At 43.4% G+C, this 1,153,433-nt stretch overlaps 5 protein-coding genes, 2 non-coding genes and 6 pseudogenes across 11 annotated transcripts; 4 read left to right on the top strand and 9 right to left on the bottom strand.

The window, feature by feature from the left end:
• Nucleotides 1-112,335: 112,335 nt before the first annotated feature.
• LOC124550673 (chymotrypsinogen B2-like) lies at nucleotides 112,336-122,376 on the bottom strand. Its single transcript, XM_047125397.1, has 2 exons — nucleotides 122,070-122,376; nucleotides 112,336-112,547 (listed from the first exon to the last, which is right to left on the bottom strand). The coding sequence occupies exons 1-2, from the start codon at nucleotides 122,374-122,376 to the stop codon at nucleotides 112,336-112,338; spliced, it is 519 nt and encodes a 172-aa protein (XP_046981353.1).
• A 2,212-nt stretch (nucleotides 122,377-124,588) lies between these two features.
• Nucleotides 124,589-124,706, bottom strand: LOC124551432 (annotated as a pseudogene).
• Nucleotides 124,707-131,953: 7,247 nt separating this feature from the next.
• On the top strand, nucleotides 131,954-210,229 carry LOC124550672 (trypsin 3A1-like). Its single transcript, XM_047125396.1, has 4 exons — nucleotides 131,954-132,260; nucleotides 146,533-146,740; nucleotides 172,269-172,410; nucleotides 209,897-210,229. The coding sequence occupies exons 1-4, from the start codon at nucleotides 131,954-131,956 to the stop codon at nucleotides 210,227-210,229; spliced, it is 990 nt and encodes a 329-aa protein (XP_046981352.1).
• A 25,180-nt stretch (nucleotides 210,230-235,409) lies between these two features.
• On the bottom strand, nucleotides 235,410-322,879 carry LOC124550958 (cytochrome P450 4C1-like). The gene is made up of 7 exons (XM_047125773.1): nucleotides 322,773-322,879; nucleotides 307,290-307,524; nucleotides 302,406-302,607; nucleotides 290,159-290,386; nucleotides 265,563-265,793; nucleotides 246,931-247,131; nucleotides 235,410-238,056 (listed from the first exon to the last, which is right to left on the bottom strand). The coding sequence occupies exons 2-7, from the start codon at nucleotides 307,502-307,504 to the stop codon at nucleotides 237,622-237,624; spliced, it is 1,512 nt and encodes a 503-aa protein (XP_046981729.1). The 5' UTR covers nucleotides 307,505-307,524; nucleotides 322,773-322,879; the 3' UTR covers nucleotides 235,410-237,621.
• Nucleotides 240,074-240,191, bottom strand: LOC124551605 (annotated as a pseudogene).
• Nucleotides 308,687-308,804, top strand: LOC124551627 (annotated as a pseudogene).
• A 64,574-nt stretch (nucleotides 322,880-387,453) lies between the features above and the next one.
• Nucleotides 387,454-944,179, bottom strand: LOC124550910 (interference hedgehog). Of its 4 annotated transcripts, none has more exons than XM_047125700.1 (15): nucleotides 943,887-944,179; nucleotides 520,258-520,349; nucleotides 492,108-492,376; nucleotides 467,895-468,129; nucleotides 463,726-463,923; nucleotides 459,722-459,940; nucleotides 450,753-450,908; nucleotides 442,425-442,577; nucleotides 441,295-441,396; nucleotides 437,870-438,116; nucleotides 434,343-434,499; nucleotides 421,756-421,969; nucleotides 412,580-412,798; nucleotides 403,075-403,238; nucleotides 387,454-389,447 (listed from the first exon to the last, which is right to left on the bottom strand). In XM_047125700.1, exons 2-15 carry the CDS (start codon nucleotides 520,334-520,336, stop codon nucleotides 389,262-389,264), a joined length of 2,598 nt encoding a protein of 865 aa, XP_046981656.1. In that variant the 5' UTR covers nucleotides 520,337-520,349; nucleotides 943,887-944,179; the 3' UTR covers nucleotides 387,454-389,261. The 4 variants fall into 4 exon arrangements, 3 of the variants coding, with proteins under 3 accessions (XP_046981656.1, XP_046981657.1, XP_046981658.1); XM_047125701.1 differs by having other exon boundaries at nucleotides 421,756-421,966; XR_006967749.1 differs by lacking the exon at nucleotides 403,075-403,238 and adding an exon at nucleotides 401,366-401,461 and having other exon boundaries at nucleotides 389,377-389,447.
• Trnas-cga lies at nucleotides 577,070-577,144 on the bottom strand. The gene has a single exon. It is a non-coding gene; the product is annotated as a tRNA-Ser (tRNA).
• Nucleotides 944,180-949,491: 5,312 nt separating the features above from the next.
• On the bottom strand, nucleotides 949,492-949,565 carry Trnat-cgu. The gene has a single exon. It is a non-coding gene; the product is annotated as a tRNA-Thr (tRNA).
• Nucleotides 949,566-955,213: 5,648 nt separating this feature from the next.
• Nucleotides 955,214-955,331, bottom strand: LOC124551631 (annotated as a pseudogene).
• A 29,180-nt stretch (nucleotides 955,332-984,511) lies between these two features.
• Nucleotides 984,512-984,629, top strand: LOC124551456 (annotated as a pseudogene).
• Nucleotides 984,630-1,012,884: 28,255 nt separating this feature from the next.
• On the top strand, nucleotides 1,012,885-1,013,002 carry LOC124551654 (annotated as a pseudogene).
• A 25,464-nt stretch (nucleotides 1,013,003-1,038,466) lies between these two features.
• Nucleotides 1,038,467-1,128,748, bottom strand: LOC124551339. Of its 2 annotated transcripts, none has more exons than XM_047126365.1 (8): nucleotides 1,128,627-1,128,748; nucleotides 1,128,413-1,128,533; nucleotides 1,096,262-1,096,453; nucleotides 1,082,021-1,082,184; nucleotides 1,078,021-1,078,169; nucleotides 1,075,409-1,075,658; nucleotides 1,047,847-1,048,001; nucleotides 1,038,467-1,038,671 (listed from the first exon to the last, which is right to left on the bottom strand). In XM_047126365.1, exons 1-8 carry the CDS (start codon nucleotides 1,128,647-1,128,649, stop codon nucleotides 1,038,532-1,038,534), a joined length of 1,194 nt encoding a protein of 397 aa, XP_046982321.1. In that variant the 5' UTR covers nucleotides 1,128,650-1,128,748; the 3' UTR covers nucleotides 1,038,467-1,038,531. The 2 variants fall into 2 exon arrangements, with proteins under 2 accessions (XP_046982321.1, XP_046982322.1); XM_047126366.1 differs by having other exon boundaries at nucleotides 1,128,413-1,128,530; nucleotides 1,128,627-1,128,730.
• Nucleotides 1,128,749-1,153,433: the final 24,685 nt, after the last annotated feature.

Genomic DNA, 1,153,433 nt, shown 5'->3' with positions numbered 1-1,153,433 from the left:
GGATGATTGTGGCATGCCGTGGTCGACCCTGCCAAAGAGGTCTGACTGCGAGAGTGTTAACTGCAGTGTATCATATCCAGAACTATACAGCGCAGGTATTTTGTGCCATTAAGACTGGATGATTGTGGCATGCCGTGGTCGACCCTGCCAAAGAGGTCTGACTGCGACAGTGTTAACTGTAGTGTTTCATATCCAGAACTATACAGCGCAGGTATTTTGTGCCATTAAGACTGGATGATTGTGGCATGCCGTGGTCGACCCTGCCAAAGAGGTCTGACTGCGAGAGTGTTAACTGCAGTGTATCATATCCAGAACTATACAGCGCAGGTATTTTGTGCCATTAAGACTGGATGATTGTGGCATGCCGTGGTCGACCCTGCCAAAGAGGTCTGACTGCGACAGTGTTAACTGCAGTGTATCATATCCAGAACTATACAGCGCAGGTATTTTGTGCCATTAAGACTGGATGATTGTGGCATGCCGTGGTCGACCCTGCCAAAGAGGTCTGACTGCGAGAGTGTTAACTGCAGTGTATCATATCCAGAACTATACAGCGCAGGTATTTTGTGCCATTAAGACTGGATGATTGTGGCATGCCGTGGTCGACCCTGCCAAAGAGGTCTGACTGCGAGAGTGTTAACTGCAGTGTATCATATCCAGAACTATACAGCGCAGGTATTTTGTGCCATTAAGACTGGATGATTGTGGCATGCCGTGGTCGACCCTGCCAAAGAGGTCTGACTGCGAGAGTGTTAACTGCAGTGTATCATATCCAGAACTATACAGCGCAGGTATTTTGTGCCATTAAGACTGGATGATTGTGGCATGCCGTGGTCGACCCTGCCAAAGAGGTCTGACTGCGACAGTGTTAACTGTAGTGTTTCATATCCAGAACTATACAGCGCAGGTATTTTGTGCCATTAAGACTGGATGATTGTGGCATGCCGTGGTCGACCCTGCCAAAGAGGTCTGACTGCGAGAGTGTTAACTGTAGTGTTTCATATCCAGAACTATACAGCGCAGGTATTTTGTGCCATTAAGACTGGATGATTGTGGCATGCCGTGGTCGACCCTGCCAAAGAGGTCTGACTGCGAGAGTGTTAACTGTAGTGTTTCATATCCAGAACTATACAGCGCAGGTATTTTGTGCCATTAAGACTGGATGATTGTGGCATGCCGTGGTCGACCCTGCCAAAGAGGTCTGACTGCGAGAGTGTTAACTGCAGTGTATCATATCCAGAACTATACAGCGCAGGTATTTTGTGCCATTAAGACTGGATGATTGTGGCATGCCGTGGTCGACCCTGCCAAAGAGGTCTGACTGCGACAGTGTTAACTGCAGTGTATCATATCCAGAACTATACAGCGCAGGTATTTTGTGCCATTAAGACTGGATGATTGTGGCATGCCGTGGTCGACCCTGCCAAAGAGGTCTGACTGCGAGAGTGTTAACTGTAGTGTTTCATATCCAGAACTATACAGCGCAGGTATTTTGTGCCATTAAGACTGGATGATTGTGGCATGCCGTGGTCGACCCTGCCAAAGAGGTCTGACTGCGAGAGTGTTAACTGTAGTGTTTCATATCCAGAACTATACAGTGCAGGTATTTTGTGCCATTAAGACTGGATGATTGTGGCATGCCGTGGTCGACCCTGCCAAAGAGGTCTGACTGCGAGAGTGTTAACTGCAGTGTATCATATCCAGAACTATACAGCGCAGGTATTTTGTGCCATTAAGACTGGATGATTGTGGCATGCCGTGGTCGACCCTGCCAAAGAGGTCTGACTGCGAGAGTGTTAACTGTAGTGTTTCATATCCAGAACTATACAGTGCAGGTATTTTGTGCCATTAAGACTGGATGATTGTGGCATGCCGTGGTCGACCCTGCCAAAGAGGTCTGACTGCGAGAGTGTTAACTGTAGTGTTTCATATCCAGAACTATACAGTGCAGGTATTTTGTGCCATTAAGACTGGATGATTGTGGCATGCCGTGGTCGACCCTGCCAAAGAGGTCTGACTGCGAGAGTGTTAACTGCAGTGTATCATATCCAGAACTATACAGCGCAGGTATTTTGTGCCATTAAGACTGGATGATTGTGGCATGCCGTGGTCGACCCTGCCAAAGAGGTCTGACTGCGAGAGTGTTAACTGCAGTGTTTCATATCCAGAACTATACAGCGCAGGTATTTTGTGCCATTATGACTGGATGATTGTGGCATGCCGTGGTCGACCCTGCCAAAGAGGTCTGACTGCGAGAGTGTTAACTGCAGTGTATCATGTCCAGAACTATACAGCGCAGGTATTTTGTGCCATTAAGACTGGATGATTGTGGCATGCCGTGGTCGACCCTGCCAAAGAGGTCTGACTGCGAGAGTGTTAACTGCAGTGTATCATATCCAGAACTATACAGCGCAGGTATTTTGTGCCATTAAGACTGGATGATTGTGGCATGCCGTGGTCGACCCTGCCAAAGAGGTCTGACTGCGAGAGTGTTAACTGCAGTGTTTCATATCCAGAACTATACAGCGCAGGTATTTTGTGCCATTAAGACTGGATGATTGTGGCATGCCGTGGTCGACCCTGCCAAAGAGGTCTGACTGCGAGAGTGTTAACTGTAGTGTTTCATATCCAGAACTATACAGCGCAGGTATTTTGTGCCATTAAGACTGGATGATTGTGGCATGCCGTGGTCGACCCTGCCAAAGAGGTCTGACTGCGAGAGTGTTAACTGTAGTGTTTCATATCCAGAACTATACAGCGCAGGTATTTTGTGCCATTAAGACTGGATGATTGTGGCATGCCGTGGTCGACCCTGCCAAAGAGGTCTGACTGCGAGAGTGTTAACTGCAGTGTTTCATATCCAGAACTATACAGCGCAGGTATTTTGTGCCATTAAGACTGGATGATTGTGGCATGCCGTGGTCGACCCTGCCAAAGAGGTCTGACTGCGAGAGTGTTAACTGTAGTGTTTCATATCCAGAACTATACAGCGCAGGTATTTTGTGCCATTAAGACTGGATGATTGTGGCATGCCGTGGTCGACCCTGCCAAAGAGGTCTGACTGCGAGAGTGTTAACTGTAGTGTTTCATATCCAGAACTATACAGCGCAGGTATTTTGTGCCATTAAGACTGGATGATTGTGGCATGCCGTGGTCGACCCTGCCAAAGAGGTCTGACTGCGAGAGTGTTAACTGTAGTGTTTCATATCCAGAACTATACAGCGCAGGTATTTTGTGCCATTAAGACTGGATGATTGTGGCATGCCGTGGTCGACCCTGCCAAAGAGGTCTGACTGCGAGAGTGTTAACTGTAGTGTTTCATATCCAGAACTATACAGCGCAGGTATTTTGTGCCATTAAGACTGGATGATTGTGGCATGCCGTGGTCGACCCTGCCAAAGAGGTCTGACTGCGAGAGTGTTAACTGTAGTGTTTCATATCCAGAACTATACAGCGCAGGTATTTTGTGCCATTAAGACTGGATGATTGTGGCATGCCGTGGTCGACCCTGCCAAAGAGGTCTGACTGCGAGAGTGTTAACTGCAGTGTTTCATATCCAGAACTATACAGCGCAGGTATTTTGTGCCATTAAGACTGGATGATTGTGGCATGCCGTGGTCGACCCTGCCAAAGAGGTCTGACTGCGAGAGTGTTAACTGTAGTGTTTCATATCCAGAACTATACAGCGCAGGTATTTTGTGCCATTAAGACTGGATGATTGTGGCATGCCGTGGTCGACCCTGCCAAAGAGGTCTGACTGCGAGAGTGTTAACTGTAGTGTTTCATATCCAGAACTATACAGCGCAGGTATTTTGTGCCATTAAGACTGGATGATTGTGGCATGCCGTGGTCGACCCTGCCAAAGAGGTCTGACTGCGAGAGTGTTAACTGCAGTGTTTCATATCCAGAACTATACAGCGCAGGTATTTTGTGCCATTAAGACTGGATGATTGTGGCATGCCGTGGTCGACCCTGCCAAAGAGGTCTGACTGCGAGAGTGTTAACTGTAGTGTTTCATATCCAGAACTATACAGTGCAGGTATTTTGTGCCATTAAGACTGGATGATTGTGGCATGCCGTGGTCGACCCTGCCAAAGAGGTCTGACTGCGAGAATGTTAACTGCAGTGTATCATATCCAGAACTATACAGCGCAGGTATTTTGTGCCATTAAGACTGGATGATTGTGGCATGCCGTGGTCGACCCTGCCAAAGAGGTCTGACTGCGAGAGTGTTAACTGTAGTGTTTCATATCCAGAACTATACAGCGCAGGTATTTTGTGCCATTAAGACTGGATGATTGTGGCATGCCGTGGTCGACCCTGCCAAAGAGGTCTGACTGCGAGAGTGTTAACTGTAGTGTTTCATATCCAGAACTATACAGCGCAGGTATTTTGTGCCATTAAGACTGGATGATTGTGGCATGCCGTGGTCGACCCTGCCAAAGAGGTCTGACTGCGAGAGTGTTAACTGTAGTGTTTCATATCCAGAACTATACAGCACAGGTATTTTGTGCCATTAAGACTGGATGATTGTGGCATGCCGTGGTCGACCCTGCCAAAGAGGTCTGACTGCGAGAGTGTTAACTGCAGTGTTTCATATCCAGAACTATACAGCGCAGGTATTTTGTGCCATTAAGACTGGATGATTGTGGCATGCCGTGGTCGACCCTGCCAAAGAGGTCTGACTGCGAGAGTGTTAACTGTAGTGTTTCATATCCAGAACTATACAGCGCAGGTATTTTGTGCCATTAAGACTGGATGATTGTGGCATGCCGTGGTCGACCCTGCCAAAGAGGTCTGACTGCGAGAGTGTTAACTGTAGTGTTTCATATCCAGAACTATACAGCGCAGGTATTTTGTGCCATTAAGACTGGATGATTGTGGCATGCCGTGGTCGACCCTGCCAAAGAGGTCTGACTGCGAGAGTGTTAACTGTAGTGTTTCATATCCAGAACTATACAGCGCAGGTATTTTGTGCCATTAAGACTGGATGATTGTGGCATGCCGTGGTCGACCCTGCCAAAGAGGTCTGACTGCGAGAGTGTTAACTGCAGTGTATCATATCCAGAACTATACAGCGCAGGTATTTTGTGCCATTAAGACTGGATGATTGTGGCATGCCGTGGTCGACCCTGCCAAAGAGGTCTGACTGCGAGAGTGTTAACTGTAGTGTTTCATATCCAGAACTATACAGCGCAGGTATTTTGTGCCATTAAGACTGGATGATTGTGGCATGCCGTGGTCGACCCTGCCAAAGAGGTCTGACTGCGAGAATGTTAACTGCAGTGTATCATATCCAGAACTATACAGCACAGGTATTTGGCGCCATTAAGAGTGGATGATTGTGGCATGCCGTGGTCGACCCTGCCAAAGAGGTCTGACTGCGAGAATGTTAACTGCAGTGTATCACATCCAGAACTATACAGCACAGGTATTTGGTGCCATTAAGACTGGATGATTGTGGCATGCCGTGGTCGACCCTGCCAAAGAGGTCTGACTGCGAGAATGTTAACTGCAGTGTTTCATATCCAGAACTATACAGCGCAGGTATTTTGTGCCATTAAGACTGGATGATTGTGGCATGCCGTGGTCGACCCTGCCAAAGAGGTCTGAATGCGAGAATGTTAACTGCAGTATTTCATATCCAGAACTGTACAGCGCAGGTATTTTGTGCCAATAAGACTGGATGATTGTGGCATGTCGTGGTCGACCCTGCCAAAGAGGTCTGACTGCGAGAATGTTAACTGCAGTGTTTCTTCCGCTGAACTATACAGCCCAGGCATTTTGTGCCAGTAAGACTGGATGATTGTGGCATGCCGTGGCCAAACCCTGCCAAAGAGGTCTGACTGCGAGAGTGTTAACTGAAGTGTTTCATATCCAGAACTATACAGCGCAGGTATTTTGTGCCATTCAGACTGGGTGATTTTGGCACGCCTTGGCCAACCCTGCCGTAGAGGCCTCTGAGAATGTTATCTGCAGTGTTTCATACGTTGAGCTATACAGCCCAGGTATTTTGTGCCATTAAGACTGGATGATTGTGGCATGCCGTGGACGATCCTGCCAAAGAGGTCTGACTGCGAGAGTGTTAACTGCAGTGTTTCATATCCAGAACTATACAGCGCAGGTATTTTGTGCCATTAAGACTGGATGATTGTGGCATGCCATGGTCGACCCTGCCAAAGAGGTCTGACTGCGAGAATGTTAACTGCAGTGTTTCATATCCAGAACTATACAGCGCAGGTATTTTGTGCCATTAAGACTGGATGAATGTGGCATGCCGTGGTCGACCCTGCCAAAGAGGTCTGACTGCGAGAATGTTAACTGCAGTGTTTCATATCCAGAACTATACAGCGCAGGTATTTTGTGCCATTAAGACTGGATGATTGTGGCATGTCGTGGTCGACCCTGCCAAAGAGGTCTGAATGCGAGAATGTTAACTGCAGTATTTCATATCCAGAACTGTACAGCGCAGGTATTTTGTGCCATTAAGACTGGATGATTGTGGCATGTCGTGGTCGACCCTGCCAAAGAGGTCTGACTGCGAGAATGTTAACTGCAGTGTTTCTTCCGCTGAACTATACAGCCCAGGCATTTTGTGCCAGTAAGACTGGATGATTGTGGCATGCCGTGGCCAAACCCTGCCAAAGAGGTCTGACTGCGAGAGTGTTAACTGCAGTGTTTCATATCCAGAACTATACAGCGCAGGTATTTTGTGCCATTAAGACTGGATGATTGTGGCATGCCATGGTCGACCCTGCCAAAGAGGTCTGACTGCGAGAATGTTAACTGCAGTGTTTCATATCCAGAACTATACAGCGCAGGTATTTTGTGCCATTAAGACTGGATGAATGTGGCATGCCGTGGTCGACCCTGCCAAAGAGGTCTGACTGCGAGAATGTTAACTGCAGTGTATCACATCCAGAACTATACAGCACAGGTATTTGGTGCCATTAAGACTGGATGATTGTGGCATGCCGTGGTCGACCCTGCCAAAGAGGTCTGACTGCGAGAATGTTAACTGCAGTGTTTCATATCCAGAACTATACAGCGCAGGTATTTTGTGCCATTAAGACTGGATGATTGTGGCATGCCGTGGTCGACCCTGCCAAAGAGGTCTGAATGCGAGAATGTTAACTGCAGTATTTCATATCCAGAACTGTACAGCGCAGGTATTTTGTGCCATTAAGACTGGATGATTGTGGCATGTCGTGGTCGACCCTGCCAAAGAGGTCTGACTGCGAGAATGTTAACTGCAGTGTTTCTTCCGCTGAACTATACAGCCCAGGCATTTTGTGCCAGTAAGACTGGATGATTGTGGCATGCCGTGGCCAAACCCTGCCAAAGAGGTCTGACTGCGAGAGTGTTAACTGAAGTGTTTCATATCCAGAACTATACAGCGCAGGTATTTTGTGCCATTCAGACTGGGTGATTTTGGCACGCCTTGGCCAACCCTGCCGTAGAGGCCTCTGAGAATGTTATCTGCAGTGTTTCATACGTTGAGCTATACAGCCCAGGTATTTTGTGCCATTAAGACTGGATGATTGTGGCATGCCGTGGACGATCCTGCCAAAGAGGTCTGACTGCGAGAGTGTTAACTGCAGTGTTTCATATCCAGAACTATACAGCGCAGGTATTTTGTGCCATTAAGACTGGATGATTGTGGCATGTCGTGGTCGACCCTGCCAAAGAGGTCTGACTGCGAGAGTGTTAACTGCAGTGTTTCATATCCAGAACTATACAGCGCAGGTATTTTGTGCCATTAAGACTGGATGATTGTGGCATGTCGTGGTCGACCCTGCCAAAGAGGTCTGACTGCGAGAGTGTTAACTGCAGTGTTTCATATCCAGAACTATACAGCGCAGGTATTTTGTGCCATTAAGACTGGATGATTGTGGCATGTCGTGGTCGACCCTGCCAAAGAGGTCTGACTGCGAGAGTGTTAACTGCAGTGTTTCATATCCAGAACTATACAGCGCAGGTATTTTGTGCCATTAAGACTGGATGATTGTGGCATGCCGTGGACGACCCTGCCAAAGAGGTCTGACTGCGAGAATGTTAACTGCAGTGTTTCATATCCAGAAGTATACAGCACAGGTATTTTGTGCCATTAAGACTGGATGATTGTGGCATGTCGTGGACGACCCTGCCAAAGAGGTCTGACTGCGAGAATGTTAACTGCAGTGTTTCATATCCAGAACTATACAGCGCAGGTATTTTGTGCCATTAAGACTGGATGAATGTGGCATGTCGTGGTCGACCCTGCCAAAGAGGTCTGACTGCGAGAGTGTTAACTGCAGTGTTTCATATCCAGAACTATACAGCGCAGGTATTTTGTGCCATTAAGACTGGATGATTGTGGCATGTCGTGGTCGACCCTGCCAAAGAGGTCTGACTGCGAGAGTGTTAACTGCAGTGTTTCATATCCAGAACTATACAGCGCAGGTATTTTGTGCCATTAAGACTGGATGATTGTGGCATGTCGTGGTCGACCCTGCCAAAGAGGTCTGACTGCGAGAGTGTTAACTGCAGTGTTTCATATCCAGAACTATACAGCACAGGTATTTTGTGCCATTAAGACTGGATGATTGTGGCATGCCATGGTCGACCCTGCCAAAGAGGTCTGACTGCGAGAGTGTTAACTGCAGTGTTTCATATCCAGAACTATACAGCGCAGGTATTTTGTGCCATTAAGACTGGATGATTGTGGCATGTCGTGGTCGACCCTGCCAAAGAGGTCTGACTGCGAGAGTGTTAACTGCAGTGTTTCATATCCAGAACTATACAGCGCAGGTATTTTGTGCCATTAAGACTGGATGATTGTGGCATGTCGTGGTCGACCCTGCCAAAGAGGTCTGACTGCGAGAATGTTAACTGCAGTGTTTCATATCCAGAACTATACAGCGCAGGTATTTTGTGCCATTAAGACTGGATGATTGTGGCATGTCGTGGTCGACCCTGCCAAAGAGGTCTGACTGCGAGAATGTTAACTGCAGTGTTTCATATCCAGAACTATACAGCGCAGGTATTTTGTGCCGTTAAGACTGGATGAATGTGGCATGCCGTGGACGACCCTGCCAAAGAGGTCTGACTGCGAGAGTGTTAACTGTAGTGTTTCATATCCAGAACTATACAGCACAGGTATTTTGTGCCATTAAGACTGGATGATTGTGGCATGCCGTGGTCGACCCTGCCAAAGAGGTCTGACTGCGAGAGTGTTAACTGCAGTGTTTCATATCCAGAAGTATACAGCGCAGGTATTTGGTGCCATTAAGACTGGATGATTGTGGCATGTCGTGGTCGACCCTGCCAAAGAGGTCTGACTGCGAGAATGTTAACTGCAGTGTTTCATATCCAGAACTATACAGCGCAGGTATTTTGTGCCATTAAGAGTGGATGAATGTGGTATGCCGTGGACGACCCTGTCAAAGAGGTCTGACTGCGAGAGTGTTAACTGCAGTGTTTCATATCCAGAACTATACAGCACAGGTATTTGGTGCCATTAAGACTGGATGATTGTGGCATGCCGTGGACGACCCTGTCAGAGAGGTCTGACTGCGAGAGTGTTAACTGTAGTGTTTCATATCCAGAACTATACAGCCCAGGCATTTTGTGCCAGTAAGACTGGATGATTGTGGCATGCCGTGGCCAAACCCTGCCAAAGAGGTCTGACTGCGAGAGTGTTAACTGCAGTGTTTCATATCCATAACTATACAGCGCAGGTATTTTGTGCCATTAAGACTGGATTATTGTGGCATGCCGTGGTCGACCCTGCCAAAGAGGTGTGACTGCGAGAGTGTTAACTGCAGTATTTCATATCCAGAACTATACAGCGCAGGTATTTTGTGCCATTAAGACTGGATGATTGTGGCATGCCGTGGCCAAACCCTGCCAAAGAGGTCTGACTGCGAGAGTGTTAACTGAAGTGTTTCATATCCAGAACTATACAGCCCAGGTATTTTGTGCCATTAAGACTGGGTGATTTTGGCACGCCTTGGCCAACCCTTCCGTAGAGGCCTGTGAGAATGTTAACTGCAGTGTTTCATACGTTGAGCTATACAGCCCAGGTATTTTGTGCCATTAAGACTGGGTGATTTTGGCACGCCTTGGCCAACCCTGCCGTAGAGGCCTGTGAGAATGTTAACTGCAGTGTTTCATACGTTGAGTTATACAGCCCAGGTATTTTGTGCCATTAAGACTGGGTTATTTTGGCACGCCTTGGCCAACCCTGCCGTAGAGGCCTGTGAGAATGTTAACTGCAGTGTTTCATACGTTGAGCTATACATCCCAGGTATTTTGTGCCATTAAGACTGGGTGATTTTGGCACGCCTTGGCCAACCCTCCCGTAGAGGCCTGTGAGAATGTTAACTGCAGTGTTTCATACGCTGACCTATACAGCCCAGGTATTTTGAGTGATTGGGTGATGTAGTGTACCAGATGACTTGCCTGAGTGTCCCTCTAAATTAGAAAGTATGCACACAATCCTGTGAATATGGCTGTTGCCCACAGAACATGAAGATATAGAAGAGTGGCATCACTTGGTCACCGAGTATGTTAAAGCAAGCATCCTGGTTAATGTTCACCTTAACCTGAATGACCGGTCCGAGAACCACCACCAGTAGTGTGTTTTGAACTTTTCTTAGAACATAGCAGTAAGGGTTTATAATCAGTTAAAACAACTGACATATGCCCCATTTGACGTTTACCATTGCTACAGTTCAACTCCGCTTAATGTTACTCATTACTATTTGGCTTTCAAATGAGTTTTTGTGTTCCTTTTATCTTTAAAGCGACCAGAGGGCGTGAATAAAGTTTAGCTATTTTTGTTTGGAAATACTGTCTGATATGATTTGCTTTTTATAATTTATATTGCGTCTTTGTCACAGAGTTTACTTCCGTTTTCTCAAATTCATTGGCGAATTCTGGTTGTTATTTTTTCTGCTGTAACACACTGTCAGCTGCGAAGTTTGAATTTGTTCAACAGTGTTGTCTTAAGTTTATTTCTTTGTGGTAATGGTTTACTTAATGCGTGGTGTTCGACAGTTCGTTTAGAATGCTGAAAATGTTCTGTTGCAGCGTCCTGCTTGGTCACTGATGACTATTTTGACCTGCGCAATTCTACCTTGGATGAACAAATTTTCTTCTATTGTTCATAAAGGTAGAGACGATTATTGTGCTTCAGGATCTGGAGTCCTGTCTCTTCACTCCAACGGTGTTATACTTTTTTAGTGAGCTGGTCCGCAAATTTGGTCACTCTCAATGCTCTTAAAAGCTCAGAATATCTTCGAGAAAGGAGTGAGGCGGGGTTCTACCTTCCCCCTCCCCCCACCCATCCACTGCCCTCCCGATGTCGTCCAGTCTGTACATCGAGCAAGCAGTGAAGGAAAATAAGGACATATTTGGATTTGGAATGGGACTCAAACTTAAGGAGCAGAAATTTAACTTCACGGTTTGCATATGGAACTGTATTTCTGTCATAGGCGGCAAAGGGTTTGGGAGAGCAGTTGAACAGTGTGGATAATGTCATGAAAACAGATTATAAGATGAACATTAAAAAAGTAAAATAATATAGTCGAACTGAGTCAGGCAGTGTAGAGGGAGATTAGGAAATGAGAAACGGAAATTAATAAACGAGATTTGCTATAAATGACAATGGCTGAAGTAGGAAAGATATGAAATGCAGGTTGGCAATATAGCAGGAAAAGCATTTCTGAAAGAGAGAAAGAGATCTGTTAATATCGAATACAAATTTTAATGTCATGAGGTCACTTCTAAATCAGGATTTTAGAGTGTAGCATTATGTGGGTATGAAACTCGGGCGAAAAATGTTTAAAGACCTGAAGAGATGATGTATTGCTGAAGATTAGATGGTTCGATGAAGTGGGTCATTAGGAAATACTGAACTGAATTGGGGAAAAGAGAAATTTATGGTGAAACTGAACTACACTACTGGCCATTAAAATTGCTACACCACGAAGATGATGTGCTACAGACGCGAAATTTAACCGACAGGAAGAAGTTGCTGTGATATGCAAATGATTAGCTTTTCAGAGCATTTACACAAGGTTGGCGCCGATGGCGACACCAACCACGTGCTGCCATGAGAAAGTGTCCAACCGAATTTTCATACACAAACAGCAGTTGACCGCCGTTGCCTGGTGAACCGTTGTTGTGATGTCTCGTGTAAGGAGGAGAAATGCGTACCATCACGTTTCCGACTTTCATAAAGGTCGGATTGTAGCCTATCGCGATTGCGGTTTATCATATCGAGACACTGCTGCTCGCGTTGGTCGAGATCCAATGACGGTTAGCAAAATATGGAATCTGTGGGTTCAGGAGGGTAATACGGAAAGCCGTGCAGTATCCCAACTGCCTCGTATCACTAGCAGTAGAGGTGACAACCATCTTATCCGCATGGCTGTAACGGATCGCTGAGTCAATAAATGGGGACGTTTGCAAGACAACAACCATCTGCACGAACAGTTCGACGACATTTGCATCAGCATGGACTATCAGCTTGGAGACCATGGCTGCGGTTACCCTTGACGCTGCATCACAGACAGGAGCGCCTGCGATGGTGTACTCAACGATGAACCTGGGTGCACGAATGGCAAAACGTCATTTTTTCGGCTGAATCCAGGTTCTGTTTACAGCATCATGATGGTCGCATCCGTGATTGGCGACATCGCAGTGAACGCACATTAGAAGCGTGTAATCGTCATCGCCATACTGGCGTATCACCCGGCGTGATGGTATGAGGTGCCATTGGTTACACGTCTCGGTCACCTCTTGTTCGCATTGCCGGCACTTTGAACATTGGACGTTACATTTCAGATGTGTTACGACCCGTGGCTGTACCCTTCATTCGATCCCTGCGAAACCCTACATTTCATCAGGATAATGCACGACCACATGTTACAGGTCCTGTACGAGACTTTCTGGATACAGAACACGTTCGACTGTTGCCCTGGCCAGCACATTCTCCAGATCTCTCACCAATTGAAAACGTCTGGTCAATGGTGGCCGAGCAACTGGCTCGTCACAATACGCCAGTCACTACTCTTGATGAACTGTGGTATCGTGTTGAAGCTGCATGGGTGGCTGTACCTGTACACGCCATCCAAGCTCTGTTTGACTCAATGCACAGGCGGATCAAGGTCGTTATTACGACCAGAGGTGGTTGTTCTGGCTACTGATTTCTCAGGATCTATGCACCCAAATTGCGTGAAAATGTAACCACATGTTAGTTCTAGTATAATATATTTGTCCAATGAATATCCGTTTATCATCTGCATTTCTCCTTGGTGTAGCAATTTTAATGGCCAGTAGTGTAAAAGAAGGGATCGGTTAATAGGTCACATTCTGAGGCATCAAGGAATAGCTAATTTGACAATAGACAGAAGTGTGGGGAGAATTTGTAGAGAGAGAGAGAGTATCGACTACAATAAACTGGTTCAAATGAATGTAAGTAGCAGTAGTTATGCTGAGATGAAAATGTGCATCAAATAAGTTTTCGGAGTGGAGACCACAACAACACCTGTAGGTTTGTCACACAGTACAGTCAGTGGCAGTGAACATCCGCTTTATTGCAGGTTGGATCCAGAGTTCGAGGAGACTTGCACCTTGGTTGGCTTTGGACGACGTGGGCGTAATTTGAAACCGGATACAGGACTCCTGAGGGCAGCCAGCTTCATCATGGAGCCTGGTGGCGAGTGTGGCTACAGCGGCATCACCGACGAAGTAAGTAAGTCGATGTACCTGACATCCAACTTGGTACCCTACAGATGGCAGGAGAAATGCCAGTCTCTGGTTGATGAAGTTGATGTAGCCACCATAGGTTACACAGATCGCGGCTAGCTTTCCGCGAAATCAACGATGAATCATCTTGAGACTGTGACGCCTCCTATTGCTGCCTACTGGCACTTCCACGATCAGGTCTAACGTCCTTTTTCTATGCCCAGCCAGTATTCTTCACCTCGTCGAGGTACGTCAATATCTGTTGATCAACAGGTCTAAATTCAAATTTTTAGTGTCATCTAGCTTCGTTGTTTAGTGGATGCCGCCAAAGATGCTCATTAACAGTTACTAGGCGGCCGATTTGTGTTTCGAAATGAACTCATATCTTCGATTTTGCTTAGCACGTGGACACCTAATCACACTCCTGGAAATTGAAATAAGAACACCGTGAATTCATTGTCCCAGGAAGGGGAAACTTTATTGACACATTCCTGGGGTCAGATACATCACATGATCACACTGACAGAACCACAGGCACATAGACACAGGCAACAGAGCATGCACAATGTCGGCACTAGTACAGTGTATATCCACCTTTCGCAGCAATGCAGGCTGCTATTCTCCCATGGAGACGATCGTAGAGATGCTGGATGTAGTCCTGTGGAACGGCTTGCCATGCCATTTCCACCTGGCGCCTCAGTTGGACCAGCGTTCGTGCTGGACGTGCAGACCGCGTGAGACGACGCTTCATCCAGTCCCAAACATGCTCAATGGGGGACAGATCCGGAGATCCTGCTGGCCAGGGCAGTTGACTTACACCTTCTAGAGCATGTTGGGTGGCACGGGATACATGCGGACGTGCATTGTCCTGTTGGAACAGCAAGTTCCCTTGCCGGTTTAGGAATGGTAGAACGATGGGTTCGATGACGGTTTGGATGTACCGTGCACTGTTCAGCGTCCCCTCAACGATCACCAGTGGTGTACGGCAAGTGTAGGAGATCGCTCCCCACACCATGATGCCGGGTGTTGGCCCTGTGTGCCTCGGTCGTATGCAGTCCTGATTGTGGCGCTCACCTGCACGGTGCCAAACACGCATACGACCATCATTGGCACCAAGGCAGAAGCGACTCTCATCGTTGAAGACGACACGTCTCCATTCGTCCCTCCATTCACGCCTGTCGCGACACCACTGGAGGCGGGCTGCACGATGTTGGGGCGTGAGCGGAAGACGGCCTAACGGTGTGCGGGACCGTAGCCCAGCTTCATGGAGACGGTTGCGAATGGTCCTCGCCGATACCCCAGGAGCAACAGTGTCCCTAATTTGCTGGGAAGTGGCGGTGCGGTCCCCTACGGCACTGCGTAGGATCCTACGGTCTTGGCGTGCATCCGTGCGTCGCTGCGGTCCGGTCCCAGGTCGACGGGCACGTGCACCTTCCGCCGACCACTGGCGACAACATCGATGTACTGTGGAGACCTCAAGCCCCACGTGTTGAGCAATTCGGCGGTACGTCCACCCGGCCTCCCGCATGCCCACTATACGCCCTCGCTCAAAGTCCGTCAACTGCACATACGGTTCACGTCCACGCTGTCGCGGCATGCTACCAGTGTTAAAGACTGCGATGGAGCTCCGTATGCCACGGCAAACTGGCTGACACTGACGGCGGCGGTGCACAAATGCTGCGAAGCTAGCGCCATTCGACGGCCAACACCGCTGTTCCTGGTGTGTCCGCTGTGCCGTGCGTGTGATCATTGCTTGTACAGCCCTCTCGCAGTGTCCGGAGCAAGTATGGTGGGTCTGACACACCGGTGTCAATGTGTTCTTTTTTCCATTTCCAGGAGTGTATTTCCTTCAAAAGTCACTGGGTTGGTTTAACACAGTTTATTTGATATGATTCACTACGATCGATAATCATACTTGAGTCCGATAGTAAATATCCAAACAGGGTCTACAATCGAAAGGCAAAGAAATTTACTTTTAATTCGCCCGGCTTCCAATGAAGTTAACTATTTCACGCAGTGGCGCACGAACTTAAGCGTCTCGAATATTCAGAACTACAACGCTAAAAGCTCTGACACTAGAATCTCGGAACACAAAGATTCCCACACGCTAAAGACCCACAGACACTAGAGACTAACAGACGCGAAAGACGTTAACAAAACGTGCTTTGGGTTTACGTAATAGTTATGAAACAAGAGGAACGTTGGTTAGAAACTCTTTGAATAAAAGCCCCTTGCTGCTTTGCATATAATTTCTATTCCACTGGATATTATTATTCTTTAATTTAATTTTTCTGCTATGAAACGAAAATTCGTGATTTTATGAAGAATGGGAATTGTTCATGGCCAGTTCGAATAAATTTTAGTTTCAAAAACCGAGTGAGGTGGCGCAATTGTTAGCACACTAGACTCACTTTCGGGAGGGTGACGGTTCAAACCCGCGTCCGCCCATCCTGATTTACGTTTTCCATAGTTTCCCTAAATCGCTTCAGGCAAATACCATCATGGTTCCTTTGAAAGGGCACGGCAAATATCCTTCCCCAACCTTCCTCATTGTTGGATCCCCTTCCCCAAATCAACTAACCAACGTTAGTTTCAAAAAATACCCGATACGTAAGGAGGGGTTGCAAGACGAGTAGCAACCAGCCTTTCGCAAAAACAAAGAAAACAGCATTCTTGTTAATAAAAGTTATGTAGAAATATAGAGCGAATCAGCTACGCACTGTAGAAAATTATATGTTCAAAATGGTTCAAATGGCTCTGAGCACTTTGGGGCTTAACATCTGAGGTCATCAGTCCCCTAGAACTTAGAACTACTTTACTAACCTAAGAACATCACACACATCCATGCCCGAGGCAGGATTCGAACCTGCGACTGTAGCGATCGCGCGGTTCCAGACTGAAGCGCGCAGAACCACTCGGCCACAGCGACCGGCAGAGTTAATGTCCTCGGAGTCTTTCGCTGTAACATACCTGATAAAATGCTCTCGGTTTACAAGCCGCGCTACTTCAGGAACAACGCTCGTACTTCCGACGGCTATTTCCGCCATTGTTGTCCCGAGTAAAAACATCTGCAGCTCGTGGTCTATTGGCTAGCATTGCTGCCTCTGGATCACGGGATCCCGGGTTCGATTCCCAGCCGGGTGGCGGATTTTCTCCTCCCGGAGGCTGGGTGTTTGTGTTGTCCTCATCATTTCACCATCATTCGTGAAAGCGGCGAGACTGGACTGTGTAAAGATTCGGAATTTGTACGGGCGCTGATAACCGCGCCCTTGAGCGCCCCACAAACCAATCATCGTCATCATCATCATCATCATCATCGAGTAAACACCTCTCACTTCCGGGGATGGCACAGTGTTCCGCTTATATACAACCTTCCAGAGAGGGACGAAGTAAAGCGTGCGCAGAAAGGCGCGTTGAGAAACTCCTAACAGCTCCGGTCTTTCTTTCGCTCCATATCCTGAACCAGTCCAACGCCCAGGTCAAACAGTACCCCTGGTCTCTGTTGGAACTGCAGCGGTTTACTCGAATCTAGGTCGCGTCCTTTATGCTGGAATCCCAATATGAAGCACAAGCCAAGAGCCTGTTCTTTTATTTTATTTATTTATCTTTTACTTCCGATTTCCAGGCAATGTGCAGCTATGGCCGACTCCTCAAGTTCCCTTCGTTAATACACGTTCCAGTCACATTATTGCCACCATCTGTCAAAAGCATGAAATGTATCTGAAATGCGGACGTACAGGAATAGAGTCAGTGGGATGCTGGAAGGCACCGACAGGGATGTGGAACAATGTTGACTCTGACTTCGTCGTCAGCTGCACTAGGTTTCTCTGTTGAGGATCCATGGCGCGAAGAGCTCGATCAAGGTGGTCAGACGGATTCTCGATCGAGTTTAAATTCGCGGTGTCTGGGGCCAGGGTCCTTCGAATCACACACACACTGCGCGATCTGTGTGACACCTTGCAATCATTGCCTTGTTGACAGACGCCATCGTGCCGAGGAAAGCAAACACCATATAGGGGTGTACATGATCCCCTGGGAGAAATACATACGAGGTGTGACAATAAAGTAATGGGACTGAGTTTCTTTGCAATATGTGCCAACCCTGCAGGCTTGCGTAGGCACAATATCTTTGACCTTGTTCTATAAGCTGCTTCTAGTCCAAGCGGCACATCGATGCAACTGCTCAGGCGTTTGTTGTGCTGTAATAAGTTAACACGTGTTTGTGTCTCTCGCTACGGAAATGGAACCACATACACTCCTGGAAATGGAAAAAAGAACACACTGACACCGGTGTGTCAGACCCACCATACTTGCTCCGGACACTGCGAGAGGGCTGTACAAGCAATGATCACACGCACGGCACAGCGGACACACCAGGAACCGCGGTGTTGGCCGTCGAATGGCGCTAGCTGCGCAGCATTTGTGCACCGCCGCCGTCAGTGTCAGCCAGTTTGCCGTGGCATACGGAGCTCCATCGCAGTCTTTAACACTGGTAGCATGCCGCGACAGCGTGGACGTGAACCGTATGTGCAGTTGACGGACTTTGAGCGAGGGCGTATAGTGGGCATGCGGGAGGCCGGGTGGACGTACCGCCGAATTGCTCAACACGTGGGGCGTGAGGTCTCCACAGTACATCGATGTTGTCGCCAGTGGTCGGCGGAAGGTGCACGTGCCCGTCGACCTGGGACCGGACCGCAGCGACGCACGGATGCACGCCAAGACCGTAGGATCCTACGCAGTGCCGTAGGGGACCGCACCGCCACTTCCCAGCAAATTAGGGACACTGTTGCTCCTGGGGTATCGGCGAGGACCATTCGCAACCGTCTCCATGAAGCTGGGCTACGGTCCCGCACACCGTTAGGCCGTCTTCCGCTCACGCCCCAACATCGTGCAGCCCGCCTCCAGTGGTGTCGCGACAGGCGTGAATGGAGGGACGAATGGAGACGTGTCGTCTTCAGCGATGAGAGTCGCTTCTGCCTTGGTGCCAATGATGGTCGTATGCGTGTTTGGCGCCGTGCAGGTGAGCGCCACAATCAGGACTGCATACGACCGAGGCACACAGGGCCAACACCCGGCATCATGGTGTGGGGAGCGATCTCCTACACTGGCCGTACACCACTGGTGATCGTCGAGGGGACACTGAATAGTGCACGGTACATCCAAACCGTCATCGAACCCATCGTTCTACCATTCCTAGACCGGCAAGGGAACTTGCTGTTCCAACAGGACAATGCACGTCCGCATGTATCCCGTGCCACCCAACGTGCTCTAGAAGGTGTAAGTCAACTACCCTGGCCAGCAAGATCTCCGGATCTGTCCCCCATTGAGCATGTTTGGGACTGGATGAAGCGTCGTCTCACGCGGTCTGCACGTCCAGCACGAACGCTGGTCCAACTGAGGCGCCAGGTGGAAATGGCATGGCAAGCCGTTCCACAGGACTACATCCAGCATCTCTACGATCGTCTCCATGGGAGAATAGCAGCCTGCATTGCTGCGAAAGGTGGATATACACTGTACTAGTGCCGACATTGTGCATGCTCTGTTGCCTGTGTCTATGTGCCTGTGGTTCTGTCAGTGTGATCATGTGATGTATCTGACCCCAGCAATGTGTCAATAAAGTTTCACCTTCCTGGGGCAATGAATTCACGGTGTTCTTATTTCAATTTCCAGGAGTGTAATATTGCACATTAGTATGCCATTTCTTTTTGCGTTAAATTGGGTGAAAACGCGACAACTTAGGGTAAGCTTCAGAAGACTTTTGTAGAGGAGGTTATGTCAAGAGCTCAAGTTTTCCATTGGCATAAAAATTTTAGTGAAGGCAGAACGAATGTTGAAGATGAAGACCGCAGTGTACGACCATCAACCTCACGGACGGATGTCAACTTGGCCAGGGTGCGTGAACTAGTACGATCTGATCGAAGATTATCCACGAAAATAATTGCAGAACAAGTGAACATCAGTCGAGAAACGGTTCGTCTAGTAATAACTGAAGACTTTGGTATGAGAAAAATTTGTGCAAAAATGGTCCCCAAAAATCTCACACCACAACAGCGAGAAACACGGAAAAATGTGGTGGCCGATCTGTTAGAGCAAACGGAAATCAATACAGAATTGTTGAGTCATGTTATCACTGGTGATGAAAGTTGTTTTTTTTTTTCAGTACGATCGAGAGACAAAACGCCAAAGTTCGCAGTGGTGCTCAAAGGGATCACACAGACCAAAAAAAGCTCGCAAGTCAAAGTCAAAAGTGAAATGCACGCTTGTGTGCTTCTTTAATTCCAAGGGAATTGTTCATAAAGAGTGGGTGCCTCCTGGACAAACAGTTAACCAATATTACTACAAAGAAATTTTAGAAAGACATCGTAAAAGAGTTCTTCGTGTCCGTGCCAACATTGCTCATAATTGGATTCTGCATCACGATAATGCGCTATCCGATACTGCTCTGTCAGTACAGGAAATTTTTAACCTCAAAACAAATTTCAGTACCACCACAGCCACCTTTTTCAACAGATATCGCTCCGTGCGACTTTTTTCTATTTCCAAGAGTCAAAACGGCGGTCAAGGGAAACCATTTTCAAACAACACAAGATGTCCATAAAGCTGTGACGAGGCTCTTGGAGGATATTACAGAAGATGAGTTCCGGATATGTTACCATCAATGGCAGAGGCGCTGGAAAAAGTGCGTGCAATCAGAAGGGAACTACTTTCAAGGAGACAACACTAAACTTGACTAAAACGGTAAGCAACCTTTTTTCACATCAGTCTCATTACTTTATTGTCGCAACTCGTGTTTTTGTTGAATGATAGTGCCTTCCAGAATGACGAAATCACCCAGCGAGTGCCACGGAAACATTCCCCAGACCATAACGCTCCTTCCTCTTGCCTGGACCAATGACTCTTCCAGGGTGTTTGCTTTCAGACGACTCTCGCCGCATACGCCATCAGCTTTCTTGCCGATGGAGCACAAAAAATAATTAATCCGAAAACGCCACTCAGTGGAAGCAAATTCCAGCCTTCCTCGCCAATGAACAGCATTCAGCATGGGTCTGTGAACTAAGCGCCCGCAGCGGAGGCCAATACACAGCAACATTCGCAGAACAGTCATTGAGGGGACAATGTTGGTGCACGTTGGTTAATCTGTGTGGTCAGTTGCTCAGAAGCTGCACGTCTATTCGACAGTACACACGTAGATAGCCATCGTTTACCCTTGTCATCTATGGCCTGTGGTTCACCAAGCCGCCTCGGCGACGATTTTGGATAGTACTATTTTGCGATGCACAGTATATTTTCTCGGTGGCACGTGAGCAACTATCACTTAATCTCCACATTACGACAACGACTGCTCTGTTTTCCGCTTCCCCCGACGCGCCTTATATGGTCAACACTGCTACTGTCGCCAACGACCCTGTGTGAGTGGTTATTGCACACTGGCGTCGAAAATAGGTGTTGGTCGTTTTAGTGCGACTGGACCACATAGAAGCAGCAGTATTCGCAGGGACGCCATACGCACAGAGCTCTTGAGGAGCCATCTCGACTTTAACTGGGCGTAACATACGCTATGTGATCAAAAGTATCCGGACACCTCGAAATCAATACGTTTTTCATATTGGGCGCATTGTGCTGCCACCTACTGCCAGGTACTCCATATCAGCGACCTCAGTAGTCATTAGACATCATGAGAGAACAAAATGGGGCGCTCCGCGGAACTCACCGACGTGGTCAGGTGATAGGGTGTCACTTGCGTCGTAAGTCTGTGTGCGAGATTTCCACACTCCTAAACATCCGTAGGTCCACTGTTTCCGATGTGATGGTGAAGTGGAAACGTGAAGGGATACGCACAGCACAGAAGCGCACAGGCTGACCTCGTTTGTTGACTGACAGACACCATCGACAGTTGAAGGGTGTCGTAAGTGTAATAGGCAGACATCTATCCAGGCTATCACACAGGAATTCCAAACTGCATCCGAATCCTCTGCAAGTACTATGACAATTAGGCAGGAGGTGACAAAACTTGAATTCATGGTCGAGCGGCTGCTCATAAGCCTCACATCAAGCCGGTAATTGCCAAACGACGCCTCGCTTGGTGTAAGGAGCGTAAACATTGGGCGGCTGAACAGTGGAAAAACGTTGTGTGGAGTGACGAATTACGGTACACAATGTGGCGATCCGATGGCAGGGTGTGGGTGTGGCGAAAGTCCGTTGAACGTCATCTGCCAGCGTGTGTAGTGTCAACAGTGAAATTCGGAGGCGGTGGTGCTATGGTGTGGTCGTGTTTTTCATGGAGAGTGATTGTATCCTTGTTGTTTTGCGTGGCACTATGAGAGCACATACCTACACAGGGTGTTACAAAAAGGTACGGCCAAACTTTCAGGAAACGTTCCTCACACACAAAGAAAGAAAATATGTTAATGCACATGTGTCCGGAAACGCTTACTTTCCATGTTAGAGCTCATTTTATTACTTCTCTTCAAATCACATTAATCATGGAATGGAAACACACAGCAACAGAACGTACCAGCGTGACTTCAAACACTTTGTTACAGGAAATGTTGAGAATATCCTCCGTTAGCGAGGATACATGCATCCACCCTCCGTGGTATGGAATGCCTGATGCGCTGATGCAGCCCTGGAGAATGGCGTATTGTATCACAGCCGTACACAACACGAGCACGAAGAGTCTCTATATTTGGTACCGGGGTTGCGTAGACAAGAGCTTTCAAATGCCCCCATAAATGAAAGTCAAGAATGTTGAGGTCAGGAGAGCGTGGAGGCCATGGAATTGGTCCGCGTCTACCAATCCATCGGTCACCGAATCTGTTGTTGAGAAGCGTACGAACACTTCGACTGAAATGTGCAGGAGCTCCATCGTGCATGAACCCCATGTTGTGTCTTGCTTGTAAAGGCACATGTTCAACAGCACAGGTAGAGTATCCCGTATGAAATCATGATAACGTGCTCCATTGAGCGTAGGTGGAAGAACATGGGGCCCAATCAAGACATCACCAACAATGCCTGCCCAAACGTTCACAGAAAATTGTGTTCATGACGTGATTGCGCAATTGCGTGCGGATTCTCGTCAGCCCACACATGTTGATTGTGAAAATTTACAATTTGATCACGTTGGAATGAAGCCTCATCCGTAAAGAGAACGTTTGCACTGAAATGAGGATTGATACATTGTTGGATGAACCATTCGCAGAAGTGTACCCGTGGAGGCCAATCAGCTGCTGATAGTGCCTGCACACGCTGTACTTGGTACGGAAGCAACTGGTTCTCCCGTAGCACTCTCCATACACTGACGTGGTCAACGTTACCTTGTACAGCAGCAACTTCTCTGACGCTGACATTAGGGTTATCGTCAACTGCACGAAGAATTGCCTCGTCCATTGCAGGTGTCCTCGTCGTTCTAGGTCTTCCCCAGTCGCGAGTCATTGGCTGGAATGTTCCGTGCTCCCTAAGACGCCGATCAATTGCTTCGAACGTCTTCCTGTCGGGACACCTTCGTTCTGGAAATCTGTCTCGATACAAACGTACCGCGCCACGGCTATTGCCCCGTGCTAATCCATACATCAAATGGGCATCTGCCGACTCCGCATTTGTAAACATTGCACTGACTGCAAAACCACTTTCGTGATGAACACTAACCTGTTGATGCTACGTACTGATGTGCTTGATGCTAGTACTGTAGAACAATGAGTCACATGTCAACACAAGCACCGAAGTCAACATTACCTTCCTTCAATTGAGCCAACTGGCGGTGAATCGAGGAAGTACAGTACATACTGACGAAACTAAAATGAGCTCTAACATGGAAATTAAGCGTTTCCGGACACATGTCCACATAACATCTTTTCTTTATTTGTGTGTGATGAATGTTTCCTGAAATTCCCGGGTTCGATTCTCGGCGGGGTCAGGAATTTTCTCTGCCTCGTGATGACTGAGTGTTGTGTGATGTTCTTAGGTTAATTAGGTTTAAGTAGTTCTAAGTTCTAGGGGACTGATGACCATAAATGTTAAGTCCCATAGTGCTCAGAGCCATTTTTGAACGTTTCCTGAAAGATTGGCCATACCTTTTTGTATTAATGTTTTAAGCACCTTCTTGCTTCCCACTGTTGAAAAGCAATTCGGGGTTGACAATTGCATCCTTCAACACGGTTGGGCACCTGTTCATAATGCACGACCTGTGGCGCAGTGGTTACACGACGATAACATCCTGTAAAGGACTGGCCTGCACAAAGTCCTGACCTGAATCCTACAGAACGCCTTTGGGATGTTTTGGAGCGCCGACTTCGTGCCAGGCCTCACTGACCAACATCGATACCTCTCCTCAGAGCAGCACTCCGTGAAGAATGGGCTGCCATTCCCCAACAAACCTTCCAGCACCTGACTGAACGTGTGCCTGCGAGAGTGGAAGCTGTCATCGAGGTTTTGGGTGTGCCAACACCATATTGAATTCCAGCATTACCGATGGAGAGCGCCACGAACTTGTAATTCATTTTCAGTCAGGTGTCCGAATACTTTAGATCACATAGTGTATTATTTGTCTAGGATTCAGTCCAGAACACTGACCTCAATCCACGCCTGTGCACCAAGCGTGGTATCTTGCTGCTCATCGCCTCACAGTGTGGCAGGAAAGTAGCTATCATGAATCTTCCCCCGATTCAAAGATGTCCTTCGTCGGCAACATCTGAAAGCGTTTGTAATGTCTCCCTTGCTGTAACCGTTCTCTCTGAACACGCATCTGGATTTCTACAATTCTGGCTATGAATTGTCATCGTCAGAAATAACATTTACCCTATGTACAGACGTGTTCAGAACCTCTTCCATGTGTACAGAATGGTGAAAATTACTAGCGTTCAAGTACCCATCAGTGTGTGTTAGTTTCCTGTACACTGATGACCGAGCTGGCTTCCTGTTCAGTTAAAACATCCGAGAATGGTAGCTTGCCATCTGTGTCCATCTCGAAAGCGAATTTAATGTTGTACACTGCCATGTGATTAACGAACTGCTGCAGTGCATTTTCACCACGAGGCCATATCGGGAAGATGTAGTCCATGTAGAGTAGGAAGGAAGATCGAAATAATGAAATTGTTTATCGTGTGTTGATCTCATTTTATTTGCCAGTCTCACCCCATCGTTTCTCTACAAGCAGTACAAGTGTTGCACGGATACACGACACCGCGCTAACAATGATTCATTTCCAGGGCGAGATGTGGAGACATGTAGACACAGATGTACAGACCGGGCTCTTCTCGACACAAGTCATAGTGTGTCATTGAATCTGCCCCACCGTAAATACCACATATAACCTGACGACCTCCAGTTACGTTTCAGTGCAAAATATATTAACAGCATGAAGGCTATTCAGAATATCAGCGTGGCATATGTACATCATCACAGTGGGACAAAATATTACGTGAAAGATGTGCACACACAGTGTATCTGAAAAGACCCCATGCCCCTCTTAAGTTCGTTCAATTGACGAAATAAACAGTTGTTTCATTGTTACCCTTGCTTTGTAGCTATCAAAAAGCACTGTTGTCAGTATTGCATGAAGTGATTCAGACTAACGTTTCTGAATGGGTTCTCTGGTAACAACGTACAGCAGCGAGTTGTAACGTGGCATGCATTGTTGCCACACTTCACAAATAACGTATATCGCATAAGATGGTTATTTTCTGATGAGAGTGCGATGTATTGCAATTCATGCGAAAGGAATTTGGTTTCCTAGTCTAAAAAAAAATCTCCATTATGTGCATGAGTTGGAAAGCAACCTGCTCATGTTATGATATGGTGGTGGTTGGTGGTGGTTAGTGTTTAACGTCCCGTCGACAACGAGGTCATTAGAGACGGAGCGCAAGCTCGGGTTAGGGAAGGATTGGGAAGGAAATCGGCCGTGCCCTTTCAAAGGAACCATCCCGGCATTTGCCTGAAACGATTTAGGGAAATCACGGAAAACCTAAATCAGGATGGCTGGAGACGGGATTGAACCGTCGTCCTCCCGAATGCGAGTCCAGTGTGCTAACCACTGCGCCACCTCGCTCGGTTTATGATATGGGCAGGCATTTCAACACAAAACTCGTTCGCACCATATTTTATTGAAAGATATGTGACTGGAAATTCTTATTTGGACATGTCGAAACTGTGGTGAATACCTCAGCTAGATGGCTAGAGAATCGTGGATCATAGTGTGGTTACAGCAAACTTTGCTATTCAAGTGTGAGAGTTTTTCGATGATTCATTTTCGAGGCCACAGGATTGGGCGTGGTTCAGCAACACCTCCTGCTCCAGTGAAGTGGCCTCAACCAAACCTGGACTTTATCACATCAGACTACTCGTTGTGCGAAATAATACTGTATAGTTCCACACAGATCAACGTCGGCTCAAGGCTAATGAAGAATTGCACAAAGTTGGGAATTGAGGAAGCCAATCAAAGTATATCTCCAGTGATGTCCACAAGATGTCAATGACGTCATGGAGATACATAGTTCATTGTCTAAGGCACGATGGCATGCATGAAGATCTGTTTCTATTTGTTTTATTTATACACATATTTTTTAACTTTTAATTTTTTTGTATTTATTTTTATACTTCAGTATATACAACATAAGATACATGAGAATTCACTTAGTTTCAGTCTGTCGATCACGGTCTTGTTACATCAGAATTACGAGTTTCGTGTGTTGTCGCCCATATTCAGATACAAGCGTTGTATAACAAACAATTCATATAGTCACAGAGTGACCAGTCTTAATGGAAACAGAGCGTGGCACTGTTGTATACTAAAGCCAGACTTGCATTGTGTCACTATACAGGGTGTAACTAAATTTCCTATACAGACTTTGAAGAACTTGTAATGGGACCAAAATGTTAAGCTTAGAATAGATACTCATGTCCAGAAACGTAGAGTTTTACTGCTGCGTGCAAAAACCATAACGCACGTTCCTGTATGGCTTCTGCAGCTTACCGTCTTGGTCCGCTAACGGGTAGGACTCTATGTGACGACCATCGACGTCAGCACAGATAAGGTACCTCTCTACCATGTTCAGGTTCTCACAGTCACCAATCCCTGGCCCCCCAACATCTACCACAGCCGTAACCCGTGCCAGCAGGTCTTTCTCGGATATCAGGGGGAGGGGAGGGGGGGGGGCGTGTCTCCTTGGTCAAGGATTTCATGTGATCCAACAGATAGTAGACCTAGCAGGTTCAAGTTGGGAGATCAGGTAGGCCAAGCAATCAGGCCACCACAATCTATGCACTGTTGGCCAGATTGTTGGCCCAGATGATCCCAGACCACATGTGAAAAATGAGGTGATGCGTCATTGTGCTATAACCACATGTCTTGATACACATACAATGGCACATCTTCCAGAGTCCATACAGTAGACCACCAGTGAATCAAAAATACGTGGCACGCATGAGATGTTGTGGAACGCTTCCGAAGTAGTCAGAGCGTATCGTTCCTGAAACTCTCGGGACCACACAAAAAAAATGGTTCAAATGGCTCTGAGCACTATGGGACTCAACTGCTGAGGTCATTAGTCCCCTAGAACTTAGAACTAGTTAAACCTAACTAACCTAAGGACATCACAAACATCCATGCCCGAGGCAGGATTCGAACCTGCGACCGTAGCGGTCTTGCGGTTCCAGACTGCAGCGCCTTTAACCGCACGGCCACTTCGGCCGGCGGGGCCACACACCTTGCGGATTTTCATCAGCCGATACATGATTGTTGTGGGAATTGAGATCACCTCGCCTGATGAACTTGGCTTCATCCGTGGAAGGGATCCGCCGTAGGACGTCCACACAGTGGTGCAAGAACCACCTGTAGAAGTAGACTGCAGACGCACAATCCTGTAGCTGCATTGGGTAGTACTGATGTAGCTCCTGCTCATGCAGAACACGCCAGAGAACCTGGTGATACACAGTGTACCTGCTGTGTTTCTGGTACACGTCATCCCGTCCTCTTCCCTATGTGGAGTACAGCCTCTTCGAACTCGAATGTGCGGCGCTGCCGTGGGGCAGCACAGTCGGCTCTGCTGGTGATGAAAGTACCCATATCGGAGGCCCGCTGGGGCTGCACTACGAAGAGGGAGTGCGGCAGTCTCTGGCGCAGTGGAAAACGCTCCGCATTCAACTGACGGAGCACCTCTCCCATTGCATCGAGCTTCGCCGTACAATAACATCCTGTCGGCGTATTCCGCAAACATGTAGTTCCCTATGGTCAACAGGACAGTACTAAAAATGAAATTTACGTACAGCTTGCCTTCTGTATGCCCACGGCCTTTCCGCAGTGGCAACGCCGTTTCCCCTCAGATCACAGAAGTGCTGTCGGGCTGGGCTAGGACTTGGATGGGTGACCACCCGGTCTGCCGAACGCTGTTGGCAAGCGGGGTGCACTCAGCCCTTGTGAGGCAAACTGAGGAGCTGCTTGACTGAGAAGTAGCGGCTCCTGTCACGAAAACTGACATACGGCCAGCAGAGCGGTGTGCTGACCACATGCCCTTCCATACCCGCATCCAGTGACGCCTGTGGACTGAGGATGACACGACGGCCGGTCGGTACCACTGGGCTTTCGTGGCCTGTTCCGGAAGACATTTGCATTCTGTATTGTAGTGAATGATTACCACGAATAAAGCCCACAAACACAGCTGGAGGTACAAAGCTCTGTAAGTGGGTAGAGTAATACAGTGTGAAAAGAGACCACAAGCATAAAAGCAGGTACAAACCTCTCTGGCCAGAGCACAAACTCAACTGAAAAGCATGTAGAACAACCTTTAGTGGGCGTGGGACATTAGGTGATAGGTGAATGACGTGTGCAATAATCTGGTCAGTGTCGCCGAAAATGCGGAAGATTTGAACGTGTGTTGTCATATTTTGCCTGTAGCTGCAAAACGGTACGTTTCCGGACATGAGTTCGTACGCTGAACTTAACCGTCTTTGTCCCCACAGCAACTCCTCAACGCCTCTAAAGGGAATTTAGTTATATCGCATATATTAAAATTTCAACGTAGTTTGATTGGTGTAAGAATCATACGCATCCTTAATGCCCGACGTCTACACGTACTAATCGATTTAAAATGCATCCTTGAAACAATTTACACTCAAAATGTTCCAGAGCATTAAAAATAAAAGATTGCAGAGGATTTACTAGATGGAGAAAAACATCTCATTAAAAGAAAACAGTTACAAAACTTTTTAGAATGTGTCCTCTTTAGTTTTCCATTGCATCATAGTAGAGGGCTCCAAACTGAGATTTCTTCTGTTCTGTTGTGTCAGACTCGACGCTGCCGCAGCAGAATCGTTGTACAGTACCAATCCTATCCCAACACGGTGCAATTGTACAGCCTAAAACGTGCCTTTGAAAATTTCATAATAACTACTGTGAGCAAAATAAATTTCTTCTTGCAGCAGCTCTCCCGGAATTTTTTACCGATAGGCGTAAATCCCAATTTTTTCTAGCATGTTTAGATAAGAACTCTTTTGAAACTCTGTGCAGTAGTTTCGTCTCTTCTCCTTCTGCACGAAGTTTGTGTTTGCTGGTTTGCATATGCGCCACGAACTTCAGCCAACTATTCCGCCCACTACGTTCGTTCTTACAGATGTGATAGTTTCGCCGAGTTTGGTCTGTATAATATTTATTACTCTCTGCACATTTGTTTTTTTACACACCGAAATAATTTGCCATGTGGTGCTAGTACTTTAAACGTATGGAGTGTAACAAACCACTTAGGCCAAAATAACGAAACTTTCGTCTCTGTTATTGTAGGTCTGTGAATATACACCAACAAGTCCGGCAACTTCATTCGCATAGTTCTTTTGGGCACGGCCCAACACAATAGCTCCTTACTGCCACTCTGCTAGGTCTCCACATCAGCTCATTCATACTGCAGTGATTCCTTGCGAATGATACTGTACTCAAAGAATGAACTCCCGAACTGCGATTGTGCTTCTTCGTCAGCCGTAGAATATTTAAGAACAAATGACAATTTGTGCTTGACTGGGGCTTGAACCAGGATTTTCCATTTGTCGCGAGTGGTCACGGTAACCACTTCGGCTATCCGAGCATGCTTCCAAGAGTGCCTAAAATCTTCATCAGTCCTGGTGTCTGCTCTCCCTTGTGCACACAGAATCACAATCGCAATTTGCGAGTTCATTCTTAATTTACTGCTGCTGTTGATCGTCAAGGCAGTCTCTCACACACGCCCTTCAATACTTAACTTGGTTTCTTTCAATGTCTTTGCAAATACCTCTCCCTTTTTCCCCTTTACAACATCTGTTATTCGTGCCATAGGAGTTTGCACGTCAGAAACTGGTCAACTGAATATATATTTAACATACAGCACAAAGTGCCAAGCGACTGGAAAAAAGCGCAGGTGACTCTAGTACATAAGAAAGGTAAAGGAACGGAGCTGCAAAATTGCAGAACAATATCCCAAACTTCTGTTTGCTGCAAATTCCGTGCGGGATTAGCCGAGCGGTCGAGGGCACTGCAGTCCTGGACTTTGCGGCTGGTCCCCGCGGAGGTTCGAGTCCTCCCTCGGGCATGGGTGCGTGTGTGTTTGTCCTTAGGATAATTTAGGTTAAGTAGTGTGTAAGCTTAGGGACTGATGACCTTAGCATTTAAGTCCCATAAGATTTCACACACATTTGAACACTTTTTTGCTGCAAATTCCTTGAACATATTCTCAGTTCGTACACAATAAACTTTCCTGAGGCTAAGAAGCTTATGTCCACGAACTAGCATGGTTGTAGGAAGCACCGCTCGTGCGAAACTCAGCTTGCCCTTTTCTCACATGATATACTGAGAACTCTGGATGATGGAGAACAGGCAGATTCCATATTTCTAGATTTACAGAAAGCATTTGACATGGTGCCCCATTGCAGGCTGTTAAAGAAGGTACGAGCATATCTGCATCTACATCTACATCCATACTCCGAAAGACACCTGACGGTGTGTGGCGGAGGGTACCTTGAGTATATGGAATAAGTTCACAGATACGTGAGTGGCTCGAAGGCTTTTCAAATTATAGAACCCAGTATGTTGTCCTCGACGGCGAGTGTTCATCAGAGACAGGGGTATCGTCAAGAGTTCCCCACGGAAGTGTGACAGAACCACTGTTGTTCTCTACGTACACAGATGAGAAAAGGTTTTGCATCACCTCGGTTCCGAGAGTTCTGGAACCTGTACAGAAAATTGGAATAGAGATCAACATAAACATCATTTCCACCCTTTTTATTGCTCATGAAAACCACACATTGCATGTTGTACCACCATATAGCGAGATCTTCAGAGTTGGTGGTCCTGATTGCTGTACACACCGGTACCTCTAATACCCACTAGCACGTCCTCTTGCATTGATGCATGCCCGTATTCGTCGTGGCATACTATCCGCAAGTTCATAAAGGCACTGTTGGTCCAGATTGTCCCACTCCTCAACGGCGATTCGGCGTAGAGCCCTCAGAGTGGTTGGTGTGTCACGTCGTCCATAAACAGCCCTTTTCAATCTACCCCGGCATGACGATAGGGTTCATGTCTGGACAGCATGCTGGCCACTCTAGACGAGCGATGTCGTTATCCTGAATGAAGTCATGCACAAGATGTGCGCGATGGGGGCTCGAATTGTCGTCCATGAAGTCGAATGCCTTGCCAATAAGCTGCCAATATGGTTGCACTATCGGTCGGAGGATGGCATTCACGTATTGTACAACCGTTACGGCGCCTTCCATGACCACCAGCAGCGTACGTCGGCCCAACATAATGGCATCCTGTCTCTCTATATCTCCTCCATGTCCAGACAACATCGCTTTGGTTCACCCCGAGACGCCTGGACACTCCCATTGTTGAGAGCCCTTCCTGGCACAAAGTAACAATGTGGACGCGATGGAATCGCGGGGTTGACCATCCGGGCAAGGTTGAACTCCTGTGGAATGACTGGAACTGATCGGCTGACGGGCTCCCTCTGTCTAATAGTCGCTGCTCATGCATGGTTATTTACATCTTTGGGTGGGTTTAGTGGCATCTCTGAACAGTCAAAGGGACTGTGTCTGTGATACAACATCCACAGTCAATGCCTGCTTCAGGAGTTCTGGGAACTGGAGTGATGCAAAACTTTTCTTGATGTGTGTATATGTGTGTGATTTGGCTGACAAGGTGGGCAGCAGTCTGCGGTTGTTTGCTGATGGAGCCGTGGTGTACAGTAACATGTCGAAGTTGAGTGATTGTAGGAAGATAAAAGACGACTTCCACAAAATTTACAGCTGGTGTGATGAATGGCAGGTAGTCCTAAATGTGGAAAAATGTAAGTTAATGCGGATGAATAGGAAGAACAAATCTGTACCTTAATGTTCGGATACGACATTACTAGTATCCTGCTTGACACAGTCATGTAGTTTAAATATCTGGGCGCAAAACTGGAAAGCGATATGAGATAGAAATAGCATGTGAAAGCTGTGGTAGGGAAGGCAAATGGTCGACTTCGGTTTATTGGGAGAGTTTTAGGAAAGAGTGGTTCTCTGCAAAGGAAATCGCGTATGGGACGCTGGTGCGACCTATTCTTGAGTGCTGTTCAAGTGTTTTGGACCCATACCAGGTCGGATTGAAGGATGACATCGAAGCATTTCAGAGGTGGGCTGCAATATTTGTTACTGGTAGGTACGAAAAACCCGTAAGTGTTCCAGATATACTTCAGGAATTCAAATGGGAATCCCTTGAGGGGCAATATTCTTTTCCAGGAACACTATTGAGAAAATTTAGAGATTCGGCATTTGAAGCTGACTGCCGAACAACTGTCGCCACCATACATTGCGTGTAAGGACCACGAATATAACATATGAGAAATTAGGGCTCATACGGAAGCGTACAGACAGTCGTTTTTCCCTCGTTCCGCCGTGTTGTTCTAGGCGCTACAGTCTGGAGCCGAGCGACCGCTACGGTCGCAGGTTCGAGTCCTGCCTCGGGCATGGATGTGTGTGATGTTCTTAGGTTAGTTAGGTTTAATTAGAGTAAGTTCTAGACGACTGATGACCTTAGAAGTTAAGTCGCATAGTGCTCAGAGCCATTTGAACCATTCCTTCGCTCTATTTGCGAGTGGAACAAGAGGTTCAAATGGTTCAAATGGTTCTGAGCACTATGGGACTCAACTGCTGAGGTCATTAGTCCCCTAGAACTTAGAACTAGTTAAACCTAACTAACCTAAGGACATCACAAACATCCATGCCCGAGGCAGGACTCGAACCTGCGACCGTAGCGGTCTTGCGGTTCCAGACTGCAGCACCTTTAACCGCACGGCCACTTCGGGAACAAGAGGGGATGTGGCTAGTAGTGGTACAGGGTACCCTCCACCACGCACCGTATGGTGGCCTGCGGAATATTTTGTAGATGTGAATAACGCCACAAAAAATCAAGACGGGTGGCGATGATTCTAGAACGTCGCTACCGACCCATCTGTTTCATCCAAGAATTGGCTCAAATACCCCCCTCCCCCCCCCCCCCCACCCCTCCCAGAAAGCGGCGATGCTCCATCTTGTTGAAACACTGCTCAAGGTTGAGGTTCCTACGACTGGGATGAAACTTAAGGTTCCAACATGTCCAGGTTAACTGTTGCCGGCTCAGTGATAAAGAACAGTTGAATAATTACGTTGTGCATTAAGCCACAAGACACATTTACTTTTGGTCTGTCCCTTCTCCGGTGGGTTGTCTGGTCCACTGACCCGGACATTAAGTGTGTTTACTCTCTCTCAGATATGGAATGTCGCTTCATCGAAAAACAAACTTTGCTAAGGTAGTCATTGTCTGCATCGATTTGTTCCAGAGTGTTCCTAGCAAACTCAGCACATCAGGAGCCATCATTTGGCTGCAAGGCTGGCAGAAGTTGAACTTTTTATGCGTGGAAATGCAGCCGTTTGTGTAAAGATTTTCATCACAGTGCTCGGTGGTACGCTTGTTTCTCTGGAAACACGAGGCGTCCATTTCCCTGGACTACTCTGAAATACAGTACTCACTCACTCCGGATTTACTGCTTCTTCTTGCCCACCAACTCCGTCAGTCAGTCTACTATAGACACATCCCTGAACTGTAATAGGCGGCCGTTTTCCATGAAACCACAAAAGACATTGCGCTCTCTCGTGCATAGGTGGCATTTTTACACCAACACTTATAAATTACACTACCTGCAACTAGAGAGAGAGACTTTAAAACATGCATAACACTGTGCTGTGCATGGGCGTACCCAGCGAGGGGCAGGGAGGGGGGGCAGCTGCCCCCCCCCCCCCCCCCCCTAGAAGATATTCGCAGTTTTTTACTAGTTTACTGTTTTATTTAATAAGAAATGTTGCATGTTTTCTCGGATTGTACAAGTGCATTCTTGTATTTAAAATGTTTATTAAAAGCAGTTTTTCTTTGGTTTACGGTTTTATTTAATAAGAAGTGCTGTATGTTGTCTCGAGTCCTTGTTTCCTGAGACTAGTATGACCTGCCCCCCCGCCCAGTTCAGATCCTGGGTACGCCCTTGGTGCTGTGTGTAATATTGTTTTTTTTTATTTTGCCACCGGTTTCGGTTCTGAACCATCATCAACGGCAGTTGTACAACATACAAAAGTGGACGCTGTGGCAGTGCCGAACGAAATAAGGAAAACAGGAAAAGCCGTTAGATGACAACTTCTCTGGATTCGGTCAATATTGTCATCTTTGGCTTTGAAGTTCTTTGACTTATATTCCTATACATTACATGTGTCAATGTGCCATCACATTTTAATCTAGTCAAGATTTATGAATTTTCTTCGCATTTATGGTTTTCTGTAGTAACTGATGTTAAAGCATGCATCACATGTGATGTATCTGTGTTAATTTTCGTGAGTATTTTGATGCATTTAACGATTTTTCCTTCTTTTTTTGGCATTGTCACATTTTCCACTTTTGTATGCTGTACAACTGCCGTTGATGTTGGTTCAGAACCGAAACCGGTGGCAAAATAAAACATTATTACAGACAACACATCGTTATGCATTTTTTAATATCTGAACATGCTGTTGACCATCGCCTAAGTAAGATGTTGAGAGAGAGAGAGAGAGAGAAAGGGAAAAGAAATCAGATGGTCTCAAAGGACACGTGGAAGTCTATCCTTCATGAGCTTCCATTTGCAGCAAACTTCTTAGGTGTAACCTATCTAGCATGGTTCCTTTGAGATAAATTTTTGTTATCTGAAAAAGACATTGTGCTCCCAGTGCCTTTGGTTTGGTAAGCTTACACTGCCAGGCAAAAAAGGTGAGGCATACAGCATGGGAGAAGCAAATGAAATGAAACTTAACGGTTTGACAGGGAATGTGATTTTATTTCTGTGATTACAGTCTCAAGTCAGATTTACAAAAGACTCGATGGTATAAGCCCACTCTTCGTCGTTGGACTCCATCATGCCTGGACGCATGCTCTGATTAGCATGTGGAGGGTGTCGGGAAGTCCTTGTATTCTCTGCTGAGGCAAAGTGGCCCACAACTGTTATAATTAATTCTTCATGTCCTAGATACTGGTGTGGGGCAGAGTTGACGACCATTTTGATCTCATACGCGCTCTATTGAGAGAGATCCAGGCGTCTTTCTGGCCACAGTAGCACATCAGTATCTCATAGACAGTTCAGAGACAAGTACGTTCTCTATGTGGACGAGCACTGTTCTGTTGACGATGCTTTCACATGACGTGTAACAAACGAGGACGGAGGTTGACCATCACGTAACGTTGTGCCATCAGGGTTTCATCAATCTTGGCCAGCTGTGACCTGATGTTGCACCCAAATGCTCCCCACATCACGACAACATGAGTAACACCCCTCTCACTCTCCAAAACAATAAGAAAATGGGTCCTCTCCCGTGGTCGCCGCCATAATAGTAGACAGTTGTCATCTGGGGTAGCCCAGAACAACAGTTCATTGCTGAATACGAGGTGCGGCTAGAAAAAAACCGGACTGATGCTGGAAAAAACATTTATTTACAATTATTTACAATTTCATGTTATCTCCTTCAATGTACTCTCCTCCTCGGTCTCTACACCGCTCCATACGAATTTTCCACTGTTCATAACAATGCTGCAGATCATTTTCGGTAAGTCCATACATTACTTCCGTCGCTTTTTCTTTTACTGCTTCAACAGTCTCAAATCTAGTTCCTTTCAAAGCTGACTTGACTTTAGGGAAAAGAAAAAAGTCACAGGGGGCCAAATCAGGTGAGTAGGGTGGATGATCTAAGATGGGAATGTTGTGTTTTGCCAAAAACGTCTTCACTGACAACGCACTGTGAGCTGGGGCATTGTCTTGGTGAAGGATCCATGACTTTTTTCTCCACAAATCGTTCCGTTTTCTCCATACTCGCTCACGTAGGGTAGCCAGGACGCTAATGTAGAAATGCTGATTCACTGTTTGTCCCTCTGGTACCCAATCAATGTGCACAATCCCTTTGATGTAAAAAAAAACAATCATCATTGCCTTGAATTTCGATTTTGACATTCGTGCTTTTTTTTGTCGTGGAGAACCAGGAGTTTTCCAATGCATCGATTGGCGTTTAGTTTCGGGATTGTAAGTAAAAAACCACGATTCATCGCAAGTAATAACATTTTGTAAGAAGGTGGAATCACTTTCAGTGTTTTCCATGATGTCAGAACAAATCATTCTTCGGCTTTCCTTCCGTTCAATTGTGAGACACTTTGGAACCATTTTTGAAAACACTTTGTTCATGTTGAAACTTTCATGAAGAATCTGCCTAACACTTTCCTTGTCAACTCCTGTTAACTCAGACACTGCTCTGATTGTTAAACGGCGATCTTGTCGAACAAGTTTACCGATTTTTTCAATGTTTGCATCAATTTTTGCTGACAATGGTCTGCCAGTGCGAGTGTCATCACTGGTGTCTTCGCGGCCATCTTTAAATCGTTTAAACCACTCAAACACTTGTGTTCGCGATAAACAATCATCGCTGTACACTTGTTGTAACATTACAAACGTTTCACTTGCAGATTTTCCTAGTTTGAAACAAAATTTGATGTTAACACGCTGTTCTTTCTGTACACTCAACATTTTCCGACGCACAGACAAAACGTCAACTACTTAAAACAGACGCCACGGGCAGACTGAGTGCAGGAGGCAGCGAGAGTCACGTGACAGGCCACGCGACTTTCAGCCTTATTGCATTCGTTTTATTGTTTCACCAGTACTAGTCCGGTTTTTTTCTAGCCACACCTCGTAGTTGCGACGCCATTCATTAGTGGTCCAGGATTCCTGGGCAAGCAACACTCCAAATGCAAATGCAGCATCCGTGTTGTAGTGTTAAAAGCAGCCTACAGGTGGGACGGTAATTTCCTAGTCCAGCTGCTACTATCCTCTGACCAGTGGTGTAGGATTACACAGAAGATTGCAGTGAGTCATGACTTGTTGTATTGCAGGTGCGGATGCGCCTGGCAGACAATACAGTGGTGGTCAGATGCGGTCAGCCGGAAACCTGACGATGGGTGTGCCTGCTCTCACGTTCCCACGGTCCACTCTAACATCAGATGTCCCACAGACCTGGATATTGCGCCATTCGAGCAGCTACCGCGCTAGAGGTCTTCAATGATGTCCCTTTCAAACTCTGTCAGCTGCTGATAATGCTGTGTCACAAGAGCACGTGGCATCTCTGTCTTCCACAGTGATCACTCAACATCTGACACTCTTCACGCCCCTTGCATACACTGCCTGGCCTCATAACATAACTGAACCTGAAGAGCACCAATGGACTCTGGTAGCTGTCCTACCTGTCTCAAGAATTTCAGCTTACATACTCGCCGATGGTATTGTAGCGGCACCACAGTTTAAGATAGGAAAGTCAGATTCAGTGCAACATTTCTGAGCGCATAAGTTACATCCAGACGCAGGCCTGTTGACAGTAAGTTACGCTGACCGGGAGCTGTGAAGTAGAATGGAGGCCACAAGGCCGTCGAACTGTTGAAAAGAGTAAATGCAGCGGTTTGCATGTCGCAAGTTACAGGCAGAAGGGGCCCACTGGTGCAACCCAGGTGTTATGAGTACATGACATGGAGCGGTGCGTTAGCAAAACAGAGGTGCACAGCCGTATACAGGGTGAGTCACCTAACGTTACCGCTGGATATATTTCGTAAACCACATCAAATACTGACAAACCGATTCCACAGACCGAACGTGAGGAGAGGGGCTAGTGTAATTGTTTAATACAAACCATACAAAAATGCATGGAAGTATGTTTTTTAACACAAACCTACGTTTTTTTAAATGGAACCACGTTAGTTTTGTTAGCACATCTGAACATATAAACAAATACGTAATCAGTGCCGTTTGTTGCATTGTAAAATGTTAATTACATCCGGAGATATTGTAACCTAAAGTTGACGCTTGAGTACCACTCCTCCGCTGTTCGATCGTGTGTATCGGAGAGCACCGAATTACGTGGGGATTCCAAAGGGAACGGTGATGGACCTTAGGTACAGAAGAGACTGCAACAGCACATTACGTCCACATGCTAACACCTTTTTATTGGTCTTTTTCACTGACGCACATGTATATTACCATGAGGGGTGAGGTACGCGTACACACGTGGTTTCCGTTTTCAATTACAGAGTGGAATAGAGTGTGTCCCGACATGTCAGGCCAATAGATGTTCAATGTGGTGGCCATCATTTGCTGCACACAATTGCAATCTCTGGCGTTATGAATGTCGTACACGCCGCAGTACATCTGGTGTAATGTCGCCGCAGGCTGCCACAATACGTTGTTTCATATCCTCTGGGGTTGTAGGCACATCACGGTACACATTCTCCTTTAACGTACCCCACAGAAAGAAGTCCAGAGGTGTAAGATCAGGAGAACGGGCTGGCCAATTTATGCGTCCTCCATGTCCTATGAAACGCCCGTCGAACATCCTGTCAAGGGTCAGCCTAGTGTTAATTGCGCAATGTGCAGGTGCACCATCATGCTGATACCACATTCGGCGACGCATTTCCAGTGGGACATTTTCGAGCAACGTTGGCAGATCATTCTGTAGAAACGCGATGTATGTTGCAGCTGCTTGGGCCCCTACAATGAAGTGTTTGTTACAACACGCAACTGAACGTCGGAGGTTTCAAGCTTCAACTTTGTATGGTTTGTATGGTTTGTATTAGCCATTTACACTAGCCCCTCTCCTCACGTTCGGTCTGTGGAATCGATTCGTCAGTATTTGATGTGGTTTACCAAATATATCCAGCGGTAATGTTAGGTGACTCACCCTGTATAAATAGGTGCAGGTTTTCTAACGAGAGAGTGTGACAGCTCTCCTGGATGGCGTGGCGTGTCACACCACCGGCTACACGCAGCAGCAGATGGGGTTCCACATTCCAGTCCGTGGCGGGCCACTGGTTCGACCCTCTGAGGCCTAAGCGGGGTCCGTAGCCAGCCAGCGACAGGCCACACCACGGCTCGCTACCACGGGCAGACTTGTTGACTCCCAACACACACCGGAGACATCCAGGGCGAGGACTGCAGATTCGGACGTCGGATCACGGGCGCTTGTTGTCGCGAAGAAGCATGCAGCGGGCCACCTGCGGCTCCTAGCGAGCGCCCGAGGCAGCAGTGGCAAAGACTGCTGAGTCGACTACCAGCGCATTCTAACGAACGGCCTACACACAGCAGTGCACGCACAGGTTGCTGAGGCAGCCATTCCGCGCCAAGCCGTTTCGCAGAAAGCAGAATGGCGTCCTCAGCATAGTAGGACTAGATGACGCAGACCGATGGGAACGCGGCACTGTAGCTGGAAACAATAAAGCACTTGGAAACCTTGTCGAGTTTTAATACGGTGCCTTCTACCTCTTCCCACTACATTTGGTGCTGCTGTTACATTCGGTCACAGAGGTTGCCACTACAATATGTATACAAGGCGTTCAGAATTTCTCGTTGCAAGCCTTCTAGAACATGCAGGTGGGAGTGATTACATAACGTTTTGAGTAGGAACCCATACACAGTTTCGGTGCCATGATGGTTTCAAATCATATGTGGAACTCATCTACGTCTGCTGATGGAAAGGCAAAGGTCTCGGAGTTTGCTTCTCGTAGTATGTAATAGGACAGCCAGGATGATGTATACTGTATTGACGCTACTGGACTTCAGCAAAGCTTTTGACACTGTTAACTTTGACATATTGCTCAGAAAAATGCAACAGCTTAATTTCTCAGAGAGTGCAATGAGATGGTTTGAAAGCTACTTACAAGACAGACAGCAATGTGTTGTCTGCGTAAATGAAAAATCTTCCAGGAAACATGTTTCCTCGGGAGTGCCACAAGGATCAGTCTTACAAGGGAACCTCCCCATCGCACCCCCCTCAGATTTAGTTATAAGTTGGCACAGTGGATAGGCCTTGTAAAACTGAACACAGATCAATCGAGAAAACAGGAAGAAGTTGTGTGGAACTATGAAAGAATAAGCAAAATACACAAACTGAGTAGTCCATGCGCAAGATAGGCAACAATAAGGAAAGAGCAAGCTCAGGAGTGCTGTGGTCCTGTCGTTAGAGAGAGCAGCTGCGAAACGCGAGGTCCTTGGTTCAAGCCTACCCTCCGGTGAAAAGCTTTAACTTTTTTTCAGTTTATGTGACAAACGCTTATGTTTTCATCACTTTTTTGGGAGTGATTGTCACATCTACAAGAAAACCTAAATCGGATAAGGTACGAGGGCAGTTCAATAAGTAATGCAACACTTTTTTTTTCTGAAACAGGGGTTGCTTTATTCAGCATTGCAATACACCAGGTTATTCCCCAATCTTTTAGCTACATAACACTATTTTTCAACGTAATCTCCATTCAATGCTACGGCCTTACACCACCTTGAAATGAGGGCCTGTATGCCTGCACGGTACCATTCCACTGGTCGATGTCGGAGCCAACGTCGTACTGCATCAATAACTTCTTCATCATCCTCGTAGTGCCTCCCACGGATTGCGTCCTTCATTGGGCCAAACATATGGAAATCCGACTGTGCGAGATCGGGGCTGTAGGGTGCATGAGGAAGAACAGTCCACTGAAGTTTTGTGAGCTCCTCTCGGGTGCGAAGACTTGTGTGAGGTCTTGCGTTGTCATGAAGAAGGAGAAGTTCGTTCAGATTTTTGTGCCTACGAACACGCTGAAGTCGTTTCTTCAATTTCTGAAGAGTAGCACAATACACTTCAGAGTTGATCGTTTGACCATGGGGAAGGACATCGAACAGAATAACCCCTTCAGCGTCCCAGAAGACTGTAACCATGACTTTACCAGCTGAGGGTATGGCTTTAAACTTTTTCTTGGTAGGGGAGTGGGTGTGGCGCCACTCCATTGATTGCCGTTTTGTTTCAGGTTCGAAGTGATGAACCCATGTTTCATCGCCTGTAACAATCTTTGACAAGAAATTGTCACCCTCAGCCACATGACGAGCAAGCAATTCCGCACAGATGGTTCTCCTTTGCTCTTTATGGTGTTCGGTTAGACAACGAGGGACCCAGCGGGAACAAACCTTTGAATATCCCAACTGGTGAACAATTGTGACAGCACTACCAACAGAGATGTCAAGTTGAGCACTGAGTTGTTTGATGGTGATCCGTCGATCATCTCGAACGAGTGTGTTCGCACGCTCCGCCATTGCAGGAGTCACAGCTGTGCACGGCCGGCCCGCACGCGGGAGATCAGACAGTCTTGCTTGACCTTGCGGCGATGATGACACACGCTTTGCCCAACGACTCACCGTGCTTTTGTCCACTGCCAGATCACCGTAGACATTCTACAAGCGCCTATGAATATCTGAGATGCCCTGGTTTTCCGCCAAAAGAAACTCGATCACTGCCCATTGTTTGCAACGCACATCCGTTACAGACGCCATTTTAACAGCTCCGTACAGCGCTGCCACCTGTCGGAAGTCAATGAAACTATACGAGACGAAGCGGGAATGTTTGAAAATATTCCACAAGAAGCATCCGGTTTTTTCAACCAAAATTGGCCGAGAAAAAAAATGTGTTGCATTACTTATTGAACTGCCCTTGTAGAAGAATCTTTTTACCCATTCGCCAAGTGTACATGTTAGGTGGGTTGACAACATATTCCTGTCATGTGACGCACATGCCGTCACCAGTGTTGTATAGAATATATCAGACGTGTTTTCCTGTGGAGGAATCGGTTGACCTATGACCTTGCGATCAAATGTTTTCGGTTCCCATTGGAGAGGCACGTCCTTTCCTCTACTAATCGCACAGTTTTACGGTGCGGTCGCAAAACACAGACACTAAACTTATTACAGTGAACAGAGACGTCAATGAACGAACGGACAGATCATAACTTTGAAAAAATAGAGAAAGTAAACTTTTCAGCCGACGGAAGACTTGAACCATGGACCTCTCACTCTGTAGCTGCTCACGCTGACCACGGGACCACGGTGCTGCTGAGCTCACATTATCCTTGATGTTGCATATCTTGCACATGGACTACTCAGTTTGTATATTTTGCTTATTTTTTCATAGTTCTATACAACTTCTTCCTGTTTTCTCGAGTGATCTGTGTTTAGTTTTTCAAGGCCTATCCACTGTGCCAACTTATAACTAAATCTGAGGGGGGTGCGATGGGAAGCTTCCCTTGTTAGGACCACTTTTGCTTTCTTTATATGTCAACGATATTTCGTTGGTTCTGTCCTGTAAATATCATTTCTATGCCGACGACCTCCAGCTCTACCTAAGCGTCAGACCTGAAGATGTAAACACTGCAATCGCTCAGATGAATGATGATCTGTCTTCAGTAGTGACATGGGCGAAAAACCTGGGGCTTAAACTAAATGCAAAAAAGACGCAAGTAATCTTAATAGCCCATCAAAAATTAATAAGTTCAGATTTCCGCGAGCGGCTACCTCCTATTCTGCTCGACGGATCTCCAATACCATATCAGAAAACAGTTAAGAACTTGGGTGTAACTTTGGATGAGCACCTCAACTGGGCGGAGAACACAGTCGCAGTGTGCCGAAAGACGTCTGCTTGTCTCTATGCTCTCAGAAAGTTTCGGAACATATTTCCACAGGACTTGAAACGCCAGCTAGTGCAAGCACTCGTTCTACCGAACCTCCACTGTTGTGATGTAATTCAACAAGGCATGAGTAGTGAAAACAAAAGACGGCTAGAACTAACCATGAATGCCTGTGTGCGTTACACCTGCAACATTCGCCGATATGATCATGTTAGTGCTTCATACTCCGAGCTAGGGTGGCTGCGGCCGGACAAATTGCGTGACTACCACACTCTATGTCTACTTCACCGACTCCTCGTCGCGCAAGCACCCCAGTACCTTGCTTCAGAAATTAAAAACCTGTCATGCCATCATAATCGAAACACGAGGTCACTCTTATTTGGTATCCTAACTGTGCCCACTCACAAAACAAAAACTTTTGCAAACTCCTTCTCATTTGCCGCTGTCCGTCTCTGGAACAAACTGCCCCTTACCTTGCGCAAAATTCAATCTCCTGCTACTTTTAAGAAGAAGTTGAAGCATTTCCTACTATCATCCTCATGACGTTCTCCACAAAATTAATGTACAAGGCCAATCCTCTCATCTGTCAAATAGCAAAGCTAGCGTCTCCTATCTTGCTCCTGAGATGCCTTCCTCTTCATCTATCTCTATCAGCCACGCAATCTTCTTTTCTTTTATATTTCCTTAATTAAGTTTCATCATGTCTCTCTATTCTTCTCCTCCCTTCACCACCAGTCTCCCTCATACTCCCTGCTGCTAGCACTCCTATCTAAAAGCTGTCTCTTCAATAATGTCTAATTGTAACAGTACTTATCATCTACGAATATAAACTCTATATGTATGTATTTTTCCAGGTGTGCCTTTGTAATTGTTTATTTCACTTTCTGTACTAGATGTAGTTTAACATGCCTACTAAAACATATGAATGTAAAATAAGTAGAATGTCTGGTTAGATGTAAGAGAGGGCCTGATGGCCCTAATCTTGCCAGGTTAAATAAATAAATAAATAAAATAAAATATATCAGACGGTCACCTCATCTCACTTAACGTCATGTGTGAAATTTTATTTATGAGACTCCTGTAGAGACAGAGGAACAGCTGGTGGCGTCAGTTCCAGCTGCTGCCGTAGAAACTGAAGAGACCCCCAGGTGGGATGGAGAGTGTGTACCAGTACATCCTTCGAGGGTACAATGTCTGTAATAACGTTGGTGGTGACCCATCGAGCTGCTGTTGTAATGCATCAGTACTGACGTGTACGTACAGTATGCTGTGTCACTTTTGTTTTGCAGTCATGTAACATGTAACGTTCATTATACTTCCTTTCGAATTGTTACCTAACAACTGTACTGTGCCACGCCTAATTCAGTTCCTCAGAAACAGTATGTTTCCAGACATGAGTTCCTATTCATAATATGCACTCACTCCCTTCTACAAGTCTTAGATGTTTGTAATGGGAATTACCGAGCACCCGGTATGTACAAAGTTACACTCTCAGTCGAGCATTTCTCTTCATATTTTTGGGACACAGTCATGCAATAATACTAGAATGATATTTCTGGCACTTCATTTTACATTACTGCCATGATTTCGGTCCTAAGCCATTATCAAATACAACAATGTTGAGTATATACTCAGTGTTATTTTCAGACCGTGTTCATGTAGCTAATGTATTGATGTTCATTCTGTGGCTCAATGGTTTTATGGCTGGAAAACACGTTTGCTACCACACATTTCTGTGGTTTCGTACTTACCTGTACACTGGGACACCCAGTTCAATAGATTCTGACGTTGACCTCACTTAACAAAATCTAGTTGTGCTCAACATTGTTGTACGAGTTAATGGCTTAAGGCCGAACTCACGTCAATAAAGTGTTGTTCCTTTTTTTCTTTTTAAGACAGAGTACATGTGACTTCTGTGAATAGTCTGTCACCTGCAACAGACAGTGGCACGTATGAACCTTACAAGCGTGTCTTCTTTCTCATCCACAGAACGGTCTATGCACATTTGACGTCAAACAAAAGTCGGTGTGTTTCGGCGACTCTGGAGGCCCCATCTTCTGCAACAACGTGCGAGTCCAGGTCGGCTTGGTGGTAGCTGTCAAGTACAGGAACTGCACCATCGACTACTGCGGGGCCCCGGCGGTGTACAACATACACCTGTTCCTGGGCTACTACCGGGACTGGATCACGGCGGTCATCAACCCCCCAGTGGCGACGGAGCCTGGACGTCGGGCTGCCGCGTCCCAGCCGGCGGCCATGTCGATCCTCGCACTGTCTTCTGGATTCGTGCTCTCCCTGCTGAGCTACTCATTAAATTCTCACTGGGCTACATGAGTCTGCCATTGTATATTTCACCACCTCACCCTAAGATTCTCCAGTTCATTTTCTTTTATTTTTGGTGGGGGGGGGGGGGGGTGAGGGAGGGAGGGAGGGAAGGAGACCCAGGACAGTTTGTGCTCAGTTGATACACTACTGGCCATTATAATTGCTACACCACGATGATAACGTGCCACAGACTCGAAATTTAAACGACAGGAAGAAGATACTGTGACATGTAAATGATTAGCTTTTCAGAGCATTCACACAAGGTTGGCGGCGGTGGCGACACCTACAACGTGCTGATATCAGGAAAGTTTCCAACCGATTTCTCATACACAAACAGAAGTTGACCGGCGTTGCCTGGTGAAACGTTGTTGTGATGCCTCGTGTAAGGAGGAGAAATGCGGACCATCACGTTTCCGACTTTGATAAAGGTCGGATTGTAGACTATCGCGACTGCGGTTTATCGTATCGCGACAAAGATGCTCGCGTTGGTCGAGATCCAATGACTGTTAGCAGAATATGGAATCGGTGGGTTCAGGAGGGAATACGGAACACCGTGCTAGATCACAATGGCCTCGTATCACTATCAGTCGAGATGACAGTCGTCTTATCCGCATGGCTGTAACGGATCGTGCAGCCACGTCTCGATACCTGAGTCAACAAATGGAGAGGTTTGCAAGACAACAACCATCTGCACGAACAGATCGACGACGTTTGCAGCAGCATGGACTATCAGCTCGGAGACCATGGCTGTGGTTACCCTTGACACTGCATCACAGACAGGAACGCCTGCGATGGTGTACTCAACGACGAACCTGGGTGCACGAATGGCAAAACGTCATTTTTTCGCATGAATCCAGGTTCTGTTTACAGCATCATGATGCTCGCATCCGTGTTTGGCGACATCGCAGTGAACGCACATTAGAAGCGTGTATTCGTGATCGCCATACTGGCGTATCACCCGGCGTGATGGTATGGGGTGCCATTGGTTACACGTCTCGGTCATCTCCTGTTCGCATTGATGGCACTTTGAACAGTGGACGTTACATTTCAGATGTGTTACGACCCGTGGCTCTACCCTTCATTCGATCCTTGCGGAACCCTATATTTCAGCAGGATAATGCACGACCGCATGTTGCAGGTCCTGTACAGGCCTTTCTGGACACAGAAAATGTTCGACTGCTGCTCTGGTCAGCACATTCTCCCGATCTCTCACCAATTGAAAACGTCTGGTCAATGGTAGCCGAGCAGCTGGCTCGTCACAATACGCCAGTCACTGCTCTTGATCAACTGTGGTATCATGTAGAAGCTGCATGGGCAGCTGTATATGTACACGCCATCCGAGCTCTGTTTGACTCAATGCCCAGGCGTATCAAGGCCGTTATTACGGCCAGAGGTGGTTGTTCTGGGTACTGATTTCTCAGGATCTATGCACCCAAATTGCGTGAAAATGTAATCTCATGTCAGTTCTAGTATAATATATTGGTCCTATGAATACCCGTTTATCATCTGCATTTCTTCCTGGTGTAGCAATTTTAATGTCCAGTAGTGTATGATTTTTAATTTTTGAGGAGGCATCATCCAGAATTGCACTTTCCATCATTAGCGTTTCTCGTAATATGTATCCTTGACAGTAACGTCCCAAAAATTTGAATGTGTAGCAACATGTTTCATGAAAAATTTTTTCGGAGTAATTTTTGTGTCAGCCTATCCTGACTCCGGACTGGTTGTCACAGATCTTAGGATTGGTGTCAAAGTCTGTCTAAATGCGGAAAAAGTATTATTCTTAGAAAGTATTTCTATCGAAAATAGAAAAATCAAAAATCTCTCAAGATTTATTGTTGCCACAACGCATATGGATTACATGAAATGATTACATTTACGGATCAATAGCACAGGTGGTCCAGATTTCGGCCAACACTGGAACATCCACATTAGTACGTGGTGCAGCCTTCACGACCGGCAATTCAGGTACTGACAATGGCTTCCAGTCAATCGTACAGACGGCGAATATAGGCCTGGCATACGTTATCCCACGCCTGCTTGACCTGTTCATGTAGTTCTGTAAGCGATGTTGGTTGACGAGTCACACGAATCGCTTCTCGTCCCATCATATGCCATACGTGCACTACAAACTGAGAAATCGTTGTGGCCAGAGAAATTGCTGCATGACTCGCGGAGCACGTTGAGTTTCATGGGCAGTGCATAGGCAAGCATTATCCTCTTGGAACAACACATCAGCTTCCTGTTGCAAGTACGGCAAAACGTTCTGCATGTGCCGAGGGCTGGTTAGCGTCCTGTAGTGTGCATACTGCAAGACCTTCAGTACACACACCATCGGATTATTTGACCTGTCGCTCTAACAAAGTAGGCGAGTGTCAGCAATATGTCTCGTGGTCTTATCGTGGCGTGTTTATCTTCTGCCGTTAGGTCAGATGATAGAAATGCCACTTGCACGCTTAGAGTAGCAGATTGACGGTGACCAACTTTAAACAGAACTTGATTAATTTTCACACACATTTATTAAAATAATAACCAGCATAAACATTACTAAACTTAGTTCTGGATGCTATTTACAATTGACAATCTGAAATTCCTTTGGTATTGGTACGTTAATCTTATTCTCACATATCTCTGATACTTGGCAAAGTGTCTATACATTTATCTTCATGGCTATGTACAGGAATATGGTAATCTTAATAGGCGCAGACTCATACTTGACTATAGACGTACAGACAAATGTAGAACTCGTACAGGCTGATGCAGACAAATGCAGACTGACTAATCGGAGGTCTGTACACTGGTTATAATACCTCACGCGTTCATGTATCACTGCGAGAGTGTGATCCGCAAGGAGAAAAGGTTCTACGTAAGCAGCAATCTCATTGGCTGCGTTACATATTAATACGCGGATCGGCGGAAGTAGAATTTCGTCCGTGTCTATGGCAGCGCCATCTCGTAGTGCGGAGACGGACGAGCGCTGCGCCTGTGCTGTTGTGCTTAGCGGGGCGCGCTCTAGTGGGAAAGTTGTGTACGCGGAACTATGTACACAACATGTCCCCACGCCAGACTCACAGAAGCTGAACCAATGTTGTAGCTCATCGCCATTTTGTCTTGGATGAATGCACTCTGTGACACACCGCTCACCAAGTCTACGTCGTACGAGCAAAAAAACATCACCTGCATGCACGAAGAATCTGCTTTCATCGCTGAAGACCACTGCGCGCCATTCCATCTTCCTTGATGATCCTCTGACAGCACCAGTCGAGCCGTGCACGTCGACGCTGTGGCGCGAATGAGAGACGGGCTAGAGTTGTGCATGCCCATAGTCCCATCGCTGATAACCTGTTCGCAGCAGTTCGTGATGACTCGTCTGGGCTCACAAGCCCTCTTATCTGTGCTATGAAAGCTGTACAATCTCCCACTGCTGCCCTTACAATACGACGAACATGGCGGCCGTCTGTGCTGCGCAGATGTCAAGAACCTCATCTACGGGTGTGAGAATGATCATGTGACCACTGTAAAAAGTGGCTGGTTTCTGTAATCTTCTGTGTAAGAGTCAACCTATATATTGTACAAAACCATGTGGTCAAAATATCAGTTTGTGACAAAATAGCAAAAAGTTGCTTATGAGCCGCTTCATTCTATCTTCTATTTTCCCAAACTTTTTGACATACGAGGTGCGACAATAAAGTAATGAGACTGATTTTCTTTGCAAGATGTGACAACCCTGCAGGCTTGCATAAGCACAATATCTTTGACCTTGTTCTATAAGCTGCTTCTAGTCCAAGCGGCACATTGATGCGACTGCTCAGTGTGAGATGTGCTGTAATAAGTTAACACGTGTTTGTGTCTCTCGTCAAGGAAATGGAACCGCATACTATTGCGCAACGGTATACCATTTCTTTATGCGTTATATTGGGTGAAAACGCGATGGCTACTTACGGTAAGCTTCGGAAGGATTTTGGAGAGGTTATGTCAAAAGCTCAAGTTTTTTGTTGGCATAACATCTTTAGTGAAGGCAGAACGAATGTTGAAGATGAAGACCGCAGTGGACGACCATCAACCTCACGGACGGATGTCAACTTGGCCAGGGTGCGTGAACTCGTACGATCTGATCGAAGATTATCCGTGAAAATGGTTTCAGAAGAACTGAACATCAATTGAGAAACGGTTCGTCTAATAATAACTGAAGATCCTGGAATGAGAAAGATTTGGGCAAAATCTCACACAACAGCAAGAAACACGGGAAAATGTGGCAGCCGATCTGTTACGCCACCTTATTCAATAGATATCGCTCAATGCGACTTTTTTCTGTTTCCAAGAGTCAAAACGGCGGTCAAGGGACACCATTTTCAAACAACGCAAGATGTCCAAAAAGCTGTGACGAGGGTCTTGGAGGATATTACGGAAGGTGAGTTCCAGAAATGTTACCATCAATGGCAGAATCGCTGGAAAAGTGTGTGCAATCAGAAGGGAGCTACTTTGAAGGAGACAACACTAAACTTGAATAAAACAGTAAGCAACATTTTTTCACGTCAGTCTCATTACTTTAATGTCGCACCTCGTTTGTTCATATTGGAGCTTTCTATGATGAGAGAGAGGGAGACAGCGGCTGTGGGAAAGAGGTGGAAAAGTAATAAATACTGGAAGATAGTAGAAAGTGGTTATAGTATAGAAAGAGCGAAAGAGGAAGTGATAGTGTGAGAGAAAGACAGGGACACAGTGTCATTGGGACATATTTGACAGTGCAGAACAGTGCTGGGAAAAGCGTGAAGCAGACAATGCAAGGCGAGGGGAGGCGGGAATAAAGAGAAAGTGCAAGTGGAAATTTAACTGGGTGAGAGACAGTGATAGCGAGAGACAGAGTATATGACAATGAAAACGAGGAAGAGAGAGATAACAATACGAAGAGACAGCAGCACTGGGAAGGAATGAATGAGACAGTAGCAGTAAGAGGAAGACGGTTACAGCGAGAGCAGACAGTAGTACTTGGACAGAAGAGAGGAGACTGAGGCTGTGAGACGGGGGACAGTGATAGAAAGACACAAAGAGGTAATGACAGAGAGCTGGGCTGAGTGAGTGAATGGAAATGGGCAAGTGCTAGTGGATGGGTATGGGCGACCTCAGCGATGGACTAGTGGGTTTAACAGTTACAGTTAGATGAACTTGTGAGAGTAAGATGTGGGTTGCATGATAAAAGGATCGCAAATATGTTTCCGCGTGGCAAAATTTTTGGGAAGTTTTCTAAAGGTGCTGAAGAAGGCGGAATTAGGAAGATGGGACCCCACTTTTCAGTCGGAAAATTATATTTAATAAACACGAACGTATTCGAATGTTTCCGCTGATGAATTCTCTGCCCAAGAATTTTGCTGTCTAGTATATCGAGTTGTGTTGTTCCTACTTCCTCCAGGTCGTCTCTTACAGCACCGACCCATGACTTTCGTAGCATTCCGAACCCTATCTAGTTAATCGGATTTGTTTCCTTCTTTTAGAATTTTAACCTATTGTTTTTCATCCCCGAAAACATGTTAATGTGTTTTTCTATTCCTTTACTTGCTCTTAGTCTTTACGTTCCTTCTTCAATAAAATTTGGACCTAAAATTCTCCATATTAACTTATATTGTCTGTTTTAGATTTCTTCAATGTCTCTCTTTTTATTTAGAGTGTTTTAGCTCCGTAGAGATGCTATGGCTCGGTGACAGTGTTGAAGTGTCTCAGTTCTGTGTCTACATAATGAATTTTTTGTTATAGATGTCTCTTGTGAGCCCGAAAGCTCTTTTTGCAGATTTTTACAACGAATTTTGTAGCCAGTATGAAGGAAAACTGACCTTTGCACTTTGAGTTGCTTATATACAGGGATAGGGCCAAATGTATCACGTCATCATGATTTGGTGTATGGCAGGAACGACTATTTGAAGCAAAACACTTCATATGGACATATTCCCTATTCCGAATGGTTTCTGAGACTGAAGACATTTAATGCACATAATTATTGATTTCCGTATTACCAGTACATTGTCAGCTTTACACATGTTCACATGTACGGCAGTTAGTTTGATTTGTTGTGGGGGAGGAGACCAGACAGCGAGGTCATCGGTCTCATCGGATTAGGGAAGGACGGGGAAGGAAGACGGCCGTGCCCTTTCAATGGAACCATCCCGGCATTTGCCTGGAGTGATTCAGGGAAATCACGGAAAACCTAGATCAGGATGGCCGGACGCGGAATTGAACCGTCGTCCTCCCGAATGCGAGCCCAGTGTGCTAATCGCTGCGCCACCCCGCTCGGTACGGCAGTTAGTAAACATTACAGTATGCGTTTTACAAAGTATCAGTTGGGAAATGATATTTTGAAAACATTCACCTCTAAGCATTCTGGTACACGTCACATTGCGCCGGCCGCGGTGGTCTAGCGGTTCTAGGCGCTCAGTCCGGAACCGCGGGACTGCTACGGTCGCAGGTTCGAATCCTGCCTCGGGCATGGATGTGTGTGATGTCCTTAGGTTAGTTAGGTTTAAGTAGTTCTAAGTTCTAGGGGACTGATGACCACAGATGTTAAGTCCCATAGTGCTCAGAGCCAAGCCACGTCACATTGCAGCTATCGTACAGTTCACAACATATGTTAGGGTACCCTATAGACAGCTTCAGCGAATTTGCTCACTTTTGGAAGAGCACGTTGTCTTGCTTGTCTGAGTGACTCTACACGTTCGCGTATTCACCTTTCGTTTCTACATCTCAGACTACAAGCACCGCTATAAACAAACGTCAAATGGAGTAAAGTCTGCTGATCTTGGTGGCCAGTTACCTGGACTACGACTACCAATCCAGAGATTAGGGCACGTGGGGCTGGTGACCTATGAAGAGGTTCCGTCATGCTGGATATGCACTGCAACATCGTCAGGATATTCAACGAACGAATTTTCCGAAAAATGAAAGTAATTCTGTCCCATCACTCGCTCTCCTAAATGACTGGCCCTATCAACATGTTGCCGATCATCCAGCTCCAAACATTGATCGACAAACGAAACTGGTAACTCATTTCCATTGGAGTGTGAAGATTTTCCTGCGACCACTGATTACTTGCGTTATTGATTCAGTTCCGTGTAAACGTGGCTTCATCAGTGATTTGTATTAATGGAAGGAAATGACGATTTTCATTTAACCAGTGACATAATTCTAGTCTTGTGGTACTTGTTGTGGATTGGCAAGAGAGCCAACCCACTATGAGAGGAAGCCGAAAGGCGCGCGTTTTAGCTCACGCAGGCTGGCGTGAGGTCTGGAACAGGACAAGGAAGTTAGACATTAGCAAAAAAGGACGTAGCTGTTGGAATACTTAACTTTAATCCGTAAATGGTGAACATCGCTCTTGAGGGTACATGTTTTACAGCATCAATAGTAACTGGTAATGGCGCTTTGCTAGGTCGTAGCAAATGACGTAGCTGAAGGCTATGCTAACTATCGTCTCGGCAAATGAGAGCGTAATTTGTCAGTGAACCATCGCTAGCAAAGTCGGCTGTACAACTGGGGCGAGTGCTAATAAGTCTCTCTAGACCTGCCGTGTGGCGGCGCTCGGTCTACAATCACTGATAGTAGCGACATGCGGGTCCGACGTATACTAACGGACCGCGGCCGATTTAAAGGCTACCACCTAGCAAGTGTGGTGTCTGGCGGTGACACCACAGTACTGTCCCCAATACGAAGATTAAGGACTCACTGTACGTGAATAGGAGACAAGTTTTCTGCATGGAGTGTTCGCCATACACATATTCGCTGGACACGGATACGTGCAGGAAGCCGATGCGTGCTAGTAGTAGGACAACGCTGTCCATGTGTCGCTGTCCGTGCGCGCGTTGTTGAACTACACGCTCAGAATCAAAATGGGAACTTGCAAGAATACCTCTGTCACACGATGTGTTGAAAATTCTGGTGAGGCTACTGTACGGCCAGGAATTCGACATATCGAAAAGCACCGATGGTTTTCTTCAACAGCAGCAGAAGCCGTATCTCCATATTCTTCATTACTCTAGATGTGTGACATTTTAACCAGAACAGTGTACAATCACAAGTAACAAATGCTTCGCTCCAAAACACTCTCACTCCGACGAACTAATTCACTCAAAAGACAGCTTGGACAACTGCGCATTCGAAGGGCTCGTCTAAGGTTGAAAGCAATGCGTTAGGTTGAGCTAGAATAAAAGATCAAAGAAGTTCGGCGGGTAAGACACATGCATGCGCACCATTAGCCCAAAAACAAATGGACATTCAATGTGTTCTGTCTAGGGTACTACTCGGAATAGGGCATATGTCCAATGAAGGTCTTCGCTTAAAATAAGCATTCCTGCCATATCCTTCAAAACTGCTCACTCCTCCTGAAGCAATAAGACGTCAAAACTGATGACTCATTTGCAGCCGAGCGGGGTAGGCGTGCGGTCGGAGGTACCTTGTCATGGTCCGTGCGGCTCCCCACGTCGGACATTCGAGTCCTCCCTCGAACATGGGTGTGTGTGTTGTCCATAGTGTTGTTGTGGTCTTCAGTCCTGGACTGGTTTGATGCAGCTCTCCATGCTACCCTATCCTGTGCAAGCTTCTTCATCTCCCAGTACTTACTGGAACCTACATCCTGCTGAATCTGCTTAGTGTATTCATCTCTTGGTCTCCCTCTACGATTTTTACCCTCCACGCTGCCCTCTAATGCTAAATTGGTGATCCCTTGATGCCTCAGAACATGTCCTACAAACCGATCCCTTCTTCTTGTCAAGTTGTGCCACAAACTCCTCTTCTCCCCAATTCTATTCAATACCTCTTCATTAGTTATGTGATCTACCCATCTAATCTTCAGCGTTCTTCTGTAGCACCACATTTCGAAAGTTTTATCGTCCATGTTTCACTTTCATACGTGGCTACACTCCATACAAATACTTTCAGAAACGATTTCCTGACACTTTAATCTATACTCGATGTTAACAAATTTCTCTTCTTCAGAAACGCTTTCCTTGCCATTGCCAGTCTACATTTTATATATTCTGAACTTCGACCATCATCAGTTATTTTGCTCCCCAAATAGCAAAACTCCTTTACTACGTTAAGTGTCTCATTTCCTAATCTAATTCCCTCAGCATCACCCGACTTAATTGGACTACATTCCATTATCCTCGTTTTGCTTTTGTTGATGTTCATCTTATATCCTCCTTTCAAGACACTTTCCATTCCGTTCAACTGCTCTTCCAAGTCCTTTGCTGTCTCTGACAGAATTAAAATGGCGTCGGCAAACCTCAAAGTTTTTATTTCTTCTCCATGGATATTAATACCTACTCCGAATTTTTCTTTTGTTTCTTTTACTGCTTGCTCAATATACAGATTGAATAAGATCGGGGATAGGCTACAACCCTGTCTCACTCCCTTCCCAACCAGTGCTTCCCTTTCATGCCCCTCGACTCTTATAACTGCCATCTGGCACCTTTACAAACTGTAAATAGCCTTTCTCTCCCTGTACTGTACCCCCGCCACCTTTAGAATTTGAAAGAGAGTATTCCAGTCGGGCCGGCCGGAGTGGCCGTGCGGTTCCGGGCGCTACAGTCTGGAGCCGAGCGACCGCTACGGTCGCAGGTTCGAATCCTGCCTCGGGCATGGATGTGTGTGATGTCCTTAGGTTAGTTAGGTTTAATTAGTTCTAAGTTCTAGGCGACTAAGGACCTCAGAAGTTGAGTCGCATAGTGCTCAGAGCCATTTGAACCATTAGTATTCCAGTGAACATTGTCAAAAGCTTTCTCTAAGACTACAAATGCTAGAAATGTAGGTTTGCCTTTCCTTAATCTATTTTCTAAGATAAGTCGTAGGGTCAGTATTGCCTCACGTGTTCCAATATTTCTGCGGAACCCAAATTGATCTTCGCCGAGGTCGGCTTCTACCAGTTTTTCCATTCGTCTGTAAAGAATTCGTGTTAGTATTTTGCAGCTGTGACATATTAAACTGATAGTTCGGTAATTTTCACATCTGTCAGCACTTGCTTTCTTTGGGATTGGAATTATTATATACTTCTTGAAGTCTGAGGGTATTTCACCTGTCTCATACATCTTGCTCACCAGATGGTAGAGTTTTGTCAGGACTGGCTCTCCCAAGGCCATCAGTAGTTCTAAGTCCATAGTGCAAGTTAGTTTAAGATAGATTAAGTAGTAGGCTTAGGGACAGATGACCTCAGCAGTTTGATCCCATAAGACCTTACCACTAATTTACAAATCTCCAATCATTTGTAAACAATCCGTGAATTTTTCAGAACGTCCCTGAACGAATACTCATAAGGAGAGACCGCATGAGGTGAGCTTCGCCTAGGGACTCTTAGCACATGGTCAGCCGAAGAGAGAAGTGCGGTATACGGGAACAAAGCGACCTTACGCCACGCCGCACTGACCCTACACACATGTGCTTATTGGTTTGGCACAGCATAGTATGAGTATCACTTCATAATGGCTACGGTACACGTGAATAGTGTATTGTTGCACTGAAGAGCCAAAGACACTGGTACACCTGCCTAATATCGTGTAGCGCCCCCACGAGCACCCAGAAATACTGCAACACGACGTGGCATGGACTCGACTAATGTCTGAAGTAGTGCTGGAGGGAAATGGCACCATGAATCCTGCAGGGCTGTCCATAAATCCGTGTGAGTACGACAGGGTGGAGATCTCTTCTGAACAGCACGTTGCAAGGCATCCCACATACGAGGTGCGGCTAGCAAAAAACCGGACTGATGCTGGAAAAAACATTTATTTACAATTATTTACAATTTCATGTTATCTCCTTCAATGTACTCTCCTCCTCGGTCTCTACACCGCTCCATACGAATTTTCCACTGTTCATAGCAATGCTGCAGATCATTTTCGGTAAGTCCATACATTACTTCCGTCGCTTTTTCTTTTACTGCTTCAACAGTCTCAAATCTAGTTCCTTTCAAAGCTGACTTGACTTTAGGGAAAAGAAAAAAGTCGCAGGGGGCCAAATCAGGTGAGTAGGGTGGATCATCTAAGATGGGAATGTTGTGTTTTGCCAAAAACGTCTTCACTGACAACGGTCTGTGAGCTGGGGCATTGTCTTGGTGAAGGATCCATGACTTTTTTCTCCACAAATCGTTCCGTTTTCTCCGTACTCGCTCACGTAGCGTAGCCAGGACGCTAATGTAGTAATGCCGATTCACTGTTTGTCCCTCTGGTACCCAATCAATGTGCACAATCCCTTTGATGTAAAAAAAAACAATAATCATTGCCTTGAATTTCGATTTTGACATTCGTGCTTTTTTTTGTTGTGGAGAACCAGGAGTTTGCCAATGCATCGATTGGCGTTTAGTTTCGGGATCGTAAGTAAAAAACCACGATTCATCGCAAGTAATAACATTTTGTAAGAAGGTGGGATCACTTTCAATGTTTTCCATGATGTCAGAACAAATCATTCTTCGGCTTTCCTTCTGTTCAATTGTGAGACACTTTGGAACCATTTTTGAACACACTTTGTTCATGTTGAAACTTTCATGAAGAATCTGCCTAACACTTTCCTTGTCAACTCCTGTTAACTCAGACACTGCTCTGATTGTTAAACGGCGATCATGTCGAACAAGTTTACCGATTTTTTCAATGTTTGCATCAGTTTTTGCTGACAATGGTCTGCCAGTGCGAGTGTCATCACTGGTGTCTTCGCGGCCATCTTTAAATCGCTTAAACCACTCAAACACTTGTGTTCGCGATAAACAATCATCGCCGTACACTTGTTGTAACATTACAAACGTTTCACTTGCAGATTTTCCTAGTTTGAAACAAAATTTGATGTTAACACGCTGTTCTTTCTGTACACTCAACATTTTCCGACGCACAGACAAAACGTCAACTACTTAAAACAGACGCCACGGGCAGACTGAGTGCAGGAGGCAGATGAAGCTCGAGCAGTAGGCGGAGCGAGAGTCACGTGACAGGCCACGCGACTTTCAGCCTTATTGCATTCGTTTTATTGTTTCACCAGTACTAGTCCGATTTTTTTCTAGCCACACCTCGTATGCTCAATAATGTTCATGTCTGCGGAGTTTGGTGGCCAACGGAAGTGTTTAAACTCAGAAGAGCGTTCCTGGAGCCATTCTGTACCAGTTCAGGACCTGAGGGGTGTCTCATTGTCCTGCTAGAATTGCCCAACTCCGTCGGAATTCCCAATGGACATGAATAGATGATGCAGATGATCAGACAGGATGCTTACAGGTACATACGTGTCACCTGTCAGAGTTGTATCTAGACGTATCAGGGGCCCCACATCACTCCAACTGCCCACGCCCCACACCATTACAGAGCCCCATCAACCTGAACAGTCCTCTGCTCACTTGTAGGGTTCATGGATTCATGAGGTTATCTCCATACCCACACACGTACATCCGGTCGATACAATTTGAAACGAGACTCAGGCGATGACGCAACGTATTTCCAGTCATCAACAGTCCAATGTCGGTGTTGACGGGTCCAGGCGAGGCGTAAAGCTTTGTGTCGCGTAATCATCAAGAGTACACAAGTGATCCTTCGGCTCCGAAAGCCCATATCAATTATGTTTCGTTGAACTGTTCGCACTCAGACACTTGTTGATGGCCCAGCATTGAAATCTGCAGCAATTTGCGGAAGGATTGTCCTTCTGTCACGTTGAACGATTATATTCAGTCGTCGTTGGTCCCGTTCTTGCAGGATCTTTTTCCGGCCGCAGCGATGCCGGAGATTTGATGTTTCACCGGATTCCTGATAATCACGGTATTCTCGTTAAAATGGTCGTACGGGGAAATCCCCACTTCATCAATACCTCGGAGATGCCGTGTCCCATCGCTAGGCGCCGCCTATAACACCAGGTTCAAATATTTAAATCTTGATAACCTGCCACTGTCGCTGCAGTAACCTATCTAACAACTGCGCCAGACACTTGTCGTCTTATAAAGGCGTTGCCGACCGCAGCGCCATATTCTGCCTGTTTACATATCTCTGTATTTGAGTCCGCATGCCTATGGCAGTGTCTTTGACGCTTCAGTGTACTAGCGGTGCTGTGGGTTTGGTGCACCGGATGGCGTTCTGGGTTAGCATGCAGGAGGTGAAGGCTTCGATTCTGGGTCGGAGCGGATATGTTTCTACTTGTCAATGAAATCGTTGTGGGCTTCCCGTTGTTGTTGAAATCATTCACAGAATTGGATTCGCAGACAGCGGTGTGCAGGATGCAGTTGTTGCGTTAAAGGAATAAGCTGATGCTCGTGCAGCACGTGGCCCTGCATTGAGAAATACGCATCTGCCTTGCAACGCTACGTTTAATGCGCTTTAGTTCTTGGTGTGTGACATCCATAACAGCTTCTTCAATAGGTGGAGTAAGGCGAGTCCATTGTTCAAAATGGTTCAAATGGCTGTAAGAACTATGGGACTTAATATCTGAGGTCATCAGTTCCCTAGACTTAGAACTACTTAAACCTCACTAACCTAAGAACATCACACACATCCGTGCCCGAGGCAGAATTCGAACCTGTGACCGTAACAGCAGCGCGGTTCCAGACTGAAGCGCCTAGAATCGCTCGACCACAGCGGCCGGCCTCGAGTCCGTGGACGACCTCTGTCACGCGATGGTGCGATGAGAGAAACTGTCTCCCGACGGCGAAGCTCCAGACGACGGAACACATTTGTATCTGTGTGACGTTGACGAGGAGGATATATAGCAGCATATTCATGAGTGGCAACACCATACAATTTATCAGGTGCACAAGGGACCAGAAGCATATCCTCATATTCATCGTTTGTGTATGCTGTACCTGTGCATCACTGTTACGGAATAACACCAGGAGAAATACACTCCTGGAAATTGAAATAAGAACACCGTGAATTCATTGTCCCAGGAAGGGGAAACTTTATTGACACATTCCTGGGGTCAGATACATCACATGATCACACTGGCAGAACCACAGGCACATAGACACAGGCAACAGAGCATGCACAATGTCGGCACTAGTACAGTGTATATCCACCTTTCGCAGCAATGCAGGCTGCTATTCTCCCATGGAGACGATCGTAGAGATGCTGGATGTAGTCCTGTGAAACGGCTTGCCATGGCATTCCCACCTGGCGCCTCAGTTGGACCAGCGTTCGTGCTGGACGTGCAGACCGCGTGAGACGACGCTTCATCCAGTCCCAAACATGCTCAATGGGGGACAGATCCGGAGATCTTGCTGGCCAGGGTAGTTGACTTACACCTTCTAGAGCACGTTGGGTGGCACGGGATACATGGGGACGTGGATTGTCCTGTTGGAACAGCAAGTTCCCTTGCCGGTCTAGGAATGGTAGAACGATGGGTTCGATGACGGTTTGGATGTACTGTGCACTATTCAGTGTCCCCTCGACGATCACAAGTGGTGTACGGCCAGTGTAGGAGATCGCTCCCCACACCATGATGCCGGGTGTTGGCCCTGTGTGCCTCGGTCGTATGCAGTCCTGATTGTGGCGCTCACCTGCACGGCGCCACACACGCATACGACCATCATTGGCACCAAGGCAGAAGCGACTCTCATCGCTGAAGACGACACGTCTCCATTCGTCCCTCCATTCACGCCTGTCGCGACACCACTGGAGTCGGGCTGCACGATGTTGGGGCGTGAGCGGAAGACGGCCTAACGGTGTGCGGGACCGTAGCCCAGCTTCATGGAGACGGTTGCGAATGGTCCTCGCCGATACCCCAGGAGCAACAGTGTCCCTAATTTGCTGGGAAGTGGCGGTGCGGTCCCCTACGGCACTGCGTAGGATCCTACGGTCTTGGCGTGCATCCGTGCGTCGCTGCGGTCCGGTCCCAGGTCGACGGGCACATGCACCTTCCGCCGACCACTGGCGACAACATCGATGTACTGTGGAGACCTCACGCCCCACGTGTTGAGCAATTCGGCGGTACGTCCACCCGGCCTCCCGCATGCCCACTATACACCCTCGCTCAAAGTCCGTCAACTGCACATACGGTTCACGTCCACGCTGTCGCGGCATGCTACCAGTGTTAAAGACTGCGATGGAGCTCCGTATGCCACGGCAAACTGGCTGACACTGACGGCGGCGGTGCACAAATGCTGCGCAGCTAGCGCCATTCGACGGCCAACACCGCGGTTCCTGGTGTGTCCGCTGTGCCGTGCGTGTGATCATTGTTTGTACAGCCCTCTCGCAGTGTCCGGAGCAAGTATGGTGGGTCTGACACACCGGTGTCAATGTGTTCTTTTTTCCATTTCCAGGAGTGTATGTGTACGAATGCATATCGATTCAGTCATGGGCGCGTTACTCCACTAGAAATCAGTCCCCGTCTGGTGATAAGCAAGCGCATATAGTGTAAACACGTCATTAGTCGCAATGGGATGTAGCGGGGGACGCGCATCACCTCTCTTACAGATTCTGTTAGCCGGCCGCGGTGGCCGAGCGGTTCTAGGCTCTTCAGTCCGGATCCACGCGGCTACTCCGGTCGCAGGTTCGAATCCTGCCTCGTGATGACTGGGTGTTTCGTGATGTCCTTAGGTTAGTTAGGTTGAAGTAGTTCTAAGTTCTAGGTGACTGATGACCACAGAAGTTAAGTCCCGTAGTGCTCAGAGCCATTTGAACCAATTACTTACTAAACAACATCCGCTTATCAGACCCAATATTGAAAGGCATGATTAGCGAGCGGTTCCATGGTGATAAAACAAGCAAATGGTAACCAAGTTTGAAATTATTTGCAAAGAACGTTGCTAGCCCTACTGGTGACATAAGGCTCTAATGAACGTGGTAAGAACAACATTTGGTACTAATCAACGGGTCTACTGGGGAGGGTACACAGAGAACAGGTTTGGAATCAAGTAGATGCAGGGATGTGAAACAATTCCCGTCCACCACGACGTGCAAAATGCTTCCTTAAAAGCTTATCAGTGGAAACGATGGCACCCCAGTTTCCGTTGTTGTAGTGCGTAAGTGCAAATGGTTTGGAGTAGACCCACTGCGATCGCGTTATGACGATTAGGACGCAGATTACATTTAGCAAATGAAAATTACTACGCCTTGAGTCAGAATCGAATCCTCACCTGCTGCACACTATTCGAAATCACTGTCCGCAGCCCGTATTCTAGTGGCTAGCGTTGCTGCCTCTGGATCGCGGGGCCGTAGGTTCGATTCCCGGCCAGGTTGGGGATTTTCTCTGCCTGGTGATTGGGCGTTTGTGTTCTCCTCATTATTTCATCACCATCATCATGATTCGTGATAGTGGTTAATTGGACTCTGTCAACATTGGGACTTTGTACAGGTGCTGATGACTTCGCAGTTTAGCACCCCGCAACACAAACATCATCATCATCATCATCATCATCATCCAAATCGCTATGCACTGCATGAGCTGTACAGCAGTACGCCGACATACTGACAACTAGTTACCGTACATGTGATTACAGTGACATCAGGTTGCCAATCTGTAACGCCAATTTAATGTCGGAAATTTGGACAGCACAAAATTTTGTGACGGTTTTATACTGCCAATATGTGAGGAATCACACTGCGAAGGAGGACGTGAATTTTTCTTTAAACAGCGAGGCCTATTCGACAAGTGCGGGTATCACGTTGGGACAGTGGTGGGGCGAGGAACGTTTGTATGTGTGATTCGACAACCATAGCACTACCTATATACACGCCCCGCGTCGAATAGGTCTTGCTGTTACTCCCACCTCAGCTCAGAGGCATTCACACGTAAGCTTTGCTTCAGTACACACACAGGTCACCTGCGCTTTAGTCATACAGTAAGCATGGCAGCACAGTGCTCGTTTGAAGAACAACGAGATATGCCTATATACTCGCCCCGCGTCGAATAGGTCTTGCTGTTTCTCCCACCTCAGCTCAGAGGCATTCACACGTAAGCTTTGCTTCAGTACACACACAGGTCACCTGCGCTTTAGTCATACAGTAAGCATGGCGGCACAGTGCTCCTTTGAAGAACAACGAGATATGCCTATATACTCGCCTCGCGTCGAATAGGTCTTGCTGTTTCTCCCACCTCAGCTCAGAGGCATTCACACGTAACCTTTGCTTCAGTACACACACAGGTCACCTGCGCTTTAGTCATACAGTAAGCATGGCGGCACAGTGCTCGTTTGAAGAACAACGAGATATGCCTATATACTCGCCCCCCGTCGAATCGGTCTTGCTGTTTCTCCCACCTCAGCTCAGAGGCATTCACACGTAACCTTTGCTTCAGTACACACACAGGTCACCTGCGCTTTAGTCATACAGTAAGCATGGCGGCACAGTGCTCCTTTGAAGAACAACGAGATATGCCTATATACTCGCCCCGCGTCGAATAGGTCTTGCTGTTTCTCCCACCTCAGCTCAGAGGCATTCACACGTAAGCTTTGCTTCAGTACACACACAGGTCACCTGCGCTTTAGTCATACAGTAAGCATGGCGGCACAGTGCTCGTTTGAAGAACAACGAGATATGCCTATATACACGCCCCGCGTCGAATGGGTCTTGCTGTTTCTCCCACCTCAGCTCAGAGGCACTCACACGTAAGCTTTGCTTCAGTACACACACAGGTCACCTGCGCTCTAGTCATACAGTAAGTATGGCGGCACACTGCTCGTTTGAAGAACAACGAGATAAGCCTATATACTCGCCCTGTGTCGAATAGGTCTTGCTGTTTCTCCCACCTCAGCTCAGAGGCATTCACACGTAAGCTTTGCTTCAGTACACACACAGGTCACCTGCGCTTTAGTCATACAGTAAGCATGGCGGCACACTGCTCGTTTGAAGAACAACGAGATATGCCTATATACTCGCCCCGCGTCGAATAGGTCTTGCTGTTTCTCCCACCTCAGCTCAGAGGCATTCACACGTAACCTTTGCTTCAGTACACACACAGGTCACCTGCGCTTTAGTCATACAGTAAGCATGGCGGCACACCGCTCGTTTGAAGAACAACGAGATATGCCTATATACTCGCCCTGCGTCGAATGGGTCTTGCTGTTTCTCCCACCTCAGCTCAGAGGCATTCACACGTAACCTTTGCTTCAGTACACACACAGGTCACCTGCGCTTTAGTCATACAGTAAGCATGGCGGCACAGTGCTCGTTTGAAGAACAACGAGATATGCCTATATACTCGCCCCACGTCGAATGGGTCTTGCTGTTTCTCCCACCTCAGCTCAGAGGCATTCACACATAAGCTTTGCTTCAGTACACACACAGGTCACCTGCGCTCTAGTCATACAGTAAGTATGGCGGCACACTGCTCGTTTGAAGAACAACGAGATATGCCTATATACTCGCCCCGCGTCGAATAGGTCTTGCTGTTTCTCCCACCTCAGCTCAGAGGCATTCACACGTAACCTTTGCTTCAGTACACACACAGGTCACCTGCGCTTTAGTCATACAGTAAGCATGGCGGCACACTGCTCGTTTGAAGAACAACGAGATATGCCTATATACTCGCCCCGCGTAGAATAGGTCTTGCTGTTTCTCCCACCTCAGCTCAGAGGCATTCACACGTAACCTTTGCTTCAGTACACACACAGGTCACCTGCGCTTTAGTCATACAGTAAGCATGGCGGCACAGTGCTCGTTTGAAGAACAACGAGATATGCCTATATACTCGCCCCACGTCGAATGGGTCTTGCTGTTTCTCCCACCTCAGCTCAGAGGCATTCACACATAAGCTTTGCTTCAGTACACACACAGGTCACCTGCGCTCTAGTCATACAGTAAGTATGGCGGCACACTGCTCGTTTGAAGAACAACGAGATATGCCTATATACTCGCCCTGCGTCGAATAGGTCTTGCTGTTTCTCCCACCTCAGCTCAGAGGCATTCACACGTAGGCTTTGCTTCAGTACACACACAGGTCTCCTGCGCTTTAGTCATACAGTAAGCATGGCGGCACACTGCTCGTTTGAAGAACAACGAGATATGCCTATATACTCGCCCCGCGTCGAATAGGTCTTGCTGTTTCTCCCACCTCAGCTCAGAGGCATTCACACATAAGCTTTGCTTCAGTACACACACAGGTCACCTGCGCTTTAGTCATACAGTAAGCATGGCGGCACACTGCTCGTTTGAAGAACAACGAGATATGCCTATATACTCGCCCCGCGTCGAATAGGTCTTGCTGTTTCTCCCACCTCAGCTCAGAAGCATTCACACGTAACCTTTGCTTCAGTACACACACAGGTCACCTGCGCTATAGTCATACAGTAAACATGGCGGCACACTGCTCGTTTGAAGAACAACGAGATATGCCTATATACTCGCACCCCGTCGAATAGGTCTTGCTGTTTCTCCCACCTCAGCTCAGAGGCATTCACACGTAACCTTTGCTTCAGTACACACACAGGTCACCTGCGTTTTAGTCATACAGTATGCATGGCGGCACAGTGCTCCTTTGAAGAACAACGAGATATGCCTATATACCCGCCACGCGTCGAATAGGTCTTGCTGTTTCTCCCACCTCAGCTCAGAGGCATTCACACGTAAGCTTTGATTCAGTACACACACGGGTCACCTGCGCTTTAGTCATACAGTAAGCATGGCGGCACACTGCTCGTTTGAAGAACAACGAGATATGCCTATATACTCGCCCCGCGTCGAATAGGTCTTGCTGTTTCTCCCACCTCAGCTCAGAGGCACTCACACGTAAGCTTTGCTTCAGTACACACACAGGTCACCTGCGCTTTAGTCATACAGTAAGCATGGCGGCACACTGCTCGTTTGAAGAACAACGAGATAAGCCTATATACTCGCCCCGCGTCGAATAGGTCTTGCTGTTTCTCCCACCTCAGCTCAGAGGCATTCACACGTAAGCTTTGCTTCAGTACACACACAGGTCACCTGCGCTTTAGTCATACAGTAAGCATGGCGGCACACTGCTCGTTTGAAGAACAACGAGATATGCCTATATACTCGCCCCGCGTCGAATAGGTCTTGCTGTTTCTCCCACCTCAGCTCAGAGGCATTCACACGTAACCTTTGCTTCAGTACACACACAGGTCACCTGCGTTTTAGTCATACAGTAAGCATGGCGGCACAGTGCTCCTTCGAAGAACAACGAGATATGCCTATATACTCGCCCCGCGTCGAATAGGTCTTGCTGTTTCTCCCACCTCAGCTCAGAGGCATTCACACATAAGCTTTGCTTCAGTACACACACAGGTCACCTGCGCTTTAGTCATACAGTAAGCATGGCGGCACACTCCTCGTTTGAAGAACAACGAGATATGCCTATATACTCGCCCCGCGTCGAATAGGTCTTGCTGTTTCTCCCACCTCAGCTCAGAGGCATTCACACGTAACCTTTGCTTCAGTACACACACAGGTCACCTGCGTTTTAGTCATACAGTAAGCATGGCGGCACAGTGCTCCTTTGAAGAACAACGACATATGCCTATATACTCGCCCCGCGTCGAATAGGTCTTGCTGTTTCTCCCACCTCAGCTCAGAGGCATTCACACATAAGCTTTGCTTCAGTACACACACAGGTCACCTGCGCTTTAGTCATACAGTAAGCATGGCGGCACACTGCTCGTTTGAAGAACAACGAGATATGCCTATATACTCGCCCCGCGTCGAATAGGTCTTGCTGTTTCTCCCACCTCAGCTCAGAGGCATTCACACGTAACCTTTGCTTCAGTACACACACAGGTCACCTGCGTTTTAGTCATACAGTAAGCATGGCGGCACAGTGCTCCTTTGAAGAACAACGAGATATGCCTATATACCCGCCCCGCGTCGAATAGGTCTAGCTGTTTCTCCCACCTCAGCTCAGAGGCATTCACACGTAAGATTTGCTTCAGTACACACACAGGCCACCTGCGCTTTAGTCATACAGTAAGCATGGCGGCACACTGCTCGTTTGAAGATCAACGAGATATGCCTATATACTCGCCCCGCGTCGAATAGGTCTTGCTGTTTCTCCCACCTCAGCTCAGAGGCATTCACACATAAGCTTTGCTTCAGTACACACACAGGTCACCTGCGCTTTAGTCATACAGTAAGCATGGCGGCAAACTGCTCGTTTGAAGAACAACGAGATAAGCCTATATACTTGCCCCGCGTCGAATAGGTCTTGCTGTTTCTCCCACCTCAGCTCAGAGGCATTCACACGTAAGCTTTGCTTCAGTACACACACAGGTCACCTGCGCTTTAGTCATACAGTAAGCATGGCGGCACACTGCTCGTTTGAAGAACAACGAGATATGCCTATATACTCGCCCCGCGTCGAATAGGTCTTGCTGTTTCTCCCACCTCAGCTCAGAGGCATTCACACGTAACCTTTGCTTCAGTACACACACAGGTCACCTGCGTTTTAGTCATACAGTAAGCATGGCGGCACAGTGCTCCTTCGAAGAACAACGAGATATGCCTATATACTCGCCCCGCGTCGAATAGGTCTTGCTGTTTCTCCCACCTCAGCTCAGAGGCATTCACACATAAGCTTTGCTTCAGTACACACACAGGTCACCTGCGCTTTAGTCATACAGTAAGCATGGCGGCACACTCCTCGTTTGAAGAACAACGAGATATGCCTATATACTCGCCCCGCGTCGAATAGGTCTTGCTGTTTCTCCCACCTCAGCTCAGAGGCATTCACACGTAACCTTTGCTTCAGTACACACACAGGTCACCTGCGTTTTAGTCATACAGTAAGCATGGCGGCACAGTGCTCCTTTGAAGAACAACGACATATGCCTATATACTCGCCCCGCGTCGAATAGGTCTTGCTGTTTCTCCCACCTCAGCTCAGAGGCATTCACACATAAGCTTTGCTTCAGTACACACACAGGTCACCTGCGCTTTAGTCATACAGTAAGCATGGCGGCACACTGCTCGTTTGAAGAACAACGAGATATGCCTATATACTCGCCCCGCGTCGAATAGGTCTTGCTGTTTCTCCCACCTCAGCTCAGAGGCATTCACACGTAACCTTTGCTTCAGTACACACACAGGTCACCTGCGTTTTAGTCATACAGTAAGCATGGCGGCACAGTGCTCCTTTGAAGAACAACGAGATATGCCTATATACCCGCCCCGCGTCGAATAGGTCTAGCTGTTTCTCCCACCTCAGCTCAGAGGCATTCACACGTAAGATTTGCTTCAGTACACACACAGGCCACCTGCGCTTTAGTCATACAGTAAGCATGGCGGCACACTGCTCGTTTGAAGATCAACGAGATATGCCTATATACTCGCCCCGCGTCGAATAGGTCTTGCTGTTTCTCCCACCTCAGCTCAGAGGCATTCACACATAAGCTTTGCTTCAGTACACACACAGGTCACCTGCCCTCTAGTCATACAGTAAGTATGCCGGCACACTGCTCGTTTGAAGAACAACGAGATAAGCCTATATACTCGCCCCGCGTCGAATAGGTCTTGCTGTTTCTCCCACCTCAGCTCAGAGGCATTCACACATATGCTTTGCTTCAGTACACATACAGGTCACCTGCGTTTTAGTCATACAGTAAGCATGGCGGCACAGTGCTCCTTTGAAGAACAACGAGATATGCCTATATACCCGCCCCGCGTCGAATAGGTCTAGCTGTTTCTCCCACCTCAGCTCAGAGGCATTCACACGTAAGATTTGCTTCAGTACACACACAGGTCACCTGCGCTTTAGTCATACAGTAAGCATGGCGGCACACTGCTCGTTTGAAGAACAACGAGATATGCCTATATACTCGCCCCGCGTCGAATAGGTCTTGCTGTTTCTCCCACCTCAGCTCAGAGGCATTCACACATAAGCTTTGCTTCAGTACACACACAGGTCACCTGCGCTCTAGTCATACAGTAAGTATGGCGGCACACTGCTCGTTTGAAGAACAACGAGATAAGCCTATATACTCGCCCTGCGTCGAATAGGTCTTGCTGTTTCTCCCACCTCAGCTCAGAGGCATTCACACGTAAGCTTTGCTTCAGTACACACACAGGTCACCTGCGCTTTAGTCATACAGTAAGCATGGCGGCACACTGCTCGTTTGAAGAACAACGAGATATGCCTATATACTCGCCCCGCTTCGAATAGGTCTTGCTGTTTCTCCCACCTCAGCTCAGAGGCATTCACACGTAACCTTTGCTTCAGTACACACACAGGTCACCTGCGCTTTAGTCATACAGTAAGCATGGCGGCACACTGCTCGTTTGAAGAACAACGAGATATGCCTATATACTCGCCCTGCGTCGAATGGGTCTTGCTGTTTCTCCCACCTCAGCTCAGAGGCATTCACACGTAACCTTTGCTTCAGTACACACACAGGTCACCTGCGCTTTAGTCATACAGTAAGCATGGCGGCACAGTGCTCGTTTGAAGAACAACGAGATATGCCTATATACTCGCCCCACGTCGAATGGGTCTTGCTGTTTCTCCCACCTCAGCTCAGAGGCATTCACACATAAGCTTTGCTTCAGTACACACACAGGTCACCTGCGCTCTAGTCATACAGTAAGTATGGCGGCACACTGCTCGTTTGAAGAACAACGAGATATGCCTATATACTCGCCCCGCGTCGAATAGGTCTTGCTGTTTCTCCCACCTCAGCTCAGAGGCATTCACACGTAACCTTTGCTTCAGTACACACACACGTCACCTGCGCTTTAGTCATACAGTAAGCATGGCGGCACACTGCTCGTTTGAAGAACAACGAGATATGCCTATATACTCGCCCCGCGTCGAATAGGTCTTGCTGTTTCTCCCACCTCAGCTCAGAGGCATTCACACGTAACCTTTGCTTCAGTACACACACAGGTCACCTGCGCTTTAGTCATACAGTAAGCATGGCGGCACAGTGCTCGTTTGAAGAACAACGAGATATGCCTATATACTCGCCCCACGTCGAATGGGTCTTGCTGTTTCTCCCACCTCAGCTCAGAGGCATTCACACATAAGCTTTGCTTCAGTACACACACAGGTCACCTGCGCTCTAGTCATACAGTAAGTATGGCGGCACACTGCTCGTTTGAAGAACAACGAGATATGCCTATATACTCGCCCTGCGTCGAATAGGTCTTGCTGTTTCTCCCACCTCAGCTCAGAGGCATTCACACGTAGGCTTTGCTTCAGTACACACACAGGTCTCCTGCGCTTTAGTCATACAGTAAGCATGGCGGCACACTGCTCGTTTGAAGAACAACGAGATATGCCTATATACTCGCCCCGGGTCGAATAGGTCTTGCTGTTTCTCCCACCTCAGCTCAGAGGCATTCACACATAAGCTTTGCTTCAGTACACACACAGGTCACCTGCGCTTTAGTCATACAGTAAGCATGGCGGCACACTGCTCGTTTGAAGAACAACGAGATATGCCTATATACTCGCCCCGCGTCGAATAGGTCTTGCTGTTTCTCCCACCTCAGCTCAGAAGCATTCACACGTAACCTTTGCTTCAGTACACACACAGGTCACCTGCGCTATAGTCATACAGTAAACATGGCGGCACACTGCTCGTTTGAAGAACAACGAGATATGCCTATATACTCGCACCCCGTCGAATAGGTCTTGCTGTTTCTCCCACCTCAGCTCAGAGGCATTCACACGTAACCTTTGCTTCAGTACACACACAGGTCACCTGCGTTTTAGTCATACAGTATGCATGGCGGCACAGTGCTCCTTTGAAGAACAACGAGATATGCCTATATACCCGCCCCGCGTCGAATAGGTCTTGCTGTTTCTCCCACCTCAGCTCAGAGGCATTCACACGTAAGCTTTGCTTCAGTACACACACAGGTCACCTGCGCTTTAGTCATACAGTAAGCATGGCGGCACACTGCTCGTTTGAAGAACAACGAGATATGCCTATATACTCGCCCCGCATCGAATAGGTCTTGCTGTTTCTCCCACCTCAGCTCAGAGGCACTCACACGTAAGCTTTGCTTCAGTACACACACAGGTCACCTGCGCTTTAGTCATACAGTAAGCATGGCGGCACACTGCTCGTTTGAAGAACAACGAGATAAGCCTATATACTTGCCCCGCGTCGAATAGGTCTTGCTGTTTCTCCCACCTCAGCTCAGAGGCATTCACACGTAAGCTTTGCTTCAGTACACACACAGGTCACCTGCGCTTTAGTCATACAGTAAGCATGGCGGCACACTGCTCGTTTGAAGAACAACGAGATATGCCTATATACTCGCCCCGCGTCGAATAGGTCTTGCTGTTTCTCCCACCTCAGCTCAGAGGCATTCACACGTAACCTTTGCTTCAGTACACACACAGGTCACCTGCGTTTTAGTCATACAGTAAGCATGGCGGCACAGTGCTCCTTTGAAGAACAACGAGATATGCCTATATACTCGCCCCGCGTCGAATAGGTCTTGCTGTTTCTCCCACCTCAGCTCAGAGGCATTCACACATAAGCTTTGCTTCAGTACACACACAGGTCACCTGCGCTTTAGTCATACAGTAAGCATGGCGGCACACTCCTCGTTTGAAGAACAACGAGATATGCCTATATACTCGCCCCGCGTCGAATAGGTCTTGCTGTTTCTCCCACCTCAGCTCAGAGGCATTCACACGTAACCTTTGCTTCAGTACACACACAGGTCACCTGCGTTTTAGTCATACAGTAAGCATGGCGGCACAGTGCTCCTTTGAAGAACAACGACATATGCCTATATACTCGCCCCGCGTCGAATAGGTCTTGCTGTTTCTCCCACCTCAGCTCAGAGGCATTCACACATAAGCTTTGCTTCAGTACACACACAGGTCACCTGCGCTTTAGTCATACAGTAAGCATGGCGGCACACTGCTCGTTTGAAGAACAACGAGATATGCCTATATACTCGCCCCGCGTCGAATAGGTCTTGCTGTTTCTCCCACCTCAGCTCAGAGGCATTCACACGTAACCTTTGCTTCAGTACACACACAGGTCACCTGCGTTTTAGTCATACAGTAAGCATGGCGGCACAGTGCTCCTTTGAAGAACAACGAGATATGCCTATATACCCGCCCCGCGTCGAATAGGTCTAGCTGTTTCTCCCACCTCAGCTCAGAGGCATTCACACGTAAGATTTGCTTCAGTACACACACAGGTCACCTGCGCTTTAGTCATACAGTAAGCATGGCGGCACACTGCTCGTTTGAAGAACAACGAGATATGCCTATATACTCGCCCCGCGTCGAATAGGTCTTGCTGTTTCTCCCACCTCAGCTCAGAGGCATTCACACATAAGCTTTGCTTCAGTACACACACAGGTCACCTGCGCTCTAGTCATACAGTAAGTATGCCGGCACACTGCTCGTTTAAAGAACAACGAGATAAGCCTATATACTCGCCCCGCGTCGAATAGGTCTTGCTGTTTCTCCCACCTCAGCTCAGAGGCATTCACACATATGCTTTGCTTCAGTACACATACAGGTCACCTGCGTTTTAGTCATACAGTAAGCATGGCGGCACAGTGCTCCTTTGAAGAACAACGAGATATGCCTATATACCCGCCCCGCGTCGAATAGGTCTAGCTGTTTCTCCCACCTCAGCTCAGAGGCATTCACACATAAGCTTTGCTTCAGTACACACACAGGTCACCTGCGTTTTAGTCATACAGTAAGCATGGCGGCACAGTGCTCCTTTGAAGAACGACGAGATATGCCTATATACCCGCCCCGCGTCGAATAGGTCTAGCTGTTTCTCCCACCTCAGCTCAGAGGCATTCACACGTAAGATTTGCTTCAGTACACACACAGGTCACCTGCGCTTTAGTCATACAGTAAGCATGGCGGCACACTGCTCGTTTGAAGAACAACGAGATATGCCTATATACTCGCCCCGCGTCGAATAGGTCTTGCTGTTTCTCCCACCTCAGCTCAGAGGCATTCACACGTAAGCTTTGCTTCAGTACACACACAGGTCACCTGCACTCTAGTCATACAGTAAGTATGGCGGCACACTGCTCGTTTGAAGAACAACGAGATAAGCCTATATACTCGCCCCGCATCGAATAGGTCTTGCTGTTTCTCCCACCTCAGCTCAGAGGCATTCACACATAAGCTTTGCTTCAGTACACATGCAGGTCACCTGCGCTTTAGTCATACAGTAAGCATGGCGGCACAGTGCTCCTTTGAAGAACAACGAGATATGCCTATATACTGGCCCCACGTCGAATAGGTCTTGCTGTTTCTCCCACCTCAGCTCAGAGGCATTCACACGTAAGCTTTGCTTCAGTACACACACAGGTCACCTGCGCTTTAGTCATACAGTAAGCATGGCGGCACACTGCTCGTTTGAAGAACAACGAGATATGCCTATATACTCGCCCCGCGTCGAATAGGTCTTGCTGTTTCTCCCACCTCAGCTCAGAGGCATTCACACGTAAGCTTTGCTTCAGTACACACACAGGTAACCTGCGCTTTAGTCATACAGTAAGCATGGCGGCACACTGCTCGTTTGAAGAACAACGAGATATGCCTATATACTCGCCAAGCGTCGAATAGGTCTTGCTGTTTCTCCCACCTCAGCTCAGAGGCATTCACACGTAAGCTTTGCTTCAGTACACACACAGGTCACCTGCGCTTTAGTCATACAGTAAGCATGGCGGCACACTGCTCGTTTGAAGAACAACGATATATGCCTATATACTGGGCCCACGTCGAACAGGTCTTGCTGTTTCTCCCACCTCAGCTCAGAGGCACTCACACGTAAGCTTTGCTTCAGTACACACACAGGTCACCTGCGCTTTAGTCATACAGTAAGCATGGCGGCACACTGCTCATTTGAAGAACAAAGAGGTATGGCTATATACTCGCCCCGCGTCGAATAGGTCTTGCTGTTTCTCCCACCTCAGCTCAGAGGCATTCACACGTAAGCTTTGCTTCAGTACACACACAGGTCACCTGCGCTTTAGTCATACAGTAAGCATGGCGGCACAGTGCTCCTTTGAAGAACAACGAGATATGCCTATATACTCGCCCCGCGTCGAATAGGTCTTGCTGTTTCTCCCACCTCAGCTCAGAGGCATTCACAAGTAAGCTTTGCTTCGGTACACACACAGGTCACCTGCGCCTTAGTCATACAGTAAGCATGGCGGCACAGTGCTCATTTGAAGAACAACGAGATATGCCTATATACTCGCCCCGCGTCGAATAGGTCTTGCTGTTTCTCCCACCTCAGCTCAGAGGCATTCACACATAAGCTTTGCTTCAGTACACACACAGGTCACCTGCGCTTTAGTCATACAGTAAGCATGGCGGCACACTACTCGTTTGAAGAACAACGAGATATGCCTATATACTGGCCCCACGTCGAATAGGTCTTGCTGTTTCTCCCACCTCAGCTCAGAGGCATTCACACGTAAGCTTTGCTTCAGTACACACACAGGTCACCTGCGCTTTAGTCATACAGTAAGCATGGCGGCACACTGCTCGTTTGAAGAACAACGAGATATGCCTTTATACTCGCCCCGCGTCGAATAGGTCTTGCTGTTTCTCCCACCTCAGCTCAGAGGCATTCACACGTAACCTTTGCTTCAGTACACACACAGGTCACCTGCGCTTTAGTCATACAGTAAGCATGGCGGCACACTGCTCGTTTGAAGAACAACGAGATATGCATATATACTCGCCCCGCGTCGAATAGGTCTTGCTGTTTCTCCCACCTCAGCTCAGAGGCATTCACACGTAGCCTTTGCTTCAGTACACACACAGGTCACCTGCGCTTTAGTCATACAGTAAGCATGGCGGCACACTGCTCCTTTGAAGAACAACGAGATATGCCTATATACTCGCCCCGCGTCGAATAGGTCTTGCTCTTTCTCCCACCTCAGCTCAGAGGCATTCACACGTAACCTTTGCATCAGTACACACACAGGTCACCTGCGCTTTAGTCATACAGTAAGCATGGCGGCACAGTCCTCGTTTGAAGAACAACGAGATATGCCTATATACTCGCACCCCGTCGAATAAGTCTTGCTGTTTCTCCCACCTCAGCTCAGAGGCATTCACACGTAAGCTTTGCTTCAGTACACACACAGGTCACCTGCACTTTAGTCATACAGTAAGCATGGCGGCACAGTGCTCCTTTGAAGAACAACGAGATATGCCTATATACTCGCCCCGCATCGAATAGGTCTTGCTGTTTCTCCCACCTCAGCTCAGAGGCATTCACACGTAAGCTTTGCTTCAGTACACACACAGGTCACCTGCACTTTAGTCATACAGTAAGCATGGGGGCACAGTGCTCCTTTGAAGAACAACGAGATATGCCTATATACTCGCCCCGCGTCGAATAGGTCTTGCTGTTTCTCCCACCTCAGCTCAGAGGCATTCACACGTAAGCTTTGCTTCAGTACACACACAGGTCACCTGCGCTTTAGTCATACAGTAAGCATGGCGGCACACTGCTCGTTTGAAGAACAACGAGATATGCCTATATACTCGCCCCGCGTCGAATAGGTCTTGCTGTTTCTCCCACCTCAGCTCAGAGGCATTCACTCGTAGCCTTTGCTTCAGTACACACACAGGTCACCTGCGCTTTAGTCATACAGTAAGCATGGCGGCACAGTGCTCCTTTGATGAACAACTAGATATGCCTATATACTCGCCCCGCGTCGAATAGGTCTTGCTGTTTCTCCCACCTCAGCTCAGAGGCATTCACACGTAACCTTTGCTTCAGTACACACACAGGTCACCTGCGCTTTAGTCATACAGTAAGCATGGGGGCACAGTGCTCGTTTGAAGAACAACGAGATATGCCTATATACTCGCACCCCGTCGAATAAGTCTTGCTGTTTCTCCCACCTCAGCTCAGAGGCATTCACACGTAAGCTTTGCTTCAGTACACACATAGGTCAGCTGCGCTTTAGTCATACAGTAAGCATGGCGGCACAGTGCTCCTTTGAAGAACAACGAGATATGCCTATATACTCGCCCCGCGTCGAATAGGTCTTGCTTTTTCTCCCACCTCAGCTCAGACGCATTCACACGTAACCTTTGCTTCAGTACACACACAGGTCACCTGCGCTTTAGTCATAAAGTAAGCATGGCGGCACAGTGCTCGTTTGAAGAACAACGAGATATGGTTTTTGTTTTTGGACTAGCCAATAGTAATGCGCATTAAGCTCGACGGTTGTATGAGGAACATTACCCAGCAAGACGCCACACACATGACATGGGCATCACTCATCGGTTAGTGTGGGAGTTTTGAGGGATGAAGGCCAACATCCATTTAATTTCCACCCTGTCCAGTACCTAAATCCTGTGGCGGACTATGAACACAAGCTAGGGTTTTGCCGGTGGTTTCTGCGACGTGTCGCGCGAAGTTTGGATTTCCCCATCATTGTGTTGTTTACCAGGGAGTGCACCTTTCATTGAGATAGCCTTTACAGCACTCTAAACGTCCATTACTGGGCAAGGGGAAATCTTCACGTCACGTAATTTCACGGACACCTCGAACGATTTTCGCTCAACATTTGGGCAGACATTGTGGGTGATCCTGATTGGGCCAGTGCGTCTACCTTCACGGGTTACTGGGATAAATTAGATTCACTTCTTACAAGAAACTCTACCAGACCTGCTGGAAGGTGTTCCTCTGGACATACGGCTACGCATGTGGTTGCAGCCTCTTCGACAGCCGGGTAATTGGCAGAGGTGCTCGGGGGACATGGCCCCCTCAATGACCAGACCTCACGCCACCGGACTTTTTCCTGTGGGAATTCTTCAAGGTTCTAGTTCACCCACCCGGACACGAGCCACCTAGAAACGAAGAGGAATTAATGGATCAGATTGAACATGCCACGATTTACATCAGTGCAATGCCAGGAACCTTTGAAAGAGGTCGGCAAAACACCGTTCGACGTTACAAAGCTTGTGTCGCGTCAGAGGGCCGCCAGTTTCAGCACCTTATGAGTAAACAATGTCCTAGCTACAGAAAAGATCCTTTTCAGGGCCGGTACAATTTGTAAAAGACTTTCTGCACCCTAACTAACAGCTGTTTACGGGTTTGTTCCTGGTACATCTTATCATGAAACTACAATGCACGTGTCGGAACCCCGGCGGAGTCGCCCCCAGGCCCCCAGAGTGGAAGGCTGGCGAGCTACTACCGAGCGTGCGGGCCGCCTTGGATACATGGCGATCTCTGGCAGGCAAAGCATTCGCGGTCATGCGTTGTCCAGAGCATCTGGGAACAGGGCAACCGCGCCACCAATCGGAGAGTGTGGCGCCAAGTTTCTCTAGTTTCAAATCTGTGCATCATTGACCTACGCATCATTGGTAATTTTGGTTCCTACTGATATCAGCTATCCAGGATTAAAATTTCGTGACCCAATTCTTCTCCACCCTATATATATATATATATATATATATATATATATATATATATATATATATGCCAATTTTTCTCCACCACATACACGCACACACACACACACACACACACACACACACACACACACATATATATATATATATATATATATATATATATATATATATATATATATATATATATATATATATACTGGGTGGTCCATTGATAGTGACCGGGCGAAATATCTCACGAAATAAGCATCAAACGAAAAAAACTACAAAGAACGAAACTTGCCTAGCATGAAGGGGGAAATCAGATGGCGCCATGGATCAAATAGCTCTGAGCACTATAGTACTTCTGAGGTCATCAGTCCCCTAGAAATTAGAATTACTTAAACCTAACTAACCTAAGGACATCACACATCCACACCCGAGGCAGGATTCGAACCTGCGACCGTAGCAGTTTCGCGGTTCCGGACTGAAGCGCCTAGAACCACTCGGCCACCACGACCGGCGATGGCGATATGGTTGGTCCGCTAGATGGCGCTGCCATAGGTCAAACGGATATCAACTGCGTTTTTTTAAATAGGAACCCCCATGTTTATTACATATTCGTGTAATACGTTAGGAAATATGAATATTTTAGTTGGACCACTTTCTTCGCTTTGTGATAGATGGCGCTGTAATAGTCACAAACATATGGCTCACAATTTTAGACGAACAGTTGGTAACAGGTAGGTCTTTTTTAATTAAAATACAGAACGTAGGTACATATCAACATTTTATTTCGGTTGTTCCAATGTTATACATCTACCTTTGTGAACTTATTATTTCTGAGAACGCATGCTGTTACAGCATGATTACCTGTAAATACCACACTAATGCAATAAATGCTCAATTTGATGTCCGTCAACCTCAATGCATTTGGAAATACGGGTAACGAGATTCCTTTCAACAGCGAGTAGTTCGCCTTCCGTAATGTTTGCACATGCATGCACAATGCGCAGACGCATGTTTTCAGGCGTTGTCGGTGGATCACGATAGCAAATATCCTTCAACTTCCCCACAGAAAGAAATCCGGGGACGTCAGATCCGTGAACGTGCTGGCCATGGTACGGTGCTTCGACGACCAATCCACCTGTCATGAAATACGCTAGAACATTACGTAGGAAATCAACATACATTGCACCATTCAGATTGCGATCGATAGAATGGGGGCCAATTATCCTTCCTCCCATAATGCCGCACCATACATTAACCCGCCAAGGTCGCTGATGTTCCGCTTGTCGCAGCCACCGTGGATTTTCCGTTGCCCTATAGTGCATATTATGCCGGTTTACGTTACCGCTGTTGGTGAATGACGCTTCGTCGCTAAATAGAACGCGTGCAAAAAATCTGTCATCGTCTCGTAATTTCTCATGTGCCCAGTGGCAGAACTGTACACGACGTTCAAAGTCGTCGCCATGCAATTCGTGGTGCATAGAAAAACGGTACGGGTGCAATCGATGTTGATGTAGAATTCTCAAAGCCAACGTTTTTGAGATTCCCGATTCTCGCACAATTTTTCTGCTACTGATGTGCGGATTAGCCGCGACAGCAGATAAAACGCCTACTTGGGCATCATCATTTGTTGCAGGTCGTGGATGACATTTCACATGAGGCTGAACACTTCCTGTTTCCTTAAATATCGTAAATATCCGGCGAACGGTCTGGACACTTGGATGATGTCGTCCAGGACACCGAGCAGCATACATAGCACACGCCCGTTGGGAATTTTGATCACAATACCCGTACATCAACACGATATCAACTTTTTCCGCACTGGTAAACGGTCCATTATAACACGGGTATGTATCACGAAGCAAATACCGTCCGCACTGGCGGAATGTTACGTGATACCAAGCACTTACACGTTTGTGACTATTACAACGCCATCTATCACAAACCGAAAAAAGTGGTCCAACTAAAACATTCGTATTTATTTACGTACTACGCGAATATGTAATAAAAATGGGGGCTCCTATTTTTAAAAAAACGCAGTTGATATCCGTTTGACGCATGGTAGCGCCATCTAGCGGGCCAACGATAGCGCCATCTGGTTCCCCCCTTCAAGCTAGACGAGTTTCTTTCTTTGTAGTTTTTTCGTTTTGACGCTGATTTCGTGAGATATTTGGCCCGGTCACTCTCAATGGACCACCCTGTATAAGAAGAAAGAGTAGACCTAAGATAGAACCCTGAGGTACAGTCCACCGTACACTGCCCTCAAAAATTTGGTTTTTTCTACATTCTTGACAGTGGAGTCCGTACATAGGCCGACCCTCGGGAGTAGTAAAGGAACAGCACATTAATGAAACAGAGGGCCGTTTACTGAGCAGCTGGAGAGACAGGCCGCCAGTCCAGTGAGGAAGACCAGCAGCGGGGTGCCCGCCCCGCGGCTGCCACTGGGGCTCGCGCGCCCCCGCGCTCCTGGTGTGATGGCGTCCTCGATCCAGTCCCGGTAGTAGCCCACGAACATGTGCACGTTCTTCCAGACGGGCGCGCCGCACCACTCGAAGCAGCAGTTCTTGTACTTGGCGCCCACCACGAGGCCCATCTGGATCTGTTCACCCTTGCAGAAGACGGGTCCTCCAGAGTCGCCGCGGCACACGGACTTCGTGGCGACGTCGAAAGTGCACAGGCCGTTAATCTGTCAACAAGTAGCGTGACGCTACTTGTGCTGTACTGCACGTCTACAAGTACAAATTTATATTTTTTCATGGAGTGTTTACTAACAAATCTGTCACATTTGCAGTACATATGTTTGGCGACTAGTTTCGGACCAACTGGTTCATACTCAACCCTTACTTACTGAGGCTATAAAAAATAATACATAGTTGAAGCTCCCTGGCAGATTAAAACTGTGTGCCGGACCGAGACTTGAGTCGGGTTCAAATGGTTCAAATGGCTCTGAGCACTATTGGACTTAACTGCTGAGGTCATCAGTCCACTAGAACTTAGAACTACTTAAACCTAATTAACCTAAGGACATCACACACATCCATGCCCGAGGCAGGATTCGAACCTGGGACCGTACTGGTCGCGCGGTTCCAGACTGTAGCGCCTCTCGAACTCGGGGCCTTTGCCTTTCGCGGGCAAGTGCTCTACCAACTGAGCTACCCAAACACGACTCACGCCCCGCCCTCACAGCTTTACTTCTGCCAGTACCTCGTCTCCTACCTTCCAAACTTCGCAGAAGCTCTCCTGCGAATTGAAATTTGGAGATTTTACGACAACGATAATTCAGGTACACATGCCGATGTCGCAAGCGTAAGATGAAGACCTGTGGAAAGTATCTGCTGATATTTGACTGGTAATTCAGTACGTAAAGGAAAGTGAAAATCTAATAGTTATTTACGGGAAGGAGTAGAAGAAAGGATTACAGGAAAATATGGGGTTGGTACTAGGAATGAGAGAGAGGAGAAAGACTAATTGAGTTCTGCAATAAATTTCTGCTAGTAATAGCGAATATTCTGTTAAGAATCACAAGTGGAGGAGGTATACTTGCAGAAGGCCGGGTGATACTAGAAGATTTCAGTTAGGTTACATCATGGTCAGACAGAGATTCCGAAATCAGATACTGGATTGTAAGACATACCCAGGAGCAGATATAGATTCAGAACACAATATAGTAGTGATGAAGAGTAGGCCGAAGTTTAAGACATTAGTCAGGAAAAATCAATACGCAAAGAAGTGAGATACTGAAGTACTAAGGAATGACCAGATACGGTTGAAGTTCTCCAAGGCTATAGGTACAGCAATAAGGAATAGCTCTGGAGACAGTTCAGTTGGAGAGGAATGGAAATCTCTAAAAAGTGCAATCACAGAAGTTGGAAAGGAAAACATAGGTACAAAGAAGGTAAATGCGAAGAAACCATTGGTAATAGAATAAATACCTCAATTGATCGAAGAAAGGAGGAAGTGCAAAAATGTTCCGGGAAACTCAGGAATAGAGAAGTACAAGTCGCTAAGGAATGAAATAAATAAGGAGTGCAGGGAAGCTAAGACGAAATGGCTGCAGGAAAAATGTGAAGACAACGAAAAAGAAATGATTATCGTAAGAACGGACTCAGCATACAGGAAAGTCAAAACAACCTTCGGTGACATCAAAAGCAAGGTGATAAAATTACGAGTGCAACGCGAATTCCACTGTTAAATGCAGAGGAGAGAGCGGATAGGTGGAAAGAATACATTGAAAGCCTCTATGAGGGGGAAGATTTGTCTATGTGATAGAAGGAAAAACGGGAGTCGATTTAGAAGAATTTGAAAGTGCGTTGGAGGACTTAAGGTCAAATAAGGCAGAAGGGATAGATAACATTCCATCAGAATTTCTAAAATCATTGGGGGAAGTGGCAACGAAACGACTATCCTCGTTGGTGTGTAGAATGTATGAGTCTGGCGACATACCATCTGACGTTCGGAAAAGCATCATCCACACAATTCCGAAGACGACAAGAGCTGACAAGTGGAAGAATTACCGCACAATCAGCTTAACAGCTTATGCATCCAAGTTGTTTACAAGAATAATATACAGAAGAATGGAAAAGAAAATGGAGGAGGCGCTAGATGGGAGAGGCAATTCTGCCGTTACGGTTAATAATGGAAGCAAGTTAGAAGAATAATTAAGACACATTCATAGGACTTGTCGAACTGGAAAAAGTGCTCGACAATGTAAAATGGTGCAAGACGTTCGAAATTCTGAGAAAAGTAGGATAAGCTACAGGGAGAGACGTGTCATATTTAATATGTACAACAGCGAAGAGGGAATAATAAGAGTGGACGACCAAGAACGAAGTGCTCGTTTTAAAAAGGGTGTAAGACTAGGATGTAGTCTTTCGCCCCCACTGTTCAATCTGTACATCGAGGAAGCAATGATGGAAATAAAAGAACGGTTCAGTAGTGGAATTAAAATTCAAGGTGAAAGGATACCAGTGATACGATTCGCTGATGACATTGCTATCCTGAGTGAAAGTGAAGAAGAATTACATGATCTGCTGAACTGAATGAACAGTCTAATGAATACAGAGTATGGATTGGGAGTTAATCGAAGAAAGTCGAAGGTAATGAGAAGTAATAGAAATGAGAACATCGAGAAATATAACATCAGGACTGATGGCCACGAAGTAGATAAAGTTAAGGAATACTGCTACTAGGGAGCAAAATAACCATTGACGGACGGAGCAAGGAGGACATCAAAAGTAGACTCGCTATGACAAAAAAGGCATTTCTGGACAAGAGAACTCTACTGATACGGTACTAAACATTGGCCTTAAATTGAGGAAGATATTTCTGAGAATGTACGTCTGGAGTGCAGTATTGTATGGTATTGAAACATGGGCCGTGGGAAAACCGTAACAGAAGAGAATCGAAGCATTTGAGATGTGGTGCTACAGACAGATATTGAAAATTAGGTGGACTGATAAGGTAAGGAATGAGGGAGTTCTGCGCAGAATTGGAGCGGAAAGGAATACGTCGAAAACACTGATAAGGAGAAGGGACAGGATGATAGGACATATGTTAAGGCGTAGGTGAATGTGTTATATGATACCAGAGGGAGTTGTAGAGAGCAAAAACTGTAGAGGAAGACAGAGATTGGAAAACATACAGCAAATAATTGAGGACGTAGGTTGCAAGTGCTACTCTGTGATGAAGAGGTTGGCACAGGAGGGTAATTCGCGGCGGGCCAAAACAAACCAATCAGAAGACTGATGAAAAAAAACCTCTTCAACAACAACGTTTTGACGAAATAAATGGGTGAACAGCCTGGTATGAGCGTGCATAGGACAATATTTCGGCAGTCGACCACGTTGCCATCATCAGGTGCGCTGATGTACTGACCGGCGGTGGGCCGGCGCAATGTACCGGGCGATCAAGAAGTCAGTATAAATTTGAAAGCTGAATAAATCACGGAATAATGTAGATAGCGAGGTACAAATTGACACACATGCTTGGAATGACATGGGGTTTTATTAGAATCAAAAAATACAAGAGCTCAAAAAATGTCCGACAGATGGCGCTTCATCTGATTAGAATAGCTATAATTTGCATAACACGGTAAGACAAAGCAAAGATGATGTTCTTTACAGGAAATGCTCAATATGTCCACCATCATCCCTCAACAATAGCTTTAGTCGAGGAATAATGTTGTGAACAGCACTGTAAAGCATGTCCGGAGTTACGGTGAGGCATTGACGTCGGATGTTGTCTTTCAGCATCCCTAGAGATGCTGGTCGATCACGATACCCCAAAGCCAATAATCGCACGGACTGAGGTCTGGGGACCTGGGAGGCCAAGCATGACGAATGTGGCGGCTGAGCATACGATCATCACGAAACGACGCGCGCGAGAGATCTTTCACGCGTCTATCAATATGGGGTGGAGCGCCATCCTGCATAAACATCGTACGTTCCAACAGGTGTTTATCAGCCAGGCTGGGGACGATGCGATTCTGTAACATATCGGCGTACCTCTCACCCGTCACGGTAGCAGTTACAAAACCAGAATCACGCATTTCCTCGAAGAAAAGAGGCCCAATAACGGTAGATGTGGTAAATCCAACCCATACCGTGACTTTCTCGTCGTGCAATGGAGTTTCCACGACAGTTCTAGGATTTTCGGTAGCCCAAATTCTGCAGTTGTGGGCGTTGACAGACCCTCGGAGCGTGAAATGAGCTTCGTCGGTCCACAACACGTTACAACCAATCGTCATCTTCCGCCATCTTTTGAAACGCACACACCGCAAATGCCCTCCGCTTCACTAAATCGCCAGATAATAGTTCATGATGCCTATGGATTTTGTACGGATAGCATCGGAGGGTACGCCTAAGTGCCAACCAAACAGTAGTGTATGGAATGCCGGTGCGACGTGCGACTGCACGAGCGGCGACTTCCCCGTGCATAGATGAACTCGCTACAGTCTCCATTTCTTCCTGAACTGTCTCAGCTGCATTAAGCCTTGTGCTCAGTCGGCCACCACGGGCTAAACAACCCGTGGCTTCAAACTTCGAAATCATTCTTGCCACAGCTGCATTTGTCAACGGACCTTTACCCGTTCGAATCCCCTTCCTATGGGGATAGGATCGTAACGCTGAACTAGCACATTCCCCATTCTGATAATACAGCTTTACTAAAAGCGCCATTTCAGGGAATGTCAACATGCTGCGACTGCTGGAGCATCTGATTCTCTTTCTCGTTACAGCTCCTTTTATACCACGATTGTCATCCGCAGTCACTGACGTTTTGCTGTCCAGCGCCATCTGTCGGACATTTTGTGAACTTTGTTTCTTTTTTTTTTTTTTTTTTTTTTTTTTTTTTTTTTTTTTTTTTTTTTTTTTTCTAAGAAAACCCTGTCTCATTCCAAGCATGTGTGTCAATTTTTTTTTACCTCTCTATCTACATTATTCCGTGGTTTATTAAGATTTCAAATTTATACTGACTTTTTGATCACCGGGTATATACAGGACAATCCCTCTCCCGCTGCTCCCTCAGGCGCTTCCTACGAGTCGGTGCGGTCCAGGTACAGCGTCCGTTCTCCCGCCGTCTGGGCGCGGCTTCCTAGGTCTTCTCGTTCAGGAGGGTCTGCCGGCACCGCTCTCGTTATTCTTCCCTCCTCCCCCGAAGTCGGTACACTCTGGGAAATATCCTTTTTCTTCTTAATCCGGGTGATCGCGGGTTCCCACGCCTTGCTAACGATGTAACCGCTGTCACGATTTAGTTGTGGCTCCCTTACTCTGATCTCTATGGCTTCTTTGATGACACAGTCCCAGTATCTGGAAGTCTGTGTCAGGACTTTGGTTTGGTCATAATCCGTACTGTGGAGTTCCGACAGGCAATGCTAAGCGATTGCCGACATACTGGGCTGTTGCAGTCTAGCGTGCCGTTGATGTTCTCGGCATCGGTCCTCAACGGTACGAGTGGTCTGCCTATGTATACACTGCCTCATTGGCAACGTATCTGATAAACCCCTGATTTACGTAGACCAAGGTTGTCCTTGACACTACCAAGAAGGCTCTTGGTTTTGCTTGGAGGACGGAAGATGGTTTTCACTTGGTGTTTAGGTAAAATGCGTCCGATTTTTCCGGATAATGCCCCACAAAACGGAATAATAGCCAAGGGCCGCCTCCTCCGGAGTTTCATCCTCAGTTTCCACCGGTGCTGCAGGTGTGGGATGTACAGCCTTCCGTATCTGTCTTCAGATGGTCCAATTCTTGTTGAAGAATCACAACAACGTTTTCATCAAATAGCTGTTTTCTAATCTGTTCGAAAACTGTCCAGTCTTCCCCAGCTGCCCTTTCATCCGAAATACCGAACAAATTCACTAACAACTTAAAAACTACTTAGTTTCACTGTGTAACACCCTATGCACAGACCACCTCGCATTCAGCTGTAAAATGCAACTCTTTAGACCAGTTCCACGTCTACTCCTTTCCTTGCACTGCACACTACCCTCCCTCTCCTCCCACTTCCAACAGTCCATAACACATCAAATTTGTAGAGATACCGAGCAGACACACCTCTGCATTGTCAGGATGGCGTAGTGGAGCCTGTGGAGCATCTTTCGGCACCAATAAAATATGGTTAGCAGCTTGACATTTATTCATTCTAGTTTGCTGTTCTGTGATTTCTCATCACGCCCAGCTCATGCCTAACGTCAGTTGTCAGGATGGCGTAGTGGCGCCTCTAGAGCGTCTTTAGGTACCAATAAATATGAGTAGCAACTTGACATTTGTTCATTCTAGTTTGCAGTTCTGTGATTTCTCATCACGCCCAGCTCGTGCCTCACGTCAGTGAGACAACGGTATTCCACCGAATGCAGTTGCCAGATCAGCTGGCTGGTTGCCTAGGTAACTACACCAGCAATGCAGCTGGTGCCTTGCGGGCTGCTGATTAGCAGTCTGCAGGTGAAACCGTAGTGTGACCACGTGCCCCCACACTATTGGAGCCTCCTCGATCCCGCCCCAGGTGACGATGACACGCGACGATCCGCCGGGATGTTCCACTCTGTCAGCAGTCGTGTAGTTCGCCCCACTGGACAGCTAGGCCCTTGATACCTGGAAGCGCTTAGAGTGATAACCAGGAACTGGGAACCAGATGTGCCTCTCACCCAGCAGTGTTGATGATATTAGTGCGACAAGCACTGCGAAATGTACTGGTGCTGGAAGACCCTCAAGCTTCCCAATTTTAATTGCTGTACTTGCCACTTTGGTTTAAAGTTTCATTTGCTTTACAGATAAAACATTTTTTTAATTTCAAGCTAATCTCTACACCTTTGGACAATCTATATTTTTGTCGTGTTATAGTGATGTTAATTATACACTACTGGCCATTAAAATTGCTACATCAAGAAGAAATGCAGATGATAAACGGGTATTCATTGGACAAATACATTATACTAGAACTGACATGTGATTACATTTTCACGCAATTTGGGTGCATAGATCCTGAGAAATCAGTACCCAGAACAACCCCCTCTGGCCGTAATAACGGCCTTGATACGCCTGGGCATTGAGTCAAACAGAGCTTGGACGGCGTGTACAGATTGTAATGGTACTTGACTTACGTAACCATTACGGCACCTCACCTCAACCTCTCGATACCAGCAATATTCTACTGTGTTTCTGTAAAATAGTTAACATATTTCTGTGACAACATTCAGATTTTGACTTCATTAATGTAGAGGTACTTCGATACATCGATATGTATATATTGCAATGATATTTTTCTTATGTGTATTCTTTCTTTTGTCACTATGATCATTGACGTACTTGTAACTCTGATTTTTGGGCGCGTAAGCGGTTATTAGAGAGTCAAGTCTTGGTCGTCATGTTGAAAAGACGCAAATTGTAGTCAGTTTATGAAATGTGAACTTTAACAGTGAGGAAGATATTTTCAAGTATGTTTTATATTGTGAAGTGATGTTTTGGAACGAGTTACGTAATATTGCAACAAAAGTAATAAAAAAGAAGTGTAACTTAAATTCGGAGAGCTGATTACTTTTTTACATCACCATTGTCCTAACTTCCAAAAGTTTAATCTTCAAGAATGGTTTATGAAACACATCTGTAAAACTTTTGAATACCGCAGAATAACACCTAGGCCTCTTTGCATCCGAGCTTGGAATCATCACTACCTAGATATTCGACGATTGAGCCATGAGTTCACAACAAGACCAGCGTGGGAAACACGAAAAGATGAGTGCCTAGTTTATCCATTATTTCTATAAATGACTTTATTAATTGTGCTCTAATGACACCTGCCATATAATATAACTTTGTTGTTGCCCGAAAATGCAATATTTAGCAGCGTGAGCAACACTACAATCATAATTAATTTTTGACCTTTCTTGTGGTACGGTTGTAAGAAGGTACAGCTGCCCGTGCAGCTTCAACACGATACCACAGTTCATCAAAAGTAGTGACTGGCGTATTGTGACGAGCCAGTTGCTCGGCCATCATTGACCAGACGTTTTCAGCTGGTGAGAGATCTGGAGAATGTGCTAGCCAGGGCAGCAGTCGAACATTTTCTGTATCCAGAAAGGCCCGTACAGGACCTGCAACATGCGGTCGTGCATTATCCTGCTGAAATGTAGGGTTTCGCAGGGATCAAATGAAGGGTAGAGCCACGGGTCGTAACACATCTGAAATGTAACGTCCACTGTTGAAAGTGACGTCAATGCGAACAAGAGGTGACCGAGACGTGTAACCAATGGCACCCCATACCATCACGCCGGGTGATACGCCAGTATGGCGATGACGAATACACGCTTCCAATGTGCGTTCACCGCGATGTCGCCAAACACGGATGCGACCATCATGATGCTGTAAATATAACCTGGATTCATCCGACAAAATGACATTTTGCCATTCGTGCACCCAGGTTCGTCGTTGAGTACACCATCGCAGGTGCTCCTGTCTGTGATGCAGCGCCAAGGGTAACGGCAGCCATGGTCTCTGAGCTTGACTCAGGGATCGAGACGTGGCTGCACGATCCGTTACAGTCATGCGGATAAGATGCCTGTCATCTCGACTGCTAGTGATACGAGGCCGTTGGGATCCACCACGGCGTTCCGTATTACCCTCCTGAACCCACCGATTCCATATTCTGCTAACAGTCATTGGATCTCGACCAACGCGAGCAGCAATGTCGCGATACGATAAACCGCAATCGCGATAGGCTACAATCTGACCTTTATCAGAGTAGGAAACGTGATGGGACGCATTTCTCCTCCTTACACGAGTCATCACAACAACGTTTCACCAGGCAACGCCGGTGAACTGCTGTTTGTGTATGAGAAATCGGTTGGAAACTTTCCTCATGTCAACACGTTGTAGGTGTCGACACCGTCGCCAGCCTTGTGTGAATGATCTGAAAAGCTAATCATTTGCATATCACAGCATCCTCTTCCTGTTGGTTAAATTTCGCGTCTGTAGCAATCTTCGTGGTGTAGTAATTTTAATGGCCAGTAGTGTATATCCATTTGGTGGTTAAAAGTCGTATACAGTCCCAAGCTCTGGTGGATTATCTTTTAAAGGGTGTTTAATACACTGAAGCGCCAAAGAAACTGGTATAGGTATGCGTATTCAAATGCAGTGATATGTAAGTAGGCTGAATACAGCGCTGCGGTAGGCAACGCCTGTATAAGGCAACAAGTGTCTCAGCAGTTGTAAGATCGGTTACGGCTGATATCGATTTAAGTGAGTCTCAACGTGGTGTTACAGTCGGCGCACGAGCGATGGGACACAGTATCTCCGAGGTAGCAATGAAGTGGGGATTTTCCCGTAGGAACATTTCAGGAGTGTACTGTGAATATTAAGAATCCTGTATGACATCAAATCTCCACCATCGCTGCGACCGGAAAAACATCCTGCAAGAACGGGACCAACGATGACTAAAGAGAATCGTTCAACGTGACAGAAGTCCAATCCTTCCGCAAATTGCTGCAGATTTCAATGCTGGGCTATCAACAATTATTAGAGTACGAACCATTCAACGAGACATCATCGTTATGGACTTTCGGAGGCGAAGTCCCACTCGTGTATCCTTGATGACTGCGTGACACAAAGCTTTACGCGTCGTCTGGGCCCGTCAACACCGACATTGGATTGTTGATGACTGGAAATATGTTGCGTGGTCGAACGAGTCTCATTTGAAATTGTATGGAGCGGATGGACGTGTACGGGTATGGAGACAACCTTATGAATCCATGGAACCTGCATGACAGCAGGGGACTGTTCAAGCCGGTGGAGGCTCTGCAATGACGTGGGACGTGTGCAGCGGGAGTGATATGTGACCCCTCATATGTCTAGATACGACTCTGACAGGTGACACGTACGTAAGCATCCTGTCTGATCACCTGCATCCATTCATGTCCACTGCGAATTCCGACGGATTTGAGCAATTCCAGCAGGACAATGCGACACCCCACAAGTACAGAGCTGCTACAGAGTGGCCCCAGGAACGCTCTTCTGAGTTTGAACACTTCCGCTGCCCACCAAACTCCCCAGATATGATCATTATTGAGCATATCTGTGATGCCTTGCAACGTGATGTTCAGAAGAGATCTCCAGCCCCTCGTACTCTTACGGATTTCTGGACAGCCCTGCTGGATCGATGGTGTGTTCCCTCCAGCACTACTTCAGATATTAGTCGAGTCTACGCCACGTCGCGCACTTCCGTGTGTTAGCGGGAACCCTACACGATACCAGGCAGGGGTTCCAGTTTCTCTGATTCTTCAGTATATAAAGGTAGACGGTTACTAAAATGTTTCTTGTGTGTTAACTGTTGTATTTTATGCTTGTTTCAGAAATTCCTTTCCATATTTTTGTAAACTGTTCTCTACAGCTGATCTCAGGCAGCCAGTTTTGGCATTCAGTGAGGGCCCAAAACTGGTAGCTCCCACAACGAGAATCATTCCTTGAGTGCATTGTTGGAATGATTTAATTTCATGAGCTTCCATTTTTAATTAGTTCCTTAGATGTTTTACGTAATAATTTTTTTTGAATTTAAAGTTCACTTCCTCTGGATTAGTCTGTTTAAGCACCTTACACTACTGCCCTGGGCGTTTATATCTACGGTTCTTTCCTGATTAATTCTGCGTTTCTATTTTCTTGCTTGCTCTTTGCATAAAGCAATTTTGTTGTGCTTGTTATTTAATGAAGTATGTGATTAATTTGAGTGGAGAAATGTAATCAGGGAACAAAGGAAGGTTATTCTAAGGCTTATAGCAATTCGACAACACCCCCGGTGTATGAAGATGAAGTGATACTCACGTCGATGCCAGGAAACCTGCAGTTGGGTCCGGGTTCCATCATGAAGCTGGCTCCCTTCTGTATCCCAGTCTCTGGCTTCAGGTCTTTGCCTCGCAAACCGAAACCAACGACAGTGCACCTCTCGTTGAAGTGTTCGGGGTACCTGGAGGTAGCGATGGTTTCCTTAAAACAATGGCTTTACGTCTAACTTAAACTAACGCAGAGCATCACTAGCAACTTAGTCGAATAAGTGTGTAATAGGTCGTCTACATCAACGTTACCTCCTTGAAAATAGTCCCCATTAGATAGTATGCACTTATGCCAGCTCTTTTTATAACCCCCCAAAAACTTCTCGATGTCGATCTTTGGCTCTTCCTTCAGCTCTGTCGGCAACACGTTTTTAATCTTATCTGTGTTTGTATATCGACGGGCGTTCAGGGTTTTCTTTATTTTTGTAAAAAGGAAAATGTGAAATGGGTCCATGTCTGGTTAGTACAGAGGCTGGGGCATCGCTACTATATTGTTCTGGCCAAAAATTCGCGAAAAAAATGGTTCAGATGGCTCTGAGCACTATGGGACTTAACTGCTGAGGTCATCAGTCCCCTAGAACTTAGAACTACTTAAACCTAACTAACCTAAGGACACGACACACATCCATGCCCGAGGCAGGATTCGAACCTGCGACCGTAGCGGTCGCGCGGTTCCAGACTCAAGCGCCTAGAACCGCTCGGCCACTCAGGCCGGCAATTCGCGAAAAGACAGCGAAGTGTGAGTTTGTGTATTTATCGTGGTGAAGAAACCATAAATATTGATTCGCCCCAAATGCGGGCATTTTTTTCTGATTTCTTCACGTAAACGGCGCAGATCTCGAAAGCAGTTCTTCTTACTGATCTTTCCACCTCGTCGCTTAAAACTAATGTCTTTGGACTTGACGATCCAGAACGTTTGTTCTGGACGTTTAACCTTAGTTTCGACAACAATATAGGAATTGTGAATCCGCCTCGATGCAAAACACTTTTTGTTATTTATTTGCTTATTTATTCCCCAAACTAGTTTCAGCGACAAATATCGCTATCATCAGTGGGTTCTTTAAATGTAACACATGCAGAAAATAGCACAGTTCCAGAAAGAGATTTTCACTCTGCAGCGGAGTGTGTGCTGATATGAAACTTCCTGGGCGATTAAAACCGTGTGCCCGACCGAGACACGAACCCAGGACTTTTGCCTTTCGCGGGCAAGCACGACTCACGACCCGTCTCCAAAACTTGAATTCCGCCAGTACATCGTCTCCCACCTTTAAAACTTCACAGAAGCTCTCCTGCGAACCAGCGTAGTTATTCACTGTAACACATTACTACATTTGCACTGTTTGTTTTTTAAATATTGTTTCTGTGGATACTTTCATGCTACCTTATTTATTCTACGTTACAACATGGTTATAAGAATTGTTGTCGCTATTTGCAGCATATTTTCAGTGCTTTTTCTGTTGCTGCTTTTCTAGCTTTACATCATGTCATCTCGCAGATGACATGATGTATAGTACTTTCTGCATGTTTTAGATTTAAGGGGGGTAGGACGTCAAACGGGCTGACTTAGAGCAGGAGAGGCACCACAGGACATTTTAATTTCCAATGTCTATACTTTTACAAATAAATTCGTAAAACTTTGTCAGCATGACCAGGATGTATTTAGGATTCACACTCATAGCAGTGGAAGTTCATCATTTTTTCACTTACTATTGGCTACATTTGTTGCTATAGGTACACTTTTCTTCATAAGTAAGAGACATTCTTCGATGAATTTTGCACAGGATTCAAACCGTACTTACAGGTGCATGAAACTCTAGACTTTATTTAATTTATGAAAAAATGAATGAGCTGTTACATTTTACAATTCATGTTTAGAAAAAACTCAAAGTTTATAGTTAATTATCTCAATTTTTAACAAAGTTTTTAATAGATTTTGGAAAATTCTAGAGTTTCATACTCCTGTAACTATGATTTGTACGCTGGGCCAAATTCACCGAAGACTGTCTCAGATTTATGAAGAAAAGTGTACCTGTAGCAACAAATGCAGCCAATAGTAAGTGAAAAAAATGATGAAATTTCACATGTAAATAAGTTATTTTGTTATGCTTTTGAACTGCTGTGAGTGTCAATCCTGAATCCTTCCTGGTCATGGTGACAAAGTTTTATGAATTTATTTCTAAAAGTATTGACAGTGGAAATTAAAATGTCCTGTGGTGCCTCCCCTGCTCCAAGTCAGCCTGTTTGACGTGCTACCCCCCTTAAATCTAAAACATGCAGAAAGTAGTATACATCATGTCATCTGCAAGATACCTAGGAAAGCAGCAACAGGAAAAGCACTGAAACTATGCTGCAAATAGCGACAACAATTCTTATAACCATGTTGTAACGTACGATAAATAAGGTAGTGTGAAAGTATCCACAGAAACAATATTTAAAAAAACAAACAGTGCAAATGTAATAATGTGTTACAGTGAATAACTATGCGGGTCGCAGAAGAGCTTCTGTGAAGTTTTAAAGGTAGGAGACGATGTACTGGCGGAATTCAAGTTGTGGGGACGGGTCGTGAGTCGTGCTTGGGTAGGTCAGTTGGTTAGAGCACTTGCCCGCGAAAGGAAAAAGTCCCGAGTTCGTGTCTCGGTCGGGCACACGGTTTTAAACTGCCAGGAAGTTTCATATCAGCACACAGTCCGCTGAAGAGTGAAAATTTCATTCTGCAACTTGCTATTTTCTGCATGTTTTGCATTTAAAGAACCCACTGACGATGGCGATATTTGTCGTTGAAACTAGTCTGGGAAATAAGTAAGTAAATAAATAACCAAAAGCTTTTTGCATCAAGGCGGATTCACAATTCCCATATTGTTGTTTTTCTATGCAACATGGACCAAATGGAAGAGTTTCAAGATAAAGTTATTGTCTTAGTTTCGACGTTATAACCGTAAACACATGCTCCATCACTTGTTATGACAAGATTAATAAGTTCTGCATCGTTGTTGGCTTAATATAGCGACTGCAGAGCAACTTGTATTCACCTCGGTTTCGTGCGAACTTCAGTAATTTTGGAACAAATTTTCCTGTCAGACATTTCGTACCCGAAACATCCGAGAACAATTCATGGGATGAACCAGTTGATATAGAGATATCACCAACGACTTCTTTGGTTGTGATGGGGTAATTGTTCACAACCAAGAAGAGGTTCATAACTTTCTGAACAGCATGGCGGCGAGCTGGTATGACATGGGCATACAAAAACTGCCACAGCGTCTACAAAAATGCATCGACAGAAGTAGTGATTATGTCCAAAAATAGCTAAATGTTCAAGCTGTAAACTAATGTAAGCCATTGTAGAAATAAACAGGTCTGTGTACTTATAAAAAATAGGAGACCTTACTTTTGGGATCACCCTCGTGTCTATCACGGAATAGTGACATACGAAAATTTGCGCCGTACTGGGACTCGAACTCGGATTTCCCGCTTATGGCAAGCGGTCAGCTTAACCACTTCGGCTACCCGTGCACGCTCCCTGAACCGCCGCAGTCATCTACACATCACACTTTCAACATCCGTAGATCACAGTCCACTAAATGTATCACCTGATGCACGCAACATTACTTCCATTACAGCAACAGGGAGAATGAGAAACGACGAATCGAGACCAATGTTGTAATCGTCATGTGCCTGCATAGGCTTGCAATAATTACTTTTAAGTTTGAAAGAACAGATACTGTTGACAAACAACAGCTGCACGAGATACACTCTAAGACAAAAAAAAAAAGGGCGCCACATGAAGAAATCATCCGAATGGAACGGAAATAGCTAGATGAGATGTACATCTACAGACAAACAAATGATTACAGTTTCAGACAAAGTGGATGATTTGTTCAACAGTAACAGCTTCACAAGTCGATAAAGTTTTGGCAATTGTGCAAGCAGCTATTCGGCTTGTACTGATTGATAGCATTGTTTGATGCCCTCCTGAGGAATATTGTGCCAAATTCTGCCCAACTGCCGGCCGGAGTTGCCGTGCGGTTCTAGGCGCTACAGTCTGGAACCGAGCGATCGCTGCGGTCGCAGGTTCGAATCCTGCCTCGGGCATGGATGTGTGTGATGTCCTTACGTTAGTTAGGTTTAATTAGTTCTAAGTTCTAGGCGACTGATGACCTCAGAAGTTAAGTCCCATAGTGCTCAGAGCCATTTGAACCATTAGCCATCTGTCCAACTGGCGCCTTACATCGTCAAAAGCACGGGCTGACTGGAGGGCCGTGTCCACAATGCTCGAAATGCTCTCAAGTTCGCTGGCCAAGTTATGGTTGCAGCAAACCAGAGGACAACCAGTAGAGAAACTGTAGCCGTCTGCGGTCGGGTGTTATCTCGCTGAAATGTAAGCCCAGGATGGCTTGCTATGAAGGGCAACAAATCGGGGCGAAGAATGTCGTCGACGTACCGCTGTGTTCTAAGAGCGCCCAGATGAGAACCAAAGAGGTCCTGCTATGAGAAGAAATGGCACACCAGATGATCACTCCTAGTTGTCGGGCTGTATGGTGGTCGATATTCAGGTTGGCATCCCACTGCTGTCTGGAGCGTCTCCAGACATGTCTTCGCTGGTCGTCAGGCCTCAGCTCAAAGCGGGACTCATCACTGAAGATAATTCTACTCCAGTCAATGAAATTTCAGACCAAAGACGTGTCTGGAGACCCCTGGACAGCGGTGGAATACCAACCTGTCACCTGACAACCAAGAGTGATGGTCCGAAGTGCCATTTCCTTTCACAGAAGGACACTTTTGGTCGTCATCCAAGCCATCCTTACAGCCCAGCAGTACGTCTATCATGTTCTACTCCCTGTTCTGCTGTCTTCATTGCAAGCCGACGAAACGTCTCTGTGAAGTCGTTTCATAAGACGCTTGTCGAATTCGGTACAACGTATTCATTTTACTACCTGATTTTAGCTCAATTCATGAACTCTTCCAGAAAGACTGAGCACTCAAATGAGGCCTATTGATTATTACATGTGTGTTTTAATGTGGGTTTCTGTTTTGTTTTGTGGGAATCGCTGAATTCGTCATCGTCTGCTGGGAGCAGACAATGTTGCTTCTCGTTCAAAGGAGAGCACAGGATGACTGACTTGGGTTTCCAATACCTGAACAGAGAGGTTTACCCATCTTAGTCGAAGGCTGTTTTTGTGTGTAATCTCGAAAGAGAAAGGGGCACTCTTCGGTGAACGCTTGGTGAGTACGGATCGTAGCTCTTAAGGGGGGTTTCAGGTGAAAGGAAGCGGGTTGAGTTAGGACTTCGTTATGTTTAACTTTTGAAATACTTAAGAACTTCAGCTTAACTCAAGCGTGTGAAGCGAGTTATTTTTTTTTAATGATTTTAATCTCATGTTTTGTGGAAGTTGCTTTTGTCGATTTTGTGCCACGTATTTGGTAATCAATTACCCTTCTGGTCCACCACGGCACCGTAATAGGCTTTATTTAAACAGTTTGCTTGCTTAATGAGCTACAATTTCTACAAGAATATCTGTTCTTTCGTGCGCTTTCTACAAAGCAGCACAACAGTTTGATCCGTAATGCACCACGTCCTCTAGTTCGGCTGTTTGCGAGCAGCAGACGCAGTTAGTATGTTAAATAATTATCGCACAGCCTCGTGGATTGGTTAAACCTCTGTCCAGAATAGCGCATGCGTAGAATCGTAGTGCTAATCTCATTTAGATATTTTTATAGTACTAATGCAAAGGAGATGATAGTATAATTGTCTCCCACCCCCGTCTTCTGTGTTTCTTCTTGCTGTAGTTAAATTGTGCTCTGTTTCATTCTCACTAATTCTTACTTAAATATTTCTAGTCAGGCACCAGTTATGTGTAGTTAGGATGTGCAACCAAATTTAATTACAATAAATAATCTACGTGAAAGATATATTCTTTGGTGTCGATCTTACCTCCTTATTCCGATTTCCAATCCTGAATTAATCAAGTTGCTTCAATCACGACATGGAGTGCTATTTATCAGGCTGCTTAAGGAAATTTGCGTACTTGTAATTAAATGATTAATGTAATTAAACTAATAATTTTCCAGATCCGTTTTTTCTAAATGGTTAGGAAGGGCTTGTGCTGGTGGCGACCCTGAATTTCTGAATTTTTATCATTATTTGTGTGAGAGAAGCAGCTAGAAATGCGGGATAACGTATATGGCTCGATGAGAATCGTCATAAACATAGTAATACGTTACACCATCCTGGACTCATATTTCGGCTAGGTAATGTTCACCCGCACACACGGCGAGAGTTTCTGCTGCTTGTCTTCTTGCTTGCCAAACCCTACCTTGGCCAGCTAGGTCGCCGGATCTCTCCCCAACTGAGAACGTCTGGAGCGCTCTCGGCAGCGCCGTCCAACCAGCTAGGGCTTTTTGACGATGTATCGCGCCAGTAGGACAGGACTGCTTCCATAAGGGCAAGAGGTTAACCAACACGTTACTGACTTGCTGAATTTGTGAAGGTGTTTCTCGTGAATAATTGATCCACTTCAGCAGAAATTCTAATCATTCGTTTGCCTGGCTGTTCATATACTTTCCGGGATGTGAGGTCGTGGTCCAAGAACTTTTCTGCTCCTTACGTTTCGTCCAGGACTGCGCTGGACTTCCTCAGCAGGCGCTGCTCAGCTGAGTCTTGGCGACTGACTGGTCGGGCTGACGCTGACGCTGACGCTTTACAGACGGGCCTCCTTGGCCCGAGGTGTAGGAGTCTAGACTTATTACAGTCATTCCTCCTGTTCCTGGCGATGCGATGGTGATTTGGCCTCACTGTGTGGTGTGTCCTCTCGTTGTCCGGTGTCTATCCTGTCCTGGCTACTAGTATGCAGGCATACTAGTGGACTTCGGTGTTTTACGTCTTCGTCTCGCGAGAGATGTTCTGCAGCGCTGTCTGTAGACGTGCAGACAGCTTCCTCTTGCCGTCGCGAACCTCGTTCTTCAGCCGTACGACTGCGTCGTCGAAGATGTATCCCCAGTCGCTCGGCGTGAAGACCGGGTTCGCATTGATGGTGTTGAGATCTTTCTTTGTGACGAACTCGAGCAGAATTGCCCGATGTCCGCCACGTATCTCGATCGGCCGGTGTGGAAGCGGTGGCTTCCGTTTGCCTTCCGCTTCCGCGAAAAGGTACGGCTTTCTACGGACGTCGTACCGCCCATCGCGCACCATGGTCGCGATCTTCTTCATGACCGTTGGGAGGTTGGTGGCGTCCGGGAAGGGGATGGTTGTGGAGTACATCCCTCCTGCCTCTTGTATCTCCTGCAGCGGCTGCTTCACCACTTCCGGCGGCGGCGGCGGCGGCGGCGGCGGCGAGACGTTCTGTACCACGTCCATGGGCGTCTCCCCGGTCTCCTGTACTGCTACAGGTTCCGGGGCGACGTCCGTTTGCGCGGACACATCCGTCTGCGTGGACAAATCCGTTTGAGTGGACACGTCCACCCCAACTTGTCGTACCACCGTGGGGGTGCACCCCAACTTGTCGTACCACCGTGGGGGTGGCAACGGGGGCGGGCGTCTTCTTTTGCATCAGCCGGATTTCTTCCCGCAACTCTTGCAGCTGCCGATGCAGACCGACGACCTCCTTCTGCATTGCCGCTCTCTCTGCCGCCATCGCGGCTTTGAGGGCGGCCACGGCGTCCTCGGGATTGCGGCCGCCCCGTTTTCCCCCTTGTGTGGGGGTGGCGGGGCGGCCGCCTCTTCTTCATGGACCGCTTTCTTGGCGGTTGTGGGTGTCCGCTGCTTCAGGTATGCGACGTGTGGTGGCTTGCCGTAGTCGCGTGTATCATGTGCCTTTGCACATTTCAGACACGCGACTGCGTCCCTGCACGTCCTGGCGACGTGTCCCATCTTCTGGCAGCGGTAGCACTGCCTCTTGTGCTGCGGTCGGCTGCGCTTCTTCTTCTTCTTGTTGCTGCCGCGGCCGTCTCCTGCCAGCGTGAGCAAAAGCTTTGCCACGGCAGCAAGTTTGCCTACCTTTCCGCGTCCGGACATGGCGTTGGGCTAGTGGCGTTCGCGTGCGCGAGCGACGGTAACGATGTGAGCCGCAGCGAGTCGAGCAGCGGAGTGCGTCGGTGACTGACTGGTCGGGTGTCTGAGAGCGACTTATATATTGTGAGAAAGGGGGGCGTGGTTCAGGTTGGTTGGTTGGTTGTTTTTGGGGAAGGAGACCAGACAGCGAGGTCATCGGTCTCATCGGAATAGGGAAAGACGGGGAAGGAAGTCGGCCGTGTCCTTTGAAAAGAACCATCCCGGCATTTGCCTGGAGCGATTTAGGGAAATCACGGAAAACCTAAATCAGGATGGCCGGACGCGGGATTGAACCGTCGTCCTCCCGAATGCGAGTCCAGTCGTGGTTCAGGTGACACGCGATGAGCAGTGATAATCCACAGCAAAGATAAGGTTGACTATCGATTACCACCTTGTCGAAGATAAAAATTGTTAGCAATTTTGTCCATATATCGCTAAGTTTCATAGTCTCCTCTTACCTATTAAAATTATCGTGATGTTTATAAATTTCGATAGCTTCTCTATATAGCCGTGGATAGTAATTTAACGTTGTAGATAAAACTTCGGTATCCGAAAACTTCACTTGGTGGTTGCCATGTCACCCGGTCGTGAAAGCCTTCATTCTACATTCGTTTGCCTGTACATGTACATCTCATCTAGAGATTTCCATCCCATTCGAATAGTTCCTTCGATGCGGATGCGCGACCCGTTTTTTTGGTGCTAGAGTGTATTTAGAAAGTAATTCGCTGACTGCGATTTATACCTGGCACGGCTGATATCGATCCCACAGTCAGTGAACTGATTTGAAGGTATTTCATATGGCTGCAGATCGTCAATAGTGAGTGTTCCTTGAGACATGCAAGTAGGTATTTTAGTTTTTTCCTCGATTTGATGGGGTGATGATGTGCTGTGGCATCTAGGGCGCTCGTCATCTTCAATGTCTCACGGACGTCTTCGAAAGGCTTACACCGCTCGTAAATATTGTTTTCTTTCTCACAAAACACCCACAAAGAGCAGTATTTAATAAGTCTAAAACTACACTCCTGGAAATGGAAAAAAGAACACATTGACACCGGTGTGTCAGACCCACCATACTTGCTCCGGACACTGCGAGAAGGCTGTACAAGCAATGATCACACGCACGGCACAGCGGACACACCAGGAACCGCGGTGTTGGCCGTCGAATGGCGCTAGCTGCGCAGCATTTGTGCACCGCCGCCGTCAGTGTCAGCCAGTTTGCCGTGGCATACGGAGCTCCATCGCAGTCTTTAACACTGGTAGCATGCCGCGACAGCGTGGACGTGAACCGTATGTGCAGTTGACGGACTTTGAGCGAGGGCGTATAGTGGGCATGCGGGAGGCCGGGTGGACGTACCGCCGAATTGCTCAACACGTGGGGCGTGAGGTCTCCACAGTACATCGATGTTGTCGCCAGTGGTCGGCGGAAGGTGCACGTGCCCGTCGACCTGGGACCGGACCGCAGCGACGCACGGATGCACGCCAAGACCGTAGGATCCTACGCAGTGCCGTAGGGGACCGCACCGCCACTTCCCAGCAAATTAGGGACACTGTTGCTCCTGGGGTATCGGCGAGGACCATTCGCAACCGTCTCCATGAAGCTGGGCTACGGTCCCGCACACCGTTAGGCCGTCTTCCGCTCACGCCCCAACATCGTGCAGCCCGCCTCCAGTGGTGTCGCGACAGGCGTGAATGGAGGGACGAATGGAGACGTGTCGTCTTCAGCGATGAGAGTCGCTTCTGCCTTGGTGCCAATGATGGTCGTATGCGTGTTTGGTGCCGTGCAGGTGAGCGCCACAATCAGGACTGCATACGACCGAGGCACACAGGGCCAATACCCGGCATCATGGTGTGGGGAGCGATCTCCTACACTGGCCGTACACCACTGGTGATCGTCGAGGGGACACTGAATAGTGCACGGTACATCCAAACCGTCATCGAACCCATCGTTCTACCATTCCTAGACCGGCAAGGGAACTTGCTGTTCCAACAGGACAATGCACGTCCGCATGTATCCCGTGCCACACAACGTGCTCTAGAAGGTGTAAGTCAACTACCCTGGCGAGCAAGATCTCCGGATCTGTCCCCCATTGAGCATGTTTGGGACTGGATGAAGCGTCGTCTCACGCGGTCTGCACGTCCAGCACGAACGCTGGTCCAACTGAGGCGCCAGGTGGAAATGGCATGGCAAGCCGTTCCACAGGACTACATCCAGCATCTCTACGATCGTCTCCATGGGAGAATAGCAGCCTGCATTGCTGCGAAAGGTGGATATACACTGTACTAGTGCCGACATTGTGCATGCTCTGTTGCCTGTGTCTATGTGCCTGTGGTTCTGTCAGTGTGATCATGTGATGTATGTGACCCCAGGAATATGTCAATAAAGTTTCCCCTTCCTGGGACAATGAATTCACGGTGTTCTTATTTCAATTTCCAGGAGTGTATATTGCACTTTATTCCGATATATTGCATAACTTAATACAGGTTGGGGCAAATAAATGTGACACGGCCGAGTGGCAGCGTTAACAGAGGAGGAAAAGACCTACATTTACTTGCAACAGCATGGAGCAACTGCCCATGCAGCCGGCCGAACCTTGGAGCACGTTTACACAATCCTCGCGGCTGGCAGAGTTGTTAGCAGAGGTCGGTGTGGTCGAGGCCCTAGCCGGACGCCCAAGTCACCTGACCTGCCAGTGTGCGATTCCTTTGTCTGAGGAGCCCTCAAGTCTAAGGTGTATCGCGACAATCACATAGCCTCAAGAACTGCAGCAGAACATTCCGCATGAGACTGCAGCAATTCCAGCAGTTCAGCTTCGATCCGCCTTCAGCAGTTTGCTGACCAGGGCTCAGAAGTGCCATGAGATGAATGGTGGTAACTTTCAACATCTGCTGTAGTCAGGTTGGCATTGTATTTCCTTTCCTCTGCTGTGTTTCTTTGTGCCCTGGAAATCTGTTCTGCAGGCCACTTTTATTTGCCCAATCCTGAGCCGGCCGAGGTGGCCAAGCAGTTCTGGAGCCGAGCGACCACTATGGTGGCAGGTTCGAATCCTGCCTCGGGCATGGATGTGTGTGATGACCTTAGGTTAGTTAGGTTTAAGTAGTTCTAAGTTCTAGGGGACTGATGACTTCAGAAGTTGAGTCCCATAGTGCTCAAAGCCATTTGAACCATTTCGAACCCAATCCTGAAGAAATTATATGATAAATTTTATGCAAAATAAATAGTAGCCTATACTACCAAAACAGTGTGGAGGTGGCAGCGAGCAGAATCTGTCTCCTTGTGAATCATTCGAAGACCGAGTATCTAGTGGCGAGCAGCACTCGTGCCTACTCTAGAGACCGTCTCCAGCCTCTGGTGGTCGGAATCCGATCACACAAAATGGTTCATAATTTCAAATACCTAGGTGTAACCTGTACAGAGAACGCATTGTGTGAAGCAGAAATCAAAGCCAGGATCCAAGCCGCAAACTGGCTATACCTCAGGCTGAGTCAGCTTTTTAAACTGCACTACAGTCTCTCAAGTGATTTCAAACTCCGGCTTTTCAAAACACTGATCCATCCTGTAGGACTGTCGCCTTTTCATTTTATTTATTTATTAATTTATTTTTGCGAAACTTGGAGTCTCCGAAGAAAAGACTCAAATAATCTCATCGTTTTGGAGCGAAAAGTCTTAGGCAATATTTATAATGCGGTACAAGACGCGATCACTGGAGGATGGAGGACCCGGCATAATTGTGAACTGAATGAAATCTACAATAGAAGAATGGTTCAAATGGGTATGAGCACTATGCGACTTAACTTCTGAGGTCATCAGTCGCCTAGAACTTAGAACTAATTAAACCTAACTAACCTAAGGACATCACACACATCCATGCCCGAGGCAGGATTCGAACCTGCGATCATAGCAGTCGCGCGGTTCCAGACTGTAGCGCCTAGAACCGCTCGGCCACTCCGGCCGGCTCTACTATAGACTGAACATCGTAGGCCTGGTGAGAAACATGCAGTTAGTATGGGCAGAACATGTCGCTCGGATGGATAAACATCAGTGGCCTTTGAAATCTATGGATTTTCCTCCCTGCGGCAGAAGACCACCAGGAAGACCAAAGAAAACGTGCACAGGCGGAACCCATGAAGACTTGCAGATCGGCGCGGAGGGTGATTGGTTACACAAGGCACAAAAACAGAATCCAGTGGAAGTAGAGCCTTGTAACAGCGCGTGTCCCCCTCGGCATGAACGCGTAAAGTAAGTAAATAACTACTAAAAGACACTCCCAGCACCAAACAAAGATTGACAAGCTAGGGCAAATGTGAAGATTATCCTCACTCTTCTTCCCACAGGGTCGAAAGATTATTAAGGAGCACTACTCTTAAGTTCAACGTCGTCTGCGTCAAGTAATCCGAAAAAAATGCCCTGATTTGCTACGAAACAATTCATGGATTTTGCAAGTTGGTAATGCACCTGCTCACACATCGTAGACTGCCCGTGAATTTTTGGCTAAAGACAATAAATACTGCAATGCCCGAGCCTCCATATTCTCCAGATGTGCCCCCATGAGACATTTTCTTATTTCTACAAATGCCGGCCGCTGTGGCCGAGCGGTTCTAGGCGCTTCAGACCGAATCCGCGATGCTGCTACGGTCGCAGGTTCGAATCCTGCCTCGGGCATGGATGTGTGTGATATCCTTAGGTTAGTTAGCTTTAAGTATTTCTAAGTATAGGGGACTCATGACCTCAGATGTTAAGTCCCATAGTCCTCAGAGCCATTTGAACCATTTCCACAAATAAAGAAAATTTTGAACGGCCGTCATTTTACAAACACAGATGAGATTAAAAACCCACTGCTGAGATTAAAAACCGTGGAAGCTATCCCAGAGACCGACTTCCATAAGTGTCTCAGGAATTGGGAAAGGCACTGGCATAAGTGCATGAGATCTAATGGGGAGTAACTTGAAGGGCATAATGTTGATGTGGACGAGCAAATAAAATTCTTTTCAAAGATAAAAATTCCCGTTTTTGTCACTTTGTCCAGTGTTGCAGGTTCACAGTTTTATATGTCTGACGTGATATGAAATGGTTGAATAACCGACAAAAACTATATCTTAAGTTTGTTTGTTATTAGTCAGCACAAAATGAAAACATATTTCTCCACTTCTGTACAATAACTGATCAAAAGTTTCTAAACACTTATTAGCGGACAACGGTATCGGTAACGCCAATTCTATGTCTTGAACTCTGCTGGGGACACTGCAAGTGAGGTGTCTGAATTCTTCCCCAAGACCCGAAACCAGAATAAATAGTGATTTTGGACAATGGGGTCTGGAGAACAGTTGACGCTGTAGCTCACCTCAGAGGTGTTCCCGCTGTGTTCACGAATGTCGTTGTCCACAAGCAATTGCCTCACAGGTGCTGCTTTATCACAGGGGTGTTGTCACGGTGATCGTCTACAAACTGTTCTTGTACTGCATGCAGTACACAATGCTCTCTACACCTTCTTCTTCTTCTTCTTCTTCTGCAGCCTATCTCAGTCCACTGCTGGATATAGGCCTCTTCCAGATTCTTCCATTGCCTTGGATTTTGAGCCACCTGCTATCACCGTGTTCCAGCCACCAGCTTCACGTCATCAACACTTCACTTTTGGTGTCTTCCAGTGCCTCTCTTGTCGTCTTATGGTCTCCAGTGAACTATTTTAGGGGTCAACCTGCTGCTTGCCGAGCTATGTGTGTGGGCTTTCAAACAATGAAAATGAGTTAAATGAGGTCGCCCTCAACTACGCTCCCTCCGACTCAACGTTGCAATATTGTAAGTTTTTGCTGGTTTCGTTGTCTAGGGACTGGGGTACGTAGATCCCGCATTACAGGCCAAATACTGCTGAGTCTATAGTACACGATAAGAATACTCACATGAATCGAATGGTCGAAGGTTTCTATCCCTTGGCAATTGCGAATTATGAAAGTAACATATAAATGTATAAATGAAAGATTGCAATTAAATAATATATGCAGGTACTATCTTAACGACTTTAAATGATTAGTACGACAGTAGAAGCACTTTTGAGAAAGCGTTATATTTCTGCAAAACACTTATTGGTGTCGATGGTCCAGTAATTAAATAAAATGTGAGTTGAATAACCGGGAAACAATAGATTCCTACAGCACGTAATTAGTTATGAGCAACAACAAAGCTCGCGAGATATTCATTTCTAAGCGCACGCTACCTCTTCACTGTACGAGCCACGGAAATCTCACAAGTGCACAAATCAGCACTACGAAATATTTCTACCTGCCGCGACCAAGTGCAAACCGCTCTACTCTCCCAGTCTCTCTCGCGGCCATGCGTCCCTCTCGCCATACCGCCCCCGCACTTCCCGTGTCCAGTGCCCCGTACTGTCCAGCACTGCCGCACTGACAGCACTGGCCTGTCCTCTCTCGAAACCGATCGCTGTGATTGGCTAGAGCGCTCCCGCCCTGTCTTCAAGCCAACGTCCACTCACAAACATTATGAAACACATTCGAAATACTGGATCTACATTTAAATACTTGAAATTAAATAAATATTCCTACGGCTGGACCATAAACGCACTCTAACACACGTTATTAAATACATAAACAAATTAAATAAACATATATCAAAGGAATGGCAACAAAAGGTAGGCCAGTAGCCTAATGTCTCCGTGCTTTCTAAAATAGAGTAAATATTTAACCGATTTCTTCATGAATAGTGTATATCGGATATAAACAAAGACATAGATGCATACTTATATTTATGAGCATGCTGCTACCGTTTCTTCGTGTAACTGTGGAGTACTTATGGCCTGACGCGATCGATAGTGATCGGCCACTTTGACCTCCAATAACTCACGTACTATTCAAGTTACATGCCTGTAATTCATACCAATTTAGGTTTACACTGACAGCTTTCTAAAGACACAGCGATCGACAAAATCTGATGAAGTGTTAAATTTTGGAAAGTCGTTGCTGGGTGTTATTTCTATAATTTACCGTCAGATACTAAACTTAAAACTAATAGAGATATTGAAAATCTGATTACACCATCAGAATCGTCGTGCAAATAATGGTAGTGTACATGTTTCTTTTTGAGGTATCATGATTCATTTAGCTACTATTAATTTCTATAGGAACTGTGAAATGTGTGCCATTAAGGTTTCACAAAGTCCGCCGTCTTTGGCACTCCCGGCGTGTCTCCTTCATCAACACAGCGTCACCATGGAATTCCCAGCCACGCAGCTGGACCGGTCGTTGTGTGGCATCTAGAGGTTGCTAAGCTAACGTTCGCCACCATGTGTTTGCTGCCGGGCCGCGGCTTTGACGAGCGTTGTGTGCGGCCGCCCCAACTCCGAGCATGTAATATTTCCAGGGCGCCACAGCTCGCCCGTTATCTCACACGTGTCTGACCCACTGCCACTTCAGCCTTACAGTTCTCTCAAGGACGTCCGTTAGTTTGTTCTACTAATGTCTTCCGATCGAATCCTATCCGTGAAGCTGCCTCCTAGCATACATCGGTCCCTGGTTCGTCGTGTTCTCTTTAATTTGGGAGAAACTACCCTACTTCTCTAGGTATTCACCAAACCCAAACACTTCCATCGCTGTGCCGCAAGGTAAACTGTGATCCATCGGTCCAAATCATTCGTTTCCAGCTATTCAGCGTCTAGTGGCGTTGCTGCTTACACCACATCAGCCACTGCTGAGCACTGACTGAAGAAATCTGTGGCTTATGAGGAGCTGCTAAACCACTCTACATCATTAATTACCCCCATGGAGTAAAATGTAATTTTCTGAGCGATAAAAAACAAAAGGATTCAACCGTGTTTCGGTCACAAAACTGAATTATTTTTAAAATATCATTACTACTACGACTATTTCGTAATACCGTAATATGCTGATTACATAAGTTACCAACAATTTCATTTATTTGAAATACTATCATCAATGTAGGACAAAATGTGGCAGAGGTGACAGCTAGTCAAACGAATGTACGAACATCATCTTCTTCACGCAGTATTCCCACTACGCACATACCTTATTCTTTGCACCATTCATCTGTGACAGTAAAATTGAGACAGGTATGGCACATACACTTAAATCTGTCACGTAAACTCCTTCTCAAAACTGCAGCTAGTTTCAGAAATAGACAGAACTAGCTCTATTATTCAGTTTCCAAAAAGAGAGTCAACAATGAGACAACAGAAAACAACCTCCAGCTAATTTAGCACCAAGGAAACCATTGTTGCGCCCGGTTAACACGAAGAAAAAAGCTATGGGCTATGACACACCACTATTCGACAGCAGGGGATTGGATAGGACCCTTATTCACCGATGAATCCAAGTTGGAAACATTTGGAAGTAAACGCCGTCAATTCGTACGCATATTAATCCATAAATTCCAACTGTGATGGTATAGAGATCTTTTGGAGGGAATAAAGTCGGAGATATGGTGAAGGTAGATGGAAAAATGAACAAACACAACGGCCCGAAACATGCATGCGTCCAGCTTGTGTCAGAACTATGTGACATCTCTAGAGTTTCAGAGAATTTTGAAGAACATGGAATGGCCTCCCCAGTCCCATAACTGTAACCCAGTCGAGCTAGTATGGAATGAGTTGGACAGGAAGATCCAAAAACGGGGAATCATGAGTGGGACACACATACGAGGGGCGTTTGAAAAGTTCGTGCAAAGTCCGAGAGACGGCACCACCGGCGCGTATCGAGGTCATGATTAGTTAGTAGCATCTTTGGAAAGAACGCACAACAACGTTCACCCATATTGGTTTATTTCTTTGTGTTTGGCATTCGTGTGAATCAAGGGAGTCGAGAGATTGTCAAAAAATGGACGAAAAAGAATTTCGTGTGGTGATTAAACATTATTTTATGAAATGCAAAACGCCTCAGGAGACTAAACAGAAGCTTGATAAACATTACGGTGACTGCACCTTCTATTAGAACAGTTTATAAGTGATTTCAAAATTTTCGAAGTGGCCATATGGCCACAAGTGATGCTGAACGTTCTGGTCGCCCTGTGGAGGTTACGACTCCAGAAATCATTGATAAAATCCATAAAATGGTGATGGATGACAGAAGAATTAAGGTTCGTGAGATTGCTAGTGCTGTGGGCATCTCGAATGAACGGGTACATAATATTTTGCATAAAGTAAGCTATCCGCAAGATGGGTTCTGCGATTGCTCACACTTGACAAAAACGGAATCGTGTGAAATGTTGCAAGGATGGTTTGCAGCTGTTCAGGAAGAATTAGCAGGACTTTAAACGTCGTTTCATCACTGTGGATGAAACATGGAAACATTACTATACTCCCCAGACCAAACAACAGTCTAAAAAATGGGTTATCAAGGGAGAATCAGCATCAAAAAAGGCGAAGACCATTCCTTCGGCCGGAAAGGTTATGGCGACAGTCTTTTGGGTTTCGCAAGGGACAATCCTCATCGACTATCTGGAAAAGGGTAAAACTATTACAGGTGCTTATTATTCATCGTTATTGGACCGTTTGAAAACCGAGCTGCAAGAAAAACGATGGCGACTGGACTGCAAAAAAGACCTTTTCCATCACGACAATGCACCAGCACACACCTCAGCAGTTGCGGTCGCAAAATTAATGGAAATAGGATTTCAACTCGTTTCACACACCCCTTTTCTCCATACTTCACTCCCTCGGACTACTATTTGTTCCCCAATTTGAAGAAATGGCTGGCGGGACAAAGATTTTATTCATATGTGGAGGTGATTGCAGCAACTAATAGCTATTTTCCAGACTTGGACAATTCCTATTATTCGGAAGGGATCAAGAAATTAGAACAGCGTTGGACGAAGTGTATAAGTCTAAAAGGAGACTATGTCGAAAAATAAAAAAGGTTTACCCCAAACACGTAAGTAGTTTTTACTTTTGCACGGACTTTTCAAACGTCCCTCGTATGAGACGTCCTAATTCCAATTTAAACACTGGAAAAATTGACGTATTGTATACCGAGAGTATGCACGATAATGATTAAAGGAAAGAGTGGCTATTCTGAGCACTCTAAAATTTAATAGTTGCATTTACGTTGGTATTGTATGAGCTTAATAAATATTTAGAAAACAATAAAATGCACAGTGTTCACCGCAAGCCGACGCACACAGATCGGTATCTGCATTCTAAGATTTGTCATCCAACACACCAAGGCAGTGGAGTCCTTAGGGTTGGGTTGTTTTATGGGGTGGAGACCAGACAGTGAGGTCATCGGTCTCATCGGATTAGGGAAGGACGAGGAAGGAAGTCGGTCGTGCCCTTTCAAAGGAGCCATCCCGGCATTTGCCTGAATCGATTTAGGGAGATCACGGAAAACGTAAATCAGCATGGCCGAACGCGGGATTCAACCGTCGTCCTCCCGAATGCGAATCCAGTGTGCTAACCACTGTGCCACCAGTGGCATCAGTTCTCAACTGGACTCATCAGCAGAAGCAGCGTTCTCCTGAAGATGGTGAACAGTTGGATCGCCGAAATACTGAATCGACTTGGAAAAAAAAATATCAAGAATAAAATGCAGTTTATTACGGCGGTGCGGTTCTTCCGCATTGTCCCCTACTCCCTGTCAAGGAGTATGGGACTACGGGACTTCATCATCATCATCATCCGTTCCATTGGCCATAATCACTTGGTGTTTCCAAACTTAAATAGTGTACTTAGTAGCTACTATACTTGTATAGGGCGTAGACTCTTGTATACTCATATTCTGTGGTTAAATACTGCACACCAGTAGGGCACAAGTGTGTTCATGCCAGTAAGCTGTATCTCCGTCTGAATGATAACATAAAAGTCATAACGGACACCTTGAGATCAACTCCTCTACCTCAGCTATCTGCTTCACAGCATTTGAGAGAACAAGCAGTGAGCTGTGAATGGGAAAGAGATTACTAACTTAAGAGTTTTTCCCGAGGCTGCCTATCAAGGAACTTGCACTCACTTCACCTAGCCCACATCTCAGTTCCATTCTGGACAGCTCGTGTGAACCAACTAAAGATGACTGAAGATGTTTGGAAGGAGAAATGGAAAAATAACAAAATCATATGTCGTCAGGGCCTCAAAGAACCCCCAAATGTATCACGCTTGCAACTGCCTAGAAGAACCTGGTGTCAAATGAACAGAGGCCGTTGTAGACATGGAAGAACTAAGTGCTTCATGTATGAATGGAGACTCTCAGACACCTCATTGTGTGACTGTAAAGATGAGGGAAGACCATTGACAACATTGTGGAGAAACGTCCCAAGAGATGTTTCAGTGGAGACTGGAATGAAATCATCAAAGCGCCCGCTACAACATTAGAATGGATGGGATGTCTTCACAACACTCTGTAAGGTCAGTTGAGACCAGAGCTGTTGCATATTCCTTTTGTACTTCATTGTGTAAATATTACTGTGAATTGTATATGTACAGCCATATGATAAATAATAATAAATAAATAATATTAATTATTTTTTTACTTTATTATTAATAATAATATTAATGGTAGTGGTCAAACACAAAGCATTGGCAGCCTCAATTCTTCAATTTCTGCCAGTTCAGAAGTAAGGAATCCAGCAATCAAATGATTTACAAATAGTAGGTCTAAGTATTTTGAAAACATTTCAGCTTGCTTCATTTTAAATGTGGGTGCAAGCTGTGGGTAAAGCAAGTGCTGTGGTAAATGTAAATGTCGTGTGACGAGGGCCTCCCATAGGGGAGACCGTTCGCCGGGTGCAAGCCTTTCGATATGACGTCACTTCGCTGACTTGCGCGTCGATGGAGATGAAATGATGATGATTAGGACAACACAACACCCAATCCCTGAGCGGAGAAAATCTCCGACCCAGCCGAGAAACGAACCAGGGTCCTTAGGATTGACATTCTATCGCGCTGACCACTCAGCTACCGGTGGCGGACAGTGCTGAGGTGTAGTGCAGAGGAAACATGTTCTGTAACAAGTGTCTACCCTAAATGTAGATAGTTACCTTCCTTTCCTGAGAAGGAGTTGTAGGTAACACTTGCGGTGCACTATGAATTGCTCCGTCATTCTATAAGAAAAGTGTTTGAAATAAACAGTACTAATTCTTTTATTGACTCAGTATTTAATGGTTTAATAAAACTTGTACAAAAACTAGATATGATCTATCTCGTTATATTAAAAATAAATTTTGAAAGAAATATTTTCGTTTGAAAGTTAGGAGCTAAAATTGTTGAAGGTGGGAGCAGGTACCTGGGGCCGGGGGTTGTGTACTAGCTAATACCGGATTGCACTCAAGAGGTAGTGTCCTCAGAAAGATTGGGAACCACTGGACTAGCACGTTCGTTGTCAAGTAGTTGCCTAGCTAGTCATGGACTACTCAGGGGGTTAGGGGTATAGGTACGGATATTGTGACCATTGGTGCCTTAGTATTTACTCACTTCAGTCCGTTTGTTATTTTCTTGCCTGTGTCCGAAAGTCTCCCCACAAACAAATCACATAAATTACTACCTGTTATGGCAATGGCAAGGAAAGCGTTTCTGAAGAAGAGAAATTTGTTAACGTCGAGTACGGATTTAAGTGTCAGGAAGTCGTTTCTGAAAGTATTTGTATGGAGTGTAGCCATGTATGGAAGTGAAACATAGACGATAACTAGTTTGGACAAGAAGAGAATAGAAGCTTTCGAAATGTGGTGCTACAGAAGAATGCTGAAGATTAGATGGGTAGATCATATAACCAATGAGGAGGTATTGGATAGGATTGGGGAGAAGAGAAGTTTGTGGCACAACTTGACTAGAAAAAGGGATCGTTTGGTAGGACATGTTCTGAGGCATCAAGGGATCACCAATTTAGCATTGGAGAGCAGCGTGGAAGGTAAAAATCGTAGAGGGAGACCAAGAGATGAATACACTAAGCAGATTCAGAAGAATGTAGGCTGCAGTAGGTACTGCGAGACGAAGAAGCTTGCACAGGATAGAGTAGCATGGAGAGCTGCACCAAACCAGTCTAAGGACTGAAGACCGCAACAACAACAACTTGGTTCAAATGGCTCTGAGCACTATGGGATTTAACATCTGAGGTCATCAGTCCCCTAGACGTAGAACTACTTAAACCTAACTAGCCTAAGGACATCACACACCTCCATGCCCGAGGCAGGATTCGAACCTGCGACTGTATCAGCAGCGCGGTTCCGGACTGAAGCGCCTACCTGTTACTACCTGATGTTTTCTGCGTGGTAGTAATAACAGCACAAAGTGAACTACACCTGTCAGTGTAGACTAACCATTTTGCATTCATGTGCCTACACTTCAACATCTGACGTGATGCTCAGTGGAAAAAAATATTAATGGTTTACGTGGTCCTTATGTACTCGGAGGTACTAAAAACATGCTACTTATAGTAGTTATAATCATTAGCCTGTAAATGTAGTAAATACTAATGTATGAGGGTAATCCCAAAATAAGGTCTCCTATTTCTTATAAGTACGACAGTTGGTCACACTGTTATGAAGAGTGGCTTCACACGGGCTTGGCAGCAGTTGAGAATGGAGCTCCCGTTGGATGTTAGCGCCAAGTGCGAATTGCGCGCAGTTATTCGGTTTTTGAACGTAAAGGGCACTGCGCCAACTGAAATCCATCGCCATTGACGGAAGTGTATGGTGAATCGTGCATGGATGTCAAAAATGTTCGTAAGTGGTGTAGAGAGTTTGCAGCTGGTGGGACCGAAGTTCACGACGAACAAAGGAGCGGGAGACCGTCAGTTTCTGAGGAGACAGTGTTGAAGGTTGAGCAAAGCATGCGCGAAGATCGGCGGATCACCCTGGATGATCTCTGTACGTTGGTTCCTGAGGTTTCCCGAAGCACCGCTCACAGAATTTTAACGGGAACATTAACTACCGGAAGGAATGGGTGGCACGCATGCTAACTGAGGACCACATGCGGCAACGAGTTGATGCTTCCCGCGGCATTTCTTCACCGCCTTGCAACAAATGGTCCAGATGGCTCTGAGCACTATGGGACTTAACTTCTGAGGTCATCAGTCCTCTAGAACTTAGAACTACTTAAACCTAACTAACCTAAGGACATCACACACATCGATGCCCGAGGCAGGATTCGAACCTGCGACCGTAGCGGTCGCGCGGTTCCAGACTGTAGCGATTAGAACCGCTCGGCCATCCCGGCCGGCGAACAGAATAACTTTCTGGACTCACTTGTCACGGGTGACGAAACCTCTGCATACCACTTTGCAGCTGAGACGAAGCAACAATCACGCCAGTGACGGCATCCTTCTTCGCAGCATGGCGGGGAGTTGGTATGACATGGGCGTACAAAAACTGCCACATCGTCTACAAAAATGCATCGCCAGAAATGGTGATTATGTCGAAAAATAGCTAAGTGTTCAAGCTGTAAACTGATGTAAACCACTGTAGAAATAAACAGTCTATGTACTTATAAAAAAATAGGAGACCTTAATTTTTAGATTAACCTCGTAATGTTGTTCAGCACGCTGCCGCAGTCATCAGTAGAAATATCTACATGTATACACCTAACACCCGTTGTATTCTACGGCCTTCGATAGTGCTGGAAGAATGCAGATAGGTGGGTTAGAAGTAAAAAACGGTGGTAATGAGCTAGACGTAACGAGAAGGACTCGAGAATGAAGTGTCGTACCAGTCTGACATACTCACTGTCTCATTTCCGTGACGGGTATGATGGCGACGAAGCCGGAGATCATTTCGAAGGCGCGGTACATGTGCAGCAGCATGATGTCGTGGTCCAGTCTGTCTGGAGTGGGCGGCTTGTAGTAGCTGACCGTCGCCGCGACGCGGATCTGGACGTTGATCTTGGTGAAGACTCTGTCGGTCGAGAAGTCCACGTCACCAGCGAAAACGATAGCTGCGGGCAGGTAGTATGAGTCAAGGGTCTACCTCCCCCACAGGGGCGCGGGCAATGCCCCCTCCTGGAATCTGGGCTACAGGGTTTACAATCATCACGGAATTGTCGCGATATACTACAAGCGACCGTCTACAACTGTACTAAACTACATACTAAACCCTCTAGCAAGGGCTCCGGCGTATAACATATAACCCCCCCCCCCCTCCCGAAGAGGCCATGAAGGCCCAAAGGTACCGACCGGCCACCGTGTCACCGTCATTCGGATGAGGATATGGAGGGGTTCAAAATGGGTTCAAATGGCTCTGAGCACTATTGGACTTAACTGCTGAGGTCATCAGTCCCCTAGAACTTAGAACTACTTAAACCTAACTAACTTAAAGACATGACACACATTCATGCCCGAGGCAGGATTCGAACCTGCGACCGTAGCGGTCGCGCGGTTCCAGACTGTAGCGTCTAGAACCGCTCGGCCACTCCTGCCGGCGATATGGAGGGGCATGTGGTCAGCACGCCGCTCTCCCGGCCGTATGTCATGTAATATATTGATTATTCCTTGCTACTGTAGTGTTATCTTGAAGCTGTGAGAAATGAGGTCAAGCGTTCCATGGCGCGGAAGCAGAGACGATGCTGAGGGCAGACGAGACTAGGAGAGATATTGTTACATGAAGTAAACCGTAAGGGGAGAGCCTTGCGAAAATGCAGACGCCCCCAGACGCGGTCCCAGGGCGTTAGTTACTCTTCAAGGAATTAACATGTAACTTCATATGTCGTCTAGACGCTGTGGTAGGTTGCCACCATAGAACTTTGTAACCAACAGGCACGTAGTAGCGTATAAAGCCAGCTTGATACCAGCCCTGAGAACAGCAACGTCACTAGGTTTACAAAGGTTAGAAAGAGAGCGAAAACGCCAAAAACTGTTGACCCGGCAGTCCATACTCCCGGGAGCCCGAGGGGCGGGGCTAAATGACGAATAACAATAATGTTGCAAGCCTTATTTGGCAGAGCAGTAACGTTTAGCTTTCAGCCGAACAATGTCGACACCAAATACGGACTTAGTGCAACTGCCTTAGGAGCAGTAGAGGGGACCTAACTAAACCATGATTGGCAGGCACCGGCAAGAGACCTACAGGATTGGCTGGTTGGCTTTAAGTGGGAAAAACAGTGCCTCCACGTGACTCTTTAAAATCCCTAGATTCCGCATTTTGGCAGAGTTCTCAGTCAGACGATCTGGGAGCCGAAGCCGCGTCCGTCGACTCCAGCCTCTGTCCAGCTCCGCGTAAGTCTGCTCTCTCACTTGGAGTGCCTCAGTGAACAGTGTCACATTCAGTATGTTTTGTTTTGCAACTAACTTGTATCCTTAATATGCTGCTAGTGTTTGCTACTGTGGTTAGCATCCACTCCTGGGACTTCTGCACTGGTTTCTGTTGTAACAGTGTTATTCGCACTTTTTCTAACCACAGAACTAGCCTCCAGTGCATTATTTAGTCCTGTCTGGAATAAAGAACTATTTCAAAACCCTGTTTGACCAAGAGTCTCCACAACGAGTTCCCTACCGAGTCTCGCCACCTGCATTTCTAGTAAATGCCTGTATCAGTGTTGGCTCAGATAGAAGAAAACAATCAAATGCCTTCACTGTGAATTGTCCTTCTGCCTTCAGCTCTGTACCGCTCTGGAGCTCAGACTGACCAGCAACCCCTTTTTCCCTCTCCCACCTATGTCAGGTTACGACAGTCAGTTTCCGAGACCGGAACCGCTACTCCTCAGTCAAGTAGCTCCCCAGTTTGCCTCACTAGGGCTCAGTGCACCCCGCTTGCCAACAGCGCTCGGCAGACCGGATGGCCACCCATCCAAGTGCTAGCCCAGACCGATAGCGCTTAACTTCGGTGGCCTGACGGGAACCGGTGTTACCATTGCGGCAAGGCCGTTGGCACGTATAAAATATGGCAAAGGCAAATTAATTTCACTTCAAATGCGAACATTTTAGATTAGGCTTTACCGTGACTGTTACCGACATTAAACGAAACAACAAGTTTACTGTTCAAATGGTTCAAATGGCTCTGAGCACTATGGGACTTAACAGCTGTGGTCATCAGTCCCCTAGAACTTAGAACTACTTAAACCTAACTAACCTAAGGACATCACACACATCCATGCCCGAGGCAGGATTCGAACCTGCGACCGTAGCAGTCGCACGGTTCCGGACTGCGCGCCTAGAACCGTGAGACCACCGCGGTCGGCAACAAGTTTACTGTTACCAGTCATTGTTTATTTACCTCCACGACGCGTTTCAAGCCTCCATCGTCAGGTGGATTTACATTTGTTAGTATGACATTTGCGTGTGTGTTGTGTTACGATTTTTTGGAGGAACTTGTGGCACTGTCTAGTGGAGAAAACAAAACACTATTTCAGAACATGGTTTTGGATTTCATTTGACAAAAAAATTAAACGAATATCTAACGGTAAACATAAAATAAGTAAAATAGAGTACCTCCAGTGGTCACAGCTTCCTTTCGCTGTCGTAACACATCACATGTATGCTGTCATATTTTGTAAACAAGTGTGGCGTCTTGAAACTATTGGGTGCAAGGATCGTATAACAGAAGAGAAAACATTATCACAAAGTACAAAGAATATACATCGTAATAACATTATTACAGAATAATTTTTAAAAAATCCTTAAAAAATATTCTGTAATAATGTTGTTACGATGTATATTCTTTGTACTTTATTTTTTTAAAAAAAGAAATACTTGAAAAATTGTTCTGTAATAATGTTGTTATGATGCATATTCTATTTTCATTGTGATTTTATTCCGGCACTGTGCTGTCTTCGAGATTTTTTATGTTGATCTGCTGCAGATCCCTCTGGACTTCTTTCAGTCATTCTGTACCGCATTTACTCTTTGTTATAATAATGAAAATTTTCCTTGCTGATCTGGAGTCTCTCATCCTGTAGATATGAGTATAAATATTGGCTTGGCGTTTTCTGATTTCGTCTGTTACTGTGTTGGTCTTTATAGAGCTCGTTTTGTGGTCTCTTCATCTAAATGCCGTTTTTACGTTTCCCCGTAAATATTCCTGAGAATTTTTCTTTCTTGCTTTTCTATTTCCCTAATTTTTGAATGAACATCAATTACCACTGTTTCAGCTACCTAGATTGCTTCTGTAAGAATCACTGTTCTACAGTGCATTAATTTTGCGTCTGTCGAAATGCGTCCATGTTAGCTTGTAGACCTTCTGGAGCTTGGTGAATCTTTGTTCATTGGCGATTCGGTTTAATCCTGAGGACTGTATAGTTTCTCCGAGGTATTTAGAATGGCAGACTTGTGCAATTTTGTGATTAAAAGGGATTTATTTCTGGCTGTCTTTCCATATATTTGGTTTTTTCATACGATATCTGTAGTCTGGTTTTTTGTGAAATTTCATGCAGATATTCCACTGCGTGAATCGCTTCTGTTCTGTTATTGGTGATAGTTGTATCGTCGTCAGCGAAAGCAAGGCACTTGACTTAAATTCGGTTCTCTTTTTTTATACCAATTTGGATCCCCTTTACATGAAATTCCCATTCCCTGATGATCTTTTCTAGAACAATATTGAAAAGCGTTTGGGATAGTTTGTCTTCCTGTCGGACTCCAGTTTTGATTTCGAAAGGTTCTGATATTTCGCCCATGAATTTCAATTTGGATGTTGTTCCCGTAACTGTCTGTTCTGTGATTTTTCGTGTCTTTCGGTCGATCCTAAATTCTTCCATGATTTTAAACAGGGTTTCACGGTGCACTGAATCGTATGCTTTCCTGAAGTCGATGGATGTAATTACTGTGTTTTTGGATGTCCTCATTTGTTATATCGTCTTTAAGCACCAGATCTGTTCCTCACATGATCGTCCTTTTCTGAATCCGGCCTGCTATTCACCAATTACTGGATCTGCTTGGGATTCTATCCTGTTTAAAACTGCTTTGGAAAGGATTTTGTAAGCGACAAGGAGAAGGGAAATTCCTCTGTAATTGTTGATGTCTGTCTTGTCGCCCTTTTCGTGTAGTGGGTGAATTACAGTGTATTTCCAGTCCTCTGGTACTTGCTCCGTCATCCATGCATATTATTACTATTACTATTATTGCTGTTTTTCTTATTGGCAGTGACTGCAGTTGTGTAAGTGTGTTGATAAGCATAACTACTATCTATACAGGAAATGCTATTAATTCCACACACTCATATTAAACTGAATCTAAAAATTTGTGAACACCCAGAATGCATGCTCACAAGTCGCCATTGCCTAAATATAAAAGTGGACAGGCAGTGGCCACATAATGCCTGTAGATAGGGAAAACTGGCCACCATGTAAGCCTCCAAAAAATTGTTTATAGTTAACACAGCATTTCCTTTTCCACTAAAAATACTTGCTTTGATACCTTATGTACGTTCAAAATGCATAAGCGGCAAGCTTCTATTAAAAATTATGAGTTGGTGAAAATTCAATTTTCCTTAGCGTAGCCACTTTACCCCACCTTGCCCCACATAACATAACTTCGTGTTGTGGCCTCTTTGAGTCTGGGTGCAACATGGGATACCGGTTCTTCCATTTCTATTGATTTTGAGCCACTCGTTGACAATTCCAACTGGCTGCCTTCCTGAAGTCTCTGTCCCATCCGTCCACTGGTCTTCCCTGATGGCTATGACCAATGATAATGAATCGCCAGCAGCAACACGCAACAGAAGTAAGACACTGTAAGTGCACTTTAGCCGAAATGTTTACTGAAGATTCTAACTGCAACAATATACACACTTCTCACAACGACAAACTAAGGACAGTGAAGTACAACACAGAAATGCAGCAGACAACAATGGCTGCATACCTCACACCGATCGACAGCTAACTGACGTTGGTTGCAGCTAAAAACAAATAATTGCCGGCCGAATCATTCCGAATTCTACGAGTTCAGAAAGTACTCAGAATATATCGATCTTGTGGAACGCAACTGAATCTTTATTCACACTGAGTGGTGAGTGCTACCAACAGAACATTTCAAGCTTGTTATATATTTCTAGATTGTCGGTAGGATTTTGACAGTGTTCCCTATAAATGCTTCTAATCAAATTACGTGTCTATGGAGTACGGTCACAATCGTCGAACTGTATTCGTGATTTCCTGTCAGAAATTGACTCTTTGTCTGGCAGGAAGTCATATAATGAGACAGACGCGATATCCGCAGTTTCTCAAGGAAGTACACTACTAGCCATTAAAATTGCTACACCAAGAAGAAATGCAGACAAATATATTATACTAGAACTGACATGTGATTACATTTTCAAGCACTTTGGGTGCATATATCCTGAGAAATCAGTACCCAGAACAATCACCTCTGACCGTAATAATGGCCTCGTTACGCCTGGGCATTGAGTCAAACAGAGTTTGGATGGCATGTACAGGTACAGCTGCCCATGCAGCTTCAACACGATACCACAGTTCATCAAGAGTAGTGACTGGCGTATTGTGACGAGCCAGTTGCTCGGCCACCATTGACCAGATGTTTTCAATTGGTGAGATATCTGGAGAATGTGCTGGCCAGGGCAGCAGTGTAACGTTTTCTGTATCCAGAAAGGCCCGTACAGGACCTGCAACATGCGGTCGTACATTATCCTGCTGAATCGTAGGGTTTCGCAGGGATCGAATGAAGGGCAGAGCCACGGGTCGCAATACATCTGAAATGTAACGTCCACTGTTCAAAGTGCCGTCAGTCCGAACAAGAGGTCACCAAGACGTGTAGCCAATGGCACCCCATACCATCACACCGGGTGATACGCCAGTATGCCGATGACGAATACACGCTTCCAATGTGTGTTCACCGCGATGTCGCCAAACACGGATGCGACCATCATGATGCTGTAAACAGAACCTGGATTCATCCGAAAAAATGACGTTTTGCCATTCGTGTACCCAGATTCATATTCTGCTAACAGTCAGTTTATTTCGACCTACGCGAGCAGCAGTCTCGCGATACGATAAACCGCAATCGCGATAGGTTACAATCCGACCTTTATCGAAGTCGGAAACGTGATGGTACGCATTTCTCCTCCTTACACGAGGCATCACAACTACGTTTCACCAGGCAACGCCGGTCAGGTGCTGTTTGTGTATGAGAACTCGGTTGAAACATACGTCATGTCAACACGTTGTAGGTGTCGCCACCCTTGTGTGAAAGCTCTGAAAAGCTAATCATTTGGAGATCACAGCATCCTCTTCCTGTCGGTTAAATTCCGCGTCTGTAGCACGTCATCTTCGTGGTGTAGCAATTTTAATGGCCAGTAGTGTATTATTGATCCTCTGCTTTTCCTAATCTATACAAAACTATTTGGGAGGCAATCTGAGCTGGCTTCTTAGATTGTTGCAGATCATGTCGTAATTCACCATCTCGTGAAGTCATCAGATAATCTAAACCAATAACAAAATATTTTAGACAAGATATCTGTATGGTGCGAAAAGTCGCAGTTGATTCCGAATAATGAAAAGTGTGATGTTATCCACATGATTACTAAAAAGAATTCGACAACTTCGCTTACATGATAAATCACACAGATCTGAAAGCTGGATATTCAACTTAACACCAAGGGATACAATTACGAATAACTTACACTGGAACCATCATATAGAAAATGTTGTGGAGAAGGTGAACCAGAGATTGAGTTTTATTCACAGAATACTTAGAAGATGCAACACAGAAGAGACTGCGTACGCTATGATAGTGCACTCCCTTCTGGAGTATTTCAGCGCAGCATGCGATCCTTACTGGACTGGGTTGAAGAAAGAAATCGAAAAAGTTCAAAGAAGGATAGCTGGTTCTGTATTATCATGAAATAGGGAAGAGAGTGTCGTGGATATGATAATCAAATTAGGATGGCAATAATTAAAACGATTCTGTTTTTCGTTGCAGTGAGATCTTCTAACAAAATTTAATTCACCATCTTTTTTCTCTGAATGCGAAAATATTCTGCTAAGGAACACCTACATATGGAAAAATGAACATCAGAGTAATAATATTAATAATAATAATAATAAAGAGCAAAGAAAGGTAAGAGAAAGGGCAATTAGAAGAACTAAAAGCGAAATTGAAAAGAAGATTTAAGAGCAGACTTGGCTTACGCAGCACTGAAAATTGCGAAATATTTCCAAATATTTTGATCAACTTCTTAACTGTCCAGAACCAATCCATAAACTGGAATTGTCAAAAAGTCATGAAAATATGGAAGAAGATTTATATCCGAATACCAAAGACATTGAAGAAGTATTTACAACCTTAAGAAACAATAAAGTGAGTGCAGAAGACTCTACAACATAAGGACATTTGAAATGATCACACCCAAAAATTTTAAAAAACAGCTAAAGTTAATTTTTGAGGAAATCTAGAAAACAGAAAAAAAATCCCAGGCGCCTGGAACGAAGCCTTCATACATTCACTACACAGGAGAGGCAATAATCAAGATGTTAACAGCTACAGAGTAAACTCTTTGCGAACTGCTGCATATAAAATATTTTCCTATGTTTTACTAAGTGGAATAGAAACAACACTGGACAGTCATTTACTTGAATATGAAGGTTATTTAGGAAGGGCGGAAATGTTTAACCATAGAACACTGAAGGGCCGACATTATTACTAAACCATAGTAAATTTTGCTACTCCATATTTTACTTAGAGGAAGTCATAATTTACAGTTTATGCACTTGTTAATTACAATTATAAGACCTAGTAGGGTTCATCACACAAAAAAGTAGAAAGTGTCCTGTTTTACGCCCAATAATGCCAATAACACATTTTTGGGAACCACGAATTGATAACGACTTCAATTGAAAGTTTTTATGAAAGTTTAGTAATCTAGGGTTAATCTAAAATCAATCGTTTGCCACTGATTACTGAATACAAAAGATACTGTAGTATTCAATTATTATTTGTTTCTCCATCCTATGCCTACTTCAATTAGTTAAAGAGAATTTTACATCAGATATTTTAGTAATGTTTGCTGATTTCAAAATGGTCTTTGATTTCGTTGACGTAAAAACTATGAACCCACATAAAGTAATTGCAAAATACTGTGCAAAGTCTAAATTAGCAAATGTAATTCGTGAAATACATACAAACACAACATGTAAAGTGAAATTTATGTAAGAAATATCTCAGCCCTTTGAAATGAATCAGGGAGACGGGCTATCCCCAATTTTCTAAATCGTATTCTAGAAAAAAAAAAAAAGTGTATATCTAGAATTGAAAATGAATGAATATAAGATCTGAAATAAACAAAAATACTGGAATAAACTGTCTCACATTTGCAGATGACTTCACTGTATTTTCTGAAAATGTGATATCTGCTGTAACACAACTTAATCTCTTAGAAGAAATAGCCATTAGTACTGGCTTTAGAATTACTGTAGAGAGAAACAAATATCTTATGAGCATTAAAAATCCACAGAAAAATGTTTGACGATAGATATTGTTCAAACTGTACGGGTTACAAAATTTAAATATCTTGGTGAAATAATCTAAGAAAATGATTTGGAGAAAACTGTGCAGAGGAAAGGATATATAAAATGGGAAGAGCGAATGCTATAACATAACACTTTTACAACAAGAAATGCCTGTCTAAAAAGAAAAAGAAAAAGGAAAAAAACAGAAATAATGCTTTCTAACACAGTAGAGAAACTAGAATGTCTGTGTATACAAGAGTATGTCTATTATGAAACCATAATTTAGGTAAATGAGACATACTAGAAGAAATAATTATGAGGAAGCTGTTATGCCCACGAAAAACTGTGTAAGGTAAGAAATTGCATAGTAATGATGAAATTTATTGAAACAGAAAATGCATCAGAATTAGTAATGAGGAAAAGGAGACTGGTACTTTTTGGGTATTTATACTCGATGAAAGACAGTAGATCAATCAAAATGGGCTTCAGATATCTCTGGAATAAGAAGTCAATAAATATTTGGTTTCATGAAGGAAAAAGGTATTAAGGGAAAAAGTACTTTAAAAGCTGAAGAAACAGCTGACAGAGATGTGTTTAGGATTCCGAGATAAGACAATGGAAAAAAAACTGGACTGGAATGTTGAGAACACAAGAAGAAAAAAAGTAGTGAAAAGGCTAAAGAGTAATGGAAGAAAAGGGGAAAAAATAAAGAAACTTGGCACATGGTCATCAATTGGCGCATTCAAGAAGAAAATATTATTATTATTATTATTATTATTATTATTATTATTAAGGAACTGAATTTGGCATCTGATGATTAACTGGCCCATTAGAGAAAAATATTAATACTAATAATAATAATAGTGAGAGAAATTGGAGCTCGCAGAGAAAGATTTGCCATTCGATTTTGCCACTTTACATTCACAATTGGAACGGAAGAGAGAGAGAGAGAGAGAGAGAGAGAGAGAGAGAGAGAGAGAGAGTGTGTTTTAAATTTGTTTTATGAACCCTCTGCCAAGAATGTAAGTGTGAATTGTGTAGTAGCCATGCAGATGCAGGCGAGCTCACCGTCCCAGTCGCCTGAGCCCTTGCAGTGCCGCGCCGTCAGGACCCAACCAGGCGCCACCAGACTTCCGGAGCAGTCTTCATACCCCTGCTTGTCTTTGGTGATGAGGTACACGGCGAAAGGATACAGCCCCACGTGTGACTGGAATCCTCCGAATATCCGGTTTGCGGCAAACCCCTCGCGTTTCCGTTCGCGACGCATTCCTTCCAAGGCCGCCTTCCCCTCCTGAATCTCCTCCGGCGTGTTGTAGCCACAGCTCACGAGCGCGACGACAGCGCTCCATATGGCCAGTCGCCACACTAGCAACATGACCCGTCGATACACAATTCAGTCACGAAAATCAATTTTTCCTCCCGCCAAACAATGAAAAAACAGGAGTAGCCACCTCAGCATATGGCGGTTTTCAACTGCGAGGAGCGTTACTCTAAATTTTCATCATATATTCAGTACGTCAAAGCAGTGGTCATCATGAAAACATCACTAAACAAGATTTAGCTCGTTCTGCAGATATTCAGCTGTTCGGTGGTCTCGGCTGTGAACTACGTATTATCTCTGGCGCGCTCATAGCGTGGGTATATCTATGGAATCAAACGTAGAGTAGATCTACATCTACATGACTACTCTGCGAACTCACTGAAGTGCCTGGCAGAGCATTCATTGAATTACCTTCAAGCTATTTCTCTACCATTCCACTCACGAACAGCGAGCAGGAAAAGCAAATCGTTAAAGCTTTCTGTGCGAGCTCTGATTCATCCAATTTCATTCTGAAGATCATTTCTCCCTGATTATGTGGGCGCCAGCAAAATATCCTCGCATTCAGAGGAGGAAGCTGATGATTGAAATTTCATGAGAACGTCCTATCGCAATGAAAAACGCCTTTGTTTAAATCACAGCCACCCCATTTCGCGTATCATTGCCGTGACACTTTCACCCCTATTTCGCTATTGTACAAAACGAGTTGTCCTTCTTTTGAACATTTTTGGTGTCTTCAGTTAGTTCTATCTTATATGGATCCTACACTGCTCAGCAGTACTCGAGAAGAGGGCGGAAAAGCGTAAGGAGGCGGTAGAACTGTTGCACTTTTAAGTGTTCTGCCAATAAATCCCTGTCTTTGGTTGGCGCATATTTTCTTTTCTAAATCAAAATCTACATATACATGATTACTCTGCAATTCAGAATCAAGTGTCTGTCAGAGGGTTTATCGAAACACCTTTAAGCTGCCACCCTACCGTTCCACTCACGAAAAGCGCGCGTAAAAAACTAAGACTTAAATCTTTTCGCGCGAATTCTGATTTCACTTGTTTATTTTGATGGTCATTTCTCCCTGTGCACGTGGGCACCAACAAAATATTTTCAAACTCTGAGGAAGAAACTGGTGATCGAAATTTCATGAAAAGTTCCTGCTACACCGTAAAACGCCTTTGTTTTAATGACTGGCACTGTAATTCGTGTGTCATATCCGTGGCAATCTCCCCATTGTTGAGCGATAATACAAAACGAGCTGCCTACTTCGAAATTCTTTGATGTCCTCCATCAAACCTATCTGATGCGGATCCCACACCGCTCAGCAATACTCCAGAGGGGGACGGACAAGCGTAGTGTAGGCAGTCTCTTTAGTAGATCTGTTCCATTTTCTGAGTGTCCTGCCAATAAATCGAAGTTTTTGGTTCGCCTTATCCACAACATTATCTATGTGATCGTTCCAGTTTAAGTTATTCGTAATTGTAATCCATAACCATTTAGCTTTTAGATTTGTGCGATTTACCGTGCAACCGAAATTTAGCGGATTCATTTTAGTAGGACTACTCACGCGGACGACTTCACACTTTTCATTATTTAGAATCAATAGCCATTTTGCACACTATAAATCTAAATAATTTTAAATTGGTTTTGATCATCTGATGACTTTACAAGACTGTAAATGAGAGCATCATCTGCAAACAATATAACGTAACCCGAAGTGGGTCACGATATTCTTTAGAACCTCACGCTTAAATCAGAGATTCAGCGGTATTTTCGGTAACCAGCTGAGATTTTTCAGGTCTCTGTGGTTGGAGACAGTACAGAATGACTCGGAGATTAGGTTAAGGAGATAGATATGGTGATGACAAGGTAAATGAGACTCTGCGTTGGTCTGCTCTTCATTGCTTCTTCAAGTATTAGCAAGGAACATTCAGAAGAGCGCATGCACTACTTCATAACTTCTGAAAGTGTAGAAGACAGATGAGCTTTACAACCAATTACGAGAGCAAATGGCTACCTCGGCATTGTTAATAGTCGAGTAGACTCATTAATGAACTAAAAACTAAACTAAACTCCTCCCGAACAGGCCATGAAGGCCCAACCTTACCGACCGGCAGCCGGCAGCCGTGTCATCCTCAGCCCATAGGCGTCACTGGATGCGGATATGGAGGGGCATGTGTTCAGCACACCGCTCTCCCAGCCGTATGTCAGTTTCCGAGCCTGGAGCCGCTACTTCTCAATCCTCAGTTTGCCTCACAAGGGCTGAGTGCACCCTGCTTGCCAACAGAGCTCGGCAGACCGGATGGTCACCCATCCAAATGCTAGCCCAGCCCGACAGCGCTTAACTTCGGTGATCTGACGGGAACCGGTGTTACCACTGCGGCAAGGCCGGTGGCCTCAGTAATGAACGCTGATAAGAAAAAACATTATGACCATTTCCCACTGCGACTTTGGATGCCGCCTGGTAGCGTTGCGGGCATGTGACACGGTAACAAAAGTATGTAACCGTAGCAGACATGGACGGGGGATCACCCTAGTCAAGATATGGGCTGTAAATGGGGAAATGCACTGAGATAAGCGACTTTGACAAATGCCAGATTATTATTACGCAAAGCCTGTGAGCGAGTATCTCGAAAACGGCGACGTTAGTCGAATGTTCACGTACTACTGTCGCGAGAATCTACGGAAAGAAGAACAGTGAAACTACCACTAGACACTATACACATACACGCTCATAAATTGAGGATAATGCTGATACATGGTGAAACAACGCTCTGATGGGCGGTTTTCCGGTTTAAATCACGTCGGGGTATGACCGTGCGGTGCATTTGACCTGCGGTCGTCGCACGGTGGCGCTGGCAGCAGTCCACATACAGAGAGGTGTGTTGGTGCATGTCAGAGTACGGTGCAGCAAGTAAGTGTGCAGACGTTTTCAGACGTGCTAATGGTGACTGTGTGTTGAAAATGGCTCAAAGAACACATATTGATGACGTTATGAGAGGTAGCTTGCATGAATATCAAGAGCTTTGATGGAAACCCAGTTCTAAGCAAAGAAGGGAAAGCAGAAAGTTTGAAGGAGTTTATAGAGGGGCTATACAAGGGCGATGTACTTGACGACAATATTATAGAAATGGAAGAGGATGTAGATGAAGATGAAATGGGAGATATGATACTGCGTGAAGAGTTTGACAGAGCACTGAAAGACCTGAGTCGAAACAAGGCCCCCGGAGTAGACAACATTCCATTCGAACTACTGATGGCCTTGGGCGAGCCAGTCCTGACAAAACTCTACCATCTGGTGAGCAAGGTGTATGAGACAGGCGAAATACCCTCAGACTTCAAGAAGAATATAATTATTCCAATCCCAAAGAAAGCAGGTGTTGACAGATGTGAAAATTACCGACTATCAGTTTAATAAGTCACAGCTGCAAAATACTAACGCGAATTCTTTACAGACGAATGGAAAAACTGATAGAAGCCGACCTCGGGGAAGATCAGTTTGGATTCCGTAGAAATGTTGGAACACGTGAGGCAATACTGACCGTACGACTTATCTTAGAAGAAAGATTAAGGAAAGGCAAACCTACGTTTCTAGCATTTGTAGACTTAGAGAAAGCTTTTGACAATGTTGATTGGAATACTCTCTTTCAAATTCTGAAGGTGGCAGGGGTAAAATACAGGGAGCGAAAGGCTATTTACAATTTGTACAGAAAGCAGATGGCAGTTATAAGGGTCGAGGGGTATGAAAGGGAAGCAGTGGTTGGGAAGGGAGTGAGACAGGGTTGTTGCCTATCCCCGATGTTATTCAGTCTGTATATTGAGCAAGCAATAAAGGACACAAAAGAAAAGTTCGGAGTAGGAATTAAAATCCATGGAGAAGAAATAAAAACTTTGACGTTCGCCGATGTCATTGTAATTCTGTCAGAGACAGCAAAGGACTTGGAAGAGCAGTTGAACGGAATGGACAGTGTCTTGAAAGGAGGATATAAGATGAACATCAACAAAAGCAATACTCGGATAATGGAATGTAGTCGAATTAAATCGGTTGATGCTGAGGGAATTAGATTAGGAAATGAGACACTTAAAGTAGTAAAGGAGTTTTGCTATTTGGGGAGCAAAATAACTGATGATGGTCGAAGTAAAGAGGATACAAAAAGTAGACTGGCAACGGCAAGGAAAGCGTTTCTGAAGAAGAAAAATTTGTTAACGTCGAGTGTAGATTTAAGTGTCAGGAAGTAGTGTCTGAAAGTATTTGTATGGAATGTAGCCATGTATGGAAGTGAAACATGGAAGATAAATAGTTTAGACAAGAAGAGAATAGAAGCTTTCTAAATGTGGTGCTACAGAAGAATGCTGAAGATTAGATGGGTAGACCACATAACTAACGAGGAGGCATTGAATAGGATTGGGGAGAAGTGGAGTTTGTGGCACAACTTGACATGAAGAAGAGACCGGTTGGTAGGACATGTTTTGAGGCATCAGGGGATCACAAATTTAGTATTGGAGGGCAGCGTGGAGGGTAAAAATCGTAGAGGGAGACCAAGAGATGAATACACTAAGCAGATTCAGAAGGATGTCGGCTGCAGTAAGTACTGGGAGATGAAGAAGCTTGCACAGGATAGAGTAGCATGGAGAGCTGCATCAAACCAGTCTCAGGACTGAAGACCACAACAACAACAACATGAGAGGTAGAATACTAGGGCGACTGGAGGCTGGTCAAACACAGCAGGTCGTAGCACGGGCCCTCCGTGTGCCACAAAGTGTGAACTCAAGATTATGGCAACGATTACAGCAGACAGGAAACGCGTCCAGGCGCTACAGTACAGGACGTCCACAGTGTACAACACCACAAGAAGACCGATATCTCACCATCAGTGCCCGCAGACGGCCACGGTGTGCTACAGGTAGCCTTGCTCGGGACCTTACCACAGCCACTTGAACAGTTATCTCCAGACGCGCAGTCTACAGACGACTGAACAGACATGTTTTATTCGCCTAGAGACCTGCAAGGTGCATTCCCCTGACCCCTGGTCACAGGAGAGCCCGTAAAGCCTGGTGTCAAGGACACAGTACATGGTCATTGGAACAGTAGTCCCAGGTTATGTTCACGGACGAGTCCAGGAATAGTCTGAACAGTGATTCTCATCGGGTTTTCATCTGGTGTGAACCAGGAACCATATATCAACCCCTTAATGTCCTTGAAAGGGACCTGTATGGAGGTTGTGGTTTGATGGTGTGGTATGGGATTATGATTGGTGCACGTACACCCCTGCATGTCTTTGACAGATGAACTGTAACAGGTCAGGCGTATCTGGATGTCATTTTGCACCAGTGTGTCCGCCTTTTCATGGGTGCATCGGGTCTCACCTTCCTTCTGATGGATGACAACACACGGCCCCACCCAGCTGCCAACAGAAGATATCAGGCGAATGGAGTGGCCTGCCTGTTCTCCAGACCTAAGCCCCATCGAAAACGTCTAGGATGCTCTCGGTCGACGTATCGCTGCACGTCTTCAAACCCTTACGACACTTCAGGACCTCCGACAGGCACTGGTGCAAGAATGTGAGGCTATACCCCAGCAGCTGCTCGACCACTTGATCCAGCGGATGCCAACCCCGTTTTGCGGCCTGTGTACGTGTACATTGTGATCATATCCCATTTTGATGTCAGGGTACATGCACAGGAAACAGTGGCGTTTTGTAGCACGTGTGTTTCGGGACGGTTTTCTCAAATTATCACCAATACCGTGGAGTTACAGATCTATGTCGTGTGTGTTCCCTATGTGCCTATGCTATTAGCGCCAGTTTTGTGTAGTGCCACGTTGTGTGGCACCACATTCTTCAATTATCCTTAACTTATGAGCATGAGTGTAGATAATACGTGACTGTATCGGTTTTTACCTCCAATTCGGAGTCGGTGCGTATGAAATCAGCCATTTTTCAATGCTTATGAACTCTTAATGGACTGACGAAAGCGGCTTTGAATGTACGTCTCTACTTAAGTTACAAGGCTTACAGCTAATATTCATACTCGGACGATTTTTTTTAATGGCAAGCTTTTATGATTCAGTCATTACAAATCTAAGAGCACTGCTCGGATGTCTCCTAAATCGGTTATGTAGATCTAGTCCTATAACACTCTCTTGAGGGACTCCAGATATTACTTCTGTTTTACTCGATGACTTTTCATCAGTTACTACGACCTGTGACCTTTCTGACAGGAAATCACGAATCTAGTGACACAACTGAGACGATACTCCGTAGACACGCAATTTCGTTAGAAGTCGCTTATGAGGAAACGGTGTCAAAAGCCTTCCGAAGCACTTTTTGATAACACTTCGCCAGTCTCCTGATGCTGGAGATGGTAAAAGAAAAAATTAAAAAATATATTTTTTACAAGTTATACCTAACTTAATCAATTTATTGTTTTTATTATATTCTGATAAGGTTGCTACACTGGAGGAGGCAGCAAATGTAAGCAAGACAACATCTAACAATCAAGATACATCGGAAAAAAATAAAATTAATACCAAACCGAAGAGGAAAACTGTTGCAACAAATAATTTAATCATGCAAAAAGCTATAAGCGAAGAAGAGAATCAATACGGCAAATACGTTGCAGCCGAAATGACACGTCTCTCTTCAGAATATTCACGTAAAAAAATGAAAATTAAATTTCTGTATCTCTTACCCGAGATAAATGAGGAGGATGAGCTACTATCAAAACCCGCTTTTCATAACTACAGCAGTCGTAACTCGGTGGCTTCGGGAAGCGGTGTTTTGAATCGTCAAGCAATTCTGAAGATTACATAAACCTACTAGCACCGAAAACCTTGGCATCTTATACACTGACAAACTGAAACTACTTTTCCACCCATTTAACACCAATTACCTAAATGTAATCATTTAGCAATGCAGACGTTTCACGAATAAAAACTGTTTCATGATGTAGTATTAGTACCTACTTACCTTACTCTAAAAATCGCAAAGTTGCAACAAGTCGTTCTCCTACGCTAATAACTTTTCTGAATTTGGTATCTGTTTTGAAGTGCACCAATTTTACAAACAAGCTTTTAGGAATCAGCTGGTTTTATGCTTAAGAAATCCGAAAACTGTGCTGTATCGTCAATGAGGAATTCGGACATTAACTGACTGTAGGAACCCAAGTCTGCTCGTCTCAAAGCCCACTCTCGGACCCACACAGAATGTTTTTTCTTCTTGTCTGACGCCTTTGGATTAATTATGCAGGCCGCGATTTTGCGCTTCGATACTTTCAACATGGCAAACAAATGTTCGACACAGGGCACATCAGTATTTTCTTTTGTAATGAATAATTCCAAGTAACTACAAATGTTTTAAATAGTAATGCTTCTTCTTTACTACGAACTTGTTTCTGCTATAGCGCTATTCTCAAGTAAACATAGAGGTACCCATCGTGTCAATACAGCTGTCAAAAGCATTTCGCGAAAATATTCAATACAAGTAAACCTTACGTGCTTATAACGATCGAACAACAAATAGACAGTCGACAGTTTATCCTCTGCTGCAATTTGGGCATCTATTGCAACTAGATGTTTACTTGTGAAAGATGTTGCAGCCGATACAATCTTGTGGTAAAGAAGAAGCATTACTAATTATACAATTTGCAGCTTAGCTGGAATTACTCATTATAAAATGCCATATTATGGCCATATTTTATACTTGGTGCCTGGCCGAAAGCAATATCTGTATTTATCATGCGATAAATATCATATGTAAACGCATCTAAATGCCGTACATTTATTGCGAATTATAGCATTTCGGTAACTGACAGAGACATATCCGTTATATAAATTTCTAGTGACATCTCTCAGTTTGTAAACAGTCAAAGCTGTTATTTGTCCTACACTCGAGATACATTTCCAGAGATAAAGTGTCAAGTGTCAACACATACAACCGCTACACACCTGTTTATTGTTGTTATATACTGTGACAGCAGCGCTCCAAGCGGACATTGTTAAAAACGACATCCGATGAATGAGAGTAGTATCGTTTATCGTCACTACATTTAAATGCGACACATCTTCCGTAAGACGAAAACCGAATTTCGGAAACAGTGTTTACATATTAAAGTATGAAGCAGATTTGATAGCCCAGTTAAATACGGCACCTGGAAAACAGCTGTTACAATATCTGATTTACTCAGCACAATTAGACGAGGAGTAAACGGCTTCGGTCTAATATTTCTACTTATCCTTCACTGTACAAAGAGCCACACCGACAATGTTAGCCGAAAATTTTTAAAAACAAGACAAAACCCGTTTGCCCAAGCTCGTTTCAAAACCGGTTACGTTTACAAGGGAGCTAAAATTGAATTCCATACGTGTTTTACGGTAAATTCCAAGAACGTTTGCCTATCGAAGTCGCTGGGTCCAAACGATACGTATCGAACGTGCGATCGGAAGTCGATCCTGCGACCCAGGTGGCGGGCATTGTGATCAATTATTTGTGATCGTGATTTTTATCTGTTTTCCGTCGCTCCCTTACTTGCTCTAAATTACATACCTCTGCGAATTATTTGTGAGTTGCTTGGAAAAAACACGATTTATGTTGTTAGTGAGTGGGATGTCTGGTGTTCTTGACGTTTCTTCGGCGGATACTCTCACATGGAAGAATCTAGTTTCATGTTTATCCAGCATAGAAAATTGTTCGACTTTTTGTCGCAAATACGGAGTACTACAGGAGTAGAAAAAAAGGGACTGTGTACACTGCTGTGGTGCGAAGTGTGTGAAACTTCGTAAGAGCAGTTTCGATGCTGAAATTTACAATTTCACTGCGGAAAAATAACGAGTGTCAGGAAGAATACATGGTTCTACTCTTCCAAATTATCCATTCAGACCACCGTAATGACCTCTCACATGACTACACCGACGACGAGTAAGGTAAGTCGTCTCATTTGCAATTACAAGTATTTTTGTAACGCCCTTCTTTTATGGTTCTTGTAGTGACCAGCGTAAACATAGTCATAACACCCGCCATCAGAGACACATGATCGATTTACGATCGCACGTTCGATACGTATCGTTTGGACCAGCGACTTCGATAGGCAATCATTCTTGGAAATTACCAATTTTACAATATGGTCGATAACAAAGTAAATAGTAACGATACGTGTGTAATGTGTACTGTTGCTTTTAGTAACGAATACACACGGATACACTTTATTTCGTTACTTTCACAGCTCTATTACATTATGTTCCTTGTTTCTCGCCGAGGGAATCAAACTTCAATGGACTTCTTCGAGATTGTGGTTGCTACTCTACGCGGAAAATCAGAGAATATGCTGACCAGCAGTAAGCAGCGATGTAATCTGATGATCGACAAACAGTTGAAGATACATAGCGTGTGATGAATACAAAATTCTGGTTCGTTGCTTGTTTTTTTAGATAGTGTTTTATTACCATGTGACAGTTGTTCTGTCCGTGATCTCCTTCCGAGTGAGAGTTAGGTATTTAAATTTCTCGAATTGTTTTGTTTTACATCGCTGTTTTAACGGTCGCATGACTCACAGCACGACGTGATGCGCAAATCACGCCTTTGTCTAAATGGTGGAAGGAATCTGGCAGAAATTTTCTCGCAAACGGAGCTGATCGCCATCCGTTGACATGGTGTTAGTGCGTCGCCTGGCCGCTTGGTGCGCTGTCGTCGCTGTGGCGCGCTGTGGCCTCAACACCCCAGAGGAGGTGAGGAAGGGCAGAGAAGCCCTAGAGCTGTGGCGCCGCAAGAGACGAGACAGCGGCTGTCCTGACGACAGAATATTTGGCGGATTCGTCACTTTCGTCAGCCTGTACCCCTTTGCTGTCTTCTGGTACTCGCTTTCAAAAGATAACTTACAGACGTGTTCAGGCAGCATTGTGGCTCCTATGTGGGTTCTGACAGCGCGACACTGCATCTTGACCATGGACTGGGAAGGTAAGTTACAGCTCATTCCGCGTCTTAATCACCATATGTAGTAGTAGTAGCAGTAGTAGTAAGGGCGCTGTGGAGGGTCCGTATAACTTTGTGAATAACTTTTACAACATCCTGTAGCCGCTTCTCTTGACGTAGTGGGGCAGATAGAGTGGGGATCACTTGCTCGACCTTCAATTTGCAGACCTGTGCAGGAGGGAAGTGCATGAATACAATCCGCCGAACTACATTCCCCCACACTTATAACCTGTTATATCTCCAGAGCACAATTTATCCCTCAAAAAATTTAAAGATAAACATTAATTTTATACTATTTGAACAATATTTTAATAATCTGCAATTTTTCCATCCCTAAATCCATGAAAACGTTAGTTCTACAGAAAAAATGAATAGGACGTTTCGTGTAGGAAATAAAGGGTGAGCCAAAAGTCCGTTAATATTTAAAAATTCGATACTTCACGGAATAATGTAGATAGACAAGTAAAATCTGACACACGTCACTGGAATGACATGGGGTTTTATTGAAATCAGTGCACAAAATGACCAACATCTACATCTACATCTACCTGGATACGCAGCAAATCACATTTAAATGCCTGGCAGAGGGTTCATCGAACCACCTTCACAATTCTTATTATTCCAATCTCGTATAGCGCGCGGAAAGAATGAACACCTATATCTTTCCGTACGAGCTCTGATTTCCCTTATTTTATCTTGGTGATCGTTCCCCTCTATGTAGGTCGGTGTCAACAAAATATTTCCGCTTTCGGAGGAGAACGTTAGTGATTGGAATTTCGTGAGAAGATTCTGCCGCGACGAAAAATGCCTTTCTTTCAATGATGTCCAGCCCAAATCCTGTATCATTTCTGTGACACTCTCTCCCATATTTCGCGATAATACAAAACGTGCTGCCTTTCTTTGAACTTTTTCGATGTACTTCGTCAGTCCTATCTGGTAAGGATCCCACACCGCGCAGAGGTATTCTAAAAGAGGACGGACAAGCGTAGTGTAGGCAGTCTCCTTAGTAGGTCTGTTACATTTTCCAAGCGTCCTGCCAATAAAACGCAGTCTTTGGTTAGCCTTCCCCACAACATTTTCAATGTGTTCCTTCCAATTTAAGCTGTTCGTTATTGTAATACATAGGTATTTAGTTGAATTTACGGATTTTAGATTGGATTGATTTATTGTGTAACCGAAGTTTAGCTAGTTCCATTTAGCACTCATGTGAATAACCTCACATTTTTCGTTATTTAGGGTCATCTGCTGCTTTTCGCACCATTCAGATATCTTTTCTAAATCGTTTTGCAGTTTGTTTTTGTCTTCTGATGACTTTATTATTCGATAAACGACAGAGGCATCGGCGAACAACCGAAAACGGCTGCTCAGATTGTGTCCCAAATAGTTTATATAGATAAGGAACAGCAAAGGGCCTATAACACTACCTTGGGGAACGCCAGAAATCACTTCTGTTTTACTCGATGACTTTCCGTCAATTACTACGAACTGTGACCTCTCTGACAGGAAATCACAAATCCAGTCACATAACTGAGACGATATTCCATAATCACGCAATTTCACTACGAGCCACTTGTGTGGTACATTGGTACAAGCCTTCTGGAAATCCAGAAATACGGAATCGATCTGAAATTCCTTGTAAATAGCACTCAACACTTCATGTGAATAAAGAGCTAGTTGTGTTTCACAGGAATGATGTTTTATAAACCCATGTTGATTGTGTGTCAATAGACCGTTTTCTCCGAGGTAGTTCATAATGTTGAAACACAATATATGTTCCAAAATCCTGCTGCATATCGACTTTAACGATATGGGCCTGTAATTTAGTGGATTATTCCTACTACCTTTCTTGAATATTGGTGCGACCTGTGCAACTTTCCAGTCTTTGGGTAAGGATCTTTCGTCGAGCGAACGGTTGTACATGATTGTTAAGTATGGAGCTAATGCATCAGCATATTCCGGAAGGAACCTAATTGGTATACAGTCTGGACCAGAAGACTTGCTTTTATTAAGTGATTTAATTTGCTCCACTACTCCGAGAATATTTACTTCTACGTTACTCATGTTGGCAGCTGTTCTCAATTCGACATATAATACAAAGCAATAATTAACATAAACATTGATTTTTAGCGACGACATTCTTCTTCATAACAAGGGTTGAACATATCGGTCGGCATTAATCAAGAATATCTGTAGTCAAAGGACAGTTTTGTGAGCAACACTGTACAGCACATCAGTAGATATGGTGCGAAATTGACGTCAGATGTTGTCTTTTAGCATACCTAACGAGGTCAGACTTTCGCAGTAAACTCGCAACTTCAGGTAACCCCATAACTAATAATCACACAGACTGAGATTTGGGGACATGGTAGGCCAAGCGTGATGGAAGGGATGGCTTAGCTGGCGATCCTCACCAAACTATGTGTGCAGGAGATCTTGCACACGTGTAGCAACATGGGTGAAGCGCCATGCAGTAAAAAAGTCATACCTTCCAATACGTGTTTACTAGCCATGCAAGGGATGATGCGATTCTGTAAGATACCGGCGTATCTCGTACATGTCACACTCACAGTTCGAAAAGAAGCATCCCACATTTCCTCGAAGAAAAATGGTCCGATGACGATTCATATGGTAAATTCACATGCTGTGTCTTCCTCACGCAATGGGATCTAGACAACTGTTGCAGGATTTTCAGTAGCCCAAATTCTGCCGTTGTGGCTGTCGACAGGCTCTCGGAGAGTGAAATAGGCTTCGTCGGTCCGCAACACATTAGACAACATAGCATCATCTTCCCCCATTTTGTGAAGTGCCAACACTGCAAATAATCTCCGCGTCACAAAATCGACGGTTAATAGTTCATTGTAGCTCATTTTATGCACGATTCTCATGCAGCATTACTGTCATGTTCCTGTTTCGAGTAGCATGCCATTTCAGGCATGGGTGTCAATTTTTACCCCTCTGTCTACATTATCTGTGAATTAGCGCGTTTTCAAATGTTAATAAATTTGGGTCACCCTGTGTAATGTAGTTTAATTTTGTACAGGGATAAAATTTCTCTAGGACCCGCGATTTCCGAATAATTCCAGAAAAACATAAACAAGTTACCTTCAAACGCGCTCCTTCCGCACCCCAGTACTCGCACACCAATGGTCATTATGTATAGTGTGTTGTTCATGACACTCCCACTTCTAGCACTGTACAAATATTTGCGACCACACCGTTTTCCCCCTAGTAGACTTTCTTTAGTCTTCGTTGACTGGGCTGTGTAGTAGTCCACAGCTCGTGGTCGTGCGGTAGCGTTCTCGCTTCCCGCGCCCGGGTTCCCGGGTTCGATTCCTGGCGGAGTTAGGGATTTTCTCTGCCTCGCGATGACTGGGTGTTATGTGATGTCCTTAGGTTAGTTAGGTTTAAGTAGTTCTAAGTTCTAGGGGACTGGTGACCATAGATGTTAAGTCCCATAGTGCTCAGAGCCATTTGAACCATTTTGATTTGATGTATAGTACTTGGTAAGCATTGAGAATCGCTGAAACTACTCCACCCAAATTGATTACTTTTGTTTTCGACGTGGTGAGTGAGACTGGCGATTATTGATCTAGCTGTCTTTCTGTTATAAATTTTGTTGCTGATTTTCGTATTTATTTCTTGTAATGTGTGTCTCTCTGAATATGGCAGGATTTCTTATGAAATTGTATTGTATTCCAGTGTTATATTTGGACTGTGAGTTTGGAATGCCAACAAATGTCAGTGGAGGAAAACGTTGTGGTGACAGACTGACCTGCAGCATAGCCGGAGGTCTATGGAAATGTCTCAGACCTGTTAGCTACAAATAGGCCGGACCATACCTAAAGTGTTAGTATAGAACCAGGGATTAGCGATCAGTATGTCATTATAGCAACTATGGTTACAAAAGTTATTAAATAAGTAAAGAAGGCTAGGAGAGATTTTCTGCTAGATAGAGCACTTGAACAGTGAACGTACATAACTTAGTTCTAGTAAGATGGACTTAGAAAGGTTGTGGTCCCAGTTTAAGCAGATTCTAAATCGTGGTCTGGAGAGTTATGTGCCTGATAAGTGGATGAAGCATGAAAAAGGCCCACCACGGTTTAATAACAAACTGCGGAAGATGTTAAAGAAGCGGAGGCTGCTGCACTCTCGATTCAAGAGAGAACGCTCAAATGACGGCAATCAAAGGTTAGTGCTGATGAGTGTGTCTGCGAAAGGATCTATGCGCGAAGCATACAACAGCTGCCGCCGTCATACCTCATCAAAGGATCTGGCAGAGAGTCCTAGAAAAATTTGGTCCTAGGTAAAATCGCTAAGCGGGTCCAAGGCCGCCATTCAGACCCTTTTTGACCAGTCTGGTTTGGCAGTTGAAGATAGCAAAACAGAGGTCAAAGTTTTAAATTTCACTTTCAAGGAGAATCGTACAAATATACCATCATTTGACCTTTGGACAGACTCTCACATGGACAACATAGTAATAAGCATCCCTGGCTTAGGGAAGCAACCGAAAGATTTGAAAGCAAATAAATCACCATGCCTGATTTATCAGCCATTTTAGCGTGTGACGCGTTTTACATAATGGCGAAGGCCATTTCATTTTTAGTTTTGGACCTCCATTACTGTATGGTGTTTTTAGCCCTTTTTCCACGTACCTGTTTTTAGCTGTCTCCAATTCTGTCCATTGGGAATGACGCATAGTCGTTTAACTCCACTCTGTGTTCGTGTTCCCTAGTTTTGAGCCCGCATCTCGTGGTCGTGCGGTAGCGTTCTCGCTTCCCACGCCCGGGTTCCCGGGTTCGATTCCCGGCGGGGTCAGGGATTTTCTCTGCCTCGTGATGGCTGGGTGTTGTGTGCTGTCCTTAGGTTAGTTAGGTTTAAGTAGTTCTAAGTTCTAGGGGACTGATGACCATAGATGTTAAGTCCCATAGTGCTCAGAACCATTTGAACCTAGTTTTGACTTGGGCGCGTATGATCCCAGCTGTTTTTTGCGCCCTAAAGCAAAACAAAACAAACCAACCATGTCTGGATGGAACCACAATTCGATTTTTAGAGTACTCTATGGCACTAGCCCCTTACCTAGCCTGCATTTGTCGTAAATGTCTCGCGCAGCGCGAAGTCCCAAGCGACTGCAAAAATGTGCGGGTGACACCAGTACATAAGAAGAAAGGACCCTCAAAATTACAGTCTAATATAGATAAATTCGATTTGCTGCAGAATCCTTCAACATATTCTCAGTTTGAATATAATGAACTTTCTAGAGAATGAGAAGCTTATGTCCACGAATCAGCATAGTTTAAGAAACCTCCGCTCGTGCAAAACTCAGCTTCTCTGACGTGATATACCGCGAACTATGGATGACAGACAACAGGCCAGGGGCATACTCGTATATCTAAATTTCCGGAAGGCGTTTCGCAGGGTGTCTCATTGTAAAGCACTCAATCGTCAGGGCACTAGTGGCCTACCGGGACCATCCGACCGTCGTGTCATCCTTAAAGAAGGATGCAGATAGGAGGGGCGTGGGGTGAGCACACCACTCTCCCAGTCGTTATGATGGTATTCTTGACCGAAGCCGCTACTACTCGGTCGAGTAGCTCCTCAATTGGCACCACGAGGCTGAGTGCACCCCGAAAAATGCCAACAGCGCATGGCGGCTGGATGGTCACCCATCCAAGTGCCGACCTCGCCCAACAGCGTTTACCTTCGGTGATCTCACGGGAACCGGTGTGTCCATTGCGGCAAGGCCGTTGCCTGTCTCATTGTAGCTTGTTAACAAAGATACGAGCGTATGGAATAAGTCTACAGATATATGGTCGGCCGTGGACTTCTTAAGTAATAGTACCCAGTATGTTGTCCTCGACAGCGAATGTTCATCAGAGGCGAGGTTATCATCTGGAGTGCCCCAGGGAAGTGCGACACGACCGCTGTTCCCAATATACATAAATCATTTGGCGGACAAGGCGGGGAACAATCTGCGGTTATTTGCTGACAATGTTGTGGTGTAGTATAAGATGTCGAATTTGGGCGACTGTAGGAAGCTACAAGACAACTTAGACAAAATTTGTAGCTGGTATGATGAATGGCAGCTAGAGCTTCACGTCGAAAATGTAAGTTAATGTGGATGCAAAATTGTTAAAGCTTTCGTGGCCACTTGTTGACAAACTGCCTATTGGCTTCTGGCTCGGGTTATTCGGCCGACATTCATCTGATGATTTTACTGACGTTTCGACAGCAGGAGTGGCTGGCATTGTCAAAGCTTCGCCCTCCATTGCCGGTGGTGAACTGGAGCAGAGTTCGCGGTAGCTGACTATATGTACCTGGCGCGCCAACGTCCCAGGGCTTCTCCGCGGTTATTTCCGGTGCGGTTCTCCTCTTGCTACCTGCGACTGTACGGGAATCCAGGATCCGTTTACCTTTAGGCTTTCCTCTTTCTTCTTGAATCTGTTCGCGTGTTTTCGTGTTTTTGTATTTCTACAGCTTCTCTGAACAACCGGGTGTGATAGTGCTTCTCTACAGCCAGAACTTCCGTGTCGGCGAATTTTATTACGTGGTCGGTCTCATTCAGTGCGTTTTCTGCCACGGCCGATTTCTCCACCTGCCCCAACCTGCAATGTCGCTTATGCTCTTTGATCCTGGTGTTGATTGATCGTCCAGTCATTCCGACATAAACTTTTCCGCATGTGCATGGTATACGATATATTCCCGACATTGCAAGTGGGTCCCTTTTCCCCTTTGCCGATCTAAGACACTCTTTGATCTTCCTTGTCGGTTTGAAAATCGTCTTTACGCCGTGTTTGCGCAATATACGGCCGATTCTGTCCGTCACTCTGGGAATGTATGGCAGAAAGGCCGTACCCGACTTTCTTTTTCTGATTCCTTACTTCGCCGAGTGTTTGGCTCTGTTACACTTCCAATATAATTTGTGGAGTACCCATTGCTCCTCAGAAAACTTCCCAGGTGTTGCATTTGCAGTATGAGGTGCTGCGGCTCACACATTCGTCCTACTCGCGTTACGAGCGTATTAATCATACCTCTTTTCTGGCTCGGGTGATGGTTTGATAGTTTGTGCAGGTATCGGTCCGTGTGTGTCCGCTTTCGGTACACGCTGTGTCCCAAGTTTTCGCCATCGCCTGTGATCAGCACATCCAGAAATATCGGTTTTTGTCGTTTTCTACTTCCATGGTAAATTTTATTTTGGCTTGGAGGCTGTTCAAGTGTCTTAGGAAGTCGGATACAATATTACCATTGTCCCTCTTCATACAGTCAAGTCGTTTAAAAATCTGGGCATAACTTTGCAAAGTGAGATGAACTGGAACGAGCAACTGCGAACTGTAGTAGGGAAGGCGAATGATCGGCTTCGGTTCATTGAGAGAATTTTAGGAAAGAGTGGTTCTCCTGTAAAGGAGACCGCATGTAGCACGCTGGTGTGACCTGTTCTTGAGTACTAATCGAGTGTTTGGGATCAGAACAGGTCGGACGGAAGGAAGACATCGAAGCAGTTCAGAGGCGGGTTGATAGATTTGTTACAATAATGCAGATGCATCGGGAACTCAACTGGGAATCCCTAGAGGAAAGACGACGTTCTTTTCGAGAAACACTTCTGTGAAAATTTAGAGAACCGCCATTTGAATCTGACTGCCTAACGATTCTACTGCCGCCAACATACACTACCGGCCATTAAAATTGCTACACCACGAAGATGACGTGCTACAGACGCGAAATTTAACAGACAGGAGGAAGATGCTGTGATATGCAAATGATTAGCTTTTCAGAGCATTCACACAAGGTTGGCGCCGGTGGCGACACCTACAACGTGCTGACATGACGAAAGTTTCCAACCGATTTCTCATACACAAACAGCAGTTGGCAGGCGTTGCCTGGTGAAACGTTGTTGTGATGCCTCGTGTAAGGAGGAGAAATGCGTACCATCATGTTTCCGACCTTGATAAAGGTCGGCTTGTAGCCTATCGCGATTCCGGTTTATCTTATCGCGACATTGCTGCCCGCGTTGGTCGAGATCCAACGACTGTTAGCAAAATATGGAATCGGTGGGTGCAGGAGGGTAATACGAAACGCCGTGCTAGATCCCAACGGCCTCGTATCACTAGCAGTCGAGATGACAGGCATCTTATCTGCATGGCTGTAACAGATCGTGCAGCCACGCCTCGATCCCTGAGTCAACAGATGGGGACGTTTGCAAGACAACAACCATCTGCACGAACAGTTCGGCGACGTTTGCAGCAGCATGGACTATCACCTCGGGCACCATGGCTGTGGTTACCCTTGACGCTGCATCACAGACAGGAGCGCCTGCGATGGTGTACTCAACGACGAATCTGGGTACACGAATGGCAAAACGTCATTTTTTCGGATGAATCCAGGTTCTGTTTACAGCATCACGATGGTCGCATCCGTGTTTGGTGACATCGCGGTGAAAACACATTCGAAGCGTGTATTCGTCATCGCCATACTGGCGTACCACCCGGCGTGATGGTATGGGGTGCCATTGGTTACACGTCTCGGTCACCTCTTGTTCGCATTGACGGCACTTTGAACAGTGGACATTACATTTCAGATGTCTTACGACCCGTGGCTCAACCCTTCATTCGATCCCTGCGAAACCCTATATTTCAGCAGGATATGCACGACCGCCTGTTGCAGGTCCTGTACGGGCCTTTCTGGATACAGAAAATGCCTGACTACTGCCCTGGCCAACACATTCTCCAGATCTCTCACCAATTGAAGAGGTGTGGTTAATGGCGGCCGAGTAACTGGCTCGTCACAATACGCCAGACACTACTCTTGATGAACTTAGGTAGGCTATCGTGTTGAAGCTGCATGGGCAGCTGCACCTGTACACGCCATCCAAGCTCTGTCTGACTCAATTCCCAGGCGTATTAAAGCCGTTATTACGCCCAGAGGTAGTTGTTCTGGGTACTGATTTCTCAGGATCTATGCAACCAAATTGCGTGAAAATGTAATCACATGTCAGTTCTAGTATAATATATTTTTCCAATGAATACCCGTTTATCATCTGCATTTCGTCTTGGTGTAGCAATTTTAATGACCAGTAGTGTAGTATTTCATGCCAAGACAAGGCCCCGACAATAATCATAGCTCTCTCCCAGTGCAGAAATCACAGCAATTGTGCAAATACAGGACGTAAACACAAGGTGAGATATTGAAGTTTGAGTCGGTTTGGAGACGTGCTCGGATGGTCGAGACAGTTACAGCAACTGATCGCGTGAAATGGGGAATTCGGGTGTGGGTTCCGGTTTCGCGCAAATTTTCATTGTCACAAATATATTGTGCAGCTTTAGCGTGATCATATTCGCAATAGCGAATGCATTTCTTGTACAGTCCATTGCCTTTTTGCTTTCGTCTATGTTTGTCTTATAATGTCTTTACAAGAGACTTTGCATTTGTTCAACTGCTGTTTCAAATCGTTTGGCCGCTCCTGACAATGAGAATGTCATCTTCAAGCTTCTTCATTATTAAATTTCTTCTCCATGTACTTTAATTCTCTTTCCAAAATTTCTCCTTAGTTATCTTCACAGTTTGCTCATTGTACAGGCGGAGCAACATTGGGGTCAGGCAACAATTCTGTCTCACTTCCTTCTCTACTACTGCTTTCTTTTCATGTCCTTCAACACATGACTGCAGTCGGCGTTCTGTATACGTTTACAGGTAACAATTCACATCCGTATTTTATGTCTACTACTTTCTACATTGTAAAAATCTTTCTGTAACCTACAGTTACAGTATTATTATTATTATTATTATTACAATGAAATGAATAGCCTTAGCTGCATACAGGCGTTGATGTAAGTCAACGGGGACAGTTGAAAATGTGTGCGCCGACCGGGACTCGAACCCGGGATCTCCTGCTTACATGGCAGACACTCTATCCATTTTCTTTTCTTTTTTTTTCTTTTGTTCGTTGTTGATCGTTGTGTTTGGTCGTTGCGGACGTCACATGACATCCGTTCAAGTTCGTTTGTTGATCCTTCCAATCAGTTTTTTTGTTACAGAGGCCAACCAGCTTTCTGACCGAACACACTGAGCTACCGTTCCGGCGAGGGGCACTGTTTGTGCATCTGCACAGAAGAAGATGGTCAAATGGCTGGTCAGCCTTAACTTATATATATATATATATATATATATATATATATATATATATATATATATATATATATATACTTACTTATCGCGAATGGACCCAGAAGGATCACGCAAAGCTTTCTGACGTCGTTTCTTCCATACTTCTTTCATTCGTTCTCCATGTTTTCTTTTTCTTTCTTCTGTCCATTTTGTTCCTGGTCTCTTTAGTGCTTCCTTCTCCGACAATACAATCCACTTTTCCACCTTATTTCTAAAAGTTTTTCTATCTTTGACATCTTTAAGTTCAATATTTGCTTTTTGTAAATCTAATTTTACTTGGCTAATCCATGGTGTTGTTGATTTGACTTTTTCTATGTAAGTGAGAATTCTGTTGGTGAGTCGTGTGGGGGGAAGTCTAGTGACATGTCCATAAAATTTTAATCTTCGCCTTCTTATGTCTGCTGCCAGGTTTGATATAGTTTCTGTGGTTCTTCTTGATTGTATCCGGTATCCTTCTTCTGTTAATTTTGGACCTAAAATCTTTCTCATAATTTTGCGTTCTTCTTTTAGTATTTTTTCTAAATCACATTTTGTGTGGAGTGTGAGCGTTTCACTAGCATATAGTGCTGCTGGCTTAATTACTGCGCAGTAGTGTCTGATTTTTGTGTTCGAGGAGATGCATTTTTTATTGTACATTTCATGTGTCATACCATATGCTCTCTTCATTTTCTGTTGTCTGATCTTCTGTGCAACTTTCTCTCCTCCGGTTGGCTCCAAAATTTCACCTAGGTATTTAAAATGTTTTACTCTATTTATTTTTCCATATTTTGTGTTCAAACTGTGTATATGGAATTTCGTACAGAAAAATTCTGTCTTTTGAAACGAAATTTGTAAACCTACTTTATCCGCGCATTCCTTAAGGATCTCTATTTGTTTGGTGGCGATTTCTTCATCATCTGCAAGTATGGCCAAGTCGTCCGCGAATGCTAAACAAGATATCTCCACGTTGTCTTTGGTTCTACCAAGATGGATTGGTTTCCAGTAGGATTGATTTTTTAATTCTTTTTCCCATTCCTTAATGACTTTATCCAGGACTATATTAAACAGAAGTGGAGATAGCCCGTCACCTTGACGTACTCCAGTTTTTATGAGAAAAGTTTCAGATATTTCTCCCCTGAATTTAACTTTAGATACAGTGTCTGTCAGTGATTCTTTGATAAGCCTTAGTGTTTTGGAGTCAAGTCCAAGTTACTCTAAAGTGTTAAACAAAGATTGCCGGTCAATTGAGTCATAGGCTTTCTTAAAATCTACAAATGTACAAATTATGGGGGCATTTCTAATTGCTTTGTGTTTTAATATTGTCTTTAAATTAAATATTTGTTCTATGCATGAGCGACCGCGGCGGAAGCCTGCTTGATAATCACCAATTTGGCGTTCCAGCTGCTCTTGTGTTCTTTTCAGCAGGCATGTTGAGAGAATTTTGTAGGTGACTTGTAAAAGTGAGATTCCCCTGTAGTTATTGACATTTGTTCTGTCTCCTTTTTTATGTAACGGGTGAATAAGGGCACATCTCCAATCCTCTGGTAATTTTTCTGTTTCCCATATTTTTGTTATTATTTTTGTGAGCTCTTGCAACGTCTTTGGTCCTAGGTTTTTTAATAGCTCTGCAACAATGCCATCTTCGCCAGATGTTCTATTATTTTTTAAGTTTTTAATGTGACATTTGATTTCTTCCTGTGTTGGTGGTAATGAATCCGGTTGAGCGTTGGCACAGATTTCTTTGGGAAACCTTAAACTAGGTTCTGGGCAATTTAGTAGGTTAGAAAAATATTGAGCCAATACTTGACAGTTTTCCTGGTTTGTTAGGGCTAATTTACCATCTGGTTTTCTGAAACATAAATTTTGAGGGATATATCCTCGTATTTTATCTGCGAAAGTTCTGTAGAAGTCTCTTGTATTACAGTTTTGGAAATTTTCTTCTATGGCATCCAGTTGTGCCTTTGTGTACTTCCTTTTTGCTTGCCTAATAGATTTTGAAACCTGTTTTCTAACCTCGTTAAATAAATGTAGACTTTCTTGTGATTTTTTACTGTTATATTCTTGAAATGGCTTTTTTCTCCTTTCCAATGCATTTTCACAGTCTGAATCCCACCAAGGGTGTTTGAATATCTTTTTCAAGGGAATAGTTTCCTTAGCTATTCACGTGATTTTAGAATGAAATTCTTCCCATGTGTTTGCCTTTTCCTTCGCCCATTCTTCTTTTACTTTAGATTCTTTAATCTTCTTGGTGTCATATTTCTGTATTTCTGTTTTCTTCTGATGACTTCTTCGTGCTGTAAACTTGATTTTAAATCTAGTTAGGTAATGGTCTGAATCAATGTTTGCTCCTCTGCGTACTTGGACGTCGTAAATTTCTTTTTGTACTGGGTATGAAAACGCCACATGATCTATTTGAAACTCGCCAATTTGTTGTATAGGAGATCTCCATGTCTTTTGTTTTCTTGGACATTTTCTTAGAGATGTTGACATTATCTTCAGGTTATTCTGCTTACATAGTTCGACGAGCCTTGTACCATTTTTATTGGTAAATTTATGTGCAGGACATTTGCCTACGGTTTTTTGGTGGATTTTCTCTCTACCAATTTGGGCATTAAAATCGCCGAGTAGAACTTTTGTATCATCTTTTGGAATCTTGGCCATTATATTCTCCAAATTTTCCCAGAACTTTTCTGTTTCTATGGGGTTTTTCTTGTTGTCTCCGTTTGTGGGAGCATGAACATTAACCATTGTGTATGTTTTGTTGGCACATTGTAAGCGCATCGTCATTATCCTATTATTTACGGGAGTAACTTCCTTGATGGAGCTGAGCACGCTCTTGTGTATGATAAACGCCATCCCGAGATGGGGGGCTCCTCTTCCCATTCGTTTATTCGTCTTGCTCTTAAAGATGCAATAGTTGCCATAATCTGATGTTTCTTCATCTGTAAAACGTGTCTCCTGTAAAGCTAGTATTACTATCTTTTGCTTTTCAAGTTCTGTTGTAAGGTTTAGAAGTTTTCCTGGTTGGATTAATGTATTTATGTTAAAGGTTCCAATGTATGTAGGTGTTTTAAGTGGAAGTTTGCCAGAGAGCTCCGACTTTCTCTGATGTAATCGTGTAAGTCCAGGTTCCCCAGAATCCGAATTCCTGGTTGCCATCTGTTGATGGGTGGATTGGTTACCACCTGGGGTAATGTTGTTATTACTTGCACGAGTCATACTTGCTTGTAATCAAGTTGGTCCAGTGTTTCCACTGGGTGTTTAGAACCAGGGATTGTTAGTTCCTGGCGCATTATGACCAGCCGCACATTGTGTGAACAGACGCTGACCAGGATGCCGATGGTTCCCACTTCAGACGCGTCCTGGATTTGGGTGTTGACAGTGCTTATTGTAATGGCGGCACTTACTCGCCATGACACAGCAACGTCTTCGGGTTCTGTGGTTTTTGAATGAGTGTGACCCTTGCCAAAAGTCACCCTCCCACACCCTCGTGATGCTGCCGCCTCGGTCCGGGACTGCTTATTTGGGTTTCCCCTTAGTCGCAGCTGTCCACCATATCTGATGGATCGTTCGCTATCCGCCACCTGCAACCCGCCCTGTACCTGAGGCTCAGCCAGGGTATATATATATATATATATATATATATATATATATATATATATATATATATATATGAAGATGATATCTGTTCTTTCGGACATGTCCGACAGAACAATTACCATCTTCATATATATATTATTATTTACAAAAAAAAACATAGACGTTGTGGGATGATGGCAATTTATAAACAGAGCGAGGTGGTGCAGTTGATAGCCCACTGGACTCCCATTCAGAAGGACGACGGTTCAAACCTGCTTCCGGCCATCCTAATTTAGGTTTTCTGTAATTCCCCTAAATCGCTTCCTATGAACGGATACGGCCAATTTGCTTCCCCAAACCTTCCCTAAACCGAGCTTGTTCTCCGTCTCTAATGATCTCGTTGTCGACGGGACGTTAAACGGTAGCCTCCTCCTCCAATTTATAACCAAGCCATGGGACTGTGGCAGATTGTTCTCAGTTGTAAAGATGACCGGCCGTAACCAGAGAGGTACCATAAACTCACCACACTCGTCCTCCGCAGGTGTTATTTTCGCTGGCGACGTGGACTTCACGACGGACCGAGTCTTCACCAAAGTGAACATCCAGATCCGCATAGCCAGGGAAGCTTACCGCTACTGGCCGCCACAGCCGGACCACCTGGACCACGACATCCTGCTGCTGGAGCTCTGGAGGGCCTTCACCATCGTGCGGGACTACGTCGCTGTCATCCCCATCACCGAGGACAAGACGTGAGTGCAGCGCCACAGTAAGCTGCAGTGGCGAGCCTGTTTACCAGCTTACTGCCCTTCAGGGTGTGTACGTCAGTTCAGCTGTCAGTCTGCAGTATCTGATTAAAATGTCTGTCGCACACTATCTGATCAAAGGTATCCACACATACACACATCACAAAAGTTTTGCATGACCCCAATTCCCAGAACTCCTGAAGATAGACGTCGACTGTGGATATTGTATCACAGACACAGTCCCTTTCACTGTTCAGAGATGTCACTAAAACCGCCCGAAGATTTGAACAACCATTGTTACGTCGGGTCGGCGGTTCCATCTCAAAATTCGGTGCACCTTGCCAATTTCTTTCATAATTTCCGAAATGCCCTGTGTTATTATTTTGTGGCTTTTCTACATCTACATTTATACTCCGCAAGCCACCCAACGGTGTGTGGCGGAGGACACTTTACGTGCCACTGTCATTACCTCCATTTTTTCGTTTGTGCGAGGATTTAGAGAAGGAACTGCAGTGCGGTCTTCCTCTGTGAAACAGCTTTGGAAAAAGGTGTTTAGTATTTCAGCTTTACGCGTGTCATCCTCTGTTTCAATGCCATCATCATCCCAAAGTGTTTGGATATGATGTTTCGAGCCACTTACTGATTTAACGTAAGACCAGAACTTCCTAGGATTTTCTGTCAAGTCGGTACATAGAATTTTACTTTCGAATTCACTGAACGCTTCACGCATAGCCCTCCTTACGCTAACTTTGACATCGTTTGTCTGAGAGGTTTTGGCTGCGTTTAACTTTGCAGTGAAGCTCTCTTTGCTTTCGCAGCAGTTTCCTAACTTTGTTGTTGAACCACGGTGGGTTTTTCCCGTCCCTCACAGTTTTACTCGCCACGTACCTGTCTAAAACGCATTTTACGATTGCCTTGAACTTTTTCCATAAACACTCAACATTGCCAGTGTCGGAACAGAAATTTTCGTTTTGATCTGTTAGGTAGTCTGAAATCTGCCTTCTATTACTCTTGCTAAACAGATAAACCTTCCTCCCTTTTTTTATATTCCTATTTACTTCCACATTCAGGGATGCTGCAACGGCCTTATGATCACTGATTCCGTGTTCTGCTTTTACAGAGTCGAAAAGTTCGGGTCTGTTTGTTATCAGTAGGTCCAAATGTTATCTCCACGAGTCGGTTCTCTGTTTAATTGCTCGAGGTAATTTTCGGATAGTGCACTCAGTATAATGTCACTCGATGCTCAGTCCGTACCACCCGTCCTAAACATCTGAGTCTTCCAGCCTATATCTGGTAAATTGAAATCTCCACCTAAGACTATAACATGCTGAGAAAATTTATGTGAAATGTATTCCAGATTTTCTCTCAGTTGTTTTCCGTATTTCTATGTCCCTCGTCCCGTATTGGAGCGCGAGTGTCCTTCTTATATTACTTGTGTCAACTGTTCTTGTATTTCCCGGATTTCTCTTTTGTGTTGCGTATTAATTTGATTCTGATTTTGTTTGCATTTCCTAATTTGTTCGAATTCTTCTGTGTCAGTAAAGACTACCGGTCTTGTTTCATTCAGATTATAATCTACCTTCACAGATAAATTATTTAGCTGATCCGAAAGTTCGACTACTTTCTCTGATAATGAACCGATTTCCTCCGTGTGTCTTTCTGAACCAAATTTCAGAGCATCTACTGTGTCCTTTAAGTTTTCCTGAGTTTTTGCAAGTTGCGCAACCGAATCGGTAGGTGCAACTGAGTCAATTTTAGCTTGCAAGGTGTCGTGATTTTCATGAACAATAGTTTGCAGTTCTTTTATGGCTGCTTCCTGATTCTGTAATGCGTTTTCATGCGCGACAACATAGGTTGAACATGCTCACAAATTTGTGTTTTTACGTCATTACAGACATTTTGACACTTCGATTCGATTTTAAGTAACTCAGCAGTTAAACCTTCACGTGTTTGTTGAAGTATTTCTTTAATTTGTTTCTGATTTTGTTCCATTTGTTGCTGTGATTGTTTGTTTTTGATTTTGTTCCATTTGTTACAATAATTACAATTATAATTTATTAGTATCTGGAGCATGTTCCTTTGTGTATTCGTATGTTGAAAAGCATAGAATGTGCCTTGACGTAATTGAGAAAGAGGTGAGGACGTAAAACCTGAATCTACAGTATTTGCAAAATTTTGTCCTGTCATTTCGGATTCCTGAGGCGAGCTGTTGCCGACCGAACGATCGACAATGCTTCTCTGTTCACTAATTGTGTCAGTGTCTACACCATTATTTGCCACCTGGTCCATTTCCCTACGCAGAATTACCAAATTACTATTCTGAATATTTGTTAATTCATTACACAGTGCGGCTAACACACTACTCTCGTCTTCACTGTCATTTCTCAATTTACTTTGCAGCCTAGTGTTATGTTTTTCACACACCATGATCACAATTTGAAGATCAAAAATAAGAAAACACATTAACATAGCAGTGAATATAATATATAAGAGAGCTAAGTAAAACTGAACATACTCAGACAGTTCTCTCTTTACTTATTCTGATCATCAATAAACTGACACACAATATTTTTTAGTGCAGCGCAATCTGACTTTCAATAATCCCTACAAAACAATGGCCCTGACTAACAGTAACCTATACCTTTCATGAATCACTTACCTCACAAAAATCTTCGTTGCTCGAACTACTGCAATACAGAGAGCGCCAATACTGCCAGCTAAATAAAAGATTCTAACTACTGAAGGCACTAACTACTGATAGGCATAGTTAGCAAATGAAAGATTTTGATAGAGAACAAACAATGTATTTACCTTAATAATGTTCAAAAGTCATCATATATATATATATATATATATATCAGTTCATGACATCCAGTCTTACAAATTTACTCTTTCTGGCGGACACACGTCCAGATCATCTGCTCTCAAAACTCCGCCATCTCATTTACCACATCCACCACTGTTGGCGGCTCACATCCAACTGCGCAACGCTACGTGCTGTTCACATCCAACTGCCCAACACTACAATAGCGAATATTCCAACAATGCCAAACGGCTACAGACTGCACACAGCACAGTCAGTGATTTTCATACAGAGCGCTACGTGGCGTTACCAACATAAAAACCTAAAAAGCCTACTTACATAGCCCCCATGCTCCCCACAAAAAATTTTACAAATTGTTTTGGGCAGTGGCCAATACAGGTTTGAAAACATTTTTCATAATTACAATAACAAAGAGACCAAATGCACACACTTATTCAATGTTGGTCAAGATCTAAAATTTTCTCACAGTCCATAAAGACAGTTCTGATCATTCATCACAGTAAAATTGCAGTGTTCTCATTTTTCTCAAAGCCCGAGCAGTAAAAGAAAATGCACACGGAAGTAATGGATTTCCATGCAGTCTTGAAGAAGTAGTGTTGTCCTTCCAACGGAAAGACAGTGCTGGCTCTTGACATGCAGCCGGCCGAAGTGGCCGCGCGGTTCTGGCGCTGCAGTCTGGAACCGCGAGACCGCTACGGTCGCAGGTTCGAATCCTGCCTCGGGCATGGATGTGTGTGATGTCCTTAGGTTAGTTAGGTTTAACTAGTTCTAAGTTCTAGGGGACTAATGACCTCAGCAGTTGAGTCCCATAGTGCTCAGAGCCATTTGAACCATTTCTTGACATGCAGACAGGTAATGGGCCACAACAGAGCAAACCCACAGCAGAGTCAGTCGAAGTTTTGAAGAATATTGGTAGGTAGGTCATCACAGAGTAGACCCACTGTAGTCCTGGTAGAGAGTATGGTATTGGTGGGACACCAGAGGTGCAGACCCACTGCAGTCCTTGTAGAAATAATGGTATTGGTGGGTAATCAAAGGTGTAGACCCACTGTAGTCCTTGTAGAGATTGCTAGCAGCCATCATAGCGTTCAAGAGCGTATATACATATACACTCCTGGAAATAGAAATAAGAACACCGTGAATTCATTGTCCCAGGAAGGGGAAACTTTATTGACACATTCCTGGGGTCAGATACATCACATGATCACACTGACAGAACCACAGGCACATAGACACAGGTAACAGAGCATGCACAATGTCGGCACTAGTACAGTGCATATCCACCTTTCGCAGCAATGCAGGCTGCTATTCTCCCATGGAGACGATCGTAGAGATGCTGGATGTAGTCCTGTGGAACAGCTTGCCATGCCATTTCCACCCGGCGCCTCAGTTAGACCAGCGTTCGTGCTGGACGTGCAGACCGCATGAGACGACGCTTCATCCAGTCCCAAACATGCTCAATGGGGGACAGATCCGGCGATCTTGCTGGCCAGGGTAGTTGACTTACACCTTCTAGAGCACGTTGGGTGGCACGGGATACATGGGGACGTGGATTGTCCTGTTGGAACAGCAAGTTCCCTTGCCGGTCTAGGAATGGTAGAACGATGGGTTCGATGACGGTTTGGATGTACCGTGCACTATTCAGTGTCCCCTCGACGATCACCAGTGGTGTACGGCCAGTGTAGGAGATCGCTCCCCACACCATGATGCCGGGTGTTGGCCCTGTGTGCCTAGGTCGTATGCAGTCCTGATTGTGGCGCTCACCTGCATGCCGCCAAACACGCATACGACCATCATTGGCACCAAGGCAGAAGCGACTCTCATCGCTGAAGACGACACGTCTCCATTCGTCCCTCCATTCACGCCTGTCACGACACCACTGGAGGCGGGCTGCACGATGTTGGGGCGAGAGCGGAAGACGGCCTAACGGTGTGCGGGACCGTAGCCCAGCTGCATGGAGACGGTTGCGAATGGTCCTCGCCGATACCCCAGGAGCAACAGTGTCCCTAATTTGCTGGGAAGTGGCGGTGCGGTCCCCTACGGCACTGCGTAGGATCCTACGGTCTTGGCGTGCATCCGTGCGTCGCTGCGGTGCGGTCCCAGGTCGACGGGCACGTGCACCTTCCGCCGACCACTGGCGACAACATCGATGTACTGTGGAGACCTCACGCCCCACGTGTTGAGCAATTCGGCGGTACGTCCACCCGGCCTCCCGCATGCCCACTATACGCCCTCGCTGAAAGTCCGTCAACTGCACATACGGTTCACGTCCACGCTGTCGCGGCATGCTACCAGTGTTAAAGACTGCGATGGAGCTCCGTATGCCACGGCAAACTGGCTGACACTGACGGCGGCGGTGCACAAATGCTGCGCAGCTAGCGCCATTCGACGGCCAACACTGCAGTTCCTGGTGTGTCCGCTGTGCCGTGCGTGTGATCATTGCTTGTACAGCCCTCTCGCAGTGTCCGGAGCAAGTATGGTTTATCTGACACACCGGTGTCAATGTGTTCTTTTTTCCATTTCCAGGAGTGTATATATATATATATATATATATATATATATATATATATATATATATATATATATGTATAATTTTGTGACATCCAATTAAACAAATTTCCTTTTTTGATGGACACACCTCCAGATAGTCTGCTCAAAAATCTGGCATCTCTCTCCCCACATCCACCACTGCTGACGGCTCACCTCCAACCGCACAACACTACACCCAGTTTGCATCCAAGTGCCCAACACTCCAATGGCGAATATTCCAACAATGAGTCCAAACAGCCACAGACTGCACACAGCACAGTCAGTGATCTTCATACACAGAGCTACTGGCGTTACCAACATAAAAACCTAAACAGCCTACTTACACCACAAGCAAGTCTTTAGCAAAGCGCCTTGTGGATTTTTCTACCAAGAGGAAAACAAATTCTCAAAGTTTGAGAATGCCCATCTTGAGTGACGATGTTCCTTCTGTTGTGTACTCGCAAATGGGCGCAACCAGATCTGGAGTGCTCAGACATTTTCCCACTGGCGCCATGGGCTGCACTTTGAAATTCGCGACCAACCACAAGCGTCATCAGCAACTTCTTCACTGTCACCAATGAGATGGATCTTTCTGTTGTGATAACCGGCGACCACAGGCAGCAATGAACGAGTTCATGTTCAGCGATGGTGTACGACAGTTCTAGTGTGGAGTTCCAGAGTTGCTGTTCGTAGCTACAGTTCTTAGTGGTGATGAGTCTGCGAGACTTAGTCACATATGGCCTTCGCACAAGAACATATGATTACTACCGTGATTGACACTGTGGCACTCAGGATGGACTTAGTCTTGTTGACATTGTATTCAATATTCAGTAATGCACACCTTGACAGGCCACTGCTTAATTTTATTTGTCCTCAAGTACATCTAGCGAGTTGCCGTACAACTCTAGTTAAGTACTGCAGCACAATAAAGTGAATATTTGTGGGTCACTAATTTGTTTGGACTGCCATAGTTCCTCCCTCCACAACGGAGCACCTAAATGTAATACAACGTGTGTGAGCTGTTCTTCCCAGATGACACGTTCATGTCAACTGGGATCCGTTTGCGTGCATTGCCGAGGACAAAACACCTTTGTAGTGTATGGTGACTCTTAACGCCTCCTCGCTCCTGTGACACGCAGTGCAGGCGACCCTACAGCCTCACAAAGCACCATCTCAGGAAAACATGTACCTTATGCAGCATCATACAGCTTGTGTATCCATACAGTTGAAGTCTTAACCACCACACATAATTAGTCAGGAATGATCCTGTGATTTGGCTGCTTCCTGACCTCAGAAAACATACACTATTGGCCATTAAAATTGCTACACCACGAAGATGACGTGCTGCAGACGCGAAATTTAACCGACAGGAAGATGCTGTGATATGCAAATGATTAGCTCTTCAGAGCATTCACACAAGGTTGGCACCGGTGGCGACACCTACAACGTGCTGACACGACGAAAGTTTCCAACCGATTTCCCATACACAAACAGCAGTTGACCGGCGTTGCCTGGTGAAACGTTGTTGTGATGCCTCGTTTAAGGAGGAGAAACGCGTACCATCACGTTTACGACTTTGATAAAGGTTGGACTGTAGCCTATAGCGATTGCGGTTTATCGTATCGCGACACTGCTGCTCGCGTTGGTCGAGATCCAATGACTGTCAGCAGAATAGGGAATCGGTGCGTTCAGGAGGGTAATACGGAACGCCGTACTGGATCCCAACGGCCTCGTATCACTAGCAGTCGAGATGACAGGAATCTTATCCGCATGGCTGTAACGGATCGTGCAGCCACGTCTCGATCCCTGAGTCAACAGATGGGGACGTTTGCAAGACAACAACCATCTGCACGAACAGTTCGACGACGTTTGTGGCAGCAGGGACTATCACCTCGGAGACCATGGCTGCGGTTACCCTTGACGCTGCATCACAGACAGGAGCGCCTGCGATGGTGTACTCAACGACGACCCTGGGTTCACGAATGGTAAAACGTCATTTTTTCGGATGAATCCAGGTTCTGTTTACAGCATTCGTGTTTGGCGACATCGCGGTGAACCCACATTGGAAGCGTGTATTCGTCATCGCCATACTGCCGTATAACCTGGCGTCATGGTATGGGGTGCCATTGGTTACGCGTCTCGGTCACCTCTTGTTCGCATTGACGGCACTTTGAACAGTGGACATTACATTTCAGATGTGTTACGACCCGTGGCTCTACCTTTCATTCGATCCCAGCGAAACCCTACATTTCAGCAGGATAATGCACGACCGCATGTTGCAGGTCCTGTAGGGCCTTTCTGGATATAGAAAATGTTCGACTGCTGCCCTGGCCAGCACATTCTCCAGATGTCTCACCAATTGAAAACGTTTGGTCAATGGTGGCCGAGCAACTGGCTCGTCACAATACGCCAGTCACTACTCTTGATGAATTGTGGTATCGTGTTGAAGCTGCATGGGCAGCTGTACCTGTACACGCCATCCAAGCTCTGTTTGACTCAATGCCCAGGCCGTTATTACGGCCAGAGGTGGTTGTTCTGGGTGCTGATTTCTCAGGATCTATGCACCCAAATTGCGTGAAAATGTAATCACATGTCAGTTCTAGTATAATATATTTGTCGAATGAATACCCGTTTATCATCTGCATTTCTTCTTGGTGTAGCAATTTTAATGGCCATTAGTGTACACTCCTGGAAAAGGAAAAAAGAACACATTGACATCGGTGTGTCAGACCCACCATACTTGCTCCGAACACTGCGAGAGGGCTGTACAAGCAATGATGACACGCACGGCACAGCGGACACACCAGGAACCGCGGTGTTGGCCGTCGAATGGCGCTAGCTGCGCAGCATTTGTGCACCGCCGCCGTCAGTGTCAGCCAGTTTGCCGTGGCATACGAAGCTCCATCGCAGTCTTTAACACTGGTAGCATGCTGCGACAGCGTGGACATGAACCGTATGTGCAGTTGACGGACTTTGAGCGAGGGCGTATAGTGGGCATGCGGGAGGCCGGGTGGACGTACCGCCGAATTGCTCAACACGTGGGGCGTGAGGTGTCCACAGTACATCGATGTTGTCGCCAGTGGTCGGCGGAAGGTGCACATGCCCGTCGACCTGGGACCGCACCGCAGCGACGCACGGATGCACGCCAAGACCGTAGGATCCTACGCAGTGCCGTAGGGGACCGCACCGCCACTTCCCAGCAAATTAGGGACACTGTTGCTCCTGGGGTATCGGCGAGGACCATTCGCAACCGTCTCCATGAAGCTGGGCTACGGTCCCGCACACCGTTAGGCCGTCTTCCGCTCACGCCCCAACATCGTGCAGCCCGCCTCCAGTGGTGTCGTGACAGGCGTGAATGGAGGGACGAATGGAGACGTGTCGTCTTCAGCGATGAGAGTCGCTTCTGCCTTGGTGCCAATGATGGTCGTATGTGTGTTTGGCGCCGTGCAGGTGAGCGCCAAAATCAGGACTGCATACGACCGAGGCACACAGGGCCAACACCCGGCATCATGGTGTGGGGAGCGATCTCCTACACTGGCCGTACACCACTGGTGATCGTCGAGGGGACACTGAATAGTGCACGGTACATCCAAACCGTCATCGAACGCATCGTTCTACCATTCCTAGACCGGCAATGGAACTTGCTGTTCCAACAGGACAATGCACGTCGCATGTATCCCGTGCCACCCAACGTGCTCTAGAAGGTGTAAGTCAACTACCCTGGCCAGCAAGATCTCCGGATCTGTCCCCCATTGAGCATGTTTGGGACTGGATGAAGCGTCGTCTCACGCGGTCTGCACATCCAGCACGAACGCTGGTCCAACTGAGGTGCCAGGTGGAAATGGCATGGCAAGCCGTTCCACAGGACTACATCCAGCATCTCTACGATCGTCTCCATGGGAGAATAGCAGCCTGCATTGCTGCGAAAGGTGGATATACACTGTACTAGTGCCGACATTGTGCATGCTCTGTTGCCTGTGTCTATGTGCCTGTGGTTCTGTCAGTGTGATCATGTGATGTATCTGACCCCAGGAATGTGTCAATAAAGTGTCCCCTTCCTGGGACAATGAATTCACGGTGTTCTTATTTCAATTTCCAGGAGTGAATATAGTGTATGTCTGTGTGTGTGTGTGGGGGGGGGGGGGGGGGTTGATAAGCTTTAGAGAAGCAATATTCCCATGACCAAATCAAGGGAGAGTACTGATTTGTACAATAGTGTGGATGACTGTCATGTATGAAGGTTGTTTTTAGATATAAAAGTGGCTTCTCCTCGTAGGTAGCTTTGTCACCTAAATGAGAAGTTCCATAGTGCTGCTCACGGTGCATGCAACTTGAAGGATAAACTACCATGGCACATACCCCTTTTTTTCACAATTTGAGCGAGTGTGATGCTCACTTTCTCGTTGACCACTTGGTTGATTTTGGTGTGAAGAAAGATCAGACCATGGTCCTGCCTGACAACGTCGAGAAATATATTTCTTTCTCAAAATGAATGATGCCAAGAATTACTTTCTGCTTCCTAGCCGCACTGTGCTTTATTCAGGTACCACTACAGAAACTTTTTCAAACTGTTTCTCAAGAGGATATGCAAATCACTTTAGTGCATATTATGATGATGCAAAGTTTCATCTTGTAACGAGGATGGGTACTTTGCCATACTAGTATCTTGACTGTATGGAAAAACTCTACGAAAATAGGGTACCCTACATAACTGCATACACCGTAAACCTTAGAGGTGATGCAGTACCATATGCAGAGTATAAGCATGTAGTAAATGTTTGACAGGACTTCAAAATCCTAAATTTAGGGAAGTATGCAAAACTTAATATGGACATGGACATATGTTTGCTTGCTAACGTTCTTGAGAAATTCTGGGGCGTATGTACCCTTAATCGGGTAGATAGGTTAGAAAATTTAAAAAGGGAAATGGATAGGTTAAAGTTAAATACAGTGAGAATCAATGATGTTCGGTGGCAGGAGGAACAAGACTTTTGGTCAGGTGAATACAGGGTTATAAATACAAAATCAAATAGGGGTAAGGCAGGAGTAGGTTTAATAATGAATAAAAAAATAGGAGTGCGGGTAAGCTACTACAAACAGCATAGTGAACGCATTATTGTGGCCACGATAGACATGAAGCCCACGCTTCACTACAACTAGCTTCAGTAGAACTATCTCCGCAGATGATGAGACTGAACAAATGTATGATGCGATAAAAGAAATTATTCAGATAGTTAAGGGAGACGAAAATTTAATAGTCATTGGGGACTGGAATTCGATAGTAAGGAAAGGAAGAGAAGGAAAAGTAGTTGGTTAATATGGATGGAGGATAAAGAATGTAAGAGGAAGCCTCCTGGTAGAATTATGCGCAGAGAATAATTTAATCACAGTTAACATTTGGTTTAAGAATAATGGAAGAAGGTTATATACGTGGAAGAGGCCTGGAGACACTGGAAGATTTAAGATAGATTATATAATGGTAAGACAGAGATTTAGGAACCAGGTTTTAAATTGTGGGATTTCCAGGGGCAGATGTGAATTCTGACCACAATTTATTGGTTATGAATTATAGATTAAATCTGAAGGCACTGCAAAAGGGTGGGAATTTGAGGAGATGGGATCTGGATAAACTGAAAGAACCAGAAGTTGCAGAGAGTTTCACAGAGGGCATTAGGGAACGATTGACAAGAACAGGGGAAAGAAATACAGTAGAAGAAGAATGGGTAGCTTTGAGAGATGAAATAGTGAAGGTTCAGGGGATAAAGTAGATTAATACACAAGGGCTAGAGGCATATATCGCTAGGGCTAAGATAGATACTGCCTACAGCAAACTTAAAGAGACCTTCAGAGAAAAGAATCACCTGTATGAATATCAAAAACTCAAATGGAAAACCAGTGCTGAGCAAAGACGGGAAATCAAAAAGATGGAAGGAGTATATAGAGGGTCCATTCAAGGGCGATGTACGTGAGGGCAATATTATCGAAATGGAAGAGGACGTAGATGAAGATGAGATGGGAGATATGATACTGCGTGAAGAGTTTGACAGAACACTGAAGGACCTGAGTCGAAACAAGGCCCCGGGAGTAGACAACATTCCATTAGAACTACTGATGGCCTTGGGAGAGCCAGCCCTGACAAAACTCTACCATCTGGTGAGGAAGATGTATGAGACAGGCGAAATATCCTCAGACTTCAAGAAGAATGTAATAATTCCAATCCCAAAGAAATCAGGTACTGAAAGGTGCGAAAACTACCGAATTATCAGTTTGATAAGTCACGGCTGCAAAATACTAACAAGAATTCCTTACAGACAAATGGAAAAACTGGTAGACGCGGAACTTAGGGAGGATCAGTTTGGATTCCGTAGAAATGTTGGAACACGTGAGGCAATACTAACCTTACGACTTATCTTAGAAGAAAGATTAAGAAAAGGCAAACCTACGTTTCTAGCATTTGTAGACTTGGATAAAGCTTTTGTCAATGTTGACTGGAATACTCTCTTTCAAATTCTGAAGGTGGCAGCGGAAAAATACAGGGAGCTAAAGGCTATTTACAATTTGTACAGAAACCAGATGGCAGTTATAACAGTCAAGGAACATGAAAGGGAAGCAGTGGTTGAGAAGGGACTGAGGCAGGGTTGCTGTCTGTCCTAGATGTAATGCAGTCTATATTCAGCATGCAATGATGGATACAAAAGAAAAATTCAGAGTAGGAATTAAAATCCATTTAGAAGAAATGAAAACATTGAAGTTCGCCGATGACATTGTAATTCTGTCAGAGACAGCAAAGGACCTGGAAGAGGAGTTGAACGGAATGGACAGTGTCTTGAAAGGAGGATATAAGATGAACATCAACAAAAGCAGAACGAGGATAATGGAATGTTGTCTCATGAAGCCAGGTGATGCTGAGGGAATTATATTAGGAAATGAGAATCTTAAAGTAGTAAATGAGTTTTGCTATGTTGTTGTTGTGGTCTTCAGTCCAGAGACTGGTTTGATGCAGCTATTCATGCTACTCTATCCTGTGCAAGCTTTTTCGTCTCCCGGTACCTACTGCATCTTACATCCTTCTGAATCTGCTCAGTGTATTCATCTCTTGTTCTCCCTCCACGATTTTTTATTTATTTCTTGATCTCCCTCTACGATTTTTACCCTCCACGCTGCCCTCCTATACTAAATTGGTTATCCCTTGATGTCTCAGAACATGTCCTACCAACCGATTTCTGCTTCTAGTCAAGTTGTGCCACAAATTTCTCTTCTCCCCAATTCTATCCAATACCTCCTCATTATTTATGTGACCTATCCATCTAATCTTCAGCATTCTTCTGCAGCACCACATTTCTAAAGCTTCTATTCTCTTCTTGCCTAAACTATTTATCGTCCACGTTTCACTTCCATACGTGGCTACACTCCATACAAATACTTTCAGGAACGACTTCCTGACACTTAAATCTATACTCGATGTTACCAATTTTCTCTTCTTCAGAAACGCTTACCTTGACATTGCCAGTCTACATTTTATATCCTCTCTACTTCGACCATCATCAGTTATTTTGCTCCCCAAATAGCAAAACTCATTTACTACCTTAAGTGTCTCACTTCCTGATTTAATTCCCTCTACATCACCTGATTTAATTCGAGTACATTCCATTACCCTCGTTTTGCTTTTGTTGATGTTCATCTTATATCCTCCTTTCAAGACACTGTCCATTCCGCTCAACTGCTGTTCCAGTTCCTTTGCTGTCTCTGACAGAATTACAATGTCATCGGCGAACCTTATAATTTTTTTTCTTCTCCATGGATTTTAAATCCTACTCCGAATTTTTTTTGTTTTCTTTACTGCTTGCTCAATATACAGATTGATTAACATCGGGGATAGGCTAGAAACCTGTCTCACTCCCTTTCCAACCACTGCTTCCCTTTCATGTCCCTCGACTCTTATAACTGCCATCTGGTTTCTGTACAAGTTGTAAATAGCCTTTCGCTCTCTGTATTTTACCCCTGCCACCATCAGAATTTGAAAGAGAGCGTTCCAGTCAACATTGTCAAAAACTTTATCCAAGTCTACAAATGCTAGAAACGTGGGTTTGCCTTTCCTTAATCTTTCTTCTAAGATAAGTCGTAAGGTCAGTATTGCCTCACGTGTTCCAAGGTTTCTACGGAATCCAAACTGATCTTCCCCCAGGTCGGTTTCTACCAGTTTTTCCATTCGTCGGCAAAGAACTCGTGTTTGTATTTTGTAACCGTGACTTTATTAAACTGGTCATTCGGTGATTTTCACATCTGTTAACACCTGCTTTCTTTTGGTTTTGGAATTATTATATTCTTCGTGAAGTCTGAGGGAATTTCGCCTGTCTCATACATCTTTCTAACCAGATGGTCGAGTTTTCGCAGGGCTGGCTCTCCTGAGGCTATCAGTAGGTCTAATGGAATGTTGTCTACTCCCAGGGCCTTGTTTCGACTTAGGTCTTTCAGTGCTCTGTGAACCTCTTCCCGCAGTATCATATCTCCCAGTTCATTTTCATCTACATCCTCTTCCATTTCCATAATATTGTCCTCAAGAACATCGCCCCTGTATAGACCCTCTGTAAACTCCTTCCACCTTTCTGCTTTCCCTTCTTTGTTTAGAACTGGGTTTCCATCTGAGCTCTTGATGTTCATGCAAGTGGTTCTCTTTTCTCCAAAGCTCTCTTTAATTTTCCTGTAGGCAGTATCTATCTTACCCCTAGTGAGACAAGCCTCTACATCCTTACATTTGTCCTCTAGCCATCCCTGCTTAGCCATTTTGCACTTCCTGTCGATCTCATTTTTGAGAGGATTGTATTCCTTTTTGCCAGCTTCATCTACTGCATTTTTATATTTTCTCCTTTCATCAATAAAATTCAATATGTCTTCTGTAACCCAAGGATTTCTACTAGCCCTCGTCTTTTTACCGACTTGATCCTTTGCTGCCTTCACTATATCATCTCTCAAAGCTCTTCTTCTACTGTATTTCTTTCCCCCATACTTTTCAATCATTCCCTAACGCTCTCCCTGAAACTCTCTAAAACCTCTGGTTCTGTAAGTTTTTCCAAGTCCTATCTTTTTAATTTCCCACCTTTTCGCAGTTTCTTCAGTTCTAATCTACAGTTCATAACTAATAGATTGTGGTCAGAGCCCACATCTGACCCTGGAAATGTCTTGCAATTTAAAACCTGTTCCTTAAATCTCTGTCTTACCATTATATAATCTAGCTGAAACCTCCCAGTATCTCCAGGCCTTTTCCATGAATATGACCTTCTTTCATGATTCTTGAACCAAGTGTTAGCTATTATTAAGTTATGCTCTGTGCAGAATTCTACCACGCAGCTTCCTCTTTCGTTCCTTACCGCCATTCTGTATTCACACACTACGTTTCCTTCTCTGCATTTTCCTACTATCGAATTCCAGTCACCCATTACTATTAAATTTTCGTCTCAATTCACTATATGAACAATTTCTTTTACCTCCTCATACATTTCATCAACCTCCTCGTCATCTGCAGAGATAGTTGCCATATAAACTTGTACTACTGTGGTTGGCGTCGGCTTCGTGTCTATTTTTTGGCCACAATAATGCGTTCACTATGCTGTTTGTAGTAGCTTACCTGCACTCCTATTTTTTTATTCATTATTAAACCTACTCCTGCATTATCCCTATTTGATTTTGTATTTATAACCCTGTATCCACCTGACCAGAAGTCTTGTTCCTCTTGCCATCGTACTTCACTGATTCCCACTATATCTAACTCTAACCTATCCATTTCCCTTTTTAAATTTTCTAACCTACCTGCGCGATTAAGGAATTTGACATCCCACGCTCCGATCCGTAGAACGCCAGTTTTCTTTCTCCTGATAACGACGTCCTCTTGAGTAGTCCCCACCCGGAGATCCGAATGGGCGACTATTTTTGCTACATAGGGAGCAAAATAACTGATGATAGTCGAAGTAGAGAGGATATAAAATGTAAACTGGCCATGGCAAGGATAGCGCTTCTGAAGAAGAGGAATTTGTTGAGGTAGAGTATAGATTTAAGTACCAGGAAGTCTTCTCTGAAAATACTTATATGGAGTGTAGCCACATATAGAAGTGAAACATGGACGACAAAAGTTTTAGACAAGGAACAGACTAGAAGCTTTCGAAATGTGGTGCTACAGAGGAATGCTGAAGATTAGTTGGGTAGATCACGTAACGAATGAGGAGGTATTGAATAGGATTGGGGAGAAGACTAGAAGAAGGGATCGGTTGGTAGGACACGTTCTGAGGCACCAAAGGATCACCAATTTGGTACTGCCGGGAAGCGTGGAGCGTAAAAATCGTAGACGGAGACCAGGAGATGAATACACTAAGTAGATTCAGAAGGATGTAGGTTGCAGTAGGTACTTGGGGCTGAAGAGGCTTGCACAGCGTAGAGTAGCATAGAGAGCTGCATCAAACCAGTCTCTGGACTGAAGACCACAACAACATTGTATGACCACATATACTCTGGATCCTGCCTTTTATTACATGGCAGCCAGTTAGTCTCAAATGCTATTCTCAAGAAAATGAAAGTCAACATTGAATTATTGAGAAATATTGATATTGTTGACATGTAACTGTCCTTTGGATGAAGGATCTCTGAGGGTCTTTGGTAGTGTATCTGTAGCCACAGATTGGATCAGATTAGATTATTTTTTCGTTCCATAGATCCATGCTGAGGAGATTCTCGTGGATGTGGAACATGTCATTTTTTTTTCTTTTTTAAAGCTGAAATAGCAATACTAATAGTATGAATATATACAATACATCAATTGTTTCTATTAAATAATTCGTCAATGGGGTAAAAGGAGTTGGCCACTAGTAAGTCTTTCAGGCTCCTTTTAAACTGATCTTTATTTGTAACAAAATTTTTTATGTTTGCTGGAAAATCATTGAAGATGAGTGTTCCTGAGTAGTGAACCCCTTTTTGAACTGAAGTAAGTGCTTTTAAGACCTTGTGCAGATCATTTTTGTTCCTGGTATTGTATGTATGAACTGAGCTGTTTGTTGTAAAAAGAGATATATTATTTAGGACAAATTTCATTAAGGAGTAAATATACTGAGAGGCAGTAGTTAGTATACCCAGTTCTTTGAAGAGGTTTCTACAGGACGTCCGTGAATTTACTCCACAAATAATACGTATTACACGCTTTTGGACTCTGAAAAATTTTGTTTGACTTGAAGTGTTACCCCAAAATATTATACCATATGACATTATGGAATGAAAGTAGGCAAAGTATGCAAGCTTTTTCATTTTTATGTCGCCTATGTCTGCTAACACTCGAATTGCAAATACAGATTTGTTAAGGAGTTTCTGCAGTTCTGTGGTGTGCTCTTCCCAACTGAATTTATTGCCAAGTTGTAATCCCAGGAATTTAAGACTGTCAACCTCTTCTATCTGCTCTTCTTCATACTTTATGCATATGCTGTGTGGAAACCACTTACAGGTTCTGAATTGCATATAGTGAGTCTTTTCCAAGTATAATGTCAGCGAGTTGGCTTTAAACCATTTATTAATATCCATGAAAATATCATTAGTAGATCTTTCTAGAACTACACTGGACATACTATTTATTGCAGTACTTGTGTCATCTGCAAACAAAACGAACTCAGCATCTGGCAGTGTAACTGATGAGAGATCATTAATGTACACTAGAAAAAGCAATGGCCTTAAGATGGATCCTTGTGGGACACCACATGTAATTTCTTCCCATTCTGATGATGACTGATGACTTAATTCACTAATCCCTTGCACTGACACCCTTTGTTTCCTGTTAGTGAGGTATGACTTGAACCATTTTGCAGTACTGCCCATTACATCATACATTTCTAATTTATTTAAAAGGATGTTGTGGTTCACACAATCGAATGCCTTTGACAAATCACAGAAAATAGCTGCTGCTTGTACCTTGATATTTAATGAAATAAGTACATTTTCACTGTAAGTGTAAACAGCTTTCTCGATATCAAAACCCTTCAGAAATCCAAACTGTGGTCTTGATAATATGTTATTTGTGGTCAGATGGTTGAGAAGCTGCCTATATATTACTTTTTCTAAAATTTATGAGAATGCTGGCAGAAGTGAAATCGGTCTGTAGTTTGATGGTATCTCTTTATCCCCTTTCTTGAATAGAGGCTTAAAATCTGCTTATTTTAGCCAGTCAGAAAATGTGTCAGTTATAATTGACTGGTTACACAAGTAACTTAGAATAGTACTAAACTCACAAGAACATGCCTTAATTGACTTTGTTGATATTTCATCATAACTACTAGAATTCTTTGTTTTTAAAGATTTTATTAGAGAAGTTATTTCTTTTGATGAAGTGAGTGACATATTCATGTACCTGAAGCTATTTGTAAAGGCTAGTTTCAGTTATTCAAGGGCATTATTTACTGATCCTGACAATCCCATTCTATCAATAACGGATATAAAGTACTTCAAGTACAACAGAAAGGCAACTAGGCCACAGATGAGTGAGAAGTTCAATGCATAAGATAATTCAATCTTCAATGTGTGTCTGGATGATAATAACTTATACAGGCATACAACTGTTGCTGATGGATGGCGGGTTTCAATGGCTGTCCAAAGATGAATGCCTTGGATTAGGTGAAAATATTCGTAGTGTGATGGCTAATTCAGAGCTGGGGTATGCCATACAAGCAAAACCCTACTAGTTTCCATGATATGTCCAACTATTTGCCACTATTTCCGGGGCAACTAGTTATGCAAGGAGGCTCCATCCCCAAACAGATGACAACACTAGCGAACAAGTAGAGATATGTTCTTCATTATTGTAATTTCCAGCAGTCCCTGAGCTTAGGGATAGAGCTGGTTAGAACCACTCACGCTATCTCCTGCAAAAAGTCATGCTGGTTGAAGGAGTGTATTGATCTAAATACTAGAAAGTGGGCATCTGCAAATAATGATTTTGAAGCAGATTTTTTAAAATTATGAATAATGCAGTTATCAGCCAGGCAATGAAGAATTTGAGAAAACACCACAAAAATCATATCAGAAAAAAATGAGATTTGCGTTATGGCATAATTAAATATCGTACCAGAACAAATTTCGTGATTCACAATCTTCAGTAAGAACTTCGTTGGTGTGGATATGGCAAAGGCTGAAGCAGAGTTCACGAAGTCTGTCAAGTGGGGACATGTACCGGTTTCAGCATGAGTTTGCAGAAACCTGTTTTGCTGATCCAAAGTTACTTTATATTGATACAGATAGCTTCATCTGTTGGATGAATGACTGCAATCCATGCAAGGTAATGAAGTGCCATGACAGTGCATTTGAGACAAGATCACGTTTAGTAAATGAACCTTGTGGTATTGTTCCACAGAGCAAGAAGATTGTCAGCCTTATTACAGATGAAGCAAATGGGTTGCCAGTTGTGGAGTTTGTCTGTCTCTCATCGAGGTGTATACATATCGCACATTGGGAGGTGTCACCCAGATGCAGGTGAAGGCTCTCATGACTGAAGACTACACGCATTGTTTGTGGTAAATGGAAATGAGCGTTTGGCATCATTGGCCGGGAGGCCCCTTATGAAGTATGTCCGGCCGCCTTGGTGCAGGTCTTATTACATTCGACGCCACATTGGGCGACCTGCGCGTCCGATTGGGATGAAATGGTGATGAAGACAACACAACACCCAGCCCCTGAGCAGAGAAAATCGCCGACCCAGCCGGGAATCGAACCCGGGCCCCTTAGGATAGCAGTCCATCACACTAACCATTCAGCTATCGGGGCAAAGATTGTTTGTGGTGCTCCACCGCAACTGCAGCATTTGGTGAGACAAAGTAGTATTCAATCGTTGGGGCACAAGGTGTACACTGTGCTGCAATCAAAAGTCGGTCTGGAACCACATGATGATAAGCAGGTCATTTGTGAGGATGGGTCTGACACTCACCAATACTCACACTATTCACTTGATGCAGGTGGTGAGACTGAGAGAGAGTGACAGTGAGTGTAAATGCCGTATGTACCTGAAATATTATGACTTGTTTATCACAGTGGAGATATTTTTTTAATTGCACACTGTGTGTGTTGACATACATGTGTATATCTGTAAGTATGTTTGCTGATAAAAATGTGTACTGTGTATACACATATCCACAACATCTGTGCTGACAAAAATGTGTACAACATACACTTGTAAATATTCCTTTTACTATTACAGCGCCATCTATCACAAAGCAAAAAAGTGGTCCAACTAAAACATTCATATTTCTTTACGTACTACACGAATATATAATAAAAATTGTGGTTCCTATTTAAAAAAACGCAGTTGATATCCGTTTGACCTATGGGAGCGCCATCTAGCGGGCCAACCATAGCGCCATCTGGTTTCTCCCTTCAAGCTAGACAAGTTTCGTTCTTTGTAGTTTTTTCGTTTGACGCTTATTTCGTGAGATATTTGGCCCAGGCACGATCAATGGACCACCCTGTATACAATATGGGCAGCGATTGTTCACTCTTTCATGCTGAATGTCAATACCATCACTTCTGCTATGTTCTTCATCTAATACAGGTTTTATAATCGATTTTATTATTATTATATCCTCTGAAATGTAATTGGCGTTTGAATTTACCGCGAAAATTTGAATTTACCACGAAAATTTGAATTTCCTGAGAAAATTTTAAATTTGTCCAAATACGGGAGGGTAGAAGGGTGAAGGCTGTGGAGGGTGTCGAAGGGAGATATCCCAGGGGATGGGAGAGGGGAGAATAATTCATCTATTGCCTTGATCAGTCAATTAATTTTATATCAATTTAATATCAAAATTGTCGCAGAACTGTCTTTGTCCTCCTACCCACTGCTTCCCTGTTGGCAACACAATACTTCCCCTGTTCTTCTGTACTGTCGGGTCCGCCTCAAGTGACATCTGTTGGCCATTTCTGCTTTAAATAAGGGGTGTGGTTTCTTTTGATCAGATAGTGTATGATTTATAAGACTCTTTCTGCTCGTGGCGTATGTCTCACATTTCACACACACAGAGCGTATTCAAAAATTCAGTCGACCAAACGGAGTCAAAAACAAAAATACTTCGCTAAACAAGTTATGGGAAAAGCATTTTGAGTGAGCAGTAATACACCTGTGGTGAAGGGGACAAACGAAAACTATAAGGGGCAGCCAAAAAAAAGCGAGATTGATGTAGTCTATTTATCTTTTCCAAACTAACCGCCATAACTCTTAATATACCGGGTGATCAAAAAGTCAGTATAAATTTGAAAACTTAATAAACCACCGAAAAATGTAGAAAGAGAGGTAAAAATTGACACACATGCTCTGAATGACATGGGGTTTCATTAGAACAAAAAAAAAAAAAAAAAACAACGTTCACAAAATGTCCGACAGATGGCTCTGGACAGCTGCCGTGACGGGTAATAGGTACGCCGATATGTTAGAGAATCGCATCATCCCCAGACTAGCTGATGAACACCTGCTGGAACGTACGATGTTTATGCAGGATGGCGCTACACCCCATATTGTTAGACGCGTTAAAGATCTCTTGCGCGCGTCGTTTGGTGATGATCTTGTGCTCAGCCGCCACTTTCGTCATGCTTGGCCTCCCAGATCCCGAGACCTCAGTCCGTGTGATTATTGGCTTTGGGGTTACCTGAAGTCGCAAGTGTATCGTGAACGACCGACATCTCTAGGGATGCTGAAAGACAACATCCTACGCCAATGCCTCTCCGTAACTCCAGACATGCTTTACAGTGCTGTTCATAACATCATTCCTCGACTACAGCTATTGCTGAGGAATTATGGTGGACATATTGAGCATTTCCTGTAATTTTTTGAACTTTTGTATTTTTTTTTGTTCTAATACAATCCCATGTCATTCCAAGCATATGTGTCAATTTTTACCTCTCTATCTACTTTATTCCGTGATTTATTCAGTTTTCAAATGTATACTGACTTTTTGATCACCCGGTATTTGTCTCACTGTGAGACAAGATGTTCATTGCCTTCATGGAAAAGTGTTTGCGGTTGCCTGCAGAACCACGAATGTACCCAAGCATGTACGTCTTCCTACGAAGCAAAGCGACAGGCACAAACGTCTTTCCTCAGGACTTCAAAAAATTGGAAATCGCATGGACCCGCCCGTGTGCTGCCATGGTTGTTTCGCGTATGCTGCAGAAGTTTTGCAGGGAAGCTCTTTCAGATTCTCCATGCAATCCCGATCTCCCTCCTTGCAATTTCCATATTTTAGGAGCCCTGAAGAAAGATATTCGTGGCCGTCACTTTGTTTCGAAGAGTTACGCACCTGGGTGCAATAATGTTTCCGTAGGCAACAGCAAACATTTTTATTTGATTGCCCCCCTTCTTGCTTCTTCGAAGATCGTTCCACAAAACTTGATTTGTGATACGTAGTGTTGTGACGTCCAGACATTCGCACTACGAGTTCTGGCATGCCTACCATTACATATACATTACAACAAATAAAGGTGATGCCAAGACAATGTTGTATTTATTTAAATGGACCATAGTGAAAGCAATGTTCTTCCAGTATAACTGGTTTCTCACAACAACTATACTCGTTTACAAAAAGAAATCGGTTGACCTACACGTCAAAAAAGTACTAGCACACATTCAACGAACTTACGCCACGTTTTGCCCAAAATGCCCGCTTCTGAGCCAAAAATAACGTTTCAGAATAGGTAGAGTTACCCCAAAATACAATGCCGTATGTCACAAGCGAATGAAAATACACTCCTGGAAATGGAAAAAAGAACACATTGACACCGGTGTGTCAGAGCCACCATACTTGCTCCGGACACTGCGAGAGGGCTGTACAAGCAATGATCACACGCACGGCACAGCGGACACACCAGGAACCGCGGTGTTGGCCGTCGAATGGCGCTAGCTGCGCAGCATTTGTGCACCGCCGCCGTCAGTGTCAGCCAGTTTGCCGTGGCATACGGAGCTCCATCGCAGTCTTTAACACTGGTAGCATGCCGCGACAGCGTGGACGTGAACCGTATGTGCAGTTGACGGACTTTGAGCGAGGGCGTATAGTGGGCATGCGGGAGGCCGGGTGGACGTACCGCCGAATTGCTCAACACGTGGGGCGTGAGGTCTCCACAGTACATCGATGTTGTCGCCAGTGGTCGGCGGAAGGTGCACGTGCCCGTCGACCTGGGACCGGACCGCAGCGACGCAGGGATGCACGCCAAGACCGTAGGATCCTACGCAGTGCCGTAGGGGACCGCACCGCCACTTCCCAGCAAATTAGGGACACTGTTGCTCCTGGGGTATCGGCGAGGACCATTCGCAACCGTCTCCATGAAGCTGGGCTACGGTCCCGCACACCGTTAGGCCGTCTTCCGCTCACGCCCCAACATCGTGCAGCCCGCCTCCAGTGGTGTCGCGACAGGCGTGAATGGAGGGACGAATGGAGACGTGTCGTCTTCAGCGATGAGAGTCGCTTCTGCCTTGGTGCCAATGATGGTCGTATGCGTGTTTGGCGCCGTGCAGGTGAGCGCCACAATCAGGACTGCATACGACCGAGGCACACAGGGCCAACACCCGGCATCATGGTGTGGGGAGCGATCTCCTACACTGGCCGTACACCACTGGTGATCGTCGAGGGGACACTGAATAGTGCACGGTACATCCAAACCGTCATCGAACCCATCGTTCTACCATTCCTAGACCGGCAAGGGAACTTGCTGTTCCAACAGGACAATGCACGTCCGCATGTATCCCGTGCCACCCAACGTGCTCTAGAAGGTGTAAGTCAACTACCCTGGCCAGCAAGATCTCCGGATCTGTCCCCCATTGAGCATGTTTGGGACTGGATGAAGCGTCGTCTCACGCGGTCTGCACGTAAAGCACGAACGCTGGTCCCACTGAGGTGCCAGGTGGAAATGGTATGGCAAGCCGTTTCACAGCATCTCTACGATCGTCTCCATGGGAGAATAGCAGCCTGCATTGCTGCGAAAGGTGGATATACACTGTACTAGTGCCGACATTGTGCATGCTCTGTTGCCTGTGTCTATGTGCCTGTGGTTCTGTCAGTGTGATCATGTGATGTATCTGACCCCAGGAATGTGTCAATAAAGTTTCCCCTTCCTGGGACAATGAATTCACGGTGTTCTTATTTCAATTTCCAGGAGTGTATTCAAAGTAGACGGGTTACCGAGTCGAACTATCAGTTACTGCAGATAATGTTCTAATGGTAAATGTAGCAACATTAAGTCAGTGAACAAGATCCTGGACATGTGTTTTGCGTGACAGTTTACTATCTATTTACACATATATAAATCTGAATTGTTCAGTCTCACTAATCATATGCCTAATCTGTGTAATTAGAACGTCAGGTTTTGTCGAATTGTGTGTTAAAAACAGTGTTACTGTGATCTTATACTACACGGAACTTACAATACTGGGCATTAAAATTGCTACACCAAGAAGAAATGCAGGTGATAAACGGATATTCATTGGACAAATACATTATACTAGAACTGGCACGTGATTACATTTTCCCGCAATTTGGGTGCATAGATCCTGAGAAATCAGTACCCAGAACAGCCACCTCTGGCCGTAATAACGGCCTTGATACGCCTGGGCATTTAGTCAAACAGAGCTCAGATGGAGCGTACAGGTACAGCTGCCCATGCAGCTTCAACGCGATACCTCAGTTCGTCAAGAGTAGTGATTGGCGTATTGTGACGAGCCAGTTGCTCGGCCACCATTCAGCAGACGTTTTCAGTTGGTGAGAGATGTGGAGAATGTGCTGGCCAGGGCAGCAGTCGAACATTTTCTGTATCCAGAAAGGCCCATACAGGACCTACAACATGCGGTCGTGCATAATCCTGTTGAAATGTAGGGTTTCGAAAGGATCGAATGAAGGGTAGAGCAACGGGTCGTAACACATCTGGAATGTAACGTCCACTGTTCAAAGTGCCGTCAGTGCGAACAAGAGGTGACCGAGACGTGTAACCAATGGCACCCCGTACCATCACGCCGGGTGATACGCCAGTATGGCGATGACGAATACACGCTTCCAATGTGCGTTCACCGCGGTGTCGCAAAACACGGATGCGACCATCACGATGCTGTAAACAGAACCTGGATTCATCCGAAAAAATGACGTTTTGGCATTCGTGCACCCAGGTTCGTCGTCGAGCACATCATCGCAAGGGCACCTGTCTGTGATGCAGCGTCAAGGGTAACCACAGCCACGGTCTCCGAGGTGATAGTCCATGCTGCTGCAAACGTCATCGAAATGTTCGTGCAGATGGTTGTTGTCTTGCAAACGTCCCCATCTGTTGTCTAAGGGATCGAGATGTGTCTGCACGATCCGTTACAGCCATGCGAATAAGATGCCTGTTATCGCGACTGCTAGTGATACGAGGCCATTGGGATCCAGCACGGCGTTCTGTATTACTCTCCTGAACCCACCGATTCCATATTGTGCTAACAGTCATTGGATCTCGACCAACGGGAGCAGCAATGTCGCGATACGATTAACCGCAATCGCTATACGCGACAATCCGAGGTTTATCAAAGTCGGAAACGTGATGGTACGCATTTCTCCTCCTTACACGAGGCATCACAACAACGTTTCACCAGGCAACGCTGGTCAACTGCTAGTTGGCACTGGCGCCCATCTAGTATGAATTCTCTGAAAAACTAATCATTTGCATATCACAGCATCCTGTTCCTTTCGGTTAAATTTCGCGTCTGTAGCACATCTTCGTGGTGTAGCAGTTTTGATGGCCAGTAGTGTTTAATTTGTTGATGTGTGTATTTCAGTTCAAAAATGGCTCTGAGCACTATGGGACTCAACGTCTTAGGTCATAAGTACCCTAGAACTTAGAACTAATTAAACATAACTAACCTAAGGACATCACACACACCCATGGCCGAGTATTTCAGTTCATTTCATGTTTCAATATGTTACCAGTTTATTATGTCAGAAGCTATGTCGTGAAATTTTAATCCATTAAATAATAGCCTTTTATGAAATACTGTGTTACAGCTGATAATTCTACAAAATTCTGTTGTTGTGAGTTAGTTAACAGGAAATTCCATCTGTGGCCAGCACCACGCGGTCAGCCCAGGTGATATGTACAACCTAAATACGACCCCTGCAGTAGTGGTCTCTTACTAAAATCTTATACTTCTTGCAGGTACCCGGCAGACTTCAAAAAGATTTGCACCATAGTGGGGTTCGGAAGGCGAGCCAGAGACGCGCCGCCATACACGGGTATTCAGAGGGGCGGCAGCTTCCTGATGGAGCCTGGACAGAAGTGTGGCCTCCCGGAAATCAAAGTGAGTACCACACAGACCACACAGCGGTGAAGCTTCAAGCATGCGCCACAGAACTACGCTTCTACTCATCATGTGCTTCATGCTCACTTTTTTGCTCATTTGCTTTCAGCCTGTTTGACTGTTATTGCCAGCCGCTGTGGCCGAGCGGTTCTAGGCGCTTCAGTCCGGAACCGCGCTGCTGCTACGGTCGCAGGTTCGAATCCTGGCTTGGGCATGTATGTGAGTGATGTCCTTAGGTTAGTTGGGTTTAAGTACTTCTAAGTCTCGGGGACTGAAGACCTCATATGTTAAGTCCCATAGTGCTTACAGCCATTTGAACGATCTTTTTATTATTAATTTTAATAATTAACAGCCTCAGTTGCACTGTTTGCCTAGAATTTACCTAGGTTTCAGTCGGGATAACCAAACTGTAGCCAAGCAGCCTACTCACGCCTTATAAAATTCTCATCAGTCTTTCCATTGTGTACCAGCCTAGTCTGCTGTAACTAGCTCTGACGTCATAAATGTTGCGCAATACTTTAAAAATCAAGTAAATAACCTGAAACGGTTCTAGCATGTCAGGAGTAATACTAAATCAATATGTGTTGAATGTCAGTTCGATAACTTTAACCATTTTCGATATTTGGACGTTTTTCTGTAAAAATCATTGGCGCAACAGAAAAGAGCTGGAGACCAAAATTTTTATTTAGATTCCTTTTTCATAATAATTTAATAGAAACAGTCTTCTGGATCTCACAAATTAAGATTTTAGTTGAAATTCAATATTTTCTGGTTTTTGTCTTAAAAATTAAGGAAGCAAGATAGATTAAGTAGGCTAATAAATAAGGCTAGGATGTTTATATTTAAGTAGAGTGGAGATCCGCTATAATCATAAAGATGTGAAAAATTTCAATTGAACAACTATAAAACTATAGCTATAGCGTATCTCCAAAGGGCAAGTTCAGAGCTCGTCTACTGCGTGTAGTGTAATTAAATTAATTCTCTCGCCCAAAATATTTTACTTAGCCACGTCAGACTTTCCTTATGATTACTTGCCTGTGTGCTGAATGCACATTTAAATTGAGAGCTTCATCGGCCATCAGCAAAAGAAGCTATGATTTATTCAATGACTTAAAGTGGTGCATTACTAGCCCAGTGGCTAGTTGGGAAAGCCAATTTGATCAGGCGTTCCCTTAGCCGTCCGCACCGCGGCTATATATATAAGAACGCTGCGTGAGGAAGCAAGGCCCCAGTTCCCTCCAGACGCAGATTAGCACACCATCTGCGCCGGGAGTCGCGTCGCGTCGCGTCGGTATCATTGCTATAAACAGCCTCGGATGCCGTATTAAGTTAATCGGGATACGCGTAACCATGAAATCGTTTTCGAGTGAAGTGTTAATTCTGGGATGACTTTAATAATCTACCTTCAGTCTGCGTATGTCGTATTTTCGCGTGCCGCCGCGGGACAGACATTCTACCATTATTTAGCATGGCGTTTGATGAACATTATCATCAAATTATGGCGAGCATTCACTTATACATTTAATTTGAACAGTTATAGTTGTATCAGTGCATTAGACTCTGAACTGCTCTGGTAGTTGGATTGTGTGGATTTTTTTTTTTCATCTGTGACTTTCAGAATATATCGAACGTTTTTTCACGATCGTTTTTGATTATGAATCCCAGACAATCTCCTAATTCCTCAGAGCTATAAGCTGTAGCTATAAGTGTATTTCTCAGATGAAGTGGCCCCTGGGAATTCTAATTACAGGCTTCACGTTTTGCTAATCACTTTCTGGTAGCCAATATTGTAGTTAGAGAGCCAGTATTGAGAATGGCAAAAGACAGCATAAATAATAGGAACATTTATATAACAATTAATTCCACCTGCCGCCCCACATATGGTTAAACGGCAGGGAAAAGCATATTTTCTTTTCTACATAACATTCTACGTTTAAACAACAGAATAAATTCCAACCAGCCGCCCCACATATGCTGCATCGGCCGGGAAAGAAACTGAGTAATAGTGAAAGTAATTTTTAAATATTCGAATTCGGGAGTGAAATGCGACACGCAACTGAGTGAAAGAACAATGATAGTGTTACGTGTGCATGTGGACGACGCAATTGGATTAACAACGCATCTGGATTGACGGAGCTGACACTGAGTGTAGCGGCGCTGTCGGCATCGCGAGAAGCCAGTTTCGCCTCACCGCAGTCGTCCGCCGGAGCAACCAGAGCCGCGCCTGCAGTTGCGGGCCTCGGAAACACACAGCAGCCATGGTAGTGCCGTCTGCAGTTCAGAGCGCCGCGTCGCATCAGAAATCCTGGTACGTCGCGCCGGCAACGCCATACGTCGTGCAGAAGGAACTAAGTTAAGTGAAAAGCTGTTAAAAATTTTACTAACCTGCACTAAAAGACTGTCGGCGATGGAACCGCCAGAAGAAACTGAGGTTAAACTTAAATCAGAACCTATGTCTGTTAAGGGAACTGTAAATCCAGACAACGGTTCAAGTGTAAATATGCATGAAAATAGTAATATTAAAGTGAAATATGAAGTATTGTCTCCTGACAGTAGTGTGAAAAGGGGCAATGATTCAATAATAGAGACCCCTGTAGTAAAGCAGAAAGCAGAAATTGTTAATTTATTGGGTGATAGTTTATCTGATGAATTAAAAACGGAACAGTCATCAGAGGTGGTAGAGTTTAAACAGGAGAAGTTAGATATGACTGATCAATCAGAAGTTTCATTTAGTTTTGATGATTCTGGTGTTGGAGCTAGTTTTTCGTCACCTGAGTGTGATAAAAAGCCAGCTAGTGAGCAACCCAAAGACACTGGGGCTATTGATTTAAATGTTATATTACAAGCAATAGCTGCCAGTAATGCAAAAATGTCAGCCAGTAATGCTAGAATGACAGCTGAATTAAAGTCTGAAATAAGTGAACAGGTCAAAAGCAGTAATGCTGAATTAAAATCTGATGTAATTGAGGTAAATAACAGGATTGTGGCCAGCCAAACCAATTTTAATAAACGGTTTGAGGCAATGGACAATAAATTAGAATCCAAAAAACTGAATTAGAAACTTCCTTCAAGGCTAGTTGCAATAAGTTGAAAGAGGATCTGGACAGTTTGAATTATAAAATTGATTACAACCATGAGGATATTAAGAAAAAGGTTGCTCAACAATTTTCTGAAATGTATAAAACAGTGAAATCCGAAGTTGCTGAGGTTCGCAAAGACTTCCAAATGGAAGATGCGAAGCTGGAGCACAAGTTAACAGAAAAGATCGAGGCGGAATCTGAACTGTGCTCTGATAGGTTTAAAGATGTTAATATAAAAGTAAACATATGTCAAGCAGAAGTAAATGCAATCAAAACAGACACTACTCATATTGTGCAAAGAGTAGATAATGTTGAAATGAGAGTAGAAAATATTAGTACCAACATTGCTAACATTGAGAATAAAGTAGCTTCAGTAACTTCTGGTAAAGGTAGTATGCAACAAGTTGTAGCTGCAAACGCCGCTTTTATCGGGTGTCGGCAGTTCTTGCGGTTCGATCCAGATAAAAGTATCCACCCGCTAGATTTCTGGAACGATTTTGAAGATGTGATTCCACCAACTTGGTCTGAACGAGAGAAAATCTCATTTATTAGAAGTCATTTAGCAGGTGACGCCATGCGTTGGTCAGCTGATGTTATGTTAAAGTGTAAAACATTAGCGGAATTTAAAACAGCTTTCATTAATGAGTATTGGTCTAGTAATTAGCACAATGAAGTGTTGAGAGAATTTTGGAGTGGAAAACGCTTCAATGCAGGCAAGGAATCTATAAAAGAGTTTGCTAGGTCATGGATCTCACGTTTGTCACATTTGGCCGAAAAGCTAAAACCTGAAATGATAATACTAGGTCTTGAAGCCAAACTGCCGTGGTATTGGCAAACTAGAATTATATCTGCCCCTAGAGACAATCTTGATCGTTTCATTGAGTATTTGGAACGTGTAGAGCGTGTTGCTGCCAATGAGGAGCAAGCACGTAATAACAGAAATGCTAATAACACTAATTTTAAGACCGAGCAGAATGGCAATGTAAACATCAGAACAGTAGGTGTTCGCCATCCTAAGAGAGGAAGGAATTGGAGAAATAATTATCAGAACGAACAATGGCATCCAAATGATAGTAATTTCGTTCAGAACAAAATTGTGCGGGTAAACAACAGTGTGGAAAGCAATGCTGTGCCAGTTAATTATAATGGAAATAAAGCAAGCAGTAGTAGGTCGAGGCAGGAGAACTAGTTCCCGTCTATGAGGACACTGGCGCTCACCAGGCGGTTAATTTTCCTAAGCCAGTAGTTACAGTAATTGGTAAGACAGATCAGAATACTCAGACTAAACATGTGGATGAGGGGTCGGTACCATCTAAGGATACAGCAGAAATATTAGATCGCTCACAGTATTTGATAGATACCGTGTTAGAGAAGCTTTCTAAGTGGGAAGAGAAAGAGAAGGCGCAGCAGTGTAACAGTAGGGAAGAGCTACAAAATACTGAATTGTCAGGTGAAGAAGCAGAAGAAATTCATGCTTATATTTACAATGAGGATGATGTGCTCTTATCTAAAGTGCCTGTGCAGGATGTTGATACTGTAATAATAGATTTAGGACAGGAGGTAAGTGAGAATGTAGAGGGTAGCCTGTTGGGGGTCGATGAACCCAGTATCTGTGACCAGTTGTCACTTGAGAAGGAACCCGACGATAGTAGTGAAAGTGGTTTAGCTGTAACTAGTGTTATGCCCGGTCTGGAGGCGCAGAATCGCTCAGACTACAGTAATTTGGGTCATGTTCAGCAAACTAAGTGTAATGAAGTCGTGCGGTGTTTCGATTTGAAATTAATAGACCGACTGGAAAAGGCAGCTGAAAATGTAATTCAGGAAAACCCTACACACTTTGACTTAAATGTAATGAAGACAGATGTCGATCACTTTAGTTGGAGACAAATCCAAAAGGAACTATTGGATGAATTTGAGGAACCACCTGTACAACCTAGAATAAGCCACCCTATAATAGTAGTGAATATGTTGGGTACCGATGTACGTTGTCTCTTAGACAGTGGAAGTGAGGCGAGTGCGATATCTCAGTCCTTCTTTGATGTGTTACCTGGTAAAGACAAGCTTACAGTAATGAGGGTATCAGGACTGAGAATAATTGGTGCTACTGGCAAGGTGTCAAAAACGGTAACGCAAGAAGCTTTGCTGCCCTTTAACATTAATGGTAACCTAATTGATCATCCATGCTTAATTGTAAATAATCTCAGTATTGAGGTTTTAATTGGCATAGATTTCTTGTCGAAATATCAGGGTGTTGTTGACTTTGAAAGAAGCCAGTTAAAAATGGTCTTGCCGATAACCGGAGTAATTACAGTAGCTTTTAGTGATAAACATGTAGTAACTAATGATGAAACTTGGGAACTGCCTATACGAGTTCTGAAAAATAGGAGATATTGGGACGAAGGTGTTAATCTTAGTAAATACCAAGGACCTTTCAGGATCATAGAAAAACCACATGCTAATGCATATAGGTTAGAGTACCCTAAAAGTAAAAAGCTATTAGGTCTCAGGAACGTGATCGACCTAAAGAAGTTCATAGGTAGTGATTGAATTCAGTAGAGAAGAGGTTGTTCTGTAACCTCTACACAGTGTGGCAGCTGTGCAGTCCCAGCTGTGTGAGATCTTCTTCCCTTTTCAGGTCTCACTCATTCTTCATCTTTCCTATCCACCAAAATTTCGGCCCTTACTCTCAAACACATTAAATTTTCTGAAACTTAGAAATTCTATAGGGAGGAGGTTGTTCTGCAATCTCTACACAGTGTGGCAGCTGTGCAGTCCCAGCTGTGTGAGATCTTCTTTCCTTTTCCGGTTTCACTCATTCTTCATCTTTCCCATCTACCATAGTTTCGACTCCTACTTTGCAATACAAAAATTTTCCGCCATGGCTATCAAGCCATGAGTTCTGTAACCATTTTATCCACCGATTAGTGAAGAAAATACCTAATGTGACAAACCTAACAGTGACATAAACAATAGAGAAGTATGACGTAATTAAGATACAAATGTATTTGAGTGACAAATATGTATAGAACCCTGGTAATAGTAAGTACAAAGTAGTTGTTTTATTGGAAATGGCCCACCAACAGTATATTTAAAAAAGATATACAAATTCGTGTACAAGCAGGATATGAAGTGGCTGTGAAACCTATTGTATGCATTAGAGCTAACTAATAAATATTAAGAGAGAGTGCTTAGTGTTATGAAAATATGCAGATAAGTTGTAAGAATGAACGCACTTTGTGTAGCAAGGAATGGCAGTGTAATAGAATTGAACAGTGTTTGTGGTTGAGACGTGAAGGACACGTCCCTGAAGTATTTATAAGGTTGGAGATGGCCATTATTTTGGTGTTGGGTGTGCGGTGACACACCTACAGGTATTGAGGTTATGAGTTGGAGGCGTGAATGCGACCATAGGTACCCTTATGTTAGATGAGACAGAGCAGCTCATGGTGTCCTATAGGTTTAAGGAATTTAGCATTACGCTCGTCCATAATTACTTGATGCACTTTAGTGGTAGGTCGAGAGAGACTACCTGTGGTTTCAGCGTCCGATCGAGTGGAAATGGATTGGCACGTGAGCAAACTGATCAGCTGCAATACACTATAGATATGAAATAAATGTGCTATCCTGTGCTTTAAATGTTAATAGAGTGAGTGTTAAATAAGTACATACACTAGCAACATAATTGAGTAACATAATGGCAGACGTGAAACATTATTTATAGCTCAGCATAAATACACTTCGATGAAGTAAGTACATAATTGCAGATGTGGAACTGACACAGCAGCAGGGGACCAATAAGTGGATTTAGTAGTCAACTAAACGTAGTGTGTTTTGAACACTCAGAACTGTACTATTACCACAAGTTACTCACATGTACAAAGAAGCTGAGAAGACAACTACTAATCAAATATACTCATACTATCTCCAAGAATAAGGTAATCGAAGATCAGTCAGCTAAGTAAATAAAATACAGATTTATCAGGAATGTACCGAGCATTGGTTCAGTGTTCCGGCCCAGAAATAATAAATTGAAATTGAATAGAATTTATGATTGTATGCCTTGAGCATAAATTTTCTCTAGTACGTGACTAACGGCGTTTTGAGCCATTTGTTTACCGATTTTATGACAGTTAAGTAACCGCGAGAGTAAAATTGAAAAAGTTCTGTTAACTTTGTTCCAGTAACATATTGAAAGATAAAATGTATATATCCCCATTTCATTGTGACGCACCCTTAAATATTAAGTGAACAGAGTCTGAGGCACTCTCTTTGTTTGTTCTACAGGACAAACCAGATAATAGCAGCCTGGTAGCTGCGTGAAAGCGAGGAGTGACTTGGACACAACTCACAGTGACCCCTCCCCTTTCTCCATGTAATTTAGAGTGAACGAGAAGGACGCACACCGTAGCAACTTCCCCTCCTCTACCCTTGTGAATGGAAGTGTAGAACGCCAGCCAAAGCGGCTACAACCACGTGTGCAAAAATGAAATTGTCATGAGTTCTGAAATTCTCTTTCAGGTTTAGAAAAGACTGCTAAGATATAATCATCTGTTTATGTATCATGAATAACTGTGTTATTTTCTTTGAATTTGTGTATATAAAAATGTATTTAATGGATTTAAGATTTTCATAATTTTACATATTTTTATGTGTTAGTTTGTCTAAGGCAATATGTATGCCAAAGTGTTTCATTGATTTTGCTTAAATTTTGAGAGATAATAGTGCTTAAGAGGCAGTGAACGTGCCAGTAATTTAAAAAAATTAAGTAGGTAATCAGTTTTCCTTTTAATATTTCTATATGTTTACATTTCAATTTTAAATTTTCATAGGGAGTTAAGCTGTACTCTTGCTTCCCTTTTTGTAATTAATTTTTTTTTCATTCATTAACATTCAAAAAAAATTTTAAGCAGAGGGTGATGTAGGGAAGCAACCTACTCACGCCTTATAAAATTCTCATCAGTCTTTCCATTGTGTACCAGCCTAGTCCGCTGTAACTAGCTCTGACGTCATAAATGTTGCACAATACTTTAAAAATCAAGTAAATAACCTGAAACGGTTCTAGCATGTCAGGAGTAATACTAAATCAATATGTGTTGAATGTCAGTTCGATAACTTTAACCATTTTCGAAATTTGGACGTTTTTCTGTAAAAATCATTGGCGCAACAGAAAAGAGCTAGAGACCTAAAAAATTTTATTTAGATTCCTTTTTCATAATAATTTAATAGAAACAGTCTTCTGGATCTCACAAATTAAGATTTTAGTTGAAATTCAATATTTTCTGGTTTTTGTCTTAAAAATTAAGGAAGCAAGATAGGTTAGGTAGGCTAATAAATAAGGCTAGGATGTTTATATTTAAGTAGAATGGAGATCCGCTATAATCATAAAGATGTGAAAAATTTCAATTGAATAACTATAAAACTATAACGATAGCGTATCTCCAAAGGGTAGGTTCAGAGCTCGTCTACTGCGTGTAGTGTAATTAAATTAATTCTCTCGCCCAAAATATTTTACTTAGCCACGTCAGACTTTTGTTATGATTACTTACCTGTGTGCTGAATGCACATTTAAATTGAGAGCTTCATCGGCCATCAGCAAAAGAAGCTATGATTTATTCGATGACTTAAAGTGGTGCATTACTAGCCCAGCGGCTAGTTGGGAGAGCCAATTTGATCAGGCGTTCCCTTAGCCGTCCGCACCGCGGCTTTATATGTAAGAACGCTGCGCGAGGAAGTAAGGCCCCAGTTCTCTCCAGATGCAGATTAGTACACCATCTGTGCCGGGAGTCGCGTCGCGTCGCGTCGGTATCATTGCTATAAACAGCCTCGGATGTCGTATTAAGTTAATCGGGATACGCGTAACCATGAAATCGTTTTCGAGTGAAGTGTTAATTCTGGGATGACTTTAATAATCTACCTTCAGTCTGCGTATGTCGTATTTTCGCGTGCCGCCGCGGGACAGACATTCTACCATTATTTAGCGTGGCGTTTGATGAACATTATCATCAAATTATGGCGAGCATTCACTTATCATTTAATTTGAACAGTTATAGTTGTATCAGCGCATTAGACTCTGAACTGCTCTGGTAGTTGGATTGTGTGGATTTTTTTTTTTTTTTCATCTGTAACTTTCAGAATATATCGAACGTTTTTTCACGATCGTTTTTGATTATGAATCCCAGACAATCTCCTAATTCCTCAGAGCTATAAGCTGTAGCTGTAAGTGTATTTCTCAGATGAAGTGGCCACTAGGAATTCTAATTACAGGCTTCACGTTTTGCTAATCACTTTCTGGATGCCAATATTGTAGTTAGAGAGGCAGTGTTGAGAACGGCAAAAGACAGCATAAATAATAGGAACATTTATATAACAATTAATTCCACCTGCCGCCCCACATATGGTTAAACAGCAGGGAAAAGTATCTTTTCTTTCCTACATAACATTCTACGTTTAAACAACAGAATAAATTCCAACCCACCGCCCCACAAAACCTACTTCAGAATAACAGTAGCTACCGTCTTTCCATAGTGGACACCGTCAAGCTAAAATTACAAATCCATAAATTATAGTCAGACTGTAAAACTTATCTGGCACTGCCTCGGCCCCACTTCGTGACTGCATGCGGCACCCACGAGTGCTGTACTAGAACTTGAGCTTTGAGCATAATTGACCTATGTCGGTCAATAGTTTTTAAGTGTGAAGCGATGTTCGCCAAGTCACACTTTAGAATATTTCCGCTGTCATTCCCTAAGTTGAATGGCAGTGGTCTCCAGGCCCGAATTATGATGGCAGTGGTCCACACATAGTTTTTTACAGTATGTGTGTGGATCACCTCCATGGAGGCAAATTGAGTACCCCATTGCCGCCACATTTCCCATACTTTAGTGTTTTCTACAACTCATAACCATAAATTCGCCAAGAAGCTCAATCAGGCACATGTATCAGTTTTTGACTTGATTCTAGACCATTTCAGCTCAAATAAACTAATCTTGAATAATGACCATCTATTTTATATGGCCCGTATTGCCGGATGTTACAGATTAAATATAGACTTGTTCCTAAGTTCAATCATGACTATTTGTGTGCTAAGTCAATAAGATGTTCATGCATTGTAACCATAGCTAAGCAGGTGCTTAACAATTACGTCTTAAAAACTTCTATACCTAGTCGTAATAATGACGATGTTGGCTATATACGATCCTTCCCACTCCTAAGTTCCTTTTAGGCGATTAAACTTCGTGCTTAAGCACAAAAATTTTCCTAGATAGGCCATACCTTGTAAGCATATATCTTCCTCATATCATGACCAATGAATACTTCATAAATGTTAAGACACTCGATCTAACTACATTCTGCACAGGTTAACATACAGTGTGTTACAAAAAGCTACGGCCAAACTTTCAGGAAACATTCCTCACACACAAAGAAAGAAAATATGTTATGTGGACACGTGTCCGGAAATGCTTACATTCCTTGTTAAAGCTCATTTTATTACTTCTCTTCAAATCACATTAATCATGGAATGGAAACGCACAGCAACAAAACGTACCAGCGTGACTTCAAACACTTTGTTACAGGAAATGTTCAAAATGTCCTCCGTTAGCGAGGATACATGCATCCACCCTCCATCGCATGGAATCCCTGATGCACTGATGCAGCCCTGGAGAATGGCGTATTGTATCACAGCCGTTCACAATACGAGCACGAAGAGTCTCTACATTTGGTACCGGGGTTGCGTAGACAAGAGCTTTCAAATGCCCCCATAAATGAAAGTCAAGAGGGGTGAGGTCAGGAGAGCGTGGAGGCCACGGAATTGGTCCGCCTCTACCAATCCATCGGTCACCGAATCTGCTGTTGAGAAGCGTACGAACACTTCGACTGAAATGTGCAGGAGCTCCATCGTGCATGAACCACATGTTGTTTCGTACTTGTAAAGGCACATGTTCTAGCAGCACAGGTAGAGTATCCCGTATGAAATCATGGCGGTGAATCGAGGAAGTACAGTACATACGAAACTAAAATGAGCTCTAACATGGAAATTAAGCGTTTCCGGAGACATGTCCTCATAACATCTTTTCTTTATTTGTGTGTGAGGAATGTTTCCTGAAAGTTTGACCGCATCTTTTTGTAACACCCTGTATAAGCCCTTTTCCTCCGCTATACCTTCTATTTCACTTTACTAGTAAATTCAACGTCAGGAGTTAGGTTCACGTCTTGTCCCAACAAGTAACTATCATATAGTTTATGTGCAGGCGCAAGGTATTATGTCCACCTAGGCGGGCCTCGTGACGTTACGGTCAGTTCTAGAACAGCACCCGTGGCTGCCGCATCGTAGTCGCGACGTGGGGCCGAGGCAGTGCCAGATAAGTTTTACACTCTGACGATAAATTATGGATTTGTAGTTTTAGCTTGACGATGTCCACTACGGTCAAACGGTAGTTATTGTTATTCTGCAGAAGGTTGGGTTATCCCGACTGAAACCTAGGTAAAATCTAGGCAAACATTGAAACTGAGGCTGTTAATTATTAAAATTAAAAAAATGATAAATTGTCATCGTTTGATTCTGTCGTAATTCAGGATACTTAAGTCTGGTAAATAGTGTTTCGACAAGTGTACCAGGCGTGTCTCTGCAAAAGCATGGCCCCCAGGTCCCCTAACTTGAACCAGTTGGATTCCTTCGAATCAGGAAATTTGTGACTTTTGCCGTTTGCATCTCTGCTGGAAGTGCCAATGAACTCTGGGAGTCGACTGTGGATAGTTGTCAGTGCATTCGGGAAACGCCTGGATCGATACGTGAACGTGGCATTCATGCAGGCTCGGGCATAAACCTGTGGGCTGGAATTGTGGGAGGAGCGCTTCTGGGTCCTTACCTATTGCTGGACTAGTTGAATGCTGAATGCTCCCTTCTATCGTAAGTTTCTTTGCAATATTTTGCCGATGCAATAGAAAACGTTCCATATGGTGTTCGAGGACTACAGCTATGGTTTCCGCATGATGTCGCACCGCCACGCTTTGGAATGAATAACTATTTAAATGAAGAATTTACAGGGAAATGGATTGGTCGAGTAGGTCCTACGTTCCGGCCTCCATGTTCCCCGGACCTTAACCCACTAGATTTTTATTTGTACGTACACTTAAACGAACAAGTTTGTAGTAGTCCACCCATGGATGTAAGCTACCTAATAGCTCGCTTACATGACGATAACGGATGCGGGCGTTTTGTGTACAGTGCAGCAAAACGTGTTCCAGCGAATGGCGAAGTGTTGGCAAATGCGAGGTTGTCGCTTTGAACATCTTCTCTGAAGTGGACGTTGTTCGTACGCGTACGTACTGTCTCTGTGAAGATAAACCTGGACATGAAACGTGCGTAGCATAATGTGCAATAGAGCGTAGCCTACCTATTGTGTTTTTTTGTACCTCATTGGATACAGACGATGTTACTGTATGCAATATTATTTTCCATTTTCTTTACTTGTGTCATTTACGAAACAAAGTGGTCTTTACGTCTGCCAGAAATTCGTGTTATGTCTTAAAGTTTAAATAAAGGCAACAATAACAGAAAGAATTCCACAAGACACAGCATTGTGGGAGTGTAAACTGGATACAATTTGATGCTTTAACTGGGAGAAAGGAATGTTTGGCCCGAAAGCGACTCGAACTTCGGCGAGTCTGCATATCCGTTCCCCACGGCACTGCCTCTTCTCACTAACACAAAAATAACCGCATTCGGTTCACAGTTGATTACGCTAGTTTTTTTCTTTTTAAATGGAACACGAACCCTGGATCTCCTACTTACATAGCAGACACTCCATCCGACTGAACCATTTTTTTGTCTTTGTTGAGAAGGGAAAACAATAAAATCATAATAGGGTTTCGACCACGGGACACAAAATTGAAAAGCCTCATCGCTAACCATGTTTTTTTTCCTCCAAAGCACTTATTTAACCCTGCAGTGCATGAATTTCACTGCAGTGGACAACTTATAATGGTCAATTTTCTGGCGGTTTCAGCCATGAGGCTGCAAATGCATGCAGGACACAACACCAGTAGCGAGTGCCCACTGCAGTGAACTGTGTGCATTTGCAGCCTCAGGACTGATTGAAAATGCCAAAGAAGTGACCGTTAACAGCTGTCCACTGTAGTGGACACTACGTGCCACAGGGTTAAGGCAATCAATTAAAATAAAACAGCCGGCCGTTGTGGCCGTGCGGTTCTAGGCGCTTCAGTCTGGAACCGCGTGACCGCTACGGTCGCTGGTTCGAATCCTGCCTCGAGCATGGATGTGTGTGATGTCCTTAGGTTAGTTACGTTTAAGTAGTTCTAAGTTCTAGGGGACTGATGACCACAGATGTCAAGTCCCATAGTGCTCAGAGCCATCTGAACCATTTTTTGAAAATAAAACAAAAGAAGTCATTTCGACAAAAAGAAAAGGGTTAAATCAGAAAAACGTATGTGAAGGAATATGGCGTTAACTTTAACGTGCCCACACCTTCTTTCCTCCGTCACTTCTACATCGTGGATCATTTAAATCCAAACAAGAGTGTCCACAAGAAAAGGGGGAGGTGTGAAATCATCCAACTCCTTGTCGATGAAAAACAAGATACAGCATATTAGAAAAAAGCTCACGACAACGGGGCATTCTGAGCCACGTCCAATGGGCTGTGGCCATATATTGGGAAAAGGCACTCGGATCTGCGTCATATCCACTCACCATCACGTAGTGGACATAATGTCCAACGTGCCACATGACGGCATTGTTCTTCGATCGGGGAAAGAAGGTTGAATCGGGACGCACGAGAATCTCTCCCGAGATAGCCGCCTCCGACGTCCTGAGGAGAAAAGCCAGTTGTCGGCAAAGCCATCTCCAATGGCCACGACCGCAGGAGATCAACCGATGATATAATGTATCAGTTTCATGGCAACGATTGCAACGGTCCGTCACATTAAGACCAATACGAAAAAGTCGTACGTTGGTAGGTACAATATTATGAACAACTTGGTACCACGAGGACACCACTTCCATCGAGAAACTCGGGAGGCTAATGTTGGACCAAACAATCTTCCAATTGGTTTCTGGCGACAGGGCAGGGACACGGGGAGTACTATGAGGAATTGGCCAGCGGCGTAACAGCATTTTTAGGGAGAGATTCACTTGGGAAAGGATATTTGCTCCTAAATAACCGACTTCAAGAAAAAATTCCTTAACGTGCCGTAGTTTATAACTAATCCTACCAATATCTACTGGAGGTGTTAAACTCGCCGGTCGGATACAGGCATGAAGGCGAGCTGTAAGCGACTGGGGGGGCGCGTTGACATGTAAAAACGGTGCGACGGTTGAATAATGCAGAAGGCTTAACCCGAATGTCAGGTAGGCCCAAACTTCCCTGCAGACGGGGCCGCGCCATGACCCCATAACGCACGCGAAATGTAGAGTTGCCAGATAAACCTGCCAGTTAAACTTTGCAACTTGCGCTACATCATCGCAGGAAGTGGAAAGATTTGTGCAATAAAATAAGCCTTACTTAACACATACTTGTCCCAGGCCCGGACCTTATGAAGAAGGAGGGAGGGAGCGACGCTCGTGTTCAATGATCGCTCCCTGAATCTTATCCGTGACAGACTTCCAGTTTATCGTAGCCATCTTTAGCGGACAACTGTCAATTATAACACCTAACGATCGATATCGGGTGACCTTCAAAGCCCATGGAATTTCAACAGTGTAAATCCTCGCAAAGTGAGTAACCGACATTTCTAGTCATTAACCCGCGCTCCCGTAAGGCGACAAAAGGCATCGAAAACTTCCTTCAGCAGTGGTATATCATCATGGATAAGGAGAGGAACCATAACGTCATCAGCATATTTACGAATGGTAAACCTTTCTATCCGAAAATTACCTCGAGCAATTAAACAGAGAACCGACTCGTGGAGGTAACATATTGGACCTACTGATAACAAACAGACCCGAACTTTTCGAATCTGTATGTACAGAACAGGGAATCAGTGATCATAAGGCCGTTGCAGCATCCCTGAATATGGAAGTTAATAGGAATATAAAAAAAGGGAGGAAGGTTTATCTGTTTAGCAAGAGTAATAGAAGGCAGATTTCAGACTACCTAACAGATCAAAACGAAAATTTCTGTTCCGACACTGACAATGTTGAGTGTTTATGGAAAAAGTTCAAGGCAATCGTAAAATACGTTTTAGACAGGTACGTGCCGAGTAAAACTGTGAGGGATGGGAAAAACCCACCGTGGTACAACAACAAAGTTAGGAAACTACTGCGAAAGCAAAGAGAGCTCCACTCCAAGTTTAAACGCAGCCAAAACCTGTCAGACAAACAGAAGCTAAACGATGTCAAAGTTAGCGTAAGGAGGGCTATGCGTGAAGCGTTCATTGAATTCGAAAGTAAAATTCTATGTACCGACTTGACAGAAAATCCTAGGAAGTTCTGGTCTTACGTTAAATCAGTAAGTGGCTCGAAACAGCATATCCAGACACTACGGGATGATGATGGCATTGAAACAGAGGATGACACGCGTAAAGCTGAAATGCTAAACACCTTTTTCCAAAGCTGTTTCACAGAGGAAGACCGCACTGCAGTTCCTTCTCTAAATCCTCGCACAAACGAAAAAATGGCTGACATCGAAATAAGTGTCCAAGGAATAGAAAAGCAACTGGAATCACTCAATAGAGGAAAGTCCACTGGACCTGACGGGATACCAATTCGATTCTACACAGAGTACGCGAAAGAACTTGCCCCCCTTCTAACAGCCGTGTACCGCAAGTCTCTAGAGGAACGGAGGGTTCCAAATGATTGGAAAAGAGCACAGATAGTCCCAGTCTTCAAGAAGGGTCGTCGAGCAGATGCGCAAAACTATAGACCTATATCTCTTACGTCGATCTCTTGTAGAATTTTAGAACATGTTTTTTGCTCGCGTATCATGTCATTTCTGGAAACCCAGAATCTACTATGTAGGAATCAACATGGATTCCGGAAACAGCGATCGTGTGAGACCCAACTCGCCTTATTTGTTCATGAGACCCAGAAAATATTAGATACAGGCTCCCAGGTAGATGCTATTTTTCTTGACTTCCGGAAGGCGTTCGATACAGTTCCGCACTGTCGCCTGATAAACAAAGTAAGAGCCTACGGAATATCAGACCAGCTGTGTGGCTGGATTGAAGAGTTTTTAGCAAACAGAACACAGCATGTTGTTATCAATGGAGAGACGTCTACAGACGTTAAAGTAACCTCTGGCGTGCCACAGGGGAGTGTTATGGGACCATTGCTTTTCACAATATATATAAATGACTTAGTAGATAGTGTCGGAAGTTCCATGCGGCTTTTCGCGGATGATGCTGTAGTATACAGAGAAGTTGCTGCATTAGAAAATTGTAGCGAAATACAGGAAGATCTGCAGCGGATAGGCACTTGGTGCAGGGAGTGGCAACTGACCCTTAACATAGACAAATGTAATGTATTGCGAATACATAGAAAGAAGGATCCTTTATTGTATGATTATATGATAGCGGAACAAACACTGGTAGCAGTTACTTCTGTAAAATATCTGGGAGTATGCGTACGGAACGATTTGAAGTGGAATGATCATATAAAGCTAATTGTTGGTAAGGCGGGTACCAGGTTGAGATTCATTGGGAGAGTGCTTAGAAAATGCAGTCCATCAACAAAGGAGGTGGCTTACAAAACACTCGTTCGACCTATACTTGAGTATTGCTCATCAGTGTGGGATCCGTACCAGGTCGGGTTGACGGAGGAGATAGAGAAGATCCAAAGAAGAGCGGCGCGTTTCGTCACTGGGTTATTTTGTAACCGTGATAGCGTTACGGAGATGTTTAATTAACTCAAGTGGCAGACTCTGCAAGAGAGGCGCTCTGCATCGCGGTGTAGCTTGCTCGCCAGGTTTCGAGAGGGTGCGTTTCTGGATGAGGTATCGAATATATTGCTTCCCCCTACTTATACCTCCCGAGGAGATCACGAATGTAAAATTAGAGAGATTAGAGCGCGCACGGAGGCTTTCAGACAGTCGTTCTTCCCGCGAACCATACGCGACTGGAACAGGAAAGGGAGGTAATGACAGTGGCACGTAAAGTGCCCTCCGCCACACACCTTTGGGTGGCTTGCGGAGTATCAATGTAGATGTAGATGTAGATGTAGATGTAGAACAGCGACCAGCCATCCTCACTGAGCTAATGGGACAGCTCTGGCAGAGTGCAGAGTCCATGCTGTCTGTTCTTGGCCATGCTGCGTGCAGTTACAGTGTTGCCAGAGTCTCGATTTTTAAATCACCTTTCTATTAAACCCGCTGGCGGAACTAGGTCTTGCTAGATACACTTTTGTCCTGAATTGGGATGATGAATTGCACACCGAACGCCAAGCACGGCATTTTTTCTTCATCCTGTATCTGAATATGCCCCGGTAATAATAATTTCGTGTTGCTTAATGTGCTGGTGCAAATCTTTCAATTGGAAGTCACTGCGGCAACTTTTGTCTCCATAACCAGTTATCCAACTGGGAGAAGGCGACCTACAGTTTAACACGGAATCGGAAACATGTTTCGTTTCTGGCGAATCTCCAGATCATTGAGAAGCTGGGTCAACAAACAGAAATAAAAATTTGATTCCACTGAGAATCGATTCCACTAAATGATTAAACGTGTCCACACACTCCAAAATATGTCAGTTTCCTCTTTTTGACTAAGGCAACAGCCACACAGTATCACGTACATCCTTTGAAAGGCCCTCTCGACTGGCTTGGAGGCCACATGTCCCATCTTACTATTGTGTAATAGTTTACTGAATGCACACACATGATAAGTCCACAGTCTTTTACGAATTTCCTTGTTCATCCTGGATCATATAAAATGCTCACGTATTTTCTGACACCTAAATGCCCCCTCCCCCTGTGATTCATGTAAATACCGGAAGAGTGATGGTAATAATTCCTTAGGAAGCACTATCTGAAATTCATTGCCTCTTTGGGACTTGATGATGATGACTTTGGGACTTACAAAATACACTCCTGGAAACTGAAATAAGAACACCGTGAATTCATTGTCCCAGGAAGGGGAAACTTTATTGACACATTCCTGGGGTCAGATACATCACATGATCACACTGACAGAACCACAGGCACATAGACACAGGCAACAGAGCATGCACAATGTCGGCACTAGTACAGTGTATATCCACCTCTCGCAGCAATGCAGGCTGCTATTCTCCCATGGAGACGATCGTAGAGATGCTGGATGTAGTCCTGTGGAACGGCTTGCCATGCCATTTCCACCTGGCACCTCAGTTGGACCAGCGTTAGTGCTGGACGTGAAGACCGCGTGAGACGACGCTTCATCCAGTCCCAAACATGCTCAATGGGGGACAGATCCGGAGATCTTGCTGGCCAGGGTAGTTGACTTACACCTTCTAGAGCACGTTGGGTGGCATGGGATACATGCGGACGTGCATTGTCCTGTTGGAACAGCAAGTTCCCTTGCCGGTCTAGGAATGGTAGAACGATGGGTTCGATGACGGTTTGGATGTACCGTGCACTATTCAGTGTCCCCTCGACGATCACCAGTGGTGTACGGCCAGTGTAGGAGATCGCTCCCCACACCATGATGCCAGGTGTTGGCCCTGTGTGCCTCGGTCGTATGCAGTCCTGATTGTGGCGCTCACCTGCACGGCGCCAAACACGCATACGACCATCATTGGCACCAAGGCAGAAGCGACTCTCATCGCTGAAGACGACACGTCTCCATTCGTCCCTCCATTCACGCCTGTCGCGACACCACTGGAGGCGGGCTGCACGATGTTGGGGCGTGAGTGGAAGACGGCCTAACGGTGTGCGTGACCGTAGCCCAGCTTCATGGAGACGGTTGCGAATGGTCCTCGCCGATACCCCAGGAGCAACAGTGTCCCTAATTTGCTGGGAAGTGGCGGTGCGGTCCCCTACGGCACTGCGTAGGATCCTACGGTCTTGGCGTGCATCCGTGCGTCGCTGCGGTCCGGTGCCAGGTCGACGGGCACGTGCACCATCCGCCGACCACTGGCGACAACATCGATGTACTGTGGAGACCTCACGCCCCACGTGTTGAGCAATTCGGCGGTACGTCCACCCAGTCGTGTGAAGTTAGCACCCCTTTTTCGAGAAATATACATTTTTTTCAGAGTTCTTGATAGATATGGCATAGTTCTAGAGTTCTTTGTACAAAATTTCAATAGTTCTGCAGAATTTAGCGAAGAAAACAACAATATTCAAAAAAATTTTCGTATCGAACACGTTCTTTGGCAATTTCCGCAAAATGTAAATAAGTACAAGAGTTCTGAGCACAGTTCTGAATAGAGCTCCAAGAGTTCTTTCGAAAATCCCAGTAACATTTTTTTGTGCAGCTAATAGTTTACGAGATAATTGCATTTTAATGAGAAAATCTTTTCACTTACTGTGAAGTTGGCACCCTTTTTTTCAGAAATATATATTTTTTCAGAGTTCTTGATAGATATGGCATAGTTCTAGAGTTCTTTGTACAAAATTTCAATAGTTCTGCAGAATTTAGCGAAGAAAACAACAAAATTCGAAAAAATTTTCGTATCGAAAACATTTTTTGTCAATTTTCGTAAAAATTAAACTTGTACAACAGTTCTGAGGACAGTTCTGAACAGAACCTCAAGAGCTCTATCGAAAATCCCAACAACATTTTTCTATGGCGATAATGGTTTGAGATAAATTGATTTAATATGGGACACACTTTCTGTACAGAAAATATAAATATATTCGTACAACAGTTCTGATGACAGTTCTGGACACCACGTGAAGAGTTCTATCGAAAATCCTAGTGAAATTTTTTTGTGCAGGTAATAGTTTAAGAGGTAATTGCAACTTAATTAAGAATTCCATAAGAGCTCCTACTGTGAAGCTGGCACCCTTTTTTTCAGAAATGTATACTTTTTTCAGATTTCTTGATAGATATGCCATAGTTCTAGAGTTCTTTGTACAAAATTTCAATAGTTCTGCAGAATTTAGCGACGAAAACAATATTCGAAAAATTTTCGTATCGAAAATATTCTTCGTCAATTTTCGCAAATTGTAAATAAGTAGAACAGTTCTGAGCACAGCTCTGAACAGAACTCCAAGAGTTCTATCGAAAACCCAAGCAACATTTTTTTGTGCAGCTAATAGTTTACGAGATAATTGCAATTTAAGGAGAAAATCTTTTCACTTACTGTGAAGTTGGCACCCTTTTTTTCACAAATGTATATTTTTTTAAGATTTCTTGATAGATATGCCATAGTTCTAGAGTTATTTGTACAAAATTTCAATAGTTCTACAGAATTTTGCGACGAAAACAATATTCGAAAAAATTTTCGCATCGAAAACATTCTTCGTCAATTTTCGCAAATTGTAAATAAGTACAACAGTTCTGAGCACAGGTCTGAACAGAACTCCAAGAGTTCTATCGAAAAGCCAAGTAACATTTTTTTGTGCAGCTAATAGTTTACGAGATAATTGCATTTTAATGAGAAAATCTTTTCACTTACTGTGAAGTTGGCACCCTTTTTTTTAGAAATATATATTTTTTCAGAGTTCTTGATAGATATGGAATAGTTCTAGAGTTCTTTGTACAAAATTTCAATAGTTCTGCAGAATTTAGCGAAGAAAACAACAAAATTCGAAAAAATTTTCGTATCGAAAACATTTTTTGTCAATTTTCGTAAAAATTGAGCTTGTACAACAGTTCTGAGGACAGTTCTGAACAGAACCTCAAGAGCTCTATCGAAAATCCCAACAACATTTTTCTATGGCGATAATGGTTTGAGATAAATTGATTTAATATGGGACACACTTTCGTTACGGAAAATATAAATATATTCGTACAACAGTTCTGATGACAGTTCTGGACACCACGTGAAGAGTTCTATCGAAAATCCTAGTGAAATTTTTTTGTGCAGGTAATAGTTTAAGAGCTAATTGCAACTTAATTAAGAATTCCATAAGAGCTCCTACTGTGAAGCTGGCACCCTTTTTTTCGGAAATGTATACTTTTTTCATATTTCTTGATAGATATGCCATAGTTCTAGAGTTCTTTGTACAAAATTTCAATAGTTCTGCAGAATTTAGCGACGAAAACAATATTCGAAAAAATTTTCGTATCGAAAACATTCTTCGTCAATTCTCGCAAATTGTAAATAAGTACAACAGTTCTGAGCACAGTTCTGAACAGAACTCCAAGAGTTCTATCGAAAACCCAAGTAACATTTTTTTGTGCAGCTAATAGTTTACGAGATAATTGCAATTTAAGGAGAAAATCTTTTCAATTACTGTGAAGTTGGCACCCTTTTTTTCAGAAATGTATATTATTTTCAGAGTTCTTGATAGATATGGCATAGTTCTAGAGTTCTTTGTACAAAATTTCAATAGTTCTGCAGAATTTAACGAAGAAAACAACAATACTCGAAAAAAATTTCGTATAGCAAACATTCGTTATTAATTTTCGCAAAAAGTAAATTCGTACAACAGTTCTGAACAAAACACCCAGAGCTCTATCGAAAATCCTAATAACATCTTTTTGTGGCGATGATAGTTTCTACGGTAACTGTTTTGATGTTAGACCCACTTTCTCCACAGAAAAAGTAAATTCGTTCAACAGTTTTGATGAACAGTTCTGGTTAACACGTCAAGACTTCTATCTATAATCATAATAACATTTTTGTGGTTGTAATAGTTTGTATGGTAATTGATTAATTGTGGGGCACTCTTACTCAAAAAAAAAAAAAATTATGTCTGTTCGTATGCTCTCATGCCAGCTCTGGATAGCATTGTAAGAGTTCTATCGAAAAAACTAGTAACATATTCTGTGCAGGTAATTGTTTACGTAGTAACTGCCATTATTAAGGAATGCTTATGAGCATTTCCCGTGAAGTTTGAACCCCTTTTACGATAAATATAAATTTTTTTCACAGTTCTTGATATATATGCAATAGTTCTAGATTTCCCTGCTCAAAACACGAATAGTTCTACAGAATTTCGGGAAGAAAACAATAACATGGCAAAATTTTGGTATGGTAAAAAATTATTTGTCAGTTTGGAAAAAATAAATTTGTATAACAGTTCTGTTGGCAGTTCTGGATAGCATCAGAAGAGTTGCAATGAAAATGATAAGAACATTTTTGTGGCGATAATAGTTTATACAATAATTGTTTTAATCTGATACTCACTTTATCTAATATAGCAAAATTCGTAGAATAGTTCTGATGACAGTTCTGAATATCACCTACAGAGTTCTACCAAAAACTATAATAACATTATTTGTGACGATGACATTATATGAGATAATTAATGTGGGACTCACTTTTGTCAGGTAAAAGTAATAAATTCGTACAAAAGATCTGACGGCATTTCTTAATACGACCCTAAGAGTTCTACCGACAACTGTAATAACATCTTTTGTGGGGATAACTGTTAATGAGATAATAGCATTTTCGAGAGACCCACTTGGTCTACATTATAATAAATTGGCACAACCCTTTTGCTGCCAGTTCTGGATAGCACCGAAAGAGTTCTTTTAAAAACCCTCATAACATTTTTATGGTGCCAGTAGATTATGAAATAGATTGTGTGTTCACTCTGCAGTGGGTGTGCGCCGATGTGAAACTTACTGGCAGATAAAAACTGTGTGCCGGACCGGGTCTCTAACCCCAGGCTGTGACCAAAGAATATCGTCACAATATCCTTTCGTCCAGGAGTGCTTCTTCTGCAATTTTCGTAGGACAACTTCTACGAAATTGGGAACGCAGGAGATGAAGTACTGCTGGAAGTACAGCTATGAGTACGATCGTAAATTCTCACTTTTATTTTGGAAAACCGAAAATCGAAAACCGGATGTATATTCTACTAAATACAAAAAGTCTAAATGTTCAGCACTATACAAATGCCAGTACACCTTCTTAAGATTGACTGTAGTAACTGTAGGTGGAAGCGTGGGATGTGCACGCTTAGATTATTCAAGGAGAGAAGGCTCGTCAGTGCAAAACAAACAGATGGCTGAGAGAGCAGATACATTCACACGCGCCACTAACCAGATGGTGTCACACCTGTCGAGAATCGCACCAGAGGTACAATGAGCTGTGGTGGAGTGCTGTTGGCGTGGTTACTATGCAACTTACTTGATGGGCATCAATACACCGTTATATTAATGTACAATACTTGAGAAACAATGTCATTCACACACTCCAAGTTCCTTATCACTCAGTACTAGACTAAATTACCGGCCTGGTGATAAGCAGCCTGTGTACCTCACCGACTACACATCTTCGTGTTATAAGAAAAAAAAGAGAAAAATACCAAGGGACACAAAATATGAATCCGGATAAACCGGAAATCCGGATTATTGAGGACCAAATAAACGAGGTTCTTATTTACAAATTTCGAACTTCTTATTAACTTTAATACTGTATCCCCTCAACATTATAACACCTCTATCAGTCATGTATTGAATTAGGATTTAAACATACTACTTAGTTCGTTTGTACGATATATTCAGTAAATATACTTACATTTCTATACATCGTAAAGACTTTTAACTCTCGCTGTAGTGTAACTAATCAAACTTCCACACTTCCTTTCTAACTAGAACAAATGTTTGCAACAATATTAACGACATCAATTTCAAATTTATTCGTTACACACAGCACATGTTTTTATGTATCCTAGTGGCTGGTGATGTTGCAATATAACTTTCATCCATGAGGGTCCTGGGCATATTTTTAGCTGTTAGTGGGTCCTGGATGTCATGAGAGTTCAAAACAATTACTGTTTTACGTGATAAAATTCATCTGGTTCTTCCTGATTCTAAAAATATACACTTCATGTGTGCCTTTCATTGTTGTATGTATGATTCAGTATCGACGCTAATGCTCTCTTGATGAGATATGAGCCGATTGCTCGTTTTTATCCACTGTGCCCTTTCGTATTTCATTTCAGCGATTAGTTTACTTGTTTATCAACGTAGTAAGTAGTACAAAGCTAATCCAGAATGTAAACTGCACTTAAATTCTGTTTGAACTGTTTAATAGTCAGTGTCCGCTGTCTGAACGTCAAATATCAGATTAATACACTGCGCCTGGTTGCGTTATTTTATAGGAATTTTATTATTTTAAGTGGGAAGTACTAGATAATGTTGAAGAAATTCGAAGCATATTGTTCGAAGAGCATAATATTATTCGAAATTTACCTGTACCAATAGGTGCAGCCAAAGCAGCATTTGTGATGCTGTAATTACCTCATAGATAACGATTTTTGTCTATTGTAGTTTTGTATTCCAATCAGAATTTAGAGAGCATCAAAGCCTCATTTCAGCGTGAGAGAGGGGTAAAATCAATAGATGATATTGAATTGAAAGCCTTCATCAGTCTCTTGTTTTTAATTGTTGTTAACAAAAGTAACAGATAAAGCCTGGAAGATCTGTGTGGAACTGATGGTGATGGCATTGAAAAATTTCACCTCGCAAACGAACATAAAACGTTTCAAATTTATTCTGGAGAGTCTTAGATTTTACAGTCGCGTTATTCGTGATGAAGGGAGACAATTAGACAAGCTAACAGCTATTCGGGAAATATTTACTGTGTTTGTACGCAACTACCACAAATCTTAAACCTCGGAGAATATGTTACAGTAGGCAAGAAGCTGGAAGTATTCTGTGGAAGGTACAGTTTTCGCCAATATGTATCAATCAAAACAAACGAGTATGGATTCTTAAGTGTGGATTCTTAAGTATTTTACCTGTAAAATTTGGAAATATACGCTGTGTTGCAACCAGAAGGATTTACCAACTGAGCAATAAACAATTTGATGTTGTTCTGTGACTGTGTAAACCTATATATCAGTCAGGTCGAAATGTGAAAGCGGACAACTGGTTTACTAGTACTGGAATGATAATAGAGCTGTGAAGGGAGAGTTTTTCTTCTGTTGGCATGATGAAGAAAAACAAGTGTGGAGATTTCTCTAGAGTTTGCTATCAGTAAAAGAAGGGCTGCCCACATTTCCTTTTTTGACTTCCACAAGACTGAACTCTAGTTTCCTCCGTACCTAAAAGGGGAAGTGAGTGATCCAGGCATCACGTTTGCATGAAGATAATTCGATAGATGCTGACATTGTAGATAAACGGAAGCCATCCACCGTAAATTTTAAAATAGCGTTAAGTGTGGTATTTTCACAGCGGATAAGCCGAATGCTTTGTACAACGCTGCAAGAAATGTACGCCGCTGGTCAATGGTTGTATTTTTGTAATGATCAGTACAGTTGGAATCTATGCACAAGTGATTTATTGTGGCAACAGGAAGAATTGTATCAAAAGGAAAGGGTTCCTGAATCAGCTTTGTTATACAATGTTGTTTTCTTCGCTAAATTCTGCATAACTATTGAAATTTTGTACCGAGAACTCTATAACTATGACTTATCTATCAAGAACTCTGAAAAAAATATATATTTCTGAAAAAAAGGGTGCCAGCTTCACAGTAGGAGCTCTTATGGGGTTCTTAATTAAGTTGCGATTACCTCTTAAACTATTACCTGCACTAAAAAATTCTGCTAGGAATTTCGATAGAACTCTTCACGTGGTGTCCAGAACTGTCATCAGAACTGTTGTACGAATATATTTATATTTTCTGTAGAGAAAGTGTGTCCCACATTAAATCAATTTATCACAAACTACTATCGCCATAGAAAAATGTTATTAGGATTTTCGATAGAGCTCTTGGGGTTCTGTTCAGAACTGTCCTCAGAACTGTTGTACCAGTTTAATTTTTGCGAAAATTGACAAAAAATGATTTCGATAGAAAATTTTTTTCGAGTATTGTTGTTTTCTTCCCTAAATTCTGCAGAACTATTGAAATTTTGTACAAAGAACTCTAGAACTGTGGCATACCTGTCAAGAACTGTGAAAGAAATATACATTTCTGAAGAAAAGGGTGCCAACTTCACAGTAAATGCAAAGATTTTCACCTTAAATGGCAATTATTTCGTAAACTATTAGCTGCACAAAAAAATGTTAATTGGGTTTTCGATAGAACTCTTGGAGTTCTGTTCAGAACTGTGCTCGGAACTGTTGTACTTATTTACAATTTGCGAAAATAGACGAAGAATGTTTTCGATACGAAAATTTTTTCGAATATTGTTTACGTCGCTAAATTTTGCAGAACTATTGAAATTTTGTACAAAGAACTCTAGAACTAAGGCATATCTATCAAGAAATCTGAAAAAAGTATACATTTCTGAAAAAAAGGGTGCCAACTTCACAGTAAGTGAAAAGATTTTCTCCTTAAATTGCAATTATCTCGTAAACTATTAGCTGCACAAAAAAATGTTAATAGGATTTTCGATAGAACTCTTGGAGTTCTGTTCAGAACTGTGCTCAGAACTGTTGTACTTATTTACAATTTGCGAAAATTGACGAAGAATGTCTTCGATTCGAAAATTTTTTCGAATATTATTTTCGTCGCTAAATTTTGCAGAACTATTGAAATTTTGTACAAAGAACTCTAGAACTATGGCATATCTATCAATAAATCTGAAAAAAGTATACATTTGTGAAAAAAATGGTGCCAACTTCACAGTAAGTGAAAAGATTTTCTCATTAAAATGCAATTATCTCGTAAACTATTAGCTGCACAAAAAAATGTTACTTGGATTTTCGAAAGAACTCTTGGAGCTCTGTTCAGAACTGTGTTCTGAACTCTTGTACTTACTTACATTTTGCGGAAATTGCCAAAGATTGTTTTCGATACGAAAATTTTTTCGAGTATTGTTGTTTTCGTCGCTAAATTCTGCAGAACTATTGAAATTTTGTACAAAGAACTCTAGAACTATGCCATATCTATCAAGAACTCTGAAAAAAATGTATATTTCTCGAAAAAGGGGTGCTAACTTCACACGACTCGTCCACCCGGCCTCCCGCATGCCCACTGTACGCCCTCGCTCAAAGTCCGTCAACTGCACATACGGTTCACGTCGACGCTGTCGCGGCATGCTACCAGTGTTAAAGACTGCGATGGAGCTCCGTATGCCACGGCAAACTGGCTGACACTGACGGCGGCGGTGCACAAATGCTGCGCAGCTAGCGCCATTCGAAGGTCAACACCGCGGTTCCTGGTGTGTCCGCTGTGCCGTGCGTGTGATCATTGCTTGTACAGCCCTCTCGCAGTGTCCGGAGCAAGTATGGTGGGTCTGACACACCGGTGTCAATGTGTTCTTCTTTCCATTTCCAGGAGTGTAATATTCACTCTCTCGACATACGGGCCTTTATCGTTTCACTGTCATGAATCCTCTTTTTAATTTCACGAAAGCATTCATCTTTATCTTGGAATTTTCTAATGTCACGAATTAGGTGAGGTATGTGAGTAAGAACTAAAATCACATTCAGACATGAAGCACTATTTTTCACCAGCTGATAGTCTCTTCAGTAATTCACACTGGAATCAAACATAAAATTCAACCCTTCTGCGACCACTTTTTCTGAACCCTTCATAATATGGAACTCGAACTTAAAGGTTAAATTTCTTGTTATCCATCTGGCAATACGACCAGTCTTGCATCCGCTGTCTAAGACGGAAATGGGCGCTTGGCTGTCAGTCCCTGCAATGAACTTTCGATGCTCCAAATAGCATCAGAACATTTCCATGCCAAAGAGCAGAGGCTTCCAATTCATAAATTGAGTACCTTGTAGTTCATTTAATACCTATGAGTTACGATTAGTTGTTCTCTCACCCACTTCCCGCTCCTGCAGCAAAGCAACTCCTACCTCTGGGGCCAACACATCTGCCTGAAGAATGAAAGGCTAATGCCAGGACTGACTTCAACGCTTCCTTCAGTGCCAAAAAATTAGTCTTTCTGTGAAGGCCCAAAAAAAATTTACACCCTTCTTTCCGCAGCTCATTAAGTGGATCAGTCTTCTCGGCGAAACTGCCGATGAACTCGCTAAAAACATTGACGATACCCCTAAATTTGACAATTTCTTTAACGTTTTGCAGGGCTGAGAATTGACTAACGTCTTTCTGTCTCTTTGGGTCGATATGAAGCCCTTCATTACAAACTATGTTCCCCAGAAACTTTATAGAGTATTAGGCACACACAACCTTTCGTGGATTAAATACACTACTGCCCATTAAAATTGCTACACCACGAAGATGACGTGCTACAGACGCGAAATTTAACCGGCAGGAAGAAGATGTTGTGATACGCAAATGATTAGCTCTTCAGAGCATTCACACAAGGTTGGTGCCGGTGGCGACACCTACGACGTGCTGACATGATGAAAGTTTCCAACAGATTTCTCATATACAAACAGCAGTTGACCGGCGTTGCCTGGTGAAACGTTGTTGTGATGCCTCGTGTAAGGAGGAGAAATGCGTACCATCACGTTTCCGACTTTGATAATGGTCGGATTGTAGCTTATGGCGATTGCGGTTTATGGAAACCCGACATTACTGCTCGCGTTGGTCGAGATCCAATGACTGTTAGCGCAATATGGAATCGGTGGGTTCAGGAGGGTAATACGGAACGCCTTGCTGGATCCCAACGGCCGCGTATCACTAGCGGTCGAGATGACGGGCATCTTATCGGCATGGCTGTAACGCATCGTGCAGCCACGTCTCGATCCCTGAGTCAACAGATGGGGACGTTTGCAAGACAACAACCATCTGCACGAACAGTTCGACGACGTTTGCAGCACCGTGGTTGGTTCAAATGGCTCTGAGCACTATGGGACTTAATTTCTGAGGTCATCAGTCTCCTAGAACTTAGAACTACTTAAACCTAACTAACCTAAGGACATCACACACATCCATGCCCGAGCCAGGATTCGAACCTGCGACGGTAGCGGTCGCATGGTTCCGGACTGAAGCGCCTAGAACCACTCGGCCACTGCGGCCGGCCGCAACAGCATGGACTATCAGCTCGGAGACCATGGCTGCGGTTACCATTGACGCTGCATCACAGACAGGAGCACCTGCGATGGTGTACTCAACGACGAACCTGAGTGCACGAATGGCAAAACGTCATTTTTTCAGATGAATCCAGGTTTTGTTTACAGCATCATGATGGTCGCATCCGTGTTTGGCGACATCACGGTGAACGCACATTGGAAGCGTGTATGACCCGGCGTGATGGTATGGGGTGCCACTGGTTACACGTCTGGCTCACCGCTTGTTCGCGTTGACGGCGCTTTGAACAGTGGATGTTACATTTAAAATGGGTTACGACCCGTGGCTCTACCCTTCATTCGATCCCTGCGAAACCCTACATTTCAGCAGGATAATGCACGACCACATATTGGATTTCTTGTACGGGCCTATCTGAATACAGAAAATGTGCGACAGCTGCCCTGGCCAGCACATTTTCCAGATCTCTCACCAACTGAAAACGTCTGGTCAATGGTGATCGAGCAACTGGCTCGTCACAATACGCCAGTCACTACTCTTGATGAACTGTCGTATCGTGTTGAAGCTGCATGTCCAGCTGTACCTGTACACGCCATCCAAGCTCCGTTTGACTCAATGCTCAGGCGCATCAAGGCCGTTATTACGGCCAGAGGTGGTTGTTCTGGGTACTGATTTCTCAGGATCTATGCACCCAAATTGCGTGAAAATGTTATCACGTGCCAGTTCTAGTATAATGTATTTTTCCAATGAGTACCCGTTTATCATCTGCATTTCTTCTTGGTGTAGCAATTTTAATGACCAGTAGTGTATCAGAACAGCGCTTCTTAATCCCTCAAATTTGTCCCTCAGGCGCCCTATGTGCTCCTGCAGCGAGCTACTTTGTGTTTTTTAATCGCTCAAATTGTCGCGCAGGTGCCTTACGGGCTCCTGAAGCGAGCACCTGTACACTACCGAATCGTCAAGATAATGGTACGGATACATAAACTTTATGTTGGAAAACACCGCATCAATGAGCTGCGAGAGAAGGCACTGCTTGAAGATAATCCAAAGGGGTCACTTTTTAACTCAAATATCTTCCAATATACTACGAATGCTGTAACCAGCTTCAAACCTTCCTCCAGTCATGTTTGATTACAGGCCTTATTGATAACTAAGGTGGGAAAGACCTGTACTCCCTGAAACCATCTTAGGCACAAATTACAATCAGGCAGTCGCACTGATCTCAGGACTCCCTCTTTAGTTAATTCACAGTAATCCACCACCACGAGGTGTCCACCAGTACATTTGGGAGCCAAGAACTTTGTAACAGCACAAGGAGATTTAGGAGACGAGATTACTCTACATTATAACTTTCCTACATCTTCGTCTAATATTTCCAATCTGGGTGGCGGTAATCTACAGGGTGACTTCTTAACTGGCAGCGTATCAGTTAAGTCCGTATGACATTCTAGCAGTCCAGTAGCTCCTAATTCATTGATCAACACATCTGGGAATTCTGCACACAGGTCTTTGAACTTTATCTGAGAAAATTCATCTGAAGGAGCCAACTGTTCATCTAATGAGTCTGGCTGCCTCACATCATCAGCTACCATACTGTATTTGTCATACATCTACATCTACATGGATAATCTGCAAATCACATTTAAGTGCCTGGCCATGTCCATGTTACACTGCTTGACAAAAAAACTGTAATGTCGAGACATTTAGGAGGTTGTTGTTGTTGTGGTCTTCAGTCCTGAGACTGGTTTGATGCAGCTCTCCACGCTACTCTATCCTGTGCAAGCTTCTTCATTTCCCAGTACCTATTGCAACCTACATCCTTCTGAATCTGCTTGGTGTATTCATCTCTTGTTCTCCCTCTACGATTTTTACCCTCCACGCTGCCCTCCAACACTAAATTGGTGATCCCTTGATGCCTCAGAACATGTCCTACCAACCGATCCCTTCTTCTAGTCAAATTGTGCCACAAACTTCTCTTCTCCCCAATCCTATTCAATACCTCCTCATTAGTTATGTGATCTATCCATCTAATCTTCAACATTCTTCTGTAGCACCACATTTCGAAAGCTTCTATTCTCTTCTTGTCCAAACTGGTTATCGTCCATGTTCACTTCCATACATGGCTACGCTCCATACAAATACTTCCAGAAACGACTTTCTGACACTTAAATCTATACTCGATGTTAACAAATTTCTCTTCTTCAGAAACGCTTTCCTTGCCATTGCCAGTCTACATTTTATATCCTCTCTACTTCGACCATCATCAGTTATTTTGCTCCCCAAATAACAAAACTGCTTTACTACTTTAAGTGTCTCATTTCCTAATCTAATACCCTCAACATCACCCGAATTAATTCGACTACATTCCATAATCCTCGTTTTGCTTTTGTTGATGTTCATCTTATATCCTCCTTTCAAGACACTGTCCATTCCATTCAACTGCTCTTCCAAGTCCTTTGCTGTCTCTGACAGAATTACAATGTCATCGGCAAACCTCAAAGTTTTTATTTCTTCTCCATGGATTTTAATACCTACTCCGAATTTTTCTTTTGTTTCCTTCACTGCTTGCTCAATACACAGATTAAATACCATCGGGGAGAGGCTACAACCCTGTCTCACTCCCTTCCCAACCACTGCTTCCCTTTCATGCCCCTCGACTCTTATAACTGCCATCTGGTTTCTGTACAAATTGTAAATAGCCTTTCGCTCCCTGTATTTTACCCCTGCCACCTTTAGAATTTGAAAGAGAGTATTCCAGTCAACATTGTCAAAAGCTTTCTCTAAATCTACAAATGCTAGAAATGTAGATTTGCCTTTCCTTAATCTATTTTCTAAGATAAGTCGTAGGGTCAGTATTGCCTCGCGTGTTCCAATATTTCTGCAGAATGCAAACTGATCTTCCCCCAGGTCGGCTTCTGCTAGTTTTTCCATTCGTCTGTAAAGAATTCGCGTTAGTATTTTGCAGTAGTGACTTATTAAACTGATAGTTCGGTAATTTTCACATCTGTCAACACCTGCTTTCTTTGGGATTGGAATTATTACATTCTTCTTGAAGTCTGAGGGTATTTCACCTATCTCATACATCTTGCTCACCAGATGGTAGAGTTTTGCCAGGACTGGCTCTCCCAAGGCTGTCAGTAGTTCTAATGGAATGTTGTCTACTCCCGGGGCCTTCGTAGGAGGTAACGAAGTTAAATTTCACAGACTGAGAGGGCGTATGATGTTTTTTTCTATGATTATCAAATTGACAAAGAACTTGGTAGTATGAACCCACTTCTTTTTATGACGTGGCATCGCCTGTGGTCTGGATGCATGCACTGATTCAGTTGAGAAGGGTGACATAAGAGGCAAACTGGTCCACAACTGCTGTAAGTGGACTGTGCCTGTTAAAGCCATTGGTATGACATTGACATCCGAGCCCTTCAACACATGTTCTATCAGTGACAGATCTTGTGATCTTGCTGGCTACGGAAGTACCTCAACATCAGGCAGTCATTTCGTAGGTACACAGGCTTTGTGTGGACGAGGATTTTCCAGTTGAAAAACGGGACCGAGACACTGCTACACGAGGATGCAGGATGTACGTGATGTACCACTGTGTACTCAGAGATCGCTCAGCCACTAAAGGCCGTGATCTGAAGTCATACCCGATGGCTGCCCAAACTACGCGCATGACACCCAGAGTAACATCGCCGTGCCGCTCCAGAATATTGGAAGAATGGGATCTCACCTCAGATCGCTGTCATACTGGCCATTTATGAGCATCTGTGAAAGTGAAGAACTGTGATTTATGGGTAGTCCGAGTTTTACAGGCACGGCACCATTCCTTATGCAGCCGTTTGTGGTGTTAACAACAATCTACGCATGGGACGGTAATTCCGTAATCGAGCTGGTGTTAGCTTCTGAGCAATGGTGTCAGTTGCCACAGAACGTTACAGGGAGTCTGTTGCTCGTTCTCAGACAGCTGGAGCAGGTGTGAAAGGGTTATCATGTTCTTGTTGCGCAATGTGGCAGTCCTCCCTCGTGATGGTCTGAGGTGTTCGACTGAAACCTTGGCATCGGGCATGCCTGCCTTGGCATTCCCATTTAGTCCAACATTGGTCCACTGTCCCATCCAAATGTTCCAAAAATACGGACATCGCACGATTTGGCCAGCTAGCCAAATGGACACTGACAGTGATGATACTTGGTTTGTTTCGTACTCAACTGCTCGGTCATCAGTGCCCATACCAATTCCCAGATTTCCACAGTCCAGTCACTTCACCTTTACCGAATGATGACGAAATGATGAGGACAACACAGACACCCAGTCCTCAGGCGGAGAAAATTCCCGACCCAGCCGGGAATCGAACCTGAGAGCCTGTGTTCCAGAGACAGCAATGCTAGCCACTACGTCACGAGCTGTGAACGTCCTCAATGGTGCACCATTGAAAGTTTGTATGGTGCTGACAATGCTGTCTCAAGAGTATGCAGCATCTGCGTGTCCTCCACAGTGATCATTCAGTACCTGACGCTTTTCATGCTATTTATGTGCCCTACCAGGCAGGACATGTTCTATGAGCAGAGGGCTCTCTCCCTAACAGAGTATTTCTACACCACCACCCAGCTGGTACACGTCCAAGAGGGCTCGTCTGCAAACGAGGTGGTGTGACAGGACTTTAGTGACGCTGGAAGAAGCAGATCCAACAGCCCGGTCTGAAGAAACTCGAGACAGAAATAAATGGGCCTACATATTGTAAGGTGGCTATAATTTCGCACCTTACAAGCACTTATCCTCATACTTTGCCGTGAACTACAGCCACAATTAGATATCATTTTATAGGTTGTACATCGTGTATATGAATATTTAAAGGAGACTGACATTGTCATGTACGCCTTCTAAATAATTGTTAACGCTTACTGCATGAAAGGTGACGGAGTGTCTTTATTATAAAAATGGCGTAATGAATGATTGCGTGTACTAGTAGAGGTTGGAGCGGCAGTGGAGATGAAACGGCAGGCAGAACTCAAGCTCTGGGTGGAAGGCCCCCACAGATCTTGGTCCTACTTAAACACAGCAAGTAGCTAGACAGACGTCGTGGCACCTGAGCTCTGGAGCACAATAGGGTGACGGCCGGCCGCTATTGTAGTATGGCCGGAAGGATAACCGGATAATACTTCCGAATTTGGACGCAGGTGAGAGGAAGGAATAAGCGGCACCTCGGAAACGACGCAGGCTGGGTTATTTCCAAGGAGTTTTACTCAGAAGCGTACCATTGTACGAGTATAGGTTTTTCCTCGCAAACTTTCCGTGCCGTTCGACAAAAGACTAAAATATGGTTGGTCGGCAGTCGGAAGAATCTGTAGAGAGGGAGAATATTCCGTGGTTTCGGAAATATGATTCATTTTCGGAATTACGAGTGTGGGGAGCTGAGCCTTGCAGGGAAACCAGCGTTGGAGAGACCAGCGTTGGAGAGACGTGGTCTTCCGTTGCGAACGCCCGTGTGTGACGGTCGCTCGATATCAGCTTTGTTGGTACGGACGGACTTGCTGTCTTTGCTCTCAGGAGAGTTTATAGTTAGAACAGTTACGAACTGTACTGCTGCGAACCTATACGATTCTGGACTTCACCTCTGGTTTCGAAGTCGTCGTTGAGTACACAGCGTTCAGTAATTGAGAGCACTTCCTCTGCCTATACTTGAGTTGTTGTCTAAACTCCGTCCTTTTGGCTGGGAGTTAGCGTTTCTCGTCTGTATTACACAGAGAGGAGAAGACAGTATTAGAGTATATTAGTCAGAGGACCGCCTTCTGCCGTCCTAGTGTTTGAAAGAGTTTCATTTTGTGGCTGGAGTTCTTCCATCGTCGCCGACGAATACGAGAACCATCACATCGACGCACCGGACGCAGTAGATACGGTGTTATCGCAAATTGCTTCGGCTTATTAGGGCTATAAAAGCTAAACAGCTGTGATCACGTTAGTTTCTTTACACTGAGGTTCCACACCACTGCAGATCATCTTTGAAAGCAGTGTCTTCTAGTGTTTGGTATGCGGATGATGTCAGTCATTTCGCGTTATTGAATTAGATCGCGCAGTCATAATAAGGGGCACAGTTGGACAATTGATTAGTAATTTTACTTAGGAAATATAAACTTTGTAATATAATGTTTTTTATCAGCAATAAATATATATCAGCAGCAACAACGTTTATCATTTAGTAGGATTAGTTGCCTTCATCATTCATTTATGTTTAGGTTGTAATTTATATGTTAAAGTCCACTAAGATATCTTAAGATCTGCTTCAGGGGGTAGTCAAATGGTTCAAATGGATCTGAGCACTATGGGACTCAACTGCTGTGGTCATTAGTCCCCTAGAACTTAGAACTTCTTAAACCTAACTAACCTAAGGACATCACACACATCCATGCCCGAGGCAGGATTCGAACCTGCGACCGTAGCAGCAGCGCGGCTCCGGACTGGAGCGCCTAGAACCGCACGGCCACCGCGGCCGGCTCAGGGGGTAGTCAGACAAGGACAAATCTTCATTTTAGCGTTTATTATTTTCCGTTGCGCACATTTATTTTTACACCCACCTGAAGTAGCATCTTGGAATATGTAATAAAATTTCTTTGATGTTACAATATTTTGCCAAGATTCGTGGACTTGATGTGTTAATCATTTTATTGTGTTCTGTGTATGACTTGTATGTGTGTATTTTAGTCTTCTGCCATGGGCCTAAGTGGTCTCTGTTTGCGCAATAAATGACGATGATGGTGACCAGGCCTGCTAACGACAATAAACGAAAATAAATCTGGTGCACTGTGGTGTCGTTTCTACACTACTGGCCATTAAAATTGCTACACCACGAAGATGACGTGCTGCAGACGCGAAATCTAACCGTCAGGAAGAAGATGCTGTGATATGCAAATGATTAGCTTTTCAGAGCATTCACACAATGTGGCTACGCCTACAACGTGCTGACATGAGCAAAGATTCCAACCGATTTCTCATACACAAACAGCAGTTGACCGGCGTTGCCTGGTGAAACGTTGTTGTGATGCCTCATGTAAGGAGGAGAAATGCGTACCATCACGTTTCCCACTTTGACAAAGGTCGGATTGTATCCTATCGCCATTGCGGCTTATGGTATCGCGACAGTGCTGCTCGCGTTGGTCGAGATCCAATGACTGTTAGCAGAATATGGAATCGGTGGACTCAGGAGGGTAATATGGAACGCCGTGCTGGATCCCAACGGCCTCGTATCACTAGCAGTCGAGATGACAGGCATCTTATCCGCATGGCTGTAACGGATCTTGCAGCCACATCTCGATACCTGAGTCAACAGATGTGGACGTGTGCAAGACAACAACCATCTGCACGAACAGTTCGACGACATTTGCAGCAGCATGGACTATCAGCTCGGAGACCGTGACTGCGGTTACCCTTCGACGCTGCATCAAAGACAGGAGCGCCTGCGATGGTGTACTCGACGACGAACCTGGGTGCACGAATGTCAAAACGTCATTTTTTCGGATGAATCTAGGTTCTGTTTACAGCATCACGATGGCCGCATCGGTGTTTGGCGACATCGCGGTGAACGCACATTGGAAGCGTATATTCCTCATCGCCATACTGCCGTACCATCCGACGTCATGGTATGGGGTGCCATTGGTTACATGTTTCGGTCACCTCTTGTTCTCATTTACGGCACTTTGAACAGTGGACGTTACATTTCAGACATTTTACGACCCGTGGCTCTACCCTTCATTCGATCCCTACGAAACCCTACATTTCTGCAGGATAATGCACGACCGCATGTTGCAGGCCTTGTGCGGGCCTTTCTGGATACAGAAAATGTTCGAATGCTGCCCTGGCCAGCACACTCTCCAGATCTCTCACCAATTGCAAACGTCTGTTCAATGGTGGCCGAGCAACTGGCTCGTCACAATACGCCAGTCACTACTCTTGATGAGCTGTGGTATCGTGTTGGAGCTACATTGGCAGTTATACCTGTACACGCCATCCAAGCTCTGATTGACTCAATACCCGGGCGTATCAAGGCCGCTATTACGGCCAGAGGTGGTTGTTCTGGGTACTCATTTCTGAGGATCTACGCACCTAAATTGCGTGAAAATGTAATCACATGTCAGTTGTAGTATAATATATTTGTCCAATGAATACCCGTTTATCATCAGCGTTTCTTCTTGTTGTAGCAATTTTAATGGCCAATAGTGTACTTGTGACGGGCAATTTCAGCTCTGATCACTTACTGCGTATACTTGGCTGTGGTGTGTATGTGCACAAAACTTACATTGATGTCTGACCATGTCTTCTGGCTTTTTCACTTTTTGACACCTTATCACGTGTTCTAGGTCCTTCAGTTTATTGTCGCGCGGTGTATTTAATTTTATAATCAGGGATCCGTTTATTGGACCACCTGTACACGGAGTGTAGCTGTAAAGCGACAAGCTGTACTGTCTGTCGGCAGGACAACGGGCTGTGCACCTTCGACGTGCAGACGAAGTCCGCCTGCAAGGGCGACTCGGGGGGCCCCGTCTTCTGCGGCACGCCCGACTTCCAGACGGGCCTCATCGTGGGCGTCGTCTACAAGAACGAGTGCGCCAAGTGGTGTGGGGCGCCCGCACTGTTCAACTACCACATCTTCGTGGGCTTCTACCGGGACTGGATCCTCTCCCGCATACACGAGCCCTACCGCGTCCGCTCTGCTGCTGTGGTCCCGGCAGCCTCGCAGCCGATTTCGCTTTGTACACTCGCCGTGTCTCTGCTCAGCTTTGCAATAAACGTCCACTTATCTGCATGACTTGCTGTACGTCCCACCATCAGGAGATAATCTGAGCAGCCCTCTTACGTTGTTTCCAGCCGGCGTAGTAATTTGGAAAATGGGTTTAATCATAAATTCGCACAATAATTCTCGCCGTGAAGCAGCGTTGCGACAATAGCAATATACGAGGGCCGTTTGAAAAATCCGTCCAAAGTCCGAGAGACGGCACCACCGGCGCGTATCGAGGTCATGTTTAGTTAGTAGCATCTGGAAAGAACGCACACCAAGTTTCAGCCATATTGGTGTATTTCTTTGTGTTTGGCATTCGTGAGAATCAAGGAAATCGAGTGATTGTCAAAAAATAGACGAAAAGGAATTTGGTCTGGTTGTTAAACGTTACTTTATGAGAGGAAAAACGCCTCAAGAGACTAAAGAGAAGCTTGATATACATTACAGTGACTCTGCACCTTCGATTAGAACAGTTTATAAGTGGTTTCAAAATTTTCAGAGTGGCCATATGGCCACAAGTGATGCTGAACGTTCTGGACGTCCTGTGCAGGTTACTACTCCAGAAATCATTGATAAAGTCCATGATATGGTGATGGATAACTGAAGAATTAAGGTGCGTGAGATTGCTAGTGCTGTGGGCATCTCGAATGAACGGGTACGTAATATTTTGCATAAACATTTGGACATGAGAAAGCAATCCGTAAGATGGGTTCCGCGATTCCTCACACTTGACCAAAAACGGAATCGCGTGAAGTGTTGCAACGATGGTTTTGCAGCTGTTCAGGAAGAATCCGCAAGACTTTAAGCGTCGTTTCGTCATTGTGGATGAAACATGGATACATTACTATATTCCTGAGACCAAGCAACAATCTAAACGGCCGCGGTGGTCTCGCGGTTCTAGGCGCGCAGTCCGGAACCGTGCGACTGCTATGGTCGCAGGTTCGAATCCTGCCTCGGGCATGGATGTGTGTGATGTTCTTAGGTTAGTTAGGTTTAAGTAGTTCTAAGTTCTAGGGGAGTAAGGACCTGAGAAATTGAGTCCCATAGTGCTCAGAGCCATTTGAACAATCTAAACAATGGGTTACCAAGGAAGAATCTGCACCAAAAAAGACGAAGACCATTCCCTCGGCCGAAAAAGTTATGGCGACTGTCTTTTGGGATTCGCAAGGGATAATCCTCATTGACTATCTGGAAAAGCGTAAAACTATTACAGGTGCATCGTTATTGGACCGTTTGAAAACCGAGCTGCAAGAAAAACGCCGGCGACTGGACCTCAAAAAAGTCCATTTCCATCACAACAGTGCACCAGCACACACCTCAGCAGTTGTGGTCCCAAAATTAATGAAAATAGGATTTCAACTCGTTTCACATCCATCCTATTCTCCAGAGTTGCCGCCATCGGACTACTATTTGTTCCCCAATTTGAAGAAATACCTGCGGGACAAATATTTTATTCAAACGAGGAGGTGATTGCAGCAACTAGTAGCTATTACGCAGACTTGGAGAATTCCTATTATTCGGAAGGGAGCAACAAATTAGAACAACGTTGGATGAAGTGTATAAGTCTAAAAGGAGACTATGTCGAAAAATGAAAAAGGTTTACCCCAAACACGTAAGTAGTTTTTATTTTTGCACGGACGTTCAAACGCCCCTCGTACACAAATGGAAACTGTGCAACAGAATATTAAATTAATATGAGTAATATTTAACTCCACACTGGCTGCAACAACGAGAAAAGTCACATACATTCGCGAGTGAGTGGGTTGTCTAATAACTAATGCGTTTGGGGATGATGGTAAGAAAATGTAATTATAGTAAAAGTGACTCACATGTGACGAATATACGGCAGAGTTAGACGCAGGTATTTTCTTAAATTCACCTTTCCTTGTGGCCTGGTTGCAAGGAATATTGGTTACTATGAAAATAAGAATCAGATAAAAATTACAGCAAAATGAATCGTACTTCGATAGAAAAACAGAAATGATGAAGATTGCAGGCATTAGTGTCGCGCAAATGACCAAATTAAAAAAAAAGAGAATAGCGGACACAAAGGAAGAAAAGGGCATGTCCACCTACCTCCATTTTTGTATTGCGCCGTCGCGAAATCGTCGCTCCTATCTGTATCCATCTCGTATAAGTAATAAAAATATTGCTCCAGGAGTATATATTATTAGGCTTCTGTAAATAATTATAAATGCGGACATTTCGTTTTGACTTAAACTGGTGATTATTCAAATAAACTTCCATAAAGATAGTACCAGGTTTCACATATACGTCTACACTTTATGGCGAACGAGAACAGAACAGAAAATTACTACTAAAGGTAACAACTGAAAAGCATAATTACGTCATTGTCTCTCAGAGTCTATCAGTGCTCTTACTTATCTTTGATTGGCCGATCGGTATGTGGCAAGTATTTCACATTTTGGTTTATCAGGAAATATTAAAAAAGTATCTCCAGAAGTGTTTCACAAATTGTTGACGTTTTGAAATATGAGTAACATACAAACTAATTACGAAACAAAGTTGAAGCTTAGCAAGTTGCAAAATTTATTCAAGTTTACTTGAGAAGTACTCTCTCTTTCCAAGCATTAATCCCGACTGCTGGGGTCTCCTGGTCAATCGGATGCGGCATGGTAATTGTAAGGGGTGGCCGGATGCCCTTCCTGTAGTGCAAACGTGGTCAGATATCTGCGAGCCGTGTAGTAGTAGTAGTAATAGTAGTAGCTTTATTCATCTGTAGATCTCTTTTTACAAGGATATAGGACATGTCAAAGTATTTACAAATTAAATCAATTTAAAATAATCTAATTCGTATACACATATGTTTACAGACTTCTAGTTAGAGACAATCATTAAATTTACTCCTAGTACACAATACTTTTTTTACAAATAACTTATTAAATAATGCAATGCCACATTGGTCACTCATATCTCATATCAGTCACTGCACACACTATACACACATTGTTGCATAGCACTTCACTCTCTCTGTATATACACACACACACACACACACACACACACACACACACACACTGGTGATCTCTGGTCCATTTTCTGCACTGGAACTTCCCATTTGCTATCCTGCAAAATTGATCTCAGCATCCCTCCATAATAATGTTGAGCTCAGAAATAGGAAGAGGAGTTACTATGGTGCCATATGCATAGCTTGGGCGTAAGTATTTCTAAAAAGGAAAAATAGGAAAAAAACGTAAGGTGAAGGTCTTATGCGGAATGGTGGATATTTTATAATCATTATTATTATTTATTTGTATAACATTTTTCTATCAAACCCATACTCTGTTTTAGCTAAGTAATCCTTCAATGTATAAAATGTATTGCATAACAGGTACTTTTTAGCTGCCTTTTTAAATAAGTGTATTTTTGCAATTTCTTTAATCTCTTTTGGTAATTTATTGTACAGTTTTATTCCGTGGTAGAAAATGCCATTTTGAGTTTTACGTTAATTTTTCTTGGTAAAAGTGAGTTAGTCAATCTCTTGTTGCATGGTCATGGACAGATTGTGCAGTAATTACCAACATTATTTTTGATGTGTTCAACTGACTAGTAAATATATTCACATGGAGCAGTTAAAATCCCCAGTGTTTTGAACAGATCCTTACCATGAGCTCGACTAGTATTTTTGGTTATTATTCTTATGGCTCTTTTCTGGTGTTTGAGAATTGTGTTCATGTTTTGTGCATTCGTTCCCCAAAAAATGCCACAGCTAAGATTTGAGTGTACATATGAATAATAAGTATCTAAAAGACACTGCATGTGTGTGACACAGTGGTGATAGGATTCTAAGGGCATAACATGCTGATAACATCCTGTTTGCAAGTACCTTTGTGTGTTCACACCACTTCAACTGAGAATCAATATTCATTCATAGAAATTTTGCATTTGTTACACAGTCTATAGAGGTGCCACCTACATTTAATTTAACATTGTCATTTTCCCTCTGCAAACCGAAATTCATGGCATTAGTTTTCTTTATGTTTAATGTCACTTTCTTACTTATTGACCAATCATAAACTTCCTTGAGAGTTTCATTTGTTTTCTCGGCAAGGAATTCTCTTGTTTTCTCAGTGATTGTAATATTGCTGAATTTCTCCAATAGTTGTGAAAGATTAGTTCAAAAATTCTAACTGAGGTGGAACGTGGTGACCAGCCCAGTATTCACCTAGCAGTATGTGGAAAACCGCCTAAAAACCACATACAGCCTGGCCAGCACACCGGCCCTCGTTATTAATCCGCCAGGTGGATTCGATCCAGAGCCAGGGCACCTACCCGAGTCCAGGAAGCAGCGCGTTAGCACTCTCGGCTACCCTGGTGGATACTACATCGCACAAATGGCAACCATTTGCAGATACACAGTACTCCAGGAATTTAGTGCACTTGTCAATTTTTGAACTACTCTTTCGTAACTAGTGGAAGATTTCTGAAAATTTCATCGAGAATTCGGTCTTTTAACTATTGCAAGCTTCTCGGCTGTTGGCGGATACAATTACAAGCCAACACATTATGAGCACTGCCACTGCGACGTTGGATGCCGCCTGGCAGCGATGCGAGCATGTGAAGCAGTAACAAAAGTATGTAAGCTTAGTACACACGGACGGGAGAGCACCCTAGCGAAGATATGGGCTTCAAATGGGGAAATCCATTGAGATAAGCGACTTTGAGAAACGGCACATTATTATTACTCAGAGCCTGTGAACGAGTATCTCGAAAACGGGGAAGCTGGTGGGGTTCACACGCTACTGTGTTGAACGTCTACAATAAGAGGTAGTACAGTGAAACTAAGTTGGACGTCCACGACTGTTCACAGAACATGGGGTTCGAAGGCTTGTCTGTTCTGTAAAATAGGATAGAGTGTAAACTGTGGCATTTACGCCGAAAGTGCCTAATGCTCATGCATGTAGAAGTGTTTTGGTACACACCATTCATCGTACATTGTTGGACATGGAGCTGGTGGAAATTTCATTGTCATATTAGCTATTCCTGTTGTGAAAAAGATCATTGAATAATTAACAAACAAAAAAGAAACAAAACATGAAGATGGATTCTTAGCCATGTTATTAGCTGCATTAACCTATTGAACAGCTCTTGGTTCACTTGCTGCTGGTTCTCCAGCAATTCGAAATGTAGATATAAATAATAAAAAAGGTAATAATGATCAGAAGAACAAAAAAGATATATTTTAGTAATGGAAAGGAAAGGAAAAGGAGTAAAACAAATTTCAAAGAAATAATGATAAAAGTAATAATATATTATCTAATTTTGATAGGAAATAATTAGTTACACAATTAAAATTTTAATATTTTTGTGTTGTTTTTATGATTGATAAATTATCTTATGAACCAAAAAATTAGAATGTCGAATAGTAAATTTAGATACTTCTGGTCATGTTGGAAGTCATTGGATTTGTAATCATAAAAATAAAAATACAAATTTTGGTTTTTAATCATATTGAGGAAATACACCTAAACAAGTAGTTAACTATTTGAGAAAAAATAATTTGTGTTTATTTGTATTAAAAATAGTAAGTATGAATTATAAGTTTAATGATATTTTAAATTTACTAAATGGACATTTTTTAAATAAACTCAGTACCAATTTAGAAAAAATAAAATATTTTCAGTTATTCATTCCAAAGATAAATAATGAATTAATTTCAAAATTGGAAGATTTTTGAATCACAAATCAAAAATTTTCAATCATCAATATATCTAAAAGTTAATAAAAAATAAAGCCATCATTAGAATCGTTCGAATCAAAAATGAAAGATTTTAAAACATCAAGAGATCCAAAATTAAATAATTTATTTGAAAAATTTGAGAAGGAATTAAATGCCATTATTAAAGTAACTATATGCTTCATTGGAAGAATTGTGAATGTAAATGATCCAATAGATGCAACAGATTTTGTGAATCAGTTATCAAATATTTTTACAAAACAGCAATATACAAGTATTCTGACACAAGTCAATAGTTATATAAGTAAACAGGAATTAAGTAATTACTTCACAAAAAAGGAAATTAAAGATGTTATTTCAGAAATAGATTTAACTTCATACTTAAATGAGTTAAAATATAATGTGTATGATAAACGAATTATTAAATTGACTTTTATGACTGGAGGTGAACAAAAAATGTACAGTTACAGTGAATATGAGTTTATGCTTAAAAGGTGTTGTTGTTGGTAAAAGCATAAACAGAGATGTAACATTTAATGATTTTGTAATTTGGGTGAGTGTTATGGACATACTTTACAAAATAAACCCTTGAGTTGTGGGGAACTAAGGTGTAATGATAATTGTATTTGGTGAAAGGATTAATTGTTTTTTATTCTATGTAAATGAAAAGTGATATTCACATTTACTATTTGAAGTGCAAAAAGCTAGTAAACACTAATTATCATAGATTAACAGCTAAAAATGAAAAAGAAAAAGTCGAAGTAATTTGTTCAATTTGTAAAATTAAAAAAATTAAATTCGTTAAAAAAATTTGCAGGTGAAGGTCTAAATATTCGTGGACAAATTATTAATGAATTACATAATCTAATGAGAAATGGATTTAAAACAAGAAATGAAATTTCTTATGAAATAGATGATTTATGGCAATCTGATATAGTCGAAATGGATTCAAGTAACATGAAAGTAATTTCGAAAATAAGTAATGGATATAAAAATTTATTAACTGTTATAGATGTTTTTTTTCATAATTTGTTTGCGCTTTTCCAGTTAAAGATAAAACAGGTAAAAATAAAGCTCATTCATTTGAAAAAATGTTCAAGTTATGAAAAGCAAAAAAGCTGCAAACACATAATGGTAAAGAATTTTGTAATAAAGAATTTCAAGAACTAATTTAAAATAGATAACATTGATCATTATTCAACTTTTAGTGAATTAAAAACAACTGTTACTGAATGATTTAATAGAACATTGAAAGAAAATATGTGGCAGAAATCTGCTCTTCAAGGAAATTATAAAAGAACTGACTTAGTTTCTAAATTAATTGATGAATAAAATAACACAAAACATTCAACTCTGAAAATGACAGTAAAAGTTGTAAATAAAGAAACTGAAAAAATCATTTTTGAAAACTGTTCACATAACAAATTTGTTAGATACAGAAGCTAAATATAAAATTGTTAATAAAGTAAGAATAAGTAAATTGTAAGGAATTTTTGATAAAGTATATACCATCTAGAGCTGAACAGAAATTCTTGAAACTAAAGATGTTTTTCATTCTAATCCAATTATGTATAAATTTAAAAAGTAAATGGCGAACAAATAAAAGGAAATTTTTATGAACAGGAACTACTAAAACGAACTTTCCAGATGTTTATCTGACTGAATGGGATTTAAATAAGAAAGGTAATAAAGTATATGTTAAGTGATTAGGTTTTGATAATTCACCCAAGAGTTGGATAAGTAAAATTAATGTAATTTTTTAAGATGTTCATAAAAATTTTTATTTTAAATGGCGAGTGTTATTGAAAATTTAAACATGTCTAGTATTGAATATGCTTATTGTTTCATTAAAAAGGATACAGTTGATATTGAAATAATTGTTGACAAACACGATTTAATGCCAAAATCATTTGATGATTTTAAATTTGATTTTATGGAATTAATTGAAGGATATAGTGAGCTTTGCTTATTAGATGAACTGAAAAAAATTATGAATGTTTTATAAAATTTGTTTATGAAAAAAGTACTTGGTAATTTAGTTTTATAGTCTAAGAAGCTTTTGCAAGTTTATTTATTTTTTCATACAATTGTTCTCGTGAATATTCTACCAAAGTGTTGAAACAATTGCAGTGGCAAACAATTCTTACATTTTCTTTGATTTGTTGATACAAATTTACTGAATTGGAGTTGTAATTAAGTCTTAACATTTCTTCACAATTTGGATGCCAGTTAGCAGTTGATGGTTAGAGTGCTGTCACCAAAGATTTCTGTTATGCTAGCCACTGATGCGATATATATAGAAATCGTGTTAATCACTTCCACATGAACTACAGCCAGAAGATGGCGTACTGAAGCGCCAAAACTGGTTGTAACAAAATAAATAAAATCATAACGTCAGCTGTAGGCGTTTCATTTTCCCAGAATAGTGAACAGGCGTCGTCCCAAAGACCAAGGATGGACATACAAAATCTGTAGAGTTCAGTGTGTGTGTGTGTGTGTGTGCTGATGCCATAGGTGGTGGGGGTGGAAACGCTGTGGACAATTTGATAATATAGCTTTATTATATCTTCAATTCCACGTGAGGCAGGCATGCCTCTTCTCATGAGACCTGGAATGTGCAGCTGCCATCTGCTGCTAGTATGGCGCCTAGTGACACTGTGTTAAGTCTGTGGACCGTCGGCGAAGGCCAGGCCACACCCAGTTACACAGCGGCGCTTCCTGGCGGAACGACTTGCCAAGCTGTGGCCCCTCTGCTCTTCGCTCCATGTCAGCGGAAGCGGCCGTTTATAGGTCTCGAACCACATCCCCCAGGCTAGTGGTGGACTGTGACTGGACCTCCAGATAAGTGGCAGTTGGCACAGACAGCAGGGCCGGTGGTGCTGTGGCACCAACTTACGTGAAGGAATAACCCAGTGTGGTTGCACATGCACCCTGGTCTCGAACCGTAGGCTGATGCTGGTGCTACCCAGTCGTAGCGCAGTCCACTGGTGCTCCAGCGTCCTGGTGTGGCTGCACAATCTTGACCAAGTCTCCAAATCCAGTGATGTCCTGCACTCAAATACAGCTTCATTCACATTCTGTTACTGCTTATTTCTTTCTTTAAAACCTGGTGTCCAGTCATGCCGCCCATAACAAAGGGACTTCCTCCAGTGTGGTGGCAACGACTCGCTTACTACATCGTTCTTTGCTGTTCGAGGAAGTTTATCACCGCGATCAGCTGTTCTCACTTCGCAACTAACTTGCGCATCTGTAAGTGTGGCCTACATACAGTGTGAAAATTATTGAACTGTTGCTGTTGTGGTCTTCAGTCCTGAGCCTGGTTTGATGCAGCTCTCCATACTACTCTCTCCTGTGCAAGCTTCTTCATCTCCCAGTACCTACTGCAACCTACATCCTTCTGAACGATTTTTACCCTCCACGCTGCCCTCCAATACTAAATTGGTGATCCTGTGATGCCTCAAAACATGTCCTACCAGCCGATCCCTTCTTCTAGTCAGGTTGTGCCACAAACTCCTCTTCTCCCCAATCCTATTCAATACCTCCTCATTAGTTATGTGATATACCCATCTAATCTTCTACATTCTTCTGTAGCACCAGATTTCGAAAGCTTCTATTCTCTTCTTGTCTAAACTATTTATCGTCCATGTTTCACTTCCATACATGGCTACCCTCCATACAAATACTTTCAGAAACAACTTCCTGACATTTAAATCTATATTCGATGTTAACAAATTTCTCTTCTTCAGAAACGCATTCCTTGCCATTGCCACTCTACATTTTATATCCTCTCTACTTCGACCATCAGCAGTTATTTTTCTCCCCAAATAGCCAAACTCCTTTACTACTTTAAGTGTCTCATTTCCTAATCCCCTCAGCATCACCCGACTTAATTCGACTACATTCCATTATCCTCGTTTTGCTTTTATTGATGTTCATTTTATATCCTGCTTTCAAGACACTGTCCATTCCGTTCAACTGTTCTCCCAAGTCCTTTGCTGTCTCTGACAGAATTACAATGTCATCGACGAACCTCAAAGTTTTTACTTCTTCTCCATGGATTTTTATACTTACTTCGAATTTTTCTTTTGTTTCCTTTACTGCTTGCTCAATATACAGATTGAATGACATCGGGGATGGGCTACAACCCTGTCTCACTCCCTTCCCAGCCACTGCTTCCCTTTCATGCCCCTCGACTCTTATAACTGCCATCTGGTTTCTGTACAAATTGTAAATAGCCTTTCGCTCCTTGTATTTTACCCCTTCCAACTTCAGAATTTCAATGAGAGTATTCTAGTCAACATTGTCAAAAGCTTTCTCTAAGTCTACAAGTGCTAGAAATGTAGGTTTGTCTTTTCTTACTCTAGCTTCTAAGATAAGTCGTAGGGTCAGTATTGCCTCACGTGTTCCCATATTTCTACGGAATCCGAACTGATCTTCCCCAAGGTCGCCTTCTACCAGCTTTTCCATTCGTCTGTAAGGAATTCGCGTTAGTATTTTGCAGCCATGACTTATTAAACTGATAGTTCGGTCATTTTCACTTCTGTCAACACCTGCTTTCTTCTTGAAGTCTGAGGGTATTTCGCCTGTCTCATACATCTTGCTCACCAGATGGTAGAGTTTTGTTAGGCAAGGCTCTCCCAAGGCTATCAGTAGTTCTAATGGAATGTTGTCTACTCCCGGGGCTCAGGTGTTTCAGTGCTCTGTCAAACTCTTCACGCAGTATCATATCTCCCATTTCATCTTCATCTACATCCTCTTCCCTTTCTATAACATTGCTCTCAAGTACATCGCCCTTGTATAGTCCCTCTATGTACTCCATCCACCTTTCTGCTTTCCCTACTTTCCTTAGAACTGGGTTTCCATCTGAGCTCTTGATATTCATACAAGTGGTTCTCTTTTCTCCAAAGGTCTCTTTAATTTTACTGTAAGCAGTATCTATCTTACCCCTAGTGAGATAAGCCTCTACATCGTTACTTTTGTCCTCTAGCCATGCCTGCTTAATTATTGAACTACATGAAATAAAATTGTCATAACGTCTGAACGGTTTGCGGGGCATGATGGGAATTAGTATGCACATAGTTTGGTTTAGCCGACTTTCATTCGGATGTCTTCGTCAACAAGAAAAATTGACGTATTTGAGGGACTGATTATACGCAATTCGCGATCGACAAGTCTCTTGAGCCTCAACAGGTGACTGTGTCGTGTGCAGTCCCCAATTACAAATAATTGATGCGATATTCCTTGATGGCAAGGTGACTACTGGACAATCCGTGAAGGCTCTGGAAAATTATTTCATCCCTGTTGTGCAAAGTGACCTTGCTTTCGACAAGATGTGGTCCATGCAGAATGGAGATCTACCTCATAGAAGCAGGAAAGTCATGTCCTGGAGGCGCACTTTGGGGACCGCATCCTGGCTCTGGGGTTCCCAACGGCCACTGGCATGGCCCTCGATTCCCACCATATTCACCAGATCGGAACAGATGCGACTCCTTCTTGTGGGGTCATATTAAGCACAAGGTATACAACAATAACCCCTACCCATTTCATTCCGTAACTCCCATACATTAAATACTAAACTTAAATATCATTTATGGCTAGAAAATACCACATCTCGCTGTGTGGAAAACAATACTCCACCTTGCAGGTGATTCACTTGGAGTCTCTTTACTCCGCCCCCAGCGAGCAGGTACAGAGCGCTCTTCTCCTCCGCCTGGCAACCTGAGGTCAGAGATTCATATCTCCTCCAGCCTCACAAGAATCCTGCTGCCTCTAAACAGCGATCATCTTGTTGTTCTATTGATAAGACTACCACAAATAAATATATACGAGGTGCGGCTAGAAAAAAACCGGACTGATGCTGGAAAAAACATTTATTTACAATTATTTACAATTTCATGTTATCTCCTTCAATGTACTCTCCTCCTCGGTCTCTACACCGCTCCATACGAATTTTCCACTGTTCATAGCAATGCTGCAGATCATTTTCGGTAAGTCCATACATTCCTTCCGTCGCTTTTTCTTTTACCGCTTCAACAGTCTCAAATCTAGTTCCTTTCAAAGCTGACTTGACTTTAGGGAAAAGAAAAAAGTCACAGGGGGCCAAATCAGGTGAGTAGGGTGGATGATCTAAGATGGGAATGTTGTGTTTTGCCAAAAACGTCTTCACTGACAACGCACTGGTGAAGGATCCATGACTTTTTTCTCCACAAATCGTTCCGTTTTCTCCGTACTCGCTCACGTAGGGTAGCCAGGACGCGAATGTAGTAATGCTGATTCACTGTTTGTCCCTCTGGTACCCAATCAATGTGCACAATCCCTTTGATGTCAAAAAAAACAATCATCATTGCCTTGAATTTCGATTTTGACATTCGTGCTTTTTTTGTCGCGGAGAACCAGGAGTTTTCCAATGCATCGATTGGGGTTTAGTTTCGTGATCGTAAGTAAAAAACCACGATTCATCGCAAGTAATAACATTTTGTAAGAAGGTGGAATCACTTTCAGTGTTTTCCAGGATGTCAGAACAAATCATTCTTCGGCGTTCCTTCTGTTCAATTGTGAGACACTTTGGAGCCATTTTTGAACACACTTTGTTCATGTTGAAACTTCCATGAAGAATCTGCCCAACACGTTCCTTGTCAACTCCTGTTAACTCAGACACTGCTCTGATTGTTAAACGGCGATCTTGTCGAACAAGTTTACCGATTTTTTCAATGTTTGCATCAGTTTTTGCTGACAATGGTCTGCCAGTGCGAGTGTCATCACTGGTGTCTTCGCGGCCATCTTTAAATCGTTTAAACCACTCAAACACTTGTGTTCGCGATAAACAATCATCGCCGTACACTTGTTGTAACATTACAAACGTTTCACTTGCAGATTTTCCTAGTTTGAAACAAAATTTGATGTTAGCACGCTGTTCTTTCTGTACACTCAACATTTTCCGACGCACAGACAAAACGTCAACTACTTAAAACAGACGCCACGGGCAGACTGAGTGCAGGAGGCAGATGAAACTCGAGCAGTAGGCGGAGCGAGAGTCACGTGACAGGCCACGCGACTTTCAGCCTCATTGCATTCGTTTTATTGTTTCACCAGTACTAGTCCGGTTTTTTTCTAGCCACACCTCGTAGGTCTACCACCAATATTATCAACGTTATCTCCTACACTGCGCATACAAATAAACTCTGTTGACCTCAATATACAACGAGTCTGAGGTATCATGACCGTTGCTCATCATTTTGCTTTTTCGTCTTAATATCCTTCCTTGCTTTTACAGGCACTTCTTGTCGAATCGCCACTGGCGCGCCCTTGAAAGGTCGCAGACGTCCCATAGGCACAATCGTCGTGCTCGTCAATCGCCTGTAATGGGCACCGTGCCAAAGATTTTGCAGAAATCTAAAAATATGGAATCTACCTGTTGCCTTCATTCAGACACCTCTTGTCAAAAACATGTTCTTCTGGCCATGTCTTCTAAATGTGGTTCTACTCGTAATGTATTTACATTGTGTGCGTGTGCGATTGTGCGTGTGTGTGTGAGAGAGAGTGTGTGAGTGTGTGCAGCGAATTCAAGAGCCCTCCCCCCTCAGGGCTTCTTTTCGTTTCATGGTACAATTCCACTGTAGATTGAATTCAAAAATTTTGCAATTCCAAGTACACTTTACTCGCAGCTCGTATTTATTGGGAGAGAATAGAACAGCTGAAACAAAGTGTGGTAACATGACATAGTGTAAGTCATCGAGTTTTTTTGTCCGAATATGTCTCCCTGCATACAAAACATAGTTTAGCAAATGAATGTATGCCTACCATTTTACACCAAAACAGAATGTTACAGTTGGGAACAGAAGACCAACAAACAGTACTGACAACGTGTTCCACCCTACTCTGTGCTAGTCGCTTCCGTGTTGTATCCGTTAACAAATAAGTTATGGAACGGCCGATGTGCGGTGTTTCACAGAGTTGTGCAGTTTGTCTACCGGGGGTAATCAGCCGCCAAGCACGGTTAATGTGTTACGTACGTGAAAAAGAAAGCTGGAAATGGAGGATATCAAAGTCAAGAAACGGAAAACAGAAGTATATGGTGAAGACAGCTGCCACGGAGGAAGTATATAAACTGCAATTGCAGAAAGGAGAAGCTATTGCAAATGTGCAACTAAGGTTTACATATTGTTTCAAACACGGGGTACAGAGTAATCTGACTATGACTTGGGGATATGAGATATTAGCATTTACTGGCGTAAATACACTCCTGGAAATTGAAATAAGAACACCGTGAATTCATTGTCCCAGGAAGGGGAAACTTTATTGACACATTCCTGGGGTCAGATACATCACATGATCACACTGACAGAGCCACAGGCACATAGACACAGGCAACAGAGCATGCACAATGTCGGCACTAGTACAGTGTATATCCACCTTTCGCAGCAATGCAGGCTGCTATTCTCCCATGGAGACGATCGTAGAGATGCTGGATGTAGTCCTGTGGAACGGCTTGCCATGCCATTTCCACCTGGCGCCTCAGTTGGACCAGCGTTCGTGCTGGACGTGCAGACCGCGTGAGACGACGCTTCATCCAGTCCCAAACATGCTCAATGGGGGACAGATCCGGAGATCTTGCTGATGAGGGTAGTTGACTTACACCTTCTAGAGCACGTTGGGTGGCACGGGATACATGCGGACGTGCATTGTCCTGTTGGAACAGCAAGTTCCCTTGCCGGTCTAGGAATGGTGGAACGATGGGTTCGATGACGGTTTAGATGTACCGTGCACTATTCAGTGTCCCCTCGACGATCACCAGTGGTGTACGGCCAGTGGAGGAGATCGTTCCCCACACCATGATGCCGGGTGTTGGCCCTGTGTGCCTGGGTCGTATGCAGTCCTGATTGTGGCGCTCACCTGCACGGCGCCAAACACGCATACGACCATCATTGGCACCAAGGCAGAAGCGACTCTCATCGCTGAAGACGACACGTCTCCATTCGTCCCTCCATTCACGCCTGTCGCGACACCACTGGAGGCGGGCTGCACGATGTTGGGGCGTGAGCGGAAGACGGCCTAACGGTGTGCGGGACCGTAGCCCAGCTTCATGGAGACGGTTGCGAATGGTCCTCGCCGATACCCCAGGAGCAACAGTGTCCCTAATTTGCTGGGAAGTGGCGGTGCGGTCCCCTACGGCACTGCGTAGGATCCTACGGTCTTGGCGTGCATCCGTGCGTCGCTGCGGTCCGGTCCCAGGTCGACGGGCACGTGCACCTTCCGCCGACCACTGGCGACAACATCGATGTACTGTGGAGACCTCACGCCCCACGTGTTGAGCAATTCGGCGGTACGTCCACCCGGCCTCCCGCATGCCCACTATACGCCCTCGCTCAAAGTCCGTCAACTGCACATACGGTTCACGTCCACGCTGTCGCGGCATGCTACCAGTGTTAAAGACTGCGATGGAGCTCCGTATGCCACGGCAAACTGGCTGACACTGACGGCGGCGGTGCACAAATGCTGCGCAGCTAGCGCCATTCGACGGCCAACACCGCGGTTCCTGGTGTGTCCGCTGTGCCGTGCGTGTGATCATTGCTTGTACAGCCCTCTCGCAGTGTCCGGAGCAAGTATGGTGGGTCTGACACACCGGTGTCAATGTGTTCTTTTTTCCATTTCCAGGAGTGTAGCAATAGTGAGTAACAATACGTAGGAGTACTGGCCGAAATTGTCGCAATAGAGACCATTTACTGCATGAAGGGACACACGAATAATGTGTGTATAAAGTTGCATTCACATGCTGATCTGCTTAAAAATGTAAGTTATGAGGGGGGTTCAATAAGTAAGGCAACGCATTTTTTCCTCGCCCAGTTTCGGTTGAAAGAAAGAAGAATTTGCTGTGGGACATTGAGGAATATTCTCACTACAGTCCCTATAGTTTCATGAAGTTCCGGTACGTGATGGCACTGTACGTAGCCTTCAAAATAGTGTCTGTGACAGAAGTGCGTTCCAAGCAGAGAGCTACCATCGAGTTTCTTTTGGCAGAAAACCAGACAGTGGCAGATATTCGTAGGTGTCCACGGGGACTTGATAGTGAACAAAAGTAAGATGAGTGGCTGGGCGAGGCGTCTGTCATCATAGGAGCAAGGTCGCGCGAAACTGTCCGGCTGCTCAGCGCCGTGACTCCACCAATGTTGGAACGTGCGGACACTCTCATTAGAGGTGATCAGTGGATGGCAATCAGACACCTCGCTGCACAGCTGGATGTCTCTGTTGTTACTGCAGACACAGTGGTCCACCGTTTGGGGTATTCAAAGGTGTGCATCCGCTGAATTCCTCGCGGCTGGCAAGACCATAAAGACCAACGAAGTACCATTTGTGCAGAATTGTTTGCGCGTTACGAGCCTTATTGTGACAACTTTTTGTCGAACTTCCTCACAGGCGTTGAGTACTTCGAACCGGAAACAAAATGGTAATTCATGGAGTGCTGCAACACCACGTCTCCTCTGAAGGAAAATTGCCAAAGCCGTACCCTCAGCCAGTAAAGTAATGTCGACCACCCTCCTAGTAGTGTGACGCTGCTCGTTAGCTAAGCTGGTAAAATTACGAACCCAGAGGTCCAGAGTTCAAGTCTGCGTTGGTCTTAGTTGTTTTCCTTTCACTTATTGTTTTATTTCGTATTTGGAAATGATTTGTGTGTATAAAAAACGCCAAGTTGTACTGTAGTTCACAGTCCACCTCTCCTCTGAAGAAAAAGTTCAGAGCCGCACTCTCAAATGGTTCAAATGGCTCTGAGCACTATGGGACTCAACTGCTGAGGTCATTAGTCCCCTAGAACTTAGAACTAGTTAAACCTAACTAACCTAAGGACATCACAAACATCCATGCCCGAGGCAGGATTCGAACCTGCGACCGTAGCGGTCTTGCGGTTCCAGACTGCAGCGCCTTTAACCGCACTCTCAATCAGTAAAGTCATGGCGACGGAGCTGTGGAACTATGAAGAGGTTATCCTGTTTGGTGTCCTCTTTCACGGTGCCACGATCGACTGTAATGTGGATTGTGGTACAGTGTGCGATTTGCATCAGACCATCCCCTCCTCTGGCTTTAGTTTATGCATCCCAACCTGGGATGTTTATTTCCCACGCACTGGAGTAAAACTTTACATATAATTTAAATTTGTGGAGCCGAACACTGAAAGTTTTTAATACAGTCTTACTATTAATACTATTAATATGTTTGCTTATTAATTTTGAAAAAGTGTTATGTAGTAGTTAAGCATTTGAAAACATTTAGAACTAAATCACATTCTTATGTTGTCATTGTTGCTTTCGTCTAAGGTGCGTCATCCGTTTACTTGCGAGCTTGCGAGGGAAGCAGTGTGGCAGTCATACCGCAGAGTTGGGTGAGCTGGGGGCTGAAGTTCCCACCCCGGGCCCTGACACAGGGTGGTGACCGGCCCGGTACCTGTGCGACCATTTACCGTTAGGCCGCCTGTAGGCAACGGTATGGCGCGGAGTAACGCGCCTGGGACGAAAGCACACATTACTAAATAACGCACCATCGTCTGCTTCTAGTTCCTAGGATACTATTTCGTGGAACTTCTTTAAATACTCTTCTCTTCCACGATCGTTTTCTTTTCCTTTGGTTTTCATTTCCGTTGTTAGCAGCATGTGCAAGTACCATGTAGTCCGCCGCTGCGATACTTTATCATCCTTTATACTGCAAGACCGACACACGTGTGGCGCAAATTCTGTTGCTTAGGTATAAATTAACCTGCCGCATGCAACATACGCCGCAAGATGTTTCCTGTTGTAGCATGCTACAAGACGACGCACGCCACATTTCCGTAGCATGCCACAATGTTGAAAGACGCCGCCCCAGCGTAAACGAGGCTTTAGAGCCAGGTCTGTATTGTATGGTGGATGTGACGTGTTGCGTACGAAACTAATACCTGCAATCAGATCCAAACGTCGCGGAAAACTGTGAAGAGGTGTCATCCTGCAGCAAGATAACGCTCGCCCACATTCTGCCAAACGGACAGCCGACGCAATAAAGGAGTTGAGACTCGAGGTGCTGGAACATCCACCATACAGTCCAGACCTGGCCCCTAGTGATTTTCACATGTTTGGACCCTTAACGGAAGCACTACAGGGAAGAAGATTTGAAAGTGATGAAGACGTCTTTGCTGCGGTGCAAAATTGGTTACATATGCAACCGAAAAACGTATTTTCTGATGAAATAAAAAAAAACCTCGCAAAACGTCGGGAAAACTGCATTAAGTCCATGGAGGTTACGTAGAAAAATAACGCATGTTTCAGCTTTCTATCATCAGAGTAAGTGCAGCTTTTCACAAATGTGCCTTTATTTTTTGAATTCCCGTCATATACCTGTATGTAGAAGAATTTTGTAAATAACCTTTACTTATAATGTACTTTTAAAGATACAACAAGGGATGGCTTTTCTGATAATGCATACGAGTGAATAGCGAGTTTCGGCATTAACATCTATTTATAAATAACTGTTTAACCATGGGTAACGCCACGCTCCAAGCTAGTAACATATGTAATTATACTAACCCCCTAAGACATCCCCCCCACTGGTAAAAGCACAAATCGCACACCGTTGTGGTACCCTCAGGAAATTGAAGAAACGACTTCAGCGAGTTCGTCGACACAAAAGTGCGAACGAGCTTCCCATTCTCCATGACAGTGCAAGGCTTCATACAAGTTGGCGCTCCAGGCAGGAGGTCACATAACTTTCTTGAACTTTCCTTCCTCATTCAACCCACAGCCCAGATCTCACCCTTCTAAATTTGGTTCAAAGAGGGAAGCACTCCACGGGAAGCAGTATGTGGATGATGGGGAGGTTATTGATGCAGTTCCATATTGACTCTGACGTCGACGAGTAGAGTGGTACCACGCGGATATACAAGCCGTCCCAGTAAGGTCGCGTAAGGCCGTTGCATTGGTCAGAGACCATGTTGAAAAACAGGATTTTTTAGCCAACAGGGTGGGGAATATAATTCTCTTTGACCTTGTCATGGATGTACTACTCAAAGATGTGAAACAAGAGCCACCTTGGAGCATGATGTTTACCGATGACTTGCGCGTCGATGGGGATGAAATGATGATGATTAGGACAACACAACACCCAGTCCATGAGCGGAGAAAATCTCCGACCCAGCCAGGAATCGAACCCGGGCCCTTAGGACTGACATTCTGTCTCGCTGACCACTCAGCTACCGGGGGCGGACACAAGTCTGTGGTGAGGCCTGCAATGCTGTATAGTGCATATACTTGGACAGTTACAAACGCCCAAGAGAAAATTATGGAAGTGGCAGAAATGAGAATGTTAAAGTGGATGAGTGGGGTGACACAGAAGGATAGACTAAGGAATGAGTACATCAGGCAAACAGTGAAAGTTGGGCCCATAGCGAAGAAGATCCAAGAAAGTAGGCTAGGATGGTATGGGCATGTGCAGAGAAGAGGAGAGTAGTAAAGTGGGGAGAAGAATTGAAGACCTAGAAATCGAAGGATCAAGGAGAAGAGGAAGACCGAAACTGAGATGGAAAGACAAGGTACCTGAGGACGTAGGGTAGAAAGGATGGCTTAGAGAAGAAGCTCTGGATAGGCATTTATGGAAGAGAAGGATCCAGCAAAGCGACGAGGACCCCACATGACGTGGGAAAAGGCTGAGATGATGATGATGATGATGATGATGATGATGATGATAGAGTGGGGAATAACATGGTGTATTGTAATTCTAAATAAGACCAACCTATCTTCAAAGAACTACTTTTTGAACGCCCCGCGTTTCAGACTATATGTCGTGCACATAGCAAGATAACAATCGCCTGCATAGTTTAGTACTGATGCAATAACGGTTTATAATGGTAATTCGGTAGCAAAAACTGTGAACGTCAAGTCCTACATAGCTATAACATGTTGGAAGCGGAAGCAGTCTACAGCAGCCTACTGCCATATTCAAGTGTGGGCCTCTCTGTACACAAGAATATTAAATTTATGTACACTACTCATATGGAAAGTCTACTACTTTCCTAACTCCCATGCTCTTCACAGGCAGGCACGAGCATGCACAGTGTGTTCAGCACGAATGCCGATGGCTGACTAAGCTTAGCTCAGCTTCTGCATGTTACTACATATACTGCGGAACCTTGATTCACACCACAGCATTCACACTGCTGAGAGACTGTGCATGCATTCCCCCAGCACACGCAGTATGCAGTATCGTGTGGACGCAGGCCTGGGCATAGTCAGTCATCAGTATTTGTACCATGTACAGCGTGCACTGTCAGGCCTGCAGGGCAGAGGACGGAGCCTCGGAGAAAACTGCACTATCCAGATCTGCTGCGTACGTGAGTTAAATATTAAATGTTTCGCACTTTACCGCGCACACAGAGGTCCACATCTGAATATGGCAGTAGGTTTCTTTACACCGCTTCTGTATCCAATGTTGTATAACCATGTAGGACTTTAAATTAACAGTCTTCGCAAATGAATTACCATTAAAAATATGTTAGTTCGTCGGTTTTAAACGGTACAGACGGTTGTTATGTTGCTAGGTTCAAAAAATGGTTCAAATGGCTCTGAGCACTATGGGACTTAACAGCTGCGGTCATCAGTCCCCTAGAACTTAGAACTACTTAAACCTAACTAACCTAAGGACATCACACACATCCATGCCCGAGGCAGGATTCGAACCTGCGACCGTAGCAGTCGCGCGGTTCCGGACTGAACGCCTAGAGCCGCTAGACCACCGCGGCCGGCTATGTTGCTAGGTATACAGCATCTAGTACAGCACATTTAGATGCATTGCAACTTTCCTCCCTAAGCAGACCCTTACGTGAATGGAGCTTTATAAACAGATCTTTCATGTACACCTTGTAATGGTTCTTTATTTGTGAAACCATTACCACTCGCCAACCCTACTTTTCGATACCGTAGATTAATGAATATTTTTCTACGTAGTATCTCATATTTTTCACTCTATTCAAATTTGGTTTCATTTTTATATGTATGTACGTCGATATTTTGAGATGTTGAAATCGATATAATATCTAGTGTGAATATCTTTGTACTTATTGTTATCTTTGATGCTGGTTTGTGACTTTTTGCGCGGAAGCGTACAGAGTTGTCAAGTTCTTGTGTTGAATATGAACAGTCTTGACATTGTGTTGGAAATGAAAAGATGAGTCTGAGTTGTGGACAATGAAAAATGTTGTGAGTTTTATCAAGAGCAGCAACGGCTGCGAAAATGTATGATGAAGCAATGTTTTGAACATGCGAAAGTATAAAAAGTTTAATAAATGTGAATTTTTGTGAAAAGTGAGTGTCAAGAATTATTTTCAAGCGACCATCGTTTAAAAAAGTATGAAGCACATTGATACGAAAAACATAGATCATCAAATTAATCCTGAAAGACTGTCTTCGTAAGTTCTTCAAGTCGGCTTAATTAACACCAGAGTGCCTTTCGCACCAACAGCGATAGTCATGCTACCTAGACAACATTTTTAATTACGAGCCAAAGCCAGAGCAAGAGAGATATCGTCGTTGGATTGCAAATACAAGATAAGTGATATTATTGTTAATTTTCTTCAGTGACTGTAATCAAATTGATGTGGCAATACCTGGCACACTAAAGACCTTTTAGTTGCGCAATAAAAAGATCATACTTTGAGTGCGCGACGTGATAATTTTTGAACTAATGAATTGTTAGTGGAGGTATTGTTATAACCTTCACGCAGTAACTGGTTTGATTTGCAACATTTACGAACAGTACTCAAACTTATGGTTACTCACTATTGATATTTATAGTATATGCTAGTATCTTATAGTGCCCAATTGTAGACAGATTACTCTACACAGTGTGTTTAAAGCGATATGTAAACCTTGCATGCGCACTTGCAATAGCTTCTTCTTTCTCTAATTGCAGTTTATATTCTTCCTCTATGGCAGTTGTCTAAGCTATATACTGGGCTCTTCGATTCTTGATTTTGCTGTCCTCTTTTGCTAGCTTTCTTTTCCGTGCACGTAACCCATTATCCATGTGTAGGACCTTATTACTCTGTAGTCAAACTGCAAAACACTGTAAAGTATCACACAGCAGCCCACTGTGTAAGTCATTCTGTAATTGATGGCTCTGAGCACTATGGGACTTAACATCTGAGGTCATCAGTCCCCTACAACTTAGAACTACTTAAACCTAACTAACCTAAGGACATCACACACATCCATGCCCGAGGCAGGATTCGAACCTGCGACCGTAGCGGTCGCGCGGTTCCAGATTGAAGCGCCTAGAACCGCTCGGCCCCTCCGGCCGGCCTGTAATTGATGCTAAGTGAGGGTGATTAGGACGGAGTACAGGGTAGCACATTGTAAATACTGTTTTTTGATCTTTGCACAGGTTCAAACACACGATGCATTCTGTTCGCACCACCTATAAGATATTTTTTGGCCTACGTGGTATGCATCCATTCGTTTGCTAAACTGCTAGTTCAGTGCATAGGAATATATAGGGAGAAAAGAACTAGATGCCATGCCCTATGACCTGCTACCTCAAGTCTTTTTAGCGTATTGTTATTTGTAGGATATTGTTTATTCAGATTCCGAATTCTACCGTATTCTCTCCCAATACATCCAAACTGCAAGTAATGTGTATCTGGAATTGTAAAATATTTGGTTGCAATCAAAAGTGGAATATTTCCATAAAACGAAACACGGCCTTGTCTGAAGGTGGAGGAGGGGCAGGGTATCCACCTCGCAACACACATTTACATACACAAAAATGTGCAGTTAGATTGCAACCACCACCTTATTCTGCACCTGAAGCTTATGGCTGCCGGTTCGAATACTCGTGATCAGCAAAAATGCATTATCCATTCTCATTATACTGTTACACTAAAATACCTGAGACAGGCAGATGTAGGATCTGAAGCCACATCTCCTGTAGAATTAAATACTTACAAGCTGAGGGGTGACTTGCGTAGAAGTACATACGTTGCTCGTCATCAATTGGCTCGTGAACAACACCGACCATTTCAAATGGTTCAAATGGCTCTGAGCACTATGGGACTCAACTGCTGTGGTCATAAGTCCCCTAGAACTTAGAACTACGTAAACCTAACTAACCTAAGGACATCACACACATCCATGCCCGAGGCAGGATTCGAACCTGCGACCGTAGCGGTCGTGCGGTTCGAGACTGTAGCGCCTTTAACCGCTCGGCCACTTCGGCCGGCCCAACACCGACCATTACTAACCTGTAACGTTTCTGGTGACGTTCCAGAAGGCTTTCGACACCGTTCCTCACAAGCGTCTTCTAATCAAGCTGCCTGCCTACGAAATATCGCCTCAGTTGTGTTACTGGATTCGTGATTTCCTGTCAGAAAGGTTACACTTAGTAGTAATAGATCGAAAGTCATCGAGCAAAACAGAAGTAACATCCGACGTTCCCCAAGGAAGTATTATACGCCCTCTATTGTTCCTGATCCATATTAACGACGTAGGTGACAATTTGAGCGGCCATCTTAGATTGTTTGCAGATCAGGCTGTCATTTACCGTCTTGTATAGTCATCAGATGACCAAAACGAATTGCAAAATGATTTAGATACGATATCTGTAAGGTGCGAAAAGTGGCAATTGACCCTGAATAAAGAAAAGTGTGAAGTTATTCACATGAGTACTAAAAGAAATCAGCTAAATTTCGATTTCGCGGTAAGTTACACAAATCTGAGGGCTGTAAATTCAACTAAATATTTAGGGATTACAATTACATATAACCTAAACTGGAACGATCACATAGATAATGTTGTGGGTAGAGCCAACCAAAGACTGCGATTCATTGGCAGAATACTTAGAAGGTGCAACAGGTCTGCTAAAGAGACTGCTTACACCACGCTTGTCCGCCCTGATCTGGAGTACTGCTGTGCGGTGTGGGATCCGCATCAGGTAGGACTGACGGATGACATCGAAAAAGTACAAAGAAGGGCTGCTCGTTTTGTATTATGGCGAAATAGGGGAGATAGTGTCACAGACATGATACGTGAATTGGAGTGACAATCATTAAAACAAAGGGGTTTTTCGTTGCGACGAAATATTCTCATGAAATTTCAGTCACCAGTTTTCTCTTCCGACTGCGAAAACATTCCGTTGGCACCCGTCTACAAAGGGAGAAGTGATCATCACAATAAAAATAAGAGAAATCAGGGCTCGCACAGAAAAATTTAAGTGCTCGTTTTTCCCGCGCTCCGTTCGAGAGTGTAACGGTAAAGAGACAGATTGAAGTTGGTTCATTGAACCCTCTGCCAGGCACTTTATTGTGAATAGCAGAGTAATCACGTAAATGCAGATGTAGACGATAACGCCCGGCAGCATTCTGCAAGACTGACAGAAAAAGCTGTGCAGGAGTTTGGGTTACGTTCTCTATCGTACAACCTTCAAGGAAATTTCTTTCCGCGTGGCTCGATGAACTCTTCACCTCAAAACCACACGATTTGTACAGTCGTGGAATCGAAAAGTTACCCCAGCGGTGGCAGACTGTTGTAAATAGTGAAGGAGAATATATTATTTGATGACTAAAACCTCTGCTATGTGTATCTTTTGTATTTATTAAAGTTATGGATAAATACTGCGAACTTAAACACCGACCCAATATAACTGGATCTCACCTCCATAAATCTGATTGCCGTTTTTTTTTTCTCCAGTAATGCCATGGAATCGTTAAAACAGCTGGTACGACAGGACTATACTCACTATCTAACTTGGACGTGACGTCCGTTGTGGAGACCTACCAAAGCAATCCATGTTTAAACTCCCTACATAATTAACAAGCATAACTTCAATTTTAGCTCTGGAAGAAATGTAATGTCGTTACTTGTGAAGCTGGACATCTTATACTAGCAACACCAGTTTGTGAGTAGCTGGTCTGAATCCCAACCCCTTAAAAATAAAACAAAAATAAAGTTAAATAGGAGATTTTTGGGATTTGAGGTCCGCCAGCTATGCAGTACCCAAACATGTTTTGGCACCACTGTGCCATCATCAGTGGGTTTTAGTTTTTATTTATTCTGCAATGTGAACATTTTTGTTGTATGATTATAAAATTATGTGCATTTTTAGTTTTAGTTTTTATTTATTCTGCAATGTGAACATTTTTGTTGTATGATTATAAAATTATGTGCATTTTTAGTTTTAGTTTTTATTTATTCTGCAATGTGAACATTTTTGTTGCATGATTATAAAATTATGTGCATTTTTAGTAATGCACATAATTTTATAATCATGTAACAAAGATGTTCACATTGCAGAATAAATAAAAACTAAAACCCACTGATGATGGCACAGTGGTGCCGAAACATGTTTGGGTACTGAGAAAAACGGTGTTTTGCGTAACTGGCGGACCTCAAATCCCAAAAATTTTAACTGCAGACACGGCCAATATAAGGAGCTGTAAATCAAAAGATGGATATTAAATAGGAGAGTTGATAAAGTACCATACAGTAGAAAGAAAAACTTCTGTCAAAAATTTTACATTCGGTGTATTTTATGTCATTACATATGCTGTACGCAAATGTTCTTTTAATATGGGAGAGTAAAATATTTGTGGCCGTTGTTCCTGTAAACACAAATACAAAAATTTTATTATTCTCATTCCTATTATTGAAGGCAACCACATACAGTCCTATAGTGATTATTGATGGGAAAGTGGAAGTATTGTGGATGCAGAGTTGATTCCGCGTCAGCATTTATGTGTAGCTCAGCACAACTTTTTTATGTATTTCCTGAAGTTATTAAAAATTTTGAATACTATGATGCGGCCAACCCTGATTTCCTTTACTGTGAGAATACCTTAATCTTATAGTAGCGCTGCTTCAGTTATTTGTTGTATATATTTCAATCTTAGTGTTCACCTACAATTGTTATCCTTTACAGCTCTAGTACTACAGAAGTTATTCTGTGATGTCCGAATACATGTTCTATCATCTTGTCCCTTATCAGAGTTAGAGGTTTGCACATATTTTTCATCTCATCCAAGGATACTGAAAAGGTTTCCAGCCAGCACCATTCCGTTAACACACACCTCAGTTTCTTCGATCCCCTTCTTTCTCAGGTTTATACAAATGTAAATTAATGAATCTCAATGGAGGAACAGAGCCAGTTGGGATTTAAAGTACCAGCTCGATCCAGACATCCATTTGTGAGCTGGTTACAATAGGTCAGGCAATTGTTTCTAATGCCATATAATCAGTGTATGATTCATATACTGTTTATTCTGGTGATAGATTCGAATGAAATACAGTGCTGACGTGAATGTTAGATGGATACCATGCCTGGCCACTTTCTTTTTAAGGAGTCTCTTCCCAGACTGCGACTGGACGCTGAGCTGAGAACCAGCAGTAGATACTACATGTCTGGTGCAGACTGAGCGCTCAACAGTGGGGGATGGCCGGCTGCAAAGCGTGGAATCTTCGGCTGACCAAACTGTCCAGTCTGTGTGTGGCTGAAAACTTCACATATACATGTTTCACTGAGTGCTGATTACCACACAGTGTTGTAGTTCAGAGCGATATGTGACAACAGCCTATGAAGGTTCCAACTGTGGTGGCTAATACCAGACGTGGACTGCTGGAGACGGTAACATGGACACGCAGGAGACTCTGATTAGGCAGATGGTATGTAAGCTTAAGATAGGACATTGAACTCCAGGTTATCCTGACAGCAATGAGGTAGGTTTGGAAACTTCTCAGGATATTCGTCAGCATAACTTCCAGCTCTAGCAGTGTGGAAGGTGGTCCTATGTGCTGGCTCATGCAGGTACGCTCGGAAGATCATGTTCGGCTTCTTGACCACCAGATTCTTCCAAAACATATGTTTCAGGAATGGAAACCACCTTGTAATGTCGACCAGAGCGTGGTGTCTATTCTTTCTGTTCTTTCGGACTTGTCCAAAAGAACAGAGACCATTTCGATCCTGCAGCCAATTTGAATCAAGGCACCAGGGAATTATATAGACATTATCTGTCAGTGCCCATTGAATTATATCAACGGGGCAAGTTCAAAATTCGTGCTGGACTGGGATTGAAACCTAGGCAGACGGGCTGCCCACTATACCATCCAGACAGAGTGGTCAGAACAACTCCACAGACTAACGTAGCACGTTTCCCATCAGCCCCAAATTCGCAACTTACCCCACGCCCCTGCTCATTAGCCTCATTACTCATGGCACCTCCCTGATTGCCATAAGAATTCCCACTTGGTGTGCATCTGCGCTGAAAGGATCATTGGCTGTCATTGCCTTAATTCTATATGTGGTGTCTGTTTTTTCAGACATCTCTGAAAAAACAGGCACCATGTTGAGCCTGGAGACACTATGACTCAAGACACACGGAAATTAAAGCCATTGTCTGCCAGAGCGTTGTTTTATATCAGTTGTATGGCGTAGTAGTCATAGCATCCAAGAAACTTAGGTTCAAACTTGCCCTACTGACATAAATTAATGCCGACTGGCAGGTAGCATCCTTAATATATGTGTGCCTTGATCAAAATTATGTTGAGGGTGCTCTTACATGCTATTGCATGCAGAGGTATGGAAGCAGTAGCTTATCACACTGACATTGTGTAGGGTGACAGGAAGTGCATTGTCGTTCATATCCTCAAAGTGCCTGTGCAGCAGGGGGGAGTAGTGCCTCAGGATACTGGTCAGGAAGAGCTTGGTTTGACCAGTATGAAGCGTACTATTCACATGTGACAGGTCCCTCCAGAGGCACGCAGGAAACTCTGATCGGCTTGACGGGGTGCTGGGTGACAGAGAGCGTGCCGCCTTCCAGGTCCTCCCAGGTGGTGTGTGGCAGGAAGCGGAAGCGCCTCAGGACATCTGCCAGCATGGCCTTCAGCTCCAGGCGGGCATACTGGTAGCCCACGCAGTTGCGCGGGCCCATCCCAAATGGTAGGTAGCTGCACGCGTGCTCCTTTCCTCCGCAGCCCTCGAGGAAGCGCGAAGGGTCGAACCTCAGTGGGTCCGGAAAGAATTCCGCCAGGCGGTGTGTGAGGAAGGACGACACGAAGAGCAGGGTGCCTTTAGGGACCAGGACCTGACCCTTGGACAGCCAGAGGTCCTCCGAGGCCACCCGAGGGATCAGCGGGACCGGCGGGAACAGTCGTAATGTCTCCTATGGATCACACCAAGAAAAGAATGAAAATGTGGACTCATACTGTGTGTCCACCAAGAGTTGACGTGCAAGTAAAACTCTTAGATCTGGAAGTAACTGAAATCTGAAACTGTAGGTATGTTAAATACAATGTGTAATGAGTAGGCCAGCCAGTGTGGCCGAGGGGTTCTAAGCACTACAGTCTGGAACCGCGCGACCACTATGTTTGCAGGTTTGAATCCTGCCTCGGGCATGGATGTGTGTGATGTCCTTAGGTTAGTTAGGTTAAAGTAGTTCTAAGTTCTAGGGGACTGATGACCTCAGCAGTTAAGTCCCATAGTGCTCTGAGCCATTTGAACCATTTTTTTTTTTGTAATGGTTATACGTGCAGATACTTTTATATGTGACACCTTAATATGTACACACACCAATGTGTCGGTTGTTTTTTCTCTGTGTCAACCAGTCTTCCCAAAGACGTCACCAACTTTACGACTTGATGTTTTTTGTATAGCCACAACTGCAACACTAAGTGGACTATGCCTGTATACATTTACCACATTGCATCCACATCTCCACACTTCAACATCTCCGAACCCATGAGAAAATAAGCATTAATGTCTTGCTTTTGTCACACATACCTGGAGGTACCAACCAGGCTAAAAACATACGTCACCTAATACCTATCTGTAATTATTAGTCTGTAAATGAAGCAAATACTGACGTAATGTTATTGAGTACACCGTCCTGAGTCACCGAAAAAAATATCTGCACTTATACCCATTACACCTTGTACACTGAAGTGTCAAAGAAACTGTTATAGGCATGTGTATTCACACACAGAGATATGTAAACAGGCAGAATTCAGCGCTGCGGTCGGCAACGCCTATATAAGACAACAAGTGTCTGGCACAGTTGTTAGGTCTCTTACTGATGCTTGCAAACCCCCACCAACAAAAAATGGCATATTTCATAGCCATGGTACATCGAATTAAAAAAGTACCAATTAATGACACAGATCAACAAAATGAAAACAATATAAGTAAAACAGTTGCTCATAATAATGTATATAAACCCATAATAATAGAAAAACTCCACAACAAAATGCAAACAAAAACCACAGATCTACTTAACAGCAATCCACACAACATGCACTCCAAACCAAATCAGTTGCCACAGAAGCCAAACCTAAATATGCTGCTCTCCCATACATAGGCCCACTATCATACCAAATAGCAAACTTATTTAAAAAGAAAAATATCACAATCAGCTTTACCACAAATAATAAATTACAACAAAAAGTAGTCCATGATGTAAACACCTGCAAGAGCCCCTACAGTAAGTCAGGAATATACAAACTCAAACGTGATTCATGCCCAAAATTCTACATTGGACAAATAGGCAGAAGCTTTGAAATTAGATACAAAGAACACATTGATGCCTTAAGGCTTGGCAACTTGAACAAATCTTCATTTGCAGTCCATATTGCTGAAGAAAACCATTTTGTGAGAAACATTGAGAACAACTTAAAAATTTTACACCTAGCATAAAAGGGAGCCACTATGAATATATTGGAAGAAATAGAAATACACTCACACGAAAACAGCACCGCAGACTATATCCTTAATGAACAAACTGAGTTGGGTAACACCACTTTCCTCAAAAATTTCCAAATATTATCTTCCACCCTGCAAAGCAAATAGTATTCCTACCCCCTATCTGCAGATCAAGTGGCAAATTTCTATGTTACTACAATTCTCATGATGCTAAATGTAAATAAAAATAATGTACTAAACTCAGGGACTCTCTATGCTGGTGTAAAAGACATTTCAGTTACATAAGCACTCCGTCATCAGGCCACGAGTGACCTACCAGGACCATCCGACCGCCGTGTCATCCTGGGTGGAGGATGCGGATAGGAGGGGCGTGGGGTCAGCACACCGCTCTCCCGGTCGTAAGTTGGTATTCTTGACCGGAGCTGCTACTATTCGGTCGAGTAGCTCCTCAATTGGCATCACGAGGCTGAGTGCGCCCCGAAAAATGGCAACAGTGCATAGCGGCCTGGATGGTCACCCATCCAAGTGCCGACCTCGCCCGACAGCGCTTAACTTCGGTGATCTCACGGGAACCGGTGTAGCCACTGCGGCAAGGCCGTTGCCATTTCAGTTACACAAGTCAATATATAATCTATTTCCAAATATGGAGCATCTATATAATGTTGCGATATATCATAGTATATTTGACACTCATACGTTTGTAAACACTTTGTATCCATCAAAACATGCGGTATATGTTAGAAGTCTGTTCTGTGACTAATATGAAGTGATCAGTGGTACAAATTTACGTGTGAAACGGTAGGAATGCGGCGGTAGCAATGCGGTGGAAATGTATTTAGCAACAAATCTGAAGCGCTCAATTATACAAGTTTATGTGTACACTGATGAGAATGTGGCGAAAACTACGAACGCCGTCTGCTGGAAGAAAACTACGAAACCAAGTACTCCAAATCGCATTTCACGTGAGTCACATCCCAATGCAAATCTGTAACGGAACCATCTGTATGACGTGCTTACAATTATGTATTATTTATAATTTAAGACAACTAATCAGTAAAAAAAATGCACCACATGTTCTAACGAAAGCATGAAAGCCTTCTGACGATGAATTGTAATGATTCGAAACCGGAAACGGTACGTTTTGGATAAAGGAACATAAAATAAATTTGTGGCTGGTTGGTGTCCCAACACCATCAACGTTTGTCTTCAAATAACAGCCACGGTCTCCAACCATGTCATCATATGACAAAATTGTATTACATAACAGACTAATTATCCTGTGAATACAGGTGCTAGGCATCTAGCGTGGTTAGCTCTTCAGTGTTTTCAATTGTATACTACTGCACGTAAACCTCGAGTTATGGTGGTGTAATAAAACGATTTATTATGTGAAACCTCTAAGAGTTCTTTTATTAATCATTTTGTCTTTTGCCGGGTCCGTGGCAATCCTATAGGTTATTCAAGTTTCCATCCACAGTGGATAAACTTTTTTGTATGTTGATGTATGAAGACAGGTAGTTAGCTTCATTACTACCTTCATAGGCATTCAGCTATATATTAGTCCGCAGCTTATATTAATATAATGCAATCTAATGCGTTTTGGTTTCTTATTCTCAGTATTCTTTAGCTACAGATGTCCATGTACTCAGTCTAAGACGCGACCTGTATTTGGTTTTGACGGTTCTCCGTTGGTATCCTACGTAGTATTCATGGCGTTGATATAGACTCCCAAATATGATGAATTGCAGTACAATGGTATAATTTTCAGACTGGTTGCGCTAGCTTCAGATATTGGGCTGAACTAAGCTGTATTTTGATTTTAATAACTAACTAAAAATGTTTTTGCATACAGTCTAATAAAAAAATTCTTTTGTACCTATGTTTGTCGCTCACAACACAAAAAGGTACTTGCAGTTCTGCGATGATGTAACGCAAGTATCGTAAATATGGCGTATAAGATTTCTTAGTAGCATTTTATCATGGAGAAATCATCAAAAATGGTTTATGAACATTTCAGAATTTTTTATACATGTCTGTTTAGAATCAGTGTTGCTTTTAAATTACGTATTTGGCTTCTACTGATTGAACCTAGGTACTGTAGCGACACCTGTTGTGCTTGTGGCCAGTTCGCCTCACGCTTCGTCTATTGACAGTTACTCTTGTGGCGCCCTGGTACGCATGACGTGTTATGTTACAGGAACGATATATTGGGGAAATGTCATGTACATAGTGATTTTAGTTTTGACGCTCCAACGTATCCCTCGTACCATATTTTATGTACTGGAAATTCAGTGTAAAGGTTTCGTGTATAGCTGGCACAAGATGTTTGTAATAACCTTTGTGAAGGTATGTTGTCATTTGGTTCTTCTCTGGGTTAATGTTGCATTACTTGCACAATAGTTTGTAGCACTTCCTGTAATTTTATTACAGTCTACAGATGGTAACTTAGTTTTTCCGAAACCTGTTATATACAATAAAGGACACTCCTGGAAATGGAAAAAAGAACACATTGACACCGGTGTGTCAGACCCACCATACTTGCTCCGGACACTGCGAGAGGGCTGTACAAGCAATGATCACACGCACGGCACAGCGGACACACCAGGAACCGCGGTGTTGGCCGTCGAATGGCGCTAGCTACGCAGCATTTGTGCACCGCCGCCGTCAGTGTCAGCCAGTTTGCCGTGGCATACGGAGCTCCATCGCAGTCTTTAACACTGGTAGCATGCCGCGACAGCGTGGACGTGAACCGTATGTGCAGTTGACGGACTTTGAGCGAGGGCGTATAGTGGGCACGCGGGAGGCCGGGTGGACGTACCGCCGAATTGCTCAACACGTGGGGCGTGAGGTCTCCACAGTACATCGATGTTGTCGCCAGTGGTCGGCGGAAGGTGCACGTGCCCGTCGACCTGGGACCGGACCGCAGCGACGCGCGGATGCACGCCAAGACCGTAGGATCCTACGCAGTGTCGTAGGGGACCGCACCGCCACGTCCCAGCAAATTAGGGACACTGTTGCTCCTGGGGTATCGGCGAGGACCATTCGCAACCGTCTCCATGAAGCTGGGCTACGGTCCCGCACACCGTTAGGCCGTCTTCCGCTCACGCCCCAACATCGTGCAGCCCGCCTCCAGTGGTGTCGCGACAGACGTGAATGGAGGGACGAATGGAGACGTGTCGTCTTCAGCGATGAGAGTCGCTTCTGCCTTGGTGCCAATGATGGTCGTATGCGTGTTTGGCGCCGTGCAGGTGAGCGCCACAATTAGGACTGCATACGACCGAGGCACACAGGGCCAACACCCGGCATCATGGTGTGGGGAGCGATCTCCTACACTGGCCGTACACCACTGGTGATCGTCGAGGGGACACTGAATAGTGCACGGTACATCCAAACCGTCATCGAACCCATCGTTCTACCATTCCCAGACCGGCAAGGGAACTTGCTGTTCCAACAGGACAATGCACGTCCGCATGTATCCCGTGCCACCCAACGTGCTCTAGAAGGTGTAAGTCAACTACCCTGGCCAGCAAGATCTCCGGATCTGTCCCCCATTGAGCATGTTTGGGACTGGGTGAAGCGTCGTCTCACGCGGTCTGCACGTCCAGCACGAACGCTGGTCCAACTGAGGCGCCAGGTGGAAATGGCATGGCAAGCCGTTCCACAGGACTACATCCAGCATCTCTACGATCGTCTCCATGGGAGAATAGCAGCCTGCATTGCTGCGAAAGGTGGATGTACACTGTACTAGTGCCGACATTGTGCATGGTCTGTTGCCTGTGTCTATGTGCCTGTGGTTCTGTCAGTATGATCATGTGATGTATCTGACCCCAGGAATGTGTCAATAAAGTTTCCCCTTCCTGGGACAATGAATTCACGGTGTTCTTATTTCAATTTCCAGGAGTGTATTTTGTAGCGATCTCAGCTAAGACGTTCTTCTTCTCCTAAATAATCACACAGATCACTGCTTCGAGCACAACACGAGTAAATTAATACTGTTGTTTGATATGTGCAGCAAGTATCCATAACGAAAAAGTGGTGTGGCATATGTACAGGATTTTATTGCGGAATGTATCCCGATCTGTAGGGGAGAGACGCCGCTCCTTATATGTTCTTGATGGTGACAGCTAAAAAGACTTTGCTAGAATCAATAAACGCACAGTCGGAGTGACTGTTAATACAACCACGTAAACATTTAGAAATATTTTACTATTTAGCATAGACTAACAAATGATGACGACACTGAAAAGTTTTTGAAGAGACTTACGTGAGTTATTCTCCCAGAGCTTATGTAAACCGTACTCGATCGAAACGCAAATACTTTTAAATGATAATTAATTGAAACCCTCAGCTGCCGACAGGTGTAGTTGATATACCTCGATGGGGGTAGCTGAAAGTGTGTGCCCCGACCGGAACTCGAACCCGGAATCTCGTGCTTACATGGCAGACGCTCTATCCATCTGAGCCACAGAGGACACAGATGAATAGAGCGACTGCAGGGACTTATCCCTTGCACGCTTCCCGTGAGACCCACATTCCCAACTGTCCACAATCTACATACGTAAGGTACCTAATAGATATTTGCCCGTCCACTCATTACCGGGTTCGAGTCCCGGTCGGGGCGCACATTTTCAGCTGTCCCCATCGAGTTATATGAACTACACCTGTCAGCAGCTAAGGGTTTCAATTAATTATCATTTAAGTGAAGATGCACGGTCATTATTGGTATCTGTTCTTTCGAGAGCAGTTACTATCTTCATATATGCAAACACGTTTATTGAGTACGATAATGTTAGAAGCTTGTTTATTAGCCACAAATGCTGACCATTACACCATCGCAGCACTATGGTCAACATTACTGCACAAACTACGTGAGTCGAATGCCCCCCCCCCCTTCCGCCCTAACACAAACTTCAATTCATACCTCCAGCTTATTTCCCCCTACATTGTCACTATTACCAGGGCTCTCCGGCACTGGATTAGCACCTTAGTATTATACGTAATGGGGAAGTCCTGTACTACATGTGATTGTATAGATCTTATAATTAAATTTTCCCCGAAATATTTAAGTCTTATCTTTATCTACGATTTTATTAAGGCTTGCCGATACACGCACACTGTGTCCATATTTGCCGAAATTACAAGGGGAGCGACGTCTATACTACACTACCACCAGCAAGGTCAAATATCAGCCAGTAGCTGCCAAGCACCAAGTGGATGCCCCCTGGGGTCCATATGCTGACCATATCTTTCGGCATACAGTGTACACCGACAGAAAAGAAATCGCAAGGAGGAGTTGTGCGACGTAAATGACAGTCTTTAGGCGTGTTTCTACGTCTGAAAGATGATGTGTATTGAAATTTCGCGCCAATAGCATAACAATGGAGCTAGTAGTGCAGTGTATACTTCTGTGTATTATGCAAATTCGAAATTTGTGGTAAGTTCCTAAGGCACCAAACTGCTGAGGTCATCGGTCCCTAGGCTTACACTGCTTAATCTAACTTAAACTACACTATTGGCCATTAAAATTGCTACACCAAGAAGAAATGCAGATGATAAACGGGTATTCATTGGACAAATATATTATACTAGAACTGACATGTGATTGCATTTTCACGCAGTTTGGGTGCAAAGATCCTGAGAAATCAGTACCCAGATCAACCACCTCTGGCCGTAATAACTGCCTTGATACGCCTGGGCATTGAGTCAAACAGAGCTTGGATGGCGTGTACAGGTACAGCTCCCCATGCAGCTTCAACGCGATACCACAGTTCATCAAGAGTAGTGACTGGCGTATAGTGACGAGCCAGTTGCTCGACCACCATTGACCAGACGTTTTCAATTGGTGAGACATCTGGAGAATGTGCTGGCCAGGGCAGCAATCGAACATTTTCTGTATGCAGAAAGGCCCTACAGGACCTGCAACATGCGGTCGTGCATTATCCTGCCACGGGTCGTAACACATCTGAAATGTAACGTCCACTGTTCAAAGTGCCGCCAGTGCGAACAAGAGGTGATCGACTCGTGTAACCAATGGCACCCCATACCATCACGTCGGGTGATACGCCAGTATGGCGATGACAAATACACACTTCCAATGTGCGTTCACCGCGATGTCGCCACACACGGATGCGACCATCATGATGCTGTAAACAGAACCTGGATTCATCCGAAACAATGACGTTTTGCCATTCTTGCACCCAGGTGCGTCGTTGAGTACATCACCGCAGGCGCTCCTCTCTGTGATGCAGCATGAAGGGTAACCGCAGCCATGGTCTCCGAGCTGATAGTCCATGCTGCTGCAAACGTCGTCGAACTGTTCGTGCAGATGGTTGTTGTCTTGCAAAGGCCGAATCTGTTGACTCAGGGATGGAGACGTGGCTGCACGATCCGTTACAGCCATGCGGATAAGATGCCTGTCATCTCGACTGCTAGTGATACGAGGCCGTTGGGATGCAGCGCGGCGTTCCGTATTACACTCCTGAACCCACTGATTCCATATTCTGCCAACAGTCATTGGATCTCGACCAACGCGAGCAGCAATGTCGCGATATGATAAACCGCAATCGCGATAGGCTACAATTCGATCTTTATCAAAGTCGGAAACGTTATGGTACGCATTTCTGCTTCTTAGACGAGGCATCACAACAACGTTTCACCAGGCAACGCCGGTCAACTGCTGTTTGTGTATGAGAAATCGGTTGGAAACTTTCGTCATGTCAGCATGTTGTAGGTGTCGCCACCGGCGCCGATCTCGTGTGAATGCTCTGAAAAACTAATCATTTGAATATCACAGAATGTTCTTCCTGTCGGTTAAATTTCGCGTCTGTAGCACGTCATCTTCGTGGTGTAGCAATTTTAAAGGCCAGTAGTGTAACTTACGCTAAGGAAAACACAAACACGCACCCATGCCCGAGGGAGGACTCGAACCTCCGAAGGGGGGAGCCGCGCTAACCGTGGCAAAGCGCCCCTGACAGCGCGGCTACTCCACGCGGCTGTGTATTATGCATATAAACTGAAGTGGTAGGTGAAAATTTGTACCAAGGCCGGGAATCGAACCCGGTCCTCCTGCTTACTAGGCAGTGAGAATTTGGATCGAGGAAGGAGGCGTGCCAAAGCGATCCTTGCAGTTGTACGAACTGCTGCGGCAAGGTGGCTTAGTGGCTGGCGCACCTGTCCAGCAAGTAGGAGAACTGAGTTCAATTCCTGGCCTTGGAACAAATTTTCACCAGCGGCTTCAGTCTGTATACGGTGCTACTACGTTGGTGGAGATACGGAGCACAGAGGGGAGAGTCTCATAGCACGCCTTACGACTGCACCCGGCAGGCAGAGTACATCAACTCACCTTGATGACGCTCTCCAGCACCCTGAGATCGGTGAGGTCTGCGAGGCTGGCGGGGCGCAGATAGTCGTCGCCCTCACCAAAGACGGCCCTCAGCTCCTGGTGGACCGCATCCTGCCACTTTGGCTGTAGCGACAGCACCGCCAGCACGAAGCTGACGGTCACGGACGTGGCCTCGCTGCCGGCCACGATCACGTTCATGATCTGCAAGGTAATTAGGTGAGCGTTCATGCACTGCTTCTTCTGGAGGCCCATACAAGCGCATACAAGCAGCTGAAAGCTGCCCACGCTCAAGAAAAGAAGATCATTATTCTAAAATAAATCGGTTGTTCAAGATTTACTTGCGATATGGGAGTGAACATTGATCAGACAGAACATTATAACCACCGAACTACACTACTGGCCATTAGTATTGCTACACCACGAAGATGACGTGCTACAGACGCGAGATTTAACCAACAGGAAGAAGATGCTGTGGTATGCAAAGGATTAGCTTTTGAGAGCATTCACACAAAGCTGGCGCCGGTGACGACACCTACAACGTGCTGACATGAGGAAAGTTTCCAACCGATTTCTCATACACAAACAGCAGTTGACCGGCTTTGCCAGGTGAAACGTTGTTGTGATGCCTCGTGTGAGGAGGAGAAATGCGTAGCATCACGTTTCCGACTTTGATAAAGGTCGGATTATAGCCTATCGCGATTCCGGTTTATCGTATCGCGACATTGCTGCTCGCGATGGTCGAGATCCAATGACTGTTAGCAGAATATGGAATCGGTGGCTTCAGGAGGGTAATACGGAACGCCGTGCTAGATCCCAACGGCCTAGTATCACTAGCAGTCGAGATGACAGGCATCTTATCCTCATGGCTGTAACGGATCGTGCAGCCACGTCTCGATCCCTGACTCAACAGATGGGGACGATTGCAAGACAACAGCCATCTGCACGAACAGTTCGACGACGTTTGCAGCAGCATGGACTATCAGCTCGGAGACCATGGCTGCCGTTAACCTTGTCGCTGCACTACAGAGAGGAGCGCCTGCGATGGTGTACTCAACGACGAACCTGGGTGCACGAATGGCAAAACGTCATTTTGTCGGATGAATCCAGGTTCTGTTTACAGCATCATGATGGTCGCATCCGTGTGTGGCGACATCGCGGCGAACGCACATTGGAAGCGTGTATTCGTCATCGCCATACTGGCGTATCACCCGACGTGATGGTATGGGGTGCCATTGGTTACACGTCTCGGTCGCCTCTTCTACATCTACATCTACATCTATACTCCGCGAGCCACCTTACGGTGTGTGGCGGAGGGTACTTATTGTACCACTATCTGATCCCCCCTTCCCTGTTCCATTCACGAATTGTGCGTGGGAAGAACGACTGCTTGTAAGTCTCCGTATTTGCTCTAATTTCTCGGATCTTTTCGTTGTGATCATTACGCGAGATATATGTGGGCGGTAGTAATATGTTGCCCATCTCTTCCCGGAATGTGCTCTCTCGTAATTTCGATAATAAACCTCTCCGTATTGCGTAACGCCTTTCTTGAAGTGTCCGCCACTGGAGCTTGTTCAGCATCTCCGTAACGCTCTCGTGCTAACTAAATGTCCCCATGACGAATCGCGCTGCTTTTCGCTGGATCATGTCTATCTCTTCTATTAATCCAACCTGGTAAGGGTCCCATACTGATGAGCAATACTCAAGAATCGGACGAACAAGCGTTTTGTAAGCTACTTCTTTCGTCGATGAGTCACATTTTCTTAGAATTCTTCCTATGAATCTCAACCTGGCGCCTGCTTTTCCCACTATTTGTTTTATGTGATCATTCCACTTCAGATCGCTCCGGATAGTAACTCCTAAGTATTTTACGGTCGTTACCGCTTCCAATGATTTACCACCTATGGCATAATCGTACTGGAATGGATTTCTGCCCCTATGTATGCGCATTATATTACATTTATCTACGTTTAGGGAAAGCTGCCAGCTGTCGCACCATGCATTAATCCTCTGCAGGTCCTCCTGGAGTACGTACGAGTCTTCTGATGTTGCTACTTTCTTGTAGACAACCGTGTCATCTGCAAATAGCCTCACGGAGCTACCGATGTTGTCAACTAAGTCATTTATGTATATTGTAAACAATAAAGGTCCTATCACGCTTCCCTGCGGTACTCCCGAAATTATCTCTACATCTGCAGATTTTGAACCGTTAAGAATGACATGTTGTGTTCTTTCTTCTAGGAAATCCTGAATCCAATCACAAACCTGGTCCGATATTCCGTAAGCTCGTATTTTTTTCACTAAACGTAAGTGCGGAACCGTATCAAATGCCTTCCTGAAGTCCAGGAATACGGCATCAATCTGCTCGCCAGTGTCTACGGCACTGTGAATTTCTTGGGCAAATAGGACGAGCTGAGTTTCACATGATCTCTGTTTGCGGAATCCATGTTGGTTATGATGAAGGAGATTTGTATTATCTAAGAACGTCATAATACGAGAACACAAAACATGTTCCATTATTCTACAACAGATTGACGTAAGCGAAATAGGCCTATAATTATTCGCATCTGATTTATGACCCTTCTTGAAAATGGGAACGACCTGCGCTTTCTTCCAGTCGCTAGGTACTTTACGTTTTTCCAGCGATCTACGATAAATTGCTGATAGAAAGGGGGCAAGTTCTTTAGCATAATCACTGTAGAATCTTAAGGGTATCTCGTCTGGTCCGGATGCTTTTCCGCTACTAAGTGATAGCAGTTGTTTTTCAATTCCGATATCGTTTATTTCAATATTTTCCATTTTGGCGTCCGTGCGACGGCTGAAGTCAGGGACCGTGTTACGATTTTCCGCAGTGAAACAGTTTCGGAACACTGAATTCAGTATTTCTGCCTTTCTTCGGTCGTCCTCTGTTTCGGTGCCATCGTGGTCAACGAATGACTGAATAGGGGATTTAGATCCGCTTACCGATTTTACATATGACCAAAACTTTTTAGGGTTCTTGTTTAGATTGTTTGCCAATGTTTTATGTTCGAATTCGTTGAATGCTTCTCTCATTGCTCTCTTTACGCTCTTTTTCGCTTCGTTCAGCTTTTCCTTATCAGCTATGATTCGACTACTCTTAAACCTATGATGAAGCTTTCTTTGTTTCCGTAGTACCTTTCGTACATGATTGTTATACCACGGTGGATCTTTCCCCTCGCTTTGGACCTTAGTCGGTACGAACTTATCTAAGGCGTACCGGACGATGTTTCTGAATTTTTTCCATTTTTGTTCCACATCCTCTTCCTCAAAAATGAACGTTTGATGGTGGTCACTCAGATATTCTGCGATTTGTGCCCTATCACTCTTGTTAAGCAAATATATTTTCCTTCCTTTCTTGGCATTTCTTATTACACTTGTAGTCATTGATGCAACCACTGACTTATGATCACTGATACCCTCTTCTACATTCACGGAGTCGAAAAGTTCCGGTCTATTTGTTGCTATGAGGTCTAAAACGTTAGCTTCACGAGTTGGTTCTCTAACTATCTGCTCGAAGTAATTCTCGGACAAGGCAGTCAGGATAATGTCACAAGAGTCTCTGTCCCTGGCTCCAGTTCTGATTGTGTGACTATCCCATTCTATACCTGGTAGATTGAAGTCTCCCCCTACTACAATAGTATGATCACGAAACTTCTTCACGACGTTCTGCAGGTTCTCTCTGAGGCGCTCAACTACTACGGTTGCTGATGCAGGTGGTCTATAGAAGCATCCGACTATCATATCTGACCCACCTTTGGTACTTAACTTAACCCAGATTATTTCACATTCGCATTCGCTAATAACTTCACTGGATATTATTGAATTCTTTACTGCTATAAATACTCCTCCACCATTGGCGTTTATCCTATCCTTGCGGTATATATTCCATTCTGTGTCTAGGATTTCGTTACTGTTCACTTCCGGTTTTAACCAACTTTCCGTTCCTAATACTATATGCGCACTATTTCCTTCAATAAGAGATACTAATTCAGGAACCTTGCCCTGGATACTCCTGCAGTTTACCAATATTACGTTAACTTTTCCTGTTTTTGGTCTCTGAGGACGGACGTTCTTTATCAACGATGGTAATGTCCTCTCTGGTAAGCCGTCAGGTATTTTATCGTTTCGCCCAAGGGGGGGGGTCCCTCTAACCTAAAAAACCCCCGTGTGCACGCCACACGTACTCTGCTACCCTAGTAGCTGCTTCCGGTGTGTAGTGCACGCCTGACCTGTCTAGGGGGGCCCTACAGTTCTCCACCCAATAACGGAGGTCGATGAATTTGCAACCATTATAGTCGCAGAGTCGTCTGAGCCTCTGGTTTAGACCCTCCACACGGCTCCAAACCAGAGGACCGCGATCGACTCTGGGCACTATGCTGCAGATATTAAGCTCAGCTTGCACTCCGCGTGCGATGCTGGTTGTCTTCACCAAATCAGCCAGCCGCCGGAAGGAACCAAGGATGGCCTCAGAACCCAAGCGGCAGGCGTCATTCGTTCCGACATGTGCTACTATCTGCAGCCGGTCACACCCAGTGCGTTCAATAGCTGCCGGAAGGGTCTCCTCCACATTACGGACGAGACCCCCCGGCAAGCACACCGAGTGCACACTGGCATTCTTCCCCGACCTACCCGCTATTTTCCTGAGGGGCTCCATAACCCGCCTAACGTTGGAGCTCCCTATAACTAATAGGCCCGCCCTCTGTGACTGTCGGGACCTTGCCGGAGAATCGGCCACTGGCCCAACAGGCGAGGCATCCTGTGGTGGCTCGGAAACGATGTCATCACCACTAGGAAGCACCCCGTACCTGTTGGAAAGGGGTAAGGCAGCTGCCACGCGGCCAGATCCCACCTTCGCCTTTCGGCCACGCACGCGCGAGCCCACCACTGTCCGCCATTCACCCTGGAGTGATGGCTGACCGGTAAGATGCTCACTGCCGGAAGACGCAGCGACATCAGGGGTTCCATGCGATTCCAAGGCCACCGAAGTAGGCATAGGTCTCACCACAGTTGCCCCAACGCCACTACGAGCCGACGCCTGCGCCTCGAGCTCGATGAGCACTTTGAACTTGACGGCACTTTGAATAGTGGACGTTACATTTCAGATGTGTTACGACCCGTGGCTCTGCCCTTCATTCGATCCTTGCGAAAGCCCACATTTCAGCAGGATAATGCACGACCGCATGTTGCAGGTCCTGTACGGTCCTTTCTGGACACAGAAAATGTTCGACTGCTGCCCTGGCCGGCACATTCTCGAGATCTCTCACCAATTGAAAACGACTGGTCAATGGTGGTCGAGCAACTGGCTCGTCACAATACGCCAGTCACTACTCTTGATGAAGTGTGGTATCGTGTTGAAGGTGCATGGGCAGCTGTACCTGTACACGTCATCCGATCTCTGTTTGATTCAATACCCAGGCGCATCAAGGCCGTTATTCCGGCCAGAGGTGGTTATTCTGGGTTCTGATTTCGCAGGATCTTTGCACCCAAATTTCGTGAAAATATAATCACATGTCAGTTCAAGTATAACATATGTGTCCAATGAATACCCGTTTATCATCTGCATTTCTTCTTGGTGTAGCAATTTTAATGGCCAGTAGTGTACTATCGATATAGACCCATCCCGGCGATTGCAGCGTCGCCTAGCAGGTGATGACTGCTCTTCAGCCACACGCATGATGCATGTAGTATCAGTGAGCGTGCTGTCCGTGTGAAGAATGGGGAAGGCCCACGACCTACCTGAGTTTCACGGAGAGCAGATTGTGATGGCCCAGAGGCTCTGCACGAGCGTTTCCGAAACTAGACCTGCGGGGTGTTCAAGGAATGCTGTGGTGAGTGTCTTCAACACATGGCGAAACCAAGAAGGAACCACTTCCAGACTTTGTGGGTTTGGGCGGGCAACCCTCATTACGGATGTCGGACGTCGTGGGCTGGGCAGACTGGTAAAAGAGGACAGGCGGCAAACTGTGGCGGATCTGGCATCAGACGCTAATGATGGGCAGTTTGCAACTGTGTCTGAATACACAGTGCACCGAAAACGTCTAACTATGGCCTTGTACATTCGACAACCCTTCATGTCATCGACAACTCCGACTGAAATGGGCAATGGACGACGATGAAGAGGCAGTGCCTTTCATGTTGCTGGTAGGAGGACGAGAATCCGTCGTCTTCCAGGGAAACAGCACCTTGAGACCTGTACTGCAGGACGAGGCAAGCTAACGGAGGACCCTGTACAGTCTGGGGAACATCCGCGTGGGCAGGTATGGATCTAGTGGAGCTCGTGGAAACACCATGACCGCCAAGAATTATCGTATTCTAGTTGCACATCACGTACACTCCTTCTTAGCAATCCCATACCACCGCTCACTTGACGAAAGGTCTGTTCCTAAGGACTGAAAAGTAGCATATGTCACACCATTATTCAAGGAGGAGGAGGAGGGAGGAGATTAGTGTTTAACGTTCCGTCGACAACGAGGTCATTAGAGACGGAGCGCAAGCTCGGGTTAGGGAAGGATGGGGAAGGAAATCGGCCGTGCCCTTTCAAAGGAACCATCCCGGCATTTGCCTGAAGCGATTTAGGGAAATCACGGAAAACCTAAATCAGGATGGCCGGAGACGGGATTGAACCGTCGTCCTCCCGAACGCGAGGCCAGTGTGCTAATCACTGCGCCACCTCGCTCGGTCATTATTCAAGAAAGGAAATAGGAGTAACCCATTGAATTACAGACCCATATCACTGACCTCAATTTGCAGTGGGATTTTGGAGCATATACTGTTCTCGAACATTATGAGTCACCTTGAAGAAAATGACTTATTGATACATAACCAACACGGATTCAGAAAAATCGTTCTTGTGCAACACAGCTAGCTCTTTATTCCCATGAAGTAATGAGTGCTGTCGACAAGGGATCTCAGATCGATTCCATATTCCTAGATTTCCAGAAGGCTTTTGATATCGTTCCTCACAAGCGACTATTAATCAAATTGCGTGCATATGGAGTATCGTCTCAGTTGTGTGACTGGATTCGTGATTTCCTCTCAGAGAAGCCCCAGTTCGTAGTTTATTTATTCTCGAATCAGAAACATACAAATTTACAGTTGCCATACACATCAATAAATATATACACACGAATTGTATTTATATTACATGTGCCCAGTACTTTGCAACCTCCAAGGCGCTTGGAGTGGCTTGCAGGAGATCAATCTTCGTGCAGGACGTAGGGCACAAAAGGCACTGGAGCATGTGGCTTGTGGTTTGTCCTTGTCCACAATCACAGGACGTATCTTCTGTTATGAAGCCTCATCTCTTCAGGTTGTCTCTGGATCGTCCAACTCCTGATCGTAATCTGTTTAAAGATTTCCACACCAGCCAGCTCTCGTTGTGTCCACGTGGTAGTTCTTCAGCTTCTGGCGCCTGCAGGTGAGTCGTCGACTTCTTCGATAACTCCGGCCTTGCCTTCTCTGGTGAAATGGTGAGCTTCTCGGATGTTCTCAGGAAGCTCTTTCGCGATCTCAGCCGTTGCTGTGGTGGATTATGTCCGTGCAGTGGATGGGCACTGTCCTGTTCCACTTTCAGTCTCTCCTTGTTGGCAGCCACTGTTCTGCGTATCCATGGTGGCGCTATTCCAGCCAGGCAGTAGAGCTTATCAGTTGGGCTAGGTCTTAAGCAACCTGTGATCAACCTGCAGGTTTCGTTGAGAGCAATGTCTACTTGTCTGGCATGAGATAACCTGTACTAGACTGGAGAAGCATATTCAGCAGTAGAAAAGCACAGTGCCATTGCAGAACAGCGAATAGTCAGTGGATGTGATCCCCACTGTGTCCCCGCTAGTTTGCGAATTAGGTTGTTTCGAGCGGAGATTTTCATTTTGGTGTTGTTGCTGTGAGTTTTGAATGTCAGAGTTCTGTCGAGAGTGACTCCCAAGTATTTAGGTGCGTGATGATGCTGGAGTTGGATGCAGTTCGTAGTGATATACGGTAAATCATCGAGTGGAACAGAAGTGATATCTGGCGTTCCGCTGTTCCCGATTAATGTAAATGATCTAGGTGATAATCTGAGCAGCCCCCTTCGATTTTTCTGTACGGTGCGAAAAGTGGCAATTGGCACTAAACAAAGAAAAGTGCGAGGTCATCCACATGGGTACTAAAAGAAATCCGATAAATTTTGGGTAATCGATAAATCGCACAAATCTATGGGCTGTCAATTCGACTAAATGCCTAGGAATTACAATTACGAGCAACTTAAATTGGAAAGACCACATAGATAACATTCTGGGGAAGGTGGAACAAAAATTGCGCTTTGTTGGCAGAACACTTAGAAGATGCGACAAACCCACTAAAGAGACACTCTACATTACACTTGTACGTCCTCTGCTGGGGTATTGCTGCGCGGTATGGGATCCTTACCAGGTAGGACTGACGGAGGACATCGAAAAAGTGCAAATAAGGGCAGCTCGTTTCGTGTTATCGCGCAATAGGGGTGAGAGTGTCACTGATATGATACGCTAGTTGGGGTGGCAGTCACTGAAACAAAGGCGGTTTTCTTTGCTGCTAGATCTATTTACGAAATTTCAATCACCAACTTTCTCTTCCGAATGCGAAAATACTTTGTTGAAACCCACCTACGTGGGGAGAAATGATCATCATAATGAAATAAGAGAAATCAGAGCTCGAACTGAAAGATTTAGGTGTTCCTTTTTCCCACGCACCGTTCGAGAATGGAATAGTAGAGAAGTAGTATGAAAATGGTTCGATGAACACTCTGCCAGGCACTTAAGTGTGAATTGCAGAGTAACCATGTACATGTAGATGTAGATGATGATCACGTTTCCCAATGTCAATGGCATTTTTCAACAGGATAATGCGCCACGTTGCAAGGAATGCGATGGAATGCTCCGAGAAATTCAGCGGCGTGTTGCAATTGATATGCTGGTCCGCAGCTTACCAGATCTGAACCCGATCGAACACTTCTGGGATGTGATTGAACATGGGTGTCAGAGCTCATCGCCCCCATCCCCGGAATTTACGGGAATCAGGTGACGTGTGTGTGCAGGTGTGGTGCCAACTCCCTCCAGCAACCTACCAAGGCCTCGTTGCTTCCATGACACTACGCGTCGCTGCTTTTATCCGCACCAAAAATGGACGTACTGGCTATTAGGTTGGTAGCCATAATATTCTGACTGATAAGTATAGTACAACGTTCGTTCAACCGATAATGTCTCAAATTTTCTTTTCAGGCATGAATATACAGGGTGCTTTAGCTGCCTGCTGGTTTTATGCAACCTCCAATGCCTTCAAATATCACGCGCAGGACTGTCATATTCTCACACTCGCTACGTGAAAACTACAAGGGCATTCCGAAAAGCAAAGATACAATGGCTCGCAGTCCTTAAATAGAACATTTATTTAGAAAACGTCAGTTACATCTTATTAAGTGGATTATTTGTTATTTTTCGACATAATCACCCCCGGTATCCAAACATTTGTTAAGTTGGTGCACAAGCTTTTGTATCGCACAGTCGTAGAAGGCTGCCGCCTGTTGTTGGAACCACATTTCAACTTCATCTTTGATCTCTTCATCGTCGTGGAATGATTTTCCACCAAGATGTGACTTCAGGCAACGGAAGACATGGAAGTCGGTGGGCGCAAGGTCCGGACTGTATGGCGGATGGTCCAATACGTCCCATTTGAATTGTTTGAACAGTGCTTTGGTTGCGAGCACTGCGTGAGGCCGAGCATTGTCATGAAGCAAGCGGACTCCACTTGTCAGCATTCCCCTGCGTTTGTTTTGAATTTCCCTTCGAAGACGTTTCAAAGTCTGGCAATATGCAGCAGCATTAATTGTCGTTTCAGGAGGCATAAATTCCAACAGAAGAATGCCTTATCTGTCCCAAAACACAGAAGCTATGATTTTCTTTGCTGAAATCGACGTTTTGCATTTCTTGGCTTTTGGTGAATTGGAATGGCGCCATTGCATTGATTGTTGCTTGGATTCAGGTGTATGGTGATAAACCCACGTCTCGTCACCTGTCACAATGTGATCAAGGAACTCATCACCTGCTTCAGCATAGCGTGTGAGGAAGTCGAGTGCAAAGCTCATCCTTATCTTTTTGTGTTCTTCCGTTAACAGTTTTGGAACCCAGCGCGCACACAATTTCCTGTACCCTAACTTGACAGTCACAACGTCGTAAAGAGTTGTCATTGACACGTCCAGTATGATCTGATGCAATTCATTCAATGTGAGACGTCTATTCTCACGAATTGCTTCCTCCGTTCTCCGAAGAAGGGCATCAAAGATCACAGATGGCTGATCTGTTCTTTCTTCGTCATCAACATCGGTCCTACCTTCAGAGAAATGACGACATCATTTCGTTACATTTTGTCGATTCATAATATTCCCATAAACAGAAACAATTTCTTTGTGAATATCCGCTGGTCGCTGACCTTTTGCATGAAGAAAACATATGACAGAGCGCACTTTGCATTTGACGGGATTCTGAATCGGCGCAGCAATTTAAACACGACCTACTCCAACCAGAAGTAACGTTCAACTGCCGAACGACCGCGAGGATAAAGCTAACGGTTCAAGGTTTACACCGGTGTTGCCAACTTGCTCGCCAAAACTCTTCTGTTCCGCTGGCGTACGGTGTATCTTTACTTTATGAAATACCCTCGTATTAGTCCCACAAGAAAAATGGACAGGACCTGTTTGTAACAAATATAATCTAGTTAAATTTTGTACTGGGATATGTTTTTGTTACAGTTATTAAAAAACGTTCAAAAGTTACCTTCAAACCGCCTTTTCTTGAATAACTCTAAAACAAAGACCCCCAGAGAAAACGTATCCCAGTAAAAATTTAAGTGCATTAAAATTCTAACAAAAATATCTTGTTCAATTTTTTCTGTAGAACAAACAGTTTGCGTGTAGCGATCGCGAGAATACGAAAACCTCGAGCGTGATTTTTGAAGGCGTTGCAGGTTGCATAAAACCCTTAGGTAAGGTCAGCTGAATCATCCTATATACAGGGTAAACCGGGAATCCATCAACGAACATTCAGAGGTGGCGGTATCGACCAAAACAAGGAAAATTCTAGTAAGCATGGGCTCTAAAATCCATACCTAAAAACTTTGAGCATTTGTTCATCATCGATGCTGTGGAGATCTATTCTACTGCGAGCTCCTTGATGTTCATATTTTAGGAGGATGTAGTATTGACCAAAACATGAAAAAAGTGTAGTAAACATGGGCTCTAAAACGCGTACCTTGAGAGCTACAAGCAGTTGTTCAATAGAAGATCGGTTCTAGGCGCCTCAGTCCGGAACCGCGATGCTGCTACAGTCGCAGGTTCGAATCCTGCCTCGGGCATGGATGTGTGTGATGTCCTTAGGTTAGTTAGGTTTAAGTAGTTCTAAGTCTAGGGGACTGAGGACCTCAGATGTTAAGTCACATAGTGCTTAGAGCCATTTGAACCATTTATTTGATAGAAGATACACGACTGGCCATTAAAATTGCTACACCAAGAAGAAATGCAGATGATAAACGGTTTTTCATTGGACAAATATACTAGAACTGACATCTGATTACATTTTCACACAATTTGGGTGCATAGATCCTGAGAAATCAGTACCCAGAACAACCACCTCTGGCCGTAATAACGGCCTTCATACGCCTGGGCATTGAGTCAAACAGAGCTTGGATGGCGTGTACAGGTACAGCTCCCCATGCAGCTTCAACACGATACCACAGTTCATCAAGAGTAGTGACTGGCATATTGTGACGAGCCAGTTGCTCGACCATCATTGACCAGACGTTTTCAATTGGTGAGACATCTGGAGAATGTGCTGGCCAGGGCAGCAATCGAACATTTTCTGTATGCAGAAAGGCCCTACAGGACCTGCAACATGCGGTCGTGCATTATCCTGCCACGGGTCGTAACATATCTGAAACTTAACGTCCACTGTTGAAAGTGCCGTCAATGCGAACAAGAGGTGACCGAGACGTGTAACCAATGGCACCCCATACCGTCACGCCGGGTGATACGCCAGTATGGCGATGACGAACACACACTTCCAATGTGCGTTCACTGCGATGTCGCCACACATGGATGCGACCATCATGATGCTGTAAACAGAACCTGGATTCATCCGAAAAAATGACGTTTTGCCATTCTTGCACCCAGGTGCGTCGTTGAGTACATCATCGCAGGCGCTCCTCTCTGTGATGCAGCGTCAAGGGTAACCGCAGCCATGGTCTCCGAGCTGATAGTCCATGCTGCTGCAAACGTCGTCGAACTGTTCGTGCAGATGGTTGTTGTCTTGCAAACGTCCCCATCAGTTGACTGAGGGATCGAGGCGTGGCTGCACGATCCGTTACAGCCATGCGGATAAGATGCCTGTCATCTCGACTGCAAGTGATACGGGGCCGTTGGGATCCAGCACGGCGTTCCGTATTACCCTCCTGAACCCACCGACTGCATATTCTGCTAACAGTCATTGGATCTCGACCAATGCGAGCAGCAATGTAGCGATACGGTAAACCGCAATCGCGATAGGCTACAATCCGACCTTTATCCGAGTCGGACACGTGATGGTGCACATTTCTCCTCCTTACACGAGGCATCACAACAACGTTTCACCAGGCAACGCCGGTCAACTACTGTTTGTGTATATGTTCATGTCAGCACGTCGTAGGTGTCGCCACCGGCGCCAACCTTGTGCGAATGTTCTGAAAAGCAAGTCATTTGCATATCACAGCATGTTCTTCCTGTCGGTTAAATTTCGCTTCTGTAGCACATCTTCTTGGTGTAGCAATTTTAATGGCCAGTAGTGTATCTTTCACAGTAGCGACGATGAACTAGTGGTGATATCTCATAGGAATGCACTTTGGAGCCCATGTTTACTGGACATTTCATTCTTGTTTTGGTCCATAGTGCACCTCTCAAAAAGTGGCTAGCAGAGAGCTGTGAGTAGAAGATCTGTGCCTCATAGTAGCGAAGATGAACATGTGCTCATAGCTCTGAAGGTATGCATTGTTGATCTATTTGTTTGCTGCTCATTTTTTATTGTTTTCGTCTATAATACTACCTCTGGAATTTGGTTGGGTGAGTTCCAGTTCACCACGTATATACGAGAGCTATTTTTAAGGTCTTATCCGCCGTGAAATAGAAACGAAAATGAAAGACTAAAATATGTTCTTTACAATATTTAGCTTCATCTTCTACGTGGTTCTCTAGATAGTTTCCACTCAAAATTAGACATTTTTCGTAGCTTCGTAGTAAGTTTCCAATACTCTCCTCATAGTAGGCAGCCACTTGTATTGTCTACCAGTTCTCTATGATGGCCTGCAGCTCGTTCTCTGTGTACAAATTCTGCCCTTGAAGCCAGCAGTGCGTGTGAACAAAGAGATGAAAACCAGGAGAAGCCAAGTCTGAGCTCTATGATGGGAGATCACACATTTCCCATCGAAAACACTGCACGAGAGCCTTCGATGCAGTTGCTTTCAGCAGCCGAGCCTTGTTATGAAGAACGACAATGCCTGTTCTGAATTGGCTTCGCAGAGGATTTTCTACAGTCGGCTGATCCACTTTTGGCTTCCTCCACTGATGGCCTGCATCATCCTGGACCATAGCCACACGTTGCAGTCACACATGACAGTTACGTTGTGCAGGCTGCATGAAATCAGGCGAAAGCGATCAGCATGTACGACGCGCTTGAAGGGAGACTCTATTGCTCTAGGCACCTTTAGGTACTCACTGTACGCTCAGAACTGAAAATAGTAATGTGACGCGAAAGCCAGGCACACCAGACACACTACGCAACCCTTTTCTTTGTACTTCAGATTAGATCTTTCTTGTACATGTGCGTGAAGTTTTGAACAATTCTGACAGGAGGCAGAACTGTAGTGAACCATGAATAAGGCATCTGCTGAAGACCTTACAAGCAAATTACTGTATTTGTGCAGTTTATGGTAACGATGCAGTCCATAAGAGCACTAATGGGTGATGAGAGAGTTAAAGCGTCAAGAAATGCAAGAAACTGACCTCAGTGACTGGCCACGTTTGGAACGTCGTGTCACAGCCACTGCTGTCGACGCCGTGCGTCATACGAACGCCAGTATTCTTACAGACGGGCTGAATACAGTTCGACAATCGGCTCTGCTGCTTTCAGTGGCCGCGCGGGATTAGCCGAGCGGTCTAGGGCGCTGCAATCATGGGCTGTCCAACTGTTCCCGGTGGAGGTTCGAGTCCTCCCTCGGGCATGGTTGTGTGTGTTTGTCCTTAGGATAATTTAGGTTAAGTAGTGTGTAAGCTTAGGGACTGATGACCTTAGCAGTTACGTCCCATATAATTTCACACACATTTGAACATTTTTTTCTTTTTTGCTTTCAGTGAGGATTAGAAGTGTGTGCTCAGTGCCGGAGAATCATGGATATTCGGTGTCATCAAGACGAATTCCACGAATCCTCGCAACAGATCACGTGATTCAAAGAGAAAACCGTTGGAGCAGTTTGAGGCCAATGGGGAGGAGTTTCTTCCATGGATGGTTACAGGTTACCAGAGTGAACTGGAAATATAAAGGCAGTGACACCACTGGCAATCACCAGAAAAGAATAGACTGCAGGCAGCACTGTCTGCTGGTAAAGTCGTACTGACAGTCTTTTGGAACAGTAATGATGTCATTCTAGAGCATGTGTTGCCAAAAAAAGCAAACCACTAATACAGCAGCATATTAGAAGAAGCTGAACAAACTTAAGAACTGGCCCCGATGTGTCTGGTCTCAAGAAGAGCAAACTATCTCGGAGGGTTCTTCTAATGAGGCACGCACGTAGGACTACTGGAAGGCAGCCTGCAGGCCGGCAACAACCAGTTACAATGTTAAGCTGAGTTTCTACACAACCTTAGTGCGTCCTTGAACCCAACCTCACGCACCAACAGAAGAGATAGGCAAGGAATAGACAGGATTCAATATTCGTCGTTGTTGTTGTTGTTGTGGTCTTCAGTTCTGAGACTGGTTTGATGCAGCTCTCCATGCTACTCTATCCTGTGCAAGCTTCTTCATCTCCCAGTACGTACTGCAACCTACATCCTTCTTAATCTGCTTAGTTTATTTATCTCTTGCTCTCCTTCTACGACTTTTACCCTCCACGCTGTCCTCGAATACTAAATTGGTGACCCTTTATGCCTCATAATGTGTCCTACCAACCGATCCCTTCTTCTAGTCAAGTTGTGCCACAAACTCCTCTTCTCCCCAATTCTATCCAGTACCTCCTCATTAGTTATGTGATCTACCCATCTAATCTTCAGCATTCTTCTGTAGCACCACATTTCGAAAGCTTCTATTCTCATCTTGTCCATGCTATTTATCGTCCATGTTTCACTTCCATACATGGCTACACTCCATACAAATACTTTCAGAAACGACTTCCTGACATTTAAATCTATACTCGATGTTAACAAATTTCTCTTCTTCAGAAACGCTTTCCTTGCCATTGCCAGTCTACATTTTATATCCTCTCTACTTCGACCATCATCAGTTATTTTGCTCCCCAAATAGAAAAACTCCTTTACTACGTAAGTGTCTCATTTCCTAATCTAATTCCCTCAGCATCACCCGACTTAATTCGACTACATTCCATTATCCTCGTTTTGCTTTTGTTGATGTTCATCTTATATCCTCCTTTCAAGACACTGTCCATTCCGTTCAACTGCTCTTCCAACTCTTTTGCTGTCTCTGACAGAATTACAATGTCATCGGCGAACCTTGAAGTTTTTGTTTCTTCTCCATGGATTTTAATACCTACTCCGAATTTTTCTTTTGTTTCTTTTACTGCTTGCTCAATATACAGATTGAATAACATCGGGGAGAGGCTACAACCCTGTCTCACTCCCTTTCCAACCACTGCTTCCCTTTCATGTCCCTCCGTTATCACGGTTAAACTGCCGGATAAGTTCTTAGCTTATGAACACCCTCACAGAAAGCAATCTATGTTGAATACAATAATTTGCGGTTGATATTGCAGCAGTATCATTTATGAACTATCTTGTAGTTGTGGAAGAAATTTTGATAGCTTCTTCTTTCCTAAACATGCGTCTTCAGTTTGAGAACTTTTGTGGTTGCATTTTGTGGATATTCTTGAATTCTGTGTGTTTAGTGATTCACATTTACATTGTACTGTACTACAATGTGAGTAACGTCATGTTCAGGAAATTGTTACTTAGTTGTTTATTCATTTACACATAATTTACGAAATGATATCAGACATGGCATAGTGCTTGCAAAAGGAAACCATTTTTATAAAATTATATAATCTACGCATACAGTAATATTTTCTCGTGTAAGTGGAATTGCCTGTGCGTTAGTTTCGATTTTTACGTATACATTGTATATTACAAACAGGGCTCCATGTATGATAGTTCACAGGGGGTTTTAGCCAAATGACGTTCAAAGAAAGGATTGCAGTACTAAATCGTACTCATCATTTTAGTGTGCTTGAAATGTGTGGAATTTAAGCATTACGAAGTCGTCATGTTTTATTATGTTAATGGATATATATATATATCAGTCAAATGTGCTACATAATGTTTTTAGTGTTTTTAGTAGAGTGGAAGGTATCAGAACCAACTTATACTTGACATTCGTTTTACGCTATATTTCCAGTAAAAAACTTTTTAACAGTGCTGGCAAGTTATTGAAAATTTAAGTTCCAGAATAATGAACTATTATTTCGACTGAAGAAAAAATCGTTCTCTTCATCTTTGGATTATCCTGTTTTGAAATATTTCATTAATAAACTCTCTTTTTACCAGATCAAGGCGAATGATTCTCAGGTTACAGCGATGGTGCAGATAACAATGAATACATTTTGTTATTGACAGATGTGATAAATAACACGTTAATACAGGGCTCTACTCTGTGAATTAATTACATGAGCTGCTTAAAAAAGTTTAATATATTTTTTTTTACTTAAACACAAGGTCTTTCACTTCCAAGCTGAAAATTTTTCAATCTGCCCATTTAGTTTGTAAGAGCATATATTTCTCTATGATAAATGGAGAAGAAGGACAAGATGAAGAGCTGTAATGAGAAAGATGGACATAGCAAAATATAATGAAGGAAAGTGAGTAGAAAAGACAAAGCAGAGGAGTAGGAATAAGAATGCAGGAGAAGAATAAGAATTTGGACTATAAAGAGAAGACTGATCAAAAGATAAGACAAAAATGGAAAAAATATAAGCAAAGAGGTGGTAGAAGAAGGTGGAATCGTAGGGGATAGCAGAGAAGTGTAAAGCTGGAAATGTCTGAAAGGAGGTGGAAGAGAAAAATGAGAAGGAAAGAGGTAGGAGGGAGAAAAAGGGGAAGAACTGCAAGAAGAGTGAAAGCAATGGATCAAAATCAAACAAATAAGAATGAGAGGAAAAACTTGAAAAAGAGAAAAATGAAGGCGTGAATAAAAAAGAGAATGGACAAAAGATAATAAAAAGCAGTAAAAGTAAGTAAGATCTTGGAGAAGAATACAGGATGGCAGAATAAATGCAGTAAGATGGAGAATAAAGATGAGGAAGAAGGGAAAAGCGAAAACATAGTGGAGGATGAGCATGAAAGAGAAGATTTAAATGAATTGGTAAAGGGAGAATTAAGAAGAAGTAGGAACAGAATAACGTTTATGATAAGATGAGCGATGAGGCTGAGAGGTGAAGGACTGAAGAATATTAGAATGAAGCTAAGGAGAAGAAGGTACTGAGGAATGAGAAGGGGGAGAGGAAGATAGATGAGATGGTACAGGAACAATGAAGAAGAAGTAGAAATAGAAGAATGAATTCTATAAAGTGAGTGAGTGGAAGCAAGGTGCATATGAGCAGAAGACAGTGGAGGTAGTAGTACAGTGGCAACTGAAAAAATAAATAAATATGTAATAAAGGGTATTGAGGGAGTGGAGGACAAGCAAAAGGATGAAAGGTTAGATGAAGTAGTGTGGGAAGAATGAGGTAGAAGTTGAAATTTAGTAAACTCCGGATAAACTCTGGATAAGGAACAGGATATGGAAGTCAAGCAAACTGAAGAGCTGAGGGAGATGAGGATAGAGTGAAGGGGAATGAAGCACTGAAGGATGAACTGGAGGAGGAAGAGTTGGGTGAAATGGTGGAGGCAGGAGAAGGAAGGAGAAGCAGAAAAGGAGAAGAGAAAGAATAAAGTGTGAGAGGGGAGGAGAACTGTGGATGAAGAAATGGGAATAGGAGTAGGAGGTAGAGAAGATGTGGATGAAGTGTAGGGGAATAAGGTAGTGGAGAATGAGCAAGAAGAGAAAGATTTGGATGAAGTGTTGGAGGAAAAGTGACAGAGAAGTAGGATTATAGCAAGGACCATGTCAAAGTGAGGGAGGAGGATGGGAGTTGCAGATGAGGAAAACTAAATGTAGTTGGAGGTGGAACTTGGGGAGAAGAAGGGAAGAAGTTCTAAAACAAGGACAGTGGGAGGAGAATGAGGTGCGGTAGGAGGAACAGGAGTAATAGGAAGGAGCTAAATATGTTGGGAAAGTGAAGGAAGACAAGGTAGCAGAGAATAAGCAGCAAGAAGGGATATAATAAGGAGGCCAGCCAGACTGCCACTGCTTCTAACTCACCGCATCCCGAGCCTCGTTGAGTGGCATCGTGGTCCGCCCATCCGTTCTCACGAGAGATTCGGTCAGGTTCAGGTGTTTTGTGGCAGGTTCCTTGTCCGTGGTCGTCGACGTCATGGCGACGCACTTCATGGCCCAGTCCTGAAGCAGCTGCGTGTACTTGAACAGGCCACGACCCTTGGAAGTCATCTTCAGTAGGAACTTGTTCTGCAGCCACGGCCGCAATATCATCATCTGTAAACACCAAATGTCACACGGTGCTCGTCAGAACTAGTCTCTGTTTGAAGGGGACTTCTGTAATCATTGACTACTCGCAAAAAACACGAATAGTATCAAAACTCCCTATGGAAAATCATGAGTACAAGGCCTAACTGTGATTCATTGTGAAAGTTAAACACTGGTCAAGCAGATAAACTGTAACTATCAGTTCCTGGACACGCTCATCGGCGGTCGTTGTTCTGAACAAAGGTGCTGTTTCTTCAGTTTCCGGGGAGCAGTAACTGTTGCCCATCCTGTACATAACGCTCTCACCTTCCGTTAATCCAGTTAAATGCTGGTGCTCTTTAACGTTTCCTCTTATAAAAAGTTTTGCACTACAAAAGGGAATAAGTTTCTGCGATGACGCAAATCTGTGTCCGATATGAAGGGTTTGCTGAAACGTAATGCCTCAGAATTTTCATGTGACAAATAAATAATAAGACAAAATTATTAACATCCTAAAACTTTATTGAACATGTCAAAATATTTATTTCTCAACGTAGTCACCCTGCCGATGAACACATTTCTCCCAAAGAGAGAGCAGTTTGTTGATACTGACACTGTAGAATGTTTGATATTTTTGACGGGACCACAACCTCACCTCTGCTTGCACCGCTTCGTGATTAACAAGCTGAAGTCCCCCAAGGTGATCTTCAAGTTGTGGAAACAGATAAAAAACGTATAGGGCCAAGTCGGTACAGTAGGAAAGATGATTGATGACCGTGAACTCAAGGTGTCAGATTGTTGTAGACATCACAGCGCTCTTGTATGATCTGGCATTGTCCTGCTGAAGGAGAGGTCACAGCGTGCTGTTTCTCACACACCGGCATACTTTCGTCACACACTGCAATGCTACAACCTACAATTTGCAGCCCTGTACGGCCGGAGGCTACAATCTGTGCGGGGAACTCGACCGAGTTGTATACATCACATGTAATACCTCAACTGATATGTAGAACAGAACAAAAAATTTGTAGGCACTACTTTTCAGCACGCCCTTATACTATCTGCACAAGTTGTTGTTTTCTGACTGTTGCATACGGGGGCTATGCAGAATGAACCGCTGGGTCCATGCAGCGTGACCATCCATCATTTGTGGAGTGGGTATCCTGTCTATTTTAATGGGCAGCACTGCAGCAACTGCACATGTCATTATACACTACACAGTAAAACAGAACCCACAAAATGGGATAAACATCACAGTCTACCTCCACCACACTGTTCTCAAAGCCGACTGATTTCCAAAGGATGGCCAGTGTTTTTTCACACCCCTTGGAAAAGTAGCCTCTCAGAGGGTTGACAGGGAGCAGCACCTTACAACCAGTAAGACAAACATTAGCCAGCTGAAGTGTCTGCATTCTGTTCTGGATGCAGCCTGACCGAAAGGTGGAGCGATGTTGGTTGCTCTCAAAGATGGAGCATCTCCCAGCAGCTCCTACAAACGTAGCATCAGAGTATGGGCCCTGTTGGGTGGTGCTTATAACACTGTTTGTTTATGGTTGACCTAAATTCTTATAATTTTTTGCTTTAAAATTTTCGCATATCGGTACTATATATTCTGTATTTGTAACGGGAAGTGTGATACACTGGAGGTTAAAGTTCTTTGCATTGTATGTGAGTAATGTATGTAAAATACTATGTAAATTGCTTATTACTGTAAATAACACAGGCCAACGAAAAATTTTTTTGAAAAACTTTTTTTTTACTTTGATAGCTGATGTTTATACGAGGGTTATTCCAAAAGTAAGGTCCAATTGATTGCCAAATTGAAACCACAGTGAACATCAGAAATGTTTTACTTGTAACAATTAGCTACACCTTTCAGCTACTTCTCTACGTAGTCGCCGTTCTGACTTAGACTTTTGTCATAGCGTTGTACCAACTTTTCAATAGCCTCATCATAGAAGGCAGCCGCCAGTGCTTTCCGCCAATTCTCCACGCTGGCCTACACCTCGTTGTCTGTGTCAAAATGTTGTCGTCAAAGACAGCGGTTCATGTGACCAGAGATGAAACTCAGGGGGAGACAATTGCGGACTGTATTGTGGGTAATCTAACATTTCCATTTGAAAACGATGCAGGAGCATCTTCATTGCCCCTGCAGAATGCGGCTGAGAATTGTCGTGAAGACGAAACAGCACGACAGTTATGTAATGTTGGCTGCATAGCTTCAGGCGAAATTTCTCACCAGGCCCTCGTACTTGGCGGCAGACACTATTTTCTAGACATCTTTACGCACACACTGCGAGCTCAGAAATGAGAAGAGCGACGTGATGCTAACTGGGGTTATACTAGAGACACTACCCAACACATCTGTGCAAAGCTTTATCGGATTTTCATAGTCGTTTCCATTTCGCGACCGATCGGACCTTACTTTTGGAACAACCCTCGTAGATTTTTGTGAGATACAGTAAGTGGGGAAATTAATAAAACACTTTCTTACAACATAGGGATGGTTTGTATTTACAGTAAGCTACTTAAAACCATGATATGTGTTCATAGAGATTTCACTTGTCAGCTGGAATTGGTTTGTATTTTCTTTCTCTTTTTTCATTGAAGCTTCTTCTGTAGCTTTCACTACGATGAGTCCCTTGCTGAACTTCTCGTTGAAGTGACCGACGGTAGTCCCCCATCACGTTGGTGTTCCAGCGGCCTTGGTAGCGTTTTTCCATCACTTTAATGTCCTGGTGAAAACGCTCTCCTTTTTCCTCACTAACACTTCCCATATTGTCCGGGAAGTAATCAAGATGACTGCTCAAAAAGTGAACTTTCAGGCTCATTAAACATCCTAAAGTTTTAAGCTACTTTAACATTGTAGCTATAATAGAAACATATTCTGGGTCTTTTTCATGTCCTACGAACTTTCTAACGACTTGCTTGAATGATACCCACGCTTCTTTCTCATTTAAGGTCATTATGGATTCAAAGTTAACACCAAACATCAATTCTCTAATGCCAGGTCCGACAAAGACGCTTTCTTTTAGTTTAGCTTCTGAAAGGTGTGGAAACTTTTGACCGACATACTTAAAACATGGCATCTTTAGGCAAAGTCTTAACAAACTGTTTCATTGGGCCTAACTTTATACGTAGAGGTGGTGGGAGTACGTTTTTCGAACCCACAAGATTTTTGCATGGAATGTTCTCCTCGCCAGGTTTTAAAGACTCCCTCACAGGCCAGTTCTTTCTGCACCAGTGTTGGTCCCTAGCCCTACTGTCCCATTCACACAAGAAACATTGAAATTTGGTAAAGCCACCTTGCTGACCAAGGAGCATGTATGTTACTTTTAGATCGCCACATATCATCCAACCAAGAGCAGAATAGCCTATTTTATTTAGCACTATTTCTAGGCTTTCATAGCTTTCGTTCATATCTACAGAACGTCCAACACGTATAGATGCATACATGTTACCATTGTGTAATAAAACAGCCTTTAAACTAGTTTTGGATGAATATATATATATAAACACCAAAAGTAGCAATCACTGGAATGATTTCTTGGGGCCTCCATATCATAGAAACAGCAAATCTAAAGGTTTTCTTCTCCTTTTTGCACCATTTTCTCAGATCTTCAACACACACATAACAAACCTTATGTGGTGCCCAAGATTTATCTTCATCACCAAGTTTAGATCCAAATTATGATAGATAAATCTTTTCCACAAAGTCTGTAATGTTTCTTTGGTGTTTTTTAATCACAAATTCACCACAAATATAACAAAAACTGTCAGCAGAGTTTTTACAACCACGATTAGACACTGTACTGAGCACATGTACAGGATATGGGAAAGTGAGGTTAGGTTGACAGTAAACAAAACACCATCTGTTAACACACAAAAAAGAATCGACCTTTTTTTCGCCAGAAAATGTTTTTCAGCAGTGCTACCAACGTCATGTACATTCATTACACATCGTTTTTAAATTATATTAACTATATAAAAGCTGTTAACTGCAGACGGCTTGCGGCATAGCTGCGAGTTGTTGCGCTACTGTATGTAAAACTGAACGACACCAAGAAGAGAAATTGAGCCCATACAGCAAGATACTTGCAGGACATACTGTGGGTAGTGTAGCCGTCATAATTGCTTGCCACCCTTAAGCCTACAGCCACCAGATAATAATTTTCTTTGTATTTTACTGTTGTACAGCGTAAACTATTAATTTAAATTGTGTTTTATTAGTAAATAACCATTCTTGAACTTCAAAAAAACTGGTTCACTCTGTTAATTCATCCTGATCATACACCTCCATAGGACTTCTTCCTGGTGGTTGATTAATCCGAGTATCCTGTTTTACAGACTTATGAAGTGCTAAGTTAATATAAAGAGACACCATTTACATTGTTTTTGCGTAAAAGGTGCCTTAGTTGTTTCACTGAAAAATGTAATGAGAATTTTAGTTAGAGTAATAACACGTCCATGCTTCAGTACATTACAGAGAAATAAAGAAAAACTATTTTTGTTTTATAAGTTTTCTTGACTATCGCAAAGTCTAATAGTAAAGGTTTGGTTACATAAAATTCAATCAGAGTGAGGCCAAGTTATTAGAATCTGTTAAATGACTATACAGACTTAGTTCAAAGAGTAATAGCTTTTGAAAGTAAATTCCACTAAGAAAGAGGTTTTCTTGAAGTGAAACGTTCAGTTCAAAAAGTGTGTGCATTAGTATCTAAGTATTTTAGTATTTAAGTTTTTTGGTTATGGAAAGTGTTTTTCTAAAGGTCCCTCCTAGCTAAAATTTTTCTAGCTTCCTTGAAGTTATCTACTTGGTTTTTTCTCTTTTAAAAACGTAATGTATAAAGGTGTAGTAGTCAAATAATTCCAGTGTCTGCACCAACATCGTTTACGTGGAACAATATTCATTTGAAGAAACAGTTTAAACAGTAGGGAGAAAGTAGGCAAAATTCATACTTCTGCTTCTCCAATACTTCACTGTTTCATTGCCTGGATAGGCTGGCGACCGTTAGCACATATTTTAAACCACTAAATGAACTTGGAACTGAGTTGTCCTACCTTCAATATAATAGTATTCATACTGCGTTTCTTTCTAACCGGTGGGTATGATCTTAGGTAAAGAATTGAATAGTCTGATTTACTTATCCATCAGATACAACATTCGGTCAAATCCTGTAAAAAGGGTAACTCTATTGATTAGCTTTTCCTATTAACAGAACTGTTCTCCCGTAGTGTACTTTATTTGGAAACTAAACTAAATGCAGTAAGAGGGTTATACGTGGAAACATAGAACAGGGTTTTCTGTTATTTAGGTAAAATCATACTAATTCACAATAGTGGCGGTAGGATTATAAGCTGAGGTTTAAAAAGTGCTGCATATCTGAAATTTGGAGAGAATGAGAAAAGACTGAGTGAGCGAGTATTTTCTAGATGGACTAACCGTTTCATATTACAACATGCAGTCATGTGCTACTCGCAGGTAGTGTTCGACAATGGCAAGGCGAATTTGGTGAGGTCTTACAGAAGACAACATATTCCGCTTATTGCACTAGAAGCTTGTAGTGATTTTCTGTGTGTCCTGCTCCCTATCAGCTTTTGATGGCTATCCACATTTGGTTATGGACGAGATACTACAAATAGGTGGGAGATCCTGTAGTAACTGTTTGTACTGCTCATTTCCCACTCCAGCAGTCAGATCTGAGAGTCTGTTGAGTGCAGTTGAATTGCTACAGGGCACTGATTGATTAGTGGTATTAAAGAATTGTATGTATTAGGTGCATTTGGGGGGCCAGCAATCTTGCTGTTGATGTAAGATGACATCTAATGTGCTGATGTGATCCAGGATGGATAGGTTGAAAACGGTCTGTACCTTAGCCCAGAAAATCACCCGACGTCAATCCTCCAGAGTTTTCCCTCTGATGTCATCTGAAAAGTGAAGTGTACAGCACTCTTGTTGACCTGGTGCATATAATTTTACAGACATGTCAGACATTCCAGAAGATGTGGAAACATTTGAAACAATTTGTAATTCTTCTTTCTTATCTATGTGTGAAGAAACGGAGATTGGTGACGATATTGCATCTGTAAAAAACTCATAAAATTTTCTTAGCGACTCCGGAATATTCCTGATACTTGCTGCATTAGGTACTACCTACTGGTGATGCATGGAAATTTGTGCCAGACCAGGACCCAAACATGGATCTCCTGCTTCTTGCAAGTGGTGGCCTTATCCACTTCAGCCATCTGGGTACACTGCAGGGCGGACACAAACTTCTAAATGTCATACTGTCTATGACCCCATCGCTCACAGATTAGCTAGATTCCTGCCACAGAATTTAAAGGACGTTAGAATCACGATCGTCATTTTGCCCGTCGAGGCTTGTAATAATTATTTTCTAACAATCGTTGAAGAATTTCAGAAATTTAGTAGAATCATAGATTCGTCACCAGTGTCTGTTTCTTCAGGCATTGTTAGAAAATAAGTATTAAAAATCTTGATGGTCAAAATAGTGACCATAGTACTAAAGCAGAGTCGGCTGAAGTTTCAGAGACTCGTCATAAAGAATCAGTGTACTAAGAAGTGGGATACAGAAGTACTAACGAATGAAGAGACACACTTAAAGTTCTCTGAAGCTACGGATACCGTGATAATGAATAGCTCAGTTGGCAGATGAGTTGAAGAGGAATGCACACATCTTAAAAGGACAGCCAAAGAGACTGTATTGAAAAGGAAAGAAAGCGCGAAGAAACCATGGATAACTTAGTTTCATTAATTGTTGTTACCATTTATTAACAATATATTCTTAAATAGGTAATGGTGCATAGCTAGGATTACTTCAGCTGATCGACAAAAGAAGAATATACAGAAATGTTCAGGGATATTCAGGAATTCAGAAATACAAGTAACTTAGGAACGAAATAAATAGGGAGTGCAGGAAAGCTAAAACAAAATTTTTGCAAGAAAAATGGAAAAAGAATCTAAAACTAAATGATCGTCAGAAGGATGAAAAAGGAATAATGATCTTCGGGGAAATTAAATGCAAGGGTGGTAACATTAAGAGTGCAATCGGGGTTCCATGTTAAATGCAGACGAGAGAGCGGATAGACGGACAAAGTACACGGAACGCCTCTGTGAGGGGGAAGACGTGTCTGACGACATAAGACGAGAAGAACCATTGGTCGATATAGAAGATATAGGGGATCCAGTATCACAATCAGAATTTACCAGAGCTTTGGGAGACATATGACTGCATAAGGCAGAATGGTTTGATAACATTACATCCAAATTTCTAAAATCATTGGAATCATTCGGGGAAATGGCAATAAATCGATTAATTATTCAAGATGGTGTGTAGAATGTCTGAGTCTGGTGATATACCATCATACTTTCTGAAAAACATCGTCTACACACTTGTGAAGATAGCGTGAACCGACAGGAGAGAGAATTATCCCGCAATTAGCTTTACATATCATGCATTCAAGTTGCTGACAAAAGAATGGATAACGAAATTAAGGATCCATTAGATGACGATCAGTTTCGCTTTAGGAAAGGTAGAGGAACCAGATAAGCAGTTCTGACGTTGCCGTTGATAATGAAAGTAAGACTGAAGAAAACTCGAGACACATTCACTGGATTTGTCGATCTGAAAAAAGCGTTCTGCAATGTTAAATGGTGCAAGACGTTCGAAATTCTGAGGAAAAAAGGGTAAGCTACAGGGAGAGATGGGTAATGTACAATATGTACAAGAACCAAGAGGAAACAATAAGACTAGAAGACCAAGAAGGAAGTTTTCGGTTTCAAAAGAGTTTAAGACAGGGATGTACCTTTTTTGCCTCTACTGAATAGTAGCTTCAAGAGTGGGATTAAATTTCAGGATGAAAGGATGTCAATGTCCCAAGGCTGTCAGTAGTTCTAATGGAATGCTGTCTAGTCCCAGGGCCTTGTTTCGACTTAGGTCTTACAGTGCTCTGTCAGACTCTTCACGCAGTATCATATCTCCCATTTCATCTTCATCTACATCCTCTTCCATTTCCATAGTATTGTCCTTAAGTACATCGCCCTTGTATAGACCCTCTATATACTCCTTCCACCCTTCTGCTTTCCCTTCTTTGCTTAGCACTGGGTTTCCATCTGAGCTCTTGATATTCATGCAAGTGGTCTTCTTTTCTCCAAAGGTCTCGAATCTCTGTACAACCTCTGGTTTAGTCAGTTTATCCAGGTCCCATCTCCTTAAATTCCCACCTTTTTGCAGTTTCTTCAGTTTTACTCTACAGTTCATAACCAATAGATTGTGGTCAGAGTCCACATCTGCCCCTGGAAATGTCTTACAATTTAAAACCTGGTTCCTAGATCTCTGTCTTACCATTATATAATCTATCTGATACCTTCTAGTATCTCCAGGCTTCTTCCATGTATACAACCTTCTTTCATGATTCTTGAACCAAGTGTTAGCTATGATTAATTTATGCTGTGTGCAAAATTCTACCAGGCGGCTTCCTCTTTCGTTTCTTACCCCCAATCCATAGTCACCTACTACGTTTCCTTCTTTCCCTTTTCCTACTATCGAATTCCAGTCACCCATGACTGTTAAATTTTCGTCTCCCTTCACTATCTGAATTATTTCCTTTATTTCATTATACATTTCTTCAATTTCTTCGTCATCTGCAGATCTTGTTTGGCATAGAAACTTGTACTACTGTGGTAGGCGTGGGCTTAGTGTCTATCTTGGCCACAATAATGCGTTCACTATGCTGTTTGTAGTAGCTTACCCGGACTCCTATTTTTTATTCATTATTAAACGTACTCCTGCATTACCCCTGTTTGATTGTGTATTTATAACCCTGTATTCACCTGACCAAAAGTCTTATTCCTCCTGCCACCGAACTTCACTAATTTCCACTATATCTAACTTTAAACTACCCATTTCCCTTTTTAAATTTTCTAACCTATCTGCCCGATTAAGGGATCTGACATTCCACGCTCCGATCCGTAGAACGCCAGTTTTCTTTCTCCTTATAACGACGTCCTCTTGAGTAGTCCCCACCCGGAGATCCGAATGGGGGACTATTTTACCTCCGGAATACTTTACCCAAGAGAACGCCATCATCATTTCACCATACAGTAAAGCTTCATGTCCTCGGAAAAAATTACGGCTGTAGTTTCCCCTTGTTTTCTGCCGTTTGCAGTACCAGCAGAGCAAGGCCGTTTTGATGAGTGTTACAAGGCCAGATCAGTCTATCATCCAGACTGTTGCCCCTGCAACTACTGAAAACGCTGCTGACCCTCTTCAGGAACCACACGTTTGTCTGGCCTCTCAGCAGATACCCCTCCGTTGTGGTTGCACCTACGGTACGGCTATCTGTATCGCTGAGGCACGCAAGCCTCCCCACCAACGGGAAGGTCCACGGTTCATGGGGGTTTCTGTAAAATTGCTTGAGGAAGACTGCAGGGCGCGCGCTTCGATTCTGTTATCGCCGACCAGCTGAAAGGCAGCAGACATCGCCGGCCTCCCCTTCTGGACAAATGAATGAACTCGACCAGTGCTTTGCACGAAAACTGGTCACTGCGCACCAGTCACCGTATCCTGTAGGGACTGTACCTGGGACGCGTAAGCGCTTTGTTGGGTTGGACGTAGCTGGACGGTCGCGGCCTAGCATATGGAGTGTTGATTGGTGCCACCAGCCTTTCTGTAGGTTAACTGTGAGCTACCTGAAGGTTGGAAGAAGCGAGCCTGCTAGTGGTACTGATGCGCGCCCATATTGTGGACTTTATGGTGGACCCTTTTCTACAACAGTCAGTAATTTTGTTCTTAACTGATTGATGACCAACTGCTTTCTGGTTCTTTCCGATCTAGCTGTTGCTCCTCGACTGGGGGCGGAGGCACTCATTTGTATTTTTCTAGCAGGTAGAGTACAGCAGATTTTCTGGACACATTTTGGCGATTTGTGGCGAACATGGATGGTAATTCGGATTTTCATTCCTATGTATCACGATACTGTGTAGCATGGTTCAGGTTTATCGTTTACACGAGCCAATACTTGCAGTTAAAATTTTTCTGTAAGCTAATTGTCTGGTGTATTACTTATTCATTGCTGGTCAGCGTTGTTTTATTTATTGGTGTAATTATATTATTAGAATAGTGATTAATTCTGATTATGTGCGTGTGTGTGTTTTATAGAACGAATTAGCCATTATTTAATATTTTGGTTACTGATTTCAAGATAGAACCAGGAAAGGGACCTTACTGTATGCTTCAGCTTATCTTGTGGCTTTCATCAGATCCCAGAATGAGATTTTCACTCTGCAGCGGAGTGTGCGCTGATATGAAACTTCCTGGCAGATTAAAACTGTGTGCCGGACCGAGACTCGAAAGAGTCTTGCCCGCGAAAGGCAAAGGTCCCGAGTTCGAGTCTCGGTCCGGCACACAGTTTTAATCTGCCAGGAAGTTTTCATCAGATCTTTTTTGGTAATGTAAATGCCTCATACATCTGCGGAGAAGGTATCTATTTCGGTAAGACACCTGATCAGCTGATTCTAGTAAATCGACACTTCACACAGTCAACTGCCGAAATAGCCACTTGTGTAAATATTTTATTGTGATTTGTTTGTTTGTCATTTATGCCAGCCAGGCTTAGCTAATTCTTTCTGTACATTTGATCGGCTACGTTTGCTTGCCTGTAACCCCCTAAGATTCGTTTCCCCTCACCAATTACAAGAGCTGATTCGTTCTAAACTCTGCTCAACTGAAGCTAAGCAACGTTGTCTAGAAACGCCTTTATAGTATGGGTCTGAAACGTCCTGGCAGATTCTAACTGCTTGCACGATCGAGACCCGAACACGGAACCTTTGCCTTTCGCGGGCAAGTGCTCTACCAACTGGGTTACGCAAGCGTGGCTAACACCCCTTCTTCACAGCATTACTTCGCCAGTACCCCGTGTCTACCTTCCAAACTTCACAGAAGTTCTCCTGCGACCTTGCAGAACTAGCACTCCTCGAAGAAAGGATATTGCGGAGACATCGATTAACCACAGGTCCCGAGTTCGGGTCTCGGTCCGGCACACAGTTTTATTCTGCCAGGATGTTTCATATCAGGGGACACTACGCTGCAGAGTGAAAATCTCATTCAAGTACATGTCAGGTTTGACCGCTTGCAGCACCCTGTATTTTTTGGGCAGTTTGCTGTGAATGTCTCCGGGACTTCACGCCTTGTACCTGGTGCTTTTGATTCGCCATTTCGCCATAAATCTCACTGTGTTTATAAGCCCGTTAACTTTCCCAGTTGCGGAGGCATGTTTGGACGTAATCTTAAGGTCCCTTAAAATAATTGCTGATGTTCACCTTGTATTCTTTACCAAATTTCATGTAAATCCTAAAACACTTTCGTCCACTGTGAAACTTGTTTACAGGGCTGCCAGCCATTGATCTTGCTATCCTGTATCCATTTTAGGTATTGTTATAGTGTTTTGAGCAGTGAAATTTTGTTCACTTAAGACTGATCAGTTTTGACGAAAGCTGGTCTTTTAGAGACGTAGAATATTGTTCCTTAATTAAATTTGTATGTAAAATTTAATTACTTGTAAGGGCTTCGCTAAAGCACGCATTTATCACTGGGCCTTAAGCTGTCTGTGCAGTTAGTAAGTATAGCTATTTGTTTCGTCAGCAGAAGTTCTTGACCAGTTCTCTTAGCGAAGAACACCATATGGTAAAATGTTCAAATGTGTGTGAAATCTAATGCGACTTAACTCCTAAGGTCATCAGTCCCTAAGCTTACACACTACTTAACCTAAATTATCCTAAGAACAAACACACACACACCCATGCCCGAGGGAGGACTCGAACCTCCGCCGGGACCAGCCGCACAGTCCATGACTGCAGCGCCCGAGACCGCTCGGCTAATGCCGCGCGGGCCGTATGGTAACAATACTTGCTGCAAGGAAGGAGATTTATTGTAGGTCCACCAACATGCAGGAATTTTTGTTTATTTTTTTAAATTACTACCTTGTACCCCTATATTTTACGACTGAAAATTTATTTCGTGAGCCCCTATAGTCTCCTAAAGTTCAGATAGGTGGTGGGGCTATACACAGGCTTCAACGTGGAGTCTATCGCGAAGGTGCGTTTCAAGCTGAGATCTTTGAGAGTCTTCTGGCGGAAAAGCAGAGCATCTCAGGTGTTCGTAGGTGCTTGCAGAATGTGTACGGAGACCTGGCAGTGAACAAAAGCCCGGCGAATCGTTGGTTGACGCGCCTGTCACCATCGCAACAAGGTCGCCCAAACCTGTCCTATGTCCCGTGGGCCGGCCTGTAGCACACAGCTGCGACTCCCGCAGTTTTGGAACGTGCGGACACTCTCGTTCGAGATGATCGATGGATCACAATCAGACACCTCGCTGCACAACTGGACATCTCTGTTGGTAGTGCTGACACACCTGCCCACCAGTTGGGGAACTCAAAGGTCTTTGCCTGCTGGATTTCTTACCATCTAACAAAAGACCACAAAGAGCAACGGAGGACCATCTTTGTGGAACTGTTTGCGCACTACGAGGCTGATGATGAGGTTATTTTTAAAACAATTGTAAATGTCTTGTGACTGGGGTCTCCTGTCGAGTAGACCGTTCGCAAGGTGCAAGTCTTTCGATTTGACGCCACTTCGGCGGCTTGCGCGTCGATGGGGACGAAATGCTGATGATTAGGACAACACAACACCCAGTCCCTGAGCGGAGAAAATCTCCGACCCAGCCGGGAATCGAACCCAGGCCGTTGGGATTGACATTCAGTCATGCTGACCACTCAGCTACCGGGGGCAGACTTCCGACGTCGACCAGTACAGTGGTATTATGCGGACATAGAGGTCCTCCCAATAAGATGGCGTAAGGCTGCCGCACTGAACGGACATTGTCTTACTGTCTTGAAAAAAAAAAAAGGGTTTTGTAGCCAAAAGAAAGGGAATAATATGGTGTATTGCAATTCCGAATAAAACCGACCTGCTTCCAGGAAAAAAAATAGTTGCATTACTTATTGAACGCCCACAGCACATACAATTTTGTGAACCCTACATCTTACAACTCCACAAACAGCTCCCTACCGTCTTAAGTAAACAGAATGGAAAGAGAAGTGCATTGGTGAGTCTGCATTCTCCTCACCATACACACCCCAAAAACCAACATACAGTGAATGGTGGAGGGAACCTTGTAGCGTTGCAGCTGATTTCCTTTCCTGTTCCATTCACCAATGGAGCAAGGGTAAAACGACTGTAGATATGCTTCAGTGCGACCCCTGATTTCTCTTATTTCCTGTTCAAGACTCTTTCGCTATATGTACCTTGCTGGCACTAGGATCTCTCTCTAGTGTGTGCCAAGTGACGGTTCTATAAACCATCTCAACGCTGTTCCGTTAAAAGACCGTCGCCTTCCTTTCGGGAATTTCCAGCTGAGTTCTCGGAGCATTTCAGTAATGCTAGCGGTTTGATCGAACCTACCGGTATCAAATCTAGCAGCACGCCTCAGAACTGTTTCAATATGTTCGTTTAGTTCGATCAGTTGGGCAAACTCGAGCAGTTCTCAAGAATGGGTCTCACTAGTGTCATGGCAATGGCAAGGAAAGCGTTTCTGAAGAAGAGGAATTTGTTAACCTCGAGTATAGATTTAAGTGTCAGGAAGTCGCTTCTGAAAGTATTTGTATGGAGTGTAGCCATGTATGAAAGTGAAACATCGACGATAAGCAGTTTGGCCAAGAAGAGAACAGAAGCTTTCGAAATGTGGTGCTACAGAAGAATGCTGAAGATTATATGGGTGGATTACATAACTAATGAGGAGGTATTGAATAGAATTAGGGAGAAGAGAAGTTTGTGGCACAACTTGACAAGAAGGAGGTACCGGTTGGTAGGGCATGTTCTGAGGCATCATAGCAATGGAGTGCAGCGTGGAGGACAAAAATCGTAGAGGGACACCAAGAGATGAATACACTAAGCAGATTCAGAAGGATGTAGGTTGCAGTAAGTACTGGGAGATGAAGAAGCTTGCACAGGATAGAGTAGCACGGAGAGCTGCATCAAACCAGTCTCAGGACTGAAGACCACAACAACAACAGTGTCATGTACTAATTTTCTCCTCTGTTCAGCGTGGAGGATAAAAATCGTAGAGGGAGACCAAGAGATGAATACACTAAGCAGATTCAGAAGGATGTAGGTTGCAGTAAGTATTGGGAGATGAAGAAGCTTGCATGGGATAGAGTAGCACGGAGAGCTGCATCAAACCAGTCTCAGGACTGAAGACCACAACAACAACAACAGTGTCATGTACTAATTTTCTCCTCTGTAGATGAATTACACTTTTCCAGAATCCTCCCTACAAACCAAAGTCGAGCATTCGCCTTCCCTATAACCAATACTGGGTGCTCTCTCCATTCCATGTAGCTTTGCAAAGTTACGCCTACCTATTTAATAGGCATGAATCTGTCAACGAGAACATCAACAATATTTTTTTACAGGACTATTTTTTGTACACATTAACATCAATTTTCATTTTCCCACATTTATCGCAAGCTGCGATTTATCACACAAAATAGAAATTGTATCCAAGTCATCTTGCATCCTCCTACAGCCGAGCAACAACTACGACGTCATCAGCAAGCAGTTGTAGATATTTCCTCACCCTGTCCCGACAGATCGTTTATATACATAGAGAACTAGAAGTGTGATGTCTAATTTGCTTGGGGACTCCTGAAGATACTGTTGTCTCTAATGAACAGTGCCGTCCGGGACAAAGCATTGTATTTGCGACAATATATAAGAAACCGGCTCTGAGAGCTCTGGCTTGCAACATTTTGATCGAGAATCTATATGAACTTCAAAATAGGTATTTACTTTTATAGCACCTGTTTCACTCCCGACGTTACTCAAAAAAACTACGTCAGCATTTCGTAAAGCAAACCCAAAATTCTCCTAAACCTAAAAGTGTGCGTATTACAAAATCCTGCTGTCACATCGTAAACAATAGTGGAAAAGGTTGTGATACCGCACAGTTTCAGCTATTTACAAGAAATGAACTGACACTTGATCTCTGAAACACGAAGATCCACTGATTGTAAAAGTAGTTCTTGTAGTTGGACAGCTGGTAAGCTTAAAATTCCCTACAGCTTTCGTGCCTTGCACCAATGACAAGCGAATAGGCTTTTTTCTACTGCTCGGTGCCCGGAAGACACAGACCCCGTAGGTTACCACATACCACAGTCAAATACGAAAATCTGTCTAACGGAAACACTGAATACATATTACAGAAACACATTCCGTTAAAGGATAAGAAAAAACACACGCAGTAAGAATCAAAATGATATGAAAGCGGATGATGGAGGTAGTAATGGTTACTACTAATAACAAGATATACAATTGTAAGTAGGCTGTTTAGGTTTTCTTATTGTATGAAAATCACTGGCTGTGCTGTGTGCAGTCTGTGGCTAGTTTGCATTGTTGTCTGCCATTGTAGTGTTGGGCAGCGGCAGCTGGATGTGAACAGCGCGTAGCGTTGCGCAGTTGGAGGTGAGCCGCCAGCAGTGGTGGATGTGGGGAGAGAGATGGCGGAGTTTTGTAATTTGTCATGAACCGCTATATATATTATGACTATTAAGGTAAATACATTGTTTGTTCTCTATTAAAATCTTTCATTTGCTAACTATCCCTATCAGTAGTTAGTGCCTTCCATAGTTTGAATCTTTTATTTAGCTGGCAGTAGTGGCGCTTGCCGTATTGCAGTAGTTCGAGTAACCAAGATTTTTGTGAGGTAAGCGATTTGTGAAACGCATAGGTTAATGTTAGTCAGGGCCATTCTTTTGTAGGGATTTTTGAAAGTCAGATTGCGTTGCGCTAAAAATATTGTATGTCAGTTTAAGTACAGTTCTGTATAATTGTTCAAAAGGGGACGTTTCACAATGTCGACATTAAACTATGAACACACTGATTGAAAAGCGAGATTCCTTTACAGAAATCGCAATGATGACAACAGAAAAGAAATTACAGTTGAAGCTGTTTAAAATGGTTCCTCAGTATTTATGTGGAAAGGGTTTTCCGTTGCAGCTTATTTGAATTGGTTCGATGCCTTCCTTTAATATTACCAAGTGGGGATCCCAAACACTCGAGAAGTACTGAAGAATGGGTTCTACAAGTGTTCTGTACCTGGCCTCCTTTACAGATGAGCTATAGTTGGCTGAAATCCACCAATAAACCGATGTCGTCCATTCGCCTTCTCTATTATTGTAGACAAGTGCTCATTCCATCTGAAACAGCTTTGCAACGTCAAGCCTAGATATTTAATCGACATTATTGTGTCAAGTAGCAAAACACTAATACTGCATTTGGACAGGACTGTTTTTCCTAATCCTCTGCAGTAATCAATGTTTTCCGTCATGTAGAGCAAGGTACACTCATGTTCAGAAAAAACAGAATGCCTTGAACGGCTAGAGATTGTACGTTCATATTCACAGGACATGTATATTAGTATGTTATGCAGAAATGGTTAACATTTCAGTGTTCTCAGTTCACCAAGTGACCTGTTGCCTGGTAGGCACAGGTCTGCCATGGACCCCAACAACTTGTTCCATGTATGATGGCATCAGTACGTATAAGGCTAAAATGACGACCTGTGGTACAGACATCCACGCTGCATTCACCTGGTTCCAAAATTCATCTGTGCCGTTGGCATTGGGTCACAGCGCTTAACCTGTTGTTTCACCACATCCCACACATTATCCATTCGCGGCGAGTCTTGTTATCTGGTGGGCCAGTGCAAAAGGCTGACATCCTATGACAACAGAAAGGCACGTGTTCGTGCAGCAACATATGGTCCTACTTTTTCTTGCTGAAAAATGGCACCTGGAGTGTTGTGCGAAAACGGTATGGCTACGGATCGCAGGAGGTCATCCAAGCAGGTCAAACTGGTCATAGTGCCCTGGTCATGTACGAACTGTTGAAACGTCCTCTTAGAAAAACTATGAATGACTCTGCTGGAAAACCTCTTACGTTATTTGATTTTCAAATACACTCCTGGAAATTGAAATAAGAACACCGTGAATTCATTGTCCCAGGAAGGGGAAACTTTATTGACACATTCCTGGGGTCAGATACATCACATGATCACACTGACAGAACCACAGGCACATAGACACAGGCAACAGAGCATGCACAATGTCGGCACTAGTACAGTGTATATCCACCTTTCGCAGCAATTCAGGCTGCTATTCTCCCATGGAGACGATCGTAGAGATGCTGGATGTAGTCCTGTGGAACGGCTTGCCATGCCATTTCCACCTGGCGCCTCAGTTGGACCAGCGTTCGTGCTGGACGTGCAGACCGCGTGAGACGACGCTTCATCCAGTCCCAAACATGCTCAATGGGGGACAGATCCGGAGATCTTGCTGGCCAGGGTAGTTGACTTACACCTTCTAGAGCACGTTGGGTGGCACGGGATACATGCGGACGTGCATTGTCCTGTTGAAACAGCAAGTTCCCTTGCCGGTCTAGGAATGGTAGAACGATGGGTTCGATGACGGTTTGGATGTACCGTGCACTATTCAGTGTCCCCTCGACGATCACAAGTGGTGTACGGCCAGTGTAGGAGATCGCTCCCCACACCATGATGCCAGGTGTTGGCCCTGTGTGCCTCGGTCGTATGCAGTCCTGATTGTGGCGCTCACCTGCACGGCGCCAAACACGCATATGACCATCATTGGCACCAAGGCAGAAGCGACTCTCATCGCTGAAGACGACACGTCTCCATTCGTCCCTCCATTCACGCCTGTCGCGACACCACTGGAGGCGGGCTGCACGATGTTGGGGCGTGAGCGGAAGACGGCCTAACGGTGTGCGGGACCGTAGCCCAGCTTCATGGAGACGGTTGCGAATGGTCCTCGCCGATACCCCAGGAGCAACAGTGTCCCTAATTTGCTGGGAAGTGGCGGTGCGGTCCCCTACGGCACTGCGTAGGATCCTACGGTCTTGACGTGCATCCGTGCGTCGCTGCGGTCCGGTCCCAGGTCGACGGGCACGTGCACCTTCCGCCAACCACTGGAGACAACATCGATGTACTGTGGAGACCTCACGCCCCACGTGTTGAGCAATTCGGCGGTACGTCCACCCGGCCTCCCGCATGCCCACTATACGCCCTCGCTCAAAGTCCGTCAACTGCACATACGGTTCACGTCCACGCTGTCGCGGCATGCTGCCAGTGTTAAAGACTGCGATGGAGCTCCGTATGCCACGGCAAACTGGCTGACACTGACGGCGGCGGTGCACAAATGCAGCGCAGCTAGCGCCATTCGACGGCCAACACCGCGGTTCCTGGTGTGTCCGCTGTGCCGTGCGTGTGATCATTGCTTGTACAGCCCTCTCGCAGTGTCCGGAGCAAGTATGGTGGGTCTGACACACCGGTGTCAATGTGTTCTTTTTTCCATTTCCAGGAGTGTAGCTGAGCAAAGCTGAACGTACTCAGACATTTCTCTCTTTACTTATTCTGATCATCACTAAACTGACACACAATATTTTTAGCACAACGCAATCTGACTCTCAATAATCCCTACAAAAGAATGCCCTGACTAACAATAACCTATACCTTTCTTGAATCACTTACCTCACAAAAATCTTCGTTACTCGAACTACTGCAATACAGCGAGCGCCAATACTGCTAGCCTAAATAAAAGATTCTAACTACTGAAGGCACTAGCTACTGATAGGCATAGTTAACAAATTGAAAACAATGTATTTACCTTAATAATGTTCAAAAGTCATCATATACCGGGTGATCAAAAAGTCAGTATAAATTTGAAAACTGAATAAATCACGGAATAATGTAGATAGAGAGGTACAAATTGACACACATGCTTGGAATGACATGCGGTTTTATTAGAACCAAAAAAAAAAAAAAATACAAAAGTTCGAAAAAATTTCCGACAGATGGCGCTTCATCTGATCAGAATAGCAATAGTTAGCATAACAAAGTAAGACAAAGCAAAGATGATGTTCTTTACAGGAAATGCTCAATATGTCCACCATCATCCCTCAACAATAGCTATAGTCGAGGAATAATGTTGTGAACAGCACTGTAAAGCATGTCCGTAGTTATGGTGCGACATTGGCGTCGGATGTTGTCTTTCAGCATCCCTAGAGATGTCGGTCGATCACGATACACTTGCGACTTCAGGTAACCCCAAAGCCAAAAATCGCACGGACTGAGCTCTGGGGACCTGGGAGGCCAAGCATGACGAAAGTGGTGGCTGAGCACACGATCATCACCAAACGACGCGCGCAAGAGATCTTTCACGCGTCTAGCAAAATGCGGTGGAGCGCCATCCTGCATAAACATCGTACGTTCCAGCAGGTGTTTATCAGCCAGGCTGGGGATGATGCGATTCTGTAACATATCGGTGTACCTCTGACCCGTCGCGGTAGCAGTTACATAACCAGAATCACGCATTTCCTCGAAGAAAAAAGTCCCGTTTTGTACTAATAAAACCCCATGTCATTCCAAGCACGTCTGTCAGTTTTTACCTCTCTATCTACATTATTCCGTGGTTTATTAAGTTTTCGAATTTATACTGACTTTTTGATCACCCAGTATATATATATATATATATATATATATATATATATATATATATATATATATATATATATATATATATATCCTCCATCTTTACAAATTTCCTTTTTCTGGGGAACACACGTCCAAATCGTCCTCTTATAGTGACCTTTCAAAACTCTGGCATCTCTCTCTCTCCACATCCACCACTGCTGGCGGCTCATCCCCAACTGCCCAAAACTAAGTGCTGTTCACGTCCAACTGCCCAACACAACACAAACGAATATTTTAACAATGAGTCCAACCAGCCACAGACTGCACACAGCACAGTCAGTGGTTTTCATACAGAGCGCTACGTGGTGTTAACAACATAAAAACCTACACAGCCTGCTTACACTGTGATTTGTTGTTGTACCCAACAGCAAGTTAAGCCATAAGCCCTTGAGTTGGTGCTGTACATCTTGTGCCAAGGCAGTCGCTTTGATGCCGATCCCGAAGTCTGCCGCGAACCGAAATAGACCACCATTTTCAGACAAACAGAACCTGGATTCATCCGAAAACGCTATCTGATGCCATTATTGCCCCAGTGACGTCGTTCCATACACCACAGCCCTCTAGCACGTTTTTGAACATTCGTCAAAGGAAGGCGGAGAAGTAAACGACTTGCAGGCAACATATGGTGTAATAAACGGCGACGCACTGTCATCCCCGATATTCTACGACATGTTACACTGTTCCATTGTTGCGCCAGAGCCCAGAAGGACGTAGATCTGTCCTACAGTGCCATTCGGATGAGGTATCGATCTTCTGGGGGGTTAGTGGCATGGGTGTTGCGACCTGACGTATGTCGAAGTCTCTACGGTCTTCTGTGAACCGTTCTGCACACACCCGATGAACTGCCGAAACACTTCGTCCCACACAAGCAGCAATTTCCCGGAAGGCTGCATCACATTCTTTCATGCTAATAATGCACCTCCTTTCAGACTCACTGATTTGGCGGTAGGGTTCGTGCATCCGTCTGCGAGGCCTCCTGCACGACTGCTCAACTCAAACTTACCTATTTCTTTCGGTATATAGCGACAACAAGAGCCACAGTCACATTTTAGAAGTAGGTGGTATTGCACTGAGATATTAATGTTGACCACGAGCCCACGGGCCGACATTGAAATCTGGTTTCGCAGGGTAGAGTGGATCACGTTATGGTTGTAGAGGGGGCCGTAATCAGTTACTGTCATTTTCGTAAGAACCACTTAATTACACATTGCTTTAAAAGGATCAAATTAAAACAATACGGCTGAAGGCCTAGTTATGAAGACTTGCCATACCTCCTGGCTGAAGGCCCAAAACCACACCAAAAACAAGAACGGCTGAAGGCCTGAACATAAGTTATAAAAATTGCTTTAAAGAAGCTGAAGATCTTATTTAAAAAAACATTTTACGTAAATACTCGGCTGAAGGCCACACACAAGACACTGAACAACTCAGGGCTTAGGGCCTGGATAACAAGAATTTCAGATAGAACAGACTTTCAAAGTTTTAGTTATTAAACAAATCAATCTTCAACTTTAACTTAAGTCGGCTGAAGGCCTTATCTTAAAATTTAAACAAACAAAATTAATAGACGACTGAAGATTTCGAACATTACACCAGACTAAAAAGAAAATCACAATCTAAAACCGACAGAAAAGTGTGCTCAGAAGTGTTCCAAGGGTCGGCCTGAGGATGTAGCTCTAACGTAAGGGGAGGTGAGACAGGCAGCCAAGAGTAAGGCTAAATAATCGGATGGTAACTGAACCCAGGGACAGATGAATGACCGTTCAACAACCTAATCATTTCCCTTGCACCCTACCAACAGTACGACAACAGAAAATATCAGCCGAGGACGAAAATAGCAGCTGCACTGCGTCTTCAAAATTGGCGTCTAAAAACAGCCAAGGCACAATAATCACTCTTAAGGAAAAAATATGAACCAACAACTAACAGGCTGTCGAACTACACGCCATGCCGGACAGCATCAACATGTCAAGGAAAAACACTCTGCCAGAAAACTACGCTAACGACCAGGCCAGGTAGCTGGGGTGATAACGGCCACAAGGCAGAAAGGATGTGATAACTAACAACCTATTTGATATTTAAAGACCACACAGGAAGACGTCTGTAAAATTTCACTGAGTCCAACACACCTTACATTACTGCTAGCCGGAACGGCCCAGGAAGCAACAACCGACAATGAACAAAGAGATGTCACAGCAATTGAGGTCTCATAAGGTTAACTCATCATTCAACTTCAGTGTCCAGGTTCGGTGGGCAACGGAATTTATAGCTCTCGCAGTTAGCTCCTCACAATCCGACCACGCGTGCACCCCGCCAGCAGCCCTGGCCTGACCTCGCACCGCAGAGACTTCCTCGCTGCTCTGTCCCAACTGACCAACTCAATCCAGCACGCAGACAGCATTAAAATAACTGCTCAGACAAAACCACACGAGCTACACACAGTTGCCTGAAAACACTTCCACAGACAACTCGAACAATATTAAAAGAGTCACTGTGGAACGACAAGGACAAATCACAGGTCGGCACACACAGAGAACCCAGAAGCGGTCGGCAACCAATTCACTTCGTCCGATGAGACGACCAACCGAACGACCAACCAAGGTCGTCCCCACTAAAGTCATGTGTGTCGGCAACAGTCGGGCAAGTCATGGCTGTCTGGACCTCACCGCTACTCCGTCCCGACTGAACTCCCCACACACGACGACCCGGAAATACTAGCAGTCGCTCCCAAGATAGTACGACAGTGCTCTTATGAATAAGCGCTGCTGCTGCCACTTATGGCAGGCTACTTAGTGACGCCAGTAAATCCAATAAAAAACGAGACGGGAGTACCGCCAAGATAAGATGTCAAGCAGTAACGACACGAACACAGGCCACTCATAGCTCACAAATGCTAAATATTTCTGCAGGATATGCTAATGTACATGTCCTGTGAATATGAGCGTCTTATCTCTAGTCGTTCAAGGTTTCCTCTGTTTTTTTCTTTTTTTTCTGGACGTGAGTGTAGAATTCATGATATCAAACAGAGCTTCTATCCAAGTGATCTAGCATCCTCCTACACTCAGTCAAAGATAACACCCCCCCCCCCCCGGACACTACAGTGTCGTCAGCAAAATGTCGAGTATTGTTGCTTACGCTACGTGTCAGGTGGGTTATAAAGAACAAGAGCTGTCATATGTCACTTCCCTGGGGCACTCCTGACGAGCCTTTGTCTCCAGTGGTCATTCGCCATCCAGGACATGCTCATAAATTAAGGATGGTGCTGATACATGGTCAAACAACGATCTAGTGGGTGGTTAGCGGGTTTAAATCACCTCGGGGTATGACCATGCGAAGCATTTGATCTGCGGTCGCCGACGGGTGGCGTTGGCAGCAGTCCACATACACAGAGGTGTGTTGGTGCACGTCAGAGTACGGGGCAGCGAGTAAGTGTGCAGACGTTTTCAGGTGTGCTAATGGTGACTGTATGTTGAAAATGGCTCAAAGAACACACATTGATGACGTTATGAGAGGTTCAATACTCGGGCGACTGGAGGCTGGTCAAACACAGCAGTTGGTAGTACGGGCCCTCCGTGTGCCACAAAGTGTGATCTCAACATTATTGCAGACAGCAGGAAACGTGTCCAGGCGCTACAGTACGGTACGTCCACAATGTACAACCACAAGAAGACTGATATCTCACTATCAGTGCCCGCAGACGGCCACGGAGTACTGAAGGTAGCCTGGACCTTACCGCAGCCACTGCAACAATTGTCTCCAGACACACACTCTACAGACCACTGAACAGACATGGTTTATTCGCCTGGAGACCTGCACGGTACATTCCACTGATCCCTGGTCACAGGAGAGCCCGTAAAGCTTGGTGTCAAGAACACAGCACATGGTCATTGGAACAGTGGTTCCAGGTTATATTCATGGACGAGTCCAGGTATAGTCTGAACAATGATTTTCGCCAGGTTTTCAGCTGGCGTGAACGAGGAACCAGATACCAATCCCTTAATGTCCCTGAAATGGACTTGTATGGATGTCATGGTTTGATGGTGAGGGGCGGGATTATGATTGATGCACCTACACCCCAGCATATCTTTGACAGAGGAACTGTAACTGGTCACGTGTATCGAGACGTCATTTTGCACCAGTATGTCTGCCTTTTCAGTTGTACAGTGGGTCCTACGTTAATCCTGATGGATCAAAATGCACAGCCCCGCCGAGCTGCCATCGTGGAGGAGTACCTTGAAACAAAAGATATCAGGCGAAGGGATTGGCCTGCCTGTTCTCCAGACCTATATCCCATCGAGCACGTTTGGGATGCTCTCAGTCGACGTATCGCTGCACGTCTTCAAACCGCTAGGACACTTGAAGAGCTCAGACAGGCAATGGTGCAAAAATGGGAGGCTATACCTCAGCAGCTGCCAACCCATTGTGAAGGCTGTGTATGTGTGCATGGTGATCATATCCCATACTGATATGGGGGTATATGCCCAGGAAACAGTGGCGTTTTGTAAGACACGTGTTTCAGGACGGTTTTCTCATCTTATCACCAATACCATGGATCTGTGTCGTGCGTGTTCCCTATGTACCTATGCTATTAGCGCCACTTTTGTGTACCGGCACCACATTCTGCAATTATCCTTAATTTATGAGCATGAGTGTACTATGTTTCCTGCGATACAAATCGTGAGGTGGCCCTTGGGGTACAAAAGTATATGCGGCAACAGATAATGCCGTTGTTGGAATATCATTTGGTAAAGCCGCTGCTTTACTCGACCTTACCTGGATGGTGGCCATGGCATCGCTCATGGCGGCAGACAGCTCCTCCTCTGCCAAGGCATCTGGTATCAGCAGGTCTGGGTCGATGCCGATGACGGTACTTAAGACGTTCCGGGCAGCTGCCAGGAGCACTGAAGGGTAGAGCGGGGTGACGGCGCCTCTGGTCCTGGCCAGGCGTTCGCTCAGGAGGAGGCCGCCCTCATGGAATGCCTGGAGGTAGCCCTCCAGCAGCTGGAACACAGCACACACTCACTGTGCCTCCTCTCCAGCTGCAACTGCCTGGAGTTGGAATCAATACCATCTTCATGATAGAAGACAGTGTATCTCGCTGCTTTGTCTGTCACACAGCAACATCGTAATCAGCCACTGTGTACCATAGGGTTCTATCTCGGGTCCTACAATCGGGAAAACGGAACCACCTATAGTATCACCTTGTCGTCCGCTTATGTGTGAGTCTGTCAGTCTGTTAAATTGAAGTTGAGCTTTATGTCACATTCTACGGCCTGCGATACCTTGGCGGTGTAGAAAGTTGAAGCTCCTACGGCGATGCAATCAAAAGAGACGACCATATATTTCACATATCTTAATACTCTCAAATTCACTCATCAAAACCTATTTGGAATTTCACGTTGACACTGAAACATCCCCTTAGAAAAATTTATAAATGACAGTGCTGGAAAACCTCTTACGTTATTTGATTTTCAAACAGCTGAGCAAAACTGAATGTACTCAACACTTCTCTCTTTACTTATTTTGATCGTCTCCAAACTGACACACAATATTTTTAGCGCAACGCAATCTGACTTTCAATAATCCCTACACAAGAATGGCCCTGACTAACAATAACCTACACCTTTCATGAATCACTTACCTCACAAAAATCTTCGTTCCTCAAACTACTGCAATACAGCGAGCGCCAATACTGCCAGCTAAATAAAAGATTCTAATTACTGAAGTCACTAACTACTGATAGGCATAGATAGCAAATGAAAGATTTTGATGGAGAACAAACAATGTATTTACCTTAATAGTGTTCAAAAGTCACACACACACACACACACATATATATATATATATATATATATATATATATATATATATATATATATATATCAGTTCATGACATCCAGTCTTACAAATTTACTCTTTCTGATGGACACACGTCCAGATCGTCCGCTCTCAAAACTCCGCCATCTCTCTCCCCACATCCACCACTGCTGGCGGCTCACCTCCAACTGCGCAACGCTATGCGCTGTTCACATCCAACTGCCCAACACTACAATAGCGAATATTCCAACAATGCCAACCAGCCACAGATTGCACACAGCACTGTCAGTGACTTTCATAAAGAGCGCTACGTGGCGTTACCAACATAAAAACCTAAACAGCCTACTTACAACACATTATCATGAAATTTGGCTAGAAGCAAGGAATTACATTAAAAGTAAAAGAAGAAATTCGATAATCATTAAAATCTAATTATATCACACGAAACCCATTGGTTTTTTTTGTCGTTTTTCATACGACTACTGTCTATCGTTCGGTTAGGACATCTTTTTGTCAAGAACGACTTCGACGTATCGAGTTCAAATTTAGGGCACACGCTAAGGTGTATGGTCCCTTCACAAATTAAAAGAAATTGAACTTAGAAGTAAATGTAGTTGAAATATATGGCCTTTTCTGTCACATTTTGATCCCCTAAACTAACTCATCAAATTTAGAACTTTTATTTGACACCACAAACGGTCGTAAAGCCACAGTCACTACAACAATGAAACTTTTAAAAGGTTACATAATTACTTTTGACTTACTGAGTCGGCATTTTCAAATGTAATCACAAACCTGGAAAACTGCATTAATAATTGCAACCACACGTCTTTCAAATATTACGAAAGATACACTAAAAACCAGTTTACCGGTTTACAATCTGAAAATTGTCAATTTGTAACTGTATGACTGCACTATTATTTTATCCTTTCTTATCGAACTGTCAGTCTGTCTGTCTGTCTGACAGTTATGAACCTTTTTTGTCAGGAACAGCTTGACGTATCAACTTCAAATTTATGTCTCACACCTAAGGCAGTGCAATCAAAATATACGGCTATTTGCGTCACATATTTTATTCCTGCAAACTCATTCATCAAAACTAATAGAGTACTTCCCCTTAACCTAGACTCACGATATTTGGCTAGAGGCAATGTTTCACATTACAGCCGGCTGGAATGGCCGACCGGTTCTAGGTGCTACAGTCTGGAGCTGCGCGACTGCTACGGTCGCAGGTTCGAATCCTGCCTCGGGCACGGATGTGTGTGATGTCCTTAGGTTAGTTAGGTTTAAGTAGTTCTAAGTTCTAGGGGACTGATGACCCCAGCAATTAAGTCCCATAGTGCTCAGAGCCATTTGAACCATTTTTTTCACAGCACACGCAAAGCAAACTGACCCAAAAAATTGTTAATTTCAGATTATACCACACGAAACCCATATTTCCTTTGTCATTTGTTATCCAACAGTATGTCCTGGGAGAACCACTTTCTCTCAAGAATGGGTAGATGCATATCTTGTGGACAAAAACGAGAAAAAATGTCCAATAAACCTGGGCTCCAAATTGCATACCTGAGGAGCTATGACCATTCGTTCATCTTCACTAATGTGAAACACATCTCTACTGAGCAGGTTTTCATGCTGTTAAGGTACGCTCTTTAGAGCCCACGTTTATTTTTTCATGTTTTTGTCCACATTATCACCACTGAAAGTTACCAGCCCTACACTCTTCACAACACAAGAACCGGTACATTTACTCAACTGTCAGAGTTATCAGAACGGTTTTCGTTTACACTTTCGACTCGTTCGTTTCCGGTACAGGGATCCTTACTTCAAATTAATACATTTACCGTTCTCCATCATCCTAGAAAGTCTGTAACATCATCATGGAATCACCCCGTGTATACGTACATTTACAGACGCCCGCGCCAATAACTTTCATGCTGTGTAGTCTCGTTGGATGACGCTTCCGGACATGGGTTCCTATTCAAAATAGGATGTACTCACTCCTCTCTACAAGTCCTAGAAGTCTGTAACGTGAATTTCCGACCACCCTGTATATCGATAACAGGTGAAAGTCTTCCATACTCTTTATTCCTGGGACCGATGAAATATCTGTAAACATAATTAACTTTCTACGAGCTCTGCTCACACTTGTCAGGATTGTATATTTCTCATATATATATATTTCGTCATATTGGGGACGATCATATTTCTAGAGTTAAAGAACTTCACTAGTTTTTGTTTGAAACCAATTTTAGGGTCTGTACGTAGGGGTTGGTAAGAAAGACTGTGACAGTATGGTGGAAAGGTAACAATCCTCAGATAAATGATCTTTACATTTCGTTCGTAGACATCCTACAACCCGTGCAGTATGTCAATAAGAGTTCTGTAATCTGCAGTCGTAGCTACAAGGTGCTCCTTTCCCTTTTACAGCTTCTGTGTTTTGATCATCACCGTAACACAGACTGTCTCTTGCAGAGAAGGTAACAGCTACCGCTCACTTTATATGGCGCTATTTATTTACATAAACAGCTCAGTTACCGGTTTCGACCACTCATTCACACGAAAAAGTTTCGCTACATGGAAAGATGAATAAAAATATGGCGATATCACAACCGTAACAAAGCCAAAGAATCTGTGAGAGATATTTCGATATATACATTGATGTGCCGGTACCAATTTACAAACCACAAACGTTTCTTTACTTACAATTTATATTAAATAGCAACTGATTAAGGTTAACAAATAAAGCAGCCAGAATTTTATCAAGTGTTACTGCAACGACATAATGTAAATATTATTTATATTATCTGTTTAGATATATATAAAGGAAGTGCTTCATATAGTTTTCCCTTCTGCATGAACACGAACAATCAGCAATGCAACGCAATGGTGCAGAGTGTCCGACGTAAGTAACTAAAAAATTTTCAATTTAATAATCTGTTTACATCGCTTGAAATCGTTATGAGGCACAATTACAGTTAAATAAACATTTCCTCGCATCTTGTTTTATGGCGCCACCACCGCAAGTAATTTTCATGATATGGGGGAACAAAAAGAGAAAACTAACGTAAGCTACAACAAAAATGTATCTTATAGTGATCAGGCTGTCTGATGATGAAACTGTCGTTTCGAAACAGGTAACGGCGTTATTTATGTAAATAAATGGCATTTTAAAAAGTGGCTGATTACTGTTATCTTCTCTGCAAGAATCAACGTGTATTTTGTACACAGCCTCAAAATGTCAGTCTTCGACACAATAACTTTCCCGTGAGTCTTTACAACCTCCAAAGCTGTGTAAGGCACCTCAGTGTGTATTGTGGGGTTGATCGGTATTCATGTACATACTTTGCAAGTCTCATTTAAGTGCATGGCAGAGGGTTCATCGAATCACCATCACAATAATTCTCTACTATTGCAATCTCTAACGGCGCGTGAAAAAAACGAACACTTACACATTTCCGTTCAAGGTCTAATTTCCCTTATTTTATTAAGATGATCGTTTCACCCTATGCAGGTCGGCATCAACGAAGTGTTTTCGCATTCGCAGGAGAAAGTTGGTGATTGAAATTTCTTGAGAAGATCTCGACGCAGCGAGAAACGCCTTTGTTTTAATGACGTCCACCCGAAATCCTATATCATGTCCGTGACACTCTCTCCCCAATTTCTCAATAACGCAAAACGTGTTGCCCTTCTTTGAACTTTCTCCACATACTCTGTTAATCCTATTATGGTCAGAGTGTCAGACCGCGCGGCAGTACTCCAATAGAGGACGGACAAGCGCTGCGTAGGCTGTATACTTAGTACATCTGTTGCATCTTCAAGTATTTTGCCAATAACACGTAGTATTTGGTTTGCCTTCCCCACTACGTTTTCAATGTGTTCTTTCCGATTTAAGTTGATCATAATTGTAATTCCTACGTATTTAGTTGAATATACGGCCTTTAGATTTGACTGATTTATCGAGCAACCAGATTTTAACGGATTCCTTTTAGCACTCGTGTGGATAACCTCAGACTTTTCATTGGTTGGTTGGTTGTTTGGGGGAAGAGACCAAACAGCGAGGTTATCGGTCTCACAGGGTTAGGGAAGGATGGGGAAGGAAGTCGGCCGTGCCCTTTCAAAGGAACCATCCCGGCATTTGCCTGGAGCGGTTTAGGGAAATCACGGAAAACCTAAATCAGGATGGCCGGACGCGGGATTGAACCGTCGTCCTTCCGAATGCGAGTCCAGAACCTTTTCATTATTTAGGGTTGATTGCCAATTTTGGCACCATGCAATTATCTTTTCTAAACCGTTTCGCAACTTGTTTTGATCTTCTGTTCACTTTACTATACGATAAACGACAGCATCATCTGCAAACACCGAGCGAGGTGGCGCAGTGGTCAGCACACTGGACTCGCATTTGGGAGGACGACGGTTCAATCCCGCGTCCGGCCATACAGATTTAAGTTTTCCGTGATTTCCCTAAATCGCTCCAGGCAAATGCCGGGATGGTTCCTTTGAAAGGACACGGCCGACTTCCTTTCCCATCCTTCCCTAATCCGATGAGACCGATGACCTCGACGTTTGGTATCTTCCCCCCAAACAACCAACCAACCAACATCTGCAAACAACCTAAGACGGCTGCTCACGTTGTCTCCTAAATCACAGGAACAGCGGAGGGCCTATAAGACTACCATGGGGAACGCCAGAAGTCACTTCTGTTTTACTCGATAACTTTCCGTCGGTTACTAAAAACTGACCTATATGACAAGGAATCACAAATCCAGTCATATAACTCAGACAATATTCAATAAGCGCGCATTTCGCTACAAGTCGATACTCTGGTACAATATGAAAAGCCTTCTGTAAAACAACACGACTGGCCATTAAAATTGCTACACCACGAAGATGACGTGCTACAGACGCGAATTTAACCGACAGGAAGAATATGCTGTGATATGCAAATGATTAGCTTTACAGAGCATTCACACAAGGTTGGCGCCGGTGGCGACACCTACAAATGCTGACATGAGGAAAGTTTCCGACCGATTTCTCATACACAAGCAGCAGGTGACCGGCGTTCCCTGGTGAAACATTGTTGTGATACCTCGTGTAAGGAAGAGAAATGCGTACCATCACGTTTTCGACTTTGATAAAGGTCGGATTGTAGCCTATCACGATTGCGGTTTATCGTATCGCGACATTGCTGCTCTCGTTGGTCGAGATCCAATGACTGTTAGAAGAATATGGAATCAGTGGGTTCAGGAGAGTAATACGGAACGCTGTGGTGGATCCCAACGGCCTCGTATCACTAGCAGTCGAGATGAAAGGCATCTTATCCGCATGGCCGTAACGGATCGTTCCGTCACGTCTCGATCCCTGAGTCAACAGATGGGGACGTTTGCAAGACGACAACCATCTGCACGAACAGTTCGACGACATTTGCAGCAGCATGGACTATCAGCTCGGAGACCGTGGCTGTAGTTACTCTTGAAGCTGCATCACAGACAGGAACGCCTGTGTTGGTGTACTCAACGACGCACCTGGGTGCAAGAATGGCAAAACGTCATTTTTTCGGATGAATCCGGGATCTGTTTACAGCATCATGATGGTCGCATCCGTGTGTGGCGACATCGCGGTGAACGCACATTGGAAGCGTGTATTCGTCATCGCCATACTGGCGTATCACCCGGCGTGATGGTATGGGGTGCCATTGGTTACACGTCTCGGTCGCCTCTTGTTCGCATTAAGGGCACTTTGAACAGTGGTCATTACATTTCAGATTTGTTACAACCCGTGGCTCTACCCTGTATTCGATCCCTGCGAAAGCCCACATTTCAGCAGGATAATGCACGACCGCATGTTGCTGGTCCTGTACGGTCCTTTCTGGACACAGAAAATGTTCGACTGCTGCCCTGGCCGGCACATTCTCGAGATCTCTCACCAATTGAAAACGACTGGTCAATGGTGGTCGAGCAACTGGCTCGTCACAATACGCCAGTCACTACTCTTGATGAACTGTGATATCGTGTTGAAGCTGCATGATCAGCTGTACCTGTACACGACATCCGAGCTCTGTTTGACTCAATGCCCAGGCGTATGAAGGCCGTTATTACGGCTAGAAGAGGTTGTTCTGGGTACTGATTTCTCAGACTCTATGCACCGAAATTGCGTGAAAATGTAATCACGTGTCAGTTCTAGTATAATATATTTGTCCAATGAATACCCGTTTATCATCTGCATTTCTTCTTGGTGTAGCAATTTTAATGACCAGTAGTGTACTAGGTCTACATTTTAATTCCCTTCCGCCGTTTTTCCTTGAAATTTGGCGTGTTATTGTGAAAAACTTACAAAAAAAAATATGATTCTTAGTATTAGCCATCGCTGGCCACTACATTCTTTCATCTTTCGGATAGCATACGAATCCCGTGGCGGAAGAACTTGGTGTCTTTTGTGGGGATCCATAAATCGATTCAATTTTGCACTTGTTCGTATGATCGGAAGTGCTGGTCAGCCGTACTGAATGCCACTGATCGAAAAAGGTGGCAGTCAGACAGAGAAACGTATGGAGAATACGGCCGGAGGTATAGGACTTCTCATTTCAACGTTTCCATGTATATTTTGACTGGTTTTGCGACGTGGGGTCTAGCACTGACCTGCTGATAAATTACGTGTCTATCGCTGTATTGTGACCGTTTGTGTTTCAGTGCTGGGCTTGAAAGCATCAATTGCTTTCGATAATGGTGCCCTGTGACTGTCTTCGTCTGTTTCAGCAGCAATGAAAAAGTTCTGTCTTCCACCGCCATGCCGGTCTTCGACATCAAAATCACCGTTCTTAAGGGGTTGAAAACGTTCTCTGCACAGTCTTCCACTAATAGTTCCCTCACCATTGGTCTTACCCAGCATTTTTAAGAGCCACAGCCGCAGATTTCTTCATGTTAAAGCAGAAAATGGCGAGAAATGGGTACGTAAGTCGACGTACTTAATTGAGAACAGCCTTATGGTGCAATCACAAATCGACTAATATTTTTATGGCCTAATGGCTATAGATGCCTTAGCATGTTGTATTACACCTATGACCAACCACCTGAACCCCACTTGCCGCTACATCCGTCTATTGCAAAACAGCCGAAGCAAAGTTGTAGACCTAACAGAAATACATAATCAATTTGAAATCCGTTGTCAATAGCACTCAACACTTTGTGTGAGTAAAGAGCTAGTTGTGTTTCACAAGAACGATTTTTTCTAAATTCATGTTCACTATGTGTCAATAGACCGTTCTCTTCAAGGTCATTCATAATGTTGGAACACAATATATGCTCCAAAATCCAGCTATATGTCGACGTTAATGATACGGGCCTGTAATTTAGTGGATTAGTCCTACTACCTTTCTCAAATATTGGTGAGACTTGTGGAACTTTCCGGTCTTTGGACACGGATCTTCCATCGAGGGAGCGGTTATACGGGGTTCTCAAAAGGTATCTCCGTAGTGCCGAATGATTGTTAGCCGCGCGTGCCGTATGATTGTTCCCCTGCCTGAGTTACTTCCCTTCAAGTGGACTCTCCCAACACTCCACTGTTTCATTTATCTCAGCCAGCGTCAGTAGTATCGTTGGTGTGTGTCGTTACGTGTTGACGGGAAAGTTAAAGTTTAGTTTCATTTTTGTCACTGTTACAATGCTAACCGTTGAAAAACGTGTGTTTTTAGTCGAACAAGTGTTCAAAGCGGGCGGTAAATACACTGTTTCAGTTCGCAAACATTTAATTCAGTTTTCCCGAGGACAACACTCCCTCATCGCGATACTGTGCGAGATTTGATTAACAAATTTCGAAGTACGGGTGCAGTGACAGATGCACCGAGAAGTTGTCGTCCTAGCGTTTTGTCCGAGGATAAACTGCTCGATATTTCCCATAAAATTTCCATGAGTCCGAACAAGTCATTAAGAAAACTCGCCCAGGAAATCGATGTTAGTGTCGGAACGGCCCACACGGCTGTAAGGAAAAAATTAGAACTTTTCCCATACAAAGTGACAGTCGTGCAAGAACTGAAAAATACTGATCATGGCAAGAGACTGCATTATTGTTAACGGTTCAAAAATGAAAGGGATATTCTTAATGAAACGTTTTTCACCGATGGGGCGTGGTTTCATTTATTCGGGTACATGAACTCGCAAAATTCTCGTATGTGGAGTACTGCAAATCCATTGAGTATTCATGAGGAACCACTTCATTCTGTGAAAAGAGGGGTTTGGATTGTAATTTCTAGACGTCGGATTCTGAGTCCCATATTTTTCAACGAAGCAATAAACGCACAACGATAATGCAGTGATATTCTGTACCCATTCATAGGAGGACTTGGGTTAAGTGAAATACTGAACAAGATGGTGCAACCGCGCATACAGCTCGCGTTTCAGTGTCACTGCTTGATGATGTTTTTGGTGATGGCATAATTTCACACGGACTTTTGCCTCCACGATCGCCTGACCTAACATCACCTGATTTTCTAACACTTTATATTTCCCTTTATTGGTTGATTTTGGTTCTTATTATTTTATGTTTTATTTATTTATAATTTTGGCTTCTTTAGTTAAGATGTCAATATTTTTGGTTCATTTATGACTTCCTAAGGCTTATGTAGAGATTTTTTTTTACAGATCTTTAACATAACGCAGCGCGTCAGCAACCGTATATGTATAGAAAATAAACAATTTTTTCAGCCTTCAGCTGCAAGGTAATTTTTACTCGTTTACCTAGGTTTCGATTCCAGTAATGGAATCTTCTTCAGAACCTATAACTTAAACCACATACGGACATATATTACTCACTGAAATGCATCATCAGTCTAATGATTGAATAATAAAGAAAACGTGATACTTACAAAAAGTTATTTTGAGAGCCAAACACTGGCCATGTCACAGATTAAAAATTAAAACAATAAAGACGCATAATCATAAGATTATGTCTGTCAAAATTAAAACACTTAAGGCGAACGTAGACGAAGCTACGCCGGCCAGAAATAAGGAGCAACTGTGAGCGGCACGGAAACTAGGCGTCACGAGCAGTTCCGCGGTGAGGCTCGGCCGTGGCCATGTAGAGGCCCCTATTTCAGGTAGAATAATTCTTGGTGGTGTTTTATTGAAGTCGGGTGGTTATGGTATTTTTGGTGTTATAAAGGTTATTTCTTATTTGGGTTTAAAGTTTAATTATTTTTGATTATCTTTAGGTTTATCTGGTGGAGTTATTGTTAGATTTATTTGTTTTCGTCAGGTTGATTTAAAGTCTTTAATTGCATATTCTTCTGTTGCTCATATAAGAATGGTTATTGGTGGTTTGATGACCACAAATTGATGAGGTTGTATAGGTTTTCTTTCTTTAATGGTTGGTCATGGTTTATGTTCTTCTGGATTATTTTGTTTGTCTAATATTATTTATGAACGTTTAGGTAGACGAAGATTATTAATTAACAAGGGTATAATTAATTGTCTAAAAAAACGTCCAAAATCCATCTACGAATTGAAAACTGCCATATCCACTTTCTACATCTACATCTACACTCCTGGAAATTGAAATAAGAACACCGTGAATTCATTGTCCCAGGAAGGGGAAACTTTATTGACACATTCCTGGGGTCAGATACATCACATGATCACACTGACAGAACCACAGGCACATAGACACAGGCAACAGAGCATGCACAATGTCGGCACTAGTACAGTGTATATCCACCTTTCGCAGCAATGCAGGCTGCTATTCTCCCATGGAGACGATCGTAGAGATGCTGGATGTAGTCCTGTGGAACGGCTTGCCATGCCATTTCCACCTGGCGCGTTCGTGCTGGACGTGCAGACCGCGTGAGACGACGCTTCATCCAGTCCCAAACATGCTCAATGGGGGACAGATCCAGAGATCTTGCTGGCCAGGGTAGTTGACTTACACCTTCTAGAGCACGTTGGGTGGCACGGGATACATGCGGACGTGCATTGTCCTGTTGGAACAGCAAGTTCCCTTGCCGGTCTAGGAATGGTAGAACGATGGGTTCGATGACGGTTTGGATGTACCGTGCACTATTCAGTGTCCCCTCGACGATCACCAGTGGTGTACGGCCAGTGTAGGAGATCGCTCCCCACACCATGATGCCGGGTGTTGGCCCTGCGTGCCTCGCTCGTATGCAGTGCTGATTGTGGTGCTCACCTGCACGGCGCCAAACACGCATACGACCAACATTGGCACCAAGGCAGAAGCGACTCTCATCGCTGAAGACGACACGTCTCCATTCGTCCCTCCATTCACGCCTGTCGCGACACCACTGGAGGCGGGCTGCACGATGTTGGGGCGTGAGCGGAAGACGGCCTAACGGTGTGCGGGACCGTAGCCCAGCTTCATGGAGACGGTTGCGAATGGTCCTCGCCGATACCGCAGGAGCAACAGTGTCCCTAATTTGCTGGGAAGTGGCGGTGCGGTCCCCTACGGCACTGCGTAGGATCCTACGGTCTTGGCGTGCATCCGTGCGTCGCTGCGGTCCGGTCCCAGGTCGACGGGCACGTGCACCTTCCGCCGACCACTGGCGACAACATCGATGTACTGTGGAGACCTCACGCCCCACGTGTTGAGCAATTCGGCGGTACGTCCACCCGGCCTCCCGCATGCCCACTATACGCCCTCGCTCAAAGTCCGTCAACTGCACATACGGTTCACGTCCACGCTGTCGCGGCATGCTGCCAGTGTTAAAGACTGCGATGGAGCTCCGTATGCCACGGCAAACTGGCTGACACTGACGGCGGCGGTGCACAAATGCAGCGCAGCTAGCGCCATTCGACGGCCAACACCGCGGTTCCTGGTGTGTCCGCTGTGCCGTGCGTGTGATCATTGCTTGTACAGCCCTCTCGCAGTGTCCGGAGCAAGTATGGTGGGTCTGACACACCGGTGTCAATGTGTTCTTTTTTCCATTTCCAGGAGTGTATTAATAACTTGTATTTCACTGAGTTTCATTTCGGTATATTCACTGCGGCCTACGGCACGCGTGGCTAACAATCATACGGCACTGCGGAGAGACTTTTTGAACACCCCGTGTATGTTTGTTAAGTACAGAGCTATTGCACCAGCATACTCAGAAGGGAACCTAATTGTTAGATAGTCTGGATTTATGTTGCTTCACTACTTCAGTGCACCATCCAGTGGCTGCCGATAGAGGACGCAACTTAACGTAGGCTGGTTAACTCACCTCAGAGCGAAACGTGTGGCTGACGTGTTTCCGGTGTGTCTTCCACCGGTCACCACTGGTGGCGAGTATCCCATCACCGGCGAAGACCCGCATGGCGTGCGTGGTGAAGGGGTCGCGGTCCACCATCTTGGCCGTCAGCAGGGTCTGCTGCACATCGTCCGGGTGCGCCGCGAGCACCACCAGAATGGGACCCAGGTAGAACCTGCCACCAGCATAACAAGGGTACCCGCATCATCATTTCTTGGTGTGGCTGAAAAACCACCCTACGCGATTAATAACTAAAATCGTGTGTAAGCCAAAGTTCAAGAACAAGTCAGGTACACCACGATGCGACAGTGAAGACATTTATCCGATTCTACGTGATACGTGCGAGACACTAAGAGAATCTAAAAGTTTTTGCAGAAATTGAAGATTGCCTGCGTCTCTTCCTGCAGATCTCTCTCGTCACGTTTTGTATCTCCACATAGGTTTTTGGATAGGGTCCGCTTTTAGCAAAACACAATTTTGTTTTTTAACCCATACATGTTTCACTGCAGTTGCAGCGTCTTCAGTAGGCTTTTATTCTATGGCTGCTAAAGATAAAGAATGCTCTTTACTGTCGTATACATATAACTATTAGTTTTTACATTTTTTGCATCTTAATTACAGATAAATGATGACTAACTGACAACCTCAGCTGCCGACAGGTGTTGTTGATATACCTCGATGTGGACAGCTGAAAATGTGTGCCCCGACCGGGACTCGAACCCGGGATCTCCTGCTTACATGGCAGACGCTCTACCCTCATCTCTTTCTTTTTTTTTTTTTTTTTTTTTTTGGATCGAAGGATCAGGAAGAGGATGTAGTGGGTTTGTCGATGTTGTTTTATTTATTTATTTCTTTGATTTTTATAACTTTTTTTTGTATTATAGATTTATTTTTGTTTCATTACAAAGAAAGATCCTACAACTGCCGTAGCCGAGCGTCCGAGTCGTCTTCTCGTCTGTTGGGAGGGGTTCCCCCCTATTCCGTCCGTAGAGGATCAATATGACCCATCTGAGCCACCGAGGACACAGACGAATAGCGCGACTGCAGGGACTTATCCCTTGCAAGCTTCCCGTGAGACTCACATTCCCAACTGTCCACAATTCTACATATGTATTGTACCTTATAGACATTTGCCCAACCACTCACTACTCGCGCACGCTTTGGCGATTCCCGTAAGAGTTTGGGCAACCTGTGCGCATTCGCACAGACGAAGGTCAGTGGCTGGGTAGCCTTTAGCTATATATACGAAGACAGTAACTTGTTCTCGAAAGAACAGTTACTGTTGATGACCGTGCAGCTTTTCCCTGGAATAAACGATGACTAACTGACAACCTTAGCTGCCGACAGATGTTGTTGATATACCTCTATGTGGACAACTGAAAATGTGTGCCCCGACCGGGACTGTCCACATCGAGGTATATCAACAACACCTGTCGGCAGCTGAGGTTGTCAGTCATCATTTATTCCAGGGAAAAGCTGCACGGTCATCAACAGTAACTGTTCTTTCGAAAACAAGTTACTGTCTTCGTATATTAATTACAGATATTTGAAAAAACACATAAAATTTGAATTCATACCTTTTTACCACATGGTGTGGTTTTTCTGTTGTATTGTCTTTCTACTGTGACTGTTTTGTTCCACAGTTTGTCATCTGCAACCACTTACACCTTAAAGTAGATAAATTACTTAAGCCAAAATTACGATTTGAAAATTATTATTTCTATGCCTGAAATTATATATATATATATATATATATATATATATATATATATATGTGTGTGTGTGTGTGTGTGTGTGTATTTACATGATATTTCACTTACGTTTTCTTTTTCCTCATCTTCATCACTGTCTAACACTATATATTGATTTTTTGGATGTGAGGTCCGCCAGTTATGCAAAACACCGTTTTTCTCCGTACCCAAACATGTTTCGGCACCACTGTGCCATCATCAGTGGGTTTTCGTTTTTTCATTCAGGTGTTCCTGTATTTTTTGTAGAGCTTGCTAGGAAATGCCTGTCTGGGCGACGAAATATCCATCTTTTCATATGCAGCTCCTTGTATTGGCCGTGTTTGCAGTTAAAAATTTTTGGATGTGAGGTCCGCCAGTTATGCAAAACACCCAGCCAGGCATTCCCCAGCAAGCTCTACAACAAATACAGGAACACCTTAATGAAAAAACGAGAACCCACTGATTATGACACAGTGGTGCCGAAACATGTTTGGTTACTTACAAAAACGGTGTTTTGCATAACTGGTGGACCTCACATCCAAAAATTTTTAACTGCAAACACGGTCAATACAAGGAGCTGCATATCAAAAGATGGATACTATATATTGAGCTGTCACAGTCACTGTCACTGTTTCCCTGTTTACCAGCTATAAAAACAAACATGGCGGACAGTGGGACAGTTGAAGGTGTAAAGCAAGATGGCTGATGGGGGAACAGTTGAAAGTGCTCCACACAGTTGTTCTGAATCTTTCAGAGGAGTTTGTGCATCTTTTGTGTGTGTGTGTGTGTGTGTGTGTGTGTGTGTGTGTGTGTGTGTGTATGAGAGACAGAGAGCAGGTTTGAGGATTTTTCATTATTATTATTATTATTATTACAAGTACTTTGTACTTTGTTTTTGTGTGTGTGTATGTTGTGTGTGAAAAGGGAGAGAGAGAGAGAAAGTGAGTGTGACTGTGGGGCTGCAGATTTTTTTTTCTTTTGTGTGTGTGTGTGGAGGGGGGGGGGGGGGGAGAGCTCTATAGGGTGGTCTTGTCTAATAGTTCTTTATATCTCTATCCACAACAATTTCATGGTAGTGACGGAGGATAGGGACGAATAATACCTGGCAAACCACGAGGCGGGCAGATTTGATTAACGAATCATGAAGACCAATGTGTTGATCAACAGTGGAGTGGTACCATCTTTTTTCAAATAGTTTTCCACATTGGTTGGTTGTTTGGGGAAGGAGACCAGACAGCGTGGTCATTGGTCTCATCGGATTAGGGAAGGATGGGGAAGGAAGTCGGCCGTGCCCTTTCAGAGGAACCATCCCGGCTTTTGCCTGGAGTGATTTAGGGAAATCACGGAAAACCTAAATCAGGATGGCCGGACGAGGGATTGAACCGTCGTCCTCCCGAATGCGAGTCCAGTGTCTAACCACTACGCCACCTCGCTCGGGTTTTCCACATTCTCATCGCAATTATCTAGGAATTGTCTCGCTGAAGTATGTCATCTATACATAAGGATTCGAATCATAGAATGCTTTTAACGTTACCGCCTAGGAACTGAGACCATATGGTGTCCAAAGTCATTACTTTTGGAGTTTGTCTGCAAGCCGGGTTTCTGACAGTGGAGGAAAAAATTCAGTTTTAGTTTATAGTTATGAAAAGAACCATTGTTCACCTAATTCCGTAAGGCTTCAACTTATCGAAGAGTATCCGATTCTCCATAACTATACCACTGATTTCTGAAGATTAGACAGCATTTTTTCTTTCCGAGTGTTACGTTAATAGCCAGCCAGTGCCCCGAGCGTCGCAATAAGCTAACATACTCAAATCTCCATACAGGGTGGAATCGCGCTTCTAAAAGAAAAACTGTTGGACAAATAGAAATCTGACGATGTGGCTCACACTGAGGAAGGCTGTGAATCTGTTACCACCGTGGTCGACTTCTATCTGTATTCTGTCAAATGGATCACTAAGTTTCCTTTCATGGTCACACACTTTTTGTTAACAGATTACCGGTTTCGGTCTTTAATGACCATCATCTGATCTGGAGCAAAACTGGGAAAAACATAAATACACTCGTAGATTGTCTACAGCTTAAAAACAATACATAGACCATTATGAAAAGTAGTACTGACAATATATACATTTGTGCGCTTTAAGTATGAAGATGCATACCTGTTTCATAAAAACAAAGTCCTAATCTACTGCAGCCATATTGGCATCGTCAAATGTTAAATGCAGAATCAGCACCAGCATCGTCAAATACATATAAATAACATCATATGCACGAGTCATGTTGTCAGTAGCACTACTGTTTAAAACAAGCTGCCGTACAGCTTTTGTTGTTGTAAGTGTGGTGCCACCGCCAGACACCACACTTGCTAGGTGGTACTTTTAAATCGGCCGCGGTCCATTAGTACATGTCGGACCCGCGTGTCGCCACTGTGTGATCGCAGACCGAGCGCCACCACAAGGCAGCTCTCGAGATACGGACTAGCACTCGCCCCAGTTGTACGGACGACGTAGCTAGCGACTACACTGACGAAGCCTCGCTCCTTTGCAGTGCAGATAGTTAGAATAGCCTTCAGCTAAGTCCATGGCTACGACCTAGCAAGGCGCCATTAGCCTTACATAGCAATCGATACTTATCGTATAAAGCATGTCTCATCAAGAACGATGTATACAACAAGGATGGATTAAAGTTAAGTATTCCAGAAGCTACGTACTTTTCTTTATAGCATTCATTACGTATCCTGTTTCAGACCTCACGCCATCCTTCGTGTGTTTATAGCGTGCATTGCGGTCCCCTCAAATCACACAGTGTCGGCACTTCTGTCGACACATCAGTAAGTTCACCAGATGTCGCTAATGTCGGCGTACACCAGTCTTCAATAATTAATTGAAACAGTGCAAATAAAGGGGGCATACAATAGTTGAAGTCTGTAGTGAGCTTATAACGTATAAAGGCATTGCAGTAATAAAAAGCAATAAAAAGAAGAACATGACAAAAGTAAGATTGTTAAAATGAGGAAGAGTTAACAAACAGTGGTTGACATATGCTCTAGTGCCAATATTATAGATAATGGCATAAATATTAAACACCTTTGACCACTGTCAACACAGAGGCACTAGAAGCTCACCTAGTCAAGTCTCCATACCGATGGTGGAATTCTCGAAACTTGTGTAGAGTCACCGGAACCTCGCGGAATTCCAGAATGTTCCCAATGATGGGCAGCGTGGGCGGCCCTGGAACGTCCACGCGGGGTCTGGTGACCCATAGCCACCACAGTACCGCCGCGACGCCGGCGCAGCACCACACCGCCAGCTGCGTCAACAACCACGACCACCACACCATGGTGGCCACTGGTAACCAACCTACAGTCAGAAGCACAGCTGATCACTCTTTGGCATGGTTTTCATTACTGTGCACAGGCAAGTTCAGTAAGGATGGCAAGCATCAGATGGCGTTCTACAGCTATTGCGTGCAAAATAGATCCTGAATAAAGCCGTAAAGATCACTTAGTCCTCGTGGTCTAGAAGTTAAGTCCCATAGTGTTCAGAGCCATTTGAACCATTTTTGTGATTAAAAGTATCCTAACACCCCCAAAAACACACGTTTTTCGTATTAGGTGCATTGTGCTGTCACCTACTGCCAGGTACTCCAAATCAGCGACCTCAGTAGTCATTAGACATGGTGAGAAAAATGCGGAAACTATGGGCAAATATTTGTACACATTTTCCGTGTACGACTTACGAAATTCATAACCTAGCATTAAACCTTTTCGTGACAGGAATATGCATTTCACCTCACAAAACATGTATTAAGACAAATTACACCTGACGATGGACCCACAGGGTCCGAAATGCATCGTGTAGTCAATAAAACACGAAAATGTTGTGACTGAAGGCGTTGTTCAGTTCATACCTCCAAAGTTTTCTTTGCATTCCTGGGTAAAATTATTTACGGTAAAATTGACACAAATTTTACGGTTACTTTGAACTTTCACCCAGAATCGTGAAACTAGGAAGTTTCCAGTATTATTATTATTATTATTATTATTATTTTACCAAGTCGGTCTGTGACATTGGTTGAATACAATTCACTGACGTCAACAGGCAGCTATAGTTTTGCGTTCTTGGTGTTCATATGTATTTCCCCAACATCTGCTGACTTGGGCGACTGACATTTACAGACTACCAGACTGCTGAGATTTATATCCTAACCCAGTTCGATTCAGCTCTTGAAATCTGTTGATTCCAAATTTATTTGCTGACTGTGAATTGCTTGACATCAGATGCATTAGGGATAGATGTATTACCTGTTATTGAAATACGAAAATTTGTGTCAGACCGGTGCTCGAGGAGGAGGAGGATATTGGTGTTTAATGTCCCGTCGACATCGAGGTCATTAGAGACGCAGCACCAACTCGGATTAGGAAAGGATGGGGAAGAAAATCGGCCGTGCCCTTTCACAGAAACCACCCCGGCATTTGCCTGAAGCGATTTAGGGAAATTACAGAAAACCTAAATCAGGATGGCCAACGGCCTTGCCGCAGTGGTAACACCGGTCCCCGCCAGGTCACAGAAGTTAAGCGCTGTCGGGCTGGGCTAGCACTTGGATGGGTGACCATCCGGTCTGCCGAGCACTGTTGGCAACCGGGGTGCATTCAGCCCTTGTGAGGTAAACTGTGGAGCTTCTTGATTGAGAAGTAGCGGCTCCGGTCTCGTTAACTGACACACGGCCAGGGGAGCGGTGTGGTGACCACATGCTCCTCCTTATCCGCCTCCAGTGATGCTTGTGGGCTGAGGATGACACGACGGCCGGTCGGTACCTTTGCGCCTTCGTGGCCTGTTCGGGAGGAGTAAATCCGGATGGTCGGACGCGGTTTTGAACCGTCGTCCGGAGGCGAGTCCAGTATGCTAACCATTGCGCCACCTCGCTCGGCTCGGTGCTCGGTGCTCGAACCCAGATATCCTGGCTTATTGCGAGTGATCGCGTTAACCACTTTGACTATCCGTGGACGCTTATGGACCGACCCCAACCTTTGCGTGTCACATTTCCTACATCGTTATGCCGTAATCGCCTATATTAATTTCCTAACGCGCGCCACCATTATTAATTGGACTTCCACACAGGGATATTGTGACTACGAGGAACAGAGAGCGCTATTGTCATCACTGTATACCCATCTAGGCTTGAAATATTTAACTGGCATGTCTGAAAAAACTGACATTACTGACGAAATTTATTCACTGACTGCCAATTCTTTGACATCCGATGTGATTAAAACGCCGGCTGGGGTGGCCGAGCGGTTCTAGGCGCTACAGTCTGGAACCGTGCAACCGCTACGGTCGCAGGTTGGAATCCTGCCTCGGGCATGGATGTGTGGGATGTCCTTGTGTTACTTAAGTTTAAGTAGTTTTAAGTTCTAGGGGACTGATGACCTTAGAAGTTAAGTCCCATAGTGTTCAGAGCCATTTGAACCATTTTTGTGATTAAAAGTATCCTAACACCCCCAAAAACACACGTTTTTCGTATTAGGTGCATTGTGCTGTCACCTACTGCCAGGTACTCCAAATCAGCGACCTCAGTAGTCATTAGACATGGTGAGAGAGCAGAATGGGGCGCTCTGCGGAACTCACGGCCTTCGAACGTGGTCAGGTGATTGGGTGTCACTTGTGTCATAAGTCTGTACGCGAGATTTCCACACTCCTAAACATCTCTAGGTCCACTGTTTCCGATATGATAGCACAAAAGCGTACAGGCCGACCTCGTCTGTTGACTGACAGAGACCGCCGACAATTGAAGAGGGTGTAATAGGCAGGCATCTATCCAGACCATCACACAGGATTTCCAAACGGCATCACAATCCACTGCAGGTACTATGACAGTTAGGCGGGAGGTGAGAAACCTTGGATTACGTGGTCGACCGGCTGTTGATAAGCAACACATCACGCCGGTAAATACCAAACGACACGTCGCTTGGTGTAAGGAGCGCAAACATTGGATGATTGAACAGTGGAAAAAGGTTGTATGGAGTAACTAATCGCGAAACACTATGTGGCGATACGATGGCAGAGTGTGAGTATGGCGAATGCCCGGTGAACGTCATCTGCCAGTGTGAAATTCGGAGGCCGTTGTGTTATGGTATGGTCGTGTTTTTCACGTGGAGGACTAGCACCCCTTGTTGTTTTACGTGGCACTACCACAGCACAGGCCTACATTGATGTTTTAAGCGCTTTCTTGCTTTCCACTCTAGAAGAGAAATTCGGGGTTGGCGATTGCATCGTTCAACACGATCGAGCACCTGTTCATAATACACGGCCTGTGGCGGAGTGCACGACAATAACATCCCTGTAATGGACTGGCCTGCAGAGAGTCCTGAGCTGAAGCCTATGGAACACATTTGCGAATTTTTGGAACGCCGACTTCGTGCCAGACCTCACAGCCCGACATCAGTACATCTCCTCAGCGCAGCACTCCGTGTAGAATGGGCTGCCATTCCCCGAGAAACCTTCCAGCACCTGACTGAACGTATGCCTGCGAGAGTGGAAGCTGTCATCAAGGCTAAGCGTCGGCCAAACCGTACTGAATTCCAGAATTAGGGATGGAAGTCGTCACGAACTTGTAAGTCAGATTCAGCCAGGTGTCCAGATACTTTTGATCACAAAGTTTATGAGGTATACATGTATTACCTACAGCCACGAGCGAAAATATTATGACCACTGACGACTGCGAGGCTGAATGCCCCCTGTTGGTGTTGCGGCCACGTGATGCTGTAAGGAAAGAATGTAAGAGGGACGAATGGACAGTCATTCTACGTGCGTAAATCCACTGACGCAAGCGGTTTTCACAAAGGGCACATTGTTGTGGCGAATATGGTCGCCTGTTGGCGTACTACTGTCGTGAGCACGTTTGGAGAATGGTTGAAGGATGGTGAGACAACGAGTAGGCCGTAATGGTATTGGTCGACCATGTATCATCACAAAACATAGAGGTCTGAGGATCCCCGTCTGTGTAATCCACGATATGCAGCGATCTTTGGCAGATGTGACGACACAGTACAATTCTGGTGCAGGCACGAGTATTTCGGAGCACACCGTTCAAACGCCATGTTGAACATGGACCTCCACATCACACAACCTCTGCACATTCTTGTGTTGACCCAACGACATTGTCAGTTATGACTGCAGAGCGCACAGCATCAATGAGTTTTCACTGTGAATCAGTAGACACGTGTCGCCTGTCGAAGGAATCTCATTTCTTCCTACACCAGGTCGATCGCAGGGTACTTACACGCCGTCATCCAAGCGAACGGTTGCACTGCGCCACACATGCAGGCAGCTGAGGGCATATTTATGCTTGGTGTATATTGAGTTGGGCTTCCATGGGATCTTTGTTGGTAATCGAAGGCAGTGAACAGCGTGAGCGTTATTGAGGACCATCTGCATTGCTTCACGCTTGAAGTCTCTCCTTACGATGATGACATCTTCAAGCAGGATAACTCCCCATGTTGCAAAAATGGCTCTGAGCACTATGGGACTCAACTGCTGTCGTCATCAGTCCGCTAGAACTTAGAACTACTTAAACCTAACTAACCTGAGGACATCACACACACCCATGCCTGAGGCAGGATTCGAACCTGCGACCGTAGCAGCATCGCGGCTCTGGACTGGAGCGCCTAGAACCGCACCGCCACCGCGGCCGGCCCCATGTTGCAAGGTCAGAATCGTTCTACTTTGGTTTGAGGGGCATTATAGTGAACTCACATTGAAGTCCTGCACAGCAAATGTGCCTGATCTGTACACTTTGTTTTCTTTCTTTCACTTGTGCCTTTTTCCCACAATGACACAGGGTCGGCATGGTTAATCAGATGTGGCAAGATTAATTTAAGGGGTGGCCAGATGCCCTTCCTGCCGCCACCCCGTACCCCCCAGGATGAAATTAGTGCACCCCAACTGTCTGTGTCTAGTGTAATCCATGGAATAGTGCGAATGTGTTCAGATGTCTGCGAGCCGTGTAACTGAGGCGGGACGCGGGGACCAGCCCGGTATTCACCTAGTGGGATGTGCAAAACCGCCTAAAAACCACATCCAGGCTGGCCGGCACATCAGCCTCCCTTTAAGCCGCCGGGTGGATTCGATCCGGGGCCGGCGCGCCTACCTGAGTCCAGGAAGCAACGCATTAGCGCTCTCGGCTAACCTGGCGGGTGTGCCTAATCTGTACACTCTGGAACACCTATTGGGCGCCAGCTCTGTACCTACACAACACCATCCCGTAATTTGCGGGAATTGCTTGACCTGAGAGTGTACATCTAGTGCCGCAGACTTCTGGAATCTTTCGAGGACCTGTAGAATCCATGCCAAGCAGAATCTCTGTTGTACTGTGTTTGAAAAGTGGAACAACACGTTGTTAAACAGGTGGTCGTGCTGTCTTGATTCATCGGTGTATTAGCGACACATGAAAATTTGTACCAGACCAAGAATTGAGCCCGGATTGTCCACTTATTGCGAGCTGCCTCCGTCAACCACTTCGGCACTCCTTGCCTGTCTATGGACCTACCCCAATCTCCATATGTCACAATGTCTACATCCTTACGCCACAGTTCGCCATATTCATCACTTAGAGCGCGCCATTATTTTTAACTGCATTTATGAGCAGGGGTAATGAGACTACAAGGAATCGTGGACGCTGTTACTATCGTCACGTACCTGCATAAGAGGGAAATCGGGGGTTCGAATCCCGGTCCGGTACAAATTTTCGTATGACACTAATAAGTAGTACATCTGTACCCAATACAGCGGATGTCAAATAATTTAGAGTCAGTGAATAAATTTCGAATTGTTTCGTTCAGCTGTGGATTATGAATAATGTCCGTTGCTTCAGACATGTCGGAAGGTATTACAAGCCTAAATGGTATGCGAGGGCAACAAAAGGCAACAGGGATCTCGGTTCCTTGTAGTCTCTTTCTTCCTATGCAGGAATCTGGTGAATAATGCTGGAGAACCTTAGGTGATGTATTCGGGGGACTTTGGCGTAAGGAGCTAGGTAGTGCGACATATGGTGGTTTCCGAGATATGTATTCGTAGTCGCGAATATGGTCAACCGTCAGCTGTATACTGAAGTGACAACGATGAACACTCTCTAAATGTGTTTTGTGTGTGGAAATAGTGACAGTAGAAGATGCAGCATCTGCCAATGTAAGTAACTTAAAAGCAGATGTCCTCGGTTTAGCGAAGTACCTTAAATCACTTAATAAAGGCAAGGCCTCAGATACTGACAGTATACCAGTCGAGTTCCTTCCAGAGTATACTAATACAATAGCCCCATACTTAGCAGCAACACGCAATTACTCCCTCATCGAAAGATGCGTACGTAAAGACTGGAAGTTGCACAAGTCACTCCAATACCCTTGAAAGCAAACAAAAGTAATCCGTTGAATTACAGACTCATATTACTAACGATTCACGGTAGGACTTTTGGAACATATACTGTATTCCAAGATTATGAATTACCTCGAGGAAAACAATTTATTGACAAATAGCCATCACAGATTCAGAAAATATCGTAAAATACTATTCTTATCAAACATTGTTCCTTATTCTCAAGAACTAATGAGTGCTATTGACCAGGGATTTCAAGTGGATACCTGCTTTTTTTCAGAAGGACATTGACACCGTTCCTCACAAGCGACTTCCAACCAATTGCTTGCCTATGGAGTATCAATAGTGCATCTGATTAGATTAGATTAATTATTCATTCCATACACCCACAAAAGAGGGGATCCTCTTGGGTGTGGAATATGTCAGATAAACACATTACAAAAATGTAATTAGAAAATCTTGAGTTTCATTAATTTTAATGATCCTCAGTCAATAAACAGTAAAATTATGTACATGAATTAAAATTAAACTTCTAATATTTAAAGGTTTAATACTTACATCTGCTTACATTAAATCCATCATTCACACAGTAGCTAGTTACTTGGCTATTACAACCAAGTATTGTCAAAAATTATAGTAAATTATTCACTTCAATGATCGTCAGTTAAGAAGTCAAATTATGTACAAGATTTAAAATTAAACCTCCACTATTTACAGATGTAAGACTTACATCGGCATTCCATACATCCATCATTCATACAGTAGGTAGTTACTTGGCTGTTTTTTTTTTTTTTTCAAAAATTAAAGTATAACAAATTTTCATTACAATGGTCTACTGCACTTGTTGAGAAATTCACGGATGGAATAGAAGGAGTTGGCCACCAAAAATTCTTTTAAATTATGTTTAAATTGTTTCTTGTCTGAAACTAAACTGTTTATGGCTGTTGGAAACTTATTGAAAATATGCGTCACTGAATAAGTGATTTTAAATCTTTATGTATATTCTTCTTATTCCTAGAATTGGTACTGTGTACTAACCAGTTAGTTGGAAAAAGAGATGTGTTATTTACAACAAACTTCATTAAGGAATAAATATACTGAGAAGCTGTGGTTAGTATGCCCAATTCTTTGAATACGTTTCGACATGATGTTCTTGGATTTACACTACACATTAATCTTATTATACGCATCTGTACCCTAAACATTTTTTCTCGGTTGGTGGAGTTACACAAAATATGATGGAGTGAAAATAAGCAAAATATGCCAGTTTTTTTATATTTATATCTCCTATGTCTGACATCATTCGCATTGCAAACACAGCCTGTTTAGGCGCTTTAGCAGTTTGTTAGTATGTCGCTCCCAACTGAATTTATTATCAAGTTGTAATCCCAAGAATTTTACACTCTCAACTTCTCCTGTTTCCATGTCATCATATTTTGTACACACACTAGAAGGAAATCTCTTGGAAGCTCTGAACTGCATATAGTGGGTCTTTTCAAAGTTTAATGGCAGTGAATTGGCTATGAACCACTTATTAATGTCAGTAAAAATTTGATTAGCTGCCATTTCCCAATTTATATTTCATTTACTATTTGTTGCAATGTTTGTATCATCTGCAAATAAGACAAACTTGGCATCTGGTAATGTAACAGATGACAGGTCATTAATATATATAAGAGAAAGTAGTGGACCTAGTATGGAACCTTGGGGAACACCACATGTAATTTCGTCCCAGTCAGATAATGTCTGATTGCCTACTGCTGAAGTGTTACATAATGACACCTTTTCTTTGTGTTAGTAAGACATGACTGAAACCACTTTGAAGCACTACCAGTGATGCCGTAATATTTTAATTTACTTAAGAGAATGCTGTGACTCACACAGTCAAAAGCCTTTGACAGGTCACAGAATATGCCAGTTGCCTCTAATTTGTTGTCTAATGAATTATGGACATTTTCACTGTAAGCGTAAATAGCCTTCTCAATATCAGAACCCTTAAGAAACCCAAACTGTGACTGTGACAGTATGTTATTTTCACTAAGGTGCTTAAGTAGACGCTTCAACATAACGTTTTCCATACTGCATTGGTGGTTCTGTGCCAGAAAGGTCGCAGTTCCTAATAACTGATCGTGAGTCATCGGGTGAAACACAAGCAATATCTGGCGTTCCCCAAGGAAGTGTTATGCATCCTCTACTGTTCCTGATCTGCATAATTTAGAGTCCTCAGATAATACTGTCATTTCGAGAATTTTTAAAGTCGTCAGATGTCTAAAACCACCTGAAAAATGATTTAGACGAGATATATTTATTACGAGAAAAGTGGCAATTGACTCTAAATAATGAAAAGTGTGAAGTTATCCACGTGAGTACTAAAACGAATCCGTTAATTTTCGGTAACACGATAAATCACACACGTCTAAAGGCTGTGAAAGCAACCAAAGACTTAGGGGCTGCAATTACAAACAACTTAAATTGGACCGATGACGTTGATAATGTGGTGGAGGAGTCAAACTAAAGAATGCGATCTAGGACATTTACAAGACGCAATATGTTTAATAAAGAGAAGGCCTACACCAGACTTATCCGCCCTCTTCTGGAGCACTGCTGTGCGGTGTAGGATCCGTATAAGATAGGATCGATGAAGGACACAGAAAAAGTTGAATGAAATGGGGCTCCGTGTACCACTGCGAAATAGGGGAGGGTGTACCACGAATACGTTACGCGAATTGGGTTGGCAATCCTTTAAAGATAGGCGTTTTTCGTTGCGGCAGGTTCTTCTCGTGTAATTTCAATTATCAACTTTCTCCTCAGAGTGTGAAAATATTTTGCTGACATAGGGAGAAATGCTCATCATAATGAAATAAGAAAAATCAGATCTCCCACGAAAAGATTTAAGTGTTCTTTTTTCCCGCTCGCTGCTCTGCCAGGCACTAAATTGTGAATTGCAGGGTAATCATGTAGATGTAGATCTGAAGCATGTAAAGCATGTAAATTTAACGACGTAAAAACGGCGGAAAGCACAAAAACGTGCACTTATCTATTTATTTACTGTAAATAGCTTCAAATCTAAATAGGTTTACGTGATTTAGTTTTGTGAAATGCAGTTATTATTTCATACACAATATTTCAAAAAAATAGCTGCAGTCAACATGTGTCTGACTGCAACGATTGTGATACGTTCGTTTCTTGTTATAAGAAGTAGGTGAAGAGCGTTCCTACTCTCTCTTGTTTGTTAGCCTTCATATTGATAGCTGCGTTCCTTCCGTATAAGTAAGTACTTATTCTTTTGTGTAGACAAAGGTGATGTAAGCGTCACGTACTATCTTTAGAACTATTTGCAGTTAAATTTATGTAAATTAGTCAAGTCTCGTGCTTTCTCATTTTACCAGTTCTCCTAATAGATATATGACACAAGAAATGTTTTACTGCTTTACTGTCACAGCGAACGACCAATACGAGCTTAACGGATCGTCACGAGGAGACGCAGTGGCCGAATACTTACGACTAGTATTCTGCCATTTATTCATTTGCAACTTGCTACAGCGTCCCTGAGATTGTCAATCGTCACGAAGCGTTTTGCAAACTTGGATACAAGCGCGGAACCTTAAATGATCTGGCCACAGTCTCCAAGCTATGATTCCGTTTCACCCATAAATAACAGACACCGGCACCGCAAAACTGATGGTGATATTGAAAGGTGTAATGTTTTCTAAACTTTATAGCTGTCTGCTCCAGTTAAATTTTAACACTTTTCTTTCCAGTGATTAATTTCAATTTCTATTTAGTCAAATTTTCTTGCGTGAGCAGATGAGTCAGATTCAGAGCATTGTGTCAAACGATGAACCGTATGAACCGTCTTATTTGTAATGTCTGAAGATCTGTGAACGTCTCCCTAACAGTGAAGCTACTGTTTATGGTCAAATTTTACATTTCGCACGCTACGTTTGTAAAATAAACCCGCTTAAATTTTCTTACGTGTGCTCGTGCCGTCTCTAGCACCTTTGCCCGTCGGCTACACTGCAATATATCTTTCCCTCCCTTTCACTTCCCCTCAATTGCATACGGGTGCCCACCTCTGTTTGCATGAAGTGTACACAAAGTAGGTCTGTACCTGAGAACCTGATTTTATACTGTATTCAAACATTATAGCTGCATCCATATGAAGGTAAAACCGAGCGCCAAGTGGAAATTGGCACAAAGTGCTGTGGTATTCTGACACGTTACTACCCTTAAGGGGGGTAGGACTTCAAACGGACCGACTTGGAGCACGAGAGACACCACGGGACATTTTAATTTCCACTGTCTATACTTTTACATATAAATTCATAAAACGTTGTCAGTATGGCCAAGAAGGACTCAGGATCCACACTCATAGGAATTAAAGTTCAAAAATATAGCAAAGTAATCGTTTTTACATTTGAAAATTCACGATTTTTTCACTTACTATTGGCTGCATTTGTTGCTATAGGTACACTTTTCTTCATAAGCAAGAGAGAGTCTTCGATGAATTTTGCACAGCTTACACACCATACTTACAGGTGTATGACTCTGTGGAATTTATTTAATTCATGAAATTTTAAACTTCATGTTTAGAAAAAACTCAAATTTTACTGTTAATTATCTCAATTTTTACTACAGTTTTTAATAGATTTGGAAAATTCTAGAGTTTTGCATTAAGGAGTTTGTGGTTAATAAGCATACCAAATTTGAAGGCAATAGGATATTTATTTTGGATGCTACATGTACCTAAGTACAGAAATTTGTGTTTAGCAGAAAATGGCCGTTGAAGTTTCTGCTTGTATATAGCATTCTTGTAGTAATGTCCAGCACCATGAGCAAGTTCTTTTCCATTTTCTAAATCAATTTTCTTCCTTTTCACATTCCTACGATGCTCTCTTCTTGATTTTATTACCTCCAAAAATGAGTTATCTGCTTTCACTACAAGCTGTCAGACTACCGTATAAAAAGCTTTGATGTAGTTCACACCGGGCTTAATTCCCACTTTCACTAAAACATATTTTACGCTTTGCACAACATCATTAAAACATGAAACTTCGTCATAAACACCAATACCATGTGTATTTATTCCCACAAAAATGGCTTTTGGCAATCTTTCCCATACACATAGCTTTGATTGTGGGTACAGGAGGATATTTCTTCAATAAGTTTTCATTTGCAAGGTCCCTGAATATAGGTTTGAAAGCTTCCATTGCAGCATTTTGTAGAGAATTCCTGTGATGATATTCTTCACAACCAGCAATTGACCTTTGGTAGCCACACCATGATTCGCTTTCCTTTGGGCACAAGTTGTGCTTAAGGTTGTTGTCTGTGGACATTTTGTGGAAGTATAAGGCCCAAACTGCTTGCTTCATATTTTTCAAGTCCCCTGTGAATTCTAGGCATCTTTTGCGATAATATGCCACAAACGGACACAAAACAACACAGCCAAATGAAAATCGTTTCGAAATTCACAACACCACACTGCAAGCCTTTCAAAACAGAGAACAAACAAAATCAGCGATCAAAACAATGGACGTCAATAGCAGCAGACAAAGTATATTAATAGTCTTTTGTTTCACGTACGACAATCTCTGGCGCAAATATAAACATCCGAATTCTACAGAGCGAAATACACGCAAATATGACAGAAGAATGCTGTGCAAAGGGGTGTGGCGCTGCATCTTGGTACACTTAAGACCAAATAACGTGCCTTATAATCTCTCAAATATATGTATTTTGTACGACAAACTATTCAGGAAGACGTGTGCTACAAAATAGGCATGTGTCTCAAAAATCTTTTTTTTTTTTTTTAATTTTTGACGTCCCACCCCTTAAAGAGAGTCAAAAACAGTAATTTCAGTGATTTAATATAATTTTAAAAAAAGAAAAAAAGAACAGGGTAGGTATCAGCATATGGTGGTTCCGCGTATTGTCGTCTGCAATATGTACGGCTCAGCGCTGTAATGCAGCCAATGCTCAGTACCACCTTCTTCGTGAAGCTGAGAATGCAAAATATAAGGGAAATAACCACCATCAAAAACTTCCAAATGTTCGTGGGGCCTTTTCCGACAGAAGTAAACCGTACAACGACGTCATTGTTAGTCGACGAATGACCGAATCATTTTTTGCATAGCTTGGGTGAAAATCCTGCAAGGCACAAATAAAATGACCAGTCCAAGTATTTGAGGGACGTATAGCGCAAGAAGGAGTAAAAAGTGTTCGGTCATTAACGTCCACTAACAATGTGCCGCTGACGCCTCTGACCTAGCGAGCCTCTAAAAACACATCATGAAAATTAAAAATCATATAAAAGTGACATGATTTTTGTTAGAAATGAAAGGCACAGCAACTTGAACTTCGTACTCTATCGAGAAAACCTAATTATCATTTGCATAATAATCCTTACAATGAGCACAGCAGAATGGCGTCCGTACCTTACGAGAGCAAGACAACGAAAGGCAAAACTCACAAGCGGTAACAAACATCCGAGCTACAGACACATCAGACGTACCAATTAGATATGACATTTTAGAGTCCATAAACTCACGTAAATGCATAAATTTCAAGTAAGAGCCCAGGTGCAACGATTATAGATTTACATTATGTGATCAAAAGTATCCGGACATCCCAAAACATACGTTTTTCGTATTAGATGCACTGTGCTGTCACCTACTACCAGGTACTCCATACAAACTACCTCAGCAGCCTTTAGGCATCGTGAAAGAGCAGAATGGGGCGCTCCGAGGAACTCACGGATTTCGAAGGTGGTCAGGTGACAGGGTGTCACTTGTTTCATACGTCTGTAAATGAGATTTCCACACTCCTAAACATCCCTACGTCTACTGTTTCCGATGTGACAGTGAAGTGGTAAACGTGAAGGGACACGTACAGCACAAAGGCATACGGGCCGATCTCGTCTATTGACTGACAGAGTTCAAAAATGGCTCTGAGCACTATGGGACTTAACTTCTGAGGTCATTAGCCCCTAGAACTTAGAACTACTTAAACCTAATTAACCTAAGGACATCACACACATCCATGCCCGAGGCAGGATTCGAACTTGCGACCGTAGCGGTCGTGCGGTTCCAGACTGCAGCGCCTAGAACCGCTCGGCCATCCCGGCCGGCACTGACAGAGTCCTCGGACAGTTGAAGAGGGTAGTAATGTGTAATAGGCAGACATCCATCCAGACCATCACACAGGAATTCCATCCTGTATCAGGATCCACTGAAAGTTCTATGACAGTTAGGCGTGAGGTGAAAATACCTGGATTTCATGGTCGAGCGGCTGCTCATAAGCCACACATTACGCCAGTAAAGCCAAATTATGCCTCGCTTAGTTCAAGGAGCGTAAACAATGGACGACTGAACAGTGGAAAAACGTTGTATGGAGTGACGAATCACGGTATACAATGTGGCGATGCGATGGCTGGGTGTGGGTATGTCGAATGCCTGGTGAACGTCATCTGCCAGCGTATGTAGTGCCAACAGTAAAATTCGGAGGCGGTGGTGTTACGTTGTGGTCGTGTTTTTCATAGAGTGGGCTTGCACCCTTTGTTGTTTTGCGTGGCACTATCACAGCACAGGCCTACACTGATGTTTTAAGCACATTCTTGCTTCCCACTGTTGAAGAGCAATTAGCGGATGGCGATTGCATCTTTCAACACGATCGATCACCTGTTCATAATGCACGGCCTGTGGCGGAATGGTTACACGACAGTAACATCCCTGTAATGGACTGGCCTGCACAGAGTCCTGACCTGAATCTTATAGAACACCTTTGGGATGTTTTGGAACGCCGACTTCGTGCCAGGCCTCACCGACCGACATCGATACCTCTCCTCAGTGCAGCACCCTGAGAAGAATGGGCTGCCATACCCCAAGAAACCTTCCAGCACCTGAGTGAACATATGCCTGCGAGAGCGGAAGCTATCATCAAGGCTAGGGGTGGGCCAACACCATATTGAATTCTAGCATTACGGATGGAGGGCGCTACGAAGTGGTGGGTCATTTTCAGCCAGATGTCCGGATACTTTTGATCAGCTAGTGTATTTCACAAGCAGTTCATATACAGGGTGTTACAAAAAGGTACGGCCAAACTTTCAGGAAACATTCCTCATACACAAATAAAGAAAAGATCTTATGTGGACATGTGCTAGAGCTCAATTTAGTTTCGTCAGTATGTACTGTACTTCCTCAATTCACCGCCAGTTGGCCCAATTGAAGGAAGATAATGTTGACTTCGGTGCAATCACGTCATCAACACAGATTTTCTGTGAACGTTTGGGCAGGCATTCTTGGTGATGTCTTGATTGGGCCCCATGTTCTCCCACCTACGCTCAATGCAGCACGTTATCATGATTTCATACGGGATACTCTACCTGTGCTGCTAGAACATGTGCCTTTACGACACAACATGTGGTTCATGCACGATGGAGCTCCTGCACATTTCAGTCAAAGTGTTTGTACGCTTCTCAACAACAGATTCGGTGACCGATGGATTGGTAGAGGCGGACCAATTCCATGGCCTCCACGCTCTCCTGACCTCAACCATCTTGACTTTCATTTATGGGGGCATTTGAAAGCTCTTGTCTACGCACCCCCGGTACCAAATGTAGAGACTCCTCGTGGTCGTATTGTGGACGGCTGTGATACAACACGCCATTCTCCAGGGCTGCATCAGTGCATCAGGGATTCCATGCGATGGAGGGTGGATGCATGTATCCTCGCTAACGGTGGACATTTTGAACATTTCCTGTAACAAAGTGTTTGAAGTCACGCTGGTACGTTCTGTTGCTGTGTGTTTCCATTCCATGATTAATGTGATTTGAAGAGCTCTAACATGGAAAGTAAGCGTTTCCGGACACATTTCCACATAATATATTTTCTTTCTTTGTGTGTGAGGAATGTTTCCTGAAAGTTTGGCCGTACCTTTTTGTAACACCCTGTATCCAAAATATGGTGAAATAAAAAGTAATAATACAATACAGACTAAAATCGGAGGATCGTGAATGTGAAGAAATGTGAATGACCTTCTGGGAGTGGGTCTTTGTTATATGTAAATATTTATAATGCCGCATACTTCCATCTGACAATACGTCAGTTCTCGAATACACAAAAAAGACCAGCAGGAATGATCACATGTTGGTTTGACCAATTCGAGGGGAGGCGTCACGGAGATGATGAGAAACTTGAGCTGGCAGCACTTGAAGGTAGAGCGCCCCGTGAAAGACTACTCACACGGCGGAGAGGGCTGCTCGCGAACACTGGACACGGACGGCACCTGACGCAGAGGTGGAGCGCCGATGACGTAGGGGCCCGCACCGCTGTGAGACTTCAGCGACGTCTGCCGGTGCAGCACTGTACGGTGCAGAATGCAACGCGCTGTTATTATATGCGCCACCCGTCAGCCTTGGACACACCCAGAACCACCCGCACCGGTTCTTAGGCATGACCTTGAGCGTGCATCGGCTCTCAGTAAAAAAGTGCTCTGGGTTTAGAAATTCCCAGCAGATGGAAAGAGCCACGAGTTATCAGATAGGACTGTGAGACGTTGTAATCTGCCACGTATTATCAGGCAGAATATCACAATAGTTTATAAGCTACATGTCGTATCAGATGGTAATATCCCACCGGAAAAGTTGTGCCATAGCATTAAAAAAAAAAAGACAGCAGTGAGTCGCAAAGTCTAGCTTTCGTCGACACTTTTTTTATGCGATTTTATTGTAAACCGGCAATGTATATACGTAAATTGCGTAAAAAAGGTGTAGACAAAAGCTAGACGGGTCTATATGATTTGATTTAAAAGCACGGAAGATAGCTATTCAACAGCTGAAAATATATACAGGGCGGTCCATTAATCGTGACCGGGCCAAATATCTCACGAAATAAGCGTCAAACAAAAAAAACTACAAAGAACGAAACCCGTCTAGCTTGAAGGGGGAAACCAGATGGCGCTATGGTTGGCCTGCTAGACGGCGCTGCCATAGGTCAAAGGGATATCAACTGCGTTTTTTTTAAATAGAAACCCACATATTTTATTACATATTCGTGTAGTACGTAAAGAAATATGAATGTTTAAGTTGCATCACTTTTTTAGCTTTGTGATAGACGGCGCTGTAATCGTCACAAACATATGGCTCACAATTTTAGACGAATAGTTGGTAACAGGTGGGATTTTTAAATTAAAACACAGAACGTAGGTACCTTTGAACGTTTTATTTCGCTTGTTCCAATGTGATACTTGTACCTTTGTGAACTTTATCATTTCTCAGAGCGCATGCTGTTACAGCGTGATTACCTGTAAATACCACATTAATGCAATAAATGCTCAAAATGGTCAATCTCAATGCATTTGGCAATACGTGTAAGGACATTCCCCTCAACAGCGAGTAGTTCACCTTCCGTAATGTTCGCACATGCATTGACAATGCGCTGACGCATGTTGTCAGGCGTTGCCGGTGGATCACGATAGCAAATATCCTTCAACTTTCCCTACAGAAAGAAATCCGGGGACGTCAGATCCGGTGAACGTGCAGGCCACGGTATGGTGCTTCGACGACCAATCCACCTGTCATGAAATATGCTATTCAATACCGCTTCAACCGTACGCGAGCTATGTGCCGGACATCCATCATGTTGGAAGTACATCGCCATTCTGTTATGCAGTGAAACATCTTGTAGTAACATAGGTAGAACATTACGTAGGAAATCAGCATACACTGTACCATTTAGACTGTCATCGATAAAATGGGGGCCAATTATCCTTCCTCCCATAATGCCGCACCATACATTAACCCACCAAGGTCGCTGGTGTTCCACTTGTCGCAGCCATCGTGGATTTTCCGTTGCCCAATAGTGCATATTATGCCGGTTTACGTTACCGCTGTTGGTGAATGACGCTTCGTCGCTAAATAGAACGCGTGCAAAAAGTCTGTCATCGACCCGTAATTTCTCTTGTGCCCAGTGGCAGAAGTGTACACGACGTTCTAAGTCGTCGCCATGCAATTCCTGCTGGATAGAAATATAGTACGGGTGCAATCGATGTTGATGCAGCATTCTCATCACCGACGTTTTTGAGATACCCGAGTCTCGCGCAATTTGTCTGCTATTGATGTGCGGATTAGCCGCGACAGCAGCTAAAACACCTACTTCGGCATCATCATTTGTTGCAGGTCGTGGCTGACGATTCAGATGTGGCTGAACACTTCCTGTTTCCGTAAATAACGTAACTGTGCGGCGAACGGTCCGGACGCTTGGATGATGTCGTCCAGGATACCTAGCAGCATACATAGCACACGCCCGTTGGGCATATTGATCACAATAGCCATACAAAAACACGATATCGACCTTTTCAGCAATTGGTGAACGGTCCATTGTAACACGGGTAATGTATCAAGAAGCAAATACCGTCCACACTGGCGGAATGTTACGTGATACCACGTACTTATACGGTTGTGACTATTACAGCGCCATCCATCACAAAGCGAAAAAAGTGGTCCAACTAAAACATTCATATTTCTTTACGTATTACACGAATATGTGATAAAATTGGGTGTTCCTATTAAAAAAAAAAACGCAGTTGATATCCGTTTGACCTATGGCAGCGCCATCTAGCGGACCAACCATAGCGCCATCTGGTTTCCCCCTTCAAGCTAGACAAGTTTCGTTCCTTGCAGTTTTTTGTTTGATGCTTATTTCGTGAGATATTTGGCCCGGTCACTATCAATGGAGCACAATATATATATATATATATATATATATATATATATATATATATATATATATGTGTGTGTGTGTGTGTGTGTGTGTGTGAAGTTTTCAGTTAATGTAAGTTCACTACCTGTTCATATTACAACATATATAAGCTCTTATGCAGACAAAAGTCAACAGAATGTCAGACACAATAAGTTTACCTCACTACGTACAAGTGAAACGTAACTGGGCTTAGAAGCTTGCTGTGTCTGACGACTAAAACTGATTGCATAAATAAAGTTTTTTACCAGCAGGTCACGACAGTAGTGTGACATTTTTGAAACAATTAATCTCAATAAAGATAAAACGTGAATCTTCAAGTGCACAAAAGGAGCTTTATTTAGCTTACTTTACCGGTTTCAATAGTTTAAATTGCCATCTTCAGAAGTGAAATAGGTTCAAATCATTGGTAAGCCAAAAAATACATTTGCAGTACAAGTATGTTGAGAACAAATATGCAAAGACTAAACAGGAGAAGTATTGCTTGTTAAAACAAATGTAAAATATTTGGACTTGGGTATACCTTTGTTACAGAGTCAGCCGGCCGGAGTGGCTGTGCGGTTTTATGCGCTACAGTCTGGAGCCGAGCGACTGCTACGGTCGCAGGTTCCAATCCTGCCTCGGGCATGGATGTGTGTGATGTCCTTAGGTTAGTTAGGTTTAATTAGTTCTAAGTTCTAGGCGACTGATGACCTCAGAAGTTAAGTCGCATAGTGCTCAGAGCCATTTGAACCATTTCTTACAGAGTCAAATCGCAAAAAAAAAAAACATGATATACGCGATGAGTAGAAAACGATAAACTGTCAAATTGGACTTATAAAGCCATGTAAAAATGATTAATATAAGCACTTCAACGGACAGGTAAGCGGTGGATCAAGCGTTAAGCAAACAGTCACATATAAAAAAATATTACTATGTAAAGGAAGCCAAACAAAGGCAGGCAAACTGTTAAAATTTTATTATCAGTTGATGTTGGCGCCATGGGACGATAGCGAGGCGGTGATACGTGGAACTGTTCAGCATAATGGAGTCGGGGCCGGCCGCTGAATGCGTGTCTGCAGAAAGCGCCGGCGCTTAATTACAAGTTCACCTTGCGTGCAGACCGTTCCCGTAATTTTTCTAGATACTAAGTAAAGTGTGGGAGCTAGGAAACCTTGGTAACTGTTTCAGCAAGACAGTGAGTGAAAGTTGCACATTAAACATTGTAGCAGCTCGTGGCTATGCAAAAAAAAACACGGTTAAAAAGAAAGAGATCTCTGTTACGTCAAAAGAGACTTTTACATATTCGATGTAAACAACAGAATGAATTACTTTAAAAATCTGTTAGCAAGCCAGCTCCGAATCTGTAATCAGATACAAGAAGAACTCGACAAGACGTAAGTTATTGTAAATCATTTAACACGGGAGCTACAGAATAAAAAAAAAATCTATTTTTCAGTGCGAGTCAGTCATTCGACAGATCCTTAGAGTTAAGACGAGAATATTCATAAATTTCAAATCTCTTCTAAACGACTCACTTTGCACCCTTTGCCTAACATATGCAAAATTTGCATATCGAGTAAGGAGGATAGGGGGAAATGTGTGGTTTTCAGTTTCAAGATTTTCTGCAAAAGTTGATTTATAAGAATTTTCACCATTTTTGTTGAGTAAATGATCGCGAAAACAGATCTCAAAAGCCCTCCCTTTTTGTCCTATATAAAATATCGAACACCCACTGCACTGGACTTCGTACATCGCACATTTGTGAACCTCTGGTTAAGTACGACAAGCAGCTTAGATACATTATTCATGTGGTAAACGCTACACTGAACTCATATTTTCTAAACAACTCGACAATACGATATGATTACTCGCCTAGGAAAGCAGTAGTATTTTTTCTTTCACAGTAACATCATCTTTATTAGTAAAGAAGAATTGGCGTACCTATTAGTTTAGCATTATAGATTTTTTTTCACAAGACTTCACGGATCGTCGTTGTTGACACAGGGCACTGAAAATTGTTAAGCTCTGTGGCAGGGTAGCAGAGGGTGTAGAAGGGACTCCAAACATGCGGTCAATCATAGCATGAAAAAATACCGCTTTGTTTTATTTGGTAGTTATTTTCCTCTACATGTCAGAACAGTTTTTTCCGTATACGATACGCAATTTCATGATGATGAAATTAAGTCCATGGCAATGATTTTCTATGTACTACATAAATTTGATTTTCTTGTACCACTAGCAGTTCAGGGAATCACTAAGAGATAAAATCATTTACATCGCCTTAGAATACGACGATGGTATAATTGTACTGTATTGTATTAAACTGAGGACATAGAAACGACGCAGAAGCTTCATCCCGCTGTAGCCCACAGTGGTTCACAACCCCACAACAGGCCACAGCAGTCCACCCACCCCACCGCCGCCCCACGCCGAACTCCGGGTTACTTTGTGGTTCGGCTCCCAGTGAATCCCTCCCCGGGAACGTCTCATACCACACGAGTCTAATCCCAAATGTTTGCGTGGTAGAATATTATGGCGTACGTGTACGTGGAAACGGTGTTTGCGCAGCAATCGCCGACACAGTGTAACTGAGGGGGAATAAGGGGAACCAGCCCGCATTCGTCGATATACATGGAAAACCGCCTTGAAAACCATCCTCAGGCTGGCCGGTACACCGGAGCTCGACACAAATCCGCCGGGTGGATTCGTGGGAAGACCGCGCGGCTAGCCGGGCGGGTCTGGTATCATACATATACTAGCGAAAAAGTCACCTAGAAAACCAGTGAGACAGTTCCCCATAGCAAGACCTTCATCTTGGTGAAATATTCGCTTACTGAAGCTGCAATAGTTATATCTGACACTAATACTCAAAAGCGTTATCATTTCTTTAATTTTTACCAGAATTCAATTTCTTGTACTTCGAGAGATTTTCTCTAATAATTAGGATCGTTTCATCCACTGTAATATTAGTGTTGAGATTCGTGATATCAAGCGACGCAAGCAAATCCCCATAAGAAAAGGTAGCATCTTTAAAAGAGTTAATTTGTTCTGTCCGCCCCCGGTAGTTGAGTGGTCAATGCGACAGAATGTCAATCCTGAGGGCCCGGGTTCGATTCCCGGCTGGGTCGGAGATTTTCTCCGCTCAGAGACTGGGTGTTGTGTTGTCTTAATCATCATCATATCATCCCCATCGACGCGCAAGATGCCGGCCGAAGTGGCCGTGCGGTTACAGGCGATGCAGTCTGGAACCGGAAGACCGCTACGGTCGCAGGTTCGAATCCTGCCTCGGGCATGGATGTTTGTGATGTCCTTAGGTTAGTTAGATTTAACTAGTTCTAAGTTCTAGGGGACTAATGACCTCAGCAGTTGAGTCCCATAGTGCTCAGAGCCATTTGAACCATTTGACGCGCAAGATGCTGAAGTGGCGTCCAATCGAAAGACTTACACCTGGCGAACGGTCTTCCCGACGGGAACCCCTAGTCACGCGACATTTACTGAAAAAGATGTATAGTATGTGTAACATATCTTGAGGAGAAACGATAACTTCGAGAAACACAACGGGCTATCAATTCCATTAACAATCGGAGTAATGTGCCAAGCATTGTTACGTGTCTTAACTTACGATCTTGAAGTTGCCGTCTTAGTTTTCATGGTTAACGAGGTAGCGCGGTCTTTCAGAGAGAAAAGGGAATCACAAGAATCAAAGGCTGTTTTATACTGAGATGACAAAAGTCGTGGGATGCCTCCTAGTATCATCTCGGACCATCTTTTGCCCGACCTTGTGCAATAGCTGGGCGTGGCACCTGAACATCAAGTCGTTGAAGTCCCCTGCAGAAATACTGGGCCATGCTGCCTCTACAGCCGTCCATAACTGCAGAAGTGTTGCCAGTGCAGGATTATGGGCACGAATTGACCTCTTGATTATTTTCGATAAACGTTCATTTGACCTGGAACTCAAGGAAGGCAGGATTCGGTTACGATTGTGGACGGGGCCGTCATCAGTTACTTTTGCAATTACACGAATTTATTTTAAAACGGTAATTCCAGACTCAGCTATAAATCAAGATACCACAGGTTATTAATGAAGGAATAAACAACTGTCTAATTAATACTGCTTTCAGTGCATTACAATTTACCAAAGGATCATAAAATACAGACACAGCAAATAATGTTTTAAAAACAAGCCAATGTGATCCTAATTAGAATTTCAAGGCAAGTAACCACAGTCACGGCTGAAGGCCTTTAACGTCAAGAACGGCAATTATAAAAAAATTTAACAAACATACTGTAAAACAGCAATGCAATAAATTGGTTCAAATGGCTCTGAGCACTATGGGACTTAACATCTAGGGTCATCAGTCCCCTAGACCTTAAAACTACTTAAACCTAACTAACCTAAGGACAGCACACAACACCCAGCCATCACGAGGCAGAGAAAATCCCTGACCCCGCCGGGAATCGAACCCGGGAACCCGGGCGTGGGAAGCGAGAACGCTACCGCACGACCACGAGATGCGGGATGCAATGCAATAGCAAGGTTAATTTAAAAAGACAGGCAACTGATCACCGTACGGGTGAGACAAAATGATGATAAACTTGATAGCACAACCATTTAAACCTGCTGTAACGCAAGAAAGGAAATTATATTAAAAATTTAAAAAAGACATAGGAGCAAAACAGTAAATACAACAGAAAGGTTAATTTAAAAGGAAAGGCAATTGATCGCCAAACAGGTGACACAAAATGGTGGTAAACTTGGTAGCACAGTCATTTCAAGCTGCTGTAAAGCCAGGAATGGCAATTATATAAAAAATTTAGAAACATTCAATAGAACAGCAAATACAATAATAAAACACAAGGGCCAGTCGCACATGGTGCACCAGGAATCAAACTCTGAGTAGGTCTGGCAAAAAACATTTTCGCGAGCGATGAGATAGGCACCCAAGAGTTGCATTCACTTCACAAGATGGTAACTCAAACTAGTGGCAGTCTAACGAATGACTAATGATAATCTTGCTGGAGCTACCTGACGTCCAATAAACCAAATGCAAAGATGTAAAAATACGCTAAAGCCGGAACCGGCGGTCTGGACTCCACACGCAGAATACTGTGCTTAGAGCGCCCAGAATGAGAAAGGAATCACTACCATCAGAGTAGAAAAATCGCCAACCAACCTACAATCAAGAAAGCTGTCAAAACTACACGCCTCACCTGACAGCGGCGGCAAGGCGAGGAAATGTACACTGCCGTTACATACACTAACCCCCAGGCCAGGTAACTGGGGCGTTAGCGGCCACGAGGCAGGAAAAATACCGCTGGTTGAACTTAACAAATAGTAACAACCTGAACGCAATAAATATCGACTTGTTCTTCGAAGGAATACATCATTCACATTCGCTTGATTCGACGATACTAGCCTTACCGTTCCTATTAGTATTGTATTGTAAAACCGTCAAATGGTGTTTACATGTCAATGGCGCGTTAGATACGCCGTATTCGGCGAATATTTACTGTTTGCGCGATATACGACACAGTTCCTCGCAAGCGTCTTCTAACCAAACTGCGTGCCTACGGAGTATCACCTCACTTGTACTACAGTATTCGTGATTTCCTGTCAGAAAGGTCACAGTTCGTAGTAATAGACGGAAAGTCATCGAGTAAAACAGAAGTAATGTCTGGCGTTCCACAAGGAAGTGTTATAGGCCCTCTGTTGTTCCTGATTTGTATTAACGACTTAGGAGACAACCTGAGTAGCCGTCTTAGATTGTTTGCAGATGATGCTGTCATTTACCGTCTTGTAAAGTCATCAGTTCGTAGGTCACAGTTCGTAGTAATAGACGGAAAGTCATCGAGTAAAACAGAAGTAATGTATGGCGTTCCACAAGCAAGTGTTATAGGCCCTCTATTATTCCTGATTTGTATTAACGACTTAGGAGACAACCTGAGTAGACGTCTTAGATTGTTTGCGGATGATGCTGTCATTTACCGTCTTGTAAAGTCATCAGATGATCAAAATGACTTGAAAAATGATTTAGATAAGATATCTGTATGGTGCGAAAAGTGGCAACTGACCCTGAATAAGGAAAAGTGTGAAGTTATTGACATGAGTACTAAAAGAAATCAGCTAAATTTCGATTACGCGATAAGTAAGTTCAATTAAATACTTAGGGTTAAAATTACAGACAACCTAAATTGGAACGATCGCATAGACAATATTGTGGGTAGAGCAAACCAAAGACTGCGATTCATTGGCAGAACACTTAGAAGGTGCAACAGGTCTACTAAAGAGACTGCTTACACCACGCTTGTCCGTCCTATTCTGGAGTATTTCTGTGCGGTGTGGGATCCGCATCAGGAGGGACTGACGGATGATATCGAAAAAGTACAAAGAAGGGCAGCTCGTTTTGTATTATCGCCAAATAGGGGAGATAGTGTCACAGACATGATACGTTAATTGGAGTGGCATCATTAAAACAAAAGTGTTTCTCGATGCAACGGGATCTTCTCACGAAATTTCAATCACCAGTTTTCTCCTCCGATTGCGAAAACCTTCTGTTGCCACCCATCTACGTATGCAAGAGAAATAAGGGCTCGCACAGAAAAATTTAAGTGCTCGTTTTTCCCGCGTGCCGTTCGAGAGTGGAACGGTAGAGAGACAGCTTGAGGGTGGTTCTATGAACCCTCTGCCAGGCACTTTATTGTGAATAGCAGAGTAATAACGTAGATGTAGATGTAGATGTACCAGAGAGAATTGTCAGAGCATGTGCTTCGATAGGTGCCGAAGTGTAAGGAATACCATTCAATCCATGATAAGAAGATTGCAGCACTGCACTGATACCAATGGTCATCTTTTCGAACACCTTCTGTAAATGGACGTCCATAGCACCTTCTTGGCTTTCGTTGACCTTCAGAGACCTTACTCTTACCCATTATTGGATTCGTCTCGATAGCCGCTATCAGAAAATAAGTACCAAACTATAACATCCTATTTAAAAAGCAAATTGATCTTCTTATCTCTGGAGCGACCCAACCTAGCATCAAAAAACCAACGTCATATTATGGCCCCCGTTGCGCCATGCAACATCGGTCCCCCAAACTTTTCAGCTACTATCATACTTTCGGAACTATTCTAGGTGGCAATAGTTAGTGACTCACCCCGTATAAGCAGTCAGGGAGTACTGTGTTGTCAGCATAGAAGCAGTAACAGCAAATGAGTCGGTCAGGAGAGCTCAAACTGTTCAAATGTGTGTGAATTCCTAAGGGACCAAACTGCTGAGGCCATCGGTCCCTAGACTTACACACTACTTGAACTAACTTAATCTAACTTATGCTAAGAACAACACACACACCAATGGCTGAGGGAGGGCTCGAACCTCCGGCGGGAGGGGCCACGCAGTCCGTGACATGGCGCCTCAATCCGCCTTCCCCAAGCATTCCATTCGCTGCTCTTCGCCTCGGCAACACTACGAGCAGCAACACGAACCCAAGTCACTGGAGAATCGCAAGACCTCACAATGGTGGAGGTTTCTCTACTTGAATCCAAAAGCACTCAACTTAAAACTTGCACGATCTGGTTTACGACGAGGTCGTGCACCCTCATGACCACAGGCCTTCGATCCGGGAGTCCATGCGCGCCGCCAGCGGTCCCGGCGTGTTCTCGCACTGTGCGGACCTGGCTCCTCCTGAGTCCCCAACCGAACTGCCCACGACCCGGAAGAACAACGACGTCACGCCAAAGATTGGGCCACAGTTACTACATATCGATAACAGAAGCTGCTGCCACTAGCGGACAGGCAATGCTTGCGAAACCAAGTGGCGCGAGTCAACACGAAAATAAGACAAACAACCACAACCGTGCCAACTAAACGATACCGTCTGGCCTCCAACAGAGGGCGGAAACCTACAAACAACACCAACACGAGCCGCAGCATGGCTTAGTTCAACAGGATTCAAGGTAGGCGATCTGGCTAGCCAAATGCTTCAAACGGCTCTGAGCATTATGGGACTTAACGTCTGAGGTCATCAGTCCCCTAGAACTTATAACTACACCACTGGCCATTGAAATTGCTACACCAAGAAGAAATGCAGATGATAAACGGATATTCATTGCACAAGTACAGGGTTATTACAAATGATTGAAGCGATTTCACAGCTCTACAATAACTTCATTATTTGAGATATTTTCACAATGCTTTATACACTCATACAAAAACTCACAAAGTTTTTTTTAGGCATTCATAAATGTTCGATATGTGCCCCTTTAGTGATTTGGCGGACATTAAGCCGATAATCAAGTTCCTCCCACACTCGGCGCAGCATGTCCACATCCATGAGTTCGAAAACATCGTTGATGCAAGCTCGCAGTTCTGGCACGTTTCTTGGTAGAGGAGGTTTAAACACTGAATCTTTCACATAACCCCACAGAAAGAAATCACATGGGGTTAAGTCGGGAGAGCGTGGAGGCCATGACATGAATTGCTGATCATGACCTCCACCACGACCGATCCATCGGTTTTCCAATCTCCTGTTTAAGAAATGCCGAACATCATGATGGAAGTGCGGTGGAGCACCATCCTGTTGAAAGATGAAGTCGGCGCTGTCGGTCTCCAGTTCTGGCATGAGCCAATTTTCCGCGGGCTACGCGTGGAACTTGCCCGCACGCGTTCAACCGTTTCTTCGCTCACTGCAGGCCGACCCGTTGATTTCCCCTTACAGAGGCATCCAGAAGCTTTAAACTGCGCATACCATCGCCGAATGGAGCTAGCTGTTGGTGGATCTTCATTGAACTTCGTCCTGAAGTGTCGTTGCACTGTTATGACTGACTGATGTAAGTGCATTTCAAGCACGACATACGCTTTCTCGGCTCCTGTCGCCGTTTTGTCTCACTGCGCTCTCGAGCGCTCTGACACCAGAAACCTGAAGTGCGGCTTCAGCCGAATAAAACTTTATGAGTTTTTCTACGTATCTGTAGTGTATCGTGACCATATGTCAATGAATGGAGCTACAGTGAATTTATGAAATCGCTTCAATCATTTGTAATAGCCCTGTATATTATACTAGAACTGACATGTGATTACATTTTCATGTAATTTGGGTGCATAGATCCTGTGAAATCAATACCCAGAACAACCACCACAGGCCGTAATAACGGCCTTGATACGCCTGGGCATTGAGTCAAACAGAGCTCGGATGGCGTGTACAGGTACAGCTGCCTATGCAGCTTCAACACGGTACCATAGTTCATCAAGAGTAGTGACTGGCGTATTGTGACGAGCCAGTTGCTCGGCCACCATTGACCAGACGTTTTCAATTGGTGAGAGATCTGGTGAATGTGCTGGCCAGGACAGCAGTCGAACATTTTCTGTATCCAGAAAGGCCCATACAGGACCTGCAACATGTGGTCGTGCATTATCCTGCTGAAATGTAGGGTTTCGCAGGGATCGAATGAAGGGTAGAGCCACGGGTGGTAACACATCTGAAATGTAACGTCCACTCTTCAAAGTGCCGTCAATGCGAACAAGAGGTAACCGAGATGTGTAACCAATGGCACCCCATACCATCACGCCGGGTGATACGGCAGTATGGCGACGACGAATACACGCTTCCAATGTGCGTTCACCACCATGTCGCCAAACACGGATGGGGCCATCATGATGCTGTAAACAGAACTGGATTCATCCGAAAAAATAACGTTTTGCCATTGTGCACCCAGGTTCGTCGTCGAGTATACCATCGCAGGCGCTCCTGTCTGTGATGCAGCGTCGAGGGTAGCCGCGAGCTGATAGTCCATGCTGCTGCAAACGTCGTCGAACAGTAGTGTATGTTTAATTATTCAGATGTGCACTTCCTTAAAATAGATACCTGAATCCAATTTGGTAATGTTTGTGAATTGAATGAATGGCTGGTCGTCTGCTGACCACAGATAGTGAAGGTAGATTCTATAATCATCTTTGAGGCGGTTATCTGTTCACCTTTGTCCGAACCAAAGAGAGGAAGTATACCAGAGTACCAGAGGGCCTATAATGTGGCTGACGAATACGGTGGCAAGGTCCTCCCCCACTTCTGCGGGATGACCGGATGAACGGTCATGTCTCAGCACTCTGTAGCTGGTTCCTGAGGTGTGCAGACGTGCTCCGTGTGTGCTCTAGAAAAACAAAGTTAAATGAAAATGGTACGCACGTGGAATATTTAGGAGTAGAAGAACTAATAATTTCTCTGTTGGTGGGAGTCTCATGTAAATTGTTCTGAAAAAGATAGGCAGGTAAAAGTTCATGGTGAACATAGGAATTGACAAAGAAACCACGTGTGTTAATCATAAGACTAAATACTAGCGTGTGGTACTATTAAGACGAAATACTTGCGTGTGTAAATCTAAGTTGAAAATAATTAAGATTTCCGTGTGTAGAAGTTGAATTAGAGACAAGCACTTCCACGTGGTGAGTACAGTGTGAGTCTCAACCTGACTATGAGACAATAAAAAGAATTAGAAGTGTTTGTCCTAGCATTCAGTTGAACTTACATTATGAGATACATTCGGGTGACGCCAGCTTGATATTCAGATACTCTGAGAGTGAATTAAGGTCAGTCGGCCATCTACCCAGCAACTCCATGTGGGTTGCATTGCACAGGGAGATGTGCATAAATCCTCCAGAGTTTGTGGTAGGAAAATTATTACGTGGGTCAGTGACGTGTGAATCTGGGATGACTATTGTTTGATGTGGGAAAGCAGAACCAGTAGAACACCAAACATTTGGTTTTTAGAGATGTGTTTTATACTGTCAGTGTGATTTATTACGTGTATTTAATCCGTGTGATTTGCATGAGACAGTAGCGAATTTCGTGGGTCAAGCACGATTTTTCCCTCTACAGCACGAAAGTCAGTAAGTTCGTTATGTTGCTAATGAATGTGGGGAGAATGTAGAAGAAAAGATTCCTTACCAATCCAGAAAGTGCACAGTAGCAATAGACAGAAACATTACGAGACCATAGAATAGAAAAATGCTTATGTCATATCATGCCCATTGGGTGGAGAATCACTTGTTTAACTACTGTGTTTAAGTGTAATTCCAGGACTTTTTAAACATTAGCGTGAAAGAATTTATTGGCATGAAAGAGGAGGTATATGAGACAAATAGTGGCCTGGATTATTGAGTTGTGGGTAGCCATTTTTTTTAGGTATTTTACCAAAACCTAAATTTTCTTGCTGGGATGTCTAAGCTTTGGATAAAATATATACCACAGTAAGGAAATGTGGCCTTGCCAGGGTAGAGTGAGTCCATAATAAATGTGCACTAGCTATTGGTCAGATGCGTTGTCCATTCTGTTGCATTAAAAAGTAAGGACGAGAATAAATTATAGCTTAACTGCTCTAGGGCTCATATTTCAAGCATAGTTGCAGAGGGTATGATAATCATGAAAATATTTCTGATGTACGAATAACACAAGCACTCGCTTGACAAGGCACTCATCTAGTAAGCGTAACTACTAGATGCCACAGAATTGGGTAGGGACCTCCAAATACAATATAAAAATATTTTAACATTAACCTTTCGGTAGGCAGACCGCACAAGGGGAAGCATTAGTGGGGAAGAGAGTGTTAATAAATGTGTACATCGAGCAAGCACTCAAGCAAACGAAGGAGAAATTGGGAGCGGGAAGTTAAGATCAGGAAAAATATGTGTTGTTGTTGTGGTCTTCTGTCCCGAGACTGGTCTGATGCAGCTCTCCATGCTACTCTATCCTGTGCAAGCTTCTTCGTCTCCCAGTACCTACTGCAGCCTACATCCTTCTGAATCTGCTTAGTGTATTCATCTCTTGGTCTCCCTATACGATTTTTACCCTTCACGCTGCCCTCTAGTACTAAATTGGTGATCCCTTGATGCCTCAGAACATGTCCTACCAACCGATCCCTTCTTCTAGTCAAGTTGTGCCACAAACTCCTCTTCTCCCCAATTCTATTCAGTACCTCCTGATTAGTTATGTGATCTACCCATCTAATCTTCAGCATTCTTCTGTAGCACCACATTTCAAAAGCTTCTATTCTCTTCTTGTCCAAACTATTTATCGTCCATGTTTCACTTCCATACAAGTCTACACTCCATACAAATACTTTCAGAAACGACATCCTGACAAATCAATACTCGATGTTAACAAATTTATCTTCTTCAGAAACGCTTTTCTTGCCATTGCCAGTCTACATTTTATATCCTCTCTCCTTCGACCACCATCAGTTATTTTGCTCCCCAAATAGCAAAACTCCTTTACTACTTTAAGTGTCTCATTTCCTAATCCAATTCCCTCAGCATCACCCGACTTCATTAGACTACATTCCATAAAATTCTATATTTTGCCATTCATGTTGTATTGCCTCATGGATATCAAAGGTTTTGGAAAAACAGTTGCCACAGAATGGATAGTCTCTTAGACAGGTGTTATAAACAACACGAAAAGTAAAAAAAAAGTAACTGAATGTAGTCGAATTAAGTCAGTTGACGCTGAGGGAAATGAAGTAGGAATTTAGACACTTTAACTGGTAGATGAGCATTGCATTTTAGGCAGCGAAATAACTGATAACGACCAAAATACAGAGGATAAAAAATACGCTCTGGCAGAAGCGAGAATATATTTTCTCCATAACACATTTTCTCCATATGAGCAAAACCTCAACATTGGAAATAAATTTAAATGTTTGGAAGTACACTCTACGAAAAAATAAAGACGCACCACGAAGGGATTTTCCGATGGAATGGAAATCAGTAGATGCACAGTACGTGTACAGGCAAACAAATGATTACAATTTCAGAAAAAAATGGATAATTTATTCAAGAGAAAGAGCTTCAAAAATTGAGCAAGTTAGTAAAGCGCTGACCGATCTCCGGCCCTTACGCAAGCTGCTATTCGGTTTGTTATTGACTGATAGAGCTGTTGCATTCCTCTTGAAGTATACCCTGTTAAATTCTGTCCGACTGGCGTGTTAGATCGTCAAAATCCCGAGATGATAGCAGGACCCGCCCCATAATATTCCAAACATTCTCGACTGGGGAGAGGCTGGCGACCTTGCTAGCCAAGTTAGCTGTTCTTGTTGCTGCACACGCGAAGTAGAAGTGAAGCGGCAAAAATGCTTCTGTCTTCCCCGACATGACGGCGCTTCTGGTAGTGGCAACGGTCCAGTGCCTGTTAATAGTCGGCAGTTTTTTTTTTTTTGTTCCAGGCGTTCTGCAGCCTCGTAATTGGGGGACCAGTACAATTATTGTAGCTCTTGTCTTCTGCAGCGAAATTCTCATGGACAACACATTTGCTGACCTCGTCTCAGTTGCGCCAGAACCTTCGATTCTGCGTTCGTTCTCACACGTAGTTCCGCGAATACTTCCTTTCTGCAGCCTAGCACTCGACTCCAAAGATCTTATACAGGAAATAGTACTTGGTATTGCCATTGTGTGTAGGGGAACACGGTGGCGGAACGGGATACTTAATGTTTAACAACTGTTATAAACTAACGGAGCACCATAAAACACTTTTTAAAGGAATAAAAAAAACATGTTGTAGTGCAAGCTAGCTTAACGAACTTAAAAATCACTTAATTGTATATTATGTAGTTTTTGCATTTTTTTCAAACAAACTGTTGTACATTTCCCGTTCTACATATACATCTACACACCAAGCGGTGTGTGGCGGAAGGCAAAATTCGCGCCAAAGTCATATTTCTCCCCCCTCTGTTCCACTCGCGGATCGTGCGAGGGAAAAACGACTGTCTGAACGCCTCAGTACGAGCTCTTATTTGGTGATCATTGCGCGATTTGAAAGTTGGTAGTAGTGATATATGCTCTACATCCTCGGCGAAGGTCCTATTTAGGAATTTAGTGAGCAGCCCTTTCCGTTTAGCGCGCCGTCTATCTGCAAGTGTGTCCCACTTCAAACTTTCTATGAGATTTATAACGCTCTCGCGATGGCTAAATGTACCAGTCACGAATCTTGCCGCTGTTCTTTGGACCTTTTCAATCTCTTGAATGAGACCCAACTGGTAAGGGTCCCATACAGACGAACAATACTCTAAGACTGGACGAACTAACGTATTGTAAGCAATTTCCTTTGTTGATGGACTGCATCGCTTCAAGATTCTACCAATAAACCGCTATCTAGAGTTCGCCTTGCCCGTTACTTATGTAATCCGATCATTCCATTTGAGATCATTTCGAATAGTCACACCCAGATACTTGACGGATGGTACCGCTTCCAGAGACTGGGCATTTATTTTATACTCGTGCATTAATGGTGATTTTCGTCTTGTTATACGCAGTACTAATATTGAGAGATAACTGCCAGTCATTACAAAAAATGGTTCAAATGGCTCTGAGCACTATGGGACGTAACATCTGACGTCATCAGTCCCCTAGGACTTAGAACTACTTAAACCTAACTAAGGACATCACACACATCCATGCCCGAGGCAGGATTCGAACCTACGACCGTAGCGGTCTCGCGGTTCTAGACTGAAGCCCCTAGAACTGTACGGCCACACCAGCCGGCCCCAGTCATTACACCATGCGTTTATTTTCTTCAAATCCTTATTGATTTGTTCACTACTTTCGTGTGATACTACTTTCCTGTAGACTACAGCATCATCGGCAAACAGTCTAATGCCGCTGTCAATACCATCAACCAGATAGTTTATGTAAATCGTAAAAAGCAGCGGACCTATTACGCTGCCCTGGGGCACACCTGAAGTTACGCTTGTTTCTGTTGATCTCACCCCATTCAGGACGACATACTGCTCTCTGTCTGTTAGAAACTTTCTGTCCAACCGCATATGTCATCGGATAGACCGTAAGCGCGCACTTTTTGGAGCAAGCGACAGTGCGGAACTGAGTCGAACGCCTTTCGAAAGTCGAGAAATATTGCATCAACCTGGGAGCCGGTATATAGAGCCTGTTGTATATCATGCACAAAGAGGGTGAGCTGTGTCTCGCATGACTGCTGTTTCCTAAAACCGTGCTGGTTTTGCAGATGAGCTTCTCAGAGTGTAGAAAGGTCATTATGTTTATTTACGAGGGTTATTCCAAAAGTAAGGTCCGATCGGTCGCGAAATGGAAACGACTATGAAAATCCGATAAAGCTTTGCACAGATGTGTTGGGTAGTGTCTCTAGTATAACCCCAGTTAGCATCACGTCGCTCTTCTCATTTCTGAGCTCGCAGTGAGTGCGTAAAGATGTCTAGAAAATAGTGTCTGCCGCCAAGTACGAGGGCCTGGTGAGAAATTTCGCCTGAAGCTATGCAGCCAACATTACATAACTGTCGTGCTGTTTCGTCCTCACGACAATTCTCAGCCGCATTCTGCAGGGGCAATGAAGATGCTCCTGCATCGTTTTCAAATGGAAATGTTAGATTACCCACAATACAGTCCGCAATTGTCTCCCCCTGAGTTTCATCTCTGGTCACATGAACCGCTGTCTTTGAAGACAACATTTTGACACAGACAACGAGGTGTAGGCCAGCGTGGAGAATTGGCGGAAAGCACTGGCGGCTGCCTTCTATGATGAGGCTATTGAAAAGTTGGTACAACGCTATGACAAAAGTCTAAGTCAGAACGGCGACTACGTAGAGAAGTAGCTGAAAGGTGTAGCTAATTGTTACAAGTAAAACATTTCTGATGTTCACTGTGGTTTCAATTTGGCAATCAATCGGACCTTACTTTTGGAATAACCCTCGTATTTATTTATTGTTCCGTGGGACCAAATTAAGGAGAAGTCTCCATGGTCATGGAACGAGTCAATACATGAAATTATAACACGAATAGTAGAAAAAGATAAAATCAAATATAAGTAACATATTCAGGCGACGATTCGTAAGTTTAAATAAAGAAAATCAACAATGTAACAATGAAATTTGCTTAATTTTTCAGCTCTTTCAGGAGCTCCTCGACAGAATAGAAGGAGTGAGCCATGAGGAAACTCTTCAGTTTAGACTTAAAAGTGTTTGGGCTACTGCTTAGGTTTTTGAGTTCTTGTGGTAGCATATTGAAAATGGATGCAGCAGAATACTGCACTCCTTTCTGCACAAGAGTCAAGGAAGTGCATTCCACATGCAGATTTGATTTCTGCCTAGTATTAACTGAGTGAAAGCTGCGAACTCTAGGGAATAAGCTAATATTGCTAACAACAAACGACATTAAAGAAAATATATACTGTGAGGGCAATGTCAGAATTCCCAGACTATTGAATAGGGGTCGACAAGAGGTTTTCGAACTTAAACCACACATAGCTCGAACAGCCCATTTTTGAGCCAAAAATATCCTTTTTGAATTAGCAGAATTACCCCAAAAAATAATACCATATGACATAAGCGTATGGAAATATGCGGAGTAGACTATTTTTCGTGTTGATCTGTCACTTATTTCGGATACTGTTCTAATGGTACGTAAAGCAGCATTTAGTTTCTGAACAAGATCCTGAACATGGGCTTTCCACAACAGCTTACTAGCTATCCGAACGCCTAGGAACTTAAACTGTTCCGTCTCGCTTATAATATGTCCATTCTGTCTGATCAAAATATGGGTTCTTGTTGAATTGCGAGTTAGAAACTGTAAAAACTGAGTCTTACTGTGATTTAGCATCAAATTATTTTCCACAACCCACGAACTTATTTCATGAACTACATTATTTGATACTGTTTCAATACTACACACAAGATCCTTCACTACCAAGCTGGTGTCATCAGCAAACAGAAATACACTCCTGGAAATGGAAAAAAGAACACATTGACACCGGTGTGTCAGACCCACCATACTTGCTCCGGACACTGCGAGAGGGCTGTACAAGCAATGATCACACGCACGGCACAGCGGACACACCAGGAACCGCGGTGTTGGCCGTCGATTGGCGCTAGCTGCACAGCATTTGTGCACCGCCGCCGTCAGTGTCAGCCAGTTTGCCGTGGCATACGGAGCTCCATCGCAGTCTTTAACACTGGTAGCATGCCGCGACAGCGTGGACGTGAACCGTATGTGCAGTTGACGGACTTTGAGCGAGGGCGTATAGTGGGCATGCGGGAGGCCGGGTGGACGTACCGCCAAATTGCTCAACACGTGGGGCGTGAGGTCTCCACAGTACATCGATGTTGTCGCCAGTGGTCGGCGGAAGGTGCACGTGCCCGTCGACCTGGGACCGGACCGCAGCGACGCACGGATGCACGCCAAGACCGTAGGATCCTACGCAGTGCCGTAGGGGACCGCACCGCCACTTCCCAGCAAATTAGGGACACTGTTGCTCCTGGGGTATTTGCGAGGACCATTCGCAACCGTCTCCATGAAGCTGGGCTACGGTCCCGCACACCGTTAGGCCGTCTTCCGCTCACGCCCCAACATCGTGCAGCCCGCCTCCAGTGGTGTCGCGACAGGCGTGAATGGAGGGACGAATGGAGACGTGTCGTCTTCAGCGATGAGAGTCGCTTCTGCCTTGGTGCCAATGATGGTCGTATGTGTGTTTGGCGCCGTGCAGGTGAGCGCCACAATCAGGACTGCATACGACCGAGGCACACAGGGCCAACACCCGGCATCATGGTGTGGGGAGCGATCTCCTACACTGGCCGTACACCACTGGTGATCGTCGAGGGGCACTGAATAGTGCACGGTACATCCAAACCGTCATCGAACCCATCGTTCTACCATTCCTAGACCGGCAAGGGAACTTGCTGTTCCAACAGGACAATGCACGTCCGCATGTATCCCGTGCCACCCAACGTGCTCTAGAAGGTGTAAGTCAACTACCCTGGCCAGCAAGATCTCCGGATCTGTCCCCCATTGAGCATGTTTGGGACTGGATGAAGTGTCATCTCACGCGGTCTGCACGTCCAGCACGAACGCTGGTCCAACTGAGGCGCCAGGTGGAAATGGCATGGCAAGCCGTTCCACAGGACAACATCCAGCATCTCTACGATCGTCTCCATGGGAGAATAGCAGCCTGCATTGCTGCGAAAGGTGGATATACACTGAACTAGTGCCGACATTGTGCATGCTCTGTTGCCTGTGTCTATGTGCCTGTGGTTCTGTCAGTGTGATCATGTGATGTATCTGACCCCAGGAATGTGTCAATAAAGTTTCCCCTTCCTGGGACAATGAATTCACGGTGTTCTTATTTCAATTTCCAGGAGTGTAGAAGGCATATCATTTATATAAATAAGAAACAGCAGTGGCTCCAGCACCGACCCTTGGGGAATGCCCCACTTAACAGTGCCCCATTGGGACTGAACATCACTACCACTCTCAATATTGCGGAGAATTACCTTCTGCTTTCTGTTCTTAAAGTAAGAGGCGAACCAATTGTAAACCACTCCCCTTACTCCATAATGGTCCAACTTCTGCAGTAATATTTTGTGGTCAACACAGTCAAAAGCCTTCGTTAAATCAAAGAAAACACCTAGCGTTCGCAACCTTTTATTTAATCCGTCCCAAAACCTCACAGAATATAGCATTTTCAGTTGTTAAACCATTTCTAAAACCAAACTGTACATTTGACAGCAAATTATGTGAATTTAAATGCTCCAGTAACCTTGTATATACAACCCTCTCGATAACTTTAGCAAACACCGATGGCATAGAAATAGGTCTATAATTGTCAACATTATCCCTGTCTCCCTTTTTATAAAGCGGCTTCACTACCGAGTACTTTAATCGGTCAGAAAACGGACCACTCCTAAAGGAAAAGTTACAGATATGGCTAATTACTAGGCTAACATACATAGAACAATACTTCAGTATTCTGCTAGATACCCCGTCGTATCCATGAGAGTTCTTGGTCTTTAGTGATTTAATTATTAACTCAATCTCCCTCTTGTCAGTATCATGGAGGAGCATTTCAGGTAACAGTCTCGGAACACTTTTTTCTTCGAGCGCTATATGATTCCCTGTTGGAACTAGGTTTCTATTTAGTTCACCTGCTATATTCAGAAAGTGATTATTAAATACTGTACATATATGCGACTTATCAGTAACACGGACATTCCCACTACGCACTGATTCCATATCCTCGACCTTTCTCTGCAAACCTGCCACTTTCTTTACGACTGACCATATGGTTTTAATTTTATCCTGAGACTTAGCTATTCTATCTGCATACCACATACATTTTGCCTTCCTAATAATTTTTTTAATCACCTTACAATACTGTTTGTAATGGGCTCCTGCATTTAGATTTTGACTATTTCTAACATTTTGATATAATTTCCACCATGTTCTACAGGATATTCTTATCCCTCTAGTCAGCTACCCAGGCTGCCTGTTTGTGCTAGTACCCAATTTTGAACGTTCTAACGGAAAGCAACTTTCAAAGAGCACGAGAAAAGTCTTGAGGAAAGCATTATATTTATCATATACTGTATCAGCACTATAAACATCTTACCACTCTTATTCCTTGACAAGGTTTACAAAGGTCTCTACAGCAACTGGATCAGCTTACCTAAAAAGTTGATAACTATATACAACATGTGTTGCAGCACAAAAATCTTTTAGACTTAAAATTTGTGCATCATGATCTGAAAGGCCATTCACCTTCTTGCTAACAGAATGCCCTTCTAGTAATGAGGAATGAACAAAAATGTTGTCTATGGTTGTTCTACTGTTCCCTTGCACTCTCGTTGGAAAGAATACGGTTTGCATAAGATTATATGAATTAAGGAGGTCTACCAGCATCCTTTTCCTTGCACAATCACTTATACAATTAATATTGAAGTCATCACATATAACTAACTTTTTGTATTTCCTATAAAGTAAACCAAGAACCTCCTCTAGCTTTAGCAAAAATGTTGTGAAATCAGAGTCTGGGGATCTATAAATAACAATAGTTAGAAGTTTAGCTCCACTAAATTTAACTACACCTGCACAGCATTCAAACACCTTTTCATTGCAGTACTTTGAAACATCAATTGACTCAAATGGGATACCGTTTTTCACATACATGGCTACTCCCCCACACCGCAAAGAGCTCCTAGAAAAGCTTCCAGCCAACCTGTATCCTGGTAAAGGAACCCTCTGAATTATCTCCTTATTTAAGAAGTGTTCAGATATACCAATAATTTCAGAGTCAACATCTATAATCAGTTCACTAACTTTATCTCTAATACTTTGTATATTTTGATGAAATATACTAATTCCCTCATTACTCGGATACGTAAGCTTTGTCGAAAGTGATTTCTTTGTTAGAGAGACTTCCTTTAAGCAGGAATACCAATCAGCTGACTTCAAAAAAATGGTTCAAATGGCTCTGAGCACTTCTGAGGTCATCAGTCCCCTAGAACTTAGAACTACTTAAACCTAACTAACCTAAGGACATCACACACATCCATGTCCGAGGCAGGATTCGAGCCTGCGACCGAAGCGGTCGTGCGGTTCTAGACTGAAGCGCCTCATTTTCCCATGAGTGATCCCACCACCCCCACCTATGCTGTCACCTATAAGCTTCGCCACCTCCCCTTTCCATACCTGTTGAGGTGCAGGCCATGTTGAAAGGTGGCTACACTGAGTCACAGCGCCAGAGATTGCGCCAAAGATTATTATTCCGCCGCCTCCACTGGTGCAATAGTAGTTCAGAGGATGTCGAGGGCAGTTGTTGTTCTGTTGGGAGAGAGAGTATATGCTGTTCGGTTGGTGTAATGTATAGATGGAAGATGTTGAAATGATCACAGTGTATTTTTCGTCAATATATATTGAGGTAAAAAAAAAAGTATTACAGATTTTCTTAATGACAATGCCTCTTGGTCACAGGTTCAGTCAACAAAGCATCTGGCTCGTCTTCGTGTATTAGACTTGTAATTCTGGTTTCTATGTGCAATTATAGTATTTCTGGCTTTTCAATTAGTCATTGTAAATGGTGTTTAAAATATCTTGTCGTATTGAGGAAGAACCGAGCCAGATACATGTGTGTTGAGTCACACAACCACACACAGAACAGTTACACTTGTGCTTTGTTGTTTCGTAGCTTTTATAGTTGCAGGGGACTTAATTAATCAATTGTGTTAATGGAAATTTCTTGTCATTCTTTATTTTTATGTTATGCAGTCAGATTGCGTGCTAATACTACTCAGGGCCAACCGGTTACGAGACTTCATAACCGGACACGAAGCTACTAAAATTACTGCATTTATTATTTCTTTGTAATTAAGCCCCCATGCACCTGGCGACCGCTGCTTCGGATTGTCCCTTGGAATTCTTTTGATAATAAAAATAGCAGACAGTAGTATTGTTGTAGCAATTTGTAGTTTAGTAATTGTAGTCTATATTGCACGTATAGATTTTGTAATTGAACATTTGTAGTTGTCTTGTCATTCTTCTGATGGTATTTTTGTAGAATTTAATTTTTGATGAGTCGTATACAGGTTTGACAATTTTGTGCAATTGTGAAGGTTTGAATTGTTCGTGAATCGTGGTTGTCGGGAAGCATTTCGAGTGGATGGTATTGTTGCTGATAAAGTGTTATATTGTGTGTAATTTTTGTATAGTGACGAGTTTTGTATATGATTACGCGATCGATGAAAAAGGCAAAAATGATGGATAGTCAGAATGACGAAATTGTTAACATGGCGAACTCGCCAACACAGGAGAACAGTATGATGAATAATGAAGTAGAAAACAATTTAATAAGCCGGGACAATAGTCCGAAACCAGTTCAAAATTTTTCACAATCAAAAAATTTTGAGAATACGGGATTAACGACAGAAGATTCTGGAATAGTATCGAACACAGGTAGCTTTACAGCTATGACGAAGGAAGTTATTTTTACGGGAAATGTTAGGGTCGAAAAGAATTTCGACCCAGTTAATATGGAGCAGTTGATGAGTGCAATATTAAATTTGGGACCACAGGTAGGATCTGAATTAAAAACAGAGATGGGAACATTGGCAACACGGTTAGAAACTGATATGGAAACAATGGAAACACGGTTAGACTCACGAATAGGGATATGTTTTAAAAACGAGAAAGATGAATTAAAGAAAGAAATTAGAGAAGAAGTACAACCGATTTTGAATGCTCACAATAATAGATTAATTTCAATAGAAATTAGACAAAAGGAACAGGATAGAGAACAGGAAGAAAGACATCGCGTGATAGTACAAAAATTTTCAGAGTTAAATCTTCAACGTGCACACAATAAGGAAGAAATATTTGAAAGAATCGAGGAATCCTTACCAAATGACAGAATAAATAACCTAACACAACAATATGAACAGTTAACTACTAAATGTGTCAATATCGAAACCCGAGTCGCGACACTTATGGAAGACATAAATAAACAGAAAGAACAAATAGGTGACTCATCGGAAAGAGTTGAGGAGATTTCAGATAAATTGAAAAGTCTTATTTTAAATGGGGACAGAGATTCAGACGATACAGCTCCATTGCCATTTGCAGAAACAGAAGAGTATCAGAACATAAATAAACATATTGAAAATCAAGGGAATTTGAGGCGTTACGAAAGCAAGTTAAACAAATTGAAAGCGAAATCGTAGGAAAAGACAGTAGAAGAAATTAAGAATCACCGATAGCAGCGGGTTTTGAAGAAAACAATTTATTTCATTTACGAGATGCAACAAGAGAGCGCCAGGCGCGCGAACTTGACAATTATCGACATTCGGACTGGGACAGACGCGGTAGGTCTTTGTCGCCACGAGGCGAAAACTGTAACTATAAACTCTATTTAACTGTTCGGAAATTTAAGATCTTTCGCAATTCTAATAATGACATACATCCATGTTCATGGTTAGATCAATTTATGTACGCACTTCCGCCAAATTGGCCACTAAGTCACAAACTGGAGTTTATGTGTGGATATTTAGAAAACGAACAGGCGACGCGCATGCGCGCACTTATTAGAGATTGTAATAATTTAAATGATTTTTATCATACATTTCTATCGGCATATTGGTCCGAAAACACGCAAGACAAAGTCAAACATAGTGTGGCGTTCGCTGTGTTATTCAGTGGTTTGGTATTTAACTAATTTGTAGATGGAAATGATAATCTTATTTTATTACATTGAGTAATTACTAAATAATTTTTCTCCCGGCTAAAGATTTGATCAAGTAGCTAAAGAACTCCAAGTTAACGTCGTGTTAAAGTGTTGTCTGTAAGTTGTGTAAGTGTCACTAAATCACAGTTCATACAACGGATTCTATACAACTATTGATTAAGATGGAAGCAGTTATCTTCAGCAAAATGATCATTAAAACCACCGAATATCAGCCGCGCACAACACTGACGTATGTTACCTGACACAATATTCTTCGCAACTTGTGCGTAATTAATTTCGGCTCCATACATCAGCTAGAAAAGTTTGTTATAAGAATTGTGCTACGAGCACTGTTTTTAAAGAACCAATCTGATTCGAATTATTTTCATTAAAATGAGTTCGGGACCACAGGTGCACATTTATTTTTACACATTTGTATTACGATCGGCATTTATGTCTGTAGAGTTGCCTAATTTGAATTTGCCGCTGAGACAATTGTTATGATGGCGGCAGACAATTGATAGAGACTTTCTATTGTTAGAGCAAATAAGTATTTTAAATGCTTATTAAACTTTACAGAAACTCTACCTTCGTATTGTGCACTATTCTGACTTCATCAAGCAAAAATTTGATTTGTTTCTAAGGAAAACACAGACAAAAACGCGATACAAATCGCTATCATCAATGGCTGCGCTCGTTGCAGCGGAATGAAATAATTAACACAGATAATACTTACTGAGAGAGGAATTAGAGTTACAAATAATTATTCACTCATGTTTATAATAATAATGAACTCTATTTTCAAATAATAATTAACAAATAATTACAATTTCTTAACAGACCTCAGTTTGATATGCGTCTTGCGTGCTGAACCTACAAAAGCCATCCAATAAAAGATAAAAACAAAAGAAGACAATCGCAGATCATAAAAGGAATTTACAATTATCATTGTCTTTGTATGATACACATCGATATGTCCAATTACATTTTTTCATATGTCGAATAGAAAATGTTTATAACTGTTACAGGCATAATTTCCTCTCGTCGCACTGTAGCCAAAAATTTATCACGTGGATGTTACAATAGTCTTATTATGCAGCGTAATTTTAAACAGTCTGAGTTCCGCACCCCGGCAGAATACTTTGAAGATATGATTCGAAAGAATCAGTTCCTATCCAGCCCTTATAGCCCGACTGAATTAAGTTTAACTAAGCTGCCACAATCGATAAGACACATTGCTTTAGCCGGAAGATGTAAAGACGACATTGAAACTTTTAAGACTTTGCTACAAAAACTTGAGTATGACAACGACGACTGAACTTCTTGTAATTTTTTCAGTAACGGTAATCACAATAGATTTTCAGAGAAAAGGGATAATGATCGGAACGGACATTATAGCGGTAATTTTGAAAATGACAGACGAAACAGACAGGACAATAGATACCAGCCTTATGACAATAACAGACGTTCTAACAGAAATTACACAGACAAGTATAATAACAGAAATTCTTACCGGAATGATCAATCATACGGAAACAGTAATCGGTATCATCAAGACAGAAATTATTCATACAATAATAGAAATTCTTACTACAGAAATAACCAGGGTAGTAGGCCTAACAATAATTTCAGAAGTGACAGTCGAAATTACACAAGAAGTAGTCATGCAGATAGCCAGGAAAATAGAAATTTTAATAACAGACACAACCAAGAATTTACATGTAACAGACAGGAGGGACCTAATTGGCATCCTCCACGTGACAGAAATTCAGAGAGACAAGTGCAAATCGTAGAAATTGATCCACGAAATGACGCGAATAATCAAAGACGTGACGCGAACAATCGACAATGACTTGTAGCTTCGGCTTCTGGCAACAATATAGACGGTTCAGAAAGTAATGACACTACGACTTTACACTACGTACGCTTGGAAGACATGAGAGATATTTTGCTAGACGAAAAGGAAAATAACGTAGACGCATTTTTACATCCTGTTTTGAAGTATGTGTGAGTAAGAATAAGTTCACTGCGGCTTTAGATTCTGGGAGCCCATTGAATGTTATTAGTGAATCAGTTTTTCGTATATGTGTAAGAACTATGGCTTGTCCTGTGTTACCTGTTTCTAAAACTACAGTTCGAGGAGCTATTTCTGGAAAAAGTGTGGAAGTCAAACAACAGACCAACTTAAATTTCATTTGTCAAGGATATGAATTTTCTGCTAATTTTATTATTGTTCCATTACTCAGTACACTAATTATATTAGGTATGGAGTTTCTTAACACATATAAGGCAATTTTAAACTTTGAGGAAGGAAGTGTGAACTTGACTGTTGCCGGAATGCCGAGATGTTTGAAACTTTTTGAGTGCGTAACGAAATCTGAATCAGACACAAAATATTTAAGGTTTCTTACTTCCGATATTTTCGCTGAGTATTATGATGACAATGTCTTCATTCATGACAACGACAATAGATACAGAGACACGATGGATGATATAATTAATAGTGAAGAATTAATTAATGAAAAGGTTAACAAAGCTGAAGTGACAGATGACGTTGCAAGAGAAGAATTGCACCAAATTTTGACCTCACATGCTACAGTATTTAGTCATCACACAGGAACTATAAAAGGCCTACAATATTTATTTAAAGTAAAAGAACGCACACCATTTCGGGGGAAAACGTACGCTATTCCTTTGGCTTATAGAGACAAGGTTAAGAGTGAACTTCAATGCATGTTAGATCAAGGCATTATTGAGCCAGCAGTCAGTCATAATACCAGACCATTACATGTCGTTCTTAAAAAGGATGTGTCAATTCGTTTGGTTCTGGATTCCAGACAGATATATAATATCATCATTCCTGAAACTGACCGTCCGCAAACTCTAGATGAACTACTTCAATATTTCCATGAAATTAAAGCTTTATCCACAATTGATATGCGTGCAAGTTTTTGACAAATAGAACTCCACCCTGATTGTAGAAAATATACTGCCTTTTTAGCCTTTGGTTACTGTTATCAATTTCGGAAATTACCGTTTGGACTTACTGTATCTTCAGCAGCATTCATTCGTAGTTTAAACGAAATTTTACCTGTTTATCTTCGTGACAATATTACTTCATATGTTGACGATATTCTTATTGCTAAACGTTCTTGGAGTGAGCATAACAAAATTTTGGATTCATTATTGCGTATTTTTGCAAGAGTTGGCATTACAGTGAACTTGGAAAAATCTGAATTTGGTCGTTCTCAGGTGAAATTTCTTGGTCATATTATTTCTACAGAAGGTATTCTTCCTGATCCAGAGAAACTAGACGCTGTTCGCAATTATGCTGTTCCTACTACAAAACGTGATGTTCGTAGTTTCCTTGGTGTCTGTAATTTTCTTAGAATCTTTGTTAGATTGGACAATTTGGCCACACCTCGTTTATGTTAACTTTCTGGAAAGAATTCTAATTGGTTTTGGGATGAGGAAACTCAATTAGAATTTGAACAACTTCGTGATGCTTTAGTTGCTGCTCCACTTCTTTCACATCCGGATTTACCTAAAGATTTTTGTTTGGCGACGGGATCATCATACAAAGGCCTAGGTGCACACTTATTTAAAGAGATAGAAGAAAACAGCATTGTAGTACAGAAAACTATTGCATTTGGAAGTTGTGTTCTCTCTAAATCAGAAAAGAATTATTCGATTACGGAACTTGAAGCTTTGGCTGTTGTTTGGGCTTTCACAAAATTTCGCATCTTTTTGTATGGCAGACATATGAAGGTTTACACCGATCATCGAGCTCTGGAATTTCTTATGTCAACAATATTAACACATGGAAGATTGTCACGATGGGCGCTGTATCTACAGGAATTTGATTTCAGAATTGTTTACATCTAGGGATCTTCAAATATTATTGTTGATGCTTTATCAAGTGCACCTACGGGTTTGAAACAAAGTGCTGAGGAGGACTGTAAAGAAAACAATTATTGTTTGATGTATATTCAAGGCGTTGCGTTTTAAAATTTTATTTCGTCTTCGCTCCAGGACATCGCTGAGGAGCAAAATAAGGATCCAATCTGGAAGGACATTAAGGAGAAGTGGAGGAGAAAGGAAAGCGTAGCGATTAGACAGTATTATTTAGTTCGCAATGATATTCTTTTTAAACGAAAATCGGTTGACACCTCTGTTTGGTTAATTCGCATACCTGATGAGTTGGTTAATGAATTGATTTGGTATACACTTTTCAGCTATGCACACTTTGGTCCCAGAAAATGCTTTCATAAATTACGAGAAAATTGCTACTTCAGTAATATGGAAAAACGTATTCGATTTGTTCTTGCCAAATGCAAATTATGTCAAAAGGCTAAGCCGCCAACTATTTCCCACAGAGCACCGTTGTTTCCTATCATTCCAACGAAATTAAAGGAGATGGCTGCAGTCGATTTGTTCGGTCCAGTGGTTCGTTCTACTAATGGCTTTGCGTACATTTTGGTAGTAGTGGAATTGACATCAAGATATGTGTGTTTTACACCTTAACGCAAAGCAACAGCTCGTTCAGTATATAATGCTTTCATCAAACATTTCCTTAAAGAAGTGGGTCATGTTGATATAGTTATATCAGATAATGGATCACAGTTTGGCTCTAAAATTTGGCTTCGTACTCTACGGCGTCGTAAGATTAAACCAATTTTCATTTCACATTTTCACACTCAATCTAACGCTTCAAAGAGATGGATGAAGGAAATCAATAAATTGTGTCGTCTTTATTGTCATCATAATCGCAGAACGTGGGATCAGTATCTTCGTATTTTTCAAAACGTTCTGAATGAACTCCCTAATGATTCAACTTCTTTACCGCCTATATTGGTATTAAAAAATTGAGCACCGACAAATAGCATTTCTGAAATAGTTCCTTTTCCGCCTACACGGAAAGTGCGGCATTCTGAAGTTGTGAACCTGGCTCTCCAAAATATTGCATCTGCGGCTGCTAGAAGAGAGAAATCAGATAAACGTCCTGGTCGTTTAAAAACTTTGTCCGTTGGTCAAAAGGTGTTAATTATGTCTCATCGTTTGTCTCACATAGGAAAAGGCTTGTGTCGCAAATTTTTTCTGCTTTGTAACGGTCCATATAGAGTTCGCAAAATTATTCATGATAACACTGTCGAAGTAGAAACTCTTAAATCTCGGCGCTCTAAGGGAATACATCATATATCGAACGTTAAAATTTTTGTGGAATGACGTGCTTTTGAGAGATTAACAGTTGCGCGTGGGGTGCCGCGCCGTGTTCTAGAGGCAGCACATACACAAAGCGACAGTCAGTCCGCGCGCCGCACAAGGTAGCCGTTATCCGCAAACAATTACTTCCTACGTCACGCTTACCTACAGCTGATCGAGCGCTCAGTGCGAATGCACTGACAGCCGTAGACAAATACACAATCTAATTCCTCCGGTTAAATTCAGTATAAAGCTATAGTGACTTGGCAACTAATGTTATTAACGTTCAATTTTTTCCAGGATACAGTTGTATAAAATATTTAAGAACTTTAGGTAAATTCTGTGCGTGTCCAACGTTAAGATGACTTGCTGTCGAGAAAATTTCAGGAAGAATCTAATTTCGAAGGAGAAAGTAATAAACTGAAAAGGTAACAATTAATTGAGTTTATTTTTCAGGTAACATATTTCCACTTAGGTACGTACTTTAGACGTAATTTGCTGCTCGCGATTACGTTATTTATACTTTGTGTTAACTGATTTTGACAATGCTTTATTAATGAACAGGGTTGTTACTTATGTATATTATGCATCGCTTGGCTGCTATGCTTTTTCACTGATGTCATATTTTTTTATTATGTGCCTGCTGTGCCTATTTATTTCAATTATAATTGTCACCTGATTAGTTGTGCTGATATGATTATGTATGTAAGTTATACTTTGTGATTTATTTGCTTGCGCCTTCATGTTTACCTATTAAGATTACATATGAACATTTATTTGCTTATGCTGATATGCTTCCCCCCAAGAACCATGGACCTTGCCGTTGGTGGGGAGGATTGCGTGCCTCAGCGATACAGATAGCCGTACCGTAGGTGCAACCACAACGAAGGGGTATCTGTTGAGAGGCCAGACAAACGTGTGGTTCCTGAAGAGGGGCAGCAGCCTTTTCAGTAGTTGCAGGGGCAACAGTCTGGATGATTGACTAATCTGGCCTTGTCACACTAACCAAAACAGCCTTGCTGTGCTGGTACTGCGAACGGCTGAAAGCAAGGGGAAACTACAGCCGTAATTTTTCCCGAGGGCATGCAGCTTTACTGTATGATTAAATGATGATGGCGTCCTCTTGGGTAAAATATTCCAGAGGTAAAATAGTCCCCAATTTGGATCTCCGGGCGGGGATTACTCAAGAGGACGTCGTTATCAGGAGAAAGAAAACTGGCACTCTACGGATCGGAGCGTGTTTGTCAGATCTCTTAATCGGGCAGGTAGGTTAGAAAACTTAAAAAGGAAAATGGATAGGTTAAAGTTAGATATAGTGGGAATTAGTGAAGTTTGGTGGCAGGAGGAACAAGATTTCTGGTCAGGTGAATACAGGGTTGTTGTTGATGTTGTGGTCTTCAGTCCTGCGACTGGTCAGATGCAGCTCTCCATGCTACTCTATCCTGTGCAAGCTTATTCTTCTCCCAGTACTTACTGCAACCTACGTCCTTCTGAATCTGCTTAGTGTATTTATCTCTTGGTCTCCCTCTATGATTTTTACTCTCCACGCTGCCCTCCAATACTAAACTGGTGATCCTGTGATGCCTCAAAACATGTCCTACCAACCGATCCCTTCTTCTAGTCAAGTTGTGCCACAAACTCCTCTTCTCCCCAATTCTATTCAATACCTTCTCGTTAGTAATGTGATCTACCCATCTAATCTTCAGCATTCTTCCGTAGCACCAAATTTCAAAAGCTTCTATTCTCTTCTTGTCCAAACTTTTTATCGTCCATATTTCACTTCCATACAAGGCTACACTCCATACAAATACTTTCAGAAACGACTTCCTGACACTTTAATCTATACTCGATGTTAATAAATTTCTCTTCTTCAGAAACGCTTTCGTTGCCATTGCCAGTCTACATTTTATATGCTCTCTACTTCGACCATCATCAGTTATTTTGCTCCCCAAATAGCAAAACTCTTTTACTACTTTAAGTGTCTCATTTCCTAATCTAATTCTCTCAGCATTACCCGACTTAACACGTTCGCTGCCACTGTAATTGGCCTTACGTTGCCACGTAACCAATTATTTTCTTAATAGAATCTCAAACTGTATGGCTAAAAGTAATGTAAAATGTATTTATTTTATAAGTAAAAGATAAAATTTACTCTTGTGGATTTTTTTTTGGGGGGGGGGGGGGGTCGCACTAAGGCGTCAGTGGCATATCAGGCCACATTCTGTAGCGGGTGGCCATGGACGCGCTAGTGCGTCTCTTTTATTTTTCCTGAAAATTTTGACAGTTTAGAGTAATACATTTTTATTTTATATTCAAAAATAAAACGAAGCATGCTACTGACAAACGACATATTTATTGAACAAAAAAAAAAAAATAGTGGAAACAGCATTCAAAAACAAACACAAGATGTTGAAGAAACTTCTGAAACACAATGTATGTCAAATCTCAGAAAAGATACAATCAAGAACTTTAACGATTACACTCAAACAAATAAAATAAATACAAAGTTCAAGAATAGTACCTACACATAACTGTCGGAAAATGAAAGAAGAACGAAAGTGCTATCTGCCTTTAGAGGTGGTGAATAACACAATTCAAACAATACCCTGCTTTATTTGGGCAATCTGGACAATCGTAAATCGTGTCTGTCCGTTGTCTCGGCTGGCGCATGATCTGCACTTTTTTCTCGGTGTTTTTGATTTTCCAGTTGATTCTCGTTTTACCACAACATGTTGGGGATTTCTGACTGGCCGTTCTTCCTGCTTTTGCGGCAATAGTGCTCTTACAATACTGTGTCTGAATTCTTGGAGGGGCATTTTTGTGCCAGAATAATTATTATGTACGGCATGTGCGTTTGTCCGCATCTTTTTCATAACACGGGATAAAAAAGTTTTTGTACCAGCGTATGGTTTTTCGTTTGGAGAGGTAATATGATAACATCTGATCGTGCCGATCAACTACCGACATAAATTTATTGTAGTTTACAATGGCCAAGGGCTTAGATTTCTTCTCCTTTATTTAGTTTTCAAACTCAACCATTTCATTTGTAAATGCGTTAGAAATGTAGCAAACCTCCCTCTTATCACGCCAGTTACCTATCCGCAAATCTGGCATGGGCTTCACCTTTTCGTAATTTTGCTTTCTGTATTTCCTTGGATGTATCCTTCCTATTCGCCCTCAGAGTTCCGTGCAGTGAGTCTTCTTATCCAGGAGCAACTTAGCCAATGCGAAGCTATTATAGTAATTGTCCATGTACACGTGGTGACCAGCACTCAACTTTTCATCCAGTAAATGAAGAACAATTTCTTGCCCTTGGCCTCTTCCTCCTAAATCGTCCAGCATGCCAGTGTATACCGCGAATTTTAGTACCATTCCAGTGGGAGTTGTCAAAATATATAGCTTTATGCCATATTTGTGCTTTTTATTTTTGATGTATTGGCGGAAAAGTAATCTTCCACGCCAAAGGATCATTGATTCGTTCAGTGACAGTTCCCGTCCAGGGTAGTACACTTGGCACGTCCTTTCATTGAAAAAATTGATAACTAGTCGTATTTTATACAACCTGTCGGATAGTTTTGGTCCGCCCTGTATTGGATTTTCAGAAAAATGCAATGCACATATTATTAGAAGAAAACGATTTCGTGAAAGTCTATCGGCAATTCCTTTCACGTGAAGTACGTGGTCCTTTTTCCTATAGTCCAGCAACTTCCTCGTCTTTACATTTCCCATGTGCAGGAAAATTCCCAAGAACGCTAACAATTCGCCAACCGCCACATCTTTCAAACAATTTATTCGTGATTATTCTTTGGTTCCCACAGAAAGGAATAATTCAATTGCGTTTGTATTTGTTCCTTCTACAACTTTCAATAGAAATTCGTCTGTCAGCAAAAGACGAAAATAATGTAAGGGAGTGTTTCCTGTTGGTTGAATTAGCAGTCCCTCATTTTTTATAAACAAGCAATTTACCATTCCAACTGGCTCGCTTTCCCATGCAACACTTGTATCAGCTACGTTACCACTTGTTCCCACTCCTTCCCTTCCCCTGTCGCTTGGGTTCACAGCCATTTACAGTCTCATCTAAAGCAAACTCGGCTCCGTCAGACTCCTCACTGGATTCCACGCGTCCTCCCCACTGGCCAATTCCGTTTCCGAATCGCTTGCTTCTAATATTCGTAATAATTCCGCATCCGTTAGTTTTTGTACGTTTGTTGTGTCCCTTATTTTACGTTTCTCAGGCTCTGAAGGGCCTGCCTTGTCACGATTGTTTTCCATTTTCAGTCCCACAACAGAGAAAAACTGCAGGGTAAAAAAGCGAACCGCACCCGTAAAAATTAAAAACAATACGTTCTTAGAGTGCCTGCGCAATAAACTTTACCGAATGGCTGTGTCCGACTAAACTGTGGTGCCTCGCAACAGCTGAGTCTCTCGACGCGCAGGCGCGTCCACGGCATGTGCACCAGTATCGGCCGGACGCGCTGGTGCGCCGATGGCAGCGAACGTGTTAATTCGACTACATTCCATTATCCTCGTTTTGCTTTTGTTGATGTTCATCTTATACCCTCCTTTCAAGACACTGTCCATTCCATTCAACTGCTCTTCCAAGTCCTGTGCTGTCTCTGATAGAATTACAATGTCATGGGCGATCCTCAAAGTTTTTATTTCTTCTCCATGGATTTTACTACCTACTCCGAATTTTTCTTTTGTATCCTTTACTGCTTGCTCAATATACAGATTGAATAACATCGGGGAGAGGCTACAACCCTGTCTCACTCCCTTGCCGACAGCTCCTTCCCTTTCATGTCCCTCGACTCTTATAACTGCCATCTGGTTTCTGTACAAATTGTAAATAGCCTTTCGCTCCCTGTATTTTACCCCTGCCATCTTTAGAATTTGAAAGAGAGTATTCCAGTCAACATTGTCAAAAGCTTTCTCTAAGTCTAAAAATGCTAGAAACGTAGGTTTGCCTTTCCTTAATCTTTCTTCTAAGATAAGCCGTACGGTCAGTATTGCCTCACGTGTTCCAACATTTCTACGGAATCCAATCTGATCTTCCCCAAGGTTGGCTTCTACTAGTTTTTCCATTCGTCTGTAAAGAATTCGCGTTAGTATTTTGCAGCTGTGGCTTATTAAACTGATTGTTCGGTAATTTTCACATCTGTCAACACTGGCTTTCTTTGGGATTGGAATTATTATATTCTTCTTGAAGTCTGAGGGTATTTCGCCTGTCTCATACATCTTGCTCACCAGATGGTAGAGTTTAGTCAGGACTGGCTCTCCCAAGGCTGTCAGTAGTTCTAATGGAATGTTGTCTACTCCCGGGGCCTTCTTTCGACTCAGGTCTTTCAGTGCTCTGTCAAACTCTTCACGCAGTATTGTATCTCCCATTTCGGCTTCATCTACATTCTCTTCCATTTCCAGAATATTGTCCTCAAGTACGTCACCCTTGTATAGACCCTTTATATATTCCTTCCACCTTTCTGCTTTCCATTCTTTGCTTAGAACTGGGTTTCCATCTGAGCTCTTGATATTCATACAAGTGGTTCTCTTTTCTCCAAAGGTCTCTTTAATTTTCCTGTAGGCAGTATCTATCTTACCCCTAGTGAGATAAGCCTCTACATCCTTACATTTGTCCTCTAGCCATCCCTGCTTAGCCATTTTGCACTTCCCGTCGATCTCATTTTTGAGACGTTTGTATTCCTTTTTGCCTGCTTCATTTACTGCATTTTTATATTTTCTCCTTTCATCAACTAAATTCAATATTTCTTCTGTTACCCAAGGATTTCTACTAGCCCTAGTCTTTTTATCTACTTTATCCTCTGCTGCCTTCACTACTTCATCCCTCAGAGCTACCCATTCTTCTTTTACTGTATTTCTTTCCCCCATTTGTGACAATTGTTCCCTTATGCTCTCCCTGAAACTCTATACAACCTCTGGTTTAATCAGTTTGTCCAGATCCCATCTCCTTAAATTCCCACCTTTTTGCAGTTTCTTCAGTTTTGATCTACAGCTCATAACCAATAGATTGTGGTTAGAGTCCACATCTGCCCCTGGAAATGTCTTACAATTTAATACCTGGTTCCTAAATCTCTGTCTTACCATTATATAATCTATCTGATACCATCTAGTATTTCCAGGATTCTTCCATGTGTACAACCTTCTTTTATGATTCTTGAACCAAGTATTAGCTATGATTAAGTTATGCTCTGTGCAAAATTCTACCAGATGGCTTCCTCTTTCATTTCTTTGCCCCAATCCATATACAAAATCAAACAGGGGTAATGCAGGAGTCGGTTTAGTAATGAATAAAAAAAATAGAAGTGCTGGTAAGCTACTACAAACAGCATAGTGAACGCATTATTGTGGCCAAGAAAGACACGAAGCCCACGCCTACTACAGTAGTATAAGTTCATATGCCGACTAGCTCTGCAGATGACGAAGAAATTGAAGAAATGTATGATGAAACAAAAGAAATTATTCAGATAGTAAAGGGAGACGAAAATTTAATAGTCGTGGGTGACTGGAATTCGGTAGTAGGAAAAGGGAGAGAAGGAAATGTAGTAGGTGAATATGGATTGGGGCTAAGAAATGAAAGAGGAAGCCGCCTGATAGAATTTTGCCCAGAGCACAACTTAATCATAGCTAACACTTGGTTCAAGAATCATAAAAGAAGGTTGTATACATGGAAGAAGCCTGGAGATACTGACTGGTTTCAGATAGATTACATAATGGTAAGACAGAGATTTATGAAGCAGGTTTTAAATTGTAAGACATTTCCAGGGGCAGATGTGGACTCTAACCACAATCTATTGGTTGCGAACTGAAGATTAAAACTGAACAAACTGCAAAAAGGTGGGAATTTAAGGAGATGGGACCTGGATAAACTGAAAGAACCAGAGGTTGTGCAGAGATTCAGGGAGAGCATAAGGGAACAATTGACAGGAATGGGGGAAAGAAATACAGTAGAAGAAGAATGGGTAGCTTTGAGAAATGAAGTAGTGAAGGCAGCAGAGGACCTAGTAGGTAAAAAGACGAGGGCTAGTAGAAATCCTTGGGTAACAGAAGAAATACTGAATTTAATTGATGAAAGGAGAAAGAATAAAAATGCAGTATACAAAGCAGGCAAAAAGGAATACAAACGTCTCAAAAACGAGATCGACAGAAAGTGCAAAATGGCTAAGCAGGGATGGCTAGAGCACAAATGTAAAGATGTAGAGGCATATCTCACTAGGGGTAAGATAGATACTGCCTACAGGAAAATTAAAGAGACCTTTGGAGAAAAGAGAACCACTTGTATGAATATCAAGAGCTCAGATGGAAACCCAGTTCTAAGCAAAGAAGGGAAAGCAGAAAGGTGGAGGGAGTATATAGAGGGCCTATACAAGGGCAATGTACTTGAGGACAATAGTATGGAAATGAAAGAGGATGTAGATAAAGATGAAATGGGAGATGCGATACTGCGTGAAGAGTTTGACAGAGCACTGAAAGACCTGAGTCAAAAGAAGGCCCCGGGAGTAGACAACATTCCATTAGAACTACTGACAGCCTTGGGAGAGCCAGTCCTGACAAAGCTCTATCATCTGGTGAGCAAGATGTATGAGACAGGCAAAATACCCTCAGACTTCAAGAAGAATATAATAATTCCGATCCCAAAGAAAGCAGGTGCTAACAGATGTGAAAATTACCGAACAATCAGTTTGATGAGTCACGGATGCAAAATACTAACGCGTATTCTCTACAGAAGAATGGAAAAACTGGTAGAAGCTGACCTCGGGGAAGATCAGTTTGTATTCCGTAGAAATATTGGAACACGTGGGGCAATACTGACCCTATGACTTATCTTAGAAGCTAGATTAAGGAAAGGCAAACTTACGTTTATAGCATTTGTAGACTTGGAGAAACCTTTTGACAATGTGGACTGGAATACTCTCTTTCAAATTCTAAAGGTGGCAGGGGTAAAATACAGGGAGCGAAAGGCTATTTACAATTTGTACAGAAACCAGATGGCAGTTATAAGAGTCGAGGGACATGAAAGGGAAGCAGCTGTTGGCAAGGGAGTGAGACAGGGTTGTAGCCTCTCCCCGATGTTATTCAATCTGTATATTGAGCAAGCAGTGAAGGAAACAAAAGAAAAATTCGGAGTAGGTAGTAAAATCCACGGAGAAAAAATAAAAACTTTGAGGATCGCCGATGACATTGTAATTCTGTCAGAGACAGCAAAGGACTTGGAAGAGCAGTTGAACGGAATGGACAGTGTCATGAAAGGAGGGTATAAGATGAACATCAACAAAAGCAAAACGAGGGTAATGGAATGTAGTCGAATTAAGTCGGGTGATGCTGAGGGAATTAGATTAGGAAATGAGACACTTAAAGTAGTAAACGAGTTTTGCTATTTGGGGAGCAAAATAACTGATGATGGTTGAAGTAGAGAGGATATAAAATGTAGACTGACAATGGCAAGGAAAGTGTTTCTGAAGAAGAGAAATTTGTTAACATCGAGTATTGATTTAAGTGTCAGGAAGTCGTTTCTGAAAGTATTTGTATGGAGCGTAGCCATGTATGGAAGTGAAATATGGACGTTAACTAGTTGGACAAGAAGAGAATAGAAGCTTTCGAAATGTGGTTGTACAGAATAATGCTGAAGATTAGATGGGTAGATCACATAACTAATGAGGAGGTATTGATTAGGATTGGGGAGAAGAGAAGTTTGTGGCACAACTTAGCTAGAAGAAGGGATAGGTTGGTAGGGCATATTCTGAGGCATCAAAGGATCACCCATTTACTATATGGGTGGCAGCGTGGAGGGTAAAAATCGTAGCGGGAGACCAAGAGATGGATACGCAGAAGGATGTAGGTCGCATTAGGTACTGGGAGATGATGAAGCTTGCACAGGATAGAGTAGCATGGAGAGCGGCATCAGACCAGTCTCAGGACTGAAGACCACAACAACAACATACTGATATGATACTAATAGCCTATTTATTATGTAAGATATATATTTGCTGCTTTGTGTATGGATTGCATATTTACACATTTCTGTTATGTTGTCATAACTACTCTTTAATTTGGTATATAGAAGTGCTGATATACTGTGTACGACCATGGAGTTTAGGTTACACTATGGTATTAATTATAGATTGTTTGCTTGCCAGAGCCTCGCTGTAGGGATTGTGCTGCGTCCACTTGTTGACATTCTGTTCTCTACTGGTATATTTACTCGCTATTCCATGTTTTGCTTACGCTCAGTGCTTTATATTTTAAGATAAGAAAATGAACTGCTATAATTCTACGAACTACATTGGTACAAGAAACTTCATTGAAGTCACATGAGCTGGAGGTTTTATGAAAGCTGTATAAATTTATGCTAATAGAAAGGAAGCTAACGACATGAAATACCAACACTAGCTTTAGACCATTGACAGTTATTACACCGCATTCGTGAGCAATTGAAATAGCAATTGACACTTGACACAAAGAAATACTCCACGTGTTTGCTTCTGTTTTGCCGTGATTCTTGAAGTGGTGACACACTGTGAAATATTGCGATTTATTCATTCAAAGTCTTATGTGATCATTCATACTACGTATTCGCACCTACTTACTGAAAGTTATTCAAACTGAAGGCTGTTAGAGGTCAGGTATGCATTTCTTTTATTTTATGATGGACAAGGTAACCAAAATGTATTTTATAATTCATAATGTGTAGAAGACTTGGCTCAGGTGGATTGCACAGAGGTTGTGTGTGGACACTGTGTCTTCGAATTGTATGGGATGATGAATTGAAGTTTGTACTAGGATTTTATCTGTATTTGTTCGAGGAGACTGACTAGAGGGAAGAGTTGTTATGGAAGTTAAATGCTATTGGTGATAAGGTTTATATGTATCGACGTATTGAATAGGTATTATTGAGGTATTGAGATTGTGTGATGTTGATTATTATTGGAGTTTTGGTGGATAGGAGGTAAGGTAAATTATATTGTTGATAAGGTTTACAAAATGGCTCTGAGCACTATGGGACTTAACTTCTAAGGTCATCAGTCCCCTAGAACTTAGAACTACTTAAACCTAACTAACCTAAGGACATCACACACATCCATGCCCGAGGCAGGATTCGAACCTGCAACCGTAGCGGCCGCTCGGTTCCAGACTGTAGCGCCTTTATCCGCTTGGCCACCATGGCCTGCGATAAGGTTTACATGTATTGACGTATAGAAGAGGTATTATTGAAGTATTGAGATTATGTGATGCTGATGATTATTGGAGTTTTGGTGGATAAGAGGTAAAGTAAGTGAGGAGCATTTTTTTTTTTTTTTTTTTGGTTTATATGGAACAAGAAGGATGAAGATGGCAGACTAGAACACTCCAGTGGAAGGAAGATTGTCTGCACACACACACTTTGTTAAATCAATAAGCTGTATATACCTTTTTTGAAGAGAGGAGGTATTTGCTTATCTTGGCGCACTGACAGTTGTTCAGCAACCATAGATTTTGATTTGGCTTGGCAAACATTGGTCTTGACATGATGACTATGACATTCACTAACTGTTATTGACTGTTATACACTGCTGCCACTACTACTTATACACATTTTTGAACATCAAATTTTAACAGAATGGCACTTACACTATAGTACTTAATATGTGGATGAAAGATAAATGAGTGTGTTTTGTGTGTTTTCCTCTCCTAATCCCAAATAATTGGTACCGACCTACTTCCTAAATATTATTTTACTTGTTTGTTGTGGCTTGCACTGACACCCGTAAATATTATAGGTTTACTTATATTTGAGTGTTTGTAATAGTTAATATGACAATTATCTGATATCATTTGTGTGTTTAATATAATTTGTATGTTTAGTGTAAGAGCATTGATCATAATTTTGTAAAAGCAATTGTGTGTGCATTCAAACTGTTGTTCGTGCTTGCACCTATTATCATTGATGGGTGCCACTTGGAAATGTTTAATTTCTGCTGATGAACTCTGATGAACTGTTTAATTATTGATAGTGAATATTATGGACTGTTACCTGCACTTGTTCAACATTACTGGGTGCCACTGATGGAACTGCTTCTACTGAGATGATGTCACTTGTTGCTGTCTGCACCTGTTCAACATTAATGGGTGCCAGTGATGGAAATGCTTCTACTGAGATAATGTCACTTGTTGCTGTCTGCACTATTGCTGGGTGCCGCAGTTGGAAATGTCAACTACTCTGAGGAGTGCTACTTGTTTACTGAACTATTGAAAAGATTTTATGTGAATATTTGTATAAACTGATTGTTTGTGTATTTACTGTTTATGAAATGTTATCAGACTCTTACCTGCACCTATTCGTCATTGCTGGTGCCATTGATTGAACTGATTAACTACTCTGACAAATGATACTTGTGTAAACTATTATGTAAAATCACATGCATGCAAGCATTTGTATTCATTACTGTATTTTATATATTAGGTTATTGAAGGCTCGGTGCAAAGCCAAAATTTATTTAGTTCTGTGATATTTACTTATTAATATCATCTTTTATTTTTGTCTGTGTTTTTTGGACGAATTTGGTGGTATTTTCACCACCAATGCTGGCAAAAATACCATCAAATTTTAGCCCATGGAGGAGGGGCATACGAAAGGTGGCTACACTGAGTCACAGCGCCAGAGACTGCGCCAAAGATTATTATTCCGCCGCCTCCACTGGTGCAGTAGTAGTTCAGAGGTTGCCGTGGGCAGTACTTGTTGAGAGGATGTCGAGAGCAGTACTAGTTCAGAGGATGTCGAGTGCAGTTGTTGTTCTGTTGGGCGAGGAGTAGATGCTGTTCGGTTGGTGTAATGTATAGATGGAAGATGTTGCAATGATCACAGTGTATTTTTCGTCAATATATATTGAGGTAAAAAAAAAATTATTTCACATTTCTTTAATGACGATGCCTCTTGGTCACAGGTTCAGTCAACAAAGCATCTGGCTCGTGTTCATGTATTAGAGTTGTAATTCTGGCTTCTATGTGCAATTATAGTATTTCTGGTTTTTCAATTAGTTCATTGTAAATGGTGTTTAAAATATCTTGTCGTACTGAGGAAGAACCATGCCAGATACATGTACGTTGAGTCACACTACCACACACAGAACAGTTACACTTGTGATTTGTTGTGTAGTAGCTTTTATAGTTGCAGGGGACTTAATTAATCAATTGTGTTAATGGAAATTTCTTGACATTCTTTACTTTATTTTATGCAGTCAGATTGCGTGCTAATACTACTCAGGGCCAACCGATTACGAGACTTCGCAACCGGTTACACAGCTACTAAAGTTATTGCATTTATTCATTATTGTTTTAAATTAAGCTCCCATGCAATATCCTTGGGAGAGCCAGTCCTGACTAAACTCTACCATTTGGTGAGCAAGATGTATAAGACAGGCGAAATACCCTCAGACTTCAAGAAGAATATAATAATCCCTATCTCAAAGGAAGCAGGTGTTGACAGATGTGAAAATTACCGAACTATCAGTTTAATAAGTTTGCTACAAAATGCTAACGCGAATTTTTTACAGACGAATAGAAAAACTGATAGAAGCCGACCTCGGGCAAGATCAGTTTGGATTCCGTAGAAATGTTGGAACACGTGAGGCAATACTGACCCTACGACTTATCATAGAAGAAAGATTAAGGAAAGGCAAACCTATGTTTCTAGCATTTTTAGACTTAGAGAAAGCTTTTGACGACGTTGATTGGAATACTCTCTGTCAAATTCTAAAGGTGGCAGGGGTAAAATACAGAGAGCAAAAGGCTATTTACAATTTGTACAGAAAGCAGATGGCAGTTATAAGAGTCGAGGGGTATGAAAAGAAAGCAGTGGTTGGGAAGGGAGTGAGACAGGGTTGTAGCCTATCCCCAATGTTATTCAATTTGATATTGAGCGAGCAATAAAGAAAACAAAATAAAATTTCGGAGTAGGTATTAAAATCCATGGAGAAGAAATAAGAACTTTGAGGTTCGCCGATGACATTGTAATTCTTTCAGAGACAGCAAAGGACTTGGATGAGCAGTTGAACGGAATGGATAGTGTCTTGAAAGGAGGGTATAAGATGAACATCAACAAAAGCAAAACGAGGATAATGGAATGTAGTCGAATTAAGTCGGGTGATGCTGAGGGAATTAGATTAGGAAATGAGACACTTAAAGTAGTAAAGGAGTTTTGCTATTTGGGGAGCAAAATAACTGAAGATGGTTGAAGTAGAGAGGATATAAAATGTAGACTGGCAATGGCAAGGAAAGCATTTCTGAAGAAGAAAAATTTGTTAACATCGAGTATAGATTTCAATGTCAGGAAGTCGTTTCTGAAAGTATTTGTTTGGAGAGTAGCCATTTATGGAAGCGAAACGTGGACGATAAATAGCTTAGACAAGCTTTCGAAATGTGGTGCTACAGAAGAATGCTGAAGATTAGGTGGGTAGATCACATAACTAATGAGGAGGTATTGAATAGAATCGTGGAGAAGAGGAGTTTGTGGCACAACTTGACTAGAAGAAGGCATCGGTTGGTAGGACATGTTTTGAGGCATCAAGGGATCACCAATTTAGTATTGGAGGGCCACGTGGAGGGTAGAAATCGTAGAGGGAGACCAAGAGATGAATACACTAAGCAGATTCAGAAGGATGTAGGCTACAGTAGGTACTGGGAGATGAAGAAGCTTGCACAGGATAGAGTAGCACGGAGAACTGCATCAAACCAGTCTCAGGACTGAAGACCACAACAACAACACCAGTTTTCAGTTAAATTTTTGTGATTTTGTCTGGTAAGAACCGATACGCTAACAAAGGATATTACTGTATCCCGCTACTGCAGAATAATTCTGCAGCAACAAAACATGAACGAGAGAAAAAAATAAAACGGAAATGAAATTTAAGTTGCAAAGGAAATGCGCCATATACAACAACAAAACACAGTGGTCAGACGAGCGTCTGCCAACAGCAAAGTGTGTCAAAGGCTTTAGTAAGACTACGCAATGCTTCATAACAACAAATTGCCTCCGATGAGCGTGACGTGACAACTGTTTAAATTAAATTCGTTTGAGCAGCTGCGGGCGGACTGTTGGGTATGCGCAGTTGCTTCTGGTTACAGAAATGTGGCTGGCTGCCACTATCTAGTATTGTCCCGGTTCGGAAATATCGTAAATCCGTGGCTGATGCACAGAGCAGTCTGAGTTGTGGTGGGGAGGAGGGTCGTCTCCACGTGACCTGTGTATATGTTCAGTGGTTTTTTGTTCCCTTCTTGTTTCTTGCTCTCACATTAAATGAAAACGAAACGGATTTTTCTGGCCGGGAGCTAGCAAATGAATTAAAATACGTTCGCATAGTTACGGAAGGCTAAAATATGTTATTAGTTTCAGATTTTATGTCCACCTTTCTGACAGTCAAGCATTAATCGCCTTGCAAAACAATGAAGTTATTTTTGTCGGTTTGCTAAAGAGATTTGACTTTTATTAGATGTTTTCCGCTGAGGCAGTAAATTTATTTGAAACAAAGTGTTTCATTTCTCATTGTTGGCTAGTTTCAACTGTTTGCTGCATTTCAAGTGCACGTATGTCATTATGCCATAATAAAGAACCAAACATGAGATAATACAGTACAGGTACTCCAAGAAAATTTGCATCCGAATCTGGACTTACGGATGTGCACTTTAAGCCGAATTATGCATTTTAGTATGGTTCGCGAAATTCTGATGCTCTTAAAGTATCATCTGATGTCTTGTTTCTTTTATGTCTTAATGTAAGATCTTTTAATGTTTTACACGTAGGAACGTCTGGTTTCCTGCGTCATCGTAGCTGCGCAAGCGCGGTGATGCCCGTTATCTGGAGCTCTCTGGCAAATGCTGAAACGAACCTATTGCTAACAGGTCGCGGGAAAATGTTGCGACTGGTGGTTTGAAAAGAAAATTTCCGTTTTCGCAAGATGAACTGTGTGCGAGAATGTACGATGAATTTCTTAAATCACAAAGGGTTTGACTCTCATTAAAAATCAACTATTTGAGGACGACCATTTAGAAGAATTTCGAGCCCAGAAAATCAGATATTTATATCATTATTAAAAATTTACTGGTCCATTTGTGTAATGTATCTTAAAGTGTAACATGCGCAAAAAATATCAACATTATATGTGGAAGTTTAGATTCTTTGCCATCTTATTAATCTTCTTATGTGAATGCCATGTATATTAATGTAAACCATTAACTTTCCTTACTTGTGTGTTCGCGCTACTTAAGAGTGATCTTGCTATTCACTGACTGCATCACGTGTCTCATGCTGTCATCAGCTGTTGAGATCACGTGACATGGAATTTGTCTGGCTTACAAAAGCGCATCGCAATCTCGATTTCAGTGCTTCGGAAAGTGACATGGGGTGTTTGTCGGAATTCAGATTTATAACTTCGTAATACAAAAATACGCAGCGTACATCTTGCTGCACATCAAAGGTCCTTCAAAACGTGTTTTCCCCCCTGAATTTCGTTTTCTTAAAGTGCCGAGAAATTCTAGGTCGGGATATAAGACCATAAACATTCAAAGGATTGATTACTTTTACAGTGCCGAGGAAGAGTATACTGTCACTTAACACAGAAAAATTGTATTTTCACCCAGGAAAAAGCGTATTTTAACCGGGAAATCCGGGAATTTTTTTTTCCTTGTCCATGTGTACACCTTGAGTGTCCATATGGTTTTTCTGCATTGGTAAACTGCATCACCCACTCACGACTTACTGCTTGGACTGCTACACACTAACTGACCACCAAGTCGCAATGCACTCGAGGAACACATAAAAGCACAATGTAAACAAACATAACATCATCGTACCTAGCAACTACACATGGTACAACCAAGTGTAGGTGTGGACAATTTTTAAAACATGATATCTCGTGAACGACTTGCACTAGAATCCTGCAACAAACACCACTGACATTCTAATTTCACCTACTTTTAGCTTGTTAGTGTCAATTGGCTTTGGTCCATTTAAAAAAATGTATGTTCGCACAAAAAATACACTTTCTAAATATTATTACAGTCTGTTTATTAGCTGACAATACGAGCACCTTACTATCAATCAATTCTGTGAAAACCGCACATCAATAGCAGTTTCCATTTCCGCTAAATTTGCAGCGCAAATTTTAGGTGATTCACCCTGTATATAAAATTAAGACAGCAACATATAGGTAGATAACACATACACATTAATAAGAAAAATGTCACAAGAATGCAACCATAGAGGAAACAAAAAGGAATCTAATCTGACATCGAAGGTGTTGAATAATCAAAAAGAAAAGCACTTGTAAAGATACTAACTTGCAAACAAAAGTTACTCCTATAGGAACATTCAGTCATACACAGTCATACAGTGACATATCCATACAACATTTTGAGCGGCAGGCATAAAGTGGAGCTCCTTTAAAGCCTTCCTATTGGCTCCACTATGTGGATGACACATAGCGCCACACAGCCAAGAAGAGCTTCATGTGTTCCACAATATCTTAAATGGTATTCACCCCAGAATCGACTCACCTTAGAAGCTGAGAGAGCGATCAGTCTCCTGTTCCTAAACGTGTTAGTGTATAGAAAATATGATAACACTCTAGGACAGATAGCTTACTAACACAAATAGGTATTTGGAAAATATTAATGAAATAAGTGATAGTGTCAGTGGTGTTGAGAACAGCTAAAACCGTTAAATTGAACAAAGCTCCAGGGCCCGATGGAATCTCTATACTGAATTTGCGGCTGAGTTAGACCCTCTTTTAAGTATCATGTATCGTAGATCCCTCGAACAAAAAACCGTTCCCAGTTCTTGGAGAAAAGCAGAGGTCACACTCATCTACAAGAAGGGTAGAAGCAGTGAACACATAACTGCCGTCCAGTATCCTTGACACAGATTTGTTGTAGACTCGTGCAACAAATTCTGAGCTCAAACTCAATGAGGTATCTTAAGCAGAATGACCTCCTCAATGCACACCGGCATGGATTCCTAAAACACTGATCATGTGAAACCCAACACACACTTTTCTCGCATGACACACTGAAAGCTTTGGATCAACACAGTCAGGTAGATGCTGTAGCCCCTGATTTCCGAAAAGCTCTTAACTCAGTACCACACCTACGTTTATTGTCAAAAGTACGATTTATGACTGGATTGAGGACTTTTTGGCAGGGAGGAATCAGCATGTTATCTTGGATGGAGATTCATGGTCAGATTTAGAAGTAACTTCGGATGTGCACCAGGTAAGTGTGTTGGCACACTTTCTGTTCGTGTTTTACTGGATGTTCAAAAAGTCTCTCCGTAGTGCCGTATGATTGTCCGCCTGCCTGGGTTACTTCCCTTCAAGTGGACTCTCCCAACATTCCACTGTTTCATTTATCTCAGCCAGCGTCAGTAGTATCGTTGCTGTATGTCTGACGTGTTTACATAACGCTTAAGTTTAGTTCCTTTGTTGGTTTGTTTCGTTTGTGTCACTGTTGAAATTAGAGATGGGCAAACTGAAACACTTAACTGTTTTGAAACAAATGAAACAGTACAATGCAATGTTTCGATACGCTGTTTCGAAACAGTGAAACGGTTTGTGTTTTGTAATCTAATAAACCTACACATTTTATCATCTTGAATGTCTACTGTATAAGTATGTCCATATAAACACAAATGAGGTGCGAGAGCGCTAATCATTTCGCAGAAAGTATGAAACTATCACTTGGGAGTCTTGGCAGTTTCGTATTTCCTGCATCAAATGCGCTGCTTTCGTGTTGTGTGACTTACATACTTTTCAATTGGCTGAGGACAGCCATAGCTGAAGACAGAAGAACCACCACGAACGGAACTGGAGGTGGGAGCAAACTGCAGAAACTACGAATATGCTACTGGGATTCCCACATTCCGTTAGTATGGGTAATATACCCATCCTGCTAATTTCCATGCACACAAAGGGAATCATTGTGGATAATAGGCACAGTGACTATAGACTCACAGATAACACCAAATAATTCGAATAAATAACAAAATATAACAGAAAAAATTTTGCCTTTCAAGGTGTTTCGAACCGTTACTATAAAGTCACCATGTTTCCCAGCCCTTCCCGTTCACCACAGCACTATCAGTGATATGTCAAACAGATTGCTTGCAATTATACCTAGATCAAATTTATGTATATATCTAATAACTGTCACTCTACGCCTTTTTTTATTCAGAATGTTGTAGGCTTACTTGCGTTTCTTAATACGATTACTGTACATGAAAAGAGAAGCGTATGTTATAAAAAAAGTGTAATTTAACCGAATGATTTTCACATATTTATTATTTTGAATGTGAATAGTATGCGTTGTTTCATCGTTTGGTTAGTGTTTATAAAGCAGATGTTACGCCATTTCGTAATAGGACAGTCAGCTAGAAACGAAGCTTTATTTTCAGATATCTTAAGCTTCATTCTATTGCTTGTCAAAAATATTTCGCCACTCTTGAAAGTGTTTCATTAAGTGTTATGTTGCGTTTCAGTGTCTGTGCCGAGCCCGAATCTCGTACGACACAGAGCGGAATGAAACATCAGTTTCGATACAATTAGTCCGTTCCAAGCGCAGGTGGACTGAAACAGCCTTATTTTGAAACAACGATACAGTTTCTGTGTCTGGCTCGAGATCGAATCTGGTGCGGTTATCCGAGACAGGGGCGGAATGAAACACCACTGTTTCGAAACAGTGAACCACAGCCGTTCCGAAACACTGAAACAGTTCCGCGTATCGATACACTGTATCGAAACATAGAAACAGTGGCCAAGTCTAGTTGAAATGCTAACCATTGAAGAACGTGTGTTTTTAGTCGAACAAGTTTTCAAAGCTCGATATTTCCGATAAAATGTCCGTGAGTCCGAGCAAGTCAGTGACAAAACTCGCCCAGGAAATCGATGTTAGTGTCGGAACGGCCCACACAGCTGTAAGGAAAAAATTAGAACTTTTCCCATACAAAGTGACAGTCGTGCAAGAACTGAAAAATACTGATCATGGGAAGAGACTGTCTTATTGTCAATGGTTCAAAAGTTTCGTTCAACAAAATGGAAAGGATATTCTTGACGAAACGTTTTTCACTGATGAGGCGTAGTTTCATTTATCCGGGTACATGAACTCGCAAAATTCTCGTATGTGGAGTACTGCAAATCCATTGTGTATTCATGAGGAACCACTTCATTCTGTGAAAATAGGAGCTTGGATTGCAATTTATAGACGTCGGATTGTGGGTCCCATATTTTTCAACGAAACATTAAACGCACAACGATACTGCAGTGATATTCTGTACACATTCATAGAACTTGTGTTAAGTGAAATACTGAACGGTTATTTTCAACAAGATGGTGCAACCGCGCATACAGCTCGCATTTCAGTGTCACTGCTTGCTGATGTTTTTGATGATCGCATAATTTCACTATCGCCTGACCTAACACCACCTGACATTTTCTTCTGGTGTGCAGCGAAAGCAACTGTCTATAAAAACCGTCCAAAATCCATCGATGAATTGAAAACTGCAATATCCACTTTCACTGCTTCTGTTGCAGAAGAAATGTTGCAGCTTGTGTTTGGAAACATGATTAGACGGATTGAACTGTATATCCAACAACAGGGAGGAAGCTTTCAACATTTAATGTGAAAATTTGTAAGTAAAAATGAGTATTCAGTAAACTAATACCTTGTATTTTCCGTTACATTTCGGTATATTCCACTGCGACATACGGCACGCGCGGCTAACAATCATAGGCCACTGCGGAGAGACTTTTTGAACACCCCGTCTATTAACGACCTTGCAGACAATATTAATAGTTACATCGGCTTCTTCAGATGATTCAGTTATCTATAATGAAGTACTATCTGAAAGAAGCTGCTTAAATCAATGAGTCACTGCTGGAATCAGCTAATTTGTACAAATTGTACCTTTTAGGGACATGAAATGGAGTGATCACATAGACTCAGTCGTGGGCAAAGCAGGTGTATCTATACTTCGCTTAATTTAGTAGAATAATCGGGAAGTGCAATCACTCTACAAAGGAGTTTGCGTACAAATAACATGTGCATCCCACTATGGAATATTGCTCAAGTGTGGGGGACCCATACCAAATAGGACTAACAGGGGATATTGAATGTATACAGAGAAGGGAAGAGCGAGTTGTCGCAGGTTTGTTTAAGGTGTGGGGGAGAGTCACAGAAATACTGAAGGAACTGAACCGATAGACTCTTGAATATAGACGTAAACTGTCCCAAGAGACTCTATGAACAAAGTTTCAAGAACTGGCTTTAAATGATTACTCAAGGAATATACTACAAGCCGCTACGTATCGCTCATATACGGATCATGAGGACAAGATTTGAATAATTACCTCACGCACGCAGGCATTCAAATTATCATTCTTCCAGTGCTCCGTACGTGAATGGAACTGCTAAAAACCCTAAAAACTGATGCAATGTGACGTACCCTCTGCCATGCACCTCACAGTGAATTTCAGAATATAGATGTAGCTGTAGCACTTCGCACGACTATCCAGCCCAGAAGCAAGCAGTGCTCAATACACTTTGTCTTCACGTGCCTTCCTTGTCAGCGATGGATTTTTTAAAGAAGCAATGAAGGCCAATGGCTACGACAGTTTGTCGGCAGACAAGGCTTTTAAGCGAAATATTAATTATGCTAATAGCAATGACGAGGAATCGGCTTCTCTCTCTGTTCCGCTAAAGTTTGTTTCTGTATAAGCAGAATTCTAAGGAAAAATTGCACGTATTCAGTCTTCTTTCATCAGACAAAGCAAAATAAAAGACTTTTCCGGACGGAAAACGGATGCTCTTGATTGTCTCCACACTGTGGGCGTCTATGAAATGATGTGTGGCTAGCGATGGGAACAATCAAATGTAAACAATCGACCCAGTCCAGAATGAAATTTTCACTGTGCAGCGGCCTCTGTGCTGATACTGACAACCTTACAGCTGTCTGGACGCGTAGCCCAGACGGTAGAGCACTTGCTTGCCGGAGGCAACGGTCACGAGTTCGAGTCTCGGGAGGTCCACAATTTTAATCTCCCAGGAAGCTTCAAGCGACTCAGTTAATTGGTGGAAAACAACCGATTCATTCGGTTGTAGCTGTCCGTATCGGTTGAAGTATTCAGGCACTGAGAGAGCTTCTGTAAAATTTTGGAAGGTAGGAGACGAGATACTGGCAGAAGTAAAGCTGTGAGGACGGGTCGTGAGTCGTACTTGGCTCAGATGGTAGCCGGCACGGTAGCTCAGCGTGTTCGGTCAGAGAGCCGGTTGGCCTCTGTAATAAAAAACTGAGTGGAAGGATCAACCACCGAACTTGAACAGGACGTCTTGCGACGTCCGCAACGACCAACCATAACGAAAAAAAAAAGTTGGTAGAGCACTTGCCCGCGAAAGGCAAAGGTCCCAAGTTCGAGTCTCGGTCCGGCATACAGATTTAATGTGCCAGGAAATTTTATTCAGGCATTCTTTTGAGTGAAACCAGACTATATAACAACAATCGAATGGAAATAATGGAAGCAGTGGATTGTGGTTTTAGGTATCGTTTGGATTTTTTATTTATTCATTTCCTTCGCGTGAAACCAGTCTCTGGGAGCAACTGAATGGAAAACCGTCGACACAGACCAGTGCTGTACTGCGTACTCACTGAGCATTCATTTCTTTTCAAGTGAATCCAATCTTTTTAGTTTATCTGTCTACTGAAAGTGCTGTTCAGTAAATTAGCTGACTTAGTTATCCAATTATTCTGTAGTATTTTCACTGGAGTTCACATACACCGAGGTATACGCGAAGACGAGGAATATACACATTTATTTAATCATGTACTGAAACACCAATTCTTCTTTTCACCTTTTAAAACTGATAAACAGATTGGTGTGCATTAAATTGTTCTAGTTGCAATAAAGTTTAATTTCTAAATTAACACTTAACTAATAAAGCTTCATTGTGAGTATGTATGCAAGTGTAGGAGTTCTCTTAGGACTATATGAAGAAGAAAGGAACACTCCCAATTTTTTGGACTGTTTGCAGCACTGTCCAGTAACTAAAACCAGTTTTAAGAATTATCCTCTGGATCAGAGGTTCCCAACAAAATTTTCTCGAGGACCCCCTCATCGAGCATGATTGGTACCTTGTCATATCACTGTATCAAGTACCTAAAAAAAAAAATTGAGTCTTTTTATACGTTTTCCATTTTTGGTACTTAGAAAAAGCATTATTGAAAAAATATTGAGCGGCCAAAACAAAACAAAATCTGTTATCATACGAAATATATTTGATATATTTTTTATTCTAATAGCATCTTGCGTACCCTTCTGGCATACATCATAGCTCGCGTGGGAAACCACTGTTCCGCAAGCGTTCAGCGTCAGCATTCTGCTGCTGTTAGCACCAGGGATACAGCCGGCTTAAGGAGGTGGCGCGGTCGCCATTCTCCGCTAACGCTGCGCTTGGCTCGGCCACTGCGCCACCTCCTTGCACCGGCTGCAATCCTGGCCCAAGCAGCAGCAGGTGGAGGGTACGGCGGCGGCTCCTTGCACGGGGAAAGGATGAAAATATAGTAAATGAAATTCACTCAAACCCGAAGACTGAAAACATTCACATATAAATGACGTAACCGAGTCAACCAGTCGGTTGTCTCACATCAAGTGAAACCTCTCAAACCTGGAGAGTGAGTGAGTGAGTGAGTGAGTTGGCCCTACAGACTAGTCTTATTCAGTTGTTTCATTCGACTAAAAAACCAACGAAAAAACAGTCGGTTGTCCCATCAGTACGTGTGGCTGGAGCAAAGTGTATATAGGCGAAACACGAAGGACTGTTTAAAGAACGTATAAGGAAAATGAACGCCTCCTGTGTGATGCCTGGAATTGTCATGGAAAAGGAGTTTGTTTGCATTTTTGTGGGGGTGTGGCTTTGAATGTTTCCTTCAGAGGAGGTGTCACACCCTGGATTATTACAATTTTGTTTCCAGTTCGAAGTGATGAACCCACATTTCATCACCTTTGATGATGTTTGGAAAAAATTGTCAGCATCAGCCTAGTAATGTGCGAGCAGTTCCACTCAGATGGTCCTTTGATGCTTTTTATGGTGACGAGGAACACCCCAAATGGTGAACAAGTGTATCAGCGCTACCAACTCAGATGTCCGTCCAGTTGAGCAGTGACGTGTTTGGTTGTGATCTGTTGATCACCTCAAATGAGAGTGTCCACACATTTCAACAGTGCAGGTTTCACATCTGTGTGGAGCAGGCCAGCTCTTGGGAGATCGCACAGGTTTGCACGACATTGTTGCGGTGATGACAGACGACTCGCCCAATGACTCTTCGTATTTTTTCGTTCACAACCTAGTCTCCGTACACGCTCTGCAAGCTCCTGTGAATATCTATGATGCTCTGGATTTCTGCCGAAAGAAAATCAGTGACTGCTCGTGTCGTTCGCCTGCTTTATTTCTTCATTGATGGTCCTCAGTGTCAACACACTGCATTGTGATACTGGCTGAAAAAATAGGTGGTGGAAGTGCAGTAATGACTACTGTAAACGATGTAGCCGACAGGTGCACAGTTGCATTTCACAGTTCTTTATCTTCATTGTTCACAACCCCCCCCCTCCTCCCCCCCCGCCCCCCCCCCCCAATACTACACAGTTACATGGCCAGTGCACTATTGTTTAACTTTCGATAAGCCTCATTAATAGGTTGAAGGCAAACATCCACATACTGCTACAATAGTTTACTGTTGAACATCTACGAGCAGTAAAAGCCTAACCACAGTTCTTGTAGAATAATAAGGTGCGTATGGAACAGACACTGTCATTGTCTTACCTCACAGCCTAATTTTGTTACACTTATTTCACAGTTAAGTTGATGCATTGTTGTTCTAACCAACACAGGTTTCTAGTCTGAAACTCGGCCGTGGACTGACTGTCTCACGACCAAAAATCGGGCCCTTATATATCATCGCAATAACAGGCACTGAAGCTACACATTGTTCGATGTTTAATTTATAGAAAATACAATTAAAATATACCTCATCCAATTAACTAAATACATACAGTTTCTTCTACTACAAGAGTTATGCCAAATTATTTGTAAATAAAAGTTAACAACAGTTAATGAAATTTTCATTGTTTTTTAATTTTTTGTCGTGGGTGTAAAGTAGCCCCAGTAGTGCACATTATGGAAAATGCATTGGTATTGTTACAGTTAAGGTTTGGTGTGAGCTCCATATGTGAGGAAAGTACATGTGGTACGACACTTTTTTATAGTGGATGCACTGGAGCTACCCAAACCAGTTCATTTACATGGAGACAAACATAAAATGCACTGCAGCCATGTAGGAAGGTCTTAAACATATGAATTTAACTTCTACAAAATACTTGACACCAATAAATTACTGTAATATATCCTGTAAATTTTCAGATTGATCCCTTTTCTGAATAATTATCCTGTTGATTACGCTGGCAACAAATACAATTCTGATACTTCTACCTTATTTTGTTCCTGCATGTATGGGACGACAGTACTCATTATCTGTTCACTAGATGAGTCCATATCCAGCATTCTCTGAACCTCTCTGTCAATGGCTGACTGATTGAAAAGAGTAAGATCCCATTAGAATGGCTCATGAGACTTTATTTTTAATTCGCAAATACACCCTCTTGTTATTCTGGGCTGGGATGGAAATACACCTTGGTAATACTGCAATAGCTCTCTAAAATCTTCTCTCTGGTACTTGGCAAGTTCTGTTAATTTATTTAGTTTTGCTCGAATATTTGCAGCAGCATCATTTGAGACATCTTCATATTCAGATCACTGTGTTCCCTCAAAAGTGCAGAGTCACAGCTCCTGCTTCTCATTTCATGCTAACAAAAGGAAGATTCACATCTGCAGTGCCTTCACAATCTTCATATACTCTTCCTAATTCTCAGCGTAAGCATATTCTCCAACAAAATCTAATTGGCAATGTCTTTCTGTCATCCGATCTGTACCAAAGATAATTCCACATTTCAAAAATGGAACAACAAAAACTGGCTACTAAAAATCTTCTCCCAAAATATGATATTGTAGCAGAACTTGCTCTCCAATTGGTTTGCTTAGGTCCCCAACTGTAATTATAATTCTAAGTCAGTAGCACATATTTATGTGATCATTAAGTTCTCAGAATAATTTTGCAGTTACTGCACTCTCCTCCAAGCCAGAATACAATAAGATGTCAACATCCCTTCCTTCTTGTAACAGTTGGTTGGACGGCTTCTTTAGTACATTGCTGATATTTCCTTAATAAATCCTTCATAATGTCAGATCTGTCATCTATATGCACTGTTTGTATTATTATAGGTGATCCCACCCCTGTACATTCAGTTTCAGAGTGGACCACACCTGAAACTAAATTCAGTTTCCCTGTGAATCCTTCAGTTTCAGTGTGGACCGCTCCTGAAGCTAAATTCAGTTTCCCTGCGAATCCCAAAGTGGAACCACATGATCATTTCTTCTCTGTTGTCACGATCCATCATAAGTTCCTGTGGAGTATGCAATGACATTCCTGTTGTCTACCATATGGTTGTCTGCAGTCATTATATCTTCATGATTCATTACAATCATTCGATCAATTCAGTGCACTGATGTTCTGTTCATTACACTACTCATTTCGTGATGCTTCATTGTCTATGTTTCTCACGTTCGAATGGTTGCTCTCACACTACCATTTTTCAGTGTCAAGAGCTTCAGTTTGATCTACATACAATTCACTGTCAATACATTTGTATCTTGTGAGAGCTTATCTCTCATGAATATGCTTTGGTAATCACTGTATAAAAATCTCTAAGAGTTCCACGTCTTTGACAGACTTATCTTGATACATAATACTTTACCAATGCCTCTGCAAAAACTCACAAATGGTACCATTACTGAGGCTATATGGTGGTGATGGTCTCAATAGTTTTCACTTGACTGCCTACTGTTTTTGACAGGCCAAAATTTGTTTGAGAAGGCCAGCTAAAATTCACTGAAACTCTCATAACTATCAACAACTCTCAAGAAGCATGTTTGTGAACTATCTTTCAAACTACACCCACAGATATCTACACTTTTGTTTTTTGGAATGCAATGCTGAGAAAGCATGTTTAAACTGGCATTTAGAAGCAGTGGAATGTAATCCCTGATTCGGTTTGAACTCATGAAATTCGCACATACCAGTACAGGTACTGACGATCAAGCTCAGCATTGCATTCAGCATAACACAGCATTTCTCTTGTACTGTATTATTTCTTTTTCTTCTAGCATACTTTTATCTAAAGTGGGTTGCTGCATGTGTTCATTTTGAGTTGTAGTCATTAACTGCCCTAGCTAATGTCATACTTATTTAGACTGCATTTAAACTGTAGACTGTAATATCCTCTTGAATCACGTGGAGCAAGTCATGAACCGCATCTAAAGGCCTTTTTAAGTGGAAATATTTCACAGGAGTTATCTGTAAGACAGGTGTGGGTGGGGAGGGGCAGGGGGGATGGAGGGAAGGGGGAGCAATTTGTGTACACTAAGAGCGCTTTAGATACTTGGCTTCTCAGCTTTTATAACAGACAAATCCCATAAGATAGACTGGCACATAATTTTGTTGTGTGGTGGACATTTGATCAGTGTGAAAACCCCGGAATTTGACTATTTTATTATCACTGTTCAGCTGAAATATAATGTTCTACTCTTTGCACGTAATTTATTAGAAACACATTTCTTTGAAACTGGCGTATTAATTATCCTTTCCTGCTGGTTCACCATGGGGCACATCATCTACAGGCATCTGAAATCACTATAAGCTTTCATGTGTACAAATAGGTTAAAAATATTATGTACTTCAATGCACTATTTCATCAGATGAAGAACATCCATTATATCTACCTCAGGAATCTCACACTATTGCAGTCTGTTCTGCAGTTGATGAGTTGGTGATACAAAGTTTGTTGAACAAATGTCACTCTCCGCAACATGCATTAAGTAACCATTCACAAGATTACTGAGTAGGGCTGGATCACCTATATGTTTATTGCAAACAGCTGTTTCTATATCACTCATTATATTTCTAGATCAAAATGAAGTGGGAAAGTCATTATTGATGCAAGAAGATCAGACACTCAGCTTTCCAATTATTCACTTTATACTTTACTCTATTTGTCCAGAATAAATATTAAACAGCCAACTTTATTTCCTTTTTTAGTCAGTACAGTGAAAGATACTTTCAAAAGATAGACAAGCCACACCTAAGAAGCATTTCTGAAGATACCAATAACGTGCAACGAACATTTATAGTGCACAGATATCAGAGGTATCTGTATGCACAGTAAATGTTCATTGACATTTTTGATGCCTTCAGAAATGCCACTTTCGACTTTTTTTATGATGATTGGAAAATGGGTCTCAGCCCAAACCTAGTCATTGAATAAAAAAAAGTAAAAATTTGCAACCTGGACTGGTTTTCTGTGCTACTGATTAACAGAACTTGCTGGCCCAAGCTACTCCAGCATGCTGGAAGTTTGTAAGCCATACCTAAGTTTATTAATTATCTTACCACGGTATACTTTCCACTGGGCACCAACGAGTTTAGATACTTACTTGGTATCTATGAGTGGAACTTTCAAGCTTATTGTTACTTGCTTGGAACTGGATGATACATGTTTATGTAAGAATACAGGTTAAGCTGTTCTACTGTGAAACAATTATAGACTTGCTATTTAAAGTTTTCTTGAGATCACAAATTTTGAGGCTCTTGTGCATTGCAAATATCAGTGCAGCCTTGCAGAAAGGTGGTAAAAAAAAACCGAATAGTTAATGGATTCTTTTGTTGTTTTGTCTGTAACTTTTATTTTAATCTATCCACCACCAGACTCCACGCATTTTTAAGACTATGCCCTATGTCTCTGTTGATTAGTTCATCATCCCCATGGATGCAGTCAGCCAGTTTGATAGCACTGTGCCAGAAACGGGAGCAGCTATAAAAATCTGTGATTTTTGTCAATCCCAAGCCATGTACTCAGACATCAGTAACCATTGTGTCCTTGTTTTATCATGACAGTTAACAAGATTATGAATGGGTGTTTCATAGAGTTAGTGCACAGTTTTAATGATTCTTCTCCAGATGACTTCAGCAACAATCGACCTAGGCTTTTCACCAGCATAATTGTGTCATCAGTAAACAATGCAGTTTCTAAAATACCTGTTCACATATTTTGTACATCATTCATTTATGTCATGACTAGATGAACTTGAAAACCAGGAAGAGTTCCACACTGGATGTTCCACGACTCTGAGTTTATTGTTCTTCGTGTTGAAGAGTCTGTGAATATGACACATTGTATGGGGTAGGGTAGTTTAAGGAAGGGTTCAATGCCATTAAACTGTAGTTTGCTGAGTATAGGAACATCTATTATGTGTATCCTAAAGTTCTTCATAATGTCATAACACATGCAGACAGGGTAGCTCAATCAAAAGAGTTTCATCATCACTCTTGGGGTATACATTACAGAATCCAAACAAATTAATTTAAAAAAGGATATTTCCTATGGTAGACTTATATTTCAGAATATGAGTACGTAAACTGATAACTTTTTTGTTTGCATTTAGTTCTTTTAATGCATCACTGCTTGCATTCGGCACTGTTAACTTATATATACCTTTGTACAATTTCATACCTCCATCGTTTGTTGCAAAGGAGAATTAGAAATATTATGGTGAAATACATAACAGAATACCCATGAATCTCTCATGGTTGTAGGGATATGACTGGTGTTTTGTATATTTATAATATGTATTAGTTCTTGGTTTTGACCTTTGTCATATATTACCTGAAAGGGGTTTCACAGAGCCACAATTCCTCCTCCCCCTCCCCCCTCCCCCACTCCCCCAACCCTGTAGTTGTGCATTTTTATAGAAAGGAAACTGCTTCTTATAGTCTTCAGTCTGAAGACTGTATTGGCACAGCTCTCCGTTATTCTACTCTAATCTGTGCAAGCCTCTTCATCTCTGAGCAACTACTGCAACCTACATACCTCTGAATTTGCTTACTATATTCATCTCTTGGTCTCTCCCTACGATTTTTTACCCCCACACTTCTCTCCAAGACTAAATTTGTGATGCCTAGACATCTCAGAAAGTGTCCTATCAACCGAGCATTACTTTTAGTCAAGTTGTACCACAAATTTCTTTTCCCCCCATTTCTATTCAGAACCTCCACATTAGTTACATGATCTACCCAACCAATCTTCAGCATTTGTCATCAGCACCACATATCAAATGCTTCTATTCTTCTCTTGTCTAAAGTGCTTACTGTCCATGTTTCATTTCCACACAAGGCTATGCACAACACAAATACCTCTAGAAAAGACTTCCTATATTCAGTGTCACAAATTCTTCTTCAGAAACCCTTTTCTTGCTATTTACAGCCTACATTTTATATTCTCTCTACCTTGGCCATCATCAGTTACTTTGCTGTCCAAATAGCAAAACTAGTCTAATGCTTTGTCTCAATTCGTAATCTAATTCCCTCACTGTCACCTGATTTGATTCAACTACATTCCATTATCTTAGTTTTGCTTTTGTTGATGTTCATCTGATATCCTCCTTTCAAGATACTGCCCATTTCATTCAACTGCTTTTCTAAGTCCCTTCCTGTCTCTGACAGAATTACAATGTCATCGGCAAACCTCAAAGTTTTTATTTCTTCTCCCTGAACTTTAATTCCTATACCAAATATTTTTTTGGTTTCCGTAAGTGTTTGCAGAATTTAAAAGAGAGTATTCCAGTAAACATTGTTGATAGTCTTCTGTAAGTCATGGTTGTAGGGATGTGTTTATGCTATAATTGTAGGTTTCTTTTCCTTAACCTATCTTCTAACCTCAAGTGTTCCTATATTTCCCAAACTGATATTCCCTGAAGTCAGCATCTACCAGCTTTTTCCATTCTTCTGTAATTAATATTCACACCTGTCAGCACCTGCTTTCTTTAGAACTGGAATTATTACATTCTTCTTGAAGTTTGAGGGTATTTCACCTGTCTCATGCATCTTGCACACCAGATGGGATTGTTCTGTCATGGCTGGCTCTCCCAAGGCTAACAGTACTTCTGCTGGAATGTCAAACAAAACTGAAATTAAAGATCACGAAGATGCTAGGTGCGTAGTAGTTTCCATTGAAAGTATCCTTATTTTTTAACAAACATTTTATAACTGTTACTGATAAGATGGGGTTGTCAGGTTCTGTAGATGCTATGGAAAACCTCAGACCAGACATTTCAAGTAACTTCTATAATATTAATTTGACACTCACTGTCCCAGCAGAAATAATGCCCATCATAAAATCTTTAAAATCAAAAACATCTAGTGGGTATGATGAAATATCAACAAAGTTAATTAAAGAATGTGATTCTCAGTTAAGTAACATATTAAGCTGTCAGTGTAACCAGTCATTTATCAGTGGAATATTTCCTGAATGGTTGAAATATGCTGAAGTTAAGCCACTGTTTAAGAAGGGAGATAAAGAAGTAGCATCAAATTTCCATACAATTTCACTTTTGCCAGCATTCTCAAAAATTTTAGAAAAAGTAATGTACAATTGGCTTTATAATCATCTTATCTCAAATAACATACTATCAAAGTCGCAGTTCGGATTTCTAAAGGGTTCTGATATTGAAAAGGCTATCTACACTTACAGTGAAAATGTGCTTAATTCATTAGACAAAAAATTGCAGGCAACTGGTATATTTTGTGATCTGTCAAAGGCATTTGACTGTGTGAATCACAATATCCTTTTAAGCAAATCAGAATATTACGGTGTAACAGGAAATGCTGCAAAATGGTTCAAATCTTATATCTCTGGCAGGAAACAGAGGGTGTTATTTGGAAAGAGACATGTATTAAGCTATCAGGCATCATCCAGCTGAGAACTAATTACATGTGGGGTCCCACAAAGTTCCATTTTAGGGCCCTTACTTTTTCTTGTGTATATCAATGACCTTTCATCAGTAACATTACCAGATGCCAAGTTCATTTTGTTTGTCGATGATGCAAACATTGCAATAAATAGCAAATCAAGTGTAGTCTTAGAAAGATCGGCTAATAAAATATTTGTGGACATTAATCACTGGTTCCTAGCCAATTCTTAGTCACTAAACTTTGAAAAAACACACTACATGCACTTCAGAACTTGTAAGGGGTGTCCCACGAGTATATGCCTGCTGAAGTGTCCTAACAAATCTCTATTTGCAATGCGAATTGTGTCAGACATAGGGGATATAAAATGAAAAAGCTGATATACTGTGCTTACTTTCATTCCATAATGTCATATGGGATTATTTTTTGGGGTAATTCATCAAGTCAAGCTAAAGTTTTCCGGACACAAAAACGAGCAGTAAGAGTTATATGTGGTGTGAACTCAAGAACATCCTGCAGAAGCCTGTTTAGGGAAATAGGGATACTAACTACTGCTTCCCAATATATTTATTCCTTAATGAAATTTGTCATTAAAAATATATCACTTTTTCAAACCAACAGTTCAATTCATGGAATCAATACTAGAAATAAGAATAATCTTCACAAGGATTAGTCACTTACTCTTGTGCAGAAAGGTGTACATTATTCAGGAAAACACATTTTCAATAACTTGCCAGCAGCCATAAAAAGCTTAACAACCAATGAAATTCAGTTTAAGAGAAGACTAAAGGATTTATTGGTGGCCAACTCCCTCTACTCCATTGATGAATTTCTCAGTAGAATTGTTCAGTAATGTGTTCATTGTAAATAAGGGTGTGTGTGTGTGTGTGTGTGTGTGTGTGTGTGTGAGTGTGTGTGTGTGTGTGTGTGTGTGTGTGTGTGTGTAATTACAATCTAACTTCTGCACCATTTCAGTGCAGTAATGTGTTCAATGTAAATAAGTGTTGTAGTAGTTCTATTACATGTTTATTAGCTTATAAATAAATAAAAACTTTTTTTATTTTAAATTCAGTGCATTACTGTTCGTAAAATGACTCTTTCATATAGTGTTTATTAAAAAAATGACAATCATTCCACTTGGGACCTGTGGAAGGTTCATTAGCTTATTTGTTTCAGTTGTAAATATTTGTCATATATTATTGTTTTTCTGACATGTTCTACATCCTGGAGGACCTCCTCGCTACAGATCAATTGGAATGAAAGTAAATCTAATCTAATCTAATCTAGCACATCCATTTATTTTGGAAAAATAAAAGAAATGGCTGGGAAAAAAGAAAAACAATATATTTTATTTTTTATAAAACTAGCTAATATATTTTATAAATAGAGCAAAAATATTAACAATCACTTAGATGTTATACAAATAATATAATACATAAATTACATCAATACAAAAACTGACACTGCAACTTAATTAAGTCTTGTTGCATTGGCAAGATTGTGCAATGTACTGAATTTATACTGGCAAGAACACACACATCAGGAATGAATAAATTTGTTTCTGTATTACACATAGACTTCAGAGAATCACAGTGTACACATAAGATAAAGCCATGATTGAAAAAAATCGACTTTACATGAACCTTTAATGCCTGCTCACTAAAAAGCTGATGTGTAAAAAGTTAGTTGTCCACATTTCACATATTAAATAGGTCATTGCCTTGGATCTATGAGAAAGGAAATTTAATGTATAAAAATCTGTATAACTTCTGTTTCAAATTTGATGAAAAAATATTACATTAATCTTGGTAGCATTTATTATGAGATACATAAAGAAATAGTTACTTTTTACTCTTTTATTTGAAGGAAAAGGAAAGTCATGTGATGTGTGGAATTTTTGGTCCACATTCAAACATTTTTGTAAAGTGTTTCCTGGATGGTCATCCATTAAATAGGAATAAGTGATAGTTTAATAGTAAGAAATACTTTCATGTAGGTTTACAATATATACAAAAGTACATTCATTCTTTTGATATAAAAATGTTTAAAAATACAGTCTTAGTTATTTCAGTTTGATTTATTTTACTATCAATAATATAAAATATTCCACACCCTCACAACCATATTCTTTTGTAAGTTTCAGGTATGCAGTCTCACTAGTAAGCAATGAAGGACCATGTCAACTGACAGGTGTGTTATCATTACAAGGACTAATACTGTTCTAGATATATACAGTTAAAATAGATATCTCACAGCACATTTAGTTACCTTAGAAGTGAATAAAGATTTGAAACTTGAGCTTGAAGACTTTTCACTACTTCTGTGTTGCTTCCCTAAGAAAGTGTACATACAGTGTGACTGCTCATTTATGCAACCAAGAGCATCATTGTGTTTGGTTTATATTTTTTTGTTATTTTCATTTGACATTTTAATGCACTCATCTATATTTCAATATTAATCTGATTTTAATTTTAGTTGATACATACAACTATTGTGTGATTTACTGTGCAGAGTTAAGTCTGTAAAAAAATTTATTTTTAAAAATAATGACACTTTTATGAAAAGTCACTCTTACATTTCTAATTCCATCAGATGTGTTTACACAAGGAAAACTGAACCCTTGTAGACTTTTGCTACTAGGAAGTACTGTTTTATTTGGAGACTGCTACTCTGCAAACATACAAGCAACTGCACTATACAGGCACTTTGTGCTTTCTCATAACAAACCTATAGTTTTTTAACGTATGTACAAGGGCACAAAGACTTCTGAGCTGCCTCCTTGAGGACATAACACACTAGAAACTGTGTGCTATAAAATTAACTACTGGTTCTTAACATATCTTTATGCTGTGGCATGGTGCCCCTCTTAAACTTTTTCCAGACCTTCAGAAAAATAGCAGGACTGAATAACTGAATGTCACTAACTAATTAGGCAAAGACAAATGAAAGACCAGAGAGTGAAATGGGCATGACAATTGTCACTGCAACAATAATAAAGAGAAATAACCATTCTGTTTACATAACTGTCCCACTAGATGTATCATATTCCTTTTATTTTCTGAGATGACGTACTTTTCCCTTAGTTAATCTTATACAGAGTGTTTTGCAGTATCTGTTATGGGTTCCTAGTGGTTGTAGAGGGGATTTGTCCATTAAGTTAAGTGACTGAACAAAATCTCCAAATCTTGATTCCTTCAAGACTGTGTTACACTTCAAGTGAAAATGACACAGGGATGGAATTTCCCAAATACAAGAGTCACTCTGTGAAACTCTCCCCCCCACCCCACCCCACCCCTCCATAATGTCAGAGGCCTTCATAATCATTGGCTACAGTATGACGCTAAGAAAAAGCGGGAACAATCGTTTACTGTTTAGTTCTCCGATTCTAAAATGTGTGACAAAAGTAACTGTCCCACCAAATGTGAGGCCTATAGTGTAATATGGTTTCTATATGCAAAAAAAATCTGCCCTCATAAAAATGTATGCACAGATAACTGGACTTCTTGGAAATGTCATGAATAAAACTTCAGTTCAAAAATGGTGTAACTTGTTTAATGCTGGATGAACGAATACTTTTAACGAAGGACCATCTGACTAACCTACAGTTATGTAGGCAGAGTGCGAAGTTTTTGGACATTCTCCTTATAGGCCAGACTTGGCCCCAAGTGATTACCATGTTTCCCTGAAATTGAAGGATTCTTTTTTTGCGAAAAGCACTATGGAAATAACAGTAAATTGAAAGAGGATACTAATGAGACATTCAGCAACTTAACAGCAACTGAGTGTGCATAAAGCTTGTGCAGCACTACAATGAATGTTTAAATTCGAATAGTGGTACATAGAAAAACAGGTAAGATACCAAAATATGATGTAAATTAATTTCTCTTTCATTGTCTTGAATAAAGATTTCTCTACTTTTAGATTGACCCCTCTCACAAATACTTCTAATTTTTGAATTGTGCATTCAACAAACATTTTTATTTTCTCTTCCTCTTTACTTCTTTTTGGTTATTTGGGTTCAGTGATTCATGATTCGTTGATGCAAAAACCTCACTGGAGATAGAATTTAACTGCTTGATTCCTCTGTATACTCTCCCTCCACTGCCTCCCCACCCCAACCCCCACTGGATAATAAAGGGGAGGATGAGGAAGTCTCAATTTAATAACTGTCTGAAGTAAGAAAGTGTGATATCTTTAAATAGTGAAATTTGGAAAGGGAGTCCACCCTCAAAATCTCTATCTCATATGACTGTGTACCTATCTACTGCTCCAAGGGGATACCAGGCACAAGCTAAGAACATTTCATGATAAAAGAGCTACAGTGAAATAAATTGTACACGTTCCAGTTTAGTAAAGAACACAAGACATTTGTACGCTGCCCACAAACTGGATCTGTGGGCATGGGTTCAGTCTCTCTTCTTGAGTAAATAAGCTGAAAGTTGACGTCTGATAGGTGTAGCACCAGAAAAAGGTGTCCTTCACAAATCATAAGCACCTTCCAGCCCACGGCACTGGCCATGTTACTGCAGTAGGAAGAGATTAGTTTCAGGACGGAGTTATGGCTGTTAACTATTTTACCAAAATAGAAGCTACTAAAGGAGCAATGCACTGTATTCACAGTCTTCATTTCTTACGGATACACCACATGTCTGGTGATAAGTGTACATCCACAGTGCACCAAGGGAAAGCCACAGACACGACACATTCAAGTGATCTGCACCACACTGCATCACTAAGGTATTAGAGGTACTTTTTTTTCTCACAGCACTTTCTGAAATGATGGTACTGCAGCAGTCTCACTATTTGCATCTAAAAGTGTGTTTGTATGCTACAAATGTGACGACAGCTTCGGGTGCTCACACGTAGTTTTCTGGGGGAAGATTCGAGGACGAGTACGGGATCGGCGCCTGTGGCTGCTGCTGTTGCTGCTGCCGCCAGCAGGCGAGCTCCGTGGAGCCAGCAGGGACCGACGCCCCCGTGGCCGGGTCCACGCCCTCGCAGTTGTTGTTCTGGCTGCGCGCTGCCTCCATCAGGCTCTCATCCTGTTGAAATGTAACCATTTTAAACATCCTATAATGTACTAATGATTCACATGTTTAATGAAGAACCCAATACACCCATATTTTTTGATCCTGTAACTGGTAATTTCAGGTTTTTTTTTTTTTTTTTCAATAATACACTGCCAGAAAAAATTCTGTACACCTATCTACAGGTTTCCAACTCACTCAATATTTCTTGGTCCAACAGTGTATATGGAGTACATGAAATGATTACGTTTAAGGACATTAGCAAAAATGGTTCTTAGGTATCAGGTACCAAACCCAAGCCGAAGCATTCATATTAGTCTCTAGTGTAGCCTTCGTGGGTAGCTATGTAGACACTGACTCTTGCATTCATTCCATCACACAGATGGCAAATACTGTCCTGTTCATGTAGTTCAGTAAGAGTTGTTGGCTGGAGAGTCATACAAGTCACTTCTCGTCCCATCATATGCGCAATGTACTCAACTGAAGACAAGACTGGAGAATGTGTTGGCCGGGGAAGCTGCCACAGAACTTGCAGAGCATGATGAGTTCTATGGACAATATGCACATGAGAATTACCCTGTTGGAACAACACATCACTATCCCATTGCAAGAACAGCAAAAGAATGGGTCTAAAAACATTCTGCACGTACTGAATGCTGGTTAGTATCCCCTCCAGAAACACCAGAAGTGAACGAGAGTTGTAGGTTATCGCACACCAGACTGTAAGGGCTGTGGTGGGGCCAGTGTGTCTCAGACGAGTGTACTCTATGAGACAGCACTTACCAGGTCTATGTCGTATGCACAAATGACCATCACTTGCATGCAAGCAGTATCTGCTTTCGTTTCTGAAGACCACAGCATACAATTTCATCTTCTAAGTGATCATCTGAAGGCACAAGTTGAGCCGTGTACATTGATGCTGTGGTGGAAGACTGGCCCAGAGGTGTGTGTGCCAATAGTCGCACTGCTAATAACTAGTTCGCAACAGTTCATGTTCACATGTCTAGGCTCATAAGCTCTCTCAGCTGTGCTGTGGTAGCTGACACTCTGCCACTGCTGCCCTTACAATATGAAAATCCTGGCAGAATCTGTGCTGAGTGGACATCCATAACCTCATCTATGGGTGCAACCATTAATTCCAGCATTGTTGCACAACTGACGCAGCACATTCAATTTGTGTGGCAGTTCTCCAAAGGACCTTCCTGCCACTTGGAAGGTCACAATTTGACCCCTTCCAAACTCACTCAGTTGGCTGTGGGAAGCATGAGTGTGTCTCCGTGTCATGGTTGCCTGCTTGCTTCACATGCTTGCAACACAAGAGCCTTCTGGCCGTGAGTATTCTGTACTAAAGGATAGACACAGATGGTGCCCTGGTGCCTATAACACTACACTATCTCTTTTTTTATGGCAGTGTATACATTTTGAATAGATGGCTAACACTTCTGGTTAATAATTTGAGTAATTTGTTTCATTTTGAAATTACAATTTTGTAGTTAATGAGACATAATAATAATAATAACAATAATAATATCCAAGTGGTGAGCACTTCAGTGTTGTAATCAATGTAAATCCATGATGTCTGATACAAAAATAAGACAAATGACACAAAACAAAGTATGCATAATTATATTTAATGAATAATTAATGAGTATATGAAGACATTTAACAAATCTCACATAAGTAAGAAATTTTGTAAAAGGAAAACAACATATGAATCATATGAAAATGATTGCACATTTGTACCAGACAGGTCAAATTTGTAAAACAGTGTAATTTTAACAAATCTAGACAAAAATATCAAATGAATTGTCACAAGAAGTCTGTATGAATCTAATTCTAATAACAGATTTTACAGAGTAAGAATTACTGACTGTTGAAGATTATAAATATGATTGTGGCTGCAACTGCATAACTCATTATTTTGTTCGTATCATACATAGTATCTCCATACAGTTAGCTTTTGTAGTAAATGTTTGAACTTATATGAAGCAGAAATTTCAATGGCATCTTTAGCCTTTCATTAAGATGCCAGGACCAAAAAGCACCTCCTCAATGAGCTAAGTATTTGTTATGAGTTTACATTCAGCCACTCTGCAAATAATTTAATTCACTAGATTAGCAGTTGCACAAATTTAGATAAGTAGTGTGTGTGTGTGTGTGTGTGTGTGTGTGTGTGTGTGTGTGTGTGTGTTTGAAAGTTACATAAAATGAAAAATATGTTGAAGGCAGCAACATTACATTGTGCAGAAAAAAGTCAATACAGTTAACAGTGCCTTTTATGTACAAAAGTCATGAATAATGCTACATCTGCACTAGAGAGCAAAGTTGGAATAAAAACAGGGTGAATCATAACTAACAGCAAAAAGGGTGGAAGTATGTGATAACAGAAACAAAAACTTTCCCGTTAATTTGCAAACAAGACTGCAAATGAGCCGTTTATGAGATAAATGTGAATTTGCAGTTATGGGCATCCACTGACTTCAGTATCATTTACGTCCACATACGTACTACACAAACCACCACACAGTCCATAGTGGTGGGTATCTTGTACCACTGCTAGACATTCCCTTTCTTCTTTCACTTGTAAATGGAGAAAAGAAAGAAAAATTTCTATATGCTTTCATATGAGTCCTGATTTATCTTCTCTCCATGGTCCTTACACAAGATGTATGTTAGCAGTAGTAATACCATCCACAGTACGGTATAAAAGAAAGTCGTCTTACCTCCAGTAAACAGTTAACTAAAGAGCAAAATTCACAGTAGTAACATTCAGATTGTATAGGTTAAGTCAGAAATTTGCAACTTAATGGTCTCTGTCAAATAAGGACAGAAACAATCAAATTTTTATGTGGAAGTTAGATTAGAAGTTGTATTGTTGGAGCGCATGCAGAATGATGTGCCTGCAGATGCACAGTCAGCCAGGCAAGTGTGGGGTGAGTGATAGTGGTGGGGTTCGTGAGGGGAAATGCTGAGTGCTGGAGGGGTGGTGTCACTCTGAACTAAAGATCACGCTCATGTTTTTCGTAAATTTTAAGCGGAGCCCCTCCACATTGACACTTGCATGATGGTCACCCAAAAAAGTGAACTGTCATCTCTGCTTTGGTTAGTATCTAAAAGGCATTCCACTGAAAATGCAGCAGCAATTCATTTTTTCACATGACTTGTTAACCAGAGGAGTGTCATGAGTGGAGAATTTTGGGTAAAACCTACAACTTTCTTGTTGCTGTGTTAAAATTTGCTTCTTTTGCAGATTGGGATTTATACAATGTCACTTCACTAACATGTTGTGCAGATGTGATAGCGACAGAATTCTCAAACAATGGTTTAAGAAGTTTATTAAGCAAGGAAATGATGATAAGTAAGGTCAATAGCTTATAAAAAAGCACATCAACAGGACGTGTAATGTCTTCACTTATGTTGTTTCACTAGATATTGATGACCCTTAAGATTTACATTCTTTCATCAAAAAAGTCTGCAGTTTTTGAAATACCACAGCAGATAATGAATTTTGCGTAATAGTCTTATGGCAAAATACTCTCCTCTTTGTGTGCTGTCATTTGCCAAAATCTCATTTCAATTTCTCAAACCACTTATCAGATACAAGGAATGTTAAGGATATTTCATTCTGGCCTTGTAGCTGGTGTGTGCAATCACAAGTGAGTAAGCAACAATCACTGTTTTCTATATTGGTAACAAACTTCCACCCAGGTCTAACGAAAAATTCAATATGTTAGCTAAATTTCATATGCAGCAACATATGATGTAATACGCAGCAAACACAAAATCATAATGACCCCTATTTTTCACTATAAACTTTTTCAAACTCTGTGCACTGCCCCACTTAAATGGAAATATCGCAATAACTAAAACATTAACGGAATGATACAAAACTATAAGTAAATTTTTTTGCTGAATAGTTTCTGTAATATCATTTGAGGAAGACAGAAGGGCATGCAGCTCAAATGTGTCAGTGTAGCACATCACCAATTGGCTGATTGGCTGAAAGTGCGTAAACAAGCAAACAAATGAGCTCACCCATTACTTTGGACAAAAATTGGTCACTGCACACTGGCCACTGTGTCCTTCATGGACTCTACCAATATTGAAAATGTTTATATAGGGCGGTCCATTGATTGTGGCCAGGCCAAATATCTCACAAAATAAGCATCAAACGAAAAAACTACAAAGAACGAAACATGTCTAGCTTGTAGGGGGAAACCAGATGGTACTATGGTTGGCCCGCTAGATGGCACTGCCATAGGCCAAACGGATATCAACTGTGCTTTTTTAAATAGGAACCCCCATTTTTTTATTACATATTCGTGTAGTACATAAAGAAATATGAATGTTTTAGTTGGACCACTTTTTTCGCTTTGTGATAGATAGCACTGTAATAGTCACAAACGTATAAGTACATGGTATCACGTAACATTCTGCCAGTGCGGGCGGTATTTGCTTCATGATACATTACCCGTGTTAAAATGGACCGTTTACCAATTGCGGAAAAGGTATGGATATTGTGATCAAAGTGCCCAACAGGCGTGTGCTACATATGCTGCTCGGTATCCTGGACGACATCATCCAATTGCCCGGACCATTCACCGATAGTTACGTTATTTAAGGAAACAGGAAGTGTTCAGCCACATGTGAAACACCAGCTACGACCTGCAACAAATGATGATGCCCAAGTAGGTGTTTTAGCTGCTGCTGCGACTGATCTGCACATCAGTAGCGGACAAATTGCGTGAGAATCAGGAATCTCAAAAACGTCAGTGTTGAGAATGATACACCAACATCGATTGCATCCGTACCATATTTCTATGCACCATGAATTGCATGGGGACGAGTTTGAATGTCGTGTACAGTTCTGCCACTGGGCACAAGAGAAATTACGGGATGATGACAGATTTTTTGCACTCATTCTATTTAGTGACGAAGCGTCATTCACCAACAGCGGTAACATAAACCGGCATAATATGCACTTTTGGGCAACGGAAAATCCACAATGACTGCAACAAGTGGAACATCAGTGACCTTGGCAGGTTAATTTATGGTGCAGCATTATGGGAAGGATAATTGACTCCCATTTTATCGATGGCAATCTAAATGATGCAATGTATGCTGATTTCCTACATAATGTTCTACCGATGTTACTACAAGATGTTTCACTGCACGGCAGAATGACGATGTACTTCCAACATGATCGATGTCCGGCACATAGCTCGCGTGCGGTTGAAGCGGTATTGAATAGCATATTTCATGGCAGATGGATTGGTCATCGAAACAGCATACCATGGCCCGCGTCAAAACACCATACCATGGCCCACATGTTAACCGTATCTGACGTCCTCGGATTTCATTCTGTGGGGAAAGTTGAAGGATATTTGCTATCGTGATCCACCGACATCTGACAACATGCGTCAGCGCATTGTCAACGCACGTGTGAACCTTACGGAAGGCGAACTACTCGCTGTTGAGAGGAATGTCGTTACACGTATTACCAAATGCATTGAGGTTGACCGACATCATTTTGAGCATTTATTGCATTAATTTGGTAGCGTAGATGAATCACATTGGAACAACCGAAATAAAATGTTTAAACGTACCACATTCTGTATTTTAATTCAAAAAAACTACCTGTTACCAACTATTCGTCTAAAATTGTGAGCCATATGTTTGCAACTATTACAGCACCATCTATCACAAAGCAAAAAATTTGGTCCAACTAAAACACTCATATTTCTTTACGTACTACATGAATATGTAATAAAAAATGGGGGTTCCTATTCAGAAAAATGCAGTTGATATCTATTTGATCTATAGCAGTGCCATCTAGCAGGTCAACCATAGCGCCATCTGGTTTCCCCCTTCAAGATAGACAACTTTCATTCTTTGTCATTTTTCGTTTGATGCTTATTTCGTGAGATATTTGGCACAGTCACGATCAATGTACCACCCTGTATACATGATGTAGCTAAGACTGATGATGATGTAATTATTTCATATGATGATTATGTGGAAGATGATGTCTTGAATGAAGTACAGCACACTGATTATGAGACAAAATGTTTTATTGTCTTTAAAGATGAATATTCATCAGAGGAAAGTGAACGTATTGTATCTGGATTGTCAAAAGTAGACAAGGTTTCAACATTAAGTATAGATAGCTATTCAAAATCTATTGTATGCAAACAATCTGTATGGGAAAAATTGTTTAAATTATTTAAACAACTGTATCTTGATTGGTGGGAAAAGTATCAGAACAAATTTTGTAATCAGTTTAAAATGATTCAAAAGAACATTGTGATAATGTGGTACATGATGTAATTTTGTGTGAAATGGGTGGTCCTGATGAGTAAATTTGTAATTTTGACTTGTCAGTTACAATATGTGAAAGAATAATAGCAATATGTGGAAGTAGTCATATGTGTTTTGCTCAGTTCACTGTTTTAATTTCACAGTAGATTTAAGTGAAAAACTAACTATAAAATGTACAACTAAGATAATGTGTATGGAACTATGGTGGAAAAGGTTCCACAGACTGAATTAAATAATAAAGTTAAAAAACCACCACATTGATTAAAGTGTGATAAGAGGAACGACAGTGATGTGCATGAATTTCTCTGCATGGGTGAATTGAAAAATTTTATGTTTTCTTTATTTAAAATTAACTTTTAATCTTTTGATATTTTATGGTTTATACTAAGATTTATGCTACACTGGTGGCTGATGATTTTTCTAGTGATTATTTAACAATTAATTTCTATGTTGTGCTTCATTCACTTAATGCTTTTGTCTATGACATCACTTTTAATGGGAAAAATGATTTGTTATGCTCATTTGAATACTGATTATGCCATGCAGTACAAAGAAACATGCTGCATCATGATGACTTAATAATTTGAAAATTGTGGTACATTTCATATTTTGACTGGATTTGAATTGGACTACTTAATGTTAGCTTTGAGATCACTTGTCTTTTGAATTTTACTATAATTTATTTTCTGTAAAGCATTAGAGGGACATACACACATTATGTGTTATGTGCATGGCATATACAGAGCCTTAAAGTGCAGCAATTTTCTTATAGAGAAACGACAAAGTAGTATTAGATTTGTTTAGTAGTAGGCCTATACATCATGTCTTATTCAAAGTAATCTTGAAGATCAGACAGACACAATGACTGTAAAAGGTTTGTGAATATTTCTGACAAATCTGTAAAGAATAAATTGGAAGTTACATCAAAACTTTGTCAGGCTATTATTTACAATGATCAACCCTGGACCTAATCTTTTACCAATCAAGTAAGTATTCAAGTTATCTTGTTCTAACACTGTCAAACTGAATATTGATTACTGATGATACATATTGGGTTTACATTACAAATAAATCATCTGCAAAGTAAAAACAGCTTATGTTTGCGAAAGTCAAATAATAATTTTTGTCTAAACAATCGAACAGTAATGTTTGATACTCCACACATTACACAATATAACAACACTTCTGGAAAAGAGTTATTGCTGCTTGACATACATATGTATGTCAGCTCTGGTTGCTCAGATGGTGAGGTAGTAGCACTAGATTTATGCCCCTCCTGCCCCACATGGCACTCTGTGCAAGTGCTGGGTCCCAAGCTTTGCTTAAGACGAAGTAAGAACATTTCACTCAGACCCAAAAAATACAGTACAGTTGTCATTAAAGTTGAAAGAAACGTATGAATTGTAGTCTAGAATAATAAATACAATGTAAAGTAATAAAATATAGCATAAGTCATCTTCACTTAATAGTAAAATTCAGAAGAAGTTGCTCATTGTGAAAGAGATTACAGTCAAACTGATAGAGAAAATGCAACACCAAATGGTAAATCCATCAAAAGGGCTATGGCTCATGTAATCCTACAGTCTGCAGTCAGGCCATGAGGAAGACTTCTCAGAAAATCCTATGAAGTTCTGATCATGTCTAAAGGCAAAGAAAGGATACATACCTTCAGCTCAATCTCTTGTGGGTTAGACCGCTGTTGAAACTGAAGAGAACAGACCAAATGCTTCATTTTAACAAGTATTAATATGTGGGTATATTGGCATATGCTATATTGGCATATGTACATTTCGCTGCCAAACAGATTTACAAATGAGAGATATCAACAGTAACACCCCTTGTACTGAAAAAGAACTGAGAATATTAAAAGTGAAGAAGACACCGCAGAATCAGGCTCTTTCCTAGCTCATATTTATTGAGAATATATACCACAAGCAATAATTCTACACAACTAAAAAATTCCTGGTTACAGAAAGGGTAAACAATTGTAGATATATATCGCTGATGTCTGCTTATAGCAGGATTCCGGATCATATTCTGAGACATTATGATGTCCCATTGTGCAATAATTTTCTTTTAAAATTAGCACATATACAAAACAAAGTCAGAGAAGAATCTACTACTATATCACCACATGGTCACTCATTACACTGACTGGTTATACCGAGTGTGACAGAACCAATTAAGCTTTTGAGGAGTTATAAAAAAGAAATTGTGATAGACACAGAAAGAATATTTTAAATTCAAAACCAATAGTTCATACAATTTTATATTCATTCATTGTTGAAAATAATGCCCTCAAGATGATTACCATTAACAGCAATACACTTTTGGAGAAGATCTCTGAAATTCTCAACAGTCATTTAAATATATCACGAGATATGGTGTTCACTTCTTCAATAATTTGCTCCCTTAGCTCTGGCAGAGTGTAAGGTGATGTTTAAACACCTTTTGCTTTAGGTATCCCCACAGAAAGAAGTCACAAATGCTCAAATCTGGTGACCGTGCAGGCAACCCCACATCCCCCCTCAAAGAGGCCAGACATCATGGAAACATTTCCTTCACAACATTGAATGAATTTTGGGCTTTGTGAGCTGTAACCTCATCCTGTTGGAAGAACAAGTCCCCTATTCCCTCTTCTTCAATGATCTCTTCCATTCTCGGCTGCAGAAAATTTTGGAACACTGAAACATAATGCGTGGAATGCACAGTTATGGTCACACCTTCCTCATCAAAGACATACGCTTGTATGCCGAATTGTGATACAGTGTACAACAATGTCAATTTAGGGGAATTTAGTGGTCTTTTATGAATAATTTGAGGGTTATTTTCAGCTAAGTACTGAAAAATTTGTTTATTCACGGTCCCACTGAGATGAAAATGTGCCTCATCACTGCTGAAGAAAGTTGCCTATAGAGGGATCTGTGCAAGCATTTGTTCACACAGATTTCAGCAGTTGGTGTAATCTGCTGGGTTCAATTCTTGAAGCATCTTTATTGTGAAGGGATGTAAATTCAAATCCAAATGCAAAATCCTCCCCAAATTGTTATCTGAAATCCCCAATGCAACAGCATGCCTTCAAGCAGAAAGTAATGGCAATTGCTCAAGTGTTGCTCTCACCAGCTACAAACTATCTGGTGTTGTATGCGATTTGCATTGCCCACATGTCTCTCTTCTTAGTGTGCTATCAGTTTTTTCCTACTGTCAAACCCAGGGCTGAATTTTGTTTGCATTAAGAATGGCACTGTTATGCGGAATGTTGAACCATCACCAAAAAGCTCTTTGCTTCACGATCACAGCCCGACTGTTTTCAAAACGCACACACACATGGCAAAGCACCAATTAGCTCCGGTCCAAACCATATCAGGCATACTGTAATGGGGTCATGGATGGAACAGAAGGAGACCGTGTGCAAATGCCCCCCCCCCCCCCCCCCACACACACACAAGAGCAGTTATCTCTCAAAACTGCTCGCTTAGTTCTGCCGCGTCCTGTATAAGAGACAAGCATCCCAATAGATGACCACAAATCCCAGTCCTCTCCTAAGAAAACAGATAAAAAATGCTCACACACGCACTTACACCGGCACTCATACAGTCAAAACCAAGAAAGTTGGCAATGGTTACAAAAGCAAATGACACACCAAGGTCCCCTTTGTGATCATCAGACAGATCATCTGCCACAGTCGTCCCTCCCAGATGCTGCCTTCCCACTGTAATGTACCTAATATACAAAGACTTAATGAAAACTTCGATTCCCTGACATCATGTAGTACAATACCTCACTTTAAAATGATTGGTATTGTGGTGATTCATGAATTTCATAAAAATGACACTAAATTGGAGACTAATTAGCAGACACTATTACAAAATAAAACAAATGATGATGTATTTTAACAGACTGTGGCATTCATTGTAGTAATGGGAAAGACTTGAATTAGTGAAAATGATAGGAATAAAATATATAGTGTTAATACCAACTGTAATTATTCAAATAATTGGACTTTTACGAATGTAGTTTACTCATTCAAGAAGTTATTCTGTCGCTTGCAAATGAAGGCACATAATGTAAAACGTAAATTTAGGATGGAAGCTGTAAAGAACATTCCGTCTTAATGACTTTATTAATTAAACTCATATTGTTGTAACCAGATATACGCCTAATTATAAAATCCTAGGCATCTGTTACAAAATCTGTCAATCAAAACGTGTTTCGTTTCACCCTCTTAGCTTCAATTATTGTTAGGAATGTGAGTCATTGTGTAATTAGCATGTATTAATTAATTTTGTGAAGTTCATTATTGTACTCATATTTAGATGGAATTTTCACATTTGAAAACATTTTTACATTATAAATTTCACATATTATTCAATTCTGTAATTTTAGACGTATTATTCTGTGTAATCAGAACATCTTGGCTTTGAACTTTTAATTGTAAATACAATTAAAAATATGTTGTCATTACTAAGTAATAATGGCCCAAGTGACCATCCATTATTTAGAATATATAAATAGGGAAGCGAGGCTGCTGGGACGGGCAGTTTGAGCTGATACCTCGAAGTGTAACCTGTGTTAGTTACTTGAATATTATTTCACTAAGATTTAAAGTTGTAAAAAAGTATGTTTCTTGATTTGTGAACCAGTCAGCTGTTTTATGAAGACATACTGTACAACTTGGCCTCTTTGCAATGTGTCATGATGGATTTGATCAGCTGTTACGAATGGAAGAATAAATGTTTAAAAACTGGAACTGATCACTTTCACTGTAAACCACACACTTCATGAAGAACCAGGAAATCTATGAAAATTTCAGTTATGTGGAGAAAAATTTCGTTTTAACCTTCTACTTATGATTCTAACATCAGATGACATGCACTTTTGATAAGTCAGTTCATCTGTCTTCAAAGTTTTGAGGATTACCTTACCGACGAGTAGATAATAATTGAGTAGAAGTGTTAAAGCACGGTGGACCCGAAAGTGCCTCTGTCATTGTACTTGCCGCACCACTGTGGCTGTGGACACCTCTCTCTGTGTGGATGGCAGGGCACTCTGAGCCCTTCACATGTTTGGGTGCCCTACAACAACATGCTAGATTCATCACTGCCCTTCGGTCTCAGCCCTCACCGTCTTTTCATTCTCCATCCACTGACTCGACCCTAGCACTTTGTTTTCACCTTCTGTTCCTGGCTTCCCTCCTCGCTGGCCCAGCCTAGGTGCTCACTCTCAGGCTCCCGCACCCGTCACGCTTCTTCCCATCCTGTTTGCTGCTGGGTCTCAGTGCCCCTCTCTGTCCTCCAGGTACCACTCATGCTTTGCTGCAAGCTTCTTCCTTTCGTTCACACCATTCCTCGCCTGTTGCTTTGGCCATCCTTTACCATCCTCTGTCCTCAGTTCCAGACCTTCTGGCTCCACAGCAGCTGTAACACACGCCCTTTTGTTTCAGGGATTCCCTTCTGGGGTTTGTGCAGTTTACCTCCACTCCAACACAGTACAATATTTGTGGGCCAGCATCCGCTGGCCACTCCACTGCCAATAGGGACTGCTTCGCACCACTGGTCTGCCACCTTTCGGGGTCCCAGGTCTCAGCACGACAGTCAACTTTGCCAGATACTTACAATCACATTGGTTGCCCATCTTCTCCTTGGAGTGGGAGAAGGGATACGGCGTCACTGCCACCAGTCTCCCAGTGGTAGATGGTCAGTTGCAGTTTCCTAGCGGAAAAGGACATTGTAAGTGGACATGCAGTCTGATGGCTAGATAAAATGTCCCAACAGGTTGCCGACTCATTGGCCTGCCCATGCTGCATCACTGAGGAACAGCTGCAACAGTTCTAGGTGGGCATAACAATACAAGTCAGGACGGAGACAACACTGACTTGTCTGTACCAGAAAGTCAGAATGTTGCCACAGCAGGCCCCTCCCTTCACTGATGTGTGGCATTGCTACCACTGACAAGAAGCACAGTCTACATCAGTTGTTCACTCCAGGCCTTACACCAACCACACCGCGGTCCCTCATCTGGAGTACACTACTGACCACTGTCGATATAGGAAGGAACTTTAATCTCACCAGGTGCAATCTTGGGACTCAACTGGCTAGACTTCATTCATTCTCCACATCACTGCTAATGCACCATCACAAACTTCTAATTGAAATGGCCTTGATAATAAACTTTCAGACTGTAACTAGATGACCTTCAGTGGTTTCTTGTGTTTTCTATAACTAAATCATCACAATTGGGTGACTTAATGAGAAACATATTAGTTATCTTTTTCCACAATAAACAAATGATGACTATTTGTCTGCTTCAAAGCTGTTTCTTTCCATATGTACCACACTTGTTGCAACAAAGATGGATAATAGTAAGCATGAAAGGTATTTGAATAACTTCAGGAAAGATTCTAGGTAGTGTTCCACTTTCCATTTGGGCTGAGTATCTGAAAAGCTCCTTCACTTTGAATCACAACTTGTTGAGGGCATGATTGTTTAATCTAACCAAAATGATGTACTCGATGCCATCTTTTCGTTTCACCATAGAGGTTGCTGGTCAGGCTTATTGGTGCAATGTTGGAAAACAACTACCTAAAGTACTTGATACAGGCAGCCATGTTGTTAACATGGCAAATTTTACATTTTTTCCCTTTCCATTACTTTCTCCTTGTAAAGGTCAACCACTGTCTCCAGTACACAAATAATATTTATATCACATATAATTTAGAACATAATAATAAATTATAAAATTTCAAATTCAGTCTGCTGATACCTCCATTCACTTAGGTAATAGAGTAAACATTATTATTCTCCAGCCGAGCAAAACTGTTGCCTCTGATAAACAACAGAGTGTACAGTACACAGTATCCAAAATTCTTCTCATGCATGCATATACTCATTAATTCTTGAATACCAGTGACAAGAGTTCCACAAAATTTAGGAGAAATGTGAAATATCAGGCTTCTCTCAGACAAGAGTGTACAATGAGAATGGTTCACAGGTTATGACTAAAGAAGACAGGTCATGCACTAAAATCTCTAAGTACAGCTCAAGACCTACAGTCATAAGGAATCTTTGTCAAAGTTCCTGTAACATAACTATCACCACAGTAACTCATCAGAGTTACACAGCTACAAAGACATGCAACAAGATGGATAGTAGCGAGCACTAACTAGGATGGAAGTTTCAACTTGAAAAATGTAAGTGATAACAGTGTGGCATGCAGTCAATTTTCTTTTCCAGGCCCAAGACCTCCAGTATTCCAACTACACATTCCATTACACTGCGTCTATCTTCCCGAGGTTCGTGCCGGATGCCAGGAATCGTGCAGTTACCTCGGCCTCTGCCAGGGGGTTCGTGGTGATGGTGAGCTTCCCGTTGGCCAGCGGTTGCTGTGTCTGCGGCAGCCGCTGCGGGGGTCGGCCGTTCTGCTGGCCACCCCCGCGCCCGCCCTTGGCAACCGCCGTGATCTCTGGGAATTTGTCCCGGCTATCACTCCCTGTGTGTTGCGAATGGTACAGGTAAGGCATGTGGAGTGTGAGCGAAACTTTTTTTTTCTGTTGATTGAGAAGTGTCTGCAATGAACATGATTAGATTTGCAACCTCCTTTTCCCAACACAAGACATTCCCAAAGAAACTGATGCACTACACTGTACAGCACTGGCAGTAAGGGAAACACACGGAAATACTGTGCACATGTGTTTCACAGCAGAACAATAGATATACTGCACCTGGATAAACCACTGCCTTCGAAACACCCATCGACTTTTACCAATGACATCATAACAAGGTTCAAAATGCAACACAAACAAAATTTCAAAATGATAGCCATGATGCACCTATTCCCGTGGTGCAAAAATATAAACAACAGTTACAAAATTGTACAAATTCTTAACAATAAATATTGAGCCTAACAGGAAAACCACAGAAAAATGAGGCTTTTGAATGGGGACAAACTGCAAAAACTAAAATAACCACAAAAATATGCAAAACAAAAATAACCAGATAAGTTGATAAAGCAGTTGGTAAAAGAAAAAAGAAAATTAGTGTGAACCAATTATAACTGGTATCAAAAACATCACTTGTCATATATAGCTCAACTGAAAAGCCAGATACTGTACACAAAGCCAAAAAGTGATACCAATACAGATAACCAAAAATCATGGAAATTAACTAAATGCAAGTTCAGAAATGAACAAAACAGAGTTATAATAGTTTAACACACAAACTGAGCCTCGATCTCTCAAGCAGCATGTCAGACAAGAATGTTATATTCCAATGGAGGATGTATTCATAAGAAATTCCAAGTTCACATAAATTGTAATCAGTGTTTATCTCCATTACCAGGACAACCAAAGATAAAGTTTAAGCTCTGACTGATTATTAGTGTAAACTTGTTATAGTCTGTTCAAGTAGCTAAACCTGTAGCTCTAATAATGTGCCCACACCATCAAAATTTCTAACACACATTACAGACCCAATGAAAATCACAAACACTGTATTAACTGACACTGTTAATGCTCCCAAGCAAAACACCCCAACACTCTGCACACACATGATCTCACCCATCATGACACCACTCTATCATGGCTCAGAGCTGATGGGCAGCATCAAACCTCAAGTCGACACCCTGAATATTACTGCTGTCGCAGAGTTCATCATTTCAATCTGGAGACAGATACTTGGCTTATACCATGTAACATCAAACTCCAAAGGTTTATTAAAATACATTTACTCAGAGTGTAGAATTACGCTGATGCACTATCATACCCTGCCCATGAAAGTTGGTTAGCCCTCATCTTTTTTCCCCACAATAAACTTCAGACTACCATACAAAAAGAAGAGGGTGAAGATTATTTCCATTCTCTACCTTAATTGCCTATAGTTTTTCTACACAGAAGTGTGTAAACAGACTGATTTGTGCATGTCTCTGACAAGTATTCCAATTCTCTCTCTCTCTCTCTCTCTCTCTCTCTCTCTCTCTCTCTCTCTCTCTCTCTCTCTCTCCCTCTCCCTCCCTCTCTGTGACCAAACAGGTGTCGGAAGTACCAATGGCACCACGTGACTGCCACCATCTTCAGTCCATAGGCATCACTGGATGCAGATATGGAGAGGCATGTAGTCAGCACACCACTCTTCCAGCCATTGTCAGTTTTTGTAATCAGGGCCACTACTTCTGTCAAGTTGCTCCTCAATTGGCCTCACAAGGGCTGAGTGCACTTCACTTGCCAACAGTGCCTGGAAGACTCAGATGGTGACCCAACCAAGCCCAACAGTGCTTAACTTTAGTGATCCAATGGGAACCTGTGTTGCCACTGCAGCAATACCATTGGCAAATATTTCATCTGGTTACATATCATGTTTCACAAACATTTCATCTGTATCTGTAGTGAAGTTCGCTACTCGCTGTGCTATGTTACAGTATGCAATTCCGGAGAGGGCATTATTTAATTGCTGTGTACAGTGGAAAGGCATGATCTTCAGCCCTCAAACACACTGATAAAATTGTCTTCTTACAGTGTTCATTCTTGCGACCTGGTTGATGTATTAAACAATATAAAAAAAAAGACAAATTGCCCTTCATACTTTTAAAGTATTCCTAATAAATTAAGTAGGGAAAGAACTGCATACCATGCAACAGCTTTTGGACTCACCTGGGGCTTTTCACATGAATATCATGAATTCTACTGGGATCAGTGCTGGCAATTTTGCTTATTAGCACATCCAGTCATTAAAAATTTTGCTTCATCAGACATCAGCAGTTGTGGAGAAGCAGTGGTTCTGTGTTAGTCACTGCAAGAATGTCAGTACAGCTGGAAGGTCTGTCTGGACTGTCAACACCTTTCAACTCTTGAACAACTGCAGTTTATGCAGACGAAACTTCAAATCAACCAGTAACAAGCAAACAATGGAAAATCCAGGAAGGAATGCACCAATATAATGAAAAGGAAAGTTGCTACTCGCCATATAGTGGAGATGCTGAGTCACAGACAGGCACAACAAAAAGACTGTCACACACACAGCTTTCGGCCAGTAAGGCCTTTGTCAAAAACAGACCACCCCCCCCCCCCCCCACACACACACACGACACACTCACGCAAACACAACTCACACAAAATCGCAGTCCGAAACCACACTGAGAGCAGCAGCACCAATGCACGATGGGAGTAGCGACTGGGTGGGGGTAAAGAGGAGGCTGGAGCATGGATGGAGAGACATAGTATGATAGGGGTGGTGGACAGTGAAGTGCTGCAAGTTAGACGGAGGGCAGGGGAGAGATGGGGGGGAGGGGGGGGGGGGGTAGCGGACAACCTCTCGTCATGCCCTGAAATGAGAAATGTCCTGCCTGCTATTCTTACCAACCCTCCCACAATGGTATTCTGCGTTCACTGAACCTGCACAATACACTCATCCATCCTTACACAACCCCTGCTCCCAACCCCTTACTCTTGGCTCATACCCCTGTAATAGAGCTAGATGCAAGACCTGTCCCATACATCCTCCCACCACCATCTACTCCAGTCCAGTCACAAACATCACCTACCCTATCAATGGCAGAGCTACTTGTGAAACCAGTCATGTGATCTACAAGCTAAACTGCAACCACTGTGCTGCATTCTATGTGGGCATGACAACCAGCAAGATGTCTGTCTGCATGAATGGCCACCGACAAACTGTGGCCGGGAAACAAGTGGACCACCCTGTTGCTGGGTATGCTGTCAAACATGGCATCTTTTACTTCAATGACTGATTCACAGACTGTGCTATATGGATGCTTCCCAGCAACACCAGCTTACCTGAATTGCGCAGGTGGAAAATTTCCCTACAATAAATACATCCTATGTTTCCGTAACCCTCTTAGCCTCATCCTTTGTTAGTCACTGTCAAATGGCTCTAAGCACTATGGGACTTAACATCTGAGGTCATCAGTCCCCTAGATTTAGAACTATGTAAACCTAACTAACCTAAGGACATCACACACATCTGTGCCCAAGGCAGGATTCAAACCTGTGATCGTAGCAGCCGCGTGGTTCTGGACTGAAGTGCCTAGTCACGGCCGCCTGGTCACTGTCCTCACCCATCCAGCCCCTTTCCTGTTCCCATTCCAGTACTATACAGCCATCATTCCACCATCACACCCAGTCTTTTTACTTATCTCCTTTTCGCTATTCCCCCCCCCCCCCCTCCCTCCCCACCTCTCCCTGCTCTCCATCTAACCTGCAGTACTTCATTGTCCACCACCCCTACCATACTATCTCTCCCCCGCACTGCCCCAGCCTCCTCTTTAGCCCCACCAGTTGCCACTCCCATCATGTACTGGTGCTGCTGCTCGCAGTGTGGTTTCAGTTGCCTGGGACTGTAGTTGTGTGTGTGAGTTGCATTTTTGTGAGTGTGTGTGTCTGTTGTCTATTTTTCATGAAGGCCTTACTGGCTTAAAGCTTTATCTGTGATAGTCTTTTTCTTGTGCCAATCTGCGACTCAGCATCTCTGCTATACGGTAAATCAACCGGTAAGCAGCTCAATACACATTGCAGCAGTTGTAATGTTTGTGCATCTCACTGTGCTGAACATCTGGGATTGCATTCAAATGATACACACATTTGCTCCAGGTTCTTACATGTCAGAACATTCTTCCCCCATCTGGTGACTACCAGTTCAGAACTGTCTGCATGTCAGCACAATTAAAGTATACCATGCATGACAAAAGGGCACTGTCCATGCTTCCACTATTGACCTGAAAGCCAATGATCCTGCTCTTTTCGACATCAGATAAATCACTCCACCTTCTTCCACATTACGACAATGACTGCATTGTTTTATGCCCTCCGCCATCCTCCCTGGCATGCTTTATGTACCTTCCACAACAAGTGCTGCCATCGGCTATCTGTCAGTGATTACTGCATTTTGACATCAAATGTAGGCAGTGGTCACATTTATGTGACTGTACATGTAAATTCAATAATTATTTTAGTGAACAAAAGTAGCTGTGCTTTTTTAATGTCTGATTGGCGAGAATAATGTACAATTTATGTGTTTAGGGCATTTTACCTATTTAATAATTTTTTATTAATTTTTGGGTTATCTCGATTTTTTATGTTCCAGGTGACCTATTGTCCCATCTAAGCCAGATAAAGAAGGTTCCAGTATAGTTTCACATCTGCTGAGATTTTCTGAGCAAAGAAAGGCCAAAGTCTTCATTCCACTCCCAGTGTACCACACAGGTTTAATCTGTCAAAATTTCATTACCATGGATCCTCCGCAACAGAGCAAAAGAGTCCACTACTCAGCAGAACAGTTCATTGTTCTGCCTCCATTTCTTTTTAATCAATACAATAAATGTGTTGTCTCTGGTAAAGTATATGGAAGTAAGAGGGTGAAGATAGTGTCCTAAATATCTGTGATGAAAATATTTTGGTAACATTTACGGGCTACTCTGTTGGCACATGGAAGAACACAGACATATTAAAAATTGAAACACATAGTATTAATGTTCCACAATGATACTTATGTATATTTTGTTGTGCACTGGCTTTCTAAGTCATTGTGAGATAATTTAAGAATGAACAGACAGTCCACACATCAACATAACTGAACAAAGGCTGTCGCGTCCAATGATATGTAACGTCTAATGATTATGCACCTACACAAAAGTTCAGTATATCATTAAATAATATTTCTTTTTTGTTCCCACGTCAAATTGAAGCATTCCAGTTCTGTGTTTTTCATATGCCTGTGAGAGAATATGGTATAGTTGTAGGTAAACAACTAGAATTCTCTCATATACAGATTTATTCACACTTAGCGTCTACACAGATAAAAGTCCAGAGGCTAACTGCCGTTAGCGTCCAACATGCTCTCCAAAGCCCTCTCCTCAAAGATAGCACACTTACGCACAGAACAAATATCAATTTTTATGGCGCTCTACGCCACATAGCCCCCCCCCCCCCCCGCGCAGTATGGAGTACGTCCCTGTGAATGGGGGGGGGGTGAGAAGTCAGGCGGAAGCGGTCGACTGGTAGGAGACCGGGGGGTGAAGCCCGGTACGTCGATGGTGAAGTCAGCAAGCGACGCCGGCGGCTGAAGACGACGTCCCGTCCTGGAGTGAAGGTGTAGCACTTCGTCAGCCGGCAGGCGGAGAATCACCTTGCCAGAAGGCCTAACAAAGGCACGCAAATTGCCACATGCAGCACTTCTGCTCAATTTAAAGCGGCGCACCACACGAGATTCTGCACTTCCTCCCTCAATATTGTCACACGCGAGTACCACACACACTGTATCGCCATCTACGACAACAGATAACTTATGTATGTCATCAGGGTGCACATGTGTTGTGAATTCTTGGATGGCACCTGTACGAGCAATGGTAGGGAGGCAGAGAGGTGTGGGAAAGCCATGGCAGGGGGAAGTATCTGCTAAGAGGGGGGTGGCAGGTGCACTAGACTGTGCAGGAGACAACCTCGGGCGATCAGCTGACAGACGAGGGAGCGTGACCGAAGGCAACGAGGAGCCAGCGTGGGTTGAACGGCATGACAAAGAGCTGTCACACCAAGATGGTAACACAATGGTAGAATCTGAGTGGTTGGCAGTTCGACTGCGAGGGCTGTGAGGAGTGAAGCCCCGAAAAGATTGGCCACTCGAATTAGATGAACGCGGAGAAGGAGCAGTGCTCAGCAGAGAAACACGCTGTGGAAAATCAATACCCAAACGCATGGTGTGGGAAGATGGATGGCCGCTCAAAGCAGGAGTGGGAGAAATAGGGGCAGAATCATGTCGGGGTCACCAGTGAGGGAATATGGTATAGTTGTAGGTAAACAACTAGAATTCTCTCATATACAGATTTATTCACACTTAGCGTCTACACAGATACAAGTTTGGAGGCTAACTGCCGTTAGCATCCAACATGCCCTCCAAAGCCCTCTCCTCGAAGATAGCACACTTACGCACAGAACAAATATCGATTTTTATGGCGCTCTCGCCACACCTGCATAAACTCCAAATGTCATACATCTTTGGAATAACAGTCTGTTTACAGCTAGAAGCTTCCACTGATGTTATGTCAACTATCTGTAAGTCTTACCACATTTACTGCTGCCTAAGATGCACCAGTGTAGAAGACAAAGTGAGAAAAGTGAGAAAAAGTTTCTCACTTAATACATCTACTGCAAAACAATAATAACACATATGTACACATACACATAATGTCTAGGCAATATAAGTAGGAAAAAGTGCTAACCTTTTAATTTTTGTCCTCAAATCTGCACAATTCATCCTTAGTGCTGAAGGAAGAAATACTTGATGCCCCCATGTCAGAATCTGAAGCCTCATACAATAAATTATCCATTGTAACACTCAGTGGATTGCTGATTCCATATTTTTTAAATGATTTCATCATTGTTTCAGCTTTTATAAAGTCCCATGAAGCTTTGACTCGCTCGACTCACAAACTTGAGAAATGCTAGGTTTCTTCCTCCTTCCTGATGATGTAATTTCAAAATCTGTAGATTGCATCAATCTGTTCCACTCCTCCTTCATATATCCCTTAAGTGATTTGTTGATACACTCGTCTAATGGGTGAAGTAAATTAGTTAGTCCTCCTAGAATTACAACTAACTGAGTCTTCAATGCATTCAGTCTATTGTCTTTTGTTCTGTGAGAACAAAACTGATCCCATACTAAAAGGGTAGGCTTCTTCAGTAGGCCTCCAGGTCACCTCGACTAATTTTTATCTATTCACAACCTCATTCCTCCTCCATCCATCCAGCCTTTATTGTGTATACAAACAAACACCAGTACTTCTTTCAGTAATTGTTCCTTAGGAAGCATCTTTCCTTTAAAAAACAAAAGGGACAGCAAATTTGCCCATCAGCTCAGCAGGATAAAATGATTGTGTAATTAGTCTTTTCATGATATGAAGTTTTAACAATCAAACAATGAAAAATCCAGGCTGGAATAATGACAGTATTATGAAAAGGACACAGTGCTACTCACCATATAGCAGAGTTGCTGAGTAACAGATAGGCATGACAAAAAGACTGTCACACAAATAAGCTTTTGGCCAGAAAGGCCTTCACTGGAGTTATACATCAAAGGCCAATCTGGCCTCGGCAGCAAGAGACTGGGGTCATGTGTGTGTGTGTGTGTGTGTGTGTGTGTGTGTGTGTGTGTGTGTGTGTGTGTGTGTGTGTGTGTGTGTGTGTTTAACTGATTGCAATGCAGTCTTTTTGGCCAAAAGCCTATTAGTTTGTGTTGTGCCAATCTGTGACTCAGCATCTCTGCTATATGGTGAGTAGCAATGTATCCTTCTCATAATATTGAAGTTTTAACAATAATATTTTTTGTGCCCGTGGAACCCGTAGTTCCATTACAAGTCTCATCAACGGTTAGCAGAGTCTTGTTCGTGTATCCATTCTGTGAAAATTCAAACTTTTCTCTTTTCCTTGCATTACTGACAAATCGATGAGACCCAATAATTTGGTTTTGGTTCTTAGCTTGCATCTTCTGTGATGTTTTTGTCTTGGTCTGCATGCAAGGTTGATACTTCTTCATAAATCTTGAACACCATGCGTTGATCCAAATCATGAACATCATGATCTGGATCCAGTAAAGTTGGCAATCACTTTGTTAGTGGGTATTGCTTTTGCTTTATGAATGATCATTTTCATACAAACTGAAATTCTGTTCTCTAAAATCCAAGTATTGAGTCCTAACAAGTTTTGACCATTTAATAGCTCAATTTCTTACATTTTGTTTGGTGCAAAGTGCTTTTTTTAAAACATCTTCCTGATTCTGCCAAGTTCTTATCATTTTTTCAGTTGTAGGTGGCCCGAAGTGCCTTTCTGCAGTCCTATTTCCATGCTATTAAGCAAATGCAATCAGTTCCAGCTTAAACACAACCATACAACAATGTCGTATTTCAGCCACAGTTTGCAAATAAAACCACAATATAGGTATAACACAAACAGGTCTCCACACTAAACACAGTCACTGGAGCTTGAACAAACTATATAAAAACCATTAACGACAGCACATGTGCATCCACTGAACTCTGTGCAACTTAAATGCTCAAAATTCACAAGGAAATGAAGAATGAATTTCTTCAAGTCAAAACATAGAAACTTTTAAGAAATGGAGCCTGTAGGTACCTACCTTATTCGAGAAAGGTAGTATGTGAAATCCACTAAATTATAGGCCCCTATTATTAATATCAATATGCTGCAGGATTTTGGAACATACATTGTGTTTGAACCTTATGCATTACATCAGAGAGAATGGTCTGTTGACACACATTCAACACGGAGTTAGAAAACATCATTCTTGTGAAACACAACTACCTCTTTATTCACATGAAGTGTTCAGTGCTACTGTTAGGAGATTTCAAATTGATTCCATATTTCTAGGTTTTTGGAAGGCTTTAGACAGTGTACCACACTAGTGGCTTGTAGTGAAATTGCATGATTATGGAATATTATCTCAGTTATGGGACTGGATTCGTGATTTCGTGTCAGAGAGGTCACAGTTTGTAGTAATTGAAGGAAAGTCATCGAGTAAAACAGAAGTGCAGAGTGTCCACATATATGTAGATGTACCTTAACTTGCTATCTGCATGTAAGACACATTCAGTTTTGGGGCCTATTTTTGAAGGAAAAAAAGTGCATCTTATAAGCTGAAATATGGGAAGTTGTCTGATGATGGTCAAGAAAGCTGAAAGCTGGTTCACAACAAAATACAAAATAATTGTTATTGTGGAACATTTATAGTGTGTATTTCAGTTTTTAAAATGTCTCATTTGTCAGTCCTACACGTAGCAACGATTATGCCTCAGAGTATCAGTATACTAACCTCGCTCTCCAGCCCTCGCAGAGACCTTCCGACGGTAGAGCAGCCAGACGACGGTAGCTGCCACCAACACGAGGACGATCACGCCCACGCTGCACCCGACGGCGAGATAGAGGGTGCCCGCCCCGCTCGCCTCCACCGTCTTTACCAGCACCTGTGCACTGTTGGCCCCGTCCACGGTGCTGTCTGCTCCGGAAACTGGTGGCTCTGTCACGGGCAGAGCTGCAACAGAGCAGGGGAGTTATGTGACTCAGTTGTGAGTAGCAGTCTGTTGTTTAAAAATTAATTGTGCAATTGAAGACATGCTAGCTCAGTGCATTTTCTCTCTAGCAATCATTTGTCACTCAGAATGTAGTTACAGGGAGAATGTTTTTCTGTACAATAGTTGTGAGGGCAGCATTGAAACAGCCATTCATTATTCCAGCATACTAGAAAGCACTCAAATCTTTTTTAAAAATCTTTGTCGATGACACTAACCTCAAATTCCTCATATGTCAATCCTTTCTCTGCCACACTAAGACTGAGGAATGAGTAATGTAAATCATTTCCCCTTCTAGTATTATATTTGTGAATGTTACTGATGTTTTTGAATTGAAATTGACAGATGCCAACAAATTTCACAAGGAAATAAATGTACCATGAGGTTGCTAGTATGTCCAACTGTTGAAAGAGCTGTCTGAGAGTTTTTAGAATGGACATCACAAATTGCACATTTCTGTGCAACAAACACTTCCTTCCTCATGAAGAATTACTTCAGAATATGATGCCACAAGATACTAATGAATGAAAATAGAAAATGTAATTCCATGTTTTGATAGCTACTTTAGCTGTTTTTTAAATGGTAAATTGTATTTGTAACATGGTAATTTTCCTTATTACCTTTGGCTATACATTAGTGGAACAGACACTACATGTTTTAAAGTAAAATCCATTGTAAGGGGAAGTTGTTCACTGGTTTGTTACGTTTAGTACTGAAATTATTCCTTTCAGCCAAACAGCCTTCTTCTGAATTGGAAAACAAACACACATTCACACAAATACAACTCTCACACACAGGACCACTGTCTCTGGCTGCCAAGGACAGACTGTTAAGTTTTTTTTTAAATTCTAAATAACAAGACAGTGGAGAGAGAAGCAGAGAGAGAGAGAGAGAGAGAGAGAGAGAGAGAGAGAGAGAGAGAGTGAGTGAGTGAGTGAGTTTATGTGTGTGTGTGTGGGGGGGGGGGGGGGACGTTACTAATAGAATGAAAGGTAAAATTAAAATACACTGACTGAAATTTCAATGTTTCTTATTATTTATTTATTTTTTAATTTACATAATCAATTTTATACTGAAAATTTCATCTTCAGATGTGCCTGTACATAAAAATCTTCTACAAATAAGGTCTATTTATATTTAGTATTTATGAACACAAACTGCAACAATGAAAATCAATAAAATAATTACTAAAATTTTTAGCACCTTCCAGTATACTAGCACTGACATCATGTTTTGGGAAAATTTGACAAAATACCATGAATGTACAATAATTACTAAGAGATAATACCACTGGCACCAACAGCGGTCCTATTCCACATAGAACTACTGACCAAACAACATGCATCGATCACAAAAGGAAGAAGATGGAGAGAATTGGGAATCTCATCAATGCAAGTTATAGCATACCTAGAGTGCAAATGTGTTTGGTACTTCACAAGTGTTGCAAGTCAAATTTTTGTAATTAAAACCTCCTCTGTTATGAGTCATATTCTCTTGTATGAGCTGATTTATGAAAGGGATGTAGTATCCATACAACCAAACAATATATCATAACCCATCATAAGGTAATGCAATTAAATTTTTAAAAATGTGAATATTACATTCAACTTCAAACATAATAAATACAGTAAAACTTGATCAAAGCGGAACGTGTATAATTTAGAAATCTGCCCAAACCGTATAAGTATTTCAGTCCCAACGCATTCAATACACTTTCATACGCTAATATTTCGCATAAAGCAGAAAATGCCTAACGTGTAAATGGAATGAAAATTTTAAGACTTGACTAACAAATCATTGTATAATGTGGAAAACAGCTTATACAGCACTACTGTATTTCAGTATTCATTAGTTATTCACAATTCTAAAAGGACACTACTTTTAACACAAAAACTGTTCAGGCATTATAATGCTGTTGAGCAGTGCAAAACCAGGAAAAAGAGCTATCAGCATAGGGTGGCATTGTGGGTGTGGGCATCAAACTGCACAACAATGAACAAGTTGGGGACAGTGTCGATACACCAAAGGAAATGGTTCGCTCCTTTGTCAGCTTTTCTCATTTTTCATTATTACTGATGCATGCTGGAGCACACCGGGACATTGTTGTGCACTTACGAACACTCTGCTGCAATAAGAGCAGTGAGAGATGTGGATGTTGTCCGGTTAAACAATGCTTTTATCCAGCAAGGTCAAGAAATCCAAATAAATGCACTGTATGCATTATCTCCTGTCAATTTCAGTTGACTAGGAGCAGTTTAAGTGATACCGGCAACATGATGTTGAACATAAAGTATGTGTCAGTAACATTTAACAAAAAGATTAAGGTAGTCAAGGCGTATGAGAAAGAGACTTCCTGTGCACGAAATGATGGTGCACTGAAAAGCAGTAAAACACAAATTTATGGTACCTTAAGAAACAGGGATAAGGTGGATGAAAGGGAACGGGCAAATGAAAGGGAAGAAGATGGGTAATGAAGACATTAACAAGATGATGCGGGAAGGGTTTGTAAGCGTGCGAGTAAAAAATACTTACGTCAGGAACCACGTTGCAGAATGAGGTTCTGGAAGTTGCTAAAGAGCTTGGAAGTAAGGAGTTTGACATCCACAGAATGGCTTGACAGTTTCATAGCTAATCACCACATCATGTCACATGAAGAGTGTGGGGAAGCTGAGAACGTGCAGAAAAGAGTAGCAACACAACGGAAGACAACACTGTACAACCTGACAGTGAATTAATTAAAATGTGAAAAATTCCATGTAATGCAGAAGGCAACATTTGAAGCGATAGCTTCCTGTCAACTCACTCTACTTCAGCAACATATTTAATAGAAATCCACAACACAAGATGAACGGGAAAGAAACAATGGGAGAAGAACAGGAGCAAAATGATATCCCTAAAAAAATTAGCATGCCTGCAGCACACACAAATCCTCCCAAGCTGTTGGAACCACTGTATAATGCAAAAAACTGTGCAGAATAAATATATCTGAACATGAAAACATAGGCAAAAAAGTGAAATGTAAGGAAACCCAGCTAGCACTCAAGCTTATTTCAAGGTGGATATTGAGTTTAGGTTCAGTTGAAAATTCAAGATTGAAAAATCAACCTGTTACACAGCTTGTTTCAAGGTGGGTATTGAGTTTAGGTTCAGCTGAAAATTCAAGATTGAAAAATCAACCTGTTACACAGTTTACATCAAGCTGTAAAAATTTAGCTTGAATTAAAATAATTTTCCCAAGCTTGAAATAAACTGTAATTTCCCTGGAAGGCTGTACAGCAGATGCGCGCGCAGCATAGCTTCCATAGACGTCCACGGGAAGCGCCACAAGCGTTTACAAGCCGTGACGTAAGGGTATTGTCGTGTGTGATGTCATGATGGCGTGGAGTTTGGTTTTAGTGTGGCTGTCTCCAGTTCTGTTTTATCTTATTTTATTTACTTTTCTGAGTCTTGCTATGTTTACGGCCATTTTACCTTTGTGACGCGCGTTAATGGTTGTGGTTTGTTGACAAGTTTGTTTTATACTAGAAAACAGTTCGGTACGTTAATGTTACAAATGTTAAATATTACGTAACATAAAGTTACGTTTATGGCCATTTTACCTTTGTGACACGCGTTAATGGTTGTGGTTTGTTGACAAGTTTGTTTTATACTAGAAAACAGTTCGGTACGTTAATGTTACAAATGTTAAATATTACGTAACCTAAGGAATACCATATTCTTTTACGTAGAAAAATTGAGCCTGGATAAAAGTGAAATGGATTACCAGCTAAGAATACATATTACAAGTTGTTGTGCAAAAAGAGGTCATTTTAAACTAACTCTCTAATACGTGGCACAAATAAATTAAAACTTCTTCATAATTTTTTCACACCATTTCCATTCTGATATTTATTTAATTAATTAGGTACAATAAATTCAGATTAATATTTATATAGCTTAAAACAAGCTGTAAATACCAGGCTGGAGCCAAGCTTGATAAGTCAAGCTTGAAATATAGCTTGAACTCTGCCAACTTTGATGTTTGTTTCAAGCTTTAATCCAGCTAACAGGCCTGAATAATCCAGCTTTGATCAAGCTTATATACTTGAACTTTACAGCTGGAAACAAGTTTGAAACCGGCTTACTGTGCTATCTGGGAAATAAACACAAGAATAATATGTATGTACAACAATACAGATATGCTGTGTTATTTATCAATTTCTGTACAGTCTAGTGTTCTGTTGTACAATATACAGTAAATGAACATCTACTGTGAATGGATGAAGGCACATAAATATGTGCATAATTACAAATTTATACTTTTGTGCATGATACCTGCCCAAATTTAAGTAGGCTAATGAGTTTTGTGTAATCCAGAAACTTGTCCAATTTGGAAAATTGTTTCAGTCCCATGTGTTCCCATTTTGAGCAAGTTTTACTGTACAAAATCTTATGGTAAACACTCGGTCCAGAACCTATGGGCAAAACCCAGCATGTTATCCCCATAATGCATTTGGAATACAACATGTTTTTCCCCTTCCCCTATAAGACTTACTACCATCCGATTTTATGGCCACCTTCACGAAATGACAGTGTAGTGAACATAATCTATATATGATGTGGTGAGAGGAACGTATCAGACATGTTAACATCCAAATATCAAACAACCACTGACAGGGTGAAACACACACCTTTGTGATGACTCCACATGGTTACACTCTGAGTAAACATGCAACAAACTTAATGACTGTTATACTATACTAAATGTTACAAGGTTCCTAATTCTCCATTTCTCTTTCTTTTTCTGGCTGATAGTGTGAGATTTGATATTGAGTTCTATGTAGTGTAGGGCTATGGTTAGCGCAGAAGGCATTATCTTTCAGTAATCATTACACAAACGTGGTATTTTGTAAAATTATCTCAAAATGTGACCTCCATGCTTATCCAATGGGAAATTTTAATTGAATAAACTGTGGGTTCTTGGTGAAACATTGTAAATTAACTAAACAATCACTGTTTTTTGCCTTGTTTCACAAATTTTATCATGGTTACAGCACAACCTAGGTTTCAGGTTATAAATTCATTTTCAGGTACATTACTGATTCCAAAAATGATGAAACAAAGATAAACATGAAGATACGGCACAAAGATAAACATATCAAGTTCTTAATGTGTCGATCCTTGGCTTAAATTTATGCAATACATTGTGTAATCATAGTGTGGGAAAGATGTTTGTGCCCACTTTGCTAATGACATATGTTTAAGTGTGCTTGCTTTTGTAAGGAGGCAGCCAGAATAACAGTTGAAAGTAAAATCATATTCTAAATTTATTCCAAGATTAATTTTCTTTTCATTTGGTTTTATTAAATGTTATATTAGTATCTGCATGTTGGAATGACATAAATGCATCTGTGTTTTGGTGTGAGAAATATCTCGAACAATTCTTCTGACTAGCCAGTCTAAATGATTGACCAATCAGAGTTAAGAAGTTCCCGCACACTGCTAGATGGATATGCTGAGGAAGAAACAGCATCTGAGGGAGTCACTAGTCAGCTATTGGATGTGCAGGTCATGTTGAACATTTCAGTTTTTATTTTGTGTAAAATGAAGAAATAACTGGTTTCTCGTGTCTAGATTGTGTTGCCATGAAAGCAGTTGCATTTTTGAACAGTTTGTTGAAAGCTGGAAGTTTTGTAATTGTTTTGTTGGAAAGTTAGCCGCGTGTGAACTTTTGGCCAGTGTGTGAATTCCACATAGCATGTTTTGTATTCACATATGGAATATTTGGCGAGCAGTTTCTGTTAAAGAAATCCACTGAAAAGGATTGAGAGTGAAACTCACTATTAGTAGTGGAACTGTGATTGTGAAATTGCATAATTATTCGGGTCGGACTTATGTATATTTCTGGTTGCTTTGCGTGTGATCTGGATTGCATGAACTGTTAACTGAGAACAGTGGTCTTGGACTTGAAGGCAGGTTTTTTTCCTATGAGCTAAAGGAAGTAAAAAGATTTGTATTATAATTTTGACATTTTACAAAAGGAATGAACCAACTACCTTCCTCCCGAAAATTATTATAAGATATTTACAGGATAGCTGGCTACTAGAGTTACACAGACTTTGCAACGCAAGTATAGGCATCATTTTATCAATGCTGCTTTTTTGACATACTAATAGTACCTACATTTGCAGAGAAATGGGATGGTAAACTGATGCTGTACTGAGGTAGGTGGACCTATTGCAAGAGAGCAGTACAACCAGACTTGATGGCAAAAATTAAACCCCACCACACTGCACACCCTTTTAGAGATTTCCAGTTCACTCATGATTTATTGTTGCAATGTTGCATATGGAGTACAAGAAATGATTACATACACAGATCAATATCACAAATGGTTCAGAGGTACAATCTATCAACCCCCTGCTGAAACACTCATATTACAACATAGGAAAATCTAGGATGGAATGTACTCACCATATAACAGAGATGCTGAGTTGCAGATAGATACAACAAAAATTACTATATAGGTGGCAGTATGGGTGCTGACTATGGCATCCAGTCAATCGTACAGAGGGTGAATACTGTCCTAGGAAATGTCATGTCATGCCTGCTTGAACTGTTTATGTAATTCTGCAAGAGTTTTTGTTTGATGAGTTGCATAAATCACTTCTCGTCTATGATATCCCACACATGATCAATTGGAGACAAGTACGGAGATAGTGCCGGCTACAGAAATTACTGCATGTCTTGCAGAGCACATTGGGCTTCACAGGCAGTTTCTGGGTGAGCATTACTCTGTTGGAACAACACAGCACCTTCCTGTTGCAAGAACAGGTCTGACAACATTCTGGACATATCGAGTACTATCTAGCTTCCCATACAGAAACACCAAAGGTGAATGAGAGTTGTAGCTTACCGCACCCCAGACCATAAGGTCTGGGGTGGGGACAGGGTGTCCTGGATGAATGCAGTCTGTGAGACAGCGTTCTCCAGGTCTATGCCATACCCGCAAACGACTGGCACCTGCGTGCAAGCAGAAACTGCTTTTATCGCTGAAGACAACAGCATGCCATTCCATCTTCCAAGTGATCCTCTGATGGCACTGGTCAAGCCATGCACGTTGATGCTGTGGTGCACGTGGAAGACGAGCTAGAGGTGTATGTGCCCAAAGTCCCACTGTCAGTAACCAGTTTGCAACAGTTTGGGTTGACACATCTGCGCTCACAAGTTCTCTTATCTGTGCTGTGGTAGCTGTATGATCTGCCACTCCTGCCCCTACAATATGACGATCCTGGCAGGCATGGAAGTCCAGAAATTCATCTACTTGTGTCAGAACATTCATGTGACCACCTATACCAGCACTGTTGCACAAATGATGCAGCACATCCAGTTTTAGAGATTATTCTCTGAAAGGACCAGCCCACAACTCAGAAGACCACAATCTGACCTCTTTCCAAGTCATTCAGTTGGCCGTAGGAGGCATGAGTGCATCTCCATGATATGGTTCCAGCTTTGGAGGTTATTCTCTGAAAGGACCAACCCACGACTCAGAAGACCACAATCTGACCTCTTTCCAAGTCATTCAGTTGGCTGTAGGAGACACGAGTGCATCTCCATGATATGGTTGCCTGCTTGCTTCAGATCTTTGCACCACACTGCACCTTCTGGCCATAAGCATTTCCTGTTAAAGGGTAGACACAGATGGCACTCCGGTAGCTATGCCACTACACTATCTGCTGGCACACAATGCTGAAACCATTATCAGTACATCTACTGTCCCCCAAATGGCATATGCCATCACCAGATCAAAATGGATGTCATCTTTCCAGGTGTAATTTGTACAGGAAGAAACAGTATTGGAAGTGAAGTGACCTCGGCCTAAGCCTGTTTGTTCACCAGAGAATACTGAAGTGGTACGAGTTGCTGTACAGAGAAGTCCCTGAAATTTGTGTAGAAGGGCAGCAGTGCAACTGGGAATATCCAGACGCTCTGTTCATTGCATTCTTGAAAGTTACCTCCATATGTACGCATACAAGATGACCAGTGCACAGAAGCTCACTGAAGAACACAAGCAGCAGAGACTACTGTTTGCTCAGTGGGCGGAGGATAGGGAAGAAACATTTCGTTTTCAGATGAGGTGCATTTTCATTTAGACGGTGTGGTTAAGAAACAAAATATATGCTTTTGGGCCACTGAAAACCCACAAGTGCTTCACAAACGACAACATTATGCTCCGAGGATTACAGCATGGGCAGCAATTTGCGGTCACGGACTTATCGGACCCTTTTTCTTTGAAGAAACTGTGAACAGCGAGCGTTATTTGAGCATGCTTTGCAATTGCTTCATTGCACAGCTTCTTGCTACTGCCTTGCCCTTCAAAATGCAGTGGTTCATGCAAGATGGAGCAGGGCCACATACTGCAAACACTGTGTTGGAGTTTTTACACGAGCATTTCGACATGTGGATCATTTCACTCATGTTTCCAGGTCGCTTCAATGACAGACAAAGTTGGCCCCTCAATAGTCCAGACCTCAATGAATGTGACTTTTTTCTTTGGGGGTACCTAAAGGAAAAATTTTTCCCGAAACGTCCACGTGATTTAATGGAGCTCAGAAGACTTATTCTTCAAGCTTGCAGTGAAATTACGGAAGACATGTGCCGTAGGATAATCACTAACTTCAGTGTTCGTTTGAAGGAAGTTAGGAAACAAAATGGTGGACATATTGAGCATGTGCTGAGTTAGAACAAATCTCCACGGATGGCTCTTCACTGTAGTGTACGTTCCTTTGAGATTGTATTGACAATAAAGTTTATATTCAAAAACAAAATGGTAACACGTTTCGTGCGCCACCCTGTAAGTCATTGCGTCCAAGAATAAGAATACGGCAGCTGACAATAGCCCAGCCAACATGAGTGAACACCTGTAAAAGGGGACACTTACGCAGAGTCTTCTGGGTGAGGATGGCACTAAATGCCGAGGCAGCTTCTTTCACGAAACCCTGCAGCTTCACCTCGTAGGTGGTGTCGGGCTGCAGGTGCTCCACATCGAACGTGTCTGCCTGTGGGTCCTCCACCGTGACGTGCAAGTAGTCGCCAGCCGTGCTCGCCGGCCGGTAGTAAATGTAGAAGCCTTCCAGCTCTGCTGGCTCTGACTGCTGAAAAAGTGGCACTTCCAATATACTTCATCTGTCTCTGCAGGTAAACTGCAATAGAGTGTAAGTATCCAAATATTTTACACTTGCAATGTCTGCTGCTGCTGCACGAAAATAAGGGCGATTCTTGTATCCTTGACCAAAAATAAAGGAGATTAATAGCACAGCAAAATTTCGCCAAAAGTCAAAGCAGTATTTGTAAAAGTAAACTATTTATTTACACATCACAATTACTTATACATATTTTGCAACAGATTTTGTCTCAGTCAGTAGTTTTACATCATTTTTTGCAAATTCAAAGAATTCACTACACGAATAGGGAAAATTCATGGCAACTTGTAGTTCAGATTCGATTAAGTTTGTGTTACTTCTGTTCCTTACATCAGTCCACTTATTATTCATAAGAGAAAATACTCTCTCAGTGTGAGCATTACTTCCTGGTATACTCATAACAAAACAAACCAGCTTACTCAAGTTTTCAAAATTAACTTTATTTGATTTCAAAGTTGTAAAAACCTGTATCCATTTCTGGCTAACATTACCATCTAAAGAGACAGCACATTTAATTGCATCATTAGACCTACAAAACTTCTCATACAATTCATCTTCATTAATACAATCCAGCTTAAGATATTCTACAACTTCATGCATGTCATTGAATGTCGATTCCCTTTTTAGACATAATGGGATTAAACTCTTTAAACTATTATCAAATTTACTACCTAAGTAAGAATATAAACAATCATAGAATTCAATGAAGTTGTTCTCACTACTAGATTTCAAATTTAAATCAAGAACAGAGGCTAATAATTTATGAGTACCACTACCAAAAGACCGATCTTCCTTTCTCTGTCTAATTTTACTAATTAGTAAGTTTACGGCTTCATGAGATTCCATAATACTAAGGTCGGAATTCTCCAAATACTTTGCTTTTTGAATGAAAACATTTCCAATATTCACAAAAAACTAATATAAGCTTGGACAATTGTTTCTACTTCTGTATTTTCATTGCAAAAATACTTTTTCAAAACTTTAGAACAGTCTGATTCCTCTATGCTTTTAAAATAGCTTTTTATAGGCTCCCAATTGTTTAAAAGCCTTTCTACTGCAGGTGTGAGAGATAACCATCTACTATTCACATGTCGCAAGATTTCAGCCCATTCCACATCAATCGGACAGTGCGTGCAAAATTTAAATGATTGAAAAATATTTTTACATACCGGTACATGATAAGAAAAATAAAGCTAAAAACGGGAGATAAACGGCCACTGAGCCTGAAAATACAGGAGCTGGGAGATTATGAAAAAATGTCTCTAAATACGGGAGATGCCGGGAAATATGGGAGCGTTGGTCACCCTAGCTGCAGTTTCATGTTTCTTCCTTTCTGATAAGTTCTAGCACAAGTAATCGATGTACTGTGTATGAGGTTCCACGTTGAATAGCAGAAACTGCTCAGTCAGTGTCACATTTTGTGATTCAAATTAAAATTGGAAATAGAGTTAGGTTAAGGAAAGGAAAACGTACATTTATAGCATTTGTAGACTTACAGAAAGCTTTTGAGAATGTTGAATGGAATACTCTCTTTGAAGGCTAAAATACGGGGAGCAAAAGGCTATTTACAATCTGTACAGAAACCAGACAGCAGTTCTAAGAGTCAAAGGGCATGAAAGGGAGGCAGTGGTTGAAAAAGAAGTGAGAAAGGGTTGTGGCCTACCACCAATGTTATTCAATACGTACACTGAACAAGCAGTAAAGGAAAGCAAAGAAAAATTTGGAGTAAAAATTAAAGTTCATGGATAAAAAATAAAAAATTTGAGGTTTGCCAATGACATTGTAATTCTCACAGAGGCAGCAACAGGCTTGGAAGAGCAGCTGAATGGAATGTACAGGTGGATATAAGCTGAACATCAACAAAAGCAAGCCGGCCATGGTGGCCAAGCGGTTCTAGGCGCTTCAGTCTGGAACCGTGTGACCGCTACACTCCAGGTTCGAATCCTGCCTCGGTCATGGATGTCTGAGATGCATTTAGGTTGGTTAGGTTTAAGTAGTTCTAAGTTCTAGGGGACTGATAACCTCAGATGTTAAGTCCCATAGTGCTCAGAGCCATTTCAGCCATTTTTGAACAAAAGAAAAACAAGGATAATGGAATGTAGTCAAATTAAATCAGGTGATGCTGAGGGAAATAGATCAAGGAAATGAGACAAAGTAGTAGACGAGTTTTGCTATTTGGGCTGCAAAATATCTGATAATGTCCAAAGCAGAGAGAATATAAAATGTAGGCTGGAAACAGCAAGAAAAGTGTTTCTGAAGAATAGGAATTTGTGAACATCAAATATAGATTTAAGAGCTAGGAAGTCTTTTCTGGAGGTATATGGCTCAAGTGTAGCCATGTATGGTAGTGAAACATGGACGATAAAGAGTGTAGATAAAAAGAGACTAGAAGCTTTTGAAATTTGGTGGTACAAAGGAATGTTGAAGATTAGATGGGTTGATAACATAACTAATTTAGAAGAAGTGCTGAACGGAAGTGGGGAGACAAGAAACTGTCGCACAACTTGACCAAATGAAGGGACTGGTTGATGGGACATATTCTGAAACATCAAAGGATCACCAACTGGGTATTGGAGTTATTGGTGAGTGAAGAGGCTCATAAAGGTAATAGTAGTATGGAGATCTGTATCAAACCAGTCAGTACACCACAACAACAGAGGTACCAAGAGGAAGTTGGTGGCAAGCTAACGAGGAAACAAACAGTGGAGGTAAAGCACAAAGCTGAAAAAAATAGTTGACTGTTGCAAGATTGGATAATAAACAGGAAAAAGTAGAGTGTAGAAAACAGAGGGGAGGGTAATAGTGCTGTTTACATATGCTGGTAAGCCAAGCCGACCATCTAATAAAATGCAAGTAATTGTGAGACAAGTTTAATTTTGTAATGGAACTGGTCAAGGGCACTTCCCTCCCCCCCCCCCCCCCCCTCCTTTAGTGTACTTCTCGTGGCACTTGAGTAAATGTAATACTCGATACACAGGCATCCTCCTGAGGTCATAAAAATTTTGATTTTTTGTTATAATGAAATAAGTTGTAGAGTGTTATTGTACATATGTACAAATATAAAAATATATAATAACAAATTGTTTCAAAAAAGGAATCAAACTAAAAGTTGTGTCAAACATATTTTGCTACCAAAATTATTTACACAGTTTAGCATTATAATTTGAAAATCATCTTAACGTACATTTTATAAAATATTAATTACATATAAGCAATGTAGGAAAGACAGATTGCTACTTACCATAAAGAACACACGTTAAGTTGCAGACAGGCACAATTAAAAACACTTACATAAAACTTCTGGGCACAGCTTTCATCAGCAAATGAGAAACATGCAACATTCATATACACAAGCAAACACACCTCATGCACACGTGACTGCGAACTCAAGCATATGGTAAAGATGCTGGAGTTGGAGGCCATGTGTGCATGACGTGTAGTTGCTTGTGTGTGTCAATGGGGTGTACTTCTCTTTTTCTGATGAAGGCTGTGCCCAAAAGCTTTAAGTACGTGTTTTTAATTGTGCCTGTTTGCAACCTAATGTGTCTTCTTCAAGGTAAGCAGCAATCTGTCTTTTCCTACATTGTTGATATTCCTACCTGGAGTTTCCATTGTTTGATTACATATAACTTTTACTTTTAGATGTAAAGATCAAAATATACACAAAAATATCTTCGCATTGCGAGTTAAGCTCTGTTGGTCACTTAGTCTTAACTTTTTGATGTGTGGTAAGTCAGTGTTAGAAAGCCTGCGTTCTTTAATGTTGCATTTTGCTGTGTTATATGGAAAGTTGCAGTGCTTTACTACTCTATGCTGGAAGTTTTTGTGGAAGCAATAAATTGTGTAAATGATGAAGACGAACAAGGTTCTGATATATTTTAGTTCTAAAATTTATTCATGAACAACCAAAAATATGCATACAATATGCAAATGTCACATTGGAAAAGGCTACAAAATGCAAACAATGGATCTTTCGTTGAGTCAATTATGCAAGGAAATTGTTCTAAATATTTGTTTTGAGAAAACAGAGTTACGTAATGAGAAACAAAGCACCAGATCAAAATATTAAGAATATGACAAATAAGATACAAGTGAAATAATTGCTTACACAAAAACAAAGCCTTTCAGGGATTCAGGTAACAAAATAACACTCATAAGCATCCATTCTAAAGATTTGATTATGAAAACACTGAATCAAGAGTGACTTCACTTCATCACAATAACAAGACACAAACATAATGCCAAAGAGAGCACGACACAAGTATAAATTCTACAAAATGCTTGGGAAAGAGGAAAAATAACAACAGATATATTGGTCAGATGCAAGTTCCTGATTTCTATAGACTTCTATACGTATATCGATTAAAAACGATTAATGAGTGAAGGAATTCAGGCCACTGGCCAAGAAAACTGAAATGGTAGATTTTGAAAACAAATGTCTTAGATTTGATGATATTAGCTAAAAATCAGGAGAAATAAAGGAATAATTGGGTGGGAGGAACTAGAAAATTGGGAATATCCAACCTAAATTGGGAGAGTTGACAAGTTTTCAATATTCATCACATGGTCATTTGAACACCATGCCTGAGCATCACTGGTGTCAAAACCTTCATAGACCTACAGTGGGGAAAATTTTGTCACATAAAAAAATATCACTTTAGAAGTATTATTACATCTCTATCAAGCCTAGACAGGCATCACAAACATAGATTGAGTACAGTGGTATCAGTATTTAGGGCAAGACAAAAAGTGGGAGACAAAAGGGGAAAAGAGAAAGTTCCTTTGGTGGGGTGACACTACATGACAAGAAGCCAATGGAAGGCTTAGAGCACAGTTTGAGATCATATAGAGAGAGGCATCTCCATCCCTCCATTCAGTATCTCAGGAACTCATGACGAATAATGCATAAAGCTAGCTAATATTGCAATGGGAAGCCATTGACTTTTGTCATTTTAGGGGCAGCAGGGTCAAAGGGAAAAGCTTAACAAAAAGGGATGAAGTAGGATCCCCACCAAAGTGAACTGGTGCAGTTAGACCATGACCTGCTGCCCATTGCAGCAGTTGGGTTTTGATTGCTATTGGCTGCCTCAGTGAGCAGTTTAACGTTAAGTGTCGTGATCAGGTGGTGCCTACTGAGTTGGTACAAGTCTCACATTTGAGAGTTGGTAGGGTGGAGAATATATAAGAGTAGTCCTACTGCTGAGTACACTGTTAGTCTGAAGACTGGAGGATTTGGTTCCAGCAGAGTTACAGAACAGTCAGAGGTTTTAATGTCTCTGCACTAGGGTTTGATAGTCTTACAGAACTGACATTTCATCTGGACAGCTATTCTTATTGTATAAAGACAGGTGAAATTGACCTAGAAGTAACATTTAATGTCTAAGCTGTCATTCACTTGAGTCACCTCCTATCCTCATTTCCTCATCAGAGGTGGTTAAAATTTGAGGGGAAACGTTCAGTCAAACAAAGGAAAATCCCTCCCACTTTGACCAATTGACTAAATGCCCTTTGGCACAAACCCATGTTGCTCAGTCCCCAGTCCCTCGCAAAACCCACTTTAGGTATGTGACAAGGGAGACATCAAGGAAGTTTAGTATTCTGAGCCACATTCACTGATGATTAAGGTGTAAACTGTCCAGTTGTGTTTCCTTGTTTCTTGAGACCTCTTTCTTGGGTTGCTTTCCACCTTATCACTGAATAAAGTGAAACTCCTATTCCACAGTTTCATGTGGTCCAGACTTAAAAAATGCAAAACTGAGATAAATGCAAAATTGAGGAAAACGTTAAAACCCCCAAAATACAAGCAAAAACATATGTAATTGGCATATATCATTAAAAATTATAATCCTCTCCAATATGTTGTATAAAATCTGTACAAATGAAGGAAATTAAATGTACAATACAATATTTATAGGATAATTTGTGGTAATGAATTTCATTAGTTCTACAACCATAAATTACACATCACAATACACTTTTTTGAGAGATCTGTCCTTTGTGCTCACCCAGAAAAAAGCAAAAATTGATTAACGTGGTGAATTAAACTGAAATCTGTGAATTACAGTGAAAGTCGTTGGTATCTAGCATGTGGGTGTGTGTGTTTCCCTTCGGTAGACAATTGCAGTGCAGCATACTCTGGTGATGCGAGTGCATTGACCTCTACTGTACTGCACATAAACTTTTCCTTGTTCATTGTGGTGAGTGGTTGAAGTGAAGCATCAACACACACTGTTTACATTTTGACTCATCACTTACTGTAGTGTAAACACAGCAGATTTCATGAAAGCACATACATACACACAAGTTTTCCTTCACATATGGTACTTATTTATACCAATGAATATGAAATAAAGTTAAGCCTGCTGTGATTTCAGCATTTCTCTGTCCCAGCAATCTGTTACATTTATAACAATTCATCCTCTATCACAATGCTCTATATACACCATTGAGGACTGCAACAAAGATGAACAAGAATTTGCACAACTGTTCACTGAACATGTCGTGTTAATTGTGGTGCCACACATAGCAAATGGTGTAGTCTACACTGGCTGCAGTCGGTAAAGGCACTATGCATTTCGGATTCTATTGACAGGCTCAGAGCAGAACTACTGTAAGTAAAATTAATGCATAGAAGTGAAGGGTGTACAAGGTATAGCTATATAGATTAAAGATAAGTGGAAGCCACAGTCACTCCATTTGCTATACACTGATCACATCAGTTGTACCTTGGAACAAGCCACCAAGTAAACTTGCTGTTTATCACTCTATATGGTAGAAGCCACTGAATTAGTATGACATCACCATGCTATACTGCTATTGGTTGCAGGTGGAAAAGAAACTTCAAAAACATTATAGGCATACAAGATGCTGTAACCCGGCAGTTTTCATCTTATTTCACAATGCTCAGTGTATTTCACCATGTAGGCTATAAATATTTGCTATTTTTGAGGTGAACATAAAATGAAAGAACCCTGAAGACTGTGTGTTTTCGTATAATTTGTGGCAGTTATGTATTGCGAAATAGCTCAATTACCTCATACATCACAATCAAAAGAGATAGTCTTTTCAGCTACATACGCTACAGTATTACTAGTGCCAAAACCCACTTTTTTTCCTAATAGGTCTATTACACGTGGTGATAAGAAATCAGCTCACTGAATTTCTGTACACTGTGTAAAATGTAAATTTTTTAAAGAAAGCCTAGGTGCTACAGTTTCCTTCATGCCTTCTATCAGTGATGCCAATCTTTGCGGTCTGCAGTGTGTGGTGCAAAATACAAACATGAGTAGTGTATGTAATTGCTGTAACTGTATCATGTCAGATTTGAACATGAAAATCTTGAAAATGTGCTACTGTAAAACACTTGCTCTATTTCCATATGACATCTCTACCAAAGCTGCAATGGCTGTTGGGTGGTGTAACAAGTCACCAGCAAATAAGAGGTCAGTAGCCAGAAATGTGCTCAGTAGCCAGAAATGGCTGATGTTTCTTTGATTCTGACCAAGTATATTCTTCAAGGCTCAGAGTTTGAATTTACAAGGCTGCTGATCAATACTGTTGCTGAATACAGTACAGTGGACATACATGCAAAAAAGACGAGACTGAGTTACAAGCGGCACAAGAAAACATGGTGGCTGGGCCCCTTCATCACGCATTGGCTCCATCCGGAACACTTTGCATTGACTGTCCTGTTTTTCCATTGCCGCCACAACCCAGCAGTAGTTGTGTCATAATTTCATGCTGAAGCTGAATGTTGCAAGGTGTGTTGGTAATGCCGATCATGGATTATGTCAGTATTTCCTCTCTTATGTCTCCCCTCTCTGCAATGGTCTGAAATATTCTCTTAACTCTGTCACCACCCTTGGTATGAACTGCCTGCCTTTTGTGCCAATTATAACTCCATCAGTCAAGCAAGATGTCGAGTAAGAATGTAGAATTGAGGTAAACTTTACTAGGAAGAAACATAGAATCAGGCGAGATTTAGCACTGATCTTACGGGTTTTTGAACGGGCCTTGTAAAATCAGAGAACCTAAAACTGAAGTTCCACTGTAGTTTTAACTTTTGCCTGTTCTGCCCCATGAAGGACAGATTTGTTCATGTCTCTTAACCATATATGATTAAACTGATTCCTTCATTTAGTAATCATGCCAGACATGCAACTGGAATAGATGGACATACGGATATGTGTAACGTCACCCATATCTGGTGGGAGAAGTCACCAATATCACAAGCTGGCCAAGTGAATTCCTGTAGTGTGAGATAAGGCCACTTGGTAGCTGGCTCACCCTCAGATTTTCCTTTGCTAACTGCTATCATCCAGCTATGCCTCTATGAACTACGACTACTACTGCTGATTCCCTAGACAGGACTTGCATTTCAGTAGTAATGGCTGAGCTTTCCAATTACTGCATGACTAGAGTGATGGGTCCATTTTGAAAACTCCACGTTCTGGTGTAACATTTCCGTATAGTGTTTCTACCTGATGAGCGAATAGTTTCTACAAACGTAAGACTCTGTAACAGAACAAGGTGGAATTATCCCACTTGTTCTTATACCATTCCTGGTGCAACAGTTAATTTTTTTCTTTCTTTTGTGATCACTTTGCATTAATAATGCATATACTACATGTACGCAAAATTACCAAATTCTCATTTGTGGGACATGTCACTAAATATTATTAATGACAGTATAATATACACTCTTCTGGTGACAATTGTAATTTAAGTTAATTCTATATTAAGTCATTTTGTATATTTAGTTTCTAATTTATTATACCTGTGAACTGTGTGCATGTCAAAATTCAAACCCATTAAAAACGTTTGTTTTAAGATTGACAGAGCTCATTTCAAAGCCCTCAGTCTCCACTTTTTTAACTTTTTAACTTTTCCAAAAAAATTATACTTCAAAATTTAATGATAACCCGTTTTTTGTATTCCAGAGTGGATGTTCAAACATTAAGATGTAATACTTTCGAAAATCCAGTGTTATAATTTTGTTTCCCCAATTTTACAAACATGTATAGTTTTACAAATATGTATAGTTCTACTGAAATAACCTGTCTGTTTATTCATTATTCCAAATATAAAATTTCTTTGTTATAAAAAAATATTTTTCTTAGCAAACTTTGAGAATTTCCATGTACAATAAAACTTCCTTTCAGTAAAATTTTCTAATTGCATAGCTTTTAACAAATCAATTTAAATTATTCTCTATTGCTTTTTTTTCATTTTTGCTATCTTTTATGTCAATATCCAAAATGTAAGAGTCATAGATGTTACGATTTTGGAAATTCTGTAACATGTGTATCTATAAATAGGTATCATCGGCAAAAACATAGGCAGTCTGCAATGAATGTCCAACATGTAAGGCTCTACAATAAATGGCTGAGTTACAAAGTGAAGAGCTATGGCCATCAGTCGAACTCCTTCTCAGTCCTGAGTGAAAATTCTTCAAACCACTTGTAGGATGTGTAACTTATCAATCTTTGTTGTGAAATCTAGATTACTATAATAACAAGTGATCATCTGAAATGATTAGTAACAATAAATGCAAGTAAACTGGAAAGGAAAAAAATGAGTTATGCTGTGTTATGTCATTAGCATCTGTTTGACTAAACTAGCAGTTTTTGGAAAAGGAACGATTAGTGGATTTTGATGAGTCTAAAGAGGCTTCAAGCAGGTCAGCAAGACTACAACTTATTTTGAACTCTGCTCAATACTGTAATTGCAATGTGCTTCTCCAAGAAAGTAGTTGTACTTGAACTTACATTAATTTCAACTAGGAACTTTTACTTTTTGGTTATGGGCCAATGAACAATTTTATCTGTTGTTACAGATTGCTAATTTTGTGTTCAGTAAATGTTTAATGATCCTAAAGAGAGGGTTACAACACCTTCCTTACTGGAAGATACAAAAAAATAAAATAGTCACCTTGTGTGTTGGAGCTAGTTATGACTTCAGAAGTGCACAGACACAGTGCAATAAACTGGAGAAGGAAAGAACAGATTGAGGTGTGTGGACTACATCAAGATTTGGTATTCCTTGTCTCATTTAACATGCGTAGTGTAGGACACAGAGCAAATATGACAGAGCAACAAAAGGAAGTTATCTACAGTTATATCCCTGTGTATTGTCCTATGGATTTACGGACAGCAGAACACTTCTCAATCAGCAGGAACTACGCATAAAAACTGCTGCTTAGAGATAATTGTGGTGGACCGTAACAACAGTCGTATCCCCTAGCCTGAGGGTAAAGATCTCATAACTGCTGTAGGGCATCAAAGCTTTTCCCAGCCATTTCTAAAGAAATATTTTCAAGCAAATTGTATCTCCTGGATTTTTGTATCCGAACATTGTAGAATAAATACTTGTGTGCTTTCTTTTCCTTTCAATGTAATCCAGTTACAATGGGTAAAAAGATGCCAACAGTGAAGCTTAGAGTACTGAAAATGAGATGTTCAAGTCATAAGGACACATTCCTGCCTATACATGAATGACATGCAGTGTCATATTTACTGTAAACATCAAAAGACCTGCAGGGGAAATTCATGCAACAGTTGGTTTTGAGCCATTCTTTGGACATTTCAGTAATTTATTGACAGTATTATGAAAAGAACAGCTGCTACTCACCACACAGCAGAGATGCTGAGTCACAGATAGGCAAAACAAAAAGACTGTAAAACAAAGCTTTCAGGCAAACAGGCTTTCATCACAATAGACAAAACACACACACACACACACACACACACACACACACACACACACACACGCAAACGCAACTCACACACGCATGACCACAGTGTGGCCTTGGCAGCCAGAGATTGTGGTCAAGTGTGAGTGAGTGTGTGTGTGTGTGTGTGTGTGTGTGTGTGTGTGTGTGTGTGTGTGTGCGCGCGCGCGCGCGCGCGTGCCAACTGCATGGAGCTGCCACAGTGTAATGATTTGCCATTAATCTTAAGGTCTGGACATTACAAATCATGGTATCAGAGACACAATGGGAAGTACCTGGGTCTCCTTGAAACTACATGCCAGATATCAGGGACAGCATCCATACCAAGAATTATTCATTGTTTGGTTTGTGATTTACTTTTAGATAATCTGTTAACTGAAAGATTATAGATCTGGTTTTGCTAAAGAAAAACCCTCTTAGCCATCTTTCCCAGACTTTTTCAGCACGTTTCATTTAACATCTGTTCTCCAAAACCTAACAGTTCAGTAATTATGAAATGCAATAACATAATGGTGATGCAACTGCCTCATGTTTGTGTAAGAAAACTAATAAAAATTTGTGCTGCTGCTTCTGATGTCTCCCATATCCAGATCATTGCAAAGTCCTTGCCACAGTGAATCACTATTGCTATAGTGGTTCCTGGAGCAGTTACTTATATCAGGACAAAGATAACTAACTGTTTAACAAAAATATCATGAAAACAACAGTTTATTACTCACCATACAGATGAGACAATGAGTTGTAAACAGTCACAACAAAAAGAGTGATACACATTTGAGCTTTCAGCCAAAAGGGCTTCCTCTCAAGTAGAAAACGTACATACCTTCACACAAGCACAACTCACACACATGACGACTGCTTTTGTATGTCCATCCTTCTGACTGGAGATTAGAGGGACTTCGGCCATTCGTTACGTAATAAAATGGAACACCTACAGCCATTCATATGATGTTATTTATTACATGGCTACCAGTTTCGGTGCTTCAGGACACCATCTTCAGGCCTTAACTGACACTGAGGGGGTTATCTCCAGTCTTATACACCATTCATCAATGGTCAACATCTATGAACTGGTTTTCACAGATTACCTGTGGCAACTCACACATTGTTGTTACATGCAGTCTGTGAAAACCAGCTCCTAGATGAATCATGTATACAACTGGAATTAACCCCCCAAGTGTCAGTTGAGGCCTCAAATGGTCTACTGAACCACCAAAACTGGTAGCCATATAATACATGATATCGTAAGGATGGCTGTAGGTGATCCATTTTATTACATGGCCACTGTCCCTGGCTGCTGAGGCCATACTGAATGTCTCCTCTATATGGTGATCAGCAATTTATCCTTTCCCTAATATTGTCATTATTCCATCCTGGACTTTCGACTGTGACTAACTATTTGATAAGCTTATACTTCTACTATCAATACTCCAAACTAAAGAATCACAGAGAATTCTTAATATTTTATATTGCAACATAAGACTTAGATGTTTTGAAATGATAACTTCTTTCTTGACTGTAAACAGCTTGCACTTGTTGATTTCAGATAGTTCCAGTACCTATGTTTCATATGTCCCTATAAGAATATATACTGACCTTCCAGTAGAGTTTGATGGACGTAGGAGACAGGGCAGACGTCCTGTAGAGCGTCGGTGCCGGAAGGTGTATGCCGACGTCCGACTTCAGGTGGAAGTGTCGCAGGTTGGGGCTCAGTTTATTGTCATCATTGGAGTAGGCAGCAGCAATGCGAAACCTGAAACAAAAATGGAGGTTACAGTTATTTACAGCTGTGTAAGTTTTCAGGAGCACAGACATGGTGATTCAGCTCAACAAACTATTTATTATATGCATTACCGAGAACAGATTGGAACGCCCAATGATTAATCTACTCCCTGTGTTATGAACTTACACCCTATCTGCAGTACGTCAACCACATATGAGTAAAATATTTTGAAACTTTGACAAATAGTTTATAAAAATATAAAGGAGACATAAAACTCTGTAATTTACAATAATGATGTAGGTTGAAACAATGAATTAAAATTTGTAACAGTGCCAGGATTCAAACCCAGGTCTCCTGCTTGATAGGCAGATGTGCTAACTGCTGTGCCACACTGGCACTGTGACTATCACAGAAAGGATATTGCGGAGACATGGCTTAGCCACAGCCTTGGGGATGTTTCCAGAATGAGATTTTCACTCTGCAGCGAAGTGTGCGCTGATATGTCCTTTCTTTCAGGAGTGCTAGTTCTGCAAGGTTCCAGGAGAGCCTCTGTAAAGTTTGGAAGGTAGGAGACAAGGTACTGGTAGAAGTAAAGCTGTGAGGACAGGTCGTGAGTCGTGCTTGGGTAGCTCAGATGGTAGAGCACTTGCCCACGAAAGGCAAAGGTCCCGAATTCCAGTCTCGGTCCAGCACACAGTTTTAATCTGCCAGGAAGTTTCATATCAGTGCACACTCCACTGCAGAGTGAAAATCTCATTCTGGAAACATCCCCAAGGCTGTGGCTAAGCCATGTCTCCACATTATCCTTTCTTTCAGGAGTGCTAGTTCTGCAAGGTTCGCAGGAGAGCTTCTGTAAAGCTTGGAAGGTAGGAGATGAGGTACTGGTAGAAGTAAAGCTGTGAGGACGCGTCATGAGTCGTGCTTGGGTAGCTCAGCTGATAGAGCACTTGCCCACTAAAGGCAAAGGTCCTGAGTTCGAGTCTCAGTCCGGCACACAGTTTTAATCTGCCAGGAAGTTTCGTAAAAAATACACTTTTGCCTGGGCGATAGTACATTTTTCCATGTTAAGTGAGAATATATTTTCCCTCAGAGTTGTGAAACTTACTAACCCCTTGAATGGCCAAGGTCTTATATACTGGTGTAAGAGAAGAAACCCAGCAAAACACGACACGTCTTGGAAAGATCTTCGATGTGCTGCAACATTGTATATTGATTATTTTCACATTAGAAAAGTATAAATGCGAATTTCACCAAATACAGCAAAGTAGCTTCTGAAGCACTAAAACCAAGGTTTCAGTACACTTTTGTCAGTCAAATATAGTTCACGTTACATGAGCTCACCACCCAACGACAGCCTTCTTCTTCTTATTTTTTACGGATAATAATACTTTTTTGCTAGCTTGGTCTCTTTTAGTATGTGTTACCCCTTAAGGTATCAAACATAAATGTGCCATTAAAATTTTAAGTAATTGTTTAAACAGCTGGTCTTGTGGGCTCAAAGTTTTTCTAAATGTCTGGTCCTCCAAATGTTAAGCTTTGAATAAGAGTCAAATGCTCCATAACTTAAAAAATTCGCAGATATTTTCAAATGTTACATAATTCATCTGCATAAAAGGAAATTTAGTCTGAAGAACACTTCTCAAACCATCATTTGCAACATTTTTCCATGACCTGTTAGAAATGTAAGCAGTTGTGACAACATGCTCATCAAAAGCAATTTGTTGTTATGAAGTATTGCAGTCTTTTTTCCTACAGCTTTTGGCACAGTTTGAGGTCAGCTTATGCTTGTGTGGACACTGTGTTTTGTTGCTGTAAATGGCACATTTTCTTTGCAACTAAAATTTTATTTTGGCATTATTCTCTTGTTTATGCTTTATTGCTGCAGTATTATTCTGTAGTAGCGCCCCAATAAAAATTCTTTGTAAGAGTATCAGTTCTTAGCAATCAAAATTATGTAAATTTAACTGAAAACTAAAACAGTGAAAATTTCCTGGGATGCAACCTGTATACCGCGCTTCCCATGCATCACAGTCCAGGTTAAACTATTGGCCCCTCTATGCTTGACTGGGTTAAGTCTTTTCAGAAGTCAGTGAAACGCATACTTGATAGTAGACACTTCATGCATTGGAGCTTGTTTTTCTCCAATCAGAGCTCTCAACTTCATTCATTGCCAAATTGATCAGTTCACTTCCAATTCCTTGTCTTTGAAACATGAATATGGAATTTTTATTTCATATTTCATCATACACGGTAACCACATCACGAACAACCCATACACATAACAATGCTAATGAAATACACACATTACATATACAGCATTAACTAAACACTACTGGATGCTTCAACACCAGATGTGATTCAGCGTCCATATGTAGCTATCATAATAACAGAGATCGGCTTAAATTAGATAAGCTTCACATGGCATTGCGTGAAACTGAGGTTTTTAAGGCTGCAGTTCATCATTATGATTGGGTAAGTCAAAAACAACTCCAATCAGTGTTGTACTTTAAGGTAATGGTTAGTGTCTTAACCTACCATGTCAAAGGTTGTAGGTTTGAAGCTTATCATATGTCATGAAAATTCATTTCTGAATCCAATAAAAGGCGTTTGACTACCATTTTTATTCAATTAATGGGTTTACATGTAATTTTTTGTTTATAATTCTTTCCCAGATCATTTTCATCATTGTATTGATTTTTTTATTTGGTCTTATTGTTCTACCTTTTTTTCTTTTTGCATCTGGAATCTGCCTTTGTTATCTATAATCTGCAACCAAGTGCCAATGAGGACTGTTCATTGGTTGGTAATGTGGCAGCTCATGTAGCCAGTCATAGGATGGTTTTGGGTAACCAATGATACTGATAAATTAAAAATTTGTTCATTGAAACTGAACTTTTTCTGTTTTGAGTTTGCTCATAGAGGTTAGCTTTAATAGTCGTGAACAAAGCAATAGTGATTTTAGTTCTGCCACAGATTGTTGGCCACTGCTTTCTCAGATACATTACACCTCATGAGGTTGTGGTTAGCTTAGGAAACGAGTTTAAATTCAGGGTTACAAAACACATCCCCTGTCACAGTTCAGTCATTGGTCACTTACGAACACTGTCAACAGAGAATCTCACATTTCTGACATACCTGCAGCAGCCACTTCCAACATTGCTCCACGTTATACATTAACATTATTTGTGAAGTGACTTGCTGAGCGGTAGCTGCCGGCCAATGTGTCAACACCAAAATGGCAAGTGACAGACATCAACTATCAAGTAATTTTAAATGGACTACAGTAAAAGACTGCTGTGTTCATACCAACCTACACACTGACAACAGCTTTACCTTTTATTATTGGCTTCTAGTGTTTGGTTTGTAGATCCCTCTGCAGTAATATGACATTAGCACTCACCGGTATGTCTGGTTGGGCTCCAGGTTGTCCACCTCATACGTGTGTATGTAGGGTGGTATGTCCCCATTGTTGGTCATCCAGTTCTGATGCTTGCCACCACCTCCCGAACCCCCGTGGCCCTTGTGGCTGTACTGGACTTTGAAGAACTGGATGGGCAGACCATGATTCGGGGTCACCTTCCAGCGCACCATCACCGATGTGTCTGAGAGGCGTGTGACATGTGGTCTCGAGGGAGGAATCATACGTACTGAAATAAAAATATGTATTAATGCTCTTCCACATATTGAATCATTAAACTGTCTGCCAGGATTGCAACCAGAAAATGTATCAGCTCTCATCAGAACAATACATCTGCCTACACAGACACTTTGAGAGAGGGGAAAAAAAGAGAGATTTGAAGTCAGACTGATAGAATGTCCATTTATCAGATTTGGCACCATCTCATTCCTGTTTGTGTATAATTCTTTCTAGACTGCCCCAGTAAAAAATTAATTAATCTCAACAGAATTATTTATAAAGGGCATTACAATACTGATATCATCATATGTGGTAGTTATTTTCTTAACATTCTTACTTCCATCTGTTTGCACACCTACAGAAATTTGAAGCTGGGAAGCGTTTTGAACTCAGTATAGAGACTGAGACAGGCATATATGTTTCCTGTGCAACCTACCAGAAATGCATTTCTAGGATGGACTCTCAAAACATACGACAAAGTGTGCTGACCTGAAAAATACTACACTGACAAATAAGTGCATTGTGTGCACTGTTGATAACAATAAAAAAAAAAGAAAAAAATATATTGCTTCCCCCTACTTATACCTCCCGAGGAGATCACGAATGTAAAATTAGAGAGATTAGAGCGTGCACGGAGGCTTTCAGACAGTCGTTCTTCCCGCGAACCATACGCGACTGGAACAGGAAAGGGAGGTAATGACAGTGGCACGTAAAGTGCCCTCCGCCACACACCGTTGGGTGGCTTGCGGAGTATCAATGTAGACGTAGATGTAGATGAAAGCCTTACTTAGTGACACTGACAAATTTTCATTTTACCACCTTGCAATGTTATGTGCTCAACCCTTTGCTACCGATGTGCTCTCTGCAATCCATGCTGAGTGTGGCTTTGTTCTGGCTGTAATGCTTGTCAAATGTTGGTGCCTGTGCTCAGGGAAACAGCATTATGGCCACTAAGAAATACTTATCATCAGATTTTATGAAAACCACTTGTAAAAAAAAAAAAAAAATTGCACATCTTATGGCCTGATATCTTTGCTCAATAAAGGACTGAATTTTTCTCCATTGTAAGCCATAGTCACTGTGCTGCATCAGATGAAGTAAAACAATGCAATAATTTTTAAAGAGTTGCAGAGGTAAAGACACATTGGGTTAGCTTTGTGTATGGAGCTCATACATTACAGTATATAAAATGTAGATAAGATATTGAGATTTTATTACAATTGAAAGCAGAATGATATCTCATTTCATTCTCGAGTTACTGATTTTTATATCCGACGGTTGGTCGTGTGCAATGCACCCATTTCTGTCTCTGTGAATCAGGAGTTATGTGGTCACGACAATCGTCATATTTCATAAACAACTCAAGATACTGAAAGGAGGTTTTTTGCAATTGATAGAATGCAAAGAGGCACATATGTTGCATGATAAGCACACAGAAACTTTTTTATTCAGCATTATATGGAAGTAACTTGTCCGCTGCAGTGAGAGGTTGGCAGCTCAAGATCCATACAGATATCAGTAGCACTGTAGGAAAACCCAAGTGACATGCATATACACATCCACATCACTTGGGAATGGTGGAGCAGGATGTGTATACATGTCCACATCAGCAAAAAGGTTAGTAAGCACTTGTATTATATTTTAAGCAGTCTATTGAAGTATGTTAAGAATGAACTGCTGTATGATTTGCTTTTAGGCTTGAGGATGTCCTGCTATTACTCCCATACAGTACTGGTTGGTAGCACACTGGACTCTGGACCTGTAGGCCTGGAGTTTATCCCAGGAATGAGTGGGTATTTTTCCCTCTTTCCAGTCCCTCTACAATAGTCCCACACCCACTCAGCCTGCTGTCAAAATCAGTACCAGTGATCTTTTCCAGGGTGAACAGCAGCCCAGATGAGGGTCCTCTCACCCCCACCCCCCACCCCCCACCCCACCCCCCAACCCCCCTCCTAGTTGCGCAGCAAATAGAAAGGCTCCACTCAGCATGCAGGTAGATCAACAGATTGGCCATGGGCTTGTGCCACAGACTTGACCTGTACCTACGGTTTCACTATTGATACCAAGTATTCAATAATTTCACAGTATCTTAAGAAATATCAGAATATAAATATTTATCAAGTACTGAATGGCATAGAGGGGGGGAATTTTTTGAGAATATATACTGTATCTATATAGTTTACAGTAAACACAAGTGCAGCAGTTAAAATGACAAATCACGTACAGACTACAATAAACATATCAGATTTCTGTGACATACACCAGTAATATTGAGTATGTACCCACTACCTATTCAAATGGTCCAAGTACTCACATGTATGTGAATTAAATGTACATAAAGGAAAAAGTTTTATTTTCAGGCAACATATCTGATACAGATTGTTTCAAGTAGACATGTATTTTCATTATGAAAATAGTTATTCTCGTAATAATAACGCATGGGGGTAGCATGAAATTTATGGAATAGCATGAAATCTACACCAGGTTTGCAATATTTTTCTTGCTTATGTTTGTATTTGATTTTTCTGCCTATGTTTCTTCATGTAAATATACTACAAGTGCCATTTTTCACCTAGCATTCCTTTTGTGTTTAGTAAAAATTTAAAAATACATTCAAAAAGCAATCAATACTTTGTGTTACTGCCAGTACCAATACTTTTGTTACAATATTATCAAGGTAGTGATAGAACTTTGCATATAATGGCTCTAAGCACTATGGGCCTTAACATTTGAGGTCATCGTCCCCTCAGTGACAAATATTTTACTGAATAGTACAGGAATGTTCATAATAAGGATGGCTGAAATGATACAGAGATAGACTTTTCAATCTATAGTTAGGCGATCATCAAATATGTAGAGCATGTCAGAGAAAGAAAAACACATAATTTACCAAAACAAAACAGATATGCAAATGCTCCTTCCAGAGACCCTGAATGAAATGATCCTCAAGGATGTGGATTAGACAGAAAAAAACTGAAACTTTTTCATTATCACCTTTTAACTGAGTCAAAGGTTTAACTTACGAATATATCAGTTTCGATAAGTCTGACTGAGGCAGCCATAGCAGATGGCTAGTTATTTCATCAAATGTCTCTAAAGAGATAGCTGCAACTGTTTGTTGGTTAACACCAATAAAGATGTATGCAAGGCTTGCTTTAATTTAAGGTGCTACTGTCTCATAAACTCACCATGGCCATGGTTGATCTTTCTGCGGTCCTTGGCGCCTTTGTGGGGCCCCTCTGACTTCTTACCAGAACTGCCACCAGCACTGCCATCACCGATATCAGTGCCTGGAGATACCAAATTCATTACTAGAGTACAACACTGTACTGTTCTGCTGCTTTAAATTTCAAGTTCAAGTCCAAGATAAGAATAAGAACCACAATAACTCAACAAGTCAAAAAAAAGTAAATAAATAAAATAAAATGCTTTATTCTTGAAAGTAGACAAATTTGTCTGTTCCATATACTATTACAGTGTCAGTTCAATTTTTCATTACTTAGTAGTTGTCATTGTCTGTCAGGTGTTTCTCAGTGCATTAGTGACAAACTGAATAGCGCCTTTAAGCTCCAAATCTGATGTGTATCAGTTTCACCAAGAAAGTTTCGAAGATCACATTACTTCACTCAAAATGTAGATATGAATTAGCAAGTCACTGTGCAAAATAAAGCAACAGAATTATATGTGTGGTCCACACAAGAACATCTTGTAGGCATCAGCTTATGCAGCTGGAATATTTACCTTAGCCTTCTGGCACATTTAGCCACCAGTGTAATTTGTTGTCAACAATCAATATTGGTTGAAGAGTGATATAACTTTTTACAAAAACAAGATTGAGGGGAAAGCGATCTACACTTCTCTCTAGCAAACATAGCTTCAGCATAGTTTGAGAAATACACTGTTATAAAAAGCTTAATCAGTCTGATCATGGAAATGAAATATCTGATAAGCAGCAGTATTGATATTAGTTAATCTTTCTTTTTTCCCTCTGAGATAATTTCTTCTATACTATACAGGAATTCTTGAAAAGAAATAGTTAGTAAATTACAAATTTGTAAATACCTAACATAAAGCCAAAGATATTTAAACCACTTTTATTCAGTTGACTATTCCGTATTATAATATTTAGCATGAATGTGACATGTATGGCACAGAATGTACTAGGCTAAACTAACTATTCATGCAGAAAGAAGCAGTAAATTACATAACTAATTAAGGCTGTCTACAGAATGGAAAAATATACCAGCAACATCTCAGTTAAAACATTGGCTCAACAGTAAAATAATAATGATAACACAATAAGAGTCTAGATTCCTACCATCTGCTCCGATGTCATCTGGATTTATGCTAACAGCATTAGGAGCGACTTCCACCATTGCAGAACCAAAGACTGACCCAAGTTCATTTCGACCAAAGCACTGGAATATGCCAGCGTGCTTTAGGTCAGCATTCTGTATGGCAAGATTTCCTCCTGGAAAGTTGAAAAGAAAATGACTTAAGTTTTGTCAACTGCTGCCATACTGGAAGAAATGTGAATATGCATGCAGTTACTATGAGGTGTAAAGTGTGCTTTCTAAGGCTATGATGTCCATTCTGTGGTTTCTGACCACCCATTCATTTAGTTCACTTCATTTGCATCTTCAGCTGCATACAAAGTGTGTAAGAAAATTAACAAAAAGGATTTTTTTGGTAGCAATGAATTTTAGCCTTCTTACATATCAAGGTTGTGTTCTAATAAACATTCCCTTTTCAAGATAACACATTGATTGACATACTGTTTCCAGTTCTGGAGAGTTTCTCGTGAAATGACTTTCCATGTGTTGGTTACACCCTTCTGAATATTGTGAGGTGTGTTCAACAAATATTGAACCTTTGGTTGGTAGAAATACATTTGGAAGTACAGAACCCTAATTCCTCCAAAGTAGTCTCCCTGTTAAGTTCATGCTACTCCCAGTGCTCCCGCCATTATTGGAAATACTTCTCGAATGTTTCTTTTGGAATGGTCATCACGCACAGGTTGTCGCATTCCGCAAAATGTCATCTTTTGACTCAAATCGTGTTCCTTTCAGGAGCATTTTCAGATTGGAAAATAACCAAAAATTGCGTGCAGCCATGTGTGGGGAGTAGGGAGCCTGACTAACTGCAGGAATGTTGTGTTTGGTGTGGAAATTCTGTATCAGATGTGCACATTCGGTTGGTGCATTATCGGGATGGAGTTGTTAAGAATTCACCAGCCACAGATCCAGTTATTAATGTCATGCAATATTATCAAGGCTATGAAGGAGCTCCTGGGAGTATTCCTTTAAGATGTTTTGGTTTGTGATGTTTACACATGATGCACCATCTGACAGGAATTGAAGAAAATGGTCAATATGTTTCTGACATTGGTGTGGACCTGATACATTGGTTTAGGCCTCAGAGATGTTGAATGTTTCCACTATGACAACTGTATCTTGGTTTCCTGGCAATACCCATAAACTCACATCTCAACAACTATGACCACAATATTCAGAGAGTTTGGGTTACTGTTTGCACTGTCCAGCGCGTCCTGTGCGATTTCCAGTTGGTGCTGCTCCTGCTACATTGGCAGAAGTTTTGGCACAAATTTTGCAGACACTCTCCTTATGCACAAATCTAATGCTTACCATATCTTACTTGCAAGTAATCATACTAATATATGATGGTCTTCCACAACCCAAGTCCGCACTTACTCAATGACTTTGTCATTTCGGCTTGTTGAGGATCTGCCTGAGAATGGTTCATCCACTGATGAGTGGCCATGTTTGAAGTAGTTGTACAGCTCCTTTATCCATGAGGTGCTTTAATATTGTGAAAGGTTTCCACTTACCTACCACCAAACTTTTGCCAGACTGAGAATCCATATCACTGCCTACTTTGTTCTGACAGTTTACAACATGCAGGAATCCAAGACCACTCATTACACATCCACATTCACAGATCGACTGCCAGCAACTAACGCTTTCTGCTGGCTGGAAAAGATTCACAACTGTGCATGAATCTCTGCAGAAGAAAGCCTCCCATGCTTCACTGGTATACACAGAAAAGAGGAAGGTTCAATACTCTTGAAAGCACCTTGTTCGTCTACAACATTATCAAAGTGACATCCTTTGAAACTGGTATATGAACTGAGGTACTACAACAAAGTCACTGAACATGAGATCTGGCAAACCCAGGACTGCTATTTAATGTGAAACTCACTGGTGGAAATGACCATGTGACAGGGAGCAGTGTCACAGTGCAGCATACAAATGTGTATATTGCTTGGTTGCTTATATTTCACCCTTTCCCTGAGTCTTTCAAGATCTTCCTGACAAAAATTTTGTTTGGCTGTTTGTAGTGGAAGCATAAATTCTTTGTGGACAGTCCTCTGACTGTAAAAAAATACTGAATGACTATCAGTTTGATTCTTGGTTTATTCATCCTTTCTTTCCTAGGATGGGGTAAAACTGCAGTGTACCACTCCTCACTCTGGCATTTTGTCATAGGACCATATTCAAGACCCATGATTTGCCACCTGTGATAATGAGACTGAAGAATTCAGGCTCCCTGTGAAGGCAGTCTAGTAGATAAAGACTTGCAGCCTTCCATTTGTTCATATTCTCAGTCGTGATTTTCTTTGAAGCCATCTTTGCACACACTTTTCATATGTGCAAATTTGGTGTTAAATCACCATTAATTGTTCATATGATCTCACAAGATACTTCACTCTTTTCATGCAGTTTAGATTTGCCCTTCCTCTAGGCCTTAAAAAATACCATCTGAAGATGTGTGTCTCAGATAGGAATTGATTGCCTGAGTCGTCTACAAATTTTCATAAGACACAGTGCTGTCAGTCTAACACATGTGAGGGAGGACCCTCAATGAAAAGGAATGAGGCTAAATGTATCTACATCACCACAGTGGTGTGACTGATAAAATAGTTTCTGTACATTATGCTGAAAACTATCATTTATGACACAAATGTTGTACACAAGGCAAAAGCAGACTCTAACAATAAACTTTAGAGGTTTTGTGAGTTTTTGATATCGAGGAGCCCTTGGTTTCAAGTGGATCATTACAAAGTAGTTCACTTGGTTTGTTGCCATAGTTATTGTAACTAGTCACAAGACTAATAGAATACACTTAGTACAACTGATTCACAGTAAAGAGCTTAACCCCTAATCCTGGAAGTGCTAATACTATACAATTCCAAACATACACTACTGGCCATTAAAATTGCTACACCAAGAAGAAATGCAGATGATAAACGGGTATTCATTGGACAAAAATATTATACTAGTACTGACATGTGATTACATTTTCACGCAATTTGGGTGCATAGATCCTGAGAAATTAGTACCCAGAACAACTACCTCTGGCCGTAATAACAGCCTTGATATGCCTGGGCACTGAGTCAAACAGAGCTTGGATGGCATGTACAAGTACAGCTGCCCATGCAGCTTCAACACGATACCACAGTTCATCAAGAGTAGTGACGAGCCAGTTGCTCGGCCACCATTGACGAGATGTTTTCAATTGGTGAGAGATCTGGAGAATGTGTTGACCAAGGCACCAGTCGAACATTTTTTGTATCCAGAAAGGCCCATACAGGTCCTGCAACATGCGGTTGTACATTTTCCTGCTGAAATGTAGCGTTTCCCAGGGATTGAATGAAGGGTAGAGCCACAGGTCGTAACACATCTGAAAGTGCCGTCAATGCAAACAAGAGGGGACCGAGACGTGTAACCAATGGCACCCCACACCATCACGCCGGATGATACACCAGTATGGTGACGACGAATACTCACTTCCGAAGTGCGTTCACCATGATGTCGCCAAACACGGATGCGACCATCATGATGCCGTAAAGAGAACATGGATTCATCCGAAAAAATGACATTTTGCCATTTGTGCACCCAGGTTTGTCGTTGAGTACACCATCGCAGGCGCTCCTGTCTGTGATGCAGTGTCAAGGGTAACCGCAGCCACGGTCTCCAAGCAGATTGTCCATGCTGCTGCAAACATCGTCGAACTGTTTGTGCAGATGGTTGTTGTCTTTCAAACGTCCCCATCTGTTGACTCAGGGATCGAGACGTGGCTGCATGATCCGTTACAGCCATGCGGATAACATGCCTGTCATCTCGACTGCTAGTGATACGAGGCCGTTGGGATCCAGCACGGCGTTCCGTATTACCCTCCTGAACCCACCGATTCCATATTCTGCTAACAGTCATTTGAACTCAACCAACACGAGCAACAGTGTCGTGATACGATAAACCGTAATCACGATAGGCTACAATCTGACCTTTATCAAAGTCTGAAACGTGATGGTACGCATTTCTCCTCCCTACACGAGGCATCACAACAACGTTTCACCAGGCAACGCCGGTCAGCTGCTGTTTGTGTATGAGAAATCGATTGGAAACTTTCCTCATGTCAGCACGTTGTAGGTGTTGCCACTGGCGCCAACCTTGTGTGAATGCTCTGAAAAGCTAATCATTTGCATATCACAGCATCTTCTTCCTGTTGATTAAATTTCATGTCTGTAGCACGTCATCTTCGTGGTGTAGAAATTTTAACGGCCAGTAGTGTATAAAAATTACTTTAAGGTGCCAAAAGTTGAGAGATCAATGGACAAACACTGGATGAAGCTCCATGTGTGAAATTCTTAGTTATCCATATGGATAACAGAGTGAGATAACAACAGCCCATAGGCAAATTAACCAAAAAGCTCAGTTCTCTCATGTTGACCTGCAGGCAAGTTTGCTAGTGTACTTCCATTGAGTGCTGTCCAATGCTACAACCAGTGCAACTAAAGTCAAAAATGTAATTGTTCCATTTCGTTTTCTGTGAAACTGCACTTACCCCTACTGTTTAGCTCATCTTACAAAGCACAAAATCTCTCTCTCTCTCTCTCTCTCTCTCTCTCTCTCTCTCTCTCACACACACACACACACACACACACACACATTATCTCTATCTCTCTCTCTCAGAAACACACACACAGATGTTCACATTCTCCAAACACTGTAATGTTCTTAACTCCTTGGGAAGGAACATTTGAAATGCAAGAAATAACAGGAGAAGTTGTTCTGGAGGAGGGATGAAGGAGAATGTGTGTGTGTGTGTGTGTGTGTGTGTGTGTGTGTGTGTGTGTGCATGAGAGAGGGGGAAGGGGGGGAGAGAGGCAGCATCAGGGGGAAAGGGGGACGGGATTGGCAGGGTGCTTTACAGAAGAATGTACCCATGAAGGTAGAGTTACATAATTAATATTCATCGATAATGATAGAAGCTGAAGGAATGAATTAAAATTTGTACCACAACCGGTACTTGAATCCATGTCTCCTTGTTTACTAGGCAGGTGTGCTAGACTTCACATCCCTGCAGCAGTACAGCTAACACAGCTGCACAGACTACCCTACTGCAGCGCCCTCCCTAACACAAACTTCAATTTATGCCTTCAGATTATTTTTCCCTTCTTAGGTTGTCACTATTGTTGAGGTTTTCTGGTATTGGAGTAGCACCCCAGCGGAGATAAAGATGAGACCAAAATGTCTCAAGGAAAATTTAATTATATCAGTTTCATATTTTTGTTTACAGGTTCATTAGCTGCCAACATCTCAACTTTATTGGGTGTTTGACTGTTTTAGGTTAAAAGGAAAGTGGAAAGAAGATAACAGTGAAATATGCAAATAATCCTAATAAACATGAGTTTGGAAGCCAAAACTTTCCCCGTTTCAATGTACACGCAAGTGCAGTGTCTAAGGCTATGTTATGCTGCAGCTCCACTGCTGGAGCATCACTGTCAGTTAGTTGAGTACTTTGTTTTCATTGTTGTCAAGCAAAGTGTGAGCTCGAAGCACCCAAACACATCTCAAGTTTCGGCCATGCTGGTGAATTGTGAGCATCGAGGATGCAACTTGAATGCGACCTTACGGTCCAGGTACCAGTTTGTTCACAGAACAGCAAACATGGTGTGCATGTGTAGCATTTGAAGTAGTTGCCACAGCTCCACACACATTTTTCAAGTGAAGAAATGGGTGGTATCCACTTCTCGTATGGGCGTGCTACCAGCAATTCGTGGGAGAAAGCACGATTGTATCATGAAACATATATTCGCAGAAGATGTCCAGACTGGAGGGTATTCACTAGGTACCACCAGCACCTGCACAAGACCAGTTCATTTAGACCTGACATGCTGCATGCAGATAGAGTAAGGACAGTGCCTACACCTCAGCTTGGGGACTGTGTATATTACAAGTGAACACAATGCTGGGGTCACGTGCTGCAGCAGAACATGTTTTTCCCTCCACGATATGTCAGATATTACATGAGGGGCAGTTGTACCCATTACGTGAGAAGTGTGCCACCCTCAGCCACATCTGATTTTCCAGCCTGGGTTGTCTTCTACCATTGGATACTTAGACAATGCAGGAATAATCCACAGTGCACATTATTTACAGACAAAGCATGCTTTATCCAAGACATTACTATGAACATCCACAACACATGCATTTGGGCTTATGAGAACCCATGTGCTACCACTGAGAAGATACTTCAGCAGAGATTTTCCATTAATGTTTGGGCAGGTGTCATTGGTGTTCCATTGATAGAGTCACATTTCCTACCTGGTAGACTTAATGGTCTGCAATACAAGCTGATCAATTATTTGGATGACATTCCTTATGATGAAACGGCGTTCGAGTAGTACATACACAATGATGCATCGGTATACTTTCAGTTGGTTGTTTGGGAATATGCGACACAAATCTCCGGCAACTAGCAGATGGGTCAAAGCTCACCAATACTGGCTAATCCCACAGCCCCAACTTCAACCTGTTGGATATTTTTTGGGTGGTGATATTTAAAATTTTTGTTGTGTTCCAGTCCTGTTGATCATGTCAGTCAATTCCAGGAACACATTGTGGATGGTTGTCAATGCATTCAAAACATGCCTGGTATTTCTGAACGTGTATGGACACAAATGAGAAGACATCCTGGGTTGCATTCACATGAATGGTGGTCATGTGGAACACTTCTGATGTGTTGCTCTTAAGTGGATATCTTCAGTTTGAATCACTGGGGTCTCTGTTGCAAGGTGTTCATTTATTCATTCATAATGCCTCATATGGGAGGAACTGTTGATTTATGGAGCTACGTTTATTGTGATTATTTGCTTCTTTCATTGTCCTCTCCTCACTCCTTTCATTTGTACATATAAAAGTCAAGACACTCTGTAGAATAAATGACCTCTAGATCTTATATTCCTATGAGTGAAATTTTAATACTGGAGCTTGTAACATATTTAAGGTACAGGAATTTGCTTCAGTGGGTATCGTCTCTTCATTTTATGTCACCGAATAATATTTACAACTTGAGTTTATCATTTTCTACAATTTGCTCGAATAAACATGCATATATGGGACCGGGAGGTACGCCAGCTCCGGAAATGAATCCACCCAGCCGATTAACAATGAGGGTATGTGGGCCATCCACCCTGGATGCAGCTTTTAGGCAGTTTCTCACATCCCACCAGGTGAATACTGGGTAGGTTCTGGTATCCCACATCAGTTACATGACTCACAAACCTTTTGCTTGCTTCCACATGAACAACACGGCTTGCAGGCAGCTGGGGTACACATGTTCTGTCTTAGGAGGGAGGGAGGATTAAGGGGTGCGACAGGAATGGCATCCAGTGACTCCCTAAATTAATCATACCAAATGCATTAAAAACCATGCTGACCCTGTACTGCTGTGGGACAAAGGCACAAGAAGAAAAAGAACATTTTCATATACAGAAATCACACACATCATTACAGGTTTACTTCTGGAGTAAATATTGCACAAATAGTGAATATTCTTGTGATCCTGCCTCATCCAAAACCAGCTATTAGTAATTTTTAATTACTTTTCTAAATAAAATCTTATTTAAAGTGTTTAAAAATAATTATTTTGTTTTATAAAATTAATTTTTATAAACCAAAACTACTATAAAAATTATTAGTATTTTTCAACTCATAAAAAGTTGTATTCCATAACAATTTATGTATATTATATATTTTATTTACTTTTATATTTAAGGGTTTTTGAAACAGATATTTTTGTAATTCAGTTCTGTCACTGCAGTATGAAAACTTGTAATAGAACAAGGAGAGTGGAATGATGCACTAGTGTGCAGTAAAACAGTTTCAAACCTAAAGCATTCAAAAAAAAAAATGTCAATAAATGGAAGATTTTCAAATAAATCAAATGCTGAAATTAATTGGAACATCACCAGTTCTACATAGAGTACACAAATAATTTTAAAAAATCCAGGCAATTAATGGAATAATAACGACCGACAATCATTGAGAGCATCGGTAGAAAGAGATATGTGCCCTTCCTGCCCTTGAAGACTTTGCGACAAACTCATTATTTTGGAGTAAATTGCAGTTGTAGTTAAAATCTGTATAATTCTAAATTGAAGAAGAGTGAAAGCTAAAGAATTACAAAACTCTAGAATGTTGTTAAACACTACAATCTCTAAAGCATTTCAAAACAAAGTTATAGTAATACTGTCATTTTTATTAAACAGTTTTAATATCAAACAGATTACATGCAAAAGTTGCACTCATTATGCTGTCTATGAACATGCAGCATTACTTACTGATAACTGTGATGTGGCTGTCATTGGTCACAGAGTTTCCGTTGAAGACCCACGTGATGTTGGGTTGTGGAGACCCTCGAAACTCGCACTCGAGAACAACATTGTCTCCTTGCTGCACTCGATCCACCTTTGGGCCTCTCACCAGGACTGGTGGCTCTGTAATTGGAAACTAGCTTTCAGAATTTGTGGATCCGATAAATATATAGGAAATGTGTAAGTCTTACACTGAAATACTATAATCTCTATACATAAAAGACAATGTCCTGCGTGACTGACTCATCATCGCCCAGTCCAAGCAGCTAATGATACAAACTTGAAATTTGGGAAAGGTGTGGACTTTAAACTATAGGTGTCACTTGAGATGGGAATTTTTTCAAAATTCTGACCCTAAGCGGGTGAAATAGTGGATGTGGGGCATTTTGGAAAAATGTCACTATTAAGGCAGTTCTGAAGCTATACCTACAAAAAAATGGTATTTGATTTCTCGATTTTTTATTTATTTTTTTATTATTATTATTATTTGTCATCAGTCGTCTGACTGGTTTGCTGTGGCCCACCATGAATTCCTCTTCTGTGCTAACTTCTTCATCTCAGAGTAGCACTTGCAACCTACGTCCTCAATTACTTGCTGTCTTCCTCTACAGTTGTTGCCCTCTACAGCTCCCTCTAGTACCATGGGAGTCATTCCCTCATGTCTTAACAGATGTCATATCATCCTGTCCCTTCTCCTTGTCAGTGTTTTCCACATATTCCTTTCTTCTCTGATTCTGCGTGGAACCTCCTCATTCCTTACCTTATCAGTCTGCCTAAATTTCAACATTTGCCTGTAGCACCACATCTCAAATGCTTTGATTCTCTTCTGTTCTGGTTTTCCCACAGTCCATGTTTCATTACCATACAATGTTGTACGCCAGATGTACATTCTCAGAAATTGCTTCCTCAAAATAAGGCCGACATTTGATATTATTAGACTTCTCTTGGCCACGAAGGCCTTTTTTGCTGTAGCTAGTCTGCTTTTGATGTCCTCCTTGCTCCATCCAACATTGGTTATTTTACTGCCTAGGTAGCAGAATTCCTTAACATCATCTACTTCATGACTATCAATCCTGATTCTAAGTTCCTCACTGTTCTCATTTCTACTACCACTGATTACTTTCGTCTTTCTTCGATTTACTCTCAATCCATATTCTGTTCTTATTAGATTGTTCAATCCATTCAGCATATCATGTAATCCTTCTTCACTTAGGATAGCAATGTCCTCAGTAAATCGTATCATTGATACCCTTTCACCTACAATTTTTATTCCACTCCTGAACATTTCCTCTATTTCCGTCATTGCTTCCTCGATGTACATATTGAACAGTGTGAGCAAAAGGCTGCATCCTTGTCTTACACCCTTTTTAATACGAGTACTTCACTCTTGGTCGTCCACCCCTATTACTCCCTCTTGGCTGTTGTACATATTGCATATGACCCGTCTCTCCTTATAGCTTACCCCTACTTTTTTCAGAATTTCGAACATCTTGCACCATTTTACATTGTCAAATGCTTTTTCCAGGTTGACAAATCCTCTGAACGTGTCTTGATTTTTCTTTCGTCTTGTTTCCACTATTAACCGCAATGTCAGAATTGCCTCTCTCGTGCCTTTACTTTTCCTAAAGCCAAACTGATCATCATCTAGCGCATTCTCAATTTTCTTTTCCATTCTTCTGTATACTATTCTTGTAAGCAACTTGGATACATGAGCTGTTAAGCTGATTGTGCGATAATTCTCACACTTGTCAGCTCTTGCCATCTTCAGAATTGTGTGGATGATACTTTCCCGAAAGTCAGATAGTATGTCGCCAGACTCATACATTTTACACACAAATGTGAATAGTCGTTTTGTTGCCACTTTCCCCAATGATTTTAGAAATTCTGATGGAATGTTATCTATCCCTTCTGCCTTATTTGACCGTAAGTCCTACAAAGCTCTTTTAAATTCTGATTTTAATACTGGATCCCCTATCTCTTCTAAATTGACTCCAGTTTCTTCTTCTATCACACCAGACAAATCTTCTCCCTCACAGAGGCTTTCAATGTATTTTTTCCAACTATCTGCTCTCTCTTCTGCATTTAACAGTGGAATTCCCATTGCACTCTTAATGTTACCACCCTTGCTTTTAATGTCACTGAATGTTGTTCTGACTTTTCAGTATGTTGAGTCTGTCCTACCGACAAACATTTCTTTTTCAATGGCTTCACATTTTTCCTGCAGCCATTGCATCTTAGGTTCCTTGCACTTCCTATTTATTTCATTCCTCAGCGACTTGTATTTCTATATTCCTGAGTTTCCCTGAACATTTTTGTACTTTCTCCTTTCATCAATCAACTGAAGTATTTCTTCTGTTACCCATGGTTTCTTCGCAGTTACCTTCTTTGTACCTAAGTTTTCCTTCCCAACATCTGTGATGGTCCTTTTTAGAGATGTCGATTCCTCTTCAACTGTACTGCCAACTGAGCTATTCCTTATTGCTGTATCTATGGCCTTAGGGAACTTCAAGCATTATCTTGTCATTCCTTAGTACTTCCATATCCCACTGCTTTGTGTATTGATTCTTCCTGACTAATGTCTTAAACTTCAGTCTACTCTTCATCACTACTATATTGTGATCTGAATCTATATCTGCTCCTGGGTACGTCTTACAATCCAGTATCTGATTTCGGAATCTCTGTCTGACCATGATGTAATCTAACTGAAATCTTCCCTTATCACCCGTCCTTTTCCAAGTATACCCGATCCTCAGGGGTTCTTGTAGAGGGTATTAACTATTACTAGCTGAAACTTGTTACAGAACTCCATTAGTGTTTCTCCTCTCTCATTCCTTGTCCCATGACCATATTCTTCTGCAATCTTTTCTTCTACTCCTTCCCCTACAACTGCATTCCATGACTATTAGATTTTCATGCCCCTTTACATACTGTATTACCCTTTCAATATCCTCATACATTTTCTCTATCTCTTTATCTTCAGCTTGCGACATTGGCATGCATACCTGAATTATCATTTTTGGTGTTGGTTTGATGTCGATTCTGATAAGAACAACCCTGTTCACAGTAACACACTCTCTGCCCTACCTTCCTATTCATAACAACTTCCTGCTGTTGTTGATATTACCCTATACTCATCTGACCAGTAACCCATGTCTTCTTTTCATTTCACTTCACTGACCCCTTCTATATCTAGATTGAGCCTTTGCATTTCCCTTTTCAGATTTTCTAGTTTCCCTCTCACATTGAAGCTTCTGTCATTCCACACCCCTTTTCACAGAATGTTATCCTTCCATTGATTATTCAGTATTTTTCTCATGGTAACTCCCCCTTTGCTGTTTCCTCCCGGATATCCGAACTGGGGACTATTCTGGAATCTTTTGCCAATGGAGAGATCATCATGACACTTCTTCAGTTACAGGCCACATGTCCTGTGGATTCACGTTACATGTCTTTAATGCAGTGGTTTCCATTCTGTTCTGCATATTCATGCTAATTATCATTGCTGATTCTTCTGCTTTTAGAGGGAGTTTCCCACCCCAAGGACAAGAGAGTGCCCTACGGGGATGAAATAGTGAGTGGCAGCTTTTTATTAAAATATGTCACTATTAAAGAACTGCTTAAGTTTTTGAAAGCTACACCAATGAACATTGGTATTTAACTTCACAATTACAAATAAAAAAATGTGTTTCAGTGTTTTTGGAAATTGAGACACTAAGAGGGTGGAATTGGGGATGAGACTTTTTATGAAAATATTTTATTACGAAAGCTTTTTAAAGATAAATCCATGAAAATTTAAATTTGGCTTCTCAGTTAGAAATGAAAAAATACATGTTTCACTGTTTTTGGAAATTCATCCCCTACAGGGTGAAATGGGGGATGAAAGTTTTCACGGAAATATTTCATTGTACAAGCATTCTTTTATGCTAAATCTATGAAAATTTGTATTTGGCTTCCATGTTAGAAATAAAACATACACATGCCACTGTTTTTGAAATTCATCCCTAAGGAGATGTAGTGTTTCACTGTTTTTGGAAATTCAACCCCTAAGGAAGGGAAATAGGGTCAGAATGATTCACTAACTCATCATCGCTCAGCCCAAGCTGCTAAGGATAGAAAGTTGAAGTCTGGAGATGGTGTGGATCTTATAATGTAGGCATTGTTTAAGCGGGATTGTCTGAAATTCCACTCCTAAGGGGTTGAAATAGTGGATGAAAGGCTTTTTGAAAGTATGTCTCTACTAAGGGAATTTTGAAGCTAGATCTACAAAAACAGGTATCTCAGTCAGAAAATTAAAAATATGTGTTTCAACATTTTTGGAAATTCAACCACTAAGGGGGTGAAATAGTGGTTGAAAGATTTTTTTTGAAAATAAATAATTTCTACAGAACTGCTAAAGGATTTTTAAGGCTACATCTATGACAATTGGCATTTAACTTCTTGGTTTGAAATGGAAAAAAGAGAAAAAAATACATGTTTCAGTGCTTCTGGAAATTCAACCCCTAGGAGAGTGCAATAGGGGCTGTAAATTTTTAATAAAATATTTTGTTACATTAAAAAAAATTAAATCTAAATTACATTTAAAAAATTTAAAGCTAAATTTATGGCAACTGTTATTTCACTTCTCGGTTAGATATAAAGAAATATTTGTTAAGGGATGAAAGTTGCTATGGAAATATCTCCACGAGAATGCAAAAGGCACAATTAACAAAAACTTTGGACTCCAGCTACCAGAATTGATTTTTGATCAGAAATACATTCAGATAAAACCATGGTTACATGGCCTTAATTAGTGTGAAAAGCTTGGAAGGTGTTGCAATTTGTGAACAAAATAAAAATTTGATTGCATAGAAACAAAAAAAATCTCTACAAGCCATACAGTCTACACTAGCAAAGCAGCAGATGTTAAGTCAGTTTGTTGTAATTATAGTCTGGACCTATAACAATGGTCCTAACAGTAAGTCTCAAATTACATTGCTGTGTACACCTCAACAAACTGTGTGAATTTCTTTTCTGCTACATTTGGAAACGCAATAGGTGCTGCACTCTACAAAACTGCCAAATTACTACACTGGCATACTTGGAAAGCATCAGTTGCTGTCGAACTTTCTTGAGAAGTCAACGTAATTTTGTTTTTGTAGCAAACCTTTGTGTGTGATCATAGATGGTTGGGTTGGGTTGAATGGGGAAGGAGACCAGACAGCGAGGTCATCGGTCTCATCGGATTAGGGAAGGAAAGGGAAGGCTGTCAGCCGTGCCCTTTCAAAGGAACCATCCCGGCATTTGCCTGGAGTGATTTAGGGAAATCACGGAAAACTTAAATCAGGATGGCCGGACGCGGGATTGAACCGTCGTCCTCCCGAATGTGAATCATAGATGGGTAAGGGAATTTAAATAATGTTGTATACTATTCTTATTTCTCAATATTTAGCAATGATTTATCTCAGACATTTTTGAATAAATTTTGCATTACACGGGGCGGTGCACGAAATTATCCTACATTTGTTTTGTCATTAATTTTTTTGGTTATCATTTGTTACTTTGTGTTATGTTGACAGACATGAAAGTAGCTCAAGAAGATTAGTTTATTTTATTTCCACGTGCAACGTTTATGTATTGGTCCACTATGGCTGACAAAGGAAGACTGACTGTTGAATAGAACATTGTAACTGTGTTATTTTTTTGTGAAACAAAAAGTGTGGTGTTTCAGAGAATTGGTTTCATGCACATTTTAAAACTCAGTGGTCACTCTCATTTAAAACAATATGTAGACGTTATGAGACATTTAATAGTGATGCTTCGGTACCTCAAAGGAAGTAAATGGTCTGCCATTGTTCCGTTCTCCACAGAACGTCATAGCTGTCAGAGCAGCGTTACTGCGAAACCCAGGCAAATCAACAGAGAAAACAACAGCACAGCTTGAGATTTATAGACAATTTGTACAACAAATTTTAAAAACTGATTTGCATTTGTATCCATACAAAGAACCAGTGTTGCCTAAATTAACTACAGACAACAAACATCGAAGAAAACATCCGCTGAATGAGTTGTGAGTCGAGGCGTAGTGTTGAACTAATTTTGGTTTTCAGTTGAGGCATATTTTCACCTTGATGCACTGTAAATAAACAAAATGTGCACTTTTGGGTTTCCGAGAATCCAAATGCTTTTCATGAGATGGTGCATCACGCTACATCAGATTACTGTATGGACCACTACCTCAGGTGACAGGGCCATTCTTTTTTGAACACAGAGTGAACAGTGAATGTATCTAAACATGATACATAATAATTTTGTTCCTCTGCAAAACAGTTTCAATTAGAAAACCAGAGGTTCATGCAGGATGATGTCTAAGCACACACAGCTAATGTTGTTTCAGACTTCCTGCATGAAACTTTCAAGGCAAATGTATTTTCAGAAACACTTGAATCTGTGTGATTTTTTTTCTTTGGGGATCTGTGAAGGAAAAGATTTCTTCTAAACATCCTTGTACAGTGGTGGAACTGTGAGAACTGGTAGCTGAGGCATGCAATGAGATAGCAGAGGATGTGTGTAATGAGTAATTCAAAACACAGCAGTTTCTGATGAAGAAGTTGGTACACGTAATGGTGATCAAATTGAACACATGATAAGCAGAACATAACATTCAGGTACACTGTTAATGTGTTTTATTTTACATTTGTATTTTGACTGAAACAAATATTTTTTACAGAAACAAATATCTGATCATTTTTTGCACCATCCTGTATGATATTTTATAAGAAACTTAAAAATAAGTTTCACCTATATGGTGTTCATGTCAAATTATTTTGCACTGTTGGTACAGTATTTACACCTGTATTAAAATAGTTTTTTAATACAAATAGCAAGTTATACTACAGGAAATAATGAACAATAAACATCAAATTAAAAAAGGTGGAAGGCAATTTTGCCCTTATGCACCAGATAAAATGGACTTATGTTTAAGGGAAATACTTAAAAAAATATGAGTCAAAGGGAAGCATCTGAAATTAAAGATTTTGTCATTATCAAATATGAAGGCAATGAGAGTGAAGTCTGGGAAGGAAGAGTCATTACAGTTTGTAAAACTGGAACAGAAGTGAGTTGCATGGCAAAAAGAGGAAATGGTGAATTTGGCCAAAACAAAGTGATCTTCTTATGTACAATGAATCTGATGTAATTTTCAAAATTCAACTGCTAGTTAAGGCATTAAACAAAAGAAAGTTATATTCTGTAAAAGAACTCGAAGGTGTATGGGACAAATGAACAACTGCATTAGTTATCTTCTTATAAACTGGTATTTAAATTTCATAAACTGTCAAATAAATTTGTTAAATATATTTTTTCTTTAATTTCCTACTCAAACAAATTGATATAAAAACCAAAAACTATAAGCCATCACAATATGTATGAGGTGCACTATAGTTTGGAATGCCTGCACCTACCTGTGGCACGTGTGTGTGTGTGTGTGTGTGTGTGTGTGTGTGTGTGTGTACAACTTTGCTTCCGCCATTTGCCAATGCAGTTGAAAAGATGTAGAATTTGTTTTGGGACATTGTGGAAATTCCCACTTCAGTCGGTTGGCACGCAGGATATCAGATAGGATTGCACGATCTTGTTGTGATGATGACAAACGCGTCGCCCAATGACTCCTTACGCTTTTGTTCACTGCCAGGTCGCTAAAGACATTCTACAAGTGCCTATGAATATCTGTGATGCCCCTATAGTTTCATGAAGTTCCGATTGGTGGCGACACTATACATAACCTTCAAAAGGGCATCTGTAGTGGAGGTGTGTCCCAAGCAGAGAGCTTGAATGAAGTACAGCATGACTGACTGATCACAATCAAATGCCTGGCTTAAATTGCAGCAGCTGAATATTTCTGACAAGCGTGATTATAAATTTCACTGCTGCACACTGAATATTTTAGGGTTTACCTGGCTGGATATATGTTTTATCAAGTATTTTGAATTTTCCATAAAAAAGCCAACTATATGTGAAATTGCTCATGAACACCCCCCCCCCCTCCTTTCTAAAGATGATTATACTTTTTGTCATCATTAATGCATAATTTGTAATTTATGAAAGACCTAAAATAAATATGAAAAACTAACCTTGAAGTATGGTCTTTTTTCACATGAGTTATTTAAGATATATCGAACACAAATGTGCCAGTAAAATTTTAAATAATGGCTTAAATGGCTGGTTTTCTGTGCCCAACATTTTTCTAAGTGGCTGGTCCTCAAAAGAGTTAAATTTTGAGTGAGAGTAGAAACACTCTACGATTTAAGGAATTCATTGTCCATTCCCAAACTTAAGACAATTCATCTAAATTTATTTTGAAAGAACCAATTCTCAAACCACCACTTGCAAATTTTTCTGTGGCCTGTTAGAAATGTACACAGTTGTGACATTACACTCATCAAAAGCAGTTTGTTGTTATGAAGTATTGCATATTTTTCATCCTAAAGCCTTTGATATATTTTTCTGTCAGCAAATATTTGTGTAAGCACTGTGTTTTGTAATTGTAAATGGTGCCTTTTCATTGCAACTAAAATTTTATTTTGGTATTATTCTCTCATTTATGTTTTGCTATTGCAGTATTATTCTGCAGTAGTGGGCTCTACTCTAGAATATCCATTCTTACCCAATAAAATTACACAAATTTGACTGATAACTAAAATAATGAAAAATTCTCAAAATTCTAAAAAAAATCCTAATTTTTTCCTAGATTTCTCATGGATGAAAAAATTCCCATTTTTCCCAGATTTCCTGATTGTCCCAGGGTGTATACACCCTGAATAATTAATTATAAATTGTTTTATGTTATTTCTGGTTACAAAAGTTAAAATGAAAATAATAAAATGAACAGGATAACACAAAATACTGTTTCTGCTCTCAGTTCAGAGTAGACCTCAGCTACAAAGTATGAAGCCACATACCCAAAACTTCAACTAGTGCTTCCAGCGAGACAGAACCTAGCGAATTTTCCAAGATGCACTTGTAGCGGCCTGTATCTTCCAGTGTGGTCCCTGTCAGCATCAGTCCACCAGGAACCATGGCAGAGCGCGTGGGGTGCAATTTGTGGTTACCTTCCCGGAACCAGTTCGTCACTGGAGTCGGATGTCCGAGTGCCCAGCAGGGTAATGTCACATTATCACCTGAAATGTCAAATGCAACATATGGGAAACAAGTAAGACATAACATCATAAACTGGAACAAATTTAGTGTGTGTATGTGAAAAGCTGCTGCACAAAACTGGAAGTAAAATTATAGAAGAGTAAGACATAACATCATAAACTGGAACAAATTTAGTGTGTGTATGTGAAAAGCTGCTGCACAAAACTGGAAGTAAAATTATAGAAAATGTGTAGCAGGATGAACAAGAAGTTCCTGGGAGAAAAAGACAGGATTTGAATGAGCAAAAAGAGATTCAAAATTTAAAGAAATAGCTACGAGGGTCACTCAGAATGTAAAGAATTTTCTTGTCATTTGCAACCTGCATTTCATATCCTCTCTGCTTTGGCCACTATCAATGGGTTTTCTGCCCAAACGGCAAAACTTACCTAGTAAATTTAGTGTCTCATTTCATAATCTAATTCCCTCAGCATCATCTGATTTAATCCAGCTACATTCCACTGCATTTGTTTTACTTTTGTTAATGTTCATCTTGTCTGTTTCCTGGACACTACTCATTCTATTCAGGTGTTGTCCAAAGTCCTTTACTGTCTCCAACAGAATTACAATGTTATAGGTAAACCTCAAAGTTTTTATTTCTACTCCCTGAATTTTAATTGCCTTTCCAAATTGCACCTTCTTTTTTTCTACTCTTGCTCAGTGTCCAGATTGAATAATGTAATCATGTATTACCCCTGACATCCCACTCCCTGCACTGCAGTCATTATTAGTGCCTAACTAAAATTTAGAAATAAAAATAATATTCTTTGACCACTTTTATTTTTAAAATGACAAAGGATAAATGAGGTGTACATGTTTTATTTAACCACAAACTAATGAGACTATCAGTATTGCTAATTTTTAAGCATCTTTTTATAGATAAGTTACATTTCTTAAGTCAGATAATTGCTCCATCCTTTACTTCTGAACTGGAAGAAACTGAAGACCTCAGACAGCCAATGCTTTGTTTATGGCCACTGCCACTAATAATAATAAAAATAATAATAATAAAATGCAGGCCCTACAGCAAAGTAGCAGCCATTATATAGTTACTGTTGTGTTACATTCTCAATTAGTCCATTTATCCACTGCAAAATGAATAATGAAGTATTTAATTTACACAATCATTTGTAGTGATTCTCTAGTGCATGTTGAAATATTAAACTACGTCTGACGTGTCTGAGATGTGTCATCGTCAACATGTCCTAAATATTTTAATATTTCAATATGCACTTGAAAATGGCTACAAAACTGAAATCGCAATTGTTCAAAATAAATGAACAATTAACAGTTAAATGAAAGAAATTTCTTTCAAAAAATTGTACATGAATGTTGTCTCCCAAGAAAGAAAACTCACTAAATAATGATGCAGTTCCTGGTCTATTTTGGGAACTACCAACAACTTGGAGAAGGCATTTTAATATGTGCTGTATGTCATGTACATGTATCAAAATGTGTGGCACAAAGTACGTACATGTGTAGTGGGTGGTCTGTTTGAGGAAAAGGATATTCATGCATTCATTTCACAAGCTGTAACCTCCACCACACTTTGCCACATGTTACTGCTAGTACTTGAAAAAAAATATATATAATCATTTTCACAGTCTTATGAAACAGTGTAATAGTAATGACTTTTTAAAAATAATTCAGTTTCTCTGATGAAATACAATCGAATCCTTCTGTTTCTATCCCTCAGAAAATTACATTTTACTCCTCATGGGGTAATTATCCCCATGTTGGGAGCCACTGATCTAGCCAACAATTCTTGTAAATAATTACATTTTCTTAACCTTCTTAATCAAGTGATTACATGTAACAGAAGTACAGGGTTATTACAAATGATTGAAGCGATTTCATAAATTCACTGTAGCTCCATTCACTGACATATGGTCACGACACACTACAGATACGTAGAAAAACTCATAAAAGTTTTGTTCGGCTGAAGCCGCACTTCAGGTTTCTGTCGCCAGAGCGCTCGAGAGCGCAGTGAGACAAAATGGCGACAGGAGCTGAGAAAGCGTATGTCGTGCTTGAAATGCACTCACATCAGTCAGTCATAAGAGTGCAACGACACTTCAGGACGAAGTTCAACAAAGATCCACCAACTGCTAACTCCATTCGGCAATGGTATGCGCAGTTTAAAGCTTCTGGATGCCTCTGTAAGGGGAAATCAACGGGTCGGCCTGCAGTGAGCGAAGAAACGGTTGAACGCGTGCGGGCAAATTTCACGCGTAGCCCGCGGAAGTCGACGAATAAAGCAAGCAGGGAGCTAAACGTACCACAGCCGACGGTTTCGAAAATCTTACAGAAAAGGCTAAAGCAGAAGCCTTACCGTTTACAATTGCTACAAGCCCTGACACCCGATGACAAAGTCAAATGCTTTGAATTTTCGGCGAGGTTGCAACAGCTCATGGAAAAGGATGCGTTCAGTGCGAAACTTGTTTTCAGTGATGAAGCAACATTTTTTCTTAATGGTGAAGTGAACAGACGCAAAGTGCGGGTCTGGGCGGTAGAGAATCCTCACGCATTCGTGCAGCAAATTCGCAATTCACCAAAAGTTAACGTGTTTTGTGCAATCTCACGGTTTAAAGTTTACGGCCCCTTTTTCTTCTCCGAGAAAAACGTTACAGGACACGTGTATCTGGACATGCTGGAAAATTGGATCATGCCACAACTGCCGACCGACAGCGCCGACTTCATCTTTCAATAGGATGGTGCTCCACCGCACTTCCATCATGATGTTCGGCATTTCTTAAACAGGAGATTGGAAAACCGATGGATCGGTCGTGGTGGAGATCATGATTAGCAATTCATGTCATGGCCTCCATGCTCTCCCGACTTAACCCCATGCGATTTCTTTCTGTGGGGTTATGTGAAAGATTCAGTGTTTAAACCTCCTCTACCAAGAAACGTGCCAGAACTGCGAGCTCGCATCAACGATGCTTTCAAACTCATTGATGGGGACATGCTGTGTCGAGTGTGGGAGGAACTTGATTATCGGCTTGATGTCTGCCAAATCACTAAAGGGGCACATATCGAACATTTGTGAATGCCTAAAAAAACTTTTTGAGTTTTTTTATGTGTGTGCAAAGCATTGTGAAAATATCTCAAATAATAAAGTTATTGTAGAGCTGTAAAATCGCTTCAATCATTTGTAATAACCCTGTACTATTTGTATAAACTCGTTTTTCTGCTAGTGGATCCGAAGAGGTTATTCGAACTTTTTTGCCACACCACTTTTGGGCATTACTACCCATGACCTGTGGTTGAAACATGCACAGTCAATGGTTATTAAAATTCGCCATGTATGTAGATTTTTTATTATAACCTCATACGTACATCTTGTATGTTGCTTTAGGAACAACCTGCCACAAAACTAGTTGGAATGTATTTGTTATTGCTCCTATGGAGCACTGTCCTATGAAGTGTCTATAGTGTCACTGCAGTGTATATGTAATCACAAGCAGACATCCAACACAATGTGAAAACTGTTAATGTAATAATGCTTAGAGAGGGCCAGCCTAAACCATGCACAAACTAATGTAACAGAATACACACAAAATATGGCCATCTGGATGAAAAGCCCCAGTCTTACTTAAAACTCACCAACTCATTTCCCTCTGTCCTACCCTAGCACTCTAATCTTTGAAAAGCCCACATTATAAACTGGAACAATACATGCTTTCTCATAAGGTACAAACAAAAAAGAAATAAAAGTTTATGAAGTGAGTGATGGCTGAAGTTTCGATCCAGCTGAGAGAACACTCACCTGCCCTGACAGGGTACCTCCGCAGTGGGATGGGGTCATCCAGGAAGCGGGGCGCTGAGCGCGGTGGGTCCCTCGTGACAGTCACAGAGAAGATACGGGGTGACCTCACCAGCTGCCCTGTGATGTCATTCACAGCCTCACACGTGTAGTTACCAGAGTCAGACTCGCTCAGGGAAGTAAGGAGCAGTCTTCCTGGTCCTGTAATAAAATGGAACAATGATACTTGCATTTCCATCAAGAACTACTATGGCAATGTTGGAGTAAATAACTGAATGTTATGTCATAAATGTTGAGTAGAAACTGGGGACGTACTTGAGGAATTGGATCTGTTAAAAAATGGACAATAGTGTTATTTCCAACCCAACAGAAGTTGTATAATGCAATTGCCAATGTTAGATAATGTGGAGAACACAATTCATCATTGCTAAATAACCTGACACCGTGCATAATTTTTCATACTAACAAAGGATGTTTCATTTTATTGTGTTGAGCTGTAACTAACGTTTCCTGTGTGGCATATATTTATTTTATGGTAATATCAGTGTGTGTACTATTTTATCTTTCATGAATAGTTACATATAAATACATGGCACTATTTGTTTCAAAAGCATTTGGATAAAATTCCAGAAAAAAAATGAAGTTACCTAAGAACTCGTTTGTATAGAACAGTAAAAACATGACACAAAATCCTTTTTAGAATGTTAACACTATTCCTGAGTGAATTTATGTGTAAAACTGTCAATACATAATGATTTTGTACTTGAGAAACTCCTTTTTCCTAGATGGAAAAATGACTTATTATCCATTGTTACTACTGTCAGTGAATCAGAAAAAGAGTTCAGTATGCAGCAACAAAAATTTTTGATCATTTGCCTAATAATGTAAAATATCTTACAGGTAGTGAAGCAAATTTCAAATCTAATTTAAAATTATTTCTCCTGGAAGATTCCTCCTATTCCACTGATGGATTTGTACCTAAGAACTGTTAGCCAGTAAAAGAACAAGAATTGTTCAGATAATTTAACTTAGCTGTTTTCAATATTTACAAGCAGTTGTACTTCCAAACATTCGCACTGAGTTTTAGACTGGAAATTGTACAGCTCACTGTGAGTCAAGGTTAATGACAGAAGATATTTGTCACTATGTACTGCACCTGGAAAAAATTAAAAGTTGTGTAATGATAAAAGTGTATCAAGTTATTAATATATGATAACAACACTGAACCAGTTTATCCTGCATCAGAGTTAAGTAGAATATATTTTTGTTATTGTTCTAATTGAGTCTATTCATCATTGGCCTGTAGAAATTTCTTTTGGGTTATTGTGGCAAGAAAATCAAAAGCCAAGTACTATTACTATTTATGTTTTCTTTTTTTTCCAAAAGTTACAAACTTATAGATCTCTGGAATGATCACAGCCATATGCAGTGTTCCACGTAAGTCCACTGTGAGTTGTAACTGGTAAATGAAATACCCAAATACAGCAGTCAGCACAGGCTGAAGTGGCTGGAATCCATGCAGCTCAGATTCAAAGGACCCCCACTCCGTCAGACTATGGACATTATTCACACTGTTGTTACTGTTCCGTGAATAGTTTTTATCTAATATGAAATTCAGTATGCATTGAAACAGTCTCTTATTCCTATTTGTGTAAGTCTTAACTTTTTATACTAGCAGTAACAAACTGTACCTTTATGATTCTTGGAAAGATATGTGTCTTTATATCATGGTACAATTATGTTGCTTATACCATTTCTACAAGTTTACCATTTTTTTAAAGACACTCATCATAGGTCTTGTGCTCCTTTCATCTGTTAGCTTTTATTACAATCTGACATCAGCCAATACGCCTCAAACAATTTTTTTCTTATTTGAGTCATAATTTTATATAACTTGTTGTTTAGCTTTTATTGTATCCATTGTCAAGTCCAATGATGTGTGACACCAATGTTGCTACTACTCTGCCACAACTAATAAGCTGCCAATAAGGCTTATTAGTTTTATTTTACATGTTAAATTTTGTAATTGTTTTGTTGTTGAACTTCTAATCTGCATAAATAAAATTCCCTGTCAATCATGACGATGTAAGGTATCACATCTGTTTTTGCCACCTGACGGCAGCCATTTTACTGTTATAATTGTATCATGTATACTTGACAGTTGTGTTTCTGTGATTTAATTTTTTGGACTATGCTGCGAATTATGGCGAAGTATGGCACCACCATCTCTACTAACTGCCATCTTGCATGAATGTTCATCTCTATGCTTCATGTTAAAATTTTTTGACTAATCTGCTTACGATTGTTATACACACATCTTATAACCTTTATATCTACGTACAGCATGTTGCTCCTAAAAATATTTTTGCTTATGTACCTTATTTGTACAACTGAGAGTTGCTCTTGTATTTCACTATTCTGATCCTGTTTTGTAATTTTCATGTATCTTTACCATTTTTAACAGATATCTGAGGATGGCAAAGTCCGAATCACATCATTATGAGCCATAAAGTCACACTATTTTTGAAGCAGTCCTTTTTGATTAGCAAGCAGTCCAGCCTTCATTCACTAGTACCGTATATATTCAGCATGTTCACCTGCCTCCTAAGTGACTTTATATCATGACCATGTTACAGTATGGGTATTTGTGAATGTACAGTCAGCATTTTGTAAGTTACAAGGGTCACTTCAAAAGAAATGCACACTATTTTTTTTAAATCCATCTTTTATTCTACATGTTTGAAAGTTCTGCATTGTGTAGATACATCCTTTAGGAACAATATTTTCATTTCTGCACATAATTTCCATCCGTCTCAACTGCCTTACGCCATCTTGGAACCAGCGCCTGTATACCTGAACGGTAAAACTCTGGACCAACCTGTTCGAGCCACTGTTTGGCAGTGTGCACAAGGGAGTCATCATCTTCAAACCTTGTTTCACGAATAGAGTCTTTCAGTTCTCGAAAGAGATGATAGTCACATGGAGCCAGGTCAGGACTGTAAGGTGGGTGTTTCAGTGTTGTCCATCTGAGTTTTGAGATCGCTTACATGGTTTTTTGATTGACATGTGGCCATGCATTTTCGTGCAACAGCGAAACATCCTGCTTTTGCCGATGTGGTCGAACACGACTCAGTCGAGCTTGAAGTTTCTTCAGTGTCGTCACATATGCATCAGAATTTATGGTCGTTCCACTTGGCATGATGTCCAGAAGCAAGAGTCCTTCGGAATTGAAAAACACCGTAGCCATAACTTTTCCAGCACAAGGTGTGCTTTTGAATTCTTTTTTTCTTGGGTGAATTTGCATGACGCCACTCCATTGATTGCCTCTTCATCTCTGGTGAAAAATGATGGAGCCATAATTCATCACCTGTCACAATTCTTCCAAGAAATTCATCTCCACCACTCTCGTACTGTTCCAAAAGTTCGCTGCATGCCGTTTTTCTTCTTTCTTTGTGAGCCACTGTCAACATCCTGGGAACCCACCTGGCACAAACTTTATTAACGCCAACAATTTCAGTATTCTGCAAACACTTCCTTCCCCTGTCCCAACATAGCTTGACAATTCATTCACTGTGATGCATCTGTCAGCAGTCAGCAATTCGTTAACTCTCTGCACATTGTCTGGGGTGTGCGCAGTACGAGGCCTGCCGCTGCGAGACAATCCTCAGTATTGCCGTGCCCGCTTTCATCACGTAACCTGCTTGCCCACCGACTAACTGTACTGCGATCGACAGCAGCATCTCCGTACGCCTTTTTCAACCTCTTGTGGATGTTTCCCAATGCCTTGTTTTCACAGCACAGGAATTCTATGACAGTATGTTGCTTCTGATGGGCGTCAAGTGTAGCAGCCATCTTGAAGACATGCTGTGACAGTGCCACTCATGGGAACAGGTTGAAAACAAGTGGGAAGGATGTATCTATACACTGTAAAACTTCCACACCTACAGAATGAAAACTGTATTTTTACAAACATAGTGTGCATTTTTTTTTTGGAGTGACCCTCATATAATTTTACACTTTTTCTTTTCACTTTTAAAAATTCTTCTTCTTTTTTTTTTCTTCTGGGTGACTCGGGGGGGGGGGGGGGGGGGGGGGGGGGGGAAGGTTATTATTTCCGGTGTTCTGCTCCCGCTGCCTCAGCCTGGTTATGCCACTGTGCCACTGGCACTTACCGGCTCGAGCAGCGGCGCTCCTGGGCTGGAGGCGGTGTTCGTCCCGGTAGAAGAGCAGCGCGGGTGGTGGCACACTCGGGGGCGGCTGGCAGGGCAGTACCAGACTTCCACCCACGGCCACGTGCACCTCCACCTGCTGGCTGGGCCCGTCGCCACCAGGGAAGGGGTCCAGCCGGGCCACCAGCAACTGTGCAGGCGTCGACACGAGGGCCGCCGCGCCGAACCACGCCACGCACTGCAACAGGCGTAAGGTCACATGTGGGCGTATCTGTCTCCGTGGGGGCTTTGTAATAGGTTTATGTCTATTTCAATGGGTTTGTCTCACAGCACGGTATCAGTAAGTTCATTAAATGCCTAATCATTTTTGAACCCTAAATTCAGATAAAATAATAACAAATTTACTTTTGGAGTAGAAATTACGCAAATAATAATCACACACCGGACCCCTTCACAAAAATACTAACTCATAGCAAAAAAATTACTTTTTCTAATTATACTGTACAATAAAAATTATTTCTGAAAAATTATTTAGTCCAATACAATCAGTTATCGTAATTTCCAACTTTTGTAGTGATTATACAAAAGAAAATGTAAACGAGAATTACTATGTTTACATGGGGCTCCCAAAATCAGATTTCGTTAATTAATATCGCAATACTATTTTCTGGATGGTCGTGTAAACACCCCAAAATCAATTCTGGAAATCAGTTTCTAGCTATTTTCAGCCATAATTGCTATGTTTGTGCACTGTGACTGTGAGGGATAATTATTTATTTCAAGTTTCGGCTACCACTCACTTTTTATTTTATGCTTACTCTAACATAATGCAACGCGTTTCGAACATGTTCTGTTGTCTTCAGGCGTTTATACATACATACATTCATACATATGGAGAAATGTTACTTAAAAATAAACAGTCATACACTAGATTAATCTAGAATTCTTTGTACATTGTTTTTTACTGTAGCTCCTGGTGTGGCATTTGGGGGGCAAGGAGGGGGGCAGTGTATGGCTTGAAATCGAAATCAGTGATATCTTCTGCTGATTTTCTTCCTTGGGTTGACTATGTATATCACCGCCTGTATAGGATGCAGATAGATTTGCATCAGTTATGTGTTACGAAAATTGTGTTAAAGGCTTTTATATGACAGTTGATCACTTACTGATTTCGATTTCTAGCCGTACACTGCCCCCCTCCCTCCCCCCCCCCAAATGCCACACCAGCAGCTACAGTAAAAAACAATGGACAAACAGTTCTAGATTAATCTAGTTTAAGACTGCTTATTTTTAAGTAACATTTCCTATATGTATGTATGTATAAAGAAACGACTGAAAATAAACAGAACATGTTGGAAACACGTTGCATTATGTTAGATTATGCATAAAATAAAATGTGACTGGTTGCAGAAACTAGGAATACATAATCAGTTTCTAGCTGTTGATTTTCTACTTCCACAATCAATTTTCGCTCCCATGTAATTTTCACTGTCGTCATTCCCTTATATAGCTGATGACTGTCCACATTCCCAACTGCGAATACATTTCATGCGTTTCATAATGGCTGTAGTTGCCACAGTGCCTGTTTCTTGGGACATGTATGCATGTCCGAAGAAACATTGCATCGTAATATGTAATAACAAAGCCACTGCAATATCGCATTTATCCGCCGACACCTGGCAAGCGACTTTTGATATATAAAACATACATGTTCGAGGAAATGTAAGACATATTATTCGGCCGTAAGTGTGCCAAAGTGCAGTTTCACCCCTCTTTACACAGCATTCTTCTATCGGACATCACTATATTTCGTTCTGTGGAATTCAAACGAGTATATTTTGTAATGGAAGCCATCAAACCTATATTCAGGACAGTGGAAAGTAAAATGTCAGGTGGTGTCTCTCCTGCTCCCAGTTGGCAGGTTTGACATCCTGCCCCCTTTTTTTTTTTAAAAAAAAAAACAAACCTCACAACTAGTGCTGGGTGGGATTGTTTGTATCCCAGAGAATAAGAACTCTTCAGTAAATTTGAGCTATTTATCGCCTATTGCCTAATAATTTTGTCTTTTTCGTGACATAAAATTAAAAATAGGAAATATAAAACCAGTAAAGACAATAGGCAAGCAAGACAGTTCACATTTCTTCAATCCTTGGATCCCAATATTTTTTCCCCTCTGTAATCTTGCTACAGCTTCACACGGGGTGCTTTCCTTTCTGCGAAAGAATCTATTACTTCATCAAAGTTCGTCAAACGTTTTGCTATATGAAAAATCAAAATGTCGTTGCCTACTACCGAAAAAGCTGTTATGCGAGTAGTACCCAAGACTGGTATGGTTTCTCGATTTGGTTACGTCTATTTTGTCACTGTCAACTTTTATAAAAGAAAACAGACCTTTCTAATATTGCAGCAACTGCACCACACACCGACAAAGTGAGATTGTTTTGGCACAAATGATCATTTTGTTGTTAATTTCCACTCTGGTAGTCTGAATATATGGATTTCGCTAATAATTATAACAACGCTAATCATTCGCACACCCAATAAACCACATAAACACACAGCGATTGGCATTCACCCGTTGGGGTTATTCTGCTCAGTTCGTATTGTCCCTTCCCCTTTTGTCAGCGGGAAAGTTTTTTATTTATAGATGCGACAGGGATTCCCCTGGCAGAGACATCACGTACACTATGCACACACGTTCAGAAATCACCCTCATGATTCGATCAGAAATCAACTTAAAATATGTTCAAAAGCTAATGGGGATGCGTTTCAAAAATCATATGAATAATCGATAGATCAACGTGCGCTGGGTGCTAGGCGCTTTGTGAAACAACGGTTTTTTTGTTTCTTTTTCTTCAAGAACATGAATTTGGCGCCCCCTGAAATTACTGCCTGGGGTAGATATCCCCACTCTGCCCGGCCGAGCGTCAGGCTCGGATAGCCTTATGGTAAGGCAACCGCTCGCAATAGGCGGGAAATCCGGGCTAGAGTCTCGGTCCTGCACAAAATTTCAGTGTCATCGTTCCATTATACACCTGATGGTTCCCTGTATTCGCAACTGTGGATACATTTCATGTAGGTTTTCATGGCCTGATCGGGAGGATAATGCACGACCGCTGGATTCAGAAAATGTTGGGACTGCTGCCCTGGCCAGCACACTCTCCAGATCTCTCACCAATTGAAAACATCTGGTCAATGGTGGCCGAGCAACTGGCTCGTCACAATACGCCAGTCACTACTCTTGATGAACTGTGGTATCGTGTTGAAGCTGCACGGGCAGCTGTACCTGTACACGCCATCCAAGCTCTATTTGACTCAGTGCTCGGGCGTATCAAGGCCGTTATTACGGCCAGAGGTGGTTGTTCTGGGTAGTGATTTCTCAGGATGTATGCACCAAATTTGCGTGAAAATGTAATCACATGTCAGTTCTAGTATAACATATTTGTCCAATGAATACCCGTTTATCATCTGCATTTCTTCTTGGTGTAGCAATTTTAATGGCCAGTAGTGTAGAATGAAGCTCTTGTAGGTGTCATAATGAGATTGATTTGTGAAACCCCTCGTTCACGTTCACAAGTAGACATGGGAACACATTTCACTGCATTCAGAAGAGGGAGGAGGACCCGACAGGTTAACCGAGGGCGCTAATGCGCTGCTTTCGGGTAGGCGCGCCGACCCCGGATCGAATCCGCCCAGCGGATTAACGACGAGAGCCGGTGTGCCGGCCAGCCTGGATGTGGTTTTAAGGCGGTTTTCCACATCCAGCTAGGTGAATACCAGGCTGTTCCCCAAATTCCGCCTCAGTTACATTGCTCGCAGACATCTGATCACATTCGCGCTATACCGTGGATTCCACTAGATGCAGACAGTTGGGGTACACTAATTCCTTCCTGGGGGAGGGGGGGGGGGGGTACAGGGTGGCGACAGGAAGGGCATCCAGCCACCCCTTAAAATTAACATGCCACATTCGCTTAACCATCAGACCCCGGAAGTCGGGGTGAATGCTTGGAAAGATAGAAGAGGAAGTAGGGAGGAAGAAGAAGTTTTGAAAGTATGGAAGAATACTTGCAAAAAACTTAGATAATGGCCAGGACGAAACAAAAACACATGTCGAGATGGAGACGAAAGATATATCACCATCAGAAGGAATTGGAAACACAAGACCTGCAGATGTAGCATGTACAGACAGCTGTATTAGAAATGAAAAATGACTCAGCAGCTCTTGGAGTAGAAGACATCACAGTGGAAATGATCAAAGCCACAGGACCTACCCTAATTCAGTGGCTGTATAGACTAATGAGGCTACTATGGACATATGGAAAAATTTCTGGTGATTAGACAAAGGCAGTTATTTTACCTATAATAGAGCGCTCTGTGAGAATTACAGAGATCAACAGGTTTTAGAAAGGATTCGGAAGTTTGGGAAAGACATCGATGTTGCCTTCATAGATATAAAAAAGGTTTATGACACTGTTAGAGGGGAAGAGATATGGCAAGGTCAGAACAGACTTAAATTCCCAAAAGAAGTGCAACTGAGAATCAGAAACATGTTCAAATATGCCTGCATTATAATAGGTGGCGAAAAGTCAGAATGATTTCTAACATAAAGATGGGTTCGGCAAGGAAGTGTGCTGTCGCCAGTGCTTTTTAAACCAGTAATGGATATCGTAAGGGAAGTCCGCAACACACAGCATATGCAGATGATGTGATGATTTGGGAAGAAAATCGGCAGAAATTGGATGAACACATAAGTACCTGGCAGAGAGTAATTGAAGAAGCATACATGGAAATGAACTTAAGAAAACGTGAACTACACTACTGGCCATTAAAATTGCTACACCACGAAGATGACGTGCTACAGACGCGAAATTTGACCGACAGGAAGAAGATGCTGTGATATGCAAATGATTAGCTTTTCGGAGCATTCACACAAGGCTGGCGCCGGTGGCGACACCTACAACGTGCTGACATGAGGAAAGTTTCCAACCGATTTCTCATACACAAACGGCAGTTGACCGCCGTTGCCTGGTGAAACGTGGTTGTGATGCCTCGTGTAAGGAGGAGAAACGTGTACCATCACGTTTCCGACTTTGATAAAGGTCGGATTGTAGCCTATCGCGATTGCGGTTTATCGTATCGCGACATTCCTGCTAGCGTTGGTCGAGATCCAATGACTGTTAGCAGAATATGGAATAGGTGAGTTCAGGAGGGTAATACGGAACGCCGTGCTGGATCCCAACGGCCTCGTATCACTAGCAGTCGAGATGACAGGCATCTTATCCGCATGGCTGTAACGGATCGTGCAGCTACGTCTCGATCCCTGAGTCAACAGATGGGGACGTTTACAAGACAACAACCATCTGCACCAACAGTTCGACGACGTTTGCGGCAGCATGGACTATCAGCTTGGAGACCGTGGCCGCGGTTACCCTTGACGCTGCATCACAGACAGGAGCGCCTGCGATGGTGTACTCAACGACGAACCTGGGTGCACGATTGGCAAAAAGTCATTTTTTCAGATGAATCCAGGTTCTGTTTACAGCATCATGATGGTCGCATTCATCTTTGGCGACATCGCGGTGAACGCACATTGGAAGCGTGTATTCTTCATCGCCATACTGCCGTATCACCCGACACGTCTCGGTCACCTCTTGTTCGCATTGACGGCACTTTGAACAGTGGACGTTACATTTCAGATGTGTTACGACCCGTGGTGCTACCCTTCATTCGATCTCTGCGAAACCCTACATTTCAGCAGGATAATGCACGACCGGATGTTACAGGTCCTGCACGGGCCTTTCTGGATACAGAAAATGTTCGACTGCTGCCCTGGCCAGCACATTCTCCTGATTTCTCACCAATTGCAAACGACTGGTCAATGGTGGCCGAGCAACTGGCTCGTCACAATACGCCAGTCACTACTCTTGATGAACTGCGGTATCATGATGAAGCTGCAAGGGCAGCTGTACCTGTACACGCTATCCAAACTCTGTTTCACTCAATACCCAGGCGTATCAAGGCCGTTATTACGGCCAGAGGTGGTTGTTCTGGGTAGTGATTTCTCAGGATCTATGCACCCAAATTGCGTGAAAATGTAATCACATGTCAGTTCTAGTATAATATATTTGTCCAATGAATACCCGTTTATCATCTGCATTTCTTCTTGGTGTAGCAATTTTAATGGCCAATAGCGTAAAAAAATCAACAGAAAAAAATTAAAATATTAAGTATGTAACTTGCAATGGAAAAATTATTAAAGTAGTAGATTCTTTCAAGTATCTAGGAAGTGAATTAACCAAAAAGGAAACATCGAGGATGAAATTTCGGAGAGAACAGAAAATAGTAGAAACTGGAAAGTACCTGCCAAAGCAACGATCAGGATGTACAAGTCATATTATCTGCCAATTTTGACCTATGGATCCGAATGTTGGACTTGACCAAGAAAACCTTGCAGAATACAAGCAAATACAGACAACAGATATGAGATTTCTACGAGGTATCCTGGATAAGACGGGGAGGGACAGTATAAGGGATGAATCCGTATGAAACAACCTGTAGATCAGTCCCCTAAAAGAAACTACGGACGGAAATAGGCTTAAATGGTTTTGCCACATTAAACAATGGGACCAGAAAGACTTCCCAGAAGAGCCCTAGAATGAACCACGAACAAGATGGAGAGATTAGGTGGAGGGCGATGTGAAGGAAGAGGACTGCAATGGTTGGAGGCGCTAAATGATAGACTGTGGGTGCAAAGAGAAGCTTGGAAGAAGCTCTGTGAATGAGCTGCGTAATCAGAAGCGTTTCAGGTAGAAGAAGAAGAAGAAGAAGAAGAAGAAGAATGGGGGAGGTAGGACGAGGTATGCAGGCATGTTTTTCTCCTTCAAATAATCCCGAAATCCTCTAAGTATCCGTCAACCTGAAAGACCGAAAAGACAAAATAAGATTTTTATACTTGTTGCACCATATGTCATTCCAGGATTACCAGGCCAAGTCGATGAGTCCAACACTTCCGCACAATCGGAAGTAGCAATATTCACCGGCTGTTTTAGCCAATCATAAAATTTTCTGGGTTCGAGGCGTCTGCTTTATGTTATCCTTTCCAGTGTAATTCGTCTGAAGTTCATCTCTTCTACTGCTCCGAGATCTTCACAGCAATGAGGACCATTGTTCAGTTTCCTTTCCTAGAACACCCAGCTGGTTTCAGACCTTCCGTTGGGCAGAACACGTGGCTGATAATTCTTGAAGTGTTCAGGTATAAATCTTCTCTTCTATCATTTAGCGACAACGTCTAAATCTCTGACTTTTCAGTCGCGCATGAATTATAGGCAACTTTTAGCATTTTAGATGCAGGAGAACGAGTTAATTACTTCGTAATTTTGTTGCTCTTGTTACCTTAACTCAGGGCTTAATGGCGTTCCAGCATCTCCAAGGGAGTCTCTCTTTAACTCACTGGAACAAGTCTGCACCGGAGATTTAAAATAACACACGTTTATTAAATCGCAACATAACTATAATTTGCCGCTGCGCAGACAACGGGTGATCACTGTTGTTGCGTTAAGTCGCTTGAAAATGATATAGAAAAAATAAAAGGAAGATTTTCTAGATTTTTCCACACTCGAATAACACCATAACTGACTGCTGCCCTAGGTGTTTACAACCGATACTAAACTTTTTATAGAACACAAAGATGCTTGTGGCGTAGAGCAGCCCTCTACGCAATGTTAATTTCATTTACATTAGCGTCAACTTACAGTAAACGTCTCTCTTAATTACGTCCTTTAATTACTATGGTCTTGTTCCGTGAACTGGATTTTGGCTAAGAGAAATTTATCGGCCAAATTTAGAAGAAATACAGTAAAACAAACACGCATTGTATATTCTGCAAATTACACTCATCAAAAAATGTTTTGCAACACCTCAGTTACGAGAGTTCCAGAACCTATACAGAAAATTGGAATAGAGATCAACATGAACATTATTTGCGCCCTTTTTATTTCTCATGACAACCACACATTGCATGTTGTGCCACCATATGACGAGACCTTCAGATGTGGTGGTCCAGATTGCTGTACACACCGGTACCTCTAATACCCAGTAGCACGTCCTCTTGCACTGATGCATGACTGTATTTGTCGTGGCATACTATCAACAAGTTCATCAAGGCACTGTTGGTCCAGATTCTCCCACTCCTCAACGGAGATTCGGCTTAGATCCCTCAGAGTGGATGGTGGGTCACGTCGTCCGTAATCAGCGCTTTTCAATCTACCCTATGCATGTTCGATAGGGTTCGTGTCGGGAGAACATGCTGGCCACTCTAGTCGAGCGATGTCGTTATCCTGAAGGAAGTCATTCACAAGATATGCACGATGGGGCTGGGATTTGTCGTCCATGAAGATGAATGCCTCGTCAATATGCTGCCGATGTGCTTGCACTGTCGGAGGATGGCATTCACGTATCGTACAGCCGTTACGGCGCCTTCCATGACCACCAGTGGCGTACGTGGGCCCCACATAATGCCACCCCAAAACAGCAGGGAACCTCCACCTTGCAGCACTCGCTGGACAGTGTGTCTAAGGCGTCCAGCCTGACCGGGTTGCCTCCAAACACGTCTCCGACGATTGTCTGGTTGAAGGCATATGCGACACTCATCGGTGAAGAGAGCGTGATCCCAATCCTTAACGATCCATTCGACATATTGTTGGGCCTATCTGTACCGCGCTGCATTGTGTCGTGGTTGCAAAGGTGGACCTCACCATGGACGTCGGGAGTGACGTTGCGCTTCATGCACCCTATTGCGCACAGTTTGAGTCGTAACTCTGCCTGTGGCTGCACGAAAAGCATTATTCAACATGGCGGCGTTGCTGTCAGGGTTCCTCCGAACTATAATCCTTAGGTAGCGGTCATCCACTGCAGTAGTAGCCCTTGGGCGGCCTGAGTGAGACATGTCATCGACAGTTCCTGTCTCTCTGCATATTCTCCATGTCCGAACAACATCGTTTTGGTTCACTCCGAGACACCCGGACACTTCCCTTGTTGAGAGCCCTTCCTAGCACAAAGTAACAATGTGGACGCGGTCGAACCGCGGTGACCGTCTAGCCATGGTTCAACTACAGAAAACACGAGCCGTGTACTTCCTTCCTGGTGGAATGACTGGAACTGATCGGCTGTCGGACCCCCTCCGTCTTAGGCGCTGCTCATGCATCGTTGTTTACGTCTTTGGGCGGGTTCAGTGACATCTCTGAACAGTCAAAGGGACTGTATCTGTGATACAATATCCACAGTCAACGTCTATCTTCAGGAGTGTTAGGAACGGGGGTGATGCAAAATTTTTTTTGATGTGTGTACTTTTAAGCATGGAAGAGACACATCTTATTAAAACGAGAGTGAGGGAGAAAAGGGGTACTAGAGAAAATTGAAAAAAAAAATAGATTTCAACTATTTTCACAGATCTTGTGTCCTTTTCATTAAGAGGCGTACATGCAGATTAATTTAAATGACAGGATAAACGTACCGTGTTGCTGTTGTTGTTGTTGTTGTCTTCAGTCCTGAGACTGGTTTGATGCAGCTCTCCATGCTACTCTATTCTGTGCAAGCTGCTTCATCTCCCAGTACCTACTGCAACCTACATCCTTCTGAATGTGCTTGGTGTATTCATCTCTTGGTCTCCCTCTACGATTTTTACCATCCACGCTACCCTCCAATGCTAAATTTGTGATCCCTTGATGTCTCAGAACATGTCCTACGAACCGGTCCCTTCTTCTTGTCAAGTTGTGCCACAAACTCCTCTTCTCCCCAATTCTATTCAATACCTCCTCATTAGTTACGTGATCTACCCATCTAATCTTCAGCATTCTTCTGTAGCACCACATTTCAAAAGCTTCTGTTCTCTTGTTGTCCAAACTATTTATCGTCCACGTTTCACTTCCATACGTGGCTACACTCAATACAAATACTTTCAGAAACGACTTCCTGACACTTAAATCAATTCTCGATGTTAACAAATTTCTCTGCTTCAGAAATGCTTTCCTTGCCATTGCCAGTCTACATTTTATATTCTCTCTACTTCGACCATCATCAGTTATTTTGCTCTCCAAACAGCAAAACTCCTTTACTACTTTAAGTGTCTCATTTCCTAATCTAATTCCCTCAGCATCACCTGATTTAATTCGACTACATTCCATTATCCTCGTTTTGCTTTTGTTGATGTTCATCTTACATCCTCCTTTCAAGACACTGTCCATTCCGTTCAACTGCTCTTCCAAGTCCTTTGCTGTCTCTGACAGAATTACATTGTCATCGGCGAACTTCAAAGTTTTTATTTCTTCTCCATGGATTTTAATACCTACTCCGAATTTTTCTTTTGTTTCCTTTACTGCTTGCTCAATATACACATTGAATAACATCGGGGACAGGCTACAACCCTGTCTCACTCCCTTCCCAACCGCTGCTTCCCTTTCATGTCCCTCGACTCTTGTAACTGCCATCTGGTTTCTGTACAAAATGTAAATAGCCTTTCGCTCCATGTATTTTACCCCTGCCATCTTTAGAATTTGAAAGACAGTATTCCAGTCAACATTGTCGAAAGCTTTCTCTAAGTCTACAAATGCTAGAAACGTAGGTTTGCCTTTCCTTAATCTATTTGCTAGGATAAGTCGTAGGGTCAGTATTGCCTCACGTGTTCCAACATTTCTACGGAATCCAAACTGATCTTCCCCGAGGTCGGCTTCTACCAGTTTTTCCATTCGTCTGTAAAGAATTCGTGATAGTATTTTGCAGCTGTGACTTATTAAACTGATAGTTCGGTAATTTTCACATCTGTCAACACCTGCTTTCTTTGGGATTGGAATTATTATATTTTTCTTGAAGTCTGAGGGTATTTCGCCTGTCTCATACATCTTGCTCACAAGATGGTAAAGTTTTGTCACGACTGGCTCTCCCAAGACCGTCAGTAGTTCCAATGGAATGTTGTCTACTCCTGGGGCCTTGTTTCGACTCAGGTCTTTCAGTGCTCTGTCAAACTCTTCACGCAATATCGTATCTCCCATTTCATCTTCATCTACATCCTCTTCAATTTCCATAATATTGTCCTCAAGTACATCGCCCTTGTATAGACCCTCTATATACTCCTTCCACCTTTCTGCTTTCCCTTCTTTGCTTAGAACTGGGTTTCCATCTGAGCTCTTGATATTCATACAAGTGGCTCTCTTTTCTCCTAAGGTCTCTCTAATTTTCCTGTACAACCAAGAATTTTAACGTGCAAGATGCATTACAACACGACGCGTTGGTAGAAGTGCTGGGCGTTATGCTGCGTGTATGCGTGTGTGTATGTGTGTGTTTATGTGTGTACAGCACACTCAAGACAAGTTCACAGAGCAGCTACAGTGCAAATGTTTGAAGGTTGCTGCAGGCAGCAGTTAAAAACATGACGTCATAGGCACGAAGATTACCGACTTGCGCCGGTACGTATCCAGCAGAACTAGGGGGCAAAGTGACACAGCTACGGGAAAAGATGGTAGCACCCGTTGTTTATATTAAATCGTATGGCTTTATTGTTGTGATTATAAGAAATAGTGTGTAAAAAATTTCATCTCACACCACTATTTTGTAAAAAATGATTTCTCATGGTGAGTTTCATCACAGGTTTTCAGATATTGAAACTTGTGATTTATATGGGGGGGGGGGGGGGGAGGAAGAGAGGAGAAGGTACGGGGAGGGGAGCGACTGTATGGTTTAAGAGGTGCGTTCCGACACCTAAAACTTTTACAACTTAAGTACTGCCTCTTCCTCTAAACTATCTTGCAACGAAAGGCATTCTGGTACCGACCATATAACCGACAAGACGGGAGCATTAAGTGAATAACGAAGTATACCGTGTCCCGTATCTCGGCTAACTCAGAGAACAAGAAAGTACTCACGACTGGTTGCCAGTGATTCAGTTGTCGGGAACGGTTGGCTGCTGCTTCGAAACGTTCGAAACAGTTAACAGTATCGCTTTTCCCACCACCGACTGCATGTCCGAAAGAACAGATACCATCTTCATATATAGTTCAGGCTAATCAGCCATTGCCCTTCTTCTTCTGTGCTGGATGCACATGCATTGCCTGAACTCTTACGGGACTCGGTAAGATTGTCTGCCGCGAGTAATGAGTATACTGGACAGGGGCACTACATTGAGTAATGAGTGTACTGGGCAGGGGCACTACGAATGTAGTGTGTGAACATTAAGCTGAGAGTGTGGGTCTCACGGGGAGCGTGCAAAGGATGAGTCCCTGCAGTCGCCCTATCCTCGGTGACTCAGATGGATAGAGCGTCTGCCATGTAAGCAGGAGATCCCGGGTTCGAGTCCCGGTCGGGGTACACATTTTCACCTGTCCCCGTTGATGTATATCTACGCATGTCGGCAGCGTAGGGTCTTGATTTAATTATCATTTCATTACAGACTGCATTGGCACCGTTTATACTGCAATTACCAAGAAATAAAAATGAAATAAATTCGATATACGTACGTGAAATAAATCGTTGGCAAGCATTTAAGTTCTCCAACATCGTAAAGACGTTAGATTCCGGACAGAAAAGTTTAGGGATACGCCCTCCCCAGCGTTCCCTCAGAGAAAGAGCAATGCCTATGGCAGCGATGCGTAGGCGGCTGTAATATATTCCTAGATTCATCACTTGGCATTCGTTCTAGGAACTTTCTAAGTAGCTTTCCTTGGGATAGTTGGCGTATATCTTCGGGTGTCTGTCAGTCCAGTTTTTTCACCATCTTCATGCCACTCGAACAAACGTGCGACCTTTGTGCTACCCTGCTCTGTATACGTTCAGTATCCCCTGTTATTCCTATTTGGTATGAGTCCCACACACTTGAGCAGTATTCTAGAATGGGTCACATGTGTTTTGAATGCACTCTCTTTTTAGTGTTATTGCGTTTCCTTAGGACTTTTTTTTAGTCGTAATTGTTCTCACTCGTTTTATGCGGTCCACCACGAATTCCTCTTCTGTGCCAACCTCTTCATCTCAGAGTAGCACTTGCAACCTACTTCCTCAACTATTTGCTGGATGTATACCAATCTCTATCTTCCTCTACAATTTTTACCCTCTATAGACCCCCATAGCACCATGAAAGTTATTCCCTGATATCTTAACTGACGTCTTACCATCCTGTCTCTCCTTCTTGTCCGTGTTTTCCATACATTCCGTTCCTCGCCGATTCTGCGGAGAACACCTTCATTCCTTACCTTATAGTCCACCTAATTTTCAACATTCTTCTATACACCACATCTCAAATGCTTCGAGTCTCTTCCTTTGCCGCGCGGGATTAGCCGAGCTGTCTGTGGCGCTGCAGTCGTGGACTGTGCGGCTGGTCCCGGCGAGTTTCGAGTCCTCCATCGGGCATGGGTGTGTGTGTGTTTGTCCTCAGGATAGTTTAGGTTAAGTAGTGTGTAAGCTTAGGGACTGATGACCTTAGCAGTTAAGTTCCATAAGATTTCACGCACATTTGAACATTTTTTCCCTTCCTTTCCGCTTTCCCCAGCGCCCACGTTTCACTACCATACACTGCTGTACTCCAAACGTACATTCCCAGAAACCTCTTGCTCAAATTAAGGCCTATGTTTGGTGCTTGTAGACTTCTCTTGCACAGGAATGCCCTTTTCGCCAATGCTAGTCTGCTTTTGAATGTCCTCCTTGCTCCGTCCGTCATGGGTTATTTTGCAGCCGAGGTAGCAGAATTCCTTAACTTCATCTACTTCGTGATCACCAATCCTGATGTTTAGTTTCTCACTGTTCTCATTTCTACTACTTCTCATTTCTTTCATCTTTCTTCGCTTTGCCGGCCGCGGTGGTCTCGTAGTTCTAGGCGCTCAGTCCGGAACCGCGGGACTGCTACGGTCGCAGGTTCGAATCCTGCCTCGGGCATGGATGTGTGTGATGTCCTTAGGTTAGTTAGGTTTAAGTAGTTCTAAGTTCTAGGGGACTAATGACCACAGATGTTAAGTCCCATAGTGCTTAGAGCCATTTGAACCATTTTTCTTCGCTTTACTCTCAGTCTCCATTCTGTATTTACCGACTGTTCATTCCATTCACAAGGTCCTCAGTACTCTAATAATATACCGTAGTCTGCCTCGTTCTTTACCTACGACTGGAACTATGATCGTTCCATTTCATATCCTTACAAATACACCGTGGCGCACGAAATGTGTTACCATTTTGTTTTTGAATATCAACTTTATTGTCAATACAATCTGAAAGGAACATATACTACAATGAAGAGCCGTCCATGGAGATTTGTTCTAACTCAGCACATGCTCAATATGTCCACCATTTCGTTTTCTAACTTCCTTCAAACGAACACTGAAGTTAGTGATTACCCCACGGCACATGACTTCCGTAATTTCACTGCAAGCTTGAAGAATAAGTCTTCTGAGCTCCATTAAATCAGGTGGACGTTTCGGGAAAAATTTTTCCATTAGGTACGCCAAAGAAAAAAGTCACATGGATTGAGGTCTGGACTATTGGGGGGCCAATTTTGTCCGTCATTGAAGCGACCTGGAAACCTGAGTGAAATGATCCTCATGTTGAAATGCTCGTGTAAAAACTCCAACACAGTGTTTGCAGTATGTGGCCTTGCTCCATCTTGCATGAACCACTGAGTGCTGAAGGGCAAGGCAGTAGCAAGAAGCTGTGGAATGAAGCTATTGCGAAGCATACTCAAATAACGCTCGGTGTTCACAGTTTAGTGAAAGAAAAAAGGTCCAATAAGTCCGTGATTGGAAATTGCTGCCCACGCTGTAAGCTTCGGAGCATAATGTTGTCGTTCATGAAGCGCTTGTGGGTTTTCAGTGGCCCAAAAGCGTACATTTTGTTTGTTAACCACACCGTCTAAATTAAAATGCGCCTCGTGTGAAAACCATACGTTGTTGAGAGTTTCTTCCCTATCCTCCGCCCACTGAGCAAACAGTAGCCTCTGCTGCTTGTGTTCTTCAGTGAGCTTCTGTGCACAGGTCATCGTGTATTGGTACATATGGAGGTCACTTTTAAGAAGGCGTTGAACGCAGCGTCTGGATATTCCCAGTTGCACTGCTGCCTTTCTACGTGATTTCCCGGGACTTCTCTGTACAGCAATTCGTACCGCTTCAATATTCTCCGGCGAACAAACAGGCTTAGGCCGAGGTCGCTTCGCTTCCAATACTGTTCCTTCCTGTTCAAATTTATCGTACAACCTGTGGATGGTCTTCGTGCAAGAGACCCATCGTGTATTAAACTGTTGTCGAAAGCGCCTCTGAGCCACAACAAGGCTTTTCGTTTCATGAAAAAGTAACACAATTGCCGATCGTTGCTGTGTCGTCAGTCTTCCATTGTCAGCCATTGCTGCTTTCTAGCCTCCTAGCGGCAGTATCGTGAATTACACGCCATTTCGTAACTCATTTGTTTTTCCAAGCTCTGCCGGTACTGCTGTAGAGATCCCAGCGGGGTATCTAATGTGCGTCGTAAATTGTGAAAGAAACAATTGGTAACACATTCCGTGCGCCACCCTGTAGTTACAGCCAGGTATTTGTATTGGTTGACTGATTCCATCTGTGACTCACTGACACTGTAGTTACAGGATACTACTCTTTTTCATTTTGTGGAGTGCACAGTTTTAGATTTCTGAACAATTAGAGCAAGATGTTAATCTTTGCACTACTTTGAAATCTTATCAAAACCTGACTGGATATTGGCACAGCTTCTTTCAGACAGTACTTCATCAGAAAGAACTGCATCATCCGCGGAAAATCTGAGGTTTCTATTAGCATTGTCTGCATGGTCAGTAACATACAACTTGAAAAGCAGGAGACCGTACACACTTTTCTGGGGCACATCCGAAGTTACTTCGGCATCTGTCGATGACTCTCTAACCACAACTGTTGCGTCCTCCTTACCAAAATGTCCTCAGTTCAGTCGCAAAAGCCGGCCGGTGTGGCCGAGCGGTTCTAGGCGCTTCAGTCTAGAACCGCGCGACCGCTACGTCGCAGGTTCGAATCCTGCCTCGGGCATGGATGTGTGTGATGTCCTTCGCTTAGTTAGGTTTAAGTAGTTCTGTGTTCTAGAGGACTGATGACCTGAGATGTTAAGTCCAATAGTGCTCAGAGCCATTTCAACCATCAGTCACAAATTTGGCTTAATATCCCATACTATCGTAGTTTTGGTAATAAGCGTTGATGTGGTACTGATCAAGTGGTTTTCGGAAATCGAGGAATGCTGCATCTACCCGACTGCTTTCAGCAATGGCTTTCAGTATGTCATGTGGGAAAATTGCGAGTTGTGTTTCACATGATCTGTGGTTCCAGAATCCATTGCTGGTTGGCATGGTGGATGTCATTCTGTCCAAGACACGTCATTGTGTTTGAGTTTAGAATGTGTTCTAAGATTCTGCAGCAAATGAATGTCACGGATAGTGGACGGTAGTTTTGTGTATCACATCTGCCATCCTTCTTGTAGACGAGTGTGGCCTGTACTGTCTTCCAAGTACTGGGTACGGTTTATTGTTCGACCGATCTGCGATAGAATATACGAGGGTTAGCACTTAAATAGTGGCAACTATTTATCTACAGCTCGTACAAAATAGATGTGTGTTTGAAAGTTTCACTGACCTTCAAAGTAGTCACCAGCATTGTGTATAACCCGTTGCCAGCGATGTGGAAGTCTGCTTAGCGATGCCAGTTGTGTTGACAGTTCGAGCGGCGCGGTCTATTGCCGGACGAATTTGTAGCAATGTTGAAGTGAATGCTGTGACGTGTTTCCTTCAGTCTAGAAATCGAGTTGAACTCACGAGGGCTTAAGTCAGGGGAGTGCAGTAAGGTGGTACAGCACTTAGCAGCCCTATCAGTCAAACATATCAGTAACAGCTTGGATTGTACGTGCTTGAGCATTGTCCTGCAAAATGATTGTCAGGTCCTGCAGAATGTGATACCACTTCTGTCTCTAAGCTGGTCGTAGGTTGTGTTCCTAAAATGATCAACATAGAGACAGAAGTGACATACTATCATTGTCTTGATATTTACGAATGCATGTTATTGCATGTCTACAATGTTGGTTGGTTCAAATGGCTCTGAGCACTATGGGACTCAACTGCTGAGGTCATTAGTCCCCTAGAACTTAGAACTAGTTAAACCTAACTAACCTAAGGACATCACACACATCCATGCCCGAGGCAGGATTCGAACCTGCGACCGCAGCGGTCGTGCGGTTCCAGACTGTAGCGCCAGAACCGCGCGGCCACTTCGGCCGGCTCTACAATGTTCAATGTGTGTGAATTCCTAAGAGACCAAACTACTAATGTCATCGGTCCCTAGACTTCCGCACTACTTAAACTAACTTGAACTGATCTATGCTAAGAACAACACACACCCATGCCCGAGGCAGGACTCGAACCTCCGGCGGGAGGGGCCGCGCAATTCGTGACTTGACGCCTGTAACCGCCTGGCCCATGACTACAGCTAATGACGCTTTCCAGAACATATTCACCACGTTTTTACATTTTGAACGGTATGTTATAAGCATTAACATATTTCTCATTACACAGTTAAATGGATTTCTCAAACGTTCTCGTTTGCTATTAGAATTGGCATTTCATTAATTTTTGGGCAGCCTTTATACAGCGTTTTTGTATCCTGCTTCAGTGTACAAAATTTTCTTCGGCTACTTTTACTTCATTCGTTTACATATACCAACCGAAAATAGTTATTCTATGGTTCAAATGGCTCTGAGCAATATGGGACTTAACTTCTGAGGTCATCAGTCCCCTAGAACTTAGAACTACTTAAACCTAACTAATCTAAGGACATCACACACATCCATGCCCGAGACGGGATTCGAACCTGCGACCGTAGCGGTCGCGCGGTTCCAGACTGTTGCGCCTAGAACCGGCAGTTATTGTACTCCAACTGAATGGGGTTATTGAGAAACTCTACATGTACATTTTTTGACAAAATTAAATTATCTATGATGTACTTAAAATATATAGACCGATGGTGATACACAGTAACCCCATATTTCTGGCATTTTCTTTGTTGTTAAGCATCCATTGTATCAACTAAATCGAAGAGAACCAACTCCCCCCCCCCCCCCCCCCCCCCCACATGCGTAAAAGATATGGACTTTCTCAAAAGTTTATGTCGTCAGGACTGTTTTAAACAAAGAGAATAATCGTGATCCATCAGTAAATGACAAGAAAATGCATGACCTAAGGCGATTTCTACCATTCCTACCAAATGAAGAAATCATCCAAATCTTCTACATTGACATGTACAATAGGCGAAAGATGAACAATGTGTGGGGTGTAAGTCCAAAAGGATGGATAAAGGAGGTAATTTCGTTGACTTTTGTCCATATCAGGAATAAAGCATGATTTCTGTAATCATCTATGTTTATTTACTACAAAATAATGATAAATCCTACACGTTTACTGCACAAATTTTAACTTAACGTCAAGAAAACATTTCTCGATTGTCTATTATGCATTGGCATTATTCTGTCTATGTTCATTTTAAAGAAATGTGAGAAGAGAACCGGAAAATCAACAACTGCAGCATTTTTTGGATCTCCTGAAAAGTTTTTTTACTTGTACAAGTGGGGTTTCTCAGTATTCTCTTTCAGTTGTAACAGGAAAATTGCGGTCCAGGCAGTAAAAGTATGGTGTCTGTTCTTTCGGACATGCCCGAAAGAGGAGATACCACAAACATAATTAAGGCGAGGATGAGCAATGGTCACTTCTGTGCGGGTGCACAGCACGGTCGAACGCTTACGGAAATCGAAGAAATGCCGCAGGTAGCGAGCATATCCACACACTACAAGTGGATAAGTTCAGAATTTGTCTCTGACGGGGGGCGTCCTAGGATAGTCCGCGCAATTGCGATGACCTCTGTGTCGGGATGGCTTAGCGGTCAGTGCATCTCGCTAGCAAGCAGGAGACCATGGTTCGAATCCCGGGCCTTTTCGATTTGCCCCTTTGACATAGACGAATGCCCTCAAACAGCTAATGTCATTAATTCGTTTTTGTCTTGAAAACATCTGTGTATACACCTACATATACACGGATACTCAGCAAACTACATTTAGGCGCTTGGCAGAGGGCTCATCGAAGCACTTTCACAATAATTCTCTATTTTTCCGAACTAGAACAGTGCGCAGAAGAAAGGAACACGTATATACAGGGTGAGCCACCTAACGTTACCGCTGGATAAATTTCGTAAACCACATCAAATACTGACGAATCGATTCCACAGACCGAACGTGAGGAGAGGGGCTAGTGTAATTGGTTAATACAAACCATAAAAAAAAATGCACGGAGGTATGTTTTTTAACACAAACCTACGTTTTTTTAAATGGAACCCCGTTAGTTTTGTTAGCACATCTGAACATATAAATAAATACGTAATAAGTGTCGTTTGTTGCATTGTAAAATGTTAATTACATCCGGAGATATTGTAACCTAAAGTTGACGCTTGAGTACCACTCCTCCGCTATTCGATCGTGTGTATCGGAGAGCACCGAATTACGTAGGGATCCAAAGGGAACGGTGATGGACCTTAGGTACAGAAGAGACTGGAACAGCACATTACGTCCACATGCTAACACCTTTTTATTGATCTTTTTCACTGACGCACATGTACATTACCATGAGGGGTGAGGTACACGTACACACATGGTTTCCATTTTCAATTACGGAGTGGAATAGAGTGTGTCCCGACATGTCAGGCCAATAGATGTTCAATGTGGTGGCAATCATTTGCTGCACACAATTGCAATCTCTGGTATAATGAATGTCGTACACGCCGCAGTACATTTGGTGTAATGTCGCCGCAGGCTGCCGCAATACGTTGTTTCATATCCTCTGGGGTTGTAGGCACATCACGGTACACATTCTCCTTTAACGTACCCCACAGAAAGAAGTCCAGAGGTGTAAGATAAGGAGAACGGGCTGGCCAATTTATGCGTCCTCCACGTCCTATGAAACGCCCGTCGAACATCCTGTCAAGGGTCAGCCTAGTGTTAATTGTGGAATGTGCAGGTGCACCATCATGCTGATACCACATACGTCGACGCGTTTCCAGTGGGACACACTCTATTCCACTTCGTAATTGAAAACGGAAACCCTCAGGGTAATGTACATGTGCGTCAGTGAAAAAGACCAATAAAAAGGTGTTAGCATGTGGACGTAATGTACTGTTCCAGTCTCTTCTGTACCTAAGGTCCATCACCGTTCCCTTTGGATCCCTACGTAATTCGGTGCTCTCCGATACACACGATCGAACAGCGGAGGAGTGGTACTCAACCGTCAACTTTAGATTACAATATCTCCGGATGTAATTAACATTTTACAATGCAACAAACGGCATTGATTACGTATTTGTTTATATGTTCAGATGTGCTAACAAAACTAACGGGGTTCCATTTAAAAAAACGTAGGCTTGTGTTAAAAAACATACTTCCGTGCATTTTTTTATGGTTTGTATTAACCATTTACACTAGCCCCTCTCCTCACGTTCGGTCTGTGGAAACGATTCGTCAGTATTTGATGTGGTTTACGAAATATATCCAGCGGTAATTTCCGTACGAACTCTGATTTCCCTTATTTTATTATGATGATCGATTCTCCCTGTGTAGGCCGGCATCAACAAAGTATTTTCGCATTCGGAGGATAAAATCGGTGATCGAAATTTTGTGAGAAAAGTCCACCGTGACGGAAAACAGCTTTGTTTTAATGATTTCCACCCGAAGACCTTTATAATGTCATTGACACTCTCTCCCCTGTTTCGCGATAATGCAGAATGTGTTGCTCTTTATTGAACATTCACGGTGTACTCCGTTAAACCTATGTGGTAAGGATCGCACTCTGTGCAGCATTATCCTAAAAGAGGATGGACAAGGTTAGTGCAGGCACTTTCTTTAGTAGACCTTTGCATCTTCTAAGCGTTCTGCCTGTAGTCTTCCCCACAACATTTTCCGTGTGTTCTTTCCAATTTGAGCTATTCGTAATTGTAATTCCTAGGCATTTAGTTGAATTTACGGCCTTTGATTTACGGTGTAACCGAAGTTTAACGGATTCCTTTTAGCACTCGTGTGGGGGACGTCACACTATTCATTATTCGGGTTAACGGTCAATTTTCGCACCGTACAGATATCTTTTCTACATCGTTTTGCAATCTGTTTTGGTCTTCTGATTAGTTCACTAGACGATAAACGACAACATCATCTGTGAACAACCGAAGACAGTTTGGTTCAAATGGCTCTGAGCACTATGGGACTTAACATCTATGGTCATCAGTTCCCTAGAACTTAGAACTACTTAAACCTAACTAACCTAAGGACAGCCCACAACACCCAGTCATCACGAGGCAGAGAAAATCCCTGACCCCGCCGGGAATCGAACCCGGGCCAAGACGGTTTCTCAGACTGTCTCCTAAATCATTTACATAGATAATGGATAGCAAAGGGCCTATAACACTAGTAGGGGAATGCCAGATATCACTTCTGTTTTACTCAACGACTTTTCGTCAGTTACTACGAACTGTGACCTCTCTGACAGGAAATCACGAATCCATTCACATAACTCAGACGATATTCCATGAGCACGCGATTTCAGTACAAGCTGCTTGTGTGGTACAGTGTGAAAAACTTTCTGGAAATCTAGAAATGCGGACTCAATTGAAAATACCTTCTTAGTAGCCCTCGACACTTCGTGTGAGTAAAGAACTAGTCGTGTTTCACGAGAACGACGTTTTCTGAATCCGCCTTGACTGTGTGCCAATAGACCGCTGTCTTCGAGATAATTCGCAATGTTCGAACACAATATATGTCCCAAAATCCTGCTGCATATCGACATTAATGATGTCGGCCTGTAATTTAATGGATTAGTCCTACTACCTTTCTTGAATATCTACATCTACATATATACTCCGCGGAGGGTACCTTGAGTACCTCTATCGGTTCTCCCTTCTACTCCAGTCTCGCATTGTTCGTGGAATGAAAGATTGTCGGTATGCCTCTGTGTGGGCTCTAATCTCTCTCATTTTATCCTCATGGTCTCTTCGCGAGATATACGTAGAAGGGAGAAATACACTGCTTAACTCCTCGGTGAAGGTATGTTCGTGAAACTTCAACAAAAGCCGGTACCGAGCTACTGAGCGTCTCTCTTGCAGTCTTCCACTGGAGTCTATCTATCATCTCCGTAACACTCTCGCGATTACTAAATGATCCTGCAACGAAGCGCGCTGCTCTCTGTTGGATCTTCTCTATCTCTTTTATCCACCCTATCTGGTACGGATCCCATACCGGTGAGCAGTATTCAAGCAGTGGGCGAACAAGTGTACTGTAACCTACTTCCTTTGTTTTCGGACTGCATTTCCTTAGGATTCTTCCAATGAGTCTCAGTCTGCCATCCCCTTTACCGACGATCAACTTTATATGGTCATTCCATTTTAGATCATTCCTATTGCCTACTCCCAGATAATTTATGGAATTAACTGCTTCCAGTTGCTGACCTGCTATATTGTAGCTAAATATAAGGGATCTTTCTTTCTATGTATTCGCAGCACATTACACTTGTCTACATATAGATTCAATTGCCATTCCCTGCAGCATGCGTCAGCTCGTTGCAGATCCTCCTGCATTTCAGTACAATTTTCCATTGTTGCAGCCTCTCGATATACTACAGCATCATCCGGAAAAAGCCTCTGTGAACTTCTGATGTTATCCACAAGGTCATTTATATATGTTGTGAATAGCAACGGTCCTGCGACAGTCCCCTGCGGCACACCTGAAATCACTCTAAATTCGGAAAACTTCTCTCCATTGAGAATGACATGCTGCTTTCTGTTATCTAGGAACTTTTCAATCCAATCACACAATTTGTCTGATAGTCCATATGCTCATACTGTGTTCATTAAACGACTGTGGGGAACTGTATCAAACGCCTTGCGGATGTCAAGAAACACGGCATCTACCTGGGAACCCGTGTCTATGGCCCTGTGAGTCTCGTGGACGAATAGCGCGAGCTGTGTTTCACACGATCGTCTTTTTCGAAACCCATGCTGATTCCTACAGAGTAGATTTCTAGTCTCCAGAAAAGTCATTATACTCGAACACAATACGTGTTCCAAAAGTCTACAACTGATCGAAGTTAGAGATATAGGTCTATAGTTCTGCACATCTGTTCGACGTCCCCTCTCGAAAACGGGGATGACCTTGTAACGTACCCTTAGAAAAAACATTATAAATGACAGTTTTGGAAAACCTCTACCTTATTTGATTTACAAACAATTGAGCAAAACTGAACGCGCTCAAACATTTCTCTCTTTACTTATTCTGATCATCAATAAACTGACACACAACATTTTTAGCGGAACAACATTTTTAGCGGAACGCAATCTGACTTTCAATAATCCCTACAAAAGAATGGCCTTGACTAACAATAACCTATACCTTTCATGAATCACTTACCTCACAAAAATCTTCGTTACTCAAACTACTGCAATACAGCGTGCGCCAATATTGCCAGCTGAATAAAAGATTCTAACTACTGAAGGCACTAACTACTGATTGGCATATTTAGCGAATGAAAGATTTTGATGGAGAACAAACGATTTATTTACCTTAATAATGTTCAAAAGTCATCATATATATATCAGTTCATGATATCCAATATTACAAATTTACTCTTTCTGATGGACACACGTCCAGATCGACCGCTCTCAAAACTCTGCCATCTCTCTCGCCACATCCACCACTGCTGGCGGCTCACCTCCAACTGCGCAACGCTACGCGCTGCACACATCCAACTGCCCAACACTACAATAGCGAATATTCCAACAATGCAAACCAGCCACAGACTGCACACAGCAGTGATTTTCATACAAAGTGCTACGTCGCGTTACCAACATAAAAACCTAAACATCCTACTTACAACCTGTACGCCTTTCCAATCTTTTGGAACAGTACACTCTTCTAAAGATGTACGGTACAGCGCTGCAAGAAGAGGGGCAAGTTCTCCCGCGTACTCTGTGTAATATTGGTGTGACTTGGGCAAGTTTCCAGATTTTACTTTAAAAATTTTTGGTCAGGACCAGTTTTTGTGAGGACCACCGTCTCTTCCCTGACAGTATCAGGGTATATTGAAATACTTAAGATTTTCATGTGACGGCCGTGGTAACTGCGAGTGCCCGCTGCCGTGGTACTGACCTGGTAGTCGCCGGCCTGGTCGTAGCTGGTGACGTGCACCTGGTAGCTGGACCGCACGCGGCCCTTGCCGCCGCTGGTGCCGGAGGGGGCCGGGTGCGCCGACGACGACGACGTCGACTGCGCCTGCTGCGGCACGTGCGACACGAAGCGGCCGGCGTGCTTCCAGCGGATGCGGTCCGCCCCCGAGCGCAGCCGGCAGTCGAACGAGACGCGGTCCCCCAGCGGCGCGACGGCGTCCTCAGGGCTCCGCAGGAAGAGCTGCGTCATGTCTGCACGCAAAGACACGGCGGGACGTGCCCTTAGCGCTAGGATTTCACCCGGAACAAGTCCCGCCCATTCACTCCCCCCCCCCCCCTCCCCTCCATAGTGTAAGGCCCTCCCCTAAACAGCCGCCAGTTCCCAGTTCCGCAAACTGGAAGCTACAACAAAGTTGTTATCGTCACAGTCCAACACACGTTACACTGTGATGAAATTCAGTAATGATAAGAAATTTAAGTTGTTCTGGATGGTAATATAACATGAATTTACATTATTAAAGAAATAAAAATATTTATAGAGAATTGATAGCATCGCCAGCAATAGAAAACAAAAAAATAACGTGATGTTATTTAAGGGCAATAAGGACAAATTTTCATTAACTAATTCACTTATTAATAATACGTTTATTTGAGGGTAACAGCAGAGCAAACATACAATGCGAAAACAATGGTCTTGAATCTGTTATGTAGATAGTAAAGCCACGGATGCAGTCGACTAACTCTGTTGTCTAAAATCAACGTTATATAGAAATAAGTGAAAGTCGTTTTGTTTATGTAGGCCCTCATAGTAACTCACGAAAATTAAAGAATATAAGAATGCCATAAAGTAGAAATGCCTAATGAAGGCAGTACGATATTTCCTTATATGACATATTTCGTTGGTATTTGCATGGGTAATGGGTGAATTTTAACTTGTAAATTCTTCCAATGCCATACCTGCCCATTATAAACGAGGTTACAAAGAATTGTGGCTGTTTCTGCGTGATTAATGTACTATATGCTGTTGCAAACGTCTCAGGGAAATAATCTGTCGTTACTCTTTGTCCTGTCTGTTTTTAACCAAAAGATTCATTAATTTTGTAAATTTCATTCAAACCATTTTTAAAAAATAATAATGATGATGTGTATGTTTGTCACAGAACAGTTATGGAGGAAATAAATGCTGCAGTGTTTCACGGCTGTAAAACGTCCTTCATGCTGTGCTAGCTCTTCTTCCACCCCTAAAACTTTTCAGCAAAACTATTCACTGAATAAAACGCGAAAACAGTGTGGATCGATCTAGCAGGAACAAAGAAATGTCGATGCCCTCTGGAATTATAGTGAACACTGACGCCTGTTTCGCGTATACTGTCTGAGTTCTGAAACTCAGAGTGTCAAGTATACCGTGGTTCATATTTCTCCGAGCAAATTATTATTTGAGGGTAGGTTTATCTTATTTTAGCTTTGGGTGCTTTTTCTCACACAGAAGTATGTTTCTTCATAGGTTATTCATCTAAATACTGAGTTCTCGTATTTAAAAAATTTAGTGCTAAATTGTTTTCTCTTATGTTTGCTATGGAAGTACCTGGCACAGCTGAGGCCAACTGTGCATGTTTTTTGTAACGTGTCTTTTACCTACGTGGCGAAATTTAAGACCTAGCAAGATATTAATGTAACATTCATTCCAAGTGCTGCCGAACCCGGTAAACCACGTGGGTCAACTGAAACGATGCCCAGGCGCCGAACAAAGACCGGGGGTGAGTGGGCGGGACTTGTTCCGGGTGAAATCCTAGCGCTAACGATTCCTCACGGCGGGCCGGACGACACTGCACACGTCTCCGTACAGGCTGTTTCAGGAGGCAGCTATCTACAGGGTGCGTAAGAGGGCTGTTTTTTGACGATGCTATTGGAGTGTTAACAATTGTAAATGAAAATTACACTACTGGCCGTTAAAACTGTTACACCACGAAGATGACGCGTTACAGTCGCGAAATTCAACCGACAGGAAGAAGATGCTGTGATACGCAAATGATTAGCTTTTCAGAGCATTTACACAAGGTTGGCGCCGGTGGCGACACCTACAACGTGCTGACATGAGGAAAGTTTCCAACCGACTTCTCATACGCAGACAGCAGTTGACCGGCGTTGCCTGGTGAAACGTTGTTGTGATGCCTCGTGTACGGAGCAGAAATGCGTTAACATCACGTTTACGACTTTGATAAAGGTCGGATTGTAGCCTATCGCTAGAGGTCTGCGCGGATAAGAAAAGTGCAATCCGCATCCGCACCGCATCCGCAAGGTCCTAATCCGCAACCGCAACCGCATCAGCATCCGCAGCAGTTAATCCGCATCCGCAAGTTCCTTATCCGCATCTGCATATATTTAAGTTTTGAATGAGTAATTAATAGTAATAGACAGTAGTACTTAGAATTATGGTATGTAATGACATACGTATTGTTAGCGTGCCATTTCTGCGACAACTTAACTACTTTTGACTTCTTAAATCACAGGAAATGCTCTATACCTACTCTAAAGCAGACCATTCCAAACAGGAAAACATTGGCGCTCTGGAGCACACACAGTAGCAGCTCGGATGTCGTGAGATTGGAAACGCTATCTAAAAAAATACACTGCTGGCCACCGTAAATGCAACACCCTGAAGGAAGCATCCGAATCAAGTGATATTTACACCATGGGTTTGCAGCGATGAGATATGCAACTGATTAGAATTTCAGCGCAGACGCACATCACGCACGCCTGTGGCGCCACCTCATAGCGCCATTTAAGGCTTGGCGATTTCGACGAGTGTACGTTCGGCACGTGTGTTTACCTTGTGGTTGTTTCACAAGACGATCAGTTATGCCTCGTAGACAACAGCGAACATCTTTTGATCAAGTATCCGAGTTCGACAGAGGAAGGATAGTGGCTTACCGAGATTGTGGATTATCATACAGAGAAATCGCTAGTCGTGTTGGACGAAACCAAACAACTGTAATGCGGATATGTGACCGTTGGATGCAGGAGGGTACGACGGACCGACGTGGTCGATCGCATTCACCTCGGTGCACCACTGCACGTGCTGATAGGCAAATTGTGCGCATGGCAGTGACGGATCGCTCAGTGACATCCCGAACCATAGCACAGCACACTGCGTCTGTAACGCATCATCCAGTGCCTGCGCGTACCATTCGACGCCGTTTACAGCAGAGTGGTCTGTCCGCAAGAGGTCCATTGCTTCGTCTACCATTGACGCAGAACCACATACGTCTCCGTCGCCAATGTTGTGATGACAGACAGACGTGGACGGCAGAATGGAATGACGTTGTCTTTACTGACGAGGCACGCTTCTGTCTGCAGCACCATGATGGTCGGATTCGAGTGTGGAGACACCGTGGAGAGAGGATGCTGGACAGCTGCATTATGCACCGCCACACTGGTCTTGCACCGTGTATTATGGTATGGGGCGGTATTGGATACTACTCTCACACGCCTCTAGTACGCATTGCCGGTACTTTAAATAGACGGCGCTACATATCCGAGGTGCTGGACCCAGTTGTCCTTCCTTACCTTCAGGGCTCGGCCACAGCCATATTTCAACAGGATAATGCGCGACCACACGTGGCACGCATTGTCCAAAGGTTCTTCGTCAATAACCAGATTGAATTGCTTCCCTGGCCGGCTCGCTCTCCGGATCTTTCGCCGATAGAAAACATGTGGTCCATGGTTGCTCAACGAGTGACCCAGATTACATCCCCAGCTGCCACACCGGATGATCTTTGGCAACGTGTGGAAGCTGCTTGGGCTGCTGTACCCCAGGAACACATCCAACGTCTCTTTGACTCAATGCCGAGACGTGTGGCAGCGGTGATCTCCAACAATGGCGGCTACTCTGGCTACTGATTCTGGCAGGAACCACATGTCACAGCCGTCTGTAAACGTAATCATTTGATACTTGGTCAACATGTTATCTACAAAATAAATCTTGTTGTGCTACCTCTTGTCTTTCTTGGTGTTGCATTTACGGTGGCCAGCAGTGTAAAATTCAATGTAATAGTGTTAAATGATGAAAATACATGTATAGAAACAATTATATTTCCCTGCTCTTGTGCCAAGGCACCTGAAAATGACGATGGTTTTAAACTGTTACTAGCACATTGCATCATTTACCGACAGTTTTTTTGTACTCACTGCTTGGATATGTCAAATTTTGAAGCCATTCATGTCAGCTCATGATTATATTATAGCTTACGCGTTCAGTCCTCGTCACTTCCATGTGAAATATTTACAGTATTAGGCCTTCACTGCAACACGCTGGCGCACCTGTGAAAAAGTTAAACTGCCAGCAGTAATTGACGTTGTCTGGAAGAAATAATTCGTCTTCCGAAGAGTGACAACAAAATCAGTGGTCATAGAAATTAGGAGTGGTTGGATGCACCGTACTTGACCCCCACATCAATAAGAAACTGTGCCGTCTCCAGAAACCCAGATCCACACGCAACTTCGAATGGTAAAATGTCTTTGCTGACAAGATTGATAAGTTTTTCTGTCGCGGCTGTCTTCAAATTTGGCGGAACTTCAGGGACTTTCACGTCTCTCTTGGTATTTAAATAAGTAATTTGTCGAGCCTCACACGAATGTTTTAGCAAATTTGAAGTTCCACTTTTGTGTCCACTGTAGGAATATACTTTTTTACATGCAAAACAAGCCACTATATCTTTTATCTTTTCGTTACCATCAAATACGTATGCGAATTTTTTTCCAATTTGGCGATTTCAATTTGTTTTCCTTCACTAATGTAAAATCACCTTTTTTCACCTTACACGAAATTGTATCCATCGATATGGTGTTCATTTGAAGAAAGAACTCTCACTGATATTTGCTACGATGGACGTTGTCACTCGGTCACTACAAAGCGCTAACTGAAGGCAGCGGAAAATTGCAACGGGCACCTGTCTGGTAGACAGTGGGCAGGTTTGCCACCCAGAGAGCACTTCACAGGCCACATAAAAGACACGGTCGCGGAAACGGATTAGGCGCAGGTCTCTAGGGTACAGCTACGTCGGTCGTAGCCAGGGGCTAAGGACGACAGATATCCGCTCTACCCGGGCCCTGCAAGATTCCAAGAATGTCAACAGACTTGAAGTTTTGAACTAACATTGCAACATACGTACTGGGCAGATGCCGTGCTCATTATCCGCAGATGACCCGCGGATATCCGCGCCGGTCGCGATTTTATCCGCCAAGTAACAAATACCGCGGATATCCGCGGATATATCCGCGGATATCCGCATCCGCGCAGACCTCTACCTATCGCGATTGCGGTTTATCGTATCGCGACATTGCTGCTCGCGTTGGTCGAGATCCAATGACTGTTAGCAGAATATGGAATCGGTGGGTTCAGGAGGGTAATACGGAACGCCGTGCTGGATCCCAACGGCCTCGTATCACTAGCAGTCCAGATGACAGGCATCTTATCCGAATGGCTGTAACGGATCGTGCAGCCACGGCTCGATCCCTGAGTCAACAGATGGGGAAGTTTGCAAGACAACAACCATCTGCACGAACAGTTCGACGACGTTTGCAGCAGCCGCACGGACTATCAGCTCGGAGACCGTGGCTGCGGTTACCCTTGACGCTGCATCACAGACAGGAGCGCCTGCGATGGTGTACTCAACGACGAACCTGAGTACACGATTGGCAAAAAGTCATTTTTTCAGATGAATCCGTGTTTGGCGACATCGCGGTGAACGCACATTATATGCGTATATGCGTCATCGCCATACTGGCGTATCACCCGGCGTGATGGTATGGGGTGCCATTGGTTACACGTCTCGGTCACCTCTTGTTCGCACTGACGGCACTTTGAACAGTGGACGTTACATTTCAGATGTGTTACGACCCGTGGCCCTAGCCTTCATTCGATCCCTGCGAAACCATACATTTCAGCAGGATAATGCACGACCGCTTGTTACAGTTTCTGTACGGGTCTTTCTGGATACAGAAAATGTTCGACTGCTGCCCTGACTAGCACATTCTCCAGATCTCTCCCCAACTGAAAACGTCTGGTCAACGGTGGCCGAGCAACTGGCTCGTCACAATACGCCAGTCACTACTCTTGATGAACTGTGGTATCGTGTTGAAGCTGCATGGACAGCTGTACCTGTACACGCCACCCAAGCTTTGTTTGACTGAACGCCCAGGTGTATCAAGGCTGTGCTGCTATTACGGCCGGAGGTGGTTGTTCTGGGTAGTAATTTCTCAGGATCTATGCACCCAAATTGCGTGAAAATGTAATCACATGTCAGTTCTAGTATAATATGTTTGTAGTATAATACGGTGGAGCAATTTTAATGGCCAGGAGTGTATATACACTGAAGAGCCAAAGAAACACCTCCCTAATATACGCAGAAGTGCCGTAACACAAGGTGTCATGGACTCGACTAATGTCTCAGGTAGTGCTGGAGGAAACTGACACCATGAATCTTGCAGGGCTGTCCATAAATCCTTAAGAGTGCGAGGGGATGGCGATTTCTTCTGGAGAGCACGGTGCAAGGCATTCCAGATACCTCCAACAACGTTGACGTCTGGGGAGACTGGAAGTCGGCGGATGCGTTGCCTTCGCCGACCGTGGTGGCCGCGCGGTTCTGGCGCTGCAGTCTGGAACCGCGAGACCGCTACGGTCGCAGGTTCGAATCCTGCCTCGGGCATGGATATGTGTGATGTCCTTAGGTTAGTTAGGTTTAACTAGTTCTAAGTTCTAGGGGACTAATGACCTCAGCAGTTGATTCCCATAGTGCTCAGAGCCATTTGAATTTTGCGTTGCCTTCACGTTCGTTACTGATCATGATGCACAGTGCACGGAGGGGAAAGGGAAATAGTTGTGTATGCGTAAACAAACGTAGTCGATTCCAAACCTTAAGGGGACCACACAGTGGTTCAGGTCGAAAAAAAACGATTCTCGATTTTCATCATATTTCGATAGATTAAGGTTTTATTTAAGTACTCTGAAAAAGATTTTGCTGAAATTTTTTTTTCGAGCATTTAAAGAGCATTTTCCTACCACGTGTGTTCATGTGCCTCGCCCACTTTTCTGTCACCCACTGTCAACCCACCCACTATCAACTCTAAGCTATATGGAGATGCCATTGTTAGCAAAATAGAATGTGAGGGCCACATTCAAAAACGTTTGGGAACAAGGCTGAGAAAACTAACTGTTGATACGAGAGGAAAAAAATTAGAAGATGGAAAATTGTTGACCGGGCAGGGTCGGTTAACTAAAACTGAAATAGAAAACTTGCAGGTATACTATGGACAGGCAATTACGAGAAATAAAGAAAATCTGGAGGCAATGAAGAGAGATGTTTGGGCCATATTCTCCCATAAGTCCTCTACTGATGATAAGCCATGTCATGGATTGTGTGCATCAGGAGAAAATCCGTGGTGCAAATACAATAGGGCTCATGCAACTGGAGAATCTTATTATAACCACCATTCTCTTCCTGCTGCTGTTATTACAGCAGTTAAACATATTTTCAGACTCTTGGCTCATCCTGACCTTCTAAGGAAATGTCTGCATGGGCAGACACAGAACCCAAATGAATGTTTCGACAGCATAATTTGGAACCGCATTCCTAAAATTGTATTTGCAGGCATGCATACAATGAAACTAGGGGTTCATGTCACTGTTGTTACATTTAATTCTGGTAATATTGGAAAGTGTTGGGTACTGAAAAAACTGGGAATTAATCCTGGTGAAAATATGATCACTGGGCTGCAACACTGCGATAAAATGAAGATCGCCGATGCAGACAGGTCTGCATCTAATATCGCCAAGAGAGCAAGACAAACATACAAGAAGGTGAAAAAGAAGCTGGAAGACCTGTTAGAGGCCAAAGAAGGGCCATCATATGCAGCAGGACAGTTTTAATTAACTGCAAGTAACAGCTTTCAAAAGTTTTTTCTTTAAAGTCAATTTCTCACAAACTAAAATATTCAGTACATATGCCCTATTATATCAGAAACTATCATAGATAAATGAATGAAATTTTCAGAGACTCTGCATAACATAAAATCTCGGTGACTCTATTAGCATCATGTAACATACAGTAAAAATATTATGGTCCTGCATCAAATAGTTTTTTTTTCAGAAATGGGTCAAATACTTACCTAAATTACCACGGGTTAGATAGGCAGGGTGTGGTGTCCTTAAGATACCAACGTAAACACACTGGTATGCAGGGGCATTTACAGCTGGTTCCCAAATCGAATTAATACGATACCGCGGCAACGGTTGATTTGCGGACACATGTTTCAAATTCAAATGGCTCAAATGGCTCTGAGCACTATGGGAGTTAACATCTGGGGTCATCAGTCACCTAGAACTTAGAACTACTTAAACCTAACTAACCTAAGGATATCACACACATGCATGACCGAGGCAGGTCTCACCAGAAGCGTGCAAGGGATATGTGGTGTCACCGCCAGACACCACACTTGCTAGGTGGTAGCCTTTAAATCGGCCGCTGTCCGTTAGTATACGCCGGACCCGCGTGTCGCCACTGTCAGTGATTGCAGACCGAGCGCCACCACACGGCAGGTCTAGAGATACTTACTAGCACTCGCCCCAGTCGTACAGCCGACTTTACTAGCGAAGCTACACTGACAACTACGCTCTCATTTGCCGAGACGATAGTTAGCATAGCCTTCAGCTACGTCATTTGCTACGACCTAGCAAGGCGCCATAGCATTTGATATTGAGATTATAACATGTACAGTCAAGAGCGATGTACACCAATTGTGGATTAAAGTTAAGTATTATATCAACTACGTACTTTATTTGCTACTATTAATTCCCTTAACTGTTCCAGACCTCACGCCAGTAGCGTGTAATTAAACGCGTGCATTTCGGCCTCCTCTAGCAACACAGTGTTGGCTCTTCTGCCAAGACTTCAGGATAAGTCCCTGTAGCCGCGCTATTCATCTGTGTCCTCGGTAGCTCAGATGGATAGAGCGTCTGCCGTCTAAGCAGGAGATCACGGGTTCGAGTCCCGGTCGGGGCACACATTTTTAGCTGTCCCTATCGATGTATGTCAACAACACCTGTCGGCAGCTGAGGGTTTCTTTTCTTTCGAGAACAGTTGCTATCTTCATACACTTGTTGTCTTATATAGGCGTTCCCGACCGCAGCGCCGTATTCTACCTGTTTACATATCTCTGTATTTCAATACGCATGCCTATAGCAGTTTCTTTGACGCCTCAGTATAAGGTAGCGTAGGGCCGTTACATTGAAAGGAGACTCGAAAAATTGTTTTGTAGCGAAAAGTTTGGAGAATAATATGGTGTATTGGAATAAATAAAACCAACACCTGCATCTACATGATTACTCTGCAACTCACATTTAAGTGCTTGGCAGAGGGTTCATCGAACCACAATCATACTATCTCTCTACCACTCCACTCCCGAACAGCGCGCGGTAAAAACGAACACCTAAACCTTTCTGTTCGAGCTCTGATTTCTCTTACTTTATTTTGATGAGCATTCCTACCTATGAAGGTTGGGTTCAACAAAATATTTTCGCATTCGGAAGAGAAAGTTGATGACTGAAATTTCGTAAATAGATCTCGCCACGACGAAAAACGTCTTTGCTTTAATGACTTCCACCGCAACTCGCGTATCTGCCACACTCTCCCCCCTATTACGTGACAATACAAAACGAGCTGCCCTTTTTTGTACCCTTTCGATGTCCTCCGTCAATCCCACCTGGTAAGGATCCCACACCGCGCAGCAATATTCTAACAGAGGACGACATCTTCTAAGTGTCCTGCCAATGAAACGCAACCTTTGGCTTGCATTCCCCACAATATTATCTATGTGGTCTTTCCAACTGAAGTTGTTCGTAATTTTAACACCTAGGTACTTAGTTGAATTGAAAGCCTCGAGAATTGTACTATTTATCGAGTAATTGGAACTAATGTGGATCACCTCACACTTTTCGTTACTTAGCGTCAACTGCCACCTGCCACACCATACAGCAATCTTTTCTAAATCGCTTTGCAACTGATACTGGTCTGCTTTCAGAAAAAAAAAAAGTGCTGGATTGCTTACTGAACTCCTGCCGGCCGTAGAGTATCGTGATTGCGACAATCAAGTATCTTTCGATAGGTCACAGTGTCATGGTGCTAGGGGAGGGGGCGGTGGGGGGTGGGGTTGAAAGCAAAATAACACGTGGAAAAGCCGGTTTCGTCATACGCGCAGAGCGCACGGTCTGTACAGCCTCCTTCCAGACAGGTTGCGGCGCCGACTCCGCATTTGGAGGCTGCGATGACGACCAGGCCGGCGGAGAAAGCCGCTCAATGGAGCCACGGCGGTCCCCGAGCGTCGCGCGTTTCTCGGAACCCCAAACCGGCCTCCAGGGACAGTCACAGCCGCCACCCGTCCATCAGCGTCCCGGCACCGCACTCGCGGCCACCAGGCCTTTCCGTCCATTCAGCTTTCGCGGGCAGAAATGCGAGCGCGGCGGCCGCTCCATTCACAAGCGTGGCCGCGCCCCTTTCACAGACGGAGAAACCTCTTCCTTTTCTGCTGACGGCGGAAAGTCGCATCTCGATGGCCTCGTTCGGTCACTCTACGAGGCCGTGCTGAAAAGTGATGCCTCTACATCTACGAGGGTCAGTCAAAAAGTAATGCCTCCTATTTTTTTTTCTACGTTTAATTGTCAGGAAATTTAAATGCAATTACATAGGTTGAAAACCACAACATTGAGGATCATTTTGTCATTTTTCAATGTAATCTCCGCCCATCTCTACAGTTTTGGTCCATCTTTGAACAAGGGCATGTATCCCAGCACGGTAAAAATCACAGCTCTGCTTCCTAAGCCATTGACGCACGGATGTTTTGACGGCCTCCTCATCTTCAAAATGAATCCCACGATGAGCTTCTTTTAGTGGCCCGAACAGATGGAAGTCTGATGGTGCCAGGTCAGGGCTGTATGGGGGATGAGGCAAAACGTCCCATCCAATTTTGACAATCTCGTCAGAGGTGTGACGACTGGTGTGTGGTCTTGCATTGTCATGCAAAAGAAGAACATCTGCCATTGATTTTGTTGGGCGAACTCGCTGAAGACGTGCTTTAAGTTTGTTGAGGGTTGTGACGTATTGAACAGAATTTATTGTGCATCCCTGCTCCAAAAAATCAACCAGAATCACACCCTCTGTATCCCAGAAAACTGTTGCCATAACTTTCCCTGCCGATCGCACAGTTTTGAATTTTTTCTTCCTCGGCGAGCTTGTGTGACGCCACTCCATTGACTGCCTCTTTGATTCGGGTTCAAAAAAATGCACCCATGTTTCGTCCCCGGTCACAATTTTTTTCAGAAACTCATCTCCCTCCAAACGGAAGCGCTGCAAGTGTTGGGAGGCTATTGTTTTCCTTGCCTCTTTATTCTGATCGGTTAACATTCTTGGAACCCACCGTGCACAAACTTTTGAGTACCCCAATTGTTTAATAATCGTGATCACACTGCCTTTACTAAGAGAAATAATGCGACACACTTCATCTGCAGTCACCCGACGGTCACCACGAATGATGTCATCAACTTGCTGAATGTTGTGTGGAGTCACTGCACTCACCGGCCTGCAGCTCCGCTTTTCGTCAGTCAACGGTGTTTGCCCTTCAGCTTCCTTACAACGACGAACCCATCGTCTAACAGTGCTGACATCCACTGTCACAACACCATACACCTTCTTCAGTCTTTCATGAATGCGTATGGGCGTTTCACCTTCTGCATTCAAGAATTCAATCACACAACGCTGTCTCAAACGAACATCGATGTCGGCCAACTTACAAACTTCTGCTGTGCTGCCACCTGTTGACACAGAAAGTTACTACTGCAGTGGATTGCAGAAGAAGGTTTGAGGAATGGCGCCAAATTCAAATTTTTCACTTAACTTAATTTCTTTAAGTAGAAAAAAAATGGGAGGCATTACTTTTTGACCGACCCTCGTACATCTACATCTACATCCATACTCCTCAAGCCACCTGACGGTGTGTGGCGGAGGGTACCTTGAGTACCTCTATCGGTTCTCCCCTCTGATCCATATTGTTCGTGGAAAGAAAGAGTGTCGGTATGCCTATGTGTGGGCTCTAATCTCTCTGATTTTATCCTCATGGCCTCTTCGCGAGAAATGCGTAGGAGAGAGCAATATACTGCTTGACAACTCGGTGAAGGTATGTTCTCGAAACTTCAACAAAAGCCCGTACTGAGCTACTGAGCGTCTCTCTTGCAGAGTCTTCCACTGGAGTTTATCTATCATCTCCGTAACGCTTTCGCGATTACTAAATGATCCTGTAACGAAGCGCGCTGCTCTCCGTTGGATCTTCTCTATCTCTTCTATCAACCCCATCTGGTACGGATCCCACACTGGTGAGCAGTATTTAAGCAGTGGGCGAACAAGCGTACTGCAACCTACTTCCCTTGTTTTCGGACTGCATTTCTTCAGGATTCTTCCAATGAATGTCAGTCTGGCATCTGCTTCAGCAACGATTAATTTTATATGATCATTCCATTTTAAATCACTCCTAATGCCTATTCCCAGATAATTTATGGAATTAACTGCTTCCAGTTACTGACCTGCTATATTGTAGCTAAATGATAAAGGATCTTTCTTTCTGTGTGTTCGGAGCACATTACACTTGTCTACATTGAGATTCAATTGCCATTCCCTGCACCATGCGTCAATTCGTTGCAGATCCTCCTGCATTTCAGTACAATTTTCCATTGTTACAACCTCTCGATATACTACAGCATCATCCGCAAAAGGCTCAGTAATCTTCTGATGTTCTCCACAAGGTCATTTATATATATTGTGAATAGCAACGATCGTACGAAACTCCCCTGCGGCACACCCGAAATCACTCTTACTTTGGAAGACTTCTCTCCATTGAGAATGATATGCTGCGTTCTGTTAGCTAGGAACTCTTCAATCCAATCACACAATTGGTCTGATAGTCCACATGCTCTTACTTTGTTCATTAAACGACTGTGGGGAACTGTATCAAACGCCTTGCGGAAGTCAAGAAACACGGCATCCACCTGGGAACCCGAATTGTTTACGTGAATACTTAAAGCTTTTTAACTGGGGACGCTCATGAAACTGACCGAAAATATCAATTTTCAATTTAAAAATTTTTCTTTCAAAAATTCAGTCTTGATCACACCACGTTTGTTTCAAGAACGTAGGTGACCGGTTTCGGTCATATCACATGACCATCATCAGACCTGTAATTTTATTTAGAAAGTAATAGAAACCTTACTAGATTGACAACAAAATATGAGAAAATGCTTATAAGGATAAAATAAAAATAAGACTTGTTATACCCATGGCAACCTTCGAAGATGGTAGGTGGAGCACTCTTCTCAGCTGCTGTGATGTCGCCGGCCGGAGTGGCCGTGCGGTTCTAGGCGCTACAGCCTGGAGCCGAGCGACCACTACGGTCGCAGGTTCGCATCCTGCCTCGGGCATGGATATGTGTGATGTCCTTAGGTTAGTTAGGTTTAATTAGTTCTAAGTTCTAGGCGACTGATGACCTCAGAAGTTAAGTCGCATAGTGCTCAGAACCATTTGAACCATTTTTTGCTGTGATGTCAGCTGGTGCCAGAAAGTCACGGGCATACGTTTAAGTACGAAGATGCTCCTCCTTCCTCTTCTCTCTATATCTACATCTACATACATACTCCGCAATCCACCATACGATGCGTGGCGGAGGGTACCTCGTACCACAACCAGCATCTTCTCTCCCCGTTCCACTCCCAAAGAGAACGAGACAAAAATGACTGCCTATATGCCTCTGTACGAGCCCTAATCTCTCTTATCTTTGTGGTCTTTCCGCGAAATGTAAGTTGGTGGCAGTAAAATTGTACTGCAGTCAGCCTCAAATGCTGGTTCTCTAAATTTCCTCAGTAGCGATTCACTAAAAGAACGCCTCCTTTCCTTCAGAGACTCCCACACGAGTTCCTGAAGCATTTCCGTAACACTCGCGTGATGATCAAACCTACTAGTAACAAATCTAGCAGCCCGCCTCTGAATTGCTTCTATGACCTCCCTCAATCCGAACTGATAGGGATCCCAAAACCCTCGAGCAGTACTCAAGAATAGGTCGTATTAGCGTTTTATAAGCGGTCTCGTTCACAGATGAACAACATCTTCCCAAAATTCTACCAACGAACCGAAGACGACTATCCCCACAACTGCCATTACATGCTTGTCCCACTTCATATCGCTCTGCAATGTTACGCCCAAATATTTAATCGACGTGACTGTGTCAAGCGCTACACTACTAATGTAGTAATCAAACGTTACAGGATACTTTTTCCTATTCATCTGCATTAATTTACATTTATCTAGATTTAGAGTTAGCTGCCATTCTTTACACCAATCACAAATCCTGTCCAAGTCATCTTGTGTCCTCCTACAGTCACTCAACGACGACACCTTCCCGTACACCACAGCATCATCAGCAAACAGCCGCACATTGCTATCCACCCTATCCAAAAGATCATTTATGTAGATGGAAAACAACAGCGGACCTACCACACTTTCCTGGGGCATTCCAGATGATACCCTCACCTCCGATGAACACTCACCATCGAGGACAACGTACTGGGTTCTATTACTTCTCTCTCTACCTCACTTCAACCAATCGGTGTAAAACGGATTCACATAATCGTCAAAACGTAAAAAAAAGTACAACAATAACGTAAAAATAGTTATGTATAAAATATCGCTTTACAGCAATGGAACTACTTAAATATTGTATAAAATATCAATTAAAAGCTTTAAAAATAACTGTACAGACGATGTACACTCAGTGTGCCACTATGGGCTAAGGTGGTACTACCACAATGGTTTCAAAGTCTACGATGTTGTGGAGGTCTTTGGCATTGTGGCATCATATCGATATGTGAGTTGTGACTTGACTGCAAGTATACACCTTTGCTAGATTCAGTCTGTCTGTCTTATACTAACATTATTTGGCACTGGAGATATATGTAATAATGGAATGATCAGCCGACGAGTACTATGATATTACATACATTTTTTTATGTCATAAAACTGATTTATTAAAGATTGAGTTATATCTCGTAATACGAGGGCAGTTCAATAATTTTTTTCTGAAACAGGGGTTGTTTTATTCAGCATTGAAATACACCAGGTTATTCCCCAATCTTTTAGCTACACAACACTATTTTTCAACGTAATCTCCATTCAATGCTACGGCCTTACGCCACCTTGAAATGAGGGCCTGTATGCCTGCACGGTACCATTCCACTGGTCGATGTCGGAGCCAACGTCGTACTGCATCAATAACTTCTTCATCATCCGCGTAGTGCCTCCCACGGATTGCGTCCTTCATTGGGCCAAACATATGGAAATCCGACGGTGCGAGATCGGGGCTGTAGGGTGCATGAGGAAGAACAGTCCACTGAAGTTTTGTGAGCTCCTCTCGGGTGCGAAGACTTGTGTGAGGTCTTGCGTTGTCATGAAGAAGGAGAAGTTCGTTCGGATTTTTGTGCCTACGAACACGCTGAAGTCGTTTCTTCAATTTCTGAAGAGTAGCACAATACACTTCAGAGTTGATCGTTTGACCATGGGAAAGGACATCGAACAGAATAACCCCTTCAGTGTCCCAGAAGACTGTAACCATGACTTTACCGGCTGAGGGTATGGCTTTAAACTTTTTCTTGGTAGGGGAGCGGGTGTGGCGCCACTCCATTGATTGCCGTTTTGTTTCAGGTTCGAAGTGATGAACCCATGTTTCATCGCCTGTAACAATCTTTTACAAGAAATTGTCACCCTCAGCCACATGACGAGCAAGCAATTCCGCACAGATGGTTCTCCTTTGCTCTTTATGGTGTTCGGTTAGACAACGAGGGACCCAGCGGGAACAAACCTTTGAATATCCCAACTGGTGAACAATTGTGACAGCACTACCAACAGAGATGTCAAGTTGAGCACTGAGTTGTTTGATGGTGATCCGTCGATCATCTCGAACGAGTGTGTTCGCACGCTCCGCCATTGCAGGAGTCACAGCTGTGCACGGCCTGCCCGCACGCGGGAGATCAGACAGTCTTGCTTGACCTTGCGGCGATGATGACACACGCTTTGCCCAACGACTCACCGTGCTTTTGTCCACTGACAGAATATCTGAGATGCCCTGGTTTTCCGCCAAAAGAAACTCGATCACTGCCCGTTGTTTGCAACACACATCCGTTACAGACGCCATTTTAACAGCTCCGTACAGCGCTGCCACCTGTCGGAAGTCAATGAAACAATACGAGACGAAGCGGGAATGTTTGAAAATATTCCACAAGAAATTTCCGGTTTTTTCAACCACAATTGGCCGAGAAAAAAAATGTGTTGCATTACTTATTGAACTGCCCTCGTATTTCTAGTTGGAAATTTAAGATTGTGATATAAATATTTATGTACTGTTCTAAGGTACATTTCTGCCACGGGTAGAACTGGGTCCTATGATTTTCTCAACTGACTGGTTGACGTGAGGTAGAGGGAGAAGAGGTAGGCGGAGCGTCTTCGTTCTTAAGCGTATGCCCGTCACTTGCTGGCACCAGCTGACATCACAGCAGCTGAGAAGAGTCCTCTACCTACCATCTTAGAAGGATGCCACGGGTATAACAAGTCTTATTGTATTTTATCCTTATAAGCATTTTGTCATATTTTATTGTCAATCTAGTAAGGTTTCTACTGCTTTCTAAATTAAATTACAGGTCTGATGATCGTCATGTGATAAGAACGAAACCGGTCACTTATGTTCTTGAAACATTTTTGAAAGAAATTTATTTAAAAATTTTCAATTTATTTTTTAGCTCATGAACACTAAGTTCCCGAAGTTCAAATGATGAAATCGCATCCGAAGTGCTAAAAAACATTCAACAGCATATATACACTCCTGGAAATGGAAAAAAGAACACATTGACACCGGTGTGTCAGACCCACCATACTTGCTCCGGACACTGCGAGAGGGCTGTACAAGCAATGATCACACGCACGGCACAGCGGACACACCAGGAACCGCGGTGTTGGCCGTCGAATGGCGCTAGCTGCGCACCATTTGTGCACCGCCGCCGTCAGTGTCAGCCAGTTTGCCGTGGCATACGGAGCTCCATCGCAGTCTTTAACACTCGTAGCATGCCGCGACAGCGTGGACGTGAACCGTATGTGCAGTTGACGGACTTTGAGCGAGGGCGTATAGTGGGCATGCGGGAGGCCGGGTGGACGTACCGCCGAATTGCTCAACACGTGGGGCGTGAGGTCTCCACAGTACATCGATGTTGTCGCCAGTGGTCGGCGGAAGGTGCACGTGCCCGTCGACCTGGGACCGGACCGCAGCGACGCACGGATGCACGCCAAGACCGTAGGATCCTACGCAGTGCCGTAGGGGACTGCACCGCCACTTCCCAGCAAATTAGGGACACTGTTGCTCCTGGGGTATCGGCGAGGACCATTCGCAAACGTCTCCATGAAGCTGGGCTACGGTCCCGCACACCGTTAGGCCGTCTTCCGCTCACGCCCCAACATCGTGCAGCCCGCCTCCAGTGGTGTCGCGACAGGCGTGAATGGAGAGACGAATGGAGACGTGTCGTCTTCAGCGATGAGAGTCGCTTCTGCCTTGGTGCCAATGAAGGTCGTATGCGTGTTTGGTGCCGTGCAGGTGAACGCTACAATCAGGACTGCATACGACCGAGGCACACAGGGCCAACACCCGGCATCATGGTGTGGGGAGCGATCTCCTGCACTGGCCGTACACCACTGGTGATCGTCGAGGGGACACTGAATAGTGCACGGTACATCCAAACCGTCATCGAACCCATCGTTCTACCATTCCTAGACCGGCAAGGGAACTTGCTGTTCCAACAGGACAATGCACGTCCGCATGTATCCCGTGCCACCCAACGTGCTCCAGAAGGTGTAAGTCAACTACCCTGGCCAGCAAGATCTCCGGATCTGTCCCCCATTGAGCATGTTTGGGACTGGATGAAGCGTCGTCTCACGCGGTCTGCACGTCCAGCACGAACGCTGGTCCAACTGAGGCACAAGGTGGAAATGGCATGGCAAGCCGTTCCACAGGACTTCATCCAGCATCTCTACGATCGTCTCCATGGGAGAATAGCAGCCTGCATTGCTGCGAAAGGTGGATATACACTGTACTAGTGCCGACATTGTGCATGCTCTGTTGCCTGTGTCTATGTGCCTGTGGTTCTGTCAGTGTGATCATGTGATGTATCTGACCCCAGGAATGTGTCAATAAAGTTTCCCCTTCCTGGGACAATGAATTCACGGTGTTCTTATTTCAATTTCCAGGAGTGTAGTATAAAACATTTTTTTAAATATTTGGAAGTAATATATAAAATGCGTGTTTAACCACCAGCTGTTTTTATTTTAAACGCAAATATCGACCGGTTTAAGTCATGGGTCATCTTCACGGATAAGGATTAAAATGGTCTAACCCACAGCATCACATTTGTCGTTACTTAAATAATGTGTAGAGCACGTCATGAATATCAATATACGACACAGAACTGTCAGAAGCAAACATACTAGTTGATGTGTTGGTAAATGTGCCAACACCTTGTAGATAGAGGAGGCCGAAATGGAAGCTATCTAATGCAGACGGGCGTGAATTCTGGAACAGGATAAGTAGTGAATTCTAATAAGAAAAGTATGCAGCTCCTCGAATACTTTATTCTATCCTTGTGGTACGTCGCTCTTGATAATACAAATAAGACTATCTTCAGATACGGTTAATGGCGCCTTGCTAGGTCGTAGCCATGGACTTAGCTGAAGGCTATTCTAACTGTCTCTCGGCAAATGAGAGAAAGGCTTCCTCAGTGTAGTCGCTAGCAAAGTCGTCGTACAACTGGGGCGAGTGCTAGCTCGTATCTCGAGACCTGCCTTGTGGTGGCGCTCGGTCTGCGATCACACAGTGGCGACACGCGGGTCCGACATGTACTAAATGGACCGCGGCCGATTTAAGCTACCACCTAGCAAGTATGGTGTCTGGCGGTGACACCACACTAGTAACAAGCGTACACAGAGCAGTGAGTAGATCAGGGCTGGTACGTGTATGCTTGTTATTATTGGTTACTGATATTAGTGACATGATCTACACATTATTTAAGTAATGATAAATGTAATCCGGAACGAAATTTTCACTCTGTAGCGGAGTGTCCGCTGATATGAAACTTATTGACAGATTAAAACTGTGTACCGGACCGAGACTCGAACTCGGGACCTTTGCCTTTAGCGGGCAAGTGCTCTACCAACTGAGCTACCCAAGCACGACTCACGACCCGTTCTCACAGCTTCAATTCTGCCAGTACCTCGTCTCCTACCTTCCAAACTTCACAGAAGCTCTTCTGCGAACTTTGCAGAACTAGCACTGCTGGAAGAAAGGATACTGCGGAGACAGCTTAGCCACAGCCTAGGGGATGTTTTCAGAATGAGATTTTCACTCTGCAGCGGAGTGTGCGCTGATGTGAAACTTCCTGTCAGATTAAAACTGTACTGGACCGAGACTCGAACTCGGGACCTTTGCCTTTCGCTGATGGTGGTTTAAACACGCATTTTATACAAATATTTTTTTTGTCTAAGACAACCAGTTTTGAACGGACTTTGCTGTTGTCTTCAGGTCTTAAAAATCTTTTTCTTGTGCAATGTGTTCATTTTACGTTGAACCTCACACCAAGTTGTCAAGTGGATAAAAATCAGCACAACCGTACAACACTTGCCCGAGAAAGGCCAAAGTCCCGAGTTCGAGTCTCGGTCCGGCACCCAGTTTTAATCGGCTAGGAAGTTTCATATCACCGCACACTCCGATGCAGAGTGAAAATTTAATTCTGGAAACATCCCCAAGGCTGTGGCTAAGCCATGTCTCCACAATATCCTTTCTCCCAGGAGTGGTAGTTCTGCAAGGTCTGCAGGAGAGCTTCTGTGAAGTTTAAACGGTACGAGACGAGTTGCTGTCGGAATTAAACCTGAAGGAGGGGTCATGAGTCGTGCCTAGGTAGCTCAGATGGTAGAGCATATGCCCGCGAAAGGCAAAGGTCCCGAGTTCGTGTCCTGGTCCCACACACAGTTTTTATATGCTAGGATGTTTCATATCAACGCACACTCCGCTGGAAAGTGAAAATTTAATTCTGACAACCTCACTGTTAAAATTTCAAATCAATAACTTCAGTACTTTCGGAGATATCAATTTTTAACTGAAACACATAATAACCGTGCTGACATTGTGATACTGAGTTAGGAACTGTAATTTATTCGTCTATAGTATGAATTGAAAGTACACCCAAGAGGATAGGTTCATATAATCTAATTTTCTGGAATTTACTTTAGTTTCATTACCACTTACTTGTGACATAATTAAAAAACTTTGGAAAATTATTATTTCATCCCGTTATGGTTGTGCGAGTGTTCTGGAGAGGCTGAGAGAGTGAATGGAGGGTATGCGTAAAGTGAGAATGTGATATTTTATTTAAAACTATGTAAATGGATGCGTCAGAAAGTTGTGCAATAGACTAATTTGTGACATATGTCTGCGTGAGCTTGATTTTGTAAAAGCCTGTCAGAAGGGGCGTTGAGTATTAAATTTATTAGTAATTTATTTTGTCGAAAGGAATCGTATTTTGTTTTCATTAAATTTTATTTAGTTTCGGAATTACGAGACTTCTAGTCTAAATTACTTGTGGTAACCTGGCATTACAAATACCGCAAATCTAGAAGAGCTCGAAATGGTCTGATTCGCTGCTTGACACACTAGCCAATATGACTAGGCCGGTCGCTATGGCCGAGCGGTTCTAGGCGCTTCAGTCCGGAACCGCGCGACTGCCACGGTCGCAGATTCGAATCCTGCCTCGGGCATGGATGTGTGTGATGTCCTTAGGTTAGTTAGGTTTAAGTAGTTCATGACATCAGATGTTAAGTCCCATAGTGCTCAGAGCCATATGAACCATTTGAATAGGACTTGATAGCCATTTCCGCGCGTTTAAGTACGGCTTTGTACCTCAGATCTATGAATCGAGATAGTCGCTCGATAACAGTTTTCTTGTAAACATCTACATTAAACAGCGCTCATCAAATTGGTTCCAAAATGAATAAATTCACGAGTTTGATCAGTTCTCGTGTCGTTGACGGAAAGCGACTACAGTTTTGAACATTTTGTGAAAGTTAAAGCTTTGTGAGTGGTTTACTTTAGGGGATATTTGAGTGTGAAAATTTCATGTCGGACATAAAGTCCGCGTGGCGTGTTTCGTGCAGATGATGAGACACTATGGCGATCATTTCTTTAGAGGAAACCGATTGAATGAGTTAACTCGCAGGTAGTCGTGGGTCAGTGATTGTTTAGGACGTTCAAATTATCGGGTCGGACTAAATATTTTCTGGCTGTTTTCGGGTGTAAATTTGTAACAAAAGCGGTCAGTAATATTGCATACTGATGTGGGGGTGTTAAATACGAACCTGATAGTCATTTTCCGTGCTCTAAATACAATAAACCAACTTAAAGGAAATTTTAGACATTTTTAAACGAGTCATGCAAGAATCCCGAAAACTCGATAGTTTATCTAACTTTCAGTTATTACCCATGGACTTGAGTTATGTGGTCTTTGTGTGACATGTACTTAGTTGAATTTTCGTCAACGCTGCTTTTGTCGGCTAAACCAGTATCTACCATCGCAGAGATAGGGGCAGACAACCTGAAACCTATCCAGGTAGGAAGACTGATTATTTAAAGGATAGTGGGACACCGCCCCTCCCCTCCCCGTCACTACAGGCTGTCTGTTTAAAAAGACCTGTCGCACCTTCTAAGCGCAATCTTTGGTTTGCCTTCCCCACAACATTTTCTACGTGATGGTTGCAATTTAAGCTGTTTGTAATTACAACCACTAGATATTTAGCTGAACCTACAACTATTAAATTTGTATTATTTATCGCGTAACGGAAATTTAAGGAAAGTTTTTTTTTTCAGTATTCATGTGGACGACCTGACATTGTGCAATTCCTTTTGGACTTCGGATGATTTTACTAGACTTCAAATGACGTCATCGACTGCTAACAGTTTAACAAGGCTACTCAGACTGTCTCCAAACTACAGATTAAGACCAGTTGAGGGCTTGTAAGAGTTCGTTGGAGAATGCCAGACGTCATTTCTGTTTCACGCTATGACTTCCTGGCAATTAATTCCAAGAGTGAACATTATGACAGGAAATCACAAATTCAGTCAAACAATAGAGACGATATGCCAAACACACAATTTCATTGGATGCTACCTCTGAGAAGCGGTGTCAAAAACTTTCTGGATTGTCGCGAACTTTACTACAGTACCCCGAGTACGTTATAAGAATCGAAGGACATGATAGGGGAGTAGTAGTCGAGACCAGAGATGTGCTATTTATGGAAGGCATCGATATAGAATTCGAGTTTATCATCTACGTCTAAACCTGGATGGCCGACAGTAATGTTCGATGTTTTTAACATTGATGTTAGATGAGGAGTTTATAGAATGGTGTAAAATACAACATACGACCACAAAGACATCTGATACCATATCACAACTTCTTATGTACGTAATGTGCAAAAATTATTTTTAGAAGAACTTTACGCTTCTACCTGTTGTATTGTTGACATACCCTGCTCCTCATAACAGTGTTTCAGAATCTGAAGTTTTGGCCATATAGCTGAAATAATTCAGCGCAGCTTTTGTAGCTTTGGATAGGTAGTAATACGAGGGTTATTCAGAAAGTAGGGAACGGTCATGTCTGACGCCGCTGGACGAAAAAACGAAGAGTGGACGCCCGAGCATTGTGACTGACGATCTTGTCGCTAAAGTTGATGAAACGATTCGTGAAAACCGTCGCTTCACAATAACGCAGCTTTCGCTTTCTTTTCCACAAGTTTCACGGACTTTGTTGTCTGAAATTGTCACTCAAAAGCTAGGCTACCACAAATTTTGTGCACGATTTGTGCCCAAAATGCTTACAAAGCACCATAAAGAACAGTGAATGGGGGCAACGTTGACATTTCTGGAGGCCTACCACAAACATAGTAATTCATTACTGGATCAAATCGTAACTGGTGACGACACTTGGGTGCAACACGTCAGTTGCGACAGAAAATTACAGTCCATGGAGTGGGGGCGCACAAAGCCCTCCCCCCCCCCCCCCCCCCCCAAAAAAAAACCAGAAAATGTTTGCAAACCTTGTCAGCAAGGAAGTTGATGGCTACAGTGTTTTGGGATAGGCAAGGTGTGCTCGTTATTGATTTTCTCGAACGCGGAGCAGCCATAAATTGTGCCCGGTACTGTCAAACTTTGCACAGCCTTAGAAGAGCAGTTCAAAACAAACGCCGAGGAAAGCTGACGTCCAAAGTTTTATTTTTGGACGACAATGCCCCACCTCACACGGCAAACCGCACTAAAGAACTCCTTTATTCTTTCAAATGGGAAATTTTCCCTCATCCGCCCTGCAGCCCCGATCTCGCACCAAGCGACTTCCACTTGTTTCCCAAGATGAAGAACTGGCTTGCAACGCAGCGCTTTGATGACGACGCGGAAATCCAGGCGAGCGTGACTCACTGGTTGAAGTCTCAGCGGCAGAGTTTTACGACGAAGGTCTTTCAGAGCTTGTCCACCGCTATGATAAGTGCCTCAATGTGCTTGGTGAATATGTGGAAAAGTAGTATGTCAGTTGCTCTTTCAGATGTATATAACAAAATGTATTTCTTGTAATTAGTTTTTTTTAATGCCAAAACGTTCCCTACTTTCTGAATAGCCCTCGCAGATCTTGTTTAGCATCTAGAAGGCGATCGTTCAGCTAATAACCGCACTGCGATGGTGGATCTGTTTCTGGTTCAAATGGCTCTGAGCACTATGGGACTTAACTGCTGTGGTCATCAGTCCCATAGAACTTACAACTACTTAAACCTAACTAACCTAAGGACATCACACACATCCATGCCCGAGGCAGGATTCGAACCTGCGACCGTAGCGGTCGCGCGGTTCCAGACTGTAGCGTTTAGAACCGCTCGGCCACTCCGGTCGGCGATCTGTTTCTGTTTCAGTTTTCGAATTGCTCTTTTTCTTGTACAATTTTACAAGTATAATGTTCAGGCCATAAGTAAAATTTGCTTTCTCTGTTTTCCCACAATGTGTTGCCCAATCTCACTGACAGTCCTTTGACAGCTGCAACTGAATCCTTGATGGTTTTGGTTGCCTTCGAACATGCTAAAGCATCTTAAAAATGTATGTTCTAGAAACTAAAACACACGGTCGAGAGATGTTGATTGGCTCATATCTTACCATTCCCTGTTGACAGCATCCTCTTTTCGATTTCTCTTAAATAGTCTGCATTCGTTGGATGCCAGATATTTTGATACTTAACATATTTTACGATACTTTACTGCTTCCCACTTTCCTACGCAAATATCATGAATAGCCACTTCTATAGGCTGAAGATTGTCCCAAACGTCTACCAGATGAACAATATCTGTGACAGCATGGATGTTGCACTAGTATGGCACTAAGTGGTGTTATTCTCCTGTATACCGAAAACCATCGAAGATTTTAGATGGTTACAGGAGGAAAATAAACTGTGGATGGAAACTCATGTCCGAAACCATCATCAACCGAGGGAAAAAAGCATCGCATTCATATCGGACAAGGCCTGTCTACACAGGCCTGCATCTTCTTGACCGGCGATCGTGACAGTCAATCGCAGTCGCAGAATAACAAACAACATCGTAAGACGTTCTGTGTAGGGTCTGACAGTGTAAATAGTCACGTTTGCTGGCGGTGGAGTTGCCTACTGGCAGGCGCCGGCGCCGGCGACGATAACTTCTACGCTCTGTAGCGTCGTTGGATGACGTTTCCGGGCAAGGTTCCTATCCTCGATTTGTTCCTCCAGACACCCACTGCTACCCATCGAAGCTTGGCGTGACATTTCTGGGACATCCTATAGAGTGAACTGTAGGGAGTGAAAGACTGCCTTACACCCTTTTTAATCCGAGCACTTCGTTCTTGGCCTGCCACTTTGATTTTCCCTCTTCTGGTGAAGACAATATTAGGCTAATTACAGCAGGCACAAAGGTATTTAGTCAGTGTCTTCCCATGCTCAATTCCCGGATCTAGCCGAAGATAAAGACTGGAATACACTCCTGGAAATGGAAAAAAGAACACATTGACACCGGTGTGTCAGACCCACCATACTTGCTCCGGACACTGCAAGAGGGCTGTACAAGCAATGATCACACGCACGGCACAGCGGACACACCAGGCACCGCGGTGTTGGCCGTCGAATGGCGCTAGCTGCACAGCATTTGTGCACCGCCGCCGTCAGTGTCAGCCAGTTTGCCGTGGCATACGGAGCTCCATCGCAGTCTTTAACACTGGTAGCATGCCGCGACAGCGTGGACGTGAACCGTATGTGCAGTTGACGGACTTTGAGCGAGGGCGTATAGTGGGCATGCGGGAGGCCGGGTGGACGTACCGCCGAATTGCTCAACACGTGGGGCGTGAGGTCTCCACAATACATCGATGTTGTCGCCAGTGGTCGGCGGAAGGTGCACGTGCCCGTCGACCTGGGACCGGACCGCAGCGACGCACGGATGCACGCCAAGACCGTAGGATCCTACGCAGTGCCGTAGGGGACCGCACCGCCACTTCCCAGCAAATTAGGGACACTGTTGCTCCTGGGGTATCGGCGAGGACCATTCGCAACCGTCTCCATGAAGCTGGGCTGCGGTCCCGCACACCGTTAGGCCGTCTTCCGCTCACGCCCCAACATCGTGCAGCCCGCCTCCAGTGGTGTCGCGACAGACGTGAATGGAGGGACGAATGGAGACGTGTCGTCTTCAGCGATGAGAGTCGCTTCTGCCTTGGTGCCAATGATGGTCGTATGCGTGTTTGGCGCCGTGCAGGTGAGCGCCACAATCAGGACTGCATACGACCGAGGCACACAGGGCCAACACCCGGCATCATGGTGTGGGGAGCGATCTCCTACACTGGCCGTACACCACTGGTGATCGTCGAGGGGACACTGAATAGTGCACGGTACATCCAAACCGTCATCGAACCCATCGTTCTACCATTCCTAGACCGGCAAGGGAACTTGCTGTTCCAACAGGACAATGCGCGTCCGCATGTATCCCGTGCCACCCAACGTGCTCTAGAAGGTGTAAGTCAACTACCCTGGCCAGCAAGATCTCCGGATCTGTCCCCCATTGAGCATGTTTGGGACTGGATGAAGCGTCGTCTCACGCGGTCTGCACGTCCAGCACGAACGCTGGTCCAACTGAGGCGCCAGGTGGAAATGGCATGGCAAGCCGTTCCACAGGACTACATCCAGCATCTCTACGATCGTCTCCATGGGAGAATAGCAGGCTGCATTGCTGCGAAAGGTGGATATACACTGTACTAGTGCCGACATTGTGCGTGCTCTGTTGCCTGTGTCTATGTGCCTGTGGTTCTGTCAGTGTGATCATGTGATGTATCTGACCCCAGGAATGTGTCAATAAAGTTTCCCCTTCCTGGGACAATGAATTCACGGTGTTCTTATTTCAATTTCCAGGAGTGTATATCGGACTAATAACTGAGGGTTGGGTGAGATGAAGAGGTTGGCACAGTAAAGAAACTCCTGATGGGCACATCAAACTATAGAAAAGACTTATGACACAAAAGGCCCTCTGATGTTCTCGATTTATATAAATGATCTAGGTGATAATCTGAGCAGCCCCCTTACATTGTTTGCAGATGACACTGTAATGTACCATCTAGTAAAATCATCAGACGATCAATTCCAATTACAAAATGATCTAGAGACAACTTCTGTATGGTGCGAAAAGTGGCACATAGCACTAAATAAAGAAAAGTGCGAGGTCACCCACATGGGTACTAAAAGAAATCCGATAAATTTTGGGTATCCGATAAATCGCACAAATCTATGGGCTGTCAATTCGACTCAATACCTAGGAATTACAATTACGAGCAACTTAAATTGGAAAGACCACATAGCTAATATTGTGGGGAAGGCGAAACCAAGACTGCGCTTTGTTGGCAGAACACTTAGAAGATGCGACAAACCCACTAAAGAGAGAGCCTACATACACTTGTCCGTCCTCTGTTGGAATATTGCTGCGCCGTATGGGATCCTTACCAGGTAGGATTGACGGAGGACATCGGAAAAGTGCAAAGAAGGACAGCCCGTTTCGTGTTATCGCGCAATAGGGGTGAGAGTGTCACTGATGTGATACGCTAGTTGGGGTGGCAGTCACTGAAACAAAGGCGGTTTTCTTTGCGGCAAGATCTATTTACGAAATTTGAATCACCAACTTTCTCTTCCGAATGCGTAAATATTTTTTTGACACCCATCTACGTAGGGAGAAATGATCATCATAATAAAATAAGAGAAATCAGAGCTCGAACGGAAAGATTTAGGTGTTCCTTTTTTCCACGCGCCATTCGAAAGTGGAATGGTGGAGAAGTAGTATGAAAACAGTTCGATGAACCCTCTGCCAGGCACTTAAGTGTGAATTGCAGAGTAACCATGTAGATGTAGAAAGAAGACAAGAAGTGTAAATCCCTCAACTTCAGCCATTACTCTTACTACCAGTACAGTCCTGGTGACTTTACTAATCTTTAGAAGAGAAGAAACTGTTCAGGAAAGACGCCCAGTCAAATGACGCACTCACGAGTACGTTTGTACCTACAAGTTTCTGCAATAGTGAAAAATTTTTTCTGTGTAATGGCCAAGTCAGTAACAACGTTCGGCAACAACACATGCGTGTGTCTTCAAACCCATTATAGCATTCCGATATATGGTCATGAGTACACCAGATGGGTTGCTGCGCAACTACTTCAATCTGAAGATGATCCAGAATGATCGAAACATGTAATCTAATTAAAAACTTACATTTGAGATGGAACAATAAAAGATAATTATCTTAACGGTCTCTGAAGTTGGCCTGCTTTGGTCTGCTTCTCTTCAAAAATTTCATCCTGCCACAGTTTTCGTAACCATATCTTGAACGCCAATCGAACAGTTGAACTGACGCTCGCTACTCTCTCACCTGCAGCGCGGACGACGGTCAGTGCCGCCAACAGCAGAGGCGCGGCGGACAGCCGCCACAGCACCTGCGACACCGCCATGCTGGCCGCATTCCTGCCAACACAACAAAGTAAGCCGTCAGCAGTGTGGTACCAGGTCTGCTACATCTTAAAAACTTTGAGTCCAGCAACATGAAAAACATATAACTTCAAAATTTTTTGCGAAAGTATCTTTATTATCAATGTAGGCAACGAATACGAGAAGAAATCGGCTTAAAGTAAACATTCAATACTTTTAAGGTCGTTGTTTCTCTTTCGAATATATTTTTAAAATTTTTCTCAAAACTAACCTTTATTATCACAGCAAGCAACGAAAACAAGAAAAAACTGGGAAACAGTAAACAATCAATAGTTTAAGGAGATGGTTTCACTTCAGAAGCACTAGCACGTTTTCAACCACCCATCATTTATGGTGATATTTTATAAAGCAAACTGGCATAGACACAGTCCCATATCTCGAAACTCCCACAAACTCATAATGCCGAAAACAAATCACAGTCCTCAATAACAAGCAAATATGTGCCCATAATTTAATAAATTTTGCAACAAAATTGCATAAAAGTGGTTTCATTTCGAACTACTCTAAAAGTAGTAGAACAAACTCAAATTTACGTTAACTAACTTCAGATGTACGAAGGGCGTTCAATAAGTAATGCGACACGTGTTTTTCTCCGCCAATTTCGGGTGAAAAAAATGCGGAATTTGTTGTTGGACATCATGGAATATTCCCGCTTCAGCTCCCACCTATAATTTCAGGAAGTTCCTATAAGTAGCGGCACTGTACATAGCCTTCAAAATAACATCTGTAACTAAGGTGGGTTCCAACCAGAGAGGTGTCATTGAGTTTCTTTGGGCGGAAAACCAGAGCATCGCAGATATTCTCACTGGCGCTTGCACGATGACTACGGACACCCGGCAGTGAACAAAAGCACGGAGAGTCGCTGCGCCAGGCGTCTGTCATAATGGCAACAAGGTCGTGAAAACCTGTCCGATCTCACGCGTGCCAGCCGATCGCACACAGCTGTGACTCCTAGAATGCTGGAACGTGCGGACACTCTCATTCGAGGCGATCCACAATCACAATGAAACACGTCGCTGAACAACTGGGTTCGTAGTGCTGATACACTGGTCCACCAGCTGGCATTATCAGAGGTGTGTGCCTCGTCGCCTAACAGAAGCCAATAAAGAGCAACGAAGGGGTCGTCTGTGCGGAATTGCTTGCGTGTTACGAGGCTGATCCGTGACAATTTTTTCTCGAACATCGTCACAAACGATGAAACATGTAGCCCTATTATTTAAGTAAATAAATTTGTTCTTTATAAATCCAATCTGTTCGGCAAAAATATATAAACAGAAATATGTTGTTGTGGTCTTCAGTCCTGAGACTGGTTTGATGCAGTTCTCCATGCTACTCTATCCTGTGCAAGCTTCTTCATCACCCAGTACCTACTGCAACCTACATCCTTCTGAATCTGCTTAGTGTATTGATCTCTTGGTCTCCCTCTACGATTTTTACCTTCCACGCTGCCCTCCAATGCTAATTTGTGATCCCTTGATGCCTCAAAACATGTCCTAGCAACCGATTCCTTCTTCTAGTCAAGTTGTGCCACAAACTTCTCTTCTCCCCAATCCTATTCAATACCTCCTCATTAGTTACGTGATCTACCCACCTTATCTTCAGCATTCTTCTGTAGCACCACATTTCGAAAGCTTCTATTCTCTTCTTGTCCAAACTGGTTATCGTCCATGTTTCACTTCCATACATGGCTACACTCCGTACAAATACTTTCAGAAACGACTTCCTGACACTTAAATCTATTCTCGATGTTAACAAATTTCTCTTCTTCAGAAACGATTTCCTTGCCATTGTCAGTCTACATTTTATATCCTCTCTACTTCGACCATCATCAGTTATTTTACTCCCTAAATAGCAAAACTCCTTTACTACTTTAAGTGTCTCATTTCCTAATCTAATCCCCTCAGCATCACCCGATTTAATTTGACTACATTCCATTATCCTCGTTTTGCTTTTGTTGATGTTCATCTTATATCCTCCTTTCAAGACACTGTCCATTCCGCTCAACTGCTCTTCCAAGTCCTTTGCTGTCTCTGACAGAATTACAACGTCATCGGCGAACCTCAAAGTTTTTACTTCATCTCCATGAATTTTAATACCTACTCCGAATTTTTCTTTTATTTCCTTTACTGCTTGCTCAGTATACAGATTGAATAACATCGGGGAGAGGCTACAACCCTGTCTCACTCCTTTCCCAACCACTGCTTCCCTTTCATTTCAGAAATAGCATTTATAATATTTCATGGGTTCATCACTTCGAACCGAAAACAAAACAGCAATCCATGCAGTGGCGCCACATCACCTCTCCTCCGAAAAAAAATTTCAAAGTCGCATCATAGTTTCCACAATGAAATATTGTCTCAAAATGCGGTAGAAAACCCAAAGAGATTCCGGTCGTATGTAAAGTACACCAGAAGCAAGAAGCAGTCACTAGAGTTACTGCGCGATACCGACGGAAATGTTACCGATGATGGTGCCACTAAAGCGGAATTACTAAATACAGTTTTCCGTAATTCCTTCACGAAATAAGACGAAGTAAATATTCCAGAATTCAAAACCAGAACAGTTGTTCGCATGAGAGACATAAAAGTAGATATCTTAGGTGTTGCGAAACAACTCAAATCACTTAACAAAGGCAAGTCTTCCGGTCCACATGGTATACTCCTTTCGGAGTATGCGGACACAATAGCGTCTTTCTTAGCAATCATATGCAACCGCTCACTTGACGAAAGATCTGTTCCTAAAGACTGGAAAGTAGCACAGGTTACGCCAATATTCAAGAAAGGAAATAGGAGTAACCCATGGAATTACAGACCCATATCACTACCCTCAATTTCCAGTAGGATTTTGGAGCATATACTGTAATCTAACATTATGAATCACCTTGAAGAAAATGACTTATTGATAAATAACCAACACGGATTCAGAAAATATCGTTCTTGTGCAACGCAGCTAGCTGTTTATTCCCATGAAGTAATGAGAGCTGTCGACAAGGGATCTCAGATCGATTCCATATTCCTAGATTTCCAGAAGGCTTTTGATACCGTTCCTCACAAGCGACTGTTAATCACATTGCGTGAATATGGAGTATCGTCTCAGTTTGTGTGACTATTCGTGATTTCTTCTCAGAGACGTCACAGTTCGTAGTGATAGACGGTAAATCATCGAGTAGAACAGATGTGATATCTGGCGTTCCGCAAGGTACTGTCATAGGCCCTCTGCTGTTCCTGATTTACGTAACTGATCTAGGTGATAATCTGAGCAGCCCCCTTAGACTGTTTGCAGATGATGCTGTAATTTACCGTCTAGTAAAATCATCAGATGATCAATTCCAATTACAAAATGATCTAGAGAGAATTTCTGTGTGGTGCGAAAAGTGGCAATTGGCACTAAACAAAGAAAAGTGCGAGGTCGTCCATATGCGTACTAAAAGAAATCCGATAAATTTTGGGTATACGATAAATTGCGCAAATCTAAGGCTGTCAATTCGACTAAATACCTAGGAATTACAATTACGAGAAACTTAAACTGGAAAGACCACATAGATAATATTGTGGGGGAGGCGAAACAAAGACTCCGCTTTGTTGGCAGAACACTTAGAAGATGCGACAAACCCACTAAAGAGACAGCCTACATTACACTTGTCCGTCCTCTGCTGGAATATTGCTGCGCGGTACCAGGTAGGATTGACGGAGGACATCGAAAAAGTGCAAAGAATGGCAGCCCGTTTCGTGATATCGCGCAATAGGGGTGAGAGTGTCACTGATATGATACACGAGTTGGGATGGTAGTCACTGAAACAAAGGTGGTTTTCTTTGCGGCGAGATCTATTTACGAAATTTCAATCACCAACTTTCTTTGACGAATGCGTAAATATTTTTTTGACACCCACCTACGTAGGGAGAAATGATCATCATAATAAAATAGGAGAAATCAGAGCTCGAACGGAAAGATTTAGGTGTTCCTTCTTCCCACGCGCCATTCGAGAATGGAATGGTGGAGAAGTGGTATGAAAATGGTTCGATGAACCCTCTGCCAGGCACTTAGGTGTGAATTGCAGAGTAACCATGTGGATGTAGATCAGAAAGTAAAGTCATGGCGACGACCTTCTGAGAGTCTGAAGGGGTTATTCTGTTTACTTTGATGGGTATTTTAATTCCCTCAGGAAATTTAAGAAATGATTTCAGCGGGATCTTCGCCACAGAAATGCAAACGTATTTCTGCTTCTCCATGACAACGCAACGCCTGGTGCAAATCTGAGCACAAAAACTTCTACATCTACATCTACATTTATACTCCGCAAGCCACCCAACGGTGTGCGGCGGAGGGCACTTTACGTGCCACTGTCATTACCTCCCTTTCCTGTTCCAGTCGCGTATGGTTCGCGGGATAAAGGACTGCCGGAAAGCCTCCGTGCGCGCTCGAATCTCTCTAATTTTACATTCATCTCCTCTGGAGGTATAAGTAGAAGGAAGCAATGTATTCGATACCTCATCCAGAAACGTACCCTCTCGAAACCTGGACAGCAAGCTACACCGCGATGCAGAGCGCCTCTGCCACTTGAGTTTGCTAAACATCTCCGTAACGCTATCACGCTTACCAAATAACCCTGTGACGAAACGCGCCGCTCTTCTTTGGATCTTCTCTATCTCCTCTGTCAACCCGATCTGGTACGGATCCCACACTGATGAGCAATACTCAAGTATAGGTCGAACGAGCGTTTTGTAAGCCACCTCCTTTGTTGATGGACTACATTTCCTAAGGACTCTCCCAATGAAGCTCAATCCGGCACCCGCCTTACCAACAATTAATTTAATATGATCATTCCACTTCAAATCGTTCCGCACGCATACTCCCAGATATTTTACGGAAGTAACTGCTACCAGTGTTTGTTCCGCTATCATATAATCATACAATAAAGGATCCTTCTTTCTATGTATTCGCAATACATTACATTTGTCTATGTTAAGGGTCAGTTGCCACTCCCTGCACCAAGTGCCTATCCGCTGCAGATCTTCCTGCATTTCGCTACAATTTTCTAATGCTACAACTTCTCTGTGTACCACAGAATCATCCGCGAAAAGCCGCATGGAAATTCCGACACTATCTACTAGGTCATTTATATATATTGTGAAAAGCAATGGTCCCATAACACTCCCCTGTGGCACGCCAGAGGTTACTTTAACGTCTGTAGGCGTCTCTCCATTGAGAACAACATGCTGTGTTGGTGTGTGGGTGAAACTGTCTTCGTACACCCACCTACTACGTCACGAACGTTGTGGAAGAAGGTGCGAAATGACCACTGGCTGGACATCATGCATTCTATTTCAACATTTTTTAGACTCAGAATGGCTGGACAACTTTCGAATCAGTAACAACATTCCTGTTCCCGTGTATAGGATTAGCAAATGTTTTGTCGCTAACCACTGACTGTGTAACCAGTTTTGTCACCAATAGTTACCAGTCGACATCTGTTCCGCAAACAACGACTGCCTCAAACCCGGCTCTCTCTGTTCGCACACGAGACTTATAAGGCAGTAGACGCACATGTCCAGATAGACGCCGTGTGTTCCTTGACTCCAGAAAAGCGTTCGGCCTAGTTCCGCACTGCCATCTACTGAACGAAATGCAAGCGTACTATCATACCAGTTTTCTGAACAGTTCCTAGCAAACAGAACACAGCAATTCGTTACTTATGAGCAACTTCGGGCGTACTCCAAGGGCGTGTCATAGCACCATTACTGTTCACAAAATACAGTTAAAAAATGTTACATATTTAGGAGGTCGCACTATGGACCAACACAATAAAAAAATTCAGCTCTCCTTGCCAACTTTTTCATCTCAAAGTAACACTTGCATCCTATGTCCCTAATTACACAAAAATGGTTCAAATGGCTCTGAGCACTACGGGACTTAACCTCTGAGGTCATCAGTCCCCGAGAACTTAGAACTACTTAAACTTAACTAACCTAAGGACATCACACACATCCATGCCCGAGGCAGGATTCGAACCTGCGACCGTAGCGGTCGCGCGGTTGCAGACTGAAGCGCCTAGAACCGCTCGGCCACTTCGGCCGGCCCTAATTACACTGATGGAAAAAAAATCGCAACACTAAAAAGGAGTTGTGCGACAGAAACGAAAGTTGGTAGTTGTGTTGCTACATCGCTGGCCGCTGTGTTCATGCGGGACAGCCCATAGAGGATGACTAAACCTTATAGATGCTGAAATTGTACATACACAAGTTCCAAGATCTTTCTCCAGTCTTTTGTCTTTCCTCCACGACTGGAGTTCGAATGGTCCGAATTCTGTCACGATCAGCCATTGTTGCAACACAGAGCCAGAGTCTGTTTTTTTTTTTTTTTTTTAGTCATCAGTCTTCTGACTGGTTTGATGCGTCCCCTCCTCTCTTCTGCCTAGGATGATGATTCGAATTTTTATGTAGGTAACGATCGGTGTGTCTGTCTTTCCTATATACCTGCTGCCCTAAAGTCCCATCTGCCCGTTTAATAACCAATACATCCAAAAAATTTAGTTGTCCATTACTCTCTTTCTTAAATCTTTCCGTTCGAGCTCACATTTCTGTTATTTTATCATGATGATCATTTCTCCCTATGCAGGTAGGCGCCAACAAAATATCAACAAAACATCAATGAACAGTATTAGCGTTCGTTCGTAGCACTTCCAACCTACGTCCTCAAATATTTGTTGGGTGTATTCCAATCTCTGTATTCTTCTACAGTTTTTGCCCTCTGCAGCTCCCTCTAGAACCATGTAAGTCATTCCCCGATGTGTTAACAGATGTCATATCATTCTGTCCTTTATCCTTGTCGGTGTTTTCCGCGTATTTCTTTCCCCTCCGATTCTGCCCAGAACCTCCTCATTCATTACCTTAACAGTCCATCCAATTTCCAACATTCGTCTGTAGCACCACATCGCAGTTGCTTCGATTCTCTTCTGTTCCGGTTTTCCTGCCGTCCATGATCACTACCATACAACGTTCTCCTCCAAACGTACATTCTCAGAAAGTTCTTCCTCAGGATACGGCCTATGTTTGATACTAGTCGATTTCTCTCGGCCAGAAATGCCCTTTTTGCCAGTGTTAGTCTGCTTTTGATGTCGTCCTTGCTCCTTCCGTCATTGGTTATTTTGTTGCCCGGGTAGCAGAATTCCTTAACTTCCTCTACTTCAAGACCATAAATTCTGATGTCAAGTTTCTTCCTGTACACATTTCTGCTACCAGAGAGGCAATTCTGACGTGCGGTTGATAATGGAAGCAACACTGACGAAAAATCAAGGCACGTTCATAGGATTTGACGACCTGGAAAAAGCGTTCGACAATGTAAAATGGTGCAAGGTGATCGAAATTTTGAGAAAAATAGGGGTAACCTATAAGGAGAGACGGATAATATGCAATACGCACAAGAGCCAAGAGGGAATAATAAGAATGGACGACCAAGAATGAAGATCTTGGATTAAAAAACGTGTAAGACAGGGGTGTAGCCTTTCGTCTCTCCTGTTCAATCTGCACATTCAAGAAGCATTGATGCAAATAAAAGAAAGATTCAGGAGTGGAATTTCAAGGTGAAAGGATATCAATGATAAGATTCGCTGATGACTTTGCTATCCCGAGTGGAAGTGAAGAAGAATTACATGATCGCCGGCCGGGGTGGCCGAGCGATTCTAGGCGCTTCAGTGTAAAACCGCGCGACCGCTACGGTCACAGGTTCGAATCCTGCCTCGGGCATGGATGTGTGTGATGTCCTTAGGTTAGTTAGGTTTAAGTAGTTCTAAGTTCTAGGAGACTGATGGCCCATAGTGCTCAGAGCCAATTACATGATCTGCTGAACGGAATGAACAGTCTAATGAGTACAGAATATGGATTGAGAGTAAATCGAATAGAGACGAATGTAATGAGAAGTAGTGGAGTCTGCTAGCCACACTGGAAAAAACAAAAGGTTGAATAACTGTGCAGATAACATCTTGTGTTCTGGGTATTTTTGAGCATACAGCATATGCGGTCGAAAATTGCTTTCATTTGTCAGACCGTAACAGAAGATCGTGTCTGATATTTTCGTGTGGAATAAGAGACTTTCATTACGCTAGTAAGCGCAAGGATAAAACTGCAATTAAAAGGCAACTGGCTTATGAAAACACAAACTGGTTCCATTAGAACTGATGTATGTGCTACACTTACCCAGAACAGTGAATACGGTTAAAGCAAAAACACTAATACAGATGTTTACTGCATACCACATCCATGCACAATAACATAGGAATGCGCTCCGACCTGTTTACTGCATTCTGTAGGTCGTCCGTAACAGCAAAGAGCTTGCAGTGGAAGAGATGTGTTTCACAGTAATGAAGATCGTAGCGCTTAAGGTAGGCACATTACAGCGCAAGTATCTACATCTGCATCTACATGATTACTCTGTGCTTCACAGTTAAGTGTCTGGCAGAGAGTCCATCGAACCACCTTCAAGCTATTTTTCTACATTTTTCTGTCGAACAGCGCTGGGGGGAAAACGGTTCTTAAATCTAATCATAACATGTAAGCTTTCACGGCCGGCGTCTTCATTAATTAAAACTTCCGGGCTGAATTGCCGTGGTCCATATATAAAACTTCTTCTCCCTCCTGACGTTTCGTTGCCTACTGCGGGCAACATCTTCTGAGGTGAGTCAGCGACTGGCTGCTAGGCGCTGGAGGTCCCGCTTGTATAGAACGCTTAGATAGCGCCACCACTCATCACGTGCTTTCGACTTTAAAACTATCTCTGGCTAGTGCCATCTTTCTCGATTACAGGTAATCGATTGTCGCTTCGTTGGTACAAAGTCGACCGCCATATCTTGTCTAGTTTTAATCCTTCTTCTTTTCTATTAAAATTATTTCCGTGCTTGTAGATCTCTATAGCTTCTCTATACATGCTAGTATAATAATATGAGGTCCTAGCTATCACGTTTGTCTCACCAAATTTTATTTCGCAAGCACCGTTTTTGAAAACGTGTTCCGCTACAGCTGATTTGTCAATCTGTCCCAATTTACAGTTCCTTTTGTGTTCCGTTAGGCGGGTATTAACACTCCTTTTAGTTGCTCCAATATAAACCATGCCACAGCTACACGGAATTTTATACACTCATGGGGTAGCTAAGGCGTGTCGCGCGTCTTTCATCGATCTTAAACTTTTACTAATTTTCTTGGTAGGTCGAAAGATTGTCTCCACTTGAAACTTGGCCAAAACTTAACCAATACGGTCCGTGAAAAACTTTTCCAGCCGACGGTTGTTGTTGTCGTGTATTTTCTGACACTTTTCTTCTAGGGTGGAGTGCTCGATTTATTTCCTTGTAAGTGTACCCATTTCTCTTGAAAGCTGTTCGCAAATGGCTTAATTCATCTTTCAAGTAAATTGGCTCTGTCCACTAAAGTTTTTATCTCTCTTCTGCCTAGGATGATGATTCGAATTCTTATGTAGGTAACGATCGGTGTGTGTGTCTTTCCTATATACCTTGTGCCCTAAAGTCCCATCTGCCCGTTTAATAACCAATACATCCAAAAAATTTAGTTGTCCATTACTCTCTTTCTTAAATCTTTCCGTTCGAGCTCTCATTTCTGTTATTTTATCATGATGATCATTTCTCCCTATGCAGGTAAACGCCAACAAAATATTTTCGCATTCTCAGGAGATGTTGGAGATTGAGAGTTCGTGAGAAGATCCTACTGCAACGAAAAACGCCTTTGTTTTAATGACTGCCACCCCAATTCACGTATCATATCCGTGGCACCCTCTCATCCACTTCGCGATCATACAAAAAGAGCTGCCTTTCTTCGAACTTTTTCGATGTGCTCCGTCAGTCCTACCTGAAGCGGACCCCACACCGCAAGATATTTTTGTCTTTTGTCAATAGTGTCACCTCTCAGAATATGATACACTTTAGTCCTAAAAATGCTAATACATAAATGAGGTAATCGATAAAGTCGTAAATTCCATGAGGTTTCTCGCACATTGTGTACATCTATACAGAGAAGCCTCACCGCTGGAAAACTGGCGAAATGCAGAAGATTGCTGAGGATCGACTCGTGTCGCAGGGATTACGAGTTGACTCTTAAAATAAACGAACTAGCTACAGCCGGCCATGGGTAGCACATACTGCATAAATAGACAAAGAGGCCAGTTATTTATTGTATGACTACACGATTGCAGACTCTTCACATCCATTAAATACGTAGGTTGGAACTTAAATAGTGGCAACACTGCTGTAGAGACACTATGCTATCGAATCTACTATTGTCGCTGATAGCACACATTGTTGACATACCTGCCTTACCTCCGAGCAAATGGACTCACCCGTCCCACCTCACCGGCGTGCGCACAATCGAGGGAAACACAGTCTCTTGTGAGCGAGCTGTCTAACGTAACGGTGTCACTATGTTTTCGAAAGAGGAACAACAGAGTTAGATCAATGCATAGTATTAGTGTTCGTTCGTCCGCAGCTCGTGGTGTTGCGGTAGCGTTCTCGCTTCCTGCGCATGGGGTTCCTGGTTCGATTCCCGGCGGGGTCAGGGATTTTTCATGCCTCGAGATGACTGGGTGTTGTTTCGTCGTCGTCATCATTCATCCCCATTACATTTGGAGGAAGGCAGTGGCAAACCACCTCAACTAGGACTTTGACTAGTACGCTCCTCGGAGTATGGGACCTCATCACCACTGTTCGTTTTTGGAGCATCACCTGCGACCAACTTTGCGAAAGAAGCGGCGACACTTTTTGCGCAACCCACTCATCATTTTGCACGACAATGCGCGGGCGCATACAGCGCAAGTTGTGGCTGCTGCGTTCGGTCCATGGGACTGGGAAGTACTGTACCATCCACCATACTCCCCGTACTTCAGTCCTTGTGACTTTGATTTGATTCCGAAGATGAAGGAACCACATCGTGGCATTCGATTCAGAACTGTTCCAGAGATACGACAGGCAGTAGACCGCTCCATTCGCACTATCAACAGAACAGGCTCTTCTAACGGTATACTACGCCTTCCACATTGCTCAATAAAAATGGCTCTGAGCACTATGGGACTTAACATCTAAGGTCATCAGTCCCCTAGAACTTAGAGCTACGTAAACTTAACTAACCTAAGGACATGACACACATTCATGCCCGAGGCAGGATTCGAACCTGCGACTGTAGCGGTCGGGCGGTTCTAGACCGAAGCGCCTTGAACCGCTCGGCCACACCGGCCGGTTCTTCCACAATGCTGGCAACGGGTTCTACACAACGCTGGTGAGTACTTTGAAGAACAGTAACAGGTGAAAACATGTAACTCTTTTGTATCGGTTGTGAATAAATAGTTGCCACTATTTAAGTTCAAACTCCGTATCCTGAGTAGCGTTCGGAGCGATTTAAAGTGGAACGACCCCATAAAACTAATCGTAGGAAACGGAGATGCCAGACTGAGATTCACTGAAATTATACTCAGGAAGTGTAATTCACTCACGGAGGATGTAGCTTCCAGAACCGTCGTTTGACCGATACTTGAACGCATTTCTGGCCACATATCCATAAGGCCTTCTTTGCCACTTATTTTCTCAGGATTCGTTACGTGCAGTTTATTCCCATTAAACAAAATCGCCCTATATAATGAAACATGAAATCACGTCATACATCTGAAAACCGACCTATTCAAGAAACTAAGAGAATATTTAAAATATTGTACAGTGTTGTTTTTCTCGGATGTTTGTAACTATCAAATTCTGTTAATATACAAGGTGTAACGGGTATACGCGCAGTTATTTTTGTGTGTGGTACCTTAATATGTACACCCGTCAGTGTGTTGGTTCTTTTTCCTCTGCATCGAACAGCCGTCCCACAAACATGTCACAAAATTTACGACCTGATGTTTTCTGCACGGTCGTAACTGCACCACAGAGTGGAGTATGCCTGTCAGTACAAACTAACCGTTTTGCGTCCACACTTCAACAGCTGACCTACTGACCAGGTGAAAATAAGAATTAGTGGCTTGCTCTTGCTTTATGTACTTGCAACATGTACTTGGCGGTACTAACCAACCTTAAAAGGAAGATCCGAAACCCGAGCGTTTCAAAGAATATAGGAAGTTACGGCACGCTCGCTCCCTTTTACGCAGCGATCTGACGCCCATGAATCTGTGGAAGAAACTCAGTTGCTTGGGGATCGGAAAGGCAAAATCGGAAACTGCTTTTCAGGTCTCAGCTAACGAATTATATGAATCCTTCTCTGCACATCTGAATACCCATACGGCTGATAATAACCGTCCACAAGAATCCCCTAAGTGGGTAACTAACCACGTCAGTCTGGGACGCGCACCAGATAGAAAAGATCCAAAGATACCTGTGCATCATAATGAAACAGCAGGTGCTGCAGCGCACAACATATTCTCTCCCGGATACAGGATTGCCTCACAGCGTCCCCGGCCCTGCGAGAAGCGGAAGCTGCGCTCGTGCCGGAAGCGAGCACTGGAGGGTGCCGGAAGCAGTTCTCCAGTTCCATGACGCAGCGCCGGAGAAGTCCCGCAGCGACACTCAATGGCAGCCGCTCAGAACGTGCGCCCTGGAGAGACAAGCGCGGGACAAAGCACGGGTAGACTCGTGTAGTCAGTGTAAAGAAGCGTGTCTCGCTTTCGGCGCGATTAATAAAGCTGAGTTACGCTTCTCGCCTGACAAGTTACACTCCTCAGCCAAAACACTGGGAGCACCTACTTAATGGCGAGCCGGTCCAACTTTGATAAGCAATACAGTGGCGACTCTTCGTCGCATGGATTCGACAAGTTCCTAAGTAGGTTTTCAGAAGTATGTAGCACCAGATAGAGGGTGGTTATAATACACTACTGGCCATTAAATTTGCTACACCGCGAAGATAACATGCTACAGCCGCGAAATTAAACCGACAGGAAGAAGATGCTGTGATATGCAAATGATTATCTTTTCAGAGCGTTCACACAAGGTTGGCACCGGTGGCGACACCTACAACGTGCTGACATGACCAAAGTTTCCAACCGATTTCTGATACACAAACACCAGTTGACCGGCGTTGCCTGGTGAAACGTTGTTGTGATGCCTCGTCTAAGGAGGAGAAATGCGTACCACCACGTTTCCGACTTCGATGAAGGTCGGATTGTAGCCTATCGCGATTGCGGTTTGTCGTATTGCGACATTGCTGCTCGCGTTCGTCGAGATCCAATGACTGTTAGCAGAATATGGAATCGGTGGGTTCAGGAGGGTAATACGGAACGCCGTGCTGGAGCCCAACGCTCTCGCATCACTAGCAGTCGAGATGACAGGCATCATATCCGCATGGCTGTAACGGATCGTTCAACCACGTCTCGACCCCTGAGTCAACAGATGGGGACGTTTGCAAGACAACAACCATCTACACGAACAGTTCGACGACGTTTGCAGCAGCACGGACTATCAGCTCGGAGACTATGGCTGCGGTTACCCTGGACGCTGCATCACAGACAGGAGCCCCTACGATGGTGTACTCAACGACGAACCTGGGTGCACGAATGGCAAAACGTCATTTTTTCGGATGAATCCAGGTTCTGTTTACAGCATCATGATGGTCGCATTCATCTTTGGCGACATCGCGGTGAACGCACATTGGAAGCGTGTATTCGTCATCGCCATAATGGCGTATCACCCAGCGTGATGGTATAGGGTGCCATTGGCTACACGCCTCGGTCACCTCTTGTTCGCATTGACGGCATTTTGAACTGTTGACGTTACATTTCAGATGTGTTACGACCCGTGGCTCTACCCTTCATTCGACCCCCGCGAAACCCTACATTACAGCAGGATAATGCACGACCGCATGTTGCAGGTCCTGTACGGGCCTTTATGGATACAGAAAATGTTCGACTGCTGCCATGGTCAGCACATTCTCCAGATCTTTCGCGAATTGAAAACGTCTGGCCAATGGTGGCCGAGCAACTGGCTCCTCATAATACGCCAGTCACTACTCTTGATGAACTGTGGTATCGCGTTGAAGCTGCATGGGCAGCTGTACCTGTACACGCCATCCAAGCTCTGTTTGACTCAATGCCCAGGCGTATCAAGGCCGTTATTACGGCCAGAGGTAGTTGTTCTGGGTACTGATTTCTCAGGATCTGTGCACCCAAATTGCGTGAAAATGTAATCACATGTCAGTTCCAGTATAATATATTTGTCCAATGAATACCCGTTCATCATCTGCATTTCTTCTTGGCGTAGCAATTTTAATGGCCAGCAGTGTACATTAAGCTCTATTACTACTCAGAGAACGCAGGCTACGTATCATCTTCCTATTATTCTGCGACCCAAATGGGACCCACCAGCCATGGTCGGCTGGTAAGTCACCATTGACAGGGGGCTTCCCGGTCTTTCCATCTGCGCGCGGGTCAGCTCCTTCAACGAGGGTTGATGAAAGTAATGAACCGCGTTTTGTGATTGTTCTTTTATTATGTCAATTTTTCAATAATATTTCTATCACAGGTAAGACATGGTGAAATCAGAGCTTCTAGCGATACTCGAACTACCAACTTAACGATTACAATTCCATTACATTAAGCATTCGTCCATCGCCAAATAGGACAGTAGTCTAGAACCCTTTTATTCTTCCGACGCGACGTTTTTTTTTCTTTTTATTTAGTTGTGTCACACTGCTTTATGAAGCTGATGTCCGTGCACTGACCTTAAAGTCCTGTAGGTATAAAGAAAATCATAGACAGGCAGTCCGTACGGTCCTTACCGTGTAATTCGTTCGGCTTTGGTAACGCCGGCACCGCGCCTACCCCGCACGACCGCTGTGTAGTGCGGGTTGTATCGGAATGCGTTCCAGGCGTTATACGAGCGGCGTGCACGGCTGAGCAGAGTGCTGCCGGCCGGAATAAAAGACCGGCGCGGCGGGCATTCCAGGTCGTAAATACCGTACTGGGCGCGCTACACGTCCAGCACACTCCCCTCCACAGGGGCCAGTTTCGGCACGTCGCTGCTGCCTGCATGTTGAACGTGGGGGACCAACTCACTCGCGACGGTATGCTCATGTAAAATATTCCACGGATCCTTGTCGCCTCATATTCGAATAATATTAAATGAAACAACAAGTTTACTGTTACCAGTCACCGTTTTATTTATTTCCACGACGCGTTTCATGGGTTTAAACCTCCATCCTCGCGTGGATTTACATTAGTTAGTATGACATTTGTGTGTGTGTTGTGTTACGATTTTGGAGGAACTTGTGACACTGCCTAGTGGAGAAACAAGACACTATTTCAGAACATGGTTTAGGATTACTTTTGACAAAAAATTAAACTAATATCAATTTGTGAACATAAAATAAGTAAACTAGAGTACCTCCAGTGGTCACTGGTTTCTTTCGCTGTCGTAACACATCACATGTATACTGTCACATTTGCAAACAAATATGGCGTCTGGAATCTGCTGGGTGCAAGGTTCGTATAGCAGAAGAGAAGACATAATCGCAAAGTGCAAAGAATATACATCGTAACAACATCATAACAGAATAATTGTTTAAAGCATTTGGAGGTGTTTGTTTTGAGGTGTCGAATATATATGTGTGTACTTCAGGTCGTATATAAATCCAATTTTGACAAGTCAAAACAGCTAAACATTCGTACTCGTTTATACAATCAGGTGAAATGTTATTAACAAGTATGAAGTTTAAGCCACTTCAACATTTCACCTGATTGTATAAACGAGTACGAATGTTTAGCTGTTTTAACTTGTCAAAATTGGATTTATATACGACCTGAAGTACACACCTCAAAACAAACACCTCCAAATGCTTTAAACAATTATTCTGTTATGATGTTGTTACGAGGTATATTCTTTGCACTTTGCGATTATGTCTTCTCTTCTGCTATACGAACCTTGCACCCAGCAGATTCCAGACGCCATATTTGTTTACACATGTGACAGTATACATGTGATGTGTTACGACAGCGAAAGGAACCTGTGACTACTGGAGGTACTCTAGTTTACTTATTTTATGCTCACCAATTGATATTAGTTTAATTTTTTATCAAAAGTAATCCTAAACCATATTCTGAAATAGTGTCTTGTTTCTCCACTAGGCAGTGCCACAAGTTCCTCCAAAATCGTAACACAACACAAACACAAATGTCATACTAACTAATGTAAATCCACCCGAGGATGGAGGTTTAAACGTTTGAGACGCGTCGTGGAAATAAATGAAACGGTGACTGGTAACAGTAAACTTGTTGTTTCATTTAATGTCAATAACAGTCACGGTAAAGCCTAACCTAAAAATGTTCGCATTTAAAATTAGAATAATAATTGACAAGGTGACACGAAAGACGAGCTTGTCCACTATTTAAAAAAAAAAAATACACGTAACGGAATAGTACATATATAATAAGCAGAATCTAAATACATCATGCAGTTTAAGTGAAATCGAATATGTGCCTTGACAGAAGACTGTGAAAATACATAGTTCAGAACAAACACGAACCTGTCCACAAATACATTTCGTGCAGTCCATTACGGTCTATAGGAGACGCTGATTCCAGTAACGCGATTTCCATTCTAATCACGGCCAAAGGTTCCCATGCAGAGCAGCTGTTAGCATCAGTTCGTGCTTCTCTGCTCCCTCATAGTAATATTGCACAGTACCAATAGTAATAATTATTATTACGACGAAACAGTTACTTAGCTGCTAGCTGCATTTTCGGTAGAACAGGAAGACTTCAACGAAAAGGGTCAACAACGGTAACAGAAGAGGAATATGAAGTCCACCTGTCAGTGGGTGAAGACTGGAGAGTGATAAATGTGAAAGCCCTGTATAAAGGCCTATGAAATTTAGATCACGTAAGTGAAATGAAAGGAAATTTTCATATACAAGTACAAAGCTAGGGGAACCACTCATACCGATATGGAGACAACTGCATTCAAGATTTCCCAGCAAGATGTACAAAAGCGTGTCTTTTTATAAACGACAACGGACCATAACGAAACAGCACTCTTAACCACGATCTGGAATACTTCTCAGCCGTTCAATCGCAGATGACAAGAAGAAAGATGTTGATGGTCTACTGTCAGCTATTTCCGCGAAAGACTGGCAAAATTAAGTTGGTATACAGCCATTATAGACGATACATCGATGTTCTTCAACACAGAGACAAAGGAAATTGCTTGTGATTGTTTAAAAGATGGTTCTGATTTATATGTTTAAGTGTAACATTTACATCAAAGAACCGTTCTAATAATAGGTAATGCCGTTGTTATACACTGAAGTACCAAAGAAACTGGTATAGGCATGCGTATTCAACTACGTACAGAGATATCTAAACAGGCAGAATACGGCGCTGCGGTCGGAAACGTCTATATAAGTGTCTGGCGCAATTATTAGATCGCTTACTGCTGCTGTAATGGCAGGTTATCAAATTTTAACTGAGTTAAAACGTGGTGTTATAGTCGGTGCACGAGCGATGGGACACAGCATCTCCGAGGTAGCGAAGACGTCGGGACCATTTCACAAGTGTACCGTGAATATCAGGAATCCAGTAAAACATCAAATCTCCCACATCGCTGTGACCGTAAAAAGATCCTGCAAGAACGGGAACAAAGACGACTGAAGAGAATCGTTCAGCGTGACAAAAGTGTAACCCTTTCGCAAATTGATGCAGATTTCAACGCTGGGCCATCAACAAGTGTCAGCGTGCGAACCATTCAACGAAAAATCATCGATATGGGTTTTCGAAGCAGAAGGCCCACTCCTGTACCCTTGATGACTGCACGGCACGAAGGTTTACGCCTCGTCTGGGCCCGTCAACACCGACATTGGACTGTTGATGACATGTTGCCTGGTCGGACGAGTATCGTTTCAAACTGTATGGAGCGGATGGACGTGTACGGGTATGGAGACTAGCTCATCAATCCAAGGACCCTGCATGTTAGCGGGGGACTGTAGAAGCTGGTGGAGGCACTGTAATAGTGTGGGGTGCGTGCAGGTGGAGCGATATGGGACATCTAGATACGACTCTGACAGGTGACACGTACGTAAGCATCCTGTCTGATCACATGCATCCATTCATGTCCATTGTGCATTCCAACGGACATGGACAATTCCAGCAGGACAATGCGACACCCCACACGTCCAGAATTGCTACAGAGTACCTCCAGGAACACTCTTCTGAGTTTAAGCACTTCCGCTGGCCACCAAAATCCCCAGTTACGAACATCATTGAGCGTGTCCTTGCAATGTGCTGTTTAGGTCTCCACCCCCTCGTACTCTTACGGATTTATGGACGGCCCTGCAGGATTCATGGTGTCAGTTCCCTCCAGCACTACTTCAAACATTAGTCGAGTCCATGCAACGTCGTGCTGCGGTAGTCCTGTGTGCTCACGTGAGCCCTACACTATATTACGCAGGTGTACCTGTGTCTTTGGCTCTTCAATGTGTTACTGCGTTCTGTTACGGTCATTACAGTATTTTAAATAAATGTGATATAACAGTGAAAAGGAATATCAATGTTACAATTGCTAACTTAAAATTTTGTCCATGATACTACAAGCTAAATTGTTACAAGTACGTAATGTGATGTAGTATAGAAAGCATTATACAATAAAAGAAAATATTTGCTTTTGAAAATCATATAAACCCAAACATGCCCGAATGATTCACGTAACTGAAATGATATCGATATTTAAATCATTTTTAAGGATATTTTTATTCTCGATTTGATTTACAGATATGAACTGCGTTTTGACACAAAAGTAAAGGCATTTGCATTGCAATATACTATTTTCACTCATGTATATGCCTGAAATAAGATTGTGAGACACTGCATTTTGTGGACACGTTCGTCTATCAACGTCCGCTCCTCAGTTTGAGCTGTAGAGGATAAACACCACCGTCTCCGTGTGGAACAACAGTCTGTCATCATGGTGTCACAGATCGTGAAGACGTCTGTGATTCTGGTGGCTTACAATGTAACGCAAGCAACTCGGCGGATTTCTCTGCAGCCAAAACTCTTCAGCAGTTTTCATATGAAAATTCAAGTGCATTTCCCCAGTCTAACTCTCGCACCACTGCAGATATGAGTGGAATAGTAGAAGAGAATAGGACTTTCAAGGGGAAGGCCTCATACACGGTAACCGATTCATGTTTGGCAGGTCGCTTGGGTACAATCTGAAATGAAATACTCTGAGTTATCCCGGCTCAGCAAGCAATTAAATGCCAAACGACGCCTCGCTTGGTGTAAGGAGCGTAAACATTGGACGACTGAACAGTGAAAAAACGTTTTGTGGATTGACGAATCACGATACACAATCTGGCGATCCGATGGCAGGGTGTGGGTGTAGAGAATGCCCGGTGAACGTCATCTGCCAGCGTGTGTAGTGCCAACAGTAAAATTCGGAAAAGGTGGTGTTATTGTGTGATCGTGTTTTGCGTGGCACTATCACAGCACAGGCCTACACTGCTGTTTTAAGCTCCTTCTTGCTTCCCACTGTTGAAGAGGAATTCGGGGATGGCAATAGCATCTTTCTACACGATAGAGCACCTGTTCATAATTCACGGTCTGTGGCGGAGTGGTTACACGACAATAACATCCCTGTAATGGACTGGCCTGCACAGAGCCCTGACCTTAATCCTATAGAACACCTTTGAGATATTTTGGAACTCCGACTTCGTGCCAGGCCTCAACGACTGATCTCGATACCTCTCCTCAGTGCAGCACTCCGTGAAGAATGGGCTTCCATTCCCTAAGAAACCTTCCAGCAGCTGATTGAACGTATACCTGCGAGAGTGGAGGCTGTCATCAAGGGAGGGCCAACACCAAACTGAATTCCAGCATTACCCATGGAGGGCGCCACGAACATGTAAGTCATATCAGCCAGGTGACCGGATACTTTTGATCACATGGTGTATCTACAGTCAAGGACAGAGTAGATTATGCTCTGCAATACGAAGTATTCTACAGTATTAGTAGAAAACACGGGAAATACCTTGGCAATTAACTGCGACAGCTCAGCCATCCCCCAATAATGCCGTGTTTTGTAACTACAAGAAGGGATGTGCAGAACTGTAGACCTATATCTCTAACGTCGATCAGTTGTAGAATTTTGGAACTCGTATTATGTTCGAGTATAATGACTTTTCTGGAGACTAGAAATCTACTCTGTAGGAATCAGCATGGGTTTCGAAAAATACGATCGTGTGAAACCCAGCTCGCGCTATTCGTCCAAGAGACTCAGAGGGCCATAGACACGGATTCCCAGGTAGATAACGTGTTTCTTGACTTCCGCAAGGCGTTTGATACAGTTCCCCACAGTCGTTTAATGAACAGAGTAAGAGCATATGGACTATCAGACCAATTGTGTGATTGGATTGAAGAGTTTCTAGATAACAGAACGCAGCATGTCATTCTCAATGGAGAGAAGTCTTCCGAAGTAAGAGTGATTTCAGGGGAGTGTCGTAGGACGGTTGCTATTCACACTATACATAAATGACCTTGTGGATAGCATCGGAAGTTCACAGAGGCTTTTTGCAGATGATGCTGTAGTATATCGAGAGGTTGTAACAATGGAAAATTGTACTGAAATTCAGAAGGATCTGCAACGAATTGACGCGTGGTGCAGGGAATGGCAATTGACTCTCAATGTAGACAAGTGTAATGTGCACCGAACACACAGAAAGAAAGATCCTTTATCATTTAGCTACAATATAGCAGGTCAGCAACTGGAAGCAGTTAATTTCATAAATTATCTGGACTTAGGCATTAGGAGTGATTTAAAATGGAGTGACCATATAAAATTAATCGTCAGTAAAGCAGATGCCAGACTGAGATTCATTGGAAGAATCCTAAGGAAATGCAGTCCGAAAACAAAGGAAGTAGGTTACAGTACACTTGTTCGCCCACTGCTTGAATACTGCTCACCGGTGTGGGATCCGTACCAGATAGGGTTGATGGAAGAGATGGAGAAGATCCAACGCAGAGCAGCGCGCTTCTTTACAGGATAGTTTAGTAATCGCGAAAGCGTTACGGAGATGAAAGATAAATTCCAGTGGAAGACTCTCCAAGAGAGACGCTCAGTAGCTCGATACGGGCTTTTGTTGAAGTTTCGAGAACATACCTTCACCGAGGAGTTAAGCAGTGTATTTCTCTCTTTTACGTATATCTCGCGAAGAGACCATGAGGATAAAATCAGAGAGATTAGAGCCCACACAGAGGCATACCAACAGTCTTTCCTTCCACGAACAATACGAGACTGGAATAGAAGGGAGAACCGATAGAGGTATTCAAAGTACCCTCCGCCACCTTGCGGAGTATGGATGTAGATGTAGATGTAGATACAGCGCAGCAACGTTGACGGCAACACTATTGTGGCCACACATTGCCGTAAAATATTGCGTGTGTGTAAACGCTTTACCAAGACACATTCTAATTGTAACGAACAGCCGTGAGGGAGAAACTTTCGAGGCAACGTGTGGTCCGGCCCCTACGCTCGTTAAGCCACAACTACTGAATTATATCTCAATCGATAGGAGGGGGCGGACAGAGGTTTTAGTGCCGTGTCGGAGAGCTGGCAACAAAAGACGCCGCCGACACCGGGCTGAGAAAGTGGGGGTGAGGGGATGACCTCGAATGATTCGATGCATTCCGCGCCGACAGCGGCTACAATAAGCGGAGAATCACAAAAAGGAGCAGAGAATGCTACCTGCGATCGGAACCACATACGCCGGGCGCCCACACAATGGCCGTGAAATGCTTCGGACAACACCGCCATCTTGCCGTGCCGTAGATGTTTTTGTCCCGCCAGAGATGCTAGCCGCGGCAGCCTATACGTCACGCCAGAGATGGTATAGTCTGCGGACGGGAAACAAGCACCGCGCGCGTGCGCCATTTTCCATTGTTCAGCGCCGCGGAACCAAAGCTGTTGGGAGCATCCGCTGCCCTTTTATGGAATGGTGTTTAACCCCACCTCTGACATTGTCTTAGATGACAAACCGCACGTGACACTCGCGTTCGTGAGCAACAGCCGCGGATTAATGACTCGCAGTGAATGTCGAGGGTAACTTATGCTTCAGACTGTCTTCCGTACTGATACACTGGTTACACGTTGTTAGAGGGAACTTTGTCGCCTAAATGACGTATGCGATTGTTCATCTAATGAATTTATCACACTGGCGTGCAAAGGGACGACAGCACCTTTTCCATGATGTATCTAATGGATTTATCACACTGGTGTGCAAAAGGACGACAGCACCTTTTCCATGATGTGTCACAGTCAGGTAACATCGCTCGACGAAAGATCCGTACCCAAAGACTTGAAAGTTGCACAGGTTACACCAATATTCAAGAAAGAAAGCAGGAATAATCCACTTAATTACAGGCCCATATCATTAACGTCGATATGCAGCAGGGTTTGGGAACATATATTATGTTCGAACATTATGAATTACCTCGAAGGAAACGGTCTATTGACACACTGTCAACATGGGTTTAGAAAACATCGTTCCTGTGAAACACATGAAGTGCTGAGTGCTATTGACAAGGGATTTCAGATCGATTCCGTATTCCTGGACTTCCGGAAGGCTTTTGACACTGCACCACACAAGCGGCTCGTAGTGAAATTGCGTGCTTATGGAATGTCGTCTCAGTTATGTGACTGGATTTCAGATTTCCTGTCAGAGAGGTGACACTTCGTAGTAATTGACGCAAAGTCATCGAGTAAAACACAAGTGATTTCAGGCGTTCTCCTAGGTAGTGTTATAGGCCCTTTGCTGTTTCTTATCTATATAAACGAATGAAGACAATCTGAACAGCCGTCTACGGTTGTTTGCAGATGACGCTGTCGTTTATCGACTAATAAAACGATTTAGAAAAAATATCTGAATGGTGCGAAAAGTGGTAGTTGATCCTAAATAACGAAAAGTGTGAGGTCATCGGCATAAGTGCTAAAAGGAAGCCGTTAAACTTCGGTTACACAATAAATCGGTCTAATCTAAAAGCCGTAAATTGAACTAAATACCTAGTTATTACAATTACGAACAACTTAAATTGGAAAGAACACATAGAAAATGTTGTGGGGAAGGCTAACCAAAGGCTTCGTTTTATTGGCAGGACACTTAGAAAATGTAACAGACCTACTAAGGAGACTGCCTACACTACGCTTGTCCGTTTTCTTTTAGAATACTGCTGCGCGGTTTGGGATCCTTACCAGGTAGGACTGACGGAGTGCATCGAAAAAGTTCAAAGAAAGGCAGCACGTTTTGTATTATAGCGAAATATGGGAGAGAGTGTCACAGAAATGATACAGGATTTAGGCTGGAAATCATTAAAAGAAAGGCGTTTTTCGTTGCGACGGAATCTTCTCACGAAGTTCCAATCACCAACTTTCTCTTCCGAAAATATTTTGTTGACACCGACCTACATAGGGCGGAACGATCACCACGATAAAATAAGGGAAATGAGATATCGTACGGAAAGATATAGGTGTTCATTCTTCCTGCGCGCTATACGAGATTGGAATGATAGAGAATTGTGAAAGTGGTTCGATAAACCCTCTGCCAGGCACCTAAATGTGATTTGCAGAGTATCCATGTAGATGCAGATGTAGATTAAATTATATACAGAAATAACTGGAAGCTGCATTTCATAATTCTTGTTGCTCTATAAGGTGCATATTAATAGAGATGGACGAATACAGAATGCTGAGGTTGTGGAACTCCGATACATAGTGATTAACAGACAACACAGTGATATGAAGTACAAAACACACTTTGTTTTATAGAAACTCGATATAAGTACAGTATAGTACAGTAAAGAAAGTAGCTGAAAATACGCCAAGACGCGAACAGAGATGACGATAATTTTACTGAAGCCACTGCGATTCATGATAGTCCCCTGGACAAAAAGTGAGACATGGTTCTAAATAGGGTGTGTTACCACCACAGACGGCTATGCATGCTCTCATGCTAACCACAAGGTCGGGAAGGATGTTCCATTTTTCCACGAGCGCAATTGTGAAGTTCTGCATGGTCATTGGAGCACGTGAACCTGCTACGACACGTCTCCCTAACCATCGCACACGTGCTGCATGGGATTTAAGTCGGGGGGAAGGAGCAGGCCAGTCCATTCTCTGCCGGTCGGGGTGGCCGAGCGGTTCTAAGCGCTACAGTCTTGAACCTCGCGACCGCCACGGTCGCAGGTTCGAATCCTGCCTCGTGCATGGATGTGTGTGATGTTCTTAGGTTAGTTAGCTTTAAGCAGTTTTAAGTGCTAGGGGACTGATGACGTCAGAAGTTAAGTCCCATAGTGCTCAGAGCCATTTGAACCATTTTGAAGTCCATTCTCCTTCCAAGAGCTCTGCCACCTGCTCTGTTCGACATGGGCGTCCATTATCACCTAAAAATAATGAATTGAGGGCCTAATGCACCCTGCACGTTAGGGAGGGGATTACAGTTGTACGATTACGATCTCCCATGAGTGTACCATGTTCAAAGATTTGGAGGTAATTACACCCATGCAGTTATATGCTTCCCTACAATAAAAAGGGCGAGTCAAAAGTCCTTGGACACCTTCATAAGTTGGAAGATTAAAGGAAAAATTGAAATGTGATGATGGCAACATAGGTTTTACCGTGGGGCCGCAACTTCTGGAGTGAATGTCTTTCATGGCCGCCATCTTGAAATCCGCCATTTTGGATTCCTTTTTTTATGGGAAGGGGGTGTGTGACACATCAAATAACACTCGATTGAGCTCTGGAATTTAGTGGTGTAATTTGTTTTTGTCTATCTTGTACAGTTTAGAGTTTATTAATGTTCGAAGTTACCTTGATACCGAGTCAGGTCTCTCTTTGTTCCAGTCTGACACGTGAACAGAAGATCGAATTCATCCTTATATCAGGGGAACGCAGCTACCGAACAATAGCAGCTGACTACAACAGACGGCACCCAGACAGAGAACTGGCGGCGTGGCCGAGCGGTTCTAGGAGCTACAGTCTGGAACCGCGTGACTGCTACGGTCGCAGGTTCGAATCCTGCCTCGGGCATGGATGTGTATGATGTCGTTAGGTTAGTTAGGTTTAAGTAGTTCTAAGTTCTAGGGAACTGATGACCTCCGATGTTAAGTCCCATAGTGCTCAGAGCCATTTGAACCATTTTTTAAAGTACTAGTTTTACCGGGAATTCCCAGAGTCACGTGTCTTGTCCAAAACTGACGGGTGGTATCCACATCTGCAGTTGACCCGTTTGATGTGTCCTCTTTTTTCTTATTTTGTCCTCCTTTTTGAAGCTGTTTGTCCTCCTTTTTAAACAACTTCATCTGGTCACCCTATTCACGCATATGTTGTACTTCCGAGTGATCACGCCACAGGATGGCGAAAAACAGGAGGTTTGAAAAAGGATAAGTACCTTTTCATGCTTGGGGTCACGTGCAGATTTCGTCGAATGGTACTGAACAGTCCACAATGGCTCCAACCCGTACAAGAGGAGAAAAAAATGCGGTTGCGCTGCGTTCCAAAGCGGAGCCACCACGTTCATTGGGGATGCAGCTCCACAATGTCCTTAAAGAAGGTTTGGCACGACCGAGGGGTGCCAGCGATGTCAAACCTTGTCAAAAACATCTTCCTGTTACTCTTCGCACTGCGAACTGTCTACCGCGAAACATCTACATCTACATGACTACTCTGCAATTCACATTTAAGTGCTTGGCAGAGGGTTCATCGAACCACAATCATACTATCTCTCTACCATTCCACTCCCGAACAGCGCGCGGGAAAAACGAACACCTAAACCTTTCTGTTCGAGCTCTGATTTCTCTTATTTTATTTTGATGGTCATTCCTACCTATGTAGGTTGGGCTCAACAAAATACTTTCGCATTCGGAAGAGAAAGTTGGTGACTGCAATTTCGTAAATAGATCTCGCCGCGACGAAGAACGTCTTTGCTTTAATGACTTCCATCCCAACTCGCGTATCATATCTGCCACACTCTCTCCCCTATTACGTGATAATACAAAACGAGCTGCCCTTTTTTGCACCCTTTCGATGTCCTCCGCCAGTCCTACCTGGTGAGGATCCCACACCGCGCAGCAATATTCTAACAGGGGACGAACGAGTGTAGTGTAAGCTGTCTCTTTAGTGGACTTGTTGCATCTTCTAAGTGTCCTGCCAATGAAACGCAACCTTTGGCTCGCCTTCCCCACAATGTTATCTATGTGGTCTTTCCAACTGAAGTTGTTCGTAATTTTAACACCCAGGTACTTAGTTGAATTGACAGCCTTGAGAATTGTACTATTTATCGAGTAATCGAATTCCAACGGATTTCTATTGGAACTCATGTGGATCACCTCACACTTATCGTTATTTAGCGTCAACTGCCACCTGCCACACCATACAGCAATCTGTCACGTTGAACGATTCTCTCCCGTCGGCTTTGGTCCCTTTCTTCCAGGATATTTTTCCGGGCGCAGGATTCCTGATATTCACGGTACACTAGTGGTCATACGGGAAAATCATCCCTACCTCGGAGATGCTGTGTCCCATCGCTCAAACTCAATTAAATCTTGATAATCTGCCATTATAGCAGCAGTAACCGATCTAACAACTGCGCCAGACACTTGGTGTCTTATATAGCTGGTTCCGACCGCTGCACCGTATTCTGCCTGTTGACATAGCTCTGTATTTGAATAGGCCGGCCGGAGTGGCCGTGCGGTTCTGGGCGCTACAGTCTGAATCCGCGAGACCGCTACGGTCGCAGGTTCGAATCCTGCCTCGGACATGGATGTGTATGTTTTCCCTAGGTTAGTTAGGTTTAAGCAGTTCTAAGTTCTAGGGGACTGATGACCTCAGAAGTTGAGTCCCATAGTGCTCAGAGCCATTTGAACCATTTTGTACTTGAATACGTAGTTTCTTTGGCGCTTCAGTGTAATTACACTCGTGTGTTCTCATAAATAGATGCTTATGGCTGTGGTATTACTTTGATTATAAGGTTTCAATCACTATCACTGCTTATTGCTTGTTGTTTAGATACGCACCTGATGATTCTATGCAACGCCTCAGGCGAACAGGTGGTTTAATTTACACCCTTTATTCCACCCCCCCCCCCCCCCGAGACTTTTCCTGACCGGCGATGTGTCTCAAACGTTTTCCTCGGCCACCCATCAAAAAACCGCGTGATTTCAACGGTGAGTGTCGCAGTTCTGACCTCCGTCGCAGAGACGTCAAAAGAAGAGGTGAAATGTGGCTAAAAGAGGGTGCGAGCAGAGACTTCAAATATAGGCGAAGGAGAGTGTTTGACCACCTTTACATCGTGTAACACATCCACGGTGGCGTTGGACAGAATTGTGACGAATTATGGGGCCAATGTGACGTCATTAACCCACCTTACAGCTCACAAAAGCTTTTGAGGTCCGGCCTTGTTTTCGCACGTGTCGACACCTTGCTCGCTGAAAAGTCGCTGAGCCCCAGGGTGACTCGCAAAGCGCCACACTTTGGCACCGTTACATAGAAAGGTTGTAAGTAACTTTTACCCAAATTTCTAACATACACTACTGGCCATTAAAATTGCTACACCACGAAGATGACGTGCTACAAACGCGAAATATAACCGACTGCAAGAAGATGTTGTGATATGCAAATGATTAGCTTTTCAGAGCGTTCACACAAGGTTGGCGCCGGTGGCGTCACCTACAACGTGCTGACACGAGGAAAGATTCCAACTGATTTCTCATACACAAACAGCAGTTGACCGGCGTTGCCTGGTGAAACGTTCATCTGATGAATCGTGTAAGGAGGAGAAATGCGTACCATCACCTTTCTGACTTTGATAAAGGTCGGATTGTAGCCTATCGCGATTGCGGTTTATCGTATCGTGACATGCTGCTCGCGTTGGTCGAGATCCAATGACTGTTTGCAGAATACGCAATCGGTGGGTTCAGGAGGGCAATACGGAACGCCGTGCTGGATCCCAACGGCCTCGTGCCACTTGCAGTCGAGGTGACAGGCATCTTATCCGCGTGGCTGTAACGGATCGTGCAGCCACGTCTCGATCCCTGAGTCAACAGATGGGGACGTTTGCAAGACAACAACCATCTACACGAACAGTTCGACGACGTTTGCAGCAGCATGGACTACCAGCTCGGAGACCGTCGCTGCGGTTACCCTTGACGCTGCATCACAGACAGGAGCGCCTGCGATGGTGTACTCAACGATGAACCAGGGTGCACGAATGGCAAAACGAATTTTTTCGGATGAATCCAGGTTCTGTTTACAGCAACATGATGGTCGCATCCGTGTTTGGCGACATCGCGGTGAACGCACATTGGAATCGTGTGTTCGGCATCACCATACTGGCGTATCACCCATCGTGATGGTATGGGGTGCCATTGGTTACACGTCTCTGTCACCTCTTGTTCGCAGTGACGGCACTTTGAACAGTGGACGTTACATTTCAGATGTGTTACGACCCGTGGCTCTACCCTTCATTGGAACCCTGCGAAACCATACACTTCAGCAGGATAATACACGACCGCACGTTGCAGGTCCTGTACGGGCCTTTCTGGATACAGAAAATGTTCGACTGCTGCCCTGGCTAGCACATTCTCCAGATCACTCACCAATTGAAAACATCTGGTCAATGGTGGCCGAGCAACTGGCTCGTCACAATACGCCAGTCACTACTCTTGATGAACTATGGTATCGTGTTGAAGCTGCATGGGCAGCTGTACCTGTACACGTCATCCAAGCTCTGTTTGCGTCAATGGTCAGGTGTATCAAGGCCGTTATTACGGCCAGAGGTGGTTGTTCTGGGTATTGATTTCTCAGGATCTATGCACCCAAATTGCGTGAAAACGTAACCACATGTCAGTTCTAGTATAATATATTTGTCCAATGAATACCCGTTTATCATCTGCATTTCTTCTTGATATAGCAATTTTAATGGCCAGTAGTGTATGACTCGAAATGGAAGGCTGTTACGGGGTTTCCAAAAGTGATCCTTTCATTTGGTTGCGCAGTGTACAAGGCCTCATCTTCATAGTTATAATCGTAATGTCCGTAGGGTGGTTAGTCAGTGATTAAGAAGTTGAGCGGCGGAAATCATCCTACGTTATGTAACATGGAACATGAGATACTGGACCAAAAGCAACGTGGTCGAGGCAAGAAGAGCGCGAAGATCCTCATCATCAAGTGGAACGGGAGAAACGAAAACTACGTCCTCTGTGCTCTAAGCGTAGTATGAAAGTTGGGGCTTCGGTACATCGATTTTGACAAAATGAGGATAAGAAAGCACGTAGCAAGTACACTAAAGAGCCAAGGAACCTGGTACACCTGCCTAATGCGGTGTATGACCCTCGCGAGCACACAGAAATGCCGCAGCATGACGTGGTATGGACTCGACTAATGTCTGAAGTGGTGCTGGAGGGAATTGACACCATGACTCCTGCAGAGCTGTCCATAAATCCGTAACAGTACGAAGGGGTGGAGATCTCTTCTGAACAACACGTGGCAAGGCATCCCATATGTGCACCATAACGTTCATATCAGTCAGAAGAGTGTTCCTGTAGCCACTCTGTAGCAATTCTGGACGTGTGCGGTGTCGTTGTCCTGCTGAAATTGTCCAAATTCGTCGAAATTCACAATGGACATGAATGGATGCAGGTGATCAGACAGGATGCTTACGTACGTGCCACCTGTCAGAGTCGTATCTAGACGTCCCATATCGATCCAACTGCACACACCCCACACCATTACAGTCCCCCGCCTTGGATTCATGAGCTTGTCTCCATACCGGTACGCGTCTATCCGCTCGATACAATTTGAAACGAGACTCGTCCGACCAGACAACATGTTTTCAGGCATCAATAGTCCAAAGTCGGTGTTAATGGGCCCAGGCGAGCCGTAAAGCTTTGTGTCGTGCAGTCATCAAGGGCACACAAGTGGGCCTTCCGCTCCGAAAGCCCGTATCGATGACGTCTCGTTGAATGGTTCACACGTTGACAGTTCTTGACGGGCCAGCACTGAAATCACTTCTGTCACGTTGAACGATTCTCTCCCGTCGGGTTTGGTCCCGTTCTTCCAGGATATGTTTCCGGGCGCAGGATTCCTGATATTCACGGCACACTAGTGGTCATACGGGAAAATCATCCCTACCTCGGAGATGCTGTGTCCCATCGCTCAAACTCACTTAAATCTTGATAATATGCCATTATAGCAGCAGTAACCGATCTAACAACTGCGCCAGACACTTGTTGTCTTATATAGCTGGTTCCGACCGCTGCACCATATTCTGCCTGTTTACATAGCTCTGTATTTGAATAGGCCGGCCGGAGTGGCCGTGCGGTTCTGGGCGCTACAGTCTGGATCCGCGAGACCGCTACGGTCACAGGTGCGAATCCTGCCTCGGGCATGGATGTGTATGTTGTCCCTAGGTTAGTTAGGTTTAAGCAGTTCTAAGTTCTAGGGGACTGATGACCTCAGAAGTTGAGTCCCATAGTGCTCAGAGCCATTTGAACCATTTTGTATTTGAATACGTAGTTTCTTTGGCGCTTCAGTGTAATTACACTCGTGTTATTATCTGTTCTCATAAATAGATGCTTATGGCTGTGGTATTACTTTGATTATAAGGTTTCAATCACTATCACTGCTTATTGCTTGTTGTTTACATACGCACCTGATGATTCTATGCACGAGTCCGGCAGGGCCTTAATAAAAATGGTTCAAGATACAGCTGTCTGCGGCGTTACTGCTATAAAGTTCTAATGTTAGCGTAGTACTGAGATATACAGGTTGTGTTTTCGTAAAACGTAATTTAAAACTGACAGATCGCAACTAAAGACGCCCGTTACTGAGAAGAACCATTAACAGCAATCATTTTTATCGGGGAGTCACAGTTTAGACTATATCTACTAATTAAAAAACTGTAAAATACTTGTATTGAAAGTCTCGACCTTTTTTGGGGCAACTGAAGACGCATCTTGTGGTGGTCTGTACAAAAATTAAAAAGAAATATTTTTACAGCTTTTTCTTTACAATTATTATACAGATCACCTGAGGATGCGTCTTCAGTTGAAGCGAAACCAGTCGTGACTGTCAATAAAAGTATTTTTTAAATTAATTATAAGGCAGTGTAGATCGCGACGTACGTTTATTAAAAGATGATTGGATTTGCTCCTCACATGATCATCTTCATCCTTCAGCTGTAGTACAATCAGTGTGCGATTTGCAAGGGGGGATGGCGAGGATTCCCCCCCCCCCTCCCCCCACTGCATCTGACCATCCCCTCCTCTGGTTTTAGTTTATGCATCCCAACCTGGGATGTTTATTTCCACGCACTGGAGTAAAACTTTACATATAATTTAAATTTGTGGAGCCGACCACTGAAAGTTTTTAATAAGTCTTACTATTAATACTATTAATATGTTTGCTTATTAATTTTGAAAAAGTATTATGTAGTAGATAAGCATTTCAAAACATTTAGAACAAAACCACAAGACGTCGCCCCAGCGTAAACGAGGCTTTAGAGCCAGGTCTGTATTGTATGGTGGATGTGATGTGTTGCGTACGAAACTAAAACCTGCAATCAGATCCAAACGTCGTGGAAAACTATGAAGAGGTGTCATCCTACAGCAAGATAACGCTCGCCCACATTCTGCCAAACGCACAGCCGACGCAATAAAGGAGTTGAGATTCGAGGTGCTGGAACATCCACCATACAGTCCAGACCTGGCTCCAAGCGATTTTCCCATGAATCGACCCTTAACGATAGCGCTACAGGGAAGAAGATTTGAAAGTGACGAAGACGTTATTGCTGCGGTGCGGTGCAACCGATAAACGTATTTTCTGATTAAATAAAAAAACTCGTAAAACGTCGGGAAAACTGCATTGAAGTCCAGGGAGGTTACGTAGAAAAATAACGCATGTTTCAGTTTTCTATCATCAGAATAAGTACAGCTTTTCACAAATGTCCCTTTACTTTTTGAATTCCCCTCGTATACCTGTATGTAGATTTTGTAAATAAGCTTTACCTATAACGTACTTTTAAAGATATAACAAGGGATGGCTTTTCTGATAGTGCTTACGCGTGAATAGTGAGTTTCGGCATTAACATCTATTTATAAATAACTGTTTAACCATGGGTAACGCCACGGTCCAAGCTAGTAACGTGTATAATTATACTAACCCCCTAAGACATCCCTCCCACTCGTAAAAGCACAAATCGAACACTGAGTATAATACAGAATATAAATTAGAGGGGTACATATAAAGAACTTAAAATTGTCTCTACAATTATGGAACATAGATATACATGTATTGATGGACAGTGTCTGCGCATGGACAGGAACAGCTGAATTTTTATAGCCAACTGCTGGAGAAAGCAGTACAGCAATTTTTTTTTTAAATACTGGACGCTGACAGCACGACGTCTTCATGGCTGTGATATACTTGTCAACGTTACTTATTTTTTCACAAGTTATCACATCATATATTTCAGAAAAATGGGCATGTATTTTCGTTTAATATTTGTAGCCTCTCATACCCTACTAAGCTTCGATTATCAAAGTTTGTGGTTGATTCAATTGTAACCGTCCACGATCTGCGTCTACCATTCACATAGTAATCAACTACTTCGTATATCTATGGAAGGTCGTCTGCTGGACATTACCTATCGTTACTCACAGCCATCTCCTTGGAAATCGCCCTGCTGCTACATCTTTCGAAAGCTCCATAGAAACCAACAAAATCGTAATTATTTTTTTCAGTGTGCCCCTTCTTTATTATAAAACTATTCCACGTGATTCTGACACTTTATTTACTAACAGGTACATCTTTTTGTACATAATTATTTTGACTTATACCTGACTGGTTAACGCGAACAACATGCTGTCAGCTGTAGGAGGAACCTTCAGTATTTAAGAAACTTCCCCCCCCCCCCCTCCTTCCCCTCGGGCTGTGGTTAAGCCGCGTCTCCGTTATATCCTCTCTCCCTGGAGTGATAGTCATGCAAGTTTCGCAGGAGAGCTTCTGTGAAGTTTGGAAGGCAGGAGATTAGATCCTGGGGGGAATAAAGCTATGAGGACGGGTCGATAGTCGTGGCTGATGGCAGAGTTCTTGCTCACAAAAGACAAAGGATCTGAGTTCGAGTCTCGGTCCGGCACTCAATCCCGCGTCCGGCCATCCAGATTGAGGTTTTGCGTGATTTCCCTAAATCGCTCCAGGCAAATGCCGGGATGGTTCCTTTGTATAGGGCACGGCCGACTTCCTTCCCCTTCCTTCCCTAATCCGATGACCTCGCTGTCTGGTCTCGTCCCCCAAAAAACCCCAACCCAATCGGTCCGGCACACAGTTTTAATCTGCCAGGAGCGCACACTCAGTCGTAGAGTGACAATCTCACTCTGGATTTAAGACGTAGCTACACTGCTCTCTCCATCAGTTGACTATCGTCATTCAGCTGTTCCACCCAGCCACTGTCCATCAATGCGGGAACGTCTATATTTTGTAAATTTACAGCTAATTTTAAATTGTATTTTTACAACCCTCTAATTTATATCCTGTATTATATAACAGTTGAAGGTCTGAAGATGATCATTTGATGATCAAAACCAGTCACCTGTTAATAAGCGTGCCTTGCGATCTAGATTGTTTTACACTTAATTTCAAATATAGTATTACATTGTGATCGTTGGCTTTCCCGAGCAATGTCTTCAAAAATAATTCAATAACAGTAACACACACACACAGTGGTTACGGTTACTACAAGCCACATCACAAGTTGGGAAACGGGGCAAATTTCTAGTAGATTATTGTCGAGTTGAAATTTTCACACACAAATGTTTTATTCATATCTTATAGAAACTAGCAGTACGGCAATAAACAGCCTTTTAAACACGCCGCTAACGGCAATCAAGTAATTTATAGGATTACAACAATTTTAAAAAAAATTCTTTTTTTTTAAAAAAAACAGAAGCTAGCAGTATGGCAATAAACAACCTTTCAAAACACGCCGCTAACGGCAATCAAGTAATTTATAGCAACACAACAATTTAAAAGATTTAAAGAACATTAGTAAACAGGCCACTAAAGTAAATACAGAACTTTGTTAATAAGGTACGGTGAGGTAGTGAAGCTACAAACACCGCCATTAAAAAAAAAATCAATGGTCTCAGCAAACACACGATTAATGGCAATAAAGGAATGGAGGAATTTAAAAAAAAGTTTTTAAACAAAAGTGTCCTGGAATATCATTAGAACATAACAGATATGACGGACCCATGTAAGGTGGCCACAAACCACCCACTCAGGGATGCTCAGGCCAGGCAGAATACTGTTCAATTTAAATACGCCCGTAAACACAATTGCCACTCTCAGGCACCGACTTTTAGCCAGCGAAAACTTGTAATAAGATGGCTTAACTTGTTGACAGAATTAGAGCTAACCTCGTGCAAGGAAACATTACACCACACAGTCCTGAATGAACGACCTCATGATGAACCAACATGAAGCATGAATTTACTCATAACAGACGGCAAAATAGCGAAACAAACTGCCAAAACTACACCTCCCATCGGGCAGTAACGAGAGGAGGAGGAAAGACCACTGTCTTCAATTACACCGGTGCCGGGGACAGGAAACCCGATCGCCGGAGGCCACAAGGCAGAAGAGACGCTGGTTACGCAAACTTCTTACTTAATGATTAAACCTTCCACTAACTTAACCTGCAGTTATGCTCGAACAGGCAGTACACGACCTCCGATGGCAGGGATCCACACATCCGACCGCGCACGCGTCGACAGCGTACCCGACACGCCACGGTCACGCGACAACACGCTCTGTCACCGGAGTTCACGTCTTCTCTGCAACGTTGACGGGTAGTGACCGCGCCTTCATGTTAGGTGTCTCCTTTTTAAACTCCAGTGTTGGAACGGAGGACTTAAAGAAGCTTATTAACGTCCCACCCAGGGTGAAATGAACAGCAACTACTCGTGGGGCGATTCTTTATACAACCAACCCGCGGGGGGCTCTTCCGTCAACATCACCTGCTCATTACACACAACCGACCACGCCTGCTTCGCGCTGGCGAGCCACACTGCTCTCCCGTGTCCACCAGACTCTCTGAGCGCAACCCCTACTTCCGCGCCACCACACGAAGTTACCACCGGTCAAAGATCTCACTTCCTCCATAGCAGTTTCCCGGACGCAAAAACGCCGATATCGATAGCAGAGAGAAAAGACAACCAAGCGGCCACTTATTGACAGACAACATATGAGGGAACAAAAGGAAAACCAATGCAATCTAAACACAAGTTGTAGCACGAGTCGATACATGGCTCAAACAGTATTTCACAGCCAGTACGATTCGTTTAAAAACGTGTACTTTCGACTACGGTTGGCCGCAGTTTGAAATAACGCGCTAATTACGAAGTGGCAGGTTGGCGCGGCCGGCCGCCAGATGGCAGGGCGGGCGCCACCACTGGCCTCCTAGCTGGACTGGACGCTGTCCGCCCACTGCCCGGTGCCCACCGAGACTCAGTCGGCTGCCTTATTAGGCGATGCCAGCGCCCCTGGCGGCGCCTGCGACCTGCCTCGCGCGGCCAGCTGCCGTTTGTTCCGCAGATAACATCGCCGCACCTACACTCCACGCACGCAGCGGGTCCGGTTCGGCCGCATTCTGCTGTCGCCCTTGTTCTGCTCATCTGGCATGTGGCCGGCAAAACCTACACTCCTCGAGACCCGTTTCACAGCCACACGGCGAGCGCAGTAATATAATTGTCGCGGGCGAGTTTCGAGCATCAGCGTCTACGTCCACAACTGCGCAAGCAGTCTCGTAGTGTGTGGCGGGCGGTACATCTCCATCTACATACATACTCCGCAGTCTTCCATACGGTGCGTGGCGGAGGGTATCTCGTACCACAACTAGCATCTTCTCTCCCTGTTCCACTCCCAAACAGAACGAGGGAAAAATGACTGCCTATATGCCTCTGTACGAGCCCTTATCTATCTTATCTTTGTGGTCTTTCCGCGAAATGTAAGTTGGCGGCAGTAAAATTGTACTGCAGTCAGCCTCAGATGCTGGTTCTATAAATTTCCTCAGTAGCGATTCACGAAAAGAACGCCTCCTTTCCTCTAGAGACTCCCACCCGAGTTCCTGAAGCGTTTCCGTAATACTCGCGTGATGGTCAAACCTACCAGTAACAAATCTAGCAGCCCACCTCTGAATTGCTTCTATGACCTCCCTCAATCCGAACTGATAGGGACCCCAAACACTCGAGCAGTACTCAAGAATAGGTCGTATTAGTGTTTTATAAGCGGTCTCGTTCACAGATGAACCACATCTTCCCAAAATTCTACCAACGAACCGAAGACAACTATCCCCACAACTGCCATTAAATGCTTATCCCACTTCATATCGCTCTGCAATGTTACGCCCAAATATTTAATCGAAGTGACTGTGACAAGCGCTACACTACTAATGTAGTATTCAAACGTTACAGGATTCTTTTTCCTATTCATCTGCATTAATTTACATTTATCTCCATTAAGAGTTAGCTGCCTTTCTTTACACCAATCACAAATCCTGTCCAAGGCATCTTGTATCCTGCTACAGTCACTCAATGATGACACCTTCCCGTACACCACAGCATCATCAGCAAACAGCCGCACATTGCTATCCACTCTATCCAAAAGATCATTTACGTAGATATAAAACAACAACGGACCCACCACACTTCCCTGGGGCACTCCAGATGATACCCTCACCTCCGATAAACACTCACCATCGAGGACAACGTACTGGGCTCTATTACTTAAAAGGTCTTCGAACCACTCACATATTGGAGAACCAATGCTCGTACCTTAGTTAGGAGTCTGCAGTGGGACACCGAGTCAAACGCTTTCCGGAAGTCAAGGAATATGGCATCCGTCTGATACTCTTCATCCGTGGTTCGCAAGCTATCATGTGAAAAAAGGGCGAGTTGCGATTCGCAGGAACGATGCTTTCTAAAGCCGTGCTGATGCACGGACAGCAACTTCTCTGTCTCAAGGAAATTCATTATATTCGAACTGAGAATATGTTCGAGAATCCTGCAACAAACCGATGTTAAGGATATTGGTCTGTACTTCTCGTACCTACACCTACATCTACTTTTACGAGGGTCATTTCAAATGTTCTGCACATTGCAAGACGGACGTTACAAAATGCCTTTATAGGCCTTCGGTAAAATCTATATTTTAGATTTTCAGAAGACTTTCAACACCGTTCCTCACAAGCGTATTCGAACCAAATTGTGTACCTATGGAATATCGCCTCAGTTCTGCGACTGCATTCGTGATTTCCTGTCAGGAAGGTCACAGTTCGTACTAATAGACGCAAAGTCATCGAGTAAAACAGAAGAAATATCCGGCGTTCCCCAAGGAAGTGTTATAGTCCCTCTATTGTTCCTGATCTATATTAACGAGATAGGAGACAATCTGAGTAGCCCTCTTAGATTAGGAGAGCTTCTGTAAAGTTTGGAAAGTAGGAGACGAGGTACTGGCAGAAGTAAAGCTGTGAAGACGGGGCGTGAGTCGTGCTTGGGTAGCTCAGTTGATAGAGAACTTGCCCGCGAAAGGCAAAGGTCCCGAGTTCGAGTCTCGGTCCGGCACACAGTTTTAATCTGCCAGGAAGTTTCATATCAACGCACACTCCGCTGCAGAGTGAAAATCTCATTCTGGAAACATCCCCCAAGCTGTTGCTAAGCCATGTCTCCCCAATATCCTTTCTTTCAGGAGTGCTAGTTCTGCAAGGTTCCCAGGAGAGCTTCTGTAAAGTTTGGAAGGCAGGAGATGAGGTACTGGCAGAAGTAAAGCTGTGAGGACGGGGCGTGAGTCGTGCTTCGGTAGCTCAGTTGGTAGAGCACTTGCCCGCGATAGGCAATGGTCCCGAGTTCGAGTCTCGGTCCGGCACACAATTATAATCTTCCAGGAATTTTCATATCAGCGCACACTCCGCTACAGAGTGAAAATCTCATTCTGAAGTCCTCTTAGATCATTTGCAGATGATGCTGTCATTTACTGTCTTGTAAAGTCATCAGGTGACCAAAACAAATTACAAAATGATTTAGATAAGATATCTGTGTAGTGCAAAAAGTGGCAATTGACCCCGAATAAAGAAAAGTGTGAAGTTATTCACATGAGTACTAAAAGAAATCCGCTAAATTTCGATTACGCGATAAGTCACACAAATCTGAAGGCTGTAAATTCAACGAAGTACTTAGGGATTACAATTGCAAATAACGTAAAGTAGAACGATCACATAGATAATGTTGTGGGTAGAGCAAACCAAAGACTGCAATTCATTGGCAGAACACTTAGAATGTGCAACAGGTCTCCTAAAGAGACTGCTTACACTACGCTTGTCCGCCCTATTCTGGAGTATTGCTGTGTGGTGTGGGATCTGTATCAGGTGGGACTGACGGATGATATCGAAAAAATTCAAAGAAGTGCGGATCGTTTTGTATTATCGCGAAATGGGGGAGATAGTGCCATAGATATGATACGTGAATTGGAGTGGTAACCAAATCAAAGGCATTGCGACGGGATCTTCTCATGAAATTTCAATCACCAGTTTTCTCCTCCGATTGCGAGAACGTTCTGTTGGCACTCACCTACATAGGGAGAAATGATCGTCACGATAAATTATGAGAAATCAGTGCACGCACAGAAAAATTTAAGTGCTCGTTTTTCCCGCGCGCCGTTCGAGAATGGAACGGTAGAGAGACAGCGTGAAGATGATTCATTGAACCTTCTGCCAGGCACTTAATTGTGAATAGCAGAGTAATCACGTAGACGTAGATGTGGATGACAGCTTCCCAACGTTCTGGCCACTTCTGTATTCCGGGTAGGGCACCTTCACCGGCCGGTGTGGCCGAGCGGTTCTAGACGCTTCAGTCTGGAAGCGTGCGACTGCTACGGTCGCAGGTTCAAATCCTGCCTCGGACATGGATGTGTGTGATGTCCGTAGGTTAGTTACGATTAAGTATTTCTAAGTTCTATGGGACTGATGACCTCAGATGTTAAGTCCAATAGTGCGCAGAGCCATTTGAACCACCTTCATTGTCGAACTGTCTGGTCACATAGGAATCATCATCATTTATATCCAAACGTTTCCCACGGAGTAGATCTTTCAGCTTGGGGAACAAATCAGAGTCTGGTCGTCTCATATCAGGACTGCATGGCGTGGAAGGAAGTACACGGAGGTGGCAAAAGTCATGGGACAGCGATACGCAGATATACAGATGGCGATAGTCGGGCGAACACAAGGTATATATTGGCTGAGCTGTCATTTCCACCCCTGTGATTCACGTGATAAGGTTTCCGACCTGATTGCGGCCGCACCACGGGAATCACCACACTGCGGAATGGTAGTTGGAGTTAGACACGCAGGACATTCCATTTCGAAAATCTTTAGCGAATTCAATATTCTGAGAGCCAACAGCGTGCCGAAAAACCAACTTTCAGCCATTAGCTCTCACCACGGACAATGCAGCGGCCGATGTCCCTCATTTAACGACCGAGAGCAGCGGCGTTTGCGTACGGTTGTCAGTGCTTATAGACAAGCAACTCTTTGCAAAGTAACCGTAGAAATCAACGCAGGACGTACAATGAACGTATTCACAAGGACAATGCGGTGAAATCTGGCGTTAATGGACTACGTCACAAGAAGACCGACCCGAGTATCTTTGCTAACAACCTCTCCTGGGCTCTTGACCATATCAGTTACACCTTGGACGATTGGAAAACCGTGGCGTGTTCAGATGAGTCCCGATTCCAGTTGATAAGAGCTGATGGTAGTGTGGCGCAGATCCCACGAAGCAATGGACCCAAACTGTCAACAAGGCACTGTGGTGGCTCCATAATGGTATGGGCCAACTGGACCGATCATTGACTGGAAATGATTACGTTCGGCTACTTGGTGCACTCAGCCTCGCGATGCCAATCGAGGAGCTGCTCGACCGAATAGTAGCGGCTTCGGTCAAGAATACCATCATAACGACCGGCAGAGCGGTGTGCTGACCCCACGCCCTCCTATCCGCATCCTCCACTGAGCATGACACGGCGGTCGGATGGTCCCGGTAGGCCACTCGTGGCCTGAAGACGGAGTGCTTACTTGGTGGCCATTTGCAGCCATTTACGGACTTGATGTTCCCAAATAACGATGGAATTTTAAATGGATAACAATGTGCCATGTCGGCAGGCCACAACCGTGTTTGGTTTGGAGAACATTCTGGACAATTCGAGCGAATGATTTGGACACCCAGATCACCCGACATGAATCTTATCAGACATTCATGGTACATAATCGAGTGGTCAGTTGGTGCACAAAATCCTGCACCGAAAACACCTACGAAATTATGGACGGCTATGGGGCATCACGGCTCAATATTTCTGCAGGGGACTTCGAACGACTTTTTGGGTTCATGTCACTACTAGAGTACGTCGGGCAAAGCTAAGTCCGAAAAGATGTTAGGAGTATCCCACATATTTCCTATTCATGTTTCTTGAGCATTACTCCATCTGGTAGGGCAATATGCGGTCTTGCGTCAGCATGAAAAATGGGGACACCAACTGCAAATATGTCAGGCCACCCTCTTTGACGAATTTTGTGGCGAAAACCATTTTGCATAAACAGCTTGTAGAACGCGCCTGATACGGACGTTCCCTGGGGCACTCATAGTTTGTAGGTATGGCTCCATTCATGTCATACGCAAAAATCATCACCAGTTCCACTTTGATTGTTGACGGCGGAATTTTTTTGACCATGGATGGTCGAAATTTTTCCATTGTGACGACTGAGACTTCTGTTCTGGCTCAAAATTCCGTATCCAAATTCATCAAGTGCAACAATGCTTTTAGAAGCTACTGTTCTTTTGTTCGATAGCGTTGAAGGAACTCTTTTGCGAGTCGCTTTGTGCTCTTCACTTCACTCAGATCATGCGGGACCCACCTGGCAGCAATGTTTCTCATCTTTAACTGTTCAGTTATGATTCTGTCAACTAAAGAGACGGACATTCCGGCCTGAAACGCACAGAAATCTGTTGTAGTTGATGGCCTTCCTCTACTTGGGTTGTCCTCAGTGCTACCCGACCTTCACGGAAACGAGCAGATAATTGTGACATTGCTCTACGATCCCCTACACTATTCCCACACACCTCTCTCAAACCACTGTAAATTTCCTTTGGCTTCTGTCCACGTAGGAATTCGATTTTGATGTGGGATCGCTGGTCACTATGTGTAATCCGACCTGAGGCAGTTTTAGCTTCCATTTTAACACTGAATTATCCACGACACAGCGCGTGAACCAGCAAGCACATGTACGATTGTCACACCCTAAAGCCTCGCCCACAACTGATAAGGATTTCAATTTGACCACGCCACTATACCGGTCGCGCATGCGCAGTGTGCACAACTTTTGAAACGACCCACGTTCGTACACTGCTTGACAGTTACTAACAAGGGAACCTCCCCACCGCACCCCCCTCAGATTTAGTTATAAGTTGGCACAGTGGATAGGCCTTGAAAAACTGAACACAGACCAATCGAGAAAACAGGAAGAAGTTGTGTGGAACTGTGAAAAAATAAGCAAAATATACAAACTGAGTAGTTCATGCGAAGGATATGCAACATAAAGGTTTCTATGAACTCGCGAGCGCCGTGGTCCCGTGGTTGCGTGAGCACCTGCGGAACGATAGGTCCTTGGTTCAAGTCTTCCCTCAACTGAAAATTTTAATTTCTTTATTTTCGCAAAGTTATGATCTGTCCGTTCGTTCATTGACGTCTCTGCTCACTGTAATAAGTTTAGTGTCTGTGTTTTGCGACCGCATCGCAAAACCGTGCTATTAGTAGACGAAAGGACGTGCCTCTCCAATGGGAACCGAAAACATTTGATCGCAAGGTCATAGGTCAACCGATTCTTCCACAGGAAAACACTTCTGATATATTCTATACGACACTGGTGACGGCATGTGCTCCACATGACAGGAATATGTTGTCGACCCACCTAACTTGTACACTTGGCGAATGGGTAAAAAGATTCTTCTACCTTGCCCGATTTAGGTTTTCTTGTGGATGTAATAATCACTCCCAAAAAAGTGATGAAAACATAAGTGTTTGTCACATAAACTGCAACAAATGAATGCAACAGTTTCACAGTCGCACAGTTTTCCCTGTGCTCTGTCAAAACATATGTTTTTAACGTTTTCAAATTTTTCCGTGTGTAGACCGTCAAATCCTGCATATGTCCAAACAAATCTGAACATGTCCTGGAATTTTGGAGAGCGAAGTTGATTATGTGTGAGTGCCTGAACTGTGATAATTGTGTGAAAATAATAATTAAACTTTTCACTCGAGGGTAGACTTGAACCAAGGACCTCTCGTTCCGCAAGTGCTCACGCTAACCACGGGACCACGGCGCTCCTGAGCTCACGTATTACTTGATGTTGCCTATCCTGCACATGGACTACTCAGTTGTTATATATTGCTTTTTTTTTCATAGTTCCACACAACTTATTCCTGTTTTCTCGATTGATCTGTGTTCAGTTTTTCAAGGTCTATCCACTGTTCCAACTTGTAACTCAATCTGAGGGTGGTGCGATGGGGAGGTTCCCTTGTAAGGAACAACTACCAGTTGCAATGGAACAGCCGACAATTGCTTCGGAACTCCCCAACAATGATATCTGACTGCAGCGAAGCCCATGTACGAACGCTCTGTAAGCATTCGACAGTTCGTGTAGTATATTGTTTGACGAAGATAGCTACGGACACGATGAGTGCGACACTCCTCGTGGTACAGCAATACGTCCGCAGTACATCATTTGAGTTTTAACGACCGTGGACGAGGAGTTGGACGCCTCGAAGCCGATAAAGGTGTTATCACTGCAACAACAGTAATAGGTATGTCCAAGAGTGGCATCTCGCGATGAAAAAAGGCCGCTGGAGCTGGAAATGCTATGGGCAAGCATGCCGGTGGTCCACCACTCTGCAAAAGGCTCGATGCATAGCCCCAGTGACGAAAAAGAACGGACATCTTCCTCCTAGGCAGATCACAGCAGACCTTGCAACCGCTACCGATACATGTGTCTCTGCCAGAACCATTTCGCGGTGATTAAATTAGGCTGGTTCCTACGCCCGGAAGTAGCCGGCCGCGGTGGTCTAGCGGTTCTAGGCGCTCAGTCCGGAACCGCGCGACTGCTGCGGTCGCAGGTTCGAATCCTGCCTCGGGCATGGATGTGTGTGATGTCCTTAGGTTAGTTAGGTTTAAGCAGTTCTAAGTTCTAGGGGACTGGTGACCGCAGATGATAAGTCCCATAGTGCTCAGAGCCATTTGAACGCCCGGAAGCCTGTTAAGTGCAACCCACATCAACCACGTCATCGTCGACAAAGAGTTTATTGACGTAGGGAGCATGTTGATTGGGGTCAGCAAAAGTGACCCGGAGTGATGTTGTCCGACGAAACCCGCTTCACTCTAGCAACTGATTCTGGCCACCTGTATGTATGGAGAGAGAGGGGAACACTAAATGTCACCAAACAGATGTTTATTTTGGTTGGCAAAAGATTTCGGTCTATAATTTAGAACATGTTTTGCTGACTGCTACTGCCAAGCATCCAGCGCTACTGAGTGTGTGCTGGATAACTGTTTATTCTACGTGTTTTACTCTGCTTGCTAACACATATCGACAAGATAAATATCGGAATAGACTAATTTGGGACCGCTCGACCGAACTTTTTTTTGTTTAGTCATTAGTCTTCTGGCTGGTTTGATGCGGCCCTCCCGAATTTCTCTCCTGCGCCAGCTCTTCATCTCAGAGTAGCACTTGCAACCTACGTCCTCAATTATTTGTTGGATGTATTCCAGTCTCTGCCTTCCTCTACAGCTTTTGCCCTACACAGCTTCCTCTACTACCATGGAAGTCATTCCCTGACAACAGGTGTCCTATCATCCTGTCCCTTCTCCTTATCAGTTTTCTCCACATATTCCTTTCCTCTGTGATTCTGCGCAGAACCTCCTCATTCCTTACCTTATCAGACCACCTAATTTTCAACATTCGTCTGTAGCGCCACATCTCAAATACTTTGATTCTCTTCCATTTCGGTTTTCCTACAGTCCAAGTTTGACTACCATACAGTGCTGTACTCCAGACGTACATTCTCATAAATTTCTTCCTCAAATTAAGGCCTATGTTTGATACTTGTAGACTTCTCTTGGCCAGGAGTTTTTATGTCCCACTTCCTCCGTCAGTCATCGGTTATTTTGCTGCCTAGGTAGCAGAATTCCTTAACTTCATCATCTTCGCGATCATCAACCCTGATTCTAAGTTTCTCGCTGTTCTTATTTCTGCTACTTCACATTACTTTCGTCTTTCTTCGATTTACTCTCATTCCATATTCTGTTCTTATTAGATTGTTGAATTCATTCAGCATATCATGTAATCCTTCTTCACTTTCACTCAGGATAGCAATGATTGTTCAATTCATTGAGCATACCATGTAATCCTTCATCACTTTCACTCAGGATTACAATGTCATCGGCGAATCATATCATTGATACCCTTTCACCTTTCACCTCGAATTTTAATTCCACTCCTTAACTTTTCTTTTATTTCCATCATTACTTCTTCCATGTACAGCTTGAACAGTAGGAGCGAAAGACTACTTCCCTGTCTTATATCCTTTTCAATAAGATCAGTTCGTTCTTGGTCGTCCACTCTTATTATTTCCTTTTCGCTCTTGTACATATTGTATATTACCCTTCTCTCCCTATAGCTTACCCCTATTTTTCTCAGAATTTCGAACATCTTGCACCATTTTACATTGTCGGACGCTTTTCCCAGGTCGAAAAATCCTATGAACGACCGAACGAGCGCGTAAAATTTCGATTTGAGGATAATCTCGTTTGTAATGGGAAACAAACCGAGGTTTTCTGTTGACACTGGGCGTCGAATGAGACGTGACGAGCAGTAACTGTTAGGAATGAAGCCAGCTACGCAATGCAAAAACGAAATTGGAAGTACCTGCCGCAAAACCAGAGTAAATGTGCCCGACGACTCTTACCACACACTTCTAGACGGGATTTGGTAGATCAAGTTTTACATAGGAACCGCTGTCCGGAAACGTCATCCATACACTGGGGCTTTGACGCACTTTCGACTTCCGCGGCGACCCATAATGACGCAATTCGTTGGATTGGCGCTTCAGTTTTGGCTTCGTAGCATTCGCTTCAGAAATGTTCCAGGGATTGGACAGGCAGAAGACCGCTCCATTCGCACTATGAACAGAACAGACTCTGCTAACGGTATACTACGCCTTCCATATCGCTGGCAACTGGTCCTACACAACGCTGGTGACTACTTTGAAGGACAGCAAGAGGTGCAAACATGTAACTCTTTTGAATCGGTTGTGAATAAATAGTTCCAACTGTTTAAGTTCCAACCTTCGTATATATGCGCACTGCAGAGAGTATATAAAAACACGCGCATTCCAATGCAACATTGTGCCAAAATTTGAAACCAATCGGTGAATAATTTTCGAAGTTTACGATTCTACACAAAGGAAGATTCACATTTTTATTTATATTTAGATGAAGAAAGAGAAACTGAAGAAATAGACTTACTTAAGTTGTTCTCTTTTACGTGTACTTCTTGTAAGAAACAGAAGGATGTTGCAGTTGGAAAAAAAAAGAAAAAAATTGGGCAGATGTAAGTAGAACTTGCGCACTGAGAGTTCTGAACGACTTAATTACGTATGTAGACAGTTCAGCCATTTTGGGAATCGACGATTTTTGCCTATTATCGACACTGATTCTAGCAAGATATTGGTCCTATGGATCCAAGACTTTCGGGAATTTTTTAATTTCAAGTTTGAAATCGGATAACAAACGACAAAAGAAATATTTTTATCGATAGATATAATTACAAATAAACAATTTTGGGATTTTTCCTTTGTTTGTGCTGGAAAACCTTACTTCTTGCCGAATTTCATGATTCTAGACCGACGGGCAGGAACCTATAGTTTTTGATCAGTGAATTTTCCGGAATCAGTATGTATCTTTTCGTTGCATTGCCTTAGCTTAAAACCTTTATACCGCCAAGGGACCATAGACCTTAGTTTGTAACGAAACATTAACTTGATACGTCTTCCATTCCTTGAGAAACAGGGAACAAACGAGAAAAAATTTTCTTCTTGTGGTATAATCATAAATTAAAAATTTTACGATATTTTACTTTGGTCGTATTGTGAAGCCGTGCTTCTTTTCAAATTTAATGATTATGTGTCTGTGGGATGTACCGTACAGGATTTGATGAGTGAGTTTGCGAATGTCAAAATATGTGAGATAAATGACCTTATCACCCCACTGTGTTTACTTAAAAGCTTTAATTTTTTACACTCCCAGGGGAACGTAGGCCGTAGTAAATGACATAAATTTTAACTAGAGATGTCAACCCGTTCCCGATAAAAAGGGATTTTTAATAATCGTACACACACACAGACAGATGGTCAACAAAATGATCCTACAAAGGTTCCGTTTTTACCGATTAAGGTAAAAACAATTCAGATTTGCCATTCAGCGCTATAAAATGCAATTTCCTAAAAAAAGAACGCGAAAGGAAAGCACGTCAAACATTGCTTCAATATCCCGTCGAGCTTACGTAACACATGTTGCTGTTATTGATAAACAACTTTCGAACTTATCAAACTTATCAATAAGGACCTGAAACTCATGCCTTTGACGATGATGAAGAACATTCTATTCAGTACAAAATAACAGCAATAATCATATAGATATTTTTATACAGTAGAGCGTCGATTATCCGAAGTAACTGGGGGACATGGGTGTTCGGAAAACAGGTTTGTTTGGATAATCGAACTGTACATGTTTATTTGCCAAAAAGAAGTACTGTACAGTAAATTTATTCATAAAAACAGGCATCTCTTTTAGTATTACAAAGTAACATACAAAGGCAACTTCAGTAGGAATATATAGTATGTGGCACAGTTTATTAAACAAAAATATATACATATTACATACGCATTTTGCATGAACAATACACACAGTATACAAAATTAACATTTAAAAAATCCTTTATTTTGGTCTGTCTATGCAACCCTACACGCTTACGAGCAGCTAAGTCACATACTTTTTTCATTACAGATATCTGAAACTGGTCACTTTCATCTTGGGCTTCAAACCATCGCAAGACAGTATCCAAACAAGTGAACGCCTCAGAAGCTGTTGGTATACTTTCATCTTCACTTTCTGGAGCACTGATTGATGAGATGCTGGCGGCGTCATCTTTATCAGTGACGACGTTTACAATCTCGCTGTCCTGCACGATTTGGTGTCCTGGATCTGCATCATCGATATTCATCCATTCATGAACGTCTTCTTCATCACATTCGTGGCAATCCATTTCTTTTAGCATACCGAGAATTTCGGACATATCATTCTCTTCGTCATTTTCAATCATACCTTGTGAATTTTCTTCTGTGTCCAAAATTTTTACCGAGCGAGGTGGCGCAGTGGTTACCACACTGGACTCGCATTCGGGAGGACGACGGTTCAATTCCATCTCCAGCCATCCTGATTGAGGTTTTCCGTGATTTCCCTAAATCGTTTCAGGCAAATTCCGGGATGGTTCCTTTGAAAGGGCACGGCCGATTTCCTTCCTCATCCTTCCCTAACCCGAACTTGCGCTCCGTCTCTAATGACCTCGTTGTCGACGGGACGTTAAACACAAACATCCTCCTCCTCCCCTCCCTCCAAAATTTTATTCTAGGCTTTCTTCAAATTCTCTTCCTTTACACTATTCCATGTTGCGCTGATGATGTAGGACGCGCCTTTCAAGTCAATATTCTTATGATTTCTTAAGAGACTTTCTTCTCCATCCTCTTCTCTTTCTAACTGTAACTTAAGCAATTACTGTGGGAAACTTGGTTTGGGAGTGAGGGGGACGATGGACAGTAAGGTGGGAGAGTAACAGGTGCGAGCGAGTACACAGTTCGGTTAACCGATCGTTCGCTTGACCGACGTTCGGATAATCGACGCTCTACTGTACTTGCATCAAAAGTAGCTAGCTTCGTTACACAAATCTCAGAAGTTACGCAAAAAACTAAATTTTAATTACTTATGAAATGCAATTTATATTTTGTAATCAAATAAAATGGACTAACACTGAACGATATGCGACTCTAATCACATGCAAAAAAAAAAAAGAAGAAATAGAGAAGTCGTCGGCTCCCATTTTCTCTCTCACACATTCATTTGTTTCTTTTCCTACTACTGTTACCAACACTACCGGTAATCCTAACGACAACAACACTCAAATTACCTCGCATTTTTCTACACAAACCAACGCTTATTTTTATGGCGATGGTTAGTTAATTACCATAAATAAATCGCATACGTTTTGCGTGTGACCCGCATTGCGCTACAGGCAATTTGTTTGGAGTTTGCCGAGGTTCCAGTCTCGATGTTACTCTCTGATCACCCTGTACTTTAGACCGTTTACCGGGTCGCAGCGGCTCCAAGATAACCGAGGAGGGTCAGCACGATGGTCCATAATGAATATAACGTCTCAATTAGACTCTATATATCTTATCCGAAATGGGCGGAGAAATCCATGACGACTTCTACAGCGTACTGAGAACTGGGACATTTTCCTTGACGTGACGAATTAATTCACTACTGCAGAACTGTTAAGGCTTTCCTAGCCACTTGTTGATGAATTGCCTGTTGGCTTCTGTCTCGCGTATGAGGATTTTTCTGGCGTTTCGCCAATACGAGCGGCTGGCATTGCCAAAGTTTAACCCTCCATTGCCGGTAGAGAACTGGAGCCGAACTCGCGACCGCACAATTACACTGAAACGCCAAACAATCTGGTATAGGCGTGCGTATTAAAATACAGAGATATGTAAACAGGCAGAATACGGCACTGCGGTCGGCAACGCCCGCCTATATGAGACAAGTGTCTGGCGCACTTGTTAGACGGATTACTGCTGCTGCAATGGCAGGTTATCAAGATTTAAGTGAGTTTGACGTGGTGTTATAGTTGGCGCACGAGCGATGGGACACAGCATCTCCGAGGTGCAATGAAGTGGCGATTTTCCTGTACGACCATTTCACGAGTATACTGTGAATATCAGGAATCATCTAAAACATTAACTCTCCGACATCGCTGCTGCCGGAAAAAGATCCTGCAAGAACGGGACCAACGGCGACCGAAGAGACTCGTTCAACGTGACAGAAGTGCAATCCTTCCGCAAATTGCTGCAGATTTCAACGTGGGGCCATCAGCAAGTGTCAGCGTGCGAACCCTTCAACGAAACATCACCGATATGGCCTTTCGGAGCTGAAGGCCCACTCGAGTACCCATCATGACTGTACGACACGAAGCTTTACTCCTCGCCTGGGACCGTAAACACCGACATTGGACTGTTAATGACTGGAGACATGTTTCCTCGTTGGACAAGGCTCGTTTCAGAGTGTATTGAGCGGATGGACGTGTACGGGTATGCAAACAACTTCATGAAGCCATGGACCCAGCATGTCAGCAGGGGACTGTTGAAGCTGGTGGAGGCTCTGTAACGGTGTGGCGCGTGTGCAGTTGGAGTGATATGGGACCCCTGGTACGTCTAGATCCGACTCTGACAGGCTACACGTGCGTAAGCATCCCGGCTGATCGCCTGCATCCATTAATCCATTAACGTCGATTGTGCATTCAGACGGAATTGGCCAATTCCAGTAGGACAATGCGACGCTCCTTACATTCACAATTTCTACAGAGTGGCTCCAGGAACAGTCGTCTGAGATTAAACTGTTTCGCTTGCCACCAAATTCCCCATTCACGAAGATAACTGTGCATATGTGGGATACTTTGCAACGTGTTGTTCAGAAGAGAGTTCCACCCCCTTGTACTCTTACGGATTTATGGACAGCCCAGCAGGATTCGTGTTGTCATTTCCCTCCAGCTCTACTTCAGCCATCAGTCGAGTCCATGCCACGTCGTGTTGCGGCACTTCTGCGTGTTCACGGGGCCCTACACGATATTACACAGGTGTACCAATTTCTTTGGCTGTTCAGTGTATATGTACCAGGAGCGCATAGTCCAAGGGCTTTTCCGTGGTCATTGCTACATGCGACGTTCGTTAGCTGCAGCACGAGAATCCAGGAGTCGTTCACGTTGAAGCTTTCTTCTTTGTTGTCGAAGCTGTTCTCATATTCGTGTTTTTCTACGGCTTCCCTGAACAAGCGGGTGTGAGAGCTCTACTCGACTCTACAGCGGTGTCGGCGAATTTTACTGTGTGCTTGGTCTCACACATGGTGTACTCTGCCATGGCCGATTTCTCCACCTGTTCCAAATTCCATTGCCGCTTATGTTCGGTGATCCTGGTGTTAATCGCTCGTCCAGTCATTCCAGCACAGACTTTTTCGCATGTACATGGTGTGTGGTATGTTCCCGGCATTGCAAGTGGGTCCCTTCTCTCGTTTGCCGATCTGAGAGATTCTTTGTTGTTCTTTGTCGGTTTATGAATTGTCTTTACAACGTGGTTGCACAATGTATGGCCGATTCTGTCCGCCACTCTGGGAATGTATGACAGACAGGCCGTACCCGACATTTCTTTTTCCGATGTGTCACTCCGTAGAGAGCTTTGTTCTGTGACTGATGGAGTACCCACTGCTCCTCTGAACCACATTCTAGTTGTCGCATCTCGCGTCTGAAGTGCTGCGTCTCACATATCCGTCTTCATCACGTCACGAGCGTATTAATCGCGCCTATTAATCATGCCTCGTTTCTTGGTCGTGTGATGATTAGACAGATTGCGCAGGTATCAGTCCGTGTACGTTGGTTTTCGATATCCGCTGTATCCCAGGTTTTCACCATCCCTAGTGACGAGCATATCTAGAAAGGGTTGCTGTCGGTACTTTTCTACCACCACGGTAAATTTTAAGTTGGCACGGAGGCTGTTCAGGAGGCTTAGGAAGTCACTGAGCTGTTTCCTCACCATGGCTCCATAAAACGATGGTGTCATCGACGAATTTGGACCACACCTTGGTTTACAAGGTGCCAAGTCCAGCGCCTGCTTCGAAATGTTTCGTGAAGAAGTTGAGCATCACTGGACTAAGTGCACCACCCATGGTGACACCTGCCAGCTGATCGTAGAACTGGCCATGCTGCATGAAATAGCTCGTGATGACACGTGCGTGTAAAAGCTTTGCAGGTTTCGGTCTTGAGATGATCTTTAGATAGCGTTAGGTGTTATACTGGGAGATACCACTGGTCGAAGAGAGAAAGAATAACAATCAAAAATATGTCTGGAAATAATTACTTATTGAGATATTGGCTATTCTATTCTTCTTCTTCTTCTTCTTCAACTTCTTCCTCCTAACACAGTCCCGTTGCTCTACGGGGTCGGCAGTGTTATATGGGCTTTGACAGTGTCACTGGCATTTGGTGTTCAGATACCATCCCTAAGGCCACGGCTCCACTTCGGGACGGTGCAGTACACACGAGAAGTCGTGATCGGAAGCACAATCTGATGAATCCAACTTATGTGACAACGAAAACAGGCTGGATGACTAAAAATCAGCCAATAAGAAAGCGATATAATGGATTGATACAATGCAGCGCTCCAAGTGGCGTGGCAGCGAACCAAGGCCGTGTTGCCAGAAGTCCCTATATGAGTTTCATCCCCGTGGCTGATTGCCATCTCATCATCAATGGACAATAATAATCGTCCTCACCACATTTCGAATATCTAGACCGCCGTTAAAAGCGACATACAAACGGTCAAAAGTATACGGACAAATATTAGTGGATATTAACGCCTTTGTAACGGGTTGAGCTCTGCTCGGGGTACTTTCAGTTAGGTGTCTTAATATCTGTGAAGAAATGGTCCATTAGGGACACTTTCAATCAGGCGTCTTAATATCTGTGGAGGAATGGCAGCCTATTCTCCTCCCGGAGCCGCAACTACAGAAAGCAGTGTAGCAGACTGTGGCCTTTTTCAACATCGTTTGTAGGGAGACGTACACCACTAAACAAAACATTAGATCACAGTGTTCCATTTACTATCGGCTGCATTTGTCCTGCTTCGCCACTGCTTCCATTGGTTGCCTCGGAAACTGTTAAAAATAGGAAGTATCTTCATACGACGCTTTTGTTCAGCATCACTAATACATCACCCCTCTAACCTTTTCTCCTGACACCCTGTATAGTTACATATATGAATTATTCTTGCACTTACATAGTACTGAACTTTCAATGAGGATCACCATTTATCCACTCATATGACTTCATATCTCATGCCACCGCGCGTTTCGGCATTCCGATCCAGACATAGAGTTCGCTGTTAAGAGAAATGGCTATTCATAAACATGGACAGAAAACTGAGAGCTACTTACTGGCAGCCAGTGGAGAGCAAACATCGAAACGGCAGATACAGTGACGACAGATGATAACAGAGTGTAGTCAACAGTAACAATTTAACAATGGCAAAACGATCGAATGTTTCCTCTAAGAAGTGAATGCGCCGGATAGCGCCTACTGTTTCGTCCGGTTGCTCCATTACACTGTTTTCGATGAAAACAATGACGTAATAACTCAACTGGTACGTAAAACTACAACCGAAAGAGTCGATTGTTTTCCAGCAACCAACAGTATCCACAGTTTTCATTCGATTGTTCCCATCACTAGTGATCCATTAAGTTTTGGCTCGGCAAAGTAAAGACGTCGTCCGAGACACTTTTACACTTCTGGCCATTAAAATTGCTACACCACGGAGGTGACGTGCTACAGACGCGAAATTTAACTGACAGGATGACGATGCTGTGATATGGAAATGTTTAGCATTTCATAGCATTCACACAACGTAGGCGCCGGTGGAGACACCTACAACGTGCTGACATGAGAAAAGTTTCCAACCGATTTCTCATACACAAACAGTAGTTGACCGGCGTTGACTGGTGAAACGTTAATGTGATGTCTCGTATAAGGAGGAGAAATGCGTACCATCACCTTTCTGACTTTGATAAAGGTCGGATTGTAGCCTATCGCGATTGCGGTTAATCGTATCGCGACATGCTGCTCGCGTTGGTCGAGATCCAATGACTGTTTGCAGAATACGCAATCTGTGGGTTCAGGAGGGTAATACGGAACACCGTGCTGGATCCCAACGGCCTCGTACCACTTGCAGTCGAGATGACAGGCATCTAATCCGCATGGCTGTAACGGATCGTGCAGCCACGTCTCGATCCCTGAGTCAACAGATGGGGACGTTTGCAAGATAACAACCATCTACACGAACAGTTCGACGACGTTTGCAGCAGCATGGACTACCAGCTCGGAGACCGTCGCTGCGGTTACCCTTGACGCTGCATCACAGACAGGAGCGCCTGCGATGGTGTACTCAACGATGAACCTGGGTGCACGAATGGCAAAACGCATTTTTTCGGATGAATCCAGGTTCTATTTGTGGTGTCACCGCCAGACACCACACTTGCTAGGTGGTAGCTTTAAATCGGCCGCGGTCCATTTAGTACATGTTGGACCCGCGTGTTGCCACTGTGTGATCGCAGACCGAGCGCCACCACAAGGCAGGTCTCGAGATACGGACAGGCACTCGCCCCAGTTGTACGACGACTTTGCTAGCGACTACACTGACGAAGTCTTTCTCTCATTTGCCGAGAGGCAGTTAGAATAGCCTTCAGCTAAGTCCATGGCTACGACCTAGCAAGGCGCCATTAGCCTTACATAGTTTGATAGTTATCGTATGAAATGTCTCATCAAGAACATTGTAACAAATGAAGGATTAAAAGTTAAGTATAATAGCAGCTACGTACTTTTCTTGCTACCATTCATTACGTATCCTGTTTCAGGCCTCTATCTAGCCTAAGTGAGATTACGCGTGCCTTTCGGCTACTTCAGTGTGGCGTAGCTGTCTTGTTACGCCACAACACTATTTACAGCATCATGATGGTCGCATCCGTGTTTGGCGACATCGCGGTGACCGCACATTGGAAACGTGTATTCGTCATCGCCATACTGGCGTATCACCCGGCGTGATGGTACGGGATGCCATTGGTTACACGCCTCGGTCACCTCTTGTTCGCATTGACGGCACTTTCAACAGTGGACGTTACATTTCAGATGTGTTACGACCCGTGGCTCTACCCTTCATTCGATCCCCGCGAAACCCTACATTTTAGTAGGAGAATGCACTACCGCATGTTTTAGGTCCTATATGGGCCTTTCTGGATACAGAAAATGTTCGACTGCTGCCCTGGCCAGCACATTCTCCAGATCGCTCATCAATTGAAAACGTCTGGTGAATGGTGACCGAGCAACTGGCTCGTCACAATACGCCAGTCACTACTCTTGATGAACTGTGGTATCGTGTCGCCAAGCTGCATGGGCAGCTGTACTTGTACACGCCATCCAAGCTGTGTTTGACTCAATGCCCAGGCGTATCAAGGCCGTTATTATGGCCAGAGGTGGTTGTTGTGGGTACTGATATCTCAGGATCTATGCACGCAAATTGCGTGAAAATGTAATCACATGTCAGTTTTAGTATAATATATTTGCCCAACGAATACCCGTTTATCATCTGCATTTCTTCTTGGTGTAGCAATTTTAATGGCCAGTAGTTTAACATGCGGCCAGAAGCCGTCATAGCGCGGCGTTTTCGCAGGCGTGTTTGCTCGCCCGTACATCACATAACAGTGGCTGTCCTTGTTGGCTACCGCACGGCAGAATGCATGCACCCGCCCTATCTTTAGCGGCGCCTGTGCTCGCCTGCAAGTGTACGTTTATTTTCGCACGCGCACTTCTTACGCAACGGTGGAAGTGTTGCGTGCGTGTGTGGGGGGGGGGGGGGGGGGGGCAAGGTGGGCCGCCGCGTGTCACTACGTACGTGGGAGAGGGCACGCAACTTCGCCCAGCTCACTGGGAGCTGCGCCCGAGCAAACATCTGGCCGGGGTTACTGGGCGTTAACTGAAGCTTTCGATACCGCTCCGGCAACTCACAAAGTAACCCAGGCCTCGGGATACTCTACAGATCCGTTCTCACCAGAATCTACATCCCAAGAAATACTGTAGACGTACAACGAAATTGATTCCACTCGTCTGCTTTGACCCGTGACGCAATGACGCGTTGATGTGTAACGACACTACGACGCGTGGTTTTTGAGTTCATAATGGCTCTGAGCACTATGGGACTTAACAGCTGTGGTCATCAGTCCCCTAGAACTTAGAACTACTTAAACCTAACTAACCTAAGGACATCACACACATCCATGCCCGAGGCAGGATTCGAACCTGCGACCGTAGCGGTCGCGCGGTTCCAGACTGTAGCGCCTAGAACCGCTCGGCCGCCCCGGCCGGCGTTTTTGAGTTGGTTGTGTTTGTAGATGTCGTGTTGTTGTATTTGATGGTGCCCTCTGGTGGTGGATGCGGACGTGCTGAGTTTGATGTGTGTAACTGGGTTCATCTGGGTTTTGGTTGTCATCGTGTTAATTGGTTTTGATTGTACGTATTAATTTTAATTTTAATAATGAACAGCCTCAGTTGCCCCGTTTGCTTAGAAATTTACCTAGGTTTCAGTCGGGATAACCCAACCTTCTGCAGAATAACAGTATCTATCGTTTGACCATAGTGGAGATCGTCAAGCTAAAACTACAAATCCATCCCCCTCCGTCTTTATGCCACAAGTGGCCCATCGAGACCATCCGACCGCCGTGTCATCCTCATGTGAGGATGCGGATAGGAGGGGCGTGTGGTCAGCACACCTCTCTCCCGGTCGTTACGATGGTATTCTTGACCGAAGCCGCTACTATTCGGTCGAGTAGCTCCTCAATTGGCATCACGAAGCTGAGTGCACCCCGAAAAATGGCAACAGTGCATGGCGGCTTGGATGGTCACCCATCCAAGTGCCGGCCACGCCCGACAGCGCTTAACTTCGGTGATCTCACGGGAAGTGGTGTATCCACTGCGGCAAGGCCGTTGCCCCACAAATCCATAAATTATCGTAAAACTATAAAACTTATCTGGCACTGCCTCGGCCCCACTTCGCGACCGCGATGCGGCAGCCACGAGTGCTGTACTGGAACTGACCGTAGCGTCGTGAGGCCCGCCTAGGTGGACACAATACCTTGCGCCTGCGCATAACCTGTATGATAGTTTCTTGTTGGGAAAAGACGTGAACTTAACTCCTGAGCTTGAATTTACTAGTAAAGTGAAGCAAAAGGTATAGCTGAGGAAAATGGCGTGCAGAACGTACTTAGATCGACTGTCTTAACATTTATGAAGTATTCATTGGTCTTGATATGAAGAAGACATCACGTGCTTACAAGGTGTGGCCTATGTAGGAAAATTTTTGTGCTTAAGCATGAAGTTTAATCACCTAAAACGAACATGGGAGTGGGAAGGATAATATAAAGCCAACACCGTCATTATTACGACAAGGTCTAGAAATTTTTTTAAGACGTAATTGTTAAGCACTTGCTTAGCTATGGTTACAACGCATGAACATCCTATTGACTAAGCACACAAATGGTCATGATTGAAATTATGAACAAGTCCATATCTAATCTGTAACATCCGGCAATATGGGCCATATAGAATGAGATTTTCACTCTGCAGCGGAGTGTGCGCTGATATGAAACTTCCTGGCAGATTAAAACTGTGTACCCGACCGAGACTCGAACTCGGGACCTTTGCCTTTCGCGGGCAAGTGCTCTACCAACTGAGCTATCGAAGCACGACTCACGCCCGGTACTCACAGCTTTACTTCTGCCAGTAGCTCGTCTCCTACCTTCCAAACTTTACAGAAGCTCTCCTGCGAACCTGCAGAACTAGCACTCCTGAAAGAAAGTATATTGCGGAGACATGGCTTAGCCACAGCCTGGGGGATGTTTCCAGAATGAGATTTTCACTCTGCAGCGGAGTGTGCGCTGATATGAAACTTCCTGGCAGATTAAAACTGTGTGCCCGACCGAGACTCGAACTCGGGACCTTTGCCTTTCGCTGGCAAGGTCCCGAGGTTGAGTCTCGGTCGGGCACACAGTTTTAAGCTGCCAGGAAGTTTCATGGGCCATATACATTAGATGGTCATTATTCAAGATTAGTATATTTGACCTAAAATGGTCTAGAATCAAGTCAAAAACTAATGCACGTGCCTGATTGAGCTTCTTGGCGAAGTTATGGTTATGAGTTGCAGAAAACACTATAGTAGGGGATAATGTGGCGGCAATGGGGTACTCAACTTGCCTTCACGGAGGTGATCCACACACATGCTGCAAAAACTGTGTGTGGACCACTGCCGTCGTAATTCGGGCCTGGAGACCATTGCCATTCAACTTAGGGAATGACAGCGGAAATATGCTTAAAGCTAAAGTGTGACTTGGCGAACATAGCTCCAGTCAATACACTTAAATACTATTGACCGACATAGGTCAATTATGCTCAAAGCTAAAGTGTGACTTGGCGAACATAGCTCTGGTCAACACACTTAATACAATTGACCGACATAGGTCAATATGTACTTAAAGAACTAGTCTAAACTATGGGAGGATGACGGAAAATGGTTAAATTATATGTGATTTAGCGAGCAACGCGCCAAGGACACCGTTAAACGTCATTGAGTAAGATTGTAGGTAGTTGTTGCGATAACGTGGGTTGTCGAAGAGTTTTCAGTGAGTTATTAAGGGTTTTGTTTTGTTTATGTGTTTGTCGTTTTTGTTAGGTCCGATTAGTTTGATGTTTGTTGTGCGGAAAGAAGTCTAAATTTTTTTTATTGCCTTTTGTTGGGTATATGACAGTGACGTTCACGAGTGTATCATTAAGTTCTGAGATAGGTGATGATTTTTGTCTGTCATACAGTTTCTGGAGATTTTCGGTCTTATTGCTGAATATGTTAGGTGTCACGTCTGTGGCAACAACATGACCTTGACGAGAGTTCAGACGGCTGACGGCTGGCACAAGGGACGTGTATATATGGCGTTGCCGGTGTGTGTGTGTGTGTGTGTGTGTGTGTGTGTGTGTGTGTGTGTGTGCGTGGTGGCCAACCGAGGTGGCTTTGCAGGAGGCTTTTGTCGGTAAATATCTTTTGTTTTGATTTTATTCTACATTAATTGTGATGTTTAGTGTGTTGTATATTTATGGTAGGTCGGTTGTCTTTAATTCATGTAGTGAATATGGGGTATTTGGATTTTTGAGTTGTTGGGATATTGGTTACACTTTCTGGAGTTGTGGGTGTTAGTTGTTGGGTACTGACAGCTCCAGTTGAGCTATGTAGGCCACGTGAAATGTCCGATTCCCCGTTCCTGGGTTGTAGGTGTTGGTTTTTGGGTACTGGTAGCTGCAGTTGAGCTAGTAGGTCAAGGGAAATGTCCGATTCCTATGGTTAGTTAGTAAGTAAGTTAGTTAGTTAGTTAGTTGCGTGTTCCATTGATCAATCGCACGGTACGGTAGCCGTTATGATGTGGAGCGTGTCAAGTGCACAAGAAATGCACATGTGAAACAAGATTTTTGTATATGTATTACAATACAGAGTTAAGGATTTATATTTCTATTATTTACCCCATTACCTTAAATGGCATAAAATGCATATACTATATTTACAGATTTAGTTATTCCTATTCAAGAATTCATCTATGGTATATTGTCAAGGAGGTATAATCCATGGAGAAGAAATAAAAACTTTGAGGTTTGCCGATGACATTGTAATTCTGTCAGAGACAGCAAAGGACTTGGAAGAGCAGTTGAACGGAATGGATAGTGTCTTGAAAGGAGGGTATAAGATGAACATCAACAAAAGCAAAACAAGGATAATGGAATGTAATCGAACTAAGTCAGGTGACGCTGAGGGAATTTACATATCCTTACATTCTGTAAGGATATAGAATACACAATGGACTAACACAAACGATGTACAGATCTGATTAGGTGCAAAGCAACAAAAATTCTTTCTCATTCATTCATATTTGTGTCTCTCCCTACCAGTGCTACCACTCCACCAATGTTGTTGTGGTGTTCAATCCTGAGACTGGTTTGATGCACCTCTCCATGCTACTCTATCCTGTGCAAGCTTCTTCATCTCCCAGTACCTACTGCAACCTACATCCTTCTGAATCTGCTTAGTGTATTCATCTCTTGGTCTCCCTCTACGATTTTTACCCTCCACGCTGCCCTCCAATACTAAATTGGTGATCCCTTGATGCCTCAGAACATGTCCTACCAACCAATCCCTTCTTCTTATCAAGTTGTGCGACAAACTTCTCTTCACCCCAATCCTATTAAATACCTCCTCATTAATTATGTGATCTACCCATCTAATCTTCAGCATTCTTCTGCAGCACCACATTTCGAAAGCTTCTATTCTGTTCTTGTCCAAACTAGTTATCGTCCATGTTTCACTTCCATACATGGCTACGCTGCACACAAATACTTTCAGAAACGACTTCCTGACACTTAAATCTATACTAAATGTTAACAAACTTCTCTTCTTCAGAAACGCTTTCATTGCCATTGCCAGTCTACATTTTATATCCTCTCTACTTCGACCATCATCAGTTATTTTGCTCCCCAAATAGCAAAACTCCTTTACTACTTTGTCTCATTTCCTAATCTAATTCCCTCAGCATCACCCGACTTAATTCGACTACATTCCATTATCCTTGTTTTGCTTTTGTTGATGTTCATCTTATATCCTCCTTTCAAGACACTGTCCATTCCATTCAACTGCTCTTCCAAGTCCTTTGCTGTCTCTGACAGAATTACAATGTCATCGGCGAACCTCAAAGTTTTTATTTCTTCTCCATGGATTTTAATACCTACTCCGAATTTTTCTTTTGTTTCCTTTACTGCTTGCTCAATATACAGATTGAATAACATCGGCGAGAGGCTACAACCCTGTCTCACTCCCTTCCCTTTCATGCCCCTCGACTCTTATAACTGCCATCTGGTTTCTGTACAAATTGTAAATAGCCTTTCGCTCCCTGTATTTTACCCCTGCCACCTTTAGAATTTGAAAGAGAGTATTCCAGTCAACATTGTCAAAAGCTTGCTCTAAGTCTACAAATGCCAGAAACGTAGGTTTGCCTTTCCTTAATCTTTCTTCTAAGATATGTCGTAAGGTCAGTATCGCCTCACGTGTTTCAGTATTTCTACGGAATCCAAACTGATCTTCCCAATAATGCAGCAATTTACTATTTCGTTTATGTATTGTATCAAAACTACCGATCCGTAGTTTTGGTAGAGCGCAACTCTGTAACGGTGAGTGATGGAACACTTTCCATCAAAAATGCAGGAGAGTCTTCAGTACCCCTGCAGTGCTCGGCCGAGAATTGCCATGAAGAAGGCAATGTTTGACAGTTGCGTTTGTGGGCTGCATGAAATCAGGCGAAATCGCTCAACAAAACGTCGCCCTTGGCGGGAGATACATTTTTCCAGGCATCTTTATGTACTCACTCCGCCTTTAGAATTGAAAAGAACGACTTAACGCATTAGACGCACATAGTGGAGACAGTGAGCAACATCTATGAAGAGCTTCGCTGAATCTTCACTGGGTTTTAATTTCGCGACCGATTGAAAGTCGAAGACAAAAAAAGCTTCCCTGTCTTGCAAGCAAGCTGATGATCCGGTAATATTCACGCTAGGCTCTCAGTGTGGCGGGAGCGACGGGGTTCAGGTGTTACGTCGCGTCCCTGGAACTCTGGAGGCTGCGCTGTTTGGACAGCGATAAGGCTGAGTGGGCGCTTTCAACGGTCGCGTGTCTGCGCAAACAGCGCGCAGGAAGCCGCGGCTTAAGCTCCGTGTACCAGCGGGCGCTTCGGTTCGCGGTGTCCCGTGGCGCGCAGCCGCACCTGAGGATGTCGTGTAGATAGCGCCGAACCAGCCGAAATCTCGCGCCTGCCCTGCCAAACCTACCTCAATCTCTCGTTTCCCAGCTTTCTCCTACCATATTTTACATATGTTTTCCTACCAAATCACACAGAATTTTAATACGATATCGCCGTGTTATTCTGAATTACGATGGAACTTCGCATCGTAATTCGGAATGACGTAGGCACCGCAATAGCGTAATTATCTACCGACACCGGACAAGCAACTCTCAATTAAAAATGTAGATAGAGAGGTACAAATTGACACAGATGCTTGGAATGACATGGGGTTTTATTAGAACCAAAAAAATACAAAAGTTCAAAAAATGTCCGACAGATGGCGCTTCATCTGATCAGAATAGCAATAATTAGCATAACAAAGTAAAACAAAGCAAAGATGATGTTCTTCACAGGAAATGCTCAATATGTCCACCATCATCCCTCAACAATAGCTCTAGTCGAGGAATAATGTTGTGAACAGCACTGTAAAGCGTGTCCGGAGTTATGATGAGGCATTGGCGTCGGATGTTGTCTTTCAGCATCCGTAGAGATGTCGGTCGATCACGATACACTTGCGACTTCAGGTAGCCGCAAAGCCAATAATCGCACGGACTGAGGTCTGGGGACCTGGGAGGCCAAGCGTGACGAAAGTGGCGGCTGAGCACACGATCATCACCAAACGACGCCCGCAAGAGATCTTTCACGCGTCTAGCAATATGGGGTGGTGCGCCATCCTGCATAAACATCGTACGTTCCAGCAGGTGTTTATCAGCCAGGCTGGGGATGATGCGATTCTGTAACATATAGGCGTACCTCTCGCCCGTCACGGTAGCAGTTACAAAACCAGAATCACGCATTCACGCATTTCCTCGAAGAAGAAGGGCCCGATAACGGTAGATGTGGTAAATCCAACCCATACCGTGACTTTCTCATCGTGCAATGGAGTTTACACGACAGTTCTAGGATTTTCGGTAGCCCAAATTCTGCAGTTGTGGGCGTTGACAGACCCTCGGAGCGTGAAATGGGCTTCGTCGGTCCACAACCCGTTACTCAACCAATCGTCATCTTCCGCCATCTTTTGAAACGCCCACACCGTAAATGCCCTCCGCTTCACTAAATCGTCAGGTAACAATTCATGATGCCGATGGATTTTGTACGGATAGCATCGGAGGGTACGCCTAAGTGTCAACCAAACAGTAGTGCATGGAATGCCGGTGCGACGTGCGACTGCACGAGCGCTGACTTCCCCGTGCATAGACGAACCCTCTAGTCTCCATTTCGTCCTGAACTGCCTCAGCAGCATTAGACCTTGTGCTCGGTGTGCCACTACGGGATCTATCGTCTAAACAACACGTGGCTTCGAACTTCGAGATCATTCTCGCCACAGCTGCATTTGTCAACGGACCTTTACCCGTTCGAATCCTCTTCCCATGGCGATAAGATCGTAACGCTGAACTAGCACATTCCCCATTCTGATAACACAGCTTTACTAACAGCGCCTTTTCAGGTAACGTCAACATTCTGCGACTGCTGGCGCATTTGATTCTCTCTCTCATTACAGCTCCTTTTATACACGATTGTCACGCGCAGTCACTGACGTTTTGCTGTCCAGCGCCATCTGTCTGACATTTTGTGAACTTTGTTTTTTTTTTGTTCTAATAAAACCCCATGTCATTCCAAGCACGTGTGTCAATTTGTACCTCTCTATCTACATTATTCCGTAATTTATTCAGTTTTCAATTTTATTCTGACTTTTTGATCACCCGGTACATAACTGGTGTATGAGTCCAGGTTGTAGACACGTGGTCGGTGACGTATGTAAGTTTGAGTGTGGCAGTGATCGTGCACTGATAGCCGAGTGTGACGGCATGGTAACTCAGCGTGTTCGGTCAGAGATCTGGCTGGTCTCTGTAATAAAAAGACTGAGTGAGGAGATCAAACATGAGCTTCAACGGATGTTATGTGACGTCCGCTAGGACCAAAAAGAACGAACAACAACGAACCAAATGCAAAAAAAAAAAAAAAAAAAAAAAAAGTAAAGCGACCTCTCGCAATAATTGGGGAATCTGGGTTCGAACCCCGGTCTGGCACAAATTTTGACTGGGGTCATTCATTTTTACAGCTGATGGTGTCCCATATACGCAATTGCCAATACAAGTAATGTACAAAATTTTAATTCTCACCTTGAAAAAGTAAGATTACGCAATTAATTTGTTTTTTCGTTTGCGCGTTCACGTCAGGAGCCCTCCAGAATGCAAAATCCACAAGCAGGTTTACCCTGTTGCTTCCCCCTAGCCCCACGAGGAGTCCTGGTGTTTTGCGGCGATCATTGATCTCGTTGCAGGGGTTGACAGAGGTTTACCGTCCGCACTGGCGGAATGGGTTGGGTTGTTTTTGTGGGAGGAGACCAGACAGCGAGGTCATCGGTCTCATCGGATTAGGGAAGGAAGAGAAAGGTAGTCGGCCGCGCCCTTTCAAAGGAACCATCCCGGCATTTGCCTGGAGCGATTTAGGGACGTCACGGAAAACCTAAATCAGGATGGCCGGACGCGGGATTGAACCGTCGTCCTCCCGAATGCGAGTCCAGTGTACTGGCGGAATGTTACGTAATGCCACGTACTTATACGTTTGTGACTATTACAGCTCCATCTATCACAAAGCGAAAAAGTGGTCCAACTAAAACGTTCATATTTCTTTACGTACTACACGAATATGTAATAAAAAATGGGGGTTCCTATTTTTTAAAAAAAGGAGTTGATATCCGTTTGACCTATGGCAGCGCCATCTAGCGGGCCAACCATAGCGCCATCTGGTTTCCCCCTTCATGCAAGACAAGTTTCGTTGTTTGTAGTTTTTTTCGTTTGACGCTTATTTCGTGAGATACTTGGCCCGGTCACGATCAATGGACCACCCTGTATAGATAAGGAACAGCAGAGGGCCTATAACGCTACCTTGTGGAACTTCAACAATCACTTCTGTTTTACTCAATGACTTTCCGTCAATTACTTGGAATTGTGAAGTCTCTGACAGGAAATTACGAATCGAGCCACGTAACCGAGACGATATTCTATAAGCACGCAATTTCAGTACAAACCGCTTGTGTGGTACAGTGTCAAAAGCCTTCTGGATATCTAGAAATACGGAATCAATTTGAAATTTCTTGTCAATAGCACTCAACAAAATGGGCCAAATGGCTCTGAGCACTATGGGACTTAACATCTGAGGTCATCAGTCCCCTAGAACTTAGAACTACTTAAACCTAACTAACTTAAGGACATCACACATATCCATGCCCGAGGCAGGATTCGAACCTGCGACCGTAGCGGTCACGCAGTTCCAGACTGAAGCACCTAGAACCACTCGGCCACACATGCCGGCAGCACTCAACAATTCGTATGAGTAAAGAGCTAGTTTTATTTCACAAGAACAATGTTTTCTAAATCCGTGTTTACAGTGTGTGAATAGACCGTTCTCTTCGAGATACAGGGTGATCAAAAATTCAGTATAAATTTGAAAACTGAATAAATCACGGAATAATTTAGATAGAGAGGTACAAATTGACACACATGCTTGGAATGTTTGGGATTTTATTAGAACCAAAAAAATACAAAAGGACAAAAAATGTACGACAGATGGCGCTTCATCTGTTCAGAATAGCAATAATTAGCATAACAAAGTAAGACAAAGCAAAGATGATGTTCTTCACAGGAAATATTTTGTCCACCATCATTCCTCAACAATAGCTGTAGTCGAGGAATAATGTTGTGAATAGCACTGTACAGCATGTCCGGAGTTATGGTGAGGCATTGGCGTCGGATGTTGTCTTTCAGCATCCCTAGAGGTGTCGGTCAATCACGATACACTTGCGACTTCAGGTAACCCCAAAGCCAATAATCGCACGGACTGGGGTCTGGGGACCTGGGAGGCCAAGCATGATGAAAGTGGCGGCTGAGCACACGATCATCACCAAACGACGCCCGCAAGAGGTCTTTTACGCATCTAGCAATATGGGAGCGCGCGGTTGTAATAAAACCGGATGTCATCCCAAGCATGTGTGTCAATTTTTACGTCTCTATCTGCATTATTCCGTGGTTTATTAAGTTTTCAAATTTATGCTGGCTTTTGGATGAGCCGGTATATGTTCCAGAATCCTGCCGTATATCGACGTTAATGGTGTGGGCCTCTAATTTAGTGGATTACTCCTACTCCCAAGTGGCCGCGCGGTTCTAGGCGCTGCAGTCTGGAACCGCGAGTCCACTACGGTCGCAGGTTCGAATCCTGCCTCGGGCATGGATGTGTGTGATGTCCTTAGGTTAGTTAGGTTTAACTAGTTCTAAGTTCTAGGGGACTGATGACCTCAGAAGTTGAATCCCATAGTGCTCAGAGCCATTTGAACCATTTTGAACTCCTACTCCTTCTTGAATGCTGGTGTGAGCCGTCCAACTTTCCAGTCTTTGGGTGGGGATCCTTCGTCAACTGGGCATGCATTGCAGTTTAGGGCGTCTGGTACTTTCGGCCGCACCTACACGCTTCCGTCCACTGGGGGACAGCTCGCTCATCAGGGCCGCGTTTCTGGCGCCGCTCGGTGTGACGTCAGGCGGTGGAACGGCGGCGCCACCTTGTTTGCATACACGCCGGCTGGTGGGAGCGGACGGCAGCTAGCTAGGCTACAGCCAGGCGCCGCCGCCGAGGAGTCCTTGGCTTGTCCAGCCGGAGCTGACCATAACTCGGCTCCCTGGCTCGCAGCCCAGGCGAGTATTTCTCCTGCGCGTTATCCCGGCCACATCGAGGCCGTGCCGACTCGTTATGCGGTATGCGGCGAGCCACAAACTGCGCGTTACTTAACCCAACTCGAGGCACCTCACTCATTCCCCGTGGTTTTTATGGTGACAGGTAACTACGTAGTGAGTATAATTTTGATTCTGACGTAAGTCCCCTGACAGCAGTACGCAGGTAGCGGGAAATGTAGGATGCCTGAGAAAATGCGAAGGGTAGTCGAGATGGTTAGATAGGAATTGAGGTCTTGAGATAACGAACAGCATCAAATTTTATTAAAACTGGAGCAAAAATGTACAGAATAAGAATATATCTAAAGATGATAAGCTAAGACTGAAGGGCATTACAGTAGCGTTCGATTCCATCAGTCTACTTTGATCCGTGACGTCTACAATACGGCGGAAACGGCTACTTCCAGCGTATACAAAATGAGAATGACGTCACTAAATACGCACGCCAACAAACGCTAACAAAAATAAAAATGACACAATAACGTCTCACTCCAAAAATCAAATGGAATGAACGGCATTGTTGTTGTTGTGGTCTTCAGTCCTGAGACTGGTTTGATGCAGCTCTCCATGCTACTCTATCCCGTGCAAGCTCCTTCATCTCCCAGCACCTACTGCAACCCACATCCTAAGCAAAACAAGGATAATGGAATGTAGTCGAATTAAGTCGGGTGATGCTGAGGGAATTAGATTAGGAAATGAGACACTTAAAGTAGTAAAGGAGATTTGCTATTTGGGGAGCAAAATAACTGATGATGGTCGAAGTAGAGAGGATATAAAATGTAGACTGGCAATGGCAAGGAAAGCGTTTCTGAAGAAGAGAAATTTGTTAACATCGAGTGTAGGTTTAAGTGTCAAGAAGTCATTTCTGAAAGTATTTGTATGGAGTGTAGCCATGTATGGAAGTGAAACATGGACGATAACTACACTCCTGGAAATGGAAAAAAGAACACATTGACACCGGTGTGTCAGACCCACCATACTTGCTCCGGACACTGCGAGAGGGCTGTACAAGCAATGATCACACGCACGGCACAGCGGACACACCAGGAACCGCGGTGTTGGCCGTCGAATGGCGCTAGCTGCGCAGCATTTGTGCACCGCCGCCGTCAGTGTCAGCCAGTTTGCCGTGGCATACGGAGCTCCATCGCAGTCTTTAACACTGGTAGCATGCCGCGACAGCGTGGACGTGAACCGTATGTGCAGTTGACGGACTTTGAGCGAGGGCGTATAGTGGGCATGCGGGAGGCCGGGTGGACGTACCGCCGAATTGCTCAACACGTGGGGCGTGAGGTCTCCACAGTACATCGATGTTGTCGCCAGTGGTCGGCGGAAGGTGCACGTGCCCGTCGACCTGGGACCGGACCGCAGCGACGCACGGATGCACGCCAAGACCGTAGGATCCTACGCTGTGCCATAGGGGACCGCACCGCCACTTCCCAGCAAATTAGGGACACTGTTGCTCCTGGGGTATCGGCGAGGACCATTCGCAACCGTCTCCATGAAGCTGGGCTACGGTCCCGCACACCGTTAGGCCGTCTTCCGCTCACGCCCCAACATCGTGCAGCCCGCCTCCAGTGGTGTCGCGACAGGCGTGAATGGAGGGACGAATGGAGACGTGTCGTCTTCAGCGATGAGAGTCGCTTCTGCCTTGGTGCCAATGAAGGTCGTATGCGTGTTTGGCGCCGTGCAGGTGAGCGCCACAATCAGGACTGCATACGACCGAGGCACACAGCGCCAACACCCGGCATCATGGTGTGGGGAGCGATCTCTTGCACTGGCCGTACACCACTGGTGATCGTCGAGGGGACACTGAATAGTGCACGGTACATCCAAACCGTCATCGAACCCATCGTTCTACCATTCCTAGACCGGCAAGGGAACTTGCTGTTCCAACAGGACAATGCACGTCCGCATGTATCCCGCGCCACCCAACGTGCTCTAGAAGGTGTAAGTCAACTACCCTGGCCAGCAAGATCTATGGATCTGTCCCCCATTGAGCATGTTTGGGACTGGATGAAGCGTCGTCTCACGCGGTCTGCACGTCCAGCACGAACGCTGGTCCAACTGAGGCGCCAGGTGGAAATGGCATGGCAAGCCGTTCCACAGGACTACATCCAGCATCTCTACGATCGTCTCCATGGGAGAATAGCAGCCTGCATTGCTGCGAAAGGTGGATATACACTGTACTAGTGCCGACATTGTGCATGCTCTGTTGCCTGTGTCTATGTGCCTGTGGTTCTTCAGTGTGATCATGTGATGTATCTGACCCCAGGAATGTGTCAATAAAGTTTCCCCTTCCTGGGACAATGAATTCACGGTGTTCTTATTTCAATTTCCAGGAGTGTAGTTTGGACAAGAAGAGAATAGAAGCTTTCGAAATGTGGTGCTACAGAAGAATGCTGAAGATTAGATGGGTAGATCACATAATTAATGAGGAAGTATTGAACAGGATTGGGGAGAAGAGAAGTTTGTGGCACAACTTGACCAGAAGAAGGGATCGATTGGTAGGACATGTTCTGAGGCATCAAGGGATCACCAATTTGGTATTGGAGGGCAGCGTGGAGGGTAAAAATCGTAGAGGGAGACCAAGAGATGAATACACCAAGCAGATTCAGAAGGATGTAGGTTGCAGTAGGTACTGGGAGATGAAGGAGCTTGCACAGGATAGAGTAGCATGGAGAGGTGCATCAAACCAGTCTCAGGACTGAACACGACAAAAACATTGGTGGAGTGGTAGCACTGGTAGGGAGAGAGACAAATATGAATGTATGAGAAAGAGTTTTTGTTGCTTTGCACCTAATCAGATCTGTACATCGTTTGTGTTGGTCCATTGGGTATTCTATATCCTTACAGGATGTAAATTGCATTTTATGGCATATATGGCTCTACGAACTATGGGGCTTAACTTCTCAGGTCATCAGTCGGTGTGCGGACATTTGCCACGGTTTTACCTGCTCCGAAGGGTTGGGTCCCTTGTCTCCCCCTCCCCTCCCCCTCCCCCACCTCCTGCTCATCCTCTTCACTCGCCGCCCGACCCGCAGTACAGGTACTTGCTGAGGCTTTCCGCTGGTTTTCTTAACACAGGACCAGAATCTCTATGGATTTTTCGCCACATTTCTAGACAGAGTTTCGTTGTGGAAACTATTAAATGCATCTCGCATTGAAATCGGCACCAAATTCTGAGCCACAGTAGAACTTCACCAATCCTGAAGATTTTGCGCTCGTCTAAATTATACGTGCCTTTTTCGGTGCTCCTGCAGCAGCTTTCTGTCGTGTTTTGTGTACCGTGGGGGATCAATTCCGTCTGATATTAATGTATTTGGTATGAATCTCTCGAGTGCTGTTGATACTATTTCTTTGAACTTAAGCCGCATATGGTCTTCACTTACATAGTTCGGAAGGATTGGAGACTGTCTCTTAGAAAGGCATCAACCGAATTTTTAGTTGCTTTTATAAAAATATGTATTTCGCGTTTAGTTTTGGTGAATTTCTTTGTTACGGAATTGAGCCTCGCAACGACTGTGTTTTCACTAATTCCTGTACCCGTCGTGATGCTCAGCATTATTTGTGGCTAACAGATCAAGTGTGTTTTCGTAACTACTTACAATTTGAATGGCCTCGTGAACTAATTGTTCAAAATAATTTTATAAAAAGCATTTAGAACAATTATGGAAGTTGTTTTTTTATCTACAGTAGGGTCTGAAAATGTATTTTTGTCAACATACGGCAGGTAGATTGAAGTCACTGCCAACCATAGTTGTATGAGTAGGGTACCTATTTGCGATGAGACTCGAGTTTTCTTTGAAATGTTCAGCAACTGTTTCATCCGAGACCGGATGTTGGTAAAAGCAGCCAATTATTAATTTATTCCGGTGGTCGAATACAACCTGTGTCCAGGAACTACCTGCTTCAATGTCGCCTGTGAGCTGGAATACACATTACATTATTTTTCCTTAAGTTGTGCTTCTTGTTTCTGTTGTAGTGGAGATCATTACAATTACGGCTTTCCCATCCGAAACCTAGGATGCTTTCTTCAAATGTGTGTGAAATCTTATGGGACTTAACTGCTAAGGTCATCAGTCCCTAAGCTAACACACTACTTAACCTAAATTATAGGATGCTTTCTCTGTGACCCTGTAAATACCAGAGCTAAACAATGTAGAACAACGTACGTTACAAGCATAGCGTTCTGTATTATTTCATTTCCTTGTTTCTAACATTTTAAAATTGTACGTCGACTTTAGATAACATGTCAATCATAGATGTTCTTATTTCTGTTTATGAACGTACTTTCAGTCATGTTTTGAATATTGTCCCGCTACACTTTACTAACTAACGTTTCGCCCCAAGGGATGTCGGATTTTAGAGAGTAAATTAATGTGGAGTATGTCGTTCTTCTTTTCAAACATTCACATACCCATTTCTTCTTTCCTCATTGTCTTTTGGGCATGCAGTTGTAGTAATTAAAGTAGGCACAAATGCAGCTATCCAAAAGAAATGATTAGCGTACATTCGCATTCTGGTTACAGCGTTCCTTTCTTGTTGCTCCCGTGGCGCTGGACTGTTTCTATCGCAGTCAGTAAGCGTGAAAGGAAGCTACCGTACAGAGAGAGGACTCTGTATTTATACTTGGCAGAACTAATTACATACTGACATAATGATCGGAATTGCTTTCGTTTCCCAAAAGATATAAATATTTCGATTTCGGAAAAGAAGCTCTGTATTTCGCTAAGATGTCGAAGAAGAAGGTCCCTTACGTACTGGTTGTATCGAGTAAGATGTGGAGACGGCGGTTTGAAAGCGGGTAGAAGAAATACGAGGATGGGCGTCCCTTACCTGAGGGATCGCTACCTGGCGAAGGGGCAAGTGTGGCAAATGTCCGGCGTGGCAATGTCCGGCATTCCATCAGTCCCCTAGAACTACTTAAACTTAACTAACCTAAGGACATCACACACATCCATGCCCGCGGCAGGATTCGAACCTGCGACCGTAACGGTCGTGCGGTTCCAGACTGTAGTTCCTAGAACCGCTCGGCCACCTCGGCCGGCCAATTGCATTTTATAACTAATAAAAATTAGTTGATGGCATAACTTCTGCGCTTTTATGTAAGCAAAGTACACTCCTGGAAATGGAAAAAAGAACACATTGACACCGGTGTGTCAGACCCACCATACTTGCTCCGGACACTGCGAGAGGGCTGTACAAGCAATGATCACACGCACGGCACAGCGGACACACCAGGAACCGCGGTGTTGGCCGTCGAATGGCGCTAGCTGCGCAGCATTTGTGCACCGCCGCCGTCAGTGTCAGCCAGTTTCCCGTGGCATACGGAGCTCCATCGCAGTCTTTAACACTGGTAGCATGCCGCGACAGCGTGGACGTGAACCGTATGTGCAGTTGACGGACTTTGAGCGAGGGCGTATAGTGGGCATGCGGGAGGCCGGGTGGACGTACCGCCGAATTGCTCAACACGTGGGGCGTGAGGTCTCCACAGTACATCGATGTTGTCGCCAGTGGTCGGCGGAAGGTGCACGTGCCCGTCGACCTGGGACCGGACCGCAGCGACGCACGGATGCACGCCAAGACCGTAGGATCCTACGCAGTGCCGTAGGGGACCGCACCGCCACTTCCCAGCAAATTAGGGACACTGTTGCTCCTGGGGTATCAGAGAGGACCATTCGCAACCGTCTCCATGAAGCTGGGCTACGGTCCCGCACACCCTTAGGCCGTCTTCCGCTCACGCCCCAACATCGTGCAGCCCGCCTCCAGTGGTGTCGCGACAGGCGTGAATGGAGGGACGAATGGAGACGTGTCGTCTTCAGCGATGAGAGTCGCTTCTGCCTTGGTGCCAATGATGGTCGTATGCGTGTTTGGCGCCGTGCAGGTGAGCGCCACAATCAGGACTGCATACGACCGAGGCACACAGGGCCAACACCCGGCATCATGGTGTGGGGAGCGATCTCCTACACTGGCCGTACACCACTGGTGATCGTCGAGGGGACACTGAATAGTGCACGGTACATCCAAACCGTCATCGAACCCATCGTTCTACCATTCCTAGACCGGCAAGGGAACTTGCTGTTCCAACAGGACAATGCACGTCCGCATGTATCCCGTGCCACCCAACGTGCTCTAGAAGGTGTAAGTCAACTACCCTGGCCAGCAAGATCTCCGGATCTGTCCCCCATTGAGCATGTTTGGGACTGGATGAAGCGTCGTCTCGCGCGGTCTGCACGTCCAGCACGAACGCTGGTCCAACTGAAGCGCCAGGTGGAAATGGCATGGCAAGCCGTTCCACAGGACTACATCCAGCATCTCTACGATCGTCTCCATGGGAGAATAGCAGCCTGCATTGCTGCGAAAGGTGGATATACACTGTACTAGTGCCGACATTGTGCATGCTCTGTTGCCTGTGTCTATGTGCCTGTGGTTCTGTCAGTGTGATCATGTGATGTATCTGACCCCAGGAATGTGTCAATAAAGTTTCCCCTTCCTGGGACAATGAATTCACGGTGTTCTTATTTCAATTTCCAGGAGTGTATTTACTTTTGATGCAGGCACAGTTTACAGGCCCAAACATAATAAATCTGCATTATAATTGTAGTTTTTTGTACTTCATACAACGTTCTTCATCGTAATCAAAGGAAAAAGTTTTCTGTTATTATTGACAAGTGAGAAAGTTGTTTATGAGTAAGAGAAATACACTCCTGGAAATGGAAAAAAGAACACATTGACACCGGTGTGTCAGACCCACCATACTTGCTCCGGACACTGCGAGAGGGCTGTACAAGCAATGATCACACGCACGGCACAGCGGACACACCAGGAACCGCGGTGTTGGCCGTCGAATGGCGCTAGCTGCGCAGCATTTGTGCACCGCCGCCGTCAGTGTCAGCCAGTTTCCCGTGGCATACGGAGCTCCATCGCAGTCTTTAACACTGGTAGCATGCCGCGACAGCGTGGACGTGAACCGTATGTGCAGTTGACGGACTTTGAGCGAGGGCGTATAGTGGGCATGCGGGAGGCCGGGTGGACGTACCGCCGAATTGCTCAACACGTGGGACGTGAGGTCTCCACAGTACATCGATGTTGTCGCCAGTGGTCGGCGGAAGGTGCACGTGCCCGTCGACCTGGGACCGGACCGCAGCGACGCACGGATGCACGCCAAGACCGTAGGATCCTACGCAGTGCCGTAGGGGACCGCACCGCCACTTCCCAGCAAATTAGGGACACTGTTGCTCCTGGGGTATCGGCGAGGACCATTCGCAACCGTCTCCATGAAGCTGGGCTACGGTCCTGCACACCGTTAGGCCGTCTTCCGCTCACGCCCCAACATCGTGCAGCCCGCCTCCAGTGGTGTCGCGACAGGCGTGAATGGAGGGACGAATGGAGACGTGTCGTCTTCAGCGATGAGAGTCGCTTCTGCCTTGGTGCCAATGATGGTCGTATGCGTGTTTGGCGCCGTGCAGGTGAGCGCCACAATCAGGACTGCATACGACCGAGGCACACAGGGCCAACACCCGGCATCATGGTGTGGGGAGCGATCTCCTACACTGGCCGTACACCACTGGTGATCGTCGAGGGGACACTGAATAGTGCACGGTACATCCAAACCGTCATCGAACCCATCGTTCTACCATTCCTAGACCGGCAAGGGAACTTGCTGTTCCAACAGGACAATGCACGTCCGCATGTATCCCGTGCCACCCAACGTGCTCTAGAAGGTGTAAGTCAACTACCCTGGCCAGCAAGATCTCCGGATCTGTCCCCCATTGAGCATGTTTGGGACCGGATGAAGCGTCGTCTCACGCGGTCTGCACGTCCAGCACGAACGCTGGTCCAACTGAGGCGCCAGGTGGAAATGGCATGGCAAGCCGTTCTACAGGACTACATCCAGCATCTCTACGATCGTCTCCATGGGAGAATAGCAGCCTGCATTGCTGCGAAAGGTGTACACTGTACTAGTGCCGACATTGTGCATGCTCTGTTGCCTGTGTCTATGTGCCTGTGGTTCTGTCAGTGTGATCATGTGATGTATCTGACCCCAGGAATGTGTCAATAAAGTTTCCCCTTCCTGGGACAATGAATTCACGGTGTTCTTATTTCAATTTCCAGGAGTGTATGTTTTATGTAACTTCGACGAAGTATTCAAGCGTTGTTTGATATGTTTTTCTTTTGCGACAGGCCTGAAGATCACGTGATGGGAACGCTGAAACTGCTTGTCTGATACAACAATATCAATATAACGGCTGTTAGTGCGGTATTATTATATTTCAAAGTTTTTATTTCTTCTCCTTGGGACGCGCGGTCTGGAGATTTATTTCTTTTCAACTCTTCCAGTTGTTTCTCTACGTCCCGAATGCCTATTACTACGAGCTCCATACGGCAGTCTGTGAGATGGACAACCGACGATGTGTTAGTACGATTCTGCTGCGTGAACGATTTCTTAAACGCGAAATTTAAAACTTCGTCTTTACTTTTGCCTTATTCTACTGCCACGCCAGATTGGCTAACGAGTAGCTGGATAGAAGCCACTACAATAACGAGCCTAAACATTGAACTGTCTTATATTATAAGATTTGATTAGCACTTGTAAAGAATGCAAGGTATATCTTTATTAACCTTAATCAACAGATTAAATATAAAGGAAGTCACGAATACTAATTAACTGTATACTTGGTGTCCCTTTCTCGGTGCTGAGGAATTTTTGTAGACGAGTTTATGAGTCATACCTGTCAGGAAGGCTGATAGAAACTCTAATTTTAGTTTATGCAAAGGTGGTACTTTTGACGAATAAAACAGTACTTCTGAGTTAAGTTTTACCAGTGTACCAACTTCTCTCATCTGTATTTTACGGATCATAAGACGCACATTTCTCATCGAAAAATTGCCTCCAGAATTCAGATGCGTCTTATGCTCGAAATTAATACAAATTCATTTAAAATTCCCGCCAGTCGCTGCCGCGGGCAACCTATCTGTCTACATAGCAACACTGGATTCAGATGGCAGCAGCCATGTACCAATGCGACGAACATGAGTTGCGGGGATTCACCAGCTTGTATTGTATTGTGTTTTAACCGGGGACCTAGAAACGACGGAGAGGCTCCGTCCCCGCCGCAGCCGCAGTGGTCCACAACCCCACGACGACTACCGCAGTCCAATTCCCCCCCCCCCCCCAACCCCCCCCCGCCGCTCCACACCGAACCACTGTTTCAGGGTTATTGTGCGGTTCGGCCCCCGGTGGACCCCCCAGGGAACGTCTCACACCAGACGAGTGCAACCCCTATGTTTGCGTGGTTGAGTAATGGTGGTGTACGCGTACGTGGAGAACTTGTTTGCGCAGCAATCGCCGACATAGTGTAGCTGAGGCGGAATAAGGGGAACCAGTCCGCATTCGCCGAGGCAGATGGAAAACCGCCTAAAAACCATCTACAGACTGGCCGGCTCACCGGGCCTCGAAACAAGTCCGCCAGGCGGATTCGTGTTGGGGACCAGGCGCTCCCTGCAGTCTGGAACCGCGAGACCGCTACGGTCGCAGGTTCGAATCCTGCCTCGGGCATGGATGTGTGTGATGTCCTTAGGTTAGTTAGGTTTAACTAGTTCTAAGTTCTAGGGGACTAATGACCTCAGCAGTTGAGTCCCATAGTGCTCAGAGCCATTTTTGAACCAGGCGCTCCTTCCCAATCCGGAGTTCACCAGCTTGCTAACACAGTCTCCCATCCGCCCCGCCACTACAAACCCAGATGATGCGTCATCGTAGTCTGCGGCGCCACTGAACTTGAATTGAAAGTGATTTGCGTTATCGGAAACAGTCCAATATTTTTGTTAGTAACTACTTTCGTAATGGAAAAAAATGAAAGGTATTCGTGTGATGTGACCTACATACCGAAAGTAATAGCATATGCATACGAATATGGAAAGACAGCAGCCGAGTGCCATTTCGGCCAACAGAAAAAAAAATTCGGCACTGGCGGGCTAGTAAAGAAGAACTGAAAAAAAACGAGGAAAACTAAATACACAAATAGAGGACTGACCGCAAAATAACCGAAACTAGATGATGACGATTTCAGGGATATTAAAGGCCAGTTGGGTTCTACAAACTAAGAAATTTTTTTAGTCTGCTTTGGCAGTCTAATAATAAAAATGGTAAAAACGTTATTTAAAGCAGAGCGGTCTCAGGCGCTGTAGTCATGGACTGTGCGGCTGGTCCCGGCAGAGGTTCGAGTCCTCCCTCGGGCATGGGTGTGTGAGTTTGTCCTTAGGATAATTTAGGTTAAGTAGTGTGTAAGCTTAGGGACTGATGACCTTAGGAGTTAAGTCCCATAAGATTTCACACACATTCGAACATTTTTGTGATTTAAAAAATTCTTAAATAATCTGGTGCACCTTACAGTCCGTAAAATACGGTGTATTTTAAGGAAATACTTATCTAAACATTGAAAAATTACGTCCTGTTTTTGAGGCCCGGGTATTGGGTCCTTTTCCCGCCGATATTTTTTTAAAGAAGAGCCGTCCATACGCTCCGTGTTCCTGCAAATGGGACCTGTCAACATAGTGCGCGAATCCAGGCAGAATAAGCGAGCGTGTGCGACCATTTTACGCAAGCGCACACGGAACTCTTACACGTTCCACACAACGCCCTTGTTGTACAAGCGTCGCATTATAATTCGAACACGTGGAGCACGGACCTCTCCGTTTCACACACACACACACACACACACACATATATATACTTATCGCGAATGGACCCAGAAGGATCACGCAAAGCTTTCTGACGTCGTTTCTTCCATACTTCTTTCATTCGTTCTCCATGTTTTCTTTTTCTTTCTTCTGTCCATTTTGTTCCTGGTCTCTTTAGTGCTTCCTTCTCCGACAATACAATCCACTTTTCCACCTTATTTCTAAAAGTTTTTCTATCTTTGACATCTTTAAGTTCAATATTTGCTTTTTGTAAATCTAATTTTACTTGCCTAATCCATGGTGTTGTTGATTTGACTTTTTCTATGTAAGTGAGAATTCTGTTGGTGAGTCGTGTGGGGGGAAGTCTAGTGACATGTCCATAAAATTTTAATCTTCGCCTTCTTATGTCTGCTGCCAGGTTTGATATAGTTTCTGTGGTTCTTCTTGATTGTATCCGGTATCCTTCTTCTGTTAATTTTGGACCTAAAATCTTTCTCATAATTTTGCGTTCTTCATTAGTAGTTTTTCTAAATCACATTTTGTGTGGAGTGTGAGCGTTTCACTAGCATATAGTGCTGCTGGCTTAATTACTGCGCAGTAGTGTCTGATTTTTGTGTTCGAGGAGATGCATTTTTTATTGTATATTTCATGTGTCATACCATATGCTCTCTTCATTTTCTGTTGTCTGATCTTCTGTGCAACTTTCTCTCCTCCGGTTGGCTCCAAAATTTCACCTAGGTATTTAAAATGTTTTACTCTATTTATTTTTCCATATTTTGTGTTCATATATATATATATATATATATATATATATATATATATATATATATATATATATATATACGCGGTTCTAGGCGCTTCAGTCTGGAACAGCGCTTCTGCTACGGTCGCAGGTTCGAATCCTGCCTCGGGCATGCATGTGTGTGATGTCCTTCTAAGTTATAGGGACTGATGAGCTCCCATAGCGCTCAGAGCCATTTGAACCATTTCGGTTCTTGAGGAAGAATGTCCACCCATTTCTCTGCAGTCATTCCGACACCTCACTGAAAGTGTTCTCAGTAAAGCTGAAGCCGTCATTAACAACACACCAGTGGCAGTGGTTACACCGGTTCCCGTGAGATCACCGAAGTAAAGCGCTGTCGGGCGTGGCCGGCACTCGGATGGGTGACCGTCCGGGCCGCCATGCGCTGTTGCCATTTTTCGGGGTGCACTCAGCCTCGTGATGCCAATTGAGGAGCTACTCGACCGAATAGTAGCGGCTCCGGTCAAAGAAAACCACCATAACGACCGACAGAGCGGTGTGCTGACCACACGCCCCTCCTATCTGCATCCTCAGCTGAGGATGATACGGCGGTCGGATGGTCCCGATGGGCCACTTGTGGCCTGAAGACGGAGTGCTCTTATTAATGCCAGTAATTGGTATCGGATCGGTTTGCGTATGTAGACACAGATCAGTGGCATTTTCAGTCTCTCATGCTTTCAAGGTACGCATGGTCCTATCTGGCTTGTTCGGAGGTACCGGTATGTAGCATGAGCGTATCAGACGCCAGAACGGCCCGCCTATGTGTGTGTGTGTGTCCGCGCGCCTTCTGTTTGCAGTTCCCACTGCACACGTGTGAGCACCCAGTCTGCTTCCGAGTCCTGATTGGCGTCAGACTTCGCACGTGTTTATCGTTAGCTGTTCGCAAATGTTTGTCGTCGTCCTCCGATATCACGAGGGCTGTGAGGTTGGCCTTATCACCACCATCCATCAATTTTGGCACTCAGCAGTTACCGAAAAGTGATAAGGGAGGGGGGGGGGGGGGGAACCTTGCTGGTCACTGTGAGCCTCAAAGCAAGTACTACAGAGCCTTCACGTTTTGGTTATCACGCGTCACCGTGCGTGTTTCCAGAGCTAAGCGATCCAAGGCCTCATGGGAGAGGTTTGGTTCCATCCTTGGCTTACAGCTCCCTCCATTACACAATACTCTGCTGGGTGTGCGATATTATTTCACTAAATTTCGACCGTCAGCGCGTTAGAAGAGGCAGAAAATTTCGAAAAAACAATAAAACGAAACTGCCGGTTTCTAGCGAAATGGTTAAAATGGCTCTGAGCACTATGGGACTTAACATCTGAGGTCATCAGTCCCCTAGAACTTAGAACTACCTAAACCTACTAACCTAAGGACACGACACACATCCATCCCCAAGGCAGGATTAGAACCTGCGACTGTAGCGGTCGCGCGGTTCCAGAATGTAGCGCGTAGAACCGCCCGGCCACTCCGGCCCGCCTCTAGCGAAATACATGACTATGACGATGTTTACGAAATATCTGGAAATCGGTGTTTTTTTCGAAATATCGCGAAATTTGTCATTTTTCGGTATAAAAGTTTCATTAATTTGAGGACGGCACTTTATCGATATTCTTAACATAGTTTTTGAATCTTGAAACTGCACTTTAATTTCCTGTTCCCTCAAGGCTGACATTCATGTATAATATTAAAATGTCAGTTCATTTCTCGTGCAACTTAAGACAATGTGACGTCAAAAATAGCACCGTATTTGAAAATTACACCGAAAGCGGAAAGAAAATAATGCCGAAATTGGAAAAAAACTGCCACTGAGATATGTTGTTGTTGTGGTCTTCAGTCCTGAGACTGGTTTGATGCAGCTCTCCATGCTACTCGATCCTGTGCAAGCTTCTTCATCTCCCAATACCTACTGTGTAACCTCCTCCTCACTTATCGACCTTAATGACAGTGAAAAATTAAACCGCGTGTACCTAATGGAAATTTGGGAAAAGCAATCGTCACCGAAGTTAATTTGTCGGTAAAGAGGGAGAAAAGGGTTACATATAAATGAAAGGAAAAATGTAAATGAAACTGGTGGAAATTAATTTTGGAAAGGGGTAAAGTTAATAAAGAAAGTAAATGTGCGGCCGTTACGTTAACAATTAACTAGCGATAATTAGATATTTGAGATTTGGGGGAAATTACGGTCGCCAGTCTTATGTACAATTACTATAGTAACTGTATAGTTACACATATAATTAGCAACTAGAAGCGTGGCAACTGAAGGTTGACATGTGTAGTGTGAAAACTGAATGTTTGTCTGAAGTAATAAATTTCGCTACACTCTGACTTAATTTAGCAAAAGAATTAATAAAACCGGAAAATTGAAAGTTAATTTAGTGACTGAAATTAATAGTGAGCTTTGTTTCTGAAGCACATCGAAAGTCAGTAAAATACGGTTAGTCTTGGGCTACCTCAACAATCATTTCAAAAGCTACTTGAATCTACGCAATTTAGAAATAAGAGATTTAACTTTGAACTTGAATTAAATGATTCTGAACTATTAACAATAGTAAAATTTAGTACGTACCAAGCTGAGCTGCAATCACAGGTAAGCTAAAATACCGTAACAAAACTCGCACTCTCAAATTGTGCTTGTGTAATCTAAATATTGTAGCCAGCTATGAATAACTTAACTGAACTTTGAAATTAAAGCAGTGAAATCGAATGATATTACTTTAATGCTGGCGTTTGAATTTCAACGACACTCGGGTTCATTCCGGAAAAGGAAGGGACCCTGCTTGGTAATGCAATTGGGACAATGAGCAACAAAGGTTCATGCTACGTTGCTGTAATTTAGTGAGAAAAATTTAACAGTTTGAAAAGCTGAGGTCTGCCATACAGTTCTAAAACTTTACGTGCTACCAGTCTTCCTTGTTGGTTGATTGAAGGTTTGAAGTCGTCGATCGAGGAGGTGGCGACAGTCACTCATTGTCGGCTGTCGCTGTTGCAGAAGCTGGATGTTGGCGCGCCTTCTTCTCGACACGGTCTCCAGCCGAAACGGGCTCTTGATGTGCGCCAGCTAATGCTTCCCGTCCGCGACACCGTGTCAGAAACTATCATAGCAATTCGAACGCAATTACATGCCGCCAAACCCCGAAAGCGCGGCAACTCGCGGGAGCGTCACGCAACACACCCGCTCCACCGCCCTACTCCAGCCAGACTCTGCTCTGCCCGCGCTCCACGCGGCCGAGTTAACACTACCAGAGATCCTGAACACTTTGGTTCTCCACACGACCTATCGATGTAATCGTTCGATAGCATAGTTTTCCCTAGGCAAGACCCAGCGTAAAAATACAAATAATATTTACAAAACAAACCAATTATATATCGACATAAATGCATAAATATATATATATATATATATATACAAACAGTAAAACAATTACAGTATATAAAGAGACAGAAATGTCATATCTTCAGGTGACAAAATAAGGAAAAAATTTATAGTATAATAGATGGAAATAGAAGGATATGCATTTTCGGCGTTACAACTGCAACCTATATCCTTCTGAATCTGCTTAGTGTATTCATCTCTTGTCTCCCTCTACGATTTTTACCCTCCACGCTGCCCTCCAGTACTAAATTGGTGATCCCTTGATGCCTCAGAACATGTCCTACCAACCGATCCTTTCTTCTAGTTAAGTTGTGCCACAAACTCCTATTCTCCCCAATTCTACACAATACCTCCTCATTTACCGAGCGGGGTGGCGCAGTGGTTAGACACTGGACTCGCATTCGGGAGGACGACGGTTCAATCCCGCGTCCGGCCATCCTGATTTAGGTTTTCCGTGATTTCCCTAAATCACTCCAGGCAAATGCCGGGATGGTTCCTCTGAAAGGGCACGGCCGACTTCCTTCCCAATCCTTCCCTAATCCGATGAGACCGATGACCACGCTGTCTGGTCTCCTTCCCCAAACCAACCAACCAACCTCCTCATTAATTATGTGATCTACCCATCTAATGTTCAGCATTTTTCTGTAGCACCACATTTCGAAAGCTTCTATTCTCTTCTTGTCCAAACTATTTATCGTCCACGTTTCACTTCCATACATGGCTACACTCCATACAAATACTTTCAAAAGCGACTTGGAAGGAAATAACCTAAAAATGGGAAAAACACCAAAATTGAAATGAAACACCGCAATTGAAAAATCTTCGAAACAGGAAAACATTGAAATTCGAAAAACACCGAAAATGGAAAAGATAACAGCGGAAAATAAAAGAAACAGCGAGACTGGAAAAAGGAATAACAGCGAATTTAGCCAAAACTATCCGCGAAACTGGTAAAAATAGTAAATTTGACAAAAGAACCTATATCGAACTTACCAGGAAAAACGTCGAATTTGGTAAAAACGGTAACGCCGAATTTGGCAAAGAAAGTAACAACGAACTTAGCAAAAAAAGATTAACAGCGAGTCTTTAGAGAAAGGTAATACCGTGGCTACCAAAAACAGTTAACATCGAAACTGGCGACGAAATAGAACAGAAACTGAAAAAAATAGCAAAAAGGGAAAAACCACCTAGGTTGTCAAAAAAACAGCGAAAGCGACAAGAAATACAGATTTGGCAAAAATTAGCACCGAAGTTGGCAAAAACATGACATCGAATTTAGCTAAAAAGGACACGGAATGTGACTAAAAATAACACCGAACTTGCCTGCCGCTATATATTAGTCACCATTTTGTGAAGTGATAAAGCATCGATTGCACACCGACCAGCGCAGCGCCGCGAAAAGGCATTCACGAGGGTTGCCCAGAGAGTAATGCACCGCATTTTTTTTCTCAGCCGAAATCATTGCTACGAATGAGAAACGTTACGCATGTAATATTTGAAGATTGCTGAGTGGGCGCGCCAAATTTCCGTCAGTTCCGACGGATAGCTTAGCTGCATCACAGTTTCAAAGTGGCGTCTGTAGGTGATGTACGTTACAAGCAACGTGCCATCATTGAATTTCTCACGGCAGAGAAAGAAAGTCTGGGGAATATTCTCAAACGCTTGTGCAAAGTCTATGCAGCATCTGCTGCCGACAGAAGTACAGTTAGTCGCTGGACACGGAGGGTGTGGTCACCAGACGGCGGTTCGGCAGAGCTCCACGATTTGCAGAGGTCGGGGAGACCGTCAATGGCTGCCACACCTGACCTGTTGCAGCGAGCTGATGTTTGCATTCGCCATTAAAGGATGCCCTTTGTGGAAGACATTTTGAGGACGATGAGGAGGTCATTCACACAGTGAAGCACTGGCGCCGCCACCAGGACAGGGTTTGGTACCGACAGGACATTTACGCCGTTGTTTCGCTCTGGAGGAAGACCATGGGATGGAGATTACGTGGAAAAATAGGGTGTGCGGATAAAACACCATTCTTTCGTGTGTGTAATTCTCATTATGTTCAATAAAGAAACGTGAAGAAAAAAAACGAGGTGCATTACTTTCGTCAAGCCACGCTGAAGGTGCTGACCCGTGCGCCGATGGAAAGAGCGGGAAGCCCCCTGTCAACGGTGACTTACTAGCCGACCATGGCTGGTGGGACCAAGTCGGGTCGCAGAGTAGACGACACATAGCCTGCGTTCTGCGAGTGGTAATAGGGCATAACGTACACTACAGGCCATTAAAATTGCTACACCAAGAAGATGATAAACGGGTATTCACTGGACAAACATATTATACTAGAATTGACATGTGATTACATTTTCACGCAATTTGGGTGCATAGATCCTGAGAAATCAGTAACCAGAACAACCACCTCTGGCCGTAATAACGGCCTTGATACGTCTGGACATTGAGTCAAACAGCTTCGATGGCGTGTACAGATACAGCTGCCCATGAAGCTTGAACACGATACCACAGTTCATCGACAGTAGTGACTGGCGTATTGTGACGAGCCAGCTGGTCGGCCACCATTGACCAGACGTTTTCAGTTGGTGGGAGAATGTGCTGGCCAGGGCAGCAGTCGAACATTTTCTGTGTCCAGGAAGGGCCATACAGGACCTGCAACATGCGGTCGTGCATATCCTGCTGAAGTGTAGGGTTTCGCAGGGATCGAATGAAGGGTAGAGCCACGGGTCGTAAGACATCTGAAATGTAACGTCGACTGTTCAAAGTGCCGTCAATGCGAACAAGAGGTGACCGAGACGTGTAACCAATGGCACCCCATACCATCACGTCGGGTGATACGCCAGTATGGCGATGACGAATACACGCTTAGAATGTGCGTTCACCGCGATGTCGCCAAACACAGATGCGACCATCATGATACTGTAAACAGAACCTCGATTCACCCAGGTTCGTCGTTGAGTACACCATCGCAGGCGCTCCTGTCTGTGATGCAGCGTCAAGGGTAACAGCAGCCATGGACTCCGAACCGATAGTCCATGCTGCTGCAAACGTCGTCGAACTGTTCGTGCAGATGGTTGTTGTCCTGCAAACGCCCACATCTGTTGACTCAGGGATCGAGACGTGGCTGCACGATCCGTTACAGCCATGCGGATAAGATGCCTGTCATCTCGACTGCTAGCGATACGAGGCCGTTGGGATCCAGCACGGCGTTCCGTATTACCCTCCTGAACCCACCGATTCCATATTCCGCTAACAGTCATTGGATCTCGACCAACGCGAGCAGCAATGTCGCGAAACGATAAACTGCAATCGCGATAGGCTACAATCCGACCTTTATCAAAGTCGAAAACGTGATGGCACTCAGTTCTCCTCCTTACACGAGACATCACAACAACGTTTCACCAGGCAACGCCGGTCAACTGCTGTTTGTGTATGAGAAATCGGTTCGAAACTTTCCTCGTGTCAGCACGTTGTAGGTGCCGCCACCGGCGCCAACCTTATATGGATGCTATGAGAAGCTAATGATTTTCATATCACAGCATTTTCTTGCTGTCGGTTAAATTTCGCGGCTGTAGCACGTCATCTTCGTGGTGTCGCAATTTTAATGGCCACTAGTGTTTTTATAGCCTGTTCGTCAATTTGCCACTCTCTCTCTGTAATTGTTTTAGAACTGCGTCGCACTGCTTTCTAAATTTGATATCCGTGCACCGACCTCAACTCGGCCAGCCCTTGATCTTGCCTTGTTGGATTCCTTACTGCAATCCAGCCCAAGCGCCAGGTACCGAACCCACGACCGGCGGATGCCAACTCTGGCTGGCTCGGTCGCGCGCGCGCGCGCGCGCGCGCGTGTGTGTGTGAGTGGGTGTGGGTGTGGGTGGGAGGCGAGCGCCGACTGAATCAGCAGGAATGCGTGACGCGGCACACAGCAGCGGCTAACGGGCGCTCCCCGGAGAGCCGCGTGCACATTGCCGCGCAGTATGACCGCCGTCTATACTTAACTCTGCACTCCGCCGTATACTGCCTACCGGGAATACTCCATTACGGCGGCTGTGCCTAGCACATGCGCATCTTTCCGTCCCTGGAAATTTGCCGTAAACGCAGAAATTCCGTGCAGTTACTCTCAAACAAACCACAAGCATGCGCCGTATTTAACGAAAATAATTCGGCTAATGGAAGGAGAAGAGATGCTTACGTCTGTAAAGAAGTCTCACAGGGTTTTATATCTACACCATAGTGAAGCCATTCTCTCAGGGACGTGAATACGTACCTGGACGGGCAGCTGGTGATGCCACAGCGTGGAATTCCACGTTTCACTATGTGGCGAAGGCAATGAATAATCTGGCATGTCCGATTTTTTTGCCTTTTGGAGAGGAACGTCGCCATTGAGATGCGGTGTAGGTCTTACGTCACAATCAGAACTTAGGTGACGCCACATTCTATGAAGCTAAAGTCCGTATTTGGTGTTTTTAGAGTTCCATACCTCAACTAGTAAAAACGGAAGCCTTATAGCATCGCTCTGTTATCCATCTTCTGACTGTTAAGAACCGTTTCTCCCAGGAACGGGCAGACTATCAACCTGAAATTTATCTCTCGTACTAAGGTCTACGGTTCCAAATGGTTCAAATGGCTCTGAGCACTATGGGACTCAACTTCTGAGGTCATTAGTCCCCTAGAACTTAGAACTAGTTAAACCTAACTAACCTAAGGACATCACACACATCCATGCACTAGGCAGGATTCGAACTTGCGACCGTAGTGGTCTCGCGGTTCCAGACTGCAGCGCCTAGAAGCGCACGGCCACTTCGGTCGGCGTCTACGGTTCCAACTGAGTACAAATAACTTAAGCTTCTAAGACAGTGTAATCAAAAGATACGGCTGTTTATGTCACACATTTTGATACTCGAAAACTCACTCAGCAAACATATAGGGTACTTTCCGTTCACCTATGAGTCATGAAATTTGACAAGATGCTAGGTTTCACAGTACAAGTGAAGGAAAAAAAATCCGAAAATTCTTAATTTGGAATTATATCACACAAAAAATTTTTCTCTGTCATTTGTTATCCGTCTGTCCGTGAGACTGTTAAAAATTCTCTCTCTCAATAATGTGTTAGTGTATTAAGTTGAAATTTACATCCCATATTAAGCTCTACGGTTTCTTGCATATCTAAAAGCTTTAAGATTCTAAGTCAATACAGCCAAAAGATAAGGCCATTAATGTTACAAATTTTGGAACTCGTACACTCACTCATTAAAACACATACAGTATTTCCAATCGATCTAGAATCGTGAAATTTGGCAAGAAGCAAGGTTTCACAGAACAAATAAATGAAAAAATCCTAAAACTCTTAATTTGTAATTCTTTAACACGAAGAAGTTATTATTTGTCATGTTATCTATCTTGTCTGTCAAGACCACTTTTTCGCAAGATGGAGTATTGTATCCAGTCGAAATTTATGTCATACACTGAAATCTGCGGTCTATCGATGGCGTAAAAAATTCAAGCCTATACGTTAATGCAGTCAAAAGATACGGCCTGCCATCATCGATATCAATAACAAGGAGAAGTCATCGAAATTCTCGAATGGATTAACTATGCAGGGTTATTTCTTCCACTGTCTACAACTATAGGGATTGGTCGATGAGGGGATACGTAACAAAAAAGGTATAATGTACTGATCTCCGGAAATGTATGGTTTCCATGCTATAGACCATTTATTCAATCATATATATTTTTTTAAACTTATGGGGCTTAACTGCTAAGGTCATCAGTCCCTAAGCTTACACACTACTTAACCTAAATTATCCTAAGGACAAACACATACACACACCGATGCCTGAGGGAGGACTCGAACCTCCGCCGGGACCAGCCGCACAGTCCATGACTGCAGCGCCGCAGACCGCTCGGCTATTACCGCGCGGCTATTCAATCATACATTGTTACAGAGACTACGGTCTAATACACACTATGGTTTGCATGTGCCTCAACGCATGTGTGTAACCGCTGTACCATATTCTGTCTCACACGTTCACATCGGCCAGGCTGCATGCAAACAGTGCCAAAGGCAGACTCAATACGTTGCTCCAGTGTTTCCACATCTGGAATCGGCTCTGCATACACGATTCTTTTGATATGGCCCCAGAACTAGAAAGATCCTGTGAGCCAGCAGTCGATGCAACTGGACACCCTCGTCCGATGCATCGACCAGGGAAGACACAACTGAGATGCGTCCGGACGTTAACGGCGAAGTGGGTTGGAGCACCATCATCTAGCAGCCAATAACACTTCGAATCATCACTGACACTTCTCCAGCAGGGGAAGCAAAGTCACCCACAAGAAACGCCGGTAGTTCCAGCCTTTTAGGCGTCATGGAAGGAAGACTGCTCCCAAAATACGGTCGCCAATTATCCCGGCCCACGCATTCCACCTGCACTGATGCTGATGATTCGCTGTCAACACACTATGGGAGTTCTCCATACTATCCCACAGATGACTGTTGTGAAAACTGAAGATGCTATTCCGCGTAAAGGTGGCCTCGTCTGTGAATAGGATGGATGACACAAATCTCGGAATCGTGGTTACCTGGTGAAGAAACCAGTGACAAAACTGCTCCCGATGAGGAAATCCTATCACTAGAAATCCCTGCACATGTTGTAAGTGATAAGGGCAGTAACAGTTATCATGGAGAATGTTCCACACGGTCGTTGTCGGCGGGGATAGGTACCCTGATACAACCTCGCTGCCCGCCGCCCGTTGCCATTTGCCTTTCCGTTAGTAAACACCATGTCGGCAGGCTCTCGATTAGAATACGATGCTAGGTGGTAGCCTTTAAATCGGCCGCGGTCCGTTAGTATACGTCGGACCCGCGTGTCGCCACTATCAGTAATTGCAGACCGAGCGCCGCCACACGGCAGGTCTAGTCTAGAGAGACTCCCTAGCGCTCGCCCCAGTTCTACAGCCTACTTTGCTAGCGATGGTTCACTGTCTACATACGCTCTCATTTGAAGAGACGACAGTTTAGCATAGCCTTCAGCTACGCCATTTGCTACGACCTAGCAAGGCGCCATATTCAGTTACTATATGTCTTCTGAACAGATAATATTGTGAATCATGTACCGTCAAGAAAGACGTTCATCATTAATGGATTACAGTTAAGTATCAGATTGATTACGTCCCCTTTCTGAATTCTAATTCCTGGTCATCTCCCAGACCTCACGTCAGTATAGTTCTTCCCTCCTCACGCCAGCCTGCGTGAGCTAAAACGCGTGCATTTCGGCCTCCACTAGTAACACGGTGTTGGCTCTTCTGCCCACACAACACACAACGCTTTTTCACATCCACTACAAGGTGAGTCAGCAAGAGAAGTGAATCGGACACAACATTACCAATTACGAGGTGCATTCAAGTTCTAATGCCTCCGATTTTTTTTTCTAATTAACTACTCACCCGAAATCGATGAAACTGGCGTTACTTCTCGACGTAATCGCCCTGCAGACGCACACATTTTTCACAACGCTGGCGCCATGATTCCATGGCAGCGGCGAAGGCTTCTTTCGGAGTCTGTTTTGACCACAGGAAAATAGCTGAGGCAATAGCAGCACGGCTGGTCAATGTGCGGCCACGGAGAGCGTCTTTGATTGTTGGAAAAATACAAAAGTCACTAGGAGCCAGGTCAGGTGAGTAGGGAGCATGAGGAATCACTTCAAAGTTGTTATCACGAAGAAACTGTTGCGTAACGTTAGCTCGATGTGCGGGTGCGTTGTCTCGGTGAAACAGCACACGCGCAGCCCTTCCCGGACGTTTTTGTTGCAGTGCACGAAGGAATATGTTCTTCAAAACATTTTCGTAGGATTCACCTGTTACCGTAGTGCCCTTTGGAACGCAATGGGTAAGGATTACGCCCTCGCTGTCCCAGAACATGGACACCATCATTTTTTCAGGACTGGCGGTTACCCGAAATTTTTTGGTGGCAGTGAATCTGTGTGCTCCATTGAGCTGACTGGCGCTTTGTTTCTGGATTGAAAAATGGCATCCACGTCTCATCCATTGTAACAACCGACGAAAAGAAAGTCCCATTCATGCTGTCGTTGCGCGTCAACATTGCTTGGCAACATGCCACACGGGCATCCATGTGGTCGTCCGTCAGCATTCGTGGCACCCACCTGGACGACACTTTTCGCATTTTCAGGTCGTCATGCAGGATTGTGTGCACAGAACCCACAGAAATGCCAACTCTGGAGGCGATCTGTTCAACAGTCATTCGGCGATCCCCCAAAACAATTCTCTCCACTTTCTCGGTCATGTCGTCAGACCGGCTTGTGCGAGCCCGAGGATGTTTCAGTTTGTTGTCACACGATGTTCTGCCTTCATTAAACTGTCGCACCCATGAACGCACTTTCGACACATCCATAACTCCATCACCACATGTCTCCTTCAACTGTCGATGAATTTCAATTGGTTTCACACCACGCAAATTCACAAAACGAATGATTGCACATTGTTCAAGTAAGGAAAACGTCGCCATTTTAAGTATTTAAAACAGTTCTCATTCTCGCCGCTGGCGGTAAAATTCCATCTGCCGTACGGTGCTGCCATCTCTGGGACGTATTGACAATGAACACGGCCTCATTTTAAAACAATGCGCATTTTTCTATCTCTTTCCAGTCCGGAGAAAAAAAATTGCAGGTCTTAGAACTTGAATGCACCTCGTACTATGCAAGGAGAGGGCGACAGTGCATGTATGAGGAACAGTACCACCCTGTAGGGGGAAACCTTGCATGCCATAACTGTGGCTGCATGGTAAAGCGCGTATTAGCAAAGTATGATTGAATAAATGATGTGTAGCATGGAAACCATGCACTTCCGGACATAAGTTCATTAGACCTTTTTTGTTTTGTATCCTCTCATTAATGAGCCCCTAAGGCTTGTACACAATCGAAAAAAATCACCCTGTATATGTACACATAATTCAAATTGTTCAAATGTATGTGAATTCTTAAGGGACCAAACTGCTTAGGTCATCGGTCCCTAGACTCACACACTACCTAAACTAACACACACACCCATGCCCGAGCCAGGACTCGAACCTCCAGCGGGAGGGGCCACGCAGTCCGTGACTTGACGCCTCATGCCGCGCGGCCACTTGCTTTACAAATGCTCAGAGCCATTTGAACCAATAATCAGAAAAGGAGTGAAACTATACTTCCTAAAAATTTCCGATCTTTATCTCTCCAAGGTTCTGAGATAACGGGTCATCGATAATGCAAATTTAACACTGTAGGTATAGGACGTACATTGTTGTTGTCTTCAGTCCTGACACTGGTTTGATGCAGCTCTCCATGCTACTCTATCCTGTGCAAGCTTCTACATCTCCCAGTAGTTACTGCAACCTACATACTTCTGAATCTGCTTGGTGTATTCATCTCTTGGTCTCCCTCTACGATTTTTACCCTCTACGCTGCCCTCCAATGCTAAATTTGTGATCCCTTGATGCCTCAGAACATGTCCTACCAGCCGGTCCCTTCTTCTTGTCAAGTTGTGCCACAAACTCCTCCCCAATTCGATTCAATACGTCCTCATTAGTTATGTGATCTACCCATCTAATCTTCAGCATTCTTCTGTAGCACCACATTTCGAAAGCTTCTATTCTCTTCTTGTCCAAACTATTTATCGTCCATGTTTCACTTCCATACATGGCTACACTCAATACAAATACTTTCAGAAACGACTTCCTCACACTTAAATCTATACCCGACGTTAACAAATTTCTCTTCTTCAGAAACGCTTTCCTTGCCATTGCCAGTCTACATTTTATATCCTCTCTGCTTCGACCATCATCAGTTATTTTGCTCCCCAAATAGCAAAACTCCTTTACTACTTTGTCTCATTTCCTAATCTAATTCCCTCAGCATCACCCGACTTAATTCGACTACATTCCATTATACTCGTTTTGCTTTTGTTGATGTTCATCTTATATCCCGCTTTCAAGACACTGTCCATTCCGTTCAACTGCTCTTCCAGGTCCTTTGCCGTCTCTGACAATTACAATGTCATCAGCGAACCTCAACGTTTTTATTTCTTCTCCATGGACTTTAACACCTAGTCCGAATTTTTCTTTTGTTTCCTTTACTGCTTGCTCAATATACAGATTGAATAACATCGGGGAGAAGCTACAATGCTGTCTCACTCCCTTCCCAACCGCTGCTTCCCTTACATGCCCCTCGACTCTTATAACTGCCATCTGGTTTCTGTACAAATTGTAAATAGCCTTTCGCTCCCTGTATTTTACCCCTGCCACCTTTAGAATTTGAAAGAGAGTATTCCAGTCAACATTGTCAAAAGCTTGCTCTAAGTCTACAAATGCCAGAAATGTAGGTTTGGCTTTCCTTAATCTATTTTCTAAGATAAGTCGTAGGGTCAGTATTGCCTCACGTGTTCCAATATTTCTGCGGAATCCAAACTGATCTTCCCCGTGGTCGGCTTCTACCAGTTTTTCCATTCGTCTGTAAGGAATTCGCGTTAGTATTTTGCAGCTGTGACTTATTAAACTGATAGTTCGGTAATTTTCCCATCGGTCAACACCTGCTTTCTTTGGGATTGGAATTATTATATTCTTTTTGAAGCCTGAGGGTATTTCGCCTGTCTCATACATACGTACGTACTCCGCTTAGATTGGAGTTCTCTGAAAAGTTAACTCCAAACGTCCTAGCGGTGTTACGTCTTGTAGCAAAGTGGGCTGACAGGGTGCAGAAACGGCGGCTCAGTGGTGGGGGCAGGTTGGCCGCCACTGCCACGGGTACTCGACAGCGCCTGCCGACTTGGCCACGGTCTGACTGGCGTGGGCGGACGTCTTGTATGTGTCTGTGAGGGGGGGGGGGGGGTCAACTCCCCCTCTGCCCGCGCAACCCACCCCCCCCCCCCTCTCTTCCCTGCCGCTCGGCACACGCAGCTCCACTGTGGTTTGCTTTGCGGTGCTTAACGAGCGCGCGAGCGCTCAGCTCGGCACGGTAAGCAGGCAGCTTTCTCTTTCTGCTCGACGCCCACGCAGAACTGCGTGCCTGCGTAGGGCGCAGCGCCGCCACGCAACTCCTGCCCGAGCCGCCGGCAGCGCAGCTCCTGTTCACCGCCGCACCGGCACTGGCTTCACCAAAGTCACGCGTTTCTTGCGGTGCTTGTTACGAAAAAAATGACAACAAAATATGCGAGTCTCCATTCTAAATCCTGCACGGGAATCATGAGTTGTCTGGGTAAATGAATTAATTACACTACTGGCCATTAAAATTGCTGCACCAAGAAGAAATGCAGATGATAAACGGGTAATCATTGGACAAATATATTATACTAGAACTGACATGTGATTACATTTTCAAGCAATTTGGGTGCGTACCTCCTGAGAAATCAGTACCCACGACCACCTCTGGCCATAATAACGGCCTTGATACGCCTGGGCATTGAGTCAGACAGAGCTTGGATGGCGTGTACAGGTACAGCTGTCCATGAAGCTTCAACACGATACCACAGTTCATCAAAAGTAGTGACTGGCGTATTGTGACGAGCCAGTTGTTCTCCCTCCATTGACCAGACGTTTTCAATTGGTGAGAGATCTGGAGAATGTGCTGGCCAGGGCAGCAGTCGAACATTTTCTGTATCCAGAAAGGCCCGTACAGGATCTGCAACATGCGGTCGTGCATTATCCTGCTGAAATGTTGGGTTTCGCAGGGATCGAATGAAGGTTAGAGCCACGGGTCGTAACACATCAGAAATGTAACGTCCACTGTTCAAAGTGCCGTCAATGCGAACAAGAGGTGACCGAGACCAATGCCACCCCATACCATCACGCTGGGTCATACGCCAGTATGGCGATGACGAATACACGCTTCCAATGTGTGTTCGCCGCGATGTCGCCAAACACCGATGCGACCATCATGATGCTATAAACAGAAGCTGGATTCCTCCGAAAAAATTACGTTTTGCCATTCGTGCCCCCAGGTACGTCGTTAAGTACACCATCGCAGGCGCTCCTGTCTGTGATGCAGCGTCAAGGGTAACCGCAGCCACGGTCTCCGAGCTGAATAGTCCATTCTGCTGCAAACGTCGTCGAACTGTTCGTGCAGATGGTTGTTGTCTTTCAAACGTCCTCATATGTTGACTCAGGGTTCGAGACGTGGCTGCACCATCCGCTACAGCCATGTGGATAAGATGCCTGTCATCTCGACTGCTAGTGATACGAGGCCGTTGGGATCCAGCACGGCGTTCCATATTACCCTCCTGAACCCATCGATTCCATATTCTGCTAACAGTAATTGAATCTCGCCAACGCGAGCAGCAATGTCGCGATACGATAAATCGAAATCGCGGTAGGCTACAATCCTACCTTTAACAAAGTCTGAAACGTGATGGTACGCATTTCTCCTCCTTACACGAGGCATCACAACAACGTCTCACCAGGCAACGCCGGTCAACTGGTGTTCGTGTATGAGGAATCGGTTTGAAACTTTCCTCGTGTCAGCACATTGCAGGTGACGCCACCGGCGCGAACCTTGTGTGAATGCTCTTAAAAGCTAATCATTTGCATATCACAGCATCTTCTTTCTGTCGCTTAAATCTCGCGTCTGTAGCACGTCATCTTCGTGGTGTATCAATTTTAATGGCCAGTAGTGTAAATCTTGCACGGGAATCACGAGTTGTCGGAGTAAATAAATTAATTATCTATGAGGAGAAACACATTGGCGTGTGTGACATGAATTTTCGGGTCAGCCCAGAGAGCCAGCTCAGACTGTCTAATTACAAAGCGACCGCTCGAGATAACCGAGAAATCCCGGTTCGAGACCCGATCAAGCATACACTTTCCTACACTATGCGATCAAAAGTATCCGGACACCCCCAAAAACGGTTTTCATATTAGGTGCTTTGTGCTGCCTCCTACTGCCAGGTACTCCATATCAGCGACCTCAGTAGTCATTAGACATCGTGAGAGAGCAGAATGGGGTGCTCCGTGGAACTCACGGACTTCGAATGTGGTCAGTTGACTGGGTGTCACTTGTGTCATACGTCTGTGCGCGAGATTTACACACTCCTAAACATCCGTTGTGATAGTGAAATCGATCTCGTCTGTTGACTGACGAAGACCGCCGACAGTTGAAGAGGGCCGTAATGTGTAATAGGCAGACATCTATCGAATCCATCATACAGGAATTCCAAACTGCTACAGGATCCCCTGCAAGTACTATGACAGTTCGGCGGGAGGTGAGAAAACCTGGATTTATTGGTCGAGTGGCTGCTCATAAGTCACACATCGCGCAAGTAAATGCCAAACGACGCCGCGCTTGGTGTAAGGAGCGTAAAAATTGGACACTTGAACACGGGAAAAACGTTGCGTGGAGTGACGAATCACGGTACACAATGTGGCGATCCGATGGCAGAATGTGGGTATGGCGAATGTCCGGTGAAAGTCATTTTCAAGCGTGTGTCGTGTCAACAGTAAAATTCGGAGGCGCTGGTGTTATGGTGTGGTCGCGTTTTTCATGGAAGGGGTTAGCACCCCTTGTTGTTTTGCGCGACACTGTCAAAGCACAGGCCTACATTGATGTTTTAAGCACCGTCTTTCTTCCCACTCTTGAAGAGCAATTCGGGGATGGTGATTGCATCTTTCAACACGATCGAGCACCTGTTCATAATGCGCGGTCAGTAATGGATTGGCCTGCGCAAAGTCCTGACCTGAATCCTAAACAACACCTTTGAGATGTTTTGGAACGGTGACTTCGTTCCAGGCCTTACTGACCGACATAGATTCCTCTCCTCAGTGCAGCACTCCATGATGAATGGGCTGCCATTCTCCAAGAAACCTTATAGCACCTGATTAAAGATATGCCAGCGAGAGTGGAAGCTGGCATTAAGGCTAAGGGTGGGTCAACACCGTACTGAATTCCAGCATTACCGATGGAGGGCGCCACGAGCTTGTAAGTCGTTTTCAGCCGGGTGTTCAAATGGCTCTGAGCACTATGGGACTTAACAGCTGGGGTCATCACTCCCCTAAAACTTAGAACTACCTAAACCTTACTAACCTAAGGACATCACACACATCCATGTGAAGCGCCTAGAACCGCTCGGCCACAGCGGCTGACGGTATTAAGTTCAATTTACGGCCTTTAGAATACACTGATTTAACGTGTAACCGAAGTTTAACGGATTCCTTTTACTACCCATGTGAATGACCTCACAATTTTCATTATTTATGGTCAATTGCCAATTTTTGCACCATTACAGATATCTTTTCAAAATCGTATTGCAATTTCTTTTGATTTTCTGATGACTTTACTAGACAATAAACGACAGTATCATCTGCAAACAAGCTAAGACTGCTGGTCAAATTGTCTCCTAAATCTTTTATACAGATAAGTAACAGCAGATGGCTTGTAACAATACCTTGGGGAGCGATAGAAATCACTTCTATTTCACTCGATGACATACCGTCAGTTACTACTAACTGTGATCTCTCTGACAGGAAATCACGAAACCAGTCATATAACTGAGGCAATATTCCATAAGCACGCAATGTCACTATAAGCCGCTTGCGTAGTACATTGCCAAAAAGCTTTCTGGAAACATAGAAATACGGAATCAATTTGAAATGCCTTGTCACTAGCACTCAACACTTCGTGTGAGTAAAGAGCTAGTTCTGTTTCACAGGAACCATGTTTTCTGAATTCGTTAACCCGTTAACAAAAGCAAAACCCTTGGCAAGACAAAACTGTTACAAGAAGGCCTCAGTATCAGAGAACGAGAATAATGTCTGGTTTCCGATGAAAGAGGGCATTAACTGGCCACAGATGAAATGGGATTTCACGGTTTGTTGTGAATGACGGAAGGTGTGGACCAAAGAGATTTGAGGCACTTCATTCACTGTTTATTTTTTTTTACAACACACTTCTTTATTAATAACACTGATAATACTTTTAAAAGGAAATAACAACAGGCCTTGTAAATCGCCTAACTGCATAAGTGAACTACTAAAAATAATCGTTAATATGTTTAGGAACACAAACTTCAACTCACAAATAGCATTTAGTTGTTTACTAATTAATTAAATGTCTGTTCAAGGCAATTTCCCCACATAATCAACACAACTTGAAACCAGACTACCTTGCTATTAAATGTCTGCATGGGTTAATGGCCATAAGTAGTAACCTCTGAACAACAATTCAATTGACTTAAAAAAAAAAAAACGCAACCACCTAAACATGTTTACAGAATTATGGGAATGCATATACACCTTCTGTTTAGCAAATGAACCACTTTCGGCCTGAGCCATCAACAAAAAAAGTCGTTCTCATTACCCACATAGAGCCACTCCGAGGTACTGGAAGCAAAACATAAGTCTTCCACGTGTACACCAAAGGCATGGTTTTCCAGAATGCAAGCCGTAAGAAACCAGCCAACACGCTCCCGCCACCAAGTACAGAAAGGCGTCGGGCTAGTAAACAAAGCCCGCTACGGTGGGCGGGCGCGACTACGTAACTGCTTGCCACAGTGGGTCGGTTCCTCCCGCAGCCTCTGCGAAGACCGGTGGCGAAATTAATGAAATTAGCACCACCTGTGACACAAAGGGCAAGCAACTCACCAACGTAATAAGGACATAAATTATTTGCATATACGAGCGCAGTTCAATAAGTAATGCAACACTTTTTTTTTCTCGGCCAATTTTGGTTGAAAAAACCGGAAATTTCTTGTGGAATATTTTCAAACATTCCCGCTTCGTCTCGTATAGTTTCATTGACTTCCGACAGGTGGCAGCGCTGTACGGAGCTGTTAAAATGGCGTCTGTAACGGATGTGCGTTGCAAACAACGGGCAGTGATCGAGTTTCTTTTGGCGGAAAACCAGGGCATCTCAGATATTCATAGGCACTTGCAGAATGTCTACGGTGATCTGGCAGTGGACAAAAGCACGGTGAGTCGTTGGGCAAAGCGTGTGTCATCATCGCCGCAAGGTCAAGCAAGACTGTCTGATCTCCCGCGTGCGGGCCGGCCGTGCACAGCTGTGACTCCTGCAATGGCGGAGCGTGCGAACACACTCGTTCGAGATGATCGACGGATCACCATCAAACAACTCAGTGCTCAACTTGACATCTCCGTTGGTAGTGCTGTCACAATTGTTCACCAGTTGGAATATTCAAAGGTTTGTTCCCGCTGGGTCCCTCGTTGTCTAACCGAACACCGTAAGAGCAAAGGAGAACCATCTGTGCGGAACTGCTTGCTCGTCATGTGGCTGAGCGTGACAATTTCTTGTCAAAGATTGTTACAGGCGATGAAACATGGGTTCATCACTTCGAACCTGAAACAAAACGGCAATCAATGGAGTGGCGCCACACCCACTCCCCTACCAAGAAAAAGTTTAAAGCCATACCCTCAGCCGGTAAAGTCATGGTTACAGTCTTCTGGGACGCTGAAGGGGTTATTCTGTTCGATGTCCTTCCCCATGGTCAAACGATCAACTCTGAAGTGTATTGTGCTACTCTTCAGAAATTGCACAAAAATCTGAACGAACTTCTCCTTCTTCATGACAACGCAAGACCTCACACAAGTATTTGCACCCGAGAGGAGCTCACAAAACTTCAGTGGACTGTTCTTCTTCATGCACCCTACAGCCCCGATCTCGCACCGTCGGATTTCCATATGTTTGGCCCAATGAAGGACGCAATCCGTGGGAGGCACTACGCGGATGATGAAGTTATTGATGCAGTACGACGTTGGCTCCGACATCGACCAGTGGAATGGTACCGTGCAGGCATACAGGCCCTCATTTCAAGGTGGCGTAAGGCCGTAGCATTGAATGGAGATTACGTAGAAAAATAGTGTTGTGTAGCTAAAAGATTGGGGAATAACCTGGTGTATTTCAATGCTGAGCAAAACAACCCCTGTTTCAGAAAAAAAATGTGTTGCATTACCTATTGAACTGCCCTCGTACAACGTGTCCAAATCAGCTGTCTATCCACTACTTCCAGCACCTCAGAGGACACCACTTAACAAAAAAAATGGCTCCGAGCACTATGACACCACTTAACACAGTGAATTCAGAGTCACCTAAACATACCGCGCAATCTGCGCACAACCACATAAACTTCCTGTGCATGAGCACACTACGCTTAAGATAAGGAGTATTAACTTAACACAACATACAACTTCTAAATCTCCAGTGACTGGCCTGGACTCGTGAAACGGACCTACCAACACATCATCATGGCCAATAAACCGCCTCCGCTCTCCACGTGCGAGGCACAAATAGGATATGTCCTGCAACGCACTGATTAAAATATCTAAAACAGTGTTCGTTGCAAGATTAACACTCAATGTCACAGGGAAACATTGGTTGGTTGGTTGTTTTGGGGAAGGAGACCAGACAGCGAGGTCATCGGTCCCATCGGATTATGGAAGGACGGGGAAGGAAGTCGGCCGTGCCCTTGGAAAGGAACCATCCCGGCATTTGCCTGGAGCGATTTAGGGAAATCACGGAAAACCTAAATCAGGATGGCCGGACGCGGGATTGAACCGTCGTCCTCCCGAATGCGAGTCCAGTGTCTAACCACAGGAAAACAATAATCAGAAACAGACAGCCGGCCGTGGTGGCCGAGTGGTTCTAGGTGCTTCAGTCTGGAACCGCGCGACCGCTACGGTCGCAGGTTCGAATCCTGCCTCGGGCATGGATGTGTGTGATGTCCTTAGGTTAGTTAGGTTCAAGTAGTTCTAAGTTCTAGGGGACTGATGGCCTCAGATGTTAAGTCCCATAGTGCTCAGAGCCATTTGAACCAGAAACAGACATCGGTTCGTTACAGTAAACGCACAAATTACGTGGCTGAAAAACACAACCAAGTCAGTGTCACAGAAGAAGGTCAGTAATAGTAAGGCCCTTTATCATTTTCCCATTCAGAGGGGCGAAAAACAATAACACTTAAGCAGAGAAGTATGAATGCATTTGAGCAATTCAGTGACTGACAACAACTAAGTTTTTAGATGCAGAACACAAGTCCTCACAGGATAAACGCGGCCTTACGCAATGGACTCCTAATAGTAAGGTCAAGCGTCCAAACCACACTGCTCAATAAATACAGCACAACGGAAAGCACACTCAGTAATCGCCAGAACGATGGACACTGAGAACAAAATGCTGCTTATATCCAAACCAACTGTGCTCGCAATGGCATCACATGAGTCATAGAGCCATAGAGACGAGAATGTAGTCACTAGGAGCAAACGGCAAATCAATCATAAACAAGGAAGCAGCACGTTCCCGACAGCATCGGCGCCTCTACCCACCAAGTCGGCCGCGAACGCCCAAACACAATGAGGTAACGTGGCAAACTTTCCTCTTGCCACCACACACGGCGTCGGCAGACACGGCTTCACGCTCCGCGCACTACTGCCTATCCCACTGTTTCTGCTCGCCCTCCAAAATCCAACTACTCGACTGTCACAGGTGCCTCGCCGACTTCCCCCACGAGGGGGCGCCACTTCTCTCTTTGCTCCGCGATACAGCGATAATGTTATACGTGGTACGTTCGATAGATCGAACCCGAGCCGCCACGGCTCAACAGAAAAAAGGGAAGCGAGGAAAATTAGTGATTAACGTCCCGTCGACGGCGACAGCTAGGATTAAGGAAGGAAGTCGGCCGTGCCCTTTCTAAGGAACCATCCCGGCGCTTACCTTAACCGATTCATGGAAATCATGGGAAACCTAAATCCCGAGTACGAATCCGGTGTGGGGACCGTTGCTCTCCCTCCCTCGGTAGACACGCATGAGACGGGACATTTACCCCACCTGACCACGCCCAGGGAAGTATGGACCAAGTTCAAAAATTGGAAAAAGAACAAAGCACCTGAACCAGCTGCCTTAACAAACGATTATCTCGAGGAAATGCCAAGAAATCCAATCATCTCACTAGCTAGAATCTACAGTAGTTGTACGCTGAACTGCTGTTTCCACGACAAATGGAGAAAGGCGCAAGTTATACCGATCTCAATACCGAGGAAAGATTTGACAAAACCAACCGACTACTGATCATGCAATGTAAGCTTTCACAGCCGGTATTGTCTTCACTTAAAACTTCGGGGCTGACAGGCCGTGGTCGAAGTATAAAACTCTCTCCTGACGTTTCGTCTCCGACTGCGGGAGACGCTTTACCTCAGAGGATGTCTCCCGCAGTCGGAGACGAAATGTCAAGAGAGAGAGTTTTATACTTCGACCACGGCCTGTCAGCCCGGAAGTTTTAAGTGAAGACAAACGACTACTGAACGAGTTTCCTACTAAGCAGTTACAGCAAAACTTTCGAGAGGATACTCGAAGATAGACTTCAGGACTTTGTACGAATGCACGGTTCAGAGGCGATATGCGCTGTAAGAGAAAGAAAAAAGACGGGCTACGAAGAGATTATCCGAATACGGCGGAAGTCGGAAGATGTGACGTACACGTGTAGTCAAACAAATGATTACAGTTTCAGATTAATTGGGTAGTTTACTTAAGAGAAAGAGCTTCACGAGGCGAGTAAGTCAATAACGCGGTGATCCATCTCTGGCCTTTACGCAAGCTGTTATTCAGCTTGGCATTGATTGATAGAGTTGCTGCATGTCGTCCTGAGGCATATCTTGCCAAATTCTGTCCAATTAGCGCGACAGATTGTCAAGATTCGGAGCTGATTGGCGGGCAGTGGACAGCAGCCCTTTTATTCCGAAGATGTAACATCTCCTTACTATGTCACTAGCCTATCACGTAGAAGAAAGAAATGGATTACCACGCAGATTTGACAAAGAAATTTGTGTAACAGGGTAGGACTGGGTTACTGCGAATTATTACTAGGCATTGTATAGACATCATATGTTGTCTGTTCGCAAGACAGAAATACATTTGGTGCACGACCTACAGGATTCAACAATAACAGTAACGGTAATTTGATACTAAGCTTTAAAAATAATTGTGCTTTACCCGCCAGGTAAGCTGAGAGCGCTAATGCGCTGCTTCCTGGACTTGGGTAGGCGCGCCGGCCCCGGATGAATCCGCCCGGCGGCTTAACGACAGGGGCCGGTGTGCCGGCCAGCCTGGATGTGGTTTTTAGGCGGTTTTCCACATCCCACTAGGTCAATACCAGGCTGGTTCCCACGTCCCGCCCCTCCGGGGGTACGCGGTGGCGGCAGGAAGGGCATCCGGCCACCCCTTAAATTAACCTCGCCAAATCCGATTAACCATATCGACCCTGCGTCACTGCAGGAAAAAGGCACAAGCAGAAGAAGAAGAAGAAGAAGAAGAAGAATATTAAAAATAATTGTGCTTTCTGACATTAAAATATTTTCTTATTCTTCACGAATTTTCTGAAGATTCCATACCGATTAGTATAAAATGTCCATTAAACAATTTGATGTTTTAGTTTTAAACCTGTATTCCTAATGATTTTAACGATTATACAATGATTTCACAAGAAATTGCCTTCTCCCATTCCGCCTCGTGGTTGCGGCAGAACGGGAAATATGCGGGTATTTCTTTGAAAAATGTAATCTGTAGTTTGGTTGGTTGATTTGGGGGAGGGGAACCAACAGCGAGGTCATTGGTCCCTTCGGATTAGGGAAGGATGGGGAAGGAAATGCCCTTTCAAAGGAACCATCACGGCATTTGCTTGAAGCGATTTAGGGAAATCACGGGAAATCGAAATCAGGATGGCCGGACGTGGCTTCGGGTTTTCGTCCTCCCGAATGCGAGTCGTGTATGCTAACCACTGACCCACCTCGCTCGGTACAGTTTTAAATGATTTTCAAGTACGGTTTGTTAGCTTATACTGCAAGCTGATTTTTTATAACTGTAAGAAGACTTTTCTTGTATTTCTTTACAAAAATTATCAAACATTAAGTATTCCGCACCGCCTCAAGTTCCCCTACTGGCTAAATTCTCTCGTACTTACAGAATCCTAAAGTGATTTAAATATCCACGAGCTTTCGGCCGAGTACCCCTCGGCCATTGTCAAGTGCTGCCTTCCGCATACAGCCACGCTGCCTTCCGTGACGTCATTGGTGCTCACTCCAGCGCCCTATACGGGAATATCTTCGTTGCGCAACCGCCGCGCCCGCTTCAGCCTTCCTATAGCCGGGTCCCAGCCTACACTTAGCTGCGAGCCGTCGTCTTTATTGAGCGTGTGGTCACAAATTTCTACCTCGATCATTTCTTTTACGGCGCTATCCCGGGTACCATTGGTCCGTTTACCAATAGATGGCGAAGTCAATACGGTGTCCGTTTTCCAGAGCTACCGCTGATTTCTCAGTATACCGTAGGCGGAGAAACCTCTCGTGTTCTGAACTGCGCTGTTCAATAGTGCGGACAGTCTGTCCAATGTCCTGCGAATTACGGAACACGTAACGAAAAGCTACAACGCGACAACCGCGACCGCGGCTGCCTTTGTTGACTTTAAAAACATTTTTTTGTCTTGACCACACTTTTATTATTTCCAAAAATACTTTAAGCGTTTTGACATTCCGTCATTTTCAAAGGCTCTAAAATACTACACAAAACTGGTATCAGAAGATATGAAAATATGTTACAAATGGCTCAAATGCCTCTAAGCACTATGGGACTCAACATCTGAGGTAATCAGTCCCCTAGAATTAGAATTACATATACATAACTAATCTTAGGACATCACACACATCCATGCCAGAGGCAGGATTCGAACCTGCGACCGTAGCAGCAGCGCGGTTCCGGATCTAATCGCCTAGAGCCCCTCGACCACAGAGGCCGGCAAATACCGGGTGATCAAAAAGTCAGTATAAATTTGAAAACTTAATAAACCACGGAATAATGTAGATAGAGAGGTAAAAATTGACATATATGCCTCGAATGACATGGGGTGTCATTAGAACCAAAAAAACTTGTCTGTGTTTCCCACATATTCCTTTCCTCTCCCATTCTTCGTAGAACCTCCTCATTCCTTATCTTATCAGTCGACCTAGTTTTCAACATTCGTCTGTAGCAACACATCTCAGATGTTTAGGTTCCCTTTTTTTCGGTTTTCCCACACTCCATGTTTCACTATCATCCAGTCCTGTTCTCCAAACGTACATTCTCAGAAATTTCTTCCTCAAATTAAGGCCTATGTTTGATATTAGTAGACTTCTCTTGACCAGGAATATCCTTTTTGCCATTGCTAGTCTCTTTTTGATGTCCTCCTTGCTCCGTCCGTCAGTAGTTATTTTGTTGTCTAGGCAGCAGAATTCCTTAACTTCATCTACTTTGTGACCATCAATCCTATGTTTTCTCGCTGTTCTCATTTCTACTTTCTCATTACTTTCCTCTTTCTTCAATTGTCCCTCAGTCCATGTTCTGTACTCATTGCATTCAGCACATCATGCAACTCTTCTTCACTTTCACTCAGGATAGCAATGTCATAAGCGCGTCTTTATCACTGATATTCGTTTCACATTGAATTATAATTTCACTCCTGAACCTTTCTTTTATTTCCATCATTGCTGCGGCATACTGGTCCACAAGTCAATGCAGGCGGTTCACTCACCGCCCAGGTTATTGTGACGCTACTCCTTCCCCATTACGTCTTTTCAGGGGTGCACTCGGCCATGGCTTCATTTTTATAGATGACAATGCGCGACTGCATCCAAGGAGGAGCTCATGGAACGAAAGGATATTCGAGAATGTAAAATGAAACACATTTCAGCCGTCTAGTTTCCAACCTTATTTTATTTGTCATCCATTTTCAGTGTCTTACTACGACATCTTCAAGCCCCTGAGCGACGTGTAGGGAGAATATACCTCGGTTTGTGATCAAAACAGTTGGCAGTTGTGGCCGAGCGGTTCTAGGCACTTCAGTCCAGAACCCGCGCGACTGCTACGGTCGCAGGTTCGAATCCTGCCTCGGGCGTGGATGTGTGGGCTGTCCTTAGTTTAGTTAGGTTTGAGTAGTTCGAAGTGTAGGGGACTGATGACCTCAGATGTTAAGTCCGATAGTGCTCAGAGCCATTTGAGCCGAACACTATAGCAAAAATCTACTAATGCCAGTATTGCTGACCCCCGTTTTGATAACAACCGAGGTAGATTCTCCCTACATGTCGGTCAGGGGCCTAAAGATGGTTGTAGCAGAACGATGAAACTGGTTGCCAAATAAAAAAAGATTGGAAACTAGACGGCTAAAAAGTGTTGTTTCATTTGACATCCTCTATCGAACAGCCGAGTCCCACAACTATCTCTAAACAGATGAACATACAGAGAAAGGATATTCTGCCTTTTATAGTGATAACACGCCCTATCAAGAACCGTGTCCTGCCTTTTGCAATGTCCAGAAGGACCATCACAAATCGCGGTGACTTCAGCCTAGTTATTGTCTTCGAAGAGAATTGTCATTTCTGTTCGTCTCCTTGCGTAATTTTTTCAGTTACCTTCTACGAGGTGTGGCTAGAAAAAAACCGGACTAGTACTGGTGAAACGATAAAACGAATGCAATAAGGCTGAAAGTCGCGTGGCCTGTCACGTGACTCTCGCTCCGCCTACTGCTCGAGTTTCATCTGCCTCCTGCACTCAGTCTGCCCGTGGCGTCTGTTTTAAGTAGTTGACGTTTTGTCTGTGCGTCGGAAAATGTTGAGTGTACAGAATGAACAGCGTGTTAACATCAAATTTTGTTTCAAACTAGGAAAATTTGCAAGAGAAACGTTTGTAATGTTACAACAAGTGTACGGCGATGATTGTTTATCGCGAACACAAGTGTTTGAGTGGTTTAAACGATTTAAAGATGGCCGCGAAGACACCAGTGATGACACTCGCACTGGCAGACCATTGTCAGCAAAAACTGATGCAAACATTGAAAAAATCGGTAAACTTGTTCGACAAGATCGCCGTTTAACAATCAGAGCAGTGTCTGAGTTAACAGGAGTTGACAAGGAAAGTGTTAGGCAGATTCTTCATGAAAGTTTCAACATGAACAAAGTGTGTTCAAAAATGGTTCCAAAGTGTCTCACAATTGAACAGAAGGAACGCCGAAGAATGATTTGTTCTGACATCCTGGAGAACATTGAAAGTGATCCCACCTTCTTACAAAATGTTATTACTTGCGATGAATCGTGGTTTTTTACTTACGATCCCGAAACTAAACGCCAATCGATGCATTGGAAAACTCCTGGTTCTCCACGACAAAAAAAGCACGAATGTCAAAATCGAAATTCAAGGCAATGATGATTGTTTTTTTGACATCAAAGGGATTGTGCACATTGATTGGGTACCAGAGGGACAAACAGTGAATCAGCATTACTACATTAGCGTCCTGGCTACCCTACGTGAGCGAGTATGGAGAAAACGGAACGATTTGTGGAGAAAAAAGTCATGGATCCTTCACCAAGACAATGCCCCAGCTCACAGTGCGTTGTCAGTGAAGACGTTTTTGGCAAAACACAACATTCCCATCTTAGACCATCTACCCTACTCACCTGATTTGGCCCCCTGTGACTTTTTTCTTTTCCCTAAAGTCAAGTCAGCTTTGAAAGGAACTAGATTTGAGACTGTTGAAGCAGTAAAAGAAAAAGCGACGGAAGTAATGTATGGACTTACCGAAAATGATCTGCAGCATTGCTATGAACAGTGGAAAATTCGTATGGAGCGGTGTAGAGACCGAGGAGGAGAGTACATTGAAGGAGATAATATGAAATTGTAGATAATTGTAAATAAATGTTTTTTCCAGCATCAGTCCGGTTTTTTTTCTAGCCGCACCTCGTATATTACACTGTAGAAGTTCTTTCTGTGTACGGTCCAAGTTTTATCAAGCTATGTTACATGTCAGTGACACGTCATTCTGAACTGACGTTCGTTCGTAAAAGTTTTCCGCATCAGTGTACAATTGCCGCAGTGTGAAACGTCCCCTTTGGAAAATTATGTATTACTGTATTGGTAAACCTATTACGTTATTTGATTTTCAAACAGCAGACCAAAACTGAACGTACTCAGACATTTCTCTCTTTACTTATTCTGATCATCTCTAAACTGACACGCAATATTTTTAGCGCAACGCAATCTGACTTTCAATAATCCCTACAAAAGAATGGCCCTGACTAACTCACTTACCTCACAGAAATCTTCGTTACTGTAACTACTGCAATACAGCGAGCGCCAATATTGCCAACCTAATAAAAGATTCTAACTACTGAAAGCCACAGTTAGCAAATGAAAGATTTAGATAGAGAACAAACAATGTATTTACCTTAATAGTGTTTAAAATTCACAATACATCAGTTCATGACATCCATTCTTGCAAATTTCCTTTTTCTGACGGACATACGTCCAGATCGTCCGCTCTCAAAACTATGGCATCTCTCTCCCCACGTCCACCACTGCTGGCGGCTCACCTCCAACTGCGCAACGCTACGCGTTGTTCACATCCAGCTGCCCAACACTACAATAGCGAATATTTCAACAATGCCAATCATCCACAGACTGCACACAGCACAGTCAGTGATTTTCATACGAACAACTACGTGGCGTTACTGACATAAAAAATAAACAGCCTACTTACAAGTTCACAGATGATTCTGCTTACAAGTGGAAAACATTTTAACTCAAACATCAGAAGACTACAGACACAATCTGACCAAACTGTGGATCGGCACGGCAAAAGCGAATACATAATTAATCCCAGAAAAACAGCGATTATTTCTGCAAAAAACATCCACACGAGGAGAGGAAATAAGTACACAAGGCCAAGCAAGACACACCAACCAGTACAACTATCAGATACTTGAGAGTAACATTAAAGCTAAACTCCGTCCGAATAGGCCTTGGAAGTCCAGCGGTACCGACCAGCCGCCGTGTCATCCTCCAGCCCACAGGTGTCACTGGATACGGTCATGTAGGGGCAAGACTCACCAACTAGTATAACTGTTAGATACTTGGGAGTGACATTAAAACTAAACTCCTCCCAGACAGGCCTTGGAAGGCCCAACATTATCGACCGGCCGCCGAGTCATCCTCAGCCCACAGGCGTCACTGGCTGCGAGCATAGAGGGGCATGTGGTCAGTACACCGCTGGCAGTTTACGAGAGCGGAGCCGCTACTTCTCAATCAAGTAGCTCCTCAGTTTGCCTCACAATGGCTGAGTGCACCCCGCTTGCCAACAGCGCTAGGCAGACCGGATGGGATGGTGACCCATCCAAGTGCTAGCCCAGCCCGATAGCGCTTAACCTCGGTGATATGACGGGAACCGGTGTTACCACTGCCGCAGGGCCGTGGGGGTAAGATTAGAGTATCAGCAATTTGGTAATATTTCTGGTGAAGAACAGCAGTTGACATTCGTGGAACGCCTGCTCCGTTCATAGCCACCGCCTACCAACATTGTATGAGGCCTGAAGATGGCCAGTAACTGACCGAAACTGGTAACCACAAAAATAAAGGTTTCTTGCGGTTGCGACTATGTTCATTTTAAAAAATATCAATTATTTTTACAGCGATATGTACACGAACCTAAATAATAAAGTGTGCACAACGGCGAGGGAATTTGTGTCATCACTCCGTAGTCAAGAACTCGACGTCACAAGGATAGTAAGACCCTATAAAGCAACAGGATTAGCGAAATGGGTGCACCTCATGAAGGCATAGCTCCCAAGACCTAAATTCGTATATGTACTACAAAAACAATATCCTCCGATAGATACTGAGGGATTTAAGATAAACAAGAATCTAAACAGTGGAGGTAAATATGAAAACGTTTTACAAAAGAAAACGTCTGAAATCTTATGGGACTTGACTGCTAAGGTAATCCTAATGACAAACACACACAGCCATGCCCGAGGGAGGACTCGAACCTCCGCCGGGAGCAGCCGTACAGTCTATGACTGCACCGCCCTAGACCGCTCGGCTAATCTCGCGCGGCTTGAAAACGTTTTACGAAAACGATAAAACTCAGATTGTGGTGTCTAGCAATCCTGCGTATTCGGTTCGCGGGACAAACATTTAAACAAACCGTACTGATGAGTTTTATTACAAAAAGAAAATTTCAATACGTAACTTTCGCAATTACACAGATGTGTCGTAAGCAAACGGCGACATTCGAAATAATGAATCTTCTTCAGTATAGACAATTCCAAGTGTGTGATACATAGAGAGTACAAGCGAAGTAACTAGAGTTGACGCTGCTAGAGAACTGGCTGGTTTTGAAGCTGCTGTTGAACTGTGTCGTCACCGGTCGGTGGCGGCGCTTACGTCCTATTTACTAACAAGGGAACCTCCCCATCGCACCCCCCTCAGATTTAGTTATAAGTTGGCACAGTGGATAGGCCTTGAAAAATTCAACACAGATCAATCGAGAAAACAGGAAGAAGTTGTGTGGAAGTATGAAAAAATAAGCAAAATTTACAAACTGAGTAGTCCATGCGCAAAGATAGGCAACATCAAGGATAGTGTGAGCTCAGGAGCGCCGTGGTCCCGTGGTTAGCGCGAGCAGCTCCGTAACGAGAGGTCCTTGGTTCATGTCTTCTCTCGAGTGAAAAGTTTACTTTCTTTATTTTCGCAAAGTTATGATCTGTCCGTTCGTTCATTGACGTCTCTGTTCACTGTAATAAGTTTAGTGTCTGTGTTTTGCGACCGCACCGCAAAACCGTGCGACCAGTAGACGAAAGGACGTGCCTCTCCAATGGGAACCGAAAACATTTGATCGCAAGGTCATAGGTCAACCGATTCTTCCACAGGAAAACACGTCTGATATATTCTATACGACACTGGTGACGGCATGTGCGTCACATGACGGGAATATGTTGTCGACCCACCTAACTTGTACACTTGGCGAATGGGTAAAAAGATTCTTCTACCTTGCCCGATTTGGGTCTTCTTGTGGATGTGATAATCACTCCCAAAAAAAGTGATCGCATCGGACGGACGGACAGATAATAATTGTCTGAAAATAAAAAATTAAACTTTTCACTCGAGGGAAGACAACGAAGGACCTCTCGTTCCGCAGTTGCTCACGCTAACCACGGGACCACGGCGCTCCTGAGACCACATTGTCCTAGATGTTGCCTATCTTGCGCACGGACTACTCAGTTTGTATATTTTGCTTATTTTTTCATACTTCCACACAACTTCTTCCTGTTTCCTCGATTGATCTGTGTTCAGTTTTTCAAGGCCTATCCACTGTGCCAACTTATAACTAAATCTGAGGGGGGGGGGGGGGGGGGTGCTATGGGGACGTTCCCTTGTAAGGCGCCGATCAGCGTGCTATTGACTAATCTTGTCACATCTACATCTACATCTACATTTATACTCCGCAAGCCACCCAACGGTGTGTGGCGGAGGGCACTTTACGTGCCACTGTCATTACCTCCCTTTTCTGTTCCAGTCTCGTATGGTTCGCAGGAAGAACGACTGTCCGAAAGCCTCCGTGCGCGCTCGAATGTCTCTAATTTTACATTCGTGATCTCCTCGGGAGGTATAAGTAAGGGGAAGCAATATATTCGATACCTCATCCAGAAACGCACCCTCTCGAAACCTGGACAGCAAGCTACACCGCGATGCAGAGCGCCTCTCTTGCAGAGTCTGCCACTTGTGTTTGCTAAACATCTCCGTAACGCTATCATGCTTACCAAATAACCCTGTGACGAAACGTGCCGCTCTTCTTTGGATCTTCTCTATCTCCTCCGTCAACCCGATCTGGTACGGATCCCACACTGATGAGCAATACTCAAGTATAGGTCGAACAAGTGTTTTGTAAGCCACCTCCTTTGTTGATGGACTACATTTTCTAAGGACTCTCCCAATGAATCTCAACCTGGTACCCGCCTTACCAACAATTAATTTTATACTATCATTCCACTTCAAATCGTTCCGTATGCATACTCCCAGAGATTTTACAGAAGTAACTGCTACCAGTGTTTGTTCCGCTATCATATAATCATACAATAAAGGATCATTCTTTCTATGTATTCGCAATACGTTACATTTGTCCACAGCCATCTCTCGTCTATCGTTGCCGACTGGCGTGCCGCCGCTTGCCTTTACGCCGTAACACAGATCAACAAAAGTACACGAACAGCTGGACCAACAAAGATATGAAATCAGACACATCTGCAGCTTAGGTACCACCACAACAGTACACCCGCATCGCTAAAGAGTCCCCAAGGGTAACTGAAATGATACAATGCAAATAATAAACGAAACAGCCAGCAGAGAAGAGGGTTAGAGACGTGACGGTCCTAACAAGTTCTCCCTATGTGTTTAAATAAAGAGTAGCCTCAAACCTTACCCTACTACCGAGAAGCGGGGACCCCTGAAGAGGTGATGGGGCTTCGAAAGAAAAAAGACAGGTATTGTTTGACGTCACGCAGCCAGTTGCGTCATTAAGGTTTCTCATTCCAAATCAGACAAAAATGCCTCCCAACAGACACTCACATGCTACCATAAAGATGTAATGCATCCGCTGCGGCGTCTTGAAAGGCGTAAGAGTCGAGTCGGTGCGACAGGAGGATCCAATAGTTGCGTAAGCGACTGTACCCCGGGTAGCGGCAGCTGTTGCCTCGGGGTGTGGGAGGAATGGTAGAAGCGAGTGGGGGTGGTGGGGGGAGGCAGGGGGGATGGGGGGACCCGGCTCTCGCAGGTAGCACACACACACACACACACACACACACACACACACACGCACGCACACACACACTGCGCGGCATTCCCGCATGATTGGTCCCGCTCGGCGAACCAAACTGCCAAGTTCGGAAAACACGGGTAAACACAGACGCTGACTGTCTCTTGTTCTTCACTCTACCGACAGCTCTTACGTCATCCACACTTCACCTTTTTTTCATCGCACCCTCCGCCCTCAACTCTCGCCATAATCTCCGTCACACCACCAAATTGCCCCCTCGGCCTCCAGTTTTTACCGCGTGCTGTTCCTGTCACGACAACATGCGTGACCGGAAAAGGCGAGAGCAATACTGAATACAGTTCTCGAAGCGAATGTTTACAACGCAGCGTCAAAACGCAAGTGGCGCCATACTAGGCAACTGCGGTGCCACTGACAAGACTGATGAACTGATCGTCATTATTTTAGGTTAAATCTGTCGTCAACCAGAAGGCTAGTTTGTCACCGCAGTGCCTAGACATGGTGCTATAGGCAGTGCGTTTTCCGCCGACCTCTCAAGTGATTTACCGAGCAAGTTATAAGACGCTACATCCATACTTTAAGACCTTCGAATGGGGTAGAATTTTTTTTAGCCCAATTATCGGCTTAAAATATTCCTTGAAGAGTGTATTTTTAAGATTCATTCATATCAAGTGTGGCGCAAATGTTACACTATGTTAACACTGCGATTTAATGCATGGGCATCTGGACAACAACTTTGAAACCTTCAGTGGGAACCCCTATTTTTTATTGCAGATTCGGTTTGTACGGTCACATGGAGCTGTAATAGGAAAAATCAAAATGGGTAGAAAATCGTGTGTTTCGAAGTGCTATCCAATGACACCTGTATTATCCCCCCATCTCCACGATGAGAGGGTAGAACAGGCAATTGTTTCGTAACTTTTTATGGTACTGCACTGCCTGCTATGATAAGTTGTAGTTCGCTACATGGCCACACGTGGCGCGCTGTGCAGTCCCCTTTTCGTTTTGTCGGGGGAATACAACTTGAGAATGGAGTTTCCCTTTAAGAGGAGACGGCATTTCTGCTTTTGCGTTGCTACCTCGGATTCACTTCCTGGCACTTCCAAGCGTGTCTGAACACTTTCATTGCTACCACTAACAGCCTCTGCATGTGAATTACCTCGAAGAGAACGGTCTATTGACTCACAGTCAACACTGATTTAGAAAACATCGTTCTTGTGAAACACAACTAGCTCTTTGCACACACGAAGTGCCGAGTGCTTGTGAAAAGGGATTTCAAATTGATTCCGTATTTCCAGATTTCGAGAAGGTTTTTGTGAAATTGCGCGCTTATGGAATATCGCCTCAGTTAAGTGACTGGATTCGTGATTTCCTGTCAGAGCGGTCACAGTTCGTTGTAACTTACGGAAAGTAAACGAGTAAAACAGAAGTGATTTCTGGTGTTCCCCAAGTTAGTGTTGCAGGTAAAAAAAAAATTTAAAAAAAAGTTCAAATGTGTGTGAAATCTTATGGGACTTAACTGCTAAGGTCATCAGTCCCTAACTTACACACTACTAAACCCAAATTATCCTAAGGACAAACACACACACCCATGACCGAGGGAGGACTCGAATCTCCGCAGGGACCAGCCGCACAGCCCATGACTGTAGCGCCTTAGACCGTTCGACTGTTGTAGGTCCTCTGCTCTTCCTTATCTATATAAATTATTTAGGAGACAATCTTAGCAGCCGTCTCAGGTTGCAGATGATGCTGTCGTTTATGTTGTAGTAAAGTTATCAGAAAATGAAAACAAATTGCAAAATTATTTAGAAAAATGTATGGTGCGAAAATTGTCAATTGACACTAAATAATGAAAACAGTTAGATCATCCACTTGAGTGTTAAAAGGAATCCGTTAAACTTCGGTTAACCGATAAATCAGTCAAATCTGAAGGCCCTATATTGAACTAAATACGTAGGGATTACAACTACGAACAACTTAAATTGAAAAGTGCACAAAGAAAAAGTTACGGAAAAGGCAAATCAGAGACTGCGTTTTATTGACAAAGCACGTAGAAAATACAAAAGATTTACTAAAGACCTACACTACGCTTGTCCCTCTTGTTTTGGAATACTGCTGCCCGGTCTGGCATCCTTACTACTCAGGATTAACGGAGTACATCGAGAAAGTTCAGAGAAGAGCAGCACGTCTTGTATTATCAAGAAATAGGGGAGAGAGTGTTACGGACATTCTAGAGGATTTGGGGTGGACATCATTAAAACAAAGGCGTTTTTCGTTGTTGCGGAATCTTCTCACGAAATTTCAGTCACCAACTATCTCGTCCGATTGCGAAAATATTTTGTTGACGGCGGCCTACACAGAGAGAAACAATCATCAAAATAAAATAAGGGAAGTCGGAGCTCGAACGGAAAGATATAGTTGTTCGTTTTTTCCGAACGCTGTTCGACATTGGAAAACTGTAATGGAGAATTATTGTGAAGGTGGTTCGATAAACCCTCTGCGAGGCACTTAAGTGTGATTTGCGGAGTATTTCGTGTAGATGTAGATGTAGATGACCAGAATTCCATTTTTTGTGAGATATCCTGAGACAACGTTCTGTTACGGTAGTAACCAAGGCTCCATGCATTGCTCTCTTAACAGCCAAACGCGATTCATTCAGCATCTCTATACCGGTATCTATCGCCCGGTGCTTTGTTTTACACCTGTTATGCAGGTTGTGTGTGCCCCCTCCCCACCCCCCTCTCCTCCATGACATGATATGCGCTAAATATAATTTCCTCGCAGCTGTGTGAATTACGGCTATGTTTGCGTTTTTCCTGCGATGAGTCGGAATCAGGTTAGGCACCTGCAAATAACGCCCTGACTTATGGGACCTAAAAGTTAAAATTTCCCGAAGAAACCACGAAAGATGGATATGCAAGACATCTATATCCATATCATTACTCCGCTATCAACAGTTCCTGCCTGGCAGAGGGTTCATCTAACCACCTTCAACCTATTCCTCTACAGTTCCACTCTCGAAGAGCATGCGGAAAAAAAACAAACATTTATATTATTTTCATCATGGCAGCAACACCAGCACCAACATAAGCTTTAGTATAAAAATAATTAGTGCAACTGTGGGCTGTTTTTCATTCGAAACCAACATTTAAATCTCTCCGTGCGAGCTCTGATTTTTTTTTAAATTATGATGATATTTTCTGCTCATGTAGGTGGGCGCCAACAAATTATCTCCGCATTCGGAGGAGAAACATGGTGACTGAAATTTCGTGAGAAGATCATGCCGCAACTAAAAACTCCTTTGTTTTAATGACTGCCACCTCAATTCGCGTATCATATCCATGACACTCTCTCCCCTGTTTCGCGATGGTACAAACCGAGCTGTTCTTCTTCGACCGTGTTCGATGTAGTCCGTCAGTCCTACCTGGCAAGCATCACAGCAAAACTCTGGCAGAGGACGAACAAGCGTAGTGTAGGCAGTCTTTTTAGTAGGCCTGTTGCATCTTCTAAGCTTTCTACCAATAAAAAGTAATCTATGGTTTGCCTTCAACACAACATTACGTGTGTAACTGTTCCAATTTAAGTTCTTCGTAATTGTAGTTCCTAGGTATTTAGTCGAACTGACAGCCTTTAAATTTGTGATATTTATTCTGTAACCGAAATTTAACGGATTTCTTTTTGTACTAATGTGTATGACACGCCTTTCCTTATTTAGAATCAGTTGCCACTTTTCGTGTCTAACTCATTTTGCAATCATTATTTGTTTTGATCTTCTGATGACTTTACTGGATGGTAAATGACATCAACATCCGGAAACAATATTAAAAAAGGTACACGTATTATCTCCTAATGTTTGTGTAAATTAGGAACAGCAGAGAGCCTATAACACTTTCTTCAGGAACGCTGAATATTACTTCTGTTTTACTCAACGATTTTCCGTCGATTACTACGATCTGTGACCTTTCTCACAGGAGACCACGAATAGAATCTCACAACTGAAGCGATTTGATAAGAAGTGTCTTGTGAGGAACGATATCAAAAGCCTCTGGGAAATCTAGAAATATGCAATCAATTTGAGATCCCCTGTCAATGGCACTATTACTTCGTGGGAATAAAGAAGTTTCTGCATCCGTGCTGACTGTCTGTCGATAGACCGATATTTTCGAGGTAATTTATAACGTTAGAACACAGTATATGCTCTAAAATCCTGCTGAAAATCGACTTTAGTGGTGTTGCTGTTGTCATCTTCAGTCCGAAGACTTGTCTTAAGCAGCTCTCTACGCTACACTATCCTGTGCAAGCCTCTTCACCTCCGAATGATTTCTACCCCCCCCCCCCCTCCCCCAAACACACTTCCCTCCAGCACTAAGTTGGTCATCCTTTGATGTCTCAGAATGTCTCCTCCCAACCGAGCCGTTCCTTTGATCAAGCTGTGTAACAAATTTCTAAGGCTCCCCTATTCGATTCAGTGCCTCCTCATCAGTTATGTGATCTACCCATCTTATCTTCATCATTCTTCTCTAGCACCACACCTCAAAATCTTCTATCTGTTCTTGTCTAAACTGTCTGTCGTCCATGTTTCACGTCCATACATGAGTAAACTCCATACAAATACTTTCAGAAAAAGACTTCATTGCACTTAAATCTGTACCTGATGGCCGGCCGCGGTGGTCTAGCGGTTCAGGCGCTCAGTCCGGAACCGCGCGACTGCTACGGTCGCAGGTTCGAATCCTGCCTCGGGCATGGATGTGTGTGATGTCCTTAGGTTAGTTAGGTTTAAGTAGTTCTAAGTTCTAGGGGACTGATGACCACAGATGTTAAGTCCCATAGTGCTCAGAACCATTTGAACCATTTTTTGTACCTGATGTAAACAAATTTCTCTTCTTAAGAAACCCTTTTCTTGCCATTGCCAGTCTGAATCTTACAACCTCTCTACTTCGGCCATCATTAATTATTTTCTTGCCTAAATAGCAAACCTCATCTATAATGTTAATTGTCTCGTTACCTAATCTGATTCCTTTAGCATCACCTGATTTAATTCGACTATATTCCCTTATCCGTATTTTCTTCGTCTTATATCCTCCTTTCAAGACACTGACCATTCCGTTCAACCGCTCTGCCACGTCCTTTGCTGTCTTTGACAGAATTACGGTGTCACCGGCAAACCTCAAAGTTTTTATTTCTTTTTCCTGAACTTCAATTGTTACTCCATTTTCTTTTAGTTTCTTCTACTGCTTACTCAAAGTAGAGAGTAAATAACATTGGGGATAGGCTGCAACCCTGACTCACTCCCTTCCCAACCACTGCTTCCCCTTTTATGTCCCTCGACTCTTATACACTCCTGGAAATGGAAAAAAGAACACATTGACACCGGTGTGTCAGACCCACCATACTTGCTCCGGACACTGCGAGAGGGCTGTACAAGCAATGATCACACGCACGGCACAGCGGACACACCAGGAACCGCGGTGTTGGCCGTCGAACGGCGCTAGCTGCACAGCATTTGTGCACCGCCGCCGTCAGTGTCAGCCAGTTTGCCGTGGCATACGGAGATCCATCGCAGTCTTTAACACTGGCAGCATGCCGCGACAGCGTGGACGTGAACCGTATGTGCAGTTGACGGACTTTGAGCGAGGGCGTATAGTGGGCATGCGGGAGGCCGGGTGGACGTACCGCCGAATTGCTCAACACGTGGGGCGTGAGGTCTCCACAGTACATCGATGTTGTCGCCAGTGGTCGGCGGAAGGTGCACGTGCCCGTCGACCTGGGACCGGACCGCAGCGACGCACGGATGCACGCCAAGACCGTAGGATCCTACGCAGTGCCGTAGGGGAACACACCGCCACTTCCCAGCAAATTAGGGACACTGTTGCTCCTGGGGTATCGGCGAGGACCATTCGCAACCGTCTCCACGAAGCTGGGCTACGGTCCCGCACACCGTTAGGCCGTCTTCCGCTCACGCCCCAACATCGTGCAGCCCGCCTCCAGTGGTGTCGCGACAGGCGTGAATGGAGGGACGAATGGAGACGTGTCGTCTTCAGCGATGAGAGTCGCTTCTGCCTTGGTGCCAATGATGGTCGTATGCGTGTTTGGCGCCGTGCAGGTGAGCGCCACAATCAGGACTGCATACGACCGAGGCACACAGGGCCAACACCCGGCATCATGGTGTGGGGAGCGATCTCCTACACTGGCCGTACACCACTGGTGATCGTCGAGGGGACACTGAATAGTGCACGGTACATCCAAACCGTCATCGAACCCATCGTTCTACCATTCCTAGACCGGCAAGGGAACTTGCTGTTCCAACAGGACAATGCACGTCCGCATGTATCCCGTGCCACCCAACGTGCTCTAGAAGGTGTAAGTCAACTACCCTGGCCAGCAAGATCTCCGGATCTGTCCCCCATTGAGCATGTTTGGGACTGGATGAAGCGTCGTCTCACGCGGTCTGCACGTCCAGCACGAACGCTGGTCCAACTGAGGCGCCAGGTGGAAATGGCATGGCAAGCCGTTCCACAGGACTGCATCCAGTATCTCTACGATCGTCTCCATGGGAGAATAGCAGCCTGCATTGCTGCGAAAGGTGGATATACACTGTACTAGTGCCGACATTGTGCATGCTCTGTTGCCTGTGTCTATGTGCCAGTGGTTCTGTCAGTGTGATCATGTGATGTATCTGACCCCAGGAATGTGCCAATAAAGTTTCCCCTTCTTGGGACAATGAATTCACGGTGTTCTTATTTCAATTTCCAGGAGTGTAACTGCGATCTGGTTTCTGTACAAATTGTAAATAGCCTTTCGCTCGCTGTATCTTACCCCTGCCACCTTCATAATTTGAAAGAGAGTATTCCAGTCAACATTGTTAAAAGCTTTCTCTGACTCTACAAATACTAGAAACGTAGGTTTGCCTTTCCTTAATCTATTTTCTAAGATAAATCGTTGGGCCATTATTGCCTCACGTGTTCCAATATTTCTACGGAATACAAACTGATCTTCCCCGAGGTAGGCTTCTACCAGTTTTTCCATTCGTCTGTAAAGAATTCGCGTTAGTATTTTGTAGCCGTGACTTATTAAACTGATAGTTCGGTAATTTTCACATCTGTCAACACCTACTTTATTTGGGACTGAAATTAGCGTTATGAGCCTGTAATTCAACGGATTACCCCTTTAGCTTACTTGAGTGTTGGAATCGGTGGGTTCAGGAGGGTAATACGGAACGCCGTGCTGGATCCCAACGGCCTCGTATCACTAGCAGTCGAGATGACAGGCATCTTATCCACATGGCTGTAACGGATCGTGCAGCCACGTCTCGATCCCTGAGTCAACAGATGGGTACGTTTGCAACACAACAACCATCTACACGAACAGTTCGAAGACGTTTGCAGCAGCATGGACTATCAGCTCGGAGACCATGGCTGCGGTTACCCTTGACGCTGCATCACAGACAGGAGCGTCTGTGATGGTGTACTCAACGACGAATCTGCGTGCACGAATGGCAAAACGTCACTTTTTCGGATGAATTCAGGTTCTGTTTACAGCATCATGATGGTCGCATCCGTGTTTGGCGACATCGCGGTGAACGCACTTTGGAAGCGTGTATGCGTCATCGCCATACTGGCGTATCACCCGGCGTAATGGTATGGAGTGCCATTGATTACACGTCTCGGTCACCTCTTGTTCGCATTGATGGCACTTTGAACAGTGGACGTTACATTTCAGATGTGTTACGACCCGTGGCTCTACCCTTCATTCGTTCCCTGCGAAACCCTACATTTCAGCAGGTTAATGCACGACCGCATTTTGCAGTTCCTGTACGGGCCTCTCTGGATACAGAAAATGCTCGAGTGCTGCCCTGGCCAGCACATTCTCCAGATCTCTCACCAACTGAAAACGACTAGTCAATGGTGGCCGAGCAACTGGTTCGTCACAATACGCCAGTCACTGCTCTTGATGAACTGTGGTATCGTGTTGAAGCTGCATGGGCAGTTGTACCTGTACACGCCATCCAGAGCTTGACTCAATGCCCAGGCGTGTCGACGTCGTTATTACGGCCAGAGGTGGTTGTTCTGGGTACTGATTTCTCAGAATCTATGCACCCAAATTGCGTGAAAATGTGATCACATGTCAGTTCTAGTATAATATATTTGTCCAATGAATACACGTTTATCACCTGCATTTCTTCTTGGTGTAGCAATTTTAATGGTCAGTAGTGTATTAAAGGTGATAGGGGTAGATATTTGGAGTTATCACTGGTGTCTTTTTTTCCGGGTGATGTGGAAGTGGCCATCCGGAGCGTCGCATGCGACTGGTCTCTGTCCTCTTGTCGTCGGCGAAGACGACTATCGGAGGCAACAGCCGTAATGGAACGCAGAGTACGGCAGAGGCGGCAGGTAGCTACAGAGGGCACCCAGCCGTAAACACGGGACCCGCAGAGGGAATGGCTGAGGAGGGGTGGGGTGGGGAGGGGGCGACAATTTGTGTCCAGTCGGCCGCGGAGCCTTGTTTTTTGTGCAGCCGGGGCAGGCGGCACGCAGGGTGCTTAGCTATATAGCGGCAGGGGGCAGGGAGGGACGCGCAACAGGCTTATAAGCCCGGTCTGAGCTCCCCAACAGCAACAAGAAATGACGCGCCCCTAATTCCACACACGCACGCTCCCCTCGATTGACAGCGGCTGCCGCGGCTAGGTGCGCGCCGGCGGCATTGTAAATCCGTTTTTAACAATCCATCCTAAGCCCCGAGTAAAAAACGGTGCGCCCTGTTTCATAAGTGTTGACACACCGTGTTTAGAAATCTGGACGAGAGAGAGAAATGCTACCCTCTTTAGGGATGGGTGATTATGAGTTAGAGTCGATTAACTACCCTTTCGATTATTCAAATATACCGATTAATCGTATAGGTTACCTCTATACCAACATTCGATTAACTGTTACGTTAGGGCTTTCTTTTGAGGACTACAAAGCACTACTGTAAAAAATTAGAAAAAATGACGTGATTACCGCCTTGAGCTGCTGATAAAATCTCTATTTAAACAACCAGTTTCGGCCGACTGGTCATCCTCACCTTCTTAACAGCACTTACAGCATCATATTAGGCGAATTCTAAAGATGGCAGGCGTAAAATACAGGGAACGAAAGGGTACTTACAATTTGTACAGAAACCCGATGGGGTTATAAGAGGGGCATGAAAGGTAAACAGTGGTTGGGAAGGGAGTGAGATAGGGTTGTAGCCTATCCCCAATGTTATCCAATCTGTATTTTGGGCAAGAATTAAAGGCAATAAAAGAAAAATTTGGAGTAGGAATTAAAATCCAAGGAGAAGAAATAAAAACGTTGAGGTTTGCTGATGACATTGTAATTTTGTCAGAGACAGCAAAGGACCTGGAAGAATAGTTGAACGGAATGGACAGTGTCTTGAAAGGAGGATATAAGCTGAACATCAACAAAAGCAATACGAGGATAATGGAATGCAGTCAAAGTAGTAAGAGGGAATTAGATTAGGAAATGAGACACTTGAAGTAGTAGATGAGTTTTGGTATTTGGGAAGCAAAATAACAGGTGATGGTCGAAGTAGAGAGGATATAAGATGTAGACTGGCCATGGCAAGGAAACTGTTTCTGAAGAAGAGAAATTTGTTAACATCGAGTAGAGATTTAAGTGTGAGAAAGTCGTTTCTGAAAGTATTTGTTTGGAGTGTAGCCATGTATGGAAGTGAAACATGAACGATAAATAGTTCGGACAACAAGAGAATAGAAGCTTTAGAAATGTGGTACTACAGAAGAATGCTGAAGATTAGATGGGTAGATCACATAACTAATGAGGAGGTACTGTACAGAATTGGCGAGAAGAGAAATCTGTGGCACAACTTGACAAGAAGAAGGGACCAGTTGGTAGGACATGTTCTGAGGCATCAAGGGATCACCAATTTAGTACTGGAGGGCAGCGTGGAGGGTAAAAATCGTAGAGGGAGACCAAGAGATGAATACACTAAGCAGATTCAGAAGGATGTAGGTTGCAATACGTACTGAGAGATGTAGCAGCATCCACAGGATAGAGTAGCATGGAAAGCTGCATCATACCAGTCTCTGGACTGAAGACCACAACAACAACATTAGGCGAATACAAGATAATTGACATCATATACTAAAACCATGTATTTGTCACTTCTGTCATATAGTAATATACATTACATCGCAATGTATAAACTGTAGAGTACTAGCCAGTGCCGTCTTCTATGTTACATTCCTTTAAAATGTATGATGAATATGTTCGTTCTAAAAAAAGTGATGCTATCATGCACGTGCTTCTCTCTTTCTGTTTAACAGTAATTACTCATACTATTGTAATGATAGTATAACACAGCTGCCTTTTTAGATATTTTTGATATATTCCTACCGGTCTCCAGCATAGCTCACTTTCAAGCAGCACATCATTGACGACGATGTGCCGCAGACCAATAGCGAGATTCAGCATGACCCGCTGAAGTGCCGGAAGATCGATGTTGTCGATGACCTGCTGAATGGCTGTTTTCAGTTCAGCAATGGTTTTGGCGTTATTGCTGTGCACCTTGCCTTTAATATAGCCCCACAAAAAGGAGTCGCATGTGTTCAAATCCTGAGAATATGGCGGCCAATCGAGGCCCATGCTAGTGGCTACTGGGTACCACAGAGACAGAAGTGCTCCTCCAGGACGTCAAACACTCTCCTGCTTCGATGACGTCGTGCTCCGTGTTCCATGTACTATATCTTGTCAAAATCAGGGTCACTTTCGATAATGGGTACGAAACACTTCAGGTACCTTTTGGTAATCACCTACCATCAAGCAATATCGCGCCAATTATTCCTAACGCAAACCACTCAGAAGTTACGACTATTTTATTTCATATAGTTCAATAATTGTCGCCCTGTATTTGCCTAGAGTGTAGCCGCGTATGGAAGCGAAACACCGACGATAAGCAATTCCAGCGAAAAGCGAGTATGAGCGTCTGAAATGTGGGTGCTATAGAACAATGCTGAATGTTAGGTAGGTAGAGCGGATCAGTGATGGACGGAAGTGTGGTGGAGTTAAGGGGCTCCGGAACGCTCTATACTTGCAATGTTAAAATAACGCTTATAAATTACATCTTTCCTCACAAAGTATTTGAGGTAGGAAGTTGAACTTTTTACAGATTATTTATTGGAATATGGGCTACAACTTAACACAGGGATTTTACAAAATTTTAGTTCAGTTATTAAAGATGATTTTTTTTTCAATTGTAATGAAAATTCACAACTTTTTTGCAATTTTTTATTTATATATTCAAAAATATACAGTTTTTTGGAAAAAGGCTGTGTTAAATTATGCAGAAGGTACTGTGTAACATTTACTGAAAGTTTGAAACAAATATGTTTGGAAGATCCTTAGAAAACATGTAATTAGTATGAGAAAATAAAAGTTTTGGGAATCGAGCGACAAAGATTGGATTAACTTTTTAGTGCATTCCAGGTCCATAGGATGGATTATCTTCATCCTCTGCAAACTCCTCCTCCAGCTTCCTCTTGTTCCTCCTCCTGTTTACTCTTGCTTGTATTTCTAGACTCTTTACAGCCCTGTCTGCAGCCCGAAGGCGTTCCTTGTCTAAAGCAAGCATCGCTCGTTGTTGTGTTCGTAGATTTTGCTACCATTTTCTTCAGTTGCAGTTACTGCAACACTGTTCCAAAAGGTGGTCATGTATGAACACTTATCACATTTCAGTTGTATTTCACTAGCAAGTCCTACGTGCTTTATTATGGAGAGTTCCAGACCAACTTCACTACAATGAATACATCTTACACAGTTTGAAAAAATTCCTTTGAGAACCGACATATCAAATATTTCATTCACATCCGATTCGCCCATAAAACATTCATAGTTTTCACTCATTGAACCAAGCTTCTTCTGTGAAGTATTTTCTTTCCCACTTTGACTGCTATGGGCAGGTGTACTTGAGAGGTTAGGTTCACTCACTTGGTTATCGTCTTTATTGTTTACAGTAATCACACATACCTTTGGCTTTCCAACATTTCTCCGTTTCTTAAAAGCCTTCAGAGGATTTCTAATAACTTTACTTTTACTCATTATTATACTTCAACAAAACAGAGATTCAAGAAACAGAATTAATTACGAATATTTTCGAGATAACGACAGAGTAAATAAACATGAAACAATCGACAATCACACCAGCGATATATATTGAACCATCACAGGTTAGCCACAACACATACTTTATCTCACATCACTAAAATGTACCTGATGAACACGGACGTTAATAATAACACCATTTGACAGCAGTTTAACAGCGCCACAGTGGGTCACGCCCATGTAGAACTCATTTCAAAAAAAATTTAAAAATAGTTGTAGTCTTCGGAATTGAATAAATTATATATCTATTAAAAGGTAATAGTCTGCAGATTCAGAAAACGCAAAAGAGTAAAAACTGAACTTTTCATGATTTTGAGCCTTTCCGGAGCCCTTTAAAATTGTAGAGGGATAAGATTACTCCTGTAAGCAGGTTCAGATGGATGACGTTGCAGAGGTTATTAGGAGGTGAGGGGGGCTGCAAAGGATAGAGTATGTTGGAGAACTGCATCAGACCAGACTGAAAATCACAACAGAAGGAGTGGTGTGTTGGTCATCTAACAGGATGGACATCAATATTTGTCATGCAGTTCAGTTTATGAAGAGGTTTACACGCCATCAGGTGTTTCAGAAGTTGTCTGCTCATCTATAAGAGTGGACATGTTTAATTGGGCTAATCGGTAAACATGAAGGAGCAACTCACGTGATGCATGGCTACTTACCTACTTGCGCATAACGTGGGCTACCAGTGTGAATTACTGTCGTATACAGCAGTCGGCAAAATCTTACCTAGAACAAGACGAACAAAAATTTTTTATTATTGTTGTTATTCTTTCCATTGTCATTATTGCTAGAACACACAAAAAACAGCTGTACAAATCCATCAGATATTACAGGGCTTTAAAACAAGGTCACACATTTTCACAGGTTATAGTACTGAACAAAGCTATACAAAAAAGGACCGTAAACATGTAAGTCGGCTGATTTTCGTGGTCGTTGTCTTTCATCTACATCTACATGATTACTCTGCAATTCATAATCTCTGCAATTCATAATTAAGTGCCTGGCTGTGGGTAATACCTAAACAACTAGCTCCCAATATCATAAATTTTATATCTGTACACTGCCGCAGAAGTCGGCAAATACAGGATTTTAAAATTATATCTGTAACTAAAGAGCCAAGTCCACGGAATATTCAATTTTTTTTAACAACTTTTGTTTCTATCTCGTTTGAGAGTACTTACGTTTTAGATCTCACACAAAAAGGAGGTATAATTTTTACTCGTGCGTCAACAATGTGTGTGGCAAGTGGTATGTGTGATAAAAGTGCAAGAACATATATATATATATATTAAGAGTTATCATAGCCGCAACAATATTTTTATTTATTACGCCAATATTTGTTCAAGCATGATTTTTGCCTGCAGTCATAAGAAGCAGTAATTTCTTCCATCCTGCAAGACACTGAAAAATATATATGTGCTAATAATCAAGATTTATTGGCTGCACTGTATAATCGACGACCATAAAAATTGGAGGTAAATTAATGATGTCAGCGTAACTTAACAGTGATATATATATATATATATATACACACACACACACACACACACACACACACACACACACATATATATATATATATATATATATATATATATATATATATATATATGTGTGTGTGTGTGTGTGTGTGTGTGTAATAACCGAACAACTGACTTCTTGTTAAGCACCAAGCTTGCTGCAAAATACAGTTTGTGTGACTTCAGTATTGGTACGATGGGTGGTATATGTATCTCTAGTCGTTCAAGGTGTTCTGTTTTTTTCTGAACATGAGTGTAGTTTCCTGTCATTTTATTACAACCAAACCGTAGCTAAAACGACTCGTTTTCGAGAGATCCTCAATTTTACGCTGCTCTTAAGCAGCTTATTTCCGTATTACGTGCTCTATGACAAAAACCCTCACCAAATAGGTAGTTCTTGTCTTCTTCTTGTAACGTAAAACGGTGTCACGTCCCGTTAGCTACACTGCTCTCTACGAGGCAAAAATCTGACGTGCCAGATTCTTTATTTCACACTTCACAGCGTAGTGAACGTGCGATTCGAACCTGTGACGTCACCAGATCCTCGTCCACGTGTGTTTTCACGTCCACGGGACGTGATATGGCGCGTCCGCTATCCTGTGACCTTGTTTAGAGCGCGCACTATAATCGATTTTAGTTCGCAGTCCTGGTGCGTGTGGCGCTCCTGTGGCGATTTGCTATGACGTCGCTGGCGTGTGTTTGCGGTGGCCGGCGGAAAGCGAGAGGGTAGTCGGTTTCCGGGTATTGCACGGAACGTGAAGTTCGCTCTGCCTGACCTGCTGGTGACTAGCGCTAAGGTTGTTGTGCCTCGCAATATGAGCAGAGTGGTCTGGGGCGGAGGCGACTCGCCGCTGTGCTGGCCATGCGGTCGTGATGAATTGGAGTCGGCGTACTTGTTCTGCCTGCCTGTTTGATGTGGAGGTCCGGTGGGGTCCTGTGATACTCTGGCCCGGAGACAACTAGTTGCTGAATTTTGGAGTCGTCTGCCAGGTTAGCGTGTGGGGTCGGCTGGCTCGTCAGATTTTCCGCTGGAAGCTCCAGCAGCGGTTTCTGAACTTCATTCTGATGTGAGACGGCGCTGTTGGAAGTTTTTGCTGTGTGTGTGTGTGGCACGTTACGATATTTGTTGGTACTAATTCATTTGTTCAACTGGAGTATCTTTTGGTTATCCTGCTGAGTGGGTCGTTGCCCACCCGGTCAGCTCAGCGTTACCTTTGGTGGTGCCTGTTTGTCCATTTTTGAAGTAATTCACGTAGGTGGTTCCTGTTACCTGCCCGGAGTTCCGTTCATGTATGGTATATTTGGCATTTGATGTGTTAGGTAAAGCCTGCATAAAAAAAAATGGTTCAAATGGCTCTGAGCACTATGGGACTTAACTTCTGAGGTCATCAGTCCCCTAGAACTTAGAACTACTTAAACCTAACTAACCTAAGGACATCACACACACCCATGCCCGAGGCAGGATTCCAACCTGCGACCGTAGCGGTCGCGCGGTTCCAGACTGTAGCGCCTAGAACCGTTCGGCCACCCCGGCCGGCAAAGTCTGCCTAAGAAAGGCGGTTTTGGACAATATATGCATAGTGAATTACTGCTGCTTGGTGTATGTGGTCTTCTGCGACCTGAACAACACGATCTTGTCGATTGGGTTTGTGTAACAGCATTTAGTGGTATGTTCTGTATTTTTCTCACTGTGTTATTATTAACTTGGTGGAATAGTCGCATTTGGTGTCGTTAAGGCACTTCTAAGACTGTGGTTTGACTACTCATGTGCGCTTGGCTTTTATTGTTTTGCTTTAAGAAGCGTGAATTGTGTATTAAGATTTGTGTGTGGTGGCTTCCGGCACTTGTTAAGAGCGCCCGAGTTAACGGCGCCGTGGTTACCATGTGCTGTCGGGATGTTATATTGTTATTTAATTTTTGAATTTTATCTTGTGTTGATAGTATCTGTCGTGTGTTACAGAACATAACCAAGTCGCGTAAGTGATGGGCAGTTGTGGGAGGCATGTCGGGGAGCTCTCAGCGGTTTATTTCGGCGACCGTTTCTAGTGGGAAGACTCCGAAGTGTTGAGAGCTCGCTCGTCTGTGATTGCGTTGGGAGTTGCCCTCGCCCTTTGGTTGTATCAAATTAGTATTTTGTTATTATATTTATTGGTTGTGTGTTGCGCTTCTTTCATTTTATGGTGCCAAGCGCCATTATCTTAAAGCTTTTTTTTTATATAAAAATGATTTTAAATTGTAATGCCAAGTTAACTTATTACTGGATTTTGTCTCGTGGGTAAACTCTAAAAACACTATTGTAAAAGGTTCTTTAATTTTATGGTGGCAAGCCGCCGTTATTGTTTTTAAAGCTCCTTTTTTTAACCATTTGTTAAGTTATGTAAGTTATATGTATTTGTTGTTCAAATATTCAAATGTGTATAAAATCGTATGGGACTTAGCTGCTAAGGTCTTCAGTCCCTAAGCTTACACACTACTTAACCTAAATTATCCTTAGGACAAACACACGCACCCATGCCCGAGGGAGGACTCGAAACTCCGCCGGGACGAGCCGCACAGTCCATGGCTGCAGCGCCTCAGACCGCTCGGCTAATCCCGCGCGGCAATTTGTTGTTATTTAAAAGAGTTTAGGATTGGCAATTTAATAAATTGTGTACAGAGTCTGCTGTTTGGATATTATTGGGTGGAACTCCTTGGATAGTTGTCCTATAAGAAAACACATTCCACCGTGAGAGTACGGCCTTATCGCTTAAGATTTGGCTGCAGCTTCGAGACGTGCCCACGCCAGGCGATGGTTGTGAAGATGTGGGCAGATTACAGCTCTGACCAGGGACGCCTCCGTCGCCTTCCCCCGCTCCTTCCCTCTCCCCCCCCCCCCTCGTGTTCCGCCACTCCCACCCCCCCTCTCCCCCTCACGCCTATATAGTGTTGCCGACCAGCCTGGGGCAGTGCGTGAGAAGTAAGTGCCTCAAATTGCCGGGTATGGCGCAAACAGCGGTGTCGGCCCCTCCCACACTGCCTCCTCATACCTATACCTAGGCCTCTCCTGGACGTGTCTGCCGTCACAGGTACTCCTCGGAGACGCTCAGAGCTTACACCGCGTCCTGAGCTGAGGTTTGGACCACAGACCACGTAACACGTGACCTGTGGCGTTCACACGAAACAGGTGGTGCAGCTGGTCCACCGCAAGCGACATCTATAGCACAGTTGCTCTATCTGCCGGTGACGAAATGAGGGTGGGGGAATATGGCACTCCTAAGGGGAACGTTTCTTTCTTCTTCTTGCATCGACTCTAGCCAAGTGCCGACCACGTAAAACAATAACTTAGAGGAACTGTTCATCGGAATAATGTTCTTCTTCTCTGTTCTAGGCGCTACAGTCTGGAACCGCGCGACCGCTACGCTCGCAGGTTCGAATCCTGCCCCGGGCATGGATGTGTGTGATGTCATTAGGTTAGTTAGGTTGAAGTAGTTCTAAGTTCTTGGGGACTGATCACCACATAAGTTAAGTCCCATAGAGCTCAGAGCGATTTGAACCTTTTGAACTCATTCTCTGTCTCTGGTAATCTTGAAAAAAGTTTACATCAATATTTGTAATTACCACTGTTGTGGGCTGATTGAGAGAAAAAAAAAAAAACAGAAATTTATTGCTCTTCCTATAAGTCATGGAAAATAAAATTCTTTTATATCTGACTGCAATTATAAAAATATTCTCTAACATCTCCTAACATTTAATATAATGGAAATTCCGTGTGGCTAGGGCCTCCGTCGGGTAGACCGTTCGCCTGGTGCAAGTCTTTCGAGCTGACGCCACTTCGGTGACTTGCGTGTCGATGGGGATGAAATGATGATGATAAGGACAACGCAACACCCAGTCACTGAGCGGAGAAAATCTGCGACCCAGCTGGGAACCGAACCCGGGGCATTAGGTATGACATTCCGTCGCGTTGACCACACTGCTACCAGGGGCGGACGTTGAAACGTCCCCATAGAAAAATTAGTGAGTTACTGAGCTGATAAACCTCTTACGTTATTTGATTTTTAAACAGTTGAGCAGAACTGAACGTACTCAGACATTTCTCTCTTTACTTATTCTGATCAACACTAAACTAACGCACAATATTTTTAGCGCAACGCAATCTGACTTTCAATAATCCCTACAAAAGAATGGCCCTGAGTAACAATAACCTATACCTTTCATGAATCACTTACCTCACAAAAATCTTCGTTACTCGAACTACTGCAATACAGCGAGCGCCACTACTGCCAGCTAAATAAAGGATTCAAACTACTGAAGGCACTAACTACTGATAGGCATAGTTAGAAAATGAGAGATTTTGATAGATGACAAACAATGTATTTTCCTTAATAGTGTTCAAAAGTCGTTCCTTTTTTTGACGGACAGACGTCCAGATCATCCTCTCTCAAAACTCCGCCATCTCTCTCCCCACATCCACCACTGCTGGCGGCTCACCTGCAATTGCGCAACGCTACACGCTGTTAACATCCAACTGCCCAACACTACAATGGCGAATATTCCAACAATGCCAACCAGCCACAGACATCACACAGCACAACCAGTGATTTTCATATAGAGCGCTACGTGGCGTTACCAACATAAAAACCTAAAAAGCCTACTTACAACGTTTAATATAATAATCCTCCTGCACGCAGCAGACAACATACCTCGTCTTGTCGCTGCAACTGCGTGAATATCCTGCAGCCAACATGCTAAACTAAGACACCAGAGTAGCCGTGTTTGGCGATGTCGTGGAGTGAGCGGCACCCTGGCCAGAGGCGCACGTCATCTCAATCCTGTTGCACGTACACGGTTCCCAGTGCTCCCTCATGATACAGCAGGTGCAACATGTGCCCCGATTTCGTCCATAGATGATTTACGATCGACCACCGCTCCGGGCCAACACGTCAGTTATGAAGTGCGTCTGTAGGTGATGGAATGTTTCACCGACCACTGCTGAAAGCAGCAAGACACCACCATACATTCTGCCCAACATGTGCAGCAATCCATCGATGCGCCAATCCAGCTTCCCGCAGGCCTACAATGCGACCCCGTTGAAATGGCTGAAGCTGTTCGTATTCGTCGTTAGGTCGTGGTTATACCCAAGAATGTACACTACTGGCCATTAAAATTGATACACCACGAAGATAACGTGCTACAGACGCGAAATTTAACCGACAGGAAGAAGATGCTGTGATATGCAAATGATTAGCTTTTCAGAGCATTCACACAACGTTGGCGCCGGTGGCGACACCTACTACGTGGAAAGTTTCCAACCGATTTCTCAGCAGTTGACCGGTGTTGCCTGGTGAAACGTTGTTGTGATGCCTCGTGTAAGGAGGAGAAATGCGTACCATCACGTTTCCGACTTTAACAAAGTTTGGATTGTAGCCTATCGCGATTGCGGTTTATCGTATCGCGACATTGCTGCTCGCGTTCCTCGAGATCCAATGACTGTTAGCAGAATATGGAATCGGTGGGTTCAGGAGGGTAATACGAAACGCCGTGCTGGAGGCCAACGCCCTCGCATCACTAGCAGTCGAGATGACAGGCATCTTATCCGCATGGCTGTAACGGATCATGCAGCCACGTCTCGATCCCTGAGTCAACAGATGGGGACGTTTGCAAGACAACAACCATCTGCACGAACAGTTCGACGACGTTTGCAGCAGCATGGACTATCAGCTCAGAGACTATGGCTGTGGTTACCCTTGACGCTGCATCACAGACAGGAGCGCCTACGATGGTGTACTCAACGACGAACCCGGGTGCACGAATGGCAAAACGTCATTTTTTCGGATGAATCCAGGTTCCGTTTACAGCATCATGATGGTCACATCCGTTTTCGGCGACATCGCTGTGAACGCACATTGGAAGCGTGTATTCGTCATCGCCATACTGGCGTATCACCCGGCGTGATGGTATGGGGTGCCATTGGTTACACGTCTCGGTCACCTCTTGTTTGCACTGACGGCACTTTGAACGTGGACGTTTCATTTCAAATGTGTTACGACCCGTGGCTCTACCCTTCATTCGATCCCTGCGAAACCGTACATTTCAGCAGGATAATTCACGACCGCATGTTGGAGATCCTGTACGGGTCTTTCTGGATTCAGAAATATTCGACTGCTGGCCTGGCCAGCACTTTCTCCAGATCTCTCACCAATTGAAAACGTCTGGTCAATGGTGGCCGAGCAACTGGCTCGTCACAATACGCCAGTCACTACTCTTGATGAACTGTGGTATCGTGTTGAAGCTGCATGGGCAACTGTACCTGTACACTCCATCCAAGCTCTGTTTGATTCAATGCCCAGGCGTATCAAGGCCGTTATTACGGTCAGAGGTGGTTGTTCTGGGTACTGATTTCTCAGTATCTATGCACCCAAATTGGGTGAAAATGTAATCACATGTGAGTTCTAGTATAATATATTTGTCCAATGAATACTCGTTTATCATATGCATTTCTTATTGGTGTAGCAATTTTAATGGCCAGTAGTGTATGTTGCAGATACTGTTCCCCTCTCAGCCTGCATAGTGGAAACAGAGAGTGCGCTAAAGTTCTCCTGAGCCCCGTCTCATGGACGATTACCGCGCCAAATGAATCAGTAACACCACAACCTCACATCAGGCGCATATTATACTCTGGCACCCCAGAAAACAGCCCTTGAGGGATTTGCATTTCCTTCCGGCAGTGTATATGACGCGACCTCACAACCTAGAAGATTACATCTTCAGATACATTTTATTTTGTAGGTGCCCACCTACGCAGGGAGAAATGACCATCATAATAAGAGCAATCGGAGCTCGCACGGAAAGATTTAAGTGCTCGTTTTTCCTGCGCCATTGGAGAGTGGAACGGTAGAGAAATATCTTGAAGGTGGTTCGGTGAATCCTCTGCCGTGTTAGGTCTGTTTGTCGGTTTTGGAATAACGGTGCTGGAAGGCAGTCCAACAGCTAAGACAAAGAGTATGAATCGGCATCAAACTTACGTAATGAGAGATAATTACAACTTGCAGTACTGGAATTAAAGCACGGATTGTTGTTGTAACTAAACTGGCGTGTAGTACGTAAAGAAATCTGAATGTTTTAGTTACACCACTTTTTTCACTTTGTGATAGATGGCGCTGGAATACTCACAAGCGTATAAGTACGTGGTATCACGTAACATTCCGCCAGTGCGGACGGTATTTGCTTCGTGATACATTACCCGTGTTAAAATGGACCGTTTACCAATTGCGGAAAAGGTCGATATCGTGTTGATGTATGGCTATTGTGATCAAAATGCCCAACGGCTGTGTGCTATGTACGCTGCTCGGTATCCTGGACGACATCATCCAAGTGTCGGGACCGTACGCCGGATAGTTACGTTATTCAAGAAAACAGGAAGTGTTCAGCCACATGTGAAACGTCAACCACGACCTGCAACAAATGATGATGCACAAGTAGGTGTTTTAGCTGTTGTCGCGGCTAATCCGCACATCACTAGCAGACAAATTGCGCGAGAATCAGGAATCTCAAAAACTTCGATATTGAGAATGCTACATCAACATCGATTGCACCCGTACCACATTTCTGTCCACCAGGAATTGCATGGCGACGACTTCGAACGTCGTGTACAGTTCTGCCACTGGGCACGAGAGAAATTACGGGACTATGACAGATTTTTTGCACGCGTTCTATTTAGCGACGAAGCGTCATTCACCAACATCAGTAACGTAAACCGGCATAATATGCGCTATAGGGCAACGGAAAATCCACGATGACCGCGAGAAGTGGAACATCAGCGACCTTGGCGGGTTAGTGTATGGTGCGGCATTATGGGAGGAAAGATCATTAGCCCCCATTTTATCGATGGCAATCTAAATGGTGCAATGTATGCTGATTTCCTACGCAATGTTATACCGGTGTTACTACAAGATGTTTCACTGCACGACAGAATGGCGATGTACTTCCAACACGATGGATATCCGGCACATAGCTCGCGTTCGGTTGAAGCGTGAAACGGTACTGAATAGCATACTTCATGACAGGTGGACTGGTCGTCGAAGCACCGTACCATGGCCAGCACGTTCACCGGATCTGACGTTCCCGGATTTCTTTCTGGGGGGAAAGCTGAAGGATATTTGCTATCGCGATCCACCGACAACACCTGACAACATGCGACAGCCCACTGTCAACGCATGTGCGAACATTACGGAAGGCAAACTATTCGCTGTTGAGAGGAATGTCGTTACACGTATTGCCAAATGCACTGAGGTTGACGGATATCATTTTGAGCATTTATTGCATTAATGTGGTATTTACGCTGCAACAGCATGCATTCTCAGAAACGATAAGTTCACAAAGGTACATGTATCACATCGGAACAACCGAAATAAAATGTTCAAACGTACCTACGTTCTGTATTTTAATTTAAAAAACCTACCTGTTACCAACTGTTCGTCTAAAATTGTGAGCCATATGTTTGTGACTATTACAGTGCCATCTATCACAAAGCGAAAAAAGTGGTGCAACTATAACATTCAGATTTCTTTACGTACTACACGAATATGTAATAAAAATTGGGGTTCCTATTTAAAAAAAAATCGCAGTTGATATCCGTTTGACCTAAGGCAGCACCATTTAGTGGGCCAACCATAGCGCCATCTGGTTTCCCCCTCCAAGCTAGACGAGTTTCGTTGTTTGTAGTTTTTTCGTTTGACGCTTATTTCGTGAGATATTTGACTCGGTCACGATCAATGGACCACTCTGTATACCATATTAGAGACTTGCAAAACTGTGATAATAGTAACGATCTTTTCAAAACAGTTTAGTTTCGTGACTGAAACAGGATCGAATGGTTTAATTTTTACCCCTCATAAAATTTCATTTTACCCCTCAGGGGGTAATTACCCCCAGTTTGGGAACCACTGACCTGGAATCATGAAACTTGGCAAAAACTAATGTTTCGCAGTACAATTAAAGAAAAAATCCGAAAATTGTTGATTTGTAGTTATGAAACAGGAGAATAATGTTTCTTTTGTCTATTGTTGTCTGAATTAAAACATTGTCGAAGGTATTGGAATTTCTGGGATCAACATCTTGCCAGTATCAATGTCAATGACAGGCCAAATTCTTCCAGATTCTCGATTACCGCGATGGATGAACTGTCTGCATACGTAACTAAGTTTATCTTGAACGGTCAGTACGCGGGTCCTAATGTTACCTGGCCAGTCTTATTCTTGTGGGGTTATGTCGAGGATAGCGTTTGCGGCAGTGCATCACAGCAACTGTTCTTACTGTAAGTTTTGACACGATGGGTCGCGTATGGGCGGAATGATTACAGGTTTGCCGTGTGACGAAGGGTGGGTACAACAGAACTTTTATCTGTCACACATTGTATCATACGTTACGTTCTTCTTTGCCATTTGTCAGCACTCATTTTATGAAACGTTTCATTGACTTTATAATTACCGTGTGTATGTAAAAATGTTGCTTTGTGAGCATCATGGCGTGTCTCTTCCCCTTCGGTCCGTGCCTGGGTGACGCCATATTTGTGGGATAACACACAGTGTACAACACTTGACGCAAACGCGACGCCATTTTGACGTCACACCCAGCGTCGAAGACCGCAAGAGCTGCTGTCGACTTTCGTGAATTGGTGTTGCCTGCACGCTCTGGACTGCACAGTCTGCTTACTTCATAACAGGAAGTACTGTTCCCACTTCAGACATTACACTCTTTAGCACTGAGACATAGATCATTCCCACCATAATAAAAGCAGTTACGCAAGTAATTCCTTTATCTAATCCTGGAATAAAGAGATATAACATTTGTGGAATGAACCCGGTAAGGACAAAACACGGAAGAAATATAAAACGAAACCTTTGCAAAAATCCCATTGCAAAAAGCGTATGGTGATGTGCGACTGCAGTTTATTGTTCTACTTTTTCTTTTGCGTTCTCTTTTCATTTAATGTGATTTCGTAATCTACTGTGCTGTCCTAACTCCTCATGTACTTTTCTGTGCTCCAGGTGTTGAGATACTTGTTTTCGATGTGTGACACTTTATTGGAAGAGTACTGACAGAAAAATAGACGTAGTCAGCTTGCCTCAAGAATGTTCTGGACTTGCTTGGTGTGGTGCACATTCGAGTACATGTCTCCTTGTGTATTGGGGACAGGAGGCTGGTCTACTGACAGATACTGCCAAAGAATGGACGTGTAGAACAGCTGGTAGAAACTTCTGTTCCTTACATTTAACGTACATTTTATTTCCAAGCAGGATGTAAACTCTGGAGGTAAACATTTACTTCGAGTGTCTGCGAGAACATCTGCTGCCAGTTAATGTTATCTTTGATTCCATGTTTCAGTCAGGAGCTTTTCATTTAGAAGACGATTTTTTTTTTCCAACGGAAAAACGTTTTCGACGAAGTACTTCAATAACGATTATTATTTTTGTACAACGTCCAGTGAACATTTTATTTTTCCATTTGCGAACCAAGAAACGTCCCAGGCTTTAAACTCTTATGAAGAACTGTCATTTCGACCATCTGCCGCCCATTGTGTTTGTCCTAAGTTCTGTTACTTTCCTTTGAGAAGAACAGTACGTCAAGATATTCGTACATAAAATTGCCTTACGGAGAAATTCTTGCTACACACCATGATGGTTTCTGTTCTCAAAACGAAAGGCTCTGAGGGGAGAAGGGAGTCGCTAAAGAAATAAAAAACATTAAAAAATTATAAATTGTAATATAGCCAAAGATGACAATGAAAGTTTTGTGTAAATGAAGAAGTGTGAGAATCAGTTGTAAATACAACACAAATCTAGTGTCTTACTGGAAAAGATGACAAATATGAAGATGGTATCTCTTCTTTCAGACATGTCCGAAAGCATATCATCTTCATATAGCTAAGGCTAACCGGCCATTGACCTTTTTCTTGTGTGCTGGATGCACACGCATTGACCGAACTCTTACGGGACTCGGTAAGATTGTCTGAGTGTATTGGGCAGGGGCACTACGAATGTGTGTGGACATTAAGTTGTGAATGTGGGTCTCACGGGGAGCGTGCAAGGGATAAGTCCCTGCAGTCGCACTATCCTCTGTGCCCTCGGTGGCTCAGATGGTTAGAGCGTCTGCCATGTAAGCACGAGATCCCGGGTTCGAGTTCCGGTCGGGGTACTCATTTTCAACTGTCCCCGTTGATGTATGTCAACGCCTGTCGACAGCTTAGGGTCTTGATTCAATTATCATATCATTCACAGATGACAAAGGAAGTACTGCATTTGATCATCTTGGGCGCGTCTTTCGAAATAGGAAAAGTGTTGCTAGCGGCTATACTGACGGTTCTGTTTCTACCACGCGCCTACACAACACTTGCAATGTGCCTACGTCAACTTGAAAGCCCCTACAGAAGCGGAAAACTTTATAATAATGAAATAAAGACAAATATTGGCATACGATGGCCTAACAAATCTTTAAATACTTAAACAGCAGTGGTTCCCAACATCGGGATAATTTCTCTTTGACGGGTAAAATGAAATTTTCTGAAGAGTAAAATCAAAAGGGTCCGATTGTGTTCAGGTCACGAAATTAAACTACACTCCTGGAAATTGAAATAAGAACACCGTGAATTCATTGTCCCAGGAAGGGGAAACTTTATTGACACATTCCTGGGGTCAGATACATCACATGATCACACTGACAGAACCACAGGCACATAGACACAGGCAACAGAGCATGCACAATGTCGGCACTAGTACAGTGTATATCCACCTTTCGCAGCAATGCAGGCTGCTATTCTCCCATGGAGACGATCGTAGAGATGCTGGATGTAGTCCTGTGGAACGGCTTGCCATGCCATTTCCACCTGGCGCCTCAGTTGGACCAGCGTTCGTGCTGGACGTGCAGACCGCGTGAGACGACGCTTCATCCAGTCCCAAACATGCTCAATGGGGGACAGATCCGGAGATCTTGCTGGCCAGGGTAGTTGACTTACACCTTCTGGAGCACGTTGGGTGGCACGGGATACATGCGGACGTGCATTGTCCTGTTGGTACAGCAAGTTCCCTTGCCGGTCTAGGAATGGTAGAACGATGGGTTCGATGACGGTTTGGATGTACCGTGCACTGTTCAGTGTCCCCTCGACGATCACCAGTGGTGTACGGCCAGTGTAGGAGATCGCTCCCCACACCATGATGCCGGGTGTTGGCCCTGTGTGCCTCGGTCGTATGCAGTCCTGATTGTGGCGCTCACCTGCACGGCACCAAACACGCATACGACCATCATTGGCACCAAGGCAGAAGCGACTCTCATCGCTGAAGACGACACGTCTCCATTCGTCCCTCCATTCACGCCTGTCGCGACACCACTGGAGGCGGGCTGCACGATGTTGGGGCGTGAGCGGAAGACGGCCTAACGGTGTGCGGAACCGTAGCCCAGCTTCTTGGAGACGGTTGCGAATGGTCCTCGCCGATACCCCAGGAGCAACAGTGTCCCTAATTTGCTGGGAAGTGGCGGTGCGGTCCCCTACGGCACTGCGTAGGATCCTACGGTCTTGGCGTGCATCCGTGCGTCGCTGCGGTCCGGTCCCAGGTCGACGGGCACGTGCACCTTCCGCCGACCACTGGCGACAACATCGATGTACTGTGGAGACCTCACGCCCCACGTGTTGAGCAATTCGGCGGTACGTCCACCCGGCCTCCCGCATGCCCACTATACGCCCTCGCTCAAAGTCCGTCAACTGCACATACGGTTCACGTCCACGCTGTCGCGGCATGCTACCAGTGTTAAAGACTGCGATGGAGCTCCGTATGCCACGGCAAACTGGCTGACACTGACGGCGGCGGTGCACAAATGCTGCGCAGCTAGCGCCATTCGACGGCCAACACCGCGGTTCCTGGTGTGTCCGCTGTGCCGTGCGTGTGATCATTGCTTGTACAGCCCTCTCGCAGTGTCCGGAGCAAGTATGGTGGGTCTGACACACCGGTGTCAATGTGTTCTTTTTTCCATTTCCAGGAGTGTATTTTTAAAAGATAATTACTATCAGCACTTTTCATAACATTGTAGTACTGACTACACAAGTCACCAGTAATTTTATATAATACAGTGGCGCAATGCGGTGGAGGCTACAGACTATTAAACTAATATATGAACAAGATCTTCCTCATACAGGCCACCAACTACACACATACTATGTACTTTGTACCATCCGTCGATGACAATAAAACTGAGGCATATATGCTTGTACAGAACATGAAAATATCGAGTTATAGGTAGTTCCCGCAGTGGATCAGAAATTGATTCATCTTTCATTTCGCAACAGATAAATGAAGTAACCGATAGCACAACACAACAGTAACTACACATAGTAACTCTTGTGGACTGGCAAGACAGCCAATCCACTATAACAGGTAGCCGAAAGGCACGCGTTTAAGCTCACGCAGGCTGGCGTGAGGTCTGGAAAATGACAAGGAATTGAGACTAGCAAAAAAGGTACGTAGCTTCTGGAATACTTAACTTTAATCCATAATTGGTGAACATCGCTCTTGACGGTACATGTTTTACAGCATCAATAGTAACTGGTAATGGCGCCTTGCTAGGTCGTAGCAAATGACGTAGCTGAAGGCTATGCTAAATATCGTCTTGGCAAATGAGAGCGTAATTTGTCAATGAACCATGGCTAGCAAAGTCGGCTGCCTAACTGGCACGAGTGCTAGGAAGTCTCTCTAGACCTGCCGTGTGGCGGCGCTCTGTCTGCAATCACTGATAGTGGCGACACGCGGGTCCGACGTATACTAACGGACCGCGGCCGATTTAAAGGCTACCACCTAGCAAGTGTTGTGTCTGGCGGTGACACCACAGTAACTACACTATGTGATTAAAAGTATCCGGACACCTGGCTGAAAATGACTTACAAGTTCGTGGCGCCCTCCATCGGCAATGCTGGAATTCAGTATGGTGTTGGCCTACCTTTAGTCTTGATGACATCTTCCATTCTCTCATGCATACTTTTAGTCAGGTGCTGGAAGGTTTCTTGAGGAATGGCAGCCCATTCATCACGGAGTGCTGCACTGAGGAGAGGTATCGATGCCGGTCGCTGAGGCCTGGCACGAAGTCGGCGTTCCAAAACATCCCAAAGGTGTTCTATAGGATTCAGGTCAGGACTCTCTGCACGCCAGTCCATTATGGGGGTGTTACTGTCGTGTAACCACCCCGCCACAGGCCGTGCATTATGACCAGGTGCTCGTTCGCATTGAAAGATGCAATCGCCGGCCCCGAATAGCTCTTCAACAGTGGGAAGCAAGAAGGTGTTCAAAACATCAATGTAGGCCTGTGCTGTTATAGTGCCACGCAAAACAACAAGGGGTGCAAGTCCCCTCCATAAAAAACACGACCGCACCATAACACCAGCACCTCCGAATTTTACTGTTGGCACTACACACACTGGCAGATGACGTTCACCAGGCATTCGCCATACCCACGCCCTGCCATCGGATCGCCACATTGTGTACCGTGATTCATCACTCCTCACAACGTTTCTCCACTCTTCAATCGTCCATTGTTTATGCTCCTTACACTAAGCGAGGCGTCGTTTGGTATTTACCGGCATGATTTGTGGCTTATGAGCAGCCGCTCGACCATGAAATCCAATTTTTCTCACCTCCTACCTAACTGTCATAGTACTTGCAGTGGATCCTGATGCAGTTTGAAATTCCTGTGTGACGTTCTGGATAGATGTCTGCCTATTACAAATTACGACCCTCTTCAACTGTCGGCGGTCGCTGTCAGTCAACAGACGAGGTCGGCCTGTATGCTTTTGTGCTGTACATGACTGCTTCACCTTTCCACTTCACTATCACATCGGAAACAGTGGACCTAGGGATATTTAGGAGTTTGAAAATCTCGCGTACAGACGTATGACACAAGTGACATCTTATCACCTGACCACGCTCAATATCCGAGAGTTCCGCGGAGAACCCCATTCTGCTCTCTCACGATGTCTAATGACTACTGAGGTCGCTGATATGGAGTACCTCGCAGTAGGCGGCAGCACAATGCACCTTATATGAAAAACGTATGTTTTTGTGTGTGTCCGGATACTTTTTATCAAATAGTGTATGTAACGGCTATTAAATTTCTGTGGGGCTCACACAGTATTTTTGTTATTATTGTTACTGTTACTGTTGTTATTACCGGTGGCAATGATTAGGCACGAAGCATTGGCAGCCTGAAGTCTTCAAATTTCTGCCACTTCAGGAGTAAGGACTCCAGCAGTCAAGTGATTTAGAAACAGCATGTGCAGTGTACACATTTTAACCTGGTTAATTTTACTTACAAGGGAACCTCCCCATCGCACCCCCCTCAGATTTAGTTATAAGTTGGCACAGGGATAGGCCTTGAAAAACTGAACACAGATCAATCGAGAAAACAGGAAGAAGTTGTGTGAAACTATGAAAAAAATAAGCAAAATATACAAACTGAGTAGTCCATGCGCAAGGCACGCAACATCAAGGAGAATATGAGCTTACGAGCGCCGTGGTCCCGTGGTTAGCGTGAGCAGCTCCGGAACGAGAGGTCCTTGTTTCAAGTCTTCTCTCGAGTGAAAAGTTTAATTTTTTGTTTACAGGCAATTATCAAAGTTCAGGCACTCACACATAATCAACTTCGCTCTCCAAAATTCCAGGACGTGTTCAGATTTGCTTGGACATATGCCGGATTTAACGGTCTACACACGGAAACATTTGAAAACGTAAAAAACATGTTTTGACAGAGCACAGGGAAAACTGTGCGACTGTGAAACTGTTGCATTCATTTGTTGCAGTTTATGTGACAAACTCTTATGTTTTCATCACTTTTTGGGAGTGATTATCACATCCACAAGGAAACCTAAATCGGGCAAGGTAGAAGAATCTTTTTACCCATTCGCCAGGTGTGCAAGTTAGGTGGGTCGACAACATATTCCTGTCATGTGACGCGCATGCCGTCACCAGTGTCGTATAGAATATATCAGACGTGTTTTCCTGTGGAGGAATCGGTTGACCTATGACCTTGCGATCAAATGTTTTCGGTTCCTACGGGAGAGGCACGTCCTTTCGTCTACTAATGGCACGGTTTTGCGGTGGGTCGCAAAACACAGACAGTAAACTTATTACAGGCACTCCAATGAATGAACGGACAGATCGTAACTTTGCGAAAATAAAGAAAGTAAAATTTTCACTCCAGGGAAGAGCTGAACCAAGGACCTCTCATTCCGCAGCTGCTCACTTAAACCACGGGACCACGGCACCCTTCGGCTCACATCGTCGTTGATGTTACATATCTTGCCCATGGACTACTCAGTTTGTATATTTTGCTTATTTTTTCATAGTTCCACACAACTTCTTCCTGTTTTCTTGATTGATCTGTGTTCAGTTTTTCAAGGCCTATCCACTGTGCAACTTATAACTAAATCTGAGGGGGGTGCGATGGGGAGGTTGCCTTGTTAGGATGCAGCGTCGGGACAAAGCAGGTGTCATTAGCGAGATGAGCGCTGCGGAGGAAGCACTTTTTGTAACAAGTGTCTACCCTTCAGTGCGGATAGTTAGCTTTCTTTTCTCAGAAGATGTTGTAGGTAGCACTTGCGATGCACTGACAATACATCATTCTGTAAAGAAAAGAAGTTGCTAGAGGTAGGGAATGTCGTCTCATTGACTCATTATTTCATGGTTTAATAAAGCACGAATACAAACTAAATGTCATTTATTTTTCATTATTTTAAAAATAAAAATGTTAAGAGTAAATGCTTTTTCGTTCTTAAGTTAGGCGCTAATGTTCATGATGGAGGTGCATGGGGGGGGGGGGGGGGGCTAGTTCGTATCTGATTACGCTAAGGGGTAATGGTAGTTTGGGAACCACTGTTGTAGAGGTATCGCTGAAGAGAACACTTCGTAATATATAGAGAAAAGATAGGTATAACATTCACAGCCAGTCACGTGACACATTCTTTTCTACCCAGACGTAGTGATTAAGAGGCGTTTTCATGTGGAAATATGTATATTGTCTTCTCTCCAGCAACCCCTCTCCACTGGATCCGCCGTTAATGCCATTTACATCGTCCTTCTTCTTATGACTGTCCTCTACATTGATTTTCCCCACTCTATCTGCAACTTCTTTTAAGTTTTCCGCCATTCCCTTTACTTTCTAGATCTGAAAGCAAAAATCAATAGCTATTAATATTTGAGACAATACCTGTCAGACCTCATTTTGGAGCTGAAGCAACTACAAAGTTCTGTACGAACAGTTAATCCAGTTGCCGGCCGCGGTGGCCGTGTGGTTCTGGCGCTGCAGCCCGGAACCGCGGGACTGCTACGGTCGCAGGTTCGAATCCTGCCTCGGGCATGGGTGTGTGTGATGTCCTTAGGTTAGTTAGGTTTAAGTAGTTCTAAGTTCTAGGGGACTTATGATCTAATATGTTGAGTCCCATAGTGCTCAGAGCCATTTGACCCATTAGTTAATCCTTTTTCGTCGTTCGTCACACTATTCCCGTTCCAACAACTTTATTTGGCAAAATGGAAGTGCTTTTAAAACTGCTTATTCTAAGCCATAAATCATGGTCATGGCATGTTGGAAGGCAGGGCTTGTCGATATTGGGCCACAGACGTTTTTCTTTTGTGTACTCTGGCCACGCTGAATAGGTACTGGAGATTTCTACACCTTGTTTTCGGCAAGTAATGCCTTTATATGTAAGTGACTCGCTGTCGTGCGACCTTCGAGCAGAACCGACGACGATCACATCGACAATGCATTTCTCAGCTGTGCTGGTTGCTACAGGTACGTGTCTCGCTCCGCACGCTCTCCTCTGCTCATGGAACGATAAAAAGTGAATAGATTTTTGCTGTATACTTTACGAGTGACAACAATTTTGATTCCATATATTATTTTGGAATTATAACTCAAAATGTATTACACAGTAAACGTTTCACTTCTGTTTCACTGCGTGATGGCCCGTGCCTGCGTCTGGTCTCAAAAAAAAAGTATTCACGTCAAAAAGACTGTAAGTAGGCTGTTTCGGTTTGTTTATTGGTAACGCCACGTAGCGCTCTGTATGAAAATCACTGGCTGTGCTGTGTGCAGTCTGTGCCTCGTTTGCATTGTTCGAATATTTGCTATTGTAGTGTGGGGCAGTTGGATGTGAACAGCGCGTAGCGTTGCACAGTTGGAGGTGAGCCGCCAGCAGTGGTGGATGTGGAGAGAGAGATGGCAGAGTTTTGAGAGCGGATGATCTGGACGTGTGTCCATCAGAGACAGTACATTTGTAGGACTGGGTGTCAGGAACTGATATATATATATATATATATATATATATATATATATATATATATATATATAATGACTTTTGAACACTATTAAGGTAAATACATTGTTTGTTCTCTATCATAATCTTTCATTTGCTAACTATGCCTATCAGTAGTTAGTGCCTTCAGTATTTAGAATCTTTTATTTAGCTGGCAATATGGGCGCTCGCTGTATTGCAGTAGTTCGAGTAACGAAGATTTTTGTGGGGTAAGTGATTCATGAAAGGTATAGGTTATTGTTAGTCAGGGCCATTCTTTTGTAGGGATTATTGAAAGTAAGATTGCGTTGCGCTAAAATTATTGTGTGTCAGTTTAAGCACAGTCATTTATAATTTTTCTAAGGGGACGTTTCAAAAGACGTGTGAGTAAGTGTGATACGTGAAAATAAGAGGTCATAGATGAGTGACATTGTCTAAAAAGTTGACTACGTCCGAAAAGGCAAGGACGGGGTTGGCTCAGAGGGGGGATTTAGAAGAGGGTCGCAGGGGGGAGAGGGGGGGGGGGGTTGAAAATTAAGCGCACGCAAGTCCTTGACCCAACCTTTCTAAATAAATACTAATTCCCGAGTACTAATTTTCCAGTTTTCTAAAAATAAACTTATGTTGCTGAATATATACGTTACTGGACTGAATGCTCGCTAGCGTCAAATAGATTTTTTTTGCTTGTAGATCAGCAAGACATCACACTTTCGTGATTCATCGGCTTATTAGGAAAAATATTGTGGACAGTATAATATTTTCAGTAAGTTTTGGAATTACTCTTAAAAATATATTATGCCCCTCATCCACAACTCCACTTAACGTTTTTAAAAAACAACGTAATTTCGAAGTTAATGTATCCGGCGGTAAAGAAAAATAGAAACTTTCTGTTGACTCTGAAGTGAATGTCATTGCTTCTGTTCCACCACAGACTTTCCAACAACTCTCATGGGCTCTCATTGAAGAATGGTAACGAATAGCACAGAGTAATATCCGTGGACATATTATACGGGGCATGCCACGTAGGTTTCAGGCAGTGATAAACGCTCACGGAGGGCATACACATTACTGAAGCTATCAAAATCCAATGAAAAGCGCCCAGGGAGACGGGATGAACGGTTGTTTCCACCTTGTTTTCAACCGCTGTCGGACATTTCAGTTATTCTTATGTAAATGACTCAGGGTGTAACGATGTTTCGCCGTGTACTAAATTTGTGAAAGATAAAGGTATATAATGGAGAATGGCACTCGCCCAAAGTCGTGATTCCCAGATTCTTTTGAGCAACGTAAAAAGGACGAATTCCAATACGGCGTCTCTCAAGTTCCGAATGATCACGAAAGTGGACAGACAGCCCCTGCCATGTTCGACACAGTGTATGACGACGTGGCCAATGATAAAACACAGGACTAAGCGGACATCAGAGTGACGTCAGCATTGTAGTGTTAACTGTCGGCCAACACCAAGGAGCTTAGATACTCCCTTCTACTCAGCAATGGTAGCGCCGTCTCCCCTTATTTCAACCCACTTGGCCGACACAAACTCTTGCTTTGTCAAAGATTTCGTCCAACTTCTTTGACCCAACTACTTCACTGGAGCTATTACACAATTGTAAAATTTTTCGTCAGTGCTTTTTGGGGAATGGAAACCGAACCGTTAACAACGCATATGTTCGTGGTGAGTGCACTGCTTGAAAAGAAACAGAAACAATAGCGCGTGAAACCGCGGATAGCGAGAGTAGGAGAACGAAGTGTTCGCCAGAATTAGCTATATCAGCTGCAGCGCGAGGACATAAAGAACAATGAACATTATTTGAGAATAGGCGAACAGACATTTCAGCCTGCCCTCGTGAAAGTGGTCTCTCATACTTTCATACACGACATTCATTTACGAAATGCCATTTCTTGATTTCATTCATCATAATCGACACTTTTGAAAACCTGCAACTGTATCAGTCACGTTTTAAATAATGAAACACTCCACTAGATACTCATTCTTTCATGCTTAATATGACGCATTTCGGGAGTTCATTCCCATTATGATAAAGAAATATCAACATAGGTATTCAATGTCATATTTGTATCTGTGTTGTTCACTCTATCTTGCTCTTTCGTTACGTCATTATGGTCAACTGCAGTCGGACAGATTTCCGAAACACCACAAAAAATACCTGTGTAAATATTTGTACTTGATCATGAGAATTAATTGTCGGAAAGAAGTGTGTAAATCGTCACAAAATACGTAACTGATGCAGTGTTTCATTTTTAAATCATGAATGCCATTCCTGGTAATGATGGTCTCATGACAAATTTAATGCTTTTAGCGACAGGAAAGAGATATTCCAACTTTCCATACATTAATCGAATCCCACAATGTACCATTTTACTTATCACTCCAGAAACCAATATACACTGAAGCGCCAAAGAACTGGTCTCGGCATACGTATTCAAATACAGAGATACTTAAACAGACAGAATACGGCGATGCGGTCGGCAACGCCTATATAAGACAGAATAGTTTTGCCGCAGTTGTTAGATCGGTTACTGCTGCTACGATGGCCGGTTATCAAGATTTAAGTCAGTCTGAAAGTGGTGTTATAGTCTCCGAGGTAGCGATGAACTGGGGATTTTCCCGTACGACCATTTCACGAATGTACTGTTAATGTCAAGAATCCGCTAAAACATCAAATGTCCGACATCGCGGCGGCTGGAAAAATATCCTGCAAGGACGGGACCCATGACGACTGAAGAGAATCCTCCAAGGTGACAGAAGTGCAACCCTTTCGCAAATTGCCGGCCGCGGTGGCCGAGCGGTTCTAGGCGCTTCAGTCCGGAACCGCGCGACTGCTACGGTCGAATCCTGCTTCGGGCATGGAAGTGTGTGATGTCCTTAAGTTAGTTAGGTTAAAGTAGTTCTAAGTTCTAGGGGCCTGATGACCTCAGATGTTCAGTCCCATAGTGCTCAGAGTCATTTGAACCTTCCGCAAATTGCTGCAGATTTCACCGCTGGGCCATCAACAAGCGTCAGCGTGCCAACCATTCTACGAAACGTCATCGATATGGGCATTCGGAGCCGGAGGCTCACTTGTGTACCCTTCACGACTGAACGACACAGAGCTTTACACCTCGCCTGGACCCGTCAACACCGACATAGGACTCTTGATGACTGGAAACATGTTGTCTGGTCGGACGAGTGTAGTTTCAAATTGTATCGAGCAGATGGACGTGTACGATTATGGAAACAACCCTACGAATTCATGGACCCTGCATATGACCAGGACTATTCAAGTAGGTGGAGGCTCTGTAACGGTGTGGGGCGTGTGCATTTGGAGTGATATGGGACCCCTGATACGTCTAGATACACCGCTAACTGGTGAAACGTACGTAATCATCCTGTCTGATCACCTGCATCCATTCATGTTCATTGTGCATTCCGACGAACTTGGGCAATTCCAGCAGGACAATTCGACACCCCACACGTCCAGAATTGCTACTGAGTGACTCCAGAAACACTCTTCTGAGTTTAAACACTTCTGCTGGCCACCAACCTCACTTGACATTAACATAATTGAGCATACCTGGAATGCTTTGCAACGTTCTGTTCAGAAGAGATCTCCACCCCCTCACACTCTTACGCATTTATGGACAGCCCTGCAGAATTCATGGTGTCATTTCCCTCCAGCACTGCTTCAGGCATTAGTCGCCGCGCGGTTTGAGGCGCCATGTCACGGATTGCGCGGCCCCTCCCGCCGGAGGTTCGAGTCCGTCCTCGGACAAGGTTCAAAAATGGTTCAAATGGCTCTGAGCACTATGGGACTTAACTTCTAAGGTCATCAGTCCCCTAGAATTTAGAACTACTTAAACCTAACTAACCTAAGGACAGCACACACATCCATGCCCGAGGCAGGATTCGAACCTGCGACCGTAACGGCCGCGCGGTTCCAGACTGTAGCGCCTTTAACCGCTTGGCCACCACGGCCGGCCCTCGGACAAGGGTGTGTGTGTGTGTGTGTGTTATTGTTAGCATAAGATAGTTTTCAGTAGTGTGTAAGTCTAGGGACAGATGACCTCAGCAGTTCGGTCCATTAGGAATTCACACATATTGGAACATTTCTTTTTAACATTAGTCGACTCCATGGCACGTCGTGTAGTGGGGGCTCTACACGGTATTAGGCAGGTGTATCAGTTTCTTTGGCTGTTCAGTATACGTAAGCTTAACATCATCCACAGTGCAGCAACTTCGAATTCAGCTGATTGTTGCAGCTATTAGTTTCCAAGACTGCAACCGCTTATTACGGGTTTTGTAGTCAGCGTGCTTCGTGGAATGAAGAATTTTGTATTAGAGTGGTCGTAGCCACGCACCAAATACACTTCGGTATTTTATAGCTTAAATGCACAAAACCAAGCGAAGTGACATCTGAACAATGGCCTCTAACTTTTATCAAAGATCGTTGTAAAACTTCCCTATTACACGGCCAATGATTTGATAAAAGGGTTTTGACACTAAGATATACGTAGATGGAGGTAAAAAAAAAAAAGAAGACAAGTTGTCATGACGTCACAAACTTGAAGCCGACCCAAGTGAAGGTCTGCCATGTTAGCTACCCCAAAATATTCGCTTCTGGTGGTTTGATTCCATGTAGTGGTGAAGTGTTTTGATAAAAAATGCCGGCTTGCGTCGCTTACGGGTGTACTAATTGTCCTGGTCGTAGTCTAAAGTTTAAACAAATCACATTTCATTCGTAAGTGGACTTATTTAAGCGCTATTTTCTTGTATATACTTGAAATTTTGGTGCACTGTATGGTTTTATTTCTGTGATTTGACTTTAGATTTCCTATCAGCCCAAGTAACTGAAAAGTCCTGGCAAGAAATATCCTGGAAATGGGGACTAATGTTTTAAAATGCAATAATTTAATATAAAAATGATGTAACTACATGTAGTTAATTAAATTTTCAGTAAAATGTTACAGTGGTTAAATTATAAATACTTAGAGGGTTACATATTTGTTAAAACAAAGTTCCCTATCTAAGACCACGCTTAGATCATTACATTAATCACTGTGTTTTTGTGCTACCCTGTAAATTGCTGTTATTTGCCACACTGAATGCGATTTGGTGGGTACAATTTAAAAAGAAAGCAGATGTGGAAATTACGATGGGCCTGACAATCTTAAATTCCGTTCTTTTCCTTCGTAATTTAATGTATCCTTCACTTTGTTGACATGACAGCTGGCTTGTTTATATCATCCCTGCATACATCTGTGGGACACTAAAGGATATAAGGTAAGTTTATTGCAAACGTGAACATTCAAAATTTGAATTTGACTTGAAAATGCAACGAATACAAATCGGTGCCTCTAAACTATCAATCACTGGTTTTGGAGTTTTGGCTTTATCAATTATCGACACAAACACAATGAAAGTGAATAGAAATGGATTACAAAAGCACGCTTTTCATAGCACATACGTCTGTTCTCGGTTATTCGAAGTGTATAAACAAAAAGGTGTTACAGTACTGAGGCCAGAAGCATCATATTTTCGTGTCGTATTACTGTATCGAATACGCATTTAAGACCAGAAAAACGTCTGAAATTGCGTGCCTTATGCTGTGTTGTTCACTAAAACAGTGTAACATTTACTATGTAAAACAAATATCACGTGCACAAGACAGAAATAACGAACAAGAATCAATTGTAAACGCCCGTCTACTAATGTTTTGGGGGATCCAAGATGGCGGCAGGCCCTACCCACTGGCTTCAAAAGAACGTACAGCGTTAAGTCTGTAGCGCCATCTCCCCTTATTCTACCTCCATGCATACGTATCTCTGTGGGCTTCGACATGTATTTATCGTTGGCCTGACGTCACACTGCCGCGCGCTTAGGCCTGTATGTATCGTAGGTAGGGTGACCAGACGTCCGGATTAATCCGGATATGTCCTTTTTAGCTCTCTGTCCGGGGTTCGGGCGGATTTTTACAGTGTCCGGCTTTTTGCCAAAGTTGAGCATAGTACAGTTAAATCTACAATTCGTCCCGTTCTATTGCTCTTTTCTTAAATACTTTTATTGGCACAGCCTTGGTGATAAACACGCACGAAGGCGGTGTTAGTATGTGGCACCAAGATCGTCGATGTCATCGTTGATCGACCTATGAGCGAATGTAAATATCGATTATTTAAAATTTTCGTTTCGTATCTTCGCTTTATATTGGCTTGGCTTCCTGTAGTGCACGTGTGATTTGTGAGTGTAATTTTTAACCTAGTGAGTTACGTAAAATATTTGGCTATGCATAAACGAAAGTGTACATTTTCTGATGTCCTTTCCTGCAAATATCCGGCTTTCAAGAAAGGGAGAAAGGGATTTGAAGCGGAATGTAAGATATGTGGAGCTGGAACGTACGTCTCAGTGGCCATTAAGGGTAAGAAATAACTCGACAGATTAACTGTCATGGTTTTATTTCATTGTTTCATAGTCATTCAATTCATTTGTATTCGGAAGGTTAAAGCGCAGCTTACTTATAGTCAGCTGCTCCTTGACTTGTAGATGTCGGTAGCGGTGCGTCGAATGAAGGGAGGTGAATGGTCTTACGTTTTCCGCTTTGTAAACAATTCCGTGTTGTTGACGTAACAAAACAATTGATGCCACACTGTCACCGCAATCAATGTTTTTAATTTTTTTTGTATTTCTCAGTTAACGACCACCTGACCATACGTAACAACTGAAACGTCCCCTTAGAAAAATTATACATGACTGTGCTTAAACTGACACACAATATTTTTAGCGCAATGCAATCTGACTTCCAATAATCTCTACAAAAGAATGGCCCTGACTAACAATAACCTATACCTTTCACAAATCACTTAGCTCACAAAAATCTTCGTTACTCGAACTGCTGCAATACAGCGAGCGCCAATACTGCCAGCTAAATAAAAGATTCTAACTACTGAAGGCTCTAACTAATGATAGGCATAGTTAGCAAATGAAAGATTTTGATAGAGAACAAACAATGTATTTACCTTAATAGTGTTCAAAAGTCATAATATATATATATCAGTTCATGATATCCAGTCTTACAAATTTACTGTCTCTGTCCAGATCATCCGCTCTCAAAACTCCACCATCTCATTCCCCACATCCACCACTGCTGGTGGCTCACCTCCAACTGCGCAACGCTACGCGCTGTTAACTGCCCAACAATGCAATAGCCAACAACAATGCAAACCAGCCACAGACTGCACACAACACAGCCAGTGATTTTCATACAGAGCGCTACGTGGTGTCACCAACATGAAAACCTAAACAGCTTCTTACACAATTAACTACTAGTTTTATCCTGCCTCGGGCATGGATGTGTGTGTTGTCCTTAGGTTAGTTAGCTTTAAGTAGTTCTAAGTTCTAGGGAATTGATGACCTCAGATGAAAGTCCCATAGTGCTCAGAGCCGTTTGAACCATTTTTTTAACTACTTGTTTTACCCGGGATTCCCGGAGTCACGTGACTTGTCCAGAGCTGACGGGTGGTGTTCCCATCTGCAGTTGACCCGTTTGATGTGTCCTCTTTTTTCTTCCTTTGTCCTCCTTTTTGAAGCTGTTTGTCCTCCTTTTTAAACAATTGCATCTGGTGACCATAATCGTAGGCCACGGATGACGCAAAATTACGTCACGTTTGCGTCGTTCGTGGTCAGCTGAGTGTTACCGGAATTTGTGGTGTCGTGTGAACGGCAGCTGAAGGCGCCACTCGCTCTGTGGCGACGATACGCATTATTGGCCGCCAGACCAGAGCGGCGTAAAGCCGTCGGCACACGGACCGTGCTGTCGAACGTTAACGTTGAGCGTGCCAAGTTCAACGTGCTGCTGAACGTTCAGGAACGATGCGACTTGTGCATACGGTACGTGGGCCCCAACGTGGTATACGCGACCGCAACGCACTCCAGCGGCAGTTGAGCGATGTTTCTAGTTCGTAAATCACACTGTTTACTCAATAAAAATGGCTCTGAGCACTATGAGACTTAACATCTGTGGTCATCAGTCCCCTAGAACTTAGAACTACTTAAACCTAACTAACCTAAGGACATCACACACATCCATGCCCGACGCAGGATTCGAACCTGCGACCGTAGCGGTCACGCGGTTCCAGACTGAAGCGCTTAGAACCGCACGGCCACACCGGCCGGCTTTACTCAACAGGCGCGCGTAAAATTCCCACGTGCTCTATTAAAACGCACATTTCCTCCATCGTCCACGCAAAGGAAAGTACCGTGTCCAATCAATAGCCGGCCTGTGTGGCCGAGCGGTTCTAGGCGCTTCAGCCTGGAACCGCGCGACCGCTACGGTCGCAGGTTCGAATCCTGCCTCGGGCATGTATGTGTGTGATGTCCTTAGGTTGGTTAGGTTTAAGTAGTTCTAAGTTCTAGGGGACTGATGACCTCAGATGTTAAGTCCCATAGTGCTCAGAGCCATTTCAACCATGCAATCAATAAGGACACAGGCTTATAAAAGTTCATTACAAATAGTGCATTACAAATTTGTAATACTTCTCCGCATAAGATAAACATTATTTCATCATTTCCACATTTTAGTACAACCGGAAGGTCAGTATTACTTGATCACTGTTCCTACCCAGTAGCAGAAACTTTGCAACATGTGAATTACGAAGCGTAAAAGAAAAAGGAGCGAAATATCTTTGTACAAGTACTGCAAGCTGTCCTGTAATTAAGCCAATCGAACAAAGTCACCCCTCAAAAAAAGGTGAACTTATATTTACATAACATCAAATATTATAGGATATACTTATATTAAACTAATAATAAAGTATGAGAACTAAATAAAAATTCGAATAGGAAAAAAAATTTGGGAATGTTACGACGCGAACCACCGCCTTAATCACTACTCGTTTATGGACAGAGACGCTACTCATTACGCTAAACCAACAACATGCAGATGCATCTTTAAAATATTGTTTTGCCCCTTTGTAAAGATGTTAATCGTAGATAATTATGTTGTTAATTGAAATTTAATTATAACAAATTGTAGGAAGAACAATGCGTTTTGGTTGGATCTTTCGTGTGTTGCTGCCTTCAAATAGCCTCCTCTCATAATACACAAGTTACAATAATTCTTTTACCACGAATATGATGTTTCTCATTAATTAATTGGAACGAATCACACAACTAAGAACGGGTTTTCCAGTGATTCTCAATTTGCTGGTGCTCAGAACCGGCATATATACATATAGACTTGAAATGAATGCCAATATGGCGCCTCACAACTTTGTACTGAAGGGAGACGGTGTGCGTGTGACGTAGGCGGCGTTGTACCATCTCATTGGTCAACGCTCAGACGCACGCTCAGAATATCTGACATGCCAGATATTGCTCTGCACGTTCGGAAAGACTCCCTAGCTTGCTGTTCCACGCTATGGCGTCAGAAATTCGGCACGCTCAACGTTCGGATGCACGGTCCGTGTGCCGACGGCTTTAGTCGCGTGTGGAAACCCGACGACGATACGCATTAGTGGCCGCCAGACCAGAGCGGCGTAAGAGCAAGTTGCTGTACCTGTTGAGCATATCTGGAGGCTGAATCGTATATCTGGAGGGAGGGGGAGGACCGGCGCTGTGTCGTGGGGAGGGGGAGGGTAATCCGGTGCGAGGAGAGGCTGGAGTCGTTAGGCGGCTGACAAATCGCCAGCGCCACAAAAGCGCTGATTGCGGCGCCGCCGCAGCCTTATCGTTAGGCTAGGGGCTCTCCTCATCAAGGACGCCAGGGGGCATCCGGGCGGCTAGCGGGCTACACAAAAACCAGAACGGCGGCTGCAGGAGACGCCTGCCCGAGTACTCCCTCAAAAAAGCATCCCGGCCACGGTACACAGGGTGTGTCGAAAAGAATCATCCGATTTAAAAAAAATCCTAACCACTGTGTTATTTGAGATATGTGCTTGAACAACGTATGGCTGGACAGAGCGAACTCTCGAGTTTTACATGCTCCCGCTAGGTAGCAGCAGTGTGCGCCCACTTCAGTTCTATAATCCGTTCATTGAGCCGTAGAAAAAATTGCTGTTTTGAAAAGCGCGCTGCAGCGTGGTGTGAAGCAGTCGCCCTCCGTTTCTGGCGGTGGCGCCGCTGTGGCAATCGCAGCTTTGGTGTCTCCCTCTGGTGTGAAAGGGGAAAGGTTGCCTGTTCACGTGCTTTTAAGGGGCGCTATGAGCTCGCCAGCCAATCGCCCTCGCTCCTGCCCTTCAACGGTCCCAACGCCTTCTCCAGAATCACCTTGACCTTTGCATGGTGAAACCAGTGCCCCCTGAAAATCAATCCTTCCAAGACCCAGGCAATCATCGTAGGTCGTACCACTCGCTCCTTCCGGCTCCTGGATTTCTACCTTACCGTCTGCGCCCGTCCTGTCCGTCTCTCTCCCACCTTTACCTACCTTGGCCTCACCATTCATCGTCGCCTCACTTGGATCCCTCATCTGCACTCCATCCAATCCAGAGCCCACAACCACCTCTAACTCCTCAAACTCCTCTCTGGCCGGACATGGGAATTGCACCTCTCTACCGTCCTCCACACCTACAAATCTTTAATCCGTCCCATCCTCTGTTATGCCAGTGCTGCCTGAATATCGCCCCCCCCCCAAATTCTTTAAGTCCCTCCAGATCCTCGAATGTCATGCACTCCACCTCGCCTTCCGTATACGCCTCCCGTCCCCCACGCGGATCCTCTATGACCTCATTCCTTTCCCCCATCTGCTCCTATTCCTCGAACATATCCCATACTCTACACCTCCCGCCGCCTTGATCCCCCTCACCCCCTGGTTGCTCCTCTCCCATCCCCGCCCCCTGCCACTCCTTCACTGTTGTATCCCACCTACCCTCCATCTCTACACCCTACATCTCCTTTCCCAAAGTGGCTTCCGTCAACTTCCCCTCCCGGATGATGCCCTCTCTCCCTCCATTTATCCCTCCTATCAACTCTGATCCTCACCCCCCTCCTTTCCTCCATCCTTTTCCCGGGCTCCCTCTCCCCCCCCTTCCATCCTCTTTTTTCCCCACCTACCCTCTCTCTGCCCCCCTTCTCACCCCCGAGTCCTTTTGCATTTCCCTCCTCTGCCTTTTCCCATTCCCTCTCGCATCTGCCCTGCCCCCCCCCTTTATGAGTCCACTCCCTCCTTTGGTTCCCCCCCTTTCTTCACAATGAAAGGATGACAGCCAAAACCAGTTGCAGGATAAAATTTTTTTATTAAAATTCTTGACCAAGGTTTCGGTACATATAAATATACCTTCCTCAGAAGTAAAACTTCTAAAATTACATCATGCAATGGAGAATAATAAAACAATTATGCCAAAGGCGTCGTCAATAATTAAGACATCATCTCCATTTGTACAACATGTGTGTCTCAATAGTTCATAGGCGAAGTAATTGTGTTAAACTGTTCGCTTTGACCCTGTCCCCATTACACATGTTGTACAAATGGAGATCTACATCTACATCTACATTGATACTCCGCAAGCCACCCAACGGTGTGTGGCGGAGGGCACTTTACGTGCCACTGTCATTACCTCCCTTTCCTGTTCCAGTCGCGTATGGTTCGCGGGAAGAACGACTGTCTGAAAGCCTCCGTGCGCGCTCTAATCTCTCTAATTTTACATTCGTGATCTCCTCGGGAGGTATAAGTAGGGGGAAGCAATATATTCGATACCTCATCCAGAAACGCACCCTCTCGAAACCTGGACAGCAAGCTACACCGCGATGCAGAGCGCCTCTCTTGCAGAGTCTGCCACTTGAGTTTATTAAACATCTCCGTAACGCTATCACGGTTACCAACTAACCCGGTGACGAAACGCGCCGCTCTTCTTTGGATCTTTTCTATCTCCTCCGTCAACCCGACCTGGTACGGATCCCACACTGATGAGCAATACTCAAGTATAGGTCGAACGAGTGTTTTGTAAGCCACCTCCTTTGTTGATGGACTACATTTTCTAAGCACTCTCCCAAAGAATCTCAACCTGGTACCCGCCTTACCAACAATTAATTTTATATGATCATTCCACTTCAAATCGTTCCGTACGCATACTCCCAGATATTTTACAGAAGTAACTGCTACCAGTGTTTGTTCCGCTATCATATAATCATACAATAAAGGATCCTTCTTTCTATGTATTCGCAATACATTACATTTGTCTATGTTAAGGGTCAGTTGCCACTCCCTGCACCAAGTGCCTATCCGCTGCAGATCTTCCTGTATTTCGCTACAATTTTCTAATGCAGCAACTTCTCTGTATACTACAGCATCATGTCTTAATTATTGACGACGCCTTTGGCATAATTGTTTTGTTATTCTCCATTGCATGATGTACTTTTAGAAGTTTTACTTCTGAGGAAGGTATATTTATATGTACCGAAACCTTGGTCAAGAATTTTAATAAAAAAATTTTATCCTGCAACTGGTTTTGGCTGTCATCCTTACATTGTGAAGAATTTTAACAGTTGCTGCTGCAGCCATGTTTAAAATCCCCCCCTTTCGTTTTTCCCCGCCCCCCATCTGTCCAGGTCCCCCCCCCCCCCCCCCATCTGCCCTTGGCTATGGTGTGTCATCTTTGAGCTGACATTTTAGTGCAGTATTTACAGTGAGTGTTCAGTGTTGCGAACGGACATCATACTGTCGCTGGGTGTGATTTTTATATCTCTTGCAAACAGAAACCAGACTGTCGCCATGTTTTTTAATTGTCTGTCTACTATGTTACCTGCCTGCTTCCTGTGTATTTTATTAGCTTTGCCAACCCTTTGCTTTATATTTTAACTTTCCACAATTTTCCGCCGTTTTCCATATGAGTCACCGTTTTATCGCCGGCTTTTATTGTTTCTTCTTATGTTTTAACAAAGTCTGTAGGCTGCAGAATAGGGTAACAAGCTGCTGCCAGCCCGCCCCCTTCGGGGGGAATCGAAATTCAAGAAAGCAAAAAAAAAAACAAAAAAAAGAGAACTCGGCAGCCAAGGAGTCTGCCAGTCTGAGTCGCCGAGTCTGGTTAGTTGGTCAGCCAAGTTAGTCTGGGTCTGTCTCTCGTCCGCATTGGTGAGGCAGTTAGTGTCTGTCGTCCGGAGTGCTAGTATGTGTTAGGCCGCCAGTCTGCTCGAGTTTGCTCAGGCAATGGGCATTGGCGGTTGGATCGATCGGTTGGTCGGTCGCGCACTGAGACACGAGATGACTTGTCCGTCTTGAGCGTCGGCGCATGTGAGGTCGCCACGCGAGTTCAGTGGGCCGCGCCGTATAGCGAGGGGTAGTGGCTTCGCGGCCGACGCGAGAGCAACAGGAGTCAACCCACGACATCGGTCTGGCCGGCGCGAGCTGCGACGCCGTGAGACGGGAGATCGGCGCGCCTTCCTGCGTCCGTTGAAGAGGCTGGCAGCGGGCGGTTCGGGAGAGCGATTTGGGGATGCTGCGCCAGGTGTTCGCCAGAAATCGCAGTTATTAGAAGTTAAGTGATTACTCATATGTTGTTTCATTTACTTGTTAAATTCTACTTGTTTTCTTGGTCAGTCTCTCGTCCCCAACTTGCTCATCTGTCTCCCGTCCGCATTTGTTAGGCAGTTAGTGTCTGTCTGTCTGTCTGCCATACGGTAATAGCTGCCTCTGTCATGTTTGTCGGATTCGGTGTTAATGCTTTTATAAGATAAAGGCCGAATTCATGAAATACGTTTTTATCTTGCCTATCATCTTCCGAGGCGGTATATGTGTAATGTAGAGCATGTTGTACACTTTATGTAAGTCTGAATTTCGTGGGTTTTATTTAAATAGTCATTTTCATAAAGTTGCCACACTTCCACCGTAAGAGCCCTTTTAAAAACAAATTGCACTTTTGGTGGAAAATAATTTCTTAGTGTGAGTGTTTGTACCATTTCCAGCCCTCTTACGGGATGCATAGTTAATGTGGTTGTGTGAGTTGTTAAAATTTTTGGTTTAAAGTAATCTGGTGTGTTGCAGATTTGCACCAGTGTAGTTTCTCAGAGGTCGTCGTGAGCGGTAGTGACTACGGCCGTGTGGGCGCCCTAAAAAAAAAAAAAAAAAAAAAAAAAAAAAAAAAAAAAAAAAACTACGGCTGTGTTGAAAGGGAGCGGAAGCTTTTCAGCCCGAAGGCTCCTACTGTAACAAAAATTTTTTTTTTCTGCCTCTGAATAATTGTAACTTGATATTTCGAGGGTGCTTTCCTGCTTATAAATTTTAAATCTGTTTTTGAAAAGGCTTTTATGAATTTGTTTCCATCAGTTATTCCTTGGCAACTACTTCCACGCTCGCATAGTGTGTTAATGTTCTTGATGAATCGCTAGTAAAGAAAATAAATTCTTTAAGAAAAAAATTTTGGAAGTTTAAATTCACGGTTCATTCATCATAAGAATAAACCTGGTGTAAACAAACACAAACGCGATCATTGGTCAGAAACCGTAGCCCACGTACGCTGGTGCTGTTACGCTCTTGGAAGTAGGTCCTACTTATGTATTACATATCTTATTACTGCCACGCGGGATAGCCGCGCGGTCTATTTGGCGTCTTGTCACGGTTCGCGCGGCTTCCCCCGTCGGAGGTTAGTCCTTCCTCATGCATGGGTGTGTCTGTTGTCCTTAGCGTAAGTTAGTTTAAGTTAGATTAAGTAGTGTGTAAGCCTAGGGACCGATGACATAAGCAGTTTGGTCAAATGGTTCAAATGGCCCTGAGTTCTGCGGGACTTAACTTCTGAGGTCATCAGTCGCCTAGAACTTAGAACTACTTAAACCTAACTAACCTTAGGACATCACACACATCCATGCTCGAGGCACGTTTCGAACCTGCGACCGTAGCAGTCGCGCGGTTCCGGACTGAAGCGCCTAGAACCGCTCGGCCAGACCGAACGGTCAGCCGAGCCCACTGAGCCTTGCCAAGACCGGGTTGTATAGCACGTAGATAATTTATTTGTATCTTAATGATTCCAGCTCCTACAGAAGCTCTCCTTTAAAATTTTTTTTATTTCTACCTTATGCAAATACCTGAACCGCCAAAGCAACTGGTATAGGCACGCATATTCAATTACAGAGATACGTAAACAGACAGAATACGGCGCTGCGGTCGACAACGCCTTTGTAAGACAACAAGTGTCTGGCGCAGTTGTTAGATCGGTTACTGCTGCTACATCTACATCTACATTTATACTCCGCAAGCCACCCAACGGTGTGTGGCGGAGGGCACTTTACGTGCCACTGTCATTACCTTCCTTTCCTGTTCCAGTCGCGTATGGTTCGCGGGAAGAACGACTGTCTGAAAGCCTCCGTGCGCGCTCTAATCTCTCTAATTTTATATTCGTGATCTCCTCGGGAGGTATAAGTAGGGGGAAGCGATATATTCGATACCTCATCCAGAAACGCATCTTCCCGAAACCTGACGAGCAAGCTACACCGTGATGCAGAGCGCCTCTCTTGCAGAGTCTGCCACTTGAGTTTGTCAAACATCTCCGTAACGCTATCACGGTTACCAAATAACCCTGTGACGAAATGCGCCGCTTTTCTTTGGATCTTCTCTATCTCCTCCGTCAACCCGATCTGGTACGGATCCCACACTGATGAGCAATACTCAAGTATAAGTCGAACGAGTGTTTTGTAAGCCACCTCCTTTGTTGATGGACTACATTTTCTAAGCACTCTCCCAAAGAATCTCAACCTGGTACCCGCCTTACCAACAATTAATTTTATATGATTATTTCACTTCAAATCGTTCCGCACGCATACTCCCAGATATTTTACAGAAGTAACTGCTACCAGTGTTTGTTCCGCTATCATATAATCATACAATAAAGGATCCTTCTTTCTATGTATTCGCAATACATTACATTTGTCTATGTTAAGGGTCAGTTGCCACTCCCTGCACCAAGTGATTATCCGCTGCAGATCTTCCTGCATTTCGGTACAATTTTCTAATGCTGCAACTTCTCTGTATACTACAGCATCATCCGCGAAAAGCCGCATGGGACTTCCCACACTATCTACTAGGTCATTTATATATATAGTGAAAAGCAATGGTCCCTTAACACTCCCCTGTGGCACGCCAGAGGTTACTTTTACGTCTGTAGACGTCTCTCCATTGATAACAACATGCTGTGTTCTGTTTGCTAAAAACTCTTCAATTCAGCCACACAGCTGGTCTGATATTCCATAGGCTCTTACTTTATCAGGCGACAATGCGGAACTGTATCGAACGCCTTCCGGAAGTCAAGAAAAATAGCATATATCTGGGAGCCTGTATCTAATATTTTCTGGGTCTCATGAACAAATAAAACGAGTTGGGTCTCACACGATCGCTGTTTCCGGAATCCATGTTGATTCCTACATAGTAGATTCTGGGTTTCCAAAAACGACATGATACTCGAGCAATGGCAGGTTATCCAGATTTAAGTGAGTTTGAACGTATTTTCCCGTACGATCATTTAAAGAGTGTACAGTGAAAATCAGAAATCCGGTAAAACATGAAACCTCCGACATCGTTGAGGCGGAAAAAGATTCTGCATGAATGAGAACAACGACAACTGAAGAGAATCGTTCAGAGTGACAGAGGTGCAATCCTTCCGTACGTTCCTGCAGATTTCAATGCTGGGCCATCAACAAGTGTCAGTGTGCGATCCATTCAACGAAACGTGATATGAGCTTTCAGACCAGAACGCCAACTTGTGTACCCTTGATGACTGCACGACACAAAGCTTTACGCCTCGTCTGGGCCTGTCAACATCAATATTGGACTGTTGATGACTGGAGATCTGCTGCCTGGTCAGACGGGTCTCGTTTCAAATTGCACTGAGCGGATGGAAGTGTACGGGTATGGAGCCAACCTCATGAATCTATGGACCCTGCATGTCACCAAGGGCTGATCAAGCAGGTGGACGCTCTGTAATGGTGTAGGGCGTGTGCAGTTGGAGTTATGTTCGACCATAGATACGTCTAGATACGACTTTGACAGGTGAAATGTACCAAAGCATCCTGTCTGATCACCTGCCTCCATTCACGTCCATTGTGCAGTCCGACGGACTTTCGAAATTCCAGCTGGACAATGCGACACCCCATATGTCCTGAATTGCTACAGAATTGCTCTAGGAACATTCTTCTGAGTTCAAGCACTTCTGTTGGCCAGCAAACTCCCCATCCCATGACGATTATTGAGCATATCTGGGATGCCTTGCAACGTGCTGTTCACAAAGCAAAGGGTTGGCAAAGCTAATAAAATACACAGGAAGCAGACAGGTAACATAGTAGACAAACAATTAAAAAACATGGCGACAGTCTGGCTTCTGTTTGCAAGAGAGATAAAAATCACACCCAGCGACAGTATGATGTCCATTCGCAACACTGAACACTCACTGTAAACACTGCACTAAAATGTCAGCACAAAGATGACACACCATAGCCAAGGGCAGATGGGGGGGGGGACCTGGACAGATGGGGGGGGAACCAAAGGAGGGAGAGGACTCATAAGGGGGGGGGTAGGGGCAGGGCAGATGCGAGAGGGAATGGAAAAAGGCAGAGGAGGGAAATGCAAAAGGACTCGAGGGGGAGAAGGGGGGCAGAGAGAGGGTAGGTGGGGAAAAAAGAGGATTGAAAGGGGGGAGAGAGGGAGCCCGGGAAAAGGACGGAGGAAAGGAGGGGGGTGAGGATCAGATTTGATAGGAGGGATAAATGGAGGGAGAGAGGGCATCATCCGGGAGGGGGAGTTGATCGAAGCCACCTGGGGAAAGGAGATGAAGGGTGTAGAGGTGGATGGTAGGGGGGACACAACAGTGAAGGAGTGGCAGGGGGCGGGGATGGGAGAGGAGAGGAGCAACCAGGGGGTGAGGGGGATCAAGGCGGCGGGAGGTGTAGAGTATGCGGATATGTTTGAGGAATAGGAGCAGATGGGGGAAAGGAATGAGGTGTCATAGAGTATCCGCGTGGGGGACGGGAGGCATATACGGAAGGCGAGGTGGAGTGCATGACATTCGAGGATCTGAAGGGACTTAAAGAATTTGGGGGGGGGGGGGGGGGCGATATTCAGGCAGCACTGGCATGAACAGTTCTGTAGGATTCATGGTGTCAATTCCCACCAGCTCTACTTCAGACATTAGTCGAGTCCATGCCACATTGTGGTGCGGCACTTCTACGTGATCGTGGGGGCCCTACACGATATTAGGAAGGAGTACCAGTTTCTGTGGCTCTTCAGCGTAGTTCAATAGCTTTCATATAAATGGCCAGATTCGCACAGTACATGAGACCTTTACACATAGCAACGAGAAGGTGAAGAGGACACCTAATGTAGCTCGACAGTTATGAGAACATTTGTCTATCAGTATGTAATGCAAAAATGATGACAGCCAATCGACGGAAATTGACACACCATTCCTATACATTGCATGTCTTTGAGTGGAAGGTGGAACAGAGAACACGAGTCACTTTTAGTTTTGAAAAGCCAGCCCCAGAACAGCATAGCGAAGCCACACTGCGGGAGTTATGACGGAAACCACTTAAAGGGGTGACAGAAGGAAGGTCAGAGACCCTGGGGCAGGTGATTCAGAGGATGCATGTAGCGGCACCTCTGCACAAGGGAAAGAAAAACAACTTTAGAAAGAAGCGTTTCGGAATTCGAAAGGGATATGAACAAAAGGCAGTGACGCATTTTGGCCAGCGAGTGTGACACACGGAAAGGTCAATGTACTTTAGGCATCTAGAATGGGCACAAAAAGTCCAATTGGTGGAAACGCACTGGAAAGGAGAAAAACACTGAAGTTTCAACGCTGTTTGATAGAAGGGACATTGCGATTGGTAGAGAGAGAGTTTCTACAAAATAAGAGGAATGCTCCTATTGGTCGAAAAAAGCTGTGACGTGAAAAAGGAACCCAAGTGGACGGAGGCAATTCTGCCACGAGTAGGACTCTTCTCTGAACTGGTGTCAAGTGCAGAACGGAGCACTTAGCGCTCCATACGACGCAGAGAAGAAATCTGTGTGGACACTGTGTAAGGTGTCAGGCAAATCCAACACCTTCCATGAAAACCCTGACATGATAAGCAAATCCAGTAGTATGTCACATAGCTCCCAATAAATCGTGACATTAAATTAACCAAAGCAATACGAGTAACGAGTGAGCAAATGGAATACCACAGACTAACACAGGAATGCCTAAAGGCATGTCATACCTTCCCACCGTGAGACAGACGCGATTCCGAGGGGAGAAACGAGAACAGAAGCCGAGAGCAGAACCGCGATAAGCTAGAAGGCCCTACGATAAGGGACGGACACCCACGTCACCAGCTAACCGACAGGACCACCCCCAGCCCATGTTAAAAGCTAGAGCCCTCCAGAAGAACAGTATAGATCTTACGATAACACTAAAAGGGCCACACCAGCTGCAAGTTTTAGCGTGAGACTTTTTCGCGTCTCTGTTACGTTGCAAACTTTAAAAACATTGCCCACCACGAAAAGTATAACGTTTCTCATTGGATAGACAGAATTTTTGTAGGCGGAGCTTAAGGTTAACATTGAGACCCTGATTGGTCAGATGAAAACACAGCCAGACAGTTTTTTTTTAACCAACTTCGGTAAATTGTAGTAAGGAGAAGTTAGGAATGAGTTGCTTCCGAGACGGCGAGATGTGAGGAGCTGCGCCGCCCTGATACTGCCTAAACACCGACAAGGTAATGAACGCACGCGATGCCGCATTTTTGAGCGCATAAGGCTTCACTCAGAACTGCAGAAGTCTCATCTGTTACATCCCCGTTTTGCGTAATACTAGCGTCGATCGTCAATTAAAGCTCATGGTATTCACATTTGCTACGTAAGTTAAAATCTGAAACTCGATGATTTTTCTGTTATATAATTATTGAGACGCCACATCAGCCACTGTAATTTACGACAAGTTAGGTAAGTAATTAATGATAATTGAGGGTCACTGTAGACCATTTTGATAGTTTCCTTTTTTGTGTAACTTAATTTAAACCTAGATTATAGATGTGATATGGCATAGGTCATCCTTCGATCCATTGTAGAACTTGGAAACCCACTTAGGGAATATTCGTTCACATTTTTGTTGAACGCAGTTGGTTTTTATCATCCTGTATTAAAATATTTCCTTCTATCAATAGTGAAATTTATAAACAATGTTTTGTGAGTAGAATAAAATTTACAATGGTAAACTTAACTGCTTTTCCAACGTTATTTTACCAGCTAACTAAAGATAGGAAAGCCTTGAACCCCTTCCACTAAATTTAGTTAGTATTAAGATTCTTTTACAGGGAGTGCAGTGGAGCTGACGCTGAAATCATTAAGTATTTGGTGATATCATCGCTAGTCTCACTGAACTCTTCTGCACTCTACATGTCATGTGTGGTCTGGCGTCTCCTTACCAGCAATAGGTCCCAGGTTCAAACTAGTCAATTCCCTAAAAAACACGCTCAGAGCGTCGTTGCGCGAAAGTGGTAGGGAGACACGACTTAGAACAACAGACACCACGCAGAATGTTAGAGCTGCTTTCACAGCGGCTGCACTTCAGCTAGAAATTAGCTCCAACTGTGGAGAAACTGTTCTTGCGAGAACTGAGAGGGCACTATAATATGCACACTGCTCCAACCATGTGCATGTATATCGCCACATAATAAGACTAGGGTTGAGTAGATGTTTTCTCGCATAACGAGAAACATAGGGAAAGTTCAGCAAAGCCCAGATTAGTTCTGTAGGAATTTCAGTGGGAGAGAGCGGCCTTGCAGACAGCAGCACGTTGCAGCTTAAGGTAAATACCGCGTGCATATGCATAAACTTTGTTGGTTCACCAGCTTGCGTCCACGGTAAACTCGTGCGGCCTTGGGTAATCTTGCGCTCAGATTTGTCACTTAACTAACCATCCACCGTAGATTGTCATCCTAAATAGTACCGAACTTTGAACCGGAATCGGACAATTTTCGTAGTACTGACCAACATCATAACGTATATGTAGGAGCAATTTTGTAAAGAAACTTCCAATTAAACTTTCATATTATTGTGCTTAGGATTAATGTAAAGAAACTTTCAATTAAACTGTCATAATATTGTGCTTAGGATTAATGATCTTTTAGAGAGTCAATATTTAACATCGTTGTGTATAAAATTATTTCACCTTTTGATGTTGGCAAGTTGCGTTATCGATTGCACTGTTTTTACGTTTTCGGGTTGAAAACTGTGTAAAAGCGTGTAATTTTCTGAGAAAAATTGCGGCATTAAACTTGTCATTTCACCTTACACAGTTGTTCTCAATTCTAGAATAGAATAAACCAAACCGCACCTTCTTTTTCGGTATCGGTCTTTCTTTATCAGTGCGAATTATTGTCGTAGCGTATTCGTAAGAGATTTCGGCGTGGCCTGCAAGGAGATAAACCGGAAGCTAGCGCTGTGAATGGGATGCTGTCAGAAGCTCTCCTGCCGACACGTGGAATCGGCACACACACACGACCGGCGAGATGAGGAATGAAGACAGAAGCGACGTTCCCTGCCGAGGAGAAGGCCAGGATTTTTCTCTTCTGCAAAGCGGCTTACAGCGGCCCGCACCTGCAGCCGTGTGGCGTGGGTCGTAAAATACAGAAGAGCTCGGCGTTCCCCCGCGCCTCCGACAATTACGCTGGGGCTACAGACGTCGGAGTAACCGACGCTATCGGCCGCGCAGAATTCGGCCGAAGCTTCGTCTCGCGGTCGTAAGCTGCCCAGGAACGCTCGTAAATACTTCGTCGCCCGTCCGCCGAACGGAGATAACGGCGTGCATTAAAAAACCGACGCGAACAGCATTAAAACTAATTGCAGGAATTATTTCGTGGCGTAGAGGAGTTTATTTCTGTTTCTCTCCGTCAGACAAAGAGACACACACACTGAGATCGCAAACGTCACGCCAAGTTATTATCAAGTGTCAACGTCAGTTATACGTACAGGAGTTGGGACTCAGTACCGCGTACACCTCTGCAGTGACAGCACTCTGACCTAAACAAACCTGTCGTAAAGTCTCTATCTTCTAACGTTGAAAAGTACCACCTAGGGGGCGAGAATTCAGACACTCCAGTGTATTCCGAGGTATTTTGCGGGTCCGATAACGCCAAAAATAACGTGAAATAGGCGGTTTTTAATGAAATACCACTAATTCGGCCATTTTTTACAAAACATATTGCGAAATTTGCATTTTACCGTATAAAAAAAATGTTTTGAATCTGACGACGGCAGTTTGAGTTTCCCGAAATTCTTAACTGGTAGTTACTGAATACTGAAACTGCACTCGTATTTCCTATTATCCTCAAAGCTGACAGTAGTGTATAATATTCAAATGGCTCTAAGCACTATGGGACTTAACTTCTGAGGTCATCATTCCCCTAGACTTAGAACTACGTGAACCTAACTAACCTAAGAACAACACACACAGCCATGCCCGAGGCAGGATTCGAACCTGCGACTGTAGCAACCGCACTGTTCCGGACTGCATAATATCAAAACGACATTTACTTTCCCGCGTAACAAACGAAAATGTGACGTCGAAAATAGCACGGAAATCGACAAAAAAAAAACACCAATTCCGAAACTGGAAAAACCTAACACTGAAACTGAAAAAAACACCGAGACTGGAAAAAAAACCTCCGAAACTGGATAGAAAATAAAACGGAAAAATTTGCCACCGAAATTGGAAAAACCACCAAAATCGGAAAAAAACCACTGACACTGGGAAAAGTCCCGAAATTAAAGAAACACGTACATTGGAAAAAAAGTGTGAAATTGAAAAAAAACACCGAAATTTGAAATAAATAACATCGAAAACGGAAAAACTGGCGAAATTGGAAAAAGAAACAACAGCGAATTCTGGTAAAGAATATCAGTGAAATTGGCAAAGAAACATGGAATTTGAAAAAAAATTGCACCGAACTTAACAGAAAAAAAAAATTGCCTAATAAAGGTAACTGCATATTTGGCAAAAGAAAGTAATCCCGAGGTTGGCAAAAGAGGTACCACCGAAACTGGCAAAAAATGAACAGAAATTGAAAAAAAAAAAGCAGCTAAAAGTGTGAAATCCCCTTCACTGACACAAACAGCGAACGTGGCAAAAAATGGTGAAAGTCGCGAAAACATGGATTTGGCAAAAATATAGCACCAAAATTTATAAAAAATAAGATCGAATTTGGCTAGAAATAACACCGAATTTGGCTAAAAATATCACCGACTTTGGCCGTAAAATAAAACGATTTTTGCCCGTCCTTTCTTGTGCAATCAATTTGTTATACGTCTGTACGTCTTTCCCACTCTTAAAAACCCTGTTTCTGAGGAATGGGTAGTCGTATCAAGTTTAAATTTATGACCTGGTGGCATGACATTGCATCCTAATTCGGAATAACAGAGACATTGCAGTATCGTATTTATCTGCCGACACCGGGCAAACGACTGACAAAGTAAACTGTCTCGCCTGTACGGGAATATTCACAGTGAACGTACGAAAACAGGTTGTAGACATATGGATGACGACATACGGAACTTTGGGTCTGGTCGTGGGTCCTGCTCGGATAGCCTAATGGTATGGCGACTGCTCACGCTAAGCGGGAAATCCGGGTTCGACTCCCAATCCGGCACAAATATTCACTGTCGTCATTTCATTATACAGGTGATGGTTGTCAACATTCGCAATTACGAATACGTTTAATGTACCGAGCTGAGGAGGTTGTTTTTCGGCGGCTACAAGAGTAGCCACGACATTTTTGCATTTGTATGTGGTATAGGTGCTGGCGACTGAAGCATTGTGGTCGGAAGAAGGTGATATTTGGACCTTGTCCAAACTCACTCCTCGTGGTCATTAATTTTGCTCATTTACTGTTGTAGCTCGTGGTACACTCGGAGAATATGCTGGCAAGCAGCATCCTCAGTTGGTAGCAAAGAAGCGATGTTGGCGGTTGTTCTGAATGCTGATTTGATGTATCTCCTGTATCTGATGAGGTTCAGAGATGTTTTACCATCACACAACTCGAAGAACGATCTATTACCACACTCCACGGTGGACTTAGCAGTGGACTTTTAAATGTCTGTATGTCCTCTTGCAGTTCACAGTTCTTGTTCGGTGTAGTCATGGATTTCACTCTGCACAGACTGTAAAGAGCAGAAGTAGTGTTGCAGCCACTAACTGCATGCAAAAATAGGACATTCAAGTGGGGTGGCCAGTTTCCTGAGAAGAGGAGAGCTGATGTGGGGTTTTCTCTCTACCTGATTTCATCAACAATACATTACAGTGTTGATTAGGCCGTTTAGAATGAAGAGAAGGTCCATGACTTCCCTAACAACTACAGCAGCTGAATATGTGGGGACCAAAAATAATGGATGTTCATAACCTCGATATCGGCATCTTCCTCAGCTTGCTTGGAAGCTATGGCAACTTTGACCAGTTTGTCCATTCACACTGATATTAAGCGGTCCTTGTTCTTCGAATTAGCAATATGTGTTACCATCGTTCCCTTGAAAATTACAAGGGGAGTTCAAAAAGATACGAGCCGGAGGCATAATTACAGAAACCACCACCTGTATGTTAGAAGTATTGACCCTGCCTGTTGAGACACTTGACCCACTGTTACACAAGGCGGTGAACGGCTGCCTCATAAAATTCCCAGGGCTGCGATGTTAACCATGTAAGTAGGCTGTTTAGGTTTTTATGTTGGTAACGCCACGTAGCGCTCTGTATGAAAATCACTGACTCTGTTGTGGGTTTGCTCTGTTGTGATGCATTACCTGTCTGCATGTCAAGAGTCAGCACTGTCTTTCCGCTGGAAGGACAACACTACTTCTTCAAGACTGCATGGAAATCCACTACTTCCGTGTGCATTTTCTTTTACTGACTCAGACTTCGTACTAGTGTGATGAATGATCAGGACTGTCTGTATGGACTGTGACAACAGTTTTTACTTTTGACCAACATTGTATCAATAAGAGTGTGCATTTGATATCTTTGTTATTGTAATTATGAAAAATTTTTCAAATCAGTATTGGGCACTGACCAAAACAATTTGTACAATTTTTTGTGGGGGGCATGGGGGCTATGTAAGTAGGCTGTTTACGCTTTTATGTTGGTAATGTCGCCCAGCGCTCTGTATGAAAATCACTGACTGTGCTGTAGCGTAGCGGTGGGCAGTTGGAGGTAAGCCGCCAGCAGTGGTGGATATGGGAAGAGACATGCCAGAGTTTTGAGAGGTTACTATAAGCGGACGATCTGGACGTGTGTCCGTGAGAAAAAGGAAATTTGTAAAGATGGAGGTCATATATATATATATATATATATATATATATATATAGGGTGTTACAAAAAGGTACGGCCAAACTTTCAGGAAACATTCCTCACACACAAAGAAACAAAATGTGTTATGTGGACATGTGTCCGGAAACGCTTACTTTCCCTGTTAGAGCTCATTTTATTACTTCTCTTCAAATCACATTAATCATGGAATGGAAACACACAACAACAGAACGTACCAGCGTGACTTCAAACACTTTGTTACAGGAAATGTTCAAAATGTCCTCCGTTAGCGAGGATACATGCATCCACCCTCCGTCGCATGGAATCCATGATGCGCTGATGCAGCCCTGGAGAATGGCGTATTGTATCACAGCCGTCCACAATACGAGCACGAAGAGTCTCTGCATTTGGTACCGGGGGTGCGTAGACAAGAGCTTTCAAATGCCCCCATAAATGAAAGTCAAGAGGGTTGAGGTCAGGAGAGCGTGGAGGCCATGGAATTGGTCCGCCTCTACCAATCCATCAGTCACCGAATCTGTTGTTGAGAAGCGTACGAACACTTCGACTGATATGTGCAGGAGCTCTATCGTGCATGAACCACATGTTGTGTCGTACTTGTAAAGGCACATGTTCTAGCAGCACAGGTAGAGTATCCCGTATGAAATCATGATAACATGCTCCATTGAGCGTAGGTGGAAGAACATGGGGTCCAATCAAGACATCACCAACAATTCCTGCCCAAACGTTCACAGAAAATCTGTGTTGATGACGTGATTGCACAATTGCGTGCGGATTCTCGTCAGCCCACACATATTGATTGTGAAAATTTACAATTTGATCACGTTGGAATGACGAAACTAAAATGAGCTCTAACATGGAAACTAAGCGTTTCCGGACACATGTCCACATAACATCTTTTCTTTATTTGTGTGTGAGGAATGTTTCCTGAAAGTTTGGCCGTACCTTTTTGTAACACCCTGTATATATATGATGACTTTGGAACATTATTAAGGTAAATACATTGTTTGTTCTCTATCAAAATCTTTCATTTGCTAACTATGCCTATCAGTAGTTAGTCCCTTCAGTAGTTAGAATCTTTTATTTAGCTGGCAGTATTGGCGCTCTCTGTATTGCAGAAGTTCGAGTAACGAAGACTTTTGTGAGGTAAGTGAGTCATGAAAGGTATAGGTTATTGTTAGTCACGGCCATTCTTTTGTAGGGATTATTGAAAGTCAGATTGTGTTGCGCTAAAAATATTGTGTGTCAGTTTATTGATGATCAGAATAAGTAAAGAGAGAAATGTCTGAGTACGTTCAGTTTTGCTCAACTGTTTGAAAATCAAATAACGTAAGAGGTTTTCCAGCACTGTCATTTATAATTTTTTTCTAATGGGACATTTCAACCAGCTCCGCATATAAAGCTGGACGTAGTCATGCGAGGTGAATCGTTGGCCCCTACACTGCCGTTCATCTTTGACCAAGATGCCCCCCCCCCCCCCCCCCCCCGTGATTCGCTTCCTGCAGCACGGGACAACACTGAAAACCCAGCGTTACTCGCAAACCTTGACCACCCTTCGCCAAGCAATCAAATCAAAATGACCAGGCAATGTCACCCATATAGCCATTCTGCTCCACGACAGTGTAAAGCCTCATACGGCCAACACAGTCGCGGCACTCCTGCAGAAATTCAAATGGGAGGTTCTCGGCCACCCTCCACACAATCCGGACCTCTCTCTCCCTGTGATTACGCCACTCTTGGTCCCATTAAAAAGCCTCTGAGGAGCAAACGATTCACCTCGGACGACGACGTCCAGCTGTACCTGCGGAATTGGTTAACGTCGCAGCCCCGCGAATTTTAGGAGACAGCCTTTGTCCGCCTTGTGTCACAGTGGGACAAGTGTCCCAACAGCCAGGGTCAATACTTCTAACGCACAAGTACTGGTTTCTGTAATCATGCCTCCGACCCGTTTCTTTTTGAACGTCCCTTATACACCACTGGCCATTAAAATTGATACACCAAGAAGAAATGCAGGTGATAAACGGGTATTCATTGGACAAATATAGTAGAACTGACATGTGATTACATTTTCACGCAGTTTGGGTGCATAGATCCTGAGAAGTCAGTACCCAGAACAACCACCTCGGCATTGAGTCAAAGAGAGCTGCCCCTGCAGCTTCAACACGATACCACAGTTCATCAAGAATAGTGACTGGCGTATTGTGACGAGTCAGTTGCTCGGCCACCATTGACCAGACGTTTTCAATTGGTGAGAGATCTGAACAATGTACTGGCCAGGGCAGCAGTCAAACATTTTCTGTATCCAGAAAGACCCGTACAGGACCTGCAACATGCGGTCGTGCATTATCCTACTGAAATGTACGGTTTCGCAGGGATCGAATGAAGAGTAGCGCCGCGGGTCGTAACACATCTGAAATGTAACGTCCACTGTTCAAAGTGTCGTCAACGCGAACAAGAGGTGACCGAGACGTGTAACCAATGGCACGCCATACCATCACGCCGGGTGATAGGCCAGTATGGCGATGACGAATACACACTTCCAATGTGCGTTCACCGCGATGTCGCCAAACGCGGATGCGACCATCATGATGCTGTAAACAGAACCCGGATTCATCCGAAAAAATGACGTTTTGCCATTCGTGCGCCCAGGTTCGTCGTTGAGTACACCATCGCAGGCGCTCCTGTCTGTGATGCAGCGTCAAGGGTAACAGCAGCCACGGTCTCCGAGCTGATAGTCCATGCTGCTGCAAACGTCGTCGAACTGTTCGTGCAGATGGTTGTTGGCTTGCAAACGTCCCCATCTGTTGACTCCGGGATCGAGACGTGGCTGCACGATCCGTTACAGCCATGCGGATAAGATGCCTGTCATCTCGACTGCTAGTGATACGAGGCCGTTGGGGTCCAGCACGGCGTTCCGTATTACCCTCCTGAACCCACCGATTCCATGTTCTGCTAACATTCATTGGATCTCGACCAACGCGAGCAGCAATGTCGCGATACGATAAACCGCAATCGCGGTAGGCTACAATCCGACCTTTATCAAAGTCGGAAACGTGATGGTACGCATTTCTCCTCCTTACACGAGGCATCACAACAACGTTTCACCAGGCAACGCCGGTCAACTGCTGTGTATGAGAAATCGGTTGGAAACTTCCCTCATGTCAGCACGTTGTAGGTGTCGCCACCGGCGCGAACCTTGTGTGAATGCTCTGAAAAGCACAGCATCTTCTTCCTGTCGGTTAAATATCGCGTCTGTAGCTCGTCATCTTCGTGGTGTAGCAATTTTAATGGCCAGTAGTGTAATTAGCTTCAAAGAAAGACTATATCGATTGCAATGTAATAAAAAGACATTTATATTAGATGAGATCGTAGTGCATAACGCTCTCGAAACTAACATTATTATCTTTGTCATTATATATAAGAGAAAAAAGATATTTGAAATCACTTGGAGCCGGATCATTTCTTCTGCTGAATGTATGGTACGATTGCTATTGTAAAGCGGTAGCTTTTGTTCTATTTGTTCTCGTACGCAGGGAATAATTCAAGTGTGTATTCTGTGCTTAGTAGAAATATATTTACAAAAAGTGAGTGCATTGTGTTACTTAAAGAACCCATGCAAACAATTATCCCCGAATTAATAATTACAAGGAGTTATTTAGCATTTTACCAGTCTCTGCGAAGCGAGCAGCGGGTTATCTTTGACTGGCAACAATTGGCCGCCATTACCGGCGTATTTAAATTTATTTTTTTGTGTAACATATGACCACAGCCGGAGCAGAAAGAATCATTTCAAATTATTCAATTGACTACAGTGCAAAGCTCCACTAATGTTATTTTGTCAAAAAATGCATACTTTCAAAGATACGATTTAGTCTATGTCGGTGAACTTATTCTGCATCACATTTCGCCGAAAGCATTTGAAATAATTTGTAGGGAGCCTGGCGCTCATTTGAAACATAATTTAATATTTATCTTTGGCCATCTACAAATCATTTTATATATATATATATATATATATATATATATATATATATATATATATATATATATATATATATATTATCCCTTTCTTGTGTTTCGCTTAGTAATAATAATAATTAACAACCACAGAAAGGAAGGGATAAAATAACATACAGGAGATTACGAGTGAAGTATGTTGTGCAACATAAGCGGAAATGAAGAAAGCAGACACAAGAGTAAGATGAAACAAATTTCTTGTTTTCGACAGAAATTGACCAGGCTGTAGGTAATAAAGGTCTCATATTTCTCATAATGTTTCAGCAGACAACGAAGGTAAAAGCTTATGAAGACAACGAACTTTAGTATTTCGCTTCTGGACGACCTCTATTTGCACGAAAGGCACGAGCAATTTGCCATTACCACCCTGCCTGCCTGTGCTATTCTGTTCCAGACCGAAACTTCGTCGTCCATTTTGCCGCGGGCGCCGCCGCCACATCCCAGTTTGCCTTGGATGCGTGCACCGCCTTCTCTTCTCGCGCCGTGGGCGCAACCACCGCCTTCTCGATGTGATTCCCGTCGCTCGCGTGCTTACCAACAATCACAGCGCCTGTCATCACGGCATCTGGCAACTGGCAGCCGTGATTACTTTCCACGCTTTAACAACGTCCGTTCCGATGTGAGAAGCTCTTCCCTAGTTTGCTCCTTTATTTTGACGCCAACGAGCGGTGTAATCTGCAGCAACACTCCTCTCACACCACTAATCTCTTTTTCTCAGCTTTTTGTTCGTAGCCGAACATAATAAAAATGTGCATATATAACAACATAATGTCTACTGAAGAAAAACGATAATTCTAGGTGCTCCACATTGTAGATTACTATGTTTCATGAGAAACATGGTGAATATAATTATTTACAAAGATTGCAGACGTCAGTCTTTTCTTTTTAGTTCTGAAGACTTGTGTGTGTTTGCTCCGAAATTATGTCAAGTTATGAAATGTAGATAATAAAAGATTTCTCAACTACAATCTTTTCATCATCACATGAAGTGGTGCCTTCCAGAATATTAGTCACACTCACTTACTACACTCCAGAAATAACATTCCCATTCTCAATCCAGTTTAATACCCAGAAAACAGAAAATATAATTACGAAAATATAGTGGGTAAATACAACAATATTGTCATTATATCAACATCATGATACTAAAGTAAGAATATAGATATTATTTCTACAAAATATCATACCTTGCACAACACATAGTTCAGATGATATGACTTCATAAATATTGAGATTCAAGAGAAACTAGCTTTTGCGTAAAATGGAGTACAAATTACCCAGAGTGTACTTAGTCAGTGTTTGATAATGAAACTATTTAGCAACTCCCAACAAACTTTAAACATAATTTCAAATATTTTCTTATCTTTTTCTTGCTCACAACTTCGACATTTGTGAATTAATCAGATGTTTTAAACTGTTTTATGCATGGGAGTTCCATTCGTTATAGAAATATGGATGAGGGATGTACTGGTAGGGCCAGAATCCACTACATACTGTATATTACTATACTTGCATCACATAGTTGTTTACATGTATAATATTAAGCATACAACAGCCAAATGATGATGTGTACATGTCCAGAAGTCAGAACTGAAAATGATTTAGAACTTTAAAAAATGAATCAAAACTGCTCTTATCAGATGATCAGTTTGAACATCATAGTGCTTTACTAACTAGGATTCTACCACAAGGAGACAAACATCTAGGATTAAACTCAGTTCATTGTGCAAGTACTCCAGGTTTATATTGCTTTCCCACTCAGTCTCCCTGTCTCCCACTGGTAGAATTTGCTCTCACAGCCACTTTCAATGTACCACAATTGCCTAGGATTTAATAATGATAAGGATAGCATCTGTAACACATTTTAATACAAAAATTAATAAGTTGCCAAATTTAACACTTGCTACATCACTTTATCGTAACTTACACAGATAATAATTACTTTTGATAAATCGATGCATGCAGTCTCTATTCACGATTTTGAACACAGGTCTTCAGTCTATGGCTTTATCTGCATGTAAATGAGGGAAATGATGTTTTCTTTAATCGTTTCCACCTACAGTCTAGGAGATCAGTGTTGCTGTTATTTTTTCCTTAGTGGAGATTATTTCTTTTTCTGCCTTCCTTGCTCAACTTCCTGTGGTTTGCTGATTTTCTGTCCATCACATTTACTACAAAATTGACCAAGTATGTAGTCACACCTATTTAAAAACAAGAATGTCGAAGTTAGCTTTCCAACCAATATTAAACTTTGGTATAGAGTTCTGCACACATTTCCACACATTTATTGCCACAAAAAGAGAGCAGAAATTAACAAAACGAACTTCAATAACTGTCCCATATTTTACATAGAAGTTTTGAAACAAGGCTTAAGGAACACATTGATGCCCCAAGTGTACCGATGCAACGTCAAGTGCTGGCACATCAGTCAAGAACATTAGAGCAGAGAGGGCAGTGAAAGATGTCAGCCAATAGTACGCTGACCAACCCCTCTCTAAGACGATAAGTGGACAGCAATAGCGTCAACACGAAGAGGACATAAGCACCGCATTGCCTGGCTGTGCGCCAATTGAAGACTAGCCGTTCTATGAGCTCCACAGCAGCGACTTAGAAACTATGTAATTTCACTTGTTATGGAAGATCTTCCCAGGACTAATTCTGAATGAGTGAACAGTCATCCAACACAGACCACCTCAATACCTGCCAAAAGCTTTCTCATCTCTTAAGCCAACATGTTATAGCCACCGCCCATGATGGCCATAGCACACCCTAAATGGTGTTTGATTGATATATTAACCTGTCTTCTGTGAATGCAATGTAAACTACCCATACTTTGGTTCTGAAACTCATGTTTATTTGATATTCATAGACAGATATATATAAAAACATTATAGCTTATTTCTTACATTAAAACTAGTCAATCAGCGAAACATAAAATAGTGTTTCATCTGACCCATTTATACAATGCACATCTATAAACTTTTCATAGTTTACATGTGAGTACAGTAAATGTAGGATTTTTTGGTGTAATCAAAGTTTACCTCTCACATAGTCTTAACCATTCAACAGGATGGTTCAAAAATGGTTCAAATGGCTCTGAGCACTATGGGACTTAACTTCTGAGGTCATCAGTCCCCTAGAACTTAGAACTACTTAAACCTAACTAACCTGATGACATCACACACATCCATGCCCGAGGCAGGATTCGAACCTGCTACCGTAGCGGTCGCGCGGTTCCAGATTGAAGCGTCTACAACCGCTCGACCACAGCGGTCGGCATTCAACAGGATGCCTCATTCAGATTCAATCTACATAATTTTATTTTCCTTTTCAGTGCAGTGGCAAAGACCTAACCTACTTGACCATATATTCCATACAGTGTCTATGTCGTAACATCTTTACTATTCTGACAGCTTTGAGGCTAATTTTCTTGTCACACCTGTGTAGCTGGCACACATTTTGTGAATACTGAGGGTGTGTCCTGCCATAAAATGTAGGATGGTGTATGTGCAACCAGTTTCCAGTGAAATTAACAGCACTCAGTGTCAAAATGTGGGATCTTTAAAATGTATAACACAAACAACAAATTCATCACACAGAAATGTGCACCTCGTAAGTTTTTGCTACATTTCACGTTTTATTGAACATTTCAAGTATGTTTCTACGAAGGTCAAAGGAGAAAAAAGAATCTTTCGTAAGTCTACCCAAATTTGAAAGAAAGAAAATTGTTTATCTTAGTGCATGCAGCCCATAATGAGTACAAAACTAGGCTCCAGAAGGAATGCAAGGAAATCTGTAACAGCCTTTTGAAGATGGATTTGCAGTAAATACAAAACGGGTATAGTCTGATTAAAATATTTATTTTTAGCGTAAATGTGGCTGGTTGCTGTTGCTACATTATCACTGTATTACAGCCACAGCGTTTACCTTTTCTTACTAGGCATCCGAACCTTCAAATCAAAGCATATAAAATTATTACGCTCGTGCTCGCGCCTGAATGTAGCACACAGAAAGCGCCAAGACATTATACGGCCAAATCTGCGGCATTCCTATACCTTAAAAATTGAGAGCCCTTGGTATCGTCGGCAACAACAGGCGTGACTCTTCGAGATTGCCTCGCCACGTAAAAACAGCCACAGGAGAAGAGAGCTGGGAAACTTTTCGCCTGCACTATTAGGCCAGAGCGCCGGGCGGGCAATTATGGCCGGCGCGCCGCGAGGTGGCTCTGGCGTCGGCTCGTTTTCCCATTATTACAGGCAGGCAGCGCCTCGGAACTAACATCGAGAAGGCGCCGAGCAGCCGACCGGGCGCAGGCACTAGCCAATAAGAAAAACGTTAATTATGTTTTCGCCCGGAAGATTAATAACTCGAAATGCTGGCCGGCCGATGAAGGGGAGGAAGGAGGGAAGAGGGGAGGGGAGAGAGAGGAGAAGAGGAGTAGAGGGCAGAGGGAAGAGGCAGAGAGGAGAGACCATTGTAATAAAGCGAGCCGGTCCTCGCCAGGGCCGTTCCTGGCGGCCGAACAAAGGAACGTCGAGGCTGTGTTGCAGCCAGCGCCAGATTGGCCAGGCGACAATAACCGCCAGTTACGATCGCCACAGCCCCGTCTCGGAGTCGCGGAACAATGCATCTCGCTTTTATGCGCACGGGATTCCGGCGGGACGGCTGGAACGAGACACGGCAGCGGACGCAGACATCCGCACTCGGCCTTCTCCGGCGCTACGTTCTCCGCAAACTGCGCCGAATCGGCCAATACCAGTGAAGAGGAGAAGGGGGGGGGGGGGGGGGGGACGGAAGAAGCCCGGGGAAAAACGTGACTGCAGGTGCTCTTTCAGCTGTCTTGACAGCTCGTCAAGGTGGACTGTACGACGCTTCTTTTCTCGTGCGCTTGAGCAGAGGCATGGGCTACAAAACCGCCTGTACTGCGGGCGTCCACGGGCAGCTGTTACATTAATGTGCCGGAAGAGAGTCAATCAGGTCCTGGAAGGTACCTGTTGGGATGTCGAGTCATTTAGACTCCAGTGCTGTGAACAGCTGCACTACGTTTAATGCCGGAAACAACTCGATCGAGTTTGTCCCACAGAATGTCGACTGGGCTTAAATCCGGGGAGTCGAGCGGCCAGTCAAGTCCGGTGAACTCATCCCGGTGCCCTTCGAACCAGCTCGTGCACGCTGCGTTTTCCTGCTTGTAGATACCATCTACATCTACATTTATACTCCGCAAGCCACCAAACAGTGTGTGGAGGAGGGCACTTTACGTGCCACTCTCATTACCTCCCTTTCCTGTTCCAGTCGCGTATGGTTCGCGGGAAGAACGACTGCCGGAAAGCCTCCGTGCGCGCTCGAATCTCTCTAATTTTACATTCGTGATCTCCTCGGGAGGTGTAAGTGGGGGGAAGCAATATATTCGATACCTCATCCAGAAACGCACCCTCTCGAACCTGGACATCACGCTACACCGCGATGCAGAGCGCCTCTCTTGCAGAGTCTGCCACTTGAGTCTGTTATACATCTCCGTAACACTATCACGGTTACCAAATAACCCTGTGACTAAACGCGCCGCTCTTCTTTGGATCTTCTCTGTCTCCTCTGTCAACCCGACCTGGTACGGATCTCACTCTGATAAGCAATACTCAAGTATAGGTCGAACGAGTGTTTTGTAAGCCACCTCCTTTGTTGATGGACTACATTTTCTAAGGACTCTCCCAATCAATCTCAACCTGGCACCCGCCTTACCAACAATTAATTTTATATGATCATTCCACTCCAAATAGTTCCGTGCGCATACTCCCAGATATTTTACAGAAGTCACTGCTACCATTGTTTGTTCCGCTACCATATAATCATACAATAAAGGATCCTTCTTTCTACGTATTCGCAATACATTACATTTGTCTGTGTTAAGGGTCAGTTGCCACTCCCTGCACCAAGTGCCTATCCGCTGCAGTTTTCTAATGCTGCAACTTCTCTGTATACTACAGCATCATCCGCGAAAAGCCGCATGGAACTTTCGACACTATCTACTAGGTCATTTATGTATATTGTGAAAAGCAATGATCCCATAACACTCGCCTGTGGCACGCCAGAGGTTACTTTAACGTCTGTAGACGTCTCTTCGTTGAGAACAACATGCTGTGTTCTGTTTGCTAAAAACTCTTCAATCCAGCCAGGAGTACGTCAGCTCAAACCCGCGTCTGGCCATCCACATTTAGGGTTTCCAGTATTTCTTAAATCGCTTCAAGCCAATGCCGGGATGGTTCCTTTGATAAGGCATGGCCGGTTCTCTTCCCCATACTTCCCTAATCCGAGCTTGTTCTCCGACCAAAGTGGCGCAATGGTCAGCACACTGGAGTCGCATTCGGGAAGAGGGGTGGGTGGGTGGTTTTGGGGGAGGGGGAGGGGACCAAACAGCGAAGTCATCTGTCCCATCGGATTAGGGAAGTTTGGGGAAGGATGTCGGCTGTGCTCTTTCATAGGAACCATCAAAGCATTTGCCTTGAGCGATTTAGGGAAACCATGGAAAACCTAAATCAGGATGGCTGGACGCGGGTTTGGACCGTCGTCCTCCGAATGCGAGTCCAGTGTGGTAACCACTGCGCCACCTCGCTCGGTCATTCGGGAGGATGACGGTTTAAACCCGCGTCCGGGCATCCAGATTTAGGTTTTCTGTGCTTTTCCTAAATCGCTTCAGGCAAATGCCAAGATGGTTCCTCTGATAGGGCACGGCTGATTTCCTTCCCCATCCTTCCCTAATCCGTCTCTAATGACTTCGTTGTCGAGGGGACGTTAAACATTAAACTCCTCCTCCTTTTCCTCTTCTTCCAGCGGACTCCGACGTTGGGGTTGACTCCATGTTACTGGACTGGAAGGTGTTCCCTTCAGTTTTGCACTGAAATTATTCTGTGTCACTGTTGGCTAACAAAGCACATCTGGAGTTTTGTTTCTATTTGGCGTCACTTTGGCGACTTGGCCGTCGATGAAGACGAGATGAAATTATTAGGACAATACAAAGTGAAGAAAATCTCCGACCCAGCCGTGAATCGAACCTCGGACCTCGTGATCTGGAGGCGGCGATTCTAAAGGCCACAAGCTGGTGAGAGTTTCGCACTGTGTGACGGCTATTACTATCGACAGTCGTCTCCGCAAATACCATATTTTATCGAGTAATTACCCCCTTTTTTCTCGGATAATTTTCTTGAAAACGCTAGGCAGCGAATTATGCGAGTAATGGAGTGGTGCTTGTAGGAGTTCAGAAAGGAAGGGAAAGAATGTATTAGGTGGGTAAAAGTTATTTTTCGGTAATTTGTGAAAAAAAAATGGTACCTACTGGTCTATGTTAAGGGTCAGTTGCCACTCCCTGCACCAAGTGCCTATCTGCTGCAGATCTTCCTGCTGGCAAGAAGATGTTCTCGTCCGTGGACTGAGATTTTGCCGTCTCATAAAACGGATCACAGAGCGCATGCTCGTTTTAAAATCCTTTCTGTTATTGTTGAAGGTGGGAAGTATCTCGCGAGCTCTTTTCTGAACCATTTCGTAAGAGGCAGCATAACGATCATTCCGAAGTTCAGTGACATAGGCGATTACACCATTGTCATTTTCGGGATATTTTCCTATTTTAGGCCCACAGAGAGATTTGGAGCTTGCCTTTGCAGGCATGAGTTTATCTTTTTGTCTGCGCCGATTCCGTATTGTATCAGGATCAAAGGGGAAATGCCTTCCTGCAACCTTTCACTCCATTTGTGTCGGCGTTAAGATGACACATTTGATTTAAATTTTGTATTGTAGTCTGAATATTTCGGCACTGTAGCAAACTGACCTAGAAATGCGTCTGCAGCTTCACTTTTCAAATTTACAGTATGTTGGGACAATAGAAATATCTTTACGGAAGTACGGCTGTGTCTATTGTTATCTATTGTCAAGTCATTTGAAGGCCGCTCCAGTAAGAGTGAACCACGAGAGGGAATTAGGCGCGATATTAATAAAATAATTTTTAATGACGAAAATTCGTAGGGTAGGGGAATATGCGAGGGAAGTGAGGGCTTATGCGATAAAATACGGTGTGTCTTCCATGACGGATTTCTTGGCGAGGGCGGCGAGTTTTTAGATCAGTGCCGGCTACAGTGTTCCAAACCGCACACATGCCGGTTGTGGGCTCTCTCAGTCCTTGTCGGAAATACTCGGCACAGCTAGGTATTTCGCCTACGACGTATGTCCAGAAAGTAAATGTATAGCGGCCACAACGGGCTGTGGTTTTGGCAACACTCAGTGATAGAGGGGGAGCCTCTGACCATAGCAAGCACCGCAGAAAACGCGGTAGTACGTAAACTCACATTCCCGTGTCCAGTTGCGTGCAAGGTGTCGGCAAGATGTCCTGCCACGTGCGAGCCACGTGCTGTGATACGCTTCCTACTCGTGGATGGGATAACTCTTACCCAAATTTTTTCACAAATCAAAACGGTTGATGGCGAAGGTCTCGTGAACAGAACGGGTGTGTTTTAAGTGATGTTAGGGAATATAGTTCGCTACGACGAGAGGAGTGGAGACCTTCCAGTTTGACAGATGAGTTGGAGCAAAAAAACAAGGAAACTCCACATCTACATCTTCATCTACATCCATTCTCCGCAAGCCACCGGACGGTGTGTGCCGGAGAATACCTTGAGTACCTCTATCGGTTCTCCCTTCTATTCCAGTCTCGTACTGTTCGTGGAAAGAAGGATTGTCGGTATGCCTCTGTGTGGGCTCTAATCTCTCTGATTTTATCCTCATGGTCTCTTCGCGAGATATACGTAAGAGGGAGCAACCACCTCTGGCCGTAATAACGGCCTTGATACGCCTGCGCATTGAGTCAAACAGAGCTTGGATGATGTGTACAGGTACAGCTGCCCATGCAGCTTCAACACGATACCACAGTTCATCAAGAGTAGTGACTGGTGTATTGTGACGAGTCAGTTGCTCGGCCACCTTTGACCACACGTTTTCAGTTGGTGAGAGAACTGGAGAATGTGCCGCCCAGGGCAGCAGTCGAACATTTTCTGTATCCAGAAAGGCCCGTACAGGACCTGTAACATGCGGTCGTGCATCATCCTGCTGAAATGTAGGGTTTCGAAGGGATCGAATGAAGAGTAGAGCCACGGGTCGTAACACATCTGAAGTGTAACGTCCACTGTTCAAAGTGCCGTCAAAGCGAACAAGAGGTGACCGAGACGTGCAACCAACGGCACCCCATACCATCACGCCGGGTGATACGCTAGTATGGCGACGACGAATACACGCTTCCAACGTGCGTTCACCGCTATGTCGCCAAACACCGATGCGACCATCATGATGCTGTAAACAGAACCTGGATTCATCCGAAAAAATGACGTTTTACCATTCGTGCACCCACGTTCGTCGTTGAGTACACCATCGCAGGCGCTCCTGTTTGTGATGCAGCGTCAGGGGTAACCGCAGCTATGGTCTCTGAACTGGTAGTCCATGCCGCTACAAACGACGTCGAACTGTTCATGCAGATGGTTGTTGTCTTGCAAACGTCCCTATCTGTTGACTCAGGGATCGAGACGTGGCTGCGCGATCCGTTACAGCCATGCGGATAAGATGCCTGTCATCTCGACTGCTAGTGATACGAGGCCGTTGGGATCCAGCACGACGTTCCGTATTACCCTTCTGAACACACCGATTCCATATTCTGCTAACAGTCATTGGATCTCGACCAACGCGAGCAGCAGTGTCGCGATACGATAAACCGCAATCGCGATAGACTACAATCCGACGTTTATCAAAGGCGGAAACGTGATGATACGCATTTCTCCTCCTTACACGAGGCACCACAACAACGTTTCATCAGGCAACGCCGGTCAACTGCTGTTTGTGTATGAGAAATCGGTTGGAAACTTTCCTCGTGTCAGCACGTTGTAGGTGTCGCCACCGGCGCCAATCTTGTGCGAATACTCTGACAAGCTAATCATTTGCATATCACAGCATCTTCTTCCGGTCGGTTAAATTTCGGGTCTGTAGCACGTCATCTTCGTGGTGTAGCAATTTTAATGGCCAGTAGTGTCTTTACATGTCGCCATTTGCTTGCGAAACTTTTGTGTTATTGTCAAAGTTAAATATTGTCGTCGTTCATTTCGTAATAAAACTCATTAATACGATTTTTCTGAATGTTGTCTAGCGACCCGAGAAGGCAGGCTTCCTAGACCCCACATATTTGACGTCAAGGCAGGAGTCAACACTACCAGTATTGTTTCGCTAGCCTATTATTCAGTTTCTGTTGGATACAGGCAAGAAAGTCTGATTTATGATGACGATATGAACGACCATTTAGAGCGAAAGCAACATCAAGCTAAAGAATGCGGCGTAGTTGCGATGCGCATTTTATTACGCAACAATGCAAACGCAATGAGAACAAAACTTTTACCGCTGTTCTATTAGTGTTAACGTTGTATAGCTCTACCAGAATGCGGCGCAGTTGTAATGCACGCTTCAAACTTACAGTTGTGCGTTATGCCAAAACCACATCCAACACAGAGGCCGAAAGAAAGTACGGACTAGAGCCTCCAGGGGTCTCCAAACTACTGCCCGGGGGCCGAAACCGGCCCGCGTTAGCTGGCCGGACATCCCCGGTATCCGGCCCGCCAGATATTTGAGGTGGTGCCTATACTGCCAACAATTGAGTTTCGAGACCTATCGCGACCAATAAACCGCAACACTGGCTCTGCTACTCGCTACAAGACTTCATAACTAAACTTATTGTTGGGCCGCTTGAAATAACAATGCGTTGACATAACTCTACCTCTGTTACGTCTTGCAGTAATAGTGTTGCTAACAATGATTTTGAGATTTCGTTAACTTTGCAGGACGCTTTCGTGAAGAATGTGCAGTGGCGTACTTTTTTGTCGGTGAAATTCGCCAGAATAAAATACGGCAGAATTTCGGTCAGGTACGTCCACCAATCAAAATTATGTAATTAAATAGAAATCGTAGTTCGTTTCAGTGCTAGCTATTCCCACAATCTTAGATTTTTGCGATTTCATCTTTCCTTTAGCCTTACATTACGGTGATCGTGGAGTGCTAGGGTGCTTTAATCCCACTAGGTGGATCTTGGCCCTTATGACTTCCTGGAGGAGTCAATGTGGCCCGGGGACTAAAAAGTTTGGAGACCGCTGGACTAGACGAATCCAAGTGCGACGTTGAGTTACTGCAGAAGAAAAATGGCAGAAAGCAGTTTCAACGAGAAAATCATTGAGGGGACCTGAATGTGGCCAATATCCGGATCTTGCCGCTAAGGTTCTTTCATACGTGTAAGATAAGAGGAAAGGTGGGATGCCTATCTCACGAGGAATTATCCAACTGGAGGCATTGGAAATCGCAACAGTCTGCAACGTGCCACAACGAAAATTTCATGCGAAGATTGGTTGGTGTCTTGCGGTTTATGCGGAGAAACGGCCTTGCTCTCCGACGAAGTACGAAACTAGCACAGAGAATGCCAGCAGATTTCGAGGAGAAGCTGGTCACCTGCCAACATTACGTCATACAGTGGCGAAAGTCTCTCTCATAACCTTTTCACCAGAGTGACAATGCTGACAAAACGCGTGTATTTTTTGACATGCCGAGCAAAACGACAGTAGATGTGAAAGGTGCCGAAAGTATCTCTTTAAGAGGAACAGGGAATGAAAAAAATAGAATAACTCTGATATTAGCTGTTAGAGCAGATGGAGGCGTTACGTCATTCTGAAGAGACAAACCATGTCCAAAGAAAACTTTCCTACGGGCTTAGTGGTACGCTGCCGACAAAAGGGATGGATGACAACGCCACTGATGGTTGACTGGGTGTCTACTGTTCGGAATCGAGGCCTGGGTCACTACCTGCTAAGACAGCCATGCTAGTTTTGGAAGTTTTGGATGGTTTTAAGGGACATCTAACTGCTGAAGTAAAAGATAAACTTGCTTCACAAAAGACAGATCTTGTAATACCGGGAGGAATGGATTCAAAACTATAGATACTAGATGCGGCCAGAAACATCCGTTGAAGGACAACTTCCGAAAAATGTATGCCGATCGGCTCTTGGAGGGAGACCTTATCCTCACGCCGTCTGGTAAGATTAAGAAGCCACCAGTTACACTTCTGCGCGAGTGAATTCTTGCTTCATGGTTTTCAGTATCATCGCAGTCCATCATCAAGGGCTTGAAGATGTGCTGCATATCGAATGCGCTGAATGGCAGTGATGATGATGTAGTGTGGGAAGAGAATGAAGAAAATGATAGCAGTGAGAGCGATGAAGTGAATACCGGTACTGATAACGAAGAGTGTAAATAAGACAGAATATGATGGCAATGTGTTGTATCAAATGTTAGAACAAACGTTTACGCGGCATGTCTAGATCTTACAGGCAAGTACAAAAACAATAAATTTTTGGTAATTTTTCTCCTCTCGATCAGTCTGCAAATTATTTTTAAGTAAAATCATTTTTTTCCGCAATTTAAGGACGCGGCTTACATGTGGTGGCTGCTTATTTTCAAGCCGATATAGTACCTGCTAACTTATATCTTCATACGGCACATAGTTCAGACTTGAAAACATAAACACAGCTTCAGCTTTTCCTTAAATCGGAGCCGTAATTACTCAGACTACACCCTTCCAGTGTTTGATACATGGTCCTTCGCTTCTTTAAATAATCGGAGGAAGTGGGTCGGGTAGGGGTGGGGTGCTTCTACTACCACAAATGAAGCAAACCAATGAACTATCACTGAAATTTTAATTTTTTAATCTATGCCAATTATCGAGGATTAATTACGACAGGAAAAAGCTTACCGGTCTATGAACACTGTTGGCGAAACATGTGGGTCACGCTCTCTTATGCAGCACGCACAGCTGTCTTACCTGGAACAAATAAAACAGAAAACATCACCATTACTGTTCCTACAACGGTCAGAGATTTCTAGAATCAAAAGATATACGCCACATAGTGTACGGATTAGTTTTTAGTTTTCTGTGGTACCACACAGAGCAGGACACACTTAAGAGATCAACGTTATTTGTTACTATAGGATTCCGTGGTCTACATATTATTATTGCATAAATATTCTTATCAAGAGCCTTACCTCGACACTTAATAAAACCGAGAGATCATTTTGGATCTGAAGCTGCTACATGATACTCAAATTTTGTCCATGTATTTTCTACATCTATGTCTACATGCATACTCTGCAAATCATACTTAAGTGCCTGGCAGAGGGATCATCGAACCACCTTCACAATAATTCCCTATTACACACATCAAACGCCGGCCGCGGTGGTCTCGCGGTTCTAGGCGCTCAGTCCGGAGCCGCGCGACTGCTACGGTCGCAGGTTCGAATCCTGCCTCGGGCATGGATGTGTGTGATGTCCTTAGGTTAGTTAGGTTTAAGTAGTTCTAAGTTCTAGGGGACTGATGACCACAGATGTTAAGTCCCATAGTGCTCAGAGCCAATTGAACCATTATTACGCAGAGCCTGTGAACGAGTGTCTCGAAAACAGCCAAGCTGATGGAATGTTCACGTGCTACTGTCGTAAGCATCTACGGAAAGAGGTAGAAGGACTGAAACTACCACTAGGCGGTTAATAGTTGGACTCAGAACTCTTCACAGAGGGTGGGGTTCAGAGGCTTGTGCGCTCTGTAAAGTAGGACAGATGATGATCTGTGGCATCTCTGTCGAAAGAGCACAACGCTGGTGCACGCACAAGTGTTTCGGCGCACACATCGAAAAACGTTTTGCATCACCCTGGTCCCCAGAACCCCTGAAGACAGACTTTGATTGTGGATATTGTATCATAGACACAGTCCCATTGACTGTTCAGAGATGTCACTAAACATCCCCAAAGATGTAAACAACCATGCATGAGCAGCGCCTATTAGATGGAGAGGGTCCGACAGCCGATCAGTTCCAGTCATTCCACCAGAAAGGAGGTACACGACTCGCGTTGTCTGTAGTTCAACCATGCCTAGATGGTCAATATCGCGGTTCGATCGAGTCCGCATTGTTACTTTGTGCCAGGAAGGGCTCTCAACTGGGGAAGTGTCCAGGCGTCTCGGAGTGAACCAAAGCGATGTTGTACGGACGTGGAGGAGATACAGAGAGACAGGAGCTATCGATGACATGCCTCGCTCAGGCCGCCCAAGGGCTACTACTGCAGAGGAAACCTGACAGCAACGCCACCATGTTGATTAATGCTTTTTGTGTAGTCACAGGACGTCGTGTTACGACTCAAACTGTGCGCAATAGGCTGCATGATGCGCAACTTCACTCCTGACGTCCATGACGAGGTCCACCTTTGCAACTACGATACCATGCAGCGCGGTACAGATGGGCCCAACAACATGCCGAATGGACCGCTCAGGATTGGCATCACGTTCTCTTCACCGATGAGTGTCGCATATGCCTTCAACCAGACAATCGTTGGAGACGTGTTTGGAGGCAGCCCGGTCAGCCTGAACGTCTTAGACACACTGTTCAGTGTTTTCGACACTGTAATAACATCAGATTCAAGAAAGAGTTACTTAAGAAGCTTCGAGGAAACAGGAAATATGAGTCTGTTAAAAAAGAGTGTCATTGTGGTTTGTGATACCCCAGTTTTTTTCCATTTGGAAATTTGGTAACAATACTACCAATTGATATTTTTTATCATCAGCCAGCAGTGCAGTTGTTTGGAAATATGGTTACCCTAATAAGACGTCAACGGTTGGTATTGAAAAGTGTGTACTGGGGTATGCTTGTATGTTGCACCCGAATATGATAATAATATTAAGGTAAACTAAAATGAAACTATGATATTATAAACAATGTATGTCTCTGAAAGGTTTTTATAAAGAGGATCGCTGACTGTGCACGACCGCAGAGCCTAATATACTGCTTCTGGTCTGATATTGTTGTGTTGGAGTAAGAGAGTGCTTGGCGCACAGTTGTGGGTAGCTGTCTGTGAGCGAAAGAGGATGGAGAAGGCAGCTTTTGTGGTGTGCTCTGTGAAGCCACCAAGCGATGGATTAGTGTAGGAATTACAAGAGCATGTAAACAGAAGTCTTCTCGCAAGCAGGATGAAGATGTTGAATATTTATGACTCTCGTTTTGCCAGCGCTTTAGTGTAGTTGAGTTGGCTGATAATTTGTAATTGTTGAGTGACTCCAGAATGTACGTAAACTGATTTGATGAAAAGTCTAGTTAGATATTTAACTTTTGCAATAGTTCTAAGATTTGTTAAAACAGGTATGGTTTTTTAGTGAGTTTAGATAATACTTGCTGTATAAATCTCATTGTTCGTGAATCAGTTAGTGAAATTTTTTTGAGTAGTGTAATTTCAACTGTCAGATGCTTTGAAAAGCCAAACTTAACTTGGAATATAATTTCAGTAAAAACTCAGTGTCAGTAATTCACCACAGTCGGTACCGCCTCACTGTCCAGGTCATATGTTTTCCAAAGAAGTTAGATTTTTTTAAAATGCTTTCATTTATCAGACAAACGAATTTCCTGTACATTTCATAGTATTACGGCCCGTATTGCACACCGCTGAAGGTTAGCTAACATATTTTATTCTTTTCATGAGAGACCATAATATTTCACGTTCCACCTTTGCGGCTTTAGAGGTAAGACAATTTAATTTATTTATAATACGCTAAGGGACCAAAGTTATCAGTTTTGAACAGGTGCAGAGGATTCAGTGTCTAAGGGGTTGAGGGCCGTGCGGGGTAGCCGAGCGGTCTACGGCGTCCTGTCACGGTTCGCGCTGCTGCCCCCGTCGGAAGTTCGAGTCCTCCCTCGGGTATGGGTGTGTATGTTGTCCTTAGCGTAAGTTAGTTTAAGTTAGCTTAAGTAGTGCGTAAGCCTAGGGACCGATGACCTCGGCAGTTTGGTCCCATAGTCCTTACCACAAATTTCCAAATTACTGTGGGCTTGAATGTATTTTGCAGTGACTGTATTTCGTTATTGGCATTGGGAGTTGCCTAGCTTATTCAAGTCGTATAAAGTTTTTGCTAACAATAACACAGAGTAAGTACACCACTTGCAGTTGCAACATGCTACACGATAACTCCATTTCCGTATGCACTCGCCTTCGTCCAATGTACGAGGGTCACTCCAAAATAAATGCACAATATTTTTGTAAAAATACAGTTTTCATTCTGCATGTGTGAAAGTTTTACAGTGTGTAGATACATCCTTCCCGCTTGTTTTCAAACTTAGTTCAACCTGTTCCCGTGAGTGGTGCCGTCACAGCATGTCTTCAAGATGGCTGCTACACTTGACGTTCGTCATAAGCCACGTGCTGTCATAGAATTCCTGTGCTGTGAAAACGAGGAAGTGGGAAACAGCCACAAGAGGTTGAAAAAGGGGTATGGAGATTCTGCTGTCGATCGCAGTACAGTTAGTCGGTGGGCAAGCAGGTTACGTGATGAAAGCGGCACGGCAATATTGAGGATTGTTCTCGCAGCGGCAGGCCTCGTACTGCACACACTCCAGACAATGTGCAGAGAGTTGACGAATTAGTGACTGCTGGCAGACGCATCACAGTGAACGAACTGTCATGCTACGTCGGGATAGGGGAAGGAAGTGTTTGCAGAATACTGAAAGTGTTGGCGTTAAAAAAGGTTTGCGCCAGGTGGGTTCCCAGGATGTTCACAGTGGCTCACGAAGAAACAAGAAAAACGGTATGCAGCGAACTTTTGGAACAGTATGAGAATGGTGGAGATTAATTTCTTGGAAGAATTGTGACAGATGATGAAACATTGCTCCATAATTTTTCACCAGAGACGAAGAGGCAACCAATGGAGTGGAATCATGCAAATTCACCCAAGAAAAAAAAATTCAATACCACATCTTCTGCTGGAAAAGTTATGGCTACGGTGTTTTTCGATTCCGAAGGACTCTTGCTTGTGGACATCATGCCAAGTGGAACCACCATAAATTCTGATGCATATGTGACGACGCTGAAGAAACTTCAAGCTCGAGTGAGTCGTGTTTCACCACATCGGCGAAAGCAGGATGTTTTGCTGTTGCACGACAATGCACGGCCACATGTCAGTCAAAAAACCATGGAAGCGATTACAAAACTAGGATGGACAACACTGAAACACCCGCCTTACAGTCCTGACCTGGCTCCATGTGACTTTCATCTCTTTGGGAAACTGAAAGGTTTGAAGATGATGACTCCCTTGTGCACGCTGCCAAACAGTGGCTCCAACAGTTGGTCCAGAATTTTACCGTGCGTGTTTACAGGCGCTGGTTCCAAGATGGCGTAGGGCAGTTGAGAGGGATGGAAATTATGTGGGGAAATGAAAATATTGTTCCTAAAGGATGTATCTACAGACTGGACAAGTTTCAAACATGTAGAATAAAAGATGGATTTAAAAAAAAAGGAGTGTGCATTTCTTTTGGAGTGACCCTCGTAGTACGAAGTAAAAATTTTTTTAAACAATATCTGTCATCAGCAACTAGTGCAATTTGTTGGAAATGTGGTAACCCTATTAAGACATCACCAGTTGACATTTGATTATCATCAGCCACTAGTGCAGCTTTTTGGAAATATGGTAACCCTACTAAGACATCACCAGTTGATATTTGTTTACCATCACACACTCGTGCATTTTTCATGCTCTTGGGACGGTGTTGCTGTCCTTCGAACGCAGTAAGAGGTCTCTGCGGATAGATGGATAGGTAGGTGCGGCGGTGTCGGTGCGCAGTAGGAGCCAGAACAAAAGGAATGCCGGCCCTGGCGGTGCTGAGGTGCACACGCACACACGCGCATACACGCACTCCGTTATTAATGACGACCACATGCCGAGCCGACGGCGCAATGCGGCGACAGGTGGTTGGCGAGGCGCGCGCAAGTGCGCGAAAAAACAAGGCTCGCACTGGCAGCGGCTGGCCGTACCTTCTGCACCGAGGCTGCAGCCTGCACGGCAAGGCCGCAGTATAATCCGAAACTCTGCCCCTGCCACCGGCCACTCCCTCTTGTGAAAGTATGCGGCAGGCGCTAACTCGGAAAATGCAGTCCGCGGTCTGATCTCGAGCCCGGCTCTTGTAGTCTGGGGGTCCAGATCAGCCTCGGGCAATTCCTGGAATTTTACATCCTCCACTACGGCGCACATATTTTCCCAGCGGCGCGCACTCGCGATACGATACGTTAAGAGCCCCGTCCGGGTGCCTCCCTTCCAGCAGTAGCAGTTTCGTAGAACTGCCAGTGTTCTGTCCTCCGTATAATACGGAACACCGCCATACACAGCAGAGCGCCGGGTTGCCTACTACTCAGGGGCCAGTTAAGGGGCAACACCACTGCACAGCTTTCAAAACATCATTTTTTACTGGCCTAAAAAGATATTTTGAACCTTTTAAAATATAAGCCAAAACGTCAAACCTCCGAAGAAAAAATTTTTATGGAATTCCGAGCTCCTTCTCTAGCGCCTCGGAAGATTCTGAACGGCCTGCCTGCAGCAACTCGGTAGCCCCTATAGTGCCTTGGTGTAGGCAGAAGCATTTCACAACAATAATATGTTAAAAATTTTTGGATGTGAAGTCCGCCAGTTATGCAAAACACCGTTTTTCTCAGTACCCAAACATGTTTCGGCACCACTGTGCCATCATCAGTGGGTTTTCCTTTTTTATTTATTCTGCAATTTGAACATTTTGTCGCATGATTATAAAATTATGTGCGTTTTTACCTCAAACAACAGATCGTTTCTTTTTGCAAATACCTTTACATTTAGGGTGCATGAACTTTCTGGAGCACTTTTGTGTTAAATGCTACAATTAGCTTGTTATTTGCAACCAAACAATGTTGATGAAAAAGTTGTTGCTGGGAGTTAGCGTATCTTCTAGAATGTAATTTAGTTTCTCGCGATGTTTTCGCGCCTATTTACGTATTTACTTACGTTTTCGTGTGGCAAGCGCTTCCATTCTCCACATCATACTGAGATGTTGTGATGCATACGTAACTACAACAAGTATTTTTCACAAATAACGTAGTAAAATACTTTTTTACTACACCAGAACACAGTGTGATTGTTGTTTGTTATGTGTCCCAGCCCAGTCAGTGTTCATTTGTTCACCATAGAGTTCGGCACCAAATTTGAATTTTGTTTGCATTTTATCTTTGTGTGTGTGTGTGTGTGTGTGTTTCCTGTGTGCTTCCTTAACTGTGTGTGTTGTCTTTAATATGCTATTCCTTTTGTGTGTAAATGGTGCGTCTTTGCAGATTTTAGTGTATCTGTTTTTCGTGTGTGTGTGTGTGTGTGTGTAGAGTTTATCTGTTTGTGGTGTTTTTATTTGTAAAGATCCTTTAATGTGTTAAATAGTGTGCTCTTGCAGAGTGTAGTGTATTCGTTTAAAACCTGTTTTCCTTCTGCTATTGCCTTCTATATATGGAAGTTTTCCTCAATGGTCAGTTTGCTGTATAGGCTGTGGCTGGGTTTTAGTATTCTTAAGTCTGTTTCTATTGTGGTTGGGTGGTGATTGTTGGCTATAACATGGTCAGCAAATGTGGTATGGGAGCTGTTGCTTTTTAAACTTCTGAGGTGTTCCGAATATCCTGTTTTGAAGTTTCTGCATATTTGTCCTATGTATACTGACTGGCAAGCGTTGCATGTGAGCTCATATACTCCTGATCTGTTAAATTTATCTGTGGGTGTTTCTTATGTTCTGATCTTTTTCTGTGTTGTGTTCTCCGTCCTGTATCCTATTTGGAGTCCCAGTTTCTTTAATATGTTGCCTATTCTGTGAAAAACCTTATAATCTTAGGTGAGTATGCGCCGTTTCGTTTTGTGTGTGTGTTGTTGCTCTGTTGTGTCTCGTGTGTTGTCATTGTGTTTTGTGTTGTTCTGATATGGGTGAGGATTTGTGTGTGTGTGTGTGTGTGTGTTCATTTTTGTACTGTTTGCATATTTTTTTGATTTAACTTGTCTACCATATGGGTAGTATAACCATTTTCTACTGCTATTTGTTTTATTGTGTTTAGTTCTTGTGTGTAGTTCTGTTTGTTCATGGGTGTTCTGTTTAATCTTAGGAGCATGAATATTGAGTTTGCATGCTTATGTGTCAATGGATGGTTTGATACGTTGTGAATGAAAAAAAATTTTTTTGAACTGCAAACACGGCAATACAAGGAGCTGCTTATCAAAAGATGAATGATACGTTAGCTTGGCGTCAGCAAGCGTTAGTTCGTGTACGAAAAAGACAAATCTTTCGCTTCGAATCACTATTTTTGTGTGCAGTATTGATTCTTGGTAGTGTATTTGTGATCGTACGGTACACACTTTGTCTTTCAAGTAAGAATGAATAGTACGAAAGTGCACTCGCGTAGAAAAGGTACGAAAACATCGTACCCAACGCGGCGTCGAAGCAGTGTGTCATCAAAGCGTCCGAATGATAGATACGAGACTGAGAGCAGTTCGGTAGGGGTCAGCGCCTTTGCTAAGAAACTGAAAGACGGTGACCAGAATTTTGATGTGCACTGCGCACTGAGCTACAGGATTATAAGTTTTCTCCTCTTTTCCTCTGTTATTTCACAATACGCAAAATTTAAAACGTGCAATGCAGACATTACGTTGCAAGAACGATTTCCCTGAGACTTAGACCTCACAATAATTATTGCTTGTCCAAAACGCCCAGAATTGTTGTAGTGAGTTTACAGGGAACGCAAATGAAATCAACCATCGAGTCATCCTAGCAATGCGACTGCTTGGAGTAGGCCTAAACAGAACTATAAAGTTTTGTGTGCCTGTGGAATTGTCATGACCGGTGTTTCAATCGCTCTATGATAAACATACTAGAGGATATTTCGACCGCAACGCCATCACTACGACACCCAAGCCCCGGGATAGCAGATTAATGTAGAATTTTCAATCTTTTTATTTGCAAATTAACCACGACTTTGAAATAACATTTGAAAGTGAAACACGTGGGGCATTTTGGAATAGTTAATTTAAACAATAGTCATTAAGAAATAACTGTCCATTTGGTGAAAGCTGAACGACTTTATTCAAATTCTCACCATTTACATAAAAATCGATATTTCTAAAATCTCCTGGGTGGTTCAGTAATTACACTCACGTGGATTACTCTTCTCCTCTTTTTTCCAGATTCAAACTGACACCAGTTATAGTCCGTGCTGCAGAGCCTCTCAAATTCAACATGCCTCGGGAGAACTGCTGCAGTCTCCCCACGCTCTAATGTCGGTTCAAAAATGGTTCAAATGGCTCTGAGCACTATGGGACTCAACTGCTGAGGTCATTAGTCCCCTAGAACTTAGAACTAGTTAAACCAAACTAACCTAAGGACATCACAAACATCCATGCCCGAGGCAGGATTCGAACCTGCGACCGTAGCGGTCTTGCGGTTCCAGACTGCAGCGCCTTTAACCGCGCGGCCACTTCGGCCGGCGCTCTAATGTCGGTATTCTGCAATATTTTCCGACTTTTTTTAAAAATAATATACACCCATGTTTAGGAAAAAGCAGAAGAACGCCTTGTAGAGATAGGATGTTCATATTCAATATTTTAAACATAACTACACAACAGCAACGGTTTCACGTAATAAAATTATTAACAGCCGATCAGTTACAATGGATAAAGAAATTCTTTACCTAGGTTTCGACAAATGTAAATTTGTTTTCTTCAGAAGGTAACAATTTACATTAGTAAGGACTAATGTACCATCACCGTTCTTACTATTGTCGACATAGATCCATGTGTCAAAAATTGAGCTCTGCAAGATCCATGAGCTATTTTATATTAAGGTGATAAACCCTAAATCTAGGGCTATGTTTTATTTTTGACACATGGATCTATGCCGACAATTATAAAGAAGGGCGATGGTACATTAGTCCTTACTAATGTAAATTGTTAACTTCTGAAGAAGACAAATTTATATTTGTCGTAACCTAGGTAAAGAATTTTTTTTATCCATTGCAACTGGTCGGCCGTTTATGATTTTATTACGTTCATATTCACAGGACATGTACATTAGTATGTTCTGCAGAAATAATTAGCATTTGAAACATGTCTGCACGCGCGTTCAAGATCAACATCGATATCGCGGCGCAACACCACCTAACGGTGAAATGTGTCTTGCAGGGTGCCTCGCACGCATATGCGCGAATGGTAAAGTCAAACCAGTGTGAGACAGGGCGCATTACCGGCATCAGAGAATGTGATGCATCAATCCGGGAGATTGCTGCTCGTGTGGGACGAAATGTATCAGCAGTGCGAAGGTTGTGTGCAGAATGGTGCACGGAAGGCCGCAGAACACGGCGAGATGGGTCAGGTCGCACCATCCACACCACCTGCCGAGAAGATCGACGCCTCATCTGAGTCGTAATGCAGGACAGATCTGCGTCCTTCTCGCCTCTGGCGCAACAGTGTAACACATCGTACACTATCAGGGGGGTCGCCGTTTATTACAGCACGGGTTACGTGCGCATCATTCACTTCTCCGCCTATCTTTGACGAATGTGCAGAAACATACTAGACGCCAATGATGTACGGAACGACGTCACTCGCGACAGGAATGGCATCATATAATGGGTGTAGAAAAATTTCCGCTTTCAGTCACAATAAAAGGTTATTTGGCACACAACCGGTTTCGGGCTTGCGCCCATCCTCAGGTGTTTATACATTCATGTACATGTTTATATTCCTGGAGATCACTGTATAAATACAAAAAAAAATTATTTGCTGGTGACTAAACAGATACAAGCGGGGAAATTGTAAGTTCAAATGGCTCTGAGCACTATGGAACTTAAGTTCTGATGTTATCAGTCATCTACTTAAACCTAACTAACCTAAGGACATCACACACATCCATGCCCGAGGCAGGGTTCGAACCTGCGACCATAGTGGTCGCGTGGCTCCAGACTGTAGCGCCTAGAACCGCTCGGACACCCCGGCCGGCTGACCTTCAGAAAGGCAGATGCCATACTGGGCTTCATAGGAAGAATCTGAAATACACTACTGGCCATTGAAATTGCTACACCAAGAAGAAATGCAGATGATAAACAAGTATTCATTGGATAAATATATTATACTAGAACTGACATGTGATTCCATTTTCACGCAATTTTGGTGCATAGATCCTGAGAAATCAGTACCCAGAACAACCACCTCTGGCCGTAATAACGGCCTTGATACGCCTGGGCATTGAGTCAAACAGAGCGTAGATGGCGTGTACAGGCACAGTTGTCCATGCAGTTTCAACACGATACCAAGTTCATCAAGAGTACTGACTGACGTATTGTGACGAGCCAGTTGCTCGGCCACCATTGACCAGACGTTTTTAATTGGTGAGAGATCTGGAGAACGTGCTGGTCAGGCAACAATCGAACATTTTCTGTATCCAGAAAGGCCCGTACAGGACCTGCAACATGCGGTCGTGCATCATCCTGCTGAAATGTAGGGTTTCGCAGGGATCGAATGAAGGTTAGAGCCACGGGTCGTAACACATCTGAAATATAAAGTCCACTGTTCAAAGTGCCGTCAATGCGAACAAGAGGTGATCGAGACGTGTAACCAATGCCACCCCATTCCATCACACCGGGTGATACGCCAGTATGGCGATGACGAATACACGCTTCCAAGGTGCGTTCACCGCGATGTCGCCAAACACGGATGCGACCATCATGATGCTGTAAACAGAACCTGGATTCGTCCGAAAAAATGACGTTCTGCCATTCGTGCACCCAGGTCCGTCGTCGAGTTCACCGACGCAGGCGCTCCTGTCTGTGATGCAGCGTCAAGGGTAACCGCAGCCATGGTCTCCGAGCTGTTAGTACATGCTACTGCAAACGTCGTCGAACTGTTCGTGCAGATTGTTGTATCTTGCAAACGTCCCCATCTGTTGACTCCGGGATCGAGACGTGGCTGCACGATGCGTTACAGCCACGCGGATAAGATGTGTGTCATCTCGACTGCTAGTGATTCGAGGCCGTTGGGATCCAGCACGGCGTTCCGTATCACCCTCCTGGACCCACCGATTCCATATTCTTCTAACAGTCATTGGATCTCGACCAACGCGAGCAGCAATGTCGCGATACGATAAACCGCAATCGCGATAGGCTACAATCCGAGCTTTATCAAAGTCGGAAACGTGATGGTACGCATTTCTCCTCCTCACACGAGGCATCACAACAACGTTTCACCAGGCAACGCCGGTCAACTGCTGTTTGTGTATGAGAAATCGGTTGGAAACTTTGGTCATGTCAGCACGCGTATGTGGCGCCACCGGCGCCAACCTTGTGTGAATGCTCTGAAAAGCTAATCATTTGCATATCACAGCATCTTCTTCCTGTCAGTTAAATTTCGCGTCTGTAGCAAGTCATCTTCGTGGTGTAGCAATTTTAATGGCCAGTAGTGTAAATGTAGCTCATCCACTAAACAAGTGGCTTTCAACGTTCTTTTCCGACCGATTATTGAGTATTGTTCGTCAATGTGGAACACTTACCGGCTACGACTGATAGAAGCTATATACTTGTTCGAACGACGAGCGGCGTTTTTCATCACGGGATTGTTTAGTCGACGTGAGTGCGTTACACAGACGCACAGCTAACAACAGTGGCAGACGCTACAAGAGAGCTGTTGTGCATCACGGAGAGGTTTAGTGTAGAAATTCCGGACGAATACATTCTGCGAGGAGTCGGGCAATGTGTTACGTCCTCCCACAAACGCCTCGCGAAATGACCACAGCGAGAAAATTCGAGAAGTAATACAAAGCTTTACCGGCATTTATTCTTCCAAGATGCCGTTCGAAAGTGGAGCAGGTAAAGCGGGGATCGTATATCAGTACCAGAAGTACATCTACATCTACACAGGTACTGCGCAAGTCACTGCATGGTGCGCGGCGGAGAGCATCTACCTGTACCAGTCATCTCCATTCCAATTCCACTCGCAAATAGGGCGAGGCAGAAACGACCGTCCGTATGCCTGCGTATGCGCCCTAAATTCTCATACCTTATCTACGTAGTTTCTGATATAGAATCGTGTGGCCGTCAACTTCAGACGTCGATTCTCTAAGTTTTCTCAGTAGTCTCTCTCCCAAAGAACGTCGCCTTCCCTCCAGGGGTTCCCATTTCAGTTCCCGAAGCATCTTCGTAGCACTAACGTGTTGTTCGAACCTATCGGTAACAAATCTAGTAGCCTGCCTCTGAACTGCTTCGATAAGTTGACCATTCGCCTTCCCTAGCACAGTTCTCACACGCTCGCTCCACCTCATATCGCTTTGCATCGCTACGCCCAGATATTTAAGGGGACCACTCCGTGGTTCAGGTAGAAAAAAATCTATTTTCGGTTTTCATCATATTTCGATAGACTAAGGTTTTATTTAAGTACTCTGAAAAGGATTTTGCTGAAAAATTTTTTTAGAGCATTTAAAGAGCATTTTTCTACCACGTGTGTTTATGTGCCACTCCCACTTTTCTGTCACCCACTTTTCTGCATATATTTTAGATCTTTATATCCCCCACATTGCACTTTAAGGATATTTTTTTTTTACTCCCGAGTGTGTTGGCTATCCTTGGAATGCAACTGTCGGTATTTTTTTGGTTCTGCTGTTTGTAAACAACACGCTTCCAAACACGCGGTTAGTTTTGTTCAAATGTGATTGCGAGTAGTTGTTGAAGATGACGAAACGTAAAGGCATTTTCAAGAAACGACAATTTAGAGGAAACAAGTTTAGAAATCTTTCTGTAAAAGAGGTTATGTCGCCTGGTAACGATGTTTCTAACTGTAATTCTTCAACAAGTGCATCATCAAAGAAGCTATCACCATTTCAAGAGAGATACAACGAATTTACTATAAGTGACAAGGGGTGCAGTAACATTACTATAAATTTGAGAATATTATCAAATGTAATTTCTAAATCTGTACAATGTAGATAGTGTGATGAGTCACAGAGTGTGAAAATTTGTGAGAGTGCCAGTGGGAGAAAAGGCCTAGAAATTGCTTTCGATTTAATTTGCACTAAATGCTCAGCTATGATTTCATTTATGAGTTCTCAAAACCAGATTCAAGTGGCCTTTATGAAATCAATACTAGATTAGTTTATACCTTACGATCCATTGGCAAGGGCATGGCTGCAGGGAGAATATTTTGTTCAGTGATGAATTTACATCAACCACCAAATAAATTTGAAAAACTGCAATATTAGTGAAAGCTGTATGTGAGGTCAGCGAGGAAAGCATGAAACTGGCTGCTAGGGAAGCAGTGGAAGAAAATGACTGATGTTCGGATATTGCAGTTGCATTTGATGGAAGCTGGCAGAAAAGAGGACACACTTCTCTGAATGGAGTAGTGACTGCCACGAGCGTAGACATAGGTAAACTGTTAGATGTGGAGATAATGTATAAATATTGCAAATGTTGTAAAGTAAACGATCATAAAGAACACAACTGCGTGGCTAATTTTAGAGGATCAAATGGTGGTATGGAAGTTCATGGAGTACAACAAATATTTTATCGTTCCGTAAAAACAAGAGGCGTACTGAACACCAAATATTTGGGCGATGGTGACAGTAAGGCATACAACATTGTTGTGAACTCTTAAGCCATATGGAGATGCCATTATTAGCAAAATAGAATGTGTAGGCTACGTTCAAAAACGTTTGGGAACAGGGCTGAGAAAACTAACTGTTGATATGAGAGGAAAAATTTAGAAGATGGAAAATTGTTGAGTGGACAGGGTCGGTTAACTAAAATTGAAATAGAAACTTGCAGGTGTACTATGGGCAGGCAATTACGAGAAATAACGAAAAACTGGAGGCAATGAAGAGAGATGTTAGGGCCATATTCTTCCATAAGTCCTCTACTGATGATAATCCATGTTATGGATTGTGTCCATCAGGAGAAAATTCGTGGTGCAAATACAACAGGGTTCAGGCAACTGGAGAATCTTATTCTCACCAGAATTCTCTTCCTAATACTGTTATTACAGCAATTAACCCTATTTTCAATTAACCCTTGGCTCATCCTGACCTTCTAAGGAAATGTCTGCATGGGCAGACACAGAACCCAAAGAAAGTTTCAACTGCATAATTTGGAACAGCCTTCCTACAACTGTATTTGTAGGCATGCATACAATGAAACTAGGAGTTGATGATGCTGTTATTACATTCAGTTGTGGTAATATTGGAAAATGTTGGGTACTGGAAAAGCTGGGAATTAATCCTGGTGAAAATATGATCACTGGGCTGCAACATTGCGATAAAATGAGGATAGCCAATGCAGAGAGGTCTGCATTTAATACGACCAAGAAAGCAAGACAAACATCCAGGAAGGTGAAAAAGAAGATGGAAGAAGGGCCATCATATGCAGCTGGACAATTTTAATTATCTGTAATTAACACATTTCAAAAGTTTTTTCTTTAAAGTCAATTTCCCGCAAACTAAACTTTTCGGTACATATGCCCCATTATATCAGAAACTGTCATAGATAAATGAATGAAATTTGCAGAGACTGCATAACATAAAAAACCAACTCTGGTACTACATTCATTAATATTCCCCTATTAGGAAGTTAACAAAATATTTTCTGCAGAAAAAACTTAATATTTTTTGTTAATAAATTTAAAAAAGTATTTCTTAAAAACTATAAAATGGATATAGTAGATTTTAGTACAGTTGACTCTATTAGCACCACGTAACATACAGTAAAAATATTAAGGTCCTGCTTCAAATAGTTTTTTCAGAAATGGGTCAAAGCCTAAATTAACATGGGTTAGATAGGCAGGGTGTGGTCCCCTTAAACGACTTGGGGTTTCAAGCAGGACAGTAGTAATACTGTATCCGATGATTACAGGTCTGATATTCCTACTCATCAGCGTTAGCTAACGTTTTTCCACATCTGGGGCTTGCTGCCGTTCATCACACTAACCGCAGATTTTGTCTAAGTCGTCTTGTATCTTCCCACAGTCACTCAACTTCGACACATCAGCGTACACAACGGCATCATCAGCAAACAACTGCAGATTGTAGCCCACCCTGTCCGCCAAAACATTTATGCTTAACCAGGATAATGGAATGTAGAAACGAGGATAATGGAATGTAGTCGAATTAAGTCGGGTGATGCTGAGGGAATTAGATTAGGAAATGAGACACTTAAAGTAGTAAAGGAGATTTTCTATTTGGGGAGCAAAATAATTGATGATGGTCGAAGTAGAGAGGATATAAAATGTAGACTGGCAATGGCAAGGAAAGCGTTTCTGAAGAAGAGAAATTTGTTAGATTTAAGTGTCAGGAAGTCTTTTCTGAAAGTATTTGTATGGAGTGTAGCCATGTATGGAAGTGAAACATGGACGATAAATAGTTTGGACACGAAGAGAATAGAAGCTTTGGAAATGTGGTGCTACAGAAGAATGCTGAAGATTACATGGGTAGATCACGTAACTAATGAGGAGGTATTGAATAGAATTGGGGAGAAGAGAAATCTGTGGCACAACTTGACTAGAAGAAGGGGTCGGTTGCTAGGACATGTCTTGAGGCATCAAGAGATCACCAATTTAGTATTGGAGGATAAAAATCGTAGAGGGAGACCAAGAGACGAATACACAAAACAGATACAGAAGGATGTAGGTTGCAGTAAGAACTGGGAGATGAAGAAGCTTGCACAGGATAGAGTAGCATGGAGAGCTGCATCAAACCAGTCTCAGGACTGAAGACCACAACAACAACAACAAGGAACGACAGCGGTCCTATGCGGCCCTCCGCCACAGACCATGAGACGGCCAGTGGAGTGCAGATGTAGACGGCGGGGGCAGCTCAGCCCAGCCTCGCCAGCCGAGGCTTCTGGGCACGACGCTGCTTGCGCCAGCTGTAGCCGGGTCTCCTCCATCCTGCAGCCTTCGCTTCGGTCCCTGTGTTTTTGCACACGCCAGCCAACCAGTCCATATCTCCGCAGCCAAGGACGGGGGGTTCTGCCCGATGGAACGCCGGAACGGCAGGTATGCAACCTCTCCAGTTCCAGTGACGTCTTCTACACAGTCGGACAGCACAGCCGCACAATTTTTCTCAAACTGTGTCCGGTCCGTACCATATTAGACGAATTGTACATATCTGAACGTAATAGGTAGATGCAAAAGTTCGTAGCGTTTTTGTTCGTCATGTTTTTATCCTGGCTGCTATTGGTTTATTTTTTATAAATTTTTAGACAGCATAGTTGTGTGGAGATAACAGCGATTAATTTACTTACAATCAATTATTCAAAATGACAGTCACAATCTCATTATTTATTTTGCCGCCAACCGGTTTCAACCTGCGATGGGGTCATCTTCAGGGCTATTTACGCCATTCGGTCGCTCGCTGGAGTCGTCACCCTACCTCTGCACGGTTGGCAACTTCAGGGCAATGGTGTAAATTTCCCTGAAGATGACCCCATCGCGGGTTGAAACCGGTTGGCGGCAAAATAAATAATGCGGTTGTGACTGTCATTTTGAATAATTGCTGTATTTTTCGATTATTATTATTATTTGTTTGAAGTGGTCTAGTGGTACCATCTTTGATTCATAATCAAAATGTCCACGGTCCGGAGTTCGAAACCAGCCACCGTTTAAATTTTGATTAGTAATCAGCACTGGCGGCCGAAAACTTCCGGTATATGAAAACCTCAATCTAAAAAATGGCTCAAATGGCTCTAAGCATAGAACTACTTAAACCTAACTTACCTAAGGACATCATACACATCCATGCCCGAGGCAAGATTCGAACCTGCGACCGTAGCAGCCACGTGGTTCCGGACTGAAGCGCCTAGAGCCGCTCGGCCACAGCGGCCGGCCAACCTTAATCTCCCAACGGCCTTGTGAAAGAGGGCGGAAGAGCGGAAGAGGTCTAAGACACCCTCTTGTCCTTGGGGTGGCAAACTGCGCCTAAAGGGGGAAGAATCAGCAATAATGAACGGCATGAGAATGCAGAAGGCAATGGAAACCGCTGCGTGAGACGCATTTTATACGACAGCTGCTTCAAAGCATACCGGGTGATCAAAAAGTGAGTATAAATGTGAAAACTGAATAAATCACGGAATAATGTAGATAGAGACGTACAAATTGACACACATGCTTGGAATGACATGGAGTTTTATTAGAACCAAACAAATGCAAACGTTCAAAAAATGTCCGATAGATGGCGCTTCATCTGATCAGAACAGCAATAATTGGTTCAAATGGTTCAAATGGCTCTGAGCACTATGGGACTCAACTTCAGAGGTCATCAGTCCCCTAGAACTTAGAACTACTTAAACCTAACTAACCTAAGGACATCACACACATCCATGCCCGAGCCAGGATTCGAACCTGCGACCGTAGCGGTCATGCGGATCCAGACTGAAGCACCTAGAACCGCACGCCCACACCGGCCGGCAGCAATAATTAGCATTACAAAGTAGGACAAAGCAAAAATGATGTTCTTTACAGGAAGTGCTCAATATGTCCACCGTCGTTCCTCAACAATAGCTGTAGTCGAGGAATAATGTTGTGAACAGCACTGTAAAGCATATCCGGGGTTGCGGTGAGGCATTGGCATCGGATGTTGTCTTTCAGCATCCCTGGAGATGTCGGTCGATCACGATACACTTGCGACTTCTGGTAACCCCAAAGCCAATAATTGCACGTACTGAGGTCTGGGGATCTGGGAGGCCAAGCATAACGAAAGTGGCGGCTGAGGACACAATCATCACCAAACGACGCGCGCAAGAGATCTTTCACGCGTCTAGCAATATGGGGTTTTTTTTTGTTCTAATAAAACCCCATGTCATTCCAAGCATGTGCGTCAATTTTTACATCTCTATCTACATTATTCCGTGGTTTATTAAGTTTTCAAATTTATACTGACTTTTTGATTACCCGGTACATTGGCTTTCTTTTAAGCTTCATCTTAACATTTTCGATCGTATTTACATCCTGAGGCTTTGCACGCCAATCCATCTTGTACACTGCACCTTGTTTCCACGCTGTACAGAGATGGCTGCGATCTTTCGAATCACTATCCTCTTGAACCACCTAGTTTGGCCCGTTCGAACCAAACAGCCTCTTAACGGACCTCAGAAGGCATTTTTGATAATTACTGTACATTTTTTCAGCGTTTAAAGAGGCCGTAAATATGTGCAAATAGCTAAAACTGCAACCGACAAAACAAAACATTCAACACTCACACTGTTTGTCTACACACTGTGCAAAAGGGCATTCATTACAGATTCGAGACCACTACCAGAGATGTGTTACATTTAACATTAGAGCGTACACTTTCTTGTGGAGCTGACTGTAAGGAAAAGAATAACTGAGGCCAAACAAAGCAGTAACACCCCGTACAAAGACCTACGCGCGCCCGCAAAAGAAATGCTACGCATCTGGTGGAGCAGCGACGGTGAGGTGTACTACGAATAGCTTCCCCGAGGTGTAACCGTCACAGCTGACATTTATCGTCAACAACTGAGAAGTCTTGCAGACACAATCCGAGAATAGCGACCAGGGAGAAAGAGTGAAGCGATACTACTCCACAACAACGGCCGCCTGGATTCTCCTAGACTGACAAAAAACGCTATACAGGAGTTGGGTTGGGAAGTCATTTCGCACCCACCCTATTCACCTGATCTTGTGCCCTCAGATTTTCCCCTGCTCTCCGTCGAACAACTTTTAAGGAACTGCCCTCCCGGATGAAAATGCACTCGACGAGATCTTCGCCTTAAAACCCCAACGTTGGCAGACTGTTGTAAACAGAGAAGGACAATATGTTACCCATGACTAAAGTCTCTGTTGTAAGTCTCTGCGGTGTTTATCGAACTTATGGGAAAAAACTACGAACTTAAGCACCATCCTAGTATTTTGAAGGTAGCTCTGACAACAAAAGGGAGTAGAAGGTTATTCAACAGTTGCAAGGAAATCAGGCAACAGCTGTCAGTCGACAGACATGAAAGGTATGGAGTAGTTTAGAAGAAAGTGAGAGAGAGTTGTAGCTTCACTCTGTACATTCAGTAAGCAGTAAGGGAAACAAAAGGAAAAATTTGGAGAAAGGGGGAGAACAATTTTGTGGTTTGCCGATGTGACTGTAATTCTGCCAGCGACGAGGAAGGACTTGGAAGAGTAGTTGAATGGAATGGGTAGTGTGTTGAAAAGAGGTTATAAGACGAACATCAGCGAAAAGAAAATAAGGATAAGGGAACGTTGTCGAAATAGATCAGGAGGCACTGATGGGATTACAGAATGAGATTTTCACTCTGAAACGGAGTGTGTCCTGATGTGAAACTTCCTGGCAGGTTAAAACTGTGTGCCGGACCGAGACTCAAACTCGGGACCTTTGCCTTTCGCGAGCAAGTGCTCTACCATATTTTTTGTTGTTGTTGATTTCATTTTGATCGTAATTGATCATTGTATTTGTTCAGGGCGGACGTCCTATGACACTTGTTGAAGTTCATCGTTGATACACTAACCCTTTCAGACCCGAAATTTTTCTCGAGGAAGAAAAATTTTCCTTTATCTGGTAATGGTCTTAGGTGATTTTTTAATGATTTAGGAGCAAGATTTATACAAAAATATGTACCCGTTTCCAAAACGTACTTTGTTCACTTGGCTTCACTTTAAGGACTAAAATAACTAATTATGAAGTATTCTCTATAGTAATAAATAGTAAAATGATCATTCAATAATTTCCATGTAAAATAACAGGAACAATATTCCATTATACACTGGAATATAGCGAACCATGTATTCTGGTTGTCACGAGTTCCTGCGCACTGCTACATTGACTTGCTGATATTTTTATAGTGATGCCCAATGGTTGGCAGAATTTGCGCGTGATGAAAAGGTTGAACATTTACAAGTGCGTAGCTCAGTTTCGCTTAGAGAAGAAATCCTTTTGTTGCAGCTAACATACTGTACACAATTGTAGCCAGAGAGTCTGAAAGGGTTAACTCAGTTTTTTTATTACAGAGGGCAGCTAACCCTCTGACCGAACACGCTGAGCTACCGTGCCGGCAGACCCGTCTTCACAGCTTCAATTCTGCCAGTACCTCGTTCCTACCTTCCAAACTCCACGGAGGCTCTTCTGTGAACCTTGCAGAACTAGCACTCCTGGAAGAACGGATATCGCGGAGACATGCCTTAACCACAGCCTAGGGGATGTTTCCAAAATGAGATTTTCACTCTGCTGGAGAGTGTGCGCTGGCAGATTAAAACTGTGTGTCGGACCGAGACTCGAACTCGGGACCTTTGCCTATCGCGGGCAAGTGCTCTACCAAGAGCTTCTGTGAAGTTTGGAAGGTAGGAGACGAGTTACTGGCAGAATTGAAGCTGTGAAGATGGGTCGTGAGTCGTGCTTGGGTAGCTCAGATGGGATTGTTATAGGAAATGACATTAAAAATGGCAGACAAGTTTTACTATTTGGGCAGAAGAAAAGTAGAGAGGATATAAAATGCAGGCTAGAAATGGCAAGTAAAGTGTTTCTGAAGAAGATAAATTTGCTATCATCGAATACAGATTTAACTGTTAGGAAGTCTTTTCTGAAGATATTTGTCAGGAATGAAGCCATGTATGAAAGTCAAACTTGGCCAATAAACAGTTTAGGCAAAAAGAGAATAGAGCCTTTGTGGTGCTACAGAAGAATGCTGAAGATTAGATGGGCAGATCGAATACGTTTTACGGTATATTGATAATTTTTACTTTATGGACCGTCTGACAGCAACTGAATGAAACACAATTTCATGCCATACGCGTTTCGCCTTTATTTTCTGCAAGGCATCTTCAGTAGCCTGGAATATGTACGTATGTTTGCTATTTAGATCTGGGTTCAAGTCCTGGCCGTGGCACAAATTTTAATTCATTACTTCAGGTTATGTCGTTACCGTAGATGAAGTGACCTTTATTACCCGTTATTAAAGCTGTCAGAGGCTCAGAGAGTAGTTCAATATCCAGGAAAAAAATTTTTTTGGTCGTTTACTCAATAACAAACTGTGTACAGACAGCAAAGCAACTTTTCAAGCCAACGTAAAATCATTTCGCTTGGATAACTCCTGCCGTTTCGTACACGAATTTCTGTTTGAAAACTGGTAACCTGTAAAAAAACTTGTTTTTAAATGTAGCTGCATGAGTAGGAATACAATATAAAGTCTGCCTTAAAGTTAACACTAATCCCGCATACATATCTCGCAAAGTGACTCTTTCCACACCATTTCGATAAAAGAATCGTTCAACTGTTCTCTGGGACATGAAACTAACTACACTACTGGCCATTAAAATTTCTACCAGCAAGAAGAAATGCAGTTGATAAACGGGTATTCATTGGACAAATATACTAGAACTAACATGTGAATAAATTTTCACGCAATTTGGGTGCATAGATTCTGAGAAATCAGTACCCAGAACAACCACCTCTGGCCGTAATAACGGCCTTCATACGCCTAGGTATTGAGTCAAACAGAGCTTGGACGGCGAGTACAGGTACAGCTGACCATGCAGCTTCAACACGATACCACAGTTCATCAAGAGTAGTGACTGGCGTATTGTGACGAACCAATTGGTGGGAGATCTGGAGTATGTGCTGGCCAGGGCAGCAGTCGAACATTTTCAGTATTCACAAAGGCCCGTGCAGGACCTGCAACATGCGGTCGTGCATTATCCTGCTGAAGTGTAGGGTTTCGCAGGCAATCGAATGAAGGGTAGCCACGGGTCATAACACATCTAAAATGTATCATCCACTGTTCAAAGTGCCGTCAATGCGAACACGAGGTGACCGAGACGTGTAACCAATGGTACCCCATACCATCACGCCGGGTGATACGCCAGTATGGCGATGACGAATACACGCTTCCAATGTGCGTTCCCCGCGAAGTCGCCAAACACGGATGCGACCATCATGATGCTGTAAACAGAACCTGGATTCATCGGAAAAACTGACGTTTTGCCATTCGTGCACCCAAGTTCGTCGTCGAGTACACCATCGCAGGCGCTCCTGTCTGTGATGCAGCGTCAAGGGTAACCGCGGCCATGGTCTCCGAGCTGATAGTCCATTCTGCTGCGAACGTCGTCGAACTGTTCGTGCAGATGGTTGTCTTGGAAACGTCCCCATCTGTTGACTCAGGCATCGAGACGTAGCTGCACGGTCCGTTACAGCCATGCGGATAAGATGCCTGTCATCTCGAATGCTAGTGATACGAGGCCGTTGGGATCCAGCACGGCGTTCCGTATTACCCTCCTGAACCCACCGATTCCATATTGTGCTAACAGTCATTGGATCTCGACCAACGCGAGCAGCAATGTCGCGATACGATAAACCGCAATCGCGATAGGCTACAATCCGACCTTTATCAAAGTCGGAAACGTGATGGTACGCATTTCTCCTCCTTACACGAGGCATCACAACAACGTTTCACCAGGCAACGCCGGTCAACTGCTGTTTGTGTATGAGAAATCGGTTGGAAACGTTCCTCAAGTCAGCTCGTTGTAGGTGTCGCTACCGGCGCCAACCTTGTGTGAATGCTCTGAAAAGCTAATCATTTGCATATCACAGAATCTTCTTCCTGTCGGTTAAAATTCGAGTCTGTAGCACGTCATCTTGGTGGTGTAGCAATTTTAATGGCCAGTAGTGTAACTAACTGAACCCTGAGTTTTACGCTTTTCCACGGGCATGACGGTGCCCTTCATACGGTAACAGCAGTAACTGTCACATGTTGGTCGCGAGGTAAGGGACGTTCTGCTTGGACGGTTCGGCTAGAAGTGCGGCACGGCAGCACGGAGCCGCTCGTGTCGGCCGGGTCCCCCCTCCCCCTATTATCGTGTCGTAGGCAGCGGCTATCGCCTGATTTATGGTGAATGCGCCTCAGATAGCAGTTCAGCCTACACTCTAGCTATCTATGTACCCTCGCCTGTCCTGGCGACAATGCGATAGCGTGCATTCTCACCACGTCGTACGAGCCAGTGTTGGTCCAAGCATTCTGTGACGGCAAAACTTATTAACTGAAACCAAAAAAAAAATATGAGCGTATAGGACATTAAATTTTAAATCGAGTTTCTTTTTTCACGAAACTCCATACAAGATGACGAACAGGGCCAAAAACTACCGCAAGATTGGAAAAAATGGTTTTTCTTAAATAAGTAAAAAAAAAAACTGTAGCTCCGATCGAATTATGTTAAAGGAGAAAGAGGCAGGGATTAAAAAGATCCATTGATCGCTTCTTTACAAGTCTCGATTGCTTTATTAAGTTTCGAGATATACCGAAAAATAGCTAAAAGTTAGATTCTCAACAACGCGGTAACATTCACGTTCCGATACTTGATGTGTACTGTACGTATAGCCCCCTGTAAGACAAACACTACTTGTGTGGAAAATTAAAAAAAATATCAATTATTTTTCGAGATGTATCGATTTTTTTTAAAAAAAGGCGCTCCCAGTAATTCGCTAATCTCACCTTATGGCCCTCCAGTAAGAGGCTTATTTCCGTCGCAAAGAGTTCTCCTGCCATGATATTAAATACTTTTAGGATCTTACTAATTTTAACGATCAAGAAATTGAGTACGAAAACTTGAACTTCTGTTTGGAGTGTTTTTTTAACTATCTCAATTTCTATTTTGTGAAAATAACAATAAAATAACGAAATTTGTAATATTTCGTCAAGCATTAAAAAAAATGTTTTCTATGACTTTCCGGACCCGAGATAAACCTTTTTTTTAAAAAATCTAGTGGACGCAGTTACCATATTACAACGATACACTTGATTGATGTTAATATTGAATACTTATATTTCCAACAGAAAATACTACTAGACATTTCACTGAATTTTAGTAAATCAGCACTAAGCCAACAGTCTTGTCACAGTGGTAACACCGGCTCCCATCAGTTCACAGAGCCAGCCCTTGTGGCCTAGCGGTTCTAGGCCCTTCAGTCTGGAACCGCGCGACTGCTACGGTCGCAGGTTCGAATCCTGCCTCGGGCATGGATGTGTGTGATGTCCTTAGGTTAGTTAGGTTTAAGTAGTTCTAAGTTCTAGGGGACTGATGACCTCAGATTTTAAGTCCCATAGTGCTCAGAGCCATTTGAACCATTAGATCACCAAAGTTAAGCACTGTCAGTCTGTGCTAGCCCTTGGATGGGTGACCATCCGGTCTGCGGAGCGCTGTTGCTAAGCAGGGTGCACTCAGCCCTTGTGAGGCAAACTGAGGAGCTACTTGACTGAGAAGTAGCGGCTCCGGTCTCGTAAACTGACACACGGTCGGGAGGGCAGTGTGCTGACCACATGCCCCTCCATATGTGCATCCAGTGATGCCTGTGGGCTGACGATGATACGGCGGCCAGTCGGTACCTTTGGGCCTTCATGTCCTGTTCAAGCGGAGTTTAGTTTTTTTTAGAATTCAGTCATAAAGTGAAGTGCGAAAGTGAGGAGTGCATCAGCTGGAGTGGGCGGTGTTGTGTGTGTATGTGTGTGTGCGTGTGTGTTTGTCTGTGGGTGTGGGTGAGGGGAAGGGGGGAAATGGGGGTAAAGGGAGGAAAGGCGGGGAAAGGGAGGAAAAGGGGGGAAGGGTTGGGGGAAAGGGGATAGGGGATGGGAAGGGGGCAAAAGGGGGAAAGCAGGTGAAAGGGGGAAAGGGGGCAGCGAGGGAGACTGGCGCGCACTCATTCTGGAAACTGATTATAAACAGCCTGCACTTTCAGAATCTTTGATATCTCAGCTTCTGGACCACATGTAAAAATCCCTTTGAACTTACTCTGGGGTAACTTGCTGAAGTAAACACAAATTGCCCTGGAAATATTTAATTTTTATTTAAATTTTGTTTTTTTCTGAAGCAGAGGTTCATTTGAATAAGGCTAAGGAAACACAGTTCGGCCATGAAAAAAGTGTGAAACACTCTTTCCATTGAACAATATTACTATAAGGCTAAACCGATAGCGAATCTCATTTACATGTCACCCGTCAAATTGCTACTAGGGACAACAAAAAAAGTTGGCAACTGTATTTGATATAATTTTTGGCTGAAAATAAAAAATTAAGTGTGCTGTCGTAATCTACTCGTCAAGGGGTATAATCTTACATTAAAGGTATAACGCAATAAGCAAACCATTAAAGCTAGTAACTGTCTCTCACGCCGCCCAATCTATAGTTCTTCAGAATTTGAGAATGATGGAAGTTAGCAATTTCCAAAAAAACTTTACATACAATTTCAAACTCTTTCGAAATCTTTCTCGCTGACAGAGTCCACAAAATACATCGGGCGATCGTACAGTTTCCGATCGAGGGTGTTGCCGCAGAGAAGGAAACATAGTGTGATTCCGATGCGGGTATACGCGGTGGTCAGAAGCAGCCTGAAAAGCTTGCAGGAATGTTGCAGGGTAGGTTGCGCTGGGAAAAAATTGCTCAGGAAAAAGAATTCGGTACGTTGCGCCGTTTCCGAGTTAATTAAAACTTAAATTAGCCAATCTGCGGGCGCGAATTCAAGCTGCCCGTCAGACACAATTACTGTCAGTTGTTTCCATACTTGACAGGATCATTTCTGTAGTATGTCTTCAACTCTCTCTCTAGTTCAATACCGGAGTAGTTGTTTTCATAGCTCTCGCGTAAAACAAAATGTGTGGGCGCGCGAGACTTTTTAATGATTATGATTTGCATTTGATTTTGGATTGAATTCAAATTATTTTTGAGATTTTATTTATACTTTTGATTGTATGCTTTAAACAACTGGCTGATTAATAAAGATTAAGATGAGTAAACTTTTTGTTCGCGTTAAGGTTACTTTAATATGATCCAGTCTAGAAATACATTGCATTTAAATTGGAAACTGAAATAATATTTTTGTATTTGCCTCGGCCAATATTTTTAACAAGCATGAGTTCTTTACTATGATTTGCAACTGCCCACACACACGAGAGAATTGTTCTTATCGCCGTTTAACAAATAATGGAAGCCCGAGTCAGGGCTGTGGATATCGGCGAGTAACTGATAATAAAAATCTTAAAAACTATGTTTTCTTCCGCTGCGTCAGGCGGCTGTGGAAAAAATATTTGTTATGTTTGGAGCGGGCGATCTCTATGATTCCGCTAAATTCGTGAACTAAAAATGCCACGTAATGGCGTCTGTTGCTGCAGCGGCGGCTGCAACTGTTGAACTGAAAATTACTCAGAATACAGATTTTAAAAGGAAGCGGAAATGACACCGGGTTTATCTTCTACAAATAATGGTGAACAATAACTTTAAAGTATGAATGCAGAGTCTCGCGGCGATAACATTGAATAAAATGTTCTCGGGTTTCCAACCGCGACAATTGCTTAAAACTACACGAGCTTTCGGCCAAGCACTCCTTGGCCATTGTCAAGTGACTGTCAGTGGGCTGTTGGTGCGCCCTTTTATGTGTTGACTGTTTTCTAACGCATGCTCAGCTAACGCAGATTTCTCTGGATAGCGTAGGCGATAATACCTCTCATGTTCTTTCCTGCGTTGTTCCACAGTACGCACTGTTTGTCCGATGTACTTCTGGCCACACTCACAAGGTATTTCGTAAACTCCAGGTGTTCTGAGACCTACTGCGTCTTTAACTGGTCTCAGTAATTGACGGAGTTTCGTTGGAGGTCTGAAGATTGATTTGATCTTGTGTCTTTTGAACAGGCAGCTTATCTCGCCCGACACAGAGCCACAGATTGGCAGCAAAGCAAGTTTCTTTTCCTGCTCTTCGTCTGTGGTCTTATTCTGACATTTCCCAGAAATCACTTCTCTCACTTGATGGGCGCTGTAGCACATCGGTAACGAACGACGTCACTCGGCAATACGGTACTACGTGACGGCTCGATGGCCATGGTCGGCATCCACGGCTCTACTTGCAGAGGACGTCGCAGCCGCGTATTTCTAGTTTCGCTCTGTCAGTGGAGAATGATGGGCGTCTGAAAACCAGCCCGCGTGCATGTCACCCGCGCGGAGCACGCGTCGCCATGGAAACGCGACACCGCGCTCGTCTTTTGTCTCGCAGCGCGAGGCGGGCGGCAGCGAACGCGCGCGGCCAGTGTCGCTGTGCGCAGGCGCGCTGCGCGGTTCATTGTGTTGGCAGCCCTGCCGGCGGGCGCCCGCATGGTGTTCCGTGTCAGCCTGGAGGGGGCTTCCCGGCGGTCAGAGCGCGCGCGGATCTCGGCGGCCACTTAACACCGGACGCAGGGGCTCTAAAACAAAAAACGACGGACAAAGGGAGTCAAACGAGCTGACAAGTGGGGATTAATGAACGGGGAGGTGGTGGTACAGATTTCCTGCCACCAGACCTCCTGCCCCAGTCCCCTGTTCTGTCATCTGCCTGGCATTAACAATTTCGTCTGGGTCCTGGGGGCACCTGCTACATAGCCAACACCTTGTTCACCAGGATGCAACTAATGTGCCACAACGGCTTCCAACTGTAGCAGACGGCTAGGACTAATGACAAGCTTGATCAAAATGCAAAATAAATTAAAGGGTGGTCCGCAAGTGTGGTACAGCTCCTCTAACACAAAAGCAGGTGGGCCACTCGTGACCAACCGACCGCCAGGAATAGACAAAGGTTTGATTCCATCCGTATGCTTTAACCCGTAACGACGTATTTCTATTAGAGAGGTTAGTACACGAGGTACTTAATCAACCACAGATTACATTTACGAACAGACCGATTACATTCTCCAAGACACGAGCACAAGAGAGACCATTGCAGTCGAAAACAAACATAAAAAACAAGCGAAATGTTTCAATCAGTTAATAAAATTAAATGAACGAGACAACTACGGGAATAAAGGAGCTTCGAATGGTGGTAAACCAAAAAAAGGCTAATAAATTAAGATCGTACCGAAGCAGCCAAAGAAATCGAAAAATGACGCACACGAATTCCAATGGAATAAACCGAACCAAAATGTAGAGAAGCATAAAATTGGAATATAATAATTCAGTTGACCTATATAGCTGAATCAAGGACAGCAATACGAGACACATCCCTAAAAGCAGAACTACATAATGCAAAAATGTTCTTGTTGCTGTGGTCTCCAGTCCTGAGACTGGTTTGATGCAGCTCTCCATGCTATTCTATCCTCAGAAAGCTGCTTCACCTCCCAGTACGTACTGCAGCCTACATTCTTCTGAATCTGCTTCGTCTATTCATCTCTTGGGCTCCCTCTACGATTTTTACGCTCCACGCTGCCCTCCAATACTACATTGGTGATCCCTTGATGCCTCAGAACATGTCCTACCAACCGATCCTTTCTTCTAGTCAAGTTGCGCCACAAGCTCCTCTTCTTCCCAATTCCATTCAATACCTCCTCATTAGTTATGTGATCTACCCACCTAATCTTCAGCATTCTTCTGTAGGGCCACATTTCGAAAGCTTCTATTCTCTTATTGTCTAAGCTATTTATCGTCCATGTTTCACTTCCATACATGGCAACACTCCATACAAATACTTTCAGAAACGACTTCCTGACACTTAAATCCATACTCGATGTTAACAAATTTCTCTTCTTCAGAAACGCTTTACTTGCCATTGCCAGTCTACATTTTATATCCTCTCTACTTCGACCATCATCAGTTATTTTGCTCCCCAAATAGCAAAACTCCTTTACTACTTTAAGTGTCTCATTTCCTAATCTAATTCCCTCAGCATCACCCGAGATAACTGGACTACATTCCAAAAATAACACACACGAATTCCTCTATAATAAACCGAACGAAAAAGAAATATAAAAACACGCAATTGGAACTGGGAGATTCGTTTACCTATATTGCTTAAAAGACAACTGGGATACGAGACACACCTCCACAAAACAACGACTTATTCGTAAAATAACACACAAATTCTACCAGAATAATCCAAAATAAAATATAGAACAAAAATTGGAATCGCACTATAAACGAAAATAGGGCCAAAACCAAAAACAAATAAATAACCAATAAATACCAAATAGTCGATCCCATTTGACTGAATCGTTACCACAAACCAACCCACCACAAGCGTGAGCCACGGGTAACAATGCAAGTCCTACAGGAACAATCGATTTCACATACGCAGCGTCTCCACGTCACATTCGGAAAAAGCAGCCAAATATTTGTAAAAACCCAAATCACCCGGCTAACTTCACCGTCAACAAACTTGTCACATTACAAAAACAAGAAAGTCATTGTAAGAAACAAAATTATCACTAATCGTTTCACTTTCAACAGTCTTAACTTCTGCTCTTAAGTTCCTGCCTGACTGTACCCTCGGAAATTGTGCCAAATAGAGAAAGAAATAGCAAAATGTTTGAGAGAAAAAAATAAGAATATAATCGATACTAACTTCCCTATCAACAATTTAAGCTGTGCTTTCACGTTCCACACAAAGTACATCACAACATATTTGGAACAAACAGAATGGATTACAAACATCGTAGATTACACCAGTTCAAATGGCTCTGAGCACTACGGGACTTAACTGCTGAGGTCATCAGTCCCCTGTAACTTAGAACTACTTAAACCTAACTAACCTAAGGACATTACACACATTCATGCCCGAGGCAGGATTCGAACCTGCGAGCGTAGCGGTCGCGCATTTCCCGACTGTAGCGTCTAGAACCGCTCGGCCACCCCGACCGGCATTACGCCAGTAATTAAGGCAATCACAGATTAGGAGGCCTCCTATATCCTTCGCAACGTAAACTCACGACGTCACACAGCACGTCATGGGGTCAAAGCATACGCGTGGAATCGGACAGTGCGCTTGATCTCTGTGCCAATGGCGTCATTTGGTAGTGATCTGGAGGAGTACTGGGTCAGCACTAGGATGGGAAAAATCGACCGGTTAAACCGGTACCGGTGTTTTAGTTCTGAATAACCGGTATTTTTTAGTATCGCTACGTCTCGATTATAATAGGTATTTTTATTTTTCGCTGATAACTGAGAATAAAACCGACACAACACTTTGTCGTAGCAGTGGTGCTAAATTTTTTGGTTTTTAAACAAAGCTTCTATTAAAAAACGAGTTTCCTAGGAAGTCCTGTGGCTTCCGTAAGATTGTAGCATCTTTGAATGATGCTGATGAAAAGAATCAGCTTACAGATCAACACATCATAGAACGAGTATTTCTGAGCAGATTGGACAATAAATATTGACCAGTGGATTAATTCATTATTGAAACTGTAACTACCGTCAGGTTGTCTTTGTTCATGGCAAATGCTATATTTTGCCTACTAACTAAATTGTTCATTTGAATTGATGAAAGAGCGTTTTTGATACTGTCAATAATCATAAACTGTATTCAAACTCGCATGTATCACTAAAATACGAGTTTTTCATTCGAAACAATTTTTAAAAAAGTACGCTACAAGCCTGGCACGTAACACGAAAAATAGTTCTCCAATCTCAGTTTTCACACTTTTGCACTGACTGTTTGTAATGCTGAAATAGATTTAAAAATTAGAGTCAGCAGGAGAACGCTCCTGAATTTAATGTACTGTTCACCCCTCATTACTTTTCAAGAAAAAGTGCGAACGGAGAATGAACTAAGTTTTCTTTTATTTACCTATTTTATTTGATATTTTGAGTCTCTGTACCTTGTAACATAGACTGCAGCGCCAAAGAAATTGGTATATACGTGTCTATTCCATTACAGAGATATGTAAAGAGGCAGAATACGGCCCTACGAACGGCACGCATATACAGGGTGGTCCATTTATCGTGACCGGGCCAAATATCTCACGAAATAAGCGTCAAATGAAAAAACTACAAAGAACGAAACTCTTCTAGCTTGAAAGGGGAAACCAGATGGAGCTTTGGTTGGCCCTCTAGATGGCGCTGCAATAGGTCAAACGGACATCAACTGCGTTTTTTTTTAAAATAGGAACCCCCATTTTTTATTAGATATTCGTGTAGTACGTAAAGAAATATGAATGTTTTAGTTGGACCACTTTTTTCGTTTTGTGATACATGGCGCTGTAATAGTCACAAGCGTATAAGTAAGTGGTATCACGTAACATTCCGCCAGGACCGACGGTATTTGCTTCGTGATACATTACCCGTGTTAAAATGGACCGTTTACAAATTGCGGAAAAGGTCGATATCGTGTTGATGTGTGGCTATGTATGCTGCTCGGTATCCTGGACGACATCATCCAAGAGTCCGGACCGTTCGCCGGATAGTTACGTTATTTAAGGAAACAGGAAGTGTTCAGCCACATGTGAAACGTCAACCACATCCTGCAACAAATGATGATGCCCAAGTAGGTGTTTTAGCTGCTGTCGCGGCTAATCCGCTCATCAGTAGCAGACAAATTGCGCGAGAATCAGGAATCTCAAAAACCTTGGTGTTGAAAATGCTACATCAACATCGCTTGCACCCGTACCATATTTCTATGCACCGGGAATTGCATGGCGACGACTTTGAACGTCGTGTACAGTTCTGCCACTGGGCACAAGACAAATTACGGGACAATGACAGAATATTTGCACGTGTTCTATTTAGCGACGAAGCGTCATTCACCAACAGCGGCAACGTAAACCGGCATCATATGCACTATTGGGCAACGGAAAATCCACGATGGCTGCGACAAGTGGAACATCAGCGGCGTTGGCAGGTTAATGTATGGTGCGACATTGTGGAAGGAAGGATAATTGGCCCCCGTTTTATCGATGGCAATCTAAATGGTGCAATGTATGCTGATTTCCTACGTAATGTTCTACCGATGTTACAACAAGATGTTTCACTGCATGACAGAATGGCGATGTACTTCCGACATGATGGATGTCCGGCACATAGCTCGCGTGCAGTTGAAGGGGTATTGAATAGCATATTTCATGACAGGTGTATTGGTCGCCGAAGCACAAGTTGACCGTATCTGACGTCCCCGGATTTCAAACTGTGGGGAAAGTTGAAGGATATTTGCTGTCGTGATCTACCGACAACGCCTGACAACATGCGTCAGCGCATTGTCGATGCATGTGCGAACATTGCGGAAGGCGAACTACTCGCTGTTGAGAGAAATGTCGTTACACGTATTGCCAAATGCATTGAGGTTGACGGACATCATTTTGAGCATTTATTGCATTAATTTGGTATTTACAGGTAATCACGATGTAACAGCATGCGTTCTCAAAAATGATAAGTTCACAAAGGTACATGTACCACCTTGGAACAATCGAAAAAAAATGTTCAAACGTACCTACGTTCTGTATTTTAATTTAAAAAACCTACCTGTTACCAACTGTTCGTCTAAAATTGTGAGCCGTATGTTTGTGACTATTACAGCGCCATCTATCACAAAGCGAGAAAGTGGTCAAACTAAAACATTCATATTTCTTTACGTACTACACTAATATGTAATAAAAAATGGGGGTTCCTATTTTTAAAAACGCAGTTGATATCCGTTTGACCTATGGCAGCGCTATCTAGCGGGCCAACCATAGCGCCATCTGGTTTCCCCTTTCAAGCTAGACAAGTTTCGTTCTGTGTAGTTGTTTCGTTTGACGCTTATTTCGTGAGATATTTGTCCCGGTCACGATCAATGGACCACCCTGTATAAGACAAGAAATGTCTGGTGCAGTTGTTAGATCGGATACTATTGCTACAATGGCAGGCTGTCAAGATTTAAGTGACTTTCAACGTGGTGCTATAGTCGACGCACGAGTTATAGGACAAAGCATCTCCGATATAGCGATGAAGCGGGGAGGTTGAAGCCGCGACAAAGCAGGAGCGTGCTGCCGCGTCGAAATAGCCGTCGAGCATTTGCGCCAAGCTGTCGCCATCATTGCGGTGTTCCTGGAATCCATTCTCTGTGTCGCCGCGTTCCTCGCGACCTGTAATAAATAATCACGCATCTGGTAACAACAACGATGTGAATATTTCTCTCAATATATGCATAACAAATCTGGCAAAATTCTTCCAGTGTCAAAGCAAGCAACACCTACGTGCAGCAAAAAGGCAAATTACCAAAAATCCTCAGTTCATACCAAAGACTACTCCGGCGTTACTAGCACGATCACGGAAGTCCGCTACCTCTCACATTGCGCGTCTTCTCTCTCCACTTGCAGGCTGCGTGCGACTACTCTCAACAACTGTTCGACCGCTACTTCTCGCGACAATAATGTCTCAGACCAACACCGACTCAAAGGAAGGCCTCGGCGCTTGTTGGTGACGTCACGTCAGCTAGGCACGGCGAACGCCAGGTCTGTTGCAGGCGTACTCATAATGGTGGTGTCTCCCTCTCTGACACAGGAAAATGTGAAACTATTGGCGGTAGTTGACCGACACACATTGTTCTGAGAGATTTCTGCAATCAATTAATTGTGCAGTTCATTACACTTCTTAACAAATAGTGTACTCCTGAACTTAAATTTCCACTTGTTTTAAGGATTGACGTACAAAAACAACTTCATGGTCTAGCAGCAACAGAATTCGTGCTTCTTTACCTTATTTGTCCCACGCCCGGGTTCCCTGGTTCGATTCCCGGCGGGGTCAGGGATTTTCTCTGCCTCGTGATGGCTGGGTGTTGTGTGATGTCCTTAGGTTAGTTAGGTTTAAGTAGTTCTAAGTTCTAGGGGACTGATGACCATAGATGTTAAGTCCCATAGTGCTCAGAGCCATTTGAACCATTTTTTACCTTATTTGTAAATCTGAGGTTGTACTGGGTTGCTTTTACAAGGAACTGTGAACATATTGGTGGTCTTCTTTAGGTATCTTGGTTGACTATGGGGTGAGGAGCACTGAATGTTAATGAAATATCTTGCGATTGTACACGTTGGGGGAGGGGGTGGGGGCCAGAAGAAGAGGCAAAAGAGAGATACTTGTTCTATCAAATAAAATTTTTTTATCTTATAAAGTTTCTCCTTTCAGTTGCAAGAGGGGAATATTTATCTTTTCTAATGTGCATGTTTAAAAAAGTTTAAGCTCAGCAGTATTTTCGATGTATGAAGCTATTTTGTTTCCTGTTTAGAATTCCTTTCGTTGAAAACGACTGTAAACTAATGACTGGAAACAGTTGGACATTTACACATGTAAACTAGTTCACATTTCCTGTGACGATGTCAAACGAAAGTAAATAAATAATCTTCTCATATTCATCTACGTTTGTTTCGACAGGATTCAGTAATACAGAACTATGATCTTCATTTGTAGCTTTACGATAGTAAGAAAATATTTCATCTAAATAAAACTGCAGAATCCAAAACAATACCAAACATTTTGTCCAAAAATAAGAGAATTATAGTGGTAAGCACGCCCAGGCGTTTCTGCCTGCAGCACACCAGGCGTTCGCCGTGCCTGGCTGACGTGACGTCACCAACAAGCGCCGAGGCCTTCCTTTGAGTCGGTGTTGGTCACACTCAGACTCAAGAGTTTGAGTATGCACACCACAGCAGAATCAGCGGCCAACTTTCCCAAGAAATACGGGGTGCATCAGAAAGAATCATCCGATTTAACAAAAAATCGTAACTATTATGAACAAAGTACTGTTGCAAAGAGCAAACTCTCGAGTTTAAAAGGGTTCCTGCTAGGTAGCAGCAGTGTGCGCCCACTTCAGTTTCAGCGAAAATGGTGGCGAGACAACGGAAAGCGTTTTGTGTTGTACGTTTCGTGCAGTTCGGGTCAGTAATAACCGTTCAGCGTGGCTTTCGCACTAGGTATGGCGTGCGTCCTCGTACAGCACAGAGCATCAGACGATGCCTTGGGCAATTCCGAGAAACAGGTTGTTTGTGTGAAGGCAAATTGTCGGACCGTCCCCGAGTGTCTGACACAGACGTCGAACGCATCCGCCGTAGTTTCACAGGGAGTCCGCAGAAATCCGTTCGCCGAGCAGCCCGACAGCTCAACATGCTCCCGATGTGCGTCTGGCGTCTGTGCGTCGAAGTTTACACATGAAAAGGCCGTGCGGTTCTAGGCGCTGCAGTCTGGAACCGCAAGACCGCTACGGTCGCAGGTTCGAATCCTGCCTCGGGCATGGATGTGTGTGTGATGTCCTTAGGTTAGTTAGGTTTAAGTTCTAGGGGACTGATGACCTCAGCAGTTGAGTCCCATAGTGCTCAGAGCCATTTCACACATGAAACCATACAAAATTCAGCAACGGCAAGCACTTCGTTAAGCTGACAAACAACAACGTGTGGAGTTCTGTAATTTCGCTCTTGGCAAGATGGAGGAGGATTTCTTTCATACTTACAAGGGGAGGCCGCCAATTGTGAAATTCAGATTCGATTCATACTGCGCATAATAAAAGCTCATGGCCAGAGGTGTAATGTGGCAAAGCACCAAGATGCACTTCTCAGCCGTTGTCGAGAAAATCGACAGTTAAAAGAAACCGTTGCGGTGAAATACTCTCGACGATTAGTAATTTTCTACAGCGTCGTGGCGCAGCGGTAAGCTCTCGGGTTCGTAATCTGAAGATCGCCGGATCGAATCTCGCGCCATGCAATTTTTTTTATTATTAGTTTTTTGTAATTCAAATATATATATATATATATATATATATATATATATATATATATATATATATATATATAAAGTATTAATGAATTGCTTATGCTTGTTGGTGAAGGCGGATCGGTCTCCAATTGTACCGCCTCCATTTTTTCGTTTTTTTTTTTTTTTTTTTTTTTTTTTTTTTTTAACAGGGTGTACCAAAGCTCTCCCGTCCGCACTGATTTTCGACAATGTTATAAGTTGCGCTAGGGACCGCATCTACCTTCTGTCGAAGTTAGCAGGCAACTACGCTGTTATGCGGCGGCTCGTTTCGGCCCATTCAACATCTGTCATTCAAGTGTAACGAGCGAGTAACGGAGTTTATATTTCATACCTCCCACAGCAAATCTGTGTTCGTGGGGTCTCTATTTTAATTCGAATGTTTGACTTACGCTATACGTATTCGTTTCGGAATATCGTTTCTACGTCTTCCGTTAACTATACGTGGTTAACATTATGAAGACAATCAATAACATTTGTGAAATACAACTTTGTTTGCGGAAAACATAATCATGTTCGAAGTCGCCAGTTTTTCCACGACAAACGACTTTCAACAACTTATTATATGCGTAATTGTTGCAACTGATTGCCGAGAATTTTATATATATATATATATATATATATATATATATATATATATATATATATATATGAATTATGAAAAACAAATACTAAAAAAAAGGGTTGCATAGGGCGAGATTCGATACGGCGACATTCGGATTACGAACCCGAGCGCTTACCGCTGCGCCACGACGCTGTATAGAATTATTAATCGTAGAGAGTATTTCACAGCAACGGTTTGTTTTAACTGTCGATTTTCTCAACAACGGCTGAGAAGTGCATCTTGGTGCTTTGCCACATTACACCTCTGGCCATGAGCTTTTATTATGCGCAGTATGAATCGAATCTGAATTTCACAATTGGCGGCCTCCCCTTGTTAGTCTTTAGTGACAAGGGAATATTCCATTTAAATGGAAAGGTGAACCGTCGTAATACGAGAATAAGGGGTACGGAACAACCACATGAAGTTATACAACATGAGAGGACCTCTCCGAAATTTAATGTGTTGAACAGTTTCTCGGGAAAAGGTGTATGGTCCATTTTTCTTTGCCGAGAACACTGTTACAGGAAGCACATATCTCAATATGCTTGAGAACTTTCTTTTCCCACAGTTGGAGACTGATTCGAACGCCTCCATTTACCAAGAGGATGGGGCACCACCACACTGGCATCCGGAAGTGCGGGAATTTTTAAGTAAAAGGATTACTGAACAATGGATTGGTCGCCCTGGACCAAATGATCCAGTCTTACATTACTGACTGTATGTGATTATTTCTTGTGAGGGTTTGCAAAATAATGTTCCTTTCGATTTATTTGACGTGAACAATATAAATAATGACAAAAGAACTATACATGCGTAATGTTGTGTGAACTTTAATGCCTACTTGTGATATGGACAAAGTGACGAAATAACTTTAAACACAATTTATCGAATCTGATAATAGAAAAAAGACTTTATTCTCCGTGATATAAGATCATATGTGTAAACTAAAGAACTGAACACTATAATGTTTGTTACTTTACAAAAGGACTCGAAAACAATGAACTTAGTCGTCTTCTGATGTTTTCTTGAGTCTTAGCTATTGTTTGAGTGCAGAAGGTACGATTGTATTGAGATAGCTTATGTCTGGCTCTCGTTTAATTACGAGATCATAATTGATATGTAAAAGAGTTACGAAAATGTGATAAGCTAATCTGAAGTGCAGAGTAATCATTTAAGGAACCCACGCCACATTTGCTATTACGCAAGAGTTTGTGTAGCATTTTTTGCAGCTGCTGCGGAGCTAGCTGCGATCATCTTTAACTGAGAAAGTTGGCCGCCATTACGCGGCGCATTTAAACTTTTTATTTCCACAGGAAATACGATGAAGCCGGAGCAGACGAACTTTTTTAAAAATATTATCAAAATTAATTAGCATCAAATCACAAGATTTATCATAAAGTGACTATTTTCAGTGATACGATTTATAATAGGTCAGGTGCCTCTTTGCATAAATTTTATTACGCTAACGCATCTGATGTTATTCGTAGGGAGCCTGGCGCTCGTTTTCAGTCAGAATTTAAAGTTTAATTTGGCAACCTGCAAATATAATATTGCTTATTTGTAACTGCTTCTTACGAGGTTTTATGAAAGATAGCTTTACGAAATATAACTTCACGAACTTAATAGAATCGTCATACAACTAATAGCAGAAAGAGACATTACAAAGACTCTATTTACGTGCTTTCGCTACCAGTACGAATGAAAGAACATAGACACTGCACAACAGCAGCTGTTGAAGCTATAACTTCAGACATGCTCACTGCAGTGCGGAACAGTCTGAATACTGCATTGATATATATCGTGCATCACAAGCTGCGCGTATTGAACACCTATGAAAAGGTACGAAAAATTTTTTTTGAGTTTCCCGTTCATCAAGAACCAGAGTTGATTGTATATGTTTATTAGTTTCAAAAATATCGATGTGCCGTATCGGATGATTCTTTTGGCACACCCTGTATTAACGTCCAACTTTCAAAGCGGCCCGTGAGGAGTCGATCAGTGGACTCCCGACCCCGCACCCTCCATCTTACACAAGAAAAAAATTCAGGGAGTGAAAAGGTATAAGGAAAAGCGTGTCTTGCGAGAGAAGGGCCGAGGGCAGTGAATGCAGACAGCGTCGTACATCACGAGCCGGAACACCGGCGCCTAGAGTCGAACCGGCGGTCTATCGGGCGCGAGGCCAGCCGCTCTGGCGTTGCGTCATTCCGACATCCGGCACAGCGGCCCAGCCTGCCTTGACCAGCGGGCCGGATGCCTGGAGATGCCAGTTGTAAATACACAGCACAATACTGTTTGTATTCTACAGAATTGATTTGTTAAGGGGTAACGCCGCTGCAGAACTTTAAAAAAGTATTTTTTTCTTGGCTTGAAAGATGCTTTGAACCTTCTGCAATATGAGGCAAAAGTCTAATCCCTGAAATAAAAATTTTCTCTATGGAATTCCGAGCTCCTCCTCTAGCAGCTCAGATGACCAGAAACGGCATATCGGCGCCTACTCGATACCGCCTGTAGCATCTGGGTATAGTTAAAAGTAGGACTGTTGAAAAATATCGGGAACATGATGTATCGATATATAAAAATTGTCTTTAACGGACGTCGATATATCAAAAGATATACTCAAGTATATATACTTGTATATTTCTGGTATCTCAACTGCAGATTGTTCAACCATCATTTAATTTTAGGGCTCTGTATCTCAGAATGAACAAAAATGGACTTGTACCACTATTGAAATAAGCCCTTCATATATAGGGCTACTTCTAAGGGAAAACGACATTTAACATAATACGTTACTTACAAAAACTGGTACAGTAACTAAATCAAACGGTTCAAATGGCTCTGAGCACTATGGGACTTAACATCTGAGGTCGTCAGTCCCCTAGAACTTAGAACTACTTAAACTTAACTAACCTAAGAACATCACACACATCCATGCCCGAGGCAGGATTCGAACCTGCGACCGTAACAGTCGGGCGCCTCCGGACTGAATCACCTACAACCGCTCGGCCACCGCGGCCGGCTAACTAAATCACAAACTCCTATCTGCGACATATTGCATGTAGATTATGCAAAGGACAATGGTAGCTTCCGAAAATTCTCAAAAACGCACATTTATTTGCATTGATACACAATGAAATTTAGTGGTGATGTATTCTTTGAAGAACTGTGAACTACAAACGCTGATCTGTTACGAAATAAATTACATATCCAAATCATGTGTGCCCTTAACTTAAGAAAATATAGTTTTGTAAGCGTCAGAAAGTTCTCAAAATAATCTACTCCTCACGCAGTTATCAACGAAATTAGAGAACGATAGTTTTGAACGAAGATAGGCACACTGTTCTCCAAAATTTTAAAAGATCGGAATTAAGTTTAAGCCTGCAATTGGCGATAGTAGTACGAGTTTATCGCTGCACTCGCGAATATTCGAAAATTCATAATATATCACACAAAAACGGCTAAAGATTCGCTGATGACTTTGCTATTCTCATTAAGAGTGACGAAGAATTGCAGAATATTTTGAATGGAATGAACAGTCTAATGAGTACAGAATATGGATTGAGAGTAAATCGACGGCATGTGTGGCCGAGCGGTTCTAGGCGCTACAGTCTGGAATCGCGCGACCGCTACGGTCGCACGTTCGAATCCTGCCTTGGGCATGGATGTGTGTGATGTCCTTAGGTTAGTTAGGTTTAAGTAGTTCTAAGTTGTAGGGGACTGATGACCTCAGATGTTAAGTCCCATAGTGCTCAGAGTCATTTGAACCATTTTTGAGAGTAAATCGAAGAAAGACGAAAGTAATTAGTGGAGGTAATGACAGGTAGCAGAAACGAGAATAGAGAGAAACTTAACATCAGGGTTGATAGTTGCAAAGTACACCTACGTCTACATGTACGTGGATACTCTGCAAATCATACTTTAAAGTGCCTGGCAGAGGGTTAATCGAACCACCTCCACAATAATTCTCTATTATTCCAATCACGAACAGCCCGTAGAAAACACCAACACCTAAATCTTTCCGTGTGAGCTCATATTTCCCTTACTTTATTACGATGATCGTTTCTCGCTATGAAGATCGGCGTCAACAAAACATTTTCGCATCCGGAGAAGAAAGTTGGTGATTCAAATTTCGTGAGTCGAATCCCTCGCAACGAGAAACGCCTTTGTTTCAATGATGTCGATCCTAAATCCTGTATCATGTCCGTGACAATCTCTCTCATTTCTCGACAATACAAAACGTGCTGCTCACCTCTGAACTTTCTCGATGTACTCCGTGTATCCTATCTGGTAAGGATCCCACTCGCGGAGCAATATTCGAAAAGAGGACGGACAAGCGTAGTGTAGGTAGTCTTCCTAGTACATCTGTTGTATCTTCTAAGTATTGTGCCAAAAAACGCCTTCTTCACAACATTTCCTATGTGTTCTTTCCTATTTAAATTGTTCGTAATTGTAATTCCTGTAGAAGTTAAGGAGTTCTGCTACCTAGACAGCAAGGTAACTCATGAAGGGCGGAGTAAGGAGGACATCAAAAGCCGACTAGCTCTGGCAAAAAAATAAAAATTGTTCAAATGGCTCTGAGCACTATGGGACTCAACTGCTGTGGTCATAAGTCCCCTAGAACTTAGAACTACTTAAACCTAACTAACCTAAGGACATCACTCACATCCATGCCCGAGGCAGGATTCGAACCTGCGACCGTAGCGGTTATGCGGTTCCAGACTGTAGCGCCTTTAACCGCTCGGCCACTCCGGCCGGCTCAAAAAAGGCATTCTTGCTCAAGACAAGCCTACTAGTATTAAACACAGGCCTTAATTTGAGGAAGAAATTTCTGAAAATGTACGTTTGGTTCAAATGGCTCTGAGCACTATGGGACTCAACTGCTGTGGTCATCAGTCCCCTAGAACTTAGAACTACTTAAACCTAACTAACCTAAGGACATCACACACATCCATGCCCGAGGCAGGATTCGAACCTGCGACCGTAGCAGTCGCACGGTTCCGGACTGCGCGCCTAGAACCGCGAGACCACCGCGGCCGGCAAAAAAATATACGTTTGGCGCACAGTATTGTATGGTAGTAAACTAAAACTAAACTAAACTAAACTCCTCCCGAACAGGCCATGCAGGCCCAACGGTACCGACCGGCCGCCGTGTCATCCTCAGACCACAGGCGTCACTGGATGCACATATGGAGGGGCATGTGGTCAGCACACCGCTCTCCCGGCCGTATGTCAGGTTACGAGACCGGAGCCGCTATTTCTCAATCAAGTAGCTCCTCAGTTTGCCTCACAAGGGCTGAGTGCACCCCGCTTGCCAACAGCGCTGGGCAGACCGGATGGTCACCCATCCAAGTGCTAGCCCAGCCCGACAGCGCTTAACTTCGGTGATCTAACGGGAACCTGTTTAACAAATGCGGCAAGGCCGTTGGCATGGTAGTATAACTGACTTGTGGGAAAACTTGAACAGACGCCTTAGATAAGTGGTGCTACAGAGGTGTGGTGAAAATTAATTGCACTGATAATGTGAGAAATGAGGAAAGGAATATGTGGAAAACGCTGACAAGGATAAGGGACAGGGTGATAGGACATCTGTTAACGAAATCAGGGGATAACTTCCATGGCACTAGAGTGAGCTGTAGAGAGCAAAATCAGTAGAAGAAGACAGAGATTGGAATACATCCAACAAATAATTGAGGACGTAGGCTGCAGGTACTACTCTTAGATGAAAATGTTAGCACAGGAGGTGAATTCGTGGCGGGCTGCGTAAAACCAGTCAGAGGACTGATGGCTCAAAAAAACGTTGTACGCAGTGGAGATATGCTGCTGAGAACGCAAGATGGCTGTAGCACGGAGGCCAGCCTACCAGATACGTCCTGCCTGTGTGTTGTTGTTGTTGTTGTTGTTGCTCTTTCGGTGGACCCAGCTGAAGCTGGAGAACAAAGCTGAGGAGGAGGGACTCCCGGACACGACAGCTGTCGGAAATCGATTTTCCGCCCGGGAAGCCCCAGAGATGCTTACAATGGCGTTTGCTGGGGTCTCTCCTAATAGTGGGGACCTGGGGCGAACGATGTTTACGTGGTCGGCAGCTCTCAGGAGGGACCCCTCCATAGCTTCTACCTGTCAAGCGCTCACCGCTGACCGCATCTCCGGCCGTTGCGGATTGCACGTTCGCTGCACCCTCCCCCTCCCCCCCCCCCCCCCCCCCCCCCGCAATTCCCACCAAGCCGTCGGGACACGGACCGTGCTATTGAACGTCAACGTTGAGCGTGCTTTAAGTTCAACGTGCTGCTGAACGGTCAGCAACGGTGCTACTTGTGCATACTGTACGTGGTACGTGGGCCCTAAAGTGGTACACGTGATCGCAACGCACTCCGGCGGCAGTTGCGGGAAGTTTCTAGTTCGTAAATCACACTGTTTACTAAGCGGGCGTGCGTAAAATTCCCACGTTAGCTCTATTAAAACGCACATTTCCTCCATCGTCCACGAAAAGGAAAGTACCTTGTCTAATCAATAAGGACACAGTCTTATAAAAGTTGCATTACAAACAGTGCCGTACAAATTTGAAATACCTCCCCGCATAAGATAAACATTATTTCATCATTCCCTCATTTTAGTAAAACCCCAAGGTCAGTCTTACTTCATCACTGTTCCTACCCAGTAGCAGAATTTTTGCAACACGTGAATTACGAAGCGTAAAAGAAAAGTAGCTACACAAAAGAAAAAACTTACAAAAAGAAAAAGAAAAGTAGCTACACAAGTAGCGCAAGATGTCCTGTAGATCAAGCCAATCGAACACCCAAACAAAGGTTATATTTACATAACATGAAAAATTTTAGTATATACTTATATTAAACTAATAATAAAGTAAAAGAACCTAACAAAACCGCAAATGTTAGGAAAAGAAATTTATGTACTGACGAGTCACGAACCACCGCCCAAACATAAAAATTTCACTACCCAGTAACGTTACTCACCACGCTAAACCAACATCATAATGTTGATAGCCATTTCTAGGATCTTAGCACTTGCTGAAAGCTATAATCGTAGCTGTGTCACTAACTGAAATTTAATTATAACAAACTGTACCAAGACCAATGCGTTTTGGGTGCATCCTCAGTGTATTGCTGCCTTCAAATACCATACTCTCATAATACGCAAGTTACTTCTTTTGCCACGAATATGATGTTTCCCATTATTTTATTGCAACGGATCACATAGTTAACAAAAGGGTTTTGCAGTGGTTCTCAATTTTCTGGTGCTCAGAAACGGCTTATATGCGTATAGGCTTGAAATGAATGCCAATATGGCGCCTCACAACTCTGTACTGAAGGGAGATGGCAGGCATATGACGTAGGCGGCGTTGTGCCATCTCATTGGTCTACGCTCAGACGCACGCTCAGAATATCTGACATGCCAGATATTGCTCTGCACATTCGGAAAGACTCCCGAATGTGCTATTCCACGCTATGACGTCAGGAACTCGGCACGCTCAACGTTCGGATGCACGGTCCGTGTGCCGACGGCTTAACCCACTAGCTAGCTCTTGTCACACCGAGGAGGGGTGCTAAGCAGCAGTAAACGTCTGTGACAACCACAAATACAGCATCAACTTTTTCAGGAAAATATACACACAACAAACAAAAGTTTTGCATCACCCCGGTTCCTAGAGTTCCGGAACCTCTACACAAAACTGGAATCGAGATCAAGATGAACATCATTTCCACCCTTTTTATTTCTCATGAAAACCACACATTGCATTTTGTACCACCATACAGAGAGACCTTTAGAGGTGGTGGTCCAGCTTGCTGAACAGACCAGTACTTCTAATACCCAGTAGCACGTTCTCTTGCACTGACGCATGCCTGTGTTCGACGTGGCATACTATCCACAAGTTCTTCACGGCACTGTTGCTCCAGATTCTCCCACTCCTCAACAACGATTCGGCGTAGAGCCCTCGGAGTGGTTGGTGGTTCACGTCGTCAATAAACAGCCCTTTTCAATCTACCCCAGGCATGTTCCATAGGGTTCATGGCTGGAGAAGGTGCTGGCCACTTCCTAAAGGAAGTCATTCACAAGAAGTGCACGATGGGGGCGCGAATTGTCGTCCATGAAGACGAATGACTCGCCAATAGGCTGCCGATATGGTTGTGCCGGCCGGAGTGGCCGAGCGGTTAAAGGCGCTACAGTCTGGAACCGCACGACCGCTACGGTCGCAGGTTCGAATCCTGCCTCGGGCATGGGTGTGTGTGTGTGTGTCGTCCTTAGCTTAAGTCAGTTTAAGTTAGATTAAGTTGTGTGTAAGGTTAGGGACCGATGACCTCAGCAATTTGGTCCCATAAGACCTTAACACAAATTTCCATTTGCTGCATTAATAAGTTCTCACCGCTAAGCGAATTAACTGCCCAATGGGACCAGTCTCTATGTCTGCAGTCCATGCTCCAAAGCATTTTCGGGTACCTTACCCCCCCCCCCCCCCTCCTGCAGGTACAAGTGATTTCTCAAATCACGACAGGCAACCATTTTCAGGAAAACGTTATGCGTTTGGTTCAAATGGCTCTAAGCACTATGGGACTTAACATCTGAGGTCATCAGTCCCGTAGACTTAGAACTAATTAAACCTAACTAACCTAAGGACAACACACACATCCATGCCCGAGGCAGGATTCGAACCTGCGACCGTAGCGGTCGCGCGGTTCCAGACTGTAGCGCCAGAACCGCTCGGCCACCAGCGGCCGGCTTGAAATTTTCAACTGAGACTGTGATTTGTTTAAGTGTGCAGCACGTATTTACCCTCTACAGCTCCCTTCAGCATCATTGCCTGATGTCCAAACAGATGTATCATCCTGTCCCGTCTTCTTCTCAGTGTTTTCCACATATTCAAAATGGTTCAAATGGCTCTGAGCACTATGCGACTTAACTTCTGAGGTTATCAGTCGCCTAGAACTTAGAACTAATTAAACCTAACTAACCTAAGGACATCACACACATCCATGCCCGAGGCAGGACTCGAACCTGCGACCGTAGCGGTCGCCCGGCTCCAGATTTCCACATATTCCTACCCTCGCCAATTGAGCCGAGGACCTCCTCATTCCTTACCTTATCAGCCCACCTAATTTTCAACATACTTCTGCAGCACCACTTCGATTCTCTTGTATTCAGTTTTTCTACTGTCCATGACTTATTACCATACAATGCTGTGCTGCAAACGCAAATTCTTAAAATTTCTTCCTCAAATTAAAGTCGATGTGTGACATTACTTTTTTCTGCACTAGTCTTTATTTATGTGCTGCTTGTTTCGTGCGCCATGTAGTATTTTTCTTCGAATTTAGCAGACTTCCTTCACTCCATTCTCCCCAATTCTGATGTTAAATTATCGCTAGTCTCATTTCTGCTGCTCGTCGGTACTTTCACCTTTCTTCGGTTTACTTTCAATCATCATTTTGTGCTCATTAGACTGTTCAGTCTGGACAACAACTCTTGCATTTCTTCTTCAATTTCACTGAAGACAGCAACGTCATCAGCAAATCTAAATCCACTCTGAATTTTAATCCCAGCCTTGAACCTTTTTTCCATTTTCGTCACTGCTTCTTATACACCTAATCCGAACCCTTCGGTCTTGATCTTACATTCTTATTGTTCCTTCTTAATTCTGATACATATTGTATATTGTCCCTTTTTCCCTGCAGCTTACATATATTTTTCTGAGAACTTGCACTATTTGTCATTTTCTAAATCAGTTCTTGAGTTTTATTAAACGGTGGCGTGCACAGGTGACTTGTCAACGTGACAGAGAAATTTCAGTCACTGTCACATCACGTCATCAAAGTGGAGCTTTGAACTCCAGGCGTTTGTTTGTAGATATGGTCTTGAGGAGACGGTGATTGTTTGCGAACTCCTGAGATGCAAAAGAAAATATCATAAAAAATGATACTGGGTACAACCCCTTTGGAGTGAAGGGCTAATAAGTAGAAAGTTTCACATAATGCTTCATAAACGCGGATAACATCGTGCAATTTTTTTCAGTAATTTAGAATGAGTTTTTTGATAAATTATTTCACATTTTACTGGTGTAAACACACACAAAAAAGAACCTGAGACTGTCTGTTCCATCTGAAAATAAGCTGCCCCAAACACTTGAAAATAATATTCACTGATTTCGTCCGGTCCGTTAATTTTCATACTTATGTCCGAATAATCCTAATTATTGAAACTTCCTGACAGATTAAAACTGTGTGCCGGACCGAGACTCGAACTCAGGACCTTTGCCTTTCGCTGGCAAGTGCTCTACCAACTAAGCTACCCAAGGACGACTCACGACCCGTCCTCACAGCTTCAATTCAGCTACTACCTCATCTCCTACGTTCCAAACTTTACAGAAGCTCTCCTGCGAACCTTGCAGAACTAGCACTCCGGAAAGAAAGGATACCGCGGAGACATGGCTTAGCCACAACCTCGGGGATGTTTCCAGAATGAGAATCCTAATTATTGTCGATAGGTGCTTGCCTTTTTTCCCCCTACTTCTTCAGTAAGAATAGCTAGCTTTACCGATATCGTCATCGTGTATAGTCGCGCTGTGCCAAGATGTCGATGTCATGTTTGCGTATCACTGTGTCCACAGTCGGAAAGCAGATGGGGAGCGGAGAAAGCACGGAGAATGACAATCTTGTCACCCGAGCGCGCGCGGCTATCAAAACCTAACGGCACACTGACAGTCTGCTTGTTCGCGAGTCGGAAGTCACGTTGTAAGGCACCCACATATTCACAGACTGGACAACAGTGATGAAATAGTCACGGTGACACGAAACAATCGTGCGCGCTAGCCTCCAATGTCGCTTCCGTTGTCAATCGCAATGTCGGAATTGCCTCTCCGGTGGACCTCTCCTAAAGCCAAATACACTCCAAGACAGGGGGAAAAAAAATACAACCGGCGCACCCCCAAGCAACTATCTGAATGTGACAGAAATCAGTAGGTGTGATGTACATGTACAGACTAACAAATTATTGCATTTTCAGAAAAAATTGCATTATTTATTCGAGAGCATGTCAGTACCGCGTTGGTCCACCTCTGGCCATAAGCAAGCAGTTATTCGGGTTGACATTGGTTGATAGAACTGTTGGATGTGCTCCTGAGGGATATCGTGCCGTATTCTCTCCAATTGCGCCAAGTCTTAGATTTCTTAGACTGTCAAAACACCGAGCTGGTTGACCAGCCCTGCACATTTAAGGAAACTTAATGTCTTCAAATTAAAAGGGCTCCAAGCACTATGGGACTTAACATCTGAGGTCATCAGTACCGCCGACCGGGGTGGCCGAGCGGTTCTAGGCACTACAGTCTCGAACCGCGCGACCGCTACGGTTGCAGGTTCGAATCCTGCCTCGGGCGTGGATGTGTGTGATGTCCTTAGGTTAGTTAGGTTTAAGTAGTTCTAAGTTCTAGGCGACTGATGACCTCAGTAGTTAAGTCCCATAGTGCTCAGAGCCATTTGAACCATTCATCAGTCCCCTAGACTTAGAACTGCTTAAACCAAACTAACCTAAGGACACAACACACATCCACGGCCGAGGCATGATTCGAACCGGCGACCAGAGCAGCAGCGCGGTTCTGGGCTGAAGCACCTAGAACCGCTCGGCCACAGCAGCCGGCAAACTTAATGACTGCTACAGCACGGAAACTGCTGCCCTGCACATCATGCTAGAGATGTTTCCAATTGGGGAGGGATATGGCGCCCTCGCCTATCAAGCTAAGATTTGACAAGCACGAAAAGAAACGGTGTGGGAAGGCATTATCCTGCTGAAATGTAAACCAGGGATGGGTTCCCATGCGGGGCAATAAAATGGGGAGTAGAATATCGTCGACGTACCTCCGTGCTATAAAGATGTCACGGGTAACAACCATGGAGGTCCTGCTATGAAGAGATATGGCACTCCAAACCATCACTTCTCGTGTCGAGGCGAATGGCGAGCGGCAGGCTGGTATCCCATCGCCGTACGGGTCGTCTCCAGACGTCTTCGGCCTGGAATATCGTTGACTGGAGCAGATCTAACTATCGAGTCCCATTTCGAATTGAGTCCCGATGACCAGCGATGGCGTCTCTGGGGACGTTCCGTTCGGCAGTGGAATACCAAACTGAAGTCGCTGGACAGCTAGGAGCAATGATCTGGTGAGCCGTTTCTACGCCCCGTTTTGTTACCCTTCATGATGAGTCATCCTGGGCTTACATTTCAGCAAGATAATGCCCGCCCGTGACGGCAAGAGTTTTTACTGCATGTCTTCGTCCTTGCCAAACACTGCCTTGGCCAGCAAGATCGCCGGATCTCTCCCCAATTGAGAACGTTTGGAGCATTATGTGCAGGGTCCTTGAATTATCTCGGGATTCTGACTGTCTAACAGTTTGCTCACTTGGAGAGAATTTGGCACGATATCCCTCAGGGGAACACAAAACAACTGTCAGTTAATGGCACTCTGAATAACTGGTTGCATACGGTCGAGAGGTGGGCCAACGCGTTATTGACGAGCCAAATTTGTGAAGGTGTTTCTGTTGAGTAAATAAACCAATTTTGCTGAAATTACACTGAAGAGCTAAAGAAACTGGTACACCTACCTAAAATCGTGTAGCGTCCCCGGGAGCACGCAGAAGTGCCGGAACAAGACGTGGCATGGACTCGACTAATGTCTGAAGTACTGCTGGACGAAAATGACACCATGAATCCTGCAGGGTTCTCCATAAATCCATAAGTGTACGCCAGGGGATGGAGATGTCTTCTGAACAGCACGTTGCAAGGCATCCCAGATATGCTCAATAATGTTCATGTCTGGGGAATTTGGAGCCCAGCGGAAGTGCTTAAACTCAGGCGTTTCTGAAGCCACTCTGTAGCAATTCTGGACGTGTAGGGTGTCCGATTGTCCTGCTGAAATTACCCAAGTCCCTCGGAATCCACAGTGGACGTGAATGGATGCAGGTGACCAGATAGGATGCTTACGTACGTGTCACCTGTCAGAGTCGTATCTAGACGTATCAGGGGGCCCCATATCACTCCAACTGCACACGCCCCATACCTTTACAGAGCCTCCACCAGTTTGAACAGTCCCCTGCTGACATGGAGGGTCCTTGGATTCATGAGGTTGTCTCCATACCCGTACACATCCATCCGCTCGATACAATTTGAAACGAGACTCGTCCGACCAGGCAACGTGTCTCCAGTCATCAACAGCCCAATGTACGGTGCACTCGTGGCAGGACCGTATGGGAAAATCCCCACTCCATCGCTACCTCGGAGATGCTGTGCCCCATCGCTCGTGCGCCGACTATAACAGCACGTTCAGACACACTTACATGTTGATAACCTGCCATTGTAGCAGCAGTAACCGATCTTACAACTGCGCCGGACACTTTTAGTCTTACATAGGCGTCGCCGATCGCAGCGCCGTATTCTGCCTATTTACATACCTCTGTATATGAATACGCATATTATATCAGTTTCTTTGGCGCTTCAGTGTATTTACATCATATCTGTCGATTTCCGTCTCATTCAGTTGATTCCTTCGTGGTGCGTCTTTTTTTAGTCTTAGACTATATCTGCACTGATTGGTGCGTGTCAGTGGTAGCGTTCTCGAAAATGCGTCGCGGCTGTGAGCGAGTTTTCGGACCTGAGCTGTGGGCTCCGCAAGCGCACACGTGCGGCAGTGCGTGGGCTACGCACGTGCTTCGCACCAAGTCAGCTGCCTTAGCAGCGTTTGCGTTTTGTTCGCTCAACTGCGTGCTGCAGGTCTGCTCTACCGTAAGCTCAGCACTTCTGGTAGGCTCACATATCGCATTCGGTGTATCCGTGCAAATGCCCAGACCAGTCAGCAACTAATTCCCCCAGGAAAGCGTAACAGAGTTTTCTCTTTTTGCGAGAAGTGATTGTTAAAAACCATTCACAGCCAAGATCGCATGAAATATTTCTTTATTTAAGAACCAGTTTCAACAGATTAAGCTGTCATCTCCAATGTCTTAAAATCTGTTATTGTAAAACGTCCTCACTTTACGCTGGCCTCACGCACAAGATGTCAAGTGGATTAAAATAGGATATTTTGAAAGGTCCTTCATCGCTAAAATATTTAAAACATAAAGCACCTTGTGTAACAGGCTATATCCACGTACATATTGCACACAATTGCGTCATACAGACACGGTACACAACAGCACAGCTGTTTACATTTGCTGGGCATATTCTAAACAGTGCGAATCCCCTTTAAATGACCAGTTGTACCTTATACGCCATTCATTGAGCACCGTGTTTGTATGATGCAACAAGCAAGTGTGAGGAATACGTGTATGGTCATAGCCTCTTACACAAGGTGCTTTATGTTCTCAGTATTTTGTGGATGACAGACCTTTTATTACGTCGCAATTAAAAGAAAACAGCCCTCGGTCACTAATTTTTAACGAATTAACCGGGTTTCAACACTGCTAGAAGTGTCTTCCTCAGAATTTAAACAAAAGAATGGTGTATACTGCCAGTCTTTCACGATAATTCCGTACTTATAATTTGTATCATACGTTTTTAGTCATAATTCTGTGACCATGTTATAGTCCAATCTTTGGTTTAAATTCTGAGGAAGACACTCCTAGCAGTGTCGAAACCCGGTTAATTCGTTAAAACTTAGTGACCGAGGGCTGATTTCTGTTAATTGTAACTATTCACTGTCTCTGAACGTGCAGTCATGTACAAAATTTTGCTTTTATTACGTGCTATTTTTATCCACTTGACATCTTGCGTGTGAGGTCAGCGTAAAATGAAAATGCTTTACAACAACAGATTGTAAGACATTGAAGATGACAGCTTAGTCTGTTGAAACCTTTTATCTTAAATAAAGAAATATTTCATGCGATGTTGGCTGTTCTATGGTTTTTTAGCAAGGAAGGCGTAAATCTGCGCACGTTACCAGACGCCCGCATTACTGAAAAACTTTTTTTTCCATTAGTCATCACTTTTCTGAACCTTAATCATACACAACAAAAATACAGACACGCAAATGTCAGATACCGAAAATTATTGTGTGTTCTTGACCTATAGAATGTTTAACTTTATCATTCATCTTCTTCTTTGGCTATTCCTTTTTCTTCACTTCAAGGTTTAGGCAATACCAGTCAATCCCCGATTCTTTAAACAATCGAACTGCGTAGTGTAAAAAAGCTTCAAACGTCTGTTTACGCATTAATGGGTTACAGTGTTAAATATTTGCCGATAAGCATGTAAGCGAGAAAAAGTTCCGAAAAGGTTTGAAATTATGCAAAACTTTGTTGGAAGTCGGTAATTGCTCACCTTATCAAACACTGGATGGACATTAGTTATTGTAATTTGCGCTATATCTTAAGCAAAAGTTGGTTTTTCACGAACCTCAATGTTTATGATGTATTTCCTGAACTAAGTGTCGTACAATGATATAATTTTGTAACTAATTTCAGAGGTACATGTGGATATTGTCTGCAGACAGTATTGCAAATAGATTTGGCAGTACAAAAATAATAAACTAAAACTTCATGCCTGAGGATGAAGTTTGACAGCATGAACAGTGAAAATGTACACTCCTGGAAATGGAAAAAAGAACACATTGACACCGGTGTGTCAGACCCACCATACTTGCTCCGGACACTGCGAGAGGGCTGTACAAGCAATGATCACACGCACGGCACAGCGGACACACCAGGAACCGCGGTGTTGGCCGTCGAATGGCGCTAGCTGCGCAGCATTTGTGCACCGCCGCCGTCAGTGTCAGCCAGTTTGCCGTGGCATACGGAGCTCCATCGCAGTCTTTAACACTGGTAGCATGCCGCGACAGCGTGGACGTGAACCGTATGTGCAGTTGACGGACTTTGAGCGAGGGCGTATAGTGGGCATGCGGGAGGCCGGGTGGACGTACCGCCGAATTGCTCAACACGTGGGGCGTGAGGTCTCCACAGTACATCGATGTTGTCGCCAGTGGTCGGCGGAAGGTGCACGTGCCCGTCGACCTGGGACCGGACCGCAGCGACGCACGGATGCACGCCAAGACCGTAGGATCCTACGCAGTGCCGTAGGGGACCGCACCGCCACTTCCCAGCAAATTAGGGACACTGTTGCTCCTGGGGTATCGGCGAGGACCATTCGCAACCGTCTCCATGAAGCTGGGCTACGGTCCCGCACACCGTTAGGCCGTCTTCCGCTCACGCCCCAACATCGTGCAGCCCGCCTCCAGTGGTGTTGCGACAGGCGTGAATGCAGGGACGAATGGAGACGTGTCGTCTTCAGCGATGAGAGTCGCTTCTGCCTTGGTGCCAATGATGGTCGTATGCGTGTTTGGCGCCGTGCAGGTGAGCGCCACAATCAGGACTGCATACGACCGAGGCACACAGGGCCAACACCCGGCATCATGGTGTGGGGAGCGATCTCCTACACTGGCCGTACACCACTGGTGATCGTCGAGGGGACACTGAATAGTGCACGGTACATCCAAACCGTCATCGAACCCATCGTTCTACCATTCCTAGACCGGCAAGGGAACTTGCAGCCTGCATTGCTGCGAAAGGTGGATATACACTGTACTAGTGCCGACATTGTGCATGCTCTGTTGCCTGTGTCTATGTGCCTGTGGTTCTGTCAGTGTGATCATGTGATGTATCTGACCCCAGGAATGTGTCAATAAAGTTTCCCCTTCCTGGGACAATGAATTCACGGTGTTCTTATTTCAATTTCCAGGAGTGTAGTAAGCGGTACTCTTTCTTTTCCCTTTCATCATTTTCTGGGGCGGATAACAACGAGAAAAAGTTTCGTGAAGGTTGAGAAATATGTGTAGTTTTATTGGAAGTCAGTAAGTGTCACCATTCTCAAATATTGGATGATTAATCTGCCAGGAAGTTACATATCAGCGCACACTCCGCCGCAGAGTGAAAATCTCATTCCGGAAACATTCCCCAGGCTGTGGCTAAGCCATGTCTCCGCAACATCCTTTCTTTCAGGAGTGCTAGTCCTACAAGTCTCGCAGAAGAACTTCTGTAAAGTTTGGAAGGTAGGAGGCGAGATACTGGCAGAAGTGAAGCTGTGAACGGGGCGAGTCGTGCTTGGGTAGCTCAGTTGGTAGAGCACTTGCCCGCGAAAGGCAAAAGTCCCGAGTTCGAGTCTCGGTCCTGCACGGTTTTAATCTGCCAGGAAGTTTCATTGGAAGATTAAAATCGGGGTATTTCCGCGCCGTCAGTCACGCTGTTCCAAGATAAACAGTTACCAACTGTGACACTTGTTTTACTGTTTTTTTTCTTAATGTAAGATTACACACTAATCCGCCACAACATTACTACCACCTAGCTAACAGTCGGTGTTTCCACCTTCGGCACGGATAACATCGGCGACGCATCGTGGCATGGAAGCAGTGAGGCCTTGGAAGGTCGCTGGAGCGAGTTGGCACCACAGCTGCACACACAAGCCACCTAACTATAAAAAAAAAAAAAAGTGTGAAATCTTATGGGACTTACCTGCTTCCCTAAGTTTACACACTTTTTTTTTGTCATCAGTCTACTGACTGGTTTGATGCGGCCCGCCACGAATTCTTTTCCTGTGCTAACCTCTTCATCTCAGAGTAGCACTTGCAACCTACGTCCTCAATTATTTGCTTGACGTATTCCAATCTCTGTCTTCCTCTACAGTTTTTGCCCTCTACAGCTCCCTCTAGTACCATGGAAGTCATTCCCTAATGTCTTAGCAGATGTCCTATCATCCTATCCCTTCTCCTTATCAGTGTTTTCTACATATTCCTTTCCTCTCCGATTCTGCGTAGAACCTCCTCATTCCTTACCTTATCAGTCCACCTAATTTTCAACATTCGTCTATAGCACCACATCTCAAATGCTTCGATTCTCTTCTCTTCCGGTTTTCCCACAGTCCATGTTTCACTACCATACAATGCTGTACTCCAGACGTACATCCTCAGACATTTCTTCCTCAAATTAAGGCCGGTATTTGATATTAGTAGACTTCTCTTGGCCAGAAATGTCTTCTTTGCCATAGCGAGTCTGCTTTTGATGTCCTCCTTGCTCCGTCCGTCGTTGGTTATTTTACTGCCTAGGTAGCAGAATTCCTTAACTTCATTGACTTCGTGACCATCAATCCTGATGTTAAGTTACTCGTTGTTCTCATTTCTACTACTTCTCATTACCTTCGTCTTTCTCCGAATTACTCTCAAACCATACTGTGTACTCATTAGACTGTTCAACAGATCATTTAATTCTTCTTCACTTTCACTCGGGATAGCAATGTCATCAGCGAATCGTATTATTGATATCCTTTCACCTTGTATTTTAATTCCACTTCTGAACCTTTCTTTTATTTCTATCATTGCTTCCTCAATGTTCAGATTAAGAGTAGGGGCGAAAGGCTACAGCCTTGTCTTACACCCTTCTTAATACGAACACTTCGTTCTTGATCGTCCACTCTTATTATTCCCTCTTGGTTGTTGTACATATTATATATGACCCGTCTCTCCCTATAGCTTACCCCTACTTTTTTCAGAATCTCGAACAGCTTGCACCATTTTATATTGTCGAGCGCTTTTTCCAGGTCGACAAATCCTATGAAAGTGTCTTGATTTTTCTTTAGCCTTGCTTCCATTATTAGCCGTAACGTCAGAATTGCCTCTCTCGTCCCCTTTACTTTTCCTAAAGCCAAACTGATCGTCACCTAGCGCATTCTCAATTTTCTTTTCCATTCTTCTGTATATTATTCTTGTAAGCAGCTTCGATGCATGAGCTGTTAAGCTGATTGTGCGATAATTCTCGCACTTGTCAGCTCTTGTCGTCTTCGGAATTGTGTGGATGATGCTTTTCCGAAAGTCAGATGGTATATCGCCAGACTCATATATTCTACACACCAACGTGAATAGTCGTTTTGTTGCCACTTCCTCCAATGATTTTAGAAATTCTGGTGGAATATTATCTATCCCTTCTGCCTTATTTGACCGTAAGTCCTCCAAAGCTCTTTTAAATTCCGATTCTAATACTGGATCCCCTATCTCTTCTAAATCGACTCCTGTTTCTTCTTCTATCACATCAGACAAATCTTCGCCCTACTTAGCCTAAATTATCCTACGGACAAACACACACACTCATGCCCGAGGGAGGACTCGAACCTCCGCCGGGGCAGCCACATAGTCCAGTCACCTAACTCCCGTAGATACCGGAAAAGAGGGGGGGGGGAGGGGGGGGGGGGAGTGGCGATGAGCTCTGACGCCACATCCAATCACATCCCTGACGTGTTTGATAGGGTTCAGATCTGGCCAGTAGGGGGACCAGCACATTAAACGGAACTCCCCACTGTGTTCATGTAGAACCACTCCACCACACTCCTGGCCTTATGACGTGGCGCATTATCTTGTTGGAAAATGTCACTGCTGTTGGGAAACATGATCGTCACGAAGGGGTTTACGTGGTCTGCAACCAGTTTACGATACTCCTTGACCGTCACAATGTCTTCCACGAGCTCCACTGGACCTATGGATGCCAACGTGAATATTCACCAGAGCATAATGCAGCCGCCGCCAGCTAGTCTCCATCCCGCAGTGCAGGTGTCAAGGAGCTGTTCGCCTGGAGGACGACGGATTCGCTCCCTCCCATCGGCATGATCAACGTATCGGGATTCATCAGACCACCCAACGCTCTGCCACTGCGCCAGCGTCCATGCCCAGTAGTTACTGATGCCGTGGTGTTCATTGACACTTGCACGGGTCATGGAGGCCCGTCGTTAGGAGTGTTCGGTGCACTGCGTGTTCAGACACACTTGTACTCTGCCCAACATAAATTCTGATCTCAGTTCCGCCACAGTTCGCCGCCTGCCCTGTTTTACCAGTCTGCCCGGCCTATGACGAGCGACATGTGTAGTGAGGGATGGCCGCCCAACGCCACGACTCCGGAAGTGGTTTCACCTTGGTTTCGGCTCTCCTGGAACACCCAACAAGTCGTGCTGTTTCCCAAATGCTCACGCCAAGCCTCCGGACCATCACAATCTGCCCTCGATCGGACTCAGATATATCGAGCGCCTTCCCCAGTCTCCACAGGGATAGCACGCTCACTGATACTACGAGGGTCAGTCCAAAAGAAATGCACACTATTTTTTCTTAAATCCATCTTTTATTCTCCATGTTTGAAAGTTTTACAGTGTGTAGATACATCCTTTAGGAACAATATTTTCATTTCCCCACATAATTTCCATCCCTCTCAACTGCCTTACGCCATCTTGGAACCAGCGCCTGTATACCCGCACGGTAAAATTCTGGACCAACCTGTTGGAACCACTGTTTGGCAGCGAGCACAAGGGAGTCATCATCTTCAAACCCTGTTCCACGAAGAGTGTCTTTCGGTTTCCCAAAGAGATGATAGTCTCGTGGAGCCAGGTCAGGACTGTAAGGCGGGTGTTTCAGTGCTGTTCATCCGAGTTTTGTGATCGCTTCCATGCTTTTTTGACTGACATGTGCCCGTGCATTGTCGTGCAACAGCAAAACATCCTACTTTTGCCAATGTTGTCGAACACGACTCAGTCGAGCTTGAAGTTTCTTCAGTGTCGTCACATATGCATCAGAATTTATGGTAGTTCCACTTGGCATGATGTCCACAAGCAAGAGTCCTTCGGAATCGAAAAACACCGTAGCCATAACTTTTTCCAGCAGAAGGCGTGATTTTGAATTTTCTTTTCTTGGATAAATTTGCATGATGCCACTCCACTGATTGCCTCGTCGTCTCTGGTGAAAAATGATGGAGCCATGTTTAATCACCTGTTACAAATCTTCCAAGAAATTAATCTCCACCATTCTCGTACTGTTCCAAACGTTCGCTGCATACCGTTTTTCTTGTTTCTTTGTGAGCCACTGTCAACATCCTGGGAACCCACCTGGCACAAACCTTTTTTAACGCCAACACTTCTAGTACTCTGCAAACATTTCCTTCCCCTATTCCAACGTAGCGTGACAATTCGTTCACTGTGATGCGTCTGTCAGCAGTCACCAATCCGTTAACTCTCTGCACATTGTCTGGAGTGTGTGCAGTACGAGGCCTGCCGCTGCGAGGACAATCCTCAATATTGCCGGGCCGCTTTCATCACGTAACCCGCTTGCCCACCGACTAACTGTGCAGCATGTCGATACACCTTTTTCAACCTCTTGTGGATGTTTCCCACTGTCTCGTTTTCACAGCACAAGAATTTTATGACAGCACGTTGCTGTCATGCTGTGACAGTGCCACTTACGGGGACATATTGAACTAAGTTTGAAAACAAGCGGGAAGGATGTATCTACACACTTTAAAACTTTCACACATGCAGAATAAAAACTATATTTTTACAAAAATAGTGTGCGTTTCTTTTGGAGTGACCCTCGTACATGCACTGTTCGTGCATCTGACTAGGAGTCATTCCTCCCTAGGTGACACTGCTAGGGCCTGGAAGGTTTTATCGATAGTAGATCGGTAGTCATAATGTTCTGGCCGATCAGTGTCAGTCTTAATTAATTGATTATGGCAGTATTTTAAATTTTTATATTCGGTCGGTAGTTCAAAATGTTTGGTGTTGATACAGGTATAAATGCCAACCAGCCAGCATAAAGATGAGGAAGTGGAAGAATATTATGAGAAAATGCAAGAACTCATCGAGAAAGAAAATAGAAATGCCTACATTATCATTAAGGGGATGAGAGAAGTAAACAGATGAAACTCAATAACGGACTCCCACAAGGCTGTGTGTGTCCTTGCGCCCCTTCTTTTCACCCTTCGCTGACATCCCTGCAACCAGATCGCGCAAATTTGGTTATGCTGACGACTAGGCTCTGGCAACAGGCCACAGAAATATAGAAACTGCCGAAGATATCCTTACGAGTGACCTAGGGATTCTCAGCGAGTACTTTAGAAAATGGAGGCTACAACCTAGTGCTACAAAGGCGGAAGTATCTGCCTTCCATTTGAACAACAAAATGGCCAACAGAGAACTACATGTATATCTAGACTGGAAAATACTAAATCACAACAAACACCCAAAGTACCTTGGGGTTACCCTAGATAGGACACTAACATTCAAAGAACACCTGACGAAAACTGCAGCGAAACTTAAAACACGCAACAACAAATTGCAGAAGCTCTGTGGCACCACTTGAGGCCCCACAGCATCTACCTTAAGAACATCCGCACTTGGCTTGGTGTATCCAGTGGCAGAATACTGTGCCCCAGTGAGGCTCAACAGCAAACACACACACATGGTAGACAGCCAACTTGATGCAACAATGCGTATTATATCAGGCACAATCAGGCCAACTCCTGCAGTGTGGCTGCCAGTTCTCAGTAACATAGCCCCTCCTAACCTGCGCCGAGAATACGCTCTGGTTAGAGAATTTCAAAAAATCATGACCAACCCTCAATTACAAATCCATGAAGATACTCACGACATCCAAGGAAACCGACTCCGGTCTAGGCATCTTCCACTAATGACCGCACGGGCTCTGAACCAAACCAACTTTAAAATAAATGACCGATGGAAAGAGGAATGGGAGAGCAGAACAGCAGTAAACTGCCACAGTATGCCATGCATCTTTAGTAAACCAAAAGGATATGATTGCCCTCGCAAAGACTGATCAACTCTTAATCGCATCAGAACCAACTGTGGGAGATGTGCCGACTCCTTACTCAGATGGGGTAAACTTCCTTCGGCCGCTTGGGACTGCGGCGCTCAGAGACAGACGGTCAAACACATCGTGCAGGAATGCCCACTAAGGGCATACGAGGGTGACCCACAGGATTTCCTAATGGCGACCCAAGAGGCAATCGACTATATATCATCTAAGCTGGAAGTTTGTTTGTGATTGCTCTTCTGTGAGTGTAAATTTGCAATTGGTAGTGTCCTTATATACAAACTGTTATTTATTGTTCTGTTTATACATACGTGATTATTTTTTAATCGTGCTGTTTCTGTAATTTTTACTGTGATGTTATGAGCCATACGCTAAATAAAATAAATAAATCATCAGGGGTGACTGGAATGCAGTGGTGGGTGAAGGAAGAGATGAAGATACAGTAGGAAAATTTGGATTAGGAATAAGAATAGTTTCTGTAAACAGAATTCATTAGCAGTGGGTAAAACATTATTTGAGCACCACAAAAGGAGACGTTACACTTCGATATCAAATTTGAACAGGGAAAGATATCAGTTGGACTACATCCTGATTCCAAACAGAAGACAATCGAAGCACTTGAGATGGGGTGCTACAGACGAATGCTGAAAATTAGGGCGACTGACAAGGTTAGGAATAAGGAGGTTCTGCGCAGAATCGGAGAGGGAAGGAATATGTGGAAAGCACTGTCGAGGAGAAGGGACAGGATGATAGAATATATTAAGACATGAGGGAATGGCTTCATTGGTACTAGAGGCAGTTGTAGAGGGCAGAGACTGTAGAGGAAAACAGAGGCTGGGACAGACCAGCAAATAATTGAGGACAAAGGTTGCAAGCGCTACTCTGAGATGAAGAGGTTAGTACACGAGAATAATCTCTTCCATGTTTAATTTTAAATGGCAGCGAAATAACCTTTTCTCCTTCTGCAAAGAACTTGGGGATAATCGTGTACCCCCACATAGACTGGACTGAACACACTACAGCAGTCTGCAAGAAAGTTTCTGCATACCTTCATTGTCTACAGAAATATAAAAAAGTATTTCTATTCCAGCTTAAGAAGAAGCTCGTAGAATTTATGACACTCCCTATTGTTGACTATGGCCATGCTATTCTTCAAGGACTTTCGTACGAAAACTCGCATGCTTGAACTGGCGATGAATGCTTGCGTCCGATATATCACTCCAGCCTATGAACTAGTATCGTGGCTACGTGATGATAAACATAGGGACTACCACACTATGTTTACTCCATCGTCTTCTCAATTGTCAGACTCCCTCTTACTTATCCTCAGCCATTACATTACTATCTGAACAGCACAGCAGAAATACTCGATCTCAACAAAGAAAGATCCTCTCGGTACCACCACACAACACTGTCATGTTTTCTAAGTCCTTTTCTGTATCCGGAACCCGACTTTGGAACAATCTTCCTCAAAATATCAGAGAAATTAAATCACTTCCAGGCTTCAAAAAGCACCTAAGGGCTCACCTTCTCTCGAAATAGCTATCTCTCCCACATACTGGGCTGCAGCCCACACTCTTCAATTCCCCCTCCCCCTACAACTTTTCCCTTCTCCTCGCTTACAGAGTTATTTACTTAAATCAAGTCTTCTCCTTAACAGCCACTATTACTGTCATTCCAATTTTCTTGTTCTTCATCCTTTCTTTTTCTGACAGTACTAAACATGATTTAAGTTGTTCTAAACTATTCTCTATTATTTTTAATGCACTTTGTTTTATTATTACTGTTATTATTGCCATTTATCCTTACTTTCATTATTGTGAACTATTATTATTATTATTATTTTCGATTATTCCCATTTAGAGAGAGCGTTTGAACTTGAATTCCTTTATGATGATTGCTAATGTTTTTTCTGAGCCCAAATTTTCTTCATGTGTTCACTGTGCTGTTTCTTTAGCTCCACTGTCCATTTGCATCCTGGTCTCTTCTGTGTTGTGGTGTCAAATTTATGTTTTTTGATGATGTTCCTGAATTCAGTTCTATTTTCTGCATGGTTTACTGTTATGTGTGCTTGTCTGTGGTCCTCTTCAACTTCTTTTATCCATTTTGTTTTTCCCCTGCCTGAGTTGATGACTTTAAGAATTCGCTTTGAAATTCTGTTTTCATTCATCCTGTGGATATGTCCGTAGAACTGCATTCTTCTTTTCCTTATTGTATCCGTAATCATGTCTGTGTATTTATATAATTCTGATGTTGGTCTCTTCTTCCAGATTCCTTGCTCTTGTATCGGACCAAAAATTTTCCTGAGAATTTTCCTTTCTTTTTTCTCTACTTCTTTGATTTTAGTTTGCCCACCTATTTGTGTTGTTTCAGATGCATACAGTGCCTCCGGAAGTACGACAGTGTTCTAGTGCCTCAATTTTGCGTTTATGTATGTGGACTTTTTGTTATAACAGTTCCACATGAGTGCTTTCTGTAGTTTTTTTATTCTTTCCTCATTGGCCTTTAGGTTGATCCCTGATGGCTGGATGATTTCTCCCAGGTACTTAAAATGTGGTACTTGTACGATTTTCCCATGGGTTGTCACAATGGGCAACTTGTCTTGTGGCAGTCTTTCTATGTACTGTGTTTTCTCATACGAAATTTGCAGGCCAGTTCTTTGTGCAATTTCGTGTAACTTGTCTATGGCGTTAGTGGCTTCTTTTCTATTTATTGTGAGGATTGCAAGGTCATCCGCAAAAGCTAAACACTTCGCATTGAATCTATTATCTTTTCTAATGCCAATTTGGATTCCTTTGACTTCTTTTTCCCATGTCCTGATAATTTTTTCAAGAATGATATTAAAGAGTAATGGTGAAAGTCCGTCACCCTGTCGCACTCCAGTTTGGATTTCAAATGGTTCAGAGATATCCCCCATAAATTTAACCTTGGAGACTGTCAGTTAATGTTTGCCGAATGATTGCTCGTGTCTTTCTGTCAATACTGAATTCTTCCAGCGTGTTGCAGAGCGATACTCTGTCTATTGAGTCGTAGGCTTTTTTAAAATCTACAAAAGTGACCACTGTGTTTCGGGTGTTTCTCATCTGGAGAATCATTTTCAGATTCCTGATCCGTTCTATTAGTATTAGCTGATTATCATCTCTAAGATTGTTATCATTTTCATGAATGTTTTGGTAATATATCTGTATGTATGGTTCCTGGTCAGATGTAAGAGAGGGCCTTAAAGCCCTAATCTGGTCAGGCTAAATAAATAAATAAATAAAGCTGTTGGTGGGTCGCGTCAACCCAGTCGGAAGACTGGAGACTCAAAAAACAAAAACAAAACAAAAAAAATCAAGCTTGCTAGTAATTGTAAGAAGAAGAAGAAGAAGAGGGACCTTGTGGGAGTCACAAAGCACCTAACTCGATCTCGGAATTCGGTCGGCTTTGACATCAAAACTCCCGCTTCGTTGGCTCTTTTGTCGCGAACCTTATCGCGTAGCAGACGCGGTGTAATTTACACGCGAGGGCAGAGAGGGGCAGATAAGCGAGGGTAGCATGCTGCCAGGGTAAACATACCGCGGCAAATGGAACATTATCTCTGGCATGGAACGCAAGAAGCTCCCCAACAGAGAGGGCGATGACCTCTCTGTTCCCGTGCCACTGTCACGCCACTGCAAATTCCATTGTTGAGGCAAGGGCGCCACCAGCGAGGTAAACACCAAGTTCATACTATACCAAAGTACGCAGGCACAGAAACAACAACACCGTATGGCTTGAAGGCCTGGTGCAAGTTTTTTTCAACATTACGCCGCTTGGGCGACTTTTGCGTCCCAAATGTGCCCCAGCAATCTAACCGGGAGAAAGGGACCTACAGTTGAACGTGGAATACGAACCATCGAATCTTCAGAGACCTGAAGGCTGCGTTAAATGCAGCCTGAAAAACGTCCGTGGTTCGCCCGGGAATCGATCCCGGGATCTCGTGATTCCCAAACACTCACTTTAACCTAGAACAGAGTTTCCCAAACTGCTTTCCGCAGAGCGATGGTGTTCTACGGGATACGAATAAGCGCTCCGCAAAAAAACTATTCGTAATAGGACGACTTTTTCCGATATTCTGACGATTCTAATTATTTTCTTAAAATTGTATTACGCTATTTCACTGCTTATCATTTAAAACTGAAGTAATCACGGATTAGAACAAGTTCTTCTCATTATTTTAAAATTTTATTCATCTCCAAAATAGACAAGGTGTTCCATCAAAGTACCGTGATTCTCAAAGTGTTCCGTCAGACAAACAAACTCGGAAACCCCTACCCCCAAGAAGGCGGTTATCACTGAAAATGTTCAAATATGTGTGAAATCTTATGGGACTTAACTGCTAAGGTCATCAGTCCCTGAGGTTACACACTACTTAACCTAAATTATCCTAAGGACAAACACAAACCCCCATGCCCGAGGGAGGACTCGAACCTCCGCCGGGACCAACCGTACAGTCCATGACTGCAGCGCCTGAGACCGTTCGGCTAATCCCGCGCGGATGTTATCACTGAAACAACCGTTTTTCGGTTGTGCCGTTTTGTTTCCTTCTACATTTAAACAGAATGCTAAAACTGCTCAAGGTAACGGTCTTTTGAAATAACTATTTTCGGTTTTTTACGCGCTCTTCTTTATAGTGACGAACGTAGACACTGAACAAAGAATGAAAAATTCCAAGATTGCCTTATACTTTTACATTATATTTTTCAAGATATGGGGATACGCCGGTTCCCGTCATATCACCGAAGTTAAGCGCTTTCGGACGTGTCCGCTTTCAAAACTCCGCCATCTCTCTCCCCACATCCACCACTGCTGGCGGCTCACCTCCAACTAACACCAAGCGAGGTGGCGCAGTGGTTAGCACACTGGACTCGCATTCGGGAGGACGACGGTTCAATCCCGTCTCCGGCCATCCTGATTTAGGTTTTCCGTGATTTCCCTAAACCGTTTCAGGCAAATGCCGGGATGGTTCCTTTGAAAGGGCACGGCCGATTTCCTTCCCAATCCTTCCCTAACCCGAGTTTGTGCTCCGTCTCTCATGGAAGTAGGAGGCGAGGTACTGGCAGAAGTAAAGCTGTGAGGACGGGGCGTGAGTCGTGCTTGGGTAACTCAGATGGTAGAGCACTTGCCCGCGAAAGGCAGAGGTCCCGAGTTCGAGTCTCGGTCTGGCACACAGTTTTAATCTGCCAGGAAGTTTCGTTTTCAATCGTTTTCCAGCTTTGTTAAGGTTATCCCGCCCCCGCCCCCCCAATTCCCAGCAGGAAAACACCATCCAGAAACTTTGCAGTGTGCAAAGCCCGGAAGAAGTAAAGTGGTACACGGTATGAGTGTGAGAAATGTCTGTTGGTGTTCCACATGCCCGTATTTTTGCGAGTATACCACGCCGACAAAAACTTCTAAAATGGTGTTATATTCACACCTCAACACTTAAATAAATAGTAAGGATGGATTTGTAACGAATTCGTCTCAAAAATGATATAATTTTGAGTAGAGTGTGTGAGAAAAAATTCGTGAATTTAAATAATAAATATAGGGTCGAGTATGGGGAAAAATATTAAAAAGTCAATGGGTTAATGATATCTTTCTTTACTACCGCAAAACTGTGGTACACGATGTCTGTTCAAAAAATTCCGGCGCTTCATCCACAAAATTTTTCTACGCTTATCTTCTACATCCTCTCCTCCACAAGTGATACACCGCTCCCAACGCCGTTTGCATTTCCGGAAGCAGTCTTGGTACGCCTCTTGCTGGATCGTGTGGAGCGCCGTCTGCGAATTTTTTTCATCTCGTCTATAGTTGCAAATTTTCGTCCTTTCAACGGGTTTTTCAACTTTGGAAATAAAAAATGTCCCTATTTGCTAGGTCTGCTGAGTGCGGAAATGAGGCAGCACAATGATTGGGTTTTTTGCGCAATAGTCACACATGACTCGTGAGACGTAGGACAAACTTGGTGGCTACACGATGCATTTGGTGCTGTGTCAAGATTTCGTGACATGATACAGCTGAAACATTACATTCTTCTGCAATCTCTCGAGCGATGTTCGATTTGCACTCACAATTTCGTCGATGTTCCTGACATAATCGATGTCGACGAAGGTCAAAGGGCGTCCTGGACGAGGGTCGAAAAATGGTTCAAATGGCTCTGAGCACTATGGGACTTAACATCTGTGGTCATCAGTCCCCTAGAACTTAGAACTACTTAAACCTAACTAACCTAAGGACATCACACACATCCATGCCCGAGGCAGGGTTCGAACCTGCGACCGTAGCACTCGCGCAGTTCCAGATTGAAGCGCCTAGAACCGCTCGGCCACACCGGCCATCAACGAGGGTCATCTTCGACTTCCGTCCGGCGGTTTTTGAACCGTGTAAACCATTCGTGACACCGAGTACGACTTAAACACTCATCACCGTAGGATTCCTGCATCAGTTGGTGTGAAGTTGGTTGGGTCGAAGAAGTTCGACGAAAAATATCCGCTACCAGTCACAATGAAAGGTTATTTATTTGTCACACGACCGGTTTCGGGCTTGCGCCCATCGCCAGGTGTTCATACATTCATGTACATGTTTATTATACTGTTGGAGATCACTGTATGAATACAAACAAATTATTTGCTGGTGACTACACAGATACAAGTGGGACAACTGCCCACAGTTCTACATAGGCCAAACAGGAAGGAGTCTCACTATAAGATACCGTGAGCATATGGATGCCTTCTGGCTAAATAATTTTGATAAATCCACATTTGCAATGCACCTAAAAGACCATGGTCACTCAGCCACAGCCATTACAGAAAACCTACAAATACCACACACAGTGAACAAAGGAAAGAAAATGAATCTGCTTGAAGAGTTAGAAATTTATATCCACAGCTCTAACTCACCAGACCTTGTTCTCAACGAACAAGTGGAGCTTGCAAACAAGTCAAATCTTCACATATTTCATGAAATATTCAAAAAACTAATTATCCTCTGATATAATAACAAAGTAATACATCTTATGGGACTTAACTGCTAAGGTCATCAGTCCCTAAGCTTACACACTACTTAACCTAAATTATCCTAAGACCACACACACCCACACACACACACACACACACACACACACACACACACACACGCCCGATGGAGGACTCGAACCTCCGCCGGGACCAGTCGCACAGTCCATGACTGCAGCGCCCTAGACCGCTCGGCTAATCCCGCGCGGTCAAAGTAATATTCTATGGAAATTCGATATAGCAGTCATACAACAGTCCAAGTGTCATTATCGTAATTTATAATAGTCATATTGTAAACACAAGCTGTAACTGTCATTGTACAATGTGTAACAGCTTTCAAAGTTTCATGTGTGTAACATTTTGCACCTCCTAGATCTAAGTTCTCTGACAACAGTGTGGCTCAAAACAGTTCTAGCTGTCATTTTTTTTAATTTGTAATAGCGTTGAGTAATTGCATATATATAACATCATCGTATTTCCTAGATCTAAGTTCTCCGACAAAAATGTTAATCAAAAAATTTCATAATGTGTATCAAGACACGTCACAGTCTATAATACAGTAGCTTTTTAAATTTCTATATATGCAACACCCTTGCACTTCCTGTGTCTAAGTTCCTTGACCATAACCTACAAGTTTCTGTATGAGCAGCATCTTTACATATGCTACATCTAAGTTCTTTCACCACAGCCCACATGTTTGTAAGTAAACATAGTGTATTTTACAAGTGCACATCATAATAGTGATATATGAAGCAGTACTTGGTAAAACTGAAATATGGGCGTGAAAATGACAATAAGTGTGTAACAAAGTGGCAAAACTATCACCACAGCATAACTGTAATAATGGTGCTTCATCTTCGTGTAAGTACAGATATATTTTCGTCAAATGCTGCCTTACCACTTACAATTTTCCCGCTTGTACCTGTGTAGTCACCAGCAAATATTTTTTTTTAATTCATACAGTGATCTCCAACAGTATAAACATGTACATGAATGTATAAACACCTGACGATGGACGCAAGCCCGAAACCGGTCGTGTGACAAATAAATAACCTTTCATTGTGACTGGTAGCGGATATTTTTCTACACCCTATAAAGGAACAATTTGTACAGAAACCAGATGGCAGTTATAAGAGTCGAGGGGCATGAAAGGGAAGCAGTGGTCGGGAGAGGAGACAGGTTTGTAGCCTATCCCCGATGTTATTCAATCTGTATACTGAGCAAACAGTAAAGGAAACAAAAGAAAAATTCGGAGTAGGAATTAAAATCCATGGAGAAGAAATAAAAACTGTGAGGTTTGCCAATGACATTATAATTCTTTCGGAGACAGCAAAAAATCTGGAAGAGCAGTTGAATGGAATTGACAGTGTCTTGAAAGGACGGTATGAGATGAACATCAACAAAAGGAGGATAATGGAATGTAGTCCAATTAAGTCGGGTGATGCTGAGGGAATTAGATAAGTGAATGAGACACCTACAGTAGTAGTTGACTTTTACTATTTGGGGAGCAAAATAACTGACGATGGTCGAAGTGTAGAGGATATAAAATGTAGACTCGCAATGGCAAGGAAAGCGTTTCTGAAGAAGAGATATTTGTGAACATCAAGTATAGATTTAAGTGCCAGGAAGTCGTTAATGAATGTATTTGTATGGAGTGTACCCATGTATGGAAGTGAAACATGGACGATAACTAGTTTGGACAAGAAAAGAATAGACGCTTTCGAAATGTGGTGCTACAGAAGAATTCTGAAGATTAGATGGGTAGATCACATAACTAATGAGGAGGTATTGAATAGAATCGTGGAGAAGAGGAGTTTGTGGCACAACTTGACAAGAAGAAGGGGCCGGTTGGTAGGACACGTTCTGAGGCATCAAGGGATCACCAATTTAGTATTCGAGGGCAGCGTGCAGGGTAAGAATCGTAGAGGGAGACCAAGAGATGAATACACTAAGCAGATTCAGAAGGATGTAGGTTGCAGTAAGTACTGGGAGATGAAGAAGCTTGCACAGGATAGAGTAGCATGGAGAGCTGCATCAAACCTGTCTCAGGACTGAGGACCGCAAAAGCCGGCTGCTGTGAACGAGCGGTTCTAGGAGCTTCAGTCTGTAACCGCGCGACTGCTATGGTCGCACGTTCGAATCCTGCCTCGGGCATGGATGTGTGTGATGTCCTTAGGTTAGTTAGGTTTAAGTAGTTCTAAGTTGTAGGGGACTGATGACCTCAGATGTTAAGTCCCATAGTGCTCAGAGCCATTTGAACCTTTTTGAAGACCACAACAGCACCACCACCAACAACAACATCATAAAGGAACAGTCACGGAGTTCGACAGCATCCACTATGGATAAAATTCAGTTCGACGAAATCTTTGAGAAAGCTTGGTTTGTGTCGGCACTACATCGCTGACGCCACACACACACGATCGCTTAGGCCTGTGTTTACCGTTAGCCACGGCACACGTCAAAATGACGGCACGAGTGAGTTTACCAGCGTGCAGTATCATCGCTCGCCCGCTGGCTGTCTGGAGAGGCAGGTAGGTGCTCGGATCTTCGCCCTGTCCTCGTTGGGCACCTGCCTGTCCCCAGAGTGTCGGGCCGCGTCCTTGCCACCAGATAAGAGGCGCGATGGAACCGGCTCGGCATTCCGCGCCGGATACAATCGCTTCCGATCGCCTCCGACCAGTCCGGACGATGAGCGCAGGCAGGTCGGCTCGAGGGGCAGCGGGAGGACGAACGTCCCCCCCCCCCCCCTTTCCCTCCTCCACACTCGTAGCGTTCCTGTAGTGGCGGCGGTTCCTCGGCTGCTGGCTCGGACGACGCCGGGCAGCCTCGCTGAAAGCCCGGGTATCGCTTCCCGCGGCACACGTCAAACTGCTCCGGCACGCGCGCTTCGCATTCGGTCCGACAGCGGACTCTCCACACATGATGATGATGATCATCATCATCATGTTTAGTCTGTGGGGCGCTCAACTACGCCGTCATCAGCGCGCGTACAAAGTCCCAATTTTTACACAGTTCAAATGAGACACTGTCACTAATTTATTTATTTATTTATTGTTCCGTGGGACCAAATTAAGGAGAAGTCTCCATGGTCATGGAACGAGTCAATACATGAAATTATAACACGATAGAAGAAACAGATAAAATGAAATATAAAAAAACATATTCAGGCGTCAAGTCGTAATTTTAAATAAAGAAAATCAACAACGTCACACTGGAATTTGCTTAATTTTTTAGCTCTTCCAGGAGCTCCTCGACAGAATAGAACGAGTGAGCCATGAGGAAACTCTTCTGTTTAGACTTAAAAGAGTTTGGGCTACTGCTAAGGTTTTTGAGTTCTTGTGGTAGCTTATTGAAAATGGATGCAGCAGAATACTGCACCCCTTTCTGCACAAGAGTCAAGGAAGTGCATTCCACATGCAGATTTGATTTCTGCCTAGTATTAACTGAGTGAAAGCTGCTAAGTCTTGGGAGTAGGCTAATATTGCTAACAACAAACGACATTAAGGAAAATATGTACTGTGAGGGCAATGTCAGAATTCCCGGACTATTGAATAGGTGTCGACAAGAGGTTCTCGAAGTTACACCACATATAGCTCGAACAGCCCGTTTTTGAGCCAAAAATACCCTTTTTGAATCAGAAGAATTACCCCAAAAAATAATACCATACGACATAAGCGTAAGAAAATATGCGAAGTAGACTACTTTTCGTGTTGGACTGTCACTTATTTCAGATACTGTTCTAATGGTAAATAAAGCAGCATTTAGTTTCTGAACAAGATCCTGGACATGGGCTTTCCACAACAGCTTACTATCTATCCGAACGCCTAGGAACTTGAACTGATCCGTCTCGCTTATAATATGCCCATTCTGTCTCATCAAAATATCGGTTCTTGTTGAATTGTGAGTTAGAAACTGTAAAAACTGAGTCTTACTGTGATTTAGCATCAAATTATTTTCCTCAAGCCACGAACTTATTTCATGAACTACATTATTTGATAATGTTTCAATATTGCACACAAGATCCTTCACTACCAAGCTGGTGTCATATTTTTGAATCACCTGTGATACTAGATGGCATATCATTGATATAAATAAGAAACAGCAGTGGCTCCAGCACCGACCCTTGGGGAACGCCCCACTTAACAGTGCCCCATTGGGACTGAACATAACTACTACTCTCAATATTGCGGAGAATTACCTTCTGCTTTCTGTTCTTAAAGTAATAGGCGAACCAATTGTAAGCTACTCGCCTTACTCCATAATGGTCCAACTTCTGCAGTAATATTTTGTGGTCAACACAGTCAAAAGCCTTCGTTAAATCAAATGATGATGGTGATGATGAAATGATGAGGACAACACATTTAAAACTTGAACACGTGGGCTCACTGCTGTGGTATCGCAATCCTGAAACTGTGGAGGACACTCAAAGCTTGGTAAAATGATAGCGGGCTATGTTACGTGTAGACTTTCAGTTATACAGCTCTGGCATGTTATACGTCGTCATCATCCAAGTAACATTCGTTAAATTCCGACTGTTCGAACCTGATGCAATTGTTTGTTGTCCTGTCACCCTTTGCAATTCTCGTCATACATCTCTGCGTTAGGCGTTGATTTCTCACTACAATTAATCAAAACTTGTCAAAGAGTTCATTAGAAATGTCAGCACTTTCGATTTTTATCGATATTCAGAGTATTTCACAATTCCTTTTACAGGCTTCTAGAGGTTGCAGAGGGGAAGTAGTGGGTAAAGTCCGTTTCGATATAAAAAGAGTCTGAAGATCGTATCACTTTCAAATCTGCCGCTAGTGACAATACAATTCAATATGTCACACCATGAAAGAACATTACTTTTGAATTATTGACAATTCCTTTTCGCTAATGTAATTTTTCTTCATTTCTGCATTATATATTGTCAGTTTCAATGTTCTGTAAATTTTGTTAAATAAACCATGACAAATAAAATGTTTACAAACGATTAAAAGCAATTTTTGCAGCTTTTGCATAGTAGACACTCTGGCAATGACGGAGATATTTTTTGCATAGAGTCAGTGATAATGTCTGATTAGATGTAAGAAATGATTTGGAGTACGTCCGGAAAGTAGAGACAGTAAGTTATTTAGCTCCGATGAGACATGACGGTAAAGTGTGTGGTTGGGCCGGAGCACGCCTAACAAAAATTTGCATTTGGGGACGAGACCACAGGCCGAGAAAATCCCCAACCCGGTCGGGCAATAGACCGCGCCGCTCGAACTGCCAACACAACTGGCACTGCTAAGAGTAGCCTACGACTTCCACGTCGCTGGCAACGGGTAATACACAATGCTGTTGACTACTCTGAAGTCAGTAAAATTTTAAAACACGTATCTACGAGGGGGAGTCAAATGGAAACCTTAAAGTTGTAATAACAAATCGAAATTTCGCACCGTTATCCTGTACGTTGGTAAGCGTGCTACAAACTGCGTGCAGAATGGCCTGTAGGTGGCAGCATAGTGCAGATGCACACATACCGTCGAAGGATCAGTATAAAGATGGCCGCCCCACTTGCGACCTGCACCAGGGAAGAACAGCGTTCTGTTATTCGGCTTTTGCGCAGTGAAGGTGTGAAACCTATTGAAATTCATCGACGAATGAAGGTTCAGTACGATGATGCGTGTTTGTAACAACAGCAAGTCTACGAATGGAGTAGGAAGTTCGGAAATGGTGTGACTTCAGTGGAAGATGCTTCTCGTGCAGGTCAGGCACAACGAGTTGTGACTCCACGGAACATCGCAGGAGTTGAAGCCATAGAAATCATTTGTGGACTACAATCAAATCAAAGTGACGTGAATTACTGTCCGCAGGTGTCCTTTTGCAACATGACAATGCAAGGCCCCACACTGCCCGTACAACAGTTGCAACAGTCACAGACCTGCATTTTGAGTGTCTTCCTCGTCTACCATATTCACCAGATCTTGTCCCAAGTGATTTCCATATGTTTGGACCACTCAAAGACTCAATGGGAGGTAAGAAGCTCCGCTCTGATGAAGAGGTACGCCACGCGGTGCATGAGTGGTTGCACAAACTACCAAAACAATTTTTTTTTCTAAAGGAATTTATTCACTATCAACATCTACATCTACATCCATACTCCGCAAGCCTCCTGACGGTGTGTGGCGGAGGGCACCTTGAGTACCTCTATCGGTCCTCCATTCTATTCCAGTCTCGTATTGTTCGTGGAAAGAAGGATTGTCGGTATGCCTCTCTGTGGGCTCTAATCTCTCTGATTTTATCCTCATGGTCTCTTCGCGAGATATACGTAGGACGGAGCAATATACTGCTTGACTCCTCGGTCAAGGTATGATCTCGAAACGTCAATAAATGCTGAACTTTGTAAGCGCTGGAGGACTTGCATTGAGCGTGGGGGAGATTATGTTGAAAAGTTATACAGCTTTGTACCACTTCTGCACAATAAATAATATTTTTTAAAAATATTTAAGGTGTTCATTCAGCTCAGCCTCGTATTTTGTACGAGTTGTAAATAAATTGTTGCTATTATAAAAGTTCCAAACCTCGTATGTACAGTGAAGCGACTAATAAAAATTTGTACCAAGGCTGAGGTTCGAACTCAGGTCTCCTGCTCATTAGACAGATATGCCAACCAGTACGCCGCCCTGGCATAATGGTTCAGCACAACAGCATGGACTACCCTAGCACGCCTTCCTCCTCACCCCAAATTTCCATTCGCACCTCAGTCCAGTTTGTACTCTCCTATGCCTGGGTCTCACGCGGTTCAAATGGTTCAAATGGCTCTGAGCACTATGGGACTTAACTGGTGAGGTCATCAGTCTCCTAGAACTTAGAACTACTTAAACCTAACTAACCTAAGGACATCGCACACACCCATGCCCGAGGCAGGATTCGAACCTGCAACCGTAGCGGCCGCGCGATTCCAGACTGAAGCGCCTAGAACCGCTCGGCCACAAACGACCGGCGTCTCATGCGGGATCCCCCATTTCAATTGATGCTGAGGTGCGATTTCATAACAGCTGGAGAGCCTCTGCAATGCTGTTCAAGTTTACGTGGAATACCAAGTGGGCTGAGGTGTGAATGGAAATTTGGACTGGGGAGGGATAGTCCACGCAGTTGTGCAAAGCCACTGTGCCACCGTGGCATAGTGCTTAGCGCGTCTGCTTAGTTAGCAGGAGACCTGGAACCGAATCCCGCCCTTGGTACAAATTTTCCATCGCTTCAGTCTGCATGTACACACTGATAAGCCAAAATATTATGACCGTTGCCCACCGCGGCGGTGGTTGTCGCCTGGTGACGTTGCAGGCACGTGACGCGGTAAAACAAGTTACGTAAGATATAGCCTGGAAATGGGGAAATCCTGTGAGATAAGCGACTTAGACAAAGGGCAGATTATTATTACGCAGCTGGCCGATGTGGCCGAGCGGTTCTAGGCGCTTCAGTCTGGAACCGCGCGACCGCTACGGCCGCAGGATCGAATCCTGCCTCGGGCATGGGTGTGTGTGATGTCCTTAGGTTAGTTAGGTTTAAGTAGTTCTAAATCTAGGGGACTGATGACCTCAGATGTTAAGTCCCATAGTGCTCAGAGCCAATTGAACCATTATTACGCAGAGCCTGTGAACGAGTGTCTCGAAAACGGCCAAGCTGATGGAATGTTCACGTGCTACTGTCGTGAGCATCTACGGAAAGAGGTAGAAGGACTGAAACTACCACTAGGCGGTTAATAGTTGGACTCAGAACTCTTCACAGAGGGTGGGGTTCAGAGGCTTGTGCGCTCTGTAAAGTAGGACAGATGATGATCTGTGGCATCTCTGTCGAAAGAGCACAACGCTGGTGCACGCACAAGTGTTTCGGAGCACAGTGTACAAATGGTTCAAGTGGTTGAAATGGCTCTGAGCACTATGGGACTTAACAGCTATAGTCATCAGTCCCCTAGAACTTAGAACTACTTAAACCTAACTAACCTAAGGACATCACACACAACCATGCCCGAGGCAGGACTAGAACCTGCGACCGCAGCAGCAGCGCGATTCCGGACTGAAGCGTCTAGAACCGCTCGGTCACAGCGGCCGGCCGGAGCCCACTGTTCAGTGTATATTCTTGAACATGGAGTTTAGCAGCAGAGGACCCCTACGTTTTCACATGTTGAACCAACGACATCGTCAATTATGACTGCACGGGACTATGGGGATTCGACCGTCAATCAATGGAAACGTGTCGGCTCTTCGGGTGAATCACATTTTTTGCTACACCAGGTTGATGGCTGTCTGCACAAACGCCGTCATCGAGGTGAACGGCGGCTCAAAACGTGCAGCGCGTCACGGACGCAGGTTGCTGGAAGCAGTATTAGGCTGTGGGAGACATTCTCCTGCGCTTGCACTGAATCTGTGGTAGTCGCCGAAGATATCCTGACAACTGCGAACGAACTGCATCCCTTCATGCTTTATGTCTTCCCTGATGGAGATATCATCTTCCAGCAGTACAATTGTCTGTGTCTCGGAGCCAGAACCCTACCGCAGTGGTATGAGGAGCATTACAGTGAAGTGATGTTTATGTCTCGGCGACCAAAGCGAATTGAACCCACGTGCGGTTCTAGGTGCTTCAGTGTTTCAGTCCGGAACCGCACGACTGCTACGGTCACAGGTTCGAATCCTGCCTCGGACATGGATGTGTGTGATGTCCTTAGGTTAGTTAGGTTTAAGTAGTTCTAAGTTCTAGGAGATTGATGACCTCAGATGTTACGTCCCATAGTGCTCAGAGCCATTTGAACATTTTTTTTTTTTTGAACCCATGTGGATCGTCGCTATTGGACGCCATCACTGCAACGTAAATCAGCGGCACTTATTTACGCAAATAACATGACCCGTGCGCGCGCCTCCCTCCGTCGGAGGTTCGAATCCTGCCTCGGGCATGGGTGTGTGTGTTGTCCTTAGGGTAAGTTAGTTTAAGTTGGATTAAGTAGTGCGTAAGCTTGTGGACTGAGGACCTCAGCAGCAATAACGACCCATAAGAACTTACCACAAATTTCCAAAACATGACCTGTGCGTAGACATCTAATGCCAGTACCTCCACAAACGTGCAAACAAACTGTCGGGTCCCTGATACTCAGAGTCAGTGACGTATTTCCTTCTCAAAAAGGACAAACAAGATATTAATTAGATGGTCATAATGTTCTGAGTCATGAGTGTAGATCATAGATGATGATGAGGTCCCATACTCCGACGAGCGTAGGGGACGATGCGGGAGACCCGCACCGCCTTACTAGGCAAGGTCCTAGTGGATGTGGTTTGCTAGTGCCTTCCTCCGACCGTAATGGGGACGAATGAATGGTTCAAATGGCTCTGAGCACTATGGGACTTAACAGCTGAGGTCATCAGTCCCCTAGAACTTAGAACTAATTAAACCTGACTAGCCTAAGGACATCACACACATCCATGCCCGAGGCAGGATTCGAACCTGCGGCCGTAGCGGTCGCACGGTTCCAGGCTGAAGCGCCTAGAACCGCTCTGCCACACAGCCGGCGGGGATGAATGATGATGATGCAGACGGCACAATAACGACCATTCATCTCGAGGCAGGAAAAATGCCTGACCCCGCCGAGAATCGAACCCTGGACCCCGTGCGCGGGAAGCGAGAACGCTTGGTGTGTTTAACGTTCCGTCGACAACGAGGTCATTAGAGACGGAGCGCAAGCTCGGGTTAGGGAAGGATTGGGAAGCAAATCGGCCGTGCCCTTTCAAAGGAACCATCCCGGGATTTGCTTCAAAAGATTTAGGGAAATCACGGAAAACCTAAATCAGGATGGCTGGAGACGGGATTGAACCGTCGTCCTCCCGGATGCGAGTCCAGTATGCCACCTCGCTCGGTCGAGAACGCTTGAAAATGTCTCTGGAACACTATAGTTTCAGCAGTTCCCACAAGCTACTTCTACATCTTTGTTGCACATGCTCTGTTCCTTGACGCCTTGCGCATATTACTCTGCCGCCAGTAAGTGCGTAGCGTTGTTCGGACTCGGCGCTAACGACTGGGCTGCCAGGCGGCATTTCTCCAGTTGCTGACGCAGCGCAGCTCGCTGAGAGGATTGCCCGCCCGTCCTGAGGGATACAGGCCGGCTGGAGAGGGAGTTATTTATGCATGCGGGGCGCTAGCAGGCGCCGCTGGACGCCCGTCCAGGCGCCTGCCGCGGCCACTCCCTCCCCCGCGTTTCCCGTCTCTCCCGCCCCCACCACAGCCCCACTAAGTCACGACCCATCAAACGGGGCAAGGACGGCGCGGCCGCGTCCAGTCCAGTTGCTATGCGGGCGCGAGCGGTACAAAGCAGGCTCCGGAGCGTGGAGACGCGGGCAAAAAATAAATAAATAAGACAGAAAGGACGAGAAGAAAACAGAAAGAAAGAGGCAGAGAGCGAGAGCGGTGTGGGAGTTTTATGGCGGCAGGTAGATGGGCAGCTCAGATCTGCATTCCACTGGGCCGGCCAGCGGTGACGTCACGGCCGCGGTGCGGCGGTGGCGCCGCCGCCGTGCGGAGCGGTCGCTAGCGGAAGCTCCGCCCGTTATTACGCGGGGCCGGCTAGAAGTACTGCAACGCACCGCTGCAAGTGACCGGTTTCACCCCCACCCCCCGCCCCCCCCTCCCCCTCACCTTCTTGCAACATCTTTTTTTTTTATTTCCTTCCTTCCGTAGTTATATCGGCCGCAAATAAACCGCGTGCCTCGGCCCTGCTCGCTGGCCGGCCGGATTCCGCAGGTAATCCGCCACGTGACTAGAGTTTGCGCCGCCACTGCGCTGACTCCAGTTATGACGGAATGCGGTGAGGTCGGCGGTGGACGGCAGTGTATCCACGCTCGCTGCCGCAGCGTATCCATGTCCGGACACGGCCGACTGTCTCACATTACCCACATCGAAGTGCGAACCGCAGCTGTCTAGATCCAGTATCGCGAAAGAAAGACGACCTTTCCTCGGCGGTTGAGTTTTCGTGAGCGCGTCCTGCTCTAACCGCTAATAGAATTTGTGGGTCCGTCATGATGAAAATCCCACATAATCGATGATTTTTTTTTTTTCCGTAACTCAGCCGCAGCCCTTACAGGACCACTGTTGTGTACCTACACTACTGGCCATTAAAACTTCTACACGACGAAGATGACGTGCTACATACGCGAAATTTAACCGACAGGAAGAAGATGCTCTGATATGCAAATTATTAGCTTTTCAGAGCATTCACACAAGGTTGGCGCCGGTGTCGACACCTACAACGTGCTAACATGAAGAAAGTTTCCAAGCGATTTCTCATACACAAACAGCAGTTGACCGGCGTTGCCTGGTGAAACCTTGTTGTGATGCCTCGTGTAAGGGGGAGAATTGCGTGCCATCGCGTTTCAGACACTGATAAAGGTCGGGTTGTACCCTTTCGCGATTGCTGTTTATCGTATCGCGACATTGCTGCTCTCGTTGGTCGAGATCCAATGACTGTTAGCAGAATATGGAATCGGTGGGTTCAGGAGGGTAATACGGAACGCCGTGCTGGATCCCAACGGCCTCGTATCACTAGCAGTCGAGATGACGGGCATCTTATCCGCATGGCTGTAACGGATCGTGCAGCCACGTCTCGATCCCTGAGTCAACGGATGGAGACGTTTGCAAGACAACAACCATCTGCACGAACAACTCGACGACGTTTGCAGCAGCATGGACTATCAGCTCGGAGGCCGTGGTTGCAGTTACCCTTGACGCTGCATCACACACAGGAGCGCCTGCGATGGTGTACTCAACGACGATCCTGCGTGCACGAATGGCAAAACGTCACTTTTTCGAATGAGTCCAGGTTCTGTTTACAGCATCATGATGGTCGCATCCGTGTTTGGCGACATCGCGGTGAACGCACATTGGAAGCGTGTATTCGTCATCGCCATACTGGCGTATCACCCAGCGTGATGGTATGGGGTGCCATTGGTTACACGTCTCGGTCACCTCTTGTTCGCACTGACGGCACTTTGAACAGTGGACGTTACATTTCAGATGTGTTACGACCCGTAGCTCTACCCTTCATTTGATCCCTGCGAAACCCCACATTTCAGCGGGATAATGCACGACCGTTTGGGGAAAAGCATTGTATCGTAGTGAAACATGGACAATGGGAAAAGCGGAACAGCATTTGAGATGTGGTGCTACAGAAGAATGTTGAAAAGTATGGTGACTGGTGACGTAAATGGAAATGAGCGTTTGGCTTCATTGGCTGCGAGGACCTATACGGGGCAGGTCCGGCCACCTCGACGTCACATTGGGCGACCAGCGCGCTGGATTGGGATAAAATGATGATGAGGGCAACACCGAGTCTCTGGGCGGAGAAAATCCCCGCCTCAGCCGGAAATCGAACCCGGACCCCTTAGAACGAAGGTCCGTCACGCTGACCATTCAGCTATCAGGGCGGACACTGGTGAGGTGAGTAATGGGGAGGTTCTGCACAGAATCGGAGAGGAAATTACTGACAAGGAGAAGGGACAGGATGATGGAATCTCTGTTAAGATATCAGGGAATGACTTCCATGGTACTAGAGGGAGCTGTAGAGGGTAACAACTGTAGACGAAGGCAGATAATGGAATATATCAAGCAAATAACTGTGGATGTATGTTGCAAATGCTAATCTAAGAAGAAGTAGTTGGCACGGGAGAGGAATTCGTGGCGGGTCGCATCAAACCAGTCAGAAGCCTGACGACTGAAAACAAAAAGAAACAAAAATTGGTTGTCGAATATTTTTACGTCTCACGTCTTCTCACTGCCACCACCATCCCGAAGGGTGACTGAGGTATATATCCCCCACAATACTTGTATACAAATAATTATACAAAATAAAGAATCATATCCACACATAAAAAAGTTTTGCATCTCCTCGGTTCGGAGAGTTCCTGAACCTCTACAGAAAATTTGAATAGACATCAACATAAACATCACTTCCGCCTTTTTATTGCTCATGAAAACCACACTTTTCATGTTGTACCACCATACAGAGAGACCTTTAGAGGTGGTGGTCCAGATTGCTGTACGCACCAGTACCTCTAATACCCAGTATCACGTCCTTTTGCATTGATGCATGCCTGTATTCGTCGTGGCATACTATCCACAAGTTCATCAAGGCATTGTTGGTCCAGATTGTCCCACTCCTCAACGGCGATTCGGCTAGATGACTCAGAGTGGTTGGTGGGTCACGTCCTCCATAAAAAGCCCTTTTCAATCAATCCCAGGCATATTCGATACGGTTCATGTCTGGGAAACATGCTGTCCAATTCCTGAAGGAAGTCATTCACAAGATGTGCACGATCGGGTCACGAATTGTCGTCCATGAAGACGAATGCCTCGCCAATATGCTGTCTATATGGTTGCACTATCGGTCGGAGGATGGCATTCACGTATCGTACAGCCGTTACGGCGCCTTCCATGACCACCAGCGGCGTACGTCGGCCCCACATAATGCCACCCCAAAACAGCAGGGAACCTCCACCTTGCTGGACTCGCTGGACAGTGCATCTAAGGCGTTCAGCCTGCCTGTGTTGCCTCCAAACACATCTCAGATGATTGTCTGGTTGAAGGCGTATGCGACAATCGGTGAAGAGAACGTGACGCCAATCCTGAGCGGTCCATTCGGCATGTTGTTGGGCTCATCTGTACCGCGCTGCATGGTGTCGTGGTTCATCTACATCTACATTTATACTCCGCAATCCACCCAACGGTGTGTGGCGGAGGGCACTCTACGTGACACTGTCATTATCTCCCTTTCCTGTTCCAGTCGCGTATGGTTCGCGGGAAGAACGACTCCCGGAAAGCCTCTGTGCGCGTTCGAATCCCTCTAATTTTACATTCGTGATCTCCTCGGGAGGTGTAAGTAGGTGGAAGCAATATATTCGATACCTCATGCAGCAACACGCCCTCTCGAAACCTGGACAGAAAGCTACACTGCGATGCAGAACGCCTCTCTTGCAGAGTCTGCTACTTTGCTGAACATCTCCGTAACGCTAGCACGCTTACCAAATAACCCTGTGACGAAACGCGCCGCTCTTCTTTGGATCTTCTCTATCTCCTCTGTCAACCCGACCTGTTACGGATCCCACACTGATGAGCAATACTCAAGTATAGGTTGAACGAGTGTTTTGTGAGCCACCTCCTTTGTTGGACTACATTTTCTAAGGACTCTCCCAGTGAATCTCAACCTGGCACCCGCCTTACCAACAATTAATTTGATATGATCATTCCAGTTCAAATGGTTCCGTACGCAAACTCCCAGATATTTTACAGAAGTAACTGCTACCAGTGTTTGTTCCGCTATCATATAATAATACAATAAAGGATCCTTCTTTCTATGTATTCGCAATACATTACATTTGTCTATGTTAAGGGTCAGTTGCCACTCCCTGCACCAAGTGCCTATCCGCTGCAGATCTTCCTGTATTTTGCTGCAATTTTCTAATGCTGTAACTTCTCTGTATACTACAGCATCATCCGCGAAAAGCCGCATAGAACTTCCGACACTATCTACTAGGTCATTTGTATATATTGGAAAAGCAATGGTCCCATAACACTCCCCTGTGGCACGCCAGAGGTTACTTTAACGTCTGTACACGTCTCTCCATTGAGAACAACATGCTGTGTTCTGTTTGCTAAAAATTCTTCAATCCAGCCACACAGCTGATCTGATATTCCGTAGGCTCTTACTTTGTTTATCAGGCGACAGTGCGGAAGTGTATCAAACGCCTTCCGCAAGTCAAGGAAAATGGCATGTACCTGGGAGAATGTATATAATATTTTCTGGGTCTCATGAACAAATAAAGCGAGTTGGGTGTCACACGATCGCTGTTTTCGGAATCCATGTTGATTCCTACAGAATAGATTCTGGGTTTCCAGAAATGACATGATACGCGAGCAAAAAACATTTTCGAAGATGGACTTTGCATTGGACGTAGAGAGTGAAGTTGCGCATCATGTAGCCTATTGCGCACTTTTGAGTCGTAACACGGCATCCTATGGCTGCACGAAAAGCATTACTCAACATGGTGTCGTTGCTGTCATGGTTCCTCCGAGCCATAATCCGTAGGAAGCGGTCATCCACTGCAGTAGTAGCCCTTGGGCGGCCTGAGCGAGAGTCAACGTCTATCTGCAGGAATTCTGGGAACCTAGGTGATGCAAAACTTATAATTTGATTGGGATTGCTGCAGACATCATCTTCTTTTCACCCCCCCCCCCCCCCCGCCCCACCCCTCCCCCGCCGCTAAGGGTGGTAGGTGGGTCTTAAGCGCACAGAAACATTTGTGGCCTTGCAAAATAACAACTCACCAAACTTCCATCGTAACCGGGTGAAAGGCACAAAAGACGAACGGAAAAACATACAAATATCCATTTTTATATACACTATTAGAAATCAGGCGTTGAGAGGGACCTGTCAGCCAGTACAAAGTAAAAATAATAAAGTGAGCATAAAAGAAAAAAAGATTGTTATGTCTTGTTGTCTACATTTAAATTTACGCGCGTCTCGCCGAACCGCACGAACATAAACATCGCTGAACAGACAGCGAAATGTGGGTCGTCGGATCTATTCGAGGTTTTACGATGTTTTCCGAATCGGATATCCATTCCGGCGCCGTCTGACGACAAGCGGGCGCGGTAAAAATAGCGACAAGTGCCCCGTCCCAGATCGAACCGGGGAACCGACCGGTGAAAGGCGGTCGGCCGTTAAAATGCCACGGGGCCCGAAACATGTGGCCGGCGTCGCAGCTCTCCAGGAATAGAGAGGGGGGAGACTCCAGCAGGGCGCAGCGGTGCGTCTGGCTGGACAAGAGGCCGGCGAGAGAACAAAGCTGAGCGCCTACCTACGTGTCTTTTGTGTCCCGTGCGGTCCCCGTGTGTCCAGACAGTTAATGCGCTGCTAATGATCTAGGCGGGCCGCCGCATTCTCGGCGAATCCAAAAGGGGCCTGCACGCGTTCAATATTTATTGACATTACTAGTCTGTCAAACCTTCAATATACAGGGTGGTTCATTGTTCGTGACCGGTCCAAGTATCTCACGAAATAAGCGGCAAACGAAAAAACTACAAAGAACGAAACTTGTCTAGCTCGAAGGGGGAAACCAGATGGCGCTATGGTTAGCCCGCTAGATGGCACTGCCATAGGTCAAACGGATATCAACTGCGTTTTTTTTTAAAAATAGGAACCCCCATTGAAACTTCCTGGCAGATTAAACCTGTGTGCCGGACCGACACTCGAACTCGGGACCTTTGCCTTTCGCGGGCAATATCTCTACCATCTGATCTACCCAAGCACGACTCACGCCCCGTCCTCACAGCTTTACTTCTGCCAGTACCTCGTCTCCTACCTTCCAAACTTTACAGAAGCTCTCCTGCGAACCTTGCAGAACTAGCACTCCTGAAAGAAAGGATATTGCGGAGACATGGCAAGTAGAGCACTTGCCCGCGAAAGGCAAAGGTCCCGAGTTTGAGTCTCGGTCCGGCACACAGTTTTAATCTGACAGGAAGTTTCACATCAGCGCACAATCCGCTGCAGAGTGAGGATCTCATTCAGGAATCCCCATTTTTATTACATACTCGTGTAGTACGTAAAGAAATATGAATGTTTTAGTTGGATCACTTTTTTCGCTTTGTGATAGATGGCGCTGTAACACTCACAAACATATGGCTCACAATTTTAGACGAACAGTTGGTAACACGTACGTTTTTTAAATTAAAATACAGAACGTAGGTACGTTTGATCATTTAATTTCGGTTGTTTCAATGTGATACATCTACCTTTGTGAACTTATTTCTGACAACGCATACTGTTACGGCGTGATTACCTGTAAATACCACATTAATGCCATAAATGTTCAAAATGATGTCCATCAACCTCAGTGCATTTGGCAATACGTGTAGCGACATTCTTCTCAACAGCGAGTAGTTCGCGTTCCGTAATGTTCGCACATGCATTAATGCTCTGGTGCATGTTGTCAGGCGTTGTCGGTGGATCACGATAGCAAATATCCTTCAACTTTCCCCACAGAAAGAAATCCGGGGACGGTAGATCCGGTGAACGTTCGGGCCATGGAATGGTGCTTCGACGACGAATCCACCTGTCATGAAATTTGCTATTCAATACCGCTTCAACCGCACGCGAGCTATGTGCCGCACATCCATCATGTTGGAAGTACATCGTTATTCTGTCATGCAGTGAAACATCTTGTAATAACATCGGTAGAACATTACGTAGGAAATCAGCATACATTGCACCATTTAGGTTGCCATCGATAAAATGGGGGCCAATTATCCTTCCTCCCATAATGCAGCACCATACATTAACCCACCAAGGTCGCTGGTGTTCCACTTCTCGCAGCCATCGTGGATTTTCCGTTGCCCAATAGTGCATATTATGCCGGTTTACGTTACCGCTGTTGGTGAATGACGCCTCGTCGCTAAATAGAGCGCGTGCAAAAAATCTGTCATCGTCCCGTAATTTCTCTTGTGCCGAATGGCAGAACTGTACACGAAGTTCAAAGTCGTCGCCATGCAATTCCTGGTGCATAGAAATATGATACGGGCGCAATCGATGTTGATGTAGAATTCTCAAGACCGACGTTTTTGAGATTCCCGATTCCAATTTGTCTGCTACTGATGTGCGGATTAGCCGCGACAGCAGCTAAAATACCTACTTGGGCATCATCATTTGTTGCAGGTCATGGTTGACGTTCACATGTGACTGAACACTTCCAGTTTCCTTAAATAACGTAATTATCCGGCGAACGGTCCGGACACTTGGATGATGTTGTCCAGGATACCGAGCAGCATACACAGCATACACCTGTGGGGCACTTATTTCGTGAGAAATTTGCCCCGGTCACTATTAATCGACCACCCTGTATATATTGAAGCGACCTGACACCATCAATAACACTGACAAAAATTGTCAGTAGTCAACGCGATTTTATGAGTATAAGATGTCGACCTTGCAAGCAACGGAAAAGAAACCGAAAAAGAGGAAATGGATCCGAGATTGGCTGAAAAAAGGAGCGATTGGTCCCATGAATTTACTGACCGAAATCATAATCACGGACCCAAAACATTTCGTAAATTATTTTCCGGTGAGTTTTGCAGCGTACGATAAATTATTAGTGTAGATATGCCATAAAATAGAGAAGCAAAAACGTTAATGAGAGAGGCAGTCGTGTTCGACAAGAGATTTGGAGTAACCTCAGAGATGTCTGTCGACAGACCGGTCATTCTAATGCTCGAAGTTTAGTTCTGTAATATCAGCAAGTCAGCAGTCAGTAAAATTCTATGGAAACCCGTGAAGCAGTTGTATTTGCTGTCTAGGATTTGTTCAGGCAATTAAGATAAAACTTTTTTTACGCTTTGTGATAATTTGGTGAAACTGACATGCATTTCACAGACCTCTTAGTATTCACTGTAGATATACGACGTATTTTTCGAAATGGTATCGTTTCTCAGAACTGCTATGCAGTAACTGTCTGTACCACATTTTCAAATTAATAAAGTAAGCAGTGTCATAGAGAATCCTCCTTTAACCCTCTCAAAGTGGCACAAGCTATGCTTATCCTTGCATAGGCTTATTAAGATTCTTTTCTGTTAAAAAGACTCCTTAAAAAACTGAATCTGAGGTACGATATACACAACGGGAAATTGAAAAAAATAAACACTGCACACTAACGCCGCTTGCCTGAAGCTCTCTGAACACCTGAACGGAGGATATTGTCAGATCGTCAATATTTGACCTCAAAGGTTCAGTACGTATTGACAATACCTATAATATTTTGTGGTCAATCAACTCTCTTCGTCAATATTTCTAGTATTGACAATACGTCAATACGCGCCCTCAGACTGTCAATATATTGACAGTTTAACAATATTTTTGGACACGTGAGGTCCCCTTTAAGGATCAATATTTACTGACAACAGCAGTTTGTCAAACCTTCAGTATATTGAAGCGACCTCACACCATCAACAATATTGTCAAAAAATTATCAGTCAGTATCGCAGCTTTACAAGGTTAAGATGTCGAACACCCAAAAGAAAGGTTGTGCTGCAATTATATTAGCTATGGTTTGCAAGCAACAGAAAACGATGAAAAGAGGAAATGCTTCCAAGAGTGGTTAAAAAAAAATGACCGACTGGCCACACTTTACTGGCTGTAATCAGAACCATGGACCCAAATGTTTTCATAAACTATTTTCCGATGCGTCCTGCAGCATTCGACAAGTTACTAATGTCAATACGAGATAAAATAAAGAAGTAAAATACGTACATGAGAGAGGCAATCGCGGTCAACGAGAGATTAGGAGTAACTGAAATTTCTGCCGGCAGGCGGGTCATCCGAATGCTGTAATATCAGCAAATACAGTCAATAAAATTCTATGTAAACCTTTGAAGGAATTGTGATTGTCTGGCAAGGATATGTTCAGCCAAGTAACGCAAAACATCTTTTACGACTTGTGATAATCTGGTGAAACTGACATGCATTTCGCAGACTCACTGCAGGTGTATGACGTATATTTTTCGATGTGGAGGTGTTTTTGGAAACTTATCTAAATCACGTACTGATACTGTGTTTTTTAGTTCACAAAATAAGCAGTGTCACAGAGAATCCTATGTTGAGGATATATTGGTTTATTATACGTTCCTATATATAATTTTTGTCCTTGCATAGACCTATTAAAATTGTCTTGTGTTGAAAGACTACGTTGAAAAATTGAATATGAGGTACGAAGGGAAAACAAACAGTACATACTAATGCCACAGTCTAGACTGTGCTAACGCCGTGTGGCTGGTTCATGAAGCTCTGTCAACACATGAATGGAGGATATTGTCAAACCGTCAATACTTGACCTCACACGTGCAGTATACAGAGGGGTCCAAAAAATGTATCCATTGTTTAAAAGTACATAACTGGCAAACTAATTGACGTTGTCTCATCTTTGATAGTGTAATAGTTTGTAGTTCCGGCAATCGCCACACAAGCGTTGTATTGCGTTATTTTGTTTTGTCAGATGACAGTCGCCAGATATTCAGTGTTTTGTTCTTAGTTGCACCTAGTTACTCGAGTAAACATGGCTGGCGCAAGGCTTACATTCGATGAAAGGAAGTCAGTTTTGAAGTCGTATTTTAAGTACGAAAACATTAGTGAGGTTTAACGGCAATGGCGAAATGAGTATCAAACAGAGCCACCGACACGTTTAACGATTCGTCGCATTAGAGACAAATTTGAAGCCGAAGGCTGTGTTAAAGATGTACACAAACAACGATCTGGACGACCTGTAAGAGTAAAAAGTCCAACTAACTCCCGTCGTGTGTTCCAGCAATTCACTCGCTCACCACAGAAGCTCAAATGGCTCTGAGCACTATGGGACTCAACTGCTGAGGTCATTAGTCCCCTAGAACTTAGAACTACTTAAACCTAACTACCCTAAGGACATCACAAACATCCATGCCCGAGGCAGGATTCGAACCTGCGACCGTAGCGGTCTTGCGGTTCCAGACTGCAGCGCCTTTAACCGCACGGCCTCTTCGGCCGGCACCACAGAAGTCTGTGAGACAGTGTGCCCGTGAAACTGGAGTCGGTTCTAGGCGCGCAGTCCGGAACCGCGCGGCTCCTACGGTCGCAGGTTCGAATCCTGCCTCGGGTATGGATGTGTGTGATGTCCTTAGGTTAGTTAGGTTTAAGTAGTTCTAAGTTATAGGGGACTGATGACCACAGTAGTTAAGTCCCATAGTGCTCAGAGCCATTTGAAACTGGAGTGAGTCGCTCAAGTGTTCGGCGAATTTCGAAGACGGCAAAGTGGAAGTGCTACATCCCACGATTGCTACACGCAGTGAACGAGGACGACCCAGATCGTAGAATGGAGTACTGCGAGTGGTTTACTAACATGGTGCGCAACGATGAAGAGTTTGCAGAGATGATTGTGTGGTCTGATGAGGCACAGTTCAAACTCAATGGTACAGTAAATCGCCACAATTGCCTCTACTGGGCCGCCGAAATTCCGAACGTCCATGTAGACAAAGCCGTGAATTTGCCAGGAGTAAATGTGTGGTGTGGGTTGTCTTACCGAGGCTTGATTGTGCCATTCTTCGTTGACGGCGCAGTTACCGGTGAGGTGTACCTTCAGAAGCTTCGGACATCCATTTTACCTGCCGTCCAAGACTTGTATGGAGACGAAAGAGTTTACTTTCAACAAGACGGAGCCCCAGTCCACTACCAAAATCGTGTTAAGGCGTATCTCGACGAAAATCTACCAGGAAGACGGATAGGCCGTAGAGGTGCTGTGGAGTATCCACCACGTTCCCTAGACCTATCTCCTCTGGACTTTTACCTGTGGGGAGCACTAAAGGACGTCATTTATCGACAAAAGCCACGCGCATTGGATGAACTTCGAGAATCCATCGTACATTCATGTCTAAATATCCAACTGAACACGTTGCAGTCAGTAGTTCGTGCTGCAGTTCGGCGGCATCGTTTGTGTGTGGATGTTAATGGTGACCATTTCGAACACCTACAGTGATATCTTTAAGTTGGACTTTAAGCTACACTTTCACCAAAAATGACACAACTCCGTCAATTAGTTTGCAATATATGGATTTTTAAACAGTGGATACATCGTTTTGGACCCCTCTGTATATTGACAATATTGTGAATATTTTGAGGGCCATCAATACTGCTCGTCAATATTTTTAGTCTTGACAGTATGTCAATAAGAACCCTCACGTGGTCAATATATTGACGGTTTGACAATATTATTGAACGTGTGAGGGAACGTTTACACGACGCGAGAGAGAAAGAAAGAGAGAGGGTCCATCCCCTGACATGGTCTGCGCGCGGCAGGAACAAAGGGACAGGTAGGCCCACGCTCTCTCCAACACGATTCCACCATTTATTGTTGTTTGTCGCAGTTCTAAGAGGCGAAGGACGTAAAGGGGTCCAGTAGCTGAGAAGTGAGTGGAAATGTTTGTAACTACACTCCAATACAATCCTTTGTTCCCACGAAGTAGGCTAACGCTGTCGACGAGGTAGTTTCCACATTTCAGGATTTCCAGAATACTTTTGACACGGGTTCTCACAGCCGTGCCCGTCACACTGGTGTAAATAAACGATCTTGATGAATCGTGCTGGGTATGCAAAGGGGCCAAAATAATGCGATATGTATTTTTTAGCATTTCGTACATGTTGTTGTTGTTATTGTGGTCTTCAGTCCAGAGACTGGTTTGATGCAGCTCTCCATGCTACTCTACCCTGTGCAAGCTTCTTCATCTCCCAGTACCTACTGCAACCTACATCCTTCTCAATCTGTTTAGTGTACTCATCTCTTGGCCTCCATCGACGATTCTTCCCTCCAAGCTGCCCTCCAATACTAAATTGGTGGTCCCTTGATGCCTCAGAATATGTCCTACCATTCGATCCCTTCTTCTCGTCAAGTTGTGCCACAAATTTCTCTTCTCCCCTATTTTTTTCAATACCTCCTCATTAGTTATATGATCTACCCACCTAATCTTCAGCATTCTTCTGTAGCATCACATTTCGAAGGCTTGTATTGTCTTCTTGTCTAACTATTTATAGTCCACGTTTCACTTCCATACATGGCTACACTCCATACAAATACTTTCAGAAACGACTTCCTGACACTTAAATCTATACTCGATGTTAACAAATTTCTCTTCTTCAGAAACGCTTTCCTTGCCATTGCCTGTCTACATTTTATATCCTCTCTACTTCGACCATCGTCAGTTATTTTTCTCCCCAAATAGCAAAACTCCTTTACTACTGTAAGCGTCTCATTTCCTAATCTAATTTCCGCAGCATCACTCGATTTAATTCGACTACATTCCGTTATCCTCGTTTTGCTTTTGTTGATGTTCATCTTATATCCTCCTTTCAAGACACTGTCCATTCCGTTCAGCTGCTCTTCCAGGTCCTTTGCTGTCTCTGACAGAATTACAATGTCATCGGCGAACCTCAAAGTTTTTATTTATTCTCCATGGATTTTAATTCCTACTCCGAATTTTTCTTTTGTTTCCTTTACTGCTTGCTCAATATACAGATTGAATAACATCGGGGATAGGTTACAGCCCTGTCCCACTCCCTTCCCAACCACTGCTTCCCTTTCATGCCCCTCGACTCTTACAACTGCCATCTGGTTTCTGTACAAATTGTAAATAGGCTTTTGCTCCCTGTATTTTACCCCTGCCACCTTAGCACACTGGACTCGCATTCGGAAGGACGACGGTTCAAATGGCTCTGAGCACTATGGGACTTAACTTCTGAGGTCATCAGTCCCCTAGAACTTAGAACTACTTAAACCTAACTAACCTAAGGACACCACACAACACCCAGTCATCACGAGGCAGAGAAAATCCCTGACCCCGCCGGGAATCGAACCCGGGAACCCGGGCGTGGGAAGCGAGAACGCTACCGCACGACCACGAGATGCGGACGACGACGGTTCAATCCCGCGTCCGGCGATCCTGATTTAGGTTTTCCGTGATTTCCCTAAAATCTCTTCAGGCAAATGCCGGGATGGTTCCTTTGAAAAGGGCACGGCCGACTTCCCTCCCTAATCCGATGAGACCGATGACCTCGCAGTCTGGTCTCCTCCCCCAACACAACCCAACCCCTCTCCCCCCCCCCCCCTCCGCCACCTTCAGAATTTCGTACATAAATCGGTAAAAACTGAACTCTAATAGAACCACTTAGATGTTCGTCTGTCTGCCCAACGGCTAAAAACCCTCCTTCTCAGGAGCAGGGAGACGTATCAAGTTGAAGTTAAAGTCACAGATTAAGGTTTACGATCCCTTGGCAGTGTAAAACACTGAAGTTTCTATGTCAGTGCAGACAAAAGATACAGCCATCTATGTCACATATATTTGTACTCTCAAACTCACTCATCAAAACCTATAGGATTCTTACGGTTGACCTAAATCGTGACATTTGACAAGAAGAAATGTCCCACAGTACAATTAAAGAGAAAAATCCGAAACTGTTAATTCGTAATTATATCATACGAAAAATCTTTTATGCCATTTGTTATCCAGCTGTCTGTTTTCCGTCCGTTACGACCCCTTTTGCTGCCTTACGGGTAGGTCTATAATCATTAAATTTGGTAAGAAGCAAGATTTCACAGTACAAGTAAAGGGAGAAAATGTTAACTTGAATTTATATTACATGAAAAAATATTCCTTTTGTCATTTGTTGTCCGACTACAGACTCACAATTAAAACATTCTAGAAAGTCTTGCATTCTCTAGGACAAACATCTTGCCAGTATTAATGTCGATAACAGGCAAAAGTTGTCGAGATTCTCATTTGCGGAGTGGGTGAACTGCCTATGTGTACATAATTAAGTCCGTGCGGAACCCACAGTGCTCGAGTCATACACGAACCTGGCCACTCTTTTTCTTTTTTGCGCAATTTCACTTTTAAGAGGTACAACACACAGAGAAAGGTAATTTGGGATATTACGTTTAGAGGAAATATCTTCGAAATCATGAAAAATGTATAAAAAATATTTTTCATATAAAAGTTAAAATGTTATCAACGTTCTTGAAAACTTTATAATTAACATTTTTAATAATCTGAAATTTCGCTAATTGCGCCATCGCCGTCGGTTAATTTTGCAAAGCAAAAACGTTTGCTACAACCAAAATTACAGAAACTTTCCCTCTTCATCCATCCATATGTAGTAAAGCTGGTTTCTGAAATGCCATTTTTGGGAAATAAGCTGGACACGACGTCCTGTCAGACCGTTTTCGACATACCTCATTAAAATGAATAAACATTAATTGTGATTCTGATTATCTGTTTTTCTTATTTTTGTTTTAGGTGTTGTATTGTTATTCTACGTTTTTAATTCACGTCGTAACATCATTAAGATAGATCGCTTTCTTGTCTATTTGCTCGGTACAAATTTTGTAGCTGATTTTAAACTAACTTCCCGATGAACTAACTTGATGACAATGCAATATTAACCTTCTTCCGTGTGTGGCGTTTGGCGGAGGGTACTTTGTGTACCACTGCTATTTCTCCCTTTTCCCGTTCCATTTGCGAATGTTTCGTGGTAAGAACGATTGCTGAAGTCCCCGTGTGAGCTGGATTCACTCTTATTTTTACCTTCGATGTCTTTTTGTGAAACAATCTTAGGAGGAAGCGACGTATCGATTGACTCAGTTGAAGACAAACTGAAATAATTCTGAAATGTACCACATACCTCTAGTGTGATCTCGTCGAAATGTTTGAAATCGACTGAAAAATTTGACACACACAAGACTAAAGAGCAGAAAGTTATTATTCAAATAAGAAACTTTATAACACGTTTTTAAAAAGGCCTAAAAAGATAAAATAATTTCTCTTAGTCCCGGAAGTTACAAATTCCAAACCCCATACAGATAGTCACGAAAATTTGTGATTGGGAATTTTTAATAGCTATGAGAAAACGTGTGGCATGCGATACACTATCGATACATGAATGGTTCACTTTCTTGCTATTCTGTACTGCATGTGCCTCACATTTTTCGTTTTAAATCCTAGAGGTATTTTCAAAGCTATCAAAAATTGACAAGCACCAATTTTAAGGACTAGGTATCCTTATGGGGCTAGGAGAAAATATTTCATAATTTTTGTTAATTTTAAAAGCTTTTTTTGTGTTGGCAGAAGAGCCAACACCGTGTTACGAGTGGAGGCCGAAATGCACGCGTTTTAGCTCACGCAGGCTGGCGTGAGGAGGGAAGAACTATACTGACGTGAGGTCTGGAACATGACAAGGAATGAGAATTGAGAAAGCGGACGTAATTAATTTGATACCTAACTTTAATCCATTAATGATGAACGTCGCTCTTGATGGTACATGATTCACAATATTATTTGTTCAGAATACATTCTTGAAGATCGTAATTATAGTAACTGAATATGGCGCCTTGCTAGGTCGTAGCAAATGACGTAGCTGAAGGCTATGCTAAACTGTCGTCTCTAGACAGTGAACCATCACTAGCAAAGTCTTCTGTACAACTGGGGCGAGTGCTAGACTAGACCTGCCGTGTGGCGGCGCTCGGTCTGCGATCACTGATAGTGGCGACACACGGGTCCGACGTATACTAACGGACCGCGGCCGATTTTTAAGGCTACCACCTAGCAAGTGTGGTGTCTGGCGGCGACACCACAGCTTTTATATTAAAAAGTATTTTATTTTAGCAATTATTTTTTTTTTAGTTTTCCGTTTCACAAAGGTGTATTTTGTTAATTGAAAATAAGAGTGCTTAAAACATAATTTTCTTACACCATGAATATGAACGCAATTTCTTCTCACAATACACACGATGAAGAACACAATATAAAACGAAGTTCAGCACGATTCTCAAATTGTGTCGGGAGATCCTCTAAATAATCTGATTTGTATGAGGCATATTTCAGTGCCCTGGAAACCTCAGCGAACTGATTATGTACTACTGACTGAAGGGCGATTATATTGATCGTCACGTGGGAAATTGTAAAACTAACGTCTGAGTATCTCAAAAGACATTTCAGAGAAATTTTCTTTCACTAAGCGGGAGAAAAATTTGTTCAAAATGGTTCAAATGGCTCTGAGCACTATGGGACTCAACTGCTGAGGTCATTAGTCCCCTAGAACTTAGAACTAGTTAAACCTAACTAACCTAAGGACAACATCCATGCCCAAGGCAGGATTCGAACCTGCGACCGTAGCGGTCTTGCGGTTCCAGACTGCAGCGCCTTTAACCGCACGGCCACTTCGGCCGGCGAAAAATTTGTGTTGCTGTTATATTCTTGCCGTGGTCAGTGAGAGCAACCGTTCTGAGGGTCGTACCTGAGGCCAAGGAAGTTTTTCATCTGGTGATCCCCAAAGTCACGAAGGGACAGGAACAGCTGTTGGCTTTGTAAGAAGATTTTCAGATCTAGTTCTGCAGTATGTCTGTGACGTCTATCTCCGCTTGAGAAACAACATAACTAAGCTGCAGTCTCCAGAACATAATCAGTTCTCTTCGCCGAGGTTTTAGAATGGTAAAAATCAGGATATTTACAGGATCACTCGCGATACTTTGAAATCCTGCTGAATTTTGTTTTATATTGTGTTGTCCATCACCTATATTATGAGAAGAACTTCCGTTCACTTTATGTGCATGGTCTAAAAAAACGTTATGTTTCAAGCATTGTCGTTTGGTAAACTAAAAAAAACATTAATGTCAAACATAAAATTACAATATAAATCATAAAAAATAAGTAAAACAAATAAGTAGGATAATAAGTAACAGATATTTTAATTGCGTGTGTTAAAAATATTTCGACAGCATGTTGTGTACAACTTATTTTCCAAAAACGGCATTTCAGGAAACCAGTTTCATTATATATTGACGAATGTGGCGTAGAAGCTTCTTTAATTCTGATTGTAACAAAAGTTATCAGTCTGCAAACTTAATTAAAGATAGTCGGGTACTTTGCAAAATTTCGTTATTAAAACATTTCAACACACACACACATACATACACACACACACACACACACACACACACACACACACACATATATATATATATATATATATATATATATATAACACATTTCTTATATAAAATACATTTCTTATATTTCATGGTTTCGAAGACATTTCCTCTAAACCTAATACGCCAAATAACTTTTCGCGGTGTTTTTTACACCTTAAAAACGAAAAACTACGTACTGCATTATTTTGACCACTCTGCAAACACGCCAAGTTTCTTCAACATCGTTTATTTTTACCTGGGAATGTTCGCTTGGCAGTTGTGCTACTAGATAAGTGGTTCCCTGTCACGAAGGCCACAGCGTTCGTGGCAAGTAATCTAGTGAAACCGAAATGATACGTGTAGTTCCCAGGAAATGTCACAGTCCTCCTGCTATTCTTTGTATAAACGGTTAAGGAGACAATCTGTAGCGCCTTCTTAGATCATTTGCAGATGACGCTGAATTGCAAAATGACACTGAAATGAACCGTAGTCCCAAGGCCAAAACGAAGCTCTTGTTTCATCCACTGTCGTGGCTTTTGGAGCCAAAAGTGGTAATTGAGAGTGAAAAAGTGAGCACAAAATCATTCAGTTAGGTTACGGTTGCACAACATGTCAAAGAAATGTAAAGCTTGGCGAATTATGGAAAGAAAGGGGGAAAGACATCATTCCACTGGGCTGTATTTTAAAAATTATAGTTCTTTTAGCAGCGCTAGTTACGGGCAAGTGCGTATCAAAACATAAAAACCCGCCATGACGAAGAGAGTTCTACAACATCACAGCCACGCAACTGTAGTGGATGTAGTGCTTACGGAGACGTAGTGACCACTTGTAACAGATGAGGATCCACCGTCCACATCCTTTAAAAATCGCGTGTCACGCGTAATTATGCACGGCACGGTCGTAAGAGCATATCATCTAAAAAATAAAGTGCACGGACTGAAACTGGTCGCAAGATCTACAGCGTTACGACGGTATTAAAACGCCATCTACATCTACGAGATTACTCTGCTATTCACAATAAAGTGCCTGGCAGAGGGATCAATGAACCACCTTCAAGCTGTCTGTCTACCGTTCCACTCTCGAACGGCACACGAGAAAAACGAGCGCTTAAATTTTTCTGTGCGAGCCCTGATTTCTCTTACTTTATCGTGGTGATCATTTCTCCATATGTAGGTGGGTGGAAACAGGATGTTTTCGCAATCGGAGGAGAAAACTGGTGATTGTAATTTCATGAGAAGATCCCGTGGATACGAAAAACGCCTTTGTTTTAATGTTTGCCACTCCACGTATCATGTCTGTGGCACTATCATGGACTATCAGCTCGGAGACCATGGCTGCGGTTACCCTTCACGCTGCATCACAGACAGCACCGCCTGCGATGGTGTACTCAACGACGAACCTGCGTGCACGAATGACGAAACGCCATTTTTTCGGATGAATCCAGGTTCTGTTTACAACATCATGATGGTCGCACCCGTGTTTGGCGACATCGCGGTGAACGCACATTGGAAGCGTGCATTCCTCATCGCCATACTGGCGTATCACCCAGCGTGATGGTATGGGGTGCCATTGGTTACACGTCTCGGTCACCTCTTGTTCGCATTGACGGCGCTTTGAACAGTGGACGTTACATTTCTGATGTGTTACGACACGTGGCTCTATCCTTCATGCGATCCCTGCGAAACCCTACATTTCAGCAGGATAATGCACGACCGCATGTTGCAGATCCTGTACGGGCCTTTCTGGATACAGAAAATGTTTGACTGCTGCCCTGGCCAGCACATTCTCCAGATCTCTCACCAACTGAAAACGTCTGGTCAATGGAGGGAGAGCAACTGGCTCGTCACAACACTCCAGTCACTACTCGTGATGAACCGTGGTATCGTGTTGAAGCTGCATGGGCAGCTGTACCTGTACACGCCATCGAAGCTCTGTTTGACTCAATGCCCAGGGGTATCAAGGCCGTTATTACGGCCAGAGGTGGTTGTTCTGGGTACTGATTTCTCAGGATATATGCACCCAAATTGCGTGAAAATGTAATCACATGTCAGTTCTAGTATAATATATTTCTCCAATGAATACCCGTTTACCATGTGCATTTCTTCTTGGAGTAGCAATTTTAATGGCCAGATTAATCAGAAATGCGGCCAAGTCGTGGAAGGGGCGTGAACTATTAAGACTTGCACTGGGCGACTGAGCAACCCCAGAGGGGGGGATCCCGGCAAAAATGCCATACGATCTTTTCACTGCAGTCTCGACGAGCTTCCGAGGTTATCGCACTAGACGATTTATACTGTCTGTTCGGAAATTCCGGTTACAAACTTCTAGGACTTGCAAAGGGGAGTGAGTATATAATACACTCCTGGAAATGGAAAAAAGAACACATTGACACCGGTGTGTCAGACCCACCATACTTGCTCCGGACACTGCGAGAGGGCTGTACAAGCAATGATCACACGCACGGCACAGCGGACACACCAGGAACCGCGGTGTTGGCCGTCGAATGGCGCTAGCTGCGCAGCATTTGTGCACCGCCGCCGTCAGTGTCAGCCAGTTTGCCGTGGCATACGGAGCTCCATCGCAGTCTTTAACACTGGTAGCATGCCGCGACAGCGTGGACGTGAACCGTATGTGCAGTTGACGGACTTTGAGCGAGGGCGTATAGTGGGCATGCGGGAGGCCGGGTGGACGTACCGCCGAATTGCTCAACACGTGGGGCGTGAGGTCTCCACAGTACATCGATGTTGTCGCCAGTGGTCGGCGGAAGGTGCACGTGCCCGTCGACCTGGGACCGGACCGCAGCGACGCACGGATGCACGCCAAGACCGTAGGATCCTACGCAGTGCCGTAGGGGACCGCACCGCCACTTCCCAGCAAATTAGGGACACTGTTGCTCCTGGGGTATCGGCGAGGACCATTCGCAACCGTCTCCATGAAGCTGGGCTACGGTCCCGCACACCGTTAGGCCGTCTTCCGCTCACGCCCCAACATCGTGCAGCCCGCCTCCAGTGGTGTCGCGACAGGCGTGAATGGAGGGACGAATGGAGACGTGTCGTCTTCAGCGATGAGAGTCGCTTCTGCCTTGGTGCCAATGATGGTCGTATGCGTGTTTGGCGCCGTGCAGGTGAGCGCCACAATCAGGACTGCATACGACCGAGGCACACAGGGCCAACACCCGGCATCATGGTGTGGGGAGCGATCTCCTACACTGGCCGTACATCACTGGTGATCGTCGAGGGGACACTGAATAGTGCACGGTACATCCAAACCGTCATCGAACCCATCGTTCTACCATTCCTAGACCGGCAAGGGAACTTGCTGTTCCAACAGGACAATGCACGTCCGCATGTATCCCGTGCCACCCAACGTGCTGTAAAAGGTGTATGTCAACTACCCTGGCCAGCAAGATCTCCGGATCTGTTCCCCATTGAGCATGTTTGGGACTGGATGAAGCGTCGTCTCACGCGGTCTGCACGTCCAGCACGAACGCTGGTCCAACTGAGGCGCCAGGTGGAAATGGCATGGCAAGCCGTTCCACAGGACTGCATCCAGCATCTCTACGATCGTCTCCATGGGAGAATAGCAGCCTGCATTGCTGCGAAAGGTGGATATACACTGTACTAGTGCCGACATTGTGCATGCTCTGTTGCCTGTGTCTATGTGCCTGTGGTTCTGTCAGTGTGATCATGTGATGTATCTGACCCCAGGAATGTGTCAATAAAGTTTCCCCTTCCTGGGACAATGAATTCACGGTGTTCTTATTTCAATTTCCAGGAGTGTATTTTGAATAGCAACTACGACCATTTCAATTGAGATGTTTAAGTCATCTGCTTGAGGAAATGTATTAGGCGTAACACAGTACAGTTATAGGTAACAATCCGAAAGGAAACTTAACAATACATCCATTTATCACTTAAGCACACTTGTCTGAATTTACGCTTAATCGTTACGTATTTACATACTTACAAAAGAAAAAACAACCCAGTACACTTTACATACAGAACAGTAGTGACGCATTACAACAGCGGTTCGATGTGGAGACCACCTACGTTGTTACAGGCATTCTACTTACGAAACACGTTCTGGTACACACTCTCCATTCCACCCGGTGTCTCTTCCATAGTCCAACGACCAGAACTCGTGCCAGCAGATCTTCCTCTGCCTCTACAAGAGCCTCGTAAATTAAACTTTGCATTCGACCCACAAGAAGTAGTACACACGAGCTAAATCCGGAGACCGCGGCGACCACGCGGTTGGGCCACCTCAGCAGACGTGAAAGCGTCACAGATCTGAACTGAAGACGTCATACAACGGAAACGGTACGTTTCTAGACTTGGGTTCCGATTCAGAATATTACATACTCACTCCCTCTACAAGTCCTAGAAGTTTGTAAAGGGAATTTCCAAAGAGAATATATACTGGGTGGTCCATTGATAGTGACCGGGCCAAATATCTCACGAAATAAGCATCAAACGAAAAAACTAAAAAGAACGAAACTCGTCTGGCTTGAAGGGGGAAACCAGATGGCGCTATGGTTGGCACGCTACATGGCGCTGCCACTGGTCAAACGGATATCAACTGCGTTTTTTTAAATAGGAACCCCCTTTTTATTACATATTCGTGTAGTATGTAAAGAAATATGAATGGTTTAGTTGGACCACATTTTTCGCTTTGTGATAGATGGCGCTGTAATAGTCACAAACGTGCAAGTACGTGGTATCACGTAACATTCCGCCAATGCGGACGGTATTTGTTTCGTTATACATTACCCGCGTTAAAATGGACCGTTTACTAACTGTGGAAAAGGTCGATATCGTGTTGATTTATGGCTATTGTGATCAGCACCACGCGCATTTTATGAAAGCAACCGTCTTGCAGGCGCACGGTTTCTTCATGAGCGATACTGGGAAACACAATTGTTTTGCATTCAAAAAAGATTTCTCTTTCATCCGCTAATTCCGATGCGAACCATGCGTATCTAATCATGTTTTCAAAATTAGGTGCGCTGAATTGATGTAGGGTTAGCGAATGTAATTTTATCGAATCTGCCCTAGAAGCGATCTCTCTATTGTCTTTCATCAAGTCGGGAGCATTCTGAATAATTGTCGTGAAGATTTTCACCTGTCGGTAAAAATAAACATCGCAGGGCTGGCAATAAGGAGTGAACTTTGGTGGAACCACTTTTAGGGTGCAGGTGCTCGCTTTCCTTTCATCAGTGAATAGATGATCGTATAAAGTATTTTTCTGTCCCACATACGGAAGAATTACAGAACGCAAAAATTCGTCGTACATCAGTTTCGTGAACTTCCCGGATTTCGTGCAGGACACGACCACATTTCTGTGTTTCCCAGTTAATTGGTCTACTATTGAACGTTAGGAGCAAATTTTTCGGACGGTTCTTGCATGCATAAAAAAACATATGGGAGCAGGATTCGAACACGGTACCACCAGCGCTACGCTGACTTGCTCGGAATATATGTAACGTTACGGGTATACAAAGAACGCAATGAACTTAAAAATCGATTTTCTCAAAAACCAAGGCCTGTCGCTAAAAAAACCGGATATCCAGGTACTCACGGTAAGTGCTTCTACAACATACGAGGGCTATCCACAAAGTACATTACGCTTTCGTTTGTGTCCGTTAGGCCGGTATTACACTATCAAATTTCTTTGTCAAAGATTTGATCAAAGATGTGATCCAATATTCCGTCCAATATATTTGACAAAGATCTTTGACGTAGCGCTACAAGGGGTATTACACTATCATCAAATTTTTCGTCAAAGTTCAAGATGGCTGACAACAACTTGTTATTAACCGCAGCAGTTCTACGCACTCCAATTGCATTGTGTGCACATGCGGAAAAGAAGTGGGGGGGAGAAAATGGAACCATACATGCGAGGTTGACAGTCTTAAAAGTCCTGGGATTACAACTTGATAATAAATTCAGTTGGGAGGAGCACACCACAGAACTGCAGAAACGCCTTAACAAATCTGTATTTGCAATTCGAGTGTTAGCAGACATAGGCAACATAAAAATGAAAAAGCTTGCATACTTTCATTCCATAATCTCATATGGGATAATATTTTGGGGTAAATCTTGAAGTCAAACAAAAGTTTTCAAGGTCCAAAAGCGTGTAATACGTATTATTTGTGGAGTAAATTCACGGACCTCCTGCAGAAACCTCTTCAAAGAACTGGGTACTTCAGATTCTTGCATTGGCACTGGGGGAAAATAAGAAAGAAAATGAAACTGTTGGCGGGCCAGAAGTACAGTGAGACTGTCGTTTGGACGTACGAGATTTGCAGGTTAGCTTTTTTTGTTTTGTATTTCATGCCTAGATACTTCCGTAGAGATATTGTTGCATGTCGATCATTATATGTAATGATTATTACAATACATGCAACGATATGTTTGTACAGTTATCTAGGCATGAGAAAGAAACAAAAAAAAACTATAACTCTCGTAGGCCAAAATGACAGTCTCACTATACTTCCGGCTCGCACGTTAACTACTGCCTCTCAGTATATTTACTTCTTAATAAAATTTGTCGTAAATAATATATCTCTTTTTCCAACAAACAACTCAGTTCATACATACAATACCAGGAACAAAAATAATCTGCACAAGGACTTAAAAACACTTACTTTAGTTCAAAAAGGGGTCCACTACTCAGGAACACTCGTCTTCAATAATTTGCCAGGAAACATAAAAAATTTAGTTAGAAATAAAGATCAGTTTAAAAGGAGCCTGAAAGACTTACTACTGGCCAACTCCTTCTACTCCATTGGCGAAATTTTTAATAGAAACAAATGATGTATTTATTCATACTATTAGTATTTTTATTTCAGCTTAAAAAAATCGACATGTTCCACATCCATGAGGATCTCCTCAGCACGGATCTATGGAACGAAAAACTAATTTAATCTGGGTGAAGCCGTGGGTTTTACGACGACACGATAAAAGCATTCAACAAAACTTGTTACGTGAGCTTACAGTGGAAGACGTCAAGTCGTACATCAATTACTTAAGAATGGATGAGCATACATTTCTGTATGTGTTCAATGAAGTGTATCCTCATATCACAAAGCACAATTTTCACTTAAGAACTGCTACATCTTCAGAAGACAGGCTCACTATAACACTCCGATTCCTTGCTACAGGAGAGGGTTATGTTATGTTAGGTTAGGTTAGGTTAGGTCAGGTTAGGTCTCCAATCTTCTTAATCTATTTTTTATTCAGGGTGCCTCACGTTGTAAAGCGCCTCATAAGCTTCAGACATCTCTATTAATTCTGTAGTTGTCAGCACACACCAATTGTATTTACCGGCAATGGTTATAAAAACACTACAGACGACAGAACGCTGCAGCGATGCTAGCGCTCCGCGTGGTAACATATCGCATTGCAGTGAACAGAAGACAAGCGATTTCTTTGATCAAATATACGGCCTCGGCCTAGATTTGATCAAATATTGGACGACATTTGTCAAAGATCCCTATTACACTATCAAATATCTTTGACAAAGATATTGGACAAAGAAATTTGATAGTGTAATACCGGCCTTAGGGGCGGGGCTAGCGCGGCCATCTTGGTGTCATGGCATTCCGCCGCTCAGTCGGCATCCTGCCGTGTTAGTGAGAGGTTCGTGGTGTACTCCGTTGAGTTACTGTAACTGTTTGAAATTTCAGCGTTAACAGAAAATGCCGCGAAGTGTGAAGTGCGTGCTGTAATAAGGTTTCTGACTCCAAAAAACTGTACACCGATAGAAATCTATCGGCAGCTTTGTGAAGTGTATGGGGACAACATAATCACTGAAGGTGGAGTGCGTCAATGGGTCATAAAATTTAAAAATGGCCGAACTAACGTTCACGACGAAGAGCGAAGTGGAAGACCCAGCATAGTGACTGCCGAACTTGTCGAAAAAGTCGATGCCGCGGTCCGTGAAAACCGTAATTTCACAATAACGAAACTCTCTATGAGTTTTCCACAAATTTCACGAAGTTTGTTCCACGAAATCATTACCGAAAAGCTTGGTTACCACAAGTTTTCTGCAAGATGGATACCAAAAATCTTGACAGAGATTCACAAAAATCAGCGAATGGCTGCAGCGTTAACGTTTTTGGACGCTTACGAGAAAGATGGCGACTCATTACTCGATCGCATCGTTACTGGCGACGAAACATGGGTTAAGCATGTGAACTGCGAGACAAAATTGCAGTCAATGCAGTGGCGGCACACAAATTCCCCCCAAAAACCCAAGAAATGCATGCAGACAACGTCGGCAAGGAAGGTGATGGCGACTGTCTTTTGGGACAGAAAAGGTGTGATTTTTGTGGATTTCCTGGAAAGAGGCACTACAATAAACTCTCAAAGGTATTGCCAAACTCTGCACAACCTCAGAAGAGCAATACAAAACAAGCGCAGGGAAAAGTTGGGCTCAAAGATCTTGCTGATTCACGACAACGCCCGGGCCCACACGGCAAATGCCACTCGCGAAGTTCTCAAATCTTTTAAGTGAGAGTTGTTTCCCTATCCACCGTACAGTCCCGACCTGGCACCGAGCGACTTCCACTTATTCCCAGCAATGAAGAAGTGGTTGGCTATGCAGCGTTTTGATGACGACGCACAGCTTCAAGAAGAGGTAACCACGTGGTTGAAGGCGCAGGCGGCCGAATTTTACGACGAAGGAATTTCCAAGCTCGTCCATCGCTACGATAAGTGCCTTAATTTAAATGGTAACTATGTAGAAAAGTAGTATTTAAGTGTGGCTTTCATCTGTATATAATAAAAAAATGTCCAATACTTTATTTATTTTTAATTCTTAAACGTAATGTACTTCGTGGATAGCCCTCGTATTTGAAGCGCATCAAAATCCTTGATTTACAGTATGGTGACTCCCCTTGTAAGAGAAAATACGTCACTTTTTCGAATGCCTTTCTAAAGTCAAGGACCTGGTTGCGTTTGTCTACAGCGCTGAATTCGTTGAGAGAGTGCCATTAAGCGACCAAACGGACTGACTCAAAGATCATGTTCGACCTACGGTTTTAACATGTTAGGAAGACTGAGTCACTCCACAGGTGAGTTGGACAGCCTTTCTCCTGAGCAGAGGTCAGCCGCGCTACACAACCGGAAACCGGCGGATGCCCGTCTAGTTACGCGCCGGTGGGAATTGCTCCACACCTCGGATGACGTCACCGGTGGACTTTTGCCTTCGCAAATAAGGATTCCTGCCTCAGTCAGGCAAATTCCGACGTAGCGGTCAACGGTACGGCGCGCAGTGGTTCTAAAGCCCAAAAACTCACGGCCAAGTCTCAGATAAACAGCATTCACTGAAGCTGTTAACTATTCACTTGTTGGTAGCACGAGGGTATGTGCTATGAGAACCCACCCAAGGTGAAATTGTATAGTTACACCTACCTATACAGCTACATGGTTACTCTGTTATTCGCACTTACGTATACTGACGGAAGATGGTTCAAATGACTCTGACAAGGGAACCTCCCCATCGCACCCCCCTCAGATTTAGTTATAAGTTGGCACAGTGGATAGGCCTTGAAAAACTGAACACGGATCACTCGAGAAAACAGGAAGAAGTTGTGTGGAGCTATGAAAAAATACGCAAAACATACAAACTGAGTAGTCCATGCGCAAGATACGCAACATCAAGGAACCAGTGAGCTCAGCAGTGCCGTGGTCCCGTGGTTAGCGTGAGCAGCTGCGGAACGAGAGGTACTTGGTTCAACTCTTCCTCGAGTGAAAAGTTTAATTTTTTATTATGAGACAATTATTTTGCGAAGCTGCACAGGTACACAGAGCAGTATTGTTTACGTGATCGTGTGTCAATTATCAAAGTTCAGGCACTCACACATAGTCAACTCCGCTCTCCAAAATTCCAGGACATGTTCGGATTTGCTTGGACATATGCAGGATCTGACGGTCTACAAACGGAAAAACTTGAAAACGTTAAAAACATATGTTTTGACAGATCACAGGGAAAACTGTGCGACTGTGATATTGTTGCATTCATTTGTTGCAGTTTATGTGACAAACTCTTACGTTTTCATCACTTTTTTGGGAGTGATTATCACATCCACAAGAAAACCTAAATCGGGCAAGGTAAAAGAATCTTTATACCCATTCGCCAAGTGTACAAGTTAGGTGGGTCGGCAACATATTCCTGTCATGTGACGGACATGCCGTCACCAGTGTCTTATAGAATATATCAGAAGTGTTTTCCTGTGGAGGAATCGGTTGACCTATGACCTTGCAATCAAATGTTTTCGGTTCCCATTGGAGAGGTACGTCCTTTCGTCTACTAATCGCACGGTTTTGCGGTGCGGTCGCAAAACACAGACATTAAACTTGTTACAGTGAACAGAGACGTCAATGAACGAACGGACAGATCATAACTTTGCGAAAATAAAGAAAGTAAAATTTTCACTCGAAGGAAGGCTTGAACCAAGGGCCCCTCGTACCGCAGCTGCTCACGCTAACCTCGGGACCACGGCGCTCTTGAGCTCAGATTATCCTTGACGTTGCCTATCTTTCACATGGACTACTCAGATTGTATATTTTTGCTTATTTGTTTCATAGTTCCACGTAACTTCTTCCTGTTTTGTCGATTGATCTGCGTTCACTTTTTCAAGGCCTATCCACTGTGCCAATTTATAATTAAATCCGACGGGGGTGCGATGGGGAGGTTCCCTTGTGAGCACTATGGGACTTAGCATCTGCCGTCATCAGTCCTCTAGAACTTAGAACTACTTAAACCCAACTGACCTTAGGACATCACACACATCCACGCCCGAGGCAGGATTCGAACCTGCGACCGTAGCAGTCGCACGGTTCCGGACTGTAGCACCTAGAACCGCTCGGCCACCACGACCGGCATTCTTCGGAGTAGATGCTTCCCGACATATTAGGGGGAAAAAATGGCTCTGAGCACTATGGGACTTACATTCTGAGGTCATCAGTCCCCTATAACTTAGAACTACTTAAATCTGACAAACCTAAGGACATCACATATATCCATGCCCGAGGCAGGATTCGAACCTTCGACCGTAGCGGTCGCGCGGCTCCAGACTGTAGCCATATTAGGGACTTTAGCTACACGGTCATACAGAAAAGCGTAATTAGCAGGAGAGGTAGGAGGGTTATATGCCCAGCAGTACCCCTCCTCGAAAGGACTGACCCTCTTTACGACGACCTATGAGAACGGTCCCGAGTTTTGCACGATACCCAAAACTAACAACCATCCTACCCTCATATGATCTGTCGGAGACAGCAAGAAAACCGCTAGCGTAGAGGTTTTTTCCCCCTCCGAGCTTGCCTTCGCACTTTTTTTCCTCTACCTTGAAACCGCTAACCTTTGCTCGCTTTTCGTCCACTGTCTCCTCGATGCGACCATGTTAGTGGGTAATCTTACCGAGACGCACTTATAACATCACGGCCCCACATCCTCGATTAGTAACTAACAAATACGGAACTGACAGTAGAACTTTAGCCATGATCACCAGGTCGATGTGGGCGTGCAGGGCCTACATCCTTCAGCCCTGGTTACAATCCTCATTCAGATTATTATTACTATTATTATTATTATTGTTATTTCTTTCCTTTCTCAGACGCTATGCCTGGTTAAAAATGGAAAGTGACGCGGACCTTGATCAAGCGTGACTTCCTTTTAACTGTGCGGTATATGTTACATTGCATTTAGGAACTTTCGGGTAATTGAACATGTATCAATAATTAGAGATTTCTGCAGTTGTATATATAAGTTTGGATGTAGCTGTATTGCGTTGATGTACTGGTGGATATTGTGTGGTATGACTCCTGTAGTTGATAGTATAATTGGTATAATGTCAACTTTATCCTGATGCCACATGTCCTTGACTTCCTCAGCCAGTTGGATGTATTTTTCAAATTTTTCTCCTGTTTTCTTCTGTATATTTGTTGTATTGGGTATGGATATTTCGATTAGTTGTGTTAATTTCTTCTTTTTATTGGTGAGTATGATGTCAGGTTTGTTATGTGGTGTTGTTTTATCTGTTATAATGGTTCTGTTCCAGTATAATTTGTATTCATCATTCTCCAATACATTTTGTGATGCATACTTGTATGTGGGAACGTGTTGTTTTATTAGTTTATGTGGTATGGCAAGTTGTTGATGTATTATTTTTGCTACATTGTCATGTCTTCTGGGGTATTCTGTATTTGCTAGTATTGTACATCCACTTGTGATGTGATCTACTGTTTCTATTTGTTGTTTGAAAAGTCTGCATTTATCTGTTGTGGTATTGGGATCTTTAATAATATGCTTACTGTAATATCTGGTGTTTATTGTTTGATCCTGTATTGCAATCATGAATCCTTCCGTCTCACTGTATATATTGCCTTTTCTTAGCCATGTGTTGGACGCGTCTTGATCGATGTGTGGCTGTGTTAGTTGATACGGGTGCTTGCCATGTAGTGTTTTCCTTTTCCAATTCACTTTCTTCGTATCTGTTGATGTTATGAGATCTAAAGGTTTGTAGAAGCGGTTATGAAATTGCAGTGGTGTAGCCGATGTATTTACTCGTATATGAGTGATTGCTTTGTGTATTTTGCTAGTTTCTGCTCGTTCCAGAAAGAATTTTCTTAAATTGTCTACCTGTCCATAATGTAGGTTTTTTATGTCGATAAATCCCCTTCCTCCTTCCTTTCTGCTTAATGTGAATCTTTCTGTTGCTGAATGTATGTGATGTATTCTATATTTGTGGCATTGTGATCGTGTAAGTGTATTGAGTGCTTCTAGGTCTGCGTTACTCCATTTCACTACTCAAAATGAGTAGGTCAATATTGGTATAGCATATGTATTTATAGCTTTTGTCTTGTTTCTTGCTGTCAATTATGTTTTCAGTATTTTTGTTAGTCTTTGTCTATATTTTTCTTTTAGTTCTTCTTTAATATTTGTATTATCTATTCCTATTTTTTGCCTGTATCCTAGATATTTATAGGCATCTGTTTTTTCCATCGCTTCTATGCAGTCGCTGTGGTTATCCAATATGTAATCTTCTTGTTTAGTGTGTTTTCCCTTGACTATGCTATTTTTCTTACATTTGTCTGTTCCAAAATCCATATTTATATCATTGCTGAATACTTCTGTTATCTTTAGTAATTGGCTGAGTTGCTGATTTGTTGCTGCCAGTAGTTTTAGATCATCCATGTATAGCAAATGTGTGATTCTGTGTTGGTATGTTCCAGTAATATTGTATCCATAATTTGTATTATTTAGCATGTTGGATAGTGGATTCAGAGCAAGGCAGAACCAGAAAGGACTTAATGAGTCTCCTTGGTATATTCCACGCTTAATCTGTATTGGCTGTGATGTGATATTATTTGAATTTGTTTGGATATCAAGTGTGGTTTTCCAATTTTTCATTACTATGTTTAGGAACTGTATCAATTTAGGATCTACTTTGTATATTTCCATTATTTGTAGTAACCATGAGTGGGGTACACTATCAAAAGCTTTTTGGTAATCAATGTATGCGTAGTGTAGCGACCTTTGTTTAGTTTTAGCTTGATATGTCACCTCTGCATCTATTATCAGTTGCTCTTTATATCCTCGTGCTCCTTTGCAACAGCCTTTTTGTTCTTCATTTATAACGTTGTTCTGTGTTGTATGTGTCATTAATTTCTGTATAATGACTGAAGTTAATATTTTGTATATTGTTGGTAGGCATGTTATGGGACGATATTTAGCTGGGTTTGCTGTGTCTGCTTGATCTTTAGGTTTCAGATAAGTTATTCCATGTGTAAGTGTATCAGGGAATGTGTATGGGTCTGCAATGTAACTGTTAAATAATTTAGTTAGATGTGAATGGGTTGAGGTGAACTTCTTTAGCCAGAAATTTGCTATTTTATCTTTTCCAGGAGCTTTCCAATTGTGAGTAGAATTAATTGCTTGGGTGACTTCACGTTGCAAAATTATCACTTCAGGCATTTGTGGTATCATCTTGTATGTTTCTGCTTGTATCCACTGTGAATGCCTGTTATGCTGTACCGGGTTTGACCATATGTTGCTCCAGAAGTGTTCCATGTCTGTTATGTTTGGTGGATTGTCTATTTTAATGTGTGTGTTATCTATTGTCTGGTAAAATTTCTTTTGGTTCGTGTTGAATGTTTGGTTTTGTTTCCTTCTATTTTCACTTTTTTTGTATCTTCTAAGTCGTTTGGCCAATGCTTGTAATTTCTGCTTCTTTTCATCTAATTGCTCTATCGCTTCTTGTTGTGAGATTTTACCTAACCTTTTTCGTTTTTTGCCTGATGTTTCATTTCTTATAAATTGTGTTAGCTGTCCGATGTCTTTTCTCAGTTTTTCTATTCTGATCTGTAGCCTGTGTTGCCATGCTGGTTTTGTGGGTTTCTTCTGTGTGTTGGTTGGTTCTGATCTCTGCCTAGTGTGTATATTTAGTGTAGTGAGTGCTCCTATATAAACCAGTAGTTGTAACTCTTCCATAGTTGTGTTTTCATTTATTTTGTTGTGTGTGATCGTGTTGATAGTTGTTATTGTTGTTTCGACTTGTGGGTTATTTGGCGGTCTATGCAAGAATGGTCTAATGTCTGTATTGGTGTCTTTGTATTCTATATATGTAAGCTGAAATTTTTCTTCTATATCTAACATGTGTGTCACTTCGTGTTCTATTTGTGCTCGTTCTGGTGGCTGTCTTAAGATTTCGTTTTCCTCTGATTGTTTAATTGATGCGTGTTGTTCTTTGTTTGTTTGCTCTGGGATGTTTGAGGCCATTACTGTATTTTCTTCTTCTTCTGATTGCACATTATTTCATTCCAGTATTTGTTGTACTTCTTGTTTGATGTTTTCTAATTCTGACTGGGGTATCCTGTTATTTTTTATTATTACACGGATCTGATCAGCTAGTCGTTGTTCTGTTAAAAATTTTAATTCTCGGTATCTGGTAATAAATGTTGTGTATACTTGTGATCTGTATCCAGTTGTGTTGGTTCCTAAGTTTGTTGCTTGGTAATAACAGAACATGAGGTGTCGGTTAACTTCATCTGACCATCTCATCCTCTGTCTTTGTTTTCCTTCTAGAGTGGTTGCAGGAAGCATATCCTGCAAAACACCTCTATTTGGATTTAAATCATTTTCCGTGTGGCTAGCAGTGTCGTTACCATTGTGGGCGGGCATAGGGTTCAAGCGTCGTCCCCGACCATGACAGCGCTTGTCCGAGGCTTCATTAGTTCTGTACTGAACCAACTAATGACACTAAAAGGGGGGTTAGCCCTATTAGCGGTTTGTTCTTTTCGTCGCCTTTTACGACTGGCAGAACATACCGGAGGCCTATTCTTTTCCCGGGCCTTATAATTATTATTATTACTTTTAGGAAAAGGGCCACCACACGGTTGCTGAAGGGTAGATGCAGCTGGCCTACCGCTACCCAGTGGAGCTGTAGACGAGTGTCGGAACATGTCGGCTGCGTCTGCGACGGCATTCCGAGGAAGAAGGCAGGAGCGGCGGCGCCCCGTTGCCTCTCCAAGGACGGGAGCAGGTTCTCCGGGCCTCTCCTCGTCCGCTCTCCCGCCTTCGCTCCCCCCTGTTCCCTTCTGTTCCCAGTCCTGTCCTCCCCCCTCCCGACGCCCCCCAACTGTTCATCGTCTGACCAGAGGATACAGTGGCGGCTCACGCTACTGCTGCAGTGGGCCACTCACCAGGTGCCACTGGACTAGACGCCGTCTCTTCCCAATGTTCGACAACGCTCGAATTATCCTCATACGGCGAGAGCTGGGAACTCTTGGGGAGCAAAGAAACTTATGGCAGGGTCTGAGTAAATGAAAGGATCAGTTGATAGGACAAATCCTGTGGCACCAGGGAATCGTAAATTTGATAATGGCCCCAGATAATGCCACCCCAAAACTGCAGGGAACCTCCACCCTGCTGCACTCGCTGGACAGTTTGTCTAAAGCGTTCAGCCTGACTGGGATACCTAACACACGACGGTGAAGAGAACGTGATGCAAATCCTGAGCAGTCCATTCGGCATGTTATTGGGCCCATCTGTACCGCGCTGCATGGTGTCGTGGTTGCAAAGATGGACCTCGCCAGCCGGCCGGGGTGGTTCAAAATGGTTCAGATGGCTCTGAGCACTATGGGACTTAACTGCTGTGGTCATCAGTGCCCTAGAACTTAGAACTACTTAAACCTAACTAACCTAAGGACATCACACACATCAGTGCCCGAGGCAGGTTTCGAACCTGCGACCGTAGCGGTCGCGTGGTTCCAGACCGAAGCGCCTAGGCCGGCCGGTGTGGCCATGCGGTTCTAGGCGCTTCAGTTTGGAACCGCGTGACCGCTACGATCGCAGTTTCGAATCCTGCCTCGAGCATGGATGTGTGTGATGTCCTTAGGTTAGTTAGGTTTAAGTAGTTCTAAGTTCTAGGAAACTGATGACCACAGCAGTTAAGTCCCGTAGTGCTCAGAGCTAATTGAAAATTGGACCTCGCCATGGACGTCCCAAGTGAAGTTGCGCAGCGTGCAGCCTATTGCGCACAGTTTGAGTCGTACCACGAGGTCCTGTGGCTGCACGGAAAGCATCATTCAACTTTCCTGTCAGGGTTCCTCCGAGCCATAATCTGTAAGCTGCGGTCATCCACTGCAGTAGTAGCCCTTGGGCGGCCTGAGCGAGGCATGTCATCGACAGTTCCTGTCTCTCTGTATCTCCTCCATGTCCGAACAACATCGCTTTGGTTCACTCCGAGACGCCTGGACACTTCCCTTGTTGAGAGCCCTTCCTGGCACAAAGTAACAATGCGGACGCGATAGAACCGTGGTATTGACCATCTAAGCGTGGTTGAACTACAGGCAACATGAGCCGTGTACCTCTTTTCTGGTGGGATGACTGGAACTGATCGGCTGTCGGGCGCCCCCGTCTAATAGACGCTGCTCATGCATGGTTGTTTACATCTTTGGGCGGGTTTAGTGACATCTCTGATCAGTCAAAGGGACTGTGTCTGTGATCCAATATCTACAGTCAACGTCTGTCTCCTGGAGTTCTGGGAACGCCGTAGTTTGTAACAAATTTACGTTTTTTTTTTTCATACAGTTCAGTAATTGCCACCCTCCAAGTGTTTGGTGTGCATTGTACGGCGTGCGTATTATTGGCCGAATATTTTTCAATGACACTTAAAACAGTGCCAGATATCTGGAGATCTTAGTCTTTCAACGCGCAGTCAACAGAAACAGAGAAGCTGTATGCAATATCCCGACAAACTGGAGGAAACGCTCAACATCCAACCAAAGTATGGCTTAATCACCAACGTGTTCCTTGAAGACATTCTTCCCAGTAGAGGCCTCTGGCCCCCCAACGTCTCTAGAGTTAACATCGTGTGATTTTTATTTATGCAGCACACCAAAAAGCAACATGTATTCTGACAACCGTCGCACAATAAACGACCTTAAACGGAACATTACTAGAGAAATTAACAACATAACGCCTGCAGAAATACAGCATGTTGGTGATAACCATTTCCAGCATCTCTTATAAACAGGTAACTATATGTTTTTTAACGTTACTATTATTTATTAGTTAATTCATTGCTACCTGAGGCATACAGGTTTTATGAGGGACACCCTGTACCGACTAATACGTAAAACAATCATAGGAGCTGATATGTATTAAATCTGATTTCACAACTCGTTATTTAAGTACCATCTCATTAGTTGATATATAAAACCTTACATACTCATAATGCGTATTGTTATTAATAGCGGAAAGTGACATCGGAGAAATATGCAATAATAGAAGCGAACAAGTGTCAGTGAAAGTGTACCTCAAAACGAGCAACTTTCGTGGTAACTGCGAATGTATGGTTTCGAACCGCATCAAACCAGTGGAAAACACGCATTCTCATCACATCCCATATTCCAATGTCCCGGACAAATAAATTATGGTAAGTAACCCTGAGAGATTCTCATTAGCGTAAGAGGTACAATATTGATGTTTGCGTATTTAAATAGGGAGCTGTTAATTATTAAGTAATTGTGTTCGCTAAAGGATGACTCGCCACATCTGACCACGGTCCAGTCAGAATCTTTTATGCAGATACAACTATTGTAGTCTATGTAAGTTCCTGCCGTTAGTACACGTGATAGCTATATTAATTAAATTGATCACAAATGGCACACTCACGTACAGTTATACAATTACTGCTAAATGTAATCAACAGTAATGGGATACTTAGTAAATCAGAGTTCAGATGTCAGAAAATCTGTTCTACTGAGACAGCAATACACAATTTCACTGTCCACATAACAGAGTCTTTAAATAGTAAAATGTCACCAGTATTCTGTGACTTATCCAAAGCATTTGATTGTGTGAACCATGACATTATGTTAGAGAAATTACAATTCTATGGTATAAAGGGAACAGCATATGAGTGGTTTAAGTCATATCTACAGAACAGGAAGCAAAAAATCTCTTTATATGCTTCAAGTGATTCAAAGGAATTTGCCACTTCATGTAACTGGGGTGAAATTACATTAGGTGTTCCACAAGGTTCGATCATGGGTTCCCTCCTGTTCTTGATATATGTGAATGACCTCCCTTCTTATGTGAAACAAGATGCTGAACTGACACTGTTTGCTGATGATACAAGCATAATTATTAATCCAGTAAAAGAAAGTTCGATAGAAAATGGTACAAATAAGGTCATTGGAAAAGTTATTAATTGGTTTTCTGCGAATGGGCTTGTTCTGAACTTTGAAAAACACATTACATCCAATTTTCTGTTGCAAAAAGTATAATTCCTTCAATAAACATAACACACCAAAAGAAGTCAGTAGCCAGGGTAGAGTATACTAAATTTTGGGGTGTACATATAGATGAGAATCTTAATTGGAAAATTCATGTTTTGGATCCCCTAAAGCGACTAGGTTCAGCAACTTTTGCAATCAGAATAATTGCCAATTTTGATGATGTAGAAATTAGTAAGCTAACATACTTTGCATACATCCACTCTCTGATGTCATATGGAATAATATTCTGGGGCAACTCAACGCTTAGGCAAAAGGTATTCAGTGCTCAAAAGAAAGTAGTTAGAATAATGTGTGGGGTTCATAGTCACACATCTTGTAGGCATCTGTTTAATAGCTTAGGAATTCTTACAACTGCTTTACAGTACACTTACTCAGTAATGAAATTTTTTCTCAACAACATGAACCAGTTTAAAAATCAACAGCGACATTCATGATTACAACACCAGAAAAAAGAAACACCTGCATTATCCTTTACTTAACCTATCTTTGGCACAGAAAGGAGTAAAATATGCTGCTATAAAACTTTTTGATAAATTACCATATGAAATAAAATGTCTGACAGACAGCAGTAATAGTTTCAAAAACAAATTGAAATCATGCCTCCTAGACAACTCCTTCTATACCACAGATGAATTCTTGATTATGAGTAAATAAATCCGGAGATATAATATATGCATTTTGTGCCATTTAAGGGAATGGGATAGATAATAGAAATATTTAGGTATAACACTATAATGTAAAAAAAGATAAAGAAAAAAAACTTGTTTCCTGTGCGCATTTCTTGTGCATTTGACACGTTCCACATGATAACGGTTTTTCCGTACTATTGATCAATGGAACACGTAACTAACTAACTAACTAACTAGCTTCAACGCTCAGACATGTTTGTATTCAACTGTCAACTTGTTAACTGTTCGAAAGAAGGGAGCGGACTCCCTATAGGTATACATCAAGTCTGTATGAATTTACGTTGGCAAAGTTTGCGAAAAAAACACAGTTGCAAACATAACTCTCTTACCTTTAGCCTGATACCGTTTCCATAACTGCGCATCGACCGCTAGAGCAAATGCAGAGAACTGGATGGCTGTTTCTTACCTGAAACATAAAATAAACGAAAATATCAGTACGAGTTCGCGATTCAGTAAGATTTATGATTACTGAAGCACTCAAGACGACACGTAACAAAAATGTACTTTACACCACAGGTAAGTAACAGTGCAATATACAAACTATAAGTGTGTTTGTGTTGGAGGCTACTTTCCAGAACAGTCGTTACAACGAGTGTATTTACTTAATGGCAGGCATTATGACTACAGAGAGACACGCAAACTGCTCGTAAGCTGTAATGGGCAGTTATGTCTCATTTGCGAGGTAATTCAGGTGATATCCAGCTTCGCCTGTTGTGGACAATCTTCATTTCTTTTCACCTTGGCTACAGTGTAACATGTCAACTTGGTTTCCAGTGTAGTGTGTCAACTTTGTTTCCAGCATGAAACATCAACTTGACTTACAGTATGAAACGTCGACTTGGTTTATAGCGTAAAATGCCGACTTGCTTACAACGTAAAATGTCGACTTGTTTATAACCTAAAATGTCACCTTGGTTAAGCGTAAAACGTCAGTTTGGTTACAATTTAACACGTCAATTTCATTACAGCGTAAAACATCAACTTGGTTTACGGTGTTAAACGTCATCTTGTTTACAGTGTAATACGAGCAACTTGGCTTGTTGCAGGGTAACACATAACTTGGTTTGTTACAGTGTAACATGCTAGCTTGGTTCCTTACAGTGTAACAATCCAACTTGGTTTCTTTACAATATAACAGGCCAACTCGGTTTCTTTACAATGTTAAGGTACGTTTACACTGGGATACATGTATCGCGACATGTATGAGCGACATGTCAATTTGACATGTCGCGATACATCACCTCATACAAAAATTCACGGAACTGTATGCGGACCCTAGAGCTCATACATGTCGCGTATACATTTTGTATATCGCTTTTTGGCCATATACGCGACATGTATGAGCGACATTTGAAGAACTCGCGCATGCGCAGTACTACCATTTCCTGTCGTCTTGTCGCCTTCCGCTTATTTTGACGATTAGCGCATGCGTAGTACCAGGCTCTTTGGCGGCTGTTTGAGTTTTGGAGGTGCCGACTATCGTTTCGACGTTAATGTATCTGCATAGAACATCAAAAAGTGCCATATGCAACATTATTCTTCGTGTTTGCGAGGCCATTGTGCAAGTTTTATTCCAAGAAGTGAAGGTAAAAGTTTTATATATATCAGAGTATTTAATACATTCTATAATTTTTTCATGCATCTGGCACGTATAGCAATTTTTTGCTATTAATCCTGCGGCCTCGCGTGATAATGTTGACAACGGATGCCGACAATCGTGTGTGAGACGTTGGCATTAGCAATCGCGCGACAATGCAAATGTTGTGTAATGAAATCTTCGTTTGAAGAGGAATCCCCAGTGGCTAAAAAACGGAGTGTTACTGCCAACTGATCCTCTGGTGGAATCGCTTCCCGAAAGTTTGTGTTGGTTTTGGACACAAGAGGAGCCACAAGTGATAACAAACCGCGGAAATCCTCCATACTCATCCTAACATAATTTCTAAAATATGCGCCATCCTTTAGCGTTAATTCGCGAGAAACTCTCTCTGCCACCATCTACGCTTCCTCCGCCTTTTCTTCCTATCATCTTCTAAAAGAGCAAGTGTACCAGCACATAAAAATGTGAAATCTTCCAAATCGTCGTCGAAAGCTATCGCACAGTGATACATATCAACCAGTGTAAACGCACGCTCATACATGTATGAGGTTGATACTTGTCAACTCATACAAGTCGCGATACATGTCGCAAAGTCGCATATAGATGTATCTCATACATGTGCCGATACAAATGGCAGTGTAAACGCACCTCAACATGTCAAGTTGGATTTCCAGCATGCTGGGTTGTATGTTAGTCACGCCAGTGGTCATTGAAAAACTTGACTTAGACAAAAGTATGTACAATGTTCACATGGTTTACCTGCTATCTCGGAATACGCCATTTTTCTATTTGATTATGGGTTCTGATACCCAACACCGGTAGTCAGTTTAATGAATTTCGTAATTTTGGCTGTTTTCTACATCAAAATGTCAACTTTGTTTTTTACAGTGTAACATATCATATGGTTACAGTGTAACAATCTACTTGGTAGTCATGTATGGGTGATTCAACACAAGACGTTATAACGAGGCGGTGTTACACTGTATCCAAGTTTAAATAATCTGAAGTTGCCCGCCCCCTGTAGCTGAGTGGTCAGCGCGACAGAATGTCAATCCTGAGGGCGCGGGTTCGATTCCCGGCTGGTCGGAGATGTTTCTCCACTCAGGGGCTGGGTACTGTGTTGTCCTAATTATCATCATTTCATCGCCATCGACGCGCAAGTCGCCGAAGTGGCGTCAAATCGGAAGACTTGCAACAGGCGAACGGTCTACCCGACGGGAGGCCCTAGTCACACGACATACATACAGGGTGTTTCAAAAATGACCGGTATATTTGAAACGGCAATAAAAACTAAACGAGCAGCGATAGAAATACACCGTTTGTTGCAATATGCTTGGGACAACAGTACATTTTCAGGCAGACAAACTTTCGAAATTACAGTAGTTACAATTTTCAACAACAGATGGCGCTGCGGTCTGGGAAACTCTATAGTACGATATTTTCCACATATCCACTATGCGTAGCAATAATATGGCGTAGTCTCTGAATGAAATTACCCGAAACCTTTGACAACGTGTCTGGCGGAATGGCTTCACATGCAGATGAGATGTACTGCTTCAGCTGTTCAATTGTTTCTGGATTCTGGCGGTACACCTGGTCTTTCACGTGTCCCCACAGAAAGAAGTCACAGGGGTTCATGTCTGGCGAATAGGGAGGCCAATCCACGCCGCCTCCTGTATGTTTCGGATAGCCCAAAGCAATCACACGATCATCGAAATATTCATTCAGGAAATTAAAGACGTCGGCCGTGCGATGTGTCCGGGCACCATCTTGCATAAACCACGAGGTGTTCGCAGTGTCGTCTAAGGCAGTTTGTGCCGCCACAAATTCACGAAGAATGTTCAGATAGCGTGATGCAGTAATCGTTTCGGATCTGAAAAATGGGCCAATGATTCCTTTGGAAGAAATGGCGGCCCAGACCAGTACTTTTTGAGGATGCAGGGACGATGGGACTGCAACATGGGGCTTTTCGGTTCCCCATATGCGCCAGTTCTGTTTATTGACGAAGCCGTCCAGGTAACAATAAGCTTCGTCAGTAAACCAAATGCTGCCCACATGCATATCGCCGTCATCAATCCTGTGCACTATATCGTTAGCGAATGTCTCTCGTGCAGCAATGGTAGCGGCGCTGAGGGGTTGCCGCGTTTGAATTTTGTATGGATAGAGGTATAAACTCTGGCGCATGAGACGATACGTGGACGTTGGCGTCATTTGGACCGCAGCTGCAACACGGCGAACGGAAACCCGAGGCCGCTGTTGGATCACCTGCTGCACTAGCTGCGCGTTGCCCTCTGTGGTTGCCGTACGCGGTCGCCCTACCTATCCAGCATGTTCATCCGTCACGTTCCCAGTCCGTTGAAATTTTTCAAACAGATCCTTTATTGTATCGCTTTTCGGTCCTTTGGTTACATTAAACCTCCGTTGAAAACTTCGTCTTGTTGCAACAACACTGTGTTCTAGGCGGTGGAATTCCAACACCAGAAAAATCCTCTGTTCTAAGGAATAAACCATGTTGTCTACAGCACACTTGCACGTTGTGAACAGCACACGCTTACAGCAGAAAGACGACGTACAGAATGGCGCACCCACAGACTGCGTTGTCTTCTATATCTTACACATCACTTGCAGCGCCATCTGTTGTTGAAAATTGTAACTACTGTAATTTCGAAAGTTTGTCCGCCTGAAAATGTACTGTTGTCCCAAGCATATTGCAACAAACGGTGTAATTCTATCGCTGCTCGTTTAGTTTTTATTGCCGTTTCAAATATACCGGTCATTTTTGAAACACCCTGTACATACATACATCTGATGATGACCCATATCGGCCAAAAATTCGTAACCACCTAGAGTACATCGCAACGGCGACTGCCCTAAATAATAGGGTATGAGAGTTACTCCGTTTTCCCGGACTAAGCGTACAGCAGATTGAGAAAGTTGTGCGCCAGATGCGTTTCGCATTATCGGCAAAAGCATTCTACGTTGTGATTCAGCTAACATTTTAATGTGTGAGATCGCAGTATTGTCAAGCAGCTCTGACGAACGGATGATTGACGTCAGCTGAAATCCAAGCAGGGGGTCACTATGAGCCATCGGAAACAGATTACTGGAAGGTGAGTTATCTGCGTATTTGCCATGCACCGTTTACCAAGGTCATCATGCCACAGACAACATAGGCTCGTATGGTACACAACACGTCAAAAGGGACGTTGAGTGGCGTTCTGTGGTGCTCAGTGACGAGTCTCGAATCTCTCTGAGCCGACCGGAGTGGCCGAGCGGTTCTAGGCGCTACAGTCTGGAACCGCGCGACTGCTACTGTGGCAGGTTCGAATCCTGCCTCGGGCATGGATGTGTGTGATGTCCTTAGGTCAGTTAGGTTTAAGTAGTTCTAAGTTCTAGGGGACTGATGACCACAGCAGTTAAGTCCCATAGTGCCCAGAGCCAATTGAACCAATTTTTTTTTTTTAATTCTTTCTGTGGCAGTCAGAGCGACAGCAACTTGTCCAGAGACGAGCTCATGGAAGATGACAACAAACAGTGAATCCCGCGGTCTGTAATTCTTGGATTCGTGGTGTGGGGAGCTTGTAACGACACCCCCACGTCAAGACACTACCACACAACTGACACTCACTCACTTCCGAAACATAAATGTCCGGGAAGTAGGGATGAGTATTAAAGTGCTATACGGTTCAAATGGCTCTGAGCACTATGGGACCTCTGAGGTCATCAGTCCCCTAGAATTTAGAACTACTTAAACCTAACTAACCTAAGAACATCACACACATACATGTGCCCGAGGCAGGATTCGAACCTACGACCGAAGCGGTCGCGCGGTTCCAGAATGAAGCACCTAGAACCGCTCGGCCACATCGGCCGGCGAAGTGCTATATGTTGTTGTTGTTGTTGTTGTGGTTGTTGTGGTCTTCAGTCCTGAGACGGGTTTGATGCAGCTCTTCATGCTACTCTATCCTGTGCAAGCTGCTTCATCTCCCAGTACCTACTGCAACCTACATCCTTCTGAATCTGCTTAGTGTATTCATCTGTTCGTCTCCCTCTACGATTTTTACCCTCCACGCTGCCCTCCAGTACTAAATTGGTGATCCGTTGATCCCTCAGAATATGCCTTACCAACCGATCCCTTCTTCTAGTCAAGTTGTGCCCCAAATTTCTCTTCTCCCCAATTCTATTCAGTACCTCCTCATTAGTTATGTGATGTACCCATCTAATCTTCAGCATTCTTTTGTAGCACCACATTTCGGAAACTTCTATTTTCTTCTTGTCCAAACTATTTATCGTCCATGTTTCACTTCCATACATCGCTACACTCCATACAAATACTTTCAGAAACGACTTCCTGACACTAAAATCTATACTCGATGTTAACAAATTTCTCTTCTTCAGAAACGCTTTCCTTGCCATTGCCAGTCTACATTTTATATCCTCTCTACTTCGACCATCATCAGTTATTTTGCTCCCCAAATAGCAAAACTCCTTTACTACTTTAAGTGTCTCATTTCCCAATATAATTCCCTCAGCATCAGCCGACTTAATTCGACTACATTCCACTATCCTCGTTTTGCTTTTCTTGATGTTCATCTTATATCCTCCTTTCAACACACCCTCCATTCCGTTCAACTGCTCTTCTAAGGCCTTTGCTGTCTCTGACAGAAATACAATGTCATCGGCGAACCTCAGTTTTTATTTCTTCTCCATGGATTTTAATTCCTACTCCGAATTTTTCTTTTGTTTCCTTTACTGCTTGCTCAATATACAGATTGAATAATATCGTGGAGAGGCTAAAACCCTGCCTCACTCTCTTTCCAATCACTGCTTCCCTTTCATGCCCCTTGATTGTTATAACTGCCATCTGTTTCTGTACAAATTGTAAATAGCCTTTCGCTCCCTGTATTTTACCCCTACCACCATCAGAATTTGAAAGAGAGTATTCTAGTCAACATTGTCAAAAGCTTTCTCTAAGTCTACAAATGCTAGAAACGTAGGTTTGCCTTTTCTTAATCTAGCTTCTAAAATAAGTCGTAGGGTCAGTATTGCCTCACGTGTTCCCATATTTCTACGGAATCCAAACTGATCTTCCCCGAGGTCAGCTTCTACCAGTTTTTCCATTCGTCTGTAAAGAATTCGCGTTAGTATTTTGCAGCCGTGACTTATTAAACTGATAGTTCGGTAATTTTCACATCTGTCAACGCCTGCTTTTTTGGGGATTGGAGTTAATATATTCTTTTTGAAGTCTGAGGGTATTTCGCCCGTCTCATACATCTTGCTCACCAGATGGTAGAGTTTTGTCAGGACTGGCTCTCCCAAGGCTGTCAGTAGTTCTAATGGAATGTTGTCTACTCCCGGGGCCTTGTTTCGACTTAGGTCTGTCAGTGCTCTGTCAAACTCTTCACGCAGTATCATATCTCCCATTTCATCTTCATGTACATTCTCTTCCATTTCTATAACATTGCCCTCAAGTACATCGCCCTTGTATAGACCCTCTACATACTCCTTGCACCTTTCTGCTTTCCCTTCTCTGCTTCGAACTGGGTTTCCATCTGAGCTCTTCATATTCATACAAGTGGTTCTGTTTTCTCCAAAGGTCTCTTTAATTTTCCTGTAGGCAGTATCTATCTTACCCCAAGTGAGATAAGCCTCTACACCCTTACATTTGTTCTCTAGATCGAAGTATGACAACAGATTTTTGAGGATGCAGTGTGCTACTCTGAAACGAAAAAGTTGGCAGAGAAGAGGAACGCGTGGCAAGCTGCATCAAACGATTCAGAAGGCCGATGACACGAAAAGAAGTGTCTGTGAGTGGAATCCGGGTCCGTGCTGAATACTACGTGTGAAAACCTCGGTATATACTGTAACAAAAGTGCCTCCTGATATCGTGTTGGGCCTCCTTTTTCCCAGCGTAGTGCACCAACTAGACGTGGTATGGACTCAACAAGTCGTCGGAAGTCCCCTTCAGCAATATTAAGCGGTACTGCATCTAAATCCGTCCATAACTACGGATGTGTTGCCGGTACACGATCTAGTGCACGAACTGATCATAAATAACGACACACTAGTACTAAAAGGGATCCGTTAATATTTGCGTTACCTGATAAATCACATAAATCTACAGCCTGCCAATTCAACTGAATACCGAGGGATTACAGTTGAAGACCACCGGAAAGAAGGGGTTAAGTGCACTTTATACACTCCTGGAAATGGAAAAAAGAACACATTGACACCGGTGTGTCAGACCCACCATACTTGCTCCGGACACTGCGAGAGGGCTGTACAAGCAATGATCACACGCACGGCACAGCGGACACACCAGGAACCGCGGTGTTGGCCGTCGAATGGCGCTAGCTGCGCAGCATTTGTGCACCGCCGCCGTCAGTGTCAGCCAGTTTGCCGTGGCATACGGAGCTCCATCGCAGTCTTTAACACTGGTAGCATGCCGCGACAGCGTGGACGTGAACCGTATGTGCAGTTGACGGAATTTGAGCGAGGGCGTATAGTGAGCATGCGGGAGGCCGGGTGGACGTACCGCCGAATTGCTCAACACGTGGGGCGTGAGGTCTCCACAGTACATCGATGTTGTCGCCAGTGGTCGGCGGAAGGTGCACGTACCCGTCGACCTGGGACCGGACCGCAGCGACGCACGGATGCACGCCAAGACCGTAGGATCCTACGCAGTGCCGTAGGGGACCGCACCGCCACTTCCCAGCAAATTTGGGACACTGTTGCTCCTGGGGTATCGGCGAGGACCATTCGCAACCGTCTCCATGAAGCTGGGCTACGGTCCCGCACACCGTTAGGCCGTCTTCCGCTCACGCCCCAACATCGTGCAGCCCGCCTCCAGTGGTGTCGCGACAGGCGTGAATGGAGGGACGAATGGAGACGTGTCGTCTTCAGCGATGAGAGTCGCTTCTGCCTTGGTGCCAATGATGGTCGTCTGCGTGTTTGGCGCCGTGCAGGTGAGCGCCACAATCAGGACTGCATACGACCGAGGCACACAGGGCCAACACCCGGCATCATGGTGTGGGGAGCGATCTCCTACACTGGCCGTGCACCACTGGTGATCGTCGAGGGGACAGTGAATAGTGCACGGTACATCCAAACCGTCATCGAACCCATCGTTCTACCATTCCTAGTCCGGCAAGGGAACTTGCTGTTCCAACAGGACAATGCACGTCCGCATGTATCCCGTGCCACCCAACGTGCTCTAGAAGGTGTAAGTCAACTACCCTGGCCAGCAAGATCTCCGGATCTGTCCCCCATTGAGCATGTTTGGGACTGGATGAAGCGTCGTCTCACGCGGTCTGCACGTCCAGCACGAACGCTGGTCCAACTGAGGCGCCAGGTGGAAATGGCATGGCAAGCCGTTCCACAGCACTACATCCAGCATCTCTACGATCGTCTCCATGGGAGAATAGCAGCCTGCATTGCTGCGAAAGGTGGATATACACTGTACTAGTGCCGACATTGTACATGCTCTGTTGCCTGTGTCTATGTGCCTGTGGTTCTGTCAGTGTGATCATGTGATGTATCTGACCCCAGGAATGTGTCAATAAAGTTTCCCCTTCCTGGGACAATGAATTCACGGTGTTCTTATTACAATTTCCAGGAGTGTATTTGCGTTACCCGATAAATCACATAAATCTACATCCTGCCAATTCAACTGAATACCGAGGGATTACAGTTGAAGACCACCGGAAAGAAGGGGTTAAGTCCACTTTATAGATTTTTCAGGAGAGCAATTTTAAAGTTTAAAACGTTACAGTTTCATTAGTTATTGAAATATGCATTTGTAGTTTATGCAGTACATTCAACGATCTTTTCTTTAGGATTCGTTAAAAGTGGGAAAAATTATTATTAAAAATTGGACCCTATATATCTTTTTATCTGAATGTATTTTTTAACTTATTTGCATAATGCACTATATAGATGACCTTAGCAGTTTGGTCCCATAGGAACTTACCACAAATTTCCAGATTTACGCTCCTTAGATCAGCATTGGCGCCCGAAGACTTCCGGCATAAGAAGTCAGCCTCATTCTGCCAACGACCTTGTCAAAGAGGGCGGAGGAGCGGATAGAGGTTCAGGGCACTCTCTTGTCCTAGGGGTGGGAAATTGCCCCTAAAGGCGGAAGAATCAGCAATGATCAACGACATGAGGATGCAGAAGGCAATGGAAACCACTGCATTAAAGACACGTAACGTGTATCCACAGGACATGTGGCCTGTAATTGAAGAAGTGTCATGATGATCTCTCCATTGGCAAAAGATTCCGGAATAGTCCCCCATTCGGATCTCCGGGAGGGGACTGCCAAGGGGGAGGTTACCATGAGAAAAAGATTGAATAATCAACGAAAGGATAACGTTCTACGAGTCGGGGCGTGGAATGTCAGAAGCTTGAACGTGGTAGGGAAACTAGAAAATCTGAAAAGGGAAATGCAAAGGCTCAATCTAGATATAGTAGGGGTCAGTGAAGTGAAGTGGAAGGAAGGCTTTCTGGTCAGATGAGTATCGGGTAATATCAACAGCAGCAGAAAATGGTATAACAGGTGTAGGATTCGTTATGAATAGGAAGGTAGGGCAGAAGGTGTGATACTGTGAACAGTTCAGTGACCGGGTTGTTCTAATCAGAATCGACAGCAGACCAACACAGACAACGATAGTTCAGGTATACATGCCGACGTCGCAAGCTCAAGATGAACAGATAGAGGAAGTGTATGAGGGTATTGAAAGGGTAATGCAGTATGTAAAGGGGGACGAAAATCTAATAGTCATGGGCGACTGGAATGCAGTTGTAGAGGAAGGAGTAGAGGAAAAGGTTACAGGAGAATATGGGCTTGGGACGAGGAATGAAAGAGGAGAAAGACTAATTGAGTTCTGTACCAAGTTTCAGCTAGTAATAGCGAATACCCTGTTCAAGAATCACAAGAGGAGGAGGTATACTTGGAAAAGGCCGGGAGATACGGGAAGATTTCAATTAGATTACATCATGGTCACACAGAGATTCCGAAACCAGATACTGGATTGTAAGGCGTACGCAGGAGCAGATATAGACTCAGATCACAATATAGTAGTGATGAAGAGTAGGCTGAAGTTCAAGACATTAGTCAGGAAGAATCAATACGCAAAGAAGTGGGATACGGAAGTACTAAGGAATGACGAGATACGTTTGAAGTTCTCTAACGCTATAGATACAGCAATAAGGAATAGCGCAGTAGGCAGTACAGTTGAAGAGGAATGGACATCTCTAAAAAGGGCCATCACAGAAGTTGGGAAGGAAAACATAGGTACAAAGAAGGTAGCTGCGAAGAAACCATGGGTAACAGAAGAAATACTTCAGTTGATTGATGAAAGGAGGAAGTACAAACATGTTCCGGGAAAATCAGGAATACAGAAATACAAGTCGCTGAGGAATGAAATAAATAGGAAGTGCAGGAAAGCAAAGACGAAATGGCTGCAGGAAAAACGTGAAGACATCGAAAAAGACATGATTGTTGGAAGGACAGACTCAGCATACAGGAAAGTCAAAAGAACCTTTGGTGACATTAAAAGCAACGGTGGTAATATTAAGAGTGCAACGGGCATTCCACTGTTAAATGCAGAGGAGAGAGCAGATAGGTGGAAAGAATACATTGAAAGCCTCTATGAGGGTGAAGATTTGTCTGATGTGATAGAAGAAGAAACAGGAGTCGATTTAGAAGAGATAGGGGATCCAGTATTAGAATCGGAATTTAAAAGAGATTTGGAGGACTTACGGTCAAATAAGGCAGAAGGGATAGATAACATTCCATCAGAATTTCTAAAATCATTGGGGGAAGTAGCAACAAAACGACTATTCACGTTGGTGTGTAGAATATATGAGTCTGGCGATATACCATCTGACTTTCGGAAAAGCATCATCCACACAATTCCGAAGACGGCAAGAGCTGACAAGTGCGAGAGTTATCGCACAATCAGCTTAACAGCTCATGCATCGAAACTGCTTACAAGAATAATATACAGAAGAATGGAAAAGAAAATTGAGAATGCGCTAGGTGACGATCAGTTTGGCTTTAGGAAAAGTAAAGGGACGAGAGAGGCAATTCTGACGTTACGGCTAATAATGGAAGCAAGGCTAAAGAAAAATCAAGACACTTTCATAGGATTTGTCGACCTGGAAAAAGCGTTCGACAATATAAAATGGTGCTAGCTGTTCGAGATTCTGAAAAAAGTAGGGGTAAGCTATAGGGAGAGATGGGTCATATACAATATGTGCAACAACCAAGAGGGAATAATAAGAGTGGACGATCAAGAACGAAGTGCTCGTATTAAGAAGGGTGTAAGACAAGGATGTAGCCTTTCGCCCCTACTCTTCAATCTGTACATCTATGAAGCAATGATGGAAGAAAGGTTCAGGAGTGGAATTAAAATACAAGGTGAAAGGATATCAATGATACGATTCGCTGATGACATTGCTATCCTGAGTGAAAGTGAAGAAGAATTAAATGATCTGCTGAACGGAATGAACAGTCTAATGAGTACACAGTATGGTTTGAGAGTGAATCGGAGAAAGACGAAGGTAATGAGAGGTAGTAGAAATGAGAACAGCGAGAAACTTAACATCAGGATTGATGGTCACGAAGTCAATGAAGTTAAGGAATTCTGCTACCTAGGCAGTAACATAACCAACGACGGACGGAGCAAGGAGGACATCAAAAGCAGACTCGCTATGGCAAAAAAGGCATTTCTGGCCAAGAGAAGTCTACTAATATCAAATACCGGCCTTAATTTGAGGAAGAAATTTCTGAGGATGTACGTCTGGAGTACAGCATTGTATGGTAGTGAAACATGGACTGTGGGAAAACCGGAACAGAAGAGAATCGAAGCATTTGAGATGTGGTGCTATAGACGAATGTTGAAAATTAGGTGGACTGATAAGGTAAGGAATGAGGAGGTTCTACGCGGAATCGGAGAGGAAAGGAATATGTGGAAAACACTGATAAGGAGAAGGGACAGGATGTTAGGACATCTGCTAAGACATGAGGGAATGACTTCCATGGTACTAGAGGGAGCTGTAGAGGGCAAAAACAGTAGAGGAAGACAGAGACTGGGATATGTCAAGCAAATAATTGAGGACGTAGGTTGCAAGTGCTACTCTGAGATGAAGAGATTAGCACAGGAAAGGAATTCGTGGCGGGCCGCATCAAACCAGTCAGTAGACTGATGAAAAAAAAAAAAAAAAAAAAAAAAAAAAAGATCAAGCGAGGCGTCGTTTGGCATGTACCACTCGACCATGAAATCCACGTTTTCTCACCTCCCGCCTAACAGTCACTGTACTTGCAGTGGATACTGATGCATTTGGAATTCCTGTGTGATGGTCTGGATAGATGTCTGCCTATTACACACTACGACCGTCTTCAGCTGTCAGCGGTCCCTGTCAGTCAACAGACGAGGTCGGCCCGTACGCTTTTGTGCTGTTCGTGTCCCTTCACGCTTCCACTTCACGATCACACCGGAAACAGTGGACATAGGGATGTTTAGGAGTGTGGGAGTCTCGTTACAGACGTGTGACACAAGTGACACCCAATCACCTGACCACGTTCGAAGTCCGTGAGTTCCGCGGAGCGCTCCATTGTGCTCTCTCACGATGTCTAATGACTACTGAGGTTGCTTATGGAGTACCTGGCAGTAGGTGGCAGCACAACGCACCTAATATGATCCGGCCGATGTGGCCGAACGGTTCTAGGCGCTTCAGTCTCGAACCGCGCGACCGCTACGGTCGCAGGTTCGAATCCTGCCTCGGGCACGGATGTGTGTGATGTAATTAGGTTAGTTAGGTTTAAGTAGTTCTAAGTTCTAGGGGACTGATGACCAGAGATGTTAAGTCCCATAGTCCTCTGAGCCATTTGAACTATTTGAACCTAATATGAAAAACGTATGTTTTTGGGGATGTACGCAAAGTGTTCACCACATAGTGCGGGTGCCGAACAGTCAAGAAAGCAACCGAATAAAACGTGAGATTCAAAACTTGTGCTATGACAGGGGGCTTGTCGCGCGGTTTGCGCGTACTCCCGACTGCACAGAGCGCTGAATACTTTCGTCTCACAGCGGCGCCGCTCCTCCCCCGCAGTCCAACCACCTGCCGGCCGCAGCTGACGTCACGGACTGCCGCGGCAGTTCGCCGCGACGCTCGGCCGCCGGAGTCTATTCCCGGCGTGTGTCTTTCGCCGTGGCGTCAGATTCCCGCCCCTCACCGGCCCCAATGCCGTGCGAGAGCTCAGGAATGCGTATCCGGCGCATTTATACTCACTTCTGTCTGCTGCCCGCCCAGCTCCGCTCTCCGGAAATACCGGCCCGCGCTACAGAACCGCTACACGTAGTCCGGCGCTTGGATAATTCACAGTGACTGCCCCCAGCGTCTCCTCTGACGCGACCTCTCCCGTGTTCCAACACCTGCGAGGGACACACGCCAACTAGACTTTATTTTTCGTTTCGCATACTACGTAGGAAAAAAAAAATTCAAACAGAACAGAAGCCGGTAGATGTGATGCACATGTACAGACAAACCAACGATTAAAGTCTTGAAAAAATTGGATAAGTTAGTCAAGTAAAGAGCTTCACAAATTGAGCACGTCCATAAATCATTGGCCCACCTCCGGCCCTTATGCAAGCAGTTATTTGTCTTGTCACAGATCGACAGAGTTGTGGGGTACCCTCCTGAAGGACAGCGTGCCAAATTCTGTCCAACTGTCGCCGGCCGGTGTGGCCTTGCGGTTCTAGGTGCTTCAGTCTGGAACCGCGTGACTGCCACGGTCGCAGGTTCGAATCCTGCCTCGGGCATGGATGTGTGTGGTGTCCTTAGGTTAGTTAGGTTTAAGTAGTTTGAAACACGTATGTATTCAGTAGCAGCGATGGCGAGGCATGACAGAATCTCTGACCAGAGAGTTGTTTATCGTTGCTTGTCTGCGCTTGACCGCGCGAGAGTGCAGTTGCGAGAAGGTTGTTGTACGTACCGAGTCGCGAGAGCATGTAGTTCAGTTCCGAGTTGGACGCTGTTGCGTGTTGGACTCAGTTGCGAGTCGGAGTTGTGTGTGTGAGGAGTCGGCGGGCGTCGACATGGGTCTCTGGTCAAGGTTCGGGACGAGGTATATTGTTAAATAAGGTAATGAAGCAGCATTGCGCACATCTGATAATGTAATGTATGTTAATTGTGATTAATTTGTTCAAGAAATGCCCCAATAATAATTTTGTTTTCAAAGCAATCCTTTTTAAGAAAAGAATCATTCCAATTGAAACAATATTTCCTATGCTTTTCATCCCAGAATCAATTTATCAGATTAGTTATTGCACAGGGCCTAAGGTCAGCGATGCTGCCCTTCAATTTATCAGATTAATTATTGCACAGGGCCTAAGGTCAGCGATGCTGCCCTATTATTGTGGGTTTAATGATTAAATTTCATTTCTCAATTTTTGTGTCGAGTTTACATTGGCCGATTATTTTTCAATATTTTTGTAGCGAAGTTACAGTCACTTTTATTTCAATTTAGCGATGTTTTGTGGGAGCTCAACAACATTTGCCTCTATTCAGATTAACATTCAAATATAGTCATTTTAAATTATTTGCCAGGAAAATATTGTCATTTCAAATATTTGTGGGGAGGCTACACTTGGTTCTATTCAATTCTTTTGATTTTCATATTTTTTACGGGGGGGTTACACTTAGCACGATACCAATTCTCATTTAAATATTTTCTTAAATTCTTGTGGGAAGGTTACAAGTTCTAAGTTCTAGGGGACTGATGACCACAGATGTTAAGTCCCATAGTACTCAGAGCCATTTGAACCCATTTTCTGTCCAACTGTTGCGTTCGACGGCCACGACCATAATGCAACAAAAATTTTCAATCGGGGACAGATCCCGCGATTTCGGAGGCCAGGGCAGGTTTTGACAAGCACGAAGACAAGCAGTAGGAAATCTCGCCATCCGTGGACAGGTGTTATCTTGCTGAAATGCCAAAACAATATAGTTTCCCAGGAATGGGAACAAAAGGGGGTGTAAATATCGTCGACGTACCGCTGACCTGTAAGGGTGTCGCGAATGACAACCAAAGTGGTCCTTCCTGCTAAGACATGAAATGGCGCCTCACACCGTCAATCCTCATTGTCGGGCCATGTAGTGGGCCTCAGTCGGGTTAGTATCCTACCGCTGTTCGGGGCGTCTCCAGACACATCTTCGGCCTGGAATCTCATTGATTGGGGTAGAGCAGTCTCCGGTGACAAGGCCTACTTCAAACTGATGACCAGTGGCGCCCTGTTTGTAGAGGTCCGCGACAGTGGCGGGATACCAACCTGACTATCGTGCTCCGTATGGCCCAACGAGTATACAGGGTGATACAAAAAGGTACGGCCAAACTTTCAGGAAACATTCCTCACACACAAACAAAGAAAAGATGTTATGTGGACATGTGTCCGGAAACGCTTGATTTCCATGTTAGAGCTCATTTTAGTTACTTCCACCTACGCTCAATGGAGCACGTTATCATGATTTCATACGGGATACTCTAACTGTGCTGCTAGAACATGTACCTTTACAAGTACGATACAAAATGTGGTTCATGCACGATGGAGCTCCTGCACATTCCAGTCGAATTGTTCGTACGCTTCTCAACAACAGATTCGGTGACCGATGGACTGGTAGAGGCGGACCAATTCCGTGGCCTCCACGCTCTCCTGACCTCAACCCTCTTGACTTTCATTTATGGGGGCATTTCAAAGCTCTTGTCTACGCAACCCCGGTACCAAATGTAGACACTCTTCGTGCTCGTATTGTGGACGGCTGTGATACAATACGCCATTCTCCAGGGCTGCATCAGCTCATCAGGGATTCCATGCGACGGAGGGTGGATGCATGTATCCTCGCTAACGGAGGAAATTTTGAACATTTCCTGTAACAAAGTGTTTGAAGCCACGCTGGTACGTTCTGTTGCTGTGTGTTTCCATTTCATGATTAATGTGATTTGAAGAGAAGTAATAAAATGAGCTTTAACATGGAAAGTAAGCGTTTCCGAGCACATGTCCACGTAACATATTTTCTTTCTTTGTGTGTGAGGAGTGCTTCCCGAAATTTTGGCCGTACCTTTTTGTAACACCCTATATAGAGGGTCCAAACAAAGGCGATGTGTTTGGGGACAATATTATGGAAATGCAAGAGGTTGTAGATGAAGACGAAATAGAAGATATGATACTGCGTGAAGAATTTGACAGAGCACTGAAAGTCGTAACAAGGCCCCAGGAGTAGACAACATTCCATTAGAACTACTGACAGCCTTGGGAAAGGCAGTCCTGACAAAACTCTACCATCTAGTGAGGAAGATGTATGAGACAGGCGAAATACCCTCAGACTTCAAGAAGAGTATAATAATTCCAATCCCAAAGAAAGCAGGTGTTGACAAATGTGAAAATTACCGAACTATCAGTTTAATAAGTCACAGCTGCAACATACTAATGCGAATTCATTACAGACGAATGGAAAAACTGGTAGAAGCCGACCTCGGGGAAGATCAGTTTGGATTCCGCAGAAATGTTGGAACACGTGAGGCAATACTGACCCTACGACTTATTTTAGAAAATAGATTAAGGAAAGGCAAACCTACGTTTCTAGCATTTGTAGACTTAGAGAAAGCTTTTGACAACGTTCACTAGAATACCCTCTTTCAAAGTCTGAAGGTGGCAGGGGTAAAATACAGAGAGCGAAAGGCTATTTACAATTTGTACAGAAACCAGATGGCAGTTATAAGAGTCGAGGGGCATGAAAAGGAAGCAGTGGTTACGAAGGGAGTGAGACAGGGTTGTAGCCTCTCCCCGATGTTATTCAACCTATATATTGAGCAAGCATTAAAGGAAACAAAAGAAAAATTCAGAATAGGTATTTAAATCCATGGAGAAGAAATAAAAACTTTGAGGTTCGCCGATGACATTCTAATTCTGTCAGAGACAGCAAAGGATCTGGAAGAGCAGCTGAACGGAATAGACAGTGTCTTGAAAGGAGGATATAAGGTGAACATCAACAAAAGCAAAACAAGGATAATGGCATGTAGTCGAATTAAGTCGGGTGATGCTGAAGGAATTAGTTTAGGAAATGAGACACTTGAAGTAGTAAAGCAGTTTTGCTATTTGGGGAGCAAAATAACTCATGATGATCGAAGTAGAGAGGATATAAAATGTAGACTGGCAATGGAGAGGAAAGCATTTCTGAAGAAGAGAAATTTGTTAACATCAAGTATAGATTTAAGTGTCAGGAAGTAGTTTCTGAAAGTATGGAGTGTAGCTATGTACGGAAGTGAAACGTGGACGATGAATAGTTTAGACAAGAAGAGAATAGAAGCTTTTGAAATTTGGTGCTACAGAAGAATGCTGAAGATTAGATGGGTAGATCACGTAAGTAATGAGGGGGTACTGAATGGAACTGGGGAGAAGAAATTGTGGCACAACTTGACTAGAAGAAGGGATCGGTTGGTAGGGCATATTCTGAGGGATCAAGGGATCACCAATTTAGTACTGGAGGGCAGCGTGGAGGGTAAAAATCGTAGAGGGAGACCAAGACATGAATACAATAAACAGTTTCAGAAGGATGTTGGTTGCAGTAGGTACTGGGAGATGAAGAAGGGGAGAGCTGCGTCAAACCAGTCTCTGGACTGAAGACCACAACAACAACAACAACAACATATCTATCTGAATGTTTGTTAGAGTATCACCTAAAAAATTTGAATTAAATCGGTCAAGAACTTTTCGAGACTTTTGCTAACAACTTTTTCCAACGCGACCTTGATGGCAATTCTGACTGGGTAAATTTGTTAGGGTCATTAATAGAGAGGATATGAGAAACTTATGTATGTACGTTCAAGTGTTTATTAGAGTATCGTGTAAAAATTTAAGTAAATTGGTCAAGTACTTTTCAAGATAATTGTTGACAACATTCCCCTTTCACATATATTTTATTTATGTATGTTTATACGCCATGCATATAAATGCCGAAATAGTAAAAGTCTTTTTCCAAAGCTGTTTCACAGAGGAAGACTGCACTGTAGTTCCTTCTCTATATTGTCGCACAGATGACAAAATGGTAGATATCGAAATAGATGACAGAGGGATAGAAAAGCAATTAAAATCGCTCAAAAGAGGAAAGGTCGCTGGACCTGATGGGATACCAGTTCGATTTTACAAAGAGTTCGCGAAGGAACGTCCCCCCTTCTTGCAGCGGTGTACCGTAGGTCTCTAGAAGAGCGTAATTCCATAAATTATCTGGGAGTAGGCATTAGGAGTGATTTAAAATAGAATGATCATATAAAACTAATCGTCGGTAAATCAGATGCCAGACTGAGATTCATTGGAAGAATCCTAAGGAAATGCAGTCCGAAAACATAGGAAGCAGGTTACAGTACACTTGTTCGCCCACTGCTTGAATACTGCTCACCAGTGTGGGATCCGTACCAGATAGGGTTGATCGAAGAGATAGAGAAGATCCAACGGAGAGCAGCGCGATCCGTTACAGGATCATTTAGTAATCGCGAAAGCGTTACGGAGATGATAGATGAACTACAGTGGAAGACTCTGCAAGAGCGACGCTCAGTAGCTCGATAAGGGCTTTTGTTGAAGTTTCGAGAAGATACCTTCACCGAGGAGTCAAGCAGTAAGCCTATATTGCTCCCTCCTACGTATATCTCGCGAAGAGACCATAAAATCAGAGAGATTAGAGCCCACACAGAGGCATACCGACAATCTTTCTTTCCACGAACAATACGAGACTGGAATAGAAGGGAGAACCGATAGAGGTACTCAAGGTACCCTCCGTCACACACCGTCAGGTGGTTTGCGGAGTATGAATGTAGATGTAGATGTTTGATGCATACTAATAATACATATGTCCGGCCGATAGTTTATTCGAGTCTCGTATAAAAATTTGAAGTAAATTGATGAAGAACTTGTCGAGATTTTTGCGAATGACTTTTCCCCTTTAGATAGTACATACATTTTTATACAAAAGCACTCCGTCGACAGGCCACAAGTGGTCTATCGGTGCCATCCGACCGCCGTGTCATCCTCAGTGGAGGATGCGGATAGGAGGGGCGTGTGGTCAGCACACCGCTCTCCCGGTCGTTACGATGGTTTTCTTTGACCGGAGCCGCTACTATTCCGTCAAGTAGCTCCTCAATTGGCATCACGAGGCTGAGTGCATCCCGAAAAATGGCAACAGCGCATGGCGACCCGGATGGTCACCCATCCAAGTGCCGGCCATGACCGACAGCGCTGAACTTCGGTGATCTGGCGGGAACCAGTGTATCCACTGCAGCAAGGCCGTTGCCACATTTTTATACACCACATCTATATTTTAAAACGATGTAACCTGTATCTGTCCGGACGTTTATTAGACTATCGCGTAAAAATCTGAAATCATTTGGCGAATAATTTTTCGAGATTTTTCGTAACAATATTAATCACCAACTTGTCTTTATACATTAGTATAAATGAAATGATAATTAAATGGACACCCTAGCTGCAAACAGGCGTTGATGTACTTCATTGGGGACATGTTGAAAATGTGTGCCCCGACCGGGACTCGAACCCGGGATCTCCTGCTTACATGCCAGACGCTCTATCCATCTGAGCCACCGCGGACACAGAGGATAGCGCGTCTGCAGGGACTTATCCCTTGCACGCTCCCGGTGAGATCCACATTCCCAACATGTCCACACCACTACATACGTAGTGCGCCTAATAGATGTTTGCCCATCATACTCATTACTCGTGGCAGATTAATCTACCAAGTCCTGTACGAGTTCGGGCATAGCGTGAGCGTTCGCACAAGAAGGTCAATGGCCGGGAAGCCATATTTTAACTATATGTGACGGTAGTATCTGTTCCCGAAAGAACAGTTACCCTGGATGACCATGCAGCTTTTGCTAGAAATGAAATGATGATTAAATGGACACCCTAGCTGCAAACAGGCGTTGATGTACTTCATTGGGGACATGTTGAAAATGTGTGCCCCGACCGGCACTCGAACTCGGGATCTCCTGCTTACATGGCAGACGCTCTATCCATCTGAGCCACCAAGGGTACAGTGGATTGTGAGCCTGCAGGGACTTATCCCTTGCACGCTCCCCGTGAGACCCACATTCCCAACATGTTCACACCAGTACATTCGTAGTGCACCTAATAGATGTTTGCCCATCATACCTCAAGTACATCAACGCCTGTTTGCAGCTAGGGTGTCCATTTAATTATCATTACATTTCTAGCAAAAGCCGCATGGTCATCCACGGTAACTGTTCTTTCGGGAACAGATACTACCGTCATACATAATTAGTATAAATTACAAAAATCAAACTGCCGTGTGGTCTCCATGTGAGACAGGAAAGTCACTCGTGTGGAAGGGGCTTCAGCTGTTGCATCCGCATGGGCTCGCCATGGCTCTCCTAGATGGCAAGCGGCGATCCGCAGCCCGAAATATGACGCTGTGGAGACCGTTGAGTCCTTCTGCAGAACGACGCGTCCCCTCTCGAATGACCTCACTGGCTGGTGCAGGGCCGTTGAACTCGGCCGCTAGAGCTGAGGGGGAAGTATCCGCGGCCCAGTGAGTACTTTAGAAGGCGGCGAGGCTGGGTGCTCGGTGCGGGGTGCCGGCAGGAGCCGGTTGGGTAGCGGGTAGCGGGCCACGGCGGCGCCGACGCTGGCGCCACCGACCCGATCCTGAGGAGGTCGGCGGCCGCACGGCTGAAACGATTTTCCCAGTGCGATAGCTGGGGGGTCAGCGACTGCACGATCTACTTTCGCAGGCCGCTCGCGAGAAAATCTGACCTGAAACTTTCTGCTAGATTAAAAGTCTCAGGATTCGAATCCGGAACCTTTCACTAACTATATATAGATAATGCGCAAGCCGCCTTACGGTGCGTAGCGGAGGGTACCCTTGTCATTTCCTTTCCTGTTCGAGTAGGAAATAGAGCGTGGATAAAACGAGTGTCTGCAGGGTGGTCCATTGATAGTTGTTGTGTCTAGACAAGACAGCCTAGACACAATGAGAGGAAGCCGAAATGCACGCTATAAGCTCACGCAGGATGGCATGAGGTCTGAAACAGGTTACGTAATGAATGCTATAAAGAAAAGTACGTAGCTTCTGGAGTACTTAACTTTAATCCATCATTTGTATACATCGTTCTTGATGAGACATGCTTCATACGATAACTATCAACTGCTATGGCACCTTGCTAGGTCGTAGCGATTGACTTAGCTGAAGGCTATTCTAACTATCTTCTCAGGAAATAAACGAGGCTTCGTCAGTGTTGCATCGCTAGCTAAGTCGTCCGTACAACTGGGGCGAGTGCTAGTAAGTCTCTCGAGACCTGCCGTGTGGTGGCGCTCGGTCTGCGATCACTGACAGTAGCGACACGTGGGTCCGACATGTACTAATGGACCGCGGCCGATTTAAAGCTACCACCTAGCAAGTGTGGTGTCTGGCGGTGACACCACAACAGTGACAAGGGCCAAATATCTCACGAAATAAGCATCAAACGAAAAAACTATAAAGAACGACACTCGTCTAGCTTGAAGGGACAAACCAGATGGCGATGTCATTGGCCCGCTAGATGGCGCTGCCATAGGTCAAACGGATATCAACTGCGTTTTTTTAAAATAGGAAACCCCATTTTTTTATTACATATTCCTTTAGTACGTAAAGAAATATGAATGTTTTAGTTGGACCGCTGTTTTCGCTTCGTGATAGATGGTGCTGCAGTAGTCACAAACATATCGCTCACAATTTTAGACGAACAGTTGGTAACAGGTAGGTATTTTAAATTAAAGTACAGAACTTTAAATTAAAGTACAGAACCTTTGAACATTACATTTCGGTTGTTCCAATGTTATACATGTACCTTTGTGAACTTATCATTTCTGAGAACGCATGTTGTTACAGCGTGATTACCTGTAAATACCACATTAATGCAATAATTTCTCAAAATGATGTCCGTCAACCCCAATGCATTTGGCAATACGTGTAACGACATTCCTCTCAACAGCGAGTAGTTCGCCTTCCGTAATGTTCGCACATCCATTGACAATGCGCTGACGCATGTTGTCAGGCGTTGTCGGTGGATCACGATGGCAAATATCCTTCAGCTTTGCCCAGAGAAAGAAATCCAGGGAAATCGGATCCGGTGAACTTGCGGGCCATGACCAATCCACCTGTCATGAAATATGCTATTCAATACCGCTTCAACCGCACGCGAGCTATGTACCGGACATCCATCATGTTGGAAGTACATCGCCATTCTGTCATGCAGTGAAATATCTTGTAGTAACATCGGTAGAACATTACGTAGGAAATCAGCATACATTGCACCCTTTAGACTGCCATCGATAAAATGGGGGCCAATTATCTTTCCTCCCGTAATTCCGCTCCATACATTAACCCGCCGAGATCGCTGATGTTCCACTTGTCGTAGCCATTGTGGATTTTCCGTTGCGCAATAGTGCATATTATGCCGGTTTACGTTACCGCTGTTGGTGAATGACACTTCGTCGCTAAATGGAACGCGTGCAAAAAAATCTGTCATCGTCCCGTTATTTCTCTTGCGCCCAGTGGCAGAACTGTACACGGCGTTCAAAGTCGTCGCCATGCAATTCCTGGTGCATAGAAATATGGTATGGGTGCAATCGATCTTGATGTAGCATCCTCAACACCGACATGTCTGAGATTCCCGATTCTCGCCCAACTTGTCTGCTACTGATGTGCGGATTAGCTGCGACAGCAGCTAAAACACCTACTTGGGCATGATTATTTATTGGAGGTCGTGGTTGACGTTTCACATGTGGATGTACACTTCCTGTTTCGTTAAATAACGTAATTATCCTGCAAACGATCCGGACACTTGGATGATGTCGTCCAGGATACCGAGCAGCATACATAGCACACGCCCGTTGGGCATTTTGATCACAATAGCCATACATCAACACGATACCGAGCTTTTCCGCAATTGGTAAACGGTCCATTTTAACACGGGTAATGTATCACGATGCAAATACCGTCCGCACTGGCGGAATGTTAAGTGATACCACGTACATGTACGTTCGTGACTATTACAGCGGCATCTATAACAAAGCGAAAAAAGTGGTTCAACTAAAACATGCATATTTCTTTACGTACTACACGAATATGTAATAAAAATGGGGGTTCCTATTTTTAAAAAAAAACGCAGTTGATATCCGTTTGACCTATTGCAGCGCCATCTAGCGGGCCAACCATAGCGCCATCTGGTTTCCCCCTTCAAGCTAGACGGGTTTCTTACTTTGTAGTTTTTTCGTTTGATGCTTATCCCGTGAGATATTTGGCCCTTGTCACTATCAATGGACGACCCTGTGTAGACAATACGCAAACCAGCGTACGATGCGTGGCGGGGGGTACCCTGTACCACTACTTGTCATTTCCTTTCGTGCTCCAATCGGAAATAGAGCGTGGGTATAACGACTGTCTATATGCCTCCCTATCAGCCCTGATTTCTCGTATATTATCTTCGGGGTCGTTACGCGCAGTATATGTTGGCGGCAGTAGAATCGTTCGGAAGTCAGCTTCAAATGCCGGTTCTGTACATTTTTTCAATAGCGTTTCTCGAAAAGGACATCGCCAACCCTCCAGGGATTCCCATCTGAGTTTCCGAAGCATCTCTGTAACACTTGCGTATTCTTAGAATCCACCAGTAACAAATCTAGCAAGCCGCCTCTGAATTGCTTCCGTGTCTTCCTTCAATCCGACTAGTTACGGATCCCAAACACTCGAGTAGTATTCTAGAATAGGTTGCACCAGCGCCCTACATGCGGCCTCTTTACACGTGATCCACTCCGTCCTAAAATCCTCTCAAGTCGACCATTTGCCTTCCCTATCACAGTTTTCACATGCTCGTTCCACCTCAGATCTCTTTGCAACGCTACACTGCATGGGGGCTTAATTAAATATTAAATTTGAAAATAATTTTTATTTTTGGTGGCTGTATGTCCGATTACGCTGTGTCTCGTAAACGGTTGGCCCTGACTCGTTTTAGTACGCAATCTGACTGCATAGAACAACAACAAAGACTGAAAGAAAATTTCCGTTAACACAATTAATTAATTAAGTCCCCAGCAACTATAAAACCTACGAAACCAAAGCACAAGTGTAATTGTTCTGTGCGTGGAAGTATGACTCAACGTACACATCTGGCACGGTTCTTCTTCAAAAAGACAAGAAATTTTAAATATCATTTATACTGAAGTAATAAAAAAAAATAGAAATACTATAATTGCGCAAGAAAACCAGAATTACACTCTAATACAAGAACACACGCCAGATGCTTTGTTGACTGAACCTGTAATGACGCATTATTCAGGACACTGAAATAATGAGAGAGAAAAAGAAAAAAAATTTTTTACCTTCATTTATATTGATGGAAAGCACTCTAAACATTACAATATCTCCACACCGACTTGCTACTACCACATCTCAACAAGAACTCTTCAGTATCACATCTCAGCAAGCACTCTCTGCTAGCACATCTCAACAAGCACTGACTACTACGAGCTCTCCCCAAGCACTGACCACTACGAGTCCTCGACAGGCACTCCGTGGAGGCGGCTGAATAATACTCTTTGGCGCTGTAGCTCAGTGTAGCCACCTTTCATATACCGACTTGCTACTACCACATCTCAACAAGAACTCTTCAGTATCACATCTCAGCAAGCACTCTCTGCTAGCACATCTCAACAAGCACCGACTACTACGAGCTCTCCCTAAGCACTGACCACTACGAGTCCTCGACAGGCACTCCGTGGAGGCGGCTGAATAATACTCTTTGGCGCAATCTCTGGCGCTGTGGCTCAGTGTAGCCACCTTTCAACACCCAGATATTGAAACTGCTTGACTGTATCTATTAACAATGTATCCGAACTTTACAGATTTGTTCTTCCTACTTATTCTTATTAACTTACATTTCCCCACAATTAGAGCTAGCTGCCGTTCATTATAGCAACTGGAAAGTTTGTCTACGTCGTTCTGTATCTTCCTACAGTCACTCAACTTCGACACCTTGCCATACACCAGGGCATCGTGAGAAATCAAACGTAGATTGCTGCTCACCCTGTCGGCCAAATCATTTTTGTATACAGAGAACAACAGTAGTTCTGTCGCACTTCCCTGGGGCACTCCTGACAATACCCCTGTCTCTAATGAACACCCGCCGTCGAGGACAACATACTATGTCCTATTATTTAAGAAGTCTTTGAGCCACTCACATATCTGCGAACTTATTCCATGCGCTAGTACCTTCGTTAACAGTCTAGAATGGGCTACTGAGTCAAATGATTTCCGGAAATCTAGAAACATGGAATCTGTTACTCTTGATCCATAGTTCACATCATGTGAGAAAAGTGCAAGCTGAGTTTCGCACCAGCTATTCTTTCTGGAACCATGCTGATTCGTGGACATAAGTTTCTTAGCCTCAAGAAAGTTTATTATATTCGAACTGAGAATATGTTCAAGAATGTGCAGCAAACAGAAGTTGCCGATATTGGTCTGTAATTTTGTGATTCCGTTATATTACCTTCCCTATATACTGGAGTCACCTGCGCTTTTTTCCTGTCGCTTGGGTCTTTGTACTCGGCGAGAGATTCACAATAAATGTAAGCTAGGTAAGGGGCCAATACTGTGGAGTACTCCTTGTAAAATCGAAGTAATGCAGGAAAGTGCTCTTACCGGCTGAGCTACCCTAGCACAAATCACGGACCCTTACTCACAACTGTACTTCTGCCAATAGCTCTTTTTCATTCACAGAAATTCTCCTGTATTCCGTTATTTGCTCATATCTACAATAAACCCACTTCCTGAACTAATTAGTGGGTCCTATTAATATACATGAAATTGCAGCGACAGTACAATTCCAACAGAAATCCCGATACACGTAATAACATTGTATTCTAAGAATTGAATCTACTGCCTGCAGAGTTACAGGTTGTGCCAGTAAATATACAAGCCCGTGGCACTTCATCCGCCGATGCCCACCGAGTTATTCTCAGAGGCATATCCCTGGCACTGGGCTGGCCTGTAATCTTTATCACCCACTGCAGTCTCCTGAAAAAAATAACTACTTCCTACTCTAAATCCTATTCTACACTACAATTAAATTAAATGCTGTTGTCAAATTCAAGGGAATCGTCGCACCTTCCTCCTCAACGAACAGGTGAGATCTACCTACATCGACCATGTTCTACTATTGGCCGTCTTCCCGTAAGAATTCCCTCATGTATTTTGTGAAATTTCATTAGTCAAGGTGTGCAATACGTCAACAGTTTCCTCTTGTCTTAGAATGTGATATGTGAAGTCGTTGTCTTAGTTCGGTTGCAACGTTATCATATGTCGGGCACTACCGCTCCATAGCAACATACACTACTGGCCATTAAAATTACTACACCACGAACATGACGTGCTACAGACTCAAAATTTAACCGACAGAAAAAAGATGCTGTGATATGCAAATGATTAGCATATCAGAGTATTCACACAAGGCTGGCGCCGGTGGCGACACGTACAACGTGCTGACATGAGGAAAGTTTCCAACCGATTTGTCATACACAAACGGCAGTTGACCGGCGTTGCCTGGCGAAACGTTGTTGTGATGCCTCGTGTAAGGAGGAGAAATGCGTACCATCGCGATTCCGACTTTGATAAAGGTCGGATTGTAGCCTATCGCGATTGCGGTTTATCGTATCGCGACATTGCTGCTCGCGTTGGTCGAATCCAATGACTGTAAGCAGAATATGGAATAGGTGGGTTCAGGAGGGTAATACGGAACGCCGTGCTGGGTCCCGACGGCCTCGTATCACTAGCAGTCGAAATGACGGGCATCTTATCCTCATGGCTGTAACGGATCGTGCAGCCACGTCTCGATCCCTGAGTCAACAGATGGGGACCTTTGCAAGACAACAACCACCTGCACGAACAGTTCGACGACGTTTGCAGCAGCATGGACCATCAGCTCGGAGACCACGGCTGCGGTTACCCTTGACGCTGCATCACAGACAGGAGCGCCTACGATGGTGTACTCGACGACGAACCTGGATGTACGAATGGAGAAACGTCATTTTTTCGGATGAATCCAGGTTCTGTTTACAGCATCATGATGGTCGCATCCGTGTTTGGCGACATCGCGGTGAACGCACAGTGGAAGCGTGTATTCGTCATCGCCATAGTGGCGTATCACCCGGCGTGATGGTATGGGGTGCCATTGGTTACACGTCTCGGTCACCTCTTGTTCGCATTGACGGCACTTTGAACAGTGGACTTTACATTTCAGATGTGTTACGAACCGTGGCTCTACCCTTCATTCGATCCATTCGAAACCCTACATTTCAGCAGGATAATGCACGACCGCACGTTGCAGGTCATGTACGGGGCTTTCTGGATACAGAAAATGTTCGACTGCTGCCCTGGCCGGCACATTCTCCAGATCTTTCACCAATTGAAAACGTCTGGTGAATGGTGGCCGAGCAACTGGCTCGTCACAACACGCCAGTCACTACTCTTGATGAACTGTGGTATTGTGTTGAAGCTGCATGGGCAGCTGTACATGTACACGCCATCCAAGCTCTGTTTGACTCAATGCCCAGGCGTATCAAGGCCGTTATTAGGGCCAGAGGTGGTTGTTCTGGGTACTGATTTCTCAGGATCTATGCATCCAGATTGCGTGAAAATGTAATCACATGTCAGTTCTAGTATAATATATTTGTCCAATGAATAGCCGTTTATCATCTGCATTTCTTCTTGGTGTAGAAATTTTAATGGCGAGTAGAGTAAATATGTCGGGTATGGTCCATACCCAGTAAGGAATGCAGCAGTCCCCTGCTTGACTTGAAACACTTTAATAGCAGAAGCTCCCTGATGTTTGGCAACAGTTGACAGGTTCTCCTCCCAGATTCCTCTGATTCCTGACACTCTAGCCAAAGTTCTTCCCCCGTCTTCTGATCCTTATCTTATCCCCAACTTCAACCTCTGGAATTTCAGCCATCTTCTCAACTTATCCTTCTTTAACCCAGTACCAAGCAGCCTGTTCCCTTGTTTTAATGTGAAGGGGGCAAAGCCCCTTTGCCCCATTAGCACTAATAGAGCCCCAACCGGAGATGTTCTATGCGCGCCAACTGTGTGTAATGTCACATTCCGCTGCACAGCCATGGCAGGCATGACCGCCGTGAGCCTACGTACCCAGACGCCAGAATCGTAACCCACAATCGATGTCAGTATATTGTTGTGTTTTAGTTCAACTACCAACAATAGGACAGCTGCTGAATATCATGTAATATCCTGACTTGCATCACTCCCAGTAATATACAAGGGACGTTTGAAAAGTCCGTGCGAAGTCCGATAGATGGCACCACCAGCGCGTATCGACGTCATGTTTAGTTAGTAGCGTCTTTTGAAAGAACGCACACCAAGTTTCATCCATATTGGTCTATTGATTTGTGTTTGGCATTCGCATGAATCAAGGAAGTCGAGTGTCTGTCAAAAAATGAACGAAAAAGAATTTCGTGTGGTGATTAAACATTACTTTATGAAAGGAAAACGCCTCAGGAGACTAAAGAGAAACTTGATAAACATTACGGCGACTCTGCACCTTCGATTAGAACAGTTTATAAGTGGTTTCAAAATTTTCGGACTGGCCATATGGGCACAAGTGATGTTGAACGTTCTGGTCGCCCTGTGGAGGTTACGACACCATTGATAAAATCCATGATACGGTGATGGATGACAGAAGAGTTAAGGTGTGTGATATTGCTAATGCTGTGGGCATCTCGAATGAATGGGTGCATAATATTTTGCATAAACATTTGGACATGAGACAGCTATCCGCAAGATGGGTTCCACGATTGCTCACGCTTGACGGAGAACGGAATCGTGAGAAGTGCTGCGAGGATGGTTTGCAGCTGTTCAGGAAGAATCCGCAAGACTTTAAGCATCGTTTCGTCACTGCAACATGGATACATTACTACACTCCTGAGAGCAAACAACAATCTAAACAATGGGTTACCAAGGGAGAATCTGCACCAAAAAAGGAGAAGACCATTCTTTCGGCCGGAAAGGTTATGGCGACTGTCTTTTGCGATTCGCAAGGGATAATCCTCATCGACTATCTGGAAAAGGGTAAAATTATTACAGGTGCATATTATTCATCGTTATTGGACCGTTTGAAAAGCGAGCTGCAAGTAAAACGCCGGCAATTGGACCGCAAAAAACTCCTTTTGCATCACGACAACGCACCAGCACACACCTCAGCAGTTGAGGTCCCAAAATTAATGGAAATAGGATTCCAACTCGTTTTACATCCCCCCTATTCTCCAGAATTGTCTCCCTTGGACTACTATTTGTTCCCCAATGTGAAGAAATGGCAGGCGGGACACAGATTTTATTCAAACGAAGAGGTGATTGCAGCAACTAATAGCTATTTTGCAGACTTGGACAATTCCTATTATTCGGAAGGGATCAAAAAATTAGAACAACGTTGGATGAAATGTATAAGTCTAAAAGGAGACTATGTCGAAAAATAAAAAAAGGTTTACCCGCAACACGTAAGTAGTTTTTCTTTTTGCACGGACTTTCCAAACGCCCCTCGTACAAGGGTTGGAACTTAAATAGTGGCAACTATTTATCCACAACCGATACAAAAGTGTTACATATTTGCACCCTTTACTGTCCTTCAAAGTAGTCACCAGCGTTTTGTAGAACCCGTTGCCAGCGATGTGGAAGGCGTAGTATACCGTTAGCAGAGCCTGTTCTGCTGATGGTGCGAATGGAGCGGTCTACTGCCTGTCGAATCTCTGGAACAGTTCTGAAGCGAATGCCACGAAGTGGTTCCTTCATCTTCGGATACTCTTGCAGCAGCTAACACCAGAAACAAGCGCTTCTTAAGAGTATATTTTTCTTGTTCAGTAGCAAATAAAAACAAATACTTACTGAGGCAGTAAGACCGCTACGGTCGCAGGTTCGAATCCTGCCTCGGGCATGGATGTGTGTGATGTCCTTAGGTTAGTTAGTTTAAGTAGTTCTAAGTTCTAGGGGACTGACGACCTCAGAAGTTAAGTCCCATAGTGCTCAGAGCCATTTGAACCATAAACAACCGCTCGTTTGACGAAAGATCGGCAGCCAAAGACTATAAATTAGCACGTGCCACATCAATACCCAAGAAAGCCACTGAATTAGAGGCCCATATCATTAGCCTCGATATGCAGAAGGATTTTGGAAAATACAATGTGCCCGAACATTATGGGTTACCTGACACGTGAAACACAAGTAGCTGTTCACTCACACGAAGTGTTGCGTGCTATTGACAAGGGATTTCAAATTGATTCCATATTTCTAGATTTCCAAAAGACTTTTGACACTGTTCCACATAACGGCTCGTAGCGAAATTGTGTGCTTAATGGAATATCGTCTCAGTTACGTGACTGGATTCGTAAATTCCCTGTCAGAGAGGTCACGGTTTGTAGAAATCAGAAGTGATTTCTGGGGTTCCCCAAGGTAGTTATACGCCATTTGCTGTTCTTTATCTATATGAACGATTTAGGAAACAATCAGAGCAGGCGTCTTAGGTTGCTTGCAGATGATGCTGTCGTTCATCGAATAGTAGTGATCAGAAGATCAAAACAAATCGCAAAACGATTTGGAAAGGATACCTGTATGGTGCAAAAATTGGAAATTGGCCCTAAATAATGAAAAGTATGAGGTCATCCACTTGAGCGCTAAGCTAAATCCGTTAAACTTAGGTTACACGACGAATCAGTCAAAAATAAAGGACGTAAATTCAACTATATATCTAGGAATTACAATTATGAACAACTTCATTTGGAGAGAACACATAGAAAATGTTACAGGGAAGGCAAATCAAAGACTGTGTTTGATTGGTAGAGCACGTAGAAAATACAACAGATTTACTAAAGACCTACACTACGCTTGTCCGTCCTCTTTTGGAGTGCTGCTATGCGGCGTGGGATCCTTACCAAATAGGAGTGACGGAGTACACCGAAAAAGTTAAATGAATTAATAAACCCATTTTCCAGAAAATACCGCATCCTTGAATGAGTCTTTTGATTTCATGGCCAGCCAAATTTTGACTGGATCTGGGCTTTAATTTTCTTTTCTTTTAGATTCTTGTTAGAGCTAGAATCATCCCATAATTACGTTCCTACAGTCAATCTTCTAGAACAAAAGTAGTGCCTATGGCGGTTCCCAACCTTCCTTACAGCTCTGCACTCACTCGGACATTAGGTTGTATCCCCCCCCCCCTCCTGTAGTCTGTTGCCCCCTCCCCCCTTCCACCCCCACATTAAAACAGTCCGCAGTGAGGGTAGACACCCGCTACAAATCGGACTACCCCTGCATGACTCTCCATTGCGACACCTGCTTGACCTGTAGACTGCAATTCCATTTGAAATCAAACAAGTTCATATGTGTGCGCTATACTTAATGTTTGTGAAGCACCTGATTGCTTTACTCCTTATTTGTCAACTGGCACAAATTGGACGACTTCAGACTATCTAATTTGTCTAATAATAATAATAATGATGATGATGATGATGACTCATCGTTACTACAAATATTGGAAATATACAAAGTAGATCCTAAATTGATACAGCTCCTAAACATAGTGATCAAAAATTGGAAAACCACACTTAATATCCAAACAAATTCAAATAATATCACATCACAGCCTATACAGATTAAGTGTGGAATATACCAAGGAGACTCATTAAGTCCTTTCTGGTTCTGCCTTGCTCTGAACCCACTATCCAACATGCTAAATAATACAAATTATGGATACAATATTACTGGAACATACCCACACAAAATCACACATTTGCTATACATGGATGATCTAAAACTACTGGCAGCAACAAATCAACAACTCAACCAATTACTAAAGATAACAGAAGTATTCAGCAATGATATAAATATGGCTTTTGGAACAGACAAATGTAAGAAAAACAGCATAGTCAAGGGAAAACACACTAAACAGGAAGATTACATATTGGATAACCACAGCGACTGCATAGAAGCGATGGAAAAAACAGATGCCTATAAATATCTAGGATACAGGCAAAAAATAGAAATAGATAATACAAATATTAAAGAAGAACTAAAAGAAAAATATGGACAAAGACTGACAAAAATACTGAAAACAGAATTGACAGCAAGAAACAAGACGAAAGCTATAAATACTTACATTATACCAATATTGACCTACTCATTTGGAGTAGTGAAATGGAGTAACACAGACCTAGAAGCACTCAATACACTTACACGATCACAATGCCACAAATATAGAATAAATCACATACATTCAGCAACAGCAAGATTCACATTAAGCAGAAAGGAAGGAGGAAGGGGATTTATCGACATAAAAAACCAACATTATGGACAGGTAGACAATTTAAGAAAATTCTTTCTAGAACGAGCAGAAACTAGCAAAATACACAAAGCAATCACTCATATAAATACATCGGCTACACCACTGCAATTTCATAACCACTTCTACAACCCTTTAGATCACATAACATCAACAGATACGAATAAAGTAAATTGGAAAAAGAAAACACTACATGGCAAGCACCTGTATCATCTAACACAGCCACACATCGATCAAGACGCATCCAACACATGGCTAAGAAAAGGCAATATAGACAGTGAGACGGAAGGATTCATGATTGCAATACAGGATCAAACAATAAACACCAGATATTACAGTAAGCATATTATTAAAGATCCCAATACCACAACAGATAAATGCAGACTTTGCAAACAACAAATAGAAACAGTAGATCACATCACAAGCGGGTGTACAATACTAGTAAATACAGAATACCCCAGAAGACATGACAATGTAGCAAAAATAATACATCAACAACTTGCCACACAACATAAACTTATAAAACAACACGTTCCCACATGCAAGTATGCACCACAAAATGTACTGGAGAATGATGAATACAAATTATACTGGGACAGAACCATTATAACAGATAAAACAACACCACATTACAAACCTGACATCATACTCACCAATAAAAAGAAGAAATTAACGCAACTAATCGAAATATCCATACCCAATACAACAAATATACAAAAGAAAACAGGAGAAAAAATTGAAAAATACATCCAACTGGCTGAGGAAGTCAAGGACATGTGGCATCAGGGTAAAGTTGACATTATACCAATTATACTATCAACTACAGGAGTCATACCACACAATATCCACCAGTACATCAGTGCAATACCGCTACATCCAAACTTATATTTACAACTACAGAAATCCGTAATTATTGATACATGTTCAATTACCCGAAAGTTCCTAAATGCAATATAACATATAGGCCTACCGTACAGTTAAAAGGAAGTCACGCTTGATCAAGGTCCGCGTCACTTTCCATTTTTGACCAGACATAACGTCTGAGAAAAGAAAGAAATAATAATAATACTGCGTACAGCCTGATGTAGTTACTGCTGTGTCCTACTGTCAATTAATCCGTGTTTCGAAGCCGGCAATTAAACAATTTCTGGACGACTGCAGGTACTATCTACAACCTGGAGAAGACATTTTCTTGAGATATTTAGCATTTGTTACGTATATGTCTCACTTTTATCATCAGCGATGTACGGGAGAAAGCACAACATACTGGTGAAGTGGGTGAAGTACGTGAGGAACCTGTAACCTGCACTGGATTAATGCTACTAATTGAGAAAAAGTAATTATTGATAACCTATATAATCAATTTAAGAGCCTTAGAGATAATTTAAGTGATCTTTCGAAAATAATTTAATTGCGTTACTGAACAGAATCAAATCGTTTAGTTCTTACAACCAGAAAAATTTCATTTTACCCCTCAGGGGGTAATTACTCACAGGATGGGAACCACTGTCTATGCGAACTCTATAAACAAACGAAAAGAAACAGCCAATACTCGGTTATTCTCACTTGCACTTGATTGTTTACGTCAACAGCCCGCACCCCGGTGTAGCCACACACTTTCACGGCCCGAACTTGTCAGAACGTGATTTCCGCGTGCGGTGCCTTGTCATTTTGTCATAAAGTTAAAAGAGTCCGTCGACATTCTCTAGAATTAAAAGTTAATCCGTTAAAGTTAATCCATTACTCGGAAAGTTAATTTCGTTAGTTAACGTTTAATGGATTAACAGTCTTGTGCTGTGGGTGTGGTCTTGCACGTCTGACATGGTGGGCGCCAACAGCTGAGATTCAGTACCACCGTGTGCACTGGTCACAATGTTTCGGCTTATCATTGTATCTCACGAAGCCATAGTCAGTATAAGACGAGACGGGTCTAGTGCAGCAGGGGATACAACCCGTCGGCTTTGAACAATGACGTCATTCCTTAGTCATAGATCGTAATGTCTTCACTTCGAGGAATAGATAATAAAGCAGTTCTGTGTTCTAATAAGCACTATCATTAAAATATTTGAATGTAGATCTAAAAGCGATCGCTTGATATTGGGTGCATCATTAAACGTGTGACTTAATTAACTTAATTATTTGTTTTTTATTCGGCCGGTACTTAATATTTTTCGTAATGATATTAAGGCCATGTGGATTATTAATTTTTTGTTGTAGAAAATTTGTAGTGTCTTATTTTCGTTTAGCTTTTGCTGTTATGTTTCAGTTTCGTTTCTTTACTGATTGCTTTATGAAGTAGGATCAGTTTATTCTATCTCGTGAGATTTTTTTTTTAAAAAGCCAAAAAACTCTTATTACGTACTGAATGGAGCTAGAACACTAAGAAGAATCGCTTCTCGGCTTTTGACAAGATATTGCTTGATAAAGTAGGATCAGTTTATTCTATCTCGTGAGATTTTTTTTTTAAAAAAAAGCCAAAAAACACTTATTAGGTACTGAAGGGAGCTGCTTAATAAAGTAGGATCAGTTTATTCTATCTCGTGAGATTTTTTTTTTTTAAGTCAAAAACACTTATTACGTACTGAAGGGAGCTAGAACATTAAGAACAATCGCTTCTCGGCTTTTGACAAGATATTGCTTAATAAAGTAGGATCAGTTTATTCTATCTCGTGAGATTTTTTTTTTAAGTCAAAAAACACTTATGCTTTTGACAAGATCAATGTTTATCTCTCTCGCATTCCTTTGTTTCTCAACATTCTCCTCAGCTCTTTCATCTCTGTAATACATGCTCTCTGGCGACTTGTGACGTCATTGTTCAAAGCCGACGGGTTGTATCCCCTGCTGCACTAGTCCCGACGAGACAGATCACACTGTGTAACCGTGTTCATTATGTTTACGACAACATTTGATGATGCTGTTATTTACATGTCCTGTACATTTTACACGTGAAATTCGACATTTACTCACTTTCTTGAATATGCGTCTACTGTTACGACCCATTTCGACCAAAACAGATTCATATATGCAAACCTTAAAGCTGAAATACGTTTGTAACACATTCTATTCAAAGAAACTACGTTATAAACAAAGGAACAAGCAAAGATAATCTTTCTCACAGCCTTCTAGAGTCATCTGCAGTTCGTTTCGATAGTGTGAACGGAAATTTAAGCCAAAAAAGCTTAAGCTAAGAGAAGGTGTGGATCACAGCATAGAAAGACGAGGTGTGGCAGGCGCAGACCACCCAAGGAAGCTTTTTAAAACGTACTTCTAGCCAGAATTCGATTATGAAACTTTCCGATTTTATTCTTGAAGAATGTGGCTTGCATCTGCCCTTCCGCGTGGCCGTGTACGGTGACCTAAAGAGCTCAGTATGGTTGTACTTTCGGCAATGAAGTCATATTTCAGGGTGGCGCATATCACCCTATACAGCTGACTAGGTTTGTAGCCAACCCAGTACAAAAATGAGCACCCACAGTATCGTTTCCTTTGGCGACCGCGACACGCGAGAGACTTGCTCAGTCCGTGGATTCAGGGCCCGCTGACTGCTGGCAGCTGACACGGACGCTCCAGATTAGGTTTCGCTGGCGTTGATCATCCGAGTAAGCTTCGTACGTGACATTTTCTAGTGGTACTTCCTGTTTTTCACTCTACCGTAAGCCCTTGTAATGTGTTTCCAATGTTCTTCTGATATCGTCTTCATACAGGTTGTATCCTTCACCGTCTTTCTTAAACTCATTTTCAATTGTGTGTGAAATCTTATGGGACTTAACTGCTAAGGTCATCAGTCCCTAAGCTTACACAATACTTAACCTAAATCATCCTAAGGACAGACACACACACCCATGCCCGAGGGAGGACTCGAACCTCCGCCGGGACCAGCCGGATAGTCCATGAATGCAGCGCCTTAGACCGCTCGGCTAACGCCGCGCGGCAGACTGTTTCATTACTTTATAAAACTTGTAGGTTGTCCTCGACATTACTAGTATACGTAATCCATGGTTCAAATGGGTCTGAGCACTGTGGGACTTAACTTCTGAGATCATCAGTCAATCCACGGTTCATCTTTATAAAAAATGGTTCAAATGGCTCTGAGCACTACGGGACTTAACATCTGAGGTCATCAGTCCCCTAGAACTTCGAACTACTAAAACCTAACTAACCTAAGGACATCACACACATCCATGCCCGAGGCAGGATTCGAACCTGTGACCGTAGCAGTCCCGCGGTTCCAGACTGAAAAGCCTAGGACAGCTCGGGCACCGCTGCCGGCTCATCTTCATATTTTCTTACAACTATTTCCACTGTAATCGCTTTGTACTGCATTTATCTTTAACCGTTTTTGTCTCTAAATATAGACTGGTGACCAAAATTAAAGCAACAAATGGAAGTTTTGCAAGGTTGCAAGTAGAAAGAACACAGAACGTAAACAATTGCATCATGCATAACGGTAGACGAAAGCGTTCTTCGTTTCTTCCAAATTAACAGATTTGCACACATATTCCCACAACTGGTTAATGTGCACCCTATGGCGTGTGAAAAAAGAAAAATTTGGAGTTAGAATTAAAATCCATGGAGAAGAAATAAAAACTTTGAGGTTCGACGAAGACATTGTAATTCTGTCAGAGACAGCAAAGGACCTGGAAGAGCAGCTGAACGGAATGGACAGTGTCTTGAAAGGAGGATTTAAGATGAACATCAACACGAGCAAAACGAGGATAATGGAATGTAGTCGAATTAAATCGGGTGATGCTGAGGGAATTAGATTAGGAAATGAGACGCTTAAAGTCGTAAATGAGTTTTGCTATTTGGTGAGTAAAATAACTGATGATGGTCGAAGTAGAGAGGATATAAAATGTAGACCGGCAATGGCAAGGAAAGCGTTTCTGAAGGAGAGAAATTTGTTAACATCGAGTATAGATTTAAGTGCCAGTAAGTCGTTTCTGAAAGTATTTGTATGGAGTGTAGCCATGTATGGAAGTGAAACGTGGACGATAAATAGTTTAGACAAGAAGAGAATTTCGAAATGTGGTGCTACAGAAGAATGCTGAAGATTAGATGGGTAGATCGCATAACTAATGAGGAGGTACTAAATAGAACTGGGGAGAAGAGAAATTTGTGGAACTACTTGACTAGGAGAAGGTATTGGTTGGTAGGACATATTCTGAGGCATCAGGGGATCACCAATTTAGTGCTGGAGGGCAGCGTGGAGGGTAAAAATCGTAGAGGGAGACCAAGAGATGAATACACTAGACAGATTCAGAAGGATGTAGGTTGCAGTAGGTACTGGGAGATGAAGAAACATGCACAGGATAGAGTAGCACGGAGATCTGCATCAAACCAGTCTCTGGACTGAAGACCACAACAACAACATGGCGTGTGACCACCTCTGGCAGCAATATAAGCATGACAACGACGGGACATGCTGTGAATGATGTGATCAATGTTATGTTGAGGCAATAACGCCATTTCTTCCTGCGGGGCAGCTCACAAGTCTTGGAGACCGGTTGGTGGATGCTGACGTGATGCAACTCATCTTCCTAGTGCATCCCAGACATGCTCTATGGTATTTAAATCGGGAGAGCAAGCAGGCCATGCCGTGCATGAATATCTTCCTTTCCCAACAAAATATCAACCACTCGCGCTCTATGAGGTCGAGCATTATCGTCCATCAGTATGAAGTCTGGGCGCACGCCGGCTCGCATCAGCTGTACATGAGGTCCCAACACTTCGTCACGATATCTGACAGCAGTTAAACCTTTCTGATTCGCCCGTACAATGTCACGAAGAGATGTTCGAGTGATCAACACAATCCCTGCCCATACCATAAGCGATCCTCCTCGATATCAGTCTCTTTCCACAATGTTCGGGTCTCGAAATCGTATTTCACATTCCTTCAGATGCGAATCCGCCCAGAACCACTCTCCAGGTCAAATCGGGACTCATCCGTGAAAAGAATATTAGCCCACTGTTCGACTGTCCAGATGGCATGTTGACGACTGCACTCTAGACGTTCCACTCTGTGAAGACGCGTCAGAGGTACACATGCAGCAGCTCTCCCACAATAAAGGTGTAAGTAGGTTGTTTAGGTTTTTATGTTGGTAACGCCACGTAGCGCTCTACATGAAAATCACTGACTGTGCTATGTGAAGTCTGTGGCTGGTTTGCATTGTTGGAATATTTGCTATTGTAGTGTTGGGCAGCTGGATGTGAACAGCGCGTAGCGTTGCGCAGTTGGAGGTGAGCCGCCAGCGGTAGTGGATGTGGGGAGAGATCGCAAAATTTTGAGAGAGGATGATCTGGACGTGTGTCCATCAGAAAGAGTAAATTTGTAATATTGGATATCATGAACTGATATACAGGGTGTTACAAAAGGTACGGCCAAACTTGCAGGAAACATTCCTCACACACAAATAAAGAAAAGATGTTATGTGGACATGTGTCCGGAAACGCTTAATTTCCATGTTAGAGCTCATTTTAGTTCTTCCACCTACGCTCAATGGAGCACGTTATCATGATTTCATACGGGATACTGTACCTGCGCTGCTAGAACATGTGCCTTTACAAGTACGACACAATATGTGGTTCATGCACGATGGAGCTCCTACACATTTCAGTCGAAGTGTTCGTACGCTTCTCAACAACAGATTCGGTGACCGATGGATTGGTAAAGGCGGCCAATTCCATGGCCTCCACGCTCTCCTGACCTCAACCATCTTGACTTTCATTTATGGGGGTATTTGAAAGCTCTTGTCTACGCAACGCCGGTACCAAATGTAGAGACTCTTCGTGCTCGTATTGTAGACGGCTGTGATACAATACGCCATTCTCCAGGGCTGTATCAGCGCATCAGGGATTCCATGCGACAGAAGGTGGATGCATGTATCCTCGCTAACGGGGGACATTTTGATCATTCCCTGTAACAAAGTGTTTGAAGTCACGCTGGTACGTTCTGTTGCTGTGTGTTTCCATTCCATGATTAATGTTATTGGAAGAGAAGTAATAAAATGAGCTCTAACATGGAAAGTAAGCGTTGCCGGACACATGCCCACGTAACATATTTTCTTTCTTTGTGTGTGAGGAATGTTTCCTGAAAGTTTGGCCGTACCTTTTTGTAACACCCTATATATATATATATATATATATATATATATATATATATATATATATATAGGGTGAGTCACCTAACGTTACCGCTGGATATATTTCGTAAACCATATCAAATATTGACGAACCGATTCCACAGAGCGAACGTGAGGAGAGAGGCTAGTGTAATTGGTTAATACAAACCATAAAAAAATGCACGGAAGTATGTTTTTTAACACAAACCTACGCTTTTTTAAATTGAACCCCGTTAGTTTTGTTAGCACATCTGAACATATAAACAAATACGTAATCAGTGCCGTTTGTTGCATTGTAAAATGTTAATTACACCCGGAGATGTAACGTAAAGTTGACTTGAGTACCACTTCTCCGCTGTTCGATCGTGTGTGTCGGAGAGCACCGAATTACGTAGGGATCCAAAGGGAAAGGTGATGGACCTTAGGTACAGAAGAGACTGGAACAGCACATTACGTCCACATGCTAACACCTTTTTATTGGTCTTTTTCACTGACGCACGTGTACATTACCATGAGGGGTGAGGTACACGTACACACGTGGTTTCAGTTTTCAATTACGGAGTGGAATAGAGTGTGTCCCGACATGTCAGGCCAATAGATGTTCAATGTGGTGGCCATCATTTGCTGCACACAACTGCAATCTCTGGCGTAATGAATGTCATACACGCCGCAGTACTTTTGGTGTAATTTCGCCGCATGCTGCCACAAAACGTTGTTTCGTATCCTCTGGGGTTGTAGTACACATTCTCCTTTAACGTACCCCACAGAAAGAAGTCCAGAGGTGTAAGATCAGGAGAACGGGCTGGCCAATTCATGCGTCCTCCACGCCCTATGAAATATATATATATATATATATATATATATATATATATATATATATATATATATATATATGCGGCGAAATTACACCAAAAGTACTGCGGCGTGTACGACATTCATTACGCCATTATATTATGACTTTTGAACACTATTAAGGTAAATACATTGTTTGCTCTCTATCAAAATGACTTTTGAACAATATTAAGGTAAATTCATTGTTTGCTCTCTATCAAAATCTTTCATTTGCTAACAGTGCCTATCAGTAGTTAGTCCCTTCAGTAGTTTGAATCTTTTATTTAGCTGTCAGTAGTGGCGTTCGCTGTAATGCAGCAGTTCGAGTAACGAAGATTTTTGTGAAGTAAGTGATTCATGAAAGGTATAGGCTATTGTTAGTCAGGGCCATTCTTTTGTAGGGATTATTGAAAGTCAGATTGCGTTGCGCTAAAAATATTGTGTGTCAGTTTAGTGCTGATCAGAATAATTAAAGAGAGAAATGTTTGAGTACGTTCAGTTTTGCTCAGCTGTTTGAAAATCAAATAATGTAAGAGGTTTATGAGCACAGTAATTTATTAATTTTTCTAAGAGGATGTTTCAAAGGCCTCTCTGTCGAAGCCTTCTCTAAGCCGTTTGCCTCTATACAACACGTCCAGTGGATACCGCCAGGTCACATGCCAGTTGCTGTGCAGTACTAAGACGGTGCCGTCGTCCCATTACAGCCAAATAACGGTTCTCTCTTTTTCATGTCACAAATGGTCGGCCCTGTTCTGGTCTCTGGGATACGTCTGGGATACTATAAACTGTCGCCACAGCTGCGAAACAACAGAACGAATCACATTAAGCCATCGGGCCGCATCGGTTTACAACTGTCCTGCTTCCATTCTTCTTATGGCCCTCTACCGCAGAGAATCTGGTAGGTGTCTTCTCTGTGCCATACTGCACCGTCTGTGACTGTGTACACGGCTATTGTGGATGTGGAGCTATCCTGCAAACACCACTCTGTTGGTAGGTGCTCTGACGTCATCGTTGGTGTGGTTTCCCGTTGACCTAATGCCATCTCCAATGCACAACACGATCGTTCGGACACCTGTTGACAATCTGTATGATTTATCGTGAATTAGACACAGCACCAGGTTTCGTAGTTCTAGCTTCAAAATTCCCTTAATAGCGGCATACTTTCAAAAAGCCTTTCATCCCCTTTTTCACCGCCTTAGGAGTAGAATTTCGGACAATCCCTTCTTAAAAGATGCTTACGGTATAAGACCCAGACCCTCTCCAAACTACAGGTTTGGCCGACGATGACTCAGTGAAGTAGTCTGATCCTCTTTCACCTCCTAAGGGGTTGAATTTCCAGTAAACAATGAAACACGTATTTTTCATTTCTAACCGAGAAGCCAAACATCTATTTTCAAAGATTTAGCTTTAAAAATTCTTTCGCAATAGAATACTTTCATAAAACATTTCATCCTTTATTTCACCTCCTTAGGGGTCAAATTGCCAAAAAGAATGACTGCGTATGTTTTATTTCTGACAGAGAAGCAAAAAAAAATATTTTCATAGATTTAGCTGCAAACATGCCGGGTGATCAAAAAGTCAGCATAAATCTGAAAACTGAATAAATCACGCAATAATGTAGATAGAGAGGTACAAATTGACACACATGTTTGGAATGACATGGGGTTTTATTAGAACCAAAAAAAAAAAAAAAAAAAAAAAATACAAAAGTTCAAAAACTGTCGGACAGGTGGCGCTTCATCTGATCAGAATAGCAATAATTAGCATAACAAAGTAAGACAAAGCAAAGATGATGTTCTTTACAGGAAATGCTCAATACGTCCACCGTCGTTCCTCAACAATAGCTGTAGTCGAGGAATAATGTTGTGAACAGCACTGTAAAGCATGTCCGGAGTTATGGTGAGGCATTGGCGTCGGATGTCTTTCAGCATCCCTCGAGATGTCGGTCGATCACGCTACACTTGCGACTTCAGGTAACCCCAAAGCCAATAATCACACGAACTGAGGTCTGGGGACCTGGGAGGCCAAGCATGACGAAAGTGGTGGCTGAGCACACGATCATCACCAAACGACGCGCGCAAGAGATCTTTGACGCGTCTAGCAATATGGGGTGGAGCGCCATCCTGAATAAACATCGTAACGCTGAACTAGCACATTCCCCATTCTGATAATACAGCTTCTCTCTCTCTCATTACAGCTCCTTTTATACACGATTGTCATGCGCAGTCACTGACGTTTTGCTGTCCAGCGCCATCTGTCGGACATTTTCTTGTTTTCAAATTTATACTGACTTTTTGATCACCCGGTACTTGCATAATTAACTATTACAATTAAAACTTTCACTGCTTACTTTACCCACATAGAGATCGAATTTAGAAAAACCGCGAAACACGTATTCTTTTATTTGTAACCGAGAAGCGTAATACCAGTTTTCATAGAGGTGGCTTGAAAAATACTGTAGTAGTTCTTTAATAATGATTTATTTTGTTAAAAAGATTTCACCGTCTATTTCACCCCCATAGGAGTTAATTTCCCCAAAGACTGAAACACATGTTTCTTTATTTCTGACAGAGAAAGCAGATACCAATTTTTGTTAGTCTAGCTTCATAATTGCCTTAATAGTGACACCGCCATAGAGATCGAATTTATAAAAACCGCGAAACACGTATTCTTTTATTTGTAACCGAGAAGCGTAATACCAGTTTTCATAGAAGTGGCTTTAAAAATACAGCAGTAGTTCTTTAAAAATGATTTATTTTGTTAAAAAGACTTCACCGTCTATTTCACCCCCATAGGAGTTAATTTCCCCAAAGACTGAAACACATGTTTCTTTATTTCTGACAGAGAAAGCAGATACCAATTTTTGTTGGTCTAGCTTCATAATTGCCTTAGTAGTGACACCCCCATAGAGATCGAATTTAGAAAAACCGCGAAACACGTATTCTTTTATTTGTAACCGAGAAGCGTAATACCAGTTTTCATAGAAGTGGCTTTAAAAATACTGTAGTAGTTCTTTAATAATGATTTATTTTGTTAAAAAGATTTCACCGTCTATTTCACCCCCATAGGAGTTAATTTACCCAAAGACTGAAACACATGTTTCTTTATTTCTGACAGAGAAAGCAGATACCAATTTTTGTTGGTCTAGCTTCATAATTGCCTTAGTAGTGACACCCCCATAGAGATCGAATTTAGAAAAACCGCGAAACACGTATTCTTTTATTTGTAACCGAGAAGCGTAATACCAGTTTTCATAGAAGTGGCTTTAAAAATACTGTAGTAGTTCTTTAAAAATGATTTATTTTGTTAAAAAGATTTCACCGCCTATTTCACTCACATAGGAGTTAATTTCCCCAAAGACTGAAACACATGTTTCTTTATTTCTGACAGAGAAAGCAGATACCAATTTTCGTTGGTCTAGCTTCATAATTGCCTTAATAGTGACAGTTTTTTTTTTTAAAAAAAACCTTCATCTCATATTTTATTCCCTTAGGATTGGAATTTCGATAAATCCCATCTTAAACGGCGCCTACAGTATAAGATCCACACCTTCTCCAAATGTGAAGTTTCTGTCTTTAACAGTTTGGGCTGGGCGGTGATGAGTCAGTGAGTCAGGACATTGCCTTGAAGAAGATGTGTTTGTGATATAATGTACTAGTGTAATGTTGCCAGCCATGAGGATAGAATGTCAGAAAGAGGAAGCGGCAGAGAGAGAGAGAGAGAGAGAGAAAGAGACCAGACGGCCTGCGAGGGAGAGGATGCGCCGAGGTTAGGTTCAAGGCTGACCGAACCCAGCGTCCGCTCCTTGTCGTGACCCGTCGGCATGGGCCCCAGTATCCTGGTGGCTGCTGTCTGTAGCAGAACTGTTCGTACCGGATCCGCGTTCCAGTGGAATGCGTCTTCAGGCTCGGATAAGCTGGAAAATTAATAATACACCAGTAACACCCGCACCCCGCCGATTCAGTAATGGATCCAACTCCCATGTACAAAACGGCTTCAGACGAATCATTACTTTACAAATTGTAACGTCCCCTTAGAGAACTTTACAAGGACTACAGTGGGTCTGATCTGTGATGACCTACCTACAAATATTCTTCAAAACTTCGACTGACTCTATTGTGGGTATGCTCTGTTGTGGCCCATTACCTGTCTGCATGCCAAGAGACAGCACTGTCTTTCCGTTGGAAGGACAACACTACTTCTTCAAGACTGCATGGAAATCCACTACTTCCGTGTGCATTTTCTTTTACTGCTCAGACTTTGAGAAAAAAACTGTAATTACAACTGTGATCAATGATCAGGACTGTCTTTATGGACTCTGGAAATCTTCGCTTTTGACCAACAGCGTATCAATAAGTGTGTGCATTTGATATCTTTGTTATTGTAATTATGAAAATTTTTTTTCAAATATGTATTGGCCAGTGCCCAAAAAATTTGTAAAATTTTTTGTGGGGAGCATGGGGGCTATGTAAGTAGGCTCTTTAGGTTTTTATATTGGTAACGCCACGTAGCGCTCTGTATAATAATCACTGGCTGTGCTGTGTGCAGTCTGTGGCCGGTTTGCATTGTTGGAATATTTCCTATTGTAGTGTTGGGCAGTTGGCTGTTAACAGCGCGTAGCGTTGCGCAGTTGGAGGTGAGCCGCCAGCAGTGGTGGATGTGGGAAGAGAGATGGCAGAGTTTTTGAGAGCGGATGATCTGGACGTGTGTCCATCTGAGACAGTAAATTTGTAAGACTGGATGTCATGAACTGGTATATACTATGACTTTTGAACACTATTAAGGTAAATACATTGTTTGTTCTCTATCAAAATCTTTCATTTGCTAACTATGCCTATCAGTAGTTAGTGCCTTCAGAAGTTTGAATCTTTTATTTAGCTGGCAGTATTGGCGCTCGCTGTATTGCAATAGTTTGAGTAGAGAAGATTTTTGTGAGGTAAGTGATTCATGAAAGGTACAAGTTATTGTTAGGGCCATTCTTTTGTAGGGACTTTTGAAAGACTGCGTTGCGCTAAAAATATTGTGTGTCAGTTTAAGCACAAAAAATGATTCAAATGGCTCTGAGCACTATGGGACTTAACTTCTGAGGTCATCAGTCCCCTAGAACTTAGAACTACTTAAACCTAACGAACCTAAGGACATCACACACATCCATGCCCGAGGCAGGATTCGAACCTGCGACCGTAGCGGTCTCGCGGTTCCAGACTGTAGCGCCTAGAACCGCTCGGCCACCCCGGCCGGCTGTTTAAGCACAGTCATTTATAATTATTCTAAGGGGACGTTACAAAATGAGTTAAATACAGTAGTTGGACAAAAGTCTGGAAACACCAGAAACGTCGTACATCACCATGTCCAATGTAGGACACGCTCCAGCATTCAAAACAGTTTCCACTCGTCTCGGTATGGATAAATACTGGTCCTGGAATCTTGTACCATTCATGCTGCAAAGTAGTGGCAAGTTAGGGTAACGATCATGGTGGTGGACAGCGATCAAGCACACTTATCTCCAAATCAGACCCCAAAGACTCAACAATACTGAGCTCTGGTGACTATGGTAGCGCAAATCCATGCCCATGCTCAGAAAACCAATCATGGACGGTTTGATCACGGACCCTGTCACTCTGCAACACGGCATCACCACTAGGGAACAAACATTGTACCACTGTCTGAACCTGATCATCCTAAATGCTCACAGAGAGCTTGTCAATAATCCGACGTTGCAGAATAGTCTTGGGGGCCATGAAATATGATGATATGGCTGCCCAAACCATCACCATACATCCGCTGTTTTTCATTCTTGGGATGTTAGCTCGACCAGATGGAAATAGTATGAAACAAGAACCATCCGACTACATGACTTCCTTCCACTTCTCCATAGTCCAGGTTTCATGGCTTCGGCACCACTTTTTCCTGCTACAGACATATACGCCACTGATGAGTAGATTCAGAATTCCAGCCCTACCTACAGTTACCTGCTTATGGGGCTCCGCTTGTGTTATTTTGGTGCTGACAGGATTCGCAACTGCGACATTCAGTTCTGCAGCGATAAGGACAGTCATATTAGTGGAGTTCGTACATAAGTCCGCCATGTTAGACCCGATCAAATGCCTTTTTAGTGTCTAAAACGACCGCCCCCTTGTTGTGACCGTCGGTCCTAGAATTGCGTATCTGCTCATCCGCACAGGTGGCCTGGGTATTGTGCCATGCCAGGCCCGAAAACACAACTGTCCTGTGATGGTTATGTTTCCCTCCTTCAGGAATTCTTGTAGTGTGGTACCGACATCGGTGGAGTCCGCCGGTGACCGACATAGCCCGACCTTTTCAGATGAGTGCGCGACAACTTGCGCGCGGTCACTATTCAGGCGATTTCATCGCCTGAATGTACTCACTTCGGACGACAATCGATGAAATTCTAATTAGTTTCTTTTCTTCGGTCGAATCGGCCGTCGTTCTCACATACGAAGTATGGACTGTGAGAAACTATGCTTAATCTCAGAAAAAAAAAATTGTGGTAAGGTCGTATGGGACGAAGCTGCAGAGGTCATCCGTTCCTAAACTTACACACTACTTAATCTAACTTAAACTAACTTACGCTAAGGACAACACACACACCCATGCCCGAGGGAGGACTCGAACCTCCGACGGTGGAAACCGCGTGGACCGATACAAAACGCCTTAGACCGCGCGACTGCCCCGGGCGGCGAGAAAGAAGAATTCTATGGTATCCTGAGAGTAAAAAAATATCAGCACCGCAATATAGCTGGGATTCTATGGCCTGAAATCGCAGCTTCATTGGAAGCCACAAGTAGGGAAAACCTTTATCACGGATTGTAGTCGTAAATTATATCCTCCAAAACTTACTTTGTTAAAGTGAGAGGGGTGGCGTATCTTATGCTTACACTTACTGTAGTTGATCTTCTTCCGCGTTGTGTTTAGCTACCTACGATTTATTATTTCCACTACTGACGCTTTTATGCAAGTACGGCCGCGCGGGATTAGCCGAGCGGTCTTGGGCGCTGCAGTCATGGACTGTGCGGCTGGTCCCGGCGGAGGTACGAGTCCTCCCTCGGGTATGGGTGTGTGTGTTTGTCCTTAGGATAATGTAGGTTAAGTAGTGTGTAAGCTTAGGGACTGACAAACATAGCAGTTAAGTCCTATAAGATTTCACACACAGCTGGCCGCGGTGGCCGAGCGGTTCTAGGCGCTACAGTCTGGAACCGCGTAACCGCTACGGTCGCAGGTTCGAGTCCTGCCTCGGGCATGGATATGTGTGATGTCCTTAAGTTAGTTAGGTTTAAGTAGTTTTTTTTTTTTTTTTTTTTTTTTTTTTTTTTTGGAAACAGTGTGGAACAACACTCATCTGACCAGATGCGTTTGTTTCATTGATTCACAATCCAGGTTTTATGGATTCGGCACGTCTTTTTCCTGTCACGTGCATTTGCATCACTGAGGAGTGCGAGAATTATCACCCCATCAGCTTAAGAGCTCGTGCATCCAAGTTGCTGAGTTGAGTAATATACAGAAGAATAGAAAAGAAAACTGAGCGTGTGTTAGATGAAAATCAGCTTGGGTTTAGGAAAAATTAAGGCACCAGAGAGGCAATTCTGATGTTGCGATTGATGGTGGAAGTAAGACTAAGGAAAAATCAAGACACGTTGATAGGATTTGTCGACCTAGTAAGAGCGCCCGACAGTGCACAATGGTGCAAGATGTTGGAAATTCTGAGGAGAATGGGGGTATGCTATAGGGAAAGATGGGTAATATACAGTACGTACAAGAGCCAAGAAGGAATAATAAGAGTAGAAGACGAAGAACGAAGTGCCCAGTTTAAAAAGGGTGTAAATCTTTCACCCCAACTGTTGAATCTGTACATCGAAGAAGCAATGATAGAAACAAAAGAAAGGTACAAATGGTTCAAATGGCTCTAAGCACTATGGGACTTAACATCTGAGGTCATCAATCCCCTAGATTTAGAACTACTTAAACCTAACTAATCTAAGGACATCACACACATCCATGCCCGTGGCAGGATTCGAACCTGCGACTGTAGCAGCAGCGCGGTTCCGGACTGAAGCGCCTAGAGCCGCTCGGCCACAACGGCCGTCAAAAGAAAGGTAAAGGAATTGGATTAAAATTCAAGGTGAAAGGATATCAATGATATGATACCCTGATGACCTTGCTACCCTGAGTGAAAGTGAAGGAGAGTTACAGGACCTGCTGACTGGAATGAACAGTCTAATGAGTACAGAATATGGACTGAGAGTAAATAGAGGTAAGACGGAAGTAATGTGAATCAGCAGAAATTATAACAGCGAGAAATTAACATCAAAATCGATGGTCACGAAGCAGACGAAACTAAGAAGCAAAATACCCCATGATGACCGGAGCAAGGAGGACACCAAAAGCAGACTATCACGGGCAAAAAAGGCATTGCTGGCAAGAGAAGTATACTAGTATCAAACATAGGCGTTAATCTGAGGAAAAAATTTCGGAGTATGTACGTCTGGAGTACAGCATTGTACGGCAGTGAAACATGGACTATGGGAAAACCGGAACAGAAGAGAATTGAAGCATTTGAGGTGCGGTGCAAGTGACGAATGTTGAAAATTAGGTGGACTGATGAGGTAAGGAATGAGGAGGTTTGGTGCAGAATCGGAGAGGAAACCACTGAAAAGAAAAGAAGAGACAGGATGATAGGACACCTGTTAAGACATCAGGGAATGACTTCCACTGTGCTAGAGGGAGCTGTAGACGGAAAACAGACATTGGAATACATCCAGCAAATAATTGAGGATATAAGTTGCTTGTGTTACTCTGAGGCCGGCCGGTGTGGCCGAGCGGTTCTAGGCGCTTTAATCTGGAACCGCGCGACCGCTACGTTCGCGAGTTCGAATCCTGCCTCGGGCATGGATGTGTGTGATGTCCTTAGTTAGGTTTAAGTAGTTCTAAGTTCTAGGGGACTGATCTCTGATATTGCTGTTACTCTGAGGTGAAAAGGTTGACCCAGGAGAAGAATTCGTGGCGAGCCGCATCAAAACAGTCTGACGACACAAAAAAAGAAAATAAAGGAAGAAGATATGAATGGTTTTAGAACTCCAGCTCGTTCTGAAATTCGCTGCTTATGGATCTCCCTTCGTGTTGTTTTGACAGGGTGAGCGAGTGAGACTTTCAGATCTTCTGACTTCTGCAATTGCAGTCTTCTATTTTTCGTCACAGCGCTCTACAATGACTGTCCGTCGGGACCGGTAAGCACACATCCGTATTGTGAGTTACAAGATGTTTTTCTGCTTTCCTTGTTTGCGATGTAAGTCTCCGATACGCTGGCGCTCAGAACACCAAACAGGTCGTCTCCTATGCTTACGGAAGTTACCAAAATACGAGCGCCAACAATTTACCCACGTTCTAATTCATTTAGCTCCGACACGTGTACTCACAAGTACACAGAACACTGTTATGACACTTGCAACGTGCTGAAGACGTTCCACAGGCGCCGTTCGTGGTCAAATTCAAACAGCGCAATTTACAGGCTTGGACAGCTCGAGTCCGCATTTCTCGCGGTGTTGTTCTACTCCAACCCCTGCAGCTATGCAACATCCACACACGCTACTGGCAGTGCAGCAGGAAGTCGGCAGGCAGTCCAGCGCCGCAGCTCTTGTCTCGTCTCGGCAGGCTGAAGCCAGCTGGGGCCGGCGTGCGTGCCGTCTATAAATGAACCTCTCCTCTCCCGCCCTCTCTCTCCACCTCCCCCCCCCCCTCTCTCACTCTCTTTAGCCGTGTCCGGCCGCTGCAAGACGCGAGTGCCGACGCCCTCAACTCGCAGCTTCCCCCCTGCCCTGTCCTCCCCAGGTAAACACACCGCGCACACCCACGTCATCGAAACCGTCACCCATCTCAGCGGCATGACAGCCGGCCTAGCTGATGCCCGTAGTTTCAGGAGGATGCTAAGTTCACCCAACCTGGATATGATGTGACGTCATTATGACGTATATACGCTTTAGTCGATTAACACACGTATCGACTTTTACGAGCGTTCGAGATTCTAAACTGTCGTCAGCTAGAAGTTTGTTTTGACACGTGCGATTCTGAAAACAGCTCAGTGTGGCAGCGTGTATGTATTTCGCCAAAATAAAAGTAAAAGAGCTGGATATTAATAGAAATATTCCTGACCGTGGCCTTGAAAACACCACGGACAACACGTTTCGTAAAAAAGTGAAGGCTTCTTATGTCCCGACGAGATTAGATTGTGTGATTGTTGTATTGAAGGCTTACGCCGAAAATAATATTTATTTATTATCAACATTTTAGTATGGTTTCATACAATTGGTCTTGTCAGTACATATTAGATTGTAGCAGCATACTCTTGCTGACTTTTTTTTCTTAATTTATATAGCTGAAAGAGAACTCGTGCAAGTTTGTTAGCTAAGTAATTTATATGTCCATCCCAAGATAGTCTTTTATCAACCATAATTCCAAGTAATTTTACACTCGGACCGCAGAGACAGGTACCTTAGTGTCCAGTAATGACTGGTGCGTAGAATGATTCAATATCGAACTTAAAAAGAAAAATACGAGGCATTGTTGAAGAAAAATCGTCGACCGGAAATGAAATACGAGGGGAAGTGGATTTCTCAATGTAATTTTAACCAAAGGTTAGTCTCTAGTACTGACGTATGAAATGATTGAATGCAGTGTCAAAGCATTCCATGGTGGTATGATAAACCAGACGTACTGTATATTATGTCATGTATACAACCACAATAGTTTTAGCATGTACCTGGCCATGTCAATGTGGTTGATGTCAGCAGTATTATTTGCTAAGACAAGATTATGCAAAATACGAATTGCATCACAACATGAGCGGATACCTTAAACTATGCAGAAGTCTCGTTACTTTTGCTGGATGCAGCTTGCAGAAGACGGAACCAGTAAAGGTCTCTTACTCGGAGAACCAATGTGTTTGGTCATCACATACTCAGTTCAGCTTTGGAGTCTACTGTTCACAAACGAATGGCGCAGAGCACAGCGCGACCCTGTCACAACCTCTGGAAAGTCCACAAAAGTCGAATAGTCGATATACGGTTTCTATCGTTTTCGATGTAGCGTGTATACGTCATAATGACGCATCTAAGTCCGGTGAACTTAGCATCCTCCGTAGTTTCAGTGCTGGCGAGGTCTACGAGAAAGACAGCCCGCGGTGCGTACGTCACGAAGTTAGTCCTGCGCTCGCTCGCTCAAATCAGCAGACAAACTACGTTTCAACACCTGTTAACTCGTAACTAGGCGTGTCCGTACGAACGAAAATCTTAGTGTTACTAGTCCTATAATGATGAGAAGTCCATGGGCCTACTTATAATTTGTTACGGCTGTACTGGCGTACAATAAAATTAAATCATGCTAAAACGATTATCAGTTGCATAAGGCACCACTTCCCGCATGTAATGAGTACTGTTAAGCAAACGAGAGTAAATGCTATAAAGATGCTGTTATACCATTTATATCGAGTATTGATCTTGAATTAAATTTTGCTGTAGTACTGTTAATCAGTAAGACTGCATAACAGCAGATTCCAGTGAAGGATATGTCCCGTTAGTACTTACTCGCCCAGCTGCGAGTTAACAGGTTTAGAAACGCATTTTGTCTGCTGAGCTGAGCGAGTGAGCGAGTTCATGAATACCTTCGTGACGTACGCGCCGCCGGCTGTCTTTCTCGCGGGCCTCGAGTGCTGACCACTGACGTCACAACACTACGGAGAGCAGCAAATAACCAACTTTCCCTTACTGTGCGTACAGACTGTCTACGTTACTAAATGGCTTAATCCGCCATCTGCTTCCAGTTCCAGGTTTCCTGCCTCCCAGGTGCTACCAACATTCGATTTTTAATATTTCATACAAATATTGACCGAAATTAAAATGTCAGTAACGCGTTCATCCACCTCTGGACCAGTTATCCGTCTCAGCATAGAGTTCTTGGATCTCCCCCCAAGGTATATCGTGCCAATTTTTATTCAATCGGCGTGTTAGATCCTCTAAATCCCGAGTCGATTGGAGGTCCCTGCACATAGTACTTCAAACTTTCTCATTTGGGGAAAGATCCCATGACCTTGCTGGCAGAGAGTAGGGTTTGGCAAGCACGGAGACTTGTAAGTCCAGGATGGCTTGTTATCCTCTCTGTAGGTCGACCGCGTTCCTTTTGACTATGTGTTCGGCCGTGATTCCACCCAAAATCGTCGAGTATATCTACATCTACATGGTTATTCTGCAATTCACACTTAAGTGCCTGGCAGAGGGTTCATCGAACCATTTTCATGCTACTTCTCTGCCATTCCACTCTCGAATGGCGCGTGGGAAAAAGGAACACCTAAATATTTCCGTTCGAGCTCTGATTTCTCTTATTTTATTCAAAATGGTTCAAATGGCTCTGAGCACTATGGGACTCAACTGCTGAGGTCATTAGTCCCCTAGAACTTAGAACTAGTTAAACCTAACTAACCTAAGGACATCACAAACATCCATGCCCGAGGCAGGATTCGAACCTGCGACCGTAGCGGTCTTGCGGTTCCAGACTGCAGCGCCTTTAACCGCACGGCCACTTCGGCCGGCTCTTATTTTATTATGCTGATCATTTCTCCCTACGTAGGTGGGTGTCAACAACATATTTACGCATTCGGAAGAGAAATTTGGTGATTGAAATTTCGCAAAGAAAACCGCCTTTGTTTCAGTGACTGCCACCCAAGTCGCTTATCATATCAGTGACACTCTCACCCTTATTGCGCTATAACACGAAACGAGCTGCCCTTCTTTGCACTTTTTCGATGTCCTCCGTCAATCCTACCTGGTAAGGATCCCACACCGCGCAGCAAAATTCCAACAGAGAACGGACAAGCGTGTGTAGGCTGTCTCTTTAGTGGGTTTGTCGCATCTTCTAAGTGTTCTGTCAACAAAGCGCAGTCTTTGTTTAGCCTACCCCACAATATTATCTATGTGGTCTTTCCAATTTAAGTTACTAGTAATTGTAATTCCTAGGTATTTAGTCGAATTGACAGCCCTTTGATTTGTGCGATTTATCGTACACCCAAAATTTATCGGATTTCTTTTAGTACCCATGTGGATGACCTCGCACTTTTCTTTGTTTAGTGCCGATTGCCACTTTTCGCACCACACAGAAATTCTCTCTAGATCAGTTTGTAATTGGAATTGATCGTCTGATAATTTTACTAGACGGTAAATTACAGCGTCGCCTGCAAACAATCTAAGGAGACTGCTCAGATCATTTATGTAAATCAGGAACACCTGTCTATCACTACTGTGACCTCCCTTATAGGAAATCACGAATCCAGTCACACAACTGAGACGATACTCCACATGTACGTAATTTGATTAAAGGGGGTAGGACGTCAAATGGGCCGACTTGGAGCAGGAGAGGCACCACTGACATTTTAATTTCCACTGTCTATACTTTTACAAATAAATTCATAAAACTTTGTCAGCATGACCAGGAAGGATTCAGAATTCACACTTTTAGTGGTGGAAGTTCGAAAACATACAAAGTAATTTTTTCTTACATGTGAAATTTCTTCGTTTTTTTCACTTACTAATGGCAGCATTTGTTGCTGTAGGTACACTTTTCTTCATAAGTAAGAGAGATTCTTAGATGAATTTTGCACAGCATACAAACCATACTTAAACGTGTATGAAACTCTAGAATTTTCAAAATCTATTAAAAACTGTGGTAAAAATTGAGTTAATTAACTATAACATTTGTGTTTTTTCTAAACATGAAGTTTAAAATATAATAGTTCATTCGTTTTTTCATAAATTAAATAAATTCTAGAGTTTCATACAACTGTGAGTATGGTATGTATGCTGTGCAAAATTCATTGAAGAATCTCTCTAACATATGAAGCAAAGTGCACCTATAGCAACAAATGTAGCCATTAGTAAGTGAAAAAATGATGAAATTTCGCACGTAAAAAAATTTATTTTGTTATGTTTTCGAACTTCCACTGCAATGGGTGTGAATGCTGAATCCTTCCTGGTGATTCTGACAAAGTTTGATGAATTTATTTGTAAAAGTATAGACACTGGAAATTAAAATGTCCTGTGATGCCTCTTCTGCTCCAAGTCGGCCCGTTTGACGTCCTATCCCCTCAATAGTAGCTTGATAGGGATGGTATCAAAGCCTTCTGGAAATCTAGGAATATGGAATCGATCTGAAATCCCTTGTCGACAGCACTAATTACTTCATGGGAATAAAGAGCTAGCTGTGTTGCACAAGAACGATATTTTCTGAATCTGTGTTGGTTATGTATCAATAAGCCATTTTCTTCAAGGTGATTCATAATGTTCGAGTACAGTATATGCTCCAAAATCCTACTGCAAATCGACGTCAGTGATTTGGGTCTGTAATTCAGTGGGTTACTCCTATTTCCTTTCTTGAATATTGGTGTGACCTGTCCTACTTTCCAGCCTTAGGAACAGACCTTTCGTCAAGTGAGCGGTTGTATATGATTGCTAAGAACGCCGCTATTGCGTCTGCTTAGTAGTAGCATCGGGCGTGTTCAAATGAGTGTTTCGCCGATTACTGCAGCCGTCTTCTTTGAACCCAATTACACGTCCTCTCCCAATTGCTGACAACTGCGTAAATTCTTCACGCGTCTCTCTGCATGGCATAGTTACTTGTCCGTCTGCCTACACGGAATGAAATTCGCCAAGACTTTATGCCCTAGCATGCCGCTGTTACTACCCTTGCTAGCTGCAGCGTCGCACATTGATCCATCGGCTGCCGAGGTTTTACAATTTTGCATTTTCCATCAATACCAATATCAATATAAATTCGTGACCAGCTGGCATAACTCGTTCAAGGTACTCCGCTAGTGTTTTTCCCTTTTTTTGTCTTAGAGTGTGTACTGTTACATTAAAGATTTTTGAAAATAGCTAAAATGATTTACCTGGTGTTATAACGCTATTTGTCCTGCAACAAACTATATAGTAAATTTTACCAGGTAGCATCTGTACATTCTACGTACGTGTAAATCATACATATATTTTACATTTCTTTTTATTGACATTATCTTGCTTATACTTACTTCAAGAAATTCCTTGAAGCAATTCACATGTATCACTGCAGACATCAGAAACTATTTGATAAGTACCAGCTGCTGATATGCGAAGCAATTACTTATGTAAATGCCTCCAGCTGCTAATAACGATAGTGTAAATGTTAGCCTTAGATTATGTCGTTCGTCGGTAGTTAAGGTTCTGCTTTTACATTTCCTCCTCAACAGTGATGCGATGCGAGCGAAAACCATCAACCGACATAATAACATGTGCAAAGTTTTGGAATAAAGGTCAGGAAAGTTGGCACTGCAAATCAGTCTTAAAGGTAACTCCACGTCATGGTATTTTGAAATATAACAGATAATGAAATGAAACTCGAACCAAATAATCAGTATATTGTGAACACTACATGTCAAAATTTAAATACTGTGGAGTTGGTAATAAAGTGAAAACTGATTTTTGTCTGACATACTGAATTACGTGTAATTTTTATTTTTGGTACACTGTGCCTTCATATTATTCGGAATAAAAGGTCAAAACAGATGTGGATCTCACGGGGACCGTGCAAGGGATAAGTCCCTGCAGACGCACTATCCTCTGTGCCCGCGGTGGCTCAGATGGATTAGCCGGCACGGTAGCTCAGCGTGTTCGGTCAGAGGGTTACGTGCCCTCTGTAATAAAAAAACTGAGTCAATCGATCAACAACGAACATAAATGGATGTCTTACGGCATCCGCCCCGAGCAGACACAACGAACAATAGCGAACAAAATGAGATTTTAAAAAAAATAAAAAAAAGATGGATAGAGCGGCTGCCATGTAAGCAGGAGGTCCCGGGTTCGAGTCCCGGTCGAAGCACACATTTTCAACATGTCCCCAATGAAGTACATCAACGCCTGTTTGCAGCTAGGGTGTCCATTTAATTATCATTTCATTTCTAGCAAAGCTGCATGGTCATCCACGGTAACTGTTCTTTCTGGAACAGATACTACCGTCATATATACAAATTTTATTATTATTTATTAACTTCTGAAATGACTAAACGAGGAATAAAAAAATGGTTCAAATGGCTCTGAGCACTGTAGGACTTAACATCTGAGGTCATCAGTTCCCTAGGACTTAGAACTACTTAAACCTAACCAACCTAAGGACATCACACGCCGGCCGAAGTGGCCGCGTGGTTCTGGCGCTGCAGTCTGGAACCGCGAGACCGCTACGGTCGCAGGTTCGAATCCTGCCTCGGGCATGGATGTGTGTGATGTCCTTAGGTTAGTTAGGTTTAACTAGTTCTAAGTTCTAGGGCACTAATGACCTCAGCAGTTGAGTCCCATAGTGCTCAGAGCCATTTTTTTGACATCACACACATCCATGCCCGAGGCAGGATTCAAACCTGCGACCGTAGCGGTCTCACGGTTCCAGACTGAAGCGCCTAGAACCGATCGGGCACCCCGGCCGGCAAACGAGGAATATTTATCAAATAATTGTTTTGTGTGTGTGTTTTTTATGGGACCAAACTGCTGAGGTCATCGGCTCCTAAGCTAACACACTACTTAATCTAACGTAGCCTAACTTACGCTGAGGACAACACATATACCCATGCCCGAGGGAGGACTCGAGCCTCCGACGGGGGGGAGCGGCGCGAACCAGGACAAAGCGCCCACAGACCGGGCGGCTAGTTTTGTATATTTAAAAATAATGGTTTTTAGAAGTCAGTTTTTTTTCCTAATAATTTAAGAACATATGGCCTGCTCTATTTTAAAATATTTAATATATTGTTGAATGATCTGCTTCGCTTCGTAGGCAAGGACTGTATAATTCTTCATCAAAAAATGTTGTTTTGCTAGCTTTAATACTGGATGAGATAATGATAACTAAGTATGGAAAAACGTTGTTTACGCGAAATTGAAACAAAAATTTGCACGTGATTTTCTTCATCAAAAATTTTGTTTTGCTAGCTTTAATACTGGATGAGATAATGATAACTAAGTATGCAAAAACGTTGTTTACGTGAAATTGAAACAAAAATTTACACGTGGTTTTCTTCTCTAATAGTAACATGTCAAAACCTTCCAGCTTCATAATTTTGTTGAATCTGAGTGTCCTTTTCGTCTTCTTTAGTTTTCTTTCTTTTCTTCGTTATTCTGGTCTCCTTTGTCATGCTATCAGAAGCTTTTTCAGCTTCAGCAACACGTTGCCTGTCCACCCGCAGTACCCCACTTTTTATGTTATTCCCAGATTTGATGCCTAGTCTGCGCACGATTGTTAAATCTGCTTGTTACTCCACAGTTGAATCAAATTGTGGGATCGATCGCATTAACTTTAAAAGGCGATATGCAAATAAAAACAGTTTTTGGAAAGTGCTCCCAAATGCAACTTCTGAAACTTCGGTCTCGATTCTGCGCCGGCCGCAGTAACCGAGCCGTTCTAGGCGCTTCGGTCCGGAACCGTGCTGATGCTGCGGTCGCAGGTTCGAATCCTGCCTCGGGCGTGAATGTGTGTGCTGTCCTTAGGTTCGCTAGGTTCAAGTAGTTCTGAGTCTAGGGGACTGATGACCTCAGATAAGAAGTCCCATAGTGCTTAGAGCCATTTGAACCATTTCTAGATTCTGCGATTGGCAAGCACACATTTTTGCAGAATTCAGAATCTGAAAAATCTCTATATATTGGCTTCAGTTCCACCACGGCAGAATCAAATAACGAGAAATTTTAGACAAGGCTTTCTATTTGACGGAAACGTGACAGCTGGGCATTTAAAAAACACGCGCCGCGATTGCTTTTAAATATTCAAACGTTCAAATGTGTGTGAAATCTTATGGGATTTAACTGCTAAGGTCATCAGTCCCTAAGCTTACACACTACTTAACCTAAATTATACTAAGGACAAACACACACACCCATGCCCGAGGGAGGACTCGAACCTACGCCGGCACCAGCCGCTCGATATAGACCAGGATTTGCCGCACTCCACACGCGAATGCAACGCAAAGAAACGGCAACAACTGCTACTACAGTGGTTTTCAGAGTAAGGAAGTGGACAGAGATCCGCGCCAGAGACGCCTTGAGGATCGTCGCCCCGCATATCGGGAACACAGCCGTGGCACCTGCTAGCCGTCTCTCGACAGGCGATACTCATAGAGCGCACTGCCAACAAACCGGCGACCAGTGTAAACACAGGGGGGTCCGTGTGTGTGCCGTCTCTCGCCAACCCACAGTCGGACAGAACTTGAAAAGCAAACCGTATCCACTGTAAACACCAACGTCCTATATTTCACTAGCTAACGAGCACGCGGTAAAACGACGCGGCAAGAATGTCATAAATAATAGTATAAATAAAAATTAATGTTCCATGCAACTCGATTTTAAATCAAACTCATTTCTCCTACCACCATTACAGATTCCCAATCCCAAACAGATATTCTTGAAAATTTCTGGTTGTGAATTTTTTAATACACTACTGGCCATTAAAATTGCTACACCACGTAGATGACATGCTACAGACGCGAAATTTAACCCACAAGAAGAAGATGCTGTGCTATGCAAATGATTAGCTTTTCAGAGCATTCACACAAGGTTGGCGCCGGTGGCGACACGTACAACGTACTGACATGAGGAAAATGTCCAACCGATTTCTCACACACAAACAGCAGTTGACCGACGTTGCTGGTGAAACGTTATTGTGATGCCTCGAGTAAGGAGGAGAAATGCGTATCACCACGTTTCCGACTTTGATAAAAGTCGCATTGTAGCCTATCGCGATTGTGGTTTATCGCATCGCGACAGTGCTGCTCGCATTGGTCGAGATCGAATGACTGTTAGCAGAATATGGAATCGGTGGGTTCAGGAGAGTAATACGGAACGACGTGCTGGATCCCAACGGCCTCGTATCACTAGCTGTCGAGATGACAGGCATCTTATCCGCATGGCTGTAACGGATCGTGCAGCCACGTCTCGATCCCCGAGTCAACAGATGGAGGCGTTTGCAAGACAACAACGATCTGCACGAACAGTTCGACGACGTCTGCAGCAGAATAGACTATCAGCTCAGAGACCATGGCTCCGGTTACCCTTGACGCTGCGTCACAGACAGGAGCGCCTGCGATGGTGTACTCAACGACGAACCTGGGTGCACGAATGGTAAAACGTCATTTTTTCGGATGAATCCAGGTTCTGTTTACAGCATCATGATGGTCGCATCCGTGTTTGGCGACATCGCGGTGAACGCACATTGGAAGCGTGTATTCGTCATCGCCATACTGGCGTATAACCCGGCGTGATGGTATGGGGTGCCATTGCTTACACGTCTCGGTGACCTCTTGTTCGCATTGACGGCACTTTGAACAGTAGACGTTACATTTCAGATGCTTTACGACCCGTGGCTCTACCCTTCATTCGATCCCTGCGAAACCCTACATTTCAGCAGGATAATGTAGGACCGCATGTTGCAGGTCCTGGATACAGAAAAAGTTCGACTGCTGCCCTGGCCAGCACATTCTCCAGATCTCACACCAATTGAAAACGTCTGGTCAATGGTGGCCGAGCAACTGGCTCGTCACAATACGCCAGTCACTACTCTTGATGAACTGTGGTATCGTGTTGAAGCTGCATGGGCAGCTGTACCTGTACACGCCATCCAAGGTCTGTTTGACTCAATGCCCAGGCGTATCAAGGCCGTTATTACGGTCAGAGGTGACTGTTCTGGGTACTCATTTCGCAGGATCTATGCACCCAAATTGGGTGAAAATGTAATCACATGTCAGTTTTAGTATTATATATTTTTGTAATCAATACCCGTTTATCATCTGCATTTCTTCTTTGTGTAGCAATTTTAATGGCCAGTAGTGTAGCTATTACAACACTCGTAAGATTTATAGCGAAAAACGTACGGCGCATGCAATTTTTAACTGATGCATCAATACTTCACATTGGTCGCAATCATTGTGCGTGGTGCTTGCGACGAACTTTTTTGGTTATAAATCAGACAAGTATTGTCACAGCTAATAAAAATTCACAAGCAAGATTTGCAGGAGTGTCTGTGAGGGGCTCGGAACCTGCATGGGGCAACAAGAAATTAATAATTTTTGGTTCGATTTAAAATTTATTTCTATTTAATTATTTTCTACTTTCTAGGCTCGTGTGTGTGGAACATTCCAACGGATTAAAAAAAAAAAGATTGGTGAGAGCACATCTTCCATTTAAATAATGATTTATATATATCACCTCACGTGTTCCAATGAACACGTGAGGCAATTCTGACCCTAGGACTCATCTTAGAAGATACAGTAAGGAAAGGCAAACCTACGTTTCTGGCATACTCTGGAATACTCTCTTTCAAATTCTGAAGGGGGCAGGGGTAAAACACAGCGAGCGAAAGGGTATTTACAATTTGTACAGAAGCCAGATGGCAGTTATAAGAGTTGAGGGACATGAAAGGGAAGCAGTGGTTGGGAAGGGAGTGAGACAGGGTTGTAGCCTTTCCCCGATGATATTCAATCTGTATATTGAACAAGCAGTAAAGGAAACAAAAGAAAAATTCACAGTAGGTATTAAAATCCATGGAGAAGAAATAAAAACTTTGAGGTTCGATGATGACATTGTAATTCTGTCAGAGACAGCAAAGGACTTGGAAGAGCAGTTGAATGGAATGGACAGTGCCTCGAAAGGAGAATATAAGACGAACATCTACAAAATCAAAACGAGGATAATGGAATGTAGTCGAATTAAGTCGGGTGAAGCTGAGGGAATTAGATTAGGAAATGAGACACCTCAAGTAGTAAAGGAGTTTTGCTATTTGGGGAGCAAAATAAGTGATGATGTTCGAAGTAAAGAGGATATAAAATGTAGACTGGCTATGGAAGGGAAAGCGTTTCTGAAGAAGAGAAATAGACTTAAGTGTCAAGAAGTCGTTTCTGAAACTATTTGTATGGAGTGTAGCAATGTATGGAAGTGAAACATGGATGATAAATAGTTTGCATAAGAAGATAATAGAAGCTTTCAAAATGTGGTGCTACAGAAGAATGTTGAAGAATAGATGGGTAGATCACATAACTAATGAGGAGGTATTGAATAGGATTGGGGAGAAGAGGAGTTTGTGGCACAACTTCATTAGAAGAAGGGATCGGGTTTTAGGGCATGATCTGAGGCATCAAGGGAATACCAATTTAGTATTGGAGGGCAGCGTGGAGGGTAAAAATCGTAGAGGGAGACCATGATATGAATACACCAAGCAGATTCAGAAGGATGTGGGTTGCAGTAGGTACTGGGAGATGAAGAAGCTTGCACAGGATAGAGTAGCATGGAGAGCTGCATGAAACCAGTCTCAGGACTGAAGACCACAACAACAACACATATATTACCTTTTTACCGATGACTTTGCCTGTGTTTGCTTATGTCACATATAATTCACAAATCTCCTCCTCTTCCCCCCCCCCCCCCCCCCTCCCTCCCTGTTTCTTTCTCTCTGCTCATGTTCACTTCCCACTCCCACTCCCCTGTTCAGTGTGTCTGTTCGCTCCATGGCACCTGGAAAGCATTCCAATACTACCCACACATCAGTCCTGCAGGGCAACGGAGCTGTCAGGTGGTATCATAATTTGGAAAGTTCCACACGCACGAGCTTAAAAAGTAGAAAATAATTAAATAAAAATAAATTTTAAATCGCACCAAAAATTATTAATTTCTTGTTGCCCCATGCAGGTTCCGAGCCCCTCACAGACACTCCTGCAAATCTTGCTTGTGAATTTTTATTGCCACGTTTTTCAAACAAACCAACAATAAAACAAGTTAATATTGAATTCTTGTCCAATATTAATTTCAGTCCCTTAGCTTATTGGCAAGTTAGTTTAAAATCATCCGCAAAATTTGTACTGCACTGACAGACAAGAAAGCGACTTAATAAAACACACTGAAAAAGGTCGTGCTAAAACTAGTGACTGCTTCAGCATTAATGTGACCACCGCCTACGTACGTCGTCAACGTGCAATAACCACTCACAGTCGCCAGGTGCCAGCTCAGGGAGTGGAGGGTATACAAAGCGTGTCGAGAGAACGAGAGGTTACTGCTCCTACAATGGCAGGTTATCAAGAGACTGAACGTGGTGCTATAGTCGGCGCACGAGCGATGGGACACAGCATCTCCGAGGTAGCGATGAAGTGGGGATTTTCCCGTACGACCAATTCACGAGTATACCGTGAATGTCAGGAATCCTGTAAAACATCAAATCTCCGACATCGCTGCGGTCGGGAAAAGATCCTGCAAGAGCCGGACCAACGGCGACTGAAGAGAATCGTTCAACGTGACAGAAGTGTAACCCTTCCGCCAATTGCTGCAGATTTCAGGGCTAAATGTAAATGTCGTGTGACTAGGGCCTCCCGTCGGGTAGACCGTTCGCCGGGTGCACGTCTTTCGATCTGACGCCACTCCGGCGACTTGGGCGTCGATGGGGATGAAAAGATGATGATTAGGACAACACGAACACCCAGTTCCTGAGCGGAGAAAATCTCCGACCCAGCCGGAAATCGAACCCGGGCGCTTAGGATTGACGTTCTGTCGAACTGACCACGCAGTTACCGGGGGCGGGCATGGGCGATCAACAAGTGTCAGCGTGCGAACCTTTCCGCGAAACATCATCGATATGGGCTTTCAGAGCCAAAGGCCCACTCGTGTACCCTTGATGACTGCACTAGACAAAGGTTTACGCCACGCCTGGGCCCGTCAACACCGACGTTGGATTTTTAATGACTGGAAACATGTTGTCTGGTCGGATGAGTCTGTTTTCAAATTGTATCGACTGGATGGACGTTTACGGTATGGAGACAACCTAATGAGTTCATGGATCGTGCATGTTAGCAGGGGACTGTTCAAGCAGGTGGGGGCTCTGTAATGGTGTGGGGCGTGTGCAGTTGAAGTGATAGAGGACACCTAATACGACTAGATACGACTCTGACAGGTGACACGTACGTAAGCATCCAGTCTGATCACCTGCATTCATTCATGTCCATTGTGAATGCCAACGGATTTGAGCAATTCCAGCAGGATAATGCAACACCCCACACATCCAGAATTGCTACAGGGTGGCTCCAGGAACACTCTCCAGAAACTTCCTGGCAGATTAAAACTGCGTGCCGGACCGAGACTCGAACTCGGGACCTTTGCCATTCGCGGGTAAGTGCTCTACCAACTGAGCTACCCAAGCACGACTCACGCCCCGTCCTCACAGCTTTACTTCTGCCAGTACGCGTCTCCTACCTTCCAAACTTTACAGAAGCTCTCCTGCGAAACTTGCAGAACTAGCACTCCTGAAAGAAAGGATATTGCGGAGACGTGGCTTAACCACAGCCTGGGGGATGTTTACAGAATGAGATTTTCACTCTGCAGCGGAATGTGCGCTGATACGAAACTTCCTGGCAGATTAAAACTGTGTGCCGGACCGAGACTCGAACTCGGGACCGTTGCCTTTCGCGGGCAAGTGCTCTATCAACTGAGCTATCCAATCACGACTCACGCCCCGTTTGGAAGGTAAGAGACGAGACACTGGCAGAAGTAAAGCTGTGAGGACGGGGCGTGAGTCGTGCTTGGGTAGCTCAGTTGGTAGAGCACTTGCCCGCGAAAGGCAAAGGTACCGAGTTCGAGTCTCGGTCCGGCACACAGTTTTAATCTGCCAGGAAGTTTCATATCAGCGCACACTCCTCTGCAGAGTGAAAATCTCATTCTGGAACTCTCTCTTCAGAGTTTAAACACTTCCGCTGGCCACCAAACTCTCCAGACAAGATCATTATTGAGGATATCTGCTAAGCGTTGGTACGTACTGTTCAGAAGAGATCTCCACCCCCTCGACCTGGACATCCCTGCAGGACTCCAAGGTGTTAATTCCCTGCAGCACTACTTCAGATATTGGCCGAGTCCATGCCACGTCGTGTTGGGGCACTTCCGGATGCTCGCAGGGGCCGTATACCTCAGGACAACGTAGACGTACTTGGAAATCTTCCGAAACAGCTGTCGTAATAATCAGTAAATGTGTTAAGCAGTGCTACTGCAACCATACTTACAACTGTCTGCATAACTTTCGCACCCTGATGTGAGGACGGCTTAAACATGCAGATGCGTGTCATAGATACAGGGCAGTTAGTTGCTGTAGGTGACGTTTCCGTACGCTTGGAAAAGACAGCATATGTATAACACGTGTGTGTGTTGGCACGCGCCGGAGAATGTGTGTCTGGCCGAGTCGCATCGCCATACAGTGGGCGTGCGTAGTCCCCGTCCGAGTGGGCGAACTGCCAACTGGCGAGCCAGCACCACCTAGCGCGTGCTCTCTCTCTCTCTCTCACCACCTAGCGCGTGCTCGCTTTCCCTCTCTCTCTCTCTCTCTCCCTCCCTTTCTGTTTGTGTGTGTGTGTGTGTGTGTGTGTGTGTGTGTGTGTGTGTGTTGGGAGGGGAGGGGGTGGGAACTGAGTACGCGCACACACGCACACACACACACGCACACACACACACACACACACACACACAGCGAGAGGACAGACACGGCTCAGTGAAGCGTCCAAAACCGCAGCCAATCTCGCCCGTCCACTCCCAAGAACTCGCTACGTTCTTTCTACTGACAACCCGTCACGTGGCGTGTCTCCCACAAGGTTCCATCACTGGACCACTATTCCTGCGTTATTTTCAAAAGTCTGTATTACTAACGGTTACGGCAACCAAGCCCCTATTGCAGGATGCCTGTCTAAAGCCTCCGGCCAAGAAACATTTGGTTTTAAATATTACATATAATTATTGATGAGGTTCGGAGGCTTTATTCTTGCATTTTTTGCAGATTAGTAGGTGCCAAAACAACTGCAATGAGAATGGCGTAGAGAAGCAGCCTAAAGATTTGATAACAAATGAATCACCTGGTCGCGATGGAATCCCAGGTCGATTTTACACTACTGGCCATTAAAATTGCTACACCAAGAAGAAATACAGATGATAAACGGGAATTCATTGGACAAATATATTATACTACAACTGACATGTGATTACATTTTCACGCACTTTGGGTGCATAGATCCTGAGAAATGAGTACCCAGAACAACCACCTCTGACCGAAATAACAGCCTTGATACGCCTGTGCATTGAGTCAAACAGAGTTTGGATGGCGTGTACAGGTACAGCTGCCCATGCAGCTTCAAAACGATACCACAGTTCATCAAGAGTATGAATGGCGTATTGCGACGAGCCAGTTGCTCGGTCACCATTGACCAGACGTTTTCAGTTGGTGAGAGATCTGGAGAATGTGCTGGCCAGGGCAGCAGTCGAACATTTTCTGTATCCAGAAAGGCCCGTACAGGGCCTGCAACATGCGGTCCTACATTATCCTGCTGAAATGTAGGGTTTTGCAGAGATCGAATGAAGGGTAGGGCCGAGGGACGTAACACATCTGAAACGTAACGTCCAAAGTACCGTCAATGCGAACAAGAGGTGACCGAGACATGTAACCAATGGCACCCCATATCATCACGCCGGGTGATACGCCAGTATGGCGATGACGAATACACGCTTCCAATGTGCGTTCACCGCGATGTCGCCATACACGGATGCGACCATCATGATGCTGTAAACAGAACCTGGGATTCATCCGAAAAAAAAATGACGTTTTGCCATTCGTGCACTCAGGTTCGTCGTTGAGTACACCATCGCAGGCGCTCCTGTCTGTGATGCAGCGGCAAGGGTAACCGCAGCCACGGTCTCCGAGCTGATAGTCCATGCTGCTGCAAACGTCGTCGAACTGTTCGTGCAGATCGTTTTGTCTTGTGAACATCCCTATCTGTTCACTCAGGGATCGAGACGTGGCTGCACGATCCGTTGCAGCCATGCCGATAAGATGCCTGTCATCTCGACTGCTAGTGACACGAGGCCGTTGGGATCCAGCACGGCGTTCTGTATTACCCTCCTGAACCAACCGATTCCATATTCTGCTAACAGTCATTGGATCTCGACCAACGCGAGCAGCAATGTCGCGATACGATAAACCGCAATCGCGACAGGCTACAATCCGACGTTTATTAACGTCGGAAACGTGATGGTACGCATTTCTCCTCCTTACACGAGGCATCACAACAACGTTTCACCAGGCAACGCTGGTCAACTGCTGTTTCTGTATGAGAAATCGGATGGAAACTTTCCTCATGTCAGCACGTTGTACGTGTCGCCACCGGCGCCAACCTTGTGTGAATGCATATCACAGCATCTTCTTCCTGTCGGTTAAATTTCGCGTCTGTGGCCCGTCATCTTCGTGGTGTAGCAATTTTAATGGCCAGTAGTGTAGAGCTGAAGTGGGCGCACAGTGGTGTTATCTAGCGGGAAGTATATAAACCTCGAGAGTTTGCTCTTTCCAACTGTTCACGCAAATGTATCAAATAACATAATAGTTATTATTTTTTTTTTAAATCGTATGATTCCTTTTGATGCACCCTGTATTACAGCTCCCGAGCAATGATTCCGTCACGTTCCCTGTCCTCACCCCCCCCCTTTTCACTCCCCCCCCTTTCCTGTTCAAAGCCCCGCTCCAAGAGCGTGTACGCAGAACGCCGTTAACATGGAGCGGTGTTTCGTGGGAAGTGTTGTGCGGAACGAGGCGACGCAGAGAATGGCTTCCAGGAACACCGCAATGATGGCGACAGCTTGGCGCAAATGCTCGTCGGCTGTTTCGACGCGGCAGCACGCTCCTGCTTTGTCGCGGCTTCAACCCCTCGCCGTTTGCCACCCGTACGGGCCACACCGGCACCGCACGTTCTTTGCGCGATTGGACACAAACGCGTCATGCGATGGGCTCCCACGTGCAACTTAGCTCGTTCTGTTCCTGCATCAGGTTTAGAAGGCAGTATACGGCGTATCATTATGGTGGCTCTTATATGGCACCTTTTTGTACACTCATGCTCGTAAATTAAGGATAATTGCAGAATGTGGTGCCACACAACGTGGCACTGCACAAAACTGCCGCTAATAGCATAGGCACATAAGGAACATACACGACACAGATCTGTAAGTCCACGGTATTGGTGATGAGCTGAGAAAACTGTCCCGAAACACATGTGCAACAAAACGCCACTGTGTCCTGCGCATGTACCCCGACATCAGTATGGAATACGTTCACCATGCACACGTACACATGCCGCACAACGGGTTGGTATACTCTGGATCAGGTGGTCGAGCAGCTGCTGGGGTATGGCCTCCCATTATTGCACCAGTGCCTGTCGGAGCTCCTGAAGTGTCGTAGGGGTTTGAAGACGTGCAGCGATACGTTGACCTAGATTATCCCAAACGTACTCGATGGGGTTTAGGTCTGGAGAACAGGCAGGCCGCTCCATTCACCTGGTATCTTCTGTTTCAAGGTACTCCTCCACGATGGCAGCTCGGTGGGGCCGTGCGTTATCATCCATCAGGAGGAAGGTGGGACCCGCTGCGCTCCTGAAAAGGCGGACATACTGGTGTAAAATGACACCCCGATACACGTGACCTGTTACAGTTCCTCTGTCAAAGACATGCAGGGATGTACGTGCACCAATCATAATCCCACTCCACGCCATCAAACCACCACCTCCATACAGGTCCTTTCAAAGATATTAAGGGGTTGGTATCTGGTTCCTCGTTCACGCCAGATGAAAACCCGGCGAGAATCACAGTTCAGATTATACCTGGTCTCGTCGGTGAACCTGGGGCCACTGTTCCAATGACCATGTACTTTGTTCTTGACACCAGCCTTTACGGGCTCTCCTGTGACCAGGGGTCAGTGGAATGCATCTTTTAGGTCTCCGGGTGAATAAATCATGTCTGTTCTGTCGTCTGTGTGTCTGGAGACAACTGTTCCAGTTGCTGCGGTAAGGTCCCGAGCAAGGCTACCTACAGTACTCCGTGGCCGTCTGCGGGCACTGATGGTGAGATATCGGTCTTCTTGTGATGATGTACACCGTGGACGTCCCGTACTGTAGCGCCTGGACACGTTTCCTGTCTGCTGGAATCGTTGCCATAATCTTGAGATCACAGTTTGTGGCACACGGAAGGCCCGTGCTACGACCTGCTGTGTTTGACCATCCTCTGGTCGCCCTAGTATTCTACCCCTCATAACGTCATCAGTTTGTGTTCTTTGAGCCATTTTCAACACACAGTCACCATTAGCACGACTGAAAACGTCTGCACACTTACTCGCTGCACCGTACTCTGACATGCACCAACACACCTCTGCGTATGTGGACTGCTGCCAGCGCCACCGTGCGACGACCGCAGGTCAAATGCACTGCATGGTCATCCCACGAGGTGATTTAAAGCCGCCCACCGCCCACCAGAGCGTTGTTTCACCATATATCAGCACTATCCTTAATTTATGAGCATGACCGTAGTTCCGTACCTCATTCGGTAATAACGAAACCATTATACGAGGGGCGTTCAATAAGTAATGCCAATCTCGGTTGGAAGATTGCGCAATTTGTTGCTGGACATCGTGGAACATTCCCGCATCAGCCTCTGTAGTTTCATGAAAATCCTGTAGGAGGCGGCGCTATACGTCATCTTCAAAATGGCGTCTATAACGGGGGGGCCATTCCAAACAGAGTGCTGCCATTGAGTTTCTTTTGGCGGAAAACCGGAGCATTGCACGTATTTACATTCGCTTCGGAGATCTAGCACTGTCCAAAAGCACGGTGAGTCGTTGGGAGAGGCGTCCGCCATCATCGCGAAAAGGTCGCGCAAACCTGTCCAATGTCTCGTGTGCCGGTTGTGATTCCTGAAATGTTGGAACGTGCGGACACGCTCCTTCCTCATCCACCCTGCAGCCCACATCTCCCTCTTCCATCTGTTTGGCCCAGCCGAGGATGCAATCCGAGCAAAGCAGTACGTGGATGATGCGGCGGTTATTTATGTAGCAAAACGTTCGCTCCAACGTCGACCAGTAGAACTCTACCATGCCGGTATACAGGATCTTCCAGTAAGGAGGCGTAAATCCGCCGCATTGGACGGAAATTATGTCTAAAATAGGGTTTCGTAACCAAAACAGTGGGGAATAACATGATGTATTGGAATCCTGAATAAAACCAACCTGCTTTCAAAAAAACGTCTTGTATTACTTACTGAACGCGCATCGTGAATTAGCTGAGATGCAACCCGAAGAAAGACGAAAGTAATGGGGACTAGTAGAATTGACATAACAGATAAAATTGAAACCGAAACTGACGATCACGAAGTGGTGGAAGTGAATTAGTTCTCCTACATTGGAAGCAAAATAACCCATGACGTATGGAGCAAGGAGAAGTAAAAAAGCAGATTATCACAGACAAAGAGGGCGTCATGGTCAAAAGAAGCCTACTGGTATCAAACACGTCCTTAATTTGAGGAAAGAAATTTCTGAGAGTGTCCGTTCGCTAGCACAGCATTGTATGGCAGTGAATCGTGGACTGTGGGAAAACCGGGAAAATAGAGAACTGAGTCGTTGGAGATGATTGTGCTACAGAAAGATGTTGATGATTAGGTGGAATGATAAGGAATGAGGAGGTTGAATGAAATTTTCACTCTAAAGCGGAGTGTGCGCTGATATGAAACTTCTTGGCAGATTAAAACTGTGTGCCGGACCGAGACTCGAACTCGGGACCTTTGCCTTTCGCGGGCAAGTTTGGAAGGTAGGAGACGAGGTACTGGCGGAATTAAAGCTGTGAGGACGGGGCGTGAGTCGTGCTTGGGTAGCTCAGTCGTTAGAGCACTTGCCCGCGAAAGGCAAAGGTCCCGAGTTCGAGTCTGTCCGGCACACAGTTTTAATCTGCCAGGAAGTTTCAATAAGGAGGTTCTCGACAGAATCGTCGAGGAGAGAAGCGTGTGGAAAACACTGACAAGAAGAATGGACAGGATGATACGACATGTGTTAGGATATCAGATATAAATTCTTATAATTATATGTTTCCCTGAGACATTTAAGTCTCTTTTTATTATCTAAATGATCGAAGCAGACGAAATGAATTAAATTTTGTGCTGCAGTCCGGGTTAATGGTTAGCATTTCTGCCTAGCAAGCAAGAAGACCCGGGTTCGAGTCCCGGCCGCAACACAAATTTTAATTCATTTCATCTTCTTCGATCATTATCAGAGATAAATTCCATGGTACGTAGGGGAACTGTAAAGGGTAAAGACTATTGGGGAAGCAGAGATAGAAAGATGCACAACAAATAATCAAACATCTTCGGTACAAGTGGTACTCTGAAATTAAGAGGTTGGCACAGGAGAGGAATTTGTGGTGGGCCGCATGAAACCAGTCAGGGCCCAGAAGACTGACGACTCTGAAAAAAGTACTCGTAGTAGTACCGAAAGCTTACATGGTTCAAGGTATACGAAAAATGGAGTAAAAATGTCCCAAAGAGAACTGCGGATTTATGGTGACGAGCCGCAACGGACGCAGAAGATATTGTCTGGGTGAGTACAAACGATTTGAAACGTATCTAGTGTTTTGATCAAGCCCCCATCTTGCTGGACTCAAATATCACCCACGACCAACCCACCTTAACAAGAAATACTATATCAACGTGTTATGCGTGATGAAGCAATTGAGCGAACGGTTCTAGGCGCTACAGTCTGGAACCGCGCGACCGCTACGGCCGCAGGTTCGAATCCTGCCTCGGGCATGATGTGTGTGATGTCCTTAGGTTAGTTAGGTTTAAGTAGTTCTAAGTTCTAGGGGACTGATGACCTCAGATGTTAAGTCCCATAGTGCTCAGAGCCATTTGAAGCAATTGAACACATAAAAGGAAAATTAGGACAGCAGAAATATGGTTTAGACCCTCTTTATTAATATCGTCGTCTTCCTACACAATGGAGCTAGGCACCTGCCTGTTACGTCTTCCAAAATTTATTTACTATTTATTTTAGTGTTGGGCAACATTGGTCGTAGAGCAGCAATAGGCATGACTACAGACGACATAAAACCTTGAGTTACAGTAAAATGACGCAGTAAGCTTAACTTTGGGGTCACCCAAGGAGATTACGTTACCCACAAGGCTGTTCTTACAGTAGGTTCATATGGAGTACCTTATTTAAGATAAACATGGGCGCCGAGCAAAACTTTCGCACTTTTGTAGTTTTAAATACTGACAGTAGCTGAAATAAGGGTGGTCGTTGGCATAAGGTTAGTGTGGGAATTAAGGGAAAACATCTTTAAAAATGAACTGAATGACGTGAAATAATATAGCATAGCTTCCGGAAAAAAGTAACGTAAATTAACTTATCACGGTTCATCAAGAATGGAAGCCCCCTCTGCGCCCTTAGATGTGCAATAATTACTATCTCTGTATCGTAGAATATAAGAAAAGGACATTTTGTTCCTTTATCTTCTTCTTTGTCTTCCTGGTCTTGTTGGTTCTGATGTCCTATATGGCGGTCGCACAGAAATCACGGTCTATAAATAATTTATATAGTTGTCGGTAACGTTATTATCAGTTTTGTCAAATATGTATGCAATTATTTATTGTAAAATAAGTTTTTTGTTGGTAGTTAAAAGTACCTTCTCTGATCCATGATTCATTTACGTAATAATTAAATGCTGTCCTGGCCATTTTGTGTAAGTTAATTGCTGTAGCGACGCCATTAATGATAAAATGATAAAAAAGCTTTTAATAGTCATTTCTTGCAAGAAGTATTAAAGATAATAATCATAATAAATACAGAACGGCGTCTTGTAATATTTTCCATTTCATTTTTTAGGCCTGAGGTACAGTTTTATGAGTAATAATTTTTATTAATGTATACGCTGTCATTGCACATAACCAGCTATAATGGAGCATCAAGCCTCACAGAAAAAGAAATAATTAAGCAGTTTATTTAGCTGGTTTATCGCGGAACATAAAAGAAATTTTTTTTTAATCCATCGTAATGTCTTCACGTTGGAATACGTATGATATTTCTGGCGATAGCGCCCTGAGAAACAATTAGCCATGGCTTTTAACCGACATAAAAGAGAATTTTTAACGAAACATTTTCATTTCCAATTATCACAATAATTTTTGAAAAAAGGTTACGCGATGATAATATTCACAAATTTATGATACATCCTTGTATCTACATTTCCATGCACATGATTTCGAACACAATTCTTTACAGGTAATTACAATATCTCTATGTAAACGATATTTGATGCAAGAATGTAATCCTGGCGTACTTTTCGTTTTTCATTTTCTTTAACGGTTATGGGGAGAGAGACTCGGCTACCGCAGTGATCTCGGTTACTATGACAACGCTACATACAAATCATCCAGTTAATACTTTAAGACAAATAAAATTGTATTTGTAATGAGATAATACAAAAAGGAGTCTTTTATTCGACATTAATAAGTCAGCTTCGTAAAATATAGGTATGAAACTTGGCACCCACGCTGCCCTATTATCTACTGATAGCTAGAAGTCTCTTTTATGTTAAAGCTTTCCACAAACAGTAAATCTTAGCGCAAAATTGCTACGCATTGTCAGAAACTGATTCAAAAACATTTCTAACGATATTTCAGTCATTCCTGCACGATTAGTATATGTAGTGATTTACCACCAGAGGGAGGTTCTTACTCATTGGTCTGAATATGACCACAGTTGTGGCCGAAACTGGTCACCGGAATAAATAGTTTGTGATCGAGACTGTTTTTGATAGTAAATACTTTTTTTAAAAAAAAGGGATATTGACTTGGAAATATTATATACGATTTTAGTCTACATACTCGGTGTTCCAGGACGAATGGTCAGCAACATGACAGGAACGATCATTCGAAACAAAAAATTCTAGTAAACATGGGCTGTAAAATGCACACCTTAAGAGCTATTAGCACTTGCTCAGTAGAAGAGATGCGTTTCGCATTAGCATTGATGAAAAAGTGTTTATAGCTCTTGCGGTATGCAGTTTAGAGCATGTTTACTGGACCGGTTTTTTTTTGTTTTTTTCGATGCTACCACCTCACAAAATACGGAAAGCAAAGAGTTTGCAATAGATTTGTTCCACAGTGTCGAAGGTGAACTCCTCACGGCTCTTAACTTATGCATTATAGCGCCCACGTTTACTTGACGTGTTTGTTCCGAGTGATTTATCCTGTCATATGCCTGAATATTTGCCATTCCTCCTGGGATACCCTAGGCCCCTAGGATCAAAGGCTTGTCACATCAGTAAAAGCAATTTCATAAAATACCAGATCATGCTAAAAGCTACACAACGACTCATGTACCTCTTAACATGGTCTCGTATTTTATGAGATTGGTTTCACTGATGTGACAAGTCCTTGATTCTAGGGGCCTTAAGTTCTACATATGGACGTACGGACCATTGCCGACACATTTCATGTGGAGATAGCCTTACTGACAGATTGATAATGTGAAGTTTGTCCTTCTGAGGAAGACGGTCTTAAATCCGATGAAACCATGATAAAGATTAATTGGAAACCACCATTTATTGCAAATGATTGGCTCATTTCACGTCACATGCTACGACAGTACATAGCGACCAGGTTAGTGACCGTAGCAGGATTACCGATATTGCCTACAAGAGGACTATTATTGATGAGATTGTATCACAACACATGGATTCAATTCCAGTTAAGTCATTGTTGCCAGGACAAGTAAATAAAGAATCTGTTGTGTACATAGTTCCACGTAGTCAGCGTGTACACAACTTTCCCACTAGAGCGCGCCCCGCTAAGCACAACAGCGCAGGCGCAGCGCTCTTCCGCCTCCGCACTACGAGATGGCGCTCCCACAGAGACGGACCAAATTCTGCTTCCGCCGATCCGTGTATTAATATTTAACGCAGCCAATGAGACTGGTGCTTATGTAGAACCTTTTCTCCTCACGGATCACACTCGCGCAGTGATACATGAACGCGTGAGGTATTATAACAAGTGTACAGATCTCCGATTAGTGAGTCTGCATTTGTCTGTACCAGTCTCCATTAGTCTGTACCAGTCTGTACGAGTCCTACATTAGTCCGTACCAGTCTATAGTCGTTTCAGTCTGCGCCTAATAAGATTACCATATTCCTGTACATTGTTGTTGTTGTGGTCTTCAGTCCTGAGACTGGTTTGATGCAGCTCTCCATGCTACTCTATCCTGTGCAAGCTTCTTCATCTCCCAGTACCTACTGCAACCTACAACCTTCTGAATCTCCTTAGTGTATTCATCTCTTGGTCTCCCTCTACGATTTTTACCCTCCACGCTGCCCTCCAATGCTAAATTTGTGATCCCTTGATGCCTCAAAATATGTCCTACCAAACGATCCCTTCTTCTAGTCAAGTTGTGCCACAAACTTCTCTTCTCCCCAATCCTATTCAATACCTCCTCATTAGTTACGTGATCTACCCACCTTATCTTCAGCATTCTTCTATAGCACCACATTTCGAAAGCTTCTATTCTCTTCTTGTCCAAACTGCTTATCGTCCACGTTTCACTTCCATACATGGCTACACTCCATACAAATACTTTCAGAAACGACTTCCTGACACTTAAATCTATACTCGATGTTAACAAATTTCTCTTTTTCAGAAACGATTTCCTTGCCATTGCCAGTCTACATTTTATATCCTCTCTACTTCGACCATCATCAGTTATTTTACTCCCTAAATAGCAAAACTCCTTTACTACTTTAAGTGTCTCATTTCCTAATCTAATCCCCTCAGCATCATCCGATTTAATTTAACTACATTCCATTTCACTATGCTGTTTGTAGTAGCTAACCCGCACTCCTATTTTTTTTATTCATTGTTAAACCTACTCCTGCATTAACCCTATTTGATTTTGTATTTATAACCCTGTAATCACCTGACCAAAAGTCTTGTTCCTCCTGCCACCCAACTTCACTAATTCCCACTATATCTAACTTTAACCTATCCATTTCCCTTTTTAAATTTTCTAACCTATCTACCCGATTAAGGGATCTGACATTCCACGCTCCGATCCGTAGAACGCCTGTTTTCTTTCTCCTGATAACGACGTCCTCCTGAGTAGTCCCCGCCCGGAGATCCGAATGGAGGACTATTTTACCTCCGAAATATTTTACCCAAGAGGACGCCATCATCATTTAATCATACAGTAAAGCTGCATGTCCTCGGGAAAATTTACGGCTGTAGTTTCCCCTTGCTTTCAGCCATTCCTGTACATAGCCATGAAGATAAATGTATAGACACTTTTGTCAAGTATCAGAGATATATGTCGTACCAATACCAAAGGAACTTCAGATTACCATTTGTAAATAGCATCCAGAACCAAGTTACGTAATTTTTATGCTTGTTATTATTTTAATAAATGTGTGCGAAAATTAATCAAGTTCTGTTTAAAAAAGTTGGTCACCGTCAATCTGCTACTCTAAGCGTGCAAGTGACATTTCTATCGTCTGACCTAACGGCAGAAGATAAACACGCCACGATAAGACCACGAGACATATTGCTGACACTCGCCTACTTCGTTAGAGCGACAAGCCAAATAATTTGATGGTGTGTGTACTGAAGGTCTTACAGTACGCACACCACAGAGTCATATTAATGCACGTGTGCATTTCTTGTTGTGCAAAGAGGATACCAGCCGTCCATAACAACACCCTCTCCCTTGCTTCCTACGGTACAAGACTCTACACTGGCGACGAGGATACTATATAAACCTTCGGCAAGTAGAGCCGGTGCGCACGCGCAGAGGAGCGCGCGCACTCAGCAGGTAGTGGTCGGCCCGGAACAGAGCGGCGTTTGTTTACTTGCGGCACGTCTGCCCTGGCGTGGCGGCCGCCCAGTTGCGTCACAGCCGCTTGCTATGCAGGCGTCGAGCCGCACGTGGTTTGCACGCGGAAGGCCGCGCCGGCGGATAAGGACCGCGCTCGACGGCTCATCCCTTCCGCCGCGCCACGTCACTGCGGCGTGGTGCGTAAACAGAGCCGGTCTGTGCGGCCAACACCGACTCAAAGGAAGGCCTCGGCGCTTGCTCGTGACGTCACGTCAGCTAGGCACGGCGAACGCCAGGTCTGTTGCAGGCATACTCATAATGGTGGTGCCTCCATCTCTGACACAGGAAAATGTGAAACTATTGGCGGTAGTTGACCAACACACATGGTTCTGAGAGATTTCTGCAATCAGTTAATTGTGCAGTTCATTACAATTCTTAACAAATAGTGTACTCTTGAACTTAAATTTCCACCTGTTTTAAGGATTGACATACAAAAACAACTTCATGGTCCAGCAGCAACAGAATTCGTGCTTCTTTACCTTATTTGTAAATCTGAGGAAGTTGCGTTTGTACTGGGTTGCTTTTACAAGAAACTGTGAACATATTGGTGCTCTTCTTTAGGTATCTTGCTTGACTATGGGGAGAGGAGCACTGGATGTTAATGAAATATCTTACGATTGTATACGTTGGGGAAGGGGGTGGAGGACAGAAGAAGAGGCAAAAGAGAGATACTTGTTTTATCAAATAAAATTTTTTTATCTTATAAAGTTTCACCTTTCAGTTGCAAGAGGGGAATATTTATATTTTCTAATGTGCATGTTTAAAAAAGTTTAAGCTCAGCAGTATTTTCGATGTATGAAGCTATTTTGTTTCCTGTTCAGAATTCCTTTCGTTGAAAACGACTGTAATCTAATGACTGGCAACAGTTGGACATTTACACAAGTAAATGAATAAATAAATAAAAGAAACGAGTTCATTGTAAGGGGGTTGGGGTAAGTTTCGATAACAAAATGGATTAAGTAAATATAGTTACTTGAATGTAAAATTTCCGAAGCTTGCAATGGGGAAAAGCATCTTCTCATACTGATCTACGTTTGTTTCGACAGGATTCAGTAACACAGAACTATGATCTCCTTTGTAGCTTTACGATAGTAAGAAAACCTTTCATCTAAATAAAACTGCAGAATCCAAAAAAATACCAAACATTTTGTCCAAAAATAAGAGATTTATGGTGATAAGCACGCCCAGGCGTTTCTGCCTGCAACAGACCTGGCGTTGGCCGTGCCTAGCTGACGTGACGTCACCAACAAGCGCCGAGGCCTTCCTTTGAGTCGGTGTTGATGCGGCCGCTCCTCCGCGCTGACCGACCCTCCACACCAACTGCGCCTTAAGCCGTCGGCACACGGAACTTGTATCCGAACGGTGGGTGTGCGGACATTTGGCACGATTTTACCTGCTCTGAAGGGTTTGGGTCCTTTGTCTCCCCCTCCTCCTCCTCCTCATCGCTGTCGCGCAGTAAAGCTACTTAATGAGCCTTTCCGCTGGTTTACTTAACACAGGACCAGAATCTCTTTGGATTTTGTGCCACATTTCTAGAGAGACTTTCGTTGTCGAAACTATCAAATGCATCTCGCATTGAAATCCGCACCAAATTTCGAGCCTCACTAAAACTTCGTCAATCGTGGGGATTTTGCGCTCGTCTAAATTATACGTGTCTTTTTCGGTGCTCCTGCAGCAGCTTTCTGTCGTGTTTTGTGTAGCGTGGGGGATCAGTTCCGTTTCTTATTAATTTATTTGGTATGAATCTCTCGAGTGCTGTTGATACTATTTCTTTGTCCGCAGCTCGTGGTCGTGCGGTAGCGTTCTCGCTTCCCACGGCCGGGTTCCCGGGTTCGCGTCCCGGCGGGGTCAGGGATTTTCTCTGCCTCGTGATGACTGGGTGTTGTGTGCTGTCCTTAGGTTAGTTAGGTTTAAGTATTCTAAGTTCTAGGGGACTGATGGCCATAGCTGCTAAGTCCCATAGTGCTTTGAACCATTTGATACTATTTCTTTGAACTTAAGCCACATATGGTCTTCACTTACATAGTTTGGAAGGATTGGAGACTGTCTCTTAGAAAGACGTCAACCGAATTTTTAGTTGCTTTTATAAATAGATATATCGTCTAAATTATACGTGTCTTTTTCGGTGCTGCTGCAGCAGCTTTCTGTCGTATGTTGTGTACCGTGGGGGATCAGTTCCGTCTCTTATTAATTTATTTGGTATGAATCTCTCGAGTGCTGATGATACTATTTCTTTGAACTTAAGCCACATATGGTCTTCACTTACATAGTTTGGAAGGATTGGAGACTGTCTCTTACAAAGACGTCAACCGAATTTTTAGTTGCTTTTATAAATAGATATATTTCGCGTTTAGTTTTGGTGAATTTCTTTGTTACGGAATTGTGCCTCGCTACGACTGTGTGTTCACTAATCCCTCGTGATGCTCAGGATTATTTGTGGCTAAGAGGTCAAGTGTGTTTTCGTAACCATTTACAACTTGAATGGTATCGTGAGCTAATTGTTCAAAATAATTTTTTAAAAAGCATTTAGAACAATTACAGAAGTTGTTTTCTATCTATAATAGGGTCCGAAAATGTATTTTTGTCAACTTACGGAAGGTAGATTGAAGCCACTGCCAACTGTAATTGTATGAGTAGGGTACCTATTTGTGATGAGACTCGAGTTTTCTTTGAACTGCTCAGCAACTGTTTCATCTGAGACTGAGGGTCGGTAAAAGAAGCCAGTTATTAATTTATTCCGGTTGTCGTATATAACCTCTGCCCATACTAAGTCAGAGGAACTATCTGCTTCAATGTCGCTTGATGAGCTGGAACACGCATTACATTATTTTTCCTTAAGCTGTGATTCTTGTTTCTGTTGTAGTGCAGATCATGACAATTACGGCTTTTCCCTCCAAAACCTAGCATGCTTTCTCTGTGACCCTGTAAATACCAGAGCTAAACAATGTAGAACAACAACGTACGTTACAAGCATAGCATTCTGTATTACTTCATTTCCTTATTTCTAACATTTTAAAATTGTACATCGACTTTAGATGACATGTCAGTCATAGATGTTCTTATCTCTATTTGGTGAAAGTATTTTCAGTCATGTTTTGAACATTGTGCCGCTACAGCTTATTAACTAATGTTTCGCCGCAAGGGATATCGCATTTTAGAGAGTAAATTAATATGGAGTATGTTGTTCTTCTTTTCACACATTCACATATCCATTTCTTCTTTCCTTATTGTCTTTTGGGCAGCAGTTGTAGTAATTAAAGTAGGCACAAATGCAGTGATCAAAAAGAAATGATTAGTGTACATTCGCATTCTCTTTACATCGTTCCTTTCTTGTTGCTCCCATGGCGATGAACTGTTTCTATCGCAATCAGTAAGCGTGAAAGTAAGCTACCGTACAGACAGAGGGCTCTATATTAAAACTTGACAGAACTAACTACATACTGACTTTCGTTTCCCAAAAGTTGCAGATATTTCGATTTCGGAAAAGATGCTCTGTATGTGGCCAAGATGTCGAAGATGAAGGTCCCTTACGTAATGGTTGTATCGAGTAAGATATGGATACGGCGGTTTGAAAGCGGACAGAAGAAATACGAGGAAGGGCGTCCCTTACCTGAGGGATCGCTACCTGGCGAAGGGTCAAGTGTGGCAAATGTCCGGTGTGGTAAATGTCCGGCATTCGTGCGGTCGCTTCTCCGCGCTGTCCGACCCTCCACACAAACTGCGTCTCAAGCCGTCGGCTTCTCCGCCAAAGTAGAAACTGCCACCTCCACCACAAGGCGTATTCGTGCTGGGGTGCCACAGGGATCGGTCCTGGGGCCCGTTTTGTACAGTCTGCACACTGCGGACACACCAACGGCCCCCCTGGTGCGCACTGCACAGCACGCGGACGACACAGCATTCTACACGAGCAATGCGAACAAGGACCTGCTCATTCGTAGGCTACAAAGGGTTTTAGACGACACAGAAACTTGGCCCGTCGCTGGCGCATCACCATCAACTCTGAAAAGACGCAGGCTCGGAAGGCGCGAACCTCCTCAACTTCTCCACCTCCACCTAAATGGAACCCAACTCCCCTGGCGCAGAACCGCCAAGTACCTTGGCGTAACCTTGGACTCTCGTCTTACGTGGAAACCCCACATAGACGAGGTCCACAGGAGGGTCTGCGCCAGAATGTCCATCCTATACCCAATCCTGAACTCAACCAGCTCCCTTCCCTGTCGTGTAGAAGTAAATGTGTACCAGGCCCTGATCCGACTAGTAATGGAATATGCTTGCCCTGTCTGGGCACCTGGACAAACTCCTGAGGCTGCAGAACCGCGTCCTCAGGAGGGCATTGCATTTACCTCTTGGATTCCCCATAGATGATCTGCACGCCGCAGCTGAAATCCCACTCCTGAGAGAGCGTTTCCAAGATCTGGCAAGGGCCTTCTATGAGGGTTCTTCCAGATCAGGAAACGCTCTCATCCACTCCCTAGGTCGGTATGACATGTCCCGCGACAAGCATAAGCGCCCCATGACGATCTTCGACGATTAAGTCGAAGAGAAAATCCCAATATCCAACCCCTAATCCTGCTCCTTCCCATATAACATCTCGCCAACCTCAGGCAAATACCGGACACAAACTGAACAGTCATCACATTTCACAGACACAAAAAAAACTACAGATATAATCAATCACACACACACGTACACAGGGGAGTAAAAGCCGAAAGGCTACAAACTCCCCCTCACACTTCCCCAAAGAGGGGAAAGCAACAGATGGGAGCAGCAGCAAGCCGTCGGCACACGGACGTGCAACCGAACGTTGAGCGTGCCGAGTTTCTGACGTCATAGCGAGGAACAGCACGTTCTGGAGTCTTTCCGAACGTGCAGAGCAGTGTCTGGCATGTCAGATATTCTGAGTGTGCGTCTGAGCGTTGACCAATGGGATGGCACAACGCCACCTACGTCACACGCACGCCGTCTCCCTTCAGTACAGGGTTGTGAGGCGCCATATTGGCACTCATTTCAAGCCTATTTGTATACATACCGTTTCTGAGCAAATTGAGAATCACTGGAAAAGCCCCTTGTTAACTGTGTGATTCGTTCCAATAAAATAATGAGAAACATCATATCCGTGGCAAAAGAATCATTGTAACTTGCGTTTTATGAGTGTAGGCTATTTGAAGGCAGTGGCACACTGAAGATCGACCAAAACCGCATTGTTCTTGGTACAATTTGTTATAATTACATTTCAATTAATAACAAATCTACAATTAACGTTTTCAGAACGGGGTAACATAACATGATTAGACGCCAAGGCTGTGTTGTTGGTTTAGCATAATGCCTAGCGTCACCATCCTGTATTGTGCATTATGGTGGGGCAGTGGTTCGCATCTTGACACTTCCACAATTTTTTTCCCTAACATATTCGTTTTTATTAGGTTCTGATACTTTATTATTAGTTTAATATAAGTATATACTATAATATTTGATGTTATGTAAATATAAGTTCACCTTTTTTTGAGGGGTGATTGTTGGATTGGCTTAATCTACAGGACAGCTTGCGCTACTTGTATAAAGATATTTTGCTCCTTGTTCTTTTACACTTGCGTAATTCACATGTTTCAAAGAGTCTGCTACTGGGTAGGAACAGTGATCAAATAAACTGACCTTGGGGTTTTACTAAAATGTGGGAATGATGAAATAATATTCCAAATTTGTACCGCAGTGTTTGTAATGGAACTTTTATAAGCCTTTGTCCTTATTCATTGGACATGGTACTTTCCTTTTCGTGGACGATGGAGGAAACGTGCGTTTTAATAGAGCTAAGGTGGGAATTTTATGCGTGCCCTTGAGTAAACAGTGTGCTTTACGAAACAGAAACATCCCTCAACTGCCGCTGGAGTGCGTTGCGACCGCGTATACCACTTAGGGGCCCACGTACCGTATGCACAAGTCGCATTGTTCCCGAGCGTTCAGCAGCACATTGAACTTGGCACGCTCAACGTTAACTATCGACAGCACGGTCCGTGTGCCGACGGCCTTAGGCTGCGTTCACAGAGCTGCCGACAGTGGTCGCCACACACTGTCGCCCTCGGGCTCCATTCTGTATCGTTCGTACCGATCGGGGCGGTAGGTTAGCCTCGATAATGAGGTCATTTTCGGTTCTTTATCCGAAGCTGCTATTCTGTAAGCTTCTCAGACCTGATGCCGATCGATCCTGCCGCCGATTTTCCGCAACTGTACCGAGAGGAGATTAGGTTTCGGTATGGCCACTCGTTCGATTCGGTGTTATTTGTTTACAGTTAGAATTTGTCATTTTAGAATTATTGAGTGGTTTTTAGTTTCGGATTTAGTGATTATGTTACAGTGAAGAATCGCCTGAACGTATCGGAGAGGATTTCTCCTGTTAGAAATATGGTTTTGTACTGTTGTTACTGTGAATGTTTATAACAACAACAAAAAAACCGTTTCAGTCAATATTCTAACGAAATACCTGTTATTTTTACATAATGAAGAGTTTAAAAAATCATTAAATTTCAAAAGTTCGGCTCCGCTTATGTATAACACATGAGTGTCAGCTGAAATTACTAGTGAGTTCACGTACTTTTTCCCACAAATGGTTTTACTTATTAATTATCGAAACGCGTTTATAAGTTTTAAATTAATAATGGAAAGGGATTTTGTGAAGCCTGATAGAGGAAAACTTCCAAAATTTCAGGCAGTTACGTTTTACGCCCGCTATTCGTGAAAGATAAGTATTTTTCTGAAATATTCGTTGTTATTTACACGCAAAAGTGCGCCTTCTCAGCAATGAGTATCTTTGATTTCGTGAAATTCGTATGTTTAAGGAATGAAAGATGAAATTTCTGTGCGTGAAACAACTGAAATTGACACTTATATGTTTTTTTTTGTCACAAATAATTCACCATATTTTTCTGAGTAGCGATTTCCGAGTGTGTGGTCAGATAGGAATCTAAGATGACAAATTACTGAGAATGAAACTACCAGCAATCTTCTTTGTACTTGTGCTTGTCACGATCAAATCCTTAACAACAGTAGACAGAGATGAAAGATCCCCACCACAACATTTTCAGACTATACCACCATATATTAAACATTTTGATTCATCAGATGCATGTTATAAACTACGACGAACTTCAGTAACTGCACTCGCCACACGCTCTCGAAAAGGCGTTTCTTATATTTTGTTTTTAAGAACCAAATGGTTGATATACGAGGGTTGGAACTTTAATAGTGGCAACTGATTATTTACAGCTCGTACAAAATAGTTACGTGTTTCAAAGTTTTAGTGACCTTCAAAGTAGTCACCAGTATTGTGTATAACCCGTTGCCAGCGATGTGGAAGTCGTAGAATACTCTTAGCAGTGCCAGTTGTGTTGACAGTTCGAGCGGCGCGGTCTATTTCTCGATGACTTTGTAAAAGTTCTGAAGCGAATGTCATGAAGTGTTTCCTTCAGTTTAGAAATCGAGTTGAACTCACGAGGGCTTAATTCAGGGGAGTGAAGTAGGTGGTATGGCACTTAGCTGCCCCACCAGTCAAACTGATCTGGGGGAAGAGACCAAACAGCGAGGTCATCGGTCTCATTGGATTAGGGAAGGATGGGGAAGAAAGTCGGCCGTGCCCTCTCAAGGGAACCATCCCGGCATTTGCTTGAAGCGATTTAGAGAAATCACGGAAAACCTAGATCAGGATTGCCGGACGCGGGATTGAACCATCGTCCTACCGAATGCGAGTCCAGTGTGCTAACCACTGCGCCACCTCGCTCGGTTTTCACGGAGGTATGGTCCGTCTATGCAACTGATTGTAGGAAGTTTGTTTAGCCGCGCGGTTAGATCTCCTCCTTCAATTTATCATAAGCAGGAAGAGGTAAAGCTAGATAAGGTTAGGGTACGTTAGAATCTATTCTGTCCAGGAAATTAGAACCTATGAGGGTAATCCAACAAATAAGTTTTCTTATTTTAAATTGCAGTTGTTTCAAAGAAATGCCTTTTGCGTGCTGCACATCGAAATTTTTATTTTTATTTATGCACGCAGACTCGTTTCGCCTTTTTTACAAGGCATCTTCAGTGGGTGTCAGGTAACTTCTAATTCACTGCATCTAAGCAAACTGCTTTTTCTCATCTGGCAACCAGGTGGACATCTTACAGTTGGGGAAGTCTGTGCAAGATGGGTAGCACGTTTTTAGATAGAGCCGGCCGAAGTGGCCGTGCGGTTAAAGGCGCTGCAGTCTGGAACCGCAAGACCGCTACGGTCGCAGGTTCGAATCCTGCCTCGGGCATGGATGTTTGTGATGTCCTTAGGTTGGTTAGGTTTAACTAGTTCTAAGTTCTAGGGGACTAATGACCTCAGCAGTTGAGTCCCATAGTGCTCAGAGCTATTTGAACCATTTTTTTTAGATAGAATGTTTCTGTAAATGCACCAGACAGAGGGAGATTTGCTTTTCAAATAGCTTGTGCACAGGGAATAAGAGTTGGGTCCATCGTCCAGTCCTTAGACAAAAGTCGTAGCATGGCGTGGAAGACATCTGGAAAAGGCAAAGGTCACACATTCGGCAGGGAAATTTATGGCAACCATGTTTTGGGACTGTCATGGTGTTATGCTCGTTCAGTACATGCCTCGTAACACGACAATGAAAGCAGAGAATTACTGTAATGTCCTGAAGAACCTGTGAGACCCGACCAATTACAACTGTGATTTGGAAAAACTTGCGTCTTGTTACCAAAAATGTTCGGGAAAACATGACGCTCCTCGTGTTTTACCGTCCTTTGGCCGGACACCTTGGTGCTTGGAGGCGATTGCTGCATTGCGGCTTTTGCTATTAAACAGATACCGAATGCATGTGAATGAACTGTATCTGCCTCCAAAAGAATGTGGCGAGTGCTGTACCACACACTTCCCGCAGTCGCTGGAATAAACAGACGAGTTTTACAAACGTATCAGATGAGAAGCGAAACGTTGTATTGCGTACAAGAGATGATTCGCAGTGACATTGAAAAGTAAGATTACAAACACTCCGCACAACTTCAAATAAATTCAGAAATCAGTCAATGACTGTCATCCGGCATACATGTGAAAGACAAACATGAATTTTAGAATAACATACTCTGACATCTTAAACACTGAAAAATGGAAAGACATACATCGCATTTGCAAACAACTTCAGATTATGGAATCACCATCGTTCTTGCCTAAAAACGCAGGATGGAGAAAAAAATGGATAGGGTCGTTTATGTAGGAACTTTTAGTTTAATTTTAGACTGGGAAACATTTTCGCTATATCCCTAGGTATTCGTGTCATTCAAAACATAAAAAAGTGGCCTTTAATGACCCCACCGCTCCCCCCCCCCCCCCCCCCCCAGCACCGCCCTCCCTCCTACCACTGTACAAAAACTTGCGACTACATGGCCTTTTCGCCCTTATTGGACCTTTTCTCTGTCACAAGAACTGACAACGCGTGGGAGAGCAGTTTGCTGACCACATGACCTTCCATATCCACGTCCAGTGACGCCTATCGGCTGATGGCAACACTGCTCGGACGGTAGTTTTTCGATCTTTTTTTTATCTTCGTTGACTGCACTAGACTTTTTGGTGCTGCACTCATAACAAAAAAATGGTTCAAATGGCTCTGAGCACTATGGGACTCAACATCTGAGGTCATCAGTCACCTAGAACTTAGAACTACTTAAACCTAACTAACCTAAGGACATCACACACATCCACGCCCGAGGCAGGACTCGAACCCGCGACCGTAGCGGTAGCGCGGTTCCAGACTGTAGCGCTTAGAGCCGCTCGGCCACTTTGGCCGGCGCACTCATAACAAACTAATTAACACAGGTACGGCATGAAATGGAATACAAGTTCTATGTTTTTAATATTACACGTATCTCTCAGGTGGAATGCCGTAAGGCCACAACTCGTACATATCATTAGACCGTGCTCTGTAGCCGTATACGTCATGCATGCCTTTAGCATGTACGCTTTCTAGAGAGTAAATTTTAAAACCTGCACTTTCTTCTTGAAGTACCCTGTGTAATATCTGACGGAAAGACTCATATAACCATACTACTTAACGAACTTACTACACCATACTGCTCACATATTACGACTTAACTTCAGTTACTTCGCCGCTTTTTACTATTACATCTACTGAAGTGATCACCTCCCGGCGCTAGCTTGACATCGTTCAGTAATTTTGCGAGATAAAGCCGCTTCCTTCTGTGATTCAACATAACAATGAAAATGTTACTTCTGATGCGATTATTTACATTAAGCGTCATGCAGACAGATTGCGAAAGCACTTAGGTTGGGTCTTCGACGAGAAAAACTCTCAGAATTTTAGCGTGAAGCAGTGCATGCTTAAATTTGCCTTTTTAGCGTCTGCATCTACGTGATAAGCGATTCAATATTACGAGGGCAGTTCAATAAGTAATGCAACACATTTTTTTTCTCGGCCAATTTAGGTTGAAAAAACCGGAAATTTCTTGTGGAATATTTTCAAACATTCCCGCTTCGTCTCGTATAGTTTCATTGACTTCCGACAGGTGGCAGCGCTGTACGGAGTTGTTAAAATGGCGTCTGTAACGGATGGGCGTTGCAAACAACGGGCAGTGATCGAGTCTCTTTTGGCGGAAAACCAGGGCATCTCAGATATTCATAGGCGCTTGCAGAATGTCTACGGTGATCTGGCAGTGGACAAAAGCACGGTGAGTCGTTGGGCAAAGCGTGTGTCATCATCGCCGCAAGGTCAAGCAAGACTGTCTGATCTCCCGCGTGCGGGCCGGCCGTGCACAGCTGTGACTCCTGCAATGGCGGAGCGTGCGAACACACTCGTTCGAGATGATCGACGGATCACCATCAAACAACTCAGTGCTCAACTTGACATCTCTGTTGGTAGTGCTGTCACAATTGTTCACCAGTTGGGATATTCAAAGGTTTGTTCCCGCTGGGTCCCTCGTTGTCTAACCGAACACCATAAAGAGCAATGGAGAACCATCTGTGCGGAATTGCTTGCTCGTCACACCCACTCCCCTACCAAGAAAAAGTTTAAATCCATACCCTCAGCCGGTAAAGTCATGATTACAGTCTTCTGGGACGCTGAAGGGGTTATTCTGTTCGATGTCCTTCCTCATGGTCAAACGATCAACTCTGAAGTGTATTGTGCTACTCTTCAGAAATTGAAGAAACGACTTCAGCGTGTTCGTAGGCACAAAAATCTGAACGAACTTCTCCTTCTTCATGACAACGCATGACCTCACACAAGTCTTCGCACCCGAGAGGAGCTCACAAAACTTCAGTGGACTGTTCTTCCTCATGCACCCTACAGCCCCGATCTCGCACCGTCGGATTTCCATATGTTTGGCCCAGTGAAGGACGCAATCCGTGGGAGGCACTACGCAGATGATGAAGAAGTTATTGATGCAGTACGACGTTGGCTCTGACATCGACCAGTGGAATGGTACCGTGCAGGCATACAGGCCCTCATTTCAAGGTGGCGTAAGGCCGTAGCATTGAATGGAAATTGCGTTGAAAAATAGTGTTGTGTAGCTAAAAGATTGGGGAATAACCTGGTGTATTTCAATGCTGAATAAAACAACCCCTGTTTCAGAAAAAAAAAATGTGTTGCATTACTTATTGAACTGCCCTCGTAAGTGAGAGGCAGAGGGTTCATCGAAACGCCTTCAAGCTATTTCTCCACCGCTCCACTATCGAAGAGGGCGGGGGAAAACGAACACTTAAATCTTTCCGTCTGATCTCTGATTTGTCGTATTATGATGATCATTTGTCCCTATGTACGTGGGCAGCGAAACATTTTCGCATTCGGAGACAAGGTTGGTGGCAGAAATTTCAGGAGTGATTCCTGTCGCGGCGAATTTCGCTTTTGTTTTAATGATTGCCACCCCAACTCTCGTTCATACCCGTTGCACTCTCTCCTCTCTTTCCCGATAGTATTAAAGTGAACGTCCTTCTTGGAACTTTTTCGATCTCCTCCGTCAATTGTATCTGGTAAGAACCCCACACCGCGCCACAATACTCCAGAAGAGGACGGACAAGCGTAGCGTAGGCAGTCTCTTTAGTAGACCTGCTGCATCTTCTAAGTGTTCTGACAATAAATAGCAGTCTTCGGTTTGCTTTGCTATGTCATCGTTCCAGTTTAACTTATTCGTGATTGTAATCCCTAAGTATTTAGTTACATTAACAGCTTTATATTTGTGTGTGTGTGTGTGTGTGTGTGTGTGTGTGTAATGGAAATTAAACGTATACCCCTTAGCACTCATGTGGATGATTTCACACTTTTCAATATTTTGAGTCAATTGCCACATTCTGCACCATACAGATAGCTTGTCTAAATCGTTCTGCAATTGGTTTTTGATCATCTGATGACTTCACAAGAGCCGGCCGGGTGGCCGAACGGTTCTAGGCGCTACAGTCTGGAACCGCACGACCGCTACGGTCGCATGTTCGAATCCTGTCTCGAGCATGGATGTGTGTGATGTCCTTAGGTTAGTTAGGTTTAAGTAGTTCTAAGTTCTATGGGACTGATGACCTCAGAAGTTAAGTCCCATAGTGCTCAGAGCCATTTGAACCATTTTGAACTTCACAAGACGGTAAATAACAGCAATATCTCCATGTAGACGTCTTCTCAGACCGACTCCTGTCGGCTGAAGCGTGAATGACAATTTGGATTGACGAGGCAGCCGTGCTTCTAGGATAGTCCGGGCAGTTGTGGAATGCCACTGTGCCAGTGTGGCGTAGTGACCAGGAGACCCGGATTCCAATCCCGGCCTTCGTACGAACTTCTCATTCGTCGCTTCGGCGTGCATATATACAATCTATTATACACTCATGCTCATAAATTAAGGATAATGCTGATACATGGTGAAACAACGCTCTCGTGGGCGGTTTGCGGGTTTAAATCACCTCGGGGTGTGACTGTACGGCGCATTTGACCTGCGGTCGTCGCACGGTGGCGCTGGCAGCAGTCCACATACGCAGAGGTGTGTCGGTGCATTGTCAGAGTACGGTGCAGCGAGTAAGTGTGCAGACGTTTTCAGTCGTGCTAATGGTGACCGTGTGTTGAAAATGCCTCGAAGAACACATATTGATGACTTTATGAGGGGTAAAATACTAGGACGACTGGGGGCTGGTCAAACACAGCAGGTCGTAGCACGGGCCCTCCGTCTGCCACAAAGTGTGATCTCACAATTATCGCAACGATTCCAGCAGACAGAAAACGTGTCCAGGCGCTACAGTACGGGACGTCCACAGTGTACAACACCACAAGAAGACTGATATCCCACCATCAGAGCCCGCAGACGGCCACGGAGTACTGCAGGTAGCCTCGCTCGGGACCTTACCGCAGCCACTGGAACAGTTGTCTCCAGACACACAGTCTACAGACGACTGAACAAACATGGTTTATTCACCCGGAGACCTGGAAGGTGCATTCCACTGACCCCTGGCCACAGGAGAGCTCGTAAAGCCTTGTATCAAGAAGGCTGTACATGGTCATTGGAACAGTGGTCCCAGGTTATGTTCACGGACGAGTCCAGGTAACAGTGATTCTCGCCGGGTTTTCATCTGGCGTGAACCCCGAACCAGATACCAACCCCTTAATATCCTTAGGTCGTGGTTTGATACTGTGGGGTGGGATCATGGTTGGTGCACGAACACCCCTGCATGTCTTTGACAGACGAACTGTAATATGTCAGGTGTATCGGGAGGTCATTTTGCACCAGGGGTGCAGTGAGTCTCACCTTCCTCCTGATGGATAATAACGCACGGCCCCACCGAGCTGCCATCGTGGAGGAGTACCTTGCAACAGAAGATATCAGACGATTGGAGTGGCCTGCCTGTTCTCCAGACCTAAACCCCATCGAGCACGTCTGGGATGCTCTCGGTCGACGTATCGCTGCACGTCTTCAAACCCCTACGACACTTCAGGAGCTCAGACAGGCACTGGTGCAAGAATGGGAGGCTATACCCCAGCAGCTGCTCAACCACTTCATCCAGAGTATGCCAACCCGTTGTGTGGCCTGTGTACGTGAGCATGGTCATCATATTCCATATTGATGTGGGGGTACATGCGCAAGAAACAGTGGCGTCTTGTAGCACATATGTTTCGGGACGGTTTTCCCAACTTATCACCAATACTGTGGACTTACAGATCTGTGTCGTGTGTGTTCCCTATGTGCCTATGCCATTAGCGCCACTTTTGTGTGGCACCACTTTCTGTAATTATCCCTAATTTATGGGCATGAGTGTACATACTAAGAACAGCAGAGGGCCTACGACTTCCTTGGAGAACACCAGATATTACTTCTGTTTTACTCGATGACTTCCCGTCAATGACTAGACAGGAAGTCACGAATCCAGTGACACAACTGGGACGCAATTTCACTACAAGCCCCTTGTGTAGTACAGTGCCAGTATCCTTCCGGAAAGCAAGAAATACGGAATCAATTTGAGATCCCTTGTCAATAGCATTCAACACTTCTTGCAAGTAAAGTGCTAGCTGTGTTTCACAAGAACGATGTTTTATAAATCCGTGTTGACTGTGTCTCAACAGACCGTTCTCTACGGGGTAATTCATAATCTTCGAAAACAATATAAGTTCCAAAATCTTGCTACAAATCGGCGTTAATGATATGGGCCAGTAATTTGGTGGGTTACTATTACTGCGTTTCTTGAATCTTGGTGGGACCTGAGCAACATTCCAGTCTGTCGCCTAGAAGCGCCTAGAACCGCTCGCCCACCGCGGCCGGCAAACAAAAAAAGTTCAAGTTTTCGTCTCTCTCTCTCTCTCTTTTTTTTTTTTTTTTTTTTTTTGTCGCTGCACCTCTGAGGGGGTGAAATAGTAGATGAGATTTTTTTTAAATATTTTATTATCAAAGCATTGTTAGAGCTAAATCAATGGAAATTTAAATTTGACTTCTCAGTTACAAATAAAACATAGCGCATGCCACTATCTTTGGAAATTCAACCCCTACGGGTGTGAAATACGGTCAGACTGCTTCACTAACTCATTATCGCCCAACCAAAACTGCTAAGAATAGAATCTTGAAGTTTGGAGAAAGTGTGGATCTTATTCAACGCCGAAGGGAGTGCAATAGGGGATTCAAAATTTTAAGAAAATATTTCGTTACTTAACTAATTTTAAAGTTAAATACGTGCACATGGTTATTTCGCATACTGGTTAGCAATAAAGAAATATTTGTTAGGAGATTATCTCCACAAGAACGCAAGAGGCACGATTAACAAAAACTTTGGACTCTACCTGCTGGAATCGCTTTTTGGTTAGATGCACATTCGGAAAAGACTATGCTTATTTAGCCTTAACTAGAGTGAAAAGCTTAGAAGGTGTCGCAACTTGTGAACAACATAAAAAACTTCGATTAAATGAAAAAAATCTCTGCTGACCATACATCCTACATGAGCGCTAAGCTCGTCTATCATATACAATCACGACACTCAGTGCAGTGAAAATGCTTACCTATTATGTAAATGGAAGGGGGAGGGCGGGAAAGGGAAGGGAAAGGAAGGGAAGGGAAGGGAAGGGAAGAGGAGGAACTGATGATACAGCTGCATCGGTAATTTCTGCGGGATCAGCGGCGACGAGTGAAAATGTGTGCTCGACTGGTACTCTAATCCAGGATCTCCGGCGTTAACCACTCCGCCACGCGCGCACGCTGTTAATCGCAAATCCGCGAACTACACTCCTGGAAATGGAAAAAAGAACACATTGACACCGGTGTGTCAGACCCACCATACTTGCTCCGGACACTGCGAGAGGGCTGTACAAGCAATGATCACACGCACGGCACAGCGGACACACCAGGAACCGCGGTGTTGGCCGTCGAATGGCGCTAGCTGCTCAGCATTTGTGCACCGCCGCCGTCAGTGTCATCCAGTTTGCCGTGGCATACGGAGCTCCACCGCAGTCTTTAACACTGGTAGCATGCCGCGACAGCGTGGACGTGCACCGTATGTGCAGTTGACGGACTTTGAGCGAGGGCGTATAGTGGGCATGCGGGAGGCCGGGTGGACGTACCGCCGAATTGCTCAACACGTGGGGCGTGAGGTCTCCACAGTACATCGATGTTGTCGCCAGTGGTCGGCGGAAGGTGCACGTGCCCGTCGACCTGGGACCGGACCGCAGCGACGCACGGATGCACGCCAAGACCGTAGGATCCTACGCAGTGCCGTAGGGGACCGCACCGCCACTTCCCAGCAAATTAGGGACACTGTTGCTCCTGGGGTATCGGCGAGGACCATTCGCAACCGTCTCCATGAAGCTGGGCTACGGTCCCGCACACCGTTAGGCCGTCTTCCGCTCACGCCCCAACATCGTGCAGCCCGCCTCCAGTGGTGTCGCGACAGGCGTGAATGGAGGGACGAATGGAGACGTGTCGTCTTCAGCGATGAGAGTCGCTTCTGCCTTGGTGCCAATGATGGTCGTATGCGTGTTTGGCGCCGTGCAGGTGAGCGCCACAATCAGGACTGCATACGACCGAGGCACACAGGGCCAACACCCGGCATCATGGTGTGGGGAGCGATCTCCTACACTGGCCGTACACCACTGGTGATCGTCGAGGGGACACTGAATAGTGCACGGTACATCCAAACCGTCATCGAACCCATCGTTCTACCATTCCTAGACCGGCAAGGGAACTTGCTGTTCCAACAGGACAATGCACGTCCGCATGTATCCCGTGCCACCCAACGTGCTCTAGAAGGTGTAAGTCAACTACCCTGGCCAGCAAGATCTCCGGATCTGTCCCCCATTGAGCATGTTTGGGACTGGATGAAGCGTCGTCTCACGCGGTCTGCACGTCCAGCACGAACGCTGGTCCAACTGAGGCGCCAGGTGGAAATGGCATGGCAAGCCGTTCCACAGGACTACATCCAGCATCTCTACGATCGTCTCCATGGGAGAATAGCAGCCTGCATTGCTGCGAAAGGTGGATATACACTGTACTAGTGCCGACATTGTGCATGCTCTGTTGCCTGTGTCTATGTGCCCGTGGTTCTGTCAGTGTGATCATGTGATGTATCTGACCCCAGGAATGTGTCAATAAAGTTTTCCCTTCCTGGGGCAATGAATTCACGGTGTTCTTATTTCAATTTCCAGGAGTGTATTTCGGCATTCCCCCCCGGCCGACCACCATTCCCACCTACCGCCACCTATCTGCAGTCCCCGTTCATCCTCCAGGCTACGGCTGGTCCCGGCGGAGGTTCGAGTCCTCCCTCGGGCATGGGTGTGTGTGTTTGTCCTTAGAATAATTTAGGTTAAGTAGTCTGTAAGCTTCGGGACTCATGACCTTAGCAATTAAGTCCCATAAGATTTCACACACATTTGAACGTTTTCGAACATCCATCAGGCTCGCTAATTTTAGATCCCTGCTTGACGTCCAACGTAAATGTGCATCCACACTGAAGGTCCATCGAGGCGAATCAATTATACGAATGCGTGGTGTCTGTTTTCGAACAGGTTCGAAGGAACGGACACCATTCATAGCAAAAAATTCTTGACTGTTAGTGGGAACGACACTACCGCTCCTAGAGGCGAGAAAGGCAGTTACTTGAATGAGATTTTAACTCCGCTGCAGAGTGAAAATCTCATTCTGCAAACATGCCCCAGGCTGTGGCAAAGCCATGTCTCCGCTACGTCCTTTCTTTCAGGAGTGCTAGTTCTGCAAGGTAGTTTGGAAGGTAGGAGACGAGGTACTGGCAGAAGTAAAGCTGTGAGGACGGGGCGTGAGTCGTGCTTGGGTAGCTCAGTTGATAGAGCACTTGCCCGCGAAAGGCAAAGGTCCCGAGTTCGAGTCTCGGCCCAGCACACAGTTTTAATCTGCCAGGAAGTTTCAAGACACTTGTCAATTTAAGTAACGAAATAGTTTTCATATATTGCGTTCAATGGATTAGTAAATTATCAAGAGACGTGAATGATTGTGAAATAAATGCGAAAACAGCCGGATCCCACCGATTCAGTAACATAAGCTACAACTTATTCATAATGAAATGATTTCGAATATGTATATAATTGCAGCATACTCCGCTGAAAGCAGCAGGATATAAACACGTATTTCATGCCTGAGAAACATATTTCTGTTGTATGTTCTTTTTGTAAGAGTCGCATTACTTGACATGAAGCAATTTCATATAGAGTTTAGTGATATGCACACACACTTCGCTCGATTTTCTAATACACTAATATTTTTGTAAAAGTAATTATTTTTGGTTCAAAAGCGAACGTGTTGAAGAGTCTTGTCGTTTTTGCCTTAGATGTAGCAGCAATTGTGGAATTGTTTGATTCTGTGTTTCGAAACAAGATTCATTAATTTTGATGTTTTACTATCAAATCTGTCACTATTTTTACATGGGACTCTCAAAATCGGATTTCGTAAATCGATTTCACAATACCGTTTCTGGCTGGTCAAGTAAACACTCTAAAATCGATTCTGGAAATTCGTTCGTAGCTGCCGGTTTTGCACTTCCACAATCGATTTTCGTTCCCATTCAGGTTACGCCTTGTTTCCAAAATATTCGACTAATACGAACGGGTTGACTTATTGTGCAGCGAATGAAAAGAAGAAATATTAGACTGACCATGAAACTATATACCTGTACTATTCAAGCGTAGAGAATTAGCGGCTGTGCTGAATAATCCAGAAACTGGAACAGCTGTTTTTCAGACGCCATATTTAACTGGGCTAGCAATTCCGCTTTAGACGTTAAGCAGGGATGACATGGATTTTTGTCCAAAAAATTGATTTTTTCAGAAATGTTATTTTATTGATCTGCATAGTTTAATCTATATTGTATGTGAATTTTATCGTGATAGCAGCTTAAGAAATGCCTTTAAATTCTTAAACTGATTAACTCTGCACTGGCGGCTACACCTGCCATTTCCGACATTTGGGAAACTGCTTGCTTCAGCGGAATTTTCGTCAGTGTGAAGTTATTTTCTTTCGATATCTTTGGCTGACATCTAAATCTTTGCCTGAAAACTTTCTTGCATGTGGTTTATTTACGTTTTGATAATACTAATACATATTAGTAAGTGGAAGGTTGAATTCGCCAACCTTTACTTGGAAGTCAAGATTTATGCATAATGGGTGGTGGAAAAACTGTGTTTAGGAAACGGAGGTTTTATGGAAATCAGCTTACCAACAATATAGAAGAAGCAGCTCGAATGAAGAACATAAGGTCTCAGCTTCAGCATCGAAACTTGGGACAGGAGAATTGTACTGGTGCGTGAATGTTGTTGATATGGATTCCACTGAATTCAGACTTATTGATTAAGAGCTTCTCTGCCAGGCTATAAATTTTTCATGTTCGTGTATTAGCTGTAAATATACAGAATGCATAATTGTTGTTGAAGAAAGACTGGGTATAGCTTGTGACTTTAAATTAATTTGTAATTAGTATTGCTGTTAATTTTCATTTTCCTCCTTCGAAACAACTACCACTGGTGCCTATGAAAGCAATTTTGGGTTAGCATATGCTCTGAGATGCCTTGGACAGGGCAGGGAAGAAGGTAATTTATTGCGTGGTTTTCTGAACGTGCCTTCACCTTGTGCAAGGTTTGAAAAAAATAAGTAAAGAAATGTCTGATGTTGTATGCGATACTGTCAAAGTTTCTATGAAGAAAGCAGTGGAGGAATTGGTGGAAATAAACCAAAAAGAAATAGATCCTGGGGTAGATACTCATGACAGTGAATCTCCTACAAATGTTACTGAGCTGTGTGTGTGCGTGTGTGTGTGTGTGTGTGTGTGTGTGTGTGTGTGTGTGTGTAGATGAGACCTAGATGAAAAGGGGCCATACATCTCAGTGCGGAGTTGCATCTGTTATTGGTATTAACTCAGGTAAAGTTTTAGATGTAGACGTTACGTCTAAATACTGCCACCAGTTCGCAACAAGGAAAATGTCCAACAATGAAGACAGTGAGAAACTGTGGCAAGAAAAGCATGCAGTAGCATGTTCTAAAAGATATAGTGGCCCAAGTAGGGGCATGGAGGCCGCTGCAGTTGTGAGGATGTTCTCCAGATAACAACAATAGAAAAGCTGGAATGGGTTGGTCACATAAAAAAAATGGTTCAAATGGCTCTGAGCACTATGGGACTTAACGTCTGAGGCCATCAGTCCCCTAGAACTTAGAACTACTTAAACCTAACTAACCTAAGGACACCACACACATCCATGCCCGAGGCAGGATTCGAACCTGCGACGTAGCGGCCGCGCGGTTCTAGACTGTAGCGCCTAGAAGCGCTCGGCCACCGCGGCCGGCTGTTGGTCACATCCAAAAGAGGCTTGGTAGTAGGCTTCGTCGCTTACTGAAAGAGAAGAAAGGTGAAGTACTGGAGGATGAAAATCCACTAGAAGGAAAAGGCAGGCTTCTCAAAGAAATTCATTATCTTCAGTTATTTTATGGGAGAGCTACCTGGAAAAACACACCTAATGGAGCGTGCTGTGTGGTCAGTTTTTTTTCCACAAACTATCCACTGACCAAACTCCAATACACAATCTGTGTTCGAAACACGATTGGTGTAAGTTCAACAACAGAAATGAAATGTATTCACAAAAAAAAAATGGCTCTGAGCACTATGGGACTCAACATCTATGGTCATCAGTCCCCTAGAACCTAACTAACCTAAGGACGTCACACAACACCCAGTCATCACCAGGCAGATAAAATCCCTGAGCCAGCCGGGCATCGAACCCGGGAACCTGGGGGTGGGAAGCGAGAACGCCACCGGATGTATTCACATAAACACTCATTACCAGAACCTGTTATTAATGCAATTAAGCCCACATTCAGGTTTCTTGCAAACCCTGATTTATTGATAAAGTGTCTTCACGGAAAGGAACAAAATGCAAATGAAAGACTCAATGATTTAATTTGGATTAGATGCTCAAAAAGGACATTCTGTGAACTTGAAGTACTCAAAATAGGTGTCTATGATGCAGTTTTATTTTACATTAACGGAAATAATGGCCGAATTGTCCGCCCCTGGTAGCTGAGTGGTCAGCGCGACGGAATGTCATACCTAACGGCCCGGTTTCGATTCCCGGCTGGGTCGGAGATTTTCTCGCCTCAGGGACTGGGTGTTGTGTTGTCCTTATCATCATCATTTCATCCCCATCGACACGCAGGTCGCCGAAGTGGCGTCAAATAGAAAGACTTTTATTATTATTATTCTGGATTTACAATGTGAGTACATTTTTCCAGCACCTATTCTAGATTACAGTAAGTCACTAATTATTGTTCTCCACTCTTCTCTATTTGTCCATAAACCTTCAGGAATGTTGTTCTTCCTCATTGCTGACTGAACTCCCTGTATCCATGTATCAGGTGGTCGTCCCCTTTTTCTTCTTCCAATTGGTACCCAGTCGATTATGCATTTTGGTAGCCTTTCCTGTTCCATTCGTCTGATGTGTCCATACCATTTAAGTTGTTTGTGCTCGATGAAATCAATAATTGAATTTTTACATTTCATCTTGTCTCTGATTACTTCATTTCTTATTCTTTCTCGTCTTGATATTCTTGCTGAACGTCTCCAGAAATCCATTTCTGTCGCTAATAATTTTGATTTCAGTTGCCATTTTGTTGTCCACACTTCTGAACCATATGTAATAATGCTCCTAACTATTGTTTTAAAAATCCTTATTTTGTTATCAGTTGTTATGTGTTTGTCCCAGAGAATTCCATTCAATAAAGAGATTGTCGTCTTTCGAGAATTTATTCTTGATCTAATTTCTTTGCCCTGTTTCCCATCATTTGTAATTTTCACACCTAAATATTTATATTCCTCAGTAGCTGTTATTGTTCCCAACCCTTCTTCTAACATTAAGTCTCCATTCACTCCACCAATTACCATGTACTTTGTTTTATTCATGTTTACATTTAGACCTGATTTTTTATATTCTTGAATCAATTTTCTGGTCATATACTCTATGTCCTCATAGTCTTGGGCTATAATCAGTTGGTCATCTGCAAATTGTAACGAGTATATTGTTCTATCATTTATTGGTATTCCCATAGCGTGACATTTTTTCTTCCAATTCTGTAAAGTTATTCTGTATATATTTTATACAATGTAGGTGAGATGCTACATCCTTGACGTAATCCTTTTGTGACTTGGAATCCACGTGATAGATATTTACCAATTTTTATTTTTGAAATAGAATTTTTATATAAATTTTGAATTGCTTTAATTATTCTTGGATTTATTCCTATTGATATTAAAGCTTTCCATAAACTGGATAAAGGCACACTATCATAGGCTTTTTCTATATCTATGAATACTAAATGTATAGGCTGTGCCCGAACCATTTTTTTTCAATAATTTGTTGTAGACAAAAGATATGATCAATTGTTGATCTTCCAGCTCTAAAACCTGCTTGTTCTTCAGCCTCCTTTTCTTTATAGAAAGACCTGCACCAGTCGAACGGTCTACCCGACGGGAGGCCCTAACCACACGGCATTTCCATTTCCATGGCAGAATTGAAGTGCTCAAGAGAGTTGATATAGATCCTGGTATGTTGACAACAAAAGCATTTTACACCATCGACGAGAGCAGGGTCAAGAAAGCTCAGCTCAGTATCTTACCTGCAAATACAGGCCAGGCAGATTCGAAGAGGAGAGAAGAGAAACTTGGAGGATGAGGAGAATCAGAATGGAGGATTTGAAAATTGGGGTAAGCCTATTACATATAGAAGTATGCGAAAAAAATCTTTGAAACTCATTTTCTCTGTTTTACGTTTTGTACGTTATTAGAAACCTTTACTCAAAAAGTACCGGGTGATCAAAAAGTCAGTATGAAAATAAACCACGGAATAATATAGATAGAGAGGTAAAAATTGACTCACATGCTTGGAATGACATGGGGTTTTATCAGAAACAAAAAAATAAAATAAAAATAAAAAAATAAAATTTGCTAGACGCGTGAAAGATCTCTTGCGCGCATCGTTTGGTGATGATCGTGTGCTCAGCCGCCACTTTCGTCATGCTTGGCCTCCCAGGTCCCCAGACCTCAGTCCGCGCGATTATTGGCTTTGGGGTTACCTGAAGTCGCAAGTGTATCGTGATCGACCGACATCTCTAGGGATGCTGAAAGACAACATCCGACGCCAATGGCTCACCATAACTCCGGACATGCTTTACAGTGCTGTTCACAACATTATTCCTCGGCTACAGCTATTGTTGAGGAATGATGGTTTACGTACTGAGCATTTCCTGTAAAGAACATCTTTGCTTTGTCTTACTTTGTTATGCTAATTATTGCTGTTCTGATCAGATGAAGCGCCATCTGTCGGACATTTTTTTAACGTTTGTATTTTTTTAGTTCTAATAAAACCCCATGTTATTCCAAGCACGTGTGTCAATTTGTAGCTCTCTATCTACACCTTTCTGTGATTTATTCAGTTTTCAAATTTATACTGACTTTTTTGATCACCCGGTATATGCGCTAACGCTATCAAATTTTCAGTAAGTTTGCAGCGTGTTGCTGTCTCCCTCGAACTAAAAAATATGAGATTCTGATTTTTAGATGATTGTATCTAGAAAAAAAGTTAATTTTGGATGTGCAAAATTAAAAACTCTGTTAATGAAACAATGTGTGCCATAAATTAATAACTGTAGTTCAGTGGTCTTATAAAATCCTCAGGACACTACAGTAAAATTTTCAGATTAATTGCATGATTAGAATTCGAGTTATGGCTTCTTATAAAAAAGACAATAAAAAAATTAAAGATTAAAATTTCTGGCAAAATATTACTCCTACGTATTTCATTATATTTTTCCGTTAAAATGCAGCTCTTATGCTTTACACGTGCAAAATTTTAGATTTGTACATTAATAAATATGGCTGTAACGCTTCTTTAAATAAATGTTTACACTTTCCGTCACATTCCTCGTTAGCATGTATACACGACAGCGAAAATCGGCTTCCGAAATTCGGTTTTCATCTTTCGCAACATGTGTCGCATTTAAAAAATAGCTCTGAGCACTACGGGAATTAACTTCTAAGGTCGTCAGTCCACGAGAACTTAGAACTAACTAACCTAAGGACATCACACACATCCACGCCCGAGGCAGGATTCGAACCTGCGAGTGTAGCGGTCGTGCGATTCCAGGCTGTAGTGCCTAGAACCGCTCGGCCACCCCGGCCGGCCGCATTTAAAAGTGGTGCGTGTGATTTTCCCTTCAGCTACAGTTGAGTGGCCGTATATGCTACGTTACATAATGTAGCTAGTGCTTTCCATACAAGTTCCTTACGTTCCACATTCGCTGATTTGACTGCAAGAAGAGTGTTGGAAAGCGGTGTGCATTCAGCCCTTGTGAGGCTAACTGAGGAGCTACTTGACTGAGAAGGAGGATATGCACTGTGTTCTGTGGCATCTCAAATTACTTGACAACGTAATTTTCGAAGACAATACGGAAGAGAAGCACCTGATGGCAGGAATATTGTTGCGTGGTACATGAAGGTTAAACAGGCAGCCAGTATGTTAGAACAGGGCCGCTTTCCGTCAGAGAAGAAAGTATTGGAGCTGTGCAACAGGCGTTCTTACGACGTCCTTCCAAATCTACTCGACGCGAATCTCGTGAACTAAGGATTCCTAAGACAGTGTGAAGAATTCTAAGCAACAGATTACACCTGCATTCATATAATGTGGAGATAATGTGGTGTCACCGCCAGACACCACACTTGCTAGGTGGTAGCCTTTAAATCGGCCGCGGTCCATTAGTATACGCCGGACCCGCGTGTCGCCACTGTCAGTGATAGCAGACCGAGCGCCACCACACGGCAGGTCTAGAGAGACGTACTGGCACTCGCCCCAGTTGTACAGCCGACTTTTCAAGGAAAGGTTCACTGACAAATACGCTCTCATTTGCCGAGACGATAGTTAGCATAGCCTTCAGCTACATTTGCTACGACCTAGCAAGGCGCCTTATTCAATTGATAATTAATATTATGAAGCATGTACCGTAACGAGAGATGTTCTACAATTGTGGATTAAAGTTAAGTATTATATCAACTACGTACTTTATTTGCAATTCTCAAGATATTGTCCTGTTCCAGACCTCACGCCAGTCAGCGTGTAATTAAACGCGTGCATTTCGACCTCCTCTAGAAAAACAGTGTTGGCGCTTCTGCCAACACTACAGATAAGACACGCGATACAACCGAGTTATGGAGCTTGTCGAGCAGAATTTGAAACTGAGATATTGCCACAGCAATGAATATCTTCAAAGAATTTCATTTTTAAGACGAGGCTACATTCCACATATCAGGTAAAGTGAACAAGCACAATGTGGGGATATGGGTTCTACATCTACATCTACATTTATACTCCGCCAGCCACCCAACGGTGTGTGGCGGTGGGCACTTTACGTGCCACTGTCATTACCTCCCTTCCCTGTTCCAGTCGCGTATGGTTCGCGGGAAGAACGACTGTCTGAAAGCCTCCGTGCGCGCTCTAATCTCTCTAATTTTACATTCGTCATCTCCTCGGGAGGTATAAGTAGGGGGAAGCAATATATTCGATACCTCATCCAGAAACGCACCCTCTCCAAACCTGGCGAGCAAGCTACACCGCGATGCAGAGCGCCTCTCTTGCAGAGTCTTCCACTTGAGTTTGCTAAACATCTCCGTAACGCTATCACGCTTACCAAATAACCCTGTGACGAAACGCGCCGCTCTTCTTTGGATCTTCTCTATCTCCTCCGTCAACCCGATCTGGTACGGATCCCACACTGATGAGCAATACTCAAGTATAGGTCGAACGAGTGTTTTGTAAGCCACCTCCTTTGTTGACGGACTACACTGTCTAAGGACTCTCCCAAAGAATCTCAACCTGCTACCCGCCTTACCAACAATTAATTTTATATGATCATTACACTTCAAATCGTTCCGCACGCATACTTCCAGATATTTTACAGAAGTAACTGCTACCAGTGTTTGTTCCGTTATCATATAATCATACAATAAAGGATCCTTCTTTCTATGTATTCGCAATACATTACATTTGTCTTTGTTAAGGGTCAGTAGTCACTCCCTGCACCAAGTGCCTATCCGCTGCAGATCTCCCTGCATTTCGCTACAATTTTCTAATGCTGCAACTTCTCTGTATACTACAGCATCATCCGCGAAAAGCCGCATGGAACTTCTGACGCTATCTACTAGGTCATTTATATATATTGTGAAAAGCAATGGTCCCATAACACTCCCCTGTGGCAAGCCAGAGGTTACTTTAACGTCTGTAGACGTCTCTCCATTGATAACAACATGCTGTGTTCTGTTTGCTAAAAACTCTTCAATCCAGCCACACAACTGGTCTGATATTCCGTAGGCTCTTACTTTGTTTATCAGGCGACAGTGCGGAACTGTATCGAACGCCTTCCGGAAGTCAAGGAAAATAGCATTTACCTGGGAGCCTGTATCTAATATTTTCTGGGTCTCATGAACAAATAAAGCGTGTTGGGTCTCACACGATCGCTGTTTCCGGAATCCATGTTGATTCCTACAGAGTAGATTCTGGGTTTCCAAAAACGACATGATACTCGAGCAAAAAACATGTTCTAAAATCCTACAACAGATCGACGTCAGAGATATAGGTCTATAGTTTTGCGCATCTGCTCGACGACCCTTCTTGAAGACTGGGACTACCTGTGCTCTTTTCCAATCATTTGGAACCTTCCGTTCCTCTAGAGACTTGCGGTACGTGGCTGTCAGAAGGGGGGCAAGTTCTTTCGCGTACTCTATGTAGAAACGAATTGGTATCCCGTCAGGTCCAGTGGACTTTCCTCTGTTGAGTGATTCCAGTTGCTTTTCTATTCCTTCGACATTTATTTCGATGTCAGCCATTTTTTCGTTTGTGCGAGGATTTAGAGAAGGAAGTGCAGTGCGGTCTTCCTCTGTGAAACAGCTTTGGAAAAAGGTGTTTAGTATTTCAGCTTTACGCGTGTTATCCTCTTTTTCAATTCCATCATCACCCCGGAGTGTCTGGATATGCTGTTTCGAGCCACTTACTGATTTAACGTAAGACCAGAACTTCCTAGGATTTTCTGTCAATTCCACACTTTGCCTTAGATCGGGTCAGAGATTTCCCTGAAATGAATATGGGGTGCGGTTTAATACAGAACATAGTGACAGGTCCTTCCTTTTTTGTCGAAAACTCGCTAACAGCTAATATCTGTCCGGCTATGGCAGAAGTAAAGCTGTGAGGACGGGGCGTGTGAGTCGTTGCTCAGTTGGGGCCGGCTCGGTAACTCAGCGTGTTCGGTCAGAGAGCTGGTTGGCCTCCGTAATAAAAAAGAACTGAGTGGAAGGATTAACAAACGAACTTTAACGGAGGTCATATGACGTCCGCAACGACCAAACTCAACAATAAAAAAAAAAGTTGGTGGAGTAGTTGCCCACGAAAGGCAAAGGTCCCGAGTTCGAGTCTCGGTCCGGCAAACAGTTTTAATCTGCCAGGAAGTTTCATATCAACGCACACTCCGCTGCAGAGTAAAAATCTCATTACGGCAGAACAGTTTGCGGAGCCGCAACCGAGACACTTGCAGCCTGATGCAATTTTCAACAAGACGGTGTACCACCGCATTGGGGATTGCATTTCAGGAATTTTCTTAATGAAACATTTCCCGGCAGGTGGATTGGGCGTTATGGTACCAGTGCTCGGACTGCAAGATCAGCAGACGTAACGCGTTTGGAGTTCTTTTTTGGTGCTACGTGTAGGACAAGGTTTACGCTACACAAGTTCCCAATCTGGATATATTACGAAGAAAGATAAAAGACACTGTTTCTGGTGTTACACAATGAATGTTGTCTAGCGTATAGCGTGAAATCGAAAATCAATTAGACATTCTTCGAGAAACAAACGACGCACTTGTTGAAGTCTATTGACATCGTAACAAAAACTTGATGATTTACTCTTTTCTTTGTCGCATACCACATATTTGTAGGTTCTATCGCTGTTGAAAAATAAATATTGATAACCAGTGGACTCCTGCGAAACTTTCGCGTTTTTATAGTTGTAAATAACGACGGTATTTGGAATATGTGCAGTCACTGGCATAACGCTACTTGTAGGAATGAAGAGAAAACTTCTACAAAAATGAACCGAACGACGTGAAACAATAATAATGAATTCATGGTACATCCTTGTACACACATTTCCATGCATATAATTTTGAATAAAATCCTTTACAGCGCATTACAATTCCTCGGTGTAAACGATATTCAACGTAAGAATGTAATCTTCATGTACTTTTTGTTTTTTCGTTTCTTTAAGGGATACAAAAATATTAGTTGATATAGTTACCTTTGAAAAGGCTACATACAGTGTCGTCCATGAGAAACGACGGGATTAAATACAATCCTGTTCTTTGAAGCACATGTCCCAGAAACTTACTTATAGCGATTGCAAATGCAATTTTAATAGGCGGCTGTCTTCTTGTCAACTGATAAGGTATACTTGGATCAGATGGTGTTAAGTTTATCCGTAGTACTACAACAGCTCTCCCAGTGTCAATATTCGACTGTCATCAATTGCTTGTAATTTCTACCTTTCGATCATAATATTTTACCTGTTGTTGAACAAAAGTTTAATGAGAAATTCAAACACAAAATAGAATGAAGTAAATTAATGCGAAATGTATAGCTTAGAACATAGTGTTCGCTTTTTATCTCTCACATCACAGTAAAGCTACTAGAACCTCTAACTTCATTTTGAGATTTTAATTACACTTCGTACTTTATGTAAGAATGTTAGGCTGTAACTGCAATAGGTAAATCACAGTTCAAGACGACATTGATAAATATGTTTCTCGTTCAGAAAATCAACTTGTATGAGGGCCAGAGATAATAGACTACTTCAGTGGTCACGACAATTATCTATGGTGATGCTGTACACAAATTATCACATTAATAAGTACTTTAAAACAAATAAAACGATATTTGTAATAAGATAATATGAAAAGGGAGTCCCTTATTCGTGATTAATAAGTTAACTTCGTAAAATATAGGTATTAAGCTGGGATCCGTGATGTCATTTTGCCTATAATTGTTAAAAGTGTCTTTTAGCCTAAGTTTTTCCACAAATACTAAATTTTAGCGCAGAATCGATATGCAATGTCAGAAGCCGGTTAAAAAACCTTTCTGACGATACCACATTAATCCCTGTACGATTAGCATGTGTTGAGAAAAAGGGATATTGAGAAATAATATGAGGCGTGTTTTTTAAGTAAGTGCCATTTTGAAATTAAAAAAAGACGTGCTAAGATATCTCAATAATTTTATTTTTACTTGAAAGCCTGTACGTTAATCTACTTTTCTACATAATTTCCGTCAATATTGAGGCACTTGTCATAACGTTGTACCAGTTTTTGAATACCCTCCTCATAGAAGTCTGCCTCCTGACTTGTTAACCACTGCATCACCACTGTTTTGACTAGGCCATCGTCTTGAAAACGCTGACCGCCCAGGTGTGTCTTCAAGTGCAGGAACAGATGGTAGTCACTGGGCGCAAGATCGGGACTGTACGGAGGATGATCTAGAGTTTCCCATCGAAAAGATGTGATGACATCTTTGTTCTGACTCGCCACGTGCGGACGGGCATTGTCTTGCAGCAAAACGATGCCCTTGCTCAACTTCCACGGACTGTTGCTTTGATTCTGGTGTGACGTAGGCCACCCATGTTTCATCGCCCATAACAATTTGGCGTAAGAAATCATCACCGCCGTTGTGGTACCGCTCGAGGAAAGTCAATGTACTGTCTAAACGTTTGGTTTTGTGCACATCCGTCAACATTTTCGGTACCCCACGTGCGCACAATTTTCGGTAATTCAAGTGCTCGGTCACAATGCCATACAAAACACTACGAGAAACATTAGGAAAGTCATCCCGCAAGGAGGAAATCGTAGAGCGTCTGTTTTCTCTCACCTTATTGTCCACTTCGTGCACCAAACTCTCATTAACGACCGAAGGACGCCCACTCCGTTGTTCGTCATGCACATTTGTGAGGCCATCTTTAAATGCTCTCACCCACTTTCTTACCATTCCATCACTCATAATGTTTCCTCCGTAAACTGCACAGATCTCACGATGTATATCGATCGCTTTTAGGCCTTTAGCACTAAGAAATCTTATAACAGCCCGTACTTCACAGTCGGCGGGACTCACGATTATCGGAGGCATCTTAAACACTCAGTACACAACGTAAACAAGGAAGAATCAGACTGTAATGCCGTCAGTGCGTGGATTAAGGTACAGGCTTTCATGTAAAAATAAAATTATCGAGATATCTTAGCACGTCTTTTTTTAATTTCAAAACGGTACTTACTTAAAAAAACCGCACACAGACTTTAGGCCTGTCCCGTACATTCCCTAACGTATCTCTCTCGTAGGAATCGTGAGAAAAGGTGAAACAGCACGCACGGAGACATGTGAACAATTGAAAATCGTTGGCAAGAATTGAAAGGAGGTTACTTAGAGAAATAAAGACTTTTTTGCCAAAATTGTGTTTTCTTTGTTAGGTCGGTTACTTCTGGGCCAGCCCTCATAATTGGCATATATCTTAAAAACACTTTAGCTCAATATTTCCAACATTTCTGTGACGCTCTGTCGCCGGTCATACAAACTTGTGACAGTTTGCGCTGCCCTTCTTCGTACGCGTTTGCGCTGTCTTGTGTTGGTCCCACACACTTCAGCAGTACTTAAGAATGGGTCGCACAAGTGTTTCATAAGCGGAATCTAAATAGATCGCATCAGAGGAGTCGACTAAATCACGCTCCCTGTAGGCGTAAATTGGTTTGTATTTCAGGTGCAACGAGGGGAAAAATGAATTCCTTCATTAAGTTAAATGCCAGGGTTGGCGAGAACATTGCGATAAAGACAGACAGACTCGCTCTGCGTTCAGTGCAGGTAGCAGACTCCTGTGTTCTGACGAGGCGCGCCGTGTTAGTTTTATTTGGTAATTCGAAAATAAAACTCAGTTGACGCACACGATAGAGTTTAAGATAAATCACTCGCGATTTTCTGTTTCAATCACGCATTACCAATTAAATCAGCACAAAGCACTTCTGCGTCACAGTGCCATCTCTCGTATTACTTCAGAGCAACTCCTGACACTTGCGGAGCGTTATCTAAACTCTCTCGCGTCCATTTAGCCAATGCTGGACATATTTGACGCTTTGGATCTGCAATTATGACGTTTTTGGAGATCGAAAATATCCTCAATGAAAACTAAAACGGTTTCTGCAAACATATCTTACGAAACCCAGCTCGTTCTCTTCGCCGGTGAAAGCCCCTTCGGTTGATGCAGTGTTCCTTGACCTAAGGAAAGCATTTGACTCAGTTCTGCACCGCCATTTAGTGAAAAAATTCGAGATTATTTAGTGTCGGATCAGATTTGTGAACTGGATTCAGAACTCTCTCTCAGACAGAGGTCAACAGGTCGCTCTTAACTGAAAAAAAGCCACAGATGTACAGATAATTTCAGGAGTACCCCAACGAAGTGTAACAACACCGCTACTGTTACAATATATGGGGTGAAGCAGCTAAGACAGCCCACCTCAAATATAATCAGAATAAATAAATACATCAAGGTGCAGCTTTCGACAAGTTATAACGAACGATTTGGCGAATTTCCTGAAGTTCGAAAGTAATTTTATCGTTTATAGTCACCGAATTAGACACTTAACCTGCTTTTGTTTTTTCTTTTTTTTTTCCTAATGGATTACATTCTACATTGAATAGGACAGTCGAAGAAGAGGGTACCGTTTATGACGAACGTCGCCAAACTATTAGTGGAGCGATGCGGTTGTGTGCCGAAGAGTATCCGGATACTGCCACGCACTCGCGATCTCTTTGCAAACATTGTAAAAAAAAGTTCTAGAAAATGCAAGAGTGGAGAATAAAATACGCCAAGGAAAAAGAAGAGCTACTGATGAAGGAAATGCCACTAACATTTTAGCAGCAGCAGCACACGATCCAAATGTCAATAGGAGGCATGTTGGAAGTAGGAGAAGGATCAACCAAACGTGTGTTCCGCTAATACTGCATTCTATGGAATTTAATCCTCTTCACATTTCGCTGCGTTTACAGTTTCGTGGGAAAGATTTGCAAAATTGTTTACGCTTCTCCGGATGCTATCTCCGGAAAGTGCAAAGTCACCTACGTAAAGTTTTGTTTAAGGAAGAAGTATCGTTTACGACGTCGACCTCCGCAATATGCACTAATCGCCAGTTGAAAATCCACGCTGTCTCAAAAAGTGGATAGAAACAATGCTCTTGGTCCATCAGCGTTTGGTGCGTGTTTTTCAAGACCCGCTCCATTGGTCCCTATTTTATTGATATGAATCTAAATGCGCTAATGTACCGGGTGATCAAAAAGTCAGTATAAATTTGAAAACTTAATAAACCACCGAATAATGTAGATAGAGAGGTAAAAATTGACACACATGCTTGGAATGACATGGGGTTTTGTTAGCACCAAAAAAAAGAATAAAGTTCTCACAATGTCCGACAGATGGCTCTGGACAGCAAAACATCAGTGACTGCGCATGACAATAGTGTATAAAAGGAGCTGTAATGAAAGACAGAATCAGATGCGCCAGCAGTCGCAGCATGTTGATGTTACCTGAAAAGGCGCTTTTAGTGAAGCTGTCAGAATGGCAAATGGGGAACGTGCTAGTTCAGCGTTACGAACCTATCTCCATAGGAAAGGGATTCGAACGGGTAAAGGTCCGTTGACAAATGCAGCTGTGGCGAGAATGATTTCGAAGTTCGAAGTCACGAGTTGTTTAGACGATAGACCCCTTAGTGGCCGACCGAGCACAAGGCGTAATGCTGCTGAGACAGTTCAGGAAGAAATGGAGACTGTAGCGGGTTCGTCTATGAACGGGGAAGTCAGCGCTCGTGCAGTCGCACGTCGCACCGGTATTCCATACACTACTGTTTGGTTGGCACTGAGGCGTACCCTCCGATGCTATCCGTACAAAATCCATCGGCATCATGAACTGTTAGCTGGCGATTTAGTGAAGCGGAGGGCATTTGCGGTGTGGGCGTTTCGAAAGATGGCGGAAGATGACGATTGGTTGAGTAACGTGTTGTGGACCGACGAAGCTCATTTCACGCTCCGAGGGTCTGTCAGCGCCCACAACTGCAGAATTTGGGCTACCGAAAATCCTAGAACTGTCAAAATGGTTCAAATGGGTCTGAGCACTATGGGACTTAACTTCTGAGGTCATCAGTCCCCCTAGAACTTAGAAGTACTTAAACCTAACTAACCTAAGGACATCACACACATCCATGCCCGAGGCAGAAGTCGAACCTGCGACCGTTGCGGTCGCGCGGTTCCAGACTGGAGCGCCTAGAACCGCTCGGCCACACCGGCCGGCCTAGAACGGTCATGGAAACTCCATTGCACGACGAGAAAGTCACGGTATGGGTTGGATTTACCACATCTACCGACATCGGGCCTTTTTTCTTCGAGGAAATGCGTGATTATGGTTTTGTAACTGCTACCGTGACGGGTGAGAGGTACGCCGATATGTTACAGAATCGCATCATCCGCAGCCTGGCTGATGAACACCTGCTGGAACGTACGATGTTTATGCTGGATGGCGCTCCACCCCATATTACTACACGCGTGAAAGATCTCTTGCGCGTGTCGTTTGGTGATGATCGTATGTTCAGCCGCCGCTTTCGTCATGCTTGGCCTCCCAGGTCCCCACACCTCAGTCCGTGCGACTATTGGTTTTGGGGTTACCTGAAGTCGCAAGTGTATCGTGATCGACCGACATCTCTAGGGATGTTGAAAGACAGCATCTGACGCCAATGCCCTACCATAACTCCGGACATGCTTTACAGTGCTGTTCACAACACTATTCCTCGACTACAGCTATTGTTGAGGAATGATGGTGGACATATTGAGCATTTCCTGTAAAGAACATCATCTTTGCTTTGTCTTACTTCGTTATGCTGATTATTGCTATTATCATCAGATGAAACGCCATCTGTCGGACATTTTTTGAACTTTTGTATTTTTTTGTTCTAATAAAACCGCATGTCATTCCAAGCTTGTGTGTCAATTTGTACCTCTCTATCTACATTATTCCGTGTTTTATTCTGTTTTCAAGTTTATACTGACTTTTTCATCACCTGGTATCTCGAGTTCCTAAGATATGCTGCTGTTCGCAGCTATTGGATGACATCCCACTGGTCATAAGGCAATATACGTACATCTTCATCTACATACATACTCCGCAAGCAGATAGAGCGGGATGAAAACGACTGTCTGTATGCCTCCGTATGAACCCTTATTTCTTGTACCTTATCTTCGTGGTCCCTACACGAATCGAATGTTGGTGGCAGTGGTATCGTTCCGCAATCGGCCTCAAATGCCGGTTTTCTAAATTTTCTCAATAGTGTTCCTCGAAATGAACGTCTTCTCTCCAGGGATTCCCATTTGATTTCCCGATGCGTCTCCGTAACACTTGTGTGGTGTTCTACCCTACCGGTAACAAATCCACCTCTGAATTGCTTCGATGTCTTCATTTAATCGGACCTGTGACGGATCCCAAACACTAGAACAATACCGAAGAATAGGTCGCACTAGCGTCCTACATACCGTCCCCTTTACAGATGAACCCCCCAGTTTCCTGAAATTCTCCCAATAAACCGTAGTCTTCTCCTTTCCTACGGCAATCTTCAAACGCTCGTACATTTCATATCGCTTTGCAAAGTTATGCCCGGATATGTAAACGACTTGAATGTGTCAAGCAGGACACTAATAATGCTGTATCCGAACATTATAGGGTTGATCTTCCTATTCATTCGCATTCAGATGGTTCCAAGCACTATGGGACTTAACATCTGAGGTCATCAGTCCCCTAGACTTAGAATTACTTGAACCCAACTAACCTAAGGACATCACACACATCCCTGCCCGAGGCAGCGCGGTTCCGGACTGAAGTCATTCGCATTAGCTTACATATTTCCACATTGAGGGTTAACTGCCATTCACCACACCAACTAAGTCATCTTGTATCATCCTAGCGTGTCTCATCTTCGCCGCAGCGTCACCAGTAAACAACCGCAGATTGCTGCCCAATCTGTCCGCTAAATCATTTATGTGTATAGAAAATAATAGCGGTCCCATAACACTTCCGCGGAGCACTCTTGTAAATACCCTTGTCCCTGCAGTGTGGTGCAAACATGAGGGATGCCCCCTCATTCTACACATGCAGTGACCGACCCTCTGAAGGGAACATTTGGAAAGCAATCGAACGGCTGTTCAGGAAACGCAAAAGAGTCTGCACGATAACAAAACTTAACACCTCTACATTCTTTCATTGCCGGCGAAAATTAAAACAAAAGGTATACTAGGAAACATCGACGACTCTCGAAGGAAGAAATGCCATGTAACACGAGCTTGTGATGCCGTTTATTTCAGATGAAATCCAAGGAGCGGTATTTTTTTTCTCCAGAGACTCTTTATAGCGTGAGCAGCCGTGATAATAAACACACGAAACGTACCTGAGTTACGTGTTTGCTTAATTTGGTATAATAGGGCAGACGTTTGTGGAACTTCTTCTCCCGTCGGCGTGGCAGTCGCTTGCTGCGATGTTATCCCGGCTCTAATTGATAAAGTCCCATATACGTTGTGTCGTTGAATTTCTCTTATAGTTCAGTCAGAAGAAAAAACAAAGTCGGTGTCGTAATTTGGCGACTACTGACTATCAAAATTACTTGCGAACGTCAGGAAATTCGCCATATCGTCCGCTATAATTTGGCGAAAACCTCAGCTCGATTTTATTTATTCTGGATAAATTTGGGGGTGGCCTGTTTTAGCTGCCTCACTCGTATATAATTGATCTAGTTGAAAGCATCGCAAGCCCTTTAAGACTGTTCGCAGATTATGCACTTATCTGTAAGAATGTATCAACGCCAGAAGACGGTATCGATTTGCAGAATGACCTGCAGGGGGTTGATGTATAGTACAGGCTCTGGCAGTTGACACTGGAAGTAAATAAATGTAAAGCACTGGCATACACAGAAGAAAAAATCAACTACTGTAGAACTATACTATTCACGACAAATTTCTGAATATAGTTACCACCGTAAAATAACTAGGAATATCTTTGCAGCGCTACCTCAAGAGTAATGACCGCATAAAAGAAACAATACGAAAAGTATATGCCAGGCTGAAATCCAGCGGAAGAATTGTAAGGAAATATATAATTCATGCACAAAAAAGTGGCTTACAAAGCACTTTTTCGATCGATTCTTTTGTTCATCAATTTGGGACACCTTCCTGGTAGGATTGATGGAAGAGATAGCGAATATCCAAAGAAGAGCGGCGCGTTTCGTCACGGGGTCGTTTAGTTGGCGCGAGAGCGTTACGGAGGTGCTCGAAATGGCTCTGAGCACCATGGGACTTAACTGCTGAGGTCATCAGTCGTCTAGAACTTAGAACTACTTTAACCTAACTAACCTAAGGACATCACACACATCCATGCCCGAGGTAGGATTCGAACCTGCGACCGTAGCGGTCGCGCGGTTCCAGACTCAAGCGCCTAGAACCGCTCGGCCACTTCGGCCGGCCCAGAGACGCTCGGCAGGCGCTACAAGAGAGGTGCTGTGCATCACGGAGAGGTTTAGTACGGACACTCCGGGAAAGCGCGTTCCAAGAAGAGTCGGACAACGTATTACTTCCGATATTGCAGAGGCTGTGTTATTCCGAACTACGGAGCAGACATGCATTACGCGAACAATGATACTCCTTGGGCAGCGACGGATTGCGCAAATACGTGGCACAGTTCGAATATCTTTTATCGTCACGGTAACAAAATCAAGCGCGCTAATAATTGCCGCATATTTGTGATTAAATTGAGTACATTGCTCCAGTAAAGATAAATTCGTGCCCACTATTTGACCACTGTAGCGGAAACATCCGGCATTAATATATCATACAGGGTATATCATAAAGAATCATCCGATTTTTTAAAAAAAATCATAACTTTTATGGTTCCCGCTAGGTAGCAGCAGTGTGCGCCCGCTTCAGTTCTAGTAAAAATGGTGTCGGGACAACAGAAAGCGTTTATTGTGTTCTACGTTTTCCACAGTGCAGGTCGGTAATAACTGTTCAGCGTGACTTTCGCACTAGGTACGGTGTGGATCTTCCTACAGCACAGAGCATTAGACGATAGCATGAACAATTCCGAGAAACAGGTTGTTTGTGTGAAGGCAAAGTGCCGGGCCGTAACTGAGTGCCGGACACAGGCGTCGAACGCATCCGCCGTAGTTTCACAAAGACTCCACAGAAATCCATTTGCCGTGCAGTTCGACGGCTCAACATGCCCCCGATTTTCGTCTGGCATGTACGAGGTGCGGCTAGAAAAAAACCGGACTGATGCTGGAAAAAACATTTATTTACAATTATTTACAATTTCATGTTATCTCCTTCAATGTACTCTCCTTCTCGGTCTCTACACCGCTCCATACGAATTTTCCACTGTTCATAGCAATGCTGCAGATCATTTTCGGTAAGTCCATACATTACTTCCGTCGCTTTTTATTTTACTGCTTCAACAGTCTCAAATCTAGTTCCTTTCAAAGCTGACTTGACTTTAGGGAAAAGAAAAAAGTCACAGGGGGCCAAATCAGGGGAGTAGGGTGGATGATCTAAGATGGGAATATTGTGTTTTGCCAAAAACGTCTTCACTGACAACGGTCTGTGAGCTGGGGCATTGTCTTGGTGAAGGATCCATGACTTTTTTCTCCACAAATCGTTCCGTTTTCTCCGTACTCGCTCACGTAGCGTAGCCAGGACGCTAATGTAGTAATGCTGATTCACTGTTTGTCCCTCTGGTACCCAATCAATGTGCACAATCCCTTTGATGTAAAAAAAAAAACAATAATCATTGCCTTGAATTTCGATTTTGACATTCGTGCTTTTTTTTGTTGTGGAGAACCAGGAGTTTGCCAATGCATCGATTGGCGTTTAGTTTCGGGATCGTAATGAAAAAACCACGATTCATCGCAAGTAATAACATTTTGTAAGAAGGTGGGATCACTTTCAATGTTTTCCAGGATGTCAGAACAAATCATTCTTCGGCGTTCCTTCTGTTCAATTTTGAGACACTTTGGAACCATTTTTGAACACACTTTGTTCATGTTGAAACTTTCATGAAGAATCTGCCTAACACTTTTCTTGTCAACTCCTGTTAACTCAGACACTGCTCTGATTGTTAAACGGCGATCTTGTCGAACAATTTTACCAATTTTTTCAATGTTTGCATCAGTTTTTGCTGACAATGGTCTGCCAGTGCGAGTGTCATCACTGGTGTCTTCGCGGCCATCTTTAAATCGTTTAAACCACTCAAACACTTGTGTTCGCGATAAACAATCATCGCCGTACACTTGTTGTAACACTACAAACGTTTCACTTGCAGATTTTCCTAGTTTGAAACAAAATTTGATGTTAACACGCTGTTCATTCTGTACACTCAACATTTTCTGACGCACAGACAAAACGTCAACTACTTAAAACAGACGCCACGGGCAGACTGAGTGCAGGAGGCAGACGAAACTCGAGCAGTAGGCGGAGCGAGAGTCACGTGACAGGCCACGCGACTTTCAGCCTTATTGAATTCGTTTTATTGTTTCACCAGTACTAGTCCGGTTTTTTTCTAGCCACACCTCGCATTTCGTCGACGTTCACACATGAAACCATACAAAATTCAGCTACTGCAAGCTCTTCGTGAAGGTGACAGACAACAACGTGTGGATTTCTATAATTTCGTTCTTGGCAAGATGGAGGATGACAGTTTTCTTCCACGCTTAATGTTTAGTGACGAGGCAACATTCCATTTAAATGGAAAGGTGAACCGTCATAATGTGAGAATGTGGGGTGCAGAACATCCACATGAAGTTCTGCAACATGACGAATTCTGCAAAATTTAATGTGTTTTGTGCGGTTTCACGGGAAAAGATGTATGGTCCATTTTTCTTTGCCGAGAACACTGTTACAGGAAGCACATATCTCGATATGCTTGAGAACTTTTTTTCCCCACACTTAGAGACTGATTTGAACGACCTCATTTACTAACAGGATGGGACTCCAACACACTGACATCTCGAAGTGCGGGAATTTTTATATCAAAGGATTACTGACCGATGGATTGATCGCCCCGAACCAAATAATTCAGCTTTACATTTTTGGCCTCCAAGGTCACCGGACATGACTGTATGTAATCATTTCCTGTGAGGTTTATAAAAGACTGTGTGTAACCGCTGCCAACAACAATGAATGAGCTGACACATCGCATAACAGCATCTGTTGAAGCTGTAATTCAAGACATGCTCGCTGCAGTGTGGGAACAATTTGAATACCGCAATGACATATGCCGTGCATATCAAGGGGGGCGTATTGAACATCTATGAAAAGCTAGTAAAAAAAAAAGTTTTAGAGTTTCCCGTTCATCACGTTCATTGGTTTCAGAAATATAGATGAGCCAAATCAGATGATTCTCTCTGATACAGCCTGTATATTTCGATCATTCGGGGGTCAATTATGTGCCATTTTCGGAGCCAAGTAGCGAAATTGAATCTGAAATCAGCGTTGATTAAGACACGTAGCGCCAAATCATCAGATAAGCTACAGTCCCAAAAACATAAGGTCGCACCACTGGAACACAATGTGCAGAAGAGGTGTTGTGTCTAGACAAGACAGCCTAGACACAATGAGAGGAAGCCGAAAGGCACGCGCTAAGCTAAAGCAGGATGGCGTGAGGTCTGAAACAGGATACATAATGAATGCTATAAAGAAAAGTACGTAGCTTCTGGAATACTTAACTTTAATCCATCCTTTTGGTACATCTGGAGATTGTGGCGATACAAGTGAGACTCTTTAGATACATGCAATGTTACTAATGGCGCCTTGCTAGGTCGTAGCCATTGACTTAGCTGAAGGCTATTCTAACTATTGGCTCGGCTAATGAGCAATGCTTCGTCAGTGTGCATCGCTAGCTACGTCGTCCGTACAACTGGGGCGAGTGCTAGTCCGTATCTCGAGACCTGCCGTGTGGTGGCGCTCGGTCTGCTATCACTGACAGTGGCGACACGCGGGTCCGACGTATACTAATGGACCGCGGCCGATTTAAAACTACCACCTAGCAAGTGTGGTGTCTGGCGGTGACACCACAAGAGGCACCCCAGTTCATTCTCAAGAGCCGAAGCCAGAGAACGTGGTGTTGGACACTGGTTTCTGGAGCCAAGTCTGCGTTTTGGCCGTTGTGTACGACAGTCAGGCGTTGTTACTAGAGAGTCTGCTGTAACTACACCGTGATGTTTTCAACACCACGATGGAACTTTATGTAAATTTAGAATACTGCAGCTCTCACGAGGAGGAACGCTAAATACCGGCCTCGCGAGACTAGGAACGCGAAATCAGTTGCGCTTAGTGAGCTCCTTGTCTGCATGCGTTACTGGATACATAGTACGTAGGAATGCATATAAGGCTATTGGCAAAAACACATCGAATAACCAACACACAAAAAGTAACAACAAGGAACAAAAGCTCTGAGCGTCCCGAGAGCAAACCGCAGCGCCCCTAGCGGAAATTGCTGAACTACTTGGCGCACGCGCGAAAATTGACACTCTGGTTGACACTCGCACGCCAGCACAACACATTCCAGATGACGACTGATATCACTACAACGTTGTAACTTATCGCAGAGCTGTTCCATTGGGTTCAGGAAGCGACTGTGGGCAAGCGGGTCCGTCTCAGGGATGTTACGAACCACAAACCGATGCCTCCCAATGCTTTATGACAGTGCGCAGTCATGCTGATGCAGTCATCGTTCCGAAATGTTCCTGAACTGCACGTACTACGCAACGCTGTAAAACATAATTCCAAAAGTTTCTTTTCAGAGGTCAGTGGTTGACATATTAAATATTTTCCCATCTTCTGCTGCACAATTGTTTTATCAGCTCATTATTTACATAACCGACGAGTCTCGTTTCGGCTGGTTGTCATTTTCAAGTCGTCGTGCAAATGACAACGTACAGGTTTTTTCGTATAAAATTACGAAATAGATTACTTCTGTTTTTGTTGTTATTTGCGTTCTTATGTGTTATCTCTTACGTTTTCTGTAAGTCTTAGCAGTTTAATTTTAAAACGTAAATATTACAAGATGTTCGCCGTAATTGTTCTGGGTTAGTAATTTCAAAAGCTTCTTTTAAGATGTGTCCACAGCATGCATTAGGTCAGTGGGCTTTCATTTTTTTATTTTTTTTCCCAGGTACAACTGACATCATAAGCGCCCATGTCATAGTCTTAGAACACTAATCAGATAAAGAAGTTAAAAGCGACTACACGCTAAGCCCAATCGACGAAAGGAAAGGCAGCTAAAAACAAAGACTTCCTCTTGGAGAAAGCTCCACAACATACGCCGTAGAGACCACGGAGGTCCTGAACTAAATATTGACGAAAATCCGCGCGTTGTTCGCTAAAACGGCCGCTAACTCAAGACGGCAAGTAGACACTACAATGTAAGTTGTTAAAAGAAGGACATTCGGCAAAGAAATGTCGACCCATCAAAGGGCATTAGGTCAGTGAATGACACCTTAAATACTTCTGTCTTTTCTGCTTCACTTTTATTTTATTAGCTCATAATTTTCACGAGTCTCTTTACATAAATAAAGAGCTAATCAAATCATTGCGCAGTAAAATGATGCGTTCCCCAAACCCCGAACCCTGCATTCGGATGGCCAGAGTGTACAGCGTCATCCAACATTCCAAACTAATCGTTTCCCGTCATACTTGCAATATTGCATACCTGTTTAAGCTATTTGTTTTACACTTCAAGAAAGCATTTCAGTGGTTATTTCTGAAATACTTCGGGAAGGTTCTTACTCGTTGTGTGCAAGCTGACTGATTTTCAATACACCATTGTATTTTATTTTGTATTTAAACTGGTTACACTACGTCATTGAAAAAAACATTATACACGGTGGTCCATTGATAGTGACCGGGCCAAATATCTCACGAAATAAGCCTCCGAAAAAACTACAAAAAATAGAAAAACTCGTCTAGCTTGAAGGGGGAAACCAGATGGCGCTATGGTTGGCCTGCTAGATGGCGCTGCCATAGGTCAAACGGATATCAACTGCGTTTTTTTTTTTTTTTAAATAGGAACCCCCATTTTTATTACATATGCGTGTATTACGTAAAGAAATGTGAATGTTTTAGTTGGGCCACTTTTTTCACTTTGTGACAGATGGCGCTGTAATAGTCACAAACCTATAAGTACGTGGTATCATGTAACATTCCGCCAGTGCGGACGGTATTTGCTTCGTGATACATTCCCCTTGTTAAAATGGACCGTTTACCGATTGCGGAAAAGGTCGATATCGTGTTGATATATGGCTATTGTGATTAAAATGCCCAATGGGCGTATGTATGCTGCTCGGTATCCTGGACGACATCATCCAAGTGTCCGGACCGTTCGCCGGATAGTTACGTTATTTAAGGAAACAGGAAGTGTTCAGCCGCATGTGAAACGTCAGCCACGACCTGCAACAAATGTTGATGCCCAAGTAGGTGTTTTAGCTGTTGTCTCGGCTAATCCGCACATCAGTATCAGACAAATTGCGCGAGAATCGGGAATATCAAAAACGTCGGTGTTGAGAATGCTACATCAGCATCGATTGCACCCGTACCATATTTCAATGCACCAGGAATTGCATGGCGACGACTTTTAACGTCGTGTACAGTTCTGCTACTGGGCACAAGAGAAATTACGGGACGATTACAGATTTTTTGCACGCGTTCTATTTAGCGATGAAGCGTCATTCACCAACAGCGGTAACGTAAATCGGCATAATATGCACTATTGGGCAACGGAAAATTCACGATGGCTGAGACAAGTGGAACATCAGAGACCTTGGCGGGTTAATGTATGGTGCGGCATTATGGGAGGAAGGATAATTGGCCCTCATTTTATCGATGGCAATCTAAATGGTGCAATGTATGCTGATTTGTTACGTAATGTTCTACCGCTGTTATAACAAGATGTTTCACTGCTTGACAGAATGGCGATGTACTGCCAACATGATGGATGTCCGGCACATAAATCGCGTGCAGTTGAAGCGGTATTCAATAGCATATTTCGTGAAAGGTGGATTGGTCATCGAAGCACCATACCATGGCCCGCAAATTCACCGGATCCGATTTCCCCGGATTTCTTTCTGTGGGCAAAGCTGAAGGATATTTGCTATCGTGATCCACCGAAAACGCCCGACAACATGCGTTAGCGCCTTGTCAACGCATGTGCGAACATTACGGAAGGCGAACTTCCCGCTGTTGAGAGGAATGTCGTTACACGTATTGCCAAATGCATTGAGGTTGACGGATATCATTTTGAGCATTTATTGCATTAATGTGGTATTTACAGGTAATCACACTGTAACAGCATGCGTTCTCAGAAGTACATTCACAAAAGTACATGTATCACATTGGAACAACCGAAATAAAATGTTCTGTATTTTAATTTAATAAACCTACCTGTTACCAACTGTTCGTCTAAAATTGTGAGCCATATGTTTGTGACTATTACAGCGCCATCTATCACAAAGCGAAAAAAGTGGTCCAACTAAAACATTCATATTTCTTTACGTACTACACGAATATGTAATAAAAAATGGGGGTTCCTATTTTAAAAAACGCAGTTGATATCCGTTTGACCTATGGCAGCGCCATGTAGCGGGCCAACCATAGTGCCAGACAAGTTTCGTTCTTTGTAGTTTTTTCGTTTGACGCTTATTTCGTGAGATATTTGGCCCGGTCACGATCAATGGACCACCCTGTATATGGATGAAAATGCTTGGACTCGAGAAATTTGGGAATGTCGTGGAACCCAAGTCCACTACAACACTAGTCGTGCTTTCCAAATTGTGATCTGGCGGCTGTGTCGGCCAGCGCAGATGCGACAGTTTATTCTCTGCTCACAAAACGAGCCGTGGACGTTTCGAGGTGGGCGAACAGGGATCCTGCCTTCTTGGGCCATTGCTTTTCACAAAATATATAAATAACTTAGTAGATAGTGTCGTAAGTTCCATGCGGCTTTTCGCGGATGATGCTGTAGCATACAGAGAAGTTGCAGCATTAGAAAACTGCAGCGAAATGCAGGAAGATCTGCAGCGGATAGGCACTTGGTGCAGGGAGTGGCAACTCACCCTTAACATAGACAAATGTAATGCATTGCGAATACACAGAAAGAAGGAGCCTTTATTGTATGATTATATGATAGCGTAACAAACACTGGTAGCAGTTACTTCTGTAAAATATCTGGAAGTATGCGTGTGGAACGATTTGAAGTGGAATGATCATATAAAATTAATTGTTGGTAAGGCGGGTGCCAGGTTGAGATTCATTGGGAGAGTCCTTAGAAAATGTAGTCCATCAACAAAGGAGGTGGCTTACAAAACGCGCGTTCGACCTATACTCGAGTATTGCTCGTCGGTGTAGGATCCGTACCAGGTCGGGTTGACAGAGAAGATAGAGAAGATCCAAAGAAGAGCGGCGCGTTTCGTCACAGGGTTATTTGGTAAACGTGATAACGTTACGGAGAGGTCTAGCAAACTCAAGAGGCAGACTCTGCAAGAGAGGCGCTCCGCATCGCGGTGTAGCTTGCTGTCCAGGTTTCGAGAGGGTGCGTTTCTGGATGAGGTATCGAATATACTGCTTCCCCCTACTTATACCTCCCGAGGAGATCACGAATGTAAAATTAGAGAGATTCGAGCGCGCACGGTGGCTTTCCCGCAGTCGTTCTTCCCGCGAACCGTACGCGACTGGAACAGGAAAGGGAGGAAATGACAGTGGCACGTAAAGTGCCCTCCGCCACACACCGTTGGGTGGCTTGCGAAGTATAAAGGTAGGTGTAGATGTCGAGGCTAAACTCGGTTAGATGGAAAGAGTGCGAGACATGGCTCGTTCGATCAAAAGGCTTTCCTCCATTGGTCCAAAGTCCAGGTTTTATGGATTCGGCACAGCGGTTTCCTTTTCCTGGCATTTACATCACCGTTCCGCGGTTTTGGAACTCCAGCTGGCCCTACAGTTTCCTGCCTCTTGATCTCCCTTCGCGTTGTTTTGGTGCCAACAGGGTTCGCGTACTTTCAGTTCTGTAGCTGGCCATAATTGTTTTTCGTCGCAGTCCTCTTTAACGACCGTTCGTCACCATCAACCAATACACACTTTCGTCCGCGTTGTGACTCAGCGGATGATGATTTATTTCCACTTTCCCTGTACGCGGTAGCCTATAAATCTTCGATACTGTGCCTCGTGAAACACCAAAACATTTTGGCTGCCTTGGTTGCGGAAGCAGCCACCATTCCAGCACCTACAATCTACCACCGTTCGAATGTACTCAGCTCCGGCATAAGGCACTGACGACACAAAACACTGTTCTTACCATTTGTAACACACAGAGGGGTCCAAAAAATGTATCCACTGTTTAAAAGTCCATAACTTGCAAACTAATTGGCAGAGTTGTCTCATTTTTGTTGAAAGTGTAGCTTAAAGTCCAACTTAAAGATATCACTGTAGGTGTTCGAAATGGTCACCATTAACATCCACACACAAACGATGCCGCCGAACTGCAGCACGAACTACTGACTGCAAAGTGTTCAGTTAGATTTTTGCACATGAATGTATGATGGATTCTCGAAGTCCATCCAATGTGCGTGGCTTTTGTCGATAAACGACGTCCTTTAGTGTTCCCCATACGTAAAAATCCAGAGGAGTTAGGTCTGTGGAACGTGGTGCATACTCCACAGCACCTCTACGGCCTATCCATCTTCCTGGTAGATATTCGTCGAGATACGCCCTAACACGATTTTGGTAGTGGGCTGGGGCACCATCTTGTTGAAAGTAAAATGGCAGGTAAAATGGATGTCTGAAGCTTCTGAAGGTACACCTCACCGGTAACTGTGCCGTCAAAGAATGACCCAATCAAGCCTCGGTAAGACAACCCACACCACACATTTACTCCTGGCAACCGAGCGAGGTGGCGCAGTGGTTAGCACGCTGGACTCACATTCGGGAGGACGACGGTTCCATCCCGTCTCCAACCATCCTGATTTAGGTTTTCCGTGATTTCCCTAAATCGTTTCAGGCAAATGGCGGGATGGTTCCTTTGAAAGGGCACGGCCGATTTCCTTCCCCATCCTTCCCTAACCCGAGCTTGCGCTCCGTCTCTAATGACCTCGTTGTCGACGGGGACGTTAAACACTAACTACCTACCTACCTACTCCTGGCAAATTCACGGCTTTGTCTACATGGACGTTCGGATTTTCGGTGGCCCAGTAGATGCAGTTGTGGCGATTTACTGTACCATTGAGTTTGAACTGTGCCTCATCAGACCACACAACCATCTGTGCAAACTCTTTATCGTTGCGCACCATGTTAGTAAACCACTCGCAGTAATCCATTCTACGATCTGGGTCGTCCTCGTTCATTGCGTGTAGCAATCGTGGGATGTAACACTTCCACTTTGCTATCTTCAAAATTCGCCGAACACTTGAGCGACTCACTCCAGTTTCACGGGCACACTGTCTCACAGACTTCTGTGGTGAGCGAGTGAATTGTTCTAACAAACGACGGGAGTTAGTTGGACTTTTTACTCTTACAGGTCGTCCAGATCGTTGTTTGTGTACATCTTTAACACAGCCTTCGGCTTCAAATTTGTCTCGAATGCGACGAATCGTTAAACGTGTCGGTGGATCTGTTTGATACTCATTTCGCCATTGCCGTTGAACCTCATTAATGTTTTCGTAGAAATACCACTTCAAAACTGACTTCCTTTCATCGAATGTAAGCCTTGCGCCAGCCATGTTTCCCGAGTAACTAGGTGCAACTAAGGACAAAACACTGACTATCTGGCGACTGTCATCTGACAAAACAAAACAACGCAATACAACGCTTGTGTGGCGATTGCCGGAACTACAAACTATTACACTACCAAAGATGAGACAACTCCGTCAATTAGTTTGCCAGTTATGGGCTTCTAAACAGTGGATACATTTTTTTGGACCCCTCTGTATTAAGGACACTGTACAGGTGCCCCCCGTATTCAGATACAGCTGGAGGCTTGCCTAGCATCTGCAGTTATATTCAAGCATGCGATACGTTAATTGCTGCTGGGATAGGCCGAAGGCTAACTGCAGGATAAATTGTTGGAGGTGCTGGTGTTGCCATGGCTGAGACTGCTTTTCGCAATGTGCAATTTTCAAGCAGTACAAAAGCCGTATCACGACGGCTGAACATCCCTTGGCCCACCGTTCCAAAAGTGCTGCGAGCAATTGTGAAACAGTATCACCAGTGCCGTTCCAGGCTCTCGTCGATGCAGATGGTCGTCACACTGAGCAACGCTTGTAACCTGGAACGCAGATATGGTGCGCAGTTAACCAATGTTATCTTCTCATCAGAAAATTGAAAAATGTGTTTATTTCAACGGGCAACGGCCTTGCCGCGGTGCATACACCGGTTCCCGTGAGATCACCGAAGTTAAGCGCTCTCGGGCTGTGGTTGGCACTTGGATGGGTGACCATCCAGGCCGCCATGTGCTGTTGCCATTTTTCGGGGTGCACTCAGCCTCGTGTTGCCAAATGACAAGCTACTCGACCGAATAGTAGCGGCTTCGGTCAAGAATACCACCATAACGACTGGGAGAGCGGTGTGCTGACCACGCACGCCCCTCCTAATCGCATCCTCCCTTGAGGATGGCACGGCGGTCGGATGGCCCCGACGGGCCACTTGTGGCCTGAAGACGGAGTGGTTTATTTCAATGGCTTATTAGTTATTTCTCCTCCGCATGTCCTTATAAATGTTTCCACAGAGTTCCACAGTCCGACGATCATTTGTTTTCGTGTGGACCGACTGAAGTAACTATAGTTTAATTATAACCATCCTGTAACATGCAGGCGTGGCTAGCAACTGTATTTATGTCACTCGTGCATTTCGCGGTGTGCTTCCATATTTTCTCTAACTCCTGTTATAGCTTTCCAGTAAAAGAAATGTTATTGCGAGCCCTATAGCTCCAGTAATTGCAATACGCGTGCAAGTACCTTGCGTAGAGATACTAGTTGTCCGTTTTCCCCAGCGGAAAATCAAAATCTTGCCGTGAACTCCTCCAGAAATTAGCTAACAGATGGTTCAAATGGCTCTGAGCAATATGGGACTTAACTGCTGTGGTCATCAGTCCCCTAGAACTTAGAACTACGTAAACCTAACTAAGCTAAGGACATCACACACATCCATGCCCGAGGCTGGATTCGAACCTGCGACCGTAGCGGTCGTGCGGTTCCAGACTGTTGCGCCTAGAACCGATCGGCCACTCCGGCCGGCTAGCTAACAGAATGTCGTCGCCACTTTGTATTTCTCGTACAGTACGTTCTGTCTGCTAGTTTTAGCTCACGCGTCTCCATTAGCTAGGAAGGTAGGAAGCAAGAAGAAAGAGGCATCGTGCTGATGTACAGGGTGATCAAAAAGTTAGCATAAATTTGGAAACTTAATAAACCATGGAATAATGTAGATAGAGAGGTAAAAATTGACACACATGCTTGGAATGACATGGGGTTTTATTAGAACCAAAAAAAAAAAAAAAAACAAAGTTCACAAAATGTCCGACAGATGGCGCGTGAAAGATCTCTTGCGCGCGTCGTTTGGTGATGATCGTGTGCTCAGCCGCCACTTTCGTCATGCTTGGCCTCCCAGGTCGCCAGACCTCAGTCCGTGCAATTATTGGCTTTGGGGTTACCTGAAGTCGCAAGTGTATCGTGATCGACCGACATCTCTAGGGATGCTGAAAGACAACATCCGACGCCAATGCCTCACCATAACTCTGGACATGCTTTACACTGCTGGTCACAACATTATTCCTCGGCTACAGCTGTTGTTGAGGAATGATGGTGGAAATATTGAGCATTTCCTGTAAAGAACATCATCTTTGCTTTGTCTTACTTTGTTACGCTAATTATTGCTATTCTGATCGGATGAAGTGCCATCTGTCGGACATTTTTTGAACTTTTGTTTTTGTTTTGCTTCTAATAAAACCCCATGTCACTCTAAGCATGTTTGTCAATTTGTACCTCCCTATCTACATATGCCGTGATTTATTCAGTTTTCATACTGACTTTTTGATCACCCGGTACTTTAACGAATCAGAAAGGGAGGTACCTTGCATTATGCAGCAGGTAGATTTTTAAAAGCCGAAGTATTTTCACAAAGAAAGTAGCGTGGTTGAATGAGTGCTAAGGACAGACTAGGTCAAGTGCCGTGTGACAGCCATGGCGCGGGGGAGCGGACACCTGTTGTTTCACTTGCCAGGCGGCGGATCCAGGTCTGTTTTGAAGACGGAAGCGAGCGCCCTGCCCGAGTGTTTTTGTGGCGGCACCGCTCCGGCCTGTGTCCGGCCGGCTGGAAGTTATTCCAAGGTCTACCGGCACGGCTGCGGGATGAGGGGGCAGGGGGGGGCGGATGGGGGAGGGGGGGGGGGGAGAAAAAGAATTCCTAGCCGGGGGCGCCGGCCGCCTCTTCTTCCTTGCCGCCGCGGCAAAGAGACCAGCACGAGCTCCGCAGATAGATGCTCTTACCTTGCGCGTCGCGCCGTCTTGGAAGCCTCTCGCCTCTCCCCGGCTTCGTCCTTCCTTTTTCCTCTCCGCTTCTCCCTTCACGCAGCCAGACTCATAGCCCTTGCTGCCGCTACAGCAGAGACAAACCGCACACACTTAGAACCAGCCGTCAAAATCTTGCTACCCACGCACACGCGGTGAATACGACACGCGATCGAGCTGAAGCGATGCGCTTCCAGCCGCAGCAACTGTCAGACGAAACAAGAAGTCGCGACGGCACGCCAGAACGCACTGCGGAATCACGCGCGTTCACTCTCAACTCGCGGGCACCGGGCCGCGGCTCCGCGTGTGAATGGCGCGGTGGTGGGGGACCGTCGCGCCTGATTGGACAGCCACGGCCGCCGTGGTGGGGGGAGAGCACGTTGCTTTTATGGCCGGGCTGCTACAGGCCCGCCATCTGCCGGCCGACGCGCGAACTGCTGGCGCCGGGCGGCGATGCCTTTGTCGTTCAGCGGCTGAAGCGCTGGAACATCGCTGGCATGCTTCTCCATTTACGTCCATCCACTCTCTGCAACTGTTGCGACTCTGAGATAACCTTTCCGAAGCACTAAACTGTTAACAGTACCCAGTATTAGAATCGTAATTTAAAAGTGCTTTGGACCACTTAAGGCCAAATAAGGCAGAAGGGAGAGATGACTTTCCATCAGAATTTCTAAAATCATTGGTAGAAAATCGTAAGAAATTTTGGTCTTATGTCAACGCGGTAGGTGGATCAAAACAAAATGTTCAGACACTCTGTGACCAAATTGGTACTGAAACAGAGGATGACAGACCAAAGGCCGAAATACTAAATGTCTTTTTCCAAAGCTGTTTCACAGAGGAAGACTGCTCTGTAGTTCCCTCTCTAGATTGTCGGACAGATGACAAAATGGTAGATACCGACACAGATGACAAAAATGGTTCAAATGGCTCTCACCACTATCGGACTTAACACCTGAGGTCATCAGTCCCCTAGAACTTAGAACTACTTAAACCCATCTAACTGAAGGACATCACACACATCCATGTCCGAGGCAGGATTCGAACCTGCGACCGTAGCGGTCGCGCGGTTCCAGACTTAAGCGCCTACAACTGCTCGGCCACACCGGCCGGCCACAGATGACAGAGGGATAGAAAAACAATTAAAATCGCTCAAAAGAGGAAACGCCTCTGGACCTGATGGGATACCAGTTCGATTTCACACATAGTACGCCAAGGAACTTGCACCCCTTCTTGCAGCGGTGTACCGTAGGCCTCTAGAAGAGTGTAGCGTTTCAGTTGCAAAAGGCCACAGATCATCCCCGTCTTCAAGAAGGGACGTCGAACAGATGTGCAGAACTGTACACCTGTATCTCTAACGTCCATCAGTTGTAGAATTTTGGAACACGTATTATGTTCGAGTATAATGACTTTTCTGGAGACTAGAAATCTACTCTATAAGAATCAGTATGGGTTTCGAAAAAGACGATCGTGTGAAACCCAGCTCGCGCTATTCGTCCACGAGACTCAGAGGGTCATAGACGCGGGTTCCCAGGTAGACGCCGTGTTTCTTGACTTCCGCAAGGCGTTCGATACAGTTCCCCACAGTCGTTTAATTAACAAAGTAAGAGCATATGGACTATCAGACCAATTGTGTGATTGGATTGAAGAGTTCCTAGAAAACAGAACGCAGCATGTCATTCTCAATGGAGAGAAGTCTTCCAAAATAAGAGTGATTTCAGGTGCGCCGCAGGGGAGTGTCGTAGGACCGTTGCTATTCACTATATATATATATATATATATATATATATGACCCTGTGGATAACATCGGAAGTTCACTGAGGCTTTTTGCGGATGATGCTGTGGTATATCGAGAGGTTGTAACAATGGAAAATTGTACTGAAATGCAGGAGGATCTGCAACGTATTGACGCATGGTGCAGGGAATGGCAATTGAATCTCAATGTAGACAAGTGTAATGTGCTGCGAATACATAGAAAGAAAGATCCCTTATCATTTAACTACAATATAGCAGGTCAGCAATTGGAAGCAGTTAACTCCATCTGGGAGTAGGCATTAGGAGTGATTTAAAATGAAATGATCATACAAAGTTGATCGTCGGAAAAGCAGATGCGTCTGAGATTCATTGGAAGAATCCTAAGGAAATGCAATCCGAAAACAAAGGAAGTGGGTTACAGTACACTTGTTCGCCCACTGCTTGAATATTGCTCACCAGTGTGGGATCCGTACCAGATAGGGTTGACAGTGCAGCGTGCTTCGTTACAGGATCATTTAGTAATCGGGAAAGCGTTACGGAGATGATAGATTAACTCCAGTGGGAGACTGCAGGAGAGACGCTCAGTAGGTTGGTACGGGCTTTTGTTGAAGTTTCGAGAACATACCTTCACCGACGGGTCAAGCAGTATATTTACTGCTCCCTCCTACGTATATCTCGCGAAGAGACAATGTGGATAAAATCAGAGAGATTAGAGCCCACACAGAGGCATATCGACAAACTTTCTTTCCACGAACAATACGAGACTAGAATAGAAGGGAGAACCGATAGAGGTACTCAAGGTACCTTCCGCCACACACCGTTAGGTGGCTTGCGGAGTATGGATGTAGATGTAGATGTAGAAGTGGCAACAAACCGACTATTCACGTTGGTGTGTAGGATGTATGAGACAGAAGATATACCATCAGACATTCGGAAAAACGTAGTATACACAACTCCGAAGATAGCAAGAGCCGACAATTACGAGATTTATCGCACAGTCATCTTCTCATACAAGTTTCTGACAAGAATAATATATAGAATAATGGAAAACTGAGGATCTATTAGATGAAGATCAGTTTGGCTTTAGGAGAGGAAACGGCACCAGAGTGGCAGTTATGACACGGTTGATACTGGAAGCAAGACTGAAGAAAAATTAAAACATGTTCGTTGGATTTGTCGACCTGGGACATCTACATCTACGTGATTACTCTGCTATTCACAATGAAGTGCGTGGCAGAGGGGTCATGCTGTCTCTCAACCATTCCACTCTCGAACTGCGCGCAGGGAAAACGAGCACTTAAATTTTTCCGCGCGAGCCCTGATTTCTTTTATCGTGATCATTTCTCCCTATGTAGGTGGGTGCCAACAGAATGTTTACGCAATCGGAGGAGAAAACTGGTGATAGAAATCTCATGAGAAGATCCCGTCGAAACGAAAAATGCCTTTGTTTTAATGATTGCCACTCCAATTCACGTACCGTATTTGTGACACCATCTCCCCCGTTTCGCGATAATACAAAACGAGCTTCCCTTCTTTGCACTTTTTCGATGTCATCCGTCAGTCCTACCTGATGCGGATCCCACACCGCACAGCAGTACTCCAGAATAGGGCAGACAAGCGTAGAGTAAGAAGTCTCTTTGGTAGATCTGTTGCACTTTCTAAGTGTTCTGGCAATGAATCGTAGTCTTTGATATGCTCTACCCACAATATTATCTATGTGATCCTTCCAATTTAGGTTATTTGTAATTGTAATCCCTGAGTATTTAGTTGAATTTACAGGCCTCAGATTTGTGTGACTTATCGCGTAATCGAAATTTAGCTGATTTCTTTTAGTACTCATGTGAATAACTTCGCACTTTTCTTTATTCAAGGTCAATTGCCACTTTTCGCACCATACAGATATCTTATCTAAATCATTTTGCAAGTCGTTTTGATCATCTGACCAAAGCATCGTCTGCAAACAATCTAAGACGGCTACTCAGATTGTCTCCTATGTCGTTAATACACGAGGGCTGTCCAGAAAGTAAGTTACGATCGGTCGCGAAATGGAAACGACTATGAAAATCCGATAAAGCTTTGCAAAGATGTGTTGGTCAGTGTCTCTAGTATGACTCTAGGTAGAATTATGTCGCTCTTTTCGTTCCTGAGCTCTTAGTGAGCGTGTAAAGATGTTATAGAAAATAGTGTCTCCCGCCAAGTACGAGGGCCTGGTGAGAACTTTCCCCTGAAGCTATGCAACCAACATTACATAACTGTCGTGCGGTTTCTTCTTCAAGACAATTCTCAGCCTCATTCTGCAGGGGCAATGAAGATGTTCCTGCATCGTTTCAATTGGAAATGTTTGGCTACCCACAATACAGCCCGTAATTGCCTCCCACTGAGTATCATCTCTGCTCAAACGAACCTCTGGCTATGAAGACAACATTTTGGCACAGACAACGAGCTTTAGGCCAGCGTAGAGAATTGGCGGAAAGCACTGGCGGCTGCCTTCTATGATGAGGGTATTGGAAAGTTGGTACAACGCTACGACGAATGTCTGAGTCAGAACGGCGACTAGTAGAGAAGTAGCTGAAAGGTGTAGCTAACTGTTAGAAATGAAACATTTCTGATTTTCACTGTGATTTTCATTTCGCGATCAATCGTAACTTACTTTCTGGACAGCCCTCGTAGAGCAGGCATAATAGAGGGCCTATAACACTTCCTTGGGGAACGCCGGATATTACTTCTGTTTTACTCGATGACTTTCCGTCTATTACTACGAACTGTGACCTTTCTGACAGGAAATCACGAATCCAGTCGCACAACTGAGGCGATACTCCGTAGGCACGCAGTTCGACAATGTCAAATGATCCAAAATATCCGAAATGGTCAGGAAAATAGGGGAAAGCTACAGGAAGAGACCGATAAGGTACAATATGTACAAGAGCCAAGAGGGAATAGTAAAACTGGCAGACCAAGAATGAAGTGCTCGTATTAAAAACGGTGTAAGGATGGGAATAAAAGAAAGGTTCTGGATTGGAATAAAAACTCAAGGTGAAAGGGTATCAATAAGATGCGCTGCTGACTGCCTCCGGTCAAACTCAGATTGATCGCGCGTCCGCCTCATCATACACAAGGACAGCACGCTCGCTGGTACTAAATGTACCATGCGTCTGTCTGACTAGCAGTCATTCCTCGACAGGTGACGCTGATATCGCCTGGACGGGCATATATCTACAATAGGCCAGATGTCATAATGTTCTGGCTGACCAGTGTATATCTGGCAACTGAAGCAGATATCGTAGATTTTTAAAGTTTGTATCGTGGACTGCACTTGCAAGCGCAGACCATTCAAGTTTTCAATCAAGCAAGGTCATAGGACAGATACACACACACACACACACACACACACACACACACACACACCCACACGCGCGCGCGCGCGTAGGCTTATATCGCTGACGTAAAACTGGTGTAGAACTATGGAACATCTTCTATATAATGAAGATAGTAACTGTTCTCGAAAGAACAAAAAATGTTTCAAATGGCTCTAAGCACTATGCGACTTAGCTTCTGAGGTCATCAGTCGCCTAGAACTACGAACTAATTAAACCTAACTAACCTAAGGACATCACAGACATCCATGCCCGAGGCAGGATTCGAATCTGCGACCGTAGCGGTTGCTCAGTTCCAGACTGCAGCGCCTAGAACCGCACGGCCACACCGGCCGGCTCGAAAGAACAGATACCATTGATGACCGTGCAGCTTCTCTAGAATAAATGATAACTAATTGAAACCCTTAGCTGCCGACATGTGTTGTTGATATACTTCGAAGGAGACAGCTGAAAATGTGTGCCCCGACCGGGACTCGAACCCGGGATCTCCTGCTTACGCGGCAGACGCTCTATCCATCTGAGCCACCGAGGACACAGATGAATAGCGCGACTGCAGGAACTTATCCCTTCCACGCTTCCCGTGAGACCCACATTCCCAGCCGTCCGGGGTGGCCAAGCGGTTCTAGGCGCTACAGTCTGGAACTGCGCGACCACTACGGTAGCAGGTTCGAATCCTGCCTCGGGCATGGATGTGTGTGATGTCCTTAGGTTAGTTAGGTTTAAGTAGTTCTAAGTTCTAGGGGACTTGTGACCTCAGTAGTTAAGTCCCATAGTGCTCAGAGCCATTCGAACCAACCCACATTCCCAGCTGTCCACAATCTACATACGCAATGAAACCTCCTGGCAGATTAAAACTGTGTGCCGGACCGAGACTCAAACTCGGGACCTTTGCCTTTCGTGGGCAAGTGCTCTACCAACTGAGCTACCCAAGCACGACTCACGCCCCGTCCTCACAGCTTTACTTCTGCCAGTACCTCGTCTCCTACCTTCCAAACTTTACAGAAGCTCTCCTGCAACTGTGAGGACGGGGCGTGATTCGTGCTTAGGTAGCTCAGTTGGTAGAGCACTTGCCCGCCAAAGGCAAAGGGCCCGAGATCGAGTCTCGGTCCGGCACACAGTTGTAATCTGCCAGGAAGTTTCATATCAGCGCACACTCCGCTGCAGAGTGAAAATCTCATTCTGGATACATACGTAATGTACCTAATAGATATTTGCCCAGCCACTCATAACTGGCGCACACTAAGGTGACGATTCCCGTAAGAGTTAGGGCAACCTGTGAGCAGTCGCACAGACGAAGGTCAATGGCTGTGTAGCCTTTCTAGAATGAAATGATAATTAATTGAAACCCTCAGCTGCCGACAGGTGTTGTTGATATACCTCGAAGGGGACAGCCTATCGGCAGCTGAGGGTTTCAGTTAATTATCATTTATTCTAGAGCAGCTGCACGGTCATCAGTGGCATCTGTTCTTTCGACAACAGTTACTGTCTTCATACATATTGAGAGGCACCCACATGCCTTGCTCACACTGTGGCATCAAGCAATCAGGCCTGCAAGATGAGTGGTCTACACGATATTAGGCGGGTGTACCATTCCTTTGGCTCTTCAGTGTAGATGTCAATGTCACAGCTGGAATTACACTTAATCAGTATGATGAGAAGTTGAGTAAAGTGAATTCAGGCAGGGAGGTTACATATAACCTTAACTATTCTCACTCCGCCTAGAGCAACTGACACGCCCGCTAAACCCGCTGGGCATAACAGGTGATTAGGATTGTGGAAAGGGCCAAATAAGGTGTCGGTCAGTTTCACTCAAATTTGTAATTTATTGTAATTTAATAGAACCTTTAAACCAAAACGGCACATAGCTGAACCTTTACAACTACGAGTTTCAAAATCCAATTCTTTCATGGCTGAAGGCCTCCCAACAAGAAATCTTAAAAAACAACAAGATAAATTTCAAGTGACTGAATATATGCAGTTGAAATTGCAAATTATATATATATATATATATATATATATATATATATATATATATATGTGTGTGTGTGTGTGTGTGTGTGTGTGTGTGTGTGTGTGTTATCACAGCTAGGCGGAAAGCCTCAAGGCAAAAGTGGATAGAATCAACATATACAAGGTGCAAAACAAACGGCTGAAGGCCAGAATCAAATTTCAAAATTTTAAAATATATTACCATAATCTTTTAAATCAGAAGGCTGCGATGTTTTCGCTTAAGGGGAAATTTTGAAAATAAGGCTTTAAGCGGCTGAAGGCCCACAGCTGATTTTCCATAATTTCAAAAATACCTTAACCTTTAAATTTTCAATGGTCGCACGCATTCTAAATGAAAAGACCAACACAACGACAATAACTAAATCTAAGAATAAGGCTTTAAGCGGCTGACGGCCCACTGTTGATTTACATAAATTGATTTACATAAAACACAGTAAAAAAATTTCTTTTAAAGCATTGGCTATAATAGATCACCAACAGACCATTAAACACCCATGAAAAGGAGAGTACAGACAACGGCACTCAGACGCCTCCAGCGTCGGTTGGGCCTGCCCTTGGAACATTAACGTTCACTTAAGTGAGACAGGTGGTGGGCCCAAATACACTTGCTCCATCGGTAACCCAACCAAGATACAGTCACGGATCGACCGACCAAACGACTTGTAAGCCACCAATCGATACATAAAAACTCAAAGACCAAACTGTTATGGACGTGATTATCCACAATGAAATATGTATTAAGCTGTCAACTACACACCATGTTGGACAGCGACAACAGGTGAGGAAAGGACGCTGCCTGAATTTACGCCTGTGGCCAGGGCAGCTAACCGGAACACTAACGGCCACAAGGCAGAAAATTCCTCTGCTGCACTTTAATTGTAGTCAACCAATATAGTTAATTCCACTGCACAGTGGCTCGATTTCACCACTACAAACACTCACCACTGCTCACAGGAAAAGCTCCCCATCAGCGAACCACCGAAACAAACGACACAACATGAACGGACTTGGCTTGGGTACTTAACACACCACTCAACTTTGACGTCCTGGGTCGGTGAGCCACGAAGCTCGTAGTGATCGGACAGCTCCACACACGCTCCATCATTGCGCAGGGACAGCCAGCGGACGCAGCCGACTGCACCGCACGGGGATATCCTCCCTGGTCCTCACCAACCGACCGACTGCCTGCACACCCCCTAGCCGAACCATATGCACAAGAACAAAGATGGTACACGGTGCAAATATCGATACACATCGCTGCTGCCACACATAGAAGGAGAAGGAAACACGGCATAACCGCAACAACGGCGGGAAACCAAACACAGATAGACAGCCAAGTTCAAGGAAACGCATAGTTCGGGGTGAGCACAGCTCAGCGACTTTTCTGATTCTAAGTTGGGAAACCATTTATAAGAACCAACTGCGTTTCCCCTGATAGCATTAAACTGTTTAGCTCTTGTCAGATGTTGAGTGATTACTGAAGTCCACGCAAATGTCACGTACTCGAGTAAGACATAGTCATCAGCAACAGACAGAGTTTGAAAGGGATCGCATTATGGGTGTCCATTTGGGCGGCTGGTCGGATCATCCAGTATCCAGACTTATTTGGCATTCGGATTTGACACTGGTCCGATGTTGGGCTGCATGTGAACGTGAGAGCAGGAATATTCGTCGCCAAGTTTCCGCCGACTATGTATGACCACCACAAAGGAGGTTGGTTGGTTGATCTGGTGGAGGGGACCAGCAGCGAGATCATAGGTCCTATGTGACTAGATAAGGATGGGGGAGGAAGACGGCCATGTCCTCTCAAAGGAACTACTTCGGCATTTGCCTGAAGCGATTTGGGGGAATCACGGAAAATTTAAATCAGGATTGCCGGCCGCGGATTTGAACAGTCGTCCTCCCGAATGCGAGTCCAGTGTGCTAACCACTGCGCCACATCGTTCTGTACCACAAGATAGGAGCACCGTATTGCTCGCGAAGCATGTCGTAACTGCTCCACACCACCGCCATCCGTCCGAGAACAAGTAGTGGAGTTTTTTCATATGTATTAGTACACTATATGCAGTGCCTGGCGTTCCCGGTAATGTTTAATATCTGTCACACAAAGTGATTGGCCCTGTCCGTTGGTGATACTAAAAGCGAATGTAAGCTGTATGGTAAATTTCAATCGCTTTAAATGGAAGGGCATATTTGAATCACTGGGTGCCAACAAAACCCTCATAAATACGTCTTCACCCGATGCAATCATAAAAATCAGGTTCTAGGATTTCGGTTCTGAGTGAAATCGAGAATAACCATTTATCCTTGAACTAGAACATACATTATATATATTTTTTTGGGCAATAACAGGTTCCCTTTGTAAAACAATCAAGAAAATTAAAGTCGATTTGACATTATGAAGATGAGGGCGTTCAAAATGGTAAATTAGACAGTCGTTGAATTACAGTAATAATAATAACCTCAAACCAATTCCAGAAATAAGATCTTAACAATATTGGCCTTTTTAAAAATATTAAATTAAATAGTTTTAAATAAATCAGCTAATTAAAATGTTGTTGTGGTCTTCAGTCCTGATACTGGTTTGACGCAGCTCTCCATGCTACTCTATACTGTGCAAGCTTCTTCATCTCCCAGTACGTACTGCAGCTTACATCCTTCTGAATCTGCTTAGTGTACTCATTTCTTGGTCTCCCTCTACGATTTTTACCCTCCACGCTGCCCTCCAATACTAAATTGGTGATCCCTCTATGTCTCAGAACATGTCCTACCAACCGAACACTTCTTCTCGTCAAGTTGTGCCACAAACTCCTCTTCTCCCCAGTTCTATTCAATACCTGCTCATTAGTTATGTGATCTACCCATCTAATCTTCAGCATTCTTCTGTAACACCACATTTCGAAAGCTTCTATTCTCTTCCTGTCCAAACTATTTATTGTCCATGTTTCACTTCCATACATGGCTACACTCCAGACAAATACTTTCAGAAACGACTTCCTGACACTCAAATCTATACTCGATGGTAACAAATTTCTCTTCTTCAGAAACGATTTCCTTGCCATTGCCAGTCTACATTTTATATCCTCTCTACTTCGACCATCATCAGTTATTTTGCTCCCCAAATAGCAAAACTCCTTTACTACTTTAAGTGTCTCATTTCCTAATCCAATTCCCTCAGCATCACCCGACTTAATTCGACTACATTCCATTATCCTCGTTTTGCTTTTGTTGATGTTCATCTTATATCCTCTTTTCAAGACACTATTCATTCCGTTCAACTGCTCTTCCAAGTCCTTTGCTGTCTCTGAAAGAATTACAATGTCATCGGCAAACCTCAAAGTTTTTATTTCTTCTCCATGGATTTTAATACCTACTCCGAATTTTTCTTTTGCTTCTTTTAATTAAAATTTTAATGGTAACAGTAACTCGTGGGCATACCTCTTACACATATCATGTACTAATCGACCTTCGTTGGGTCTCCCTGGCAACCTTACATCGACCAGGAGGCTTTCCCCACAGATAGCCTCTTTGGCCCTAGTGAGACGAGTAGGTAGCCATGGTTACTAGAGTGGCGTCCTTGCTATCGTCTTTGCTTTGGTCGATAACAGTACATGACAGGGGGCCACACTAGTTAGGTCGCAGTAATTACCTTTTTACACTATATTTTTAAAGTTACAAGATTTTAACTTGTTTTATAAGTTCTATAGTTGGTAATAATGATTTAATAGTAACTACCACGTTACTTTGTTAAGCGGCAGAAATGAAACTTACGTGATTGGCTATCCATGACGTTATGCCGGAGACGGTGGGCGGGGCATCAAGTATTAAATTAGCAGCTGGCTTCCTTCACGTTGCAGTAAACCACCAGCCACAAGCAAGACGGTTGCCGTGCGCCACCGCCTCCTGCAGACATCTATGCTATATCAGCGTTATTCACTGTTTTATCAGTATACGATTTCGTCCTTTTATAAGGATTCTTGCTCATTGTAGGTCTGAAGATGATCTCACAATAAGATCGAAACCGGTCACCACATTAAAAAATTTATGCGATCAAGACTGCTTCCAGTGTATTTATAATAATTATAGATCGCTGTTTCCTATAATAAGAACTATGTTTTTTAAAACATTATTCTCCTCGGTTTACCTCACTAGGGCTGAGCGCACTCCGCTTGTCAACAGCACTCGGTAGACCCGATGATCACCCATCTAATTGCTAGCCCAGCCCGACAACGCTTAACTTCGGTGATCTGACGGGAACCGGTGTTACCACTGCGGCAGGGCCGTTGGCATAGCAACATTAACCACGGAAAATTTTTTGAGAGAGAACTCTGGCCAGCAGATTAAACAAATTACTTCGAAATCACACAGACAGGGCAATACACTATTACTAAAATCATAGAGCCCAAAAAGACAACGCGTGCATGACGACTCAATAAAAATAAACACGAACATCTACTCAAACAGCTTTCGGAGCAGGAAATCTGTGCACAGAGCTGAACAACTAGTTGCGCACAGCATTAGCGGGTCAGATCTTTGCCTTCTGCCCAGTACTGGCGAAGAATCGTGAACGACGACCTGGAACACACGCCTTGCCGATCCGCACCGAGTGTCCGTTGCTTCAAGCATTGTTGCTGCTACCCCGGTCCGACACTGTGCGAAAACTACCCGTCAACTGCCTGCAGGCCGGCCGCTGTGGCCGAGCGGTTCTAGGCGCTTCAGTCCGGAACCGCGCTGCTGCTACGGTCACAGGTTCAAATCCTGCCTCGGGCTTGGATGTGTGTGATGCCCTTAAGTAGTTCTAAGTTTAGGGGACTGATGACCACAGATGTTAAGTCCCATAGTGCTTGGAGCCATTTGAATTTGAACTGCCTGCACCACGACGCTCTTTCGAGACGTCTCTCCCGACTCTAGCAGTCGTTTTTTTAAAGACTAGGTGAGGCAGCCATAACCACACAAGGGAGTAACACGCAGCCCCTGGTGAGACGACAGCTAAAAGTTATCGATACTGAAATGAGCTGCCATGGCTCGCTGAGTTTCCCTGGTCACGTAATGTAAAAATTCCAGCGGGGGTGCGTCCAGTGATGGTTATCGAATTTTTCCACCCGTTCAACAGAACATTCTGGTATTTTCCCGAATGTTCCAGACTATTCCTGAACATTCCAGAATATCCCGGATCATTGGGGAACATTGCGGAACATTCTGCAATGTTGTGGAGTCTTCTCGAATGCTCTCCAATGTTCTGGACTGTCCTCGAATACTCTAGAATGTTCTGGAATGACGTAGAAACTTCTAGAGGGCGAAACTTCACAGCCCTTACATCTTCGAAAGCACGTCCTTCAGGTAAAAATGGGAACCTTCTTCATGGCTAGGGGATAGAGGGCCACTACAGCATATAACTCACTTGATCATACTAGAACTCGTTTCTGACTTTTAGCGGCACGCGCATTGTACACTTTTATAATATATATTGACTAAAGCCCAATATCTAACAATTGGAAACAACTTGGAAAAAAGGGCAGGCGTCTCTGTACATAAGAAAGGTAAAAGAACTGACCAGCGAAACTTAGGTATCCGTAACATCAGTTTGCTGCAGAATTCTAGAACATGTTCTGAATTCGAATATAACAAATTTCCTAGAGACTGAAACACTTATGTCCACGAATCAACAGAATCTTAGAAAGCATTGCGAAACCCAGCTATCTATTTTCTAACTGTGAACTACGGATTAAGGGCAACAGGCAGATGGCGTATTTCTAGACTTCCGAAAAGCATTTCACATGGTGCCCCACTGGAGACTGTTAACGAAGGTGCGATCATGCGAATTAGGTTCCGAGGTATGTGAGTGGCTGGAAAACGTCTTAGGTAACAACAGAACCCACTATGTTGCACCATGTTGTCACCGACGGGGAGTGTTCGTCAGAGACAAGGTCATCGTCAACAGTTCCCCAGGGAAGTGTGATAGGACCTCCATTATTCTTATATATATATATATATATATATATATATATATATATATATACAGGGTGTTTCAAAAATGACCGGTATATTTGAAACGGCAATAAAAACTAAACGAGCAGCGATAGAAATACACCGTTTGTTGCAATATGCTTGGGACAACAGTACATTTTCAGGCAGACAAACTTTCGAAATTACAGTAGTTACAATTTTCAACAACAGATGGCGCTGCGGTCTGGGAAACTCTATAGTACGATATTTTCCACATATCCAGCATGCGTAGCAATAATATGGCGTAGTCTCTGAATGAAATTACCCGAAACCTTTGACAACGTGTCTGGCGGAATGGCTTCACATGCAGATGAGATGTACTGCTTCAGCTGTTCAATTGTTTCTGGATTCTGGCGGTACACCTGGTCTTTCAAGTGTCCCCACAGAAAGAAGTCACAGGGGTTCATGTCTGGCGAATAGGGAGGCCAATCCACGCCGCCTCCTGTATGTTTCGGATAGCCCAAAGCAATCACACGATCATCGAAATATTCATTCAGGAAATTAAAGACGTCGGCCGTGCGATGTGGCCGGTCACCATCTTGCATAAACCACGAGGTGTTCGCAGTGTCGTCTAAGGCAGTTTGTACCGCCACAAATTCACGAAGAATGTCCAGATAGCGTGATGCAGTAATCGTTTCGGATCTGAAAAATGGGCCAATGATTCCTTTCGAAGAAATGGCGGCCCAGACCAGTACTTTTAGAGGATGCAGGGACGATGGGACTGCAACATGGGGCTTTTCGGTTCCCCATATGCGCCAGTTCTGTTTATTGACGAAGCCGTCCAGGTAAAAATAAGCTTCGTCAGTAAACCAAATGCTGCCCACATGCATATCGCCGTCATCAATCCTGTGCACTATATCGTTAGCGAATGTCTCTCGTGCAGCAATGGTAGCGGCGCTGAGGGGTTGCCGCGTTTGAATTTTGTGTGGATAGAGGTGTAAACTCTGGCGCATGAGACGATACGTGGACGTTGGAGTCATTTGGACCGCAGCTGCAACACGGCGAACGGAAACCCGAGGCCGCTGTCGGATCACCTGCTGCACTAGCTGCGCGTTGCCCTCTGTGGTTGCCGTACGCGGTCGCCCTACCTTTCCAGCACGTTCATCCGTCACGTTCCCAGTCCGTTGAAATTTTTCAAACAGATCCTTTATTGTATCGCTTTTCGGTCCTTTGGTTACATTAAACCTCCGTTGAAAACTTCGTCTTGTTGCAACAACACTGTGTTCTAGGCGGTGGAATTCCAACACCAGAAAAATCCTCTGTTCTAAGGAATAAACCATGTTGTCTACAGCACACTTGCACGTTGTGAACAGCACACGCTTACAGCAGAAAGACGACGTACAGAATGGCGCACCCACAGACTGCGTTGTCTGCTATATCTTTCACATCACTTGCAGCGCCATCTGTTGTTGAAAATTGTAACTACAGTAATTTCGAAAGTTTGTCCGCCTGAAAATGTACTGTTGTCCCAAGCATATTGCAACAAACGGTGTATTTCTATCGCTGCTCGTTTAGTTTTTATTGCCGTTTCAAATATACCGGTCATTTTTGAAACACCCTGTATATATATATGAGATACGGCGGACGGGGTGGGCAGCAATCTGCAGTTGTTTGCTGATCATGCTGTGGTGCACGGGAAGGTGTCGAAGTGGAGTGACTGCAGGATGATACAAGATGACTTGAACAAAATTTCTAGTTGGTGTGATGAATGGCAAGTGGCTCTAAATGTAGAAAAATATAAGTTAATGTGGACGAGTAGGAAAAGCAAACCCAAAATGTTCAGACAGAGCATTATTGGTGTCCTGCTTGACACAGTCACGTATTTTAAACATCACGAAACGGAACTGGCATGCGAGGATTGTGGTAGGGAAGGTGAATGGGCGATTTCGGATTACTGGGGGAATTTTGGAAAAGTGTGGTTCATCTGTAAAGGAGACCGCATATAGGACGCTAGTGCGATGTTCTTGAGAACTGCTCAAGCATTTGGGATCCGGACCTGGTCGGATTAAAGGAAGACATTGAACCAATACAGATGCCGACTGCCATGGTTGCTACAGCTAGGTTCGAACAACACGCAAGTGTTATGGAGGCGCTGCAGGAACTCAAATGGAAATCCGTTGAGGGGAGACGACATTCTTTTCGAGAAAGACTTTTGAGAACATTTAGATAACCGGCATTTGAGGCTGACTACAGACCGATCCCACTGCCGCCGACATTTAAGGACCACGAACACAAGGTTCGAGAAATTTGGACTCATGTGCTGGCATACAGACAGTCGTTTTCCCCTAGCTCTATTTGCGAGTGGAACAGGAAAGGAAATGGCGAGTAGTGATGCAGGGTATTCTCCGCCACGCACCATTAGGTAGTTTGCGGAGTATGTATGCCGATGTACACTACTGGCCATTAAAATTGCTACACCAAGAAGAAATGCAGACGATAAACGGGATTCATTGGGCAAATATATTATACTAGAACTGACATGTGATTACATTTTCACGCAATTTGGGTGCATAGATCCTGAGAAATCAGTACCCAGAACAAACACCTCTGGCCGTAATAACGGCCTTGATACGCCTGGGCATTGAGTCAAACAGAGCTTGGATGGCGTGTACAAGTACAGCTGCCCACGCAGCTTCAACACGATACCACAGTTCATCGAGAGTAGTGACTGGCGTATTGTGACGAGCCAGTTGCTCAGCCACCATTGACCAGACGTTTTCAGTTGATGAGAGATCTGCAGAATGTGCTGGCCAGGGCAGCGGTCGAGCATTTCCTGTATCCAGAAAGGCCCGTACAGGACCTGCAACATGCGGTCGTGCATTATCCTGCTGAAATGTAGGGTTTCGCAGGGATCGAATGAAGGATAGAGCTACGGGTCGTAACACATCTGAAATGTAACGTCCACTGTTCAAAGTGCCGTCAATGCGAAAAAAAGGTGACCGAGACGTGTAACCAATGCCATCCCATACCATCACGCCGGGTGATACGCCAGTATGGCGATGACGAATACACGCTTCCAATGTGCGTTCACCGCTATGTCGCCAATTACGGATGCGACCATCATGATGCTGTAAACAGAACCTGGATTCATCCGAAAAAAAATGACGTTTTGCCGTTCGTGCACACAGGTTCGACGTCCAGTACACCATCGCAGGCGCTCCTGTCTGTGATGTAGCGTCAAGGGTAACCGCAGCCACGGTCTCCGAGCTGATAGTCCATGTTGCTTTAAACGTCGTCGAACTGTTCGTGCAGATGGTTGTCTTGCAAACGGCCCATCTGTTGACTCAGGGATCGAGACGTGGCTGCACGATCCGTTACAGCCATGCGGATAAGATGCCTGTCATCTCGACTGTTAGTGATACGAGGCCGTTGGGATCCAGCACGGCGTTCCGTATTACCCTCCTGAACCCACCGATTCCATATTCTGCTTAAACAGTCATTGGATCTCGACCAACGCGAGCAGCAATGTCGCGATACGATAAACCGCAATCGCGATAGGCTACAATCCGACCTATATCAAAATCAAGAACGTGATGGTGCTCATTTCTCCTTCTTACACGAGGCATGACAACAACGTTTCACCAGGCAACACCGGTCAACTGCTGTTTGTGTATGAGAAATCTGTTGGAAACTTTCCTCATGTCAGCACGTTGTAGGTCTCGCCACCGGCGCCAACCTTGTGTGAATGCTCTTAAAAGCTAATCATTTGCATATCACAGCATCTTCTTCGTGTCGGTTAAATTTTCGTATGTAGCACGTCATCTCCGTGGTGTAGCAATTTTAATGGCCAGTAGTGTACTTACAAACAACAGCTACTTTTCTACCTACTACGTAATTAACAGTGACAACTACCTAGAGTACTGTTAAACAAAATTATTAATGCTATGCCTGAGCTAATTACAGGGTCTTGCCCAACCCAATCAACGAGGAGGTATGCCAACTACTGTTCAACCGCTCGCGGAACTCTGCATCTTGCTGTATCCCAGGATTTCGCCTGCAACTACTGCTACCCGCTACACAGACGTGTTGTGCAAGTTGCTAGTGCTCCGGCTCCGTAGGGGACACTCCCTCGGTCCACACAGACGTCAACATCACGGCTGCCACTCCGTACCATCCACAAGAAGTTACTTTGTGCCCAGACTCGCCTGTTTTGAAGTGGGTATCAGCCGCCATTAGTTTCACCACGAGAGGCGCCAGCCTCGAGACCAGTGCGCGCACATCTTAGACAACAGTGTCACAAGCGGGAGTACTACTTTGCCTGCACAAATCACGTGTCATCCGAGTATTGAGGAGCTACTTAAGATGGCGACGGCCACTCTCCGGCAGTACTGTTAGCTGGGCCACAGCAAGCAGTTTCGACGCGAAGCGACCACCAGAATCTACACCATCGCCGTTCCAACAGCTGACCATGCTGAAAAATACCTCACCGCAGCCATTACGAGCAGCAAGACGTCGCACAGTGGAATATTTGTACCCAAATCCTGGCCAAACTCAAAAATTAAATTTTCCCAGCGATTGTAGCAAGTACATTTTATTATAAATGAACCACTAGCGGGTTCGTTAGTCTACTTTCACAGTCCTGAGACATGCCTGTTAGCCTCCAGCAACGGTTGAAGAGGAGCTTTTTCTGCTAAGGGACGTTTTACTTGATTAAGATATGAGCTACATTCTAATTTTTTGTGGCTTCATTAAATTATTATTTTAAACTAAAGCAGATCTAAATGTCAAACGATGGTAACAGCTTGCATTTAAAATATGGGCTAATCTAATCACTTAATTTTATGAAACAGCAACTACATTGAAAAATTTTTACTAAACAGTATTTTATTTTGTCTATCATTTTCTTTAGGAGTTTTTAATGTGTGTCGGGGCTTGTCGCACCTGTTCTGATGTATAGTCGTGATTGCGCGAGGCAATACTGACCCTACGACTTAGAAGATGGATTAAGGAAAGGCAAGCCTACGTTTCTTACATTTGTAGACTTAGAGAAAGCTTTTGACAATGCTAACTGGAATACTCCCTTTCAAATTCTGATGGTGGCAGAGATAAAATACAGGGAGAGAAAGGGTATTTGCAATTTGTACAAAAACCAGATGGCAGTTATAAGAGTCGAGGGGCATGAAAGGGAAGCAATGGTTGGGAAGGGAGTGAGACAGGGTTGTTGCCTATCCCCGATGTTATTCAATCTGTATATTGGGCAAGCAGTAAAGGAAACAAAAGAAAAATTCGGAGTAGGTATTAAAATCCATGGAGAAGAAATAAAAACTTTGAGGTTCGCCGATGACATTGTAATTCTGTCAGAGACAGCAAAGGACTTGGAAGAGCAGTTGAAGGGAATGGACAGTGTCTTGAAAGGAGGATGTAAGATGAACATCAACAAAAGAAAAGAGGATAATGGAATGTAGTCTAATTAAGTCAGGTAATGCTGATGAAATTAGATTAGGAAATGAGACACTTAAAGTAGTAAAGGAGTTTTGCTATATGGGGAGCAAAATAATTGCTGATGGTCGAAGAAGAGAGGATATAAAATGTAGACTGGCAATGGCAAGGAAAGCATTTCTGAAGAAGAGAAATTTGTTAACATCGAGTATAGATTTGAGTGTCAGGAAGTCGTTTCTGAAAGTATTTGTATGGAGAGTAGCCATGGATGATAAATAGTTCAGACAAGAAGAGAATAGAAGCTTTCGAAATGTGGTGCTACAGAAGAATGTTGAAGATTGGATGGGTAGATCACGTAACTAATGAGGAGGTATTGAACAGAATGGGGGAGGAGCTTGTGGCACAGCTTGACTAGAAGAAGGGACCGGTTGGTAGGACATGTTCTGAGGCATCAAGGGATCATCAATTTAGTATTGGAGGGCAGCGTGGAGGGTAAAAATCGTAGAGGGAGACCAAGAGATGAATACACTAAGCAGATTCAGAAGGATGGCAACTGACCCTTAACATAGACAAATGTAATGTATTGCGAATACATAGAAAGAAGGATCCTTTCTTGTATGATTATATGATAGCGGAACAAACACTGGTAGCAGTTACTTCTGTAAAATATCTGGGAGTATGCGTGCGGAACGATTTGAAGTGGAATGATCATATAAAATTAATTGTTGGTAAGGCGGGTACCAGGTTGAGATTCATTGGGAGAGTGCTTAGAAAATGTAGTCCATCAACAAAGGAGGTGGCTTACAAAACACTCGTTCGACCTATACTTGAGTATTGCTCATCAGTGTGGGATCCGTACCAGGTCGGGTTGACGGAAGAGATTGAGAAGATCCAAAGAAGAGCGGCGCGTTTCGTTACCGGGTTATTTGGTAACCGTGATAGCGTTACGGAGATGTTTAATAAACTCAAGTGGCAGACTCTGCAAGAGAGGCGCTCTGCATCGCGGTGTAACTTGCTCGCCAGGTTTCGAGAGGGTGCGTTTCTGGATGAGGTATCGAATATATTGCTTCCCCGTACTTATACCTCCCGAGGAGATCACGAATGTAAAATTAGAGAGATTAGAGCGCGCACGGAGGCTTTCAGACAGTCGTTCTTCCCGCGAACCATACGCGACTGGAACAGGAAAGGGAGGTAATGACAGTGGCACGTAAAGTGCCCTCCGCCACACACCGTTGGGTGGCTTGCGGAGTATCAATCTAGATGTAGATGTAGATGTAGGTTGCAGTAGGTACTGGGAGATGATGAAGCTTGCACAGGATAGAGTAGCATGGAAAGCTGCATCAAACCAGTCTCAGGACTGAAGACCACAACAACTACAACAGCAACAACAAGTATCTTAAACAATCTTGCCCGTGTGGCGCCTGTCAAATTTTATGTGATTGTTCTGGGTAGCTAACAAACCCATTGGAACTGAAATGTTCACATGAGGACATCGAACAACTCGATCAATCGGTGCCGAGCCGAGTAACAGCTTCCATAAGGGCCAGAGGGGGACCAACGCGCTGTTGACTTGCTCAGTTGTGGAGCTCTTTCTCTTGATTAAATCATCTAATTTCCCTGAAACTGTCCAGACACTCTGTGGCCAAAATGGTACTGAAACAGAGAACGACAGACTAAAGACCGAAATACTAAATGCCTTTTTCCAAAGCTGTTTCACAGAGGAAGACTGCACTGTAGTTCCTTCTCTAGACTGTCGCACAGATGACAAAATGGTAGATATCGAAACAGATGACAGACGGATAGAGAAACTGTTGTGTCTAGACAAGACAGCCTAGACACAATGAGAGGAAGCCGAAAGGCACGAGCTAAGCCAAAGCAGGATGGCGTGAGGTCTGAAACAGGATACGTAATGAATGCTATAAAGAAAAGTACGTAGCTTCTGGAATACTTAACTTTAATCCATCCTTTTGGTACATCTGGAGATTGTGGCGATACAAGTGAGACTCTTTAGATACATGCAATGTTACTAATGGCGCCGTGCTAGGTCGTAGCCATTGACTTAGCTGAAGGCTATTCTAACTACCTGCTCTGCAAATGAGCGAGGCTTCGTCAGTATAGTCGCTAGCTACGTCGTCCGTACAACTGGGGCGAGTGCTAGTCAGTCTCTCGAGACCTGCCTTGTGGTGGCGCTCGGTCTGCGATCCCTGACAGTGGCGACACGCGGGTCCGACATGTACTAATGGACCGCGGCCGAATTGAAGCTACCACCTAGCAAGTGTTGTGTCTGGCGGTGACACCACAGAAACAATTAAAATCGCTCAAAAGAGGGAAGGGCGCTGGACCTGATGGGATACCAGTTCAATTTTACACAGAGTACGCGAAGGAACGTGCCCCCCCTTCTTGCAGCGGTGTACCGTAGATCCCAAGAAGAGCGTAGCGTTCCGAAAGATTGGAAAAGGGCACAGGTCATCCCCGTTTTCAAGAAGGGACGTCGAACAGATGTGCAGAACTACAGACCTATATCTCTAACGTCGATCAGTTGTAGAATTTTGGAACACTTATTATGTTCGAGTATAATGACTTTTCTGGAGACGAGTAATCTACGCTGTAGGAATCAGCATGGGTTTCGAAAAAGACGATCGTGTGAAACCCAGCTCGCGCTATTCGTCCACGAGACTCAGAGGGCCATAGACACGGGTATCCAGGTAGATGCCGTGTTTCTTGACTTCCGCAAGGCGTTTGATACAGTTCCCCACAGTCGTTTAATGAACAAATTAGTAGCATATGGACTATCAGACCAGTTGTTGGAATGAAGAGTTCCTAGATAACAGGACGCAGCATGTCATTCTCAATGGAGAGAAGTCTTCCGAAGTAAGAGTGATTTCAGGTGTGCCGCTGGGGAGTGTCATGGGACCGTTGCTATTCACAATATATGGTGGTGGTTGTTCGGATGTTTAAGGGGGACTAAACAGCTAGGGTCATCAGTCCCCCATCACAATATATATATATATATATATATATATATATATATATATATATATATATATATATATATATATGACCTTGTGGATAACATCGGAAGTTCACTGAGGCTTTTTGCGGATGATGCTGTAGTATATCGAGAGGTTGTAACAATGGAAAATTCTACTGAAATGCAGGAGGATCTGCAACGAATTGACGCATGATGCAGGGAATGGCAATTGAACCTCAATGTAGACAAGTGTGATGTGCTGCGAATACATAGAAAGAAAGATCCTTCATCGTTTAGTTACAATATAGCAGGTCAGCAAATGGAAGCAGTTAATTCGGTAAATTATCTGGGAGTAGGCATTAGGAGTGATTTAAAATCGAATGATCATATAAAGTTGATCGTCGACTGAGATTCATTGGAAGAATCCTAAGGAAATGCACTCCGAAAACAAAGGAAGTAGGTTACAGTACGCTTGTTCGCCCACTGCTAGAATGCTGCTCAGCAGAGTGCGATCCGTACCAGATAGGGTTGATAGAAGAGATAAAGAAGATCCAACGGAGAGCAGCGCGCTTCGTTACAGGATCATTTAGTAATCGCGAAAGCGTTACGGAGATGATAGATAAACTCCAGTGGAAGACTCTGCAAGAGAGACGCTCAGTGGCTCGGTACGGGCTTTTGTTTAAGTTTCGAGAACATACCTTCACCGAAGAGTCAAGCAGTATATTGCTCCCTCCTACGTATATCTCGCGAAGAGACCATGAGGATAAAATCAGAGAGATTAGAGTCCACACAGAGGCATACCGACAAACTTTCTTTCCACAAACAATACGCGACTGGAATAGTAGGGAGAACAGATAGAGGTACTCAAAGTACCCTCCGGCACACACCGTCAGGTGGCTTGCGGAGTATGGATGTAGATTTAGATGTAGATGTAGATGAAACTGTAATAATTTATTTGTCTGCATGTTCGTCTCATGTACCGATTTTCGTCCCATTCGGATAATTCCTTTGTGGTGGGTGGTTTTATAGTTTTCTCAGAGCGTATATGAAAATCAAAGCAACCCCTCACCATCCGAAGAAGAGGGTGTGGCAAGACAAAAGCGTTGGCAGCTCTAAGTATCTCAAGGAAACAGGAGACTCTACAACGTAAAGCTAGTGACAAAGAGACTGACAACTACACGCGAGAAATTATGGCCCATGTTTTTCTAGGGTACACGCTTCATAGAAGAGAAAAGTAACCCCAAAGGAAGCTGAACTAAGACATGTGTCTACAGACATACCCCGCAAGCCACCATACGGTGCATTGCAGATGAAATCCCGTACCACTGCAAGTTTTCCCTTTCCTGATCTCCTAGTAAATGGAACGGCGGGAAAAGGACTGCCTATTTGCTTCCACACAAGCTCTGATTTCTCTTATCCTGGTGGTTCTTGCAGGAGATGCGCGTTGGTAGCCGTAAGATCATTCTGCTGTCTATCATAAATGCGGATTTTCTAAACTTCCTCAGCAGTGTTTCGCGAAAAGTACACTACTGGCCATTAAAATTGCTACACTACGAAGATGACGTGCTACAGACGCGAAATTTAACCGACAGGAAGAAGATGTTGTGACATGCAAATGATTAGCTTTTCAGAGCATTCACAAAAGGTTGGCAACACATAGAACGTGCTGACACGAGGAAAGTTTCCACCGATTTCTCATACACAAACAGCAGTTGACCGGCGTTGCCTGGTGAAACGTTGTTGTGATGCCTCGTGTAAGGAGGAGAAATGCGTACCATCACGTTCCCGACTTTGATAAAGGTCGGAGTGTAGCCTATCGTGATTGCGGTTTATCCTATCGCGACATTGCTGCTCGCGTTGGTCGAGATCCAATGACTGTTAGCAGAATACGGAACGCCGTGCTGGATCCCAACGGCCTCGTATCACTAGCAGTCGATATGACAGGCATCATATCCGCGTGGCTGTAACGGATCGTGCAGCCACGTCTCGATCCCCGAGTCAACAGGTGGGGACGTTTGCAAGGCAATAACCATCTGCACGAACTGTTCGACGACGTTTGCAGCAGCACGGTCTACCAGCTCGGAGACCGTGGTTGCAGTTACCCTTGATGCTGAATCACAGACAGGAGCGCCTGTACTCAACGACGAACCTGGGTGCACGAATGACAAAGCGTCATTTTTTTTTCGGATGAATCCCAGGTTCTGTTTACAGCATCATGATGGTCACATCCGTGTATCGCGACATCGCGGTGAACGCACATTGGAAGCGTGTATTCGTCATCGCCATACTGGCGTATCACCCGGCGTGATGATATGGGGTGCCATTGGTTACATGTCTCGGTCACCTCTTGTTCGCATTGACGGTACTTTGGACGTTACGTTTCAGATGTGTTACGTCCCTCGGCCCTACCCTTCATTCGATCCTTGCGAAACCCTACATTTCAGCAGGATAATGCACGACCGCATGTTGCAGGTCTTGTACTGGCCTTTCTGGATACAGAAAATGTCCGACTGCTGCCCTGGCCAGCACGTTGTCCAGATCTCTCACAAATTGAAAACTTATGGCCAGTGGTGGCCGAGCAACTGGCTCGTCACAATACGCCAGTCACTACTCTTGATGAACTGTGGTATCGTGTTGAAGCTGCATGGGCAGCTGTACCTGTACACGCCATCCAAGCTCTGTTTGACTCAGTGCCCAGGCGTATCAAGGCCGTTATTACGGCCAGAGGTGGTTGTTCTGGGTACTGATTTCTCATGATCTATGCACCCAAATTGCGTGAAAATATAATCACATGTCAGTTTTAGTATAATATATTTGTCCAACGAATATCCGTGTATCATCTGCATTTCTTCTTGGTCTAGCAATTTTAATGGCCCGTACGGATTCCCGTTTGGATTCTGGTGGGGATTCCAAACGTTCTACGATTACCAGAATACGATTTTCACTCTGCAGTGTGCGCTGATATGAAACTTTCTGGCAGATTAAAACTGTGCGCCGGACCGAGACTCGAACTCGGGAGCTTTGCCTTTCGCAGGCAAATGCTCTACCATCTGAGCTACCCAAGCACGACTCACACCCCTTGGGTAATTCAGATGGTAGAGCACTTGCCCGCGAAAGGCAAAAGTCCCGAGTTCCAGTCTCGGTCCGTCACACAGTTTTAATCTGCTAGGAAGTTTCACTCTAAGATTACTATTGTTCTGGACACTGTCTCCGTTATACACGAGCTACATTTTCCTAGAATTCTCCCAATAAACCGAGGTCTGCCTTTCGTCTTCTCGAAAACCCACTTTCCGCGCTCGCTTCATTTCATGTCACTTTGCAACGTTACGCCCTTACAGAACTTAATACGTCGCTCTCAATGGAGCAAGATGGACAGATGTAAAGATAATTTTCGGAGTATCGCACGGAGTGTGATAGGACCGTTATCGTTTACAATGTACATAAATAATCTAGTAGAAAGCGTCGGATTCTCTTTAAGGCTGTTCGCAAATGATGCAGTTGTTTATAACAAAGTAGCAACACCAGCAGACAGTACAGATTTGCAAGAAGACCTACAGAGGATAGATAAATGGCACAGGTTCTGGCAGCTAGAATTGAATGCAAATAATGTACTGCACATACACTATATGATCAAAAGTATCGGGACACCTGGTTGAAAATGACTTAGATGTTTGTGGCGCCATCCATCGATAATACTGGAATTTAGTACGGTGTTGGCCCACCCTTACCTTTGATGATAGCTTCCACTCTCGCAGGCATACGTTCAGTTAGGTGCTGAAAGGTTTCTTGGGGAATCAGCCCATTCTGCACGGAATGCTGCACTGAGGAGAGGTATCGATGTCGGTCGGTGTGACCTGGCACGAAGTCGGCGTTCCAAAACATCCCAAAGGTGTTCTATAGGATTCAGGTCAGGACTCCGTGCAGGCCAGTCCATTACAGGAATGTTACTATCGTGTAAACACTTCGCCTCAGGCCGTGCATTATGAACATGTGATCGATCGAGTTGGAAGATGGAATCGCCATTCCCGAATTACTCTTTAACTGTGGGAAGCAAGAAGGTGCTTGAAACATCAATGTAGGCCTGTGCTGTGATAGTGCCACGCAAAACAACAAGGGGTGGAAGTCCCTCCATGAAAAGCACCACCACACCATAACAAAAACGCCTCCGAATTTTACTGTTGGCACTACACATGTTGGCAGATTATGTTCACCGGTCATTCGCCGTACCCACATCCTGCCATCGGATCGCCACATTGTGTACCGTGATTCGTCACTTCACACAACGTTTTCCCACTATTCAATCGTCCAATGTTTACGCTCCTTACACCAAATGAGGCGTCGTTTGGCATTTACCTGCGTGATATGTGTGGCTTATGAGCAGCCGCTCGACCATGAAATCCAAGTTTCCTCACCTCCCGCCTAACTGTCACAGTACTTGCAGTGGATTCTGATGCAGTCTGGAATTCCTCTTCAAGTGTCGGCGGTCTCTGTCAGTCAACAGACGAGGTAAGCCTGTACGCTTTTGTGCTGTACGTGTCCCTTCACTTTTCCACTTCACCATCACATCGGAAACAGTGGACGTAGGGATTTTTAGAAGTGTGGAAATCTCGCTTACAGACGTACGACACAAGTGACACCCAATCACCCGGCCACGTTCGAAGTCTGTAAGTTCCGCGGAGCGACCCATTCTGCTCTCCATGATGTCTAATGACTACTGAGGTCGCTGATATGAAGTACCTATCAGTAGGTGGTGGCACAATGCACCTAATATTAAAAACGTATGTTTTTGGGGGTGTCCGGACACTTTTTGATCACATAGTGTACATAGAAAAAGAAATTCACCACTTTACAACTACACTACTGACGAGAAACTGCTGGAAACAATATCTATTGTAAAACATCTGGGAGTAGTTGGCCAGAACGACCTTAAGTGGATTGAGGATAAAACAAGTAGTAGGAAAAGCAGACACCAGACTGAGATTCATATGAAGAATCTGGAGGCAATGGAACTCACCGTCGAAGGCAGTGGATTATAAGGCGTTTGTCTGACTGATTCTTGAGTATTTTTCATCTACCTGGGATCCCTGCTAGATAGGACTGATAGAAGAGCTGGAGAATATCGTACGAAGAGCGGTGCGTTTCGCCGCGGTATCATTTAGTTGGCGAGGGAGAGTTACGGAGATGCTAAACAAACTCCATTGGCAGACGTTACAAGAGAGGCGTTGTCCATCAGGGATAGATTTACCATCGAATTAACAGCTTTTTCCAGGAAGAGTCGGTCAACATATTACTTCCTCTCACATATGTATCGCAAAATGACAACGAAGAGAAAATTCGAGAAATTAGAGCCAATGCAGAGGCTTACGGACAGTCATTCTTCCCACGCCCTATTCGCGAGTTGAACAGGGTGAAGGGGATGAGTAGGTGGTACCAGAAGTGCCCTCCGCCACACACCATTAAGTGACGTGCGGAGTGTGATGTAGATCTAGATTTAAGTGTAGCAGGATATCGTTAATATGTATTCAAACATTGTTTTTCCTACTCATCTACATGAATTTACATTTTACCACTTTTACAGAAGGTGCCATTCATCGTCCGCAGCTCGTGGTCGTGCGGTAGCGTTCTCGCTTCCCACGCCCGGGTTCCCGGGTTCGATTCCCGGCGGGGTCAGGGATTTTCTCTGCCTCGTGATGACTGGGTGTTGTGTGATGTCCTTAGGTTAGATAGTTTCAAGTAGTTCTAAGTTCTAGGGGACTGATGACCATAGATGTTAAGTCCCATAGTGCTCCGAGCCATTTGAACCACTTTTTGCCATTCATCACATCGAACAGAAATTCTATCCACGATATCCACCTAGCCACTCCATGACGTCACTGTTACATACAGCGTCATCAGCAGACAATCTCAGTCCGAGGAATACCCTTATATCCGAAGAATACCCGCCGTTCACGACAACGTACTTGGGTCCTGTTACTCAAAAAGTCTACGAGTCAGTTTAGGTAGTGCAACACTACAGGGCTGTAATTAAAACTGTGTCTGTCTGCTAGTGAATGCCTCCGAATGGCAAATATCAGGACTGGGAGAGCCCCATAAAAAAAGAACCATCCTCCGCAAGATAATCTACATTTATGTAGATACTCCACAAGCTACTGTAGGGTGCGTTACCACTATTAGTTATTTCCATTCTGTTCCACTTGCAAATATAGGGAAAAACGACTGTCTGTGTGCCTCTGCATGAGCGCTAATTTCTCGTATCTTCGTGGTCCTTAGGCGCAATGTATGTTGGTGGCAGTATAATCGTTTGACAGTCAGCTTCCAATGCCGGTTCTCCAAATTTTCTCAAGAGTGGTCCTGGAAAAGAACGACACCGTTGCTCCAGGAACTCCCACTTGAGTTCCCGAACCATCTCCACAACACACGTTGTTCGAACCTATTGGTAACAAATCTAGCAACCTGCCTCTGAATTGCTTCTATGTCTTCCTTCAATCTGACCTGGTGCGGATCCCAGACACTCCAGCAGTGTTCAAGAACAGGTCCCATCAGTGTCCTATATGCGGTCACCTTTACAGGTGAACCACTCTTCCCTAAACGTCTCCCAATAAACTGAAATCTACCATTCGTCTACCATACCACAACTGCCAAATACTCGTTCCAAGGTCGTGGATGGACAGCATACACAATCTGATCAGAAGTATCCAATCATGGGGGATGAGGGAATGACCGATAGATATCATGTGACACGACTCCACCAGTATAAAAGGGAGCATTGGAAATGGAAATGAGCGTTTGGCGTCATTGGCTGGGAGGCCCATTGCGGGGCAGGTCCGGCCGCCTTGGTGCAGATCTTATTACATTCGACGCCTCATTGGGCGACCTGCGCGCCGGATGGGGATGAAATGATGAGGAAGGCAACACAACACCCAGTCCCTGAGCGGAGAAAATCCCCGACCCAGCAGGGAATCGAACCCAGGCCCGTAGGACGGCAATCCGTCACGCTGACCACTCAGCTATCGAGGCGGACAAAGGGAGCATTGTATTGTCACCAGAGAAGAACTAACAGCGGAAAGAGATCATCAGGAGAGTTCAGTGACTTCAAAAGTGGACTTGTCATTAGATGTTGTTTGAGCAACAAACCCATTGGGAACATTTCAATCAGCCCTTCTAAAGCTGCCCAAGTCGCGGCGAGGTGACACGATCGTGAAATAGAAACGGGAAAGAAGAATCACAGCACACAGCAAAACAAAACAAGGACCAGGCAGACATCTTGTACCAGCGGACGGAGGTTGAGGTTTGAGGTTGTCATGCATTGCAGAGGCTGATTGTAAAAAAAACCACTTCCGCAAGAAATGCATGAGCGTGTAGTTCATCCCCTGTATTTAAGAACACAATGAGTTCAAGACAGTCTTCGTTGACCGTCACAAACAAGTAACAAATTTTGTAACTAGTTCCTAACAGGAAAGTAAGTTCACAACTAAACGCAAGTACTTGGAATACAAGTCTCGATTGAGGAAGAAACACAATGAAAGCTTTTACAACCAGAGTTCGTCCTCTACTAGTTTGACTACCAAATGTTTAACTCATCACTCTCCTTGAGCGGAGCATATTGGAACAGACCGTTACGATCTGTGTGAGTTCAAAGTTTCTAGTGCCTTTCCAAGTGAGTCTGACAATACCAACAGACCCGCGAGCACATTGCTGTGGTCCCTAGTGGCAAAGGTGCCGTGTGGTCTTTTTTTTTTTGTGGCAGGCTAACTAATACGCAGCGTCACCAGTTCAGATCCGGTCCAACTGTCTCGATGGACAAGCGGTAGAAGACTCAAAGCAACGGCTGAATAACAGCCGAGCATAGAAACTTTGAAGGTGTCGCGGCGAAACTTTCCGTGCCACCCTCCGACGGTGGAATTACAGAGGAGGGGTGCAGTAATGCGCCAACTCTATGGTCAAAGAATAAAGCGGCTGGACGAGAACAGGCCACTGCTAGTGACTGTGCGAAAACGGGCAGAAAAACGTGGTCGTATTGGGCCTGTCGTCACTCATAGCCAGAATCCGAGTCCTCCAGGATGGTGAGCGGAACGGAGTGTTGGTGCCAGAGCTGTGGAACTCTGGTGCCGATGGTTTGTAGTCCATGGACCGTGTCACGGAGGGCGTCCACTTTACTGTATAGTTGGCGAGCCTTACGGCGAATGGTCGTCTTGAGAGGGGCCGTATTTGTTTCCTCATGCAGAGTGACAATCCTGGTGAGCGTAGGGGCGTGAAGACTCTACCTGAGAACTTTATTCTGTAGTCGCTGGAGCGTCAGCACCCGGGACTTAATAATCGTGACCCACGTAGAGGAACTATACGTTAGTGAGGGTAGGACAACGGAGTGATACAGCCGGAGCTTGGTGTCTAAATTCAGCTCTCGGCTGGAGAAGAGCGAGTACAAGGCCTTTGTCAACTTTAACCCTTTATGGGTGACGTATTCTGCGTGGCGGTTGAAGAAAAGTTTCTTATCCAACCAGACGCCGACATACTTGGTAGCTTGGGACCACGGGACCCGGACGCCCCCGAGTGAGATGTTGTTGTGGAGTATAGGGCGCCGTTTAGTGAAATACACTTCCATGGTTTTGGCGGCATTGAGGGCCATTTTATTGGAGCAACACCAGGTGACTGTTGCGTCCACTTGGCTTGATCAGGATTGCGGCCGGTTGTATAAACTGCCGTGTCATCGGCGTTGACGTGATCGGCGAGAGTGCGGTCCTAAATCCCTGCACAGCGGAGGTACACTTCCTCCTGATTGGCTGCACGAGACACTGACGGATGCAGCATAAGCTTCATGGCAGGAGCGACCTCTCTTGCTGATTTACACGCCCTCTGCAGGTCGCGCTCCAAATGGCGGACCTAGAACGTCGTGTAGCCGCAGGGGTTGAGCTGGCAACCAGCTCGACAGCTGTGTGTTGCAGTGTGGCGTCCGCGCCTCACGGCTTTTGCGACGCGCCGAAAAGAATGGTACGAAATGGTCGACCAGATCGTCATTAGCAACACAGTTCTGTAGATAACGTTAAACGACGCTTCAGGCGGTGTAAAAACCGTCGCCACCGGATATCGAGTGACTGGAAACGAATGATTTGGAGTCATGAGTCACGCTATACCTTATGACGATCCGATGAAAGAGTTTCGGTTTGGCGAACTACTACTAAAAGTTACCTGCCGTTTTCTGAAATGCCAACAGTGAAGTATGGAGGTGGAAGTGTTGCGGTTTGAGTTTGTTTTTCGTTGTTGGGGCGTGGCTCCATTACTGTAAAAAATGCTGAATGCGAAAGGATGTGAAAACATTTTACAATGTGGCCATTTGTTGACAAGCTGCCTGTTGGCTTCTGTCTCGAGTTCTTCGTCATACGTTTGTCTGATGACCTTTCTGACGTTTCGCCAGCGCGAGTGGCTGACATTGTGAAAGCTTCACCCTCCATTGCTGGTGGTGTACTGGGAGCCGCGGGTTGTATGTACCTGGCACGCCAACGCCCAACAGCTTTTCCGTGGTCATTTACGGTGCGGCTCTCCTCTTGCTACTTGCAACGGTCGTTCGCTGCAGCACGGGAATCCAGGATGTTTTCACTTTGAGGCTTCCCTCTTTCTTGTTGAAGCTATTCTCATGTTTGTGTATTTCTACAGCTTCTCTGAACAAGCGGATGTGATAGTTTCTCCACAGCCAGAACTTCCGCATAGGCGAATTTTACTACGTGGTCGGTCTCACACAGCGCGTACTCTGCCACGGTAGATTTCTCCACCTGCCCCAACCTGCAATGCCGCTTATGTTCGGTAAACGTGGTGTTGCTTGATCGTCCAAGCATTCCATCATAAACTTCTCAGAATGTGCATAGTATCCGTTATACCCCGACATTGCAAGAGGGTCCCTTTCCTCCTCTGCCGATCTGAGACACTCTTTGATCTTCTTTGTCGGTTTGCGCAATATACGACCGATTCTGTCCGTCACTCTGGGAATATGCCGCAGAAAAGCCGTGCCCGACATTTATTTTTCTGTGTGTCACTTCGCTGAATGTTTGTTACACTTCTTATAGAGGGTGAGTCACTAACTAGTACCACCTAAAATAACTCAGAAAGTATGGTAAGAGCTGGATGTTTGTGGGACAAATGTTGCACGGGACAACGGGGGCCATAATATGACATTGGTTTCTTCTTGCTAGATGTGGTCACATCAGAGATATGAAGGTCAACTTTTTTTTATAATGGGATACTGTAACGAAGGAAATGCATATCCTCCTATTTCCATCTATTGCACTGCAAATTTTTTTCCTTATTTTGTTACCTGAAGATATAACATTTCTGTGTCTTTGTATATTGCAATTGTTTTACTATTTGTATATATATATGCATTTATGTCGATTTATAACTGGTTTGTTTTGTGAATATTATTTGTATTTATACGCTGGGTCTGGCCTAAGGAAAACTATGCTATCGATCGAATACATCGATAGGTCGTGTGGAGAACCAAAGTGTTTAGGATCTTTGGTAGTGTTAACTCTATCGCGTAGAACGCGGGCAGAGAGGGAGTTTGGCTGGGGTGGTGCAGTGGAGAAGGTGTGTTGTGTGACGCTCCCGCGAGTTGCCGCGCTTTCGGGGTTGGGCAGCATGTAATTGCGCTCGACTTGCTATGATAGTTTCTGACACGGTGTCGCGGACAGGAAGCATTAGCTGGCGCACATCAAGAGCCCGTTTCGCCTGGTGACCGTGTCGAGAAGAAGGCGCGCCAACATCCAGCTTCTGCAACAGCGACGGCCGACAATGAGTGACTGTCGCCACCTCCTCGATCGAGGGCTTCAAACCTTCAATCAACCAACAAGGAAGACTGGAAGCACGTAAAGTTTTAGAACTGTATGGCAGAACTCAGTTTTTCAAACTTTTAAAATTGTTGCATCACAAAATTACAGCAACTTAGCATGAACCTTTGTTGCTCATTGTCCCAATTGCACTACCAAGCAGGGTCCCTTCCTTTTCCGGAATGAGCCCGAGTGTCGTTGAAATTCAAACGCCAGCATCATTCGATTTCACTGCTTTAATTTCAAAGTTCGGTTGAGGTATTCATAGCTGGCTACAATATTTAGATTACACAAGCACAAATTAAGAGTGCGAGTTTTGTTACGGTATTTTAGCTTACCTGTGACTGCAGCTCAGCTTGGTACGTACTAAATTTTACTATTGTTGATTGTTCAGAATCATTTAATTCAAGTTCAAAGTTAAATCTCTTCTTTCTAAATTGCGTAGATTCAAGTAGCTTTTGAAATGATTGTTGAGGTAGTCCAAGACTAACCGTATTTTACTGAATTTCGATGTGCTTCAGAAAGAAAGCTCACTATTAACTTCAGTCACTAAATTAACTTTCGATTTTCCGGTTTTATTAATTCTTTTGCTAAATTAAGTCAGAGTGTAGCGAAATTTATTACTTCTGACAAACTTTCAGTTTTCACACTACACGTGTCAACCTTCAGTTGGCACGCTCCTAGTGCTAATTATCTGTGTAATAACCTTTCTTTTTCAGTTACTATAGTAATTGCCCATAGGACTGGCGACCGTAATTTTCCCCAAATCTCAAATATCTAATTACCGCTAGTTAATTGTTAACGTAACGGCCGCACATTTACTTTCTTTATTAACTTTACCCCTTTTCAAAATTAATTTCCACCAGTTTCATTTGCATTTTTCCTTTCATTTAGATGTAACCCTTTCCCCCCTCTTTACCAACAAATTAACTTCGGTGACGATTGCTTTTCCCAAATTTCCATTAGGTACACGCGGTTTAATTTTTCACTGTCATTAAGGTCGATAAGTGAGGGGGAGGTTACAATACTATAGTGTGGCACTTATTTTCTGATAGCGGCTATCGAGGCGAATCCAATGGTGTGTAACAGTAAGGTCATTGAAGGTTAACGAAGGTCAAAAACGTGGCATCAACGTCCATTTACAGAAGGTGTTCGAAGTGATGACCATTGGTATCAATGCAGTGCTGCAATCTTCTTATCATGGATTCAATGGTATTCCTTTTCATTTCGGCACTTATCGAAGCGCATGCTCTGACATTTCTCTCTGGTATATCGTGCAAATAGTAAATATTTGCCGAATACGACGTATCCATCTAACTTAACATTGACATGTAAACACCATTCGACGGTGTCGCAATACAACACTAATAGGTTCGAAGAAAAAGTCGATATGCTTCTCATTTACGGAGAATGCCAACGAAATTCATTGACAGCTAGAGACTTATACGCTGAAAGATATCCTCAACGTACTCACCCTACACGTCGTACTTTTAAATATGTGTGTGATAAACTGAGAACAACTGGATGTTTAACGCATCGGAAACATAACCGGCGAGGGAAAGTTACTAACAAGAAAACGGAAATTGGTACTCTTGCGACTGTGGTTCGAGATCCTTGTGTTAGTTCGCATCAAATCGCAAGGGAATCTGGCATGAGCCAGACCAGTGTTGTTCGTGTTCTGCGTCGCCATAAATATCATCCTTACCATATCAGTCTCCACCAAGAATTAACTGGCACAGATTGTATGCGTCGCATTGAGTTCTTCCGATGGGCTCAACTTCAGATTCAGAGGGATGACACGTTTATTAATTTGATTTTATTTACTGACGAGGCTACATTCACGAACCAAGGAAATGTTAATTTGCATAACATGCGTTATTGGGCAACTGAAAATCCATGTTGGCTGCGGCAAGTTGCACACCAAAAAACGTGGTAAGTGAATGTATGGTGTGGGATTCTGGAAGACAGAATTATAGGCTCCTATTTCATCGAAGGAAATCTTAATGGTAGGAAGTACACCACATTCCTGCAAGAAACATTAGGTCTGTTATTGGAAGAAATATCTTTAGGAGGAGGAGGAGATTAGTGTTTAACGTCCCATCGACAACGAGGTCATTAGAGACGGAGCACAAGCTCGGGTTAGGGAAGGATGGGGAAGGAAATCGGCCGTGCCCTTTCAAAGGAACCATCCCGGCATTTGCCTGAAGTGATATAGGGAAATCACGGAAAAAGAAAGATCTTTAGTAACAAGCAACAGAATGTGGTATCAACACGATGGGTATCCGGAACATTTTTCGCTGATGGCCAGAAATGAGTTGCAGAGACAATTCCCAAATCGTTGGATTGACCACGGAGGATATGTGTCGGGGCCGGCTCGTTCGCCAGACTTGACGCCTCTGTATTTTTTCTTGTGAGGATTCGTAAAAGACATTGTTTATAAAGACGTTCTAGCTACACCTGAAAATATGTGAGAGAGAATGGTCAGAACATGTGCTTCGATAAGTGCCGAAGTAATAAGGAATACCACTCAAATACCACTTAACCCATGATAAGAAGATTGCAGCACTGCATTTATACCAATGGTCATCACTTCGAACACCTTCTGCAAATGGACGTCCATACAACCTTTGTGATCTTCGTTGTTGAGTTTCAACTACCTTACTGTTACACATCATTGGATTCGTCTCCATAGCCGCTATCAGAAAATAATTACCAAACTATAGCATCCCATTTAACAAAACAAAGCTGACCTTCATATCTCTGACGCGACACCACCTAGCAACAAAAAACCAACGTCATATTATGGCCCCTGTTGTCCCATGCAACATTTGTCCCACAAACTTTTCAGCTACTATCATACTTTCGGAGTTACTCTTGGTGGTAATAGTTAGTGACTCACCCTGTGTAACTGGTGGAGTACCCACTGATGCTGAGAACGCTTTCCAGGTGTAGGGAAGCAGTCTACTCACGCCGTAGTAAATTCACAGCAGTCTTTCCATTGTGTGCCAGCCAGTCCGTTGTAACTAGCTCTGACGTCATAAATGTTGCGCAATACTCTAAAAATCAAGTAAATAATCTAAAATGTTTCTAGCCTGTCAGGAGTAATACTAAATTAATATGTGTTGAATATCAGTTCGATAACTTTAGCCGTTTTCGAAATTTGGACGTTTTTCTGTAAAAATCATTGGCGCAACAGAAAAGAGCTGGAAAGTTAAAATTTTATATTTAGATTCATCTTTCATAATAATTTAATAAAAACAGTACTTTGGATCTCACAAATTAAAATTTTAGTGGAAATTTATGATTTTCTGGTTTTTGTCTTAAAAATTAAGGAAGCAAGATAGATTAAGTAGGCTAATAAATTAGGCTAGGATGTTTATATTTAAGTAGAATGGAGATACACTATAACCATAAAGATGTGAGAAGTTTCATTTGAATACCTATAAAACTATAGCGATAGCGTATCTCCAAAGGGCCAGTTCAGAGCTCGGCTACTGCGTGCAGTGTAATTAAATTAATTCTCTCGCCCAAAATATTTAACTTAGCCACGTCAAAATTTTATTATCAATACTTACCTGTGTGTTGAATGCACATTTAAATTAAGAGCTTCATCGGCCATCAGCAAGAGAAGCTATGATTTATTAGGTAACTTAAAGTGGTGCATTACTAGCCCAGCGGCTAGTCGGGAGAGCCGATTTGATCAGGCGTTCCCTTAGCCGTCCGCACCGCGGCTGTATATATAAGAACGCTGCGCGAGGAAGCAAGGCCCCAGCTCTCTCCAGACGCTGAAAAGCACGCCATATGTGTCGGGAGTCGCGTCGCGTCGGTATCATTGCTACAAACGGCCTCAGATGCCGTATTAAGTTACTCGGGCTACGCGTAACCATGAAATCATTTTCGAGTGAAGTGTTAATTCTGGGATGACTTTAATTATCGATCTTCAGTTTGCGTATTGTCGTATTTTCACGTGCCGCCGCGGGACAAACATTCTACCATATTTTAGCGTGGCGTTTGATGAACCTAATCATCAAATTATGGCGATCATTCATTTAAATATTTAATTTGGACATTTATAGTTGCATCAGCGGATTAGACTCTGAACTGCACTGTTAGTTAGATTGTGTGTATTCTTTTGTTTTCATCTGTGACTTTCAGAATACAGAACGTTTTTTTTTTTACGACCGTTTTTAATTAGAAATCCCAGACAATCTCCTAATTCCTCAGAGCTATAAGCTGTAACTATAAGTGTATTGAAGTGGGCACTGGGAATTCTAATTACAGGCTTCACGTTTTGCTAATCACTTTCTGGTTGCCAATATTGTAGTTAGAGAGCCAGTGTTGAGAACGGCGAAAGACAGCATAAATAACATTCTAAATAATAGGAACTGGTTTAACATTCTACAAACCTAACTTTTATATAAACAACATAAAATTGATAAAATTCTATCCGCCGCCCCACACAGGCATTGCATCTCTCGTCTGAGGTGCTGCGGAATATTCGTCTCACTCGCGTTCCGAGCTTATTAATCATGCCACTGTTCTGACTCGGTTGGTGATTTGACTGTTTGTGCATGTATAGGTCCGTCGGTGTCGGTTTCCAATACACGCCGTGTCCCAGGTTTACACCACCCCTTGGGTGCAGCACATCTAGGAAGGGTTGCTGTTTTTCTTTTCTACCTCCATGGTAAATTTCATGTTGGCACGGAGACCATTCTGGTGTCTTTGGAAGTCACCGAGCTGTTCCTCACCACGGAAGAAAGCCTCAAGGTGAAAGGATCCTGGATTCTAGTGCTGCAGCGAACGACTGTTGCAGGTAACAAGAGGAGATCCGTACCGGAAACAACCACTGAAAAGCCCTCGGACGTTGACCCGCCAGGTACATATAATCTGTGGCCGCGAGCTCGACTTCAGCCCATCACCAGCAATAAAGGCTCAAGCTTTGAAAATGTCAGCCCACTCGTGCTGGTGAAACGCCGGAAAAATCATCAAACAAGCGTCGGCCGAAGAACTCGAGAAAGAAGCCAAGAGAAGCTAACAGGCAGTTTGTCAGTAGAGAAACAGTTCGGAGATGATGACTGTGTCAGTATGACAATGCACCTCATCATAAAGCAGTATTTATGAGGCAATGCGATTTCTGAAGTAGACTGGCGTCCCCAAGGTCAGCACTTGAACCCAATGGAACAGCTTTGGGATGAGTTAGAACGTCGATTTCGCTCCAGACCCCGGCGTCCTACATGACCACCTTCTCTAGTTCCGGCTCCCGAGGAACAATGGACTACCATTGCTCCACAGACATTCAGACACCTTATAGAAAGTGTCCCCAGATGTGTTCATATTAATGTCCACTAATAGGTGTGCTGATAGTTTCGACCAGAATTAGATAGTTAGTTATTTAGTAATCTTAATGTGGAGTAATGAATGTCACTTTTCCTTCTGGTATTGTAATTACACATCATTGTTGCTCATCAACGGTAGTGGATTATTTACAGTAAACTTCATGAGGGAACAAATATACTGTGAAGCAGCAGTCAGAATGCTCAACTCCTTAAACGGATGTCCAGAAGACAATCGTGGGCGAGCACCGCAATTATTATCACATCAGGTTTTTGTGCAATGAGGACTTTCTTTGTTAAAGGTGAGTTACCCCACAGTATTATTCCGTATGACATTATTGAATGAAAATATGCAAAATATGTCAACTTAATGATTTGTCTCCCCTCAATATTTGCAATGATCCTAAGCGCAAATGTGGCTTTTAGGAATTCCAAAAAGTGTTTTTTTTATTTAAATTTTCGTCTCTACGGACCCCTAAGACTTTTGAACTTTACTTCCTATTTATTATTTCTTCGCCCTGTGTTACACTTATCACTGGTGTAGTACCTTTAGATGTGCAAAACTGAATACGTTGGGTCTTTTTAAAAATGAGGGCGACACCATTCGCAGAAAACCAGTGAATGACATTTTTAAGAACTTTGTTTACCATTTCTTCTGTTTATGTATGTATGCTTGGATTGATTACAATACTAGTATCATCTGCAAAAAGAACTAATTCTCATTGCTGTATCCGAGACGGAAGACAGGTTGCATACATGAGGAACAGTACTGGACCTAAGATTGGATTTTGGAGAACCCCATACCTCATTTCTCCCCAGTCAGAATTGTATCCCTGGACTATACATATACCAGGAAACAGAGAGAGTGATTAGGAGAAGACAATGACTTTAGCGAGATCTGTTTTGTATGGATGGAAAGGGGCTGACAAAACAGATTTTTGATGTATATGTGCAGACGGAAATCATGAACGAAAAATTTCGCCATGGCTGGGATTCGAACCCAGGTCTCCTGCTCGCTAGGCACATGTGCTAACCACTACGCCACCCTGCCACAATGCCTTTGCACAACTCCAAACGTTCCCATTCACGCCCCAGTTCACTACGTACTCTCCATAAACTAGAAAAGAACTGCAGAGGCTCTCCAACTGTATTGGAATAGTACCTCAGCATAAAAAGAAACCCAGGAATGGTTGCTTTAATCCAATGAAACTCTGTGGTTCCAGAGACCTTTTCAAGTCTGAAACATCTATGATGCATACAGGGTGTTACAAAAAGGTACGGCCAAACTTTCAGGAAACATTCCTCACACACAAATAAAGAAAAGATGTTATGTGGACATGTGTCCGGAAACGCTTAATTCCCATGTTAGAGCTCATTTTAGTTTCGTCAGTATGTACTGTATGTACTTCCCCGATTCACCGCCAGTTGGCCCAATTGAAGGGAGGTATTGTTGACTTCGGTACTTGTGTTGACATGCGACTCATTGCTCTACAGTACTAGCATCAAGCACATCAGTACGTAGCATCAACAGGTTAGTGTTCATCACGAACGTGGTTTTGCAGTTAGTGCAATGTTTACAAATCCGGAGTTGGCAGATGCCCATTTGATGCATGGATTAGCACGGGGCAATAGCCGTGGCGCGGTACGTTTGTATCGAGACAGATTTCCAGAACGAAGGTGTCCCGACAGGAAGACGTTCGAAGCAATTGATCGGCGTCTTAGGGAGCACGGAACATTCCAGCCAATGACTCACGACTGGGGAAGACCTAGAACGACGAGGACACCTGCAATGGACGAGGCAATTCTTCGTGCAGTTGACGATAACCCTAATGTCAGCGTCAGAGAAGTTGCTGCTGTACAAGGTAACGTTGACCACGTCACTGTATGGAGAGTGCTACTGGAGAATCAGTTGTTTCCGTACCATGTACAGCGTGTGCAGGCACTATCAGCAGCTGATTGGCCTCCACGGGTACACTTCTGCAAATGGTTCATCCAACAATGTGTCAATCCTCATTTCAGTGCAAATGTTCTCTTTACGGATGAGGCTTCATTCCAACGTGATCAAATTGTAAATTTTCACAATCAACATGTGTGGGCTGACGAGAATCTGCACGCAATTGTGCAATCACGTCATCAACGCAGATTTTCTGTGAACGTTTGGGCAGGCATTGTTGGTGATGTCTTGATTGGGCCCCATGTTCTTCCACCTACGCTCAATGGATCACGTTATCATGATTTCATACGGGATACTCTACCTGTGCTGCTAGAACATGTGCCTTTACAAGTACGACACAACATGTGATTCATGCACGATGGAGCTCCTGCACATTTCAGTCGAAGTGTTCGTACGCTTCTCAACAACAGATTCGGTGACCGGTGGATTGGTAGAGGCGGACCAATTCCATGGCCTCCACGCTCTCCTGACCTCTTGACATTCATTTATGGGGGCATTTGAAAGCTCTTGTCTACGCAACCCCGGTACCAAATGTAGAGACTCTTCGTGCTCGTATTGTGGACGGCTGTCATACAATACGCCATTCTCCAGGGCTGCATCTGCGCATCAGGAATTCCATGCGACGGAGGGTGGATGCATGTATCCTCGCTAACGGAGGACATTTTGAACATTTCCTGTAACAAAGTGAATGAAGTCACGCTGGTACGTTCTGTTGCTGTGTGTTTCCATTCCATGATTAATGTGATTTGAAGAGAAGTAATAAAATGAGCTCTAACGTGGAAAGTAAGCGTTTCCGGACACATGTCCACATAACATATTTTCTTTCTTTGTGTGTGAGGAATGTTTCCTGAAAGTTTGGCCGTACCTTTTTGTAACACCCTGTATACGCATATATCGGTACAAAGCTTCTTCATTCGTCACTTCAGTCTGCATATATACATCACAGACTTGAAAAAGTCTCTGAAACTACACTCATGCTCATAAATTAAGAATAATGCTGATACATGATGCAACAGCCTTACCACAGTGGATACACCGGTTCTCGTGAGATCACCGAAGTTAAGCACTGTTGGGCGTGGTCGGCGCTTGGATGGGTGACCATTCAGGCCGCCATGCGCTGTTGCCATTTTTCGGGGTGCACTCAGCCTCGTGATGCCAGTTGAGGAGCTACTCGACCGAACAGTAGCGGCTTCGATCAGGAATACCATCACAACGACCGGGAAAGCAGTGTGCTGAAAACACACGCCCCTCCTATCCGCATCCTCCCCTGAGGATGATACGGCGGTCGGATGGTCCCGGTAGGCCACTAGTGGTCGAAGACGGAGTGCTGATACATGGTGAAACAACGCTCTGGTGGGCGGTTTGGGGGTTTTAATCACCTCGCGGTACGACCATGCGGTGCATTTGACCTGCGGTCGTCGTACGGTGGCGCTGGCAGCGGTCCACATATGCAGAGGTGTGTTGGTGCATGTCAGAGTACGGTGCAGCGAGTAAGTGTACAGACGTTTTCAGACGCGCTAATGGTGACTGTGTGTTGAAAACGGTTCAAAGAACACATATTGATGACGTTATGAGGGATAGAATATTAGGGCGACTGGAGGCTGGTCAAATACAGCAGGTCGTAGCATGGACCCTCCGTGTGCCACAAAGTGTGATCTCAAGGTTACGACAACGATTCCAGCAGACAGGAACCGTGTCCAGGCGCCACAGTACGGGACGTCCACAGTGTACAACACCACAAGGAGGCCGATATCTCACCATCAGTGCCTGCAAACGGCAACGGAGTACCGCAGGTAGCCTTGCTCGGGACTTTACCGCAGCCACTGGAACAGTTGTCTCCAGACACACAGTCTACAGACGACTGAACAGACGGTTTAATCGTCCAGAGACCTGCAAGGTGCATTCCACTGACCCCCGGTCACAGGAGAGCCTGTAAAGCCTGGTCTCAAGAACACAGTACATCGTCATTGGAACAGTGGTCCCAGGTTATGTTCACGGACAAGTCCAGGTACAGTCTGATGAGTGATTCTCGCTGGGTTTTCATCTGGCGTGAACCAGGAACCAGATACCAACCCCTTAATGTCCTTGAAAGCGACCTGTATGGAGGTCGTGGTTTGATGGTGTGGGATGGGATTATGATTGGTGCATGCACACCCCTGCATGTCTTTGACAGAGGAACTGTAACAGGTCAGGTGTATCGGGACGTCATTTTACACCAGTATGTACGCCTTTTCAGGGGTGCAGTGGGTCCCACCTGATGGATGATAGCGCACGGCCCCAGCGAGCTGCCATCGTGGAGAAGGACCTAGAAACAGAAGATATCAGGCGAATGGAGCGGCCTGCCTGTTCTCCAGACCTAAATCCCATCGAGCACGCCTTGGATGGTCTCGGTCGACGTATCGCTGCACGTCTTCAAACCCCTACGACACTTCAGGAACTCCGACAGGCAGGAATGGGAGGCTATACCCCAGCAGCTGCTCGACCACCTGATCCAGAGTATTGCCAACCCGTTGAGCGGCCTCTGTACGTGTGCACGGTGATCATATTCCATTTTGATGTCGGGGTACATGAGTAGGAAACAGTGGCGTTTTGTAGCACAATAAGTGAAATGGGTAACAATTATCACCTATAATATAATTTCATATCGCATTAGTTACCTGTCAGACAAGCATAAAACGAGGGCTGTGTGTAGGCAGCAGATTTTGCTGCCAAATACAACAGAAATATCGATACAACAAAGCTCGTTAACGAAATGGCTGCTTTTAAATTCCAGCAGAAAGAGCTGATGAAGAGCACTGCCACAGATTATCATTTGCATTTTTTTTTTCAAAGTATGGCTTACGAGATGCTTAGCCAGACATCGAAATAGCTTTGAGGATATTTATGACGATTTCAGCGCAAGACCAGCAAATTAAAGATGATAAAAAAAGGTACTGAAGGTCGAGTATAGGTGAAGCAGACTGTCAAATTCAGTTACCTTGTCGACAGAATAGGACATAGCTGCTAAATTTGACTTCAGTGACTTGGAAATGAGTTTTCTGCGTTCAAAGCAACGGAATGTAAAGTCAAATTATAATTAGAACACAGTTCTTGGAAAGGAGTGTGTTTTGAACAGTGGCCTATACCTCCTTTTCTTTCATTTCCTATTAATGATTCCTACACTGTTAATAATTTAATGGGAACAAAAATATCCGTTATTTTTTATATCTCATGATGAAATCTGTAACATAGCTGCCACAAACAATAAGACAGACTTTGCTTTGAATCTTTTAGAAAACTAGTACAATTTGTAATTAATTTACTACACTTATATATTCGTTTTGTTATATGCAACATTTCTCGTCTGTATAGCTAATTTAAGAAATATTTTTTCAGCAATGCTTCATCTTTATTAAACCTACCTCACAAATTACGAAATTTCCTACATACGTGTACAAAAAATTGCAAAAATGTAGTTTTTCCTGGAAAGTGGGCGGGGGGGAGGGTGGGGGGGACGTAACTTCGGCAGTTCTGCCTGGGGCGTAGGATCACCTCGGTATGGCTCTACATCAGGAATACGAACTGAACGTGGGGCGGGCAGAGCCAAGAAGACAGCCTGACACAGAAAGAATTCAAACAATTTGGGCTACGAAGAATGCTTCCCATAATGTCTTAATTAGCACCTAACTGGGTCTCTAATAGCCGTTTTAGAATAAAAACATCTTATATAAAGCGTATGATAAAGTGAAAGGTGCTGATAGTATCCGATTACAAGAGTTGTGGCGAGCCATCGGCGACGTGTTGATATGATTAAGTGCACTGTTTGGAAGCTCCTGTTGACCTTTCTTTTCCTGTGTTTCAGTTGAACAGGGCGACATAAACTTCCTCACTGGCTGGTTCTGTCTACGAGAGGGCGTAATAACAAATGTGCTTGATGTGTAAAATATGTCAAAAATTTCTGTGTTTACAGCAAAACAACAATATATTCCAAAGATGCACAACAAGATGGAAAACATGACTAGCTGTAAAAATCATAAAAAGACACAAATGCATGCCGACATGTAGATAACCAATTTTAGAATTTATGCAACTTCACAAATAAATCGAGGCCCACAGAGGATGACACATACGTCTCCAAACTTGTTCCGATAAACAGAAAAAATACATTGCGTTTTACAGAAGGCGCATTTTAAAACCCTAAATTTAGTGGTTAACATTTGGAGTGAGTCACATCGTCTGAAGACATAGGTATAATATAGGTATAATACCAAAATTTTAAACGCGATGAAGTGCAAAGTCGGTAGTAAGAGAAACAGATGTAAGGCGTTTTTTGCAAGGGTTGTGGAATAGTGCGGAACATTTATTAAGGACAAGGTACATAAGGCACCACAGTCCGATTAAAATTACTTGATAGCTGACACCCGTCACTTGCAGCTACAGTGTTGCCACATTGGCTGCCGACCCGGATATAGGCCACACACAAACGGGTCACTTCACAAATACTGTTGAAGTGTAACGCCGAGCAATGTTGGAAGTGGCCGCCCCCGAGGTATGACGGAAATGCGAGATGTTCTCTCGACCGTTGATTTTTAGTGAGCAATGACTAAACTGCGACGAACGACGCGTTTTGTAGTCCTCAGTGTTCTAAACTAACCACAACATCGTTGTGTGCAATGTATCCGAGAAAACGGCGGTCAATAATGTGAGGCAGAACTATCGCTTTGTTCACGACCATTAAGGCTAACCTATGCGAGCCAACTCAAGCCAGAAAAAAAATCAGTTTCAGCGCTAAAAGCAATCTGTAATTACTTGCTATCCTTGGTTACCTGAAACCATCCTCACACTGGCTAAACGAGCTGCCGGTTTAGCAACCGATTAGCAGTCCTCATTGGCACTTTCTTGCAGATTATAGGCAACTCCGGCAGATTCCATATGAAAAAGAAAAAATTTCAGTATGATGATGAAAATGACGCTGCAAAGTATTAGAAATGGCGAAGTATTAGAATTAAATAGAAATACTGGGTGAGCACAAAGTCTTGCCCTGATTATAACAATTTATTACAAAATAACCGTTTGACATAATAATTTACATTTGATGCCGTTACATAGGTTGGTATTATTAGGTTTTTTTTTTTTTTCAAGATCGCTTACGTTAGTAAGCCTCAACGTGTGCTCCCTTGGTAGCTCGGAGAATGTCGAGGCGGTATTCCAGTTCCCGCCAGCTGTTTCGTAACGTGTATGCTGTCATAGTACCCACAACAGCTTGTATCCTAGCCTTCAGTTCGTTGACGTCAGCAGCTGGTGTGACGAAGACTCTGTCCTTGATATAGCCCCATAAAAAAAGTGAAGGGGCGTAATGTCTGGAGAGCGGGGTGGCCAGTCAGGGTGTTGGACCGTTCCTTCCAATCCACCGATCAGGAAATGTTTCATACAGGAAATAACGCACTATCAAAGCTCCACAGTTAGAAGAATATCAACCATGGATAATTTTTCAGCAAGATGGAGCACCCCCTCCCTCCGCCACCCCCACTGGGCTTTGATAGTGCGTGATTTCCTGGATGAAACATTTCCGGATCGGTGGATTGGAAGAAATGGTCCAACACCCCGGCCACCCCGCTCTCCAGACATTACGCCCCTTCACTTTTTTTCTGGGGCTATATCTAGGACAGAGTCTTTGTCACACCAGCTGCTGACGTCGACGAACTGAAGGCTAGGATACAAGCTGCTGTTGGTACTGTGACGGAACACATGTTACTAAACAGCTGGCGGGAACTGGAATACCGCTACCAAGGGAGCACACGTTGAGGTTTACTAACGTAAGTGGTCTTGAAAAAAACTAGTAACGCTGACCTATGTAACGGCATCTAATGTAAATTATTATGTCAAACGGTTATTCTGGGCAAGACTTTTGGCTCACCCTGTACATTTAAATCAATCAACTGATTGATAATAAAAGTTCGCTATATTTGACGAAATTTGAACCTACGACCTTCTAGACCCTAACCATTGCGTTACTTCGCAGAACTTGGTTAAATAATTGTATTTAAAACCATAGTGTCCCAGTCGCAGCGATGAATTGCAGCCTTCAGAAATTCGGCTTTATACAATGTCGTGCGAAGTTTATCTAATGTTACTATCATAACTGTATATGTGACGTTCAATCGCTTCCTGTGCTGTAGTATCCATTAGTGTATCGTTAGTGCTGTGTATGAAACGTGTGTATTTCATTAGCAACGTTATGCGTATGTTTTTGGTGTGCTTATCATGTGTGATGAAATACGAAATAAAAGGGCCAAACCCATGATTCGGGTTGCAAACACATCAAGAGAGAAAGCCAGAGAAGGAATTGGAAGTGAATTGAGCAATTATAGTGGCCGTTTGGTAACGACGAACAGTTCTGTAAGCGCTCTGATTGGTGGAAACCAACTACAACACGTGAAGTGTCAACTACCGAGTAATTTTTACACGACTTGTAGTACGACCATTTCAATAGCGTAGCTCCATCGCTTGGAGTCGTCATCAATTACACTGATAGAATTGTGACGGATTCACACGAAAGTGAACTCTAACGGAAATCTTTGGAAGAAAACCGACGCTATCTACTGCGAAACACTGATGAGCAAATTTAGATAACCGGTGCTCGAGATAGTTATGCAATACGTCTGCTACTTGAATCTGTGAAGTTATTTTTGACGACAGGTGCTCAAGGCGGTTATGCAATATATCTGCTACTTGAATCGTGCACGTCGCGTAAACACCACGGCAATAAGATAAGAGGGAACTCGCCGAAGCAGACAGACAGTCGTTTCTTCCTCGCTCCGAAAGCGGATGGGAAGCCTTGGCAGTTGATAACATTGCTAGAGAGTTCCCTTTCTCAAACACTGTACAGTGGTAGCATGCAGAGCTTGATTTTTCCGGCACTGTGACCTTGTGACCGGGAGGGGACGTGAAATGTAGACTACTTAAAATGTTACACTAGTGACCATTAAAATTGCAACACCACGAAGATGACGTTCTACAGACGCGAAATTTAACCGACAGTAAGAAGATGCTGTGATATGTAAATGATTAGCTTTTCAGAGCATTCACACCAGATTGGCACCGGTGGTGACACCCACAACGTGCTGACATGAGGAAAGTTTCCAACCGATTTATCAGCAGTTGACCAGCCTTGCCTGGTGAAACGTTGTTGTGATGCCTCGCGTAAGGAGGAGAAATGCGTACCATCACGTTTCCGACTTTGATAAAGGTCGGATTGTAGCCTATCGCGATTGCGGTTTATCGTATTGCGACAATGCTGCTCGCGTTGGTCGATATCCAATGACTGTTAGCAGAATATGGAATCGGTGGGTTCAGGAGGGTAATACGGAACGCCGTGCTGGATCCCAACGGTCTCGTATCACTAGCAGTCGAGATGACAGGCATCTTATCCGCATGGCTGTAACGGATCGTGCTGCCACATCTCGATCCCTGAGTAAACAGATGGGGACGTTTGCAAGACAACAACCATCTGCACGAACAGTTCGACGACGTTTGCAGCAGTATGGACTATCAGCTCGGAGACGGCTGCGGTTACCCTTGACGCTGCATCACAGAAAGGAGCGCCTGCGATGGTGTACTCAACGACGAACCTGGGTGCACGAATGGGAAAACGTCATTTTTTCGGATGAATCCAGGTTCTGTTTACAGCATCATGATGGTCGCATCCCTGTTTGGCGCCATCGCGGTTAACGCACATTGGAAGCGTGTATTCGCCATCGCCATACTGGCGTATCACCCGGTGTGATGGTATGGGGTGCCATTGGTTACACGTCTCGGTCACCTCTTGTTCGCACTGACGGCACTTTGAACAGTGGACGTTATATTTCAGATGTGTTACGACCCGTGGCTCTACCCTTCATTCGATCCCTGCGAAACCCTACATTTCAGCAGGAGAATGCACGACCGCATGTTACAGGTCCTGAACGGGCCTCTCTGGATACAGAAAATGTTTGACTGCTGCCCTTGCCAACACATTCTCCAGATCTTTCACCAACTGAAAACGTCTGTCAATGGTGGCCGAGCAACTGGCTCGTCACAATACGCCAGTCACTACTCTTGATGACCTGTGGTATCGTGTTGAAGCTGCATGGGCAGCTGTACCTGTACACGCCATGCAAGCTCTGTTTGACTCAATGCCCAGGCGTATCAAGGCCGTTATTACGGCCAGAGGTAGTTGTTTGGGTACTGATTTCTCAGTATCTATGCACCCAAATTGCGTGAAAATGTAATCACATGTCAGTTCTAGCATAATATATTTGTCCAATGAATACCCGTTTATCGTCTGCATTTCTTCTTGGTGCAGCAATTTTAATGGTCAGTAGTGTATTTTAATGCTTCTCTGAGCATTTTAAAATTTTGAATACAACATCTGTACCAGAAGAAAACAAAACTCTCATGCGCATTAACAATATTTTACTACATTTTTTATCAATTAACTTAGCTACACTGACAGAAAAAAAAATCGCAAAACCAAAAAATTATTAATGTAGAGCAATGAAAATTCGGGAATTCATTTATCTCGGAAACACATTCAAGTGATTAACATTGCGAGATGACAGTTTAATGTAAGCGCGAAATAAGCTGTTGAAAGTGTGAAATTCTAATACATTAGTAATTGACGTAACCGCCAAAATGTTGAATGTAAGCAAGCAAACTTGCATGCATTGTGTTGTACAGGTAATGGATGTCTGTTCGTGGGATGGAGCTCCGTGCCTATTGCACTTGGTCGGTCAGTAAAGGGATGGTTAATGCTGTTTGTGGATGATGCTGCAGTTGTCATCCGATGATGTTCCATACGTGCTCGATTGGAAACAGATTTGCTGGTCGAGCAGGACGAGGCAGCATGTCGACACCCTGCAGAGCACGTCGGGTTACAACAGCGGTATGTGGGTGAGCGTTATCCTGTTGGAAAACACCCCCTGGATGTTGTTCATGAATGACAGCACAACAGGCCGACTCACCAAACTGAAATACAAGTGTGCAGTCAGTGTGCGACGGATAACCACGATAATGCTGCTGCTGTCATGTACCTCAGGCCTGGTGTGGTCCAGTATATAGATAGAGAGATATTCAGCGATCACAGGCCCTGCAGACAGGCGCTGCTTCCACAAACTGCCTCCATTCCTTCCTGTTTTGTGCCCGGTTCCTCCAGGTGTCTTCAATTCCCAGGGCTGCTAGGTCCTTCGCCAAATCGCCCATCCAGCGCTGCCTTGGTCGTCCAGTGGGGCGTTTGGTGTTTGGTTTCCCCGCTAGCGCCATCTTCGCCTGTCTTCCATCTGGCATACGAGCCACATGGCCATCATCATCATCATCATCATTTAAGACTGATTATGCCTTTCAGCGTTCAGTATGGAGCATAGCCCCCTTATAAAATTCCTCCACGATCTCCTATTCAGTGCTAACATTGGTGCCTCTTCTGATGTTAAATCTATTACTTCAAAATCATTCTTAACAGAATCCAGGTACCTTCTCCTTGGTCTGCCCCGACTCCTCCTAGCCTCTACTGCTGAACCCATGAGTCTCTTGGGTAACCTTGCTTCTCCCATGCGTGTAACATGACCCCACCATCCAAGCCTGTTCGCCCTGACTGCTACATCTATAGAGTTCATTCCCAGTTTTTCTTTGATTTCCTCATTGTGGACACCCTCCTGCTATTGTTCCCATCTACTAGTACCTGCAATCATCCTAGCTACTTTCATATCCGTAACCTCAACCTTGTTGATAAGGTAACCTGAATCCACCCAGCTTTCGCTCCCGTACAACAAAGTTGGTCGAAAGATTGAACGGTGCACAGATAACTTAGTCTTGGTACTGACTTCCTTCTTGCAGAAGAGAGTAGATCGTAGCTGAGCGCTCACTGCATTAGCTTTGCTACACCTCGCTTCCAGTTCTTTCACTATGTTGCCATCCTGTGAGAATATGCATCCTAAGTACTTGAAACCGTCCACCTGTTCTAGCTTAGTTCCTCCTATTTGGCACTCAATCCGTTTATATTTCTTTCCCACTGACATTACTTTCGTTTTGGAGATGCTAATCTTCGTACCATAGTCCTTACATTTCTGATCTACCTCTGAAATATTACTTTGCAGACTTTCAATTGAATCTGCCATCACAACTAAGTCATCCGCATATGCAAGACTGCTTATTTTGTGTTCACATATCTTAATCTCACCCAGCCAGTCTATTGTTTTCAACATATGATCCATAAATAATATGAACAACAGTGGAGACAGGTTGCAGCCTTGTCTTACCCCTGAAACTACTCTGAACCATGAACTCAATTTACCGTCAACTCTAACTGCTGCCTGACTATCCATGTAAAGACCTTTAATTGCTTGCAAAAGTTTGCCTCCTATTCCATAATCTTGTAGAACAGACAATAACTTCCTCCTAGGAACCCGGTCATATGCCTTTTCTAGATCAATAAAGCATAGATTCAATTCCCTGTTCCACTCATAACACTTCTCCATTATTTGCCGTAAGCTAAAGATCTGGTCCTGACAACCTCTAAGAGGCCTAAACCCACACTGATTTTCTTCCAGTTGGTCCTCAACTAATACTCCACTTTCCTTTCAACAATACCTGAGAAGATTTTACCCACAACGCTGATTAAAGAGATACCTCTGCAGTTGTTACAATCTTTTCTGTTACCATGTTTAAAGATTGGCGTGATTACTGGTTTTGTCCAGTCTGATGGAACCTGTCCCGACTCCCAGGCCATTTCAATTATCCTGTGTCGCCATTTAAGACCTGACATTCCACTGTATTTGATGAGTTCCGACTTCAGCTGCTTTATTGCACTGCAATCTATTGACCATTTTCTCCACTTCCTCAAATGTGATCCTATTTCCATCATCATTCCTATCCCATTCTACCTCGAAATCTGAAACATTACTGATAGTATTTTCACCTACATTCTTCAAAATATTCCCTCCATCTGCCCAAGGCATCCACAGGATTCACCAGCAGTTTTCCTGACCTGTCCGAAATACTTGTCATTTCCTTCTTACCTCCCTTTCGAAGACTGCTAATTACACTCCAGAATGGTTTTCCAGCAGCTTGACCCATAGTCTCCAACCTGTTTCCAAAGTCTTCCCAAGATTTCTTCTTGGATGCTGCAATTATCTGTCTGGCTTTGTTTCTTTCTTCAACATAACTTTCTCTGTCTACCTGGGTTCTGGTATGTAGCCATTTTTGATACGCCTTCTTTTTCCTTTTACAGTCTGCCTTGACTGTATCATTCCACCAAGCTGTTTGCTTCCTCCTACTTTTACACACTACTGTTCCAAGACATTCTTTAGCCACCTCTAGTACTGTGTCCCTGTACCTTGTCCATTCCTTTTCCAATGACTGTAATTGACTACATTCAACTAACTGGTACCTTTCTGAGATCACTGTTATGTACTTGTGCCTGATTTCCTTATCCTGAAGTTTCTCCACTCTTATCCTTCTACATATGGACCTGACTTCCTGCGCTTTCGGCCTCACAATCCCAATTTCACTGCAGATTAAATAATGATCAGTGTCATCTAAGAATCCCCTGAATACACGTGTGTCCCTCACAGCCTTCCTGAATTCCTGATCTGTTATTATATAGTCAATGACAGATCTGGTTCCCCTGCCTTCCCAAGTATACCGGTGAATGTTCTTATGTTTAAAAAAGGAGTTTGTGATTACTAAGCCCATACTGGCACAGAAATCCAAGAGTTGTTTCCCATTCCTGTTGGCCTCCATATCTTCTCCAAATTACCCAAAACCTTTTCATACCCTTCTGTTTGATTTCCAATCCTGGCGTTAAAATCACCCATGTGCAGAACACTGTCCTTGTCCTTTACTCTAACAACTACATCATTGAGTGCCTCATAAAAACTATCCATCTTATCTTGATCTGTCCCTTCACAATGCGAATATACTGACACAATCCTAATTTTCTTGCTAGACACTGTCAAATCTATCCACATCAGTCGTTCGTTTACATACCTTATTGCAACTATGCTGGGTTCCATTTCTTTCCTGATGTAAAGCCCTACACCCCATAGTTCTATTCCTGCTTTGACTCCTGACAGGTAGACCTTGTATTCTCCCACTTCCTCTTCTTTCTCACCCGTTACCCGAATGTCACTAACAGCTAAAACGTCCAGCCCCATCTTACTTGCAGCCTCTGCCAGCTCTACCTTCTTCCCAGAGTAGCCCCCATTGATATTAATAGCTCCCCATCACATTACCATTTGTTTGCCAAGTCGTATCTTAGGAGTCCCTGGTTTGTCAGTTAGAGGTGGGACTCCGTCACCTCCAAAGGTCCGAGGCATTTTGCTCTGATTGTTGCCAGCATCATATTTAAAGTACCAGGGAAGCGGGTTGTTAGCCTTACTTGCCCCGAGTCCCATTGGGTTTTACCCCTAACGGTTGAGGGACTAACCGGTGGATTTGGTAGTCTTTGCCGTATGAGCACAAAGGTGACCACGACTCAGAATAAGTCCGAGATGCACAGCCTTATTCCAAAGTAACTGGTATCCCGACTGACGGGACCACTTACTTGGCCACTCATACGTTGCCCATGGTTCATGAACTAGGACATGACTACAGGAACCCACACCATGAACCACATGGCCAGCCCATTGTACTTTTTTCTTCTTTATCTTCTGTAAGATAGATTTCCTCGTTTTTCCTCCTCCTCCATTCTCCGTCATCTAAAACTGGTCCCCTACAGCTGGGCATATCACTGTGTTGTAGATTTCAACCTTAGTGTTCACTGACAAGGGAACCTCCCCATCGCACCCCCCTCGGATTTAGTTGTAAGTCACAGTGGATAGGCTTTGAAAAACTGAACACAGATCAATCGAGAAAACAGGAAGAAGTTGTGTGGAGCTATTAAAAAAATAAGCAAAATATACAAACTAAGTAGTCCATGTGCATGATAGGCAACATCAAGGATAGTGTGAACTCAGGAGCGCCGTGGTCGCGTGGTTAGCGTGAGAAGCTGCGGAACGAGATGACCTTGGTTCAAGCATTCCCTCGAGTGAAAAGTTTACTCTCCTTATTTTCGCAAAGTTATGATCTGTCCGTTCGTTCAGTGTCTGTGTTTCGCGAGCGCACCGCAAAACCGTGCGATTAGTAGACGAAAGGACGTGCTTCTCCAATGGGAACCGAAAACATTTGATCGCAAGGTCATAGGTCAACCGATTCCTCCACAGGAAAACACGTCTCATACATTCTATACGACACTGGTGACGGCATGTGACGCACATGACAGGAATATGTTGTCGACCCATCTAACTTGTACACTTGGCGAATGGGTAAAAAGATTCTTCTACCTTGCCCGATTTAGGTTTTCTTGTGGATGTGATAATCACTCCCAAAAAAGTGATGAAAACATAAGAGTTTGTCACATAAACTGCAACAAATGAATGCAACAGTTTCACAGTCGAACAGTTTTCCCTGTACTCTGTCAAACCATATGTTTTTAACGTTTTCAAATTTTTCCGTGTGTTGACCGTCAAATCCTGCATATGTCCAAGCAAATCTGAACATGTCCCGGAATTTTGGAGAGCGAAGTTGATTATGTGTGAGTGCCTGAACTTTGATAATTGTCTGAAAATAAAAAATTAAACTTTTCACTCGAAGGAAGACTTGAACCAAGGACCTCTCGTTCCGCAGCTGCTCACACTAACCACGGGACCACGGCGCTCCTCAGCTTATACTATGCTTTATGTTGCCTATCTTGCACATGGACTACTCAGTTTGAATATTTTGCTAATTTTTTTTCATAGTTCCACACAACTTCTTCCTGTTTTCTCGATTGATCTGTGTTCAGTTTTTCAAGGCCTATCCACTGTGCCAACTTATAACTAAATCTGAGGGGGGTGTGATGGGGAGGTTCCCTTGTGAGATCGATTTAGAGCCGAGCGTCGCTCTGAGGGAATGCACGCATTTCATTCCCACCGCTATTCTGTCCTTGATGTCCAATTTTATGTTGTTGTCCGTGGTAAACCAAGATCCCAAGTATTTGAACTGGTGTACTCCCTTGAACATCTTGCCATCTACCTCAAGAAATTCTTCCTGCTCTTGTCTTCTTCCTAATTGCATGAACTCTGTTTTGTCTCGATTGACTTTGAGCCCTATCTTCAGTGCATAACTGTCCATTTTCTGGTACATTTCTTTCAACTCGTGCTTTGATTCACTTAGTAGTACTATGTCATCTGCATATGCGAGACAATTGAAGTTACCGCCCATCTCTACTCCAGCCCACTCCTGTTGCCTACGCTCTTTTATTACTTTCTCTAAGATGAAATTGAACAGAACACATGAGAGAACATCCCCTGGTCTGAGGCTTGTCTCAATCACGAATGTTTCTGATGTAGCTCCTCGGAAACGTACTGCTGCTTTTGACCCTACCATACAGGCTTGCACCATTCTCACTAGCTTCTCAGGGATTCTCAAGTCAGGCATTGCATTGTCTGGGCTATTGCTGTGGATGCTGTCACATGCACGTTGAAAATCGATAACCAGGCTGTAGATATCTCTATCATATTCCCAGTGTTTTTCAAACAATTGTCTTAGTGTGAAAATATGATCTATTGTGGATCGGTTTCGTCGAAAGCTACCTTGGTACTCCTGTATGTTGTTCTCTATGAATGGTTGTAGTTTTCTGAGGATAATGATGGACAGTACCTTATACGTTACATTCAACAAGCTGATTCCTCTGTAGTTACCGCATTCCATTTTGCTTCCCCTCTTGTATATTGGGCATATTATAGCCAATTTCCATTCTTCTGGCAGTGTCTCCTTCTCTCGTATCAACTGGATCAGCTTATCTATCTCTAAGTGTAAGATCTCACCTCCCTCCTTGATTAATTCTTATGTTATTCTGTCCTCCCCTGGGGCTTTGTTGTTTCCGAGTCCTTTGATTGCGATTTTCACGTCATCTTCACTAACATCCCATTCTTCTTCATCTTTCTTTTCCTCCGTAGTGTTTGCAGGTAATATCTCATCTTGGTCTGGGCGATTCAACAGTTCTGAAAAGTATTCTTTCCATCTTTCTACAATTTTTTCCTTGTCATTTATCAAGTACGTCTAGCACTTACACTACTGGCCATTAAAATTGCTGCACCAAGAAGAAATGCAGATGATAAACGGGTAATCATTGGACAAATATATTATACTAGAACTGACATGTGATTACATATTCACGCAGTTTGGGTGCATAGATCCTGAGAAATCAGTACCCAGAACAACCACCTCTGGCCGTAATAACTGCTTTGATACACCTGGACATTGAGTCAAACAGAGCTTGGATAGCGTGTACAGTTACAGGTGCCCATGCAGCTTCAACACGATACCACAGTTCATCAAGAGTAGTGAGTGGCGTATTGTGACGAGCCATTTGCTCGACCACCATTGACCAGAAGTTTTCAGTTGGTGAGAGATATGGAGAACGTGCTGGCCAGGGCAGCAGTCTAACATTTTCTGTAACCAGAAAAGCACGTACAGGACCTGGAACATGCGGTCGTGCATTATCCTGCTGAAATGTAGGGTTTCGCAGGAATCGAATGGAGGGTAGACACATCTGAAATGTAACGTCGACTGTTCAATGCGCCGTCAGTGCGAACAAGAGGTGACCGAGACGTGTAACCAATGGCAGCCCATACCATCACGACGGGTGATACGCCAGTATGGCGGTGACGAAAACATGCTTCCAATGTGCGTTAACCGCGATGTCGCCAAACACGGATGCGACCATCATGATGCTGTAAACAGAACCTGGATTCATCTGAAAAAACGACGTTTTACCATTCGTGCACGCAGGTTCGTCGTTGAGTGCACCATCGCAGGCGCTCCTGTCTGTGATGCAGCGTCAAGGGTAACCGCAGCCACGGTCTCCGAGCTGATAGTCCATACTGCTGCAAACGTCGTCGAACTGTTCGTGCAGATGGTTGTTGTCTTGCAAACGTCCCCATCTGTTGACTCAGGGATCGAGACGTGGCTGCACGATCCGTTACAGCCATGCGGATAAGATGCCTGTCATCTCGACTGCTAGTGATACGAGACCGTTGTGATCCAGTACGGCGTTCTGTATTACCCTCCTGAACCCACCGATTCCATATTCTGCTAACAGTCATTGGATCTCGACCAACGCGAGCAGCAATGTCGCGATACGATAAACCGCAACCGCGGTAGGCTACAATCCGCCCTTTATCAAAGTCGGAAACGTGATGGTACGCATTTCTCCTCCTTACACGAGGCATCACAACAACGTTTCACCAGGCAACGCCTGTCAACTGCTGTTTGTGTATGAGAAATCGGTTGGAAACTTTCCTCATGTCAGCTCGTTGAACCTTGTGTGAATGCTCTGAAAAGCTAATAATTTGCATATCACAAGATCTTCTTCCTGTCGGTTAAATTTCGCGTCTGTAGCACGTCATCTTCGTGGTGTAGCAATTTTAATGGCCAGTAGTGTAGATGTGTTGAAGGCCCAACCAACGGGCATCACTGCCACCAAGACAGAACCAGCTTTCATCAGAAACACAAGAGCTCTCCACCCTGCCCTCCAACGAGCTCTATCATGACACCACTGAAGTCGCAAGTGGCAGTGGTTTGAGGTCAATTGAATAAAAGCTACAGGGAGTCTGGCTCGGAGCAGTCCTTAAAGTAACCGATTTTTAATACTTCGTTGTCTCCCTGTGGAGTAAACTGCTCCTCAAATTTCTGCAGCAGATGCAGTACGCAGCACCAGAGCCATACGCCGGACACGATGGTCTTCCCTCTTGGCAGTGCCACGTGGCCGTCCGGAACCCGATCTTCCTGTGGCCGTACATTCTCGTGAGCACGGCTGCCGGCAGTCACCTACAGTGGCTACGTTCCTGCCAAGACTTTCTGCAGCATCGCAGAAGGAACAACCAGCTTCTCGTAGCCCTTTTACAAGACCTCGTTCAGACTCAGTCAGGTGCTGATAATTGAGTCTCTGTCGCATCAAGGCCAGGTTCTCGTTCAAGTGAGCAAAAAATAGGCAAAGTTCTAAATTTTTTTTCTAGACGATGAAAAGACATACAAAGAACCTGTTTTAGGGATTATCATTGATCATACTTTGAAATTTATTGTAGATTTTCAATACAATAAATGGCGCGCGCAATTGTGGTTTGATCAAGGGTCTGCGAGTTTGAAGTACGCACACTGCGTGCAGTTCCCCAGGAGTTACGTGAAATCAAAAATGGATAACATCAGTTCATCGGACGTTACACCTAACCATAAGGAATATCAAGAGCTCAGATGGAAATCCAGTCCTAAGCGAAGAAGGGAAAGTAGAAAGGTGGAAGGAGTACATAGAGGGTCTATACAAGGGCGATGTTCTTGAGGACAATATTCTGGAAATGGAAGAGGATGTAGATGAAGATGAAATGGGAGATATGATACTGCGTGAAGAGTTTGACAGAGCACTGAAAGACCTGAGTCCAAACAAGGTCCCGGGAGAAGACAGCAATCCATTAAAACTACTCATAGCCTTGGGAGAGCCAGCCCTGACAAAACTCTATCATCTGGTGACCAAGATGTATGAGGCAGGCGAAATGCCCTCAGACTGCAAGAAGAATATAATAATTCCAATCCCAAGGAAAGCAGGTGTTGACAATATGTGAAAATTACCGAACTATCAGTTCAATAAGCCACTGCTGCAAAATACTAACACGAATTTTTTACAGACGAATGGAAAAACTGGTAGAAGCCGACCTCGGGGAAGATCAGTTTGGATTCCGTAGAAATGTTGGAACACGCGAGGCATTACTGACCCTACGACTTATCTTAGAGAATAGATTAAGGAAAGGCAAACCTACGTTCCTAGCATTTGTACGCTTAGAGAAAGCTTTTGACAATGTTGACTGGAATATTGTCTTTCAAATTCTTAAGGTGGCAGAGGTAAAATACAGGGAGCGAAAGGCTATTTACAATTTGTACAGAAACCGGATGGCAGTTATAAGAGTCGAGGGGCATGAAAGAGAAGCAGTGGTTGGGAAGGGAGTGAGACAGGGTTGTAGCCTATCCCCAACGTTATTCAATCTGTATATTGAGCAAGCAGTAAAGGAAACAAAAGATAAGTTCGGAGTAGGAGTTAAAATCCATGGAGAAGAAATTAAAACTTTGAGGTTCGCCGATGACATTGTAATCCTGTCAGAGACGGCAAAGGACTTGGAAGATCAGTTGAACGGAATGGACAGTGTCTTGGAAGGAGGATATAAGATGAACGTCAACAAAAGCAAAACGAGGATAATGGAATGTAGTCGAATTAAGTCAGGTGATGCTGAGGGAATTAGATTAGGAAATGAGATACTTAAAGTAGTAAAGGAGTTTTGCTATTTGGGGAGCAAAATAACTGATGATGGTCGAAGTAGAGAAGACATAAAATGTAGACTGCCAATGGCAAGGAAATCGTTTCTGAAGAAGAGAAATTTGCTAACATCGAATATAGATTTAAGTGTCAGGAAGTCGTTTCTGAAAGTATTTGTATGGAGTGTAGCCTTGTATGGAAGTGAAACGTGGACGATAAATAGTTTAGACAAAAAGAGAATAGAAGCTTTCGAAATGCAGTGCTACAGAAGAATGCTGAAGGTTAGATGAGTAGATCACGTAACTAATGAGGAGGTATTGAACAGAATTGGGGAGAAGAGAAATTTGTGGCACAGCTTGACTGGAAGAAGGGATCGGTTGGTAGGACATATTCTGAGGCATCAAGGGATCACCAATTTAGTACTGGAGGGCAGTGTGGAGGGTAAAAATCGTAGAGGGAGACCAAGAGATGAATACACTAAACAGATTCAGAAGGATGCAGGCTGCAGTAGGTACTGGGAGATGAAGAAGCTTGCACAGGATAGAGTAGCATGGAGAGCTGCATCAAACCAGTCTCTGGACTGAAGACCACACTTCGATTTCGATTTTTGGCGTTTTTTCCACTTTCATGACTTTACAAGAAATAATTGATATTAACAAATTCCATATATTATAGAATAAGCTCTCAACAAAAGTGGTTACTTTTGGGGGGGTCAAAGGCATAAGTTAATAGGTTGAAACTTTTATTTTATGCTGTAAGCAGTTTTGAAAAACTATTTCTCGAGAAAACATGTTTGAAGTTCAGGAAAAACTTTTAAATTTATTTATGTATTTATTTATTTATTTATTTATTGTTCCGTGGGACCAAATTAAGGAGTAGTCTCCATGGTCATGGAACGAGTCAATACATGAAATTATAACACGGTATTAGAAAGAGATAAAATGAAATATAAAAAAAACATATTCAGGTGACAAGTCGTAAGTTTAAATGAAGAAAATCAACAATGTAAAACTTGAATTTGCTTAATTTTTTAGCTCTTCCAGGAGCTCCTCGACAGTTGTTAGTTCAATTTGTATAAGAACAACAAGTTATTAAATACTTTTGATGCCGCTGAACACAAATCTGAAGTTATTTAGACCAGTTTTGACCAAAATTAACCAAAAAATTGTTTTCGTCACTTACGTTTTGTCTGCAATTCCAGTACCGTATATCAACACTTTCTCTAACTCCGATTGTTCCTGGAGAGCAATTCATTCTTCTTCGCCGGCCGGAGTGGCCGAGAGGTTCTAGGCGCTACAGTCTGGAGCCGTGCGACCGCTACAGTCGCAGGTTCGAATCCTGCCTCGAGCATGGATGTGTGTGATGTCCTTAGGTTAGTTAGGTTTAAGTAGTTCTAAGTTTTAGGGGATTGATGACCTCAGAAGTAAAGTCTCATAGTGCTCAGAACCATTTGAACCACTTTTGAACCCTCTTCTTCTTGGCGTAAAAAGCCGATCTGGCTTAGATATGCAACGTTCGGCAGCCTGCACACGTCGTTCATCAGGTTTTTCGGCGAATATGTTTGCATGCGTACTGCAATAGAAATCGTTTTGTGAACGTGCGTCAGGGCAAGACAAGTTTTCAATCTGGAGCGGGCGTTCCCGGCTGAGAGCGTCACACGGCGCCCGCGACACTGCTTCGAACAAAGGGCGGTAGAAACCTTTGTAACGCACGGATTAAAAAAAACACGTGTCCCAACATTCCAGACAAATACACCTTTCAAAAATGCAATAAAAAAAACCTGATTTACATCCTCATAGAGGTGCGAAATCTGATCAGACACAATCTTTCAGATGCACAAACACGCCTACCAACATTCGTTTATGTCGCACAACTCCTTCTTGGTATTGTGATTTTTGTCCGTCAGTGTATTATTTCTCAACAAAATGGTTCAAATGGCTGTAAGCACTATGGGACTTACCATCTGAGGTCATCAGTCCGCTAGACAGAACCGTTTAAACCTAACTAACCTAAGGACATCACACACATCCATGCCCGAGACAGGATTCAAACCTGCGACCGTAGCAGCAGCGCGGTTCCGGACTGAAGCGCCTAGAACCGCTCGGCCACCGCGGCATTCTATTATTTCTCAATTTACGATGTTCTACAAGAAGGAAATTACAGTAAAGTGAACACACTGAAATTCGAACTGTAAGATACTGAAAAAGGGAAAAAACCTATATTTTTTAACTTTTTCTATTTAGTCATCAGTCTTCTGACTGGTTTGATGCGGCCCGCCACGAATTCCTCTCTTGTAAAAACCTGTTCATCTCAGAGTAGCACTTGCAACCTACGTTCTCAATTATTTGCTGGATGTACTCCGATCTCTGCCTTCCTCTACAGTTCTTGCGCTCTACAGCTCCATCTAGTGCCATGGAAGTTATTCCCTGATGTCTTAACCGATGTCCTATCATCCTGGCACTTATCCTTGGCGATTCAGCGGAGAACTTTCTCGTTCCGTACCTTTCCAGACCACCTAATTTTCGGCATTCGTCTGGAGCACCACATCTCAAATCCTTCGATTCTCTTCTATTCTCGTTTTCTCACAGTCTATGTTTTACTACCATACAATGCTGTGTTACGGAAGTACATTCTCAGAAATTTCTTCCCTAAATTAAGGCCTATGTTCGCTACTAATAGAATTCTCTTGAGCGGCAATGCCAATTTTGACAATTCTAGTCTGCTTTTGATGTCCTCCTCTCTCTGTCTGCCGTGGATTATTTTGCTGCCTAAGTAGCAGAGTTCTTAACTTCATCTACTTCGCAGTCACCAATTCTGATGTTAAGTTTCTCACTGTTTTCATTGCTGCTACGTCTCATTACTTTCGTCTTTCTGCTATTTACTCTCAATCCGTTCTGTACCCAACAGACTGTTCATTCCATTCAACAGATCCTATAATGCTTCTTCACTTTCACTGAGCATAGGAAAGTCATCAGTGATTCTTATCATTGATATCCCTTCATCTTGAATTTTAATTCCACTCTTGAACCTTTCTTTTATTTTTTTCCATAACTGCTTCTTCGATGTACAGACTGAACTGTTGGGACGAAAGACTACATCCAATCTTACACCCATTTTAATCCGAGCACTTCGTTCTGGTCTTCCACTCTTCCTTGGCTCTTATTGTATATTACCCGTTTCTCCCTCTAGCTTACCCCTATTTTCCTCAGAATTTCAAACACCTTGCACCATTTGACACTATCGAACGCTTTTTCCGTGTCAACGACTCCTAAGAACGTGTCGATTTTTCTTTACCCTTACTTCTATAATCAACCGCAACATCGTAATTGCCTCTCTGGTGTCTTTACCTTTTCCACAGCCAAACTGATCGTCATCTTGTCAGCAACTTTCATGCTTGAGCTGTTAAGCTGATTGTGCAGTAATTCCCGCACTTATCAGCTCTTGCAATCTTCGGAATTGTGCGCGATGCTCTTTTTCCGAAAGTCAGATGGTATGTCGCCGGACTCGTATATTCTACACACCAACGTCAATCGTCTTTTGTTGGCACTTTCCCCGATGATCTTAGAAATTCCAATTTAATGTTGTCCAACCCTTCTGCCTTATTTGATCCTAAATGTTCCAAAGCTCTTATGAATCTGATTCTAATACTGGGTCCCCTATCTCTTCTGAATCGACTTCTGTCCCTTCTTCTATCACGTCATCAGACAAGCCTTCCCCCTCATAGAGGCCTTCACTGAATTCTTTCCGTCTATCCGCTCTCTCTGCTGAATTTAACAGTAGAAGTCCCATTGCACTCTTAATGTTACCAGCCTTGCTTTTAATTTCATCGAAAGTTGTTTTGACTTTTCTGTACCCTGAATCAGTCCTGCCGACAATCATTTCTTTTTCGATTTCTTCACATTTTTCCTGCAACCATTTCGTCTTAGCTTCCCTGTACTTCCAATTTACTTCTTCCTCAGTGACCTATATTTCTGAATTTTCCTGAAAATTTTTGTACTTCCTTCTTTCATCGATCAGTTGAAGTATTTCTTCTGTTACGGATGGTTTCTTTGCAGTTACCTTCTTTTCACCAATGTTTTTTTCTTTTCAACTTCTGTGATTGCCCTTTTTATAGATGTTCATCCCTCTCGAACTGTAGTGTCTACTGAGCTATTCCTTAATGCTGTATCTATAGTCTTAGAGAACTTCAAGCGCATCTCGTCATTCCTTGGTACTTCTGTATCCCAGTTCTTTGCGTATTGATTCTTCCTGTCTAATTTCTTAAACTTTAGCCTATTCTTCATCACTACTAGATTGTAATCCGAGTCTATATCTGCTCCTGGGTACACCTTACAGTCCAGTATCTGATTTCGGAATCTCTGATCATGATATAATCTAACTGAAATCTTCCCATATTACTTGACCTTTTCCAAGTATACCCTTCCTCTTGTGATTCTTGAACAGAGTATTCTCTATTACTAGCTGAAATTTATTACAGAACTCAATTAGTCTTTCTACTCTCCCATTGCTTGTTCCAAGCCCATATTCTCCTGTAACTTTTTCTTCTACTCCCTTCCCTAAAACTGCATTCCAGTCCCCCGGTGACATATTTTCATCTCCCCCTCTCATACTGTATTACTCTTTTAATATCCTCATACATATTCTCTATCTTTTTATCTTCAGCTTGGGACGTGGCATAGACACGTGGACTATCGTCGTAGGTGTTGGTTTTGCTGTTGATTCTGATACGAACAACCCTGTCACCGAACTGTTCACAGTGACGTACTCTTTGCCCTACCCTGCTATTCATAACGAATCCTACTTCCGTTATACCACTTTCTGCTGTTGCTGACATTACTCTATACTCATCTGACTAGAAATCCTTGTCTTCTTTTCATTTCACTTCACTATCCCCCACTATATCTAGACCGAGCTTCTACATTCGTTTCTCAGATTTTCTAGCTTCCCTACCACGTTCAGTCTTATGACGTACGTTCAATCTTCTGACATTCCACGTCCCGACTCGTAGAACGTTATCCTTCTGTTGGTTGTTCAATCTTCTTCTCATGGTCACATCCCCCTTGGCAGTCCCTTCAAGCAGATCCGAAAGAAGGGCTATTCCGGAATCTTAACTTACAGTTTATAAAACTGTCCCTCCTCTCCCTCTTGCCTTGTTGCTGGTGACCACAGTGGAGTGCCGTCACGAAACAACCAGGATTCCTCGTACCTTGAAGCGCCACAACGAGCCAGCGGTGGACCATTCAACTTCAGAAAAAGTAGTGAAGAAAGTTTTTGTTAACAGAGAGATCCTAACGTCAGTAATGATCATATTCATTTGGCAAAACCCTCTTTCACGTTCACTAGATCACAATGGAATTGTTTTGACAGTAGTTGTCAACGGAATCAGACCTGTGGGATACTTTTTTTTATTTCACAACTTCCAGAAAAGTCCTTGTAAGTGTCAAAACATCTGAAATGCTTAAACATATCTAGTCTGTCCAAGCGATCTGCAAGTGACTCAACATCTTTTTCACCAAAACTATTGTATTAAATGTCTTTGGGCCAAGTGCTTATGTCAATTACACGGGTTGAATTGGCCATAGCCACCTCCCACCACACGCCACTGCGCACGTTTTTTATTTTATTTTTTTTCATCGGAAGTGTCGATACACGGTACCAGTACGTACCGTAATAAATCAAGCCCTGGCAGCACGCCTCGACGCACTGATGCACAAGGGACTATGGATGTGGAGTGTTCCCGTAACTTACGAGGGCAGTTCAATAAGTAATGCAACACATTTTTTTTCTGAAACAGGGGTTGTTTTATTCAGCATTGAAATACACCAGGTTATTCCCCAATCTTTTAGCTACACAACACTATTTTTCAACATAATCTCCATTCAATGCTACGGCCTTACGCCACCTTGAAATGAGGGCCTGTATGCCTGCACGGTACCATTCCACTGGTCGATGTCGGAGCCAACGTCGTACTGCATCAATAACTTCTTCATCATCCGCGTAGTGCCTCCCACGGATTGCGTCCTTCATTGGGCCAAACATATGGATATCCGACGGTGCGAGATCGGGGCTGTAGGGTGCATGAGGAAGAACAGTCCACTGAAGTTTTGTGAGCTCCTCTCGGGTGCGAAGACTTGTGTGAGGTCTTGCGTTGTCATGAAGAAGGAGAAGTTCGTTCAGATTTTTGTGCCTACGAACACGCTGAAGTCGTTTCTTCAATTTCTGAAGAGTAGCACAATACGCTTCAGAGTTGATCGTTTGACAGTGGGGAAGGGCATCGAACAGAATAACCCCTTCAGCGTCCCAGAAGACTGTAACCATGACTTTACCGGCTGAGGGTGTGGCTTTAAACTTTTTCTTGGTAGGGGAGTGGGTGTGGCGCCACTCCATTGATTGCCGTTTTGTTTCAGGTTCGAAGTGATGAACCCATGTTTCATCGCCTGTAACAATCTTTGACAAGAAATTGTCACCCTCAGCCACATGACGAGCAAGCAATTCCGCACAGATGGTTGTCCTTTGCTCTTTATGGTGTTCGGTTAGACAACAAGGGACCCAGCGGGAACAAACCTTTGAATATCCCAACTGGTGAACAATTGTGACAGCACTACCAACAGAGATGTCAAGTTGAGCACTGAGTTGTTTGATGGTGATCCGTCGATCATCTCGAACGAGTGTGTTCGCACGCTCCGCCATTGCAGGAGTCACAGCTGTGCACGGCCGGCCCGCACGCGGGAGATCAGACAGTCTTGCTTGACCTCGCGGCGATGATGACACACGCTTTGCCCAACGACTCACTGTGCTTTTGTCCACTGCCAGATCACCGCAGACATTCTGCAAGCGCCTATGAATATCTGAGATGCCCTGGTTTTCCGCCAAAAGAAACTCGATCACTGCCCGTTGTTTGCAACGCACATCCGTTACAGACGCCATTTTAACAGCTCCGTACAGCGCTGCTACCTGTCGGAAGTCAATGAAACTATACGAGACGAAGCGGGAATGTTTGAAAATATTCCACAAGAAATTTCCGGTTTTTTCATCCAAAATTGGCCGAGAAAAAAAATGTGTTGCATTACTTATTGAACTGCCCTCGTATAATCACACAGCACCACCATTATAAACTGGATTTAAATATCACAAGCGAATAACAGTCATAACACGACTCTGTTGGGTTAAGTTTGATGATGACTAGGTCCACAGCCTTTGTGAAACTTTTAAACGAAATCATTTCGCTTTAGGCTCTTTAAACATTATTTATTGCGATTGCATTTTCGACACGTGGTCATTTTAAAGCATTTTCAAGACAATGGATGACAAGAGCGTCAAAGACGTAAACGTGCATACAGTATGAACTATGCAGTGGAAAGATGCTAATATGTGGAGTCGATATCCACAGACATACGTTATTAGACTGGCAAAGACGCATGTTTTACTGAAGACTGGTGTGTGGTAAGATAAGATGGTGGCACCTGGAAGTTTGTGTAACGTACTACAACGATTTTCTGGAAAGAAATGACGTTGTAAGCTGTACGAAGCGATCTAACCAAGTTCTGCAGTTGAGCACATATTTGCATACTAGTTGAGTTGAACACTAACATTGTAGAATCGTATTATGTGGAGAAGATCAAGGTACGTACACACACGTTTAAAGCAGATTGTAGCTTTCGTAAGAACACTCAAATGAATAAAGAACTTGTTATTGACAAGTAGCACATTCTAGTTATGGAACACTTTTCGAATAAAAGCCGATATCGATCAAAACTAGTTAAAACCCGTCACTAAGCTATGTCTGTTAGTACTAGATTTATTAAACCCCTTAAAACATATACAAAATATTTAAAAAATCTGTCACTATTTCAGATAATGACAAACTGTCGGCCGGCCGAAGTGGCCGTGCGGTTAAAGGCGCTGCAGTCTGGAGCCGCAAGACCGCTACGGTCGCAGGTTCGAATCCTGCCTCGGGCATGGATGTTTGTGATGTCCTTAGGTTAGTTAGGTTTAACTAGTTCTAAGTTCTAGGGGACTGATGACCTCAGCAGTTGAGTCCCATAGTGCTCAGAGCCATTTGAACCATTTGAACAAACTGTGATGTAATTGTTTACGCTTACAGACACTACAAAAGTACAAATACGTGAAATGTATCTTGCGCCAAGCCAAGTTTCTTTCCTTGTGTCTTCCGTTCCAATACTTGAAAAATTACAGTCAGATACGACGCATATATTGACTACTGTGTCAAAACTCTAAAGGTAACGTAGTTACATCGATTTGTTTCCCCTTCTTACGACTGTTTTATCAATAAATAAACAGCTGTTTGTTTACACGTTCTCTGTGCTCGTCGCCATATTGCAGTTCTAAAGTGCTGGCTTCAGCGACACCAATGATCCCGTACACAGTTTTGCCAGTCTAGTAATGTATCTCTGTGTCGACATCAAATGGTTTGTGTGCGTAGAAGGGAGAAAATTGACAGCAATATACGCTACACTAAAAACGAAATCCACAGATGATACTGAGAATATGGATTAAAAGTAGTGAAAAAAAGATGAAGTGACTTTCAAGTCGCAATAAAACAGTACCCACAAATAAAATGTACAGAAGAGGTTCTAAGATCTCATATTCACAGGGTATTCCCGTAAGAGCGTGCAAAGACTGAACAGGACGTAGAGAATGCTTCACTGAACAATTTGGGGCAGGGAACCTGGGGTCGGACAAGCCAGTTTAAGGAGATAATATGAATAAAATCACGTTACTGTGTACCTATTTATTTACATTACACATTGACACAATGATCGAACTATTTGTACTGTGTCTTACAAAATGTACTGAAACTGGCGGTCATCAACCTCAATGCAAATATGAGATTGGAGAACAAAATTCTGATGCGCCCTGACAAATGTCCCTGGAGTGCTTCGAATCACATCACAGGCAGCTACAATTCTGGCAACTAATTCCATGTCCACTGGGGTCTCACACACAAGTAACTTTACATATCCCCTTAGGCAGTAATCAAGAGATGTATAAAATGCTTGTTCAGCTGTCAGCTGCTTTTGTTTTAAACCCAAATATCAACCGGTTTCAGTCATGGACTATCTTCTCAGATAATGGTTAAAATGGTTTAAGCCACCACATTACATTTGTCACTACTTACTTAATATGTAGAGTGATACGCCCTGCTAAACCCGCAGGACAGGACAGGTAGTTTAAGTTGTGGAAAGGGGCCAAAATAAGCGGCTGTCAGTTACACTCGAACATACAACCTTTTATTTGATCAAACACTACAAGAGCCAATACAAAATTTAAAAAAAAACACAGATTTCGTTTAGGAACTTAATTAGCGGCTGAATGCGCCGCACAATCTCATGCCTTAAGTGCAAGGCCACTTTAATTTAAAAGCGGCTCAAGGCCAATAACTTAAAGCTCAACCAAAATCAGAAATTTGAAAGGCAAGGCCTTATCTTAAAACAGTTTCTTAATTAGGCTGAAGGCCCAAAGAATCTGTCACTTCAAGAGCAAACAACTGAAATTCAAAATGGTCTGAAGGCCCAACTCTCACACTCAATAACATTAATTTTAAAAATGCCAAAGGCTTTACGTAAAACAGTTCTTAAATTAGGCTCAAGTCCCAAACCACTTGACGCCTTAAGGGCAAAACAACCTTAATCTAAAAATCGACTAGAAGCCATCAAGTACAAACAACAAGAACAAACAAGAGAAGGCAATACACCCAAGGGTGCTCAGAAGTTCAGAGGGTCGGCCTGGAATTCAAACACTAACGCTCGCTTAGGTGAGACAGGCAGTCGGCCGAACCGTTGCCGATCCGACGACAACTCAACCGACAGACAGTCAACGGACCCACCGACAAAATAATCTCCGCTTCACCCGACCAGCACACAACAGGGAGTTCAATGGAACAACGTAGAAGGTACTGGCGCGCACAATCAACTATACATTGAGCTGTCAAACTACACACCGTGCTGGACAGCGACAACACGATGAGGAAAATACACTGCTTGAATTTACGTCAACGGACAGGGCAGGTAACCGGAACGTTAACGGCCACAAGGTAGAAGATTCCGCTGGTGCACTTCAATTCAAACAACCAAGTACAATTAAACTCCACCGGGGGGTGGCTAAAATTTGCCAACTTGAAAACACACGTTGTTGCTTGCGGGAATATCCCAACAGCCGACAACGAACTCCAAACGACACAATGTGAACAGTCGTGACTTGCTGGTAGATTAAGTCAAAACTCAACCTTCGCGTCCAGGATCGGTGAGCCACGAACCTCATAGCAATGGGAACAGCGCCACACACTCCGACACAGCATAGAGGCCGCCAGCGGGCCCCGGCCAAACTGAGGGCCGTGGAAATTTACTCGCTGCTCCACGCCAACCGACCAACTGCCCACACACAACCCAGACCGAAACTATAATCGCCAGGCCGAAGATAGTCCAAGGTACGAATATCGATACACACCGCTGCTGCCACCCGCGGAAAGAGAGAATAACAGCATAATCGCCATGACCGCGGGAGACTAAACACAGAATAGCAACCATGGTTTAATCCAACGCATAGCATGAGCCAGGAATGGCTCATAGAGTATGTCATGAATATAATTACGACACAGGACTTCTAGAAGCAAACACACTAAATGTACACAGAAGAGTAATGATGAGAAGGTCAGGACTGATCGTTTAGTCGAATAAACCTCTTTCTTTGAACGTATGGAACAGCTGAAGGTCAGAGAATTGCTTTTTTAGACACTTGGGGTCACTTGAGCTGGATCGACTTTAGACAATCTTCTAATTCCAAACTTAGGGATAAGTATGGTAGATGGTGGCCAACACCTGAAATCTGCTAATTTTAATAATGGCAGTGCCAAAAGATTAATTTGTTTTGTGGTATTGTGGGTTACTCATTGGAACGCGGTTACAATAAAATGCGTCGGTTAACTGACTAATAAATCTCGTGCTGTGCATTAATGTCAAAGAAGAATTTATATTTTTTCTTATTCTCTCCGTAGTTAGATTCAGTAGAAGTGTAGTTGCTTTTCGCCAACGGCCTTGCCGCAGTGGTAACACCGGTTCCCGTCAGATCACCGAAGTTAAGCGCTGTCGCGCTGGGCTAGCACTTGGATGGGTGACCATCCGGTCTGCCGAGCGCTGTTGGCAAGCGGGGTGCACTCAGCCCTTGCGGGGCAAACTGAGGAGCTACTTGACTGAGAAGTAGCGGCCCCGGTCTCGGAAACTCACACACGGCCGGGAGAGCGGTGTGCTGACCACAAGTCCCCCCATATCCGCATCCGGTGACGCCTGTGGGCTGAGGATGACACGGCGGCCGGTCGGTACCCTTGGGCCTTCATGGCATGTTGGGGGCGAAGTTTGGTTTTTTTAGCAGTTGCTCTTCCCCATACATAACAAGGATAAAAAGATAATATTGATATATAGATACACATATAACTTTTGAGAGTAAGTTCAATTTGTTCACGGTTTGTTTTTAATTGTGAGAGGTAGAGTAGTAAACAGTGTAGAAAAAAATGCCGCAATTGGAGGTCGGCATGCATTCCTCATCCAGAATCAAGACAAAAGTTTATCTAGAAAAATCAGATCGGATGCTTTTCGAAAACAGATGAATGCAAACGAAGAACTGGCAACAGTCACATCGTGTAGCGCATAAGAACGTGTATCGCCCCGCAGCCATCGTAGCTCAATGATGCCCCTTTTACGTGGCGCTTCCAAAGCCGGGTTTCGTAAACCGATTTCCCAATACCGCTTCTGGGTGGTCGTGTAAACACTTCACAATCGGTTCTGGAAATCCGCTTCTAGCTGCCGGTTTTCCAATTCCGCAATCGATATTCGCTCCCAGGTAAACGCAACCGGTTTTGAAACGTGCTTGGATTGTCAAGTTACGTCTTGTTTTCTGCCTATTCGGCTAATATGGAATTATTATGCAGTGGAGGAGAAGCAGAAATATTAGACTGTCTACCTGTAATATTTAAGCGAAGAGAAATAACGATTGAGTTCACTAAATTAGAAACTGGATGAGCTGTTTTCCAGGAGCCATGTTTTACTGGGCTAACAAATCCGCTTCAGAGCTTAACATGTAAACACGACAGCGAAAAACGGTTTCCGAAATTAGGTTTTCGTCTTTCGGAAGTTGTGTCGCATGTAATAGTACTGAGCAGTCGTATCTGACTGTCAGTGACAAAATCCCCACGACCAACAAACTGCTTCCAATCCAACTCACAAGAAGTTCCCAGCGGTGCGATTGATTTTTTGAAACTATCTGTACAGTGATGTAGGTTAACATCCCAGGTATCACACACTGCAGCCATTCACGCTGGTGGGTCCCCGTTTGCGACGAAAATTAAAAAAATCGAAATTATGTGTGACACCCAATAGCGCTAAAAAAATTGTGTCACATAGTGTGTGTGGTATAATGGATAGGAAAGGCTGCGGGTTCGAACCTAGGCAAATGCACTGATTTTTTTTTTATTTTTAAATCTTAATGGAAATTACTTCGATCACTATTTTTATTCAATTAATTCGTTTGAATGCAATGTTTTATTTCTATTCCTTTGTCATAATTTTAATCATAATATTAACTTCTTCGTTTCCTCTCAATTTTCTCCCCATCATTCTTTCTCCACTTGAAACCTTTGTTCATGCGTATTTAATTAATTTTATGTATTAATTTCAATTTAATTTCATTTGTTTTATGACCCTGTATTTTTCGTCAACATTACTGCGATCATTATATTTGTTTCTCATTTTGCTTGAATTTCGTTTTACTTATAAACCTGTCTTTCATTTAAATTTTCATATGCGTAATTTTTCCCATACTGCAGTAGGTATTTAGGTTACGTCTCAAATGTTTGAGGACAATTACCGTGCAAAACAAATTGCGCATCTCGTAATAAAAATCCGTTTTTATTTCGTCTTGGTTTTCTAACTGACTGATCGGAATTTTCAAATAATTGAATATTATAATAGATACATATAATTAAATTCATACTAAAAAAAAAAAATCCGCCGGCAACGTTGACCGAGCGGTTCTAGGCGCTTCAGTCCGGAACCGCGCTACTGCTACTGTCGCAGGTTCGAATCCTGCCTCGGGCATGGATGTGTGTAATGTCCTTAGGTTGGTCAGGTTTAAGTAGTTCTAAGCTCTAGGGGACTGATGACCTCAGATGTTAAGTACCATAGTGCTCAGAGCCACTTTTTTTCAAAAAAATTCCGGTTGTAAAACGAGTGATATGAAGAAAAAATGCAACAAATGAAAAAGTTCATACGGTGATTAAAGTCATGTGACAAAAGAATAGAAATAAAAATTTTATTGAAACCAATTAATTGAATAAAAATAACGATTGAAGTACTTTCGATAAAGATTTACAAAAAAAAAAGTTGTGTACATGACGAGATTCGAACCCACGACCACCTGCGCGTGTGTCATCTTATCCATTATACCATGAAAGTAGATTACGTAATACGATATTTTAACGCTAGTGAGTGTCACACAAAATTTCGAATTTTTTTTTTTCGTCAATTACTCGCAAAAGAGAGCCCACCATGGGGAATGGCTGCAATATGTGATACCTGGGATCTTGACCTAAATCACAGTATAGGTTGTTGTTGTTGTCTTCAGTCCTGAGACTGGTTTGATGCAGCTCTCCATGCTACTCTATCCTGTGCAAGCTTCTTCATCTCCCAGTACTTACTGCAACCTACATCCTTCTGAATCTGCTTATTGTATTCATCTCTTGGTCTCCCTCTACGACTTTTACCCGCCACGGTGCCCTCCAATGCTAAATTTGTGATCTCTTGATACCTCAGAACATGTCCTACCAACCGGTCCCTTCTTCTTGTCAAGTTGTGCCACAAACTCCTCTTCTCCCCAATTCTATTCAATACCTCCTCATTAGTAATGTGATCTACCCATCTAATCTTCAGCATTCTTCTGTAGCACCACATTTCGAAAGCTTCTATTCTCTTCTTGTCCAAACTACACTCCTGGAAATGGAAAAAAGAACACATTGACACCGGTGTGTCAGACCCACCATACTTGCTCCGGACACTGCGAGAGGGCTGTACAAGCAATGATCACACGCACGGCACAGCGGACACACCAGGAACCGCGGTGTTGGCCGTCGAATGGCGCTAGCTGCGCAGCATTTGTGCACCGCCGCCGTCAGTGTCAGCCAGTTTGCCGTGGCATACGGAGCTCCATCGCAGTCTTTAACACTGGTAGCATGCCGCGACAGCGTGGACGTGAACCGTATGTGCAGCTGACGGACTTTGAGCGAGGGCGTATAGTGGGCATGCGGGAGGCCGGGTGGACGTACCGCCGAATTGCTCAACACGTGGGGCGTGAGGTCTCCACAGTACATCGATGTCGTCGCCAGTGGTCGGCGGAAGGTGCACGTGCCCGTCGACCTGGGACCGGACCGCAGCGACGCACGGATGCACGCCAAGACCGTAGGATCCTACGCAGTGCCGTAGGGGACCGCACCGCCACTTCCCAGCAAATTAGGGACATTGTTGCTCCTGGGGTATCGGCGAGGACCATTCGCAACCGTCTCCATGAAGCTGGGCTACGGTCCCGCACACCGTTAGGCCGTCTTCCGCTCACGCCCCAACATCGTGCAGCCCGCCTCCAGTGGTGTCGCGACAGGCGTCAATGGAGGGACGAATGGAGACGTGTCGTCTTCAGCGATGAGAGTCGCTTCTGCCTTGGTGCCAATGATGGTCGTATGCGTGTTTGGCGCCGTGCAGGTGAGCGCCACAATCAGGACTGCATACGACCGAGGCACACAGGGCCAACACCCGGCATCATGGTATGGGGAGCGATCTCCTACACTGGCCGTACACCACTGGTGATCGTCGAGGGGACACTGAATAGTGCACGGTACATCCAAACCGTCATCGAACCCATCGTTCTACCATTCCTAGACCGGCAAGGGAACTTGCTGTTCCAACAGGACAATGCACGTCCGCATGTATCCCGTGCCACCCAACGTGCTCTAGAAGGTGTAAGTCAACTACCCTGGCCAGCAAGATCTCCGGATCTGTCCCCCATTGAGCATGTTTGGGACTGGATGAAGCGTCGTCTCACGCGGTCTGCACGTCCAGCACGAACGCTGATATACACTGTACTAGTGCCGACATTGTGCATGCTCTGTTGCCTGTGTCTATGTGCCTGTGGTTCTGTCAGTGTGATCATGTGATGTATCTGACCCCAGGAATGTGTCAATAAATTTTCCCCTTCCTGGGACAATGAATTCACGGTGTTCTTATTTCAATTTCCAGGAGTGTGTTTATTGTCCATGTTTCACTTCCATACATGGCTACACTCCATACAAATACTTTCAGAAACGACTTCCTGACACTTAAATCTATATTCGATGTTAACAAATTTCTCTTCTTCAGAAACACTTTCCTTGCCATTGCCAGTCTACATTTTACATCTTCTCTACTTCGACCATCATCAGTTCTTTTGCTTCCCAAATAGCAAAACTCCTTTACTACTTTAAGTGTCTCATTTCCTAATCTAATTGCCTCAGCATCACCCGACGTAATTCGACTACATTCCATTATCTTCGTTTTGCTTTTGTTGACGTTCATCTTATATCCTCCTTTCAAGACACTGTCCATTCCGTTCAACTCCTCTTCCAAGTCCTTTGCTGTCTCTGACAGAATTACAATGTCATCGGCGAACCTCAAAGTTTTTATTTCTTCTCCATGGACTTTAATACCTACTAAGAATTTTTCTTTGGTTTCCTTTACTACTTGCTCAATATACAGCTTGAATAACATCGGGGACAGGCTACAGCCCTGTCTCACTCCCTTCCCAACCGCTGCTTCCCTTTCATGCCCCTCGACTCTTAAACTGCCATCTTGTTTCTGTACAAATTGTAAATAGCCTTTCGCTCCCTGTATTTTACCCCTGCCACCTTTAGTATTTGAAAAGCTTTCTCTAAGTCTACAAATGCTAGAAATGTAGGTTTGCCTTTCCTTAATCTATTTTCTGTGATAAGTCGTAGGGTCAGTATTACCTCACGAGTTCCAACATTTCTGCGGAATCCAAACTGATCTTCGCCGAGATCAGCTTCTACCAGTTTTTCCATTCGTCTGTAAAGAATTCACGTGACTTATTAAACTGATAGTTCGGTAATTTTCACATCTGTCAACACCTGCTTTCTTTGGGATTGGAATTATTATATTCTTCTTGAAGTATGAGGGTATTTCGCATGTCTCATACATCTTGCTCACCAGATGGTAGAGTTTTGTCAGGACTGGCTCTCCCAAGGCTGTCAGTAGTTCTAATGGAATGTTGTCTACTCCCGGGGCCTTGTTTCGACTCAGGTCTTTCAGTGCTCTATCAAACTCTTCACGCAGTATCGTATCTCCCATTTCATCTTCATCTACATCCTCTTCCATTTGCATAATATTGTCCTCAAGTACATCGCCCTTGTATAAACCCTCTATATACTCCTTCCGACTTTCTGCTTTCTCTTCTTTGCTTAGAACTGGGTTTCCATCTGAGCTCTTGATATTCATACAAGTGGCTGTCTTTTCTCCAAAGATCTCTTTAATTTTCCTATAGGCAGTATCTATCTTACCCCTAGTGAGATAAGCCTCTACATCCTTACATTTGTCCGCTAGCCATCCCTGTTTAGCCATTTTGCACTTCCTGTCGATCTCATTTTTGAGACGTTTGTATTCCTTTTTGCCTGCTTCATTTACTGCGTTTTTATATTTTCTCCTTTCAATATTTCTTCTGTTACCCAAGGATTTCTACTAGCCCTCGTCTTTTTACCTACTTGATCCTCTGCTGCCTCCACTAGTTCATCCCTCAGAGCTACCCATTCGACTTCTACTGTATTTCTTTCCCACATTCCTGTCAATTGTTCCCTTATGCTCTCCCTGAACCTCTGTACAACCTCTGGTTCTTTCATTTTTTCCAGGTCCCATCTCCTCAAATTCCCACCTTTTTGCAGTTTCTTCAGTTTTAATCTACAGTTCATAACCAATAGATTGTGGTCAGAGTCCACATCTGCCCCTGGAAATGGTAGTTTGAAAATGGTAGTTTCGCACCACTGGGAAGCTCTCCAAGTGAGTGCAACGGGCGCCTGCCACAAATACGGAAACGGTTAATCGCTCACGCATACAGATTTGTTTGCGGAGCAGCGGAGGAAATGTGGAACTTTCCCAGCCAACCAACTGGCCATCACTGATAAGACGAACGCACGCTATCTGAACGCTAGTGAACTGATGCGTGCTGACGGCCTGCGATACCAATTTACCAAACAAAATGCAGCACTATGAATGATCGGACATGCAGTCAGCTATGTTATTGAGAACCAAGATGCTATGTTCTCCAGATACTTGAACTTCACTGAATGGGAATATTTTCGGATGGCGCAGGATGACAATCATCGGAAAACATTTGGCAATATGCTGCGTATCATAATCAGGGGAGCCCCACAACTGAGCTCCATTACGCGACTTAACAGATTATCGACGGAGCGTAAACGCAGAAACTATAGAAGAATCTCTTGCATTGCTGTAGCTATCCCATGTAAGTGATGCAGGTGTATGAGCAGTAATAGAAGTCGGCAACAAAGGAAAAACAAGTAAACGGAATCATTGGGAAAATGAACATGCAGCAATAGAAGATTGCTTTTATTTAATTACAAGAAAAATTTCATGGAGAAATACATTTTAGTCAGCCAAGAGTAAACTTGACTCAATACAATTCACCATTTACCATTACTAAAGGAAATTATTACTTCATGCTGTCGGAAGAACATGCAATCCTATTTATTTCTTTATTTCAATATTGTGCACGTACACAACAAAGGCACTGATACCTGGCCAGTGAAGGCACTTTTGCTGAGAGAAAGGAAGGGGTATAAGGGGAAATGCGAGGTCCACTCAATAAATAAATAAATAAATAAAAACAAATAAATAAAAAGACTGGATAGACATTGGGGCTATGATAGAATCCTCGTCTGGCTCGTTTTTTCACTTTTCAGACCTTCTCGCTGTTTACAAGAGGGCTTCATTTTGTCACATGAAAATAGCCTGTCACATGAGAATGGGATCCATTAATTTGCATGCATGTATCTACTAACAGCGCAGCGCACAACCATAACTGGTTCTGTCGAATTCATGTAGGGCGACTTCCCGGTGGAGAATGCATACGGTGAATACGTCGATGTGCTTTTCGTGCTGGGAACATCCGATAATCAAGCTGCTGCTGCTGCAGCTCGGGCGTATGCTTCACGGTATTCTCAAAGGCGCCATCCCGATAACAATGTTTATCGTCGCCTGGAGAAACGCCTTCGGGAAACCGGTAATCTGCGTCCGTGAGTAATGGACAGCGGTCGGCCAAGGACTTGGCGTACTCCACAAACAGGGGACGCTATTCTTGAAACCGTTCACCACTCACCTCACCTCGGCGAAGTGCCCGTGATATTGCAAGGCAGTTATCTCAAAGACTGATTGTTGAAGAGTTGCACGGTAAAGAACTGCATCCATATCATTTACATTACACGCTAACACAACAACAGCACCCAGAAGTCCACATTCGACGAGTACAGTTTTGTGAATGGCTTTTGCACCAAGTGGATGGAAAATGGAAATGAGCTTTGGCGTCATTGGCCGGGAGGCCCCTTACGGGGCAGGTCCGGCCGCCTTGGTGCAGATCTTATTACATTCGACGCCACATTGGGCGACCGGATGGGGATGAAATGATGATGAAGACGACACCACACCCAGTCCCTGAGCGGAGAAAATCACCGACCCAGTAGGGAATCGAACCCGGGCTTGTAGGACGGCAATCCGTGACGCTGACCACTCAGCTGTTGGGGCGGACACCAGGTGGATGATAATGTACATTTTATAAATAACAGGATATGGATTGACGAATGTAGCTGCACTCGGGAAGGTAGTTTCAACCTCCACAACAGTCATTATGGGGCGTAACACAGCCTACGTATCAACCGTGAACGTGGGGTTTAGGCACGCCGTGATATAAACCTGTGGGCTGGAATCGTGGGAAGAGTGTTTTTGGGCCCTTACCTATTGCCAGACAAACTGAGTGCGTGCCTGTAACGGACATTTCTTTGCAATACTTTGCCTGACCCATTTGAAAACGTTTCATTTGATGTTCGGCGTTAGCTATGGTTTCAGCATTATGATGCACAGTCACACTTTGGAATGGATGTGTGAAACTACGAGTATTTAAACGAAGCGCTTCCAGGTAAATGGATCGGTCGTGAAGGTCCAATGTTCTGGCTACACGTTCCCCAGACATTAATCCATTAGATTTTTATTTGTAGGGACACTTACAGGAACAAATTTATAGTGTGTGTGTGTGTGTGTGTGTGTGTGTGTGTATTAAACAGGGGGCCTAGAAACGACGGAGAGGCTTTGTCCCGCCGTAGCCCTCAGTGGTTCACAACCCCACAACAGGCCGCCACAGTAGTCCACCCACCCACCGCCGCCCCACAGCGAACCCAGGTTTATTGTGCGGTTTGGGCCCCAGTGGACACCCCCTCCCCCCTCCCCGGGAACGTCACGCAGCAGACGAGTGTTAACCTCAATGTTTGCGTGGTAGAGGAATTACAGTGTACGCGTACGTGGAGCAGCAATTGTCGACATAGTGTAACTGAGGTGCAATAAGGGGAACCAGGCAGCATTCGCCGAGGCAGATGGAAAACCGCCTAAAATTCATCCACAGGCTGGCCGGCACACGGGACCTCGACACCAATCCGCCGGGCGGATTCGTGCCGAGGACCGGCACGCCTTCCCGCTCTGGAAGAAGCGCGTTGGACAGCGCGGCTAGACGGGCGGACCAAGTTTTACAGTACTTCACCCATGGATGTACACGACCTAATAGTTCGCGTGCATGCCGCTTGGGCAATGGTGGATGCAGCTATGTTGCGCAGGGTCCAGTAAAGTATGATACAGCGAGCGGCCGGCGAAGTGTCTGCAAGTGTAACGTAACAGCTTTGATCATCATCTCTATAGTGAACGTTTCTCGTACGTGTACGTGTATGTACCGGCTCTATGAACATCAGCCTGGACGTCAAAAGTAAAGAATGGAATTATTGTGCGTAGTAGAAATAATTCAGAAGCCAAGGTCGCTTAAATACTACACTCCTGGAAATTGAAATAAGAACACCGTGAATTCATTGTCCCAGGAAGAGGAAACTTTATTGACACATTCCTGGGGTCAGATACATCACATGATCACACTGACAGAACCACAGGCACATAGACACAGGCAACAGAGCATGCACAATGTCGGCACTAGTACAGTGTATATCCACCTTTCACAGCAATGCAGGCTGCTATTCTCCCATGGAGACGATCGTAGAGATGCTGGATGTAGTCCTGTGGAGCGGCTTGCCATGCCATTTCCACCTGGCGCCTCAGTTGGACCAGCGTTCGTGCTGGACGTGCAGACCGCGTGAGACGACGCTTCATCCAGTCCCAAACATGCTCAATGGGGGACAGATCCGGAGATCTTGCTGGCCAGGGTAGTTGACTTACACCTTCTAGAGCACGTTGGGTGGCACGGGATACATGCGGACGTGCATTGTCCTGTTGGAACAGCAAGTTCCCTTGCCGGTCTAGGAATGGTAGAAGGATGGGTTCGATGACGGTTTGGATGTACCGTGCACTATTCAGTGTCCCCTCGACGATCACCAGTGGTGTACGGCCAGTGTAGGAGATCGCTCCCCACACCATGATGCCGGGTGTTGGCGCTGTGTGCCTCGGTCGTATGCAGTCCTGATTGTGGCGCTCACCTGCACGGCGCCAAACACGCATACGACCATCATTGGCACCAAGGCAGAAGCGACTCTCATCGCTGAAGACGACACGTCTCCATTCGTCCCTCTATTCACGCCTGTCGCGACACCACTGGAGGCGGGCTGCACGATGTTGGGGCGCGAGCGGAAGACGGCCTAACGGTGTGCGGGACCGTAGCCCAGCTTCATGGAGACGGTTGCGAATGGTCCTCGCCGATACCCCAGGAGCAACAGTGTCCCTAATTTGCTGGGAAGTGGCGGTGCGGTCCCCTACGGCACTGCGTAGGATCCTACGGTCTTGGCGTGCATCCGTGCGTCGCTGCGGTCCGGTCTCAGGTCGACGGGCACGTGCACCTTCCGCCGACCACTGGCGACAACATCGATGTACTGTGGAGACCTCACGCCCCACGTGCTGAGCAATTCGGCGGTACTTCCACCCGGCCTCCCGCATGCCCACTATACGCCCTCGCTCAAAGTCCGTCAACTGCACATACGGTTCACGTCCACGCTGTCGCGGCATGCTACCAGTGTTAAAGACTGCGATGGAGCTCCGTATGCCACGGCAAACTGGCTGACACTGACGGCGGCGGTGCACAAATGCTGCGCAGCTAGCGCCATTCAACGGCCAACACCGCGGTTCCTGGTGTGTCCGCTGTGCCGTGCGTGTGATCATTGCTTGTACAGCCCTCTCGCAGTGTCCGGAGCAGGTATGGTGGGTCTGACACACCGGTGTCAATGTGTTCTTTTTTCCATTTCCAGGAGTGTATTTACTGGATGACCGGTTTCAACACACTTAAGGTGCCATCATCAGATCTTAATGGAGCTTAACATTTATAAAGCATTTGGATACAACGATACATGTGACAGACCAGCTGATATAAAATCATTGTCGCAGAAAAAATGTTCAAATGTGTGTGAATTCCTAAGGGACCACAGTGCTTACGTCATCGGTCCCTAGACTTACACACTACTTAAACTAACTTAACGCTAAGGATAACACACACACCCATGCCCGAGGGAGGACTCGGGAACCTCCGGCGGGAAAGGCCGCACAAATAGTGACATGGCGTCTCTAACCGCGCGGCCACTCCGCGCGGACATTGTCACAGAAATAAAAAATAAAAAAAACAACTGGTCTCATGGTCATGACAATGGTTTTATATCAGCTGGTCTGCCTCGTGTATCGTTATATCCAAATGGTTTATAAATGTTAAGCTACATTCAGATCCGATGATGGCACCTTTAGTGTGTTGAAACCGGCCATCCAATAAACAGTATTTAAGCGATCTTGGCTTTTGAATTATTTCTACAACAGAATGATCGCCCCACAAGACACTATGTGTTCACTGCAAAATATTGTGCATAGCATAACGTGCAATCTAGTGTAGTCTACTTGTTGTGTTTTTGTACCTCGTCGGATATAGACGATGGTATTGCATCCACTATTGTTTTTTATTGGCTTTATTTGTGTCGTGAATGGGAAAAAGTCGCCGTTTACGTCTGAAAGTAGTTAATGTAACGTCTTATTGTATAAATAAAGATTTTCTGTTAAACCTATTGGCGAGACTAGGTTTTGCTAGATACACCTGCTCTGAAATGCCATGAGGAATCGCATACCGACCGCCAAGTGCGGAATTTTTCGTTCCATCTGCACATCACGATGACAACCGCAGTCAGATACGTGAACAACGGAATTTTATGCCGCAAGAATAATTTATAGAGCAATAAACTAAAAGGATATATGACATCAAAATATAGAGAGAAATATTTACGTATGACTAATAAAGTGATACTGACACGAATTAAGTAATCGAAAGCTAAGCTGTAGCATCTCTGACTATTGCGGTGATTTGATTTTTGTGTTACTGCTACGTGTAAGAAAAGAAATAGCGCTTCACGAAATTTAACAACGAGTGTTTCTACCAGCATCATCTAACGACAGTTTTCACGAAAGGTTTCAAACTAACATTTCAAGAGGGAAGGTTAATCATAACTTGCGGGAGAAGAAGAAGAAGAAAAAAAAAAACGGAACACGTTTAATAACTACAGATAGGACGTTCATATTTACATGATATGCACAGTAGTACGTTCTGAAGAAATGATTAGCATTTCAGTCAGCTCGTTTCAGTCGTGACCTGTTGTCTGGTACGAACGGGGTAGCCATGGGCCCTGGTAACTTGTTCCGCGCGTAACAGCATTACGTGTTTAAGGCACGAATGGTGTCCTGTGGAATTGTCATCCATGCTGCATTCACCTTGTGGTGACTGGCACTGGGTCACAACGCTGCACCTGTCGTTCCACACATTTTCGGTTGGCGACAAGTCTGGTGATCTGGCGGCCCATGGCAAAAGGCTGACTTCCTGTGACACCGAGAAGGGTCTTGCATTGTCTTGCTGAAAAATGGCGTCTGGGGTGTTGTACAGAAAGGGTATGCATACAGGTCACAGGACGTCATTCACGTATCCCCTACTGGTCACAGTGCTCTGGACACGCAACAGCTGTGATTTGTGGTTGTACGCGGTAGCAGCTCACACCGCAAGGCCTTAAGATGGCACTGTACGTCTTGTTCAAATGCAGTCACTGTGGTGCTGCTCGCCCTGCTGCGACGAACCAAAATGCGGTCATCGTTTTAAAACAAAGGGAACCTGGATTCGTCCGAAAACACTATCTGATGCCATTCCTGTCCCAGGTGACGTCATTCCATAAACCATTACCGTCTAGCATGTTTCTGCACATTCGTCAAAGGTAGGCGGATAAGTGGACGACACGCAAGTAACACGTACCGCGCCCGCCCGGTTGGCCGAGCGGTCTAACGCACGGCTTCCCGGGCGGGAAGGAGTGCCTGGTCCCCGGCACGAATCCGCCCGGCGGAATTGTGTCGAGGTCTGGTGAACTGACCAGTCTGTGGATGGTTTTTAGGCAGTTTTCCATCTGCCTCGGCGAATGCGGGCTGGTTCCCCTTATTCCGCCTCAGTTACACTATGTCGGCGATTGCTGCGCAAACAAGTTCTTCACGTACACGTACACCACCATTACTCTACCACGCAAACATAGGGGTTACACTCGTCTGGTCTGCGACGTTCCCTGGGGGGGGTCCACCGGGGGCCGAACCGCACAATAACCCTGGATTCGGTTTGGGGCGGCGGAGGGGTGAAGTGGACTGTGGTAGTCGTCGTGGGGTTGTGGACCACTGTGGCTGCAGCGGGAACGGAGCCTCTCCGTCGTTTCTAGGTCCCTGGTTAACATACAATACAATTTCCACCCCGTACTGTAATAAACGGCGATGGACAGTCACCCCTAATAGTGTACGATTTGTTACACAGTTTCACTATTGCGCCAGAGCAGAGGACGACGCAGATCTGTCCTGCAATGCCATTCGGATGTGATGTGTCGATCTTCTAGGGGGGGGGGGGGGGGCGGGGGGGGGGGGGGGGGAGGTCAGCGTCGTGCGACCTGACCCACCTCGTCGTGTTCTATGGCCTTCCGTGAACCATTTGGCACACACCCATCGTCCTACACAAGCAGCAATTTCCCGCATGAATGTATCACACTTCTCGCTTGCCAATAATGCGTCCCCTTTCAAAATGACTGATTTGACGGTTCGCTTCGCGCATACGTTTGCGAGGCATCCTGCACGTCTGTTCAAATCGCACTGATCCATTACCTTCGGTTTATAGCTTCAACGAGAGCCGCTGCCACATTTTACCGGTAGGTTGTGTTGCGCCGCGATATCGATGCCGACCTTGAACGCTCAGGCCGACATGGTTGAAATTCTAATCAGTTTCGCAGACCACACTAATGTACATTTCCTGTGATTATGACCGTCCTATCTCTTGTCGTTCAAGGTGTTCTTTTTGTAAACATGGGTGTATTTATAGACTGAAAAGGGTGAGAACATACGTGGTAGCATTGATTTCAATTCTCTGACCGCCAACAGATAATTATTGACGTATATTATACGCTGATACTAAAGCGTTAGTAAGCACATGCTAACTCGTAATTTTGGAATATGTGTAATTATAAAACTGGAAATCATCACTTCTGCCAAGAGCAATATAGTAGTGGCTTTGAAACAGACATTTGTGGTATGTTATGGAACTGGGGACCTAGAAAAGACGGAGAGGCTTATTTCCCGCCGTAGCCCTCAGTGGTCCACGCACCCCACTGCCGCCCCACACCGAACCCAGGGTTATTGTGCGGTTCGGCCGCCGGGCGGATTCGTGCCCGGAAAGCAGTGCGTTAGAGCGCACGGCAAACCGGGCGGGCTGACATGTGTAGTAAATCAGATAATTGTCGCACGGGGAGGTAGAGGGTACTTACAGCAGGTCAGAGGCGGCTGCAGCACTTCGGCGGATTTGGTGAGACCGTTCAAATGGCTCTGAGCACTATGCGACTCAACTTCTGAGGTCATCAGTCGCCTAGAACTTAGAACTAATTAAACCTAACTAAGGACATCACACACATCCATGCCCGAGGCAGGATTCGAACCTGGGACCGTAGCGGTCGCTCGGCTCCAGACTGTAGCGCCTAGAACCGCACGGCCACTACGGCCGGCTGAGAGCGTTCCTCGAGAGTTACTCGAAGTGGTTATAATTAGCAAAGTGTTGCAATCAGTTCACTCATGTAACATTGGCATCTCACTGTTCATTTTTCATTAATTTCTCTTGCTAAACTTGTAATGAATTGCGAAGGCGAGCTGTTATTTAGGCACAAGGTGTTACAAGATGGCGCTCTGGTTATTCAGTCCGAAGCATTATGGATTCACAGTTGCCACTCCCTCCTCCAGTTTAGGTCGTTGTATATTGCATACAAATAATGAACCTGTGTCATTACTGGAATTCTCAACATTTGTTCCACGTGTGTCTTGAAAGCCAAGTGGTTCATGTCTATTTTTGCTCGATTTTAAGTTGCTATATCATTTAATTTCACTGTGTTCGACGTTCACTTATGGAAGCTAATTCTGCCACTTATTAGGAGCGCGATTTATTGTATGGCCTACTGTCTTAAGTAATTTATTGAATATTTAAGTATATTTATAGTGTATCCTTTATCTGAAACCATCTACCGCACACGTGTTGCAGAGTACTGGCTTTTTGTCTACTTAATGATTGCACGTGGTACTGATAATGAAATAGTTCAGTTTTCACATAGCTTTCCTCAATAATATTGATGAATATCTCGTTGTCTGTACAGACACTTTTAGGTGTAATGATAAGTTTTGTCGACGGCTGCTGAGCGCTGAATTCATGTGGCAGATTTTCCTCTTCCACGGGGGAGAAAAAAAAAAAAAATACTGTGCTGGTCAGTGGCGAAACTAATGGATTAATGGTGGGTAGGCTAACCTTAAGTCTACTCGTACAGGAGATGGGTAGATTCTTCTTGGTAGCAAAGTTATCAATCACGTTATCTTTAAATTTCTGATCAGTTGTAAGTTGTTCAACCAGGTTTTTTTCTATTGCAGTTCTTCAGAGAGAACTTAACCTACCAATTGTCTTTGAATTGCGAAGGCAATGTTTAATTCGTTTAAGGGTGTTCATTCCTCTTTCCGAAGAAGCTATAGTGACAGGGAACGTAGAAATCAAACTGAAAACTTTTGTTACTTCGCTATACATATTTTGAAGATAATTGTTTGTCAATGTAAATGTCCACGCTTATCTACACAGAGCCGGTAGGTATATGTACGAGCAGCGTTCACTTTAGAAAAGATGTTCAAAGCTACTACATTACATTTGCATATACACTCCTGGAAATTGAAATAAGAACACCGTGAATTCATTGTCCCAGGAAGGGGAAACTTTATTGACACATTCCTGGGGTCAGATACATCACATGATCACACTGACAGAACCACAGGCACATAGACACAGGCAACAGAGCATGCACAATGTCGGCACTAGTACAGTGTATATCCACCTTTCGCAGCAATGCAGGCTGCTATTCTCCCATGGAGACGATCGTAGAAATGCTGGATGTAGTCCTGTGGAACGGCTTGCCATGCCATTTCCACCTGGCGCCTCAGTTGGACCAGCGTTCGTGCTGGACGTGCAGGCCGCGTGAGACGACGCTTCATCCAGTCCCAAACATGCTCAATGGGGGACAGATCCGGAGATCTTGCTGGCCAGGGTAGATGACTTACACCTTCTAGAGCACGTTGGGTGGCACGGGATACATGCGGACGTGCATTGTCCTGTTGGAACAGCAAGTTCCCTTGCCGGTCTAGGAATGGTAGAACGATGGGTTCGATGACGGTTTGGATGTACCGTGCGCTATTCAGTGTCCCCTCGACGATCACCAGTGGTGTACGGCCAGTGTAGGAGATCGCTCCCCACACCATGATGCCGGGTGTTGGCGCTGTGTGCCTCGGTCGTATGCAGTCCTGATTGTGGCGCTCACCTGCACGGCGCCAAACACGCATACGACCATCATTGGCACCAAGGCAGAAGCGACTCTCATCGCTGAAGACGACACGTCTCCATTCGTCCCTCCATTCACGCCTGTCGCGACACCACTGGAGGCGGGCTGCACGATGTTGGGGCGTGAGCGGAAGACGGCCTAACGGTGTGCGGGACCGTAGCCCAGCTTCATGGAGACGGTTGCGAATGGTCCTCGCCGATACCCCAGGAGCAACAGTGTCCCTAATTTGCTGGGAAGTGGCGGTGCGGTCCCCTACGGCACTGCGTAGGATCCTACGGTCTTGGCGTGCATCCGTGCGTCGCTGCGGTCCGGTCCCAGGTCGACGGGCACGTGCACCTTCCGCCGACCACTGGCGACAACATCGATGTACTGTGGAGACCTCACGCCCCACGTGTTGAGCAATTCGGCGGTACGTCCACCCGGCCTCCCGCATGCCCACTATACGCCCTCGCTCAAAGTCCGTCAACTGCACATACGGTTCACGTCCACGCTGTCGCGGCATGCTACCAGTGTTAAAGACTGCGATGGAGCTCCGTATGCCACGGCAAACTGGCTGACACTGACGGCGGCGGTGCACAAATGCTGCGCAGCTAGCGCCATTCGACGGCCAACACCGCGGTTCCTGGTGTGTCCGCTGTGCCGTGCGTGTGATCATTGCTTGTACAGCCCTCTCGCAGTGTCCGGAGCAAGTATGGTGGGTCTGACACACCGGTGTCAATGTGTTCTTTTTTCCATTTCCAGGAGTGTACTTCGCGACTCGCTGGGTCATACTTTACTGGAACTTGCGTAACACAGTTGCGTCCACCATTGCCGAAGACGCATGCACGCGAGCTATTAGGTCGTGTATATCCATCGGTGAACTACTATATACTTGACTTTTAAGTGTCCCCACTAATAAAAATCTAATGGATTAATGTCTTGGGAACGTGTAGCCAGAACAATGGACCTTCACGACCGATCCATTTCCCTGGAAGCGCTTCATTTAAATAGTTTCGCACATTCATTCCAATTTGTGAAGGTGGACAATCATGCTGAAACCACAGCTATCGCCGAACAACAAATTGTTCATGCAAAGTTCTGCAAAGAAACGTCCGTTACAGGGACGCATTTAGCTTGTCCGGCAATCGATAAGGGCCCAAAACCAATCTTCCCACGATTCCAGCCCACAGGTTTATACCACGGTTTGCCAGAAACCTATTTTCGCGGTTGATACGTGGACTGTGTTTCGACCAATAATGGAGGTTGAAAATACCTTCCCGAGTGCAGCTAGATTCTGACGAATCCATATCCCGTTATTTATAAAATATTCGTTATCATCCACTTGGTGCAAAAACCATTCACAAAACTGTACTAGTCGAATGTGATTCTGGCTGGTGTTGATGAGCTGCCGGCCGGAGTGGCCGAGCGGTTAAAGGCGCTACAGTCTGGAACCGCACGACCGCTGCGGTCGCAGGTTCGAATCCTGCCTCGGGCATGGATGTGTGTGATGTCCTTAGGTTAGTTAGGTTTAAGTAGTTCTAAGTTCTAGGGGACTTATGACCACAGCAGTTGAGTCCCATAGTGCTCAGAGCCATTTGAACCATTTTTTTTTTTTTTTGATGAGCTAACGTTTAATGTAAATGATATGGAAGCAATTCTTCGTCGTGCAACACTTCAACAACCACTCTTTGAAATAACTACTTTGCAATATCACGGTTTCAAGAATAGCGTCCTCTGTGGAGTACGTCTAGTCCTTGGACGACCTCTGTCCGCTGCTTGCGCACCCAGATTACCGGTTTCCCGAAGGCGTTTCTCCAGACGACGATAAATATTCTTATCGGGATGTTCCTTTGAGGCTACCTTGCAGTATACGCACAAGCTGCTGCAGCAGCTTCGTTATCGGATGTTCCCAACACGAAGAGCAAATCATTGTATTCACCATCTGTGTAGCTCATCGGGAAGCCGACCTACATGAACTTGGCTAGACCAGTTATTGTTGTGCAGTGCACGGTTAGTAGACACATGCATGCAGTTTAATGGATCCCATTTTCACGTGACAGCCTATAGTGATGTCACAAAATGATATCCTGGTTATAAATGACGAAAAGTGTGGAACGGACGTTAAGAAAATAAAAGACACACCTGACGAGGATTCGAACCATAGCCCCCATGGTGGATGTGGGTTCAAGGTCCAGAAGTCTACTCGGTCTGTTTTTCTCATCAAATGTGCCTTCATTGGCCAGGCTTCAGTGCCTTTATTGTGTACGTGCATATCCAGATGATAAGATTATAATATTGATATGAAGGAATAAATAGGATTGTGTCGTTCTTCCGACAGCGTAAAGTTATGAATTTCCTTTAGTAATGATAAATGGTGATCTGAATTTAGACACGTATTACTCTTGGTTGATTAAAATGTACTTCTTCCGACTTGTCAAGAAAAGGATCCTTTGTTCTTGACATTATGGAGGAAAGTAACTATATCTGCAGTAAAAAGAAATTTTTCTTGTAAAAAGCAATCTTCCTTTGCTGAGTGTTCATCTTCCAAATGATGTTTACTTCTTTCTCCCTTGTTGCCGACTTCCATTACTACTCATACTTCTGCATCACTTACATGAGATAGCTATAGAAATGTAAGAGATTCTTCTATAGCTTCTGCGTTTACAACCTATCATCTATTAATTGGGGTAATGGAGCGCACTTGTGGGGCTTCCCTGATTATGATATGCAGCATGTTGTCATCCTGCGCCATCCGGAAATATTCCCATTCAGTGTAGAACAAGTATTTGGAGAAAGTTGCATCTCGATTCTCAATAACGTACGTGGCTGCATGTCCGATCATTCATAGTGGTGCATTTTGTTTAGTAATTGGGGATCGCACGCCGTCATCCCGCATCAGTTCACTAGCGTTCAGATACTGTACGTTCGTCCTATTAATCATGGCTAGTCGGTGGCTGAGAAAGTTCCATATATCCTCTGCAGCTCCGCAAACAAACTGTGCGCGAACGATTAACCGTTTTCGCATCTGCGGCCGGCGCCTGTTGAATTGACTTGGAGGGGTTGCCAGTGTACGATCGATTTTTTTGAAACTACCTATATTGTGATTTAGGTTCAGATCCCAGGTATCACATATTGCAGCCATTCACCTTGGTGGGCCCTCGTTTGCAACTGACGAAAATAATTCGAAATTTTGTGTGGTACTTACTAGCATTAAAATAGTTGTATTACGTTATCTACTTGCGTGGTATAATGAATAAGATGGCACACGTGCAGGAGGTTGTGGGTTCGAATCTCTCCATGTTCACTACTTTTCTTATTTTTAAATCTTTATCGAAATTACGTGATCGTTATTTTTATCCAATTAATTGGTTTCAATGAATTTTTTTATTTCTATTCCTGTGTCAAATCATTTTGATTACCGTATGAACTTTTTCATTTGTTTCATCTTTTCTTTTACCATTCTTTTTGCAATCAGATTTGTTTGAATATGAATTTAATTAAATTTACCTATTATAATATTCAATTATTTGAAAATTCCGATGTCAGGAAACAAAAACGAAATAATCTTTATCTGCGCAATGGTGTGAAAAACGTATTTTTGTTACCACACGCGGAATTTTGTGCACGGTAATCGTCCTCAAACATTTAAAATATAACCTAAGTAACTACTGCAGTACGGACAAAACAACGCAGCTGATAATTTATATAAAAGACGGGTTTGTAAGTAAAACGAATTTCAAGGAAAATGAGAAATAGATACAATGATCGCTATAATGTGGACGAAAAAAACAGATTCATAAAACAAATGAAATTAAATTGCAGTTAATACATAAAATTAAAAACACGTGAACAAAGTTGTGCGTTTGTAAGCGAGAATTTGTCAAAGTCGACCCGAATACCGAAGGGCCCATTTCTGGTCGCTGCTCCGTGACAACGGCCCAACCCACAAAGCAAATATCTTGCTCAAGTATTTGGCCTGCAAATGGATCACAGTCCTGGATCATCTGCAATATTCGCCGGATTTGACCTCGGCCAACTCCTGGCAATAAAAGGACACCATTACGACGCAATCAAGAAAACTGTACAGCAGTACTAAAGGCAATTCCAAGAAATGACTACAGGGACTCTTTTTAAAATGATTTCAGCTGTGTATTCATTCAGGCAGAGACCATTTTGAATAAATTAGTGATTTTGTAAAAATGATCCCTTAACATTTTTTTTTTTTTTTTGTAGCCAGTCCTAAAGTAAGCTGGACACACCATGTATATTCTATATAAAAGGAAAGATTACACGCTGGATTTTTGCTTCAAAAGTCACATTTTAATGTTTGTGAGTGGGTTGTGTCGTGCCTCATTTAGGAAGAGCAACGCCTATCAGCACATGTCAATATCCAATAATGGCAGGATTGTTCCCAATCAGGAATGCAATTTAGCACTTGCTGTTTTACTGCTCGCATCTACTGTGATCCCACAACTGTTGTGCAAGTATAAAACTGGTCGGTGAGGATAGCCGTACTCAATGCCACACTACATCTCGGCGACACACACAAAGAACAGAATATTTTTCAATTCCACACACAGGATCACAGGATATGCGAATGTGGCTCTGAGTCAGAAAGTAGGCTCGTTTACAATTAGAAGTATCCACAGGGGCAGTGTGATGATGTCGAGAGCACCACAGATGACAATGACCGTTGTCGGAGCTTCCCTCGATGTGGCAGCGAAGTGGTGAACTAAACGATTCAGGACACAGGTGCATAGTGTCTTTTTGCAAGGGTCCCGGTTACATAGCAGTACCACAATGAACTGTGAAGGCTCAGATAAGAAGTAGATTGGCCATGATCCATTTACAGCACCTGATGCAATGGTAGGGGCACCATTGGGTACACACCATAATCATCTCCGATTCATATAGCCAGTAACTTTGACAGCAGCCATTATATCTGTAATGTATTAAGGCCAGTGACTATGCTACATCTTTGAGAACTCCATAATCTTACCTTTTGACAAGATAACACAATACCGAACGATGCCCATGCAATGATAAAGGAGGAGTTCTACTGTTGCCCTGGCCAGCCTATTCTCCAGACCTCTCCCTCATTGAAAACATCTGGTCACAGGTTACCGAGAGACTGGCATGCCACTGCTTCCGAGCCACAATATTTGATGAACCCTTGCTGGGAATGACATCTCTTTGTCTCTCATCGAGCTCTGTTCCACACAATGCCCAGATGGGTTAGGACCACTGTTGCTGCCAGTCAGCAGCTGGCTAAATGTAATTTCACTCCCTGTATATATTCTCAGATCATTTACAAATTTAATGGTGTATTCTTCCTACTATATTGCCTGCACAAATTAACTTATTGCTATCCTTCCTAGTACTGTAATTTTAATGGCCAACAATTTACATAAATTTCAACAGATCTCCTAATAAGTTACCAACATACACTGCCAAACAAACCCATCTAATCAATTTTATCATGATATTAAGAGGCAGCTCAAAATAGCGATTTGTGAAAGCACTAACCACAGGTCACAAACAGCATAAACTCTGCAATTTTGTATGTTCAGGGACTTGGTATTGTGTCATCCTGATCATTTCCTCATTGGTGTGCAAGTCAATGACATAGTGCCAAACTATTTGGCCACGCAAACCCAGATAGGGTCTTCAGCCAAAAGCACTACACAATCATTTCATTTTATACCCAAATCGCCTACTTTGGATTTAGCAATTTGAGAATCTACCATCTTGATCTTATTATACACAGTAGACAAAAGACTTACCTTTCACGTCAAAAGATGTCACAATTGTTCTGTATTTTGTGTATTTGTGCTGAATTACTGGATCTTCTACATCCATACTCCACAACCCACTGTATGGTGCATGGCACATGGTACCCTGTATCACTAATAGTCATTTTCTTTCCTGTTCTACTTGCAAATAGAGCAAGAAAATGATGACTGTTTAAGCCTTCATGCGAGCCCTAATCCCTCCAATCTTATCTTCGTGATCCTTACGGAAAATGTACATTGGTGGGAATAGAATCACTCTGCAGTCAACCTCAAATGCCAGTTCTCTAAATTTTCTCATGAGTTCTCATTGAAAAGAATGTCACCTTTCCTCCAGCGAATCCCAATTGTATCTCCATAACACTTGCGTGTTGTTTGAATTGTAACAAATCTACGAGACCACCTCTGAATTGCATCGATGTCATCCTTTAATCGGACCTGGTGCAGAACCCAAACACTAACAGTACTCAACAGCGCGTCGCTCTAGCATCCTGCACTGAAGACCCAACTGGTACACCTGCCTAATATTGTGCACGACCTCCACGAGCACGCAGAAGTGCTGCAATATGACGTGGCATGGACTCAATTACTGCCTGAAGTAGAGCTGGAGGCAACTGACACCATGAATCCTTCATGGCTATCCACAAATCCGTAAGAGTATGAGGGGTTGGAGATCTCTTCTGAACAGCACATTGGTGTCCAGCAGAGGAGATTTCTGGAGCCACTCTGTAGCAATTCTGGATATGTGGGGTGTTGCATTGTCCTGCTGGAATTGCCTAAGTCTGTTGGGACGCACAAAGGACATGAAAGGATACAATTGATCAGACTGGATGCTTACATACGTGTCACCTGCCGGAGTCATATCTAAACGTATCAGGAGTTCCACATCGCTCCACCTGCACACACCCCACATCATTACAGAACCTCCACCAGATTGAACAGTCCCCTGCTGACACACACAGTACATGGATTCATGAGGTTGCCTCCATACCCACACACATCCGTCCGCTCGATACAATTTGAAATGAGACTTGACCAACCACGAAACATGTTTCATCAGTCCAATGTCAGTGTTGAAGGGCCCAGGAGAGGAGTAAAGCTTTGTGTCAAGTAGTCATCAAGTGTACAGCTCCAAAAGCCGTATCAATGATGATTCATTGAATGGATTGCATGCTCACACTTGATAGCCCAGCATTGAAATCTGCAGCCATTTGCGGAAGGGTTGCACTTCAGTCATTAGTCCCATTCTTGCAGGATCTTTTTCCGACCACAGCACTGTCGATGACTTGACATTTCACCAGATTCCCGATATTCACAGTACACTCGCAAAATGGTCGTTAGGGAAAATCCTCAATTTACTCTACCTAAGAGATGCTATGTCCCATCTCTCGTGCACCGACTATAACACTACATTCAAACTCACTTAAACCTTGATAACTTGCCATTGTAGCAGCAGTAACCGATCTAACAACTGCGCCACATACTTGTTGTCATGTATAGGCGTTGGTGGCTGTAGCACCACATTCTGCCTGTTTATAAATTTTTTACTAGAACACGCATGCCTATACCATTTCTTTGACACTTCATTGTATGTGCAATCTCCTTTTTCCTAACATTCTTCCAATAAAAGGACGTCAACCATTCACTTTCCCTTCTACAATCCTTACAGGGTCATTTCATACTGCTTTGGAATGTTATGCCTAGATAATTGACATGACTATCATGCAGCTGTGTTCGAACATTATGGGTTTGTTTTCCTGATTCTGCCATAACTGACATTTTCTGCATTTACAGCTAACTGCCATTCATCGTACCAACTAACAATTTGTATCCTTCTACAGTTCTTCAATGATGACACCTTCCCATACACCACAGCCTCATCGGCAAAGAGCTGCAGATTGCTGCTTAACCTGTGCACCAGAACATTTATGTATATAGAAAATAACACTGGTTGAACAAACTTCGCTGTGGCACTCCTAACGAGACCCTTGTCTCTAATGAACACTGGCTGCTGAGAGAAGTATATTGTGTCCTTATTCTTAAGAAGCCTCTGAGTCACAGGCAACAGTGTGGCACCGTGTCAAATGCTGTACAGGAATCCAGGAATATGGAATCTTGCACCACATCAATCCACTTGGAAGAACCTTGAGCAGTGATACATTTGAACATCATACCTGAAAGCGTTATACTGAACCGTTCCACAAGTGAAGCTTTGAAAATAGAAAATGACGAGTTGGAGTTAATGTCTTGTATCTGCATTAGATTCTGGAAATGTGTGCTGTAAAACTCTTTATCTATATCTGTCTGTAAATGATTTGGAGTCCTACTGTTTCTTCTGTATAATTTTGTAAGTGTATCTGCAAGCTTTAGTCCTTAGAGCAGCAACCCATGCATATTTGTAAGTCACATCATTTACTGTTTTATATAGGAGAAGGAATCAGGCATGGCTGGCAACAAGCCAGAACAAGATTACCTACAAGCACTTTAGGGAAACTGTGAAGTAGGTAAATCATGGTCATCATACAGTGATTCGAAATCAAGTATTCCAAAAAGTAAATCCTGGACTTCCACCACTTTGCTTGCTCAGGTATAAGTTTATAAAGAAGAACACACAAAGCAAATATATCAAAACATGTACCCCACCATGTCAATATGAGTAATCGATGTACACAGAAACCATTAAACAGCAGAAAAGTGCCTTCAAGCTCTGAAGAAGAATAGAAAAAAATGGTTCAAATGGCTCTAAGCACTATGGGACTTAACATCTGAGGTCATCAGCCCCCTAGACATAGAACTACTTAAACCTAACTAACTTAAGGACATCACACACAGCCATGCCCGAGGCAGGATTCGAACCTGCGACCATAGAAGCAGCACGGTTCCGGACTGAAGCACCTAGAACCGCTCGGCCACAAGAATGAAAAGCAGAAATTTTCTTCTTATGTGCTCGCATTGTTATCATTAGATTATGTGCTCTTCAAAATGTATCCAACAGTTTCTGCTAATTTGCCCGATGTGGATTTTGTCACAGCCATCACATCTAATTATGTCTGTGACTAACTTATTAAATGGGCCATTAATAGGTGATGTCTCTTCCAGTATTACCATTATTATTTTCAGCGTGCAAGCCATTTTAAAATTTATATTTCTGTAAGTTTGGCTATTTTATTACAAACACTTCCATTATATGGCAAAACTACAAATTTAGTCTTGTTTGGCTCTCTCTTTTTCAGGAGTAGTTTTGCATAACTTTTAGTTTTTGTCTGTACATTTCTTTAATTATCTGTGGCTCAGAATAATGCACTTTGATTAAATTTTCTACTGTCACTATTCCTTAGATAATCCCGTATTCATGAAGTTGAAAATTTATCATTCTCCATACCACTGAGTGGAAGTATACTTACTACAGATTACTGGGTGGCATGATTTGTTATTGATTAATGTGTCTGTAGTGATTGGTTTCCAAAAAATTCCAAACGTGTGTGTAAATATTATTTATTATGCAGTGCAGATTTTCTGTTATCGTTACTTTGTGACCAACTGATTGATACGCGAGAGACGAATTTGGGCAGCATGAAAGAATAGAGGAGAATAATTTGCAGCAGGGATAAGGACACAGGAAAAAAAACTGACAATTGAAAAAGATAAGTATTTTTTATAAATAAGTAGAAAACTTTGTACAGAACAATAACAGCATCGTTTACAGGCTATTTGTATCACAGTTTTCCTGATCGTGAACTAAATGGAGCTTACAGTCCCCGTCAAACTGCAGTCTCTGCAATCTCCTGTCTCGTCTGCATTCAATTAATGGAAGTATCTGCTTCAAATGATGCAGAGTGGCTGGAACAAAAGACAAAACATGCATCAGGCACTTTCAGAATATAAAATGGTAGAAATACTGACCACTGCTTTGCAATACTTCCAAATTCACTATACGATTAGAAAAACACGCGTACATAATGCGCAATTGATCAGTATATGTCCCGAGAGGTGGACCTGACAGTACAAAAGGTGGCAGGGAGTTCTGTGTTGTCAGTAGAAAAGCAGTAACAGTAGAATGTATCAGTAAGAGATCAGAGACTTTGAATGTGGGCTAGTCGTCGGATGTTAGCTGAGTAACAAACCGTCTAGTGCATTTGTCTCTCACTGCTTTACAAAGGCAATGCAGACCCCCTCGATAGTACTTCTTATCGACATTTGTACCTTCTGAGGTGTACTCGTGATGGACCAAGCTACTGGAGTCAAAAAACACAGTTGGCACGTCTTTCACATTGCTGCAGACTTGCCTCACTTTTTTTGGGTCTCAGGGATGATGGGTGCTTCCACTGACGACAAACTACTCTATTTCTGGGCAATATCCAGGGCTCATCACCAGTGTTCATTGTGTTAAGGTTGGGATTACCGTTCAAAGTATCTCGCTTGTCTTGTGTGATCTCCAAATTAAGTTTCTTCTGGTCAGTTGTTACCAAATTTGCTGAGAACCTCCTGAAGTCCAAATGCTCTGTTAAAATGGAATGAATGGACCCAACATTAACTTTAAACTTATCTTCAAGTTCTCCAATTGTTATTCATCTTCCATGAGTTACGAGAGTTCTTATATGCCTAATAACAAGCTCACTTGCAGATGTTGAGGCCCTGCCTGCATATGCTTCACTCATCCCTGAGGAGCAGCCATCTTTGAAGCGGTTTTATGACTCCATCTATGTGATACCCATTGCTACGTCCTCCAAATACTTTAATCTTGCAGATTGTTTCAACCAGAGAATCACCAAACTTTAAACAAAATTTGGAATATCACTGATCCACTTTCTCTGCTATTTTCTCCACAACACATATCTGAGGACTACCACTCACACATATTCACTAGGTCAATGGCTAGCCAGCAACTGGTAGTTTCCACAGCTGTAAAAAATCAGGCTCGTACACTAAATATGTCTGCAAACAGAAAGCACGTGCGCCCTGATACCACTATTAGTTTCAACAATAAAGAATAGGGTCTGATACTTTTTGAACAGCCCTCGTATGTAGTGTGAGAAAAATGGAGAAGAAGAAAACGAAGGCGTTTGAGGTGTGGTGTTAAGCTTCCACTGTTGTGGGAATGTATACACTTCCAGCTATGCCATTCCTCAGATGCTGTGGATTTGTATATGTGTGCTGCTTTGATTTTCCTACAGTGCAATGGACATCTGAACACATCCTGATCCTCATTGTGTGCTATCTTTACAAGAAAACCTTGTTTCAATATCTTGAATTGTTTACGGACTACCACAATTATTATAACCACATGGTTCACGATGTGCATGGACATGAATGGGCACATTGTGCGTGATCGTCCTAATGATACAAAACTTTATATTTTGAGAGCAAAATGAGATCTCCTCCTTCTCGCAGTTTTAAATAAAATGTTGATATCTATGTTTCATTCACTCCAATGTATGAGCTAAAACCAACCATACACAAACTTTACACAATGCATTTTTATCTCCATAAAATCTTTACAGTTGCATGTTATGTTTTAGTTTATTTGATCCATCACAATAACTGTGTCATACAACGAAAGAAATTCAGTCCATTAACAAGCAAAGATATCAGATAGTAAGATATGAAAAAAAACAAATTTCTGCACCTAACAGTTTTCTTAAAAATGGACACTAGGTATGTCATTGCACCTAGCAAGTCCACATGGACAGAACTGGGCATGTCATGACCAACCATAAGTCAGACATCAAAATGAGGTTTCTCGCAAAGGGTAGCACACAAAGAGGCACATATGTTGTCTGATATTTATTGACTGAGACAGGAAAGCAACTCATCTGCAGCAGTGAGAAGTTAATGGAACCGGATGCATAAACACTTCAGTAGCACTCCGGAAATCCTGGGGGCCACATTTACAGACTTCCTTAGCATCTTGGAAGTGACAGAGCATGATGTAGGTAGGAGACGAGGTACTGGCAGAAGTAAAGCTGTGAGGACAGGGCGTGAGTCGTGCTTGTGTAACTCCGTTGGTAGAGCACTTGCCTGCGAAAGGCAAAGGTCCCGAGTTCGAGTCTCGGTCCAGCACACAGTTTTAATCTGCCAGGAAGTTTCGCATCAGCGCACACTCCGCTGCAGGGTGAAAATCTCATTATGATGTGTTAACTTGTCCACAGCAGTTGAAGGGTTAAGGGCTAAGACTGTTGCAAGGTAAAGAATGCCATGTAGACAGGACATTTGTAACAGTAGAAGTGAGAAGGCTAACAAACATAATGGACAATAATAAGATAAGGCAAGAGAAATAACCACGTCAGTAGGTTGGTCAGCCCGGGTGCATGTGGGAATTATTCATGCAACAACGGCTGCTTGATTCATTATACTGAAATCGTTTAAGAGGTAGAACGGCACCCATTATTCATCAGAGGGCAACCTCTGAAACAGGCAATAGGCTGCAGTATAAAAAGTGGCTGACTGCACCTAAAAGCAATTAGAACAGTGTAAAAAAGGTATGACAAAGGCAGCTGAGAGAGGAGGTAGCGTCAAGAGTCATTCAGACCCAGCATGTGGCAAGAGAGAACCCAACCTTAACAACCCAGCCCCACCTTGAAAGTGGTTTAAAACGTTAATATCTGATACTGACAATCCCTTCTGGGAGAAAACAAAGAATCAGATCAACTGTGAGTTGTCTCCCAAAAGGTAGAGAACCCAGATGCTCACAATTCGTGTGGAGAGCCAGACGGAGTGGGCTTTCCACTAATATGTGAGTTACTCTCTGCAAGGTTCCATAACCACAAAACGGGGGTTATTCATTGCATAAGAGAAAACTATGAGTTAATCTGGTATGACCAAGGGGGGGGGGGGGGGGGGGGGGGTGTACATTCCAACTTTTAATCCCTGTCATAGGACGCAAAAATAATTTGATAAGTCGGCTGATTAGGAAATTTTCCGATAGCGATTGTGTAAGTGAGCAGAAATTGGTACCGGTGAAATTGAAGAAGTACTATCTCCATTTCAGTAAGGAGACTGTTTACAGGACTAGTCTGGGAGGTGCCAGTGGCCATTGTTACTCCACAATAATAGGCTGGATCCAATAATTTCATAGCCACTGTGCAACAAGCCTCACAAACATTGTCATATCATGACAAAACTCGGAACCAGTAAGTAGAGTTCTGGCTCAGAATGTAAGTGTCATCAAAAAATAATGGGAATTTTTTAGTTACATGGGCTTTAAATACTCTATTTTCAATGTGATGACAGTCACAAAGGTTGTGTGTGTTTTTGAGTGATCATAGAATTTCTACTTTTGAAGAAGACGACTGAAAGAATTTGCATTAAATTTTGCTTGAAAAATGGAATAAAGTGCAGCACCACATTCGAAATGATGGCTGTGGCTTTTGGCAAATCTACTACGAGGATGACAAGAATTTACAAGTGGTAACTGCCCGACGAGTCAAGACCAAAAAAGTTCGACAAATACTATCACATGTGAAGGTTCTTTTCACTGTTTTCTTCAATTACAATGAGATAGTGCATCACAAGCTCCTGTCTTATGGCTGAACAGTCAGTAAGGAATATTATCTGGAGATTATGTGCCATCTGCATGAGACAATCTGACAAAAATGACCAGAATTGTGGTAAAACCACTCGTGAAAATTACATCACGATAATGCTCCCGTTTACACATCAATACTTGTTCATAATCTTTTTTTGGCAAAAAAGAAAACCATTACACTGCCTCAGCCACTGTATTTGCTGCCCATTGCTAAAGAGAACTACTGATGAGACAAAAAGAATCACTGAAGGAGCTGAACCCCGTAATGAAAAGTGAGTTCCAGAAGTGCTTCCAAGACAGGAAAAAGTTGACAAGTGCATTATATGAGAGAGTGGTATACTTGCATTTTCGTGGGAGGTAATTGGTAAAGGTCTCAATTCGAGAACCCAGCATATTCCTTTCACAAAGCTGGCACAACACAGTGAGGCTCATCAGTTGCTCGCTGTCAACGGACATGAGGGTTTCCGTTGTTTAAGGACAGAGATGAAGACACTATCTTGTCATTGCGAAGGCAAAACACCCTCTAGCCAAATATGGTTGAAGAGCCTGAGTACCATTCATGCGTTGGATCATCTGATTATGAATTTAATCAAGGGCTTGGGCCCTACTGTGTGTGATGAGTCAACAGCCTGAAGCAGTTCCCAGTCAGTAATAGGTTCATTATATATATTGACATGACAGAGGAGAGGGGAGGGGTGTTGTTAAGGATAGGGAGATGTCTTCAACTTGTCTTCTATGCATTTGAAAGACAGCCAGTTAGAAGTGGACACTGACGATGGGGCCAAGAGGGTCGAAAGCTGTTCAGCAAGAACCAGTGCACCAATACAAATGCCACTCTGAAGGAGGAGACCCAGAAAAGCAGCTCTACAGGCTATGGAACTTTGGGATGGAGAGGCGCACATTCCAAGGAAGAGATGTAGTGCTCCCAGCATTCCTTCTTACTGCATTTAGTTAGATAGCAAGCCTTAGTGGAGAACTGCTGATAAGTGGCGAGGAAGGTCTGTGAAGACTATCACTCGAAATGTCACACGACCATTCAACAAACAAGTATAGTTGTTGCAATGTCTTTTGGTCTACCACGGCTCCAACTGACTGGCAGTGGAGAGGGGCCTGTCGAAAGGGGAGTAGCAGATCCAATGAAGACCGTGATCAAGTCATAAACATCTCACACAACCCTGTCAGTGCAATCGGAGAGATAGGGGATAAAGGTGACAGCAATGCAATACAACTGCTACATGGCTCTTCAAAGACCCCAATCAGGTAACTGATCCATCACGCAGTGAAAAGGAAGTGACAGCATCACCAGAAAATGATGACTGGCACAAAAGTGTCATGTAGTGACCAATGTAGCAAAGTCATGAGATGGGGAGAATGACCATAAGATCAATTCCTAAAAAGAGGCCATGGGTTCCACTGAAGAGGGTAGGAGTACAGTCACTGAGGAGGAGGAGATTACTGTTTAATGTCCTGTCGACAATGAGGAAATTACAGATGGAGCACAAGCGGCTCCAATTAGGGAAGGATGGAGAAGTAAAGTGGCTGTGCCCTTTCAAAGGAACCATCCCGGCAGTTACCTGAAATTGCTGAAAACTTAAAACCATTTACAACCAACATGTACATACTCCTGTTTAATGACTTCTGTCATTTGAATGTGATCGCACTGTGGGCCTGTGGGAAGCTGGACAGACGTACTGGCAGAATGCTGTACATATTGGGCAAAATGTATCAGTGGTACTTCATTGTTTTTAGCAGTGGTCTTTCCAACATTTCCACAACTACATACTACACACTGGATGCCTGCATAGTATAGGCACACATCAAGACCACTGTATTACATGAGCAGCAGTGGCCAACTGAACACTCAGGGCCAAAATCCAGCCACATGTGGCATCTGTTGTGTCACGAGGGAACACTGGGAACCATATGCTTGCTGCAGCACTAACATCATGTGCGCCTCTGGCCAGGGTAGCACTTACATCACCACACCACCAAGTGTGGTTGCAATGATGTCATGAAAGAGTTGACTGGATAGTGGAATGGCATACTGTTTTCATCAGTGATGAGAGTAGGCTCTGCCTGTACATGAGTGATGGATGCACATGTGTATGGCACACACCTGGTGCGATGCTTATTCCAAACACACGGGTTCCATCCCAGGATTGACGTGGTGGGGACACAAGTTGCAGCTTGCAGCCACTTCTGGTGTTTCTGCAGGGTAAAGCAACAAGTGCCCACTAAATTGCACACACTGTTTGGTGCTACTGTCATTTCTTTAGCAAGAAGGTAATGTGCGTTTTCAGAAGTACAACGAATGTTCATCATAGTTGCTGTGATGCAAAGTGCTCTTTGTGGTGTAAAACAATTACCCTAGCCAGCAAGATCAACAGCTCTCTAACCAATTGAACACATGTGGGACACTGTGAACAAGTAACTTACACATTTTCCACATCTGAACAGTAAAAAAGGCACGAGATTCTTGGAACAACCTTTATCATCATTTGCATGTGAGAATACATGCCTTGTTGCTACCAGAGGGGGGAAAACTGTGTACTAATGTGACTGGAAACCCTTTATTGAGAAGCAAGCCTGAATTTGTTGTTATATAGTCCTACAATGATGACCTACCTGTCATCACTTGTCAATAAAATGGTGTGGCATATTTTTTTTCCTCCCAGTAATTTATTATGATCAGTAAGAAGCTGGTCATTCAGGAGGCCCCTATCAGACAATGTTGTACATCCCCACAGGCAATAGTGCACACTGAAGTCCCCAAGTAAGGGAAACGGGGAGGGGCACGCAGGCAGGCAGGCAAGGGAGTTGGACTGAGGTAATCTTCTCAAAGTAAGTTCCTGACCTGGAGATAAATAAACATACATATGGTGACCACTGGGTTCATCTGCACTTTAATTGCTTTTGTTTCCAAAACAGTACGGAGGGGAATAAACTCGCTGACATCTGTGCGAAGTAATCCACAGACCCCTGCAGATGTTTTCTCAGGATCAGTACATTTGGTAATCTCGGTTGGGGAATGGTAATCTGAACTGTGTTTCTCGGAGAGTGACACACATCGCAGAGCAGATGACAGTAACATCCACTACAACTCCATTTACTGTCATGTTAATCGTGCCCTGATTAGATGTGAAAGGGCTATGAGGACAGGTCACGCATCAGGATCACTGTATATCACTGTCTCAATATTATGAGGAGGACAGTTGCTACTCACCATGTAGCAGAGATGCCGAGTCGTAGATAGGCACAACAAAAAGACTATCACAATTACAGCTTTCGACCATTCGCCTTCGTCGACAGTAGAGACACACACACACACACACACACACACACACACACACACACACACACACACACACACACACACACGACTGCTGTCTCAGGCAACTGCAACTGCGACCAGCAGCACCAGTGCATCATGGGAGTGGCGACTGGGTGGGGGTTAGGAGGAGGTTGGAGTGGGGGTGGTGGACAGTGAAGTGCTGCAGGTTAGACGGAGGGCAGAGGAGAGGTGGGGAGGGGGGAAGGAGGTAGCTGTCTGTCCACATGAATGGCCACTGACGAACTGTGACCAAGAAGCAAGTGGACCACCCTGTTGCTGAACACACTGCCAAACATAATATCCTTATTTCAATGACTGCTTCACAGCCTGTGCCATATTGATCCTTCCCACCAACACCAGCTCTTCTGAACTGCACAGGTGGGAACTTTCCCTTTAATACATCCTACGTTCCCGTAACCTTCCTGGCCTCAACTTTCGTTAGTCACTGTCCACATCCATCCAGCACCTTTCCTGTTCCCATTCCAGCACTACACAGCCGTCATTCCACCACCACATACAGTCTCTTTATTTCTCTTCTTTTCCACTACTCCCCCCCCCCCCCCTCCATCTAACCTGCAGCACTTCACTGTCCATAACCCCCACCATACTATCCCTCCCCTTCCAGCCCCAGCCTCCTCCTTACCCCCACCAAGGTGCCACTCCCATGACGCACTGGTGCTGCTGGTTGCAGTGTGTGTGTGTGTGTGTGTGTGTGTGTGTGTGTGTGTGTGTGTGTGTGTGAGTGTATTGTTGATGAAGGCCAATGGCCGAAAGCTTTAATTGTGAAAGTCTTTTTGTTATGTCTATCTGCGACTCAGCATCTCCGCTATATGGTGAGTAGCAACTTTCCTTCTCATAATATTGTTACTTTCCATCCTGGATTTTCCATTGGTTGTTTATTACTGTCAGTCACAGTGAGGATAGAACAACAGCAATTAACACTGGTTCAGAGTGCAAGGCATGTGGATATTCTGGAGAGCGAACTGGCTGACCGTTTGGCTAGAGAAGCAGTTACTTACCAAACATTCACTTTGATAATCTGAAGCAGATTTGTGGGTGCAAATAGCACCTCTTCTCACTCTGAGCTCGAACAACATTTACTAGGCTACTGTCTGCTCTAATACACTACACACTATCAAGGAGATTACTGCCGCATGGCGCTCCATTCCTCTCAGGAGGAATCCACCACCCTATACTGTTCTCCATTAATCATATCAGATTAGTTCATAGTTTTAATCAACCACATTTTGTGGTTATGGAGCCTTGCAGACAGCAGCTCATTCCTTGGTGCAATTCCCCCTCCTCCTGGTTCTTCACACTAAGCTTCACTATCTGGATTCTCTACCTCTCATGTTGGCAAAAACTTCAGATAGTTGAACTGGTTCTTAGTTTTCTCCAAGAAAAGTGGTTTTAATTCTCAGATATAATGTTTTAAGCTACTTTTGGGTTTGGGGCAGGGTAGTTAAGTTGGGACATTTCCTGCCACATGCTGGATCTGAAGGACCCTCAAACCTACCTCCTTTGCCAGCTGCCTTTGTCAATCGCTTTTATCCTTTTTTAATTGCTTTTAGATGCAGTTAGCCCTTTTTTCTGCTGCACCCTATTATCTGTTTTACAGAGTGTCCTCCAATGAAAAGTGAGTGCTGCCCCTCTTTAATACTTTGACTGTAATGGGGAGATCTGGCATCTTCAGGGTTACTGGACTAGCCTTCTCCTGAGATTTCTCCTTTTTCTCTTTCACTCCTGTTGGCAGATATATATCTAGCCAACATTCACATAATGTGACAAATATTATGAATGACTTGTTACACAGTAAGAAACCTGTGCAGGTATAATTAACGTAATACAAATACATTTATTTGGTGTAGTTTATTCAAATAGAACCTGGCATTTTCTGTCATTCTTATGGATGGAACGAGAGCTCCTACAAGGTATGAGTTATGCTTTTCGGAACTGTCTTTTAACTGTGAGTGGAATAAATGAACAATCTGATAACAATTTCATGGTACATACTTATATATAATAACACCAACTGTACATTCAATCACTGCAATGAAAATACAATATATTTACTACTGAGTTGTTGAGATATTCACATTTCATGAACATCTATTAAGTATTAGACTTAAGCATAAAGTTGTAGAAGTAGCATAAAATACCTTTAACTTCGTGCCAATATTGCCTTGGCACCCTACGTTGCACTAGAGAGTAGAAAATCAGTGCAAGGAACTCTCCTGTGACACCTTCATCGTAGGCCTTTCCAATTTCTTTCCACCTTATATTCTGCCAGTACTTTATCTTGGCTTTCCTTAACCTGGAAAGCAGTTGTATGTTAAGAGTACCAAAAGCTTATCATGAAAACAGGTTACATTTTAATATAACTTTAAAAATTCACTTTACACTGCATGTACAAAATCACTCAACACTAAGAAACTAATCCCTCCCAATACAATCTCAGTTTGAGAATACCAAATGATGGTGAACTAACCTCCCAGCAAATACACTGAGAAAAAATGAGACCACGAAGGAATTATCCATATAGGACAGAAATCTACTGATCTGATGTACATGTACAGACAAACAAATTATTAGTTTTAGAAAAAATTGACAATTTATTCAAGAGAAAGAGCTTCACAAATCAGTAATGCATTGGTCCACCTCTGGCCCTTATGCATACAGTAGTTTGATGTTCTCCTGACGGTTATCATGCCAAATTCTGTCCAATTGGTGCATTAGATCATCAAAATCCCAAGCTGGTTGGACAACAATGTCCATAATGCCCCTGAAGTTCTTAACTGCTAATTGGCAAGCATGAAGACAAGCAGTAGAAGCTCCTGCTATGTGGGGGAGGGCATTACCTTACCGAAATGTAAGCCCTGGATGGGAAGGGTAACAAAGCGGGGCACAGAATATCATTGATATACTGCTGTGTTGTAGCAGTGCCAAGGATGACATCCAAAGGGGTCCTGCTACGAAAAGAAATAGCATCCAAGATCACCATTCCTGGTTGTTGGTCCGTGCGGCAGGTGACAGCCTGTTTGTTACCCCACAGCTGTCCGGGGCATCTCCAGACAAGTCTTTGCTGATCACTGGGGATCAATTTGATGCAAGACACATCATTGAAGACAATCCTACTGCAGTCAATAAGATTCCAGGCCAAAGACGTGTCTGGAGACATGCCAGACAGCAGTGGGATACCAACCTGACCCACCTGTCATACAGCCCAACAATCACGAGAGATGGTCTGGGGAGCCATTTCATTTCATAGCAGGATCCCTCTGTCATCAGCAGCATCTTTACAGCACAGCAGTACACTGACAATATGCTACTAACTCTTGTTGCCCTTCACGGCAAGCCAATCTGTACTTACAGTTCAGCAAGATAATGCCTACTTGCACGCACAAAGCAAGAGTTTCTACTGCTTGTCTTTGTGCTTGTGACTCCCTACCATGGATGGCAAGGTTGCCGGATCTCTGCCAAACTGAGAACTTTCGGGGCATTATCGGCAGGCCATCCAACCAGCTCAGAAATTTGATGATATAACACACCAAATTGGACAGAATTTGGCACAATGTCCCTCAGGAAGACTTCCAACAACTTTACCAATCAATGCCAAACCAGATAACTGCTTGTGTAAGGACCATAGGTGGACCAATGTGTTACTGACTTGCTCAATTTGTGAAACTCTCTCCCTTGAATACGCCATCAAATTTTTCTGTCATTGTAATCGTTTGTTTGGTTGTACTTTTATATCAGATCTACCAATTTTTGAACCATTCAGATAATTCGTTCTTGGTGCGTTTCTTTATTGTCTTAAGAGGTATATGCAAGGTAGCACAGGGTTTTAGTTCCAACGAAGTCTCAGTACTTTTGAAACACTGTACTCACTCTGGCAGGGCAAAAAATCAGCTATTGCACAGTTGAATGAAGAAGCCCAAAATTAGAGAGAATTTACAGGAGCTTAAAGTGAGATCACTAGTACAGAGGGAACAGTACTCTTCCTAAAATAAAAGAAAAAGATTAGGGTTTAACTTCTGTGAAAACGTCATTAGTAAAGCCCAGATTTTTATGTAATTACACGTTCTTTTCCTCTGTTCCTGCTTATATGAAAAATGTAAATGTTTACGTATTACGTTGCTACAACTGAAATATTTCATTGTAATGTTACATATTTTTTATATTTCTGTACGATTACATGTTTTACATATACTATTATTGTTTTTTACCCTTGTTCATATTTCCCCAGACACTCTCAAGAGGCCAGTCCCTTGGAAAAATATTTACTTCTATGGTAAGTCAGATGTGGATAAAGTACTTTCATACAGCATGAATGTATCTCAAAGCCCCCCCCCCCCCCCCCCCCCCAACATGTTTCACTAGTGCTAAATTTAGTGTTGTCCAAAATGACTGTCCAAATGAAATGGGATACATGGATCAAAGCTGTTGGTTTTTATAATGAACTTTTGCAAGCCATGTAATCAATGCTTGATGATTACTTTCAAAAGGATCTTCAGTTCCAGTACAAAAGGCAAAAAATGCTTTCACTGAACTTAAAACAATAATGCTCTGGTATACAACCATAGCACCTTCAGCTTCCTTGCTAACAACTTTAAAGAATTAGAGTCTATCTTGTTACCTTTGCAGAAATCATTAGAAATTGTTGAAATTTCAAATGCAAAGTGACAGACATTACAGGTGATATTGAGCACAAGGTAGTGAATCAGTCTGACACTGTTTTAGTTAGAAATCCAGATTAGTCAACTTTTGCTACTATTTGCTGTATTATCAGTGGAGGAGAAGAAGACAGTCCACTGGACAACATTTCCAGCAATATTTCATTTCCTAAAATTTTCACCATCAACATCCTCTGATGTGGGAAGACAATTTTACTGGGACAAATTCATTCTTTTGTTTGGTGAAATTCAACAACTGAAGAAAATCTGGAGAAGTGCCTCGTTTATTGCACTTCACCACAAGAGATAATGCACTGTATGCAAGCAATTTCAGTGAAGATAGAAATTTTAGTAAACAGAAGTGAGCAAAAATAATTTTCTTTTATTAGCACAATATAGACTTCCAAATTAGAAATTAAGTAACATAAAATTTACCTTCTTAATGTACATTTCATGTTCCTGGTATGTTTGTAATACAATAGGTTAGGGTGTACTTGAGAAGCTGATTTCAACTGAAATTGTTTCTGTTGTTCATTGCATTCAACTGGATTCTGCAAACATCTGTCACGCAAAACCCAACTCGCTCTTTTCTCACACAATATCATGAAGCCGTGGTTGAAGGTTATAAAGTGCATTAATTATTTCTCGACTTCTTGGAAGTATATTAGTCAGTACCACATCAACACTTATTAACAGGACTGCTATCAGATGGAGTACCATATGAAATTTGTCAGATATTGAGGTAAGTAATTGCAGAATAGGAAATCAGCTAAAACTGCTCAGTAGAGGAAAGACAACTGGATCAGATGAGACATGTGGGGTTATACAGAGACTATGAGATAGACTTCAGTCCCCTTCTGCCAGTAATTTAACATGGTTGTTGGAGCAATGGAAGGTAGCTAGCAATTGGAAAAATGTGCAGGTCATTCCCTTGATCAAGAACAATCATCAGGTAGATGCGCATAATTGCTCATCTACATCGCAGACGTCTGTCCATTGTATGATGCGTGTCCAGGAAGTAAGTACCATTTCATTGTGACGAGAGCACTAAGCATGAGTAGTGCTAAGGCTGCACGAGTCATTCTAGGATAGTGCACAGGCCATGTTTAGTGTTAAAGACAGTGTGATTTTAATTTTACTTGAGTACTGTATTAACTCGAACCTAAGCCATACTTTTTTCCGGTTTTTGTAACCCAAAAATCCGCCTGCGGCTTAGAATCGAGTGCAAAGTAAGTGGAAGTTCTGAAAAATGTTGGTAGGTGCTGCCACAACTAAGTTCTGCCATCGAATATATGTAGCGCTACACAGGCATGCTTTGCAGTGACAAAGATAAATACTGGCACCAAAACCTCTGCGTCAGTAAATAAATTAAAAAAAAAAAAGTGGAAGATGAGCTTTTTTGTCCACCCCGAGTTTCAACCACTGCATTTTCATACATTATCCTACGAAGTAAATACAAATTCCGTATTGTTCATCTTCGAATGTAGCAGCATTTCAATGTACTACGAAAATACGACTGGCAAGACTGTTTGGGATGTTTGTCAATATGGCCAACTCTACGTTCTGAATTTTTTCCTACCTGTGAGAAGGGATGGTTGCTAATAGGAACTTTTCTGTATTGTGAATCACATGCAGTATTCTCTTCACCATAAGAATAATACAAATATAAACATTTTGCCATGTATTGTTTCGTGTTTGCTGCTATCTCATTTAAATCCTGCCTGCCTAATAAACTATGAAACTAGAGTGAGACAACAGCAAACGCGGAAGAATATACATATCATGTCATATTTATATTCGTATTATTCTTATGCCTAATAGTGGGACAGTCAGAAATGAAGCATGGCAATTGACTAGATTATCTAAGATGACTAATTTCTGTGCAGAATGTAATGTACTAAAGAGGCGTCTGCAAAGATTTTCAAACGGAGAAAAATTTTTGCTAAATTCTCGTTCAGAACATCTTCTATCATACACAGTCTATTATTTGGTTCTTGTTGATCATTATCAAACAAAGCAGCAGTGTAAGTAACATCAAATAGCAGTCTCTTGCCATTGTTTCGCTAATGAGACGATTCGTCTCTGTTGTTTTTTAATTGTAAGCGGCAGTAGCATGCACAAAAGCAAGCCATGCCGCGAGCGGCGACAGGTCGTAAACACACATTATCAGAATGCGATAAACAATGCATGACACAGTACAGTAACGCATTTTCAGCTTAGAGTGACGTAAACACCTACAACAAAGAGAACGGCACTTATCAGATCAAAGAAAAATAAGCAATCAATTCAAACCAGACGAAGCATGTGAAAAAGGAAGGGTACCCATAAAAATATGGACGGAGTGCCTGACGCATAGCAATGGCTACCTGATAAAGCTTAACTGCTAAGCTTACGACTCGAACCAGACTACTGTAGCTGTATCGTCATTTATTCTACCTAAATTGTGTCTCATATTACAATGGACCAACTTTGTTTCGATTTGGAGGTGCGGCCTAAAACTTTTCTCCCCCCTTGAATTTCGAGTCTCAAATTTCAGGTGTGGCTTAGATTCAGGAAAATTTTTTTTCCTCGATTTCGAGTCTCATTTTTCAGGTGCGGCTTAGATTCGAGTGCGGCTTAGATTCGAGTAAATACGGTAACTTATGATTTATTCTGTGGTGTCCGTTTGAAGGGGTTGTGACTTAGGTGTCTTGTATTATGGGTTTTTATGATCTTGGTTAGGCAGACTTTATGCTTGTTATTGGCACCTGCCAGTAAAAGTAAAGAATTACGAGCTGTAAGAGGTGAATAAGTTTCCATGCTATTTGTTTGAGGTCTTGCATGTGTTAAGGGTATTAAATTTAAAGGGGGTTGGCATATATTAAAGTGTACTATGAGCAGCGGGCACAATCAGTTCCAGATTGACTAATACAAGGGGTGGCACTTTTATTGACGTAAGTCCGGCAGTTAGCTCGGCCAGCTACATTTTGGTAACGCTCGGCACTACTTGGCTGTATCCTGTCAGTCACTGCTCGCCACAGTAGTTGACAGAAGTTAAGTATTCTCTCTTGTAATTATTTGGAGATTCTTCTCGTTAAAATGTTTGGGCTGTGCCAAGATGCGTCCCATTCCAAGTACGGTAGTTCGCTCACTCTTGTATTAGGGTGGTCATCCGCCGGGGTTGTGCCCGCTGTTGTGTGGAACTTAAACTGACTATTAAGGTAACTGTCTTTTCTGCCTAAATATTGTTAAACTTGAAAGGGATTTCATGAGTGTCTTCAGTGGAATAAGTCACTATATAACTGGTGGAATTCCGTTGTACGAAAGTTCTCATTGGGGAATTTGCTCTTTTACTTAAAATTTGTTATTTAATATTCTGTAGTGTGGCTTGTTTTACCAATGGGTATTTAGTCCCGGTAAATTCCTGTTAAATTTGTGGGCAATTATGCTTGTCATCTATATTTACCTGGGGCTATTTGTTATTTAGTTAAAAGGAAGGATCTTTACTTTTTTCATTCCATATACTGTTGTAAAGACTGTATAAGGTTTTTAATTATGTTTGTTACTGGTGGCTATTGGAAAGCCAGTTTTGCAGTACTCTGTTCCTCAGTCACTGATAAATCCTCTTGTGTGTCTCCTCTAATGCTTTGATTCCTAATTTTATTTTATTTAATCTTTTGTAAGGTTGAGCACAGAAACTTCATTTCGTGTGGCTGTGACTTGCTCGAACTTGCCTTGTTAATTATTTACATAGCACTCCAAGCTGTATGGCAGAAACGGTTGGAGATAATGTTTTAAAAATGATACGTTTGGTTCTCGTAGGAACTCCCTTGTACCATACAAGGTCCTGCACTTGCTGAAAAAATTAGAGCCCTTTCTTACTATGTTTTCTACTTCTTGTCTGGCAGTTCCATTTCTTGTTATTCTACTTCCTAGATAACTGAAAGCGTCCACACATTCAATTTCCTGTCCAACTCTAATCAGGTTGCCCTGGGCAGATACCCTGCTCATAACCATTTCTACAGTTTTGCTCTTGCTTACTGTCAGCTGGTGCTCTTTAAACTTGGAGTTCCATTCCATAAATGTTTAAGTACACTATTTGTGACAAGTTGCTGGAACAGTAATTACCATAAAATACCTAGGAGTTACCATCTGAGGCGACCTCAACAGGAATGACCACATAAAAGAAATTTTAGGAAAAGCAGATGCCAGGCTGAGATTCATTAAAGGAATCTTACGGAAATTTGACTCATCCATGAAAGAATTTCTTTCCAAACATTTATTTGACTGACTCTGTACCCTTACCAGGTGGATTAACAGAAGAGGATGTCTAGCAGATACAAGAACCATCACAGGTTCATGCGACTCCCTCCCCCCCCCCCCTCTCTCTCTCTCTCTCTCTCTCTCTCTCTCTCTCTCTCTCTCTCTCTCTCTCTCTCACACACACACACACACACACACACTATTAGACATTTATCAAAAATTTAGCATTGAAAATACTTTTTGGAAACCATTATTGTTCTCACAGACAACAATTAGTACTTTGTTCATTGCAGAATGATAGTTCACACCACAGTACAATTGTCTATAACTTGATATAAAGTTCTGAGTAACTGCTCTATTAGCAAACAGCCAGGTAACTGTTGTTGTAAGCAATGATTATAAGTGGTCACTGATTACATAGAGACTGGACGAGCGGCACAGTGCTGGGACATAAATAACTCTCCGGCTGCGGTGGTGCAAGAAAATACATGGAGGAATGTCTACACTGATGCCTCCGATTCACTGACGCGTCTGTCACCAGCTGTCTTTACTTGTGGTGCCATCGTGAGGTAACAACTTTTACACGAAATCTCGTTCTGTGGACACCACCACAAAAATGTGGTGCCATTCATCATGGGACTGTTTACTCCGTACGAGTGCATTACTCAACATACTCCAGCAGCAGACACTAAAAAAGAAGCATTGTCCATTTCAGAGAGGTTTACTGTTTGTATTTTAAAAGAACATTAACGTTTTTCCTCCCACCTACAAATCGTGACATGACCATCATGAAAAGTCTGAGATCTACAAGCTTCACTAACCATCATTTTTCCCATGCTCTATCTGTGAATATAAAAAGAAAAGAGAGAACAGACACTGGTAAAAGAAATATCCCTGAAACGCATCATAATGTCAACTGTGGAATACAGCTGTAGACAAATCTTGTAATCAGTCACCTGTTTGATTCTTACTGATTTTTAATCTTTTATTTGAATTCTACATTGATTATCAAATGGAAACAATAAATGACAAATTTGGAAAGTATGTTTTACAAGAATAATGCTTTTTATTTATAATTACCAATCACATGAAAATGCAAGTATTAGCAATAAATTGAAATCTGGAACAAAAATGCAGAACATCAAAAAGAAAATGAAATACTTTAATGCTGGTGATTGAGCAGTATTAATGACATTCATTGACAACCAAAACGATTAAGCACCCAGAAAGGTTAGGAGGAAACGGAATCAAGAAACACGAGTGTAGAGGATATACGACACTACTTCAGTGGTTACAAAACTCAGTCAAATTTACAAAGAACTTGCAGTATGAGTCCACTTCTCAGTATGAAGTAGCACCCCCTCTCACCTGGATGCATGTTAAGATTCAGTTAGGAGGAGTGTCATGAAGTAATTGGATCTCCTCTTAAGGTGAGCTGACTCACAGCTTTCATAAATTGTCCTGACATACAGGAATGAAGATGGAGTTTACCGCTGAGCTGGTCTCTCACGTTCTATTGGGGGACAAATAAGGAGATCTTGCTGGCTAAGGGAGTACCTCAGTATTATATAGACAGTTCATACAGATATATGCCACATATGGACTATCATTGTCCTGTTGAAAAATGGCAGAGCCAACATCAGGACACAGGATGCCCATGACTAACAATTGCGGTGTCAAAGACTAACAATGCTGTTCCTCTTCGAAACACTGGAAGAATGAGACCTGTCAATGTCGCTACCATGCTGACACTGGTAATCCAGTGCAGTGCAGAACTGCGACACATCATTGAGCACAATGCAATGCCATTCATCAGCAGTCCATTCTTCCCACTCACGGCACTATTCCAAATGGTGCCGTTTGTGTCGCGATCTTAATGCCAGCCAAAGTAAGGAACAATACTGCCCTAGTCCCGCAGCTGCTAATCTCCAACCAGTGGTGTGGGACGATGTAGAATGTTTTGAGGAGTCCATTAATGGTTTTTGGATGTCAGGCACAGACACGAAAGTGTTACAAAGTGCTTGAGGCTCCTTTCAAACTCTGTCAGGTGTCAATAACATTGTCTCACACGAGTATGTGGCACACGTGTGTCCTCGACAGTGATCATTCAACATCTGATGCAGTCCATACAACTTATACACTGACGAGGCAAAACATTTTGACCACCTACTTAATAGCGTGTTTGTCCATCTTTGGAATGAAATAGATAACTGACTCTGCATATCAGGGATCTGACGGTTTGTTGGTAGGTTCATGCACGTATTTTGCATCAGATGCCTACGCACAGGTAGTGTAATTCGCATAAATGATGGTCCACTGATTTGCGTATTCGGTGGCGGCACCTGACAGCAATATGGCTGGGTTCCGCAGGATTTACTTTAGGTGAATTTGGTCACTGAGACATCACCCCGAGTTCACTATAATGCTCCTCAAGCTGCTGTAGTACGATTCTGGCTATAAGACGCACACACTTGTACTGCTGAAAGACGACATTGCCATTGGTGAAGACATCAAGCATGAAGGGATGCAGGTGGTTCGCAGCTGTCAGCATGTCTGATTACTACCACTGGTCCCATGCAAGCACAGAAAAATGTGTTTCATAGCATAATACTGCTCCCACCAGCCTGCATCCGTGCAGTGTGCTGCACTTATCGAGCTGCTTTTCACTTCAATGACACCGTTTTTGGAGACTACCATCAACGTAGTGTAGCACAAATGTGATTCACTTGAAGAGACAACATGTTTACATCAATTGATGGTCAAATCCTGATGGTCCCATGCCCACTGAAATCATAAATGACTATGTCATTGGGTCAACATGTGAACGCTTAGGGGATGGTACACTGTTGATCCCCATGTTCTGTTCTGCGAAACAGTTGTGCATGCACCAGTATTGTGCTCTTTCGGCAGAGATGCCACTGATCAGCTATCCTACTTAACAGAGCACACAAGCCTCCGAACTCCACATTCTGTGAAGAGACGTGGACTTCTAACCATTTAGTGCCTAGTGGTAGTTTCACTGTCCTCCTACCTCTTTCCATAGATGCTGAACATTTGACCAGCTTCACCATTTTCGAGATACTCGTTCAGAGGCTCTGTGTAATAATAATCTGCCCTTTGTCAAAATCGCTTATCTCAATGGATTTCCCCATTTGCAGCCCATATCTTCCCTTGGGTGATCCCATCTGTGCCTACCCGCTTTACATACTTTTTTTTTGTTGCCATGTCACGTGCCTGCAATGCCATCAGGCGAATTCAAGTGTTGCGGTGGGCAGTGATCATAACGTTTTGGCTTATCGTATACCCTACCAGGCCTGGCTAGCAATACTAACACTAATGCATTATTGTGGCTGTTCTACATGTCCCAGGGGATTGCAGCTCTAATGATTTACATACTCAATGATGAGTGTATGTGTATAAAGTTACAATGGTATCTGACCATGTCTTTGGGGTGCTTCACATTGTCAGGCAGTGTATACATTTTCTTCATTTAAAAATAAGACATTTCACATTTATGTATCAGATATTAATTGATAATAAACAACATTTTTATTCTGGTAAATGTGTTTAGGGTCTCCTCATAAACCCCTGGATCGGCACACAAACAGAAAACTTCTTAAGTATCAGCAATGTGGGGTTTATAACCTACTAGCTCTGACAGGAGCAGAGATGTGGGCAAAAAAAAATATAGACTGCCCTGTACAACAGGCATGTTGTGTCGGAATAGTATCAGCTTGATAAAATCATAACCAGCCGACCAGTTGCAATGGATAAAGAAATTCTTTACCTAGGTTTCGACAAATATAAACTTGTCTTCTTCAGAAGGTAGCCTAAGGATAATGAACATCCTAGCTTACATTAGAAAAGTATGAAACTTAAGACAAGAATAAATTTTAACACAAATTAGAGAACTCTTGCATTACAGAAATATGACAACAACTGGTACTTACAATTTTACACTAATAAGGACTAATGTACCATCACTGTTTTCACAATTGTCGGCATAGATCCATTTGTCAAAAATGAAAGATAGCCCTAGAATTAGGGTTTGTCACGTAAATACAAGAAAGTTCATGGATCTTGCAGAGCTCACAACCAACTGAGTAATCGGCGCGCGTAGTTACTCTGAAACCAGGGCAGGTGGCGCTCGTACCGAGAAACATGTGCCAATTGGCGTACAAAGACAACGTGTACATTATGAGTATTAATAACGTCCTTAGGTGAAGTGACAATAAAAAAGAAGGAAATTAACACTCCCATTATAACAGTATGGAACCACTGGTACAAATAATGTAGTTATACATCAAAAAAGTAGGTGGTGCTTACGCCGAGAAACTTATGCCCAGTGGCACATACAGCCAAAATAAAAAAAATTACATTACTATATTAGTGAAGCCCAAAAACGGTATATATGTCAGAACTTTAAAATTGACAATAATGGCTCTTGTCAAGAAAGAATTACGGACATTATCCTGTTAATACACATTCATAGGGAAAACCAAAAATTTTTAGAGCCAGGCAAAATCACATAAGGGCCAATGAAGTAGCAACATACATCGTGAGAAAACCACCATTACATAAGTGGCAGTGAGCTTGAAGCAATGAAGGTGCATCATAGCTTCCTGAAGAAATAAATCACTAAGTTTACCAGCATTAATGTTATACCATAAACAGTACAGGATTAAAGTCTTCAAAAAATTGTCTACAAGCAAGGTTCAACTGGTCGTTCTGTATATTACCGTCCTTGAGCTCAAGATGTTTGAAAATTTGTAACTCTTCCCACAGATCTAGTCTACACCCTTTGACTTCTCTGTGTAGGATAACAGTGTCTTCTAAATGCTTAGGCGTATGACTGGCTATCAGGTGGTGTTCAGCGAAAGTAGAACTGTGTATATTCGCTCCTTTTTTACCTAATAGGTGTTCTTTATATCTTGTTTTCACAGCTCTGCCTGTTTGACCAATATAGTATGAAGGACAGCTATTACAGGTTAGTTTATAAACCCCTGAATTGAAAAACCAATCGCCAGGGATCTCGACTGAATGTACAAGATTTCTCATTAAACTGTTATCTGTAGAGAAGGAGACGTTGCAGTTACATTTTTTCATTAGAAGACATTTTATCCTATACGATATATTACCCAAGAAAGGAATAGAAATAAATTTTTTAGCTTCTTTGCTATCAGTGGGGAGGTTATTGTTCAAAGTCGAACAGTTTTGGGAAGTTTTCTTACTGAACATGTAATCAATCATATTCTGATTGTATCCATTATTAACCACAATCGCTTTGATGACACTCAATTCTTTTTGTTGATCGGCAGGTGATAAAGGAGTAGTTACCATACGGTGAATGGCAGAATGAAAAAACACCAGTTTATGAGCTTTTGGACGAGTTGAGTCAGCAGGGATGACATTATCTGAATACGTTTCTTTACGGAAGATGTTGAAATTGAAGGAACTATTCTGTATAGAAATTGTTAAACCAAGAAAGTTAAGTTCACCTTTTTCATTCTGAAGGTCTGTTGTGAAGGAAATTTTTTCATGTAAACCACTGAAAGTATTGAAGAGAAGCTCTAACACACGGTCAGTACCACAAAAAGCAACGATAATGTCATCAACATAACGTGCATAATAACGGATTTTGTGGCGTAATTCTGAACTTGAATTGAAGAACATTATTTCCAGAGTGTTGATAAAAACATCTGCCAAAATACCCGTGAGGGGACTACCCATTGCTAAACCGTCTGGTTGTACATACATTTTCCCACTGAACGTGAAATAATTGTATTTCAAAACAAGTTTAAGCACACTAATCAGTTCCACAATCTGAATTTCACTTAGTTTTTTATGTTTTAGTAGATTCTTTTTTACAAGGGCTATGGTTACATCGACAGGGACTTTTGTATAAAGACTAACGATGTCAAAGGAAACCAGTCTAGTGTCAGGTGTACATCCTACAGTTGTAAAGTTGTTGATCAACTCCTTGCTGTTTTTAACCAAAAAATCATTTTCAAATGTGAAAGAATCTTTAATTTTAAAATGGAGGCGCCTAGCGAGTTTGTGATGTGGACTACCTATTCCATTCACTACAGGGCGAATCGGGTGATTTTGTTTATGCAGTTTAAACTGACCTCTGAGCACGGGTGGTTTCGGGTTCATATTTATAAGGCATTTTTGAGAAATGGATCTATGCCGAAAATTGTAAAAACTGTGATGGTACATTAGTCCTTACTAATGTAAAATTGTAAGTACCAGTCATCGTTATCATATTTCTGTAATGCAAGAGTTCTCTAATTTGTGTTAAAATTTATTCCTGCTTTGACTCCTGACAGCTAGACCTTGTATTCTCCCACTTCCTCTTCTTTCTCACCCCTTACCCGAATGTCACTAAGAGCTAAAACGTCCAGCCCCATCTTACTTGCAGCCTCTGCCAGCTCTACCTTCTTCCCAGAGTAGCCCCCATTGATATTAATAGCTCCCCATCTCATTACCATTTGTTTGCCAAGTCGTATCTTAGGAGTCCCTGGTTTGTCAGTTAGAGGTGGGACTCCGTCACCTCCAAAGGTCCGAGGCATTTTGCTCTGATTGTTGCCAGCATCATATTTAAAGTAACAGGGAAGCAGGTTGCTAGCCTTACTTGCCCCGAGTCCCATTGGGTTTTATCCCTCAGCCGTTAGGGGTAAAACCCAATGGGACTCGGGGCAAGTAAGGCTAGCAACCTGCTTCCCTGGTACTTTAAATATGATGCTGGCAACAATCAGAGCAAAATTTGGAGGTGACGGAGTCCCACCTCCAACTGACAAACCAGGGACTCCTAAGATACGACTTGGCAAACAAATGGTAATGAGATGGGGAGCTATTAATATCAATGGGGGCTACTCTGGGAAGAAGGTAGAGCTGGCAGAGGCTGCAAGTAAGATGGGGCTGGACGTTTTAGCTGTTTGTGACATTCAGGTAAGGGGTGAGAAAGAAGAGGAAGTGGGAGAATACAAGGTCTACCAGTCAGGAGTCAAAGCAGGAATAGCACAATGGGGTGTAGGGCTTTACATCAGGAAAGAAATGGAACCCAGCGTAGCTGCAATAAGGTATGTAAACGAACGACTGATGTGGATAGATTTGACAGTGTCTAGCAAGAAAATTAGGATTGTGTCAGTATATTCGCATTGTGAAGGGACAGATCAAGATAAGATGGATAGTTTTTATGAGGCACTCAGTGATGTAGTTGTTAGAGTAAAGGACAAGGACAGTGTTCTGCTCATGGGTGATTTTTAATGCCAGGATTGGAAATCGAACAGAAGGGTATGAAAAGGTTATGGGTAAATTTGGAGAGGATATGGAGGCCAACAGGAACGGGAAACAACTCTTGGATTTCTGTGCCAGTATGGGCTTAGTAATCACAAACTCCTTTTTTAAACATAAGAACACTCACCGGTATACTTGGGAAGGCAGGGGAACCAGATCTGTCATTGACTATATAATAACAGATCAGGAATTCAGGAAGGCTGTGAGGGACACACGTGCATTCAGGGGATTCTTTGATGACACTGATCATTATTTAATCTGCAGTGAAATTGGGATTGTGAGGCCGAAAGTGCAGGAGGTCAGGTCCATATGTAGAAGGATAAGAGTGGAGAAACTTCAGGATAAGGAAATCAGGCACAAGTACATAACAGTGATCTCAGAAAGGTACCAGTTAGTTGAATGTAGTCAATTACAGTCATTGGAAAAGGAATGTACAAGGTACAGGGACACAGTACTAGAAGTGGCTAAAGAATGTCTTGGAACAGTAGTGTGTAAAAGTAGGAGGAAGCAAACAGCTTGGTGGAATGATACAGTCAAGGCAGCCTGTAAAAGGAAAAAGAAGGCGCATCAAAAATGGCTACATACCAGAACCCAGATAGACAGAGAAAGTTATGTTGAAGAAAGAAACAAAGCCAGACAGATAATTGCAGCATCCAAGAAGAAATCGTGGGAAGACTTTGGAAACAGGTTGGAGACTATGGGTCAAGCTGCTGGAAAACCATTCTGGAGTGTAATTAGCAGTCTTCGAAAGGGAGGTAAGAAGGAAATGACAAGTATTTTGGACAGGTCAGAAAAACTGCTGGTGAATCCTGTGGATGCCTTGGGCAGATGGAGGGAATATTTTGAAGAGTTGCTCAATGTAGGTGAAAATGCAATCAGTAATGTTTCAGATTTCGAGGTAGGATGGGATAGGAATGATGATGGAAATAGGATCACATTTGAGGAAGTGGAAAAAATGGTCAATAGATTGCAGTGCAATAAAGCGGCTGGGGTGGATGAAATTAAGTCGGAACTCATCAAATACAGTGGAATGTCAGGTCTTAAATGGCTACACAGGATAATTGAAATGGCCTGGGAGTCGGGACAGGTTCCATCAGACTGGACAAAAGCAGTAATCACACCAATCTTTAAACATGGAAACAGAAAAGATTGTAACAACTACAGAGGTATCTCTTTAATCAGCGTTGTGGGTAAAATCTTCTCAGGTATCGTTGAAAGGAAAGTGCGAGTATTAGTTGAGGACCAATTGGATGAAAATCAGTGTGGGTTTAGGCCTCTTAGAGGTTGTCAGGACCAGATCTTTAGCTTACGGCAAATAATGGAGAAGTGTTATGAGTGGAACAGGGAATTGTATCTATGCTTTATAGATCTAGAAAAGGCATATGACCGGGTTCCTAGGAGGAAGTTATTGTCTGTTCTACAAGATTATGGAATAGGAGGCAAACTTTTGCAAGCAATTAAAGGTCTTTACATGGATACCTGTCTCCACTGTTGTTCATATTATTTATGGATCATATGTTGAAAACAATAGACTGGCTGGGTGAGATTAAGATATGTGAACACAAAATAAGCAGTCTTGCATATGCAGATGACTTAGTTGTGATGGCAGATTCGATTGAAAGTTTGCAAAGTAATATTTCAGAGCTAGATCAGAAATGTAAGGACTATGGTATGAAGATTAGCATCTCCAAAACGAAAGTAATGTCAGTGGGAAAGAAATATAAACGGATTGAGTGCCAAATAGGAGGAACAAAGTTAGAACCGGTGGACGGTTTCAAGTACTTAGGATGCATATTCTCACAGGATGGCAACATAGTGAAAGAACTGGAAGCGAGGTGTAGCAAAGCTAATGCAGTGAGCGCTCAGCTACGATCTACTCTCTTCTGCAAGAAGGAAGTCAGTACCAAGACTAAGTTATCTGTGCACCGTTCAATCTTTCGACCAACTTCGTTGTTGTTGTTGTTGTTGTTGTGGTCTTCAGTCCTGAGACTGGTCTGATGCCGCTCTCCATGCTACTCTATCCTGTGCAAGCTTCTTCATCTCCCAGTACCTACTGCAACCTACATCCTTCTGAATCTGCTTAGTGTATTCATCTCTTGGTCTCCCTCTATGATTTTTACCCTCCACGGTGCCCTCCAATGCTAAATTTGTGATCCCTTGATGCCTCAAAACATGTCCTACCAACCGATCCCTTCTTCTAGTCAAGTTGTGCCACAAACTTCTCTTCTCCCCAATCCTATTCAATACCTCCTCATTAGTTACGTGATCTACCCACCTTATCTTCAGCATTCTTCTGTAGCACCACATTTCTAAAGCTTCTATTCTCTTCTTGTCCAAACTAGTTATTGTCCATGTTTCACTTCCATACATGGCTACACTCCATACAAATACTTTCAGAAACGACTTCCTGACACTTAAATCTATACTCAATGTTAACAAAGTTCTCTTCTTCAGAAACGCTTTCCTTGTCATTGCCAGTCTACATTTTATATCCTCTCTACTTTGACCATCATAAGTTATTTTGCTCCCCAAATAGTAAAACTCCTTTACTAGTTTAAGTGTCTCATTTCCTAATCTGATTCCCTCAGCATCACCTGACTTAATTTGACTACAGTCCATTATCCTCGTTTTGCTTTTGTTGATGTTCATCTTATATCCTCCTTTCAAGACACTGTCCATTCCGTTCAACTGCTCTTCCAAGTCCTTTGCTGTCTCTGACAGAATTACAATGTCATTGGCGAACCTCAAAGTTTTTACTTCTTCTCCATGAATTTTAATACCTACTCCGAATTTTTTTTTGTTTCCTTTACTGCTTGCTCAATATACAGATTGAATAACATCGGGGTCATGTTACACGCATGGGAGAAGCAAGGTTACCCAAGAGACTCATGGATTCAGCAGTAGAGGGTAGGAGGAGTCAGGGCAGACCGAGGAGAAGGTACCTGGATTCGGTTAAGAATGATTTTGAAGTAATCGGTTTAACATCAGAAGAGGCACCAATGTTAGCACTGAATAGGGGATCATGAAGGAACTGTATAAGGGGGGCTACGCCCCAGACTGAACGCTGAAAGGCATAATCAGTCGTAAATGATGATGATGATTTATTCTTGGCTTAAGTTTCATACTTTTCTAATGTAAGCTATGATGTTCATTGTCCTTAGGCTACCTTCTGAAGAAGACAAATTTATATTTGTCGAAACCTAGGTAAAGAATTTCTTTATCCATTGCAACTAGTCGGCTGGTTATAATTTTATTACGTGGAACCGTTGCTGTTGTGCAGCTATGTTCAAAATATTGAAGTATCAGCTTGCTTTACTGACATGCTTTGCAGGGCAGCCTATATGTCAGGGGGCAAGAAAAGGTTTATTAGCACCTGATGTGCAGGCTACCTTGCATAACAGGTGTGTTGTGTCAGAAGTATTGACCTGCTTTACTGACCCGTTTTGCAAGGGCTACAAGTGGGCATGGGCACAGCTGGGAGAAAAAAGAAGGAAGATTACGGTTTAATGTCCCATCAACATCGACCTGTGAGAGGGTGGGGTAAGGTTGAGATGGATATAGTATATGGTGGACAGAGAGAGGGGTGAGGAGGCAACAGACATAGAAAGGGGATGCTGTTCAGACGAGTTAAACGCTACATGCTTGGCTACAGATGAGTATCAGCACTCTGGATTATTGTTTACATTAAGAAGCAATATGCCTATTTCTATGTTGATATTCCTACCTGGAGTTTCTATTGTTTAATTTTGCAATACATTATTAAGGCAGACCAAGTAACTTTTATTGAGTGCTATACTACACACAGATACGTGACACTATTGTTCCACATAGTTACTAAGTCCCTGTAAAGAACAGTCACAACGTTCTACCATTCACTCATTTTCTCGAGCAGATATCTGGTGCTTAGTCACAGGGGCAGTCGAGAAATGATTTCAACAGATTAATTTGTCATCTTGGAAAGTCTATACAATTTAGGAATACTTAAACCATTAGAACATGGCCATAAACGTATGTAAAGTACAAGAAGCACACAGTGTCTCTCCTAAAAGTTCCCGGAATGATTTTTGGTAGTTGGCAACGCTGGCTGGCAGGGTGGAGCTTTGGGTGGAGTAGTTGGTGGGAGATCTAAGCTTTGAAAAGATACTAGTGTCCGTCGCCTGCGGGCAGTTGTTGAGGCAGGGTCCCACTCCATGCACCCTCGTCGAGAAAAACTGGACCAGTTTTTGGAGCAGTGCTATGAAATTCTTTGTGAAACTGGGCAAAACTGGGGCAGAGAAGCTTGAAATGCTTTGAGAAGAGTATTGTGATGGGGTAATGAAACAAAGCCAAACTTTTATGTGGCACAAAAGGTTCCGGGAAGATCTGGAGTCTATTATGTCTGCTCGGGATGCCCATCGACATCACAGACAGACAACTCGGTGCAAAAAGTGCATCATGTTGTGGACAAGGACCAATGATTAAGTGTTTGGATGACTGCAGAGACAGCAGAAGATCCAAAAGCAACCTTTCATGACATTTTAACTGTGTATTTACAAATGAGGAAGGTCTGCATGAAAATGGTGCCAAAGGTACTGACGAGTGGGATGAAGGTGCAGAGTTTGTTGCCAGGAATTGTATGAGCACCATGAAATGAGCCCAGACTTTTTGGACACAGTGATCAAAGGGGATGAGACAGATTTTTTTAGTACAATCCCAAAACAAAACATCAGAGCAGCGAGTAGCACACCAAGGAGTCTCTTGTCTGAAGAAAGTAACCATGACCAAATAGCAAATCAAAGCAATGCTCACTGTGTTTTGTTGGCAGAGAAAGTGTAGGTCACAGTGAACTTGTGCCACAAGAACAAGCAGTCAACAAGGTGTTTTACTGCGAAGTGCTCAAATGGTTGCGCAACTGGGTTTGACACATCCAAAAAGAAGTTCGTGACAATTGGATCGTGCACCATGACAATGCATCAAGCCAAACCGTGCTCATTGTCTCCGAGTTGCTGGTCAAAATGGGTGTGGCAATGCAGCTCCAGCTGCCATACAGTCCCAGTCTGCCACTAGCGGACTGCTTTTTGTTCTCAAGAATCAAAAGAACCTGAAAGGAACTCAGTATGGGACACTGGAGGTAGTAAAAGCATCTTCAACAACTGCACTGAAGGAACCTTCAATGATTGAATGAAGTGTTGGCAACAGCGCATTGAAGCAGGAGGAGAATACTTTGAAAAGTTCGGAAAATATTGCATAAATGATGTTACAAAAATTCATTACTGAAACTTCTGGGCCCAACCTTTGTAACAAAATATTGGTTTACCACATGTCAATACTTTAATCAACGAAGCATAATTGTAAGAGATATAGCAAAGTGTACATGTGTTGGTTACAACCATATATATATATATCGTGGCATTCTGCTTTCTCGAAGAAGGCATTGAAATGTGCGAAACCAATCCTGAGTACACCTTTTTAACAGACTTCTCATACTTCACACAGATTTAGGAACATGCTCTAATTATCTGTACATTCCTGCAGTTTTAGACTTCCAAAGAAAACAGATGAATCTATCAGAATCAGTTAAGTGAAACAATTATTACAATTGTGCAGCTGACAACTGAATTTTATTTTGAAAACATTTATACCACTTTCGCTAAAAAATAACAGCTACGAATAAAATCATAATTGAAAAACTTATTTATAACTGTTACTAAGTTATGTAAGGGCTGGAGAATGTATTAGTCAGGTGGCAGATTTTGAGTCTAAGATGCACTATATTTCAACCAGTGTTTTGCGCAATATTCATGTTATAATCGATAATGAGACAATACATGTTCTTGAGACATGAAATATGGTGTTTCATTCCACAGTTTGAATCACAAACTGGACCTCTCACCAATCTACAAGAACATGCCCACTTCGTCAGCTAAGTATTCATTAAGTTTCTGTATATTTTTCCTGTCTGAACAGTATGTACCACTAAAACTGTCTTGACTTAATAGCACTGTTGCAGCTATCTATTTAGTTGTAGATAGGTGGGTATATATGCTATATAGTGCTTGTTTAGAATGGCAAAGTTAGTTAAAAATCCTACCAATTATGAGATTTGCTCTGTAATTCATTTTCTGATCGTCAAAAACAGAAAACCTGTCGACATTCATCAACAGATTGTGAGGTTTACAGAGAAACAGATCACTGAGTCAACGGTAACAAGATGGGTCCGACAATTCAATGGACATGATCAACTGATCAATTACTAACAAAGGGGGCATCCATGTATAGATAATGAAGAATTGGTCTGTACAGTTTAAGAACTCAGAGGAAAACAGTTTATAACATCCCATCACCCTAAGAACTCTGCGCAAGTTTCAAGATCCCTTCTTCATGAAACTTTCTGAAAAACTAAATTATCAAAAGCTTTCTGTTCGTTGGGGGCCAAAAACCAACAGAGCACAGAAAAAGGAAACCGTACCTGATCCATGCATGTTACAACAAAAATTGTGATGATTTTCTAAGCAAGAGCGTGACTGGAGATGAGCATGGGTTACTTGAATAACACTCAATCTTAACAATCAACAGATTGGAGGCACACGGCATCACCAATGGAGACTTTAGCAGACAATCACCTTCACATCTCAAAAGGTCATGTGCACAGCCTTTTGGGATAGACACAGCATTCTCCTGGTGCATTTTTTACTGTGAGGTGAAAAATAAAAGAAAATGTTTACTGTGGGACTTTTGAAACTGCATCGCACAATACAAAATAAGCACTGCAGACAGCTCACAAACTGTATTGTTTTGATTCATGACAGTTCTAGAACTCTCAATGCTGACAAGACATCACCGCTTGCAGAACTTTGGGTGGAACCAGTTTGATTCCCCCCTCCCATACAGCTCTGATCTTACCCCAAGCAACTTCCTCCTCTTTCTGCACATGAAAAAGTTTCTTGGTGGTCAAAAATTTCATCAACAATGAGTTCAAAAAACTTGTTACAATAAAAAACACATACACAAATCTCATCATGAAAGAGGGAAGGAGAGGGAAAGATGGAAGGATGTGGGTTTTAAGGGAGAGGGTAATGAGTCATTCCAATCCCGGGAGCGGAAGCACTTACCTTAGGGGGAAAAAGGGACAGGTATACACTCGCACACATATCCATCTGCACATATACAGGCACAGGCAGACATATGTAAATGCAATGCAAAGAGATTTCAAGCTTTCGCAACCCTTTGCATTCACATATGTCTGCCTGTGCCTGTATATGTGCGGATGGATACGTGTGTGCGCGTGTGCGTGCGCATGTTTTATTGTGTCTATCAACATACCAGCGCTTTCTCATTTGGTAAGTTACAGCATTTTTTTATAATATAAAAAGCAGAAATTCCATCCCACCACCAGATAGAATCCAGAATCTAAATAAACCTGAAACACAGTCATGAGCCTGTCTTCCAAAAGTCTCGGTCTCACAGAAGTATCAGCCTTTTCCAGTCTCAACTTTTGCCCCACACCGAAATTCAATTCAGAAGGACCTTGGATAAAACCCAACCTCCTCCTCCCAATCCCTACAGAAAGTACTTTTTTCGTCACCAACCCTACCAATTAGACTTGATCCAAAACCAATATTGAGCCCTGCCTGACTCAGTTCACTCCGCCATCCAACTGTGATTCACCCTACTGCCACTGAACAATCCCCATTAGCTTTCCAGCATTTCCTAGCCTATAACCTTGCCTCACCATGATCCCCAAATCCCTCAAAATGGAAACCAATCTTAAATTTGCAGAAAGAACTGCACTCCACCACCTAAAAAATGATCACTACCAGTTTGTGCCCCAGTGATCAAATTCCAGAAATACAGCAGGATCTCCAGTCCCTTTCCAAACCCTTATGCCCATCCCAGAACCTCCGCCACCCCCCCCCCCCCTCTCCCTTCCCCCACCCCTACCACTCCCCACACTCTTATCTACTAAATGCTCCCGTGAGTCTATAACACAACCACCCAGGATGCCTATTGTGGCTGGTTACTGTGCCCCCTCAGAGAGAATCTCTGCTCTCTTAAACCAACACCTTCAGCCTATTACCCATAAGCTACCTTCCTGCGCAATGTGATCAAAAGTATCCGGACACCCCCAAAAACATTTGTTTTTTGTATTAGGTGCATTGTACTGCCACCTACTTCCAGGTACTCCATATCAGTGACCTCAGTAGTCATTAGGCATAGTGGGAGAGCAGAATTGGGAGCTCCGCGGAACCCACAAACTTCAAATGTTGTCACGTGACTGGGTATCACTTGTGTCATATGACTGTACACGGAGATTTCTGCACTCCTAAATATCCCTAGGTCCACTGTTTTCGATGTAATAGTATAGTGGAAATATGAAGGGACACGTACAGCACAAAAGTGTACAGGCCGACCTTATCTGTCGGCTGACAGAGACTGCCGACAGTTGAAGAGTGCCATAATGTGTAATAGGCAGACATCTATCCAGACCATCAGACAAGAATTCCAAACTGCATCAGGATCCACTGCAAATACTATGACAGTCAGGAGGTGAGAAAACTTTGATTTCATGGTCGAGCGGCTGCTCATAAGCCACACATCATGCCGCTAAATGCCAAACGACACCTTGCTTCGTGTAAGGAGCGTAAACATTAGACAATTAAACAGGGGAAAAATGTTGTGTGGAGTGATGAATCACGGTACACAATGTGACGATCCAATGGCATGGTGTGTGTATGGCGAATGCCCGGTGAATGTCACCTGCCAGCGTGTGTAGTGCCAAAAGTAAAATTTGGAGGCGGTGGTGTTATGCTGTGGTTGTGTTTTTCATGGAGGGTGCTTGCAGCCCTTGTTGTTTTGCGTGGCACTATCACAGCACAGGCCTACATTGATGTTTTAAGCACCTTCTTGCCTCTCACTGTTGAAGAGCAATTCAGGGATGGCAAATGCATCTTTTGACACGGTCGAGCACGTGTTCATGATGCGCGGCGTTTGGTGGAGTGGTTACATGACAATAACATCCCTGTTATGGACTGGTCTGCACAGAGTCCAGAACACCTTTGAGATTTTTTGGGACGCCGACTTTGTACTAGGCCTAACCAACTGACAGTGATACCTCTGCTCAGTGCAACACTCCAGCACTCCATGAAGAATGGGCTGCCATTCCCCAAGAAACCTTCCAGCACCTGATTGAATGTATGCCTGCGAGAGAGTGCAAGGCTAAGGGTGGGCCAACACCATACTGGATTCCAGCATTACCGATGGAGGGCATCACGAGCTTTTAAGTCATTTTCAGCCACATGTCCGGATACTTTTGATCACAGTGTATATAAGATACCAATGACTTCCTCCAAATCGCCACAGTTCCTCTTCCCTTACCACTCCTGATTTCACCTCCCTCTACACTAACATCCCCAATGCCCATGGCCTTGCTGCTGTTGAACACTGCTTTTCCCAACAGCCAACTGTCTGCAAACGTATAACGTCCTTCCTGGTCAGCAAGACCAACTTTAACTTCACTCACAATTACTTCTCCTTTGAAGGCATCACTTACTAACAAATCTATGGTACAGTAATGGGCACTCACATGGCACCATGCTATGCCACCCTATTCACAGGCTATCTAGAGGAATCCTTCCCAACCCTCCAGAATCCCACACTCCTCACCTGGTTTGCACTCACTGATTACATCTTTGTGATCTGGAGTGACGGTGAAGACATCCTATCCACATTCCTCCAAAACCACAATACCTTCTCCACCATTAGCTTTACCTGGTCCTCCCTAAACCAGCAAGTTACCTTCCTCAACACCCGCCCCTGGTAGCTGGGTGGTCAGCGTGACAGAATGTCAATCCTAAGGGCCCACAGAATGTCAATCCTAAGGGCCCGAGTTCGATTCCGGGCTAGGTCGGAGATTTTCTCTGCTTAGGAACCGGGTGTTGTGTTGTCCTAATCATTATTATTTCATCCCCATTGACACGCAAGTCACTGAAGTGGCATCAAATCGAAAGACTTGCACCCGGCGAACAGTCTACCCGAAGGGAGACCCTAGTCACACGACATTTACATTTATTTACCTTCCTCAATGCTGACCACCTCAAGGATGGCTACATCAGCACCTCCATCTCCATCAAACCTACCAAACACCAGCAATACCTCCACTGTGACAGCTGCCATCCACTCCATCCCAAGAAATCCCTTCCATACAGCCTACAGCATCAAACAGGTAAAAACACATGGCCTAGTAGAAATCCTTGGATAACATCAGAGAGATTGAATTTAATTGATGAAAAGAGAAAATTTTAAAATGCAGCAAATGAAGCAGGCAAAAGGGAATACAAACGTTTAAAAAATGAGATCGACAGTAAGTGCAAAATTACTGAGCAGGTGCGATGAGACGACAAATGTCAGGATTTAGAAGTAAATTTCACTAGGGGAACGTTTAACAGGGCTTACAGGAAAATCCAAGAGGCCTCTGAGAAAAACTGAAGCAGCTGTATGAGTACTAAGAGCTCAGATAGTAAACAAGTCCTAAGCAATGAAGGGAAAGCTGAAAGTTGGAAGGAATATACAGAGGGCCTATAGAAGGAGGATGAACTTTAAAGCAATACTATAGAAAGGGAAGTAGATGTACGTAAAGATGAGATAGGAGATATGATACTGCAAGAAGAATTTGACAGAACTCTCAAAGACCTAGGTCTAAAGTAGGCCCTGGGAGTAGATGATGATCTGTCAGAATTACTGATAGCCTCAGGAGAGAAACCCATAATAAAACTCGTACATCCGGTGTGCAAGATGTTTGAGATAAGCAAATACTAACACAAATTTCTTACAGAAGAACGGAAAAACTGGAAGAAGCCGACCTTGGGGATGATCAGTTTGGATTCCAGAGAAATGTGGGAACATGCGAGGCAATACTGACCCTATCCTTATCTTAGAATATAGGTTAAGGAAAGGCAAATCTCCATTTATAGCACTTGTAAATTTAGAGAAAGCTTTTGACAATATTGATTGGAATACTCTGCTTGAAATTCTGAGGGCGTAAAATACAGGGAGCTAAATGCTATTTACAGCTTATACAGGAAACAGACAGCACTAGTAAGAGTCGAGGGGAATGAACGAGAGGCAGCGGTTAAAAAGGGAGTGAGACAGGGCGGTAGCCTAACCCCTGTACACTGAGCAAGCAGTAACAGAAACTAAAGAAAAATATGAAAGGTAGGAAGTCATTTCTGAAGGAATTTGTCTGGAGTGTAGCCGTGTATGGAAGTGAAACACGGACAATAAACAGTTTAGATACAAAGAGAAGAGAAGCTTTCGATAAGTGGTGCTACAGAAGAATACTGAAGATTCGGGGAACTAATGAGAAAGTACTGAACGGAACTGGGGAGAAGGGAAATATGTGGTACAACTTCACCAAAAGCAGGGATTGGTTGATAGGGGACATTCTAAGGCATCAGGGGACCACCAATTTAGTATTGCAGGGGAGTGCATGGGGTAAAAATTGTAGAGGGAGTCCAGCAGATGAAAACTGTAAACTTAATAAGAAAGATGTAGACCACAGTAGTTATTCGGGGATGATGAAGCTTGCACAGGACAGAGCAGCATGAAGAGCTGCATCAAACCAGTCTTTGGACTGAGGACAACAGCAGCCTAGATTCCCATGGTCATCGCATCTGTTGAGATGAGCAGTCCCTCTCCAAATATGCCGAAGGTCTCACCGAGACGTCCACAGACTAAAATAACCTACCAAACCTTGTAAAGAAATAGATCTCCCGTGCCTTGTTTCTCCTGTCACCTCCTTCCTCCCACATACCCATTGTCTCATCTCTTGACTCAAGTTCCACCCAGGAATCACATTCTCCGCCAGAGTTTCAGCTACCTCTCATCATGCCCTGAAATGAGGAATATCCTACCCTCTACTTTTCACATTCCCTCCACAATGGCACCTATGGAACATCCTTGGCTATCCCGACTTCACTGCTGCTCCCAAACCCTTGTCTCACAGCTCATACACCTGCAACAGATGTAGATGCCAGACCTGTCCCACACATTGTCCCACTAGCACCTACTCCAGTCCACTCACAGGGATCTCCTCTCCCATCACAAGCCGAACTCCCCCTAAAAGCAGCCATATGATCTACAAATTAAGCTGCAATCATTGTGCTGCTTTTCATGTGAGCATGACACCTAACAAGCTGCCTGTATACATGAATCGTCACATCTAAACTGCAATTACGAGACAGCTGGTCCATCCAGTTGCTGAACATCCTTCCCAACACAATGTACTTCACTGCAATGACTGATTCACAACATGTGCCATCTGGATCCTATCTACCAACACCAGCTTTTCAGAACTGTGCAGGTGGGAACTTGCCCTACAGTACATCATTCATTCCTATAAACCCCCTCGCATCAACCTTCGCTACCCCCAGTCCTCCAGCTCCCCTTCCCTGCTCTCTCTCCATCATTACACACACCTTCTATTCTGCCAATGCATCCACTCATCCCTTTTCTACTCTCCCCCCCCCCCCCCCCCAGTCCACCTCCCCCCACCACCAGCTCCCCCACACAGCATCCCAACTGAGGGCAACTAACAGCCCTATCCTGTCTACACCACATCCTTTCATGCTCTCGCAGGTAGCATAACACCTCCTGTCACCTCTAGCTTCCCATACCTCCCCAGCCCACGCCGTCTCCGTACCCTCCCTAGCCACCTCAGATTGTTGCTCATAGCAGACACAGTCACAGCCCGCAGTCCGGCCACAGAGGGCAGAGACTGGCCTTTTGTGTGTGTGTGTGTGTGTGTGTGTGTGTGTGTGTGTGTGTGTGTGTAATGTGAGTGTTGTGAGTGTGCTTTTTATTTTCAAAGAAGGCATTTCGGTCGAAAGCTTAAACATTTTGCAGTCTTTTGATTGCGTCTGTCTGCAACTCAATGCCACCTCCATGTGGTGAGTAGCGACCTATCCTCTTCATAATGTTGCTATTTCATCCTATTTTTCCATTGTCTGACATTATCACAAGACTGACACACACAGTGCAATGTTCTATGAGGAAAGCATACAAAGACTTGTGCCACACTATGACAGGTGCCTACAGAACTTCCTTTCTGGATGGGCCTTGTGTAATTTTCTTACTAATGTACTATAGATGCACTTGAAATTTCCAATGTTTTGTTCCCATCTGCAGAAGACCCCTTCAGAAGGGCAGAGGGAGCTGTAGGAGGATGAGGTGATGCGGAGAAGGGGAAGGATAGGTGGTTGGACTGTGGCTTTCTACTGTCAGACACAGCCAAATGCACCTTAATTTCAAGATTAAGTGACATCACATCTACGTATGGATGTAGACTAATGGGGAAACACTTCAATGAACAGCACATCACATTATTCTGAAGTCATACCTTGAAGCCAAACACCTCTCCACAAGGGATCCTCTGCAGATGGATATAAAATGCTAAGGCATAACAACTGAGACTGAGTAAAATTCAAACTGAAATATACAAAAAACAGACTTTTCTCGCATATGAGCAGCTTACCAATTAATTATGTGAATGGATACGCCATTACGAGTGATGGGTCTCTTTGCAAAAATCTGTGTATATAGCTTGCACCTCCAGAAGCGAACTAGACGAGCTTTCGGTAAACCCATACGAATGCCAACAAGATCCCAAAATTGATGTTTGATATTCAGATGTCCACGAAATTCCTCCACATGGTCAACACCGCAGACAGTTACCAGCAGACGCACCATTTCCTCCACCTTTTCGTATGTCCAAACAATTTTTTCTGAAAAACAAAAATACAGTTTCATCAATAATGGGAGGGGTAGTGGTGGCAAATGACACAGATTAAGTGTTGGATGGAAAAGAAAAGTCACGAAGTGTTTTAGTTTCTGCCAACACATAAAATGTTTAAATAACTTACGGGACAGTAGCCAGGTGATGTTTACAACAACTGCTGACATTTCAACACGAACACATCACCACAGTCAAGGCATAAATACAATAAGAGAGCAGTGAGAGGAAATTTAAGCCCTCAGTAGATACGGCTATTCCAAATAAGAACTGCAACACACAACATGGGCGCAGGTGCGCACAGTGAACTACTAGCACCACCACAAAACCTAAATAACTAGCACCTGCACGCACAAGATAGATCCAGAATCAAAAGTTATTGATAGCTAATATCAACTACCAATGTGTGAGGGAGTGGAATTAACTTTACCCTCTGTATGGACAGAGAAAGAGCAGGACAATGAGCAGAAATTGGGCAAAAACCTCCAACTCTATTTACAAGATTCCTTGCTAACTCACTCTCAACTGCATCCTTAACAACTCTGTCCCAGCAACCGGAAGTGCATAACAGAAACTCTGTTATATCCCATAAGATGTCTGGTACCAATGCAATGTACTACAATAGCAGATTTTCTTGGTTGTTTTCAGTGTGTGTGGCACTTAGAAACAATACACTGGTCCTCCACAGTCCTGATGGTCTGACCAATGTCTTGACATGCCAAAACTGCAAGAATACGATAGACAGCCACCTAACACAAGCTGAGATCATCCTTTACAGAACCTAAAAGGCCTCTAATCTTAATTGGTGGTCAGAAAACACACTTCACACTATGTTTCTACAGAACAGGAGAAAGTCTGTCAGCAATGCTATCTTCATAATGCAAAAAGACTGTAGACTTATGTGCCACCTCATTATTTTCATCACACAGCTCAGACAATCACCCAGCATCAGCCTGGTCTTTACCAGGGTGTACGTGCAAACCGTAACTGTCTACTTGTGGTTGAGAATTACGCATTACCCAGTCACCTGTTACGCGTCAGATATGTGGGACCGCTTTCAGGAGTGCAAAGGGAGGAAGCAGAAACAAAGAGAAACCTCAAATGCCAAAGCAGAGGAAGGGGAGAAGATGGAGAATGAAGAAAGAAAGAAAAACATATGAGGGACTGTTGCAATGCCAGGCTATCTAAAGTGCAACAAGCATTCCTGAAAATATCCAAGACAAGTTCCCCAAGGGAGGGGAAAAAGAAGAGCAGGAGTATGGATACGCAGCACAGAAAGGGAAGACGTGCTTCAAAGGCTGAGGGCCCACGGTAGCCAAGCACGAACTCGCCAAAGCATTGTGTGCCCACAGGGGGCAACAAACACTGTCTGGGTGGTGCAATCGTTAACTCATCTGCCTAGTAAGCAGGAGATCCTGGGTTCAAGTCCTGGTCGAGCTCCAATTTTCACTCATTGCTTCTGACACTGTATAAAGCCCCGATGCAGCTGACATTAGTTGCTTCTCGTTCCTTTCCTCCCCTCCACATTCAGTTTACATAATAGTGGATAGTGTCTTGAGGAGAGAGTGTAAAACAAATTCAGTAAAAGTAAAACAAGGGTAACAGAATGTAGTCTGATTAAATCGGGTGATGTTGAGGAAACTGGAATGGGAAATAATGAAAGTAGTAGATGACTTGTGCTATTTGGGCAACAAAGTAATTGAAGATAGCCCAAGAAGAGAGGATATAAAATGTAGATTGACTATAGAAGGAAAAAAAAAATCTGAAAAACAAGGATTTGTTAATATCTAACGCAAGTTTACATGTTAAAAACTCTTTTGTGAAGGTATTTGTCTGGTGTGTAGTCTTGTAAGGAAGTGAAATGCGTACAATAAGCAGTTTAGACAAAAAGATAGAAGCAGCTTTTGTCATGTGGTGCTACAGAAGAATGTTGAAGATTAGATGGGAATATTCAATAACAAATGAGGTACTGAACTGAATTGGGGAAAGAAGAAATTTGTGCCACTACTTGAATAGTATAAGTGACTGGTTGATAGGACATATCCTGAGGCATCAAGGAATTGTCAATTTTGTATTGGTGGGAAATGTATAGCATAAAAATTGTAGAGGGAGACCAAGAGATGAATACAGTAAGCAGGTTCAAAAGGATGTAGGCTGCAGTAGCTACTCGAAGATGAAGAGACTTACACAGGTTTGACCGGTATGGACAGCTGCATCAAGCCCTTTTTGGACTGAAGACTGCTACTACTTGAACAACAATTTTTTTCTACTAGAGAAGTGACAGGTCACCATATATGTAATCTGCCCAACACCTTACTGAAAAAAGCAACAAGTAAACAGCAAGAGAATCTTACCCGGCATTTCTCCATTCTTCGCGAGAAGCACACACCTCCTGTAGACTGACATCCTATCCCTACCAAGAATTTTTGCAAGTTCCTTGTACTTATTTTTTCCCTTCATCTCCATATACATTTTTATTAGCTTGTCCTCATGCTTTGTGAACCTGTGGACAGACACGAGCCAGTTTGATTAGCACAAAATATTTCTCAAATCATTAAAATGTGTACAATGTAGATGGAAAAGGATTAAATGGCAGTTCTAAGAGTGCTAAAATGTGTTATTTCCAATTAGTCATCCAAAAAGTTATGAAATAGGTACAAATATATGACTTCACAGTGATGTGTACTGATAAAATTCTCCTAAGCTTTTAGCTGTGTCAAATGGTTAGAAAGCCATGAGCTTTCAGCTGAGTGCTCCTCGGCCATTGTCAAGTGATGACTGTCACGAACTGTTGCTGCTGACCTTAGGCAGCAGTGCTACTGCCCAACACATCATCGAGGCCATGTAAGGCAAAGTTTTCATTGCAAGACTGCCACACCCTCTTCAACCAGCTGCAGGATTTATTGAGTGAGTTTCAGAAACTTTAACTCTGATGTTTTTTTTTTTTTTTTTTTTTTTTTTGTTTTTTTTTTTTTTTTTAGGACACTATCTCACAAACCATTTTTTCATTTAATGAAAGCTGCTGCGTCATAAGCAATCGGGTGTTCATTTTCCAGAGCATGTTTTGCTACTGGTGACATCTCATGACACAGTAGGTAAAAACACTTCTTGTATTCTATATTGTACAGCTCAATAATGTGCCATGTATGTTCAAACTGAAACTGTTCACATTCATACAATATTTTGTGTAATACTGGTGCTCTGATATCTATATTGTGGAAGAAGATGGCATAATCCTATAAGCACAAGTGTTTCCTAAACCAGTATGACACAGTTCTGAAATAAAAAATATAATGAAATAAGCATGCTTCACTCAAGTAAACTTTATAGTGGAATTCTGTATTTGCTAAACAAAAGTCAGCAGAACCACAGCTGCCTTATGTGAGTAAACACTGTAGTGCAGTTTTCATTTATCAACATCATTTTGACTGTTAAATATTACGAAATATTGTAATTAACAAAAAAATCTGAATAGTTACGCATCAATCGATATGACTACACTTACGTCTAGTGAGTTGGCCAGGTGTGGCATGGAGTTATATATCTGCCAACACCAGGTAATGTGGGTGAACAACACCAACATGTCTGAAGCCTGCCCACAGCATCAGGTCTCATTTGTCTCAGCGCCCTGATGTGTACTTTGTGAACTTTGGTGGACTTATTTATGACGATCTGGAATACTTAGCGATTTTCTTGACAATGGTTTGGACTCTGTTATTCCCTGCCATAACCATTTGGCTCACAGATGAGTCTGTCTACTTCCCTAATGCGGTGCTGTCTTCATTGTCCTTTTGATCACACATTGCATATTCCGTGAGCAAACTGACAGTAGTGTGAGCACTGACAGAGTGGTCCATATTCGAGTGTTTACTAGTCTGATGAACTTACAGTGTTCTCCAGGTGTAATGTTTGAGTTACTCACTAAATCTCCAGAGCACTTTAACGGCCAGAGGTAGCCACCTCCAGAAATCTTTGTTTCTGGTTATTTCAAAAGAGTAAGAATCTGTGTTATTAAAGAAGCAGTCATACAAAAGTACTAATATACAGGGCGTCCATAAAGTCGTCCTATTATTTCAAAAAAATCATAACCTGCGATCTATTAGAAACATGATTGGCTGTAAAATGTTTAGGAGCTTACAAAGAGGTTTTTGTTTCTTTGTCTGTTAAAGATTTGGTGTGGACTCCTTAAAAATGGTAACAGAACACGAGAAGGCACAATGTGTCATGTGGTACGCAGACTCCAAATCTGTGAAGACCATATTGTTGAATTATTGACGTCTGATAAGACAGTTCAAGAACTTAGGAGGCAGGTAATGTCTAAGGCCTCCTTCAAAGTCGACGTCCCCCATATCTCAAGCATGCACTGACAGAGTGCAAGCTCCATTTCAACACAGCACCCAAAAGTAAATTCATCGTGCATCATGTGAATTGCAGGAAGCAAGATCGATTGTCCATAAAATGGATGGGCCATGATGTTTAAATAGCAGGACCTCCACTCACTCCCAACAACCCGCCACCAGACATTTTTTGTGGGGTTACATCAAGGACCACGCGTGCAGAACGCCAGACAACAACATAGCTGTCCTCCGTGCAAGAATCAATGAAACAATCAGAACTGTTAATGCTTCAGTGCTCACCCATATATGGGCAGCACTCTAATATCGCATTGACGTGCAACAAGTGATGAGTGGGACACATATTTAAATTCTGGTAAAACCAAGAGGAACTTTGACAGCTACTAAACATTTTACAGCAAGCCACAATGCTCTGTCTCTAATAGTTTCCACGTTTCACTAGTCCCTGTCTTCCACTTACCTCTCCCTCCTCCTATTCCCACTCCAGCACAACACAGCCTTTTATTTGGCCAATGTGCCCACTAGCTCTTTTCCCTTCTCCATCCCCACCCCCCTCCAAACCTCACAATTGCACTTAGTAGCCCTACCCTGCCCCACCACGTCTCTGCACACATTCACAAGCAGCACTACAGCTGCCCCCACCACACACTGTTATCCCCCTTCCCCACTTCACCTCATGCTGCCTCCTTACCTGCAACCACGCTCACAAAATTGCTGCTCCCATCAGGTACAGTTATGACTCAATCTACCCACAGTGGTCACAGACAGGGGTCATGTGTCTGAGCTGTACAAGTGTTTCTACTTTATAAGTGAACCTCTTTGCCAAAAGCTAAAAAGTATGCCTGCCTGCAACTCAACATCTCCCCTACACTGCAAGTAGCAACCTATTCCCCTCATAATATTTTAGTTTCCTAGTTGAGATTTTTCGAAATGACAGTGTGACTTTATCAGCAATCTATAAAACAATTAACATATAATTCATAAAAAAAACAATGGAGCTAAGTATTTAAAAAGAGAAAATATTCAATTTAATGTATATAGATGGAAGCAGCGTGTGAAAATTTGCACGAAGGCCAGGAATTGATCTGGGGCTCCTGCTTACTAGGCAGGCGTGTCCACCACTAAGCCGTCTTAGGACAGCGGTTCACACAACTGTAAGGATTATCCTGGTACGCACCCCTCCCCGATCCAAATTCTCACTGCCATCTTAGTCTACTTTAAACTCCTCCTTACACATGAACAGAATTGCCATGACACTCTATGTTCAGGAACAGCACCTTGGTTTCAAAGGTAAATGGGGGATCCAGCCTGAAACCCAGGTGCAGGTACTTATACAATTGAAATGACAATTTCTGAGAACATGGACAGCCCGAACAATTCTGTTCATGTGTAAAGGGGAATTTAAAGTAGACTGGGATGACAGTAAGAATTTTTATTGAGGAGGGAGGTGTGCCACGGTAATCCGTGTAGTTGTGTGAACAGCTGCACCAAGGTGGCTTAGTGGCTAATGCACCTGTCTAGTAAGCAGCAGACCTGGGTTCGATTCCCGGCCTTGGTAGAAATTTTTACTTGCCACTTTGGTATAGGTACACAGTCGTATCTGTATGAGACCAGTAAAGTCTTTGAAATTGTGTCATGTTATTCAATACAAATACCACATTCAAATTAATACAATATGCTCCTGTGTAGTTGAATCAATTTTATAAATCTGAAGCCTGCCACAAGCCTTCAGAAAATGCATCAGTTTTAATTTATTTTCATAGTGATCTCCAACACTTATTTCTCCAACTTTATAAAAAAGAATGCCTGCCTTGAAAACTTTTCATCAAATTGAAACCTTTGTGCTGAAGTCAGTTGCAAAGCGAATATTACTTAGAACCTGGGATACAATGAAGTAAGAGCACCAGATAGAAATAATAGACAAAAATACATACACACGCACACATACACACATGAAAGCCAAACAGGTGAAAAAAAAGAAGTGACATGGCCTACTAACCTTCCTACCCATTTTGCTCTATACAGATTTATAAATCTGGTAAATATACTGTACAGTCTCCTCTTGGGTAAGCCATGACCAAGATACTGCACAAATTTCACCTTCTGCCTTGCCTGTAGGTGTTTAAGTGAGAAGAACAGTTGTGGATCTTCAAAATGATATATCTGCAACATACAAAGCAATGAAATAGTCAGAATGGCAAAACAGAAAAAATTAATAAAACTTTGGTCAACAGGGTATGAGAGATTTTCCAAGAGAAACTGAATCCAGGAACTGAACTGAAGAGGTTATTTCCAAACTGATGTAACTCCATCTCAGACTAACATTCAAAAGCAGTTTCACAGCATTGTCTACATTTTTTCCTTCATACTACTTGCTTTTTTTCTTTTCAATGTACTGTTCATCCTGTTTAAAAAGGCATCAAAAAAATCTGTGTTTATCAAAAGTGACATTTCCTTTGTGTATATTTCCAAATTGTCACGTTTCTGCAAATCCAGCAGAAATGCTTTTGTAAGTAATATGTTCAGTATATTGTAGGGCTCCAACAACAGTTTATTGTTCACTGCCTAGGAGACTGGTAAAAGTCAAACATGTATTGTCAGTTTGAGTTTTGTGTGATATGGGCATATTTGAAGAACTACAGGAAATATCAAGGCGTTATGCCAGAAAGAGGCCATGTAATCCATCAGAATGCCACAAGACCAAAGATACGAGGGCTATTGAGAAAGTAACAGATATTTTGGTCTATCATGGCAGTGGGCAGGACCACAGCTGCCATCTTGGTGCTGTGACATTCCTACACTCAGTACTCATCCAGCGGTGGCAGCAAATGGTCTCTGTCTCTGCTACTTTGCTTTCTGTGGCATGTTAAAATGTGTGCTGCAATAGAAAATCCTACCACTTGTGAGGTTCATTCTTTAATTAGGTTTCGACTGACAAAAAACTGCAAACCAATTGAACTGTATTGTAACCTTTGTGATGTGTACAGAAAAGGAATAATGAGAAAGCCAAGTGAGGCAATGGCGCAATGATTTTAAAGATGGTTGGTTGGTTGATTCGGGGGACAGGACCAAACAGTGAGGTCATCAGTCCCATCGGATTAGGGAAGGAAGTTGGCCGTGCCCTTTAAAAGGAACCATCCCAGCATTTGCCTGAAGCAATTTAGGAAAATCACAGAAAACCTAAATCAGAATGGTCGGACATGGGTCTGAATCCTCGTCCTCCTGAATGAGAGACCAGTGTGCTATTGAAAGATGGTTGTACCAATGTTCACAATGAGGACTGCAGTTGTAGGCCTAAGCCTTGTGACTTGACTGACTGACAATGAAAAAAATGACAATCAGTGAAAATCGTCATTTCAAGATTACTGAACTTTCACAACATTTTTCCCAAATTTCAAGGAGTTTGATGTGTGAAACTGTGGCTGACAACTTTGTTACCAGAAATTTTGTGTAGGCTTGGTTCCCAAAATCCTAACAGAAAACTATAAAAAAGAAAGACTCGTGCAGCACTGACTCTCCTCTAAGATCATGAGAAGAATGCTAATGAAGTTATCAATTTTATCTTAACTGGGTACAAAACTTGGGTGAAGCATGTCAACTGCGGAACAAAAAGGCAGTCAATGGAATGGGGACAGACAAATTCTCCCAAGATACCAAAGAAGTGTTTGCAACAGCTATCAGTAAGAAATATCATGGCTACTGTGCTAAGGGAATGATTCTCTGATTTCCTTGAACATGACACTACAACTCAGAGGTATTGCTGAACATTGACAAAGATAAGGCAGGCGATACAAAACAGGCATCGGGTGAAACTTAGTGCAAAAGTTTTGCTTTGCACAACAACAAACATTCACACACAGCCAGTCCAACCCAACAGCCAACGAGTTCTGGTGGAAGGTGTCTGATCATCCACCATCAAGCCCAGATTTGACACTGAGCAACAACGATCTCTACCCAGCAATGAGGACATTGATTGCTACGCAACACTTTGATGTTGACACCAAACTGCATGCTGGCAAAAAACCAGTGGTATTTGAATGGTAAGCATGTACAAAAATAGCCGAAGCGTGCACCTTTAAAATGTATATAATAAAATTTGATTATCCCATACTGTCACTGTTTAATTTCAAAACATTTGTTACTTTCTGGATAGCCTTTGTAAGATGCGACGACGTGCTTGTGATGATCACCAGCCTGTGCTGTCTTGTAAATTTTATGACGGCTATTGTTAGACAGTCAAATCTTAACAAGAAGCTTACCAAGGCTCTAATTCATTGTTTTACAATCGGGAAAATGTTAACACTTCTGTTCTGATACAGAAAACTGCAGGGGTAAGAGGCAACCACAATCAGCAGTGACAGTCTCTAGTGGCATACTTCACGCAAACACTACTTGGGGCAATGTAAAAATATGTTGTGCTACCTTATGCACCATACTTAGAATTATAGAAAACAAGTGACACGTTTAGCTGCATTTCAGTTTTCAAATGGCCATACAACAGGAGAGCAGCCAGTGCACATATCAACCACAGGACTTCATGAATAACATTTATATTTTTATTTTATTTTTGGAAAGTCAAAAGTTATGTGAAATGGTCTGTCTAAAAGTAAGAAATAAAATACATTAGAAAAAAAATTGATGCACCTTTAAGTGATGCTCAAAAATAATGTACGGCAGCTGAGATGCTCAGCCATTAATGGTATGAGAAAGCCACTGAGTGAAATTCCACCAGACAAATATCCTCTAATACTCTCAAGAGTAAGTTAAATACTAAACTTTAAATTCTGAACTGGCATTTCATTTGCTGTACATGATTTTGAGAATCATTCACACATATGTCAAATGTTTCTCTATTTTATTTCTTGCTTTTAGACAATTCATTTCACAAATCATTTGACTAGCTTTTTCAAAAGAAGCTATTTCCAAGTTTTGTTCATGAAGCACGAGATATGTTTAAATATTGGTCGGTATTATTATTATTATTATTATTATTATTATTAAAAGTGTATGAATCAAGAAAAGTACAGAAGTTTCAATTTACACTGTGATCTTATATACTGACACTTCATTTCACTGACATAGCTAGCTGCAGCTGTTAAGAAGTATTTCTATTTCCTCTCAAATCACTAAGTTTTTCTAGAATACCCTGATTTCTTCCAATCAATTAATTTTATTTAATTAGTTATTCCTTCCAAAACTAGATCTCACGCTGCTCCTTTTGATAGTGCAGTTTCCGATATCCCATTTGGCTATGAAAGTTCACACAAAAAGCAAAGTTTTCACTCCACTTGAACATTTGACCAAAAGAAACATGTAAGCATATCCAGATGTTCAAATGCACTTGAGGACAGTGTGAAAGAGAAAAGGTAGCCAGCTTGTTAACACTTTGGAAACCAGCCTAGAAAACTGGCCATTTATGCCATTACTTGAAGCAATGCTGGCACATATGCAGGCTAATGTATGTATCATCAAGAGTAATAAATACTAAAAAAAGAACAAGATTCAAGATTTATTTTTCAAATTTACTTTAGCTCTTTGACAGATTACAAAGTGGAAAGTGATTTACTGATCAATTTTTCTTCTTGAGCTTCCAAAATTTCTTGCTCACTCAACAACCATGATGTGTTTGTAGCAGAATTACAGCAAACTGCAAAACCCAATGAGCACTCAAGAACCAACAGCTAATTCAGTTTCCAGAAGTAATTTTATTAAATTCTTCTAAAAATTTTGAAGATTTTTTTAACATGCGACTTGACATAAATTGCCTGACTTAAATAAAACTGGACCCAGATGTTATTTTAAGTGGAGTAACTGCAACAGACCCACGTTGCACACCTCAGTCAAGTTGTCGATCTTAAGCAAGTAATAAAAAATGTAGTTATGACAGTTGGTTACATTTTAAGGGCAATCATAGGCTGCACACACTGATGCACAAAATACAAGACACAGAAATAAGACAAGTGCTGCAGAAGTCAACCAATGTAATCATATAGAAAGATTGCAGCAACACTTGCCTAGAATTGCCATGCCTTACGAAACCCACTCAATAATAGTGATGGGCATCTGAGGACAAGATGGTTTCTGGAAGAGACTGTGCACCCTAGTTCATGAAGATGAAGAAGAAGAAGAACCATAGCAAGTGGCTCACTAGCTTGTCATGTCAAACTCCTACTGCGAGAGCTTTAGCAGGAATCTAGAAAGTGAAATACTCAAATGCATTTACTTTAAAAACAAATGTATTTTTATAGAAATATTTTCTTTTCATCAAAGTAATAACACCACCACCAATATGAGACAACAAAATGGTCAACATCCAAATTATAACGTTACAATAGCTGCACCTGTCATTGCACTGCAGTAACCAGAACTACTGTTGCAGCTGTACCAGTCACTGAAAGCAGATGAGAATGCAAGAACAAAATAGAGATGTTACTAGAATCAGACTAACATTTTTTCTGTATAATAATGGAGCAAAATAAAATACCAATTAATGGATATAGGAAGACAGATAAATTTAAAAGTGGAAGTAGCAAACAAAAATTATTTTCTTTTTAATCTCATCACTTTCATCATCATCATCATCATCATCATCATTTCATGGATTAAGCATCGAGATTGTTCTGTCTTGACAAATTGTCTGTCCATCTCTTCTTACAAGGGAACTTCCCCATCGCACCCCGCTCAGATTTAGTTACAAGTTGGCACAGTGGATAGGCCTTGAAAAATTGAACACAGATCAAACAAGAAAACAGGAAGGCTAATACTGTAACCTATTTTACATCTAGATACAATACAATACAATGCTGAAATTTCTAAAATCAAGGTTTTCTGGGCTTCTGATGGCTTTCTGAGGCAAAGACCTGTTCCAATTGAAAATCACTGTGGATAATGTGATTATAGAGTATAAAGTGTTGTCCTCCATTACTTGTGAAGTCACATTGGCCTCAACAGTAATAACATAATAAATTGTACAGTACGGTTTTTATAGAATAGACCTCAAATGCTGCATTTTAGGCTTTTAGTTTGAAAATTGTTTTATAATTCTGTTTTTGGAGGTTGGTTATCCTGCTAGGACCTGCATCACAGGTTTACTTCAGAAGTCTTTGGATCCTAAATACTGCTCTGATACTGAAACTACATTCTACATTTTTTGTAAGACAGATGGACCCACATAACCTGACTTCCAATGTTCAGTGATTGACAGAGCAAAGAGACATTATGTCGACATTCTGTCTAGTGTGAGCGAAGTTCACTTCACGGTGCCACTACATTCTATAGACATCTCCTGTCTATCAGGTTTACGCCTTTCTAATTTTACTGTTCCGATCGTTAGGCAAGAGAAATGTTGGAATAAAATGAAATTTGAAAACAGTCAAATATGTTGTAGAATTATTTGTCTAAAAGCAAGAAATAAAACAGACTAGAGAAACATTTGACACACCTATGAATCTTAGTCAAAATCATGTACAGCATCTGAGATATACCAGTGATATAAGGAGACCACTGAGGGAAATCCCATCTGACAAATTCTCTAGTACTCAATCTTCTAAGTTGAATATTTAACTTTCAATTCTCAACTGACGCTTCATTTGCTCTAAATGTAATGCACTTCATGATTTTGTGCAGCATTCACATGTAGCTTAAATGTTTGTCTAATATATTTTATTTCTTTCTTTTAGACAAACAATTTCACAAAACATTCAACTGGTTTTCTTCAAATTTCTTTACTATTTTCAAATTTTATCTGGACAGCATGAATTACAATATATTTACATACTAATTATTATTACTATTAAAATATATAGAAGAAGAGGAAGCAGAAAAGTTTCAATTTTTGCTGTGATTTGATACTTTTTGATACTTCAATTTGCATAGCTAGTTTCAGCAGCTGTTCATGAAATATTTCAAGTCTCCCTCAAATCAATAATGAAGTTCTCTTCATTACCCTGATTACTTTGAAGCAATTAAATATTATTTTCCAAAACTACATTCCATGCTGGTCAATTTCACACCTCATTTCTCCACACCCCACTCTTCATTTCACTGCCAGAATTCAGACAAAAATTCATTGTGTAATTTCTGAGTCTTCTCACTTTCACTCTGCTGAAACATTTACTGAAATGTAATGTTATGGCAAACTCCTACTGGAAAGTAGCTCCTACGAATTTTTTTAGAGCAAAGTTCTCTGTAATGTACAATGACTTCCTTGTAGTATGTCTCACTGGAATTTGTTGAGCACTTCCGAGTTTTGTGGAAACTAGAAAAATGATGATGAATGGTGCAACTCCTCCTCGAATCTTAATTTAACTTGCGTAGGATTCTAGACCAACAAACAATATTCAAGAACAAGGCAAAAGGCCATGTTTTAAGTGACTTAAAATGTAGACAAATTACACTACCTTACGATTCTTCTGATATATCTGAGACCGTCAACTACCTTCCCACCTCACTTCGGCTTAAACTGCTCTGAACATAATCTCATGTGCCAGTATTAGGTGTGGCTATAAAACATAATTTTATTTCTAATTCATATATTTTGTTACTGTCACCCTGAATACACTCCCCTCCCCTATCCCTTTCCCTTTAACACTCCAAGCCAACTTTACACTGATGAAATAGGTGCAGGAAGTCTTCCTATGTAAGATCCTTGATGACACGTGCCACTTTTTCTTTCACTGCTTCAATGGACTGAAATCTTGTTCCTATTAACGCAGATTTGACCTTGGCAAACAGATAAATCATGTGGTACTAAGTCAGGCAAATAATACGGGTGGTCTAACACTGGGATGCCATACTTCACTAGAAACCTCTAAACAAGACAATGCCATATGAGACAGTGTGTTGTCTTGATGAAGAACACATGACTGTTTCTTCCACAATCTGGGTTTTTCTTTCGTGTTTTCCCCACAGAGTTGAGCAACAATCTCAAGGCAGTGATGTTTTTTAATAGTTTGACTATCAGGAACCCAGTGAAGAAGCACAATTACATGAACATTGAGAAAAAAAAATCATCAGTTTGAATCTTAATTTGCTCATTCAACCTTCTTTTCTTTCTTGGTGAAGTTGGGCCTTTTCCATGCATGGATTGGCATGAAGAGATGATGGGAAAGCTGGGCAGTGCAAAAGGATAGGTACATATGGGGATAGGTGTATGTGCAGTCTGAAAGGAATATGGGTGCTCCTGTGTTAAGGCAAAGGAGGTTAATTTGACTGAGAAAGGTCAGCCAAGAGGGCACCTCTCAGACAGATTCTGTGAGAATCCCAAAGAGGATGGTGCGCATTAAAGTCATAGAGCAGCAGAAAAGGGTGAAGTAGCTGCCCAATGAGCTGGAAGAAGTCTGTCCTGGTGACATATAATGGCAGGGGGACGTAAACGGTACAAAGGGAAAAGTTCAAGTGAGGAAAGTAAAGGTGAACTGCAACAGCTTGAAGGCAGGTAGTCAGGGAGATGAGTTGACTAAGCTCATCATCCCGTATGATCAGCATGACTTCCACATGAAATGGAATGTCGTCCTCGGACGGGTGGGGGTGGGGAGGGGTGGAGGTCAGAACGGCCTGGAAAGAAACGCGAGAGTTTAAAGCATTCGTGAGGACGCACTTTTGTTTCCTGAAGGCAGAGAACAAGTGGACACTGCAATTCTAAGAACAGTCGTAAATCCTCTTTGTTGGAACTAAGACCGCAAACATTCCATTGGAGGAGAGCCATGACGAGGAAAGAATGAATGGGTGTCACCTCTGTGCCTACTGAGTGCCTGCCTTTGAAGACTCCCTGCTACAGGGCACAGAGGCAGGAGGATCCTGCTCCATTAGGTCCACAGAAGCATTGCCATTCTTGCGTCAGCCTGCAGAGTCCAGGGCAGAAAAACGGATGGTGCTGCGTACCGGCAACATGGAGGTCAGCCAGTCAAGAGTAGCACACGGCGACACTGTCGAAGAGGATCTTCGAGCTGGCGAAGGAGATGACTGTTTGCCTTTGTTTGACTTCTTAGAGCCTTTCCAGTTGGCAGAGGAAGACTCTGATGTTGGTTGGTTTGAGGGACATAGGAAGTGTTCATGGGACTATTCCTTCTGTCCTTTCCAGCCTGCAGTTGTGGAGATGGTGACTTCGCCCCGTGAGACGAAAGTTTGGTGGCAGGCTGCACAGGTGAAGGAGGAGATGGGGACACTACCGATATGCTGGGCGATTTCACAACTGCAGTACTAAATTTGAGGTTGCTTGTCTGCATGATTATGTCCTTCGTGGAGCGAGATGTAGCAAGAACAGTATTGTAGGTGCCAGATAGTAGAACATGGGGTTTCCGACTAGCCAGAAACCTGCAAGCGACCGGGTAAGGCTCTTTTTCCTTTATATAGATCTCCTGGACAGCCTGCTCATCGAGATACACGGGACAATTGCGGGAATAGGCAGCATGGTTGCCATTGCAGTTGATGCAGCAGGGAGTAAGGCAGACAATCGCCCTCTTGAGCATCCCTACCACAGGTTACACATTTGGTTTGGTATCGACAGAACTCTCGAGTGTGGTTGTAACAATGACACTGGTAGCAGCGCATCAGGTTCGGAATATATGATCTGATTGTGATAACTTCATAACCTGTTTTGATCTTTGACGGAGGAACCACTCTATCGAAAGAGAGAAATAGAGTGTGTGTGTGTGGCCACTAAGAAGGCATCTACTCTTTTCATCACCCAATGGACTGCAATGACACCCTGACCAGAGAGGTACATTTGGATTTCTGCCTTGGTCAGACCACCAAGCAGCCTAGTGTAAATAACACCACGGGAAGAATTCAGCATCCGATGGGCCTAAACATGAACAGGACAGCCATGGAGGGGTGAAGCTGCAAGCAGTTGTTGTACTTGAGAATCAGAAGTAGTCTCCAAAAGCAAAGTGTCATTGCGTAAACGAGAGCTGGATTTCAAATGGCCAGTAACGGCATCAAGATCTTTGTGAATAATAAACAGATTTACCGTATCAAAAGACTGACTCTTCAGTATGTGAAATCACAAGGAACTGTGGTGCAGCTGGGAGGGTCTTTGAATTGTTAGCCTCATTCCATTTACGTTTCATAGCTGTTGACTGAGAAGATGATCGGCTCATTGTGAGAAAATCCCCATGATTGCCAGAGTCTCTGACAGTGCGCTCCTTCCAACTGGGGACCCCCTTCAGAAGGGGGCAGACCCACCTTAGGTGATTGTTCACACCTCAGGTCACACCTCCCGAACACCTGAGAGAGGGACGAATTGGCAATTTGGGAAGGTGAGCAGCTCAGGCAATCACCCCTCCTTGGCCTGACCTGTACAAGGGGAGTATGTGGGAATCCTACCTGTCGTTCCGGAGCTGGGAATTACGCGGCACTCAGTTACCTGTTGGGTGTCGGACATGGGACATGTAGACCAGCCTTCAGGACCACACATGGAGGAAGAAGAAAAACCTCAAACACCAAAGCAGAGGAAGGATAGGAGAAGGTGAACAAAGAAACATAAAAAGGATGAGAAACAGTAGGGAGTATTCTGACACCGACTACAAAAAATGCTGAATACATTGCCAGGTCGTCAATTGGTCTTGTTTGCACCATGGTAAAGACAGCAAATGTCAGTCACATATTTAACTAATTCCAATTATTTACAGCTGTGGTTACCAAACTTACGAAGCTTCTGAGCAACCATAGCCATTTTTAAATCCTGCTATGAGCTATCAAAAGAAACTAGGATAGAAGCAAGAAATTAAAAAAAAATATTACATTTGTTTAATGATCATAAACTTACATTTCCAGTAAATACATAATTATAATTTTATTTATTTTTGAGTCTATCGAATAATAAATCTAAAGCTTCTTAACAATGCAGTTTTTATTGAGCCATAGTTTCTTATTCTGTATGATAATTTTTGAAATTCTGAATGACGCCTCAGGTGCTGCTTTATTCTTGTCCAAGGGACTTAAAAAGTGATTGTTGAGCATTAAGTTTGGACGATAGATGACTTACCTTTTCTTTCCCTAAAGCATAATCCAGTGGAAAATCCTTTTTGATTCCCTAAGTGAACAGTTTTGAAATAGCACTTGCTTGGTGTTTCCTTTCTTCTCAACTAATATACTTGCATAGCACAGTAAACACATATTTGCCCTTTCCCTGGGTAAAGAAATAATCATTGTTCCATTCTAAACGGAAGTGATAAGTTTTTTTTTCTTTTGCTAAAATACGTCATTATTAGAACAAACCTAGCTTGATATTAATGCTTAAATTGAACTATCTACATCAGGTAATATCTGACATACACACAAGAAACATAACGTGCACAGTGTCACGTGTATACAATCAACTATTAGGCTGACAATGTAGTATTCTTGACTGACAAAACGCAGTTGCGTGGAGGAACAAGCAGTTACCATGAACACATTCTGAGCTCAATTGAGCAATCCAGCATTACTGTGATCTACCGACCATGTGAGCTACTAGTAGCTCGTAATCGATGGTTTGCGAGTCACTGATTTTCAGTATAGCTTTTTAATTTTTGCATAATAATTAAAAACACTTGTTTTTGGATTAACAAGTCACCTTTGCTGTAAAATCTTTATCATGCTATGACTAAAAACTGTCTTCACTTTGGTCTTGAGTACAGTCAACAGAATCCAATTCACAATATGTAACAAGAAAACCTGTTCCTGGATACAGTATTTCAATACTTTCCACCATTTGGGAGCACATCTGGTGCCTAGTGAACATAGTGAGCCATTGGCACATTCTTTTAAGTGTGATGTCATAATACGTTTCACGGATGGGGTCTAGAGGGTTTCTGTTTGTGTGTTTCAGTTGCAGATGTTGGTTGTATGTTCTGATTGCAATGTTGCTTGAGACTGGTGGATTAGATTGTGTCATTTAGTACACTTACATAGATCATAACTTAAACCCTCCAAGTTAATAGGCCATGGGTGATGTATAAAATTTTCTTGTAACATTTCCTCTCCAACTGTGGTAGACGTCTTCAGATGTAAAGTGGCGTACTCCAACCAGAACTCGAGGGAGTGCCAAATATATGGCCAGTATAGAGGGCACCACAGTCCATCACGTGATGTCAGCTACAAGAGTATCTCTGGTAGTGCCAACATACTCGACTGAAAAGTAATCTATCATCTTTCTTACACTGCAATGCTAACATCCAAATTTTATCTAATTTAACACCTTCCCCTTTTCTATTAAAGTGATTATGGTGTTAATAAATCTCAATAGCTTCTCTATACAAAGAGACATGATAAAGCGATGTTTTTGATGCGACACTTATCTCAGTGAATTTTATTTCATTATTACCCTCTTGGTAAATATGTTCCGCTACAGTCAATTTATCTGTATGTCCCAGGCAGCAATTCCTCATGTTCAACCAGACGAGTGTTAAAACATTTTGCGGTATCTTGACAAGCCAGACCATAACTACAAGTTATTTTATATACATCCAGTGTGACCAAAGGATATCATATCATTTGCAAATCTTAAATGTTCTTTTATCTTCCTGGTGAGTCTGAAGGTAGTTTCAACACCATACTTGCTCAACACACTCCCAATGCGATGTGTAATCATGCTGATGAACAGAACGAAAACTTCCCTATTGGGCGGATGCTGTTCCTTGTCAATCCTGATTCTCTCCCAAGGACGAAGTGCTCAATCTATCTCCTAGTTCGAATAACCATTCTTCTTGAATGTCAGCCCTACACTATCAACCGCATCTTAAGTATAAGTCAGGTCACAAATTTTGTGCGCCCTGTCTACCAAGGTTTTATTAACACCTCTTTCTTGTCTGGGGTGGTGGTTGGAACCTTTGTGCAGGCAACGGTCAGTATGTGTGGCTTTTCTATATACCCTATGGCCGAATGTCCTGTCCTCTCCCTTGATAACAGACACATCCAGAAATTCAGTTTACCATCATTCTCCATCTCCATAGTAAATCGCATTTTTTTGTTGATGCAGTTGAATTGTATCAGGAAGGCATCCAATTCCTCTGCGCCGTATGTCCATACTACGAATGTGTCATTAACGTAGTGGTACCACCTGGCTGGTCTTTTGCTGGCAGTCTGCAATGACCATTGCTCAAAGTTCTCCATAAAAACTTGGTCACAGCCGGACTAAGAGGACTGCTCATATCCACCCTGTAGATCTGTTCATAAAAATCATTATTGGACTGAAAATAGGACATCATGGGGCAGTGTCAGAATAACTGCACAATATTCACTATGTGACAGAGCTTTGTCCACTCTAATCACGCTAAGGAATGACAACGTCAAAGCTAAAAAGGATATCACTTTGACCCACACACATTTCTCTTAATTTGTCAATGAAATTATTTGAATTTCTAATGACTGACTGTTCCACCAACATAAGGTTGCAGCAGTGAGACAAGTTGTCTAGCTATTCATGGATGGAACGCCCTATAGTACCCATAATAGGTTTCGAAGGAAACTGTTTTGTGCTTCTTGGGTAACCCATAGAGCCTAGACAGCTACAGTTTCGTTTTACAGAGTAGCATTGTATCATCAAAGGAGAGAAGACACTCTCACCATCAATTAGTGATTTTTAACATCATCCTAGTCAGATCCTTCTGAAGTGTTTTGTAATGGTGGAATCCAAAATATTGATCTTTTCATGATAGTCCTCACTCATCAGGACCGTGGCACTGCCTTTATCTGCAAAAAGAATGATAAGGTTCTTATCTGTACTGATATGCCTCAGCACCTTTCTTTGTGCCCGAGACAAATTACCATTAGGTGGTTTGTATGTACGTAAAATTCTAGCTGTTTCCATCCTAATTATAACAACCGACTGCTGTGGAAGATGACAGACCCCTGCCTCAATCTTTGCTATAATAGCCTCCCTGGGTACTTTTAAAGGCATCAAAGTGAAATTGTCTCCTTTGGCTAGAACAGAAATTTCAACTTCAGTCAAATCTTTATCAGACATGTTAATTACAGTTTGAGAATTATACTCAAATGAAGATACCGACAAGTTGTTCTGTAGACTAACGAACTACTATTTGTTTATTAACTGATATCTCTGCATTAATTTCCACAGTCCTGAACATTAGACCGTCAACCTTATTCCAGACAAAACACTGCTGAGTATTACTAATAAATAAGTGGAGCTGTAATAGCTTACTGCAACATCTGGTGATTCCTCTCTCGTAGCATTGCCAATTCCATACAGTTGTAAGAACACTGAGTCTATGCCGAGCAAAACACCCTCTTCACCTTCAGAAATTTCTGAACAGTTGCAGTGTCCCTGCAGCATAACAGGAAGGTGAGCATACTGAGTTGTCGGGCTTTCTTTTTGAGCATTTCCTCAAATCATCAAATCGACGCTGAGATATCCTCCCTGTAGAGGCGTTTGATCATACAATGTGAGCTTTCATGGCTGGTACTTATATCACTCTAAATTTTCAGGCTAATAGGCTGTGGTTGATGTATAAAACTTGCTCCTATTATTTCCTCTTTGACTGTGGGACCCATCTTCAGAGTTAAAGTGGCAAACTGCACCCAGGATTCAAGGGAGCACCAAATATAAATGAGCAGTGTAGAGGGCACCACAGTCCACATGTGATGTTGGCTATGAGATTATCTCTGCTACTACCAACATTCTCAGCTGAAAATAATAGATCATCATTCTTATGTTGCAATGTTTACATCCAAATTTTATCTAATTTAACACCTTCCTCTTTTCTGTTGAAATTATTACAGTTTTGTACATCAACCATGGCCTATTAGGCCAAAAGTTTTAAGTGATGTCATTTCCAGCCATGAAAGCTTATACTATATGATCAGGTCTATACAATTGTCAAAGATAGTCAACCTTTATGGGAACAATATTTGGGATTTTGTTGTATGCTAGATTTTTTACACAGAGTGCAGTCACAGATTGCACCAGAGCATTGCACAAAGTCTGTGTCATATTGGAAGGTGATAGCTTGAAAGAGATGGGGAAGCCAACAAACGTCACAACAACTGTTTTCATATACATGTAATTTACAGCATAATTTTGTTACTGCCTATCTGCTTGATATTGCATTTAATTAATCCTGTAAACTGGAATCTAAGCTTCTCAAGTTTGGGGTTACTAGGACTGCCCAACACCGTGCAGTTCTAAATAAGTAATTCAATAGATTTTCAAATTGGGTCAGACTACTATTTTTGTAGCTATATCAACTAACTGACAGAAGTACAATACACAGGCATGCTATAAACTTATAAAAAGTCCTACCTTAGAAAATGACTCCCAGTTTCTTTTTATTATTTCATCTTCACTCGGGTCAAAGTACCCACGTTTTATTTCGACTCCCAGACTCTCGAAACGCTCATCCTCACTTTCGTTGGGTGGTCTGTCGAACCTATGCTCAATGCAGTGTGTGTCTGGGATGTCAAAGGTCAACAGAATCTCCAGATGTTTCAGCCTCTGCAAAATGCAACCACAATGTACAACAAACCAGATGACACACAATTTATAAACTTCTGAAATACCTTGCCCAAGAGCATGACAATATAATTTGGTTGTACACAAAGAAACAATTTGTTTCAGGCATTAAAAATTAAATAATAAAGACATACGATTGCACAGAGTATTTGTAAATATAATTGGTTTGAGGAATATTTGACAAGTAGAACACAGTACGTTATACAGGATGGTGAACGTCCTCAGGAATGAAAGTCACGTAGGTGGTGGTGGTGGTTAGTGCTTAATGTCCCGTCGACAACGAGGTCACTAGAGACGGAGCGCAAGCTTGGGTTAGGGAAGGATTGGGAAGGAAATCGACCGTGCCCTTTCAAAGGAACCATCCCGGCATTTGCCTGAAACGATTTAGGGAAATCACGGAAAACCTAAATCAGGATGGCCGGAGACGGGATTGAACTGTCGTCCTCCCGAATGCGAGTCCAGTGTGCTAACCACTGCGCCACCTCGCTCGGTGAAAGTCACGTAGGGCAAACTCCGAGTGCTAAGACTGAGATCACACCAAGGAGATACAATATGCTACACAATACATGACACGACCTGTGTTACAACAAGCAACAAGGCAGTGTGAACCATGTTTCTGGCTCAGTTGCAAATCATTAGCACTTCTGAACAGGACATTACTGTAACTTATTATTTAAAGAACAAACAACTGAATAAAAAAAAGGAAGGACTGGATGCACCCATACAGTGCTATTAATATCAAACATAGTTCAGCTGAGGTGTTTTGTTACCTCGCAACACAACCACGAACTCCAAGAATTCTACAGAATGAGTCTAGCTCCCACTTTCTGGAACCACTATTATCAGCTGTTCTGAAAAAACAGAACACAAATTTTCAACTTACTATTTCTCCTGCTGAGAAGAGAAGTTGGAGAACGCATGAGAATGACATTAAAAATGCCATCATCAAAAGTTCATTTTTAGTAAGGCCACCAAGTGTGGTAATTTGTTCAGTGAAGTACATATACAAATAATGGTTCAAGTTAAAAAGCTACAACCATTCAATCTTAATGCAGAATGTGATTAAGTTTCAGATGTCTTCGCGAGAAATGTTGCCTCACTAAGATCAGTTGCCGTCGCTGACAGTGGCTGTGAATTCTGTGCAGGGGTAGACAATGTATGTTAAATGGAAGTAGACCATGATGAAGGGGAAAATTCCAACATCTACACCTCACTTTTGTCCAGCTGCTCATTCAAAAGTAACAGGAATTTTGCCTTTAGAGCTCTTCCACACCTGTCACTAAGTTTCTTGAAGTTCAAGAGCATGGACTGAGAAAACATCCAGGTGTCCTTTCATCTAATTATGTTTTTTTAATTTCCAGCCAGCTGGCAAATGCTTTCTCAGCACCACCCTTGCTGGCTTCGTCATCTGTTTTGGGGGAGGTGGTTGTACAACAACATCACATTCAACCACATTACTTGTCTCTTCTGATGTTTGACAACTTTCCACTTCCTGAGGGCCCGTGGCAAACAGTGTTGTAATAAAACTGCCATAGCATCTTCATTTTACGTAAGTGGCAGTACATGCCCAGAAGAGCAAGACCCCTTTACGTATGGGTAAAGAAATGAAGAAACGAGACTTGGGGGAGGGGGGGGGGGGGGGGGGGGGGCAGGTGGTCCAGCATAACCTTCAATTGCAGCTGCTCCACTTCTGTGTTGAATGAAATAAGTTCCTGAGAGCAAAGTTGTAGGTTTGCTATCTGCATAAGAAACTGCCACAATGAAAATAATGAGTTAAAAATGATGGTACAGATTTCACAGCAGTTTTAAATCAACTTCTCTTATTTCTGTTGCTATCTCCCTCCACACCAAGCTGGCCATCATCTGCCTTCAAGTACAAAGTAATTGCGTAATTCCACTAACAAGGGCTTGTTTCAACAAGCTGGACAAAAAAGATCTTCAAACAGTCCTCTTGTGTGAATGACATTTGACTACACATCCCCACAGGAAGAAACGCACAGGTCAAGACGTGTTTCCCGCTTGAAAGCACATATGCGAGTGAATACTTCGGCTTGTATTGGCAGCACATGAAAAAGAGAAACACAAGGTAGCTCTGCATGGCACTACACGGGGTTTTCCTTTTTTTTTTTTTTTACTGAATAGTTTCCTCACACTTTAATGAAGATTACACTGTGAAGAACACCCTCTAAACCAAAGACAGAGGTTTTTAATTTTTTATGCAAAAAGTAAAGGTTTTAGTGAGAAACTAATTACAGAAATGGATGTAGCTTTTCTTCATCTAGACAAAACATCTTTTCTTAGGTGCATTGGATGACCTGAGATTTCCCTTCCAGTGTACTGAATGATACAACTTGCTTGGCCCGACCAGCATAGCCTGTTTCACCGGGCGATGCGATGGACACTTATCAGTGCTTTATCACTGTTGTCCCAGTATGAGTCCATTAAGTCCCTTCCAGTATATTTTTATGCATTCCACCAAAGCGGGTTTGCTTCTGTGTCACATTGTGTATCACATCGCCTGTGTGAAGTGCACCTAATACGACCTCTAATGTTTCCACTACACATAAACAAGATTTATCAGAAAGGATCAGCAGCAATTAAGATCATTCACTGGCAATGATGTACACAGGCAAGTATTGTCCTTCAACTGTAAGGAATTGCAGGAAGATTGATAAAATATCCATCTGCCGCACTGAATAGGGACACACTAAATCTGGACAAAAGCAAAATAATACCTTTAACAAAAACGAACAACCTGATAGCATCTGGCTATGAGATTAATGGCGGACAACTTGAGCACGTCATATCATACACGCATTTAAGGGTAATACTAAGAAGGTATATGAAATGGACAGTCACACAAAATCAGCATTAGTGGAGGCAAATGGAAGAGTTAGATATGCCAGAAGGGTTCTGGCAAAACACAGCACAGCCATGAAAGAAAGCATGCACAACACACTAGTACCAGATGGTTATAATTAAAGTCCAACTACTCATAGAGGTCCAGTATGGGTCGTAATTATAAAATGGCACCAAACTTTTCAGGTATGCCAATGTGTTAATCTGGAACCTATTTACACTGGAAAAGAAATTAGTTCCAAATGTGGCCGCCAGATGCAAATCAGGCACTGTACACTGCATGTCATCCATACTGTAATTTGACAAGCAATAATGTGAGTGAATAGTGTGGCCAACAAGAAGAGATTGAGCACTGTTAGTGAATGTTTTATGTGAATGGCAGCAATTACAGTGCTGCATTGAGAGACTATCACTGACTGAAAGGTCTGAGGGTGAGGCTTGATGTAATTACATGATTTAACCCTTTTGCGGGCACATTTTTTGTAGCAACTGAGCTAAGAAAAATTTTTTGCTATCCTATTATAATTATGATCAACTGACTACATTTATTTTTTGATAATTTTATTTTTGTGATTTAGGACCAAAAACAGTGGTGATACATATACCACAGCACCTTTGTGAGCTGTGTTGCCATTAAATGTAAAAAAATAATGAACATCATTTTCCATTTTTATTTTATGTTTTTTCACTTTATTAAAAAAATTGATATTGAAATTTACTTACCACAATGTGAAAACAATTCTAGAAACTATCACACAATAATGGTACGAGCTGATACAGGTCACAATGTATATTGCAGAAGTGAACAGGACAACTGTAGTGATCCCACTACAAACAGAAACTGACTGTTGTAGCAGTTTTCATGCACCTGATATCATCATTTTCATCATCATTGGCTCACAAGTCACCAATGTGGAGTCACCTAAAAAGGACTTTCAATACGGCGACCGAGCTCCCCCGAATGGCACCTCCTGGGCAAAAATGCCATACGATCATTTCATTTCATAGGCCGAGGTGGTAAGACGTATTCTCAAATGCTTTGGGATATCCCTAAGTTTGTGGTAAATATGCTTCCAAGGATCACAAAGGACAGATTAATTCTGTGGTAAGTATACCTCACAAACACCTTCCAGAAACTACTTTGGTGGTAACAGTACATCCCAAGGAGCATTAAAACACCATTGTTTGGTAGGATATCCATTTCCCACAGTCTTGAAGGCTGTATTTCATAACAAACAGAAACTACTGCTGATGCAATGGACTGCCACTAGATGCCAATATCGTACAGAATGCTGTAAAGTAATACATTTAGTGGAAAGTATATCCCTCATGACCTGTGAAAGGATTAAAGAAGATAATGAAATTTGAAAACACGAATGAGCCTGTGTGGCACATGGATGAGGAAGGTGTGTGAAGTTAATGATGTTGCTGTTGCTATAACTGATTGTGAAGCATGTGTCCCAGGTAGTGCTAGTGTTCAAGCAGTGTCAGTAGAATTTTACATCCCATGGTTAACAGTATGGAAAGTTTTGTCATTTATTTTACACTGGTACCCGTACACAATTCAGATGCTGAAGCAACTGAAACCTCACTAACTGCAGCAACATTCTGAATTTGTTCTTCAGATTCTGGCATGGTTCGAAGTTGATGACATGCCCAGGCAATATTCCATGGAGTGACAATGCACATTTGACATTACAGGGTGCAGTGAATACATAGACCTGCCAAATTTGGGAGACTGTTGAACCACGTGTTATGCACAAAGAGCCACTATACTCACCGTATGTGACTCCGTGGTGCAGATTCACGAGCACCTTTGGTCTCGGTCCATTTTTCTTTCACGAAAATATACCCAGAGGCCTGTCAGGTGTTCCGTGACATTTGCACATTATCGAGACCACCTAGTGCAGCATGTGATTCCTGCTAGGGAACAGCATGAAAACCACTGTTTTCATACAACATGCAGCAACAACTCATGTCGTTCACCCTGTGAAAGATCTGCTTAATGCAACCCTCCACAAACATGTTATTTCCAGACTTTTCCAGATGCATAGTCTGCAAGATCACTTGATATGAACCCATGTAACTTTTCTGCTGTCAATCACGCCGTCTTATGGATGCAGCATCTTGTCACTGTCTCCAGTGCTCATATTAAACAAATTGTGTAAGCAGCGGTTAGTAATAAAATCAACATTATTCCTTTCTCACTAGTTTGACCTCTTCTGTCCACATCTTGTTCCTCATCCATTATATAGGGAAACATTTCTATACGTCGTCTTGACTTCATAGTGCCAGATTTGCGCCTGGTGGCCTAAATAGGAACTAATTAACACATTAGAATATCTATCAAGTTTTGCTGCGTACAACAATTACAGCCCTCACTGGATCTCTTTGAGTAGCTGCACATACTTTATAACGACCTAGTACGACCATTTGTTCCTGTGTCAAACTCTCATTGAGTAGGTGTGAGAACTGCCAGCAAAATAATTCAGAGATACGCTGCTAGGATCATAGAAGGTCAACAAAGCTCATACAAAATTGCAATAGAAATGCTCATAAAACCTAAATGGAAATCCTTGGAAGAACAACAGCATAGTTCTGACAAAATCGTGTTGGAAAATTTACAGAATCTGTATTCATTCATCCATCGTGTACCAAATCTATATATATATAAAACAAAGTCGGGTTTGTTACAACACTTATAACTCGAGATCTGCTGGACCAATTTTCATGGTTTTTGATTTGTTGGATTTGTCTCCGCCCCGAATAGCAGAATACATCTTAAAAATAATGAAAAATTGACGAATACTTGAAAAATGCGTTATTTTCCCTAAAAGTTCTTTAGTTTCGGAGCTGTCAAATTCTTTTGTCAAAATCTGTAAGTAATGATTGACATTTATGCATGCGTTCATAAACTATTTAAAATGGATGAATAAACTATTATGTGTATTTTTTTTAAAAAAAGATTGAAAAATATTACGCGTGCGTTCAGAAATGTGTAATGAATACTTAATCATTTCAATAAATGCTCATTTGTTTATTACATGTCAAACATTTGTTGTCCAATCCTGTCAAATAGTGTAACAACTATTTATGTGTGCGTTCAAAAATTTATTTTGTGTAAAATGTCTCGAAAGTTCAGGTAGGTACTGTTATATTTGTTTCTTTTAGACATTAATTTGTGTAAATTATTTATTAAATTAATTAAAGATTTATTCTACAGGTTAACAAAAGTGTAAATGTCTTTTCATAGGTTGTCTATGATTTTTCTTGATAAGCTATTGTCTATGTCTCGATTGTTTTATGTGGTTTTGTGCGAGTGCATATTCAGTATTACTATTAATAAAAATGCCGCGTCCTATCAGATCTAATCTTTCCCAGCGGAGGCGTAATGCAATTAGGCAACGGAATATCGCGAGTCATTTATCTGACGAAGAACGTGAAATTGCCCGAGAAGAGCGCCGCGTTAGGATGGAGCAAAGAAGGGCCTTAATTCGTGCTTCTCAAACACAAGAGCAAAGAGAGGCAGCCCTTGAAACGGCTAGATTAGAAACGAGAAATCGTCGAGCTTATCGTACAGATGAACAGAGGAATAATCTTCGAAGTGCAAGAAGAAATGGTTCAAGTATTGATTTGAATCGAGCAGCGTTTCGATATGATTGCACCATCGACTACAGCTTGCATCGTTTAGTTTGCATTGGTCCAATGGACGTTGTTTGCCAGCATTGTGGCGCATTGAAGTTTGCTGGTGAAACGCCTGGTTTGTGCTGCCTTAGTGGTAAAGTGACATTGCCATTAGTGGTCCCGCCACCAGAGCCATTGCGTTCCCTGCTTTATGGCGAAACACTAGAATCACAACATTTTCTAGCGAACACTCAAAAATACAATATCTGTTTCCAAATGACTTCATTTGGGGCGGAAATTATCGAAGAACACTGATATAATCCGACATTTAAGGTAATTTACGTTAAAAACTTTATTTTCTATGATTGTAAAAAAAATTTGGAATGTAGTTTGTTAGATTTCTGGATTTGTCTCTAAAATAAAAATGGTATGTTATTATTTGGAAAAAAAAAAAAGTGTTTGTAAATCTAACTATAACTATGGCTTTGAATTTACAGATTCAAGGCCAGATTTGCCATCGCATTGGATCATTGCAACCTATTGAAGGTGCACAGCACAAATTCTTGCAAATATACTTCATGGGCAATATGGAAGAACAACTTGACCGGCGTCAAGCTACGAAAAGAGCAATTCTCCAAGATTTGCAGCAAATGCTTCATGAACATCATCCATTGGTCAGGCTGTTCAAGACTGCTTTAGAGCGCTTGCCAAGTGATGACTATAAAGTTGTAATCAGAGCAGATGAAAGACCAGCTGGAACACATGAACGCACATTTAATGCTCCAACAATCGATGAAGTGGCAATCCTGATTGTTGGTGAAAACTTGGAAACACGTGATATTGTGCTTACACGACGCAATACTGGGCAACTACAAAGAATATATGAAACATACCGTTCATATGACTGATGTTTTGGCAAGGAGACGATGGATATCACTTTAATATCAAAGTGATTAATCCATTGAATGGTAAGATCAATATCACTGTTTTCATTTTAACTTGATATACATTTTATTCTGTTTGCTTTTGGTACACAAAAAAAGTTGTCACTCCTAATTTAGTAGAGAGTAGCTGTAAGAGTCGTTAACCTATTAGGGGTTCTAAAATACAATTTTTACTGTATTTGTTTCAGGTGAGGAAACTACCAAGAAGGTTAGTTCGATAAATTGTTACGCATATCGTTTGATGATTCGTGAAAATTCTGACAATTATTTGTTGCGATTTCGTCGACTGCTTCAACAATACTGCGTTGACATGTATGTTAAAATCGAAATGGAGCGCCTGACTTTCATCCGGTTGAATCAAGCTAAATTGCGTTCGGAAGAGTATATTCATTTACGCGATGCAATAAGCACAGAAGGAGATTCAGAAAATGTTGGTCGATTGACTATTTTACCAGCGACATACACAGGTAGCCCGCGTCATATGCATGAATATGCGCAAGATGCAATGACATATGTTCGTCATTATGGTCGGCCAGATCTATTCATTACATTTACATGTAATCCGAAATGGATGGAAATTATTCAATTGCTGCTTCCCGGACAAACATCAAGTGATCTACACGACATCACCGCACGGGTTTTCAAGCAAAAAATTCGGTCACTAATAAATTACATTGTTAAGCAACACGTCTTTGGAATTACTCGATGCTGGATGTATTCAGTCGAATGGCAAAAACGAGGCCTACCGCATGCTCACATTCTAATTTGGTTAGTAGACAGAATTCGGCCAGATCAAATAGATGTCATCATATGTGCGGAGATTCCTGCTCCTGAAACCGATCCAACCCTACATGATGTTGTAATCACGAATATGATTCATGGACCATGTGGCACTATCAACCGCCAATCACCGTGCATGGTCGACGGCAAGTGTTCCAAACGGTATCCACGAAAATTCACGGCAGAGACCATTACAGGCAACGATGGTTATCCATTGTATCAGCGTCGATCGCCCGATGACAATGGTAGAACTATCACAACTAAAGTGAAAGGAAACGATTTCATAGTTGACAACAGTTGGATTGTTCCATATTCGCCACTTCTTTCCAAAACATTCAAGGCACATTGTAATGTTGAGTATTGCAATTCGGTCAAATCTATTAAATACATTTGCAAATATGTCACGAAAGGGAGCGACATGGCGGTTTTTGGTATCCAAACATCCAATATCAACGATGAAATCACGCGCTATCAAGTTGGTAGATATGTGAACTGCAATGAAGCAATTTGGCGTATATTCTCATTCGCTATTCACGAACGTTATCCCACTGTTGTACATTTGGGGGTGCATCTAGAGAACGGTCAGAGAGTATATTTCACAGCGTCGAATGCTGCTCAACGTGCCGAAACACCTCCAGCGACAACACTGACCAGTTTCTTTGCGATTTGTCAAAACGATCCGTTCGCACGAACGTTGCTTTACTCGGAAATGCCACGTTATTACACTTGGAACGCTACATCGAAGAAATTTCAACGTCGAAAGCAAGGCGATGCAGTTCCTGGTCATCCAGATATGCGTTCTGCTGATGCTCTTGGTCGTATTTACACAGTTCATCTGAAGAATGATGAATGTTTCTATTTGCGGTTGTTGCTGGTACATGTTCGAGGGCCAACATCATTTGAATCACTACGAACTGTTAATGGTATAGTGTGCCCCACATTTCGTGCAGCATGTCAAGAGCTGAATTCGCTTGAAAAACGATACTCATTGGGACACGACAATCGCTGAAGCAATTATTTCTGCATCTCCAAGTCAGATACGCACATTATTTGCTATCATCATTTCGACATGCTTCCTATCGAACCCACGTGACCTGTAGTACAAATACAAAGATAACATGTCAGAAGACATTTTATATCGAATTCGTGTCAGCTCAAGAAATCCCGATCTTGAGGCGAATGAGGAGATGCATAACCAGGCTTTGCTCTTGATCGAAGATATGTGTTACCTCATGTGCGGCAGTTTGTTAGTTAGGTTAGGAATGCCAGCACCAGATCGCGGAATGAATGACGCATTTAATAGAGAATTGGAACGTGAACATGAATATGATTCACATGAACTAATCCAATCAGTTCAAACGAATGTACCACTGTTGAATCCTAAGCAGAAGGAAGTCTATGATACACTGATTAATGCAATTGATGATGGAAATGGTGGCTTATTTTTTTTGGATGCCCCCGGTGGAACTGGGAAGACATTCCTCAAGTCATTGATTTTGGCCACTGTACGTGCGAGATCCGAAATTGCGGTAGCAATTGCTTCTTTTGGAATAGCGGCCACATTGTTAGACGGATGCCGTACGGCTCGCTCAGCGTTAAAATTGCCATTAAACCTTCAAACTACTGAACAACCGACATGTAACATTTCGAAACACTCCGCAATGGCCAAAGTTTTAGTAGCATCAAAAATCATCATATGGGACGAATGCACAATGGCGCACAAACGCGCATTGGAAGCACTAGACCGAACATTAAAAGATCTGCGCAATGACTCGAGATGTTTTGGTGGTTCAATGATTTTATTATCTGGCGATTTCCGACAAACACTACCAGTAATTCCAAGATCTACTGCTGCCGACGAAATAAACGCTTGCCTCAAAGCATCAAATCTGTGGCGATATGTAAACAAACTTCAACTGCCTGTAAATATGAGAGTTGCATTGTTGAACGATCTATCTGCTGATGATTTCTCGAAGCAATTGCTGACTATCGGTAATGGCCGTGTTCCTGTTGACGAATCGAGCGGTTTGATTTCATTTCCTCCAAATTTTTGCAATTTCGTCTCATCAAAAGACGAGCTTATCAACAAAGTATTTCCGGATATCATTGCTAACCACAAAAATACTAAATGGTTAAGTGAGCGAGCAATTTTGGCGGCTAAAAATAAAGATGTAGATGACCTCAATTTTATAATTCAAAATCAAATCGTAGGTACTCTGTATTCATTCAAATCTAACGACTGTGTAACAAACGAAGAAGAAGCCACTAATTATCCAACTGAATTTTTGAACTCCTTGGATGTGCCTGGTTTACCACCGCACAATTTACAACTGAAGGTTGGCTCGGTAGTCATCATGCTTAGAAATTTAAACCAACCAAAACTATGCAATGGAACGCGTTTGGTGATAAGAAAACTGATGAGCAATCCGATTCACGCGTCGATACTTAAAGGAAAATTTAAAGATGAGGAAGTTCTTATTCCAAGGATTCCAATGATCCCAACAGATATGCCCTTTGAGTTTAAACGAATTCAATTCCCGATTCGTCTTGCCTTCGCCATGACAATCAACAAATCACAGGTCCAATCCTTGACTATTTGTTCTTGCGCCTGACCAAAAAACAAAGAATGTCATTTACCACAAGGTGCTTGAATGAAAATCCGATTAATGAATTAATCAGAGTGTATCCCAACCTGCACAACATAGTTTTCAATGATTTTTTTCTGACGTGTTTGAAATACTTAATTATTATTATTTTTTTAATTTTTATTCTCATTCTGTATGTATTCATCATCATTCATCAAAATAAAATATTTTTATATATCTATCTATATGTAGATGAAGATGAAATGGGAGATATGATACTGCGTGAAGAGTTTGACAGAGCACTGAAAGACCTGAGTCGAAACAAAGCCCCCGGAGTAGACAATATTCCATTGGAACTACTGACGGCCATGGGAGAGCCAGTCCTGACAAAACTCTACCATCTGGTGAGGAAGATGTATGAGACAGGCGAAATACCCTCAGACTTCAAGAAGAATATAATAATTCCAATCCCAAAGAAAGCAGGTGTTGACAGATGTGAAAATTACCGAACTATCAGCTTAATAAGTCACAGCTGCAAAATACTAACACGAATTCTTTACAGACGAATGGAAAAACTAGTAGAAGCCAACCTCGGGGAAGATCAGTTTGGATTCCGTAGAAACACTGGAACACGTGAGGCAATACTGACCTTACGACTTATCTTAGAAGAAAGATTAAGGAAAGGCAAACCTACGTTTCTAGCATTTGTAGACTTAGAGAAAGCTTTTGACAATGTTGACTGGAATACTCTCTTTCAAATTCTGAAGGTGGCAGGGGTAAAATACAGGGAGCGAAAGGCTATTTACAATTTGTACAGAAACCAGATGGCAGTTATAAGAGTCGAGGGACATGAAAGGGAAGCAGTGGTTGGGAAGGGAGTAAGACAGGGTTGTAGCCTCTCCCCGATGTTGTTCAATCTGTATATTGAGCAAGCAGTAAAGGAAACAAAAGAAAAATTCGGAGTAGGTATTAAAATTCATGGAGAAGAAATAAAAACTTTGAGGTTCGCCGATGACATTGTAATTCTGTCAGAGACAGCAAAGGACTTGGAAAAGCAGTTGAATGGAATGGACAGTGTCTTGAAAGGAGGATATAAGATGAACATCAACAAAAGCAAAACAAGGATAATGGAATGTAGTCGAATTAAGTCGGGTGATGCTAAGGGAATTAGATTAGGAAATGAGGCAATTAAAGTAGTAAAGGAGTTTTGCTATTTGGGGAGCAAAATAACTGATGATGGTCGAAGTAGAGAGGATATAAAATGTAGGCTGGCAGTGGCAAGGAAAGCATTTCTGAAGAAGAGAAATTTGTTAACATCCAGTATTGATTTAAGTGTCAGGAAGTCATTTCTGAAAGTATTTGTATGGAGTGTAGCCATGTATGGAAGTGAAACATGGACGATAAATAGTTTGGACAAGAAGAGAATAGAAGCTTTCGAAATGTGGTGCTACAGAAGAATGCTGAAGATTAGATGGGTAGATCACATAACTAATGAGGAAGTATTGAATAGGATTGGGGAGAAGAGAAGTTTGTGGCGCAACTTGACCAGAAGAAGGGATCGGTTGGTAGGACATGTTCTGAGGCATCAAGGGATCACCAATTTAGTATTGGAGGGGAGCGTGGAGGGTAAAAATCGTAGAGGGAGACCAAGAGATGAATACACTAAGCAGATTCAGAAGGATGGAGGTTGCAGTAGGTACTGGGAGATGAAAAAGCTTGCACAGGATAGAGTAGCATGGAGAGCTGCATCAAACCAGTCTCAGGACTGAAGACCACAACAACAACATCTATATTAATATTATTTTGTATCATTGTATTACGTTCATCAAAGCCTAAATTAGTTCAGCTAAAAGGTAACACGACATTCATTGACTGTTAGGCGGTACGAAGTTCGCCGGGTCAGTTAGTATCTCATAAAGGAGAACCTTCAAGGATATGGGAAGAGTGAAGATATACACTAACACATGAGGACATAATAGAAATAAACTGCATATGGGACTAACAATAAATCATCATTATCTACTGCTTAATGCTATTCACACATACACTACCTAAATTTAATTGAGTAAATTAGTACGAAGGCTATTTTGGAGAAAAAAAAAAACTGCTGCTTACACAGTTTTACTATATAGTGCTGTCTATTGCTATTAGTAGCTTAATACTGACTTGATACACTGGTATTTTTCAAAGAAACTATTTTTTTTTTGCATCTGTAGGTACTGAGACCTATTTACAGTATGCTATAGTTCAATTCTTTTATCTTGGCGGCTCGCGCATGCCCGCCTAGACGCGGGAGATTGCTGCGTTGCCAGTTGCACATGACGCACGCTCCAAGAGAAGCAGCGCCATAGTATAGCATAGTTCGCAAGCTTACGTTTAGGGGGGAGCGCGCAGTTCATGAAGTAAAGCCACCACGGCCGCATTAACCTTTTCGCTGCTACAAAGACGTGCTCCCTGCATTCCGCGCTGTGGGCGATTTTGTCACTGCACTGCTCGCCTGTGCAGACACATTGTGTTCCGACTGCTTTGACACTCTTTATCATTCGATTCCACAAAAACTATCTGGCTCAAAAATTAGATTTTTACCTATCTTCTTGACTGATACCTTCCCCCCATAAATGACTTAATTTTGTTTCGATGTTCAATGCAGTTATTATGCAGCATTAAATATAGTAAACCACTGCACAAAATTTTGAAGAGTTTGCAGAGGTAAAGTCCATAGAGTATACTCTCCGGATGGTCGATTTTAGTTGCCACAATGTTGAGAATGAAATGTGGACAAGATACCTATATATTTCATTTAATTTAAGTACCACATAAGTGTTGTATGTAATATTGAGGAATATTCCACCTTTCGCGACTGTAACAAAAGTTTTACTTACACTGGGCACGTTTGGCTTTATTTTAAAGCACTTCAATCAATCAAAAGGAAGTAGACAAAATACATTAAACAAAACTGTGGACTTACAAAAACATTAGGACTTGAATATACCGTCTGTCAGTGAAGTGCTCAGAGCTATGTCAAATATAATTTTGTGTGTGGCACACACAAACAGCATTTATTTGCTAAAACATTGATGAGCCAACACAAACGTTTAATATTGTGCTACCGCAGCACAAAACTACGAAAGGTGACTTGGCAATGGAGGAGACAAAATACAGTCCTCTGATGATGCTTCAAAAGAGAGACACGCGTCTGGTCTAAATAAGTCGCTTATTACATTTGCAGAGGAGGGATATATTTCAATACCATTGGTAAAACTGCGACTGTGGAACAAAAACAAGAGATAGAACATGAATACCATTGTGTATGTGCCATACCTTTCACCGATGAAAGTGCTTTAAAATAAAGCCAAACGCGCCGTGTGTAAATAAAACTTTTATTATAGTCGCGAAAGACGGAATATTTCTCAATATTACATACGACACCTATGTGGTACTTAAATTAAATGAGATATTGTTATACAGTAAATATTATATGAAATTTAGGTATCTTGTCCATATTTCATTCTCAACATTGTGGCAATTAAAATCGACCATACGGAAAGTATACACTATGGACTTTTACCTCTGCAAACTCTTCAAAATTTCGTGCAATGGTTTACTACATTCAATGCTGCACATCAAAACAAAATTAAGTCATTTATGGGGGGAAGGTATCAGTCAAGAAGACGTGTAAAAATCAAATTTTTTGGCCAAATAGTTTTTGTGAAATCAAATTATAAGTGTGTCAAAGCAGTGGGAACACCATGTGTCTGCACAGGCGAGAAGTGCAGTGATGACAAAATCGCGCACAGCGCGGAATGCGAGGAGCACGTGTCTGCAGCAGCGAAAAGGTTAATGAAGAGGCAAAGCACTAGAAATTTCATTCAAACGAATAAAATTCGTGAAATAAGGCACTCCAATATTGTTTTTAAATAAAGAAAATTTTACACATCACACAATGTTTGAACTCATAACTTTTCACTTGGCAGCCCAACTCCTTAACCGTTCCACTACCTCAGCTCATCGAATAGTTTAACTCCATAAGGAGTCTAATACCTCATGCAACTACTTATTAACACGGTTGGTATGACTATGAATTACTCACGCTTCATCGAAGTACAATAGGAAATAAACAATTACCGCTGTTCTTTATTGCGAAAAAGCAGTTCGTGAGATTGAAACAAACACCTTTCCTTGCTATCGCCTGAATTAAGAGTCTTATTGCTTGTTTGGTTTAATTAATAGAATATGAAGCAATTGGTATAAAGAATGCTTTTTCCAAACTTTCTATAAAAGAAAGTCTGCTATCAAGACATTGCTTTTGTTCTATTACTTTATTTATGACGGAACGTTTCTAAAACTGAAGACACTCGTCCGTGCTCTGCACTGCAGTCGAGATCTGGCAACGTCGTTCTCTGTTCATTGGCTGACTGTGTTTTGTGACGTCAGATGCGCAGAACGAACCTAAACTCGGCCGCCAAGATATATGACGCGCACTTTAGATGTTACCTATGGCTGTGCATGCATACTGAGCAATGGTGATTAAGCAAGCTAGTAATTTATAAATATCTGGGTACGTAGCCGCAAAATTATGAAAAGAATAGATTGCTATTCATCATAAAGAGAAGACTGGGCCGCAGACAGGCGCAGCAACAAAATGGCTACTATACATTCAGCTTTTGATCAAAATGACTTGTTGCAAAATAGAAAAAAAGCCTCCCCCCCCCCCCCCCCCACACACACACACAAGCTATAGGTATATATTTATGTAGACATTATGTATGTCTTTAAGAATAAATATGTGTAGTACCGATATACAGGTACATAATGAGTATGTTTATTATTTTACCTTATGTCAAACTGTACCTTAAAATATTTTAAAGTACCAAAGTTTTTCTTTCTTATTAATTATTTATGCCTCGTTGTTGCTTCTTTTGCAAGGTCGTACAAATTTTCCGAGTTGAATACACGTGAACATGCCACAGAGTTGCCCACGAGAAGAGTATGTTTTTTCTATACGCATACTGGCAAGTTTCCTTGTTCTTGTTTTTCATTTAAAGTCATTCTAAAAACAAATTTTAGTGGAAATTGCAATCTTCTGAACTGAAAATACAAATATGTCAGTATCATTAGGATTTGTGGAATCAAAATGCTTTCTCCTTTAGCTGCACCACTAACTGTTACACTCTTGACAATGTTTCGGACATATACATGTAATTTGTAGGTGTGAACTGCTACACAATCTGGTCGCATCAAGATTTCACTTTAAAGGGAGCTTTCACCAACTTCTAACTTCAGTTTATGTGGTGACTTGGTCACGTTTTTGACAGGTAGATATTCTACATTATCTTCTACTCTTCACTGTTTCTTCAATTATCAATCCTACAAACTCATTAGTCAGCAACTTTGCTCACCAGTTGTTCTGTATCGTGAAAAATATTACAGAATTCAGCTCTAGTATAACAATGCCATTAGCACCTGTATCAATACGATCTTCACCAATTTTCAGAAAAGCGTCCACATATTGTCCTGATACCATGTCATGCAATCGTACACACATATTTGTTGCTAAAATATTTAGTTTAACATTCTCCCATAAGATTTTCTTTCACCTCTGGCAATGTTTGTTGATTAACTAACAAAGGAATTACAGAATTTGGCTGCGAGTGGTACTGATTTAAATCAATGAGGAAAGTTTAAAATTTTTGCTGGACCAGGATTCAAACTAGATCTCCTGCTTACTATACAGCTCCTCTGACCATAAGCCATCCAGAGACAGTGCTCTCCATAACTGCAGGGACTACCATAGCATGCCTCCTGTCAGACCCAAATGCTCAACTTATCCACACAGTACTAATGTAGTGGCCCTTGCCCATTATCTTCACATTACTCATCGCATTTTACCAATTCCTGTAAGAGTTCGAGCCTGGTTGCATCTGCACTCCCTTTTAGGAAATACTCACACAAATGTGGTTGAAGTGTTAAAGTTCTGTGACTTGACCACTGTTTTTACCAAGATTTTAGGGAGAGGGTCTTAATTTCCTGTGGCATCCTTGACACTCATTTCTCGTTTTCCTTACGTTTTATTTGCTTATACAGCATGTTTCATCTTTTCCTGCTTTCTTTGTGTGTATGCTTCCATTTTATTAAACTTGTCCACATTCGTTTCTTTTAACGTGTGTCAGGGCACACACACACACACACACACACACACACACACACACACACACACACACACCATTGGCTGTCTTGTCTTAACTATATATAAGTGGTGTCTGTTCTTTTGGACGTGTCCAAAAGACACCACATACACATAAATGTTGTTGATGTTCAAAATTCTGAGTTACACCGTACTTCAAGATTCACGTCAAGCTGAGTTTCCACTAGAACTGGTTCAGTGTCTCAGTTCAAGTGTTGCTACCTCCAACAGGACCACACCTCAGAACAATGTTGTGTTAAAAACAATCTTCAGAAGGATGACAGTTTTACTACAATACGACTGATACCTTTTAATACGAAATTATTTCATCTACATATGTCCCATTAGTTACTACAAAAAAGTGCATACAACTGCAAGCCAATAATATGACCTTTCCACTTATGAAACTTAGATCACTATTAATATTCTGCATGGTACAACTTAGTGCTATACATCATACAACAAAATTAGAAATTACTAACATGGTTGATGTTCACTGATGTGAACAAGCTGTTCCATTCCCTGCTTCACCCTCTCAGTAGTCAATTATTTTTATCCTTTGTAAAATAGCTTATGTTCTTTCTCAGGGTTCATGCAATCTCCATACCTAATTTCATCAAAATCTATTCAGCAGCTTAGTCATGAAAACACAACACAAAGATTTAATTTTGCATTTATAATATTAGTACAAAAAGTGTGTATGGATTATTACACCGGTACTTGCCAAGTAGCTAACAACTTTTCAATCCCTGAATCTACATATTCAGACAATTTGTTAAAACAGCAGCTAATAATTTGCTTTTAATTTTATAATAAGTGAAGAGCACCAGTTTGCTTTTATTCTACAGTATTACTTTTATTGTGTTAACTGGTTTTCAGCTCACAAGGCCATCTTCAGACATTTACTGAGTATTGTCACCAAAGGAGTTACAATGTTTGCAAACAACATTGGAAGAGAAGTAACACATCTAGACTGAAGCAGAAACATACAGTAAGTAACATCTTTGACAGTGTGATGGTAATGCAAAGAGGATGTTAAATCGCAATCAATTCATGCAAAAGCATGAGTTTGAAGCAAAACTTAACTAATATGAAACCAGTGTCTCCTAGAACGTATGGGCTTCCTAAACTCTATAAACAAGATGTTTCTATTTGTTCAGTTGTATCATCATTCACTGCTCCATCTTACAAACTAGCAAGTAAACTGGATGTCCTAATTAAGAGCAAGACTAAATTCAAACCAAAGCATGGTATTTCAAACTCTGTGGGCCCAGTAAATAAAAGGTATATCTGTCTCACACAGTGATAAATTAGTATCCTTTGATGTCTGCCGTTCGTTTTCCAACATACCAGTGGTGGAATTCATCGATATTCTGACAGAGCTGATGCACAAGTCTAATGTCAATCCTGTGGAACTCAACAACTTCAGACTGGCCACTCCAACATGCTTTGCACAGAACTATTTCCAGTTTCAAGGGACTCTTTATAAACAATTAGATGGCATAGCTATGGGTTCCCCTCTCAGTCGACTGTTGGCTGAAATATTTATGGACCATTTGGAACAAAATTTTCTAAAAACAAAACCTTTGACTGCAAATATCAAATACTGGTTTAGATATGTAGATGATGTCCTGTGTATGTGGACTGGTAATACAAGACAACTCAACATATTTTTGAAAAACCTGAACAGTCAACATAAAAATATTCAGTTCACAAAGAAGATTGGCAACAAATCCATGAACTTCTTAGATCTAACAATTGACATCAGTACACACACACATTATTTAAAAATTTATAGAAAAACTACAACTAGAGACACAGTAATACCTTCTTTCTCAAAACACACCATAGCTCACAAACGTGCAGCTTTCCACTCAGTGGTACACCACCTCATATCTGTCCCCATGTTCAGAGATGATTTTAAAGAACAGTTAGATACAATAAAGCCAATGGCTTATTGACCACATCTTGCACAGGAAACAAAAATGGAAAATTATACCCCTCCTCCACACCCCACCTGCTTCCCCTTCCACTGTCTGCAAGAAATGGTGCACACTACCATATCTAGGTCAGGTATCACAGATTGTAGCCAAAGCACTGAAAGCCTGCAAGTGTAGGCTTTCCTACTATGTTAAGAACACAACAGCCCAGAGTATTTTTAATAGTAAAGATAAGATCCAGTTATTAGCTAACAGTGGGGTATACAAAATCACCTGTCCTGATTGTGACAAATTTTACATCGGTCAGTCAGGTAGAGACATAGCAACTAGGCTGGCTGAACACGAACGCCGCTGGAAGTTGCAGAATTCTGACTCCGCTTTTGCTGAGCATGTACTGAGCGAGGGTCACAACTACCAGCCAGTGTCCCATTTACTTCACTTAGCAAAAAAAGGCCATAAACTCAACCTGCTGGAAGCCCAGGAAATTAACAAACATCTAGCTCACAGTCCAGATCAATTCCTAAATGACCAGACACAGCTCAACACTTCCCCTCTCCTAAGCTTCATATGATCAGCTCTGTTTTTCATTACTTCCCACACTGTCTTTTCCTACATATTCCCATTTTCCTGTATTCATTAAGTTCTTCTGTTTTATTGAAGTTGTCTATGTATTCCATATAGACTGTAGTTTCAATTGTTAAGGCTTTCTTTTATCTGTTACTTGTATTACTGTCCATGTTTAACACCTTTTGTAGTTGTCTCATCAAATATTGTTTATATTTTCCTTGGTTCATTTATTTAATGCAGACTGTTACATAGCCACAGTTTTGAATATAATGTTAATGGTAAAATGCAGCACCACCACACTCTCAAAGACTGTATTTACCCTAAGTTCCCTCAAACTCCTCCATTGTCCTGCATTTATTTATTTATTTCTGTTTATCTTACTGATATTGCTTAATTTTCTTATGTATTCTGTAGTTTCATTGAAAATTTTTTCTTCTTTTAATTGGTTTGTGTATCACTCTCGGCGTTTTGTCTTATTTTATTTTATTAGTTTTCTTTATTAATAGAAACTTATGTAGGCATGCTGTTCCTATTTTGGGTTAAAGTTTTTCCTGTCGACTCCATTTTTATTCATTTACTGTTCAATTTTTTACTTTTTCATTGCATTACCACCACACTGTCAAACATGTTACTTACTGTATGTTTCTGCTTCAGTCTAGATGTGTTACTTCTCTATATAATAGACTATGTTTGTTTGTAATCCTTAAACTTTGTTATATTAGTAATGTTTGTTTACAATTATCAACGTTTGTTATGTTAGTGATTTGTCTGAATCTTTCTTTTGTGTCTGTATTGCCATACGATAAATAAATAAACTTCTCTTCCAATGTCATTCACTTCTTTCGCGACAATACTAGTAAATGTGTGAAGATGGCCTTGTAAGCCGAAAACCAGTTAACACAATAAAAGTAATACTGTAGAACAAAAGAAAATTGGTGCTTTTTACTTATTATAATGTTGTTCTACCAAGAACCGACAGAAGATTCTGTTAACATTTTAATTTTGTTTTGAATCATTAAGGATTCCTTTTTTTTTTTTTTTTTTTTTGACGGAAGCTAACTGAGTATCTTAATCTTACTGCCAAAGTACACAACTCTGATAAACTCCAGTATGCAATTCGACTCATAAGCTTTGACCTCTAATACTAATATCATACTGGAAAGATGCAGCATGTACAACATTTCAAAATGTTTTCATGGTTCCAAAATGTAATGATGAATTATAGAACTGCAGGAATTGTTAATAATAATAATAATAGAAACTAACATTACAACCATGGGAAAACTCTGTTCTGGGTGGGGAAAACTACGGTGTAACATAAGAATCTTACAAACACAGTAATAGTAAAATAAAATCAGTCCATGTGAAATCTACCAATGACCAGGTTCTTGACACCTCAGATTTTTATAATTTTTTTTAAATATTTAGAGTATTGTAGTAGTTTTCATAAAAAAAAACCTAAATTAAAAATTCTGTTGGGACTTTCATTTCTGAATTACTAATTTATAAAACTATCAAAATTATATGTGTGTTACATTTATTGCACCACCAGTTTGATTCTATATTTCTATATGAACATCCTCAGGTGATCATTGGCACAAATGTGCCAGTGTGATTATTTAAAATGCTTGATTTTTACAATAAAACATTGAACTGCACACCATGTTGGGATACAACATGTACAATATTCATTCCCCTGTGTTGGCTGTGCTTGGTACTTGCCATATTCCAACAGGTGCCTTTCAAGATTAAGTATTTTAAATCATGACACTGGCATTTTTCTGTCACCTTATCACCTGAGCCCAAGGACTTAATGAGTTACACATGCACGCAGCAACCTGGTCCTCTTTCCTTCACCAGTGCTTCGCTAATTTTATCTCAACAACTAAGCTCTACTGGAGTGAATTACTGTCAATACAAGTGATTGTTTTTGTTTCATTATACGAGGGTAATCCCAAATGTAAGGTCTCCTATTTTTTTTATAAGTACATAGACCTGTTTTTTTCTACAAAGGTTTACATCAGTTTACACATTGAACATTTAGCTATTTTTCGACATAATCACCTTTTCTGTCGACGCATTTTTGTAGACGCTGTGGCAGTTTTTGTATGCCTATGTCATACGAGCTCATCGTCATGCTGTTCATAAAGTTATGAACCTCTTCTTTCACCTCATCGTCGGAGCTGAATCGCTTTCCGGCCAAATGTTCTTTTAACCTGGGGAACAGGTGAGAGTCACTGGGTGCCAAGTCAGGACTATACGGTGGGTGGGTGATTATGTCCCACTGAAACTGTTGCAGGAGAGCAACGGTTTGCCGAGCGATGTGTGGGCGAGTGTTGTCATGGAGAATGTGTACGTCCTTGCTCAACATTCCTCTTCCCCGGTTCTGAATTGCCCGTTTGAGTTTTTTCAGAGTCTCACAGTACCTGTCAGCGTTAATTGTGGTCCCAGTGGGCATAAAGTCGACCAACAACACCCGTTTCTGATCCCAAAAAATGGTTGTCATGACTTTACCGGCAGACTGAAAACGCTCTACACCACTTACAAACATTTTTGACATTCATGCGCGACTCACCATACATTTCCGTCAACTGGCGATGGATTTCAATCAGCACAGTGCCCTTTGAGGTCAAAAACCGAATAACTGTGTGCAATTCGCACTTGGCGGTAACATCCAACGGGAGCTCCATTCTCAACAGCTGCCAGGCCAAGACTGAGCGTCTCAGCACAGCATGCGCATGTTTACACACAGTGCGTGAAGCACTCTTCATAACAGTGTTACCAACTGCCACACAAACAGAGTTCTGTAGTTATAAAAAAAATAGGAGACCGTACTTTTGGGATTACCCTCGCATATTGAAAATATCTATTCCCTTTTTGTTGATCCACAACTATAAACCACAATTACTGTATATTAAATGTTATATAAAATGGCAAAAGGCATTGCGTCCCTTACATTACTTATGTTAATTGTTGGACAGCATGGTTTAGTAAAACTTCAAAATGAAAAAGCAAAGTGTGCTTAATTAATATTCAATCATTTCACTTTAACTATATTTTTATAGGCCAACTTGCAAACCCAAGTGCACTTAAGGTACACTTGGCACTGCATATAGCAGTAAAATAAAATTATTTCCACATGTTCCCTCTGGAAGAGCATCATGACATTTGGCACACAGATTAACAAATAGTGTATAACACATTGTGTTTTTTTAAAAAACTAAAAATCAGGTTTTTGAAATTTGTAGAACTTATCAATTTGTTTGGGAACATTTTGTATCTTCATGAATCTGGTCAAGCAGCACATATTCTTAGAGACATTAATGAACAAAATAAAACTGTCTACGTTGCAGGTCTGTATGTCAAATACTTTGAGACTAGCCATTTTTAGGTTTCCAAACACTGCAAAAATTACACAATTTTGGGAAACTTTAAAAATTAATAACACAAAACAAAATTTCCAAAAAATCTAATTTTGGACTGTCTTATTTTAATACAGTAAAATGACAAAAAATTACTAAATAATAAAATATCAAGCTTCCAAGTTTATTTTGTTGTTGGTTGATTTCATATGAAATGGCCCAATATAGCAAACCTACTGACACAGGAACAAGGTATGGCTAAAAAAAATCATGAAAAATTATGAAACATGGAATTGACAACTAAAATTGAGCTATTTAGGTCAAGTAGACACAGCAATGCAAAATATAAGTAAATAAATCTTAAATAAATAGTGCCACATTTGGGGAAAAAAAAAAGGCAAATATTTGTGAAAATAGAACTTATAAAAATGATTACTACCAATTTCATTTGCAGCAGTTTAAGTTGTGCTTTTAGATTACTGCCTAACCTAACCCTCGAAAGCCAGGACATACTCTGAATAAACAGTATATTTTATGCCATTTACTAAGACAATCACAGATAAGATTTAATAACAGGCCGCTTACATGCTTTGCATTGTAACCTCATCACGTCATATTACATCCTGACTCAAAGTGAAGAATTGGAATCAGCACACTAGAATTGACCTCTTAAGTCCATTCTGAATCCTGGAAAAGAAGACACAGTCTACATGAAAATGATTTGTCTCTCTCTCCTATTGTCTACATCTACATCTACATCCATACTCTGCAAGCCACCTGACGGTGTGTGGCAGAGGGTACCTTGAGTACCTCTATCTGTTCTCCCTTCTATTCCAGTCTCGTATTGTTCGTGGAAAGGAGGATTGTAGGTATGCCTCTGTGTGGGTTCTAATCTCTCTGATTTTATCCTCATGGTCTCTGCGCGATATACGTAGGAGGGAGCAATATACTGCTTGACTCCTCAGTGAAGGTATGTTCTCGAAACTTCAACAAAAGCCAGTACCAAGCTACTGAGCGTCTCTCCTGCAGAGTCCTCCACTGGAGTTTATCTATCATCTCGGTAACGCTTTCGCGATTACTAAATGATCCTGTAACGCAGTGCGCTGCTCACCGTTGGATCTTCTCTATATCTTCTATCAACCCTATCTGGCACGGATCCCACACTGTTGAGCAGTATTCAAGCAGTGGGTGAACAAGCGTACTGTAATCTACTTCCTTTGTTTTCGGATTGCATTTCCTTAGGATTCTTCCAATAAATCTCAGTCTGGCATCTCCTTTACCGACGATAAAGGATCTTTCATGCTATGTATTCGCAGCACATTACACTTGTCTACATTGAGATTTAATGTGCTAGTCCCTGCACCATGCGTCAATTCGCTGCAGATCCTCCTGCATTTCAGTACAATTTCCCATTGTTACAACCTCTCGATATACCACAGCATCATCCGCAAAAAGCCTCAGCGTACTTCCGATGTCATCCACAAGGTCATTTATGTATACTGTGAATAGCAACGGTCCTATGACACTCCCCTGCGGCACACCTGAAATCACTCTTACTTCGGAAGACTTCTCTCCATTGAGAATGACATGCTGTGTTCTGTTATCTAGGAACTCTTCAATCCAATCACACAATTGGTCTGATAGTCCATATGCTCTTACTTTGTTCATTAAACGACTGTGGGGAACTGTATCGAACGCCTTGCGGAAGTCAAGAAACGCGGCATCTACCTGGGAACCCGTGTCTAAGGTCCTCTGAGTCTCGTGGACGAATATCGCGAGCTGGGTTTCACATGATCATCTTTTTCGAAACCCATGCCGATTTATACAGAGTAGATTTCTAGTCTCCAGAAAAGTCATTATACTCGAACATAATACATGTTCCAAAATTCTACAACTGATCGACGTTAGAGATATAGGTCTATAGTTCTGCACATCTGTTCGACGTCCCTTCTTGAAAACGGGGATGACCTGTGCCCTTTTCCAATCCTTTGGAACGCTACGCTTTTCTAGAGACCTACGGTACACCCTTTCCTCTTTTGAGCGATTTTAATTGTTTCTCTATCCGTCTGTCGTGTATTTCAATATCTATCATTTTGTCATCTGTGTGACAATCTAGAGAAGGAACTACAGAGCAGTCTTCCTCTGTGAAACAGCTTTGGAAAAAGACATTTAGTATTTTGGCCTTTAGTCTGTCATCCTCTGTTTCAGTACCATTTTGGTCACAGGGTACCTGGACATTTTGTTTTGATCCACCTACCGCTTTGACATAAGACCAAAATTTCTTAGGATTTTCTGCGAAGTCAGTACATAGAACTTTACTTTCGAATTCATTGAACGCCTCTCGCAAGGCCCTCCTCACATTACATTTCGCTTTGCGTAATTTTTGTTTGTCTGCAAGGCGTTGGCTATGTTTATGTTTGCTGTGAAGTTCCCTTTGCTTCCGCAGCAGTTTTCTAACTCGGTTGTTGTACCATGGTGGCTCTTTTCCATCTCTTACGATTGTGACTATGTAAATCACAGTTTAGTTTAAACTGATTATCATTAGCAACAAAAACCAGTTGGGAGGATTTAAATGATGAACAGTAAACTACTTAACACAATATTTGGCATTACAGAAGCATCCAATTCCACCCATCTACTTTGACCCATGATGTCATCAATACAGTAGAAACTCCTACTTTCAGCATATCCAATATGGCAACTATGACGTCACTATGTACACACACAAAATAATGCGAAAGCACACAAGTAACACAATATCGTCTCCCTCCAAAAATAAAATGAAACTAACATGACAATCGCGGGAAATTGGGGGTTTCGGGCGAGGACAAGCTAAATATACAGCAGCAAGAAAAAACGCCGCACAATCCCAAAACAATATCATGAGGGGGAAAAAAAAATTACAGCATTCCACAACACCAACAAAAACCGCAGGAATCTGACAATTCCCTTGGCCTATGTAGCTGAACCACAACTGTTGATACCAAAAAACCAACACTTACAACTACGAAAAATAGAACCAGAAGCCCAGTACCTCAACAAACCAAAAATCAGACATTACTACATCAATTAAAACGCAATCAACCTACCTTAATACACAAAACATAATAATTATGTAAAGCCAAAACAAAAATTGCTTAGTGACAACAGGATTCGGCGATACAATCTAGGTTGGCCACACTAAACACAACAAAAACCTCCTAAACCACACACAACCTACCACCCACAAACCAATCCTAAACCACCCACATTAACCCCCCCCCCTTCAAACAAAAAAAATAAATAAATAATGAAAAATAATAATAAAAAATAAAACACAAAATAAACGAAAATCAAGCACACCTTACAAATCAACAAAAACTGCCACCAAACTGGTCCTCTTAAATATAATTATAAAAAACCCCCCTCTCCCCGACCCCATCCACAATCTGCCCAGTTAACTCCACAACCAATACCCACAACATCCCTCCCCCAAATGCCACACAAACGTAACCCCAAAACCTCACCACCCTCGTCCTATACATCTTACTCACAATCCTCAAAAAATCGTGAAAAATACAATAATCCCCAACGACACTTTTCAGTCAGCAAAACTCATCTAAATGAGACTGCAGGTTGGAAGAGTGCCTCTTCCTCATCCCTATGACCGATTTAGCCTCCCCCCCCCCCCCCTCTCCCCAACAAAAAAAAATTCTTCTATTGTATTAATACAATACCTTTAAACTCAGTACTGTGATTATCAACTAAATGCTCGCATCCCCTCTTTCACACACCCCTATAGGATGAAAACTTATCAAACTGTAGTGCTCCCCTCTTCAATATATTCTTCAATCAAACCCACCAATTCCCTCTTAGTACTGCCCTCCAAAACCCTTCAAACACAATCAGCATATCCAATCCCCGAAATAACAGGCGCCTCCTCCCTCCCACCTGCAAAACCAACCCGAGAACTCCTCTCCCATACTAGACACAAGCAGTTCTCATTTCATGTCTGCTTGTGTCTGTGTATGTGCGGTTGGATATGGGTGTGTGTGTGTGAGTGTATACCTGTCCTTTTTTCCCCCCCTAAGGTAAGTCTTTCCGCTCCCGGGATTGGAATGACTCCTTACCCTCTCCCTTAAAACCCACATCCTTTCGTCTTTCCCTCTCCTTCCCTCTTTCCTGATGAAGCAACCGTTGGTTGCGAAAGCTTGAACTTTGTGTGTATGTTTGTGTGTCTATCGACCTGCCAGCGCTTTCGTTTGGTAAGTCACACCATCTTTGTTTTTATAAAGGTCAACAAAACAGTCTCCCTCATGGCCAACCTACATTTCTTGAACCAGGTATCACATCTAATCAACTGCCAGATGTTATCCCAGTGACACTGCCACATATACGCGCCACTGGTCCGAGACACAGAACTCCCATTAGCCTCATTATTACCACAAATGCTGCACCTAACGCACTGCAACCAGCACAAATAAATGCAGAAATTTAATAATAGACATCATGTCATCACCCATCTTGGCACACAATGATGCACTATTAAATTTCACTGTCATGTCCATACCTAACAGAAACCATACAACAAATTAAACTTCTTCCCGCACAACAAACACCAAACCAATATGGCCTAACAAATGGTTCAAATGGCTCTAATCACTACAGGATTTAACATTTGAGGTCATCAGTCCCCTAGAATTAGAACTACTTAAACCTAACTAACCTAAGGACATCACACACATCCATACTCGAGGCAAGATTCGAACCTGCGGCCGTAGCAGGCGCACGGATTCCGGACTGAAGTGCCTAGAACCACTCGGCCACACCGGCCGGCATGGCCTAACAAAAAACCGTTAATAACTCACTGAAAACACTTCCAAACCATGTAACACCACAAACTATGTACACTCACAGTGATGTTGCAATTGTTAACACCAAACCTCAAATGAACCCAATACAACACATTACACTAAGTATACACAAATACACCACCAGAGAGACCCACCAAACAAAACAAAACATCTGCAAACAAACAACCAAAAACTCTGTGCTGCAGTGACCTCACACACCACAACATCATGGGTCAAAGCAGATGGGTGGAACTGGACACTTTCATCGACCCCATTATTCTTTCCACACACTACTTCTGAACAAATGCTACTTCCTACTTTATCTGCATATCACCACCATATATCTCAGATAGGGATTGTGATAAAAAGATAAGAAAGATTAGGACACGTACAGAGGCATACGGACAGTCATTTTTTCCGTAACTCAGTACACTAGTGGAACAAGAAAAGAAAATGACAAAATTGGTAAAAATGTGCCCTTTGTCATGCACAGTAGGTTGTGGCACATTTATGTAGACGTAATAGCAATACGTCTTAAAATGATTCATAATCTATGTAACAGCATAGCCTGTCACTGCTTGACAAAATGCTACCATATTCACTGGAGCTACAGTATTTTACAATGTATGTTCTTTTTTTTTTTTTTTTTTTATTCCCTGGATTTGGGCTTGACAGATAGTCCTATGGTGGCTTAAGAAGCTGTATACTCATACAAAAATGTTGCTAACTTTTAGATGAGATCCGTCTATCCATCTTCAGAGCTAAAAGAACTGTATAGCTATACTGTTCCGGTCTCTACACAGTAACTTGGGCGGAAAGAAGGGATATTGGTGGACAGAGTCCGCAGGGAGAGAAAGGAGGCAGGAAGGGTGGGAGGGAAGGATGACTGACAGCTCATAGAGATGGGGTACAAGTGGATGATATAGGACTGCAGCCCAAGCAAGCTAACCCTGCTGTAGGCAGGGGAGAAGTTGTGTATGGTGCACAGTGATGTGGAAGAGTGGATTGGGAGGGGGAGGTACGACACAGGAAGATGGAGAGTAAGGAGAGGATGGTGTGAGTGTAGAATGAGTGACATGGGAGGCACAAGGACACGGGCCAGCATATACACTGATGAGCCAAAACATGACCACAGCCCACAGCGATGTTTGATGTCGCCTGGTGGCATTACGGCCATGTGAAGTGGTAGCGAAAGTATGTAAGTTGAGCAGACATATACGGGGGATAATCCTATTGAAGATACGGGCTGCAAATGGGGAAATCCACGGAGATAAGCGACTTTGACAAAGGGGAGATTATTATTATGCAGAGCCTGTGAACAAGTATCTCGAAAATGACAAAGCTGATTGCAAGTTCACATGCTAATGTTGTGAGCATCTACAGAAGGAGGTAGAAGGACAGTGAAACAAACTAGGTGCTAAATGGTCGGACGTTCTCGACTATTCACGGAACATTGTGTGCCTAGGCTGTCTGCTCTGTAAAGTAGGATACAGGGTGGTCTGTGGCATCTCTGCCGAAAGAGCACAATGCTGGTGCATGCACAAGTATTTCAGAGCATACTGTTCATTACACATTGTTGAACATGGAGCTCTGCAGCACACCACCCCCTACGCTTTTACATGTTGACCCAACAACATCGTCAATTATGACTGTAGTAAGCACGGGACCATCAGGATTTGACTGTCAATCAACGGAAACATGCCGGCCCTTCAGATGAATCACAGTTTTGCTACACTAGATCACTGCTAATCTCCTAAAATGCTGCCATAACCATGCTACAGTGGTTTGAGGAGCATTGTCGTGAACTCAAGATGTCTCGGCGAACAAATTCACCTGATGTAAATTCTATGGAACAAATCTGGGTTGCTATTGGGTGTCATCACTACATAAGCAATCAGCAGTCTTTTACTTACACAGATTACAATACCTGTGAATAGACATTTAACACCACATACCTCCACAACCTATCAACTGTCGGATTCCTGATATGAAGAATTATTGATGTATTTTGTTCCAAAGACAAACAAGCTATTAAGCACAGGTTTATGTTTTGGCCCATATTAATAAACTATAATAGATTTTCCATATGTTTGGCATTTACCTTTTTTACATGCCACTACTGTCATGTACCAGCTGTATATATAAAAAAAGGCTTAAGCTAACTGGAGCCTTCAATAGCATTTCAACAGCTGATAACCCGACTGTCACTAATCAATCTGACCTAGACTTCAAGCTATGCTTCAGATCAATGTGTCACCACATCTATGATTTCATTGTCACATTTGTTTGCTTTGCCAATTAAGAATGAAACTCACTTTCCTACCTATCCTAGAATCAAGAATTTTATTCACCGTAGATCATTTTACAATGATACTGGCTTTGTCATATAGGATGTAGTAGTACATATATAATAATAAACTAATGTCAGTACTTTGTAGTATACATTTTACACATGGCAGTGTACCAAATTACGCCAGGATAGTTTCTAAAGTTAATGCAATAAACTATGCTATAATATAATATTATATGGTATTGCATAGTATATTCTGTACATAGTGAGTTGTATACACTAAGTACTTACACACGACTTAACCACAGCACACAATAATATGTTTAACTACAGAAAAATTTTAAATGGTAATATCCTCCCCAAGCATCTCAAAGAATTCTTTTGTGTCATAAAATATGAGGATCTGACAGCTAGCTGTACCACTTAATTAAAACAAAAAAAAGAAATGTATCCATAGACTGAACTTGAATGGGCAGTTTACTAAACATTTTGAGTGGGTTTACTTTGTGAGAATATCCTGTTCTAACTAATCTGTGGCGTCGTGTGTCTAAATTACCCTCAGCTCTGGTGTTGTGTTCATGCATTTCCCCTCTCATAATAAAGTCTGAAATACTATTTTTAATATAGAGTACAGACAAAAAATGGCTCTGAGCACTATGGGACTTAACTTCTGAGGTCATCAGTCCCCTAGAACTAACCTAAGGACATCACACACGTCCATGCCCGGGGCAGGATTCGAACCTGCGACCGTAGCGGTCGCGCGGTTCCAGACTGTAGCGCCTAGAACCGCTCTGCCACTCTGTCCGGCAGAGTACAGACACATAAACGTATAAATTTATAATTGTGAGTATTCCAAGTCTGGAAAAAAGAGGACTGTAGTGTTCCCTACTACTTCTTTAACATATTATGCATAAGACTTTTTCGTAATTTCAAAATGTTCTTGATGCGAGGGGGCGCACCCAGATAATCTGACCATATGAAATATGTGACTGGAACAGCCCACAGTATGTCAGCCTAAGGTACTCCTAGCTCACTACCTCCCTTAGTTTCACAATAAGGTATGCCCCCTGGGATATTTTTTCACATACGTGATTGACGTGTCCCTCCCAACAGAGTTTTGAGTCAATCTAAATACCTTACAGTTTTACTGACTTATTGCCTACTTTGAAATTCCCAGTAAAGGTTGTTGGGTTTTATCGGGATTGCACAGGAACTTATTGGCTGCAAACCAGTCCAGGGCCTTATCCTATAGTTCAGGTTACCTTACAGATCAGCCTGTCACAACACACATTCCAAAAACTAAGAAACACAAAAGGAATATCTGTGTTCAGTTCTCTTTAAAACTTGCATGGAATCACACGTCACCACATCATTAAGTTACAGGGACAAAGCAAACATCCGATGTCAGTAAGTTTTGTAATTATTTTGGCAGATCGATTCGACATGGTGTCGGAAGCAAGTTCCCCATAGGTTACACTATCTGATCAGATTATACGATTTCTGTACACATGAGATTAATCTCCCAGAATTATCACAACTATATTTGCGATTTGATATTGCATACGTTAATTCGTCTACCTCAGATCTGTCAGTATGACCAAGACTTTGGTGGGAATCATCAACAAACACTCCAGCCAGATGTTACTCCCTAAATTAAGGCAAGAAACCAGACTAACAGACAATGTGATGTCACATGACTGTAACTATGTCCACGGTTCTCTATAATGTATCGTACGCTTCCCAATTGAGGATTCTGCATTATACACTAAATGGTGACAATGAAAATACAATGGTATCCATTTTTGGATTAAAAATGAATGTAATTATGACCAGATTGTTCAGGTATAACTTTCTAACGCTATGGTGTTGTGCCTACATAACAAAATATTCGAGTCTCGTAGGCAACACCAGTTTCGTTATTAATTTGCAAACACTTCGAATAATTTACATTAATTTTGATATAAAAGCACAAACCTCAATCATTAAGGGGGGATATCTCTCGTCGTCTAAAAGTTCAGCTGTGTCAAGCATTTCCACCAGCTCCTTTTGTATTTCTGTTTCATCCTCTGAGTGTTCCAGTTCATCGGAGCTACTGCTGTAAATAAAAGGTTCTTACGGAATATACACATTGTTAACATGTAAATCAACTTCAGCACATAATCATATGATCAAAACAGGTATTACATACCTGTCACGAGTTTCACACTCCATACTTGTGCATCCAGCTTATTCACTGTCTGGTTAGAAGCATTTGAAAAACTGAACACGCTTTTGTTTTCGAAATACGTAAACACTAAACACAAAGATGAGTTAAGGAAGAGTCAAAGATGTTACTAAACAAGCGAAGCAATAGAAGTCGTATTTAGGCTCGTTTGAGCAGTTACCAGAAAGCGCCAGACAACAGGCTGTACTGCGCATGCGCAGCTACGATGACGTAGGCAGCCCGTGCTTGGTGCTTGCTCTGCTCATACGCTTTTCGTCGTATTTCTGGTGGGCCATCACGTGACCATGTGTAGCTGTGCCGCCCGTGCGGCATGTTGTTGAGAGGACGTACTGAGTTGTACTTAGAGCAATTGTTTTATCATATCCCACACAGATAAAGGATGCAAATAAGGAAGCAGTTCTTGGCTTTTGAGTCATTTCAAAATTAGACTCCACTGCTCGAAGTACCATAAAATTTTGCTAAGGGGTGACGTTGACAGATTTTTTTTTTTTTTTAATTCTTACTCTGCAATACTGTTATGTAGCATTTCCAACACGTTTACATCTACACAGGACTGCAAAAAGCTACTAGGATGGAATACAAATTACTTGCAACAAAAAAGGGACAGTTTCTTGTGTAGCTTACACCAGAATAAAGGACAATAAATTTCATGACTACTTCAAAATATGAAAAAATTAACATGGTTGTCCGTGAGGCAAAGAAACTGTACAACTGACAGTTTATATTCTACTCTAGGAATAAATATGAAGCCATGTGGGGAGTTAAAACGATAAAACATGGTATGCTGCCAGTCTAAAATTTAGCATAGAATGGCATTCTATAAATTTAAGACGTAAACACAAATTAAGAAATAACTTCAGGCCTCGTGATGGCTGGGTGTTGTGTGCTGTCCTTAGGTTAGTTAGGTTTAAGTAGTTCTAAGTTCTAGGGGACTTATGACCACAGCAGTTGAGTCCCATAGTGCTCAGAGCCATTTGAACCATTTTTTTTAACTTCAGGCCCAGAGGAAGTACTAGACAAGTGCCTTGTGATCGAAAAACACTTTCACAGCAGGCAGATCTATAAAATTCTGCTACAGCTGTCATTATATTTGAAACAAAATATTTAGTTCAAGACTACTGACCAAATTTGCCTACTTTGCTTCAAGTCTATGTTTACGTATGTTCGTACGTATATAGCATTAAGAGATCTTACAGTGTCATACAAGGAACAGGACATCAGAGACTACTCCAGCAGAATCGGAATTTCATAAACCATACTAAAATGCTTCATTCCGCTCTATTTGCACATTTGTATGTCCAGATGGACTCTGAAGTATCTGATATTCAGCTTTTCATGTGGTTCTCGTGATACCAGTTTTCTTGGAGGTCCAGTACTGTATTCTCATGTTTGGTTCTTTATTATGGTATAACGTCATTCGTCCCAGAAAATGAAAATTTGCACTTTAAATTGAACGAGGTTGAAAGTAGCCAATAACGCGGAATGAAACACTTCGTTTCAAATAAACTAACTGCCTCAGCGGAAAAAAAATTAACTGAAGCAAATTTCTCTATAAAACAGCCAGAAATAGCTTCATTAAGACATTAATGGTTGATTGCTAATAGCCTGGACATAATATAAAATCAGAAAATTGAAACTACTAACTTATTTTTGTCTTTCATGGTTATGAGAATGTATATTAATTCACTTGATGGCTCCCGGCCACAGAAATCTGTTATGTTTTCATTTGACGTGGGAGCTGTAAACGAAGACACGGCCACGGGTCACGTGAGGAAGGACCCCCCACTATAACTCAGCTTGCTCTGCGCATGCGCGAATCTGGCAGCTTGGGCGCGCCAGGAAAATTTTTCCGGGTAGCTTCTGGCTACTTGCTGCTACTGCTCGTACACCAAACAGCCACGCTCCAAGTAGCCAGAAGCGGGAGGAAGGCACTGCTCATACACGAATTCAGCTCTGCGCATGCGCACGAGCCCGCTGGCAACTGCTCATACGAACCTTTTACTTCCACGAAAATGAAATGCGATTTTATATGCTTTCACTCCATGTGTGCCCTTGTCCGTGGAGCAACTGACAGAGAATTTGCTACAATTTTCAACACTACTGTCAAGTGTAATTTATCAAGTAATCGGCAACCGGTTTCGACGTTACGTTTTATCATCAGGCGCTCTAAATATATAATGGCTACATTTTTTTCGAAAGATATCAGTCAGAAAGACCCGCTTGAAAATTACGTGTACCTGCATCAGCTCTTGTAGTAAACAATAGCGCATGGACTACTGTTAGTGGTGTCACTTGTGTGGTTACTGCAAGAGCTGATACAGAAAGCGGTCATTTTCACGCAGGACTTTCTGACTGATGGCTTTCGGGAAAATTCAGCCACTGTGTATTTAGAGGGCCTGATGATAATGAAGCGTATCATCGAAACCGGTTACCAATAAATTTATAATGAAATTACAGCTGACAGTAGCGTTGAAACTCATAATATTCATATCGGCTGTGGTCCTCTCCTCCTACTAACAAGGACAGATATGCCGATACAGAGAACTTCATCGTAAGGCTTTCGCGATTTGGAAATGTGTAAGACGGCATCATATTTGTTTATTTCAAATGAATACAAGAATGGGTACCACCGACAAACGTAACTTCAATGTTTTTAAGAACGTTGAAACCTCACTGTCAATGTCGATCTCTCATAAAACTAAGTACGGTGGAGTTATTTGCAAGTTTCACAATGTATCAGTTTTGATGTAAGAATAAATTGTGACAGGTAATTCGGTAGAATTACTCGACGCTGACCTCATTCACGTACATTTACGTCTGTAATCCGAATCCACATTGTCACCATATGTCATGTAATCAGCGATTCTTAGTATCTGCGGCAATTTGACACTCAAGCGGATTGGCTAAGAAACAACTAAAAAACAACTAAGAGACAGCTAATTAGAATAATTGCTCCACGCACAGAGGCATTCAAAAAATCGCTCTCCGTACGTGAATGGAACATGAAGAAATGCTAATAACTAGTACAATGGGACGTACCAGCTACCAGTGGTTTGCAGAATATAGATATATAGTTTTCATTTAAAGTCCATTACTTTTTAACCATGAATGCCCTCTGCACCTGCATTGATAAAGATTAACAGTCAACTTCCTCAGACTCGCACTAATAGAAACTATATACGCTGCAGAGTAAAAACTTCATTCTGAGAGTATCAGATTAAATAATCACAGAAATTAAGACATAATGGAACCACATACATTGGCTGTCAGCGGGCATTGATTGAAGTAAGTGGGTTCAAATGGCTCTGAGCACTATGCGACTCAACTTCTGAGGTCATCTGTCGCCTAGAACTTATAACTAATTAAACCTAACTAACCTAAGGACATCACACACATCCATGCCCGAGGCAGGATTCGAACCTGCGACCGTAGCAGTCACGCGGTTCCAGACTGAAGCGCCTTTAACCACACGGCCACACCGGCCGGCGAAGTAAGTGGGGACAGATGAAACATTGTGCCAGACAAGTATTCGAACCGGAGTTTGAATCCTAGTCCAGCACAAATTTTCAACTTTCAACAATTGCTTTCAGTTAATGTCCACTCACAATCAATGTCAGCAATTCCTTCGTGTCTTAATTCATAATGGCTGCTGAATTAAAATGTCAAAAAAGAAGAGACACCATTTTGATCTAGAAGGTAATGAGATACTGTTGACATGCAAGAGGTAATCAGCAACTGCACTGTAATTCATCAGGTTTTCCCGGCGATCTGTAGACATTTTGAAAAACGGGACTTATGCCGGATGTTCGCGTCATTATCGCATGATATTTCGATGGCATAACTCGCTTTCTTCTTCAGGTGCTACCCGAAACGACGCAAACATCCGGCAGAAGTACCGTTTTTCAAAATGTCAGCAACTACACTGTCAATACCCGAAATGTGTTTGATGACTGTGGTGAATTGGGCTATGAATTCTAGGTGGTTATACAGGGAAGATGAGCAATTATTCTATCCGTTAGAAGGCATGATAGGTCCGGATGGTGACTTCTCGTGCTTCTAACTGTGGTTGAAAGCATTTAACTTCTTTGAACACAACAAGAGGCACACAGTTGTAGGCACACCACTTTTCCTGCCATGGTAACAGCGTGTGTGAATAGTATGCAAGTACTTGCCATGCGTCATCTGGCAAATGTTGGAACACTGCGTCCACCACTATCACGAAGAGTGCATCCAGCCTGTGGTGCACAAGATGTGCAGTGTTAGCCATACTCTGTTTTGTGGCTTCAAACATAGAGTTCTCATTGCATCAGTTCACCAAAGTGGGTATTCTCCCCAACTTTCAGGCCAAACAGTGTTGTGGTTAATGGTTGCTGTAATTCCACTGGATGTAGTAGATGTCGGTGATAAAAATTCGACTGCCCCAGAAACAGGTGCAATTCCTTAATGGTGTTCAATTTTGATAAGTGCAGGATGGCTTTGAACTTTTCTGGTATTGGAACGAACCCCACAGAAGAAATTTGATGGCCCAGGAAGGTGATCTCAGATTGACTGAAAACACATTAACCATGCTCTAAACCACACTGTAATGCTCTAAACACCAATATGGTCCACTTGTGTACTTCAATTAGGTGTTGTTGATGCTCCTTGGTGGCAGACAAGATGAGAATGTCACCCAGGTACGGTAAATGAAATGGCAGGTCTTGTAGAACTGAATTGAAAAACTGCTGCCATGTCTGAGCAGCATTCCATAAGCCCAAGGTTGTGTAAATGCTTCCAAACAACCTAAACAGAATGATGATAGTGATTCTGGGTATGTCCTCCTCTGCTATAGGGATCTGAGTTTAAACTTCAGCATAATACAGGATGCTGAGTATAATGGCTCCATGAAAGGTGCAATATATTCCAACAACAATGGTATTGAGTAGTCGTTTGACACAGTTTTGGCATTAAGTGTGCAATAATCCCCACCTGGATGCCATGCTCCACATCTTTTAGGTACCAGATATAGAGGAGATGACCACGGGCTACTTGATGGACGGATAATACCTTCTTTCAGCATAGTCTCAAACTCGGCTTTAGCAATAGCCAGGCATCAGGGTGGCAAGCAAATAGTGCTGCATTATATATGTGGGTCATCAGTAGTCTTAATATGGTCCACTGTATTGTGTAGCACTTGTTTAGGAGTGCCTGGAGATCTAATTGAAGTTGGATATTCCCTTTCATCAGCTTCGTGCTGTGAGGTGCTGAGCTGTAGCAGCACCACACAATAACTCATGCCAGTGATGTTATCCACTAGTCGAGCAATTATCATATCCGATAGCAGATGCTAATAAGCTAGAAAGTCAGCTTCTACGATTGTTGGTGAAATCCCATATGAAAGAGTGATGTAGTCCCAGATCTAATTCTGTTCTCTGGGTTCCATAAGTTGATACGGAGGAATTGTTTGCCAATGTCAAACACAACGCCTTCCCCCAAATATTTTTTATCTGATTTTTTGTCACTCTTAAACAGGCATTGTGATGCTGACAGCAAGCTGCTGCACCTAAGACCAGCTGCCATTGGCATTTCATCTACAGCTACATTTATATTCCGCAAGCCACCCAATGGTGTGTGGCGGAGGGCACTTTACGTGCCACTGTCATTACCTCCCTTTCCTGTTCCAGTCACTTATGGTTCACGGGAAGAACGACTGCCGGAAAGCCTCCGTGCGTGCTCGAATCTCTTTAATTTTACATTCGTGATCTCCTCGAGAGATGTAAGTAAAGGGAAGCAATATATTCGATACCTCATCCAGAAACGCACCCTCTCGAAACCTGGACAGCAAACTACACAGTGATGCACAGCGCCTCTCTTGCAGAGTCTGCCACTTGAGTTTGCTAAACATCTCCTTAACGCTATCACTCTTACCAAATAACCCTGTGATGAAATGCACCGCCCTTCTTTGGATCTTCTCCATCTCCTCCGTCAACCCGATCTGGTACGGATCCCACACTGATGAGCAATACTCAACTATAGGTCAAACAAGTGTTTTGTAAGCCACCTCCTTTGTTGATGGGCTTAATTTTCTAAGGACTCTCCCAATGAATCTCAACCTGGTACCCGCCTTACCAACAATTAATTTTATATGATCATTCCACTTCAAATCGTTCCGCACGCACACTCCCAGATATTTTACAGAAGTAACTGCTACCAATGTTTTTTCCGCTATCATATAATCATACAATAAAGGATCCTTCTTTCTATGTATTCGCAATACATTACATTTGTCTATATGAAGGGTCAGTTGCCACTCCCTGCACCAAGTGCCTATCCCCTGCAGATCTTCCTGCATTTCGCTGCAATTTTCTAATGCTGCAACTTCTCTTTATACTATAGCATCATCCGCGAAAAGCCGCATGGAACTTCCGACACTATCTATTAGGTCATTTATATATATTGTGAAAAGCAATGGTCCCATAACATTCCCCTGTGGCACACCAGAGGTTACTTTAACGTCTGTGGACGCCTCTTCATTGAGAACAACATGCTGTGTTCCATTTGCTAAAAACTCTTCAATCCAGCCACACAGCTGGTCTGATATTCCATAGGCTCTTACTTTGTTTATCAGGCGACAGTGCAGAACTGTATCGAACGCCTTCCGGAAGTCAAGGAAAATGGCATCTACCTGGGAGCCTGTATCTAATATTTTCTGGGTCTCATGAACAAACAAAGCGAGTTGGGTCTCACATGATTGCTGTTTCCGGAATCCATGTTGATTCCTACATAGTAGATTCTGGGTTTCCAGAAACGACACGATACGCGAGAAAAAAACATGTTCTAAAATTCTACAACAGATCGATGTCAGAGATATAGGTCTATAGTTTTGCGCATCTGCTCGATGACCCTTCTTGAAGACTGGGACTACCTGTGCTCTTTTCCAATCATTTGGAACCTTCCTCTAGAGACTTGCAGTACACAGCTGTTAGAAGGGGGGCAAGTTCTTTCGCATACTCTGTGTAGAAACGAATTGGTATCCCATCAGGTCCAGTGGACTTTCCTCTGTTGAGTGATTTCAGTTGCATTTCTATTCCTTGGACACTTATTTCGATGTCAGCCATTTTTTCATTTGTGCGAGGATTTAGAGAAGGAACTGCAGTGCGGTCTTCCTCTGTGAAACAGCTTTGGAGAAAGGTGTTTAGTATTTCAGCTTTACGCATGTCATCCTCTGTTTCAATGCCATCATCATCCCGGAGTGTCTGGATATGCTGTTTCGAGCCACTTACTGATTTAACATAAGGCCAGAACTTTCTAGGATTTTCTGTCAAGTCGGTACATAGAATTTTACTTTCGAATTCACTAAACGCTTCACGCATAGCCCTCCTTATGCTAACTTTGACATCGTTTAGCTTCTGTTTGTCTGAGAGGTTTTGGCTGCATTTGGTGCATTTTGGGAAAGCACACAGTGCAGTACTCTTCCACACCTGCTCGTCAAACTTGCAATGGTACTGGCATGTTGACTGGTCTGCATTGAGGGTGCAAGGTCGACAAACAGCTCCTAGATCTCTTACAGTACCATCTCTATTTTTATGGGCACCATTTTGCATTAATGACTGGCTAGTTTGTGTGCACAGTAAATCCACTTTTACTGCTAAAGAGTTGTACTCGGTGTGCACAAACACTGCTGTCACCATTGTACTGCCGCATGGTTCTGTTACTGTGCTGACCTGAGGGGCGGTGGCTTCCCGTATTCAGTAGGCGAACTCTGCAACAGTGTCTAATGGCATTCCTGTTTGTGACGCCATTCATGTCAACCTGTAGTGGTAAACAACTGCACCAAATTGTGCACAGCAAATTATATGGCACAGTACTGGCATCTGTCTTTCTCATTAGGTGTCGAAGGTACTATAATTGCTCACGGTCACCTATGTCCTCTTGCGTCAGTACTTGACAAGTTCTGTCCTCCTGCGAGGCAACAGTTCTCGTAATTAACTCTGTCTCAAGCATGTTGTAAGAATTTTCTGCTAGTGATGGGGTGCTAACAACTTATCAACTACTCTCAGTCACAAACATCTTTCCTCTGACATATGTATTTAAGGATGTGATACCTCTCATTCAAGGAACGAAATGTATCACTAAAATATATGAACTGAGATGTTTAAATATACAGTATACTGACAATTGGGCAATGGCCTTGCCGCAGTGGATACACTGGTTCCCGTGAGATCACTGAAGTTAAGCGCTGTCGGGTGTGGTTCGCACTTGGATGGGTGACCATCCAGCCACCATGCACTGTTGCCATTTTTTGGGGTGCACTCAGCCTTGTGATTCTAACTGAGGAGCTACTTGACCGAATAGTAGCGGCTCCGGTCAAAGAAAACCATCATAATGACCGGGAGAGCGGTGTGCTGACCACACACCCCTCCTATCCGCATCCTCTACAGAGTATGATATGGTGGTCGGATGGTCGTGATGGGCCACTTGTGGCCTGAAGACGGAGTGCATACTGACAATTATTGAGGGTAATTTGGGGGAGAAGATGCACGAATAATTCAAAAACACAAATAATCAAGATATTTTTAAGTATGTATTTGGGATGATGTCTAGTGGACAGATAGTAGCAGTAGCGTCAGTGGCCGATGTCTGCGCACGCTCAGGCATGCCTCGGCAAAGTCTTCTTCCACTGCCAGTCTGGCTTAGTGTCTACTGCTGCCCCTAGCAGCTGGCAGCCAACACTGCCAGTTCTCCCCTCACCCATTTATTTTTCTATTGTTTTAGATGAATGAATAATCCGCAAACTGGGCAATCCACACATGAATAATCTGGCGTCCACTGCATTTAAATTTTATAATTATTAATTAAACACTATAAGGAATAAAATAAAGTGAAAAAATATTATTATCAGTGGGTTTCAAACCACATTCACAAATTACCAGTCTATGCTTGTGACCACTCTCTGACATGACAAAGGTTCTTTGAAAAGTTCTAATACTCTGGGCTTGCGCAGTATACTACACTCATCATCTCAAAAAAAAGTACTGACCTGATGCTGTGAAAAATGTAGCACTTGTAGTGCCAGCAGAGATAATGATACATCAGAGCATGCCTAGTCGAAAACGGACAGCTGCATCCCTTCTCTGAGTCGACTGTAGCACAGCTGACGCCATTTCAGAACTCGACACTGGTTTCTGGTTATCACAGAGAGAGTGTACCAAAACGTTTTTTCATCCATTTTATTTGGATACTGGAATCCCTTTGAAGAAAAATGGGATAATAAGGTATTGTACTGAACATAGCTTAAGTCTACGGAAGTATAAATCTGCAAGATAGTTTACTGACTCTTGATGTCTCTGCCAGATCACACTATCAAAGTGAGCATTTTAGGAGAAAATTCTAGTCTAATGAAGAAATTTATTTCCAAATAAAATAAGAATTAACAACAGTCAGTCAGAAAGTAATGCCTCCTACTTTTTTTTATTTTACAAGAACTGTAATTGCTACATACACAGAATAACAGCTACAACATTCATGATTAATTTTTTAACTTCTCAATATAATCACCATCTTTGTCCATAGTTTCTTTTTTCACTTTGAAACAAGAGCATGTGTACTTATGTGTTAAAAACCATGGTCCTGCTTCCTGAGCCACTGGTGCACAAGATTTTTCAAGGTCTCCACATCTTCAAAGTGATGCCTTCAATGCGCTTCTTTGAGAGGGTCAAGCAGATGCGAGTCTTATTGGATGCAATCATTTTCCTTGCATCTTTTTTGGGTAGGTCAGCAGTTTTGGTGCCCAGTAGCTCAATTTTTCAATAACGGCTCACACTGACTTTACTGATGGATAACTGGTCACACAATTCATCTGTTACTATCCAACAGTCGTCATGGATGATTTGGTCAGTGCACTGAATGTTGGGTGAAGTCACTGAGCTTCTATAGAGTGATAAATCTGTCACCTAAAAGTGCTGATGTCCACCATAGCATTTCACCTTCTGCAGTAAGGAATTCAATCACAGAATGCTGTCTTATACATATGTGAAAGTCAGCCAGTCTCTACACTTATACAGTGTTGCCTCCTGTTGATGTAGGATGCTGTTACTGGAGTGGACTGTAGAAAAATAGTTGTAAAAGTGTGTCAAATTCATGATTACTATGTTACAACCTTCACAAAGAAGAAAAAATAGGAAGCATTACTTTCAGACTGACACTCATACTTTTATCAAAAAATATTTTTGTTGTAAAAATTAATACTACTTCCAATGGAAAACAACTCCACAAATTTTTCAACATCCATATTATAGCTCTGTGATGTCTGTAGTGCAATACATGGAATAGCGTGCCTGGCAGCCAGTCAAAAAGAAGAACAATGTGTGTGTGTGTGTGTGTGTGTGTGTGTGTGTGTGTGTGTGTGTGTGTAAAATTGTATATGAATATAATGAATTTCTTTAAGACAGAGAAGCTTATGTTCAAGAATCAGCATGGTTTTCAAAAACCCTGCTCATGCTACTCTCAGCTTGCCCTTTTCTCGCATGATATTCTGTGAACTGTGGATGAAGGGTAACAGGCAGATTCCAGTTTCCTAGATTTCCAAAAAGCGTTTGACACTGTGCCCTTGCAGACTGTTTACAAAGGTATGGGCATACGGAATAGGTTCCCAGATATGTGAGTGGCTCAAAGACTTCTTAATTAACAGAACCTTGTATATTGTTCTTGATGGGGAGCATTTGTCAGAGGCGAGAATATAATGAGGAGTTCCTCAGGTAAGTGTGATAGGACCATTGTTATTTTCTATAGATATAAATGATCTGGTGGATAGGGTGAGCAGCAATCTGCAGCTGTTTGCAGATGAGGAAGTGATGTACAGGAAGGTGTCATCATTGAGTGACTGGAAGAGGATACAAGATGACTTGGACAACATTTCTAGTTGGTGTGATGATTAGCAACAACTCTAAATGTAGAAAAATGTAAGTTAATGTAGATGAGTAGTAAAAATAAACCCATAATGTTTGAATATAGCATTAGTAGTGTCCTGCTTGATGCAGTCAAATCATTTAAATATCTGGGCATAACATTGCAAAGTGGTATGATACGACACAATCATGGAAGGACTGTAGAAGGGAAGGCAAATGGTTGACTTTGGCTCACTGGAAAATTTTTGGGAAAGTGTGGTTCAGATGTAAAGGAGACCACATATAGTACATTATTATGACCCATTCTAGAGTACTGCTTGAGTGTTAGAAATCCACACCTTGCCAGATTAAAGGAACACAACAAAGCAGTTCAGAGGCTGGCTACTAGAATTGTTACCAGTAGGATTGAACACATGTAAGTGTTACAAAGATGCTTTGTGAATGCAGGTTAGAATCCCTGGAATGAAGATGACATTCTTTTTTGAGCAACACTATTAAGAAAATTTTGAGAACCACATTTGAAGCTGACTGCAAAATGATTTGATAGTTGCCAATGTAAGTTTCACGTAAGTACCACAAATATAAGATAAAAGAAATTAGGGTTTGTATAGGAAGCATGTAGGTTGTTGTTTTTCCCTCACATTATTTGCAAGTGAAACAGGAAAGGAAATGATTAGTAGAGGTAACTGATACCCTCCACCATGCACCGTGCATTGGCTTGTGTAGTATGCATGTAGATGTAGATGTAACAGCAAAGCTTGGCTATCACTGTATTCTTTGCAAGTTAGTCACGACAATATTTGCCCTGATAGCTTCCACAGAAAGGGTTCAACCTAGGTGCTATGAATTCTAAGTATGGCTCTGTTGCATCTTTGCCTCATCTTTGCATCCCTGAATGTTAACCCTTTGACCACTAAGAAAGATTTGAAACTCAATATGTCCATCCAACATAGTGCTTTGTCACACAAAGGCCACTCTGCCATCAAACTACTCTCTTTACATGATAGTCCTGTTCTTTATCTTGGAGAACAGTTACTCCACAAAACTGTAACAGATTTAATTTGTGGAGAGTAAATTTTTTGATGTGTCCATACATGCCATCCTAGTTGTCAGTCTCAATGTAAATCCATAGAAGTTAATTACCTTTTTATATTTTTCATTTCTCCTTAAGATTTTCTATTCTGGATCCAATTCTTCTAGACAGCACAGCTTCCATTACAGAACTGTTGAATTGATGAAGGATTTTAAAGTGTTGCTACAAAATTATGAAATTATTTTCTTCAGATTGGTAGAACAAGGCTTGATTTTTGTTACTATCTGTCACTTGCCATAACCATGTCGCCATTTAGCAACACCACATACATCATAGTATTATCTTTTTTACCGTTTCTCATGATGGATATTATGACTGACTTTCAAATGTTCTAATAAAATCTTATCTGGTTGCGAGTCCTTTAACCATGAAGAAGAGAACTGAGATTCAAATGATCATAAATGCAAATCATTACTAGTACATCAATCATTGACTCTTCCAGTGATGATCTTTGAATTTATTTTCATAATGATTTCTTGAAGAACTATTAATGCAATTACTTATGGCATTTCTTTGTAGTAATCCAGATAGAATAGTTAAATCTTTCACTCTTGATATTGCACCCCAAAAATCAATGACTGCCTGATAAACATTTAAAATTAATAATATTTTTATTTATTTCAAATTTCTGCTACCAGTCACTTTTTATTTTATGCTTAATCTAACATAATGCAACGCATTTTGAACATTTTCTGTTCATCTTCAGGCATTTATACACACATACATACACAGAGAAATGTTACTTAAAAATAAACAGTCTTAAACTAGATTAATCTAGAACACTTTGTCCATTGTTTTTTACTGTAGCTGCTGGTGTGGCATTTGGGGGGAAGGAGGGAGGCAGTGTATGGCTATAAATTGAAATCAGTGATGTCTTCTGCTGGTTTTCTTCTTTGTGGTTGACTATGTATATCACAGCCTGTATAGGATGCAGATAGATTTGCATCAGTTATGTGTTACGAAAATAGTGTGAAAGGCTTTTATATGACAGTTGATCACTTACAAAGTGAAACAGCAAGAAGATGAAGGTGACAATGGTATCTGGATAAAGACTGATTTTATAAATAAAAGTTGGATACTTTTTAAATAGTTCTCACACCACATCTTCTGTAAGAATACAAACCTGGGTGTGGTACAGAAGGGGAATTGTTTCAGTGGTCATTAGATTTTTAGTGCCTTCTAGTGAATGGAGAACTCTTCTTTAAAAATTACTTAAGGCAGTTCCTATTGCAAGGTTCATTCTACAGTATAGAAGCATTCCTGAACCATAATAATGTCCTGTATACATGACTTGTAGCAGGCAGACACATTCCCAGATTCTTATTCATGTGCATGTTTATTTATTATTGTAAGCATATTTAAATACTTTACTTTTCTTTAGTAGAATCTAAGTTGTAGATCTCTTACTATCAAACTGATTAGTGCTATTTACAAAATACCACAGAATGTAACAGCTATTAAGGGAAACAAGAAAGCTTATAAGGTATATTTACAGACAAAAATGGATATTAATAAAGGTGAATATATTAGGAAGAGAAAAACAGTTGTAAGAAAATTTAAACAATCAAGCACGGAATAGATTTGTTAGTAATATCAAGGCTGGCTTACATGGCAGACAAGCAACAGCTTATAAAGTAATGAAACACCTTAATGAGACAGAAGATGAGACAGCCAATGTGAACACAGTATTAGAAGAAAATGGGAAAAGAGATTATAAGGACTTTTGGTGAAGAACAGAAAGCATCAGTAGAGAATGTCGCAGATGAATCTAACCTGGGTGATGTTTTGACATATGAAGATCTTGATGAAGCTCTGTCAAGAATAAAAAAATAAAAAGGTGACTGAGATGGACAGAATTAATGCTGAGTTTGTAAAATATAGTAGAACTGTGATAACATTAACAATGCTCCATCTGTTTAAATGTGACAAAAAATGGACATATACCAAGTGCATGGAGGAGTGAAGTTGTCATCCTTCTCTTTAAAAAAGGAAAATATCACATGTACAAATAGTGTACTAAAATGATTCTTGAACAAATAAATAAATAAATAATGTTAGAATAACTGACAAGAGAGTACAAGCTACAAGTGAAACCCTCCTTCTAGAATACCAGAATGTTTTCAGGAAGGGAGGTTGGGAACAGCTAGTGTATTGATTATAAGACATTTAATAGAGACAAGGCGCAAATTTAATTCAAAAACACATACAGCCTTTATATTATACATAAATCTTTTGATTGAGTAAAGAGGCAAATACTATGGAGGATACTAGAGAATTCTGGAACTGAGGTCAACTGTTAGTGACACATGATGATAAAATATTTGTCTCTTCCTGTGTGGCAATCACAAAATGTGCAAGCGTAAGGTTTGTGGACTCACTGACATATGGAAGTTTGGATTGGTCCTGGAGGTGTGCTTGGATAGCCAAAGTGGTTAAGGCAATCACACGTTATAAGTGAGAAATCTGGCTTTAGTCCCTGTCTGGCTCAAATTTTCGTGCATCGCAAACAGCTGATGTCAATCCAAATTTCCAAAATGTGAATCTATTTCATAACATTTACCAAAGCAGTAATTATCTGTTTCTTCAGGCATGCACACATGTCTGAAGAATATTGTAATGTGAAGATACAGACACTGTATAAACACAGACATTGTAACCATCCTTTATTTTTCAACATGTTCATCAAGGCACTGTAAACAACAGTAGAAATGTTCTACCAGTTGTTCAGTTCCTCAAAGAAAGAAATCTGCACCCCAGTCACAGAGCCATTTGAGAACCACTGTATGAACGTCCTAATTTTTGAAAACCCTCTTTCCCCACATGTTCTCCCAGGTCACCATATGGATGGAAACTGGAAGGTGCATGATCTGCACTTCCCAATCAGTTTCACCCATGTCTGTGTGGCCTTGGTCAGATTGTTGGCAGTATCTCAGTATGGCTGGATGTAGCTTTGCATTTGGTCCACATACCACCAGAATATCATGGTGAAACTCTGTGCAGTGTAGACTTTTTGACCACAAGAACCATACTGTCTCACATACGTCAACTTCCTAGTACATTTTCAGACGTTACACCATTTTGTACACTGTGATGCACCTGCTATCCATACCACACAGAGCTGTATCTGCAGGAAACTTGGATCACGTACACTCTTTTGAAAATAAACCAGTCTTGTTGTGCAGCGGTCTTAGCATGGGATAACAAGTGTAACTTACACCCTGAAGTCCCCACTTAAAATCTATGCTTGAGAAGGTTGCAGAAACCACTAGCTATTCTGAGAGAGAAAGTGTAGATAGAAGTACTTCCCAAGACTGATTACTTGGGGAAAGGCATGGCGGAAGGAGAAGAGAATTATAATTCTTCAACTACTAATGAATCATGGAACTGAAATACAGTGCAATCCCATCAATTTGGAATCAATGTTTATTTGACTGTAACTCTCTTTATCAATATTCAAATGTGTGTGAATTCCTAAGGGACCAAACTGCTGGGGTCATCGGTCCCTAGTCTTACACACTACTCAAACTAACTTAAACTGACTTATGCTAAGTACGACACATACACCCATGCCCGAGGGAAGACTCGCACCTCTGGCAGGAGGGGCCGCTCTCTTTATCAAAGTTCATAAAAATGAAAATGTGAAGTTGATTGTTTGAAATGTTAGATTTGAAAATAAACCATGTTGGCATTACACTGTGAATTAATATCCTGGAGATGATGATGTGAGCAGCAGATACTTTGAAAAATTGACACGAGTATTAAAAGTCTTTTTGGCTAATGCAACAACCATTAGTGAAACTGAGATTCTACAGTGCTGTTTCCCATCACATTCTGCTTAGAATTTACAAATCAGATAGTTCTGATTCAGAAATGCAAATACCTTGTTCACATCATTATAATAAATTCTTGTTGTTTGAACTGAGGGAGTGCACTCTTAGAGCCTCCACCACTACTGCCATCCCCTCCTCTACTGCACCATCCTTGCACATATGGGTCAAGTTATTTTGTGTGTACTGCACTGGATGTTAGTGTGGCAATCACATTTAGGATGGACAAGATGCACAAAATCATCACATTTGGTCGTGGTCAGATTATGTGCATCCCATGTCAGGAACATATTGTCTCTGGCGTGATGAAGGCTCTTGGTGCATTATGTGTGACCCCATAAATGTGATTACCTTGATTTGAGGAAACCCACCACCACTCATCAGACTCTACATCCTTGGAAGGAAACAAAAGTATTGGCGTTAACTATGGGATAGGTGGGCCACAGTGAACAAATCATTTAGCAATTTAGTGAGGAACAACAACTGGTGAGCACCTAGCAGAAACCAGTTCCAGAAACTATGGATTTTCTTTGTGACATCATAGTATATATTCTCCCATGCATGTTTTATTAGTAAAATCCACTCCCTCTTTAGTACCACAACACAAAGTCAAACATGCCTTACACTGAAAATGAACTAACATCATCCAAGTGCAGAAAAGAGAACATTAATTGGGCACAAAAGTGTTTTATGCTGTACCAAATGACGTCAAAAGCCTGGCTCACAAAACCCCAGAATTCAAGAGCAAATTGAGGAAATATTTCCAGAATGAGATTTTCACTCTGCAGCGGAGTGTGCGCTGATATGAAACTTCCTGGCAGATTAAAACTGTGTGCCCGACCAAGACTCGAACTCGGGACCTTTGCCTTTCACAGGCAAGTGCTCTACCACTGAGCTACCCAAGCATGACTCACGCCCCGTCCTCACAGCTTTACTACCACCAGTACCTCGTCTCCTACTTTCCAAACTTCAAAGAAGCTCTCCTGCAAACCTGGAGAACTAGCACTCCTGGAAGAAACGGTATTGCAGAGACATGGCCTGGGGGTTGTTTCTGAGAATGAAATTTTCTCTCTACAGCAGAGTGTGCACCGATATGAAACTTCCTGGCAGATTAAAACTGTATGTCAGACCGAGACTCGAACTCGGGACCTTTGCCTTTCACAGGAAAGTGCTCTACCACTGAGCTACCCAAGCATGACTCACACCCCGTCCTCACAGCTTTACTACCGCCAGTACCTCGTCTCCTACTTTCCAAACTTCACAGAAGCTCTCCTGCGAACCTGGAAAACTAGCACTCCGGGAAGAAAGGATATTGCAGAGACATGGCTTAGCCACAGCCTGGGGGTTGTTTCCAGAATGAGATTTTCACTCTGCAGTGGAGTGTGCACTGATATGAAACTTGGTTGCAGCATAGCTTGTAGATCACATAACAGCTTTCACAAATAGCCCTGCCTTTGATGGGGAAGGTGGTGCTTATAACCAGACTGTAGTAGGTGGTGATGGGAGGATGTATGGGACAGGTCTTGCATCTAGGTCTATTATAGGTATAGGAACCATGAGGCTAGAGGTTGGGTGCAGAGATGGCATAGGGATGGATAAGGATATTGTGCAGGTTCAGTGGACGGTGGAATGCCGCTGTGGGAGGGGCGGGAAGGATAGTGGGTAGGGCATTCCTCATTTCAGGGAATGATGAGAGGTAGTCAAAATCATGGAGGAGAATGTGATTCAGTTGCTCCAGTCCTGGGTGGTACTGAGTCATCAGGGGAATGCTCCTTTGCAGCTGGATAGTGGCATTCTAGGATGTGATGGGTGACTGGAGAGATAGGACACAGGAGATGTGTTTCTGTACAAAGAAGGGAGAGTAATTTTGGTCTGTGGAAGTCTCAGTGAGACTTCTGGTGTATTTTGAGAGGGACTGCTTGTTACTACAGATGTGACAGCCATGGGTGGCTAGGTTGTGTGGAGTGTACTTCTAGGTACAGAATGGGTGGCACCTGTCAAAGTAGTGATATTATTGGTGACTGATAGATTTGATATGGACAGAGGCACTGAAGTAGACACCTTTGATGTTACGGTCAACATTGAGGAAGGTATCTTATTGAGTTGAGGGGTACCAGATGATGTGAATGGGAGAAAGATGTTGAGGTTCTGGAGGAATGTGGATTGGGTGTCCTCATACTTAGCCTAGATTATGAAGATGTCAATGAATCTGAAACAGGTGAGAAGTTTGAGTCTTTGGACGTTTGGGAAGGATTTCTGTAAATAACCTGTGAATAGGTTGGCATAAGATGGTGTCCATTGCCATACCACAAATTTGATTGTAGGTGCCTTCAAAGGTGAAGTAACTGTGGGTGAGAATATAGTTGGTCATGGTCCTTGTTCATCACTATTAATACCACTTCCCTTTACACTAACATACCTAATACCCATGGCCTTGCCACTACTGAACGCTAACTTCACCAATTCCCGACAGACTCCAAACCTGCAACCTCCTTCCTGGTCACGATGATTAACTATATCCTCACTCACAATTACTTCACTTTTGAAGGCAACATTTACAAATAAATCTGTGGTATGGCAATGGGTACCTGCATGGCACCATCCTACACCAACCTATTATGTGCCATCTAGATGAATTCTTCCTACCACCCAGAATCCCAAAACCCTCACCTGGTTCAGATTCCTTGATAACACCTTCATGGTCTGGATCGAGGGTAAGTGCACCCTATCCACATTCCTCCAGAACCTTAACACCTTCTCCCCCATTCACTCCACCAGGTCCTCCTCAACCCAATAAGCTACAATCCCCAGTACTGACCTCCTCAAAGATGTCTACATCAGTACATCCATCCATTTCAGACCCACCAACCACCAGCAATACCTCCACTTTGACAGCTGCCACCCATTTCATACCAAGAAGTCCTATGCATACAGCCTAGACACCTGTGGGCATCACATATGTAGTGGTGAGCAGTCCCTTACAAAATATACCGAGGGTCTCATTGAGGTCTTCACAGACTGAAATTGCCCCACCAACTTTGTACAGAAACAGATTTCCCATGTCTTACCTCTCTAGTCACTCACCACCTCCCAAAGCCCCACCATCCAGCTGCAAAAGGAGCATTCCTCTTATGACTGAGTACCACCCAGGTTTGGACCAAATGAAACACATTGTCCTTCAAGGTTTAGACTACCCCTTGTCATGCCCTGAAATGAGGAATGTGCTACCAACTATCTTTTCCACTCCTTCCATAGTGGTATTCTGCCGCCCACCAAACCCACACACTATTCTCGACCATCCCTACCAATCCCTGCTATAAGTCCTTTACCTCATGGCTCATATCCCTATAATAGACCTAGATTCAAGACCTGGTCCACACATCCTCCCATCACAACCTACTCCAGTCTGGTCACAAGCGTCACCTATCCCATCAAAGGCAGGGCTATCTGTGAAAGCAGTTATATGACCTACAAGCTAAGCTGCAACCACTGTGATGCATTCTATGTGGACATGACAGCTAACAAGCTGTCCACCAGCACGAATGGCTACTGACAAACTGTGTCCGAGAAACAGCTGAAATACCCAATTGTTGAGCAGGCTGCCCAACACAACATTCTTCACTTAAATAACTGCTCTCAGCCTGTGCCATTTGGCTCTTTGCTGCCAACATCAGCTTTTATGAACTGCACAGGTGGGAATTCTATTGCAATATATCCTACATTCCTGTAACTCCCCAGCCTTAGCTTACGTTAATCACTGACCTTTAGCCACCTATCCCCTTCCCTGTTCCCACTTCAGCACTACACAGCCTTCTATTCCACCAATGTATCAAAGACTTTTTACTTCTGTCCTTTGCCCACCCGCACACTCTGGCCAACCTCCTGACAGCACCCAGCTGCCCTACCCTCTCCCTACCACATCTCTGTATGCTTCCACAAGCAGCATTTTATCATCCCATACCTTACCCTGCTGTCCCTCTCCCCAATCGCCCCAGTTTCCTTCTTACCCCCACTAACCAGACTGATTCTCCCTTCAATCGCAGGTACTCGGAGTCTGGCCATGGCAAAGACCGTGGTCATTTGTGTGTGTTATCTACTTCAGAAGAAGGTCTTTTGGCTGAAAGCTAATTTGTTGAGCAGTCTTTTTGTTGTGCTTGTCTGTGACTCTACATCTCCTCCATATGGTGAGCAGCATAACATCATCTAAGCAGACAGCCAAGAGAATGAATTCAGGGCCATGTAAAGTTTTTGAAAAGCAGTTTGCTTCATATGGCATTATACTGTCATGCCACAGTTAAATCTTATAGAGGGCATCACATATCTCCACCAAACTGCCAACTTGAATCTGCAGATGACAGTCAAGTCTCTCCACCCAATATGTCTCACAGATTCCCTCCATTGCTACTACGTCAAACACTTCTTTAAAGACTTTTAGTAGAGGAAGTAGCAAATGTCATGATATTTTTCATTTTTTCCGATGTTTGTGACAATAGTGACCTTGGAAGAATTTACAAGACAATTGTTCAGTTAATGGTTGCTACAAGAGCAATGTTTTGCTGAACGGCATTCTTTGACCTAGAAACTGTAACTGAACAGCAATCAGTACCAATTTCAACACACATGTTTAGATCATTATTATATTTCTTACAAAGATGTTTAACAGTATGAGAAAGAGCGAATACACTTAAGACAATGCTCTACATGTGCATCTTCAGCACAAATCTTCTAATAAGCATTACAAAATATAATAAAATATTCCCTACAAATTCCTTTGTGAAGATAATAGACAAATAAACTGAGCAGTTCAGTGTGAGAGATATTGGTGGTTTCATCTGACATAATGGGAAAAACATTTCTTCTCTAACTCTACACGAATATTGTCTTGCATTTCTTCTTTGCATATGTCAGTGAACAGATTTTGTGTAGTTTTGCATATACATGTGGTATCTGAAGAGATGTTTTCTAAATGATGATGTAAATTGGAATCACTCAAATCAACTATGAAGCACACGACAGCTCAAAGATTCCTGATATTGCTAGTCATAACATTATCTGCCCAATGGTCAGGAGTATCAGTTCCTGTGCGAGTCCTTTGGTAGAAGTCTTTTCATCTGTGTGGCCACACAAAGAAATATGTTGATGGCCACAGAAGTTTATGCTGCTGGTAATAGGATGCAACTATTCTCAGTTCTCTTTGAGTTCAACCATCTCTCAGTGTATACCCAGTTAGTGATACAAAGTTCAGGATCATGAAAACTAAGGTGAAATTTCTTGCAGTCTCAACAGCTCCTAGATGGTCTTTCTTCCACTGATAAAAAATAAAGGTTTCTTATTCCGGAGCAAACCAATGAAGGACATCAAAGGTTTTCTAACAAATCTCTTCAGGGGAATATTTGTCTGAAAAGTACCACCAGAGCCTGTGGTAAAAAGAGTATAGTATCTGCAGCAGTCATTGCAGCTCATATGGCATTGTGAGCCAGTGCAGTGCTGAGCACATTTTGTTGACTTTTCTCCTTTTTTGATAATGGTACTCTAAGCAAGGTCATAATTGGAAGGAAGTGACCAGTGTCACTCTAGCTGCATAGTCTTAGTGAAATCATTGATATCACACTGAAACATGTAACACCTAATATCTGATGATACTGGCAGGGGAAACTACTGTTGCGGTGCATTTCCATTGTTACTCACAGAAAGAAAGCTAGTTGACGTGTGTTCAGGTTTGGTAACTGCAACAGCATAACAATAATCATAATAATTATGACTGAAAGACAGTGCATGTAGTGTAGACAACGATTCTCCTGCTGCCTCATTTTCCAACTTGAACTTCTTATTAAAAAACAAAAAGTACATCTTCCATGCATGGCACATCAACTCTTTGACTTTCTTCAAGCAATCACCTGCCAAAGTAATAATTAATCTAAGAAGAAAATAATGTGTTATGTTGACTCATTAATGTAGTGAACCAAGCACTGTTGAGCTGCAAAGAAAATATATCCGACCTCCAACTGTTTATATTTCCAAGTACATGTGAAAAACACTATGTGATCAAAAGTATCCGGACACCCCCAAATACACACGTTTTTTATATTAGGTGCATTGTGCTGCCACGTACTGCCAGGGACTCCTTATCAGCGATCTCAGTAGTCATTAGACATCGTGAGAGAGCAGAATGGGTCAGTTCGCGGAACTCACGGACTTCGAACGTGGTCAGGTGATCGGATGTCACTTGCGTCATACTTCTGTACGCGAGATTTCCACACTCCTAAACATCCCTAGGTCCACTGTTTCTGATGTGATACTGAAGTGGAAACATGAAGGGACACATACAGCACAAAAACGTACAGGCCGACCTTGACTGCTGACTGACAGAGACCGCCGACAGTTGAGGAGGGTCATAATGTGTAATAGGCAGACACCTCTCCAGATCATCACACAGGAATTCCATACTGCATCACTATCCACTGCAAGTACCATGACAGTTAGGTGGGAGGTGAGGAAACTTAGATTTCATGGTTGAGCGGCTGCTCATAAGCCACACATCACCCTGGTAAATGCAAACAACACCTCACTCGGTGTAAGGAGTGTAAACATTGGACGATTGAACAGTGGAAAAATGTGTGGAGTGATGAATCACAGAACACAATGTGGCAATCTGATGGCAGGGTGAGAGTACGGTGAATGCCCGGTGAATGTCATCTGCCAGTGTATGTAGTGCCAACAGTAAAATTCGGAGGTGGTGGTGGTGTTATCTTGTGGTTGTGTTTTTCATGGCACTTGTGTTTTGCGTGGCGCTATCACAGCACAGGCCTACATTGATGTTATGAGCACGTTCTTGCTTCCCTCTGTTGAAGATCAATTCGGGGATGGCGACTGCATCTTTCAACACGATGGAGCATCTGTTCATAATGCACGGCCAGTGGCAAAGTGGTTACACTACAATAACACCCCTGTGATGGACTGGCCTGCACAGTGTCCTGACCTGAATCATATAGAATACCTTTGGGATGTTTTGGAACGCCAACTTCATGCCAGGCCTCATCGATCGACATCAAAACCTCTCCTCAGTGCAGCACTCTGTGAAGAATGGGCTGCCATTCCCCAAGAAACCTTCCGGCACCTGATTGAATATTTGCTTGTGAGCGTGGAAGCTGTCATCAAGGCTATGGGTGGATCAATGCCATATTGAATTCCAGCATTACCAGTGGAGGGTGCCATGAACTTGTAAGTCATTTTCAGTCAGGTGTCTGGATACCTTTGATAACATAGCGTATTTGTAAGTGTATTTATAAGAGTTGAGGGGCATGAAAGGGAAGCAGTGGTTATGAAGAGAGTGAGACAGGGTTGTAGCCTATCCTCGATGTTATTCAATCTGTATATTGAGCAAGCAGTAAAGGAAACAAAAGAAAAATTTGGAGTAGGAATTAAAATCCAAAGAGAAGAAATAAAAACTTTGAGGTTAGCTGATGACATTGTAATTCTGTCAGAGACAGCAAAGGACTTGGAAGAGCAGTTGAATGGAATGGACAGTATCTTGAAAGGAGCATATAAGATGAACATCAACAAAAGCAAAATGAGGATAATGGAATGTAGTCAAATTAAGTCGGGTGATGCTGAGGGAATCAGATTAGGAAATGAGACACTTAAACTAGTAAAGGAGTTTTGCTATTTGGGGAGCAAAATAACTTATGATGGTCAAAGTAGAGAGGATATAAAATGTAGACTGGCCTGAAGAAGAGAACTTTGTTAACATCGAGTATAGATTTAAGTGTCAGGAAGTCATTTCTGAAAGTATTTGTATGAAGTGTAGCCATGTATGGAAGTGAAACGATAAATAGTTTAGACAAGAAGAGAATAGAAGCTTTCAAAGTGTGGTGCTACAGAAGAATGCTGAAGATTAGATGGGTAGATCACATAACTAATGAGGAGGTATTGAATAGAATTGGGGAGAAGAGGAGCTTGTGGCACAACTTGACTAGAAGATGGGATTGGTTGGTAGGACATGTTCTGAGGCATGAAGGGATCACCAATTTAGTATTGGAGGGCAGCATGGAGGGTAAAAATCGTAGAGGGACACCAAGAAATGAATAAACTAAGCAGATTCAGAAGGATGTAGGTTGCAGTAGGTACTGGGAGATGAAGAAGCTTGCACAGGATAGAGTAGCATGGAGAGCTGCATCAAACCAGTCTCAGGACTGAAGACCACAACAACAACAGTGTATTTTCATAGAACTTATTTTCTATTTTGTAATTGTTTCTTTCTTCAGACACATTTTACTCTTTTTTTCAGTTTTTCCTTGTAAAATGTACAGTGATGCAGTTTTAATGCACAGAAAAAATTATTTGGTGCAATCAGGTACACCTCAGTCCTTTGCCTAGATGCAGTCCACTAGTAAAGTCAGTAACAGTTGATACAACTGTAAGAGGTTCCACAGTTAATGGTGAGCTACCTGATGTTCAGCCGAGCTGTTTCCATATTCTGCACAATATTTTGATGACTGGCCTAGTTGTCTTCTTCGGGTCCTACATATTTTGCAGTTATGTGTACTCATTGCCTGGACTCCAAGCAGGCTGTGAAATATTGTCGGTCTCCCACAGCTAGTTATAGCTGAGTTTGATACTCGATGATACTTGATGCTCTTTTGCTGTAGAGAAGATGCACTTATACTCTGTGAAATGCAAATTCCCTCAGGTTTTTCCAATGCTGATGGATGTGAAGCTCAGTTAGATTTTAATAAAATGAGTGCTTGAGTCCAAGTGTTACTTAAATTGAAACCTCCATCCCCATTTATTAGGTTTTCTTACATCTTTATTTCGATACACTCCTTGGTCATGCTGTCACAGAAACTCTGCATTTGCTCCATGATTCTGATCTCATTGTGTTTCACATCATGCCAGCCATTTCATTCACTGCCTCATATATAATCATGAAACAAAATACAATGGGAAGTGGGATAGCATGATTAAG

Source organism: Schistocerca americana, chromosome 9, assembly GCF_021461395.2.
Source record: "Schistocerca americana isolate TAMUIC-IGC-003095 chromosome 9, iqSchAmer2.1, whole genome shotgun sequence".
NCBI lineage: Eukaryota > Metazoa > Arthropoda > Insecta > Orthoptera > Acrididae > Schistocerca > Schistocerca americana.
Note: the sequence above shows the minus strand (reverse complement) of the source record. Positions and strands in the feature narration are given on the sequence as shown.

Excerpts from the sequence above, each read along its gene's own strand:
- LOC124550673 (XM_047125397.1), bottom strand. The coding sequence starts at position 122,376 with ATGTTGCTAGTGTGGCGACTGGCCATATGGAGCGCTGTCGTCGCGCTC. Across the intron at positions 112,548-122,069 it reads GGGCTCAGGCGACTGGGACG|CTATCGTTTTCGCTGGTGAC; the intron begins GTGAGCTCGCCT and ends ACCTGCCCGCAG.
- LOC124550672 (XM_047125396.1), top strand. The coding sequence starts at position 131,954 with ATGGTGTTAGTGCGTCGCCTGGCCGCTTGGTGCGCTGTCGTCGCTGTG. Across the intron at positions 132,261-146,532 it reads CTTGACCATGGACTGGGAAG|GTGTTATTTTCGCTGGCGAC; the intron begins GTAAGTTACAGC and ends CGTCCTCCGCAG. Across the intron at positions 172,411-209,896 it reads GTGGCCTCCCGGAAATCAAA|GACAACGGGCTGTGCACCTT; the intron begins GTGAGTACCACA and ends GTCTGTCGGCAG.
- LOC124550958 (XM_047125773.1), bottom strand. The coding sequence starts at position 307,504 with ATGGTGTGGTGGTCGTGGTTGTTGACGCAGCTGGCGGTGTGGTGCTGC. Across the intron at positions 290,387-302,405 it reads GCCACACGTTTCGCTCTGAG|CTGCTGGAGGGCTACCTCCA; the intron begins GTGAGTTAACCA and ends GCTGTGTTCCAG. Across the intron at positions 265,794-290,158 it reads ATGCCATGGCCACCATCCAG|ATGATGATATTGCGGCCGTG; the intron begins GTAAGGTCGAGT and ends TGGTGTTTACAG.
- LOC124550910 (XM_047125700.1), bottom strand. The coding sequence starts at position 520,336 with ATGGCGGTGTCGCAGGTGCTGTGGCGGCTGTCCGCCGCGCCTCTGCTG. Across the intron at positions 441,397-442,424 it reads AGATGACATCGGAGCAGATG|GCACTGATATCGGTGATGGC; the intron begins GTAGGAATCTAG and ends TGGTATCTCCAG. Across the intron at positions 438,117-441,294 it reads AAAGATCAACCATGGCCATG|TACGTATGATTCCTCCCTCG; the intron begins GTGAGTTTATGA and ends TTTTTATTTCAG.
- LOC124551339 (XM_047126365.1), bottom strand. The coding sequence starts at position 1,128,649 with ATGGAGTGTGAAACTCGTGACAG. Across the intron at positions 1,096,454-1,128,412 it reads ATCCCCCCTTAATGATTGAG|AGGCTGAAACATCTGGAGAT; the intron begins GTTTGTGCTTTT and ends TGCATTTTGCAG. Across the intron at positions 1,075,659-1,078,020 it reads GAAGAATGGAGAAATGCCGG|AAAAAATTGTTTGGACATAC; the intron begins GTAAGATTCTCT and ends TTTGTTTTTCAG.